The sequence below is a fragment of the Pleurodeles waltl genome, chromosome 4_1 (assembly GCF_031143425.1).
Source record: "Pleurodeles waltl isolate 20211129_DDA chromosome 4_1, aPleWal1.hap1.20221129, whole genome shotgun sequence".
Lineage (NCBI taxonomy): Eukaryota > Metazoa > Chordata > Amphibia > Caudata > Salamandridae > Pleurodeles > Pleurodeles waltl.
The window spans coordinates 231,311,145-232,291,596 of NC_090442.1; the positions used below are offsets into that span (position 1 = coordinate 231,311,145).

At 47.0% G+C, this 980,452-nt stretch overlaps 1 protein-coding gene across 2 annotated transcripts; it reads right to left on the reverse strand.

The window, feature by feature from the left end:
• Window positions 1-234,953: 234,953 nt before the first annotated feature.
• Window positions 234,954-885,554, reverse strand: IPO8 (importin 8). 2 transcript variants are annotated; one of them, XM_069228192.1, is made up of 25 exons: window positions 885,347-885,554; window positions 849,642-849,723; window positions 819,582-819,738; window positions 801,505-801,663; window positions 795,038-795,194; window positions 771,110-771,199; window positions 753,295-753,389; window positions 736,221-736,305; window positions 722,673-722,807; window positions 670,093-670,192; window positions 635,726-635,802; window positions 601,302-601,418; window positions 597,024-597,113; window positions 591,538-591,703; window positions 540,794-540,954; window positions 519,124-519,249; window positions 518,221-518,287; window positions 445,387-445,512; window positions 391,232-391,329; window positions 362,344-362,439; window positions 360,002-360,222; window positions 357,930-358,135; window positions 324,567-324,773; window positions 268,337-268,453; window positions 234,954-240,179 (listed from the first exon to the last, which is right to left on the reverse strand). In XM_069228192.1, exons 1-25 carry the CDS (start codon window positions 885,428-885,430, stop codon window positions 240,082-240,084), a joined length of 3,117 nt encoding a protein of 1,038 aa, XP_069084293.1. In that variant the 5' UTR covers window positions 885,431-885,554; the 3' UTR covers window positions 234,954-240,081. The 2 variants fall into 2 exon arrangements, with proteins under 2 accessions (XP_069084293.1, XP_069084294.1); XM_069228193.1 differs by having other exon boundaries at window positions 324,567-324,770; window positions 885,347-885,548.
• Window positions 885,555-980,452: the final 94,898 nt, after the last annotated feature.

Sequence of the window (980,452 nt, forward strand, 5' to 3'; positions counted from 1 at the left end):
TCCCACCCACTGCAGTAAGTATTAAATCCTGACTTTGTGTTTCCCCAGACCAAGCACTGAACATATAATTGTTGGAAAATGGGTTATTGGTAAGGGCAGGTAAGTACCTATACTTAGCAATAGGTCACTAACCTCCACTTAGGTCCAGTTAGGTCTCAGTAAATTAAACCCAGCTCAACCCTTGGTAGCTTGGCAACGAGCGGCAAGGCTTAACTTAGGAGACAGAGTGTAAAGCATTCAAATATCACAAAACAGTAATTAAATAAAACACAGGAAACAGTTTAAAAATCCAAAATCAATTTATAAAAATAGATAATATTTTTATCTTTAAAATGACACAAAAACGAATAAAATCGGATAAGGGGAACCGGATATATTATTTTTTAAATATTTAATGCTTTCTAGCGCATAGAAGCAAACAGCACCAATCTGGTCGCACCTCGACCGGAGAAAGTCAAAGTTTATGGCCAACCGCAATGGAGCCTGGCTCGGCTACAGCCCGCGGGAGGCCTCGGTCAAAAGTTTACCTTAAGACTTAGTCGTTTTTCTGAAAATTTTCTTCAACGGGAAAAAACCTGCCAGTCCAATCCGACCTCCTGGAATTCTTCCATGGATATGCGCCGTGGGAGCCCACGGTGGAGATTTTTACCTTGAGACTTAGTCACTTTTTCGAGATGAAAATCCTTCGACGGGGGCAAACCTGGATCTTGAGCCGACGTCCTTGGAGCCCTCCTCGGATATGCTGGCTGGGAGGTCCCAGTCAACTTCCTACGTTCGGACTTAGGGGGTCATTACAACCCTGGTGGACGGTGTTAAAGCAGCGGTAAGACCGCCAACAGGCTGGCGGTCTTTTTTTCAGTATTATGACCATGGCGGTTACCGCCATGGTCATCCGCCGCTTCTCCGTTCCGCCTGCCAGGGCGGAGACGAACGCTGGGCTGGAGACCTGGGTCTCCAGCACGGCGGCCGTCACAATACCGCTGCCGGTATTTTGACCCGGCTTACCGCCGTGGATTTCCAGCGGTAGGAACCGCCATGAAATCCATGGCGGTAAGCACTATCAGTGCCAGGGAACTCCTTCCCTGGCACTGATAGGGGTCTCCCCCACCCCCCACCCCCACCCAACTCCCTCCCCTACACCCCCCACCACCCCTGCCACCCCCCAAAGGTGGCAGGGCCCCCCTCCCCACCCCGACCCCCAACATCACATAACTCACACACACATGACACGCACGCAGGCACCACCAACACACACACGCAAACACACCGACATACATGCCTACATCCACACACACAGTCAGACACGCACACCCATGTACAGACATACACGCACTCATTCCCAAAACACGCAACACCCCCGCAAGCATCCACACACTCACACAACCCCTCTAGATACACAGATGCACACCCCCATGCACCCACACAACACCCCTCACCCCCCTCTAACAGACGATTGACTTACCTGTTCCGTCGATCCTCCAGGAGGGGACGGGAGCCATGGGGGCTGCTCCGCCGACACCACACCGCCAACAGAACACCGCTGCGCCGAATCACAGGACGTGATTCGCTGGGCGGTGTTCTGTTGGCGTGGAGGTGGAGCAACCTCCACTTCCCTGCCGCCCGCCAGTATGGCTGTTGGCTGCTCTCCGTCCTAAAAAGGATGGAGAGCAGCCAACAGTCATAATACGCCGAGCGGCAAACCGCCACTACTGGCGGTCTTCCACACGGCGGTCCCTCGGCGGTCTTGAGGTTGTAATGACCCCCTTAGTCTCTTTTTTGGATATTTTCTTCACCGGGACGAACCTGCAAGTCAGGCCGGGTCGCAGTTGAGGCAAGCCGGCTAGAGTTGCCGCCGCGGGTCAGTCCCTCTATAGAGCTTTTTTCCAAAAGTTCTCCAAAGTTCTCCAAACTTCTGGATCTTCTTCCAGGTGTTCCTTTAAGGTTCATTTGGGGTCCACAGCTCACCCCAAGGTTCAAGAAGCTCTGAGATGCTCCTTGGGGGTGAGGACTACAACTCCCAGAATGCACCTGGTGCAAAGTTCTTTTTGCCCACTGGACAGTGGTCAGCTGGTTGGTTTCTTCAGGGGTTGGAGCAGGGGACTCTGGTTAGCAGTTTTTCACCTGTAGCAAACAGGGAGTCCCTCCTTGAACCAGTTGAAGCCATGCAAAGTCCTTCTTGTGGTGAAACCCAAGTGTGCAGCTGGTGCAGTCCTTCAGATTGCAGGGTCCAGGTGCAGGCCAGGGGTCCAGCAGGTCAGTCCTTCTTCTTCTGTAGTTCTTCCTGGTAGGGATCTGGTAGGGAACTGAGGTGTGGGTGCAGGTCTGCCAGTTTTATCCCTGCTCTTGGGTGAAAAGCAGGGGGGTCCTGGTTCTCCAATCAGGTGCAGGGTCCTTCCCCCTGTGATGACCACTTCCTGCGAAGTGCAGCAAAAATCAATCCCAGGGAGCAACATTCCTCAAAAATCCATCATGGCTGAAAGTGATTTTTGGAGGTTACATCTGGCTGAGCCCACCCACTGGTGTGGCTAAAAATCCTAAACACACCCTCTCCTGCCCTCTCATAATCTTATCAAGGGGCACCTAATTGTCTGGGTTTGCAGGGTGTGAGGGTGTTGCTGGGTTGCTCCAAATGTCCTTCTCTGCCTTTGAAGACCAGTTGGCAGCCCTCCCCCTTCCTGCTTCACCATCTGCTGAGGGGAGACCTCCTCCCCCAGGCACATCTCTTTGTGTGGAGCCAGACCACTCACACCTCATCAAGGCAGCCTGGCCAAGCTGCCAGAGGATGGCCAATCAGAGCACAGCAGCAAAAACACTGCAGGCCTGAAGTTGGCAACTTTTCAGGTAAAGTTTAAAACTCTTTACCTGAACAAGTTATATTAAATCCCACAACTGAAAGTTGTGGGATTTATTATAACAATTAATTTGATACCAAACTTCTGGTATCTGTTACTTAAGGGGACTTTTAACATTAAAATAAGGTCTCCCCATTCTAGCCTAAGGAGGCCATTCACTACAATGAGGGAAAAACGAATTTGGCTGTTTTACCTCAGCAGGGCTTATAAAACTATTTTTATAAGGTCCCGGCTTATAGTTACATGGCACCCAGCCCTAGGGGCACATAGGGCACACCTTGGGGTGATTTATATGTAAAAATAAGGTAGTTTAAGACTTTGGAACTACTTTTAATTCCAAAGTCGAATTTGCATGTAACTTTAATTTAAAAGCAGCCAGCAAGGCAGGCCTGCCTTTAAAATGACACTGGGCACCTCATCAGTGCACCTGTGGGGGCACTACCTATGCTGGGGTCCCTAAACCTCCATGCCCTACCATATACTTGGGACTTATAGGTAGGTTGACTTAGCCAATTATAATTAGCCTAATTTGTATACTGATTTTACACAGAGCACAGGCCCTAGGACTGGTTAGCAGTACCCAGGGCACCATCAGAGTCGGAAAAACACCAGCAAAAAGTGTAAAATGGGGCAAAAAGTTAGGGGGCCTCTGAAATCAGCCCTGTTCTCTCACAATAATGCCTACCAGTATGGATGATATGTACTTTCTATAATATGTAACCCTCATTTTCTCATTTAGCATTATTGTACATTGATTTACTCACTAGTATGATTCATTGTCTCTGTATAATCTGTTCATGTGATGTGAAGATCTCTGACACAACATATTGGGATGAGTATCAAGACAAAATAAATTAAACTGAAAAAAAGAGTGATATTCAAATAGGTTATTAGTGTAGCTAGTCAGACAGATATATCTAACATTCATATATTGCATATATTGCATGCACACCTCTTACATATAGAGCTTATAACTATAAAACTCCATCCCCAAATCACAGTTACTACTGAGCACTTGTAATGTGATAATAACAGTATATTTGTTTCTTTCTATTGCATTGGCATATAGGTATTAGGCTTCAGATGGCTCCCAGCCAGGTTGAGCCTCCAACAAAAGGAGGCTTGATAGACCCTTTACGTGAGATCTTTGTGTTGTGCCCAGCTGGAATGGCATAAAAAAGGTATAGCAAATGTGATCAGAAGTGGAATGGGAAGCATGGTCAGTGAGTGTAGGTGTTGGATCAGAAAAGTGGCTAAAAAGAACAAAATATTCTACACAGACATCTGAAATGAAACATCAAATAAATATAAATGAATCTGTAGAAAATGCACTCTTTTATATTATTAAAGCTCAACTGGTTAATGAAATCACTCCGTATGTCTGTGTGCATAACCAGAAAGTCACATAATTGACTTTGACTTGGCACAGTTGGGAATAGTGACATATGCAATTATAGTGCTATAAGGTCCCAGTCTGTGACTGAAAGCTCTGTGAATATGCAAGTAATTATTCTGGAATTGTATTAAATACAAAATAGGCTGCTGCAAATTATGAAAAACGATTTAGGGGCATATGTCCAAAATACAGGGATTGTGATTTCCTAATTGTGACTCTTACTGAATCACAATTAGAAAATTGCAATCCATAATGTAAAAAAAAGTACAATTCTGAAATAGTTCATTCCTAGTTGGTTGCAATTTGACCTACTGCATGAATATTAATGAGGCAGGTCACAGTTTGGGCCCCATTAGGAACTGCAGCCATCACAGTGATGGTGGCATGCTGGGGTCAACAGACTCCTATGTCTGTGACTGCTTTTTAATAAAGCACTTTTTTTTAAAGAGCGAGTTTTCCTCAAAGGAAAACAGGATGCTTTCAAAAAAATAAAATGAAATGTTGAAGTTTCATTTTTTAAGAACATTGCAACCAATATTTAGCAAAATATTCACAAGCAGCACTGCAATACGGTGTTTGGAAGGGATGCTAAAAACACAACCCTTCCAAATGCTGAATCACTTAGTGTTTAGGATGAAACATGCTTTTACTTTTAGTGAGATATACGACTCTACATAGTGCAAACCTTTTTTTTGCAAGTTTCTATTAGAAGGACAGCACTCCAGAACTCAGTTGGTCTCACCCTCACATTACCTCTCAAATAGAACAAATCTTTGTCACCATGAAGCCTCAAATGACTCAATCAATTAAAGACCATGGGGACTTTAGATTTAATGATTAACCAATAACACACATTTAAATTTTTTCCAGGTATTGGGCACCCCCGTGAGAAGGCTTGTTTATTCTTTCACTGTCTGTCCTGCCCTTGACTTCAGTGTATAGCAGATCCCCCCCCTTACATTTTCAGCCAGAAATACTCCAAGGTCAGCAATACCTGTTAAACGACAATTGTTTTAAACAAGTTTGTTTGACTGTTCAGTTTTAGTCCAATGTGCATTCTCCCTGGGAACACTAACCTTTCTCTCTTCAATGCGTTGACTAGGACTGGTCATGTCCCAAGAATTTAACATTCCTCCCATAATCATAAATTCTTGGCCAGCCAGTCTCCTTCTTTCAAACTTTAGGATAGGCTATTCTCTGCAATTAAAAAGATATCAAGCCTGGGATCGTTCCAGCAGGTAGAAATGGGTGGCTAAACCTTCCCAAGTGAAAACAATTGGCACATTCAAAGATTATTTTCACAAGAACAACCCTCAAGTTTGAATTTTTCTATTCTACCAATGGGTCTACTTCTGACTAATTTGTTTAGATACCTGCCAATAATTAATGAATTGCTCTCTATGGTCTGGGAACAGGGGTTAAGGCCACAGGTGATCACATTGCTAGCTTCCAATAGAAAAAGATACTTACTTTCAGTAACAATCTTTCTGCTAGATATAAACTGATGATTCCTAACCTGTTGCATAGACCTAAGCACCAGACTTGATCTTGGAACTTTTTAAAGCTCTCCTATTCCATTACGGGATGCTGGCTCCATCTCAACGCTATATTGCACACTGAGGAGCACTGACATCAGTTCTCTGCAGATTTGTCTGATGCCCTCAGAGGCAGAGATGAGGAAGCAACAGATCAATTATGGCAGGTCATTTCAACAGTAAAATGGGGACTTTTTAAACTTTAAAAAATATGCAGGCCTGAGATTATCCTTCAGAATGAAGAAGTGGACAGGATCAGTCAGAAATCTGTAGGTAGCTAGAGTATCCACCAGAAAGATCATTACCAAAGGTAAGTAAGTAAGAAAGCTATACTTCCTCAGAGGTGGGGGTGGTAAGGAATGATCAGACAAGGAAATGCTGCAGAAGAGAGAGAGCAAAATGGCCATGTCTTCTCACTTCTAAATCCAAGCAATAATGCTTGGCAAAAGAGTGATGATATATTCACGTTGCTGCATGACAAATTTACCCACAGGATACCTGTGGTGAGGCTGATGGAGAAGACTTCACTCTGGATGAAGGAGCACAGATTCCCTAGGATGGATCCATTTTGGTAAAGGAATAGTTCACTTTGATATACAGAATGATCTAGTGAAACAAAGTCCTTTTCTGGACCACCTTCCAGTTTTTATTGCCTACATACCCACAATAGCTGGTTGTTCCACATGATCTCCTTTGTACAGTCAATATATTAACTGACTACCCTCCAGTCATACAGCCAATGTAATCTTCCCTCCTCCTTGTTGGGATGCGGTGAATGGTAGAAGAAGGAAGGGTGATGAAGTGACACAGTGGAAAAAGGGGTATCCACCTTCCGAAAGAAAGCTACTTTAGTTCTCTGGACCAATTCGTCCAGAAAGATGGCAGGTGGGCATACAGAGCTTGCAGCTCACTGATGTGTCTTGCAGATGTAATGCCCACAAACAAAAGTCTTAAACTTAAACAACAAATAACTGACAACTGCATAAGGGTTTAAACAGAGGCGTTATATAAAAATAAAAAAAACTCAGATCCAAATTCAAATCCAATAGGGGAAACATAACAGCCCCTTCATAAATCTGATGACAATCGGAGACTTAAAAAAAAAAAAAGGCTGGTCAGGGAGGCAAATAAGTGCTGAAAGGGCAGCACTGTAACCCTTGACCATGTCCACCTCTAAACCATGCTGGGGTTGCAAGAGGGCAAAGCGTAATACATTGGATAGATGCTCTGTCTGTGGTTCAAAAGTTTGCTCTGCACACCATACTACAAGACGCTTTCACCTATATAAGAAGACAGACTTTATGGAGGGGTGATGAGTTCACAATGTGACTCTGACAACCTCAAGAGTAAGTGCAAAGAGCTTAAATGTCCTGGCTCAATCTTCATGCAAGAAGGTGGAGGCTCTGGAATTAGGGTTCATAACCTGACCGTCAGACTGATAGAAAGGTGCAACATGTGAGGTAGACGGAGTGGCCAAGTACAGGAAGTGTCTAAGGATTTCAGAATAACTTGGGCCCAGTGCTGGTAAATCCTCCACAAACCTAAAGAAATCAAGATTATGAAAATGCTTAGTGAAGTTGAAAACTGAGGGGGTGCTAGAGAGCCCGACAACCAGAAGGTTGCTGCATACTGAGTGTCTGCAGACTGGGGAGCAAACTCAGCCATTTATCCTGCACATAGCAGGAAAGCCAACTGTCTTTCACTACCTTTGCTGCTTCTGACATCTTCCTGCAGTAGTTTAATCTCCTGTTTCGGACTGGAGCTGCAGTTGAGGAGATACCCATAACTGCCTCATTGGGTGGATCTCTAGAGGAGTGCACAGTGGGACTAGAGGCTGGGGTTCTGGCACTACAGCCCGTACATCTACGGTCTGCGGGCTGTGCTGCGCTATGGATTGCTGGGCGCTTGCGATGAGGGGTAGGTTTCCCTCTCCCTGTGTCAAAGATGATGGTGGCCCACTGCGAGGGGGAGTGCACACAATGTCGGTGTCTGCCGAAGAAGATAGCAGCTATGTGAATCTGAAGCCTGGGGCCTAAAATCACCAGGTGGGGAGCTGGGGAAGGGTGGTAGAGGAAGCTGATTGCAGTACTCACCTCACTTGCCTCACCCCTTGTTCTGAGAGGTTGGGATTAGGCTGGGATTAAAAGACCTTGAAGGGCCCCTGATGCAGCTGCATGCTCCCCCTGGCACTGATGGTTACCTGTTTGTTAACCAGAGGATATATGCTTGGTAGCTCCCATCAGCCCTTTTTGAGACCTCCACACAGTAAGCACTGCAGCTGAGTGTCCAGACAGAGGACTGCCATTGCTTTGCAGGTGAATTTGGGTCTGCTCATGCCTCCCCGGGGGTCCTCACTGGAGAGTGGCAGGACTCTGACTGTGAGGGCTAGCAGCACCTCAGACTAGGCACTCAGGTAAAAGACTAGGCACTCAGGTAACCAGGGCATCAGGGGTAATCAGGGCCTGAAGCACTGTATGTGCCACCATGAGGGACCCACCTAAACTAATGACAGCCGGCCTGCCACTGCAGTCCGAACGAGCAGTGTAATCTGCTCGATCTGGACTTTAACCACACCATGTGTGCCAAAGTCCATACAATATATTTAATATATGTCACTCATCGCTAAGGAAGGTCTCTCGAGCCCCGGAGGCAGGGTGCATTATACTAAAAGTGTGGACATATATGTGCAAGCTTATATGTCCCTATAGTTACTTTTTCAATTAAAGGGTACTATAAGTGATAGAAGACCCATAGGATAAAATGGACTGGCACCCGGGTGACCCTGGGGTCGCCAGCTCCCTTATGGTACTGCCGAAATGTGTTGTCTTTGATATCAAACAATATGCTTCGTCATCCCTGTCCAAATCTCATGGTGAGGGCGATGTGACATGCACCCAGGAGGTTAGTCTAGCTTTCTTGTGCTCTGGCTGCCAGCTCACAGCTATTGCCACTAAGACAGGATTCTGCCCCCCTGCAAGGAAGTGTGAACAGTCCCAGGAGTCAGAAACAAAAATCTGCCTGGGTAGGAGGTGTCACCTCCCTTCCTGGCAGGAAGGCTAGTGAAGCGACACATCATGGCAGTGAGCTTCGAAGATCATACTGCCTCTGTAAGTAGGCTGTCCCCCAGAGAAGAATATATATATATCTCCCTTCTCCACAGGCACATTTGCAGCCAGGCAGGAAAATTGGGTAGATAGGAGGCGTAAAACCCCAAAAGTCTAGCCACACCTCTAGGGCAGGCTACCTGGTCTGTACGGCCAAGGATGGGTTTTGCCATCCTAAAAAGTGGAAAAATAGAGGGTTCTGGGTAGGAAAGGTGACACACACACCCAAATGTGGTCACCTCAATGGTGGATTACCTGTAGGGACTAGTATCCCAATGGTCACCTGTCCCAACACCCATAATTCCCCTAAATCTAGGGTTTAAGAGGCACCCCTGACACCAGAACCTCAGATCCGCTCTGAACTGCAACCAAGGACAAAGAAAGGACCCGTGTCTCCACTGCCAGGACTTCAGAAAGAAAAAGGTGCAACATTCTGCACTTCTGGGAGCCACCCTGCACCGCTACAACACGCATCAGACAAGAGATCCTTTCCAAAAAGGAAGGAAAAACCCTATGTACCTGAAAGGCATCATCAGAACTTCCTTGTGCTAGAGGCACTAGTCATGTGCAGCCTCCAGGTAGAAACCCCACTCCCAAAACCAAGAAAATACTGGCCATTGGGTCCTCTGAGGGATCGCCCAAAAGTAAATGGTCAGGTGCCTTTTGGGAAACGTAGACCTGACCTCCAGCAAGTTTCAGCCCTCTACCAGCTTCCCACGAATTCCGGGATGACAAAATCTCTAGTTGTGTTGTGTTTGCAGCTGCTAAGGTTTGATGGTGGCCAGTCCAGATACTGACCCCTTGGTTTGACGCAGCACCTCAAGGGAACACCTCTGCAACTTCACCTACCCACCTCTGTGGCTCCATTGTTGAGTGTTTACATCTGTTTCCTCACCAGCGCTGTCCCAGGGTTAAATCCAGCACCAACAGCTCCTGTCCAGCCCAAGGATAGCCAAGCACACCTCTCAATCAGAGACTCCCAAACTAGGTAGAGTTGTTCTGCCTGGTGAATCCTGGTCGAGGGGCCCACACAAGCTTAAACTCCAGTGGGCTCCCATGAGCTTGACCTGCAAGTGACTGAGGTGGTCATTATGACATTGGGGGTGACTGTTAAAGTGGCAATAATACCGCCAACAGGCTGGTGGTAATTACTGCCAAATTAAGACCATGGTGATGATAACTCACATAGACAGCCAATGTACCACACCATCAACCAGGGCGTTAACACCAAGCACCACAGCGATAGCCATCAACAGCCAGGAAGAAGACAAGGTACCGCCCACCATGTCATGACACTGCAATCTGCCACGATTTCCAGGGCGGTACCAATGCCATCAAAAGCCTGGCGGAAACACATCACAGAAGATCAAAGACTCACCAACAGAGACACAGAGAAGATCAACGCCGCTATGCAACCGGAACTTCAAGTCTTCCCGATGTTCTTCTTTGGCATGCTCCACCAGGAATGCCGACAAAGACGACAACGGTGAGTACAGCCACCTAGCACAAAAGGGAGGGAGGGAGGAAAAGGAGAGTGACACACACACATGCACAACACACACACGTTACACACAACCAGCTGCAGACGTAAATCAATGGCACAGGACACACAGCATAATAATACAAGGACGACAGTACTGAAATTGTAATTGCAAGGCAAAAGCCATCTTGTGAACCAATTTTAGAACAGAGATACATAAACAATTGTCCAGAAAGGGCCAATGTCCAGTCCAAAGTCCATAAGGCCCACATGGCCACACGGCACAGTCCAAGCCCCAACTTGATCCTGACTAACTACGCATAAAACTGTGCAGGGGCAACATCACAGAAATGGACAGGCACCTCAGGGGGAAGAGGGTTGGGGGGCACCTCAGCTGAAGTCAGGAACTTGTCCACTGCTCTTGGAGGGGGCTCCATGCCCATTTCTCAATGCTGGGGTGTGCAAGGTCACAGTCTCTGAGGTGGGGAACTTGCCCACTGCTCCTGGAGGGGGATCCAGGCCCATTTCCCAATGCTGGGGAGTGCAAGGTCACAGTCTCTGAGGTGGGGAACTTGCCCACAGATCCTGGAGGGGACTCGTTGTACAGCAGTCCCTGGAGGGTGGCCTATATGCCCTCTGCTGGAGGTGAGGGCAGCTGTATCTCAGCTGGAGGTGAGGGCTCTGTGACCACTGGTGGTGGGTACCCTGCAAGCCTCTGCTGGAGGCAAGGGCTGCTGTGTCTCAGCTGGGGAAGGGGCCTCCTGGGCAACCTCTGCTGGAGGTGAGGGCTGCCTTGTCTCTGCTGGACAGGTGTCTCCTGGGCAGCCTCTGCTGGAGGTGAGGGGTTCTGTATCCCAGCTGGAGGTGAGGGCTTCTTGCCTGTCATTGGTGGTTGAGTGGGATCCTTTACTTGCATTGGTGGTTGAGTGGGAACCTTTTCTTGCATTGCTGGTTGAGTAGGAACCTTTTCTTGCATTGGTGGTTGAGTGGAAATGTTTCTTGCATTGGTAGTTGAGTGGGAACCTTACCCCTCCTGGCTGGTGGAGTGGGATCTTTCCCTTTCTTGGCTGGTGAAGTGGGATCCTTCCCTTTCCTGGCTGGTGGAGTGGGATATCCTGGCTGGTGGAGTGGGATCCTTCCCTTTCCTGAATGGTGGAGTAGGATCCTTCCCTTTCCTGGCTGGTGGAGTGGGTTCCTTCCCTTTCCTGGATGGTGGAATTGGATCCTTCCCTTTTCTGGATGGTGGAGTGGGATCCTTCACTGTCTTGCCTCCACGACTAGGAGGTGCCTCCACTGTCCCCTTGGACAGTTTGACTGAGGTGCTGGGCTGGGTCATTGGGAGGAATGGGGGAATGGGAGGGAAGAAGTCAAGACATGCAAGGAAAAGCTTCTTAAGGGTATTGGGGTGGGATGTGGGAGGAGGGATGGGAGTGGAGGTTGAGGGAGTGGTTGTTGGGGGAGTACGTCTGCTGGTGCATGGGCAGTGTGCTGATGTGAGGTGGATGGCTGTTGGGTGTCTGAGTGCCTGCGTTTGTATCCTTTTGGAGGGGGGACAGACAGGGTGGGATAGGACACAGGGCACATGTGGAAGGATGTTGTGGAGGTGTCTGCTAGTGAGGTGTGTGTGCTGCTTGGTGTGGTGGCGCTGGTGGCGGCTGTTGAAGCAGTGCATGCAGGTGTGAGTGTGGACGTGACTGTGAGGGAGGTGGAGGCGGAGGAGGAGGAGAGGCAGTGGATGTGAATGTGTGTGCAACTGTCTGGTGTTTGTGTGAGTGCTTGTGGACTGACATGTGGGGCCTGTGCTTGACTGTACCACTTGTGTGTGATGTGTTGTATGCATGCTCGTCTGTATGTGTGCATTGGATGGGTTGGGGTTGAGGAAACTGGGGCTGGGAAGTGTAATTGGAGGAGGGACGGTAGAATCAGGGACAATGGCTGCCATCAGAGAGGAGGCCAGAGCCTGAATGGATCTCTGTTGGGCCACCAATCGACCGTGGATGCCCTCCAGGAATGCATTGCATTGCTGCATCTGGGATGCCAGCCCCTGGATGGCATTCACAATGGTTGACTGCCCTACAGAGATGGATTTCAGGAGGTCAATAACCTCCTCACTCAGGGCAGCAGGGCTGATTGGGGTAGGGCCTGAGGTGCCTGGGGCGAAGGAGATGCCCACCCTCCTGGGTGAGAGGGCACGGGCAACTCCGTGAGGGGCTTCTGGGAGGGCTCCAGCTGTATCTGGGGTGGTTACAGAGGTGTCCACCACCACCAGCGAGCTTCCGTCGGAGGAAGTATCTGAGTCTATGTAATCACCTCCTGTCTCTGCTGTGGTGCTCCCCTCACCCTCCGTCCCAGTGGTTCCCTTGGCGTCAGTGGACTCTGCCTCCTGGGTCCTGTGAGATGCAGCTCCCTCTGTTGCTGGTGCCCCTGCTCCTCCACCAGATGATGCTAATGCACACATGAACAGGATGACAGAAGGAAAAAGGGGGTGGAGGGAGAGAAAGGGAGCACTGGATCAATTACAGCACCAACACCACAGTTGGCATACACAGTACCGCCACACACAGGGATCAGGAATGAGCACTATGCATTGCACTTGCATTCAATTGGTTTGATGCCGCAGCAAGATTATGACCAACCACCGTCAACTGCACCCCTCTTGGGACCCACAAAGCCCTGACTGACATGGAATGCAACCGAGCTAGGTTACCTGACTTTGCTAGACACCCATTACCGTTGAGCTGGATCACACTGCAAACTCTGACCTGGCATTAAAGGGCACCCACTAATTCACACCCACCACCCGGATCCCATGCCATCTACCAATTATTGTAGTAACTCCCATTGTACTCACCCACTTGTGGCTGCTGTGATGCCCCCAAGCGCCCATCCAGCTCTGGGTAGGCCACTGCCATTATGTGGGCCATCAGGGGGGACAGGTTCCCATGGGCACCCCTTCCTCGTTGGAAGGCCACCCCCAGCTGGGCCTCTGTGGTCTTCCGTGCCCAGCGTCTCAAGTCCTCCCACAGTTCCTGCAGTGGGTGCTCTGCCTGCTGTAGACCCCCAGGGGCCGCACGTCCTTGACGATGGCATGCCACAATTCCTTCTTTTCATGGGTGTTGACCTGCAGAGGTAATACAGACAGGAGGACACCACTACACATACAATCCAGCCTGTCACATATATGGCCCACAGATCCCGTTTCCAACTCCACTGGCACACACATCACCCAGCACCCATCATGTACACTACCAACAGACATCCCCCCCAAATGACATGATGCCTGCACACACATCTCCATGCAACCTTCCCACGTGCATCGTGCCCAAGGTGTACTCACCTGTTGGTCTGGAGGCCCATGCAGCTGTCCATACTGGGGCAGGACCCCATCCACCAAGTGCTCCAACTCCTCTGAAGTGAAGGCAGGGGCCCTTTCCCTGGGCACACAGGCCATGGTAGGTTCCAGACACGGGTCATAAAAGCACAAGCAGTGTAGGTGTTCTCCTGTGGAAAGTCAGGAATCAAGTAGGTTATAGACAGAAAATGGCAGTCACGTCTGCGGCGGTGTACACTGTCTCCACCGCCGCTGATCCCCATTGGCCACTGTACTCCTTAGAGCCCCATATTAGCCAATGAGGAATTGCACGGCGGTGCAAGACTGCCTTCCGCCACGACGCCCAACGTTGGCGGAGTTACCTCACTTCCACCTGTCCCTAGATACAGGACTGGCGGTCGCCATTCCATGGTGGTGGACTACATACAGATCTTCCATAACTGCGTCATTGCTAAAAATTGCACATACATTGCCATTCCCATCTGTCCCATCACATTTATACTGAATGCACACTGGGGGGTGGTTCCATTGTTCAAATCCTTACGGCCTACTCACTCTTGTGTCCCTTCGATACCTACCACTGAGGATGAATAGGGGGAGGAGACAAACCACGGTGTACAGACCTCTTGTGGACTTGGATACACTGGAGGACAAGCACATTATAATCACCTATGGACTGAACAGGGCTACAATCACAGAGCTGTGTGCCCAATTGGAGCCTGACCTGATATCAGCTATCCGTCATCCCACTGGGATCCCCCCTCTTGTGCAAGTTCTATCAGTGCTCCATTGTGATGTGTCCTTATGTGTTTACTGCAGACAGCTATAGGTCATTATTTGTATGCTACTAGATGTGACTGTTCCGATAAATACACATTTTCAACACATAAAACTGTGTCACTCAAATTGTGTTCAAGGGTGTTGATTGTAGTGCAAATAATTGACTGAAAAGTGCAATGGAATGTGGTGATGGTAGACGAAAAGTCCAGGGTATTGTTCCAGTTTGTAGCACAGGTCCAGTGTCCAAGGGGCATGGCAAGGGGAGCAAAAGCAGTTCAAAGTGGACAAGGTGACAGGGTGGGACACAAGGAAGACAATCAGGAGAGTCTCATTTCCTGGCGGTGGTCTTGGTCTTGGCAAGTGTCTCTGGCTTCGGTCTGGGTCGCAGGGAACATTTGCGGGGTGGTTCACCTTCTGCAGGGGGAGGGGTGCTGGTGACCTGTGGGTCCTGTGGCGGGGCCTCCTGCCCCGTAGCTGCAGTGGAAGTGGCGGGCTGGTTAATAGACTGGCTAGTGGTAGTTGCCCCCTGGTTTTGTGTCCATTCCCTCATGATGTTGGCCATGTCTGGAAGCACCCCTGCTGTGGAGATCATGGTGGTGTTGAGAGCCTGCAAGTCCTCCCTGATCTCCTGATGGTGTTCTTTCTGTAGCTGCTTGTTCTCCTGCATGTTGTTAAGGATCTGGCCCATTGTGTCCTGGGACTGTTGGTAGGCCCTCAGGACATTGGTGAGTGCTTCCTGGAGAGTCAGCTCCCTGGGCCTGTCTTCCCCATGGTACACAGCGGTCCTCCCAGTGCCCCTGTTGTCCTGTGCCTGTGTCCCCTGAACGGTGTGCTCACTGCCACTGACCCCAGGTCCCTGATCGTCTTGGGTGTGAGGTGCGGACTGGAGTCCCTGTACAGGTGGGCACACTGCTGATTGACGTGTCTTGGGGACAGAGGTGTGGGGACGCTGGGTGGGTGCTGTGGTGTTGGATACTGATGGGGAGGCTCTGTGGTTGACTGGGAGTGAGCTGGGGTGACCGACTGACCAGTGGTCCCTGATGTGCCAGGTAGTTCATCCAGATCCTGAAGTTCAGAGTTACTGTCATCACTGGGGGCATCTTCTGTCGGGGGACTGGTTAGTCTTGGCACCTCCTCTCCGCTGAGATTGGCTGGGGCACCTGTGGGGATGTAAGTGATGTATTATGCTTCATGTCTGTGACATATTGTACATCCTTAGCTTCCCCTCTATTGTTGCTGTTGCCCTGCCACATTTGTTTGTGTATGGTGATGTATTGTGGGATTGTAAGTTCTCCATGCTGTGCATGCTTTTGTGATGGGTGTCTATACAGGGCTGGGTGGGCTGTCCATGCATTGGTATCACATGCAGGGCTTGGCATTGGGGTTAGTCATATGTGTAGGTGCAGTGTGTGGGATGGAGTGGAGTGATGGGAGTGAGGGTGTGAGATGGCATGCAGGTATGGGGGTTGATAAGTAGTAAATGTTGACTCACCAGTGTCCAGTCCTTCAGCAACTCCAGTGAGTCCCTCAGGATGCAGTAATGCCAAGATTTGTTCCTCACATGTTGTGAGCTGTGGGTGAGGAGGTGAAGGTCCACCGGCAGTCTTCTGTATGGCGAGCTGGTGTCTTGCTGTCACGGAACGTACCTTCCCCCGTAGGTCGTTCCACCTCTTCCTGATGTTGTCCCTTGTTTTTGGATGCTGTCCCACGGAGTTCACCCTGTCCACAATTCTCCGCCATAGCTCCATCTTCCTGGCAAGGGATATTTGCTGTACCTGTGCTCCAAACAGCTGTAGATCTACTCTGACTATTTCCTCCACCATGACCCGCAACTCCTCATCTGTGAAACAGGGTTGTCTTTGTGGGGGACATGGGTGTTGCATGGTGTGTGTAAGTGTGTGGGTGTTGGGTACTGTGGTTGGGTGTGTGAAGTGGGGTGCGTGAGGGATGTATGTGGTGTGTATCTAGTTGTCGCAGTGGTATGGTGTCAGTCTGGTGGCAAAAAATTTGTATTCGTAAAGGGTTGTAGGTAATGTAGGTGTGTGTTTCATAGTGCTGTGGGTGGGTAGCTGTGGTGTGTGTGTATCAGTGTTAGGTGGGTGTATTTGGTATTGGCCAATGTTGTGTAGTTTAGTGTTTGGGTGGCCATTCTGAGCATACCGGAGTGTACCACCAAAGGTTTACAGCCATTGAGTATCTGCCTTGGTGATTCGTGGGTCATGATGTGGTGGGCGATGTTCTGTTGGCGTAACGGTATGGGTGTTGGTACTGCCACTTTAGCACTGACCTTTGTGCTGGCGGATTTGTGTATGTGGCAGTATTCTGTCAAACTGGTGTGTGTGTGTCATAATACAGGGAATGGATATCCGCCACCGCAGCGGTATGTTGGTGGCTGTCACCGCGGCAGTAAGCGGGATTTACCGGCAATGTCGTAATGAGGCCATGAGTGTCCCAAGTGTGATTTTTTAGCACCTGTAGCTCCCACATTCCAGACCCTGGACAGCCAGGACACCTCTGCACCTAGGCCCCACGAGCCAGGTAAAATTGGTCTGACTGTCAAAGCTTGGTCCTGGGACCCGCATCACCTAAACATCAAGTGGGATTCTCTGAACTCATCCTGCTAGTGACCAATTGTCACTGTGATTTTCCCCATTGATCACAATGGTAAAATTTGACAGCTTTTGATATATAGATGTATTTTTTACTGGAAATTCCATAACTCTGATTACTTGTTTCTGATTTACTTCATTCCTGTGTCTAAATTAACATAAACAGCTTTATTTCTATAAATTAGTGTCAGATTTCTTTTGAGCCATGTCAATTACTTACTGTCCATATTGGTTCTCTGAAATGCTTAACACATGTTCCTCTCTAAAAAAGCCTGGCTGCTCTTTGCCACAATACCATGACCAAGCTAAGGATTTATTATTGTGAATCCAAAGTCCATCTTTGGGGTATTGTGGCAGTATTACATAGTGAAGCCCAACCATCATCACTGTACAATACTTCACTTTCCTACAAGTGCTATTTTACAGTTTATTCTTTAATGATTCCTATCTCAAGTTCTACTTATTGGGTTTTTTATGTTTTGGTCTTGTTTTATTTATTAAATTAAGTTCTATTTTTATAACCAGGAGAAGAGTCTTTTTGCGTGAAGTGTTGCACAAATACTTTACACATTTAGGGCCAGATGTAGCAAAATTCCAAATTGCGAGTTGCAATTTGCGAGTCCCAGCGACTCGCAAATTGCGACTCGCAATTTGGAATGCAGAAAGGTGTCTCAGACACCTTCTGCGAGTCGCTATGGGGTTGCAAAGGCCCACCTCATTAATATTAATCAGGTGGGTCGCAATTTGCGACCCCATAGCGATTCAGGGCACTCACGGGGATGGTGGCCTGCTGGAGACAGCAGACCACCATGTCCGTGACTGCTTTTAAATAAAGCAGTTTTTTTTTTTCAAAGTACAACCCGTTTTCCTTAAAGGAAAACGAGCAGCACTATGAAAAAAAAATGAAACCTTTAGTTTCGGTATTTTTCAGGGCAGGTAGTGGTCCATTGGACCACTGCCTGCCCTGAAATTGTTTGTTTTTTTCGAGACACAAAGGGGACCCCTTCCCGTTTGCGCCTGGGTTACCATCCACTTCAAGTGGATGGTAACTGCGCTTTCATGTGCGACCGCAATCACAGTCGCAAATGAAAATGCATAGCATTGCGAGTCGCAAATAGGAAGGGAACACCCATTCCTATTTGCGAGTCGGAAATGCATTTTGCAAGTCGGATCCAACTCGCAAACGGCGATTTCCGCCGTTTGCGACTCGCTAAACCCTTGCTACATCTGACCCTAAGTTACCCCTGACTGCTCTGTGCCAGGCTACTAGAGGGTGAGTACAGGTTCATTTAGGGTATGTTTGTGACTTACCATGATTAGAATTAGGGTTCCTGCTTGATCAGGGTGCATACCTCTGTCAACCAGAAACAATTTCTAACACTAGTTATCAGCGGTGAGGATAGGATTTGTGTAGTGCCATGAAGTAATTGATGGACACTACTATTCCATACCAAAGACCAATTCAAGTTCCTTTCAATTATCCCTGATTGGCAGTTATTATATTTTGCTAAATCATGTCCATAATAGCATTTTTGATCTGCAAAAATAGAACTTGAGCTGCCCAACCTTGAAGTTTACCCTGTAGGCCAGCTCAAAGATTACTGCAAGAGACTTAGGCCCTCATTTTGACATTGGAGGGAAATCCTAGCTACCGCCACGGCGACAGCCTCCAAAAGACCATCCCCATAGCTAATTACCATCCACTATCATATGACCATAGCTGGAATTCCACCAGAAGACTGGCGGAATTCCGTATACGGTCATGGCAGCAGATTGCGGTAAGGTGGCGCTGCTGCCAGCAGCAGCGCCGCGCCAGAACAGCGCCACCGGCCGCATTATGTTGCATAATGCGGCCTGGCGGTGTTCCGCTGGCGGACGCTGCTGCTGGCAGTAGCGCCGCGTCCCGTCTCCTGCCAGAGGCCCCCTGCAAGCAAGTAAGTGGGTGCTCCGACAGGGGAAGGGGTGGTGGGTGTTGTGTGTGTGGGTGTGTGTGTGTGACTGTGTTTGTATGCGTGCATGCGGGTGTGAGGCATGTGTAATGCGTGTGTGCATGAATGGGTGTGAGTGTGCGTGTATGTTGTGTCATGTGATTGCATGTGTGACTGGATATATGTTAGTGAGTGTTGCTGTGTGTGTGTATGAATGTATGCATGCGTGGGTGAATGTGGATATGCATGTGTGTATGAGTGTGTATGTCTGTGTGTGTATGTGTGTATACGTGGGGGGGTCAGGATGGGGAGGGTGTGGAAAGACTCTGGGGAGGGGGTCAGGGGCGGGGGAGACCTCTATCATTGCCAGGGAAGGAATTCCCTGGCACTGATTGCACCTACAATCATGGTTTTCGTGGCGGTGAAAAACCCACGAAAACCATGGTGGTGTACGGGTCATTATACGCCGGCTGTACAGTGACAGCCGCTGGGCTGGAGACATATATCTCCAACCCGGCGGCTGTTACCGCTGTGGCAGTCAGTGTGGTACATTGGCAGTATGGCTTCAGCCATATGTCATAGTATGGTACCGCCATACTAGCACCAACCGCCGGGGTCGTAATGACCCCCTTAGGCTTCCTGTAAAGAGCACCACTAGGAAGATGGAGCTGCAAAGGCGCTAAAGGCCTTGGCAGAAGGTTTTGCTGCTTTTGAAGTAACACCAGGAGAGGATGAGGAGTTGGTTGACCCTGACGGGCCCTTCTGAAAAAATACCTGTAGTGGAGGGGGAAGAAATTACCCCTAAACTGGAGTTCCCTGTCAGAGCAGAGAATATTGTTTCTTCCTGTGGTTTCTTCCATGAGGAGCTGACTGAGAGGAGGGAGTTCAAATTACAGATGGCAAAATTAAAACTGGAGGAGAGGGAGGAGGAATGGAAAATCTTACTGGCTCATGAACTGAGCTTGAAGGAGCTGGAAATCAAGGCCAGGCAGGCAGATTCCAGCAGTGATGGTGGCAGCATACCTGCAGTACCAAAGGAGAGAAAAGAGTGTGCCTACTCAAGAATCTGATGCCCAGTTATGTGGTAGGAGACAACATTGATGAATAAATGACTTACCTTCAGTAACCCTTTTTCTGGTGGATACAGTATTTTCCTGCAGATTCCTCACTTTTTGAATACTCCCATGCAGCAGCATTCCACTGTTTCCCTCCATTTCTTCATGTGCATTTGAGGCAAAAGGATGGAACTAGCCCTGAAATGTAATTACACTTCACAGAACCTTAAAACCTTTTATAGTTACATATAAAAACTCTAATAACATGTACAAAACTCTTTTTGTTATATGCAGACTAGCAACAGAGAGGAGGGTGGTTCAATGAGCAGTCCGCAGGTAGATACTATATCCACCAGAAAAAGCATTACCAAAGGTAAGTAAGTCTTTCTTTTGATGGATACATCTACCTGCGGATTCCCAAAGAGTACCCAAGCAGTCCCATGCTCGGAGATGGGTGCATGTCTGCCTGTATCAAAAGTTTTTGCAAAACAGAGTGAGCAATGTGACCATCCCTCCTCACTTCGGAGTCTAAACAATAGTGCTTTGTAAAAATGCAATGGGAAGCCCAGGATGCTGCTTTACAAATACCTATCACAGTGACTCATTTCGCTAAAGCAGAGGTGGAGGATTTAGTTATAATGGAATGAGCACAAATACCTTCTGGGGTTTTTTGTGAGCCATTGCGTAGCAAATCTTAATGCAAAGGATGATCCACTGAGACAAAGTTCTTTTATGCACTGCTTTTCATTTGAAGCCTTTCCACCTCTTTAGATTGATGTAGAGGAGGACATAAATTAGGAATGGTGATGGACTGGCCCAAATGGAAGGGGTAACTACCTTTGGCAGGAAAGCAGCTCTGGTTCTCAAAACCAACATATTAGCATAAAAAGTTGTGAAAGGAGGCTTATCACTTACAGTCTGCATTTCATTAACTCATCTAACAGACATTATAGTTATCAGACAAATTGTCTTTAAAGTAAGCAAACTTAAAGGACAACTACGTAAAGGTTTAAACAGAGAAGACATAAGATAAGTAAGCACTACATCTAGATCCTACTGAGGCAGAATGAATGGAGTGGCAAGGTATTTGTTATTAAGACCTTTAATAAACACTATAGGGGACTTAAACAGAGCAGGCTGATGGCTAATCAAAAAAATGCTGAAAGGGTAGACATAGCTATAGCCCTTAACTGTTGAAACTGCATAGCCTTGCTGTGCCAAAGAAACTGCAAAAAATGCAAAGTATTGGATAAATGGGCCAATAAAGGGTCTATAGAATTCTCACTACATCACATTACAAGCTTAGTCCATTTGCCAGAATAAACTGATTTGGTGAAGTGTTTTCTGGTCGATAAAATAACATCCACCACATCAGGTGGAAGAGAAAAATAACTCAAGTTGCCCCGTTCACTCTCCAGGCATGTAGGTATAGGCTCTGGAGGTGAGGGTGTTAAACCTGCCCCTGCAAGAGGTGGTCTGCCCTATGAGGGAGTCGGAGCGGCAGGCACAGGAAGAGGTGAAAAAGGTCTGTGTACCACACCCTTCGCTGCCAATCTGGAACTACTAACATGACTTGGGCAAAGTCAAGAGAAATCTTCCTCAGAACCCAAATCAAGGTTATGGAGGAAACATGTAAAGCAGCTGGGAGCTCCAATGCAGTTGAAATGCGTCCCCCAACACCCTGTGCATCGGATACTGGATGCTGCAGATTGATGGGCAGTGCATGTTCTCTCAAGCAAAAAGATCTATCTGAGGCGTCCCGTATAACCAAAAAATGTGAAGAACTACTTCCAGATGGAGACGCCACTCATGATCAGCTCAAAAATGCTGCAATTGAACGCGCAAAGATATAGCCTTTGCCTTGCTATCCTTGAATCCTTCCAAGGCAGAATCTGCTTTAGCAACAAACAGTGTCAAAGCATCAAAAGGCAACTCCATCAGGGCATTTTGTACATTTGGCGAGAAACCAGATCCTCTCAGCAATGTGTGCCTCTTTGTAACAACTGAAGTCCCCATTGATCTTGTAACTGAATCGGCAGTATCTAACCCAGACTGAATGGCCTGTTGAGCAGTCCCCTGACCATCATTTCAAAGTTCGTAAAAGTGTCCTAGAACATCTTCTGGCAGTTTTGGGATCACCATTTTAGCAGAGTCCATGTATATAATGTACCACAAAACTTCCAAGCCATGCTTCCCAAAGAGAGCACCTTTTTTGCTGACTGCTCCATCTTTTTAGAGTCTCTATTAGCTGGTGATGATGGAAAAGAGCCAGGTATAAGTTTTGAAGAACAGGAAGCTTGTAACATCAAACCCTCAGGTTAAGAGTGAGCAGACATTTTGCAGGTCTCCTGGTGCCAGCTTATACCTCCTGACAATTGGCCTAGAAACCACAGAGGATGACAGGTTTCTGACAAACCTCTAAAACTGGCTCAGTCAAAGCCACAATAAAAGGCTACAAGGGTTCTGATGAGGATTGGGAAGAATGAAGCATATCTCAGTAAGCAGATTAGCTTTAAACTCTGTCAAAGGAAGAGGTAAATCTAACTTGTCAGCAGCTTTTCGAATGACAGAATGGTATGATGTAACCTCTGGTGGAGTGATACCTTTTGGCAACAATAACTCCCACTCCGGGGAAGTGTCCAAACCACCAAACCACTTGCTAACCCCTCAAAGTCTGGATCCAAAGACACAGGGGGTCATTCTGACCCTGGCGGTCATGGACCGCCAGGGCCAACGACCGCGGAAGCACCGCCAACAGGCTGGTGGTGCTTCAGGGGCCATTCTGACCGCGGCGGTGAAGCCGCGGTCAGAAAAGGGAAACCAGCGGTTTCCCGACGGTTTTCCCCTGCCCCAGGGAATCCTCCACGGTGGCGCTGCAAGCAGCGCCGCCATGGGGATTCCGACCCCCTTCCCGCCATCCTGTTTCTGGCGGTTTTCACCGCCAGAAACAGGATGGCGGGAACGGGTGTCGTGGGGCCCCTGGGGGCCCCTGCAGTGCCCATGCCACTGGCATGGGCACTGCAGGGGCCCCCTAACAGGGCCCCATTAAGATTTTCAGTGTCTGCAAAGCAGACACTGAAAATCGCGACAGGTGCAACTGCACCCGTCGCACACCAGCAACTCCGCCGGCTCCATTCGGAGCCGGCTTCATCGTTGCTGGGGCTTTCCCGCTGGGCTGGCGGGCCGCCACAATCTCTTCCTCTTCCAATTCAGCACCTCTTTCTCCAAAAAAGTACTGGTCCACCTCAAGAAGGCTTTGAACCTCCCTTAAAGATCAATCCTCGACTTCAAGAACTGCACTGGTGATGTCAGTACTGGTGTTGGTGATGTCAGAAACGCAGCCGGTGATTTAGTTCCATGTGTCTGAGAAGCTATGGGAACTGGAGTCTAGTGGTGCGTGCCGGAGCAGATTCATCTGATGAGGGTGCAATCAGCGACAGAGACACCTGTAGAACTTCAACTGGCAAAGGAGTAGCCTTTCTTGACACCGGAGTCAGCCAGGAAACATGAGCCATTAGCATAAATGACAGGAGCGGAGTCTGCTGATACTGCACCAGAAATCCTCCTAAGGAATATGAAAGTGGACCCAAAGGGCCCATAGGTGAACCAGACGGAGTCATCGCCCTGCTGAAAATGCTGCGAATAGCATTAAAAAAAATGAGGGATCAATTCCTGGAGCAGAAAAAGCTGGATACTCCTGCTCTTGTTGAAAAGGTGGAGGTGGAACAGAAGGAAGTGAAACCATCACTGGCTCTGGATCAGGACATCCAGGTGATGTCAGAGGCAGCCTCAGATTCAAAGGCAATCCCGGAGAGTCTACTGGAGATGGAGCCAGAGTCATGTCACCTCTATCTTCACATGACTTTGGATGCAAAGACGCCGACGTTGTAGAATCATCTCTTGAAGAACAATGCCAGGAACTATGATGCCATTCTTATGTTTCCGATTTGATGACTTCAAGGAATAGGGAGACGGTAACTTTGAACACGGATGAGACTTTCAACGTCCCCTTTTCTCCTGTCTTGCCTTGGCCTCGAAGAATTTTGCCTCACTCTCTGTCAGTGCTTTGGGGTTCATTTTCTGGCATGATGAACAGATGTCGACGTTATGGTCTGCACTCAAACACCAAAGACATTCTTCATGAGGATCAGTGATTGAACCCAGATTTCCTAGGTGGAGACTTTTTTCCTTGCAACAATGTTGCAATTCTAGAAGTAATGTCAAAAGACCTCCTATCTCTATGGAAAGTCAAGCAGAAAACTGTTCTGCGTTGAAGGCGCCGAAAAAAGGGAATTTATGTCAGCAAGCCGACAAGGGCTTCTTATGGCTCCAGTGATGTCACGTGATGTTGCATGGGAAGTCTTGAAGATTCTGAAGCCCTGATCGATATAGGGAAGTTGTCAAGAAAAAGTTCAGTGGAATGCTGGCCCATGAGAATATTCATACGGTGAGGAATCTGCAGGTAGAGGTATCCAGCAGAAAAATGTTTTTCTGCTTACAAAGTTCACCTAAGGGTTCGCAAGGTTCCTGAGGAGCACTAAGGGGAGGAGCTCTGTCGAAATACATGCCTACTGTGGAGAGGGACACACTTCTAACACTAGAGGTTGGGGAGAAAACCAAGTGCACTCCTATGTAGGCCATTCTTATCAGCAAATTTGGGCTGACCCCTGAGAAGTATTGCCAAAGATCAGTGGCGTAGCGTGGGTTGTCAGCACCCGGGGCAAGGCAAGTAATTTGCGCCCCCTAACCCGTAGATTTTAGCACTCGAGTCCCCCCCCCTAGATGTTGCGCCCGGTGCGGCCGGCCCCCCCTGTACCCCCCACGCTACGCCACTGCCAAAGATTCAGGGACAACCAGAAGCTCCCCAACCAATCCTAGGTAGATTTTGGGGACTACTCCAGTAGGGCACCGAACAATTGAATGTTGAGCAGCAAAGTTAATGACTATATTGGGTTGTACAATTTAATCATGAGAGAGCACATGCTTGGTATCTCTTTTCCAGAGTGGCGCCAGCACCTAGTTTACATTAACCTGACTGACCCAAGGGAGCTTGCTGAGGAGGCGGACCTATAGGTTAGTACCAGGGCGTCCAAGAAGGTATCTGGGGGGGAACTCCCACAAGGGTGGGCAGGGTTCCCATCAGAAGAAAGAGGAATGAGAAAAACATAAAAGTAAGGAGTTTTTGAAAGTCCCCCAAAATAACTCTCAAGGGAGTAGCGGTCCCAGTCTGACGCTAAAAAGAAGGGGTTCTTTGACAAGCAGTTAGGGAAGTTTGTACCCCAATGCATGGAGTACCTCAAGTATGGCGATTAAAGGGTGACTCTAAATGTCCCAAGAGGTCACAGCCCCCCACAGGTGGGGAGACACATGGGTTGATGAGTGTAAGGAAATGGCTCCCTGTTGCAATTACCCCCCACTTTTTGCCTGATACTGATGCTGACTTGACTGAGAAGTGTGCTGGGACCCTGCTAACCAGGCCCCAGCACCAGTGTTCTTTCACCTAAAATGTACCAATGTTTCCACAATTGGCACACCCTTGGCACACAGATAAGTCCCTTGTAAAAGGTACCAGTGGTACCAAGGGCCCTGTGACCACGGAAGGTCCCTAAGGGCTGCAGCATATGTTGTGCCACCCTAAGGGACCCCTCACCTAACACATGCACACTGCCATGGCAGATTGTTTGTGTTGGTGGGGAGAAAAAGGCAAAGTCGACATGGCACCCCCCTCAGGACGTCATGCACACAAAATGTTGCCTGTGGCATAGGTAAGTCACCCCTCTAGCAGGCCTTACAGCCCTAAGGCAGGGTGCACTATACCACAGGTGAGGGCATAGCTGCATGAGCAAAATGCCCCTACAGTGTCTAAGTCTATTCTTAGACATTGTAAGTACAGTGTGGCCATATTAAGTATATGGTCTGGGAGTTTGTCAAAAACGAACTCCACAGCTCCATAATGGCTACACTGAATACTGGGAAGTTTGGTATCAAACTTCTCAGAATAATAAACCCACACTGATGCCAGTGTTGGATTTATTAAAAAATGCACACAGAGGGCATCTTAGAGATGCCCCATGTATTTTACCCAATTGTTCAGTGCAGGACTGACTGGTCTGTGCCAGCCTGCTGCTGAGAGACAAGTTTCTGACCCCATGTGGTGAGGGCCTTTGTGCTCTCTGAGGACAGAAACAAAAGCCTGCTCTGGGTGGAGGTGCTTCACACCTCCCCCCTGCAGGAACTGTAACACCTAGCAGTGAGCCTCAAAGGCTCAGGCTTCATGTTACAATGCCCCAGGGCACCCCAGCTAGTGGAGATGCCCGCTCCCTGGACACAGCCCCCACTTTTGGCGGCAAGTCCAGGGGAGATAATGAGATAAACATGGAGGAGTCACCCACCAGTCAGGACAGCCCCTAAGGTGTCCTGAGCTGAGGTGACCCCTGCCTTTAGAAATCCTCCATCTTGATTTTGGCAGGTTTCCCCCAATAGGAATAGGGATGTGCCTCCCTCCCCTCAGGGAGGAGGCACAAAGAGGGTGTAGCCACCCTCAAGGACAGTAGCCATTGGCTACTGCCCTCCCAGACCTAAACACACCCCTAAATTGAGTATTTAGGGGCTCCCAGAACCGAGGAAGATAGATTCCTGCAACCTGAAGACGAAGAAGGACTGCTCACCTGAAAGCCCTGCAGAGAAGACAGGGACACCAACTGCTTTGGCCCCAGCCCTACCGGTCTGTCTCCCCACTTCAAGAAAAACTGCAACAGCGACGCGTCCCCCAGGGTCCAGCGACCTCTGAAGCCTCAGAGGACTACCCTCCATCTAAAAGGACAAAGAACTCCAGAGGACAGCGGCTCTGCTTCAAAGAAGATATAACTTTGCAACAAGGAAACAACTTTTAAAGGACTGCACGTTTCCCGCCGGAAGCATGAGACTTTCCACTCTGCACCCGACGCCCCCGGCTCGACCTGCGGAGAAACAACACTAAAGGGAGGACTCCTCGGCGACTGCGACCCTGTGAGTAGCCAGAGTTGACCCCCCAGAGCCCCCCCAGCGACGCCTGCAGAGGGAATCCAGAGGCTCCCCCTGACCGCGACTGCCTGCTTCCAAGAACCCGACGCCTGGTAAAGACACTGCACCCGCAGCAACCCAGGACCTGAAGGATCCGACATCCAGTGCAGAAGTGGCCACTAGGTGGCCCTCTCTCTTGCCCAGGTGGTGGCTACCCCGAGGAGCCCCCCCTTGCCTGCCTGCTTCGCCGAAGAGACCCCTGGGTCTCCCATTGAAATCTATTGCAAACATGACGCCTGTTTGCACTCTGCAACCGGCCGCCCCCGTGCCGCTGAGGGTGTACTTTTTATGCTGACTTGTGTCCCCCCGGGTGCCCTACAAAACCCCCTTGGTCTGCCCTCCGAAGTCGCAGGTACTTACCTGCTGGCAGACTGGAACCAGGGCACCCCCTTCTCCATTGAAGCCTATGTGTTTTGGGCACCACTTTGACCTCTGCACCTCACCGTCCCTGAGCTGCGGGTGTGGTAACTTTGGGGTTGCTCTGAACCCCCAACGGTGGGCTACCTTGGACCCAACTGTGAACCCTGTAGGTGGTTTACTTACCTGCAAAACTTACAAATACTTACCTTCCCCAGGAACTGTTGAAATTTGCACTGTCTAGTTTTAAAATAGCTTATTGCCATTTTTGCCAAAACTGTACATGCTATTTTGCTGATTCAAAGTTCCTATGATACCTGAGTGAAGCACCTTTCATTTAAAGTATTGATTGTAAATCTTGAACCTGTGGTTCTTAAAATAAACCAAGAAAATATATTTTTCTATACAAAATCCTATTGGCCTGGAATTATCTTTGAGTGTGTGTTCCTCATTTATTGCCTGTTTGTGTACAACAAATGCTGAACACTACCCTCTGATAAGCCTACTGCTCGACCACACTACCACAAAATAGAGCATTAGCATTATCTCTTTTTGCCACTATCTTACCTCTAAGGGGAACCCTTGGACTCTGTGCATGCTATTTCTTACTTTGAAATAGTACATACAGAGCCAACTCCCTACAATGAGTATAGAGCTCAGGGAGGGGATAGTCTCAGTTAGCTTTGGGGAACAGACAGCGGTAACACAAGTGTCCCCGGGGGCTAAGGAATTGGTGCCAAAGGCCCATAAGCCTGCTAATACTTCCAAGCATAGGCAGTGGCTCACCATTATTGGGCAACGGGTGGAGGTTCTGTGAGAACACATTCCACCAATGCATAGTCGCTGACAATTGCAAGAGCCATCTACTGGTGGCTATGATCCCCTTTGAGATGGGGGCAGGGTCAGGCTCTTTGAAAGTAGCTGTGTGCCCTGCCATGCCTATTAATTATTAGCTAGCAAGGGAGTGAGAGCTCAGGGCACCTTTCAACATGTTAGGATTGCCTGAGTGCTGTGGCAGTCTGTGGCTGCCAGAAAAGACAGTCATAGGTGGCTAGGGCCTGGAACAATGGTACTGATAGCTGCCAAAGAGAGAGGCAAGGAAAACCATCCCCTGAAGCTCACACAGTGGAGGTTGATGTGGTCCCTGAGGAGGAGGCTTTGAGCCAACCGGGAATGACATTGCTGCCCTAGGTGACTTAGCTAAGTATGCTGGCTGGCAAGTTGAGGGTGGGACCACCACATGGGAATTCTGCGAAGTGCAGAAAGAGTGCCCGCTCTTTGAGGCTTAAGGCGGCAGGCCTTAGCCCATGCAACAGGGGAAGCCTCTGGGGATAATCTAATCTACTGGGAGAATGATCTCCTATATAATAAGCCTAAGGGTCCTGATACTGGGTCTCCCCATGTGCTTGTGCTCCCCCAGTGTTACAAGGCCTTCCTACTGGGTTTGGCTGATGACATACTCCTGGCAGGACATTTGTGACAAGACCTTTGCCAGGCTTGTTGTTCACTTCTATTGGCCTCGAATGAAGACAGCCTGAGATGCATTCTGCAGGTCCTGTCGCACCTGCCAGGCCAGTGACAAATCAGAGAAAAAGCAAAAAGCTTTCCTGGTCCCAATACCAGTCATTGGCACCCTGTTTAAAAGTGTGGACATCAACATCATTGGACCCCCGGTTCCCATGACAGCCTTAGGCAACAGATTTATTCTGGTTGATACTTATACCAGGACCAGTTATCCCTTATTAGTGAGGTGTAGGCAGTGTCTAGAAGCCAGGTTCTGTAGAGGTAGCTGAAGCTGAACAGCCAAGGCCTATCTAGGAGACATGCAGAGCTTATGCAATACCACTGCTGTCACACAGTACTCACACACATGAAGGAAAATACTCAGGCCCTCATTACAACCCTGGCGGTCGGTGTTAAAACGGCGGTAATACCGCCAACAGGCCGGCGGTTAAAAAAATGGAATCACGACCATGGCGGAAACCGCCAACACAGACAGCCACTTTAACACTCCGACCGCCACGGAGGTAGAAACAAACACCGCAGCGGTAATTGCCAACAGACAGACAGAACACAATGAACCGCCCACTGTTTTACAACAGGCCTATCCGCTACCTTTTCCGGGGCGGTACCAATGCCATCAAAAGCACGGCGGAAACAGGACTTGGAACGGGAACCACTCACCTCTCGACACCCAACGAGGAACCAGGACGCCATGGAGCCCGAGTTACAGGTCCTGCCCATGTTGGTTTACCTTCTCTTCCATCAGGAGCAGTAAAGACACCGGCAACAACCACGGTGAGTACTGCACCTAGCACACAGAGGAGGGGGGGAGGAAAGAGAGAGTGACACACACACACGCAGCACGCAACACCCCCACCCCCACCCTCACCCACAACAATATACACACAAACATATGCAGCAACATGACATTTACACCCTGTCACCCTCTGGAAGAATGCAAGGACAAAATGAAATGATTGTAACAAGTGTAATCATCGAAAAATCTGATAGGCCAAGATAAATTTAAATCATCAGTATATGCAAATATGTACAGCAACTACACAAGTCTGGGTAGTATTGCAATCATTGTCCATGGACCAGTGGTCCCAAAATGCATGGGCGAAGCCCACACATGATACCTGACTCGAAACGGAGAGAACACTGGGGCATCAGATCCAAAAATAAACAGGCACCTCAGGGGGAGGAGGGGGCACCTCAGCCGGATGAACGGACGACGCCACTGCTCCACGAGGGGGCTCCATGCTCACAGTTTGGTCCTGGGGAGTGAAAAGACCCAGTCTCTCAAGTCTCACAAGTGGATGGTTTGCTGACTGCTTTATCCTGGGGAGTGCAAAGCCACAGTCTCTCAAGTCTCACAAGTGGGTGGTTTGCCCACTGCTTTATCCTAGGGAGTGCAAGGCCCCAGTCTCTCTAGTGGATGTTTTTCTCCACTGGTTCTGGAGGGAACATTGTGCCCAGAGTGCTTCATCCTGCCAAGGATTGGGGTTGTGGATGCTTTTCTCCACTGGTTCTGGAGGGGGCTTGGTGCCCAGAGTGCTTCATCCTGCCAAGGATTGGGGTTGTGGATGCTTTTCTCCACTGGTTCTGGAGGGGGCATTGTGCCCAGAGTGCTTCATCCTGGCAAGGATTGGGGTTGTGGATGCTTTTCTCCTCTGGTTCTGGAGGGGGCATTGTGCCCAGAGTGCTTCATCCTGCCAAGAATTGGGGTTGTGGATGCTTTTCTCCACTGGTTCTGGAGGGGGCTTGGTGCCTAAAGTTCTTCATCCTGCCAAGGATTGGGGTTGTGGATGCTTTTCTCCACTGGTTCTGGAGGGGGCATTGTGCCCAGAGTGCTTTACATGCAGTGTGGCAGGTCCCATTCCCTCACCTGGGTGTGTGTGCCACAAGATTGCCTGGGAACAGGTAGCACGATACTCCATGGAGACACACTCCACCCTGCTGCGACTTTGCCTGCCACCTGTTGGTACAAACAGTGCTGGGTGTTGTGCCTCATGTACGCTATGCAGGGTCCAGGACGTCTCCTGAAGCCTTGGACGGCTGCCCACTGGGGATGGTAGCCATGTCGGCTATGGTGACACTATCTGAGCACGTCCCAGGGCTGGTGGCAGTGGTTGCGGCAGTGTCTGTGGCAGAGATGCTGCCGGTGAGAAATGTGTCAGCACCTGTGGAGGGAGACAGCAGGACGTCTCCTGCAGCCTCGGATGGCTGCCCACTGGGGATGATGCTGGAGACTGTTGCAGAGGCAGCAGACATGCAGGTGGCAGTGCAGTTGGCAGTGTCCACCGCCGCACAGGTTGCTGTTCTGGTTGCCAGAAGGGGTGACTCTGGTCCCTCAGCCAGAGGCTCTGTGCCCTGTCCTGACTTCCCCTTTGCCTTGTGTCCCTTCCCCACGTTGGATGTCACTGCTGGTCCCTTGGCACTGTCCCCTTTTGGCTTGGAGGAGCCCTTGCTGGGTGGTTGGTGCGGCTTTTCCCTACGGCATGTGTGCACCTTCTTCACCTTGGCATGTGGAGGAATGGGCTGATCCTTGGCCTCGCTAGGTGGCACACTGGCAGCCCTGATGGGTGCCGCCCGCGATGTGACCAGACTTGCTGAGACCACAGTGCTGGAGTATTTGGTGGCTGAGGTGCTGGGCTGGGACCTGGACATCCTGGCCCTAGGGGAAGGACGGGGGTGAGGTGTAGGGAAGAGGTCAATGTTAGCCAGGAAGAGTTTCTTAGACACACTGGGACGGGAAGATGGAGGGGGTTTGGGAGTGGAGGAAGAGGTAGTGGTTGTAAGAGGTGTAAGTCTGCTGAATTTGGGTGGAGGTGCATGGGCCTGAGGCTGTTGTAAGGTGGATGGCTGTTGGGTGGGTGTGTGCCTGCGTTTGTGTAGTTTGGGAGGAGGGCTCACAGACACACTGGGAGAGGACACAGGGGACGTGTGCATGGTAGTGGGGGTGGTGATAGCACATGAGTGGCGTGTGGTGATGGGCGTGCTGGTGATGGAGGTAGTGGCTGAGGATGTAGTGCATGCAGGTGTGAGTGGAGACGAGACAGGAAGGGAGGAGGAGAACGTGGAGGACGGGGGCACAGTGGAGGCAGTGGATGTTGGTGTGTCTGCATGGGTATGGTGCTTGTGTGAGTGCCTGTGGGATGTGTGGTGCTTATGTTTGCCATGTCCACTCTTGTGTGTTGATGAGTGTGCATGCAAGTCTGATGGTGTGCTTGGTATAGGCTGAGGTAGATGGGATTGGATCTGGGTAGAGGAAGTTGGAGGGGGGAGGCTGGATACAGGGACAATGGCTGCCATCAGTGCTGAGGCCAGAGCCTGAAATGCTCTCTGTTGGGCCGCCACGCCAGAATGAATGCCCTCCAGGTATGCATTTGTTTGCTGCAAATGCCTCTCGACACCCTGGATGGCATTCAAAATGGTTGATTGCCCAACAGTGAGGGATCTCAGGAGGTCAATAGCCTCCTCACTGAGGGCAGCAGGGCTGGCTGGGGCAGGGCCTGAGGCGCCTGGGGCGAAGGAGATGCCCACCTTCCTGGGTGAGCGGGCACGGGAAACTCTATGAGGGGCTTATGGGAGGGCGGTGCTGTTAAGGGGGTTGGCGGCTGTACCTGTTGTTACGGTGGGCACAGAGGTGCCCCCCACCGCAAGGGAGCTCCCATCAGAGGGGTAGTCGCTGTTTGCTCCTGTCCCCGTCATGGAGCTCCCCTCGCCCTCCGTCCCACTGGTGCCTTCAGACTCTGCAAATTCACCCTCCAGGGCCATGTGGGTTGCAGCTCCCTCCTGCTCCGGTGCCAATGCTCCTCTGCCAGATGATGCTAATGCACACAAGGACAGGGTGACAAAACAAAAAGGGGGGGAGACACAAGAGACACATGGTCAATGCCTGCAACACCACTACCATTGGGGGACACAACACACAGGGAGCAGCCCTATGCACTATCGCATGCACTAACAGTGCAGGGGAAAAGCACACGCCCATGGGGGACTCTGTCTAGACCCATTTCATGCACAGCTGGAACCCATAGGAGAACTACCTCCTTTGGTGTTGGAGTGGCACTGAGCCTGCAAAACAATGGATGTACCTTGGCGCATCTGCCCAGCCCACCTCCCCCACCCAGACACCTTGTCAAGCGCACAGAGTCAGCTGAATGAGACTTTACTCACCCCCTTGTGGCTGCTGTGATGCCCTCAAACGCCCATCCAACTCAGGATATGCCACCGCCATGATCCGGTACATCAGGGGGGTCATGGTGTGACGTGCACCCCTCCCACGTTGGGAGGCCATCCCCAGCTGGGCCTCCACCGTCTTCTTGCTCCAGCGGCGCAAGTCCTCCCATCTTTTACGGCAGTGGGTGCTCCGTCTATGGTAGACCCCCAGGGCCCGCACTTCTTTGGCGATGGCACACCAAATACCCTTCTTCTGGTGGGCACTGAACTAGAGGAATAGTGAAGTAAAAATGGATGTTACTCCCACGTACAGTTCTTCTCACACATTGGCCACAAACCTCCCACCCTGGCCCAGAAAAACATACACTCACCATCCTCACATGCTGGCCTGTCCCCCCGTCTCTTCCATCCACGACACTCCATACAATCATGTGCCATTCACCATGCACACAGTTTACTCACCTGTTTGTCTGGAGGACCGTAGAGTAGCGTGTACTGGGGGAGGATCCCATCCACCATTTTCTCCAGCTCCTCCACAGTGAAGGCAGGGGCCCTTTCCCCAGACACTGTAGCCATTGTCGCTTCCAGACGCAGGTCACAGCAGCACTTGCAGTGTAGGTCCTCTCCTGTTGAAGGTCAGGTATCAAGTGAATGAAGAGATAGAAAATGGCGGTCATGTTTGCGGCAGTGTGTACCGTCACCGCCGGTGTACATCGTCATTAGATCCTGGAACCCATAGGGCCCAATGATAACCAATGCTGAATTGCGCAGCCGTCTTTGACCGCCTACCGCGACGCTGCACAACGCCAGCGCAGTTACCTCATTTCCCCTTGTCCCTCCTTACAGGTCAGGCAGCCGCCATTTCAGGTGGCCAATTAACTGAGTCACAGCAATTTTGGCCAGGAATACGGACAGACAAAGACACACAAAGATTATTTCATGATTGTGCTAAACAGCCTTGTGAATCCTATGTGGTGTATGATCCTCGGCTCACCCTTCTCCTCCATAGGGCACATCCGCTGTGGCAGGTGATGAGAGGGCGGCATCCTCCTGTGTACAGACCCCTGGTGGACCTGTCGACAATGGAAGACAGACACATCATTATCACTTACAGACTTGATCGTGCCACAATCCAGCAACTGTGTGCCCAATTGGAGCCAGACCTAATGTCAGCTATCCGCCATCCCACAGGAATACCCCCTCTAGTGCAGGTCCTGTCAGTGCTCCATTTCCTGGCAAGTGGCTCCTTTCAAACAACAGTGGCCATGGCATCAGGGATGTCACAGCCAATATTCTCTAACGTGTTGTCCATCTGCCCTGCTGAAACACATGCGCAGCTACATCGTTTTCCCTCAGGTGGAGGATTTCCCCACAGTGAAAGGTGACTTCTATGCCCCGGGACATATCCCCAACATCATTGGCGCCATTGATGGTACATATGTGGCATTTGTCCCCCCCTGCAGGAATGAACAGGTGTACTGAAACCGGAAAAGCTACCATTCAATGAATGTGCAGATGGTGTGTTTGGCAGACCAGCACATTTCCCATGTGAATGCCAAGTATCCTGGCTCAGTGCATGACACTTACATTTTGAGGAATAGCAGCATCCCTTATGTGATGGGGCAACTCCAGAGGCACCGTGTGTGGCTAATAGGTGAGCCCAAGGTCCCCACACAGTTTAAATAGGTGTCTGTGTATGGGAGAGTCTCTAATGGTTGGAGGATGTCTAACAGTTGTCCCTCAATATTTTCAGGTGACTCTGGTTACCCCAACCTGTCATGGCTACTGACCCCAGTGAGGAATCCCAGGACAAGGGCAGAGGAACGCTACAATGAGGCACATGGGCGAACTAGGAGGATAATAGAGCGCACCTTCGGCCTCCTGAAGGCCAGATTCCGGTGCCTCCATCTGACCGGTATCTCCCTATACTACTCACCAAAGAAGGTATGCCAGATAATCGTGGCATGCTGTATGTTGCACAACCTGGCTTTGCAACGCCAGGTGCCTTTTCTGCAGGAGGATGGGCCTGATGCTGGTCTTGTGGCAGGTGTGGAGCCTGTGGACAGTGAAGAAGAGGAGGCAGAAGAAGAAGATATAGACAACCGAAACAACATCATCATGCAATACTTCCAGTGAGACACAAATAAGAGGATGGCACTGCTTCTCACATCTCATACTACTATAGGACATAGCATAAATCTGCCTTTTTACCTCTGTGTATGGACCTGACGTGTCACTTTGGCTTTCCATTTCACAGATCTGGGTCCCACTTTGGGCCCTCTGCTATGTTTACTGCTGCCCAACAACTGTGTAACCATGGTATGTGAACATGAACATTGACATGGCTGGATTTCCAAAAGGTTGCAATTACACATTTGTAAAAGTACAGACTAACTCCAGATTGATTTGTGATTCAAGGGTGTTTATTTGTGTGCTAATAAGTGGAGGGGTGTGTGCAATGGGCTGGGTGATGGTGGAGGAATGTCCATGGTAGAGTTCAGTTTCTTGGTCTCACATGTGCATTGTCCAAGGGGGCATAGGAAGGGGAGCAATGGCAGTTTAAGGTGGACAGGGTGACAAAGTAGGACAGAAGGGTGACAATCAGGAGGGTCTTATTTCCTGGCGGGGGTCTTGGCAATGTTCTCTATCTTGTTCCTGGATCTCAGGGACCGTTTGTGGGCTGGTTCTCCTTCTGCAGGGGGTGGTGCTGGTGGCCTGTTGTTCCTGTGGCGGGGCCACCTGTCCAATAGCACCGGCGGAGGTGGAGGGCTGTTCATCGTCCAGGCTAGTGTCAGGGGCCCGTTTGTGTGCCACTGTGTCCCTCATGGTGTTGGCCAGGTCTGCCAGCCCCCCTGCAATGGTGACCAGGGTGGTGTTGATGGACTTCAAGTCCTCCCTGATCCCCAGGTAGTGTTCCTCCTGCAGCCCCTGGGTCTCCTGAAACTTGGCCAATACCGCGCCCATGGTCTCCTGGGAATGGTGGTATGCTCCCATGATGTTGGAGAGTGCCTCGTGGAGAGTGGGTTCCCTTGGCCTGTCCTCCTCCTGTCGCACAGCAGTCCTCCCAGCTTCCTGTTATCCTGTGCCTCTGTCCCCTGAACCGTGTGGCCACTGCCACTGACCCCAGGTCCCTGATTGTCTTGGATTGGTGGGTTTGCCTGGGGTCCATGTAGTGGTGGACACACTGCTGATTGACGTGTCCTGGGGACAGTGGCATGGGCCCGCTGGGTGGGTGCTGTGGTGGGGTTTCCTGAGGGGGGAGGCTCTGTGGTGGCTTGTGACCGTAGGCATGGGAGCCTACTGTCCAGAGGTCCCTGATGGGCCGGGCTGGTCATCTTGATCCAGGCGTGCAGAGCTGCTGTCATCACTGTGGGCCTCTTCTGTGGGGGGACTGGATATGTCTGGCACCTCCTGTCAGGTGACATTCGGTATGGGTCCTGTTGGGGTGTAAATGCATAGTTTTAGTATCTGTGTTTGCCATCTTGTGCATTTGGTGAGTTACCCTCTACTCCTGTGCTTGCCTTGTTGTGTTTGCCATTGTGTGATTCATGTTTTGGGGTCTGTGTGGATGCCTGTACTGGACATGATTTGGCAATGGGTGTCCATGCTTTGGTGTTGCATGCAGGGCTTGGTATTGGGATGGCTGGGTTGTGATAGTGGGGCATATGTGAGGTGGGGGAGTGATGGGGGTGAGGGGGAGGGTGGGGGTATGTGATGGCATGCAGGTGGGGTGGGGGATATGGTAATTAAGATTTTACTTACCAGAGCCCAGTCCTCCTGCTACTCCTGCGAGGCCCTCAGGATGCAGGATTGCCAAGACTTGCTCCTCCCATGTTGTTAGTTGTGGGGGAGGAGGTGGGGGTCCACCGCCAGTCCTCTGTACAGCAATCTGGTGTCTGGATACCACGGAACGCACCTTTCCCCATAGGTCGTTCCACCTCTTCCTGATGTCATCCCGTGTTCTTGGATGCTGTCCCACTGTGTTGACCCTATTGACGATTCTCTGCCATAGCTCCATCTTCCTAGCAATGGAGGTGTGCTGCACCTATGACCTGAAAAGCTGTGGCTCTACCTGGATGATTTCCTCCACCATGACCCTGAGCTCCTCCTCAAAAAACCTGGGGTGTCTTTGAGGTGCCATGATGTGGTGTGGGTGATGTGTGAGGTGATGTTTGTTGTGCTGTGTGAAATGTTGTGTTGGTGTGTGTTGTTTGAGGTGTGCGGATGTTGTATGAGTGATGGTGTGGTGTGCTTGTGGATGCTGGTGTAGTGTTGGCTATTCTCTCTCTGTTCTTCTTCACAAAAATGTTTGTTACGTTGTAAGGGGTTGTGGGTAATGTGGGTGGGTGTTTTGTAGTGGTGTGGGTGTGTGGGTGTGGTGTGTGTATGTGTATCAGGTATGTGTATTTCGAATTGTCCAATGTGGTTGTGTTTTGTAAATGTGTGTGTATTTTGAGCGCAGCGGTGTGTACCACCAATGGTTTACCGCGGTTGAAAGACTGCCGCGTTAATTCCTGGGTAGTGATAGTGTGGGCGTATTCTTGTTGGCGTGACGGTGTGGGTTTTGGTATCGCCAGTTTATCACTGCCCTTTGGTGTAGCTGACTTGTGTGGGTGTCTGTATTGTGGCGGATTACGAGATGTGGGTCGTAATACCTGTAGCGGATTTCCACTGGGCCACGGTATTTTGGCGGCCTTCAGCACAGCGTAAGCGGGATTTACCGCCAGGGTTGTAATGAGGGCCTCAGTGTTACAAAAATAAAGGTACTTTATTTTGGTGACACAAATGCCAAAAATACCATAGAAACTATACTCCCTTAGGAAGTAATTAATACACAAGTTATATACACTAGTATGTGAAAGCAGGTTTAAAAACAGTTAGAAAACAGTGCAATTAGTTAAAATCACAATAGTTAGAAATGGGCCTAAGTGGGAACACAAACCATATACTAAGAAAATGGAATGTGAATGCCAGTTTCCCACCTAGGCAAGTGTAATGTGTAGAGGGGCGCTGGAAGTATTAGAAAACACCAAAGGTAAGTACTAGAACCCACCCCAGAGCCCAGGAAAGGAGGAGTGAAACACAGTAACTTTCCCAGGACACACAGAAACACGAGAAAGAAGGTTATGCAAGAACCAGAAGAGACTGAAAGACACCAACAGTGGATTCCTGGACCTGAAGAGCCGTGGAAGAAGGGGACTAAGTCCAAGAAGCACAGAAGAGTCCAGGGATAACAGGAGCCCCTGCTAACGCGCATGAAGTTGCAAAAGAAGAAACACAGGTGAAGAAGAACAGTCAGTACTGCACCCATGAAGATGAATTTGGGTTCCTGGTTGGTGCAAGTGATGTCCCATGCCGGATGGAGGATTGCAGTCTAGTTTGCATTGTTGGAGTCCGCCAACAAGCGTTGGCACACGCAAAGCTTGTGGTTAGCGGGAAATGGCGCTACCCTGGACCAGGAAGGACCAGGTGGACTCTACCCAGGAGGGGAAGTCGGAGGGGGCTCTCAGCAACTCAGAGAGCCCACAGAAGACCAGGCAGCACGCACAGGAGTACCACAGCACGGAGACAAAGAAGGCCCATGCAGGACTATGATAAAGGCTCCCACGCCGCCGGAGAACCACTCAGGAAGTTGTGCGTCGCAGGATAGAGTGCTGGGGGCCCAAGAGCTTCATAGAAGGATGCCAACAAGCCTTGGCAACTGCAAAACATGTGGTGGACAGGGGTACTGTCTTGCATGGGAAGCCAAGCTCTCATCTCCACCAAAGTTCGACAGTAGGACGTCAGGACCATCGGGACAACTTCAGTCTACCACCTGTGGTGCAGATTCCACGCAGCTCAGCAGAAGAGGGGATCCACACAGCCAGTCATCGTTGCAGTAGGTGCCTGCTGAGGCAGGAGAGTGACTCCTTCACCCCAAGGGAGATTCCTTTGCCCGTCTGGTGCAGGCTGAAGACAGGCTGTCTTCTGAGGATGCACGACCGGGAAGCCATTGCAGTTGCTGGCAGGAGCTGAAGATACAATGTTGCAGAAGTCATCTTTGCTTCTTTGTTGCAGTTTGTAGAGTTCCTGGAGGGTCCAGATGCAGTTTCTTCAGTGAGAAGTTGAAGTGGAGGATGCAGAGGATTCCTGCTGGAGTCTTGCAATCCAAATCTGAAGAACCACACAAACGAGAGACCCTAAATAGCCCTGAAAGGAGGATTGGTCAGCTAAACAGGTAAGCACCTGTCATGGGAGAGCTCTGACGTCACTTGCTGCCACTGGCCACTCAGGTGCTCCCAGAGTTCCCTGCCACCTTGGAATCCAAGATAATAAACCCCAGGACCCTATGGAGGAGCTCTGAGCACCACCCCTGGGGTGGTGATGGACAGGGGAGTGGTCACTCCCCTTTCCTTTGTGCCAGAGCAGGGATTGGGGGTCCCTGGACCGGTACAAACTGGATTATGCAAGGAGGGCACCAAATGTGCCTTTCAAAGCATTTCCAGTGGCTTGGGGAGGCTACTCCTCCCAAGCCTGTAACACCTATTTCCAAAGGGAGAGGGTGTAACACCCCTCTCTCAAAGGAAACCCTTTGTTCTGCCTTCCTGGGTTTGAGCTTTTCAAGCAATAGGAGGGCAGAAACCTGTCTGAGAGGTGGCATCAGCTGGGGCTGCCTGGAAAACCTCAGAAGGCTGGAATGGCAATACTGGGGGTCCTCTAAGAAGGCCCCAGAGTGCATGGAATCATACAACCAATGCTTGCAAAAGCCTTGGGGTATGATTCCGTCATGTTTGATTCAAACATGCCTATGTTCAGAGTTACCATTATGTAGCTGGACATAGGTAGTGACCTACATCCAGTACACACGTAAAATGGCGTCCCGCACTCATGAAGTCAGGGGAAAATGGTCCTGGAGGTCGTGGGGCCACCTCTACTAGTGCAGGGGTGCCCTCACACACGGGTATTCTGCACCCTGTCCTCAGGTCTGGAGGGCCTGCTATAGGGGTGACTTATACGTGACGTGGTGCAGTGTCAATGGCAGTGAAAGGGTGCATGCACCTTTTCACGCAGGCTGCAATGGCAGTCCTGCAGAAGCCTTTGCATGGACTCCCTATGGGTGGCAAAAGATATGCTGTAGCCCATAGGGATTCCTTGGAACCCCAATGCCCTGGGTACCTAAGTATTATATACTACAGACTCATAAGGGGGCACCAGTGTTGGAATTGTGGGTGAAATACTGGGTTACCAAACAAATTTAGAAGAGAGTGAGCATAATCACTGGGGTCCTGGTTAGTAGGATCCCAGCAAACATAGTCTAGCACACTGACATCAGGCAGAAAATTAGGGTAGCCATGGCAAAAAGAGGGCACTTTCCTACAGATATGTGCAGGGATATGGGGTGTACCTGGGTCACCTGGTGGATGGGGCAAGATGCAGTCCTTCCAGACCACAATTGAGACTATCATGGCCTGCAAACCCCCTAAAACTCAGACAGAAGTGAGGGCCTTATTGGGCCTCACTGGGTACTATAGGAGATTTCCCAAGGGATATGCCACCATTAATGCCCCTTTGACAGACCTGACTTTGAAGCCACAACCCAGATTGATGATCTTGACAGAGGTTTGCCAGAAGGCCTCTGATACCTTCAAGGAGGCCGTGGGTACAGCACGTTTATCCAAGGCGTCTGGCTATTCCAAGGAATTCATTGTGCTGATGGATGCTTCAGAGCATGGCCTAGGGGCAGTCTCAGCACAGTTGAATGAAGAGAGCCTAAGCCAACTGATAGCCTTCATTAGCAGGAGGCAACTTCCACAGGAACAGAGGTGGTGTGTGATTGAGTGAGAAGCTTTTGCTGTGGCATGGGCACAGAAGAAGCTGAGACCATATCTGTTTGGGACTCACTTCCGAGTTCAGACAGACCACAAGGCCCTCAGATGGCTAATGCAGATGAGGGGTGAAAATCCCAAATTTCTGAGGTGGGTCATCTCCCTACAGGGAATGGACTTTACAGTGGAACAGCGCCAAAGCTGATGGTCTCTCCAGGTTCCTCCACCTTAGAGAAGAGAACTCCCAAAGGGCAGGGTAGCTCTACCCACTTTCAGCTGGGAGGGACAAATGTTAGACGTGACAGCAGCCTTAAGGTGGTCTCCCTTCCCCCCAATGACTGTGCCACCCACTTAGGTAGCTCCTAGTAATGACTCAGGCCTGCCACCGCAGAGCCTGTATGTTCAGTTTACATTGCCATGTGAACCTGGTAAAATAGCTCTGTTGCCAGACCCAAACCTTCCCTTTGTATACAAACAGGCTACCCCTATGGTAGACCCTAGACAACCTGGAGGGCAGGGTGCAATTTATATGAAAGGCAGGACAAGTATTTTTAAGTTTTACATGCCCTGGTAGATAAAAACACCCAAAGTTGTTTTTCACTACAGTGGGGCCTATCTCTTTCATAGGATATCATTGGGATTACCTTATTACATCTTATAAGTATAATTCACTATCTGGAAGAGATACGTTTTTCGAGTTCGGTGTCTCTGGAATCACAATTTAAAAATCACAACCTATGGTGGAGTCAGATTTGAAAATGAAATTCTGAAAATGCCACTTTTAGAAAACTGGCATTTTTTAACTTTAGCAGTTTGGTACTTGCTGCCTCGCTCTGATTCATTGTCTGAGGTAGGTGACAGCTGGGCTTTGTGTAGTCCCCCTAGACAGCCACACACAGTGGGTGCTTAGGTAAGACTTGATGGGCAATCCATATCCTGATGGGCAATCCTGGGCAGAATGGAAGGAAGGAGTTGGGCACAGCTTCACACTTGCACCTGAATAGGCTGTTTTCTGTCCCCATTCAAAGGGCTGCATGAACCCCTGTAGTGAGTCTGGAGCCAGGAAAGGAAGGGCAGGACCTCTGCACTTCAAAGGCATGTCTTTCAAGTCTCCTTCACATCCAAAGCCAAACTGGGTATACATACTGGACCTCTGACACCACTAAGACAGTACAGTTCTTGTGGGTACTCTGGATGGAAGAAGGAATACAGTGCTGGTACAAGGATTGCCACTCTGCTGGATGCTACTCTGCTTGACTCCTACTTCACTGTGCTGACCTGCTGCCCTCATGCGTGCTAGTGAGAAGGACTGGACCTGCATCTCTCCAACCCAGAACCTAGAGTCAGCTGACTGGTCTCTTGCTTGAAGTCTCAAGGACATAAGAGGCTTCCAACCAACCTACATCTACACCTGGACTCTGACATCTGTGGGTCTACCCTGCACAGTGGTGCTACCCTAGTCCTGAACACTTGGAAGTGGGCTTAAGCAGCTGTGTGGATTGGAACAAGTGCATTGCCCCTGTTGCATGGATCAGAACCGGCACATTGGCTCCACTGCATGGATCAGAGTTAACGTAAAGCCTCTCCTATGGAGATCAATCTCAGCACATTTTCGATACAGGGTGGGAAGGATTGATGCATTGCTATCACTGCTGGCATCAACATAAACGCATCACTTCCCTGTGTCTGTTCCCAGCACCCTCGACATCAACGCAGGATTAAGGTGCTTTTGTTCAGTGGATCTCACTGGGTCTCTGTAGCAAGCTTGCGCTCCATCATGGTCCGCCTGAACTTTTGACTTTGTCCCAGTTTGGCGTGACCAGATATCACCAGTTGGCGGTTCTGATTTCTAAGTGCTATTTTACAGTTTATTCTTTAAACATTCATTTCTCAAGTTCTACTTTTTGGATTTTTGTCATTTTGGTCTTGCTTTATGTATTAAACTGAGTTCTAATTTTCTAACCAAGCATGGAATCTTTTTGTGTCATATTTTCACTGTTTCACTGTTTGAAGTGTTACACAAGTAATTTACACATTGCCTCTTAAGTTAAGCCTGTCTCATCTCTGCCAAGCACAGGGTAATTTAGGGGCTGTCTGTGTCTTAACCTGACCAGGATTGTGGTTCCTGCTTGATCATAGTGCATACCTCTTTCATCCAAAAACCCAACTTCTAAATGTCTGATATACACATGTATGGTGGTAATATATCATTTTCTCCATCTAAAAATGTATATATGCATATAAGTAAGGTTTAATTCTCAGTATAATGATGAGTGCTTGAGAAGTACAGGTTGTTATGTTTAAGTATACTGTTGTTGTATATTCTGGACTTGTGAGTATAGTTGTCATGTGGGGAACAGCCAGTTTTTACTAATCTTCTAAAGTGGGGATGGTTGTCTGTGGATTATATATTTGCAGGTAGAGAACTGCATAGTTTGGCTGCTTGAACAGAGAAAGATGTTACACTCATGGTTTTTTCATGCATATAGGAATTATGAGACAGGGATCCATTCTTGAGCCCAGGTTTCTTTGCTGTGAGGATTTGTTGATTTTCGTCCTGATGAACAGCGATCCTTTGCCATGTACTGCTTTACTTGTGATACAAAGTAGCTTAAAGGAGGATTTTCTGGCAACTGGTAACCTTGTAGTGCCATTACAACAAAAGAGAAGTGTGATTGTAGCTTTATATTTAGGTGGAATCTAGGTGCAGCATTCCTAATTCTTTAAAGCAGTGGTTCCCAAACTTTATGGCTCCCTTGACCAATTAGTCAAATTAGCAAATAGCTGAGGCTCCCCATTAGATTACTTTTTTTTTGGGGCGGGTCAAATGTGCGCTATATAAAACTGCAAAAAAAGAGCTGTTGTATGACTAAATGAGGTTCTGCTTTGAGACCATATTCGCGATCAAGAGGTGTCTTTAAATCTGGATATGACAGTGCACTGGACGCCTTTCCTGGATAAGGAGAAAATGCATTGTTTAATTTGTTACTACCAAGAACGTTTTAGTTTGGTCGTTACCCACAACCTTTTGTTTTTAATAAGCAAACAAATATGTAATATACATTCTTACAGGGGCTTTCTCTCAGCCCTGTGCATTCATTATTAGTCTACTGTGGTGTCATTCACATTTTGCTTCTGCCCTCTAAAACATATGGAATGGGGCACAACGTAGGGCCATTTTAACCACTGACTTACCTGACTGTTAGTAATGGCACTTTGCTCTTGCACAATGTGCACTATAATGATCATTCATCAGCCTTGTAGCAGAGACTGAATGTAACAATGGCTAATGCAGCATCAGCTCACAGCAAAGGGAAAAAGAATATGTTGAAATGCCAAATGCAATCCCAGCAGCTTGTTGTTTCTGTACACCACCAGATAATGAGAAAGGATACTTGTAAGTCCCTATTGCATACATCCTGGAGTCAAAATTCTATCACACGATTTGTTACAGGGGTAAGCCTGAGAAATTATGGTAGTTTAAAGGCCAGAGTGACTATTACAAACACAATGTAGAAAACATGTTAACACCAGCATGCTTCACTACTTCAAAAGAGAGTCCTGATATCAGCAGTATTTCAGCAAAGCTCAGAGTGCAACTGTGAAAACAAAAATGAGTCACCTTGAGTAGGTAGGCCAGGGTTAACATTAGTCTGAAAAACTGCACTTTTTGTCTGGATGAGGTGGCTTACAAATGGAGAAACATGGATAAGTAGAACTAAAGCTGTCCTTCAGTAATCACAATGATGTAACTAGAGCAGCTGTTCTCAAGACTGAAGGTATGTGCTCATACTGGCATCTAGTGGCTATTATAGGAATTGCAGTTTCTTGAAATGATCTGCAAAGCTTCTTTGCTGAATAAATAATGTGTGCAGCATTAATAGTTTGTAGTGACCGTGGCGCCCCTGGCTGAGTTTGGTGGTGTACAAAGGTGCTGCAGCATACAGTTTGACTGCTTTGTAGCCTTCTCATAGTTGACAAGGTTGAGCTGTGAATCAGACCATTAGCATAGTCCAATTTTGATAGGACAAAAGAGAATCTTGTGTGGAAATCCGAGGTGGAGGAAGATATGTCACAGTGTTTTCATTGTGAGAAAGCTTAATTTAGCTACCGTATCTACTTGTGGATTCAGTGACAGTTTGGTGTTGATGGTAATTCCAAAGTTTTTTACCACCTTAGACATTTTTGAAGGTGGTCCTAGATTGTCAGGCCAGGCACAGAGAGGGTCATAGTTTTTCCAGTTGCCACAGATGAGTATCTCATTTTGGAGGCATTTAATTTGAGGTGGCTCCATCTCATTCATTGGTCAAAGGCCTGGAGGCAATCAAATAATGCTTATGTTTTAATGTCCTTTGAGCTTTCTAATTTCAGAAGTATCTGAGTGTCTTCTGTGTAGTTATAGCAGGTGATGTCAAACTCACTGTTAGACCTGGCATCCTTAGGGTGGTCTTACCCCAGACTTTTTGCCTTTACCCCCGTTTTGTTGCTGTATCTTTTGTTGGCACTAGGACTCTGAGCACTTTACCACTGCTACTCAGTGCTTACGTGTGTGTGCTAGTCCCCTAAAACATGGTAACATTGGTATGTCCACAATTGGCATGTTTAATTTATCTGTAAGTCCCTTGCAGAGTGGTATACCACAAACCCAGGGCCTGTAAATTAAAGGCTACTAGTGGGCCTGCAGCACTGATTGTGCCACCGACTTAACTAGCTCCATAAACATGTCTCAGGTCTGCCACTACATAACCTACATGTGCAGTCTCGCTGCTATGCCGACTTGGCATCGTAAACCTCCTGCAAAGCCCACAGCTCCCCTTTGCCTACATATAAGTCACCCCTAAGGCAAGCCCTAGGTAGCCCATAGGGCAGGGTGCCATGTAAGCAAAAGGTAGGGCATGTACCCTAAAGCCAATTTTCATTACTGTGAGACCTGCCCCTCTCACAGGCCTGCATTGGAAATTCCTTATAAAATCTTTAGGCTGTAATTCCTGATCTGAGAGGAGTGGCTGCATCATGCTTAGTACCATTGGAATGGTTATAATAAATCCTCTTTACTGGTAAAGTTGGATTTATATAACTATTTTAGAAATGCCACTTTTAGAAGGTGGATATTACTAAGCACTTTCTGCCCTGTGTGCCTAGAACCTTTCTCCAGTACATGTCTGTCTTGGGTTAGATGACAGCTACACTGGTGGATTCCCTTCAGACACCCATAACACAGGATACTCAGCCACATCTGCATTTATCTGCATATTGATTGGTCTTCCTGGGGAGAAGGTTGGGAGGGGCTCACACTTACACCTCAAAGGGTAAGGGCTACATTTCATGTAAAGGGGCTGATTACCTCCCACTGTGTGTCTGGGGCCAGGACTGACCTGAAAGGGGGACCTGTGCACTTCACAAGAATTCTTTTGTAGTCATCACCCACATTAAAGGCACTTTCTTGTCTAAGTACTAGGTCTCTTGACCCACAAGAACAGAACACTAATGGACCAAGAAGAAACTCTGCTGGAGGCAAGGCTACTGTGTTAGAAGGATTGCCACTTTGCTGAGTCTGACTGTTCCCAGGGACTGCTGCCTGCCTTGATGATCTGCCCTGCTGCCTGCACAACCGAGCCCTGCCAAGAAGAAAGCATAAGACATCTCCAGAGTGACTCCACAGGCTTGTTCACCTACCCCTGTTTTCAATCAGAGATTGTAGGGGCACCAAAGACCTCGTATATCGCTGGGACCAACTGATACTGGCACCCAGTGGATGCATAGGCGCACAGCTCTGAGAAGCACGTCAACCAGCAGTAGAGTCAGCACGGACAATCTGACTTTCATCATGGGTGTGAGAAAACGCTGCATCAAGCCCTTTGTACCTCAACTACCTACAGGGAGACACCACCTAACAGAACTGCCAGAGGGTGGAACACCTGGCTTGCCTGACCGAACTACCACTCCCGGCCCGCAGTCCGCACAGTGGGTACTTGTTGTGTCCTGCTTTGGGACCAGCCAACCCCGCTGCCAAGGTATGAGACACCGTACCCGGACTGCCCGAAGCGAGTCAGCCCGTTGTCATGGTGGTGCGTGCTTTCCCCTTGCCTGCTTGGACTGCCAATCCAGCCCCAGGGCTGCGTAGAGTTACCCGATCCTCGGCCAGACTTGAGTGTACCCTTCCTGCTTGCACAGTGCTCTTCAGCCCTACAAGTGTATTGTCTTACTGCTAAAAGGCGTCCCAGTGACATTAGAGATAATTCACTGATGGGGGCATGACTCCTAGGAAGTAACATTTGAAAGCACATTCATGTACCGCAAGGTGTCTAATAGGCGCACAATACAATTCCCACTCTTTCTCATAGAAATTTGACATTTTATATATTGTACACAATTGTGAGAAAGTAGCCTCTTTCTAGCCTTGTTACCCCCACTTTTGGCCTGTTTGTGAGTATATGTCAGGGTGTTTTCACTGTCTCACTGGGATCCTAGCCAGGGCCCAGTGCTCATAGTGAAAACCCTATGTTTTCAGCATGTGTGTTATGTGTCATTGGGACCCTGCTAGCCAGGACCCCAGTGCTCATAAGTTTGTGACCTATATGTATTTGTTCCCTGTGTGATGCCTAACTGTCTCACTGAGGCTCTGCTAACCAGAACCTCAGTGGTTATGCTCTCTCTTTACAAATTGTCACTAACAGGCTAGTGACCAATTGCACCAATTCACATTGGCATACTGGAACACCCTTATAATTTCCTAGTATATGGTACTGAGGTACCCAGGGTATTGGGGGTTCCAGGAGATCCCTATGGGCTGCAGCATTTCTTTTGCCACCCATAGGGAGCTCTGACAATTCTTACACAGGCCTGCCACTGCAGCCTCAGCGAAATAACGTCCACGTTATTTCACAGCCATTTATGTCTAACCTTTACCTGGTAAAGTTTGGGTGCTAAGTTACTTAGTGTGTGGGCACCCTGGCACTAGCCAAGGTGCCCCCACATCGTTCAGGGCAAATTCCCCGGACTTGGTGAGTGCGGGGACACCATTACACGTTATCACAGGTTATCTTTAGCGTGTATCTTACTTTCCGTAACTAGAGTGGTGGGTTCTGCATTGCTTAGGTGCATACCCTAGCCAACCAGAAACACCATTTCTAACTTATTTTCTGTTGGAAGAGTTTCATGCAATACCGATAGAATATCTTCCCCCAGCTATGACTTTGTATTGAAAAGTAGGTCTGGGTGTGTGTCTATCAATAGACTGAATAAGTGTTACTTGTTTTTTGAAAGAGAACAAACATTTATCTGTAGCTAGTGTAAAACATCTATTATGGAGGTGGAAATAATAGTTTGCACTGCAGGAGGGCGAGTATTGCCTATTGTGGATAGTGTGCTATTGTTTGTGGTTTTAGTTGTTGGGGAGAGAGAAAGTGCTTTGATGGTTTTCATTATGCTCTACCAAAAGGCTTAGAAGTCTATTTGGGTCTGGTTGTGTGGATGCTGATGGGTGTTTGAAATGGCTGCGTCTGCCTGTGGAGTCATATCTGAATGGTGGGGTTGTTTTGGAGTTAATAACAGGGTGATTTTTGTTTGTATATGTTGAAGGTGGATAGTGTTTGGGAGAGGGATGGTAGTGGAGCATGAGAGTCATGTTGTATGGCTCTGAATTGAGCAATGGAAGATAAATGTCTTGGTGTGTGTGTGTGTGTATGTATGCGGCTTTTGTCTGTTTACGCCATTAGAGGGGCTTGTATCTGTCTGTACAATGAAGTGAGTGCTAAACAGGTATGACCGCAACTTTTTCAGGGCCAAGATCACAACAAAGGCTTTCCTCCCTATAGCTGACCAACATTTCTCTCTGGGGGTCAACCTTCTTCTGATGAAAGCTACTGGCTGATCCTGGCCCTCTTCATTAAGTTGGGATAGTGCTACTCCTATTCCTATTTCTGAAGCATCTGCCTGAACAATGAATTGTTTTGAGTAGTCAGGGCTTTTACAAATCGGAATTGAGTACAGGGCCTTTTTCAGGGCATCAAATGCCTTTTGCCCACTAACTGTCCAGTTTACCTTTTTAGATATTTTCTTAGAGGTGAGATCATTCAGGGGGGGTCACAATGGATCCATACCCCTATACAAATCTTCTGTAATACCCAGTCAGGCCCAGAAAAGCTCTGAACTGAGTCTGAGTAGTGAGAGCAACCCAATCCACAATGGTCTAGATTTTGCGCTTTAAAGGTTGAATTTGGCCTCCAACAACCAGGTGGCCCAAGCAAACAACTTTGCTGTGCCCCATCTGTAATTTATTTGAATTAATAGTGAGGTCTGCCTTTTTGAAGACCTCTGGTACACTCCTGGAGTGGACCAGGTAATCCTACCAGGTAGACCTAAAGAGAGCAATATCACCTAGATATGCTGCCCATAAAGTCTTCTGCCTGCCAGAACCTGATGCACCAACATCTGCTCTGATGCAATTTCTGACATGGTCAGGCTGCCTGTAGATGTTGCTCTTGACTGGCAGACTAGCACATGTGCCCACATCATGGTCTAACTGGGTGCCAGGGGAAAGAGTTCTGAGAACTGATTGAGTATCTGTCTGCAATCAGCTTGATGCTGGTAAGTGAGGATGTCAGCAAAGACAACTCCATTTTCTGAACCATCAACAGGGTTGTGGGAGAAAAGATCAAGGAGAGGGTAACTCTTCTTCCTGTCCTTCATCAGTGGCCATGTGCAAGCTCATGTCAGCCCTGTCAAAATAAGGTTTGCAGGCGATTCATATGAAGCACCCTGTAGGGGCTACTTGGAGTGCCCAGGTCCACCAGGTACGGGACCTCACCCCTGTTTTCAACAACTGTGTGGTGTGCTCTTCGGGCCACAGGCTCCAAAACCCACACTTTCTGTTGTGGCTGGTAAACAGTGAGCACAGACTTTTGGTCATGCTATAACATTTGCAGTTCTTGGCTGGCCTCAAGTTTTTTATTGGCCTTCTTCATGTACTCAGCAATATGGGAACATAGGTCTAGTACATAATCCACAATTTCCTATGTGGGAGGTTTGAGAGGCTGCTCCCATCCCTCCTTCACAAGACAAAGATGACCCCTAACTGGATGTCCAAACAGAAGTTCAAATGGACTGTAGACCACTCCCTTCTGTGGAACCGCTCTGTAGGAAAATAGAAGGCAAGGTAGTAGGACATCCCATCTCCTCCTGAATTTTTTTTTCCAGAAAGTCCCATGATCATACATTTGAGGGTTTTGTTGAATCTTTCAACTAACCCATTTCCTTGCAGATGGGGAGTGGGGTGGTGAATTTATAAGTTACACCACAATCCTCCCACTTTGCTCTCAGGTAGCCTGACATGAAATTAGCATATTTGTCTGACACCACCTCTTCAGGGAAACCCACTCTGGAAAAGATTCCTTAGTGGGTTTTGGCCATTGCAGGTGCTGTAGTGATCCTAAGAAGAAGAGCTCTTGGGTACCTGGTTGTAAGGTCCACCACCACCAGAATAAAACTCTTCCCAGAGGCTGTAGATAGGTCTAGGGGGCCAACAATCTCACTCCCTACCATCTCAAAGCAACCCCAACCACTGGTAGAGAAATTAAGGGGGCCTTTGTAGTGACACCTGACTTGCTACTTGCTTGGCAGGTGACACAGGACCGACAAAACTCCTTGGTGTCTTCATACATGTGGGGGCCAGTGAAAGTGTGGAACAAATCTGTCTAAAGTCTTGCTTTGCCTGAGCTGACCTGCAAGGGGAATGCCATTCCAGGGTCAACAAGAACTCCCTAAACCTCTGAGGAATGGCCAACCTCCTGGTAGCACCAGGCTTGGGGTCTCTAGCCTCAGAGTAAATGAGACCTTCTGCAGCAGCTTGCTGTATGAGGCCTTCAAGAGAGGGGCAGGAATTCTGCTACAGACTCAATTTCTCCCTGGAGGGTCTACCTGCCCCCAACAGCTCTGTTGTGTCAGGCCGATTCACCTCTAGGGCAGTTGCCTCACAAGGGGCAAGACCTTCTCCCTGAGGAGACTGATCCTCACACGACGTCTAGGGAGAGGATAACTGTTTACCCTTTCTACCTCTCTTCTTGGGAGCTGCCTGGGCCATTGTTCCAGGCTCCAATGCTCCTTGCTCTCCTGTTTCTTGACCTGTGTTCTAGTTGCCACAAACACACTCTGGAGAATGCCAGCATTGCTGCATGGGCCTGAAACCTACTTTTGCCCATGCTGAAGCCTTCAAATAATTTCCCATAAGACACTCCAAAGGAATGGATGAAGATACTACAAATTTCTTAAGGGGCAGTAACCCCCCCACCCCCCCAGTTGACATTAACCACCGCCAAGGGCTGGCACTTAGTGATGCTGTCTGCGTTGGTTACTTGGTAATTGTGCCCAATGGTTAATTGTGCCCAAGGAGAATCTGCTCAGGTGACACCAGTGTTTCAGTCACCATGGTGACACTTGCACCCGTGTCCCTGTAATCTTCTGCCTCAATATCATAAATGAGGGGATGCTGCCTGTATTTCCTCAAATTAGGAGGCTAGGCAGCCAAAGTGGCAAGGTCAGTGCTACCCTCTGGTACCAGGAAAGCCTCAGTGGATTCCCTGACTAGGCCAGAGTCCACTTCAGTACCCAAGGTGAACCCATCTACACCCTTGGATGTGATACTTCTACTAGTGCTACTGCTAGGGGCACACTAGTGGAAGTAGTAGTAGTACTGGTGCTTTTCTTAGGACAACTGGGATCAGAAGTCCTATGGACTTTTGTTTTTACAAAGAAAGCACCATAGTTTGTTGTTAGAGGAAGAGGAGGATTTGAACCAATCCCCAGAAGAAGTTTGTGGACCTGATGAAGACTCTTTTTGTTTGTCTTAAGGTTTCTCCCCATCCTTCCCTGGGGATTTACAAGTATTACCCATCTTTTGGTCACCCCACCATAGGTCTTCTTACCCACCCTGGTGCAAGCCCATTTCTCTGCCTTCTTTCCCAATTCTTTGGGAGAGGTTGGCTCAGAGTCCGCCAGGTATTGGTGCAGTTTGTTTTAGACACACAGTTATTAAGAATGTCCTCTCTCGTGATCAAATTGTATAGCCCTTCATAGTCATGTACAATACTACCAAGTAACCAGGCTACACAGTCTACAAAATCAACCCAGTCTTCAGAGGACTCCTGAGTTTCTTTAAATTTAATCCTGTATTCCTCAGCAGTAAGCCCAAATCGATCAACCGGTGCATCTTTCAAAACCTGGTTGTTGTCTGCATCTTCTTTTCTGACTGCCAAAAGTTTGTCTCTACTTTTGCCTGCACAGGAGAGCCACAGAATAGCTGCCCACTACCCCTGGAGGACCTTTTGAACTTTACAGGCCCTCTCCAGTGCAGTTACCCACTTGTGGATGTCATCCCCAGATTTTGTAAGGGGGAACTACCCTGGTGAGATTCCAAGAGTCAAAATGTTTCTCCCTGACTATGGAGTCTCTAGTGCTATCATCATGGGGGTTCTAGGTCTTCCCACTCAAGGGCCAACTGCTCCCTTTTTAACTTGAGCTTAGCCTTCTCAAGTTTGAGCAAGTGGTCCCTCCTATATAAAGCTAACTCCTCTGAGTTGTTAGACTAGATGGACTAAGCAGTGGATGTTGAGGAGAGTGAGGAAGAAGTTGAGGAGGATCTATTCCTCCTCATAACTCTTTGTACAACCCCATGGGAGAAAAAGTGGGGCTACCTGCATGGCCCCCCTCAGTAACATCAGTAGTTCCCCCAACAGGCCAGAATTATCCTCAAGGATCTCTTCTGGTTCCTCTTGGACATGTTCAAAGTAACAGCTTGAAGTAGCAGGTACTTCCCTCTCCAGTTCTAGTGGGTCATCCCTCCCACCTTCGTCTAACTGCTCTTTCTGTTCTTCATGATTCTGGAGGTCATGCTGAATGAGCATTTCTAGGAGACAAGGTATTTCTAGGAGATGAGGTATAATAGGATGACTGCCTGTCTTCAGTTTCCTTGTCCTACAAGCGAGCACGCAAACGGCACCACGTGGTTCACATGGGCAAAGCCATCTTGTTTTCACTCTGTTTAAGGTGCTGGGACTTCAACTTTCAATCCAACACCAATCTTTGTAATCTTCCACCCCACACTTGATCTACCACTATTTTTTTGTTATTTATTGTATTAGTGTTTCTTCTTGAGGCTCGATATTTTTACGGTGTTTTAATTTTTTTGTGTGTTATTTGTGACTTTCTGTATTTTTGTTTATTTTTCCCTTATTTCCTTCCTTTTCATCCACTTTCTTTTCCAACCCTACCCACCCAGCACCATGGCACCAGCTGCACTGAACACATGTTCAGCAGAGACACTGGCTACAGGACAATCCAGAAACCTTATTGCCAGCCTGCTGAGCTCTAGCCTTGGTGCATCTTCCCATACCAATACACCAATAAGTTTTGATCCACATAGACCTCTTTCAGGTCATCCAGATACTCCTGGAATGTCCTCTGAATGCTCATTGATGCTTCCACCTGCTTGACTGCTTTTTGCATTGCCTCTGCACTGGACTTAAGACCTGCCACTTGAAACCAAGCCAATGCAGAGGTTGGGTCTGATTATTCGATTGCTGTTGTCACCAGTTTTCTTATTAGTGGAATTGGCAGACAGGAGACAAGACTGCCCTCTCAGGAAGTTGAAGGTGGCACTCCAGAACTGTGGAGGGAGGCTCTAAGTTCCCACCATTCTTCTTCCAGTTTTGCTGCTTGCTCAACAGTCCACCTCTTGTATTATAAAATACCCCTTCAGAAAAAGGAATGATAGCAGAAAGAATTGTTTTGTAGTGTTGATCAAAAAGGCTGGCACAGATGTACTCTTTGGAAGAGATGATGTAATTTTGCATTCCTGCATTACAAGTCAAGCGATAGTAACCAAGGCATGCGCTTCTAGGTTTTTCTCGCACCTTCGACTGCAAACCTTACAGACACCTTCTTTAGCTGCTCCTCTAGCAGATGCAATAACAGGATAGCTTGGCCGATTGTCCTCCTTGCTAACTTCCCGCGTGAAAACCTAAAAAAGGGAGCAGTAGCTGTGTGACGCATTTGACTGAGCCCCATTTGCCTTCATCCATGGTCATAGCTTTCCCAACTGCATCAGCTCTTCTTTGAATGGCATATTCATTGATCTTTTTGTACTGCTCAAACAGACATTGCAAGATATAATAGATTGGGTTCCAACGTGTTGGCACATCCTGTATCAGGGTTTTAACTGGTACTCTGTTATCATGCTGAATAATACGCAACTGTTTCCGGACTTTAAAAGAACGGTTGAAGCGAGTGCAGATGTGGTATGTTTCTGACTACGGCGGTCATTACAACATTGGCGGTAAAAGCCGCTTACCACCGTGCAGAAGAACTCCAACACACCGCCGCGGCCGCGGAAAACCGCCACAGCTATTATGACCCACATTTCGCAATCCGCCAAAATTCAGACACCCACACAAGTCTGCCACACCAAAGGTCAGTGATAAACTGTTGAAAACAAAACCTCCACCGTCACGCCAACATAAATACGCCCACACTATCACGACACACGAATCCACGCGGCGGTCTTTCAACCGCGGTATTCCATTGGCGGCACGCACCGCTGCGCTCAAAATACACACACACACATACAAAACACTACCACATTGGACAATTCAAAATACACACACCCGATACACATACACACACCACTCCCACACACCCATTACAATATAAAACACACACCCATATCACCCACAAACCCCTACGACAAAAAATCATCCAGAAAGAAGGCCAGAGAGAGACACCACCAGCATCCACAGGCACACAATACCATCACCCACACAACTTCCACGCACCTCACACAACACACCACTACACATCAGCACACTGATCACCACACACACCACCCCACACATCACCTACACCACCCCATGGCACGGCAAAGACACCCCAGGTTCTCGGAGGAGGAGCTCAGGGTCATGGTGAAGGAAATCGTCTGGGTAAAGCACAGGTGCAGCACACCTCAATTGCAAGGAAGATGGAGCTATGGCAAAGAATAGTGGACAGGGTCAACGCAGTGGGACAGCACCCAAGAAATAGGGATGACATCAGGAAGAGGTGGAACGTCCTACGCGGGAAGGTGCGTTCCGTGGTCTCAAGACACCACCAGGCGTTTCAGCGGACTGGCGGCGGACCCCCACCTCCTCACCCACAACTAACAACATGGGAGGAGCAGGTCTTGGCGATTCTGCAGCCTGAGGGCCTCGCAGGAGTAGGCGGAGGAATGGACTATGGTAAGTCGAATCTTAACTATTACATCCCCCACCCTCCCTGCATGCTATCACATACCCCCACCCTCACCCCCAGCACCCCAACTCCTCACATATGTCCCAACATCACAAACCACCCATCCCAACATCAAGCCCTGCATGCAACAACAGAGCATGGACACCCATCACTAAAGCATGCCCACTGCACATACCCATACAGCCCCCTAAACCACCATCACACAAGCTCCCCACACAGGAATGCAAGCACTGGGGTACACGCTCACCCACCCATTGCACACCATGACACATACAGATGTAATAACCATCCTTTTATATCCCTGCAGGACCCCTACCCAACGTCACCGGACAGGAGGGTCCACACATGTCCACACCACCGACAGAAGAGGCCCACAGTGATGACAGCACCTCTGTCCAACTGGATCTAGATGACCAGCCCGGCCCGTCGGGGACCTTTGGACAGTCGGTTCCCCTCACATTGGCACAGGCCACCACAGACCTTCCCCCCCTCTGGGAACACCAGCACAGCACCCACCCAGTGGGCCCATACCTCTGTCCCCAGGACAATTCAATCAGCAGTGTGTCCACCACTACAGGGAACCCAGGATAACCCACCACCCCAACAACAACAGGGACCTGGGGGCAGTGGTAGTGGGCCCACGGTCCAGGGGACAGAGGCCCAGGAACACAGGGGAATTGGGAGGGCTGCTGTGCGACAGGGGGCGGACAGGCCAAGGGAACCCACTCTCCACGAGGCCCTCTCCTCCATCATGGGAGCCTACCACCATTCCCAGGAGACGATGGCAACGGTACTGGCCAAGTTTCAAGAGACCCAGCGCCTGCAGGAGGAACAGTATATGGGCTTCAGGGAGGAACTCAGAACCATCAGCTCCACCCTGGGCACCATCGTAGCGGTGCTGAAGGAACTACTCAACACCAGGAGGGACACTGTGGCACTACAAGGGTCCCCTGACACTAGCATGGACGATGAACTGCCCACCACCTCCGCCGGCGCTAGTGGACAGGATGCCCCGGCACAGGACCACCACACCAGCACCCCATCCCCTGCAGAGGGAGAACCACCCCGCAAACGGTCCCTGAGATCCAGGACAAAGACAGAGCACGATGCCAAGACCCCGCCAAGACATTAGACCACCCTGATTGTCATCCTACTGTCCCACTTTGTCACCCTGTCCATACTTAAACTGCCCCTGCTCCACTTCCTATGCCCATTTGGGCAATGCACCTGTGAGACTAATAGACTGGACTCTGCCATGGACATTCCTCCGCCATCACCCCATCACCATTTCACTACCCCCTCCAATATTGAGCACTTGAATAAATACACTTAAAACACAAAACAATCTGCAGTCTGTCTGTGATTTTGAAATAGTGTATTAGCAATTACAGTGACAAAATGCTCTTTCAATTGTAATGTCAACATACCTATGTCACACAGCTCAAGTCCATGAGGAATCAAAGCAGATGTCACACAGTGGGACCCACATCTGTGAAATCGTAAGGGAAAGTGACAACTCAGTGACCATACACTGGGTGAAAAGGACAGACAGTAGAGAGGTAGTAGTGTCTAAGTACATGTAGTAGGCAGGTCTGTACTCTTACCTGTGTCTCACGGGAAATATTGCTGGATCACTGAGTCCCTGTTGTTCATGTCTTCTTCCTCTGCTTCCTCGTCTTCACTATCCACAGGCTCCACAGCTGCAAAAACACCGCCATCTGGACCATCCTCCTGCAGAAAAGGCACCTGTCATCGCAATGCCAAGTTATGAAGCATACAGCAGGCCACGATGATCTGGCACACCTTCTTTGGTGAGTAGAAGAATGTCATATGGAGGCACCGGAACCTGCCCTTCAGGAGGCCGAAGGTCCACTCGATCACCCTCCTAGTCCGCCCATGGGCCTCATTGTAGCGTTCCTCTGCCCTTGTCCTGGGATTCCTCACTGGGGTCAGTAGCCATGACAGGTTGGGGTAACCAGAGTCACCTGCAAATTGCGAGGGACAAGTATTAAACACACACTAACCTGTAGGGTAACCCCAGACCCAGACAACCATTCCCACTGTCTTGCTTCCAGGTGCTCACCTAATAGCCACACATGGTGCCTCTGGAGTTGACCCATCACATAAGGGATGCTGCTATTCCACAGGATGTAGGCGTCAGGCACTGAGCCAGGGAACTTGGCATTCACATGGGAGATGTACTGGTCTGCCAAACATACCATCTGTACATTCATAGAATGATAACTCTTCCGGTTTCTGTACACCTGTTCACTCCTGTGGGGGGGCCAAAGCCACATGGGTCCCATCAATGGCACCTATGAGGTTGGGGATATGTCTCAGGGCATAGAAATCACCTTTCACTGTAGGCAAATCCTCCACCTGAGAGAAAACGATGTAGCTCCGCATGTGTTTCAGAAGGGCAGACAACACTCTGGACAATACGTTGGAAAACATAAGCTGGGACATCCCTGATGCTATGGCCACTGTTGTTTGAAACGACCCACTTGCTAGGAAATGGAGCACTGACATCACCTGCACTTGAAGGGGGATTACTGTGGGATGGCGGATTGCTGACATCAGGTCTGGCTTCAACTGGGTACACAGTTCCTGGATTGTGGCACGGTCAAGCCTGTATGTGATTATGACATGTAGCTCCTCCATTGTCAACAGGTCCACCAACGGTCGGTACACCGGAGGATGCCGCCATCTCCTCACATGTCCCAGCGGACGGTGCCTATGAAGGACAACAGCGAGCACAGACTCAATCAACTCAGAGGTACGTACCCACAGTTTACACAGAACACCAATCATACACAAAAGGTGGCCTGTATGTGTGTTGAGTCTAGGCCTAGGTATGTGTGACGCAGTTGGAAATGAAGCCATGTGGGCCCCTACAATGGCGGCTGCCTGACCTCTAAAGTGTGACAATGGGATGTGAGGTAACTGCGCTGGAGTTGTACACCGTCGCGGTAGGCGGTCGAATACCGCGGCGCAATGCTGCATTGGTTAACATTGGACCCTATGGGTCCCAGGAGCCAATGACGATGTGCGCCGGCGGTGACGGTACGCACCGCCGCGGACGTGACCGCCATTTTCTATCTGTTCAATAACTCGATACCTGATCTTTGACAAGAGAGGACCTACACTGCAAGTGCTGCTGTGACCTCGGTCTGGAAGAGACAATGGCTTGAGTGTCTGGGGAAAGGGCCCCTGCCTTCACATCGGAGGAGTTGGAGAAGCTCGTGAATGGGGTCCCCCCCAGTACACGCTACTCTACGGTCCTCCAGACAAACAGGTAAGTACACTGGGAGCATGATGTATGGGCTATGAGTGTGTGGAGTGGGGTGGATGAAAGATGGGGGGGAATTGAGGCGTGCATGAAACGACGGTGAGTGCATGTGCATCATGGCAAGGGTAGGATGGGGGCCAATCACTTTGAGGGTGCAGTTGGTAATAACTACACTTTTTCCCCTGTACATTTCATGTAGGTCAGCGCCCACCAGAAAAAAGATATTTGGCGTGCCATCGCCAAGGACGTACGGACCCTGGGGGTCTACCACAGACGGAGCACCCACTGCCGGAAAAGATGGGAGGACATTCGCCGCTGGAGCAAGAAGACGGCGGAGACTCAGCTAGGGATGGCCTCCCAACGTGGGAGAGGTGCCCGTCGCACCATGACCCCCCTGATGTTCCGGATCCTGGCGGTGGCGTACCCAGAGTTGGATGGGCGCTTGAGGGCATCACAGCAGACACAAGGGGGTGAGTACACTCTCATTCTGATGACTTTGCGCGCAGTGGAGGTGTCTGGGTGGGGGAGGTGGGCTGTGGGATTCCCTAGGCCAGGGCGAGTTCCGTAGGCAAGGCCCCTCCGTAAGGCAGGCCATGTGGCACCCCAGCCCACCTCTGTAGAGTGCCAAGTACACCTAGTCATGCCCCTCTGTCATCTATGTGTGCAGATGCCGTCCATAGCCTTGTAGGCCATTTCCCAGGAATTGAACAGTGGAGCCCAAGAGCGCGGCGTAGTGCAGTGGACTTCTGTGTCTGTCGTGTCCGCCAACAGTAGCGGTAATGCACTCAACATGTCTCTCTTCTGTCTTCCCCCCCTTTTTGTGGTCTCCCTGTTCTTGTGTGCATTAGCATCATCAGGCGGAGGAGCAGTGGCACCGGAGTTCCAGGGAGCTGCATCCCACATGGCCCTGGAGGGCGACACTACGGAGTCTGAATTCACCAGTGGGACGGAGGGCGAGGGCAGCTTCACGGTGGGGACAGGAGCTGAGATCAATGACACGGACTCGTCCTCTGATGGGAGCTCCCTTGTGGTGGCGGCGGCAACATCTGTGCCCCCCGCATCTACAGGTACAGCCGCCAACCCCCCCACCAGCACCGCCCTCCCAGCAGCCCCTCAGCATTTGCCCCGTGCCCGCTCACCCAGGAGGGTGGGCATCACCTTTGCCCCAGGCACCTCAGGCGCTGCCCCAGTCACCCCTGCTGCCCTCAGTGAGGAGGCCATTGACCTCCTCAGGTCCTTCACTGTTGGGCAGTCTACCATTTTGAATGCCATCCAGGGTGTAGAGAGGCAGATGCAACAAACAAATGCATTCCTGGAGGGCATTCATTCTGGTCAGGCGGCCCTTCACCAAGCTTTTCAGACTCTGGCCTCAGCACTGATGGCAGCCATTGTCCACGTCTATAGCCTCCCCCCTCCAACTTGCTCCACCCCGACCCAATCACCTGTACCTCAACCTATCCCGGCACACCATCATACAAGCATGCACACACGTCAACACCCAAGGGTAGCTCAGGCAAACATAAGCACCACACATCCCACAGGCATTCACGCAAGCATCACACACATGTAGACACACCAACATCCACTGCCTCCACTGTGTCCCCCTCCTGTTCGTCTCCCTCCTCCCTCCCAGTGACGTCTACACTCACACCTGCATGCACTATCTCTACAGCCACTACGTCCCTCTACAGCACACCCACCACCACACCCTGCTCATGTGCAGTCACCACCCCCACTACCATTCACACGTCCCCTATGTCCTCTCCCAGGGTGTCTGTGATGCCCCCTCCCAAGATACACAAATCCAGGCACACACCCACCCAACAGCCATCCACCTCACGACAGCCTCCAGCACATGCACCTTCACCCAAAGTCACCAAACGTACACCTCCTACAACCACCACCTCTTCCTCCACTCCCAAACCCCCTCCAGCTACCCGTCCCAGTGTGTCCCAAAAACTTTTCCTGTCCACCCTTGACCTCTTTCCCACACCTCCCCCACCCCGTCCATCTCATAGGTCCCGAACTAGCACCTCAGCCACAACATCTCCGGGACCAGTGGTGCCTGTAGTCACCGGAATCTGGAGTGCACCGGCCACCAGGGCAGCCAGTGTGGCACGGAGCCACAGCACAGACAGTCCCCCACCTGTGAAGCATCAGAAGTTGGCCAGTGCCCGGCGGGAGAGGGGGAAGACTCCAGCCACCAAAGCCTCTCCCCGGGGTCCCGGTGGGAGTGTGGAGTCAGCTGTGACACCTTCCAAGGTGGGGAAGGGCCACAAGAAACCCGGCAAGTCTGGGAAGAGCAGCACGGCGGAGAAGACCGCCATCATCCCCGCTGCCCAGGAGGCCACCACCATCACCAGCCCAGCTGCCCAGGAGGCCACCGCCAGCACTAGCCCAGCTGTCCAGGAGGCCAGCACCAGCCCAGCTGCCCAGGAGGCCACCGCCAGCACTAGCCCAGGTGCCCAGGAGGCCATCGCCAGCAAAAGCCCGTTGGGCCATGAAGGACCGCCAGCAAAAGCCCCGTTGGGCCATGAAGGACCGCCAACAAAACCCCAGTTGGGCCATGAAAGACCGCCATCAAAAGCCCCGTTGGGCCATTAAGGACCGCCAGAAAATGCCCCGTTGGGCCATGAAGGACCACCAGCAAAAGCCCCGTTGGGCTATGAAGGACCGCCATGCAAAAGCCCGTTGGGCCATGAAGGACCGCCAGAAAATGCCCCGTTGGGCCATGAAGGACCACCAGCAAAAGCCCCGTTGGGCTATGAAGGACCGCCATGCAAAAGCCCGTTGGGCCATGAAGGACTGCCAGCAAATACCCATGGGCCATGAAGGACCGCCAGCAAAAGCCCCACTGGGCCATGAAGGACCACCAGCAAAAGCCCCATTGGGCCATGAAGGACCGCCAGCAGCTGAGACCCTGCAATGGAGACTGCCATCTCAAGCACCGCTGAACAGGGCACCGTCATTTCAAACACCGCTGCACAGGGCACCGCCATCTCAAGCACCGCTGGCCCATGAGTGGCAAGGGCACTGACGCAATTGAGTCCGTCACGGGGTGAATGTAGCACTCTGGGCACAAAGCCCCCTCCAGAACCAGTGGAGATACATATCCACTCCCTCTGTCCTTAGCAGGATGAAGCACTCTGGGCACAAAGCCCCCTCCAGAACCAGTGGAGACAGGCATCCACTCCCTCTGTCCTTAGCAGGATGAAACACTCTGGGCACAAAGCCCCCACCAGAACCAGTGGAGAAGGCATCCAATTGAGAGACTGTGGCTTTGCACTCCCCAGGATTGAACAGTGGGCAACCCACCCACTGTAGAGACTTGAGAGACTGTGGCTTTGCACTACCCAGGATGTAACAGTGGGCAACCCACCCACTGTAGAGACTTGAGAGACTGTGGCTTTGTACTCCCCAGGATTGAACAGTGGGCAAACCAACCACTGTAGAGACTTGAGAGACTGTGGCTTTGCACTCCCCAGGATGGAACAGTGGGCAACCCACCCACTGTAGAGACTTGAGAGACTGTGGCTTTGCACTCCCCAGGATGGAACAGTGTGGGCATGTGGCCCCCTGGTGGATTTTGTGTCATGCACTCAAGCGGCTGAGGTGCCCCCCCTTTCCCTCCCCCTGAGGTGCCTGTTTTGTTGCTGTCTGATGCCCCTGCACTGTTCTCTCCGTCATGGTCGGGGATCTTGTGTGGGCCTCGCCCATACCGTGTGGACCCAGTGTTCTACGGACTTTCTTAGAACACTACCTGGACTACTATGCTTGGTATATTTTATGTACATGGTGTATATACCTATTTCTGCCTACTTGCTTTTAATATATAATAATGGTTACACTCATTTTCTATTGTCTTTGCATTCTTCCGGGGGGTTTGGGGGTGTAACTGTGATGTATTGATACACATTAGTGTGTGTGTTGTAGTGGGTGAGGGTGGGGGTGTTGCGTGTGTGTGTCCCTGTTTTTGCCTCCCCCCTCACTGTGTCATAGGTGTAGTACTCACCGTGGTCTTCGACGCCGGCGTTCGTGCTCCTGGTAGAGGAGAAAGAAGATGAGGGCTTGAAAAATGTGAAGCTCTGGTTCCATGGCGTCCTTGTTCCTCGTGGAGTGTGTAGATGTGAGCGTTTTCCCTTCGGGATTCCTGTTTCTGCCGTGTTTTCATCCGCGGGTGAATCCGCCCCGGAAAAGGTGGCGGATTGGCCTGTCGTAATACTGTGGGCGGTACATTGTCTCCCGCCTGTCTGTTGGCGGTGACCGCCGCGCTGTTTGTTTGTACCGCCGTGGCGGTCGGAGTGTTAAAGTGGCTGTCTTTGTTGGCAGTTTCCACCACAGTCATGATTCCAAATTTTTTACCGCCGGCCTGTTGGCGGTCTTACCGCCGCTTTAACACCGACCGCCAGGGTTGTAATGACCACCTATGTCTTGTAGAACCAGCTTGATGCAGTGCGCCAAACACAGGACCGTGAAATAGCCACCACCTGCCATGGCCTTGACTATGTTACAGCCATTGTCCGTGGCAACAAATCCAACTCGAAGGCCTCTGGGTCTGAGCCATTCAGACACCTTGCTATTAAGTTCCTCCAAAATGTATGCAGCTGTGTGTGACTACCCCATGACAGACATGGCTACTGTTGCATGCCACCAAACGCTCTTAAAAATGTCTTCAGGGCCAAGACCTGTAGATAGCTTTTGCTTTACCTCCAGAAAAGAGATCCAGTGTGCAGTGATGGACATGTAATCAGTCGCCTGACAACTGGCCCACGTCTGTCATCAGGTGGATTGTGTGAACAACACTTTGCTGAAAAGCTTGTCCAACCAATTGCGCTGCAGCGCTGCAACAGCAACTGCTTAGAACCTTCCATTGCGGGCAGAGGGCTGCCACAAACTCTAGGGGCCATATTTATACTCTGTTTGCGCCGGATTTGCGTCTTTTTTTTTACGCAAATCCGACGCAAAACGAACTCCATATTTATACTCTGGCGTTAGACGCGTCTAACGTCAAAGATCATGGAGTTTGCGTCATTTTTTAGCGTGAACACCTTCCTTGCGTTAATGATATGCAAGGTAGGCGTTCCCTACATAAAAAATGACTCCGAGGCATGTGCGTCGTATTTATACTCCCGGGCAAAAATGACACCCGGGTGTGGGCGGGTCAAAAAAAATGACATCCAGCCGCGTTTGCGTCATTTTTTAACGCCTGCTCAGGGCAGGCGTTAAGGGACCTGTGGGCTCGGAAGGAGCCCAGAGGTGCCCTCCCATGCCCACAGGGACACCCCCTACCACCCTTGCCCACCCCAGGAGGACGCCCAAGGATGGAGGGACCCATCCCAGGGAACTTAAGGTAAGTTCAGGTAAGTATTTTTTTCGTTATTTTTTTGTGGCATAGGGGGGCCTGATTTGTGCCCCCCTACATGCCACTATGCCCAATGACCATGCCCAGGGGACATAAGTCCCCTGGGCATGGCCATTGGGCAAGGGGGCATGACTCCTGTCTTTGCTAAGACAGGAGTCATTTCAATGGGGGTTGGGCATAAAAAAAAACGGCGCAATTCGGGTTGAGGTGAAAATTTTGCCTCAGCCTGACTTGCCCTATTTTTGGACGCCCAAGCTTCATATTCCCCTACGCCGACGCTGCCTGGTGTAAGTCATTTTTTTTTACGCACACGAGGCAGCTCCGCCGGCTAACGCCGGCTAACGCCGGCTAACGTCATTGAATAAATACAGCGCCCGCATGGCGCTTCAGAATGGCGTTAGCCGGCGTTAAATTTTTTGACGCACAACTGCGTTGGCGCAGTTGTGCGGCGAAAAGTATAAATATGGCCCTAAGAATCCCACTCCTTCCACAAAAGAAAAAAGGGAAGAGGTCCAGGGCTAACATTTTTGCCAGCTTGCCATTGTATAAACGTACCATTGGGTGGTTGTAGTCGTAGGGCCCTTCCTGCCTAAACATGCCCGTAACTCTGGCCTGGATATTCTTCTTTTGTGGGGCCACTGACACAGGCGACTTTTCAGATGTAAGTGGTGGTAGACTCAATGCGTGTCATAGTGGTGCAGTCACCATATGCTGTGATGTCTCCATCTGACTCTGAGTCTTCCTGTGACATTGTGAGGTCACTGAGGCACGTAATTCTGTGCACTGCTGGGTATAGGGCTGCTTTGCATGAGGATGATGTCACCCTCTTCTTCCTCACCTTCACCATGATTTGGCCAGGTGAAGCTGATGTTTCCTGGCTCTCCTCACCTTCACCACCCTGACCAGGTTGAGCCTTTTGTTTAAGGTGCTGCTCCCACCGGATTGCGTGATGTTTTTTCATATGGGTCACCTGGCGTCCAGTACCATAATATGAACCAGGCTTATCTCGACGAATACTCGCGTGGCAAATGGAGAAAATGGCAATGTTCTCCTCCTGTTTGCTAATAGTAAAAAAAGGAGGAGCACTTTCTAATTGGGTCACTGCCAATGCCTGAAAAATAATTGAGTGTAGGTGGTTGTGGGTGTGTTGATTGCCTCTCTGCAGTGCATACTTGTACTGAGGTAGGGGTTGGTGCAGGTCTTTGTTGGGGCCTTACAAATATTTGAGCTGGCAATGGTGTCTGTGCCACATCCCTTGAAACAGGTTCTTTAGTAATGTCGGACTCTTCGGTGCCAGCTTCCACAATGACTGTGGAATCCTCGTTATCATCCCCTTTCATGATTCTAAGACTTTGTGGAACTTTTCTTTTTTCTTGCCTCACCTGGTGTCTCCTGGACTCTGCCAAGATTCACTCCATGTCCCTATCATCGTCATCAGAAGTGGTGCTTGGAGAAGAAGGTGGAGTAGTACCCTTTCCTTTTCTTCGTGGAGATCTGGGAGCCCTTGGTTCAAAAAGAGGAGGTTCTTGCTCGACAGAAAGCTCAACCTCCTGTTCTGCTTCAACTTTGGGAGATCTGGCTGCTGCTGTCCTCTTTGCTCTGTTTCCTGAAACAATTGGATACTACTTTGCGAAAGGGACAAATCCAATTCAACATTACTGCTCATCGGCTTTACCATGATTGCAGTGGCTGCCTCACTGACAGACATGGTCTTGGGCTTGGGGTGGTGCTGTTGATGCAGGAGTGCTCCCAGGTTCCTCCCCGGAAGCCGGTGCAGCAGGGAAGGTCTCCCAAAAAAGGTTGCGGTTGGCATGCCACTTGCGGAAAGCTGCTTCTCTTCACTGGCCACTTTCTTGGGAGCAACTTTCTTTGGGGCCATCTTAACTAGCTGTAGGTTGGCGGTGGCACTAAGATGTACAAGTGAAAGAGTTTGGTGCTGATGTACCAAACTAACTGTAAGGCCTTCTCTTTGGCAGTACTGTGAGTGATGTGGGATGTCTTCTCTTGTACACCTAAAAACAACTAAGCAAGAAAAACATCTAGTAAGTGAAATGTGGCATTGTTGCAGCAGGTTGAAAATAGTAATGAGAAATGCAATCATAGGGGCTGATTTAAGAAAAGTGGCACTCCACCCACTGCAGTGCCACTTTCCTTGCACCCCTTGGCGCCCCCTTATCGCCACCACGTATGCGCCATATTCAAAATACTGCACACCATGGCTCAGGGTATGGGGCAATAGTGTCAGAATTCCTGGACGCTATTGATGTACTCTGCAGGAGTAGTGCCAAAATGTTGGCACTACTCTTGCAGAGTACATAGGGGCCCATTGTATTAAATGGCATGCCCCCTTTTAATGTCTGCACTGAGCAGGTGTTAGAATTGCTGACAAAAATGGCACAAGGAAATCTTTTAGATTTCCTTGCACCATTTAATCGGCCCCAACCCAATGGAGGGACTCCCTGGGGCAGGCATAATGTGGCGCAAGGGTTTACAAAGTGGCGCGATGCATGCAATGAACCACTTTGTAAATATGGTGCACGTAAAAAGCCACTTTAGTGCTGCCTTAGCATAAAAAAAGACACTATGGCGGCACAAAGGTAGCACTACAGCCTCTTCAATCAGGCCCTTAGTGTGGTTGGTTACTTATGTAATATACTTACTATTTAATCAAACATTGTAAAGGCAAACCACACCACCGCACCATGAAGAAATTAAATTTCAAATCAGACAGCACAACATGCAGATCTAGCTCTTTGCTTTATCTCCATCTGTTTTAGGAGACACTTGGAGAGGTCCTTGGGTAAATAGAATAATCCTTTAAATAAAGATAACCTATGGCGGAAAGGTTCAATGGGGAAATGGAATAATCACTAATAAAATTAATTATGCTGTTGATTTGTCTACCGTGCTCCACATACAGGCTCACCTTGAGGAAATAGAAATACACTTAAGAATCGAATGCTGTAGTGCAGCTGTGCGTCTTTGGTGGATGGATAGAAGAATGGAATGGATCGGATGGATGGATCAAGGCAAAATGCAGAATTAAATAAAAAGAAAATACAAAATTATATAAAAAAGAAAATATAAAAATAATAAAAAAATAAAAAATCAAAATTTAAAAAGTAAACAAAATTCTTAGAAAATAAAATATAAAAACTAAAAGAAAAAATGAATAAAAAAAGTTTAAATTAAATTAAAAGAATGAAATGAAAAATGGCATAAAATTAAATTAAAATTTAAAATAAAAAAGTTTAAACAAAAAAGAAAATAAATAAAAATAGAAACTTAAAAAAAGAAATGATCAATAATTAGTGATGTTTGTATGTAAGCCTTTGTCGGAGACACACTGACTGCACAGTGTACACACAAAATTGCTGCAAGCCAGCCACATGGTCAAACAACAAGAAGGAGGAAGAATGGAGAACAAATAACACACGCAGGCCTGTGGCAAAGGGACACTGGCTGCATGCACAAAATGGCTGCCAGCCACATGGTCAAACAACAAGGAGCAGGGAGGCATGGCAATCAAAGAACTAATGCACGCTGTAGGAAGTTGGCTCTGTATATACTATCTCAAAATAAGAGATGGTGTCAGGTGTTAGCCGCGGCGCCTACCTTGCCGATCGGGATAATGTAGTCCTTTTGGACTACATATCCCATGACGCCTAGAGGGGAAGAGGTCGCTTAAAATCAAGCACATACAGGAAGTATCGTGCGTTATTCGTTTCCTAGAACCCCGTTGGATGGACAACGAGGGCTCTTGTTGACGGCTTTTCCGAGGTTGAGTTGTTTGCTTATGAGGTATAATTCCTCATCCGGTTTTCCTCGGAGCCTGGGACCTTCCCGATATCAGCGGGAGTTTCGAGTTATTTCCCTGGGGAACCTGACACGAAGGAGAGGTGGTAAGCGGTGAGACGATTTGGTGCCGGAATCCCTCGCCTTTCTTTTTCCCATTATTACAGTTCGACAAGGACACTGGTAACTTCTGAAGCACGGCGGTCCTTTATTTGAGTTACCAATAAAGCACGAACGATTATCTTTAGAGCCAGAGAACATTATATATATGGCTACGACAGAAGGTTAATGTTTATTTTTGCGGGAATTGAACTGCCGGGACGATTTTTTCTTTTCAATACGTAATGAAGTAACACAGGGTTATTCCTACAAATTGCGTGACTATGACATGGGGCTCAGTGTATTAACTGAGTCATAGAAAGGACTACGAGATAGGTTCTTATCGTCATTAATTTTATTCCCTTTCTCTTCGTTTCTGTTTCCTCATTATTTCGTGACTATCTTGTATAAGAGTGGGTGTTGAGCAACCCATAAGAGATCATCGGTGTTAGTTGTTGGCTTGTGGCGTCCATCTATGATTCAGATGGAGCACAGACAGGCGTTGGACTAGTTCTGCCCTCATGAGTTATGGGCAGGTACGGTTGTTGATACTTTAGCGAGACATTGCGAGAGTAGACAGGCAATGTGATATTAACACTGTGTATTCCTCTCTTTACAGATATCCCGTCCCTGCTGTTCCTTCCCCTTCCTTCCCTCACCTGATTACTCCAATGCACCGTGGTTTATATAGGTGACTTGGTGGTGTCAGGAGGTGGACCTTTATTTGCATCGCACCGAGTCTGAGGAGCATCTACAGCGTGACATAATAACGCACCCACGAATAACGCTCCTCCCGCTCGGTGTGATGCAAAGATGGCATCTATGGATGATGTATTACAGGCGTTAGTAGTAGTGCAACAAGAGTTGGCTAATTCTAGGGTGGAGGCAGCGGCGTTAAAGGAAAGGGTAGAAAGGCTTACTAGGAATCCCTTCGATGCCTCAGCATCCACACCACAGGTAACCGTGAATGTCTCCCCTCCTATCCCTTTGGCCAGCCCGGAACGGTATTCAGGGGACCCCAGGAAAGTTCAGGCCTTTCTAACTCAGTTGTCTCTACAATTCTCTTGTAGACCCGCGTCTTTTCCCTCTAACCTATCCAGGGTAATGTTCGCTATTTCTTATCTCTCGGGAGACGCAGCCAATTGGGCCGTACCATTAGTCAGGAACGATGACCCCTTGTTATCGGACTGGAATGCCTTTCGGACGGCCTTCGAGAGGGTGTTTGATCATAGAACAACCACTTTTAGTGCTGATAGGGAATTACTGGAGTTGAGACAGGGGAGGTCTGATCTGGTCTCTTATCTCACGACCTTCAATAGATTGGTGGCGGAATCAGGGTGGCCAGAGGAGAAGAGAATGTCTCTCTATTATCAAGGCTTACGAGACGACATGAAGGATATACTCGCTCAAATAGATCCGCAGCCTTCCACTTGTACAGATCTTATGAATCTTACCCTGAGACTGAACCACAGATTAGCAGAAAGAAGGGTAGAGCGTAGAGCGGGGGATAGGCGACCAGGCATTCCAGAAAGGGAGGTGCGATCTGTTTCTACTCCCAATGATATAGGTGGGGAGCCTATGGACGTGGGAGCCGTTAGGGCACCCTTGTCGAAGTCCGAGAAGGAGAGTAGGAGGGTACAGGGGTTGTGCATGTATTGCGGCAGGAAGGGTCATTATGTAAGAGAGTGTCCCCAAAAACCACGTAAGAGATTCTCCTACTCCCCCACTCAAAAGGCAGCGGTTACGGCAGGAAAAACATCGGAGAAAGAGGATTTGCCCGTTATAGAACCCCAACCGGTGTTACGGTTAACTTCCTTAGCCCTTTTTCCACAGGAGGAAAAGGCGTCCCACCTTTTGTTAGCAGTGGAGCTGGTGTCCAAAGAACAAAAGTTTCCAGTATGGGCGATGATAGACTCCGGAGCCACGGGAAATTTCATAGATGCAGGGGTGGTTAGGAGATTGGGACTTCCTAGCATTCCGAGAAAGGCCCCCGAAATAGTGTTGGCGGTTGATGGTAGACCGCTGAAATCTGGGCCCCTTACAGAACATACTGAGGACGTTGGGTTGATCTTCAATGGGGTATCTCCGGAACATAAAGAAAGAATCAGACTGGATATAATAGAGGCTCCTCAGTATGAAATTATTTTAGGAATGCCCTGGTTAAGAAAACACAATCCTGTTATAGATTGGCAAACCAAGACGGTTAGTTTTCAGTCCTCGAGGTGTGAGAATATCTGCTTCTTGTATGACGATTCCCCCATGTTAGCATTGGCTCAAGGGTTACAGTTGGCCACAGTGATGGAGAAAACAGTGATATTGCCCTCTGTTTATGCCGAGTTCAAGGATGTGTTCGACGAAGGTCAGGCTGAGACATTGCCACCCCATCGTGTATATGATTGCAAGATAGATCTGATTCCTGGAGCTCTCCTTCCTTCCTGTAGGGTATATGCTCTATCAGACCCAGAAACCAAGCATTTGAGAAAATACTTGGATCACTTCCTGGAGATCGGGTTCATTAGACCATCTTGTTCTCCGGCAGCCTCTCCACTCTTTTTCATAGCTAAAGCTAGTAAAGAGTTGAGAACCTGCACCGATTATCGAATGCTGAACAAGAATACAGTGAGGAATAGATACCCTCTTCCTCTCATTCCAGTGTTATTGGAACAGGTGAAAGAGGCTGTAATCTATACAAGGTTGGACCTGAAGGAAGCTTACCATCTGGTCAGAATCCGCGAAGGGGACGAGTGGAAAACGGCGTTCAAAACCCGTTATGGTCTGTTTGAGTACTTGGTAATGCCGTTCGGGTTGTGTAACGCCCCGGCGGCATTCCAGTATTTTCTGAACGATGTTCTCAAGGAATACGTAGACCGTTTCGTGATCGTTTATATAGATGACATTCTGGTGTATTCCACATCCCTGGAGCGCCACTTTGACCATGTTTCCTTAGTACTCCAAGCATTGCGACAGCATAGTCTTTTTTGCAAACTGAGCAAATGCGAGTTCCATGTCCGGAAGGTTGAGTTCTTGGGGGTGGATTTAAGCCCTGAAGGGTTTTGCATGTCGACAAGAAAAATACAGGCTGTTCAGGAGTGGCCAGTACCCACTAGTGTGAGAGACGTGCAATGCTTCCTTGGGTTTTCCAATTACTATAGAAGATTCATCTTTCATTTTTCTCACATTGTGTCACCTATAACAAGGTTACTAAGAAAGGGGGTGTCTTTTGTTTGGTCAGAGGAAGCAGAGGAGGCCTTTTGCTTTTTAAAACAGGCCTTCTGCTCCGCACCTATACTTCAACATCCACAGCCGGATGCCCCTTTTATCGTCGAAGCGGATGCCTCTGATATAGCGATTGGGGCCGTGTTATCCCAAAGAAACAAAACCACCGGACAGCTTCATCCTGTTGCGTTTTTATCTAGGAAACTATCGGCTGCGGAACTTAACTATACGGTGGCAGAAAAGGAACTGCTAGCCATCAAAAAGGCATTCCAGGAATGGCGACACTACCTATGGGGAGCTCAACACCCGGTCACGGTATATACTGATCACCGAAATCTGCAGTATATGAAGGAGGCAAGACAACTTACCCAGCGGCAAATGAGGTGGATGCTGTTTTTTTCAGAATACGAGTTTGTGGTGACCTTCCGTCCTGGGGTTGACAATCGCAAGGCAGATTCACTGTCTCGACAAGAGGACGTGAGAACCATCGCTTCAAGACCTGAGGAAGCAATCATCAAACCTGAAAGAGTGCTTTGTGCCCTTCATATCTCCCATTTCTTAGAAAAGGTTTCTAAGCATAAGTCTGCTGCTCAGTGGAAGAAATGGGCAGAGTTAAGTCAGGACCGTACCCTTAAGCATGGAATACCGTTGCAAGGTAATCGTTTGTATTTGCCAACACGTGAACTCCGAGTGCAAGCCTTTAATTGGTGTCATGATGCGGTAACGGCTGGTCATCCTGGTTACACCAAAACGGCGCAAATAGTTCAACGACATTTCAGGTGGGAAGGTTGGGCTAAAGACGTTGCGGCCTGGGTGGCTCGGTGTGAGATATGTGCACGGGCCAAGGGAGAAAACGCGAAGAGCCAGGGCAGACTGATACCTTTGCCCACTCCGGATAAACCATGGCAAACCATTAGCGTGGATTTTGTGGTAGGATTACCAATGGATCAGGGGTACAACGCTATCATGGTGGTAATCGACAGCCTTACCAAGATGGGTCATTTTCTCCCTTGTAGAAATCTGCCTACAGCCAGTCAAACCGCCCATCTAATTTTGTCTCAAGTGGTGCGGTTACATGGTCTACCGAGAACCATTATTTCGGACAGAGGCCCCCAGTTTGTTGCTAGGTTTTGGCGCATGTGGTGCAAGGTTCTGCGCATTGAATCCGCACTGTCCACCAGTTTCCACCCACAAACCGATGGCCAGACGGAGCGCCTCAATCAAACCCTGAAAAAATATCTGAGGTGCTATGCAAAGGACGCTCAAGAATCCTGGGTTTCATTGCTATGGCTGGCAGAACTATCATACAACAATGCTTGGCATAGCTCGATACGGGAATCTCCTTTTCGTGCTAACACGGGGTTCCACGCGGAAATGTTGCCCATAATCATACCTAGGGAAGTCACGGATCAACCTACGGTTCATGCCATGATTAAGAATCTCCAATCCGTGCAAAAGAAGATACGACTCAATCTGGAGAAGGCCAAAGAACAGTATAAAAAATGGGGTGATGAACATCGGCGTGAGGGGCCGGCATATCAGCCAGGCGATAGAGTGTGGCTTTCCACCAAGTATATACGCTTCAAGATGCGTAGCGTCTTTCATCCTCGTTACATTGGTCCCTATGAGGTGTTACGCAAGATAAACCCTGTGGCTTATCGTCTCAACTTACCTGCTTCCTAAAGGATCCATCCGGTATTTCATTGCAGCCTTTTGAAACCGGCTCTTTCAGCGACCCGGCAGGCGGTGCCTCCGGTGGTCAGAGATGGGCAGCTGGAGTACGAGGTGCGCAGAGTGTTGGATTCCAAACGACGGGGGGGTAAACTGTGGGACTTGGTTTCGTGGAAGGGGTACAATGCTGAGGATGATTCATGGGAGCCGGAAAGCAATGTCCATGCCCCTAGGGCGGTGCGGCTGTTTCATGCCCGTCATCCCTCTAAACCTGGTCCTAGGAGGCGCTTTGGAGGCGGGCGTACTGTCAGGTGTTAGCCGCGGCGCCTACCTTGCCGATCGGGATAATGTAGTCCTTTTGGACTACATATCCCATGACGCCTAGAGGGGAAGAGGTCGCTTAAAATCAAGCACATACAGGAAGTATTGTGCGTTATTCGTTTCCTAGAACCCCGTCGGATGGACAACGAGGGCTCTTGTTGACGGCTTTTCCGAGGTTGAGTTGTTTGCTTATGAGGTATAATTCCTCATCTGGTTTTCCTCGGAGCCTGGGACCTTCCCGATATCAGCGGGAGTTTCGAGTTATTTCCCTGGGGAACCTGACACGAAGGAGAGGTGGTAAGCGGTGAGACGATTTGGTGCCGGAATCCCTCGCCTTTCTTTTTCCCATTATTACAGTTCGACAAGGACACTGGTAACTTCTGAAGCACGGCGGTCCTTTATTTGAGTTACCAATAAAGCACGAACGATTATCTTTAGAGCCAGAGAACATTATATATATGGCTACGACAGAAGGTTAATGTTTATTTTTGCGGGAATTGAACTGCCGGGACGATTTTTTCTTTTCAATACGTAATGAAGTAACACAGGGTTATTCCTACAAATTGCGTGACTATGACATGGGGCTCAGTGTATTAACTGAGTCATAGAAAGGACTACGAGATAGGTTCTTATCGTCATTAATTTTATTCCCTTTCTCTTCGTTTCTGTTTCCTCATTATTTCGTGACTATCTTGTATAAGAGTGGGTGTTGAGCAACCCATAAGAGATCATCGGTGTTAGTTGTTGGCTTGTGGCGTCCATCTATGATTCAGATGGAGCACAGACAGGCGTTGGACTAGTTCTGCCCTCATGAGTTATGGGCAGGTACGGTCGTTGGTACTTTAGCGAGACATTGCGAGAGTAGACAGGCAATGTGATATTAACACTGTGTATTCCTCTCTTTACAGATATCCCGTCCCTGCTGTTCCTTCCCCTTCCTTCCCTCACCTGATTACTCCAATGCACCGTGGTTTATATAGGTGACTTGGTGGTGTCAGGAGGTGGACCTTTATTTGCATCGCACCGAGTCTGAGGAGCATCTACAGCGTGACAGATGGTGTGCACAGAGTCCAAGGGTTCCCCTTAGAGGTAAGATAGTGGCAAAAAGAGATAATTCTAATGCTTTATTTTGTGGTAGTGTGGTCGAGAAGTAGGCTTATCAGAGGATAGTGTTAAGCATTTGTTGTACACACACAGGCAATAAATGAGGCACACACACTCAAGACTTTACTCCAGGCCAATAGTTTTTATATAGAAAAATATAGATTTTCTTATTTTATTTTTAGAACCACAAGTTCAAGATTTAAAATAAATACATAAAATGCAAGGTACTCCACACACGTAAGTTAGGAACTTTGAATTAGAGCAATAGCATACACACTTTTACTAAAAATGGCAATAAGCTCTTTTAAAACTGGACAAAGTGCAAAAATCTACGGTTCCTGGGGGGGGTAAGTAATGGTTAGTTTATCAGGTAAGTAAGATACTTACAAGTATAGGTTCATGGCCATAGGCTGCCCACCGTTGGGGGTTCAAGGCAACCCCAAAGTTACGACACCAGCAGCTCAGGGCCGGTCAGGAGCAGAGGTCAAAGAGGAGCCCAAAACACATAGGCGCCGATGGAGAACAGGGGTGCCCCGGCTCCAGTCTGCCAGCAGGTTAGTACCCGTGTCCTCGGAGGGCAGACCAGGGGGGTTTTGTAGAGCACTGGGAGGCACACAAGTAGGCACACAAAACACACCCTCAGCAGCACAGGGGCATCCGGGTGCAGTGTGCAAAACAGGTGTTGGGTTTTGTATTAGAAACAATAGAGGGACCTATAGGGGGAATCCTCCAATCTCAAGATGGAGGGTTTCTAAAGGCAGGGGGTCACCTCAGCTCAGGACACCTTAGGGGATGTCCTGACTTGTTGTTTTTCTCATTATCTCCTCCAGCCTTGCCGCCAAAAGTGGGGGCAGTGGCCGGACGGGCGGGCATCTCCACTAGCTGGGATGCCCTGGGGTGCTGTAAGTCATGAACCTCTCAGGCTCACCGGCAGGTGTTACAGTTCCTGCAGGGGGAGGTGTGAAGCACCTCGACCCAGTTCAGGCTTTGTTCCTGGCCACAGAGTGACAAAGGCACTCTCCCCATGTGGCCAGCAACTCGTCTGGTTGTGTCAGGCTGGCAGGAACTGGTCAGTTAGCACTAGGAGTCAGACTGGTATTCAGGGGGCATCTCTAAGATGCCCTCTGGGTGCATTTTACAATAAATCCCACATTGGCATCAGTGTGCATTTATTGTGCTGAGAAGTTTGATACCAAACTTGCCAGATTTCAACGTAGCCATTATGGAACTGTGGAGTTCGGATTTGACAAACTCCCAGACCATATACTCTTTATGCCTACCCTGCACTTATAATGTCTAAGGTTTTGCTTAGACACTGTAGGGGCATAGTGCTCATGCACATATGCCCTCACCTGTGGTATAGTGCACCCTGCCTTAGGGTTGTAAGGCCTGCTAGAGGGGTGACTTACCTATGCCACAGGCAGTGTGAGGTTGGCATGGCACTCTGAGGGGAGTGCCATGTCGACTTAGTCATATTCTCCCCACCAGCACACACAAGCTGTGAGGTAGCCTGCATGTGCTGAGTGAGGGGTCCCCAGGGTGGCATTAGACATGCTGCAGCCCTTAGAGACCTTCCCTGGCTTCAGGGTCCTTGGTACCAGGGGTACCATTTACAAGGGGCTTATCTGTGTGCCAGAGCTGTGCCAATTGCAGAAGCAAAGGTACAGTTTAGGGAAAGAACACTAGTGCTGGGGCCTGGTTAGCAGGGTCCCAGCACACTTTCAATCATAACTGGCATCCGCAAAAGGCAAAAAGTCAGGGGGTAACCATGCCATGGAGGCATTTCCTTACACAACCCCCGCAAACGAAAGAGGGTGAGACTAACCTTTCCCAAGAGAGTCTTCATTTTCTAAGTGGAAGAAACTGGAAAGGCCATCAGCATTGGCATGGGCAGTCCCAGGTTTGTGTTCCACTACAAAGTCCATTCCCTGTAGGGATATAGACCACCTCAACAGTTTAGGGTTTTCTCCTTTCATTTGCATTAGCCATTGGAGAGGTCTGTGGTCAGTTTGAACTATGAAGTGAGTACCAAAAAGGTATGGTCTCAACTTCTTCAGGGACCAGACCACAGCAAAGGCCTCCCTCTCAATGGCACTCCAACGCTGCTCCCTAGGGAGTACCCTCCTGCTAATAAAAACAACAGCCTGGTCAAGGCCATCATCATTTGTTTGGGACAGGACTGCTCCTATCCCATGTTCAGAGGCATCTGTTTGCACAATGGACTGCTTAGAGTAATCTGGAGCTTTCAACACTGGTGCTGTACACATTGATTGCTTCAGGGTGTCAAAGGCCTTTTGACAGTCCACGGTCCAGTTCACTTTCTTGGGCATTTTCTTGGAGGTCAGTTCTGTGAGGAGTGTCACTATTGATCCATATCCCTTCACAAACCTCCTATAGTACCCAGTCAAGCCAAGGAATGTCCTGACGTGAGTCTGGGTTTTTGGAGCTACCCAGTCCAGAAAGTCTGGATCTTGGGTTGGGGTGGCTGAACTTGGCCTCCACCAACAAGGTGGCCCAAATAAACCACAGTACCCTGCCCTATCTGATATCTAGATGCCTTGATAGAGAGGCCTTCTTCAGGTGGACCAGGTGATCCTGCCAACTGGAGCTAAAGACAGCAATACCATCAAGATAAGCTGCACTAAAAAACTCCAAGCCAGCAAGGACCTTTGGAAGGTGGCAGGGGCATTTTTTAAGCCAAAGGGCATCACAGTAAACTGGTAGTTCCTATCAGGTGAAGAGAATGCTGTTTTCTCTTTTGCTCCAGGTGCCATTTTTATTAGCCAGTACCCTGCTCTTAAGTCAAAGGTACTTAAGTATTTGGCAGCACCTAATTTATCTATGAGCTCATCTGCCCTGGGAATGGGGTGAGCATCTGTCTTGGTGACAGGGTTAAGCCCTCTGTGGTCCACACAAAACCTCATCTCTCTCTTACCATCTTTTGTGTGAGGTTTGGGGACCAGGACCACTGGGCTAGCCCAAGGACGGTCAGAGTGCTCAATCACTCCCAACTCCAGCATCTTGTGGACTTCCACTTTGAAGCTTTCTTTAACTTGGTCAGATTGTCTAAATATTTTGTTTTTGACAGGCATACTGTCTCCTGTGTCCATTTCATGGGTACACAGGTGTGTCTGGCCAGGGGTTAAAGAAAAGAGCTCAGCAAACTGCTGGAGGACTTGCCTGCAGTCAGCCTGCTGTTAGCCAGAGAGAGTGTCTGAATATATCACTCCATCTACTGAGCCACCTTTAGGGTCAGTGGAGAGGAGATCAGGGAGAGGTTCACTCAGCTTCCTGTTCCTCATCTGTAACCATTAACATGTTTACATCTGCCCTATCATGAAAGAGTTTGAGGAGGTTCACATGGATCACCCTCTTGAGGGTCCTGCTAGTGCCTAGGTCAACCAGGTAGGTGACCTGACTCTTTTTCTCAAGAACTGGGTAAGGGCCACTTCATCTGTCCTGAAGCACCCTTGGAGCCACAGGCTCCAGAACCCAGACTTTCTGCCCTGTCTGAAAATCAATCATAGCAGCCTTTTGGTTATACTACATCTTCTGGAGCTGTTGGCTGGCCTCAAGGTTTTTGCTTGCCTTTTCCATGTACTCTGCCATCCTTGAACATAGGCCTAGTACATAGTCCACTACATCTTGTTTAGGCTCATGAAGAAGTCTCTCCCAGCCTTCTTTAACAAGTGCTAGTGGTCCCCTAGCAGGATGGCCAAACAGAAGTTCAATGCAGGAAAACCCAGCTCCCTTCTGTGGCACCTCTCTGTAGGCAAAAAGCAGGCATGGCAAGAGGACATCTCATCTCCTTTTGAGTTTTCGAGGGAGCCCCATGATCATACCCTTCAATGTCTTGTTGAATCTCTCAACAAGGACATTGTTTTGTGGATGGTATGGTGTAGTGAATGTGTAATTCACCCCACACTCATTCCACATATGTTTTAGGTAAGCTGACATGAAGTTGGTACCTCTGTCAGAAACCACCTCCTTAGGAAATCTCACTCTGGTAAATATAACTATGAGTGCTTTGGCTACTGCAAGGGCAGTAGTGGACCTAAGGGGAATTGCCTAAGGGTACCTAGTAGCATGATCCACTACTACTAGGATATACTGGTTCCCTGATGCTGTAGGAGGTTCAAGTGGACCCACTATATCCATTCCCACTCTTTCAAAGGGGACCCCCACCACTGAAAGTAGAATGAGGGGGGCCTTTGCATGGCCACCTGTCTTACCACTGGTTTGACAGGTGACACAGGAGGCACAAAACTCCTTTACCTTATTGGACATATTGGGCCAGTAGAAATGGTTGACTAATATCTCCCATGTCTTGGTTTGTCCCAAATTCCCAGCAAGGGGAATGTCATGGGCTAAGGTCAGAATAAACTCCCTAAACTCCTGAGGCACTACCACTCTCCTAGAGGCACCAGGTTTGGGATCTCTTGCCTCAGTGTAAAGGAGTCCATCTTCCCAATAGACCCTGTGAGTTCCACTGACATTTCCTTTTTCTTGCTCAGTTGCTTGCTGTCTTAGGCCTTCAAGAGAGGGACAAGTTTCTTGCCCCTCACACAGCTGTTCCCTTGAGGGCCCCCCTGGGCTCAAGAGCTCAACCTGGTAAGGTTCCAGCTCCATGGACGTAGTTCCCTCAGGGGATAGAACGTCTTCCTGGGAAGAGAGGTTCTGTTTCTTTTGCTGTGTTGAAGCTGGTTCCCCAGTCTTCTTTTTTTTTTTCTTGGAAGGGTGGGCCATTATTCCAGAGGTCCTGGACGAGGAAGAGGAAGGAAAAAGGGAGTGAGCTGGAACCTAAGAGAGGCGCAACCAGACAACGAGACTCCCAGCACAAGCAATATGTAACTAATACATTGACTACTGTCATCAATTTGAGTAATAAGACACTGACAAACAATGAACTCCAAGCACTGGAGAAGGGCTTGGGTTTCGTCCCGACACCCAAGCTGGATGTGTTCAAGTTAAGAATCGAGTTGGCCGAGTTCTTCCGCAAGATTAGACTAAAAACCTTCTTCCTCTACCATCCCGAGCCAGAAACCGGGCTGGAGAGGAATACAGGCCTACGTCCTAAATCGAAATGTACACCTTCATGCCAACAAATGCCACCAGAAGTACTGGCCTTTGAAAAATCGGTAAGCAGGAAAATAGATAGCTTACAGACAAATCAGAGTGATGTCTTTCATAACATCAGCACACAGGAAATAGTAGCCCTCAATAATCTGAGCAATGACCCCTCAATCATTGTAAAACCAGCCTACAAGGGAGGCGCTATAGTAATAATGCCTATGGTGATGTATAAGGAAGAATGCTTACGCTTACTAGGCAACGTTTTCCACTATAAGAAACTATCAAAGGACCCCACAGTAGATATAAAGGAAGAAATAACCTTTTTGACGAAGAAGGGCCTAGATAATGGCTGGATAACCAAACATGAGGCAGCTTTCTTGAACCAAACCAACCCCAAAACTCCCTACTTCTACATACTGCCAAAGATTCACAAGAATAAGCATCCGCCCCCGGGGAGACCAATAGTCTCAGGGATTGGTTCCATCCTGGAACCTCTGTCACAATTTTGTGATTGGTTTCTCCAACCATATGTGAGAAGAATTCTGACCTACCTTAAAGATACCAAAGATGTCCTGGTACTACTAAGCAACCTGGAGCTTGACAGAGACCAAGAGCAACTGATGACCTTGGATGTTGACTCACTTTACATCAACATCCCACAGGAAGCAACTCTAGAAGTGATTAGCAATTTGTTGAGTAACAGCGTCTGGGATTTTATTACTCCCCAGGAATTCGTTCTAGATCTCGCACATCTAGCATTGACCAGAAACTTCTTTGAATTTGACAAAAACTTTTATCTACAGATACAGGGCACGTCAATGGGAAGCACTTTTGCACCCAGTCTGGCCTGCCTCTATATGGACCACTTTGAAAAAGAAATGGTGCTTACAGAGGACAATCCTTTCTTTGATAAAATCAAGATATGGAAAAGATATATTGATGACATCTTCCTCATCTGGAAAGGCTCAAAGGAGGAAGCCACGATCTTTGTCACATGGCTAAATGCCCTTAATCTCTTTCTAAGATTCACATCCACCATGGGGGACCCAGCCATCTAATTTCTTGATCTTCTCATAACTGAGAAAAACTAACTCCTCAAAACCGAGGTATACTATAAACCAACTGACAGGAATAATCTACTGCAATTCCGCAGTTTCCACCCTTGTTCACTTAGAGAGAACTTACCTGTTGGACAGTTCCTACGTCTTCGCCGTAATTGTACTGAGCTGACAGACTTTAAGAATCATGCCAGGAGGCTCACAGATAAACTGCAAGCAAAAGGATACTGTGGTATTCTGTTTGTTGGGGAAACATTTATGTATGCAAATTGTAATTCAAGGTTCAGGTAATTATATCTTGTCCATTTACGCTTCATTTATTTATGTTATGTGAAATGGTATCTTCCTGCTCTCCCTGCTCTTAGAAAGGTACTGCCTGAAATGTGGGGATTGGAGGCAGTTAAAGAAGGAGCTGAGCAGGAGCGGCTAGGGTCTTTCATTATTCCGGACTTGAATAAATAAACAAGTGTTTTACTTTTTGAATAGGTATTTTTCTTATGGATTTACTTCATTTTGGCGACGAAGGTGGGATTTTTTGACCCCAGGACCTGCTCTCATCTGAGCATTTAAACCAGAGCTATTCATGCTGTTCGACATTGCTGGTTTCCTAGGCAACGGCTGAAGCTGAAGGGATTTCCTCTCATAAGGCCGATCGGTGTTTACTTTAGGCCGACGGGTCTTTGCCCTTCCCCTATTTATTGACAGAGCAGGAGAAGGAATTCCGATGAGTTTCATTTCATCTTGGCCGCCTGCCAATATTTACTTTGAATCTTAAAGCACGGTTGTGCTATCCCTGCTTCAAACTGTGTCAACACTGTGTCAACACAAGCAGAATTAGCTCATTGGAGCTCGTATTGATTTTGGCTGCCTGCCAACAAAAGAGTTTTCAACTGAAACTATCCCAAGAAAGGATTTAACCTGTGTGATGTTGTTTTGGCTCCCAGCCAATGTTTACATTTCACAGTTATTAGAGCTGCTGTGCTTCTAAGGAGATTGTCCTTTCAATTTGGAGCTTGGTATTTACTTTGGATGCCTGCCAACATGAGTCTTGAAGTGTTCAGCTGTACTTGATAATTACCTTGCTTCATTGTGTTTAAGAAAAGTTGGGTATTTATCTTGGCTTTGGGCCAATGCTTCTATCTCAGCATTAAGGTTCTGTTGCTAGGCAACGCAAAAGCTTTAGCAACCTCACTAGCAAGTGCTGTAAGACTCTATTTTTTTTTCCTCTTTGTTTTCAACTATGTATTCTTTTGATATGCTCTGCTTTGTTAAACATGATTATTAACATTTAAGGCAGTTTTACATTTCAGAGGGTTGCATTTAAGTAAGAGTATATCTGAGAGAATGCAGAATATAACACCGCCCCCCTTTTTCTTGTCTTTACCTGGTGATCCACCTATACCATGGAGTAAATGGAAAAAGGTTTTTCTTACATAAATTCGAGTTTGTGGCAGCAATTTATCTGCAGACCGGAAAACTTCTATTCTCCAACATTGTCTGGGTGCAGAAGGTCAGGAGATTTTGGAGAATTTACCGGTAATTGATTCACCAGATGGAGCGGAAGGCGACACAAATTTGAATGAGTTTGAATTAACTTTGCTCAGGTTGGATAGACATTATCTCCCTAAAGTGTCCATTATCTTACAAAGGTACTACTTTGGTAAATGTAAGCAAAGTGAAACTGAGACAGTGGAGGACTTTGTGACTGCTTTGCGTAAATTGGCTGCCCAATGTAAATTTGGTGACACTTTGGAGGAGCGCATTAGGGACCAATTTATGCTGGAATGTAAGAGCGACAAGATTAGAGAAGCCTTGTGGTCCAAAGGTGATCCAAATTTGGATGAAGTTATAATGGTGGCAAAACAAATTGAACATTCTGAACTTTGCATGGAAAACTTAAGAAAATCTAAAAATGCCTTGAGGGATATCCAGTTAGTTGAAACCAAGGTGGCAACAAAGAAACCAACTGGATCACTCAAATCTAAACTGTTATGCTATAGGTGTAATTCTTCATCACACTTAGCCAATAGCAAGGATTGTCCAGCAATTAACATGTTATGTAAAAAATGTGGTAAAAGAGGGCATTTTGCTAGATGTTGCAAGTCAAGTGAGAAGAAAGTGGTGAAAGTGAATGAAATTGAGTATGCTTGCAGTGATGAAGAGGAAGAGAAGTTGTTTGTGTTACAGGTTGTTAATGATGTAAATTATATTGCCAGGGTAAATTGTGATTATCCCATTGATGAGGTTGATGTAAATGGGATCAAGGTTTCCATGATGATGGATTCAGGCGCAAAGTTAACCCTGATTTCGGAGTCAGATTATTTGAAATACTTTGTCAACAATGTGACTCTTCTCCCTCCGGATGTTATGCCGTTTAGTTATGGTGGGAAACCTATTGAGTTAAGAGGGTACTTTGAGGCTAAGATCACGTTCAAGGGAAACATAATTGAAGGAAAAATATATATTCCTGTTGTGGGTAACACGATTTTGGGATGGCCTCATCAAAAATTACTTAATATTATATTGAATCCTAATGCTAACCCTCAAGTTCAAGTGCAGAAGGTATGTATGGAGAGTGAAGATCTCAAGAATGAATTTCCTGAGGTATTTTCCAACAAAATTGGGTGTGTTAAGGGCTACAAGCATCGTATTGTACTTAAGAAAGGAGCAATACCTGTAATGTGCAAAGTTAGAAGTATACCCTTTAGTGTAAGGGACAATGTGAGAAAGGAACTTCAGAGATTAGAATCAGAAAGTATCATTGAAAAAGTTGAGGCTGCGGAATGGATTGCACCCATTGTGGTTGCCTCTAAGGCCAATGGAGACATAAGATTGTGTGTGGACTTGCGCAATTTAAATAAGGCAGTAGTTGAAGACAGGTTTCCCTTACCCAACATAACTGAAATGATAAGTTTGTTAGGTAATGCTAGATTTTTCACTACTTTGGATCTCAGCTCGGCTTATCACCAGGTTCAGCTTTGTGAAGAATCTAAAGTGTTAACTTCCTTTATTACTCCTTTTGGTGTTTATAAATTCAACCGGATGCTGTTTGGTCTATGTTCTGCAGCTTCGGTCTTCCAAAGACTCATGAATGAGCTTCTTGATGAGTTGCCTTTCGTGAAATTTTTTCAAGATGATGTTCTCATATTCTCCAGTACTCTTGAACAACACAGAACATCTGTGAGGAGTGTGCTCAACATTTTCCGGAACAAAGGTATAACTCTTAAAGGGGATAAGTGTAAGTTTTAAAAAAATGAAATCTCTTACCTTGGACACATGATTACTGCAGAAGGTGTAAAGCCGAAAGATGATCTAGTGAAATCTATTATCAAGCTTACTGTGCCTGAAAGTAAGTCTGATGCGCAGACGTTCTTGGGAATGGTGGAATATTATTCTAGGTTCATTCCTGATCTAGCTAAAAGAACTTGTGCTATCAGAAACTTACTTAAAAGTCAATCTGTATTCATGTGGGACTCAGAATGTCAAAGGGAATTTGACGACTTGAAAGAGAGCTTGTCATCGGCGCAATCCTTAAATAGTTTCCAACCTGGCCTTCCGTGCTCTATCACTACGGATGCATCTGAGAAAGGGTTAGGTTGCGTTTTGAAACAACTTAGTGGTGATGAGAACAAAACCATTGCTTTTGCGTCAAGGAGTTTACGTGGAGCGGAGTATAAATATTCTACCATTGAAAAAGAGGCTTTGGCAATTGTTTGGGCTATAAAGAAATTCAAACAATTTCTGTGGGGAACTAAATTTGAGGTGTACGCTGATCACAAACCACTACGTGAGATTTTTTAGAAGAAGGGTTTGGATAATGTTTCAGGTCGTATTTGTAAATGGATTGTTGGCCTACAGGATTATTTTTTCGATGTAAAGTATGTGCCAGGTTGTGAGAATAAAGCTGCAGACTGTTTATCCAGACTCAGAAATAAAGGAGTGGGAGAAGATGACTCTGAAAGTTCCTGGTGGGTAGATGAGGAGGTGAAAGTATGTGCTGTAACGGATGGATGTGTTACTGAGGAAGAATGGAAACAAGGAGTGGATGATGATGTTGAACTTTCCCGTGTGAGAGATTTACTTTCTGTTGGTAAGGTTTTAGATAAAAGTGAGAATATAGGTGATGGTTTTGGTAAGATTTGGCATGAATTGTCCATTCAAAATAGAATTGTGTTAAGAGGGGAAAGGTTGATCCAGCCGTGCAATTTGCGTGAATGTATTAAGTATCTTGCTCACAGTGGTCATCATGGGATCTGCAAAACTAGAGAAAGACTTAGGGGAGTGTATTGGTGGCCATGGATGGATTTATCTATCGAGAGAAGGGTGCAAGATTGTGTGGAGTGTAATGTTGCAGATAAATCGTTGAAAGTCAGAACTCAACCCATGATACTCAAAAAAATCCCAGTGAGGTGTGGGATTCTGTATCTATTGACATTTTGGGGCCTTTGAATTATAAATCTCATTCGAAGTATGTGGTGGTCCTCATGGATGAGTTATCTAGATGGCCGGAAGTCAAGATTGTCTCTGAGGTGTCTTCTTTGACTGTTTTAGAATTCCTCACTGAAGTATTTAGTAGAGAGGGTAATCCTAAGTCTATTTTGACCGATAATGGAGTTCAATTCACATCCAAACTTATGTGTGAGTTCTTGAGGAAAAGAGGGATTTTACACAAAAAGAGTGCATTATATCATCCAGAAACCAATGGCATAGTAGAACGCTTCAACAGAACATTAAAAGAGACTATCCAGTTAGCCAATCATTTAAATTGTGATTGGGAGTAGATGGTGAAGAAGAAGGTTGAGGAATATAGGTTCACCCCTCACACTAGCACTGGTCAATCTCCGTTCATCATGTTCAGGAAACGTATACCTCACACTGTGATATATCTACCGTGGGTTAAAAATTATACCAAGGAACATCTCAATTATGAGGGCAGGAGAGTTTCAGCAAGGAGTAAGAATTTGTCCTGTCAGGAGAAAAGAAAACTTGTGTATGATGCGAGAAAATCTGTAAAGGAGATGCATTTTGGGGTAGGGGAGTTAGTTAAAGTCAAATTACCAGGGAGAACTGGTGGAGGGCAGTCTCACTTTAGTAGAGTCTTTAAAATTGTTAAAGTCTATAAAGGAGCGGTTAAATTGGATGATGGACGTGTATGGAATCTCAATAGAATTGTCAAAATAAAATAGTGTGTATATATTAATATTATTTGGGAATCTCAATAGGAATGTCAAAATAATATTATGTATATATGTTTATAGTTATTTGTTTGAAGGGGAAAGATGGTGTGGTATTCTGTTTGTTGGGGAAACATTTATGTATGCAAATTGTAATTCAAGGTTCAGGTAATTATATCTTGTCCCTTTACGCTTCATTTATTTATGTTATGTGAATTGGTATCTTCCTGCTCTCCCTGCTCTTAGAACGGTACTGCCTGGAATGTGGGGATTGGAGGCAGTTAAAGAAGGAGCTGAGCAGGAGCGGCTGGGGTCTTTCATTATTCCGGACTTGAATAAATAAACAAGTGTTTTACTTTTTGAATTGGTATTTTTCTTATGGATTTACTTCAGATACCCTGCACACCTCCTGAGGAGAGCCGAGAAACGTGCTTGCTTCAGCAACAGAGAGGCACTACTACAACCCGCCGCCAGAACCGACAAGGGAGACACCCTGATATGCGTCACCACCTTTAACCCTGCATCTAACACCATCAAGAAGATAATAAATGAGGACTGGAATAGTCTCACCTCAGGAGGACTACCCTTTCAACTGCCTTTGAATGCCTTTAAAAAGGCAAAAAGTATCCGGGACATGATTGTCCACACTCGTCCACTGGAGAATCACTCAAAAAACAGACAAGGAACCCTATGGGACTTGCCACCCCCAAGAGGACATTTCCCCTGCGGCAACTGCAGTTTTTGCACTTTTACCAAAAAGACCCTTACTGTGGAATTGGGCTTACAAACACCATGGGAACTGAGGCAGATGACCAACTGCAACAGCAAGAATGTTATCTATGGGGCGGAGCTAGCCAGCGGCCAGATGGCCGGCACTCCGTGACGCTCTGCTCCGGCGGGGGCCCAGTTTGCTAAATTCTACAGTCAGGACGGAGCTGGCCAAGTGATGAGAAGGTGGGGGGTCGCCTGATGCTGATGGCTTCCACCTGATGCAGCGGCGGCAGTAACGGTGCGGAGCGAGGGGTCGAGCCGGCCTCTTAAGGTCGCAGCGTGCTCCCGGCCGCCGCGCTGAGTGGGACTGGCTTGCTTTTTTTCCCCGGAGACCTGGATGGCCCCGAGGCAGTGATCATTGGGGTGCTCTGGGGAGGCCATATCAGTGGTGATGTCGAGCCGCAGGCCCTCCCCCCCTCCTCTTCCTCCTCCGCGATTGAAGTCCTCTATTGCCGAGTCTGGAGAACGCAACCTTGACTTGAGGGCCTGGACCGCGTGGCCTGGAGGTGAGACAGTCAGTGTGGCCTAGGGGACACACTCAAAGACGATCGAACAAGTGGAGGTGGCGGGATCGTGGCAGAGGTCCGGAGGTGCGGTGGTGGCGAAGGGAAAGTCTGGAGTGGGAACTGGTGTAGTGGTGCTCTGGACTAGTGCTGTTGACGCAGAGGCTTATTTGACGCCCGACATTGGCGAGATTCATAGCACCGCTGATGCTGGATAAAGCTACTTAGCAGGAGCCGGGTAGACTTTGTGAAGGTGGATTGAACATCTGTCCTCCCCTCCTGGACCCCCAGGGGGGATCAGTGGAGTGTACTTGTCAACGACCCACTGGTTGAGCGATGGGGAAGGCGGAGCAGAGACAGGCCAAGCTCTCCTTTGAGGGGAGCCGACGGAAAGGGGGTGCACCCGCATCCCAGTCGGAGGGGCCTGCGACGAATGAAAAGAACTCAGATAGTTTGGTAAAGGCTATGTTTCTGGACCTTAAAACCAGCCTTGCTGGAATAGATGGGAAGCTAGATCACGTGACAGAGCAACTTGACCATATCAAGACTCGGGTGGACAAGCACGACGCCCACCTTGACCAGCTGGAAGCGCATACCTCTGGCTTGGAAGACAGGCAGCGAGGTGAGAGTGAACAATTGCTGTGCATGGAGAGGGTGCTGGAGGTCATCCGGGCAAAGAACGAAGATTTGGAGGCCCGATCGCGTCGGAACAACCTCAGGTTAATGGGGCTCCCCGAGACCACGGACATGGGCAGAATGGAGGATTTTGTGGAGGAGATGTTGTCTGAACTGTTCCCCAGCCAGCTGTCCCGTTTGCTGGTAGTGGAGAGGGCGCATAGATCGCTGGTGCCGCGGCCCCCGCCTTGAGCTTCCCCGCTTCCCATCATTATTCGGCTTCTGAATGATCGAGACCATGACACGATTCTGCGACTGGCCAGGGAGCGCCGCCGTGATATCTAGTAACACAGAATTTAACTTTTTTCCAGACTACAACCCTGGCGTGCGGGCGGCGCGCAGGGCGTTCTTGCCGGCGAAGCGTTCGCTGGCCCAAACTGCTGCTAGGTTCTCGCTCATATACCCGGCAAAACTAAAGGTGCAACATGGTGGGTCTCTACAGTTTTTTAGGGACCCGAAACTGGCGGCAAGATATGCCAAGTCTCTTCCTCGGAAGCCTGAGGCGATGCCGGAGGCTGGGAGTGCCGCGGAACAAGAGTCGCTGAGCGATAATGACTGATCGTCCCTGATTTATTTTTTATTTTTTATTTTTTTTGTTTTTTCAGCAGAAGTGACGCCGCTGTAACTAGTTGTGAGATGCATTTCTTTTTGGGCCGCTCGTCCTGAAGACACTCCTTTTGTGCTGGGCCCCCGCCTGCCCTCCCTGCCTGATACTAGGCGGGTTGGGCAGCTAGCCTCCGCCCTCTGGATGAGTCCCTTTTACTTGCATATTTGGGTAATTGTGTTTTTTGGGGGAGGGATATGTCATTGACACGTTTGGGGGGTCTGTGTGGCGGGGGGGAGTGGGTCTTTGGGGTTTTTGCATTGTGTACTTTTCGGTTTTTCTTTCAGTGTTCTGTGGTTTTGGGAGATTGGCCGGGATGAAGGAGTGATGGAATTGCATTGTATGTCCGCTGAGGAGAACAGATGACACAGATGAGAAAGTCTCTGATTCGCTGCTTAACATGGAATGTGCGTGGCTTGAATGATAGACGGAAGGTGCACCTTATGTCGGCATATGTCAAGAGGCAGAATATAGATATATGCATGCTACAGGAGACACACCTGGTGGAGAGTACCTTACATTATTTAAAGGCGAGATGGATTGGGGAATGCCACGGGTCTTCGAGTTATGCTAGAGGCGTGGCGATTCTGGTACGCAAGGGATTGCAGTGGCGCACTCGCAGGGTGATTGTTGACCCATTGGGGCAGTATGTTCTGCTTAGCGGAGTGGTGATGGATAGGCCGTGTCACCTCGCGTCGGGGCATGGGCCTAATTCGGATACCCCTGAGTTCTTCAGCGAGGTCTGGTGACTGATCGAGTCTCTGGGGGGAGGAACTGTGCTTTGGGGAGGAGACTTCAATGTGATCCTTGATCCCATTCTGGACAGGGAAGGCTCGGCTCGGACGCAGCGTACTGCTGCTGCTCGCGTCTTATCTGCGATTATGGACGATGCGTCGCTGGTAGATTTATGGCGGATGAAACACCCTGCTAGACGGGAAGGCACTTTTGTTAACTATGTGCACAATAGTTGGTCGCGTCTTGACAGTTGGATGGGCTCTCGAGATGGGGCTTTATGGACCTGCTCGGTCAATCACATGGCATGCACGTTGTCTGACCACGCCCCGGTGCGTGTGGAGCTGGAGATACCCGGCGGACCTGCTCAGGCCTATATGTGAAGGCTGCCGCCTGGGGCACTCAGAGACGAGTTGTTCCGTGAGGAACTGCGCAGCGATATGAATTTCTATTTTGAACAAAATGTGGGCACAGTGAGTTTGGCTGGTACGTTGTGGGAAGCTTTTAAGGTAGTTGTTAGCGGGATATGCATTTCTAAGCAACACGGCGTGCTGCACGCGTTACGTCGGGAGCTGACTGAGTTAGAAGGACGGATTACGGATCTGGAGGCTAGACTGGTGCTGAACTGGTCCGGAACCACATTAGCGGCTTTGAGGGCTGCGGTCTCCGCGTATGAAGAGGCTTCCTTGAGAGAAGTACATTTCTTGGGGAAATTTGGGCCAGGCGATATGGAGAGGGTGATAGAGCCGGACGCACTTTGGCGAACTATTTCGCAGGCCGTGGGCTAGCGGCTATGTGATTGAAATGGACGAAGCGAGTGGCGGGTACATCTGAGGTTCTGAAGGTCTTTACTACCTTTTTCCAGGATCTTTATTCTGCTCCCTCGGCTGTGTCTATGGAGGTGATTAGGGGATATTTTTCTGATATTAGCCTCCTCTGGTTTGACAGGGTACACAGGGAGTATTTTGATGCTGCTTTTACTACAGAAGAGGTGAAGGCTGCTATCCGGAGCCTCCCTGGAGACAAGGCCCCTGGGCTGGATGGATTGACTTCGGCATTTTACAAAGAGTTTTCATGACATTTTGGCGCCCTATCTACTGGAGGTTTATGATGAGGCATTGCAGAATGGAGTGCTCCCGGTCTCTTTGTGCGAGGCGCTCATTGTTACGATTCTCAAGCCTGGGAAGGCTGCCACTAGCTGCGATTCGTACCGGCCCCTGTCGATGATTAATATCGATAATAAGATATTAGCCAAAATGATCGCGACGCGACTGCAGCCTATTATGACGAAACTGGTGCTACCGGATCAGTCGGGGTTCATACCGGGGCGGTCCACGGCACAAAACTTACGTACATTCTTTGCTATCGCTGGCTCAGTCCCCGTCGATGATAGGGCTGTGGCGGTGTTTTTAGACGCTGCTAAGGCGTTCGACTCATTGCTGTGGCAATATCTGTTTGCGCTTCTGGAGAGAGTGGGGATGAGTAGTCATTTTGTGAATTGGATACATTTGCTATATTTACAGCCAGTGGCTCGCTTGAGGGTGAATGGATGCGTGTCAGAGCCGTTCCAGGTGGCGCGTGGAACTAGGCAGGGCTGCCCCCTGTCACCATTGCTTTTTGCGATTGCGATGGAGCCGCTGGCAGCATTTATGAGACAGCACCACAGTGAGCGGGGGCTGCCGTTCCGCCAGAGAGCGATTCTGATCACTATGTACGCTGATGATGTGGCGCTGTATGTACGAGATCCCGTGCGAAACCTTGATGTGCTGCTGGATGAAACGTCAGGTTTGGCGACATATCTGGAGTGGCGATAAATTGGTCTAAGTCGGTTGTGCTGCCTCTGACGTCTGGAACGGCGGAGTGTCGGTCCCGCTACCCTATTGTGTGGGTGGACGGCCCTGTCAAATATCTGGGCATTTGGTTGAGCTGTGATGTAGACACGCTCTGGCTTGCCAACTATGGTAGGGACATGGCCTGGCTGGACGATAGAGTCACGGCGTGGCGTTCCCTAGCCATTGTCCTTGACTGGACGGATTGCGGTGGCTAAGATGCTTGTGCTGCCCAAGTTTTTGTATCTGTTTCTCAACCTCCCGCTGGTGCTTACAGCTGTTTTTTTGCGTCGCATTCGTTCCGCACCGATCCGATTGGTATGGGCCGGTGGTCAGCCTCGCATAGCTTGGAAAACAATGGTGCTGCCATTTGAGCTGGGTGGTCTTGCGGCCCCTGATCTGGAGCTCTATTATCTCTGCGCGCAGGCTCAGTTTGCCTATTACTGGATCAACCCGATTCGCTATCTGCCTCACCTGGCCCCCGAGAGCGATGCGGTGTGGCCGGATGGGCTCGGGTGAGTGCTGGGCAGTCTGGACAGGGCGCGCCCTCGAGGCATTGACACGGTGGCCTCCACGGTCCGGGCCTTGTCGGGTTTGCTGAAGCGTTCAGGGATAGATGTGCCGTTTGCACCGTCTATGCAAGTGGTGGTGGCAGGAGATGGAGTGATGTTTCAGGACTTGCAGCTGCGGAGCTTTTTACGATAATTTGATTTGATAACCCTCGATGATTGGTTTGTTGATGACAGGCTGATTTCCCCGGAGGAGATCCTGGGGGATAGACTGGCCACTGCTCTCCACCGGTTCTACGTGTTAAGGATATGCGCTATGCTGCGTGCTTGCTACTCCTGCTTGCCCGCGACCCCAACTTCTTGCCGTGCGTTGGAGGTGGTGTGGAGTGTGCGGACACCTGAGAGGTTGATCACTAAGCTGTATAGCAGCACTCAGGGGCAGGGAGAGGGGACGGGGCTATCTGTAAGGATGAAATGGGCAGAAGATGTGGGGGAGGACATCGTAGAAGATGTTTGGAGGATGTGCTGTACGCATATGAAGGAGCTGTCACCGAACTATAGATTACGCCTTATACATTTCAAGTTTTTACACCGTCTGTACTACACCCCCAGAAGTCTATGTGCTATGGGGCTGCAAACGGATGATACCTGTGCAAGATGCCGGGCCCCTGTTGCCGATTTTATGCACTTGGTGTGGACCTGTCCGGCAGTATGTGCCTATTGGGGAAGGGTCTTTTGTATACTTTCTGAGATGATTGGGCTGGAGATTCCTCCATCTCCCTTGATGGCACTGCTGGGAGGAGTGAATAAGGTGCAGGCTTCAGTGCGGCGTCTGGTTGGCATGATGCTATTGCTAGCTAAGCGCAGGGTAGCAATCTGTTGGGGCCGGGCCCGGTCTCCTCAAATATCAGATTGGCTGCGGGATGCCGCTTTTTGCCAGGAACAATGAACAAATTACTGGGAACTGACTCCGGTTGGCTCCAGGCCACGTGACATCTGGCACCGCTTAGATCTTATCCTGAATCTGCGTCTGTCTAAAGAACCTGCTGCGGATGGGTATGCTGAGGTGATGAGTGCTATTCACTCTACAATGGGATAAGGTTGTACAGAATGGTTGCTGAGAACTGTGATTGCTCCTCCCGGCCTTTTCTCTCTTTTATTTTTTGGAAGTTTTTGTCTTCTTTTAATTTTTGTTCCTTTTTTTTTTTTGCTATCTGCCACATCTGTTTGGTCCTGACTTTGGACTTGACGACCGATGGACCCTTCCAGCAGGGGCATCCTATTATATGGAAATTCGGCAATGTTTTTTGGCTTCCCCGGCCTGATTAAAAAGAGTTACTGAGACGTGGGGAGCTTGGAGAGCCGAAGATAGATCAAAGCAGCTGACTGATTCATTACTGTGAGGACCAAGGAGGCATTTTATTGTATGTTATATGTTGTTTACATAAAATTACAAATAAATAATAAAAAAATTAAAAAAAGAATGTTATCTATATGATAACCTGCCCTTGCGGTCTAAGGTACATCGGGATGACAACCCGTAGAGTAGGCACACGCATTTGCAAGCACAGGAGCACCATTCGCTGCAAGATAGATGCCACTAAACTGACAGAACACTATGTCACCAGGAACCACCATCCCAACGATATGGAATGGGTGGTTATCGGCCAACTTAAACTCACAGCTACAAATCTAAAACAAAAGTTGCTACTTCATGAACAAAGATGGATATGGAGGCTACGTACTGACACAAAGGGGGTGATTCTAACTTTGGCGGGCAGCGGAGGCCGCCCGCCAAAGTTCCCCCGCCAGAACACCGCTGCGCGGTCAAAAGACCGCCGCAGTGATTCTGAGTTTCCCGCTGGGCGGGCGGGCGACCGCCAGAAGGACGCCCGCCCGCCCAGCGGGAAACCCCCATCCACGAGGATGCCGGCTCCGAATGGAGCCGGCGGAGTGGAAAGGGTGCGACGGGTGCAGTTGCACCCGTCCCGAATTTCAGTGTCTGCTATGTAGACACTGAAATTCTCAGTGGGGCCCTGTTAGGGGGCCCCTGCAGTGCCCAGCATGGGCATTGGGCACTGCAGGGGCCCCCAGGGGCCCCACGACACCCGTTACTGCCAGCCAGGTTCTGGCAGTCAAAACCGCCAGAACCAGGCTGGCGGTAAGGGGGTCGGAATCCCCATGGCGGCGCTGCCTGCAGCGCCGCCATGGAGGATTCCTCAGGGCAGCGGGAAACCGGCGGGACACCGCCGGTTTTCCGTTTCTGACCGCGGCTGTACCGCCGCGGTCAGAATGCCCTGGGATGCACCGCCAGCCTGTTGGCGGTGCATCCGCGGTCGTTGGCCCTGGCGGTAATCTACCGCCAGGGTCAGAATGACCCCCAAAGGGACTTAACGATAATATCCAATGGTCCACCCTGGGTTAACTTCCCGACTCTATATCAGCCTGAGTACACAGCATACACTCCCATCCAGTATCCCCCCTGGTTCCTTCTATTCACCTTAACCAACCAGAGCCCTTTTTGTGTAGGAGTTATTTTCCATCATCTCCCCCAGTCTGCCGCCCCCCTGTCTCTCACCCTTTCCTAATTTTTCTTTTTATCTTTCAATCATCCTTTGCACTCTCTTTTGTTTGTCGCCCCCTCCCCCACCCCCTTGTTACCCCATCCCTATTCTCCCCTGGTCTTTCCCATCTTCTCTCTGCTCCCCCGCCAACCCCACCAGCCCCCTCTTGCCGTCTACTCTTCTCTTTTCTTTCTGCACCATTCCCAACCTACCAACCACCCCCCCTCTTTCTCCCCCTTTTTTCGGCTTCTTTTTTCTTCCTTTTTTCTCTTCCCCCGCAATATATATATATTTTTTAAGCCGCCCAGAGTTCTCACACTCTGGAGGGCCTTGAGCCGCGCCCCCAGGGGAGACTACAATTCCCGGCTTCCCCAGGAGCTTTTTGACACACCGCGGGCGCGTGTCTCGTCACACGAGGGGCGTGGCACGGGAACACTTGAGGTATTACCCTCGGGGAGCGGGATGGCGTGCCGCGGGATGGCGTGCCACGGGGTACGCGATGCGTCACCGATGCGCACCCGACTGTGTCTCCTCCTGTGAGACTCCGGTCGGATTAGCACTCATAATTCCAAAAGTACTGCATATGTTCATTTAACGCCCGGCGCTGCAACTATGACATTCCCCACCAATTACCACTCCTTTAAATAGTGGACGCCCCCTCATCCCGGCACCAGAGAGGCTGGGCGCCGACATGTAGGTACACTCACCGGTAATTCCCTTTGTAGTGGTAAGTTTTTCTAAGCTTTTCTCATGGGTATTGTCTGCATTTTGCACCTGTTGCACTGCATATCCTGTGTTGAAGCCTCGCAGTCCATTAGGATACTCCTCTTGAGCCTTGCCTTTAACTCTTTACCCAGTTGGGCATTACCTCCTAACTTACTGTTTATTTATTGATTTTCATCACCACTGCCTGGTCTTTATCATTGTTTTAATCCCCGCCTTAGAGTGTGACTACAAGGGATACCCCCCCCGGCAATTCCGAGACCAGAGGCTAGTCGCCTTTTACCCTGGGGTAAATCACCACTGCATGTGAGTGTGTGTGTATGTGTGTCATTTTTGTACTTTACCTACCACCATGTGTGCTGTGTTTTGTGCTGTGGTGTGCCACACGAGTTCACCAATTTCTGATTGTAGTTTATTCATTTATCCTGTAGACCTACCATAGTATGAACCACCTGTTCAGGTAGGCCTTTTACCCTTCTCCTTACACCTAGCGAGCATGCCTAATAGCGGCCCTATCTAGGGGATCCTAGACCCTGACGAATGCCCCTGACCTTCCAGCACATAGAGAGGGCAGAAACATGTTGGTCCCTGTTTTTTAGACTCTACGAGACATTAACACTCTACTGAGTCCCCATTCCATTTTAACCCTACCTGCGTACACCTGTATTAAAAATACCTAACCAGGATTGATGATACGTACAATATTTTTATTCCTAACCTCATCTGGATCCCTTTTATTTATCCAGTAAGATTTATTTCAGCACTCCCTCGACTGTTGAGTCCGCCAAGGTAGTACTATCTTACCTGGGTGGGGCTAGGTGGTCAAATGATGAAGCATGACACTATAATGTGTGTGAGACCACCTAGTCCGTAAAGGGAACTCCCTCTTTTGAGACACAACCACAGCTACTCTTTTACGCACACCTCCATCTAGTATTTATCAACATCTAACTGGTATCATTATTTGAGGGCGCACTAATCCAGTTGCACCCTCCTCTCCGACCTCACACTTCCAGTGGTTTATCCATTATTCCAGACTCCAACACTTCTTTTTCACCCTGAGCCCTGCACTGTGCCCTTGTCTTGACACACACCAGTTCAGGGATACCCAGCATGGCTGCATTGGTTTTGAGCTCTACCTCAGCCCATGCTGAGGACTCCAGATCATTTCCTAGCAGACATTCTACTGGGATTGCAGAAGAGACTACCACCTGTTTCAGGCCAGTGACCCCTCCCATTCTAATGTTACCATTGCCATGGGATGGACTTTAGTCTGATTGTCAGCGTTTGTGACTGGATATGTCTGTCCAGCCAGGTACTGTCCTGGGGAAATCAGTTTGTCTGTCACCATAGTGACACTGGCCCCTGTATCCCTCAGGGTTTCTACTCTAGCCCCATTGATTAAGAGCTGCTGCTTCTAATGTTGCATGTTAGGTGGCCAAGCAGCAATTGTAGCTACGTCCACCCCACCCTCAGAGACTAATATAGCTTCAGTGTGAACCCTGACTTGCTCTGGGCACACTGTTGATCCCACCTGGAGACTGGCTATTCCAGTGCTAACTGGAGTAGTAGTTGTGGGACATTTCTTGGGACAGGCCTTGCCTCCAGTTTGGTGTGCATGCTGAGTACAGATGCAACACCAGGCCTTCTTGGGAATCAAAGTTTTTACCCTTATACCCATTTGAGGATTGTGAAGAGGCTCTGGGCCCACCCTCCTGAGCAGGTTTTTGGGGCACTGTAGAAGACTCTTGTAGGAAGTTGGCTCTGTATATACTATTTCAAAATAAGAAATAGTGTGCCCAGAGTCCAAGGGTTCCCCTTAGAGGTAAGATAGTGGCAAAAATAGATAATTCTAATACTCTATTTTGTGGTACTGTGGTCGAGCAGTAGGCGTATCCGAGGGTAGTGTTAAGCACTTGTAGTACTCACACAGGCAATAAATGAGGAACACACACTCAAAGACTTACTCCAGGCCAATAGGGTTTTATATTGAAAAATATATTTTCTTAGTTTATTTTAAGAACCACAGGTTCAAGATTTACAACTAATTCTTTAAATGTAAGGTACTTCACTTAGGTATTCTAGGAACTTTGAATAATCACATATCATGTATAGTTTTGACAACAATGGCAATAAGCTATTTTAAAAGTGGACACTGTGCAAAAATCAACAGTTCCTGGGGGAGGTAAGTAAATGTTAAGTTCACAGGTAAATAAAACACTTACAGGGTTCAAAGTTGGGTCCAAGGTAGCCCACCGTTGGGGGTTCCAGGCAACCCCAAAGTTACCACATCAGCAGCTCAGGGCCGGTCAGGTGCAGAGGTCAAAAAGGTGCCCAAAATACATAGGCTTCAATGGAGAACAGGTGTGCCCCGGTTCCAGTCTGCCAGCAGGTAAGTACCTGCGTCCTCGGGGGCAGACCAGGGGGGTTTTGTAGGGCACCGGGGGGGACACAAGCAGGCACAGAAAGTACACCCTCAGTGGCACAGGGGCGGCCGGGTGCAGAGTGCAAACAGGCGTCAGGTTTTGTATAGGAAGCAATGGGGAGACCCGGGGTCTCTTCAACAATGCAGGCAGGCACAGGGGGGCTCCTCTGGGTAGCCACCACCTGGGCTAGGCAGAGGGTCGCCTAGGGGTTACTCCTGCACTGGTGTTCGGTTCCTTCAGGTCCTGGGAGTTGCGGGTGCAGTGTTGGTTCCAGGAGTCGGGTCCCTTGTTACAGGCAGTCGCGGTCAGGGGGAGCCTCTGGATTCTCTCTGCAGGTGTCGCTGTGGGGGCTCAGGGGGGTCGTCTCTGGTTACTCATGGGCTCACAGTCACCGGGGAGTCCTCCCTGAGGTGTTGGTTTTCCGCAGGTTGAGCCGGGGGCGTCGGGTGCAGAGTGGAAAGTCTCACGCTTCTGGTGGGAAACGTAAAGCCTTTAAAGTTGTTTCTTTGTTTCAAGAAAGTTGCAGGTTGTTGAACAGGGCCGCTGTTCACAGGAGTTTCTTGGTCCTTGGTTGCAGGGCAGTCCTCTGAGGCTTCAGAGGTCGCTGGTCCCTGTTGGATGCGTCGCTGTTACAGTTTTCTTCGAAGTTAGGAGACAGGCCAGTAGGGCTGGGGCCAAAGCAGTTGTCGTCTCTGTCTTCACTGCAGGGCTTCAGGTCAGCAGTCCTTCTTCTTGTTAAGGTTGCAGGAATCTGGTTTCCTGGGTTCTGGGGTGCCCCTAAATACTAAATTTAGGGGGGTGATTAGGTCTGGGGGGCAGTAGTCAATGGCTACTGTCCTAGAGGGTGGCTACACCCACTTTGTGCCTCCTCCCTGAGGGGAGGGGGGCACATCCCTAATCATATTGGGGGAATCCTCCAATCTCAAGATGGAGGATATCTAAAGGCAGGGTTCACCTCAGCTCAGGACACCTTAGGGGCTGTCCTGACTGGTAGGTGACGACTCCTTGTTTTTCTCATTATCTGCTCCAGGCTTGTTGCCAAAAGTGAGGGCAGTGGCCGGAGGGGCAGGCATCTCCACTAGCTGGGATGCCCTGGGGTGCTGTAACAAAAGGCATAAACCTTTCAGGCTCACCACCAAGTGTTAAAGTTCCTGCAGGGGGAGGTGTGAAGCACCTCCACCCAGTGCAGGCTTTGTTCCTGGCCACAGAGTGACAAAGGCACTCTCCGCATGTGGCCAGCAACTCGTCTGGTTGTGGCAGGCTGGCAGGAACTGGTCAGCCTACCACTAGGAGTCGGACTGGTATTCAGGGGGCATCTCTAAGATGCCCTCTGGGTGCATTTTACAATAAATCCCCCAATGGCATCAGTGTGCATTTATTGTGCTGAGAAATTTGATACCAAACTTCCCAGAATTCAGTGTAGCCGTTATGGAACTGTGGAGTTCATATTTGACAAACTCCCAGACCATATACTCTTTATGCCTACCCTGCACTTACAATGTCTAAGGTTTTGCTTAGACACTGTAGGGGCATAGTGCTCATACACATATGCCCTCACCTGTGGTACAGTGTACCCTGCCTTAGGGCTGTAAGGCCTGCTAGAGGGGTGACTTATCTATGCCACAGGCAGTGTGAGGTTAGCATGCCACTCTGAGGGGACTGCCATGTCGACTTAGTCATTTTCTCCCCACCAGCACACACACGCTGTGAGGCAGTGTGCATGTGCTGAGTGAGGGGTCCCCAGGGTGGCATAAGACATGCTGAAGCCCTTAGAGACCTTCCCTGGCATCAGGGCCCTTGGTATCAGGGGTACCATTTACAAGGGACTTATCTGTGTGCCAGGGCTGTGCCAATTGTGGAAGCAAAGGTACAGTTTAGGGAAAGAACACAGGTGCTGAGGCCTCGTTAGCTGGGTCCCAGCACACTTTCAATCATAACTGGCATCAGCAAAAGGAAAAAAGTCAGGGGGTAACCATGCCAAGGAGGCATTTCCTTACACATGCCAATGGCAAAGGACACTGGCTGGATGGACAAAATGGCTTTCAGCCAGCCACATGGTCAAACAACAACAACAAGTAGCAAGGAGGAAGCATGGAGAACAAAGAACACATGCAACCTACGGCAAGGGACTCTGCCTGGATGGACAAAATAGCTGGCAGTCAGCCACATGGTCAAACAGCATCAACGAGCAAGGATGAAGCTTGGAGAACAAAGAACACATGCAAGTCTATGGCAAGTGAGACTTGCTTGATAGACAAAATGGCTGCCAGCCAGCTACATCGTCAAACAACAACAAGGAGCAAGGAGAACAAAGGAGAACACATGCAAGCCTATGGCAGAGGGACATTGGCTGCATGCACAAAATGTCTGCCAGCCACATGGTCAAACAACCTCTTCCTGTGCCATCCAATATTATTACTCCACAATTTATACACTTTTAGCAACAACAAAGTATGGAATACAAACAATAGCCATTTTAAATGTAATCCAATGCCATCCCTGCCCTAAATCAAATTTTAAAAACATATACCACTGAAACATTTATTTCATACTGTGATGAATACTAGTACTGGCCTGGGCTGACTATATTAAATGGCCCTTTGGAAATCTAGGCCACATACTAAATAATATTGCAACTGTTACAAACATGAGGAAAATGTACCGAGCTGTGCACCAATATTCCTTTACAAAAGGTGAAAAATCAATGTAATGCAAAACAAATCATAAGTAGACCCATATTTCAACTCCATCCACCACTGTACATTTCCTGAAATCAAATTAAAGTACAAAGAAATACTGGTGCATGCCCAACCAAACAAACAACACCCCCCTCATTCAATAGTTTTAGAATTACTTGTTTGATTTCACAAAAACAAAGGGCCTCATTACGACCCTGGTGGCCGGCAGTAAGCTGGTGGTAACACCGCCAACAGCCTGGCGGTGTTACTCCAGCTATTATGACCATGGCGCAATAGCAACGGCCATACCGCCGGCCCCTCCACTACACCGCCAGGCTTTCGCCTGGCGGTCATACTCACCGCTGCACTGGATATTATGAGTCCCTGACCGCCAGCCTGGCCACGGCGGTAAACACTGCCATGGAAAGGCTGGCGGTAAGGGGGACTTGGGGTGCTCCTGGGGGCCCCTGCACTGCCCATGCACTTGGCATGGGCAGTGCAGGGGCCTCCAGGCATAGCCCCGTCACGCATTTCACTGCCCGAATTTCAGGCAGTGAAATCCGCAACATGTGCTACTGCGAGCCGGCAGCAATGTTGATGTGACTTTTCTGCTGGGCCAGCAGACGGTAACACTGTTACTGTCCGCTGGCCCAGCGGAAAAGTCATAATAGGGAGCCAGAAATACCGCCGGCACTGGTGGTATTCTGTCTCCCGCTGCCCGAGTTTGTAATGAGGGCCGAAGTCCTTAAATCCAAAGGTATATTCAGGCGACAAAGAGAGTGATCTTTCCACCTCGAAATCCAAGTGAAAAGTGACCCAGGGATTGGCAAACCACTGGGAGAAGAATGCTGGACAGGAACAGGAAGTTGGAGTCTCTGACACACTTTCTTCCTGTTTGAAAAAAAGGCTTCTTAATCTGAAAAACAAATTGCAGGTTCCATTGGAGAAGAAAATCTAGTCAAAAAAGTATTTTTTTACTAGATTTAGTGGCTCTGGAGTAGAAAATGTACTTCAAAAGTGGGTTTGTGCTTGCAAGTGGTCCATTTAGGCTGCCAGCACGGCTGGAAGCAATGCGAGAGAATACAAAGTCTCACATGCTTGCTATTGGCCCAGGTGAATCATCACGCTCGCGAGAGAGCACCAAAACCCAATCTCGCGAGCGTGAATGAGCTCTGCTCCACACTGGAGAGTGGAGTTCAGGAACTCCACACTACTCTGCATAGTGTTGAAGGCAGAAATACTGCAAACTCTGCCGGTTGAGCAGAGTTCTACGCCCAGGCATACTGAGTATATGGTGTACACCTATAGGTGAGCTGTCCTGTACGGACTCCAGGCAACTCTTAGTGATAGTGTATGAGGTTCTAGATAACCAGAGTTCTCAAAGAGGTAGCTGTGGAGAGCAGCTAAGCTTATCCAGGAGGCTGTTAAGCAGATGCAAATTCCGCCTAGGTAAGTCTGTGATGTGCACACAGGAAAGAACCACTCCAGTGTTAGAAGAATAATGTATTATTTATTATAACACTCACTCTCAAATAACTTTGGTATATCTCCTAACCGGAGATATGAGCATACAAAAATATACTTAGAAACAGGTAAGAAAAAGCATAAAGTAACATGGGCCCCAATGGGGTGGGCGGGGCCAAACCATATACTAAAAAAATTGAATGCAAAAATCAGTACCAACCCAAGCTATCACCCAAGGACCCTGGGGAAGTACTAAAACCCCAAAGGTAATTAGATAGGATTCCCCAGGTGCCCGTGTGCAGAGTTGTAATCCTGTGTCAGTGTCAAAAGGATAACATGAGGGAACACACAGTTGGAATTTACGCGGTTTAGGACCCTTCCCAGAGGACTCAGATGAAACCTGTTGGGACAAGGGAGGTTCAAGAGTGCCCCCACCCATGAATATCCAGAAAAGTGGGGTATATAACCCAGGGAGCCCAGGTGCATAGGGGTGAAGTTGTGTCAGAACCTGCCATTGAAGTCAATGGGGGACCTCGGATGGGGCGCATAGACCATATCAGTGGAATCCCACCATGGATCTGGAAGAAGAGGACCTAAAGAAAGAGGCAACACAGTCCAGGTCACCCAGGGATGCCCAGCCGGTGCAGTGGGCAATGCCCACCCCTCTTGGTGATGCTTTCCTATAGAATGGGGGTCAAAGAAGTGCAGCTGTGGAGTCCAGGCGATGCATGAGGATCCCAGGAGTCATGCATTAGCTCTCCTTTGCCGGTCATCGAATTGCAGAGGGGTCAGTGGTCAGCAGGACCACCAACAAGCCTTGGCAAATGTAAGAAAGCATTTTATGGGGTGTTGCAGAATTGTGGGGACCAGCAAGGTTCAGGAGATATTACTCTTGCAGGTAAGTCAGGGCCAGCCCTCAGCAAGCAGTAGAGCAAGAAGGAATTGATGGAACCTCCAGCAGGACACCCTGGCAGCGGGCACAGTGAGGCACAGGGAGACCTCAGCAGCAGAGGAAAGAGGGATGCCCACGTCGAGTGAGTTGCAGAGAAGATGTAGTTCTTGGAGCTGTGTAGTGCTGGAGGCTGGGGCTTCTTGTAGCTAGAAAGTCTCTGAACTGGAGATCCATCAAGCCTTGGCAATGACAAACAGATGTGGTGCACGGGGGTTCTGGCCAAGCAGCTTTAAAGAGGAACCACGGAATTCTCAGTTGCAAAGAACACAGGTCAGACCTCTGAAGAGCCATAGAACCACCACCAGTATTATAGAGCCTTGGAGAGTCTGTGGGACAGCAGGATCCACCAAGCATTTTTTGACATTGAGGTGCCTGCAGATGCAAGGGAGTGACACTTTCACTCCCACAGAGATTCTTTTTTGCTTTCCTAAGTGCAGGTAGAGTCTTTGTGGTTCCTGAGGATGCATGGCCACAGAGGTTGCAGAGTCTTTGCAATGCATGGGGACAAAGTTGCAGTAGAAGACCTCCTACTAGGTGCAGTCGTGTCTTAGGCCCCAGCAAAGTCCAGCAGTTGTTCCAGTGTCTAGGCTTCAGAAGTGTCTTGCAGAGGAGACTTGCATACGGATCCGGAAGTCTTGCAGATGAATCTGGAAGTCTTGCAGACGAATCTGGGGTCCCACCCTCAGGGTAGCCTTTAAGTAACCCAGGAAGGGGGTTTGACACTTACTGCAGTGATCCACCTATCGGGGGGCTCAGAGACATCACCCAGCTGGACTAACCAGTCAGATGATCCCAGGGGCCACTGCTCATCTTATTTTTAAAATGGCAGAATCAAGTGGACACCTGGCAGAGCTCTGGGCACCTCCCTAGGGGAGGAGCTGGACAGGGGCATGGTCACTCACCTGTCCTTTGTGTGGTTTCACGCCAGTACGGGAACCGGGGCTCCTGCACTGGAGCAAAAAGGTGTAAGTAAGGAGGGCACCAAATGTGTTCTTCAAAGCAGTTTGGTGGCAGTGAGAGACACCTCACACCAGTAGAGCAACACCTATTTCTAAAGGAGAGGTGGCCACACCTCTCCTCTACAGGAAACCCTTTGTTCTGTCTTCCCTTGCCTGAGTTAAGCTCAGCAGCAGGAGGACAGAACAGTGTCTGGGGTCAGATACGGGGAATCCCTAGGGAGCCCCCAGAGTACATGGTATCATGCAACTAGCACTGGAATCAGTGTAGTTGCACGAGTCCAACATGATAGATACCACTTACAAAGTCCCGAAAACAGAGTCTGGGGTTGGTGGGGCACCCCTGCTTTTGCAGGGATGCCCTCACACTAAGAACCATGCACCCTGCTCTTGGGCTGATGGTTTTCCTTAGGGATGACTTATAGGGTCAGAATGCAGTGACCATGATATAAGGCAACCCTTATATAAAGGGTGAAAGGTGCATGCACAATTTTACACAGGCTGCAATGGTAGTTCTGTAGTCACAGTTTGTATAGGCACCCATGGGTGGCACAATACATGCTGCAGCCCATGGGGGACCACTGGTGTTCCCATGCTCTGGGTACCTAAGTACCATATACTAGAGACTTACATGGGTGTACCAGTATGTCAATTGTGGGGTGTAAAAGTCACTTACCAACTCAATTTAGGGCAGCACCGACACTGGGGTTCTGGGTAGCAGGACCCTAATGCACTGCAGTCTAAACATACTGGCACCAGGCAGACAGAGGGGGTAACTAGGTCAGAAAGGAGCTACTTTCCTACACCCATCATCACCATTGTCACCAAAACCTTGTTGTCATTGTCTTTGGTCAGAGTCAAATCCAAAGGTATTGAAGTGCTGGGGGGGCAGCACTCAGGCAAAGGTGCAGTTTTGTCACAGAATGAACTGAGGCTAGGCTCATCAGAATTGTTCCGGAGCACAGCCTCGGCTAAGACAACTTCAGTTTGTAGTCTGACAGTACAATAGAATTTCTACCCTGAGAGCACGCTGAGGCTTGCTAACCAGACCTCAGTGCCAATGCCCTGACCCTAAAGTGTTTGTCAAATTTGCTGTACCCAACTGAAAATGGCTAACTTACCTGTAAATCCCTAGTAAATGGTACTCTGGTACCCAGGACATGTAAGCTAGAGGGGTATCCTAGGGCTTGCAGCACTGGTTGTGCCACCCTGGAGATCCCCAAATAAAACAAGTCCCCCAGTCTGCACTGCAGACTGGTAGGGCACTCATGCAAAGCCACCACTTCCTGTATATATCTTTGTAAGTCACACCTCTGCCCGATCTACCAAATCCTACAGGCAAGGTGCAACATATGAAACAGGCAGGACATGTACTTTGCATGTCCAGACAGTGAAACACGCAAAACTACAATTTGTACTGTGGAAAGATCTGGTTGTCCAATTGGAGAGAACAGGGCTACACACTGACCCCTCAGCTATCAAGTCCAAATTAATACAACGTGTTGCAGTCTGCAATATAGCAAAGCTGACACTTTGTTGCCATTAAACCTACTTTGCCTTCCATTAAACCTACTGTGCCTTCCTGGATTCCACAAGACAGCATTCTGCCCTCCTAGAGAGATGTGTCAATGACTCTCAGGAAGGAGAACAATGAGGGATTGCAGACCAGGGAGGTGTTGACTTATTCCTGCAAGAAGACACTTAGGAGTTAGCCCTAATTGGCAGGCTTCAAAGGGGAAGCTGGCTTTAAAGGGCAGATGTATCTCACTAGGGTGGAGAGCTGCCCCATTGTTCAGGCAGACAGGCTGGCATGGGAAGTAGCAAGGCGAAACCAGTTGCCAAAAAGGTTTCTGCAGGGGCGTGTAGCCCTGAGGCAGCCGCACCCCAGGGGTGGGCTAGTGAGGTCTGAACACTGAGAGAGGGGTCTTGCCATCATGGGAGTGGGAAGAATGGTGCATCCTGGGATAGCTAGATGCCACATCTCCATAGAAAGTGGTCACCATGTGGGAGGGAACCTGGTAGTCCATTGGCTACCAACCGCATCCTGCCCTGCGGGCACTTTCCAAGCACCTGAGATCTCGCCTGATTCGAAAGAGGGACTGAAGGACTGCCCTTCTGAACTGAGGGACCAGCAGAAAGGCTGCATCACCAAAAGACTGCACCTGGTGGCTGGTGAAGAGAGGGACTGTGCCTATCATGTCCAGTTCGAAGAGAGGCTGTCTCCAGGGCTCAGTCAAGCCAAGAGAACTCCAAGGGCGAGATGACTGGCCTCCTCTTTGCAGTACAGGGATACAAGTGCTGAAGAAGCCTGCTAGGGGAAGTTGTTAGCCCAAACTCTGTAAGTTGCTACCAGCACTGCCATGCAGCACCAATGACCAAAACCCGACACACAGAATTGCACCAGAGTTTGCTGAACCCAGTAGTGCTGCCACTGAGTTGCTGGCAAACTCATAAAGAGAGTCATCAATCCAGAAAGGATTGATCTGTGACTGCACCAACAGGCGATTGGTAGTCCAGTGATGACTGCACTTTGGCCAGACTGGAGAGGACTTTGTTGTACACTGGCCCTGCAACCAGGACTCCTCACTATCTTTGTGGACCGAGGAATCCCTGCAGGAAGACTCCTGTCGACCACATCCCATCAACAGCATCCTTAGCTCATGTTCATCCCTTGCATCAGTACCACTCCATAGGAACAGATAAAGTGCCTGAAACTGCAGAATGACTGCTTCCTCTGTAAAGGCAACTGTTCTTGTGGACCTTTCTAGTCCCTGTGATTAGCTCTCTGCTGTAGTTGGTCTCTTCATGTACTTCTAACCAACCGCATTGACACTTATTTACGTTTTCTTTGGAAACATTTCTAAGTGCCACTGTTGACTTTGCCAAGGCTTGTTCGCAGTTGAGTAAAATTGCTTTGATTTATTATTGCTTGTAAAGTACAAGTTACTTACCTTCGAAATATCTGGTAGAGACATATTCTAGTTACAGATTCCTTACCTTAGAATTTCCCCCAGGCGTCAGACTGGATCCAGAGATTTTTCTTCAAACAATACCCATGCGCTTTGTTAGGTGGTGCAGGTCGACTCTGCGGACATCATACTCGCCGTGATGATGTCGGGAGTAGTATATAGACACCGCCCTTGCGCAGTGAGGTCAGTTTCTTTTAACGACTTTCCACGCCAAAGAGCAGAGCCACTAAGAACACTGAGATTGGTGCACCAGAGCTAAGGACCTGAAAGGGGAATCTCTATCCCTATAAATCAGTTTCCAAGCAGGGAGGATGGGTGGGCGATAAGGAATCTGCAACCAGAATATGTCTCTACGAGATATTTTATTACCGAAGGTGAGTAACTTGTACATCTGATAGAGACTTCTAGTTGCTGATTCCTTACCTGATTCCTTACCTTTGAATAGATACCCAAGCAATGCCATCCTCAGTGGTGGGCTGTGAACCAAGATCATACTAGGAAGTCCTGCAGGACTGAACGACCAAAGAAGCCATCCCGACAGACCTGACTATCCAGACAGTAGGGTTTAGCAAACATGTGCAGGGATGCCAACATAGCTGCCTGGCAGATATCCAGGACAGGAACTCTGCGTGCTTACGCAGTGGAAGCAGCAGTTGCTCTGGTGGAATGAGCATGCAAGCCCTCAGGAGGTTGCTTCTTGGCCAAAGCGTAGCACATTTTGATGCGAAGAAGCACCCATCGAGAGATGGTGTGCTTTTGCACCGCCTTCCCTTTTTCGCACCCAAATACCCAACAAAGAGTTTATCGTCCACCCGGAAATCTTTAGTACGATTGAGGTAGAACGCCAACGCTCTTTTTGGGTCCAGACGGTGGAATCTCTCCTCATGGGAAGGGTGTGGGGGTGCGTAGAAAGTAGGCAGAGTGATGGACTGGCCTACATGAAAAGGTGTAACCACCTTAGGAAGGAAGGAAGCCTTAGTGCGCAACACTACTTTGTCAGGGTGCACAGACAAGTATGGAGGTTTTGAGGAAAGGGCCTGAAGCTCACTCACCCTGCGAGCGGAGGTGATAGCAACAAGAAAGACAGTTTTGAAGGTGAGGAGCTGCAAGGGACAATTATGCATTGGCTCAAAGGGAGTACACATCAAATAAGTAAGGACAAGATTGAGGTCCCACTGACGCATGATAAATAGAGTAGGAGGAAATAAATTGGTGAGGCTTTTTAGGAATCTACTCACAATAGGAAATTTAAAAAGTGAGGGCTGATCAGGTAACCTAAGGAAGGCCAATATGGCAGATAAATACCCTTGAACGATGCCCAAAGCAGAGCCCTGCTTGGCCAAGGAAAGAATGAACAGAGGAACCTCGGATAGAGGGGCAGAAAGGGGATCAACAGATTTGTTGGTACACATGCCACAAATTTATTCCAACAACAGGCGTATACAGTTTTGGTTGAGGGATGCCTGACTGCCAAGATAACATCGCAGACTTCGGGTGGAAGATCAAAAGTCGTCAACTGTCACCGCTCAATCTCCACGCATGAAGGCGGAGGTTGGACAGGTTCAGGATCGATGGACATGCTCAATAGCTCTCCATGCCCAGTCCAAAGCCACCAAGATAACTTGGGCCCGGTCGTTCCTGATCTTCTTGAGAACTCTGGGCAGTAGAGGTATGGGCGGAAAGGTGGAAAGGAGGCCGGAGTTCCACTTGAAACAAAAAGCGTCTCCCAGCAAGTGCCGCCTTGGAAACTCCAACACACAAAACAGCTGACATTGTGCGCTTCCTGCGGAGGCGAACAGATCTACCCAAGGCTCTACCCACTGCTGAAAGAGACCTTGCGCCACCTCCGGATGGAGACGCCATTCATGATCGGCTGTGCATCGACGGCTGAGTTCGTCCGCTCTGGCGTTGAGGGAACCCGCCCGATGTTGAACCATCAGGGTAATGCCCTGATGTTCCAGCCATGTCTAGAGGCTTAGTGCCTCCTGACAAAGGATCAAGGACCCTACTCCGCCCTGTTTGTTGCAGTACCATATGGCAGTAGTATTGTCCGTGAACACCTGCACCACTTTCCCTTTGAGAGAGGGAAGGAATGCTTTCAACGCAAGCCTGATTTCCCAGAGCTCCAGAAGATTGATATGGAGCCCAGTCTCTGCCGGAGCCTAGAGTCCTCTGATCTCCGACTCTCCCATGTGCCGCCCCAAACCAGAAGTGACGCATCTGTGACTATAGAGAGATCTGGTTGGGGAAGGGAGAGGGCGCTGCTGTGGACCCAATGCAGATTCGAAAGCCAGCACTGTAGGTCTTTCGCAGTCCCCTCCGAGATCTAGACCATGTCGGAGAGATTCCCGGGATGCTGCGCTCACTGGAACTTCAGGTCCCACTGCAGAGCCCGCATATGCCATCTGGCATGTGTTACTAGCAGGATGCAGAAGGCCACGAGGCCCAGCAGCCTCAGAGTCATTCTCACCGAAACCCAAGACCGAGGCCAAAAGATCGGAATCATAGCCTGAATGTCTTGGACTTGCTTTTCGGGAGGATAAGCCCAAAACTGCACTGTGTCCAGAACACCTCCGATGAAAGGGAGCATCTGAGAGGGAGTCAGGTGTGACTTTGGCACATTGATAGTGAACCCCAGCGTGTGCAGGAGGTTCACCGTAGTCTGAAGGTGGGAGATGACTTTCTGGGGCGAGTCTGCCTTCAACAGCCAGTCGTTGAGGTAGGGGAAGACTGAGACCCCTAACCTGCGCAGATGAGCTGCACCCACCGCCATCACTTTCATGAACACCCAAGGGGTGCTGGTAAGGCCGAAGGGGAGCACAGTAAACAGAAAGTGCTCGTTACCTACCACGCATCGTAGGTAACGTCTGTGGGCAGGCAGGATGGGGATGTGGAAATAAGCGGCCTGCAAGTCCAATGCTACCATCCAGTCTCCTGGGTCCAAGGCAGACAGAACCTGAGCCAGGGTGAGCATTTTGAATTTCTCCTTGAGAAAGTAGTTTAGGTCCCTAAGGTCGAGGATAGGACATAAGCCCTTGTCCTTTTTTGGTATTATAAAGTAGCGGGAATAACAACTGTAGGAGGCTGGCCTGGCTTATAGTGGGTACCTTGTGGTACTTATATCATAAAGCACTATATCATAAGAAAACACAATACTCAGAGTTACTAAAAATAAAGGTACTTTATTTTAGTGACAATATGCCAAAAGTATCTCAGAGGATATACTCCCTTAGGAGGTAAGTAATATACACAAAATATATAGACACAAAGCAAAATCAGGTAAGTAACAGTTAGAAAAGTAGTGCAAACAATGTAGAACACAATAGAATGCAATAGGGAGAAAATAGGCCTGGGGCAACACAAACCATACACTCCAAAAGTGGAATGCGAACCACGAATGGACCCCAGGCCTAGTGTAGTGTGTAGAGGGTCGCTGGAAGTGTAAGAAAACACAAAGGGTGTCCAAGATACCCCACCCCAAGACCCTGAAAAGTAGGAGTAAAGTTACCCTACTAAACCAGAAAGACAGTAAAGTCGAGATGGGGGATTCTGCAAGGACAGCAACTAACTGCAAAACATTGAAGACGGATTCCTGGACCTGAGGACCTGTAAAGGAAGGGGACCAAGTCCAAGAGTCATGAAAGTGTCCAGGGGGGGCATGAGCCCACTAAACCACAGATGAATGTGCAAAAGGGCTGCCTCCGGGTGGAAGAAGCCGAAGGTTCTGCAACAACGGAAGGTGCCAGGAACTTCTCCTTTAGTCTGAAGATGTCCCACGGCGTGCTGGAGGATGCAGAGTTGTTTCCACGCAGAAAGACCGCAAACAAGCCGTGCTAGCTGCAAGAGTCGCGGTTGAGGATTTTGGGTGCTGCCAGGGCCCAGGAAGGACCAAGAGGTCGCCCCTTGGAGGAGGAGACAGAGGGGGCACTCAGCAACACAGAGAGCCCACGCACAAGCAGGCAGCACCCGCAGAAGCACCTGAACAGGCACTTAGAAGATCTAAGGACAGCAGTCGATTCAGGGTCACAAAGAGGGTCCCACGACGTCGGAGTCCAACTCAGGGAGTTGGGCAATGCAGGACGGAGTGCTGGGGACCTGGGCTAGGCTGTGCATGAAGGAAGTCTTGCAAAAGTGCACAGAAGCCCGAGTAGCTGCAGTTCACGCAGTACACAGGATTACTGTCTGGCGTGGGGAGGCAAGGACTTACCTCCACCAAATTTGGACTGAAGGGCCACTGGACTGTCAAAGACACTTGGAACCAGCTCCTGTGTTCCAGGGACCACGCTCATCAGGATGAGAGGGGACCCAGAGGACCGGTGATGCAGAAGTTTGGTGCCTGCGTTGGCAGGGGGAAGATTCCTTAGACCCACAGGAAATTTCTCCTTGGCTTCCAGTGCAGTCTTACCTTGACCCGAGGATTTGGAAGAAGACGAGTGGTGATGGCTCCACGACCGGTCTCGAGACCTTCCTCTCGATCGAGACCGAGACTTACGCGGAGTCAAGTGCTGGGCCGCAATAGGCTTTAGGGACTGCTCCCGCAAAGCCTTCAGGTGCATGGCACTCGGAGCACGACTTTGGGTCGTGGTCGCGCTCAAAACACCACAGACAAACCCGATGAGGATCCGTCACCGACATCGTACGATGACAGTCCTCGCACAGCTTGAAACCGGTCTTCGGAGACATCCTAGAGCATGTCCTCAGAGCATGCACCACCAGGAAACAGCCGAAAGAGCCGTCAGGATGAGGCGCTACAATGTTGCTGGTAGTCTTCTTGCTACTTTGTTGTGGTTATGCAGGCGTCCTGGAGCAGTCAGCGGTCGATCCTTGGCAGAAGTCAAAGAGGGAAGTGCAGAGGAACTCTGGTGAGATACCCATAGTAGAGACCCTAAATAGCCCACAGAGGAGGATTGGCTACTGAGAAAGGTAAGCACCTATCAGGAGGGGTTTCTGATGTCACCTGCTGGCACTGGCCACTCAGAGCTGTCCATTGTGCCCTCACACCTCTGCATCCTAGATGGTAGAGGTCTGGGACACACTGGAGGAGCTCTGGGCACCTCCCCGGGGAGGTGCTGGTCAGGGGAGTGGTCACTCCCCTTTCATTTGTCCAGTTTCGCGCCAGGTCAGGGCTGGGGGGATCCCTGAACTGGTGTAGACTGGCTTATGCAAGGAGGGCACCATCTGTGCCCTTCAAAGCATTTCCAGAGGCCAGGAGAGGCTACTCCTCCCAGGCCCTTCATACCTATTTCCAAAGGGAGAGGGTGTAACACCGTCTCTCAGAGGAAATCCTTTGTTCTGCCTTCCTGGGACCAGGCTGCCCAGGTCCCGGGGGGGGGGGGGCAGAAACCTGTCTGAGGGGTTGGCAGCAGCAGTAGCTGCAGTGGAGACCCCGGAAAGTTAGTTTAGCAGTACCCGGGCTCTATGCTGGAGACCCGGGGATGCATGGAATTGTCCCCGCAATACCAGAATAGTATTGGGGTGACAATTCCATGATCCTAGACATGTTGCATGGCCATGTTTGGAGTTACCATTGTGACATAGGTAGTGACCTATATGTAGTGCATGTGTGCAATGGTATCCCCGCACTCACAAAGTCCGGGCAATTTGCCCTGAACAATGTGGAGGCACCTTGGCTAGTGCCAGGGTGCCCACACATTAAATAACTTTGCACCTAACCTTCACCAAGTGAGGGTTAGACATATAGGTGAATTATAAGTTACTTAAGTGCAGTGTAAAATGGTTGTGAAATAACGTGGACATTATTTCACTCAGGCTGCAGTGGCAGTCCTGTGTAAGAATTGTCTGAGCTCCCTATGGGTGGCAAAAGAAATGCTGCAGCCCATAGGGATCTCCTGGAACCCCAATACCCTGGGTACCTAGGTACCATATCCAAGGGAATTATAAGGGTGTTCCAGTGTGCCAATGAGAATTGGTAAAATTAGTCACTAGCCTGCAGTGACAATTTTAAAAGCAGAGAGAGCATAAACACTGAGGTTCTGGTTAGCAGAGCCTCAGTGATACAGTTAGGCACCACACAGTGAACAGATACAGGGCATACTTTATGAGCACTGGGTCCTGACTAGCAGGATCCCAGTGACACATAGGCAAAAACAAACATACATACAGTAAAAATGGGGGTAACATGTCAGGCAAGATGGTACTTTCCTACAACAACTGCAACCTTCTTCTGGCACAGGGACCTTTTCTATAGCTCGCTTGGCCAAGAGAGCTGCAACTTCCTGGCAGAGAAGCACCAAATGATCCTCTGGAATGTGACTGAAGAATGGAGGCATGGTTGGTGGAGCAGAATAGAAAAGGAGGGAGTAGCCCTTTCAAACTATCTGCAAAACCCCGCTGTCCATGGTGATATATTCCCGGTGGAGCAGGTGATGGCGAATCTTGCCACCAACTGGATAGGAGTGAGGGGATGGACTAGGAGGGTTTGGAGGCTGCAGCGGGGGCAGAGGTGGACTGGGCAGACCTCTGGTTCCCTGTCCCATGGCCACGTGGGATTCCGAGTCCCCGGCCATGCAGAGGCTGAACAGCATAGGTGGCATGGGGGCTGGGTGGAGGACGTGACAAGGAGCCCCTTCCGTGGCCACAAAAGGGGTGAAAAACAGACTGTGGGGGGTGAGGGGCAGAGGAAAGACCAAGGGACCGAGCCGTAACACGGAAATCCTTAAATCTCTCCAAGGCAGAGTCCGCTTTATCGCCAAAGATATGTGAGCCATCAAAGGACATGTCCATGAGTGATTGTTGGACATCCTCAGAAAAACCAGAAGTACACAGTCAGGCATAGCGTCATAAGGCCACCGTTGTAGCAACCAATCTGGTCGGTCGTGTCCAGCCCACAACTGATTGTGAACTTGGCCGCATCTCTGCCATCGTTCACAGCTAGGAGACAATAGCACGGGCCTCTTCCGGTATCTGCAGCAGGACTTGCGCAACTGCATCCCACAAACAATGGGAATAGCGGCCCAAAAGGCAGGCAGTGTACACAGACCGCAGCGTGAGACTGGAGGAAGAAAATAACTTCTTGCCAAACTGTTCCAGTCTTTTGGATTCCCTGCCCAGGGATGCGGAAGGGAATGCGTCGGAATAACAAGACTCTCAGGCGTGGGTTATTGGGACAGGAATTTAGGGTCGTTCGGAGCGTGCCGATGGCGGCGTGCGATAGTCCTATGTGTTGGGTTTGGACCAGGTACCCAAAGGGACATCGGTGAGGGCCTCATTAAATGGCAAAAGGGGTTCTGAAGTAGAAGCCCCAGGCTGAAGCACCTCCGTCAGGAGATTAGACCTGAGCTCAACAGTGGGAAGCTCAAGACCAAGGACCTCAGCTGCCCTACTGACCACCATACCATAAGTGGCTCCCTCCGCCGTAGCCACGGTAAGAGGAGACAGCATGCCCGCATCAGTAGAAGTATCCAGACCAATGGCGTCGCCCAATTCCTGAGCCCAGTCCAAAGATAGGTCATCCTGGTATTCATAAGGGTCCAGGGACCCCTCCAATCCCTCCCCACATTCCTACCCATGAGAAAAAGGGTCCGAATCCGACCTGGGGCGGAAAGGTCCAACCGATGCAGATGTCGGCTGATGCCGCTATGATTCCGATTCCGAGTCAGCGGGGATAAGAATTGGGTCGACGTCAGTAGTGGGCACTACGGACGTAGGGAGCGTCAACAATCGATCTGGCGACGGGGAAGGTCTCAAGGGTGCAGCCGGTGCGGATCCGGAGGTGATCTCGATGGCCAGAGCTGAAGCCACTGGTGTGGAACGTGAAGGCCCCTCATCCAAACCCCTTGGGCCCGAAGGCGCCATCTTGGGGTTGGACTGCCCAAAAATGAGGCGCATGGCAAACTCCCAGACCATATACTCTTTATAGCTACGCTGCACTTACAATGCCTAAGGTTTTGCTGAGACACTGTAGGGGCATAGTGCTCATGCACATATGCCCTCACCTGTGGTATGGTGCACCCTGCCTTAGGGCTGTAAGGCCTGCTAGAGGGGTGACTTACCTATGCCACAGGCAGTGAGAGGTGGGCATGGCACTCTGAGGGAAGTGCCATGTCGACTTAGTCATTTTCCCCTCACCAGCACACACAAGCTGTGAGGCAGTGTGCATGTGCTGAGTGAGGGTTCCCCAGGGTGGTATAAGACATGCTGCAGCCCTTAAAGACCTTCCCTGGCATCAGGGCCCTTGGTACCAGGGGTACCATTTACAAGGGAGTTATCTGTGTGCCAGGGCTGTGCCAATTGTGGGAACAAAGGTACAGTTTAGGGAAAGAACACTGGTGCTGGGGCCTGGTTAGCAGGGTCCCAGCACACTTTCAATCAAAACTGGCATTAACAAAAGGCAAAAAGTCAGGGGGTAACCATGCCAAGGATGCATTTCCTTACAACTCCCTTAAGGGGGCAATGACAGTGTCCTCCCCAGCAGAACACTATCACACATTATTGGAAATTTCAAGGCAGTGAAGCATGTTCTTTTACCTACACAAACAACCCATGCAGAGATATCCTGATCAACAGATGTATTGTGCTCCCCTACACCAATTCACACAGCAGAGTGGATTGGTGCATGCATTCTTTGATGATGTCTGCAATAATGTCGGCAACCAGACTCATCTTCAACCTTCCACACACAACTCACATCACACCTCAGGGAGCTCCACTGGCTCGTGATACACAAACGCGCTCATTTCAAAATCCGCAAATACACATATAGGCACTACACAACTTAGGTCCCAACCTACCTGAACAGTCGCATCTGTTCCACCCAGACACCTTTGATCCACAGGACTCCTACTCGCACCCATCCAGTGAATGCACAGAACCAGACCAGGGTGGACCTTCTCTTACATTGCTCAAAAAGCGTGGAACTGCCTCACTCCACATCAGAATCTCCTCCTCTCTTCTTGAATTCCACAACAACCTGAAGATTTTACTTTTCAATTAACCATCCTACAATGGGTAGGGCTAGACACAAACTTATTTAGCACCAGGACACCTTTGTGGATAACAGTGCACTTTACAAATACACATAACATACCATAACATATGCCCAGGGCTCCCTTATCTCTAACATTAGATCACAAGGCAACTATGGTTCTGACAGAAGACATTTGAAAGGGAGGGTCATTACACCTTTCCTATAACCCAGCCTTTTCCTTGGGGCAGCAGCAAAGCAGAGAGGCACGGGGGTAAATAACTGACAGTTGATTTGATAGGATGACCCTTTGCAAAAGCTATGTCCTGGTTGATGAGATGCCCATATGAGTGTAATAAAGCAGTGCCTCTAGAAACTAAATCTCCCATTACATCGTGGGCAACATTATGCCAGTAAGGTGCAGCCAACAACTGCACTATCAATATTTTACAGATTTGCTACACTATTCTCTAGAAATTTTGTACCTAGGATTTTGTCACATCAAGTTTCCTGCCTGGCTTACATCGCCCCTATACCTTCCTGATGCTTTACTCTTTATCATGCCAACCCCAGTGGTGTCAACATTCTTTCACTCCAGAGCTCTCTACTGACTTGTCCACTCTCTCATACTGTTGCACCTACCCTCCAGTTTTGACCATTCTGTACTCCCTGGATTGTTCCTCTATCAATTTTCAGACCAGAAATTCTTCTCCGTGTTTCACTGATTGCTACATTTACCAGCCAATTCCCTACACTGAGGACCATCAAGCCCGGACTCAGAAATTTGTTGCATGGAAATGTTAAAGACATGGTGGTCCAGGGAGTAGGATCGTCCGCCCCTTATCCTAATAGACACCACCTCTATGGCTCCCTTGTTCAACAGGGAAAGAATTTCTTCCTTCAAAATCAAAGCGTGTATCCACGACTATACCCTAGTGGAATGGGGGGGGATTGGTAGGGTAGGAAAGAAGAACAAGTTATTCACCTTCAGTAATGTTCTTTCTGGAGACTCTAACTGCAGAGTCCTCATCATAAAATATCCATCAGTCATCAGACAAACAGTGTTCCCACACATGGATGGACGGAGTTATGTGGCTCCCCACTGAGCTCATACCCACCTCCCCCTGGAAGAGGCAGAGCTGATGCCAGTTTCTTATTATTTACCCTTCTTTGCTCTCAGGGGGACAAACAATGTCCTGAATACTAACATGGGAACTTTCTTTTTAGATGTTAAAAAGAAGCCACTGAATAGAATGTGGTAGTGGGAAGGCAGTGAGGAATATGTGGCTACAGAGAATCCACCAGAAAGGCTAGTACCAAACGTAAATAACTTGTTCTTCTGATCGAAACTTAGAACTGCAGATTACTAACCTTATAATAGATACCAAAGCAGTACCTCCCAAAGGTAGAAGGTCTGTGGAGTGGATTTACACAAACAAATCTTGCATAACCAAACGGACACTGTGTCCTCCCCAAAAGACCTGGCTGTTAAGACAGCGGTGCTACATGAACATGGGCACTGATGCCCATGTAGCAGCTTGGTAGTTATCAAAGATAGGCATCCCTCATGCCAAACCAGTGGTAGCATTCTTGGCCTTGGTGAAATAAGCTCTCAGACCTTCCAGGTTTTGCTTCTTGGTCAGTGTATTGCAGATTTTAAAACAGATGACTATCTACTTTGACAGGGTCCTCTTCTGTGCAACCTTCCCTTTCTCTACTCCAGAAAACCCCACAAAAAGTTAATCGCCCTCTTGATGGTCCTTGGTACAATAAATAAAAACAAAATGAAAGCCTTTTTTAGGTCCAACCAATTGAGTCAATTTTAAGCGTAGGGGGTGAGGGAAGAACGCTGGTAGTGTGACCAATTGTGCAATGTGGAAAGAAGTCACAGCTTTTAATAAGAAGGCCGACCGAGTCCACAGCACTGACTTGTTTTCTAAAAAAGGAGAGGATACTGCACTGAAAGTGTCTGACGTTCAAATTCACTTACAGACGAGCCTATTTAATCACAATGAGGAAGAGAGACTTCAAGGTCAGGAGACACAGTGAGCAGTTTTGCAAAGGCTGAAAAGTGTACACGAGGAATGTCAAGACAAGTTAATATACCACTATGGTTCCATAACCAGTTTGGAAGGGAACATGTGTGTGAAATATTTAATGAACCTTAGCACGACAGGTGATTTAAACAAGGATGGTTGGTCTGACAAACGTAGAAAGTCAGAAAGGGCAAACAAATAACCTTTTACAGTGCCCAGTGCAAGTCCTTAGTGGGCCAAGACAAAACAAACAAAAGGAGTAAGACAGCTATCCTTAAAGCACTGAAAAGTGGAGTCTGCTTTCTGTTTCGAAGCAATAAGACCCTTCAGTAGGCATATACATTAGAGATTCCTGTACATTTCCTTTTATGCTCTATATCCATGGGATTGGTTAGAAATTAACCGGGGTTCACTTTTGAGGTTGGCACAATAATGTTATTTGGAATGGTGTGCTTGCTGATAAAATCCAGGGCAGTAAGTGCCAGTCTATGACAGCTAGTAACCTTCCTCTTCACAGGTGGACAAGAACAGGGTTTTGACCAGAAAGCCATCAAAGTACCAGTGAGGGCAATACTAAATGGGAGCAGGGGCTCAGATGTTGTTGGCCCAGACTGCTTAATTTCAGTAAAAATATTTGCTTTAGTCTCAATGGAAGGTAACTGCAATTCAAGCACCTCGGATGACCACTGAACAATCACTCCAAATGAGACACTTTCTTCCTTTGGTGGCCAAAAGGCAATCAAAGCTCTGCCTCAGGGAACCTATCAAGCCCACTGCCATTCTGTAAATCAAGGTATAGGGCATCATTAATATAATGGAGGAGCAAGCCATCCCCTCACCATTATCATCATCATCAATACCATGAGGTGCAACCTGCTCTGGCATTGGACCAGATAATAGAGTATCTCTGATAGCTGCAATAAGGTGGAGGGATTGGGTTACAATCTGGCTGCACGACAACAGTTTTTGCTTTTCTCATTTCACTGTGATACATCAGTCGAGCTGGAGCCACTTTTAGTTTGAGATCCAAGATGGGTGGTGGCAGCAGCCCATCCACCAGCACCTTTGCAGTAGGAACAGGTGTGAGCCTTTGGGCTACAGTGGATGTCCGTACGGGTTTAGAAATGGGTCCCACAGGGATAGAAGGTGCTTGTGAGAGTCACGCCGGTGGTAACCTGACTGGAAGCACGTGAGGGTTGGCCAAAAGGTGCACAAGACGGAGCTATAAGGTTTCTGCAATTTGCAGCATGGCCTCTTCGAAAGCCCCAGTCTTCTGTGGGGTGGATGACTGTTACGTTCCCAGTCGCACCAGCTGGGAACTATTATTTGAAGGCCGCAGCGCTAGTTGGGGAAATAAAGGACACGGACACACGTCTCTGTTTCATGCCCCGTATCTCTGCACTTTCGCGCCAAAGACCCCGGCTCTTTTATTATCTCTTTACTTGCCTCAGGGCTAAACCAACTGCCCCTCCGTTCACAGGGTGATTTCTCACACGTGTTACATCACACGCTGTGAGCACACCCCCGCACAGCTAGTACGTCCTAATGACGTAGACATAACATTCCTCCTCAACTTGGATTTAAACTAAACTAACAATGGCAAAATACACACCATAACTGACCTTCTGACATATGATCTCCTAAATTCCATCGCAGGACCACCCTCGACCCTCAAAAGTCCACCTATGACAGCACATAGTCTTTCAGCTTCCCGGGGACGGAGATGTGGGGTCGTAGATTATATCGGCCCATACCTTCTCTCCTGATGATTGCAGATGGCACCTCGGCTGTAACTCTCTCCTCACTTCCTTCACATCCTTTCAACGAGTGGTTGTCTCTTTCTTTCAGTTCTTCGCTGGCCTGGAAGGGACTACCCAGCAATTCTCCCTCGTCAGCAAACGATTGTCCATTGTTTTCTTCTGTCCCTTCAGACTCCTGTGGCTTTCCGTGGTATAGCTTGAACCATGAAATGTTCCTCGTTACCGTCTCACCTTTCCGCGTTGCAGTCACTAGAGTTCCATTTACTCAGGCAACTGTCCATACTTCGGGTTCAAATGGTGTTTTGAATTTTCCACCCGGATGTCTGCTCTTCACGAGGACCACGTCCCCGGCTTTCAAATGCCTCATCCGAGCCCTCCTTTTCTTGGACATTCTCTCATTGTGAGCATATCTGTTTTGCAATTTGGTTTCCACTTGTTTTTGTTTCGTTGTTGTTTCTCCCACGTGAGGGATGGTATCTCTCACCTCCCGTTGGATACAGATTGAGCTCCGGGATACCCCCGTCGTGCTGTGTGGCGTCAGACGATACTCTCTCAGGAATTCAAAAATGGCACAGTCTATATTCTTTCCTTTTGCCACTGCAATTCTCAATACTTTATTTAGGGTCCTCATAAATCGCTCTGCTTCCCCATTGGCCTGGGGCCATCGCGGCGTGATTTTTCTGTGTTGGATCGCATGTGATGCCAGATATGATGCAAACTCCTGACTTGAAAATGGGGGACCATTATCCATCCTTAGCTCTTGTATGATCCCATGGGTAGCCATTATTTTCTCCAGGCAGGGTACAACCCTCTCGGTGACAGTGGATTCCAGCAATTCCACCTCAGGGTATTTTGAGAAGTCATCTATGACTACCAACATGTGTCGTCCATCGGGTAGGCTTCCTAGGTCTGCACTGGCTCTCTGCCATGGATTGGTCGGGATGTTTTACGTGATAATGGGGGGTGGTGGCTCCATCGGCCCCACCAGTTGGCAGACATGGCACCTTTTTATTGTCTGCTCAACACGTGCATCCAGGTCTGGAAACCACACTTTACTTCTCAGTCTTGCTTTGGTTTTCACAATACCCTGGTGAGCAACATGGGCCAAGTCAACTGTCCTTTGTCTCAGGCTTGCCGGGATAACTAAACGGTTACCTCGCAACAAGCAGTGTTCTGACGACACTGCTAGTTCATGTCTGACTCAGAATAGAGCTTGCAATGTGTTAGTGGCCTCTGCGGTTCTCAGAGACAGATTTTGTTTCAGCAGGTGCCATCTTCCATCACTGACACGTGATATTGCCATCTGCAGAATCTCGTCTTCTTTGGTGGCCTCTTGTATTTCGGTCAACGATATGGGCAGGGGGCGAGATCTCTCTACTACCAGCCTCACATATTCTTCTGTATGTTCTATTTCCTCTTCTTCGCGTGCTGTGACTGGTCGAGCATGTCGCGATAAGTAGTCAGCGGGATTCTGGGTCCCTGGGCGATATATGACAGAAAACTGGTATCCCTGTAACTGAAGGATCCATTTCTCGATTCTCTGGGGAGGCTGCGACGCTGTTTTGTTGAATAGCGGTATGAGCGGCTTGTGGTCGGTGTATATTTCAAATGGGTGACCATATATGTATAAGTGGTAGTGACGACACGCCCAGTTTACCGCTAGTGCCTCTTTCTCTATGTGAGAATATCGTTGTTCCGTTGGCGTCAAAGCTCTGCTGGCATATGCCACGGGTGCCCACTCGCCTTCTTTCCCTTTTTGTGACAGCACAGCTCCCAGACCAACGGGGCTGGCATCTACGGACAGTTCCGTGTCCTTGGCAGGGTCAAAGAAGACTAAGGTTGTCTCTGCAGACAGTGCTTGTTTTGTATTCTGAAATGCCTTTTCGTGTGTCCGGTTCCATTCCCACGGAGTATGCGATTTTGTCAGCTCACGTAGCGGGGCCGTGAGGGAGGTCAGATTTGGAATAAATCTGCCACAGTACATTACCATTCCCAGGAAGCTACGAACACCTGTGACCGACGTGGGGGCCGTCGCTGACTTGATGTCCGCCACTTTTTCTGGATCAGGTCGAATGCCCTTCTGTGAGAAATGATATCCAAAAAATGCGATGTCCTCTCTCAAGAATTCACATTTCTCACGATGTAATGTCAGTCCATTTTCACGTAGTCGTTGGAACACCGCTCTCAGCCTCTGTAGATGTATTTCCACCGTGGATGCATGCACTAGAATATCATCACTCACATTGATGACCCCTCCTAAACCGGCCAGAACCCCTCTTATTGTGTCCTGAAAAACTTCTGCCGCACTTGCAATGCCAAAACTTAGGCGTCGATATCTCCTTAGTCCCACATGGGTAGAAAAAGTGGTGATTGCTCTGGACTCCGGAGCTAACATGAGCTGATGATATCCTGCTCTTAAGTCCATTTTGGAGAACCATTTTGATCCACTGACTTCAGTCACTATATCGTCAACCGTGGGAGTTAGGTGACGCTCTCTCCGAATGGCAGCATTGGGAAGGCGCATATCTACGCATATGCGTACCTCCCCTGGTTGCTTTGGTTTCCTGGTGACAACAATGGGCGACACCCATGGAGTTGGTCCTTCCACCTTTTCAATGATGTCAGCCTCTTCCAATTTTCTTAGTTCCGCCTCCACCTGAGGCCTTAGGTGGAAAGCTATTCGCCTGTGCTTGAGTGCTACCGGCTCTATGGAATTGTCTATGTGCAACTTCACCTGACGGTCCTTTAGGCAGCCAACACCTTTGAACAAATCATCGCCGACCTTGCAAGCACCCACGCCCTCGCTTCCCCGGACTACATCCTCCTGGGAGATCTGAACTACCATCTGGAAAATGCCAACGACGTCAACACCGTGTCACTGACCTCCAACCTCCTCAACCTCGGTCTCCGCCAGCTAGTCAACACGCCTACCCACATCGCCGGACACACCCTTGACCCCCTCTTCACCTCTAGCAACCACATTTCCTTCAGCCACACCTCCGAACTCCACTGGACCGACCATCACTGTGTCCATTTCACCTATAAGAAAACCACAGAGCAACACCGCATCCAGCTACCTCCCCACCGCCGCTGGGGCAAAGTCACCCAAGAACAACTGACCAGCACCCTCATCAACAACCTTCCGCCCGACGCAATCGACCCGAGCACAGCCGCCATCAACCTCCATCAATGGATCCTCGACTGCGCCAACACCCTTGCCCCTCTCAAGAAACCCACCACCATCCAAGGAAAGAAAAAACCAGCCTGGTTCACAGACGATCTCACCACCTCCAAAAGCAACTGCCAGAAGCTCAAAAAGAAATGGATCCAAGAACGCACACCCGACAACCTCGCCGCCCTCAAAAACGCCAACCGCGAACACCACCAACGGATCCGCACCGCCAAGCGCGCCCACTTCACCGAACGCATCAACAACAACGCCCACGACTGCAAAGAACTCTTCGGCATCGTGAAGGAACTCTCCAATCCGAAAGCCAACTCCAACGACATTCCGCCCTCCCAGAAACTCTGCGACGACCTCTCCACCTTCTTCCACCAGAAAATCACCACCATCCACGACAGTTTCAACACCGGTCCTCCGCCAGACCCCACCCCTGACGTCTCCTCCCGCGACTGCCGCCTCGCCGCCTGGACCCACGTGGACGAGGCAGAAACCATTACAACCATGAACACCATCCACTCAGGCTCCCCCACGGACCCCTGCCCCCATCATGTTTTCAACTCAGCCATCGCCACCATCGCCCCCGAACTCCGCAAGATCATCAACCTCTCCTTCACTTCTGCCACCTTCCCGGACAGCTGGAAACACGCAGAAATCCAACCCCTCCTCAAAAAACCCAAGGCTGACCTCAAAAACTTCCGTCCGATCTCTCTCCTCCCTTTTCCAGCAAAAGTCATCGAGAAGATCGTCAACACCCAGCTCACCCACTTCCTCGAAGACAATTCCATCCTGGACCCCTCACAATCCGGATTCAGACGAAACCACAGCACTGAGACTGCCCTCCTCGCCGCCACAGATGACATCAGACATCAAATGGACAACGGCGAAACCTCAGCCCTCATCCTCCTCGACCTATCAGCCGCTTTCGACACCGTCTGCCACCGCACCCTACTGACCCGCCTCCAGGAAGCCGGCATCCAAGATAAAGCCCTCCACTGGATCTCATCCTTCCTCTCCGACAGAACGCAGAGAGTCCGCCTCTCCCCTTTCCGCTCCAAAGCCACCAACCTCATCTGCGGCGTCCCCCAAGGATCCTCCCTCAGCCCTACGTTGTTCAACGTCTACATGGCCCCCCTCGCTCAACTGGCCCGCCAACATCATCTCAGCATCATCTCCTACGCCGACGATACCCAGCTCGTCCTCTCCCTGACCAAAGACCCGCTCACCGCCAAAACAAACCTCCACGAGGGACTAAAATCCATCGCCGATTGGATGAACGACAGTCGCCTGAAACTCAACTCCGACAAGACGGAAGTCCTCATCCTCGGACGCACTCCCTCGGCCTGGAACGACTCATGGTGCCCTCCGCCCTCGGACCCCCACCCACCCCTGCCAGCCACGCAAAAAACCTCGGCTTCATCCTGGACTCCGCCCTCACCATGTCCAAACAGGTCAGCGCCGTCTCCTCCTCCTGTTTCAACACCCTTCGAATGCTCCGCAGAATCTTCAAGTGGATTCCAACAGAAACCAGAAAGACGGTGACCCAGGCCCTCGTCAGCAGCAGACTTGACTACGGCAACACACTCTACACAGGCATCCCAACCAAAGACATCAAACGCCTCCAACGTATCCAAAATGCCTCCGCCCGACTGATCCTAGACATACCCCGCCGAATTCACATCTCCCCTCACCTAAAGGAACTCCACTGGCTTCCGGTAGACAAGAGGATCACCTTTAAACTCCTGACCCACGCTCACAAGGCACTTCACAACACCGGACCCTCCTACCTCAACACCAGACTCAACTTCTACACTCCAACACGTCAACTCCGATCCGCCAACCTCGCCCTCGCCATCGTACCCCGAATCCAGCGCAAGACATCCGGCGGCAGATCCTTCTCCTTCCTCGCCGCCAAGACCTGGAACTCTCTCCCCACATCTCTTCGCCAGACCCAGGACCTCCTCGCTTTCAGAAGGCTCCTCAAGACCTGGCTCTTCAACCGCTAAATCAGCCAGTTCCTTTAATCTTGCGTAGTAGGTATCTACCGACTCTTCTGGTTGTTGTCTGGCTTGTCGCAGGATGAATCGCTCATAATCAGGATTTGCCATTGATTCAAAGTACGCCGTTATCGCTCTTTTTAGAGTTTGGTAGTTGAATGGGGGTCCTTCTTCCGTCACTGTTTTGCTGATTTTGTGTAACATCACTCCGCCCATGTGCAGAAGCATGGGCCTTTGTCTCTCCGGGTGTAGTGCAGTGGCTGCAAAATAGTTTTCTAGACGTTCCACCCATAGTTTCCATTTGGCGGCTTGCGCTGATGGGGGCCCTTCCATCATAAAAGGTTCCAATGCTGGGACTGTGGCCATATCGTTGATTTTTATTTATTTTTTTGTGAGTATTTCTTTGATGTGAAACTGTGTTTTTTTTTTTTTTTTTGATTTGTGCCTAAAGTCACCTGTGTCTAGGCTGTTCTCTTTCCTGCATATAGTTCTTTTTTTTTTTTTTTTTTTTAATTCCGTTTTTTTTTCTTAGTGTGTTTTCTTTCCCCTTTTCTATATTATTTCTCCCTTTTTTTTTTTTTTGTTCTTGGGACTGTTTTTACTCACCGCCCTCGGTATTTGCTACGGTCGATTCCACCTTTGCCGTTTCTCCTGTGTCAGAATCAGCTGTTCCTGTGTGTTGCCTCGTGGACGCACTGCCTTCTTCTTTCCACTGGAATGCGGAAGATGCCGGCTGCGAACTGCCGGTACCAGTGGGGGCGGGTGTGTTCTCGCGCCGCCACCCCTCGTTGGCACGCTCACCTTTCGGGCTCCGACGGTAAGCCCCCTTTTTTTCCGTGCGTGTAATAATCGCTTCTCTCGTTCCCAGTGCTCCGGGCGGTGTAATAATCGCTTCTCTCGTTCCCAGTGCTTATTAGCGGCGCCCGCTGCGGAGCGGCACCGCTCGGTCAGCCGCGTGGTTCTGCTCACCTCGTCGGCAGTTTGTTACGTTCCCAGTCGCACCAGCTGGGAACTATTATTTGAAGGCCGCAGCGCTAGTTGGGGAAATAAAGGACACGGACACACGTCTCTGTTTCATGCCCCGTATCTCTGCACTTTCGCGCCAGAGACCCGGCTCTTTTATTATCTCTTTACTTGCCTCAGGGCTACACCAACTGCCCCTCCTTTCACAGGGTGATTTCTCACACGTGTTACATCACACGCTGTGAGCACACCCCCGCACAGCTAGTACGTCCTAATGACGTAGACATAACAGATGACCACCTGCTGAACTCAGTGTGCATCAGGACTAACTAAGGAAACAGTTCAGTGGGCGATAACCTTGATGGAGTGCAACTTAAATCTTGAGGCCCTCACGCCTTCTCTCTAGAATCAAAGTGGCAGAATAGGGATGAGTCACGCTTCGCTTTCTTAGGCATGGACTTGGATTTACCTTAGGATTTTAAGCAGTAAGCGAAGAGGTGGCTGGAATGGCTCCATGACTGAGAACGGGAATCAGCTTGCAACTCGAAGCAGAAGCAGGATTTATGCAAAGATTACATCGTCTACTTTTGTTCAATGACTTATACATTTTTGGCCTTTGGTGCATTAGAGAGCATTTGTCACACCAGAGCCCGAGCACCAAATCACACCTGATGCTGGTCCGTGACAGACATCAGCTTTCTGCAGTTGGGCCAGGGCTAGAATGCTGTATTTTTTAGTGGATACATTGTTCTCTAATATATGGTGTAAATGGGTTTTTGTGGTTACACACCTTGTTTGTTTGCTTTTTTTTTTAACCAAATTAGATAGTGTGCAAGCATAACAAAAAACCCTTTGTGAATAGGGCCCTATGAAACTTAATAGTGCAAAGGAAATACACCATTTGCTATGTAACACTGTAGACTACAAACTTAGCATAAACACCCAATATTGACTTTACAAAAGAAAGGATAGAAATAATGAAATATTGGCAAAGTAAGTATTGTCCTCCCAGCCCCGGCATTGAAGTGCCAGGTCTGGGGGGAGAAGCTTGCAAGGAAACCAGTGGATTAAGTGGGCTAAGCCAATTCCCCATACTGTAGTTAGTGGAAACAAAATGTGAATCATTATTTATTATCGTTTTCTTGTAAAGGGGCGGGGCCACGGAGGTGACTGTCTGGCCTAAACACACATTCACAATAGGCTATGCCGGGCTGGAGAGAGTCTGCACAGTCTCCCCAGTCTGCCTGGGAGCGCCCTGGCTGGGCGCTCCCAGCCAGTCCTGACACTGCTCTAAGCAGCGTCAGGATTGGCCGCAGGGCAGGCTGGAAGCCTGTGTCTGCAGTCTGTCTGCAGGACAGGAGCAGCGCAGCGGTGATGGCTGCGGTGCCACATTTAGATTTTTTTGACATTTTTTTATTAATATAGGGCCAGATGTAACAAGCCTTTTTGCATTCGCAAACGGTGCGAATGCCCGTTTGCGAAGGTAAAAGTGCCTTTCAGTATGTATGAAAGGCATTGGCAAAGCAATTTTAAGGAATCGCTAAAATAGCGATTCCTTAAAATTGCGAGCCCGTTTAGAGAATCGCAAATTGCGATTCTCTAAATAAGAAATCGCAGATAAGGAACCCTTATTTGGGATTTCTTAAGCACATGTATGAAGCTTTTCCTTAATGTGAATTGGGCATTAAGGAATCACAATTACCACCAAGCTAAACTTGGTGGTAACCATGTGCAAATTTAAAAAATGCATTAAAAATGCATTTTTAAAATTGACATGTAATGCACACATGCCCCTTTGGTATGTGTGCGCCTTACATGTCCTAAAATATTTTTTTGGGGTGCAGCAGAGGGGGCCTTAGGCCCCCAGCACCCTGGGTTTTTTTATTTTCTAAATTGCGAATTCCAGTTAGGAATTTGCAATTTGGGAAATGCAAAAAATTCGCAAATATGGGCCAACAGGCCCATACGTGCGAATGGGGCCTGTATTGTAATTTGTGATTCGGTAATAGCATTTGCTTTTTGAAGAAATCACTATTACCGAATCGCAAATATGATACATACCATTTTGCGACTCAGAAATAGCGATTTCTTAAAAATCGCTATTACCGAATCGCAAAAGGATTCGATGATACATCTGGACCTTAATGTTTATTCCCCCCTCCGGGTGCCGCCCCGCCCCTTCCACACCCTGTAAGCCGCGACTGCCATTGAGCAGACCAATGGATGCAGAGGAATGGTGTTTTATCCTTGTTTTGCTTACTCAGTACCTGAAATGGGCCAAATCGGAAGACAACCCACTTATTCACAGCTGTTGAATGATAATCTCAGATTGCACATTAACAGAAGTCACAGGAAATGCGGCCTTGGATGGAATGGTTAAAAAAAACACTCAGAGCTGTCAAAGTTTTGCACCACATATGCGACACAGACATAAAAGGCTGAAGTAAAAAGAAGGCAGAAGACAGCTTCAAAGATAATCATTTTTAGTTGCCCAAAAATATGCTCTGGATGTTCGGGGCCATTTCACAACGTGTATATTTCTGAAAGGAGGATTACTGGACATAGCTCCAGAATGTTTTTCACCACTGAACAGCTGTTCTACCAAGAAGCCATACTGGGCGCATCAAAGCCTCTTGCGTGAAGAAGACGGGGCCATTGCGTTCCGGGTGGCGGTGACTCGGCCGGGCCCAGAACGCTGTGCGCAGGCTACACCTTCTGCAATGAATGCGATGTACCAAATAGTCAACTCCTGGGCCAGGACTGCCTGGGCAAAGTTCCGCCCGTTTATTTATGGCCTCAGGTGACCGCAGGGCCAAAGCAAATATCTAATGAAGCCGAGGGCGCAGTACTAACACCCCTCGGCCCGCAAAACTGCATTCCTCCTTTATTAAAACTAACAAGAACGACAAATAAAAAAACAGGTGAGTAGCAAACAAGTATACTCTGAAGGCCAACATCATAGTTCCTTGTATTCTTGTGATTTTCCATCGGTGGCGCTCAAACGGGAGCCAGAATATACTACCTGGATGTCTTTTTTTTTACTAGCACCCAGTTTCCAACGAGAGTCTTGGTCGTTGGCTCTTCTGCATTGAGGCGGCCAGCGGTTTTATCCTTCCAGGCAAGAATGAGCATGACTGGGATGTACTGGGGCTTGTTCCCACGTTGGATGATGCAGGATGATGTCCTCGACCTTTCGTCCGAAACCAAGGGGCATATTTATACTCTGTTTGCGCCGAATGTGCGTCAAAAATTTTGACGCACAATCGGCGCAAACCCTGCCCCATATTTATACTTTGACGCTCGACCCCGCGGGCGTCATTTTTTGGAAGGGGGAACCAGTCTTGCGTTAATTATATGCAAGGAAGGCGTTCCCTTCCAAAAAATGACTAAGGCCTGTGCCCCATATTTATACTCTGACGTCATTTTGACGCACAGGAGGGGGTGGGCCTTAAAAAACGACACACAGCCTGATGGACGCTGTTTTTTAACGCCTGAGTCAGGGCAGGCGTTAAGGGACCCCAGGGACACCCCCTGCCACCCTTGCCCACCCCAGGAGGACACCCAAGGATGGAGGGACCCATCCCAGGGAAGGAAAGGTAAGTTCGGGTAAGTATTTATTTCAGATTTTTTTTGTGGCATAGGGGGGCCTGATTTGGGCCCCCCTACATGCCACTATGCCCAATGGCCATGCCCAGGGGACAAAAGTCCCCTGGGCATGGCCATTGGGCAAGGGGGCATGACTCCTGTCTTTGCTAAGACAGGAGTCATGTCAATGGAGGTTGGGCGTAAAAAAAAATGGTGCAAATCCGGTTTGAGGCCTGAATTTTGCCTCAGACCTGACCTGACCTGCCCCATTTTTTGACGCACAACCCCCATTTTCCCATACACCGGCGCTGCCTGGTGCGAGTCATTTTTTTTGACGCACACCAGTCCGCAGCGCCGGCTAACGTCATTCCATAAATAAGGCACCCGTATGGTGCGTTGGAATGGCGTTAGCCGGCGGTAACATTTTGGACGCACAACTGCGTTGGCGCAGTTGTGCGTCAAAAAGTATAAATATGGGCCCAAGTATGCTGGGCGTTGCGCCAATATTCGTGTGTGGAGTCAGGAGGTAGTCTTTCAAGAAGGTGAGATTGTCCTTTCTTCGCACTGATGCTCCCCCTGGGCTATGTGAATGAATCATAAACCATTCAACCTTGCCAGTGGCTTGGGGCCAATGGGGGGTGATCCAGAGGTGTTTGGTCCCTCTGGATGCTAGGTAGTTGGCGAGGTCTTGGCCATTGAAAGGCAGCCTGGTATCTGTGCAGAGTTCCCATATTAGGCCATGTGTATCTACAATTTTCTCTAGCTTTGCAGCTGTCTCTTCTGCTGAGGTAGTCTTCGCAATCTAAACCTCTGGATATTTCAAAAAGTCATTGATGACTGCCAGTAACTGTCTGCCATTCGGGAGACTGACAAAATTTGTGCTAGCGCAGTGCCATGGAATGTCAGGTACTCGTTCTGTGATGACAGGTGGAAGGGATCGCCTCTCCTGGTGGCCTGGCAGAGGTCACATTGCTGCACTGTCTGTTTGACTTCATCCAGGCTGGGAAACCACACTTTGCGTCTCAGTTGCACTTCATCTTGAAGACTCCTTAGTGTGATATATGGGCCAGGTCCACCATCTGCTGAGTCAGATTGGCTGGCACGATGAGCCAGCGTCCCCTGAGTAGCATCCGTCTGTGAGATGATGAGCTTGTCTCTCACGTTGTGCAGGGACCTTAGCAGTGGTGGCTGGTCCCCCAAACATTTGGTGGGGCAACCAAACAAACATTTAGGGTACCAGCTTCATGTGTAAAATAAAAAATAAAAATGTACTTACCCCCTTGACTCATTTCCGCCGGTCCTTGTCTGTCAGCGCTCTGAACGCGGCAATTGAATGCTCCGAACCAATCTAGATGCTGCTCTCATGGTTCTGATAATATTAGGAGCATGACAGCAGCATCAGGATTGGCTGGACTGGACTGGACTGCCTTGACGCTCCAGCAGGCACTGGGGCCTGTGCCTGCTCTCCACTCAGCTGTCTTAGTCAGCTGAGTGGAGAGGTTTACACTGGCCATGACAGGCTGGCCGTCTCAAGACAACTGGCCAAAATGACATGCGCAGTGTAAACAGTGGAGGGAGCATCACTCCCCTGCTGCAATAAGCAGCAGTGGTCCCAGCCCCAAGCACGACTCGGATGGAGAAAGGGAAAATAAAATGGTAATTAAATTACAATTAAATTAAATTAAAGTTGGCTCCTATGGAGACAGGGGGTACTCGGATCTTGGTAAACCAGCAAGTAAGTACCGGAGGGCAGACCGGGGGGGTTTAGAAGAGCACTGGAGGGGCTCAAAGTAGGCACCAAACACACACATTCAGTGGCACAGGAGCAGCCGGGTGCAGGGTGCAAACAGGACGTCAGGTTTTCAATAGAGATCAATGGGAGACCCCGGAGGTCACTCAGATGCTGCAGGAAAGGTCAGGGGTGCGGGGGTGTCTCGGGCACACCACTGGTCGGATAGGGTAGAGGGCCGCCTGCTGGTTGATGCTGCACTGGGGATCAGGTTCTCCAAGGCCTGGGGGCTGCGGGTGCAGTGTGTCCTTTAGGCGTTGAATATCTTCGTCCGGAGCTCGCAGTCATTGGGGGTCCTCTGGATTCTCTCTGCAGGCGTCATGATGTGGGGCTTGGAGGGGTCAAACCAGGTGGGCTTTTGTTCCCAATCACCAGGGGACCCTTTCTTGCTGGGTGGACCACCTGGACACGGGCTGTGGGCGTCAGGTGCACAGTGGCCAGGACTCATGCATCCGGAGTGAGGTGGTAGTCCTTGGTAGGAAGTTTCTTTGGGATAGAGCCGCTGTCCTCAGGAGTTTGTGGTCCTTTTGGGGGGTGCAGGGCAGTCCTCTGGAGTCAGCAGAGGTTGCTGGGCCTGCTGGATGCGTCACTGTTCTTTTTGCAGGCTCTCTGAAGCAGGAGACAGGCCAGTAGGGCTGGGGCCAAAGCAGTTGTCATCTTCCTTCTCCCCGTGGGAGTTTCAGATCAGCAGTCCTTCTCTTCTTTGTAGGTCACCAGGAATCTGGTAAGCTGGGTTCAGGGAGCCCCTTAAATTCTAAATTAAGGGGCATGTTAGGGTCAGGGGGAGTAGCCAATGGCTACTGTCCCTGGGGGTGGATACACCCTCCTTGTGCCCAATCCCTTTGGGGAGGGGTGCACATTCCTATCCCTATTGGTCCCTGTCCTCCAAACCAAGATGGAGGATTCTGCAGGGAGGGGGTCACCTCAGCTAGGAACACCTTAGGGGTGGTCCTGGCTGGGGTGGTCACTCCTCACTGTTTTCCTAATTTTCCCGCTGGACTTGGCACCAAAAGTGGGGCTGTGTCCTTGGGGCAGGCATCTCCACTAGCTGGAGTGTCCTGGGGCACTGTAATCTGAGGCTTGAGCCTTTGAGGCTCACCGCCAGGTGTTACAGTTCCTGCAGGGGGAAGTGTGAAGCATCTTCACCCAGGGCAGGCTTTGTTTCTGACCACAGAGTGCACAAAGGCACTCACCCCATGTGGTCAGAAACTCGTCTGAAAGTGGCAGGCTGGCATAGACCAGTCAGTCTTATACTAGCAGTTGGACTAACATACAGGGGGCATCTCTAAGATGTCCTCTGTTTGCATTTTTCAATAAATCCCACACTGGCAGCAGTGTGGGTTTATTGTGCTGGGAAGTTTGATACCAAACATCTCAGTATTCAGTGAAGGCATTATGGTGCCGTAGAGTTCGTAATGACAAACTCCCAGACCATATACTTAATATGGCTACACTGCACTTACAATGTCTAAGAATGGACTTAGACACTGTAGGGGCATATTGCTCATGCAGCTATGCCCTTACCTGTTGTATAGTGCACCCTGCCTTAGAGCTGTGAGGCCTGCTAGAGTGGTGATTTACCTATGTCACAGGTAGTGATTTGTGGGCATGGCACCCTGAGAGGAGGACATATCGACTTAGCCATTTTCTCCCCCACCAGCACACACAAGCTGTAAAGCAGTGTGCATGTGCTGAGTGAGGGGTCCCCAGGGTAGCATAATAAATGCTGCAGCCCTCAGAAACCTTCCCTGGCCACAGGCTCCTTGGTACCATGGGCACGTTTTACAAGGGACTTAACTGTGTGCCAGGGCTGTGCCAATTGTGGGAACCAAGGTACAGTTTTAAGGAAAGAATACTTGTGCTGGGGCCTGGTTAGCAGGGTCCCAGCACACTTTCAATCAAAGTTGGCATCAACACTAGGAAAAAATGTGGTGGGGTAACCATGCCAACAGTGTCATTTTCCTACATTGGAGCATCCTTTTTTTTGATCCACAGTAGGGGTTTTGATGGTGACCCCTTGAACAGTGGGAGCAAGGATTTATGATTAGTACTAACTATGAATGAGTGCCCCTATAGGAAGATGTGGTAATGTCTGCAGCCCCAGTTAATTGCTCTGACCTCTTTTTCAATATGTGAGTACTGCTGCTCAGTGCGGGTCAGAGCGCGGCTGGCATAGGTGACTTGGGCCCACTCTCTCTACTGTAGCCTTTAAGAGAGTACAGCTCCGAGACCCGAGGGGCTGGTGTTAATTGCTGGCTTAGTGTCTTTGTTGGGGTCGAAGTAAACAAGTGTAGTGTAGCTTCAGACAGAGTCTACTTTGTTTTTCTGGAATAACTTCTCCTTTTAGGGACACCAGTGCCAGGGGGTTGATGTTCTAGTGCGGTCACGCAGCAGTCCCGTGAGCTGGGTTAGGTTTTGCATGAAACTGACTGTAGGGAGCTGGGTTATGGTTGCAGTAACCCCCCATCCACTTATTGCCTGGCTTTAGATGCAACTTTGAATAAAGTGCACTGGGTTCCTGCTTACCACATCCCCAGCACCAGTATTCCTTCCCCCAAAACTAGACATCTGGTCACTTGAGCCCCAAGCGACCAGATCCTTCAGCCCCCCTGTAAGTCCCTTGACCTGTGGGACACCTGGCACCTACGGCATGTGTACTGAAGAGGGCACCTCAGAGCTACAGCACAACTTCTGCCACTTTGAGGGACCCAGCATCAACCTTATGCAGACTGCCATTGTAGGCAGCGTGACAAGGTGCAACCAACACTGAAAACACAACATGATACACACTTGTGTGCCATGTCCCTTAAAACGCTGCTTGTAATACCTGTAAGCCACCCCTACAGCAGGCCTTCAGTCCAAAGGCAGGGAACATTATATTAGAAGTGAGGGCATATATGTATGAGCAAGTATGCCCCTACTATGTCTTTGTCTGCATTCCAAAGGAGGAGCTTCAAAGAAACCCACTACCTTTGATATGCAGAACTGGCCTTCTTCAGAGGGAGATGCCAAGCCCCCCCCCCTGGACAGGTGGGAAAATTAGCTATGCAGGAGGTGTGTCACATTTCCAGAATGGGAACACCCCTAGGATGGCCAACCTAAAGTAGACACAACTTAGGAAATTCCACCATCTCACGTGTGGTGGAATGTAGGAACTCTGGACAGGGTGATGCTCCTGTCCCACAGAAAGTGGTCATCTTGGGGGTGTAGTGACCCCAAGGGTAAGTAGCCCATTGCCTACTGACCTTCACTCCCCTTAATGCCCCACAAAATTGAGTAATTAAGGGACCCCCTGATACCAGATCCTCAGATCTTTGCTGGACACAAAAGAAGGAGTGGACAAGAAGCCTGCTGAACCCGAGAACCATGGAGCATGACTGAGTTGGTGCCAACTCGGGAGGCCTGCCTGCCTGCTGCACCCTATCCTCGAGGAGCAACTGAGCTGTTCTGCCACTGCAGCCTCCAAGAAACTGGGAGAGGTGCGAGTGTTTCACAAGACACCAAGAAGTTCTTTGAAGTAGAGGAGCTGCTCCCTTGGATTGACAGACACCCAAGAAAGCCCTGAGAGGACCGGGACTGGCAGGAACCAGACACCGGACAGCACCACTGCACCCGAGCAGACTAGCCCATGTTGAAGTGGGCCAATGGTGTCAGCGTGGTCCCCAGGCCCTCCGGAAAAGAAGCAAACCCTCTGCTCTCCCACTGTGGACTTCACAACATCGTCTGCAGACTGTATCAGCACACCCATGTGTCACACCTTGAGAATGAGAGAAGACCCAGTTATGTTCTCCCAATATAACAACAAAAAACTCACAAAATAGTACATAGGCTATGGGAAAACTTTTATATCAGAACCTTTTGTCCTGGGAGGGTTTAAAGAAAAATCAGAACTGACCTCTCATATTACCAGTCAATAGGATAATTCCAAGAATTGGACTAGACGCCTCAACTTAATAGTGGCATGCTTCAACATCGGCTGTCTATCCACACCCCTGTATGATGAAACTACAGAGGCGGACTCAACTAAGGATTCTTGGGAGTTCAAAATAAAATAATTAACTGGATAATAGCATGAATCCAGATAAAATCCTAAAAATACCTGTTTCAATAACCCAAGAATATCTCCTTTAATACAGGGTTCGAAAGGCGTGAATAAAAGCAATATTCCTACTCTTCTTTGGGTCTTTTATGTTCCCAGGAAACCCTATCTTCACACCAACATGTTTCGGCCCTCTCAAAGAGCCCAGCCGGGTCTTGGGGCCTTCGTTAGGGCAACTGTCAACTTTCCCTGCTTACTACCACAAATGTTATGCACACCTGTGAGGCCTATTGCTCTCATCTGATTTTTTAGGCTGACTTCATTTTTTTTAAGTACCTAGAGTAAACCAAAACGTAAAAACAGTAGTCCATCTGTGAGGCTAGTTGCATGACAGTTCCTCTTACCATGATAAGAAATCCAACGATCTTAGGACAGGAAACACAAGGTCTCCCTGTCAATGTAAACCCTTTTAACCTAATGTTGATCACCCTGTTTTTAAACAGAAGTTTGAATTTGTTTTAAATGTTATCACCTAATTTTTTGCACTCTATCCTGAATCTCTTTACTTCCCATCTCATCACCCAAATGGTTTCATTATACATCACTGATATCCAAAGTAGTCACCTGCACCTTAATTTCCCTAGGCATCCCTACATTTACCAGGTGTGTCTATTTAAGCTAAAATGACTGTGTTCCTCCTCCTTCCTATGATTCCTAACATAACCCATCATCTAAATCATAGGAAGAGAAACCAGATAAAACATGCACCAGCCAGTGCCAAACAGCCCTCTAAACACCTCACCCGTGCGTGAATCACACTCAATACTCTTACCCTGTTTTGGGGTTATCTACTCCTCAGGCGTGTCTTACGGGGTACAGTCCTGCAGTCACACACTTAGGGTGGGAAAAGAAATTGGAATATCATGTCATGGTGAACCTTTTTTCACCTCATTTTCTCTATCCGACACCTATCAGATCCTCAGATTACCATTAACCTCACATGTTTATATTGAATCTGTTATTAAAAGCTCACTTGACTAATATTTGCTACAGACTTACACACTCATGTTTATGTGAAAAGAAAACTGTCTGTGGCGTCATCATGGACGGGAGATGTGTATCATCCGATTTTTTTTTATCGGCTTGTGCCAGTAAAAAGATGAGTCTCAACGGGTTCCAGTGTTACACTATCCCATTTATGAGAAAGAAAACTGCCTGAGGCATTGTCATGGATTGAAGATGTGTGTCATTAGATTTTTTATAGGCTTGTTCCACTAAAAAAGTGTCTAAAACGGGTTACGCTGCCCCTGAAGCAACTTTTTATTTAAGGGTGTACATTGGCGGTGAGGCCCCAGGGGTAACACCTCCATGAAGGAACACCGTTTTTAGACAACTCCCGCCAACCATCCTGTTATTCCACATGGTAATTAAAAAAATGTTCAAAGTGAGGCTCCCGGGGTCCCTTACATAAAAAGATCCGGTGACTTAATGGCAAATGTCAGCTCCCATCAAGCTTGCCATTTTATAGCAGAAGTAAAGGGTAAAATAGTAAGACTTCCCCCTTAACATCCATTATTTGAGAAAAAACAGCTTACTTCGTCAAGGGTCCCACACTGCCATCCAACCTAGTCCGTTCATCTAAGACCACCGAAGAGGGCATACATGCCGCCATGCTGCTTTTTCAGTGCTGCCTGAGGTCAGCGTCTGACTTCATTGATGTGCCGGACACCTAGGTGATCAAGGAAGGTGTAGTTCTTCACAAAATGCCTAACTAATGCAGACAGCCGGCGGTTCATACATTATATGAACTTTTGGGCTCACTTACTAGCAAGAACTGGGGAAGGACGCTGGACCATCTCTTCTAAACCAGAAGGGTTGACGTGCAAGCCCCAAATCCTACAAAAGTGGGGGATATCTAATACGATTAGTAATATATCTATATTTTCACCGGGGATTTTTTTTAGAATTATTATTACCCAGTCAGCAGCATCTGCCCATGATTGTGTGGGCTTCCTCACAACTTCTTGGGAGGTGGAATTCACTGTATGTATCTACCCCATTATGGAGGTATAGTTTATGGAAACACCCCTCAAATTTCTTTTATAGGGCTTCTATGTCGACCTCAGCCTGGGACCGGAAATTGATATAAGGTATCTCTAGCCGAATGTCAAACAACCATCCATTTCAACAGATTGATGGCGGGGGAACGTTATCTCCCTGCCAATTGTATCCAGGGGATATCATCGTTCAACCCTTGCGAGGAGCTTGACAATCTATATATCCAGCATTGTTCCAACCTAAACAGCTGTCCTTCAGGTGCCCCTTGTAGTTTTTCAATGATGTACCATTCTAAGTCATTCACTGAATGTGCAGAAACCACAAAATGGCGCATCAATTTAGTGTTCTTTCACTTGCATCTAAATGTGCTTCTATGTTCATTGATCCTAACCTTAACTTTTCCTGTGGTCATACTTACAAATTTCAAGCAACAGGTACAGATCAATATATAAATGCAATTCATAGAGTCACAGGTGGTGTAATTTCCTCAAAATTCCTAGGCCTAGTTCCAATTGTTTTTTCTGACTTGTAAGGGAACAAATGTTACCTCTACCACATGGGAAATAGCCTACCACTGTTGGGAGGTTCCGCGTGGTCTGTATAGTACGTGTCTGTACTGGTCTCGTTTTTGGTCTGGTATGTACCAAATTAAGGATTTTCCTCTTTTAAAGGCGAATAGAGGTCTTTCAAATTCCAAAGGTCCTGAATTCCTAATTCTCCAATGCTTCAAAATATATTTTTTTAGTTGGTTCAAGTAAATACTAAAGGTAGTGACACAAACAAGTCGAGTCATAAGGGTTTTGTGTATGTTTCAAGCAGCTGTTTTCTAGCATTGTTATGGGCCCACTTCTTAGCTTTTCTTATCGGAGGGATCGGGTATCGTTTTGTTTCAAATTTTTCAGAGAGAAATGCAGCATGTTTGCCATAATCTACTTTGTGCATACAATTCCTACGTAATCTAAGGAACTGACCCACGGGTAGATTATCCCTCAATGATATAGGATAAAACCTGTCATATCTGAGAAGGTTATTGCAATCCATGCGATTATAATAAACCTTTGTTAGTAGTTTCCCTTTTGTTGCCCAGATCCTTAGATCTAGAAAAGTGATCAGCTCCTTCTCAATTGTTAAGGTGAACTGCAAGTATGTATTTCTTGAGTTCAACCATTCCACAAATTCAAGTGCCTGTCTTTCATCCCTGCTCCAAATGATGAAAATATCATCAATATATTGTTTTCATATATGTTTTTTTTTCCTGAATGGGTTTTCATCATTATAAATGAATTTCATTTAAAAAATGTGTACATAAACACATGCCACATTTGGGGCGAACGTGCTCCCCATTGATGTTCCATGGGCCTTGGGGAATGCCAGTATATAGGGCCTCCACATCTGGTGTAAAAAGGAGGTCCCTGCCAATTTCAAAGTCAATATCTTGCATCAGATTTAGGATGTCTTTTGTATCCTACACATACGAGGGCATCTTAGACACCAATGGTCTAAAAAAATAACCAGTAAATTTCAACAAAGGTTCTAGCGAAGAACCAATTCCAGAAACAATCAGTCTGCCGGGTGGTGGAACTCGACCCTTATGAATATTTAGCAAAATATAGAAGTAAGGGATTGTTGGAATCTTTTCAACTAGAAATTCTGCTTTCTTATTTGTAATCCAGCCCTTTTCTTCCGCCGATTTTACCATGAATTTAATACCTTCACAGAAGTCCTTGAATGGGTCACTGCGCAAAATCTTATAATTACGGGGGTCTTGAAGGAGTTTCAGGCATTCCTGTCTATACATCTCCTTAGGAAGTACAACGGTTGCACCCTCTTTATCTGCTGGTTTAATAATCACATAGACCATCTCACAAATTTCTTTTAGAGCCATTGTGTCTGCCTTAGACTAGTTTTGAAAGGAATGACATGTTAGATTTGAAATTCTTCACTTCCTGTACTACTGCCTTCTCAAAGGGTAACACTTCAGGGGGCAAAGTGTGTGTTGAAGGAAGAAAGTGTGACTTTCTCTTCAAACCAGTATTAGAAGTGTCTTCACCAATCTCTCCCCAATTGGTCCTTGTTTCAGACCCCCTGCAACTGCAAGTGACCAGGAGGCAAAAACCAGATGCCCTAGGACACTTCAGCACCTGCCCACCATGGACCTAGGAGAAGAGAACCAAGGGAGTCCTCATGTTTCCCCACCTTGTGAGACCTAAGCCCACATGTTGTCTTGGTCGGACTTGACCCCCAGTCCACGCTTGCAGAGTGTTTCTGCGGGCACCCACAACCGCGAGTAATTCAAGTGCTGGACCCAACACCAGAAGACACCCCTTCACCTGTGCCCTACATCCTGAAAAGGAGTGGACTGACTGTGTCCCCACGTTCCTGAGGACATCAATGGTTGAGCCCCCCTGTGGGTTCCCCTGGACTGTCCATCCAGTCCATTGCTGCAGTGACTTTGTAACCGCACCTTTCTCCATAGACTTGAATGGGACAGCCAATGCCGTAAGTCGTTGTACTCTATCAGGATTACTGTCTTTACTTTCCTACATAGAATTGCATTGCAGCTTTCTGATAAATGCACAAATGCCAATATTTACAAGAGGCCTGCACTGCCAATGCATCACATTTTGTGGCGCAATGGCTGTGCAGGCTCGTCACCTATATCTAGAAGGCCATACAAAGTAAATTTGTGTGGATTTTCATAGCCTTGTAGATATGGAATAAGGCAATGCAGCGCAAGTCGCTGCATTGCCTTACTTTGCGTCAGGGAGGTGTTTCCATGGGTGTTGCACGGATGATCCTACGCAACATCCATGGATTTTGATGCATTCTCAGATTTACAAGGTTTTGTAAACCTGGGAATGCATCAAAAGCTTACACCACTCCAGGGGTGGTGTAAGAGTGAAGCAACAGGAAGAAATATCTTTATTTCTCCCCATTTTTCCTCTTTCTATTTGTGCTGCATTCCGCAGAACACATAGGAGGAAAACACCTCCATTGATTGTTTATGTGCAGGAAGATGTCCCTTCCTGCACAAAAATAATCATCCCCACAATGCCGGAATCCTTGCAAGGGTGCCTGCGCTGGCACACACACAGCAATTTGTGCTCAGCGCAGGGGAGAGGACAGAAATGTGCTGTATCTTATGTCTCATTACTGACCTTTCCCGGTGGTGCAGGGCAGCTCAGCAAGGCACTTGCTGAGCCACCCTGCACCACAGGGCCTTGTAAATATGGCCCTTTGTGTCTGTAGGAAAGTTCCTCTTTTGACACGATCACCCTCCACTTTTTGCCTGGCTTCTGGTGCAATTTTGACTGAAAGTGCACTGGGTTCCTGCTAAACAGGTCCCCAGTGCCAGATCGCCTTCACTCAAAACTGCACAGTTGATTTTCAAAATCGTCAAACCCTTAGCTACCACTGTAAGTCCCTAGTAAATGGTACCTCTAGTACTAAGGGCATAGGGTACTAAAGGAAGCTACCTGAGGGCTGGAGCACAAATTGTGCCACCATCAGGGACCATCTCACTTAGTGCACACAGTGCCGCCTTCGCAGGCTGCGTGTCTTGGTGCAGAACTCCAATGAAAACATGACATGGCACACAGCCTGTGTGCCCTGTCCTCTTTCACACTGCATGAAATAAATGTATGTCACCCCCTAAAGGCAGGGTGCATTAACATACATGTGGGGGCCTGCGGCCTAAAACTGAAGATTCCCCCTGTCCGCGACCTGCCTGGTAAGCTGTTCCCGATGCCAAAGGACACCCCTGCATCCGGAACCCCTGAGTCTTGGGGAGCTGGACCATCGGTGTCCCTACATCCCCTAGCATCAGAACTTTCCCGGTGTAGCTGTGAGTTTCCTTCTCTTAGCCTCCTGGCCCGAGTCTGCAGCCTTGTTCCAAAACTGATCTCTCCCATACACTTACATTGGACACCCAATGCTGTGTTGGCACTCTGCTGCCGGACCCCCCTGTGCTGCTTAGGGTGTAAGCTTAGTGCTGCCTTGTGGCCCCCCCTTGTACTTACCTCAAGCTCCAGGAGATCGCCCCTGACCCTGCTTTATTCACCTGTGAGCAGCGCATCTTTGGTTACCCTGTCTCAGTTGGTTAACATTGGGTGCCCAATGCTGTGTTGGCACTCTGCATCTGGCTGCCCCTGTGCCACTGAGGGTGTAAGTGTGGTGCTACCTTGTGCCCCCCCACCCATGTGCTTTCCTGAACCCCAGGAGACAAACCCTTGACACCGCTTTACTCACCTGTGAGCAGCGCATCTTCGTTCACCCCCAATCCCCATTGAATAACATAGGGTGTCCGACTCCGAATTTGACCTCTACACCCAGCCGGCCCTGTGCCACTGTGAGTGCACTCTGGGTACTCATTTGAACCTTGCCTTGTGTTGACCTAAAACCCTGAAGACTGGAGTTGCAAGTCGTGCACTTAGCTACAAAACTGCATTCTTGTTTTTCTCCCATAGGTTAACATTGCTGAATGGAAAAATTGAATAGTGTTGATTTTTGAAATTGCAAGATATTTATGATTGAAAGTCTACTTACCTGATGTATGTAGTTCTTCGGTTTGAAACATATATAAAAATAATTATTTTTTTAAATTGGTCTTGGATTTATTATTTGAGTGTGTGTCTCATTTATTGCCTGTGTAAGAACAACAAATGCTTAGCACTACCCTCTGGGGATTCACTGGACTCTCTGCACAGTGTATTTCTCTTTAGTGCACTGTATAGAGAGCCAGCTTCTTTCAGTGTTTGCTTTTAAAAACTCTAATAATTCAGAACTCGAAAAGTACTCATTTGACTCCGGGGATCTTGGTATCAAAGTTTATATAAAAGTACATGTTAGTTTTACAAATTGGCGTTGGATTTCTTTATTGAGTGTGTGTCTCACTTATTGCATAAATGTGTGCCTTAAATGCTTAGCACTACCCCCTGATATGGCTAATGGCTCGACCACACAACCCAAAAAGAGAGAATCTGGGATGTCATTTGTGCCTCTGTGATACCTCTGGGGATTTTTTTGAACTCTTTGCACAGTATATCTAATTTTGGTCCACGATATAAAGAGCCAGCTTCCTACACTGACTTAGTAGGTGACCATTCCTAAAACAAAGTATGACTCCGATGACTGTGGAAGGGGCGGGTGCGGCCTGAATGTCATGAATTTTGGCCAAGTCATGGGTGATCCCCTTCGCGGAGAAACAGTAAACAAAGAAGCATATCTCTTCCTTCCGGAACTCGCTCTTCTCCTTGTGCAAATAAGGCCACAGCTTTGTAGCCAGTGAAATACTGAGTGCAGTCTGTGAATATGTTCATTCAGAGTAGGTGTGTGGACTAGAGTGTCGTTGCTGATGTTTAGAAGTCTGGCAAGGACATCCAGCACTCCAATGATGATATCTTGAAACACCTCAGCAGCGCTGAAATTGCTGAAGCTGAGGCGCTTATATCGCCTCAAACTGAGGTATGTGGCGAATGTGGTCACATGGCGGAACTCAGCACCAAGAGAATCTTGGTGGTAGCCAATCCATAGGTCCATTTTAGAGAACCACTGGGAGCCTAAGAGTTCTCCTACCAAGTTGTCCACAGATATCTGGTGCTCCCTTTTTATCGCTGTGTTCGGGAGCCATGTCAACACACATGTACACTTCTCATGTCTGCTTTGGCTTGCAAGCTACTACTATGGATGATAACCAGGGCATTAGTCCTTCCACTTTTTCAATGATATCTGCTTCCTCCAGCTTCTGCAGCTTTGCCTACACTTTCCGTTTAAGGTGAAAGGCCACCCTGCAGTAGTGCAGTGCTACCAATTGCACTGATTTGTCAATGTGTAGATGGACTTAGTCTTAGAGGCAACAGATGCCTTGCAAAGGTGTTCAAAATCATCTTGGAGTGAGTCTACAGCACTGACATGGACCCGAAACGTGAACTGAACTAGTTGCAGGTGCTCTGCGTTTACCAACTAAAAGGCATATCAGCCCCTCCTTTTGTGACGTACACCTTCGCTTTGGTGGCTTGTCCTTGGTGGCTGAATGTGGTGAACACGCCTCCAAGCGGGAGGTATGTAGATGTCCCACAGGCATGAACCCTGGTGGTTGAGGGGCAGAGCACTGGTGGGGAGGCTGTGAGCCGATGTAGCGATAGGAGCAATACGTTGATTGACGTCCCTGTGTCTATGAAGGCTACCAGTGGTTATTGGTTGACAGTAACTTCACAATATGTATGATGTGAACTGTTCCCTTAGATTCATCATCATCCATGTCATCATTGTCTGTGAGCATGGATTCAGTGTCCACCCAGTTGGCAGTCTTCTTTTCAGGTCATTTTACTGGGGGTGTTGAGCAACATAAATTTGCAAAGTGGTTCATTTTTCCACATACGGAGCATTTTCTCCCTTTTGCAGGGCAGTCCCCAGAGTGTGGGGTGGGACTTCTGCACCACCTATAGGATCTGGCAGTTTGGGACGGTGTCTTTTGCTGCAAGATGATGTGCTGGCTCCTACCTGGTTGACTGGTTTAGTCTTGATAGCATGCTGAAATGTTGCCTCCATGTGGGCGACCCATGATTTTGACGGTTCTTTTGACCTGCCCACAGTGAAAAAATCTGCCACTGTCATGCGGGGCACCTGAAGGTTCTGCTCACAAAGCTTTACTGACAAATAGCCCCAAATGAATTTGAATTTTCATCCTGCTTGTCTGTAAGAGTGAATCTGCTCTCCAGCTCACTGAACCTGGCATAGAATTCACCCATGGCTTCATCTGTTGGGCTTGCCGGAGTAAGAACCGCTCATAATCCAGACTAGCTGGATGTTTAAAATGAACAGCCAGAGCCATTTTGAGTGTGGAATAGGTGTACAATAGATGGACTTTGGCTTCCGTTTTGGACAACTTTTGTACGGTAGTGCCACTCAGATAGAGGAGTATGGTTGACACCTGTCTGCTTCTAGTCCCACTGCAGCAAAGTACTTTCAAGGCAATCTATTCAGGTTGCCAACTTAGCGCCTGCAAGAATGGTTCAGTGGTGGGTATGGATGCCATGTGTGCAGTCACTTTGTGCGTTTGGAGGAGCAGTAGATGTGGTTGCCTGCCATGACTTGTGCCACAGGTAAGATGAGTAGGGTGTTGCATGGCTCCTTACTGGCTTCTCTGCTGTCCTTCCAGCTGCATAGGGGGGGTAGAAGATGCGGAGGGCAATCTTGGCACTGACCAGCATTGATAGGTGAACTAGTAGTCCTTTGCGTTGCCTCCAGGTGATAGATTCAGAGGCTGGAAGGAGAGAGGCCTGTGTGGTTGCTGGCAATCACTGCCAGGAGCCCTCTCTGGCTGGTGTTAATGAGCTGAGCATGGGCCACGGGCCTTTCTGCGTGAGGTAAAAGGCCTCCACTTGGGCCATTTTGGCTTTGCCAAGTGGGGCGCACAGGCTTCTTTTTAGGCCTTTCCCTTCCCAGCTTTGGCAGCAGTGTGAAGGGCACATGCAGCTGCTCTTCTCAGGGCCTGCATGTGGGCTTGGGCCAGTCACAGAGCCCCAGGACCAACAGTTCCAAACATTGTCCTCACTGAGCACAGATGGCTCACAGATCACAGGCAGTGGGCCGTGAGGATGTGGGGTCACCGTCCGTGTTGACTAATGGAGGTCATGCGTGGCTGGCAGGATGTTGCCACAGGAAGGGCCTCCTTTAGTTACTGGGAGCGGCGGCGTGGCCGGGTGAAGCAAGGCGTTGGTGCGAGGATAGATTACTACTATCCTCGCCTCCAGGTACTGTGTTCTGAACAGCAGTGACTCAGCCGTGCCTAGAACTCTGTGCGCAGAGCGCACAGTGCTACAATGATTGTGAGGTTCACACTGGTCATGGCCTGGCACGGAACTGCCTATGCACAGTTCCATCTGTTTATTTATGGCATTAGCCAGGTGGTTGCGGGGCCAAACCAGGCCCAGATTTAAGAGGACCTAGTGCCTCCTTGCACCACATTAGCATCTTTTTTATTTTTATTTTTACACTAATGTGGCCCAACGAGGCCAAAATCGCCGTGCCAGATTTACATTGCACCACTTTATAACGCCTTGAGCCACATTATGCCTGCGCCAGGGGGGCCCAAAAAAATAGTGCAAAGAAATCAAAAAGATTTCTCTGTGCCATTTTTGTCAGTATTTTTAACACCTGCTTAGTGCAGGCATTAAAAGGGGGCACACCATTATTTATAATGGGCCCCCATGTACTGTTCAGGGTTAGCGTCAACATTTTGGCACTCACCCTGAACAGTACATCAATAGCATAAAAAATGTTGATGCTATTGCTCCCTACCCTGCGCCATAGTGTGCCGTATTTTAAATACGGTGCACACATTGTGGCTGTAGGGAAGGTTCTAAGGGGCGCAAAAAAAAAGTGGTGCTGCACTGGGTGCAGTGCCACTTTTCCTAAATCTGCCCCCAAATATCTTATGAGGCCGGGGGAGCGGTACTAAGCACCCCTTAGCCCGCAACACTACAGGGGCACTATAAAATACGAAAACAATTGTAATCATGCCAGTATGCACAGTTTATTTCTTCAATCTATCATCAACATAGATGCCCTGGAGCAAAATGTTGTTCATGTCCATGTGGAGCCGTCGGCAATGTCCAGGCCCAGCATTATGATGTGTCGGCTGGCGGAAAAACTGTTTCCGCCCGCTGACCCAGTGGAATGTTTATTATTGAGCCGACGAGGTCTTCAATGGGCTGGCGGCCTGTGTTTAGACCGCCAGCATGAACACAGCGAGGAATCCCACAGTGTTCATAATCACCCCCTTACTCTTAGGGGTTGGCCCTATCATGGCCCCTTTTTTAATTGCTCCCTCAAGACAACACAAAGGGCAGGAGACAACTTAGAGGGAGGGAGAGACTGTGGGCAGGAGGCAGCATGGAGGGAGAGAGGGTGGCAGACAACAAAGAGGGAGGCAAAATGGAGGGAGCGACGGGCTGAGGTAAGCAGACAGGCAATGGAGGTTGGGAGCTAGGGCAAGCACATGGACAACAGAGTAGCAGAGCGGGACAAGCGAGCAAGCAGACAGACAACATAAGGTTAGAGGTAGATGCTGTGGGAGGGCAGGGCTACGGTGGGTTGGAGGGAGAGGCTGCGGCAAGCAAATAAATAACAGTAGGGAGGAGGGAGGGGCTAGAGCAAAAAGAGAGATAACAGTCAGCAGGCAGGATGGACCAGGGGAGGAGCACAGAGGGGGAGAAGTACACAAGGTAGACAGCTAACAAACACACAGTCTTGTAGAGTGCTAAAAAAAAAAAGTAGCGCCTGCAAAAATAGCAGTGGAAGGCAACAAATACTGCATCCATGCTTCAGAAGAGGGCAAACGCACGAGAAAGGAAGCATACAGAAGCTGCCCAGGAAGAAGCAAGCAAATAAGAGTGACAGTAAAAACAAGCAATGGGTGGCCTCTGAGTCCCCTGTAAGATAACAAAAGGTCTCACAAAAGACAGTGTAAGAAATTGGGTTAATGGTTGACTGGGGTGTGAGCCCTGGTCAATCAGCAACCACAATGCTAGTCACCGTAAGGAACAAGCAAACCTAAAATTTTCCAGTGCTCAACCCTCTGGTAGCTTGGCACAGCACAGTCAGACTTAACTTAAGAGGTGATGTGTAAAGTATTTGTGCAACACTTCAAACAGTTAAATAGTGAAAACACTACACTAAGATATCCCACAGCAGGTTAGAGAAATATACCCACATTTAATAAATAAAACAAGACCAGAACAACAAAAATCCGATCAGTAGAAACTGTAAAATAGCACCCAAAAGAATAAAGCTCCAACTGGTTACACTTGACCAAGACAAAGTAAAAAGTTCAGGCCAACTCTCATATTAGTGCCGCTGAAGGTTTACCTTCTCAGGTTATGTGCCAAGAGTCAAGCTGATGTGGGAAAGGGTGGCAGGGAGCAAGGATAGGGTGGCGGTCGGCATGGCATGAAGAGAAGGCCAGATCTCGTGGATGAGCAGGCTGGAACTTTGAGGTGGCAGTCCTCCATGGGCGATTGAAGTTTGCTGTGTGAAGAGACAAGCTGGTGGCAGCTTGCACTGAATTTAGGTGTGGGCGGCAATGTTAGGTGCGAACAGGCATGTTCGCATCACAAAGAGCCCAAAAGCTTAACTTCAAGATCCTGCGAGCCACACCAAGGGGTCCAGAACCTCAGATGCACTACTTGGGGGTCAGGAACTTGTCGTAGTTGGACTCTCACTCTAGGCAAGACTGCTGGTTTAAAGATGACAGTACTTATGTTTGTAGGCGACTTTGCCAATCCTACAACAAGTCGCAACTGTTGTCCCAAACCTCCCGGCTCACAAGCAGCACCTCACCATAAACCCAAACAGTAAAAAGTGATTTGTGGCAGGCTTCATGCATGGATTCAAGAGTGTGACATCTCAGGGAGTGTAGTGGTTAAACGGAGATTAACCCTTTCTCAAAATAAACACCATGTCTCAATCGAACACAGGCAAAGAAGACGACACAGTCAAGTTTCAATAGGTTTTATTTAGCAAAACTGCAATCTGCGATAAGTTGCATGGGCTGCAATGATTAGGATAATGAACAGTACAAGAAACAGAATGGTAAAGACAAGAGTCATTAATTCAAAGACCCCCACCATCTTGCAAAAACATGTAATGACATGAGATATGATATATGTCCTAATACCCTAGCATAATGAGCCTAACCTCTTAACCTAAAAGAGAGCTAGGTATGTTAAACCTAATCTGCCAATGCCATGTCCATGAGAAGAGCCCCCAACCCTCGTTACCTTGGAATGAGGTCTCTAGCTCAGGCTCCCTAGAGACATGAAGACTGGGTCAGCGTCAAGGCGAAGTGCAGCATTGATAGAATGATAGAATCTGGTCGGAATCCCTATGACTATCTGTTTAAGTGAGGAGTGTCTGTTCCCAAACAATAGATAACAAGACATGCTTGAGACAGTAATTTATATAAACAATTCCCTTGAAAGCGCGTACCTAATCTGAACACCTACAGTTTATCTTTGTCACTTGATATTGAGGCCTTAGCGCGGTGGCACTGATAACGCAAACTAAAACATGAGCCTAACTAAAAACAAGGCAGCCATCTTAAAAGATTTAATTAGATAAATGTGCTAAAACAGAGCAAGCTAAGTTGGGTAAAAGTCACTATGTGAGGGGATCACAAGTCTGCAAGCCAAAGGCTAAGCTAACTACTGTATTCCATTTAAAAAAACTAGGATTCAGTACAAATTCACTGCCCCTCGGTCCACGAGCTGGTTGAAGAGCCTTTTATGTCCCTGAGGCTTAGATCAGGAGGCGCTCAGACTGTCCTTTTCAGTCACTCTGGGGTGCTGGGTTCAAGATAAAGTTGCAGAGCCTGTTCTTCTCTAGGCAAGAGGGCAGCAGTTTCTTTAGAGCAGCAGCCCAGCAGAGTAGCAGTCCTTGTAGCAGCACAGCATTCCTTGTTCCTGGTAGAGTATCCACAAGTCCAGAAGTATATTGAAGTGCTGGTGTCTGAGGTCTAGTACTTATACCCAGTTGTGCCTTTGAAGTGGGGAGAAGCTTCTAGGGGCATGCCTTTGAAGTGCACAGATGCCCTGCCTTGCTGGCCCTGGCTTTAGACTAACTACTGTTGGTATGCAACCCTTTGTGTGCAGACAGGGCACAGCTTATTCAAGAGTAAGTGGGACTTTAGTTGGACCCAACACCTCCCATCCATCCTGCCAGTGATGGCCCATCCAGTCACACCTAAGCTTCTTATTATGTGTGGCTGTCTAAGAGGAATACGCAACGTCCAACTGTCAGCTACCTCAATCCTGTTACCCAGAGACTGCCTACAGGCACCAAATGGCTAAGGCAAGAACATACCAACTTTCTGAAGGTGGCAGTTTCAGAATTCCAATAAAAAAAATCATCTGCCTTCACCGTAATTTAGGATTTTAAATTGCGATTCCAGAGACACAAAACATAAATTCGGTAACTCCTCCCATTTGGAAATTACATTGTAATTGTAATAATGCTATCATACGGGAGAGATAGGCGTTGCAGTAGTGAAAAATGACTACGAGTTTTTTCATTACAAGGACATGCAAAGGTTAAAAGTACATATCTTACTTTATAAAAAAATATTGTACCACACCCTCTGAGCTGTCCAGGGCCTACCTTAGGGTTGACTTATATGTACTAAAAAATAATGTGTGTACCTGGCAAAAGGTTTAATTTGTCAGGTTGAAATGGCAGTTTAAATACTGCACACATAGTGTAAGGAAATGCCTCCTTGGCATGGTTACCCCGTGACTTTTTGCCTTTGCTGATTCTAAGTTATGATTTGAAAGTGTGCTGGGACCCTGCTAACCAGGTCCCAGCACCAGTGTTCTTTCTCTAAACTGAACCTTTGACTCCACAATTGGCACAACCCTGGCACTCAGGTAAGTCCCTTGTAACTGGTACCCCTGGTACAAAGGGCCCTGATGCCAGGGAAGGTTTCTAAGAGCTGCAGCATGTCTTATGCCACCCTGGGGACCCCTCACTCAGCACATGCACACTACTTCACAGCTTGTGTGTGCTGATGGGGAGAAAATGACTAAGTCGACATGGCACTCCCCTCAGAGTGCCATGCCAACCTCACACTGCCTGTGGCATAGGTAAGTCACCCCCCTCTAGCAGGCCTTACAGCCCTAAGGCAGGTTGCACTATACCACAGGTGAGGGTATAAGTGCATGAGTACTATGCCCCTACAGTGTCTAAGCCAAATCCTAGACATTGTAAGTGCAGGGTAGCCATAAGAGCATATGGTCTGGGGGTCTGTCAAACACGAACTCCACAGCACCATAATGGCTACACTGAAAACTGGGAAGTTTGGTATCAAACTTCTCAGCACAATAAATGCACACTGATGCTAGTGTGCAATTTATTGTAAAATACACCCAGAGGGCATCTTAGAGATGCCCCCTGAAAACATACCCGACTTCTAGTGTAGGCTGACTAGTTTTTGCCAGCCTGCCACACACCAGACATGTTGCTGGCCACATGGGGAGAGTGCCTTTGTCGCTCTGTGTCCAGGAACAAAGCCTGTACTGGGTGGAGGTGCTTCTCACCTCCCCCTGCAGGAACTGTAAAACCTGGCGGTGAACCACAAAGGGTCACCCCCTTTGTTACAGCGCCACAGGGCATTCCAGCTAGTGGAGATGGCCGCCCCTCCGGCCCCTGCCCCCACTTTTGGCGGCCAGGCTGGAGGAGATAATGAGGAAAACAAGGAGGAGTCACCCACCAGTCAGGACAGCCCCTAAGGTGTCCTGAGCTGAGATGACCCTTATGTTTAGAAATCCTCCATCTTGTGGATGGAGGATTCCCCCAACAGAATTAGGGATGTGCCCCCCTCCCCACAGGGAGGAGGCACACAGAGAGTGTACCCACCCTCAAGGACAGTAGCCACTGGCTACTGCCCTCCCAGACCTAAACACACGCCTAAATTCAGAATTTAGGGTCCCCCAGAACCTAGGAAACTAGATTCCTGCAACCTTAACCAGAAGAATGACTGCTGACCTGAAGCCCTCCAGTGAAGACGGAGACGACAACTGCTTTGGCCCCAGCCATACCGGCCTGTCTCCCAACTTCGAAGAAAACTGCAACAGCGATGCATCCAACAGGGACCAGCGACCTCTGAAGCCGCAGAGGACTGCCCTGCAACCAAGGACCAAGAAACTCCAGTGAACAGCGGCCCTGTTCAACAATCTGCAACTTTCTTGCAACAAAGAAATAACTTTAAAGACTTCACGCTTCCTGACTGAAGCGTGAGACTTTCCACTCTGCACCAGACGCCCCCATCTCGACCTGTGGAAAACCAACACCACAGGGAGGACTCCCCAGCGACTGCCAGCCCGTGAGTAGCCAGAGATGACCTCCCTGAGCCCCCACAGCAACGCCTGCAGAGGAAATCCAGAGGCTCCCCCTGACCGCGACTGCCTGTAACAAGGGACCCGACGCCTGGAACCAACACTGCACCCGCAGCCCCCAGGACCGGAAGGAACCAAACTCCAGTGCAGGAGCGACCCCCAAGCGACCCTCTGCCTAGCCCAGGTGGTGGCTACCCCGAGGAGCCCCCCCTGTGCCTGCCTGCATCGTTGAAGAGACCCCCGGGTCTCCCCATTGCTTTCAATACAAAACCCGACGCCTGTTTGCACTTTGCACCCGGCCTCCCCTGTGTCGCTGAGGGTGTACTTTCTGTGACTGCTGGTGTCCCCCCCCGGTGCCCTACAAAACCCCTCTGGTCTGCCCCCCGAGGACGCGGGTACTTACCTGCTGGCAGACTGGAACCGGGGCACCCCTGTTCTCCATTTAAGCCCATGTGTTTTGGGCACCTCTTTGACCTCTGCACCTGACCGGCCCTGAGCTGCTGGTGTAGTAACTTTGGGGTTGCCTTGAACCCCCAACGGTGGGCTACCTTGGACCCAACCTTTAACCCTGTAAGTGTTTTACTTACCTGTGAACTTAACATTTACTTACCTCCCCAGGAACTGTGATTTTTGCACTGTGTCCACTTTTAAAATAGCTTATTGCCATTTTTGTCAAAACTGTACATGATATTGTGATTATTCAAAGTTCCTAGAATACCTGAGTGAAATACCTTTCGTTTGAAGTATTACTTGTAAATCTTGAACCTGTGGTTCTTAAAATAAACTAAGAAAATATATTTTTTCTATATAAAAACCTATTGGCCTGGAGTAAGTCTTTGAGGGTGTGTTCCTCATATATTTCCTGTGTGTGTACAACAAATGCTTAACACTCTCTCTGATAAGCCTACTGCTCGACCACACTACCACAAAATAGAGCATTAGAATTTTCTCTTTTTGCCACTATCTTACCTCTAAGGGGAACCCTTGGACTCTGTGCACACTATTTCTTACTTTGAAATAGTATATACAGAGCCAACTTCCTACACATAGGCGGCTTGGCAATGGCAGGCCTGAGACATGTTTGAATGGCTTCTTAAGTGGATGTGACACTCAGTGGTGTGAACCAACTAGTAGCATTTAATGTAAAGGTCCTGAGCACATGTAGTGCATTTGTTTTTAGAGACGTATCAGTAAATTAAATATGCAAAATGGGTAAAATCCAATTCTACCATTTTTTAAGGAGAACGCACAAGCACTTTAGCACTGGCTAGTAGTGGTATAGTGCACAGAGTCCTAAGGCCAACAAGAACAAATTCAGCAAAAAAGTGAAGGGCTGAAGGCAAAAAGTCTTGGGATCAACCTGCAGAAATGGCCAGGTCCAACAGACAGCATGTGCTCTGTCTTAGTTGAGACCTAATAAGTAGTCCAAATGAAGCTGAAACATCGACTTGCATAATGAAAATTAAAATAATGTTAGTTTTGATCAAGATTGTTTCTAATTATATTTATTTTGCACTAGCCCATATAATTCATGGATTTCGATCAAAGGTGAATTAAAAAATCATAAGTAACTCAAAAAGTTCACAAACCTAATATTAGCACTGCAGTTTTTTTTATTATCAATAAATTCCCACAGCAGACAGTGTAGAGACAACAAAAGTTGTCTTTCGCAAAAACAATCTACACCAGTGCCCATTTGGCTTTTTGAGAATCGCATTGCCTAACAATAATTGCTTTTAAACTAATTGCTCAAGTTTCAAGTATTTTAAATTGGGATCGACAAGCTTCCAACACAGACCTTCAGTCAGTGAGAAGCATGAATTTCTACAGTTAGTAAGAACAAGTAAACTATACCTCTGACTATGAAACAGAGATTTCCTTGATAGTTTACATTGTACTTATATTTCTATATGGCTTATTGCCTCATAAAAGGAGCTGAAATGCTTCATGGTTGAAAGCACGCTGTTCCAGAACCCAAAATTAGTGGATATTGCCTCATAAAAGGAGCTGAAATGCTTCATGGTTGAAAGCACGCTGTTCCAGAACCCAAAATTAGTGGATATTGCTGTTTATTAGGATTAGTCTTGTGATCTCAAGGATTCCATTCCATGCATTTACTCCAGTTTCTTTGTAGATGATTAAATTAATGGGATTTAGTTGCCAGCACTACTGAGAGATGGGGGGGGGGTGCAAGTTCATGTAGATGGTTGGTGGGCTTAATGGATGAGCTAGAAGAGATTAGGTATTGTTAGGTAGCAAGAGGTATGACCTTCAAGGAAGGAGAGATTGTGATCTTTGAGGTGTGGGCACCTGGAAGACATAAGATATTAGAAACTGACAAACAAACCTGTATGTGACTTATGTGTCAAAGAGAGGAGGCATGCAGAGGTTGAAAGTAAGGAAGAACAAATTAGTTGCCTTCATCTTTTCTGGTAAAAATGATATCTTATTGCAGATTCCTCACTTTGTCAATTTCCCCCAGGCACCAGACAGGATCCAGAAACTTTAATAGCAGTTCTCTTGCATGTCGACAGGTGGGGTTGTATAGCATGTCTCTACCGGATAAGGTGCTACCGAAGGTGAGTAACTTGTATATCTGATAGAGACCCCTAACTGCAGATTTATTACCTTAGAAAAGATACCCACCTCCCTGGTGATGGGACTGCAATATGAATTAGAAAATAAACTTCTGTAGGACCGAACAGGCAAAATGACCATCAAGCTGGACCTAAGCAGTAGTGCTATGTGAACATGTGCAAGAAAGGCCACATTGCTTCTTGGCAGACATCCAGGACAGGAAGTGCAAGGGCTAACGCAGTGGTTGCAGCTTTGAATCTAGTAAAGTGAGCACTTCAGGAGGTTGCTTTTTGGCCAATGCAGATTTTGATGCAGATAAGTATCCATCACAAGATAATCTGCTACTTCACTGCCTTCCCTTTCTTGGCTCCTACATACCCCACAAAGAGTTGATAGCCCACCCAGAACTCATAATGAAAATAGAACAACAATGTTCTTTTTGAGTCCAGCTGATGGAGTCTCTCTTCATTAGAGGGGTATGTCAAACCGTAAACGTTAGGCAGAGTGATGAATTGGCCTAAATGGAAAGGAGTGACCATCTTCAGAAAGAAGGATGCTCTAGTTTGAAGAACCAGTTTGTCTGGGTAGAAGATAAGGTATGGAGGATGTGCAGACAGGACTTGTAGCTCACTAACCCTTTGGTTAGATGACACTGCTGCTAGGAAGCCCGTTTTGATGGGCAAAAGCCTAGGTGGACAGCTGAGGAGAGGCTGAAAGGGAGTGCACATCTGAAAAGTGAGAATCAAGTTGAGGTCCCATTGTGGCAATATAGAAGGCTCTGGTGGGAACATTTGCTGGAGATCTTTCAGAAACCTATTAGCAAAAGGGAATTTGAAAAGACATGGCTGATCTGGCAACCACATTGTAGAAATGGCACAAAGACAACCTATCAACGTGTCTAAAGCAGGGCTCTGCTGGGCTAGGGTAAGTGTAGGAAGCTGGCTCTTTATATGGTACACTAAAAGGAAGTGCACTGCGCAGAGAGCCCAGTGGATTCCCAATTGGTTTGCAGAGGCAGAAGTAGATAGGACTAATGCTCTATTTTGTGGTAGTGTGGGTGAGCAGTTAGGTTTATTAGAGGGTAGTGCTAAGCATTTGTTGCACTCACAGAGGCAATACATGAGACACACTTAAAGAATAAATCTGCGACCAATTTAGAAAAATAACACTTCTCTTTATACAAATTTCAAACCCAAGAACTTTGTTATAAGGTACATATGTTTTTAAGCATAAATACTTTTTAGTTGCAAAAATTGACAATGCAATTTCAGAGTTCTTCAATGTTAACCTATGGAAGGAAACCACATTCAGCAAACAAGCACTTATTGACGACCCACAGGACCAATATTGTAGACTTAAGATGAGTATTGGGCAAGGGTCAGGACCACACCAACAGGTCACTCCGGGCAGCCCTAGTACAGCCGGGTGTAAAGGTGCAGTACCCATCAGGTGCCCAATGTATTTCAATGGGGATTGGTCTGTGTGGATTTAGGTTGCAGGATCTCACTGGGGGGGGCAGCCAGGGAACAACCAACAGGTAAACTGTAAATTTGGGGTGCTCTGGGATGTAGGTCCTTTTCTCCAAGGCTCAGGGGCGAATGATGCAGGGTGTCCTTTGGCGTCTGGTTTCTTTATCCATGAGCACTCGTGGCTGGGGGAGAGGGGGATCCTATGGCAGCAGGCGTTGTTGTGGAGTCCAGGAGGAGTGAACCCACAGTGGATTTGAGCTCAGGAGAGCTAGGGTACATTGTTGATACCAGGGGTCCACTTCAAATCGTGCAGTGGCAAAGGGTGCAGTGGCTCCTTTAGGTGCCAGATTTCTCTCACCACAGCAGCTGCAGGAAAGGGGGGATGTGTGCAGAGCCTGCAGGTGACTACAGGGAGTCCAGGAGGGGTGTAACCACGGTAGACTTAGAATCTGAATAGCTGGGGGACCTTGCTGGCACCAGAGGTCCACTCCCACTGTGGTAATTGACGGCGGGTTCAGTGGTGACTTCAGGCATTGGGGTCTTTGCGGTTCCAGAGGCTAGAGAGTCCTTTCTTTGGAGTTGGTTGGAGAGTAGGTACACTGCTAAAGGGAGACTTGAGGTTTTTTTTGTTAAGGGAAGCAGTCCTCCCAGGTTTGTGGAGGTTTATCTGCAGGATGAGGCACCTTTTGGTGCAGAGTCCATCGTGGAGTGCAGATAGGCGGGCAGGGTTGGTACCAAGTCTGCTGCTGCTTTTTCTCCTCTTCTGCAGTGCGCCTCTTCTTTGTCCTTTTCTTTGTAGGTCGTCAGAATCTGAGTTCTGGGGTTCATGACTGCCACCTAAATACTCATATGGGGTGTTACAGGGAGTGCCTGGTGGCAGCCAATGGGTTGACCACCTTTAGGGTGACTACACCCTTTCTATAACAACTTCCGTTTGACCTTAAAAAGTAGTTTCCACTTAGGGGTGGGACTCACATGTAGCGGGCACACCTCCTAATCTGCCTGTCTTGCCGGCAAAAAGTGGTGTAAGGACAGGGGATGAGGGTCACCTCTTACATTTGGAGAGACCTGGGTCGCATTGCAAAGGTGGGTAGGCCTTTGAAGCTTCCCGCCCTGGAATATACATCCAGAGTGGAGGAGGTGTCGACACCCCCACCCAGTGTAGGCCTTTGTCTCTGGCCCACAAGAGTGCTGGCTCTCACGTTAGAGGGGTCAGAAACATTTCTAAGGTAGCTGTACTGGTCAGGACCATGCAGCCAACACACTAGTGGCTGGTAGGTTTTCAGGGTGCACCTCTAAGGTGCCCTTTGGGTGCATGTATTGGTAAATCCAACACTGGCATCCATGTGGGTTTACCAGTATGAGATGTTTGATACCAAACATCCCAATCTTCACTGAAGCCATCATGTAGCTGGGAACTTGTAGGGACCAGTGTCCAGCACATGTATTTAAAATAAAATGGGCTCTCTGGTCACTTACTATGTCTGAGAATCAACAAAGACATAGCAGGGGAATATCTGCTCATGCAGATATTCCTTCAAATGCAATATAATGCACCCTACCTTAGGGCTGTAAGGCCTGCTACAGGGGTGACTTACATATACTACCTGCAGAGTTAGGAGACATGGCATACAGGGTGTGCACCATTACGTGTTTTCAATTTTATCGGCACCAAGACATGGCGCCTGCAATGAAAGCCTGTCATGTACTTGGTGAGGAGTCCCTTAGGATGGCACAAGTTGTGCTGCAGCTCTTAGGGGCCCTCCTTAGTACCCCAGACCCTAGGTACCAGGGGTACCATTTACTGGGGACTTACAGAGGGAGCAAAAGGCTTTGCCAATTGAGGAAACTGTGCAGTTCCAGGGGAAAACAATCTGGCACTGGGGACCTGGTTAGCAGGAACCCAGTGCACTTTTGGTGGAAATTACGTCAGATACCAGGCAAAAAGTGGAGGGCTAACCATGCAAAAAATTGTGTTTACAGTAAGAATAAAAAAAGAACCTGGGAAAGAGTTCCAGTTAGATGGTCGACATGTTTATCTATACACCATGCTGCAAACTTGCTTCAACAGCAGGCCTATACGGTGTTGGTGGAGGGATGCCTTGCTGCCAAGATAACATTGCAGACTTCAGGTGGAAGGTTGAAAGTTGTCAACTGTTGCCACTCAATCTACGTGCATGAAGGCGAAGCGTTTTCAGGTGCGGGTACAGAACCCTGCCCTGCTGTTGCAACAGAAGATCCTCCCAAAGAGAGAGCCTGATCGGAGGACCAATGCTCATGCTCAACAGCTTGGGATACCAGACTCTCCATGCCCATGCTGGAGTCACAAGAATGATTTGGCCCCAGTTGTTCCTAAACTTCTTGAGAACTCTGGGGGGAGTGGTATTGGCAGAAAAGTATACAGGAGGCTGGAGTGCCACTTCAGATAATAAGCGTCTGGAAGCAAGTGCTGGTTTGGAAACTGCAGTGCATTCAAATGCTGACATTGTGGCTGAGGTGAATAGACCTAACTAAGGATCGCCCCACTCTTTGAATAGCGGCCTCATCCCTGTGAGAGGGCAACTGCACTGACCTCTAGGTCAGCATCTGCTTCCCTCCCCAGCTCATCTGGCTGCTGCCTCTGCCTTTGCCTGGGAGGAACTGAGAGTCTCCTGACTCTCAGTTTGAGGACCTCCTCCACCTGCAGGTTCATCCCTGTGCCTCATCCCTGGTGGTCCAGTGGCCATCACAAGTAAGTATTTTCTCTCTGTCACTCTTTCACTCTTGCTTTTTCTGCCTTTACTCACTTGCTTTTCCTTCTTCCCTCCACCCCCTCCCCCGCAAAGCACCTTTCCCACCATCCTTCCTCCCAGCTGCCCCCTCCCCTTCTTAATGGCGGCCGCGCGACTGGCACGCCAAAGGCAAGCCCTTCTGCATCCGGACCATGCCCAATGGCAGGAACTGTGGACCTCCGTTAAACCACCCCCTGGCCTGCCTCCATTACGATGCTGAGACCCTCCTCAACCCCTGACATCTCAGCAACTGCTGCACTGCGCCAGCCTCAACAAGCTGAAGGTACTCTTCACACACAGAGATACTAACAACCTCCTCAACCCCATCAACTGCCTGCTCCTGCCCATTTGCTCTCTCCAAAAACACGCCACCCAACTCTGGGATTTGACACTGCCCGACCAGACATTGCCTTCCTTACCGAGACCTGGACCAACCCCACCTCGGGACCAGACATTGCCATCACCATTCCTGATAGATACAGCATCCCATGGAGGGACCGGCCCTCTCGCCCGGGCAGAGGACTTGCCATTGTACACAAGTCCTCACTACGTGTCAAGGCCATCCCAGAAGAACAATGCACCACCATGGAAATACCTTCACTTCCGGGTCCACTACAACCCGCAACTCCTCCATCCGTGGCACACTGGTATACAGGCCACACAACCCCCACCAGCTTTCATAGATGAAGTTGTAGACATCACTACCACCCAGGCCCTGGCATCAAATAGCTACCTCCTCCTCCTCAGCTGCCTGAATTTCCACCTCGAGGACCACGCCGATCCAAACACCACCGTTCTACTCAATAACCTCGCCACCCTCGGCCTCAGACTGCTGGTCTCCACACCCACACATCGCAGGACACACACTGGACCCCCTCTTCACCTCAAGCAACCGGATCACCATCAAGACCGTCTCCACCCCAGATTAGACCGACCACCACTGCATACACTTCACAATCACCGCTCCCAGTAGCTGCACCCACACTGCCAGAACACCCCAACAGGAAATGGAATGAAATAACCAACGAGCAAATCACCTCATCTCTCGCCAAATCCCTCCCTCCTCCCTCCAATGATGCCAACACAGCAGCGCAATCTCAACGCATGGCTCACCTAATGTGCCAACACTCTAGCCCCCCTTCGGCTGACACTCAGACAAATGCGTACCTTAGAAAGCCAGCTGGTTCACCACCAAACTCGAAGAATCAAAGCGTACCGCCAGACGTTTAAACTAAAAATGGCAGAACAGCCAAACCAGCGACCTGGCTTCCTTCAGAGCTGCAACTGCCACCCACCTCCAAAAAATCAAGAGCCAAGGAAGGAAGAAAGGACGCAATCCGGGAGTGCATCAACTCTTCCACACACAACTCTAAGTAAATCTTCTCAGTCACTGAGTTCACAGATCCCCCCTTCCGAAACCTCCAGCATCCCCCGTCACAGGACCTCTGTGACAAACTTGCCACCTTTTTCCACCACAAGATCCAGAACATCTTCCTCCCAGAAAATCTTGGCACTGGAACCTGTGACCGACCCCAGCCCCCGTTGCTCCCCCATACCCACCAAGACCATCCACAGCTGGTCCACGCTCACCGCAAAGGAAACAGCATCATGAACAGCACCCACTCCGGAGCACCCACGGATCCCTACCCACACTGCATATACATCAGAGCCAGCAAATCCATCACCCCAAGCTCTGGAACGCAATCTACTGCTCCATCAACACTGGCACCTTCGCAGAGGACTGAACACACACAGAAATACGCCCTCTCCTGAAGAAACCTTCGGCGACCTATCAGAAGTAAATAAATTCTGCCCCATCTCGTTGCTACCCGACCCGCCAAAGTACAGGAGAAAGCAATCAATGCACAACTATGGAATTTCATTGAGGCAAACAACTCCCTGGAAAGCTCCCAATCCGGCTTCAGCAGCAACCACAGCATGGAGACAGCCCTCCTGGCAGCCACCAATGACATCCAATTACTCCTAGACCGTGGCCACACCGCAGCACTCATACTCCTCTACCTCTCAGCAGCCTTCAACATGGTCTCCTACAGCACTCTACACCCCAGACTCCACGACATAGGAATCCACTAAATAGCTCTGGAATGGATCCACTCTTTCCTCTCCAGGAAGACGCAGAGGGTCAGACTCCCGCCCTACACATCCAGACCCACAGGAGTTAACTGAGGAATCCCTAAAGGATCCTCACTGAGTCCCACACTGTTCAACGTATACATGGCCACTCTCACAGCCATCGTCAGAAGCCACGGTATGAACATCGTGTCATATGCCGATGACACACAACTCATCATTTCACTCACCGAAGACCCGGACACGGCCAAAAGGAACTTCCACTCAGGAATGGAAGCCGTCGCCACCTGGATGAGAGAAAGTTGCCTCAAGCTGAACTACGACAAGACTGAGCTTATCATTTTCAGAAACGCGATTTCAGCTTGGGACGACTCCTGGTGGCCCACATCCCTCTGTGCCCCCCTGCACCAACTGAGCACACCCGCAACGTAGGTATTATCCTCGACTCCTCCCTATCCATGACCTGCCAGGAAAACTCAGTCACTTCCTCCTGCTAGCACACATTCTGCTAACTTCGGAAGATCTTCAGATGGATCCCAGCAGACTGCCGCAGGATAGTCACCCACGCCTTAGTCACAAGCAAGCTCGACTACGGCAATGCCCTCTACACCGGCACCTCAACCAGAAACATCAAAAAATGACAACTCATCCAGAACGGCGCCACCAAACTCATTCTGGGTCCCACGCTTAGAACACATCTCCCAACACCTGAGGACCCTCCACTGGCTCTCAGTCGAGAAACAAATCACCTTCAAGCTACTCACCCACACGTACAAGGCCATACACAACGCAGGACCAGCCTATCTGAACCACTGCGTCTACTCCGCACCCACACCAGATCTCTCAGCTCTGCCCAGGTAGCCCTGGCCACCATCCCTCACATCTGCTAAATGACCACTGGAGGACGATCCTTCACCTACAGTGCAGCAAAGAGCTGGAACACCTTCCCCTGCACCTCAGACAAAGCCCATCGCTCACCATCTTCAGGAAGAACCTCAAGACGTGACTCTTCAGATAAGGCCCATCACCCCAAGCACCTTGAGACCCTCACGGGTGAGTAGCCGTGCTTTACAAAAACTGATTGACTGATTGTCAGTCACTCAACCCCCCCCCCCAAGTTAGTGTCAATACCACATGACCATGGCATTGTCTGTGAACATCTGTACCAGCCTTCACCTGACTGAAAGAAGAAAGGCTTTCAATGCCAACTGGATTTCCCAAAGCTTCAACATATTGATGTGGAGCCTAGATTCTGCCAGAGACCAGAGTCTTCTAATCTCCACCTCTCCCAGATGGCCTACCCAGCCCACCAGGAGTGATACATCAGTTTCTGTCACTACAGTCAGCTCTAGCTGGGGACAGTAGTGGGGTCACCCACCACTGCAGATCTTTTGCAGTATCCTCTGAAATCGGGACCATGTCGGAGAGTTTCCCTTGATGCTGCACCCAATGGGACTTCAGATCCCACTGCAAAGCCTGCATATGTCAACAGGCATGTGTCACAAGCAGGATAGAGGAAGTGATGAGGCCCAAAAACCTCATGGTCAATCTCAACGAAATCCAGGATAGAAGCTAAAACATCAGAATTATTGCTTTAATACTCTGGACCTGACGCTTGGAGGATAGGCCCGAAACTGCAATGTGTCCAGAACAGCTCCGATGAAAGGGAGCACCTGAGAAGGAGTCAGGTGTGACTTCGGCACTTTGACAGTGAACACCAGCAAGTATTGAAGGTTAGCAGCAGCCAGGAGGTGGGAGCTGTTTCTGATGCCAACAGACACCCCTGCTCCCGGAGCCCCTGGGCCTTAGGGAGCTAGACCGCTAGTGTCCCTATGACCCCTCGCATTTTAACTTACCTCGGCAGTTGTGGGTTGACTCCTCCCGGCCTCCTGCTAAAGCCTGCAGCCATTTCTGAAAGTGATCTCCTGCATTGACTAACATTTGGAGCCCGACCCTGTGTTGGCGGCCTGCAGCCGGCCACCCCTGTGCCACTGAGGATGTATGTTTGGTGCTGCTTTGTAGCCTGCCTTCTCCTTGCTTCAACTTTAGGAGATGCACCCCTGACTTCGTTCTACTCATCTGGAAGCAGCCCTGCAGCGAATCCCCACTGTCTCCATTTGGATAACATTGGGCGCTCAACGTTTTGTTAGTACACTGCACCCAGCCCCCCCTGTGCCACTGAAGGTGTACGTTTGGTGCTGCCTTGCGTTCCGCCCCACCCCCCGGTGCTTACCTCAGGCCCTGGAGACGAACCTCTGACATTGCCTGTACTTACCTGGGAGCAGCGCATCTTCAGTTCCTCCCAGTCTTCATTTACTAACATTGGGCACTCGCTCAGACTTCGACCTTGGCACCAAGCCGCCCCTGTGCTGCTGTGGGTGCACTCATGGTCCCAACCTCAACCCTGCCAGTGCAAGCCTGAACCCCTGAAGACTGGGGTTGTAAGTTGTATACTTACCTGAAAAACTGCATTCTGTTTTTTTACATAGGTTAACATTGAAGACACTGAAAATGTACTGTCGATTTTTAAACCACCAAATTATTTTTATTTTAAAAATTGCTTACCGTGTAACAAAGTTCTTGGGTTCAAAACATATATAAAAGCAACTGTTACCTTTTAAAATTTGTCTCAGATTTATTCTTTGAGTGTGTGTCTCATTTATTGCCTCTGTGAGTACAATAAATGCTTAACACAACTCCTTGATAAAGCCTAGCTGCTCACCCACACTACCACAAATAGAGCTCTAGACCTATCTATTTCTGCCTCTGCACATCTTTGAGAATCTTCTTGACTCTGCACAGTGTACTTCATTTTAGTACAACAGGCAGCTGTCAGGGCACTCACGAAAAAAGATTTCGAAGTTGGTGATGTATCAGATCTTCAGTGTGGAAAGGCAATCACGCCAACAATGGTTCAGGATAAATTTATTTCTTGAAGCAAATAGTTCATTATAATAATTGAAAATGTCCTTGAAATTCATATACAATTAGCCACCACAGCCAACACGTGTTTCGTCATATGAGAGATCACTCTCACAGACTTCATCAGGGCTTGAATCAGGTACGTCTTGTGTTAAATAGTAATCTTTTCACGGCTTAGACAATCTTGTTTGATGAACAGATTTGTTTCTCAGATCAAAGCTAATAGTGCAGGATTCTTTATACGTAGTCTTTATTCAAAAGTGCCAGTATCATATACGGGAATAAAGAAACCGTGGTCAAATCATCTCACGGCGTTCCCAGTAACCGAGAACTGTTTTCCTTCATTTTAGTACACACTATATAGGGAGCAAGCGTCCTACATTGGTGGAACAGCAGTGGGGTCTACGACTTCGCTTTTGCTGATATCACTTTGTCAATAAGCAACTACATGAGTAAATCCCCAAATTGCTTTTTTTTTTTTTTTAAATTCCTTAAAGTAACAGTTTGGCTCCGGGTTAGGTCCCTGTAGCTTAACAGTAAAACTTAAAAACTTACTTCACTGACAACTACAAAAACATGTTAGGATGTTTTCTCTAGTTCAAAAAGGTCACTGCTTTAGTAAAATAATGAGTACCACAGAGGATATGGTGGTGGAGCTCAACATCACCCCCTACCTTACACTTACTCACAAGCAGTTAAGGGCCCCTTGTAAGGGGTACAATATAAAAACAGGTTCAAAATCTACCAGGGGAAGGTTCCAGGAGCTACTGGCATACAGTTATGTGATGGAACAATGCATGCACTTATCACGCATGTCTTTACAACGCGGTAAGTGCAACACATTTGCCTTTACCACGCATGCACTTACAACAAAAATGTTTTACCACGCATATGGCTTTACCACAAAAAGTTTGTTGTAAAGGCATGGTTGGTAAAGGCATATGTGTGATAAAAAGTAATGAGGTAAGTATGATATATATATATATTACCACCCCAAAACCCATACCCACCCTAAAACTAAAAATGCCCTTACCACTCCAAAACCCATAACAACCCTAAAACCTGAAAATGCCCTTGCCACCCCAAAACCCATACCTACCCTAAAACCTAACAAGGCCCTTACCACCCCAAAACCCATACCCACTCTAAACCCTAAAAATGTCCTTACCACCCAAAAACCGTTACCCACCCAAGACCCTAAATATCCCTTACCACCCAAAATCCTATACCCACCCTAAAACCTAAAAATGCCCTTACCACACCAAAACCCACACCCACCCTAAAATCAAAAAATGTTCTTACCACCCCAAAACCCATACCACTCTAAAACCAAAACCTGCCCTTACCACCCAAAAACTCACACCCACCCTAAAACCTAAAAAGCCTTTACCAGCCCAAAACCCCATACCCACCCTAAAACCTAAAGAGCCCTTACCACCCCAAAACCCATATCCACCCTAAAACCTAAAAATACATTTACCAACTTAAAACACATACCCACCCCTAAAACCCCAAAATGTTCTTACCATCCCAAAACCCATACCCACTCTAAACCATAAAAAATGTCCTTACCACTCCAAAACCCATACCCACATTAAACCCTAAAATTGCCCTTACCACCGTAAAACCTGTGCCCACCCAAGACCTTAAACACCCCTTACCATCCAAAAACCCATACCCCCCCAAAACCAAAAAATGCCCTTACCACATATAGGAAAATGGCTCCTTGTTGCAGTTAGCACCACCCCACACACACTTTTTGCCTGATATTGATGCTGACTTGACTGGGAGTGTGCCGGGACCCTGCTAACCAAGCCCCAGGACCAGTGTTCTTTCACTAAAATGTACCATTGTTTCCACAATGGCACACAGATAAGTCCCTTGTAAAAGGTACCAGTGTTACAATAGTCCCTGTGACCAAGGAAGGTCACTAAGGGCTGCAGCATGTGTTATGCCACATTAAGGGATCCCTCACCTAACACATGCACACTGCCATTGCAGATTGTGTGTGTTGGTGGGAAGTAAAAGGCAAAGTCGACATCGCATCCCCCTCAGGGTGCCATGCACACAAAACACTGCCTGTGGCATAGGTAAGGCACCCCTCTAGCAGGCCTTAAAGCCCTAAGGCAGGGATTTCACTATACCACAGGCGAGGGCATAGCTGCATGAGCAATATGCCCCTACAGTGTAAGTACATTCTTAGACATTGTAAGTACAGTGAGGCCATATTAGGCATATGGTCTTGGAGTTTGTAAAACGAACTCCACAGCTCCATAATGGCTACACTGAACACTGGGAAGTTTAGGCCCATATTTATACTTTTTGACGCACAACTGCGCCAATGCAGTTGTGCGTAAAAATTTTTACCGCCGGCTAACGCCATTCCAACGCGCCATGCGGGCGCCTTATTTATGGAATGACGTTAGCCGGCGCTGCAGACTGGTGTGCGTCACAAAAAATTACGCACACCAGGCAGCGCCGGCGTAGGGGAAAATGGGGGTTGTGCATCAAAAAATGGGGCAAGTCAGGTCTGAGGCAAAATTCTGGCCTCAAACCGGATTTGCGCCACTTTTTTTGATGCCCAACCTCCATTGACATGACTCCTGTCTTAGCAAAGACAGGAGTCATGCCCAGGGGACTTGTGTCCCCTGGGCATGGTCATTGGGCATAGTGGCACTTAGGAGGCCCCAAATCAGGCCCCCTATGCCACAAAACAAATTTGAAAAAAATACTTACCCGAACTTACCTTTACTTCCCTGGGATGGGTCCCTCCATCCTTGGGTGTCCTCCTGGGGTGGGCAAGGGTGGCAGGGGGTGTCCCTGGGGGCAGGAGAGGGCACCTCTGGGCTCCTTCCGAGCCCACAGGTCCCTTAACGCCTGCCCTGACCCAGGCGTTAAAAAACGGCACCCATCAGGCTGTGCGTCGTTTTTTAAGGCCCACCCCCTCCTGTGCGTCAAAATGACGTCAGATTATAAATATGGGGCACAGGCCTTAAAGTCATTTTTTGGAAGGCAACGCCTACCTTGCATATAATTAACGCAAGGCTGGTTCCCCCTTCCAAAAAATGACGCACATGGTGGAATTTTGACGCCCGCGGGGTCGGACGTCGAAGTATAAATATGGGGCAGGGTTTGCGCAGATTGTGCGTCAAAATATTTGACGCACATTCAGTGCAAACAGAGTATAAATATGCCCCTTAGTATCAAACTTCTCAGAATAATAAACCCACACTGATGGCAGTGTTGGATTTATTACCAAATGCACACACAGAGCCCCCTGTATTTTACCCAATCCTTCAGTGCAAGACGGACTGGTATGTGCCAGCCTGCCACTGAGAGACAAGTTTCTGACCCCCTGGGGTGAGAGCCTTTGTGCTCTCTGGGGCCAGAAACAAAGCCTGCACTGGGTGGAGGTGCTTCACACCTCCCGCCTGCAGGAACTGTAACACCTAGCAGTGAGCCTCAAAGGCTCAGGCTTCCTGTTACAATGTCCCAGGGCACTCCAGCTAGTGGAGATGCCCACCACCCGGACACAGACCCCACTTTTGGTGGCAAGTCTGGGGAGATAATGAGAAAAACAAGGAGGAGTCACCTCCTCAGCCAGGTCCGCCCCTAAGGTGACCAGAGCTGAAGTGGCACCCTCCTTGGAAAATCCTCCATCTTGTATTGGAGGATTTAGCCCAATAGGAATAGGGATGTGCTCCCTTCCCCAAAGGGAGGGAGCACAAGGAGGGTATAGCCACCCTCAAGGACAGTAGCCATTGGCTACTACCCTGTGATCCTAACACACCCCTAAATTCAGAATTTAGGGACGACCCTGAACCCAGGATTTTAGATTCCTGATGTCCTACAAAGAAGAGGGACTGCTGACCTGAAAACCCCGCAGAGAAGAAGGAAGACAACAACTGCTTTTGCCCCAGCCCTACCGGCCTGTCTCCTGATTCAAAGAACCTGCACCAGCGACGCATTCTGCGGGCCCAGCGACCTCTGCCGACTCGGAGGACTGCCCTACAACTACAAAGGACCAAGAACTCCAGAGGACAGCGGAACTGTATCTCAAGCAAGAAGAAACCATCTTTAAAGGGACTCTCACCTCACTCCAGAAGCATGAGTCCCCACCACTTTGCAGCCGACACCCCTGGCTCATGTCTAGAGAAACCAACAACCCAGAGAGGATCCCCAGGTGACTCTGACGATGTGTCCACCCTGGGCTAACCTCTCTGTGCCCCAAAAAGCTGCCTGCAGAGGGAATCCCGAGGACCCAACTGACCGCGACTGCCCGGGAAGAAGAAACCAGACGCCTGGAAGAAGCACTGCATGCGCAGCCCCCAGGCCTGTGAAGAACCAACCACCAGTGCAGCAGTGACCAGCAGGCAGCCTTTACCCTTGCCCAGTCGGTAGCTGGCCCGAGTAGCCCCCCGTACCCTGCCTGCAACGTCTGAGTGACCCCCCCGGGTCCCTCCATTGAAACCTATTACAAACCAGATGCCCTGTTTGCCCACTGCACCCAGCCGCCCCTGTGCCGCTGAGGGTGCGTGTTGTGAGCCTACTTGGGCCCCCCCAGTGCTCTACTGAACGCCCCTGGTCTTCCTCTCCGATGACACGGGTATTTACCTGTCAGCAGACTGGAACCGAAGCACCCCCTGTCTCCACAGGCACCCATTTTACTTTGGCTCCTCTTAGACCTCTGCACCCGACAGGCCCTGTGTTACTGGTGCTGGGTGTTTGGGGTTGACTTGAACCCCCAACGGTGGGCTACCTACGCCCAAGAGACTGAACTTGTAAGTGCTTAACTCACCATATTAACCAAACTGTACTTACCTCCCCTAGGGACTGTTGAATTTTGCACAGTTTCCACTTTTAAAATAGCTTATTGCCATTTTATGAAAAACTGTGTACATTACTGTTTTGGTTCAAAGTTCTAACTATACCTATGCAAAGTACCTTACATTTAATGTACTTACCTGCAATGTGAATCTTGTGGTTCTAAAATAAATTAAGAAAATAATATTTTTCTATATAAAAACCCATTGGTCTGGAGTTAAGTCATCGAGCGTGTGTTCTCATTTATTGCTTGAGTGTGTACAATAAATGCTTAACACTACCCTCTGATAAGCCTAACTGCACGACCACACTACCACAAATAGAGCATTAGTATTATCTATTATTGCCTCTGTCAAGCCTCTTTGGGAACCCCTGGACTCTGTGCACACTATATCTCATCTTGATATAGTATATACAGAGCCAGCTTCCTACACCACACAAAACCCATGCCCACCCTAAAACCTAAACTTTTTCTTACCACCCCAAAACCCATGCCCACTCTAAAACCTAAAAATGTTTTTACCACTCCAAAACCCCAAAACACTCTAAAACCTAAAAATGCCCTTGCCACACCAAAACCCATGTCCACCCTAAAACCTAAAGAACAAGTTACTTACCTTGGGTAACGCATTATCTGGTAGCGACTATCTAGCGGCAGCTTTGAATCCAAAATCTTTTTGCTGAGCAATACCCAGCACGCGCCGTCGGGTGGCGTCATTCAAATCCGCATGCATCATCCAGTTTCGTGTGGCTTCGTCAGCGTTATTGGAGCCGTCCATGACATCCGGTTGCCTATAAAGGCACCACCCCGGCACGCGTACGTCAGTTCTTTTATCCACAACACTTCCACGCCAGAAGCACAGAATCATGGATAGAACCAACATTTGTCTGTGCAAAACTAGGGCCCTGAAAAGGTCAAGCCCTAACCCTATGGGACATATCCGCAGAGCGGGGAGACATGGGTGGGTGTAAGGAATCTGCAGCTAGATAGATAATGCATTACCGAAGACAGATAACTTGTTCATCTGATAGAGACTTCTAGCTGCAGATTCCTTACCTTTGAATAGATACCCAAGCCATATCCTCCGTGGTGCAGATACTACTCCTTACACTATAAAGTCCTGTAGGACTGAACGAACAAAGTGCCCGTCTCTTCGTACCCAACTGTCCAGGCTGTAACGTTCGGCAAACATGTGCAAAGACGTCCACGTTGCCGCCTGACAAATAGCCAGGACTGGTACGTCACGAGCTAGCGCAGTGGTAGCAGCTTTGCCCCTGGTAGAATGAGCCCGCAACCCCTCAGGAGGTTGCTTCATGGCCAGTACATAGCATATCTTGATGCAGAGAATGACCCAGTGCAAAATGGTTCGGTTCTGCACTGCCCGACCCTTCTTTGCTCCAAGGTACCCCACAAAGAGGTGGTCATCCACCAGGAACTCTTTTGTGTGGTCAAGGTAGAACGACAACTCTCTTTTTGGGTCCAGCCGATGGAGTTGCTCCTCTTCTTTAGAGGGATGCTGTGGAGCAAAGAAGGTGGGCAGGGTGATGTTCTGACCCAGATGAAATGGGGTCACCACCTTGGGGAGGAAAGAGGCACGAGTTCCGAGAACCACTTTGTCCGGATGGATAGTAAGATACAGTGGCTTTGACTACAAGGCTTGCATCTCACTCACCCTCCTGGAAGATGTTATTGCCACTAAGAAGGCTGTCTTGATGGTGAGCAGCCAGAGGGGACAGTTATGGAAAGGCTCGAAAGGAGCACACATAAGAAATGTGAGGACAAGATTTAAGTCCCATTGAGGCATAATAAAGGGCGTAGGTGGAAACCTATGTACAAGCCCTTTGAGGAGTCTATGTACAACGGGAGATTTGAAAAGAGAAGCCCGATCAGACAGCCAAAGAAATTCTGATAATGCAAAAAGATAGCCCTTGAGAGTCCCCAAGGCAGAACCCTGCTGGGCTAGAGAAAGAATGAAGAGAAGAATATAGACAGAGAAGCAGAAAGAGGGTCAAAAGACCTTTCTGTACAATAATATACAAAGCGTTTCCAATGGCAGGCATATACCGATTTAGTGGAGGGATGCCTGGCGGCCAAAATAACTTTACAGACTTCGGGAGGAAGGTCAAAAGCCATCAACTGCCACCGCTCAGTCTCCATGCATGAAGGCGCAGAGTTGACAGGTTCGGGTGGAGAACCCTCCCCTGCTGCTGAGACAGAAGATCCTCCCCAACGGGGCAGCCTGATCAGAGGATTGATGCTCATTTTGAGAAGCTCAGGATACCAGACTCTTTTGTGATCTTCTTGAGAACTCTGGGCAGAAGTGGGATGGGCAGAAATATGTACAGGAGGCCTGAATTCCACTCGCGACAAAAAGCGTTGCTGAGCGATTGCCACCTTGGAAACTCCAATGCGCAATACTGCTGACACTTTGCATTCTCTGCGGAGGAGAACAGATCTAACCAAGGCTCTCCCCAATGCTGAAAGAGTCCTTGCGCCACCTCCGGGTGGAGATACCATTTGTGATCCGCAAGGCATCGACAGCCGAGTTCATCAGCCCTGGCATTCAGAGAACCTGCCAGGTGTTTAACCACCAGGGTTATGCCCTGCTGTTCCAGCCATGTCCAGAGACGCAGAGACTCTTGACAAAGGGTCCACGACTGCACACCACCTTGCTTGTTGCAGTACCACATTGCGGTGGTGCTGGCCGTGAACTCCTGCACTACCTTCTCTTTCACAACAGGAAGAAATGCTTTCAATGCTAGCAGGAGCGCCCGAAGCGCAAATAAGTGGATATGGAGCTTGGCCAGAGACCAGAGGCCCCTGATCTCTGCCTCTCCCAGAAGTGATGCATCTGTCACTACTGTGAGATCTGGTTGGAGAAGGGAGAGGAGTCTGCCTTTCACCTACTCGCAGTTCACTAACCACCACTGCAGGTCTTTCGCAGTTCCCTCCGAGATCTGAACTGTGTAGATAAGACTTCCTTGATGCTGCACCCACTGGAACTTCAGGTCCCACTGCAGAGCCCTCATATGTCATCTGGCATGCTTGACTAACAGGATGCAGGAAGCCATGAGTCCCAACAGCCTCAGAGTCTGTCTCACCGAAATCCAGGATAGAGGCCGAAACATCGGTATCATAACTTGAATATCCTAGACTCGCTGCTCTGGAGGAAAAACCTAAAACTGCACTGTGTCCAGAACAGCTCTAATGAAAGGGAGCTTCTGAGACAGAGTCAGGTGTGACTTCGGCTCATTTATAGTGAACCCCAGTGAATGCAGGAGGTCTGCCGTAACCTGAAGGTGGGTGATGAAAGCCTGGGGAGTAGGAGCCTTCAACAGCCAGTCGTCGATGTTGGGGAAGACTGAAATTCCTAACCTGCACAGATGAGCTGCCACCACCGCCATCACCTTGGTGAACACCCGAGGGGCATTGGTGAGACCGAAGGGAAGCATGGTAAACTGAAAGTGCTCGTGGCCCACCTTGAACCGCAAGTAGCACCTGTGGGCGGGCAGGATGGGGATGTGAAAATACGCATCCTGCAAGTCCAACGCTACCATTCAGTCTCCTTCGTCTAGGGCAGACAAGACCTGAGCAAAAGTGAGCATCTTGAATTTCCCCATTTTGAGGAAGAGATTGACGTCCCTTAAATCCAAGATAGGGTGAAGACCCTTGTTCTTTTTTGGAATCAGAAAGTGGCAGGAATAACAACCACTGCTTACTTCTGACATCGGGACCCTTTCTATGGCTACCTTGGCCAAGAAAGCTGTAAGTTCCTCGTGGAGCAGGATTAAATGATTCTCCATCGGCTGTTCTTTCGAAGAAGGGCTAGAGGGAGTGAAATACTGGAAGGGGAGGGAATAGCCCTTCTGTGTGAGGAAATAGTCTTTCTGTATGATCTGTAAGACCCATTTGTCCGATATTATGAACCACCAGTGAGGGAGATGAAATTGAATCCTCCCTCCAACTGGACGGGCATGGTCTTGCAGAACCATAATAGGAGGGCTTGGGCGTTGCAGAAGATGGGGGCTGGGTGGTGGCTGACCTATGGCTAGACCTTCTGGGTCTGAAGGTACCACAATCTCGTCCTTGCACTGGATGCTGTGAAGACTGAGGACGGTGGCTACCCTGTGGTTGACATGGAACCACGCCCCTCCCGAAGCCTTGAAAGAGGCGTTAGGCAGACTGCTGGCGAACGGAGGTTGAAAGGCCCAAGGATCTGGCTGTGGCTCGAGAGTCCTTAAACCACTCAAGCGCAAAATCTGCCTTCTCACCAAAAAGGCATGAGCTATCGAAAGCCATGTCCATCAAATTCGCCTGGACATCCACCGAAAAGCCAGTGGTACGCAGCTAGGTGTGGCATTGAAGGGCCACTGTCGAAGAAATAGACCTGCCCAGCAAGTCGGTCGTGTCCAAGCCACACCGGATGGTAAACTTGGCTGTATCTCTCCCATCCTTGACAGCCTGGGTTGGAGTGTCCCCTACGCCCTCCGGGGCCTGGGGTAGCACCCGTGCCACCCTATCCCATAAAGTATGGGACAAACGGCCCAATAGGCAAGAGGTGTTACTGACCTCAATGCCAGGCTGGAGGAAGAAAACATGTTCTTCCCAAGTTGGTCCAGCCTCTTGGATTCCCTATCTGGGGGAGCGGAAGGGAAGGCACCATGGAAAGTGGAGGCTTGGACCACCAAGCTCTCTGGGGTGGGGTGTTGGGTGAGGAAACTAGGGTTGTTAGGAGCTGTTCGATGGTGGCAGCCGACTGGCCTCTTCACAGGTGCCCCTGTGTTGGGTTTGGAGCACGTCCCCAGTAGGACATTTGTAAGGAAATGCCTCCTTGGCATGGTTACCCTCTAACTTTTTGCCTTTGCTGATGCTAAGTTATGATTTGAAAGTGTGCTGGGACCCTGCTAACCAGGCCCCAGCACCAGTGTTCTTTCCCTAAACTGTACCTTTGTCTCCACAATTGGCACAACCCTGGCACTCAGGTAAGTCCCTTGTAACTGGTACCCCTGGTACCAAAGGCCCTGATGCCAGGGAAGGTCTCTAAGGGCTGCAGCATGTCTTATGCCACCCTGGGGACCCCTCACTCAGCACATGCATACCACTACCCTCAGAGTGACATGCCAACCTCACACTGCCTGTGGCATAGGTAAGTCACCCCTCTAGCAGGCCTTACAGCCCTAAGGCAGAGTGCACTATACCACAGGTGAGGGCATATGTGCATGATCACTATGCCCCTACAGTGTCTAAGCAAAACCTTAGACATTGTAAGAGCAGGGTAGCCATATGAGTATATGGTCTGGGAGTTTGTCAGACACGAACTCCACAGTTCCATAATGGCTACACTGAAAACTGGTAAGTTTGGTATCACACTTCTCAGCACAATAAATGCACACTGATGCCAGTGTGCAATTTATTGTAACATACACCCAGAGGGCATCTTAGAGATGCCCCCTGAATAACAATTTGACTTCTAGTGTAGGCTGACCACTTTCTGCCAGCCTGCCACACACCAGACATGTTGCTGACCACACGGGAAGAGTGCCTTTGTCACCCTGTGGCCAGGAACAAAGCCGGTACTGGGTGAAGGTGCTTCACACCTCCCCCTGCAGGAACTGTAACACCTGGCGGTGAGCCTCAAAGGCTCACCCCATTTGTTTCAGCGCTCCAGGGCATCCCAGCTAGTGGAGATGCCCACCCCTCCGGCCACAGCCCCCACTTTTGCCGGCAAGACTGGAGGAGATAATGAGAAAAACAAGGAGGAGTCACCCACCAGTCAGGACAGCCCCTAAGGTGTTCTGAGCTGAGGTGACCCCTGCCTTGAGAAATCCTCCATCTTGAGTTTGGAAGATTCCCCCAATAGGATTTGGGATGTGCCCCACTCCCCACAGGGAGGAGGCACAAAGAGGGTGTAGCCACCCTCAAGGACAGTAGCCATTGGCTACTGCCCTCCCAGACCTAAACACACCCCTAAATTCAGTATTTAGGGGCACCCCAGATCCCAGGAAATAAAATTCCTGCAACCTAAAGAGAACAAGGACTGCTGACCTACAAGTCTGAAGAGAATGAGGAAGAACTGCTTTGGCCCCAGCCCTACCGGCCTGTCTCCAACTTCGAAAACCTGCAACCAGCGACGCATCCGACAGAGACCAGCGACCTCTGAAGCCTCAGAGGACTACCCTGGACTAAAGGACCAAGAAACTCCTGTGAACAGCGGCCCTGTTCAAAACCAGCTACTTCTTTGCAACAAAGAAGCAACTTTCAAAGACTGCACATTTCCCGCCGGAAGCGTGAGACTTCACACTCTGCACCCGACGCCTCCGGCTTGAGATCTAGAGAACAAACACCACAAGGAGGACTGCCCGGCGACTGCGAGCCCGTGAGTAACCAGAGATGACCCCCCCTGAGCCCTCACAGCGACGCCTGCAGGAAGAATCCTGAGGTACCCCCTGACCGCAACTGCCTGTACCAAGGGACCCGACGCCTGGAACCAACACTGCACCCGCAGTCCCCAGGACCTGAAGGAACCTAACATCAACGCAGGAATGACCCCCCAGGCGACCCTCTGCCTAGCCCAGGTGGTGGCTGTCCCTAGATGCCCCCCCCCTGTGTCTGTCTGCACCGCTAGAGTGACCCCGGGTCCCTCCATTATTTCCTACCTGAAACCCGACACCTGCTTTGCTTACTGCACCCGGCCGCCCCTGTGCCGCTGAGGGTGTGTTTTGTGTGCCTACTTGTGTCCCCCCCAGTGCTCTACAAAACCCCCCTGGTCTGCCCCCAGAGGACGCAGGTACTTACCTGCTGGCAGACTGGAACCGGAGCACCCCTGTTCTCCATAGGCGCCTATGTGTTTTGGGCACCTCTTTGACCTCTGCACCTGACCGGACCCGAGCTGCTGGTGTGGTAACTTTGCGGTTGCCTTGAACTCCCAACGGTGGGCTGCCTATGCCCCAGAACTGAGACTTGTAAGTGTTTTACTTACCTCCTAATCTAACCTTTACTTACCTGCCCCAGGAACTGTTGATTTTTGCACTGTGTCCACTTTGAAAATAGCTTATTGCCATTTTTACAAAGACTGTATATGATATTGCTTTTATTCAAAGTTCCTAAAGTATCCAATTGAAGTACCTTGCATTTAAAGTGTTTGATGTAAATCTTGAACCTGTGGTTCTTAAAATAAACTAAGAAAATATATTTTTTTATTCAATATAAAAACCTATTGGCCTGGAGTAAGTCTTTGAGTGTGTGTTCTTCATTTATTGCCTGTGTGTGCACAACAAATTGTTAACACTACCCTCTGATAAGCCTACTGCTCGACCACACTACCACAAAATAGAGCATTAGAATTATCTAATTTTGCCACTATCTTACCTCTAAGGGGAACCCTTGGACTCCGTGCACACTATTTCTTACTTTGAAATAGTATATACAGAGCCAACTTCCTACAACATTTGTAAGGGCTTCATTGAAGGGTAACATCGGCTCCGATGTAGCAACCACCGGCTGAAGCACCTCTGTCAGGAGGTTAGTCCTGACTGGCACCGTAGGCAAGTCCAAGACCTCAGCCGCCCTGCGCACCACCATGGCATACGTTGATCTCTCCTCTGTAGCCACAGTAGAAGGTGAGAGCATACCAGCATCTGGAGACGTATCCAGTCTACTGGCTTCCCCTAGACCCTCATACCAGTCCTGCTCCTGCTCCACACCATACTCTATAACGGGTCCTTATACCCCTCCCACTTCTCATATGTGCCTGGCTGTTCATAACAATCCTCAGGCACTAATCTGAGCCTATCGTCACTGTCGAAGTCAGAATCGGCATTGTACGACATCGTTCCGGCTCCGGATCATCAGGAATGAGGATAGGGCTTCCACCACCATTGTGCGCCAGTGGTAGAGGAAGCGTCAACGTCGGGCCCAGCGCCGGAGGAGGCAGACTGTGAGAAACCGGCACCAGTCCGGATCCAGTACTGAGGCACAACTTCGAATTGTGGTCCCCGTCGAGGCACCAGAGACATACCTGATGGGGGTCCGTCACCGACATGGCGCGATGACAGGCGCCACATGGCTTGAACCCCACCTTCCTAGATAACATGTTCCTTGCACAGACAACATAAATGTCAAAAAAAGGCAAAGGGTAGTTTGATCCTGGACCCGTGCTTAACCGGTGTGGAAGGAAAAGAACGGACGTACATGTGCCGCGTGGTGGCTTTATAGGCGACCGTGACATCAAAGATGGCTCCAATGATGCTGACAAAGCCACGCGGAGCCAGACAACGCACGTGGATCCAATTGACACCACCCGATGGCGCGCGCAGGGTATTGCTCAGTAAAAAGATTCCTGATTCGAAGCTGACGCCAGGGAATTCAAAGGTAAAGAAACTGCAGCTAGAAGTCTCTATCAGATACTGCCCTTACCACCACAAAACCCATACACACCCTAAAACCTAAAAAGCCCTTGCACATACCACCCCACAACCCATACCCACCCTAAAACCTAAACATGATCTTACCATCCCAAAACCCATACCCAATCTAAAACCTGAAAATGCCCTTACCACTTCAAAACACATACCTACCCTAAAAATGCCCTTACCACCACAAACCCATACCCACTCTAAACCCTAAAAATGCCCTTATCACACTCAAACCCTTATACACCCAAGACCCTTAACACCCCTTACCATCCAAAAACCCATACCCACCCCAAAACTCATACCCACTGTAAAACCTAAAAAGCCCTAACTACCCAAAAACCCATACACACCCTAAAAACTAAAAATGCACATACCACCCCAAAAAAACATACCCAGCCTGAAATCTAAAAATGCCCTTACTACCCAATAACCAATACCAGCCACCCTTACCCTCAAAAGCCCATATTACCTAAAAGCAGTCACAACTAGGTAGTTATAGTTAGGGCCTAGTTTCCATAGGAAGAGCGTTTTGCCTATAACTCTGGTGCCGCTTGATGAATCTTCACAAAATTTTCAAAACGTATACTTTGCTAAGTTTGCTTCTGTTTTGAAAGTTTCAGGGTGATCCGTCAAGCGGGGGCCAAAAATAAAGGGGGGTCCCAAAATGCATTTTGCCTTTACATTTTTCCATAGGACATGCCTACAGGCTAAATCACTTAACAGAATTACACCAAATTTGGCACAAAGCTGGTTTTGTGCAAATCTATCCAGCAGTTTTGGAGTAATTTAAGGCCAAAAACTATAGATATCTAGGGACGCGGATCCTCCACGGATCCAACTGTTCCTGTGTTGATATGTGATTGGCTGCTAACACTTCAACAAGGAAGAGTTGGCAGCCATTTTGGGACTCAGCTGAAGCTAAGTCCCCCCCAAAAAACAAGTAAAAAATAAAGAAAAGGGGTCAGGGTCCAAACACCCTGACCTTTTGGCTCTGGTGGTGGGGTGCCAAAGGGACCCCGCCCCACAGGCCTAAAAAGCATTTTTTTTATTTTATTTTACTAACGAAGCCGCAGTGGATCCACCATAAAATTTAACAACAAAAAAAAAAGTGCTGTCTCCCATGCATCATTACTATAATGCCCCCGGGTGGGCCTAGGCCCAGGGGCTTGGATGTAAAAAAATTGCGGGGGTGATTGTGGCATCCTCCTGTTACCCCAGGAACCGCCACCTATTAAAAAAATAAATAAATAAATAAATTAGTAGGGACCGTGTCAATACCAGAGCAGTACGCGCTCTATTGGCGACAAAAATGCAAAAACCCAGCACTCTCAAAACAAAGTAATTTATGCATTGTGCGGATATGTTGTGGTTTAACCTTTTGCATTGCAGAGTTCAATCCTGAAAACTTATTTTTAATGTGCTTACAAATACTGTTCCTTTGCAATGTATTGCTGTAGGAAAGTACCATCTTGCCTGGCATGTTACCCCCATATTTCGCTGTATATATGTTGTTTTAGTTTATGTGTCACTGGGACCCTGCCAGCCAGGGCCCCAGTGCTCATAAGTGTGCTCTGTATGTGTTCCCTGTGTGATGACTAACTGTCTCACTGAGGCTCTGCTAATCAGAACCTCAGTGGTTATGCTCTCTCTGCTTTCCAAATTGTCACTAACAGGCTAGTGACCAATTTCACCAATTCAGATTGGCATACTGGAACACCCTTATAATTCCCTAGTATAGGGTACTCAGGTACCCAAGGTATTGGGGTTCCAGGAGATCCCTACGGGCTGCAGCATTTCTTTTGCCACCCATAGGGAGCTCTGACAATTCTTACACAGGCCTGCCCCTGCAGCCTGAGTGAAATAACGTCCACGTTATTTCACAGCCATTTACCACTGCTCTTAAGTAACTTATAAGTCACCTATATGTCTAACCTTCACCTGGTGAAGGTTGGGTGCAAGGTTACTTAGTGTGTGGGCACCCTGGCACTAGCCAAGGTGTCCCTACATCGTTCAGGGCAAATTCCCCGGACTTTGTGAGTGCGGGGACACCATTTCACGCGTGCACTATACATAGGTCACTACCTATGTATAGCGTCACAATGGTAACTCCGAACATGGCCATGTAACATGTCTAAGATCATGGAATTGTCACCCCAATGCCATTCTGGCATTGGGGAGACAATTCCATGATCCCCCGAGTCTCTAGCACAGACCCGGGTACTGCCAAACTGCCTTTCCCGGGGTTTCACTGCAGCTGCTGCCAACCCCTTAGACAGGTTTCTGCCCTCCTGGGTTCCAGCCAGGCCTGGCACAGGAAGGCAGAACAAAGGACGTCCTCAGAGAGAGGGTGTTACACCCTCTCCCTTTGGAAAAAGGTGTCAGGGCTGGGGAGGAGTAGCCTCCCCCAGCCTCTGGAAATGCTTTGAAGGGCACAGATGGTGCCCATCTCTGCATAAGCCAATCTACACCGGTTCAGGGATCCCCCAGCCCTGCTCTGGCACGAAACTGGACAAAGGAAAGGGGAGTGACCACTCCCCTGACCTGCACCTCCCAGGGGAGGTGCCCAGAGCTCCTCCAGCGTGCCCCAGACCTCTGCCATCTTGGATTCAGAGGTGTGCTGGCACACTGGACTGCTCTGAGTGGCCAGGGCCAGCAGGTGACGTCAGAGACTCCTTCTGATAGGCTCTTACCTTTCTGACTAGCCTATCCTCCTTCCTAGGTAGCCAAACCTCCTTTTCTGGCTATTTAGAGTCTCTGCTTTGTGGAATTCTTCAGATACCGAATGCAAGAGCTCACCAGAGTTCCTCTGCATCTCCCTCTTCACCTTCTGCCAAAGGATCGACCGCTGACTGCTCAGGACGCCTGCAAAACCGCAACAAAGTAGCAAAGACGACTACTGCAACCTTGTATCGCTTCATCCTGCCGGCTTTCTCGCTTGTTTCCTCGTGGTGCATGCTCTGGGGATAGCCTGCCTCCTTCTTGCACCAGGAGCTCTGAAGAAATCTCCCGTGGGTCGTCAGCGATCTTCCCCCTGACCTGGCCTCCTCATACTGAGGGTACTCACTGAGATACTTTTGGCATATTGTCATAAAAATAAAGTACCTTTATTTTTAGTATATCTGTGTATTGTGTTTTCTTATGATTTTGTGCATATGACACCAGTGGTATAGTAGGAGCTTTGCATGGCTCCTAGTTCAGCCTAAGCTGCTCTGCTATAGCTACCTTCAATCAGCCTAAGCTGCTAGAAACACCTCTTCTACACTAATAAGGGATAACTGGACCTGGTACAGAGTGTAAGTACCCCTTGGTACCCACTACAAGCCAGGCCAGCCTCCTACAATTGCTGCAGGTTTTCAGAGTGTGTTAGGGTGTGGCCCCTTTCAAGGGACTTCCAGAGACTTTCCCTGCAACATGCCTGGGAGGGGTTCTGGGCTGGGCCAAGACTCTATAAAAGAGAGCCAGCCCAACTCCCAGTGCTTACTATTCAGAGGTCCCGGTGCAGAGCAGCAGCTTCTTTCTGAGCTCCTGTCCCGGTGGCCTATTTGGATCCTCCAGTCTTCTGCCCTAATCCTTCATTGGTGATCATTGTTCCAGGAGGTAAGGCGGTGGTTGGACTGTCCCAGCACCGTTATTTAGAATTTTCATATTCTTGGTTTAAATTCTTAAATGAGTAACAGATTACTTGCGCGCTATCATTTCTTGACATTTATGTGGTAGTTTACAAATAGGCAAATCGCGCGATTTATTTCATAAAGGTTTGACTTTGTTATTCATTGCGCGCTTCCATTTCTTGACATTCACATGGTGTCTTGAGAATCGTCAAGACGTGCGATTCGTTTTATGGTGTTTAAACATGGTTGTCCATTGCGCGCTACTATTTCTTGACATTTACATGATGTTTTACGAATTGGAAAGACGCACAACTCGTTTCATGAGCATTTAACTTTGTTGTTCATTGCGCGCTACCATTTCTTGACATTTTACATGGTGGCTTAAGAATCGGCAAAAGAAGCGCGATTCGTTTCATTGTACTTGGATCTTGTTTTTTATTGTGAGCTGTTATTCCTTGACATTTACATCGTGTTTTACGAATCGGCAAGCCGCTCGATTCGATTAATGATGATTTGACTTTGATATTCATTGCGTGCTACCATTTCTTGGTATTTTACATGGTAACACTCGAATTGGCAAGACGCACGATTCTCTCCTAGCGTTTAATTCATGTCGTTTATTGTATGCTACTATTCTAAGATACTTAATATGTAATATTCGAGTTGACAAGTTATGTGATTTGTTTCCTGAATCCATATTGTGTTATTCATGGTGCACAATCCTTTTATGGTGTTAACTATATATATATATATATATATATATATATATATAGCTGCAATATGCGCAATTTGTGTTGAAACATTTTAAGAGTACACAGAAGGCCAGAGTTTCTAGATGCAATATTGTATGGTCCTAGTATACATTCTCAAACCAGGATTTATATGACTGGTTTAAAATTTAGTCAGAATGTTTTTTCTGATTCTCATGTAAAGGAAAGTACTTGAATAAGAAAGTTTTCATTTAATTCATCTTGATTCCCCTACAGGTATCCGGCCATCTTGAAACTTAGTCATTTTAAACTTAACTCTTAGATTGTTCATGTTTTCAGAGTGACTAGGCTTAGAATCATAGACTAGTATTAATTTCAGGAGATATAATTTTCATATTGTGTGTTCTAACCTTTTTCTCACTACAGGTCTCCTTCCCAGCTGTTCCCTTCCTAATCCCCTCTTCCCCCTCTTGAACTCTCTCAGTCTCTGTGATTTATCTATCAGAGTCTTGGAGCTGTTCAGTGGTGGACGTTTTGGGAACGTGCACAGACCCCGAGGATCTGGTGACTTTGACAGACCGTGGGGGAGCCCTTAGGGGCACCCTCGTGGTCCCGGATAGCCCACAAAGAACTAAAAATTTTTTTTTAAAAATCGAAATCCCATAGCTCAGTGTGAAAGCTGCAGCCCTTTACACTGAGCACCGGGGGTTCAAGTCCAGCTAGAATAATTTGCCTCTTTTTTTTTTATACAAACAATATATTTTTTTTAAATAATAAATACATTTTTATTTTAAATTTGACACAACTATCTCATTCTAAGTATATCAGACATCAAAGGCTAAACAAATTCTCTCTCCATCTCACTTTCTGTCTCTCTTTCAATCAATTACCCCCGCTCACACACCCACTCAGACACTTATGCTCCCAGTCACAGACCCACTCACAGACCTACTCAGACACTCTCGCACCCCCCCACTCACAGACCCTCATAAACTCACTCACAGCCTCAGTCAAACCCTCACACACCCACTGACAGACACTCAGTTACACACCCACTCACACACCCGCTCAGACTGTCACAAACCTACTCACAGATCCACTGACACCCTCATGCACCCACTCACAGACCCGCACACACACTGACAAACCCCCTAAAACACTGATGTATGCACTCTCACATTCAGACAATCTGGCAGCCACTCTTACCCCCAGATGAACCCTCTCATACCTATTCTCATAGCCAGAGAGTCCTCAGACAACTCCTGCCATGCACGGCCAAAGCGCAATGCGTAGTATGGGGTTGGGTTGTTAGGGACGTTGACTGCAGAGTCTGGCTGCAGGCCAGGTCTTGCAGGCAACCTCCGCTGCACATGGGTGAAGGCTGTGCACGGTGTACAGTTGGGTGCTTATCGGGGTTTGGCCTCAGGCCAGGCCTTGTGGCCGGCAGTGGTTGGATTAACATATAGTAATAAAAAATACAGGTTAAAAAAACATAGGAATTCACTAAGAAAAATAGAACAAAGATTACAGGGACGTTATAGTTAGAAAATAGAATTAAAAAAAAACCCGAAATTCACTGAAAATAACAAGGGGTACAGGGACGTTATACTTAGGCTCATATTTAAACATACAAAACCTAAGAAATTCACCATTTATAGTTAGTGAGTGCTCTCAAGTAACTGGAACTGATGCCTGAAGGTAACTATAACCCACACCCTCGCCATGCACTCCTAATTACACACAAATTATGGCACTCAGGACATCTTTGATAATATCAATGTAATATTTGCAGTAACATTTTTGACGAAAAAAATGCATGGCAGGGGCATGAGTTATAATTACCTTAGGGCATGAGTTATAGTTACTTCAGATAACTATAACTCGCAAATTTCTAAGCGGTTTTGTATGTTTAAAATGTGAGCCTAACTATAACGTCCCTGTAATCTTTTCCGTAAATTTCGTATATATAAATCAAAATCTAAATCTGCTTATGTTGATTGGCAAACATACCTAAGCCAAGAGGGGTACGCTGTACCTTTTCTTTATGGACCTAAGCTGCGCTTTTGATAAGGTAAATCGCAGTAAGCTCTGGGATAGGCTAATCCAGATGGGTATGGATTCCCATATTGTGGAGCTTCTGCGTTACCTTCATTTAGGTACCAAGGCTAACGTGAGGGTAGGGCTGCATTGTGAGAGTACGGAGCTATTTGATTCAAATGGGGGCGTGCGACATGGGTGTTTTGGCCCCTACCCTTTTTTTGTTATACACAAATGGGTTGTATGACTTTCTTGTTGAAAGATGTAAGGACGCTCCTAAAATCAATGGCAAGAGTATTCCAGTTCTGATATTTATGCGGATGACGCTGTTCTTATGGCCCGCGCCATGAATGGTTTACGTGAGGCAGTTAAAGCATATGATACTTTTATGTCAACCTTGGATTTAGAAATAAACTGTAGTAAATCTCATTTTATGGTCTACGGCAAGCCTCTGAGTAAGGTGAGTGCGTTGAAAATAAAGGAAAAGGTTATTGGAAAGGTACAAGACTTTCCTTATCTTGGAGTGATTTTTGATGATAAGGTCACCTGGAAAACCTGCATCTCTAAGAGAGGGAGACTCTTCAATTCCACTGTAGGTGCCACATTTGAGTTTGCTGCCAGGGTGGGTAACAAACCTATTAAACCCCTGCTGGAGATTTATAGATGTAAATGTCTTCCAGTTTTGACGTATGGGGCCCCACTCTGGGGCTATATGGAAAATAGGGTCCCAGGGATTGAAGAAAATTGTTTCTGTAGAAGGTTATTAGGTGTGGGTCAAAACACTTCTGGGTTTTGCCTGCATGCTGAGCTGGATCTGGATTTTATAGAAGATGCCATTAAAATTGCTCCCATTTTAAGGTGGATCTCAATTTGGTCTAATTAATTTGCGTTCCTTAACAGGGAAATCCTGTGGGATTGTCTGACATGCGATCACGCTAAGGAAATTCCCTGGTTGGCTTATGTAAGAAAGGTAGCCAGTTCTTTGGGACGTTTAGAGGGACGTTTAGACATCTTGGATGCACCAGAGGGACTATCTACTGCAGATAAAAAATGAGTGAAGGAGAATTTCTTAAAAATATTAACAGCTAAGAGGGAGGAGGTGGAGTAAGGAAAAAATCAGTGAGGGATTTTATCATGATAAAGATGGGGGCAGGCCCACAGACCTACCTCCTGGAGGTTAAAAATGTATGGGAAAGGACCCTCATCACGCAATTCCATTTGGGGGTAATTAGAATAAATTTGTGTTTCCCTTTAGGGCAATTTGACCCAAACTCTATAAAATTGTGTCCCTGTGACGGTGTATCCCCACAGACCCTAATACATTTTACTATGTTTTGTGAGTTTTATGCACCTTTCAGGCAACAATATTTAGTCCCCCTTCTGAGGGAAAGGAGCTTTGTGCAATACCACCCAGCTTTTCTGTGGCTGAGTATGACCTCTGAGGCGCTGGCCAGGCATGGGATTGGTTCCTTTTTAAAGGGAGCTATAACCTGGCAGAACAACGTTAATTTTTAACTTTGAGTGGGTTTTAAATTGTTGCTTTTTATGGCGCCATCATTTTTGAGTAATGTGATTCTGCATGCAATCTTCCTTTTTTAACTGTCTTAAAATGTTTAATTTGGGGGATATGAGCTTTGAGACTTTGTGATGTGTTGTGTATTTATATATATTTGTATGTTTTTAATGGTTGAAAACTTTTAAACCAAATAAAGTAACTATTGATATATATATATATATATATATATATATATATATATACATACACACACACACACATATATATATTTATATATTGTGAGAAACTGGCACCCTGTTGAGGCCCTGTAGGAAAGTACCATCTTGCCTGGCATGTTACCCTCATTTTTACAAGTATGTCAGTTTGTTTTTGCCTGTCTCACTGGGATCCTGCTAGCCAGGACCCCAGTGCTCATAGTTTGTGGCCTGAATGTGTGTACATGTGTAGTGACTAACTATGTCACTGAGGCTCTGCTAATCAGAACCTCAGTGCTTATGCTCTCTCTGCCTTTAAATTTGTCACTATAGGCTAGTGACCACTTTTACCATTTGGCACACTGGAACACCCTTATAATTCCCTGGTGCATTTCTTTTGCCACCCATAGGGAGCCCAGACAAACCTTTACACAGGACTGCCACTGCAGCCTGAGTGAAATAACGCACACATTATTTCACAGCCATTTTCATTGCACTTAAGTAATTTATAAGTCACCTATATGTCTAACCTTCACTTGCTGAAGGTTAGGTGCAAAGTTACTAAGTGTGAGGGCACCCTTACACTAGCAAAGGTGCCCCTACATAGTTCAGGGCAATTTCCCTGGACTTTGTGAGTGCGGGAACACCATTACACGTGTGCACTACATATAGGTCAATACCTATATGTAGCTTCACAATGGTAACTCCGAAAATGGCCATGTAACATGTCTAAGATCATGGAATTCTCCCCCCCATGCCAAATCTGGTATTGGGGTGCCAATTACATGCATCCCCGGGCCACCACTATGGACCCCGGGTACTGCCAAACCAGCTCTCTGGGGTTTTCTCTCCAGCTACCGCTGCTGCCACCCCACAGACTGGGTTCTGCCCTGCTGGGTCTGGGCAGCCCAGTCCCAAAAAGGCAGAACAAAGAACTTCCTCTGAGAGAGGGTGTTACACCCTCTCCCTTTAGAAATAGGTGTTAAAGGCTGGGGAGGGGTAGCCTCTCCCAGCCTCTGGAAATGCTTTGAAGGGCACAGATGGTGCCCTCCTTGTATAGGCCAGTCTACACTGGTTTAGGGAACCCCCAGTCCCTGCTCTGGCACAAAACTGGACAAAGGGGAGTGACCACTCCCCTGTCCATCATCACCCCAGGGGTGGTGCCCAGAGCTCCTCCAGTGTGTTTCAGACCTCTGCCATCTTGGATCCAGAGGTGTGAGGGCACTCTGGAGTCCTCTGAGTGGCCAGTACCAGCAGGTGACGTCAGAGACCCCTCCTGATAGGTGCTTACCTGACTAGGTGGCCAATCCTGAGGGCTATTTAGGGTCTCTCCAGTGAGCTTTTCCTCAGATAACGACTTGCAAGAATTCACCAGAGTTCCTCTGCATCTCTCTCTTTGACTTCTGCCAAGGATCAACCGCTGACTGCTCCAGGATGCCTGCAAAACTGCAACAAAGTAGCAAGAAGACTACCAGCGACATTGTAGCGCCTAATCCTGCAGGCTTTCTCAACTGTTTACTGGTGGTGCATGCTTTAGGGACTGCCTGCCTTCATCCTGCACTGGCAGCCACGAAGAAATCTCCTGTGGGTCGACGGAATCTTCCCCCACTTCAGCAGGCACCAAAGTTCAGCGTCACCGGTACTCTGTGACCCCTCTCATCCTGATGAGCGTGGTCCCTGGAATACAGGTGGTGGACCCTAGTGACCCAGACTGTCCAGTGGTCCAACTGTCCAAATTTGGAGGAGGTAAGTCCTTGCCTCCCCTCTCCAGACAGTAATCCTGAGCACCGCGTGAACTGCAGCTACAAAGGCTTCTGTACACATTTCACAAAATCCTTCATGCACAGCCAAGCCTAGGTCCCCAGCACTCTGTCCTGCGATGCTCAGCTCGGTGAGTTGATCTCCGGCGTCATGGGACCCTCTTTTGCAGTGTTGAGACGACCGCTGTGTTCAGACTTCTTGAACCCATGTTCAAGGACTTCTGCAGGTGCTACCTTTTTGTGTGTGGACTCTCTACGCTGCAGAGGGCCCCTCTGTCTCCTCTTCCAAGTGGCGACATCCTGGTCCTTCCTGGGCCCGGGCAGCACCCTTTTTCCTTAACCGCGACTCTTTCAGCTAGCAAGGCTTGTTTGTGGTATTTTGCCAAGGAAACAACTCTGCATCCTCCAGCACTCTGTGGTACATCTTGTGCACAAAGGAGAGGTTCGTAGGACCTTTCGTTGTTGCAAAATCTTCACCTTCTTCCACCTGGAAGCTGCCATTTTGCACATTCATCCGCGGTTTAGTGGGCTCCTGCCCCCCTAGACACTTTTGCAACTCTTGGACTTGGTTCCCTTCCTTTGTATGTCCCCAGGTCCAGGAATCCGTGTTCAGTGCTTTGCAGTCTGTTGTGGTCTTTGCAGAATCCTCTATCACAAGTTTGGTGTGTTTCTGGGGAAGTAGTATCAGTTTATTCCTACTTTTCAGGGTCTTGGGGTGGGGTATCTTGGACACCCTTAGTGTTTTCTTACACTCCCAGCGACCCTCTACACATTACACTAGCCTAGGGGTCCATTCGTGGTTCGCATTCCACTTTCTTAGTATATGGTTTGTGTTGTCCCTAGGCCTATTGCATCCTATTGTATTCTACAGTGTTTGCACTACTTTCTGACTGTTTTACTTATCTGATTTTAGTTTGCGTGTTTATTTTGTGTATTCTACTTACCTCTTAAGGGAGTATACCCTCTGAGATATTTTTGGCACATTGTCACTACAATAAAGTACCTTTATTTTTAGTAACCCCGAGTACTGTGTTTCTTATTATATAGTACCTATATGATATAAGTGGTATAGTAGGAGCTTTGCATGTCTTCTAGTTCAGCCTAAGCTGCTCTGCTATAGCTACCTCTATCAGCCTAAACTGCTAGAACACTAATAATCTACTAATAAAGGATAACTGGACCTGGCACAAGGAGTAAGTACCATCAGGTACCCACTATAAGCCAGGCCAGCCACCTACAGTAAGTACAGTTGGAAGCATGTATCAAGCATATGTATTAAATGTACTTTGTTTAAGTTTGGCAATAAAATAGTTTACAGGCAAGTAACACTTCACTTTCAAAAGTTGACGCAGTGCAATTTTCAGAATAGCCCTGGGCTAGGAAGTGTTAGTGGGATTTCGAGGTAAGTACTCAACTTAACAGTTCCAGTCTCTAGGGGTTAGGATGTTGTAGGAAAATGGCTCCTTGTTGCAGTTACCCCCCCCACCCACATTTTGCCTGATATTGATGCTGACTTGACAGGGTGTGCTGGGATCCTGCTAACCAGGCCCCAGCACCAGTGTTCTTCACTAAAAACGTACTATTGTTTCCACAATTGCCACCCCAGACACACAGATATGTCCCTTGTAAAAGGTACCAGTGTTAACAAGTGCCCTGTGACCATGGAAGGCCCCTAAGGACTGCAGCATGTGTTATACCACCCTAAGGAACCCCTCACCTTACACAAGTGCACTGCCATTGCAGATTGTGTCCGCTGGTGGGGTGAAAAAGGCATGGTCGACATGGCATCCCCCTCAGGGTGCCATGCACACAAAACACTGCCTGTGGCATAGGTAAGTCACCACCTCTAGCAGGCCTTAAAGCCCTAAGGCAGGTTGACCTATACCACAGGCGAGGGCATAGCTGCATGAGCAATATGCCCCTACAATGTCTAAGTCCATTTTTAAACACTGTAAGTACAGTGTGGCCATATTATGTATATGGTCTGCGAGTTTGTCAAAACAAACTCCACAGTTCCATAATGGCTACATTGAATACTGGGCAGTTTGGTATCAAACGTCTCAGAATAATGAACCCACACTGATGCCAGTGATGGATTTATTAAAAAATGCACACAGAGGGCATCTTAGAGATGCCTTCTGTATTTTACCCAATCATTCAGTGCAGAACTGACTGGTCTGTGCCAGCCTGCCACTGAGTGATGAGTTTCTGACTCCATGGGGTGAGAGCCTTTGTGCTCTCTGGGGCCGGAAACAAAGCCTGCAGAGAGTGCAGGTGCTTCACACCTCCCCCTGCAGGAACTGTAACACCTGGCGGTGAGCCTCAAGGGCTCAGGCCTGGTGTTACAATGCCCCCAGGGCACTCTAGCCAGTGGAGATGCCCGTCCCCCGGACGAGCCCCTATTTTTGGCGGCAAGTCAAAAGGGATAACGAGAAAAACAAGGAGTCACCCTTGCAGACAGGTCCACCCCTAAGGTGACCAGAGCTGAAGTGACCCCTCGTGGTGAAAAACTCCATCTTACTTTGAAGGAGTAGGACTAATAGGCATAGGGATGTGCCCCTCTTCCCAGAGGGAGTAGGAACAAGGAGGGTGTTGCCCCCCTCAGGGACAGTAGCCATTGGCTACTGCCCCCGGACTCTAACACACCCCTAAATTTAGTTTTTAGGGGCGACCCTGAACCCAGATCATTAGATTCCTGACGACCTCACAAGAAGACCTGCTTAGCGGAAACCCCAGCAGAGAAGGAAAGGAGACAAGTGACTTGGCCCCAGTACTACCGGCCTGTCTCCTGCTTCAAAGAACCTGCAGAAGAAAAGCAACGCGTCCTGCAGGTCCAGCGACCTCTGAAAAACCTCCAGAGGGGCTGCCTGCATCACAGGTGATCAAGAACTCCCGTGGAGAGCGGTCCTGTCCAAAGAAGAACAGAAGAAGCCTCTTCTGAAGCACTCACTCCAGAAGCGTGAGTCCCAACCACTCTGTGCCCGACGCCCACGGCCCGAGTGAAGGTGGCCCAACCAACCAGAGAGGACCCTCAGGAGGTGGCGACCAAGTCCCCACCCTGGGTTGACCTCTTCACCCCTCCACTGCGACCCCCACCCCTAGACCTCACCTGCAGCGCCTGAGTGATCCCAGGGGTCCCCTCAGAGTTTCATTGGAAACCCTACGCCCTGTTTGCACCCTGCACCCGGCCGCCCCAGTGCTGCTCAGAGTATGGGATTGGTGCCTACTTGGGGCTCCTCTCCAGTGCTCCTCTACTCCCTCCTGGTCTGCCCTCCAAGCAGCGGGTACTTACCTGTTGGCAGACCAAGGGGGTCATTACGAGCCCCGGCGGTTCAGCCCGCCAGGCTGGCGGCGGCTGAAAGGCCCGCCACTGGCATGGCGGGCTGAACCGCCATATAATGAACAGCGTGAGGGCCGCCATAGGCGGCCCTCACTCACCTCCAGGCTGCCTCCGACAGGCAGCCTGACGGTGGACGGCATCATTATCCGACAGGGCAGCGCTGCTGCCCCTCGGATAATGATCCCATTTCCTCCAGCCTTTCCCTGGTGGGTTTCCCTGCCAAAGAAAGGCTGGCGGAAGGGGTGCTCCGGGGGCCCCCTAGGGTTCCCAGCACTTCCCATGCACCTGTGCAGTGCCCCATCACGCAGGTCACTGCCCGATTTACGGTCAGTGATCTGCGTGACGGATGCAGCTGCAACCGCCACACAGAGGCATTGACGGCGGCTCCATGTGGAGCCACCAGCAATGTCCCGGCCCAGCAGAATGTTTATTATATGGCCGGCGGAGTCCCAGGGGGGCTGGCGTTCAGTAGAATGACCGCCGGCCTGAACACAGCAGTGAAAACCGCCGTGTTCATAATGAGGGCCCAAATTCCGAGTAACCCCTGTCTCCATAGGTACCCATGTTAAAATTGTTCAACTTTGACCACTGCACCCAGCCGGTCCCGTGTTGCTGGGGGTGGGTGTTTGGGGTTGACTTGAACCCCCAACTGTGGACTACCTATAACCCGAAGATTACAACTGTAAGTTGTGTACTTACCTCTAAAACTGTACATTATTTTCTTCCCCCAGGAACTGTTCTGAAAATGCAGTTTGTACACTTTTAAAATAGATATTCTCTGTTTTTTTTACTTGACTAAAATGAAACAAAGTTACATTGATGTCTATGTACTTACCTGCAACAGTATTTACTTCTGAACCAAGTCTTTTGGTTCTAGTAATAAAGTAAGAAAATATATTTTTCTATATAAAATCCTATTGGTCTGGAGTTAAGTCATTGAGTGTATGTTTCTTCTACTGCTTGTGGATGAACAACAAATTCTTAACACCACCCTCTGATAAGTCTAACTGCTCGACCATACTACCACAAATAGAGCATTAGTATTATCTATTATTGCCGCTGTAAAGCCTCTTGGGGAACCCCTGGATTCTGTGCACACTATATCTCATTTTGATATAGTATATACAGAGCCAGCTTCCTACAGATGTCCACTGGTCAAGATTCAAACGGACCCTAAACATACACCACCAGCAACACAGGGCTGGCCGGGTGAAGAGGTCAAAGTTGATGTTAGATTTAAAATGGGATCCTATGGAGAGTGGGGTCAATTCGAAACAGATATACTGGAAGGTACATACCTGTGACTTTGGAGGGCAGACCTTGAGGGTTTAAGTTAGCCACAGGTTAGTACCAAACACACGCCCTCAGTGGCACCGGAGAGGCCGGGTGCAGGGTGCAAACCCAGTGTAGGGCTCCCAATGCTTTTCAACTGGGGGACCCTGGGGTCACAAAGATGCTGCAGGCTGGGTCCAGGGGGGTGGTTCTGGAAAACCAAAGGCTGGACAAGGAGGAGGGCGCCTGCTGAACACTGCTGGAATGTTGGTCGGATTCCCCAAGGCCAGGGGGCTGCGGGTGCAGGGGTACGTTTGGGCACTGGGTATCTTCGTCCTGTCCTCTCACAATCAGGGAGGTCCTCTGGATTTAGGCTGCAGGCGTGGGCGTGTAGGCCAGGAGGGCTGCTCTGGACCGGTGGGCCACAAGGCCTCGGAGTCAGGTGCAGAGTAGGCAGGACTTGTGGATCAGGGGTGGCTCTGGAGTCCTTCTTGGAGTTCCTTGTGGACAGGGCCGCTGTCCTTAGGAGTCCTTCGTCCAGTGGTGGGCAAGCAGTCCTCTGGGGGTTTGTAGAGGTTGAAGTCCTGCAGGATGCGTTGCCTTCTTGTAGCAGGGCTTCTGAAGCTGCAGACAGGCAGGTAGGGCAGGGCCAAGTCTGTTGGTGTCTGGAGTCTTCTCTACTGGGGTCAGCTTAGCAGTCCTCCTCCATGTTGTTGAGGTCGCCAGGAATCTGGTGAACTAGGTTCAGGGGTGCCCTTAAATTCTAGATTATGGGGTGTTACAGGGGTCAGAGGGCAGTAGCCAATGGCTACTCTCCCTGAGGGTGGCTACACCCTTCCTGTGCTCACTCCTTTTGGGAGGGTGGCACGTTCCTAACCCTATTGGTCCCTGTCCTCCAAACTAAGATAGAGGATTCTGCAGGGAGGGTGTCACTTCAGATCCGACACCTTAGGGATGGTCCTAGCTGGGGTGGGCACTCCTTGTTTTCCCTAATTTTCCCACCGGACGTGCCACCAAAAGTGGAGCTTCGTCTAGGGGGTAGGCATCTCCATTAGCTGGAATGCACTGGGGCACTGTAACAGGAGCCCTGAGCCTTTGAGACTCACCACTAAGTGTTACAGTTCCTGCAGAGGGAAGGTGTGAGCACCTCCACCCAGAGCAGGATTTGTTTCTGACTCCAGATAGCACAGAGGCTCTCATCCCATGGGGTCAGAAACTTGTCTTTTAGCGGCAGGCTGGCTCAGACTGGTTAGCCTTACACTAAAGGGTTGGTTAAAATACATTGGGCATTTCTAAGTTGCCCTTTGGGTGCATTGTACAATACATCCAACACTGGCATCAGAGCTGGTTTATTGTGCTGATAGGTTTGAAACCAAACTTCCTAGCCTTCAGTGAAGCCATCATAGAGCTGCGGAGTTCGAAGTGACAAACTCCCGATCCATGTATTTAATATGGCCACACTACACTTACAATGTCTAAGAATGGAGCTAGACGCTGTAGGGGAATATTGCACATGCAGCTATGTTCTCAACTATGCTATAGTGCCTTAAGGCTGTAAGGCCTGCTAGAGGGGTGGCTTACCTAAGCCACAGGCATTGGTTGGTGGGCATGACATCTAGACAGGGATATAATGTCAACTTTACCTTTTTCTCCCCACCAGCACACACAATCTGCAATGGCAGTGTGCATATGCTTGGTGATGGGTCCCTCAGGGTGGCACAATACATGCTGCAGCCCTTAGGGACCATCCTTAGTCACAGAGCCTTTGGTACCACTGGTACCTTTTACAAGGGACTTAGCTTTGTGTCAATTGTGTGAACAATGGTACAGTTTTAGGGAAAGAAAACTTGTGCTGGGGCCTGGTTAGCAGGATCCCAGCACACACTCAGTCACGTCAGCATCATTATCAGGCAAAAAAGTAGGGGGTTACCATGCCAAAAGGGGGTACTTTCCTACAGATGATGTCTGCCCATTCGCCTACGCATAAAGGCAGATGATGAGACCTTGCTGATGAAATGCTGGTTAAAGTTGTGTGTAGGTGAAAGAGCTTTTATTAGCCGCAGTCAGAAGCTAGCATGTTGCATTTTTGAAGTGATAGAAAAGGACAAAGTCAGGCCTTTGGTTCACTATATCTTCATGATGCAGCATGTGAGGGGAGGAAACAGCTGGCCTGGTCTGCTGTCATTGCTGCCTTGCGGTACCTTACTGCACTATACTATGCCATGCCATGCCATGCTATGGCTCTGGGACTGGGACTTTTTCTGGGACTATAAACACCCCAGTCTCATTCTGCAGGCTTTAAGCAAGCCCAGAAACACCAAGGTTCTGTATAGCAGATTACTGCAGGTAATTCTGGACCCTGCTAAATGAGGGTTGGGTCCTTATCTGAAGGCCTTTGAGTGGAAAAATCCTTGGCCATGGTCTTCAGCAGATTTCTCTCATTACAACCCTGGCGGTCGGTGTTAAAGCGGCGGTAATACCGCCAACAGGTCGGCAAAAAAAAAATTGGAATACGACCACGGCTGAAACCGCCAACATAGACAGCCACTTTAACATTCCGACTGCCACGGCGGTACAAACAAACAGGGCGGCGGTAACCACCAACAGACAGGTGGAAGGCAATGTACCGCCCACCCTATCACAAGATGCCAATCCGCCACCTTTTCCGGGGTGGAACCAAAGTGAACAAAAACACAGCAGAAACAGTACACAGAAAGGGAAATCACTCACCTCTCCACGAGGAACCAGGACACCATGGAGCCAGAACTACAGATCCTGCAGCCGATCGTCTTCCTTCTCTATCAGGAGCTCCAGAGACGGCAGCGACTACAACGGTGAGTACTGCACCTACAACACAGGGGAGGGGGGAGGGAAAAGAGAGTGACATACACATGCAACACCCCCACCCCCACCCACAACACCATACACACGAATACATGCTGCAACATTACATTTACACCCCCACTTCAATAACGCAAGGACAAAAGGAATTGATTTGAACGATTGTAATCAATAAAAATCCAGTAGTCAAAACTCAAAATACAGTATATACAATTATGTACACCAACTACACAAGTCCGGATAGTGCACCAATCATTGTCCGTGGACCACTGGGCCCAAAATGCGTGGGCGAAGCCCACACTCGATACCTGACTCCAAACCGAGAGAACACTGGAGGGGCATCAGATGGAAAATAAAACAGGCACCTCAGAGGGAAGGGGGGCACCTCAGCCTGATGAACGCACAACACCACTGCTCCACGAGGGGGCTCCATGCCCACTGATGTATCCTGGGGAGTGCAAAGCCAGTCTCTCAAGACTCTCCAGTGGGTGGTTTGCCCACTGCTTTATCCTGGGGAGTGCCAAGCCACAGTATCACACGTGGATGCCTTTCTCCACTGGTTCTGGAGGGGGCTTTGTGCCCAGAGTGCTTCATCCTGCCAAGGACAGAGGTAGTGGATGTGATACTCCACTGGTTCTGGAGGGGGCTTTGTGCCCAGAGTGCTTCATCCTGCCAAGGACAGAGGTAGTGGATGCCTTTGTCCACTGGTTCTGGAGGGGGCTTTGTGCCCAGAGTGCTTCATCCTGCCAAGGACAGAGGTAGTGGATGTATCTCTCCACTGGTTCTGGAGGCGGCTTTGTGCCCAGAGTGCTTCAACCTGCCAAGGACAGAGGTAGTGGATGCCTTTCTCCACTGGTTCTGGAGGGGGCTTTGTACCCAGAGTGCTTCATCCTGCCAAGGACAGAGGTAGTGGATGTGATACTCCACTGGTTCTGGAGGGGTACTTTGTGCCCAGAGTGCTTCATCCTGCCAAGGACAGAGGTAGTGGATGTATCTCTCCACTGGTTCTGGAGGGGGCTTTGTGCCTAGGGTGCTTCAACCTGCCAAAGACAGAGGTAGTGGATGCCTTTCTCCACTGGTTCTGGAGGGGGCTTGGTGCCCAGAGTGCTTCATCCTGCCAAGGACAGAGGTAGTGGATGTGATACTCCACAGGTTCTGGAGGGGTACTTTGTGCCCAGAGTGCTTCATCCTGCCAAGGACAGAGGTAGTGGATGTGATACTCCACTGGTTCTGGAGGTGGCTTTGTGCCCAGAGTGCAGTGCTTCATCCTGCTAAGGACAGAGGCAGTGGATGTCAATCTCCACTGGTTCTGGAGGGGGCTTTGTGCCCAGAGTGCTTCATCCCGCCAAGGACAGAGGTAGTGGATGTGATACTCCACCGGTTATGGAGGGGGCTTGGTGCCCACAGTGCTTCATCGGACGAATGACCACTGGGGATGGCAGCCATGTCTGCAGTAGTGCCACTGGCTCAGGATGTCGCTGGGCCGCTGGAGGTGCTTGCGGCGGGCTCTGTGGCGGCGGGCTCTGTGGCGGCGGTGCTGGCGGCGGGCTCTGTGGCGCCGGTGCTGGCGGCGGGCTCTGTGGCGCCGGTGCTGGCTGCGGGCTCTGTGGCGCCGGTGCTGGCTCTGTGGCGGCAGTGCTGGCTGGGCTCTGTGGCAGTGGTGCTGGCGGCGGGCTCAGTGACAGTGGTGCTGGCGGCGGGCTCAGTGGTGGCGGTGCTGGTGGCGGGCTCAATGATAGTGGTCCTGGCGGCGGGCTCTGTGGCGGCGGTGCTGGCTGCGGGCTCTGTGGCGGCGGTGCTGGCTGCGGGCTCTGTGGCGGCGGTGCTGGCTGCGGGCTCTGTGGCGGCGGTGCTGGCTGCGGGCTCTGTGGCGGCGGTGCTGGCTGCGGGCTCAATGACCGCAGTGCTGGCAGCGGGGTCTGTGGCAGTGTAGGTGGCGGTCTTCTCCGCCATATAGGCTGGCGACGTGGTGGACAGAAGGTGTGACACTGGTCCCTCAGTCGGTGCCACCATGCCCTCTCCTGACTTGCCCTTCAGTTTCTGGCCCTTCCCCACCCTGGATGGTGGCGCAGCTGTCTTGCCACTATCGCCTTTCGTTTTCCCTGAGCCCTTGGTGGCAGGTGTTTTCTGCTTCTCCCACTGGGATGTGGGTAACTTCTTTAGTTTTGCAGGTGGCGGAATGTGCTTGCCCTCGCTCCGTGGCACACTGATGGTTGGCGCACTCCAATAGCCCACAGTTGCTGGCACCACTGTGCCTGGTGGCTGAGGTGCTGGGTTGTGACCTGGAAAGCCTGGCCCCAGGGGACGGGAGGGGGAGGTGTAGGGAAGAGGTCAATATTAGCCAGGAAAAGTTTTTTAGACACACTGGGATGGGTAGATGGAGGGGGTTTGGGAGTGGAGGTAGAGGTAGTGGTTGTAGGAGGTGTACGTCTGCTGAATTTGGGTGAAGGTGCATGGGCTGGAGGCTGTTGTGAGGTGGATGGCTGTTGGGCGGGGGTGTGCCTGTGTTTGTGTAGTTTGGGAGGAGGGCTCACAGACACACTGGTAGAGGACACAGGGGATGTGTGAATGGTAGTGGGGGTGGTGAGTGCAAGTGAGTGGTGTGTGGTGATGGCCGTGCTGGGGATGGAGGTAGTGGCTGAAGATGTAGTGCATGCAGGTATGAGTGGAGACGAGACTGGGAGGGAGGAGGGAGACGTGGAGGAGGGGGACACAGTGGAGGCAGTGGATGGTGGTATGTCTGCATGGGTATGATGCTTGTGTGAGTGCCTGTGGGATGTGTGGTGCTTATGTTTGCCTGAGCCACCCTTGTGTGCTGATGTGTGTGCATGCTGATCTGATGGTGTGCTTGGGATAGGCTGAGGTACAGGGGATTGGGTCTGGGTGGAGGAAGTTGGCGGGGGGGAGTTGGACACAGGGACAATGGCTGCCATCAGTGCTGAGGCCAGAGCCTGAAATGCTCTCTGTTGGGCTGCCTGGCCAGAATGAACGCCCTCCAGGTATGCATTTGTTTGTTGCAAATGCCTCTCAACACCCTGGATGGCATTCACAATGGTAGACTGCCTAACAGTGAGGGACCTCAGGAGGCCAATAGCCTCCTCACTGAGGGCAGCAGGGCTGACCGGGGCAGGGCCTGAGGTGCCTGGGGCAAAGGAGATGCCCACCCTTCTGGTTGAGTGGGCACGGGACACACGCTGAGGGGCTACTGGGAGGGCGGTGCTGGTAGTGGAGGTGGTGGCTGTACCTGTTGATGCGGGGCGCACAGAGGGGCCCACCACCGCAAGGGAGCTCCCATCAGAGGAGGAGTCGCTGTCACTGCTGTCACCTCCTGCCCCTGCCGTGGAGCTCCCCTCGCCCTCTATCCCACTGGTGGCTTCAGACTCAGTTTCTTTGCCCTCCAGGGCCAAGTGGGATGCAGCTCCCTCCTGCTCCAGTGCCACTGCTCCTCCACCTGATGATGCTATTGCACACAAGAACAGGGTGACCACAAAAGGGGGGGGGGGGGGGGGGGGAGACAGGTTAAAGACGTGTTCAGTGCATGCAACACCACTACCGTTGGCGGACACTACAGACACAGCAGCCCTCTGCACTACGCCATGCACTTATAGTTCCTAGATTATTCACAGGGCCATGGGGTACAAGGTCTATGCCCGATTGCTGCACACATGGAATTCACAGGAGCCTGACTAGGTGTAGATGGCACTAACCACTAGTGGGGTTGGAGTGCCACTGAGCCTGCCTCACAAGGGACCTTGCCTACCAAGCTCGCCCTGGCCTAGGGGAACCCACTGCCCACCTCCCCTACCCAGACACCTCGTAATGCGCGCAGAGTCAGATGATTGTGACTGTACTCACCCCCTTGTGGCTGCTGTGATGCCCTCAAGCGCCCATCCAACTCCGGATACGCCACCGCCAGGATCCGGAACATCAGGGGGGTCATGGTGCGACGGGCACCCCTCCCACGTTGGGAGGCCATCCCCAGGTGGGCCTCCGCCGTCTTCTTCAGAAAATGGCAGTCACGTCCACAGCGGTGCGTACCGTCACCTCTGGTGTACATCGTCATTGGCTCCTGGGACCCATAGGCTCCAATGTTAACCAATGCAGGATTGTGCCGGTGTCTTCGACCGCCTACAGCGACGGTGTTGAGTGCCAGCGCAGTTACCTCATATCCCCTTGTCCCACCTTACAGGTCAGGCAGCCGCCATTTCAGGGTGCCACACAGCATTAAACCTGTCTAGGCCTTGCATACACACAGAAACAGGCACATTGCGGATTAATAAATGTGTGCAAATGACATTTTGTAATACCTCAGTGTTGGCTGACTCTCTGCTTGCTGTTCTCGTCCATAGGGCACATCCGCTGGGGCAGGTGATGAGATGGCGGCATCCTCCGGTGTACAGACCGCTGGTGGACCTGTCGACAATGGAAGAGAGACACGTAATAGTCACCTACAGACTTGATCGTGCAACAATCCATGAACTGTGTGCCCAGTTGGAGCCAGACCTGATGTCAGCTATCCGCCATCCCACAGGGATCCCCCCTCTAGTGCAGGTACTGTCAGTACTCTATTTCCTGGCAAGTTTGTCTTTTCAAACCACAGTGGCCATTGCATCAGGGATGTCCCAGCCAATGTTCCCTAACGTGTTGTCCAGAGTGTTGTCTGCCCTGCTGAAACACATGCGCAGCTACATTGTCTTCCCTCAGGTGGAGGATCTGCCTTCAGTGAAAGGTGACTTCTATGCCCTGGGACATATCCCCAATATCATAGGTGCCATTGATGGGACACAAAAGGCCTTGGTATCCCCCCGCAGGAGTGAACAGGTGTACAGAAACCAGAAGAGCTACCATTCGATGAATGTGTAGATGGTGTGTTTGGCCGACCAGTACATCTCCCATGTGAATGCCAGGTTTCCTGGCTCAGTGCATGATCCCTTATGTGATGGGGCAACTCCAGAGGCACCGTGTGTGGCTAATAGGTGAGGCCAAGGAACCTATACCCTGTGAATAGTTGTCTGGGATTGTCCCTAAGGGTTGGTGTGTGTCTAACAGTTGTCCCTCAATATTTTCAGGTGACTCTGGTTACCCCAACCTGTCATGGCTACTGACCCCAGAGAGAAATCCCAGGACAAGGGCAGAGGAACGCTACAATGAGGCACATGGGCGAACTAGGAGGATTATAGAAAGAACCTTCAGCCCCCTGAAGGCCAGGTTCCGGTGCTTCCATATGACAGGTGGTTCTCTCTACTACTGACCAAAGAAGGTGTGCCAGATCATCGTGGCTTGCTGTATGCTGCACAACCTGGCTTTGCGACGACAAGTGCCTTTTCTGCAGGAGGATGGTCCAGCTGGAGATCTTGTGGCAGCTGTGGAACCTGTGGGCAGTGAAGAAGAGGAGGCAGAAGAGGATATCGACAACAGAAACAATGTTATCCAGCAATACGTTCAGTGAGACACAGGTAAGATGATATCACTGCCTCCCACATCTCATACTATTGTTTGACCTATCATAAGTCTGTCATTTTCACCCAGTGTATGGACCCTGACTTCTCACTTTGCCTTTCCATTTGACAGATGTGGGTCCCAGTTTGTGACAACTGCTATATTTCCTCATGGACTAGAGCTGTGTTACATCGGTATGTTGACATTTAAATTGACATTGCTATATTCCATAGTTATTGCAATTACAGATTTGTGAAAGCACAGACTGACTCCAGATTGTTTTGTGATTGATGTGTGTTTATTTTTGGGCAAATAAGTGGAGGGGGTTGTAAAATGGTCAGGGGTGATGGTGGAGGAATGTCCATGGCAGAGTCCAGTCTATTTGTTTCACAGGTGCATTGTCCAAAGGGGCATAGTAAGTGGAGCAAGGGCAGTTGAAGGACGGACAGGGTGACAAAGTGGGACAGAAGGATGACATTCAGGGGGGTCTTATTTCCTGGTGGGGGTCTTGGCAATGTTCTCTGTATTGTTCCTGGATCTCAGGGACCGTTTGCGGGGCGGCTCTCCATCTGAAGGGGGTGGGGTGCTGGTGTTGTGGTCCTGTGGCGGTGCCTCCTGTCCACTAGCGCTGGCGGAGGTGGTGGGCTGTTCATCATCAAGGCTAGTGTCAGGGGCCCCTTGTTGTGCCAGTGTCCCTCCTGGTGTAGACAAGGTCCTGCAGCACCCCTACAATGGTGACCAGGGTGGTGTTGATGGACTTGAGTTCCTCCCTGATCCCCAGATAGTGTTCCTCCTGCAGCCGCTGGGTCTTCTGAAAGTTGGCCAGTACCGTTGCCATCATGTCCTGGGAATGATGGTACGCTCCCATGATGTTGGAGAGGGCCTTGTGGAGAGTGGGTTCCCTGGGCCTGTCCTCCCCCTGTTGCACAGCAGTCCTCCCAGTTCCCCTGTTTTCCTGTTCCTCTGTCCCCTGAACCGTGTGCCCATTGCCACTGCCCCCAGGTCAAAGAAGCCAAAGGTGGATCCTGGTAGAGGAAGTCTTGTAAAAGGAGGGGGACCAAGGCCAGCTCACGTTGGAGTGTCTGGAGGTGGCAGGAGCCACTACTCACCCATTTGTGGGGCAGGAGTGGGACGATGGTGGATAAAGACAGTCAGCAGTGCGGCACTGGAGCAGCTAAAGAGTTCCTGGAGTGATGCAGTCGATGTCCCACTCCAGAAGAAGGATTGCAGTTGGTCAGTGGTGTGGAAAAACCACCAACAAGCCTTGGCAAAGGCAAATGTCTTGGAAGAAGAAATACGGAGCTGCAGGGGACCAGCAAGGTCCAGGAGGACTCAACCCATGGAGGAGAGTCCTGGGTGGCCCTCAGCAGTGAGGAGAGTCACAAGAAGAGGAGGCAGCCCCCACAGGCAGCAAGCACAGGAGTCAAGGCCCACGCAGCACACCTCAAAGGGAGTCCCATGTCTCTGGAGAAACATGCAGAGGGCTGTGTGTTGCACGAAAGAGGTGTTGGGGCTACACAGTACATGAAGTTTCCATGGAGGAGATTCCAACAAGCCTGGCTAACTGAAAGAGATGCAGTGCATGTGGTACTGTCCTGCGTGGAGAGGCAAGGGCTAACCATCTCCCAAGTTGGATAGGTGGCAGAGAGAGGACCAAGGGGACCACTCCAGACCACCACTCATGATGCAGGACCCACGCAGCCCAGGAGGAGAGGCGATCCACGCAGCCAGTCGTCATTGCAGTTGGTGCCTGTGGATGCAGGGGAAGGACTCCTTCACTCCAAGGGAGATTCCTTCTTGCTTCTTGTGCAGACTGAAGACTTGCCGCCCTTAGAGGATGCACATCCGGGGAAATGTTGCAGTTGCTGGAAGGAGCCGTGGAAACAATGTTGCAGGCAGAGTCGGTGCTGTGGATGCGGATTGTCGGTTCCAGTTACTGTTCCAGTGGCCAGATGACGAAGTAACTGATGCAGAGGAGTTCTACTGGAATCGTGCACGTCGAATCAGAGGACCCACCCAAGAGGGAGACTCTAAACAACCCATGAAGGGGGATTGGTCACCTAGCAGGGTGACCACCTATCAGAAAGGGGCTGAGACATCACTTGCCTGACCTGGCCACTTAGATGCTCCAAGGGGCCTCTGCCCTGCTTGGATTCAAGATGGTAGAATCAAGTTGCCACCTGGAGGAGCTCTGGGCACCACCCCTGGGGTGGAGATAGACAGGGGAGTGGTTACTTACCTTTCCATTGTCCAGTTTTGCGCCAAAGCATGGGCCAGGGGCCCTGGAACTGTGCAAACCGGTTTATGCAATGAGGGCACCAAATGCGCCCTTCAAAGCATACTAGTGGCTTGGGAAGACTGCCCCTCCCAAGCCATGTAGCACCTATTTCCAAAGGGAGAGGGTGTTGACTCCCTCTCCCAAAGGAATCCTTTGTTCTGCCTTCCTGGGCTTGAGATGGTCAACCAGAGGGAGGGCAGAAACCTGTCTGTAGGATGGCAGCAGCATGGACTTGCCGGGAAAACCCTGCAAACTGGTAGAAGCAAAGCAGGGGATCTTTTAAGGAGACCCCAGAGCGCATGAAATCATGCAACCATTACTGGCAACAGTATTGGGGTATAACTCTGACATGTTTGATACTAAACATGCCCAGGTTTGCAGTTAACATTAAGTAGCTGGACACAGGTACTGACCTGTGTCCAGTACACGGGGAAAATGTGTAGGAAGCTGGCTCTGTATATACTATATCAAAAGATATAGTGCACACAGAGTCCAGAGGTTCCCCTGAGGCTTAACAGAGGCTAAAGTAGATAATACTTTTATGGTAGTGTGGTCAAGCAAGTAGGCTTATCAGAGGGTAGGGCAAAGCATTTGTTGTACACCCACAGGCAATAGAAAAAGCACACACTCAATGACTTAACTCCAGACCAATAGGTTTTTATATAGAAACATATCTTTTCTTAATTTATTTCTCAAACCACAAGATTCAAGTTGCAGGTAAATTAATTAATAAATACGTATTTTACATATGAATCAATATTACTTTGTTTGGAACCGGTAAGTTGTACAGTTTAAGAATAAATGACAATAATCTGTTTTAAAAGTTGACAGTGCAATTTTCAGAAACAGTTCCTGGGGGGGAAGAAAAGCTATTTTGATTTATAGGTAAGTACTTGATTTAAAGTTCCAGTCTCCGGGTGCTAGGGAGTCCACACGGGGTTCAATTTAACCCCAAATACTCACCCCCAGCGACACAGGGCCGGCCGTGTGTAGAGGTCAAAGTTGAGGTAAATTTAACATGGGCTCCTATGGAAACTGGGGGCACTCGGTTTCAGATCTGCTGGCAGGTAAGTACCCGCGTCTTCGGAAGGCACACCTGGGTGGGGGAGGGGTGGTTTAGAGGAGTGCCAGAGGGGGCCACAAGTAGGCACCAGACACACACCCTCAGCGACACAGGGTGCAGGGTGCAAACAGAGTGTCGGGCTCCCAATGCTTTCCTATGAGGGGACCCCAGTGGGCACTTAAATGCTGCAGGCTGGGTCCAGGGGGTTGGTTTTGAGGGGACCCCGGTGGGCACTTAAATGCTGCAGGCTGGGTCCAGGGGGTTGGTTTGGGAAAACCACAGACTGGATAAGTAGGAGGGCCGCCTGCTGAAAGTTGCTGCACCGATGGTCAGGTTCTCCAAAGCCTGGGGGCTGCGGTTGCAGTGTACCTTTGGACATCGGATATCTTCGTCCAGAGCTTTCGCAGTCACGGGGGTCCCCTGGATTCACACTGCAGGTGTCATCGTAAGGGGAACGAGAGGTCAACACAGGGTGGGCACTTGCTCGGAATCGCCTGGGGACCCCTCTCTAGCTAGTTGAGCCACCTGGACAAGGGCCGTGGGTGTCAGGTGCAGAGTGGTCAGGACTCCCGGATCCGAGGAGGCTCTGGAGTCCTTAGTTGTAGTTTCTTCTTGGACAGTGCCGCTGTCCAAGGGAGTTCTTGGTCCTTTGTGATGCAGGGACTTTGAAGCAGGAGACAGGCCGGTAGGGCTGGGACCAATACAGTTTTCGTCTTCCTTCTTCTCTGCTGGGATTTCAGCTTAGCAGTCCTTCTTTCTTGTCAGGTCACCAGGAATCTTATGACTTGGGTTCAGGGAGTCCTTAAATCCTCGATTTAGAGGCATTACAGGGATCAGAGGGCAGTAGCCAATGGCTAGTGTCCCTGAGGGTGGCTACACCCTTCTTGTGTCCACTCCCTTTGGGGAGGGGGACACAAACCTAACCCTATTGGTTCCTGTCCTCTAAACTAAGATAGAGGATTCTGCAGTGAGGAGGGCCACCTCAGCTCTGTACACCTAAGGGGTGGTCCTAGCTGGGGTGGTCACTCCTCCCTGTTTACCTAAGTTTCCAGCCAAACTTGCCGCCAAAAGTGGGGCTTTGTCCAGGGAGCGGGCATCTCCACTAGCTGGAGCTTGCACTCTACTCTCTGGGCTAGGAGGGCCTGCCATTGGGGTGACTTACAGTGATCTGGTGCAGTGACCTGTAGTGAAAGGGTGTTTCTGCAACTCCTGGCTGGCCTGAAGGTTTTTAGTGGCCCTCTTCATGTTCTCAGCCATCATTGATCTGAGGACACGCACATAGTCCACAATGTCTTGCTTGGAAGGATTGAGAGGTTGCTCCGAGCCTTCTCTAATGAGGATGGAGGACCCCTAACAGGATGCCCAACCTGAGGTCCCTATAGGCAAAGCAGAGGCATTTTAACAGGACATCCTATCTGCTTCTGAGTTTTCATAGTCCCAGTATCATACCTTTTAGAGTTTTATTCAAACTCTCAACTAAGCCATTTGGGGTGGTAAGGAGTGGTGAACTTGTAAGTCACACCACATTCCTTCCACATGGCTTTCTGGTAAGCAGACGAAGTTAGCACCCTAGTCCGATACCACCTCTTTAGGACAACCCACTCTTGAAAAGATACCAAGAAGAGCTCTGGCCACTACAGGAGCTGTAGTGGTCCTAAGAGGAATGACCTCTGGGTACCTGGTGGCATGGTCCACTACCACCAGAATTAATTTGTTCCCAGAGGCTGTTAGAGGGTGCAGGAGGGCAACAATATCCACCCCAACCACTGGAAGTGGCATTAAGAGGGCCGTTGGGGTGCCATCTGTCTTGACAGGTGACACAGAAGCAACAAAACTCATTTGTGTCTTCAGACATGTGGGGACAGTGAAAGCGAGGGACAAGCCTGCCCCAAGTCTTGCTTTGCCCCAAGTGATCTGCCAGGCAAATTTCAAGGGCCATGTTCAGCAGAAACTTCGTGCACTTCAGAGTGACCACCAATCTACTGGTGGCACCAGGATTGGGATACATTGACTCTGAGTACAAGGAAGACAGTCTTCGCAGAACACCTTATGGGTGCCACTGATATCCCCTGCCTATTGTGCTGCAGCTTGCTGCCTCAACCTCTCCAGGGTGGGACACGTTTGTTGCTCCCTACTGAATTCCTCCCTGACTGGCCCTCCTATACCCAAGAGCTCAGCTCTGTCAGCTTTCAGCTCCTCTGGTGTAGGTTCCACCCAAGGAGTGGATTCTTCTCCCTTGGGAGTTACACCCTCACTGGAGGCTCGAGCAGGGGGTACTTTCTTACTATTCCTGTTCTGAGGTTTAGGAAGATCTTGGGCTATTGTTCCAGGCACCAAGACTCCTCGCTCTTTTTACTTCTTTGCCTGTGCCCTTGTGAGGGCAGAGATATGCCCTGGGATGCCCAGCATTGCTGCACAGTCCTCCAGTTCCACTGTAGACCAAGCTGAAGTCTCCAAGTCATTCCCCAGTAGACACTCTACAGGTAAGGCTGAAAGTCGGAGGATGCCACAACTTTTTAGGGACAGTAATCCCACCACCCCCCACACACACAGCTGAAATCAATAACTGCCATGGGGTGCCAGAAAGTGTTACTATAAGCATAAGTCACTTGGCACATGTGACCACATAGGTGTTGTTCAGGAGACACCAGTTTTTTAGTCACCATAGTGACACTGGCACCTGTGTCCCTGTAGCCCTCAGTTTCAACACCATTTATCAAGGGGTGCTGCCTGCACGTACCCATGTTAAGGCCAGGATGCTAGTGTGGCAAAGTCAATGTCCCCATCAGAGACTAGCACTGCCTCAGTGGTCTCTCTAATCAGCCCTGACACCACTACAGTCCCTACAGTGAGCCAAGCTACACTCTTGGACTGACTACTGTTAGTAGTCCCACCACTACTGCTATTGCTAGGTGCACTAGGAGTATAAGTGGGGTTAGTAGTTGTGGAGGGCTTGGTGCCTTTCTTAGGACAGGAGCTGTCTCCTGGTCTATGGTCTTTGTTTTTGAAAATATAGCACCAAGGCTGTTAGAAAATAGAGGAAGAGGTTTTGCCCCCTCCCCCCCAGAGACGTTTTGTGGGCCTGATGAAGACTCTTGATTTTTCTTTGTCCGCACCCTTATCTTGATGCTTACCTGCTTCCTTCTTTTTGTGGTCATCCCGTGCAAGTTTTCCTACTCACCTGGGTAAGGACCCTTTTGTCTGCTTTCTTTTCCAATTCTTGGGGAGAGGTCATATCAGAGTCCACCAGGTATTGATGCAGAACATCAGATACACAGGTTATTCAAAATGTGCTCTCTTAGGATTAGGTTATACAAGCCCTCGTAGTCACTAACTTTGCTCTCATGCAACCAGCCTTCCAGAGCCTATACCGAGCAGTCCACAAACTTTACCTAATCTTGGGAGGTCACTTTCCTGGTCACTCTGAACTTGATTCTATACTGTTCAGTAGTCAGCCCAAACCCATCTAACAGTTCAGTCTTCAAAACTGTATAGTTGTCTGCATCTTCTCTGACAGTAAGGAGCCTGTCCCCACCTTTGTCAAAAAAGGAAAGCCACAAGATTGCTGCCCATTGCCTTTGGGGGACCCTCTGTACCTCACAGGCCTTCCCCAAAGCAGTGAACTACTTGCATATGTCATCACCCACCTTGTAAGGTGGGACTACTTTGTTTAGGTTTCTAGAGTTAAAAGAGTTTTGCCTGTCCCTGAAACTAAAACTGCTGCCACCATGGTATGTTAACCCCATACCACCCTGCCTTTCTCTCTCCACTGCCAAGGCATCCCTGTCTAGGGCCAGCTGTTGCTACTGCAGCCTCAGCTTGGCCTTCTCCAGCCTCAGTTGCCTGAGTTTCCTATCTAGGGAATCCTTCCCTGAAGTGAAGCAGTGGGTCCCCTCAGATACTGAGGAGGCATGAGAATGGGCAGAGGAGGATCTGTTTCTCCTTTGGGGAATTCTCTGTACCAACCCAATAAGGACAAAAATGGGACGTACTGGTATGACCCCCTTTTCCTGCAACCTGTAGTGCTTCTAACAGGGCTGAGATGATGCCAAGGTTCTCTCCGATCCTCCCTGGGTACTTCCTGACCTTCCTCAGTGTCTAGATCTCTAGTACTTGGGAGTCAGGCTCTGCTTCCTCCTCCTCCTGGCTACCAGCTTGTCCTGATCAGCCTGGAGGAGCAAGCCAAGAAGCAGACTCTTATTGGGATTTCTCCCTTCTTTCGGGTTTCTCTCAGCACACATCTCCATCTAACTCTTGTAAAGTTAGGCCCCCATTCTGGGAGTCCAGGGACTGAGAGGTGTACTCTACTGAGAACATGATGTCTAGCTACGATAGTGTAGATGACATTAACTACTCTAACTACTAGGCTCCCAAAGATGTTTGCAGCAAGGGCTATGCTAGATCCCTAGCTTACCCAAACTTAGGAGACTAGACCTCTGACACTAAGTGCAGTGTGTACCTATTAATTAGCAAACGGTCTTTCCTGTGGAAAGTACCTAGTGACAGAGTGGTAAGGCAATTGCAAGTGCTTATCCCACCGCTGCACCACCAATGTAGGAAGCTGCCCTGGTGTGTGGTGAGTACCTACGGTGTTATCACCAAACCATATACTAAAAGCGGAATGCGAAAGTCGGGCCCCACCCAAGGAAGTGGAATCGGTTGAGGGGAGCTGGAGGAACTAGGAACCCCAAAAATAGGTACCAGAGTGCACCCCCACCAACCAGGTGAAAAGAGGTAAGTACCTGGTTCTCCGGAAACCCACGATAAGGACTTTGAAGAAGGTTTTGTAAGACCGAAACAAGACTGAAAGAAACCAAAGGTGGATCCTGGTAGAAAATCTGTAAAGGAAGGGGACCAAGTCCAGTTCACGTTGGAGTGTCCGGTGGTGGCAGGAACCACTACCCACCCATCTCTGGGTGCAGGACTAGGTCGACAGTGGACAAAGACAGTCAGCAGAGCAGCACTGGAGCAGCTGAAGAGTTACTGGAGTGATGCAGTCAACGTCACACACCGGAAGAAGGATTGCACTCGGTCAGTGGTGTGGAACAACCACCAGCAAGCCTTGGCAAAGGCAAATGTTGTGGAAGAAGAAATGTGGAGCTGCCAGGAAGCAGCAAAGTCCAGGAGGACTCAGCCCACAGAGGGAAGTCCCGGGTGACCCTCAACAGTGAGGGGAGTCAGAAGAGGCCACCCACACAGGCAGCAAGTACAGGAGTTGAGGTGAGGCCCACGCAGCACACCTAGAAAGGAGTCCCATGTCGCTGGAGAAGCAAGCTGAAGGCTGTGTGTTGTTGGGAACAGTGCTGGGGGCTGTGGCTACATGGAGCCAGTGGCTACATGGGGCCTGAAGATCCCCTGGAGGAGAGGCCAAAAAGCCTTGGTAGCTGCAAGAGACGCAGTGCATGGAGGTACCGTCCTGCGTCGAGAAGCAAGGGCTTACCATCTCCCAAGTTGGACAGCTGGTAGAGAAGACAAAGGGTACCACTTCAGACCACCACCTGTGATGCAGGATCCATCCATGCAGCTCGTCATCGTTTTAGTTGATGCCTGCGGATGCAGGGGGGTGATGCCTTCATTCCAAGGGAGATTCCTTCTTGCTTCTCATGCAGACTGAAGACTTGTCACCCTCAGAGAATGCACAGCCGGGGAAATGTTGCAGTTGCCATGGAAACAATGTTGCAAGCAGAGTTGTCGCTGTGGATGCGGATTGTCAGTTCCTGGAGAGTCCAGTTTCAGTTCCAGTGGCCTGAAGATGAAGTAAACAATGCATAGGAGTCCTGCTGGAATCTTGCACGTTGAATCTGAGAACCCACCCAAGAGGGAGACCCTAAATAGCTGAGGAAGGGGGACTGGTCACCTAGCAGGGTGACCACCTATCAGGAGGGGGCTGTGACATCACCTGCCTGACCTGACCACTCAGATGCTCCTCAGGGGCCTCTGCCCACCTTGGCTACAAGATGGCAGAATCAAGTGGCCACCTGGAGGAGCTCTGGGCACCACCCCTGGGATGGTGATGGACAGGGGAGTGGTTACTCCCCTTTCTACAGTCCAGTTTTGCATCAGAGCAGGGGCTGAGGGTCCCTGGACTGGTGCAAACTGGTTTATGCACGGAGGGTACCAAATGTGCCCTTGAAAGCATAACAGTGGCTTGAAAGTATACACCTCCCAAACCATGTAACACCTATTTCCAAACGGAGAGGGCGTTGCCTCCCTCTCCCAAAGGAAATCCTTTGTTCTGCTTTCCTGACCTTCAGCTGATCAAGCAGCAGGAGGGTAGAAACCTGTCTGTAGAATCGCAGCAGCACGGGCTGATCCGGGAAACCCCTGCAAAGCTGGGGGTCCTCTAAGGAGCCCCAGAGTTCATGAAATCATACAACCAATACTGGCAACAGTATTGGGGTGTGATTCTGACGTGTTTGATTCCAGGTTCGGAGTTACCATTAGGTAGCTGGATACAAGTAGTGACCTGTGTCCACTACACGGGTAAAATAGCTTCCTCGCACTTACAAAGTCCAGGAAAATGGAGCTGCAGTTTGTAGGTGCACCTCTGCTCATGCAGGGGTGCCCTTACACACAGGTACTAGCACCCTGCCCTCTGGGCTAGGAGCACCTGCCATAGGGGTGACTTACAGTGATCTGGTGACCTGTAGTGAAAGGGTGCATGCACCTTTTCATGTAGGCTGAAATGGCAGGCCTGCAGATACATTTTGCATGGGCTCCCATGGGTGGCATAATACATGTTGCAGCCCATGGGGAACCCCTGGTGCCGTAATGCCCTGGGTACCTAAGAACCATATACTAGGGGCTTGCATACCAATTGTGGGGTGTACTAAGTCAGGAACAACCAAATGTAGGGGAAGAGAGCGCAGTCACTGGGGTCCTGGTTAGCAGGATCCCAGTGAACACAGTCAAAACACACTGGCAGAAAGCAAAAATAGAGCACTTTTCAACATCCATGATTTCAGTGCCCCGTTGCAGGACGTTATAAGGCCTCTTGTCATGGTTTTTTTAGGCCTCATAATCCCAAAAGACTGCCTGATATTTTGACTGTGAGGACACCTCTAAAGGGTGTGCTATTGTTATTCTAAGAAAAGACTCACGGACTGTGCAAATTTATGCACCAAACATCTCAAATCCTTTAACCTGCAAAGCATCACATCGCACATGGAAGCTTTGAGATGGTGCAAGTGTTTTTATTTTGGGGGGAATATTCTTCCATGCCTATCCCACCTGAGTACTGTGGATCTGTTGTTCTTCTTTTACATGTCCCTTCAAAGAGACAGATGACATACTAACTTCATCTCTCAGAAAATATCTATCCTTTGACACTTATCTTGCAGTCTTCCTTCCAAATTCAGCATCCCCTTCTTCAAAAATACAGGCCAACCCTTCCTCAATTCTCATTCACTCAGTCATTGCAGTCCTCCACTCTATACATTCATCCAAAACCAACATGAGCAAAATGCATTTCAGCAATCAGATTTAAAGCCTCTCTGTGGTCTTATGTTCATACTGCTGCCATCTAATAATGCTACATGGCAAATGCAGCATAATCATAGGATTGAGAAAGGGGCTGTCCTATGGAAATAATGTGCTCCCCTGCTTACTTCGGTCTGAGACAGCTGTTGGTGTGTTGTGTGTGTACACACATACATACATGCATGCATGCAGAACGTCTGATGAAGCATAAAGTTCCACCTTTAAATAACATGTTCTTCACAGCTCCCTTCAACACTGGAGGGCCGTGAGCTGAGGACACTGAGCACCGTCCAGAGTGGTGAAAAGGTCCACAGTTGGTGTCTCTCAAAGGGAGAAGATGCCTAGTACCACTTCAGGGTATAGACACCAGTTTTGGTCTGCAAGCGAACACCAGTTTCAGTCCTGACATTCAAGGACCTGACAAAAAGGTTGTGGTTTACCAAATCACCTATTGCTGTGCCCAAGACCATAACCTAAATGCTTTGTGATAGAGGAGTTGAAACCCCACCCTCCTCTATTTGTTGATGTACTTTACTACACTGTAGTCCTGTTGTTCATCAAGATCTGGATGGACTGACCGTAAACAGAAAGGCTAAAGGCCTTCAGCACTAGTCAGATTTCTGTCAGTTCTATCAGGTTATTGTGAAGCACCAGATCCTTTGGAGACCTCCAGTTCCCCCATATGAGTACCCGGTCCGAGAGCAGAGGCATATGTTACCACAGAGCTCATGGCTGGTGTAGGCCAGAAGGATGTCACTTGAAGTAAGTTCTCCTCCACCAACAACCACACAAGATCCTCTGCAGAGTTTTGGAAGACCATTGTGGTGTCCGACAGGTCTCCCTCATGCTAGAACCACTGCCTGAGAAGCAACCACTACAAAGCCCTGATGTGGGAGTGTTCATGCACAACTAGGAGAATACAGGAAGCCAGGAGACCTAGCAGACCTCTGACCATCAGGACTGAAATGTGAGCACCCACCTGAAACATCAGAATCATATCCCAAATGTCTTCGCTCTTCAGAGGAGGGGGGTAGGCCCAAAGTGAGGTCATGTCTAGAGCTGCCACCATGAACAGAAAGGACTGTGAGGGCTGTAGGTGGTATTTGGGCACAATGATAGAAAAACCTGCAGAATATAGATGATGCAACACCATATGTGGAGTTTCTGCTTTCAGAAACCTGTCATCTAGGTATGGGAATACTAAGTTTCCTGGTCTCCCAACAATCTCTGATGTACAGACAAGGGCGAACTAGGAATGCTTCTTTGGTGGTGTGGGGGAGGAGGAGAAGGCTGTCTGCTGGATATCACATCCTTTGCCTCTGCCCCTGCTGCTGTGTTGTTCAAGAAAAGGATTTTGGGGCTGCTGTTGGAGTTACACATGCTGGCACTGTCTGAAGGTGAAGCCACAGGAGATGTCCTGAAAACTCCAGAAGATTAAGTTATTTATCTTCCACAAAGATCTTTCTGGTAGAGACTCTATCTAGCCACAGATTCATCACATAGTGAATGTTTTGCAGGAGTCAGACTGGATCCAGAAACTTTTCCATAGTATCTCTGCGTGCCGGAAGTAGCGTCATACGGCTCTGCACACATGCTGTTCCTTTTCAGAACTGACTTCTGGGACAATATAAGCCCCTAGGCTTGGAGCCCAAAAAGCGAACTGATAGACTAGTGTGCAAATTCCTAGACTTAGGATCTTAATAACGGGTAGAGTCCAATCTCAGAATGGAGAGAATGGAAGTGTGAGTGAGGAATCTTTGGCTAGATAGAGCCTCTACCTGAAAAAAAACATTACCAAAGGTAAGTAATTTATTCTTCTGATAGAGATTTCTAGTCGCATATTTCTCACCTTTTGAACAGAAACCAAAGCAGTAACTAATTTAAGGTGAGCTGCAAATTTATTCAAACCATCAAGTCCTGCAGGAACGAGCGGGCAAAGTGCCCTTCTCAGTGGACTTGAATGTCCAGGCATAAGTGCTTCATCAGTGTATAAAGGGATCCCCATGTAGCTGCCTACCATATGTCTAGGACAGGGACTCGAGGTTCCAGCTGCAGCACGTGAGTGACCCCTTCACCCCAAAGGAGATCCCTTCACTCTTCTGGTGCAGGCTGAAGACTGGCTGTTCTCAGAGGATGCACGACCGGGAAACAGTTGCAGTTGCAGTTGCTGGCAGGAGATGAAGATACAATGTTGCAGAAGGTGTCTTGCTTCTTTTTTGCAGTTTGTAGAGCTCCTGGAGGGCCAGATGCAGTTTCTTCAGTGAGAAGTCGAAGTAGGATACGCAGAGGATTCCTGCTGGAGTCTTGCAATCCAAATTTGAAGAACCACCCAAAAGAGAGACCCTAAAATGCCCTGAAAGGGGGATTGGTCAACTAACTGGGTTAGCACCTATCAAGGGAGGGCTCTGACGTCACATGTTCGCACTGGCCACTCAGATGCTCCCAGAGTTCCCTTCCAACCTTGAATCCAAGATGGCAAAACGGAGGGACCCTCTGGAGGAGCTCTGAGCACCACCCCTGGAGTGGTGATGGACAGGGGAGTGGTGACTCCCCTTTCCTTTGTCCAGTTTTGTGCCAGAACAGGGACGGAGGGTCCCTGAACCGGTGTAGACTGGATTATCCAAAGAGGGCACCAAATGTGCCCTTCAAAGCATTTCCAGTGGCTTGGGGAGGCTACCCCTCCAAAGCCTGTAACACATATTTTCAAAGGGAGAGGGTGTAACACTCCTCTCCCAAAGGAATCCTTTGTTCTGCCTTCCTGGGCTCAAGCTTTTCAAGCAACAGGAGGGCAGAAACCTGTCTGTGAGGCGGCAGCAGCTGGGGCTGCCTGGAAAACCTCAGAAGGCTGTAATGGCAGTACTGGGGGTCCTCTAAGGAGCCCCCAGAGTGCATGAGCTCATACAACCAATGCAAGCAAACGCATGGTGGTATGATTCCTACGTTTGACCTATGTCCAGTACACACGTAAAATGGCGTCCCCGCACTCACTAAGTGTGGGGAAAATGGTCCTGGCGGTCGTGGGGCACCTCTGCTAGTGCAGAGGTGCCCTCACACACACAGGTACTTTGCACCCTGCCCTCAGAGCTGGAGGGCCTACTATAGGGGAGACTTATAAGTTACCAGGTGCAGTGTAAATGGCAGTGAAAGGGTGCATGCACCTTTTCATGCAGTCTGCAATGGCAACCCTTCGGTAGCCTTTGCATGGGCTCCCTATGGGTGGCAAAATATATGCTGCAGCCCATAGGGATCACCTTGGAACCCCAATTCCATGGGTACCATCTACTAGAGATGTTTAAGGGGGCACCACTATGCCAATTGTGGGTGAAATACCATGATAACAGTACGTACCAACCAAATTTAAGGGAGAGAGCATAGCTACTGGGGTCCTGATTAGCAGGATCCCTGTAGACAAAGTCAAATACACTGACAAACAGGCCAAAAGTAGGGGTAACCAAGCTAGAAAGAGGCTACTTTCCTACAAAAGCCACCCTCCCAGCTGAAAAAAACATTTCTCGCCATGCTTGCGTTCTTTTGAACGCCCTATTGTGGGAGTAGCAGCAAAAGCCCACAAAGCCATTTTTGGATAGCAAAAGGCCAGCAGGACCTTTCAGGAGATGGGTGCAACCAAAGACAAGATGGGTCCCAGGAGCAGATTGATATCTCCGTGCGATTAGCCTGGTGACGGTTGGAGCAAAGGTTGGTTCATCGCAGTTTGCCATAAAAGGGTCCAGCATGGACTTGTTAAAGGTCTGGATGGACTTCATTGATTGAGACAATGGTTGGAGAACCTCAGTAAGGAGGTGTGTCTTAGTCTCCACTTTCAGATGAGCCATGTCCAAAATATCTGCAGCTTTTTTTAATTATAGCGTGGAAGAAAGAAACCTCTGGAGGAAAAGAGCCAAAAGGAAACTCCATGTCCAGTTCAGGTGATTTATCTTGACAGCTAGCCATGACTAAATTCAAAAAAGTAGGCCGCAAGAATAGCAGGAACTGACCGTTCCCAATGTCATCAGTTGTGATTTCTAAAGGACCTGAATCTGATCCAAAGACATCATGAGTAGTTTTGCCTATACTGGTATTTGCTACACTTGTCTTCTGTTGGCTGTATCTGCTGCCAGGCACTGACTCTTTCTACTGCAATAAATGATGGTCTCTAGGTTCCTTAAAGTAAAGTAGATTGAATCGACCGTGAAACTGGGAGTGCCTGGTCTGTTGCCTGTTGTGGAGTCATGGCTTAAGCAGTGGCACCAGTCATTGTGGCACAGGTTGTACAGGCAAATGGGGCAGTAGGAACCCCAGAAGGAACATCATATATGCATGCGCTGAGGAGAAAGTTGACTTTGGTCTGGCGACAGGCAACCACCCATATGGTGCCAAAGATGGGGCTGTCGGAATTGAGGACACCCCATACTCACCCATAGGGCTGAAAGTGCTCTATAAAGGATCACTGCTCATCTGAAAAGGATGGCAGTTGGGGGGCTGGAGGCTGTGGAAGCACTGGAGCTAGGAGCACCAGATCTGGAAGAGCAATGGGATCCAATTGTGGCTCTGAAGTGAAATCCACATGAGGCAGTGTACATTGAGAACCTTGGAGGTTGAAGGAGGGGAAGACTTTGAGCAGGCTCTTGAATTACGGCAGCTCAGATGATCATCACAGTTCCAGGACATGAAAAGCATGGCTTGCCTCTCTTTAATGGTCATAAGGTGCATACTAAGGCAGACATACAAGAGTGGAAGTCATGATCTGACCCCAAGTCATGATCTAACCCCAGACAGCACATGCAAATGGAATGAGTGTCTGGAACGGACGTTTGCCCATCACAATCTTTACAGGGTTTGTAGTCAGAATGCTTAGGGTGAGACATTCACAGCATTGTACTATTGGTTTTCTGTGAGGAAAACATCTTCTGAATAGACCCTCTCTCTCTTAAGAGAGAGAGAGCGTGTGGGAGCTGTGGATCAGTGTTGGAGTGGAAAATACAGAACTGCTATCAGGACGCCAGGTGGGTACTTATGTTATGATGGAGTTGTTTCTGCCACATAGATGGAACTAGCACCATTTAGTGTTATGGGAAAGCTATTGAAAAGTTCTGGATCCAGTCTAGCAACTGGGATATTCAAGAGTGAGGAAACTGCAGGTTTAAGTATCCACCAGAAAGAGGGACTAGTATTTTCACATTTATATAATATACACGTTCTTGTGACATCATATGCAAAAAGAACAAGTGATGGACGGAATGCTGAACAATGTCAAACATTCTCCCCCAGTACAGAGATCTGGGCCTAAATCCATCGTTTTTTTGCCACCCATGCCTTTCCAGTTTGGAACCAGCCATATGCAAATCAGTCTTGACCCTGTTCCCCATGGGAACAGTCCAGCCTGAACTGCCAAGCCAGGTCCTCCCTGGACCGGAAACCAGCATTCTAGGACCGGTTTCAGGGTATCACCCTTCATCAGCCAGGCTAGCTTGATTCCAGTGGCATGGAGAGCAATGATTCCAGTGGCATGGGGAGCAAGGGACCCACGTCTGGGCATACCGTTTCCACTTGGGGCATCAAATGCAAAAAGAACAAGTGATGGACGGAATGCTGAACAATGTCAAACATTCACCTCCAGTACAGAGATCTGGGCCTAAATCCATCGTTTTTTGCCACCCATGCCTTTCCAGTTTGGACCCAGCCATATGCAAATCAGTCTTGACCCTGTTCCCCATGGGAACAGTCCAGCCTGAACTGCCAAGCCAGGTCCTCCCTGAACTGGAAACAAGCATCCTAGGACCGGTTGGTCCTGCATCCCTCCCTCTGTGCACAGTCACCTAACCCTGCAAGGATTCACACTGGTACTACTGCACCCACAATACACCTCCACATCCCATGCAAAATTAAAGGACAATCCCACAAAAGGTCCCTGCATGGCCCGAAAGGGGAATAAACAGCATAAAATAGGGCAGGGCTGTGCATCCTTATTCGATTGTGTACATGTAACATACATGTCCACTCCTTCCCACAGGCACCACCACCCGTGCAACCCGGACGGAAAGGCCAAGGAGTGCCAGCACCCCACACGAAGACAGAAGCCCCACTCAGGAGACTGGAGAAGGATGTATGGACAGTGAGAAATACCCTGGCCCATCACACAGTCCTGGACTGCCACCCTCCAGCAGCCCCACCCAGGATTCCACTGACACCCCTACCACCCAGCCACCAACATCAGCTCCGGCCACACAACCCCACACCAGTGTCTCCAGGCCACAGACTGGCAGACCACATGTACAGAGGCCAGAGTCTCCACCAACCAACAGGCAGGATGAGGATGGCCCCAGTGCAAGTGGGACTGCCAGACCTGTGCAGGGGACACAGGCAAAGGGGGCTAGGCCCAGTGGGTGGGCATCAGTGGCCCAGGGGCGAAGCCAAAGGATGGATGCTGCAGCCCAGGAGGTGATATCTGAGGTCCTGGGAGCATACCACCATACCCAAGACAGGATGGGCCACTGATGCCCACCCACTGGCAGAATCAAAGGCTGCAGATAGCCCAATACCAAGAGGCCATGGAGCAATGGAAGCAGCTCAGTGCCACCATGGCCACCATTGCAGAGGTGCTGCAGCACCACCACTCTAGCCAACCTGAGACCCCCAATCACCTGGAAGCACCTACCACTATCCAGGACACAGACCTGCCATCCACATCTGCAGCAGCAATTGGACTGGCGGCACTGGCGAAGGACACACAGGAGACCAGCACCCCTAGCTCTGCAGCCCAGCAACAGTCACTCAAACGTGACCTCAGACCCAGATATGGCACTGCAACACCTGCCAAGACCAAGGCCCCCGCTAAGAAGTGACTCAGCCTTGAACTGTCTCCCAAGTGTGCCACTGTGCTACCATCTAGACCCGCTAATACCAACATACCAACTTGCAAGGGACATATGGACCAATACCCACTGCCACCAAACGCAGAGCCCATGTACCTGGTATGGATATGCACCATAAACCCACTCCCTATCACTGGACAGCGCACCTATGAAATTGTGACAAGTAATAATACACATCTACACCAATTCGTATGTCCTCTGTCATTATGAGTAGTCAATTGTTAGTGTGAATGCATTACCCAGTCAATTCCATAATCATACCTTTATTGCAGGAATGGTACCCCATGCACATTAGTGTCTGGAGCAAGTCTAAATGTACACCATGTTTGTTTCCATGGCACATGCCACCTCAGTCTTCAGGTAACAGTGTCAATGACAACAGACACCACATCCCCAAGCAAATGAGTCAGACAAACATTATGCAGTGCAGACAACAGCATCAGTGCACAGTACCTCGTAGTCACTGGAAGTATAGGCCGATCAGCTGGTTCATGGAGTTGACATCTTCCCCCTCTTCAACCTCACCATCACTCTCATCCCCTCTCAGGGGTTGCAGGACTGGATGTCCAACACCCTACTCCTCTAGAAGGGGGATGGCTCATCTCACAGCCAGGTTGTGCAGCATGCAGCAGGCCACCACTATTCTACACACCTTCTCATGGCCATAGCACAGGGATCCCCCAGAGAGATGACATTGACACGTGAAATGTACTGGTCAGCAGTACACACCAATTCTATGTTCACTGAGTGGAAGTTCTTTCTGTTCCTGTACACCTGTTTATTCACTCTTGGGGGAATGAGAGCTATGTGGGTTCCATCAATGGCACCTATCACATGGGGTATTTTAGCAAAGGCACAAAATCCAGACTTGATGGCAGGGAGTTCAGTCTTTTGGGGAAACTGGACATATGTCTGCATGTGTTGTACAAATGCATCCAGGAATTTGGACAGGATGAGGCTAAACATTGGCTGTGAGAACCCTGCACCCATGCCCACTGTCACCTAAAATGAGCCCGTAGCCAAAAAATGGAGTACAGATAGCACTTGCACTTCAGTGGGGATGGAATGCTGATTACGATTAGCCGGTCTCAGTACAGGATCCAGTAAAGCACATAGGTCCTGGATTGTTGAACAATTGAGTCTGTAGGTGACAATGATGTTATGTTCCTCCATGGTATCCAAATCAACAAGAGGTCTGTACAGAGATGGGGCCGTCCCTCCCCACATGGGTCTGTATATATTGGGAGGAAAGAACACATATGAGGGACACAAATACACATGCAAAACATGTATTGACTGAGTAACTGGTGTGCAATGCGTAGGTTACACACACACACACACAAGTGATGTATGATGTACAACTTTAGACAGAGATACCTCTGGTCTAATGGCATGCTAGTGTGGATACACTACATGAGATGGGTGAATGTGAGGAACAGACACTCATGTGGGAAGGCGACTAAGGACTGGGATTTGTAGACCCTGAATGGAGCCCCTGACCAGGAAATATGTACGTGGTGCTAGCAAAATGGCAGCCTCCTGCCATCCAGATATGAAGGAGTAGAAGTGACATAATTCAGATGGCGGTAGTTGTCATGGCGGAGGGCATTCACCGCTGTGCACCCATTCATTGGTTTACATGGTTGTCAATGGGGAAACTGGGCCAATCATGATCGCGCCGTCGGTCACTGTGCACCCCCCCCGCAGAGCGTACGCCATGTCGTCACCCCAATTTCACTTGACTCCTGATTCCCGTGCATGCAAGTACTCCACAGAGTGTGCTGCTGTGTCCTTACTCAGGTTACTCCAATGCCATGCGTCACAGGGGAATGGGCCCCGGCCTTCACCACGTAGGAGCTCAAGAAGCTGGTGGACGGGGTCCTACCCCTGTATGTCAAGTTATATGGGCAACCAGAGGAGCAAGTGAGTTGGTGGATGCCTGTATGCATGTGTGCTGGATTTCTAACTGCACAGGTGTAGATTGTGTGGCATGTACTGTTAGTGAGTTGTTAAAATGATCCTGTGAAGTTTTGGTCCCATAGGGGACGACATGTCAGCTCTATCGGATGGGCAAATCCTTACGTCTGTTTTGGTCAGTGCCCATCAGAACAGGGGTCTCTGGCAAGCCATTGCCAAGGAGGTGTGGACCCTGGGGGTCTACAACCGGCAGAGCACCCACTGCAAGAAGCAGAGGACCTGCGGCGCTGGGCCAGGAAGACCTGCGAGGCCCAGCTGGGGAAGGCCTCCCAACGAGGAAGGGGTGCCCGTCGGACCCTGACTCCCCTAATGGGCCGCATTCTAGCAGTGGCATATCCGGATTTGTATGGGCACTTGAAGGCAGCACAGTGGCCACAAGGGGGTGAGTACCAACACTGTTTAATGCTACTCTGATGGATGTGTTTGGGTGCTGTGGTTTGTATGCTGTCTAGTGCCAGGCACTCTGACAAGTGTGTTCCTGTAGTCATGCCCCCCAATAGGCATGGAAATGGTGTGGGGCAGGTGTTGGCGGTCCAAATTGGCCCATGGGTGTTGATCTTCCTGTACTGTAGGATTCTTTGTGGGGCCATGGACTAGTGGGTGCATTGGCTGGCCATGGTCCCCCATGTGTGTAGTCCACACAGTTCATCAGGACTGTGTTTCATTTGGGAAATGAGTTGTATTTTGGGGTAGTGGGCACTAGTCAGGGGCATAGTGATGACTATTGTTGTAGGTGCTGCGTGTAGGTGTGTAAGCTGGATGTGGTTGTGTGTGCACCAAGTATGTACATTCATAAAGGTATTTACAGATTTATCTCACGTTTTGTCATCCCACCCCTGTGATCTTGTGTTTTTTTTGTACATCAGCATCATCTGGTGAGGGAGCAGTGGCACCAGCGAGTAGGGATGCAGCGGCCCACGGTTCCAAGGAGGCAGAGTCAGTGGAGCCCAAGGGGACCAGTGGGTTGGAGGGTGAGAGGAGTACCACGGGGGAGGCAACTACTACTGGCAGTAGTGACTCTGATACCTCCTCTGATGGCAGCTCCCTGGTGGTGGTGGACCCTAGTGGGCCCACCCATTCTTTGTCATCTTTCGCCACTCCCCATGCCATCTCTGCCCTCCCAGTTGCTCCCTACCCAGTTGCCTGTGCCCGCTCACCCAGAAGGGTGGGCGTCTCCTTCGCCCCAGGCACCTCATCCCCTACCCCAGTCAGCACCTGCTGTCCTCACTGAGGAGGCTATTGACCTCCTGAGGACCATCTCTGTGGGGCAGACAACCATAGTGAATGCCATCCAGGGGTTAGCATCCCAGATGCAGCAATGCAATGCATACTTGGAAGGCATTCACGGTGCCATGTCTGGCCTACAGAGATCTTTTCAGGCTCTGGCCTCCTCTTTGACGGCAGCCAGTGTCCCTGGTCTTTCCGTCACCCCTCCCAGCACCTCTACCCCTTCAAGCACCCCATTCCCTTCACCCATCCCAAGCACACGTTCAGACAGCCATGCACACACCTCAACACACAAGAAGCACACAGAGAAACACAAGCACCACACTTCCCACAACAGGTATACACACACCCAACATGCAAAAGCACACACAACAACATCCACTTCCCACAGTGTGTCCACCTCGCCCGCCTCCCTATCTGTCACCTCAACATGCACACCCACAAGCACTGCACCCTCAGTCACTACTGCTGGCCCCATTATTGCAGTCACCACAACATCTGACATCAAGTCATGTACCCCAGACACTACACCTGAACTCACCACAACTATATTGACTGACACATGCAGCACACTCACCAGACCTGCAGACACCCAGACAACATCCATTTACACTGGCAGCCTTGTCCCACTGTGTCCACCCCCCATCCTCCCAAGACACTCACACATTTCCAGACACCCACTCAACACACATCTACCACACATCAGCATTCTGTACAGGCACCTACATCCACGTCCAGCACACCTAGACCTGGTACAAGCACTCTCTCTACCTACACTCCCTCACTTTCCTCCATCATCCACCCCAACCGCCCTTAAGAAACTTTTCCTCTCCCGTGCTGGCCTGTTTGAACCCACTGGCCCACCCCGTTTCGTCCCTAAACGTGCCCATCTCCTTGCCCTGTCCACTCCTTTCTTGTCCAAGTCCGCCCTTCCCATTCCCGTGCCCCTTCACCAGAGGGGAAGAATCCCGGTGTTGCCCCAGGTCCCTCTGCCACCACCTGGTCCAAGCCCACTCCCCCACCTTCCAAGGGCAAGCCCAAACCCCTCCGCCTCCCAAACATAAGCCCAACCACCTCCCCTTCCAGGCGTAAGACCCTACCCTGCCATCCCCTGCCCCTGTTCTCTGAGGTGCCTGGCTGCCCCATTAATGTCCCTTTACAGTGCAGTACCCTGGGCACATTTGGGAGTCAAGTCTGGCACTTTCGGGCCTTTCAGGGTATTCTACATGGACTGGCAAGTGGCCTTATTTGGACATTACCATTTTGATGTTTGATTAAAGTTTGTGTGCACAGTGGTGCTGTTGGCACAATTTGGAGACATGGTTCATTGTTTCATTGTGGGGGTGTGGTATGCACAAGTATGTACTTTGGTGCAGGTCTTTGTTGTGTTGTGTCGGGTAAGTACCTCTTATTCTGGTATGTATGCCTTGAGATGGTGGGAGGGGTTGGGAGTGCGTTGCATTGGGTGTGGAACTGTGCCCTTTCTTCCCATTTTTACTAGGTTGCGGTACTTACTGTCGTCGTCTTCGTCGGCGGTCATGATAGTGGAGGTATACTGCAAGGAGCAGGACTGGCATTATTCGCAACTCTCTCTCCATGTCTGCTTCAGCGTGTTCTGTGTGCCTCTGGTGAGTGTTTCCTTTTATTTGGTTCATTTCCGCCACGCAGGTTCCCACCCCGGAACTGACAGCAGACTTGTGCTTCATTATTTGTTGGGCGGGTGGGGCCTTTCTGTCGTCCTGTGGTCGGCCTCTTCCATCGTCGTCGGCATTCCAATGATGGCGGTGTGTGGATGGATCGCTCCTTGTTTCTCATGTGCTTCATTATTTGACGGTCCGGACCGCCAGACTGTTGGCGGTAGTTACCGCCACTGCAGACGGTGCAGTGATTACCGCCATGTTCATAATGAGGGCCTATATCTAGCTGCAGATTCCTTACCTTTGAATTTCCAGGCGTCAGACTGGATCTGAAAACTTTTGCGTTAGAAGCCCCCCTGTGCACCGTCAGGTGGTTTAGTTCTGTTCCGCTCATTGCCGTCTGCCTCACTGGTGCCGCAAGTGACACTGCATCACATATATGCAGGTGTCAACCAGGCGCGCGGATGCCAGTTACTTTTCACAACTTTCCACACCAGGAGCTCAGAGCCATGCAGTGAACTAACGAATATTTGTCCAAACTAGGGCCCTGAAACGGATCATCCCTAACTGAAGAAATCTGTCCACACTGCAGGGAGACATGGGTGGATGTAAGAAATCTGCAGCTAGATATAGTCTCTACCAGAAAATGAGCTACCAAAGGTAATTAACTTGTTCATTTGATAGAGACTTCTAGCTGCAAATTCCTTACCTTTGAATAGATACCCAAGCCATATCCTCCTGACGCTGGGCTGCGGACACATTTTTTAAACTATAAAGTCCTACAGGATCGAACAGGTAAAAATTGCCATCCCCACGGACCTGACTGTTGAGGCAGTAGTGTTTGGTAAATGTGTGCAGGGACGCCCATGTTGCTAGCTGGACTCCATGAGCTAACGTCGTGGTTGCAGCTTTTCCTCTAATGGAATAGGCCCTTAAGCCCTCAGGAGGCTGCTTTTTAGCCAGGGCGTAGTAGATCTTGATACAGAGAACACCCAGCATGAAATGGATGGTTTCTGTACTGCCGGACCTTTTTTTTTTAGCTCCTATATAGCTTGCGAAGAATTGGACATCCACCCGGAACTCTTGTATAGTCACGGTAGAATGACAACACTCATTTTGGTCCAGACATAGTCGCTCCTCTTCTTTAGAGGGATGTGGAGGAGCGTAAAAGGTGGGCAGGGTGATATATTGTCCCAAATGGAATCGGGTCACCACTTACGAAAGGAAACAGGCCAAGGTACGAAGCACCACTTTGTAAGGGAACACAGTAAGACAGGGTGGCTTGGATGATAAAGCCTGCAGCTCACTCACCCTCGAGGCAGATGTTATTGCCACCAGGAAGGCGGTCTTGATGGTAAGCACTTTGAGGGGACAATTGTGCAGCAGCTCGAAGAGAATACACATGAGGTATGTGAGAACTAAATTAAGGTCCCACTGAGGTGCGATAAAGGGCGTAGGGAGAAACATATGTACAAGCCCTTGAGAAACCTATTTACAATAGGGGACTTGAATAAAGAGGGATGGTCAGGCAGCTGAAGGAAGGCGAACAGAGCAGAAAGGTAACCCGTCAGAGTGCCCAAAGCAGAGCCCTGCTGGGCAAGGGTAAGACTAAAGAGAAGAGTATCAGAGAGAGAGGCAGAAAGATGGTCGATAGACTTTTTTGTAAAATATTTTACAGATTTTCGGCAGGCATATACCATTTTAGTGAAGAACAGCTAGCGGCGAATATAATGTTACAGACATCGGGAGGAAGGTCAAAAGCTATCAACTGTTGCCGTTCAATCTCCACCCAAGGAGGCCAGAGTTGACACGTTCGGGTAGAAAATCCTCCCCTGGTGCTGTGACAGAAGGTCCTCCTGAAGGGGCAGGTTGAACGGAGGACCAAAGCTTATCTCCAGAAGCCTGGGATACCAGCCTCTTCGTGTACAGTCTGGAGCAACAAGAATAACTTGGGTCCGGTCGTTCCTGATCTTCTTAAGAACTCTAGGCAGAAGTGGTATGGGCAGAAAGGCATACAGGAGGATTCAACTCCACTCTCTTTGGAGGTGAACAGATCTAACCAAGGCTCTCCCCAATGCTGAAAGAGTCCCGTGCCACCTCCAAATGGAGACACCACTCGTAATCAGATGCATTGATGGCTGAATTAGTCTGCCCTGGCATTCAGAGAACCTGCCAGGTGTTGAACCACCAGGGTTGTGCCCTGCTGTTCCAGCCATGTCCAGAGCCGTAGGCCCCTTGACAAAGTGTCCATGACCCCATCCAGCCCTGCTTGTTGTAGTACCACATGGTGGTGGTGTTCTCTGTGAACATCTGCACTAATGTCCCCTTGACAGAGGGAAGAAATGCTTTCAATGCTAACAGGATCACACAGAGCTCCAGCACGTTTATGTGGAGTCTGGATTCTGCGATAGACCAGAGTCATCTGATCTCCAGCTCTCCCAGATGGCCACTGCATCCCAGAAGTAAGGCATCTGTCACTACTGTCAAGTATGGTTGGGGAAGGGAGAGTAGTCCGCCTTTGACCCAATGGTGGTTCATCAGCCACCACTGCAGGACTTTTGCAGTTCCCTCCAAGATCTGGACCCTGATGTAGAGATTCCCCAAATGCTGCGACTACTGGAACTTCAGGTCCCACTACAGAGCCAGCATATGCAATCTGGCATAATTCGCCAGCAGCATGCAGGAAGCCATGATGCCCAGCAGTCTATTAGTCAGTCTCACCAAAATCTAGGACATGCTGAAATATCGGTATGATAGCCTCAATATCCTGGACTTGCTGCTCAGGAGGATAAGCCGAAAACTGCACTGTGTCCAGAACAACTCCAATGAAAGGGAGCATCTGAGAACGAACCAGGTGTGACTGACACGTTTCTAGTGAACCTCAGCAAATGCAGGAGGTCCACTGTAGTCTGAAGCCTGTCAAGGTAGGGGAAGACAAACTCGTGTCCTGCGCAGATAAAATGCAACCACCATCATCACCTTGGTGAACATCCAAGGATCCCTGGTAAGGCCAAAGGAAAGCACGATGAACTTAAAGTGCTTGAGACCTACCTTGAACCATAAGTAATGTCTGTGGGCAGGCAAGTTGGTGATGTGGAAATACACATCCTGCAAGCCCAACGCTACCAACCCGTCTCGTTGGTCAAGGAAAGACGACCTGAGCCTAAGTGAGCATCTTGAACTCCCCTTTTTGAGGAAGTGATTGACGGTTCGGAAGCTCTAGAATGGGATGTTCTGCTTGGGAAAGTAGTGGGAATAACAACCACTGCCTACTTCTGATATTGGAACTGTCTCTATAGCTTCCCTGGCCAACAGAGCTGTAACTTCCTCTCGGAGCAAAGACAGATGATCCTCCACCAGCTGTTCTTGTGTGGGGGGAGAGAAAGATTGGTAAAGGAGGGAGTAGCCCCTCTGAATGATCTGCAAGACCCATTTGTCCGATGTAATGGACTGCCAGTGGAGGATATGATGTTCTCCCTCCAACTGGGCACACACGGGTCTTGCAGACCAAACTAGGAAGGCTTGGAGGCTGCAGCTGCCAGGGGTTTTGTGTGTGGATGACTTCTAGCTACCAAACTCACAGGGTCTAAATGGACCATGTCCATTTCCTCGAGCAACTTGTGCATGATGGTGGCTTGCATAGGGATGGCGTGGTGGCATGCTCTTCCATAGCCATGAAAGGCCGACTGGGAGCGAGGTGTCACTGAGAGGCCCAAGGACTTGGCCATAGCTCGCGAGTCCTTGAAGCGTTTCAGCGGTGAGCCTTTTCTCCAAAAAGACGAGTCCCATTGAAGGGCATGTGCATGAGCTTGGCCTGGAAATCACCCGAAAAGCCAGCTGTTCTCAGGCAGGAATTGTGCCTCAAGGCCACTGTTGAGGAAACCGCTCTGCCCAGTGAGTCAGTTGTGTTCAAACCACACCTAATGGTGAACTTTGCTGCATCTCGCCTGTCTTTTATTGCTTGGGAGAGGATGGCCTGGGCCTCCCCTGGGACCTGTGGCATCACTTGCACAACTGCATCCTACACAGTATGGGAAAAACGCCCCAACAGGCATGTGGTGTTCACTGACTGCAATGCTAGACTTGTGGAAGCAAACATTTTCTTGTCTGAGCTATCCGGCCTCTTGGAGTCTCTGTCCAGGGGAGCAGCATGGAACGTGCCATGGGAAGTTGAGGCTTATTCTACCAAGCTCTCAGGGGTGGGGTGGTGAGTGAGGAAACTAGGATCACCTGGGGCAGGGCGATGGTGGAGGGCAATTGTCCTGTTCATAGGAACCCCTGTGCTGGGCTTGGACCAAGTTCCCAGCAGGACATCAATTAGTGCTTCGTTAAGGGCAAAAGGGGTTCGGATGAGGAAGCTCCAGGCTGAAGCACTTTTGTCAAAAGGTTAGTCTTGACCACCACAGAGGGAAGTTCGAAGTGAAGGACCTCCATTGTCCACTTAACCACCACCGCATAAGATGCTCCCTCCTCCGCAGCCACTGTAGGTGGAGAGATCAAGCCAGCATCTGGAAAGGTATCCAATCCACTGGCATCTCCCAGTTCCTCATACCAGTCCAATGAAGTTGGGGTATCTAACTGGTATTCTAAAGGGTCCAGAGACCCCTCCCTTTCTTCCTCTATGCCTGGCTGCTCCGGAAAATTCTCAGGCAATGACCTAGGACCAATGGGCCCTGCCGGTGCTGGAATCGGCGTAAAGCGATGCTGTTATGTGAATGAGGCTGGCATAGCCGGTGGTGCCCGGAGCATCAGCATCAGGATTGGTGCCAGATATGGTCACACTGGTACGACTGGCACCTATCCGCATCCGAGATTGGATCATTGAGAGACTATTGGAGCCGTCGGCACAGCACCTGATGGGGCCACTTCCAAACCAGCAGGCCCGAAGCTGCTCTGCGGCCTCGTAAAAGCCTTGTATTTGAGCCAGGGACACTCTGGCTCCCGGAAATGGGGGAAGGCACGGAGACAGACCAGGCAACGGCTCTGCAGAACTGTGCCTGGAACACCAATGTTCCTCAATCATCACATCGGCCGACGGACACGTTGAAGTCGAAGTCTGTTTTGACTTTTTTTTAATTTTAATTCTTTTGCCTCTTCCTCGTGTCCCGAGGACCTTGAGTGCGAGGACGAAGATTTGGGGCTTCTGAAGCGGTCCTCTGACCTTCTCGATCAGAACCGAGACCTCTTAGGAGTTGTGCTAACTGGCATTGACCACCTGGCCGCAAGCAGCTTTAGGGACTGCTCCCTCAAAGTTTTCTTGCCATACCCGGAAGTCCAAGCACAACTGAGTCGTGGTCGTGCTCGAGACACCATAAGCCCACCGAGTGCGGGTCCATTACCGACATAGTGCGGTGACCGGCTCACACAGCTTCAAACCTACCTTCCTAGAAGACATCCTTTGACACACTTTTGAAAAATAGCCCGCAAAAAGTTGAAAAAAAAAGTTAAAAAGAGAGAGAGAGGGGTAAGGAATCTGCAGCTAGAAGTCTCTATCAGATTCATGTTTTTAAGGATCGGTTTATTGAACACAGTAAGTTAAAAATACTAGACTGTACTGCTTGACTGTTTATTGCTACTCGATAAGGGTAGCAACAACCTCCCAGATCCCTATTTTAATTGGGAAGTAAAGGAACCTCTTATCTTAAGTCCACATAAATACATAAATGACAGATTGAGCTTGCAGCAGTAACTTACTATCAAAAAGACATTAGAGATTCAGAGAACATGTGTAGGGGCAAATACCTTTATTTTACAATACAATCACAAATCTCTGGTATTTCCAAGGGTAGCTGATAATTACTATATGTTGATCACTCCAAGTATTTAAAAATTCCAGTCGCAATGCTTGACAACACCTACACAGTCTGTAAACATTTACTGACTGTTCTATTTAAAATAAATACCTACAATATATGCAATTTGAGTACAGAAGTGCAAAATATTCATAGTATGAAACAAACTATATTGAAGTGCAACATGGTGAAAGACTGCTGCCTACTGAGAGAAAAATCTATAAAATCTTTATAAAGGTCAGCAAGAATTTGCTACTTTGACAGAAAGATGCATTTACTTGAGTGCTGAGTTGGCAAGGGAAGAGTTATGTCCACCAACAGCAAGGAGCCTAGTCCTGCAGACAAGTCTGGATATCAATAATAACTGCTATTTTTTACCTAGTGTGCTGCTTCGTCAGCCATATGCAAGAAGCATTATGGCCTACAGACAGAAGGATTTTTTTTTAATCCCAAGTCATGTGTCAGAAAAAAACTAAATGTATTATGTTCATTACCAAACTGGTGAAAGCAGCACGTTAATTAAAAACACACATTAAATGCAATGTGTGCATCTGACAGGCAAAATGTCCGCCTCTATCTTTCTAGGGCAAGTCAGAAACTGAGTGAAGTCCGAGAAGAAGAAGCTGAAGCTCTGAAATGATGAAGCACAGCTTTTCTACAGTTACTCTACATAAGGGAATGACAATGAATCAAAAAGTATAAAAAATAAACATCTCTCACTTTCAAAGATCGGGGGCAGACTATAAATTAATGTAAAGCGAATAATATGGCGTATTGAATGCCCTGGGTCCTCTTGTAGAATGTTAACTAGTAATATCTCAAGTCTGTGAGATAAGTGCCATTCCGCTTAGACTATGATCGAATATAGCTGAAGGGATGTGGAGATAAGTAAAATAAATTGCACTTACTTCGGGTGTTGTAATACATTTTCTTGAGTGTAGGTCACAATCAAGTACCATGATAAAGAAAGGCCCATCCTAGCTCTCATATTTAGCCCTACCTCAGTTATTTCTTCATCAGACTTGGAGGAATAGTGATATCATGTCAAGTGGCATACCTCACAGGGCTTTATTATATATGGTACTCCGGGGCAAATTGAGCATGTGCACCCACCGAGTGCACCCCTGGGGTGCTATGGTATTACAGAGGTGAGCACAGACTCTTGTACATCTCCTTCTGTAATGCTAATAGTGCAGGCGCACATGTAGTGCCAGTACTATCTTCAGATGCCTTCCCCTGTTTTCAAGGGGGAGCAACCCAATGCAAATGAAGGGATCACTTTGCCTGTGTGTATGTGTGTGCCATTTTATAGATGCAGGCCTATAGTCAAACAGGCCCTCAGGAGGGGCACGGACAATGAGCTACAAAAAGGCTGCACAGTGTCCGTGCACCTCCTTAAGCCAGTTCTCTGGAGGGGGACAAAGGGGGACCCACGGACCTCCAAGGAAATTCCCTGCAGGTAGGTGCAGTCACTCACTCACTGTACACCAGTGTTTAATTTGTAAATAAAAAGGTGCCGGTGCCCAAAGCCTTCCTCGTAAACATGCGGCTGCTGCATTTAAATGTGCGAACACGGAATACTGAGGCGGCGTAATCCTGAAGCCATCTCGGGCCTCTTCAATCCATATAAAGCCACTCCCTGCAACTTCAGCTCACTCCAGCAGCGTTTTACTTTCTCCCTTTGTGACACTTTTTCGTTTTTCACTTTCACTTCCTCCGTCTGTCCCATATGTGTCTTTTGCTCGCAACAAATGCTTAAGGCAGAAGAATAAGCCCCGGCCCTAAAAAATAAGTGCCGGTGCTCAGCACCGGAATCCACAAGCACAAATTAAGCACTGCTGTACACGCCTGCAGGGGATCTCTCTACCTCCCTCTCTAAACTGCAAGCAGCTGGGACCTGCATTGTGAAACACAGAGCCACTAGGCATTTAACTTAATACATAGGTCCCAGAGTTTGCGCTGGTTAATTGTAATAGGGTGCATTGTCCTGGTTTGTGTTAGGCACATCTGTTTAAATGGGCACTATGGCACAAACAAGCATAATAAGCCCTATCTGTAATATGTGCCCTGGAATGTTCCATTGAACTGTATGTCTACATACGATTCATCATAACTGCCAGGCCTCTTTATTTCTTTTTAACCAGAATAACTTTGATATCATCGACAAAAGGCAGAAAAGTAACAAATTCCATCACAGAAATGCACAGAAAAGGTGGGGGTTACGTCTTCATTGAATTTGACACCTACAGTTTACCAACACAAGTTAAACTTTTAGCAATGCCTAAGTTACTGAACATGTTCTCACTGAATGATCTATTGATGCTCACACTAAGGGAAGCAGTTTTGGTCTCATGTAAACGCATTAAGGATTCTCCATCTTTAGAATAATAAAACAAAATTTATCTTGCCCTGTATTGCACATAAAATGTTTTCTTTATAAAATCTAAACTTTTGGCCACATACACACCTTGCTCAAAACAGAATCCAATGACCTTAATGGGAGACACTTGAATATTTGCCTGCACAGTTATACATAGCTGTCCTGGAACTAGTTTTATAGTTGCATTGTTTAAGAATGGTTCTGCTTTAACAATGCACTATAACAGATGTCCATGTGGGTTATAGATCATTTACGTGTGGAAGGCAACCGTAGTGGGTTTAAAAACAGGCACCTAAGACAAATAAGCAAACTTGGGGACATTTGTGACCAAACATGTAAGCTGACATTTTAAACTCCTAAAAGAATATTAAATAAGTGACAGTGAAATATTTCGATGCATGCAACTAAAACAGGCCATAGCTGTATAAATGGAGGAAAAGGCAAAGGTAGGAGACAACTCACCCCTAAAAGACAGGATTCTGACAACAGCTTTCCCAAAAGGCAATATCTAACGTAGAAACAAAATCAATAACTCTTCAATCACACTGGACAAACTCAGGGAGAAACGGTCAATGGAACGCCCACACTGTTCCACATAATATGGACATGCACCAGATGAACAAGTTATTTGCCTTCAGTAACGCTCTAGCTGGTAAGATATTCGATCTATTTGTTGGTTCTTCACCTTAGAACACTCTCCAGGTGCCAGACTAGACCTACAAACATTTCTTAGCAGTTCTTTCATGTGGTGTTAGGTGGTGCAGTTGACCCCGGAAGAGACAGAGCAGAGCCGCAAACAAGCACCACCTGTGGGATGCTGTCAGTTTCTTGTTTTAATCTTTCCGTGCACTCAGACCCTAAGCATGAGCAACAGTTAATAGTGTGCTGAATACTAACATGGGAGTTTTTTTTAGATGTTAAAAAGAGACCAACCCATAAAACAGGGAGGTGAAAGGGAAGTGAGACATAAGCTGTTAGAGAGAGTATCCATCAGAAAGAGTGTTACTGAAAGAAAGTAACGTGTTCTTATGTTAGATACTGCTAACAGAAGATTCATTACCTTAGAATAACTACCAAAGAAGGACCTTCCCATTTAGAAGCTCTTTAAATAAGACTCATGCCAAAAAGCCCTCTACCACTGAGCAGGCAAAATGCCCTTCTCACAGACCTGTCTGACAAGGCAGTAGAGCTTTGTGAATTTAAGCATGGACATCCGCAATGCAGCCTGGCAGATGTAAAGGACAGAAATTCCGTGAGCCAACACCATGGTAGCAGCCTTAGCGCTGGTTGATGGGCTTTCAGACATTCCAGGGAATGCTTCTTGGCCAGTGCGTAGCAGATCTTAATGCAGAGGTCTATCCATCTCGACAGGATTTGCTTCTGTGTAGTCTTTCCATATTTCACCCTGGAGAACTCTACAAAAACATAATTGACTGCATGGTGTTCCATGGTGCAATCTAATAGCTTAAACCCCTTTTGTAGTTTGGTCAATAAAACCTCTCATATTCTTTCAAGTGATGACCATAGAATGCTGGCAGAGTGATAGATTGGCCAACATGAAAGAGAGCCATGACTTTCGGTAAGCATGTCACTCAAGTCCTCAACACCAACTTGTCTAGGAGAATGGTGGTGTATGATGGTTGCACTGAAAGGACACAGAGTTCATTCATGTGACAAGCTGACCTAATCAAAACAAGGAAGGCAGTTGTCAAGAAAAGGAGACACAGCATGCAACTATGATCTGCTAGATGGGCATAATAATGAGAAACATCAAGGCCAAGTTAAGGAACGACTGTGACATCATTGTGGTTTGAGCAGGAAAATGTGTGTCAAACTTTCAATAAATCTCATCATAGCAGGTGATTTTCAACAGGAATGGTGGGTCCAGTAAATGCAGAAAGGGTCAACAAATAAACTTCAACAGTGTCTACTGCAAAGCATTGCTGGCCAAAGATAAAATAAGCAGAAGAAGAACAGACAGACTTGTTTGTGAAGAGTAAGGACACACCCGGCCACAAATTTGTTCCAGCACCTGGCATAAACGGATTTTGCGGAAAGTCGTCTGGCAACAAAGATGACATCCACAAATTCAGGGGACAGATCACATGCAATCGGTTGTTGCTACTTAATCTCCACAACATTAGATGTAGATTTTGCAGATGTGTGGAGGACCCGCTACTGCAACAGAATATCCTCCTAAAGTGGTAGCCTGATCAGAGAACAGATGCTCATGCCCAAAAGTTCCAGGTACAACACTCTCCTGGTCCTTTCCGGAGCTTGGGTTTAGTTTTTCTTGATCTTTTTCAGAACTCAGGGCAAGAGAAACAGAAGTGGTAAGACGTACAGGAGTCCCATGTTCCATCCCAGCCAGAACACATCTTCTCAAGAAAGCTCTTGTGGAAACTTCAATATGCACAACTTGGAACATTGCCCGTTCTCAATGCTGATGAAAATACTTAATCAGAGTTCACCCCAGGGGAGCCACATCAGATGTACACACCACTCGTATTCTGCCAGACACCTACTCAGCTAGTCCACTCTTGCATTCAGGTAATCTTTCAGGTGGTTCCTGCAGGTTCCAGGACCCTACTCAGCACTGTTTGTTGTAATACCACACGTGCTGCTGTTGTCCGGGAGAACCTTCCCCAGCCTTCCCTTGCTGGATGGGAGAAAGGCCTTCAGAACCAGATAAAATGCACACAACTCCAACAAACTAATGTGGAGCCGGGCTTCCACTGGGGATCAGATTGTCTGATTTCCAACTTCCCCAGATGACCTACCCAGCCCAGGAGGGGCGTGTCTGTCACCACCTTCAGATCTGAGGGGTGAGAAGGAATAGAGACCTGCTGCTGGACCAATTGTATTCAAAGAAGTCACCATTGTAGATCATGAACTACTTTCTTTGAGAACTGGATGACTTTCTTGATGCTGAGCTAATTCCAACCTCAGATTCCATTGCACATTCCATTCTGTCACCTAGTGTAGCTAAAAGCCAGGAAGCCTGAGAGTAGTTCTCACCAAAATCCAGGACCACGGCTGCAATATCAGATTCATAACCTGAATGTCCTGGGCTTGATGCGGCAGAGGGAAGGCCCTGAAATGCACTGTGTCTAAGATAGCTCGATGAATGGAAGCCTCTGCAAAGGTTTCAGTTGTGACTTTAGCTTCATTGATTGCGAGCCCTAACAATGTTAAGAGGAGGTTCGCCTTTGTCTGGAAGTGGTCTGCGACTGACTGTGGGGAGTACGACTTCAACAGCAGTCATCGAATTACAGAAAACCTGGTATCCCCGACCTCTGAAGGTGGTCAGCCGCATTCCACACTTTCTTACCAACCCAAGGGATGCTGATGAAGCAAACCGAAGTGCAAGAAGAGTAGGACTGCAAGAAATATATATGAAAATATGCATTCTGTTGGCTCAAGCACACCCTCCATTAGCCTGGGTCCACGAAAGACATGATATGGGCCAGCATTTTAAAGTTATCCTTCCGCAGGACCCCTGTGGTTGTTCAGAACAAGAAAACAGCAGGAGTAATAACCATCTCTTCCTTCTGAGTCTACACCCTTGGAGAAGAACACTAGCACCCCTTGCAGCCGAATGGACATGTGCTCTTCCGAAGTTCGCTCTGATGCCTCAGGACTATTGAGCAGGCAAAAAGAAAAGGCAGGGCATAGCCATGTTGAATTTGTAAGACCTATCTATCAGACGTGATGGCTTGCCCCATTCCAAAGAAATGATGGATCCTGCCCCTCACTGAATGGGCATGTGCCACTAACAGCAACTTAAAGTGGTTTGGTGGGTGCTGAAGCAGGGGTGGAGGAATGCGTGGACTGCTGCCCCTTCTGGCCCAACTACTGCCTTCCAGACTTGCATCCATAGCCTCAAAGGAGTAGGTTGACCGCTGTAGCACTTGGGAATTCAGCCTCTCCTTATACTCTGGAATAGAGTGTTAACTTTTCAAATTGGTGTGGAAACTGTTTGGCAGTGGTGAACAGACCCAAGGGACACACCACCATTGCTTTACTTTCCATAGAGCACTCCAATGCAGAGTCCACTTTCTCACCGAAAGGCATGACTCATTAAAGAACATATCCATAACGAAGGTTGCACATTGCCATAAAATCCTGTGGGGCGCACCTACATGACTTAATGAAGCACAATTCTGCTGCTAACCACATTCCCAAGGCAATTAGTGGTACCTAGACCAGTACAGATAAAAAATAAAAATGGTGTCTTGCCAATCACAAATTGTCTGAACCAAAAAGGCCCTGAGGTATTCCGGGATTGCAGGCAAAATCTCACTAGCCATGTCCCACAGTGTAGGTGTAGTACGACCTAGTAAGCAAACAGCATTAGCCAATTGCAATGCCAGACTGGGGGAAGAAAACACATGCTTGTCAATGCCTCAATCCTCATGGACTCTTTGTATGAAGGAGTTGAATGTTTGGTAAGAAAAACAGGATCACCAGAAGCCAGTGTGGGAAGTCTAATCAAGGTATCAGTCAGGGCCATGAAAAGAAGGGAGCAAGGACTCAGAAGTAGATCGGCCAGGCTGTAAAATGTCTATCTGTTTTGGTCTTCAACTGAAAGCAGCTGTAAACCCAAAACATCATTTGCCCTATGACCCCACCAATGCAAAGAGGCACTTTCTTTCATTGGTGCCCTAAGTGGCAAGTCAAACTCTTCCTCATAAGAGGTGTCATTCTCACTGGCCTTTTGCACATTTATGTAAAGGCATGATCTGTATAGTGGGGGGAGGAGCAGGCGAACATCAACATCATCATCTACTTCTTTGGGTGTCCCTTGCTCTGAATCAGAGGCAAAATGATAATAGTGCCTTTCTTTGTGTTTATGCCTTGGCAGAGGCACAGAATCTGAGTTAGAATGCACAACAACTCGCTGTTTCAGTAATCTCATAGTGCAACATTGGCTGAGATCAGTTAGTTTGGCGTCAAACAACAGTGTCAGAATTGGATCCTCTTCTGGCCTCAGAGGAGTCATTACCGGCATCAATGTGGAATGGACCGGTGTATTACTTAGAGGTGAAGTGAAAGCCTGTATTAGTGTAACAGAGCCCAAAGGGGTCAGCCAGCAATGAGGATGATCCACTGGCCATAACTTGACTGGGTACGCCTGTGTTTTTTTTAGCCTGAAGGTGTGTCAGAGGGAACCAGAAGCGCATCAAAAGCCTGCAGCATGGCCTCTTGCAAGGCTTCAATCTGTTGCAGTGTCGCTGATAGCCTGGGAAACTCAAGTTGTGCCAGTATAACAGCTGAGGAATCAGCTCTGTGAAACACAGCCTCGAAGGTGATAGCTCCTGACACCCTTGCGCCTTCTTCTGTTCAGAGAGGCCGGATGGAGTCTAGTCACTCTTGACTTTCTTATGCTTGCACTAGGACTTTAATTTTGACTTGGAGTGGGATGAGGAATTATGTAAAGTTCACAACTTTTCCGTGTGTTCAGCAACTTACACCTGGGCCTCCTGGTCCTGGATTACTTTATTATGCATGAGATCACATTTATTGCACAACTGTAAATCAGGGCCTGCGCCACACACAGACACACCTTCTGAGGGACCGTGACTGACATACATTTTCTGAAGTCGTGGCATAGTTGGAAACCTGTTGTTTTGGGTGAGGACGTTTTTCATAGAAAGAGAGGAAGCCATGTCAACATTCAGTGGTGCTGTATATGTGTGTGGCACCGCACCATTACTTCTTGGGTGGCAGGAGGGGTTGCTATGGAGCCATGGGGGCATCGCACAGCGCCACTTAGTGGCACGCAAGTGCACCTGCCTAGGGTTATTCTAAGGTGAGGAAGCTTACATTAGAAGTATCTGTCAGAATAGAACCCTATTGGGAGGGAGTGAGGGCATGCTCAATTATCGCCACTGAGAGGCACGCAGGAGCACTGCTAGGAAAAGTTTCCAGATTCAGTCTGGCGCCCAGGGGCTATTTTAAGGTGAGGAGGCTGGAGTCAGTAGTATTCATCAGTATAGATCCCTTCTGGGAGGGAGTGAGGACATGCTGGGTTAGAATAGCCAGGTGCGTCATAGAATTGAGCACAAAACTATTCTAGGAATATGGGGGAAGACACCCCTCCGTCCCCCATGTGAAACGTTTTTTTGCAATTTAGGATTGATGATAGCAAGAAGAAATGTGGTAAGAGGTTGTGGTTATAACCTGAATTGTAGTACTGGAAAAAGTACATGGATTGGTGCAGTATACTGAAGAAATGTCACGAGAGAACACGATACCCAAACAAATATGAGAAAACGTGGCCCCCTGAAATGCATACAGGGCCGTATAATTATCTGTATGCGAATTACTTGAACTACACACAGGCAAGGTAATAATAGACCGGTAATATTACTACATTATATTGTGTACAATTCGGAAAATGTGACCTGCAATACCTAGACTTTTGGGAAAACCTAAACAAATGAGAGCTTTAATACACCGATCAGGAAATGTAAGATTTGTTTTATTTTGTATTAAAATCAATAAAAGGAATGAAAGCAAACCATAAACTATATGTAAAACCTCTACAAAAATGTTTGTTATATTTTGGTGCTATTCGAACAACCAAAATTCACAGACAAATAATTTAAGAAAAAATATTCTAATAACCGAAGGGATAACACTTTTTTAATTAAATAATTCAACAGGTACTACCCATATTTAATTAGAAATGAAGTCAGCAGTGTGATGAGTGACTATGCAAAACCAAAAGGATCGGTTATGATCCACCAAATTTCTTATTGTGGTGTTCAGGGCAGGCTGTAGAAATAACCTTCAGTTTCATAAAATATTTGGTCCTTTTATGTACAGCTGTGGCATACTGGATTATGTACAGTTACTCTAATGCTAGAGCTAGTGTACAAGGAAAGTGCTTGGGCGTGTGAAATCTCTTGCTTACAACGGGATCGTTTCGGTCAATTACTCAGACTGGAAACTGATAGTAGTTTCCAAAGATTTCAATGTATTAATGATACAATAAAAAATGAAAACTAAGGAACTATGATTTTGTCTACAGTTGCTATTTCTAGATTTAGAAGCAATGTGGAAGAACAGGTTACCTGACATCACTGCCACCAAATGATAGAAGTTAAGAGCCAGGAATCTATCATACTGTTTTGTAATGTTGAATCACTCTTTAATTACAAAACTTACTCATTAGATTATAACCTATTTCTTCTATATAACAGCCCTATCCCTAACATTTCTTTTGAGTCAAATGTCAGAAAAGATTACAAAAGAAGAATTGAATCATATATCTATAATAGGTTACAAATCTGCTTTTGTAAGATTTTCTGACAATTGTGAGTGTGTGTTGTAATCCCAGTGAAGTGCTAGGCTTTTTTCTCAGAATAAACGTTTTCTTAATTTGATGCTAAAAAGCAAATAAAAGTACAATTTGCCAGCAGCTTTCGAATCAGATATATATATACATATATATGTATCTAGATAGTTTATTACCTGACCGATAATCCAGATTCTGAACGACAAAAAAGAGATACAACCGTAGAGTCTATGTCCTCATTTTCATAGGGTTTGCTCCAAATGGCGAATTAATCCCATTAAGGTAAAGTAGAAAGATGGCCATTTTAGCAGTGACTGGCAATGTAAATATTTATATAGACTATGGCTCATGACATTAATGACCTTTACAATGGGATGGCACTTAGTTATTTGTCATAACTCCTAAAATATCACATTTCTTTGTAAGCAAAACCTCTGGGTTACCTTTGGTATATTGCTATCAAAGCATCTGTCCTGTGAACATGCAGAGAGCCAGAAGACACAAAATTAACAAACAACACAAATCAAATACAAAAATACAACATCTGTGTCTATAATTTGGTCCTAAAAGGAGACTAGGCAAAAGTATGTGGAACCTATATTTTTCACTGGTGGCAAGCAAGTACATTCACTGGTCATGAGAGCCAAAAACACAGGGTTCAAATTGAATAGTAAATCAAGAAATCACAAATTATTTAACTGAAATAAAAAAAAAAAAAAGGTTTACAAATGTCAGTCCTATGGGAAGGCAGATCCTGCGCTTCAGCACCCAACCACATTCCGTAAACACTCAAAAGATGGAGCTCCTCTTTCAAATGCAGCACCTCTAGCGCCATGTAATTACCGTTGCCATGAGAAAATCAATTGCTTGTGTGCCCTTAGAGTACCCCACACTCATTTGGAAACCAGTTACTGCCATCATGTTTCAATATATAGTCCTCCATGTAGAGCCACCCAAACGGTCAGAGCCAGTATGCACAATAAACTACAATGTGAATGTAGGAGCAAACTACTCCAGACAAATGACTATCCTCTGTGCATACAATCATAGTATTGTCAGAGTGGGGATCTGCAGATTATAAATAAAAAATATTCCCTAGGAATTATTCACCCTCTGCTGCAGAGACATGGGGGGATGTCGGACAAAGACCTTAAGGGAAACAAGCTGGGTTTCACGGAAAAGCAAGGTTAATTGTATAATGCCTGGTGCCGGTAGGTAACAACCCTGTGGAATAGTGACCTCAGAGAAAGCTTTCTGCCACTAATCAGCAGCTCACACTCACTCCACACAACTAGTGACATTTTTAAGTTGTTGCATCTGCTGAGGTTATGTAGTGACTAGCACTGGTCAGAATCAGCTTACAGACTTCCCACAGGTGAAGGAGGACCTTAGTACAAAACCGGACTCAGGAGGAGCACTGCTATAATCCCTGGATCTTGAATGTGCTGTGTCTGTGGATTAACATCATGGAGGACATATGCAGGTCATATTGCGGACCTCACCCTAAGGCATCGTTTTGTTTGCTAGTGTCAGCCAAATTAGAGCCACCTCTTCACTTTCTCCACTCACCCAAAAGCCAGAAAATCGGAACTTCAAGTGATAGATGAAAGATTTTTTTTCAACTTCTTTCTTCTATTAAAGATATTTTTCGATAAACATGTCAAAACTAATTAACAACTTAAAGTTCAAAGCACACCAAAGCGGATTCAACTTACCGCGATCCATTTCACCTCTGGTTCTAAAATAGTACTACAAGAGGAAAGATGTATGTGTTTATATTACGGTTAAATATTAATTGAAAGGGTTATTTAGTCAATGATAGAAAGCATCGTGAGATACATGTCAAAAGAAACTGGAATCAAAAACCATGTAACAACTAAACAAGGATAGACCGAACATGTACACCTGTGACCTTAAATACAAACGGGAAGATTCCAAATGTGTTGCTATGGGTTTAAAGACTGAAGAGGTACAACAAGACAGAGCAATGGAAGAAAGGGATGCAGTCAAAGAACACCCAGAATCTCCTAATTTAACAAGACAATTTTAAGGAATGTTTCTCGTTACTACATGTTGGAGGATCCAGGACTATTGCTGGACTATTTGTAGATGAATTGATTGTCCTTATGTTAGACAAAATCCCCACAACGCTTTGCAGTGCATCATCCAATGGTTCACATGGAATCTTCAAATGCATCAATTTCATATTTGGTTATTTAACATGGGATCCTTAAGGCAGCATGTGATGCCAATTCAATATTTTTAGTTTAATCTTCTTGTGCACTACCTGCAATTGTTTGACATTTCTTGATGGGTCTACTACTACAGGAAAATAAGCAGAGTGCTCTTCTTCCTAAAACTCTTAGGTACATATCAAACATTAGGTGTCTCAATTAGGCCACACTCCTGTCCACTCCTAAAGTATCTCTACCACTAGGTGCATTTATCAATGTTGACATTCAGATAGTCTTGGATTTTATTCTACAGTTATTTCCATTCTGAGAAGATAAGTTTCACTTTTCCCATTTCACATTGGGGCGTACTTGTCCCAATATGTTGAATGTTAGAACAACAAAGGTCTGGCATAGAAGCTCTTATGAAAGGGGCGGCTGGATGGCAGGAGCACTCAAGGCAGCAACCACCATAGCTAGGTAATCTGTGCGCTGCTAGAGTGTTAGACTGAGTCCGAATGTTAGTGATTTATCACCCAAGAACACAGATACTCAATGTGACATCTGAGAACCAAACTTGTGAAGTCGATATCTACAAACACCAAGTAGACATAATTTCTAAAATTTAAGAGAAGCTTTCAATGTCTGTAGATGAGAGAATAAAAGATTCACTTTTAAAAAAAAACTCATTACAACACGGATATGCTCTTCAGCTAACTACCTACTTTGGTAAGAACGAAAAAACAAAGGAATGCAGAATTATTTCTTCAAACTGCCAGACGTGGGACCTCCGGCTGCCCAAACTGATTTTTATGCTACTTTGAGAGGCTGCTGAGAACAGTTACAAATAACTCCCTGCTGCTGGAGCCAATACATTCCAGTCCTGGGATTTTATTCCAAGATTGCTAAATATGTTATTTCCTGCTAAGGTCACCGCTGGGAAACAACCCCCTTAGCCTGGGGTGAAATAGCTGAGACTGGATTGTGATCCCCTTGGCACTGTGATGTCACCGCATAGAGGTTATTCAACGTGTATCATAACCACATATCTTCATCACAGCGCTCGTTTGCTGTTCCAGGGCTAGAAGTGTGAAATCCTATCCCTTTGAACGTTGTTCTTACACTGTTGAGCCACAATAACTTTCCGTATCCCAGAGGCTGCCCTGGGCATGCGACATCCGGTAACCTTTCATTTCCTTACTGAGTGAATAAACCCTTGAGGATCGGACTCCAATGAGAAGACAGACTTGCACATGCGCTTGCCACTATAACACCTACCTTTTACTCACTCCCATGAAACAGAGTACCTCTTCCTCTGGTTTAACCGGAGAGGGAACTGACTTTTTTGCAACTGAGCCCTAAATATTTTATAACTTTGGAAAAGTCTTGCTCCTACGCAACTTCATAAATCCCTGATAGCCTACCAGAGGCTGAGCAATAATTACTGCAGCATAGGAAAGGGCAAATGAAAGTCCAGATATATTCTATCTGCATCGTGGACAGCAGTTAGTCAACACTAACAGAGGCATAAAACACGGTCTCCTTTAAATAAACAGGGCAGAAAAAAGGATCGGTTGATTCTGAAATAGAAGGGACCTGTACAAAATGATTCATCATATTTACCTTATAAAACAGTCATTATACAAACAAAAAAGAACTCTCCATCTACAAACCGGTCGGTGCATTGAACCGCTTCTCCAACTCCACTAAGAACAGCACAATGTACTCTCTAAATACAAACTTTCTACTGGGGTTTCTTGGACCAGTCCATGTGCAACAGAAGGCACTGCTATCCATCGTATCCATGCTGCACACCAAACAGGCATTTCATCACCTTAGGCCCATTTCATTTTCGACTGCCCTTTTTTCAGGGTTGTGGTTTCTATTTTTAATTAAAGTCTGACTGATCCAAAGTAACAGAAGCATTTCATCAATCAGCTTGTTAAGAAGTTCTGATGAAGACAGCAGAAAGTCCACTGATAACTGCGCAGGGCACAAATAGGCAAAAATAAATGTTTTCTGTCTTCTTTTCACCGCTCTGAACGACGTTTGTTATGTTGCACAATCAAAATGTTATCATGGAAGTCTCTTTGTCACCCCCTAATGTTCTTTTCCCTTCAGTTGCCACTCGGAGGAGCCTCGCCAAAATTATGCGGTGAAAGTAGTCCTTTGTTGTCGAACTTGCACCCACTTTGTTGCTGGAAAGTCCTAGACTCTAAAATTTAGAAAAACAATAAAAAAAGGTTTGCAGCAAGAATATCAAGAATATAAATTACATATACATTGTTCGCAAGGCCATTATCAATTCATCCCTCTTTCTCATCCCGATTTTTTATGAGAGTCAGTCATCACCTGATAAACCGAGAAGAATGTTTGCCCTTTAGCAACTGCCACTTTAATCCTTCCCACAACATAACCAGCCACTGGCTGAGCTTCCTGGTTTGTTTCTCTTTCAGATAGTTCGGCATCGTACTAAAGGAAGACATCTCTGGCTTGTGCAGCCTGATATAGAAAATGTTACTTACCCAGTAAGCATCTGTTCGTGGCATGTAGTGCTGTAGGTTAACATGCTCTTCCCATCTAATGTTGGGTTCGGAGTGTTACAAGTTGTTTTAATTAGAAGAAGCATCTTCAAGACACAGGATCGAGTGACTCCTCCTCCTCGGTGATACTGCGCATGGGCATCGACTCCTTTGTTAGATTGTTTTCCCACAGAGGGTGAGTAAAAGAGTATAGAGGAAGTATAGAGAAAGAGATGTCCATGCAAATGTATCTACGTTATGTACAACTATATACAAATATAAAGCAACTGAAACAGCCACAGGTGTCCAGGGAGGAGGGAGGGTGCATGTGAATCTACAGCACTACATGTCACGAAGTACAAATGACTTACCTTGGGTAACAAAATATTTGGTAGAGACATATTCTAGTTGCAGATTCCTTACCTTAGAATTTTACCCCAGGCGTCAGACTGGATCTGGAGATTTTTCTTCAAGCAATACCCTTGCACGCCGTTAGGTGGCGTCGGTCGACTCCGCGGGCATCGTAGTCGCCGTGATGACATCAGGAGTAGTACATAGCACGTCAGTTTCTTCTAACGACTTTCCACACCAAAGCGCAGAGCTGCTAAGAACACTGAGATTGGTGCGCCAGAGCTAAGGACCAACCAGTTCGCAAGCGGGAAGGATGGGTGGGTCGGTAAGGAATCTGCAACTAGAATATGTCTCTAGCAGATATTTCGTTACCGAAGGTAAGTAACTTGTACATCTGATACAGACTTCTAGTTGCAAATTCCTTACCTTATAATAGATACCCAAGCAATGCCATCCTCGAAGTTGGGCTGCGAACCAACATCATACTAGAAAGTCCTGCAGGACTGAATGACTAAAATAGTCATTCTGAGGGACCTGACTGTCCAGGCATTAGTATTTAGCAAACATGCACAGAGATGCCCACGTACCTGCCTGGCAGATATCCAGGACGGGAACTCCGCGTGCTAACGCAGTCGAAGCAGCAGTCACTCTGGTGGAATGAGCGCGCAAGCCCTCAGGAGGCTGCTTCTTGGCCAAAGCGTAGCACATCTTGATGCAAAGAAGTACCCATCAAGAGATGGTATGTTTTGCACCGCCTTCCCTTTCTTCGCACCCACATACCCGACAAAGAGTTGGTCGTCCACCCGGAAATCTTTAGTACGATTAAGATAGAACGCCAACGCTCTTTTTGGGTCCACACAGTGGAGTCTCTCCTCCTCATGATAAAGATGTGGGGGTGCATAAAAAGTAGGCAGGGTGATGGACTGGCCTAGATGAAAAGGTGTAACAATCTTGGGAGGGAAGGAAGGAAGCCTTAGTGCGCAACACCACTTTGTCGTGGTGCACAGACAAGAATGGAGGTTTGGACGAAAGGGCCTGAAGCTCACTCACCCTGCGAGCAGACGTGATGGCAACAAGAAAGACAGTCTTGAAATTGAGAAGCCGTAAAGGGCAATTGTGCAGCAGCTCAAAGGAAGTACACATTAACTAAGTAAAGACAAGATTGAGGTCCCACTGAGGCATGATAAATGGAGTGGGAGGAAATAAATGGGTGAAACCTTTTAGGAATCTATTCACACCCCTGGGTGTGCAGGAGGCTTGCTGTAGTCTAAAGGTGGGAAACAAATTTCTGGGGCGAGTCTGCCTTCAACAGCCAGTCGTCGAGGTAGGGAAAGACTGAGACCCCTAACCTGTGCAGATGAGCTGCAACCATCACCATCAATTTCTAAAAACCCGAGGGGCACTGGTAAGGCTGATGGGAGCACAGTAAACTGATAGTGCTTGTGACCTACCATGAATCGTAGGTAACATCTGTGGGCAGACAGGATAGGAATGTGGAAATAAACGTCCTGCAAGTCCAACACTACCATCCAGTCTCCTGGGTCTAAGACAGACAGAACCTGAGCCAGGGTGAACATTCTGAATTTCTCCTTCTTGAGGAAGAAGTTGAGGTCCCGAAGGTCTAGGATAGGATGTAAGCCTTTGTCCTTTTTCAGCACCAAAAAGGAGCAGTATTAACAACCACGACCTACTTCTGGCACAGGGACCTTCTCCATAGCTCCCTTTGTCATGAGAGCCGCGACTTCCTGGTGGTGAAGTGCCAAATGACCCTCCGGAAGTTGGCTGAGTAATGGAGACATGACGGTGGGGCAGATTCGAAAGGGAGGGAATAGCCCTTTCGAACCATCTGCAAAACCGACCTGTCCATGGTGATGGATTCCCAGTGGGGCAGGTGATGGTGAATATTGCCACCAACTGGATCGAAGTGAGGGGACGGACTACGAGGGTTTGGAGGCTGCAGCAGTGGCAGGGGTGGAGTGGGCAGACCTCTGGTTCCCTGTTCCACACCCACAAGGGATTCCGTGTGCCTAGCCATGCAGCGGCTGAACAGCATGGGTAGCACGATGGCTGGGTGGAGGACATGACAGGGAGCCCCTTCCGTAGCCACGAAAGGGGCTAAAGGTAGACTGCTGGGGGCTCGGGCTGCAGAAAGACCAAGGGACCGAGCCGTAGCCTGGGAGTCCTTGAATCTCTCCAAGCCGAGTCCGCCTCGTCTCCAAAGAGACAGGAGCCATCAAAGGGCATGTGTTGGACATCCTCCGAAAAACCAGAAGTATGCAACCAGGCGTGGAGTCTCAAGGCCACTGTTGTAGCAACCGATCTGCCCAGAGAGTTGGTTGTGTCCAGCCCACAGCGGATCGTGACCTTTGCCACATCTCTCCTATTGCTGATAGCTTTGGAAACGATAGCACGGGCCTCCTCCAGTATCTGCGACAGAACTTGTGCAACTGTATCCCACAGAGAGTGGATATAGCGGCCCAAAAGGCATTCGGTGTTCAGATCGCAGCGCAAGACTGGAGGAAGAGAACATCTTCTTCCCAAATTGTACCAGCCTTTGTGATTCCCTATCTGGGGATGTGCCCGGGGAAGAGGAAGCCTGGGTGACAAGACTCCCAGGCGTGGGTTGTTGGGAAAGGAATTTAGGGTTGTTCAGGGTGGGCTTATGGCAGCGTGCAATAGTCCTATTCACAGGTGCCCAAGTGTTGGGTTTGGACCAAGTACCCAAAAGAACATTGGTGAGGGCTTCATTGAATGGCAAAAGGGGCTCAGATGTGAAGGCCCCAGGTTGAAGCACCTCAGTCAGGAGATTGGACCTGACCGCTACAGTAGGTAGCTCAAGGCCAAGGACCTCAGACGCCCTACTGACCAGGATAGCATAAGTCGCTCCCTCTGTCGTAGCCACGGTAGGAGACAGCATGACGGCGTCTGGAGAAGTGTCCAGTCCACTGGCCTCGCCCAATTCCTGTGCCCAGTCCAAAGATGGGTCATCCTTGTATTCATAAAGGTCCAGGGACCCCTCCAATCCTTCCCCGAATTCGTACCCATAGGGAAAAGGGTCCAAATCCGACCTGGGGTGAGTAGGCCCCATCGAGGACAGAGGTGGCGGCGGCCGATGTCGCTCCAAGTCATCGGGGATAAGGATCGGGTCAATGTCAATAGTGAGCACTACCGATGTCGGGAGCGTCAACAATCAAACCAGCGCTTGGGAAGGTCTCAGTGGTACGACCAGCGTTGGTGCGGATCCGGAGGGGACCTTGATGGCTGGAGCCAAAGACGCGGAACCTGAAGACCCCTTGACTGAATGCACTGTATCGGGGTCGGTCCACCCGAAAATGAGGCGCAAGCCTCATAGAACTCTAAGTTGGGAGTGGGTCGCTCCAGCTCCTGGAAATTCGGGGAAGCAGAGAGCGGATCCAGTAGCAGGCTCGAAGGACGTAGGCCTTGAGCGTCGACGCTCCTCCCGCGTCGCATGAGCCAAGCGACAGGGCGAATTCGAAGGGAAGGGCAACGGGACCTCTTCGACTTCTTCTTACCTGTACCCAAAGATTTGGAGGAAGACGAATGGTGGTGGCTCCGCAAACAGTCTTGAGACCTTCCTCTTGACTGAGACCAGAACCTACACGGAGTCGAGCGCCAGGCCACCATGAGCTTGAGAATACGCTCCCTCAAGGTTTTCGGGTGCATGACCCGGCACTTGGAGCACGACTTTGGGCCGTGGTCGCGCTCCAGGCACCACAAACAAACCTGATGCAGATCCGTCACCGTCATCATGCGGTGACAGTCCTCGCATGGTTTGAAACAGGTTTTCGGGGACATCCTCGACGCACCAAAAAACTCACGGAAAACTCGACAAAAGTGTCAAACTCGGTCAAAAAGAGACCAGGGTAGCTCTCTCCGGATGAACATATGGCACGGAAAGTAAAGAACGGACGTCACTGCGCTGAGGCGGCGTCTATGTACTACTCCCGACGTCATCACAGCGACTATGATGCCAACGACGCCCGCGGAGTCGACTGACGCGACCTACCTACGCGCAAGGGTATTGCTCGAAGAAAAATCTCCGGATCCAGTCCGACACCTGGGGGAAATTCTAAGGTAAGGAATCTGCAACTAGAAGTCTCTATTAGATCAAATGCCTAGCAGGTGTGTAACATTTTCCGTTCAATGGCATGTGTGGCTGTAGATGCACATGCTCTGCATGGACTGTAAAGCAGTCCCTCCATGAAAGCGTGGCTAGCCCGTGGGAGTTGAAGTTGATTGAAAAAGTGTTCTTAGTACTGCTTGGCCTACACTAGCTTGCTGGCAACTAAATGCATCTACACAATAATGTTTTGAAAATGTATGTGGCGCAGACCATGTAGCTGCTTTATAAATATCCGCTATGGCAATGTTTCCAAGGAAAGCCATAGTGACTCCCGTCTTCCAGGAAGAATGTGCTCTGGGAGTAACAGGAAGATTTTGTTCTGCTTTAGCACAACAAGTCCGAATACATTCAACTATCCACTTAGCTATGCGGTCCTTAGGTATTGGATTGCCCGTATGAGGTAATGAAGTCTATCAAATGTTTAGTTTTCCTGAACTCTTTTGTCCTATCAATGTAGAACATAAATGCATGTTTACCGTCTAAAGTGTGAAGAGCTCTTTCAGCAACTGAATCATGCTGTGGAAAGAAGACTGGTAACTCAATGGATTGATTAATATGGAATTGAGAGACCACCTTAGGAAGGAATTTCAGATTGGCACGAAGAATGACTCTGTCTTTATGACTCTGAAAGAAAGGTTCTTCTAAGGTTAGTGCCTGGAGCTCACTAATGCACCTGAGAGATGTGATCACAACTAAAAAGGCCACCTTCCATGAGGGATACTGAAGAGGACATGAGTGAAGAGGCTCAAAAGGAAAACCCATCGGCCTAGTGAGGACAATATTGAGATTCCATGATGGTTTAGGGGTCATTCTTGGTAGAATGACCCGTTTAAGACCTTCCATGAATGCTTTGATTACTGGAATCCTAAAGGGGGATTTGTGTTGCCTGTTTTGTAAGTATGCAACTATAGCTGCTAGATGCAAGTGAATGGGCGTGTAGGCTAAATTAGCTTTTTGACAGTAGCAAACAAAGCGTATCCACTTTGCAGCATAACATGCTCTGGTAGTGGGTTTACGAGCTTCTCTAAGGCTGTCCACAAACTCTGCAGGCAGATTTAGATAACCAAACTGTATGACCTCAGGAGCTATATCGCAAGGTTGAGAGATTTGGGTCTGGGTGACTGATCTGACCTTGGTTTTAAGTGAGAAGGTCTGGCCTTTTTGGGAGCTTCTTGTGGGGAGCTATCGAAAGATCCAGCAGTGTGGTGAAACAGGACTGGCATGCCCGTGCTGGAGTTACAAGGATCACCTTGAGAAATGTTTGCCTGATTTGTCAAACTAAAAATGGAATGAGAGGGATAAGAGGAAAATCGTAGACCAATATTTCGGACCAATTCATCCACAGAGCATTGCCCTTGGATTGGTGGTATGGGTGCCTGGATGCGAAGTTTAGGCATTTTGTGTTTTCTGCTGTGGTCAAAATATCTATTTGAGATGTCCCCCACCTTTGAAAGTAACTTTGAAGGACTTGGGGGTGACGTTCCCCTTTGTGGACTTGTTGCTGCATCCTGCTGAGCAGGTCTGCAAACTTGTTGGCCGCCCCTGGGAGATATTCTGCTATTGAATGAACGTGATGGTGGGGAGACCATTTCCATATTTTCTTAAAGAGTTGTGCCAATTGGAGTGACTGTGTTCTTCCGTTTCTGAAGGTAATACAATTCTGTCATGTTGTCCGTGCAGACTAGTAAGACTTTGTGAAAAAAGGTGATGAACAAACGCTTTCAGGGCTAGAAATATCACCTGAAGCTATAGGAAATGTATGTGAATCGATTGGTGGTGGGAATCCCAATGGCCCTTGACTGAGAGGTTTTGAAAGTAAGTGCCCCAACCTATGTGTAATGCATGTGATGTGAGAGTGATCTGAGGCACAGGGCCGAGAAAGGGCCATCCCTCTAAGAGATTGATGGTGTTCCACCACTGCAGAGAGAGGTGTGTATGTCGGTCTAACAACACTAGATCTTCCAGGTGGCCGTGTGACTCGGCCCCCTGACAAAGTAGTTGACGAGACAGACATTGCTGTAGAGCAGTGGTTCCCAACCTGTGGTCCGGGGACCCATGAGGGTCTGCGAAGCCTCCTCAGGGGGTCCGTGACTGCTTAGAAAATTAAATAATATTAACAGATTAGGTCCCCCAGCTTTCAGTAATGACTCAGCAGGGAGTCCCCGGATTCCAATAATGATTCATTGGGGGTCCCCAGGTTCTAGTAATGATAAAGTGGGGGTCGACAGATGTCAAAAGGTTGGGAACCACTGCTGTAGAAGAAACGTGTGGAGTCTGGCATGGGGAACAATGGCTCTGCAGGAAGTCATCATCCCTAACAGGCACCTTATGTTCCTGACCGTGTATGGACATTTCTCTTGAAACTTTGGGAGGAGAGACTAAAAGGTGTGAACAGGCTGAGGACTGGGGTATGCAATCCCTAACTCTGCACGGAGTATAGCTCCTTGATAGGGCTGGTTTTGGAAAGGCTTAAGGTGGGATTTGAGGAAGCTGATCATGAAACCTAGGTTGTGCAGAAGATCCACTGTTCTTTGAATGTGGTCTTGGCATTGTGACAATGTGCTGGCTTTGATGAGCCAATTGTCCAGATAAGGGAATATGTGAACATTTTGTCTTCTGAGGTGAGCTGCTACTACTAATAAGCCTTTGGTAAAGATCCTGGGTGCCGGGTGAATCCGAAATCATGAATCTGAGGTATTTGTGATGTGCAGGGTGAATGAAGATATGGAAGTTGGTGCCTGTGAGATCTACAGCGGTCATGAAATTGCCCTTTTGTAGGAGTGGGATACCATCTTGAAGAGTGACCATGTAAAAGTGTTCCAACAGAATGTAATGGTTTAAGGACCTTAGGGCCAGAATGGGCCTGAGAGAGCAGCCTTTTTTGGGAGTGTGGAAGTATAGAGAGCATATTCCTGTTCCTTGATATCGTATAGGAACTGGCTCAATGGCTCCTTTGAGAAGAAGGGATTCTACCTCTTGTTTGAGAAGGAGAAGTGGCCTGGCTAATGTTTGTGAAATCTAGGGGAAATGTTTGGAGGAGTAGTAATGAGCTCCAGAAAGTAAGCATGTGATGTTGGCCCACTGTAAATAAAATTCTTGAAGTCGTTCCCCGACAGGTGCGGAGTGGGGGGTAGGGAGGTGCATGTAGTCACTGCTTAGTGAATGAGGCAGAGGAGCAGGTATTTGTGGTTTTACCTCTACCTCTGGTGTTTTTACCTCTGTAGGTGCCTCTAAAGAATCCTTGTGAATAGGAGCTGGAAGCTGTCTGGCCTGAGATGTGGGACTCTCTGAGGTGGTTGATTTGTAACCACTCAAAATGTGGGAAAGTACCTCTTGTGAGGGAGATAGTAAAACGCCAATGACTTTTGTAGAATCTGTGTCCTTTTTCAGTTTCTCAAAGGTCGAGACCACTTGAGAGCCGAAAAGTTGCTCCTTATAGAAGGGCATATTTAAAACTGCTTGTTGTGCTGCGGGCTGAAACCATGAGCAACTAAGCCAAGCATGTCTTCTGACTAAAACTAAGGTGTTGATACCACGTGCAGCAGTGTCAGCAGCATCTTGGATATACCGAATGGCATTATTACTAACTGTCTGCCCTTCAGAGGCAGTTTGTTATCCCCTTTTACGGTGCTCATCTGGTAGATATTGGAGGAGCTCCTCCTTTTCATCCCAGTGAGCCCGATGATATTGCGCAAGTAAAGCGCGTGAGTTGGCGATATGCCAATGATTGGCTGCTTGCGCAGCCATTCTTTTACCTGAGGCATCAATCCTTTTTACTTTCCTTTTCTGGGTGAGGAGAGTCCCCTATGGCTTGAATATTGGCTCTTTTACGTGTAGTAGTAGCAAATATAGAATCAGGTAGAACCTGAGATCGTATATGTATGGCAGCTGAGGGTGCAGACATTTTTTTTTATCAACTCTAGGGGTGCTAACTCCAGAGCGAAATGGCTCTTCAAATATCTCCTCAGCATGACAAAGCATGCCAGGAAGCCTAAGTCTCCCCAGTAAATAAGAGGGAACCCTGTGGTGTTAGATCTGCTGCAGTAGAAGAGGTGGGTGAATGAGGGGGGATAAAAGAGGGATGAGGGTGGTGAGGCAGGTGGTGGAGGTGTGTAAATGGAGGAGGAAGAGAAAAAGGATTGTGAATGGGGGTAGCCTTCTCCTTGATCTTCTTTGGAGGTGGTTTTGTGTCTAGAGCCTCCTGGAAAGTTAACTTTATCTTAAAGGTAACGGGGGAGGCAACAAAGCACCCTGTGCCTTTTGTATTTATTATAAGCACTAACAAGTGTTCATAATCTCCAAAATAGGTTCAACTGGAGAGGGAGTGGCCGATGACTGACTGGAGTCTTTCAGTTCCAAAGAAGTTGAATCCCTTGTTTTCAGCACCAAAATCTACGGTTGGCACCCTTTTGTTGGTACCGAAGCTGAAGTGGTGGTTGATCGGCTCAGTGCCGAACTGCTTGGTGCCGAGGTCCGAGATGGAAAGAGAAAGAGACTGTAGAAGTAGTCTTGGTGAGTTTCGGTGCCGAGATGAAAGGTGGGGCATCTGAGCCAGTCTTTTGGATCCAGCCATGGCCCAAAGGCAGTGGTGGTCCAGTGACCTCTGCAATGGATGGTTTGGAAGTCTTAGAGTGGGGAGGAGGGGCAGAGTGCCAACAGCTTGCACCAGCATGACTTCTTGGCTTTCAATGTCTGATTGGATGTCAGAGTCCTGTATCGAAAAGGCCTCCTCCTGGGCGTGCTCCTCTCCAAAGATGCCCGGAATATCTTCAGGAGTCTTGTGCACCATCTCCACTTGTCGAGCCCTCCGCTCCAGAAGCGTCTCTTTTGACCGGAAGGACCTGCAGACATTGCAGATGGCTTCTTGATGGTCGGGAGAGGCATAGGTTACACACCAGATGCAGGTCAGTGTGCAGGAATTTGGATGGCAAAGGGGGCAGAATCGAAACAGCGTCCGTTCCATCAACACGGTATGCTGGTCAGTGCCACACAGTGAGGTAGGCCCAAAAGGGTGAAGACATCCAGAAGGGCGGCCAGTCGGTTCCCGAACTGACTGAGTGAGATGAGCATGATAGAGGGGAAATGCGATCGGAGACAATACCATTGATGACAGAAAAAAGATTTAAAAACCGGAGAGCGTGTGAATCTACATCCACAAATGCCATCAAACATGTTTTTACCTACATAATTGCACCATAGGCGGGAAGCTTTACCATTGTGTTTTTGACTGACAATTTTTCTGGTAGCCAATATGCTCTTGTCTTATTTTTCTTTCCACCAATCCCAACTCATCCCTTGTTGTTCTTACCGGTATTCTGCATTTGCCCAGATGTGGGCCCTGTGCTCACTATGCCATAAGATTGAAGCTATACCTCACAACGAAGCCTAAGCTGGCTGCAAAAGGTCTGGGATTTCTGGTATTACTATCTGAAGGGACCTGCTCTGGCAGTTCGGGCTGTATTGTTCCTATTGGACAGGACCAAGATTAATTTGTATCAGTCTTTGTCTAGAGTGGCACATTAGGTGACAAACGATGGACTGCAATACCACCCAGCAACTACCAGTAGCTGAGATTAAGTCAAGCATTCCTTTCAGCATCTTATTGCAAGAAATGCTCTAAAAGTCATGCCCAGACGTGGTTCTTGTCATCACTCTGACAGATGAATCAAGCTATATCTGTCTTTGCTCTGCGAAGCCTACAAGCTGATCATCAACATCAGTCCAACTGATGTGAACTCTACTAGATGAATGCAGTGGAGGAAAGATCATGGACAGGACAGGAAAGATCATAGGTCGCCTACCCATCAAATAACCTGAACAGCATCTCCAAAAGGAAGGAGGCAGGCGATTTAAGCTCTGCTTTAATAAGCTTATTTGAGAAATTACTTCTATGTGGAGGATGGACCCGACAGAGCCCAAAGCGCGCTCACCCAGTGAACAGAGGTAATCACAATGAGGAACAGCTTTCAAACAAATGTTGCTCATATAGGATGGTCAAGACCAAATTAAGGTCCAACTGAGACATAAGGATAATAATGATGTAATAAACATATCTGGGGAAACATGCAGTAACCCTTTTAAGAAATGCATCATGTAAGGAAATTCCTCCTTGGTATGGTTACCCCCTGACTTTTTGCCTTTGCTGATGCCAAGTTATGATTTGAAAGTGTGCTGAGGCCTGCTAACCAGGCCCCAGCACCAGTGTTCTTTCCCTAACCTGTACCTTTGTTTCCACAATTGGCACACCCTGGCATCCAGGTAAGTCCCTTGTAACTGGTACCCCTGGTACCAAGGGCCCTGATGCCAGTGAAGGTCTCTAAGGGCTGCAGCATGTCTTATGCCACCCTGGGATCCCCTCACTCCGCACAGACACACTGCTTGCCAGCTTGTGTGTGCTGGTGGGGAGAAAATGACTAAGTCGACATGGCACTCCCCTCAGGGTGCCACGCCAACCTCACACTGCCTATGGCATAGATAAGTCACTCCTCTAGTAGGCCTTACAGCCCTAAGGCAGGGTGCACTATACCATAGGTGAGGGCATAAGTGCATGAGCACTATGCCCCTACAGTGTCTAAGCAAAACCTTAGACATTGTAAGTGCAGGGTAGCCATAAGAGTATATGGTCTGCGAGTCTGTCATGCACCAACTCCACAGCACCATAATGGCTACACTGAAAACTGGGAAGTTTGGTATCAAACTTGTCAGCACAATAAATGCATACTGATGCCAGTGTACATTTTATTGTGAAATACACCTTAGAGGGCATCTTAGAGATGCCCCCTGAAACCATACCCGACTTCCAGTGTGGGCTGACTAGTTTTAGCAGCCTGCCACACACCAGACATGTTGCTGGCCACATGGGAAGAGTGCCTTTGTCACTCTGTGGCTAGTAACAAAGCCTGTACTGGGTGGAGGTGCTTCTCACCTCCCCCTGCAGGCACTGTAACACCTTGCCTGCCTGCTTCGCTGAAGAGACCCCTGGGTCTCCCATTGAACTACATTGCAACCGGACGCCTGTTTGCACTCTGCACCCGGCCGCCCCGTGCCGCTGAGGGTGTACTTTTTGTGCTGACTTATGTCCCCCCCGGTGCCCTACAAAACCCCCCTGGTCTGCCCTCCGAAGACGCTGGTACTTACCTGCTGGCAGACTGGAACCGGGGCACCCCCCATCTCCATTGAAGCCTATGTGTTTTGGGCACCACTTTGACCTCTGCAGCTGACCGGCCCAGAGCTGTTGGTGTGGTAACTTTGGGGTTGCCCTGAACCCCCAACGGTGGGCTACCTTGGACCCAACTTTGAACCCTGTAGGTGGTTTAATTATCTGCAAAACTAACAAACACTTACCTCCCCCAGGAACTGTTGAAAATTGCACTGTCTAGTTTCGAAATAGCTTATTGCCATTTTTGTGAAAACTGTACATGCTATTTTGCTAATTCAAAGTTCCTAAAGTTCCTAAGTGAAATACCTTTCATTTAAAGTATCGTTTGTAAATCTTGAACCTGTGGTTCTTAAAATAAACTAAGAAAATATATTTTTCTATATAAAAACCTATTGGCCTGGAATTGTCTTTGAGTGTGTGTTCCTCATTTATTGCCTGTGTGTGTACAACAAATGCTTAACACTATCCTCTGATAAGCCTACTGCTCGACCACACTACCACAAAATAGAGCATCAGAATTATCTTTTTGCCACTATCTTACCTCTAAGGGGAAGCCTTGGACTCTGTGCATGCTATTTCTTAATTTGAAATAGTGCATACAGAGCCAACTTCCTACACATCACAATGGGTGATTTAAAACATAATAACTTATAGAGCAAATGAAGAAAGACTGACAAGCCTGACAAATATTCTAACTGTCCCAAAATCAAAGCCTTTCTGGATCAAAGAAGCAAACTGTAACACAACATATAACTTTTCTTGCAAATTATCAATGCACCTCTTTGCAATACAGAGCACAAAGCATATAGAGTATATGGTTTTGGTGGAAGCTTGAAGCACAGAAACATCCATCAAGTCAGCCGGATAGTCAGCTTTTCAGTTAGCTCATTCAGTCTCCAAATATAAAGGTGCACAGGCTGTAGAGGTTTGAGTGGAACCCTGCTGCTAGAACAACAGATCCTTCCAAAGTGGAAGCTAAAGTGGAGAGGAAACACTCAGTGCCATTGTTTCCGAGTATAAGATTCTCCAAGCCCAATCTGTGGATGTCCATTCCCTCCCACAATCCTTTATAAATAAAAACTACTGTAAGTAAATGCCTCTTTTTGTCATAATCACCCCCAAGTTCTGGACTGATGCTGCTGTTTTTCCGACTCCAAGAGCGCACCGAGGCCTGCTAACCAGACCTCACTGGTTTTGGACCTTAAAAGTGTAATGGTCAAACTAACTAAACCTAATTGGCTTACCTTAATTCAATTATAAGTCCCTAGTACATGGAAGTGGGTGTACCCAGGGTATGTAAATTAAAGTGTCCCCTCTGGGGCCAGCAGCACTTGCTGCACCACCCTGAGTAGTACAAGGTAAAACGGGTCTCTCAGCCTGCCACTGCAGACTGGTAGAGCAGTTCAAAAACTGCTAACTCCACTTTGCCATGTAAAACCATGGCAAAGCACAAACCTTCCTTAATGTGTATCAGTCACCCCTACAGCACACCTATCGCGTCCTAAGGCACAGTGCAGCACATTAAAAAGCAGAAAATGTGCTTTACATCTTCCAACAGTAAAAACTCACAATTGTTGTCTTTACTGGGATAGAGGCTAATAGCTCTATTGGCGAGCAGAGAGGTATATCCCTTCAACTCAGCCATGCTAACTTCTGAATGGGACTACTGAAGTTGGTACTTCAAGCTATCAAACACTTCATTACATTAAGTCTCACTTGATGACCAAGTCGAAATTAATGTAACTTATTGCTACATGCAACTTTCAGAAAATGTCTACTCTGTTGCCCAAGTCACCTGCAGATGCTGGCCACGAGACAGCCTTCTGACCAACTGTGGAGAGGTGCAAACGGCTCCCAGGAGAGGTAACAAAAAAGACCTATTACTGGATGGAAGTCGTACAGGATGTTACTCTAACAGACGAGCCTCAAAGAGGAACCAGCCTATCAAGTGCAAATGGTGAACACAATCGAGAGGGGCTGCTATTCTGCCTGAGTAGACAGGTTGGAGTCGTGGCCAGAGAAGGGAAAACTGGCCAAACCATTTTCCATGGCCGTGTAGCCCACAGGTAGCCACACCTCTAGGGCGGGCTACTGAGCTCCACACATCAAGAGAAGGGTTCAGTCATCATGGGAGTGGGCAGAATAGAGCACTCTGGGATAAACAGATGTCACACTTCACAGAAAAATGTCATCAGGCGGGAGGGAACCAAGTAGCTCATTAGCCAGTAACCGCAACTTCACTATGGATGCTTTGTGGGCATAAAAGGGGCACCCCTGGCCTCCAGAACTGAGATCTTGCTTGGACTGGATAAGAGGACCAAAACACTGCTCTCCTGACCTTGCACATGACAAAGAGAGACTGCATCGAAGCTGGCCTTCAACTGTTGCTTCTGGCTGGCAACGGAAAGTTCTGCGCCTGCTTTGTCCTGCTTGAAGAGAAGACGGCCCTTGCCCTAGCTAGAAGGAAAGACTCCAAGAGTCAGATGGCTGGCTTCCTGTTTGCAGCACACTTCCACAAAAGCTGGAGAAGCCTGCCTGGCGAGTTCGTAGCTCTGATCACCAGTTTGCCGCTTCTCACCCCGTGCAGCCAGGAAGACAAAAGACACTGTGCTCAAAAGGTGCACCAGAGTCTGCTGGGCCTGCGAGAGTTATCAGAGTGCAATTTGGTCACTGAGGAGGAGCGTTATGGCCAAAAGAAGGAAACCGCTGACTTTGTTGTGCTGGGCGAACAGTAGGTTAGTGGCAACTGAACTTTTGCTGACCGAGAAGACTTTGAGGGATGTCGACCCCTGAGTCAACAGTTGCCTCACCAAGACCATGGACCGAGAAGTAGCCCCAGAAAGGGCCCCTGCCGACTGCATAGCATCTTCAGCATCTACGAGCATTTTTATCATCCTGTATCCTTTGCATCAGGACAACTTCATGGAAGTTAACGGTAAGTGACCACCAATGCTGCAACTGGACTGGAGACTGATTTCCTTGTTAAGGTAACTGTTCTTTTGGACCTAGTTGGTCCCTTTCACAGGCTCCTCACTAGAGCTGGTTGCCCAAAGTACTTTTGGGTAACCGCATTCATCCTTGAAATAACTTCTTGTTGAAAAACTTTCTAAGTGTCAAATTTGTTGAATTTGCCAATGCTTGTTTACGGTTGATTGAAAAGCCTTAATATATTGTTTTTTGTTAAATCTTTATCTTTGGAGCATTCTGGCGAATTTTATTCATTTTGGGGTCTATAAATTCATACACTACAACCTATTTTTATAATTTGGTGTTGGATTTATGTTTCATTCTTCCTCAATTATTTTGATGCTGTTTAAAAACTTTACACTTGTTCCTTTGTTGAAGCCTGACGCTCCAAGCCACAGCTACTCAGGGTTGAGTTAAGGTTTGACAATCAAAACATTACTGCTCTTAAAGGGACTGCAAGTTTATTACACACTGAGGTCTCACAACCGCACCACAAAATACACCCCATTTCCTAACAGCTACATGACATGTAATTTGTAAAGTATCAAAGGAGGTGGCAAAACATTTTCACTCGGAGCTTGCTCCACTTCCTTTACCATCTCTGGGTGGAAACCAAACTTGTGGTCAGAAAGCTAACTTCTGCTGAGCTTGTCTGGCCTGTTATCGAGGGAGCCTGACAAGTGATGTGCCAACTGTGACAGCCTTTTCAATGTCACCCTTTTTGTTGCAGTACCACATGAAAGTAATGTTGTCAGTGAAGACTTAAAAGTGGCTTGACCCTGACTGATGGCCTAAAGATCTCCTGGTAAAGACAGAATGGCTGCTGCTTCAACAGGTTTATTTGTTTGTCCTGTTCTCACAGGGATCAAGGAACTTGAATCCCTACCTCACCCTAGTAATCTCCTAGTCAGAGGGAGGATGCATCTGTAACCATTGTGAAGACGTGTGCAAAAAGGCCTACCAAAAGTCAGATTGCTACTCATAAGCCACCAATACAGGAAAAGCCTCATCAAAGATGTGGATCTTGCCTAAAGGCACCACCAGCACTGGGCCCTCTGCAGGTGCAAGTTCCAATCAAGGGCTCACATGTGCAACCATACACGAATTCCAGCAACCTTACAGTCTTCAACAATGGAAATTGACTTTTTCCCTGAAACACTGATAAAAATGTATAAGACCCCTAGAAGGGTGAGCCTTACACTGTAATGAGTTTGCAGACTGGGGAGGATTGGTAAGGAATCTGCAGCTAGACAGAGTTTCTACAACAGGAATTACCTAAGGTAAGTAGTTTGTTCATCTGATAGAGACTTCGAGTTGCAGATTCCTTACCTTAAATTAGAACGCAAGCCAAAGAGGGTCTGCAAAACCGATGTTAGACAAAAAAGTCCTACACAACCTAACCGAAGTCCCTGTGACGACGGACCTGACGAAAACGACGGACCTGACTATCAAGGTATTAGTGCTATGTAAAAGTGTGCAGAGATGCCCACGTTATTGTATGACAGATGTCCAGGACAGGGACTCTGTGAGCTAACGTAGTAGTCTTAGCCTTGGGTCTAAGCATGTTAGCCCTCAGGAGGTTGCTTCTTGGCCAATGGGTAGCAGATCTTTATGCTGAAGGCTATTAATCTTGAAATGGTCTGTTTCTGCATGGCCTTCCCTTTCTTGGCTCCTACATAGCCTATGAAACGTTGATTGTCCACCAGACACCCTTTTTGAGGCCAGTTAGTGGTGTTGCTCATCTTCTTTAGAAAGATGAGGCAGAGCAAAGAAGGTAGGCAAGGTGATATTTTGGCCTGCATGCAAAGGCATCACAACCTTTGGAATGAAAAAGGCACTTGTTCAAAGAACCAGCTTGTCTGGGTAGAAGATGGTATAAGGAGGGTGTGCAGAAAGCACCTGTAGTTTGGTTACCCTCCTGGCAAATGTTATGGTAACTAGGAAAGCTGTCTTGATGGTTAGCAAATGGAGTGGGCAGTGGTACAGCAGCTCCAATGGCACGTACATCAAGAAGTTCAAGACCAGGTTTAAATCCCACTGGGGCATGATGAATGGCCTGGGAGAAAAAATATATTGGAGACGTCTGAGAAACCTAATCACAACAGGTGACTTGTTCAAAGAAGGTTGGTCTGACAACCGCAAAAATGCAGCACTGGCTAATAGGTAACCCTTAACTGTGCCCAGAGCAGAGCCTTCTGTGCCAAATATAAACAAAAAAAGATTTGAGAGGGGGTGCACAGAGAGGGTCAGTGTTTTTGGATGCACACCATGTGACAAATGTGTCCCATTAGCAGGTGTATATCATCTTAGTGGAGTGATGCCTGGCTGCCAGAATATTGTCACATACTTCTGAAGAAAGGTCAAAAGCTGTCAACTTCAACGTTTAATCTCCACGCATGAAGTCTGAGGGTGTGCAGGTTTGGATGCAGAATCCTCCCCTGTTGCTGTGACAGAAGATCCTTCCGAAGAGGCAGCCTGACCAAAGAACCAATACTCATTCTCAATAGCTCAGGATACCAGACTCTCCCTGCCTAATCTGGAGCCAAAACAATGACTTGGGCCCAGTCGTTCTTGATCTGCTTGAGAACTCTGGGAAGGGGTGGTATCAGTGCGAAAGCATAAAGGAGGCCAGAGCTCCAGTTGAAACAAAAAGCATCTCCAAGCGAAAGCAGCCCTGGCAACTCCAGCACGCACAATTGCTGACACTGTGCGCTCTCGGAGATGGCAAACACATCTAATCAGGGCTCTCCCCACTCTTGAAAGAGACCCTGTGTCGCCTTTGGATGGAGACGCCATTTGTGGCCCCCAGGCATTTTCAGCTGAGGTTTTCTGCCCTGGCATTCAGAGATCCTGCCAGGTGTTGAAACCACCAGGGAAATGCCCTGACGCTCCAGCCATGGCCAGGGCCTCTTGTGAAAGGGTCCACAACCACACTCCATCCTATTTGCTGCAGTACCACATGGCTGTACAATTGTCCTGGGTGATGTGGAGCCCGGATTCTACCAGAGACCAGAGTCTTCCGATTTCCACCTTTCTCACATGGCCGTCCCATCCCAGGAGTCACGCATCTGTCATTATGGTAAGCTGTGGTTGGGAAAGGGAGAGGGGTCTACAGGATTCTTCAGCCACCACTGCAGATCTTTTGCAGTTCCCTCTGAGATCTGGACCATGTTGGAGAGATTTACCGGATGATGAGCCTACTGGAACTTTAGGTCCCACTGCAGAGTCCACATATGCCAACGGTCATATGTAACTAGCATGATGCAAAAGGCCATAAGGCTCAACAGCCTCAGAGTCAGTCTCACCAAAATCCAGGATAGAGACCCAAACATTAGTATCACAGTCTGAATATCCTGGACTCGCTGCTCAAGAGGGAGGCCCAATACTGCACTGTGTCCTGAACAGCTCAGATGGAAAGGAGAGTCTGAGAGGGAGTAAGGTGTGATTTGGGCACGCTGATAATGAACTCCAGCAAGTGCAGGAGGTTGTCCACCGTGATCTGAATGTGGGTGATGACTGCCTGGGGCAAAGCCGCATTCAAATGCCAACAATCGAGGTAGGGAAAAACTGGAACCCCCAGCCTCCACAGATCTGCTGCAACCACCACCATCACCTTGATTAACACCCAAAGGGTGCTGGTAAGTAAAAGGAGAATGTAGGAAGCTGGCTCTGTATATACTATGTCAAAGTGAGGTATGGTGTGCACAGAGTCCAGGGGTTCCCCAGAGGCTTGACAGAGGCTAAAGTAGATAATACTAATGCTCTCTTTCGTGGTAGTGTGGTTGAGCAGTTGGGCTTTTCAGAGAGTAGTGGTACGCATTTGAAGTACACACACAGTCAAGAAATGAGGCACACACTCAATGACTAACTCCAGGCCAATGTTTATGTATCAAAAAATCTACTTTGTTACTTTATTTTTAGAACCAAAAGAATCTTGGTTGCAGTTAAGTACAGTTTCAAAAATGATCGCTTTCAAGTAGTAAATGCACTTTGTTTGGAATTTACAGACGAAACAGTTTTCAGGTAAGTACTTGACTTACAATCCCAGTCTCTGTGGTTTAGGATGTCCACAGGGCAGAGTTCAGGAAGACACAAAGCGTGCACCACCAGCAACATGGAGCTGGCCGGGTGCAAAGGTTAAAGTTGGTGTCAGGCTCCCAACGGAATCCTATAGAGACTGGAAACAGCTTGCAGGTAGGTACCCCGACTTCAGGGCACAGTCCTAGGGGATTTAGATCAGCACAGGGGGGCAAAAGGTCAGCACTAGACACACAGCCTGAGCAGCACTGGAGCAGTTGGGTGCAGAGTGAAGCACAGCATCAGGTGCCCAATGCTTTTCAATGGAGGAACCCCAGGGGTCACAAAGAGGCTGCAGGTTTAGACCAGGGAGTTGACTGAAGGAGACCAAACGCTGGACAGTTAAGCAGAGAGCCCACTGGATGTTGCTGGGCTATTGCTTGCATTCCCCAAGGCCAGGGGGCTGCGGGTGCAGGGGTACTTTTAGGTGTCTGGAAATCTTTACTGGAGCTGGTTACAGTGGGGGGAGGAGGGGGGTGTTCCTCTGGATTTTAGCTGCAGATGTAATTGTGTTGGTCAGGAGAGGTCAACATAGGGTGGACTTGAGGTCGGAATTGCCTGGGGACCTTCTCTGGACCGGTGGACCATCTGGACTTGGGCCATGGGTGTTGGGTGCAGAGTGGGCAGGCCTTGCAGATCCGGGATGTTCTGGTGTCTCTCTTGGGGGTTTCTTTGTGGACAGGGCCACTGTTCTTGGGAGAACTTGGTCCTTGCATAGGCAGGCCATCCTCTAGGGTTTGTAAAGGTCACTGGTCCTGCAGGATGCGTCACCTTTTTGTAACAGGAGCTTTAAAGTTGCAGACAGGTCGGTAGGGCTGGGGACAAGTCAGTAGGAGTCTTCACTGCTGAAGCAGCTCTTCAGTCCTTCTTTCAGGTCATCAGGAGTCTGAACACCAATGTTCAGGAGTGCACCTAAATACTAGATTTAGGGGTGTTACAGGGGTCAGAGGGCAGTAGCCAATGGCTAATGACCCTGAGGGTGGCTGCACATACCCAACCCTAATGGCTATCCCCCCTCCAAAACAAGATGGAGGATTCTGCCAGGAGGGGTTCACCTCAGCTCTGTGCACTCTAGGGGTGGTCCCAGCTGGGGTGGACACTCCACTTGGTGTTTTCTAATGCCAAAAGTGGGGCTTGGTTCGGGGGCAGGGGGTGCATCTCCACTAGCTGAAGTGCCCTGAGGCAGCAGAACAAAAGGCAGGAGCCTTTGAGGCTCACCGCCAAGTGTTGCTGTTCAATCAATCAATCAATCAATCAATCACTGCATTTGTAAAGCGCGCTACATACCCGCGAGGGTCTCAAGGCGCTGGGGAGGGGGGGTGCTACTGGTCGAAGAGCCAGGTCTTGAGGAGTCTTCTGAAGGCCAGCAGGTCCTGGGTCTGTCGTAGGATGGTGGGGAGAGTGTTCCAGGTCTTGGCGGCGAGGTAGGAGAAGGATCTGCCGCTGGGCGAGGTTGGCTGAGCGGAGGGTACGGGTGGGGGGTGTGGAAGCTGAGTCGGTTGTTGAGGTAGGTGGGTCCAGTGTTGTGCCGTGCTTTGTGTGCGTGGATCAGGAGCTTGAAGGTGATCCTTTTGTTGACGGGGAGCCAGTGCAGGCCTCTCAGGTGGAGTGTGTTGTGGCTGCAGCGGGGGACATCGAGGATGAGTCGGGACGAGGCGTTCTGGATGCGTTGGAGTCGTCTCAGGAGCTTGCTTGTAGTTCCTGAGTAGAGGGCTTTCCCGTAGTCGAGTCTGTTGGTGATGAGGGCCTGGGTAATGGTTTTTCTCGTGTCGTGGGGGATCCATTTGAAGATCCTGCAGAGCATACGGAGGGTGTTGAAGCAGGACGCGGAGACAGCGTTGACTTGCCTGGTCATGGAGAGAGTGGAGTCGAGGATGACCCCCAGGTTGCATGCGTGGTCCGTGGGTTCCGGGGCTGTGCCTAGTGACGTGGGCCACCAAGAGTCGTCCCAGGCTGATGGGGTGGGTCCGAGAATGAGGACCTCCGTCTTGTCTGAGTTCAGCTTCAGTCTGCTGCCCTTCATCCAGTCGGCTACGGCCTTCATTCCTCGGTGGAGGTTAGCTTTGGCGGTGTGGGGATCTTCGGTGAGGGATATGATCAGCTGGTTGTCGTCCGCGTAGGAGATGATGTTGTGTTGTCGTGCGACGTGGGCGAGGGGGGCCATGTAGATATTGAACAGTGTCGGGCTGAGGGAGGATCCCTGTGGGACGCCGCAGATGATCTCAGAGGTTTTGGAGCGGAAGGGTGGGAGGCGGACGCTCTGGGTTCTGCCGGAGAGGAAGGATGTGGTCCAGGCCAGGGCCTTCTTTTGGATACCGGCGTCATGCTGGTAGGGTGCGGTGGCAGACCGTGTCAAAGGCTGCTGATAGGTCCTTGGGGTCCCCCTTGGGCTTCCTCAGAAGGGCGTTGATCTAGGCGTGCTTTTAGCTTTCTGGGAAGGTTGCTGTCTCGAAGGAACAGTTGATTGTTTTCCGGAGGTGGGGCGCGATGGCTGCGCTGGCTTTGTTGAAGATGTGGTGAGGGCAGGGGTCCGATGGGGATCCGGAGTGGATGGAGTTCATGGTTTTGATGGCGTCAAGGCGACTGGTAGTTGCAGGGGTGGTGAACTCGGTGGTGGGTGCGGGGGCGGGGGGGGGGGGGGAAGGGGTGGGACCGGGGTTGAAGCTGTCGTGGATGTCGGTGATCTTGCGGTGGAAGAAGGTGGCCAGAGAGTCGCACAGGTCTTGAGATGGCGGGATGTCGTTGGTGATGGAGCTGGGGTTGGAGAGTTCTTTAACGATGCTGAAGAGCTCTTTGGTGTTGTGTGCGTTGTTGTCTAGGCGGTCCTTGAAGGCGGTCTTCTTGGTGGTCCTGATGAGTTGGTGATGTCTGCGGGTGGCGCTCTTGAGGGCTGTGTGGTTGTCTGGTGTTCAGTCATGGAGCCATTTCTTCTCCAGCTTCCGACAGGTGTGCTTGGAGATCCGGAGGTCCTCGGTGAACCAGGCGGCTTTCTTGTTGGTGTGGTTGGTTGTAAAGGTCTTGAGAGGGGCGAGGGTGTTAACGCAGTCGTTGATCCACTGTGTGAGGTTGGTCGCGGCGGTGTCTGGGTCGGTGGGTGGTCTCAGGGTGAGGGCAGTAGTCAGTTGGTCCTCGGTGACCTTGCCCCAGCAGCGGCGTGGTAGCTGTTGGGTGCGGTGGTGTGTGGTGGGTTTTCTGAAGGTGAAGTGGACGCATCTGTGGTCGGTCCAGTGTGGTTCAGTGGTGTGGTTGAAGGAGACGTGGGGGCTTGCGGAGAAGATGGGGTTGAGCGTGTGTCCAGCGGCGTGAGTGGGTGTCGTTACGAGCTGTTTGAGTCCGAGGTTGGTGAGGTTGTCGATCAGGCCGGTGGAGTTGGCGTCGTTGTTGTTCTTGAGGTGGAAGTTCAGGTCCCCGAGGAGGATGTAGTCCGTGGAAGCGAGGGCGTGGGTGCTGATGAGGTCGGCGATGGAGTCACTGAACTGTGGGCGGGGTCCGGGAGGTCTGTAGATGAGAGTTCCTCTGAGGGTGGTGTTGGGGTCGGTGTGGATCTGGAAGTGCATGTGCTCGGCGGTGGTGAGGGTGTCATCGGTGTTCGTTGAGATTTTGATGGAGTCTTTGTGGATGATGGCGATTCCTCCTCCCACTCCGTTGGTGCGGTCTCTGCGGGAGATCTTGTAGCCCTGTGGGATGGCTATGGCGATGTCTGGTGCTGAGGTGGCGTTCAGCCAGGTCTCCGTAAGGAAGGCGACCTCGGGGCGGTGGAGTCTAGGAGGTCCCAAAGTTCGATGGCGTGCTTGCGAGCAGAGCGGGTGTTGAAGAGGATGCAGCGGAGGTGGTTGGTTTCTCTGGCTGGTGGTGTGGAGGGTTAGATGCTGGTGAATCTGCAGTTCCGGCAGGTGAAAGGCCCCTGGGTGTGTTTCGGGGTGGCCCGGTAGCAGGGGTGGTCTTGTCTGGTGTTGAGTGCGTGGAGGGTGCTTGCGTCGTAGTGCAGTCTGGCGTTGCAGGGGGTGCAGGTTCCAGGGGTTCTGGTGCTGGGTGCGGTCCGGGCGCAGACGGGCATGCCTTAGGCGCGACCGCTGCGTGCCCACTTCGCGGCCTCCATATGAGGGCAGGGGGAGGGAGGAGCAGCTGGGAGGTGGGAGCAGGGCGGCCAATGGGAGTGAAGGGGGCGGGGCAGCAGAGGCTCAGCAGCAAGGAGAAAAACCGGGGGAAAAAAACGTCAGGAGAGGGACAACAGAGCACAGGGGTACAGAAAGCAAAACACAGGGGCACAGAATGAAAAAACGAAGTGGCACAGAAGCCAAGCACAGGGGTACAGAAAAAAAGGAGCGAGTAGTCAGGCGGCAAAAGCGGCAACGGATGTTCAACCCACAGGGGGCTGCGTGGCAGATGGGGGGAGCGACCTGCCTGGTGACAGGGTCAAAGGTCGCTCTCTACCACCGCTTCGTGGCCTCCATATGAGGGCAGAGGGAGGGAGGAGCAGCTGGGAGGTGGGAGCGGGGCGGCCAATGGGAGTGAAGGGGGCGGGGCAGCAGGGGCTCAGCAGCAAGGGGATAACCCGGGGAAAAAACGGCGGGAGAGGGACAACAGAGCACAGGGGTACAGAAAGCAAAACACAGGGGCACAGAATGAAAAAACGAAGTGGCACAGAAGCCTAGCGCAGGGGTACAGAAAAAAGGGAGCGAGTAGTCAGGCGGCAAAAGTTGCAACGGAGGTTCAACCCACAGGGGGCTGCGTGGCAGATGGGGGGGAGCGACCTGCCTGGTGACAGGGTCGAAGGTCGCTGTTCCTCCATTGGGGAGGTGTGAAGCACCTCCACCCAGAACTGGGTTTGTCCCCAACCTCTGAGAGCACAAAGGCTCCCAACTGATGGGATCAGAAACTCGTGTAGTAGCAGGCTGGCATAGACCAGACAGCTACACACTAGACAGATCGGCGAGTTTCAGGGGGCATCTCTAAGATGCCCTGTGTGTGCATTTTTCAATAAACCCAATACTGGCATCAGTGAGGGATTACTGAGCTGAGAAGTTTGATACCAAACTTCCCAGTCTCCACTAAAGCCATTTTGGAGCTGTGGAGCTCTTAATGATAATCTCCCGACCCTACTCAACATGGCCACACTGCACTTACGAGGTCTAAGAATGGACTTAGACGCTATAGGGTCATATTGCTCATGCAGCTATGCCCTCACCTATGGTGTAGTGCATCCTGCCTTAGGGCTGTAAGGTCTGCTAGAGGGGTAACTTACCTAGGCAGGATGCCATGTCGACTTTACCTTTTTCTCTCCACCAACACGCACAATCTGCAATGGCAGTGTGCATGTGTTTGGTGAGGGGTCCCCCCAGGGTGGAATAATTCATGCTGCAGCCTTCAGAGACCCTCTCTGTCCAACGTGCCCTTGGTGCCACTGGTACCTTTTACAAGGGACTTAGATGTGTGCCATAAGCATGTCAATTGTGGAAGCAATGGTACAGTTTAGAGAAAGAAGTCCTTTTTGGGCATCAAAGTAGCAGGCATACCAACCACAACCTACTTCTAATGCCAGCACCCGCTTGATGTCTCTCTTGGCCAAGACAGCCAAGACTTTCTGATAGAGCAGGGAGAGATGGTTCTCAATCAGCTGGTCATAACTGGGTGGCCTGGGTGGAGAGGTGTTCAGAAAGGTGATGGAGTAGCCCCATTGGACTTTTTATAAATCCCACTTGTTGGATGTTACAGAATGCCAGTGGTACAGGTGATGAAATATCTTGCCCTCCACTGGATGCCCATGTTGGTATGGGAGCAAACTAAAGGGGTTTAGAGGCTGCCGGAGGGAGTGGTGGACTGGGATGACCTCAGGCTAGTGGTCCCACGTGGTCTGTGGGAACTGCGTCCTCGGCCACAAGAAGGCTGGGAAGCCTGTTGGTCTTGGTGGCTGGGAGGGAATGGACACAGAAGTCCCTTCCGTAGCCATGAAAGGAGTGTGAGACGGACCGAGGTTGGGGAGGGTCACTCAAGCGCTGAGTGTGCCTTCTCACCAAAAAGGAAAGAGCCAAAGGTCATGTCTGTGACCTGAAAAGTTATGGATTCTCAGTCAGGTGTGGCGCCAAATGGCCACTGATGATGGAATCGATCTGCCCAGCAAGTCAGTCCTATCCAGTCCACATCAGATGGTGAATTTAGCTGCATCCTCGCCATCTGCAATTGGCTGTGACAGTATGGCTCGGACCTCTGAAACCACGGGCAGCATGTGCGCATCGGCCCAAGAGGCATGTGGTGTTCACTGACCGCTGTGCTAGGTTTGCAGAAGAGAACAATCACTTATTGATGGTGTGCATAAGTATGTGGTAGGGAACGCACCAAGGTGGAGTCAGGGGGTGGAGGCTTGGATCACCAAGCTCTCTGGGGTGGGGTGTTGGGGAAGGAGCGGGGCAGGGCAATGGTGCTGGGTATGGGCAATTAACATGAGCCCCTCTGCGGGGCCTGGACCAGGCCTAAGTAGGACATCGGTAAGGGCTTCATTAAATGTGAGTAGGGGTTCAGATGAGGCAAATCCCGGTTGAAGGACCTCTGTCAAGACGTTCATCTTGACTGCCACTGAGGGCAAATTAAGGTCAAAGACTCCCTCCACACTACCACTGCAAAGGACGTGCCCTCCTGCATAGCCATGGTAGAGATCAAGCCTGTGTCTGGTGAAGTGTCTAACCATTAGCACCTGCCAGTTGCTCATACCACTTGTCCTCTGTGTTATCTAGGGGATGCCGGTATCCATAAAAGTCACAAGATTCACTCCCCTCTCCAAGCCTGTCAAATTAAAAAGGCACTGGCACCAACTTGGAGAGCATGCCACCGACGTTGGACTATGTCCACCCAGCTCCATGTCAGAGTTGGGTATGATGATGGGCATTGTCTCACCGGGATCATCTGTACTGAAGTGGGCACCAGGGAAGGTTGCAGTCTCATGGGCTGCACAGCTCTGGATCTACCACTGGATTCAAGGGACCTGACTGGCACCAAGGGTGAACTTGCCAGAAGGAATCCAGTGTAAGCTCCTTCAAACCCGTGGGGCTGAAGGAGCTCCAAAGGAGTTAGGCCACCGAAATGTGAGGTGAATGGCCTCATAAGACTCTTTAGTTGAGCGAGGGTTGCTCTGGGAAAATCATGGGGGCTCAGAGCAAACTTTGGCATGGGATTCATGGTAGAGCTACGTCTAGAGTGCCAATGCTCCTGAGCCTTGTCAGAGGACTCAGGCGAGCACAGTGAAGTCTAAGATCTCTTCCTATGTGACTTACCTGATGGCTTGGATTGAGACGACGATCGTCTGGAGCGGCTCCCTGAGTGGTCCCGGGACCTACTGTGTGACTGGGATCGCGAGTGTTGCAGGGTTGTCTAACGTCCAGTGGTGAAGAGGTTGAGGGAATGGTCCCTCAGAGCCTCAGGACATGGTCCTGCTTCAAGCACCAAAGTCAAAGTGTGGGTCTGTCACAGACACTTGCCTGTGAGAGGCACAACATAGTTTGGAAGCCATAGGCAGGGTCACTGGAATTATGTGGCAGGAGAGGGCCAAATTATGCGGCAGTGTTGAGAAAATTATGCAACAAGAAAAAGCAAATTATGAGGCATAATACAGCACTCTTTGTAATAATATTACTTCATTATTTCAGAATTTTTAAACTTGGTAACACTGTCTGGACATTGGATGCACTTCATTAGTACCAGAGTAACACCCAAAAATAGCAATAAGCAACAAAAGGTTGACAAGTTTAGTTTTGCAAAGGGCCTTCCATCGCATTGCAACACGTGTTTTAGTTACTTTTGAACCATTTGAGCTAGAAACTAATTTTGTTAAAATCTTCAGATTGTGTGGCAGAAGATAGATTATGTGGCAAATGCAGTAAAACCATAATTATACGCAAATCGCATAATTCCAGTGGCCCTGCCGTAGGTTGTATATGGAATATCCCTAGCACATCAGGAGATGAAAAATCTTGAAAACGTATTGACAAAAAGACAAGAAAAAGTCAGTCAAAAATTAGCTCCGGGTAGAACTCTCAGATCAGCGATGACTGGAACGGAAAAAAAAGAAGTGATGTCAGTGCGCTGGGGAGATGTCTAGATAGGAACTGCACACGTCACTTCCGGTGTGGATGCCGTGGATGCAGCAGATGCTAAGCCACACAACACCACCTACTGGGGAGCAGGGGTACTGCTCGAACATTTCCCAAACTATTGCAACGCCTACAGAATATTCTGAGGTAAGGAATGTGTGGTTAGAAGTCTCTATCAGATATTCAAACTGAAACAAACTGAAATGTCTATTGCTATCTAACAATAGTGTACCATGTTCATTTTGGGGGAAATGTACAGTGTTAAAAAAAAATATCATCTGAATAAAAAACATAACATACCAATATGGGTGATTACAAGAGGGAGAAAAATCTACAACGCAGGGGCAGACCTGCTATTGTTATGCATAAAATAGGGCAGGCAAAAAGGCTCACACCTTTCCCTGACCCCTTCCAAATCTGCTTAAGGGCCATGGAGGGATATATCAGTAACCATCCCCACTGACCTGCAATGGAAAATTAACAATTTCTCCCTAACCTTGTCAATTGCTGAAACACAATATATAGAAACTCCTCCATCTTTATCTTCTCCTCACCATATTCTTTGGGCCAAGAAGAACATTCCAAAAAACCCTCTGCTTTGCCAAAGGTCCGTTAAGGAACTTCAAACGCCTACACACCTTTGAAACCCTCTCCTCAGAGTGCACCAAAGACAGAGAAAAAACATCCACAGATACCAAACCTTGGCAAAGGGCCAGAAAGACAAGTAACCTTTTCCTTCTCCAGATCATATCTCTAGCATTTGTAAACAGAGCAGAAAGCATTATCAAAATAATAGGTGAAAACTACTACCTAAAAAACTTATTTTACGACTCGGACAAGAGTCATAGTAACAGTTTAATTTTAAGTAGTGTTGCGTTTTCCAGATGTGTTGGAGAAGCAGCATTTGTATATTTGAGTTGAAAATAAATAAATGGTAGAAAAAAAATATTTCCTTGAACAAAAGGGAAACAGTTGTGACACAAACCTGGTGGTGGACAAATTAGTTAGGCTATGGTGGACAAAAAACAAAGTGGGGACAGCGCTGTTTCCCACAAAGAAATCACAAACCTGCATTGCTTCTCCTCTGCTCTGCAAGCGTGTAGATTTCCTGAAGCTGTTTCTTCTGATCTGTACTGAGAGGTGTTGTAAGTGAGTGGTACCAAGCTGCATCCCGGCTCTGCACCGCTATTGACAGGGAAAGGAGGAGGACAATGATTACATTAGTTTGTTTCATTACACACAGTTGGAACAGATAACTCTTCCATCTGAGTATTCTGAATGAAGATTTTGATTTGAGAATGAGGACCCAATATCCTTATCCGCAAGGAAATGCATGCCCTTAGCATTTACAAATCCTATTTGTAGAGGTATTTCGCTCAAAAACACACCAGCTTATCACTCCAAAATGTAAACCTAGATATACATGTAAGCTCAATGAGCACATATGTTTTGTTCTGCCTACTATCAAATGAAATGAATCTCTTTGAGAGCATTAAGGATGACCACAAGTCTGTGCTCCAAATTCTCAATGTAGTCAACAATATGAAGAACACACTTGACTGTTGCCATTATTCTGGTTCAGTGCTCATACATAATCTCTATTGAAAATTGCTCACATTTCTACAAACCATCACAAACTATTTTGACCCTATACTAAGGAAAGAAAGCTCTTGCAAATAACAGGTGCATGAATGATCAAAGGACGTTTTTGTTTCTAGAGAATTAATTATATGATAGTAAAGATGTTAAAGCAGTGGAATAATTATCAAGGAATTATGCATACGTTATACATATACATCTATTAAAAGATCTAAAGGGCAGTAATGGTTGAAGGAGGCAAAATCAAAGCGGTCAAATTCAATAACCAAAACACGGTACATGCAAAAAAGAATGCAAATGAGAGGAATGGCTTTTTATTTTGTCTATGAGGCATTTACATTGTAGGATAGAAGGAAAACGCTGCAACAACTGTTTCCCAGCACTGGGTCTTTCACCGAATCACATGCTTAAATCATTTCAGGCTGTCGATTGGAATTCCCACAGCAACCTCCAAGCAGCACTTATAACCATAGCATTCAAAAAACAGGGCTGGAAATCAGTGCACAGATGGTAACCTTATCAACTTGATGAAACTGCAAGCAACAAACCAAGACCAGCAAGAGTCCTTTTTGTATTGGAAGAGGACCAACCACATATTAAGCCAAGGAGGGCAACCTTTGGATCAGGGATCTGCTCCCCCCAAAAGGCACCATAACTCAGATTTTAATAATACACCTGAAAGCATGAACACCAGGAGAGCCATATGTATTTATTTGTATTAGTACTTGTACAGCGCATTCTGGTCGTGGCACTGACGCGCTAAGAAGTGAGGGTGAGAGAAGCATAAACGAGGAGGCAGACAGCTGCCTAGAGCGGAAGGAGTTAATTGGGAAAAAGCCAAGTCTTTTAACTGCTTCCTAAAAGAAAAGAGGATATCATCCTTCCTAATAGAAAGCGAGAGAGTAAGTCTATGAAAGATGTCAACGCTGAAGAACCGCAGTTACAGTTAAGTAACTTAGTTCTCCACCACTGGGTTTTTCATAGATTCACATGCTTCCATAACTGTAACAAGCTGAGCATTAACCTAATAACAAATTAGCAAAAGGCACATGGAATATTAATGGGCTACTAGATAATGTCAAAGGTGGAGCTGTCATGTTATTTGTAGGGTGACAAGAGATGGAGTCTCTGCTTACAAAGGAAACACAACTACTGCGTAACAGGTGCAACCATCTAAGCTGTGATGCAGGATCCACGTAGTTTTGGAGGAGAGGGGATCCATGCAGCCAGTCCTCGTTGCAGTTCGTGTCTGCAGATAGAGGGAGTGACTCCATCACTCCGAGGGAGATGTCTTCTTACTTCTTGTGCAGGCTGAAGACTTGTCTCCCTCAGAGGATGCACAACCTGGAAAATGTTGCAGTTGCTGGAAGGAGCCGGAGAAACACTGTTGCAAGGCGAAGTAATCTCTGGAGTTGCAGATTGGTGGTTCCTGGAGGGTCCAGTTGCAGTCCCGGGAGCCTGAAGACCTCTGACCTGATTTTGGTCAGGAGATCGCTCCCCCACGTATGCAGCACCACCAAGCTGTTCCCTTGTCCTTGACCCCGCACACGCTGCCGATCACGTGTTCGAGGCCCTCCTCCACCCGCAGGCATCCGCCTGCGCATCATCCCTGGTGTCTAGTGGGCTCTGGTAAGCGTCACTAGACTTATGCTTTGTACCGTTTTAAGTTTTGTGACTCGTTTTCTGTGCCTTGAATTATTGTGCCGTTCGTGTAATTGTGACTCGTTTTATGTGCCTTGAATTATTGTGCTGTTCATGTAACTGTGACTCGTTTTCTGTGCCTTGAATTACTGTGCCGTTCATTCCTCAGTTTCCTTCTGTGCCTTTTTTCCCGTTTTTTTCTGCCGCTTTTGCCCCTTGTGCGCTCCCTCTTGCCGGCTCTCTCTGAGCCGCTTTCCCCGCCGCTGCCTCCCTGCGGCCCCGCCCCCCCTTGCGCCCCCATTGCCACTCCCTCCTGCCTCCCAGCTGCTCCTCACCCTCCCTTCGTAATGGCAGTTGCTGCGCGTCCGCGCCGCTGGCGCACCAGAGGCAAGCACATCTGCGCCCGTCCGTGCCTGGACCGCGCCCAGCGCCACAGCCCCGGGTCCGCGAGACCCCTGCACCTCTAGACGCCGCTACACGCCCGACCAACTCAACACCCTCAATCCCAGCCGCATCACAGCATGCTTCCAGTCCTCACCAAGGCACACCAACGGACCCTTCTCCTGCCGCACCTGCAGAGTCACCTGCGACAGAACAACAAAACCAACAAAGACCGGAACAAACCACCACCACTGCACACCCCATCATCACCCGCTCGGCACGCAAGCACGCCATCGAGCTCTGGGACCTGCTCGACTCCACCGCCTCAGACGTAGCCTTCCTGACCGAAACCTGGTGGAGCGACTCCTCGGCGCCTGACATCGCAATAGTCATCCCGGACGGCTACAAGATCATCCTTAGGGACCACACCAACGGAATCGGAGGAGGAATAGCCATCGCCCACAAATCCACCCTCAAGGTCGACACCCACACCGACGACTCCCTTAAGACCGCCGAACACCTACATTTCCGCATCCACACCTACCCTAACACCACTCTCAGAGGAACGCTCATCTAGCACCTTTCAGCGAATCCCTCGCTGACCTCACCAGCACCCACGCACGCATTACATCCTCCTCGGGGACCTAAATTTCCACCTGGAGAACAACGACACCAACTCCACCACCCTGATCGACAACCTCACCAACCACGGCCTCAGACAACTCATCGACACACCAACCCACATCGCTGGCCACACGCTTGACCCCATCTTCTCCTCAAGCGCTCACGTCACCTTCAACCATACCACCGTACTCCACTGGACCGACCACCACTGCATCCATTTCACTTACAAGAAACATACCGAGCACCATCGCACCCAACAGCCACCCCGCCGATGCTGGAGCAAAGTTACAGAAGACCAGCTTACCAACACCCTCGCTCAGAACACCCCCCCGACCCCACCGACCCAGACACCGTCGCCCACAACCTCACTCTGTGGATCAACGATTGCGCCAACACCCTCGCGCCACTCAAAAAACCCACCGACAACCAAACCAGAAAAAAAGCCACCTGGTTCACCGACGAGCTCCTAAACTCCAAACGTGACTGCTGGAAGCTAAAAAAAAAAAAGGAATGGCTCCTCAAACGCACACCGACAGCCTCACAGCCCACAAGGACGCCACCCACAATCACCACCCACACAGACAAGCCAAACAATCCCATTTCAAAGACCGCCTGGACAACAACGCACACGCCAGCAAAGAGCTCTTCAGCATCAAGAAAGAACTCTCCAACCCCAGCGCCAACGACAACGACATCCCTCCATCCCAAGAACTCTGCAACGCACTGTCCACCTTTTTCCTGGACCAGCGTCAACGACACAGAGACATGCAAGATCATGAACTCCATCCACTCAGGATCTCCATCAGACCCCTGCCCCCACCATGTATACAACAAAGCCAGCTCCACCATCGCCCCCCCAACTACGGAAGGTCATCAACATCTCCTTCGAAACAGCGACATTCTCGGAAAGATGGAAACACGTCAAAATCCGCACCCTCCTCAAGAAGACCAAAGCAAACCCCAACGACCTCAAGAACTTCCGACCCATCTCCCTACTCCCTTTCCCAGCGAAGGTGATTGAAAAAAAATCGTCAACACACAACTAACCAGCCACCTCGACGACAACGACATCCGGGACCCCTCCCAGTCCGGCTTCAGACGAAACCACAGCACTGAGACCGCCCTTCTCGCCGCCACAGACGACATCAGACGCCAAATGGACAACGGCAGAACATCAGCCCTCATCTTCCTGGACCTATCTGCTGCCTTTGACACAGTCTGCCACCGCACCCTGAAATCACACCTCCAAGAAATCAGGATTCAAGGAAAAGCCCGCGACTGGATCATCTCATTTCTCTCCGGCAGAACCCAGAGAGTCTGCCTCCCCCCCCTTCCGCTCCGAAGCCACCAACATCATCTGCGGCGTCCCCCAAGGCTCATCCCTCAGCCCGACGCTGTTCAACATCTTCATGGCCCCCCTCGCACAAGTAGCCCGACAACACAACCTCAACATTCTCACCTACGCCGACGACACCCAGCTCATCCTCTCACTCACCAAAGACCCGCGCACCGCCAAAACCAACCTCCACGAGGGAATGAAATCCATCGCCGAATGGATGAGAAGCAGCCGTCTGAAACTAAACTCGGACAAGACGGAGGTCCTCATCCTCGGACTCACCCCCTCCACCTGGGACGACTCCTGGTGGCCCACCGCACTAGGAACCCCACCAACACCGACTGACCACGCTCGCAACCTGGGCTTCATCCTCGACTCCTCCCTCACCTTGTCTAAACAAATCAACGCAGTTTCCTCCTCCTGCTACAACACACTCCGAATGCTCCGTAGAATCTACAAGTGGATCCCGACAGAAACCAGAAGAACTATGACACAGGCCCTCGTCAGCAGCAGACTGGACTACGGCAATGCACTCTACACAGGCATCCCAGCAAAAGACCTACTACGCCTCCAATGCATCCAAAACGCCTCCGCCCGGGTGATCCTCCACGTACCCCGCCACAGCCACATCTCCCACCACCAGAGAAACCTTCACTGGCTCCCCGTGGACAAGAGGATCACTTTCAAGCTTCTTACCCACGCTCACAAAGCGCTCCACGACACCGGACCAGCCTACCTGAACAACAGACTTAGCTTCTACACCCCCACCTCCGCTCCATTAACCTCGCCCTCGCCGCCGCCCCCCGCATCCGAAGAAAGACCTCCGGCGGCAGATCCTTCTCATACCTCGCCGACAAAACTAGGAACACCCTCCCCACCAACCTACGACAGACCCAAGACCTACTCACCTTCAGAAGACTCCTCAAGACCTGGCTCTTCGATCTGTAACAGCCCTCCCCTCCCCCCCCAAGCACCTTGAAACCCTCACGGTTACGTAAAGCGCTTTATAAATCCAGTGATTGATTGATTGAAAGGAGTCCTGCTGGAATCTTGCACGTCGAATCTGAGGACCCGCCCAAGAGGGAGACCTTCAATAGCCCAGAAAGGGGGATTGTCAACTAGCAGGGTGACCACCCATCAGGAGGTGGCTGTGACGTCACCTGACTAACCTGGCCACTCAGATTCTCCCAGGGGCCTTTGCCCATCTTGGTTTCAAGATGGCAGAATCAAGTTACCACCCGGAAGATCAATGGGCACCACCCCTTGGGGTGATGATGGACAGGGAAGTGGTCAATCCTCTTTTCACTGTCTACTTTCATGTCAGAGCAGGGACTGGAGGTCCTTGGACTGGTGCAAATTGTTTTTGCAACTAGGGCCCCAAATGTGCCCTTCAAAGCATACCTGTGGCTTGGGGACTCTACCCCTCCCAAGCCATGTAACACCTGTTTCCAATTTAGAGGGTGTTACCTCCATCTCCCACAGAAAATCCTTTGTTCTGCCATCCTCTGCCTGAGCTAGTCAAGCAGCAGGAGGGCAGAAACCTGTCTGAGGGGTAGCAACAGCGCAGACTGCCCAAGGACTAGTAGGAGCAATGCTGGGGGTGGTCTAAAGAGCCTCAGAGTACATGGAATCGTACAACCAATACTGGGAACAGTATTGGGGTATGATTCCAACATTTTTTATTACAAACGTACCCAGGTTCGGAGTTACCATTATGTAGCTGAACAGAGGTAGTGACCTGTGTCCAGTACATAGGTAAAATGGCTTCCGCGCACTTACGAAGTCCAGTGTAATGGAGCTGGAGTTCGTAGGGGCACCTTTGCTCATGCAGGAGTGCTCTCACACACAGGGTTACCATCGGGGTGACTTACAGTGACCTGGTACAGTGACCTGTAGTGAAAAGGTGCATGCACCTTTATATGCAGGCTGCAATGGCAGGTCGGCAGATACATTTTGCATGGGTTCCTATGTGTGATACAATACATGCTGCAGCCCATGGGGAACCCCTGGTGCCCTAATGCCATGGGCACCTAAGTACCATAAACTAAGGACTTATATGGGGGCCGAGGTGGGCAGATACCCCTAGGAGCATCTGAATGGCCAGGTCAGGTAGGTGACGTCACAGCGCCCTCCTGATAGGTGGGCACCCTGCAAGGTGACTATTCTCCCTTCCTGGGCTATTTATGGTCTCCCTCTTAGGTGGGTTCTCAGATTCCACATGCAAGAGTCCAGCAGGACTCCTCTGCTTTGTTTATTTCATCTTCTGGCCACTGAGACTGCAACTGGACCCTCAAAGGAACCGACAATCTGCAACTTCAGCGACGAGTCAGCTCTGCAACATAGTTTCTCTGACTCCTTCCAGCAACTTCAACATTTCCCCAGCTATGCATCCGCTGACGGCGGCAAGTGTTCAGCCTGCACAAAAAGATAAAGAAGGTATCGCCATTGGAGTGAAGGAGTCACTCCCCTGCATCTGCAGGCACCAACTGCAATGATGACCGGCTGCGCGGATCTGCTCTCCTCCGGATCTGCGTGGATCTTGCATCACAGGTGGTGGTCGGGAGTGGTCCCCTTGGCCCTCTCTGCCTGCTGTCCAACTTGAGGGATGGTAAGCCCTTGCCTCTACATGCAGGACAGTATCCCTGTGAACCGCAACTCTTGCAGCTACTTAGGCTTATTTGCTCCCCTTCCAATGGATCTTCAGGCTTCGTCTAGCCCCGGCCTTCAGCACTTCTTCCTGCCAAGCACAGTCTCCTTCCGGCTGCTCCAGCGACGTGGGACTCCTCTGCAGGTGTGCCGAGTGGGCTTCACTGCGACTGCTGCCTCTGGGTTGCCTGTGGGGGCTACCTCCTCCTCTTGTGACTCTCCAGAGTGCCGAGAGTCACCCCGGACTCCCTTCCTTGGATTGAGTCCCCTGGACCTGGTTGGTCCTCTTCAGCCTTGCAAAACCTCTTATTTGTCTCTTGCATTTGCCAAGGGTTGTTGTTGGTTTTTCTGCCCCACTAACCGACTGCATCTCGACCGGCGATGTGGGACACCACTTGCATCACTCCTGGGACTTCTCTTTATCCCCGGTGCTGCACTGCTGGCCTTCTTCATCCACCGTCAACATGGTCCTGCATTAACAGAAGAGTGGGTAGTGGCGCCTGCCACAATCGGACACTCCAAAATGAACTGGACTTACTCCTCTTCTAACAGGATCCACCTTTCAGTTCTTCCAGTCTTAGTTGGGTCTTGCATAATCCTTTTCCAAAGCCCTCCTGTTGGGTTTAGAGAAAACCAGGTATTTACCTCTGCTCTCCTGGTAACTGGAGGTCAACCTGGAACTCAGCTCTTGGGTTTCGAAGTTCCTCCAGCTACTCTCTACTGATACCAATTCCTTGGGTGGGGGACTGCTTTTCACATTCCACATTCTTAGTACATGGTTTGGCCCGCCCTGTTTAATTATACTTTTGCCAGTGCTCATTGCTTTCTATGCTATTTACTGATTGCTAATGTGTGTGTATATAATAGTGTGTTTACTTACCTTCAGTTGGGGGACTGTCTATTCAGTATTCTAGTATTTGTGTTACCATAATAAGTACCTTTATTTTTGTAAGACTGTGTGATTATTTCATGTGTGAGTGCTGTGTGACTATAGTGGTATTCCATAAGCTTTGTAGGTCTCCTAGATACTTCTTGGCTGCTCATCCACAGCTACCTCTAGAGAGTCCTGGCTTCCTAGACACTGCCTACATTTCACGAATAGGGGATAGCTGTACCTGGTATAAGGTGATAACAACATAGGTGCTCACCACACACCAGGCCAGCTTCCTACATTGGTGGTGCAGCGGTGGGATAAGACACTTGCAATTGCCTTACCACTTTACCACTAGTCACTTTCCACGGGAAAGACTAGTACTAGCTGTTAGGTACACACTTCACCTAGTTGTCAGGATTTCTAGTCTCCTAGGTTTGGGTAAGCTAGGGGTCTAGCATAGCCCTCGTCCAAACCTTTCCTAGGGAGCCTAGTTGTTAAGAGTAGTTAGGTACACATACACCACTCTAGTAACAATGTGTGCCTCTAAAACACTGAAGACAGGGAGACATCCCGATAAGAGTCTGCTTCTAGGGTTACTCCTCCAGGCTGACCAGGACAATGCAGGCAGCAGGAGGAGGAAGAAGTAGAAACTGAGCCCCTAGTCCTAGACAGGGTAGATTTAGTTTACGTTCATGAGGGCCAGAGAGAACCTGGGGAACACCACAGCCCTGTTAGGAGCACTGCAGGTAGTGAGAGGCGGGTCATGTCAGTAGGCCCACCTTCACTCTTAGGGGGATGGTTCAGAGAGTTCCCAAGAGGAGGGATAGATCCTCCTCTGTCAATACTCATGTATTCTCAGCATCTGAGGGGACCCACTGCTTCACCTTAGGGGAAGATTCCTTAGATAGGGAACTTACGAAACTGAGGTTGCAGTAGGCCAAGCTGAGGCTGCAGCAGCAACAGCTGGCCCTAGATAGGGAGGTCTTGGGAGTGGCAAAAGAGAGACCCGGTTTGGGGTTAGCACCCCAAGATGGCAGCAATCTTAGCTTTAGGGACACCAGAATTATGGAGGACTCTTATGATTCTAGGAACCTGAACAAGATTGTCCCACCTTACTAGGTGGTAGATGACATTTAAAAATTGTTCACTGCTTCGGAGAGGGCAAGTAAAGTTCAGAAGGTCCTTCAAAAGCTGTGGGTAGCAATCCTGTGGTTCTCCTTCTCTGACAAAGGCTGAGACAAACTCCCCACTGTCAGAGAGGAAGATACAGACACTTATACAGCACTCATAAATGCACTGCTAGATGGTTTTGGTTTGACCACTAAACATAGACTCAAGTTCAGGGAAACCATTGAGAAGTCCTCCCAGGACTGGGTAGATTTTGAGGACTGCTCAGTTAAAGCTCTGAAAGGCTGGTTGCATAGTGAGTGACTACCAGGGCTTATACAATTTGATTCTAAGACAGCACATTTTGAATAAATGTATAGCTGATCAGCTGCATCAGGAATTGGGAAAGAAGGCCGACAAGTTGGTCTGCACCAGGGTGAGTAGAAAACCTCACCCGCGGGTGAATACAAGGAGGACGCAGGTAAGCATCAGAATAAGGGTGAGGACAAAGATAAAACTAAAGTCTTCATCAGGCCCAAAAAACTTCTCTGTGGATGTGAATAAATCCTCTTACTCAAATTTTAAGAAACACTGGCGCTACATTAAAAAAAAAAAAAAAAAAAGGCCATAGGGGGCTAGGGGTACATCTCCTGTCCTAAGAAGGGCACCAAGCCCCCCACCACTACTAATACCACTTCTACTCCTAGTGCCCCTAGCAATACCAGTAGTGGTGGTAACAATATTAACAGTAGTCAATCCAAAAGTGTAGCTGGGCTCCCCTTGGGGACTGTAGTGGGATCTGGGGTAGATAGGGAGACCACTGAAGCTGTGTTGGTTTCTGATGGGGGCACTGACTTTGCTACCCTAGCTGCCTGCCCCCTTAACATAGGTAAGTACAGGCAGCATCCCATAATTATTCGTGTTGAGGCTGGAGCCTACATGGACACAGGTGCCAGTGTCACTATGGTGACTGAAAAACTGGTGTCTCCAGAGCAGCACCTACTTGGTCAGACGTACCAAGTGACTGATGCTCACAATAACACTTTGTATCACCCCATGGCAGTTATAGACTTTAGCTGGGGTGGGGGTGTTACTGGCCCTAAAAAGGCTGTAGTGTCTGCTGATCTTCTTGTAGAATATCTGCTAGGTAACGACTTCGAGACTTCAGCTTGGGCTAAAGTGGAATTGAAGGCCCATGCAGCAATGCTGAGCATTATATCTTTGCCCTCACCAGAGCACAGGCTAAGAAACAAAGGGAGCAGGGAGCCCTGGAGCCTGGAACAATGGCACAAGAGGCTCCCAAACAAATGAGCAGAAGAGGTAAAAGTTACCCCCTGCTCCAGCCTCTAGCAAAGATTCAACTCCTGAGGAAGAAGACTCCTTGGGTGGAACCTACACCAGAGGAGCTCAAAGCGGACATAATTGAGCTCTTGGGTGTAGGAAGGCCTACCAGGGAGGAACTCAGTATGGAACAGAAAACCTGTCCCACACTGGGGAGCTTAAGGCAGCAAGCTGCAGCCCAAGAGGCAGGGGATGTCAGTGGCCCACAATAAGGTGTACTAGGTTAACAGCCTTCTACTTTCAGAAGCAAGGGACTCTAAACCTGGTGCCACCAGGAGACTGGGTATCTCTCTAAAGTTTAGGAAGTGCCTGTTAACCCTAGCACGATATCCCCCTTGCAGGCCACTTGGGACAAATCAAGACTTGGTACAGGCTTGTCCCTCACTTTCACTGGCCCCACATGTCTTAAGACACCAAAGAGTTTTGTCGCTCCTGTGTCACCTGTCAAGCCAGTGGCAAGACAGGTGGGGACTCTAAAGGTCCTTTTAATTCCACTACCAGTGGTTGGGGTGCCCTTTGAGAGGGTTGGGGTGGATATTGTTGGCCCCCTCGTCCCTCCAACAACCTCTGACAATCGGTTTATACTGGTGGTGGTGGACTATGCCACCACAGGCCATTCCTCTTAGTACCAATACAGATCCTGCAGTGGCCAAAGCCCTCCAGGAAATTTTCTCAAAGGTGGTTTTTTTTTAAAGAGGTGATATCCGACAGAGATGAAAACTTCATGTCTGCTTATCTTAAAGCCATGAGGAAAGAGTGTGGTGTCACTTATAAATACACCACCCCTTACCATCCCCAAAAAATGGACTAGTGAGAGGTTTAATAAAACTCTCAAACGCATGATAATGAGACTCTAAGAGAAGCTCAGAAGGAGGTGGGGTGTCCTGTTACCGTGCCTCCTTTTTGCCTATATGGAGGTTCCTCAGAAGGGAGTGGGCTATGGCCCACTTGAACTTCTGTTTGGACACCCTGTAAGGGTTCCCCCTGCACTTGTGAAAGAAGGCTGGGAGCAACCTCTCAAGCCTCCAAAAGAAGACACTGTGGACTAAGTACTAGGTCTCAGAGCTAGGATGGCCGAGTACATGAAGAGGGTTTCCAAAAACCTTCAGGCCAGCCGAGAGTTGCAAAAACAATGGCATGACCAGAAGACTGTGCGGATTGTTTACTAGCCAAGACAGAAAGTGTGGGTCCTTGAGCCTGTGGCTTCCAGGGCACTCCAAGACAAATGGAGTGAACCACACACTATTGTGGAGAGAAAGGGTGAGGTCACCTACTTGGTTGACCAAGGTACTCCTAGAAGCCCCCACAGGGTGCTTCATGTGAACTGCCTGAAACCCTATGACAGGTCTGACATGACCTTGCTCATGGCAACTGATGGACAGGAAGGCAAGTGACCCTCTCCCTGACCTCTTCTCCCACAATACAATAGATAGCTCAGTAGATGGGGCTGTGCTTGCAGACTGCCTCTCTTAGTCACAAAAAGATGACTGCAGAAATCTTCTGAGACAGTTCTCTAAACTGTTCTCTCTGCCCTCTGGTCAAACTACATGGTGTGAACACACCATTGACACAGGTGACAACCTGCCTGTTAAAAGTAAAATTTACAGGCAGACTGATCATGTCAGGGAGTGCATCAAATCTGAAGTGCAAAAGATGTTAGACCTAGGAGTTATTTAGTCCCTCTCCCAAAGCCACACTCCGAGAATTGTAAAAATGGAGATGAGATTTTGTGTGGAACGTAGGGGTCTCAATACTGTGACTAAAACAGAAGCTCATTCTATCCCAAGGGCAGATGAGCTCATAGATACACAGGAAATCACTGTTCTGCCTTCCTCTGCCTGAACTGGAGGGCAGAAACCTGTCTGAGGGTAGCAGTAGCGCAGGCTGCCTGGAAAACCCCAGAAGACTGGTAAGAGCAAAGCTGGGGGTTGTCTAAGGAGTCCCCAGAGTGCATGGAATCACACAATCACTACTGGCAAAAGTATTGGGGTTTGATTCTGACATGCAAACATGGTCAGGTTCGGAGTTACCATAGGTAGTGACCTGCGTCCAGTACACGGGTAAAATGGCTTCTCTGCACTAAAAAATTCCAGTCTAATGGAGCTGGAGTTCGTAGGGGCACCTCTGCTCATGCAAGGGTTCCCTCACACAAAGGTAACTGCACCCTGCCCTCTGGGCTAGGAGGGCCTACCATAGGGGTGACTTACAGTGACCTGGTACAGAGACCTGTGGTGAAAGGGTACATGCACCTTCTCCTATGGGTGGCACAATAAATGCTGCAGCCCATGGGGAACCCCTGGTGCCCCAATGCCCTAGGCACCTGAGTACCATATACTAGGAGCTTACATGGGGGCACCAGTATGTCAATTGTGGGGTGTGCAAAGTCCTAGGCAACCAAATTTAGAGAGAGAGTGAGAGCATAATCACGGGGGTCCTGGCTAGCAGGGCCCCAATGAAAACAGTCAAGGCATAGTGACAGTAGGCAAAAAGTGGAGGTAAACCATGCCAAAAAGAGGGTTCTTTCCTACAATGCACACATTATTTGCTCCCCTATCTGTGCACCTCCTGACTCAACAAATTGTTTTTCTAAGCAATACAGTTCGAAGCTCCCCAGGGGCTCAAATACTGCCCAGATGCTTGCCCGATCATGCACTGGAGGTTATGCTGGGTTGCCCCCAGCGGGGCCACATGAGATTCTGGTGTGTCAGCAATGAGATGAGGCATTCACTGGTCATCTCTGCAAAGCCAATAGTGAGTATTTTTAACTTAACACCCCGTGCGTTCCCCCCCCACCCCGGTCACTGTGTGAGAGCTTTCATGGCTGTCATCTCAGGGAGGAAGGAGGGAGACAGGATGAAGGGACTTAGGTAGAATGGAGGAGTTCATCTCCACACTGATAGTGTTCAGAGGAAGAACGTGCTCAGCTGTCCCTGCTTGAGCTGAAGTTAAGTCAGAAATTAATGGTTGCATTTAAATCATTAAGGACAATATTCCAGTACCGAGTATATGAGATACGGAATAAGGGGGAAAAGTTACAGTGTTTCAGCCAGATTTATTTCCTCAATTTCCACTGATGATAATAAGAGGGTGAATGACCCGTTAGAGATAGCAGCCACATTTGCTGGTTACCACTGAAAGCTGTATTATAAATGTGCCCCATAACTACTCTCCTCATACCATTCAGACACCTGCACTTCCTACCAGCCTATATCCCTGCTTAATGCCGAGCTCAATTTGCCTGCTAAGATTCTGGCCTTCTGTCTGATCAAGTTGATCCGTGCCCCGGTCCATGAGGCACAAAATGGATTTATGCCTAAATGAAGCACAAGACACTGCCTGCACCATGTCAAGATGGCATTGACCAGGACGAACAAGTTACTTACTTTCAGTAATACCTTATTTGGTAGTGAGTATATCTAGCTGAAGATTTGTTATCTTAGAATAATACCCCAGGCGTTACACTGAATCTCAATATTTTTTGTGAACAGTATTCCTGAAAACCAGTAGGTGGCAATCATCGGCTCCTTGTGGCATCATCATCCATGCCATGAGTGATGTGTGGTGCAAATGAATAAGTTACTTACCTTCGATAACGCTTTTTCTGGTGGATACAATAACTACCTGTGGATTCCTCACCAAAAGAATTCTCCCCTCGCGCCAGCCTCGACGGAAATTTCTTCTAGCTCTGCACGTCGACGATGAAGTCACAATCGCCCGACTCCACGCGACGCGTATGACATCATCCAGGCAATAAGAAGCCCTCGTCGACGTCAGTTATCACCATTTTTTACGTGCCATAGAGGCGAACAGGTTAAACCTAAAGAGTACATATTCATCTCGAATGAATGAAAATAGAACATTTATTATAAAACATTTTTATAAATAACAGTAATGAATGCTCAATACAAGAGAGAAATAGATATATATATAAACCAAGTCCAAAAATGTCTTCTTTGAACTATCTTAATTTGCAAAGGAAATGTATATACAGTTATCACAACTATATACATGAATCAGTTATATACAAATATACAAGACCAAGGATGCTCACCCAAGGATTTCTCGGTTTGACCAGTCAGGCAATGGGGAGGCGGGTGGGACCGTGAGGAATCCACAGGTAGTTATTGTATCCACCAGAAAAAGCGTTACCAAAGGTAAGTAACTTATTCTTCTGATGGATACACCTACCTGTGGATTCCTCACCAAAAGAATAGAGTCCCAAAGCAGTACTACCTCCGGAGGTGGGTGCCCGAATGGTCAAACCAAGAAATCCTGCAACACCGAGCGAGCAAAATGGCCATCCCTCCTAACCTCAGAATTCAAACAGTAATGTTTGGCAAAAGTATGGAGGGCCGCCCAGGTCGCTGCCCTGCAGATGTCAGCCACAGGAACACCTCTAGCCAAAGCCGATGAAGCTGCTTTGGTTCTGGTGGAATGGGCACGAAGCCCCACAGGTGGTTCTTTCTTCGCCAAAGAATAGCAAAACTTAATACATAGAATGACCCACCTGGATAGCGTTCTCTTGTGGACCGCTCTACCTTTCCTCTTCCCCACATATCCAACGAAGAGCTGATCATCTTGTCTGAACTCTCTCGTCCTGGCGACGTAGAAGCTCAGCGCTCTTAGTGGATCCAGCCGGTGGAGCCTCTCTTCCTCCTTGGATGGGTGAGGTGGAGGGTAAAAGGAAGAGAGAGTAATCGACTGCCCCAGGTGAAAGGGTGTAACAACCTTCGGTAGGAAAGCCGCCTTGGTCCCTAACACCACTTTGTCCTTGAAGAAAGAAAGGCATGGGGGTTCTACACTGAGAGCCTGAAGCTCGCTAACCCTTCTGGCAGAAGTTATGGCCACCAGGAAAACAGTCTTGAATACTAGCAACCGTAAAGAACAAGAGTGCATCGGTTCAAAATGGGGCCCTATTAGAAATGCTAAGACTAAGTTAAGGTCCCACTGAGGCATAACGAATGGTGTTGGTGGAAATCTGGTAGTGAGTCCCTTTAGAAAGCCTAAAACAATAGATTTAAAGAAGGACGGCTGATCAGGAAGGCACAGAAAAGCGGATAGTGCAGACAAATAACCCTTGACTGTGGCAATCGCACAACCCTTCTGTGCCAGGTAAAGTGCAAATGACAAAATGTCAGATAAACCAGCTTTTAAGGGATCGATTCTGTTCTCTCCACACCAGCATGCAAATTTAGCCCAACGATTAGCATAGATTGACTTGGTGGAGTGTCGCCTGGCCAATAAAATAACATCCACCACTTCTGGTGGGAGAGAAAAGGAACTCAGATTGCCCCGTTCAATCTCCAGGCATGAAGGTGCAGGCTCTGGAGGTGGGGGTGTAGAATCTGCCCCTGCGCCTGCGAGAGGCGGTCCACCCTGTAAGGGAGACGGAGCGGCAGGCTCTGAGAGAGTTGGAGAAGGTCTGAATACCACACCCTTCTTGGCCAATCCGGAGCTATTAAGATGACTTGAGCTCGGTCTTGGTGGATCTTCCTCAGAACTCGAGGAATCAAGGGTATGGGGGGGAAACGCGTAAAGCAACTGACCCTTCCAGGACATCTGAAATGCGTCCCCCAAAGCTCCTTGCACCGGATACTGGAGGCTGCAAAATAGCGGGCACTGCGCATTCTCTTGAGTTGCAAACAGATCTATTTGTGGATATCCCCCACATCCAGAAGATATACAGAACCAGATCTGGATGAAGAAGCCACTCGTGGTCGACCGAGCTGCGTCAACTGAGAATATCCGCACGCACGTTCAGGACTCCGGCCAAATGATGTGCAACCAAGCAGATCTTGTGTTCCTGAAGCCAGGACCAGAGTCGAAGAGCTTCTCTGCAGAGAAGATACAACCCTCACTCCTCCCTGTTTGTTTATATACCACATCGCAGTAGTGTTGTCCGTTAGAACCTGGACTGACTGACCACGAATGGAAGGGAGGAGGGCCTTGAGAGCTAGACGTACTGCCCGCAATTAAAACAGACTGATGTGTAATGAAAATGTCACTTACCCAGTGTACATCTGTTCGTGGCATCAGTCGCTGTAGATTCGCATGTTTTGCATAGCTCGCCATCTGGTATTGGGCCGGAGTGTTACAAGTTGTTTTTCTTCGAAGAAGTCTTTCGAGTCACGGGACCGAGTGACTCCTCCTTTTGTCTCCATTGCGCATGGGCGTCGACTCCATCTTCGATTGTTTTTCCCCGCAGAGGGTGAGGTAGGAGTTGAATTGTAGTAATAGTGCCCATGCAATGGATTGACTAAGTATGTACCTATTTAAGGTTGAGATGATATATATACAAATAGTTGAATGTAACTTCCGAACTGCTACAGGCTCCCGGGGAGGCGGGTGGGCACATGCGAATCTACAGCGACTGATGCCACGAACAGATGTACACTGGGTAAGTGACATTTTCAGTTCGATGGCATCTGTCGCTGTAGATACGCATGTTTTGCATAGACTAGTAAGCAGTTATCTCCCCAAAAGCGGTGGCTCAGCCTGTAGGAGTGGAAGTAGTTTGAAATAATGTTCTTAATACGGCTTGACCTACTGTGGCTTGTTGTGCGGATAACACGTCTACACAGTAGTGCTTGGTGAATGTGTGAGGCGTAGACCATGTGGCTGCCTTACATATTTCTTGCATTGGGATGTTTCCTAGAAAGGCCATGGTAGCACCTTTCTTTCTGGTTGAGTGTGCCCTTGGTGTAATGGGCAGCTGTCGTTTAGCTTTAAGGTAGCAGATTTGGATGCATTTAACTATCCATCTGGCTATACCTTGTTTTGATATTGGGTTTCCTGCATGAGGTTTTTGAAATGCAATAAATAGTTGTTTAGTCTTTCTGATGTTCTTTGTTCTGTCAATGTAATACATCAATGCTCTTTTGACATCTAATGTATGTAGTGCCCTTTCAGCTACGGTATCTGGCTGTGGAAAGAACACTGGAAGTTCCACTGTTTGATTTAGATGGAACGGTGAAATAACCTTTGGCAAAAATTTAGGATTAGTCCTTAGGACGACCTTATTCTTGTGTAGTTGTATAAAAGGTTCTTGTATTGTAAACGCCTGAATCTCGCTTACTCTTCTTAGGGAAGTAATGGCGATGAGAAATGCAACCTTCCAGGTTAGGAACTGTATTTCGCAGGAGTGCATGGGTTCAAAAGGTGGACCCATAAGTCTAGTTAGGACAACATTTAGGTTCCATGAAGGAACAGGTGGTGTTCTTGGTGGTATAATTCTCCTAAGGCCCTCCATGAATGCTTTAATGACTGGTATCTTATATAGGGAAGTTGAATAGGTAGTCTGCAGGTATGCAGATATTGCTGCAAGGTGTATTTTAATGGAAGAGAAAGCCAGGTTAGATTTTTGTAAGTGAAGCAAGTAACCCACTACATGTTCTGGAGTTGTGTGTAATGGTTGTATTTGATTAATATGGCAGTAGCAAACAAACCTCTTCCATTTACTTGCATAGCAGTGCCTGGTGGATGGCCTTCTGGCTTGCTTTATGACTTCCATACATTCTTGGGTAAGTTGTAAGTGCCCGAATTCTAGGATTTCAGGAGCCAGATTGCTAGATTCCGCGATGCTGGATCTGGGTGTCTGATCTTTTGGTGGTGTTGTGTCAACAGATCTGGCCTGTTGGGCAATTTGATGTGGGGTACTACTGATAGGTCTAGCAGCGTTGTGTACCAGGGTTGCCTTGCCCAAGTTGGTGCTATTAATATGAGTTTGAGTTTGTTTTGACTGAGTTTGTTTACCAGGTAAGGAAGGAGAGGGAGAGGAGGAAAAGCGTAAGCAAATATCCCTGACCAGTTCATCCATAGGGCATTGCCTTGGGACTGTTTGTGTGGGTATCTGGATGCGAAGTTTTGGCATTTTGCGTTCTCCTTCGTCGCAAACAAGTCTATTTGAGGTGTTCCCCAGAGTTTGAAATAGGTGTTCAGAATTTGGGGGTGAATTTCCCATTCGTGGACCGGTTGGTGATCTCGAGAGAGATTGTCTGCGAGTTGATTTTGGATCCCTGGTATAAATTGTGCTATTAGGCGAATTTGGTTGTGAATTGCCCAACGCCAAATTTTTTGTGCTAGCAGGCTTAACTGCGTGGAGTGCGTCCCCCCTTGCTTGTTTAGATAATACATTGTTGTCATGTTGTCTGTCTTGACGAGAATGTATTTGTGAACTATTATTGGTTGGAAAGCTTTTAGTGCTTGAAAAACTGCTAGAAGTTCTAGGTGATTTATATGCAGTCTTGTTTGATGTACGTTCCATTGTCCTTGTATGCTGTGGTGATCGAGGTGTGCTCCCCACCCTGTCATGGAAGCATCTGTTGTTATTACGTATTGTGGCACTGGGTCTTGGAAAGGCCGCCCTTTGTTTAAATTTATGTTGTTCCACCACAGAAGCGAGAGGTAAGTTTGGCGGTCTATTAACACCAGATCTAGAAGATGACCCTGTGCTTGAGACCACTGTGATGCTAGGCACTGTTGTAAGGGCCTCATGTGCAGTCTTGCGTTTGGGACAATGGCTATGCATGAAGACATCATGCCTAGGAGTTGTAATACCATCTTTGCTTGTATCTTTTGTGTGGGATACATGCGTTGTATGATGGTGTTGAAATTTTGAATTCTTTGGGGACTTGGAGTGGCTACTCCTTTTGTTGTGTCTATTATGGCTCCTAGGTATTGTTGTACCTTGCACGGCAGAATGTTGGATTTTGTGAAGTTGACGGTGAACCCTAGTTTGAAGAGGGTTTGTATGATCTGATTTGTGTGATTTGAGCACTCTATTAACGAATGGGCCTTGATTAGCCAGTCGTCTAGATATGGGAACACATGTATTTGCTGCCTTCTGATGTGTGCAGCGACTACCGCTAGACATTTGGTAAAGACTCTTGGTGCGGTTGTTAATCCGAAAGGCAGTACCTTGAATTGGTAATGTATTCCTTTGAATACAAACCTTAGGTATTTCCTGTGCGATGGGTGTATTGGTATATGGAAATACGCGTCCTTGAGGTCTAAAGTTGACATGTAGTCGTGTAGTTTTAGCAATGGTAATACTTCTTGTAGTGTGACCATGTGAAAATGGTCTGATTTGATGAGTGTGTTCACTATTCTGAGGTCTAGGATTGGTCTCAGCGTTTTGTCCTTATTTGGTATCAGAAAGTACAGTGAGTAAACCCCTGTGTTTATTTGTGTGTTTGGCACTAATTCGATTGCATTCTTTTGCAATAGTGCCTGCACTTCTATCTCCAGGAGATTGGAATGATGTTTTGTCAAATTTTGTGCTTTTGGTGGTATGTTTGGAGGGAATTGTAGAAATTCTATGCAATAACCATGTTGGATAATTGCTAGAACCCAAGTGTCTGTAGTGATTTCCTCCCATGCTTTGTAATAATGACTTATTCTTCCCCCCACTGGTGTTGTGTGGAGGGGATGAGTGACATGTGAGTCACTGTTTAGTAGTAGGGGTTTTGGGGCTTTGAAATTTTCCTCTATTCCTAGGGAATTGCCCTCATCTATATTGTCCCCGAAAACCTCCTCTGTACTGTCCCTGGTAACTGGACGGTGTTGCCTGTGAGGTGCTGGCTTGTGTGCTCTGACCCCGAAACCCCCCTCTAAAGGGTGTTTTACGGAATGTGCTGTAATTCCCTCTGCTGTGCGGGGAGTAGAGTGCGCCCATGGCTTTAGCAGTGTCCGTGTCTTTTTTGAGCTTCTCAATCGCTGTGTCCACTTCTGGACCGAACAGTTCTTTTTCGTTAAAAGGCATATTGAGAACTGCTTGCTGAATCTCTGGTTTAAATCCAGACGTTCGGAGCCATGCATGCCTTCTGATAGTTACAGATGTATTAATTGTCCGTGCAGCTGTATCTGCAGCGTCCATGGAGGAGCGGATTTGGTTGTTGGAAATGGTCTGTCCCTCCTCAACCACTTGTTTTGCCCTATTTTGTAGGTCCTTGGGCAGATGGTCAATGAGATGTTGCATCTCATCCCAATGGGCTCTGTCATAGCGCGCAAGTAGTGCCTGGGAGTTAGCGATGCGCCATTGGTTTGCAGCTTGTGCTGCGACTCTCTTACCAGCTGCATCGAACTTGCGGCTTTCTTTATCTGGGGGTGGTGCATCTCCAGATGTGTGGGAGTTGGCCCTTTTCCTAGCTGCTCCTACAACGACAGAGTCTGGTGGCAGCTGTGTAGTGATGAAAGCCGGGTCTGTAGGAGGCGCCTTATACTTTTTTTCCACTCTTGGTGTGATTGCCCTGCTTTTGACCGGCTCCTTAAAGATTTCTTTTGCGTGCCGGAGCATACCAGGGAGCATAGGCAGGCTTTGGTAGGAGTTGTGGGTGGAGGAGAGTGTGTTGAATAAAAAGTCATCCTCGACCTGTTCTGAGTGGAGGCTTACATTGTGAAATTGTGCTGCTCTAGCCACCACTTGAGAATACGCAGTGCTGTCCTCTGGTGGAGATGGCTTCGTAGGGTATGCCTCCGGACTGTTATCTGACACTGGGGCGTCGTATAAGTCCCATGCGTCTTGATCTTGGTCACCCTGGCTCATGGTGGTGTGAGCTGGGGAATGTGATGGAGTTTGTGCTGGTGAGACGTTAATCACAGGTGGAGGAGAGGGTGGTGGGGTAACTTTTTTCACCACTTTTGTTTGTGGTGTCTGTTCAGTTTGGAACTCCAATCTTCTCTTTCTTCTAATAGGGGGAAGGGTGCTTATTTTTCCTGTCCCCTGCTGTATGAAAATACGCTTTTGCGCATGGTCTACATCAGTTGAGTGTAGCTCTTCCTCAAACCTATGCTTTTGCATTTGGGAGGTTAGCGAGTGCTCTTCTGTATAAGAGCCTGAAACTGGGTCGGTTGCAGTTTGTTTTGGCACCGAAACTCTGTCTGCATCTTTTTTCGGCTCCGAGGTGACTTTTTTCTTTTTCGGGGCCGAAACCTCTCGGCGTCGATCTTCGGTGCCGCTGTCTCGGCGTCGAGCCGTGTCTACACCGGTATCTCGTGTCGATGCTTGTCTCCAGCACTTTCTTGGTCCCGAGAAGGCTGCGTGCTGGTGTCTCGACCGGAGTCGGACGATCTCGGCACTGTTTGGGCCTTTTCCGGTGCCGACGGTCGGTCACCGAATTTATGGGTCGAGCCATGGCCTGGTGGCAGTGGCGTCCCCTGGGCCTTGTAAATCTTCTTCTGAGTGGCTTTCGACGTCTTACTCACGGTTTGTGTATCGTCGAATCCTTCGGAGTCCGATTCTTGGATCGAAAAGGTTCCCTCCTCTTCTTGTTCCTCGAACTCCCGGGGCTGTCGGCGCGGACGCCATCTGAAGTCTTCTGGCTCGACGGTCTTGGAGTGTTTTTCGGGACCGGAACGCACGACAGGCCTCGCAAGTGTCTTCACTGTGCTCAGGTGACAGGCACAGGTTACAGACCAAGTGTTGGTCTGTATAGGGGTATTTATTGTGGCATTTGGGACAGAAACGGAACGGGGTCCGTTCCATCGGCATTCTTCTGCACGCGGTCGGGCCGACCAGGCCCCGACGGGGGATCGAAAAACTACCCCGAAGGGCACCGGAGCTCTTCGATGCGGTGTTGAATCTAACTACGCCGATCCCGAACGCAACAATACCGACAAAAATCTTCCGAAATTAGCTATCTTTCCGTTCCGAAACTCGGAGCGACAGGAACACGTCCGAACCCGATGGCGGAAAAAAAACAATCGAAGATGGAGTCGACGCCCATGCGCAATGGAGACAAAAGGAGGAGTCACTCGGTCCCGTGACTCGAAAGACTTCTTCGAAGAAAAACAACTTGTAACACTCCGGCCCAACACCAGATGGCGAGCTATGCAAAACATGCATATCTACAGCGACAGATGCCATCGAACTCTCTGTTCTACCGGAGACCAAAAGCCTTTGATCTCCAGGTCCCCCAGATGAGCTCCCCACCCTAGAGTGGAAGCATCCATTAGTACTGTGGCCACTGGCGGTGGCAGCGAGAACGGCCTTCCTTGTGACAGGTTGTCGACCGCTGCCCACCATTGAAGATCCACTGCAGTGTCTCTGGAGATCTTTATCGACTCCTCAAGATCCCCTTTGTGTTGAAACCACTGCCAGCGGACGCACCACGGAAGAGCCCTCATGTGCCAGCATGCATGAGTGACCAACAGTATACAAGAAGCGAACAGACCGAGCAGACGAAGGACCTTGAGGACTGGAACTACCGCTCCATTTCGAAACATTGGAATCTTGCCTGAATGTCCTGGACCCGCTGGTGCGGAGGAAAGGCCCGATTCAATGTTGTGTCCAATACTGCCCCTATGAACAGGAGGCGTTGAGAGGGCTCCAGGTGAGATTTGGGTACACTGACTGAAAAACCCAGTTCGTACAACAACCGAGTTGTCGACTGGAGATGACGCTGCACAAGCTCCGGAGTCTTGGCTTTGATCAACCAATCGTCCAGATAGGGAAACACCGCTCTCCCCCTTCTTCTGAGCTCTGCCGCTACCACCGCCATCACCTTTGTGAAGACTCGAGGTGCTGAAGTAAGACCAAACGGGAGGACCGCAAACTGATAATGCTGCGATCCCACCACAAACCGGAGATACTTCCTGTGCAATTTGAGGATCGGAATATGAAAATACGCGTCCTGCAAATCGATCGACACCATCCAGTCTCCTTCGTTCAACGCCAAAAGAACCTGTGAAAGGGTCAGCATTTTGAACTTTTCCTGTTTGAGGAACCAATTCAAAACCCTCAAGTCCAAAATCGGTCTCAACCGACCATCCTTTTTGGGGATCAGGAAGTATCTTGAATAACAGCCCTGACCCCTCTCCTGCTCAGGACCAACTCTATTGCGCCTTTTGCCAATAGGGACAATACTTCCTGCTGTAATAGGAGAAGATGGTCTTCCGAACAGAAGGATGGGCGGGGAGGGAAGGTAGGAGGGAATTCCCGAAAGGGAAGAGCGTATCCCTTCTTCACAATGTCGATGACCCAGGAGTCTGATGTTATAACCTCCCACATCGGAAGAAAATGGGCAAGTCTCCCCCCTACCGGAGACAAGTGGACAGGGAGTGGAGGAGGACTACGGCTGCTTTCCTTGCTGCACCCTTCCCGAGGAAGAGGAAGAGGCAGAGTGCTGCTGGGTGGCTCCTCTTGTGCGGACTCTGCCCCTGCCCCTGCCCCTGAAAGATCTGTATGGCAGGGTGGATGCAGACTGTTGTGGTCCTTGAAATCTGCCACGAAAGGAGGAGCCACGTCCAAATCCTTTAAACCTCCTAAAACCTCTAAAGGAGGATGAGGCAGAAGACTGAAGCCCCAAAGATCTCGCAGTAGCTCTGCTCTCCTTAAAACGTTCCAGAGCAGACTCCGCCTTTGTACCAAAGAGCCTCTCGCCATCAAAGGGTAGATCTGAAGTGTCCAATCCCGACTGGATCACCTGAGTCGCTGCCGCTTGAGCATCCGCCAGTAGCTGCAACATTTCCTGGGACAAGTTCGGGTGGCCTTTCGCTTCCTCCATAAGGGCATGGATATAACGTCCCAATATGCAGGTCGCATTGGATGACTTTAAGGCCATACTACAAGATGAAAAGGTCTTTTTAGCAGTATGGTCCATCTTCTTCGATTCCCTGTCCGCAGGTGTTCCGGGAAACGAGCCAGGAGAGGACCTGGACGAACACGAGGCCTGTACCACTAAACTCTCTGGTGTTGGTTGTTTGGAAAGAAACACCGGATCACCTGGTGCCGCCCGATAGCGACGAGCCACCGCCCTGTTGACAGCAGCAGTAGACACAGGTTTCATCCAGATGTCCTTAATGGGATCCAGTAGTGTCTCATTAAAGGGCAAAAGAGGCTCAGCAGTTACAGAAGCTGGGTGCAAAACCTCTGTCAACAGATTTCTCTTGACTTCCGCAGCTGGGAGGGGAAGGTCTAAAAAGTCTGCAGCCTTCCAAATAACAGCGTGGAATGATGCCGCTTCCTCAGTGAACTCTCCAGGGGAAGCTAAATCCCACTCCGGGGAGGTATCTAAGCCACTGGCTGTATCAAGACTCTGGAAGTCACCAGAAGGCTCCAAAACCTCACCCTCTTCCAGGTGCTGCCTTGCATACTCTTCCTCCTCCAATAGTCGCAGAGCCAGACGTCTGGATCGAAGCCTTCAGACCCGGCGTCGATAAAGCGTCGGCCAACGCCGAAGATCTCCGTCGGTGCTGAACCTCGGATCCATCCGACGCCGGACCCTCCGGCTCCACAGAAACCTTGACTGTGGACTGCATCCAAGGCGAATCCAACGGTGCCGTAGCAGGTGTAGCCGGTCTTCTGGGCGACGTCAAGGGCATCGGCACCGCTTCAGGTGCAGCAGACAAAAATGGAGTGAAAGGCGTCGATTTATAAGACACCGGAACGCCCAAATTAAAGGCCAAAAGGCCAGACGGACCTGCTTGACTTCCACCCGGTGCCATGGAAGTAAAAATGTTAAACATGGAGTTTAAGAACGCCGCAGGATCCCTTCCCGGAGTCCGGAAAGCCGGGTATTGTTGCTGCACCGGCACCAGCATAAACACCGCAGAAGGTCCAGGTAACTCCTGGCTAGGAGAACCTTCTGGCCTCTGGGGAGGCTCGACCTCAAAGACCGACCCGGGTGACGTCAGGGTCGTAGGAGGTGGAGGGGTGATGGTCGGGCTAATCTCCCACGTCAGACGGCGCCGAGCTGATGGAGAAGCCGATCTCGATCTAGACCGTCCCTTGCTCGATCGGCGCCGAGATCCGTGACGGCGCTGAGTCACCATGATGGTGATGAGATCTCGAGGATCTCGAAGAGGACTCCCTCCGATGACGTCTCTCCTTCTTTTTCTTGGATCGAGCCAAGAACAATTTTGCCTCCCTCTCTTTAAGTGCCTTAGGGTTCATGCGCTGGCAGGAGCCGCATGACTCGACCTCATGGTCAGAGCTAAGGCACCAGAGGCAATTCTCATGGGGATCGGTAACCGACATCCGACCCCGCACTGGTTACATGGTGTAAAGCCGGATTTCCTTGGCTGCGACATTGTAACCATCGTCCGAAACAGTAGCTCCCTGTGAGCCTTAAAGAATTAACCGTTACTCGGGCACGGAAAAAAGGGAACTGACGTCTGCATGTCAACGAGGGCTTCTTATTGCCTGGATGACGTTATACGGCGTCGCGTGGAGTCGGGCGATTGTGACGTCATTGTCGACGTGCAGAGCTAGAAGAAATTTCCGTCGAGGCTGGTGCGAGGGGAGAATTCTTTTGGTGAGGAATCCACAGGTAGGTGTATCCATCAGAAATAAGCACCACCCCCAGATTTCTGACGTTCCATCTCACGTCTTTCCACGCCAAAAGCACAGAGCCAGGAAAAACACTGATGGCTAGTGTATGAAGGTAGGGTCCTTCAAAGATAAATAGCCTTTTCCTCTGAAATCTGTTTGCACAGTGAGAAGGATGGGTGGGTAAGTAAGTAATCTGTTTCCAGACACAGTCTCTAACAGACAAGGTGTTACCTAAGGTAAACTACTTGTTCATCTGATGAGACTTCTAGTTACAGATTTTTTTGACAGTAGAATAGATACCCAAGCAATACCTCCCCAGAGGTGGGACAGCAATATGCGTTTATATTAGGAAATCCTGTAGGACCAAACAGGCAAGGTGCCTGTCTCGCTGGACCGGAGTGTCCAGGCAGTATTGCTTTGTAAATGTGTGCAGGGAAGCCCACAATGATACCAGACAAGTATCCAGTGTAGGACGCTGGCTCTGTATATACTATCTCAAAGTAAGAAATAGTGTGCACAGAGTCCAGGGGTTCCCCAGGAGGCTTGACAGAGGCAATAATAGATCATACTAATGCTCTATTTGTGGTAGTGTGGTCAAGCACTTAGGCTTATCAGAGGGTAGTGTTAAGCATTTGTTGTACACACAGGCAATAAATGAGAACACACACTCAAAGACTTAACTCTAGGCTGATAGGTTTTTATATAGAAAAATATTCATTTCTTAATTTATTTTAAAACCATAAGATTCAGATTTCAAGTAAGTACATAAATTGCCTGGCACAGGTAAATACAGAACTTTGAATAAAAACAGCAATGTACACATAGGAGTTCGTCTCAGGGTGGATCCATTGTTGGAGTCACCTGGGGGTCCTCTCTGTGGTGTTGGTTTCTCTGGGCACGGGCCGGGGGCGTCGGGTGCAGAGTGGTGGGGACTCACGCTTCAGGAGTGAGGTGAAGAGTCCCTTTAAAGATGGTTTCTTCTTTGTTGCTTTGGACAGAGCCGCTGTCCAAAGGAGTTTCTTGGTCCTTTGGACTTGCAGGGCAGTCCTCTGAGTCGGCAGAGGTCGCTGGGTCCACTGGATGCGTCGCTGTTGCAGGTTCTTTGAATCTGGAGACAGGCCGGTAGGGCTGGGGCCAAAGCAGTAGTCGTCTCCTCTTTCTCTGCGGGGTTTTCAGGTCAGCAGTCCTTCTTCTTGTTAGGTCGTCAGGAATCTGATTTCCTGGCTTCGAGGTCTCCCCTAAATACTAAATTTAGAGGTGTGTTAGGGCTGGAGGGCAGTAGCCAATGGCTACTGTCCCTGAGGGTGGCTCTCATCCCAGGGGGTCAGAAACTCTTCCCTTAGTGGCAAGCTGGCACAGGCCAGTCAGTCCTGCACTGAGGGATTGGGTAAAATACAGGGTGCATCTGCAAGGTGCCCTCTGTGTGCATTTTTTAATAAATCCAGCAATGGCATCAGTGTGGGTTTATTATTCTGAGAAGTTTGATATCAAACTTCCCAGTGCTCAGTGTAGCCATTATGGAACTGTGGAGTTTGTTTTGACAAAAATCCCAGACCATATATTTAATATGGCCACAATGTACTTACAATGTCTAAGAATGGACTTAGCCACTGTAGGGGCATATTGCTCATGTAGCTATGCCCTCACTTGTGGTACAGTGCACCCTGCCTTAGGGCTTTAAGGCCTGCTAGAGGGGTGACTTACCTAGGCCACAGGCAGTATTTTGTGTGAATGGCACCTGGAGGGGGATGCCATGTCGACTATGTCTTTTTCTCCCCACCAACACACACAATCTGCAATGGCAGAGTGCATGTGTTAGGTGAGGGGTCCATTACGGTGGCACAACACATGCTGCAGCCCTTAGGGACCTTCCCTGGTCACAGGGCCCTTGGTACCACTGGTACCTTTTACAAGGGACTTATCTGTGTGCAGGGGTGTGCCAATTATGAAAACAATGGTACATTTTAGTGAAAGAACACTGGTGCTGGGGCCTGGTTAGCAGGGTCCCAGAACACTTCTCATTCAAGTCAGCATCAATATCAGGCAAAAAGTGTGGGGGTAACTGCAACAAGAAGCCATTTTCCTACATCCAGGATAGGTACTCTGCGAGCTAACGCAGTGGTCGCAGCCTTGGCTCTGGTGGAGGGAGTACACAAACCTTGCAGCAGTTACGTTTTAGTCAATGCATAGCAGATTTTGATGCAAAACACTATCCATCGTGAGATGGTCCATTCATGCATCTCCTTTCCTTTTTTCGCTCGGATGTAACCCAAAAAGAGTTGATCATCCTCCCAGAATTTTCTTGTGTGCTCAAGTGGTGTGGTCCAGCCAATAGAGTCTCTCTTATTCTTTAGAGGGGTGAAAAGGAGCATAAACGGTAGGCAGGGTGATGGCCTGGCCTCCATGAAAGGGAGTTACTACCTTCGGTAGGAAGGAAGTAACGAACGGAGGATGAGATGCCAAAGCCTGCAACTCACTCACCCACCAGGAAGGCCGTTTTGATAGTAAGAAGCCAGAGAGGGCAGGTGTGTAACGGCTCGAAAAATGCACACATTAGGAATGCAAGGAATAAATTAAGGTCTCACTGTGGCATAATGAAGAGTGCTGATGGGAACGTGTTGCAACCCTTACAAAAATCTATGTACAGTAAGCAACTTGAAAAGGGGTGGCTGATCTCACAATCGCAGAAATGCAGAGATAGCAGAACGACGGCCTTTCAAAGTGCCCAAAGCAGAGCTCTACTGGGCCAATGTAAGAATAAACAATAGAACCTGGGAGAGGAGTACAGAAAGAGGATCAACTTGTCTGTCTGTACACCATGCTACTAACTCTCTCAAATGGCAGGCATATACTGCTTTAGTGAAGGGACGCCTGGCTGCCAAGATGATATTAGACTTTGGGAAGAAGGTCAAAAGCTGTCAACTGTTGCAGCTCAATCTCCATGCCTGAAGGCGAAGTGTTTTGTGCCCTATGGTTGCCACAGAAAATCCTCCTGAAGAGGTCCCTGATCAGAGAACCCATATTCATGCTCAACAGCTCGGGATACCACACTCTACGTGCCCAATCCAGAGCCACAAGAACAACTTGAGCCTAGTGTAAGAAAGCAGCATCTTTCTGGCATAGGTACCTGCACTTTTTGCCTGGTGACAGTGAGGTTAGACTGTAGCACATTGGGATCCTGCTAACCATGACCCCAGTGTCAGTGCTCTCTCTCCCCTAAATTTAGTTGCAGAGTAACTTTTGCAATACACAATTGGCATAGTGGTGCATACATGTAAGTCCCTAGTATATGGTAATTAGGTAATCAGGGGCTGGCACACCAGGGCCCCTCATGGGCTACAGCATGATTTATGCCACCCATGGGACCCATGCATACTGTGACTACAGACCTGCCATTGCAGCCTGTGTGAAATGGTGCATGCACCTCTCACTACAGACATAAAGTCTGCCTTATATCATATTCACTGCACTCTAACCCTGTAAGTCACCCCTAAAGTAGGCCCTTTAGCCCAAGGGCAGGGTGTTTGGATGTAAGTGTGAGGGCACCCCAGCATGAGCAAAGGAGCCCTTACAAATCCCAGACTCCATGCCTTAGGCTTTGTAAGTGCGAGGAAGCCATCTTAAGATATGTAGTGGACAGTGGTCAACACAAGTGGTCCAATTACGTAATGGCTGCACTGAACCAATGCATGTTTGGTATCAAACATATTGGAATCATACAACACCGATTCCAGAGTTAGTTGCATGATACTATGTACTCTGAAGGTTCCCTGGGGATCCCCCATGTCGGCCTGTACAGCCTTGCAGTGTCTGCATGCCAGTCTGTGCTGCTGCCGACCCCAGACACTGTTCTGCCCTCCTGCTGTTGAGCCTAATTCGGGCAGTGGAAGGCAGAACAAAGGGTTTTCCATAGGAGAGAGGTGTGACCTCCTCTCCCATAGAACTAGGTGTCTCTGGCCTGGAGTGGAGATGTATCTGAGCGTCACAAGACTGCTTTGAAGAGCACATTGGGTGTCCTCCTTTCATAAACCGGTTTGCACCAGTGTGGGAACCTCAGTTTCCCACTCTAGCGCAACAACCCTGTCCAGCTCCTCCCCTAGGGAGGTGCACAGTGCTCTGCCAAGTGGTCACTTGATTCTGCCATCTTCAAAGTAAAATATGCAGAGGCCCATGTGAGCATCTGCCTGGCTAGTCCAGCTGGGTGACATACTATATCCCCTCTGATAGGTGGGTCATTGCAGATAGGTCCAACCCCCTTTTAAGGTTACTTAAGGTCTCCCCTGAGGGTAGGTCCCTAGATTTGTCTGCAAGACTTTAGAAACTGTCTGCAAGCCTCCTCTGCAAGACACTTCTGCAACCTGGACACCGGAACCGTTGCTGTACTTCGGGAACCAAGAGACAAATTGTAACCAGTAGGACGGATCCTGCTGCAATTTTGTTTCTTCTTTTGTGCCAAGTCTTCTGCAACCCCATCCTCCAGAGTCACTGGAACTCTGCCTGCACTCAGGAAGGCAAGAAGAAATCTCTCTTCGAGTTAAGGAGTATAGGAAAGTAGTCTCTTTCTAGCTTGGTTACCCCCATTTTGGCCTGTTTGTCAGTGTGTTTGACTGTGTCTACTGGGATCTTGCTAATCAGGACCCTAGTAGTTATGCTCGCTCCCTTAAATTATGGTAATGCAGTATTTCACCCACAATTGGCATACTGATGCCCTCTGTAAGTCCCTAGTATATGTTACGTAGGTACCCAGGGCACTGGGGTTCCAGGGGATCCCTGTGGGCTGCAGCATTTCTTTTGCCACCCATAGGGAGGCCATGAAAAGGCTTCTGCAGGACTGCCATTGCAGCCTCCGTGAAAAAGTTGCATGCACCCTTTCATTGCCATTTACACTGCACCAGGTCACTTATAAGTCACCCCTATAGCCAGCCCTCCAGCCCTGAGGGCAGGGTGCAGAGTACCTGTGTGTGAGGGCACCCCTGCATTAGCAGAGGTGCCTCTCACGACCTCCAGGACAATTTTACCAGACTTTGTGAGTGCGGGGATGCCGTTGTACGCGTCACTACCTATGTCCAGCTACATAATGGTAATTCCAAACATAGGCATATTTGGTATCAAACATGTTGGAACGATAGGCTTTTGCAAGCATTGGTTGTATGATTCCGTGCACCCTGGGGGCTCCTTAGAGGACCCACAGTATTGCCATTCCAGCCTTCTGAGGTTTTCCAGGCAGCCCCAGCTGCTGCTACCACCTCTCAGACAGGCTTCTGCTCTCCTGTTTGAGCAGCTCAAGCCCAGGAAGGCAGAACAAAAGATTTCCTTTAGTAGAGGGGTGTTACACCATCTCCCTTTGGAAATAGGTGTTACAGGCTTGGGAGGGGTAGCCTCCCCAAGCCACTGGAAATGCTTTGAAGGGCACATTTGGTGCCCCCCTTGCATAATCCAGTCTAAACCGGTCCAGGGACCCCCAGTCCCTGCTCTGGCGTGAAAGTGGACAAAGGAAAGGGGAATGACCACTGCCCTGTCCATCACCACCCCAGGGGTGATGCTCAGAGCTCTTACAAAGGGTTGCTGGGTTTTGCCATCTTGGAATCCAAGTTGGCAGGGAACTCTGGGAGCATCTGAGTGGCGAGTGCCAGCAGATGACGTCAGAGCCTTCCTCTGATAGGTGCTTACCTGTGTACTTGACCAATCCCGCTTTCAGGGCTATTTAGGGTCTCTCTCTTGGGTTGTTCTTCAGATTTGGATTGCAAGACTCCAGCAGGAATCCTCTGCATTTTGTATGTCACCTTCTCACCGAAGAAACTGCATCTGGATCCCCCAGGAACTCTACAAACTGCAACAAAAAAGCAAAGACGACATCTGCAACATTGTATCTTCAGCTCCTGCCAGCAACTACAACTGTTTCCCGGTCTTGCATCCTGCCTTCAGCCTGCACCAGAAGAATGAAGGAATCTCCCTTGGAGTGAAGGAGTCACTCCTCTGCTTCAGCAGGCAACTCTCTGCAACGACTGATGAGTGGGTGTGGATCCTGCTTCACGGGTGGTGCACTGAAGTGGTCCTGACATCCTACTGTCCAACTCTGGTGGAGGTAAGAGCTTGCCTCCCCACGCAAGACAGTACCCCCCAGCACCGTGTGTTTTGCAGTTGCCAAGGCTTGTTGGTATCCATCCACGAAGTTCTTCGTGCACTGTGCAGCTCTTGCCCCCAGCACTCTATCCTGCAACGCACCGCTTCCAGCGTGGTTCTCTGGTGGCGTGGGATCCTTTGTTTTAGTGCTGCGTGGGCCTCCATTTGCACCTTCTTTGTCCCCGTGCAGTGGTACTCCTGTGCACGCTGCCTGGTCTTCTGAGGGCTCTCTGAGTTGCTGAAAGCCCCCTCTGACTCGCCCTCATGCGTAGAGTCCACCAGGTTCCTCCCGGCCCACATCATTTTCTACTAACCGCAAGCTTTGAGTGTGCCAAGGCTTGTTGGTGGAATCCAGCAACACAAACCAGACTGCAATAGTCCATCCGGCGTGGGACATCTTCACGAACCAGGAACCCACATCCCTCTTCTTGGTGCAGTACTGACTGTTCTTTCTTCACGGGTGGTTCTTCTTTTGCACCTTCATACAGGTTAGCAGGGGCACCTGTTCTCCCTGGACTCTTCTGTGCTTCTTGAACTTGGTCCTCTTCTTCCACAGGTCTTCAGGCATTAACTTATTTCTCGTGTTCTTGTGTGTTCTAGGGAAGTTACTGTGATTTACTCCTGCTTTCCTGGGCTCTGGGATGGGTTTTATTACTTACCTTTGGTGTTTTCTAATACTCCCAGCACCCCTCTACACACTAAAATTAAGTAGGTGGGAAACTGACATTCGCATTCCACTTGGTATATGGTTTGTGTTCCCCCTATGCCCATTTCTAACTACTGGGATTTTCACTATTTGCACTGTTTTCTAACTGTTTTTACAGCTATTTCTGCATTGTAGTCTATGTATTAAGAGAGACTGTACTTCAAAGGGAGAATCGTCTCTAAGGTATTTTTGGCATTGTGTCACTAAAAATAAAGTACCTTTATTTTTGTAACACTGAGTACTTTCTTTCATGTATGTGAGTACTGTGTGACTACAGTGGTATTGCAAGAGCTTTGCATGTATCCTAGATAAGCCTTGGCTGCTCAGCTACAGCTACCCCTATATAGCCTGTCTTCTAAACACTGACTACATTTCACTAATAAGGGATAACTGGACCTGGTATAAAGGTGTAAGTACCTTAGGTACCCACTACAAACCAGGCGGGCCTCCTACATAGTCACTTCTCTGCACCCGCAAGCATCTCAACGATGATGACCAGCTTGTGGATCCTGCTGTCCCATGGACTCTCCAAGGTTCTGCAGCACATGTGGTGGATCTGTGGCTCTCCAGAGGTCTGACCTATCTTCCTTCCAAATGGGAAGATTGTGGACCCTCACTGGAGCTGCATGGCTGGAACCTCTGTGACTCAGTCTGTTTGTCGTTGCCAAGTCTTATTGGCTCTTCAGTCCAAAGACCTCACTGCTCCAAGAAGCTCCAGCCTCCAGCACTCTCCAAGAACGACATGCACTCTGCAACTCCTGGGGTGAGGCCATCCCTCTTTTCTGTGCTGCTGAGGCCTCCTTTGACTCCCTGTGCTATGCCTGCTGCCAAAGGGTCCTGCTGGGGGGGATGGGGGGGGGGGGGAATGATTCCTGTTGCCTCTCCTGACTGTTGAGGGCTGGCCCTGACCTACCTTCCAAGGTGGGGGTCACCTGGACCTTGCTGGTCCCAAAACCACCTGTGAACTCCGCACAACACTTCTTGCATTTGCCAAGGCTTGTTGGTGGTCCTGCTGACCACTGGCCTCCTCTGAAATCTGAAGAATGGTGTGGGACAGCTTGTGGACGACTCCTGGGATCCTCCAGAACTGAACTCCTTCATCCACTGTCCTTCAGGAAGCATCTCAGAGAAGGGTGGGCATTGTCCTCCTGCAGTGCCTGGGCACCCCTGGGGGGTTTGGACTTTGTGCCCTCTCTCCTTTGGTCCTTCTCGTCCGGAATCCATGCCTGCCTTCTGCCGACCTCGTCCACGGGTAACAACAACAGCTGGACAACCGAGGTCCCCATTGACTTTAGCAGGAACTTTCGACACAGCTTCACCTCTATGCACCTGGGTTCCCTGGTGTAGGTACTCCACTGTTCTGGGTGTCCACAAGTGGGGGCACTATCCAACCTCCCTTGTCCCAACGGGTTTACTCAGGGTCCTCTGGAAAAACACAAAAACTCCAACTGTGACTTCCCCAAGTTTTCTAGGCGTACAATAGGCTTGAGCTCCATGAGAGACAAAAAGTGTGTCTGAGCGAGAGTCACCTTTGAACCGTCAGCGCACAAAACTGCTGACATTGTGCGTTCTCGACAGAGGTGAACAGATCCAACCAAGGCTCTCCCTATTCTTGGAAGAGAGCTTGCACCACTTCCAGATGGAGATGCTATTTGTGATCCGCTAGGCATTGGCAGCTGAGTTTGTACACACTGTTTTTCAGAGAGCCCTCTAGGTGTTGAACCTCCAGGAATATGTCCTGATGTTCTAGCTATGTCCAAAGGAGCATTGCCTCTTGACAAACGGTCCATGACCCCACCCTGCCCTGTTTGTTGCAGTACCACATGGTGATGGTGCTATCCCTGCACAATTGTACAAGCCTTCCCATGACTGAAGGAAGAAAGGCCTTCAATGCCAGCTGTATCGCTTCAATATGTTGATGTGGAGTCCGGATTCCGCCAGAGACCTCTGATCTTCATCTCTCCCAGCTGGCTGGCTTAGCCTAGAAAGTCAAGCATTTGTCAGTAAATTCAGCTCTGGTTGGGGAAGGAAAAAGGGTTCTGCCACTGCCACTGATCCAATCAGCACCTTTACTACCATTGCAGCTCTTTTGCAGTTCCCTCTGAGATCTGGAGCATGTTAGAGAGATTCCTCTGATGTTGTGCCCACTGGAATGTCAGGTTCCACTGCAGAGCTCTCAAATGCCCATAGGCATGTGCCACAAGCAGGTCTCAGAGGCAGTCTCACTGAAATCTAGGACAGAGGCCAAAACATCGGTATAACAGCCTGAATAACCCAGACCCGCCGCTTGAGAAGATCGGTCCAAAACTGCACTGTGTCCATAACAGCTACGCTGAACGAAGAGTTAGGTGTGATTTCTGCATGTTGTTGGTAGTGAACTAAAGCAAGTACATGTTTGCCATAGTCTGAAGGTGGGATACGACTGCCTGGGACGAGCCCACCTTCAACAGTCAATCGTCAAGGTAGGAAAAGACTGGAATCCCTGTCCTCCTCAGATGAGCTGTAATCAACCGCATCACTTTCCTGAAAACCCGAGGGGAACTGGTGAGGCATGAAGGGGAGCACGGGAAACTGAAAGTGCTCTTGGCTGTCCATAAACCACAGGTAATGCCTGTGGGCAGGCAGGACGGGAATGTGAAAATAAGCGGTGGTGAACATTGCTCCATCCCTCCCATCATCAATTACTTGAGAGAGTATGGCTGAGGTCTCATCCGAGAACTTGGGCAGCACCTGCGCAACCAAGGCCCAGCTGGTATGGGAGTATTGGCTCAAGAAGCATGTAGTGTTCACCAACCACAGTGCCCGGCTAGAGAAAAAGAACATCCTCTTGCAGAAGGTATCCAGCCTTTTTGATTCCCTGTCTGGTGGAGTGATAAGGAATGTGCCAGGGTTAACTTTGGAGATGGAGGCCTGAACCACCAAGCTCTCTGGGGTGGCGTGCTGTGTGAGGAAACTGGGGTTCCTTGGGGCAGAGTGAGGGGAATGTCCTATGCAGAGGAGCCCATGTACAGGGCTTGAATCAGACCCCGAGTAGGACATCAGTAAGGGCTTCATTGAAAGGGAGTAATGGCTCTGTTGGGGCAAGTCCTGACTGGAGCACCTCTGTTAAGATGTTGGTTGTGGTTGCCACTGAAGCCAACATAAAGATTAGGACCTCAGCTGCCCTCCACACCATCACTGTGAATGAGGCACCTTTGTCTGTAGCTACGGAAGGGGGCGAGATAGGCCGGCATTGGGAAGGTGCCCAGCCCACTGGCATCCACCAGGTCCTCGTAATGGTTGTCCTCTGTCTCTTCCAACTGGTATCCATAACGGTCCGCAGACCTCTCCGTTTCGTCTCTCTCTCCCAAATCCAGGCCTGTCAGACAAATAGGGTACTGGCTCCGTCACCAGAGCCGATGTCGTACGATGCCTGCACAGCTCCATGTTGGAGTCGGGGATGATGCCACTGTGGGGCGTCGGCACTGGAGTTGGCGTCAAGGAAGGACAAAATGGCTCAACTGGTGCTGCTCCAGATCCATCAATAGATTCAAGGAGTCTGACTGGCGCCGGGAGTGAACCTGCTGGCAGCAGACCAGTAGGGGCTGCTCCAAAGCCCACGGGGCCCAAAGGTGCTCCAGTGGGGACGGGCCACCCAACAATGAGGTGCACAGCATCATAAAATTTGCACAACTTGGAAGGGGTCGCTTCAGCTCCCCGAATCTCTGGGAGGTGTGATGACGGCCCGGGCTCCAACACAGAGCTAGGCTTTGAGTCCTGAGGCTCTCTCATCTCAGCATATGCGTTCGATGGATGTGGTGAAGTCAAAGATCATGTTGACTTCTTGTGCGACATACCAGATTCTTCCCAACGATCTTGACTGCAACGCTGAGAGCTTTGAGCGGCTCTGCAACCAATTTTGGGACATCCTCTCGACTGAAATGAGTGTTGCTGCGTTATACCAGGAGCTCGAGGGACTGCTCCCCGAGGGCTTATGGTGCATGGCGAGGCAATCGACTCAGGTTTTGGCATTGTGGTCCCACTCCAAACTCCAAATGTAGGTCCGTGTCACTTTGTGCTGGATTTACATCCCTGGATACATTTAGTTGTTTGGATATGCTCTTTATTAGAGGATGAATTTAGAGCTCGATATTGTCTCTCAAGTCTTCCTTCTCTCTTCTTCTCCCCTGGAAGTGTCTGGAAGCTTAGTATGCTGGCGATGTAGACCAGGTCCCTCAGAAAAGGATATAAGCCACAGGTAATAGCTTTCTTTTATCGCGGTTTTAAAACTTGCAGCCCTTTTACCTTCTCTGGGATAGTGATTTTGGGAGGGGGATTTGGTTGTAGTGAGGGACTCACTGTCTGTTAGCCTACGTGCAACTGTTATAAAAAAATAATGTGCCCAAAACATAAACAATCACTGACTGGTAAAAAGAAAATTAAGATTCCTATAGGACTGCCAAGGGTTTTATTATAATTACAGGCCCTCTGACCCTTTTATCATTCACTCCGTTTCAAGCCATATGCCTGCGAGTGGCTTCATTGGCCTCCCTTCTCGTGCACTTTCCAAATGGGCATGTGGTTGATAATAAGATCTGTGTATTTTTAAGCTCCTGGTTTAACCCACTACTGTGAAACAAAACTCAGAGAGGGATTACAAAATTCCCATTTAAACAATGCAATGGGTCCTGCATTTGTTCGACATACAGTATTAGCGTTGTAAAGTCCTAACTGGATTTTTCTTACCAAGTAAATTGAAAATGAAAAGTAATACAGTTTTAGGTAAGCAAGCTGATTTAAAGTGCCATGCCATGAGCATGAGTGTGAAGGAGCACACAAAAGGAAACAGAAGTTAGCTCGCAGTCAAACGTATGGACAGTTATGCAATTCACTATGTAACAGGGTCGATGTCATGCAAAGCGCGGGACTACTGCCTAGCGAGATTGCGCTGCGTAGGAAATAAAAAGAAAAAGTAGTCCAGAAGCCATGCGGAAAACATGGAGCCTTGTATGTTTTCAGTAGTTTACCGGTGCTGTTGAGGAGGGATAAACACTGGAAAAGGCATGACTTAAGTATGCCTTTCACAAATGAAATCAAGCGAATTGTAAAAGGCAAGCCACGAACCAACGAAACTGATGAGCAGGACATGGGCGTGGTTAAAAGCCCAAAGAGAGATTACAACAGGGGCCAGAGCGCATACGCGCTCCACCCTAAAAATAACCGTATTGTTCATGTTTTGATTGTGGGCTTAACAGAGACCCCCCCAGTCAAGCTCTGATGCGCCCCACCTCCCGTTTTCGCAGAGAGAACAAGATATGATTTTGTACCTGTGTAAGCCATGCCCCTCCTGGAGCATAGCAAGGCGCAGCGCGCCCTGCTGGTGGCCTCTTGCTTGATGAAGGGGTCCCATTCCTTGGAGCCGGCTTGGGTGCAGCCGGTCAGGTTCTGGGTTCTCTCCTCCTGGATGGGTCTCCTGTTTGGCCATCATCCCTGGAACTACTGCCTCTCCTTTAAAGGGCCTTTCTGACACTGTGAGCTTTGAAGCTCCTCCCACTTCCAGTTGCCCTCCTGAATGCAAACAGGATTTCCTGCTGTCCCACTGGTGGTTTCCTGACCTTGCCTCTAGTTTATTTCTGGTTTCACATCCACTGCCTGCAACTGAAAAACAGGCAAATGAGGCTTGTCTGGGATAGCATCTGTAACCGAACATGGTAGTTCATCTGGTGAGTCCTACCAGATTTCCTAGCTGACATTCCTGACGCATCAGGAGACAAGGTCTCGAAAAAATCACAACAAAAGTAAAAAATAAAAATAAAAAAAAGACTGGAATGGTCCTTCCTTGGATCTGTGCTGACGGATGTGGAAAGAAAAGAATATAATTGATGTCAGGGTGCTGGGGTGATGTCTATATAGCACTGTGTACGTCACTTCTAGCATGGACGACAACGCCAATGCCAATGCCACAAGGAGCCGAACAACTACACTTACCAGCAGGCACTACTCACAGAAAAATCCAGATCCAGTCTGGGGAATATTGTAAGGTAAGGAATTTGCGACTAGAAGTCTCTACCAAATGGTAGATCTTTTCCCTCTAAATGCAATAACCTTTATGACTTTGAAAAAAAAACATTTAACACGATTCATTAGCCCTGCTTCAAGTAAGTACTCTGGAAGATGAACATAGGTTGCTGTTTCTTACGCTACATGGCAGCCCTGTGTGCTGCCCGTCGTGCACAGGTTAGGATAAACAGAGTGTTATCAGATTGCTTTACTAAAGAAGAGGCAAGCGGCAAGGATGTTTGCTCTCTCTACTCCTTTTTATAAGTTTATGTTCCACTAGGATAAATATATATAGGAGAGGGGGAGAGGGAAAGAGGTAGATAGAGAGAGGGAAAGGGAGAGAGAAAGAGAGAGAGAGAGAGAGATTGAGTGTGTATCACACCCATTATAAAGCGCATCACAACTAGTGATTTAAACAACTACTGTTTGAGCACGCACAGAAAGAAAGCTTACAAATAACCTTTTACAGCCTGTGCTGGGCTAAAGACAGAATAAACGAGAGAACACTGGAGAGCTAAACTTTTAGCGGATCAGTGTTTTACGCACCACACCAAGCAACAAATTTGTTCCAGTGCTCATCATAGATGAACTTATTGGAAAAGTATCTGGCAGTGGGATAACATCTGCCATTTCAGTCGGCAACTTAATCGCCGTCAGCTGCTGTCACTCAATGTGTTGGTTTAAGTTGCAATTGCTCAGAAGACAGACCTTGCCCTGTTGCTGAGGTGGCAGCGAGCTGAACAAGTTATTTACGTTCGGCAGAGACAGGATCTAGCCGCAGATTTCTTATTTCAGAATCCTCCCCAGGCATGAGTCTCACACCTGAGAAGGATTCTAAAGTAAGGAAGGAAGCCGAGGCTAGATGACTCTCAGCCCGGAGGATATATGCTCATGATATGGAATATGAGGTATCACACTCTCCAGGCTCAATCTGGGGCTGTTAGGAGGACTTGGACCTGGTTGTTTCTTATCTTCAGAATTCGTGGCAGGAGAGGTAGCAGCAGGAATGCATACAGAAGTAATTTTCCCCCTCCAACTGGAATTTGCATTACGTCTCATAATGAGGATTCTTGCAGAAACTCCAATGTGCAAACTACTGGCAATGTGTTCCAGATGGTGGCAAACAGATCTAGCCAGGATTCTCACAAGTGATTGAATATGCCCTGCGCCACCTTGAGACACAGATGCTACGCATGATTGCCTGGTCAATGGCTGCTCAATTCATCCATTCCACACTCGGAGAGTCTGCTAGGTAGCTGCCAACTTAAAAGATGTTGTGCTGCTCCAGCTACATCTAGAAATACAAAGCCTCTTGGCATAGACACAAGGACCCTACTTGATGCTTTATCACATGGTGGTGGTGTTGACCGTGAGAACCTGCACCAGCCTCACAATGATGGACAGCAGGAAATCCTTCAGAACCAAATGGCCTGAAACACCGCTGAAGACCTCTTAAGAGACCTATGATCTCACCCCCCCCCTACAGATGCAGATGACTACCCCCTAAAATCAGTACAATACGCCATTCACCACTGTCAGCTTTGAGAAAGGAAGTGAGAGATGTCTTCCACAGGACAAACTGATTGGTCAGCCACCACTGTGAATCTTGGACCATCTCCTTCAAGATCTGGATTTGATCGAAAGACAGGGTTGAAACTGAACCATTGTGATTTCAGGTTCATTGGCAGGACCCCCATGTCCCATCTGGCATAATTGACAAGGAGGATGCACAAGGATAAGAAGCCAAAAAGCCTAAGAACCATTGTCACCAAGAAAAAGCCTTAAGTATCAGGATCATAGCCCAAATATCCCAGGCTCACCGAGGTGGAGAAAAAACCTTGACCCTCACCGTATCCTGACTGCCCCAATAAATGGAATCCTCTGAGAGGGAATAAGGTCTGACTTCAACTCAAACCAAACTATAACCAAAATTCAACTGACTGCAGCAAGCCTGTTTTCAGCAGCCAATTGTTAAAGTATGGGAATACAGGAACTCCCGACCACAAAAGATGGATAGTGACCATCGCCAACACTCTCATGAACACCCAAGAGGTGGTGGTGAGGCTCAAGGGTTGGGCAGCAAATTGAAAGTATTCCTGGCTGACCTCGATTTGCAACAAATGCCTGTGAGAATGGAGGATGGTATAAGAAAATACAGGCACTACAATTCCACGGACACCATCGTTTTTACCAGCCCCAGAGCAAACTAGATCTGATTAATTATGAACATTTTGAATTTGTCCTACCACAGGAAGGCATTCAGAGATCAGGACGGGCCTGATGCCCTGCCCATTTTGTTGGGATTATAAAGTATCTATAACTGTAACTACAGCCTCTTTCTTGAGAATGGGACATGTTTGATGCACCTTTGGGAAGTAAGAAGCATACTTCTTGCAGCAGGATAGACAGATGGTTCTCTGAAAAATTTCTGGTGCATGAGAAATGTGGGGCTAGGACAAACTGAAAATGTATAAAACCCATCTGTTAGAGATGATGTATCACTAACCTGTGCAGAAATACTGAATCCTGCGCCCCTTGGTTGGTCATGTGCCGCTGAGGATTAACTTAAGCAGTTTAGTGACTGCTGCAGCAGGGATGGAGCAGTTGGGGGACTGTTGGCCCTGCTGATCTGTAAATCTTCTGCTAACGCTGTGTCCATGGCCTCAAAAGGACTGGGCAGTCTGCTGCATCATTGGCCGAGAGGGTTGTTCTCTAAAAGAACAACTCCCCTGGAGTAGCCCCTTAATATCCAGGAAGAATAGAGGGATTATTTTGTACAACTTAAAAGTCTGAAGGAGCATGCGGTTTCCCTGCTATCTTCAAACCATTCCTGTGTGGAGTCCGGCTTCTCCCCAAGAAATTGACAACTATCAAAGAGAAAGACCATCAGTGATGCCTGCAAATTGCCAGCAAATCCATTCAACTTCATCCTGGTGTGTCTGTGGGACACAGCACTGGTACCAACTGCTCTGCAAACGCAATCTGTGGTGTCTAAGCCTGCACTGAAGGCATATTTCACAGCATGGTTCTTCTGTGACTGCCAGTAGGAGCTCTCTGGCCCACAAGAAATATGCATAACTGCTTAATAGACTTTGTTTATAGACCACAGTGCCAAACTGGCAGAAGAAAACATTTAGTTGCTAAAAGCATCAACCCTTGTGGAGTACACATCTGTCAGAAATGAGTTCGGATTAACTTTACTGGTAGAACTGTATACAGTGAGACTCTCTGGAGTAGGGTGCGCTATGAGAACATCAGGATCAACAGGCACAAATCTGTGTTGTCTGGCTTTGGGTGGACAAGAACATGTTTCCAATCAAATAGCCATCAAGGCATCCAAGAAGGCATCAATTAATGGGATCAAGGCCTCCAAAACTGCTAAGCCAGGTAGGAGAATCTTCATTAGAACAGTTATCTTTGTCTCAATTGAGAGCAGCTACAAACCTAGTGCACCAGCTACTTCATGACCGACCACCGTGAAGAAAGAGGCATTTCCTCTGGGGTGGCTCATGTAACAAGTCAAGCTCTGTTTCAGAGGAGGTATCCAGCCTACTGTGGTGTTTTTAAGTCACGGTATAAGGCATCATCAGCATAACAAGAGAGAAGCAAGTCACCTCCATCATCAGCATCATCAGTATCCTGAGATGATCCCTGGTATGGTAAAGGATCCTTATTAGAACCAAAAAGAAGAATGGAGTCTCTGTTAGTTGTAAAAGCAACAGGTTACATAACAACCGTTACACTTTTATATTCTCAGAGGAGGACACTGCCTAAGCTCAAGTCAATGTTGTTTCTGGCTCCAACAGTGGCCTTAGCACTAGGTCATCTACTGTGCAAAATAAGGTGAAAGTCTGTACCTTGGTAGGTATAGGCCAGGTTGCCGGTCCCATGGAAACAGACTACATTTAAGGATGACCGGCTGACAGTAACCCAACTGAAGGAACTTGAGGTTCTGTTGAGCCTGAAGGTATACCGGGAGAGCCAGAAAACACTAAAGATTTGCAGCACGGCCTCTTTGAAGGGCACAATTTGCTGCAGGGTTGATATCCCAGGGAACTCTGGGCATGTAGTGACAAGGTAAGGCATTGTTTCTGTAGCTAGTGAAAGGATGCAAATTGAAATCTGATGCCCTGGAACCTCCTCTTGGGAATAAGTGACGGGAAGGGGTCTACCTAGCCCTGCTTAACCTTTCAATCAATCAATTAATCAGGAATCTGTAAAGCGCACTACGTACCCGTGAGGGTCTCAAGGCGCTGAAGGGGGGGAGGTGCTGCTACTGCTTGAACAGCCAGGTCTTGAGAAGTTTCCTGAAGGTAAGGAGGTCTTTGGTCTGGCGCAGGTGGGTGGGAAGAGTGTTCCACGCTTTGGCGGCGAGGTGCGAGAATGATCTACTGCCGGTTGTAGTTCTGCGGACGTGTGGGACGGTTGCGAGGTCGGCGGAGCAGAGATGCCGGGTTGGGGTGTAGAAGGAGAGTCGTCTGTTGAGGTATTCTGGTCCGGTGTTGTGCAGTGCTTTGTGAGCATAGGTGAGGAGTTTGAAGGTGAATCTTGTTGACTGGGAGCCAGTGCAGGGTTTTCAGGTGGTCTGATGTGGCAGTGGCAGGGGATGTCCAGGATGAGGAGTGCAGAGGCGTTCTGGATGCTTTGCAGCCTCCTCTGGAGTTTGGCCGTGGCTCCTGCATAGAGGGCATTGCCGTAGTCCAGCTTGCGGCTTACGAGGGCTTGGGTGACTGTTCTTGTGGTTTCGGTGGGTATCCATTTGTAGATCTTTCAGAGAATGCGGAGTGTGTTGAAGCAGGAGGAGGAGATGGCGTTGACTTGCTGGGTCATGTATAGTGAGGGGTCCAAGATGAATCCTAGGTTGGGTGTGTAGTCGGTGGGAGTCGAAGCAGTTCTGAGAGTGGCAGGCCACCAGGAGTCATCCCATGTGGAGGGGGTGGGGCCAATGATGAGGACTTCCGTCTTGTCGGAATTGAATCTGAGGCAGCTGCTCTTCATCCATTCGGCGATGGCCTTCATTCCTTCGTGGAGGTAGGTCTTGGTGGAGTCCTTGGTGAGGGAGAGGATCAGCTGGGTATCATTGGCATATAAGATGTTGTTGAGGTTGTGGGATCGGGCGATGTTAGCGAGCGGGGCCATGTAGACGTTGAAGAGGGTTGGGCTGAGGGACGAACCCTGGGGTACGCCGCAGATGATTTGAGTCTCCTCTGAGCGGAAGGGGGGAAGGCGGACTATCTAGGTTCTGCCGGTGAGAAAGGAGGTGACCCAGTCCAGGGCTCTGTCGCTGATTCCAGCATTGCTGAGGCGTGACCGTAGGGTGTGGTGGCAGACAGTGCTGAACGCGGCCGAGAGGTCCAGGAGGATTAGGGCAGCGGTTTCGCCTCTGTCCAGTATGGTTCTGATGTTGGTGGTGGCAATAAGGACGGTTTCAGTGCTGTGGTTGCTGCGGAATCCGGATTGGGAAGGGTCCAGGGTGCGGTTCTCCTCGAGGAAGCGGGTTAGTTGTCTGTTGACAGCCTTCTCTATGACTTTTGCCGGGACCTATTGTGCTTGCACTTGGGCTTTGTCTTTGACTTACCTGAAGATTTAGGGCTGGAAGTGCAAACAGTCACGTGAAAGGCCTTGTGACTAGCACCAAGCATAAAAATTTGTGAGGGGCCAATGAGCACAACTACTTCTTATGTTCTTTGGTGTACAGTATCACAGCTGGTCTCGAATCACCATTGGTGTGCACTAGAGCATTGGTTCCCAACCTGTGGTCTGGCGACCCCTGGGGTTCTGCGAAGTCTCCTCAGGAGGTCCTCGACTGCTTTGAAAATTAAATAATATTAACAGATTACGTACCCAGCTTTCAGTAATGACTCAGTAGAGGGTCCCCAGCTTCCAATAATGATTCAGTGGGGGTTCCCAGGTTCCAGTAATGATAAAGTGGTGGTCCACAGAAGTGAAAAGGTTGGAAAACACTGCACTAGAGTACACGGGCCACAAGACTTAGGATATGATTTATAGTTTGGCCGATGGGTACTCCATCACACCTATTTGATATGCTGCACACCTTATTACTAGAGCATTAAAATATAATCCACTTGTAATAAGGCATACAGGCTACTCGAATAATTTATGACAGTGTACCCGTCTGCCGTACCCACTAAATCAGGACCCTGAAGTCAAAGCCACAGCCCAAGCACCAAGAGCACACCTCAATAACTTCAAATATCTGCTTCTTCCAGTCTTGCCACAGCGTGAATCCCATTGTCTTCAGTTGGGATATCATTCCCTAGCACAGTGTGAAAAGCTTTTGAAGTCATTTTAAAAATGACAAAGTTGGGTGCGGAGCTCTGGAAACGTGTTTTATGCAGCTCAACAACCTCACTTCTGGGGCAGTATGGAGTGAGTGCAGAGCCTCACATCACCACCTACTGGTGTGAAGGAGTGTTGCTGAAAAAGTCTCTGGGTTGAATCTGGGAGAAATTTGCAAGTGAGGAATCTTGCTTAGATGTATCCATCAGAAATGAAGGTTGTTGTAATTTAAGCACTCCTCTCCTTCTGCGCTCCATCAAAGAAATGGTCTAAGATTTAGACCAACACAAGGAGGTGTAATTTCCCTTGAAGGATGCAAAATTAAATGGATCCTTCCCCGGACTTGCTTATGTATGGGAGCAAACATTTTCTCCCCACAGAAGGCTAAAAGAAAGTGCACATTTGCACACAAGTCTCCATTTACCCTGTGCAACGTTTTCCACTGGAGACAGAATAGGAACAGTTACTCAACTGTCTCAGCAGTAAACCTGAACACTGCAGCTCGAGTCGCTTTCCAAGCAGACTACTCGGAATGTTAGTGAATTCTCAGAGGTCACAAATCTGCCTAGGTGTTGAGGGGTTTTGAGTTAGTAGGTAATGACAGGGCCTGAAAATTACCAAAGTAATTCTGTATTGTAGCCAATATGAGAACAGAGGGATGTAGGCCATCACCTTAAAAAGGACTTGGGTAGAGATTACTCAGGAAAATATCACAAATATGGAAGTGTGGAACATAGTACCCAAATGCTTATGATGAAAACTTTCCACCTCTCGTAACAGTGCTCACATAGAGGGATCACAAGTAAATTAATGGTCAATGCAAGGGTGAAGTAACCTAGACTTCCTAGATTTGGATACAATACTTCACACTTAATTGTACGGAGCCGGGAGATCCCTGATAACTCGCCCTGGCCACTAGAATTTACCCCTCAGATGTAATCTGAACAATATCGTGAGCTCCAGACTACATTTGTGAAAGGCTCACAGTGCTTGTATGACCCTGCAGACACAAAACTGAACACAAGACCAATTGAATTGGACCCCCAGACCAGAGTACTCCACGTCTTCGGGGTTCAGTTAACTACTCAACACGAAGATGTCCCAGACCACCAGATTGTATTTCTACACTGGATCTTAGGTGCTACCGACCTGAATTTTCCCAGTCCTGATGATGACCCACCTTTGATTTGTTTCGGCAATTGGGTCGCAAAGTCGACATATCTTTGAGTGTGGAATATAAAACTGTAAAGAAATCTTATGTGACTTCAGGGCTTCCTGGACTGACAGAGCCGTTAGAAGTCTATAATATTCTTAAACCACCTGCTGTACATATTGTATATATCACCTTCACTTCTCTGCACAATTTTCACTTTCACTGCTTTTAATTAGGAACAGCTATTTAGACAAGCATAACCTTGAGCCTACAATAACATGATAAAAATAAAATAAAAAAAGATGCATAATGCAATAAATCACTATTGATATTACAAACAAAAAATGTTTTGTATACTTAGAATTATTTCATCACTAAATTACCGTGGAAGTCTAGGTTACTTCCCACTTGCATTGACCATTAATTTACTTGCATTTACTACCCTGGTCAAAAGGGTTAGAGGGTACCTGCCTCACCGTTGTTACTCACATAGAGGGATCAGCAAGAGCTAAGACATAAAATGAATGACTTCGATAAAATGAAATTTTTGCAATGCTTGTACTTTTTTGTTTAATAATTATGCTCACTATTAAAGTTCTGCTCCAGTTCATTGGTAAGTGAATAGGAAACTCTATGACTGTCTGGGAAGGGAAAACAGCCAGGATATTCAGGAATGCACTTTGCTCATCCTGCAGGGAAGGGGCCTTCTTATTACTCGGTTTAGAAAGCTATTACAAAGTGACATAACACAGAATTTTAGATCACAACCTAAAAGAAATGACTGGACAACATAAGACCTACTCAGAGGAGTCTACAACTATCTTCTACAGTGTTACACACCTGATATCAGGTGGAAATTATCAGCAGCACCAAACAAGTTACTTACCTGCCGTAATGCTCATTTTGATGGATACTTCCATGAATGCAAATTCTGCAACTTTAAAATATCCCCAAGCGCAAAACTGGATCCTGAGAATTTTTCAGCAATGCTCGAGTGTATCAACAGGTGGCGCTGCAGTAACTCCATACTACCATGGCCATGAAGGAGCAGACACACATATAAAAATCATGTCTGTGCACCCATGTGAGTTTCTTAATCTTTCTCCTTCCATGCTCTCAAATGCAGGGCAATCCAACAAATTTTAGGCAACATGGTGCCAAAATCTAGTCTGAACCTTAATATATGATAAGATAGTCAATAGTGCAGTGAGAAATCTGCAGTTAGATAGTTTTCCACCAGAAAGAGCATTGCAGAAGGAAATAAAACTTGTTTTTCTGATGGATACAGCATATTTCTCACCTTTAAAAGATATACCACAGCTCTACCTACCAAAGTAGACGGTCTGAAGAGTGGACTCAGATTACAAAGTCTTGCAGGACCAACTGGGCATATTGGCTATCCCTTCGGACATGGCTGTCAAGAAAGAGGTATTTCATGAACATATGCATCAATATCAATGTTGGATCCTGCCAGATATCCAGAACCAGCATCTCCCTTGCCAATGAGGTTGCAGCAGATGTGGCCTTGGTGGAATGCTCCCGCAGGCCTTTAGGAGGTGTTCTGGACCAGCACACAGCGGATTTTGATGTAGAGGACTATACATCTTGATTGGATCCTTTATGCACCGCCTTCCCATTTTTTGCTCTACAAAGAGCTCATCGTCCCCATCTTTTTTTGTGCGTTGAGAGTAGAAACTCAAAGCCCTCTTAGGGTCAAGCCGACGAATCCTCTCTTCTTTTGTAGGGTGAAGTGGAGCAAAAAACGTTTGCAGAGTGATAAGATTGGTTGACATGAAAAGATGACACAACTTTAGGCAGAAAGACTGCCTGAGTCTCAGCGCAAATTTTTACCGCAAGGAGATGGTGTAGGGGGGTTGGCACCAGGGACACCTGAAATACACTCACATTGCAAGCAGAGGCGATAATCAGGAAAACCATTATGATCATCAGTCACAGTTAACAGCTGTGAAATGGCTCAAAAGATGTGCAAATAAGAAATTTCAACAGTATGTTCAAGTCTCATATGGTGTAATGAATAGCTTGAACAGTAACATGCGAGTCCAACCTTTAATAAAATGATCACAATAGGTGATTTACATAAAGAGGGTAAACAAAAATGGCAGTCAGATAAGCCTTAACTTTCCTTAGCACTTGAGGCAGGGACCCGTAAGAGTCAGATTGTATCTCCCTCTGACCTTCCTGGAGGAAACTCCAGTCTACAGTAATTTTGACAATGCACACTCTCAGCAGTGGATAACGGATCTAACCAAGGTACGCCCCACTGATGAAAATGTCCCTGGCCACTTGTATTCCACCAGCGGATGTCTGCTCAGCATTCATGGATCCCAGCTAGATGAGTGGCTCCAGATAGATGTTCTGCTGGTGCATCCACATCCAGAGATGTACTGCGGCCTGGCACAGGACTCTGGACCACTTGGCCCTGCTTGTTACAGTACAACATGGCAGCTGTGTGGTCGGTGATGACCTGCATCACCCTCCCCTTGATAGATGTCAGGAATGCTTTCAGTGCTAGATGGAACTCCGGAAGCCTGATGTGGGCCTGGCTCTCCACAGGCCCCAGGTTACCTCTCAACCCAGCAGTGATGCATCTGTCACAACCATGAGGTCTGGGAGAGGAGGACAGAGTGGCATGATTCATGTCAGGTCTGCCACCACTGAAGGTCCTAAACAGTCAATTGCAAAATCTGGAATGAATAGGAATGGCAGCCCTCAATCAATCAATCAGTATATTTATAAAGCACACTACTCATCCGTTAGGGTCTCAAGGCGTTGGGGGGGATGTTACTGGTCGAAGAGCCACGTTTTGAGGCATCTCCTGAACGTCAGGAGGTCCTGGGTCCCGCGTGGATGGAGCGGTAACGAGTTCCAGGTCTTGGCGGTGAGGTGTGAGAAGGATCTTCCTCTGGCGGTGGTGCGGCGTATGCGGGTGATGGTGGCGAGAGCGAGGCTGGCGGAGCGAAGATGGCGTGTGGGAGTGTGGAAGGTGAGTCTGTCGTTGAGGTAGGCTGGACCTGTGTTGCAGAGAGCTTTGTGTGCTTGTTCCATTGAAACCACAAGTTCACGGATTATGTCATCTGGGTAAACTCCAAGACGCCTCATGTTCCTCCTTACCAAGGCCCAGGACTGAGTTGAAACATAAGACTCATATCCTGAATGTCCCAGACTTGTTGAGGTACAAGAAAGGCCTTGAAGGCCACGGTGTCCAGGATGCCCCCTATGAAAGGGATCCTCTATGTGCAGGTCTGGTAGGACTTTAGCACGTTGATGGAAAACCCTAGGTATTTCAGGTATTTGGCCGTAGTACGAAAGTGACATGTGAAGGACTGCAGTGAGTCCATCTTGAGCAGCCAGTCGGCAAGATACCGGAGCACATGTACTCCAATATCCAAAGCAGCAATCACTGCCACTGCCATCCTTTTTGTGACCACCAGGTCGGCTATGGTAAGGTTGAAGGGGAGCACGGCAAATTGGAAGTGTTCCAACCCAACTGATTACCATAGGAAAAGCATGTGCAGACTGCTTAATGGATACATGTCATGTAAGAATCGGAGCAGCATCCACTCTCCTCAGGGAGAATGAGACAGGAAGTGCATTTTGAATTTGTCTTTCATCAGAAAGTTTGTCAGAGATCCTGTAGAGGCCTCAGGCATCTCTCCTCCTTCAGTAGGAGTTAATAGTGGGAATAGCACCCTTTCCTCTCTCCCAATTAGGTACCCACTCTATGGTACCCTCGGCAAGCAGGATGATTTCTTACAGCAAAATTGCAGAACAATCCCCCGAGAATCACTCTGATGTGCAGGTCCATCTGGAAATGTTGTATTCTGCCTCCTACTAGCTGGGCCTCAGCCACCGATGGCAAAATAAAGATGCTTCGCAGTAGCTGCAGACCAGGAGATATAGTGAGAGGAATGCTGTCCCCGCTGCGGCGCATGGGTTCAGTTGCCGCTACACCTTCTGCCTCGAAAGGACTGGGTCTGCTGATGCTGCCCAGGTTGGGAGGGTTTGCATTGTCTGTAAGCTAGCCCCCTCAAATACCTCTAAATTTTCTTTACTGTGAGTGAAACAGCTGAAATGGATGGCAGGAGAAAAGCGGCCGAAGGACACTTGCCTCCTACCATTTGAGTGCTGAATCAGCCTTCTCTCCAAAAAAACTGGAGTCAACAAAAGGCATGTCCATGAAGGATGCATGTACAGATTCTGAAAATATGGTTTCTCTCATCCTGGGGAGTCTTCCAAGCTAAACACATGCACCAATAAATGCCAAGAAAGAAAAATAATCTGTGATGTCTAAGCCAGCACACAAGACATACTTTGTAGCGTCCAGTAATCACGTATTGTTTGAGCCAGCAAGGGTCAAAGATCATTGGACAGCTTGCAAAATCTTTGAGTCAATACTCCTTAAAGCATGTACCTACCCAGAAAGCACACTACATTCAAGGATCTTGAACAAGCTGAAGAGAACGTTCCCTTTGCCAAGGCATCAACTCTGGACTCCCTATTTGGAAGGTTTGTTGAGAAGGCATGAGGAGTGACTTCCGATGCTGGTACCACAAGTCTTTCAGGCATAGGATGCTTTGCTAAAAAAAGAAAAAGTTATTTAACTTTGGTAGCGCTCTTACTGGTAGATAGTCTATCTAACTGCTGATTCATCACCTTTGAATTTCCCCAGCTGTGAGACTGGATCTGGGTAACTTAAAAGCAGTGTTCCTGCATGCAGGTATGTGGCGCCTTGTTCATGTCAAAGTCGTTAGTTTCCGGAAGTGATGAAAGGAGTTGCAAATAAGCTCCATTCATTGCAATGATGTTAGTTTCTTTCATTAAGCCTTTGGCATTCTGAGACACAGAGCCCATCAGCAAACTGAACAAACCAGTGTGCGGATTCCTTGACTGGGATGTTTTGAGATGGAAGAGACCATACCACAGAACAGAAAGGTACAGGGGAAGTGAGAAATCTGTAGTTAGAGTATCCACCAGAAGGAGTGTTACCAAATGTAAGTAACATGTTATTTTGATAGATACTTCTAATTGTAGATTCCTCACCTCGTGAATAGATACCAAAGCAGTACCACACAAGGAAGTGGGTTTATTTAAATGCTAAAACTAAAAATTCTAGAAAGACAGAGCAGGCAAAATGCCCATCTCAATTTACCCGACTGTCGAGGCTGAAGTGCTTTGTGAATGTGTGCACTGATATTCACATTGCTGTCTGACAAATATCCAGGATGGGAACTCCATGTCGAAATGACTTATAGCAGTCTATACTCTGGTGGAGACGGTCCTCAGGCCTTCTAGAGGAAGCTTTATAGCCAATGCGTAACAGATGATAACGGAGAGGACTATCCGATTGATACCTTTCCTCCTTCTTGACTGATTTTGAGTGCAGGATGGGGTCAAGTCCTAGGCTTTTCTGGCACAGTTTTGACTTTGAATTACTGGAAGTCTTTGAGCAGGAACAGGACTAAATTCGAGACCAGGCTCTTGAATAAGTTCTGAGAGGCACACAACTTGCAGCAAGACCTATGCTTATGCTGCAACATCTTCTTATGCTAGACTATGAAGTTTCTCCCCAGACTCCCAGATCACCTTTTGGTGCATGAGGGGACATCATTTGTCACACTCTTCTAGACATGACCACTGCCCAAGCACCATACACACAAATTGTGCGGGTCTGTGACCAACTTCTGCTTACTGAGGTATTGGCACAGTGGAAATCATGTTACCTTCAGTGGAGACATCTTCCCTAATACAATTAAAAGAAATTTAAGTTGTTGTCAGAAGACTGACAAAGTGGAGGTCTGGATAAGCATCAAAGGGCACAGAAAGAAAGGAACTGTAGTCTGTTCACAAGGGTGGAGCTAATATGTGGTTCTGCACCGTCACATCCAGGACAGTGGAGAGTCACTGCGGAGCAGTGGAGCAAGCTGAAAAAATCTCTGCATCCAGTTCAGCGTACAGAGATATGCTAAAGGTGAGTAACCTGTAGTTAGAAGTATCCACCAGATGTATAAACATCAAGTGTGGTGAAGAACTTTCCACTTTGAAACAACTTAAACCTATCAGGAGTGGCTGGAAGGGAGACCTGAGCAACTAAGCAAACCTTTGAGACAGGTTCTATTTATAGATATGGAAAGAACTGAGAAGGACATACAAGTTCCTCCGATGAGCATCCCCGCACCCTTCAGCATGAAAGGAGAACTCAGAGGGTGGAGAGGGCTCAAGAAAACCGCTGACAGCCTTTGGAGACACATCAAAAACAACCCGCAGCATACAGGACTAATTTATAGTTAACATAATTGAAAGTGTAGACAGGGCAGGGGAAAACATGAGTTGGGCAATTCCGGGATAAGTTACGGGATCAAATTCATGAAAGAGTATTTCACGAGGACTATCCACATAAGCTGCTAGGATGGCATTCAAAGTATTACGTAGACAGTAGTATCTTCCATGGAACATAAAAAAAAAGTCTAAAGGATCTGCAGCGATCTGCCCAAGGGACTTTACTGAAAAGGTGGTGCACTTTCATTTTTGGGTTTGCTCTTGTACAGAAATACTAAAAGGTTTTGAGATGGATTAGCAAGGTCAGAGATGCATATCTCATGGATAAGTTTCAGAATGTTCTGTGATCGCAGCAGAACATAGGTATCTGAAAATTCTGCAAGGTGCTACATTAACTATTGGTAGTCTTCAGTACACTGTGGGAACTCGTGTTCAAGTTCTTCTATTTGCATGGTTTATCCCTTGCAGGCTATTCTGTTTTCATTCTACACATGTCCTCTGACTCTCTTGTCTCTTTCATAGAAAGTGGAAAGTTTTCAAGACGTGTAGAAACCTAACTATTATGCCTACTTACTGCCTAAGCTGACATATTATCTTGCACCCTTTACTATCTAAGCTGACTTTCCTTTTTCTTTTAGCTATCAGTGCATATACTGAATATGTGAATCGACATTACACATTTGTTGCTATGATGATTTAGTCTTGTTTGTTCTTTGGTGGCTGAAGTGCTAAATTAGTTTTCATAACATGATACAAAATAAGAATTCTGCTACTATAAAACTCAAGTATCGAATCCTAGTTATAGAAGGACTTCACACAGACTATTACAACAGAGGTCAGGCCAGTTTGCAGCATTGACCAACTTCAGTCGGAGGCGCAATTGGGGACAGAGAAAAGTGGCCTTCAGCCTGTCGCTGTTTATTTGCCAGCCTGAGCAAGGTGTCATAAGAAACAGTTGACTTGCTGTGTTACAATGAAAACACAGGTATGCAGTGCGATTCATCTTTAGAAACTCATACACTATTTAATGCTTTAGGTAAAATTAGCATAGTGCTTACAAATAGCTTCAGGGTGTTCGGACGCTAAGAACTCAATAACCATGTTAGAAACGTACTTGCTGTTTTCGCCAAGTGTGACATGCTTTGTTGCATTCCTTTTCGCATTGCATGTGGTTATCATTCACATTTTAAGCACTGGGTTAGAAATTCTAAACAAACATTTAAAAATATGTCTCCTTTCTTAGTGCTATTTTGAGTGTGTCATTCAGGACCCAAAGGACCTCAAGAACTTCCAGCCCATCTCCCTGCTCCCCTTCCCAGCAAAAGTCATTGAGAAGATTGTCAACAGACAACTGACCCTCTTCCTCGAGGAGGACAACACTCTGGACTCGTCCCAATCCGGATTCCAAAGCAACCACAGCACTGCAACCGGCCTCATCGCCACCACCGACGACATCAGGACCCTACTTGACAATGGCGAAACCGCAGCCCTCATCATCCTGGACCTCTCTGCCGCCTTCGACACCGTCTGCCACCACACCCTACGCGCACGCCTCAGTGACGCAGGGAGCCTTGGACTGGATCACCTCCTTCCTCACCGGCAGAACTCAGAGAGTCCGCCTCCCTCCATTCCGCTCTGAAGCCACCAAGATCATTTGCGGCGTACCCAAACGGTCATCCCTCAGCCCGACCCTCTTTAACGTTTACATGACACCTCTCGCAAACATCGCCAGATCACACAATTTTCATATGCCAATGACACTCAGCTAATCCTCTCCCTCACCAAGGACCCCCACCACCGCCAAAACCAACCTCCACAAAGGAATGAAGGTCATCGGCGAATGGATGAAGAACAGCTGCCTGAAACTTAACTCTAACAAGACTGAGGTCCTCAGCCTCTGCTTGACCCCCTCTCCCTGAGACGAATCCTGGTGGCCCGCCACACTGGAAACCGCACCGACACCCACCGACCACGCACGCAACCTGGGGTTCATCCTGGACTTCATCCTGGACTTATCGCTATCAATGACGCAGCAGTCTCTTCATCCTGCTTCAACACTCTTCGCATGCTTCGGAAGATCTACAGATGGATTCCCACCGGAACCAGAAGGACGGTCACCCAAGCCCTCGTAAGCAGCAGACTGGACTACGGCAATGCCCTCTACGCAGGAACCATGGCCAAGCTCCAGAAAAGACTGCAACACATATAAAACGCCTCCGCACACCACATCCTGGACATCACCCGCCACAGCCACATCACAGCCCACCTGCGAGACCTGCACTGGCTCCCCATCAACAAGAGAATCAAGTTCAAGCTCCTCACCCATGCTCAATAAGCACTGCACAACGCCGGACCAGAATACCTCAACAGACAACTCACCTTCTACACCCCAGCCAGCCAGCTTTGCTCTGCTGACCTTGCCCTTGCCACCATTCCGCGCATCCACAGAACGCCCGCTGGTGGCAGATCGTTCTCCCGCCTCACCGCCAAGACGTGGAACACCCTTCCTATCCACCTGCGACAGACACAGGACCTGCTAACCTTCAGGAGACACCTAAAGACCTGGCAGTTGGAGCAGTAGCAGCACCCCCTGCCCATAGTGCCTTGAGAACCTCACGGGTGAGTAGTGCGCTTTACAAATGCTATGATTGATTGATTCATTCATGCATTCACAAATGAGGGTTTGGAGTTCCACTGTGCCCCTAAATTCATCTTGTGGGACTGGTCATTACCAGAAAACATTTTCTTTGCCGTATTGCATGGTGGGTTGCGTATGGGTTACAGTCCAGGGAGATTTCTAATTCCGATTAGTGCACTGATCATGTCTGTATGCTAGTGGGTTCGAAAACCGACTGGTGTGCAGCCAGTCCAGATTGTATCAGTAGCAGCTATAACAATGCTGGCTCAGTTTTGGACAATACAGACTATTCTTGGGCAAACCAATGGTTGTACAAGACATGGGAAACCTGCCCCAAAATAACACCAACATCAAAATGTGGGTACATTAACAGTTTCTAATGGAATTAGGGCCATTTTTAAAGGTACATCAAATGACACCGAAATGTAGCAGAAGTGCGACATCAAAAATCCCTTTTTTGTGAATTAACAAGGATGACTGAAAAAGGACATAGTAAGATTAGTTAAGCACATAGAAAATTAAAATAGGAGTGATCCATTCCGGGGAAATAATAAAGCGAAGGTTACTAAGCGATGGGGTGCCTCCTGGTGTTAGGGTAGGGTTCTGTGTTGATCAGGGGGCGGGGGCCTGGATGTATGGGATGAATCTAGATACTTAACTACAATCTTCACTTTCTTTCCTTTTTTCTTATCCTCTTTTTTGTCAACCTTTTCTCTCTTCCTTGCTCAATTTAATAGAGCAGGTGTTCCCAACCAGTTGATCGCAAGCTACAAGTAGCTCCTAGACACCTTCAGAGCAGCTCACAGTCTTGAGTTCTTTTTTTTAAAAAGCACATAGTCAAATTTTTCCTTTTACCGTTTAGGGAAGGCTGTGTTTATTTTACATTATTATCATCAGGCTGCAGATAGCAGGGCCCGATAATAAGCAGTGCTGGAGTAAGATTTACGACCCATGGTGAGGCACAGAGATGAAGAACTGAAGCACTGATAGAGAGCCAATGGATCATCTTAAGGGTCTGACGGCCTAATTAATAAATTTTGTAAGCTACCACACAACTGTTGGATCACAATTTTTACAGGATAACAGGTGAGGGTAAGATCTGATAATATGGTCACTTGCAGTGACACTCAGCAGGGTTGCTGCAATACAGGAGGAAAATATGGATACATAGTTTGGATTAACTTATTTCTGAAAGAAAATTTAAGTCAGATGAACTTCTGCTTACCTAAAAGGGCCTGTGTAAAAAACTGGTACTCATCCACACTATTATCGCAGTCAAGTGGAGTGCTGAATCCTTCCAAAGCGGTTTCTTCCAAAGCATCATCATCCCAGTCATCATCATCATCATCTTCATCTTCTACATCAGCACTCTGATTCTCCTGCATCGCCTGGGGCAGCGGGTTTGTCTCTTCTTCATCACTTGGGATCTCTTCTAGAAGCATAATAGGTAAAGACAACTATTCATATCTTAACACGCTTTTGTTATAGGTATTATACTTATATCACCTCTCTCTCTATCGCTCTCTCTCTATCTCTCTCTTAAATACAGAACATTACACAAATCCATCCATTCATCCCATCCATGCCTCCCCTTATAATCTCATTGCTTTCTTAGGCAAAAATAAAATCAATTCATATGCATTAGGCACTGATTTGTATGGTACCTGCCAAATGAGCATCTAGAAGAAACTAAAAATTAACAAAAAATATAATTCGAAACAACAATGATGTACCTGCTGCTGACAATTAAATAAGGAAAAGCAATAGATAAGTGGTCATGGTTCTATTTGAAAAGATTTCTGCTCATTAAATGCAAAAGTAATACCTACATTACGGATAGACATAAAAGAATATAAAAATGTTTCTGAAATACACAAAGCGTAAATGCTATTTCTGACAAGTCATTTACCTTTGGTCATGCCTTTCTGGTACAGACTATCTCACGGAAGGTCTCTCACCTTGTGAATACTCCCAGGGGCAAGACTAGATCCGGAGACATTTTTTTTTTTACATTTATTTTATTGATTTTTCAACAAGTACAGTTGTTTCATGTACTTTGCCAGGACATCCAAAGGGTAGGCAGTACACATTATTCAACAAAAGAAACAGAGGTCAGGTACGAATGATTGTCAATGCTATATCACTGTGGAGGAGATATACCAGTGAGTGTCCCAGAGAGCGTTAGCGCCAGAATCTGGGGTACAACATCAATTACATGCATTAGAAATTATTTTTGTCATTCATAGTGATTTCCATTCCAAGTTGTATTTTGACCATGGTCATATAGTAGGGTTGGAACAACAATAAAACCTGTTCTATAGTATGTATGCCTATCGTTCTTAGCACAGAACTATGGCCCGCTCTCGATTGACAATTCTGTTCTGACACTGTCAGGGTCTGTTTTGGTGTGGCAGTAAAAATAAGATCTATATGGTTGCCAGATGCCTTGTGGTGTGCTACACATGGAGAGCAGCTCTCTATAAGTATCTGAGTTTATTTTACAATGAGCGATGTCTGTGGGCCATTCCTTCAGTAGTGGGGTGGGCCCGCAAGCCTATCAAATCACAACCCTCCACTTCACTAAGAGCAGACCAATGCCCACAAGACATCGCGCTGACTGTGGAATATCCCTGTCATATCCTAGCAGAGCTAACAATAGGTCCCTTGGTATGGAAAGCCCCAGTATGTCCTCCAAGACAGAAAACACCTCCCCCCCGGAAACTGTAAACCCCTTGGCAGTGGCTTGCTAAAGGCATAGACCCCACTTCATCTGCCCTGAAGCGCAAGCATTGTGCATTGTCTCTCAGACCATATTGAGTTGTCTAACTAGGATGTAATACACTCTGTTAATGTATTTGAAGTGTACAAGTCTGTGCCTACCGTTAAGATAGATCGATTGTGACTGAACAGCAATATTGCCATTCGGCGTCACTGATAGTGAGCTGTAAATCTCTTTGGCAGTCTAACCAAGCTTTAGTAAGGCCGGGCCTGTGGGCTTCCTTGGGCATAAGCATGGTGCCTGAATATTATGAGTGTGGGAGTGGGTGTCTGTAAGACGGAGGACAATGCTGGCAGTTCTATGAAATGTTGCAGATCTCCACCCATCAACTCTCTCATGGTATGTCTAGCTCTGTGGTAGTAAAAGCACATTAATGAAGTAGGGGCTGCTGCAAGCGTCTGTCCCTTGTCCCCACTATGCATTATCCAGTCTTCAAAGAAATCCTCTATAGTCTGTACGTCTAAGGAGATCAGAGCACCCACTGCGTCCCTATCCTGTCCCAGCGGGAACCATAAACAGCTGTTTAAATGGATGAGCGGGGAGCATAAAATTGCTCCGGCTTGCTGGTACAGTAGGTGGTGCCAAGAGTTACCCGTGACTTTCAGGGAGTCATAGACAAGGAACCTACACCTAGGCCTACGGAAATGAAACTGCAGCAAGGACAGCTGCGACAAGCTCCATCTGCAAGTGCAGCAGGTCTTGTGGCCTGTGAATCCAATAGTGTGCCATGCTGCTTTGTGCCGCATTATAATAGGTCTTAAGATCAGGCGCACCCAATCCCCTATAACATATGACAGTGTTAGGAGTCCCAGCAAACCTGTGGTTGCTTCCCGACCAAATGCCAATCAGATCATCGATGCACATAGTGTGGACCACATGGACTGCGTTAGCAGCAGCAGAATTTTCATAAAGAGGAACAAGAACAGGGGGAGCACCACCATTTTCATAACTGCAACTTGACCTACCAGGGAGAGGGGCAATTTTATCCAACAGTTAACAGTGGCCGTCAATTTGTGTAGAACTGTACCATATTTTTCTAGTAATACAATTTCAGGGTCAATGTGCACAAAGATTCCCAAATATCGGACAGCGTCAGTGGTTCATTGCAATGGAAATTCCATGCACCGGTAACGTTGCTGGTGTGAGTGGGAACACAAGAGACTTTTCCCAGTTAATCCGGTAGCTGGAGTAGCCTCCAAACAATGTCACCTCCTGCAGGATCGGGGAGAGAATGAGATCCGGGTTACGTGCATAAAGCAAGGTATCATCAGCATAGGTGGAGATAATAAGCCTATGCCCAGGGTAAATGAGCCCACATTGAGAATGAAATTCCCTCAACGTACATGCAAGCAGTTCTGCCACCAAAGCGTATAGCAGAGGGGAAAGTGGACATCCCTGGCGGGTGCCCTACCAATATCAATGGGGTATGAAACAATCCCGTTAGTGAGCACTTGTGGCATAGGTTGCGTATAGAGCACATTTACCAGCTGAAGAAAAACCTCTCTAAATCCAATCCTTTTTAGTACCACACGCATAATACCCCATGCCACTGAATCGAATGCTTTTTCTACATCCATAAATATTGCTACACAGCTGACATCAGTTTGCGCTACACCAAAAATGGTTCAGAGATTATGTGTCAGGGAAAGGCCCAGGATGAAATCTGTGTTCTCCATTCCCACCACATCAGGCAGTATCGGTGTCAACCAATTAGCAATTATTTTGGCCCATAGCTTTGTGTCCTCTTTCAGAAAGGACAGTGGGCAGTAGGATTAACACTCATCTGCCGGTTTACATGGTTTTAAAATCGTGACTAGCAGAGCTTCTCTCATAGTGGGAGGGCATTATGCCATTCTTGGCCATCTCTGTGAACAAGGTCACTAGGTGTGGTATTAGGATATCGTGGTAGGCTTTATAAAAGGCCACCGTAAGGCTGTCTGTTTCCGGTGCCCTTCCTGCCGGCATGTCCCTCATCATAAACCGTGCCTCCCCAGGATCTAATGTGCCATTAGCCTCTCCCTTTGCTCACTGGTAAGCCATTTCATGTTTTGAAGGGGTAATACCTTGAATGTAAACTTTAAAGGCTTCCCATATGGTCGCAAATTTGTCGACCGACCCCAAATTGGTGCTGAAGAAATCTCCTATGGCTATACGTAGATCCTATCTGAAAGACGAGTCCAGCAGGGAGTACGGAGGGAAACACCACATGAAGGGAGCACTTACCACAGAACTGGGGAATGGTCCGAATGTCTGCAGGAGAGGTCCACATCTGCCTACTTGCTATAGTAGCGCACTGGATATCAGCCAAAAATCTATATGTGCGTAAATGACATGGACGGAGGAGTAATGCGTGCAACCTGGACTGTCTGGGGAGCAATGGCATCAAACGTCAATGATGCCAGCTTGCGTTGCTATATCAGTAATGGCTCATGCCGCAGCTGATGGTCTCTGGCTTGGGCTCCTGGATCGGTCCAGTTCTGAGGATAATACACAACTGAAGTCACTGCCCCATATCTGCCACATACCTAACCACTGGGTTAGGTGTGCCTGCAGTGAATAGTAGGATTGGGGGTCGTCGTAATTAGGACCTTATAACTCTACCACTAAGAAGAATAGGTCATCTTTGCTGTTGTGTGCAAGTGCATACCTCCCACTGAGTCAACATCTACCTAACGCAGCGTGACACCTGAACTGCTGAAGGTCCATATAAATACCCCTCTTGCATGCCTGGTAAAACCTGCAGCGCTAAACTGGCCTTGCAATTTACATGATGTTAGTATTTTGTTCCCCAGGGGTAGGTGAGTCTCCTGAAATATAGCTATATCAATTGTGTGCCATTGAAGGTATGGCGCCACTTTCCTTAATTTCTTATAGTCATTTAATACCCTAATGTTCCACGTTAAGAATCAAATCAGCACCACACACGTATAGCGCAGTGTCGCTCCACACACTTGATCCTCAAGCATCTCCCCAACGATTTGCATATGTTAATGTGTCGTCCTTCATCGACCACTGGCAGAAATCTAGCAATTTAGCTAAAGACAACGGTATTTTGTTATCACTCTCACTCCCCACCCACACTATGTTGCACTCCAACTGACAGTGTCAACACGCCCCCCCCAAATCCCAACATTTCCCCTCAATGCGACAAATATGTGGAACATACTCCGGGCGAGGGGGGCCAGGGGATACGCACTTCTGCCGTACTCCAATACCCTGTCTCCTAAGCACTTGTTAGCCTGCGGAAAATTAGGGCACTACCTAAATCATCTACTGTAAGATCTGATCTTGTATACTCACGTGATCACTGCTTGTAAAGATCCCACCCTGTACCCCAATGAGGGATCTCAGAGCGGCCTGACAGTATAAAGCTGGGTACTTATTAGAGGATCATACCTCCTAGTATTCAGGGTCATGACCATATAACTGAGCTGGGCTTTGTCACTGTACGGCCGTCAAATTTTAGTTTTTGTTGCGTTTTGACTGCTGCCCATCCATTCTGGGCTCACAGCACTCCATTCCACTATGGAGAAGAACGGATACCTCTTGCTAGAGCGGCAGTTTATATCAGGAAGGCTGGCGCAATGGTAGGTGCAGGTAACGGTAACTGGAACTCCAAGCAGAGCAGGCAATTTACAGGGCCCACAGTATTCACCTGCGCAGAGACTTTTGGAAATAGTTACTGCTGCAGTCTATGGGTGATGCTGGGGCCAATCCCAAGCCAGATCAGGCTGTCAGAGGGATCAGGCAAGTTCAAGGCACTGTGAGTCACTGCCCAGTGTTTGCACTGCCCTTGGTGAATCTCTGGCCTAAGGGGCACCACAAGCCCACATTCCACCGGCCTCGGAATGCAGGCAGCAGCAAAGTCGCTTCTCGCTCCCTTCCTTCTCACCTTCGCTGCCCAGGGTCTCTGAAGTGCACTTTGTCCGGGCTCCTCAGCAATCTGTGGTCTTGGTGGTTTGGGAGGTGGGGGCATCCACTGTAGGCCGTCTGGTGCCTCCGTGTGACGCCAGCTCGCAGCCAGCAGCCAGCAGCCTATGTGGGTGCAGCAAGACCAGCCTATGCTACCTCACGGCAGCAACACCAAGCCAGAGGTCTCACTCCACCCCGCGCCACGGCCCAGCAGGCAGCAGCACCACAGAGGTCTCGGCAGCTCTATGTCGGTCTCCCAGGACAAAGCTCAGTGATTCTTCTTAGAAGGGCGTTGTACCGCAACTTGATGTGTTGGGGGCTCGGCAGCATTTTGGCCGTACAAAATTGAAATAGGCAGCAGGTTCAAGAAGGATTGTAAGGCAGGGTACAGTGTGACATTAGTATGCAGCCATTTTAGATCACGGCTAGCTCCGACCCCTCAGGACTTTTTAATAGGAATTCCCTCACAGGTTGGTAGGTGGTGTTGTGTCGCTCTGCATTGGTGAAATTGTGGTTAAATCTTTTATCTGCTAGGCAACAAAGGCTAAGTTTGTCCACTCTGGCATTTAGAGATCATGCCAGGTGTTTGGCGACCATAGAGATGCCCTGAGCATTCAGCTACTTCCAAGGACATAGAGCCTCGTGGCACAATACACAAAACCCCACATCGTCACATGGCATAGGTGTTGTGCGTCAGGACCTGCACCCGTTCCTCTATGATTTTATTGAGGAACACTCTCTCTCTGAAAGCAAATCACTTGAGACTCCATAAAAAGTGATGTGGAGGCAAGCCTACACCGTAGACCAGAGACCTTGGATCTCCACCTCCCCCACATGATCTCCCAACCCAGCACCCATGCAGGTGTGATGATGGTCAACTCCTGTTGGGGTAAGGAGAGGGGTCTACAGCAGGTCCAGCAGTGGTGGAGCAGCCAACACTGCAGATCTTTTACCTCAATGGTGTTGAGCCCAGTGAGACTTCAGATTCTACTCACTACCTGCCATTGTCTACTAGCAAGATATAAGAGGGTAAAAGGCCCAGAAACCTACTCTCACTAAAATCCAGGCAAAAGGCTGAAACATCAATATCATAGCCTGAATGTTCTGTACTTGCTGAGGCAGAGGGAAGGCTTGGAAGAGCATTGTATCCAGGATGGGTCAGGTGAAGGGGAGCTGTGCTGCACAACTGGAGCACCCATTGGTCAGATGTAATCCTCCTCCACCTGGGGATGTGAAAGGTGATGCAACCTCCCACCTGGCGATCGTGTGCTGCCAAGGGTGACTTAAAGCAGTTTTAACAGCAGTTGTTGAAGGGGGAGGCTGGGGTCTGCTTAGATCGTTGCCCCTGGAAGCCTGGACCCTGTCTGCCTAGTTCCCTGCCTCTACCTCTAAGGTACTGAGAGGTCTGTTGCTATTGAGTTATAATCTGGTGTTGCCTCTGCTGTCGAAGCCACAAAAGAGGCAGAACTGCTAGGGGAACTGCTGAACCAGCAGACCTAGTGAATCAGCTGTGACCTTGTTCTCCTTAAAAATCTTCAAAGTTGAATCCTCCTTTGCTCCAAAAAGGTGATAGCCATCAAAAGGCAAGTTCCTCGGTGATTGATAGACATCATTTAAGAAGCCTGTGGAGCAAATCTAGGTATGGTGCCAAAGTACCACAAGGTTTCGACTGCCCTATCCAGACAGTCAATAGCGTCCAGGCCAGAACATATGGACTAATTTGCTGCGTCCTAGCCATTTGTACAGAGGCATTGCAGGGATAGCCTGATGTCAACAGGGACAACTTGCAAGATGTCCACCACTCAGTACCACAACCCATGCTAATACGTCCCCAGGAGGCAGTTGGCATTGGCTGACATGAGGGCAGATCCACTGGCTTGTAATCTGACTGGAGGCTGCCATGCACCCCTGCAGTCCAAAGGCATACCACAGGGATTTGGTGCAGTACCAAATAGTCTGTCAGGGACCATTGTGCGCTCTAGAAGTTGTGTTGCTGTTGATGACCCGGAGTATTCAAAGTGCATTGTGAGCAGCATCTGAAATAGTTCCAAACTCTGAGAACGAGACTGCAGCCTGGCGGTACCCTGGGTGTTGTGTGACTCTGATTGGTGGTAGTGATAGATGATGGGGAGCCATGTTTGGACCTCTTATGTGAGCTTTGTTACTTAGACAATGAATGGTCGTGTGATTGGCTTTGGGAGCATTTTCTTCTCAAACACTGGACTATTTAACGTTTGCTTCTCAAACACTGGACTAATCACTGATTCTCATGCTTGAATACTGAGTACCATACCAGCACATTTATAACAGGCATTAACAAACGCAGGCTAATCTTAATTGAACAAGCCGTCCAGAACCACTTGTCCAACTGGCTTTTCTAATACCTTTTAGGCATCAAGGTACCAATGTTTCACAAACTGCCAGTCAATATTCTTATTGCTGCCTTACAGATTTTATCAACTGGCAGTCCTAGGTAGACTGCAGCTGTTGCACTCATGCCCCTTGGGGAATGGATCAGAATGTTGCTTCTGAAAAATCTACTCAATTTTCTGAGGCATAAAGTGATACATGCTGAAATGCAACAGGCAATAACCCCCTTAGAACAGAACCTTTGCTGCACTGCTCACACTGAACAATTTAATCTGAATTTCTGAATTACTTTGCTCTGTCAATACAGAAATGTAGGCAATTTGTAATATCTAAATAAACCCAGTCCTTTTTAGCCAAAATTGATAGATGGATAGGTGCTCTAGAACATGTCCTGACTAAGCAGGGTAGGAACATGTTTTGTGACAAACACACCATCCTCAGTTCCAGGATAGTGATATGAAGCTGTGCGTATTCTAGGCACCAGAGTAAGCTAATAGACAGATCATGGACTGGAAGACTACAGCCTTGGAGTGAAGCATATGTGGTGAGATTAAATATTCTGGTCAGCTCATCTATCATATGAAAACTTGCCTAGCTTTCGGGGCCGCAAAGTCCTTGTTACCCAGTGATCTGGGTTCTGCCTCTACTTTCCATCGAGTTGCTCAAGAAAAAGGACATATTTGTAGGTGGAAAGTCTAGAATTAGAATAAGTTCAGATGATATCATATCCCCAACAGGGCTTTGTACCCGCGTACTGAAGTCGGTGTTTGATTGCTGATCACCTGCACTAACAATGTTTGCTTGTCACCTTTTTCTTGAGATGAGTAGACGTGCAGCTGTGAGGACCTAGAAGTACAATCTCTTGAAATGGGTTGAGCACTGATATTGTTTTATTTTAGCTTGAGACCCAGCATCTCCAGTATCTGGAGGAGAGCTATGGTGATGCTCATAGATTGATGTGTGTTCGGAAGACGGGCTTTTGATAAATCAGTGGTCCAAGTAAGGCAACACCCAAATCCTTTGCCACTGTAAATATGCTGCCATTGTAGATCTGCGTACACTAGAAGTAACCATTTGGTAAAGACTGAGTGTTGAACGAAGAACAAAAGGAAGTACAGAGGACTGGAAATGTTGTCCACTGACCATGAAACCAAGAAACCTTTTGCTTTGTATTTAGATTTATGAGTGCATGAAAGTAAGTGTCCGCCATCTCTAGGAATGTTACCTTTGATGGACTGCAGAACATCAAGAGGTGACTTTCTGTACAAGGACAAATCTTGAAGAGAAATATGAACTGCTTTGGGCAATGGTTCAATGGCCATTTTTTGAAGAAGCCTTAAAATATACCCATTTAAGGTTTTTATGTTTATTATGCTCCTTTATGAGAGGCCTAAAGACGACTTAAAGACAAATTCTATTTTGAGATCGTGTCAAATGATATTCAAAACCCAGAAGTCTTATGTAATTTGGGGACAGTTTGTAAACAAGGCTGTAAAAATCAGATCAGTGTGGTATCGTATTTGGACTAGGGTGAATAATAGAGGATGACCCTTTTCATTCACTGGGAATATCCTCCTAAGTGAGTAACATGTAGGTGGCACTTGGATGAGAGATGGTTGTAGTATCCATACTGGTTAAAGAATCGAAAACTGTCAGCAGAGGAACAGCCACAAAGTCCATATGAATTAATTTTAACCAAATTGTATCAGTGGGAGCCTTGATAACCAGCATGGCTCAGTCAACATGATGGCACTAGAAATGTTGGCAATTAATAGGTAAGTTAAGCACTTTGGACCGGACCTGAAGATGTGCTTTAAAACAACCGTTGTGACATAAAACATCTCCAGTCACAGTCTGTGTGAATCAGTTGTTAGAGGTATCTAATGTGGCGAAAACTAGAGCTGACGAGACGAGGATCTCCTTTGTGGAGAAAGACTCTGGGGGTCATTACAACATTGGCGGTAAAAGCCGCTTACCACCGTGCAGAAAACCGCCAACACAATTCCGCCATGGCCATTATGAACCACAGCTCGGAATCCGCCAAAATTCAGACACCCACACAAGTCCGCCACACCAAAGGTCAGTGATAAACTGGCGATAACAAGACCTCCACCGTCACGCCAACAGGAATACGCCCACACTATCATGACCCACGAATCCACGCGGCGGTCTTTCAACCGCGGTATTCCATTGGCGGTACACACCGCCGCGCTCAAAATACACACACACTTACAAAACACATCCACATTGGACAATTCCAAATACACACACCTGATACACATACACACACCACTCCCACACACCCAATACAATATAAAACACACACCCACAAACCCCTACGACCAAAATTCTGAAAGAAGGCCAGAGAGAGAGACTACAATCTACAAACAAGCATCCACAGGCACACAACACCATCACCCACATAACATCCAAGCACCCCACACAACACACCACTAAATATCACCCCACATCTCACAACACACACCACCCCACACATCACCCACACCACCCCATGGCACGGCAGACACCCCAGGTTCTCTGAGGAGGAGCTCAGGGTCATGGTGGAGGAAATCATCCGGGTAGAGCCACAGCTATTCGGATCACAGGTGCAGCACACCTCCATAGCTAGGAAGATGGAGATATGGCGCAGAATAGTGGACAGGGTCAACGCAGTGGGACAGCACCCAAGAAATAGGGATGACATCAGGAAGAGGTGGAACGACCTACGGGGGAAGGTGCGTTCCGTGGTATCCAGACACCACCTTGCGGTACAGAGGACTGGCGGAGGACCCCTACCTCCTCCCCCACAACTGACAACATGGGAGGAGCAAGTTTTGGTGATTCTGCATCCTGAGGGCCTCGAAGGAGTATCTGGAGGAATGGACTCTGGTAAGTCAAACCTTGACTACTATATCCCCCACCCTGCCTGCATGCCATCACATACCCCCACCCTCGCCCTCACCCCCATCAATCCTACTCCTCACAAATGTCCCAATATCACAAACCACACATCCCAACACCAAGCCCTGCATGCAACACCAAAGTATGGACACCCATCACCAATGCATGGCCAATGCACATACCCATACACCCCCCTAAACCATCATCACACAATGTCCCACACAGGAATGCAAGCACTGGGGTACACGGTCACCCACCCATTGCACACCATGCCACATACAGATGCAATAATCATGCTTTCACACCCCTGCAGGACCCCTACCCAACGTCACTGCACATGAGGGTCCAGCCATGTCCACACCACCAACAGAAAAGTCCCACAGTGATGACAGCAGCTCTGTCCAACTGGATCTAGGCGACAAGCCCAGCCCATCTGGGACCTCGGGACAGTCGGTTCCCCTCACACTGGCACAGGCCACCACAGAGCTTGCCCCCTCTGGAAACACCAGTGCAGCACCCACCCACTGCAGGCCCATACCTGTCCCCAGGACACGTCAATCAGAAGTGTGTCCACCACTACAGGGAACCCAGGCTAACCCACCACCCCAACAACAACAGGGACCTGGGGGCAGTGGCAGTGGGCACACCGTTCAGGGGACAGAGGCCCAGGGAAACAGGGGAACTGGGAGGGCTGCTGTGAAACAGGGGGAGGACAAGCCCAGGGAACCCACTCTCCACAAGGCCCTCTCCAACATCATGGGAGCGTACCATCATTCCCAGGAGACAATGGCAATGGTACTGGCCAAGTTTCAGGAGGCCCAGCGGCTGCAGGAGGAACAGTATTTGGGCTTCAGGGAGCAACTCAGATCCATCAATTCCACCCTGGGCACCATCGTAGGGGTGCTGAAGGAAGTCCTCAACACCAGGAGGGACACTGCGGCACAACAAGGAGCCACCGACACTAGCCTAGACGATGAACTGCCCACCACCTCCGCCGGCACTAGTGGACAGGAGAATTGTCACACAGTGGGACCCACATCTGTGAAATCGTAAGGGAAAGTGACAACTCTGTGACCATACACTGGGTGAAAAGGACAGACAGTAGAGAGGTAGTAGTGTAGTAGGCAGGTTTGCCTTCTTACCTGTGTCTCACTGGAAATCTTGCAGGATCACAGAGTTCCTGTTGTCGATGTTCTCTTCTTCTGCTTCCTCGTCTTAACTGTCCACAGGCTCCACAGCTGCCACAACACCTCCATCTGGACTATCCTCCTGCAGAAAAGGCACCTGTCGTCGCAAAGCTAAGTTGTGAAGCATACAGCAGGCCACGATGATCTGGCACACCTTCTTTGGTGATTAGAATAGGGAACCACCTGTCATCTGGAGGCCGAAGGTCCGCTCTATAATCCTCCTAGTTCGCCCATGGGCCTCATTGTAGCGTTCCTCTGCCCTTGTCCTGGGATTCCTCAGTGGGGTCAGTAGCCATGACAGGTTGGGGTAACGAGAGTCACCTGCAAATGGTGAGGGACAACTGTTAGACACACACTAACCTGTAGGGATATACCCAGACAACTATTCCCACTGACTTGCTTCCAGGTGCTCACCTAATAGCCACACACGGTGCCTCTGGAGTTGACCCATCACATAAGGGATGCTGCTATTCAGCAGGATGTAAGCGTCATGCACTGAGCCAGGGAATTTGGCATTAACATGGGAGATGTACTGGTCGGCCAAACACACCATCTGCACATTCATCGAATGATAACTCCTCTGGTTTCTGTACACCTGTTCACTCCTGCGTGGGGGGACCAAGGCCAAATGTGGCTCATCAATGGCATCTATGATGTTGGGGATATGTCCCAGGGCATAGAAATCACCTTTCACTGTAGGCAAATCCTCCACCTGAGGGAAAACGATGTAGATCCGCATGTGTTTCAGCAGGGCAGACAACACTCTGGACAACAAGTTGGAAAACATAGGCTGGGACATCCCTGATGCTATGGCCACTGTAGTTTGAAAAGACCCACTTGCAAGGAAATGGAGTACTGACAGCACCTGCACTTGATGGGGGATTCCTGTGGGATGGCGGATAACTGACATCAGGTCTGGCTCCAACTGGGCACACAGTTCCAGGATTGTGGCACGATCAAGCCTGTAGGTGATGATCACATGTCTTTCCTCCATTGTCGACAGGTCCACCAGGGGTCTGTACACCGAAGGACGCCGCCATCTCAGAGGTACGTAAACACAGCTTACTCAGAAAACCATTTATAACCCGAATATTGCCTGTATGAGTGTTGAGGCAAGGCCTAGGTATGTGTGACGCAGTTAAAATTAAGCCATGTGGGCCCCTGAAATGGCGGCTGCCTGACCTGTAAAGTGGGACAATGGGATGTGAGGTAACTGCGCTGGCGTTGTACACCGTCGCGGTAGGCAATTCTGCATTGGTTAACATTGGACCCTATGGGTCCCAGGAGCCAATGACGATGTACACCGGCCGCAGACGTGACTGCCATTTTCTAGCTGTTCAATCACTCGATACCTGATCTTCGACAGGAGAGGACCTACACTGCAAGTGTTGCTGTGACCTCAGTCTGGAAGAGACAATGGCTTGTGGGTCTGGGGAAAGGGCCCCTGCCTTCACTTCGGAGGAGTTGGAGAAACTCGTGGATGGGGTCCTCCCCCAGTACACGCTACTCTACGGTCCTCCAGACAAACAAGTAAGTACACTGGGAGCATGCTGTATGGGCAATGCCTGTGTGGAGTGGTGCGGATGAAAGATAGGGGTGGGAAGAATGATGCATGCATGAAACGACAGAGAGTGCATGTGCCACATGGCAAGGATAGGGATGCGGGCCAATGAATGAAGGTGCAGTTGGTAATACCTTCTCTTTGTCCCCTGTACAATTCATGTAGGTCAGCGCCCACGAGAAGAAGGATATTTGGCGTGCCATCGCCAAGGACGTCCGGACCCTGGGGGTCTATCACAGACGGAGCACCCACTGCCGGAAGAGATGGGAGGACATTCGCCGCTGGAGCAGGAAGACGGAGGCCCAGCCGGGTATGGCCTCCCAACGTGGGAGGGGAGCCCGTCGCACCATGACCCCCCTGATGTTCAGAATCCTGACGGTGGTGTACCCGGAGTTGGATGGGTGCTTGAAGGCATCACAGCAGCAACAAGCAACAAGGGGGTGAGTACACACTCATTCTGCTGATTCAGCGCGCAGTGGAGGTGTCTGGGTAGGGGAGGTGGGGTGTGTGTTTCCCTAGGCCAGGGCGTGTGTGCTAGTTAAGTCCCCTTTTTCAGGCAGACCCTGTGGCACCCCACCCCACCTGGGTACAGTGCCAACTACACCTAGTCATGCACCTGTGACAGCCATGTGTGCAGATATCTGCCATAGCCTCGTAGGCCATGTCCCAGGGATTGTATAGTGCACCCCAAGTGCGCGGCGTAGTGCAGGGGGCTTCTGTGTCTGTTGTGTCCTCCAACGGTAGCAGTAATGCATGCACTGAACATGTCTTCCTTCTGTCTCCCCCCCCCCCTTTTTTTTGGTCTCCCTGTACATATGACACATTTGCATCATCAGGCGGAGGAGCAGTGGCACCGGAGCAGTCGGGAGCTGCATCCCACATGGCCCTGGAGGGCGACACAACGGAGTCTAAAGCCACCAGTGGGACGGAGGGCGAGGGGAGCTCCACGGCGGGGACAGGAGCTGACACCAGTGATACGGACTCGTCCTCTGATGGGAGCTCCCTTGTGGTGGCGGCCCCATCGGTGCCCCGCACATCGACAGGTACAGCCGCCAACCCCCCCTCCAGCACCGCCCTCCCAGCAGCCCCTCAGCCTTTGCCCCGTGCCCGCTCACCCAGGAGGGTGGGCATCTCCTTCACCCCAGGCACCTCAGGCCCTGCCCCAGTCACACCTGCTGCTCTCAGTGAGGAGGCCATTGACCTGCTCAGGTCCCTCACTGTTGGGCAGTCTACCATTTTGAATGCTATCTAGGGTGTAGAGAGACAGTTGCAACAAACCAATGCATTCCTGGAGGGCATTCATTCTGGTCAGGCAGCCCTTCAGCGAGCTTTTCAGACTCTGGCCTCAGCACAGATGGCAGCCATTGTCCGAGTCTCTAGCCTCCCCCTCCAACTTCCTCCACCCAGACCCAATCCCCTGTACCTCAGCCTATCCCAAGCACACCATCAGACCAGCATGCACACACCTCAACACACAAAGGAAGCTCAGGCAAACATAAGCACCACACATCCCACAGGCACTCACGCAAGCATCACACACATGCAGACATCCACTACCTCCACTGTGTCCCCCTCCTCCTCATCTGCCTCATCCCTCCCAGTCTCGTCTCCACTCACACCTGCATGCACTACATCACCAGCACACCCACCAACACACCCCGCTCACGTGCACTCACCACCCCCACTACCATTCACACATCCCGTGTCCTCTTCCAGTGTGTCTGTGACGCCACCTCCCAAGGTACACAAACGCAGCCACACACCCACCCAACAGCCATCCACCTCACGACAGCCTCCAGCGCATGCACCTTCACCCAAAGTCACCAAATGGACATCTCCTACAACCACAACCTCTTCCTCCACTCCCAAACCCCCTCCAGCTACCCGTCCCAGTGTCCCTATGATCATTTCCTGTCCACCCTTGACTTCTTTCCCTCACCTCCCCCACCCCATCAGTCTCCTAGGGCCAGACTCTCCAGGTCCCAACCTAGCACCTCAGCCAAAACAGCGGCGGGCCAGTGGTGCCAGTAATCACCTGATTCTGGAGTGCACCAGGCAGCAGGGCAGCCAGTGTGGCAAGGAGCCACAGCACAGACAGTCCCCCACCTGTCAAGCATCAAAAGTTGGCCAGTGCCCGGCGGGAGAGGGGGAAGACACCAGCCACCAAAGCCGCTCCCAGGGGTACAGGTGGGACTGTGGAGTCAGCTGCGACACCTTCCAAGGTGGGGAAGGGGCACAAGAAACCTGGCAAGTCTGGGAAGAGCAGCACGGCGGAGAAGATCGCCATCAGCCCCGCTGCCCAGGATCAGGCCAGCACCAGCCCCGCTGGCCCAGACAGGACCACAGCCACGCAGGCCAGGAGGCGACCGCCAGCACCAGCCTCACTGGCCCAGACAGGACCGCCAGCACCAGCCCCGCCCCGGTTTGCTATAGGAAGCAATGGAGGGACCTGGGGGGACTTAGACGATGCAGGCAGGGCACGGGGGGCTTCTCAGGCCAGCCACCGACTGGGCTAGGAAGAGGGCTGCCTGCTGGTCACTCCTGCACTGGAGGTTGGTTCCTCTCGGTCATGGGGGCTGTGGGTGCAGTGCTTGGTCCAGGCATCGGGTTCCTTGTTACCAGGCAGCCGCGGTCAGGGGGAGCCTCTGGATCCTCTCTGCAGACGTCGCTGTGGGGGTGAAGGAGGTTCGACTCAAGTTTCTCACGTAGTCGCAGTCGCCTGGGAGTCCTCTCTGCAGTGTTTGTTCTCTGGAGCTCGAGACGGGGGTGTCGGATGCAGAGTGTAAAGTCTCACGCTTTCGGCGGGAAGAGTGAGTTCTTTAAAAGTTGCTTCTTTGTTGCAAAGATGTTGCTGTTGATGAACAGTGCCGCTGTTCTTGGGAGTTTCTTGGTGCTTCGGTTTCAGGGCAGTTCTCTGAGTCCTCAGAGGTCGCTGGTCCTTGTCGGATGCATCGCTGTGCTGTTTCTTTGAGTCTGGAGACAGATTGTTAGGGCTGGGGCCAAGTCAGTTGTCGTCTCCATCGTCTCTGCCGGGCTTTCAGGTCAGCAGTCCTTCTTCTTGTAGGTTGCAGGAATATGATTTCCTGGGTTCTGGGTCGGGACAAAATACAAAATTTAGGGGTGTGTTTAGGTCTGGGGGCAGTAGCCAATGGCTTTTGTGCCTTCTAACTGAGGGGAGGGGGACACATCCCTAATCCTATTGGGGGAATCCTCCAAACTCAAGATGGAGGATTTCTAAAAGGCAGGGGTCACCTCAGCTCAGGACACCTTAGGGTCTGTCGTGACTGGTGGGTGACGACTCCTTGTTTTTCTCATTATCCTCTCCTGCCTTGCCGCCAAAAGTAGGGGCTGTGGCTGGAGAGGCGGGCATCTCCACTAGCTGGGATGCCTTGGGGTGCTGTAACAAAAGGCATGAGCCCTTGTGGCTCACCGCCAGGTGTTACAGTTCCTGCAGGGGGAGGTGAGAAGCACCTCTACCCAGTACAGGCTTTTTCCTGGCCACAGAGTGACAAAGGCACTCACCCCATGTGGCCAGAAACTCGTCTGGTTGTGGCAGGCAGGCAGAAACTGGTCAGCCTAGCACTAGGAGTCAGACTGGTATTCAGGGGGCATGTCTAAGATGCCCTCTGGGTGTATTTTACAATAAATTCCACTCTGGCATTATAGAACTGTGGAGTTTGTGTTTGACAAACTCCCAGACCATATACTCTTTACGGCTACCCTGCACTTACGTCTAAGGTTTTGCTTAGACACTGTAGGGGCATAGTGCTCATGCACATATGCCCTCACCTGTGGTATAGTGCACCCTGCCTTAGAGCTGTAAGGCCTGCTAGAGGGGTGACTTACCTATGCCACAGGAAGAGTGAGGTTAGCATGACACACTAAGGCGAGTGCCATGCCTACTTAGTCATTTTCTCCCCACCAGCACACACAAGCTGTGAGGCAGTGTGCATGTGCTGAGGGAGGGGTCCCCAGGGTGGCATAAGACATGCTGCAGTCCTTAGAGGCCTTCCCTGGTAACAGGGCCCTTGGTACCAGGGGTACCATTTACAAGGGACTTATCTGTGTGCCAGGGCTGTGTCAATTGTGGGAACAAAGGTACAGTTAAGGGAAAGAACACTGGTGCTGGGGCCTGGTTAGCGGGGTCCCAGCACACTTTCAATCATAACTGGCATCAACAAATGCAAAAAGTAAGGGGGTACCCATGCCAAGGAAGGCATTTCCTTACAGTACACCTGTGTGGCTTTAAGTAGTGTTGATTACCTCCGCATCCATTGTCAGTGTCATCTGTGCCATATATGACATCCTGGGTCCTATGTAGGCGCTACCCTGATGCGCTGATGTCAGTTTCTTTTCATGACTTTCCACGCCAGAAGTACAGAGCCACGAAGAACACTGACCACTGGTGCATCAAAACTAGGGCCTTGAAAGGGAAATCCCTGTTCCTAGAAATCAGTTTGCAGCATGGGGAGGATGTGTGGGTCAGTAAGGAATCTACAACTAGATGTGGTCTCTGGCAGATAAGGCGTTACTGAAGGTAACTAACTTGTCCATCTTACAGAGGCATCTTGTTGCAGGTTCCTTACCTTAGAATAGATACCCAAGCAATACCAAGCCCAGAGGTGGGTCTGCAAACTAGATCCCACCAGAAAGTACTGCAGGACTGAATGGGCAAAATGCCTATCCCTACGGACCTAACAAACAAGTTACTTAACTCTGGCAATGCATTATCTGGTCAAGACTATCTAGCTGCAGATTCCTTATGTTTATTTCCCCAGGCGTCAGGCTGAATTCAGAAACTTTTGCTGAGCAATACCCCTTGTGCATGCTGTGGGGTGGCTCCATTCGGCATCATTGACGCTAGATGTGACGCTGTGGACTCCTATATAGATGCCATCCAGGTGCATGAGCATCAGTAACTGTTACCATAACTTTCCACGTCAGAAGCGCAGCGCCATGATCTAGCCAGAACTGGCACAATGTGTGTCAAAACAAGAGCCCTAAAAAGGGGATCACACGAACCCAAGAAACAAGTCCCCAGAGCAGGGAGAAATGGATGGATGTAGCTAGATAAGAGTCTGTACCAGATAATGTATTACCCAAGGTAAGAAACTTGTTCATCTGACAGAGACTTCTAGCTGAAGATTCCTTACACTTGATTAGATAACCAAGCCATATACTGCTGGCAGTGGGCTGTGGACAATGCAGTGGCGTTACAAAGGCTCCCACAGCCCTTGCAGTGCAGTGGGTGCCCGAGCTCCAGGACCCCCCCTCGGTAGAGTACACCGTCTATGGGCAGGGAGCCATTGACTCGGTCCAGGGGGCCCCCATCCTGGTACGTTGCAGATGGGCCCCCTCAAGTTTTGTTACATCACTGGGACAATGTTTTAGACTAAAAAGTCCTGCAGGACTGAATTGGCGAAATGCCCGTCCCTGCAGACCCGACTGTCCAGGCAGTAGTGTTTGGCAAACGTGTGCAGGGATGCCCACGTTGGTGTCAGACATATGTCCAGGACTGGGACTCCATGTGCTAATGCCGTGGTTGCAGCTTTTCCCCTGGTGGAATGGGCCCTCAAGCCCTGGGGAGGCTACTTCTTAGCCAGGACATAGCAGATCTTAATACATAGAACGACCGAGCACGATATGGTCCACTTTTGTACTGCCCATTCCTTCTTTGCTCCCACAAAGCCGAAAAAGAGTTGGCTGACCACCTGGAACTCTTTTGTGCAGTCAAGGTAGAACATCAATGCTCTTTTTGGGTCCAGCCAGTGGAGTCGCTCCTCTTCCTTAAGCAAGATGTGGGAGAGCAAAGAAGGTGGGCAGGTAGGTCATGGCCAGCCCTCAGCACACAGGAGAGCCAGCAGGAATCTCTGGAGACCTCAGGAGGACCTACTGGCAGCAGGCACAGGGAGTCGCCTAGAGGCCTTAGCAGCAATTAAAAGATGGAAGCACGCGTCGCAGAGGTTGCAGGGAGGACGTTGTTTTTGGAGTTGTGTGATGCTGGGGCTTCTTGGAGCCAGGAGGTCTTCGACCTGAAGAGCCAACAAGTCTTGGCAGCGACAAACAGAAGCGATGCACAGGGGTTCCAGTCAAGCAGCTCCAACGACGGACCACAGACTTCTCAGTTTCAAAGATGACAGGTCAGACCTCTAGAAAGTCACAGAACCACCAACTGTGTTGTAGGGCCTTAAAGAGTCTGTGGGACAGCAGGATCCACAACCCGGTTGTTGAAGTTGAGGTGCCTGCGGATGCAGGGGAGTGACTCCATCACTCCAGGGAAATTCATTCTTGCTGTCCTAAGCGCAGGCAGAGTCCCTGTGACTCTGGAGGATGCACAGTCAGGGAGTTTGCAGAGTCCTAGCAATGCATGGGGACAAAGTTGCAGTAGGGGCCCTCCTACCAGTTGCAAATTTGTCACTCCCCAGTCCTTTGTGTGGTTTTGCACCAGAACAGGAACCGGGGCTCCTACACTGGAGTAAACCGATGTATGCAAGGAGGGCTCCAAATGTGCCCTTCAAAGAAGCCTGGTGGTGCTCAGGAGCACCCCCACCCCAGCCCAGAGACACCTATTTCCAAAGGAGAGGTGGTAAAACCTTTGCTCTGCAGGAAATTGTTTGGTCTGCCTTTTTCCTGCCCGAGTTAGGGTCAGCAGCAGGAGGGCAGAACAGTGTCTGGGTTCGGCGTCAGCAGTGGCTTGCATGCAGACCCTGCAGGGCTGCATGGGCAGATGTAGGGGGATCCTCTATGGAGCCCCCACAGTACATGGTATCATGCAACTAACACTGGAATCAGTGCAGTTGCATGATTCCAACATGTTGGATACCAAACATGACTAGATTTGGTAAAGCAGGGGGCCAGTCTTGGGCAAGGGTTGCTTCCCTGGGGGGAATAAGTATTTCTGTTTTGCGCCCCCCTGCTACACCACTGTTTTGGCCAATCTGGCCCCCGAGGGGTCAAAACCCACAGGATGCCAGGGATTCTTTTTTTGATCACATCTAGGGCAACGACCCCTTGGGCAAGGGTCGCTGCTATGGAGGCAAAATGTGTTTCCGTGTTTCGGACCCCCCTCTGGTGCTAGATCGCCCTTTTTTTCAGGCTGATCTAGCCTACAAGGGGTCGGGACGAAACCCACTAGAAGCCGGGGATTCTATGTATAACAATCATGGGGAGCACCCTTGGACAAGGGTCACTCCCTTTTTGGGAGTAAATATTTTGGCAATTTCTGCCCCCCTCTTTGGACCAGATCAGCCTTATATTTTTAGGCCTATCTGCCCCTAAGGAGGGGCAGAAGCCCCTAGACCACCCACACAAGTGATGTATATTTTTTATCAGGAGACTGAGGGGGAAAGCTGGATTGTAGGAAATTTGTGCTGGCGCAGAGATCCAACACAGAAATGTAAGGAAAATGCGCTTTTTGTCAGCTAAACTTAAGGTTTGCAGGGGATTCAGGATAAGAAAACATTGGGGGATCCACGCAAGACAAACCTCCCTGGACTCCACTGGGTGTCTAGTTTTCAGAAATGCCTGGGTTTGGTAGATTGCCCTAGATGACCGCCACGCCTGGGATCAAAAACGCAGGTTCTCCCCTTGCAAAAACAGGTAGTTTTGTAATAGATAATTTTGATATGTCCACAGTACATTTTGGGGCATTTACTGTAGCGGGTGTTAGGTCTACACACACAAGTGAAGTACCATTTTTATTGGGAGACTTGAGGAAATAATGGGTGAAAGGAAGTCTCTGTCTCCCCCTCAGATTCCAGACCTTTGCAGCACCGAAATGTGAGGAAAAAGTGTTTTAAGCCAAGTTCTGAGGTTTGCAAAGGATTCTGTGTCACAGAACTCAGTGAGAGTCCCACAAGTCACCCCATCCTGGATTCCCCTAGGTGTCTAGTTTCCCAAAAAATGTACAGGTTTGCTAGGTTTCCCTAGGTGCTGGGTGAGCTAGAGGCCAAAATCTGCAGATAGGTACTATGCAAAAAACACGTCCATTTTCATTGGAAAAATGTGATGAGTCCACGTTGTGTTTTATGGCACTTCCTGTCGCGGGAGCTAGGCCTACCCACACAAGTGAGGTACCATTTTTATTGGGAGACTTGGGGGAATGCTGGGTGGAAGTAAGTTTGTGGCTCCCCTCAGATTCCAGAACTTTGCAGCACCGAAACCTGAGGAAAAAGTTTTATTTTTGCCAAATTTTGAGGTTTGCAAAGGATTCTGGGTAATAGAACCTGGTGAGAGCCCCACAAGTCACCCCATCCTGGATTCCTCTAGGTGTCTGGGTTCCAAAAATATATAGGTTTGCTAGGTTTCACTAGGTGCCGGCTGGGCTAGAGGCCTAAATCCACAGCTAGGCACTTTGCAAAAAAACACGTCAGATTTCAATGTAAAAATGTGATGTGTCCACGTTGGGTTTCCTGTTGCGGACAGTAGGTCTACCCACACAAGCAAGGTACCATTTCTATCGTGACACTTGGGGGAAACACAGAATAGCAGAGCAAGTGTTATTGCCCCTTGTCTTTCATTACATTTTTTCATTCCAATTGTAAGACAGTGTGTAAAAAAGAAGTCTATTGGAGAAATCACTGTAATTCACATGCAAGTATAGGGACCCCGGAATTCAGAGATGCGCAAATAACTACTGCTTCTCAACACCTTATCTTGTGTCCATTTTGGAAATACAGGTTTACTTGATACTCATTTTTCAGTCTTTATATTTCACCAAATGAATTGCTATATACCCGGTATACAATGAAAACCCATTGCAATGTAAAGCTCATTTACTAGCACTGGGTACCTAGGGTTCTTGATGAACCTACAAGACCTATATAACCCGCAACCAGAAGAGACGGAACAGTATATTGCTTTAAAAAAATCTGCCGTAGCTGGTAAAGTTATAGAAGAAAACATGGCCGGAGATGGCTCTTTTTTTCACCTCAATTTCAACTTATTTTTACTTTAGCTGTTACTTTCTATAGGAAAACCTTGAAGGATTTACACAAATGACCCCTTCCTGAATTCAGAATTTTGTCTTCTTTTCAGAAATATTTAGCTGTCCGGGATCCAGCATCAGTTTCATACCCCTTTCTGTCACTACCTGGAAGGAGGCTGAAAGCACAAAAAAAAATAGTAAAAATGGGGTATGTCCCAGTTAAATGCCAAAATTGTGTTGAAAAATGTTGTTTTCTGATTCAAGTCTGCCTGTTCCTGAACGCTGGGAAGATGGTGATTTTAGCACCACAAACCCATTATTGATGCCATTTTCAGGGGGAAAAAAACCACATGCTTTCTTTAGCTGCCCCTTTTCCCCGATTTTTCTAAAAAAACGCAATTTTTGCTGTATTTTGGCTCATGTCTTGGCCTCCTTCAGAGGAACCCCCAAACTCTGGGTACCTTTAGAATCTCTGGGATGCTGGAAAAAAGGACGCACATTTGGTGTGGCTAGCTTATGTGGACAAAAAATTATGAAGGCCTAAGCGCAAGCTAACCCAGTTAGACAAAAAAAGGTCTCAGCACGTGGGGAGGGAAGGGGGGTGACTGAGGAAGGCCCAACACCTAAGGGCTTAATAATAATAACAGTAACAGCAACAAAAGCAATAATAATTATAACAATATCATCATCCTAATCCAGTTCCTTCTAAATCCTCTGGTGCTCCATAAATCTAGGAGGTTCAACAGATGCTTTTACTAAGGCAACATAACTTTACCACAATTTCTAATTTGGAACCTGGTACTTCAGTGGGAAAAGTGGGGTGTATATATAAGGGTGGAGAGATGACCATTGTACCTCCTTCTGAAGCTATCAGAAAGATCGACAAACCATTGACTCCATATCATCTCACGGGAAATTGTCCCCAATCTTTCTCATTAGCACAGGAATTAGCTTTGGTTATTGAACCCTTTCAATTATATGGGATACATGTATGTGTAGGTCTAAAAGATGGAAAAACTCAAAATGCAGCAAAACAATACACACAGGTTTTTTCCTTTCCGTCCTGTAATTCTTACAGAATTAGCCCACTGAAGGTACTTGACCTTGCAAATGATTCAGTCCCACCAGTACTGACTTCCACAGTCAGTAACAAAAACTTGATGCTACATTTTCCATGGAGTGCACGGATAGTGAAGGGCTATGTGTACTGTTTACTGATCGCAAAAATACTGGCCGCAATTTGCAGGGAATATTTTTGTGACTTGTAAATATTTTTATGAACCAATCTATGTACAATTAGGTTTGTTTGTAAAAAGAACAGAATCACACTGAGTCACAATCTAACCAACCTATTGAACAAGTTACTTACTTTTGGTATTGCATTATCTGGTAAACTACATATAGTTGCGGATTCCTTACCTTTGAATTCTCCCAAGGCATCAGACTGGATATGGAAGAGTTTTTGTGAGCAGTACCCCTGCGCACTAGTAAGTGGTGTCAGTGTTGTCCGTGCTAGGGGTGACGTCCGCTTCACCTATAAAGGCGCCACCTTGGCACGCTGATGTCAGTTACTTTTCATGACTTTCAACGCCAGAAGCACAGAGCCATGAAGTGGTGTGGTGTCCCCAAACTAGGGCCATAAAAGGGATGAGTCCTGACCCTGGAAATCTGTCTGCAGAGTGGGCTGGATGGGTGGGTGGGTTGGTAAAGAGTCTGGGGCTAGATAAGATAAGGTGCCAGATAAGGCGTTACCAAAGGTAAGAAACGTATTCATCTGATAGAGACTTCTAGCTGCAGATTCCTTAATTTCTAACAGATACCCAAGCAATACCATCCGAGGTGGAGGGTCTGTGAACAAATTCAGACTAAGAAGTCCTTTAGAACTGAACGGGCAAAATACCCATCTCTGCAAACCTGATTGTCCAGGCAGTCATGATTGGTAAATGTGCAAAGGGAAGCCCACATTGCTGCTCTTGAAGGAGTCCAGGAATTGGACTTGTTGTGCTAACGCAGTGGTCGCAGCCTTTGCTCTGGCAGAATGAGCAGGATGCTGCTTTTTTGCCAGTGCTAACATATCTTGATGCACCACCCAACCTTTCTTCGCACCAACATACTCCATAAAGAGATGGTTGTCTACCTGAAACACTTGCGTGCAGTCAAAGTAGAATGACAATGCACTTTTTGGGAACAGACGATGGAGTCACTCCTCTTCTTTAGAGGGATTGGGAGAAGCGCAGAAAGTGGGCAAGGTGACTGATGGGCCCACATAACACACTCAACAGGAAAGAGGACATAGTGAAAAGCACCAATTTGCCTGTAAAAATGGCAGATAAGAACAGAGGCTTAAAAGATAAAGCCTGCAGCTCACTCACCCTCTGGGCTGATGTAATTGCCACAAGAAAGGCTGTTCTAATGGTAAGCAACATAAGGGGATAATTGTGCACAGGCTTGAAGGGAGTGCACATCAAGAATATGATAACCAAGCTAAGGTCCCACTGAGGCATGATGAAGGGAGATGGGGAAAACATACGAACAACACCCTTCAAAAATCAGGTTGATCAGGCAGCCACCAGAAGGCAGACAGAGCAGAAAGATAACCCTTTAGATTATCCAAAGCAGAGCTCAAAGCAAAATGTCACAAAGGGTAGCAGAAAGTGGGTGAACTGACTTTTCTGTACAATATGATACAAATCGCATCCAACAGCAGACGTATATCGTCTTGGTGGATGGACGCCTGACTGCCAGAATAACAGTGCAGGCTTCGGGAGGAAGACTGAAAGCTATCAACTGCTGCCACTCAATCTCCTCACAAGAAGGAGAAGAGTTGACAGGTTCGGGTGGAGGACCCTCCCCTGTTGCTACATCAGAAGATCCTCTTGAAGGGTCAGCCTCATCGGAGGATCGACACTCATATTCAAAAGCTCAGGGTACCAGACTCTTCATGTCCAGTCCAGAGACACAAGGATGACTTGAGCCCAGTTGTTCCTGATCTTCTTTGAGAACTCTGGGCAGGATTGGTATCGGCGGAAAGGGGTAAAGGAGGCGTTAGCTCCACTTGAGACGAAAAGTATCACCAAGTGAGAGCCGCCTTGGAAACTCCAGTGTGCAAAACTGCTGACACTGTGTATTCTTGTGGAGGTGAACAGATCTAACCAAGGCTCTCCCCACTGCCAAAAGAGACCTTGCACCACCTCCGGGGGAAGCCGCCACTCGTGATCCGCTAGGCATTGACAGCTGAGTTTGTCCGCTCTGGCGTTCAAATAACCTGCCAGAGATGTTGAACAACCAAGGATATGTCCTGGTATTCCAACCATGTCCAGAAACATAGGGCTTCTTGACAGAGGGTCCATGATCCCACTCCACTCGGTTTGTTGCAGTACCACATAGGAGGTGTTGCCTGTGAACACTTACACTAGCCTTCCCTTGATGGAGGGTAAGAAGGCTTTCAATGGCAGTTGGTTCACACAAAGTTATAGCATGTTGATGTGGAGTCTGGATTCCGCCAGAGATCAGATGTAGGAAGATGGCGCTCTATATACTGCACTAAACTCAAGGACACTAAGCAGAGAGTCCAGTGGATCACCAATTGGTTTTGCAGAGGTGAAAGGATTAATGCTCTATTTTGTGGTAGTGTAGGCGAGCAGTTAGGCTGATCCTAGGATAGTGCTAAGCATTTGTTGTACACACTCAAAGAATAAATCAGAGACCAATTTACAAAAATAGAAATTATTTTTATAAATGTTTCAAAACCAAGAACTTCTTAATCAGGTAAGTAGACTTTTAAGCATTTTCAGAAATCAACACTTAGTGGATTTTTCAGAGTTCCCTCAATGTTATCCTATGGAGGAAAACAATGTTCAGCAAACACAGGTCTAACAACGACTTACAGGGTTGAGCTCAGGAAGCAAGGGAAGTACTGGGCACTGATCAGACCTCCCCCGAGTGCTAAACAGCCCATTCAACTACTCTTGGTGGTCACCAGCTATCCAACATGTTATATCCAGATGACCTGCTTTTGCTTAGCAATTGTAAAATAGAGATGCAAAAATTGATGACTAGCTTAGGAGGGTATACAAAGATCAATGAGCTGGAAATATACTAGAGTAATACAAAAGTGGTTGTCCTTAATAGTAGACCCTCTAATCAGCGTAATTGGCATTTAAATGGAAAGTTAACAGAGGAACTAGCCACTTACACGTATCTAGGGGTCAAGATAGATTCAAGAGGAATGTATGCATGTCACAGGGAAGTAATAAGGGATAAAGCTCAAGCTCTCAATCATGGCTTTGGAACTTTATTAAAGACCGTCCATGGGCATAACCTTAAACCGTTAGCAGCAGTTATTAGAGTGAAACTACTACCAACGCTCTTTTCATGGTACAGAAATAATGGAGGGGGTGAGGAAGTTCTCTTGGATAAACTAATGGTAAAATCGTACAAGCAAGCTTTTCGGTTACCTAGGTCAACATCCCCTGCCCACATTTTCGCTAGTAAGGCAGTCGCTGGCTAGATCTGCAGCATTTATAAAATGTTGCCATAAACTGCGGCATTCCCCAGAAAGGGCGCTAGCTAATCTAGTATGGCAGGAAATTAACCTTGAGAGGGGCAATAGTAACTATAAGGAGTATCTGGAAATCGGCTGGATCTGGGTGACCTATGGGACCATACTCTGTCTAGCCTAGTATTTAGGAAAGCAGTGAACAAATCAATTAAGCTACATAGCTGGCTAGATGATGTGGAGGAACTACCCAAAGGTCTCATGGATGGCTGATTCTTAATACAAAAAGTATATAAAGAATCACCAATTATGGCCGCACCCTATTTGAAAATTAAGCAAAGTTTTTTTAAGGCTAAGGCTTGGAGATTTGCAACGTTATACTTCTTATCAAAATGGTAGAAGAAGACTCAAAGAGAGAACCAGGAATGCCGCTTATGCCATCTGGCGGTGGAAACGTTGGTGCACGTGGTATGTATTTGTCCCGCCGTGGCTATTCAAAGAAGAAATCTGATGAAAGAGGAAATCAATGCCCTAGGGATCTGAGCATGTGGACCGGCCCTAATTGAAGCATCTGATCCAAGAAAAGAAATAATAAACATCAGGCTGGTCAAATTTCTAGAAATTTTTTACTTCACTTACAGCTTCATCCAGATTCTAGTGATCCTGGCATCTGGGCAAGCAGCAGGGCAGGCGGACAATGGGTCTCAGTGGTTTTTCATATCATCCCTGATCTCTACCCTCTCTGAGCTCCATTATAGGGATTTGGTTTATGATACGTATCCTGTTTTTAATGATTAATTACTTAACATCTGATTGGTATTTAGCTACCATGCAGAAGAAATGTAATGCACTTTTTGCCCAACTTTAAACGTTATTTAAGATAGTAACTTTTAATATCAAACGTTTTCTGAAACTCTGCTTCCTGGAAACATGGTCTAATGTACCCCCTGTGCTGAAGTTCTACTCAATGATCGGCAGATGGAATGTTATACACTTTCTGTTCACCTCAATCATAATGCCAATTTCATTTTGGCATAAGGCCTGCACTAGAATATTGTGATAGAACTCTTTTTTAAATTATTTTTATGGCGGCCTAAGAACCCCTTAAAATTTGATTCATGAACTGATTCATGAATGATTCCCACCATAATTTCGATAGATTATGAACGATGGTGGGTGGGTCACTTTGTCTTTTAATTTGTTTTAACCCTCTTTTATACAATCCGCTGCATAATGGAAACGGAACCATACAGGGGTTAATGTATTTATTGCATTGATCATGCCTTGTACTATCCTTACGGGATGGAATGTTTTATGGTTTTTATTAATTAATACAATTATTGATTCATCACTGATCGGAACCATACCAACAGGTCAGACCGGGCGTCTGGGTGCAGGAGTGCAATAAGGCGTCAGGTGCCCAATGGTTCTCTATGGGAGTTGGACCTTGTGAAAAACAGGCTACAGGCTCTGGTTGGGAAAGCCAATCAGGGACAACAAGCAGGTAATTAATAGCCTTGGTGTGCTCTGGACGTAGGTGCACCATTGGATCTCTTTTCCTGTGCCCAAGGGTGACGGATACAGGAGTGTTTTTAGGAGTCATGTTTTCTCGTCCGGCAGTTCTCGCAGTCATTGGGTCTTGCGTGTTGAGGCTGCAGGCACAGTCGGGGAGTCCGACAGGGGTGGACTCAAGCTCGAGGGAGCGGGGGATGTTGCTAGCACCAATGACCCATCTCAGATGGGGCCAGGGGCGACGGGTTAAGTGGTTGCTGGAGGTGACAGGTTTCCTCTCACCACAAGGCTGCAGGAGGGGGGGGGGGCTGCAGGCAACTTGGGGGAGTCCAAGAGGGGTGAAACCTGAGTAGACCGACTCTAGACAGCTGGGGTACTTGGCTGGCACCATTGGCTGGCTTTACTCGGGTCGCGGTTGTCTGGCGCAGAGGTCACTTTAGGTATCGGGCTCTTGTTCCAGGGGCTGCAGAGTCCTTTCTTGAAACTTTGTTGCAGACCGGTTCCACTGCTCATGGGAGCATGAGTCTTAGTAGAAGGCAGGCATGCCCTCCTGGGGTTCTTGGAGGCTAAGTTGACGGATGAGTCGTCTTTTGGCAGAGTCCGTCGAGGTCAGCACGGAGGCTAGAGGGGGCTGGTTCCAAGTCAGTTGCTTCTTCTTTTCCTTTTCTGCAGGTGCAACTCTTCTTTGTCCTTGCTTCGTAGGCAGTCAGGCTCTGAGTTCTAGGGTTCGGGTGTGCCACCTTAATTACTCAATTAAGGGCATTACAGGGACTGCCAGGTGGTAGCCAATGAGCTGCCCACCTTTAGGGTGGGTATAACGCTATCCTCCAAACAAGATGGAGGAATTTAAAAAGTAGTACCCACTTCAGCTTGCCCACTTTTGAGGTGGGACTGGCATGAAAAGGGAACACCTTCTAATCTGCCTAACTTCCCCGCCTGTGCTGCTGCCAAAAGTGGGGTCAGGACAGGGGGAGGGGGGCCAGTCATCACCATCTGGTGAGACCTGGGTCGCATTACAAAGCTGGCTAGGTCTTTGAAGATTCCCGCCCTGGAATGTCCATCATGCCTGGGTGAAGTGATAACACCTTCACCCAGTGCAGGCATTTGTCTCTGGCCCTCGAGAGCGCTGGCTCTCACCTTTGGAGGCCACAAACGCGTTTATGGTGGCTTTCAGGACCAATCAGTCAACCCACTAGTAGTTGGTAGGTTTTCAGGGGGCACCTCTAAGGTGCCCTCTGGCTGCATCTATTAATAAATCCCTCACTGGCATCATTGAGGGTTTGTTAATTATGAATTGATACCAACCAGCCCTATATTCAGAGAAACCATCATGTAGCTGAGGAGCTCGTAATGACCAGTGTCCAGCACATGCATTTAAAATAGATTTCATTTTCACTTATTAGGTCTCTGAATCAACAGACATAGCAGGGGCATATCTGCTCATGCATAGATGCTTTCACATGTGCCATGGATGTACTTTGCCTTAGGAGTGACTTACACCTGGTACATGCAGTGATAGGGTATCTGGAACAGAGATGTGTGTGACAAGTCTTGTTTTCAATTTAGCTTGCACCAACATACGCAGCCTGCAATGGCAGCACTGTGTGGGTTTAGTGACTTTGTCCCTGGGCACAACTGGTGCAGAAGCCCTCAAAGACCTTCCTTAGAACCCCAAGCCCTAGGTAACAGAAGTACCATTAACTAGGGACTTACAGGGGGTGCTAAAGAGTGTGCCAATTGTGCACAGCAACTGTGCAGTTTTGGGGAAAGAGATTTGGCCGTTGGGAACTGGTTAGCAGGAATCTAGTGCACTAACAGTAGAAGCCACATCAGAAACCGGGAAAAATGTGGGGGGCTAACCATGTCATAAAGGGTGCCTTCCCGCACCAGAGTCCTCAGATCTCCACCTCTCCCAAATGGCTGCCCCATCCCAGGAGTGGCGCAACTTTCACTCCTGTGAGATCTGGTAGGAGAGTCGGCCTCTGAACCAATCGCGGTACGTTAGCCACCACTGTAGGTCCTTTGCAGTTCTCTCCAAGATCTGGACCATGTCTGAGAGATTCCCCAGATGCTGGGCCAACTGGAACTTCAGGTCACACTACAGAGCCCACATATGCAACCTGGCATGTGTCACCAGCAGTAGGCCATGAGGCCCAGCAGCCTCAGAGTCAGTCTCACCGAAACCCAGGATAGAGGCTGAAACATTCCTATCACAGCCTGAATATCCTAGACTTGCTGGTCGGGAGGATGAGCCCGAAACTGCACTGAATCCAGAACAGCTCCGATGAAAGGGAGCGCCTGGGAGGGAGTCAGGTGTAATGTTGGCACATTTATAGTGAACCCCAGCGAATGCAGGAGGTTCGCGTAGTCTGGAATGGTAGAGGACAACCTGGGGCTAGCCCGCCTTCAACAGCCAGTCATCAATATAGAGATAGACGGGCACATTTGATCTCTGCAGATGAGCTGCGACCACTGCCATCACCCTGGTGAACAACCTCAGAGGCGCTGATAAGGCCTAAAGGGAGCTTGGTGAACTAAAAATGCCTGTGGCCTACTGTAAGCCACAAGTAGCGCCAATGAACAGGCAGGATAGTGATGTGAAAATAGGCATCCTGCAAGTCTAATGCTACTATCCAGTCTCCTGGGTAGATGAGATCTGAACCAATGTGAGCATTTTGAACTTCTCCTTTTTCAGGAAGTATTTGAGGGTTCAGTGATCCAGTATAGGATGAAGACCCTTGTCCTTTTTGGAGACCAGAAAGTAATGGGAATAGCCACCACAGCCTACTTCTGGCACTGGAACCCTCCCTACGTCTCCCTTGGCCAATTCAGCCATAACTTACTTGCAAAGCAAGGACAAATGATCCTCCGTCAGCCAGTCGTAGGATGGAGACATGGAGGGAGTAGTGGTTTCAAAGGGGAGGGAGTAGCCCCTTCGAATGATCTGTAGAACCCACCTGTCTGATGTTTCAGACTACCACTAGTGGAGATATTGGTGGATCCTGCCATCAACAGGACATGAATGACCAAAAAGGGCAAGATTAGAAGGGTTTGGAGGCTGTAGCTGCCAGGGGTGTAGGAATGGGGGTTAAGTTGTGGTTGGACCAGACCGCCAGTTACTCGACCCACAGGATCAGTAGGGACCGGTCCCTCATCCATGCAGAAGCTGAGAAGCTTGTGCAGCCCGGTGGCTGGGATAGGGTTTGCGCAGTTGGGTGGCCCGGTAGCTGGTATAGGGTTGGCCAATGTCGAAAAAACCCTTCCGTGGCCACGAAAGGAGCAAAAGGCAGACTGGGGATAACACTGGGCAGCTGAGAGGCCTAAGGGCTTGACTGTAGCCCACGAGTCCTTAGAGTGCTACATCACCGAGTCTGCCTTGTCTCCAAAGAGGCAGGTGCCATCGTCGGGCATGTCCATGAGGGAAGCCTGGACATCCCAGAAAAACGAGATGTTCCCAGCCAGGTGTTATGTCCGACTGCCACCGTAGTTGAAACCACTCTGCCCAGTGTACAGTAAACTTTGCTGCTTTTCTCCCATCTGTGACTGCTTGGGACAGAATGGCCTGGGCAGCATTTGGGAAATCATTTATCACAATGAGGAAGAGTGGCTCAATAAGCATGTAGTGTTCACTGATCGCAATGCGAGGCTGGCAGAAGAAAACTTTTTCTTAACTAAACTATCCAGTCTCTTGGAATCCCTGTCCAGGTGAGTACCATGGGAAGTAGAAGCTTGGACCCCCCAAGGTCTATGGGGTGAGGTGTTGGATGAGGAAGTTTGGGTTCCCTGGGGTGGGGCGGTGGGAAATTGTCCTATTTACAGGAGCCCATGTGCTGGGATTGGACCAGGTCCCCAGAAGGACACCGGTGAGGGCTTTGTTGAACGGGAGCAGGGGTTCAGAGGTTGGAGCTTCCACTTGCAGCACTTCTGTCAAGATGCTGGTCTTGAGAGGGCAACCGAAGGTCAAAGACCTCAGCCACTCTTTGCATACCCATAGCATTGGTAGCTCCCTCTTCTGTAGCCACAGTAGGGGGAGAAAGCATGCTGATATCTGGAGACATGTCCAGTCTCCTTGTATCACCCAGTTATTTAGACCAGTCCATATCTTGTTCTTCAGGCTGGTATTCTAAAGTGCCCAGTGACCCCTCCCATTACTCACCGAGGCCAAGCCCTACAGAATAAGGCTAAAGCAGCAACCTAGGTCAGAGGGTCTGATTTTTCCGACTCCTAAAATGGAGTAGAACATTGGAAAACACATTATACTGGCTTGAAACGCAGAGTCAGAGTATTTGTGCCAGTAAAGTACATCTGGTTGGTGCAGCAGCAAAGCCACCAGAGTGGCATATGTCCTTCCCATAGTATTTAGAGTGCCACTGACCTCAAATAACTCTTCATATTGTAGACAGAATATCTGCCACTTTTTTATTAATGTCCAGCATCTGCCCAACTCTAAGTAAGGCCCTAAGATTTGAACTTCACCACAGAAACTTCACTTATAGTTTACATCTGATTTAAATGATAACAATTAAATACTAAATTTAAACCTTAAATGTGCACATAAGAAAGCAAGATATAGAGGAACCATGTTCTATAACATAATAATAAAAGGCTTACACTTCGATGGTTTATAGAATAGACTAAACATACTGTCATATTACACCAAAATATTATTTTCTGTGTATTGGGTTTAGACAGCCCCAGGTAGTTTGATAAAGCATGAACCTCTCATCCTGCTCTGACTGACACCTTTGCCTGAAAAACTGGCTGGAATTTAGAATGCAGTTCATTGTACCATAGTTCCACCTAAGTTACAATAGACTACGTCTGAGATAGTAACATGCACAAAAAGCCTTTTGCATTGAAAATTAAGATTAAGTGCCCTAAAATCAATATTTGCTAAGTAAAACCCCAGAGAAATACAAACTAAATAATTAGTTATGCTTACCATTGTCATCTAAGATAGTTTTTGTCCTCTTGGAAGAATGATTGTGTTCGTTTAGCTCTCTAGTTGTGTACACTTGCTTCAATCCAAGAAACAAAAGAAGAATGGATGGTATGATTACATCTGCCACAGCATCCACAGCAGGCGGCCTATTCGGTAACTCCATTAGGATACAAAGTCCTATTATACAAATCTTCCGATCGTGAAGTCTGAAAAAAGGCACATGGGTAATGTTACTGACAAGGCCAAATGAAAAGCACATCTGCTGCTCGCCGTAGAATACCACAAGCAATAATAGCATCACATAAGTCACGAAAACATCTATCTTTAATTAGGAGTCTCTCTTGCACTGCGGTCAACATGAGAACCGTGCAGGGGACTCAGCAAAGGATCCCAAGCAACATTGATGACAGTTTCGCTATATTTTTACCTGTGCTCTCCACTTCTCCTTTCCATACTCAAATCTAAGTGGCACCACAGAAGGAACAGCAGCGCTATCTAGTATTGTTTCTTTATAATGATTACACATTTGGAAGCATGGGGAATGAAGGAATTGTAGGAACTCCTGTAATTTACTTATAGTCCTTAATCACCTTCGGTACATTCTGACAGAAGCTTGCCCCAAAAGAGGCACCCACTACTCTCATGAGATCACAGCTTAGCCTCAGTGTAATAAGCTATTAATTACCATTTTTGAGTGTGAGGCTTTGCCAAGTCTCACAAGAAGCAAAGCCTCTAGTGAGCTATGATGTGCGTGCCCTCTTTCAACAACGGTGGGAACTAAGTAAGACTAGTAAGGGTCATGAGTACACAAACATAAAAACCTAATGAAGTACACTAGTCGAATTTATCATTATTAAAGCAGTACTATGCATAAATTATGGAAACATCTTTCAAGATAAACTGCTCTTCAGAATTGAAATTAAAAAAATACACTTCCTCCAAATGTAAATCAAATTAAATTAAATAGCTTGCAGAATATTAAGCCAAAGCAGGACATGTATACAACAAACACACTCTGAAATAAACAAAAGTCATCACATAGTTTACAAAAACAATCCTGAAGATGACCTTCATAGATGACATGAGTGTGTCCACCTGTTGGTCACCTACATTCCTCAGATAGTTTCTGTACACTGCAAGGGATACACCATTTTGTGTTTTGATTGCTAGCCCACAGGCATTGGTTCTTTGCTTATGTTTTGGCATGCAATGTACCCATCAAGCTTTTTATCCTGTGGAGATCACTGACCAACTCTTATTGTATTACCGTACTACAGATGTATTATAACCGCATCCCAAGTGTCTGATTGACCAGCAAATTGGGCAGACATTACACTGCAATTTTAGGTGTTGGCTATACGGGTCGTCTATAGGACTTGATTAACTCTACAGATTGTATTTTCAAATTATGTGTTGGACATTGTTCATTTTATGTATAAATATACCAAATATTCCAGTCCCTAAGTGGCTCCTCAAAAATTGTCACTTTTATATGGAGGGGCCACTGCTGCAAGGCAGGACGTGGTCTGCTCAGTCTGTTTTAGTCCTGGAGAGTACAATAAGCTGTTTCATAGGCAATGAAAACAGCAAGAACGTGGAGTGTGGAGAAATGAAAATGTGCTAAAAGACACCAAGCATTTAAAGAAAGACAAAGTTCGTAGCTATATACCTCATTAGAATCAGTCAAGCAATTAGCAAAAGCTTACCTAAGTGTGCTAATAAAAACAGAACTTTAAACTTATTTTCTAGCGATCTAAATTAAAACTAAGCAAAGTGCAACATGTCCGAACAGCTGGCAAGGGAGTATCAATTATTCATTGCAGTAAAGAAAAACATACCTGAGCGGCGAGAAGGGCTAAGGGACAGAAAGAAGGATGAACCACCCACCCTTACATGGACTTTCCAAACACAGTAATGCATTGTCTGGGACCGAAGAATGTATACAGCAAAGGAAAGGATACCCTCTGGCAAACATTGGCTAGCTATTTATCACCATGTAATTCAATTTTCTTGAGAGGTTTGTGCAACCAAACTATACTTAGTAAATATCTTGAAGGAAAAGGAATACTTGCCCAAGAAAACAATCAGTGTCATTTATCCACTGGTTAACAAACTGTGCTGTGACTGGCTCAGAGTTATGTGGGAATCTAATATTTTCCAACGTGTGCAGAAGAAGTTCAGGGTTGTAAAAAAGAGCTGCAATAGCCACTTGTAGACACATAGTACGAAGCTCACTTGTTTTAACGCCACGAGTTAACCGCTCCAACACTGCTTCTACAAACAGCGGAACACACTAAAGAAAAACAAAAAAGTAGGTCAACATTTGTAAGTAAAGGGTTGCATATGTACAGTGAGTTATATTCCCCACCCTGATGCTGGAGGGGGGCACATGAGCTGCACACTTTGACACTGCATGGCCTGGCACATACCTTGATCTTACTCATTTCTAGACTCGGAAGCACATCTGATTTGAATCCCATCATATTGTACAGTATAAATTATATAAAGGCTAAAGGGTCACAGTGCATCTGTATCTCCTGGTATCTTCCTAACCGCTACCCATGCATTGCAGAGATCCACAGACTCTGCCATTACACCGTAATGAGAGGATTTCCAAGACAACATTTAAAATGAGCATCTTAGTTTTATATAAAGATGATATGAATCTCATCTAGAGGGCATTCTGCTCTCACTCACGCCACGTAGAAGCTACATTAAAGGAAACGGAGCAAAGCAAAACCAACAAAAAGCAGGCAAGCAAACCACACTTGTCTAACAGTTTAAGAGTCTAATCTTTGAAAGGGTAATACATTTTCATTCATATACACAAACTTCGCACTAAAATTGTTGGGTAATATTAAGGAGCGGTTATGCACTGTAAAGTGCATTAAGTACCAGGCACAGCAAATGTTAATATGAAAAAGAATGGATTCCCTGATAATTCCAAAGAGCAAAATATACATTAAAGAAAAATGCTTTGATGTTTTGTGTAGCGACCCAAAACTGATAAAATTGAGTGGCTCACAAACAACCAAACTTCAACTTCAGACTTTTTAAAGAATAAGTAAAAATTTCCATAACATAGTATGTACTATATGTACCATCATCATTTTTTGCAGAAATTCATTAGGTTGTGTAATGATATACTTTTCCTTAAGTACTCACTGGGTATGGATTTCTTTTTGGCAAAAGAAGAGGATTGAATTACATTCTTTTACAGGGATAAGGAAATTAAGTGATTTGCCAAGATTCACAGAATGTTGAGCAGAGGCTCTGATTTGAACCTGGTCTCCCAGCAAAAAGTAGTCAGGTCTAGCTGCAAGGTAAAATCTCCATCCATTGCGTGGACCTCTGGCGTCTGGGCATAGGGAATACTACGTCTAGTACCTATGATAGCAATTGGTGCAGTGCGCTGTCTCACCCATGCTTTGCAGGCACTGTTCACAGGGCATGGAGTTCAGCCACACCTGAACCTCGCCTACAACACTAAGGCCAGAGATACTGCATATGGAGCACAGGCGTTGACCAGGCCTTGTGCCCAGCAGACCTGCACTCAATACCTATTGACATGACTGAAGGGTATGCCATAGCATAACTGTTGGCATGGGTTTTAACATGGCCTTTGCTCTTGTTATCAACTTATTATAGAACAGAGTATGGAATGGTACATAACACTCTAGCAGGACCCACTCAGAGGCAAATTACGCCGAATCACAATATCAGAGCATGCCACAACTTTCACAAAAGTGAAGCTAGTCACACCAGACCCTCGTCACAAAATGAGACAACTTGCACATTAAAGGAGAAGTTCCAACCAACACATTTCAGTAGCAATGAAGAACCCACAATACAAAAAACATGTATTATCATCCAGTCATATTGTTTTCATTCCATTGCAACTGCTGTCACTTTTTTCCTAACTTTAACAGTTGAAAGGAAACACTTTGCAGGTGCCATCTTTCTCCCTTTTTGATATTCTGGAAATTGTATGTATGATAGATTGTTACCTTACAGGAAGCACTTATACCAGTTCATCTTACATTACATTAACAAGGTATTACGTGCCTTGAGGGAAGGACCAAGGTAGCACCGCTGCTTAGCCTGTTTACTACTGACTGCAATTCATTACATCATCATTGAACTCTATAATGGCAGAACAACGTAAATTTATCAACATTCACTTGGGTTTCTCCAATTTCACGTACTAATGTTAGTTACTGACAAAAGAGCACACAACAAATGCAACAGGAAACACCCTTTTTACTTCTTTAGCCAAAATGAAAGCCATAGAGGATCATCATAAAGTGAGTATACGTGTAAAAAAGATTAACCAAACCCCACCATCCAATAGCAAAACCATCATCTCATCCCTCTGTATCTGTCAAGGTACAGAGCCTTGTCCCGAAAATAGTACCTGATCTATTCCTCTTCCTTTACACTGAAGCACAATGACTTCAAGGAGCTTTGCTGCGTGGCATTCTGCATCTTCCCCAGCATCCCCAGTTAACACCTAAGAAAAGATAAAGAACATCTCACTAAAATGTATAAAAGTGCAGATTTTAAAACACATTGCATCAGCTCTAGGTTAATTTCATTTTCTAAATATTCTAAACAAGATTTTTGTTATCCCCATCTAAGTAATTCGAGCTTTTGGAAATGTCAAAAGCATGTAATGTATATCCATGTGAACAATGGGTCAGTCCCTTAGAGCTGGGGTGCCTGCACTTATAAGCCAGGAAACATTGACACTTGCATCAACTCTTACAAAAGCCTGCGTATATATCATATGACTTTCCTGGTGCGAACAATGGAACTTTGGAAGCATGCCTACATAAAAACTGCATAAATAGTAAAGTAAGCAATCAGGAGATGGGTAGAGGGTCTGAGCAAGTACAAGTGAAACCGATTTATGAAGTAAAAGTAAGAGTGGAGGAAGGAATCACAGCTTGATTAACCAAAATGAACAGAGAGATGACTGCTGGCAGGCCACGTACAAAGGTGGATTTCAGGGATGGACAAGCTGAGAGATCCCACCTCATCCAGCTCATGCAGTAAGCCATATTTACTGAAACGCCCAAGTATGCGCCCAGATCATGAAGGTCTTTGACAATTCCTCCACCATAAAGGGGCAACCTGCTCCTTGAAGCACCAGGATTAAAGGTGGCAAAAAAACACTATAACATAGTCATTCTCAAACAGCAGCCGTGCACGGCATCAGTTGAGGGTGAAGTGGTGTGAGCTGACTTAAAGAGTACAATGGGTACCTAGTCTTCCGGAAACTACCATGTACCTCGGAGGTGGAGCACAACTGGGGCAGAAGGTAGCTCTATGATCGGCTTGGGCGTCCAAACGGCGCAGAGGGTGATCCTGTCAGTATACAGGGTCTCTCGGACTCTATGAGGCCCGAAGGCACGCCATAGGGATTAGGCAAGGAACCAAAAAGTAGAATGATGGCCACGAGAAACTCCTTGATCTGTAGGCGACAGCCCCAAAAACTTGTGTTGAATCAGAACAAGTTGAGGGATAGGATCAGACATCGACAAACTTCAGGAGCGAGATTGAGAAGTATCACTCCACCCCATGCTGTCTCAGGAGAGTGAAAATAGAGGGAAGGGGCTGAGTCGAGATTTCTTGTGCTTTTTTTCTTATTCACCTGATGACTTTGATCGAGACTAAGATCGATCCCTTGAACGACTCCAGAGACTTCTGAATCTGGAAAGGGATTGAACTTCTGCTTGGAGTGGTCTAGACGCAGAGTCTTCCAGGTCTTGGCAAAGTACAATTTTGCCTTACGGTCTCAGAAGGACTTTGGGTTCATCAACAGGCAATTGCTGCAGGCCTTAGAGTCGTAACTCGATCCAAGGCACGACAGCCAAACCTGATGAGGGTTTGTCACAGCTTTGAAACCCTACAAGGTTTAAAAGCTGTCGTTTTGGGAGATGACCTTTCCCTTGAACACTGATTTACAATGTAAAGAGCTAATAGGAGTCTTAAAGATACAAGAGAGAGCCCTGGATCTATGTCATGTGGTGCTGAAAGAAAGGAACTGATTCCAGTGCAAGGGAGTGGTGCCTATATAGACTCAACATGCCATTTCCGGAGCAGGACAGTTTCAGTGCAGAACTGCACAGCATCACAAATCAGCACACACAAATACCGCTGAAAAGTTCCGGATCCGGAGTGGCACCCGGGGTATATTCAAAATGTGCGGAATCTGCAGCTAGAAGTTCATATCACCATGTTCGGTTATTTCTAGATTAACACTAGAAGAAATGAATGGGACCTCATGAAGGTGTTCATACAAGGATTTGTGTTGAGTAATGAAAATGTCACTTACCCAGTGTACATCTGTTCGTGGCATTAGTCGCTGCAGATTCACATGCTGTGCATAGTCCGCCGTCTGGTGTTGGGTCGGAGTGTTACAAGTTGTTTTTCTTCGAAGAAGTCTTTTCGAGTCACGAGACCGAGGGACTCCTCCTCCTTTGTTTCCATTGCGCATGGGCGTCGACTCCATCTTCGATTGTTTTCCCCGCAGAGGGTGAGGTAGGAGTTGTGTATGTTAGTAATAGTGCCCATGCAATGGAATGAATAAGTATGTACAAAATAAAGTTTAAGTAATATATTTACAAATGTACAAATGTTGAAGATTACTTCCATACGGCTACAGGCTCCCGGGGAGGCGGGTGGGCGCATGTGAATCTGCAGCGACTAATGCCACGAACAGATGTACACTGAGTAAGTGACATTTTCAGTTCGGTGGCATGTGTAGCTGCAGATACACATGCTGTGCATAGACTAGTAAGTAGTTATCTCCCAAAAAGCGGTGGCTCAGCCTGTAGGAGTGGAAGTAGTTTGAAATAAAGTTCTTAGTACGGCTTGACCTACTGTGGCTTGTTGTGCGGATAGCACGTCTACACAGTAGTGCTTAGTAAATGTGTGAGGCGTAGACCATGTGGCCGCCTTACATATTTCGTTCATTGGAATATTTCCTAGGAAGGCCATGGTAGCGCCTTTCTTTCTGGTTGAGTGTGCCTTTGGTGTAATGGGCAGCTCTCTCTTTGCTTTAAGGTAGCAGGTTTGGATACACTTAACTATCCATCTGGCTATACCCTGTTTTGATATTGGGTTTCCTGTATGAGGTTTTTGAAATGCAATAAACAGTTGTTTTGTTTTCCTAATTAGTTTTGTTCTGTCAATGTAGTACATTAGTGCTCTTCTGATGTCTAATGTATGTAGTGCCCTTTCAGCTACCGAGTCTGGCTGTGGAAAGAACACTGGTAGTTCTACTGTTTGATTTAAGTGGAACGGTGAAATAACTTTTGGTAAAAATTTAGGATTGGTTCTTAGAACTACCTTATTTTTGTGTATTTGAATAAAAGGTTCCTGTATAGTAAACGCTTGAATTTCGCTTACTCTTCTTAGAGATGTAATGGCAATGAGAAATGCAACCTTCCACATTAAGAATTGCATTTCGCAAGAATGCATGGGTTCGAAAGGTGGACCCATGAGTCTTGTTAAGACGATGTTGAGGTTCCATGAAGGAACAGGTGGTGTTCTTGGTGGTATAATTCTTTTGAGGCCTTCCATAAACGCTTTAATGACAGGTATCCTAAATAGTGAAGTTGAATGTGTGATCTGCAGGTATGCAGAAATTGCTGCGAGGTGTATCTTTATGGAAGAGAAGGCCAGATTTGATTTCTGCAAATGTAGTAAGTATCCTACTACATCCTTTGGAGATGCATGTAATGGTTGAACTTGATTACTATGGCAGTAGCAAACAAATCTTTTCCATTTACTTGCATAGCAGTGTCTAGTGGATGGCCTTCTAGCCTGTTTTATGACCTCCATACATTCTTGGGTGAGGTTTAAATGTCCGAATTCTAGGATTTCAGGAGCCAGATTGCTAGATTCAGCGATGCTGGGTTTGGATGCCTGATCTGTTGTTTGTGTTGTGTTAGCAGATCTGGCCTGTTGGATAGCTTGACATGGGGTACTACTGACAGGTCTAGTAGTGTTGTGTACCAGGGTTGTCTTGCCCATGTTGGTGCTATTAGTATGAGTTTGAGTTTGTTTTGACTCAATTTGTTTACTAGATATGGAATGAGAGGGAGAGGGGGAAAAGCGTATGCAAATATCCCTGACCAATTCATCCATAGAGCATTGCCTTGAGACTGCCTGTGTGGGTACCTGGATGCGAAGTTTTGGCATTTTGCGTTCTCCTTTGTTGCAAATAGGTCTATTTGAGGTGTTCCCCAAAGGTGGAAGTAAGTGTTTAGAATTTGGGGGTGAATCTCCCATTCGTGGACTTGTTGGTGATCTCGAGAGAGGTTGTCTGCTAGTTGATTCTGGATCCCTGGAATAAACTGTGCTATTAGGCGAATGTGGTTGTGAATTGCCCAATGCCATATCTTTTGTGCCAGGAGGCACAGCTGTGTCGAGTGTGTTCCCCCCTGTTTGTTTAGATAATACATTGTTGTCATGTTGTCTGTGTTGACAAGAACGTATTTGTGGGTTATGATGGGTTGAAATGCTTTCAACGCTAGGAACACTGCTAACAATTCGAGGTGATTTATATGCAACTTTGTTTGATGTACGTCCCATTGTCCTTGGATGCTGTGTTGATTGAGGTGTGCTCCCCACCCTGTCATGGAAGCATCTGTTGTTATCACGTATTGTGGCACTGGGTCTTTGAAAGGCCGCCCTTTGTTTAAATTTATACTGTTCCACCATAGAAGCGAGATGTAAGTTTGGCGGTCTATCAACACCAGATCTAGAAGGTGACCCTGTGCCTGTGACCATTGCGATGCTAGGCACTGTTGTAAGGGCCTCATGTGCAGTCTTGCGTTTGGGACAATGGCTATGCATGAAGACATCATGCCTAGGAGTTTTAATACCATCTTTGCATGTATTTTTTGTGTCGGATACATGGCTTGTATAACCTTGTAAACATTTTGAACCCTTTGTGCACTTGGAGTGGCTATCCCATTTGTTGTGTCGATTGTCGCTCCTAAGTATTGTTGTGTTTTGCACGGCAGAATGTGTGATTTTGCATAGTTGATGGAGAAACCGAGTTTGTAGAGGGTTTGTATGACATACTCTGTGTGGTGTGAACACTTTGTTAGGGAGTTGGTTTTGATTAGCCAATCGTCTAGGTAGGGGAACACGTGTATTTGCTGCCTTCTGATATGTGCAGCTACTACTGCTAGGCATTTCGTAAATACTCTTGGTGCGGTTGTTATACCGAACGGCAACACTTTGAATTGGTAATGTATTCATCAAGTTTGGAACTCGAGTCTCCTTTTCATCCTGATTGGGGGAAGAGTGCTGATCTTCCCTGTCCCACTCTGTATGAAGATCCGCTTTTGGGTGTGGTCTACGTTAGTGGTTTGTAACTCTTCTTCAAATCTGTGTTTGCGCATTTGAGATGACAGTGATTGTTCCTCTGAATACGAGCTGGCAGTCGGTTCGGTTGCAGGGCCTTTTGGCACCGAAACTGTGTCTTTGCTTGCTTTCGGCTCCGAGGAGAATTTTCTCTTTTTTGTAGTCGAGCTTTCTCGGCGTCGATCATCCTCGGTGCCGCTGTCTCTGCGTCGAGCAGCTTCGGTTCTGCTGTCTCGGCGTCGACCCTTTTCGGCAGCACTTTCTCGGTCCCGAGATTGCTGCGTGCCTGTGTCTCGACCCGAGTCGGACAACCTCGGCACCAGTTCGCCCTTTTTCGGTGCCGATGGACGGTCACCTATTTTATGGGTTGAGCCATGGCCTGTTGTCAGTGCGTCCCCTGGGCCTTGTCTGTTTTCCCGTGTGGTGTTTGTTTCGACGTCTTACTCACGGTTTCTTCGACGTCGAACTCCTCCGAGTCCGATTCATGGATGGAGAAGGCTTCCTCTTCTTCTCCTTGTTCCTCGAACTCTCGTTGTCCTGTCGGCGTGGACGCCATTTGCAATCTTCTGGCTCTTCGGTCACGGAGCGTAACGCACGACAGGCCTCACACGTTTCTTCCTTGTGCTCGGGCGACAGGCACAAGTTACAGACCAAATGTTGGTCTGTATATGGATATTTGCTGTGGCATTTAGGACAGAATCGGAACGGGGTCCGTTCCATCGGTGTCGATGTTACACGCGGTCGGGCCGACCAGGCCCCGACGGGGGGTCGAAGTTACCCCGAAGGGCTACCGGAGCTCTTCACGATTCGGTGTCGATTCTATCTAACCCGATACCGAACGAAACAATACCGACGTAGTTTTCCGAAGTTTTGACTATCTTTCCGTCCCGAAACCCGGAGCGAAAAGGAACACGTCCGAACCCGATGGCGGAAAAAAAACAATCGAAGATGGAGTCGACGCCCATGCGCAATGGAAACAAAGGAGGAGGAGTCCCTCGGTCTCGTGACTCGAAAAGACTTCTTCGAAGAAAAACAACTTGTAACACTCCGACCCAACACCAGACGGCGGACTATGCACAGCATGTGTATCTGCAGCTACACATGCCACCGAACAGTGGTAGAAGTTACAAGGACAACAGAACAGAACAGGACATAACATTACATGAATATAAAAACTGTGATTCAGAAAGGGATGCCATGGATGGAGAACTGAATGAGGAAGAGTGATTAGCTGGTATTAAAGCTGGTACAATGGCCTTTCTGATAAGACTAGAAGACTGGAATGTTTTGCTAAGCAATACACTGCGCGCGCCGTCGCTCGGATCCGCGTGGCATCGTCCAGCTCCGCGTGGTGTCGTCAGCATCGTTGGAGCCATCTGTGATGTCACGGCGGCCTATAAAGGCACCACCTCGGCGCAGGTACGTCAGTTATTTTAGCCATAAACTTTCACGCCAGAAGCGCAGAATCATGAAAAGTACAAACAGTTTGTCTGTGCAAAACTAGGGCCCTGAAAGGGATAGACCCTCACCCTACTAGACATATCCGCAGAGTGGGGAGGCATGGGTGGGTGTAAGGAATCTGCAGCTAGATAGAGCCTCTACCAGATAATGCGTTAACGAAAGCAAGTAACTTGTTCATCTGATAGAGACATCTAGCTGTAGATTCCTAACCTTTGAACAGATACCCAAGTCATAACCTCCTGGCGGTGGGCTGCAGATACCTCCTCTACACTAAAAGTCCTGCAGGACTGAACGGGCAAAGTGTCTGTCTCTGTACCGGACTGTCCAGGAAGTAATGTCTTGCAAATGTGTGCAAAGATGCCCATGTTGGCGTCTGACAAATCTCCAGGACTGGAACGCCCCGAGCTAGCGCAGTGGTAGCAGCTTTGTCCCTGGTAGAATGAGCCCTCAGGAGGCTGCTTCCTGGCCAATGTGTAGCAGATCTTGATGCAGAGAACGACCCAGCGCGAAATGGTTTGCTTCTTTTTACTGCTCGACCCTTCTTTGCTCCTACATACCCCCACAAAGAGTTGGTCATCCACCAGGAACTCTTTTGTTCGGTCAAGGTAGAACAACACCTTGTCTGAATAGAAAGTGAGATGCAGTGGCTTTGATGACAGAGGTTGCATCTCACTTACCCTCCTAGCAGATGCTATTGTCACTAAAAAGGCTGTTTTGATGGTGAGCAGCCGGAGGGGACAGTTGTGTAAATGCTCAAAGGGAGCACACACCAGAAATGTGAGGACCAGATTTATGTTTCATTGGAGCATTAAAAACAAAACACAGAGGGGGAAGCATATGTACAAGCCCTTTGAGGAATCTATGTACAATGGGGATTTGAAAAGTGAAGGCTGATCAGGGAGCAGAAGGAATGCCGATAAGGCAGAAAGATAGCCCTTGAGAGGACCCAAGGCAGAACCCTGCTGGGAAAGGGAAAGTATAAAGAGAAGGATATCAAAAAGAGAAGCAGAAAGAGGATCAATAGACCTTTCTGTACAATAATATACAAAACGCCTCTGTAAGGAAATGCCTCCTTGGCATGGTTACCCCCTGACTTTTTGCCTATTGTTGATGCCAGTTATGATTGAAAGTGTGCTGGGACCCTGCTAACCAGGCCCCAGCACCAGTGTTCTTTCCCTGAACTGTATCTTTGTTCCCACAATTGGCACAGCCCTGGCACCCAGATAAGTCCCTTGTAAATGGTATCCCTGGTACCAAGGGCCCTGATGCCAGGGAAGGTCCCTAAGGGCTGCAACATGTCTTATGCCACCTTAGGGACCCCTCACTCAGCACATGCACACTGCCTCACAGCTTGTGTGTGCTGGTGGGGAGAAAATGACTAGGTCGACATGGTACTCCCCTCAGAGTGCCATACCAACCTCACACTGCCTGTGGCATAGGTAGGTCACCCCTCTAGCAGGCCTTACAGCCCTAAGGCAGGGTGCACTATACCACAGGTGAGGGCATATGCGCATTAGCACTATGCTCCTACATTGTCTAAGCAAAACCTTAGACATTTTAAGTGCAGGGTAGCCAGAAGGAGTATATGGTATGGGAGTTTGTCAAACACGAACTCCACAGTTCCATAATGGCTACACTGAAATCTAGGAAGTTTGGTATCAAACTTCTCAGCACAATAAATGCACACCGATGCCAGTGTGGAATTTATTGTAAAATGCACCCAGAGGGCATCTTAGAGACGCCCCCTGAATACCAGTCCGACTCCTAGTGCCAGGCTGAACAGTTTCTGCCAGCCTGCCACAACTAGACGAGTTGCTGGCCACATGGGGAGAATGCCTTTGTCACTCTGTGGCCAGGAACAAAGCCTATACTGGGTGGAGGGGCTTCTCACCTCCCCCTGCAGGAACTAACATCTGGGGGTGAGCCTCAAAGGCTCATGCCTTTTGTTACAGCACCCCAGGGCATCCCAGCTAGTGGAGATGCCTGCCCCTCTGGCGACTTCCCCCACTTTTGGTGGCAAGGCTGGAGGAGATAATGAGAAAAACAAGGAGGAGTCACCCACCAGTCAGGACAGCCCCTAAGGTGTCCAGAGCTGAGGTGACCACTGCCTTTAGAAATCCTCCATCTTGAGATTGGAGGATTCCCCCAATAGGATTAGGGATGTCTACCCCTCCTCTAAGGGAGGAGGCACAAAGAGGGAGTAGCCACCCTCCAGGACAGTAGCTATTGGCTACTGCCCTCATGACCTAAACACACCCCTAAATTCAGTATTTAGGGGCACCCCAGAACCCAGCAAATCAGATTCCTGCAACCTGAAAAAAGAAGAAGGACTGCAACAGCAATGCATCCGACAGGGACCAGCGACCTCTGAAGCCTCAAAGGACTGCCCTGAAAACCGAAGGACAAAGAAACTCCAGGGAACAGCGGCACTGTTCACCTACAGCAACATTTTTGCAACTTTCTAACAACTTTTAAAGATCTCACTCGTCCCACCGGAAGCGTGAGACTTCACCCTCTGCATCTGACGCCCCCGGTTTGAGCTACCGAGAACCAACACTACAGGGAGGACTCCCAGGCGACTGTGACCTCGTGAGTAGCCCGAGACGACCCCCCTGGGCCCCCACAGCGACGCATGCAGAGAGAATCCAGAGGCTCCCCCTGACCGCAACTGCCTGTAACACGGGAACTCGACACCTGGACCAAGCACTGCACCCGCAGCCCCCAGGACCTGAAGGAACCGAACTTCTGTGCCGGAGTGACCACCAGGCGACCCTCTGCCTAGCCCAGTCGGTGGCTGGCCCGAGAAGCCCCCCTGTGCCATGCCTGCATCGCTTGAGTGACCCCCGGGTCCCCTCTATTGTTTCCTATACAAAACCGGACGCCTCCTTTGCACACTGCACCCGGCCGCCCCTGTGACACTGAGGGTGTGTTGTGTGCCTACTTGTGTCCCCCCAAGTGCTCTACAAAACCCCCCTGGTCTGCCCTCCAAGGACGCGGGTACTTACCTGCTGGTAACCTGGAACCGGAGCGCCCCTGTTCTTCATAGGTGCCTATGTGTTTTGGGCACCTCTTTGACCTCTGCACCTGGCCGGCCCTGTGCTGCTGGTGTGGTAACTTTGGGGTTGCCTTGAACCCCCAACGGTGGGCTGCCTATGCCCAGGAACGTAGACTTGTAAGTGTCTTACTTACCTGACAAACTAACCATTTCTTACCTCCCCCAGGAACTGTTGATTTTTGCACTGTGTCCACTTTTTAAATAGCTTGTTGCCATTTTAACTAAAACTGTGTATGCTATTGCTCTAATTCAAAGTTCCTAACTTACCTGTGTGGAGTACCTTGCATTTTATGTATTTACTTCAAATCTTGAAAAATAAATTAAGAAAATATATTTTTCTATATAAAAACTATTGGCCTGGAGTTAAGACTTTGAGTGTGTGTTCCTCATTTATTGCCTGTGTGTGTACAACAAATGCTTAAAATAGAGCATTAGAATTATCTAATTTTGCCACTATCTTACCTCTAAGGGGAACCCTTGTACTCTGTGCACACTATCTCTCACTTTGAGATAGTATATACAGAGCCAACTTCCTACACTCACTGAACCCGGTGATGGATTTATTAATACATGTACCCAGAGGGCACCTTAGAGGTATGCCCTGAAAAACCTACCGGCTGCTAGCGTGTTGACTGACTGGTCTCAACCAGTTCAGCAACCATAGTCACGTTACTGACCTCCTGAGGTGAAAGCCTATGCTCTTGGAGGGCAGGAACAAAGCCTGTTCTGGGCGGAGGTGTTGACATCTCCTCCATGCAGGATGTGCATTCCAGGGCAGGAAACTTCAAAGGCCAAGCCACCATTGTAATGCAACCCAGGTCTCCCCAGATAAAGGAGATGACCGCCCCACTGTCCTGACCCCACTTCTTCGTGGCAAGATTGGCGGGAATATTAGTAAGATTAGGAGGTGTGCCCCCATCATGCCAGTCACACACCTATGGTGGACTATCTGATGTAGACACCATTTTTCAGATTCCTCCATCTGTTTTGGACGGATTTAGCATTCTAGGATTCGGGTTATGCCCACTTCCCACCAAAAGTGGTTATACAGAGGGTTTAGTCACCCTAAAGGTATGCATCCCATTAGCTGCTACCTGCCACTCCCCTTAACATGCCTAAATTGAGTATTTAGGCGGCACCCCTGAACCCAAGAACTCAGAATTGACGAATCAAGAGAATAATGATGAAGAAGAGTCACTGCCTGGTGAGAACATCAGAAGAGCTGTGAACTTTTGTGCAAAACCCTGCCTGCTTGCAACTCTCTTGACAATTGCGACATTGACTGACCTGCTCTGGCTGAAACTGAAGGGGCATAGCATACGCACAGATCATACATAGATGGCTGCACCACTGTACGACAAAATGCTACTTTTACCTCGATTGTCCAGAAACCTTAGTATGTGCCCTATTAGAATAGATAACATTATTTGTCAATGCTTTGGGTCTTCAACTAAACTGCCTAAAACCCTTCTGTACCCGATTGAGGACCTGCAGCAAGTGGGAGCAGCTAACCTTCCACAGACCATGAAAAGCTGGAAGACTGAACCATTTATGTGTTTAGTGATGTGATTTAGGGCAGGCCGCAGACTGAATATACAAAGAATGATTGTGTTTTAGCTAACACTTTCACTATTACTGCAAGGACAGATAAGGCTTTAAAAGTTGATATGTAAGCTAATGTGGGCTAGAGCCCGCAACAGGGCTGGTATTGATTATTTTAAAGAGGAAAACAGGTGTGTGTTGCTATGCTCCCAGACATGGAATGTTACCAGCTAACTGCCCAGTTACAATATCCCGTATGCCATGGTATGTTAAGGCAGAAGGCCTGAATGCACAGGTTTTATACCTCTTAGACAGCAAGGGGAAAAACCTTCCAGGCTTATTACACATTAGACCATGAACAAGGTAAATTGGCACTCTACCCAGCAGGTATACATAACATAATTTTTAACTACTTGAAAGAATTAAAAGTAACTCTGTGATCACCAGCAACAAGAAAGGATTGAAGATCTGTTTCAAGAAGCAAACATAACTGGACTGGAGGATGGGCTCACAACAGAACTACACAAAGGATTTGTTGGAATATCGGCCAGTCTTGTTGGAATTAGGGGAATAAGGGCAGGTCTTGTGGGAAGATAGAGATCGGGGAAGTTGCAGGATTCGTTGAGGGAAGCAAGAATAGTAATGTTGCTCAAAACAAATGGCAGAGCAACGTATTGTAAGGTATACAGGCCGCTATCAGTGTTTGAAACGCATAACAAGATTTTCAGGAAAGCTTTAGAGAATAGATTGAATTAGACTTGTAAGTGATCTGCGTTGCAGACTGCATACACCAGGGCATACATTTGTCCCAACATAAATTGACTCTGTAGAGGGACCCCTGGCTACAAGGATGAAATCAACAACCTCAGATGGTAGATTGAACACAGTCAACTGCAACAGCTTAGTCGACACACATGGAGGTGTAGACTGCGCACGTTAGGGTGCAGAACCTTGCCCTGCTACTGTGATAGAAGATCCTTCTCAAGTGATAGCTGACCGGAGCACAGATACCCATTTCCATAAGTTTCAGGTGGCATGGTTTCTTGGCCCAATATTGTGCCTCAATGAGATCTTGGATATGTTAATTCTTGACCTTTTTCAGAATGGGGCACGACAGGCAGGGCAGAAAGGAGTACAAGGATCCTTTGCTTCAATGTGTCCTGAATACGTTTTCTACAGACCGCATTCTTGGGAACTCCAATGTACAGATGTTGACAGTGCCCATTCTCAACGATGGTAACTATCCAGCAACGGCTCTCCCCACTGTTGGAAGATGTCCTACGCAACCTCTGGCTGCAACCACCATTTGTGATCTGTCAGGCATCATTGGCTGAACTCATCCATCCAGGTGCTTTAAGATCACACTAGATTGTTCACTATCAGTGACACACACTGATAGTCCAACCAAATACAGAGGCAAGGCCAGTCTTGGCGCTGGACCGGGTCCCCACTCTGCCTTAGCTGCTGCAAATTTACCAAGGCAGTGTTTAGGACAGTGAAAGCCAGCCTGCCCTTGATGGATAGCAGGAAAACCTTCAACGCCAGGCAGACTATCCACAGTTACAACAGATTTATGTGGAGCTGGCTCCATCTCTCCCAGATGACCTCACAAAGCACAGCAGGGACACATCAGGGACCACCTCCAGCTATTGGTGGGAAGGGAGAGAAGTCTGCCGCTGGTCAAGTTGCGGGTGAGCAGCCCACCACTGCAGAGCTTGTGCAGTTTCTGCCAAATCCTGGATGACATCTAACAGGTGTTCTTATTGCTGGTTCCACTAAGACTTCAGATGCCAATGCAGAGCCCTCATATGTCACCTGGCAAAGAGGACAAACAGAATGTATGAGTCCAACAAGCCAAAATGCCAAACAACTCAGCAGCTCTCACCAAGATCCAGGATCGAGGCTGGAACATCTGGATCATCACGCGAGAGAGGAACAATTCTGCATTCCTTCATTATTATAAGGACCTGTACTCTGCTAGAACTGGGGTTTATAAGGTCGATATGCTTAATTACGCCGCTGACTCCTCGCCGGTGGCTCTGGGATCACCTAGGTGTTTGGGTACAGACATTACGGAACAGAAGAACAAGTTACCTTCAGTATCACTAAGGGTTGCATGGACTCAGTACAGGGTCCCTCACCTATAGGTGTACACCATATACTGAGACAGCCCCCTACACCCAAGATCCAGGGAGACCAGGTGCAGGGGTGTCTTTTGGTGTCGTAAACAACTTACCGGGCAGGTCACGGTCAGGGGGAGACCTTGGATTTAGACTGCAGGCATTGCTGTGTAGTCCGGGAGGGGTCAGCCCATGTTGGACTCTGGATCAGAAGAGCTGGGGAACCTTCACTGGACTGGTGGGCCACTTGGACTAGAAATAATAACACTGGGGTGGTTTGTAAGGAGATCTGGCGCTCACCATACACTACATTATATCCAATATTCCTAAATTATCTCACCATCCAATGCTGCTTAAATCAGGGAATCCACCCAAAACCCTGTACGATAGCAATCAATAGATTTCATCCCTACATCAAATAACAAAAAGCACCCGTCTAAAAATCAGATAACAAAAGCACACGTCTTAAATTGAGTCCCAACTTGGACTTGGGCCGTGGCGTGCAGAGTTGGTTGCAGGAAGCGGTCTTGCAGTTCCTCAGGCAGACTTCTTTCTTCTTTGGAGATGTTTCTTTTGGACAGGTCTGCTGTCCACGGGAGTCCTTGTTCTTTATTGAAAGTAGGCAGTCCTCCCAAGGCCTTGGAGGTACCTGGGCTGCAGGACAGTGGTTTTCTGGCCACAGGTTCTTTGAAGGCTTCAGACAGGCTTGTAGGGCTGGGGGCAAGTTAGCTGGTGTGTCAGTCTTATCGGCTGGGCAACTTCTGTGGTGTCCAGCTCTTCTTAGGTCGACAGGAAGCTGATTCCAGGGCTCAGGGTTGCCATCTTAATACTAAATTTAGGGGTCTATAGGGAGTGGCAGGTGATAGCCAGTGGGCTACTCACCTCTAGGGTGACTACACCCTTTCTATGACCACTTCCTTAGGGAGGTGGGCATAGCCCTAACCCTATTGGCCAAATTGCTTCCACACAAGAAGCAGAATCTTAAAAGGTAGTGTCCACTTCAGCTCGTCCACCCTAGGGGTAGGACTGGCATGGAGTGGGCACTCCTAATTTACCTAATTTTCCCACCAGTCCTGCCGGCAAAAGTGAGCACTAGCTCTCACCTCAGGGGGACAAAACTCTGTCTAAAGTTGCTGCACTGGTTCTGACCAGTCAGTGCCCAATCTAAGATTTGGTAGGTTTCAAGGGGTAACCTCTAAGGTGCCCTCTGAGTGAATGTATTAATAAATCCAACCCTGGATTCAGTGAGGGTTTATTAATATGAGAGGTTTGACACCAAACATCCCTATTGTCAATGAAGCCATGATGTGGCTGGGGAACTCAGAATGACCGGTGTCCAGCACATGTACCTAAAATGGCTGCACTGTTCACTTACTATGCCTGAACTATGCTTGAGAATTGGCAAAAACTACTGCAGTTTTAGGGAAAAAGATCTGGCACTGGGGACCTGCTAAGTACAGACCCAGTGCACTTTCAGTCACAATTGCACCAGAAACCAGGCAACAAGTGTGTGTGTGTATAGGGGCAAGGTGACCCTGTCAAAAGATACACTTTCCTACAGAGGCAGACTAATAAAAGTGAATATTAAACTACATGCTCCCTTAACGGGATGTGAACTCATGTATGAACACCCCGTCAATGCTGTGGAAGGGGCCATGACAATCTCATCATAAAAACAAGAAAACATGGGTAAGAAACACTACCCATTACCGTAGGACAGTATTACCAAATTAGTTAGTGAACATAAATCTATTTCTTCTTATATGGAGATTGAAACTGCACGCTCTACACTGTTAGAACACAGAGCAGCATAACAAGCCATTGAGCGGAACCTCTTACCATGCAAATGTGTATTCCAACCAGACCTACATTATAATACATACATAAAATGTTTATCTCTTGCAGGAAAAATTGCGCTCTTTAAAAAGAAGTTAAAGACAACAATAACAATCATGTGGCATATAAATATACTTTTTCCCCTAGGAAAAGCAGCAGCTGTAATAAAAACATCCTTAACCCCTTGAGTGCTGTGGACGAGGTTTTTATGTACTTTGCTGTGGCGCTCAGAGGCCAGGAATGTAACCAACTTTGGAAGGGGGGGGGGGGGGGGGGGGAGACCGGAAACCCAAGGAAGATTTAAAAAAACAAGAGGGTGGGGGTATGGCCATACCCCTGCCCCCAAATAAATGGGTACAAAGTTGTTTTGCCTATTGCTGGGCAAATGGGGCAACTACCTCCAATCCACTACCCAGGGGCAGAAAGCCTACTAGGTGCCAGGGAATTAAACAAAAATAAAAAATAGTGGGATGGTTATGCCTCCACCCCAAATGAGGAGGTGGGGGGGACAGTCTTTCAGCTCTCCCCCAGCACACTAAAGCATCTTATCCCCTGGCAAGCAAGAGGACATCTGATTATTTTGGGTTTTGGTTTTACATTTGGGGCATGTCTAACTCTCAAAATCGTCCAACTTGGAATGGTGAGGGCTGCACTTTTTGGACTTTGGGACGCTGCCATCTAGGAAAATCTACGAGACCTAGACACATCTGAAAACTAAACATCTGGGTGAGTCCAGGGAGGTGTGTTTCACATGCACCCCGCACCATTCTTTTTTTGTTTTGTTTTGTTTTTACACACAATGCCCTGCAAACCTTCAACTTTGCTTAAAATCACAAATTTTCCCCGCATTTTTGTGATGGAACCTTCCGGAATCTGCAGTAATCCACAATATTCCTACCACCCAGCATTGTCTTATCTATACCGATACAAATTCTGCCCCACTTGTCAACCTAAAAACGTTTATTTTCAAACTGCCCTTTAGGACCCGCTTTGGTTCCCCCTCATTTTTTTACATGTTTTTGGCTCTTCCCTGTCACAGGCACTTGGGCCCACCTACACAAGTGAGGTATCATTTTTAACTGGAGACTGAGGGGAACATTGGGTGGTAGGAAATTTGTCCCTGTACGGTAATCCCACACAGAAATGTGGAAAAAAAACGATTTTTTTAGCTAAATTTGAGGTTTGCTGAGGATTCTGGGTAAGAAAACATTATGGGATCCACGCAAGTCACACCTCCCTGGATTCCCTTGGGTGTCTAGTTTTCAGAAATGTTTAGGTTTGGTAGATTTCCCTATATAGCTGATGAGCACAGAACCAAATACGCAGGTCCCCCACCCCCCTCAAAAACAGGTAGTTTAGTATTTTATAATTTTGATGTGTCCACATAGTGTTTTGGGGCATTTCTTTTCGCAGGCACTAGGCCTACCCACACAAGTGAGGTACCATTTTTATCTGGAGACTTTGGGAGAATGCTGGGTGGAAAGCAATTTGTGGCCCCTCTCAGATTCCAGAACTTTCTGTCACCGGAAAAGTGTTTTTTGGCCAAATTTTGAGGTTTGCAAAGGATTCTGGGTAACAGAACCCTGTGAGAGCCCCACAAGTCACCCCATCGTGGATTTCCCTAGGTGTCTAGTTTTCAAAAATGAGCTGGTTTGGTAGGTTTTCCTAGGTGCAGGCTGAGCTAAAGGCCAAAATCCACAGTTAGGCACTTTGCAAAAATCACGTCAGATTTCAATGTAAAAATGTGATATGTCCATGTTGCGATTCCTGCCGCGGGCAATAGGCCTACCCATGCAAGTGAGGTACCATTTTTAATCGGGAGACTTGGGGGAACACAGAATAGCAAAACAAGTGTTATTGCCTCTTGTCTTTCTCTACATTTTTTTCCTTAAAAATGTAAGACAATGTGTAAAAAAGACGTCTATTTGAGAAATGGCCTGTAATTCACATGCTAGTATTGGCACCCCGGAATTCGGAGATGTGCAAATAACCACTGCTTCTCAACACCTTATCCCATTTTGGAAATACAAAGGTTTCCTTGATACCTATTTTTCAGTCTTTATATTTCACCAAATGACTTGCTGCATACCCAGTATACAACGAAAACCATTGCAAGGTGCAGCACATTTATTGGCGCTTGATACCTAGGGTTCTTGATGAACCTACAAGCCCTATATGTCCCCGCAACCAGAAGAGTCCAGCAGACGTAACGGTATATTGCTTCCAAAAATCTGACATTACAGGAAAACTGGCAGTTTTTTTCACCTCAATTTCAATAAAAAAAAAATTCAGCTGTTATTTTCTGTAGGAAAACCTTGTAGGATCTACACAAATTACCCCTTGCTGAAATCAGAATGTTGTCTACTTTTCAGAAATGTTTAGGTTTCTGGGATCCAGCATTGGTTTCACACCCATTTCTGTCACTAACTGGAAGGAGGCTGAAAGCACAAAAAATAGTAAAAATGGGAATGTCCCAGTAAAATGCCAAATTTGTGTTGAAAAATGTGGTTTTCTGATTCAAGTCTGCCTGTTCCTGAAAGCTGGGAAGATGGTGATTTTAGCACCGTAAACCCTTTGTTGATGCCATTTTCAGGGGAAAAAGCCTTCTTCTGCAGCCTATTTTTTCCCATTTTTCTTTTTTTTTTTAAACAAAATTTTCACTGTATCGCGGCTAATTTCTTGGTCTCCTTCAGGGGAACCAACAAATTCTGGGTACCTAGAATCCTTAGGATTTTGGAGAAAAAAAAGGACACAAATCTGGTGTGGGTAGCTTATGTGGACAAAAATTTATGAGGGTGTAGGAAGTTGGCTCTGTATATACTATCTCAAAGTGAGAGATAGTGTGCACAGTGTCCAAGGGTTCCCCTTAGAGGTTGCTAGTGGCAATAATAGATAATACTAATGCTCCATTTGTGGTAGTGTGGTCGAGCAGTAGGCGTATCAGAGGGTAGTGTTAAGCATTTGTTGTACACACACAGGCAATAAATGGGAAAACACACTCAAAGACTTAACTCCAGGCCAATAGGTTTTTATATAGACAAATATATTATTTTCTTATTTTATTTTAGAACCACAAGATTCAGAATTCAAGTAAATACATATATTGTAAGGTACTTGGCTTAGGTAAATATAGGACGTTGAATGAAAACAGTAATGTACACAGTTTTGTCAAAAATGGCAATAAGCTATTTTAAAAGTGGACACTGCAAAATTCAACAGTTCCTGGGGGAGTTAAGTACAAGTTAGTTTAGCAGATAAGTAAGGCACTTTCAAGTTCAGTCTCTGGGGCATAGGCAGCCCACTGTTGGGGGTTCCAGTCAACCCCAAACACCCAGCACCAGCAACACAGGGTCGGTCAGGTGCAGAGGTCAAAGAGAGGCCCAAATAACATAGGCGTCTATGGAGACTAGGGGTGCCCCGGTTTCAGTCTGCTGGCAGGTAAGTACCTGCATCCTCGAGGAGCATACCAGGGGGGTTTTGTAGAGCAAGGGGGTGGGGGGAGATCCAAACAGACACACCAAATACACCCTCAGCGGCACAGGGGCAGCCTGGTGCAGTGTGCAAAGTAGGTGTCAGATTTTGCGTTGGTTTCAATGGAGGGACTCGGGGATGGTGATGCAGGCAGGGCACAGGGGGGCTTCTCGGGCCAGCCACCGACTGGGCAAATATGAGAGCCACCTGCTGGTCACTCCTGCATCAGTAGTTGGTTCCTCTTGGGCCTGGGGGCTGCGGATGCAGTGCTCCTTCCAGGCGTCGGGTTCTTTTTTACTGGGCAGTCGCCATCAGGGGGAGCCTCTGGATTCTTTCTGCAAGCATTGCCGTGGGGGTGCAGGGAGGACCCAGATTCCCAGACCATATACTTAATATGAACACATTGCACTTACAATGTCTAAGAATGGACTTAGACACTGTAGGGGCATACTGCTCATGCAACTATGCCCTCACCTGTGGTACAGTGCACCATGACGTAGGGCTGTAAGATCTGCCAGAGGTGGGAGTTACCTATGCCACAGGCAGTGTTTTGTGGGCATGGCACATTGAGAGGGATGCCCTGTCGACTTTGCCTTTTTCTTCCCACCAACACACACAATCTGCAAAGCCAGTGTACATTTGTTAGGTACCTTATTAAGGGGTACCTTAGGGTGGCACAACCTACAACCATGGACTCCCACCTCACTTTGGATGCGTGAGTCTTGACCCCTTTGCATCCAACGCCCTTGGCCCGTGTCTGTAGGGGGCTGGCTTGGTTTGTAGTGGGTAACTATGGTACTTAGCCCTTGTACCAATTTCAGTTATCCCTTTTTAGTGAAATGTAATCAGTGTCTAGAAGCCAGGCAGTCTAGGGGTAGTTTGGATGAGCAGCCAAGGCCTAACTAGGAGGCATGCAAAACTCATGCAATACCACTGTAGTCACACAGTACTCAAACACATAAAAGCATAAAAGAAAATATTCAGTACTACAAAAACAAAGGTACTTTATTTTGGTGACACAAATGCCAAAAAATATCTTAGTGACTATACTCCCTTAGGATGTAAGTAATATACACAGTATATACACACTGGAATGCAGTAATAGCTGTACAAACAGCGAGAAAACAGTGGAAATTGTGAAAATCACAATAGTTAGAAATGGGCCTGGGGGAACACAAACCACATACTAAAATAGCGGAATGTTGCCTAGGTTTTCCCACCTAGGCAAGTGTAGTGTGTAGAGGCGCGCTGGGAGTGAAAGAAAACACGAAAGGTAAATAATAGAACTCGCCCAAAAAAGCAGGAGTAAATCACAATAACTTTCCTAGGACACACAAGAACATGTGATAGAAGATTTTGCAAGAACCAGAAGAGTGCAAATCACCACCGATAGATTCCTGGACCTGAAGACCGGTGGAAGAAGGGACCAAGTCCAAGAAGCACTGAAGAGTCCAGGGAGAAGAGGAGCCCCTGCTAATCTGGACGAAGGTGCAAAAGAAGAACCACCAGTGAAGAAAGAACAGCAGTCAGTACTGCACCCAAGACGACGAATGCCCGTTCCTGGTTGGTGCAGACAATGTCCCATTGCAGATGGATGATTGTAGTCTGGTTTGCGTCACTGGATTCCACCAACAAGCCTTGGCACACGCAAAGCTCGCGGTTAGCAGGAAATGGCGCTGCCCGGGACCAGGAGGGACCTGGTGGCCTCTACCCAGGAGAGGGAGACAGAGGCAGCTCTCAGCAACTCAGAGAGCCCTCAGAAGACCAGGCAGCGCGCACAGGAGTCCCACAGAACGGGGACAAAGAAGGTGCAAAAGGAGGCCCACGCAGCACTACGCAAAGGGATCCAATGCTGCCGGAGAACCACGCAGGAAGCTGTGCATTGCAGGATAGAGTGCTGGGGGCCGAAGCTGCGTGGTGCATGAAGAACTTCGTGGAAGGATGCCAACAAGCCTTGGCAACTGCAAAACATGCGGTGCACGGGGGTATTGTCTGGTGTGGGGAGGCAAGCTCTTACCTATATTGAAGTTGGACAGTAGGACTTCATGACCGTTTCATTCTACCACCCGTGATGCTGGATCCACACACTTCATCAGGAGCGGGGACCCAACCCAGCGATCGTCGCTGCAGAAGGGTGCCTGCTGAAGTAGGGTAGTGACTCCTTCACTTCAAAGAAGATTCCTTCATTCTTCTGGTGCAGGCCGAACACAGGCAGTCCTCGGAGGATGCACGACCAGAAAACAGTTGCAGTTGCTGGCAGGAGCTGAAGATACAATGTTGCAGAAGTCGTCTTTGCTTTTTGTTGCAGTTTGTAGAGTTCCTGGAGGGTCCAGATGCAGTTTCGTCGTAGACGGTGAAGCAAAGGATGCAGAGGATTCCTGCTACAGTCTTGCAAGTTGAATCTGAGGAAACACCCAGCTGAGAGACCCTAAATAGCCCTGAAAAGGGGGATTGGTCAGCTACACAGGTAAGCACCTATCAGGGGAGGGCTCTGACATCACCTGCTGGCACTGGCCACTCAGATGCTCCCAGAGTGCCCCACCACCTTGGAATCCAAGATGGCAAAACCCAGGGACACTCTGGAGGAGCTCTTGGCACCACCCCTGGGGTGGTGATAAACAGGAGAGTGGTCACTCCCCTTTCCTTTGTCCAGTTTCGTGCCAGAGCAGGGACTGGGGGTCCCTGAACCGGTGTACACTGGATTATGCAAGGAGGGCACCATCTGAGCCCTTCAAAGCATTTCCAGAGTCTCTGGGAGGCTACCCCTCCCATGCCTGTAACACCTATTTCCTATGGGAGAGGGTGTAACACCCCCCTCCCAAAGGAAATCCTTTGTTCTGCCTTCCTGGGCTCGAGCTGCTTGAGAAACAGGAGGGCAGAAACCTGTCTGTGAGGTGGCAGTACTAAGGGTCCACTGTGGAGCCCCCAGAGTGCATGGAATCATACAACCAATGCTTGCAAAAGCCTTGGGGTATGATTCCAACATGTTTGATGGTTCCTGTGACTTCCAGGTGTGCAGCAATTGGGCTTAGGCCTCGTACCCCATGGGCATGTGAATTTTCTAGGAACTGTTAGGTAGCAGCCCTCAGCACTACGCCATGCACTGTGTGTTGTGTCCGCCAACTGTAGTGGTGTTGCATGCACTGAACATGTTTTTCTTCTGTCTTTCCCCCCCTTTTTGTTGTCTCCCTGTTCTTGTGTGCAATAGCATCATCAGGCGGAGGAGCAGTGGCACCGGAGCAGGAGAGTGCTGCAACCCACTCGGCCCTGGAGGGTGAAGCAACAGAGTCTGAAGCCACCAGTGGGACAGAGGGCGATGGGAGATCCACGACAGGGACAGGAGCATATACCAGTGACAGCGGCGACTCCTCTGATGGGAGCTCCCTTGCGGTGGCAGGCACCTCTGTGCCCACCGCATCAACAGGTACAGCCACCACCCCCCCCTACCAGCACCACCTTTCCAGCAGCCCCTCAGCGTGTTTCCTGTGCCCGCTCACCCAGGAGGGTGGGCATCTCCTTTGCCCCAGGCACCTCAGCCCCTGCCCAGTCAGCCCTGCTGCCCTCAGTGAGGAGGCTATTGACCTGACTGTTGGGCAATCTACCATTTTGAATGCCATCCAGGGTGTTGAGAGGCATTTGCAACCAACAAATGCATACCTGGAGGGCATTTATACTGGGCAGGCAGCCAAACAGAGAGCATTTCAGGCTCTGGCCTCAGCACTGATGGCAGCCATTGTCCCTGTGTCCAGCCTCCCCCCTCCAACTTCCTCCACCCAGACCCAATCCCCTGTACCTCAGCCTATCCCAAGCACACCATCAGACCAGCATGCACACTCATCAACACACAAAAGTGGCTCAAGCAAACATAAGCACCACACATCCCACAAGCACTCACACAAGCACCATCCCCATGCAGACACACCAACATCCACTGCCTCCACTGTGTCCCCCCTCCTCCACGTCCTCCTCCTCCCTCCCTGTCTCGTCTCCACTCACACCTTCATGCACTACATCTTCATCCACTGCCTCCATCACCAGCACGCCCATCACCACACACAGCTCATGTGCACTCACCACCCCCACTATCATGCACACATCTCCTGTGTCTCCTCCCAGTGTGTCTGTGAGCACTCCTCCCAAAGTATACAAACGCAGGCACACACCCACCCAATAAGGCATCCACCTCACAACTGCCTCAGGCCCATGCACCTTCACCCAAATTCAGCAAACGTACACCTCCTACAACCACTACCTCTTCCTCCACTCCCAAACCCCCTCCATCTTCCCATCCCAGTGTGTCTAAAAAACTTTTCCTGGCAAACCTTGACCTCTTCCCTTCACCTCCCCCCCGTCCTTCCCCTAGGGCCAGGCTTTCCAGGTCCCAGCCAAGCACCTCAGCCACCAAATCCCCAGGCACAGTGGTGCCAGCAACCGCGGGGTCATCGAGTGCGCCACCCATCAGGGCTGCCAGTGTGGCACATAGCGAGAGCAAGGACATTCCGCCACCTGCCAAGGTGAAGAAGGTGCCCACATCCCAGAGGGAGAAGCCGCACCTATCAGCCACCAAGGGCTCTGCAAAAACAAAAGGGGATAGTGGTAAGACACCTGCGGCACCATCAAAGGTGGGGAAGGGACAAAAGCAGAAGAGCAGGTCAGAACAGGGCACGGTGGCACCAACTGAGGGACCAGTGTCACCCCTTCTGTCCATGACAACACCAACCTGTACGGCGGCGAACACCTCAAGCTGCACCAGCACCGCAACCTGCACGTCTGCAGCCTCAGTGACAGTCCCCAGCATCTTCCCCAGTGGGCAGCCGACCAAGGCTGCAGGAGACATCCTGCTGTGTCCCTCAACAGGTGCTGACCAATGCAGCACCGCCAGCAGCACCGTCAGCACCGACGCCACAGACACCGCCGCAAGCAACGCCACCAGCCCCGCGACGTGCTCGGACAGTGGCACCACCTCTGACATGGCTACCATCCCCAGTGGTCAGTCGTCTGAGGCTGGAGGAGATTTCTTGGACCCTGCCCAGCTTCCATGAGGCATGGCTTCCATCACTGTTTGCACCTGCAGATGGAAGGCGAAGCCGCAGCAGTGTGGGGTATGTTGCTGCCTCCATGGCGTATCATGCTACTTGTTCCTCAGCAATCTCATGGCACACACACCCAGGTGAGGGAATGGTACCGGCCACACTGCACGTGGAGCACTCTGGACACCATGCCCCCTCCAGAACCAGTGGAGAATGACATCCCCTACCTCAGTCCTTGGCAGGATGAAGCACTCTGGGCACCAGGCCCCATCCAGAACCAGTGGAGAATGACATCCACTACCTCAGGCCTTGGCAGGATGAAGCACTCTGGGCACCAGGCCCCCTCCAGAACCAGTGGAGAAGGACATCCACTACCTCAGTCCTTGGCAGGATGAAGCACTCTGGGCACCAGGCCCCCTCCAGAACCAGTGGAGACTGTTATCCACTTGAGAGACTGTGGCTTTGCACTCCCTAGGATAAAGCAGTGGGCAAACCACCCACTGGAGAGACTTGAGAGACTGGCTTTGCACTCCCCAGGATAAAGCAGTGGGCAAACCACCCACTGGAGAGACTTGAGAGACTGTGGCTTTGCACTCCCCAGGATACAGCAATGGGCATGGAGCCCCCTCGTGCAGCAGTGGCGTCAAGCGTTCATCTGGCTGAGGTGCCCCCGTCCCTCTCCCCCTAAGGTGCCTGTTTATTTTCGATCTGATGCCCCAGCAGTGTTCTCTCCGTTTCCAGTCAGGTATCTTGTGTGGGCTTCGCCAATGCATTTTGGGACCAGTGGTCCATGGACAATGATTGGTACACTATCCGGACTTGTTTAGTTGGTGTACATATATGTATATACTGAATTTTGAACTTTGACTATCAGATTTTTCATGATTACAATCGTTACAATCATTTCATTTTGTCCTTGCGTTCTTCCGGGGGGTGGCGGGGTGTATATGTAATGTTGCTGCATGTATTTGTGTGTATGTTGTTGTAAGTGAGGGTGGGGGTATTGCGTGTGTGTGTCACTCTCTTTTCCCTCCCTCCCTCCCCTGTGTTGTAGGTGCAGTACTCACTGTGGTCGTCGACGGCGTCTGTCCTGCTCCTGATAGAGCAGGAGGAAGAGCAGCATAGGCAGGACGTGTAGTTATGGCTCCACGGTGTCCTGGTTCCTCGTTAGGTTTCGAGAGGTGAGTGTTTTCCCTTCTGTGTACTGTTTCTGCCGTGCTTTTGAGAGCGTTGGTTCCGCCACGGAAAAGGTGGCGGATAGGCCTGTTGTGATAGGGTGGGCGGTACTTTGTCCTCCGCCTGTCTGTTGTCGGTTACTGCTGCGGTGTTTGTCTCTACCGCCGTGGCAGTCGGAGTGTTAAAGTGGCTGTCTGTGTTGGCGGTCCGACCGCCAGGGTTGTAATGAGGGCTTAAATGCCATTGCTCTACGCTTCTTCTATGGTGGAACAAGGCCAACGCCATCTCTCAATATGTAGTCAATGATGGGAATGGCTCGGACTGAATTTACCGCTTAAACCTTTTTATTTAACTAAAGACTGCAAGACTTAGAGGAAATATTACACGAAAATCCAGGAAGTAAGACTGTTCCTGTGGCACCAAAAGTCCAAGGCAAAGGACAAAATTATCTTGGGTGAATACCATGATACCTTTTCAGAGGCACCTAAGAAGGGCCTCAAAAAAGGTCTCATTCTGAACATAAAACCATCTCTGAAATGGTTTCTGATGAGGATCCTTCAACATCAAAAGAGCCACCCCACATGCTGCAAAGGATAGAAAAGAAGACAAGTGTCAAGTAGAACATCTATCAAAGTCTACACCGAAAAGACAGCTTCACTATTCCGTTCTCATTCCCCACATTCTGTGAGACAGAAACTGCATTAAGCACCACGTTTTTAAGTTCAGAAGGTTTGGTGTAGTGGAGTGTTTGATGATCATTACACTCCTATGGAAGCACCAGATAATGTTTTGAAGAATACAATACAGTCTGATACCTTATAAATTGAGGTGCGCGCTTGCTGTCAATTTGCCTAGCCTGCGTTATTGTAACCTGAGGAGGAACATCAAAAGTGCTTAAATGCCACTGCACATCCTCCAAGCTTGGATGTGGAGCATGTGCAGAATCTAATGAAGGATTCCCGCCCTGCTGCTATGATAGGAGATACTCATAAAGGGACAGCCTGATTGGAGAACAGATGCTCATGTCCAAGGGTTCTGGATATCACACTCTCTGCCCAATCCGCTGCCACTAGGGTGACTTGGGTCTGATCAACCCTGATTTCCTTCAGAACTCATGCAGGAGAGGTGTCGGAAGAAAACCGTATAGGAGTCCTGAGCCCCATTCTACAGTGAACACGTCTCAGAGCAATAAATGCCTCAGAAACTCCAACGCAGTTAAGTGTTGACATTGTGAGTTCTTGGCGGTGGCAAAAAGATCTAGTCAAGTTTGTCTGCCTTGATGGTCAAGGAACCCATCAGGTGGTGTATCACTAGAAAAAAATCCTTGGTGGTCTAACAACATCCAGAGTTGCAAAGCCTGCTGGCACAGGCTCAACAACCCCACCCTGCCCTGTTTGCTGCAGTAGGACAGCTGGGGTTTTGTCCTTAAGCACCTGCATCATCATCCCTTTGATGGAGGTCGGGAAGGCTTTCAACACCAAGCAGAAGATTTTCAGACCCAGAAGTCTGATAGACAACAGTGCCTCTGCCAGAAACATCTGATCTCCACATCTCCCAGATGGCCTTCTCAAAGCAAATGTGATGCACTGGTCACCACTGTGAGTGCAATCTACAGCTGACCCAATAGCACTACAGCAGCCACCACAGAACATTTACAGTCTCCAGCAAAATCTGGACTATATCAGAAAGATTTTCCCTTATGCTGTGCCCAATAGAACATCAGATCCCACTGCAGAGCCCACAAGAGCAGGCGTCCTTGGCAAGCAGGATACAGGAGGTCATGAATCAATCAATCAATCAGTTTTTATAACGCACAACTACTCATCCGTGAGGGTCTCAAGGTGCTGGTGGTGGGTCTGGCCCTCATTCAAACAGCCATGCTTTGAGATTCTTCCTAAAGATGGTGAGTGATGGGTTTTGTCTGAGGTGTGTGAGTAGGTTGTTCCAGCTCTTAGCTACGAGGTATGCAAAAGATCTTACTCCGGCAGCGGTATTCTGGATTCGTGGGATAGTAGCAAGTGCCTACTGGGCAGAGCGGAGAGGTCCGGCTGGCTTATGGAAAGAGATGCGATGGTTCAGTAGTCCAGTCGTAGGTAGGTCATCGGTTCCGCAGCCTCATTCATCCTCCATGAGATTCAGGAAAGAGGTTGAAATACTGCGATTAAAGCATGAATATCCAGGACTCTCTTCTCTGGCTGAGAGGGGCCAAACTGAACAATGTCTAGAATGGCTCCAATGAGGGGGAGATGTTATGATGGAGTGTAGTATGACTTCTGCACGTTGATAGGGAATCCCAAATATGTCAGGAGGTTCACCATAGTCAGGAGATGTGAGGCATCTACCTGGGCCAAGCCCAACTTTAACACCCAGTTATCGAGGTATGGGAAGACGGGGACCCTTTTCCTCCAAAGATGTGGTGCAATCACCCCCATCACTTTTATGAACACCCAAGGAGCACAGGTAAGACCAGGAGATGCACAGCAAAGTAAAAATGCTTGTGGTCTACTGTGCACTGCAGCTAACGCCTGAAGGCATGCAGGACTGGGATATGAAAATAAGCATCATGAAGGTCTAGGGCTACCATCCAGTCTCCAGTCGAGTAGGGACAAGATCTGGGCCAAGGTGAGCATCTTGACTTTCACCTTTTTCGGAAAGGCATTAGGAGGGCAAAGGTCAAATATGGGACTGAGACCCTGTCTTTTTTTTTTGGCATCATAAAATAAGAGGTAATCACAACCAAATTCTGACACTAGATCCTCTCTATTGCTCCCTCGCCAAAAGAGCCTCCACTTTTCTCCTGCAAGAAGGACAGATAGTCAGCCATTCTGAGGGTGGTGGGAGGTGCAGTGGGGTTTCCAGAAACAGTAAAGTGTAACACTTGCAAACAAGTTGCAGGACTCACATGTCAGAAGTTATTGCCTGTCACCTGGGAGAAAAGTATTGAATCCTGCCTCTGACAGAGTGGTTGTCTGCTGATAAGGGCATGTTAACAAAACTTGGAGGGGGCGGCAGCTGGGGGAGTGGAAGACTGGGCTGCCTGGTGTACAAGTTACCTTTGCAGCCATTGCAATAGAAATGCTGCACCTGTGGGGGCTGCTAATGGTAATCGTTGCCCCTACAGATACCCCCGAAGGTGGAAAAGTTGATTGATGGGCAGCAGAAAGGCCCAGTGCTAAGCAGATCTTAATGCAGAAGACTATCCACCTCTATAGGGTTCACTTCGGCACAGCTTTCATTTTCAGGGCTCATGAACACGCCACAAAAAGTTGATTGTCTACTCGATTAATATAAAAGCTTACAGCCCCATTGGGGTTTACCCAACGGAGCAGAATTTCCTCCTTGGAGAAGTGTGGAGAGAGCAAAGAACAATGATAGAGTGATTGGTTGTCCAACACGGAAAGGAGTTAAGAGTTTCTGTAAGAACGCTGCCTCAACTAATTTGTTGAGAAAAAAGGTGGTGTAGAGCAGTTTCTCAGAAAGCGCCTGGAATTAACTCACACAAAAAAGTTGACATAATCGCAATAAGGAAGGAGAGAAAATGTAAAAAGGCCGATAGGTGCGACAAATAATCTTCCAAAATGCCTACTGCCTGGTCTTGCTGGGCTAGAGACAAAACAAACATGTGATTGGCTGACCGCTTTGTCTGCAAGGGATCAGTAAGCCAGCCACCATACTAGGTTACAAACCCTTCCCAGGGCCTGGCATAAATTGATTCCATGGAGGGTGTATCTGGCAAGAGGAGGACAACTACCACTGAAGGTGGCAAATCGAAAGAAGTACATTGCTGCAGCTCAATGTGGCTCTGCGTGGTCACTTCCAGGGCAGTATGGAGTAATGATGGGTCGCGCAGGGCAGTATGAAGCCACGATGGGTCGCGCAGGGCAGTATGAAGCCACGATGGGTCACACAGCCCCAGCTATTGGGATGCAGGAGTACTACTAAAACATTCCCCGGATATGGTCAGGCACTTGAGGATATTCTAAGATGCAAGTCTGAGTTTAGAAGTATCAGAATAAATTTAGAAATGTGTGTTAATGATTCACTCAGTCAATGACACAAACATGAAATATGTTCTTTACCCTATCCTCGTCACTAATATGTTAATGGTTAACTTATTAACACGTCTACAGTGAACACGAAGTAAGGTGTGTACTGTTTCTCTGTTGTTTGGAAACACACTTAAGGACAATATTACAATTTGGTTAAAAACACAGACAATACATTTCTTACCTTTTTACACATAGTGTATATTATTTCTAAGTGTTTAGGGTTAGCCAACAAAGTTTCAGTATCAACTGTAACATAATTGTGCAAAAGAGGCATCATATCTGTAAAGACAAAATAAGAAACAATTGTATATCAGTAAGAAGGTTTACCATGTGACCAGCAACAGAGTTTCTTTAAATGCATAGGTCATGATTAAAATGTATTTGTTAAAAAAAAAAAAAACATCATCAACCACAAGTTAAACAAGCATTTGCAATGCAATGGGTCTCGCATTTGCTTGAGTTAGAGCTATTAGCATTGTAAACTCCGAACCGGACTTTTCTTGCCACATAAATTGAAAATGAAAAGTAATACAGTTTCACAAAAGCGAGCTGATTCAAAGTGCCTCGCTATGAGCGTTAAGGAGACACACAAAAGGAGAAAGAAGTTCGCTTGCAGTCAAGCGTATCGGCAAAAGTGCAATTAGCCGTGTAACAGCATCAATGTTCAAGGCGGTAACCAAACGGTCCCAAGGAGGGACAAACGTAAAGCATTTACCAACGAAAATAAAGGATTTTGAAGGGCAAGTCCATGAACGAGCAATAGTGATGGGCGTGGTTAAAAGCCCAAATAGATAACACTTCGGAAAAGCAACGCTTGCGCACCACTATCCTCAACCTTATCAGAGATATCAAGCATGGAAGCTGACATCAGTGACGGTGCATCAGGTCATATTTGAGTTAAAACCACAAACGAAAATTGAAAGAGCTCTAACCAAATGTGGATATTGACCTTGGTGATATACAAGAGGACTGACAGCGGGATGTCACGTGAGGCAAATGCCAGTGATGGAGTCGACCAAAAAAACAGGAATACCATAAGAATAACAGTTGTGATACTCGTGGGATTTTCTACACTGATGTCACACATGAAAAACGACGACAGTAATGTAGCTCATGTAAAGTGGCATCAAAATGTGGATAAGGAAACCGATCAATTATGCAACTAAAGTTGGATGCCAGGAGTGCTTCCACACTGGAGTACTGACAAGTGCAAACTGAAGTCACACAAAGAAAGTGACAGAAGTGCTATCATTCTATGGACAATACTTGGTAATGTCAAGTACAAAAACCGAGAGACTGGAGGTTACAGCTGTGATATTGCAAGACCAGGCTGTGACACTTCCGTGTGGATACATTTGAAGGGAGGGGCATTATTTTTGTAGAAATCAGACGTCTTGTGTTTTTAATGACAAGGTTTGTAAGAAAGATTATGTGCTAGCATTTAACACACAACAACCAATACACCGACATAATTTTATGCAGCGACCTACCATGTATCACCCACAGACAGGACAACAGTAAAACAAAACTGCAAATACACCACAAATACTGACTGTGTCTTAGGCCAGATGGGATGCGCAGCGCCATAAACTGTCCTGTCGTTTCTCTACCATGGTTGTGGTTGTGATGGTACTTTCAGATATGGGCTGTCAAATTCCTTTCATGCCAAGCAAAACAACTGCATAAGCTAGACAGGAGGAGGTAGCAACAGGCCAACATTGCTGCTTTCAAGTCCAGTGCACTCACACGCACATCCAGTGAGTTCAACAGGCACTGGTCTGTACCGCACAGCTGCAGTCATCAAACAATAGACAACAGACAGCAGCGCAGACGTACTGCAGTGCCCCGCCTTGAGTCAGGCACACTGTCTCTGCTGTTTAGAACTCTGCCTTTTAAATGTATTAATATACCCCGAGCAGGCTGCTGAACTGTCACTGTAAGAAGTTTGTGCTGTCCAAGCTCAGCATGGCTGAAATGTAAGTAAATTAGCGCTGGCAAAGCCAACAGGTCTCAAAAACTATTGGCTTTGGCAATCGGTTGGGCTAGCGATGAGAATTTGGGGTTGATAAGGGGATGATTTTAAAAAAGCGCTATAAAGCAACCAACCCTGGCCTCTTCACAGCGCTTTTCAGGTGAAGTGCTAATGTAGAGCTAACCAACACGGATAATGTGACACTACGGAAATTAAAGGAACCTTTTAAACACAAATCTTCGGTTTTAACGTTAGCTCTACACCGCCATGCATGGAAAGGTTCCTCATTCGATGTGTTCAGTTGACCCTCGCTGAAAGCAGGGACAGGTGTGAAATTAAGTGAAATTTGCAGAGACAGGTGTTGAAAAACCGGGATTGTCTTGGCAAACCCGGGACTTCTGGTCACAATACTTAAAGGCCACTACAAATTGTCAGTTAAGTGGAGGGGGAAATATTTTAGGCTTACGGTTATCGTTTCAGGCCAGCCCCCTCCACAGTTTGCAGCCATTACGAGTTACTGGGCCCTGAACTGAGGAAAACCTGCAGGACCCGGAATTATCAGGTGGGTGCCTAGAGGCAGGGGCGTGGCTACTAATGGTGCAGCAGGTACAGCAGCACCGGACCCATAGCCCTTGTTTATTGCATTTCACTAGCAGTGCAGCAGTAACTGGGAACATTTGCCTTGCTTGCACCCGAGTCCATGGAACTCTTGTCTCGTCCCTCTCTGGAGGTCGTCATCTGCCGTTAACGTTTGTGTACAGACGTATCGAAATATATGGAAATGCTTTCTACGAACTTTTTCAAACCAGTTTGAGCTTAGCAGCTTTTCCACAAATCAGCAGATTTTCACAGGCAATAGACATTTCCGTCTGCACAAACTATAAATAAATTACTGCAGAAACTCTGTTGCCCTTGCATGTCAGAGATAAGGATTTTGGTCAGCTCTTAGCCAATAGTAGAGTTGCTGTTGGCCTGTTGCAGTCGTAAAAGAGCAACGAATGAACCCAAACTGACCAGATCAGGTCACGTTAGTCAGCATAAAGAGAGAGGCAACTGTTTTCTCAAAGTCACCCCCTCCTCTGGGCTTAGTTGAAGCCAGGAGACAACCTTTCATTCCGAAGCACATGCGCGGCTATAGCTCAATAAGTAATGCAAACACAGCCAACAAGAGAGCACATAAACAAGTGAAGCAATTCAACCAAGAAAACAAGCATTTGGAATGCAATAGTCTTGTGTTTGCTCGAGTTAGAGCTCATAGCGTTGTAAATTACTGACTGGACTTTTATTGCCAGACAGACTGAAAATAACAAAAGGAAGAAAGCCAGGGTGAGCTGGCCCTGGAAAAGCCCCCCTCTGCTGTTGGTTTATGTTTACAGAGGGAGCTGGTAAGGAGGAGGGGCTGAACAAGCACCCACACTGTTGAGGTGAGACAGGCAAATGCCAAAAAAAAAAGTCTCTTACAGAAGAGATAAACAGGACATAGCGTAATTACACAGTACTTTGTGCTGCTCCCAAAGTGAAACAAGCATTTACAATGCAACGGGTCTCGCGTTTGCTCATGTTAGAGCTGATCGCGTTGTAAACTCCTAACCCGACTTTTCACCTATCGGGCAAAAGTGCATTTATGTACATAACCCGATAAAAAGTTAAATTAACTATGTAAAGCACTCGACTTCTGCCAAGCGAGATCGCGCTCGTAAATTATAGAAAAAGAAGTCCACGAGCCCGATGGAAAACAGCGAGCCTCGCATGTTTTCGGTACTTGGTCGCTGCGCTCAAGGAGGGCTAGCTACCGGAAAAGGCATGACATATGCGTGCCTTCGACTAATGAAAGCAAGCAGATTTTATTAGGCAAGCCCACGAACCAATAAAAAAAACTGATGTGAAGTTGACAGGGCTCCGAGCCCTTTTCTAAATACTAAAGCATCTCGCTGAGATACGCATGCGCGAGCGCATGCAACGCAGGCTCGACCCTAAAAAGGCAGGACAAAGAGGCAGAACTGACCACTAGCAAGCAAGGATTTTTGAAGGACACTGCAACTAAAATCATAATGCTGAAACTCATTCTATTGTATACTTTAGCATACAGCAGGCCAAACGCTAATGCTCGACCTAAAAACATAAGCTTCTAGGAGGTTGCCTATTTCAGTCCTTGTCCATTTTTAAAATACAAACACCAAATTTTCCTTCTTTGATGTGTGGTCAAGGAAATCCGTCAGTAGAAAATAAACGATTCAAGTGAATGTACTTCTGTGAACTTACTTCTTACAAAAACATGGTAGATAACAAGGCACACTCGTAATTGCAGACCGGTGTTCAACTTTGTTATTCTGCTTTTAGCACTTCTGTATTAGACAATGCTCTAAACAGCTGCCATGCTACACTATATATGCACTGACACTGAACCACTCCTAGATATGGTTCAGTTTAATGTGCACACTGCAAAGCAACATAACAAAGGTTCCTTACCAAACAGTAATGGTGATCTTCATCACCAATAACAATAAAAACAACCCAGAAAAAGGGTTTTCCTTTAATTGATGCAATCCCCTCCCTATACGTTGCCTGGCATAACAGCAGTCACAGTGCCACGTTCCAATATATACCCTCAAATATAGTATGAAATTCACTACAATTGAAATTCACTTTTAGAGGAAAGAATGGAGATCTACAATTAAACAAAAGAAACCGAATTTCTCAGTGATGAGGAGCTCTTCATATGATAACCAAGTAAACAGAATAACATGTAGCACCACAATGTAACCATAAAAGGTTAATCAACATTCCTAAAGTAACTTGGCATTATCCTCAATAAGAAAGAATGCGAATTGAATTTGTAAACAGTTCTGGACAACCCCAATAAGGATATTTGCCAACAACATTTCCATGGTCACCTTGTACACTCAGTCATCGCCAACTAATACATAAAAAGTCCACTTTAAATAAGATGTATGCAAAGACTGCTCAGCAGTTCATGAAGAATTGAAGAGAAACAACGGAGTTAACAATTTCAAGATAGTCACCACTCTGAGAACGAAGGAAAGGCATGCATGCAAATCTACCCTTTGTTCTAAGGACAATCAAAAAAGCAATAAAAATGTTCCTCAAAGAAAATGTGTAGGAAAGTGCCCATTTTTAGCATGGTTACCTGCCACTTTTTGCCAGATATTGATGCTGACTTGACAGAGTGTGAAGGGATCCTGCTAACCAGGCCCTAGCACCAGTATTCTTTCCCAAAAACTGTACCATTGTTCCCCTGGCACTCAGTTAAGTCCCTTGTAAGTGGTACCCATGGTACCAAAGCCCCTGTGGCCAGGTAAGGTCTCCAAGGGCTGCAGCATGTATTATGCCACCCTGGGGGACCCCTCACCAAGCACATGTACAGGAAAGATGAGGTCACCCCCAGGGACAGTAGCCATTGGCTATTGCCCCTTGATACCTGTAACACCCCTAAATCCAGGATTTAAGTGCCTCCCTGAAACCAGCTCACCAGATTCCTGGCGACCTCAAGAAGAAAGAAGGACTGATTAGCTGACCCCAGCAGAGAAGACTGAAGACACCAACTGATTTGGCCACAGCCCTACCGCCTGTCTCCAGCTTCTGAAGTCCCTGCTACAAAAAGGTGATGCATCCTGCAGGACCAGCGACCTTTGAAAAGCCTCCAGAGGACTGCCTGCACACCAGAGGACCAAGATCTCCTGTGGACAGCGGCCTTGTCCAGAAAGAAACTCCAGCAAAGGACTCCAGAACTGCCCCGGATCCGCCAGTCCTGCCCACTCTCCACCTGACGCCCACGGCCCGTGTCCAGGTGGTCTACCGGTCCAGACCAGGTTCCCAGGTGATTCCGACCTAGTGTCCCCCCTGGGTTGACCATTCCTAGCCAACACGACGACCCCTGCAGCCTAAATCTGGAGGACCCCTCTGACAGCGAGAGAACCGGATGACGATTCCCGACGCCTAAAGGTACCACTGCACCTGCAGCCCCCCTCGTCTTGGGGAATCTGACCACTGGTCCATCAACGTTCAGTAGGCGGCCCTCCTCCTTGTCCAGTCTGTGGTTTTCCGGAACTGATCTCCTGGACCTAGCCTGCAGCATCTTTGTGGCCCCCAGAGTCCCCCTAATGAAAATCATAGGGAGCCCAACGCAGCACCCGGCCACCGCTGCGGGTGTGTGTTTGGTGTTGACCTGTGGCCCCCACGATGCTCACCTAACCACCCACAGGTCTGCTCTCCGAAGACGCGGGTACTTACCTGATGGACGATCCAATTCAGAATACCCTCAGTCTCCATAGGAGCCCATTTTAAATCTTGCATCATCTTTGACCTCTGCATCTGGCTGTCCCAGTGTTGCTGGTGGTGGGTGTTTGGGGTTAGCTTGAACCCCAGCCTGTGGACATCCTAACCCCGGAGACTGTAACTGTAAGTCTTGTACTTGCCTCAGAACTGTACTAACTTTTCCCCCCTAGAAATGCTCTGCAAATTGCACTGTCAACTTTTAAAACAGATATTTGCTATTTTCTTGAAACCTTTTAACTTGCCAAATTGAAACAAAGTGGTGTTGATACATATGCTTGATACTTACTTGCAAATGTACTTACCTGCAAACTGAATGTTGTGGTTTTAGAAAAAAAGTAACAAAGTATATTTTTACTATATAAAAACAATTGGCCTGGAGTTAATCATTGGGGGTGTGCTTCATTTATTACCTGTGTTGTACAACAAATGTTTTGCACTGCCCTCTGATAAGCCTAACTGCTCGACCACACTACCACAACAAGAGCATTAGTATTATCTACTGTAGCCTCTGTGGAATCCCTGGACTCTGTGCACACTATATCTCATTTTGATGCAGTATATTCAGAGCCAGCTTCCTACAGAAAGCATCTACCTCCTTTATAGTTCTTACATGAGTGATATGCTGGGGGCATGATCCCCTGCCTCTACCTTAATAAGACTGTTGTAGAGGCACTTTCTGGCATTGCCTCTATTGATATACCTTCCCAAAGCCTCGAAAGGGGTGAAATTGTTGGGGGAACTGGTACACGGACAAAGCAAGCCAAGGAGCACAGAAAATTGCCTTACTGTCTTTGGAATGCTCTAGAGCGGATCTTCCTTGTCTCTGAAGAGATCGGTTTAATTGGAGGACTTATCCATCAGTTACTACTGATATCGCTGGAAAATCTGGTGAAATTAATCCAAGCATGGCACCACACTGGTGTCGACTCCTCTACCCACATTGTTGGCTGTGTCCAGGACTGATTGGATGGAATGCTCTGCTGTGTCTCGTCCATCTTGAATAAGGTGTTGGAGGTTTGGTCTTACATCATCAGGGACCTTGGGCAAGAATTTGCTACCATGTTTGTACAAGCTACTAACTTTCGGTAATGCTTTCCCTGGTAGAAACTTTATCTAACCACAGATTCCTCACTTTAGAAGATTCCCCAGCTGTCAGACTGAATGCAGAAAAACGTGTGCAGTACCTATGCAAGCTGGTAGGTTGCATTGGCCGCCTCCAGTTGGCGTCATCCGCGTTGGAAGTCACTTTGAGGTGCCCAAATAGGCGCCAACCCGGCGCACCGACATGTTTGACCAGTGTGCAGTGTCTATTGGGATCTTAAGGGTGAGCAGCCTTGTTCACAGATCGTGAGTTTTAACCACAGAATCCTCACCTTAAAATAGATACCAAGCAATAACGCCCTGGAAGGGTGTCTGTGAACTGACTCAAATGACAAAATTGTGGAGGACTGAACAAGGAAAAATTCTTGTCTCAATGGACTTGACTGTCCAAGTAGTAGTGATTGTGTGGACTGACGCCTAGTTAGCGGCTTGGCAGATGTCCAAGACAGGTACCCCATATGCAAACGGGCTCAGCAGAATGGTCCCTCAAACCCTCAGGATGCCGGCTTCTTAGCTAATACACAGGAGATCTTAATGTAGAATACAATCTATTAGGGAGATGGATCACTTTTGCACAGCCTTGCCATTATCACAGTCTAAAATTCCCTAAAAAGCTGATCTACCACCGGATAGTCTTTGGTGCGATTAATATAGAAAGAGAGAGCTCTCTTCGGGTCCAGGAGATGGAGTCCTTCGCCTCCTTGGAAGGATGAGGTGACGAGAAAAATTAAAGTAGAGTGATGCTTTGATCGACGTGAAATGGGGTGACAACCTTAAGCAGAAAAAAAGGTATGTGCCCAAACAATCAGTCTGTCAGTGAAAAAGATGGTGTATGAGGGTGAACCACTAGAGCTTGAAGCTCACTGACTGATGAAATGGCCACTAGAAAGATTGTTTTGATAGTGAAGAGCTACAGAGAACGCTTGGTAGGGGCTCAAAAGGGAAACACATGAGAAATGTGAGGGCCAGATACAGTCCCATTGGGGAATCACGAAGGGGGTAGGAGGGAACAAGTGTTGCAAACCTTTCGGAAAATGAGTCACAGCAGGTAACCTGAACAGAGAGGGATGATCCAGCCAATGCTGGGCAGCTGAAATGGCTGTTAATTAACCCTCAACAGTGCCCAGGGGAAGGCCCTGCCAGGCTAACAATAAAACAAACATCAACACCTCTGACTGCGGTGCATAAAGGAAGCCCCTAAGTGTGAGGAACAGCAAGCCACAAACGTATCCCAAAGGCAGGCATATACAGTCTTAGTGGAAGGACAACTGTCTGCAAAGTAACGTCACAGACCTTGGGACAAAGATCAAAAACACTAAATTGTCGCCACTCATTCTCCATGCATGAAGGAAGAGAGTGGGCAGGTTTGGATGCAGGATCCTGCTATGTTGCTGTGACAGGAGATCCTCTCAAAGGGGCAGCCTGATTGAAGGACCAATGCTCGTGGACAGGAGTTCATGGTACTATACTCTCCGTGCCACATCCAGAGCCACTAGGATGACTTGGGTTGACCTGTCCTAATCTTCTTGAGAACTCCTGGCAGGTGTGGTATTGGCAGAAAGGTATTCAGGACTCCTGAATCCCACTCAAGGCGGAATACGTCTCCGAGTGAGAGCTGCCTTGGAAACTCGAACTCGCAGAAGTGCTGACATTCCATGTTCCCGGTGGTGGCGAACAGATCGAGCTAAGGGTCTCCCCTAGTTTTGGAAGAGACACTGTGCCACCTCTGGATGTAGTCGCCATTTGTGATCCGCAAAGCACTGACGGTGGAGTTTGTCCAGCCTGGTGTCCGATGAGCCTGACAGGTACTGCACAACAAGGAAGATGTCCTGGTCCTCCAGCCAAATCTAGAGGCAAAGAACCTCCTAGCACTGGGTCAAAAACTCCATCCAATCCTGTTTGAATACCACATGCCGGTGATGGTGTCTGTGAACCCCTGAACCAACCTTTCCTTGAGGGACATAAGGAAGGCTTTCATTGCCAATCGGATTACTCTTGGCTTCAAAAGGTTGAGATGGTGCTGAGATTCCATCAGAGATCAAAGTCCTCTGATCTCCACCTTTCCCAAGTGGTCACCCTAACCCAGAAGTGACGCACCAGTCACCACAATTAGCTCTGGATGAGGAAGAGAGAAGTATCTGCTATAGGCCCAATCGTGGTCCATTAGTCACCACTGTAGGTCTTTTGCAGTCTTTTAAAATCTGGACAAAGTCGGAGAGATTCACCTGGTGTTGCGCCCACTGGGACTTAGGATCCCATAGGGGAATATCATCTGGTGTTCTTCACCAGCAGGATGCCATCAGACCCACTAGCCTCAGAGTCAGTCTCCCCGTTATCCAGGACACAGTCCAAACATCCTGGACTCTGTTTCAGAGACAGGAGCAGAACTGCACTATATCTGAACTGCTCAGATGAAAGGGAGTGTCTTAGGCAAAGTCAGGTGTGACTTTGGCATGTTGATAGTGAACCCCAGCGAGAGTAAAAGGTTCACCATATTCTGGAGGTAGGTGCGTGACTGCTTAGGGCGAGCCCTACTTCAACAGCCAGAAAGTAGGAAGAATAGCACATCATACCTCAGGCGCAGGCACCCTCTTGATTGCTCCTTTGCCCAGCCTACACTTCCTGATGAGGCAAGCAGAGATGGTCCTCCGTCACCTGTTCCTGGGATGGTAGAAAAGTCAGAGAGGTTTCCACAATGAAAGGGTGTATCCCTTCTGCACAATTTGAAGCTCCCCTTTGTGGGAGGTAATTGCAGACCACTGGGGCAGATGGTGTGTGTGTGTCGATGGCTGTGATGGACGGAGGGTAAGCTTTAAGAGGCTTAAAGATTGTGGCAGCCGGAGAGATGGGGGACTGGACAGCATAATGGGTCTGGCTTCCGCATCCTCTTTACGATCCACAACCTCATCCACAACCTCATCCACAACAGTCCTGGGAAGACTAGAGTGCCGGGTATGGCTGGTACTGCACATGAGCATAGATGCCCTGACCACAGCTGCAGTAGGAAGTGAAAGGATTTCTGGGACTAAGCAGTCAGAGACAGCTTGAGAGACCTAGTGGTGACCCAGCTCTCCTATAAGCACTCTCGTACTTTGTGGGCTTTGTCACCAAATAATCAAGAGCCTTTGAAGGGCTTGTCAATCAAGGATGATTGGACATCCCGCCAGAACCCAAAGGCCTTCAATCAGGCATAGCAATACAGTGCCACTGTAGAGACCATGGATCTACCCAGAGAGTCCGGGGTTTCCACGCATGCAGTGTTTACCAACCACAAGGCTACGCTGGATTCCTGGTTCCGTGGAGTGGAAGGGAACATGGTTGGGTAGATCTTGGGTGTTGAAGTCTGCACAACCAAACATTCAGAAGCGGGGTTCTGCGAAAGGAAGGCTGGGACTTCTGGAGCAGGATGGTGGCAGTGGGTAATCATGCGGTACACAGGAGCACTGTGCAAGGTTTGGACAAGGGCCTCAGGACAACATCAGAGGGCGTCATTGAAGGGGAGCAACAGTTCCGCTGAGCCCACTCCTGGATGGAGCACCTCTGTCAAGACGTCAGCCTTGACTTCAATTGCTGGCAGCTATGGGTCAAGGACATTGGCTGCCCACCAAAACTGGGCCTGGAGGGGAACCCTGCCAGAGTCTGGAGAAGGGTCCAAGCCACTGGTGTCACCCAGCTTCCCAGATTTCTTCTGGCTCAAGTTGCTCTGGCGCCGGGAAACTTTGGGAAGCATAGAGCAGGGCTAGACGTGGGCTCCACAAGTGAGGTTCAGAAGCAGAACCTCAAAGTATGAGATCTGATCGGTGTAAGATTATGCCTCTTTTGTATGATCACCCCCAAAGTTCTAGACTGATGCTGATTTTTCAACTCAGAGAGTGCACTGAGGCCTGCTGACCAGACCTCAGTGCCTGTGCCCTGACATTAAAGTGTTTATGTATGATGGGCTTATACCCAATTGGCATAAGCTAACTGACCTGTAAGTCCTTATTATATGGAACCTAGGGAACCCACGGCCTGTAAGTTAGAGGGTCACCCTAGGGACTGCAGCACTGGTTGTGCCATTGTTTGATTCTGTTTAAATGCTTTACACTTGTTCTTTTGTGTAAGCCTGACTGCTTAGAGCCACAGCTACCCAGGGTTGAGCTAAAGGTTTGAAAACAAATCCTACCTGTCCTACAGGGGTTGGTAAGTGTATTATACAGTAACGTCCCGCTACCACACCATATAATAGACCACATTTTTTTTTCAGAGAGGGGGAAGCCAAAGAATGCTTAAGACGTCTTGGAGTGAGGAGACAAAAGACGGTCGGAATGGTTCCAGGAACTGCCCAGGGATCTCCCTTGGGAATGCTAAGGAGCCGCCTTCTGCTGCACTACCAGGAGTTTCATCAACTGCTTGCAGGTCACCTAGGGGTGCATGTTCCTTCACTAGGCGCACGCCTTGGGGTTGTGGCTCGACCCCAGGCACCAGAGGCAAACCAAGTGGGGATCCAACACCAACATTTGCGGTAGCAGTTCCCATAGGATTTAAAACCCAAAGGTTTTGAAGGGGACAGGTCCTTAAACACACTGGGAGCAAATGCTCAAAAAAGGGTAGACTAAATATCAAAACAATGGTCAAAAGGTGACCAAGGAAGCTCACCGGATCCGCGTTGTCGGTGCAGCAAAAAGGAACTAATGTCAGCACACAACATAATTTCAGCACAGGATGATGCCAATGCAGAGCCGATCGACACCACCTACCGGCGCAGAAGTACTGCTCAAGATTTTCCAAATCGAGTCCGACACCTAGCAACTATTTTAAGGTGAGAAATTTTCGGTTACAAGTCTATCAGAAGTGTGTATGTATATTCACAGGAGGCAGCTGGTATTGACTGATCTGAGGGCAAGACTATCTGAGGAGAACATCCTTTTGGTGAAAGTCTTCGCCTCCACTCATTTTAACTCTCCAGCTGGTGGGGTGGCTAGGAATGCACTAGGGTTCACCAGAGTTTCTGGTGCCGAATGTTGAAGGGGAAAGGCAGGGTCCCCCTGAGCAGGCCTGTGCCACCTTCTTATCTGTCTATTGAGGGAAAATCATGTTTTTTCCCAGGTGCCCAACAGTATGTCCGTAGGAGCATGACTGAATGGCAATAAAGGCTCTGGATTCATTTGTCCATGGTGAAGAACTTCTATAAAAACATTGGTTTTCACCACAGTGGTGGGCAGTGTGAGAAACAAGGCTGCCCTCCTAATCACTGGGATAAAAGAGGTAAACTTTTGCGGCTACAGTTTTGAAAGGAGAAAGCAGGCCAATGTCGGGGTAGATATCAAGGCCAATGGCGTCTTGCAAGCTAGGAAATAAGTTCTCTTTTTCATAAGAAAATGTTACTGGAGGGGGGTGTGACTGAGCGCCGGGGGCATGACTAAGCGCCAAAGGCGTAGGTTGCATGACTTGAGAGCTCCTGCCTGGCGATCCCCCATCCAGCATCATCCTGCTTTACTATTAGTGCTGGGGGGCATTCAAATATAGTGGAGGACCCCCCCCCCCCCCAACCTTGCCCCTTTGCACGTCCTGCCCAACTACTGGTGACCTAAAGAGTAAAACAAAAACCTCAACAGCCCTCTGATGAGCAGCAAGTCGACAGAAACAAGTCGGCGGATGTGGACCGCTCAGCCCAGATTTGGGCACCAGGCCCGACCAAGCGACAACACCCCAACTAGGCCACACTGAGGTGGGGCTGCTGCTGTGAACCCCTCTCAGAGGAGGCCCCACTACCAGGGGGTTTGAGTGCAGAGAGGACTGTGGCTAGCTGGACAACTGCAGAGTGGAGAGAGGCGGTGAGGGCTGTTAGTCCTTGTGGGTGTGGCCCATCACAGAGAGAGCAGCCAACGGCCCAGCAAGCTTTGGGGGAGACCCATCCTGGGCGCTGCACCCTCTTTGCTGCGGTGAGTTGCTCCAGGCCGACCGGACTGCTGTACCCTAGGACGGGACGCATTGAAGCGGAGCTGCTATTGTGGGCAACAAGTGAAGAGAACCCTGGCTGTGACACCTGATGTTGGTGGCCTGTGAGCAGAGACCACCGCTGATAACCAATCCACTGCGAAGAAGAGCAAGGAGCAAGCTGTTGGACCTCACAGGCGCGGCCAAGAGCAGCAAGGAAGCTGAAGGCCCTCTGTGCTCCGGCACACAGGCCCACCTTGAGAACTGTGTCCTCTCTGCTGAGGCGAGCTGAGACCCTGACCTTGCTGATGTAGCAGCCGAGTGGTGCAAGTGGCAGATAATAACTGACTTTGAGGGCACTGGTTGGGTGCGTCATTGTCCGGGGGCCCTGACTAGGGGTCTGCTCATTCCCCCCAGACTGAATTGCCCTGCCACACACTCAACAATGAGTGACACTAATAGGGAAACTGTTGCGGGGAAGCTGGGTGCAAGAACCTTTATCGCCGGTGGCCTGCAGATGGAGAGCAGGCACCGGGGTGGACTGCTGGCTGGGCCTCTGGGGAACATGTGCACACCATTAAGATTGTTGCCTGTGCTTGCAGCATTGGTGAAGTAACAGCTTGCTCCTGGATGTTAGCACCATGGTGCTCCAATGCTCCTGAATCCCACTGTAGCTGCGGAGTAGAGGTGGGGTGCACCTGGCACCCTGAGCTGCCCGACCCCCAAAACGATAACTGGTGGCCCACTGTGCAAACGATTTGAGGCAGTTGGGAGTCCTGTACCTCCCAGACTGCTGAACGTTACCTACGGAACTTGGAGTATCTCAGGGCTCTGGGAAGCGACCTGCTGAGTCCTGTCTGAGTAGGGAGGTCCCTGTGGCTGGAATGGTCCTGTAGGCAGATGCGCTCTCACACTTGGCAGAGAGACCCAGGAATTGATACGTGGAGAGCCTTGGGTGACATATTGGACTCTCTCCCTTTGAACTTTAACAGCTGGGAATCTTGACCTGGGTGCTCTCTTAATCACCATCCTCACACTGAGAAACCACTGAACTGGAACTATAATGTGAAGAGGGCCTTACGCATTTGGCTATGCCTTCCATACAGACGACAACCATGGGCAAAGTGACCAGGAAGAAGGACCTGGACATGGGAGGCTGAGTGGCTCAGTTGAGAATGTGCCAGGCAATGGAGCGGGTGCCCCAAACGTTGGGGCCCCTGGGGGCCTACCTTGAAAGATATTCTGCAGGCCACCATTGTTTCCAGATAAGTGCTGGAGACGAGGAGTGATACGCTGGGAGCAGATCTGGGTATCCTGAAAAATGACCACCTATGCCTGGGGGAGCTGGTCACCAAGCCAGACAGTGGAGCTCCCCTTGTATTTAGTAGCAATGTGATTATGAATGAAAAAGTCCAAACTCCAGTGTTCAGAGAGGAGGATGCAGAAGAGATGCCTGATAGGGCTGCCGTGGCATGTGGGCGGGAACAACATGCTGGACTAACTAGAACAGTGGCTGCATGAAGAGGTGGCCCCAGAGGGTCTAACCCCACTCTACGCACTAAAGAGGGCTCAGAGTTCTGGTGTGGCTGCTGAAGTCAGGCACACTGTTACGGCCGGTGGTGGCCATACTACTGTACTAAAAGGGACCGAGATTACATCCTGGATCAGGCCAGAAAAAGAGGAGACATCGGAGTTGAAAAAAGAAAAAACACATGATATTCCAAGACTTCACTAAGGAAGTGCAGAAACAACGCTCGATGTTCCTGGATGGTAAACAATGTCTCTGCCAGATGGGCTTTACTTACGCCATGCTGTACCCTGCCCGAATGCAGGTTGCAACTCCAGACGGGGTACAGTTTTTCCAAACACCACAGGACGTGTGGGAGGAGATTGACCTACGCCCACAGTCTGGAGCTAGGAGTGACCACAGAATAGCCCCTTTAGGAGAGGAGGCCCAGTGAGAGCACCAAAAAGCTGTGGTGGTGATAGAAGCAATGAGTGGCAGAGATGAGAAACTGGCAACCTCAATGGGAGAGGATGATGCTTGTGATTCGGAGCTAGACCATAGACCTTGCTCATCTGAAGATTCGGACACAGAGCTGTCTAAAGTGATGCCCGAAACTGCTGATTAACTTATTAACTTTTGATTGGGGGAGCCCAATGTGACCTGTAGAGGAACTGTGAAGATGCTGTCTTGCCCCCCCCCCCTAGGCTTGAAGTGTTTTCCTACTATCTCTAGCCGGGTTGGGGAGAACCTGGTGGGACACTCCTGAATGGTCACATGCCCTGTTTACTGTTCATGTGGGTCCACCTGCAAGTGTCAACAATTTGGTTTGAAGTTTGGATGGGGGTATCCACCTGCTCATACTGTGGTGTGGGAGTTCCGTTGTTTGCTGTGTGACTCGGGAGAGGGGGTGAGAATGACTGTTGGATGAGTGTGATTGCGGGATTGAAGCACGCTGGTGGTGGCTGAATGTCTATAGTCCAATAAAACAGCAACCCCCATGACCTACAAAATCGTGGATGTAGGAAAGTGCCCCTTTTGGTCCTTTTTCTTCACTGGTACTGAGGATTTTCAACTGAGGTGCACTGGGTCTCTGCTACACAGGTCGCAGTACCAGTGCCCTTTCCCTAAACAGGTAGAATGTATACAACTTGCACACACTCCTATACCTCTATAAGTCCCTAGTAAATAGAAACCCTGGTAACTAGGGCTTGGGTACTGGAGAGGGTCCCTAAAGGCTGCAGCATGCATTGTACCACCCTTAGGGACTTCCCCTATAAAGTTGCACATAGCTGCCATTGCAGTCTGCGTGCCCTGGTGCAAGCCGGACAAAAAACATCACATGACATCCACTGTGTGCCATGCTCTCACTCACTGCATCTAAATATATGTAAGTCACCCTGTCGCATAGGCTCTCATTATTCTAATGAGACTACTGGATTTGGGCGGCAGAATCACTTGCGCTGTGGGGACTGAGTCTAACTCACTACAGGTGACATCTGTTGGCCTAATCCAGGTTTTGCGCCGGCTAACTGGCATTTCCTCATCTCCATCCAAGAGTAGGGATGATTGGGCAGCCGAGTGCATGACACAACTGATTCCTCAGGGAAATCGTGGTCACTCAGATCGCATCCGTTTCTCTCATTTACATTTGTCTCACATATACAAGGACAATCAGAGGCAGTATATGTTTCAATAAGGTTTTATTGAAGCAACTGAATTTTAGATAATAAAGCATGTACTGCAATAACCAGGACAATAAAGCATGACAGGATTAAAATTGTGACAAGGAGAGTGAAGCATAAAAATAACGCTACCATATTGTCACTAAAAATCATTAAAATAATTCCTACCTAGGCTATGTTAGAGTACAAAATGTTAAGCTCTAGTTCTGCCCTCCAGGTTCCCCTGGGAAGACATCATCCCTCATACCTGAGCAAGAGCCCTGTAAGCCTACATAAGCGGCTGTAGCGAAGCATTCAGCAATCCGCATACAGTCGTTGTCATCTGGCTGGAATCTCCCTCTATCGTGTATGGGACAGAGAAGTGTTTTTATAATAAAACAGCTGATGTTCTGAGAAAATGTCCCTACGTAAGGATGTGTGTTTCTATGAACACTAGAGACAAAGCGTTACCACGTTTACCGGCAACCTATCTTACTGCTGCCTTGACAAAAGCACAGAGTGGAAGTAATGTCTTGCTTAAGAACGCAGTGCTGGCCTAGGCAAAGAACAGCTAGATGAAGAGAAATAAAACAAGACCGCAAATGTGGTTACTGTTAAAATAATTATTAGAGCTGAATAAAATATATCTAGAGTGCACAGCGGCAGGCCTAGTTTGTTAAAATAACACTTATGAAGCTATAACTAAAATGGCTACACAACAACCCCTACAGCAGGCCTGGAAGCCCTAAAGTAAGGTGTATTATATTTGATGTGAGGACAAATCTGCATGAGCAGATGTGCCCCTGTGATGTCTAGTTCGATTGCTGGACATTGCAAGTGAACAGGGAAGTAATCTTCAGGTATGTACTGGTCACGCGTCATTACGAGTTTCCCAGCTACATAATGGCTTCACTGAAACCTATGGTGTTTGGTATCAAATCACTCATCTTAATAAATCCCAGCCTTTGATTTATTATCACGTGCACCAAAAGGGCACCTTAGAGGTGCCCCCTGAAACGTACTAGACTGTTAGTGTGCTGGCTGACTGGTTTCAACCAGCCTGCCACCACAGACATGTTTCTGACCTCTTGGAGGTGATAGCCCGCTCTCTAGGAAGCCAGAAATAATGCCAGCTCCAGAGGAATCATGACTACTCCAGCAGGATGGCAACTGAATCTGCATACCAAGGCCAAAGACTTCAAAGACCCTGCCGCCTTTGGTATACAATCCCAGCTTACCCAGACCAGGGAGTTTCCATCCCCCTGCGCTAAGGACCACCTGGCAGCAGGCTTGGTGGGAATGTTTTTTAGGCAGGCAGTAGGCGTGTTCCACCTTTGGGCTAGCCACACCCCTATGGTGGGCTATCTGAAGTAAACACTCAAGGAAGGGTCCCACCATATTGTGTTTGGTGGAACTACTAATTCTTGGACAGGGCTATGCCCATTCCCCACAGAAAGTGGTCATATAGGGGATGTAGTCAACCCAAAAGTAAGCAGCTCAGTTGGCTATTACTCTACACTCCCCTAAACGCCCCTAAATTGAGTATTTAGGTGGCCCCCTGAGACCAGAAGAATATATCTGTCTAACCCAAGCAAGAATTGTGGATGACTGGTAGACTTTTGGTGCTAAACCCTGTCTTCATACCTGTGTCTGTCCTGACAATCGCAACGTCCTGACTCGTCCTGCAGGTGTGGGCCTCCAAAGGCCATGGAGGTTCTCCAGCACTTCGTCAGCCTGTCAGCATCTCCCTTGGAGTGGAGGAGCCACTTTCCTGACTACTGCAGGCACCAACCGCAATGTCTGGTTTATCGTTCTGCTGACCACTGTGTCACCAACGCAGCAGGCGTCCAGAATGTCACTGTGCTCCAAGTGAGAAGACATCAAGATCAGCTGAGCTGCACCAATACCGGGGCTACAAGACCACTTGCAACTTCGAAGGCTTGCTGAATTCCAATCTGGATTCCAACGCTGCATCTGGAGACCAGCTGTCGAGGGGTGTCAGCAGCACACAGGACATCTTCCAAAGTCGTCCAGCTGCACTGTTTTGTCCCTTTTCTTGCAGGTCTCTGAAAGAACAGTGAGTGCTTTGACGCAGAGGCATCGACGACAAAGACCCGCTGCACTCGAGCTCCCTGGCACAGGTCCATGACATCCAAAGGTATTCTCTTGCTCCCAGGACAGCCACCCAGTGAGCCTCCCCTTGGGAGCTCCCAGAGCCCGCCCTGCACTCTCTTTCTAGGTGGAACCCCCTAGACGCCAGATGTGTGGTGCGCAAGACACCCGACTCAACTAGTGCCACTGCCCCCCGGCGCCGCAGGGCAGCTGAGGCTGTACTACTGGTGTTGCTTGTGACATTGTACCCCTAGCACCCTACAATCTTCAGGGGAGCCCCAGAACTGGTTGCAAGGACTCCTTTGCAGTAAAAGTACTATGGAATCTTTACCACATAAAAGCACATTTGAGTAAAAATTTTACTTATTTGCTAAATCAATACAACTGTAAAGGAATCTATCTTCTTGAAAGTATTCTGGTGTTGGAACATAATAGAAAAAAAGTAACTATTTTTCCAAATACTGGTCTCGAGTGCCTTCTTGAATGTGTGTCTCATTTATTGGCTCTGTTCTATTTTCGTTTTGGAAAAAAAATAGTGGATGCCCATTTCTAAAAAGAAAAGGGGATTATTAAATACTCTGCTCATCACGGGGCTGTACTGAATAAACTAAGATGTAGACTAATCCCTTAAAAATTTTCCCTGCAAGGAGAACAAAGAATTCCTTGCATAATGCATAGTTATTGTTGGGAGAAATATATACATCTTTATTATGCACCACATAAATATTATACTCCAGTTATAGCTATCTTACTTCTCCCTGAATCAAGCTGCTCAGGTTGTGCTCCTCAGGCACACCAGCCCTCCTTCACATATCTAACCCAACCCTGAAGGCACCCTAGCTTGACCTCTGACACCTCCAAACAGCTATTCATATAAACAACTCTGATATGGTATCTCATGTTAAGTTTAGCTCTGCAGGACAATCCACAAACAAGCTCATAGCTTCCTTTAGCCTACAAACAGTCCACCTGTGTTCTGAATATTTCTGCCCACACTATAGACAAGTATATTTGGCACAGTGCTCCCATTTAGTTTGTGCATATGTGGCAATTCTATTTTTTATATGTTTGCACTTATTTGGATGGTGTCTAACTTGTTTCTGATAAAGGTCTCTGGAGCGCGTGCCACCCCTGCCTTATGTTGATCTCCAGTCAAGCCACTTAAAAGTGACTGTATGGTTTATTGATCCCTACCACAGTGAACATGATAATCATGCACGTACATTAAGGGTCTCACTGTTTACATGGATTGAGACCCTAGAGTTTGGCTCAAATCGAGGGGGGCTACCAAGCGCACCACAATTTCACATAGAGTGGCTACTGCTCTCTATCCCGATTTGTGGTAGACTGACAGTGGTGGAAGCAATACATCTATATTCATGAGTGGTGAGTTATTAGCCACCCTCCTGATCCAGCCTGTGCAGTCTCTCCCTAGCATGGGGTCCTGTTGCCTTTGTCTACCTGGGACGTGAATTTGAGAGGATTGCGAGTTGAGCCATTGTGTGTACTGTGAACTGAGCTGCTCTGCTGGCCCTTCCAGCTCCCCCATGCCCCTCCCTACTCCTGGGAGAAGACTGGCGGGCCGGGATAGACACATGCCCTTATCTTTGTTTAGCTGCACTAATTCTGCTAAGAGGACGACTGCCCCATGACCCCCTTGTTCCACACCCCTCAGTCAGTGCCTCCCGGTCAGGAGTTTATTGAAATTCCTCTCTTGGGAATAGCCTGGGCTGCTACACGGGAAGACAGTAGGTCATCTTTGTGTATGCTTTGAACACGCAGTGAGCGTACCCCAAAATGGGCCAGGATTAAATAGTAGCAGACCCTCTGATTGGATTAGCCTATCAATCAGAGGTAATAAAAGTCTGACCTTAGAGGTCAGTTGTTGTTCAAGACTGGTCACCTATTCTGAAGAGGCGACCCTTCACGGAATCTATCTGAGGAGGCCATTCACGGCCCACGGTGTGAAGACAAGTTAAGAAGCTTGCTCACCGCGACTCTGCACACCCCTCAATGGGGTTAAGTTGAGGAAGTTTTCTCTGTCACTGATGGATTAGGCTGCAAAGGAGTTTGACCAGAAGCAGGAGCATCGGTCCCAGAATCAGCTGTTACTGTGAGGCTTGTGGGGCTGGTGCTTGTAACAAGTAAATTACAGACAGCTGCTCAAGATAAGGATGCTTGCAGCACATCAAGAGAGGCAGAGGGAGACAGGGGAAGCTTGATCTCAATCCTTGAAAGTGAGATCACTTTGCCCAGGCCCCTCCCCTGTGATGTGGGAGCCTGTGTGGTACTTCCGGTTACAAGCTGTAGCTGGTGAAGTGTGTCCTGTGGTACAGGCCCCCCACCTTTATTTCTGTGACATCTGGGGGTACCAGAGTGTACTGGCACTCTGACTAGTCACCACCCTCCTAGAGCTAGCCAGTGGCAACCGGGGCAAGACATCAGATCCCTGACACCACTAGACCGGTGTCCAAATGCAGGACTGGGGGGGTGGCGGGGCACTTCCGTTGCTTTGGGTAGGGGTTAAGGGATGATCAAGGACATTTGACTTCACATCAACTGCTGAAATTAGATCAAGGTTTGGTATCACAGCTCTAGCAAATGACAGCAAAGCTGTGCAACATGGTCTGTAATATGCAATGCTTATTGTGTGTCCACATGTTACTTATTGTTATGTAGTGCTTTGCATCTAGTCGCTATAATACTGTTTGGGGTCAAAATTCTGGCCCAGAGGGTTGTAGAGATCTATTTTTTACTGTTTATCCTAGTTTTATATGTAGTGTATTTTGCTTGTGTGCATTAACGTACTTGTCCTTTATAAAAGTAAAGCACTGACTGGACACTGATTTCTTCACCTTGCAGTACGGTGTGCTCGTGCACAGTATTCTGTATGTCTAAACTCATCTCTCCTGCTTGAGTAAGCTTTTGACTGCTCTGTCCCGCTACCCTGAGAGAATCAGGTGCTGGAGAGGAGTACTAGGTTATCCAGTTTTGGGTCCACTAGTACCGAGGCCCCCAGGACACAAGCGGGGAACACTCCAATTTAATACGAGATACCCCTGAGTGCTGTGGTGCCCAGGTAACGAGGTCTAACGGTTGCATTTCTGTAATAGTATATAAAGACCTCACATGAATGAAACAGGGCAGAAGAAGCTTGTTCTATGACACACTGGGATGTGTGTCTGCCTTGGCCTGCCAATAAAAGCTGGGTACTTTCAAATACATTTAATCTGTTCCGGAGCCCTGACTGGTGCCTGTGTTTTCTTTGTGTCACACTGAGGAGGGTTGGAATAGTTGGTCCCCAACAGTTATACTGGTAAAATGAGATTTGTGAACTTCAATAACCTCACTTAAAATGCTCTATTTATTGAATACAGTCTTGTGGATGTGCAGCAATAGAAACTTCAAAAAGGAAAAGTAGGTGTGTGTGTGTGTATATATATAATAATCTCTTTACATATACATAAGGAGAGAGAGACTCTCCCTATATATAGGTTATATATATATATATATATATATATATATATATATATATAATAGATTTCATTTGCCACAGCACAAGAATGAATGCACTAGATTGCACCCACAGTACCAGTTTGCACCCAATACATTTGCCACAGCACCAGCTATAAACCCACAGCACTTGCGTTGGCACTGGATGGTATCCACATCACTAGATGTAATGCAACATCACCAGGCATAACCCAACACCACCAGATATAACTCCCCATGGCACAAGATATAAACCCACTGCTTTCTCCTTCCTTTGCCCATTGTTGTGAGTGCCCCGCTTTTACCTTGTTTTTTACTACTTTCTCATTCCTCTCCCCCCATTTTTCTGACGGCTTTCTCCTGCTTTTGCTACGTTTTTTTTTTTACTGCTTTGTCCGTTCTTTCCTGATTTTTCTGAGGGCTGCTTTCACTGTGTTATTACTGCCTTCTTCCTCGCTCTGCATTTTGTTTTTAGTGCTTTCACCTGCTTTCTCGTTTTTTTAACGCTTTCTCCTTCATTTCCCCCTTTTTCTGAGTGCTTACTCCTTACGGTGCCTCGTTTTTTACTGCTTTTTCATTCCTACTGTTTTTCTGAGTTCTTTCTAAAGTTTTCACTACTTCTCCTTGCTCTCTCTCACTTGCACCGTCTCTTGTTTATCTTCTCCCCATATTTAAATCCTTTCTTTGTTCTTTCTCACAGGAGTTAGCCATAGCCATGTGGCACCCATGCACTCGAAAGCTTGCGCTGCACGTAGCCTAATTTTTAAATTGCAGACACTATGACATACGGGTGGCTGGCAGTGGCAGAGAAGGAAGTTGTTTGTTTGGCCATGACGACGGGCCAAAATGCGATATGCGCAAGAGACACAGTGAACAGGGCCTGTCTGTGGTGCTGCGGCAGCACACGACACACATGCTGCAGCCTGTTTCTTCTGACTGTCGCGAACCTACGCACTGCTGCTGGGGGCTGAGAGGTGTGAGCAGGTGAATTTTGGAGGTCGGACGTCAGAGTTGGACGCAGATTGGGCCAACTCTGGAGAGACTCACTGTCACTGGTAGTGGCGCACACTTCCTGCACTATCATTGGTATCAGTGCTTAGCCTCAGCTACCAGTGACAGTGCGAGACTCCTGAGTCTGACCAATTGGGAACCGACTACGAGTCAATGTTGCCAGGAGGACCCACCCCCGTCCGCCATGACCCGTCAGCGTCATCCTGGACTTTTTTTGGCAGGGGCCAAAGCTGCACTAGTGCAGACAGTGTAACACTACAGCGGCTGTAGTGTTACGCTGCCTGCACACCAGGTTGTATCTAAACCCGGGGGGAGGAGGGGCAAGCCTCCCTCTGCAGACGCACATGATAGTGTCCCCATACATTTGGTACACTGTATACGTAGCCAGCTTCTTACATTGGAATATTAGGGGGATGCATACTATGGCCAAGAGATATAAATTATTTTCTTATCTTATTAGGTGGGGATCCAAATAGTACTCCTACAGGAAACACACCTAACGGATCAGGAAGGAGCAGCAATGCAGCAAAGATGGAGGGGTCAGGCATATTATGCTACATACTCAGCCTATGCAATAAGGACAATGGTGTGGATATGCTTCAGGGTTCCTTTCCAAAATAATGGCGACCTGATTGACCTGGAGGGCAGATTTGTAGTAATGACTGCTCGCCTTGATGGTCGGGATGTAGCAATAGTCATTATTTATGCTCTTAAAATCGATAAAGGGGCGTTCTTTGCAGAGCTATCAAGAGCACTGACCTCATACCTGGTAGGCTTGGTCATTATGGGAGGGGGATTATAATTGTATAGCGGACCCCATGCTTGATCGCTCCCACCACCCCTGTGAGACTCCCTGATTAACAGAGTAGCCAGAAAATTGTCTGAATGGCAAAAAGAACAAGGACTCACAGAACTTGCAATACCTGCAAGAGCAGGATTACTACTTTTTCTCAATGCTCCATGACTTCTACGTACGCTTAGACACGTTTCTCTGTACCCTAGATGTTCACGGATCAGTACATACTGTTAAATATCTCTCAAGGACCATATCGGACCATTACCCGATCCTAATGTACTAGGGATGGGAGAGAACACTGCACGCACCCAGTGTGGAGACTAAAACTGGAGTCCTTGGAGGACCCGGTTCTCAGACAAACTGAGGGAAACAGCATTCATCAGTATTTTTAGGACAATGCTGGCACAGCATCCTCCCCTCAGGTGGAGTTGGATGCCTTTAAAATTGTGCTCAGAGGGAAGTGTATAGCTGAGTCAGTGGGAGTGAGGGGCACTTTAATGATTTGAGTTTTATCCTCAGAAGATGCACTGAGGACTATAGAGCAGCAGAGACCAGGTCGCCCAGACTTGCAACCAGAACTATTAGAGACCAAGGATAAAGTTGCAGAACAGGTAGAAAGACTGAGATGCTTCGACTTTAGAGCCTATGGGGGTCATTCCAACCCTGGCGGTCATCGACCGCCAGGGTGGATGACCACGGAAGCACCACCAACAGGCTGGCGGTGCTTCCCTGCCCATTCTGACCGTGGCGGTAAAGCCGCGGTCAGAAAAAGGGGATCCAGCGGTTTCCCGCCGGATTTCCCCTGTCTGGGCTGAATCTCCATGGCGGCGCTGCAAGCAGCGCCGCCATGGAGATTCCGACCCCCTTCCCGCCACCCTGTTTCTGGCAGTTTTTACCGCCAGGAACAGGATGGCGGGAACGGGTGTCGTGGGGCCCCTGGGGGCCCCTGCACTGCCCATGCCACTGGCATGGGCAGTGCATGGGCCCCCTAAGAGGGCCCTAGCATGATTTTTGCAGACAGTGAAAATCGCGACGGGTGCAACTGCACCCGTCGCACCCCTGCAACTGCACCCGTCGCACCCCTGCAACACCGCCAGCTCCATTCGGAGCCGGCTTCTATGTTGCAGGGCCTTTCCCGCTGGGCCGGCGGGTGCTCCTTTGGCGGGCGCCCGCCGGCCCAGCGGGAAAGCCAGAATGGCCTCCGCGGTCTTTTGACCGCGGAGCGGCCAAATGGCGGTGTCCGCATGGCGGGCGGCGGTCAGAATGACCGCCTATGTGTCCTATACACATGCAGAACGGGACCGCAATGGGCGCTGTTTGCCTGGCTCACGAACCCTGCAAAACGGGGCTCAGTTATTGTGGAGTTCAAAACCGACCAGGGAGCCAGAATAGTGTTTAAGGCCAAGAGACAGCAATAGTAAACAAAAGTATTAACCAAATATTCAGCCAGTGACAGCCGACTTGGCCCAACGACCTGGGGTGTTCAAGATAAATATAATTTCAAATATATTGTGCTACAACAGTACTGACAAATTGAGACTATACAGGCAACAAGTTAACTTTATACACACACACACACACACATACACACACACACACACACACACACACACACAGTCTTCAAGGAGTTAAGAATAGTACATCAATAGTTACAAATATGCACTTACCATCTCAATATTTCAGTGCTCGATATTTTGCCTGTGATATTAGGGTTGTACAATTTTTTGGAAATTATATTTTGACAAACAAGCCACCTCATATTATTTCCAGCCATGCCATCAGATCCATCCACACTTCAATTGTGGTTTTGTGGACAAGTTTGAATGTGTAGCATGGCTGTTAACACTGGCATCTCCATCAGTACTTGTACTAATTTCTCAGCTCCCATTTTCATCTAAGTTAGGAATACTTAGAATCAGACTAAAGGCTTCTAGTAAGGGTATGATGAGTACTGGACATCATCATGCATGGAATGGTATGCTAGGGAGCCTGCACCGAAACCAACAGTGATGGGTGTCTCTAGCCTAAGTGGGACTGCAGAGAATTACTCTGTAAACAAATAATAAAATAACTGCCAGAAAATGGATTCTAGCTTGCCATGTGTTTTTGCATTGTGTATTTGTGTGGTGTCAAAGCTCTATAACTTATTTACCCAGGTAGCGCAATTCTGGGCAAGAGATCTCCTGAAGACTCCTTTAAAACAATAATAATGGAGTGGTTTTAAGAAGAGTATTGATCCATCATGTGGAATTATTGTACAGCACACCTAGCCTGACACAGAATCATTACCACTAAACGGAAAAAAATATTACCTAAAAACAATCCATAACAAAACTTTGTACACTGGTTTTTCTTCACCTTAAACACCGCATGTTTATAATGTATGACAATCTGTATTTGTACCTTACAGTCTTGCACTGTATGAAATTGCTTTAAAAACTGAAGCACAGTACCATGTTCTGCTATATACATACATTTAAGGAAACATGCAAATTCAGCATTCCTGCCTCCCATTAAAGATTAAATAACTACCAACATCTTGTGTAATACCAATATTTGGGGCCAGTTACCTAAGCTATAACAAATATACTGTTGCATGTTCCTTGCTGCCATTTGCTCTGCAGCATATCTTTTTCAAATAAAGCCCTCGAGACTGCCCTCTTTCATGTGTCACCAAATTTTATTGCACAGAGCCTCCTTTTTCTGTATTATTACATTTGTAAAACGCCTCCAAATACATTGTTGTGTAGCCATTTTAGTTACAGCTTCATACATGTTATTTTAGCAAAACTAGGCCTGCTGCTGTGCACTTTAACCTAGGTATATTTTATTCAGCTTTGTTTATTATTGTAAAAATAGCCACATTTGCAGTCTTGTTTGATTTCTCCCTATCTAGCTGTTCTTTGCCTAGGTCAGCACTGCATTCTTAAACGAGACATTTCTTTCACTCTGTGCTTTTCTCAAGGCTGCAGTAAGATAGGTTGCCGGTAAACGTGGTAACGCTTTGTCTCTAGTGTTCACAGAAACATACACACTCTTAAGTAGGGATCCTTTCTTGGAACATCAGCTGTTTTTATTATAAAACACTACTTTGGCCCATGTACGTTAGAGGGAGATTCCAGCCAGATGACCACAAATGTATGCTGACTGCTGAACGCTTCGCTACAGCTGCTTATGTAGACTACAGGCCTCTTGCTCAGGTATGAGGAATGATGTCTTCCCAGGGGAACCTGAAGGGCAGCATTACAGTTTAACATGCTGTGCTCTAACATAGCCTAGGTAGGAATTATTTTAATGATTTTAGTGACAATATGGTAGCATTATTTTTATGCTTTACTCTCCTCGTCCCTATTTGAATCCTGTCATGATTCATCGTCCTAGTTATTGCAGTACATGCTTTGTTATCTACGATACAGTTGCTTAATTAAAATCTGATGTACTAAGGTGAAACGTTAAAGAAGGAAAATGTTATTTACTCAGTCGGCATCTGTTTGTGGCATGTAGTGCTGTAGATTCACATGTTCTCCATACTCCTGCCATTTGGTGTTGGGTTTGGAGTGTTGAAAATGCTTCTTTGAAAAAAAAGAAAAACTTGCGAGTCACAGAATCAAGTGACTCCTCTTCTTGGTGATACTGTGCATGGAAATCAACTCCTTTGTTAGATTGTTTTCTCTTAGTCATTGGGTTCGGATATCTGTATCTTCACCCCATCTTTCGACTTGCTCCGGTTCAAAACCTTTCTTTCTGTCTTCTTTATCGAAGGTATTGTTTCAGGGGGAAGGGAGAGGGAGTCGCTATTTGGCTGGAGCAGCTCCCTTTGCTGCGCTGCTTCTGCTTTTTGAGTTATTCCCTTTGTAGGCACCTGTGCAATAATCAAGGAGGCTTGCTGCTACTGCTATTGCCTCTGGTAAAAGGTGAAAGCCTCTAGGGAGGTGGCTTTTGTGTCGTCCTGAAACTGCAGGCGACAAAAGCACCTGTGGGGCCATAGGGACTGGAAAGCTCCTATGGGAAGCTGCCATCACCTTGGCAGTGTCTAAGTTCTTCTTTATTTTCTCCAGCATCTGATCAACTTGGGGCCCAAAGAGGTGTTCCCATCAAAGGTCATATTGATCAGATGGTGTTGGACTTCTGGCCTGAAGCCACAGACACGCAGCCAAGCATGCCGGCAGAACAGAATGCTGGAGTTAATACACCTGTCGTCCATTTGACTATTCTACCCTAAACTGGGTCTTTAAAGACATCATTGGTGGGTTTAGCATGCCCTTGAGCACGGGCAGGTATTGGATTGAGCACTGCTGTGTGAAACCGTCCCCACTAAGGAGTCATCCTCGTCGGTGATGGTTTATAAGTCCATCTTGTGGAAGATGGATGCTCTGTAAATGGCCTTTTGATATGAGGTGGTATCATCCGGAGGGGGGAGGCTTGGTGGAGTAGAGGTCAGGGTCTTTGTCACCTGTGGGGGCAGCAACACCATATTCATTCCAAGGATCAACCGGGAGCTCTGGTGCCACACGGGACCAGGATGGGTTAAGGAGGGAGATCGAGTTTGAGCCACTGCAGTATCTAGGGCATCTTTCGACTTTATTTAAAGACTTACCCATCTACCATAACTTTGAGGATGACCAGTCACAAGATCGGCCCTGGGAATAGTCACTGGAACAAATTAGGTGCAGACTTAATCTGGCAAAACCTCACACCACATCTCCCAAAGCGTTTCGAAGGGTAAGCCAAAAGATTAAAAGCATTTAAAGACTGCAGAATCAAGCTGCCAGCAGAAAAGACTTTCTGGATCTGCCCCACTTCTTTTTATCCTCCACCTAGAATTTGGGCTCTTGCGATCCCTGATCTCAACTGGGGCCATAAGGGAACATTTGTCATGAGGGAACTCCGGCGCCTCTTGGCAGAATCGCTGACAGCCCAGGCCCTCCATACGTACATTTCTGCAATAGTCGTGTCAGTTGCTTTTATAGTGGGTAACCTCGGCTCTTCTCTAACAACGCCTCCCAGGCAAGGGATAGTCTACTAACATGGCTCAGGGATGCCACTAGACAGGATACTCTTGATGCACAGGGGATCCAGCTCTGGCTCCTGCCGGCAGGTGTTAAGAAATTGACATACAACTGGTGTAACATTCCCAACCCTGAGGCACCTCGCTTGCGTGTTTAGGGAGTGGCCATGATTAAGTACGAAGTTTCCAAATACCAGCATGCTGGTTTAACTCAAGAACGCTATGGCTTCAGTCTGGATATAGATGTATCCATCAAAAAGGGCAGAAATGGTGTTTCTAACATGTTTCTAGGATCTACCTGTGCTTCCAGTGTCTACATGCATAATTTCTTTCACAAATTCTGTGGAAGTAATTTAGACTGCTTTAGGACTGTGGGAGGGCGAGGTGCACACCTTTTTCATAGGAGTCCAGCAAAAAAGCTTAGCAATGACAGGATGGAGTGAAAGATTTTGCCTCACCCACTGGTGAGAAAGTCTGTCCTGAAGGGATGCTACTTGAGTGGTTGAAATTAAATAATGAGTAGGTCGGAGGACCCCACATTTTTCTTGCTCAGTCTACAGCAGTGAGTTTTGCATTATCAAAGTTTTGCAAACATGTGAGGCAAAACTTAAGGAATTGTATTTCGCAAGTATCCTGACAAAGAATTCCTCTTTGAGTGTGGCTCTAGAAACCTAGATGAGAAATCTCTATGCTACGGAGGTGAATAAATTAATGTGTAAGTCCCTTAGATTTAGAAAACACTGAAAAGAAACTTATTGTTTAGCACCCATGTGTGTGATTCCAAAAGTTGGCTACTTAGTTATTCAATTCTGTAGACCTGGGAGATGGAGCAACATCTTGATGTTGGACCTCACCAGGCAGCAGAGCCAAATTGTCTCTGCCTCCCTTAACAGGACTCCAGACCTAGTCTGCCCTTGTTTGGTGAGGCAATGCTTCACAATGGCGCGGTTCATCTGATGAAGCGTGTCTGTGGTGGAGCTCAGGGGCAGGAGGAATTTCAAAGCTAGGTGACTTGTCTAAGAACAGGTTTCTGAATGGGGGTGGGGTGGGCACTGAAGTACATTTATTCCATTTTCATCAGAACATGTTATCAAAGTGTAAGAGAAAGAAGCCATGCTTAACAGCTGGCCATAGAGTCATCCAAAGTAGCAGCCAATTTCCTTGGATATATGAAAGCTGTCTTCCTTGAGAAATTCTTCGCAATTTTGCATTCCTAAGCATTGAATGACATCAACAAGCCTAAGAATCAAAACAGAAGACTTGATTTGCCAAGTACTGACTTAACTAATCATCTGAATATGGATTTAAAAAGGTGGCTTTTTTCCCAAAAAGGACAATTTCATCTGGGTTGCCGAAATGTACAAGGAGCACTGGGAGTAGATGCCTTGTTCATTTGATGTAGTGTAACCAATTATACCTTGTTATTCTATGAGATATCAATCAATCAGAGTTTTGTAAAGCGCACTACTAACCTGTGAGGGTTGCAAGGCGCAGAGGGAGAGGGAGAGGGGGGTGCTACTGCTCGAACAGCCATGTCTAGAGATGTCTCCTGAAGGTAAGTAGGTCCTGTCTCTGTCGCAGGTGGGTGGAAGGATAAGTTACTTACCTGTAAATCCTAGTTCTCTTCCAGGGGTATCCTCATCAAAGTCATTAACATTGAATATTCCTGCACTTGTGCGGGGACCCCGGAGCATATATAAAATACACACATATAAAGTATGAAATATGCACGAAAAATATATATAGCATTTTTAGTAGACAACTTTTCATGTATAAACTCATATATACATGTGTAAAACAGCAATGCAGGCTATAATCATAAACAGGCTAAAATGCTTTATTTCTATGGAGTTTTTATTTTTATTTTTTTAAATTCTCTTCAAAATTACAATAAGAGAAAAAATATCTACCAAAGCCCCACAACTGGGCCTAGGGAAATAAGCAGTAGTAATCATCAGAGAAAAAGAGAAAAAACTACATTGAAAAACAATGGAGCATTCTTAGCCAATAGGCTGCATGCAGGTTAACACAGGAGAACCCTAAAAACTTTGGCACCGTGCCTTTAAGACCCTGAGCACCTCCAGTATCCCACCATGTCTCAGGGGTGAAGGAGAAGTGACAGTTGGTTCACAGTTAGGTCAGTACTTTTTTACGGTGACAAGCTGTGTAGCCGATTCGAAAGATAGTCTGTCCTGCACTTCTAGGAGACGTGCGTCCGGGGAGGAGGGTGGGTTGTTTATGACTTTGATGAGGATACCCCTGGAAGAGAACTAGGATTTACAGGTAAGTAACTTATCCTTCTCTTCCAGGGGATCCTCATCAATAGTCAAACATTGAATAGATTAGCAAGCCCATACCTTGACTCTGCGGACTGTCCAATAGAAGTGCAGGAATAGATATGTATCATGCAAACAAATTCCTCAGAGAAGCTTGCCCAACTTGGGCGTCTGCTCTTGCATCGGAGTCCAAACAGTAATGTCTAGTAAATGTATGTACACACTTCCACGTAGCAGCCTTACAAATTTCAGAGATTGGAACATTATTAAGGAGGGCAGCAGTAGCCGCCTTTCCTCTTGTGGAATGCGCTTTAGGTCTAGCAAGTAGTTGTTTGTTAGCCAACTGGTATGCATTAACAATACAAGAAACTATCAATCTAGATATGGTTCATTTTGATGCTGCCTCCCCTGTTCTCAAATGACCATAATTTATAAACAAGTGGTTGGAATGCCTAATCAGCTTGGTTTTATCCAAATAAAATTTTAGCACTCTTTTCAGATCTAGGGAGTGCAAAGCTTTCTCCGCCGGAGTCTCCGGATTGGGGAAAAAAGTTGGTAGAGAAATAGTCTGATTGATGTGAAATTCTGACACCACCTTCGGTAGGAATGATGGGTGAGTTCGTAGAACCACTCTATTCTCGTGGAAGACTGTGTACGGTTTCTTTGGAGAACAAAGCTTGAATTTCACTGACCCTCCTTGCGGAAGTAATGGCTACCAAAAAAAGCAGTCTTCCACGTAAGGTGTTGCAAAGAGGCTTTGTGTATAGGTTTGAAAGGAGGGCCCATAAGTTTTGATAGTACTATGTTCAGCTCCCATGGAGGGGAGGGCTTCCGAATGGGTGGAAAAACTTTTTTCAAACCTTCGAAGAAATCCTTGACTACTGGTCTCGTAAAAAAGGATTCCTGAGAAGGTGACTTACGATAGGCTGTAATGGCAGATAAATGTACCTTAATAGATGATACCTGCAGACCGGATTTTGCCAAATGGAGTAGGTAAGACAGTATGACCTCCTCCTGAGCCAGTATGGGATTCTGACCTTGCTGACTGCACCATATGTAGAACCTCTTCCACTTGAACGCGTAAGAACGCCGCGTGGAAGGTCGTCTGGACTCCTTCAAAATGTCCATGCACTCCTGCGAGAGCCCTAGGTGCCCATACTGCAGGCATTCAGGAGCCATGCTGTCAAGCTCAGAGAGGGTAGGTTGGGGTGAAGTGCCCTGCCCTCCAGCCTACAAAGGAGATCCGGTCTGCACGGCAGCCTCCTGTGAGGTTGTTCCGATAGGTTGAGGAGATCTGTGTACCAGAACTGACAAGGCCATTGCAGAGCTATGAGAATCATTCTGGTGCTGGATCTGTAAAGTTTGTTGATCACCGCCGGTATGAGGGGGATCGGTGGAAAAGCGTAGAGAAATATCCCTGACCAGTCGATCAACAGGGCATTCCCTCGAGATCCCGGACGGTAGAACCTGCACGCTAAGTCTGGGCATTTCCTGTTTACCTCATCTGCGAAGAGATCCAATTGAGGTCGACCCCATTGAGCGAAGATGTCTTCGACGACTTCGTCGTGCAGGACCCAATCGTGGGCGTCTTCGAGGTGTCTGCTCAGGAAATCTGCCTCCACGTTTTGTTGACCTGGTAGGTGAACCGCTGTAAGCGACATTCCTCTCGCCAGGAGCCAATGCCAGATTGTTTGAGACTCCCGAGATAGAGGAAGGGATCTCGTTCCCCCTTGTCTGCTCAAATAATACATTGTGGTCGTATTGTCCGTTTGTATTAGGAGAGATTTCCCCTGAATCGATGGAGCAAAAGACTTGAGAGCCAGATGGACTGCTATGAGCTCCAGCAGATTGATGTGGTACTCCCTTTCGTTGTCGGACCACAGACTCTGAGCTTGAAGGGGACCTAGAGGAGCCCCCCATCCCTGAAGAGACGCATCCGTTACCAGAGTGTCGGATGGAATTACCTGGTGAAACGGAGCTCCTACTGACAGGTGAGGTCTGTGCATCCACCATTGTAATGACTGTTGTGCTCCAATCGGCAGCCGCACTCTGTCCTCCCAGCGGCCTGTGCTCTGGTTCCAGTTGTTTTCCAGCGCCTCTTGGAGGGGCCTCATATGTAGCCTGGCATTCGGGGCAATGGAAATTCATGAGGCCATGGAACCCAGTAGAGATGTCACCTGACGGGCCGTAGGTGCGTCGGACTTCAAAAGGTCTTGACACTTTTTCTTTATTGATAATAGTCGTTCTTCCGAATGATACACTCTTTCGAGCTCTGTATCTAGTATTGCTCCCAGGTAGTGGAGATTCTGCGTTGGAATCAAGGTGGACTTTTGGTAGTTGACTTGTAGACCTAGAGACCTGAAAACCTTGAGCACAATGTCCCGATGGCTTCTCGCCTGTTCCGGAGAGGAGGCTTTCAGTAGCCAGTCGTCTAGGTATGGGTAAGTGAAGATTTTTTGCTTCCGTAGATGTGCTGCTACCACTGCTACGCATTTTGAGAAAACGCGAGGGGCAGATTTCAGGCCGAATGGTAGCACCCTGAACTGATAGTGCTGCGAGGCTATCCGGAAGCGTAGGAATTTCCGATGCTTGGGAACGATCGGGATGTGAAAGTACGCATCCTGCAGGTAGATGGAGCACATCCAGTCCCCCTGATGTAGCTGAGGGAAAATCTGGTGAAGGGCCAGCATCCTGAACTTTTGCTTTTTTATGTACTTGTTCAGTTGTCGTAAGTCCAGAATCGGTCTGAAAACACCCTCTCGGCCTTTTTTCGCTACCAGAAAATAACGGGAGTATACCCCCTTCCCTCTCTGCGCGACTGGAACTTTTTCTATTGCTTTCTTTCGTAAAAGGGCGTGAGCCTCTTTGCACAATAGGCTGACGTGAGACGGATTGCATTTGGTTGGTGGCAAGTGCGGTGGAGGTTGTCGGAAAAGAAGAGAGTACCCATTCTCGACAATGTTGAGCACCCATTTGTCTTTTGTTATACCACGCCACTCGTGAATAAAGTCTGTGATACTTCCCCCCACCGGAGTGGTGCACAGTGTTAAGGGAAGCGAGTTCTCATTGTTTGGCTGGCGCTTTGGGTGTGGACTGCTGTGGTCTACTTGACCCTCGTTCCCTTGTGGCCTTACGAGACTGACAAAGTGGGCGTCCTTGGCTCTGCTGTGGCCTCTGGGACCAATGAGGGGTTTGAACCCTCTGCTGGAAAGGGCGCCTGTCGTAAGGCCTATACCTTCGCCTGAAGTCCTTTTTTCTCTCCAGGCCTACTGCCCTCATGGTATCCACTTCCGTCTTCATGCACGCCATCTCTTCGTCTGTATGGGTACCAAACAGCGAGTTCCCGTTGAACGGAAGATTTAAGATACGCTGTTGTGCTTCCTGCTTTAATCCAGTCAGTCTTAACCAGGAAGACCTTCTTGCACAAACCCCATGTGCGTATCCATGTGCAGCTAAGTCTGCCCCATCTGCCGCTGCGCTGATGACCTGGTTGGAGACCAGACATCCCTCTTGAAGGATCTCTTGGAAATCCTGCCTGTCCTCCCTAGGCAATTTGTCTGCGAACCTGTTCAGAGAGTCCCAAAGTGAACGGTCATATCTGCCTAGGAGTGCAGAAGCGCTGGAGACCTTCATCATAGAAGCCGCCGTGCTGCACATTTTCCTCCCCAGAGAGTCTAGATGTCTGCTCTCCTTGTCAGGTGGAACCGTGGAGGATGATACTACTGAGTGTGTTTTTCGGGCTGCAGCCAATATGACTGAGTCCGGCGGCGGATCCGTCCTGAGAAATAAAGGATCTTGTTCAGGCGCTTTATATTTCTTCAAGATCCTAGCAGGAGCTGATTTGAGGGTGGCTGGCGCTAAAAAGGTGTCCATGGTTGGTTGGAACAGACCAGGCACTAGCGGCAGCAGCTTTTTCGAAACCGCCCTATGCTGCAGAGTTTCAAAAATGACGGATGAGGAGGTTGACGGTTCAGGAACCTCTATGTTTAGCTTTTGTGCTCCCCTGATAAGCACCTCATTAAAGGTAGTGATGTCGTCCACTGGGGAAATCCTAGCCGGTGGAGAATCCGTTAAGGTGGGGGAGTATTGTCCGACGGATGACCCTGACGATGACCAAGAGGGCGACCTTCCGTGTCTTGACCGTGACCTAGATCGTCTCTGGGAGCGTGACCTGCTGCGAGATGCTGTGGCAGAGCGCCCAGGCCTCGTGGTCGACTGGTGAGAAGCAGAACGAGCCCGTCCTGCCCGCGCTGTCGGTGATGGTGTGAGCCCAGGGAGGCCGTCGGTCTATTAAGGCTCTCCAACCACCTCGGTGACAAATTGATGGGCGAGACATGCCCAGACGATGCAGCTCTCGACCGAGATGAACCACTTCTTATGGAGACCACCGGAGATGGAGTGGCCTTTTCCGCCGGCGGAAGCCCATGCTCTGCTCTCTGCAAGACAGGTAAAACCTGTGTCGACGTCGACAGCTGTAACGACGTCGAAGGGAGCGCCGCCGGTTGTTCTTGTCTCGACGTTGAGTGCCTCGACGTTGACCGGCGATCCCTGGACCGCGACCTGCTCGCCGTCGAGCGGTGGGCCGCCGACGGCGGATGTCCTCGTTCTCGCCGCTGGGGCGATTTCGACGTCGCCTTCCTTGACGTCGAGGGGTGCGAGGCCTTCGGCGGCAAATGGGCACGCCAGTGATGGCTCGACGTCGATCGGTGGGTTGCCGTCGACGGAGATATGCCCCTGCGGTGGCCATGTTCTCTCGACGCCGTATCCTTCGACGTCGGTCGGGTCGCCGTCGAAGGCGATCTAGGACGGTGAGATGGTGGCAGCGACGACGTCGACGGGGAACAAACAGGTATCTTCCTACCTGCTGACTTCGATCTAGCCTGTCTCTCCTGAGAATGGCTTGTTGGCTGCCTGGGAAGCGAAGAGGATGATGTTTTCTGCCTCTCGTGAAGCCCATGAAGCCTGATCTTCTCCCTGTCCTTCAGAGTTCTTTTTGACATGTTCTTGCAGTGTCTCTGAGGCAAGCACACAATGCAGAGAGTGTGTGGATCTGACTGGGCCGCCTTCTTCCCACAGGAAGGGCATTTCACAAAAAGTGAAGGCATTTTTCAATCAGGAAAAAATTTCCAGACTCAGACAATGATGTTAGATGTCGAGTAAAGGTGGAAAAAACGCTGTTCTGAAGTATTTTTCTGAGAAAAACTCAGAAAAACTGAGAGCTCAATGCTCCAGGATCCTCTCAGAAGAAGCCGGAAAAAAGAACTGACCTAACTGTGAACCAACTGTCACCTCTCCTTCACCCCTGAGGCATGGTGGGATATTGGAGGTGCTCAGGGTCTTAAAGGCACGGTGCCAGTTTTTATGGTTCTCCTGTGTTAACCTGCATGCAGCCTATTGGCTAAGAATGCTCCATTGTTTTTCAATGTAGTTTTTTCTCTTTTTCTCTGATGATTACTACTACTTATTTCCCTAGGCCCAGTTGTGGGGCTTTGGTAGATATTTTTTCTCTTATTGTAATTTTGAAGAGAATTAAAAAAAAAAAAAAAAACGCCATAGAAATAAAGCATTTTAGCCTGTTTATGATTATAGCCTGCATTGCTGTTTTACACATGTATATATGAGTTTAGTATGAAATAGTTATCGTGCATATTTCATACTTTATATGTGTGTATTTTATATATGCTCCGGGGTCCCCGCACAAGGCCGGGAATATTCAATGTTTATGACTATTGATGAGGATCCCCTGGAAGAGAAAGAGTGTTCCACGTCTTGGCGGTGAGGTGGGAGAGCAATCTTCCACTGGCAGTCGTTCTGTGGATGCGTAGGATGGTGGCAAGGTCGGCAGAGTGAAGTGGTAGGAGTGTATAAGGAGAGCCGTCTATTGAGATATTCTGGTCCAGTCTTGTGCAGTGCCTTGTGAGTGTGGGTGAGGAGTTTGAACGCGAGTCACTTGTTGACGGAGAGTCAGTGTAGGTCTCTCAGGTGGGCTGTGATGTGGCAGTGGCGGGGAATGTCCAGGATGAGGCATGCGGAGGCGTTCTTTATGCGTTGCAGTCTTTTCTGTAGCTTGGCCGAAGATAGCACTTCTTGAACCAGGCGACCCACAATAATTAGTCTAGACACCTCCGGGGGTACAGAGGGTGGAGAATAATATTCTTTCTTATCCTCTGTAAAGATGGTAAATGGCTGGGAAGAGGCTGATGGGCTAGCTCCAGCCCTCCCCAAATATCCTCCTTTATAATAACCTTTTAACAGTAATCGTACTATGCCCATGCTGCAGAGTCACTGATACTCTGCTTCCAGTTGCGGATGAAGGCAGTGGGAGCACCAATCCGCAGCCCATGACTCCCAAAGAGAGGTAAAGTCTTGTGACTTGGGTAAACTCTGACCAGAGATCAACATTGGACGATGTGAGGCCCTGGGCTCACAGAAATCTCCTATGTGTGGCGAATGAGGGTCTGTATAATCTCTTTCCTGTTGACTGGGAGATACTGACATTATTGCACATCACATAGGGGAATTAAGGAGTGGTAGTTGGTGGCTAGGATGGTATGACCTTGTAGGTTGTGTTACTTACTGATACTAGTAGAGTGTATTCCCAGATTAGTGTTGTTGTAACTATGTTTGATGGGACAAATACTATATAATAATTGTAGATGCATAATTCAAGTCAGAAATTTATGATGGGAGGCGTGGCTTTGATGTGACTGACTGAAGTATAATGTTTCACACTTCTACTATCGGGTACTAACAATTTAACATACCATGAGGGCCACTTGCTTTACCCAAATGGATGCATGCGCCAAGCCTGTAGATGCCAGATGGACGAGATAGGGCAGTATTCGCTCTGGCGGTGATAGTAGCGGATCAATCTGCTCCATCCGACAACACAAACAAAATCTCTTCCGTTTCAAAGAGTACGATTTGTTGGTGCTATCTGCTCTGGCTTTTGCCAAAAAATCCGACACTCAGGGCGAACGTCTAAATGGGCGAACTCATTGTGTTCAGGAGCCAGGCCGATAATTTGAGTGATTTGGGGTCCAGATGTAAAATCTTGTCGCATGGGCTCTCATTATCCTAAATGAGACTACTGGATTTCTAGGCAGCAGGATCGTTCACGGTGTGGGGGACTGAGTCGGACCCACTTGGAATGACCTCTGTCACCCTAAACCCGGTTTTGCTCCAGCTAACTAGCAGTGACTCATTTCTCCAAAAGGGAAGAGATGATTGGGCAGCCGAGCGCATGACATCTTTGGAACTTCTCAGGGAAATCGTGGTCACTCAGATCCAAACCAACTCTCTCATTTACAATATGATCTCATATACAAATGACAAAGGCAGTATAAGTTTTATATAATGTTTTAATAAAACGACTGCATTTTAGATATTAAGGCGTGAGCCGCAATAACCAGAACCATACAACACAGTAGGATTGAAATAGTCACGAGGAGAGTGAAAAATAAGAATAACGCTATCATGGTGTTTAACAATCTCTACTCTCTCTCAGTTAGTTCTATTTCGAGCACAGCATGTTAAGCTTCTAACTTGCCTTTCTGAATCCCCGGGGAGACATCAGCCCTCATACCTGAGCAAAGGCCTGTGATCTGGTTCAGCATCTGCAACGAGGCAGTCAGCGTCTAGTTGTGGTTCCCTGGTCCGAATCTCCCTCTTGCGTGTATTGGGACAAGGAAGTGTTTTTATAACTAACATGTCAGCGTGATCACAAAATGTCCCTACGCAAGAATGCCAAAGACTAAACTCCTACCACGTCTATCGGCAATGTACCAGACTGTATCCTTGACTGAAGCACAGAGTGAACAGGTATGTGTTATGGAGAACTCCAGTGCTGAAGTAGGCTAATCAGTGTGATATAAAAAAATAAAACAAGACCGTAGAACTGGCTATTTGAAAAATAACAGTACGAAGCCGAATAAAAGCATTTAGAGCAAAGTGCACAGAGGCTCTAAGCTGCAAGCAAAGGAATAAAATACATCCAGGGCAAAATGCACAAAGGCCTAAAGCCTGAAGCTAATGCGCAAAGGATACGTAAAACTGACCACACTACAATCTGGCCCTGGTCCTTGTCAAGAGATGAAACTTTCAGCAGAATGTGAGTCACCTCGGAGAACAGGAGGAGCTCCGAGAACCAATGTTGGCAGGGCTAGCATGGAGCTATCAGGATGAGCTTGCAATGCTCCCGTTTGATCTTTGCAAGTACTCTTGAGATTAGAGGAATAGGAGGAAAAGCGTAGGCAAATATTCTGCACCATGCCATCGAAAACGCATTCCCCCAAGAGCCCATATGGTGAACTCAACTTGCATAATAGCAGCATTTGGTGTTCTGCTGGGTTGCATAAAGATCCAGTTTGGGCTCTCTCCACCTCCTGAAGACCTGGTCAAGCACCGCCTGGTTCAGCTCCCACTCGTGACATGAGGACGTCAGTCTGCTGAGAGTGTCTGCCGTCTCGTCCTGCCTGCCTGGTAGATGTTCTGCTCGTAGACTGATGCCATTGCGGATGGCCCAATCCCAAATCGTCTGCGATTCCAGAGATAGGAGGAAACACTTTGATTCCCCCTTGCTGGTTTAAATAATGCATCCCTGCAGTATTGTCTGTCCTTATGAGAACTGCTGTGTTTTTTATTCTCGGGAGGAAAGCCTGCAGGACCAGGGAGATCGCTCTCAACTCCAGGAAGTTGACATGATACTTTTGGAAGGAGTTGCTCCACTTCCCACTGATTTGAAGATCTTGAAGATGTGATCCCCACCCCTCTAGGGAAGCATCCGTGGTGATGACCAACGGAGGCTGAGGCGGTAGGAAAGGAAGACCTACTGCCATGTTTTGCTGGTCTTTCCACCAGTGGAGCGCCTGAACCATCCGAGGAGTTACTGTGCTTAGATCGTCGAACGAGTACTCTCTCTGTATCCACTGAAGATCTAATTCCTCCTGCAGGGGACACATTCTTAGGCGACAAAAGGGGACTAACTGTATGCAAGAAGACATCATACCTAGAAGCGATTTGTAGGTGCATACAGAAAGAGACTTTTTTTCTTTGTAATCTGCTTGCTAGGCAAACGAGTTTCGCTTGACTCTCCATTGACGGGAAACATCTGTCTTTGATGGTGTCGATTTTTGCTCCTAAAAAGGTTCTCTCTCTTGTTGGTAAGATGTTTGACTTGTTGTGATTCAGAGTGAGACCCAGCTCGTCGAATAATGCTATGCAAGCCATCGTTGACTCATGAGCTGCTTGAGACGACCACCCCTTTATTAGTCAATCGTCTAAGTAGGGAAAAACGTGCAAATTTGTTCTTTCTCAAGAAAGCTGCTACAGGAGCGAGGCTCTTTGTGAAGATTCTGTAGGTGGACTTCAATCCGAATGGAAGAACTTTGAATTGGAAATGGCAGCCAGCTACCACAAAACTAAGATTTTCTGAGGGCAGGTGAATTCGGAATATGAAAGTTAGCGTCTTGTAGATCCAGAGACGTCATATAATCCCCATGGTTCATGCGGAGACGAATGTCTTGCAATGTGACCATGCAAAAGGTTTGGAGTTTGAGGTACTTGTTTAGGTCCCAGAGATCTAGAATGGGATGCCAAGATTCCCAGTTTTTGCGCAACAGAAAGAAAAGGGAGTAAAACTCTTTGCCTTTCTCTGAAGAAGGAACTCTCTCTATCGCTCGCTTTCTGAGCATGGTCACGCCCTCCAGCCAGAGTTGTTTTAGATGCTTCTGCAAGAAGGTATGAGGAGGACAAGAAGGTGGGCGATGAATGAACTCTAAAGTATGGCCAAATTGAACAATGTTTAAAACCCACTGATCTGATGTTATTTGTTCCCACATCTTGTAGAAGTGTGATATCCATCCCCATATCTTCCGGCTCTGTGGTAAGGTTGTAGCCGGAGCCTGAAACTTGTCACTGACGTCTGGCTGCCTCTTTGCCCTGACGCGGTTTTCCCCTAGGAGGGGGTCTGGAATAGGACGCTTGAGGTGGTTGCCTTTGGGTGTAATGAGGCCGGAACTGCTGTGTAGTATAGGAGGGGTAACGAAAACGCTGGTAATCCCCTCGATGTGTCGAGACTCCCCGACCTCTGGAGGCACGAAAAGGCATTCTCTTAAATTGAAGTGTCCCTAAGGACCTTGCAGTGTCTGTCTGATTTGACGGCTTGCAAGGCCTCATCCACATGCTTGCCGAACAATGCCTCTCCATCAAAAGGGAGGTCCAACACCTTGTTCTGAACCTCTGGACGAAAGGAAATTGCCCTAAGCCAGCCCTGACGCTGCAGCACTGCTCCACCAGCTAGCTCTCGAAAGGCTGTTGTTGCAATATCCATAGCACAGTCTATCACCTCAGCCGAGGTGCGCTCACCCTCCAAGAGGATTTTCTTCACCTCCGCCTTAGATTCTTCTGAGAGGTGATCCAGATACGAGGCAATATCAGCCCACAGCTGTCTGTCTTACCTCCCCAGGATTGTCAATGAATTTGCTGCCCTCACTATTAGGCCAGACATGTGAGAGAAACGAGAAAAAAATGGGTGGTGCACCACTTAGGTTGTAGACATATTATTTGTATAGAGAAATCCCAAATAATTAGACAGGTGATAATACACGGTTTCTGTTCTTTTTTCTTCCAAAAGTTCTTTTTATTTGATCAAAAATGCTTTGATGAGAACAAGCAGCCAACGCGTTTCGCCCTATACAATTGGGCTTCTTCAGGGCTGAAAAGTTGTTCACAAGATATGTATAGACGCAAACCAGTTCTCAGAATACTGAAAAAGTGAATATATTAGTTTATGGGTAGTTGGAGTATAACTGGCCGGTCAGCAGCACACCGAAAGAGCAGAGAGACGGGCCCGGCCGTATTGCCACCCGTCGCGTAGAGAGAAATGAATAGAGCGTGTCACAGTAGCCGAAAGAATGTGAGAGAAACGCTTCCTGATGTTGTCCAGTCTTCTCCCCTCTTTGTCTGGAGGAGCTGAAAGTGGTGTTGATGGATTTTTGGAACGTCTCTGCGCTGCCTGGGTTATAACGGAGTCCGGCTTTGGGTGACTAACGAGACACGCCGGGGCGTCCTCTGGGGCCTTATACTTTTTGTCCAACCTAGGCAAGACTGCCATCACTGTAGCTGGATTTTTCATTACTTTGAGACCTTCCTCCCAGATGTAGCCTACTATCGGTATGGAGCGGACACTCTTTTGATACAGCTCCTTGAAGTCATATAAGAAACAATCCATATGTTTGGATGGCATGGGTATCTCAAATCTCTTTGCCGCCCTCTCAAGCAAATTATGGAAACCCCCAATATCTCCTGGGGGAGAATGCACCAGAGTAGGTGACGGCAAAGAGGGTGTTGGCAATATATAGTTGTCCCAATCCGAGTTGTCCTGCAACTCTCCTTCCTCCCTCTCTTCATCCGAAGAGTCAGCAACTTGCATGAAAGTCCTTTGTGGGGTACTTCTGGCTGATCTAGGAGATGATCTAGGTTGTGGCACTGGAGTGGCAGGCATCGATGGAGGAGGCGCCGTTTGAATGTCCGATTGTGGCGCTGATGGAAATCTCCTTTTGTAATCTGACAACATAAACTGTAGATCAGATATGAGGGAACTCAGAACATAAACAATGTCCTCTGGTACATATGTCTGCTGTCGCTGAGGAGAATAATGCTGTTGATAATATTCCTCTTCATCCTCTTGGTACTTAACATTAAGTTGTGAAGGGCTATGGATTGCCCCAAACGGCCCATCATCATCCGAATCTTCCTCCAGAAGATGAGTCGGGATTAATGGTGTAACCTTGCTTGGGGATGTAGCTCTTCGAGTGATATTTCCCCTCCCAGACACAGACTGCATTTTTCTCTTCTTCAACGAGGTCGCCGACGGAGTCGTCTCCGATAACCCTACTGCTCCCGTCAATGGTGTCGCCGACAGCGTAGACGTAGGAATCCCAGTCGATGGTGTCGTCGACGGAGTCGTCGTTGGAATCATCGTCGACAACGTCTTGATCTTCAACGTCGACGGTCTAGATTTTGTTACCGTCGTTGTGGATGTCGTCTGCGAGAAAGAAGCTACCATCAATAGACTGGTTACCGTCGCCGCAGCTGCCGTGAACGTTCTCGTCGATGACAGAGTCAACAGTATATCTTCAGCTGCTGAAGAAGGCTTTCTGAACACCGTCAACACCTTTGGAGGGGGTGTAGAAGGCTCTGAGGAGGATTTTGATACCTCCTTTGATGTTGAAGGTCGATGCCTGGACATAGAGGATCTTTTTCCCTGAGGTGAGGATGAGAGACTGCAGCCTGTAAGTCTTTGAGGGTTGTTTTGAACCCTTTTCAGAATGAGGTGATCTTTGCCTCTTTTGTGACTTCCTAGAAGACTATGAAGACTCCTCACAGTCAGAGACAGCATTTTTTCTTGATTTAGTCTTTTGGAGCCATATCAACAACCTCCCATCTCTATCCTTCAAAGTCTTTGATGAAAAGGTACGACATACCTTACAGTCAGTAGCAGGGTGTTCAGGATAGAGGCAATATATACATCTGTATGAGGGTCTTCTGAATGGAGCCTTTTCTTCTCACAAGTGCTGCAGGCTCTAAAGAGACTTTCTCTCTCTGTCAGACATCCTGCTGGTACAAAAGGCTCTAGAAAGAATGAGTGTAAGTCAGAGACACCCAATGAGTAAAAGAAGGAAAATGTCACTTACCCAGTGTACATCTGTTCGTGGCATTAGTCGCTGCAGATTCACATGCTGTGCACATCCCGCCATCTGGTGTTGGGCTCGGAGTGTTACAAGTTGTTTTTCTTCGAAGAAGTCTTTTCGAGTCACGAGACCAAGGGACTCCTCCCATTTCGACTCCATTGCGCATGGGCGTCAACTCCATCTTAGATTGTTTTCCCCGCAGAGGGTGAGGTAGGAGTTGTGTATGCTAGATCTACTTCTGAACGGCTACAGGCTCCCGGGGAGGCGGGTGGGCGCATGTGAATCTGCAGCGACTAATGCCACGAACAGATGTACACTGGGTAAGTGACATTTTCCGTTCGATGGCATGTGTAGCTGCAGATACACATGCTGTGCATAGACTAATAAGCAGTTATCTCCCCAAAAGCGGTGGTTCAGCCTGTAGGAGTTGAAGTAGTTTGAAATAATGTTCTTAGTACAGCTTGAACTACTGTTGCTTGTTGTGCAGTTAACACATCTACACAGTAGTGCTTGGTAAATGTATGAGGCGTAGACCATGTTGCTGCCTTACATATTTCGTTCATTGGAATATTTCCTAGAAAGGCCATGGTAGCACCTTTCTTTCTGGTTGAGTGTGCCTTTGGTGTAATAGGCAGTTCTCTTTTAGCTTTAAGATAGCATGTTTGAATGCACTTAACTATCCATCTAGCAATGCCTTGTTTTGAAATTGGATTTCCTTTATGAGGTTTTTGAAAGGCGATAAATAGTTGTTTTGTCTTTCGAATTAGTTTTGTTCTGTCAATGTAGTACATTAGTGCTCTTTTGATGTCTAATGTATGTAGTGCTCTTTCAGCTACAGAATCTGGCTGTGGGAAGAACACTGGTAATTCTACCGTTTGATTCAAGTGGAACGGTGAGATTACTTTTGGTACAAATTTAGGATTGGTCCGTAGAACAACTTTATTTTTGTGTATTTGAATAAATGGTTCTTGAATGGTAAATGCTTGAATTTCACTCACTCTTCTTAGAGATGTGATGGCAATTAAAAATGCAACTTTCCACGTTAAGTATTGCATTTCACAAGAGTGCATGGGCTCAAAAGGTGGACCCATGAGTCGTGTTAAGACAATGTTGAGGTTCCATGAAGGAACCGGTGGTGTTCTTGGTGGTATAATTCTCTTTAGGCCTTCCATAAACGCTTTTATGACTGGTATCCTAAATAATGAAGTTGAGTGCGTAATTTGCAGGTAAGCTGAAACTGCCGTAAGATGTATTTTAATGGAAGAGAAAGCTAGTTTAGATTTCTGCAAATGTAGTAAGTATCCTACTATCTCTTTTGCAGATGCATGTAAAGGTTGAATTTGATTATTATGGCAGTAATAAACAAATCTTTTCCACTTATTTGCATAACAGTGTCTAGTGGTAGGTTTTCTAGCCTGTTTTATGACCTCCATACATTCCTGTGTGAGGTCTAAGTGCCCGAATTCTAGGATTTCAGGAGCCAAATTGCTAGATTCAGCGATGCTGGACTTGGATGTCTGATCTGTTTTTTGTGTTGTGTTAACAGATCTGGTCTGTTTGGCAGTTTGATATGAGGTACTACTGAAAGGTCTAGTAGTGTTGTGTACCAAGGTTGCCTTGCCCATGTTGGTGCTATTAGTATGAGTTTGTTTTGACTCAACTTGTTTACTAGATATGGAAGAAGTGGGAGAGGGGGAAAAGCGTACGCAAATATCCCTGACCAGTTCATCCATAGTGCATTGCCCTGAGACTGATGTTGTGGGTACCTGGATGCAAAGTTTTGGCATTTTGAGTTTTCTTTTGTTGCAAATAGATCTATTTGTGGCGTTCCCCACATTCTGAAGTAAGTGTTCAGTATTTGGGGGTGAATTTCCCATTTGTGGATCTGTTGGTGATCCCGAGAGAGATTGTCTGCTAACTGATTCTGAATCCCTGGAATAAATTGTGCTATTAGGCGAATGTGGTTGTGAATCGCCCAATGCCATATTTTTTGTGTTAGGAGACACAACTGTGTCGAGTGTGTTCCTCCCTGTTTGTTTAGGTAATACATTGTTGTCATGTTGTCTGTTTTCACAAGAGTGTATTTGTGGGTTATTATGGGTTGAAATGCTTTCAGAGCTAGCAATACCGCTAACAGTTCTAAGTGGTTTATATGAAACAGTTTTTGCTGAATGTCCCATTGTCCTTGGATGCTGTGCTGATTGAGGTGTGCTCCCCACCCTGTCATGGATGCATCTGTCGTTATTACGTATTGTGGCACTGGGTCTTGAAAAGGCCGCCCTTGGTTTAAATTTATACTGTTCCACCATTGAAGCGAGATGTATGTTTGGCGGTCTATCAACACCAGATCTAGAAGTTGACCCTGTGCCTCTGACCACTGTGATGCTAGGCACTGTTGTAAGGGCCGCATGTGCAACCTTGCGTTTGGGACAATGGCTATGCATGAGGACATCATGCCTAGGAGTTTCATTACTAATTTGACCTGTATCTTTTGGTTTGGATACATGGCTTGTATGACATTTTGGAATGTTTGGACTCTTTGTGGACTTGGAGTGGCAATTCCTTTTACTGTGTTGATTGTTGCTCCTAGGTATTGCTGTGTTTGACACGGCAGAAGGTGTGACTTTGAGTAATTGAGAAACCTAGTTTGTGTAGGGTTTCTATGACGTAATTTGTGTGTTGTGAACACTGTTTTTGCGTGTTGGTTCTGATTAACCAATCGTCTAGGTACGGGAACACATGTATTTGCTGCCTACTGATATGTGCAGCTACTACTGCTAGACATTTTGTAAAAACGTTTGGCGCAGTTGTTATTCCGAATGGCAACACTTTGAATTGGTAATGTATCCCTTGGAATACAAACCTTAGGTACTTCCTGTATGAAGGATGTATTGGTATATGGAAATATGCATCCTTTAGATCCAGTGTTGTCATTTAGTCTTGTTGTTTGAGCAGTGGGATTACTTCTTGTAATGTAACCATGTGAAAATGGTCTGATTTGATGTATGTATTTAATATTCTGAGATCTAGTATAGGTCTTAGAGTTTTGTCTTTTTTGGGTATCAGAAAATACAGTGAGTAAACTCCTGTGTTTAGTTCTTGTTTTGGTACTAATTCTATTGCTTCTTTTTGGAGCAATGCTTGAACTTCTAATCCTAGAAGATTTATATGTTGTTTCGACATACTGTGTGTTTTCGGTGGGACTGTTGGAGGGAATTCGCGAAATTCTATGCAATAACCATGCTGGATAATTGCTAGTACCCAAGTATCTGTTGTTATCTCCTCCCAATGTTTGGAAAATTGGCTTAATCTTCCCCCCACAGGTGTTATGTGATGGGGATGTGTGACTTGTGAGTCACTGCTTATTTTGAGGACTTTTGGGGCTTTGGAATTTTCCTCTACTTCTTTAGAATTGTCCCCTTCTATATTGCCCCCAAAAACTTCCCCACTGATATTGGCTTTGGTAAGTGGGTCTTGTTTGTGATGTTGTGGTTTCTGTAGGTTGTCCTCGAAACCCTCCCCTAAAAGGTGTTTTGCGAAAGGTGCCTCTGCTCTGCGGGGAGTAGAGTGCGCCCATGGCTTTTGCCGTATCAGTCTCTTTCTTGAGTTTCTCAATAGCAGTGTCGACTTCCGGCCCAAACAACTGCTGTTCATTAAATGGCATATTTAGCACGGCTTGTTGAATTTCCGGCTTGAAACCTGACGTGCGGAGCCATGCGTGCCTTCTTATTGTTATTGCAGTATTTACTGTCCTTGCAGCCGTATCTGCTGCATCCATTGAAGACCGTATCTGATTATTAGAGATACTTTGTCCTTCTTCCACCACTTGTTGTGCTCTTTTTTGGAACTCCTTGGGTAAGTGTTCTATCAAATGTTGCATCTCATTCCAGTTAGCTCTGTCATATCTTGCCAAAAGCGCTTGTGAATTGGCAATGCGCCATTGGTTTGCTGCTTGTGCTGCTACCCTTTTGCCCGCAGCATCAAATTTGCGACTCTTTGTCTGGAGGTGGTGCGTCTCCCGAGGTATGAGAGTTTGCTCTCTTACGAGCTGCCCGACAACTACTGAGTCTGGAGTTAACTGCGTTGTAATATAAACAGGATCTGTTGGCGGTGGCTTGTACTTTTTCTCCACCCTTGGAGTTATGGCTCGCCCTTTAACAGGATCCTGAAAGATTTGTTTTGAATGTTTTAGCATTCCTGGGAGCATAGGTAGTCTTTGGTACTGGCTATGAGTGGAGGTTAGCGTGTTAAACAAGAAGTCATCCTCAATTGGTTCTGAATGCAAGGTGACGTTATGGAAAGCAGCTGCCCTTGCGATCACCTGTGTGTAAGATGTACTGTCCTCAGGAGGGGACGGCCTGGTAGGGTACGAGTCTGGGCTGTTGTCCGATACTGGAGCATCGTAAAGGTCCCATGCATCGGGATCATCTTGACTCATGGCAGTATGAGTCGGTGAGTGCATCAGTGGAGGAGTTGCTACTGGTGATGTGTGCACTGATGGTGGTGGAGAAGGTGGTGGAGTTGTTTTCTTTGCCACCTTTGCCTGTGGCTCCTTGTCCTTTTCGTGAAAGGCAAGTTTTCTTTTTGTTTTAATTGGAGGAAGAGTGGTTATCTTCCCTGTGTCTTGATGAATGTGGAGCCTCCTTTGAGTATAGTCTGGCTCTACAGATTGAAGTTCCTCTCCAAATCTATGTTTTTTCATTTGTGAGGCTAATCCTTGTTCCTCTGTATAGGAACCTGTTCTCGGCTCCGAGGCTGGATGTTTCGGAACCAAAACTTTTTCGGAGGTCTTTTTAGGCTCCGAAGAAACCTTTGTAATTTTCGGCGTGGTGGTGTCTTGGTGCCGAATTTGTTCGGTGCCGCTGTCACGGTGCCGAAATTTCTCAGAGCCGATGTCTCGGGTCCGAGATTGCTGTGTGGCGGTATTTCGACCGGAGTCGGATGACTTCGACACCAGCGTGCCCTTTTTCGGTGCCTTGGCTCGGTCACCGCTTTTTTGGGTTAAGCCATGGCCTGTTGGCGGTGGCGTCCCCTGGGCTCTTGTTGACTTCTCGTGAGTCTTATGTTTCGTCGTCTTACTCACGGTTTTCGCCGTTTCTTCGGCCTCGAGCTCTTCCGAGTCCGATTCGTGGATAGAGAAAGCTTCCTCTTCTTCCTCGAAACGCTCTTGTTCTGTCGGCGTCGACGCCATCTGCAGTCTTCTGGCTCTTCGGTCTCTTAACGTCTTTCTGGACCGAAACGCTCGACAGGCCTCACAAGTATCTTCCTTGTGCTCTGGGGACAAGCACAAGTTACAAACCAGATGCTGATCCGTATACGGATACTTGTTATGGCATTTTGGACAGAAGCGGAATGGGGTCCGTTCCATCAGCCTTGAATTCACACGTGGCCGGGCCAACCAGGCCCCGACAGGGGATCGAAAAAACCCCGAAGGGCCACCGGAACTCTTCTAAATTCGGTGTCGATCTGTTGTAACTAACCCGATACCGAACGCAAACAATACCGACGTTTTTTCCGAGATTCTAACTAAGTTTCCGACCCGAAACACGGAGCGAAAAGGAACACGTCCGAACCCGATGGCGGGAAAAAAAACAATCTAAGATGGAGTCGACGCCCATGCGCAATGGAGTCGAAATGGGAGGAGTCCCTCGGTCTCGTGACTCGAAAAGACTTCTTCGAAGAAAAACAACTTGTAACACTCCGAGCCCAACACCAGATGGCGGGATGTGCACAGCATGTGTATCTGCAGCTACACATGCCTTCGTACATTCAGATATAGTGAGAAAATCTTCCTCCACAAGAACAAACTGAGCAGAGCTCAGAGGAGACTCCCTAGCACGACTTGCAGTAGAAAATCTGAGGTGCTGGAGCTTCTCTCAGAAGGGTTCTAAAGGGTGGTACTCTCTGATTGGCTGAGGTTCATGTTTGGTCCTTTTTACATAAAGACTTGGATAGATTGCTAAAATGAAGAGATTTTTTATGTTATACTTCTTATGTCTTTGGGACATTGTCTGTTCTAAGGCACCGGGGACTCCCACCTCGACGACGGGGAATGATTCAAGCATGTGAATCTATGAAAGTTCCAATACTGGAGTAACTGGTTGGCATCATTGGAGCGGTCTGTGATGTCACAGTTGCCTATAAAAGCGACACCCAGGCGCATACGTCAGTTCTTTTCCTTAAGTGCCGGTTAAAGCGCAGATCCGGAATAGAGCTACCTTCTGTCTTTATTGGCAGGCCTTTGTCGACCTTTTTGTCAAAACCTTTTTTGTCTGTGCAGGATGAATACCATTATCTCCTCAGAGGAGTGAAATGTTGAAAATCAGATGGCGTGTTGAGTCCTGGTATTGCACAGAGGTTTAAGTTCCCGATGAGGTTACTCGTTTAGTAGTTATAACCATCCCCTGCTGCATCCTGGTGATATTTTCTAGGAAAAGTCAACTGAGACTTATACTAATCTTTGGAATGAGGAGCCCCATGGCCACCACAAAGGTAAAATTCCCAAGATTGTTTTTGGTAATTGTTTGACTAGCTCTATTAGTAATATGTTTCTTCAGCAGGAGGTGAATCAATTTTGACAAGCTGAAATTTGAGTTTTTTTTCTATTTAACCTCAAAACAACAATTTGTATCCGTCAAATGGTTAAGATCTAGAGGAATTAATGCTTTGAATGTTCAAGATGGCCCTTCAAAGTATGTTTTGGTGATGGCATATGCAGAGTGCCCCTGGATGGACATTAAGTTTGTGAAAGGTCTGATCTTGGACTCGGAGGAGTAGGACCACGCCACTTGCACACACTTTCCAGCCAACTTGGTGATAGATTCACAGGTGAATTAGAAGGAGGCCCCACTGGGGTTGTAGACCTTGGCTCTCCATGCAGTGCTGGTAAAATATGAACATCTGATGAGCGAGAATGGCTTATTCACATCAAGAGCCGTTTAGATGGTGTGTTCGATGCTGATCTTGACTTGTCTAGCTGCCTCGACCGGTGTGACCTTGACAAACGTTGCTTCAATGAAGGCTTTGACATGAATGAATGCCATACCTCCCTCGACGTTGTATCTTTTACTGTCGCCCTGTTCCTCAACGTCTAGTTGACATAGATGGAGCTGTTGGCGAATATCTCAACGTCAACCTCGATGATGTTGTCGGGTGCTTCGACGTGAACGGGTGCTTTGATGGTTGGTATCTCTCAGACATCAACAGAGCTGTCAGTGAGGGCCTCCACAACGATCATGTTGATGACGGCTGGTTTGACGGTATCTTGCATGCCGGAAGTCACTGTCGGCGTCAAGAACACAGTTTTCCCTGATTTCGACCCCCTATCTGTCAGCGATGATAGGGAATTATGTTTTTGACGTGAACAAGTAATACGGACTGAATGTGGGTCAGTTTGAGCCTTTTTTTACCACAAGAAAGGCACTTCACAAATAGTGAAGGAATAATTCAAACAAAAAAATCCAAAACTTTTCAGTCAGAAAAAGTCTATTGTACACTAGGCACTAAAAACTGTTGAATATTAGAAAAAAAAGTGTTTTGAAAAGGGATGTCTTGACAGAAATGTAAAAAAAAACTGTAGCTATTATTGCTCCAGGATCCTAACTGTAGGAGAGGGAAAAAAGAACATGTCACCTGCAGGGCATGATGGGATACGGGTTACCTGAGGTCTTAAAGGCACGGTGCCAGTTTTCGTTGTTATGCTTTTAAAGCAGCCTACTGGCTAACAATGCCTTTCATTTCACTGCAGTTTCTGCTCAAATAAAGGCTATAACTGCACCTTTTGTTTCTTGTTTTCTGCATTACAGAAATATTTCACAGTGAGATAATTGTTTAAATTAAAACAATATAATTTAGGCACTTTTTAGTCTCCATTGCAGGCTGCATATGAATAGATATATATGTATTCAAAGGTACTATGCACATTAATGATGTTATACATATATATATTGTATATATATTTAATATGTGTTCTGGGGTCTTCAAACTCTGGGGCGTGTCCCCCTGGGGTCACTTAAGTGATCCCAGGAGGGGCATCAGGCTCTAATCAAGAGAAGCCTCATGCTTTTTTTAAGTGAAAGAAAAATGAGCGACAGAAGGTCACTTTGTAATGGGCCGTCAAGAACATACTTTGTTATGTATACTCTGACTGTGAGTATGAGTAAAAGAGGTAAGGGAACTTAACTGCAATGTTTAAATGTGTTTGGACAAATTTAAATATTGCCTATTTAACAGAATAATTGTGAAAAATTGAGGGAGTGTGCATGATTTTATAATTTTTTGTTTTTACACATAGGAGAGCGACATTAAGAAGTCTGAAGACCACTGATGTAGGGGGTGTTCTACCACAAACTTCTTGAAAGACATAATTCAGTCTCAATTTCTACAACATGTGACTTAGCTGTCTCCCTGTGTGTTCAGAGCCAGCAGGACATTTTCTGTATGCTCAAAAAAATAGCAGTGCAATCCTAGCTAAGGCTGCTCCTATATGCATGACTGCACCTCTGGTCTGATGATGTACAAAAATTCATATCTCAGAGTACTTCAGCATTAACCCGTTGTGGCAATGTTCATGGCCACCTAGATGAATAAAAAAAAAAAAAAAAAAAAGGAGTCATTGACCTTTCACGAATAATGCCTTTGGCTTTCAATTTTTCGTCAATAGGAAGTGGGAGGATGAATGGGCCAATTTAGTGCTACATTTGAATATTGTGTATGAGTAGGGTGAATAGTGGGGACTGGATGCTTTCATCACTATAGACCCCTCAGTATTTATTTCCTGTCTGATAGCTAGTCAAGTTCATCTTACTGAGGCTGCATATCATGGAGTCAGTGTGTCTCTTAATCGCTTCTGGGAGAGAAGCTATATGCCTGACCTTTCAGGCATAAAGGCAGCATCTGATATAATGCATGTATTCTTCACGCATTGGATTATGTCAGATGAAGCTACTGGTAATCTTCTTAGTGGTCTCCTTTCCAAATAATACATTCATATTTCATTTTTACATTTCGTTTTACATATGTTATGATAGCCGGCATATTGAAAGTCACTGACACACCTTCCATTAGAGTATTTTACTTAAATCTGATCTCAGGTTAAGACTACTGGCAGGATGCTTAATTCTGTATTACATACATTCTCAATTGTTTTTACTGTGGGGGTGTTACATCCTAGCCAAAAAAGCTCTTTAAAGTCTCAAATTCATCACTGTTTGTGAAATCATCACTTAGGGCAGTAGTTCCCAACCTTTTGACTTCTGTGGACCCCCATTTTATCAATACTGGAGCCCGGGGACCCCCACTGAATCATTATTGGAATCCGGGGACCCCCACTGAGTCATTACTGATAGTTGGAACCTAATAATATAACAATTTCTAAGCAGTCGCGGACCCCCAGGGGTCCCCGGCCCACAGGTTGGGAACCACTGACTTAGGGTATTCATAAACTAGCAGCGTTGACTAGGTTTATCCAGGTAACTGTTTTCTGCATGCAGATCATGCAATGTGAAAAGCCTGAAATAAATTAGTCACAGAGGAGTTGAATCTAGCTTGTACTAGGACCACTTTAGAAATGTGTTATCCAGGACTTTTACTTCCCACTATGAATTATGCACATACCCCAGCTATAGCCTTAGTGCAATACACTTTCAGTCTATGAAAGTGTGAGACAGGAACACTAATGGGTGACCACAACATGTTAAGGTAGTTATTTCACATGCCTGGTTATATCCCCAAATATCATATACCCACATATTCAACATACACAAAGTACGTTGAAGAACTGTCAGCTTAGTTAGCACGCAGGAAATTATTATTTTGTTCTTTTGCTCTGAAAAGCACCAGCATCAACTCAGCAGATCAAAGCTTCTTAAATCAGCATCCAATTTTGCCAAGCAAACATGGCACCAATAAAACGTCGTATGTGCTTAATGGTGTTTTTCACCATTTTCTAAAAGACTATTTTTTGTTAGGCATGTTCCGGAATAGCTGAGTTTTGTAACATTAAAACTGCATGTTCCTGCTATAATCCTTTCTTCAAATGCTGAAAGAGGCATCCACTGTCATAGCAATTTTGGTCCTGCCGGAAAACAAGTTAGCCATCCGTGTAACATCTGCTAGTGCACATAAGGTGGATTATGTCCCAGTCTGACTCACCAATACTTTAATTTGTATTTTATGCAATGAAATGGCAGGTAGATAAACAGTCCCAAACAGAATAATTTAACAATTGCAAAAATCTTATGTCTCAAGTACAGTTGTACTTCAAAAACTCTCACTTTCCTGTCAGAATGAAACTTTCAAACAATTCTTGGTGGCAAAGTTTGAAGTGAAAAAGATAAATTATAAATCTATATTATACAGTACATCTTTTCAAACAGCAAAACATAGTTGAGCCAAACAAACACAACATAAACAAATTTTGATCTGTGGTCCAGTAGAGGCATTTTAGCAGGGTGACCACATTCAAAATACAGCGCAAAGTAGTTGAAACCTACCTGTAAAATACTCAAAACAATCTTGCTGAAAGACTTCAAATAAAATTCCTAAAAGCTGCCACATTTGAGGAGAAATTATCTGGCACGTCAAGCTAAACGCTAAATTCAGGATCTCTTCGTAGAATTCTGGAGAGAGAAATAATAATTTAAGCTTTCTCAAAAGAAGCAACAATAGTCATCTATATTTTACACTGTGCATAGGATGCACTCTTTTCAGGACATCCACTTGATTTCCTCCCGGCCTTGAGCATAAGACCACTTCCTACAGCAAGGCTAGTTAACAGACATGCAGGAAGGAATCAAATTTACTGTTCTGGAGCCAGATTATGTGGTATAAACCTGATAATAAAGGACACTGTGATAGGGATGACACTCTCGCAACACTTTAAACTAGGCATTCTAATACAAGTTTGTAGAATTGACTCCTGCTCTTTTTTGTTCAAATCCCATTCCCTCCCAACCAATAACAATTTTGGGCATCACTGTTAACTTACTCAGGAGATATTAACTGTGGCTATACTTACTTCAACAAACTACAACATGTAATTATAAGTCTTGGCTTCTAGAGGATATGACAGTTAGTTCTCTGGAGATCAGACCAGGTAGAATTTGCTATATCACTTCTGCAGACCAGTACTACTCAGACAACAAACAGTACAGGTTCTTAAATAGAATATCTTCAGTCTCACTCAACGATACCCCCTCAAAGCCAGATAGTGTTTACAGACAAAAAAAAAAACAGTCAATGATCTTGAACATAACAACTGAACTGAGAAAAGTTTGCTAATACTTTTTGCACTGGGAAGCTGACTCTGTTCATTTGGTTTCATTTCATATCTAGGAAACATAGGCAAGTCTTATCACAGTATTGTTCTCTAACATTACTATACAATTTTGAATCACACAAACATACCAATTATTGTCGAGGTGAAACCTAGAGCCCTCACAGACCTCCAGAAAGAAACAGGCACAAGTGTTGCTCTGATTCTAGCAACACAATTCATAAAACTCAAGAGCATGCTTTCCAAGTTTAAATATTAGCAGGAATTCATTGAAAAGGTACAAAAGAGAACCCCTGTTAATGAAGCAATGCAGGCGGAAGTCTGCATATCTAGCTATCTGATCTTCATGAGGTCTAACAGCTTGGTGCAAATGGATAAACACACATTGGCAAATAGAACAGAAAGTTTAAAGAACCTTTTTGTTGTTCAAATAATCTTTATTGATTTTAATACAACAAACATCAACATAAAGATAGTAATTAACAAAAAAACCTAAAATCATCAAAAGAGTGTGTTCATTCCTGATAAGCAAATTACATTGAGAGCCTACAATATTAGGCACATATATGGGAGGTGGGGTTACAGGAGAGAGGGGGCATGGATAAAGACTGTTCATAGGTCTAAACATAACTCTTGATATACATCTCTGCTTGTACATTTATATATTCATGTTCATATTCGTATTCATAGATTTGTTTTCGGATTCACAGACATATACACTCATAGGCATACACAATTCCTATATAACTATACCTGTACTCTTCATATAGTTATACTCGTAGGGAGTGTATACTCATCATACAGATATCATAATGACAATTTAAGAAGTACAGGATAACATTTTCCTATGGTTATGTATGAACAGTGGAGCAAACCGTCAGCACTTGGGTAGGTACAACAAACAATAATTGACTGAATACTAAAGTTGTTTAACTCTCTTGGTCTCTGATGAGAGAAGGTGTACTTAAGAGATGTCCTGAGCTAGTGGGACACAGGATAATGTATTCTGTGTATAGGAAATTAATCTGTGCTTATGGAGGTTCAAAGTTGATAGAGGTGGCATAAAGTGAGACCCACATGGGCCTGTGCGGTGGACACCAAGGAGAGAGATGTAGTGACATGTTATCTGCTTCTCTAAGAAACACAAGCCATTCTTGCCCCATCTGAAATTAGACTATGCTGAATTTTTGCCAATTATTGAGAATCAGTCTGTATGCAAGGGTCGGCATCCATCATTCTCAGTTTTCAGTTGGAGGGATAAGAGTCCAAGAAGTATGTATGTGAATTCCTGGGTAGGATTAATATTCAAGCTACTTTTTATAAATGTAAAGATACTGTCCCAATAGGTCTGTAGGATGGGGCAATAAAAGAGTATGTGGGCTATGTCGCTGTCATGTATACCGTTCCAAAATTGAGGGTCTTATGTAATGTTGAGTTTATGGAGCTTAACAGGGGCCCAGTACGATCTGTTAAAAATCATGTATTTGGTTTGGGATAGTGTCTGCAATATTTTATTTGTACAAGTGGATGTACGTATACATTTTCAGTCAAATTTTATATTGCTATTATTCAGTTCTGCCAACTTTAGTTCATTACGAGTTTGAGTTCCACAAGGGTTCAGGAGATGTACTTTGTATATTCTGGACGCAGTATGTCCAGCTCTGAATAAGCCCCTAATTAGTGAAGGTAGCGTGGGACTATCTGTTAATAGTGGGAATTTTGAGATCTGGACTCTTGGTCTCAGAGATATATAAAAGTCCATATTATTCAGTCTGCATCGTGCTTGAAGGGTGGAAAAGGGCAACAGTAGTTTGCCATCAGAGGTGTGTTTGATCAGATTATTCCCATTTTCGACTATTCAGACCAATGTACTGGCTGACCGTTGATTTTAATTTTGGGGTTGGCTTCTTGCCTTGCCAAAGAAATTTGTTGAAAATGGTAGTGATCATTGTTAGGAAGTCTTCAGATAGGGTCATCGGGGCATACTAATGAGGTAATTAACTAAAGGAGCAATCATCATTTTTAGTGATTTCGTTATCCCCCACCATGAGAGGAATTTAGGTGACAATCCCTCAAGTAGGTAATCAATCTTCTTAAGTAAGGAGCCTCTGTTGTCATGTAGAGTGGTAATGAGGTCATTGGAAAATCCTATTCCTAGAAATGTATTGCAGTCAGGCCATGCCAAACTAGAGTCACTCAATGTATCTTTGTTCCCACATTACTGAGAAGCTTAACTTCAGATTTGTCCTTGTTGAGTGTATAGGCAGACACCTCAGAGAATTTTTGAACTGATGTCATTATGCAGCTATGGCTGAGGGGGGCATCCTCGTAAGTGACTAAAATATTGTCTTCATAGGCAACTATTTTGATTGTGGTGCCTCCAAATGAATTAACGGTTAGGTTATGCTTCTCTCTCAAGTTGTATAGAAATGTTTCTAGTGCTAGTGTAAACAGAGGTTGGGGATGGGGGCAGCCTTGTCGGGTCCCTTGTTTCAAGGAGAGTGTAGAGGAGATAGTGCCTCCTGCTCTAAACTTAGCAACTGGCTTGTGGTAGAGTGCCATAATCATGTGTGTCAGGGATTCTCAGAGGGTACATTTCTCAAGGGTCAAATTTAATTTATTTCCAATCCACTTTATTTCCAACTCTAGTGAAGTTACTACATGTTTTTTTTTTTTCGCCTTTTCTAGAACATGGCAGAATATTCTTGTGTTATTGCTAGCTAGTCTGTTCTTTAAAAAGTCCATTTGAGAAGGGTGAATTAGTTTAGACATGTATCTTTGTAGCCTGTTAGTACATTAGTTTATATTTTACAATCCAAATTGACTAGAGGTGGTCTGTAAATTTTGGAAGCAGGGTATCTTTGTCCTCTTTGGGGATTACTGTTATTATAGCCTCTGCTTGAGTACCTGTGATTTGACAAGATAATGTAAAGTGAGTGTAAAGTCTCAACACAGGTATGATAACTGATGTAGAGAAAGATTTGAAAAATGTTGCATTATAGTTACTCGGGCTAGGGGCGTTGCCGGTTATAGGTCTTTTGATAGCATCCGCTATTTATTCTGTTATTGGACCATCAATCTATTCCGTGTCTTGCTCTGTTAGCATGGGCAGTCTGGCTTTATATCTAAGAACAGTTTACACTTCTTATAGTACAGTGTGGTATTACCTTCATAAGGATTTTGAAAAAAGTCTCTAAATACTTTGGCAACACTACTGCGGTTGGTATGTATGAGACCATTCTCATCTCTGATGGTGTTAATGGCATATTTTGTAGTTTGTGTTTAAGGTATGATGCTAAGGTTTTGCCTACTTTATTGGACTCACATAATCCAATACTTTTTGTTTTTATTAACCCATATACCTTCTCTGGTACTAATCATTTTATTGTATTAGTATCTTTTCTTCACAACCTCATTTAAAGTAAGACTATCTCTAGTGGTAATATGCTGTTTTTCTAGTTGTGTAATTTCATTTTCCAGCTTCAGGAGTTTACTCTTAGTCCTTTATTTGTATTCAATATAATTTTAAGGATCACTCATCTCAATGTTCCTTTTAGGGCCTCCCATCTTATGAGGTCAGAGGAATAATTCTCCTTATTGTCTCAAGGGAAGTTCCTTATTGAGTCTTCAATAATTTGTTACTTAGAGAGATTTTCATTGTTGAATCTCCATTGTGTTTGTTTTGAGTCTGGAGAGGAGTCGTGATAGACATCGTAATACAGGAACGATCTGATAATACTTTCTTCAATTGTGGTTTGGTCTACCTTCTTTAGGGAATGTCCAGATATTAGTAGGTAGTCAATGTGCATTTGTGAATTATGGGGGAATGAGTAAAAGGTATATTCCCCTTCCATCCAGGTTCTGCATTCTCCACTCATCAATCAGATTAAATTTATTGAAGAGATTTTTAGGAGCGTTATGTGCTTTATTAGGACGTAATGTGCATTGTGAGTTTCTTTCATTTTGAAGTCACCTGCTAAAATGAGTTTAGCTGAATCAGGGATCAACTTTAGTTGCGCAGAGAGCTCATTCGAAAATGAGGAGTCATCTTTTGTGGGTGCATAGACGTCGACCACAAAGAACTCATTATTGCTCTTGGAGAGTTTGGAATTAATCCATCTCCCTTGCATATGCGAGAGACTTGATACAACGCCTATTCTAGATTTCTTAGTGATTAGCGTCAAAACCAGATTTTTCTTTCCAACAGAGGCAGATCATGCAACATCTGAGAATTGGTTATTTTTATGTGATGTTATCTGTGAGGAATCAACCTTGGTTTCTCGAAGAAGAATGACGTCCTCTTTTGGTTTGTAGAGATAGTCAATGATTTCCCTTCTTTTAGATTAGGGAGTTGAGTCCTTTTACATTTGAATACATTTTCGTAATATTTTGTGGAGGTTTTGTCATAACAGTCTGTAGGTTTGCGTGGCTCCTATGTGTGATTTCCCCCATTTAATAATGTATTGTGGAATCTACAGATAAGGACAACTTGTGTAATCTGGCTTGAGGTTGAGTGGGATGCATCATAAGTATTTCTTTGAGTGTTTGAGAGAATCACCGAGGATGCCCAGCTGAGACCAGAGTGAGATGTGGGCTATTCAGTGGACAGCCTTCACTCGAGCAGAATAGAACCATGCTGACTAATAATATGTATAAAGTAAAACCAAAAACAAGGACAAAGAAGGACATAATCAAACAAAGGTGTAATATCCAAAAAGTCCCCCCTTAAGTGTATCCACCCCAACTCTCCCCAAGTGTACAAGAGGGGTAGCAATAGGTGGAACAAACCACTCTTCCAGGGAAACAGATCGTTAGAATGAATGAGTAGGCATTAAGTACATTTTCTCATTAAAGGGGAACATTCAACAGGGTTGTACTTGGTAGTTTTTAACAACGTAGTATTATATTCATTCTACTGTTGTACTATAACTGTAGCTTGAACCATATAATACTATAATTTTCTAGCCTTTTTAACCATACTATAATCAGAAAATCTGTTAGTTAACTTATCTCTAAATAAATTGGTATTATGGAATGCAATGCAACTGAATGATATAAACATCAAGTAACATAAAAATCAAGTGATTATTGAATGCATTATTAATGCATAACAGAGAAAGTGGATTAGGGCAAAAGCTGAAACTAGCTTCCCCGACTTGCTAGTATCATATACTGAGACATGGGTATCTTAAGCACAATTTCTCATACCGCCCCAGTTGTTATCATTCGCTTGATGAGACCTAGTATGAGAGTCTTTAACCTAAGCTGCAATTTTGCGTCATCCCATGCTAGACTGCTACACTGTGTTTGGCGTACTGAGATCAGTTGAAGAGTTAATGTTTGTATCTTGGACCTGAACCCTTATTAGATGAAGTGTCCTCTTGAGAGCAGAGTGATCACTGAAAATGGGTGGGGTACCCTGTATTACTACTCAATATTTGGCAGGTGGCAGAGCCTACAAAAGGAAACTGAGAATTCATAGTTTTCAGGCTGGGCCGTAGTTCAAGGAAGCCACTTCTAGTTTCAACAGTGGCTTTAGAATAGTCGTGTAATATAAAAACGTTGTTACCTCTCTATTGTATGTGGTTATGTTTCCTCATAAATGAGAGAATCTGTTCAACATGTTGATAATGAAGCAGTTTACATACAATTGATTGTGGTCATATTTGTTTAGGAATCCTCCTCTTTGGGACTCTGTGTGCCCTGTCAAACTCTAGGCCTTCATCAAAAGTTATGTCTGTATTTTGAGTAAACTGTTTATACAAAAAGAGGAGGCAGGAGCCTGCAGAGTCCTCTCTTCCTTCAGGGATTCCAAAGACACAGAGTTTCCCCAGTCTATTCCTGTCTTCCAGCTCTGCGAGGTATTTAGATAATGATCGGGTCGTATTGTTGAGTAGCGAGATCGTTTTTCATGTTTGGCTGTCAGGGCCTTCCAGGTTACTAATTCTTCTGCTTTCGGCTTCAGCAATTCTGGTGGTGGTTTGTCTGATGTCCTGACGGATAGCACAGATCACATTATGCATTATGTTGGTGTTGTCTTTGGTGGATTTGGCCAGGCCATGGACATCTGTTTTTTTTTTTTTTTAAGAATCATCATTAATGTCTTTCTTATTATTGACTGGCAAGTCTGGGCTCGGTGGGTCCGCTTTGAACTTTTTCAGGCTTGTTTTATTATCCCCTTCCGCAGTGATGTGTGGGTTTTGGTGTGTTTGTGACGCAAGGTGTTGACTACTGCTGAGCACTGTATTGGTTGAGCCACTGAGTCTGGAGTATATTTTCACCTTGTTAACTAGTCACAGGGATTAGTAACATCTTTGATGTTCCTTTGTTCTTGTTCTTTTTTGTGACAAAGACTGTGTTTGAGTCAATCTAGTTTTGCCTCAAGTTATGGCAAACATAGCCTTTCCTTCCCCAGAAGCAGATTTTATACTGCATAAGTACGATCAATTCTTCAAGGATAACTCCCTGCAGATCTGTAATGGTACTTGTAGCTGTGTACTGACAGTATTGGAGAGAGCTAACTGCAGAGTGGCACCAGACAGTTCCTGAAATCTGTTAATTATTTCAGGGGAGTGCTCAATATAGGGTTAACCCTGCAACAGCAAACTGATAGGAAATTAGACTGCTACCCATTTCTCATGCATTAGTAGAGCATGTGATCGTCACACCAGACTATTTCAACAACTTCCAACAGTGATTTGATTGGTGTGTCTGTGAGCAGGTTTGAATGGTAGCACATATAGGAGTAGCACTAGGATATTTCACTGATCTCCCCAGTTGTTACACTTTATGTACTGTGCGCATTGTGCCATTTTAAGGGGCTGTGCTATCACAGCGAGTCCCACCTGTGCCATTTCAGGCAAGCTGATTTTTGTTTTAACTCTCAGAAAAGGTCCTCTTGGCATGTATAGGTATTATTGAGAGATTGAGCTCACACAGGTGGCTATGGGACCGAGGGTGACCACTAACCGAGACCAGCAGGTAGTGGCGGTATATTTCTATTTGCCATTTTGAGAACACAGCAGACAGCATGCAAACTCAGACGCTAATGGGATGGAGGTTTTGCAATAATTATGTGGTAAGTACCACTGATCGCTCCAGCCATATGGTATGGGACTTCAGTGTGGTATTGAGAAGACTGTCAAGGTAGTGGGTGCGGACAGTATATGTGCTGTAGACGCGCAGCAACTAAGCAGCCGCCATTTTGCAAGCCTGCGGTCAGAATTCTTGTCTGCAGCGGTCGTGCACCAATTAATTCACTTCAGCGAATTTGTACTGGATAATATATGCAGAGAATTGAAACAGCATCACTTTTCACACTGATTCACTTAGCATTATTTATTTACATTGAAATTGTTGAAATAGCACTGGTGTCACAAATCACAGTTACAAATAGTGTAATTGTTACAGCATAGATTACAGTCCTCACTCATCACTGCAGTTTAGAATTTCCCCACAATAGTCAGATTGGGGGCATTCATTAGGCCCAGCTGCAGGGGTTCAGTGCCATCACTGCCAGTTGAAAAGTGTGTTTAAGGTTACAGGAGGTAAAACGTGTTACATGATAACAGTGAGCCACCAGGGGGTCCGGTACTGCACCAGATACAATAGTGCTACAGGCATTTGTGTGATGTCTGATAGTGCTCAGGAGTGCACCTAATTGCAGGGTGGCATCAGCAGCAATTATTGAATTACTTGCATGTTGGTTACGAAGCCGCCATTTTGGTATCAGGTGAACACTAAAATGCATATCAACAATTAAGTTATTACTGTTGCTTGTAGAGTTGAGCAGCACGTTTAAGCTTAGTGAAAGTAAATATTTGTCCTCATTTTTTTATTTATATGTGTAGGAAGTTGGCTCTGCATATACTATCTCAAAATGAGAGATAGTGTGCACAGAGTGCAAGGGTTCCCCTTAGAGGTTGGTAGTGGCAAAATTATATAATACTAATGCTCTATTTTGTGGTAGTGTGGTCGAGCAGTAGGCTTATCAGAGGGTAGTGTTAAGCATTTGTTGTACACACACAGGCAATAAATGAGAACACACACTCAAAGACTTGACTCCAGGCCAATAGGTTTTTATGTAGAAAAATATTATTTTCTTAATTTATTTTAGAACCACAAGATTCAGAATGTAGGTAAGTACATAATTTGTAAGGTACTTCACACAGGTAAGTATGGAACTTTGAATTAAAACAGTAATGTACACAGTTTTGGCAAAAATAGCAATAAGCTATTTTAAAAGTGGACACAGTGCAAAAATCAACAGGTCCTGGAGGAGGTAAGTATTGGTTAGTTTCTCAGGTAAGTAAAGCACTTACAAGTTCAGTCTCCTGGGCATAGGCAGCCCACTGTTGAGGGTTCAAGTCAACCCCAAACACCAGCAACACAGGGTCGGTCAGGTGCAGAGGTCAAATTTGGGCCCAAATAGTATAGGTGCCTATGCAGGACAGGGGTGCTCTGGCTCCAGCCTGCTAACAGGTAAGTACCTACATCCGCGGGGAGCAGACCCGGGAGGTTTTGTGGCGCACGGGGGGTGGGGGGGTTGGAGACAGACAGACACACAAAATACACCCTCAGCGGCACGGGGCGGCTGGGTGCAGTGTGCAAAGTAGGTGGCGGATTTTGCATTGAAAGCAATGAGGGACCCGGGGGGTCACTCTGGAGATGCAGGCAGGGCACAGGGGGGCTTCTCGGACCAGCCACCGACTGGGCACTAATGAGGGCCGCCTGATGGTCACTCCTGCACCGATGGTTGGTTCCTCTCTGTCCTGGGGGCTGCGGGTGTAGTGCTTTGTCCAGGTGTCGGGTTACCGGGCAGTCGCGGTCAGGTGGAGCCTCGGGATCCTCTCTGTAGGCGTCGCAGTGGGGGTGCAGGGAGGTTGCCTCAGGGTTTCCACATCGTTGGAGTCGCCTGGGAGTCGTCTCTGTGGTGTTGGTTCTCCTGAACTCGGGCTGGGGGGCGTCAGGGGCAGAGTGTGAAGACTCTCGCTTCCGGAGTGAGGCGAGAGTCTCTTTAAAGTTGATTTCTTGGTTGCTGTTTTTGGACAGAGCCGCTGTCCTCGGGAGGTTCTTGGCCCTTTAGGTGCAGGTCCGTACTCAGAGTCCTCCGAGGTCGCTGGTCCCGCTGGATGCGTTGCTGTGCAGGTTCTTTGAGTCTGGAGACAGGCCGGTAGGGCTGGGGCCAAGTCAGTTTCTGTCTCTGTCGTCTCTGCGGGGCTTTCAGGTCAGCAGTCCTTCTTCTTTCTTCAGGATGCAGGAATTTGATTTCCAGGGTTCAGGGTCGCCCCTAAATACTAAATTTAGGGGTGTGTTTAGGTCTGGGGAGCAGTAGTCAATGGCTACTGTCCTGGAGGGTGGCTACACCCTCTTTGTGCCTCCTCCCTGAGGGGAGGGGGGCACATCCCTAATCCTATTGGGGGAATCCTCCAAAACAAGATGAAGGATTTCTTAAGGCGGGGCTCACCTCAGCTCAGGACACCTTAGGGGCTATCCTGACTGGTGGGTGACTGCTCCTTGTTTTTCTCATCATCTCCTCCGGACTTGCCGGCAAAAGCGGGGGCTGTGTCCGGAGGGGCGGGCATCTCCACTAGCTGGGGCGCTGTAGCACAAGGCTTGAGCCTTTGAGGCTCACTGCCAGGTGTTACAGTTCCTGCAGGGGGAAGTGAGAAGCACCTCCACCCAGTGCAGGCTTTCTTCCAGGCCACAGAGTGACAAAGGCACTCACCCCATGTGACCAGAAACCCATCTGGATGTGGTAGGCTGGCAGGAACTGGTCAGCCTAACACTAGCATTTGGACTGGTATAAAGGGGGCATCTCTAAGATGCCCTCTGTGTGCATTTTTCAATCAATCCCACACTGGCATCAGTGTGGATGTATTGTGCTGAAAAGTTTGATACTAAACTTTCCAGAATTCAGTGCAGCCATTATGGGACTGTGGAGTTTGTGTTTGACAAACTCCTAGACTATATACTCTTTATGGCTATCCTGCACTTACAATGTCTAAGATTTGGCCTAGACACTGTAGGGGCATAGTGCTCACCTGTGGTATGGTGTACCCTGCCTTAGGGCTGTAAGGCCTTCTAGATGGGTGACTTACCTACGCCACAGGCAGTGGGTTGTGGGCATGGCACCCTGAGGGGAGTGCCATGTCAATTTAGTAATTTTCTCCCCACCAGCACACACAAGTTGTGAGGCAGTGTGCATGTGCTGAGTGAGGGGTCCCCAGTGTGGCATAATACATGCTGCAGCCCTTAGAGACCTTCCCTGGCCACAGGGCCCTTGGTATCAGGGGACCACTTACAAGGGACTTATCTGTGTGCCAGGGCTGTGCCAATTGTGGAGACAAAGGTACAGTTTAGGGAAAGAACACTGGTGCTGGGGCCTGGTTAGCAGGGTCCCAGCACAGTTCCAATCATAACTAGCATCAACAAAAGGCAAAAAGTTAGCGGGTAAACATGCCATGAGAGGCATTTTCCTACAGTATGCCAGTGTTATTCAAGTCCTGATGGCGAGCATACGGTGTATGCTCCGGTGTGCCTCTAACCTCAGATCGCAGTGCGGGATTGGGTAGCCTGCACAGGTCGTGTGTGTGTGTTGTCTCGACTTGAGACATTATGTGGTGTTAAAGATAACACCTTTGACACAAAATCACTATGTTTCCATTTATGTCTCCCACATTTAAGATTTTCAACAGGAAGATAGAGTTTTTGCAGTACAATTGCCTCCTGGAGTGGAACTGCAGACTTGCGCCGCCATCTTCCTCAATCTCCAAGCTAAGCCCCACAGAATGTCTAAAGAAACTTAACATGAAAATCGCAGCCCAGTGTACGCAGTATGACCATAAGAAATAAAAATAGATGGCAGAAAAGAGCTGCCACTCATACACTCAGATGATACATAGTTTCCACCTCACATTGGGAAATACAAATGTATTACCAATCATAATTAGGTTAGAGTGGCCAACATGTTTCTAAAATCACTCCTGAAACAAGGTCAACATTCTTTAGGAGACAGAATGCCATTGGAAGAACAGTTACTAATCTGTAACATCAGTTCAATGAAACAAACTGATAAACGTTGACTAGCTCTGTCAAAATGTGAGATACTGGAACACTTTACAAGTGCAAATCTATTTTCCCATAAACATGTCAGCATAAGGAAAGTTTGCTTTCTTTAATTAGTTATCCAACTAAATCAATAAACAGACACTGACGATGTAGCAGCCTTTAATCTTTCAAAATATGCACACAAAAAAAACAAATAAAATAAAGAGTGGGTAGATGGGCAGTACCAATGACACCCAGGACAACTGAAGTATGTTATATTTATTTACTTTAGTTTTATAGTGTTTAATAACCATTTCAAGTAATGTCACATTATCACATAATCGGAAAAAGGCAGGTGGGAGGTGGTCACTAAGGAATGAACATGGACAGAAGACCCAGGTCAGAGCCTTCTTAGGCCTACCAGGATGCTATAGATTTGGGAAGGGTTGTGGTACCATAGTGGCACCATTAACTGAGATGACCTCCAAAAAGCAGCCCAGATAAGTCATCTGAACTCAGCAGTGGCAAAAGAGTTTGACATTCTCAAAGGAGCACTGTGCTCAGCACCTGTCTTGAAGGCCCCTGACTTCATGAGTTTTTTTTGTCCTGACAGATGCCTCTGAACATGGGAAAGGAGCAGGGTTGCCTTTAGTGAATGTTGTGGACCAGGATCAGCCCGTTGCCTTCGTCAGCAGGCGACTCCTTCCCCAGCAGCAGTGTTGGAACGCCATTAAGTCCCTGAAGAAGCTAAGATCCTATCTGTTTGGGACTCACTTCAAAGTTCACACCGACGACAGAGACCTCAAATGGCAAATGCATACGAGAGGAGAGTACCCCAAGTTTTTGAGATGGTCTGTTTCCCTACAGGGAATGTACTTCATAGTGGAAAACAGTTATAGGAATGACCATGCGGATGGCCTTTCCAGTTTCTTCCAGATAGATGATGAGAATCACCTGGAAAAAGATTAGTTGCAAATCACCTTGCTCCTGGGAGGAGGCCAGGTAAGGAAATGCCTCTTTTGGTCAGGTCACGCCTACGTTTTTTGACAGATGCTGCTGGTTTTACAACTCAGAGTGCACGAGGCCTGCTAACAAGACCTCAGTGCCAGTGCCCAGAACCTAAAGTGTATATCCAATTGGCTATATATCTGAATGGAAATGGCTAGCTTACCTGTAAGTCCCTAGTAAATGGTACCCTGATACCCAGGGCATGTAAGTTAAATGAGTACCCCAGGGCTTGCAACATTGATTGTGCCACCCTGGAGGGCCCTCGAGTAAACCAAGGGCCCCTGTCCATCACTGCAGACTGGTAGAACAGTTGTTCACTGCTAGCCCAACTTTGCCATTGAAAGCAATGGCAAAGCCACCACCCCCGGATATGTGTGAAAGTCACCCCTCTGGTATGCCTACCGAGCCCTAAAGGAAGGATGCAAGACATGACACAGGCACAATATGTACTATGTATGTTCTGACAGTAAAACATGCAAAACACCTATTTTAACTTTGGGAAGACTTACTTGCCCAATTAGTGAATGCAGGGTTACACGCAGGCCCCACAGTTGTTCTAACTCCGTAACGGGGAAACCAAACTGGGCACTTCAAGGTATCAAACAACGCATTATTTTAAGCCTAACTTGTACTATAGTCAAAATTAACGTAACTTGTTGCAGTGTGAAGCCTCAGCAAGGCTGCCACTTTGTTGCCTTTAAAACTCTTTTTCCCTCCTGGCACACATGGTGACTGCTCCACAACACAGCTTTCTACCCTCCTGGAGAGACATGCAAATGACTCTCAGGAAAGAGAACAATGAGGTACTGCAGGCCAGAGAGATGTTACTCCCACAGGAAGCCACTCAGGTGTTAGCCCCAAAAAGTAGACTTCAAAAGTGAAGCTGCCTTTGAATGGCAGATGTGTAGCACTGGGGGAGCAGGCTGCCCAATTGTTGAGGTAGACAGGCTGGCACAGGAGACAGAGAGGGGAAACCAGTTTCAAGAGGACTTCATGGGACGTCGACCCTGCAACCAGGACCCGCTCATCATCTTCGTGGACCGGAGAATCCCTTCAGGAAGACCACAGTTGACAATGTAGCATCCCCAGCATCCTTGGAACACCTCCACAATCCTTCATCCCTTGCATCAGGACCACTCCATAGGAATCCATTGCAACGTGGATAAAATGCCTGGAACAGCTGAAAGACTGCTTCTTCTGTGAAGGATATTCTTGATGACCTTGCTGGTCGCCCTGACTAGCTTCCTGCCAGAGTTGACTGTCCCAAATATCTGCAAGTGACCGCATTGACACTTACATACGTTTTTCCTGAAAGTTTATTAATGTCTAATTCATTGACTTTGCCAAGGCTTGGTCGCAGTTGGGGGAAAATGCATTGATTTTTTAATGCATGAAAAATCTATATCTCTGGAGCTCGGGTAGATCTTTTCCGTTCTAGTGTCCAAATTCTTAGAAAAATACAGCCTATTCTTATAAATTGGTGTCGGATTTCTTGAGTGTCATGTCAAATTCTATGTCAGGACAGGAGGCAAGGATTATGCTTTAGATCTTTACTTCGCTCACATAAAATTTTGAGCAGCAGAGGTAGCCAAGCATGTACAACAAACTAACATCCCAAGAAGTCCATGGGAAAACAGAGAAACAATAATTAACCAACTAGAATCAAGAGTCCATAATAAAGTCCATCAACTCAGTCTATGCTGCCTCTTTTCTTCGCTGCTCAGCAGCCACAGATAAGTGTTGTTTTCACTTCTCTCAGTTTGGGTATATTTTACTGAATTCTGGTTTTATCAGTGCACTCTATTTCATTGTCTGCTTGCTTCCTTTACATTTCTCTCCTTACGCGGTCAGATATAGCCTCAGGGGCGGCCAAAGACAGCATGTGCAGTGGGGCCCTCCAACTGCCAGAAGGCATTGTTATTGCGCACCTGAACAGCTTGGCTTTCTGCAACATGCTCAGTTCTCCCTCACTCAAGCAAATGAGACATGCTCTATGGGAACCTTGCCCTTTGCTCCTGCAGCCTGGAGACCTGTGCTCCTGGGCCCCGGGAGACTTTATCAGCATTCTTCCTGACATGTGCTATATTTTTGCTAAGCGTTTTGCTTGACGCCCTGTGTGGGATCTGTATTGTAGTTTCCCCTGCCTGATTATGAGCACATATCTGTTACAATATTGGTGAGTGTAAGGGTTGTTTCCACCTGTTTTTACGCCTGCAGGTCACTATTTTTCTGCCAATAGGCAGCCTAATTCTAGCGCTCTTGCTCACCTGATTAAGGACACTGTCCCAGGCTGACCCCTTGTACCTTGTAGAGAGTAGTGTCCTTTGGGCTCAGACCCACTATTGGTGGCCTCTGGCCCCATTATTTAGTTGGATCCCCAGTGCATTACTGACAGACCCCGTCGCCACATACACCTTTCTGAGGACATGTAGTCCGCAGAACATGTGTATGTGGAGGAGGAGGAGAAGGAGCAGGAGGAGGAGGAGGAGGAAGAGGAGGAGGAGGAGGAGAAGGAAGAGGAGGAGGAGGCGGAGGCTATGTCCTATGAGATGGCTTATACCTCTATTCCTCTATTAAAAAATCAGTGGCCGAGGCCTGGGCCCTGTAGGAGAAGTGCCCTATGTAGGCAGGTTTTGGGGGATTTGATTAACTTGCTGCCCTACCCAATCCCTGACCTGGCTCCCCCACACCCTAAGTGCAAACACTCAGGAGTGGAACACAATGCTTTTCCTAGGCTTAAGAGGGCATTCTTTGCCCACACCCAGCATTTAAAGACCTCCCCTGAACCACTGAATGACCCTTTGGACTGCCACCCTCCGGTATCCCCGAACATTAGAGATGATGATGAATCTCATGGGGACTCTGATGGCGGACCAGGCCCTTGCACCCCCCACCTCCCAATCACTTCATGGCCCACCAGCCCCTGAAGTTCCTTCTGACATGCTGGACCTAGATGACATTGCACAGTCGCGATTGGCGGAGTGGATCCCAGCAGTCAAGGTGGCTAAATATGTTGCAAGCCGTCTCCGTGCACCTCTTGAGAAGGAGGCTCACAGCCACCTGCTTGCGGAGTGTCGCCATCCCATCTTTGGACAGTAAGGTTGTCCATGCCCCAGACATCGAACCCTCAGACACTGAAGCGAAGATGGCCACTTTACTAGCTAAATTTGTGAAAGATCCAAAGAAGGGGACTGACCGGTCTTGGCGCTCCTGCCAAGATAAATTCTTGGACATGGTAGGGCCCCTCACCAAAATCCTAGATATGGCAGAGGACGCAAATGCTACTGGTTCGCTCATATCTCCTGAGGTGTTGTCTGGTTGGGCACAGAGAGCTATCATCTTTTTAGGCAAAGCTAATTGTGCTCTCTCCACTGAGTGCTGATGCTCTTTGATTAAGGTAGACTCAACGTTGGGGGATTTGGCGTCCTCAGAAGCGGGGATGGCTGCCCACTTAAATCTGTGTGGGGAACCCTTTATCACGAGCTGGGGAAATTTGTTTCCAGCTTTTCCCCTTAGGATAAATACCTGATCTCCATCAAACACATTTTCTACCATGGCTTTCCAAGGTTTTCCAGGGCTGTGGCAGGGACAGCTCAACTGGCCACAGTCCTGTACAGTAATTCTCCAGGGGACACAGCTCCAGGCGTGGTCAATACAAAGACCAGTCAAGATTTGGCAACTTCTATCCTACCAAAGTCTGGAGATTCTGTGGCAGAGGTAGTTCCAGAAGCCGGAGGTCCAGCGCTTTCAGTAATGGTGAGTGTTCTCCCTTCTTCCTGACTAAAAGTGGGAGGGCTCTTGGTGCAGTTTCTTCCCAGCTGGGTTTCAATCAAGGCAGAGGCGTGGGTTCTTCAGACAGTGCAGGGGTTCCAGGTAGAATTCTTTGGTTCCCCTTGGCAAACATTTTCTCCAAGGCCAATCCAGTTTCCAGATTCTGAAATGTCCCTCATAGGCACAGAGGTCCAGGCACTCCTCAACAAAGGTGCCATACACCATGTATCCACTCACCCTGGTGGATTTTTGGTTCTTGGTTGACAAGCACGAAGGGGGGCCGTGCCCGATCATCAACCTCAGAAAATTCAACTAACAGTTGGTGTACCGCCATTTCAAGATGGAGGGTATCCATCTTCTTGGGGACATTCTCCAACCTTTCAACTGGCTGGTGCGGCTGGATCTGAAGGCCGCCTGTCTGACGGTCCCAATATTTCCGCCTCACAGGCACTTCCTTCAGTTTCGGTGCAATCAACAGACTTTCGAGTTTTTGTTCCTTCCTTTCGGCCTCCCTTCAGCTCCATGGTGTGTTACGAAGCTCCTGAAGCCAGCATTGGAACACTTACGGGTGCAAGGAATGAGATTCATCATTTACCTGGACAGAATCCTCGTTCTCAATCAATGCCATTAAGTCTTATTGATGGAGTTGCAGACAGCTCCTGAAAGGCTTAGGCTACATGGTCAACGTGACCAAGCCCCTCTCTTGCAACTGTCACAGAGTTTCCGGGCTTCATCATTGATTCGATGACGGTATCCCTACATCCCTACGACTTTCGTCTGGGAAGATGGCAAAGTTTCATCACAAGTTGAGACAGACACTCGCCAAATCGTTCACGTCCTCGCGCCAGATAACAAGATTTGTTGGTACCCTATCCTCATCAATTCAAGAGATTTTCTCAGGACCCCTCCATTATCGACCATTGCAATGCATCAAGGCTCACCATCTTTGTCAGGGGCTCACACATGCCTAGTCGGTGCACCTTTGACAGAGGAGGATTGGGAGAAAATAAATTGGTAGCTTGCATACATAAAGGCCTGGAATGGCCTGGTAATCTTCGATTCCAGTCCCGATCTGATGATAGAGTCCGATGCCAGCAGACTGGGCTGGGGCACTGGTTGTGGGGAGCTTTCCACAGACAGAAGCTGGTCTCAAGAAGAACAAAGATTACATAGTAACTGCCTGGATCTCCCAGCAGGCTCCTTCGCAGTGCACTGCTGGACCAGGGACAGCATTCAATCTTGCGTTCTCCTCAAGCTGGACAACAATTAAATGGTGCAGTACCTAAACCACTTTGTGTGGTGTTTAGAACCAGGTCAAAGATCTTGTCAGATCTAGCGAAGGAATTTTGGCAGTTTTGCCTGGACCATCAGGTTTCAGTCATAGCGGAATATCTTCTGTGACAATTGAAACAGATGGTGGATTGGCAGTCACACCATTTTCATGACTCCAGCCTGTGCAAAATGAGTCACAGTCTTCACCAGGGTTGCAGACAGGTGGGGACCCTTCACAACGGATCTCTTTGCCTCTTCTCTGAATCACAAGCTTCCCAGATTCTTCAGTTGGAGGTGTGACCCTCTAGTGGCGACAACGGATGCGTTCCTCCAGGATTAGCGGTAGGAGCAGGGGATACGCTTTTCCTCCATTTTCAATGAGACGAGCGGCAGCCCAGGTCTGCAGACAACAGGCAGAGCAAGTGTTAGTGGCACCTTTTTAGAGATCTCAAGTTTGGTTCCCAGTTCTGATAGAACTTTCCTGGGATTCTCTAAGCCTACTCCCGCATTTTAAGTCTCTTCTTAGGTCCGAACCATCTATCCCAGTGGTGAGTGCTCAAAGGTTCTCTCCACTTCATGACGTGGCAGATTACCGGCATAGGTGGAAAACCCAAGAGCTTTCGTGACAAGTTGAGGTCCTCTTGTCTAAGGCCTGGGGGGAAGTACCGTCAAGAGATACACATCTGCTTGGGCAAGGGCTGGCTTAGTGCCTTCGACGGAGTCTGGATCCCATGGACTTCGGAGGAAGGTTTGGCTTACTGTACTATCAAGCCTTTTAGTTTTGCCATTTCAGCAGGGCACGTACCAATGGAAGGCGCCCTAGTGGGAAAGCACCTTTTGTGTGTGAAAGTTGCAGGGCATTCGGCTGTCTCTTCCTCCGGAGCCTTGATACCCTGGGCTTTGGGATTTCAATCAAGTTCCGAACCTTTTTCTTTCTTGTCAGCCCAATCAATTATTATCCAAAAGGAATTCTCTGCCAAACTTGTTATGTTGCTCTGCTTAATTTCCTGCTGCAGGCCCTCAACATTATAGGTAGAGTATTCTCCCGTGGAGGGGGTTCAGTTAATGTAAGCAGGTGAACTAAACTAGAATTATATCTTATACTGCATTTGTAGATTCCCCTAAATTGTGTCTGGTCCAATGCCTGAAGGCATAGGAGGAAATGACAGATTAATTCTGACCTCCAGGTGAAAGACTCACTTCTGATTGCCTTTCGGAAGACTCATAGGGCGGTATCTTCCCCCACAATTGCACATTGGGTCTGGTGGGTCATGAGTGAAGCAGGTATCAATGTGGCTCTGTTTGGCGCTCATTCTGCCAGAGGGGCGATGGGCATCTAAGGTTTTTCAGCTTGGAGCCTTCCTAGAGGATATTATGAATGCATCTGATTGGTCTTTCAAGTCCATTTCCATATGCTTTTACTTTTAACAGCTGTGGACACAGCTCAATTGGTGGTGGATATGCTTTGAACTAGTATAATCCTCGCCTTCAGTCCTTACATAGAATTAAAAGCTTCCTAACTATCGTAATGGAAAGTTTAAATTCTATTAAGGACTCAGAGACGAGGATTATCCCACCTAGCGAGAAGATATTCTCAGATGACTTCCTTCCCCATAATTAGTAAGTAGAATATAGATTATAATGGCATGCTCCTTTTGATTCTTTGCTAAGACATGCTGTTATGCTGTCCCACCTGTGCATTGCTACTGATGTTTACAACCCTTATGGTTTATGGTTTCTGATTTGCTCTTGTGTCCCCGCTAGGGTCAGATGGTTCCAAACAGGATTCTTGAACATATTCCAAAGGCATGATTTGTGCGAAGAAAAGAGGCAGCATAGACTGAGTTGATGGATTTTATTATGGACTCTTGGTACTAACTGGTTAATAATTGCTTCTCTATTTTCCAATGGACGTCTGCAAATGTCAGTTTGCTGTACATGCTTGACTATAGCTGCTGTTCAAAATTTATTGTCAGTGAAGTAAAGATCTAAAGCATAATCCTTGCATCAGAGTCCTTAATGAAATTCAGTTACGATAGCTAGGTCATTTTTAATTCTCCTTTAATTGTTTTGGTGCGGTTTAAATGCTTAACAGTTGTTCCTCTGTGTAAGCCTTGCAGCTCAGTGGTACTGTTACCAGGGATTGAGCTGAGGGTTTGACAGATGAAACCCAAGGATCCTAAAGGGGTTGGTAAACGTATTACAAGTCGAGGTTCCACATCCACACCATATAATACACCCCATTTCCTCACAAGTAGCATCTATGAGACTGCAGGGCAGGTACATGAAAGCAAGTATCCTGCAAGTACAAAGCCACCATCCAGTGACCTGGTTCCAGGACAAACTGGACCTGGGCCAGAGTGAGCAACCTATCTGACTTTGTCCTTCTACAAAAAGATGTTTAGGGGGCAAAGATCTAAAATTAAGAAAAAGGACTCCTTCTGTCTTTGGCACAAGGAAATATAGGAAGTAACAGCCAGTCCCTATTTTTGAGACAGCAACACTCTTTATGACACCATTTGCTTGAAACGCCTGGACTTCTTGAAGCAATATGGACAGATGTTCCTCAAAGATGTACTGATGGGAGTGGAAGATGCAGCGGGTTGAAAAGGAATGGCAAGGCATAGCTCAGGTGGATTATTTGAAGAGCCCCCTTGTTGGATGTTATATTTTGCCACACACAGGGAAAATATCTTATCTTACTTTTCACAGCGTGGTTGTGTATCACTAAGAGCAAACTAAAGCATTTTGCAGGTTGTTGCCATTGGCGGCAGGATTGGAAAGTCTGCTGCCCCTGCTGACCTGGACCTTGTCTGCTTAATCCCCACCCAACCCTGAAAGGACTGGGGTGCTAATAACGGGAGCCTTGGCATTGGTGGTATGCCAATTGTAGAAAAGTACCATCTTTCTTGGCATGTTACCCCCAGTTTCACATGTATGTCAGTATGTTTTTGCCTTTCTTACTGGGATCCTGCTAGCCAGGACCCCAGTGCTCATAGTTTGTGGCCTAAATGTGTATGCCTGTGTAGTGCCTAACTGTGTCACTGAGGCTCTGCTAATCAGAACCGCAGTGCTCATGCTCTCTCTGCCTTTAAATCTGTCACTAAAGGCTAGTGACTACATTTACCAATTCCAATTGGCATACTGGACCCCCCTTATAAGTCCCTAGTATATGGTACCTAGGTACCCAGGGCATTGGAGTTCCAGGAGGTCCATATGGGCTGCAGCATTTCTTTTGCCACCCATAGGGAGCTCAGACAAACCCTTACACAGGACTGCCATTGCAGCCTGCATGAAATAACGCACACGTTATTTCACAGCCATTTCCACTGCACCCAAGTAACTTATAAGTCACATATATGTCTAATCTTCACTTGCTGAAGGTTAGGTGCAAAGTTACAAAGTGTGAGGGCACCCTTGCACTAGGAAAGGTGCCCCCACGTAGTTCAGGGCCATTTCCCCAGACTTTGTGAGTGCGGGTACACCATTACACGTGTGTACTACATATAGGTCAATACCTATATGTAGCTTCAAAATGGTAACTCCGAATATGGCCATGTAACATATCTAAGATCATGGATTTGCCCCCCAGTCCAAATCTGGTACTGGGGAGCCAATTCCGTGCATGCTAGGGGCTCCACTATGGACCCGCAGTACTGCCAAACCAGCTCTCTGAGGCTTGCACTGTAGCTACAGCTGCTGCCACCTTACAGACAGGGTTCTGCCCTCTTGGGGTCTGGGCAGCCCAGTCCCAGGAAGGCAGAACAAAGCATTTCCTCTGAGAGCAGGGTGTTACACCCTCTCCCTTTGGAAATAGGTGTTACAGGCTGGGGAGGGGTAGCCTCTCCCAACCTCTGGAAATGCTTTGAAGGGCACAGATGGTGTCCTCCTTGCATAAGCCAGTCTACACCGGTTTAGGGAACCCCAGTCCCTGCTCTGGCGCAAAACTGGACAAAGGAAAGGGGAGTGACCACTCCCCAGTCAATCACCACCCCAGTGGTGGTGCCCAGAGCTCCTCCAGTGTGTCTCCGACCTCTGCCATCTTGTTTTCAGAGGTGTGGGGACACTGTGAAGGCCTCTGAGTGGCCAGTGCCAACAGGGGACATCAGAGACCCCTCCTGATAGGTGCATACCTGGCTAGGTAGCCAATCCTCCTCTCAGGGCTACTTAGGGTCTCTCCTGTGGGCTTCTCTTAAGATTACGACTTGCAAGAACCCACCAGGACTCCTCAGCACTTCTCTTTTCGAATTCTGACAGGGATCGACCGCTGACCGCTCCAGGACACCTGCAAAACTGCAACAAAGTAGCTAGAAGACTACCAGCGACATTGTAGCACCTAATCCTGCCAGCTTTCTCGACTGTTTCCTGGTGGTGCATGATCTGGGGGCTGCTTGCCTTCACCCTGCACTGGAAGCCATGAAGAAATCTCCTGTGGGTCGATGGAATCTTCCCCCTGCTCCAGCAGGGACCAAACTACAGCCTCACCGGTACTCTGGGTCCCCCTCTCATTCTGATGAGCGTGGCCCCTGGAACACAGGTTGTGGACCAAAGTGACCCGACTGTCCAGTGGTCCAACTGTCCGAATTTGGAGGAGGTAAGTCCTTGCCTCCCCTCCCCAGACAGTAATCCTGTGCACCTTGTGATCTGCAGCTACAAGGGCTTCTGTGCATATTTCCAAGAAATTCTGCATACACAGCCAAGCCTAGGTCGCAGCACTCCGTCCTGCAAGGCTCAGCTCCCTGAGTTGACCTCCGGTGTCGTGGGACCTCTCTTTACAGTGTTGAGACGACCGCCATGTTCAGTCTTCTTGAACCCGTTTTCAAGGACTCCTGCGGGTGCTTCCCTCCTTTCAGTGGGCTCTCTACGTTGCCGACGGCCCCCTCTGTCTCCCCTCCTGAGTGGTGACATCCTGGTCCTCCCTGGGCCTGGGCAGCACCCTTTTTCCTCAACCACGACTCTTGCAAGTAGCAAGGCTTGCTTGCGGTATTTTGCGAAGGAAACAACTCTGCATCCTCCAGCACGCAGTGCAACATCTTCTTCACAAAGCAGAACCTCCTACCTCTTTTCGTTGGTGCAAAACCAGCATCTTCTTCTAACCGGAGGCAGTCATTTTGCACCTTCATCCGGGGTTTAGTGGGCTCCTGCCCCCCCAGGACACTTTAGCAACTCTTGGACTTGGTCCCCTTCCTTTACAGGTCTTCAGGTCCAGGAATCCGTCTTCTGTGCTTTGCAGTCTGTTGTGGTCCTTGCACAATCCTTTATCACAACTTTAGTGTGTTTTGGGGGAAATAGTAGTACTTTACTCCTGCTTTCCTGGGGTTGGGTCACCTTTACACCCTTGGTGTTTTCTCACACTCCCAGCGACCCTCCACACACTACACTACACTACACTTGCCTAGGGGTGCATTTGTGGTTCACATTCCACTTACTTAGTATATGGTTTGTGTTGCCCCTAGGCCTATTGCATCCTATTGTATTTTACAGTGTTTGCACTATTTCTGACTGTTTTACTTACCTGATTTGGTTAGTTGTGTATATTTTGTGTATGTTACTTACCTCCTAAGGGAGTTTATCCTCTGAGATATTTTTGGCACATTGTCACTAAAATAAAGTACCTTTATTTTTAGTAACTATGAGTATTGTCTTTCTTATGATATAGTACCTATATGATATAAGTGGCATTGCATAAGCTTTGCATGTCTCCTAGTTCAGCCTTGGCTGCTCTGTAATAGCTACCTCAGCCTAAGCTGCTAGAACACTACTACACTCTACTAATAAGGGATAACTGGACCTGGTATAAGGTGTAAGTACCATTGGTACCCACTACAAGCCAGGCCAGCCTCCTACACCAATCCTTTAGAGTAGCTTCAAAAGGGTCAAAATATTTAAGGATATTGACTTGCACGTGTAGGAAGGCTTAAGGAACAAGACATGGGCTGGCTTGTTTAAAGCATTCCAAGGCTGGATCTGCCTTCTTGCCAAACAGGTGACATGCATTGATAAGAGTGGCTTGCACTTCCCCACAGAAGCCCATAGATCTCATCTATGCATGCTGCTGAAACACCACACTAGTGCCAATGGCTCTGCCCCAAGCAGTCTACTACGTCCATTCTAGAACACATTTTGTATTTTGTGGTATCCTGACCATCTTAGATGTTTTGAGGTACATTGGACCAAAATTCTTTGGGGACTGCCAGCAAGATCTTGCCAACCACGTTCCATAAGTAAAAGTTACTCACCTTCAATCTTTCTGGTGGATACTCCATCTTGCTACAGGTTCCTCACCTGCAGAAAAATCCTAGGCATCAGTCTGGATATGAAACTTCACGCTCTTAAGACACTGGAAATGGGAGCTGGTTAAATGTTGACACCAGAAATGACATTGAATAACGTTACCAAAGCCATATAGAGGCCACCCAGATGTAACAATGTTAGTTTCCATCCTTTTTTCTGAGCATTTGATGCAAACGGAGGAACCTGCACTGACGAACAGCAGTGCAGTACTAAACTTAAATTAGGACCTTATCAATCTTTCCCTTGAACCCATCCATCAAACAGGGAGAGGAGAAGGATCAGTGCAGGTAGAGTATACAACAGAAAGGTTGTTATGCAGGTAAGTAACTTTTTGCTCTGATGGATACTTCTACATGCACATTTCTCACCTTTAGAACAGATTCCAAAGCAGTACACTTCTTTGGAGGAGGGTTAAATGAGGACGTCTTGCAAGACAGATCTGGCAAAGAGGCCATCCCTGTGTACTTCAGAATCCAGGCAGAAATATGTAGGGATGCCCATTGTCATGAGGTTACTTTAGTTATTACACAGGAACGTTATTTTATAGCTTAGGCCTGCAGCTTGTGCCCTTTAACTCCAAAGTATGCATTTTAATTCTTCTATTAGTTTGGCAAAACCCTTATTTTAGTGGAGGTTATTTTTTATTTTTACTTTATAAGCTTGTCCTTTCACACAGAATTCTGTTATTCTTTTCTCTGCACGACAATTTCATTCTGTGCTTCATTCAATGCTGAACGTGATAAGTTAAAGCTATTGCTGGCCCAAAGCATTCATCATGTCCCCAACTCTCATACACAGAAATATATGTGTTGTCAAGTCAGGGCAGTTTTCTCAGAACACCAGAGGTTTTATTATAAAACACCTGACTGCCACCTACACAATAGAAGGGAATTCCAACCAGTTGCCATTGTATGCTGCATGTTTCCTTTGCAGTTTCTGCTGAGACCTGACACAATCTCTCCTATCCATGTGGGAGGATTCTCAGTAGACCAACAAGCCTCTTCTTTACCTACAATCACAGGTATGGGGTTCTCCTAGGGGTGTGGGGGTTGACAAGAGGAGGTGGGGGGGGCTGATAGGCAGATTAGGGCTTACACTGCCATGCTCTGGTATAGAACATTAGTAGGTCAGGAAGGGATTCTAGAACCACTGCACTTGCATTTCCTCACTACACTCCTGCTAATGCACCTGCGCAATACAGAGCATATGCATACTTATAAATACATCTATCTTATCAAGAACACCAAAATTGGCTTGATGGAGCCCTACCACATGTTGCACAAAGTGTTAGACCAGGTCCTTTGAGTAATGAAGGTCCAACATGGCCACAGCTGGCCACATATACACCACAACCTAATGGTAATACCATGGCTGTTGCGTAAGTGTGGTCGATCACGGATGAGGTAACCCACTAAATGTGAAGAAATTCTATTTTGGTTAACACAAAAAATAAGCACTTTGGAAGCAGTTGTTTCCTATACGGAACCCCAAGATAAACATAGAATTCTCACAATGTGCTTGCCATTCGGGATGGTCCCCTCAGTGGATAACTGTGCTACATGGGGTGCAGTATTTGCTGCACTCTACACTACTGTACAAAGTACACCGACATTTGTGACTCTTCCGGAAGTGTTAAAACAAGTTCAAGATGAATATAGGGCTGCCCCGGCCCTAGACTTGGGTCTGTAATTAATGGGCCACTTTGCCAAAGTATCCTCAATAATATTGAGTAACTTTAATGGGGAAGCAGTAGCTCTGGCAGTGAATACGGAGCTTCCCCGGCCCTAGGCTTGTGGATGCAATTATTGGGCAATTTTGCCACAGTAGCCTCAATAATATTAAGTAACCTTTAAGGGGAAGCAGTAGCTTTGGCAGTCTGCATGCGGCTCCGGATATGCCTGTTCAGGATCAGAGGCACAAGCTACCGAACATTATCGCCAAGACTTATACTAGTATAGGTCGGATACTTTGGGAGCCAGACCGAGCAAACCACAACTACAAGGCAAATCCAATAAGGACTCTACCAAGCAAGCAACGGAGGGTTCTAAAAAAACGATACAATTTAAGAAATAGAGATAGTTTGATAACTTTGGGTAGATATCAATATACTCATATACGCCAATCTCATTCCTTTCAGGACAAACCGGATAAACGAAGTTAGAGAGGTGAGCTTTCCGAACAAAGAAGTGAGTACGTGAGACCAAGAAAAGATTCACAACACTCGGATGAAATTTCCATAAAAAAGGAAGAAAAACCTCCCCAACAGAAAGCACCCAAAATGCCACGATTGTTCAGAGCTTTAAAGAAGAACAGGAAGTAGGCCCTCACTCTGCTAGACACTGTGGCAGAGGTCACAATAGTTCGCCGGAATGTTCAAGGGCTTCCTGATGGGACAGTAGCTAAAGACAATTTAGAAGTCGAAACTACAGACACGCGTGTCTCCCCCCAACAGAGTTTACAAATTGAAATTTTAAATCAAGGGAGACATTGAGCGCACAATTAAAGTAATATTCTGGGGAAAAATTAACAAGGGTGCTGTGATATCTTATTGGCAGAAAAGGACTAGCCACCAGAATTTGCCTGCAATCTTCAGTTCGGGGAAGAAGTTATTATGTCTTCTTTTTTCACCTCTTGTTCTTAGGGAATTAGGGGAAGCTTATGCAATAGATTGGGCATTAGCACAAGCCCCAGCGCTGTATCACAATCATGTGGGGTGGAACAGAGACTCTCCATGCCACATAATACCTATTGTATCACAAGCACGGCCTCAACCTCAATATCCCATTAAACATGAGGCTAAAGCACCAGTGAGAGAAATAATCGCACAACTTGAGTACCAGAGTGTAAATGAGCCCTGTGTCTCACCAATGAACGACCCTTTGTTTCCTGTAGCTAAGCTGGACCATTGTTATATAATAGTCTTAGATTACAAACACTTAAATAGTCATACAAGCACATTTGCTACCCAAAATGCAGGCAGCACAGCACTGATTAACAATTTAGTGCCATAAAAATAAAAAAATAAAGGACCCTGGATATCTCCAACAGGTTCTTTCTGCCAAAATATAGCACCTGAAAACAGGATTTAACAGCATATTAGGCTCGCAAAGAAAATTTTGTAGGCTCCTACAGGAGTACTAAAACAGTCCTGGACTGTTTCAGCACGTATAACATCCATTCTACCTGGGATTGATCCTGAGGCGTTGTCCTTTGTAGATGATATCTACCTTACGGATGATGATCTCTTAGAACATTTAAGTCATGTATTTTGCGTTGTTTTAGGATTTGTCAAAATGGGCTAAAACTTAATTTTCAAAAAACTAAAACTGCCTTTTCTCAGTGTCCTGTTTTTGAGATTCGAGTTATCTGGTGAAGGAAATAGCCTGGCGCCACACTTTTTAGAAAAACGTGCACAGTTACAACCACAAAATACCATTAAAAAGTTGCAATCATTATTGGCCTTTTTCAACTTTGGCAGCACTTACATTTCAGACTATGCACAACAAATTGAACCCTTGTATTATTTAATACGCCTGACTTTTCAAGTAAATATTGGACAGTCGACATTCTGAGAGCATTGCAGCAGGACTTGCTTGAAGCAAAAGACTTACACACACGTGTTAAAACAAATTTGCTCATCCGAGTAATTGCTAGGTTCATCGGATTCACCTATGTAACATTCAATGAAGGTGTACCTACAGCTTACAAATCACACTTGTACATCACAGCTGAACCATGCTTTGCTCCCACAGAAAAGATTACGACTGCTGTTCAGATGGCTGTCATAAAAGAGAGATCTCTAACCCAAAGGAAACACATTATTGTTTTAACTCCCATACCAGCCCTTGAGGCTGTTATAAAAGCCAGCTTCCCAAACGCTAAAGCACAACACCCACATTGGATCCAGTGGGCAACGTCTCTGACTGCCACTGATGTAGATTATGTTTTTGACCCCAAACTTCAGACCCAAGAATTCCTTGAGCTTCCTATGAGCTTGAATACCCAGTACCAACAAATATCCTGCCTTTAAATCAATATCAAACATTAATTTATACTGACTGTTCAGTATAACCAGCGGTAGGCACAAAACACCAGTACTCTGAAGCCTGTGCGGTTGTAAGTGATGTCATGAAGGATGGCAAATTCCTGCTTCAGAACACTTACATGCAGACCTTAGGGGACTGCATTGCGCAATTGGCAGCGCTTAAGGCTCTGGTATTGGCACTAGATAATACAGATCCAGAACAACTAACACTGATAGTGTATGATTCGTACTATGTGTCCAGTCTTTTAATGAATATCTGCATTACTGGTGCCAAAATGGGTTCAGAGATTCAAAAAGGAACACCATCAAACATAGATCACTGTGGGGGAAAGTAGCAGATCTGAAAGAAATATGCTTCCCAATGGCCATGTAGTTCATACACTGGGTTATCAATGTGTAGGAGTACACACTGCAGGCAATACCTAGGCTGATGAAGCAGCCAAATCAGCAGTAGCCACAGCTTCTGTTGCTGCAATTACTCATTACAGAACGAGGATGGATGAAGAAACACTGGGTGCGGTGAAAGCCTAAGGAGACATCAAGCCCTTACCAAAGGCATAACCTGCCAATATACACATAAGGACATAGAACATTGCCTTTGTAACAATACCATGGGTGGGTGATCGTGTGATTTCCCTACTAGGATCAGAGACCAGAGTTGATAAAAGCAGCACATGAGGAATTTGCTTCTGCCCATGCAGGTGTGGCAGCTACTATTTCCTTATTGCCAAAATGTTACTGGAGGACAGGTTTATATAAACAGACCAAACAGTATGTCCTTTGTTGTGACATCTGTCAACAAATAAAAGAATCCACTGTCAAGCTACCGGAGACACCACTCCTAATTTCTAACAAACCACTACAATGTATACCTGGACCACTGTGGACCTTGGTACCAGGGGTTATCATTTACAAGGGACTTATTTGTGTGCCAGGGCTGTGCCAATTGTGGAGACAAAGGTGCAGTTTAGGGAAATAACATTGGTGCTGGGGCCTGGTTAGCAGGGTACCAGCACACTTTCAATCATAACTTGCATCAACAAAAGGCAAAAAGTTAGGGGGTAACCATGCCATCAGAGGCATTTTCCTACAAATTATATTTTGGAAACTCTCCCAAATAGAAGCCGCAGCCCGGTGAAGGCACACAGATCAGGAAATATAACAGAAAGCACAAGCCGTTGCAGATAATGGAATGAACACCTTGTCCAACCGCATACACACCCTCAACAACATCACTGCTTCTGAGATCGACATTATACAAAATGGCATTTCGTCTTTACAACATGGACAAAGTCAACTGAGGTCCATTATGCAGTTAGGTTAGAGGTTACAAGTCCTAAAAAGTGGTTGCGTGCCATAGCAATATGTTAGCTTGAAAGACCTGCTTGCTGCATTTAATTTAACAAGACAGCAAAAAATAATGGCTAAGAAAGAGGCAACTTATGTCATTGCTTAGCACTGAAAAGTAGGAAAAGTAGCCTTCTACTGTGGCGGAAATACCATCTGCTGTCTGGTTAATTCATGGGGTAACTAATCTGCCTATTTCCACCTTTCAATTCACCTAGTGCTTGAAGCACATTCCTGTAGGTAAATCTGAAAGGTTAGGCGATAGCTACATTCATGAGGTGTGGGAGCTGCCCTTCTCGTACATATGTTTCAATGGCATGAAAGAGGTGTTTCTTAGCGGAAGCGAGTGTGAGACTTCTGTGAAGCATTCAATGATTTGTAAACAGCTGTCCTTGCATGGATAGAATGCTTCAGTAGTAAATTTAGCCTGTTATCTGAAGGGGGTTCCTGTCCCTTTGATTCGTCCAGCGGTCCAGGTGTTCTTAAATGGGAGCTATGTGGTTATGAACAAAGAGAACTATTGTGGAATGTGAGTCGGAATTGCCTGCATCGTTTCGGTCTCCCAAATTGTCACCTGTTGCGGTAATGTGCTTTTTCCTCAAATGCAACAGACGAAAGTAGCAGAGATATGGCCTCATATTGCTACTTCAAATGTACATTTTGACAAGCTAAGCAGACTAAAAGCTCTTTTGTTTAAAAAACAAGTGGTGCTTACATCTGCCGGAGAGACTTATGCTCACCAAGTGGCAAGGTCATCTGCAGAGATACAGCCCTCTTAAATGTAGGAGGCTGGCTCAGTTTATGGTATACACCTATGGTGTGGCACCTATACGGAGTCCAGGCAACCCTTACTGATAGTGAATAGCTGTCTAGAAAGCAAAAGCTCCTTGCGGCAGCTGAGGTGAGCATCTAACGCTTATCCAGGAGGTATGTAATGCACTTGCAATACCACAATAGTGAGACAGTAACTCACACACAAGGAAGAATCACACAAGGTTGCCAAAATAAAGGAATCTTTATTACAGCACTACTACAAGACTAGCATTTGTATAGCTCCCTTTGGAGATATCTACACACAATATATACACAAAATAAGCAGCAGAAATAGCATAAAATGTATTGGGCCCTATAGAGGTGGGGCAAACCATATATTAAGGAAGTGGAATGCAAAATGCGAAATAGTGAGCCCAACTAAGGTAAGTACTGTAGTTAGCTAGGAACTGGGGGAAGATGAAAACACCAGATTTAAGTACAGTAAAGGTCCCCAGCGACCAGGTGCTGAGCGGTTACCTACCCAGTCGTCCCATAGACTAACATAGGAAAGTAGAGGTTGGAGTTTGTGAGTTTCAGGACCCTTTCCAGTGGACCTTGAGGAAACCAACATGGAAGAGGAAGGTTGGAGAGAGTCCTCACCCAAGGATCCCCAGAAGACAGAGTACCTGCCCCAAGGGGTTCCGGATGCAGGGGGGCAAAAGGACCCTTGCTGAAGTCTGTCTCTGCCTTGGATATCCAGCTGATGTAGCGACCGGTGGACCAGGCCAGGGGAACCCAGGGACGGATTCTGGATGTAGGAGACCTGACAAGGAATGAGGCAGAGTCTAGTACCCTTGGAGGTGCCCAGGTGGTGCAGGTGGCAATTTGGTGGAGGAAGAAGTCCAGCTGCGGGGTCCAGGAGCTGCCGAAGATCCCAAGGCTCTCCTACGTGCTGTCCCTTGAGGGTCGCCGGATTGCAGGAGGGTCAGTGACCAGCTAGGTCAACAGCAAGCACTGGCAAATGCAAGCAGGGGGCTGAGGATGAATTTGCAGAGTTTTGGGGACCAGCAAGGTCCAGGAGACTCTCCCCTTGAGGGGGAGTCAGGACTGGCCCTCAGCATGCAGGAAGGCCAGCAGAAGTCACTGGAGTCCCCACAAGTGACCCAAAGGCGAAGGACATGGGAGTCAGAAGGAGGCCTCAGCAGCACAACAAAACAGAAGCCCATGATGCAGGAGTTGCAGGATAGGAGCTGACCGTCAAGTTGCAGAGTGCTGGAGGCTGCGGCTTCCTGGGCCTGAAGATAGGAGGAAGATTCAAAAAGTCTTGCAAGTGCAACAGTTGCAGTGCACAGGGGTTTCAGTCTAGTGACAAGAGTAGGGGCCGACATTCTCCCAAGTTGGTTAGAAGACAAGCAACAGACAGAGAAGGCCACAGCCTCATCACCTGTGATGCAGAGTCATTGGATGTCTATGGGACAGCAGACCACACCAGTCCGTCCACGTTGTCTTGAGGTGCCTGCAGATGCAGGAGTCAGACTCCTTCACTCCAAGGGAGATTCCTTCGTGATTCCAGGTGCAAACAGAGTCCTTGTGATCCTGGAGGATGAACAGCCTTGGGTGTAGCAGAATTCTTGCATGATCCGGAGAAACAATGTTGCAATGGGAGCCTTCCCACCAAAAGACCAACAAACCTCTTCTTCACCTACAATCACAGGTATGTGGGATAGGGTTTTCCTGCTGGGCCTGATGGGCAGATTAGGGCTTACACCGCCATGCTTTTGCATGTAACCATAGTAGTGCAGGTAGGGATTCCAGTACCATTGTTGCGACAGTATGGTGGGACTGTTCCTATGTTTAATTTTCCTTGTCACTGCCTTGCTTTCATTATGTTTTATCATCCTTATAATCGCAATATATGCCTATTTACATAGAATGCAGTTGATTCAATAAAACTTATGGAACCTAGTTCTGCTTCTGTTTTGCATGTGTGAGACCTCTGTGACTGAGAGAAAGGGGTAAGATCTGTTCCACTAGATTTCCCTGAGAAATCCAGATGTCATGCAAAGGGCTGCCACAAATCACCTTTTACTCTTAGGTATTGGTGAGGTGCTGCTAGCTGGCCGGAAGGGTTAGGCCCGCAGCTGTCACACGGTGCAGGATCAGACTCAGTCCCTCGCACTTGGTGGTGCTGCCGGCCAAATCCAGCAGTTTTGTTACTATAACGAGAGTCTCTACGACACCATGAAGCTGACTTGCAAAGCTCTGTGATAAGAACCCCTCTGGAAAGAGCAGAGGATGATGATTTGGGTTTGGTGGACTGACCCTGGATTCCCCCCCGGATATTTTTTCTTGGCGAGGAGCATAACAGGTCTTAATGCAGAGCATGATCTATCATGGGGCATCCGCTTTTGGACTGCTTTGCCTTTCTTGGAACTGTAGAACCCACCCAAAGAGCTGGTCATCCAATTCTATAACTCTAGAGCCACTCGAAATCTTATGTAGGATAGGGTGGAAAAAGAAGGTTGGCAAGGCGAAGAACTGCTGAAGTGAAAGTGAGTAATCACCCTAAGAAGGGCGGTAGCCCTGGTTCGTAACACCAAAAGAAAGTGAATAGCAGACAGGAACTTAGAGCCTGCAACTCACTGACCCGACTAACTGAGATGGTCGCCACCAAAAACACTACCTTCATTGTTAACAAGAGCAACTGACAAACGTGGATTGGCTCAAACAAAGAATCCATCAAAAGGTCAAAACAAGGTTAAGTGTATAACAAAGAGTTGGCACCAACAGGATATAGGATTTTAACAGGGATGATTGATCTAGGAAACTGAGAAAGGTAAAAAGCGCAGCCAGGTACCCTTTCACAGTACCTATCACACAGTCCTTCAGGACTAGGGAGAGTGAAGAATCTGGGACAAACAAGCCTGTAAAGGGTCCCCAGTGACGTCTGCACAGCCCCAACCAAACTGTTCCATCTCCCAGATTAAACAGATTTTGTGAAGGAGCTGCAAGCTGATAGAATGACGTCCACCACCTGGGAAACTGAAAACAGCTAAAATGTGGCAGATTTAGATATGAAGTTGGAGACCTCAGAGATTAAGGTGCAACAGCCCCAATAGGGGAAGAAGGTTCAGTCTGAATGGCGGCTTGAGTTGGGGACATGGAGGGAAGCGCTGAAGCTCCACATACCACACCCTACTTGACCCATTTGGGGTGACCAGAATATCTTGAGCCCAGGCTTGGTGAATCTTCAATGGAACTCAATGAACCAAGGGTATGGGGCGGAGGGCACGTAGTTCAACTGAAAGTTCCACCTTAATTGAAACATATGTCCCAAAGCTCCCCTCAATGAATACTGCAAGGCACAGAACTGACGGCATGAAGCATTTTCTGAGGAGATTAGACAAATCCTTTTATGGAGTGCCACACTGGGTGAAGATGTCCTGAACTACCACTGGTGCAAGATGCCACTTGTGATCAGCAAGATAGCACCAGCTTAGATTGTCAGCTCTAACATTCAGAGAGCCCATCAGGTGGTTGGCTGTCAACCAGATCCCTTGGCGGTGTGCCCAAAACCACAGCCTCTGATCTTCAGATGAGGCCCCCACTCAAGAGTGCAGGCATCAGTCACTACAGCAGCCACAGGCAGCGGGGTCTAAACCCCAGACCACAGTGCAGGTTCTCTTCATCACTCAGCCAAGTCACATCTACTATAGAGCTCATAGAAACCACAATGGAGTCTGACAATTCTCCAACATCCCATGGAGACACCACTGCAGAGCCCTCATGTGCCCAGTGTGCATGTACAATCCGTAGAATGCAGAAAGCTAGCAGGCCTAACAGCACCTTCAGGACTGAAACTTGTGCGCCTTTCAGGAAGGATGGAACCATCTCCTGGACACCATCAATTCTCTGAGGGTGAGGAAAAGCACAGAGAGGGTAGAGTCCAGAACAGAACCTTTGAACAGGAGGCACTGGGTTGGTGAGATTTGGTCCTGCCTATGGAAAAGCCCAGGTCAAACAGTAACAAGACTGTCATCCAGGTACTTAAAGACTGGAATCCCATACCTTTTGATATGGGCAGTAACCATTACTATCACTTTGGTGAAGAACTCGAAGTGCCAATGTGAACCCAAACTGTGGTACCTCAAACTGGTCATGCGTAGATACCACCACAAACTGCAAGCACTTCAGATGGGACCGCATGACAAGAACACTCTGCAGGCCAAGCGAGACCATCTAGTCTTCTGCTTCCAATGCCAGAAAGGATCGCATCATGAGCTTCTCCTTCCTGAAGGAAAAAAATCAAGCCCCTAAGGTCTAGGATAAACAGAGACCACCGTTCTGCTCCGGAACAAGGAAATATCAAAATTATCATCTTTGACCAATCTCCTGCTCTGGCACTAACTCGACTGCCCCATTCACAAAGAGAGCTGGCATTTCTTGCTGCAGAATTGAAAGATGGTATGGAAGATGGGAAGAAGGGGGGAGGAAGGGGGGGTGGAGGGAGGGGGTCCCCTTACAGGCGTTTTGTGAGGTTGGAGAAGCAAACTAGACATGCTTCCCTTGTGGTGTGGGGGAGGAAGAGGTTTGTTGGAGGGATGCAGAGATTTCACCTCTAGCTTACTGTGCGACCGGGGGATTCTGTTGTTGATGAGCCTGGGGTTGGAGGGACTACTGCTGGCAAAAGGATAACACTCCGGAAAATTTCTGAAAATGTTAAAACTGATAGTTGTTTCTTAGAGGCTAGGTCTGTTGGAGGACCAAGGACTGGGCTGTGGCTTTCCTAGTATTAAACCACCCAAAGGCAGCATCTTCTCTATTCCCAAAAAGGCATGCTCCATCGAAGGAGAGGCCCATCAGGCTGGCTTGTACATTGGAAGAGAAATCTGAAGTCTGACGCAATGTGTGACACCAAAGAGAAACCAAAGTCCCCCAAGCATGTTCGTGTTATAGAATTCGCAGTGTCCAATCTGGATTTGATAATATGTCGGTGAGGCATTATGTCCGTCGCTGACAAAACGTCCTGAAAATAGGATCTCACGTCCTCCAGGACATGTAGGGCAACCAGAAGGGCCATATCCAATAATGCATGTGTGTACCACACTAGAAGACAGGTGGCATTTATTTAGTGTTTTAAGCTCCATGTTCTTACTGCTATTTAGACTCATGTCATGAAGGGACAGAAGAGAACATACCAACCACTTGTGCTGAAATGGCTTGATGGTGTGTGCAGATGGGAAAGGTGGATCCCTTGGTGTGGCGCGATTACCTTGTGGTCAATCTGTTGACAGCCCATCCTGGAGAGGGCTTTTCCCTGGCTGTCATGACTGGCTCCACAAAGGCTTCATTGAAGGGAAATAGGGGGTCTGACACTGGAGCAGAAGGAAAGAGGACCTCAGCAAGGGTATTGCTTTTAGTGTACACAGTCTGGAGTTGTAAATGTAATACTTTAGCTGCTTTCTTGACCACACGTCTGGTGTATGGAGTACAAAAATAATTTCCATTTCCGGAGATGGCTGAGGATAAGCCTGCCAAATCATGTAGTAGCACTTCTCCTAAATCTTCATAAAAAGCATAGATGTTCTAGGGATCTGAACCTGACCCAAATATCTTATGGAGCCTCTGTACTTCTCTTCTTCTTGGAGCCTCTGAGATCGCCTCCTTGAACTGTTCTGAGGCAAAGGCTCTACAAGTGGCAGATGAAGCGCAGACAGCTTCATGTACGGTACCGGATGAGATGGAGGTGGCAGCATCAGTGGTTTCTGTGATGTGGCCTGCCCCGGCATGGATGGTTGAGCGCAGTGTATCTGTGAGCCGGAGTAAAGGCAGGAATCTGTGCTGGCCATCAGAGACCACCGCCGAGCAGCACTTGGACTGGATTCAAGGACATGAACATGACAGTCTGTAACGCATCATAGAGTCCACTGGTGCGCTGGATGCTCTTGCGAAGACATTAAACATTGGGGTGATAAAAGCAGCTGGGTCCAAACCAATGTTTGGGATTCTGGGGACTCTAGAGCTGGCGCCAGAGGGGATCCAGATGACTTCAGGTTTGGATCTTGCAGATGTATTGGTGAGTGACCATTCTGAGGATGAAGATTGTGTGAAAGTCGGAAGGCGTTGGTGCTTTTTAGGTTTTTTGTTTTACCTGATGAATGTGAGGATGATGATCTGGAATGTGGCATTAAACAATGTCAGCCCTGCCTGTCATTGTGGCCCATCTCCATGAACAATATTGCCTCCAGCTTTTTGATGACCTTGGGCCCCATGTTGAAATAGGAGTTGCAAGACTCAAAGTCATAGTCCAACCCCTGGCGCCAAAGGCAAATAGAATGGGGGTCCGTGATTGGCACCTGCTCCCCACAATTTCTACATGGTTTGAAGACAGACTGCTTTGGAGGCGAAATACTGCTGCATTAGAAGAAGTCTGTTCTGTAAGAAATCTCACAACTCTGAGGAGAGAGTGAGCTTCAGATCTTTGTCACAGTTGCATATAAAAGGGAACTGAAGCTGTTCTGTTGGGGGATGTAGTGACCTACATGGCTTCGATAACATCATTCAACTTTATCATTTTGGGTGTCAATATGAAGACAGTGCTTTCTACCTTCATCTTAAGACCTCCAGAGTTTAAGGATCCAGTCTGACATCTGATGAGGAATCTACTTGGTGGAAGTAAATATCAGAAAGCATTGCTAAATCTGGCATTAACTGACCAGAAGGCTAGAACTGGCTGAGGAAAACATACACTTCTCAAATGTCTCAACTCGCTTTGGCTTTCAGTCTTGAAGAGTCAAGGAAAATACACTGCGGTACATCCTACTGATGGAAGCCTGAGCCACCACACTTTCTGTTGTGAAGTGCTGCGTCAAGAAGTCAGGATCGCCTGTCGCCAGCCTGTGCTGTCTGACAATCTGCCTATTCACTGGTGTCGAGGACTAGGTTCCAATAAAGGTGTCAGTTAAGGCATCATTAAATGGAGGTAAAGGTATGGATGAAGTTTGCCCAAGTTGCACAACTTCTGTTGGTACGTTAGTTTTGACTTTCATAGTTGGCAACTATCAATCTGATGCCTCCACTGCATCAGGTACACCATGAGACAAATTTATGCCAAAAGTCGTACATCGTTTTGGTGGAGGGACGCCTGATTGCCAAGTTAACATCACAGTCTTCGGGTGGAAGGTCAAAAGCGGTCAACTGCAGCTGCTCAATCTCCACACAAGAAGACAGACTAGACAGGTTTGGGTGCAGAACCCTACCCTGCTGCTGCAACAGAAGATCCTCCGGAAGAGGCAGCCTGAGTGAAGGATCGATGGCCATGCTCAGAAGCGCAGGATACCATACTGTCTGTGCCCAGTCCATAGCCACAAGAATTACATGGGCCTGGTGGTTCTTGATCTTCTTGAGAAGTGGTATAGGTGGAAAGGCGTACAGGAGGCCTGAGTTCCAATCGAGACGAAAAGCGTTGCGGAATAAGTGCCGCCTTGGAAACGCCAACGCACAAAACAGCTGACATGTCACGCTCTGTGGAGGCGAAAAGAGCTAACCAAGGCTCTCCCCACTTCTGAAAGAGACTTTGCGCCACCTCCTGATGGAGATGCCATTCGTGATCGGCCACTCATTGATGGCTGAGTTCATCTGCTCTGGCGTTCAGAGAGCCCGCCAGTTGTTGAACCACCAGGGATATGCCCTGATGTTCCAGCCATGTCCAGAGATGCAGGGCCTCTTGACAAAGGATCCACGACCCCACTTCGCCCTGTTTGTTGCAGTACCACATGGCGGTGGTGTTGTCTGTGAACACCTGCACCACTTTACCCTTCAGAGAGGGAAGGAATGTCTTCAATGCAAGCCTGATCACCCTGAGCTCCAGAAGGTTTATGTGGAGCCCGGACTCCACTGGAGAGCAGATGCCTCTGATCTCCACTCTCCCATGAGGCCACCCTATCCCAGAAATGACACTTCTGATTGGGGAAGGAAGAGGCTTCTGTCTATGATCCAATTTTGGTTAGTTAGCCACCACTGCAGATCTTGTGCAGTTCCCTCCTAGATCTGGACCATGTCAGAGAGATTCCCCTGTTGCTAGGATCACTGGACCTTCAGGTCCCACTGCAGAACCCGCATATGCCATCTGGCATGTGTGACGAACAGGATGCAGACCATTAGACCCAGCAGCCTCAGAGTCATTCTCACCAAAATCCAGAGGATGAAACATCTGTATCATAGCCTGAATATGCTGGACTTGTTGCTCAGGAGGATAGGCCCGAAACTGCACTGTGTCCAGAATAGCTCTGCTGAAAGGTAGTGCCTGAGAGGGAGCCAGGTGTGATTTCGGCACGTTTATAGTGAACCCCAGCGAATACAGGAGGTTTACCGTAGTCTGGAGGTGGGAGACAACAGCTGTGGAAAGCCTACCTTCAACAGTCAGTCATCGAGGTAGGGGAAGACTGAAACTCCTAGCCAGTGCAGATGAGCTGCGACCATCACCAACACTTTTGTGAACACGTGAGGGGCGCAGGTAAGGCCGAAGGGGAGCACAGTGAACTGAAAGTGCTTGTGACCTACCAAGAAAGGCAAGTAACATCTCTGGGCAGGCAGGATGGGAATATGAAAATAGGCATCCTGCAAGTCCAACGCTACCATCCAGTCTCCAAGGTCCAGGGCAGAAAGGACCTGATCCAGAGTGAGCATTCTGAAATTCTCCTTCCTGAGGAAGAGACAGAGGGCCCGGAGGTCTAGGATAGGACGAAGACCCTTGTCGTTTTTGGGCACCAGAAAGCAGAAGGAATAACAACCACGACCTACTTCTGGCACAGGGACCCTTTTCTATGGCTCCCTTGGCCAAGAGAGCCGTAATCTCCTCGCAGAGAAGTGCCAAGTGATCCTCCGTCATCCGATCATAGGATGGTGGCATTGCAGGAGGAGTAGTCTCGAAGGGGAGGTAGTAGCCCCTTTGGACAACTTGCAAAACCCACAAGTCCGTTGTGATGGATTGCCAGTGGGGCAGGTGATGGCCAATCCTGCCTCCAACTGGTCCGTAATGGAACAACGGCCTAGAAAAGTTTGGAGGCTGCAGGTACAGCACAGTGGCTGGAGGGAAATAGATGTGGTTTGTTTCCCCTCGGACTGAGGAGCAGCTGCGAGGCCAAGGACTGAGTCGTAACCCAGGACTCTTTAAAACCCTCAATTGCAGAGTCTGCTTTGTCTCCATAGAGACGGGTGCCATCGAAGGGCATGTCCATAAGCAATTGCTGGATATCTCCCGAAAAGCCAGAAGTCCTCAACCAAGTGTGGCACCGAAGGGCCACTGGCGACACAACTGATTGGCCCAGAGAGTCGGTGGTGTCCAGTCCACAATGAATCGTGACCTTGGCTGCCTCTCTCCCATCAGCAACGGCTTGGGAGAGAATAGCCTGAGCCTCCTCTGTACCTTGTGGCAGCACCTGTGCGACTGTATCCCATAAAGTAAGGGTGTAACGGCCCAAAAGGGATGCAGTGTTCACAGACCGCAATGTCAGACTGAAGAAAGAGAACATTTTCTTCCCAAGTTGGTCCAATCTTTTTGTTTCCCTGTCCGGGGGTGCGGAAGGGAATGTGCCAGAAGAGGAAGGAGCCTGAATGACTAAGCTCTCAGGCGTAGGGTGTTAGGTCAGGAATTTAGGGTCGTCATGCGCAGGCCTATGGCGGTGGGCGATTCTCCTGTTGACAGGAGCCCCTGTGCTGGGCTTAGTCCACATCCCCAGCAGGACATCAGTGAGGGCCTCACTGAAGGACACTAGAGGTTCAGATGTGGAAGCCCTGGGCTGAAGCACCTAAGTGAGGAGGTTAGTCCTGACCATCACTGAAGGCAGCTCGAGGCCCAGACCCTCGGCCGCTTTTCGCACCACCATTGAGTAGGAGGCTACCTCCTCCCTAGCCATGGTCAGAGTCAGCAGAGGGGTCTAAGACAATGGCTTCACCCAATTCCTGAGCCTAGTCATATAAGGGTCTTCAAGATGGTATTCTAGAGGGACCAGCGACACCCCCCACACTCTCACTGTACCCATACTCATAGGTATAAGGGTCAGGATCCAACTTGGGGAGTGATGTCCCTGCCGAAGTCGGAATCGGCATTGGGCGACGTCATTACTGCTCCGGGTCAGAGTCGGGAATGAGTATGATGTAGGAAATTCACTCTTTTTGGCATGGTTACCCCAACTTTTTGCCTGTCAGTATGCTTTGACTGTTTTCACTGGGATCCTGCTAACTAGGGCCCCAGTATTTGTGATCTCTCCGTCTAAATTTGGTTGCTTAGGACTTTCCACACGCCACAATTGGCATAATGGTGCCCCCTATAAGTCCCTAGAATATGGGTACTTTGGTACCCAGGAGGTCCCCATGGGCTGCAGCATGTAATGTGCCACTCATGGGAGCCCATGCAAAATGTGTCTCCAGGCCTGCCGTTGCAGCCTTTGTGAAAGGGTGTAAGCACCATTTCACTAAAGGTCACTCCACCAGGTCACTAAGTCACCCCTATGGTAGGCCATCCTAGCCCAGAGGGCAGGGTGCAGGTAACTGTGTGTGAGGGCATTCATTGCTCTGGACTTTGTAAGTGCGAGGAAGCCATTTTATTCACGTACAGGACACAAGTCACTACCTGTGTCCAGCTACTAAATGGTACCTCCGAACCTGGGCATGTTTGGTATCAAACATGTCGTAATCATACCCCAATGCTGTTGCCAGTATTGATTGTATGATTCTATGAATTCTGAGGGCTCCTTAGAAGACCCCGTGCATTGCTCCTACCAGTCTTCTGGGATTTTCCCGACAGTCTGTGCTGCTGTCACCCCCTCAGAAAGGCTTCTGCCCTTCTGCTATTTCAACAGCTCAAGCTCAGGAAGGCAGAACAAAGGATTTCCTCTGGGAGAGGGAGGCAACACCCTCTCCCTTTGGAAATAGTTGTTACCTGGCTTGGGAGGGGTAGCCTCCCCAAGCCACTGATATGCTTTGAAAGGCACATTTGGTGCCCTCCTTGCATAAACCAGTCTGCCCCGGTTTAGGGACCTCCAGTCCCTGCTCTGGTGCGAAACTGAACAATTACCACCCCAGCGGTGGTGCCCAGAGCTCCTCCAGGTGGCCATTTGATTCTGCCATCTTGAATCCAAGGGGGGCAGAGGCCCCTGGGAGCATCTGAGTGGCCAGGTCAGGCAGGTGACGTCACAGCCCCCGCCTGATAGATGGTCACCTGGCTAGGTGACCAATCCCCATTCCAGGGCTATTTAGGGTCTCCCTTTTGGGTGGGTCCTCAGAGTCGACATGCAAGATTCCAACAGGACTTCCCTGCAATGTCTACTTCGACTTCTGGCCACTGGAACTGCAACTGGACTCCACAGGAACTTACAATATGCAGCTAAAGCGACAACTGCTCTGCAACATTGTTTCTCCAGCTCCTTCCAACAACAGCAACATTTCCCCGGCGGCAAGTCTTCAGTCTGCACAAAGAGGCAAGAACGAATCTCCCTGGAGTGACTGAGTCACTCCCTTGCATCTGCAGGCACCAACTGCAACGACGACCGGCTGTGTGGATCTCCTCTCTTCCTGAGCTGCGTGAATCGTGCATCACAGGTGGTGGTCTGGAGTGTCCCCTTAGTCCTCTCTGCCAGCTGTCCGCCTTTGGAGACAATAGATCCCTGCCTCTCCATGCAGGACAGTACCCCTGTGCACCGCGTTTCTTGCAGATACCAAGGCTTGTTGGCATCTGCTCCAAGGGATCTTCAGTCTCCATGTAGCCCCAGCCCCCAGCACTCCCTCTGCGTGCTTCTCCTGTTACTCCATCCTAGATGTGCTTCGTGGGCCTCACTGTAACTCCTGTGCTTGCTGCCTGTGGGTCATCTGTGGGGGGGGGGGTTCCTACTCCTCTTTTGACTCTCCTGTCGCTAATGGTCACCAGGGACTCCCTTCCATGGGTTGAGTCACCCTGGACCTTGCTGGTCCCCGGCAGCTCCACTTTTTTCCATTTAGGACATTTGCCTTTACCAAGAGATGTTGGTGGTGTTTCCACAACACACACTGACTGCAATTCTTTATCCATCGTGTGACATTGACTGCCTGACTCAGGAACCTTTCGGCTGCTCCAGGGCTGCATTGCTGACCGTCTTTATCACTGTTGACCAGATCCTGCATCCACAGATGAGTGGTAGTGGCTCCTGCCACCACATGCCACTCCAACTTGAACTGGACTTGGTCTGTGACCTTTCCAGGTCTTCCTCTTCCAGGATCCACCTTTGGTTTCTTGCAGTCTTGTCTAGGTCTTGCAATATCCTTCTCTGAAGTCCTTCTGGTGGGTTTGGGGAGAACCAGTTATTTACCTCTTTTCTCCTGGTCGCTGCGGGGCACTCTGGTACTTACCTTGTGGGTGTCCTAAATCCTCAATTTCCCTTCTACCGATTCCACTTCCTTGGGTGGGGGCCCAACTTTCGCATTCAACTTTCTTAGTATATGGTTTGGATACCCCCTCCCATCTCCCCCCCCCAACCAAGACCTTCAGTATTGTCAATTGCTTTCACTGTTTTCTATTGCTTCCTATGCTAATTCCTGACTGTTACTGTACATATATTAGTGTGTTTTACTTATCTTCAGGTGGGGCATTGCTATATAGTATATTTTATGTGTGTGTCACTAAAGTAAAGTATCTTTATTTTTGTAACACTGTGTGGTTCTTTCATGTGTGTAAGTGCTATGTAACTACAGTGGTAGTGCAAAAGCTTTGCATGATGTCTCCTAGAAAGGTGTTGGCTGCTCATCCACAGCTACCTTCCCAGAGATCTGGCTTCCTAGACACTGCCTACACTTCACTAATAGGGGATACCTAGACCTGGTATAAGGTGAAAACAGCATAGGTGCTCACCACACACCGGGCCAGCTTCTTACACATGGGATTGACGTAGACTGTGGGGCCCAACTGATGTCGGGAGCGTCGACTTCTGCACAGGCGCCGGGGAAGTTCACAATGGCACCACTGACTCGGGCTCGGACAACAGATCCTGGAGTCCCCTGCGGAGCTAAGACCGAAGCCACAGGCACAGAACCCGAGGGGGCCCCTGCCAACCCTACTGGGCCTGAGGGCGTTACAGGAGGGTCAGTCTATCCAAATGTGAGGCGCATGGCCTCATAAAACTCCCTGAGTTGGGCAGGGGTTGCTCTGACTCCCTGAAACCCAGATAGGTACAGAGCCGACCCAGAAGCAGGCTCCAACGACTGAGGCCTAGAAGGACGTTGCTTCTCCTGCGTCGCATCGGCCAAGCGACAGAGTGAAGTCGGAGAATGCTTGTTCTTCTTTGACTTCTTCTTGTAACCCGACTGCCCCGAGGACTTGGAGGGGGATGAGGATGAGTCGTGATGGCTCTGCAAACGGTCTTGTGACCTTCCTCTCGAGCGAGACCGGGAGCCAACCGCTAGGCCGCCATGAGCTTTAGGGACTGCTCCCTTAAAGCCTTTGGGTTCATGGTCTGGTAGTAGGAACACAACTTTGGGTTATGGCCGCGCTCCAGACACTACAATCACACAAGGTGCAGAGCAGTCACTGAAATGCGGTGAAGGAAGTCACACAGCTTGAATCCAGTCTTACAGGAAGACATCTTGATGCATCATGAAGTCAATAAGTCAGTTAAAAATCGAATGAGGGTAGCCCTCCTCTGGATCTGCGCGTAGGCTGGCGTGGAAAGATAAGAACTGATGTCAGTGTACCGGGGTGGTGCCTATATACGATTGTGACATCATCACAGCGACCGCATCGACCAACACCACATGATGACGCACAAGGGAACTGCTCAAAGAAAGATTTCCGGATCCATTCTGACACCTGGGGAAAATTCTAAGGTAAGGAATCTGCAACTAGAAGTCTCTATCAGATATTGTTCTTTAAAGACCTAAAACAATTGTTCACTTCATTGATATGGGGAAGTGGAAGACAACTGATCGAGCTACCAAAATTATATGCCCCACTCGCCGAAGAGGATGTGGGGGCTCCCAACTATGAGTTATATTATGCCTCGGCACAATTGCAATGATTGATGAGGTGACTGGGGGAGGCACCTGATCAGGAGCGAAGGGCGATACAAAAGAAATAGAAGAGTCAGCTTCATTTGGACCGCTAGGTGGGATACAGAGTGCATTGATGCAATGGCCTTGTGGTGCTGGAAGATGTATCGAAATATAGGTAATATAGGTAATAGGGGTATTCCTTATGTTCCTAAACTCCCAATATGTAATGTACAGAAATACGGGCCACTGAAGACCATGTAACAGACAGGAGTATGGACAGATGCAGGAATAATGCCCTGGGTTGATTTAGTAGAATATGGTAAATTGAGATCTTTTGAGAATTTGATGACCACGTATGCGTGGACCAGTTTGTTCTGTTCCACAATGAGGAGGGTGGTGGTGCTGATGGGGGGAGCAGAAGATAATTTGTCTGAAACTGTGGCACTGCTAAAGGTTAGACTGACAAACAGATGGACTAAAAAGGTAATTACATGCTTACACAAATCATATTACGGAATAATTCCAAAGGGATAAAGACACATAAGGAGTGGTGTAACACAAAGTGGCGGTTGAAATCCCATAAAAAGTATGGGTTAGCTGTTTGAGCTTGGTCAACTGGTTTCGAGGAATGAGACGTTTAAATTTACCCAACTGAATTATGTGCACTACTCTTATTTGATCCCGAAGAGGATAGGAAAAATGTACAAAGGGGCACAGACCCCATGTCCCAGATGCACAGAGGGTACTGCACACTTTTTGTACATCGTAAGTACCAGGGTATGGCTATGGTGCTTGCAAAATGCTTCACAGCTTTGATGTGGAAATCCAATGCTGCACCCGCACTGGCACAAAGATGAGGTTAAGTGGGCTAGAGCAGAGCTTGATGTTCACTTAGACATACGGGCCAGGGAGGGGACAGGTGGTCCCACGAACTATGGAGCACTTACGTGAAGAAACTGGACTCTAAATCAGATGTCTACCCTCTGAGATTAGGATGGTTGTCTAGGACAAAAGGTTGTGATCAGCTAAGCGGTGAGTATTTGGCTATACGAGAGAAGATGAACCTCCAGGGGATAGTTTACCAAAGAATGAGTCTGAACCACTATGTCAATACAGAATGCAGTTTGCCCGGGGGGAGTGAGCATTGCCAGGATTAAACCAGGTGATTATTAGAAAGAGGGAAGTCCTTTACACGCAAATGATGTTATCACTGTTGTTACATTTGTTAAATTATCATATACATGGCTGTTTATAAAAAACAAGGCCCTTAACTTGAACAGGCTGCTAGAAATATCCTGTGTCTTGCCACAGGATATTTTCTGAGCTCTTTGATAACTGAGATTCACATGATTCATACGTATTGCAATGTGATTTAACATTGAAAAGCTAAAAAAGATATTTTCTAAAAAAAAAAAGAACAAGAAAAAATGAAGTGCAGTAGCCTAGATATGTCTCCCTGTGTTTTATCACCTGGAGATCTGTAATCTCTCAAGAGGTATGACCCCCTGGCAGCAAAGTGTGCACAGGGTGAGGATGTCAGATGGTGAAGCCACCACAAGGTATGCCAAACATGTCCGACTTGCTTTAGCACTAAGGCTTTAATTGTTTATGGCATTCTATCAGATGACAGAGTTGCATACATATTCTTCCTCCCTTTGTGCTCAAGAGCATAAGATGTCTTTTGCCACAGATTTCTGGCAATGTCCGAGTACTTTTATAAATGTCACATCTGATCCAACATAGAAATGATTTAGTACTCTCAACACCTGAGTATGTTGCCAAATCATCTCCCATTTTGGTCCTTTGAAATAGTAGTTTTCTATGCATTTGCAAAGCTCAAAGAGTGATGACAAATCTCTTTGATGTCAAGGATATACCTCTCAACATCATTGCCCTCTTCCTGATCATGAAGAGTTCTGAGTCACATGCCTACAGCAATGCTGGGGAAAATGTGCAACACTGAAGGGTGAAGACATGAAAGGAAAGCCTCTGATGGAAACTGTTGTCTGAAGTACTGAAGGGAGAGAGGGGAGAATAACTTAGGTAGGTGCAAATTTCTATAGCTCATTTGCAACACAGCCAGGTGAGAAAACAGACAATTCTAAAGGACCACATACTTAAGCCAAGCAATGGATATATTTTTTCCCAACACTGCTCATATCTGATGCCATGGACACTTCTTCCTCTCTAGAAAACATTACTAAAGTGATATATTAATGACAAAACAAGTATTCCCCCTTCTAGTTTCACACTCAGCACACTCTAGACTGAAAAAAACAGGGAAAAAGAAGGGTTCCGAAAATCATAATTGTCATAGTGAAAAAAAGACTTTGTGCGAGATTAAAAGAAAGTCACATAAAAGAACTCTTAATGAGGAACACAGATGAAATGGGAGATCCATGTGTTATCAAATTCGACTCATTTAGCTGGGATAAAGAAAAGGTAACTGCATACTAGAAATGTGGAGGTCCTCAGTCTTTCTCAAAGTGAATGTGCAGTTTTTTCTCTATTTGAGGCTGCATACCTATTGGAATATTTTTTATATAAGTATGTATCAATAGGTAAGAAAACATGACCTACGCAGTGAGTTTTGCTTCTTGTGGAAGGTTTTTTATTCTCCCTATGGTAAACATATTCTGAGATTTTGTACTTGTAGGATAATGCCACTGTTGGCATAGTCATCCCCTGCTTTTTGCCTAATGTTTTTGCCAGCTTTGATTGGAAGGGTGCCGGGACCCTGCTAACCAGGCCCCAGCACCAGTGTTCTTTACCTAAAACTGTACCTTTGTTTCTACAATTGGCACAGCCTTGGCACACACTTAAGTCCCTTGTAAAAGGTACCCCTGTTACCAAGGGCCCTGTGCCCAGGGAAGGTCCCTAAGGGCTGCAGGATATATTATGCCTGTGTGTGCTGGTGGGGAGAAAAGTCAAAGTTGACATGGCACTCCCCTTAGAGTGGTATGCCCACAAACCACTGCCTGTGGCATAGGTAAGTCACCCCTATAGCAGACCTTACAGCCCTAAGGCAGTGTGCACTATAACACAGGTGAGGGCATAGCTGCATGAGCACTATGCCCCTGCAGTGTCTAAGCCAATTCTTAGACATTGTAAGTGCAGGGTAGCCATACTGAGTATATGGTCTGGGAGTCTGTCATTACAAATTCTGACAGACCATAATGGCTTCACTGAATACTGGCAAGTTTTGTATCAAACCTCTCAGCACAATAAACCCACACTGAGGCCAGTGTGGGATTTATTGAAAAATGCACACAAAGGGCATCTTGGAGATGCCCCCTGTATGTTAGCCCAACTGCTAGTACAAGGTTGACCGGTGTGTGCCAGCCTGCCACTTCCAGATGAGTTTCTGACCACATGGGGCGAGTGCCTTTGTGCACTCTGTGGTCAGAAACAAAGCCTGTCCTGGGTGGAGGTGCTTCACACCTCCCCCCTGCAGGAATTGCAACACCAGCTGGTGAGCCTCAAAGGCTCAAGCCTGGTGTTACAGTGCCCCAGGGCACTCCAGCTAGTGGAGATGCCCTCACCCGGACGAGCCACCACTTTTGGCAGCAAGTACGAGGGATAATGAGAAAAACAAGAAGTCACCCCTCCAGCCAGGTCCACCCCATAGGTGACCAGAGCTGAAGTGACCCCCTCCATGAGAAATCCTCCATCTTGCTTTGGAGGATTAGGTCAGATAGGTATAGGGATGTGCCCGTCTCCCCTGAGTGTAGCCACCCTCAGGGACGGTAGCCATCTGCTACTGCCCTCTGACCCTAACACCCCCCTAAATTTAGTATTTAGGGGCAATCCTGAACCCAGCTCTTCAGATTCCTGACGACCTCATAAGGAAGAAGGACTACTGAGCTGAAAACCCCGCAAAGAGAAGAGATGGAGACAAATTGACTCGACCCCAGCCCTACTGGCCCGTCTCCTGCTTAAAAAAGCTGCAAGAAAAGAAGCAACGTGTTCTGCAGGACCAGCGACCCCTGCAGTGGATCTGCCTGCATCACCGAAGACCATGAAACCCCCGTGGACAGTGGACCTGCCCAAAGAAAAGACCAAGAAACCAACTTTAAAGGGACTCTCACCACACTCAAGAAGCGTGAGTCCAACTAGTCTGCACCCAATGCCCCTGGCCCGCGTCCAGAGAAACCAATTATCCAGAGAGGACCCCCAGACAACTCAGATGACGTGTCCACCCTGGGCTGACCTCCTTGCACCCCCCTGACCGCAACTGCCTGAGACGAAGATATCCGACGCCTGGAGAAGCACTGCACCCGCAGCCCCCAAGCCCATGAGAAACCGACCACCGGTTCAGCAACAACCAGCAGGTGGCCCTCACCCTTTCCCAGTCGGTGGCTTGCCTGAGAGGCCCCCCTTTGCCCTGCCTACAGCACCTAAGTGACCCCCCGGGTCCCTCCATAGAGTTCTATTGAGAACCTGACGCCCTGTTGGCACATTGCACCCGGCTGCCCCCGTGTCGCTGAAGGCGTGGTTTTTGTGCCTACTTGGGGCCCCTCCAGTACTCCTCCAACAATGCGGGTACTTACCTGCAAGTAGACTGGAACCGGAGTACCCCCTGTCTCCAAAGGCGCCCAAGTTATTTTGGCTCATGTTTGACCTCTGCACCTGACCGGCCCTGTGTTGCTGGTGGCTGGATGTTTGTGGTTGCCTTGAACACCCAACGGTGGGCTACCTATGACCCAGAGACTGAACCCATAAGTGTGCTACTTACCTCAGAAACTGTACTTTACTTACCTCCCCCAGATACTGTTGCAAATTGAAGTGTCCACTTTTAAAATAGCTTTTTGCCATTTTAAAGAAAACTGTGTACAATATTGACTCTATTCAAAGTCCTAAGTATTACTATGCAAAGTACCTTTCATTTGATGTACTTAGCTGCTAAATGAATCTTGTGGTTCTAAAAATAAATTAACAAAATAATATTTTTCTATATAAAAACCTATTGGCCTGGAGTTAAGTCACTGAGTGTGTGTTTTCAGTTATTGCTTGTGTGTACAACAAATGCTTAAAACTACCCTCTGATAAGCCGAACTGCTCGACCACACTACCACAAATAGAGCATTAATATTATCTATTATTGCCTCTGTCAAGTCTCTTGGAGACACCCTGGACTCTGTGCACAATATATCTCATTTTGATATAGTTTATACAGAGCCAGCTTCCTACAGTACTTGACTTTTTTTTTTTTTGTGTTTATGAATAATGAAAAATATAATAGAGAAAATCCATTCTCCACATATAAGCCTCATCACTGAAACAAAGAAAACAAAACCACTAGTCCTGAATTGGATATGAAGAACCTTTTTCATTACTATAGTAGGAGGAATAGAGAAGGAAAGATGTTCAGCACGTAGTCATAGATTTGTAAACAATATTTCTTTGTGGCAATAACACATATCAAGCTACCTTCAAATTACACACAATGAAATATTGGTAATTTAAAGGGAAACAACTTCATATGACAGAATCCTCGGGGCATATTACTCTGCTATGAAAGGGATTTCTACACTAAATTAAAATAAGATGACCAATCCTTATGAACCAAGTAAAGCTATTCAAGACTAATCTGAAATACAAACCTCATTATGGGAATGTAGTCACCTTACTTAATACTGGTTACATATCCCCAAAACAACCTCACAAGTTCCTAAACGTGATCCTAAGGTAATCATGAAATAAATACATTGTTATTTCCCCGAAAAATTAAGATAAGATGTAGTTTTATAGACAGTTTTCTAAACCGGTTGCATGTGATTGTTCTGAATTATAAAGTTAAGAATAGGAAGCGCATTGGAGGAGCCGGGAGGAGGTGCCTGTCAGCAGGGCAAGGAGCCCTTTAAAACTTTTGTTGCGCTCCCGCCGTCGCGGGAAGCGCATTGGAGGAGCCGGGAGGAGGTGCCTGTCAGCAGGGCAAGGAGCCCTTTAAAACTTTCGTTGCGCTCCCGCCGTCGCGGGAAGCGCATTGGAGGAGCCGGGAGGAGGTGCCTGTCAGCAGGGCAAGGAGCCCTTTAAAACTTTCGTTGCGCTCCCGCCGTCGCGGGAAGCGCATTGGAGGAGCCGGGAGGAGGTGCCTGTCAGCAGGGCAAGGAGCCCTTTAAAACTTTCGTTGCGCTCCCGCCGTCGCGGGAAGCGCATTGGAGGAGCCGGGAGGAGGTGCCTGTCAGCAGGGCAAGGAGCCCTTTAAAACTTTCGTTGCGCTCCCGCCGTCGCGGGACGCGCGCGGGCGAAGCCCGGGCCAAGGGCGGGCCCGTCCTTAGCCCGTCAGAGACCGGAGGAGGCCGGGCTGGGCCCCCTCTCTTTCACCTGCAGTAAGAGATCAGCTTGTTAAGTCTGAGTGTATAGACTATAGCATTATTCTACATCTCTGAATTGAGAAGCCTATTCTTTACTAAGCCCTTCCTCGATTAGTCCCTCCTCCAACTTGTCCCACTGTAACTGTAATTTGGACGCAATTTGGAGGGCTCCACTAATCAAATATATAGAAGTGCGCCATTCGAGGGGAGGAGCAGCCAGGGCAGGAGTCTCTAAACTTTGTTTTCCGCCCGACCTGAGACCGGAGGCAGGGCCAGTTACTCCAGTGACAGGACACTGACACTGAACTCATAAGAAAGGGAGCTGCCTTCCCTCTCTTCTTTTTTTTTTTTTTTCCTTTACCATTGTATTTGTGTATATTTTGTGTATATTTTATCTCACGGGCATCTACCCAATATGGGGAAAAGAAAGGCTATAGACCTACCAGCACAATCCAAGGGTACTAAAATCGCAAAAAAACGCCCAAGTAGACCCCCGAATCTAGGTACACCCAATGGGTCTAACCCACTGGATGAAATAGACCTTCTAGTTAAAGAAGTTGAGTCTATGTTAGGTACACAAACAACTATAGGGGCAAATAACTCCAAGAGAGGCCCCCCTAAGGATAGGAAAATCCCAGAGTTATTTAAAAAGAAGAGGTTAAGGGATTCTATAGATAACATAAAAGGGGTTGATGGAGATGGGGGCCCGCATAACTGTAGGGGCCCCTTCCCAAAACCCACTCATAACATACTGAGTCCTCCGGTATCCCAGTGGGGTCTCCAACATGTACCACATACACCAACTCTCCTACCACTGACTCCGGTGATCAAGGTGGTCCCTAGTTTATTCTGTACAAATCGCTTTGAACCTCTATTAGCAATAGAGGATCCGCCCGTGCCCACGAGTATGTCCAAGTGCAAGCCAGCAGTTGGAACACCCAATCCTAGTGTTTTCTCATCGTTCCCCCAGTTCGAGTCTGAAGGCAAAGAACCAGCAGCTAGTAGAGACAACCTGGCTACAGTCCTTCAGAGAGTCGATGAAGTTAAGGGATTGGTTCTAGTACTAATAGATCTTATGAAGAGCAATCGTGCTTGTGGAGGGATTTGTAAAGTCTGTGGGGAGGCCAGGGGGGAAGAAGCTTTCCCATTGTCTGCCCCAATAAAGGGGACGGAGTTAAGGGACAATTCCTGTCTCCCCATTAGAGGGGGGTCAGTTCTCCAAGAGAGGGAAGATTACCATTGTGATCCTAATATCGACATTACAAGGCCCAGAAGGAGGTCTACAAATGTACCTAGACACAGAGACCATCAAGGTAATTGGTCAAGTAATTTAACTAGTGATAGAGCTAGAGGGAGGACCAGCAGATTCGACCCACCGGAAACTGTCCAAGATTCCAGTTTTACACAAACCCCTAGCAAGTCACACAAGATCCCCTATAATAACATCACTCTCTCTCGCTATAATATCGAGAGTGTAGTTAATAAAGACCAGGACCTGCTTACAAGCCAGGGAACTAATAAAATCTATTTGACCAATGTACCAAAACTACCGCCAGGGTTAGCTGAGAACCAAGCCTCCCTGATCAACAAAGTCATACACTGGATACGCTCCCGACGAAGTTGTCTCTCTGTTATTCGCTCTGACATAATATCGGCCAAGAGATGCAGCATCACAGGGACCAATTTTGACACAATAACTATTTATCTTGAAGACAAGCATATGGTGTCACAACTAATGTACTTTGATTGTCGTACCCACTTGGATAACGCAACAACCAGGGGGGGAATAAGATTCATGTTACACCCACATAATTCTGGACCAGCCATGGGACCGGCAAGTTTCGATGGTTTAATTAATTCCCGTGGAGGTGCTGCACGGAAGGAAGCTAATCCCAGGCCGCTGCCTAACCCTGTATGACTGTCTACTGACCTAGTAACTAATGTGATAGCCCGCCCCAAGGCCCCACATTTGATGGGGGATGATAAAACACCATCATCAAACATTTGTAGTAATGACCCGAGCGCGGTAGAGGCTGGATGCTCAAGCGTGGTGATAAATCAAGACAAATGTACATTAGAACTCATGTCATGGAACATTGCCGGCCTGGCAAAGAAATTAGATGATGATGAATGGGCCTCTTTTATTAAAAAAATAGACATATGTTTGTTTCAGGAAACCTGGGCGGAGGATGCTACTAATATTGATGGATTTCTCTCATTTAGTGCATCTGCTATACCTTCAGAGAAGGGGAGGGGTCGGGCAAAAGGTGGGCTCCTATTACTTGTTAACAAGAACTTGCAGTGCGACCATAAGCTTTTTGAAATTGATTCTGTAGATCTAAAAGCCATGTGTATTACGTTCAACAGAAGATTATCAATTGTTATTGTTAATGTTTATATACGATCGGTCCCAAATGGCTCCGAGTCCCGTACCCTGGCTATTCTGTCCGAATTTGTAGGAAGCCTCCACCCCTCAACTATCCTAATCATAGCTGGAGATTTTAATTGTACCTTCGAGCCTTCTATTCTCATAAGTGGTCTAACAGATGAAGAAGATGAGCAGTGGGGGATCCCACAATCATCTATTACCGGGCCTTGTAAAAAATTGCGGGTGGCCATGCAATTAGCCACATTATGTTTAAACCATGGCCTTAGGGCCTGTAATGGTAGAACTCCATCTGATATGAATAGTGCACCTACATTTAAAAGGGGCATGTCGATAAGCACTATCGATTATTTCCTGGTTGATGTTAGGCTGTGGCCCCATTTGGTAGACATGAAAGTAGAAGTGAGATGTGATAGTGACCATTTCCCCTTGCTCCTTACCCTTTCTGGAGAAATGTTCAGGAGAACACTCAACAACTATGCTACAATAATTCCGCCACCTTGCTGGAACAACAAATTTACCAAGATTACTTGGCCAAAAGTGATGTCCAACCCCCACCACATCAGAGCAATATATCAGATTTTCTTAAATAGTTTGGCTGAGTATGAAGATCAGGCTGTAGGGAATATTCAGATTCTCAAAATACATGACAGCATGACTACCCAGCTACGGGGGTTCTTTTATAAAACAAGGCGGTCTAAGCCACATGAAGGGAAAGGGGCACGCAAGGGATGGTTTGATGAGAGGTGTTCAAAGGACAAGTCCGGGTTAAGAGTAGCAGTAATGTCTGGCTCCCAGGGGGAAATTAAACAAGCCAGGTCTCTATACAAAATAACCTTGTCTAACGCTAAAAAGCGGTGGGAGGATTCCCTGTGGCAGGAACTATTAGATGCTTCCAGAGAGAAGAATAACAAGCGTTTCTGGGAACTTCTGTCCAAAAGAGAAAATGGAGGTAGGAGCTGTCCCAGCAACCATATTCAACCAGAAAGCTGGGTAGAGCATTTTACTACTCTTTATGCCCTACCAGAAGGCCCAATGGACACTAATGTGGTCCACTCTCCAACTAAATTGTTGGAATCAAACTCCAGCATGGCCCTCCAAGTGGTGGCTCAGTGTGTCCCCGAGGGTTGCCTCATCTTTAAAATAGAAGAGACCCTTGAGGCTATAATTAGCCTAAAACCTGGCAAAGCACCTGGACCAGACAAGCTCCCTGGAGATCTTTATAGATCGGAACCATCCATCTGGTCCTGGTATATTAATGCCATCTCAAATAGCATAGCTGCAGGGGGGCAAATTCCAGATACATGGAAGGGGGCAGAGATCATACCCATTTATAAAAAAGGAAATGCTAATCTTCCAGCTAACTACAGGCCAATTAGCCTCATAGACAACCTACAAAAAATATTTGCTAAACAAATTCTGCAGAGGCTAATCAATTGGGTCGAGAAGCACCAAATCCTTTCTCATTTACAGGCAGGGTTTCGTGCAAAAACTAGCACGATAGACCAGGTCTTTCGATTAGCCATATTGCATTGGAAATATGTTCTTGTGGCCAAGCAATGCCTGTATGTGGTATTTATAGACCTGCGATCAGCTTTTGACCTGGTCCCAAGAGCCAAGCTGTGGGAAGTGCTGGGTAGATTGGGAGTCCCAGAGGATCTTTTACTCCTGTTAAAACGACTACATGAGAACACCTATGCCCAAGTGAGGTGGGGTGAACAAGGCGAACTGACAGAGCGGATCCCAATTAGACGAGGAGTTCGCCAAGGTTGTGTGCTAGCCCCCCTACTGTTTACCGTATTTATTAATGAAGTAGTAAAGGCTGTGTCCATAGGCCAGAATGATGCCCCTTCCCTGAATACACAAAAAATTCCCATCTTGCTTTTCGCCGATGACTCACTTCTCATCTCTAAGACACCAATGGGGTTGCAAACCCTTGTTGACCGGTTTAGCCAATTTTGTAGTGATCATGGGTTGGAGGTTAATATTAACAAAACTAAACTGATGGTGTTATCTAAGGGACCTAGGAAAAAATGTTCCATCCATATTGAGGGAGTACCGTTGAAGGAAGTAAGCTCTATAGATTACCTGGGAGTTAGGTTAACTAACAAACTATTATGGGAAGAGCAGATTACAAAAAGTGCAGGGCTCCTACAACACAGAGCCTCATCTATATTGCGTTTCTATCAAAGCACCTCTACAAAAGTAGTTTCCCCAGCAATAAAAATTTACACAGCTAAGGCTCAAAGTGCAGCCCTGTACGGAGCGGAGGTATGGGGTTACGCTAACTGTAACAAGATCAGTGTGGGGGAAAACAATTTTGCAAGGGCCTTAATTGCATGTCCACGTACCACACCCTTGCTCCCATTATTTCTAGATCTGGGGTTAAGCCGAGTAGCAGATCTAGCTACTCTAAGACCTCTCCTCTATTGGATTAGGTTGTGGATAACCCCCGAACTAGATATATACAAGACCGCACTACTCGATCTATTGAAATGCCAAAACGCTAATACTCTTCCCTGGATTCGCCATGTGGCCCATTGGCTCCGGCTATTGGGTCTGGGCGATTACTGGGAAAATCCCCATAAATTAGAGAGACGGCACAAAAACGTTTTAAAGTTAACCTATTGGTCTTATGTTAAGGATAACTACATAACTCACAAATCCCATGGTCGCTTAACTAATTCCTTCATTGATATTAAATGGTCCCCAAAGTTTGAATCCTATTTGGATGTGATACCGGATTCGCAGGGCAAGAGCTTATATGCAAGGTTTCGCCTTGGCTCTTTGCCCTTGTTGTCACTGATTCATAGGTGGGGGCCAACTAATCTTCCCGATATATGCCCTGCCTGTGGCAGTACTTTCGAAACCATTGAGCATTTCATGTTCTTCTGCCCAGCCTATGCGATTCCACGTTTAAAATGGATTCGCAATATTTGCAGGGACATGGGATTCAAGAACTGCTCTTTGGCTCTACGGGTTCTAAAAAGCCATAATTCAACCGATGTAATTCTCTCAGTAAGCAAGTATCTAGCAACAGCTTGGCGCATACGATGCCATCTCCAAAAAGTAATTTAAAGTCCCATCCCTTTATAGATAAGTTTTAGAGCCACATGTGCAATTCAAGTTATTGTCCTAATGTTTTTACACCAAGTTAAAGATGTGTACTTATTTATTCCTTAAGAATTATTTATTATCTTGTTTTATGTGCTTTTATGGTCATGGATCGAACAAAGTTGATGATGATGATGATGAATTATTGACCATGTGGTTTAGACAGGGCTTTGGAACAGATTTTTCTTAGATAATACGTGGGTAATCATTTTGTGGTTCTGCTACTGTATCACTAGTGTTAGCCGCAAAGAGCTATTTTTATGCACTTGTCTGGCATTAGTGCCATTTTAACATGAATCTGATAACCATTTTAAGTTATTATATAAGCTTTTTATTACATTGTGCTTGTGTTTTTAATGACTTGACAGTGCCTAAATTTGCCTATACGATTGTGCCGGTTGCAGGCGCCCTTACTAAAGTATGCCACCAAAACTACCAAGAAACTGTACTATTATGTAACATCAACTCAGCACTCTAAAGCTTAAATCATGGGCCTGATAGCTTGCACTTATCTTGGTGATGGTACCACCTGGGAAACTTGAATCTGAAACCACCTCATATTGTTTTAAGAGCCTTAAATATTTGTATTATTTTTAACACTATGAAGCAGATGTTTAGAAACCTTGGCATCTAAATGTTAAGTTATGTATCGGGAACAATGGTGGACTATAATAGGCCATGGCCTATAGAAGCTATTTTTATTCTAAACTCTATTTTATGCCAGTGTGAAAGTATAATGAAACAAATGCACTTTCTTTGTATAATTTAATGTGTAACTTTTATGACCCATGGTCGAATAAAGTATATATATATATATATATAAAGTTAAGAATATCTTTTCTGCAGAAACTGCATCCATGAACCAGTTTCCTCAAAATTTTCTAATTGAATAATGCATCCTGGTCAAATTACTGCCTTTATCATAAAGAACCCTTCTCTCTTTGTTACAGGCAGATTTGTCTGCATCCTAAGACCTCTTTTCCTACCTATATCTCTTACTTTACCTACAAGCTATTACACATCTACCCTGCCTATATCATATCTCTGTACTTCCTTATATCCTATTATCACTTCCCCTCCCTTCTGAATCGGTTTTGGCCTTCTTTATGATTCTTCAACAGCAAAATCTTTGGCTGTGACTATTAAACACAGTGCGAAGCTTTCAGAAAAGCATGATCTGGGTATACAGAACAACATAGCAAATCGACTAAGCAGAAGGAATATAGACAACCACAAATGAAAGCTAGAAGATAGTTTGAGCTGTAATTTCACTGGTGGGAAAACCATAACTGAATATGGTTACAACCGATTAAAATGCCAAATGCCCATTGTTAGCAAGCAGCTGGCCCTGCCTGGGCTCTCAGGACGCTGCTTTTGCACTGAAATGGGGCAGAAAGCTTCGGTATGCATTTATGCATATTTCTCTAGCAGCCAGGGTGCTGTGCAGCATCAGGAAATGGCAATGCAAAGTAATTCTGGTGGCTCCTGCTTGGCTAGGGTAGCATTTCTTATGCAGAGTTGTGGTGCTTGACAACCCAAACACTGATTCAGTTCAAATCAGACAGGCAACTGTTATCCAGGAGGACGTGACAAATACACCACCACAACTCTCAATCCCATCAACTGACAGCTTGGCTCATCAATCCTAAGAATTTGTATTCTCCTGAAACCGGCTAAATCAGGTCTTAGCTATTCCTCAATTAAACTTCACCTGGCACAAATTTCGAGAAGATAAGCCTTCTTTGTTTTCAGCAAGGCAGATTAAGGAGTTCAGGAATGGTGTTTACTTATCATTCGCTCCAAGACAAGGCACGACTCTGACTGTCTGTGGAGCTCAACATTGCATTAGCGCTAATGAGACCAGCCGGCTTTCAGCCCGTTCATGGAGCTTCTATACAGCACCTTTCATTGAAATCAAACTTTTTTATTAACAAGTGAGCAAATTATAAAGTTACTGCAAGGAACCACACTTATGATTCTTCCAGGGTAAGGTGTTCTTAGATATGAATACCCATACCTACAATTCTTCCACCACTTCCTTTGGATCAGAATCAATGTTTTTTCCAATGCCTACCACTGAATTAGATTTCATTTTGTGGACATTAAATGACCAAGGATTTTCATTGAAAGGACCTTTGTTTATAGCTTATGGCATGTCAAACAAGGGTAGACCTTTAATAAAACAGTATCTAACCAGATCCCATGTATAACGCTGGCTTATGTCTCTATGAACAGACTACTTTGTGGAAACGTTAAGGTTTCGTCAACAAGAAGTATGGCAGCTACAGATGCTCTCTTTGCTGCAGCCTCACTGAAAGAAACCTGCAAAGCAGCGACATGGCGAATAAGGCTCACTTTCACAAAGCATTACTGCACTTATGTTCAGACCAGAAATCAATTGGCAGTGGGATTAGCGGTGGTCCATAACCTTTCTAAGGCGAATCTCATTTTCTTCTTCTAACGTTTACTGTACTGCTTTGCTAATGTTGATTCAAGCTTATGAATCTATAAAAGATGTAATACTGGAGAAGGAACAGTTAATTAAACTGTAGTCCGATTGGAATACGCCATCTTACACTTTCATGAGGCTATAGCTTAATCTCCTATAAACTGTCACAAGCTAAAATATATGGCAGATGAAAGCCTCTATCAGAGGAAGAGCTGTTTGCCCTGCCGTTTGATTGGTTGAGGATCAGTTACGCCTAGGGTTGACAGACTGCATGTAGTCTACGGCTGCGTTCAAAGTTATTAAGTGTAAAAGTACAACACAAAGATGTAAAGGTAACAACGAATACTAAGGATTCTCAGCCTGACAGAAGGGAATAATTCAAACATCTGAATATATTAAAGATCCAAATGCTGGAAAACCCAACATTATGTGCATTATTATGTTGCTTCTACTTGTGCGACTCTTTATTCCAGGCGGTGGTATTATGCTGATATGAGAAACATTCAATAAGATTAAAGGGCCAGAGGTTCTCACTATTTCTCACTACTTACGTTGGGCTTATTATTAACTGTTGTAATCTTCCCATTTCAACGTGTAATGAAAATGTCACTTACCCAGTGTACATCTGTTCGTGGCATCAGTCGCTGTAGATTCGCATGTTTTGCATAGCTCGCCATCTGGTGTTGGGTCGGAGTGTTACAAGTTGTTTTTCTTCGAAGAAGTATTTCGAGTCATGGGACCGAGTGACTCCTCCTTTTGTCTCCATTGCGCATGGGCGTCGACTCCATCTTCGATTGTTTTTCCCCGCAGAGGGTGAGGTAGGAGTTGTATTGTAGTAATAGTGGCCATGCAATGGAGTGACTAAGTATGTACCTATTTAAGGTTAAAATAATATATATACAAATAGTTGAAGGTACCTTCCGAACTTCTACAGGCTCCCGGGGAGGCGGGTGGGCACATGCGAATCTACAGCGACTGATGCCACGAACAGATGTACACTGGGTAAGTGACATTTTCAGTTCGATGGCATCTGTCGCTGTAGATACGCATGTTTTGCATAGACTAGTAAGCAGTTATCTCCCCAAAGCGGTGGCTCAGCCTGTAGGAGTGGGAGTAGTCTGAAACAATGTTCTTAATACGACTTGACCTACTGTGGCTTGTTGTGCGGATAACACGTCTACACAGTAGTGCTTGGTGAATGTGTGAGGCGTAGACCATGTGGCTGCCTTACATATTTCTTGCATTGGGATGTTTCCTAGAAAGGCCATGGTAGCACCTTTCTTTCTGGTTGAGTGTGCCCTTGGTGTAATGGGCAGTTGTCGTTTAGCTTTAAGGTAGCAGATTTGGATGCATTTAACTATCCATCTGGCTATACCTTGTTTTGATATTGGGTTTCCTGCATGAGGTTTTTGGAATGCAATAAATAGCTGTTTAGTTTTCCTGATGCTCTTTGTTCTGTCAATGTAATACATTAATGCTCTTTTGACATCTAAAGTATGTAGTGCCCTCTCAGCTACAGAATCTGGCTGTGGGAAGAACACTGGAAGTTCCACTGTTTGATTTAGATGGAACGGTGAAATAACTTTTGGTAGAAATTTAGGATTAGTCCTTAGGACGGCCTTATTTTTGTGTAGTTGTATAAAAGGTTCTTGTATTGTAAACGCCTGAATCTCGCTTACTCTTCTTAGAGAGGTAATGGCGATGAGAAATGCAACCTTCCATGTTAGGAACTGTATTTCGCAGGAGTGCATGGGTTCAAAAGGTGGACCCATAAGTCTAGTTAAGACAACATTTAGGTTCCATGAAGGAACAGGTGGTGTTCTTGGTGGAATAATTCTTTTAAGGCCCTCCATGAATGCTTTAATGACTGGTATCCTATATAGGGAAGTTGAATAGGTAGGCTGCAGGTATGCAGATATTGCTGCAAGGTGTATTTTAATGGAAGAGAAAGCTAGGTTAGATTTTTGTAAGTGAAGCAAGTAACCCACTACATGTTTTGGGGTTGCGTGTAATGGTTGGATTTGATTAATATGGCAGTAGCAAACAAACCTCTTCCATTTACTGGCATAGCAGTGCCTGGTGGATGGCCTTCTGGCTTGCTTTATGACTTCCATACATTCTTGGGTAAGTTGTAAGTGTCCGGATTCTAGGATTTCAGGAGCCAGATTGCTAGATTCAGCGATGCTGGATCTGGGTGTCTGATCGTTTGGTTGTGTTGTGTTAACAGATCCGGCCTGTTGGGCAGTTTGATGTGGGGTACTACTGATAGGTCTAGCAGCGTTGTGTACCAGGGTTGCCTTGCCCAAGTTGGTGCTATTAATATGAGTTTGAGTTTGTTTTGACTGAGTTTGTTTACCAGATAAGGAAGGAGAGGGAGAGGAGGAAAAGCGTAGGCAAATATCCCTGACCAGTTGATCCATAGGGCATTGCCGTGGGACTGCCTGTGTGGGTATCTGGATGCGAAGTTTTGGCATTTTGCGTTCTCTTTTGTCGCAAACAAGTCTATTTGAGGTGTTCCCCAGAGCGTGAAGTAAGTGTTCAGAATTTGGGGGTGAATTTCCCATTCGTGGACCTGTTGGTGATCTCGAGAGAGATTGTCTGCGAGTTGATTCTGAATTCCTGGGATAAATTGTGCTATTAGGCGAATTTGGTTGTGAATTGCCCAACGCCATATCTTTTGTGCCAGCAGGCTCAATTGCGTTGAGTGCGTCCCCCCTTGTTTGTTTAGATAATACATTGTTGTCATGTTGTCTGTTTTGACGAGAATGTATTTGTGAACTATTATTGGTTGAAAAGCCTTTAGTGCTTGAAAAACTGCTAGCAGTTCTAGGTGATTTATATGCAGTTTTGTTTGATGTACGTTCCATTGTCCTTGTATGCTGTGTTGATCGAGGTGTGCTCCCCACCCTGTCATGGAAGCATCTGTTGTTATTACGTATTGTGGCACTGGGTCTTGGAAAGGCCGCCCTTTGTTTAAATTTATATTGTTCCACCATAGAAGCGAGAGGTAAGTTTGGCGGTCTATTAACACCAGATCTGTAAGGTGACCCTGTGCTTGTGACCACTGTGATGCTAGGCACTGTTGTAAGGGCCTCATGTGCAGTCTTGCGTTTGGGACAATGGCTATGCATGAAGACATCATGCCTAGGAGTTGTAATATCATCTTTGCTTGTATTTTTTGTGTTGGATACATGCGTTGTATGATGTTGTTGAAATTTTGAATTCTTTGTGGACTTGGAGTGGCTACTCCTATTGTTGTGTTTATTATGGCTCCTAGGTATTGTTGTACCTTGCGCGGCAGAATGTTGGATTTTGCGAAGTTGACTGTGAACCCTAGTTTGTAGAGAGTTTGTATGATTTGATTTGTGTGGTGTGAGCACGTTATTAACGAATGGGTCTTGATTAGCCAGTCGTCTAGATACAGTACATGTATTTGCTGCCTTCTGATGTGTGCAGCGACTACTGCTAGACATTTGGTAAAGACTCTTGGTGCGGTTGTTAAACCGAAAGGCAGTACCTTGAATTGGTAGTGTATTCCTATGAATACAAACCTTAGGTATTTCCTGTGCGATGGATGTATTGGTATATGGAAATACGCGTCTAATGTTGTCATGTAGTCGTGTAGTTTCAGCAATGGTAACACTTCTTGTAGTGTGACCATGTGAAAGTGGTCTGATTTGATGTATGTGTTTAGTATTCTTAGGTCTAGGATTGGTCTTAGCGTTTTGTCCTTCTTTGGTATTAAGAAGTACAGTGAATAAACTCCTGTGTTTATTTGTGTGTTTGGTACTAACTCGATTGCGTTCTTTTGCAATAGTGCTTGAACTTCTATCTCCAGGAGCTCGGAATGATGTTTTGATAAATTTTGTGCTCTTGGTGGTATGTTTGGAGGGAATTGTAGAAATTCTATGCAATAACCATTTTGGATAATTGCTAGAACCCAAGTGTCTGTAGTGATTTCCTCCCATGCTTTGTAATAATGACCTATTCTTCCCCCCACTGGTGTTGTGTGGAGGGGGTGAGTGACATGTGAGTCACTGCTTAGTTGTAGGGGTTTTGGGGCTTTGAAATTTTCCCCTATTCCTAGGGAATTGCCCTCCTCTATATTGGCCCCGAAAGCCTCCCCTGTACTGTCTCTGGTAACTGGATGGTGTTGCCTGTGAGGTGCTGGCTTGTGTGGCCTGACCCCGAAACCCCCCTCTAAAGGGTGTTTTGCGGAAGGTGCTGTAATTTCCTCTGCTCTGCGGGGAGTAGAGTGCGCCCATGGCTTTAGCAGTGTCCGTGTCCTTTTTAAGTTTCTCAATCGCCGTGTCCACTTCTGGACCGAACAGTTCTTTTTCGTTGAATGGCATATTGAGAACTGCCTGCTGAATCTCTGGTTTAAACCCAGACGTTCGTAGCCATGCATGCCTTCTGATGGTCACAGATGTATTTATTGTTCTTGCAGCTGTGTCTGCTGCGTCCATGGAGGAGCGTATCTGGTTGTTTGAAATGTTCTGTCCTTCTTCAACCACTTGCTTTGCCCTCTTTTGTAGGTCTTTGGGTAGATGTTCAATGAGATGTTGCATCTCATCCCAATGGGCTCTGTCATAGCGCGCAAGAAGTGCCTGTGAGTTAGCGATGCGCCACTGGTTTGCAGCTTGTGCTGCGACTCTCTTTCCAGCTGCATCGAACTTGCGGCTTTCCTTATCTGGGGGTGGTGCGTCCCCAGATGTGTGGGAGTTGGCCCTTTCCCTAGCTGCTCCTACAACGACAGAATCTGGTGGCAGCTGCGAAGTTATGAAAATAGGGTCTGTGGGAGGCGCTTTATACTTTTTTTCCACCCTTGGTGTGATTGCCCTACTTTTGACCGGCTCCTTAAAGATGTCTTTTGCGTGCCGAAGCATACCAGGGAGCATAGGCAGGCTTTGGTAGGAGCTGTGGGTGGCAGAGAGGGTGTTGAATAGAAAGTCATCCTCGACTTGTTCTGAGTGGAGGCTTACATTGTGGAATTGTGCTGCTCTAGCCACCACCTGAGAATATGCAGTACTGTCCTCTGGTGGTGATGGCTTTGTAGGGTATGCCTCCGGACTGTTATCTGACACAGGGGCGTCGTATAAGTCCCATGCGTCCTGATCCTGGTCACCTTGGCTCATGGTGGTGTGAGCCGGGGAATGTGATGGAGTTTGTGCTGGCGAGACGTGAATTATAGATGGAGGAGAGGGTGGCGGAGTAACCCTTTTCACCATTTTTGTTTGTGGTGTTTGGTCAGTTTGAAATTCCAGTCTTCTCTTTCTCCTAATAGGGGGAAGGGTGCTTATCTTTCCTGTCCCCTGCTGTATAAAAATACGTTTCTGCGTATGGTCTACATCGGTGGATTGCAGGTCTTCCTCAAACCTATGCTTTCGCATTTGGGAGGTCATTGATTGCTCTTCGGTATAAGAGCCTGAAACTGGGTCGGTTGCAGGTTGTTTCGGCACCGAAACCCTGTCTGCATCTTTTTTCGGCTCCGAGGTGGCTTTTTTCTTTTTCGGAGTCGAAACATCTCGGTGTCGATCTTCATCGGTGCCGCTGTCTCGGCGTCGAGCCGTGTCTACACCGCTATCTCGGTGTCGATGTATGTCTCCAGCACTTTCTCGGTCCCGAGAAGGCTGCGTGCCGGTGTCTCGAGCAGAGTCGGACGGTCTCGGCACTGATTGGGCCTTTTTCGGTGCCGACAGTCGGTCACCGAATTTATGGGTGGAGCCATGGCCTGGTGGCAGTGGCGTCCCCTGGGCCTTGACAATCTTCTTATGAGTGGTTTTCGACGTCTTACTCACGGTTCGTGGATCGTCGAATTCCTCGGAGTCCGATTCGTGTATCGAAAAGGTTTCTTCCTCTTCCTGTACCTCGAACTCTCGGTGCGCTGTCGGCGTGGACGCCATTTGAAGTCTTCTGGCTCGACGGTCTCGGAGTGTTTTTCGGGACCGGAACGCACGACAGGCCTCGCAAGTGTCTTCACTGTGCTCAGGTGACAGGCACAGGTTACAGACCAAGTGTTGGTCTGAATAGGGGTATTTTTTGTGGCATTTGGGACAGAAACGGAACGGGGTCCGTTCCATCGGCGTTCTTCTACACGTGGTCGGGCCGAGTAGGCCCCGACGGGGATCGAAAACTACCCCGAAGGGCTCCGGAGCTCTTCGATCTTCGATGCGGTGTTGATTCTAACTACGCCGATCCTGAACGCAACAATACCGACGAAAATCTTCCGAAATTTAGCTGTTTTTCCGTTCCGAAACTCGGAGCGACAGGAACACGTCCGAACCCGATGGCGGAAAAAAAACAATCGAAGATGGAGTCGACGCCCATGCGCAATGGAGACAAAAGGAGGAGTCACTCGGTCCCGTGACTCGAAAGACTTCTTCGAAGAAAAACAACTTGTAACACTCCGACCCAACACCAGATGGCGAGCTATGCAAAACATGCGTATCTACAGCGACAGATGCCATCGAACATTTGATTTCTGGATATAAAATACTTATTCATGCCAATTCAAACCTCCATCTCCAATCTTGACACAGTCCCCATATGTTTGCCTGAATCATCATGTTTATCCTAATCATTACACATTTAGCCCCTTTCTCAAATTCGGAATCCCCAAGATTCAATCTTGCCTACGAGACCAGAAGACAAAATACTCACCTTCTGTAATGCTATTTCAGGTAGAGACTTTATCTAGCCACAGATTCTTCAGCTTTTGAATATTCCCCAGATGTCACACTGGTTTTGGAAACTTTTCAGAAGTATTTCTTTACACTGTAAGCTGTGATGTATGGTTCCGCACCAATGACGTTTTTCTCCTTAAATCCTTAAATGACATGTAGAGGCTATACAGGCGCCAATCATGCGCTGACATCAACTGCCTTCGAGACTCTTCAAGGCAGCAGACGTAGAGCCCCAAACGCCTAGGTGGTCTAGCCGGTTCCAGAGGCACAAAGCCTCCTGTACAGGGCCCATGACTCAATTTTCTCCTTTTGTTGCAATACCACATGACAGTGATGTCTTCCATGCACACCTGCACTTGATGGACGGAATGAAGGCTTTCAACGACAAGCTAGTGGCCCTAAGCTCCAGAAGGTCGATGTGGAGCTCGGACTCTGCCTCAGACAAGAGGCCTCAGATTTCCATCTCTCTCAGATGACCACTGCAGCCCAGAAGCAGCACATCAGTCACCACTGTCCACTCTTGGTAGGGAAGGGAGAGGGGTCTGCCACTGACAAAATCACGCTCCTGCAACTACCACTGCAGATCCTTTGCATTCTCCCCTAAAATATGAATGCAGTCAGAGTGGTCCCCTTGATGTTTGACCCACCGAGACTTCAGATCCCACTGCAGAGCCTGGTTATGCCACCTTGCGATCTTGGCCAGCAGGATAAATGAGGCCATAAGTCCCAGAATCCTAAAAGTCGACCTCACTGAAATCAAGGACCAAGGCTGAAAGATCGGGATCATAGCTTGAATGTCCTGGACTCTTTCACAAGAGAAAGGCACAAAACTTGATTTAGAGGTTGGCAGACGGGATACTCTGCCGCAAACGTAACAGATATCCCGTCCACCATAATACGATTCTCAAAGGATATAATAGGACTGCAATATGACAAACGGGATTCCATCCCGTTCGTGATGGAGTAATCCCATCCGCCAAACTCTTAATCAGACCCTATGTCCAGAATGGCTCCAGTGAAGGGGAGTGTCTGTGACGTTTGGTGTGAATTTGGTACGTTGATACCCAAAGATGACATGAAGTTCACCATAATCTGGAGGAGGTTGACAACTGCATTGGATGAGCCCACCTTCAACAGCCAGTTGTCGAGGCAGGGAAAGACTGGCAACCCTGACTACCACCATCACTTTTCTGAGCACTCTAGGGGTACTGGTGAGCTCAAAAGGGAGCACAGCAAACTGAAAATGCTCCAGTCCCACCATAAACCGCAGGTAACTCCGGTGGGTCGGCAGGCTGGATATACGGAAACAGACGTCCTGCCGGCCAAACGCTACCATCCAGTCTTCAGGGTCTAGGGTAGACACAAATGGGCCAGTGTGAGGATTTTCAATTTTTCCTTTCTGCAGGAAGCATTGAGAGGGAGCAGTTCTAAAATAGGCTGGAGTCATCCGTCCTTTTTAGGCACCAGGAAGTAATGGAAGTAACAACCACATTCTACTTCTGGTGCAAACACCCGCTCGATTGCTCTTTGATCAAACTGTCTTGCATTTCCAGCCATAAAACTGAAAGACAGTCCTCTGTCAGTCGTTAGTGAAACAGTGGGAGTTTTAGGGGTGACAGCCCTTGAATGTTGTACGAAATTGTGTGCATTTTTTAGGCGAAATGTCTCTAAGAGACGCGAGAGCTCTGGACCTGTGTATGGTGGTGTGGAAAGAAAGGAACAAACATCAGCATGTGGGAGTGGCACCGATATGGGCTCTGCACATCATTTACAGAGCAAACTGAGACAGTGCAGCGCCATATGGCACCACCTACTGGTGCACAAAGGTACTGCTGACAAGTTTCGGGATACAGTCTGACACTTTGAGAATATTTAAAAGGGGAGGAATCTGAAGCTAAAACTCCTTAAGAAATGGGGATTCATTTGACTACACAACATGTTATATGGCAAAATATACCTAGCATGTTATTTCCCCTTACCATCTAAGACCTAAAATAACATACATATGCTGTTCATATAGAGCAGTGATTTGTGTCTATTTTAAGAGCAGAAAACACTGCTGTTCACCTAGCAAAGAAGGAACTAAGCTGCTGCTGCACACAGGAGCCTACATTCTGGTTCCCAATCTATCTACCTGCCTCTTAACTTTTCTCCATTGCCATACTTCGTATGGAAACATTCCCAGTAGCACTTCTGTACTGACAAGAGGCATCAAAGCTTGTAGTCAAGCAAAAACCTCAGTGGATATGAAAGAACATGGCATATATAGCACCGCCAGGCACCTGGACAACAGTTTTTTTCCTCTTTCTCAGCACACCCTTAAAGGTGGATAAGAGCTTAACAAATTTAAAGAAACTCTGTGCTCAAAGCCAACCCAATACCATATTTTCAGCAGCATAACCATTTCTCAATTCAGAGGTGGGGAATCTGAAACAACTTCCCTGTATCGTCAGGACCGCTCCAATTTAGGAAAAAACTGAAGACACCTATCTATTTAAAGAACACTACATCACAATACATTAACACTCCACAACCCAGCTACCTCTCCTATCACCAGTGGACATTATAATTTTCTTTGACACTGTAAAGCATCCTGATGCATTTAGGCTTGGCTTGCACTGTAATTGAAATAAAAGAAACTATGGCAGATTAAAAAAAATATCAAGTTCATGCACTGTATAAACACCAGGACATCAAACACCCCGTTACTTCAATAGGAATACCCAGATACCCAACTAGGAAAGGAAGTGCAATCCCCCTGAACCTCGAAAAGCTGGGAGTACATCTGGTAGCACTGGGCATGACCCGGGAACAGAGCTGGTTATTGGTGACAGGCCTGTGCCCAACCATGCAGGAGAATGGTCTGAAGACAGTTTTATGTTCAAAGTTTGGTGTGACATGAACAGCGCACCTATCCAGAGGTTGAGAGTGACACTGGATAGGAGGAAAACCTTTCAAACGGATCAATCTAGAGGGGTAGAGGGAGGGCTACCTTGTCAAAGGAGAGAAATCCTCAAGCTTAGCTTGGGAACTGGATCAAGATCGGCAGTACCCTCGCTGTCCTACGAGACATTAGAGGAGGTCCGAGCTGCCATCAGGCCACTTAACCCCAGCAAAATCCCGGGGCCCAATGTAATCCTGGCAGAGTTTTACAAAAGCTATGTGGATTTGCTGGGGCAGCATCTTCTAAACATGTTCCTGGAGGCGAATGAACAGGGGTCGCCCCCTCAGGACCTTAGACGGGCCAACATAGTGGTGATACACAAGAATGGGAAATTGATAGACCACTATCTTATCGCCCAATCTCCCTCCTTAATGTTGAGGTGAAAATATTAGCTACCATCTTAGCCAATAGACTTCTAAAAGCCATCACACCATTGATACATCGTGACCAGTTGGGATTTATGCCTGGCAGGTCAACGGGATTGTAGGAAAGTCACTCTTTCTGGCATGGTTACCCCCACTTTTTGCCTGTTGTCAGTGTGCTTAGACTGTTTTCACTGGTATCCTGCTAACCAGGACCCCAGTGACTGTGCTCTGTCCTCTAAATTTGGTTACCTCGGGACCATTTACACCCCACAACTGGCATACTGGTGTGCCCACATATTGGTGGCATGATGTCATGCACTCCTTAGAGGCCCCCCCAGTATTGCTCCTGTCAGTCTACTATGGTCTGCGAGAGCCCATGCTGTTGCAGCCCCTCAAACAGGATTCTGCCCTCCTGCTGTTTGGCCAGCTCAGGAAGGGGAAGGCAGAACAAAGGATTTCCTGTGGGAAAGGGGGGCAACCTCCTCTACTTTGGAAATAGGAGTTACAAGGCTGGGAACGGGCAGCTTCCCCACGCTATCGGCTTACTTTGAAGGGCGACATTCCTGTCCATCACCACCCCAGGGATGGTGCCCAGAGCTTCTCTAGGTGACCACTTGATTCTGTTATCTTGAAATCAAGATGGACAGAGGCGCCTGAGGTCATCTGACTGGTCAGGTTAGGCAGATGATGTCAGTGACCCCGTCTGATAGGTGGTCACCTTGCAAACTGACCAACCCCTTTTTGGACGATTAGGGACTTCCTTCCTGGTGGGTCCCTAGACTCGGCGTGGAAGACTCCACCAGGACTCCTCTGCAATGACCTCTTCTGCTCCTGACCAACATCAGTTCTGCTGGACTCCACAGAAACCGAACAAGACTGAAACAACCAAGACAACCTCTCCTTGCAACATAGTTTCCACGGCTCCTGTCAGCACTTTGCAACATTTCCACATCTGTGCATCCTCTGGTGTCGGCAAGACTTCAGCTGCACCAAAGAAGCAAGAAGGAATCTCCCTTGGAGTGAAAGAGTCACTCCCCTGCATCTGCAGGCACCTAAGGCAACAACATCCGGCCCTCTAAGACCTGCTGTCCTCTGGACCTGCAAAGATTCTTCAACACAGATGGTGGTTCTGAGGGGTCCTCTGGGTCCTCTTTGCCTTCTGTCCAACTTGGGATGGTGAGCCCTTGCCTCTTTCTCCAGGATGGGATCTCTGTGCACTGCGACAGTTGTGGCAATCAAGGCTTGTTGACTCGTGCTCCGGGACTTCAGGCTCCAAGTAGCCCCGGCCCCCAGCCTTCTACCTATCCAAGGATAGTCTCCTCTCTGCTGCTCCAGCGACGTGGGACTCGTCTTCTGGTGTGGTGCCTGGGTCTCACTGCGATTTACTGTGCCTGCTGCCAGTAGGTTGCTCGTGGGGGCTCTGACTGCTTCTGCTGGCTCTCCTGTCTTCTTAGGTTCAGCTCGGACTACCCTCCAAGGGCTGAGTCCCCAGGACCATGCTGGTCCTCTCCAGCCCTGCAAATCTTCCTCAGCTCTAATTTGCATTTGTTTGTTGGTGGTCCTCCTCACCACTGACACCTCTGCAATCCGACGAGCGCCGAGGTACATCTCCTAGACAACTTCAGGGACTCCTCTGCAGCTCCTGGACTCTACAGCTGGATTTCACCCACCATCGTTGACTCGGATCTTCACCCACAGAAGGGTGAGCATTGCCTCTTGCCCAGCCTGGACACTCCTGCATGGACTGGACTCTGTTCCCTTCTTTAACAGGTCCTTTTCATCCAGAATCCACCGGCCTGGTCCTGCTCTTGCATTGTTCCAATTTCAAGTCCCCATGTTAGCCTAAGGAGCGACCAGGTAACTTACCTCTGCTCTCCTGGTAGCTATGGGGCTTCTAGATACTCACCTCTTGGGGTTCCATATTCTCCCAGCTTTTGGCTAACTACTCCATATCCTCTGGTGAGGGACCCTTTCTCGCATTCTACTATTTTAGTATATGATTTGCCCTCCCATAGGGCCCTTGCTATTTCTAATGTTTTTATGCTAATTCATAGTACTTACCTGTGTATATTTTGTGTGTGCTTACCTCCAGAGAGGGGGGATTGCCTATAGTATTCTAGTTCAGTGTTACTATAATAAACTACCTTTATTTTTGCAACACTGCATGGTTCCTTTCATGTGTGATAAGTTAGTGTGACTACTATGGAATTGCAGGTGCTTCACACTCCTAGATAAGTCTTGGCTGCTCACAACAGCTACCACTAGAGAGCCCTGGCTTCCTTGACACTGTAACACTTACTAATAACAGTTGCCAGGATCTGGTATAAGGTGTCAATACAATAGGTGTCCACCACACACCAGGCCAGAATCCTAAAACGATATAACCTCAAACACATAATTGGATAAATGAAATTAAAGACCGCACCGAGTCACACAAGTTGCTGGCACTAGATGCTGAAAAAGCCTTTGATTCTCTGCATTGGCCCTTTCATGAATACACACTGGTGAAAGTTGGCTTTGGTCCTCGTTTTAGGGCATATATGCTATACTAAGCCCCAACAGCATCTGTTAGAGTGAATGGTGTAATGTCCTCAGACTTCCTGATTAGTAGGGGTATGAGACAGGAATGTCCCTTGTTCCCCCTCCTATTTGCCCCCACAATTGAAATGTTAACCTTCAAGATTAAGAATCATCCCATGATCAGGGGATTTCAAATCATGGGAGAGACGCCATCTGAAGATTTTTATATTTTTGGGCATCTCATACATATAAATGCCTGGCTCTTTTACCCACTGGACCACTCCACATTTGAACTGGAATGGTCATAGTGGGACTCTAACTCCTGTCTGTGCCATTTTTATGGAGGCCAAGGAACCCACCTCCTTCCTGCCTGCTACCGGGGCAGTGATCATAGCCTGGTGAAGCGCCATTATATCCATGGGCTGGTATGTCAGGTCCACCAGAGAAACGTTGCTGTGGATGGGGCACTGGCTCCCGGAACGGCAGAAAATTCAGGGATTTTGGGCTAGGGATTTAATAGGAATATCCAAAGTGAGTGACTTATTAGAAAATGGGGACCTCATGTCATTCTCCACATTCCAGAGGCAGTCTGGAATGCTAGAGAAACAATTTCTAAAATATGGGCAAGTGAAACATGCCTGGAGGGCAGAGGGCCTCAAAGGAGAGGGTATCCCTGATTATGCGGCACTAGAGGGAAGGTTACTGATGGATGGCATAGGAAGGAGAGTGATATCTCTCTCGCACAGGACCCTTAATAATAACAAGCCCAACCAGTCTGCGAGAGAAGTGGCTATTAAAGCTAGACTGCACCTGGTCCAATTGAAATTCCAACACTGGATATATTATGATCGATGCCGACTGCATAGCATGGGGTGGGCCCCAAGCCCACACTGTTTGCAGTGTAAACATCTTTCTTCCACAGAGTCTGGGGATGTCTCCAAATACAGGCCTACTAGAAAGAGATCAAAGGGGAATTGGGTGCCATACTTTCAGGGCCTCTTCCATTGAACCTGAAGTGCCCCCTATTGGTAATTCCTAAAGATATAGATCAGCCCCAAATCTAACTCCTCTTCTGTAGCCTTGGACTGGTGGTGGCTAAGCGAGATATCCCCGACAGTGGGGATCTGGGGATTGCCTCAGACTGCAGGAATGGAAAAGAAGCATGGATATGTATATGGCGGCAGAAACAGTCACCTACGCCTACAGAGGTGGTCTTCGAAAGTTTTGCAAAGTTTGGGTTAAATTAATGGAATATTACTCGCTAGACATACCGTAGACTGGTGGGTTGAGGAGAGCGGGCAAGGTCTGGTTGTAATAAAGGCACCTTTCTATGTAGTGACTACTGTTTTTCCTATGATAATCTCACTCCTTAATGAACATATATGGATGACTGTCTGTGGGTGTGGGGGGTCATAGAGCAGTAATAGGTTGTTACTCGTTATGAACATGGGTGTGTGGATCTTAAATGGGTGTTACAACACTATTATCTTACTTGTGCTTATGCTATTTTGTTAATGTCAAGGAAAGTAAAAATATATATTTTTTAAATTAGGAATCTATAGGCATAACTATCCATCATAAATAAGCAAAATATAGTATTCCAGCCCTGCCAAGCCCAACAGACATTACATTTCAACTACGGGTACCCAAAACTTTACCATGGGCAGTTTCTAAGGAATTATAAAAAAAACAGTACATAGCAGATTTTCTAGATACCTATTACGTGCTTCTGCAAAACAATGCCAATGATCTGCAAACAAATCCCCTCCAATTGCTGCGATATCTGGAAAGCAAAGCAAAATAGTTTAAGAACTGCTGCCAGCTTACCACGAGACTGACAAGCAATTAGCAGTGACCTTAAAATTACAGAATACTTAATGAAACCTTCACAAAAGCAATATAATCCATAAGCAAGCTAAGAAATAAAATAAACATAATCAGACACATAAGAGGCAAGTTATAATGAATTAGTGGTTATTTACAATCACCCTTCTAACAGGGAGGGTGACTGTATTCCTTTTAACCCTATCCAACATCATCCCCAATAAAGAAAAAAATCTGGATAGATACTGAGAGAGTTTTAATTAGCTGACTAGCAACCTGGTATCCTACTTACCAGTTGACAATTTATTCTGATCTCCCTGTCCTATGGGGAGGTAACCCTCCCCGAGGGCTCTGGTTGAGCACGCCGGGTTAGTTCCATCTGAAGCCGGTGGAATGGACTAGCCGATAATGAGGCATGCCACTATTAAGTGGGTGAGGACTTTCCATCCATAAGGGGGAAACCCCTCGGGGTAAGGAGGAGTATACACCGGGTGTGATAGACACGAAAATGATATAAGAGTCTATAAATACATTTCCCCGCCCCATTTTTTTGTGGTATTGACTGATAGATTAGGAGCGAATGGGGATAGGTAACTTTCCTACCTCTCTTTAGTGGTATTATATTCTCCGTTAACCTACCAGTTCTGAATTAATACATGAAAAAACTTTGGTTGAGAGAATATCACCTAAAAATCTATTTTAAGAATTACAAATATATATTTATCTGTTAACCCTTTAATGTGACAACAAACTACACAACACAAGGATTGATACATATACAGACTAGACTCCAACCTCTTTATGGTCCTCAACAACACTGAGAATAGTATCGATTGTATGTAGGATGCCCATGGCCATCACAGTTTTGTCCTCCACTTCTTCATACTCGTCACTCTGAAGAACTTTACCAAATATCTCAGCCTGAAAAAGAGTTAACCAAACATTTTAGAGACAACACCGGAGTATGATGGCTGTATCATCAAAGAAAACAGGATGCTATCAAATGCAACAATGCGGCAAAACGTGTTTGGTGGAGTAAACTTGAATTATAGTAATCTCACATAACAGACACAGATTGTTCTGGATGATGCAGTGAGGGAATGCAGATGTTTAACCTTAAGAACATTTCTTTTTTTAATTTTGGCTTACAGTGTGGTGTAGGGAAATAAGGTGTTTAGTTTTGCAAAGTCTGAGGCAGACTAATGACTTATCTATGCTTGTGGAGCATTTGGCACTACACTAGTGACAACTCAGTATTAGTTCACAGAAACACTAACCAAAGAAATAACTAAATACATTAGATGCAGTACACAAAACCAGTAGCCGTCAATTCCAACAGGAGGATGAGGACTTGGAAGTCCAGTAGGTCCTTGAGGGGGAGCAAGCATATTTTGTCTTCATTTAGCTTGCATCACATCACTATAATAAACCAATTACTGCCTTCAATATACAAGCAAACAGTAGCTTTTCTTACTATTCATACAGCGTTAAAGAGTTAGTAAAAAAAAAAGTTGTCAAGTACACAATAGTAAATGAGTGTTTTATGTTTATAGTCTCCTGTAGATGCAGTCTCTGATTACAGCCCAGAGAGAACTGTGCCACCTGAGAGAAATGACTTTGGAAGCAATGTACTTTGGCCTCAAAACTACGTCACCTGGATGAAATGCCAGAACAAACTGGATAGCATATAACAGAAAGAAGACCCCAGCAACAAAGCAGCTCTATCTTCCTATCCCTCAGAAGTAGGACTTTGCTTTTTTAAACTCTGGATGAAGTGTCCTTTGCTGAACTGAAGCAAGTTACTAATGCTAGACATAATAAACCTGTTTTGTCTGAGATAGCCTTATTTTGCTTTTCTGTCACAGACACCCTGATGAGCTCTGGAGACTCGCACAGTGATGTTACTACAGAGCATACATAAACATTTAGTAAGAAGTTACTTAACACTAAAGTTCATCAACACAGGTTTTCTTCATTGGTTCAGGTGCGTTTGGATAATTCACTGTCAGACAGGACACACCATTTATCTGTATCATGGCAATACTAAAGACACTTATTTAACTCTGGAATTTACACAGTATACTCAACTCGTTCTTGGGCCATATTGCAAAAATCCAGTGATGAAGAATGAATTCCAACTCTGTAGTGCCCACCTTTATTTTTCGAAGCATGATCACATCATAAATACAAATCCTCACTAAGAAGAAAGATGGGTTGAACAGAAATCTATATAACACTCCAATCTGGGAGAAATATGGCACAAAGAACTGAATCCTCCCACCATCAGCAATGAATTCTGTGTCATGCCTGGACGCGAGGATTATGCATTACTTTCTTCTTTATTTTCTCCAGCAGCACCTTACATTAAATTAAAACACAAACTACATTTCACAAAAACACTGGAAAAGAAAACATCAGTGTCAGCCAATCCTCTGTCTCGTATCCCTTGAAGAGTCCTGTTTGATTCCAGTGCCTCCTTTTGCTTCACTGCTCCAGCAGCAGATAAGTACTTCTCATTTCACCTGGGATTGACACTGAAAAGCATGTTTTCCTTTGCTTTTTTGTGGGTTGTGCATGTTTTAAATCCTTTTCCACCTCTGGAGAAAAGCACAAGATCAGATCTAGCCAATCCGTAGGTGTTTTGAATAGCGGAAGCAGGGATGCTTGCAAGCATGGTGATATCCTGACCACAAGAGGCCACGCTTCTGTGCAGTTCTGGTCCTTCTTGGCTGCTCTACCCTATCCATCACTATGGAGCCAGATTGAGATTCTAGGGAAACGGACTGTGCGACTGCAGTGCAAGAGTTGCTCTACGTGTTTCGCTGGTCAAATATTTGAAGAAAATCTAAAGCATAGTGCGTATTTACAGCTCAACAGGTATAAATATTAGCAAGCAGGATTCTGCTCTGCAAGGGCTCAAGGGTGAGGCTCCATTCTCAGGGTTGTACCGGGCTAGACACAGCCCTCCTAGTGTTTCGGGGGCAGCCCAGGCCAAACCCCTATAAGTGACAGGATGCAGTGTCCCTCTCTTTTTTTTGTCCCTGGTTGGACCCTTTTGTGGCCATAACCAAAACCATGTGCTAACCTATTTGCCCAGAGGGCCCTAATACTAGACTAATCTGCTGTTTTGTTCCTCATTTGGCACTAGTTCCCTGCCCATGGCAGAATATAAACCATAATGCAAGGGGGCTACGCCTTACATTTGCAAGAGGATTGCATGGGATGCTCACCTTGCAGAGGCTGTTGAGGCCTCAGTTGAAAAACAAAAATACTGTCTATAATGAGGTAGTGCCTCTAGAGAAGAAGATACTACAATTTAACCCCTCAAATGGAGGAAAGCTCATGTGGGACCTTTGAGATCCTCAGAGCCTCCAAGGACACATCTGACAAAGCAAAGACCAAGGTTCACCTGAACTCAACCCACAGGGGACACCTTTGCCCAACTAAAGAGAACATTTCTGTCCTAGGACTATTTTTCAACTGAGGTTTACCTTAACAATGACACAGATGTCTTGGGAACTTCAAGGAATTCTGGAAATCACTTCTTCCCGGAAGGAGCTTATCTCCCCAACTATGACCCTGCAGATGACTCTGCACAAGATTCAGATGGGGAGCAAGATTCGACCAGGTCTTGGTGCCCTAGGTCAGACACTCAAGATCCTCTGCCCGCTGATGATGGCCCAAAGGCTAATCCTTCCCATGCTCAGATATGCGCAACTTGAAAGAAATCTTTCGCCCACGTTCCACATAATGGGTCGCAGCGGACAAAGCAGCGTCTTATGTGGCAGGCTGCCTCCACAAGCTATTGGGACGCAATCCGGTAGCTTGAGGAGGAAGCTCACAAAGAGGTTCACAATCAATTAGGAGTCGCATGCCTTTGTCCCTCCTTTTAAAGGGAAAGTTTCCCCAACTTCGGAAATTGGATACCATTCTGGTCACATGCAATAAAGAACGTAAGAAGGGCATTGATAGTTCCTGTCAGGACAGGTTTCTGGATACGGTGGAACCCATAACTAAGATCTTTGATATGGCAGAGAAGCCAAACTGCCTGGGTTCCTTATATATCCCGATATTTTGCTTGGCAAAGTCGGCTATAATCTTTCTATGTAATGCTAACTGCATTATCTCCACTGAATGTGGCAGGTCCCTCCTCAAATTAGAGGGTTAGGCTTTATCAGAACTAGAGGCAGTTGCCTGAGAGGGCCTCCTCAAAGACCTTTTTTATCAAAGAACTGCGAAAGTTCATATCCACTTTCACTCACTTGGACAAGGGCCAGACAGCGATCAAGAAGATCTTCCCTGGAGGTGTGCGATGCTATTAATTGTGTTTGACCAATGACTTTGTGTTTCACCACTGCGCATATCAGTTGCTCAATATTCACCAGTAGCACATTACATTCTGTATTCAGTTTAGCTGCCTATTGGCTTTGACATGGCATTAGACATTACATTTGATATTCAGTTTAGCTGCCTATTGGCTCTGACATGACATTAGACATTACATTTGATATTTAGGTTAGCTGCCTATTGGCTTTAACGTGGGGTTAGACATTGCAGTTGAGACATCGCAGATGTCTGTGTTTTTCCAAGCTGTGTTTTTCCACAAGATGGACCAAGCTGTTTTCTTCACACCAGACCTTAGCTGATAAGAGCACGTTGATTTTGTGTTTACCTCGCAATCCAGTCTGAGAATGAGGAGCTCAGGAGAATTGGCCACTCTCCAAGGTTCTTTGGCTCTCACACTGAGTTTGCTTTTAAGGATGACTCTGGGCTACAGAGAGTTAGATTTGAATCTACTTGACTTCAGACTGGAACTAGACGTCAGTTGCCCGTCTCCCGTTTGGGTAGAGAATCTCTTTCTCGCAGTTGACCGGAGTCATCAACTTGCAGACCCCAGAAAGATGAAGCTGAGTATAGGCCCTACCGCCTTGCCCATACGGTGATGAATTTTGACTTTTATGCTTTGCTTTGAAATTATTCCATAAATGTCTTCACCTATATTTGCTGTGTACATTGCAACTGAGAAGTACAGTGATATTTTGCTTTCATTGCTGCGACTACTTTTGAATGTGTGCTTCCAATCTACTAATTTCGTCTCTCAGGAACTTGTGGGTGGGGAATTAATAACCATAAATGTCTTCTTTAAACTCAGAAGTGCATTCCAGAGAGGTTCTGTAAGCTCGGTTATGAGATAAGTGGGAAAGCAGAACATTATGGCTTAGTCAGTTTTCAGAGTCGGGAAATTAGTAGATTTCTAAGTGCACAATTTAAAAGTGTAATTGTTTTTTGTTGTTTAGAGAATTACAGAAGCATAGCAGACCATGTTTGAAAATGCATGTGAAGTTAAACTGCCCGATGGTGCTGTGAGAAACATGTTTTCTTGCTGTGATGAAGCATGTTTAGAAAATGTGCCTTTTGAAAGCAATGATGTTCCTTTTGTTTTTGACAGAAGGGTTTGGATACTTTTATCTGCTTACAGAAAAATGCAGGAGAGATGTAGGCAGTTAGAACATGAAAATAAGAGTCTACGTGAGCAAATTAGCCAGAACACATTAATGCAAGATAAAGATGAAAGCTACAAAACTGCTGTTTTAGAAGAATCTGGCTTTTCCCATTTCAGTAATGAGGGGGTTAAGACAGCTGTGAGCCAGTCTGAACCTCCGTGTGTACCGGGCATAAAACAAAACACCCCTCAGTTTTTGGCAGTTGAAGTGCATTCCTTAACTGATAATGTTATTGACAGACCGCTTCTGCAAAGAAAAATTAATTACATGGCAGAGGTACCGTCGCAAAATGTGCAGTTCCTGGCACAAGTAAAACGAAAGATTTTAGAGTTTCTTACTGTTTGCACTAAGCAAGAGACATCGAGTTTCATTTGCTTGTTTGATTTTTGGAAACAGTATAACCCTCATCTGAGTGAAATCTTAACACTTTGGTATAAAGTATTTAGGAAAAAATATAAGCAGCTGCGCACTTTTAATTTGGCAAATGAAATAATTCAGACTTTAGGTTTCTGCGCAGTGCAAGAGGGAAACACTGATTTACATGTAAATCAGGAACAGGGGAAGAAAAGAGTGCCCCTGCAAGACAGGGCTAGAGTCACTGCAGCCCTACATCAACAGGTGTCACAAGCCCCTTTTCAGGATGTGGAGAGGGGGCAGGGAGTACCACAGGTAAAAGAGTCACCACTGAAATTGAGTGCACCATTTGAATTTGTGTCCCCTGAGGATAAAAAGCATGTTTGTTTGACTAATGATTCATTGACTGAAAAGTTGTTTTCTAGCACAGGAGAAGGAACAGCGTTATACAATGTGTGTCAGACTTTAAAGCAAGAGCTGCTTGAGATGTGTCATTTTTACACTGATTCTTGGTTCACTGCCAATGGTTTAGCCCGTTTGGTTTTCCACATGGCTTATACATAACTGGTTCAATTCCCTTGCAGATGTTAAAGAGAGTATGAAGTGTCCACCCAGAATTCATGACTTAGTGGGGATGGCTAAGTGGGTGCACCAGAAATGTGAAAAGCTGGGAGAAAAAGCCACTTACAGGTGGGCAGAGATTAGAGAGATGCACATTCCCCTAGATTTGATAAAAACTGTGCAGCACGCACAAGAGAAATCTGTCCCACAAGCAGTCACAGAGCAGTTGGGGAGAGGAAAGTTACCAGGACAGATGTGGCAAATTCATCAGGTTTTAGGGGGAGTGATTGCTGCAGATTACCAAGGAGAAATCAAAATTATGCTGATAACTAGAAAATAATCTGATTCATTCATACATATTGGAGACAGAATGGCCCAACTTGTCAAACATGCAGTGAATGGAGGTTGGTAAAGAAGAAGTCTGCCCCAGCCCTTCTGACAGTGCAGAAAAAGGAAAGCTGTGGTGCAGCAGATAAAAGCCTCAGTGCTGAGGTGTGGGTTGAAGCCCCAAGTGACCTCCCAGAACCTGCAGAAATCATAACAAAGGGTCCTAAAAACGTCCTACTGATTATAAAACAGGGAAAGGAAGAGGAAGGGCACATTTCAGATGACCAATGTTATTTGCAAGAAAAGTCATACTTTTTTCTTTTGCAGATCCTACCACATTTCGCCACTGACCATGAGTGTGCTGCGTGGTCTCCCTTCGGGTGTGTGCGTGGTGGGGTCGGAGAAGGGACCGAACCCCCAAACTGAACCTGACTGAGTAAAGTACAAGCACCATGGATCCATTTTGCGCAAATGGCGCCTTCAGTTCAAGTTCAACTTGTTTGATTACATTCATCCACTGGAACTAAGCAACCTTAACAGTTAACTGTCTGTGTTTTTTCGTGTGGAACTCTGACTTTCGCCAGCAAACCTTTCAGGTGGACCGTGCACCTTTACATGAGTAGAACTCATGCTACATCAAATTGCTATTTTAGAGACACTGTTGAATTAGAGACACTGAGTTTCAGTCTTTTCTGTGTGGATGTATCTGATGTGAAAGGTTATGAGATCAATATGTTAATCCACTTTCATTGCTTTACAGCGATTGCTTTTATCATTCAAATGTGATTTGCTTATAATGTTTTTTGTTGCTATTAGTTGTTTTTTGTTTGAAATAAGAGGTATGTGAAACAAAAATTCATTGGTCATAGGGTGGAATGTGATGCTATTAATTGTATTTGACCAATTACTTTGTGTTTCACCACTGCGCAAATTAGTTGCTCAATGTTCACCAGTAGCACATTACATTCTGTATTCAGTTTAGCTGCCTATTGGCTTTGACATGGCATTAGACATTACATTTGATATTCAGTTTAGCTGCCTATTGGCTTTAACGTGGGGTTAGACATTGCAGTTGAGACATCGCAGATGTCTGTGTTTTTCCAAGCTGTGTTTTTCCACAAGATGGACCAAGCCGTTTTCTTCACACCAGTCCTTAGCTGATAAGAGCATGTAGATTTTGTGTTTACCTCGCAATCCAGTCTGAGAACGAGGAGCTCAGGAGAATTGGCCACTCTCCAAGGTTTTTTGGCTCGCACACTGAGTTTGCTTTTAAGGATGACTCTGGGCTACAGAGAGTTAGATTTGAATCTGCTTGACTTCAGACTGGAACTAGACGTCAGTTGCCCGCCTCCCGTTTGGGTAGAGAATCTCTTTCTCGCAGTTGACTGGAGTCATCAACTTGCAGACCCCAGAAAGATGAAGCTGAGTATAGGCCCTACCGCCTTGCCCATACAGTGATGAATTTTGACTTTTATGCTTTGCTTTGAAGTTATGCCATAAATGTCTTCACCTATATTTGCTGTTTACATTGCAACTGAGAAGTACTTTGATATATTTTGCTTTCATTGCTGCGACTACTTTTGAATGTGTGCTTCCAATCTACTAATTTCTTCTCTCATGAACTTGTGGGTGGGGAATTAATAACAATATATGTCTTCTTTAAACTCAGAAGTGCATTCCAGAGAGGTTCTGTAAGCTCGGTTATGAGATAAGTGGGAAAGCAAAACAAGGTGGCGGAGGCCAGGGGTCCTTGGCCTGCTGATCTTTCAGCCATGATCCCCAAAGAAAACATATTAAGAAAGGCATTATATGAAGAGAGAATGGCACTACCAGACACGACTTTGAGGCGTCTTTCTCTCCAGAGGGCCTGGGGAGTGAGGGGCAACAGAGTTGCATGTCCAGCGCAGTAAACGTGCTTCACCTTCATGCAATATAAAAGAAGGAGGCAGACTGGCTAAGCTCTGGAATGGGAGAAAATTAACATCAGATGCCTAGATACAACAGACTGTCATGGGTCTCCGCACTGAATAGTATGGATCCCCAAACACATCGCCTGCAAGGTCCCATAGTCATAAAACGGGAGGAATTGCACCTAATAAATCAAGAAGTAGGCAAACGGGAAGCAAAATACGCCATCTCAGTATCTTACATAAACCTAAAGGTTTTTGTCAGAAAATCCTTTCTGGTAATAAGTCTCGGAGAATTCAACAAGTGGTTAGTAAACTGCCACCTCAAGATGGAAGGCATTCACCTCCTAAGAGAGATTCTGCATCTGAGAGATTGGCTGGCACACCTTGACCGCAAGGGCGCATACCGGATGATTCCTATATTCAGACCAAACATGTTCCTTCAGGGATCCTGAAATCCCTTGGGAGACAACAGGTCTTCAAGTTCACAACCTTTCTATTCAGCCGCGCATCGGTGCTGTGGTGTTTCGCAAAGGTTCTGAAGCCGGTGACAAAAGTGCTCAGGTTGCAGGTTGTCTGTCTCAAAGGGTACCTAGACCACATTATTACAGATCAGACACAGAAGAGACTGATCAATGAATTGAAGATCACAGTCTCACTCCTGTGGGCCTGGGATATGTTGTCAATAGGTATAAATCCACTATCATCCCCCCTCAAACAGTAACCTTCCAGGGATTTGTCAGACTCAGACAAGGCTACTCTAAGCCGCCCATCAAAGAAGATAGTCAGAATTTGCCAGAAATTGGGGAGGACGTTTTCCAAACCCATAATCTTAATAAGTCGAATCACAAGAATAGTGGGCCTTATATCATCCTCAATACAAGTGATCTTTCTACAGCCCCTCCACTACAGGGCCCTTCAGAGGTTGAAACCTTCCCATTTGAGAGGGTGCCTTATATTCGAAATCAGTACCACTCTCAAAAGAAGCTAAGGAAAGTTTTGATAATGGCTGGCCGATATAAGGCACGGAAGGGAAAGGACATTTTTGGGTCAGACCCGGACCAAATCAATGAATCCAATGCCAGCCGAACAGTCTAGGGCACAATATGTGGAGGATCATACTTAGGAGGAAAATGGTCGTATCAAGAAGGCATGTTCACACGGTAACTTTCTGAAACTTTGAGCAGAATACTTTACAATCAAATGCTGGACCAAGGAGAGTGTGGAAAGTTGTGTACTACACAAAATGTACAAGATATAAACCAGCATGAATGTTTTGTTGAAGATGAGGCTTTTGGCCTCGAGTTATCATCTCAGTACATATCCTTAGAAGTGTCTAGAACTGGAAATTTAGAATATTTTTATGTCCCCTTCTTAAATAGGGGAGGAAAGGGCCACTCATCCCAGTGGACACTGTGGGAGCAAATGTGTACTTTCCCTTTGTGATGGAATCATATTTGTTTGATGTATGCAAACAGGAAGAGACATCGCATGAAAAGACTACTTGATCTCAGATTGGGAACCTCAAATAACATTCTATGGACAGACCAATGTGAAGGGCCAGTGAGGGGACTTGTTCATGCCGCTTTCGAGAAAATCATATAGTTTTTGTGTTGTATATGAAGAAGCCCAAGCTTTACATCTTTCACTCCTGGCTGGATTTTAGAGTTCCACAGCTGCTCTTAATGGCTGCCTGTGTGACCATGAGCGGAGAGACGCTGCAGCAGTCCTGAAGGCACTATGCTCAGTGTAAGGAAATGCCTCCTTGGCATGGTTACCCCCTGACTTTATGCCTTTGCTGATGCTAAGTTATGACTTGAGTGTGCTGGGACCCTGCTAACCAGGCCCCAGCACCAGTGTTCTTTCCCTAAACTGTACCTTTGTCTCCACAATTGGCACACCCTTGGCACTCAGGTAAGTCCCTTGTAACTGGTACCCCTGGTACCAAGGGCCCTGATGCCAGGGAATGTCTCTAAGGGCTGCAGCATGTCTTATGCCACCCTGGGGACCCGTTACTCAGCACATGCACACAGCCTCACAGCTTGTGTGTGCAGGTGGGGAGAAAATGACTAAGTCGACATGGCACTCCCCTCAGAGTGCCATGCCAACCTTACACTGCCTGTGGCATAGGTAAGTCACCCCTCTAGCAGGCCTTACAGCCCTAAGGCAGGGTGCACTATACCACACGTGAGGGGCATATGTGCATGAGCACTATGCCCCTACAGTGTCTAAGCAAAACCTTAGACATTGTAAGTGCAGGGTAGCCATAAGAGTATATGGTCTGGGAGTTTGTCAAACACGAACTCCACAGTTACATAATGGCTACACTGAAAACTGGGAAGTTTGGTATCAAACTTCTCAGCACAATAAATGCACACTGATGCCAGTGTGCAATTTATTGTACAATACACCCAGAGGGCATCTTAGAGATGCCCCCTGAAAACATACCCGACTTCCAGTGTAGGCTGACTAGTTTCTGCCAGCCTGCCACACGCCAGACATGTTGCTGGCCACATGTGGAGAGTGCCTTTGTCACTCTGTGGCCACGAACAAAGCCTGTACTGGGTGGAGGTGCTCCTCACCTCCCCCTGCAGGAACTGTAACACCTGGCGGTGAGCCTCAAAGGCTCACCCCCTTTATTACAGCGCCACAGGGCATCCCAGCTAGTGGAGATGCCCGCCCCTCCGGCCACTGCCCCCACTTTTGGCTGCAAGGCTGGAGGAGATAATTAGAAAAACAAGGAGGAGTCACCCACCAGTCAGGACAGCCCCTAAGGTGTCCTTAGCTGAGGTGACCCTTACCTTTAGAAATCCTCCATCTTGTGGATGGAGGATTCCCCCAATAGAAATAGGGATGTGCCCCCCCTCCCCACAAGGAGGAGGCACAAGGAGGGTGTAGCCACCCTCCAGGACAGTAGCCATTGGCTACTACCCTCCCAGACCTAAACACACCCCTAAATTCAGTATTTAGGGGCTCCGAAGAACCTAGAAAACTAGATTCATACAACCTTAATCAGAAGAAGGAATGCTGATCTGAAGCCCTGCAGTGAAGACGGAGATGACAACTGCTGTGGCCCCAGCCCTACCGGACTGTCTCCTAACTTCGAAGAAAACTGCAACAGCGACGCATCCAAAAGGGACCAGCGACCTCTGAAGCCTCAGAGGACTACCCTGCAACCAAGGACCAAGAAACTCCTGTGAACAGCGGCCCTGTTCAACAACCTGCAACTTTCTTGAAACAAATAAACAACTTTAAAGACTTCACGTTTCCTGCCGGAAGCGTGAGACTTTCCACTCTGCACCCGACGCCCCCGGCTCGACCTGCGGAAAACCAACACTATAGGGAGGACTCCCCGGTGACTGCGAGCCTGTGAGTAGCAAGAGACGACCCACCCCTGATCCCCCACAGAGACACCTGCAGAGGAAATCCAGAGGCTCCCCTGACCGCGACTGCCTGTAACAAGGAACCCGACGCCTGGAACCAACACTGCACCCGCAGCCCCCAGGACCTGAAGGAACTGAACTCCAGTGCAGGAGCGACCCCCAGGCGACCCTCTGCCTGACCCAGGTGGTGATTACCCCGAGGAGCCCCCCCTGTGCCTGCATGCATCGTTGAAGTGACTCCCGGGTCCCTCCATTACTTTCTATCTAAAACCGGACACCTGTTTGCACACTGCACCCAGCCGCCCCTGTGCCGCTGAGGGTGTACTTTCTGTGCCTGCTTGTGTCCCCCCCGGTGCCCTACAAAACCCCCCTGGTCTGCCCTCTAAGGACGCGGGTACTTACCTGCTGGCAGACTGGAACCGGGGCACCCCTGTTCTCCATTGAAGCCTATGTGTTTTGGGCACCTCTTTGACCTCTGCACCTGACCGGCCCTGAGCTGCTGGTGTGGTAACTTTGGGGTTGCCCTGAACTCCCAATGGTGGGCTACCTTGGACCCAACGTTTAACCCTGTAAGTGTTTTACTTACCTGCAAAACTAACCTTTACTTACCTCCCCCAGGAACTGTTGATTTTTGCACAGTGTCCACTTTTAAAATAGCTTATTGCCATTTTTACAAAAACTGTACATGACATTGTGATTATTCAAAGTTCCTAGAGTACCTAAGTGAAGTACCATTCAGTTGAAGTATTACTTGTAAATCTTAAACCTGTGGTTCTTAAAATAAACTAAGAAAATATATTTTCTATATAAAAACCTATTGGCCTGGAGTAAGTCTGAGTGTGTGTTCCTCATTTATTGCCTGTGTGTGTACAACAAATGCTGAACACTACCCTCTGATAAGACTACTGCTCGACCACACTACCACAAAATAGAGCATTAGAATTATCTATTTTTGCCACTATCTTACCTCTAAGGGGAACCCTTGGACTCTGTGCACACTATTTCTTACTTTGAAATAGTATATACAGAGCCAACTTCCTACACTCAGCCATGCGTGGAGTTCAGCATTCAGAAATATGCTGACCAGCATACAGCGGAATGCTGCTTCCCCTCTTGAACAATCACAGTCTTTGTTAACTTCTTGATACTACTATGAGCACGGATTTAACAATCGGGCATTACAAAGGCATCAGAGCCAAACAACTCATCCACCCTAGCAAACCACTGAGATGGCGTTCAGCAAAACGTTTGCTAACAAAACATGCCTTACCTTTCTCAATTGACACTTGGATAATCTCAGGTAACTTTGAAGGCTTCAAGCGTAATGCTGTAGTTGGCTCGGAGGATGGCTTTTATGTCAACACCGAAGGAGGTACCAACTCCAGAGGAGGCTGTAGGTTGGTAGGCTGGTGAGTGCTTATACTTCTTCGTAGGTGCTGTAGTAGTGTGGTATGCAGGTCGGAGTCACCAAACCTCCAGGATCAGATTCACCTTTGGAGAGTGGCCAAAGGGCACAAGAACTGCATTGAAGAAACCCAACATAGCCACCTGGATGGGCTAGACCTACGCAGGACAGCCTCATCTTTTCTGACATCAGGATGTTTTCCAATAACCTACAAGAGGGGGGTCAGGGAACAGCTTGGAAGTATAGGATTTTTATTGATAACATGAAAGGATGAGAATGTTTATGGAGGTGCTTGAAGAATAACTCCAAAAACTCCACAAAAAGTAGTCAACAATGGTATCACCTACAAGAGTCTGCCAGGTAGACAGAGTGATTGTTCACTGGAAAAAAAATCATGGTTGTCAAATAGTCTGCAAACGCCTGGATAACTTGGGTCACTGATAAGTCAATCGACAAAGAAGGCAAATAATATATTTTTTTAGCTGCCAAGAGAAATGACAATGAGGGGTTAAACAGCAGGGTCTAGTCTTGGGTATGATTTGCTGACCTGAGGAATGTCAGAGTCTTTCAACTTTTCATCAGCATGATCAAAATACTTTTAAGACATTTGCCTTTTTATTGTGGTTTTCCCATGGAAAGAAAGAATTGAGTTTATCACATTCCTCGCCACAGCAAATGGACACCATCTTCATTTAGAAGGAAAAAACACAAAAACCTAATCTCTTCTGCGTATCTCTAAGAGTTTTCAAAAAGAATGCTTTAGAAAGTAAAAGTCTTTAGGAAAGTGGTGAGCTACCTTTAACGTAAGCAGATACATAGTTCATGGGGGTCACCAATAAAACGCTTTTTTAGCCTACTTATTTTTTGCTATTTTGCAATTCTCGGTTTCTTACAGAGATGTTTGGCTTTACTAGCTACAGTGGACAACTAGAATGTCATCACCCAGGACATGATATTGAAGAGGAAACTAGATTTTGACCAGGGAAAATATTGAAAATACTCATCAAATTACATATTTCCAAAAGAAAAGAGCCATCTGAAGAAAGAGCACTGTCTTCCTCTGTGTACTTTCACAATGCAAATAGACTTAGGACTGGGTCACCTGAGGAGGACCGAAGGAGGAGAATCTTTAAAGGTTCACAGCTGTGAAATAGGTTTGAAAATGCTGTGCTTTTGTGAAGAAAAATTCTATTCTGGTGGTGCAGAGCTCAGGTATGAATTTCAATTGATGGCCGATGAAGACATTGCTGAAGATGATTGTTAAAACTCCTCCTCGAGAGAGAGAATGCGCATGTTCAACAGCTTCATTGTTAGATTGTTCATTTTTTCCCCTGCCATTCTGGTGAGTAAGGATGGAGGCTAGTGAAGATAGTAATTGCTGCTGCTATGCATAGAGTTTGATACGTGTAAATCTGTCACATACCTGCCAGGGAAGTAGGAGGGTGCCTGTGAATTTGCAGCACTTCACGTTAGGAATAGATGCTTACGGGATAAGTAACATACTCCATTCATAGCATGTGTTGGCTGCAGCTACAAAGCAGTATACCTCTCGCAGTGGCTCTAGACATTAGATGGTGCATATGTTTGAAATAACGTCTGTCGGGATTGCTGCTTGGCCTGAACATCGATGCAGTATTACCTTGTGAACACCTGCGATTTAGACCAATGAGCTGCCTTACAAATGCCAGCTAACTTGATAGTTTCCAAGAAAGCCATTGAAGCACCCTTCTTACTGGTACTGTGCGCTCCTGGAATAGGTGGCTAAGCTCTTTTGGGCTTTACGTAACAAATATGAATACATTTTACAATCCATCAAGCAATTCCTGCTTTAGAAATGGCTGTACCCTTTCTTGGATTTGAGAAAGAGACAAAAAGCAGTTGAGCTTTTCGGGAAGGTCTAGTTCTCAATATAATACATTAGTGCCCTCTTAACGTCAAGTGTATGGAGTGCCCTTTCTGCCATGGTGTGTAGTCAAGGGACGAAAACTGGTAAATGAATTGTTTGGTTTAAATGGAAGAGAGAGATGACCTTTGAGAGAAATTTAGGATTTGCACAAAGGCATGCTTTATTCTAGAAAAACTGAAAATATGGCTCTTCTACGTTAAGAGCATGAAGTTGGCTGACTCTTCTCAGGGAAGTTATAGCTACAAGGAAAGCTACCTTCCAAGAGAGGAACTGCAGAGGACAAGAAAGCAGTGGCTCAAAAGGTGTGGACATTAGCTTTGAATGACATTAAAATTCCACAAGGGTACTGGTGGTGTATGTGCTGGAATTTATTCTTTTTAGCCGTTCTATAAAAGCACTGACACCTGGTGTAGAGAGGACCCATTAGGGCCTGCTTGGAGACTCCCTTTTTAAATGCACATTTTTTACTTATTTATTTTCTGTCGGTAGCCTTTCACATGGCTTCTCGTTTATGTGGTAATGTCCTGGGAAATAGTTGTACATGGTACTCATTCCTAGTAAGCCATTTAATCTGTACACTCTATCCAAAGCTGAGCACAGAGAACATGATGCCTGAACATGTTGCTTGTCTGTGGAGACAGCTCAGCCTTTCTAGACTCATCATAGCGTTGAACTTGCATCTGTGACACAGAGCAACACAAAGTGCTTGTATTATGAAAACAGGGTCTTCGCTATATGTGGCAGAGGAAACTCCAACTGGGCTTACCTCAGAACTTTGCATGCACGAAATACCTGAGATGGAGCTTGGCTGACTCTGATGACGATTCTGAGTCATACCTCTACCTTTCACCAGAACAACAGCTGCTTCACATCAGACTGGCTTCCTGGTGCTCTGGTACATCATACTCAAGTATGGAGGTACGAGATTCCCAATAGATCTGGCATAGGATGCTTTCTCTATGCTCTCAGCAGTGTAGATAAGTACAGATAGGAGCTTACCAATGAAATCAGAGAACCATGGTCACTATCTTTGTAATGCTGGTTACCATGCTCTGTCTTGTTTGCTTAATAATTGCAGCTCATGTTTTCTATAAAAGAATAAGGCTATTGCAACCAATGCTCTAAACTAGATTTTCACATAGTTTCTTGCGTCTAATCCTAAGTACTCAGAGTGACAACAAATTGGTAGATTGGTTTCCACAATTTCCTTGGGAATCTACGAAGTCATGTTCAAGGTTGTGGAACCTATCTGTTGTCCTGCTGTTTAAAGGTTCAGGCAGTGCACTGTGAGTTAGCTAGGAGTTGTGTCAACATTTCCCGATGGTATATGTGGACTGAGTCCCAATGCACTGTGTTTATGTTAACCAAATACATAGTCCTACTTTATCTGTGGGAAACGTGTAACACTGGTATATAAAGAAGTGATTGATGCATGAGGTTTTGCAGGTACGTTGCAATGGTCAGCAGGTTCAATCATATGGAAGTTTAAGCTAAATGTGAGTTCTGAAGGTTTAACAGGTAGCATACTATCTATTATACTGCACAAGGGTCTTTATGCTGGTCTGTACAGTAGTGTACAAAATGCTTCCACTTAGCTTCAGAACAAGCTCTTGTTGGGCGTCTTGCTTTCTTTAGAAGGCCCATACATACAGAAGGTAATTGCAAGAATCCAAACCTATGACTTCAGGAGCCAGAGTGCCAGAGTGCCAGGTTGAGTTGTTTTTCTGTTTGGGTGCCTGACCCTGCTCTTGCTGTGAGTGAGATCTGTTGCGGTAGGGAGTTTCTTGTGAGGTACTAGGGACAGCTTCAATAGTGTTGTGAACCAGGGCTGCCACACACAGGTAGGAGTTATGAGAATCATCTTCAGATATATCTGCCTGAATTTCCTGACAAGATATGGAATAAGTGGTAGAGGTGAAAAAGCATATGCAAATATCCCTGACCAGTTAATCCAAAGAGCCTTGCCCATGGTCTGTGGATGGTGGTACCTGGAGGCAATGTTTTGGCAGTCTTTGTTTAGTACCAATGGGACCAGATACACATTTGGTGTACCCCTCCCCACCATTGCTGGAAGTAGCAGCGAATGACTTAGGGGTAATCTTCCCACTCGTGGACTTGCTGCTGCATCCTGCTTAGCAGGTCTGCTATTGCACTGTCCAGTTCCAGAAGATACCGAGTCAAAAAGTGGATGTGATGGTGCCCAGTGCCAGATGGTCTGTGCTATTTAAGACAAAAGTGTTCCTTACTACTGAATGTAGTACACTGTGGTCATGTCTGTCTGGAGGAGAATGTTCTTTCCGGGCATGTTGGGGAGGAAGGCTTTTGAAGCAATCTGAATCGCTATAACCTCTATTATGTTGATGTGGAGTTTTTGCTGATGACTAGTCCAAGAGTTCTGGATTGTCATGTCCCTCTTGTGTACGCCTCATCCTATGAGTGATGCATCTGTAGTGATAGTAACATGCATGGGTCCAAAAAAAGGACTACCTTTTAGGATGTTCTGTGTGCCCCACCAGTGCAAATCTTGATGGACCCATGGCAAAACCAACACTAGATCCTCCAAATAGTCCCTTGCTTGTGACCACTGAGATGCTAGACACTCCTGTAAGGAGTGCATGTGTAGCCTTGCATGAGAAACTATTGCTAAACAAGAGGCCATCATGGTCAGAAAAAGCATCACCATCTTGACTAGCAGACGATGATGTGGCTGAAAAAGAGCCAGTTGGCTCTGCAGACTGAGAACCCTCTGTAATTGAGATATGCTGTGGCAGTGATCAAATTGAGGGATGCTCCCAGAAAGGGCTGTATTTTAAGAGGCTGTAACTGGATTTTGTGACATTTACTGTGAACCCCAATTTGTGTAGCAGGTTGATGGTGGCCTGTGTATCTTATAGACACCTCTGTCTCTTTGTACCCTTGATGAGCCAATCATTGAGGTATGAAAAGACATGAATGTTGTGTCTTTTTAAACGAGCTGCTACCACTGCTAGACATTTGGAAAACACTATTGAGGCTGTTGTCACCCCAAATGGTAGAACTTTGAACTAGTAATGACAACCACTTACCACAAACCTGAGGTACTGGCAATGTCCCAGATGAATCAGTATATAAAGTATGCGCCCTTCAGATCGAGCGCCGTCATGGTGTCGCCTTCTTACAGCAGTGGTATTACATCTGCTATAAGAAGTGCTCTGACAATATGTAAAGACTGACCGTAGATCTAGTATCATCCTTAGTACCCCATCCTTTCTGGGTATCAAAAAGTATAGGGAGCACACCCAGTTGCCTTGATATCCATGTGGGACAGACTATGGCATTCTTTAACAACAGAGCTTTTACCTTCTTTTTGGTAAGGTCATGGTGCTGAGGGTTTGTCTGCGAGGAGGAACGTTTGGTGGGTGGGAGGTGAGTTCAAGGCAGTATCTGTTGTGGATGATGGATAGTACCCACTGGTCTGACGTTACCTCTGGCCACACGTGAGAAACTGCTGCAGCCTTTCCCCAGCAGGTGTTGAAGGCTCGGGGGAATGTGTGTTGAGTCACTGTTCGAAGGTAGAGGTTCCCTTTGCGCAAGTTCCTCTACCTCTACCCCCTCTGTTTAAAACCTCCTTTGTAGTAGCTTTTGGCTGCATGATGATATTGCTGCTAGAGCTTTTCATATGTCTGGGTGTCAGAGGTGGTGGCTCTGGAAGCTCCTCTGCCCTCATACCTACAAAAGGACTGTTGCCGTCCCATGGACTGCAGAGGTCCCATGGATTATGCAGTGGTCTCTCTGTCTTCCTTAATTGTTCCTAGCTGGGAGTCCACCTCTGGGCCGAATAGATGTTCCCCATCAAAGGGAACATTAAGGAGGTGATGCTGGACCTCAGGGTTGAACCCAGGCATGCATAGCTAAGCATGCCTATGTAAGAGAATAGATTAATTTATTCCTCTTGCAGCAATGTCCGCACTAATTAAGGTGCAGCGTATGATTGCAATGGAGATCTGTCTACCATCTGTACTAGCTGTTCCCCTCTTTTTCTATATTGCTCTGGGAGATGTATAAGCTCTTTCATATTGTCCAAAGTGGCCATGTTATATTGGGATAGCCATGTATCAATGATTAGCATGCCTCACTGCTACCAGTTTTCCTGCCACATCTATGCGCTAGCTTCCTTAACAGGAAGAAGCGAGTCTCCAGTATTCCAGGAAGCTGCAGTCTTCTTTGCAATTGTTACCACTACAGAGTCAGTTGTTGGATGTCCCCTGATTTAAAGTGCATCAGTGTGAGAAGGTCTGTACTCCCTCCCAATGTGTGGAATAGGGACTCTGACCTTGACTAGGTCTCTAAAGATCTCTCTGGAGAATTTGAGCATATCACACGTAGATATTGAACAGAGCTCTAGGTCCTAGAAAGTGCCTTAAGTAGAAAATATGTTTCCTCCTCCGTAGTGTGCATTTGTACTTTATGATATTCAGCAAGTCGCTGAATGACACTAAGGGCTAATGAGATTTCATCCGGAGGTGCTGCCTTAGCTGGTACTGAGATTTAAATGTCTGGATCTGCCAGTACGACATCATTTGCAGCCCAAGGGTTTGGGATTTGAGGAGGGTCTCCCTGCGAGTCTGTGTCATGTGTATAATGACTAGGGCTCCCTACGTCTGTATTGTGTGCCTGTATGGATGATGGTGACATAGGCTGTGGAGGTGGTGTGCTGTCAAGTGGCATAGCTCTATTGACCTTATGTTCCATACTCTCCCTCTTTGGAAGAGGTTATGAAAGGCCAATATCCTGTCTGTTTCGTTTATGGGCCTTTTCAGGTAAGTGTTCATTATCCAGAATTGGCATCCTGTGCATGAGCTCTTGAAGATTCTCAAATATATTTCCCTCTATATCTGAGGTTTTTATTGTTTTACTTTTCTTGGGCAACAGGTCTTTCTCATTTTGATTCTTTCTATGCTCAGCTAGAATGTAGTTGATGTCAAAGCCTTCAATACTGTTGTTTTTTTTGGAGTCGGAATTGATGTATGAATTGCTTCAGCCGATGACTTTGTCGACCCGAAAGCTGGCGGAGCGACAGATGCTTTGTTGAAACCACAGTCTGTACAATCATCAATGACTTTGTCCTCACAGAGTGCTGCTCTTGATCTCTCTCACGTCTGTACCTATGGCCTGGAGCCCGATCTAGATCCAGGGCAGTCTTGTCCTGTCTCAGCTCCGAGACATGTTCTTGGTGTCTGCTAAAATCAGAAGGCTGGGGTGTGCCCAAGAGATGGTGGGTAGGTTGTGGGGGCAGCCTTTTGGTGTAGAAGGGGGTTTGTGGATATGGGGTACTCACGGCCCTCTGTGTTATCGTGAGCCTGAGTCCTGACCCTGATGTGGTCTGTCCTTCCGGAGGTACCACTGCCAACATAGATGACTCATCTTCCTCATCATGTTGGCTAGACTCATCAGATGCCCCTTCTACGGGAACATCATTATCTTCTTCGTCAGCAATCTGTATCTGTTGTTCCTCATCTACTAAGAATGCGGCTTCAAATACCATACCCATAGTACAAGCTAAGCGTCGGGGAAGTCTGGAGCGTAAGGTCTTTTTATTTCTCAACAAGCCACAGACCACGCAGTCCTGCTCGTTGTGCTCGTTATGCTCCAGCGACAAGCAGAGGTTGCAGACATTGTGCTGCTGTGAGAAGGTGTATTTTGCCCAGCCTTGAGGGCATTTCCCAAAAAGTCTCTTCTTATCACCTTCCATCACCTGGAGTCAAACATTCTCAGCGGAACCTAGACGAAGCTGACCGAAACAGTTGCTGAAAAACTGAATCTGATGATGATGAGGCAAATTTGGAGTCATACAGGAGAAGCCACTACAAGGTTGTTGGACATTCACTGGCCGCAAAAGTGTTGAAGGTGCATGGAGCTCTGATGCAACCCATCTGAACCCAATGGCGTAAAAAAAAAAAATCAATCTAACAATGGAGCCGTTGAATATGAGCATTCTTGAAAAGAGGAGGAGACTCAAAAGAACATCAGCAATAAAAAAACGTTATTGAGTAAAGTCCGAGCCCAACACTAGATGGCAGGAGTGTGCCTAAGATGTGTAACTGTAGCCAACACATGCAACAAATATAGCTATTTCAAATCCTCCATCAATGGCACTGGTATCCACAGAAACTGTGTTGAGCTTGCCTAAGTAAGGACTTTCGCGGTTGGTGATTTGCCAGGAAAGATGTGACAGTCCATTTATTGCAGCAATGCATGCTTTTTTGCACTCAGCTCTGGCACCTGTTGAAGAGAGACTTACAAGTGAATAGACTGCTCACCACCAGTCTGTTCTTCCTACACAACAATGCTGACCTCCTCTTATGACAAAGCATGTCAACAGATGGCTTTCCACAGCTCTAGGTGTGGCTAAACTGGCAATACTACACCACTGGAAAACGGCACAAGTCTCCTCCCTCTAGTCCTGGCCGGACAGTATGTATGACATGGCCCGCTTTGACATCTATATGTGCAGCAATAAATTAGCAACTTTTGATGAAGTCTGGGGTATGTTCATCAAGAGGTGAAACTGAAACTGTCTGTGTGACTGGCCAGTTCAGGGGCTCCTCTGCACTCACTGATTTATTTTTGCACGCCTCCATCATCCCCCTCATGACCCTCTAGGCACTGGTCCATTCTTCTATCCAATCTCGCAGGACTAGGACCTCTCTCACTCCACAACCTGGAGGGGGATGGGGGATTTTTTTTTGGGGCGGGGGGATGAGGGGGGAGTGGGGTGTAGCAGGGACGATCCTGTGCTCTTGAGCTGACCTGAGGTGGGCGTGATCTGGCTGACATGCTAGTCCTTTCCGAAGGGCAAGGTGAGTTGCACACATTTTTGAATGGATGATGTTCTAGTTGATTGTTTTGTTTTTCACTGTGACCCTGGTGGGTATTCTGCTCTGCATTTAGTCACAACAAATGTAATAAAGAATTGTTATTTAAAAAAGAGAAAGGCAGATATGTCCAGAGAGAAAGAAAAGGAATACAAAATAACAAAAGTAACTTAAGTTTAGAGTAACACTTTTAGGCCACATGAAAACAACATCCATAGATATAAGTTCCATATCAACGCTTTTGCCATTTCAGTTGTCACATACCAAATGCTGTGTCATGTCTACTGCTATAGAAGCCACTTCCTGACTGTACTCGCAGATCATCTTCTGAATTACATTCGTCAGGTCATCATTCTCAGTCTCTCTTACAATGTGCAACAGCTCCTGCATCACTGGTCTGACATAGGGCTTCACATATTCTTTGGCTAATTAATAAGATGATAAAAGCTATAAGGAAAAGCAATTATTCTTGCGAAATATGCAACATCACTGTACAGCACGGCAGCTTAGAAACACACATAATGAATCAGATGTGTGTTCAAGCGAGTATTTACACAGTTATAATACTGCATCATCATAATTAGAAGACAAAAATGAATAAGCATTGCCTACATACACAAACACTGAAAACGCAAATACAAACCCAGATGTATTTGATTGTGTTTCACATGGATGACAAAAAAACGCAAGTCAAACAATGTCATCTCATCTTCCATTAATAAATGTATGCATGCCATCTCCCTCAGCCTGTGACAAATGAGTGAGGTTATCAAGGTTCCTAAGTGGGCTGGTGTCTTGAGAATTGCAAAGTTTCCAGATAAGAAAGTTCATCTCATAGGATGCCACAGGTACGAAATGTAAAATTAAATATACACAATGTAGGAACAAGTGCATTCGAATGTCACAGTATCAAGACTGGAAGAATGAAGCAATGCTAACAACTACGTGTGTGTCTTTTTGTATTTCTACGGAAACTATGCCAATGCCTGTGTCTAACTAAAACAATATGGCTGTGTATTCTGTACAACTTATCACTTGATTATTATTATTTTTTTGCAACTACAGAGTCAAATTGCATTTCAAAAAGTTGCTTACAGACGTGTGAGACCAGTAACATTGCTTAACACAACATGGAAGTAAACTGTAGATCAGTTTACAGGAGGGTGTGAGAATTTTAAGTCGGCACCGGAGACAAGGATCATGCTTTCTTTCTGGACTGTTAACTACATTTCCTATAGAACAAATGGGAAAGAAAAAACTTCAATCCATAGCAAACCAGAGTACAGTTCTCCACTGAAAACACTTCTCCTTCCTGAGCCTCCTTTCTCTTTGTTGCTTCAGCTACAGATATGTACACTGTGGAGCCTTTTTAAATGTTATTTGCTTATGAATTTAGTCGTTTTCACTGAGATGCAGAGTTATTGCTTTAAAATTGGCAAACTAACTATTTTTTTCCGTAGGGGACTGCATGATTAGCCTATGGATTTAAAGTTGGATCCAAAGTAGCACACAGTTGGGGGTTCAAGGCAACCCCAAAGTTACCACACCAGCAGCTCAGGGCCGGTCAGGTGCAGAGGTCAAAGTGGTGCCCAAAACGCATAGGCTTCAATGGAAACAGGGGTGCCCCGGTTCCAGTCTGCCAGCAGGTAAGTAGCTGCGACTTCGGAGGGCAAACCAGGGGGGGTTTTGTAGGGCACCAGGGTGGGGGGAGGGGGGGGGGGGGGGGACAAGCAGGCACAGAAAGTACACCCTCAGCGGCACAGGGGCAGCCGGGTGAAGAGTGCAAACAGGAGTCGGGTTTTCAATAGAGATCAATGGGGAGACCCGGGGGTCTCTTCAGCGATGCAGGCAGGCAGGGGGGGCGGCTCCTCGGGGTAGCCACCACCTGGGCTAGGAAGAGGGCTGCCTGGGGGTCGCTCCTGCACTGGAGTTCGGTTCCTTCAGGTCCTGGGGGCTGCCGGTGCAGTGTGTTTTCCAGGCATCGGGTTCCTTGAAGCAGGCAGTCGCGGTCAGGGGGAACCTCTGGATTCCCTCTGCAGGCGTCGCTGTGGGGGCTCAGGGGGGTCAACTCTGGCTACTCACGGGCTCGCAGTCGCCGGGGAGTCCTCCCTGTAGAGTTAGTTTTCCTCAGGTAGAACTGGGGGCGTCGGGTGCAGAGTGGGAAGTCTCACGCTTCCGGCGGGAAGTGTGTGGTCTTTAAAAGTTGTTTCTTTGTTGCAAAGTTGCAAGTTGGTTGAACAGGGCCGCTGTCCTCAGGAGTTTCTTGGTCCTTTTAGATGCAGGGTAGTCCTCTGAGCTTTAGAGGTCGCTGGACTCTGGGGGATGCGTCGCTGTTGCCTTGCCGCCAAAAGTGGGGGCAGTAGCCGGAGGGGCGGGCATCTCCACTAGCTGGGATGCCCTGTGGCGCTGTAACAAAGGGGGTGAGAGCCTTTGAGGCTCACCGCCAGGTGTTACAGTTCCTGCAGGGGGAGGTGAGAAGCACCTCCACCCAGTACAGGCTTTGTTCCTGGCCACAGAGTGACAAAGGCACTCTCTCCATGTGGCCAGCAACATGTCTGGTGTGTGGCAGGCTGGTAAAACTAGTCAGCCCACACCGGAAGTCGGGTATGTTTTGAGGGGGCACCTCCAAGATGCCCTCTTGGTGTATTTCACAATAAAATGTACACTGGCATAAGTGTGCATTTATTGTGCTGAGAAGTTTGATACCAAACTTCCCAGTTTTCAGTGTAGCCATTATGGTGCTGTGGAGTTCGTATATGACAGACTCCCAGACCATATACTCTTATGGCTACCCTGCACTTACAATGTCTAAGGTTTTGCTTAGACACTGTAGGGGCATAGTGCTCATGCACCTATGCCCTCACCTGTGGTATAGTGCACCCTGCCTTAGGGATGTAAGGCCTGCTAGAGGGGTGACTTATCTATGCCATAGGCAGTGTGAGGTTGGCATGGCACCCTGAGGGGAGTGCCATGTCAACTTAGTCATTTTCTCCCCACCAGCACACACAAGCTGGCAATCAGTGTGCATGTGCTGAGTGAGGGGGTCCCCAGGGTGGCATGAGACATGCTGCAGCCCTTAGAGACCTTCCCTGGCATCAGGGCACTTGGTACCAGGGGTACCAGTTACAAGGGACTTATCTGGGTGCCAGGGTTGTGCCAATTGTGGAGACAAAGGTACCGTTTAGGGAAAGAACACTGGTGCTGGGCCTGGTTAGCAGGCCTCAGCACACTTTCAAGTCATAACTTGGCATCAGCAAAGACAAATAGTCAGGGGGTAACCATGCCAAGGAGGCATTTCCTAACACAAGCCCCCCCCCCCCCAAAAAAAAAAGAGGATGAGACTAACCTTTCCAAAGAGAGTCTTCATTTTCTAAGTGGAAGAACCTGGAAAGGCCATCTGCATTGGCATGGGCAGTCCCAGGTCTGTGTTCCACTATAAAGTCCATTCCCTGTAGGGAGATGGACCACCTCAACAGTTTTGGATTTTCACCTTTCATTTGCATTAGCCATCTGAGAGGTCTGTGGTCAGTTTGAACAACAAAGTGAGTACCAAAGAGGTATGGTCTCAGCTTCTTGAGGGACCAAACCACAGCAAAGGCCTCCCTCTCAATGGCACTCCAACGCTGCTCCCTGGGGAGTAACCTCCTGCTAATTAAAGCAACAGGCTGGTCAAGGCCATCATCATTTGTTTGGGACAAAACTGCCCCTATCCCATGTTCAGAGGCATCAGTCTGCACAATGAACTGCTTGGAGTAATCTGGAACTTTTAGAACTGGTGCTGTGCACATAGCTTGTTTCAGAGTGTCAAAGGCCTGTTGGCATTCTATAGTCCAGTTTACCTTCTTAGGCATTTTCTTGGAGGTAAGTTCTGTAAGGGGTGTCACTACTGATCCATATCCCTTCACAAACCTCCTGTAGTAGCCAGTCAAGCCAAGGAATGCCCTGACTGGAGTCTGGGTTTTTGGAGCTACCCAATCCAGAATAGTCTGGATCTTGGGTGTGAGTGGCTGAACTTGGCCACCACCTACAAGGTGTCCCAAGTAAACCACAGTTCCCTGCCGTATCTGACATTTGGATGCCTTGATAGAGAGGCCTGCTGCTTGCAGGGCCTGCAAAACCTTCTTCAGGTGGACCAGGTGATCCTGCCAGCTGGAGCTAAAGACAGCAATATCGTCAAGATAAGCTGCACTAAAGGACTCCAAGCCAGCAAGGACTTGATTCACCAGCCTTTGGAAGGTGGCAGGGACATTCTTTAAGTCAAAGGGCATTACAGTAAACTGATAATGCCCATCAGGTGTGGAGAATGCAGTCTTTTCTTTTGCTCCTGGTGCCATTTTGATTTGCCAGTACCCTGCTATCAAGTCAAAGGTACTTAAGTATCTGGCAGCACCCAATTTATCAATTAATTCATCTGCCCTTGGAATGGGATGGGTATCCGTCTTGGTGACGGAATTAAGTCCTCTGTAGTCCACACAAAACCTCATCTCTCTCTTACCATCTTTTGTGTGAGGTTTGGGGACTAAGACCACTAGGCTAGCCCAGGGGCTGTCAGAGTGCTCAATGACTCCCAATTCCAGCATCTTGTGGACTTCCAATTTGATGCTTTCCTTAACTTGGTCAGACTGTCTGAAAATTTTGTTTTTGACAGGCATACTGTCTCCTGTGTCCACATTATGGGTACACAGGTGTGTCTGACCGGGGGTTAGGGAAAAGAGCTCAGCAAACTGTTGTAAGACCTTCCTACAGTCAGCTTGCTGTTGGCCAGAAAGGGTGTCTGAATAGATCACTCCATCTACTGAGCCATCTTTAGGCTCAGTGGAGAGGAGATCAGGGAGAGGTTCACCCTCAGCTTCCTGGTCCTCATCTGTAACCATTAACATGTTTACATCTGCCCTGTCATGAAAGAGTTTGAGGCGGTTCACATGGATCACCCTTTTGGGGGTCCTGCTAGTGCCTAGGTCTACCAGGTAGGTGACCTGACTCTTTCTCTCTAGCACTGGGTAAGGGCCACTCCATCTGCCCTGAAGTGCCCTGGGAGCCACAGGCTCCAGAACCCAGACTTTCTGCCCTGGCTGAAACTCAACCATAGCAGCCTTTTGGTCATACGACATCATCTGGAGTTATTGGCTGGCCTCAAGGTTTTTACTTGCCTTTTCCATGTACTCTGCCATCCTGGAACGTAGGCCTAGTCCACTATATCTTGTTTAGGCTCATGAAGAGGTCTCTCCCAGCCTTCTTTTACAAGACCTAGTGGTCCCCTTACAGGATGGCCAAACAGAAGTTCAAAGGGGGAAAACCCTACTCCCTTCTGAGGCACCTCTCTGTAGGCGAAAAGCAGACATGGAAAGAGGACATCCCATCTCCTTTTGAGCTTTTCAGGGAGCCCCATGATCATGCCCTTCAATGTCTTGTTGAATCTTTCCACAAGACCATTGGTTTGCGGATGGTATGGTGTGGTGAATTTTTAAGTCACCTCACACTCATTCCACATGTGTTTCAGGTATGCTGACATGAAGTTGGTACCCCTGTCAGACACCACCTCCTTAGGAAATCCCACTCTGGTAAAGATACCAATGAGTGCTTTAGCTACTGCAGGGGCAGTAGTGGACCTAAGGGGAATTGCTTCAGGGTATCTAATAGCATGATCCACTACTACTAGTATGTACTGGTTCCCTGAGGCTGTGGGAGGTTCAAGTGGACCAACTATGTCCACACCCACTCTTTCAAAGGGGACCCCCACCACTGGAAGTGGAATGAGGGAGGGCCTTTGGATGGCCACCTTTCTTACCACTGGCTTGACAGGTGGCACAGGAGACACAAAACTCCTTTACTTTCTGGGATATGTTGGGTCAATAGAAATGGCTGACTAACCTCTCCCAAGTCTTGTTTTGTCCCAAATGCCCAGCAAGTGGAATATCATGGGCTAAGTTCAAAATGAACTTCCTAAACTCCTGAGGCACTAACACTCTCCTAGTGGCACCAGGTTTGGAATTTCTTGCCTCAGTGTGGAGGAGTCCATCTTCCCAATAGACCCTATGTGTTCCAGTGATTTTTCCTTTGGTTTCCTCAGCAGCTTGCTGCCCGAGGCCTTCAAGAGAGGGACAGGTTTCTTTCCCCTTACACAACTGTTCCCTTGTGGGTCCCCCTGGGCCTAAGAGTTCAACCTGATAAGGTTCCAACTCCATGGGCTCAGTTCCCTCAGAGGGCAGAATTTCTTCCTGGGAAGAGAGGTTCTTTTTCTTTTGTTGTGTTGAAGCTGGTTCCCCAGTCTTCTTTCCTTTTCTCTTGGAGGGTTGGGCCATCATTCCAGGCTCCAACACCTCTGTTTCACCCCGAGCTCTACACTGTGCCCTTGTTTTGACACACACCAGTTCAGGGATACCCAGCATGGCTGCATGGGTCTTGAGTTCTACCTCAGCCCATGCTGAGGACTCCAGTTCATTTCCAAGTTAACAGTCTACTGGGATATTTGAAGAGACTACCACCTGTTTCAGGCCATTGACCCCTCCCAATTCTAAAGTTACCATAGCCATGGGATGTACTTTAGTCTGATTGTCAGCGTTGGTGACTGGATGGGTTTGTCCAGTCAGCTATTGTCCTGGGGAAACCAGTTTGTCTGTCACCATTGTGACACTGGCACCTGTTTCCCTCAGGCCTTCTACACTAGTCCCATTAATTAAGAGTTGCTGCCTGTATTTTTGCATATTAGGGGGCCAGGCAGCCAGTGTGGCTAAGTCCACCCCACCCTCAGAAATTAATGTATCTTCAGTGTGAACCCTGATTTGCTCTGGGCACACTGTTGATCCCACCTGGAGACTGGCTATTCCAGTGCTAACTGGAGTAGAAGTAGAAGTGGAACCTTTCTTGGGATAGGCCTGGTCTTCAGTTTAGTGTCCCTGCTGATTACAGCTACGACACCAGGCCTTTTTGGGATCAAAGTTTTTACCCTTGTACCCAAAATTGGGTTGTGAAGAGGCGTTGGACCCTCCCTCCTGAGCAGGTTTTTGGGGCCCTGTAGAAGACTCTTTACTTTTACCCTTGGATGTCTCAACACTCTTCCCCTGGGGAGTCTTTGTGACCCCTTTCTTTTGGTCACCCGCTGTGGAAGTCTTGGTCACCCTAGTCTTGACCCAATGGTCTGCCTTCTTTCCCAATTCTTGGGGAGAAATTGGACCTAGGTCTACCAGATGCTGATGCAGTTTATCATTGAAACAATTACTTAAAAGGTGTTCTTTCATAAACAGATTGTACAGCCCATCATAATCATTTACACCACTGCCATTAATCCAACCATCCAGTGTTTTGACTGGGAAGTCAACAAAATCAACCCAGGTCTGGCTCGAGGATTTTTGAGCCCCTCTGAACCTAATCCTGTACTCCTCAGTTGAGAATCTAAAGCCCTCAATCAGGGTAGCCTTCATGAGGTCATAGGATTCTGCATCTTTTCCAGAGAGTGTGAGGAGTCTATCCCTACACTTTCCAGTGAACATTTCCCAAAGGAGAGCACCCCAGTGAGATTTGTTTACTTTTCTGGTTGTACAAGCCCTCTCAAAAGCTGTGAACCATTTGGTGATGTCATCACCATCTTCATATTTAGTTACAATCCCTTTGGGGATTTTTAGCATGTCAGGAGTATCTCTGACCCTATTTAAGTTGCTGCCACCATTGATGGGAGCTAAGCCCATCTCTTGTCTTTCCCTTTCTATGGCTAGGAGCTGTCTCTCCAAAGCCAATCATTTGGCCATCCTGGCTAACAGGAGGTCATCTTCATTGAGGCTGCCCTCAATACTTCCAGAGTTGCTGGACTCCCCTGTGGGAGAAACAGCATCTCGGACTATCACTTGTGGAGTCAGGGTTGGAGAAACCCTTGTCCCTAACTAGGACTGGAGGTGGGAATTCCTCCACATCACTAGTTTCCCCCTCTGTGAGGACATCATCAGAGGGGTTGTTTTTAGCAAACTCTGCCAAGAACTCCTGAAGCTGCACTTTGGTAGGGTTTGAACCAGTTTTTATCTTTTTGATTTTGCAGAGAGTCCTTAATTCTGACATCCTAAGATGCAGGTAAGGGGTGAGGTTGAGCTCCACCACCATCTCTTCTACAGCAGACATTATTTCTCTAAAAGTTGGAATACTTTTTAAGAATCTAAAACTATCTCTAGAACTTAATCTAAACTTTTACAAAACTTTTAAACTCTAAAAGAAATGCTAACAGGGACTAACACAAGGCCCTAACAGGACTTTTAAAGATTTAGAAAAATAGTTAAATTTTCAAAAATCAGTTTCTAATGACAATTTTTTGAATTTAGTCGTGTGATCAGGTATTGGCTGAGTAGTCCAGCAAATGAAAAGTCTTAGACCCCACCGCTGATCCACCAATGTAGGAAGTTGGCTCTGTATATACTATTTCAAAGTAAGAAATAGTGTGCACAGAGTCCAAGGGTTCCCCTTAGAGGTAAGATAGTGGCAAAAAGAGATAATTCTAATGCTCTGTTTTGTGGTAGTGTGGTCGAGCAATAGGCTTATCAGAGGGTAGTTGTAAGGAAATGCCTCCTTGGCATGGTTACCCCCTGACTTTTTGCCTTTGCTGATGCTATGTTTTGAATTGAAAGTGTGCTGAGGCCTGCTAACCAGGCCCCAGCACCAGTGTTCTTTCCCTAACCTGTACTTTTGATTCCACAATTGGCACACCCTGGCATCCAGGTAAGTCCCTTGTAACTGGTACCCCTGGTACCAAGGGCCCTGATGCCAGGGAAGGTCTCTAAGGGCTGCAGCATATGTTATGCCACCCTGGGGACCCCTCACTCAGCACAGACACACTGCTTGTCAGTTTGTGTGTGCTGGTGAGAACAAAACGAGTAAGTCGACATGGCACTCCCCTCAGGGTGCCATGCCAACCTCACACTGCCTATGCAGTATAGATAAGTCACCCCTCTAGTAGGCCTTACAGCCCTAAGGCAGGGTGCACTATACCATAGGTGAGGGCACCAGTGCATGAGTACTGTGCCCCTACAGTGTCTAAGCCAAACCTTAGACATTTTAAGTGCAGGGTAGCCATAAGAGTATATGGTCTGGGAGTCTGTCAAACACGGACTCCACAGCACCATAATGGCTACACTGAAAACTGGGAAGTTTGGTATCAAACTTCTCAGCACAATAAATGCACACTGATGCCAGTGTACATTTTATTGTGAAATACACCCCAGAGGGCACCTTAGAGGTGCCCCCTGAAACCTTAACCGACTATCTGTGTAGGCTGACTGGTTCCAGCAGCCTGCCACCACCGAGACATGTTGCTGGACCCATGGGGAGAGTGCCTTTGTCACTCTGAGGCCAGTAACAAAGCCTGCACTGGGTGGAGATGCTATCACCTCCCCCAGGCAGGAGCTGTAACACCTGGCGGTGAGCCTCAAAGGCTTACCCCCTTTGTTCCAGCACCGCAGGGCACTCCAGCTAGTGGAGTTGCCCGCCCCCTCCGGCCACGGCCCCACTTTTGGCGGCAAGGCCGGAGGAGATAATGAGAATAACAAGGAGGAGTCACTGGCCAGTCAGGACAGCCCCTAAGGTGTCCTGAGCTGAAGTGACTCTAACTTTTAGAAATCCTCCATCTTGCAGATGGAGGATTCCCCCAATAGGGATAGGAATGTGACCCCCTCCCCTTGGGAGAAGGCACAAAGAGGGTGTACCCACCCTCAGGGCTAGTAGCCATTGGCTACTAACCCCCCAGACCTAAACCCGCCCTTAAATTTAGTATTTAAGGGCTTCCCTGAACCTAAGAATTTAGATTCCTGAAACTACAAGAAGAAGAGGACTGCTGAGCTGAAAAACCCCTGCAGAAGAAGAACAGAAGACACCAACTGCTTTGGCCCCAGTCCTACCGGCCCGTCTCCTGCCTTCCAAAGAAACCTGCTCCAGCGACGCTTTCCAAAGGACCAGCGACCTCTGAATCCTCAGAGGACTGCCCTGCTTCAAGAAAGACAAGAAACTCCTGAGGACAGCGGCCCTGCTCCAAAAAGACTGCAACTTTGTTTCAAAGGAGCAGATTTAAAGACCCCTGCAACTCCCTGCAAGAAGCGTGAGACTTGCAACACTGCACCCGGCGACCCCGACTCGACTGGTGGAGAACCAACACCTCAGGGAGGACCCTCCGGCGACTCCAAGACCGAGAGTAACCAAAGTTGTCCCCCCTGAACCCCCACAGCAACGCCTGCAGAGGGAATCCCCAGACTCCCCCTGACCGCGACTGCCTGACTCTGAAATCCCGACGGCTGGAAAAGACCCTGCACCCGCAGCCCCCAGCACCTGAAGGAACGGAACTTCAGTGCAGGAGTGACCCCCAGGAGGCCCTCTCCCTTGCCCAGGTGGTGGCTACCCTGAGGAGCCCCCCCCCCCCCTTGCCTGCCTGCACCGCTGAAGAGATCCCTTGGTCTCTCATTGAAAACCATTGAAAACCCGATGCGTGTTTGCACACTGCACCCGGCCGCCCCCGCGCTGCTGAGGGTGTACTTTCTGTGTGGACTTGTGTCCCCCCCGGTGCCCTACAAAACCCCCCTGGTCTGCCCTCCGAAGACGCGGGTACTTACCTGCTGGCAGACTGGAACCGGGGCACCCCCTTCTCTCCATTGAAGCCTATGCGTTTTGGGCACCACTTTGAACTCTGCACCTGACCGGCCCTGAGCTGCTGGTGTGGTAACTTTGGGGTTGCTTGGACCCAAACCTGAGACTTGTAAGTGATTTACTTACCTGCTAAGTCTAACAATAACTTACCTCCCCCCAGGAACTGTGAAAATTGCACTGTGTCCACTTTTAAAACAGCTATTTGTGTTTTATGTGAAAAGTATATATGCTACTGTAATTATTCAAAGTTCCTAAAGTACTTACCTGCAATACCTTTCAAATGAGATATTACATGTAGAATTTGAACCTGTGGTTCTTAAAATAAACTAAGAAAATATATTTTTCTATAACAAAACCTATTGGCTGGATTTGTCTCTGAGTGTGTGTTCCTCATTTATTGCCTCTGTGTATGTACAACAAATGCTTAACACTACTCCTTTGATAAGCCTATTGCTCGACCACACTACCACAAAATAGAGCATTAGTATTATCTCTTTTTGCCACTATCTTACCTCTAAGGGGAACCCTTGGACTCTGTGCATACTATTCCTTACTTTGAAATAGTGCATACAGAGCCAACTTCCTACAGTAGTGTTAAGCATTTGTTGTACACACACAGGCAATAAATGAGGAACACACACTCAAAGACAATTCCAGGCCAATAGGTTTTTATATAGAAAAATATATTTTCTTAGTTTATTTTAAGAACCACAGGTTCAAGATTTACAAACAATACTTTAAATGAAAGGTATTTCACTCAGGTATCTTAGGAACTTTGAATCATCACAATAGCATGTACAGTTTTGGCAAAAATGGCAATAAGCTATTTTGAAATTGGACAGTGCAAAAATCAACAGTTCCTGGGGGAGGTAAGTAAATGTTAGTTTCACAGGTAAGTACAACACTTACAGGGTTCAAAGTTGGGTCCAAGGTAGCCCACCGTTGGGGGTTCGAGGCAACCCCAAAGTTACCACACCAGCAGCTCAGGGCCGGTCAGGTGCAAAGGTCAAAGTGGTGCCCAAAACGCATAGGCTTCAATGGAAATAGGGGTGCCCCGGTTCCAGTCTGCCAGCAGGTAAGTACCCGCGACTTCGGAGGGCAAACCAGGGGGGTTTTGTAGGGCACCGGGGGGGGGATGGACACAAGCAGGCACAGAAAGTACACCCTCAGCGGCACAGGGGCGGCCGGGTGCAGTGTGCAAACAGGTGTTGGGTTTTAGATAGAAAGTAATGGAGGGACCTGGGGGTCACTTCAACGATGAAGGCAGGCAGGCACGGGGGGGGGCTCCTCGGGATAGCCACCACCTGGGCTAGGCAGAGGGTTGCCTGGGGGTCACTCTGGCACTCTAGTTCAGTTCCTTCAGGTCCTGGGGGCTGCGGGTGCAGTGTTGGTTCCAGGCGTCGGGTCCCTTGTTACAGGCAGTTGCGGTCAGGGGGAACCTCTGGATTCCCTCTGCAGGCGTCGCTGTGGGGGCTCTCCGGGGGGGGGGGGTCAACTCTGGCTACTCACGGGCTCGCAGTCGCCAGGGAGTCCCCCCCTGTAGAGTTAGTTTTCCGCAGGTCGAGCCGGGGGCATCGGGTGCAGAGTGGGAAGTCTCACGCTTCCGGCAGGAAACATGTGGTCTGTAAAAGTTGTTTCTTTGTTGCAAAGTTGCAAGTTGGTTTAACAGGGTCGCTCTCCTCTGGAGTTTCTTGGTCCTTTTAGATGCAGGGTAGTCCTCTGAGGCTTCAGAGGTCGCTGGACCATGTGGGAAGCGTAGCTGTTGCAGTTTTTCTCGAAGTGGGGAGACAGGCCGGTAGGGCTGGGGACAAAGCAGTTGGTATCCCCGTCTTCTCTGCAGGGCTTCAGGTCAGCAGTCCTTCTTCGTCTTCAGGTTGCAGGAATCTATCTTCCTCGGTTCTGGGAGGCCCTAAAAACTCAATTTAGGGGTGTGTTTAGGTCTGGGAGGATAGTAGCCAATGGCTACACCCTCTTTGTGCCTCCTCCCGGTGGGGAAGGGGTCACATCCGTAATCCTATTGGGGGAATCCTCCATCTGCAAGATGCAGGATTTCTAAAAGTTAGAGTCACCTCAGTTCAGGACACCTTAGGGGTTGTCCTGACTGGCCAGTGACGACTCCTTGTTTTTCTCATTATCTCCTCCGGCCTTGCCGCCAAAAGTGGGGGCAGTGGCCGGAGGGGCGGGCATCTCCACTAGCTGGGATGCCCTGTGGCGCTGTAACAAAGGGGGTGAGCCTTTGAGGCTCACCGCCAGGTGTTACAGTTTCTGCAGGGGGAGGTGAGAAGCACCTCCACCCAGTACAGGCTTTGTTCCTGGCCACAGAGTGACAAAGGCACTCTCCCTATATGGCCAGCAACATGTCTGGCATGTGGCAGGCTGGTAAAACTAGTCAGCCCACACTGGAAGTCAGGTATGTTTTCAGTGGGCATCTCTAAGATGCCCTCTGGGTGTATTTCACAATAAAATGTACACTGGCATCAGTGTGCATTTATTGTGCTGAGAAGTTGGATAGCAAACTTTCCCCGCCAACTCCCCCAAGAGCACCACTTGCCAACCTATGTGTCTGCCCTCCAGGGGGGCAGGGGGGAGGGGGGCTGCGTTCTTTTGGGACAATGGGAGTCCATGCTTGAAGCACTCTGAGCATTTGGGGATAAACTTCACTGTCTTCTTGTCAAAGTACCCTGGTTTATTGTCAGATTCAGGTGGGGACTGTTTACCACCGCTCCCCCCCCTCTTGCTGGGGAATGGTTTTGGGCGCCTTTTGAGAACTCCATATTTGTAAGTTTTGCTCCCCCCTCTTGCTTCTGGTGGGAACCCTGACCACCTTTGTGGGTGTCCCCCCGGTACCTTTTGGACACTCTGGTCCTAACTCAGTGGTCCGCTTCCTCAGCAAGCTTTCTAGGATCAATCAGCTTACTGTCAATTAGGCGCTGGCGTAACTCTGTAAAGCAAACACTCAACATATGCTCTTTCAGGATCAAATTATATAACCCCAAATAGTCATCTACTTTACTGCCCCACACCCATCCATTTAGTGCCTTACGGGAGAAATCAAAAAAGTCTACCCAGTTCTTTGTGGAGCGCTTGGTGCTGTCCCTGAACCTCTGACGGTATTTCTCGAGTGTAAGCCCAAACGTGGCAAGTAAAGTGGTTTTCATGGATGCATATGTGTTTTTATCCCTTTGATCCAATGCAAGGAGTGTGTCCCTCCCCACTACAGGTACATACCACCAAAAGGCTGCCCCCACCATTTCTTCAGAAACCCCATGAGCTCTTAGTGCAACTTCATAAGCAGCCAACCACCTATCAGTGTCATCTCCCACCACATAACTTGGCACCACATTTTTGGGTATACAAACCTTCTTTTTCCCAGCGGTTCCTGCATGTATGCTGCCACCATCACTGCTGGACTCAGGCTGCCTCGCCTTGATATCCAGCTCTTTGAGACTGTCCATGACCCAACAAAAGTTTCTTTTCAGCCAAGGCTCTCTCAGCTGCTCTCTCAGCTGCATCCTCGGCTCTCTCAGCTTCTCTCTCTGCTTTTTTTCTCCTCCAGTTTTAATCTTTCCAACTGTAGTTGAAATTCTCTCTCCTCCCTCCTTTCCTCTGCGGTCAGGCAATGGCTGGAGACACTGATCCCTGGTTTAGCAAGGGGCACAATTTCAGGGGTAACTTCCCCCACTAATAGCAAAAAATCTTCTGAGGGCCCATCCTCTGGCTCCTCCTCCTCAACATTCTCTTGTGAATGGGCTTCTGCCCAGGTCCTCACCGCCTTTTGGTATTCCTCCTTTCTGAAGGTACCCAGGGTAGGTACTCCCATCCCGTTGCAAAACCCCTTCAGCTGGTTAACAGTGTATGTCTCCAGCTTGGCTAGGTCAAATTCTGCAGCTCCTGCTTGAGACCCAGCCAGGGACGTGTTGAATGAGGATTAAGTTAAAACGTTAGATGGAAAATGAAATTGCAGAAGAATATAAAAAATCAAGTTGACCTTCAACTGTGGGTAGGTAGTGTACACGTAGCTATTGTATGTCACTGCACAAATACAAGTCCTATCCTCACTGCCGATCACCAATGTTAGAAATGGGGTCTTTGGTTGGGAGTCAGGTTATCCTCTGTCCAAGCAAGGACCCTCTCTATAGTAAGGGTAAGTCACACACAATCCAAATTATCCTGTGCCCACCACCCTCTGGTCGCTTGCCACTGAGCAGTCAGGCTTAACTTAGTAGGCAATGTGTAAAGTATTTGTGTAATAAATCATGCAATCACACAGTATAAACACCACAAAAATACACCACACAGGTTTAGAAAAATATAGAATATTTATCTGAGTAGATTAAGGTAAAAAACAATCAAGATTTGATAAATACAAGTTGAAATATCACTTTTGTAATGATATTAAATAGAGTCTTTAGTTCTTAAAAATAACAATGGTCTCTTGCGAGCGCAAAGTACCTGGTTTTCGTTGAAATTATCAGCACTAGACCGCAGAGGAGGAGATGTGTGGAAAATGGGGAGATGTGCGTCAATGCTTTTCCACGCATCAAGGGCTTTGCGTCGATATCTGGCGTGCAGGCTTGGATCCTCTTTGGGTTGCGGGGTATTTGGACGCCCCGGGGACGATGCAGAGAAATTCTGGGCATGCAGGACGAAGTCACAGGAGCTGCGTCGATCTGGGGAAATTTCTGCCGCACGGCAGGCACTGCGTTGATTCTTCTTGCAGGAAGTCGGGCTGCGTCATTCTGGCTCGGCGATGCATCGATCAGGTTGGCCGTGCATCGAAGTGCCGCGATCTCCACTCGGGGAGCCGGGCTGCGCCATTCCAGTTCGCGATGCAGTGATTTTCTCACTGCAGGGCAGGCTGTGCATCGATTTTCAACGCACAAGTAGTTCTTTGCAGAGATGAAGTCTTTTTGGCCCTGAGACTTCAGGGAACAGGAGGCAAGCTGAAACCAAGCCTTTGGAGAGCACTTCTCAGCAGTGCCAGATGGCAGCAAGGCAGCAGGGCACCAGTCCTTTACAGCAAAGCAGTCAAGTGAGTCCTTTGGGCAGCCAGGTAGCCTCTCTTAGCAGGTTGCAGGTTCTGGTTCAGAGTTCCTTTCCCAGTAGGTATCTTGTCAAGAAGTATTTTAGTAGGGTCAGTGACTCAGTTTATAGGGGAGACTTCAAAGAGTGGCTTAGAAGTGCACAAGTTCCGTCCTGTCTGCCAGGGTCCCAGTAGGGGGTTTGGCAGTCCATTGTGTGAGGGCAGGCCACTGTCCTCTGACATGTAAGTGTCAGGCCCTCCACTCTCCCAGCCCAGGAAGACACATTCAGTATGCAAGTGTCACTGAGCATCCTGTGATAGGGGTTGTCTGAGTGAGATGCACAAGGGAGCTGTCAACCCACCCAGACGTGGATTTGAAGACTAGGGGTGCAAAGATAGGCTGGTCGTGACGCAGTGGAATGTCACTGGTCCACTGGAGAGATGTATGTCAGAAAAAGGCCATGTCGTAGTTGTGAAAATAACAGTGAAGTGGCAAATCAAATAAGGTAGAGCTGGTGCTGAGCAGAAGGCGAAGTCTGTAGATAACGTGATAACAGTTAGCAGCTGCCTGCGCTGTACTTTAGACATTGGGATAAAGCATAGAAGTAACCACATAGACGTTATTGAGGCCAAACGCAAGTCATGGATCTGATCGTCTAAACCAGTGATACTCAAAGTACTGTCCGGGGGCCGCATGCGGCCCTTTTGACCTTTACATGCGACCCCCACTGCAGCTGTAGCACTAGGCTGCTGTTTACTGGACTCTGATAGGCAATACTTTATTTAAACATTATTGAATATAAAGAAAGGAAATGAGGAATTTCAACCTGCCAGGCTAGTGGGAAGACAGGGAAAAGGTTCAAGCCCCCGATACCACTTCACGTCGTTGGAACCCCCTTTGAAAGGGTGGGCATCAACGTCCTTGGTCCCTTGGACCCCAAAACCACCCTAGGCAACAGGTTTATCCTGGTTTTGGTGGACCATGCCACGCGCTATGCAGAGACAATCCCTCTAAGTACAGTGACTCCACCGGTGGTGACCAGAGTTCTAATGGGGATATTTACCCGTGTGGGGTGCCCGAAGGAGGTTGTGTCTGACAGAGGCACAAACTTCATGTCAGCATATATGAAGTCCATGTGGGATGAGTGTGGGGTTACCTATCAGTTTACCACCACCTTACCATCCTCAAACCAATGGGCTTGTTGAAAGGTTCCGACCCCCCCTACCGCCATCCAGTTCACGGCGGTTCTCCCGCCGGGAACCGGATGGCGGTAGGGGGGGTCGCGGGGCCCCTGGGGGCCCCTGCAGTGCCCATGCCACTGGCATGGGCACTGCAGGGGCCCCCGTAAGAGGGCCCCTAAATGTATTTCACTGTCTGCTTCGCAGACAGTGAAATACGCGACGGGTGCAACTGCACCCGTCGCACAGCTTCCACTCCGCCGGCTCGATTCAGAGCCGGCTTCATCGTGGAAGCCTCTTTCCCGCTGGGCTGGCAGGCGGCCTGAAGGCGGTCGCCCGCCAGCCCAGCGGGAAAGTCAGAATCACCGCCGCCGGCCAATGTCGGAATGAGGGCCTTAATCTCTGCAAAGAACTCCTTGTGTGGCGAAAATCAATGCACAGCCCGCCCTGCGGTGAGATTATCACTGTATCGCCGAACTGGAATGGCGCGCCCCGCTCCCCGAGTGGAGATTGCAGCAGCGCCAGCGTTTCGACCGGAACTTTGACGCACGGCCCACCGGATTGATGCATCGTCGAGCGAGAACGACACAGCCCGACTTCCTGCGAGAAGAATCAACACAGCACCGGCCATGTGACAGAAATTTCCCCGGATCGACGCAGCGCTTGTGACTTCGTCCTGCACGCCCAGGATTTCACCGCATCTTCCCAGGGGCGTCCAAATACCCTGCAACCCGAAGAGGATCCATGCTTGTGTGCCGGAAATCGATGCAAAGCCCTTGATGCGTGGAAAAGCATTGACGCATCATCTGTGTGCGCCCGGAGAAACCAACGCACACCTCACCGTTTTACACGCATCTCCTCCTCAGCGGTCTAGTGCGGATAATTTAGACACAAACCAGGTACTTTGCGCTCGCAAGAGACCATTATTATTTTTAAGATTTAAAGACTCTATTCATCATCATTACAAAAGTGATATTTCAACTTGTATTCATCAAATATTGATCGTTTATTACCTTAATCTACTCAGATAAATATTCTATATTTTACTAAACCTATGTGGTGTATTTTTGTGGTGTTTATACTGTGTTATTGTATGATTTATTGCACAAATACTTTACACATTGCCTTCCAAGTTAAGCCTGACTGTTCAGTGCCAAGCTACCAGGGGGTGGGCACAGGATAATTTGGATTGTGTGTGACTTACCCTGACTAGAGAGAGGGTCCTTGCTGGGACAGGGGGTAACCTGACTGCCAACCAAAGACTGCATTTCTAACACTGTTATACGCTCCACTATTTAATTAAGTTATTATGACTCAATATAAAATGCACTTTCACATCCCTGCCCTTTCTCCATTAACAGCTACATTTTTTGTGAGGTGAGAATTTGCTGATAAGTTGCCCTCTGATCTTTGACCAGTTATGTGCATTGTATCTTATTAATCTTTTTTATTTGAAGGTCCCAAGGTCCATCCCTGGCCATTTTCACGTGTTCAGACTCAAAATGTTTGATTGTGCTTGTTGAACATATCAACTGTCCTTAACACATTACCACCCAACCAGTACCCTCCTTAGGGATCCCACTATTATCTTCAGGTTCACCTGGTTGCAAATGATAAAAATGTACATTTATCTTGTTATCTCTGAAGATATGTTCTTATTCTACATTTGGTCCTACAGTGCTTTCCCCCCCATAATATCTCCTGTGGCTCCTTGTCTTACTCATTGTTCATTTAAATCTGCGATCTCCCCCTCACGTATGTCTTCCCATAGCCCTGGGACTTATAGAGACTTCTCCACTCCTTTTCAAGGATGGTTTCTCTTGCTTCTAACGTAATTTATTTTACTTTAGTATACTTGATTTGGCTTTGTGGTAGGGCTCCTGCCTTATAAACAATCTCTTTCCAGCACCCTCTTCGACTCACTGCAGTTATGTGACAGAGTTCCCTCCAGACATGTAGGTATCACCCGGAGATGTTGTCCTTTAAGCTCTTTTGTTCAGAACTTCATCACCCCACCCGCAGCAGTTTAAATATTTCTAGCATTAAAGACCCTTGGGTTAAAATTACAGCCAATACCACAGATATCTTGAAGGTCATTAGAGATTTATATGCCAAATTATATATACCCACTGTCCTAACCCTTAAGGAAGAATGCTGAGAATTCCTGAACTCCATTCCTCAAACCCATATCTCAGAAAATGACAGGATAAAGGGCCCGATTACGGCACTGGCATTCCGAGGATAGCCACATTACGAGGTTGGTGGGCAGACCGGTCAACCTACCACCATTCCCACCAGGATTTTTGATCCCAACAGGCTGAAGGCCGGTGCAGATTGCAATCAGCCAAGGCGGCGCTGAGCGCAGCGCTGCCCTGTTGACTACAACGTTGTTCTCCACCAGCCTTTTCATGGTGGTACCACTGCCATGAAAAGGCTGGCGAGAACAGGTGTAGGAAGCTGGCCTCAGCTGTGTTGAGCACCTATGGTGTTATCACCTTATACCAGGTCCAAGTATCACCTTTTAGTGAGGTATAGTCAGTGTCTAGGAAGCCAGGCTTTCTAGCGGTAGCTGTGGATGAGCAGCCAAGACTTATCTACGAGATATGCAAAGCTTATGCAATACCACTGTATTCACACAGCACTTACACACATGAAAGAACCACACAGTGTTACAAAAATAAAGGTACTTTACTATGGTAACACAAATACTAAAATATTGTATAGGCAATACTCTATTAGCAGGTGAGTAAACACACTATTATGTACACATTAGAAGTCAGGATTAGCATAAAAGGCAACACAAAACAATATTAAATTCTGAAGGCCCTAGCTATGGTGGACCAAACCATATACTAAGAAAGTGGAATGCGAAAGTCGTGCCCCTACCCAAGGAAGTGGAATCGGTAGAGGGAAAACGGAGGAACTAGGAACCCCAAAAGGAAAGTACCAGAGTGTCCCCCAGCGACCAGGAGAAAAGAGGAAAGTACCTGGTTTTCCCCAAACCCACCAAAAGGACTTCCGAAGAAGATCTGCAAGACCCAGACAAGACTGCAAGAAACCAAAGGTGAATCCTGGTAGAGGAATGGGACCAATAGAGTTCACGTTGGAGTGTCCGGTTGTGGGAGGACCCACCCGTCTGTGGATGCAGGACCAGGTCATCAGTAAAGAAAGGCAGTCAGCAGTGCAGCACTGGATCGGCTGAAGAGTTCCAGAAAAGATGTAGTCGAAGTCCAACGCCGGAAGAAGGATTGCAGTTGGTCAGTGGTGTGGAAAAACCACCAACAAGGCTTGGCAAAGGCAAATGTCATGGAAGAAGAAATGTGGAGCTGCCAGGGACCAGCAAGGTCCAGGGAGTCTCAACCCATGGAGGGGAGTCCCGGGTGACCTTCAACAGTAAAGAGAGTCACAGGAAGAGGAGGAAGCCCCCACAGATGACCCACAGACAGCAAGCACAGGAGTCGCAGCAAGGCCACGCAACACCTAGAAAGGAGTCCCACGTTGCTGGAGAAGCACGTAGAGGGCTGTGAAAGAGTGCTGGGGGCTAGGGCTACACGGAGCCTGAAGATCCCTTGGAGGAGATGCCAACAAGCCTTGGTAGCTGCAAGAGATGCAGTGCACGGTGGTACTGTCCTGCATGGAGAGGCAAGGACTTACCACCTCCAAAGTTGGAAAGCTGGCAGGGAGAACCACAGGGACAACTCTAGACCACCACCCATGATGCAAGATCCACGCAGCACTGGAAGAGAGGAGATCCACACAGCCAGTCGTAGTTGCAGTTGGTGCCTGCGGTTGCAGGGGAGTGACTCCTTCACTCCAAGGGAAATTCCTTCTTGCTTCTCGTGCAGACTGAAAACCTGTCGCTCTTACAGGATGCACAGCCTGGGAAATGTTGCAGTTGCTGGAAGGAGCAGAGGATACAATTTGCAAGCAGTGTCTTCGCTATAGATGTAGACTGTCGGTTCCAGTAGCCAGAAGTTGAAGTAAACAATGCAGAGGAGTCCTGCTGGAATCTTGCACGTCGCATCTGAGGACCCATCCATGAGGGAGACCCTAAATAGCCTAGGAAGGGTGATTGGTCACCTAGAAGAGTGACCACCTATTAGGAGGGGGCTGTGATGTCACTTGTCTGTCCTGGCCACTCAAATGCTCCAAGAGGCCTCTGCCCATCTTGGACTCAAAATAACAGAATCAAGCGGCCACCTGGAGGAGCACTGGGCACCACCCTCATGGGTGGTGATGGACAGGGGAGTGGTAACTCCCCTTTCCATTGTCCAGTTTTGTGCCAGAGCAGGGACCAGGGGTCCCTGGACTGGTGCAACTGGTTTATGCAAGGAGGGCACCAAATGTGCCCTTCAGAGCATACCAGTGGCTTGGGGAGGCTAGCCCTCCCAAGCCAGGTAACACCTATTTCCAAAGGGACGCAAAGGAAAACTTTGTTCTGCCTGCGACAATGCTGCCATCACTTTCCCGCTTAGCTGGCCGGCAGAAACGTTGGTTTCCGCTAGTCAGCCCAGCAGGGAAGTCCTAATGGGGCAGACAGGGAGGTCACCAGCATAGTGGTCACCACCCCATCTGGAGTTTGGCAGATGGGTGTTCCCGTCCGCCAAAATTGTAATAAGGTCCAAAGTTAAAAGTAAACCTTGAGAAAGAAAAGAAATCACATTAATCCCATGGGGAAAAAACCTACTCCTGACTGCTTCTCCATCAGCTTTTACAAATCTCGGACCTCACTGATTATTCCTTGCTTAGAGCCCACACTCAACCATTTTGTGGCCACTGGTAAATTCACAGGTACTGCTTCAATTGCCACCAAACTGGTAATTACGAAAGAAGGCAAAGACCATCTAGACCCCAAACATTTTCGATACGTACAATTTTGATGGGTACGGAATCAAAAATCTATGCAAAGATCAAAGCCACGCGTCTTGAATTCATTATCACAAAAATTATATAGCTTGCAAAAGCGGGCTTCATTAAGGGTAGGCTAGCTAGCGATAACATTCAAACTTTGTCATTTTATTAAAAGAGCTGCCTCTTCTAACTCCCCCACAGCTGCTATTGCACTTGAAGTAGAAAAGGTGTTTGACAAAGTCACCTTGCCATATTTAGAGGTGACCCTAAGCTGGTGTGGGCTCAGGGATAATTTTATTTAAAAAAATAAAATAAAATAAAAAGCAAGCTATGTCATTATATTCCGACCCTGATGCGTGCATCAAGATCAACGGACGCATTTTCTCCAACAAGACACACATCAAGGCTACCCTTTGTCTTCCTTACTTTTCTTTATTTCCATTGACCCAGATTTTCGCCTTCTTAGCAACTCATCCAATATTAAGGGTTTCTTCTTCAACAATGACAATTTAAGACAATGGTTTATGCCAATGACTTCTTCATATTCACGCAAGCCATAGACGTAGCAATCCCTGCTATCACTGATTTCATTTATTCTTTTTCAAAGTTTTCAAGTTATTTCTTAAATAAGGACAAAATGGAGGTGCTCCTCTCAACCCATTATATCTTTCATCATGCATTAAAGACAAGGGTCTCCAATGGCAACCCAAATGTATTAAATATCTATGTATATGGTTTAACAGTAGACTATTAGGCTCATTTGCTCATTACAAACAAACCCTTCTTAAAATTAAAAACTTTCTCAGTCTGTGGTCTCCCAAGAACACCTCATGGTGGGGTACAATAGAAACCATTAAGATGATGGTTACCTTTCTATCATGCTTACTATTTGTCTCTCTTAATCACTTTTTTCTTCTATTAAGACATTTACTTCAGAATTTCTGTGGTCGCAGAAGCAGGAATCTCTCTCTTAAAAACTGTGATGGTGGCTGCAATTTCCCTAACTGGTACAATTTTTAGACATCTTGCCTAGACACAAAAGGGGCAAAATGGCTGCTACACTATACCTTATTGTAGCCTCCCTGGCTCCCTTTGACTCACAATTAGGAAATCGCAATACCTGATTTTAGAAAACTTAAATCTGTTAAACAGTGATTCCTAAAGGTCGCAACTCAACCTACCTCATAAATAACAATGAGGTAGGTCGCAATTTGTGACTCATTAGGAATTACAGTTATCACAGGGATGGGGTGGCCTACTGAGGTCAGCAGACCACCATGTCTGTGATTGCTTTTTATTAACACTATTTTTTTTAAAGGAAAACAGTATGTGTTTAAAAAGAAAATAAACTTTGAAGTTTCATTTTTTAATAGTAGGCAGTGGCCTGTGGAACGACAGCCTGCTCTTTAAAAAAAATATATATATATATATACACATATATATATATATATATATATATATATATATATATATAGAAACTGTCACTTACCCAGTGTACATCTGTTCGTGGCATGAGACGCTGCAGATTCACATGCTGTTCATATCCCGCCATCTAGTGTTGGGCTCGGAGTGTTACAAGTTGTTTTTCTTCAAAGAAGTCTTTTCAAGTCACGAGATCGAGGGACTCCTCCCATTTCGGCTCCATTGTGCATGGGCGTCGACTCCATCTTAGATTGTTTTCCCCGCAGAGGGTGAGGTAGGAGTTGTGTATATAGTAATAATGCCCATGCAATGGAGTAAGTATGTATGTACATAATGTGACTAAAAGTGTTATATTTACAAATTTTCAAATGTACAAGTTTAACTTTAATCAACTTATAACGGCTACAGGCTCCCGGGGAGGTGGGAGGGCGCATGTGAATCTGCAACGTCTCATGCCACGAACAGATGTACACTGGGTAAGTGACATTTTCCGTCCGATCGCATGTGTAGCTGCAGATACACATGCTGTGCATAGACTAGTAAGCAGTTATCTCCCCAAAGAACGAGTTACTTACCTTCGGTAACGACTTTTCTGGTGGATACATTAGCTACCTGTGGATTCCTCACCTGATGAATACTCCCATGGCGCCAGCATTTGACGGAAATCTTCTTACTAGTCTCTGCACGTCGACGAGGACGTCACTCTAGCCCACGCGACGCCGTCTGACGTCATACAGGCAATAAGAAGTCCTCGCCGACGTGCCGATGACAGTACCAACATTTTTTACGTGCATGAGAATAATAATAATAACCCAATGCAATGAAAGAGCAAAGCAACATCTCTTAATATTGTAAATCACACAACATTGCAATAAAATAGCTGTAGATTTATATATACGAATCATGTATATACCCAATATATATATAGATTTATATATAAATATACACATATATACAAATATCATACATGCAAAATGTATTGCAACTTTGAAGACCAAAAGGAGCACACTCAAGGATTGCTTGGAGAGACCAAAAAGGCAACGGGGAGGCGGGTGGGACCGTGAGGAATCCACAGGTAGCTAATGTATCCACCAGAAAAGTCGTTACCGAAGGTAAGTAACTCGTTCTTCTGATGGATACAACTACCTGTGGATTCCTCACCTGATGAATAGAGTCCCAAAGCAGTACCACGCCCGGCGGTGGGTGCCTAAATGGTCAAACCAAGAAATCCTGCAGCACTGACCGTGCAAAATGACCGTCCCTTCTGACCTCAGAGTCCAAACAGTAATGTTTCACAAAAGTGTGAAGGGACGACCAAGTTGCGGCCTTGCAGATGTCAACCACAGGAACACCCCTGGCCAAGGCCGAAGAGGCCGACTTAGCTCTGGTGGAGTGAGCTCTAATGCCCTCAGGCGGATCCTTCTTTGCCAAAGAGTAACAGATTTTAATGCAAAGAACAACCCACCTGGAGAGTGTTCTCTTGTGGACTGCCTTTCCTCTCCTCTTGCCCACGTATCCGACAAACAGCTGATCCTCCAGCCTGATATCCTTCATTCTGTCGATATAGAAGCTCAACGCCCTTTTTGGGTCCAGGCGATGTAGTCTTTCTTCCTCCTTTGAAGGATGAGGCGGAGGATAAAACGTGGACAAAGTGATTGTCTGAGCCAAATGGAAGGGTGAAACAACCTTCGGAAGGAAAGCAGCCTTGGTCCTCAACACCACCTTATCCCCATAAAACGTTATATAAGGGGGTTTAACCGATAAGGCCTGCAACTCACTCACTCTCCTTGCAGATGTTATAGCTACCAGGAATACTGTTTTAATAACCAAATACCTTAAGGGGCAAGAATGCATAGGCTCAAAAGGGGACCCCATAAGGAAAGTCAGGACCAAGGACAAATCCCATTGAGGCATAACGAATGGTTTTGGAGGATATTGATTCAGAAGACCTTTCAAGAATCTGAGAACAATAGGGGATTTAAATAACGATGGTTGGTCTGGAAGACAAATGAAGGCTGACAAGGCCGACAAATAACCCTTAATGGTAGCTACTGCACAACCTTTCTGCGCTAGAGACAGTGCAAAAGACAAAACATGTGACAGATGAGCATGTAAGGGATCAATCTGTCTCTCTCCACACCACATAACAAATTTAGACCACCTATTAGCGTAGATAGATTTAGTGGAGTGTCGCCTGGCCGCTAAGATAACATCCACTACATCAGGCGGGAGAGAGAAGGAACTCAGGTTGCCCCGTTCAATCTCCAAGCATGTAGGTGCAGACTCTGGAGGTTGGGGTGTAAAACCTGCCCCTGCGACTGCGAGAGGAGGTCTGCCCTGAGAGGGAGACGGAGCGGAGGGCACAGTGAGAGTTGGAGAAGGTCGGAGTACCATACCCTCCTTGGCCAATCCGGAGCTATTAAGATGACTTGGGCCCGGTCTTGGCGAATTTTCCTCAACACTCGAGGAATCAAGGGTATGGGGGGAAACGCGTAAAGCAACTGGTCGCACCAGGTTATCTGAAACGCGTCCCCCAACGCTCCCTGCATCGGATACTGGAGGCTGCAGAATAACAGGCAATGCGCGTTCTCCCGAGTGGCAAACAGATCTATCCGAGGAAACCCCCACATCTGGAAGATTAAACAGACTTGATCTGGATGGAGACGCCACTCGTGGTCTGCCGAGAATTGGCGACTGAGACTGTCCGCACGTACATTCAAGACCCCGGCCAGATGATTTGCCACCAAGCAAATCTGATGGTCCTTTGCCCAGGACCATAGCCGAAGAGCTTCTCTGCAGAGAAGGTACGACCCTACTCCTCCCTGTTTGTTTATGTACCACATCGTGGTAGTATTGTCCGTCAGGACCTGTACCGACTGACCACGAAGGGATGGGAGGAAGGCCTTGAGAGCCAAACGTACAGCCCGTAACTCCAACAGATTGATATGAAACACCTGTTCCTCTGGAGACCAAAGCCCTTTGATCTCCAGATCCCCCAGATGAGCTCCCCATCCTAGGGTGGAGGCATCCGTTATTACCGTGGCCACTGGTGGCGACTGCGCGAACGGCTTCCCCTGTGAAAGATTGTTGCCCGCAATCCACCACTTCAATTCCACAGCAGCATCTCTGGAGATCTTGACAGTACCTTCTAAATCTCCCTTGTGTTGAGACCACTGCCTTCGGAGGCACCACTGAAGAGCCCTCATGTGCCAGCGAGCATGCGTGACCAACAGAATGCAGGAGGCGAACAGACCGAGCAGACGAAGGACCTTGAGGACTGGAACTACCGCTCCATTTCGAAACATTGGAACCAATTCCTGAATATCTTGAATCCGCTGAGGCGGAGGAAAGGCTCGACTCAATGTTGTATCCAGTACTGCCCCTATGAACAGGAGGCGCTGAGAGGGCTCCAGGTGAGATTTGGGCACGTTCACCGAAAAGCCCAGGTCGAACAACAACTGGGTTGTTGACTGCAGATGATGCGACACAAGCTCCGGGGACTTGGCTTTGATCAACCAATCGTCCAAGTAAGGGAATACTGCTATCCCCTTCCTTCTGAGCTCCGCCGCAACCACTGACATCACCTTTGTGAAGACTCGAGGTGCTGAAGTAAGACCAAACGGGAGGACCGCAAACTGATAGTGCTGCGACCCTACCACAAACCGGAGATACTTCCTGTGCGACTTGAGTATCGGGATATGAAAGTAAGCATCCTGCAAGTCGACAGACACCATCCAATCTTCCTTGTTCAACGCCAAAAGCACCTGTGCTAGGGTCAGCATCTTGAACTTTTCCTGTTTGAGGAACCAATTCAAGATCCTCAGATCCAGGATTGGTCTCAACTGACCATCCTTTTTGGGAATCAGGAAGTATCTTGAGTAACAACCTCGACCCTTTTCCTGCTCTGGGACCAACTCTACCGCGCCCTTTGAAAGGAGGACTTGAACCTCCTGTTCTAGCAACAGGAGGTGTTCTTCTGAACAATAAGATGGGCGGGGCGGGATGAGGGGCGGGAACTCCCGAAAGGGAAGGGCGTAGCCTTTTCCCACAATGACGAGAACCCAAGTGTCCGTTGTGATAGACCTCCACTTGTGGAGAAAACGCTGTAATCTTCCCCCTACAGGAGAGGAGTGAGTGGGAAACGGTGGAAGCCTAAGGCTGCTTCCCCTGCTGCACCCCTCCAGAGGACGAGGAAGAGGCAGAGTGCTGTTGAGAGGCTCCTCTGGTACGGACCCCACCCCTCCCCCTCCCTCTAAATGACCTATAGGGGAGGGAAGAGGCGGGTTGCTGGAACCTCCCCCGAAAGGAAGAGGAATAAGAGCCACGCCCAAATCCCCGAAACCTCCTGAAAATTCTAGAAGAGGCAGAGGAAGAAGGAGCTTGCAGTCCTAACGATTTGGCTGTGGCTCTGCTCTCCTTAAATCGTTCCAAGGCCGAATCTGCCTTGGCTCCAAACAGTCTGTCCCCATCAAACGGGAGGTCCAGCAGGGTCGACTGCACATCCGCAGAGAACCCTGAGTTTCGGAGCCAGGCCTGTCTTCTTGCCACCACAGCCGTGCCCATCGCCCTGGCCACCGAGTCGGTCGTGTCCAGCCCAGACTGGATAATCTGGGTCGCGGCAGCCTGGGCGTCCGAGACCACATCCAAAAGACCCTGGGGAAGCTCCGTGAATGAAGACGAAATATCATCCATCAGCGCATGGATGTACCTCCCCAGAATGCACGTGGCGTTGGTGGCCTTCAACGCCAAACTGCATGACGAAAATATTTTCTTGGACTGCGCATCCAGTTTCTTGGAGTCTCTGTCTCCAGGCACCGTCGGGAAGGAACCAGGCGCTGACTTTGAGGAACAGGAGGCTTGCACCACCAAGCTCTCCGGCGTAGGGTGTCTAGAGAGAAAGCCAGGGTCAGATGGTGCAGCTCGATACCTCCTGGCCACAGCCCTATGAACGGCCGAGGAAGACACCGGCTTCTTCCACACCTCCAACACCGGATCCAGCAAAGCCTCATTAAATGGCAAGAGAGGCTCAGCTGCAGCAGAGGCCGGATGCAATACCTCTGTCAGCAAATTCTGCTTTGCCTCTGCCACCGGCAAAGGCAGGTCCAAAAAGCTCGCTGCCTTCCTCACCACAGCATGAAAGGAAGCAGCCTCCTCCGTATATTCCCCTGGAGATGAAAGGTCCCACTCAGGGGAAGTGTCCAGCCCACTGGCTGTATCCAGACCATGCAGTCCGTCTCCAGAGTCCTCAATCTCTCCCTCCTCTAGGACTCGCTGGTACTCTTGCTCTTCTAAAAGACGGAGAGCACGCCTCCTCGAATGAAGTCTCTCCTCGATACGCGGAGTCGACATGGCCTCCGCCGACGTCGAAGAACGGCGCCGATCTCCAGAAGCATCTGACGCCGCGTCCGGCGCCACAGGCAGCTTCGGCGCCGAGGCAGGAGCCGGAGGACGAGGTCTTGGAGCCGATGGACCAACCGGAGTCACAGGGCAAAATCCTGACTTCGACGGAGGGGCAACCTCCGGGGCCGAAACATCCGAAGCCACCGGAGCGGCCACCGACGCCGGCACCGGCGCCGAGCCCACATTCCCAAAAGGGAGAAAGGGCATAAAGGGTGCCGGCCGAAGAGGCGCAGGATCACCCAACGAAAAGGCCAAGGGCCCCGAAGGACCAGCCGGAGCAGCTCCTGGAGCCATCTGCTGAAAGATGGTATACATCGCATTAAGAAACGCGGTACTATCGGCTCCAGGAGTGGGAAAAGCCGGATACTGGGGTGCCTGGATCGAAGGCGACCCCGACGCCGGCCTCGACGTCTGCGACGCCGGAGAAAACACAAGAGGCTGCACCACCTCAATCACTGACGCCTGACCAGATGAAGTCGGTGACGCCGGAGAGGGCAACGGCGTCGATGGATGCGGCGTGACCGTGGGGCTGACCTCCCAAGTCCTCCGACGCCGAGCCGAAGGTGACCTCGAATGAGACTCCTTGCTGGAGTGACGTCGTGAGTCTCTACGGCGCCGGGAGTCTCGATGACGCTGGTGAGACCTTGGCGAAGAAGACTTCTTATGATGTTTCTCCTTCTTCTTTGACTTTGCCATGAATAACTTGGCCTCGCGCTCTTTGAGGGCCTTCGGATTCATGTGTTGACATGAATCGCAAGTCGAGACGTCGTGGTCGGAGCTCAAACACCATAGACAGTCGGAGTGAGGATCTGTAACTGACATCTTGCCCCCACACTCTCGACAGGGCTTGAAACCCGACTTCCTCTGAGACATTGTTACCGCAGAGAAGACTACGCAGCAGACAATACACTGTAACCACGAAGGTAACAGTAACTCCCTCGAAGATAACCGTTTCGAATGCACGGAAAAAAGGGAACTGTCATTGGCACGTCGGCGAGGACTTCTTATTGCCTGTATGACGTCAGACGGCGTCGCGTGGGCTAGAGTGACGTCCTCGTCGACGTGCAGAGACTAGTAAGAAGATTTCCGTCAAATGCTGGCGCCATGGGAGTATTCATCAGGTGAGGAATCCACAGGTAGTTGTATCCATCAGAAAGCGGTGGTTTAGCCTGTAGGAGTTGAAGTTGTTTGAAATAATGTTCTTAGTACTGCTTGTCCTACTGTGGCTTGTTGTGTTGTTAACACATCCACGCAGTAATGTTTAGTAAATGTATGAGGCGTAGACCATGTGGCTGCCTTTCTTTCTAGTGGAGTGTGCCTTCGGTGTAATAGGCAGTTCTCTTTTAGCTTTAACATAACAGGTCTGAATACATTTAATTATCCATCTGGCAATGCCTTGTTTGGATATTGGATTCCCTGTATGAGGTTTTTGGTAAGCTACAAACAATTGTTTTGTTTTGCGAAACTGTTTAGTTCTAGCAATGTAGTACATTAGAGCTCTTTTTATGTCTAATGTATGTAATGCTCTTTCAGCTACAGAGTCTGTTTGTGGAAAAAACACTGGGAGTTCCACAGTTTGGTTTAAGTGGAACAGTGATATAACTTTTGGCAAAAATTTGGGATTTGTGCGTAGAACCACTTTAGGTTTGTGTATTTGTATAAAGGGTTCTTGTATGGTAAAGGCTTGTATTTCACTCACTCTTCTGAGGGATGTGATAGCTATTAGAAAGGCTACTTTCCAAGTTAAGTATTGCATTTCACAAGAGTGCATGGGTTCGAATGTTGGACCCATGAGTCGCGTTAATACAATATTGAGGTTCCACGAAGGAACTGGTGGTGTTCTTGGTGGAATGATCCTTTTTAGACCCTCCATAAATGCTTTTATGACTGGGATTCTAAATAGTGAAGTTGAATGTGTAATTTGCAGATATGCTGAAATTGCTGTGAGATGTATTTTAATGGACGAAAAAGCTAAGTTAGATTTTTGTAAGTGTAGTAAGTAGCTTACAATGTCTTTTGCGGACGCGTGTAATGGTTGAATTTGATTATTTTGACAGTAATAAACAAATTGTTTCCATTTATTTGCGTAGCAATGTCTTGTAGTAGGTTTTCTAGCCTGTTTGATGACCTCCATACATTCTTGTGTAAGGTCTAGGTGTCCGAATTCTAAGACTTCAGGAGCCAGATCGCTAGATTGAGCGATGCTGGATTCGGGTGTCTGATCTGCTGTTTGTGTTGAGTTGACAGATCTGGTCTGTTTGGTAGTTTGATATGAGGCACTACTGACAGGTCTAGTAATGTTGTGTACCAAGGTTGTCGTGCCCAAGTTGGTGCTATTAGTATTAGTTTGAGTTTGTTTTGACTCAATTTGTTTACAAGATACGGAAGGAGTGGGAGAGGGGGAAAAGCGTAAGCAAATATCCCTGACCAACTCATCCATAACGCATTGCCTTTGGAGTGAGGCTGTGGGTACCTGGATGCGAAGTTTTGGCATTTTGCGTTTTCTTTTGTTGCGAATAGGTCTATTTGCAGTGTTCCCCACTTTTGGAAGTAGGTTTGCAGTATCTGTGGATGAATCTCCCATTCGTGGATCTGTTGGTGATCTCGACTGAGATTGTCGGCCAATTGTTTTTGAATTCCTGGGATGTATTGCGCTATTAGGCGAATGTGAATCGCCCAATGCCAAATTTTCTGTGCTAAGAGACACAGTTGTGATGAGTGTGTGCCTCCCTGTTTGTTTAAGTAATACATTGTTGTCATGTTGTCTGTTTTGACAAGAATGTGTTTGTGGGTTATTAGCGGTTGAAATACTTTCAACGCTAGAAACACTGCTAGTAGTTCTAGCTGATTTATGTTTCTGCTGAGTGTCCCATTGTCCCTGGATGCTGTGTTGGTTGAGATGTGCTCCCCACCCTACCATGGAAGCATCTGTTGTGATTACGTATTGAGGCACTGGGTCTTGGAAAGGCCGCCCTTGGTTTAAATTTACAGGATTCCACCATTGAAGCGAGGTGTGTGTTTGGCGGTCTATCAACACTAGATCTTGAAGTTGACCCTGTGCTTGTGTCCATTGTGTTACTAGGCACTGTTGTAAGAGCCGCATGTGTAATCTTGCGTTTGGGACAATGGCTATGCATGAGGACATCATGCCTAGTAGTTTCATCACTAATTTGACCTGATACTTTTGGTTTGGGTGCATGCTTTGTATTACGTTTTGGAATGCTTGTACCCTTTGTGGACATGGAGTGGCAAGCCCTTTTTTTGTGTTGACTGTTGCTCCTAAGTATTGTTGTATTGGACACGGCTGTAAGTGTGATTTTTGGTAGTTTAGTGAGAACCCTAGTTTGTGAAGGGTTTCTATGACGTATTTTGTGTGTTGAAGACACTGTTTCTGGGTGTTGGTTTTGATTAACCAATCGTCTAGATACAGGAATACGTGTATGTGCTGTCTTATGATATGTGCCGCTACTACTGCAAGACATTTTGTAAATACCCTTGGTGCTGTTGTTATTCCGAATGGTAACACTTTGAACTGGTAATGTACTCCTTGGATTACAAACCTTAAGTATTTCCTGGGTGAAGGATGTATGGGTATATGGAAGTACGCATCTTTGAGATCTAATGTCGTCATGTAGTCTTGTTTGAGCAAGGGGATTACGTCTTGAAGTGTCTCCATGTGAAAGTGATCTGATGTAAAGATTTAGTGTTCTGAGATCTAATATAGGTCTTAGAGTTTTGTCCTTTTTGGGTATGAGAAAGTACAGGGAGTAAACTCCTGTCCCTTTTTGATGATTGGGTACTAGTTCTATTGCATCTTTTTGTAACCACGCTTGGACTTCTATCTGTAATAGATCCATGTGTTGTTTGGACATGTTGTGTGTTTTTGGCGGCACATTTGGTGGTAATTGTAGGAATTCTATGCAATAGCCATGTTGGATGATGGCTAGGACCCACGAGTACGTTGTTATTTCCTCCCAATTTTGGTAAAAATCTGTTAGTCTCCCCCCCACTGGTGTTACGTGTTGGGGATTTGTGACACTGAAGTCACTGTTTGTTTTGAGGGGTCTTGGGACTTTGCAACTTCCCTCTAGCCTTAGGGAACTGTCCCCCTCTGTATTGTCCCCCAAAGCCTCCTCTCTGATACTGGCTTTGGTATGTGGGCCTGGTTTGTGAAGTTGAGGGTTCTGTGGTTTGAGCCCGAAACCCCCCTCTAAATTGTGTCTTCCTAAAAGTGCCTCTGCTCTGTGGGGAGTAGAGTGCGCCCATGGCCTTGGCCGTATCTGTATCTTTTTTCAACTTCTCGATAGCAGTGTCCACTTCCGGCCCAAACGACTGCTGTCCATTAAAAGGCATATTAAGCACAGCCTGCTGGATTTGGGGCTTGAATCCTGAGGTGCGCAGCCATGCATGTCTCCGAATTGTCACCGCTGTATTTACAGTTCTTGCAGCTGTGTCTGCTGCGTCCATTGCTGAACGTATCTGGTTATTTGAGATACTTTGGCCCTCTTCTACCACCTGTTGTGCACGTTTTTGGAATTCTTTGGGCAGATGTTCAATAAAGTGTTGCATTTCATCCCAGTGGGCTCTGTCATATCTTGACAGCAAAGCCTGTGAATTCGCAATGCGCCATTGATTGGCTGCTTGTGCTGCCACTCTTTTTCCCGCTGCGTCGAACTTGCGACTTTCTTTGTCGGTGGTGGTGCATCTCCGTAGGTGTGTGAATTCGCCCTTTTACGTGCTGCGCCAACTACTACTGAGTCCGGTGTCAGTTGCTGCGTAATGTACACAGGGTCTGTTGGTGGAGGCTTTACTTTTTGTCCACCCTAGGAGTAATGGCCCTGCCTTTAACGGGTTCTTGAAATATTTGCTTTGCGTGTTTCAACATTCCCGGTAGCATTGGAAGACTCTGGTACTGACTATGTGTGGACGACAGAGTATTAAATAAAAAGTCATCTTCGGTAGCTTCAGCGTGCAGTGTCACGTTGTGAAAAGCAGCTGCTCTGGACACAACCTGCGTGTAAGCAGTACTGTCTTCAGGTGGTGATGGTCTTGCTGGGTAACAGTCAGGACTGTTTGCTGACACAGGCGCCTCATAAAGATCCCATGCATCTGGGTCATCTTGGCTCATGCTTGTGTGTGTTGGAGACTGCACCATAGGTGGTCTAGCGATTGGTGATGATTGCGGTGAGCGCTGAGGTGATGGTGGCGGAGTTACTTGTTTTGCCACCTTTGCTTGTGGTGGTTTATCCTTCTCTTGGAAAGCCAGTTTCCTTTTCATCCTTATAGGAGGGAAAGTTCTTATCTTCACTGTCGCCTTTTGGATATGGAGCCTTCTCTGTGTATAATCTGGCTCCCCTGCCTCTAGCTCCTGTCCGAATTTATGGCTTTGCATTTGTGTGGAAAGCCCTTGATCCTCAGTGTAGGAACTTGTTTTCGGCTCCGAAGCCGGATGTTTCGGGATCGAAACCTTTTCCACCGTCTTTTTCGGCTCCGAAGCCACTTTTTTGTGTTTCGGTGTTCCGATTTCTCTGCGCCGGTATCTCAATGTCGAGATTGTTCTGACCCGGTGTCTCGGGGCCAAGTCTTTTCTGTGCCGGTATCTCGACCGGAGTCGGATGACTTCAACACATGTGTGTCCTTTTTCGGTGCCGATGGACGGTCACTGATTTTTTGGGTTAAGCCAAGGCCTGCCGGCGGTGGCGTCCCCTGGGCTCTGATGATTTTAACGTGAGTTTTGGCCGGGCTGTTTTACTCACGGTTTTCAGCGTCTGTTCTGTTTCGGCCTCGTCCGAGTCAGCAATGGAGAAGGTTTCTTCTTCCTCCAAGTCTTGGTGTCCTGACGGCGCCGACGCCATTTGAAGTCTTCTCGCTCTCCGGTCCCTCAGCGTTTCCCTCGATCGAAACGCTCGACAGGCCTCACAGGTAATCCTCTTTGTGTTCGGGAGACAAACACAAATTACAGACCAAATGTTGATCTGTGTAAGAATACTTGTTGTGGCATTCGGGGCAGAAGCGGAATGTGGTCCGTTACATTAGTCTTGTAGACGCACGTGGTCGGGCCGACCAGGCCCCGGCGGGGAATCGAAACCCCGAAGGGCCACCGGAGCTCTTCAAAATTCGGTGTCGATCTGTGATAACTAACCTGATACCGAACGCAAACAATACCGTCGAATTTTTCCGATATCTAACTAACTTTTCGAACCGAAACACGGAGCGCAGAGGAACACGTCCGAACCCGATGGCGGAAAGAAAACAATCTAAGATTGAGTCGACGCCCATGAGCAATGGAGCCAAAATGGGGGGAGTCCCTCGATCTCGTGACTCAAAAAGACTTCTTCGAAGAAAAACAACTTGTAACAATCCGAGCCCAACACTAGATGGCGGGATATGCACAGCATGTGTATCTGCAGCTACACATGCCATCGAACATATATATATATATATATATATATATAAAATGTCACTTACCCAGTGTACATCTGTTCGTGGCATGTTGCGCTGCAGATTCACATGCTGTGCATATACTTCTGCCATCTAGTGTTGGGCTCGGAGTGTTACAAGTTGTTTTTCTTCTAAGAAGTGTTTGAGTCACGGGATCGAGTGACTCTTCATCTTCAGTTCCATTGCGCATGGGCATCGACCCCATGTTAGAAAGTTTCCCCGCAGAAGGTAAGGTAGGAGTGATAGAGTATAAAGAAAAGAGATGTCATGCTAATGGAATGTTAAATATATATATATAGATCTACATATGTACAAATGTTAACTTAAACGACTACAGGCTGCCGGGGAGGTGGAAGGGTGCATGTGAATCTGCAGCGGAACATGCCACGAACAGATGTTCAATGGCATGTGTAGCTGCAGATACACATGCTGTGCAAAGACTACAAAGCAGTTTGTCCTCCCCCAAAAGCGGTGGCTAGCCTGTAGGAGTTGAAGTTGTTTGAAATAATGTTCTGAGTACAGCTTGACCTACTGTGGCTTGCTGTTTTGCTAAAATATCTACACAATAGTGTTTAGTAAATGTATGTGGTGTTGGCCAAGTAGCTGCTTTACATATTTCAATCATTGGTATGTTTCCCAAAAAAGCCTTTGTAGCACCTTTTTTCCTTGTAGAATGTGCTTTAGGAGTAACTAAGAGTGGTCTTTTGGCTTTAACGTAGCATGTTTGGATGCATCTTACTATCCATCTTGCTAGTCCTTGTTTTGAAATGGGGTTACCAGTATGAGGTTTTTGAAAGGCTACAAATAGCTGTTTAGTTTTTCTGAATGGTTTTGTTCTATCTATATAGTACATTAGTGCTCTTTTAATGTCTAACGTATGTAGAGCTCTTTCTGCCGCAGAATCTGGCTGTGGGAAGAAGACTGGCAGTTCCACTGTTTGATTAATATGAAAAGGTGATACCACTTTTGGTAGAAATTTAGGGTTAGTTCCTAGTACAACTTTATGTTTGTGTACTTGTATGAACGGTTCTTCAATAGCCATTGCGGATAATTGATAATACCAAATTGTCTGTGGTAATGCTTTGCCAATTGGTGTGGAACTTTTGCAGTCTCCCTCCCACAGGGGAGGTGTGGAGTGGAAGGGAATGAAACAATTCACTGTTTACTGTGTTGTGAGGCTTGTTTAGGTGTTTGATATTTCCTTCTACCTCTGGGGTACTGGCCTCTATATGTGCTCTTAAAACCACCTCGTTGGTATTGAGGTTGGTAGGCCGGTTTTGGCTGCAATGTGGATGCTTCTGCAGTTTGAGCCCTAAATCCACCTCTAAACTGGGGTTTCTAAAGGATCCCCTGTATTGTGTGGTGTAAAGTGCACCCATGGCTTTTGGGGTGTCTGAATCTTTACGCAATTTTTCAATTGCAGTGTCCACCTCTGGGCCGAAAAGCTGTTTCTTGTTGAACAGCATATTCAACACTGCTTGTTGGATTTCGGGTTTGAACCCGGAGAACCTGAGCCATGCATGCCTCGTGATTGTTACAGCAGTGTTGATGCTCCTGGCAGCTGTGTCTGCTGAGTCTAGGGCAGACCTAATTTGGTTGTTGATGGCGGCTTGCCCTTCCTCCACTATCTGCTGTGCCTTCTTTTGGTGTTCCTTGGGGAGATGCTGAATAATATCTTTCATCTTATCCCAATGGGCCCTGTCGTATCTAGCCAACAACGCTTGGGAGTTGGCTATTCTCCATTGGTTAGCTGCCTGGGATGCCACTCTCTCCCCTGCAGCATCAAATTTGCGAGACTCTGTCTGGTGGGGGTGCATCACATGACGACTGAGTTTGCCCTCTTCCTGGCAGCGCTTACCACTACTGAGTCTGGAGGGAGTTGCTGAGTTATATAGACAGGATCAGAGGGAGGTGGCTTGTATTTTTTCTCTACCCTAGGAATTATTATTCTGGCTTTGACAGGCTCGCTCAATATTTGATCAGCATGTTTTAGCATGCCCGGGAGCATAGGGAGTGACTGGTATGTTGCGTGTGTGGAGGAGAGTGTTTTGAACAAAGAATCATCCTCCAAAGGTTCAGTATACATGCTATGCTGCAGCCCTAGCTAGTAATTGATTGTATCCTGTACTATCCTCTGGTGGTGAGGGCTTAGAGGGACAGCAGTCTGGGTCGTTATCGGGAATGGGATCTGGATCATAAAGATCCCATGTGTCTACATTATCTTGTTGCGAGTCAAAGGAATGTGATGGTGACTGCATTGGTGTAGGACTGGTAGGAGGAGAGATATGAAGGTGTTGAGAGTGAGGAGGAGAATGAGGAGGAGAAAATTGAGGAGGTGGTGGTCTCTCCTTTGTCTTTGGTACTTTAGCTGGAGGCTGTGCAGTGTGCAATTCCTCCTGAACGGCTAATTTCCTCTTAGGCTTTAGAGGAGGTGCTGTGAAGATTCTGCCAGTTTTTTTATGGAGATGAATCCTGGCTTGCCTTTCGTCCATTGCTTCCAGTATTGGCTGTATTTGGGAGTCCTCCTCAGAAGATTTATGGCTTTCTTTGAGTGTTTTAGAAAGTCCATGCTCCTCAGTGTAACCTGCTCTTTTCGGCTCCGAAGCTGGCTTTTTCGGTTTCGAAAAAGATGGCGTTGTGGATGGTCTCGGCTCTGAAAGGGATTTCCGAAATTTCGACTCGAAAGAGAGGTGTTTGCTCGAGTCGGAGAGGGAGCTTTTGGTCGACTCCGATGGCTTCGGAGGAGTGGCCTTTTCGGTGCCGAACCAGGGGCTTGGTCACCGGGTGTCTTCTTTCGGGTCGAGCCATAGCTTTCCGGCAGTGGCGTCCCCAAGGCCTTATATTTCGGTTTAGATGACCAGTCTGTCCTCCTCAGATTCCTGGTCGGAGTCGGATCCTCGAACGGAGACTGGGGTCTGCATGATCTCTTCCTCCTCGACGTCGAGATGTTCGGAGCTTTATGACGCCATCTTGAGCCTTTGTGCTCTTCTGTCCCGAAGTGTCTTTTTGATCGAAAGGATCGGCAGGCCTCGCTATTTTCTTCCAGATGATCTGGGGAAAGGCAAAGATTACAGACGAGGTGTTGGTCTGTATAAGGGAATTTGGCATGGCACCGAGGACAGAATTGGAATGGAGTCCGATCCATGAGGCTTCCATGCGGTCGGCCCGAGCAGGCCAGAGTTGGGCATGCATGCCCCAAAGGGCGAGTAGAGATGTCTGTTCCGACGGTACCGAAGTGCCGACATAAGATGTAACACGATCGATACAATACCGCTTAAAAATGAAGCGTTTTCAAAGTTTTCCGAATCGAACTATCAGAGCGAAAGGAAACACATCCGAACCCAATGGCGGAAAGAAAACAATCTAACATGGAGTCGATGCCCATGCGCAATGGAGCCGAAGAGGAGGAGTCACTCGATCCCGTGACGCGAAAACACTTCTTCAAAGAAAAACAACTTGTAACACTCCGAGCCCAACACTAGATGGCAGAAGTATATGCACAGCATGTGTATCTGCAGCTACACATGCCATCGAACATATATATATATATATATATATATATATATATATATATATATATATATGTGTGGAAAATGTCACTTACCCAGTGTGCATCTGTTTGTGGTATGTTGTGCTGCAGATTCACATGCTATGCATTTCGATTCCAACATCTAGTGTTAGGCTCGGAGTGTTACAAGTTGTTTTTCTTCGAAGAAGTCTTTTAGAGTCACAGGATCGGGTGACTCCTCCTCTCGGTTCCATTGCGCATGGTCGTCGACTCCATTGTTAGATTGTTTTCCTCCAGAGGGTGAAGAAAGGAGTAATAAAGTATGTAAGAGAAAAGAGATGTCCATGCAAATGTAAATATATATATATATATAAATATGTACAGATGTATTAACTTAAACGAATACAGGCTTCCGGGGAGGAGAGAGGGTGCATGTGAATCTGCAGCACAACATGCCACGAACAGATGTACACTGGGTAAGTGACATTTTCCGTTTGATGGCATGTGTAGCTGCAGATACATATGCTATGCATAGACTACAAAGCAGTTTGTCCTCCCAAAATAGCGGTGGCTAGCCTGTAGGAGATGAAGTTGTTTGAAATAATGTCTTTAGGACAGCTTGTCCTACCGTGGATTGTTGTGAGAAAACGTCTACACAGTAGTGTTTAGTAAATGTATGAGGTGTTGACCATGTAGCTGCTTTTCATGTATCAGCTGTTGGTATGTTCCCTAAAAAAAACATTGTTGCACCTTTCTTTCTCATAGAATGTGCTTTAGGAGTTGTCTTTTTGCTTTGATATAGCATGTTTGTATACACCTAACAATCCATTTAGCTAAACCTTGTTTTGATATAGGATTGCCTGTATGTGGTCGTTGGAAAGCTACAAAACGTTGTTTTGTTTTCCCAAATAGTTTAGTTCTGTTTATGTAGTACATTAAAGCTCTTTTGAGATCTAATGTATGTAGAGCTCTTTCTGCCACATAATCTGGCTGTGGGAAGAAGACTGGCAGTTCCACTGTTTGACTGATGTGAAATTGTGAGACTACTTTTGGTAGAAATTTAGGATTTGTTCTTAGTACAACTTTCTGTTTGTGTACTTGGAAAAAAAGTAATTGCCACAAGAAAGGCAACCTTCCATGTTAGAAACTGAATTTGGCAAGAGTGCATGGGTTCAAAAGGTGGTCCCATAAGTCTGGTAAGTACTATATTTAGATTCCATGTTGGGACTGGTGGTGTTCTTGGTGGAATGATGTGTTTTAAACCTTCCAGGAAAGCTTTAATAACAGGAACTCTAAATAAAGAGCTATGTTGAATAGTTTGTAAATATGCAGATATTGCAGTAAGGTGTATTTTTATTGAGGAGAAAGCTAAATTTGATTTCTGCAAATGGAGTAAATAACATACAATGTCTTGTAATGGTGTTGAGAGGATCTATGGTTTTAGATTGACAATAATAAACACATCTATTCCATTTGTTTGCACTGTCTAGTAGTGGGTTTACATGTTTGTTTAATAACTTCCATACACTCTGATGGGAGTTTTAAATATCCATATTCTATTACTTCAGGAGCCAAATCGCTAGATCGAGAGCCTTAGGGTCTGGATGTCTGATTTGACCTTTGTTTTGTGTTAACAAATCCGGTCTGCATGGGAGTTTGGAGTGAGGTACCACAGATAAATCTAGTAGTGTTGTGTACCATGGCTGACATGCCCATGTTGGTGCTATGAGTATCATGTTGAGTGACGTCTGATGCAACTTGTTAACCAGAAATGGAAGGAGTTGGAGAGGGGGAAAAGCGTAAGCAAATATCCCTGACCAATTGATCCATAAGCATTGCCTATAGACAGTGGATGTGGGTGTCTGGATGCAAAGTTTTGTCATTTTGTATTTTCGCTTGTTGCGAATCAATCTATGTTTGGTGTGCCCCACTTTTGAAAGTACTTGGGGTGAATCTCCAATTCCTGTGTTTGTTGGTGATTTCGTCTGAGGACATCTGCCAACTGAATGTCTATCCCTGGGATGTACTGTGCTAATAGATGAATTTGATTGTGACTTGCCCATTTCCAAATTGTTTGGGCTAGAAGGAACAGTTGAGATGAATGTGCCCCTCCATGCTTGTTGAGATAATACATGGTTGTCATGTTGTCTGTTTTTATAAGAACATTCTTCTGTTTGAGAAGGAGTTGAAAAGCTTTGAGGGCAAGGAACACAGCTAATAACTCTAAATGATTTATGTGTAGCTGTTTCTGTTTGACATCCCAATTTCCCTTGAATGTTGTGATTGTTTAGGTGAGCTCCCCAACCAATCATTGACGCATCTGTTGTAATTATGGTCTGAGGCACAGGGTCCTGAAATGAACACCCCTTGATTAAGTTGCTCCGATTCCACCAATGAAGAGACATGTGTTTGGCGGTCTACCAACACTAGATCTTGAAGTTGGCCGTGTGCTTGTGACCATTGTTGTGCAAGGCACTGTTGTAATGGCCTCATGTTTAATCTTGCATGTGGGACTATTGTAATGCAAGACGCCATCATTCCTAGTATTTTCATGACAAATCTTACAGTGTATTTTTTATTTGGTTGTATAAGTGGAATTAGATTTTGAAAAGCTTGTATCCTTTGTGTATTTGGATACGCTACAGCTAGTTGAGTATTGAGGATAGCACCTAGATACGGTTGTGCTGGCTGAAGGTTTGACTTTTGGTAGTTTATAGAAAACCCTAGGGTGTGCAGAGATTTTATCACGTTCTGTGTATGATTTTGACATTGTGTACGATTGCTTCATTTTATTAGCCAATCGTCTAGATACGGAAATACATGGATATGTTGTCTCCTTAGGTAGGCTGCTACTACTGGTAAGCACTTTGTTAATACCCTTGGAGCTGTTGTTATGCCGAAAGGTAACACTTTGAATTGGTAGTGTTTTCCTTGAATAACAAACCTGAGGTATTTTCTGTGGGCTGGATGGATGGGTATGTGGAAATACGAATCTTTGAGGTCTAATGCTGTCATAAAGTCTTGTTTTTTTTAACAGTGGGATAATATCTTGCAGAGTAAACATGTGGAAATGTTCTGATACGATATAGAGATTTAGTGGCCTGAGGATACCATCTTTTTTGGGAATTTGTAAGTGCAGTGAGTAAACTTCTGTTCCTAGTTTAGACTGTGGAACTAACTCTATTGCTTGTTTGAGTAGTAGAGATTGAACCTCTTGTTGTAACAGAACTATATGTTCTGGGGTTAATTTGTGAATACCTTGGTGGAATGTTTATCAAGGCAATAGCCATTGCGGATAATTGATAACACCCAGTTGTCTGTTGTGATATTTTCCTAATGTGCGTGGAACTGTTGTAGTCTTCTCTTCTCCCCCCCCCCCCCCCCCCCCCCCCCCCCCAGGAGATATGTTGAGTGGAAGGGAGTGTGGAAAGTCACTGTTTTGGTTGTGTTGCTGGTTGTTTAGAGGTTTGGAATTTACCTCCATTTGTAGAGTATTGTCCTCTATATGTGCCTCTAAACCCACCTCACTGGTACTGGGTTTGATCAGTTGGTTTTGCCTGCGAGGATGATGGCTCCGAGGATTGTGGTCTAAAACCTCCTCGAAACTGAGGCTTACGGAATAAGCCCCTATATGGTGTAGAACAGAGAGCACCCATTGCCTTGGCTGTATCCGAGTCCTTTCGTAATGTTTCTATTGTTGTGTCTATCTCTGGCCCAAAAAGATGTTTCTTATCAAAAGGCATATTTAACACAGCCTGTTGGATTTCTGGTTTAAAACCAGAGGAACACAGCCATGCATGTCTACGAATAGTAACTGCTGTTCACACTCCTTGCAGCTGTATCAGCCACATCAAGGGCAGACCTTATTTGGTTGTTACTGATAGCTTGCCCTTCCTCTACTACCTGTTATGCCCTCTTCTGGTGCTTTTTTGGGAGATGCTGTATGAAATCCTGCATCTCACCCCAATGGGCTCTATCATAACAGGCTAGTAGTGCCTGGGAATTAGCTATCCTCTTTTGGTTTGCTGCCTGGGACGCAACTCTCTTTCCTGCAGCTTTCATGCAGCACTAACCACTACTGAATCGGGAGGCACCTGATGGGTGATGTAATCCGGGTCAGAGGGTGTAGGCTTATACTTTCTTTCTATTCTAGGTGTGATTATCCTTGCTTTCACAGGCTCATTAAAATTTGGTCTGTGTGCCTTACCATGCCTGATAGCATTGCAAAACATTGGTACCTAGAATGCGTTGAGGATAACGTATTAAACAAAAAGTCTTCCTCTAATGGTTCTGTGTGCATTGTTACCCCCCGATAGGACGCAGCCCTAGCTATAACCTGATTGTATATTGTAGTATCTTCAGGTGGAGATGGTTTAGAGGGGTAGGTGTCTTGGTCGTTGCTTGGGATGGCATTAGGGTCATAAAGATCCCATGGATCAATAGTGTCTTGTTGAGAATCAAAAGAATGTGTTGGAGAATGCATTGGTGTAGGGCTGGTGTGAGGAGAGGTAGGTAGGTGCCGAGAATGAGAAGAAGACTGAGGAGGTGCTGGCTTCTCTTTTTGTTTTGGCACTTTAGCTGGGGCTCTGCAGTGTCCAATTCCTCTTGAAATGCCAGTTTTCTCTTTGTCTTTAGTGGTGGTGCTGTAATGATTATCCCAGTTTCTTTATGGATGTGTATCCCAGATTGTCTCTCATCCATAATTTGCAGGATTGGTTCTTCCTCAGAGGTTTCATGGCTTTCTCGAGGTCTTTTGGAAAGTCCTTCCTCCTCTATATAACCTGTCTTTTTCGGTTCCGAAGTTCGATTTTTTTTTTCGGTATGGAAAATGATGAGGAAGATCTTGGCTCCAAAACAGTTTTTCTAATTTTCGACTCCGAAAATAGTTGTTTTTTGCTACAGTCTGAAATGGAGCCTTTGATATTTTTTGCCGACTCCGAAGTCATCAGGGTTGGGGCCTTTTTCAGTGCCGAAACCGAGGGTCGGTCACCGACAGTCTTTTTCTGGGCCGAACCATGGCCTTCCGGCAGTGGTGTACCCAAGGCCTTCTTTTGTTTTTTGTGTGGAGGTGCAGGGGCAAACGTACTCACATGCTGGCCGGCTGTGATGGGTCTGTTGTCTTCAGATTCCTGCTCCGACTCTGTGTCTCAGATAGAGAACGCTGTTTGCGTCTGTTCCTCTTTGGTAACGTTGAAATGTTCCCCGCTCTTCAACGCCATTTCCAGCCTTCTTGTTCTTTGGTCTCTAAGAGTCTTTTTCGATTAGAACGATCGACAGGCCTTGCAGTTTTCCTCACAATGGTCTGGAGAAAGGCAGAGGTTGCAAACCAGATGTTGGTCTGTGTATGGGTATTTAGCGTGGCACGAGGGCAGAATCGGAATGAAGTCCGATCCATGAGGCTCTTCACGCGCTCACCCCGAATAGGCCCGAGTTGAGCGTGCACGCCCCGAAGGACTAACAAAGTGATTTTCCGACGGTACTACTGCTTCAATGCTAGATTAAGAACGCGATCGATACAATACCGACGAAAAAGAAGGTTTTCTAAAGTTTAATGATTAGAAATTTCGGAGCGAGAGGAAACACGTCCGAACCAGACGGCAGAAAGAAAACAATCTAACAATGGAGTCGATGACCATCCACAATGGAACCGAGAGGAGGAGTCACTCGATCCCATGACTCTAAAAGACTTCTTTGAAGAAAAACAACTTGTAACACTCCAAGCCCAACACTAGATGTCGGAATCGATATGCATAGCGTGTGTATCTGCAGCTACACATACCATCGAACACATATATATATACATATATACATATACACATATATACATATACACATATACATATATATATATATGGAAAATGTCACTTACCCAGTGTACATCTGTTCGTGGCATTAGTCGCTGCAGATTCACATGCTGTGCACAGTCCGCCATCTGGTGTTGGGCTCGGAGTGTTACAAGTTGTTTTTCTTCGAAGAAGTCTTTTCGAGTCACGAGACCGAGGGACTCCTCCCATTTCGACTCCATTGCGCATGGGCGTCGACTCTATCTTAGATTGTTTTGCCCGCAGAGGATGAGGTAGGAGTTGTGTATGCTAGTAATAGTGCCCATGCAATGGAGTGAATGCGTATGTACATAATAATGTTTTAAGTAATATATTTACAAATGTACAAATGTTTAAGATCTACTTCTAAACGGCTACAGGCTCCCGGGGAGGCGGGTGGGCGCATGTGAATCTGCAGCGACTAATGCCACGAACAGATGTACACTGGGTAAGTGACATTTTCAGTTTGGTGGCATGTGTAGCTGCAGATACACATGCTGTGCATAGACTAGTAAGCAGTTATCTCCCCAAAAGCGGTGGCTCAGCCTGTAGGAGTTGAAGTAGTTTGAAATAAAGTTCTTAGTACGGCTTGACCTACTGTGGCTTGTTGTGCGGATAGCACGTCTACACAGTAGTGCTTAATAAATGTGTGAGGCGTAGACCATGTGGCCGCCTTACATATTTCGTTCATTGGAATATTTCCTAGGAAGGCCATGGTAGCGCCTTTCTTTCTGGTTGAGTGTGCCTTTGGTGTAATGGGCAGCTCTCTCTTTGCTTTAAGGTAGCAGGTTTGGATACACTTAACTATCCATCTGGCTATACCCTGTTTTGATATTGGGTTTCCTGTATGAGGTTTTTGAAATGCAATAAACAGTTGTTTTGTTTTCCTAATTAGTTTTGTTCTGTCAATGTAGTACATTAGTGCTCTTCTGATGTCTAATGTATGTAGTGCCCTTTCAGCTACTGAGTCTGGCTGTGGAAAGAACACTGGTAGTTCTACTGTTTGATTTAAGTGGAACGATGAAATAACTTTTGGTAAAAATTTAGGATTGGTTCTTAGAACTACCTTATTTTTGTGTATTTGAATAAAAGGTTCCTGTATAGTAAACGCTTGAATTTCGCTTACTCTTCTTAGAGATGTAATGGCAATGAGAAATGCAACCTTCCACGTTAAGAATTGCATTTCGCAAGAATGCATGGGTTCGAAAGGTGGACCCATGAGTCTTGTTAAGACGATGTTGAGGTTCCATGAAGGGACAGGTGGTGTTCTTGGTGGTATAATTCTTTTGAGGCCTTCCATAAACGCTTTAATGACAGGTATCCTAAATAGTGAAGTTGAATGGGTGATCTGCAGGTATGCAGAAATTGCTGCGAGGTGTATCTTTATGGAAGAGAAGGCCAGATTTGATTTCTGCAAATGTAGTAAGTATCCTACTACATCCTTTGGAGATGCATGTAATGGTTGAACTTGATTACTATGGCAGTAGCAAACAAATCTTTTCCATTTACTTGCATAGCAGTGTCTAGTGGATGGCCTTCTAGCCTGTTTTATGACCTCCATACATTCTTGGGTGAGGTTTAAATGTCCGAATTCTAGGATTTCAGGAGCCAGATTGCTAGATTCAGCGATGCTGGGTTTGGATGCCTGATCTGTTGTTTGTGTTGTGTTAGCAGATCTGGCCTGTTGGGTAGCTTGACATGGGGTACTACTGACAGGTCTAGTAGTGTTGTGTACCAGGGTTGTCTTGCCCATGTTGGTGCTATTAGTATGAGTTTGTTTTGACTCAATTTGTTTACTAGATATGGAATGAGAGGGAGAGGGGGAAAAGCGTATGCAAATATCCCTGACCAATTCATCCATAGAGCATTGCCTTGAGACTGCCTGTGTGGGTACCTGGATGCGAAGTTTTGGCATTTTGCGTTCTCCTTTGTTGCAAATAGGTCTATTTGAGGTGTTCCCCAAAGGTGGAAGTAAGTGTTTAGAATTTGGGGGTGAATCTCCCATTCGTGGACTTGTTGGTGATCTCGAGAGAGGTTGTCTGCTAGTTGATTCTGGATCCCTGGAATAAACTGTGCTATTAGGCGAATGTGGTTGTGAATTGCCCAATGCCATATCTTTTGTGCCAGGAGGCACAGCTGTGTCGAGTGTGTTCCCCCCTGTTTGTTTAGATAATACATTGTTGTCATGTTGTCTGTTTTGACAAGAACGTATTTGTGGGTTATGATGGGTTGAAATGCTTTCAACGCTAGGAACACTGCTAACAATTCGAGGTGATTTATATGCAACTTTGTTTGATGTACGTCCCATTGTCCTTGGATGCTGTGTTGATTGAGGTGTGCTCCCCACCCTGTCATGGAAGCATCTGTTGTTATCACGTATTGTGGCACTGGGTCTTGGAAAGGCCGCCCTTTGTTTAAATTTATACTGTTCCACCATATAAGCGAGATGTAAGTTTGGCGGTCTATCAACACCAGATCTAGAAGGTGACCCTGTGCCTGTGACCATTGCGATGCTAGGCACTGTTGTAAGGGCCTCATGTGCAGTCTTGCGTTTGGGACAATGGCTATGCATGAAGACATCATGCCTAAGAGTTTTAATACCATCTTTGCATGTATTTTTTGTGTCGGATACATGGCTTGTATAACCTTGTAAAAATGTTGAACCCTTTGTGGACTTGGAGTGGCTATCCCATTTGTTGTGTCGATTGTCGCTCCTAAGTATTGTTGTGTTTTGCACGGCAGAATGTGTGATTTTGCATAGTTGATGGAGAAACCGAGTTTGTAGAGGGTTTGTATGACATACTTTGTGTGGTGTGAACACTTAGTTAGGGAGTTGGTTTTGATTAGCCAATCGTCTAGGTAGGGGAACACGTGTATTTGCTGCCTTCTGATATGTGCAGCTACTACTGCTAGGCATTTCGTAAATACTCTTGGTGCGGTTGTTATACCGAACGGCAACACTTTGAATTGGTAATGTATTCCCTTGAATACGAACCTTAGGTATTTCCTGTGCGAGGGATGTATCGGTATGTGGAAATACGCGTCTTTTAGATCTAAGGTTGTCATATAGTCTTGTTGTTTTAGCAGTGGAAATACGTCTTGTAGCGTGACCATGTGAAAGTGTTCCGATTTGATGTAGATGTTTAGTGTTCTGAGATCTAAGATTGGTCTCAGTGTTCTGTCTTTTTTTGGTATTAGAAAGTACAGTGAGTAAACTCCTGTGTTCCTTTGTGTACGTGGTACAAGTTCTATTGCGTCCTTTTGCAGTAATGCCTGAACTTCTAATTCCAGAAGGTCTAAATGCTGTTTTGACATGTTTTGTGTTTTTGGTGGGACATTTGGAGGGATTTGGAGAAATTCTATGCAATAACCATGCTGGATAATTGCTAAGACCCAAGTGTCTGTTGTTATCTCCTCCCAAAGTTTGTAAAATTGGCTTAGTCTTCCCCCCACAGGTGTTATGTGATGGGGTTGTGTGACTTGTGAGTCACTGTTTATTTTGAGGAGTTTTGGGGCCTTGGAATTTTCCTCGATTTCTTGGGAATTGGCCCCCTCTATATTGCCCCCGAAAGCCTCCCCTTTGGTACTGTCCCTGGTAGGTAGACGGTGTTGATTGTGAGGTGCTGGCTTGTGTGACTTGACCCCGAAACCCCCCTCTGAAGGGTGTTCTGCGAAATGTGCCAAAAGTGCCTCTGCCCTGCGGGGAATAGAGTGCGCCCATGGCCTTGGCTGTGTCAGTGTCCTTTTTCAATTTCTCAATTGCCGTGTCCACATCAGGTCCAAACAATTGTTGTTCGTTGAACGGCATATTGAGCACTGCTTGTTGTATCTCGGGTTTAAACCCGAATGTGCGCAACCATGCGTGCCTTCTTATGTTTACCGCTGTATTTATTGTTCTTGCAGCTGTATCCGCTGCATCCATAGAGGAGCGTATTTGGTTATTCGAGATATTTTGTCCCTCCTCGACTACTTGTTTTGCCCGTTTCTGTAATTCTTTGGGTAGATGCTCGATGAGATGCTGCATCTCATCCCAATGGGCTCTGTCATCGCGCTAGGAGCGCCTGAGAGTTCGCGATGCGCCACTGGTTTGCAGCTTGTACAGCAACCCTTTTTCCAGCTGCGTCGAACTTGCGGCTCTCTTTGTCCGGAGGTGGGGCGTCGCCTGATGTGTGCGAGTTGGCTCTCTTGCGAGCTGCCCCTACTACAACTGAATCTGGTGGCAGTTGTGATGTGATAAAAGCAGGGTCTGTGGGCGGTGCTTTATATTTTTTCTCCACCCGTGGAGTTATCGCTCTGCTTTTGACAGGTTCTTTAAAGATCTGTTTTGCGTGCCTTAGCATTCCCGGGAGCATAGGCAGGCATTGATAGGTGCTATGGGTGGAGGAGAGGGTGTTGAAAAGGAAGTCATCCTCGACAGGTTCTGAGTGTAACGACACGTTATGGAACTCTGCTGCCCTAGCTACCACCTGTGCATACGCTGTGCTGTCCTCTGGTGGTGAGGGCTTGGTAGGGTACGACTCTGGACTACTGTCTGATACTGGGGCGTCATATAGGTCCCAAGCGTCCTGGTCATCTTGGCTCATGGTGGTATGAGCTGGTGAATGTGACGGAGTTTGTGCCGGTGATGTATGAGTTACAGGTGGAGGAGAGGGTGGTGGAGTTACTTTCTTCACCACTTTTGCTGGTGGTGTTTGTTCTCGAGTTTGGAACTCGAGTCTCCTTTTCCTCCTGATTGGGGGAAGAGTGCTGATCTTCCCTGTCCCACTCTGTATGAAGATCCGCTTTTGGGTGTGGTCTACGTTAGTGGTTTGTAACTCTTCTTCAAATCTGTGTTTGCGCATTTGAGAGGACAGTGATTGTTCCTCTGAATACGAGCTGGCAGTCGGTTCGGTTGCAGGGCGTTTTGGCACCGAAACTGTGTCTTTGCTTGCTTTCGGCTCCGAGGAGAATTTTCTCTTTTTTGTAGTCGAGCTTTCTCGGCGTCGATCATCCTCGGTGCCGCTGTCTCTGCGTCGAGCAGCTTCGGTTCCGCTGTCTCAGCGGCGACCCTTTTCGGCAGCACTTTCTCGGTCCCGAGATTGCTGCGTGCCTGTGTCTCAACCCGAGTCGGACGATCTCGGCACCAGTTCGCCCTTTTTCGGTGCCGATGGACGGTCACCTATTTTATGGGTTGAGCCATGGCCTGTTGGCAGTGGCGTCCCCTGGGCCTTGTCTGTTTTCCCGTGTGGTGTTTGTTTCGACGTCTTACTCACGGTTTCTTCGACGTCGAACTCCTCCGAGTCCGATTCATGGATGGAGAAGTCTTCCTCTTCTTCTCCTTGTTCCTCGAACTCTCGTTGTCCTGTCGGCGTGGACGCCATTTGCAATCTTCTGGCTCTTCGGTCACGGAGCGTCTTTCGGGACCGAAACGCACGACAGGCCTCACACGTTTCTTCCTTATGCTCGGGCGACAGGCACAAGTTACAGACCAAATGTTGGTCTGTATATGGATATTTGCTGTGGCATTTAGGACAGAATCGGAACGGGGTCCGTTCCATCGGTGTCGATGTTACACGCGGTCGGGCCGACCAGGCCCCGACGGGGGGTCGAAGTTTCCCCGAAGGGCTACCGGAGCTCTTCACGATTCGGTGTTGATTCTATCTAACCCGATACCGAACGAAACAATACCGACGTCGTTTTCCGAAGTTTTGACTATCTTTCCGTCCCGAAACCTGGAGCGAAAAGGAACACGTCCAAACCCGATGGCGGAAAAAAAACAATCGAAGATGGAGTCGACGCCCATGCGCAATGGAAACAAAGGAGGAGGAGTCCCTCGGTCTCGTGACTCGAAAAGACTTCTTCGAAGAAAAACAACTTGTAACACTCCGACCCAACACCAGACGGCGGACTATGCACAGCATGTGTATCTGCAGCTACACATGCCACCGAACACTATATTCCCATCTAGACCGTTGATATCTGTATTAGAGCGTGCTGCTTGTAATTCTTCTAGTATAGTAGTTAAAGAAGGTGGAATGTACAATTCTTGACTTTACTGGTGGAGGAAAAGTTGTTTATTTACGTTTTTTATTCATAAGAAGCACATTGTTTCCTTCCTTCTTGATATAATATTAGTAATTAATTAATATAAAGGATGTCAAATTCACTCCAAATTAAGAGAGAGTAAAGTTAGTCAAGATATCGCCTTAAAAGCAGACTTTGTAGCAGCTAGAACCAGCTGCGGGTGTGGTTTAGACCTCAGCCATGCCCTTACCTTGAATGTCTCCCTCCTCCCAACAGGAGACTCTGGCAGCGCTTCACTGGAGACCTCGGGGGGGCGGGGCTGGGGGGGGAAGGCTCTGAACAAGAAAGCCTGTCAGAACTCCTGAAAAGCCATAAAATCACTTCCCCCCGGGAGTGCTGGACACACAGCAACAAATATGCCTCCAAAAAAGGTATGAATCACCTCAAAATGTGTATAATATAGTTGATAATGTGGGCTTTAGCAGGAGACTATTGGGAGAGGGCCATTTGCTGCTCGCGCAACTCCACCTGGGGGTAATTCTAAGGTGAGCAACCTGCGGCTAGAAGTCTATCAGATTTAAACAGTAGGGGACACCCAGAGGTGAAAAATCCAAGCATATAAACCCATGAAAGAGCCCATGCTGGAGAGTAAGGTCATTCTAATCATATTGAACATACATTGTGATCAAGGTGTTCTAAATAACTTCACAAAATTTCAGTCGAGGAGAACAGGAACTCCACCTACCTTGATCCTGGTGACTTATCAAGGTCTGCAGAGCTATGGCAGCCTCAACTTTGACAGGCATCTCTTTATCCTCAATCAAGCTCTTTTTTGCCAGCTCTACAGCGGTCCTCAAATTAATTTCATTGTGGAACTTCAGAGTGCTGAATGAATGTAGAACCCAGCAAGACTGTGGGACAATAGGAATTTGAGAGTTCTGCTTAGCACAACAATCAATCAGTTTATCTTTTAGAATATACATGTGTTAGAACAAACTACAGCAGCTGGACTAATGTTGCATACATTTTTTTACTTCATCCACAAACTATTTTAGTAGCAGGCGAGTAAGTAAACAATTTAGTACAAAATGAAACTCATACAAGTTGAGCCACATACTTTAAAAAAGTGCGACAGAAAAGTACAACAATGTGCTCAGTGTTGGCTCAAAACATACAGCCGAACTGGAAAGGCTACACGGCCCCTGGAATGGTAAAGCTCAAGCCTCAAACCAACACTATGTACTTTAAAATGAAGGCCACCTGTGGCCTCTTATTCAAGATGTTCTATTGACATTGCTGCTTTTGACTAACAGTGACCACCATCTGTAATTACACTTTAGAAACTTGTGGCTACAAATATCAGCAGCATGCACTAAGGGCTTGCTGTTTACTAGGACTAGAACACTTGGGTATTTCAGCAATGAAAAGGTTCGGAAGTATTCAAAATCACCACCTCCTCACAAGGTCTAATTAATCTCAAGAGGTTTACTGAAAACACCTCGAAATTACCTCAGTAAAAATTGAAATGTATAGTTTGAAAATCTGCAAAGTCTTAACTTTACTACTAAAAATAAAGGAAAGATTTTTTTTTTAAAACAACTGCATCTACCAAAGTGGTATATGATTTTGAGAATAAACATATCTGTGCTACCACAATCTTGATTCCTAAGTGCCCTTTCATTTTTCATTTTTGCAGAAAAAATGAAAAATAGCTCATCTTCAAGTAGATTGAACAGAGCTTAGGGAGACTCCCATCACACAACATGTGGTAGAAAATATGAGGTTTAATAGCAGCTGAGGAGGGGTGGTTATGAGGGTGCTGCATCCTGATTGGCTTAAGTGTAGCTCTTTTAAACGATGCAAACAGGATACTAAATACTGCATTTTCTTTAACCACTACAGACTAAGTATAAATTGCGAGAATCTCACTTCAACGACGGGAATGATTTAAATATGTGAATCTATTAAAGATCCAATACTCGAGGAATATTGCATACACATCCCATTATGAGTTACCAAAGATGGGAAGGTTCCCTGAAAAGCAGCATAAAATTGGAGAACCATTACTACACATATATTTCAACTCTGTTCTAAATTCAGTTTTTCAAAGCCAGCATGATTGAACTAATTAATTAAATATGGAAATAAATGTCAAGGATTAGGACTTCAACAAAGACACCCAACAACAGTACGTCTTGGTGAAAGTCTGCTACCATTCAACAAGTTTTACACACACAATAAGACAATTACAAATATAAATTTTAATACTAACTGCTTACGTAGTAGGGTGTGGTAAAGCATCGTCATCATCTGTTCTGGCATAAGAACCAGGTATCTGACAAAATCTGCTGTGAGGTCCAGTACCAACTGAAGAACGTCTGAGAACAAGATTTTTGCTGGCATGTTTAAGTTAGCAGAACTTTTATCTGAGCATGTGCACCATTTGTAGAATGGGATGGGAGAAAGCACTGAGTAGTTTACTGGACCGACTCATAAAACATGACTTACACGCAAGATTTTGGTAATTCATACTTAGTAAACAAATCCATGCAATCAGTAACCAGGTGATGGAGGATCCCTAATAAAAACTGGAATAAAAACAGGAATACAGCATAGCACAATAAACCTTTTAGAGATCCTGCCAGCAAAGAACTGGATAGAAAGACAAAAGAGAGACAAGCAAGAGAGAGATAAGAGGCCTCACAAAAGAAATCACCAAAACTGTGGGGAAAAAGTAGTATGCCTGCAGCTGGAGGAAATTATAATTTTAGGTATGTTTCCTCTTCTATAAAAGAGGTTGTCGCAGGTGCTCTCAGGACCAAGCCAGGAGTTTTATGACCCCTCAGGTACTTGTGGGGAGGCAGAACAGATGGTGGAGTTGGTAGCAAAGGTGAGGGGAAATAGCCTTTCCCATGCATGCCTTTACCGCTCAGATAATTCTACCTTTACCACATAGGGTTTCTTTTTTAAATAATTTTTATATTATTTTAAAAAGTGGTTTAGGTGCAGATAACTGTAAAGGAAGGTAAAGGTGAGTTTAGGGTTTAGGTATTGATAGTGGTAAAGGTAGGTAAGGATAATTTTAGGATTTAGAGATGGGTGGGCATAAAGGGAGGTAGAGGGTAGGTAAACACAAAAGGAGGTAAGAGCAATCTAAGGGTACAGCTTAGGGAAGAGATAAAACGAGGTACGTAGGAAAAAAGGGAGGAAAATATCCCAAAAATAAAGTAATTATATAAGGGGGAGTTCCCACCCAAAAAACAATTAAAGTATCATATCTGTCTGTCTTTCTGTCTGTCTGTGTGTGTATACAAATAAATACGTGTGTATATACACATTTACACACACACCACAGAAATGTGTGGTAAAAGGCAACTATGTAATCCCACACGCTGTAAAAGTCAATGCATGGTATTACATGCATGGACAAAGGCATGCATGGTAATGTCATTCAACTCAAAGGTGGGGGAGGTGGAGGAGGAGGCATAAGAGGAGCATATGAGAGTGGGCTTGTGCCCCTGTCCATTCGTTTATTCAGTCCCGGCTCTGAAGAGGGCTCTGAGGAGGGTTTTTCTTCGAAGGCAAGCCTTCTCTTGCAATGGAGTGGCAGAGGACTTCAGCTTAGGTGGTTTTGTAAATAGCTTCCTGGTGACGGTGTGAATAAAGAGATGCTTCTGCCATGATGTCAAGTTCCATCTGGAGTATTGTAGAATCAGTGGCTCGAATTCCCGGAATCTAGCTGTTGACCGTGCATTCAGCATTGATGGGTCCTTTGGCGCTGGCTTCAGTGCTGCCTTCTACGTCAACTACAGGTATGGCAAGGTTGCTCGATGCCCTTTGAATGAGTAGGGCCCGACGGCTGGTGAGGTTTAATGCCCTTCAATGGAGAGTTGGTCAACTAAAGAGAACATGGGCCCTGGGGACAGCAGTGTCTCATCTGTGCCAGTGATTCAATGTTCTACTCCAACGGAAGCGGTGCTCTACCTCAGCATGGGTCTTTTTATGGGACCCTCACTGGTTGGGTAGCAGAAATAGCACCTCCCTATATGGTACATTAGAGTCCTCTTTGAGCAGCAGGCAAATCAGGACTTGCAGGAGACGTCGTCAAGGTCGGGAAAGAGTCACAGATAACACATGCTGTGGTTATCCAATCAGGGATTCTTCAAGTTGCCGCATGCGCAATGTTGGAAGGATGGTTGTTCCAGCATCCCCATCAAGTCTGCACTGTCAGGTGTCAGAGGAGGATACCCGGTCCCGGAAGAGCGCAGGGAGGCCACTGGCATCCGGGCCACTGAGTAATAGTCGGCAGTCCACCGAAAGAGTCTGACAGAACAATACAACCAAAAATCTTCAAAATGCATGACTGTTCTTCTGAAATAGTGTGTTGAAACTTAACAGAGTAAAGTGAAAAAATGTGCACGGAACACAAAAAACTCTGAGCCCTCTTGGTGTACATCCGAACCAGATGGCAGAAAAAGTACAATCTCTGTTGGAGTTGGTGCTCATGCCCATTGTGGAACGAAGAAGAAGTCACAGCACAACCTATGAGCCTAAAAACGTCTTTGAAGAAAAATACCTTGAAATACATCCGAATTCAACACTAGATGGCAGGAGTATGCAAAGCAAGCGTATCTACAGCCACACATGCTACAATTATGTTATTTCTGAACATAATGTTTTCTTCTGATAAATACTTCTTCCCACAGAGCTTAGACCTTGTGAATGATTATCGAAGTAATACTTTGGAAGATATGATAGATTAGTACCAAAAACTGAAATATTGAAACATAGCCCTAGCAAAGTACCTGTCACTCAGTCCAGAATGTGAAGTAGTAATGCTTTGCAAATGTAGGCAAGGATGACCAAGTAGCTGCTCAGTACCACTGCAACAACCCGAGCGAGAGCCACGGAAGATACTATAGTAAAGTGGGCACTAACTTTCTGCGCCATAGCACAGCAGATTTTAATATAGCATCACACCACTGAAGCCCACAAAAAGCTGCTTATACATGCTTGCCCTGTGTTGTGTAGCTGCTGTAGTAAGACTGGAAGCTAGAACAAGCTTTCAAGAGTGGCTCACTAAAAGCAGTATAGGCATCAATATTGCTGAGAAAGGTCGCAAGATTTCTGTCAGAATGTAACATTTGGCCACAGTGGTGAGCAAGCTCAAATCCAGTGTTTCTATTGCTTTTTTTTTTTTTTTAAACTACTAAAGAGACTCAGATAACTCCTTTTGGAGAAGTGTCCAGACCACTTGCGTTTAAGTCCAGGAAAAGGACAGCTTCAGTCTTACAAAAAGGGAGATTTTCTGCATCCGAATAATCATACTCCATAAGCCATAAACATTGTCTAGCATGACTAGAGCATCAGACCCAACCCAAAGAGTTCCTACCTATATGCACATTTCTGGCACCTGGTAGGCTTTTTGCCAGAGGTTTGTCATTGACACAGACACAAATTTATTATTTTGTTACTCGGAAATTATCTGCCAACTTGGAAGATTTTGCAAGTGGAACCCAAAGTGCCTCAGCGGAGGGGTCATTATCAGTATTATGCGCCCAGAGGATGATGCCTTAGTCTGCATACGTCTTTAGTGAAGTTATTTGACCTAGTTGCATTCAAAAATTGAAGTTTTCCTAGTTGAAACACTAATAAGAGCTCTGGACTTGTGCCAGTGAGGAACTGAAAAACAGAAACTGATGCCAGCATGCCAGCTGGTGCCGTAAGTACTTCAATTACATTACACTGTGGACAGGCACAGTCATGCAGGTCTGTGTGGCACCAGCTGGCAATGCTGGAGAGGTACTGCTGTGAATAAAAGTTCCAGAATCCAGTCTGGAGCATATTTATAATGTAAGGCTTCAGCAGAAAGAATTATGCATCACAAAGAAAGACATTGAAAACTCACAAATAGTACGAAACCGTAGGCCACTAAAATGAATATTACTTGTCGAAATGCAAGAGTATGCATAGATCCTCTTTCATAGAACAAAAGGTAAGCTATGGTGACGCATCCGGGGAGGGGATGAAGATCAAAGACTTTGTGACATCGCAAGAGGAGCTCAATGCTTAAGACTCGAAGTGGCACTAAAATGTTGTTTTGCTTGTTTGGGAACCTCATCGACAGTGCTAAAAGTTAAAAAAAAAACCTTCGGAATGTTTAATTATAAAGTAAAATGTACAAGTATATGTAAAAAGTTATACACAGTGAACTAAAAACTTAAAACTTACCCTAGCACGAAGGTATCCAAGGTTGGACATGAACAAAGGGAAGACATGGTTCTGTATCATCAACTCCATTTGATCTTTGAACACACTTTTCTGTTATAAAAAAAACCAGGCACAATTATTTTTATATAATTTCTACAGGCTTCCTCTCATGAAAGGGTGGCAACCATTGTTTAAAGAGGACAGGAGCTACGCCACGTTTTCAGGAAACTATGAAGTAAATTACTTCAACTTAGATTTGTTTTACGCTCATTCATCTCACATGGGGATCATAACAATGGTGGATGACCTAGGTAATCTTGGATCAGTGTGGAACTCCCCTGTCAATGCAGTTACTCTGGATACAAACAAATAAAGAAGAAGCAAACCAAAGGAGAGGCATTTTATGAGGCGTGATCCAAAGTGCACATATACAATCCAATATTGCTCAGATATATAATATATAGTATAGTTGCCCACAGAACATAAAACATTCTGTGAGAACCCATCAAAAACATGCAACAAAACACAGACATACAAATAGTAAAATCATCAACAGCATGTTCACCAAACTGACCAATTTTTCCCAATTTTGTGGGCCAAAACAGCAAAACCAGTAGTATTTCTGCGACAGGCACAAAGTCAGTGTATTACAAAAATACCAAAGCCAGGTCCTTGACTTCGCACAGGGCTGTGCCTGGGAGTCATGCAGCAGGAAAGAGCTGGCAAGGCTGATGCCTGGTGCTAGATTTCAATTTGAAGGCTTGAACTCTCATCTCATTACCAGCTACAAATTTATGGTACTGAAGGGAGCAGTCACTGTAGCTCCTGCCACCCTTCTGCTATCTTAAGGAAGCAGGGATACATAAATAGTCCTGCTAGCACCACATATTTCACATGAGGAGAAGAATGAGTGAGGGAGGGAGGTGCTTCCTGTGAACCCAAAATACTGTGATCTAGGTTTAAAGCTAACTGAAACAGGGGTCGCATGGCCAAGATGACAGCCGAGCAGGATGAACCTGTGGAGCTCCTCCACCTGTTTATAGCTATCTGTGATCCTTGCCATCCCACGGCGCCCAGATTCTGGGCTATATGCAAGAAGACGCATGGAGCCTCAAGCAACACAGACAGCGACCCCGTAAGCTCACGGCCTGGAGTGTAGTCTGAACTGAAGCAGATCATGGAGGCCATACAGCAGCTGCATTGTTGTGGGTACAGATTTACAGGACAACCGGCTGCCAATAGAGGATCCCTCCTGCAGCTTGGAGCAGGCTGAAAACAGCGGAGGGCATTGGGTTTGGGCAGTGGAGCCAGCGCATGTCTGACTGGGGAGCGAGGAGCCCCACCTACTGGCCTCCTTCACGCACAACCAGTGCCTCCTACATAACAGCGGTCCACATCTGCCTTGGGGGAAGGTGGAAGAGGGGGGAGTTTGGACCCACCTCAGGGTCCAATCCACACTCTTCATTCATCCACAACCAGTGCCGGTACTGCAACAGTGGCCTGCTGTGGAGACTAGGGGCCCCCAAGGTCACACCACACTGTAGACCCACAACCTCAGTGACCTACAACGCAGAGACTTCACTAAGTTTTGCTTTCTGCACTGAGCCATCTGCCCTGTGCTGAAAAGCAACTGTTCCGTCCCATGACTGGACACCTCCCACTATAAGATACTGCACATGATCAGTGTCCAGGTCTCCTTCGATACGTGTCTAGCCCACCTACAGCCGACCCATGGTCCACTGCTGCACCGGGGAGGCTCTCAGTGCACCCCCCAGCAAAGGAACCTCAGTCATCGCATCAAGATCAAAAGGACATTCCCCCACAGCCTTAGTCCAGAATGTCGGGCAAAGTGCCCCTCTTGTACGTCTACTACTGTAGACACTGTGGATGCCCCAGCCTTTAAATATAAACAGCAATGGTGACACACAGGGCCAAGAAGGACTCCACTCGGAAGGATATGTTGATCAAACCCCCACCAAAAAAAGTGGATCAGCCTCAAGACTCTTCCCTGTGGACCGGGCACTTCCTGATCCTCAGCCTCGTCCACAGACTGACAAGACACAGACACACCCATCAATCGTCCTTATAGGGACCTGCGTTTGTAAAGATAAGGGAAGACATTGCTGCGACAAAGTTGCCACAGATCTCAGAGAAGTTAAAAAGCAGAGACTGGTCAGTATGTGGTCACCTTAGAAAACAACAATGGTGCTAGAGAGGAAGAACTAGACTCATACAGACACAAACTGATGCAAATTCAAGAACATAACACTGACCAAGAAATCCACCTGGAGGATCTCGAAAATAGATTGCACCGCTCGAACATTAGAATTAGGGGGTGCCCATGTTGTTCACCTCTTCCACTACATCCTTCCTGGCCAATAAAGACATTCAACTAGATCAGACACAAAGAGCAGGCAGACCAACCAACCGGCTGAGCGGGACACAGGACATCCTCAGCTGCGCCCACCGCTTTTATCAAAAATAAGCCATCATGACAGTGGTCAGAGACTAAGGAACATTTTCTTTGAGGTTTCAAATGTATGGCTGTATCACGTTCTTTCGCCTACTACACTGCAGTGCACAAGTTCCATCAGGGCAGCCTGGGAGAAAGGGATTAAGTTTGTGATAGTGCGACACATGTGGTCCATTCCATGGATGAAGTCCACTCTGTTTCGAGAGTGAAAGAAAGCCTCAAGGTATTTAACCAACTAACTCAACCCTCTGACTCCCATACATGAAAGCCAGCCAGGAGCAGCGCATATGCTGCACAACAAATCACTTGAAGAGGGCCACAGAGTGTGACTGGCGCACCTCCACCAACTTCAGTGACATGACAGCGACAGGTAGCGGAGCTCAGACTACGACCAGTCTGCCTCACACTAGTTGCACTAGTCCATCCCGCTCTCAATTGACTTGGTGTCAACCATTATAGAGCTGGTGGTCATCCCCACGGCCCGCAAGACATCTCCTAATTTTTCATCACAACTGGGTAATGGACAGCACATACCCCCTTTGCACAGCCTTCTTTTTGGTATTCATGATTGCGCACCTCCTGCAAATGTGTCCCCAGTCGCCCCATTAAGGGGACAGTTCAGACTTTTAATTTGGGGTGGGTGGTAAACTCCGGTCACCTGGCAGAAGGAGCGAACTTTGCTCACTGTTCAGTGACAAATTTGCCAACCGCCACGTGGCGGAGTTTACTAACACCCAACCCTAGTGTTAGCAAAACAACCATCACTAAGTCACCTGTGTTTGTCCATCAAACATGTTCCCATGTTTCCTCTGGGTCCTTAATGCCAGGCCTAATAAAAAGCTGCAATAGCCATATTCTCCATGCTAACAGCTAAGGCCTCCATGCAGGATGTAATGGGGTGCTATCTGCCCACCCAAAGGTTTAGTTCTTGCAGTCTGCATGCGAGCCTCATAGGCACTCGGGCGCCACAGCCATTACAGAAATGGAATACGATCTGAAAGTACATGCATCGGGCCAATCCCAGCACAGACAATGTGTGGTACATCTCTGTGCAATGAGCTTGAGTGACCAAGGAATGAGAGTGTTCATTAATGAATGAGGTATGTGATTTACTGATATGACGATCATGTTTTCACATTCTGTAATCATTTTTCTTACACTATATACTGGCAGATAGGTTTTGCACTATGAATAAATGAATACTAAGGAGCGCTGAAAGGGTGCATGGGGGTGGGGAGAAGCAACATTTTGGGCATGTTACACATGGAACCAGCACAATGGAGCATGCTTGCTATGCTCATAAAAATTATGAAGGATCAAAGGATGGACTTCATCACACACATCTGCCTTAAAAAAATCAGGAAGATGAGGTCGCAAGAAAGAGATTCCTACTACCAAGACAATTCAAAATGTATTTGGGCATCCTGCAGTGTAAAAATTGGTAAGTTAAGTTCAACATTTCCATTAATTTATCGCTGAGGGTGCAGAAAACTGTGGCTCAAAGCCCATCACTTGTGTGTTGTGAAAGGAAGTAATACTTTACAATATGCACAAATAATCCAGTAACGTGGCTATGCAAGCTTCAAAGTATTTTAAGATAATACGGTACCTCATCTATTATATGGATGAATTCATTTCAGTGATGAATTCATTGAGAGTCAGTACAACTCCACCCACTTAAGCGCAAATTAACTGACGGATTTGACACATTAATTTACCATGGCCTTGAAGAAACCCCTGAAATTGCAGAATAACTGTAAAGAATAAGATCACGAGGAAGATAAAACAAGAGAGGAAAGAATTACTTTCAGAAAGCATTATCACACCTTCAGTAATATATCAGCAAGTGAACCCATCACATGAAGAGCTCCATCCTTCTTCCTCGGATCAATGGAAGGTTCTGTGAGTACTTGGTAACAAAATGCCATCATCTTTGGCAATACCTAGGGAAACAAAATCAAACTTTAAATGTGTGCAGCAATGTGTATACTGCATGAATCCACATGGTGCATATACCAATAAAAAATATAATGACATGGTCTAATTTTTTGTATAGCAGCTTGCCAGTGAGTAGTGAGCCTACCTCCAAGCAGAAGGGGAAGTACGTGTTGCTGAAAAAGACTTGTCAATATTACATACCAGAGTGTTATTCCCAGGTTGCATATTTATTGATTTATTTATAACATTGTTAGAGCACACTGCCACCAAACAGGTATCCTGATGCTGCAGCAGTACCGGGGGAGATAAGCTCATACGGTTAGAAAAATGCAATCAATGCTGTCCAAAACTCAGCTGATTTAGAAAAAAGCCAACCTTTTAAGGCTTTATGTTACGAAGGTTTCATGCGTTTATGACCCATAGCTCAAACCAAGCTATTGTACAATTTTTTGTGAAATATATCTTTCTGACAATGATTGCCATTATTTGTACCGCTTGTCATGTGTACACGTCTTTCTGTTACCCAATTTTTCAATGCTGTAACATGACTGCCGGAAATTGTTTTCTCTCATACCTGTCATGATGTAACCAAAACTGTTATAAGCCACAAAAAACCTCAACAAAAATGTTTTAAAAAAAATAAAAAATAAAAAGTTTCATGCATGGAACCCATTACAATAATGTTTGTGAAAATCTACGTTTGCAAATGTTAACAAGGAGAAAACATTTCACATTTATAAAGCATGTACACCTTTACGTATTCCTAGAATTACTGATGGACTGCCATAATAAATAAAGGCCCTTTTGCTTATATGGTTTGCCACAGTTAAAGACAATTGCCTTATGTGGTTTGCGATGGGGTACTTGTAGGCCACTCTTGGAACAGTAATTCTCTACAGTGTGGTTACTACAGGTGATTAAGGAAAGAAACCTACTGTAAAAGCCCTTTTCAAGGAGCTTACTACTGCACATTTTCAAAAATCCCAGCTCCTGAGTAAGCTCCCACCAGTTTCTACTCCACCACTCTGAACTAGGTTATTTTCCTTTTATTGGTCACCTCCTCCGTTTGTACCCTTGAAGCACTAGTCTTACTTATATTCTAATACTTTTAAACCTCAATTGCATCCTACTGTAATTATTAATTTTCATCCACCTATACCACAGTAACTTTTACGATATATACCTAATCCCTAGTAGCTCTCCACGGTCTATAACATAGCACCATTATCCCTCACTTAAAACCTTTTGGGCAGTATGCACCTTTTCACCTCTAGCCTTGCTTCCAGACACTACATCTTCAACACAGGGTTACGCTGACGAGCCCACAGGACTACTCATCATGGAAACCTTTGTTAGAGGCAGCTCAAGTAAGGAATCACATTCCACTATAAGACATTGCAAAAAATTTGGAAAGCAACACTGTTCCACTGTTATCACAGAAAGTGCAGTAGCCTGTTAACTATGAACAGGGATTTATAGACTATTAAGTGAAAAGCTGAAGCATCTGTCAGTGATGATGCTGGAATGAGTGGGTGCACGAGTAAACACTTTAACAGAAGATCATCATTAAAGTCAAATGTGTATGCTGTAGAATGTATATTTTGTGGAAAGATAAAATGCTACAAGGTAACATCAATGCATGAGAAATTAATCAAGGCCACAGAGCATAGAGTTGACGAAAAGCTTCAAGAGTGTACAACCATTAATTGTGATTCAAAGATCTTAGGAGTTTTTAGTAGGGACACAGTGGCTTCAGAAGCCCATTATCGTGCATCTTGTTACAGAAAATATTCAAGGGTTAAAGCAAAGGAGGACATAATGCATCTAGCATCCAAACCAAAGATCTCTACAAAAATATGAGAGATGAAGCACATGATGAATTATTTCAATACATTAGAACTGTGATTATTCCTAACAAAGAGGTAATTTGTCTGACAACTCTCAATGAAAGGCGTGAAACCCTCATGACACACAGAGGATGCAGGGAACAGACGAATCAACCAAGAAGCACATTAGAAGAAAATTGGACTCCGAGTTTGGTGACAGCATAAACGTATTCCCACACAACCAAGGTAAATTACTGATCCAATCTGATAAATCATGCTACAGGACGTTTTAAGAGAAAATTAGAGTTTGAAAAGAGAATGATCAGTCTAAAAAGTTAAGGTAATAGACATGAACAAGATTACTGACCGAACATGATCACACATAAAAACAATGCTTAAAACAAACTTGACATTAACACGAAAACAAGTTACTTACCTGTAACTACAGTTATCCAGTATTGGTATCTTTCATAAATTCACATGCTTGAATCATCCCCGTCGTCGAAGTGGGAGTCCCACGGTACATAAAATAGCAATAAATAATAAATAAAAAATTTTTTTTGCCATAGGCTATAATGGAGCCAGAGCTTGCTCATATAGCCTGTCCATGTCCTTTTGTGAAAGGACCCAAACCTGCCTGCAGTCCAATCAGGCACCAGCACCCTCTAGAACCTTCTCCAGAGAAGCTCCCTTCCTCAGATTTTCCATCACAAGAGTGAAAAATTAAAACCTGAGAGGAAATGCGAGCATCAAAGGGGAGGCGGGTGGGTCGCATGTGAATTTATGAAAGATACCAATACTGGATAACTGTAGTTACAGGTAAGTAACTTGTTTTCTTATCCAGTATTGGATCTTTCATAAATTCACATGCTTGAATCTGAATAGACAGCAGTATGGTTGATAAACATTGTATCCAGCGTGGGTGGAGGGTGCGAGCATGAAGACCCTCTTTCTCAAATATAAATAATAATAATCATAATAATAATAACAATCATAGAAAACTCATACATTTCTGAGCGTGAGTTACGAAGGAATACAGATACTCTAAGTACGTGTATATATATATATATAAAATTCATCTATCTGCATACACATTCATAAGAACATAGATTTACTTTACATATTCACCTGGAAGCATAATAGAAACATGGTTGTTGCATCTCAAACCATATGACTATAACTAAGGAAAGGTCTCACCTTAATGAAAGAGATGGCGTAGCACAGCTTGTCCTACTAGAGTCTGTTCTTTGTGATGACTCCAAACAATAGTGCTGCGTAAAGGAGTGCGTGGTTTTCCATGTCGCAGCCTGGCAAATTTTTTCAAGGGCAATACCATGAAACAAAGCAGCCGATGTGGAGACTGCTCTTGTGGAGTGGGCTCTCGGGCGCCTAGTCAAGGGTTTTCCTGCCTTGGTGTGACAAAATTGGATCGTTGAAGAAATCAATCGGGCTATAGTGGCCTTGGTTACTCCTGTTCCCGGAGGTCCCAGAGAATAAGATACTAGGAGTTGGTCGGATTTCCTGATGTGCTTGGTACTTTGCAGGTAAAATTTTAGGCATTGTTTAATGTCCAAAGAATGGAGAGTTCTCTCTGCTATCGTAGTAGGGTTTGGAAAAAAAGGTTCGCAGAATAACGGGTTCATTGAGGTGGAACGAAGATGGAACTTTGGGAATATATCTGGGATTGGTTCGGAGCATAACGAAATCCTCAGAAAAGACTAAAAAGGGTTCCTTAGTAGTGAACGCTTGTATATCATATCACTGACTCTTCTGGTAGAGGTGAGAGCGAGCAAGGTTGACACTTTCCAGGTGATGTACTTGAGTTCAGCTCTATGGATGGGTTCAAAAGGGGCTTTCATGAGTTGGGAGAGAACAATATTAAGGTGCCACTCTGGCGGAGGTAAGCGTACCGGAGTAAAGGTGCGGAACAGCCCTTTCATAAACTGTTTGATGACTCTGGTTGAACCAATAGACGGCATGTTAGCCGATCGTCTGTAAGAGGCTATAGCTGCTAGGTGAATCTTGACTGATGCATAGGAAAGACCAGCTTTGGAAAGGGAGAGCAGGTAAGGAAGAATTTGCTCAGGATTGATTTGAAATGGGTGAAAATTGTTCTGAGAACACCAAACACAGAACCTCTTCCATTTTAATTTGTATGTCTTGTTCGTGCTCTCTGCTCGTGCTTTAGATAATATGAGCCTACATTCTTGGTCGATGTTCATATCTTGGAACTCTCTGAACTCAGGAGCCAAGCATGCAAGTGCAGTGAAGTTGGGTCGGGATGTAAGATGAGACCCTGATTCTTCGATAGAAGATTGTGGTTGCAAGGAAGACGGACTGGATTGGTTATTGACCGGAGGAGGAGCTCCGTGTACCAGTACTACCTCGGCCACTTGGGAGCTATAAGAATGATCTTGCAGCATTCGGTCTTCATTTTCCTGAGGAGTCTGGGAATCAGTGGAATGGGGGGAAAAGCGTATGCAAAGATCCCGGACCATCTTATCAAAAGAGCATTTCCCCACGACCCCGGGAGTGGGTATCGACTGGCGTAAAACTGGCATTTGGCGTTCAGATTGGTGGCGAACAGGTCTAGGATCGGTCGACCCCATCGTTGGAAAATGCTCTCGAGTATGGTCTGGTTGAGTTCCCACTCGTGACAGTTGTCGTCTGTCCTGCTGAGAGAGTCCGCTAGAGCATTGTTGACCCCCGCCAGGTGCTCTGCCCTGAGTCGGACGTTGTTCCGTGTGAGCCAGTTCCAGAGAGACTGAGCTTCCCTTGAGAGGGAGAGGGATCTTGTTCCTCCCTGCTTGTTGATGTAGAACATGCTTGTTGTGTTGTCTGTTCTGACTAACACTGATGATCCTGCGATGCGTGGCAGAAAAGCTTTGAGCGTAAGATGAATCGCCTTCAGTTCTAACAGATTTATGTGCATCTCTTTTTGGAACTTGGACCATCTGCCTTGAATGCACATGTCCTGTAAGTGGCCTCCCCATCCTTCCAAGGAGGCGTCCGTGGTGAAAACGAAATCTGCTATTGGTGCCAGAAAGGTTAGACCGTGGGAGAGGTGGTTGATGTGAGACCACCATTCTAACGTCTGCCGAATCCTTGGTGTGATGGTTATTAAATTGTCGAAGGATCCTTGTGATTGGGTCCATTGAAGTTGTAGTTCTTCTTGTAGAGGCCTCATTTTGAGTCTTGCCAGCGGTACTAGGACTATGGCTGAGGAAATCATGCCCAGAAGCGATTTGAATAGTCGTACTGAAACGAACTTTCTTGCGGAGATTGTGACAGCCAATTGGGTCAGCTTCTGCTGCCTTGCTAGGGTAAGATATGCCTTGTTTTGGATAGTGTCCAATTCTGCTCCCAGGAAAACTCTCCTGCGTGCGGGAAACACGACTGACTTTTGTAGGTTCACTGTTAGACCCAAACTGTTGAATAGTCTTAGGCAGGCATCTGTGGCTTTTGAGGCTAGTAGAGATGACTGAGCTTTTATGAGCCAGTCGTCCAGGTAAGGGAACACCTGGAAACCCTTGCTTCTGAGGGAGGCTGCGACTGGGGCAAGGCATTTCGTGAAGATTCTCGGAGCTGATCTGAGGCCAAATGGCAGGACTCTGAATTGATAATGGGCACCGGCTACTGTAAAACGGAGATATTTGCGATGTTTTTGGTGTATTGGAACGTGGAAGTAGGCGTCCTGGAGATCTAAGGTTGTCATAAAATCTCCAGGATTCAAGAGGTGCAAGGTATCTGACAGTGTGATCATCCTGAAGGATTGTTTCCGAAGGAACTTGTTGAGTTTCCTGAGGTCTAATATAGGACGCCACTCTCCAGACTTCTTCCTTATGAGGAAAAGACGGGAGTAGAATCCGAGACCCCGTTGCTGCAGAGGAACTGCCTCTATAGCCCCTTTGGCCAGAAGGCTGAAGACTTCCGCTTGAAGCAGACGAAGGTGGAGAGATCTGCCTGATGTTGGTGGGTGAAGCAGTGGCTTTTGTGTGAACTCCAGGGTATGACCTCTTGTCACTATATCCAGCACCCACTTGTCCGATGTTATCTTCTTCCACTCTTGGATGAAGTTGGAAATGTTTGCTCCTATTTGTTGATGTTGCGGGCATTGAGGGAGCATAGCCGGTGCCTGTGGAAGATCATTGCTTTCTGGGTTGATCTCTGGATTGTGAACCCTGCCTTCGTTTCCCTCCTTGTCTGGTATAGGAGGCAGTTGATGATTGCCTGTACTGCTGGTGGTATGAAGGCCTGTACTGGGATTGCTGGTATTGTCTATGAAAGGAACCTCGAAATGAGGTGAAACCCCTCCCTCTAGCCCCTCGAAAGGGCTGCTTCCTGTACTGCAGGGTACCCAGGGACTTGGCCGTGTCTGTGTCCGTCTTAATGGTTTGAAGTGCGTCATCCACATGTTTGCCAAACAAAGATTCCCCATCGTAAGGCATGTCTAGAATTCGGGACTGCACTTCTGGTCTGAAAGATGTGGCCTTGAGCCAACCTTGTCGTCGTAAGACCGCGGCACCCACTAGTTGGCGGAAACCAGTAGAGGCTATGTCCAGAACACAGTCAATAATCTCTTCCGACGCACGCTCACATTCCTGTAGGATCTTACGTGCCTCTTCTTGCTTATTTTCTGGGATGAGGTCCAGGAAAGGTTGCATGTCGGACCACATTTGACGATCATATCGGCCTAAAATTGCTAATGAATTCGCTGCCCTGACAGTGATTGCAGACATGGAGGAGAATCTCTTGCCTATATTATCCAGTCTGCGACCTTCCTTGTCTGGAGGAGTGGAGATAGGCGTTGATGGATTTTTGGAGCGTCTTTGAGCAGCCTGTGAGATGACCGAATCAGGCTTTGGATGGCGAGTAAGGCATGCCGGAGAATCTTGGGTTGCCTTATATTTTTTATCCAGTTTTTGTGGAACTGGAGGAACCGTAGCCGGATTCCGCATAATTTTTGTGCCCTCGCTCCATATGTAATCAATAATCGGAATGGACCGTACCGACTTCCGTGATTGTTCTTTGAAATCATGTAGGAAACATTCCGATTGGGAGACAGATGTTGGTAGGTGGAAACGTACTGTGGCTCTGTCCATAAGATTATGGAAACCACCTATGTCCTCGGGCGGAGAATCAGAGGGGCGAGGAGGTGGTGGAGAAGGAGTGGGGGGCAAATAATCATCCCATTCCTCGGTAGGATGTTGTGGAGTGGAAATTTCTCCTTCTTCTTGTTCTTCTTCCCCTGAAGTGGAACCTTCATCTCTGGGGGGTGCAGCTAACACCGAGTGTGATGTTGATCTTGGAGTAGCTGGAGGAGGAGGAGCATTAACTGGTGTCACCGTAGAGACCGGCGCCGGTGGTTGACCTTCCGCTGGAAACCTTCTATAATCCTGAAGCATGGATTGTAAATCCTGAATTAAGGAGGAAGGCATTTGTACGGTGTCTCTGTGTTGAGGCTCCCGTGTTTCATAGTATTGGTCCTGATGAGAGTAGTATGGTTGATACTGTTCATACTCATTCTCTTCATTGTCATCTTGGTATTTGACATGTGTAGGAAGTTGGCTCTGTATGTGCTATTTCAAAGTAAGGAATAGCATGCACAGAGTCCAAGGGTTCCCCTTAGAGGTAAAATAGTGGTAAAAAATAGATAATACTAATGCTCTATTTTGTGGTAGTGTGGTCGAGCAGTAGGCTTATCCAAGGAGTAGTGTTAAGCATTTGTTGTACATACACATAGACAATAAATGAGGTACACACACTCAGAGACAAATCCAGCCAATAGGTTTTTATATAGAAAAATATCTTTTCTTAATTTATTTTAAGAACCACAGGTTCAAATTCTACATGTAATATCTCATTCGAAAGGTATTGCAGGTAAGTACTTTAGGAACTTCAAATCATCAAAATTGCATGTATACTTTTCAAGTTATTCACAAATAGCTGTTTTAAAAGTGGACACTTAGTGCAATGTTCACAGTTCCTAGGGGAGGTAAGTTTTGGTTAGTTTTACCAGGTAAGTAAGACACTTACAGGGCTTAGTTCTTGGTCCAAGGTAGCCCACCGTTGGGGGTTCAGAGCAACCCCAAAGTCACCACACCAGCAGCTCAGGGCCGGTCAGGTGCAGAGTTCAAAGTGGTGCCCAAAACACATAGGCTAGAATGGAGAGAAGGGGGTGCCCCGGTTCCGGTCTGCTTGCAGGTGAGTACCCGCGTCTTCGGAGGGCAGACCAGGGGGGTTTTGTAGGGCACCGGGGGGGACACAAGTCCACACAGAAATTTCACCCTCAGCAGCGCGGGGGCGGCCGGGTGCAGTGTAGAAACAAGCGTCGGGTTTGTAATGGAAGTCAATGGGAGATCTAGGGATCTCTTCAGCGCTGCAGGCAGGCAAGGGGGGGGTTCCTCGGGGAAACCTCCACTTGGGCAAGGAAGAGGGACTCCTGGGGGTCACTCCTCCAGTGAAAGTCCGGTCCTTCAGGTCCTGGGGGCTGCGGGTGCAGGGTCTCTCCCAGGTGTCGGGACTTAGGATTCAAAGAGTCGCGGTCAGGGGAAGCCTCGGGATTCCCTCTGCAGGCGGCGCTGTGGGGGCTCAGGGGGGACAGGTTTTTGTACTCACAGTCTTAGAGTAGTCCTGGGGTCCCTCCTGAGGTGTTGGATCGCCACCAGCCGAGTCGGGGTCGCCGGGTGCAGTGTTGCAAGTCTCACGCCTTTTGCGGGGAGCTTGCAAGGTTCTTTAAAGCTGCTGGAAACAAAGTTGCAGCTTTTCTTTGGAGCAGGTCCGCTGTCCTCGGGAGTTTCTTGTCTTTTCGAAGCAGGGGCAGTCCTCAGCGGATGTCGAGGTCGCTGGTCCCTTTGGAAGGCGTCGCTGGAGCAGGATCTTTGGAAGGCAGGAGACAGGCCGGTGAGTTTCTGGAGCCAAGGCAGTTGTCGTCTTCTGGTCTTCCTCTGCAGGGGTTTTTCAGCTAGGCAGTCCTTCTTCTTGTAGTTGCAGGAATCTAATTTTCTAGGGTTCAGGGTAGCCCTTAAATACTAAATTTAAGGGCGTGTTTAGGTCTGGGGGGTTAGTAGCCAATGGCTACTAGCCCTGAGGGTGGGTACACCCTCTTTGTGCCTCCTCCCAAGGGGAGGGGGTCACAATCCTAACCCTATTGGGGGAATCCTCCATCTGCAAGATGGAGGATTTCTAAAAGTCAGAGTCACCTCAGCTCAGGACACCTTAAGGGCTGTCCTGACTGGCCAGTGACTCCTCCTTGTTGCTTTCTTTGTTCCCTCCAGCCTTGCCGCCAAAAGTGGGGGCCGTGGCCGGAGGGGGCGGGCAACTCCACTAAGCTGGAGTGCCCTGCTGGGCTGTGACAAAGGGGTGAGCCTTTGAGGCTCACCGCCAGGTGTTACAGCTCCTGCCTGGGGGAGGTGTTAGCATCTCCACCCAGTGCAGGCTTTGTTACTGGCCTCAGAGTGACAAAGGCACTCTCCCCATGGGGCCAGCAACATGTCTCTGGTGTGGCAGGCTGCTGGAACTAGTCAGCCTACACAGACAGTCGGTTAAGTTTCAGGGGGCACCTCTAAGGTGCCCTCTGTGGTGTATTTTACAATAAAATGTACACTGGCATGAGTGTGCATTTATTGTGCTGAGAAGTTTGATACCAAACTTCCCAGTTTTCAGTGTAGCCATTATGGTGCTGTGGAGTTCGTGTTTGACAGACTCCCAGACCATATACTCTTATGGCTACCCTGCACTTACAATGTCTAAGGTTTTGTTTAGACACTGTAGGGGTACCATGCTCATGCACTGGTACCCTCACCTATGGTATAGTGCACCCTGCCTTAGGGCTGTAAGGCCTGCTAGAGGGGTGGCTTACCTATACTGCATAGGCAGTGAGAGGCTGGCATGGCACCCTGAGGGGAGTGCCATGTCGACTTACTCGTTTTGTCCTCACTAGCACACACAAGCTGGCAAGCAGTGTGTCTGTGCTGAGTGAGAGGTCTCCAGGGTGGCATAAGACATGCTGCAGCCCTTAGAGACCTTCCTTGGCATCAGGGCCCTTGGTACTAGAAGTACCAGTTACAAGGGACTTATCTGGATGCCAGGGTCTGCCAATTGTGGACACAAAAGTACAGGTTAGGGAAAGAACACTGGTGCTGGGGCCTGGTTAGCAGGCCTCAGCACACTTTCAATTGTAAACATAGCATCAGCAAAGGCAAAAAGTCAGGGGGCAACCATGCCAAGGAGGCATTTCCTTACACAACCCCCCCCCAAACGAAAGAGGATGAGACTAACCTTTCCCAAGAGAGTCTTCATTTTCTAAGTGGAAGAACCTGGAAAGGCCATCTGCATTGGCATGGGCAGTCCCAGGTCTGTGTTCCACTATAAAGTCCATTCCCTGTAGGGAGATGGACCACCTCAACAGTTTAGGATTTTCACCTTTCATTTGCATCAGCCATTTGAGAGGTCTGTGGTCAGTTTGAACTAGGAAGTGAGTCCCAAAGAGGTATGGTCTCAGCTTCTTCAGGGACCAAACCACAGCAAAGGCCTCCCTCTCAATGGCACTCCAACGCTGCTCCCTGGGGAGTAACCTCCTGCTAATGAAAGCAACAGGCTGGTCAAGGCCATCATCATTTGTTTGGGACAAAACTGCCCCTATCCCATGTTCAGAGGCATCAGTCTGCACAATGAACTGCTTAGAATAATCTGGAGCTTTGAGAACTGGTGCTGAGCACATTGCCTGTTTCAGGGTGTCAAAGGCCTGTTGGCATTCCACAGTCCAGTTTACTTTCTTGGGCATTTTCTTGGAGGTGAGTTCAGTGAGGGCTGTCACAATGGATCCATATCCCTTCACAAACCTCCTGTAATACCCAGTCAAGCCAAGGAATGCCCTGACTTGAGTCTGGGTTTTTGGAGCTACCCAGTCCAGAATAGTCTGGATCTTGGGTTGGAGTGGCTGAACTTGGCCTCCACCTACAAGGTGTCCCAAGTAAACCACAGTTCCCTGCCCTATCTGGCATTTGGATGCCTTGATAGAGAGGCCTGCAGATTGCAGAGCCTTCAAAACCTTCCTCAGGTGGACCAGGTGATCCTGCCAGGTGGAGCTAAAGACAGCAATATCATCAAGATAAGCTGTGCTAAAGGACTCCAAGCCAGCAAGGACTTGATTCACCAACCTTTGGAAGGTGGCAGGGGCATTCTTTAAACCAAAGGGCATAACAGTAAACTGATAATGCCCATCAGGTGTGGAGAATGCTGTCTTTTCTTTTGCTCCAGGTGCCATTTTTATTTGCCAGTACCCTGCTGTCAAGTCAAAGGTACTTAGAAATTTGGCAGCACCTAATTTATCAATGAGCTCATCAGCTCTTGGAATTGGATGAGCATCTGTCTTGGTGACAGAATTGAGCCCTCTGTAGTCCACACAAAACCTCATCTCTTTCTTTCCATCTGTGGTGTGAGGTTTGGGGACTAAGACCACTGGGCTAGCCCAGGGGCTGTCAGAGCGCTCAATGACTCCCAATTCCAGCATCTTGTGGACTTCCACCTTGATGCTTTCCTTAACATGGTCAGACTGTCTAAAGATTTTGTTCTTGACAGGCATGCTGTCTCCTGTGTCCACATCATGGGTACACAGGTGTGTCTGACCAGGGGTTAAGGAGAAGAGTTCAGGAAACTGTTGTAGGACTCTCCTACAATCAGCTTGCTGTTGGCCAGAGAGGGTGTCTGAGTAGATCACTCCATCTACTGTACCATCTTTTGGGTCTGATGACAGAAGATCAGGGAGAGGTTCACTCTCTGCCTCCTGATCCTCATCTGTTACCATCAACAGATTGACATCAGCCCTGTCGTGGAAGAGTTTAAGGCGGTTTACATGGATCACCCTTTTGGGGCTCCTGCTTGTGCCCAGGTCCACCAAGTAGGTGACCTGACTCTTCCTCTCTAGCACTGGGTAAGGGCCACTCCATTTGTCCTGGAGTGCCCTGGGAGCCACAGGCTCCAGAACCCAGACTTTCTGCCCTGGTTGGAACTCAACCAGTGCAGCCTTTTGGTCATACCAAAACTTCTGGAGCTGTTGGCTGGCCTCAAGGTTTTTGGTTGCCTTTTCCATGTACTCTGCCATTCTAGAGCGAAGGCCAAGTACATAGTCCACTATGTCCTGTTTAGGCTCATGGAGAGGTCTCTCCCAGCCTTCCTTAACAAGGGCAAGTGGTCCCCTTACAGGATGACCAAACAGAAGTTCAAAGGGTGAGAACCCTACTCCCTTCTGTGGTACCTCCCTGTAAGCGAAAAGCAGACATGGCAGGAGGACATCCCATCTCCTTTTGAGTTTTTCTGGGAGCCCCATGATCATGCCTTTTAATGTCTTGTTGAATCTCTCAACTAAGCCATTAGTTTGTGGATGGTAAGGTGTAGTGAATTTATAAGTCACTCCACACTCATTCCACATGTGCTTTAGGTATGCTGACATGAAGTTGGTACCTCTGTCAGACACCACCTCCTTAGGGAAACCCACTCTGGTAAAGATACCAATGAGGGCCTTGGCTACTGCAGGGGCAGTAGTTGACCTAAGGGGAATAGCTTCAGGATACCTGGTAGCATGATCCACTACTACCAGGATATACCTATTTCCTGAGGCTGTGGGAGGTTCCAGTGGACCAACTATGTCCACACCCACTCTTTCAAAGGGAACCCCCACCACTGGAAGTGGAATGAGGGGGGCCTTTGGATGCCCACCTGTCTTACCACTGGCTTGACAGGTGGGGCAGGAGAGGCAAAACTCCTTAACCATGTTGGACATATTGGGCCAGTAGAAGTGGTTGACTAACCTCTCCCACGTCTTGGTTTGTCCCAAATGTCCAGCAAGGGGAATGTCATGGGCCAATGTTAGGATGAATTCTCTGAACAGCTGAGGCACTACCACTCTCCTAGTGGCACCAGGTTTGGGGTCTCTGGCCTCAGTGTACAGGAGTCCATCTTCCCAATAGACCCTATGTGTTCCATTTTTCTTGCCCTTGGACTCTTCAGCAGCTTGCTGCCTAAGGCCTTCAAGAGAGGGACAGGTTTCTTGTCCCTTACACAGCTCCTCCCTTGAGGGTCCCCCTGGGCCTAAGAGCTCAACCTGATAAGGTTCAAGCTCCAAAGGCTCAGTTCCCTCAGAGGGCAGAACTTCTTCCTGAGAAGAGAGGTTCCCTTTCTTTTGCTGTGTTGCAGTTGGTTTCCCAACTGACTTCCCTGTTCTCTTGGTAGGCTGGGCCATTCTTCCAGACTCCAGCTCTACTTGTTCACCCTGTGCCTTGCACTGTGCTCTTGTTTTCACACACACCAGTTCAGGGATACCCAGCATTGCTGCATGGGTTTTTAGTTCTACCTCAGCCCATGCTGAGGACTCCAGGTCATTTCCAAGCAGACAGTCCACTGGGATATTTGAGGAGACCACCACCTGTTTCAGGCCATTGACCCCTCCCCATTCTAAAGTAACCATTGCCATGGGATGTACTTTTCTCTGATTGTCAGCGTTGGTGACTGTGTAAGTTTTTCCAGTCAGGTATTGGCCAGGGGAAACCAGTTTCTCTGTCACCATGGTGACACTGGCACCTGTATCCCTCAGGCCCTCTATTCTAGTCCCATTAATTAAGAGTTGCTGTCTGTATTTTTGCATGTTAGGCGGCCAGACAGCTAGTGTGGCTAAATCCACCCCACCCTCAGAAACTAGAGTAGCTTCAGTGTGGACCCTGATTTGCTCTGGGCACACTGTTGATCCCACTTGGAGACTAGCCATACCAGTGTTACCTGGATGGGAGTTTGGAGTGGAACCTTTCTTGGGACAGGCCTTGTCTCCAGTTTGGTGTCCATGCTGTTTACAGCTATGACACCAGGCCTTTTTGGGATCAAAGTTTTTACCCTTGTACCCATTGTTTTGTGAAGAGGCTCTGGGCCCACCCTCCTGTGCAGGTTTTTGGGGGCCTGTAGAAGACTCTTTACTATTTTTAGTTTTGGTTGTCTCATCACCCTTCTGCTGGGGAGTCTTTGTGACCCCTTTCTTTTGGTCACCCCCTGTTGAAGTCTTGGACACCCTTGTCTTGACCCAATGGTCCGCCTTCTTTCCCAATTCTTGGGGAGAAATTGGTCCTAGGTCTACCAGATGCTGATGCAGTTTATCATTGAAACAATTACTTAACAGGTGTTCTTTCACAAATAAATTGTACAGCCCATCATAATTATTTACACCACTGCCTTGAATCCAACCATCTAGTGTTTTCACTGAGTAGTCAACAAAGTCAACCCAGGTCTGGCTCGAGGATTTTTGAGCCCCCCTGAACCTAATCCTGTACTCCTCAGTGGAGAATCCAAAGCCCTCAATCAGGGTACCCTTCATGAGGTCATAAGATTCTGCATCTTGTCCAGAGAGTGTGAGGAGTCTATCCCTACACTTTCCTGTGAACATTTCCCAAAGGAGAGCACCCCAGTGAGATCTGTTCACTTTTCTGGTTACACAAGCCCTCTCAAAAGCTGTGAACCATTTGGTGATGTCATCACCATCTTCATATTTAGTTACAATCCCTTTAGGGATTTTCAACATGTCAGGAGAATCTCTGACCCTATTTATGTTGCTGCCACCATTGATGGGTCCTAGGCCCATCTCTTGTCTTTCCCTCTCTATGGCTAGGATCTGTCTTTCCAAAGCCAATCTTTTGGCCATCCTGGCTAACTGGATGTCCTCTTCACTGGGGCTATCCTCAGTGATTTCAGAGGTGTTGGTCTCTCCTGTGAGGGAACCAGCATCTCTGACTATTATTTTAGGAGTCAGGGTTTGAGGGACCCTGTTCTCCCTAGATAGGACTGGTAGGGGGGAATTGTCCTCCAAGTCACTATCCTCTTCCTCTGAGTTGCCACCCTCAGAGGGGTTGGCCTTTTCAAACTCTGCCAAAAGCTCCTGGAGCTGTATTTTGGTAGGTTTGGGGCCCATTGTTATTTTCTTTATTTTACAGAGTGACCTTAGCTCCCTCATCTTAAGATGGAGGTAAGGTGTGGTGTCGAGTTCCACCACAGTCACATCTGTGCTAGACATTATGCTTCTAAAAGTTGGAATACTTTTTAGGAAACTAAAACTGGTTCTAGAATCTAATTCAAACTTTTAACAAACTTTTAAACTCTAAAAGAAATGCTAAACAGGATCTAACACAAGGCCCTAGTAGGTCTTTTAAGAATTTAGAAAACTTTTCAAATTGCAAAAATCAATTTCTAATGACAATTTTGGAATTTGTCGTGTGATCAGGTATTGGCTGAGTAGTCCAGCAAATGCAAAGTCTTGTACCCCACCGCTGATCCACCAATGTAGGAAGTTGGCTCTGTATGTGCTATTTCAAAGTAAGGAATAGCATGCACAGAGTCCAAGGGTTCCCCTTAGAGGTAAAATAGTGGTAAAAAATAGATAATACTAATGCTCTATTTTGTGGTAGTGTGGTCGAGCAGTAGGCTTATCCAAGGAGTAGTGTTAAGCATTTGTTGTACATACACATAGACAATAAATGAGGTACACACACTCAGAGACAAATCCAGCCAATAGGTTTTTATATAGAAAAATATCTTTTCTTAATTTATTTTAAGAACCACAGGTTCAAATTCTACATGTAATATCTCATTCGAAAGGTATTGCAGGTAAGTACTTTAGGAACTTCAAATCATCAAAATTGCATGTATACTTTTCAAGTTATTCACAAATAGCTGTTTTAAAAGTGGACACTTAGTGCAATGTTCACAGTTCCTAGGGGAGGTAAGTTTTGGTTAGTTTTACCAGGTAAGTAAGACACTTACAGGGCTTAGTTCTTGGTCCAAGGTAGCCCACCGTTGGGGGTTCAGAGCAACCCCAAAGTCACCACACCAGCAGCTCAGGGCCGGTCAGGTGCAGAGTTCAAAGTGGTGCCCAAAACACATAGGCTAGAATGGAGAGAAGGGGGTGCCCCGGTTCCGGTCTGCTTGCAGGTGAGTACCCGCGTCTTCGGAGGGCAGACCAGGGGGGTTTTGTAGGGCACCGGGGGGGACACAAGTCCACACAGAAATTTCACCCTCAGCAGCGCGGGGGCGGCCGGGTGCAGTGTAGAAACAAGCGTCGGGTTTGTAATGGAAGTCAATGGGAGATCTAGGGATCTCTTCAGCGCTGCAGGCAGGCAAGGGGGGGGTTCCTCGGGGAAACCTCCACTTGGGCAAGGAAGAGGGACTCCTGGGGGTCACTCCTCCAGTGAAAGTCCGGTCCTTCAGGTCCTGGGGGCTGCGGGTGCAGGGTCTCTCCCAGGTGTCGGGACTTAGGATTCAAAGAGTCGCGGTCAGGGGAAGCCTCGGGATTCCCTCTGCAGGCGGCGCTGTGGGGGCTCAGGGGGGACAGGTTTTTGTACTCACAGTCTTAGAGTAGTCCTGGGGTCCCTCCTGAGGTGTTGGATCGCCACCAGCCGAGTCGGGGTCGCCGGGTGCAGTGTTGCAAGTCTCACGCCTTTTGCGGGGAGCTTGCAAGGTTCTTTAAAGCTGCTGGAAACAAAGTTGCAGCTTTTCTTTGGAGCAGGTCCGCTGTCCTCGGGAGTTTCTTGTCTTTTCGAAGCAGGGGCAGTCCTCAGCGGATGTCGAGGTCGCTGGTCCCTTTGGAAGGCGTCGCTGGAGCAGGATCTTTGGAAGGCAGGAGACAGGCCGGTGAGTTTCTGGAGCCAAGGCAGTTGTCGTCTTCTGGTCTTCCTCTGCAGGGGTTTTTCAGCTAGGCAGTCCTTCTTCTTGTAGTTGCAGGAATCTAATTTTCTAGGGTTCAGGGTAGCCCTTAAATACTAAATTTAAGGGCGTGTTTAGGTCTGGGGGGTTAGTAGCCAATGGCTACTAGCCCTGAGGGTGGGTACACCCTCTTTGTGCCTCCTCCCAAGGGGAGGGGGTCACAATCCTAACCCTATTGGGGGAATCCTCCATCTGCAAGATGGAGGATTTCTAAAAGTCAGAGTCACCTCAGCTCAGGACACCTTAAGGGCTGTCCTGACTGGCCAGTGACTCCTCCTTGTTGCTTTCTTTGTTCCCTCCAGCCTTGCCGCCAAAAGTGGGGGCCGTGGCCGGAGGGGGCGGGCAACTCCACTAAGCTGGAGTGCCCTGCTGGGCTGTGACAAAGGGGTGAGCCTTTGAGGCTCACCGCCAGGTGTTACAGCTCCTGCCTGGGGGAGGTGTTAGCATCTCCACCCAGTGCAGGCTTTGTTACTGGCCTCAGAGTGACAAAGGCACTCTCCCCATGGGGCCAGCAACATGTCTCTGGTGTGGCAGGCTGCTGGAACTAGTCAGCCTACACAGACAGTCGGTTAAGTTTCAGGGGGCACCTCTAAGGTGCCCTCTGTGGTGTATTTTACAATAAAATGTACACTGGCATCAGTGTGCATTTATTGTGCTGAGAAGTTTGATACCAAACTTCCCAGTTTTCAGTGTAGCCATTATGGTGCTGTGGAGTTCGTGTTTGACAGACTCCCAGACCATATACTCTTATGGCTACCCTGCACTTACAATGTCTAAGGTTTTGTTTAGACACTGTAGGGGTACCATGCTCATGCACTGGTACCCTCACCTATGGTATAGTGCACCCTGCCTTAGGGCTGTAAGGCCTGCTAGAGGGGTGGCTTACCTATACTGCATAGGCAGTGAGAGGCTGGCATGGCACCCTGAGGGGAGTGCCATGTCGACTTACTCGTTTTGTCCTCACTAGCACACACAAGCTGGCAAGCAGTGTGTCTGTGCTGAGTGAGAGGTCTCCAGGGTGGCATAAGACATGCTGCAGCCCTTAGAGACCTTCCTTGGCATCAGGGCCCTTGGTACTAGAAGTACCAGTTACAAGGGACTTATCTGGATGCCAGGGTCTGCCAATTGTGGACACAAAAGTACAGGTTAGGGAAAGAACACTGGTGCTGGGGCCTGGTTAGCAGGCCTCAGCACACTTTCAATTGTAAACATAGCATCAGCAAAGGCAAAAAGTCAGGGGGCAACCATGCCAAGGAGGCATTTCCTTACAACATGGAGCTGCGAAGGGCTATGCACATCTCCGAAAGGACCTTCGTCCGATTCCTCCCAGTCAAGAAGATGACTGGGTAGTAAAGCCGACACCTTGTTTGGAGATGTGTCGGTTGGATAAACGTCCTGTGCAGGTAGATTTCTGATGCTGACCATGGCTCGGAGAGCTGGAGACCTGGAAGAGGTAGGAATGGCCTCAACGTGTGTACTAGGCATCACTGCTGTCGATGGCGTGAAAGTTGATGCAGCCCTGGATGGTACAGATTTTTCGCCGACGATGGTCTCGCCGACGATGGTTTAGTCGACGATGGTTTAGTCGACGATGGTTTAGTCGACGGTAGTGTCGTCGACGGTAGTTTCTTTGACCCCGTCGATGGCGATAGCGCCGATGAGAATGGCATCGCTGAGGTTATAGTCGACGGGGCAGTCGTCGACGGTGCCGATGGAGTCTGGAGAGAAGGGATCGGACCCCTTACCGTCGATGTTAAGGTCGTCGACGCTGACGACGGTCTCCGACGGTGTTGTCGTCGTTGCTCTAATTTTCAGAGTCATTTTTCCAGAAGTGGAAGGCTCTGAAGAAGGAGATAGATGGTAGGACTCCTTCTTTTGAAGAGGAGAGGAAGGCTCAGAGGAGACTGAAGTCTGTAAGCCCTTCCCATGATGAGATTTCTGCCTCTTCCTGGATTTCTCTATGTGGCCTAGGTCCTCAGATCTGGACCTTTTATGTGGCCTCTCTGACCCACTCTCCTCACCTGAAGTACAGGATTTGGCCTGTAACCATGTCAGGAGTCTGCCCTCCCGGTCTCTGAGGGTCTTTGTGGAGAAGGTGCGACATATTTTGCAGTCCTTAACCTGATGTTGTGGGTAGAGACAGTACAAACATTCTTTATGTGGGTCATCCACATGGAGCCTTTTCTTCCCACAGGTCTTGCAAGGGCGGAAAAAGCCTTTTCTAGAAGAATCTGACATATTTGAAGCTTTCTTGAGAGAAAATCTCTGAAGTAGAAGAAAAAACTGAGCATAGCTCAGGGAGACTCCCTTCACACGATGTGCGGTAGAAAATCTGAGGAAGGGAGCTTCTCTGGAGAAGGTTCTAGAGGGTGCTGGTGCCTGATTGGACAGCAGGCAGGTTTGGGTCCTTTCACAAAAGGACATGGATAGGCTATATGAGCAAGCTCTGGCTCCATTATAGCCTATGGCAAAAAACATTTTTTATTTATTGCTATTTTATGTACAGTGGGACTCCCACTTCGACGACGGGGATGATTCAAGCATGTGAATTTATGAAAGATCCAATACTGGATAACATTGCCATATCATCCATCAGAAATTGACAAGATTCATTTACAGTGCCTGATTACCTTAAACTGTTCCTATTAGGACTTCTGACTGGAGATCCAGAAAACACAGAGGCGTCCAAAAGGATCACCTTACTTATTCAATTATTCAGTCAGGACATTATATATGCAGTCACAAATGGCCAGCAGAAACCCCCCAAGCAATTGTTGCTCCCATATGCCGTAGAAACGCTGACAGGCAATGTTCAGATTCAGCCTCATGTCTTCACTAACTTAGCATGGGATAACATTGATAGGCTGGAACAGACTGTTACTGGTAAGGGGACAACTCAGCGAGTCAACGATATAACTGTGCTGGCCAAGTTATTTGGACCACAACCTTTTAAAGCGCCTCTCCCAAGCATTGAGAAACAAAAGCAAAGAACAATGACCACCACAAATAATGAAGAATTGTTCATGTATGTTTTTGGAGAACAAGCTGGGCATCAGTCATTGATGACAAGTACTGAAGTCATGCAGAAATGTGTTGCCCTATTGAAGCTTGCACTAAATAGGAACATAATCTAGGTTGTTACAAAACAAGTAGCAAGCCTTGCACAGATAATATTAAGTTGGACAGAGTTTAACATCAGTACTGGAGACCTAGTTAGTGTATCACAGGATTCCACTGGCTACTTGCCCTCAATTAATGTACCTGTGTAGCAAGCTAGCTCTGTATATGCTATGTCAAAATGAGATATAGTGTGCACATAGTTCAGGGATTCAGAGGCTTGGCAGAGACTAAAGTAGATAAGACTAATGCTTTCTTTTGTAGTAGCGTGGCCGAGGAGTTAGGCTTATCAGAGGTTAGTGCAAAGCACTTGTTGTAAACACAGTCAATAAATGAGGCACACATTCAATGACTAACTCCAGGCCAATATGTTTGTTAAAGGATAATCTCAACAAGGTAGTAATGGCAATAATACTGCACCTCCTAGTATAGTACAATAAGTATTTTTATGAGTAATTTAACTCACGTCTGGTGCACAAGTGGTCAACTCGCCCTACTACCTAAAGGCAAATAGTGTCGAGTATAAAAATAATTTTATATACAATATGCGTAAGTACAACTGAGACCACAGTTGTAGGAAGTTGGCTCTTCAAAGTAAGAAATAGTGTGCACAGAGTCCAAGGGTCCCCCTTAGAGGTAAGATAGTGGCAAAATTAGATAATTCTAATGCTCTATTTTGTGGTAGTGTGGTCGAGCAGTACGCTTATCAGAGGGTAGTGTTAAGCATTTGTTGTACACACACAGGCAATAAATGAGGAACACACACTCAAAGATTTACTCCAGGCCAATAGGTTTTTATATTGAAAAATATATTTTCTTAGTTTATTTTAACAACCACAGGTTCAAGATTTACATTAAACACTTTAAATGCAAGGTACTTCACTTAGATACTTTAGGAACTTTGAATAAAATCAATATCATATACAGTCTTTGTAAAAATGTCAATAAGCTATTTTCATAGTGGACACAGTGCAAAAATCAACAGTTCCTGGGGGAGGTAAGTAAAGGTTAGATTAGGAGGTAAATAACACTTACAAGTCTCAGTTCTGGGGCATGGGCAGCCCACCGTTGGGGATTCAAGGCAACCCCAAAGTTACCACACCAGCAGCTCAGAGCCGGTCAGGTGCAGAGGTCAAAGTGGTGCCCAAAACGCATAGGCTTCAATGGAGAAGGGGGTGCCCCGGTTCCAGTCTGCCAGCAGGTAAGTACCCATGACTTCGGAGGGCAGACAAGGGGGGTTTTGTAGGGCACCGGGGGGGGACACAAGTCAGCACAAAAAGTACACCCTCAGAGGCACAGGGGCGGCCGGGTGCAGAGTGCAAACAGGCGTCGGGTTTGCAATTGGTTTCAATGGGAGACCCAGGGGTCTCTTCAGTGAGGCAGGCAGGCAAGGGGGTGGCTCCTCTGGGTAGCCACCACCTGCGCAAGGGAGAGGGCCACCTGGGGGTCGCTTCTGCACTGGAGGTCGGATCCTTCAAGTCCTGGGGGCTGCGGGTGCAGTGTCTTTACCAGGCATCGGGTTCTTTGAAGCAGGCAGTCGCGGTCAGGGGGAGCCTCTGGATTCTCTCTGCAGGTGTCACTGGGGGGGGGGATCAGGGGGGTCAACTCTGGCTACTCACAGGGTCGCAGTCGCCGGGGAGTCCTCCCTGTAGTGTTGGTTCTCCGCAGGTCGAGCTGGTGGCCTCGGGTGCAGAGTGGAAAGTCTCACGCTTCCGTCGGGAAACGTGTGGTCTTTAAAAGTTGCTTCTTTGTTGCAAAGTTGCAGTCTTTGTGGAACAGGGCCGCTGTCCTCTGGAGTTCTTGGTCCTTTTAGATGCAGGGTAGTCCTCTGAGGCTTCAAAGGTCGCTGGACCCTGGGGGACGCGTCGCTGTTGCAGTTTCTCTTGAAGCGGTAGGGCTGGGGCCAAAGCAGTTGGTGTCTCCGTCTTCTCTGCAGGGCTTCAGGTCAGCAGTCCTTCTTCGTCTTCAGGTTGCAGGAATCTATCTTGCTTGGTTCTGGTGGCCCCTAAATACTCAATTTAGGGGTGTGTTTAGGTCTGGGGGGTTAGTAGCCAATAGCTACTAGCCCTGAGGGTGGCTACACCCTCTTTGTGCCTCCTCCCTGAGGGGAGGGGGCACATCCCTAATCCTATTGGGGGAATCCTCCATCTGCAAGATGGAGGATTTCTAAAAGTCAGAGTCACCTCAGCTCAGGACACCCTAGGGGTTGTCCTGACTGGCCAGTGACGACTCCTTGTTTTTCTCATTATCTCCTCCGGCCTTGCCGCCAAAAGTGGGGCCGTGGCCTGAGGGGGTGGGCATCTCCACTAGCTGGGATGCCCTGTGGCGCTGTAACAAAGGGGGTGAGCCTTTGAGGCTCACCGCCAGGTGTTACAGTTCCTGCAGGGGGAGGTGAGAAGCACCTCCACCCAGTACAGGCTTTGTTACTAGCCACAGAGTGACAAAGGTACTCTCTCCATGTGGCCAGCAACATGTCTGGTGTGTGGCAGGCTGGCAAAACTAGTTAGCACACACTGGAAGTCGGGTATGTTTTCAGGGGGCATCTCTAAGATGCCCTCTGCGTGTATTTCACAATAAAATGTACACTAGCATCAGTGTGCATTTATTGTGCTGAGAAGTTTGATACCAAACTTCCCAGTTTTCAGTGTAGCCATTATGGTGCTGTGGAGTTAGTGTTTGACAGACTCACAGACCATATACTCCTATGGCTACCCTGCACTTACAATGTTCAAGGTTTTGCTTAGACACTGTAGGGGCATAGTGCTCATGCACCTATGCCCTCACCTATGGTATAGTGAACGCTGCCTTAGGGCTGTAAGGCCTGCTAGAGGGGTGACTTATCTATGCCATGGGCAGTGTGAGGTTGGCATGGCACCCTGAGGGGAGTGCCATATCGACTTAGTCATTTTCTCCCCACCAGCACACACAAGCTGGCAAGCAGTGTGTCTGTGCTGAGTGAGGGGTCCCCAGGGTGGCATAAAACATGCTGCAGCCCTTAGAGACATTCCCTGGCATCAGGGCCCTTGGTACCTGGGGTACCAGTTACAAGGGACTTACCTGGATGCCAGGGTGTGCCAATTGTGGAGACAAAGGTACAGGTTAGGGAAAGAACACTGGTTCTGGGGCCTGGTTAGCAGGCCTCAGCACACTTTCAAATCATAACTTGGCATCAGCAAAGGCAAAAAGTCAGGGGCTAACCATGCCAAGGAGGCATTTCCTTACACCACTTCTTTGTTCTTGGTACTAGAGGGTGCAGGTCCAGTCCAGCAGGGCTCCTCTCAGGTCACAGCCAGCAAGTCCAAGCCTTTTCTGATCTTCCGCAGGTCCAGAAAAAGTGGGAGCCTGGAAATGCCATATTTATGTCCGGCATCTGCTAGCAGGTCGGAATGACTCCTGGGCACTTCCTAGCCAATGGGTAAAAGTTCCCTGGGTCAACCCTCTATACTTTTCCTTAAGTTCCTGTTTGCCTTACTACACACAGGCTCAAATTAGTACTGGGGCATTTTCAAGATGGTGGCAGTTTTCAGCCACACTAAACTTAGGCCCAGAGGGCTGGGGGTATATGGGAGTGCCATGGGGAAATCACAAGTATTCTCTCAAACTAAAACTAAAATCCAGTTTGAAGCATGCACAGTACACACCAACCCCAGAGACAGAAGTCCGGCAAGGCAAAAGCAGGTGTCTTCAGCCACCAGACAGGGGATCCACAAGAATTGTCTTGGCATCCTGCTCTCTCCCCTTCAGAAATCCCAAAAGTTACATGTGGTTCAAGACACGTCAGGCAAGATTTAACAGTGTGGCGTCACATGATGCCCATAGCCCTCACTGTGAATATTTTGAGGAGTTCAGAGGATACATCTCTGCCCATTCAGGTCATCTTATTTTTTTGCACCTAGGTGGCATTTCACACCAAATCGAAGCTAATGCAAATTAGCCTCCAGGAACTTTCAGCAGGGAAAAGGTAACTTTTTAAAAATTACTTTTCCTTTCCTTAATATTTAATACAAATCTGACTTCACCACTAAATTGGATTTTAAACAGCCATTAAAAACATAGGTTTCTAATTTTTTTCTAGCTGATCCATTGCCAGTTAGCAGTATTAGTATTTTAATACGCCCCCTGGTTTTCTACACAGGACAACTTAGCTGCCATAGTGAAAGTAGGGTTCTGGCTTTGTTACTGTAAGAACGTGGTATTATTCATTTTCTAATGTCCTTAATTTAAATACCAGGCACCTAACCTAAACTGTGGACTAAAAGGCTTACATAGAGGTCACTTACGAATATTTAAACAGGAGGTTTTTACGTGTCAAAACAGGTAGCACTGCAGGTTTTACACTGCAGCAATCAGGCTATGGAACATAGGACTGTAGCTATGTTTGCACTGCCACAGTAGTGGATAATACAACAGGGCTGCAATTCATAAGTTGCACTTTACTTCCAGACTCTTGCTGTATGTTTTACACCATATTTCAGGGGCCTACTGGAATGTTAAATGTGCCAATCACTAATAAGCTAATTCAACTATGGTCAGAGTGTACAGAGTTCTATAGTCAGCAAAGTAGATAGGCCAAATATATGGGAGTCAGCAAAGAAAATGGTAGCTTCCTGCAATACCGATAATAAAGACAGGGAAAAAAACAAGACCAGATCAACCAGCAATGAGTGCAAGCAATAGTAAATAATGATACATAATTTCCAAAAAGGGATACAAAAAAAGAACAGCATAACTCTAAAAAGGCAAGAGCACTTGAAAAGCGAAGCATTGCACCTGTTCCAGTGAAGCAAAAAAAACAAGAACTATTCATGAGGGTTTTTGAACGCAAATAGGATATGGAGAAGAACACATACAGGGACACTCAGGACAGAGGACTCAAAAATTCTGCAAACTGCCAATTCTCCATTTTCAGGAACCTTTTTATATCACCCATCCAAGAAAAACATTATTAGAATGAGTAAGTACAGGACAAGTGTACAATGTGTACTCAAGGGGCATAAGACATAAGTTTCAAACCACTAAGCAGCTACCAAGAGTATGTCTTGAAAGTGGGCAGCAGTTTTAAAAATCTCTCTTGATGTGAGAATGAAAATGTCACTTACCCAGTGTACATCTGTTCGTGGCATCAGTCGCAGTAGATTCGCATGTTCTGCAATAGCTCGCCATCTGGTGTTGGGCCGGAGTGTTACAAGTTGTTTTTCTTCGAAGAAGTCTTTCGAGTCACGGGACCGAGTGACTCCTCCTTTTGTCTCCATTGCGCATGGGCGTCGACTCCATCTTCGATTGTTTTTCCCCGCAGAGGGTGAGGTAGGAGTTGAATTGTAGTAATAGTGCCCATGCAATGGAGTGACTAAGTATGCACCTATTTAAGGTTGAGATGATACATATATAAATAATTGAAGGTAACTTCCAAACTGCTACAGGCTCCCGGGGAGGCGGTGGGCACATGCGAATCTACTGCGACTGATGCCACGAACAGATGTACACTGGGTAAGTGACATTTTCAGTTCGATGGCATCTGTCGCTGTAGATACGCATGTTCTGCATAGACTAGTAAGCAGTTATTTCCCCAAAAGCGGTGGATCAGCCTGTAGGAGTGGAAGTAGTTTGAAATAATGTCCTTAATACGGCTTGACCTACTGTGGCTTGTTGTGCGGATAACACGTCTACACAGTAGTGCTTGGTGAATGTGTGAGGCGTAGACCATGTGGCTGCCTTACATATTTCTTGCATTGGGATGTTTCCTAGAAAGGCCATGGTAGCACCTTTCTTTCTGGTTGAGTGTGCCCTTGGTGTAATGGGCAGCTGTCGTTTAGCTTTAAGGTAGCAGATTTGGATGCATTTAACTATCCATCTGGCTATACCTTGTTTTGAAATTGGGTTTCCTGCATGAGGTTTTTGAAATGCAATAAAGAGTTGTTTAGTCTTTCTGATGTTCTTTGTTCTGTCAATGTAATACATCAATGCTCTTTTGACATCTAATGTATGTAGTGCCCTTTCAGCTACGGTATCTGGCTGTGGAAAGAACACTGGAAGTTCCACTGTTTGATTTAGATGGAACGGTGAAATAACCTTTGGCAAAAATTTAGGATTGGTCCTTAGGACGACTTTATTTTTGTGTAGTTGTATAAAAGGTTCCTGTATAGTAAACGCCTGAATCTCGCTTACTCTTCTCAGGGAAGTAATGGCGATGAGAAATGCCACCTTCCAGGTTAGGAACTGTATATCGCAGGAGTGCATGGGTTCAAAAGGTGGACCCATAAGTCTAGTTAGGACAACATTTAGGTTCCATGAAGGAACAGGTAGTGTTCTTGGTGGTATAATCCTCCTAAGGCCCTCCATGAATGCTTTAATGACTGGTATTCTATATAGGGAAGTTGAATAGGTAGTCTGCAGGTATGCAGATATTGCTGCAAGGTGAATCTTAATGGAAGAGAAAGCTAGGTTAGATTTTTGTAAGTGAAGCAAGTAACCCACTACATGTTCTGGAGTTGTGTGTAATGGTTGTATTTGATTAATATGGCAGTAGCAAACAAACCTCTTCCATTTACTTGCATAGCAGTGCCTGGTGGATGGCCTTCTTGCTTGTTTTATGACTTCCATACATTCTTGGGTAAGTTGTAAGTGCCCGAATTCTAGGATTTCAGGAGCCAGATTGCTAGATTCAGCGATGCTGGATCTGGGTGTCTGATCTTTTGGTTGTGCTGTGTTAACAGATCTGGCCTGTTGGGCAATTTGATGCAGGGTACCACTGATAGGTCTAGCAGCGTTGTGTACCAGGGTTGCCTTGCCCAAGTTGGTGCTATCAATATGAGTTTGAGTTTGCTTTGACTGAGTTTGTTTACCAGGTAAGGAAGGAGAGGGAGAGGAGGAAAAGCGTAAGCAAATATCCCTGACCAGTTCATCCATAGGGCATTGCCTTGGGATTGTTTGTGTGGGTACCTGGATGCGAAGTTTTGGCATTTTGCGTTCTCCCTCGTCGCAAACAAGTCTATCTGAGGTGTTCCCCAGAGTTTGAAATAAGTGTTGAGAATTTGGGGGTGAATTTCCCATTCGTGGACCTGTTGGTGATCTCGAGAGAGATTGTCTGCGAGTTGATTTTGTATCCCTGGTATAAACTGTGCAATTAGGCGAATTTGGTTGTGAATTGCCCAATGCCAAATTTTTTGTGCTAGCAGGCTTAACTGCGTGGAGTGCGTCCCTCCCTGCTTGTTTAGATAATACATTGTTGTCATGTTGTCTGTTTTGACGAGAATGTATTTGTGAACTATTATTGGTTGGAAAGCTTTTAGTGCTTGAAAAACTGCTAGAAGTTCTAGGTGATTGATATGCAGTTTTGTTTGATGTACGTTCCATTGTCCTTGTATGCTGTGTTGATCGAGGTGTGCTCCCCACCCTGTCATGGAAGCATCTGTTGTTATTACGTATTGTGGCACTGGGTCTTGGAAAGGCCGCCCCTTGTTTAAATTTATGTTGTTCCACCACAGAAGCGAGAGGTAAGTTTGGCGGACTATTAACACCAGATCTAGAAGGTGACCCTGTGCTTGAGACCACTGTGATGCTAGGCATTGTTGTAAGGGCCTCATGTGCAGTCTTGCGTTTGGGACAATGGCTATGCATGATGACATCATGCCTAGGAGTTGTAATACCATCTTTGCCTGTATATTTTGTGTTGGATACATGCGTTGTATGATGGTGTTGAAATTTTGAATTCTTTGTGGACTTGGAGTGGCCACTCCCTTTGATGTGTCTATTATGGCTCCCAGGTATTGTTGTACCTTGCGTGGCAGAATTTTGGATTTTGTGAAATTGACGGTGAACCCGAGTTTGAAGAGGGTTTGTATGATGTGATTTGTGTGATTTGAGCACTGTATGAACGAATGGGCCTTGATTAGCCAGTCGTCCAAATATGGGAACACATGTATTTGCTGCCTTCTTATGTGTGCAGCGACTACCGCTAGACATTTGGTAAAGACTCTTGGTGCGGTTGTTAATCCGAAAGGCAGTACCTTGAATTGGTAATGTATTCCTTTGAATACAAACCTTAGGTATTTCCTGTGCGATGGGTGTATTGGTATATGGAAATAAGCATCCTTGAGGTCTAAAGTTGCCATGTAGTCGTGTAGTTTTAGCAATGGCAATACTTCTTGTAGTGTGACCATGTGGAAGTGGTCTGATTTGATGAAAGTGTTCACTACTCTGAGGTCTAGGATTGGTCTCAGCGTTTTGTCCTTCTTTGGTATCAGAAAGTACAGTGAGTAAACTCCTGTGTTTATTTGTGTGTTTGGCACTAATTCGATTGCATTCTTCTGCAATAGTGCCTGCACTTCTATCTCCAGGAGATTGGAATGGTGTGTTGTTAAATTTTGTGCTTTTGGTGGTATGTTTGGAGGGAATTGTAGAAATTCTATGCAATAACCATGTTGGATAATTGCTAGAACCCAAGTGTCTGTAGTGATTTCCTCCCATGCTTTGTAATAATGACCTATTCTTCCCCCCACTGGTGTTGTGTGGAGGGGGTGAGTGACATGTGAGTCATTGTTTAGTAGTAGGGGTTTTGGGGCTTTGAAATCTCCCTCTATTTCTAGGGAATTGCCCTCCTCTATATTGTCCCCGAAAACCTCCTCTATACTGTCCCTGGTAAGTGGACGGTGTTGCTTGTGAGGTGCTGGCTTGTGTGCTTTGACCCCGAAACCCCCCTCGAAAGGGCGTTTTACGGAATGTGCTGTAATTCCCTCTGCTCTGCGGGGAGTAGAGTGCGCCCATGGCTTTGGCAGTGTCCGTATCTTTTTTGAGTTTCTCAATCGCTGTGTCCACTTCTGGACCGAACAGTTCTTTTTCATTAAAAGGCATATTGAGAACTGCTTGTTGAATCTCTGGTTTAAATCCAGACGTTCGGAGCCATGCATGCCTTCCGATAGTTACAGATGTATTAATTGTCCGTGCAGCTGTATCTGCAGCGTCCATGGAGGAACGTATCTGGTTGTTGGAGATGGTCTGTCCCTCCTCAACCACTTGTTTTGCCCTATTTTGGAAGTCCTTGGGCAGATGTTCAATGAGATGTTGCATCTCGTCCCAGTGGGCTCTGTCATAGCGCGCAAGTAGTGCCTGGGAGTTCGCGATGCGCCACTGGTTTGCAGCTTGTGCTGCGACTCTCTTACCAGCTGCATCGAACTTGCGGCTTTCTTTATCTGGGGGTGGTGCATCTCCAGATGTGTGAGAGTTGGCCCTTTTCCTAGCTGCTCCTACAACAACAGAGTCTGGTGGCAGCTGTGTAGTGATGAAAACCGGGTCCGTAGGAGGCGGCTTATACTTTTTTTCCACCCTTGGTGTGATTGCCCTACTTTTGACCGGCTCCTTAAATATGTCTTTTGCGTGCCGGAGCATACCAGGGAGCATAGGCAGGCTTTGGTAGGAGCTGTGGGTGGAGGAGAGTGTGTTGAACAAGAAATCATCCTCGACCTGTTCTGAGTGGAGGCTTACGTTATGAAATTGTGCTGCTCTAGCCACCACCTGAGAGTACGCGGTGCTGTCTTCTGGTGGAGATGGCTTTGTAGGGTATGCCTCCGGGCTGTTATCTGACACTGGGGCGTCGTATAGGTCCCATGCGTCCTGATCTTGGTCACCCTGGCTCATGGTGGTGTGAGCTGGGGAGTGAGATGGAGTTTGTGCTGGTGAAACGTTAATCACGGGCGGAGGAGAGGGTGGTGGTGTAACTCTTTTCACCACTTTTGGTTGTGGTGCTTGTTCCGTCTGGAACTCCAACCTTCTCTTTCTCCTAATGGGGGGAAGGGTGCTTATTTTTCCTGTCCCCTGCTGAATGAAGATACGCTTTTGCGTATGGTCCACATCAGTTGCTTGTAGCTCTTCCTCAAACCTATGCTTTTGCATTTGGGAGGTTAGCGAGTGCTCTTCTGTATAAGAGCCTGAAGCTGGGTCGCTTGCAGTTTGTTTCGGCATCGAAACTTTGTCTGCGTGTTTTTTCGGCTCTGAGGTGACTTTTTTCCTTTTCGGGGCCGAAACCTCTCGGCGTCGATCTGTTTCGGTGCCGCTGTCTCGGCGTCGAGCCGTGTCCACACCGGCATCTCGGTGTCGAGGCTTGTCTCCAGCACTTTCTCGGTCCCGAGAAGGCTGCGTGCCGGTGTCTCGACCGGAGTCGGACGATCTCGGCACTGTTTGGGCCTTTTTCGGTGCCGACGGTCGGTCACCGAATTTATGGGTTGAGCCATGGCCTGGTGGCAGTGGCGTCCCCTGGGCCTTGTAAATGTTTCTTTGTGTGGTTTTCGACGTCTTACTCACGGTTTGTGTATCGTCGAATCCTTCGGAGTCTGAGTCTTGGATCGAGAAGGTACCTTCTTCTTCCTGTTCCTCGAACTCCCGTTGGGCTGTCGGTGCGGACGCCATTTGAAGTCTTCTGGCTCGACGGTCTCGGAGTGTTTTTCGGGACCGGAACGCACGACAGGCCTCGCAGGTGTCTTCGCTGTGCTCAGGTGACAGGCACAGGTTGCAGACCAAATGTTGGTTTGTGTAGGGGTATTTATTGTGGCATTTGGGGCAGAAGCGGAACGGGGTCCGTTCCATCGGCGTTCTTCAGCACGCGGTCGGGCCGACCAGGCCCCGACGGAGGATCGAAAAACTACCCCGAAGGGCACCGGAGCTCTTCGATCTTCGATGCGGTGTGGAATCTAAGTACGCCGATCCCGAACGCAACAATACCGACGAAAATCTTCCGAAATTAGCTAATTTTCCGTTCCGAAACTCGGAGCGACAGGAACACGTCCGAACCCGATGGCGGAAAAAAAACAATCGAAGATGGAGTCGACGCCCATGCGCAATGGAGACAAAAGGAGGAGTCACTCGGTCCCGTGACTCGAAAGACTTCTTCGAAGAAAAACAACTTGTAACACTCCGGCCCAACACCAGATGGCGAGCTATTGCAGAACATGCGTATCTACAGCGACAGATGCCATCGAACTATTATGTACACATAGGGTCCAAAACAATCTTGATTAACTGCAGCCTATGGCAAGAGTTCTATATTATTATTTATAGTTGATTTATTAGCAATAGAAAACCAAAGTTGTCTCACTAAAAGAAGTCTGGAGGGTCGATTTTAAAGAGAATATTTCCAAATTAACATGTTAGGGCAATACATTAATATAACTCTAGACATCATGATAAAGTGTTAATGAGGCCAGTTTCAGTCAGGTGGAGCTGGCCACTGGCAGCCTTGTAAAGAGATCTGTACAGTCTTTTGATACACCTATGATGTCCAAAATGATCATATCCTATTTCATTTTCTTGTGCACGTCTGCATTCTATTGGAAGATATTCAATTAACTAGCTCAGAGTCCAATGTCTCACAGTAATAGTGACAAAGACATGGAATTTGAAGCTCTTGTACTGAGGTTTGACAGACTTTGTTCCCCAGAAAATCCATACTTTGGTTCCTCTTCTTTGGTGGGGCCTTAAAAGTAGAGGCTACCGTGTGGCATTTCACTTTTGCCACAAACACTAGAAAACAATTCAGACCAAGATTTGGTCTGGGAGAGGTTAGGTCAAAAATGAGAAGCAGTGAACTACTTCTCTTATCCCTTTTTTTTAACCCATCTTGAAACGTTTATATAAAATGGATGATGATTTCTTTGTTCTATGTTAACTGAAGGTCAGATTGAGGCCACAATATTCTCCACTGGAAATACCTGCATTGCCAAATGTCACTTAACTGGGCTATTCACATGAAGGTTCAGGAACGCAGCCTCTCATATGAAAGCATTTTCTTAGGCTTTTCCTATAGAACTATTGTGTTTCATAGAGGATCATTCTTGGGATGCCTGAAGAAGGCACCACCCATTTTTGGCTGTGTTTCTTTGAGGAAAGTTTTCCATTCATTTTTTAGGTAGGGAGGAGGATGAAATAGGTACATAAGAACTTCCAATTAGATCTGTTATCTATAAAATACTCCAATTTGATTTTAAATGTGGATTCCGCCGGTCAGAAAGGAAACTCTAGTGGTCAATGCTATGCATCCTAAAGATGGCTCCTGGATTAATCAGTGTACAAGAGTAACTTCTTGAAGGGATATCATCAAGAAATTCCTTTGGTGTCAAGTGTGAAGTTACTACTCCATTTAGTAGCCTGACAGGGGTAAGACAAGCATGTATGCTGCCACCCAGTTCCTGCAACTGCTTTATTAATGATTTGCAGAGGGATCTTAAATATATGTGCAGGACCAGCAGAAGTAGAGTGGAACACCAGTACTGATACTCTTGTATGCTGATAAGCCAAGCTGCACACTGTGAATAAACTTTCCATGCTCAAGATACTGGATGCCATTTTTTCAATGTAAATGTTGGTGAGGCTAAAACAATGATACATGGCCTGGCGATATCCCTTAACAAAACAACAAAAAAAGGCATTCACACTTAAAAGCAATTAGCTAGAGACAATATCTGCCATGACTACTTTGAGTTTAAATACTGAAACAATTTGAGTTGGAAAGACCAAACAGGTAAAGCAATTCTTTCACACTGTAACAATAGCAAAACTTTAGGCTGTTCTGTAAACAAGCTTAGAATACATTACATGGAGCTAGAGCTAAATGTTTGACACAAAGGTGGTGTTGCAGGCTTTACAAGGTACAGTAATAAGGAACTAAGATAATCTAAAGAACATTGTAATGAGTGAAAATAAATGTCTTATTGAGGCATTTGCTGAATTTGGGTCATGGTAAACTGTTAACTAGTGCATCTGGAGGTTGGGATTTCAGTGGAAAAGGTATGGGTTAACAACTAAGGTCAATTATAGACACTCCGTTATTGATGTCCTGGGGCAAACAATTTAACCTGACATTCCCTTCCTCAGGTATTTCAAGACCATTTTCCATGGGACAGGTTGCAACATGTTTTGGAATAGCCTAGAACTGCTTAGTGGGGCCTACAGCAGACAGACCAGAAAAGATTTAAAGACTGGATGTTGCAATAGATTCAACTGAATCCTCACTTTTGTAACACAGCCTACTAAATTTATCTATGAGCAGTAGCTTAGCTTAGGTGATGCACCCGAAATGTTAAATTAATGTATTAATGTAGGTGTTCTTTCACTCACCTCACATACTAGTTACTTGGTAGGGTCACTCGATGTGCACTGAAACTGTAACTCATCTCCCAGGAGACTGCTGCTCACTTCTTGTTTTTATTTTCATTCTCTAAATAATCGAGATGGGAATCGTGAAAACTTTTTTCTTTCTAGTATTGATGCCACCTACTCCTCTGAGGTACTGTTATGCTGTCAGACATCTCTACCATACATTGCTTAATTTATCAAATAAAATACATTAAGGAAAAAATCAAATAACTATTTGAGTGCAGGAGCCCAAGGTTTCTTAGGAGACTACAGTTGGGAGTGCAGAATACCAAGGCAGTCTAGTGTTCATTCCACCTCGCACATCTTTCGTCCACTATCCTACACTTTCTGTCTCTTTAACGTACACTTTCAGGTCTTTTTCCATTGTTCCTTTCTTTCTGTTCAACAGTTCTCTCTTGCACTGGATCGATGTCCAATACGAAAAATATGCCCCGGAGCCCAAAATTGAGTGCCAGTGCTGATAAACTGCAACCACAGGTCAAACAAAATACTGTAATCATATTACAGTATACATTGATTTGGAAACAGAACAGGAATTTACTAGCGTTTTGTAATGTCTGTTTAGGCATTTTCAATTGTACTATTTAAGCTGAATTAAGCTATTTTTGTCTTTAGAATGCAATGCATGTTTATGTGCGCGTTTCGCTTATTTTACTATTGAATTTGTTAAAAATTAACTTTGCTAAGAATGTTGTCATAAAGAAGCTGACACACCACTCATCTCTGACCACGATTGGGCAGTTTTCTGTGTCTAAATCAACGTCCAGCAGTGAAGGAGCTGCAGAGTGGTCGTCCAATGCAGGAATCTCAACAAGATATTCAGAAGGCAAGATTTATATGGATGGATAATGCCTGCTGAGCCTCTCACAGACTCTATAGCTGCACATCAAACTGAAATGGTGTCTCTATATTGAAGCTATGTAAGGCGGCACCCATAGTGATGATACAGTCCTTAACCCAAAAACACAAATCGAACAGGAGCAACTGATGTCGAGATTTGAGGATCAAACCTTAAGGGGTATCAGACGCAGCTTAAAGGAGGAGGAAATTTCCTTTCAAATTTGAAAACATGTATGCTTAACAAATGTATTCTGGTCTCACATATGTGGAGATATACTACTGTTAATAAATATATGTGAGAATCTCATGAAGGAGAAAACTTGGTTTGGGATTTTATGTTCCATGCTTTAAGGATAAGAAATTAAAAATGCAGTATAATAAATAAATAAAACACATGTGATACCATATAATAAAGGAATAATCTGCTATAAAGATGCTGCTCAACAATAATGACAAAGTGCCAAATGATATATGGCACTAGAATATGCCATGTGACAACCAAGAAATGTAGCTAAATTGGCAAGGAAATTGACATCAATGTTAATGTATGCATTGTAATAAGGGTTGTGATGTGCCCGGATGATGATTTTGTATTTACTCTGAAACATTTACATTAGATACTGTAAATGCAAAAAATAAAAAGTTACCTCTTTTCTTTTCTTTGCAGCAGTGTAGAGAAGATTCTGGGCTGCTGTTGCAGGAGATACGTAATCTTCAAACACATCTACAAATATGAAAGCACAAATTATGAGGATATTAAAGTGTCAAACGCTACTAGATATGGATGGAAACGAAAATGGAGACACTAATAAATTTTCAACTGAGGATCACTAAAGAGCATTGTATCACCTAAGTGTCATTTAAGCGGCATCTTAGCTTGGAGCTACCAATCATGTACTGCTATTTCTCAATTAGCATACATTGGTATAAACACAACAAAGGCCATGGTTTAATCTAAATCTAGCAATAGGTAGAAGAGAGAGCCAGGTGGTACTTGTATTAATAGCTAAGACCTCTCCTGTGTGGACAAGTGCGGAAAAGGTGGTCACAGTCTAAGGATGTTCTGTATGGGCAAACTGTGGGCTGAGTGGTCATGTTTGTGATGGCAGGGATAAACAAAGAACACAGCAGCAATCTGCAAATAAACTAAAGAAACACACTTTTCTATAGAAGCCTCATGAAAGTTCAAAAGATGACATAATGTGAAATTGAGGGCTATCGGAAATGGCATTTAAGAAGTCACAAGGGGAGTTAAACAGCTTTAAATGTGTATCAAGCATGTATTGAATGAGATGCTGAACATGCAGCAATAGATGGAAGATGTCGTAGGAAGCTTTTGATGCGATAACGTGTTTCACTGGCATCCAAGAAAGAAACAAAACAAACAAAGAAAATAAAAAGAAAGAAAAAGAAATAACGGTTGAAATGTAGAATGACATGTTTATAGAGGAATGGATAAAAACCGTGCTAAAGCCAAAGGGATTATCAACATGCATCTCTAAAGAGAGAGCATATGGAGCCCAGTTTCCACCTCCATTGCAGGAGTTCATCCTGGAGTCATCATGCCAAGTTTTATCAACTATTGGGCCTGTGACATGATCCTTCAGAAGCCATAAGAAAATTCCAGTGGTGCTTTGCCTCTCTGATGTTGCTCAGTCCATCCAGGGGCAACGACGGAGCTCTCAAGGAGTTAATAGGAAAATAAGAGGCTTGAAAATGATTCTGTACCCTGCCAAACTCAGAACAGTGGCAGAAGAGAACAAAGTGGCACTTCTAGAGACCAGAAGAAGCATGGGACTTGGTGGAAGGCTGGCCCAGGCAGGGCACAGTGAAGTGACATTGCATCAATGCTGATGCCATTACTGGGGGGTAAGGGAGAAAGGATGTGTGTGAAGTTATGGTGACGGTGGAGAGCCTCAAGAGAGTCTGGCTCCAACACTGAGTCTGTCCTGATATCAGTGACAGAAGGCTTACAGGCATGGGGGCTGACAGCCAGAATCGCTATGCAGCACTGACATGGAGTTGAGATGATCGTAAAACGATGCCGATGTCAACCTAGTTATGTCCTGAATTCACAAAAGTTGTTCTTGGTAATGGAGCCCACAGGAGAGGTAAACATTCTAGGTGGTGACTTTAATTTGCTTATGGGCAGCACCAGGGTGTTTTATTTAAAAAAGAGGGGAATAGTAGGGAGACTCCAAACTTGGGGACTTTGAGGTCCCTGGATTGTCAGAAATATGCAGAACTGAACATGCATGCACCACTCGTCACTTATATTTTGGGGCTCACAGTGAAGATTCAAGACTAGACTACTTTTTAATACTCATATGCAGAAACCAGCAAACTAAGCGACCTAGATTATTTAGCTCAAAAAGTTTCTGCTCATTCCTGTATGGTGATGCCAGCTGGAGAGAGGCCAGAGGAGAAGAGTTTAGACGACTATAAACTTCCAAAATTCAAGATCTTATGCAGGAAACTGATCTTTAATTTAATAAAAAGGTAGGGAAGGATGAGTCCCCTTCCATGCAGTGGGAAGTCAAGACAGTGCTAATGGGCCATATAATCTCTCAAACTGCAGGGAAAAGAAAAAAAAATGAAGATTATAGAAATTGAACATGAAAGGATTCCCCTGGAAAGCGACATAAATCTGGATACTGACTTGGGATTGCTAAGAGAGAGGACTTTAAAAATGTTGGAATACAGGTGTCTAGTAGATAATGATAGCCAAGCTCAGTTTAACATAGGACATCATACAAGGTTATTTTTAAGTAGGGAGACTGTAGGTGTGACTTTTCAAAAGAGAATTAGAAGGTAGGTGGCTTACTGAAGAGATGGACTTGGTTTGAGATACAAGTGGTTGGTCTAGAGTGACACACTGAGCAAACAAACAAAAGACTAGAATGCAACCCAGAGTAAGTACCAGTGGCTGAGAGGGTTACAGAAAGACTGATCGCTGCTGAGCTGAAGGGTTGCACCCCTATAGCAATAAGGACCAGCCCACAGCCCACACATAAGAAAACAAAGGTAAATAATAACTAGTGTCCACTAGTGCTTTCTGACGAGCCCCTGGGAGGACAGACTGGTGGTAAATTTGTAAACTGCATACCAGGAGGCAAATGGACTACTTGGGCCTCAAAGGTGAAGGGGTGCTGTCAATATCAGTATCAAACTTACCCCGCCACATATATTAAAAATCCCTGCTTGAGGAGAACACCCTTGTGAAAATCCCCGGGCACTGATCCTTTGGGGCGAGTCATAGTTGGAAAGGGGTTAGCCTCCCTTTTCCCACAGTATCACTCCCATCGATATTGGTCCTTGGGGACATCAACTGTGCTCCGAGCACCGAATACAGAGAAAGCTGCTTAAGCAAAAAGGTTCAAGCTTTCGCTCACATTTTAATGATGTCATGGCAGAAGGTAAAAAAAAGTCTGAACAAAAACCGGAGCTCTTCCACTTCAGCCCGAGGTGGGGGCATGAACACTAAATCTTTCTTGTGCAAGTACTATAGGGATTCCCAGTTCCCTGTGCAAGGATGTGCAGGACAGATCATTAGTACATCAGAGACATCACCCAAGAGGTTAAGTTCACAAAAAGCCAGTCTGATAAAAGCAGGTTTCTTTCCAGTCCAAATAAAAGCATACTGCACACGTCATATCACAGTTATGCAAAATCTCCTTGGAAGTGGAGGCATGGGATGGGGGAAGAATTACTTCTTTCAGGTGTAACTCCCACAGTATTTTTAAAATGAAGAAAGGATGACTCCAAAGAACCACCTTGTCCTTGTGAAACACTGAAAATGGCTCCAGGGCACTAACATCTTGAATCTCACCTACAAGCCTGATCATTGTTCTCACCACCAACAAGGCTATCTTTCATGAATGCAGTTTTAGGTTGAAGGACACCACTATGAAAGCTCATAAATCAGCCAGACGAAAACCACATTAAGATCCCATGGGCTGATGGAAGACTCACCCAAAGGAGTAAATGTACCAGCCTGTCAGCTGTCTCCAGACAGTCTTGTTAGCTATGTAGAAAGAGTTGCATAGGTTCTGGAACAATATCCACTTATTCATAAGGACCAACTCTATTCCAATTTAGGAAAGAGCTGAAGACACACCTTTAATATAAAACACTACATGATAGCATGGTGCAGCACCACGTCAACAACCCTTCTACTCCAGAAGTGATGAACGGAGTCGCATTTATATGCTACCCATGCACCTTGACCACAGTTTCTTTCGCAGGGTACCCAGTACTTACCTTAAGTCTTCAAAATTACCCTCGTAAGTCATTGTTAACCTATATTTGCTGAACATTGTTTTGCTCCATAGTCGAACATTGAAGAACTCTGGATTTTTGAATCAATCAATCAATCAAATTTCTTAAGCGTGCTACTCACCCGGTAGGGTCTCAAGGTGTTGGGGGTGGGGCAGGGGACGGGGTGTTACTGTTCCAAGAGCCAAGTTTTGAGGCGTTTTCTGAAAGTTAGGAGGTCCTGGGTCTGGTGTAGGTTGGTGGGGAGGGAGTTCCAGGTTTTGGTGGCGACGCAGGAGAAGGATCTGCCGCCGGTGGTGGTGCGTTGGATGTGGGGGACCATTGCGAGGTCGGCGGAGCGGAGCTAGCGGGTTGGGATGTGGTACATGCCCCCAGACACTCAGTCCATTAGCAAATTGATATTATCAGTGTGTAGATCTGTAGACTGGCACTTATTTAGATGGAAAAAGGCCCATTCCACAGAACAGAGATGATGGAGTCTAGTAAAAGAGTTACCAAAGGTATGTCACTTGTTCTTCTGATGGGCATTTCTAACCACCAATTCCTCACCTTGTGAATAGAAAACAAAGCAGTCCTTCCCAGGGGCTGGGGCTGTGGAATGGCTCAGACCAGCATGCACAAAGCCCATACCCTGGTACAGACTCTCAATGTACTAGTGCAGATGCCCATGTAGCAGCCTGGCGGATATCAAGGACACGCACTCCACATGCCAGCACATTACTAGCAGCCTTAGAGTGAAATGAGCCCTAAATCCTCAGGGTAGCTTAGCATAGCAGATTTTAATGCACAGGACTAACTAGCCACATATTGAGGATTCTTTTCTACACTTCCTTTCTTTTCTTGCTCCTGAGAAACACACAAAGAGCTGATAGTATACCCAATGGTCTCTGTTATGATCAATGTAGGAATAAATTCCCCTCTTTTGAATCAACAATGTCATCTCTCCTTCTCTTTCGAGGGGAGTGGAAGGGCAAGGAAGGTTGGAAGGGGTGCCCGGTCAAGACATGTGAAAGTGTCAATACATTGGGTAGAAATGCAGCTCAAGTCCTCAGCACCAGTCTGTCTGGGAAAAGTGTTGAATAGGTCTTCTAGACTGAAAGTGCCTGCAGCTCATTTGTGGTAAGTTGCCATTATTGCCATCAAAAAGACTGCAGTGTGAAAAAACATAATGGGAAACTGTTCACTGTTTCAAAGGGGATGCACATCAAAAAAGTGAGAACCAGTTTCAAGTCACACTCTAAGATCACAAAGGTCTTTGGGAGCAACATATGTTGTAAACCTTTAAGACATCTTATCACAACAGGTAATTTTAACACAGGAGCTGATTAGCAAATGTTAAAAAATATATTTATTTTTTTTAAAACAAAGAAAAAGCTGACAGAAACTACAAATAGCCACTGTGACCACTGCAAGCCCTTTCTGGGCCTACTATAAAACAAACAACAAAACATCCAACAGTTTGACCTGTAATGGATCAATATGGTGGTTGCTACGCCAAGCCACAACTTGCCCCAGCACCAGGCGTACACAGAAATTGTGGAAGAGCACCTGGCTGCCAAGATAGTACGAAAGGCCTCTGGAGGGAGGTCAAATGGAATCACCTGCCACCATTCACTCCCAACACATGGAGGTGCAGGTTGAGCAGGCCCAGGTGAAAGACCTTACCCTATTGCTGTAACAGAAGATCCTCCCAAAGCACCAGTTCATCGGAGGACAGATGCTCATGACCTGCAGGTAAGAACACAACACTCTCCTGGCACAAGCTAGAGCCACTAAAATAGCTTCGGCCAGTCATTGTTGATCTTTTTCAGAAACAGAAGAGGCATGGGAAGTAAGGGATACAGGAGCCCCACGCTCAACCATAATGCATCTCCAAGAAAGAGCCTTTTTGGGAACTCGGTGTGCAAAGTTGTTGACATTGCATAGTCTCAGCAGTGGTGAAAAGATCAAGTCAGAGTTTTCCCACTGCTTAAAGACACCATGCACCATATCGGAGTGCAACTGCCATTCATGATATGATAAGCATCTGTGGTCAAGTTCATCCACCCTGGTGTTAAGAGTTCCCGCAAGGTGGTTCACGACCAGAGAAATGCCTGGTAATTAAGCAAATTCAAGAGGTGTGGAACTTCCTGGCAGAGGCTCCAAGCTCCGCTTGTTATAGAACCAAACAGCACTGGTGTTGTTTGTGAGAATCTGTACCAGTCTCCCTCCCATGGATGGCAGAAAGGCCTTCTACGCCAAGTGGGATAACTGCTGCTCCAACTGAATGATATGAAGCCAGGTTTCTACCTCTCCATTATGGCTGCCACCATACCAGCAGTGATGATTCAGTCACCACTATGAGCTCTTGGATGGGTAAAGAGAGGTGTCTACTGATGCCATCACTGCAGGTCTTTTGCAGTCTCCTCCGAAACCTAGAGAGAAACAGATAGGTTCCTCTAGTGCTATCCACAAGGACTTTACAGCCAACTGCAAGCCCGCATGTGCCATTTGGCATTTTCAACCACCAGGAGCAGAAGCCTCAGAATCATCTTCAATGAGATCAAGAAAGAGGCTGAAACATTGGGATCATAGCCCGAATATCCTGGACTCTCTGCTCAGGGGAAAAGTGCAAAATCGCACCATATCCAGGATGTGTTCTATGTACAGGAGCATTTGCAAAGGAGTCTGGTGTAAACTTTGGCAGGTTTATTGTGAATGCTTACAATGTTAGAAGGTTCACCAATGCCTGGAGATGGTCTACTACTTTCTGGGGCAAGCCCACCTTCAACAGCCAATTGATGAAGTAGGGAAAGACTAGGCCATTCAACCTTCGAAAGTGGACTGTGACAGCTGCCATCACTTTCATGAATATCAGAGGCCAAAAGGTAGCACCACAAACTGAAAATGCTTGTGACCAACTGTGAAGTACAGACAACACCTGTGGGCACGCAGGATGGGAAAATGGAAATAAGCATTGTGCAGGTCAAAGGCTACTATGCAGTCTCAAGGACAGACTGAATCTAGGCTATCATGAGGATCTTGAATTTGTCCTTTTGCTAAAAGGCCTTGAGAGGACAAAGAGTACCACAAGGAAGTAGCGGGGGTGTAGGAAATTAGGATCTTTCAGACCGGGACCAAGATGTTTTTGCCTGGTATCAGTATGTTTCGACTGTGGTACAATGGGATCCAGCTAAGCAGGACCTCAGTGTCTGTGTTCTCTCCCCTAAATTCAGTTGGTAAGCAACTTTTACACACCATAATTGGCATAATGGGGTACCCCTGTAAGTACCTAGAAAATGGCGCTTAGGTACCCAGGGCACTGGTACACCAGGGACCCCAATGGGCTGCAGCATGTATTATGCAACCAACAGGATCCCATGCAAACTGTGACTACAGGCCTGCAACTGCAGCCTGTGTGAAATGGTGCATGCACCTTTCACCCAAGATATAAGGTTCCCCTTACCTCATGGTCACTGCACTCTGACACTAAAGGGCACCCCTGAAGTAGGCCCTTCAGCCCAAGGACAGGGTGCACGGTTCTAAATGTGAGGGTGTCCTGCATGAGCAGAGGCACCCCTGCAAAGCCTAGACCCTATTTCTCTGGGCTTTGCAATTGCAGGGAAGCCATCTTCAAGTATGTAGTGGACGCTGGTCAACACAAGATGTCCAACTACACAATGGCTTCATCGAACCTAGCCATGTTTGGTATCAAATATGTTGAAATCATGCAAATTACACAAATTCCAGTGTTAGTTGCAGGATACCACATACTGTGGGGGTTCCTTAGAGGACCCCCATCATATCTGCTTGTGCAGCCTTGCAGGGTCTGCATGCAAGCTAGTGCTGCCACCGAAACCAGACACTGTTCTGCCCTCCTGCTGCTGAGCTAAACTCGGTCAGGGAAGGGCAGAACAAAGAATTTCCTGTAGTGGAGAGGTGTTACTAACTCTGCCTTAGAAATAGGTGTCTCTGGGCTAGGGTGGGGCTGCCACCTGAGCGTCACCAGACTGCTTTGAAGGGCACATTTGGTGCCTTTCTTGCAGAAACCGGTTTGCTCCAGTGCAGGAACCCTCTGGCGCAAAACCACACAAAGTACAGGGGAGTGACCACTCCCCTGTCCACAGTCCTCCCCTTGGGAGGTGCCCAGAGTACTACCAGGTGGGCATTTGATTCTGCCATCTTAAAAATAAGCATGGGAGCATCTAACTGGTCAGCCCACCAGATTAGCGTCCCTGACACCCCCCTCCCCCCCCAAATAGGTGGGTCACAGTAGAAGCTGTCCAACCCCCCCTTCCTGGGTTACTTAAGGGCTCGCCTCTGGGTGGGACCCTAGATTCATCTTCAAGAGCAAGATCTGTCTGCAACCTGGACACTAGAACCGCTGGTGGGCTTTGCCAGGAACCATGGCAAGACTAAAACTGGTAGGAGGGCTTCTACTGCAACTCTGTGGGTGGGCACTGCCAGGACTCTACAACCTCTGTGGCTGTGTATCCTCCAGAGTCACAAGGACTCTGCCTGCACTTAGGACTACAAGAAGGAGTCATTCCCTTGCATCCACAGGCACCTCAACGACAATGGCCAGTTTGTGTATCCTTCTGTCCCATGAACGCCTCCAGACTCTACAACACAGATGGTGGTTCCGTGGCTCTCCAGAGGTCTGACATGTCTTTTTTACAACTGAAAAGTCTGTGGTCCCTCGTTGAAGCTGCTTGGCTGGAACCCTTTTGCACTGCGTCTGTTTGCTGTTGTCAAGGCTTGTTAGCTCTTCAATCCGAAGACCTAGTTCAAAGAAGATCCAGCATCACTTCACTCTTAGAAAAACGTCCTCCCTGCAACCTCTGCAACATGGGCATCCCACTCTTTTCTGTCAAGCAGAGGCCTCTCTGCAACTCCCTGTGCTTACTGCCAGTGGGTCCTCAAAGGGTCTACAACAATTCCTGCTGGCTCAACTGCTTGCTGAGGGCTGGCACTCAGCAAGCAGTAAAGCTGCTTGGACCTTGCCGGTCCCCAAATCCTGAGTATCTTGGACCTTGCTGGCCCCCAAATCATGCAACGTGTTCTTGCATTTGCAAAGGCTTGTTGGTGGTCTTGCTGATCAATGGCCCCTCTTCAATCCGCAGATTGGCATGCAACAGCTCGTGAAGGACTCCTGGGATCTTCCTGCATCGCCTGGACACCCCAAGCTGCACTTCCACAACAACCGCCCCTCAGGTAAGCATCTTCAAGGGTGGGCATTGCCATCCTGCACCCACTGGGCATCCCTGTCCTCTCTTTCCTTAGGTCCTCTTGGCCTTGAATCCATGCCTAGGTTCCACCGCAATGGTCCAAGGGTTGCAACGGCAGCTGAACAGCCGAGGTCCCATGTACTTCAACAGGAGATTCTGACACAACTTCATCCTTATGCACATGGGCTCCCATGTGTAGGTACTCCACTTCTCTGGGTATCCATGGGGGTGGGCACCCTTGGACCTTCCTTGTCCCAACGGGTTTCCTCAGGGTCGTCCAGCAAGGGTCCTAGAGCATGAAAATTCTAATTGCGACTTCCCCATGTTATTCAATGGACACTGATCCAGGATTACAACCCTACGCACGGGTCCCTGGTGAATTCTAGCTACCTTTGGGGTTTTGGTGTGTAGTGCTTTCCCAGTCCTAAGGGTCCTTGGGTAGGTAGTCTTGGTTGGAAGCAACTTTCACATTACATTTATTTAGTTTATCCATTGCTCTCCCCCTCCCCTTCTAGAACCACTTACACTATCACTAAGGGTTGCATGGACTCAGTGCAAGGTGCGTCACCTGTAGGTGTACACCATATACTGAGCCCGTCTACTACTTGGAGTAACACTCAATAACTTTTTCTAAGGCTGGAATGCTGTCTATGGCCCCTTTGTCCAAAGGGTCTGCACTTCTTGCTGCAAAACTGACATGATCCTTCATCAGCCATCGTATTGAGAGTGGAAGGTTTGGCATTGTAGAAAGAAAAAAGTGGGCACAGCCCCAATAGGAAATTTTTGGGGACCCATCTGTAGAACGTAATGTCTTGCTACAAAATTATGGATTCTGCTTCCTACAGGGTGACAGTGTGCCGGAAAGGACACACTAAATCAGTTTTGACCCTGTGGTTGCTGAAGGAGGGCTGAGCTGTTCACTGTCCGTGATGTCTCAGGTAGCCATGGCCTTAACCTTCAAAGAGCTGGGAAGTTTGCTGTCCTGGCGAAAAGATCTGACATTGACTGTATGCCAACCCCCTGGCATTACTTCAAAAAGGGTGAAGATGCTGAGGAAAAGGAACCGGTCTTGCAGGTTTAGAGAGACCCAAAGAACAAGCTGTGGCAAGACTCTTCTTAACTAGTTACAGGGTCAAATCTGCCTTCTCACCAAAGAGGCAAAAACCATCAAATGGAATATCCACTAAGGATTCTTGGATGTCCCCAATAAAGCCCACAGATCTCATCTAAGCTTGGCACTGAAGCACCACGTGCCAACTGCCCAACCTGTACAATCGGTTGTGTCCAGGCTAGATAGGATTACAAATTCTGCTGCATACCGGCCACGCTCAATAGTTTGTGCTAAAGACGTCCAGAGGTCATCTGGGACCACTGGTAAGAGCTGGCCAACCATGTCCAATTGCGCATGAGTATAGCAATCAAGGAGACAGCTGACATTTACTAAACACAGGTGTAAGGAAATGCCTCCTTGGCATGGTTACCCCCTGACTTTTTGCCTTTGCTGATGCTATGTTTTGAATTGAAAGTGTGCTAAGGCCTGCTAACCAGGCCCCAGCACCAGTGTTCTTTCCCTAACCTGTACTTTTGATTCCACAATTGGCACACCCTGGCATCCAGGTAAGTCCCTTGTAACTGGTACCCCTGGTACCAAGGGCCCTGATGCCAGGGAAGGTCTCTAAGGGCTGCAGCATATCTTATGCCACCCTGGGGACCCCTCACTCAGCACAGACACACTGCTTACCAGCTTATGTGTGCTGGTGAGAACAAAACGAGTAAGTCGACATGGCACTCCCCTCAGGGTGCCATGCCAACCTCACACTGCCTATGCAGTATAGATAAGTCACCCCTCTAGTAGGCCTTACAGCCCCAAGGCAGGGTGCACTATACCATAGGTGAGGGCACCAGTACATGAGTACTGTGCCCCTACAGTGTCTAAGCCAAACCTTAGACATTGTAAGTGCAGGGTAGCCATAAGAGTATATGGTCTGGGAGTCTGTCAAACACAGACTCCACAGCACCATAATGGCTACACTGAAAACTGGGAAGTTTGGTATCAAACTTCTCAGCACAATAAATGCACACTGATGCCAGTGTACATTTTATTGTGAAATACACCCCAGAGGGCACCTTAGAGGTGCCCCCCGAAACCTTAACCGACTATCTGTGTAGGCTGACTAGTTCCAGCAGCCTGCCACAACCGAGACATGTTGCTGGCCCCATGGGGAGAGTGCCTTTGTCACTCTGAGGCCAGTAACAAAGCCTGCACTGGGTGGAGATGCTAACACCTCCCCCAGGCAGGAGCTGTCACACCTGGCGGTGAGCCTCAAAGGCTCACCTCTTTGTGCCAGCACCGCAGGACACTCCAGCTAGTGGAGTTGCCCGCCCCCTCCGGCCACGGCCCCCACTTTTGGCGGCAAGGCCGGAGAAAATAATGAGAATAACAAGGAGGAGTCACTGGCCAGTCAGGACAGCCCCTAAGGTGTCCTGAGCTGAAGTGACTCTAACTTTTAGAAATCCTCCATCTTGCGGATGGAGGATTCCCCAATAGGATTAGGGATGTGACCCCCTCCCCTTGGGAGGAGGCACAAAGAGGGTGTACCCACCCTCAGGGCTAGTAGCCATTGGCTACTAACCCCCCAGACCTAAACACGCCCTTAAATTTAGTATTTAAGGGCTCCCCTAAACCTAAGAATTTAGATTCCTGAAACTACAAGAAGAAGACGACTGCCGAGCTGAAAAACCCCTGCAGAGGAAGAACAGAAGACACCAACTGCTTTGGCCCCAGTCCTACCGGCCTGTCTCCTGCCTTCCAAAGAACCCTGCTCCAGCGACGCTTTCCAAGGGACCAGCGACCTCTGAATCCTCTGAGGACTGCCCGACTTCGAGAAAGACAAGAAACTCCTGAGGACAGCGGCACTGCTCCAAAAGAACTGCAACTTTGTTTCAAGGAGCAGACTTAAAGACCCCTGCAACTCCCCGCAAGAAGCGTGAGACTTGCAACACTGCACCCGGCGACCCTGACTCGACTGGTGGAGAACCAACACCTCAGGGAGGACCCTCCAGCGACTCCGAGACCGTGAGTAACCAAAGTTGTCCCCCCTGAGCCCCCACAGCGACGCCTGCAGAGGGAATCCCGAGGCTCCCCCTGACCGCGACTGCCTGAACTCCATTTCCCGACGGCTGGAAAAGACCCTGCACCCGCAGCCCCCAGCACCTAAAGGAACAGAACTCCTGTGTAGGAGTGACCCCCAGGAGGCCCTCTCCCTTGCCCAGGTGGTGGCTACCCCCGAGGAGCCCCCCCCTTGCCTGCCTGCGACGCTGAAGAGATCCCTTGATCTCTCATTGATTTACATTGGAAACCCGACGCTTGTTTCTACACTGCACCCGGCCGCCCCAGTGCCGCTGAGGGTGTACTTTTTGTGTGAACTTGTGTCCCCCCCGGTGCCCTACAAAACCCCCCTGGTCAGCCCTCCGAAGCCGCGGGTACTTACCTGCTGGCAGACCGGAACCGGGGCACCCCCTTCTCTCCATTGAAGCCTATGCGTTTTGGGCACCTCTTTGACCTCTGCACCTGACCGGCCCTGAGCTGCTGGTGTGGTAACTTTGGGGTTGCTCTGAACCCCCAACGGTGGGCTACCTTGGACCCAAACCTGAGACTTGTAAGTGATTTACTTACCTGACAAAACTTACCTCCCCCAGGAACTGTGAAAATTGTCCACTTTTAAAACAGCTTATTGTGTTTTATGTGAAAAGTATACATGCTAATGTAATGATTCAAAGTTCCTAAAGTACTTACCTGCAATACCTTTCAAATGAGATATTACATGTAGAATTTGAACCTGTGGTTCTTAAAATAAACTAAGAAAATATATTTTTCCACAACAAAACCTATTGGCTGGATTTGTCTCTGAGTGTGTGTTCCTCATTTATTGCCTGTGTGTATGTACAACAAATGCTTAACACTACTCCTTTGATAAGCCTACTGCTCGACCACACTACCACAAAATAGAGCATTAGTATTATCTCTTTTTGCCACTATCTTACCTCTAAGGGGAACCCTTGGACTCTGTGCATACTATTCCTTACTTTGAAATAGTGCATACAGAGCCAACTTCCTACATCACAGGGCAGGATTGTCAGAAGAAAATATGCACTTGCTTAAGATTGGATTTCTGGTCAAGTGGAATCGTAGGAAAGGGATTAGGGTTGATTTTACTGGTCGACTCCTGAACCACCAAGCTTTCTCCTGCTGAATGCTGCATAAGAAATTCAGGGTCACCTGGAGCTAGTCTGTGGCAATGTGACAAGCAACCTGTCTATTGACCAGAGGACCAGAACATGGTTTTGCCCAAGACTGCTTTGTCAGGGCCTCATTAAATAGCAGGAGAGATTCAGAGGAGTCTGGCCAAGCCATCCATTGGAATGTAGAGTTCAATCTCAATAGTGGAGTGCTGCAGGTCAATGACCTCTGCTATTCTGATTGCTACAGCAAAGGATGTACTCTCCACAGTGGCAGGACTAAGGGGAGACAAGTTCTGTGTCTGGGAAGATGTCTAAGCCACTGGCATCCTGTAATCCTCACTCCAATTGTGTTCATCATATTGAGGGGGCACATTTTTCCACATCAGCACTATAATTTTCCATCTGAACTGAGCCAAAAAGTTGATGTAATGTATGTGTGTGGCCATATGATATGGGGAGTGTGTTAGAATCAGGATTCTCAAAGCGATGTGGTCCAGTGGGTTTGGAGCTCAGCCTTGGCCGAAGTCAAGACTGTTTTGCCTGTGAGGCAGTGTACTTCCATCAGCCAGCTTATTCGGTGCCTATCCAACTTGATCTCATGCGGACATCTGGGGAGGTATCAGGCCCATGCGTTAATCCTAAATATCCAAGATGTTTCCCAGGGGGCAGCTAGTGGGTGCCCTGGCAGATGTGTTACCCTGAGTGGGTGACCCCTGGGTAATACCAGGAGTTAGGTATCTGGGAATACATTTGATCCACAATGCCTCTGCATACCACAAGCACAATATGAGTAGATTGGTGGAGGGGTTGCAGGCCTCTAGGGATAGGGTTGGGGGGAATGGAAATTCCTTGTTTGGAGTGCTACTACATGGCGGCACAGCTGCAGCATGCGGTCCACTGGCTTGACACAAATGATAATAGGGAAAAGATGCTGCTCCCTGGTACACATGGAGAGAGACCCTTACCGGTCCTCCTGATGTCTGGGCTCTGGAACCCTCTGGAGCCTCCTTATGTTATACGCCTGGTGGCTGGGGTGTGGGAGAGACTAGTTTGTTGTGTCCTCTGCCGTCCTCCATATGCCCCCGACATGCCCTTATAAGTAGTGCAGGCTTTTCTGAGCATTGCCGACTCCATGTCGATGGAATAATGGAGAGATGGGGGTTGCAAAGTCACAGGGGATCTCTATCCCCAACGTTTTATTACCAGATAGGAGGGCATAGATGCTTTCTCCCCGGGGAAGGGAAATATCTCCAATAAATGAAGATTTCCGGTACTGCCTGTAAAATTGGGCCCTCCTTTCCAGATGAGCCAATCAAATCTGTTACGCTGACCACTATACTGGAGATGGCCCAGGGCCATCTTCTGATTACTCATCTGTAACGGGCCCTTCGGGAGGACTTACTGCACACAATGCTCCCTGCACAGACTAAATGGGAGATGCTCATGGAGCGGCCCATGTTGCCTAATGACTGGGCAAGGGTACATGAGGGAGTGCAGATGGTCAGCTCCAACTCACATTTCAAACTCCCCCAGCATAAATTTGTTCATCAGATGCATCTCAGCTCCCAAACATGCAATGTAGGAGATTTGACTGGTCGGGCTGTCCACGCTGTAACACCCATTCGGCAGAATTTCTACAAATGGTTTGCACTGGTCACTTCCTATCCTTCTATTGACATACGATTGTTAACAGTTTAAACAGAGCATCAGGATGGGACATTCAAATGGAAATCCATCTGACATTGCTGGGTTTGCTCTCGATGCCAGCAAAGAAACACGTCAGCCGCAGGTTTGTTGTTCTGGGGCTTACTCTGGCCAAGAGGTTTATTGCTATGGCATGGCCAAAGCCAACGTCTCCTAGCACTATGGCCTGGTTGTAGGATGTTATAGAATATGCAGGTTCATAGGAGGTATGCATGCATCACACTCGTAAGGATGGTAAACTAGAAGATGATCTGAAAGCTTGGACAGCAATTCTCTCTGATTTGTAAGAGGCGTCGGGACCCGTCCGTGGGTGTGGTGGGAGATGCAAAAGGAATAGTTAACACAGATAGAAGGGGGTGGGAGTTCTATTTCTTCAAACTGGGTTTTGTTTATTAGAGGATGGGTGGGGTTGATTCTGCAGAAACCTTATGTTCTCGGCGTTCATGTACTACATATGTTACTTCATATGCATCTGATTCAGGAGAATGGACTTTTACGCACCACGCTAACATTTCTGTCCTTGCTATTGGAACACATGTCTGTGTAAGCTGCTGTTTATTTCCTTGCAGGGTGCAATACCAAGTGTTGCTATAATGATGTGTTGCATTGTCTATGTGAAAAAGAAAAAGAAAAAAAAAAAAAGAGAAAAAACCCAATAAAGTTATTGAAAAAAATAAAACAAGAAGGATAGCATCAGTACAACAAAGGCTGCAAACTATACACAGCAGGTAAAATTACTCCTGCAATACATTGGACAGATATGGTCCAAGGATCTAAAAATGTAGCAGAGGGATTGAAAAGCAATTCTCCCAACCACTGAGAGCCAATGAAATTAATCCAATGAGGCAGAGACAGAAGAATCCAGAGTCAATTTGTACATTGGCGTTTTTTCAAAAAGCCCAATGAAGCACCCAGAAAAAAAGAATTGCAGTAGTGTACATGACAAAATAATTGCCTGGACGGCCACTCAATGAGCTGCCACTGGCATAAGTGGCAGACGTTTCCTCAGCACTCATAGCGGCAAGAAGTATGTGGACGATGGATGGTTAGCTTGTCTTTCGAGAGAGAGACCTGACTAAAAACAAAATAAGCCCAGGTTTTTTACTGGCATATGTGTATCAGGGGGGTCAGACCAAGATGGGGTTAAACGCTGTAGGGAAGGGGGCATATACTTTGAGTGCTGTTGATCCAAAGCACCTTGGTTTTGTCAGAATTAAACTTTTAAGCATTGAAACAAAACCAGAAGGGAACTGCGGACATGCAATGATGAAGTCTCAATGGGTGCTGTCCTGACTGGTCCATAGCAATAATTTACTGAGTCTCATCTAAATAGTTTATTTGGCTAAGCCAAAACAAAACGAACTAAATTCACCAATGGGTGGATGTAACTATTAATAAGAGTGGGGCGTAATGCTGACCCCTGTAGAAATTAGTAATGCGAAGTTTTTAATTTTGACATGAAAAGCTGTAGGTCAAATGCCTGACACCTTTCCTTTAGACAGGATTTAGACCACCCGCGTGCTGATCTACAGACACCGCCCTTTGACAGTCTAGGAAGAAGGGTGAAATGTGACATTGTATCAAATGCGGCAGACAGATCTAGTATCAATATGGCACTAAATAGACCTTGTGCGCACACATTTGCAGATCATCAAGGATTGCCAGCAAGCTGCTTCAGTGTTGTGTCCTGATTGGAAAACACACTGTACAGGCTCTAGCATTTGGTTATTTGGTTCTCTTCCAGAAAGATAGAAATTGACCTATTAACATGCTTCTCCAAGATTTTAAATGCAAAAGGCAGCAAAGACACTGGCCTAAAATTATAGCAAACTGCTTGGTCTGCATTGGGTTTCTTTAGTAAGGGAACAATCAATGCCTTTTTTTCCAATCCACTGCAATTTAAGCATTCGCTAAAGAACTATAGACAACATTAAGCACTGAATTGGCAAGTTCGAAGCTGCTCTCCACACATTAGGTGGAACTGGTTCCAAAAGAGATCCAGATGAATGAGTAATCTGATAAACTGTTCCAGTGAAAATGGAGCAAAGTCATCCACGCAAGGGACGAATGGCACATCTCTAGTATCTACAATCTCTCAGAGGTATGATGGTGACTCTCCAGCAACATTGACTAGACGGTCATTAGAGGGCCCAATTTGGGGCACAACAGGAGTCTGGGGAGAACGAGTAACTAGGACAACAATATATGGCAGTAAATTATGTGTAAGAGATACAAACAACTTGCAGATATTAACAGTTTTGTCCACAAAAATGTTTGAGAGCTTATCATCTAGTTCTTGTGGGCGTTCAACGGCAGATGACACGCACTTTGGGGTGGAAAAGAACCAGACTATTGTAAAAATTTCCATTGTACAGTTTTCACCTGCCTAGATCTTTTTAGCATAGAATTCCTTTTTTAGCTGAGACAACCATTCATTTATAGCACTTTTGGGCTTTTTAAGCTCCATTCTAGCAGAAGAGGAATTGTCCAGACTTCAAACTCTTTCCAATTTCATACCTCCACACTTGGCCAGGAAGTATGCCAGGCAACATCTGATCAGTTTGCCCACTCTGGCATCCAGGGACCCCGTCTGGCGGTTGGTAACAAGAAAGACATTTGACTGCTTGTTCAAGTACTACATGGCAATAGTGTTGCACCTGCACCAGCCTTGCCTTGACTGACCGCAAGAAAGCCTTCCGGGCTCCAGTAGGTTAATGTGGAGCTTGCCCATTGCTAGAGACTGCACGCCTTGGAGCTCCACCTCCCTGTGATGGGCCCTGAAACCCAGAAGCAATGCATCCTTCACACTGTCAGCTCGGGATGTGGAAGGGAAAGTGGTCTGACACAGGACAACTTATAACTGCCCATCCACCTCTGCAGATCTTTGGCCAATTCCTTCAACACCTCGAGAGAATCTGAAAGGTGGCCTTGATATTAGGCCCACTGGCATTTCAGCATCCCGCTGCAGGACTGTACCATTTGGTGTGGCTGACGATGATGCACAAACCTGAGATACCAAAAAGCCTCAGAGCCACCCTTATCAATCAATCAATTTTTGTAAAAGCGTGGCTACTCACCCGTGAGGGTCTCAAGGCGCTAAGGAGGAGGGGCCTCATCCGAAGAGCCACGTCTTGGTTCTTCCTGAAGATTGTGAGGGACAGCCTTTGTCTGAGGTGCAGGGGGATGTTGTTCCAGCTCTTTGCTGTGATGTAGGTGAAGGAAAGTCGTCCGGCGGTGGTTTTCTGGATGCGAGGGATGGTGGCCATCGCCATCTGGGCAGAGCAGATGAGTCTGGCGAGGGGGTGCAAGGAGATGCAGTGGTTCAGGTAGGCTGGTCCTGAGTTGTGTATGGTCTTGTACGTGTGGGTGAGTAGCTTGAAGGTGATTCGTTTCTCGACCAGGAGCCAGTGGAGGGTCCTCAGGTGTTGGGAGATGTGTTCTTGCCACGCAAGTCCAGAATGAGTCTGGCGGCGGTGGAGTCGTTCTGGATGAGTTGTTGTTTTTTTATGTTTCTAGTCAAGGTGCTGGTGCAGAGGGTGTTGCCATAATCAAGCTTGCTTGTGACTAAGGCGTGGGTGACTGTCCTGCGACAGTCTGCTGGGATACCAGAATTCAGGATTGACCCTGAAGTATCAGGATAAAAACCTAAATGTCCCAGACTCACTGCAATGGTGAAAAAGCCTATAACTGCACCATAATGAATGGAAGACTCTGTGATGAATCAGATGGGACTTTGGCTCACTTACATGAAAACTAACAATGCTAGAAATTCTGCTGTAGTCCTGAGATGGTCCACGACTGACTGTAGTGTGGTCACCTTCAGCAGCCATTCATCAAGGTACAAAATACAGGAAGTCATTACCTCCAGAGCCTGTGATCACCACCATCACTTTCTTGAACAACCAAGGGATCGAGGTGAGGCCGAAGGGGAACAGAGCAAACAGAAAGTGTTCTTGGCCCAACTTGAAGCACAAGTAACACCTGTGGGACTGCAGGAATATATGAAAATACAGGTCCTGCAAGACCAACTATACATTCTAGGTTCTTGGGTCCAGAACAGATAGGATATGAGCCAATGCGAGTATCTTGAAAGTGTCCTTCCACAGGGAGCCGTTCTGGGTCATAGGTCCAGGATAAACTTATGCCCTTCACCCTTTCTCAACCTTCGTGAATCTAGTACCTCTTCTCTGGCAACCTGGGAGAGTAAAGGGCATACTGCTGCAGCAGGAAGGACAGATGTTTCTCTGAGATTCATTCAGGTGACGGAAGAATGTTTAGTGGGGCAGAAAGGAAAGGTAGGGCCAAATCCCTAAGAACAATTGGCAAGAACGATCTGTCGGACATGACTGATCACCGGCTTGGGAGGAAGTGACGAATTCTGTTCCCCAACAGTTGGGAGTAAGCAGCTCAGGTTTAAGCAAAGTGGCTTGTTGGTCGTTGCAGCAGGTGAAGAGGAGACGGATACTGGTGGCCCTGGTAGCCTATGCATTGTCTCCTAGTGCTGCATACGTGGCCCCGAAAGGACAAGGCTGTCTGCTTTATCAGTACATGGGAGGGCTGTCACTGGAAAAATCCTAACTCCCTGCAGTATTACTATCCTTAAACCATTCCAGAACAGAGTACACCTTCTCTCCAAACAGGCAAGACCCAACAAAGGGTATGTCCATTAGCAAAGCCTGCAAATCTCCAGAAAATCTGGTTGGTGTCATAAAGGCATGTCTGTAGACCACGACATTGGTACCCACTGCCCTGACAATGGAATCTGTGGTATGTAAGCTTGCATGCATGATCTATTTCACTGCTACCTGCCAGTCACTGACGGTCACAGCTAAGGACTCCCTAAAGGCCGTCTGTGATTGCAGACAAGATGCCACAGGCCATGTTCCAAAATCTGTCTGTTATGGGTATATCAGCTCAACAAACTTCGTGTATGGACTGCAGCATCAGTCTGGCAGAAGAAAACATTAGCTTGCCAAAAGTATCATTCCTTTTAGATTCTCTATCCGAAAGAGTGGTCAAAAATGAATTAAGATTCACCTTCCTAGTCAGAGCCTGACTAACAGGCAAACAAGAACATTATTTCAACTAGGTAACCATCAATGTATCCATCACTGAATGAAAGCAAAATCTGAAGTTACAAGCCCGGGCTGTAAAACCTCTGTCAAAACATTCATCTTGGTCTCAACAGAGGGCAACTGTATTCTCAGTACATCAGCTGCCACTGGAACCACCACTGCTAATGAGACAATTTCTTCCACTGGTGGCGCAGGGTTGCTGGGTTCTGGTTGCAGTACCCCCCCCCCCCCCCCAAAGACACTTTTTGCCACTAAACAGATTAATGATGAATTGTTTATATGAGATTTGTGTTATATAGGATATGGTATTGATAGAATGTTGCTTTTTATATATAAAAAATGAAAACATTGATGAAAGTCTGCACCCACATTGAATATACGTTTTGTTTAAAGAAATACAAAGCTGAATGAAAAGTCAATGATTGTTGAGTTTGATAATTTAATAGGACTGAGTTGTTGAAAAAGTTTGATCTTTACACAAATTGATGGTTGCGTCACAAACACATTTAGTAGTGGTTGTTAGAGGACTGAGTTTTTAGGTGATTTTCCTGCTTTTCTCTATTTGGTATTTGGAGATGTCCCCTAAACACTGCATGCAATATATTTAAGTCACCCCTCTAGTAGGCCTTACAGTCCTAAGGCAGGGTGCATTTTATCACATGGGAGGGCATATCTTCAAGAGCAGATATGCCCCTGCTATGTCTTTGTAGATTCTCAGACATAGCAAGTAAAGAGGTAAGACATTTTATATTCATGTGCTGGTCACTGGTCTCAGATTACTAAACCCTCACTGATGCCAGTGAGGGATTCATTAATAACTGCACCCAGAGGGAACCTTGGAGGTGCCCCCTTGAAAACCTACCAGCTACTAGTGGGGTAACTGACTGGTCCTGACCAGTTCAACCACCATAGACCCGTTTCTGCCCCGCAAGGTGAGAGCCAGCGCTATCGAGGGTCAGGGACAAAAGCCTGCACCGGGTGGTGGTGTTAGCCCCTAACCCAGGCAGGATGGGCATTCCAGGGCAAGAAGCGTCAAATGCCTAACCGCCTTTGTAATGCGACCCAGGTCTCTCTAGATAGTGGAGGTGACCGACCCCCTTTTGGCGGCAGCACAGGTGGGAATTAGTCAGACTAGGAGGTGTGCCCACTTCATGGCAGTCCCACCCCTAAGATGGACGAGCTGAAGTGGACACTACTTTTTAAAACCCTCCATCTTGTCTGGGAGGAATAAGGCCACTAGGGTTAGGGTTGTGTCCACTTCACAGCGGAAGTGGTCATACGAGGGGTATAGTCACCCTGAAGGTGGTCAACCCAATGGCAACCACCTGCCACTCCCTGTAACACTCCTAGATTGAGTATTTCGGTGGTACCACTGATTCACGGAACTCAGATTCTGACTACCTATGAAGATAAGGACACAGAGGAGTCACACCTGCAGAAGAGGGGAAAAGCCCCACAAGCCGGCCTGCTGACCCAGACAGACTCTGCCCAAAAAGATGACTTCCAGCAGCTGAGCCACCAAGAAACCCAGTGAAACTGCTCTGCAACAAACGTTAAAGAAAGGACTCTGCAGTTCATGGAACAGCAAAGATCCGACACCCAAAGTGACCTCTGCACCAGACGTCCACAAACAGAGGTGAAGCTAACCAACCGTGCCAGCTAAGTTCCTCAGTTGCCTAGAGTTCGAGCCCACTCAGGTTTCACTCCTCTTGCACTCCCCAAAGTTGCCTGCAGCCTCTGCATGCAAGCCCCTCTCCTGCAGCCTTATGGTGAGGGAAAATCTGAAACCTCCAGCACCACTGCACCAGTCGCCCCCGACGTAATTGGAGGAGGGTCACTGTCGCCAACAATGTCCCCCAGCTCCCCTAAGCTCAAGTGCACCCTGGGTCCCTTCCTACTGGACTCCCTGACGATGCCTGGAGCCTCAGCACAGAGGACCCCCTGAGCGAGAGTGCTCCCAGACGAGGAAAATCGACACCTAAGGACACACCTGCATCCGTTGCCCCTGGGGCCTGGAGAAAAGGACCAAAGATGCACCCACGTCCCCAAGGACCCAGAGTCTACCACCTACCTGCTTGTTATCCCCAACTGGCATCCTAGCCAGAGCCTACAGCCTGTCTTCACGAGGACCAACTCCCATAGGAAACCACTGGGCACCTGTCGCCTTACAGCACCCCTGCACCAGGCCACCCCAGTGATGCCAGGGGGTAATTGTCGGTGTGGTTCTAATCAGTACCCAGTACTTACCTTAAGTCTTCAAAATTACCCTCGTAAGTCATTGTTAACCTATATTTGCTGAACATTGTTTTGCTCCATAGTCGAACATTGAAGAACTCTGGATTTTTGAATCAATCAATCAATCAAATTTCTTAAGCGTGCTACTCACCCGGTAGGGTCTCAAGGTGTTGTGGGTGGGGCAGGGGACGGGGTGTTACTGTTCCAAGAGCCAAGTTTTGAGACGTTTTCTGAAAGTTAGGAGGTCCTGGGTCTTGTGTAGGTTGGTGGGGAGGGAGTTCCAGGTTTTGGTGGCAACGCAGGAGAAGGATCTGCCGCCGGTGGTGGTGCGTTGGATGCGGGGGACCATTGCGAGGTCGGCGGAGCGGAGCTAGCGGGTTGGGATGTGGAAGTTGATTTGTTCGTTGAGGTAGGCCGGTCCAGTGTCGTGGAGGGCTTTGTGTGCGTGGATTAGGATTTTGAAGATGATCCTTTTGTTGATGGGCAGCCAGTGTAGGGATCGGAGGTGGGCAGGGATGTGCCCGTGGCGAGGGAGGATGAGATGTGCGGCAGCGTTCTGGATGCGCTGGAGTTTTCTCTGAAGTTTGGCTATGGTCCCTGCGTAGAGGGCATTGCCGTAGTTCAGTCTGCTGCTGATGAGGGCGTGGGTGATCGTTCTTCTGGTTTCTATTGGAATCCATTTGAAGGTCTTGCATAGCATGCGGAGGGTGTTGAAGCATGAGGACGATATGGCGTTGATTTGCTTAGTCATGGAGAGAGATGAGTCAAGTATGATGCAGAGATTGCGTGTGTGGATGGTGGGTGTTGGGGGTGGTCCTAGGGTGGTAGGCCACCAAGAGTCATTCCATGCTGTCTTGCTGGGTCCGAAGATGATGATCTTGGTTTTTCCTGAGTTTAAATTGAGGTGGCTTGCTGTCATGCAGCTAGCGATGGCGAGGAGTCCAGTGTGTAGGTTGTTCTTGGCGGTTGATGGGTTTCTCGTGAGGGAGAGGATGAGCTGGGTGTCGTCGGCATGTGAAATGATGTTGAGCCCATGGGGGCGGAAAACGCTGGCAAGTGGACCATGTAGATATTGAAGAGGGTGGTGCTGAGTGAGGATCCTTGGGGGACCCCACAAATGGTCTTGGTGGCTTTGGACCGGAATTGGGGAGGCAAACTCTCTGAGTTCTATAGGAAAGGAAGGAGGTGAGCCAGCCCAGGGCTTTGTGGTGAATTCCGGCATCGAAAAGGCGTGTATGAAGGGTTTGGGGGCATACGGGGTCAAAAGCTGCAGAGAGGTCTAGAAGGATGAGGACGACGGTTTCACCTTTGTCCAGTCGTCTGTGCAGGAGATGAGGGCGGTCTCGGTGCTGTGTTTTTGCAGAAACCAGACTGGGAGACGTTGAGTATGGTGTTGTCCCCCAGGAAGCGGGACAGTTGTTTGTTTACTATCTTCTCTATGACCTTTGCAGGGAAGGGGAGTAGAGAGATTGGTCAGTAGTTTGTGAGTTCTTCTGAGTCTGCTTTGAGTTTTTTGAGCAGGGCGTTGACTTTGGCGTGTTTCCAAATACCTGGGAAGGTTGCTGTCTCGAAGGAACTGCTGATGACAGCCCGGAGCAGGGGAGCGATGATTTGGCTAGCCTTGTTGAAAATGCGGATGAGCTGGTGGTGTTTACGCATGGCTGATTTGAGGGCGGCGAAGTTGTTTGCTGATGGTTCTTGATGCCAGGCTTTCTCAATTTTCCGGCATTCTTGTTTGGAAGTCTGAAGTTCTGAGGTGAACCAGGGAGCTGTCTTGTTGGTGCGGGTGTTGTTGATTTGTTTGAGAGGGGCAAGGGAGTTAGCGCATACGTCGAGCCATCGTGTGAGGTTGAGGACAGCGGCGTTGGCGTCATTGGTGATGGGTGGTGGGCTTGGGCGAGGTTGGAGATCAGTTGTTCCTTGGAGATCTTGTTCCATTGAGGTAGGGGATAGGATGTTGGTGGTGGTGGGCTTCAGGAATGAGAAGTGGACGCAGTGGTGGTCAGTCCAATGGAGTTTGGTGGTGTGAGTGAAGGCAATGTGGTTGCTGGAGGTGAATATGGAGTCAAGCGTGTGACCGGCTGAGTGGGTGGGTGAGGTGACCAGTTGCTTGAGGCCGAGGTTTGCGAGGTTGTCCAGTAGAGTTGCAGTCTTCGGTGTTCTCTAGGTGGAAGTTTAGGTCACCGAGGAGAAGGTAGTCCGTGGAGGCGAGGGCGTGGGAGCTGATGTCGTCGGCGATGGTGTCACAGAATGGGGGCAGAGGCCTGGTGGTCTGTAGAGGAGGGTTCCTCTCAAGGTGGTGTTGGCGTTGATGTGTATCTGAAAGTGTAGGTGCTCTGCGGCGTCTAGGGTGTCGGTGTTGGTGGAAATGCTGATGGAGTGTCTGTGTATTACGGCGATTCCTCCTCCTGCTTTGTTGATATGGTCTCTTCGGATGATTTTATATCCCTCCGGGATGGCTATGGCGATGTCGGTTTCCGATAAAGGGTTCAAACATTTTTCAGTGAGGAAGGCGATGTCGGGGGAGGATGTGGTGAGTAGGTCCCACAGCTCGATGGCGTGCTTGTGGACGGAGCGGGTGTTGAGGAGGATGCCGCTGAGGTGATTGGTGTGTTTGGTGTTGTTGTGGTGCTTGTTGGTGTGAGTGCAGGAGAAGTGGCATAAGTGGCATGTGAAGGGTCCGTGGATGTGTCTGGAGTCAGCTTGAGTGCAGGAGGTGTGTCAGCGGGGTTGAGAGCAAGGAGCTCTGTGGAGGAGTAAAGGTGCTTGGGGACGCAGGCGGTGCGTGTACCAGGGGGACGGGCACTGGGCGTGGTCCAGGCGCAGATGTGCTTGCCTCTGGTGTGCCAGCGGCGCGCCTGCTGCACGCGTCCGCTGCGCGGAGGGGGGTAGGAGGGAGGAGCAGCTGGGAGTGGCGAATGGGGGCAGGGACGCAGTGGACGCAGCGGCAGGGAGGAAAACCGTCAAGAGCCGGAAATAGAAAACAGGCAGGACAAAAACGTGTGGAAAAGCGGAGCAACAGTAGTGGGCACAGAATTTACAAAAAGTACGGAGAAAACAAAGTGCAAAAACAACAGAATACAATTACAAGAAATACAGTAAATACAACAAATGCAAAGATACGCCTACCACTAGGCACCGGGGATGAGGCGCAGGCGGGTGCCTGTGGGTGGTGGAGGGCCTCAAATCTGAAAAGTATTTATGCTTTTGTAGAAAAGTCACTCTTTTTGGCATGGTTACCCCGACTTTTTGCCTGTTGTCAGTAAGCTTTGACTGTTTTCAATGGAATCATATTAACCAGGAACCCAGAGATTGTGCACTCTCCTCTAAATTTGGTTGTCTTTACACCCTACAACTGGCATACAGGTGTACCCCTGTAAGCCCCTAGTATATGGTACTTAGGTAACCTGGGCATTGGTACACCAGGGATCCCCGATGGGCTGCAGCGTGTATTATGCCACCCTTGGGAGCCCATGCAAACTGTGTCTGCAGGCCTGGCATTTGTAGCCTGTGTGAAAAGGTGCATACACCCTTTCACTACTGGTCACTAAACTAGGTCACTGTAAATAATCCCTATGGTAGTTCCTTACAGCCCTAAGGGCAGGATGCAGGTCCTTTTGTGTGTGGGCATCACTGCAAGAGCAAAGGAGCCCCTACAAACTCCAGTTCCAATTCCCTGGACTTCGCAAGTGCAGGGAAGCCATTTTAGCTATGTTCTGGCCATAGGTCACTCACTACCTATGATCCCGCTACTTAATGGTAACTCTGAACCTAGGCATGTTTGGTATCAAACATGTCAGATCAATACCCTAATACCGACACCAGTATTGTTGGCATGATTCCAGGCATTCTGGGGGCTATTTAGAGGACACCCTCCACCCCCCCACCATTGCTCATACTTGTCTTCTAGGGTTTTCCGGGCAGCCCGTGCTGCTGCCACCCCTCAGGCACGTTTCTGACCTCCTGCTGCCTGACCAGCTTAGACAGGTGAAGGCAGAACAAAGGATTTCCTGCGGGCGTGGGAGGTAACACTCTCTCCCTTGGAAATAGGAGTTACATGCTTGGGAGGAGTAACCTCCCCAAGCCACCGGTATACTTTGATGGGCACATTTGGTGCCCTCCTTGCATAAACCGGTTTGTACCAGTCCAGACACCCTCAGTCCTTCCTCTGGCACGAAACTGGACAATGGAAAGGGGAGTGACCACTCCCCTGTCCATCACCACACCAGGGGTGGTGCACCGGAGCTCCTCCAGGTGGCCACTTCACCCGGGGAGCATCTGAGTGGCCAGGTAAGGCAGGTGACGTCACAGCCCTCTCCTGATAGGTGGTCACTCTGCTAGGTGGCTAATCCCCTTTCCTGGTCTATTTAGGGTCTCCCTCTGGGGTGGGTCCTCAGATTTGAGGTGCAATCTTCCAGCAGAAGTCCTCTGCATCGTTTACTTCATCTTCTGGCCACTGGGAGTGCAAATGGACCCTCCAGGAACCGACAATCTGAAACTATAGTGACTACTCCGCTCTGCAACATTGTTTCTCCAGCTCCTTCCAGCAACTGTAACATTTCCCCGACTGTGTATCCTCTGAGGGCGACGAGACTTCAGCCTACACAAGTAAGAAGGGATCTCCCTTGCATCCGCGGCACCAACTGCAACGATGACCAGCTACGTGGATCCTCTCTCCTCCGGAACTGCATGGATCCTGCATCACAGGTGGTGGTCTGTAGCAGTCCCCTTGGCCCTCTCTACCAGCTGGCCAACTTGGGAGACCGTAAGCACTTGCCTCTCCTTGCAGGATAGTACCCCTGTGAACCGCAACTCTTGCAGCTACCAAGGCTTCTTTGTTCCTTTGTTCCTCCTCCATGGGATCTTCAGGCTCCGTGTAGCCCCAGCCCTCATCACCTCGTCCTGCAATGCTCCAGCGGCATGGGACACTTTTTCATGAGCTGAGTGAGCCTCGCTGTGAGTCCTGTGTGCCTGCTGCCAGTGGGTTGCCTGTGGGGGCTGCCTCCTCTTCTTGTGACTCGTCCAGCTGCTAAGGGTCACCTTGGACTCCCCTCCCTGGGTCGAGACCCCTGGACCTTGTTGGTCCTTTTCAGCCTTGCAAAACCTTCTGCTATGACTTTTTCATTTGCTAAGGCTTGTTGGTGGTTTTCCAGGACCATTGACTGACTGACTGAATCACGACCCGCAATGTGGGGCATCACTTGTATCACCTCTGGAACTCATCTTCTGCTGCATTGCTGACTTTCTTCATCCACCGTCGACCTTGTCCTGCATCCACAGAAGGGTGAGTAGTGGCTCCTGCCATAACTGGACACGCCAACTCAAACTGGACTTTGTCCCCTTCCTTTGCAGGGCCTCTTCTGTCAGGATCCACCTTTTGTTTCTTCCAGTCCTTTTCCAAAGTTCTCCTGTTGGTTTGGGGGAAATCCAGGTACTTACCTCTGCTCAGCTGGTCGCTGGGGGTCACTCTGGTACTCACCTTTTGGGATTCCTAGTTCTGCCAGCTCCGTTCTACTGTTCCCACTTCCTTGGGTGGGGGACTGACTTTCACATCCCACTTTTTAGGTTCAGCATAGCAGCGCGCAAGAGCTGCTTTTCCGACATGTTGGTATGTATCTGGGCTTTTAACCATGCCCACCACACGCCCATCACTATCACTCGTTAATGGGCTTGCCCTTCAAAAATACATTATGTTGGTAAATGCTTTACGTTTGTCACTCCTTGGGGCGCTTTTTTTACCATCTTGGACATCGCCCCCGTTACATGGCTAATTGCTCTTTTGCCAACATGTTTAACTGTGAGTGAACTTCTTTTTCCTTTTGTGTGCTGCTTCACGCTGATGCCATGGCGCTTTGAATCGGCTTGCTTATATGAAACTGTATTACTTTTTGTTTGAAATGGCCCTTTTTGCTGAGTTATCCCCAAACTTTTTGCATTCTTCCTCCTATTTTTTTTAGGTCTGTTTTTGCTGGTTTATTGTCTCTGCGCACTTTACCACTGCTAATCAGTGCTAAAGTGCAAGTGTCCCCCATATAAATTGTACTGTGGACTGGTTTATCCATAATTGGCATATCTGATTTACTATTAAGTCCCAAGTAACGTGCCCTAGAGGTGCCCAGGGCCTGTGAATCAAATACTACTAGTGGGCCTGCAGCACTGGTTGTGCCACCCACATTAGTAGCCCTCTAAACATGACTCAGACCTTCCATTGCAGTGTCTATGTGTGCAGTTTTAAACTGTCAATTCGACTTGGCAAGTGTACCCACTTGCCAGGCTCAACCTTCCCTTTTACTATATGTAGGGCACCCCTAAGTTAGGCCCTAGGTAGCCCCAGGGGCAGGGTGCAGTGTATTTTTAAGGTAGGACATATACTAGTGTGTTTTATATGTCCTAACAGTGAAATACTGCCAAATTCGGTTTTCACTGTGCAAGGCCTATCCCTCTCATAGGTTAACATGGGGGCTGCCTTTAAATATCCTTAAAGCGCTGATTGAGAGTAGCTAAAAATGTGGAGTTTAGGGTCTCTGAACTCACAATTTAAAAATACATCTTTTCGTGAAGTTGGTTTTTAATTTGTCTGTTTGAAAATACCACTTTTAGAAAGTAGGCATTTTCTTGCTTATACCATTCCGTGACTCTGCCTGTTTGTGGATTCCCCGTCTGGGTCAGTTTGACAGTTGGGCTGTTCACACCTCTCCTCTAGACAGTGACACAAAGGGGGCTGGGGCATGGCCTGCATACCTTGATTAGCCATCTGTGCTGGAGGGGACGGGAGGAGTGGTCGTTCACACCTGAAAGGACTCTGCCTGCCCTCACACAATGCAGTCTCCGACCCCCTGGTGTGCGTCTGGGGCCTGGCCAGAACAAGAAGGGATCTTGCAAACACTTGAGATTTTGCTTTGAAATTTGCCAACTTCAAAGGCAGAACAGGGTATAAGAAGAAGACCCAAAACCCCAGACTTTTAGAATCTTTCTGGAATCAAGAGGAACCTCTGCCCAGGAGAAGAGCTGAAGGAGGAGTACTGCCCCTTTGCTATGTTGCTTTGCTGGACTGGCCTGCAGTTGCTGCTTCTGCCTGTAAAGAGTGCAAAGGATGAACTTTGCTCTGTGTCCTGCTTGAGAAAATTCTCCAAGGGCTTGGAGTAGAGCTTGCCTCCTGTTGGAAGTCTCAGGGACACCAAAGACTTCAGTTTCCTCAACCTGCAGCACTGGGAACTGTGTGTTTTGTGCTGTTCAAGAGGAGAAACCACTGAGACGCCGCCAACGCCGCCGATGGCCTGCACGGTGACCTGCCAACGCCACACGGAGTCTCATTTCCCCGCTTCGCATCGCGACCCTGGTCTCACTGACGCCGTCATCGGACAACTTCACCGAGCCGCTGCTCGCACCGCGACCTGTGGGCCTGCACTCCGGCATCACCTGCTCACACCGCAGCCTGGGCATCCCCGACGACGGCGCTCCTACTGACACGGGCGCCGCTGCCTGCACCGTGGCCTGTGGACACCGCTCGTGAGGTACACAAAGCACTGTCCCATCCCGCACTGCAGCCCCGGTCCACAGACGCCAGCACCATCGACTCCTGTGTCGTCCCCAGGCATCATGCCTGCACTGTGGCCTGTGGACACCGCTCGTGAGGGTCATGAAGCACCGTCCCGTCCTGCACTGCTGGCTTGGGCCTACCGACGACAGCGCTTCAGCGACGACGCTGCCTGCACTGTGACCTGTGGACACCGCACGTTGCACCGCCCCGCTTCACACTGCAGCCCTGGTCTCACGGGCACTGCTGGACGCCGTCACCGAGCCGCTGCCTGTACTGTGACCTGTGGGCACTGCCCATCACATCGTCCCACTTTGCACCTCAGCCCCGACGCCATCAACGCCGGCGCACCTGACTTCATCAGCCTGGAGTTCGATCTGCAACGCGTGTGACCTCCAGGGCCTGACGACTCCTGCACCGACTCTGGACCCGACACCGCAACATCAGTGACACCACCCTCCGGAGCTCACCGCGAGGATCACGAACCCCTGCAAATCCAAGGTACTGTTTGTGGGTCTTCCCGACACCGTAGCTGGCCCGCAACGCAGCGGCCGGCCTGAACTGTTGGTATTGTTGATCACAACGCCGTGATAGCCCCAGGTGAAGCTATCGACTTCAAGGAACTGTAGTTTTGAGTAAATCTTGCATAATTCATATTTTTCTTACTGTATGTTGGATTCTTATCGTATTTGGTCTTGTTTTACATAGATAAATCTTGGCTATTTTTCTAAAACTGGTGTGGTGTCCTTTTGTAGTGTTTTCACTTATTAATGTGTTTTATGTGCAAATGCTTTACACATTGCTTCTGAGATAAGCCTGACTGCTCGTGCCAAGCTACCAAGGGGGTGAGCGGGGTTATCTGAGCGGGTATCTCCCTTATTACTAGAGTGAGGGTCCCTAGTTGGACAGGGTGCAAACTGACTGCCATCTAGAGACCCCATTTCTAACACTTTTCATTTTCAATTTATGTGGCAAGAAAAGTCCGGTTAAGAGTTTACAATGCTAATAGTTCTAACTCCAGCAAGTGAGAGACCCATTGCATTGCAAATGCTTGTGTAGTATATGGTTTGGCCCTCCCGCAGGGCCCTCACTATTTGCTATTGCTTTCACCAATGGCAATTGCTTTCTATGCCATTTACTGATTGCCAATGTGTATATAATAGTGCGTTTACTTACCTCCAGTTGGGGTATTGCCTATACAGTATTTTATTATGTGTGTTACCATAATAAAGTACCTTTATTTTTGTAACACTGTGTGGTTCTTTCATGTGTCTAAGTGCTGTGTGACTGTAGTGGTATTGCATAAGCTTTGCATGTCTCCTAGATAAGTCTTGGCTGCTCATCCACAACTACCTCTAGAGAGCCCGGACTTCCTAGACACTGCCTACACCTCACTAATAAGGGATACCTTGACCTGGTATAAGGTTCTAACACCATAGGTGCTCACCACACAACAGGCCAGCTTCCAATAGGGCGGTAAGGGCATTTTTGGGTCTTATGTTGGGTTTGGGATTTGGGGTGGACAGGGCATTTTTAGGATTTAGGGTGGGTATAGGATTTGGGGTGGAAAAGGGTGTTTTTAGGTTTTAGGGTGGGTATGGGGTTTGAGGTGGGAAGGGTGTTTTTAGGATTTAGTTTGGGTTTTGGTGGGGTAAGGTCATTTTTTAGGTTTAAGTTTGGTATGGGCTTTAGGACGGTACAGGAATTATTAGGGTGGGTGGCAACATGTATTTACATATATATTTAAGTGTGTGCACATACGTGTGTGTGTGTTATTCTTACCGTTTTATTTTCTCCAACACATCTTTACCAACAAAGCCTTTACAGTGAAAATTTCATGGTAAAGGCATTTTTTCGTAGAAGAAAAAAAGAATGTAATTGTAAGTGCATTAGTTTTAATAACAGATGCGCTGTAATTACCACGTTCTAAAGGCATTCGTGGTAATTGCATTTGTGGTTCCGTCATACAACCCGCTGGGGGGTCATCTAGATACCCTCCAGTGGTTCCATACTCTCCAAGCCCTAGACTAACTACTCCATCTCCTCTGGTGGGGAACCCATTCTCGCATTCCACTATTTTAGTATATGGTTTGGGCCCCCCCATAAGGCACTTGTTATTTGTTGCTATTTCTAATGTTTTAAGCTAATCCTTAGTACTTACCTGTATATGTTTTGTACTTACCTACAGAGAGGGGGAACTCCCTCCAGTATTCTAATTCAGTGTTACTATAATAAAGTACCTCTATTTTTGCAACACTGTGTGGTTCCTTTCCTGTGTGATAAGTTACTGTGTGACCACTGTGGTCTTGCAAGTGCTTTACAATCCTCCTAGGTAAGTCTTGGCGGCTCACCACAACTATCACTAGAGAGCCCTGGCTTCCTATACACTGTTACACTTACTAATAAGGTAATAAGGGTTGCCTGGACCTGGTATAAGGTGCCAACACCATGGGTGTCCACCACACACCAGGCCAGCCTCCTACAGCTTGAAAAAGTACTTACCTGATTACGAAGTTCTTGGGTTTGAAACATGTATAAAAAGAAGTGTTATTTTTCTAATCTGGTCTCAGATTTATTCTTTGAGCGTGTGTCTCATTCACTGCCTCTGTGACTACACAAATGCTTAGCACTACCCTCTGATAAGCCTAACTGCTTGCCCACACTACCAAAAAATAGAGCATTGACCTATCTACTTTTGACTCTGCAAACCAACTGGAGATCCACTGCACTCTGCACTTTTTTTTTTAGTGCACCATTTAGAGAGCCAGCTTCCTACAGTTGGCCTATGTGGTGAGTCAGGCTGTGATTTATAGCAGAAGGGGGGCGGTCGTGGGAAAGGCCTTGTCTTGGAGTGGGAGCGGGACTTAAGTGAAGACCACAACTTCTTCATACATTGGGCAATGTATAACTTCAACCTCCCAGTCTGGAGTCGTCTTTGGGTGCATTTTTTCAAATGACTTCGAGTCATGGCCAAAGCCCAGGCAACAAAGGCACAGTTTGTGCAGGTCCATGACTGATATCTGCTACATACAGTCATTGCACAGCTTGAAATCTCTCATTTGCAGTGAGCAAATTTGTTCTCTATTACACCGCCGAAGAGTTGTTTGGAGTAATTGGAAGACCAACAAGGAAGGGAGCAGAGCTCAGGATAAATGTCAGAAGGCCCAGAAAAAAAATGACCTCCACCCACAGCATAGGGATTTATATGTGACTCTGCTCAGTCAATTCTGGGGCTGTATGGAGTAATCTCCAAGCCGCACACCGCCATCCAGGGGTGTGAGGGAGCACTGATGAGGATTGCGCCGAGTACAGTTTAGCACCTGGGGATATTATAAAGCAGGGAACCTGCAGTTACAGATATCCATCAGAAAAATGTTTTTGCAACTGCACAAGTTTTGGGGAAAGAGTTGGCAATGCACAACTTATTGCATTTATAAATGCATGTTTATATCGTGGCTATCCAAGATGGATCCGAATCCTCCCACCCTCCTCATTCCAATAGTAGTGAGAGTAATATCCCAGCCCCGACTCTGGGAATGGGGTCTGCCTACTTGCTGGTGCTGGGCTAGCTTGACTGCTCTTAAGAAAAAGAGTCACTCTACTTCCTGCAAAAGCTCTTGGGACCCTAAAAGGTGGCAGAGAAGTCTGTTTGAGGTGGAGGGGCATAGCAGGAGTAGAGTATAGCTGTTCTGTCTACTTTGTGACTTCTGCAGGGTCTGGAAAAGAGGGCTTTTTCTTCCCCTGAATAGTCTCCCTTTCGTGAGGATCTACCTGGGATCTTATAAAATGGGCGCTAATAAGGGATTATGTTTCTTAAGCATCATGCAGTGGCGCTTATCATTCTACATCTTAAGGTATGAAACAATTACAAAAATTGATATCACTATAACCGGATCCTACTCAGTGTCACTCATTTTATCAACTGAGGAGGTGTGGAAATGTGACTTTAGCAGGCGTGACCAAAACCAATTGTCCTTGCATTAAACACAAATCTTAGCAGTAGATGATCTAGGTTAGCAGGTGAATATGATCTATTCTATTAAAAAAAATAACTAACTAGCTAGATAATATGCCCTTTTTTCTTGCAGAAAATAAGAAACACATTTTCAAAGGAGTAAGGTCCAACTACCCCAATTTATTTTTTATAAACCCTTTTAAAGATATGTTTTGCTTGAAACAAATGCCAATGCAAAAGTGATTCATTTTTTTAATCTACTGCACAAGCAGATCCTTATGTTTATAGGAGAGACAATCTAGCCACTAGAGTTCAAATCAATCTAGTGCCTTTATTACTCACACATTTCTGTGTGGCTATAATCATTAACTATCCTCTCTGCTCTGTGACTTTACAAATCGGGGGACTAGGATAGGAGGACCTCAGAGCTGTATGAACAAGGAGTCATAAAAACGGAGAACTCTAGTGAGGACTATGATATGCGTGGCAATTATGTCACAATTGCATGGCATACTAAACATATTTTGTACTGGTAGTCTTTAAAACAATACCACTTACGATTAATTTTCACAGAGAGACAAATAACCAGGCAGTATACTGAAATGTTAGATTTTACTAAGCCTAAAAGAACAATTGTAGTCTTTATCCACAATTTACTTTAAATCCTCTATAACAGAGGAATTGCTGGATATTTGGGAACCTTATGTGTATGATATACGAGGCGCAATTCGGTTCTAGTGTGAATGCCACATTTGAAATTTTCTGATACTAACAATGCACTCACCAAACTTCATTCGGATATACTCGTAAGGATCCTCCTGCCACAACTCTTCATCTTCATCTTTGTAGCACATCAAAGGGAAAACAACCTCCTCAGAAATGCCCTGAAGAAAGGAAATCAAATATGGGAAGAATAATAATTATTATTGCATTTATGTTACTAACAAACTACATTAAAATCAATCCAAGCTTATCACTTTGTAATATAATGTGTGGTCAGTTTATAGGCTGTGTGATGACACGTGCTTATGCATCTACACCTTTTTTTCCTGCTGATGCTGCAAGGCATCAGCAAAAAACATTTTTTCCTTTAGCCCGATGTTGACTGGCAAAATTGAAAAGACTACAAAGTATAGGATTCACCACCCCTTGTTTTACTTACCTGTAACGGTATGTAGGAAGTTGGCTCTGTATATACTATTTCAAAGTAAGAAATAGTGTGCACAGAGTCCAAGGGTTACCCTTAGAGGTAAGATAGTGGCAAAATTAGATAATTCTAATGCTCTATTTTGTGGTAGTGTGCGAGCAGTAGGATTATCAGAGGGTATTGTTAAGCATTTGTTGTACACACTCAGGCAATAAATGAGGAACACACACTCAAAGATTTACTCCAGGCCAATAGGTTTTTATATTGAAAAATATATTTTCTTAGTTTATTTTAAGAACCACATGTTCAAGATTTGCATTAAACACTTTAAATGCAAGGTACTTCGCTTAGATACTTTAGGAACTTTGAATACAAGCAATATCATATACAGTCTTTGTAAAAATGGCAATAAGCTCAAGATGGAGGGTTTCTAAAGGTAGGGGTCACATCCGCTCAGGACACCTTAGGGGCTGTCCTGACTGGTGGGAGACTCCTCCTTGTTTTTCTCATTATCTTCTCCAGCCTTGCCACCAAAAGTGGGGGCAGTGGCCAGAGGGGCGGGCATCTCCACTAGCTGGGATGCCCTGGGGCGCTGTAACAAAAGGGCCTTTGAGGCTCACCGCCAGGTGTTGCAGTTCCTGCAGGGGGAGGTGAGAAGCACCTCCACCCAGTACAGGCTTTGTTCCTGGCCACAGAGTGACAAAGGCACTCTCCCCATGTGAAAAGAAGAAGTGATGGACGGAATGCTGAACAATGTCAAACATTCACCCCCAGTACAGAGATCTGGGCCTAAATCCATCGTTTTTTTGCTGCCCATGCCATTCCAGTTTGGACCCCGCCATATGCAAATCAGTCTTGACCCTGTTCCCCATGGGAACAGTCCAGCCCGAACTGCCAGGCCTTCCCTGGACTGGAAACAAGCATCCTGGGACCGGTTTCGGGGTTTCACCCCTCATCAGCCAGGCTAGCTTGAATCCAGTGGCATGGGAAGCACGGGACCCACATCTGGGCATACCCTTCCCACTTAGGGCGACAAATGCAAAAAGAACAAGTGATGGACGGAATGCTGAACAATGTCAAACATTCACCCCCAGTACAAAGATCTGGGCCTAAATCCATCATTTTTTTTTAAACTGGGGTGGCATGGTGAGCAAAAGAACGATGGATTAAACCCAGATCTGTGACTGGGGGAGAGTGTTTGCATTGTCAGCACTCCATCCATCATCCTTTTGTGTTGCTAAAGTTGCCCTAAGTGGTAAGGGTATGCCAAGACGTGGGTTCCTTGCTCACTGTGCCACTGGAATCAAGCTAGCCTGGCTAAAGAAGGGTGATACCCTGAAACCGGTCCCACGTTTCCGGTCCAGGGAGGACCTGGTCTGGCAGTTCGGGCTGGACTGTTCCCCTGGGGAACAGGGTCAAGACTGATTTGCATATGGCTGGGTCCAAACTGGGGTGGCATGGTGAGCAAAAGAACGATGGATTAAACCCAGATCTGTGACTGGGGGAGAGTGTTTGCATTGTCAGCACTCCGGCCATCATCCTTTTGTGTTGCTAAAGTTACTCTCCCCATGTGGTCAGCAACATGTCTGGTGTGTGGCAGGCTGGCTGAAACTGGTCAGCCTACACTAGAAGTCGGATTGGTATTCAGGGGGCATCTCTACGATACCCTCTGGGTGTATGTTAAAATAAATTGCACACTGGCATCAGTGTGCATTTATTGTGCTGAGACGTTTGATACCAAACTTCCCAGATTCCAGTGTAGCACTTATGGAACTGTGGAGTTCGTGTTTGACAAACTCCCAGACCATATACTCTTATGGCTACCCTGCACTTACAATGTCTAAGGTTTTGCTTAGATACTGTAGGGACATAGTGCTCATGCACCTATGCCCTCACCTGTGGTATAGTGCACCCTGCCTTAGAGCTGTAAGGCCTGCTAGAGGGGTGACTTACCTATGCCACAGGCAGTGTGAGGCTGGCATGGCACTCTGAGGGGAGTACCATGTCGACTTAGTCTTTTTCTCCCCACCAGCACACACACGTTGTGAGGCAGTGTGCATGTGCTGAGTGACAAAAGACATGCTGCAGCCCTTAGAGACCTTCCCTGGCATCAGGGCCCTTGGTACCAGGGGTACCAGTTACAAGGGACTTACCTGAGTGCCAGGGTTGTGCCAATTGTGGAGACAAAGGTACAGTTTAGGGAAAGAACACTGGTGCTGGGGCCTGGTTAGCAGGGTCCCAGCACACTTTCAATCCAAACTTAGCATCAGCAAAGGCAAAAAGTTAGGGGGTAACCATGCCAAGGAGGCATTTGCTTACACTGTGGTTCTCCAGTATTGGTATCTTTCATAGATTCACAAGCTTGAATCATTCACCATCACAGTGGGTGTCCCACAGTATCATAGTAAGCAGTGTAAGTGAGTATAATAGGCTGCAAAAAGAATGCAAAGTTCAGTTCAATACCCTATCTATGTCTTTTCAAAAAAAATATTTAAAAAAAATGGACCAAAGTTTTCCATTGACCAATCAGAAAAAAGCATCCTTTAGAACCCTCATCACAGAGCCTCTAGTGCCTCAGATTTTCCCGCACGAGGGTGAAAAGAAGGAAGAGCAATAAGGGGAGCCTCTTTGGGAGGAGGGTGGGTCGCATGCAAATCTATGAAAAATACCAATACTGAAGAACTGCAGTTACAGACAGGTAGGTAACTTATTATCTTCCCCAGTATTGGATCTTTTTTAGATTCACATGCTTAAATCAGAATAGTCAGCAGTTTGCAAATATACATATTGTGCTACCCGAAATTTAGCGGATGGTGGGAAACAACAGATTAAAAATTGACTCATCTTATTGGAATAAGTGACATAAAACAGCTTGTACCACCGCAGCACCCAACTTCTCAGCTTCCTCCAGGTAGTAATGTTGGGTGGAAGTGTGTCTGCTAGACCAAGAAGCCACTCTGCAAATGTGCCGAATGGACACTCCAGGAAACAGGGCCATGGATGCAGACACAGCTCTTGTAGAGTGGGCATTGTCCCTGTACGTCAAGGGTTTCCCTGCCTTTACATGGCAAACTGGACGGCATCTGCAATCCATCCTCCAATCGTGGCTTTGGAGGCTGGAAATCCTTTTCTCAAATTACCAAAAGTTACTAATAGCTGGTCTGACTTGCGAAGTTGTTGTGTTCTATATAAATAGAATTTGAGGCATCTTTTATTATCTAGGGTGTGTAAAGACCGTTCTGCCATTGTTTGTGGATTTGGATAAAAAGTATTTAAAACAATGGGCTCATTAAGATGAAAGTCCGAAGGTATTTTAGGTTTGAATTTAGCATTAGTGCGAAGGAGAACACTGTTTTTCTTGAACTGCATGAAAGGCTCTTTTACAGTAAATGCTTGCATCTCCCGAACTATTCTAGCTGATGTGAGCACTAATAATAATGCTGTTTTCCAAGTAAGCTGTTTTAAGTCTGCCTAGTGGGCTGGGCTTGAACAGGACTCTCATTAAGTGGCTTACTACAATGTTGAGATGTCAAGCAGGAGGTGGTTTCTTCACAGGAGAAAAGACCCTGAAAAGTCCTTTATGAACGGTTTGATAATGTTTGACAGACCGGGGATTTGTCAGTTCTCCTAAAACAGGACATTGCTCTGCTAGATGTACCTTTATGGATGAATGTGCGCTACCAGATTTTGCTTGGTGTAGCGGATATGGTAAAAGTTGCTCTGGCATTGAAGAGAATGGGTGTAAACTGTCTTTTTCAAATTCATGGAATTCAGGAGCCAGGCCGATAAATGCAGAGACATCGTATTGGGGTGTAGGATCTGGCCACTGTTCACTGTTAACACTGTTGACTGAGTGGTAGTTGTATGTGGGGTTGCTCCGAAAGTAGTAGTAGTTACATGGTTCTCTCTTCATTTCCCTTACTATCTCAGGAATTAACGGTATTGGAGGAAAAATGTAAACAAATATTTTCAACCAGTTTATCGAAAATGCATTCTCCCACAATCCTTTCTGGTGATGCCAGCTTACGTAATACTGGCATTTGGAGTTCTTCCTGGTTGCAAATCGGTCAAGCTGTGAAGTGCCACATCGAATGAAGATGGTTTGTAGGATTTTATGGTCTAACTCTCATTCGTGGCACATTCAAGTCAAATCTGCTTAATGAGTTTGCTTGCACAGTTGAAGCCCATGGCAAATGTTCCGCTCTCAGTGCTATCCCTTTGTGCATGGCCCACTTCTATATTTCCTGTGCCTGGTGTGACAGGACGGATGACCAAGTCCCTTCCTGTTTTGTTTACATAGTGCATGCTGGTAGTTTGGTCCTTTCTGATCTTCCTGATGAGTATGGATGAGCCTGCAATTCTGGAAAGGAACGAGCATAGCACTAGAGCTATTATCTTTCGTTTCAGAAGATTGATATGCAGCCTCCTTTTGGAGGGGGACCATTTTCCACTGATTGACAGCTCCTGGAGATGGGCGCCCCATCCCAGTAGAGACGTATCTGTTGTAATAACAAAATCTGCTACTGGTGGGAGAAATGTTAGACCTTTTGAGATGTTATGAGCACACCAATGCAAGGAAGAAATCATTACTGGGGTGATTTGGATTGTATCGTTGAAAGATCCCAGTGTTTGTGTCTACTGCTCGACTAATTCCTCTTGCAATGGACGCATGTGAAGCCTGCAGTTTGGAATGAGGGAAATGCAAGAACACAGCAGCCCTAGGAGCGATTTGTACATCTGAACAGAAACTGACTTTCTTCTGGCGAGTTTTTGAGCCAATTGCTGGATCTTCTTTTGTCTTTGCAGAGAGGCGGAAGTCTTGTCCGTGTTTATGTCTAGAACTGCACCCAGGAAGGTAAGTTTTGTCTTCGGAATGAGAGATGACTTTTGAATGTTTGGTGTGAGACCTAGTTTCTTGAACAGTTTGAGACACAGTTTGGTATGCACCGTGGCTTTTTGAGATGTTGGGGCCTTGATTATCCAGTCGTCCAAGTTTGGGAATACCTGGACTCCTCTTTGTCTCAGGTGGGCTGCCACTGGTGCAAGGCGTTTGGTGAATATTCGCACAGCTGATTTCACCCCAAAGGAAAGTACCTTGAACTGGAAGTGGGCGCCAGCTACCTGGAATTGTAAATACTTCTGATGATTGGGATGAATGGGGATATGGAAGTATGCATCCTGGAGGTCATGTGGTCCTCATGGTTTAGAAGTTGTAAGATCTCTTGATCGTTCAAAATGATTGCTTCTTTAAATACTTGTTTAGTTGCCGTAGATTCAAGATCGGGCGCCAGTCTCCTGATTTATTTCTTGGTGAGAAAGTAATGGGAGCAAAATCCCATTCCTTTCTGCAATTTCGAAGCCCTTTCTATTACCCCTTTTTATCATGAAAGAAACCTTCATAAGTAATTGAGAAGTAGAGGGGTGGACCTTTGGGTGGGACATTTGGTGGTTTGTTGACAAATTCGAGGGTATGTCCCCTGGCTATGAAATCAAACACACATTTTTCCTTTCTTAAGGAGGACCACTGATGTAGAAATTGGGACATGCAACCTCCTAGAAGATGTAATTGAGGGAATGGGGTAGCCAGCAGCAGTGCAAGGTCATTGCTTCCTCGTAGCATCTCTCCCTCTGGTGGGCTGCTTCCTCTTGTTGGTTGTTTGTAGGTTGCTGAGTGCAGGTGTCTGTATTGCTGGGTATGACAGTGCCAGAGGACTGTAAGGAGTTGTTACACATTCTTCATAAAGGTACAAAAATGTATGGTTAGGAAACGTGGGTTGATGGAAGTTCTTTATTTAATTTTTTGAAGAATTTGTTGGTATACTTGTCTCTTCGTTTCATATTCTTTCGATTTTTGTTTGGGCTTGACCTTACCGGATGAGAGAATTTGGACTGACTTAGACTCTTCGTCTTTTTTTTTTTTTTTTTTTACACAGAGGCTATAATCAGAAGGCTTATCAACACTCTTCCTTCCATATCCAAATACATCTGCTGAGTACCATGGTTTGCCACATAGGGGTTTGGACGTCCAACCTCACTGACTTGTATTGATTTGAAATATAACTCTTCATGATTTTCGATTGTAAAACAAAGATTTTCCACACTATTCCTATGGAACCTCTTTGACCTATATACCTCATATCTTGGAGGTTTGCCTTTTATGTATATTGATGAAAGTACTTAAGGTGTTTTTAGGAAGGGTTATATACTCACCCTGTAGGAAAGTGCCCTCTCTCTTGGCATGGTTACCCCCCATTTTTAGGGTCGACCCTGCGTCGCTTGCGAGTCGCTTTAGTAGTTAGAAAAGGGCTCGAGCCCGGTCCATGTCACGTCAGTATCTTTCATTGGTTCGTGGGCTTGCCTTTTAAAATCTGCTTGCTTTCATTAGTGGAAGGCAGGCATACGTCATGCCTTTTCCGGTGGTTAGCCCTCCTCGAGCGCAGCGACCAAGTACTGAAAACATGCGAGACTCGCTGTTTTCCATCCGGTTTGTGGACTACTTTTTATCTTTTTTCGCAGCGCGATCTTGCTTGGCAGAAGTCGAGCGCTTTGCATGACATCCACCCTGTTACATAGTTAATTGCACTTTTGCCAGTTACATAGATAATTGCACTTTTGCCAATAGGTTTCACTACGAGTGAACTGTAGCAGCATGATCCACGCTCTTTTTTCTATTTAATGTGGCAAGAAAAGTCCAGTTGGGAGTTTACAACTGCTAATATCTCTAACTCGGAGAAATGCGAGACCTGTTGCATTGCAAATGCTTGTTCTACCTGTTGTCAGTGTGTTTGACTGTGTTCACTGGGATCCTGCTAACCCGGAACCAAGTGATTATGCTCTCTCCCTTCTAACTTGGCAACTGTACCCTTTTCTTCCCACAATTGGCATACTTGTCCGCCCATGTAAGTCCCTAGTTGATGGTACCTAGGGCACTGGGGTCCCTATAGGCTGCAACAGTTATTCTGCCACTCATAGGGAGCCAATGCAAAGGGTTCTGCAGGCCTGCCATTGCATTCTGCGCGATACCGGTGCATGCACCCGTATTCACAACAGGTCACTCACTGCACCAGGTCACTATAAGTCACCCCTATGGTAGGCCCTCTCAGCCCAGAGGGCAGGGTGCACGCACCTGTGTGTATGGGCACCCCTGCACTTGCACAGGTGCCCCCACAAACTCCAGACCCATTTTCCTGGACTTTGTGAGTGCAGGGATGCCATTGTACGTGTGTACTGGACATACGTCACTACCTATGTCCCAGCTACATAATGGTAACTCTGAACCTGGGCATGTTTGGTGTCAAATATGTCAGAATCATCCCCCCCCCAATACTGTTGCAAGTATTGGAAGTATGATTCCATGCACTCTGGGGGCTCCTTAGAGGACCAGCAGCATGGCTGTCACCAGTCTTACAAGGTTTTCAAGGCAGCCAAAGCTGCTGCCACCCCTCAGACAGGTTTCTGCCCTCCTGCTGCTTGATATGATCAAGCCCAGGAAGGCAGAACAAAGGATTTCCTCTTGGAGAGGTAGGTAACACCCTCTCCCTTTGGAGTTAGGTGTGAATGGCTTGGGATGGGTAGCCTCCCCAAGTCACTGGTATGCTTTGAAGGGCACATTTGGTGCCCTCTGTGCATAAACCAGTCCACACTGGTTCAGGGACACCCCACCCCCCCAGCTCCTGCTCTGGCATGAAACTGGACAATGGAGAGGAGAGTGACCACTTCCTTGTCCATCACCACCCCAGGGATAGTGCTCAGAGCTCCTCTATTGAGGTTCACTGGGTTCTGCCATCTTGTTTCCAAGGTTGGCAGGGAACTCTGGGAGCATCTGAGTGGCCAGGCAGGTGACTTCAAACCCCCCTCATGATAGGTGCTTACCTGGCTAGGTGCCCAATCTCCCTGCCAGGGCTATTTAGGGTCCCTCTCTTGGGTGGATCCTCTGATTTGTCTTGCTAGATTCCAGCAGGACTCCTCTGCAACCTCCATTTCGACTTCTGGCCTCCAGAACTGCGACTGGAACCTCCACGACCAGAACCTCCAGAAGCTGCCCCCAAGAAGAAGAACTCTTCTGCAACATTGTTTCCAGGGCTCCTGCCTCCAATTGCAACATTTCCACCAGCTGTGCATCCACTGAGAGCGGCATGTCTACAGTCTGCACTAGAAGAAAGAAGGATTCTCCCTTGGAGTGAAGAAGTCACTCACCTACATCCGCAGGCACCTGCTGCAACGGCGACCGGCTGCATAGATCTCCTCTCATCCTAAGATGCGTGGATCCTGCATCACGTGTGGTGGTCCGGAGTAGCCCTCTTGGTCCACTCTACCAGTTGTCCAACTTTGGTGGAGGTAAGCCTTTGCCTTCCCACACAGAACAGTACCCCCTTGCACCACACCTCTTGCAGCTGCTAATGCTTGTTTGCATCTCCTCCAAAGGATCTACAGGTGATGTGTAGCTCCAGTCCCCAGTACTCGTTGCTGCGGCCTGGGATCCCTTTCTATAATGCTGAGCGGGCTCCTTCTGCGACTCCTGTGTCCCCGTCCGGTAGGACTCCTGTGTGTGCTGCCTCCGCTCCGGTGGGTCCTCTGTGTCGCTGAGGGCCCCCTCTGACTCCCCCTCCTGGGTTGAGTCCTCCTGGGGCTTGCTGGTCCCCGGCAGCACCACTTTTCCACTAACCGCAAATTTGCCTTTGCCAAGGCTTGTTCATGGAATTCCAGGATCGACAATAGACATCTTCACTCCAGCGTGGGACATCTTCTGCATCCTTCAGGAACTGTTCTCCGGCTCCAAGGCTGCAGTGCTGACCTGTTCTTCCTCACCGTTGACCAACTCCTGCAAGTACAACTGGGTGGGTAGTAGCTCCTTCTCCTCCTGGACTCCACTGACACTTTTGGACTTGGTCCCCTCTCTCCACAGGTCTTCTCCAGGAATCCACTGCTAGTTTCTTCCAGTCTTGTCTGGGTGTCTTATTTTCTTCTTTTCCTTTCTTTTGGGTGGTTTGGGGAAATTCCAGTGATATACTCCTGCTTTCCTGGTTGCTGGAGGGTACTATGTTGCTTACCTCTGTGGTTTTCTAGTACTCCCAGCTTCCCTCTACACATTCCACTTACATAGGTGGGAGTCCTGTGTTCGCAATCCATTTCTTTTAGTATATGCTTTGGGCTCCCCCCTAGGGTCACTATTGGTTATCTACATTTGCACTGTTTTCCAAACCTTTCTATGCCTATTACTGTTTACTAGTGTATATACTTAGTGTATTACTTACCTTCTATTGGAGGGTTGCCCTTCTAGTATTTTGTGGTATTGTGTTCCAAAAATTAAGTACCTTTATTTTTGTACAACTGAGTGTTTTCTTTCATGTTTTTAAGTGCTGTGTGACTACAGTGGTTTTTCATGAGCTGTGCATGTCTCCTGGAAAAGCCTTGGCTACTCATCCACAGCGACCTCTAGAAAGCCTGGCTTCTAGACACTGCCTACACTTCACTAAGAGGGGATACCTGGGCCTGGTAAAAGGTGTAAGTACCTTAGGTACCCGCCACACAGCAAGCCAGCTTCCTACATTGGTGGTGCAGCAGTGGGATAAGCACTTGTAATTGCCTTACCACTCTGTCACTAGGTACTTTCCACAGGAAAGACCACGTACTAGCTAGGGGTCTACACGTATACCTAGTTTCAGGAAGCAGTCTCTTGGATTTGAGTAAGAGGCCTAGGCACAGCCCTTACTCCAAATGTATTTTTGGGGACTTAGAGTAGTTAGGGATCCTACACCACTATAGCTAGCTGGTATGTCTTCAGCAAAGCACACAGCTCAGGTCATGGAGTCTCCTTATGAGGAAATGACCTTCCAAGAGGTTACAGAGTTGTGTGCAGAAAGAGAGCTGAAGGCTGGGAGAAATCCTGGCAAGACTCTGCTTCTGGGCCTGCTCCTTCAGGATGACCAGGAACATGCTGGTGGCCAGGAAGAGGAGCAGGATGAAGCAGACTCTGACCCCCAAGTGCGAGAAACAGATAATTTAGCTGCTGAGGTGGGTCAGGACACACCCAGGGAGGATCAGGCAAAACGTAGGTGCACCCGCAGTCCTACTAGGAGCACTGTCAACAGTGTAAAGGGGGGCCATAACAGTAGGTCCACCTTTGTCCCTAGAGGCTGGTTCAGAGGGTGCCCCAGAATAGGAATCGATCCTCCACTGCCAACTCTCACATCTCCTCAGTATCTGAGGGGACCCACTGCACAACTACAGGGAAAGATTCTCTAGATAGGGAACTCAAACAACTGAGACTGGAGGATGCCAAGCTGAGGCTGCAGCAGCAACAGCTAGCCCTAGAAAGGGAGGACTTAGTAGTGGAGAGAGAGGCAGGGGTTGGGGTTAGCACCCCATGGTAGCAGAAGCAACTTGGGATTCAGGGAACCTAGGGTCAGGGAGGACTCTTGATTCCAAAAACCTTAGTAAAGTTGTTCCCCCCTACAAGGTGGGGGATGACATCCACAAGTGGTTCTCTGCTCTGGAGAGGGCCTGTATAGTAGAGGGTTCCCCAGAGACAGTGGGCTGCTTTTCTTTGGTTCTCCTTCTCTGACAAGGGTAGGTCTAGACTCCTTACTGTCAGAGAGGAAGATGCTGATAACTTCACTGTGCTTAAGGCTGCTCTTTTGGATAGGCTTGGTCTTAAGACTGAACAATACAGGATAAAGTTCAGAGGGACCAGGAAAGAGTCCTCACAGGATTGGATTGATTTTGTGGATTGCTCTGCAAAGGCTTTGGAAGGCTGGTTACATGGTAGCAAAGTCAGTGACTATGAGGGCTTATACAATCTTATTCTGAGAGAGTATATACTTAACTGTGTGTCAGATTTGTTGCACCAGTACTTGGTAGACTCAGATAGATCTGACATCTCCCCAAGAATTGGGAAAGAAGGCAGACAAATGGGTCAGAACAAGGGGGAGTAGAAAAGCTCACAAAGGGGGTGACAAAGACAAGAAAAAGGAAGCAGGTAAGTCTCAGGACAAGGGTGGGGACAAAAACAAATCTAAAGAGGCTTCACCAGGCCCACAAAATCCCTCTGATGGTGGGTCCAAACCCTCTTCTTACCATAACAAGAAGCCTTGGTGCAATGTTTGCAGAAACCAAGGCCACAGGCCAGGAGACCGCTCCTGTCCTAAGAAAAGCACCAAGCCACCTACCACTACAACCCCCACCTCTACCACTAGTGCCCCTAGTAACAGCAGTAGTGGTGGGTCAGGTAACAATAGTCAATCCATGGATGTAGCTGGGCTCACTTTAGGAAGTGTGGTGGGGGCTGGCTTAGTTAGGGAGACTACTGAGGCTGTTTTAATCATTGATCTTGCCACCCTTGATGCCTGTCCCCTTAACATCAGTAAGTAGAGGCAGCTGCCATTAATAAATGGTGTTCAGGCAGAGGCCTACAGGGACACAGGTACCAGTGTCACTATGGTGACTGAAAAACTGGTGTCCCCTCAGCAAAACCTACTTGGTCATCGGTACCAAGTGACTGACATCCACAACAATACTGCGTCACCCCACGGCAGTTGTTGATTTCAGCAGGGGGGTGGGGTGGGGTTAATGGTCCAAAGAACGTTGTAGTGTCCACAGAACTACCTGTAGAGTGTCTACTAGGGAATGACTTGGAGACTTCAGCTTGGGCTGAAGTAGAGTTGGAGGCCCATAGGGCATATGTTTGCTTCAACTAGGGAACAGGCCAAAAGACAAAAGGAAACTTGGAGCCTGAAATAAAGGCCCAAGAGGCTCCTAAAGCCAAGGGTAGAAAGGACAAAAAGTTGCCCCATACCCCACCCTCCAGTGAGGATTCCCCCTTTGAGGAGGTGGAATCCACTCCCTTGGTAGAACCTACACCTGAAGAGTTGAAAGCTGACACAGCTGAACTTGATGGTGCAGGGGGGGAGGGAGGGGGGGGGGGGGCTACCAGGGAGGAATTTAGCATGGCTCTGACAACCTGCCCCACACTGGAAGGGTTAAGACAGTAAGCTGTCCTTCAGGAAGCAGGGGATGCCAGTGGCACCCACAGGGTGTTTTGGGAAGACAACCTCCTATACTCAGAGCCAAGGGAACCCACACCTGGTGCCTCCAGGTGGTTGGTAGCACCTCTGCAGTATAAAGACTTTTTGTGACCCTTGCCCATGACATACCCCTGGCAGGTCACCTGGGGCAAAGCAAGACTTGGGACAGATTTCTCCCACCCTTTCACTGGCTCCATATGTCTGAAGATACAAAGGAGTTTTGTCGCTCCTGTGTCACCTGTCAAGCCACTGGCAAGACAGGTGGCACCCAAAAGGGCTCCTTAATTCCACTACCAGAGGTTGGGGTTTCATATGAAAGGGTTGGGGTAGATACTGTTGGCTTCCTCTAGACCCGCCTACTGCCTCTGGAAACAGATGTATACTGGTAGTGGTGGACCATGCCACCAGGTATCCAGAGGCTATATCTCTAAGGACCACTACAGCTCCTGCAGTGGCAAATCCCTCCTGGGAATCTTCTCCAGGGTGGGCTTCACAGAAGAGGTGGTATCAGACAGAGGTACAACCTTTATGTCTGCATACCTTAAGGGCATGTGCAAGGAATGCGGGGTAACTTATAAGTTCACCACCCCTTACCACACCAAACCACTGGTTTGGTAGAGAGGTTTAATAAAACTCTCAAGGGCATTATCATGGGACTCTCTCAAAAACTCAAAAGGAGATGGGATGTCCTACTGCCATGCTCAGAGCTCCTCCAGAGGGGTCCTGGGTTCTGTCATCTTGTTTCCAAGGTTGGCAGATAACTCTGGGAGCATCTGAGTAGCCAGGCATGTGACGCTGGAGCCCCCTCCCGATAGGTGCTTACCTGGCTAGGTGATCAATCCTCCTTTCAGGGATATTTAAGGTCTCTCTCTTGGATGGGTCCTCAGATTCGGCTTGCAAGATTTCAGCAGAACACCTCGGCAACCTCCAATTTGACTTCTGGCCTCCGGAACTGCGACTGGAACCTCCCAAGGACCCGACGTTTCCACGGCTCCTGCTAGCAATTGCAACATTTCCACCAGCTGTGCATCCACGGAGGGCAGCGTGCCTTCAGTCTGCACTAGAAGAAAGAAGGAATCTCCCTTGGAGTGAAGGAGTTACTCCCCTGCATCGGCAGGCACCTGCTGAAACGACGACCAGCTGCGTGGATCTCCTCCCATCCTGAGCTGTGTGGATCCTGCATCACGGGTGGCGGTCCGGAGTAGTCCTCTTGGTCCTCTCTACCAGCTGTCAAACTTTGGTGGAGGTAAGCCTTTGCCTTCCCACGCAGGACAGTACCCCCATGCACCGCATCTCTTGTAGCTGCCAAGGCTTGTTCTCATCTCCTCCAAGGAATCTTCAGGTGACGTGTAGCTCCAGTCCCCAGCACTCCTTCCTGCAGCGTGGGATCCCTTTCTGTAGTGCTGAGTGGGCTCATTCTGCGAATCCTGTGTCCCTGTCATGTGGGACTCCTGTGGGTGATGCCTCTGCTCCTGTGGGTCCTCTGTGTCGCAGAGGGCGCCCTCTGACTCCGCCTCCTGGGCCTTGCTGGTCCCCAACAGCACCACTTTTCCACTAACAGCGAATTTGCCTTTGCCAAGGCTTGTTGGTGGAATTCCTGTACCGACACTCATCTGCAATCTTCACTCCAGTGTGGGACATCTTGTACATCCATCAGGAACTCTTCTCGGGCTCCAGGGCTGCAGTGCTGACCTGTTCTTCCTTACCGTCGACCAACTGCTGCAAGTACAGCTGGGTGGGTAGTAGCTCCTACTCCTCCTGGATTCCGCTGACACTTTTGGACTTGGTCCCCTCTCTCCACAGGTCTCCTTCTCCAAGAATCCACTGCTGGTTTGTTGCAGTCGTCTGGGTGTCGTCTTTTCTTCTTTTCCTTCCTTTTGGGTGTTCTGGGGAAATTCCAGTGATTTACTCCTGCTTTCCTGGTCACTGGGGGGGTACTGTGTTACTTACCTCTGTGGTTTTCCAGAACTCCCAGCTCGCCTCTACACATTCTACTTTCCTTATGTGGGAGTCCTGTGTTCGCATTCCATTTTCTTAGTGTATGGTTTAGCCTCCCCCTAGGTTCACTATTGGTTATCTACATTTGCACTGTTTTCTAACCTTTACTATGCCTATCACTGGTTTATATAATTACTGTATTACTTACCTCCTATCGGAGGGTTGCCCTTCTAGTATTTTGTGGTACGGTGTTCCAAAAATAAAGTACCTTTATTTTTGTATAACTGAGTGCTTCCTTTCATGTGTGTAAGTGCTGTGTGACTACAGTGGTTTTGCTTGAATTTTGCATGTCTCCTAGATAAGCCTTGGCTGCTCATCCACAGCTACCTCTAGAGAGCCTGGCTTCTAGACACTGCTGACATTTCACTAAGTGGGGATATCTAGACCTGGTATAAGGTCTAAGTACCCACCACACACCAGGCCAGCTTCCTACACATCCCTTTTCTTTATGCTCATTGTAGTGACCCTAAAGATACTTACCTAGAGGAGGATGCTATTAGGATCTTTATCCACTTTTTATTATCTTTGATAAACGTGTATGTGGTGCATTTTACTGGTAAGATTTGGGTCACTTCAGGACATCTTTAGTCTTTTCATCTCTTATCTTTTGTATCTCATGGTGTCGATTTTGATCTTGTTGCACGGTTACTGACTTAATAATTGTATTCGTATGTTCACTATTTGGGAGCACGCAGTGTATTTTCCTCACTCTTATAGAGGTTTGTCTAGATCTACGTAGCATGGTACTGTGTCTTTTCTCCTTTCCTTCTGTTTTTGGTACTTCTATTGGTGTTTTAGTATTCTTTTGTCACCTGGTAATGATCCTTAACTTTCTGGATTCCAGCAATAGTCAGATGATCAAATATATAAAATATTTGTTGGGCATGCATGAAGCATTAAGCTTAATTATAAGAAACATTTATTGGTCGGGATACAGAGAGATTAATTCAGTTATGATTATTCGGGCTTGAGAGAGTATGAAAATGTCACTTACCCAGTGTACATCTGTTCGTGGCATCAGTCGCAGTAGATTCGCATGTTCTGCAATAGCTCGCCATCTGGTGTTGGGCCGGAGTGTTACAAGTTGTTTTTCTTCGAAGAAGTCTTTCGAGTCACGGGACCGAGTGACTCCTCCTTTTGTCTCCATTGCGCATGGGCGTCGACTCCATCTTCGATTGTTTTTCCCCGCAGAGGGTGAGGTAGGAGTTGAATTGTAGTAATAGTGCCCATGCAATGGAGTGACTAAGTATGCACCTATTTAAGGTTGATATGATACATATATAAATAATTGAAGGTAACTTCCAAACTGCTACAGGCTCCCGGGGAGGCGGGTGGGCACATGCGAATCTACTGCGACTGATGCCACGAACAGATGTACACTGGGTAAGTGACATTTTCAGTTCGATGGCATCTGTCGCTGTAGATACGCATGTTCTGCAATAGACTAGTAAGCAGTTATTTCCCCAAAAGCGGTGGATCAGCCTGTAGGAGTGGAAGTAGTCTGAAATAATGTCCTTAATACAGCTTGACCTACTGTGGCTTGTTGTGCGGATAACACGTCTACACAGTAGTGCTTGGTGAATGTGTGAGGCGTAGACCATGTGGCTGCCTTACATATTTCTTGCATTGGGATGTTTCCTAGAAAGGCCATGGTAGCACCTTTCTTTCTGGTTGAGTGTGCCCTTGGTGTAATGGGCAGCTGTCGTTTAGCTTTAAGGTAGCAGATTTGGATGCATTTAACTATCCATCTGGCTATACCTTGTTTTGAAATTGGGTTTCCTGCATGAGGTTTTTGAAATGCAATAAAGAGTTGTTTAGTCTTTCTGATGTTCTTTGTTCTGTCAATGTAATACATTAATGCTCTTTTGACATCTAATGTATGTAGTGCCCTTTCAGCTACGGTATCTGGCTGTGGAAAGAACACTGGAAGTTCCACTGTTTGATTTAGATGGAACGGTGAAATAACCTTTGGCAAAAATTTAGGATTGGTCCTTAGGACGACTTTATTTTTGTGTAGTTGTATAAAAGGTTCCTGTATAGTAAACGCCTGAATCTCGCTTACTCTTCTCAGGGAAGTAATGGCGATGAGAAATGCCACCTTCCAGGTTAGGAACTGTATGTCGCAGGAGTGCATGGGTTCAAAAGGTGGACCCATAAGTCTAGTTAGGACAACATTTAGGTTCCATGAAGGAACAGGTAGTGTTCTTGGTGGTATAATTCTCCTAAGGCCCTCCATGAATGCTTTAATGACTGGTATTTTATATAGGGAAGTTGAATAGGTAGTCTGCAGGTATGCAGATATTGCTGCAAGGTGAATCTTAATGGAAGAGAAAGCTAGGTTAGATTTTTGTAAGTGAAGCAAGTAACCCACTACATGTTCTGGAGTTGTGTGTAATGGTTGTATTTGATTAATATGGCAGTAGCAAACAAACCTCTTCCATTTACTTGCATAGCAGTGCCTGGTGGATGGCCTTCTTGCTTGTTTTATGACTTCCATACATTCTTGGGTAAGTTGTAAGTGCCCGAATTCTAGGATTTCAGGAGCCAGATTGCTAGATTCAGCGATGCTGGATCTGGGTGTCTGATCTTTTGGTTGTGCTGTGTCAACAGATCTGGCCTGTTGGGCAATTTGATGCAGGGTACCACTGATAGGTCTAGCAGCGTTGTGTACCAGGGTTGCCTTGCCCAAGTTGGTGCTATCAATATGAGTTTGAGTTTGCTTTGACTGAGTTTGTTTACCAGGTAAGGAAGGAGAGGGAGAGGAGGAAAAGCGTAAGCAAATATCCCTGACCAGTTCATCCATAGGGCATTGCCTTGGGATTGTTTGTGTGGGTATCTGGATGCGAAGTTTTGGCATTTTGCGTTCTCCCTTGTCGCAAACAAGTCTATCTGAGGTGTTCCCCAGAGTTTGAAATAAGTGTTCAGTATTTGGGGGTGAATTTCCCATTCGTGGACCTGTTGGTGATCTCGAGAGAGATTGTCTGCGAGTTGATTTTGTATCCCTGGTATAAACTGTGCAATTAGGCGAATTTGGTTGTGAATTGCCCAATGCCAAATTTTTTGTGCTAGCAGGCTTAACTGCGTGGAGTGCGTCCCTCCCTGCTTGTTTAGATAATACATTGTTGTCATGTTGTCTGTTTTGACGAGAATGTATTTGTGAACTATTATTGGTTGGAAAGCTTTTAGTGCTTGAAAAACTGCTAGAAGTTCTAGGTGATTGATATGCAGTTTTGTTTGATGTACGTTCCATTGTCCTTGTATGCTGTGTTGATTGAGGTGTGCTCCCCACCCTGTCATGGAAGCATCTGTTGTTATTACGTATTGTGGCACTGGGTCTTGGAAAGGCCGTCCCTTGTTTAAATTTATGTTGTTCCACCACAGAAGCGAGAGGTAAGTTTGGCGGTCTATTAACACCAGATCTAGAAGGTGACCCTGTGCTTGAGACCACTGTGATGCTAGGCATTGTTGTAAGGGCCTTATGTGCAGTCTTGCGTTTGGGACAATGGCTATGCATGATGACATCATGCCTAGGAGTTGTAATACCATCTTTGCCTGTATGTTTTGTGTTGGATACATGCGTTGTATGATGGTGTTGAAATTTTGAATTCTTTGTGGACTTGGAGTGGCTACTCCTTTTGATGTGTCTATTATGGCTCCCAGGTATTGTTGTACCTTGCGTGGCAGAATTTTGGATTTTGTGAAATTGACGGTGAACCCTAGTTTGAAGAGGGTTTGTATGATATGATTTGTGTGATTTGAGCACTCTATTAACGAATGGGCTTTGATTAGCCAGTCGTCTAGATATGGGAACACATGTATTTGCTGCCTTCTTATGTGTGCTGCGACCACTGCTAGACATTTGGTAAAGACTCTTGGTGCGGTTGTTAATCCGAAAGGCAGTACCTTGAATTGGTAATGTATTCCTTTGAATACAAACCTTAGGTATTTCCTGTGCGATGGGTGTATTGGTATATGGAAATAAGCATCCTTGAGGTCTAAAGTTGCCATGTAGTCGTGCAGTTTTAGCAATGGCAATACTTCTTGTAGTGTGACCATGTGGAAGTGGTCTGATTTGATGAAAGTGTTCACTACTCTGAGGTCTAGGATTGGTCTCAGCGTTTTGTCCTTCTTTGGTATCAGAAAGTACAGTGAGTAAACTCCTGTGTTTATTTGTGTGTTTGGCACTAATTCGATTGCATTCTTTTGCAATAGTGCCTGCACTTCTATCTCCAGGAGATTGGAATGGTGTGTTGTTAAATTTTGTGCTTTTGGTGGTATGTTTGGAGGGAATTGTAGAAATTCTATGCAATAACCATGTTGGATAATTGCTAGAACCCAAGTGTCTGTAGTGATTTCCTCCCATGCTTTGTAATGATGACCTATTCTTCCCCCCACTGGTGTTGTGTGGAGGGGGTGAGTGATATGTGAGTCATTGTTTAGTAGTAGGGGTTTTGGGGCTTTGAAATCTCCCTCTATTTCTAGGGAATTGCCCTCCTCTATATTGTCCCCGAAAACCTCCTCTATACTGTCCCTGGTAAGTGGACGGTGTTGCTTGTGAGGTGCTGGCTTGTGTGCTTTGACCCCGAAACCCCCCTCGAAAGGGCGTTTTACGGAATGTGCTGTAATTCCCTCTGCTCTGCGGGGAGTAGAGTGCGCCCATGGCTTTGGCAGTGTCTGTATCTTTTTTGAGTTTCTCAATCGCTGTGTCCACTTCTGGACCGAACAGTTCTTTTTCATTAAAAGGCATATTGAGAACTGCTTGTTGAATCTCTGGTTTAAATCCAGACGTTCGGAGCCATGCATGCCTTCTGATAGTTACAGATGTATTAATTGTCCGTGCAGCTGTATCTGCAGCGTCCATGGAGGAACGTATCTGGTTGTTGGAGATGGTCTGTCCCTCCTCAACCACTTGTTTTGCCCTATTTTGGAAGTCTTTGGGCAGATGTTCAATGAGATGTTGCATCTCGTCCCAGTGGGCTCTGTCATAGCGCGCAAGTAGTGCCTGGGAGTTCGCGATGCGCCACTGGTTTGCAGCTTGTGCTGCGACTCTCTTACCAGCTGCATCGAACTTGCGGCTTTCTTTATCTGGGGGTGGTGCATCTCCAGATGTGTGAGAGTTGGCCCTTTTCCTAGCTGCTCCTACAACAACAGAGTCTGGTGGCAGCTGTGTTGTGATGAAAACCGGGTCCGTAGGAGGCGGCTTATACTTTTTTTCCACCCTTGGTGTGATTGCCCTACTTTTGACCGGGTCCTTAAATATGTCTTTTGCGTGCCGGAGCATACCAGGGAGCATAGGCAGGCTTTGGTAGGAGCTGTGGGTGGAGGAGAGTGTGTTGAACAAGAAATCATCCTCGACCTGTTCTGAGTGGAGGCTTACGTTGTGAAATTGTGCTGCTCTAGCCACCACCTGAGAGTACGCGGTGCTGTCTTCTGGTGGAGATGGTTTTGTAGGGTATGCCTCTGGGCTGTTATCTGACACTGGGGCGTCGTATAGGTCCCATGCGTCCTGGTCTTGGTCACCCTGGCTCATGGTGGTGTGAGCTGGGGAGTGTGATGGCGTTTGTGCTGGTGAAACGTTAATCACGGGCGGAGGAGAGGGTGGTGGTGTAACTCTTTTCACCACTTTTGGTTGTGGTGCTTGTTCCGTCTGGAACTCCAACCTTCTCTTTCTCCTAATGGGGGGAAGGGTGCTTATTTTTCCTGTCCCCTGCTGAATGAAGATACGCTTTTGCGTATGGTCCACATCAGTTGCTTGTAGCTCTTCCTCAAACCTATGCTTTTGCATTTGGGAGGTTAGCGAGTGCTCTTCTGTATAAGAGCCCGAAGCTGGGTCGCTTGCAGTTTGTTTCGGCATCGAAACTTTGTCTGCGTGTTTTTTCGGCTCCGAGGTGACTTTTTTCCTTTTCGGGGCCGAAACCTCTCGGCGTCGATCTGTTTCGGTGCCGCTGTCTCGGCGTCGAGCCGTGTCCACACCGGCATCTCGGTGTCGAGGCTTGTCTCCAGCACTTTCTCGGTCCCGAGAAGGCTGCGTGCCGGTGTCTCGACCGGAGTCGGACGATCTCGGCACTGTTTGGGCCTTTTTCGGTGCCGACGGTCGGTCACCGAATTTATGGGTCGAGCCATGGCCTGGTGGCAGTGGCGTCCCCTGGGCCTTGTAAATGTTTCTTTGTGTGGTTTTCGACGTCTTACTCACGGTTTGTGTATCGTCGAATCCTTCGGAGTCTGAGTCTTGGATCGAGAAGGTACCTTCCTCTTCCTGTTCCTCGAACTCCTGTTGGGCTGTCGGTGCGGACGCCATCTGAAGTCTTCTGGCTCGACGGTCTCGGAGTGTTTTTCGGGACCGGAACGCACGACAGGCCTCGCAGGTGTCTTCGCTGTGCTCAGGTGACAGGCACAGGTTGCAGACCAAGTGTTGGTCTGTGTAGGGGTATTTATTGTGGCATTTGGGGCAGAAACGGAACGGGGTCCGTTCCATCGGCGTTCCTCAGCACGCGGTCGGGCCGACCAGGCCCCGACGGAGGATCGAAAAACTACCCCGAAGGGCACCGGAGCTCTTCGATCTTCGATGCGGTGTTGAATCTAAGTACGCCGATCCCGAACGCAACAATACCGACGAAAATCTTCCGAAATTAACTATTTTTTCCGTTCCGAAACTCGGAGCGACAGGAACACGTCCGAACCCGATGGCGGAAAAAAAACAATCGAAGATGGAGTCGACGCCCATGCGCAATGGAGACAAAAGGAGGAGTCACTCGGTCCCGTGACTCGAAAGACTTCTTCGAAGAAAAACAACTTGTAACACTCCGGCCCAACACCAGATGGCGAGCTATTGCAGAACATGCGTATCTACAGCGACAGATGCCATCGAACTTATTGTTTTTTATTATCAGCCTTGAAGAAGTCTCTCATCAGGGACGGAACACATGTCGGCTGAACCTCCGACTTGACTAAGAACATTTATACAGAACACAACTGTAAGGAAATGCCTCCTTGGCATGGTTGCCCCCTGACTTTTTGCCTTTGCTGATGCTATGTTTACAATTGAAAGTGTGCTGAGGCCTGCTAACCAGGCCCCAGCACCAGTGTTCTTTCCCTAACCTGTACTTTTGTATCCACAATTGGCAGACCCTGGCATCCAGATAAGTCCCTTGTAACAGGTACTTCTAGTACCAAGGGCCCTGATGCCAAGGAAGGTCTCTAAGGGCTGCAGCATGTCTTATGCCACCCTGGAGACCTCTCACTCAGCACAGACACACTGCTTGCCAGCTTGTATGTGCTAGTGAGAACAAAACGAGTAAGTCGACATGGCACTCCCCTCAGGGTGCCATGCCAGCCCCTCACTGCCTATGCAGTATAGGTAAGACACCCCTCTAGCAGGCCTTACAGCCCTAAGGCAGGGTGCACTATACCATAGGTGAGGGTACCAGTGCATGAGCATGGTACCCCTACAGTGTCTAAACAAAACCTTAGACATTGTAAGTGCAGGGTAGCCATAAGAGTATATGGTCTGGGAGTCTGTCAAACACGAACTCCACAGCACCATAATGGCTACACTGAAAACTGGGAAGTTTGGTATCAAACTTCTCAGCACAATAAATGCACACTGATGCCAGTGTACATTTTATTGTAAAATACACCACAGAGGGCACCTTAGAGGTGCCCCCTGAAACTTAACCGACTGTCTGTGTAGGCTGACTAGTTCCAGCAGCCTGCCACACCAGAGACATTTTGCTGGCCCCATGGGGAGAGTGCCTTTGTCACTCTGAGGCCAGTAACAAAGCCTGCACTGGGTGGAGATGCTAACACCTCCCCCAGGCAGGAGCTGTAACACCTGGCGGTGAGCCTCAAAGGCTCACCCCTTTGTCACAGCCCAGCAGGGCACTCCAGCTTAGTGGAGTTGCCCGCCCCCTCCGGCCACGGCCCCCACTTTTGGCGGCAAGGCTGGAGGGAACAAAGAAAGCAACAAGGAGGAGTCACTGGCCAGTCAGGACAGCCCCTAAGGTGTCCTGAGCTGAAGTGACTCTAACTTTTAGAAATCCTCCATCTTGCAGATGGAGGATTCCCCCAATAGGGTTAGGATTGTGACCCCCTCCCCTTGGGAGGAGGCACAAAGAGGGTGTACCCACCCTCAGGGCTAGTAGCCATTGGCTACTAACCCCCCAGACCTAAACACGCCCTTAAATTTAGTATTTAAGGGCTACCCTGAACCCTAGAAAATCAGATTCCTGCAACTACAAGAAGAAGGACTGCCTAGCTGAAAACCCCTGCAGAGGAAGACCAGAAGACGACAACTGCCTTGGCTCCAGAAACTCACCGGCCTGTCTCCTGCCTTCCAAAGATCCTGCTCCAGCGACGCCTTCCAAAGGGACCAGCGACCTCGACATCCTCTGAGGACTGCCCCTGCTTCGAAAAGACAAGAAACTCCCGAGGACAGCGGACCTGCTCCAAGAAAAGCTGCAACTTTGTTTCCAGCAGCTTTAAAGAACCCTGCAAGCTCCCCGCAAGAAGCGTGAGACTTGCAACACTGCACCCGGCGACCCCGACTCGGCTGGTGGCGATCCAACACCTCAGGAGGGACCCCAGGACTACTCTAAGACTGTGAGTACAAAAACCTGTCCCCCCTGAGCCCCCACAGCGCCGCCTGCAGAGGGAATCCCGAGGCTTCCCCTGACCGCGACTCTTTGAATCCTAAGTCCCGACACCTGGGAGAGACCCTGCACCCGCAGCCCCCAGGACCTGAAGGACCGGACTTTCACTGGAGAAGTGACCCCCAGGAGTCCCTCTCCCTTGCCCAAGTGGAGGTTTCCCCGAGGAACCCCCCCCTTGCCTGCCTGCAGCGCTGAAGAGATCCCTAGATCTCCCATTGACTTCCATTACAAACCCGACGCTTGTTTCTACACTGCACCCGGCCGCCCCCGCGCTGCTGAGGGTGAAATTTCTGTGTGGGCTTGTGTCCCCCCCGGTGCCCTACAAAACCCCCCTGGTCTGCCCTCCGAAGACGCAGGTACTTACCTGCAAGCAGACCGGAACCGGGGCACCCCCTTCTCTCCATTCTAGCCTATGTGTTTTGGGCACCACTTTGAACTCTGCACCTGACCGGCCCTGAGCTGCTGGTGTGGTGACTTTGGGGTTGCTCTGAACCCCCAACGGTGGGCTACCTTGGACCAAGAACTAAGCCCTGTAAGTGTCTTACTTACCTGGTTAACCTAACAAATACTTACCTCCCCTAGGAACTGTGAAAATTGCACTAAGTGTCCACTTTTAAAACAGCTATTTGTGAATAACTTGAAAAGTATACATGCAATTTTGATGATTTGAAGTTCCTAAAGTACTTACCTGCAATACCTTTCGAATGAGATATTACATGTAGAATTTGAACCTGTGGTTCTTAAAATAAACTAAGAAAAGATATTTTTCTATATAAAAACCTATTGGCTGGATTTGTCTCTGAGTGTGTGTACCTCATTTATTGTCTATGTGTATGTACAACAAATGCTTAACACTACTCCTTGGATAAGCCTACTGCTCGACCACACTACCACAAAATAGAGCATTAGTGTTATCTATTTTTACCACTATTTTACCTCTAAGGGGAACCCTTGGACTCTGTGCATGCTATTCCTTACTTTGAAATAGCACATACAGAGCCAACTTCCTACATTGGTGGATCAGCGGTGGGGTACAAGACTTTGCATTTGCTGGACTACTCAGCCAATACCTGATCACACGACAAATTCCAAAATTGTCATTAGAAATTGATTTTTGCAATTTGAAAAGTTTTCTAAATTCTTAAAAGTCCTGCTAGGGCCTTGTGTGTTAAGTCCCTGTTTAGCATTGTCTTTTAGAGTTTAAAAGTTTGTTAAAAGTTTGAAATTAGATTCTAGAAACAGTTTTAGATTCTTTAAAAAGTCTTCCAACTCTTAGCAAAATAATGTCAGATACAGAGATGAATGTGGTGGAACTCGACACCACACCTTACCTCCATCTTAAGATGAGGGAGCTAAGGTCTCTCTGTAATATCAAAAAAATAACCATTGGCTCCAGACCTACCAAAATTCAGCTCCAGGAGCTGTTGGCAGAGTTTGAAAAAGCCAACCCCTCTGATGATGACCTCACAGAGGAAGAAATTAGTGACTTGGAGGCCAATGTCCCTCCTCCAGTCCTAAATAGGGAGAACAGGACCCCTCAAGTCCTGTCTCCAACTGTGTTAGTCAGAAATAGTGAGTCCCTCACAGGAGGGTCCCACATTTCTGAAATCACTGAGGATGCTCTCAGTGAAGATGACCTCCTGTTAGCCAGGATGGCCAAAAGATTGGCTTTAGAGAGACAGCTCCTAGCCATAGAAAGGGAAAGACAAGAGATGGGCCTAGGACCCATCAATGGTGGCAGCAATATAAATAGGGTCAGAGATTCTCCTGACATGTTAAAAATCCCCAAAGGGATTGTAACAAAATATGAAGATGGTGATGACATCACCAAATGGTTCACAGCTTTTGAGAGGGCTTGTGTAACCAGAAAAGTGAACAGGTCTCACTGGGGTGCTCTCCTTTGGGAAATGTTCACTGGAAAGTGTAGGGATAGACTCCTCACACTCTCTGGAAAAGATGCAGAATCTTATGACCTCATGAAGGGTACCCTGATTGAGGGCTTTGGATTCTCCACTGAGGAGTACAGGATTAGGTTCAGGGGGGCTCAAAAATCCTCGAGCCAGACCTGGGTTGACTTTGTTGACTACTCAGTGAAAACACTAGATGGTTGGATTCAAGGCAGTGGTGTAAGTAATTATGATGGGCTGTACAATTTATTTGTGAAAGAACACCTATTGAGTAATTGTTTCAATGATAAACTGCATCAGCATCTGGTAGACCTAGGACCAATTTCTCCCCAAGAATTGGGAAAGAAGGCGGACCATTGGGTCAAGACAAGGGTGTCCAAGACTTCCACAGGGGGTGACCAAAAGAAAGGGGTCACAAAGACTCCCCAGGGGAAGGGTGATGAGACAACCAAAACTAAAAATAGTAAAGAGTCTTCTACAGGCCCCCAAAAACCTGCACAGGAGGGTGGGCCCAGAGCCTCTTCACAAAACAATGGGTACAAGGGTAAAAACTTTGATCCCAAAAAGGCCTGGTGTCATAGCTGTAAACAGCATGGACACCAAACTGGAGACAAGGCCTGTCCCAAGAAAGGTTCCACTCCAAACTCCCATCCAGGTAACACTGGTATGGCTAGTCTCCAAGTGGGATCAACAGTGTGCCCAGAGCAAATCAGGGTCCACACTGAAGCTACTCTAGTTTCTGAGGGTGGGGTGGATTTAGCCACACTAGCTGTCTGGCCGCCTAACATGCAAAAATACAGACAGCAACTCTTAATTAATGGGACTAGAATAGAGGGCCTGAGGGATACAGGTGCCAGTGTCACCATGGTGACAGAGAAACTGGTTTCCCCTGGCCAATACCTGACTGGAAAAACTTACACAGTCACCAACGCTGACAATCAGAGAAAAGTACATCCCATGGCAATGGTTACTTTAGAATGGGGAGGGGTCAATGGCCTGAAACAGGTGGTGGTCTCCTCAAATATCCCAGTGGACTGTCTGCTTGGAAATGACCTGGAGTCCTCAGCATGGGCTGAGGTAGAACTAAAAACCCATGCAGCAATGCTGGGTATCCCTGAACTGGTGTGTGTGAAAACAAGAGCACAGTGCAAGGCACAGGGTGAAAAAGTAGAGCTGGAGTCTGGAAAAATGGCCCAGCCTACCAAGAGAACAGGAAAGTCAGTTGGGAAACCAACTGCAACACAGCAAAAGAAAGGGAACCTCTCTTCTCAGGAAGAAGTTCTGCCCTCTGAGGGAACTGAGCCTTTGGAGCTTGAACCTTATCAGGTTGAGCTCTTGGGCCCAGGGGGACCCTCAAGGGAGGAGCTGTGTAAGGGACAAGAAACCTGTCCCTCTCTTGAAGGCCTTAGGCAGCAAGCTGCTGAAGAGTCCAAAGGCAAGAAAAATGGAACACATAGGGTCTATTGGGAAGATGGACTCCTGTACACTGAGGCCAGAGACCCCAAACCTGGTGCCACTAGGAGAGTGGTAGTGCCTCAGCTGTTCAGGAAGTTCATCCTAACATTGGCCCATGACATTCCCCTTGCTGGACATTTGGGACAAACCAAGACGTGGGAGAGGTTAGTCAACCACTTCTACTGGCCCAATATGTCCAACATGGTTAAGGAGTTTTGCCTCTCCTGCCCCACCTGTCAAGCCAGTGGTAAGACAGGTGGGCATCCAAAGGCCCCCCTCATTCCACTTCCAGTGGTGGGGGTTCCCTTTGAAAGAGTGGGTGTGGACATAGTTGGTCCACTAGAACCTCCCACAGCCTCAGGAAATATGTATATCCTGGTAGTAGTGGATCATGCTACCAGGTATCCTGAAGCTATTCCCCTTAGGTCGACTACTGCCCCTGCAGTAGCCAAGGCTCTCATTGGTATCTTTACCAGAGTGGGTTTCCCTAAGGAGGTGGTGTCTGACAGAGGTACCAACTTCATGTCAGCCTACCTAAAGCACATGTGGAATGAGTGTGGAGTGACTTATAAATTCACTACACCATACCATCCACAAACTAATGGCTTGGTTGAGAGATTCAACAAGACATTAAAAGGCATGATCATGGGGCTCCCAGAAAAACTCAAAAGGAGATGGGATGTCCTCTTGCCATGTCTGCTTTTCGCTTACAGAGAGGTGCCACAGAAGGGAGTAGGATTCTCACCCTTTGAACTTCTGTTTGGTCATCCTGTAAGGGGACCACTTGCCCTTGTTAAAGAAGGCTGGGAGAGACCTCTCCATGAGCCTAAACAGGACATAGTGGACTATGTACTTGGCCTTCGCTCTAGAATGGCAGAGTACATGGAAAAGGCAACCAAAAACCTTGAGGCCAGCCAACAGCTCCAGAAGTTTTGGTATGACCAAAAGGCTGCACTGGTTGAGTTCCAACCAGGGCAGAAAGTCTGGGTTCTGGAGCCTGTGGCTCCCAGGGCACTCCAGGACAAATGGAGTGGCCCTTACCCAGTGCTAGAAAGGAAGAGTCAGGTCACCTACTTGGTGGACCTGGGCACAAGCAGGAGCCCCAAGAGGGTGATCCATGTGAACCGCCTTAAACTCTTCCATGACAGGGCTGATGTGAATCTGTTGATGGTAACAGATGAGGATCAGGAGGCAGAGAGTGAACCTCTCCCTGATCTTCTGTCATCAGACCCAAAAGATGGCACAGTAGATGGAGTGATCTACTCAGACACCCTCTCTGGCCAACAGCAAGCTGATTGTAGGAGAGTCCTACAACAGTTTCCTGAACTCTTCTCCTTAACCCCTGGTCAGACACACCTGTGTACCCATGATGTGGACACAGGAGACAGCATGCCTGTCAAAAACAAAATCTTTAGACAGTCTGACCATGTTAAGGAAAGCATCAAGGTGGAAGTCCACAAAATGCTGGAATTGGGAGTAATTGAGCGCTCTGACAGCCCCTGGGCTAGCCCAGTGGTCTTAGTCCCCAAACCTCACACCAAAGATGGAAAGAAAGAGATGAGGTTTTGTGTGGACTACAGAGGGCTCAATTCTGTCACCAAGACAGATGCTCATCCAATTCCAAGAGCTGATGAGCTCATAGACAAATTAGGTGCTGCCAAATTCTTAAGTACCTTTGACTTGACAGCAGGGTACTGGCAAATAAAAATGGCACCTGGAGCAAAAGAGAAAACAGCATTCTCCACACCTGATGGGCATTATCAGTTTACTGTTATGCCCTTTGGTTTAAAGAATGCCCCTGCCACCTTCCAAAGGTTGGTGAATCAAGTCCTTGCTGGCTTGGAGTCCTTTAGCACAGCTTATCTTGATGATATTGCTGTCTTTAGCTCCACCTGGCAGGATCACCTGGTCCACCTGAGGAAGGTTTTGAAGGCTCTGCAATCTGCAGGCCTCTCTATCAAGGCATCCAAATGCCAGATAGGGCAGGGAACTGTGGTTTACTTGGGACACCTTGTAGGTGGAGGCCAAGTTCAGCCACTCCAACCCAAGATCCAGACGATTCTGGACTGGGTAGCTCCAAAAACCCAGACTCAAGTCAGGGCATTCCTTGGCTTGACTGGGTATTACAGGAGGTTTGTGAAGGGATATGGATCCATTGTGACAGCCCTCACTGAACTCACCTCCAAGAAAATGCCCAAGAAAGTGAACTGGACTGTGGAATGCCAACAGGCCTTTGACACCCTGAAACAAGCAATGTGCTCAGCACCAGTTCTAAAAGCTCCAGATTATTCTAAGCAGTTCATTGTGCAGACTGATGCCTCTGAACATGGGATAGGGTGCAGTTTTGTCCCAAACAAATGATGATGGCCTTGACCAGCCTGTTGCTTTCATTAGCCGGAGGTTACTCCCCAGGGAGCAGCGTTGGAGTGCCATTGAGAGGGAGGCCTTTGCTGTGGTTTGGTCCCTGAAGAAGCTGAGACCATACCTCTTTGGGACTCACTTCCTAGTTCAAACTGACCACAGACCTCTCAAATGGCTAATGCAAATGAAAGGTGAAAATCCTAAACTGTTGAGGTGGTCCATCTCCCTACAGGGAATGGACTTTATAGTGGAACACAGACCTGGGACTGCCCATGCCAATGCAGATGGCCTTTCCAGGTTCTTCCACTTAGAAAATGAAGACTCTCTTGGGAAAGTTTAGTCTCATCCTCTTTCGTTTGGGGGGGGGGTTGTGTAAGGAAATGCCTCCTTGGCATGGTTGCCCCCTGACTTTTTGCCTTTGCTGATGCTATGTTTACAATTGAAAGTGTGCTGAGGCCTGCTAACCAGGCCCCAGCACCAGTGTTCTTTCCCTAACCTGTACTTTTGTATCCACAATTGGCAGACCCTGGCATCCAGATAAGTCCCTTGTAACTGGTACTTCTAGTACCAAGGGCCCTGATGCCAAGGAAGGTCTCTAAGGGCTGCAGCATGTCTTATGCCACCCTGGAGACCTCTCACTCAGCACAGACACACTGCTTGCCAGCTTGTATGTGCTAGTGAGAACAAAACGAGTAAGTCGACATGGCACTCCCCTCAGGGTGCCATGCCAGCCCCTCACTGCCTATGCAGTATAGGTAAGACACCCCTCTAGCAGGCCTTACAGCCCTAAGGCAGGGTGCACTATACCATAGGTGAGGGTACCAGTGCATGAGCATGGTACCCCTACAGTGTCTAAACAAAACCTTAGACATTGTAAGTGCAGGGTAGCCATAAGAGTATATGGTCTGGGAGTCTGTCAAACACGAACTCCACAGCACCATAATGGCTACACTGAAAACTGGGAAGTTTGGTATCAAACTTCTCAGCACAATAAATGCACACTGATGCCAGTGTACATTTTATTGTAAAATACACCACAGAGGGCACCTTAGAGGTGCCCCCTGAAACTTAACCGACTGTCTGTGTAGGCTGACTAGTTCCAGCAGCCTGCCACACCAGAGACATGTTGCTGGCCCCATGGGGAGAGTGCCTTTGTCACTCTGAGGCCAGTAACAAAGCCTGCACTGGGTGGAGATGCTAACACCTCCCCCAGGCAGGAGCTGTAACACCTGGCGGTGAGCCTCAAAGGCTCACCCCTTTGTCACAGCCCAGCAGGGCACTCCAGCTTAGTGGAGTTGCCCGCCCCCTCCGGCCACGGCCCCCACTTTTGGCGGCAAGGCTGGAGGGAACAAAGAAAGCAACAAGGAGGAGTCACTGGCCAGTCAGGACAGCCCCTAAGGTGTCCTGAGCTGAAGTGACTCTAACTTTTAGAAATCCTCCATCTTGCAGATGGAGGATTCCCCCAATAGGGTTAGGATTGTGACCCCCTCCCCTTGGGAGGAGGCACAAAGAGGGTGTACCCACCCTCAGGGCTAGTAGCCATTGGCTACTAACCCCCCAGACCTAAACACGCCCTTAAATTTAGTATTTAAGGGCTACCCTGAACCCTAGAAAATCAGATTCCTGCAACTACAAGAAGAAGGACTGCCTAGCTGAAAACCCCTGCAGAGGAAGACCAGAAGACGACAACTGCCTTGGCTCCAGAAACTCACCGGCCTGTCTCCTGCCTTCCAAAGATCCTGCTCCAGCGACGCCTTCCAAAGGGACCAGCGACCTCGACATCCTCTGAGGACTGCCCCTGCTTCGAAAAGACAAGAAACTCCCGAGGACAGCGGACCTGCTCCAAGAAAAGCTGCAACTTTGTTTCCAGCAGCTTTAAAGAACCCTGCAAGCTCCCCGCAAGAAGCGTGAGACTTGCAACACTGCACCCGGCGACCCCGACTCGGCTGGTGGCGATCCAACACCTCAGGAGGGACCCCAGGACTACTCTAAGACTGTGAGTACAAAAACCTGTCCCCCCTGAGCCCCCACAGCGCCGCCTGCAGAGGGAATCCCGAGGCTTCCCCTGACCGCGACTCTTTGAATCCTAAGTCCCGACACCTGGGAGAGACCCTGCACCCGCAGCCCCCAGGACCTGAAGGACCGGACTTTCACTGGAGAAGTGACCCCCAGGAGTCCCTCTCCCTTGCCCAAGTGGAGGTTTCCCCGAGGAACCCCCCCCTTGCCTGCCTGCAGCGCTGAAGAGATCCCTAGATCTCCCATGGACTTCCATTACAAACCCGACGCTTGTTTCTACACTGCACCCGGCCGCCCCCGCGCTGCTGAGGGTGAAATTTCTGTGTGGGCTTGTGTCCCCCCCGGTGCCCTACAAAACCCCCCTGGTCTGCCCTCCGAAGACGCGGGTACTTACCTGCAAGCAGACCGGAACCGGGGCACCCCCTTCTCTCCATTCTAGCCTATGTGTTTTGGGCACCACTTTGAACTCTGCACCTGACCGGCCCTGAGCTGCTGGTGTGGTGACTTTGGGGTTGCTCTGAACCCCCAACGGTGGGCTACCTTGGACCAAGAACTAAGCCCTGTAAGTGTCTTACTTACCTGGTTAACCTAACAAATACTTACCTCCCCTAGGAACTGTGAAAATTGCACTAAGTGTCCACTTTTAAAACAGCTATTTGTGAATAACTTGAAAAGTATACATGCAATTTTGATGATTTGAAGTTCCTAAAGTACTTACCTGCAATACCTTTCGAATGAGATATTACATGTAGAATTTGAACCTGTGGTTCTTAAAATAAACTAAGAAAAGATATTTTTCTATATAAAAACCTATTGGCTGGATTTGTCTCTGAGTGTGTGTACCTCATTTATTGTCTATGTGTATGTACAACAAATGCTTAACACTACTCCTTGGATAAGCCTACTGCTCGACCACACTACCACAAAATAGAGCATTAGTGTTATCTATTTTTACCACTATTTTACCTCTAAGGGGAACCCTTGGACTCTGTGCATGCTATTCCTTACTTTGAAATAGCACATACAGAGCCAACTTCCTACAACAACTTCTACAACTTGATGGATATGAATCATCGTTTATTTCAAGGACTATGCTTTATGTTAAAATAATGCATGAGAAAGTTGGATTCTGTGTAGATTGATGAATTTCTATCAAATTGTAATACGGTGTCCTTTTTATTCAATGTATATGTCTATTTAACCGACAGTAAAATATTTACTTTGATTACTAAAACATCTTTAAAGTGCTCTGCTACTTTATGTTAATATCGGTGATATTGCTTTTATATGTGTTCACCTAAATACGTATCATCTTGGTAAAAATGTTCGTCATCCTCCTTGTCATCCTGGTATATAATCTGCAATTCCGAAGGGCAGTCCACCACTCTGAAAGGCCCTTCATACTCTGCGTCCTCATCTAGTTGATAAGCCAGTGAAGGTGGAATAATTTTGCTTGGTGATGTGTGTTATGGAAGCAAAATCTCCTCTGTAGGCACTTTAATGAATGACATGCTTTATGTCTGTATTAAGGGTGTAGGAGGCTTTTCTAGTGTTTCCATCAATGTTAATTCACTTGATTTTGCCGTTGGCGATGCCTTTTTTACTTTGTTAGTCATAACAGCTAGTTTTATTGAGGAAATCATCGCTGATAGTGAGACCGTCGAAGGTACTCTTGTCGACGGCGTCATCGGTGGTGCCCTTGTCAGCGGTGTCGTTGGCGTCTTCGTCGACAGGGACTTCGTCAACAAGGTTCTTAGTTTGCCAGTCGGCAAATCAGTTGACGGCGGTGGTTTTGTTGGTGTTGATTTTACTGTGTAGGAGACCATGACGGTAGCGGAGATGAAGAAATCATCATCATGATGCTGCAGTGGTAAACATCGACGTCATGGTGGTAGGTGTTGACAACGATGTGGTCGTCGATACTGAGGAAATTTTAGATTTTTTCACAGAAATAATTTCTTTGGATAAAGGAAGTGATCTTGATGATTTCTTAAGAGACACTTCCTTTTCTACTGGTGTTGAGGGCTCTGAAGTGACTTGTGAGGAGCCTTTTGACCTCTGATTTTTTTAGTCTCTAGATAGTGACATTTTTCAAGGGCCTTCCTGGTATGTTCTGAAGGCTCATCCTCCTTGGCTCTCTCTCTCTCTTGTGGGACTTAACAGTTTGTGAAGAGTCATGACTTTCCTCCTCAAAAAGAGGTTGATCTTTTGATTCTAGTCTCTGTAACCACAAGAGTAGCCTCCCCTGACTGTCCTTTAGGATTTCTAGGAGAATGTTCGCCAGATCTTACAGTCCTTAACTTTATGCTCTGGATAGACAGTAAATACACTCTTTATGAAGATCCTCTGAGTGTAATCTCTTCTTGCCACAGGTTTTACATGGCTTAAATAGACACTTTTTGGGGTATTCTGACATGGTAGAAGTTGTTAGTTTAAAGAATATGAAATTCAAGTCTGATCTGAGAAAATCCTTTGAAAACAGCTGTTCTGAAGAGAAAAAACTGAGCAGAGCTCTGGGAGACTCCCATTACACAACGTGCAGTAGAAAATCTGAGGGACTGGAGCCTCTGTGGTGAGTCTTCTAAAAGGTGCTGTCACCTGAATGGTCAATAAAAAAAACTTTTTTTGTTTTTTTTAAAGACATAGATAGGCTATTAAACTGAACTTTGCATTCTTTTTGCAGTCTATTATACTGTAGTAACTTACACTGCTTACTATAAATACTGTGGGACTCCCACTTCGACGACGGGGAATAATTCAAGCATGTGATTCGATGAAAGATCCAATACTGGAGAACCAGTATTTCTTCAGTGGTATAGGACCACATGAATCACTTTCTTTTTTTCATCAGAGTCAAGTGATTAGGTGAAAATGTTTTTAAAGTGCACACCTAGCTGCGGAAAGCAACAATAAAGAGAACCAAGCAGTTAAACTCTGGATAACAAAGGGCAAGAATCATGATTAAAAGATAATTTTGTCAAGTGGCCACAGGGGGACAATGGTGTGGGAGCAAATGAGGTAAAATGAACAGTCATTCTTTAACATACGGATATGGGTTGTTCTTGAAGATGTATGCTTCTAGCTGCTTCTTTCATCTTCTTTTTGAAATAAAAATTAACCAGGTTGAGACTTATGCGGTCTTGGATATTTTTTCAGAGTGGGGAGGGGAGTGCATATTTCCAGCAGTTTTACATTATAGACCTAGCTATAGCCTAGCTTCAAGTGGGTGCAGGTGCCCCAGTGAGGCATGCAGGTTTTTCCGTCAATACTGCTTTGTACATTATCTAACAAGATTTTAACATATTGCATGGTGGCAGGTAGAACCAATGGATTGCTACCAGAGTGGCAGTTTTATGATCCAACTAGAACGGTGCAAGCAAGAAATGGCTGGCTACACCTAGTCAGAAGAGGACTTGGGCAGTCATGCAGAAATTCATATTTGAGAGCCAGGTCTGAATGAATGTGTGCTGCATACACAGGTGTGACCAGGGCCTACCCCCAACACACATATTTATCACTGGCAAATCACCTTTCATGATTTTCTCAGCTGACAGTAGATTTTTATCAACACCCTTGCGGGAGTCAACACACTACTGTAGAGTTCATCATTCAGTGAAAATTAGTTGCAGTCAGGGTATTGGTAATATATTCCAACTACACATATTAAACTGCTAGCCACTTTACCAACCTGAAAAGTATTCAAATGTCATTGTTCAGCAAGGTTAACCAAACTATAATTATAAAACTATATAATCATTTTTAAGAGGTTTGCCTTATCAAACATACCTATGCTTGCATCAGAACTCAATACACAAAAGACAAAAAAAAAACAATAATAAAACCACCTTAGAGAGTGAACATGTTCAGACTAAATCAAAGAATACAGTGTGTTAACAACTGTAAGTCTTGTTGAGTTGGCATCTGACAGGCGTGGTGACCATGTTCAACTGCCAAGATGCAGAATAAGGAAAATGTCACTTACCCAGTGTACATCTGTTCGTGGCATTAGTCGCTGCAGATTCACATGCTGTGCATAGTCCGCCGTCTGGTGTTGGGTCGGAGTGTTACAAGTTGTTTTTCTTCGAAGAAGTCTTTTCGAGTCACGAGACCGAGGGACGACTCCTACTTTGGTTCCATTGCGCATGGGCGTCGACTCCATGTTAGATTGTTTTCCCCGCAGAGGGTGAGGTAGGAGTTGTGTATGTTAGTAATAGTGCCCATGCAATGGAATGACTAAGTATGTACAAAATGAAGGTTAAAGAATGAAAATGTCACTTACCCAGTGTACATCTGTTCGTGGCATCAGTCGCTGTAAATTCGCATGTTTTGCAATAGCTCGCCATCTGGTGTTGGGCCGGAGTGTTACAAGTTGTTTTTCTTCGAAGAAGTCTTTCGAGTCACGGGACCGAGTGACTCCTCCTTTTGTCTCCATTGCGCATGGGCGTCGACTCCATCTTCGATTGTTTTTCCCCGCAGAGGGTGAGGTAGGAGTTGAATTGTAGTAATAGTGCCCATGCAATGGAGTGACTAAGTATGCACCTATTTAAGGTTGAGATGATACATATACAAATAGTTGAAGGTAACTTCCAAACTGCTACAGGCTCCCGGGGAGGCGGGTGGGCACATGCGAATCTACAGCGACTGATGCCACGAACAGATGTACACTGGGTAAGTGACATTTTCAGTTCGATGGCATCTGTCGCTGTAGATACGCATGTTTTGCATAGACTAGTAAGCAGTTATCTCCCCAAAAGCGGTGGCTCAGCCTGTAGGAGTGGAAGTAGTTTGAAATAATGTTCTTAATACGGCTTGACCTACTGTGGCTTGTTGTGCGGATAACACATCTACACAGTAGTGCTTGGTGAATGTGTGAGGCGTAGACCATGTGGCTGCCTTACATATTTCTTGCATTGGGATGTTTCCTAGAAAGGCCATGGTAGCACCCTTCTTTCTGGTTGAGTGTGCCCTTGGTGTAATGGGCAGCTGTCGTTTAGCTTTAAGGTAGCAGATTTGGATGCATTTAACTATCCATCTGGCTATACCTTGTTTTGATATTGGGTTTCCTGCATGAGGTTTTTGAAATGCAATAAATAGTTGTTTAGTCTTTCTGATGTTCTTTGTTCTGTCAATGTAATACATTAATGCTCTTTTGACATCTAATGTATGTAGTGCCCTTTCAGCTACGGTATCTGGCTGTGGAAAGAACACTGGAAGTTCCACTGTTTGATTTAGATGGAACGGTGAAATAACCTTTGGCAAAAATTTAGGATTAGTCCTTAGGACGACCTTATTCTTGTGTAGTTGTATAAAAGGTTCTTGTATTGTAAACGCCTGAATCTCGCTTACTCTTCTTAGGGAAGTAATGGCGATGAGAAATGCAACCTTCCAGGTTAGGAACTGTATTTCGCAGGAGTGCATGGGTTCAAAAGGTGGACCCATAAGTCTAGTTAGGACAACATTTAGGTTCCATGAAGGAACAGGTGGTGTTCTTGGTGGTATAATTCTCCTAAGGCCCTCCATGAATGCTTTAATGACTGGTATCTTATATAGGGAAGTTGAATAGGTAGTCTGCAGGTATGCAGATATTGCTGCAAGGTGTATTTTAATGGAAGAGAAAGCCAGGTTAGATTTTTGTAAGTGAAGCAAGTAGCCCACTACATGTTCTGGAGTTGTGTGTAAAGGTTGTATTTGATTAATATGGCAGTAGCAAACAAACCTCTTCCATTTACTTGCATAGCAGTGCCTGGTGGATGGCCTTCTGGCTTGCTTTATGACTTCCATACATTCTTGGGTAAGTTGTAAGTGCCCGAATTCTAGGATCTCAGGAGCCAGATTGCTAGATTCAGCGATGCTGGATCTGGGTGTCTGATCTTTTGGTTGTGTTGTGTCAACAGATCTGGCCTGTTGGGCAATTTGATGTAGGGTACTACTGATGGGTCTAGCAGCGTTGTGTACCAGGGTTGCCTTGCCCAAGTTGGTGCTATCAATATGAGTTTGAGTTTGTTTTGACTGAGTTTGTTTACCAGGTAAGGAAGGAGAGGGAGAGGAGGAAAAGCGTAAGCAAATATCCCTGACCAGTTCATCCATAGGGCATTGCCTAGGGACTGTTTGTGTGGGTATCTGGATGCGAAGTTTTGGCATTTTGCGTTCTCCTTCGTCGCAAACAAGTCTATTTGAGGTGTTCCCCAGAGTTTGAAATAGGTGTTCAGAATTTGGGGGTGAATTTCCCATTCGTGGACCTGTTGGTGATCTCGAGAGAGGTTGTCTGCGAGTTGATTTTGGATCCCTGGTATAAATTGTGCTATTAGGCGAATTTGGTTGTGAATTGCCCAACGCCAAATTTTTTGTGCTAGCAGGCTTAACTTCGTGGAGTGTGTCCCCCCTTGCTTGTTTAGATAATACATTGTTGTCATGTTGTCTGTCTTGACGAGAATGTATTTGTGAACTATTATTGGTTGAAAAGCTTTTAGTGCTTGAAAAACTGCTAGTAGTTCTAGGTGATATATATGCAGTTTTGTTTGATGTACGTTCCATTGTCCTTGTATGCTGTGTTGATCGAGGTGTGCTCCCCACCCTGTCATGGAAGCATCTGTTGTTATTACGTATTGTGGCACTGGGTCTTGGAAAGGCCGCCCCTTGTTTAAATTTATGTTGTTCCACCACAGAAGCGTGAGGTAAGTTTGGCGGTCTATTAACACCAGATTTAGAAGGTGACCCTGTGCTTGAGACCACTGTGATGCTAGGCACTGTTGTAAGGGCCTCATGTGCAGTCTTGCGTTTGGGACAATGGCTATGCATGAAGACATCATGCCTAGGAGTTGTAATATCATCTTTGCTTGTATCTTTTGTGTTGGATACATGCGTTGTATGATGGTGTTGAAATTTTGAATTCTTTGGGGACTTGGAGTGGCTACTCCTCTTGTTGTGTCTATTATGGCTCCTAGGTATTGTTGTACCTTGCACGGCAGAATGTTGGATTTCGTGAAGTTGACGGTGAACTCTAGTTTGAAGAGGGTTTGTATGATCTGATTTGTGTGAATTGAGCACTCTATTAACGAATGGGCCTTGATTAGCCAGTCGTCTAGATATGGGAACACATGTATTTGCTGCCTTCTGATGTGTGCAGCGACTACCGCTAGACATTTGGTAAAGACTCTTGGTGCGGTTGTTAATCCGAAAGGCAGTACCTTGAATTGGTAATGTATTCCTTTGAATACAAACCTTAGGTATTTCCTGTGCGATGGGTGTATTGGTATATGGAAATACGCGTCCTTGAGGTCTAAAGTTGACATGTAGTCGTGTAGTTTTAGCAATGGTAAAACTTCTTGTAGTGTGACCATGTGAAAGTGGTCTGATTTGATGAATGTGTTCACTATTCTGAGGTCTAGGATTGGTCTCAGCGTTTTGTCCTTCTTTGGTATCAGAAAGTACAGTGAGTAAACTCCTGTGTTTATTTGTGTGTTTGGCACTAATTCGATTGCATTCTTTTGCAATAGTGCCTGCACTTCTATCTCCAGGAGATTGGAATGATGTTTTGTCAAATTTTGTGCTTTTGGTGGTATGTTTGGAGGGAATTGTAGAAATTCTATGCAATAACCATGTTGGATAATTGCTAGAACCCAAGTGTCTGTAGTGATTTCCTCCCATGCTTTGTAATAATGACTTATTCTTCCCCCCACTGGTGTTGTGTGGAGGGGGTGAGTGACATGCGAGTCACTGCTTAGTAGTAGGGGTTTTTGGGCTTTGAAATTTTCCTCTATTCCTAGGGAATTGCCCTCCTCTATATTGTCCCCGAAAACCTCCTCTGTACTGTCCCTGGTAACTGGACGGTGTTGCCTGTGAGGTGCTGGCTTGTGTGCTTTGACCCCGAAACCCCCCTCTAAAGGGTGTTTTACGGAATGTGCTGTAATTCCCTCTGCTCTGCGGGGAGTAGAGTGCGCCCATGGCTTTAGCAGTGTCCGTGTCTTTTTTGAGTTTCTCAATCACTGTGTCCACTTCTGGACCGAACAGTTCTTTTTCGTTAAAAGGCATATTGAGAACTGCTTGCTGAATCTCTGGTTTAAATCCAGACGTTTGGAGCCATGCATGCCTTCTGATAGTTACAGATGTATTAATTGTCCGTGCAGCTGTATCTGCAGCGTCCATGGAGGAGCGGATTTGGTTGTTGGAAATGGTCTGTCCCTCCTCAACCACTTGTTTTGCCCTATTTTGTAGGTCCTTGGGCAGATGGTCAATGAGATGTTGCATCTCATCCCAATGGGCTCTGTCATAGCGCGCAAGTAGTGCCTGGGAGTTAGCGATGCGCCACTGGTTTGCAGCTTGTGCTGCGACTCTCTTACCAGCTGCATCGAACTTGCGGCTTTCTTTATCTGGGGGTGGTGCATCTCCAGATGTGTGGGAGTTGGCCCTTTTCCTAGCTGCTCCTACAACGACAGAGTCTGGTGGCAGCTGTGTAGTGATGAAAGCCGGGTCTGTAGGAGGCGCCTTATACTTTTTTTCCACTCTTGGTGTGATTGCCCTACTTTTGACCGGCTCCTTAAAGATTTCTTTTGCGTGCCGGAGCATACCAGGGAGCATAGGCAGGCTTTGGTAGGAGCTGTGGGTGGAGGAGAGTGTGTTGAATAAAAAGTCATCCTCGACCTGTTCTGAGTGGAGGCTTACATTGTGAAATTGTGCTGCTCTAGCCACCACTTGAGAATACGCAGTGCTGTCCTCTGGTGGAGATGGCTTCGTAGGGTATGCCTCCGGACTGTTATCTGACACTGGGGCGTCGTATAAGTCCCATGCGTCTTGATCTTGGTCACCCTGGCTCATGGTGGTGTGAGCTGGGGAATGTGATGGAGTTTGTGCTGGTGAGACGTTAATCACAGGTGGAGGAGAGGGTGGTGGGGTAACTTTTTTCACCACTTTTGTTTGTGGTGTTTGTTCAGTTTGGAACTCCAATCTTCTCTTTCTTCTAATAGGGGGAAGGGTGCTTATTTTTCCTGTCCCCTGCTGTATGAAAATACGCTTTTGCGTATGGTCTACATCCGTTGAGTGTAGTTCTTCCTCAAACCTATGCTTTTGCATTTGGGAGGTTAGCGAGTGCTCTTCTGTATAAGAGCCTGAAACTGGGTCGGTTGCAGTTTGTTTCGGCACCGAAACCCTGTCTGCATCTTTTTTCGGCTCAGAGGTGACTTTTTTCTTTTTCGGGGCCGAAACCTCTCGGCGTCGATCTTCTTCGGTGCCGCTGTCTCGGCGTCGAGCCGTGTCTACACCGGTATCTCGGTGTCGATGCTTGTCTCCAGCACTTTCTCGGTCCCGAGAAGGCTGCGTGCCGGTGTCTCGACCGGAGTCGGACGATCTCGGCACTGTATGGGCCTTTTTCGGTGCCGACGGTCGGTCACCGAATTTATGGGTCGAGCCATGGCCTGATGGCAGTGGCGTCCCCTGGGCCTTGTAAATCTTCTTTTGAGTGGTTTTCGACGTCCTACTCACGGTTTGTGTATCGTCGAATCCTTCGGAGTCCGATTCTTGGATCGAAAAGGATCCCTCCTCTTCTTGTTCCTCGAACTCCCGGTGGGCTGTCGGCGCGGACGCCATCTGAAGTCTTCTGGCTCGACGGCCTCGGAGAGTTTTTCGGGACCGGAACGCACGACAGGCCTCGCAGGTGTCTTCGCTGTGCTCAGGTGACAGGCACAGGTTGCAGACCAAGTGTTGGTCTGTATAGGGGTATTTATTGTGGCATTTGGGACAGAAACGGAACGGGTCCGTTCCATCGGCGTTCTTCTGCACGCGGTCGGGCCGACCAGGCCCCGACAGGGGATCGAAAAAATTACCCCGAAGGGCACCGGAGCTCTTCGATCTTCGACGCGGTGTTGAATCTAACTACGCCGACCCCGAACGCAACAATACCGACGAAAATCTTCTGAAATTAGCTATTTTTCCGTTCCGAAACTCGGAGCGACAGGAACACGTCCGAACCCGATGGCGGAAAAAAAACAATCGAAGATGGAGTCGACGCCCATGCGCAATGGAGACAAAAGGAGGAGTCACTCGGTCCCGTGACTCGAAAGACTTCTTCGAAGAAAAACAACTTGTAACACTCCGGCCCAACACCAGATGGCGAGCTATTGCAAAACATGCGTATCTACAGCGACAGATGCCATCGAACATATATTTACAAATGTACAAATGTTGAAGATTACTTCCAAATGGCTACAGGCTCCCGGGGAGGCGGGTGGGCGCATGTGAATCTGCAGCAACTAATGCCACGAACAGATGTACACTGGGTAAGTGACATTTTCCGTTCGGTGGCATGTGTAGCTGCAGATACACATGCTGTGCATAGACTAGTAAGCAGTTATCTCCCCAAAAGCGGTGGTTCAGCCTGAAGGAGTGGAAGTAGTTTGAAATAAAGTTCTTAGTACAGCTTGACCTACTGTGGCTTGTTGGGCAGATAACACGTCTACACAGTAGTGCTTAGTAAATGAGTGAGGCGTAGACCATGTTGCTGCATTACATATTTCGTTCATTGGAATATTTCCTAGAAAGGCCATGGTAGCACTTTTCTTTCGGGTTGAGTGTGCCTTTGGTGTAATAGGCAGCTGTCTCTTTGCTTTAAGATAGCAGGTTTGGATGCACCTAACTATCCATCTAGCTATACCTTGTTTTGATATTGGATTTCCTGTATGAGGTTTTTGAAATGCAATAAATAGTTGTTTTGTTTTCCTAATTAGTTTTGTTCTGTCAATGTAGTACATTAGTGCTCTTTTGATGTCTAATGTATGTAGTGCTCTTTCAGCTATTGAGTCTGGCTGTGGAAAGAACACTGGCAATTCTACTGTTTGATTTAAGTGGAACGGTGAGATGACCTTTGGTAAGAATTTTGGGTTGGTTCTTAGAACTACCTTATTTTTGTGTATTTGAATAAATGGTTCTTGTATAGTAAATGCCTGAATTTCACTTACTCTTCTTAGAGATGTAATGGCAATGAGAAATGCAACTTTCCACGTTAAGTATTGCATTTCACAAGAATGCATGGGTTCGAAAGGTGGACCCATGAGCCTTGTCAAGACAATGCTGAGGTTCCATGAAGGAACAGGTGGTATCCTTGGTGGTATTATTCTCTTTAGGCCCTCCATAAACGCTTTAATGACCGGTATTCTAAATAGGGAAGTTGAATGAGTAATCTGCAGGTAAGCAGATATTGCTGCGAGATGTATTTTTATGGAATTAAAAGCTAGATTTGCTTTTTGTAGATGTAGTAAATATCCTACTACATCTTTTGGAGATGCATGCAATGGTTGGACTTGATTATTATGGCAGTAACAAACAAATCTTTTCCATTTACTTGCATAGCAGTGTCTAGTGGATGGCCTTCTAGCTTGTTTTATGACCTCCATACATTCTAGTGTGAGGTTCAAGTGTCCAAATTCTAGGATTTCAGGAGCCAAATTGCTAGATTCAGCGATGCTGGGTTTGGATGCCTGATCTGTTGTTTGTGTTGTGTTAACAGATCTGGCCTGTTGAGTAGTTTGACATGAGGTACTACTGACAGGTCTAGTAGTGTGGTATACCAAGGTTGTCTTGCCCATGTTGGTGCTATTAGTATGAGTTTGAGTTTGTTTTGACTCAATCTGTTTACTAGATATGGAAGGAGAGGGAGAGGGGGAAAAGCGTACGCAAATATCCCTGACCAATTCATCCATAGAGCATTGCCGTGAGATTGCCGGTGTGGGTACCTGGATGCGAAGTTTTGGCATTTTGCATTTTCTTTTGTTGCAAATAGATCTATTTGAGGTGTTCCCCAAATTTGGAAGTAAGTGTTCAGGATTTGGGGGTGAATTTCCCATTCGTGGACCTGTTGGTGATCCCGAGAGAGATTGTCTGCTAGCTGGTTCTGGATCCCTGGAATAAACTGTGCTATTAGGCGAATGTGGTTGTGAATTGCCCAATGCCATATTTTTGGTGTGAGGAGACACAACTGTGTCGAGTGTGTTCCCCCCTGTTTGTTTAAATAATACATTGTCGTCATGTTGTCTGTTTTGACAAGAATGTATTTGTGGGTTATCATTGGTTGGAATGCTTTCAACGCTAGAAATACTGCTAACAATTCTAGGTGATTTATATGAAACTTTCTTTGATGTACGTCCCATTGTCCTTGGATGCTGTGTTGATTGAGGTGTGCTCCCCACCCTGTCATGGAAGCATCTGTTGTTATCACGTATTGTGGCACTGGGTCTTGGAAAGGCCGCCCTTTGTTTAAATTTGTACTGTTCCACCATAGAAGCGAGATGTATGTTTGGCGGTCTATCAACACCAGATCTAGAAGGTGACCCTGTGCATGTGACCATTGTGATGCTAGGCACTGTTGTAAGGGCCGCATGTGCAATCTTGCGTTTGGGACAATGGCTATGCATGAGGACATCATGCCTAGGAGTTTTAAGACCATCTTTGCGTGTATCTTTTGTGTTGGATACATAGCTTGTATCACCTTGTGAAATTTTTTAACCCTTTGTGGACTTGGAGTGGCTACCCCTTTTGTTGTGTTGATTGTCGCTCCTAAGTATTGCTGTGTTTGACACGGCAAAAGGTGTGACTTTGCATAGTTGATGGAGAAACCCAGTTTGAAAAGGGTTTGTATAACATAATCTGTGTGGTGTAAACACTTTGTTAGCGAGTTGGTTTTGATTAACCAATCGTCTAGGTACGGGAACACGTGTATTTGCTGCCTCCCGATATGTGCAGCTACTACTGCTAGACATTTTGTAAAGACTCTTGGTGCGGTCGTTATTCCGAATGGCAACACTTTGAATTGGTAATGTATTCCTTTGAATACGAACCTTAGGTATTTCCTGTGCGAGGGATGTATCGGTATATGGAAATACGCGTCTTTTAGATCTAAAGTTGTCATGTAGTCTTGCTGTTTCAGTAGTGGTATTACATCTTGTAACGTGACCATGTGAAAGTGGTCTGATTTGATGTAGGTGTTTAGTGTTCTGAGATCCAATATTGGTCTCAGACTTTTGTCCTTTTTCGGTATTAGAAAGTACAGTGAGTAAACTCCTGTGTTCTTTTGTGTTTTTGGTACTAATTCTATTGCGTCTTTTTGCAGTAATGCTTGAACTTCTAGTCCTAGAAGGTCTATATGCTGTTTGGACATCTTGTGTTTTTTCGGTGGGACGTTTGGAGGGAGTTGGAGAAATTCTATGCAATAACCATGTTGGATAATTGCTAAGACCCAAGTGTCTGTTGTTATCTCCTCCCAAGATTTGTAGAACTGGCTTAGTCTTCCCCCCACTGGTGTTGTGTGAAGGGGTTGAGTGACTTGTGAGTCACTGCTTGTTTTGTGGGGTTTTTGGCCCTTGAAATTTTCCCCGGTTTCTTGGGAACTGGCCCCCTCTGTATTGGCCCCGAAAGCCTCCCCTTTGATACTGTCCCTGGTAGGTAGACGGTGTTGTTTGTGAGGTGCTGGCTTGTGTGGCTTGACCTCGAAACCCTCCTCTGAAAGTAGTTTTGCGAAATGTGCCAAATGTGCCTCTGCCCTGCGGGGAATAGAGCGCGCCCATGGCTTTAGCTGTGTCAGTGTCTTTCTTTAATTTTTCAATTGCAGTGTCCACTTCTGGTCCAAACTACTGTTGTTCATTGAACGGCATATTGAGCACTGCCTGTTGTATCTCAGGTTTGAAGCCGGATGTGCGCAGCCATGCGTGCCTCCTTATCGTTACAGCAGTCGTTATAGTTCTTGCAGCTGTATCTGCTGCATCCATAGAAGAACGGATTTGGTTGTTGGATATGTTTTGTCCCTCTTCAACCACTTGTTTTGCCCGTTTTTGGAATTCTTTGGGGAGGTGCTCGATGAGATGCTGCATCTCGTCCCAATGTGCTCTGTCATATCGCGCTAGGAGTGCCTGCGAGTTGGCGATACGCCACTGATTTGCAGCTTGTACTGCAACCCTTTTCCCGGCTGCATCAAACTTTCAGCTCTCCTTGTCTGGAGGTGGTGCGTCGCCTGATGTGTGCGAGTTGGCTCTTTTACGAGCTGCTCCTACGACAACTGAATCTGGTGTCAGTTGTGATGTAATAAAAGCAGGGTCTGTGGGTGGTGCCTTGTATTTCTTCTCCACCCTTGGGGTTATTGCTCTGCTTTTAACTGGCTCCTTAAAGATTTGTTTAGCGTGCCTTAGCATTCCAGGGAGCATAGGAAGGCTTTGATGATTGCTATGGGTGGAGGACAGGGTGTTAAAAAGGAAGTCATCCTCGATAGGCTCTGAATGTAGCGACACGTTATGAAACTCTGCTGCCCTAGCTACCACCTGAGCATACGCTGTACTGTCCTCAGGTGGTGAGGGCTTAGTGGGGTACGACTCAGGGCTATTGTCCGATACTGGGGCGTCATAGAGATCCCATGCGTCCTGGTCATCTTGGCTCATGGTGGTATGAGCTGGTGATTGTGACGGAGTCTGTGCCGGTGATATAGGAGTTGCCGGTGGTGGAGAGGGTGGTGGAGTTACCTTCTTCACCACTTTTGCTTGTGGTGTTGTTTCTTGTTGTGGGAATGAAAATGTCACTTACCCAGTGTACATCTGTTCGTGGCATCAGTCGCTGTAGATTTGCATGTTTTGCATAGCTCGCCATCTGGTGTTGGGCCGGAGTGTTACAAGTTGTTTTTCTTCGAAGAAGTCTTTCGAGTCACGGGACCGAGTGACTCCTCCTTTTGTCTCCATTGCGCATGGGCGTCGACTCCATCTTCAATTGTTTTTCCCCGCAGAGGGTGAGGTAGGAGTTGTATTGTAGTAATAGTGGCCATGCAATGGAGTGACTAAGTATGTACCTATTTAAGGTTAAAATAATATATATACAAATAGTTGAAGGTACCTTCCGAACTTCTACAGGCTCCCGGGGAGGCGGGTGGGCACATGCGAATCTACAGCGACTGATGCCACGAACAGATGTACACTGGGTAAGTGACATTTTCAGTTCGATGGCATCTGTCGCTGTAGATACGCATGTTTTGCATAGACTAGTAAGCAGTTATCTCCCCAAAGCGGTGGCTCAGCCTGTAGGAGTGGGAGTAGTCTGAAACAATGTTCTTAATACGGCTTGACCTACTGTGGCTTGTTGTGCGGATAACACGTCTACACAGTAGTGCTTGGTGAATGTGTGAGGCGTAGACCATGTGGCTGCCTTACATATTTCTTGCATTGGGATGTTTCCTAGAAAGGCCATGGTAGCACCTTTCTTTCTGGTTGAGTGTGCCCTTGGTGTAATGGGCAGTTGTCGTTTAGCTTTAAGGTAGCAGATTTGGATGCATTTAACTATCCATCTGGCTATACCTTGTTTTGATATTGGGTTTCCTGCATGAGGTTTTTGGAATGCAATAAATAGCTGTTTAGTTTTCCTGATGCTCTTTGTTCTGTCAATGTAATACATTAATGCTCTTTTGACATCTAAAGTATGTAGTGCCCTCTCAGCAACGGAATCTGGCTGTGGGAAGAACACTGGAAGTTCCACTGTTTGATTTAGATGGAACGGTGAAATAACTTTTGGTAGAAATTTAGGATTAGTCCTTAGGACGACCTTATTTTTGTGCAGTTGTATAAAAGGTTCTTGTATTGTAAACGCCTGAATCTCGCTTACTCTTCTTAGAGAGGTAATGGCGATGAGAAATGCAACCTTCCATGTTAGGAACTGTATTTCGCAGGAGTGCATGGGTTCAAAAGGTGGACCCATAAGTCTAGTTAAGACAACATTTAGGTTCCATGAAGGAACAGGTGGTGTTCTTGGTGGAATAATTCTTTTAAGGCCCTCCATGAATGCTTTAATGACTGGTATCCTATATAGGGAAGTTGAATAGGTAGGCTGCAGGTATGCAGATATTGCTGCAAGGTGTATTTTAATGGAAGAGAAAGCTAGGTTAGATTTTTGTAAGTGAAGCAAGTAACCCACTACATGTTTTGGGGTTGCGTGTAATGGTTGGATTTGATTAATATGGCAGTAGCAAACAAACCTCTTCCATTTACTGGCATAGCAGTGCCTGGTGGATGGCCTTCTGGCTTGCTTTATGACTTCCATACATTCTTGGGTAAGTTGTAAGTGTCCGGATTCTAGGATTTCAGGAGCCAGATTGCTAGATTCAGCGATGCTGGATCCGGGTGTCTGATCGTTTGGTTGTGTTGTGTTAACAGATCCGGCCTGTTGGGCAGTTTGATGTGGGGTACTACTGATCGGTCTAGCAGCGTTGTGTACCATGGTTGCCTTGCCCAAGTTGGTGCTATTAATATGAGTTTGAGTTTGTTTACCAGATAAGGAAGGAGAGGGAGAGGAGGAAAAGCGTAGGCAAATATCCCTGACCAGTTGATCCATAGGGCATTGCCGTGGGACTGCCTGTGTGGGTATCTGGATGCGAAGTTTTGGCATTTTGCGTTCTCTTTTGTCGCAAACAAGTCTATTTGAGGTGTTCCCCAGAGCGTGAAGTAAGTGTTCAGAATTTGGGGGTGAATTTCCCATTCGTGGACCTGTTGGTGGTCTCGAGAGAGATTGTCTGCGAGTTGATTCTGAATTCCTGGGATAAATTGTGCTATTAGGCGAATTTGGTTGTGAATTGCCCAACGCCATATCTTTTGTGCCAGCAGGCTCAATTGCGTTGAGTGCGTCCCCCCTTGTTTGTTTAGATAATACATTGTTGTCATGTTATCTGTTTTGACGAGAATGTATTTGTGAACTATTATTGGTTGAAAAGCCTTTAGTGCTTGAAAAACTGCTAGCAGTTCTAGGTGATTTATATGCAGTTTTGTTTGATGTACGTTCCATTGTCCTTGTATGCTGTGTTGATCGAGGTGTGCTCCCCACCCTGTCATGGAAGCATCTGTTGTTATTACGTATTGTGGCACTGGGTCTTGGAAAGGCCGCCCTTTGTTTAAATTTATATTGTTCCACCATAGAAGCGAGAGGTAAGTTTGGCGGTCTATTAACACCAGATCTGTAAGGTGACCCTGTGCTTGTGACCACTGTGATGCTAGGCACTGTTGTAAGGGCCTCATGTGCAGTCTTGCGTTTGGGACAATGGCTATGCATGAAGACATCATGCCTAGGAGTTGTAATATCATCTTTGCTTGTATTTTTTGTGTTGGATACATGCGTTGTATGATGTTGTTGAAATTTTGAATTCTTTGTGGACTTGGAGTGGCTACTCCTATTGTTGTGTTTATTATGGCTCCTAGGTATTGTTGTATTTTGCGCGGCAGAATGTTGGATTTTGCGAAGTTGACTGTGAACCCTAGTTTGTAGAGGGTTTGTATGATTTGATTTGTGTGGTGTGAGCACGTTATTAACGAATGGGTCTTGATTAGCCAGTCGTCTAGATACGGGAATACATGTATTTGCTGCCTTCTGATGTGTGCAGCGACTACTGCTAGACATTTGGTAAAGACTCTTGGTGCGGTTGTTAAACCGAAAGGCAGTACCTTGAATTGGTAGTGTATTCCTTTGAATACAAACCTTAGGTATTTCCTGTGCGATGGATGTATTGGTATATGGAAATACGCGTCTTTGAGGTCTAATGTGGTCATGTAGTCGTGTAGTTTCAGCAATGTTAACACTTCTTGTAGTGTGACCATGTGAAAGTGGTCTGATTTGATGTATGTGTTTAGTATTCTTAGGTCTAGGATTGGTCTTAGCGTTTTGTCCTTCTTTGGTATTAAGAAGTACAGTGAATAAACTCCTGTGTTTATTTGTGTGTTTGGTACTAACTCGATTGCGTTCTTTTGCAATAGTGCTTGAACTTCTATCTCCAGGAGCTCCGAATGATGTTTTGATAAATTTTGTGCTCTTGGTGGTATGTTTGGAGGGAATTGTAGAAATTCTATGCAATAACCATTTTGGATAATTGCTAGAACCCAAGTGTCTGTAGTGATTTCCTCCCATGCTTTGTAATAATGACCTATTCTTCCCCCCACTGGTGTTGTGTGGAGGGGGTGAGTGACATGTGAGTCACTGCTTAGTTGTAGGGGTTTTGGGGCTTTGAAATTTTCCCCTATTCCTAGGGAATTGCCCTCCTCTATATTGGCCCCGAAAGCCTCCTCTGTACTGTCCCTGGTAACTGGATGGTGTTGCCTGTGAGGTGCTGGCTTGTGTGGCCTGACCCCGAAACCCCCCTCTAAAGGGTGTTTTGCGGAAGGTGCTGTAATTTCCTCTGCTCTGCGGGGAGTAGAGTGCGCCCATGGCTTTAGCAGTGTCCGTGTCCTTTTTAAGTTTCTCAATCGCCGTGTCCACTTCTGGACCGAACAGTTCTTTTTCGTTGAATGGCATATTGAGAACTGCCTGCTGAATCTCTGGTTTAAACCCAGACGTTCGTAGCCATGCATGCCTTCTGATGGTCACAGATGTATTTATTGTTCTTGCAGCTGTGTCTGCTGCGTCCATGGAGGAGCGTATCTGGTTGTTTGAAATGTTCTGTCCTTCCTCAACCACTTGCTTTGCCCTCTTTTATAGGTCTTTGGGTAGATGTTCAATGAGATGTTGCATCTCATCCCAATGGGCTCTGTCATAGCGCGCAAGTAGTGCCTGTGAGTTAGCGATGCGCCACTGGTTTGCAGCTTGTGCTGCGACTCTCTTTCCAGCTGCATCGAACTTGCGGCTTTCCTTATCTGGGGGTGGTGCATCCCCAGATGTGTGGGAGTTGGCCCTTTTCCTAGCTGCTCCTACAACGACAGAATCTGGTGGCAGCTGTGAAGTTATGAAAATAGGGTCTGTAGGAGGCGCTTTATACTTTTTTTCCACCCTTGGTGTGATTGCCCTACTTTTGACCGGCTCCTTAAAGATGTCTTTTGCGTGCCGAAGCATACCAGGGAGCATAGGAAAGCTTTGGTAGGAGCTGTGGGTGGCGGAGAGGGTGTTGAATAGAAAGTCATCCTCGACTTGTCTGAGTGGAGGCTTACATTGTGGAATTGTGCTGCTCTAGCCACCACCTGAGAATATGCAGTACTGTCTTCTGGTGGTGATGGCTTTGTAGGGTATGCCTCCGGACTGTTATCTGACACAGGGGCGTCGTACAAGTCCCATGCGTCCTGATCCTGGTCACCTTGGCTCATGGTGGTGTGAGCCGGGGAATGTGATGGAGTTTGTGCTGGTGAGACGTGAATTATAGGTGGAGGAGAGGGTGGCGGAGTAACCTTTTTCACCATTTTTGTTTGTGGTGTTTGGTCAGTTTGAAATTCCAGTCTTCTCTTTCTCCTAATAGGAGGAAGGGTGCTTATCTTTCCTGTCCCCTGCTGTATAAAAATACGTTTCTGCGTATGGTCTACATCAGTGGATTGCAGGTCTTCCTCAAACCTATGCTTTCGCATTTGGGAGGTGATTGATTGCTCTTCTGTATAAGAGCCTGAAACTGGGTCGGTTGCAGGTTGTTTTGGCACCGAAACCCTGTCTGCATCTTTTTTCGGCTCCGAGGTGACTTTTTTCTTTTTCGGAGTCGAAACATCTCGGCGTCGATCTTCGTCGGTGCCGCTGTCTCGGCGTTGAGCCGTGTCTACACCGCTATCTCGGTGTCGATGTATGTCTCCAGCACTTTCTCGGTCCCGAGAAGGCTGCGTGCCGGTGTCTCGACCGGAGTCGGACGGTCTCGGCACTGTTTGGGCCTTTTTCGGTGCCGACGGTCGGTCACCGAATTTATGGGTGGAGCCATGGCCTGGTGGCAGTGGCGTCCCCTGGGCCTTGACAATCTTCTTATGAGTGGTTTTCGACGTCTTACTCACGGTTCGTGGATCGTCGAATTCCTCGGAGTCCGATTCGTGTATCGAAAAGGTTTCTTCCTCTTCTTGTATCTCGAACTCTCGGTGGGCTGTCGGCGTGGATGCCATTTGAAGTCTTCTGGCTCGACGGTCTCGGAGTCTTTTTCGGGACCGGAACGCACGACAGGCCTCGCAAGTGTCTTCACTGTGCTCAGGTGACAGGCACAGGTTACAGACCAAGTGTTGGTCTGTATAGGGGTATTTGTTGTGGCATTTGGGACAGAAACGGAACGGGGTCCGTTCCATCGGCGTTCTTCTACACGCGGTCGGGCCGAGCAGGCCCCGACGGGGGATCGAAAACTACCCCGAAGGGCTCCGGAACTCTTCGATCTTCGATGCGGTGTTGACTCCAACTACGCCGATCCCGAACGCAACAATACCGACGAAAATCTTCCGAAATTTAGCTGTTTTTCCGTTCCGAAACTCGGAGCGACAGTAACACGTCCGAACCCGATGGCGGAAAAAAAACAATCGAAGATGGAGTCGATGCCCATGCGCAATGGAGACAAAAGGAGGAGTCACTCGGTCCCGTGACTCGAAAGACTTCTTCGAAGAAAAACAACTTGTAACACTCCGACCCAACACCAGATGGCGAGCTATGCAAAACATGCGTATCTACAGCGACAGATGCCATCGAACATCTAGTTTCCTTTTTCTTCTGATTGGGGGAAGGGTGCTGATCTTCCCTGTACCACTTTGTATAAAGATCCGCTTTTGCGTGTGATCTACAGCTGTTGTTTGTAATTCCTCCTCAAACCTGTGTTTTTGAAGTTGGGAGGACAGTGATTGTTCCTCTGAGAAGGAACTGGCTTTCGGTTCGGTTGCTGGGCGTTTTGGCACCGAAACCGTGTCTTTTGTTGTTTTCGGCTCCAAAGAGATTTTCCTCTTTTTCGGTGTGGTACCTTCTTTGCGTCGACCATCTTCGGTGCCGCTATCCCTGTGCCGAGCAGCTTCGGTGCCGCTGTCTCGGTGTCGACCCTTTTGTGCGGCAGTATCTCAGTCCCGAGATTGCTGCGTGCCTGTGTCTCGACCTGAGTCGGACGATCTCGGCACCAGCTCGCCCTTTTTCGGTGCCGATGGGCGGTCACCTACTTTATGGGTTGAGCCATGGCCTGTCGGCAGTGGCGTCCCCTAGGCTTTGTCTGTTTTTCTGTGTGATGCTTGTTTCGACGTCTTACTCACGGTTTCTTCGACATCGAATTCTTCGGAATCGGATTCGTGGATGGAGAATGTTTCTTCTTCTCCCTCTTCCTCGAACCGTTGTTGTCCTGTCGTCGTGGACGCCATCTGCAACCTTCTGGCTCTTCGGTCTCGGAGCGTTTTTCTGGACCGAAACGCTCGACAGGCCTCACACGTTTCTTCTTTGTGCTCGGGTGACAGGCACAAGTTACAGACCAAATGTTGGTCTGTATAGGGATATTTACTGTGGCATTTAGGACAGAATCGGAACGGGGTCCGTTCCATCAGTCTCGATGTTGCACGCGGTCGGGCCGACCAGGCCCCGACGGGGGATCGAAATTACCCCGAAGGGCTACCGGAGCTCTTCAAGATTCGGTGTCTATTCCAATCCAACCCGATACCGAACGAAACAATACCGACGAATTTTCCGTTGATTCCGACTAACTTTCCGACCCGAAACACGGAGCGAAAAGGAACACGTCCGAACCCGATGGCGGAAAAAAAAAAATCTAACATGGAGTCGACGCCCATGCGCAATGGAACCAAAGTAGGAGGAGTCCCTCGGTCTCGTGACTCGAAAAGACTTCTTCGAAGAAAAACAACTTGTAACACTCCGACACAACACCAGACGGCGGACTATGCACAGCATGTGTATCTGCAGCTACACATGCCACCGAACAAATAGATTCTCAGCTTCCAAATGAATTATTTTTAACAGTTACATATATGTGATACATCTAATAACAAAAGCAACAAAGAAATACAATTCTAAATTAAGGTAATCGTAATGAAATACCCATCCATAAACATAACCTGGTTACCATCACAGAAAAGCAACACAACATATTTTACACTAACCTGTATGTGTGGCTTCATCTGCTTCCAGGTTACAGAGTGAATAACTCCCTGGTTCAGATAGTTCAGTGCCTGCTGAAGAACACGTGGTGCAATGTACTGTTTCTGTCGGTACTGGTCTAATATTTTTAATAGTACCTAACAGAATGGAAAAAAAAAAGAAATATGCATATATTTCATTTTTGAAGGTATGATATTTCATGCTGCACAAAATGTATTCAACTGGCATACTATTTCAAACATGTATGCTAGAATTCAGAAGCTGCAACAGTGCCACTAGCAGACAGGTCCTCTTTCAAAGTCCAATAGTGATCTGAGTGCCAGGTGTGCCACTTTCATGCCATAGTCGTGTTTGTGGGAGGAGAGGACTTACTAGCCAATAGGGCAACAGTTCCCATGGGAAAACCTTTCCCACTTTACATCACTTCTTTGGGGTATGGCCAAAAACAATACCTGAGTACCCTTCCCTTCCTGAATCCAAGATGGCTCAGGTCGTCTTCCCCTGTGGGAAGTTCTGGGCACACCCCTAGGTTGCACCCAGCATAAGGAGTCCCTCCTCATTGAAAACTGCTTCTACATTGGGATTTACGCTCCTCCATGGAGGAAATGTCAGCTTGTCTGCCTACACAAAGGAGCGGACAGGCAAAGGTGCAATTGCCATCTGCTTCACTGAAGTGGTATCCTCTTTGAAGCTGGGCCATCTGTGGCCTTCACCCGGTAGTCATCACAGTTTTTCCCCCCGCTTTTGGAAGCATTTTACACTTCCTAGCAGAGGGGCAGCCTATTGTATTAGGTTGTCTCGAGGTGATAACTGCTGCAGATACACAGAAAAGGCTAGCAGAGGTTTGGGCAACAAAGTGGTAACTTTCTGAAGTCACCTTACCATTAAAAGTTACCTTAAATCTGATCTCAGCAATGAGTCCGGTTTAATGCAACAATTTATTTGATAACTTGGAGTAATATCTTTGGTGCTCCAAAATGGAAGTTAGCACGTAGTGCAGTGGCTGGTGAAACTTCATGTTAGTCAATGGGGCCACCAGACTTACTACAGTGAAAATGACAATTTCCTATTTTCACTGTCAAGGTATGTTAAACAGAAAAGGAAAATGTGCTTCTCTTTTAAGATTTAGCACCCTGTCTGGTGGGCTACCAAGACCTTCCCTAAGGGTGTCTTAATAATATTAAAAAGGAACGGTTTGTTTTGCCATGTTGAGTTGCCAGTTTTAACGCTGCCTGGCTAGACTGCAGTGGCAGGCCTAGTCACGTTTTCACCAATGTCATGTAGTGACATAATTAAGTGCTGCAGACTAAATAAATTTACTAGCGCTGGGTACATCTTGGACCATATGCTAGGGACAGTAAGCTAAACTAAATACACTAGTCTGGTAGCAGCCAATTACACACGTACTTTGGGGGTTAGAGCACATGCACTGGGGCCTTCAGAGTCCTTCAGAGTCGAAAAACCAGCCGCATCCGTCCTACAAGTTATAAGTGATGAAAAAAAGGAGCCACTTTGTACAGGGCATAAACAGTCTCAGAGCCTGATTCCGCAATGCAGAAATTAATTAAAAGGGTGATATTTGCCAAGCAGTGAAAAGTTAGTAAATACATATATACCACCTTTACAATTTGGGAGTATGGTGACATCTCATTGGAAGGGAGATTTGGATGGATTGGCCCTGCCCCAAAATCAAAAGAGGGTGCCTGCATAGTGGTAAATTGCAGGAATCCAGATCTGACACACCGTTTGTTAACTGGAAATAGGCCTCGCATTGGGGGTGATTTAGCAACCATAAGTGTCATCCCTTTGGGGTGCTTCTATCGCCTCAGTCCTCTCAGCTCTATGGGCCAGGAGGCAAGGGGCAGAGCTAGAAGTCCCCCCTCCCACCCTGCTCTCGATCTACAACAGATTTTTGCCACTCACAGGACTGGACAGTAAAACAGAACGGAGAGGCGCCCTCAAGGGTATCTCTGAGAGTCAAAATGAGTGTGCCTCAACATTTGAGGTCAGATGTCACCAACATATATAAGGGGGATCGGGTTGAAGATTTAGCCTGTGATGCCCTGGGTACTCTAGAAACTGGTGCCCCATACCCAGATCTGAAGCAAGTGCCATTGATAAAATCTGGTTCATATGGTCAATTTGTATGGTCAAATTTTGCCGATATGAACCTGCTCCCTTTTGAGGTGCCACCCTAGTCCTCTGGCTCAGAAGTGACACTAGCCCGCTGTCACAGATCGGGCTATCGCAATCTTATCCAGGAGGATTTGACACTTCGAACAATAAATGCTTCTGCAAAGCGCTCAAGGGACCTACAATTCGGCTAATGAAACGTGTCAGGATTAAGCTCCAAAAGAAATAAGGACTTGTTGTCTTTTATTGAAAATGTTGATGTTATCTGCTGTCAGGAGACTTGGGTTTTGATTGCATGCTACTGATGGGTTTAGATCCTTCTGTTTCTGTGCTGTTCTGTCCATTACAGACAGGGGGGAAGAGGGGTTTGTTAGTCATAGTTTCTACCTCACTCATATATCTGAATGTCAAGATGTTGACTTTTAATCCGTATCAGATAACTGTCCCAACCCGGAGTATGTAATATCTTAATCAACTTCTATTACAAATTCTTTTCTATACAACATGTGGCGATTGTTGAGGACTTGGCGTTTGCCATCACTGAACTGATAAGTAAAGAACCGATTAGTGTTTCTCTTTTCTGGGCGTGTGATTTTAACATTGCCAAATGTATATATAGTGGGCCTAAGGTTTGTGGAATTAAAGACAGTCGGGGAGAGCATGAGGTCCATTTTCAGCACTCAGCATTTGGTGAAGCTTTAACAAGTTTAATTTTAAGTAATAATTTGTCTTTCGCATCAGAGTTAAGTAGTGATAGCCATGTGAACGTACCGACATTTGCCACGAGAGGGAAAGGTAGCACTACTGATCATATTCTTTTGTCCGATGACCTGACCCCTTTGCTGAAAAAACATAAGGTGTATCCATTGCCATTTAGCGATCATCATCTCATAATTATTAACCTTGCTCTCCCGCCGGTTAACTTTCGGAATGTCAAAGGCTAATCCTCCTTTAACCTATGCGCCTAACAGGAGAGTATGAAGAAAATAGAGGAGAGTAGAGTGTTTATAGACCTCAGTACGAATAACCAGGTAGAGATGTCATGCTGCCTCTTAGATACTGATGATACAGCTGTTATACAAGAAAGCTTTATTAAGATATGTAAATCCGTATACAACACATTATCCTTAGACAAGCTGAGGAAGGATCGCCCTGTACAATCCTGGTTTAATCCGGAATGCACCAATGATTACAAAACACTAAAAAGAATTACTAACGTAATACTACGTGACCCGGCAGCGGTCAGACTAGCAAGAAGGGAGTATAATCAAGTAATTGTGAAAAGAAAGGCAGATATTAGAACTAAACCTTGGGACGACCTGGAATGTGTGACTTACTTAAAAGATAAAAAGGCATTTTGGAAGATCATGAAGAGTCCCTTCTTTTCTGAAAAATGTATAGAATGCCATATATTGGAACAAGAATGAGTACAGTGTAGTAAAGTGCCCCTTTTGGCGTGGTGACACCTGTGCCCCCTATCCCGAGTTGAAGTGGGTCAATGGTGCCAGTGTGTTCCCCAGACCCTCTAGAGCCGAAGCTTGGGTTTGACAACTGTGGACTTCCCAGCACTGCCGGCAGTCTCTTTATGCAGGCCTCCTCTACAGCGAGTGCCTCTGGTGACAAAAACCTGATGCCTCAGTACACCTCTGCAGCCGGTCACCCCAGCCAGAGGAGAAGAGGACCAAAGCTGTCCCCAGATCCCCGAGCACTGAGACCCGAGACCCATTTTTGGTTCCCTCAGACTGGCCCCCCAGTCCTTGCTTGCAGCCACTTACCAACTGGACCGATCTCCTTTGAAGAGAATGGGACACCCAATGGGACACACCTCTGCACCCGGACACCCCAGAGCCCCCCGAGGTGACCTGTTGGTGTGGCCTTAGACCTTGCTCCATGTTCACCTCAAGTACTAAAAAACAGTCCTGTAAGCCGTTGCCAAATACCCATATGCAGTGTCTGTTTCTTTTTAATAGGATAACATTAGGACCCCATGGCTGAAAAGCACCTCTGCACCCGGACGCTTCAGTGCCTCCCGAAGTGACCTGTTCATGCTGCTTTGGACCTTGCCCCATACGTAACTTAATGCCATAAGAACAGTCCTGTAGGTCATTGTTAAGTGCCTGAATGTTGTATATGTCTTTTCCCCATAGGATAAAGTATGTAGAAACTGCACTGAATCAATTTTTGAAATGCATAAAAATTAAAAGTACTTACCTGATTCTGATGATCTTGGTATCAAAATTCGTATAAAAATAAGTGTTATTTTTTTATAAATTGGTGTCGGATTTCTTTATTGAGTGTGTCTCTCGCTTACTGCTCGCCCACACTACCACAAAAGAGAGCTTTTAGCATTATTATTTTAACCCCTGTCAGCCAATAAGGGTTGCCCTGGACTATAGGCATAGTGTCCCCTTACACTGGTTCACTATATAGATAGCCAGCTTCCTACAATGAGGCAGCCAAACTCTATGATCTTAGGGTGCCAGCTTGCTAGGTTCAACTGCATAGTTGATGGATGCCTCAGCTGGCCCTGACGGTGAGCGAGAAGGTCCAGCCTCGGCAGCAGTTTCTTATGGGTGCAGACAGACATCTCCAGGAGCATTACGTATTGGGAGTTGTCATGTTCAGGTCACTGATACTAGTATAAGGGTCTAGTGAATGTTGTTGCAGATTGGCCAGTGCTACACTTCAGCCAGTGCAGAGAGCTGGGGGTAGTTGATTGCCCTCTACATGTAATACATTGGCTGTCTTGCCTCAAAAGAGTTTGAAGATAGCCTTGAGATGTAGATGGATGGTTAGAAGTGCCAGGAAGCTGATGTACTGCCTCTGCTATAAAGGGATTCAGGTGCTTTATCCATTCATGTCATTGAAGGGACCATCCCACCCCATGAGAGAGTATTCAGCGGTAATAATCAGCGGTAATAATCAGCTGAGGAAAAGGGTCTAAAGAGGCCCCGCCAAGCAGTACCACCAGAGCCTTGGCTCTTACCAACTCTATCTTTCCAGTGCCCCTCCACTTGTGACCACTGCCTTGCAAGGCACTTCTGCAGCATGCACATATGCAACCTCGTGAGTTGCATTATTGTGCAGCACGAGGCTATCACCACCACCAGTTTCAACAGAGTCCCTAAAGTAAGAGGACACTGAAAAGTAGACAACAGCTGTTGGAATGACATTATCCTCTGTTTGTTGGGGTAGGCTTTACCGGAGACAGAGTTTAGCACAAAGCCCAAGAACGGCTGGATCTGTTGGGGCTGGAGGTGGAATTTTATGAACCATCACCTGTGGAGTAGGGACACTGCTGTCTGAGTGCTTTGGTGTGTTCTCTTGATCAGCAAATCGCCTGAGTATGGAAAGACGATGGCATTTCTGCACAGGTGAACTGCTACTACCAGTAGGTACTTCATGAACCCCCATGAAACCGTAGTGACTGCAAACGGCGTCACCCAGAACTGGTCTTATTGTCCACTTATTAAAAAGTTAATGTACCAGGTGTGCTGGGTGGATGAGGATGTGGAAGCAGGGTCCTTTTACATTCAGCAAGACAAGGTCACCTTGGTGGAGCAGTGGAATGACATCCTGCAGGGTGACCATGTGAAATTGTTCAATGAGTATGAACTTGTTCAACGCCCCAATGTTTAGGATTGGCTGGGTGAGGAGGGAGGGATAGGAAGAGGGGAGGATGCAGGAGGTGTCCTTTTTGGAATGAGGAAGTAGTGGGAGTACACTCCTTTGTTTATTGGTGCAGGGGCACTGATTCAAAGACACCTCGTCCTCTAACAGCCAAAAGTGGTCAGGACTGACCACATGGTGAGAGGGTGGGATGTTAGGTGGCATGGTGTAAAACTTTCAGACAGTACTCTTTGTGTGGAAATTAAAGCACACACTGATCTGAGGTGATGTGCACCCTCAGCCCTTCCCAGACAAGACACAGGTAATCGAGAAGTCAGATGGAGAGTCACTCTTCATTGCCTCTGCCACACCTGTAAAAATGGTACCTACCCCACTGGAAGGTTTTGGTCTGTTGAGGGTCTAGAAAGGACTGCTGATGCTGGTAGGGTGGTCTCTGACTGCTGGCTGTTGCTGTGGCCCCACTAATGCTCTGCTGTATGTCAAAGGCAGACATGGACACTGCTAACTCCATGGGAGAGGAGAAAATTGATCGCCATCCATGGACTTCACAATGTCAGTGTCCTTGTTGATCTACCCAAGCATCTGATCAACTTGGGGGCTGGACAGATGTTCGCTGTCAAAAGGGACATTAAGGAGGTGCTGTTGCACCTCAGGCTGGAATCCAGAGATTCTAATCCAGGCATACATGCCAAGAAGGATGCTGGTGCTGGTTCCTCCGGCAGTGGTATTCTCAGTGTTCAAGACACTTCTGATGATGCCATTATTAACTACCTTACCCTCAGCAACTTAACCCACTTTCCTGTGGCCCACTTGGAGGTACTTCATAAGCTCCTCAACTTCGTCCCATTGATGAGGATCATATTGGGAGAGGAGGCCCACAGAATTGGTGTTGCGCTAATTTCTGACAGTAAGGTTGATTTACAAGTTAGTCCTGGCCTTGATTGTATCTAGGTTGGATTACTCTAATACCCTGTTATGTGGGTCTCCCTCAATATCAGTTAAGGAAACTGCAAAAGGACCAGAATGCAGCGGCCCGTCTGGTTCTTAAACTACCTAAACAAGCTTTGGTTTCCGGACTACTGCAATCCCTGCATTGGCTTCCCGTTGAGAAAAGGATTCAGTTAAAAACTCTTGTTCTTATGCACAGAACCTTGAACCACTCTAGCCCAAGTATTTGTCCTCCGGGGTCCATTTCTACACTCCCCTTAGAACTCTTCATCCTTCTCAGGGCCATCTTGCCAAAGTTCCTGAAGTAAGGCTGGCAAAAACAGGAGGTAGATCCTTCTCTCTCCTGGGCCCTCAAGCCTGGAATACACTTCCTACTGGACTATGCCAAACTGAAAGTGAGAGGCCTTTCAGAAAACAACTCAAGACATGGCTTTTCACCCTCTAGTTCTATCAGCCTCTGCTCTCTTACTTTCCACTGTAGCACTTGGATACTCCCTATAGTAGCTGTGCTCTCTAGAAATCTCATCATTCATTCTTGCAAATCCCTGGTCAAATGTTCTCAGAGTACCTAGGGCCTGTAAGCCAAGATCACTTAGTGGACTGCAGTACTATTTGTGCAACTACTAAAATGCCAAGTAAAGTTTTGGGACTAGGCTTGTTCTGCAGCACAAATGGCAGGTAAAAGAATATCCCATTTGGCAATCCTAATTGGAAAGTTTAACTTACCAGTAAGTCCCTGGTATATGGTACTCGGGGTAACAAAGGCTTAAAGTGTCACTGGTGGAAGTATTTGCAGTGACAAATGAAAAGTGGAAGCACAAAATTTGACCTATCAAATTAACCCTTTTAAAGGGCCAAACCTCCCTATTTGTTACCTGTAAGTCAGCCCTAAATTGCCCAGGTGGCAGGGTGCATGGTTATAAATAGCAGTGCATGTACAAAGTGTTTTTTATATGTCCCATTACTGGAAAAACTCCCAAGTCAACATTTCCTACTAGAAAGCTTGTAGCACAATTGAATAACATTAGTTAATTTTTATTATTCATGTAACTTCAAACACCCTTCTGACTATTTTCTTTGTGAAGTGTCAAATTAATAATTATATTTAATCCAACTTATTGCCAAGGGCAGATTTAACATAACCTAAGTTGTCTAAAAGGCTACAAGTAGTCTTTTCTGACTGGCCCAGCAGCTTACAGCTACCCAGCCTGCCCTGTGATTAGGTGTCAAGTGTTCTGAATTGAGAAAAAACAGCGCCATCTGCTGGGTGGTGTTTTTCTTCGTTTACCAGGATGGCTGGGGAGAGGACCAGTGGACTAATTATACTTCAAAGGAAGACAGCCCTGTAGAAACAGATGTCACTGTGCCCATACCTGCCCCTTTTCCTCTAATGACCAGCCATGATGGCTGCACTGTAATTAGATTAGGAGTTATTTTGAAGGGGGACTGTAGTCCCCAGATAGCTACATCTCTGGGGTGGAACAGAAAACTCCACACCCCAGGAAAGAAGGGTCTGGCCTTGCTGGTAGTGGGCAAAATAGTGCACTCTGGCATAGTTTATTGCCACACTTCCCTGAAAGTAGTCACAAGGTTGGTGGAATTGCCAAGGGGACTACCCTCCCACAAGCTTGTGCAAAGGAAAAAACTGGCAAGCCTGCCTAGAAAACTCAGTTCACTGTTGGAATGGTGGAAGACAGAAGAAGCACTGCTCCTGTTGAGTTGCTGGACTTCCTAAAAAGAGGATGCACCAAGAAGGAAGGCACCTGCTACAGCTGAGGATTTCTCAAAGGGGACCTACCCTGCTACTGAGTGAGCGGAGAGAAACCACAAGTGCTGAACCAATGTCCACTTTGCCAAAAGACTTTAGAGTTACTCCAAGGACTAGCTCCTTGTTAAGCCACTGGACCACAAAAAGCTAAAGAAGATTACTTTTCAAGTGCCCAGGTGGTCACTGACTAAAGATTCACCGTGTCACAGCTTGTGTAAGCTGAGAGATGGAGTCAGTGGCATTTGATTGTACTCCTTCCCTTGCCCTGTTGAAGTAAAGCTACTACAGTGATACCGAAAAGCCTGCATTTGAAGACCTGCAGGGGTGTGGAATTTATTAAAATATCTACTTGTCCGGGGGACAGGTTGCTTCTCAAATCTACTTGTCCTGTAAAAAGATCTACTTGTCCCTTTGGTGCCATGTAGTGTGGCGACAAATTATGGCAGCAATTAATAGCCTCTCTGATTATGCCAGGGCTACTACCATAGTAGGGCTTGAATACTTGCAGTTTCAATTCCTACTGTAGCAATTTCCTTATTTTGCCACCTTTCTGCAGATCTGCATACTGGGGCTGGAGGAAACAGTAAGCAATAGTTCCAGAGCTGGAATGCCTTTGAGTCTGCAAGCCTACTAACCTGCATGTTTTAAAGATTTTTACCAGCTTCTCTCGAATATTTTCCCATAATAAGAAAGGTTGGACATTTACTCCGGACAATAGCAGAATTAGAACTTCTTCCAGAGTTGGGAAGAAAGTGGCTGGAGGGAAAATGAACTTGCAAATGCTCAATAGATTTTCACATGAGCAAATCTACACATCGTATTTACCCATGCTAAAATACAGTTCACAAATATTTTACAGGGGTACAACATATACCATGGGTGCACTTTTGTGACTTTCTTTAAAAATTTGGGGCCACATGTAGGTAGGTTCAGATTTGTGACCTGCAAATTGCGAGTCGCAAATCCGAATGTAGGATGGTGTCCTTGACACCATCTGTGATTTGCAAGGGCTTCGCAAATGCCCACCTCATGAATAATCATGAGGTGGGTCGCAATTTGCGACCCCCTCGCGAATGGTGGCCTGCTGGAGACAGCAGACCACCATGTCTGTGACTGCTTTTCAATAAAGCAGTTTTTTTTTGTAATGCAGCCCGTTTTCCTTAAAGGAAAACAAGATGCATAACAAAAATGAAACGTTTTCGTTTCATTTTTTCAGAGCAGGCAGTGGTCCGCAGGACCACTGCCTGCTCTGAAAAAATGTTTACAGTGACATTCACAATGGGGAAGGGGTCCCATGGGGATCCCTTCCCTTTTGTGAAAGTGTTAGCACCCATTTGAAATGGGTGCAAACTGCGATTGGTTTGCGCCCGCGGTCACAAAACAATCCTACATTGCACTGCGAGTCGCAATTAGGAAGGGAACACCCCTTACTAATTGCGAGTCGCAAACCCGTTTTGTGATTCGGTAACCAGGTTACTGAATCGCAAAACTGGGTTTGTGCATCGCAATGTGCTTTTTGCATGTCGCAAACAGCGAAAGTCGCTGTTTGCGACATGCAAAAAGCTACCTACATGTGGGTCTTGGTCCCTAATTAGGTCTGGTGTGAACAAAGACATTTTGTTTTTATTAAACTTCTATTTCTCTCTCTTTCGGCTGGCTTTACTGTGAGTGATCGCATTCTGCTCTTCCACAAGGAGCATATTGCCACACAAAGTAGTTTTGTTCAGTGTCAGGAACTACAGTGGCAATCAGTGACGTAACGAAACTGGAGGGTGCCCCTTTGCAAAGAACATGGAGGAGCCCCCTCTCCAGACTCACTCAGGGCAGGTGCTGTGCTGAAAGGGCCCCCTGGAGGGCGGCTGCGGGCCTTTGTTATGCCGCTGGTGGCAACGTGTGCTTTTAGAGTTCAAAAACTTTTTGGGGGGGTTTTGCCAGTGTTTGTTACAATGTTGAGGGCCTGGTAGCTCCCACAACAATAAAGTGTTACAAAAGCCAATGCAAAACAAGACACGCATTGATGAAACTAAAAGACTTATAAAAATATGTCAGATCAGTTGGCTTTGTCAGTGTTTGTTTATTTTCATGCTTCCTATAATCGTGTTGAAAATGGTTACACAGATTTTCCATTAGAAATATTTTTGGGAAATACTAGCATGCTTCAACACATTTTACTAAATGACACTTCATTTGCATATAATCAGAGAGCATTCTGGGAGCATTATACTTAGCCTCTTAGCCTAAACTTTTCAAACATGTATGTACACGTATTTTTTTTTGTACTGGAACCAACGTCAGTAGTGAAGTGTGACCTTAAAACATTTATTTACAGCACTCACTCTAATAATGAAGACTTTCAAATAATGAACCATAAATACAAGTTCGAACAGCATTATCTTTTGGAAACACATTACCTCAACTGCAGAGAGTTCCATGCTCTGTAAACAGGCAGCCAAAGGGTTTGGTCTGCAGGGGGTTGGGCCTACTTGTCCCAAGGACAAAACAAACATAAAAACTTGTTGCCCTTGACCCCAAACAAGATGTCCCGGGCGTCGGGCTATAGGAATTCCACATCCCTGACCTGGCTAGTTGACCAGTCACACATGGACTCGCCTGGAACTCTCATCGTGCATACTGGGAGACTGAGTCCTCGACCCAAGCTGTGCCCCTGAAGTCGTGGAGTTGTAGCTGGAGCAATAGAGGATTCTGTCCAAGAGGACTACATCAGGGGAGCTTAAAACTCCAAAGAACCAGAGGCTGAGAATGAGGATTTCCAGAGGAGGAAGCAGACCCCAGTCAGCCTGTCTTGAAAGAGATGCACTGGTTACCCTTGGCGAGAAACGTTGCTGGTTTGTAGGTAGCCTCAACTCTCCTATAGTGAACTGCAGTACTTTTTACCCATTTTTAAAAAATCCTCTAAAATTCCTACCTACAGTTCTATATTATAGGTTTTTTTGTTGTTTTTGTATGTGTTTAAAGCTATTTAGTAAACTGGAGTGGGATTTTTATTGTGTAGTGTTTCTTAATTATTGACTGCTTTGCTGTTGTTAAATGCATTACAAAATGTTCTCCTAATTTAAGCCTCACTGCTCCGAGCCAAGCTACCAACTAATAACCCATTTTCCTACAGGAGGTCTCTGGATGACCGCATGATATGCAGTGATATCATATGGAGGCAAGATCTTGGTGGGATAAGGGTCAAAATCCAGGTTCGCCAAGTAAATCGACTATACAGTCCTTCCATGGGCCTTCGCCCTCTCCTGGCATGAAAGGTTCATTGTATCGATTCTGTGGGGGAGCAAGGACTGCCGGAATTTGAGTCAGTGTCCTTTGGCTTTAGAGGTAGGAGGTGATAGTTGAGGCAAGGGTGGAAAGGGTAGAGGATTCGTAGCAGGGACTCCAATCTGTTCAGGGGAGGTGACGTGGAGAGCTTGAAATAAGATTCCTCCTTGAAGGCCTGCCGATGCTTCTACAAGATTCAAAGCAGGCTATGGGGCTTGGCAAGGATTTTTCCAGTGACTGGATGGTTAAAGAGTTTCTTTTGTTTCAAATCTAGGATGTCAGAGAGTCCAACAAAAATGGAGCCCTCATGGTGTCAAGAAAGCGTTCAGTGCTAGTTCTGATGCCAGTGAGACCTCCAGCATCAATTTTGGCTCTGGGTAGACCTTTTCAGAGTCTGGAGGTCGAAGAGGCATTGAAGAGTGGCACAGTTCAAATGGTTTTGGCAGAGCTTTGCTGAGTATTGACCCGGTCTCAATGCCAATCAGTTCTGGTAAGAGAAGCCGGACTTTAAGGCTTGTGCTACTTTTGGCTCAAATGAGGGCTTGAAACCCAGCTCCCTTGACAGCAGTACTCTACCTTGGTTGGAGGGTGATCTGGTGGTTGGAACTGACTTTGTGGGGTCTGGGGTGCTGATGAAGCCCAGATAGTTAACCTTGTTTCAGGGCACACAATCAGGGGCAGCAACAGCCCACCATACACTCTTGTTGTTATTCTTTTCCCTCAGATGCCTCCTCTTTTAATAATAAAAACAAATGTTTAAAAAACAAAAACAAACCACTCAAATTCACCACTTAAACGCAATTGACATAAGTATAACTTGCATCTCTGAAAATTTCAGATGTCATCAGTGATATAATATGTGCGGTCACAACAAGTGCATTATATCAATGCAAGTAATACTGATGTCAGTTATGTGTAACTGGTGAATTTCAGTATTTCTCTGGTATTTAAATATTAGTTTTGTTATTATTAAAAGACTTACATTAAACTGCACTTTAACCTTTGTTTTTTTTCAGTGAATTTCTAGGTTTTTTCACATAAAGTAATATCTTATTACGATATGTCTGCAACCAACCCACCATCACGCATGGCCTTCAGTCAAAGTTTGTGTCTAACCCACCACAGGCGAGTCTCCAAGTACTGTAATGCCAGCTGCAACAGTTTTCTTCCTGTTGCAACCAGCCAATCACATTGCTTGGTCTTGCAGTTGTTCCACGGGACAAGCCAATCAGAATGCTTACTTTGTTGTTTTTTCCCTGTAGGACTCAATTTCTTAAACAGTAACATCTCTAAAATGGCTGAACAATTTTACATCAAATCACAAGAAACATTTTCTGAATAAATATCTAGCTAACTTTTCGGTATCGTAGTCTAATTTTTCCTGGGTTACAAAAAGTGTTTTGGGACTTCCCCTCTTGCTCCCTCCTCCCAACTTTTTCTTAACCCCTGCTTGTTGGATTACCCTAAACTTTACAGGAACGAGCTACGGTGGATGAACTTGTTTTGTCAACTGCGGTAAAGTTACTAGCAAAAGAAATTAAAAAAACACACTTCCTATGGAAACTCTGACTCATGTATAACTACATAGTGGCGAAAGAGCAAATTCCGAAGGAGAAGCTTCTTACATATAATCCTAGTTACATATAGTCATAAGCACTAAAATATCCTGCCCGTGTGCTGGAACACTACATGAGGATTCTATAATCAGACTCTCATGGGTTGAAAACATCACATACACAGGGACACATGATACACAAAGAACAGTTTAACACAAGAAACATCAAAGCTTTACCTGCTGAATTCCAACTGCATATGTTTTGAGAAAGAACTCTGAAAACTCAAAATATTCTTTTGTCACATTTCCTGGGCTCCCATACCTACCAAAAAGAGAAAAGGGACACATTCAGAAAAAAAAACTGCAATTTCTGGAGTGAGAGAGGATGTAAGATCAAGGACTTCCAAGTCAAACAGTGAGCAGAACATTAATATGTCCGAATATGTAAACATCACTATATGTTTCAGAATGTGCCTGAGAGTCCAGTAAAAGAGACTAACCTATAATAAGTTTTTTGTTATTAAACTATAACAATGTGCTAGTTTAAGTTGTTTTACATTAAACTAAACAGACATTCCAACATCAAAATTCATTCAACATTTTTAGCGATGATAAACATTTCATCAAACAATTCATGATTTTGAAGTTGAAAGTAAGATAATTGAGAAGTTTAAGAAAACATTTCTCATCTGACTAATCAGTGATGGTTACTGAATGTAAAGTAAGTGTAGGGAAGATAATGTTTCCTGCATGGTAAATGGTTTTGTACCACTGTCCTGAGAGGAATGACTACATGTGAAACTGGTTTCCTGAGTTTCTGTTGGCTCATCTGGAAAGCTAATCATGAAAGTGCACTGAGGCCTAGGATTGTGTACGGTGATTTGAAGGTCCAGAGCCTGAGTTGTGATCCCTTCTTTTTTGACATACAACTACTATTCTTGTCCTGGATTGCTGACAAGAAGCAGCTGTGACAGCATATTGATTTATGTGCACTTTTCTCCTCATTCAGGAGGAGCGCTACATACCAGCCCAGTTGCGTGATGTTCCACTTAAATGTGGCACCCAGATCCTTGCGCTGCCATACTGTATGCCTGTTGAGTGTGTGGGTGTAACATAGAAACGGTAGCAAGATTTTGCTTCAAGGTGAGTTTGATTGCTAGGACCAGTGTTATCAACTATGAATAGCCTCATGTCTGATATGGCACAAGTTAGCAGATGGAATGCGGGCTCCCCAGACAGTGGACATTTATTGCCTGCAGTCCTGGAGCAGAAGGGAGGAGCCACAGACACTTGTGTGAAAGGTTGGAAACTTGATCTATCCTTGCAAATGCTAGACTATCTTTTATAGCAGGGGATTATGAATTAGTCATTCCTGAGCATTGTCATTTGGTTGATGTTAGGGGAGTGGGGATGAGTCAGCAGATTCAATTGTTAGAGTTGAGGAAGAGTCTAAGCTGGGCCTGCCCTTTTGTCTCAGATTGCTACTTCAGAAAGGCTGATGATAGCCAGGTGCAGAGTATTAACTTAATTATGCCCATGTTTTGAATAGTCTCGCTTGGAGTCAGTATCCTCATGACCTGCTAAAAACCATCACTTTGCACAAAGGTTGCGTCTGCACTGCAGCAAGAAAATGACTTTTGAAATGGAAACACCACAAATCGGCTACTGGACTTTAAACAGTGGATCCTCATCCCAAGTATGGAAAAGAATAAAGTATAATGTTGGGGCACAAACCATTTCATTTTGTTTCATTTCCAAGTTTTTCTTGACCAAAGAAGGGACTGTCAGCAGATTACTAAAAGAAACTGCTGTGATCTAGGTCTGGTGTCTGCATGACAGCAGTCTCCCAGCGGTAAGGTGGACATCATTTGACATATGCACAATTTGTTTGAGAAACTGTGGGTCTGCCTAGAAGTCTGCCTTCCTTTTTAGAGAGGAAAGAGTGCACACCCCTGGAAGAAGAGAGATTGTCCAGGAGGAGGAATCCAGGTATGTTCCCAGTGTGCCGAGCACCAAGAAGAGTCAATTCATACAGGCAGCATAACCATTGCAGACCCGAGCTGAGATGGTGCGGTATCTGGGGTTAGCTTTACAGATATTCTTTAGAGAAATTTCCTTAGAATTATTCTCTATTGTAGTGGGTAGCTATGAAATGGATTATATTTTCCGTACTGTTAGGATGATGTGAGACATTCTGGATTGTGGATGAAGCTTCTGTTATGGTAAATAAACTGGAGTTTCATCATTCTGAGCGACACATCTTCATTACAGATTATTACAATTTGACAGTGATTATACTTCCCCATATGGCACAATTAAGGGAAGCATCAACATGAAAAATTATTTCAACACTAAAGCAGGTAATGCGTATGATGGTGATACGCCATCCAGACAAGCTTTTCTCTGTACTTCCTTAAAGACACTGAAGCACTTCCTTGCGTCCTTCTTTTACACAGACTGGATTTACTAGTTCTCATTTCAAGATGTCCAACTTTACGATATCATCATTATATGAGGAAAACTTGTCTACTTTACTACATTCCGAGTTTTCCTTCTTGACATCTTTGTTCCAGTTTACTCTGCCGTATACTTTTATTCAACTGATTTAGGTTTAAAGGAAGTCCCATTATCTACTTCTAGGCCAATAAATCATCCCAGCATGCATGTCATTTGGGTGAAGCACAGATTAGAGAATTAGGTGCAGACGAAGCAAAAGGTATTTATGCGGGGCTTGCAGTCAGGGGCAGCACCGCCTCACAATACTCTTGTTGTTCTTTTGCCTCAGATGCTTCTTCTAACAATAATAAATACAAAAAAATACAAAAAAATGTTTTTAAAATAAAACTCAAATTCACCAGTTACACGCATAACCTGCATCGCTGAAATTTTTTGGTGTCATCACTTATAAAATCAGTGGAGAATTGGGGCGCAAAGAAACCTAATTTGAATGAAGTTTTAATCACAACTAAGCAATCAGAATCTGTAGCTATGATTTTTATTATGTATTCCGTACAGATAGAATGGTGTGAGGCTTGCAGGATAGTGGATGAAGCTTCTCCTATATTACAATAAACTGGAGTTTCCGCATTCTCTGTGGTACCTCTGTAATACAGAAGATTATTACAACTGGGTCTCCTCCCTGCGTGGTTCATCTGGTGAACTGCTTGTAGTTTTTATACCCTCATGCAACACTGTAATGTCTGGCATACTTGCAGTATGACCATAGGGACTTGTCCCGCAGCTGCCTCAACGTGCTGTTCACCCTGCAAGGATCATCACCACTGCTATCTCGGAGGACCTTCCCAAACGCCTGATTGCCAAAACTTCAGAAGATGGGTGGCGGCTGCCAAGGTCAGCTGTGCTGTTTGTTTCCAACTGCAAGATCTGAGATACAAGATCTGAGAGGCAAGGCCACTGCTCACAATCCTGCACCCACTGATGAAGATGATTAGGGAGACCAGACCACTAATCTCCATGCTGAGTTTCATCCAGGTGAACAGGTAGTATGAAAACAAGTCACTTACCTGTAACTTCAGTTTTCCAATATTGGTAGATTTCATAGATTCACATGCTTGAATCATCTCCGTCGTCAAAGAGGGAGTCCCTTGGTACTGTAACATAGTAGTCCATATCATGAGAATAGGCCACAATGCCAATGAACAATGCTTTTAATAACCTATCTACGTTCTTATTAAAAAAGGACTGAAGTTGAACAATGATCAATCAGGCGACAGCACCCTCTAGAACACTACCAAGAGAGGCAGAATACCTCGGATTTTCGAGCACAAGTGTAATGAGTACTAATGAGCTATAAGGGAAGCGTCCCAAGGGAGGTGGTCATGTGTGACTGAGTTATAAGGTAACTCGTTTTCTTCTCCAGTATTGGATCTTTCATAGATTCACATGCTTGAATCGGAGTAGCAAGCAGTAACTGTAAACAGAAACAGCATTTGCTCAACATAGATTCGTGGATGGTTAGTTATATCTAGCATATGTTTTTAAGTTATTATTCTGATACATCTATAAATCTAGCTATCTTTATATATTAAGCAACAAACGTATACACATTTAAACGTATATTTCTAAAAATACACATAACTGTAAATATATATATATATATATATATATATATATATATATATATATTCATATATATGATGAATGGAGGCTCACCTTATTGAAACACGGTGCAGCACTGCTTGACCAACTGCTGCATCAGTGTGCTGCCGAGTAGAGGCAATATTGCTGCATGAATGAATGCACATTTCTCCAAGTTGCAGCACAACATATCTTGTCCAAAGGTACACCACCAAACAAGGCTGTAGATATGGATACTGCCCTGGATGAGTGTGCTTTGCCTTTGCTGGATAAAGGTCGCCCAGCCTCACAGTGACAATACTGTATTGCAGTTGAAATCCATTTAGCAGTGGGTGCCTTAGTCAATGGGGATCCTTTACTCATTTGACTATACAATACTAATAGGTGAGTTGTCTTTCTGAAATTCTTCATACGATGGAAGTAAAACTTGAGACACCGTTTGAGGTCTAAAGTGTGCAAAGATATTTCTGCTGGTGTAATCGGATTTGGAAAAAAGGTTTACAATATTATTAAGTTGATTAAGATGGAAATCACAAGATACTTTAGGGATGAATCTTGGATTATTTCTAAGAATGACTGCATCATCAGTGAAACATTAGAAAGGCTCCTGGGTTATTTATGCTTGGATTTCCCTAACCCGTCTGGTGCTTGTAAGGGCCAGGACTAACAAGACCTTCCAGGTAAGAAACCTGAGGTCTGCTGCGTGAATAGGTGCAAACGGTGATTTCATTAGCTGGGACAAAACTATGCTGAGATGCCATTCAGGTGGAGAAGCCCTTACTGGGGGAAATGCTCTGAAGAGACCCTTAAGAATTGTTTTGATGATTCTGTTGGAGCACAAGAAGGAACAGCCATGTGAACGTGTATATCTGGAGATCGAAAGCAGATGCACCTTTATAGAAGAATGAGTCAGACCTGACTGAGCCAATGAAAGCAGGTAAGGCAGAAAGTGTTCAGGTAATATTTGTAGGGGTTGTTAGTTTGACCTCTGGCACCACATGCAAAATCTCTTCCGTTTCAATCTATAGGTTTTTAAAGTGGAATCTGCTCACGCTTTGGAGAGAATCTCTCGACAGTCCTGAGAGATGTTTAGGTCTTTGAATGAATTGAATTCAGGAGCCATGCACATAATTGGAGAATGATTGGGTCTGAGTGACGTACTTGGCTTCTGTTCATCATTAACAGGTGAAGTACTATTCTGAGGCAGATGTGATTGGTCTCAGATAGAAGGAGGAGCTCTGTAGACCAGTGTTGTCTGGGGTATCTGGGAGCTATTAGTATGATTCAAGACTTGGTCTTGCTGAGAACCTTCGGATAACAGGAATCGGGGGGGGCGGAAGTGGGGGAAGCGTAATCAAAGATCCCAGACCACGTTATCTAAAAGGCATTCCCCCATTACCCTGGATGGGGTTGCCAGCTTGCAAAGTACCGGCATTTGCTGTTCTGTTGTGTCGCAAACAGATTGAGCACTGGCTTGTCCCAAAGAGAGAATATCCTTTCTAGTGTGGATTGATCCAGTTCCCATTCGTGGCAGGATGACTTAGTTCTGCTGAGGCTGTCTGCCAAGGTCCTACTGAGCCCGGGTATAGGAAGCTGGCCTGGTGTGTGGTGAGTACCTAAGTTATTTGCACCTTATACCAGGTCCAACTACCCCCTATTAGTGAGGTGTAGTCAATGCCTAGATAGCCAGGCTCTCTAGATGTAGCTGTGGGTGAACAGCCAAGGCTTATTTATTTAGGAGACATGCAAAGCTTATGCAATACCACTATAGTCACACAGCACTCATACACATGAAAGAACCACACAGTGTTACAAAAATAAAGATACTTTATTTTAGTGACACAAATACCAATTTACTATATAGGCAATACCCCAACTGGAGGTAAGTAGAATACACCATTATATTTACAGTTGCAGTCAGGAATTAGCATAGAATGCAACAGAAAAAAGTGGAAGCAATAGTAAGTACTGAAGGGTGGGGGAGGGGTAACCAAACCATATGCTAAGAAAGTGGAATGCGAAAGTCCGGCCCACACCTAAGAAAGTGGAATCGGTAGAAGGGAGCTGGAGGAACTAGGAAACCCACAAGGTAAGTATCAGAGTGCCCCCCCAGCGACCAGGAGAAGAGAGGTAAGTACCTGGTTCTCCCCGAATCACCAAAAGGACTTCAGAGAAGGATATTGCAAGAACCAGACAAGATTGCAAGAAACCAAAGGTGGATCCTGGAAGAGGAAGACCTGGAAAAGAAGGGGACCAAGACCAGTTTACGTTGGAGTCTCCGGCAGGACCCACTACCCACCCATCTGTGGATGCAGGAGCTGGTCGGCAGTGAGACGAAGACTGTCAGCAATGCAGCCCTGGAGCAGCTGAAGAGTTCCTGAGTGATGCAGTAGACGTCCCACACTGGATGAAGAATTGTAGTCGGTCTGTTGTGTGGAAAAACCACCACAAAGCATTGGCAAATGCAAATGTCGCGAATGAAGAAAAGTGGTGCTGCCAGGGACAAGCAAGGTCCAGGGGGACCATGAAAGGGAGTCTCTGGTGACCCTCAGCGACCGGGAGAGTCAGAAGAAGAGGAGGCAGCCCCCACAGGTGACCCACGGACAGCAAGCACAGGAGTTGTGTTGAGGCCCATGCAGCACACCCAGAAAGGAGTCCCACGTCACAGGAGAGCCACGCAGAGGGCAGTGCGTCGCAGGGAAGAGTGCTAGGGGTGGGCGCTGGGGCTACACAGAGCCTGGAGCTCTCTTAGAGGAAATGCCAACAAGCTTTGGTAGCTGCAAGAGATGCGGTGCACGGGGGTAGTGTCCTGTGTGTAGAAGCAAGGACTTATCGTCTCCAAAGTAGGACAACTGGCAGAGAGGACCAAGGGGACCACTCCAGACCACCTCCCGTGATGCAAGGTGCCACAGCTCAGGAAGAGAGGAGATCCACGTAGCCGGTCGTCAATGCAGTTTGTGCCTGCAGATGCAGGGGAGTGACTCCTTCACACCAAGGGAGATTCCTTCTTACTTCTTGGTGCAGACTGAAGACTTTCCACCCTCAGAAGATGCACAGTCGGGCAAATGTTGCAGTTGCTGGAAGCAGGCAGAGAAACAATGTTGCAGAGCAGAGTCGCCACTGTAGCTGCAGACTGTCATTGTCTTCTTCGTCTAGGTTTTGACATTTAACCAGTGCTTAATTTGTGAATAAAAAGGCGCCAGTGCTCAAAGTCCTCCTCTTAAACATGTGGCTGCTGCAATTAAATCTACAAACACGGAATGCTGAGGCAGCGTAATCTCGATGCCATCTCTGACCTCTTCAATACATTTAAAGCCACTCCCTGCCCCTTCAGCTCACATCTGCAGATTTCTGCTTTCTCTCATTATGACGCTTTTTCGTTTTTCTCTTCCTCCGTCTTTCCCAAACGTGTCTTTGGTCGCAGCAAATGCTTGAGGCAGAAGTCCAAGCACCGGCCCTCAAAAATAAGTGCCGGCGCTCAGCACTGGAAACAACAAGCACAAATTAAGCACTGCATTTAACCCTTAGTTCCGAGGGACTATGCGCTGTTCAGAATGGACCCTCGTCGTCAGAGTCAATTATATCCAGGAGATGATTTGGAGGGTATGGAGACACCTTAGTGGGAGAGGTGTGTTCAGGACGAATTAACTTCTTTGACATTTTAATGATCGTCATCGACGATGGAGTCATCGAAGTTTTATGTATTCCCAATGGTGGCAATATCTTCGTTGACGAGGTCATCGGTGGTAGTGTCGACGACGGGTGGATCAATGTAGACTTGGTCGTAGTCACTCTAACCGTCGTTGACGGTAATGTATGCGTTGTGAATGGTTTCCTCATCGATGGAAAAGGCGTTAGAGCAAAAGTAGACTAAGTCATCAATGCCATAGTGGATGTTATAGTAGTGCTTGCCCTTGTCGGTGATGCTGTCGACACTGTGCTCATCGACGAGAATTTTGAAGTAGATGTCACCGTCAACGGTACTGATGCAGGTTTTGAAGAGCTGACAGATTTAGTAAGTGGAGTAGAAGGATGGTATCGACTGTATTTAGATGACAGTTTTTCTTTTCTGTCTTTGCCATCTGTATGCTTGATAGTCACATGGTGAGACTTTTTTAAGGCTTTTTTTTTTTACGTTTCAGGGTGTTCCTGAAAAGACCGTTTCCTCTTTGAGGGTTTTTTATGAGAAACAGCAGAGGAGTTGGAGTCCCCTTCAGATTTGACAGTAATAGAAGCTTTAGACTTCTGCAGCCAAAATAAAAGCCTAACCTCACGATCTTTTAGTGTCTTTGATGAAAAGGTTCAACAGAATTTGCAATCTTTTCACCATGAGAGTGAAGACAATATATGCAGTCCTAGTGAGGGTCATCAATATGTAGCCTCTTCTTCCCACATGAATAACAGGGTCTAAATGATCCTTCTTAGGTCGAGCACGGAAGCACTCGGACGTGTTGTAATCTATCTTTTAACCACGCCCACCGTGCGCCCCATCATTATCACTTTTTCATGGGCCTGCCTTTCAAAAATCCTTTATCATTATTGGTTAATACTTTGTTTGTCCTTCCCTGGGCAGTTTTATTACCGCCTTGGCCATCGACCTTGTTACATGGATAATTGCACATTTGTCCACACGTTTGACTACAAGCGGACTTACTTTTCCTTTTGTGTCTCTCCTTCGCACGAACGCTCATGGCGGCGTGGCACTTTCAACTGACTTGCTATGCCAACTGATTTACTTTTCATTTTCAATTTATGTGGCAAGAAAAGTCCAGTTAGGAATCAATAACTCTAATAGCTCTAACTCGGGCAAAGGTGAGACCCACTGCATTGCAAATGCTTGTTTAGGTGTTTCAACCATATCCAATATGAAATACAATACCAGCAAATTGAGGAAAAAACGGAGCAAAGCTCAGGGAGATTACCACTGAAAAACGTGCGGTAGAAAATCTGAGGGATTCTGCCTCTATTGGGAATGTCCTAGAGCCGTGGTACTCAAAGTACGGCCCGCGGGCCGCCAGCAGCCCCACGGACCTACCTTGGCGGCCCGCGGACACTTCGGACAAACGCCATATGATAATGGCCGCCGTACATAAACATAGAAGAGGGCCGCGAGAGCATGCGCAATAGTGGCTTCTTTGCGAATGCTCCATCGTCTCTCCTCTATGTTTACGTATGGCGGCCATTATCTAATAGCGTTTCCATGACGTCTCCACGTCTGCCCCTATAAGCCCCGCCCCCCACCCAGTCACTTCAGTGCAGCCCTCGGCCGCAAACCATACTGCAATTTTGGCCCCGAGAAAAAGTTTGTGAGTACCCCATGTTCTAGAGGGTGCTGTAGTCTTATTGGTCATTGTTCACGTTTTTTTTTGTTCCGCAAGGACATAGATAGGCTATTAAAGAAATTGCTCATTGTGATTGGGGCCTATGGTAATGATATGGACTGCTATGTTAAGGTACCGTAGGACTCCCTTTTCGACAACAGAGATAATTCAAGAATGTGAAAGATCCAATACTGGAGAAGTGTCCTTAACTCACAGACTGTTTCTTGAACTCATAAACATAAGCCTGCCTGGAAAAGAACGATTGCCAGTATAAACTCGATTTTACCAACAGGTCACCCAATATGAGAGGTACATGCGCAGCCTGATTTGAGTTTGCATCTATGCCTGACTATGCCTAGGACTTATTTCTACTAGAAACTAGGAGCACAACAGGAGTTCTTATAGGTCACTGTAGATGTTGTGAAGAGTGTTATACATAACAAGAATGCTATAGAATTGTAGAACTATTTAGCACTGTGTGCAGTATTTCATTTTGCTGAGACATTAAATTAAGTCTCTTTTTATTAGGACAAGAACAGGGTTAGTAAGCGAGTCATTGTGTCCATTTAGCTGTTTGAGTTCTGTGTCTCTGACCCCTCCCCATCACCAAACTCCTCCTAGTCCAATGTATCTTAAATCCTAAATCTGTGACATGAAGGTGCTAGATCCGCATGCAATGAAGTGCCGGGGAACTGGATGGAGCCTGGAGCAGGTGTTGAAGGTGAGCAACCACTGCAGAAAAGGGGAGTGAGTGGTTGGTCCTTGGGCAGTAGTGGCAGGGGTTGCTGGCAAGTCTGAGGCTATGCCAAGCTCACCCTACTGGGTCCAGATCAGACTTCTGTGCCAGTGCCCTGCCCCTAAGTGGCTAACTTACCTATAAGTCCCTAGTAAATGAAATCCTGGTACCTAGGGCACGTAAGTATTCCAGGGCTTGCAGCACTGCACTGATTGTGCCGTCCTGAAGGTCTCCTAAGAAAATCAAGTCCCCTAGTCCGCCACTGCAGACTGGTAGAGTAGTAGTGCACTGCTAGACTGCCTTTCCCTTGAAAGCAATGGTAAATAACCACTTCCCCCTGGATATGTGTGTGTAAGACACCCCTCTGGCAGGCCTACTGAGTCCTAAAGTCATGGTACAACATACGACACAAGCAGGACAAACACTTTACATGTTTTACTGTGGAAAGACTTGGTCACCCAATTATTGAGTACACAACAGCTGAAGCTTGTATCCCAAAGTCTTTAAGCCACTACTGTAGGAGGCTGGCCTGGCTTGTACTGGGTACCAAGGGGTACTTACACTCTGTACCAGGTCCAGTTATCCCTTATTAGTGTAGAAGAGGTATTTCTAGCAGCTTAGGCTGATAGAAGGTAGCTATAGCAGAGCAGCTTAGGCTGAACTAGGAGACATGCAAAGCTCCTACTATACCACTGGTGTCATATGCACAATATCATAAGAAAACACAATACACAGATATACTAAAAATAAAGGTACTTTATTTTTATGACAATATGCCAAATGTATCTCAGTGAGTACCCTCAGTATGAGGATGCCAAATATACAGTAATAGCAAAAGGAAGTAATGCAAGCAGTGTAAAGTTACAATAGATTGCAATAGGAGCACATAGGTATAGAGGCAACACAAACCATATACTCCAAAAGTGGAATGCGAAGCACGAATGGACCCCAAACCTATGTGAGCTTGTAGAGGGTCGCTGGGACTGTAAGAAAACAGTGAGGGTTAGAAAAATAGCCCACCCCAAGACCCTGTAAGGTAGGTGTAAAGTGCACCTACAACCCCCAGAGAGCACAGAAGTCGTGATAGGGGGATTCTGCAAGAAAAACCAACACCAGCAAAGCAACAACAGTGGATTTCCGGACCTGAGTACCTGTGAAACAAGGGGACCAAGTCCAAGAGTCGTGACAATGTCGAGAGTGGGCAGATGCCCAGGAAATGCCAGCTGAGGGTGCAAAGTAGCTGCCACCGGATGGAAGAAGCTTGGTGTTTTGCAAGAACGAAGAGGACTAGGAACTTCCCCTTTGGAGGATGGGATGTCCCACGTCGTGAAGAAGCTTGCAGAGGTGTTCCCACGCAGAAAGACCGCAAACAAGCCTTGCTAGCTGCAAGGGTCGCGGTTAGGGTTTTTGGATGCTGCTGTGGTCCAGGAGGGACCAGGATGTCACCACTTGGATGAGGAGACAGAGAGGGCGCCCAGCAAGTCAGGGAGCCCTCACAGAAGCAGGCAGCACCCGCAAAAGTACCGGATCTGGCACTTAGAAGAGGAGTGAACCGGAGTCCACCCGAAGTCAGAAAAGGGAGTCCCACGACGCCGGAGGACAACTCAGAAGGTTGTGCACTGCAGGTTAGAGTGTCAGGGACCCAGGCTTGGCTGTGCACGAAGGAAATCCTGGAAGAGTGCACAGGAGCCGGAGCAGCTGCAAATCACGCGGTACCCAGCAATGCAGTCTAGCGTGGGGAGGCAAGGACTTACCTCCACCAAACTCGGACTGAGGAGTCACTGGACTGTGGGAGTCACTTGGACAGAGTTGTTGAGTTCCAGGGACCACGCTCGTCGTGCTGAGAGGGGACCCAGAGGACCGGTGATGCAGTCTTTGTTTTGCCTGCGGTTGCAGGGGGAAGATTCCGTCGACCCACGGGAGATTTCTTCAGAGCTCCTGGTGCAAGAAGGAGGCAGGCTACCCCCAGAGCATGCACCACCAGGAAACAGGCGAGAAAGCCGGCAGGATGAAGCGATACAAGGTTGCTAGTAGTCGTCTTTGCTACTTTGTTGCGGTTTTGCAGGCGTCCTGAGCAGTCAGCGGTCGATCCTTTGGCTGAAGGTGAAGAGGGAGATGCAGAGCAACTCTGGTGAGCTCTTGCATTCGGTATCTGAAGAATTCCCCAAAGCAGAGACCCTAAATAGCCAGAAAATGAGGTTTGGCTACCTAGGAAGGAGGATAGGCTAGTAAGACAGGTAAGAGCCTATCAGAAGGAGTCTCTGACGTCACCTGCTGGCCCTGGCCACTCAGAGCAGTCCAGTGTGCCAGCACACCTCTGAATCCAAGATGGCAGAGGTCTGGGGCACGCTGGAGGAGCTCTGGGCACCTCCCCTGGGAGGTGCAGGTCAGGGGAGTGGTCACTCCCCTTTCCTTTGTCCAGTTTCGCTCCAGAGCAGGGCTGGGGGATCCCTGAACCGGTGTAGATTGGCTTATGCAGAGATGGGCACCATCTGTGCCCATCAAAGCATTTCCAGAGGCTGGGGGAGGCTACTCCTCCCCAGCCCTGACACCTTTTTCCAAAGGGAGAGGGTGTAACACCCTCTCTCTGAGGAAGTCCTTTGTTCTGCCTTCCTGGGCCAGGCCTGGCTGGACCCCAGGAGTGCAGAAACCTGTCTGAGGGGTTGGCAGCAGCAGCAGCTGCAGTGAAACCCCGGGAAAGGCAGTTTGGTAGTACCCGGGTCTGTGCTAGAGACTCGGGGATCATGGAATTGTCTCCCCAATGACAGAATGGCATTGGGGTGACAATTCCATGATCTTAGACATGTTACATGGCCATGTTCGGAGTTACCATTGTGACGCTATACATAGGTAGTGACCTATGTATAGTGCACGCGTGAAATGGTGTCCCCGCACTCACAAAGTCCGGGGAATTTGCCCTGAACAATGTGGGGGCACCTTGGCTAGTGCCAGGGTGCCCACACACTAAGTAACTTTCCACCAGGTGAAGGTTAGACATATAGGTGACTTTTAAGTTACTTAAGTGCAGTGGTAAATGGCTGTGAAATAACGTGGACGTTATTTCACTCAGGCTGCAGTGGCAGGCCTGTGTAAGAATTGTCAGAGCTCCCTATGGGTGGCAAAAGAAATGCTGCAGACCATAGGGATCTCCTGGAACCCCAATACCATGGGTACCTCAGTACCATATACTAGGGAATTATAAGGGTGTTCCAGTATGCCAATGTGAATTGGTGAAATTGGTCACTAGACTGTTAGTGACAATTTGGAAAGCAGAGAGCATAACCACTGAGGTTCTGGTTAGCAGACCCTCAGTGAGACAGTTAGTCATCACACAGGGAACACATACAGGGCACACTTATGAGCACTGGGGCCCTGGCTGGCAGGGTCCCAGTGACACATACACTAAAACAACATATATACAGTGAAATATGGGGGTAACATGCCAGGCAAGATGGTACTTTCCTACAACTACCACCGCAGTAATACAGCACCGAGGCCCAAGACCCAACGCACACAGTTGCACCCGAGGTTGATGAACACGGGAGTGCTGTCAGAGAGCTGCTGGGCCCTCAGAAAGCAGGATATCGATTCAGGAAGGACTGGCTTGTATTGGCAACAATGGGAAACTGGCAATCGAGTGACGACTGGACTTTGTCTATACCAGAGGGGGACTTCATGGGAGGTCGACCCTGCAACCAGGACCTCCTCGCCATCTTTGTGGACCGAAGAATCCCAGCAGGAAGGCCCCGCGTCGCATCCACAGCATCCTTCAACCATATTCAGCATCCTTCATCCCTTTCATTAGGACTCCAAAGAAATCCATTGCAATACAGGTAAAGGACTGCTTCTCCTATGAAGGTAACTTTCCGAGGACCTTGCTGGTCCCCCTGACTAGCTCCCTTACCAGAGCTAAGGACCCCAAATACTTCTTACAGGTCGCATTGACACTTATCTAAGTTTTCTTTGAAAAGGTTTCTAAGTGTCCACTTGGTTGACTTTGTCAAGGCTTGTTTGGGGTTGAGTGAAGCTGCACTGATTTAATATGGTTTGTAAAATCTACTTCTCCGGAACCCTTCGCTGGTTCATTTCCATTCTAGTGTCTGAATTCTTATAAAAATACAACTTATTTTTATAAATTGGTGTCGAATTTCTTGAGTGTCTTGTTGATTTTTTTCTTCACTTGTTTTGTTGCTGTTTAAATACATTACACATGTTCCTCTGTGTAAGCCTTATTGCCACAGCTACCCATGACTAAGCTGAGGGTTTGAAAGATTAAACCTAAGGGTCCCAAAGGGGTTGGTGTAGGAATGTGCCCCTTTTGACTTGGTTGCCCTCCCCCACATACTTTTTGCCCGATATAGGATGCAAACCTTACTTAGTGTGTGCTGGGACACTGGTAACCAGGCCCAAGAATCTGTGTTCTTTCCCTAAACTGCACCATTGTTTCCACAATTGGCACACCCCTGGCCAATGGTACCATTGGTACCAAGGGCTCTGGGACCAGGGAGGGTCCCTCAGGGCTGCAGCATGTATTGTGCCATCCTAAGGGACCCCTCACCAAGCACATGCACACTGCCATTGTAGCTTGGGTGTGCTGGTAGGGAGAAAAAATAAATAAAGGCGACATGCCACCGATCCCTGGCTGCCATTCCCACAAACCACTACCTGTGGCATAGGTAAATCTTCCCTCTAGCAGGCGTTGCACCCTATGGAAGGGTGCACTATACCACAGAAGAGGACATATCTGTGTGAACAATATGCCCCTAGAGTGTCCAAGTCCATTCTTAGGCTCTATAAGTGCAGTGTAGCCATGTTGAGTACATGGGCTGGGAGTTTGTCATTATACACTCCACAGCTCCATGATGGCTTCACTGGAGACTGGGAAGTTTGGTATCAAACTCCTCAGTGCAATAAACTCACACTGATGCCAGTGTTGGATTTATTGAAAAATGCACACAGAAGGCATCTTAGAGATGACCCCTGTATTGACTGCCCACCAGATGACCAAGAACTCCAGAAGAAAGCAGCCCTGTCCACAAGAAACTTCAACAAAGGACTCCAGAACCTCCTCGGATCCGGGAGTCCTGTCCACTCTGCACCAAACGCCCACGACCCGAGTCCAGGTGGCCCAGAGAAAGTCCCCAGGCAATTCCGAACTCGAGTCCACCCTGGGTTGATCCCTCCCGGCCAACAAAGTCCGGAGGACCCGCTTGACCACCACCGAATCCAACAAAGATTCCCGGTGCCCAAAGGCACCACCATCCCCCTGGCCTTAGGGAATCCGACCGATGGCCCAGCAACGTCTAGTGAGCATCTCTCCTATCTGTCCAGCCTTTGGTTTTCGCAAACCGCCCATGGCGAATGCCACCAATTGACAAGGACAAGGGAGAATCACAAGGGCCTGCTATAAACATGTGGGCCCAGCTGCTGGAGCTCGTAAAGCCACTATTGAATACTTGCCTAAGCTTGTTAGTACTGAAAATATTTAACAGTGGAAGCCGATTCTTAATCTCCTGGTTGTACAATAAAGCAGTGAAGTAAAGCAGTGGACATCATATACAGTGGCTGCACAAAGAGAAAAGAAGATATCCATTGCCTTGTATATACTGCAAAGTATGATGACCACTGGAGGTGGGTGATAGACTACGGACCTCTAGGGTTGCCCAGATGCAACACCACAGGAGACAGCAGCCTAGGACACTGTAATAACTTAGTTAAATAAGTAAAATGATAATTAAAAAATACAGTATCATCTATTCATACATAAACCACAAAAAGAATGCTAGAATTTATTCAAGAAAATAACGGAAGACGATCGTATCACCAATAAAGTTAGCTAAATATGAGACTCCAAGCTATAGGACTTGCAAACAGGAGCTAAGACCTCTACGTTGTAGAGTTAATTTAATGATCTGGTCAAGGCTGTATAGTCTTTTGGCAGAATCATTTCATGAAATGGGCAATCAAAGCAGAAGCAGAAGGCGGCTTTGAACAGGCAATGACAATGGCGTAATTGGTTCTAATTAGAAAATGTCTCAAGAGACAAGCCTCAAAGGCTACGGGACTTGGGAGGGGACTGTCAACAGTTTGGGGATAAGAGACAACCACCAAAAACAGGCAGATGTCCAGTTTGCCCTATTTAAAGTGTTTACATTTGTATGTGCTTTAAATATGGCAGACAGGACATCCTCCGTTTTATTGTTTGGGGGGCGCGGGAGCTGTGTTCTGAATCCACTAAATTTGAATACTCCTTTGGATTTTCTTTAATAGATCAGGAACTTGAATTCAGATATCTTTAGCTGCTTTAAGAAAGGTGTAGCGAGGACAGTCTTAAGGGGACTATGAAAAAACTGCCTTTCCTAATCTGAATCCAGATGGAAACAGGAAGCTTAAAAGGTTGCTTATGTTTCCAAACAGGATGCCTAAAGGTGAAGGAGAGGGTCTCATGACAGATTAAACTACATTGCAGGACAGTTTAGAGAAGGTTCACAAAAGGCAACGTTGCAGAAAGGGGAAACATTTCATTCTAGTGCTCTAGAGACAGCCACACTGACTAGTCTGCACTCCAACTAAATTTGTCATACATGGTTAAATGGAACTCTAAAGAAAGGATTCAGGCCTCCAAACAAAACTTAACTTAGTATCACAAGTAACAGTTAACACTGGACTGTGTGCTACCTAGTGGATAACGTAGTCATGTATTCCATCCTTTGAAAGGTCTGCCCTGTACATTTCATTGTCCGCATTACATAGCGCTTAATACCAAAGTTTTCTAACAAACTCTAAGCGCTGTAACTAGCAGATGTTGTCAAACAAGTGGAGTGATGGTCAAACCAGATGCACACACTGAGAATGTAAACTGCAGAGCCTTTTGCAACATATTTGCAGGCTCCTGGCGTCTGAATCTGGCTAGTTAGATTAGTTATGTAATTGCAGTTCATGGTCAGCAAAGAATTGCAGAAAAGAAATGAACTGAAATGGTAGCTGCTCTCACTATGCAAGTTCCTTATAGTAATTGTTATATTTTTCATTTTATCGAAGTAATGAATGACATCAGAAGACAACATTTTTAAAATTACACCCAACTGTAATGTTAAACAGAGCAGCAGTACAAAAGGTAAATCAAATTGATGATGTAAACCTTCTATTCTATTACCGTTCAAAAAGGCGGGCTACTATGTGCAGCGCCCACTTCTTACACTTCCAGCACACCAGCTCTGGCTTGTCATCTTCATCCACCTGTAATGTTTCCTACAAGAAGAAGAAAAACAGAATTTGAGCATATTTGTTTACATGTTATTATCAAAATATTTGTTGCATTTAGTAGAAAATAAACTTAAATACTTTATATCTCAAAAAATAAGAAGAAAAATCAGCAAAATGTGCAAGTTGTAAGATGCCACAATTATAAAGCAGGAGCTCTACTTCTTTGCCAGAGCACCTACTACTATGAGATAGTTAAGTAATCCCAGTTACTTTGTAATTGTTTTTGCACATTATCTCTAAGCACTATATACAGCATGTTACTATTACTCAATTTAATGGCACTCGATTTACCAGACTTAGACAAACGAAGGGATGGGTTCGTCTGACAAAGCAGGTGTCACCTGCAAGAGTTCAACTCACTGAGCCACCATGACAGCTAATTCCCCACTACTTGCTGGTTAATTCAGAAAGAATACATCAGGCTTATCCAGAAGAAAGGATAAGTATAATTGCAATGAACTTATCCTCACAAATCTAAATGAGCCCACTGCATGCAAACAGTAGACTGGCCAAACTGCTAGAAGGAAAAGTGCTGTGAAGTTTCTCCCTCAGTCAGATGACCAGAGTCTGGGAGCAGATTTACACCAGAAGAACCAGGCTCAGAGTCCCAAAGGAGATTCGATCTCCTACACTTAAGGCATCAATTCATGTTGCCACATAATCTCTAGCATTTCTGAAGGACAGTAAGAAACTTGTAATGTAGCCAATCCTATAAAGGGGTTATTTAATAGCCAAAGATGAAGAACAGGCAACACAATGAAACTAAGAACAAATACAACACAAGCAGCAATAAATAACATTAAATACACTCATGGGAAGCACACTATGTGGTACATAACTTCCTTACCTGTGTGAAGCGCTACACAGCCTGCTTGGGCTAGCCTATGCACAACCGATACCACATGCATGATGAATATACAGAAAATCATTTAATAGCAGCCAATCTTTTGCAAACTTGTGATCAGGTGAAGGGTGTAAGGTGTTTGGGACAAAATAAGGGTGAAATACAAAGGCTTTGGTTCAAGAAAAAAGGAAAATCTTGGCTGTGCAAAAGCATCCATATTTGGCGAAAAAGCAGCATTAAACACCTTAACTCAGTGCGAGCACCTGCCGTTGGAAAGATGCTGATAACCTTTACACACAATCAACAATGTATTGTCCCTTGCAGGTAGAACTTAGCAGTGGAAAGGAGTCGCTATTAATTTTAACAAATGTTTTTGAACAATGGGAGGTAAAGTGAGTAATAATGCGGAATACGTTTGATCTCTGCGATCAGTCTTGTGTATCATAAATAGGTAGAATGTTGATCTATCACCAAAGACCACCACCCTACCATGCGGAGGCATAATTCTAAATAAAAAAAATGGCAGGCACTTTGTCCTGAGTACAGGCTGCACATTCAAGGGAATTTTTGTTATCGCTTTCAAATGAAACAAGTCAAAGTGTTTCGGAATTCATTAATCATCATCAAGTGTATTAATCAGGATATTGTTCGCTTTTAGTGTGCCCTAAGGAATGCCTTTCATTGTTTCATCATTTCTATTCTTCATCTTTCTATGTCCCTTGGTTTGCTTCCTATATCTATTGTAGTTTTCTTCTTCAAATTCAAATCAGTGATGTTCTTTATAAAAGAAAATGTCAAAAGGTAACACATGACTAGGTTTTTTAATGCCAATGGACTTAAAGTTTCTAATGATCAATCTAAAAAGCTTTACATTGTAATAATTGTAACAATTTCCCACCTCCATTTGGGATTTGTATTTTTCAAGGGAATTTACTGAAGCAGTTAATTACCTCTGGTAATTTCTTGCCCGGCAGAGACTAGCTAACCGGAGTCTCCTTACCTTAGAACAGTGGTTCCAAACCTTTTGACTTCTGTGGACCCCCACTTTATCATTACTGGAACCCTGGGACCCCCAATGAATCTTCATTGGAACCCCAGATCCCCCACTAAGTCATTAGTGAAAGCTGGGTTTACAGTAGTAAACAAATCTTTTCCATTTGTTAGCATAGCATTGCCTAGTTGTAGGCTTACGTGCTTGTTTGAGAACTTCCATGCATTCAAATGGAAGTTTTAAGTATCCAAATTCTAGGACTTCAGAAGCCAAATCAATAAGTTGAGAGCACTGGGATTTGGATGTCCGATTTGTCCCTTGTTTTGTGTTAACAAATCCGGTCTGTTTGAAAGTTTGGAGTGAGGTACCACTGACAGGTCTAGGAGTGTTGTGCACCAATGTTGTTGTGCCGACATTGGGGCTATGAGCATCATGGTGAGAGAGGTCTGATGTAGTTTGTTGACCAGAAAGGGAAGTAGTGGGAGAGGGGTAAAAGCATAAGCAAATATCCCTGACCAGTTGATCCATAGAGCATTGCCCTTGGATAGAAGATGTGGGTGTCTGGATGCGAAGTTTTGGCATTTTGCGTTTTCGCTTGTTGCGAATAGGTCTATTTCTGGTGTTCCCCACTTTTGAAAGTAACTGAAAGTGAATTTCCCATTCGTGTGTCTGTTGGTGCGTCCTGCTTAGGAGATCCGCTAGCTGATTGTGAACTGCCCATTTCTATATTGTTTGGGCTAGAAGGGACCGTTGAGCTTGATGTGTCCCGCCTTGTTTCTTCAGGTAAATATTGTCTGTTTTTATCAGAACAATCTTGTGTTTGAGAAGGGGTTGAAACGCTTTTAGGACAAGGAACACAGCTAATAATTCTAAATGGTTTATGTGAAAATGTTGCTGTGTTGAATCCCATTCCCCTTGAACGGTAAGGTTGTTGAGATGAGCTCCCCACCCTATCATTGATACATCTGTTGTTATTGTGGTCTGAGGCACAGGGTCTTGAAATGACCGCCCCTTCATTAAATTGCTGAGATTCCACCATTGAAGGGACTTGTGCGTTTGGCAGTCCAACAACACTAGATCTTGCAACTGGCCCTGTGCTTCAGACAATTGCTGTGAGAAGCACTGTTGTAGTGGCCTCATGTATAGTCTTGCATGCGGAACTACTACTATGCAGGATGCCATCATTCCTAATAGTTTCATGATAAACCTTACAGTGTATTGTTGATTTGGCTGCACTTGTGGTATGAGATTTTGGAGAGCTTGTATCCTGTGTGTATTTGGATAGGCTAAGGCTCTTTGCATATTTAAAATAGCACCTAGGTAAGGTTGCACCTGTGCTGGCTGAAGAAGGGATTTTTAGTTGTTGAGAGTGAACCCTAGTGTATCTAGGGTCTCTATTAATTATTGAGTTGTTAGCATTGTATAAAGTTGCTTGATTTTATTAGCCAATCGTCTAGATATGGAAAGATATGCATGTGTTGCCTTCTAAGGTAGGATGCCACTACTGCTAGACATTTTGTGAATACCCTTGGAGCTGTTGTTATGTCAAATGGTAGAAATTTGAATTGATAATGTTTTCCTGCTATCACAAACCTTAGGTAATTTCTGTGAGCTGGATGGATTGGTATATGGAAATATGCATCCTTGAGGTCTAATGCAGTCATGTAATCTTATTTTGTAGTAGTAGTGGGATGACGCCCTGCAGAGTTACCATGTGAAAGTGTTCTGACAGCATATATAGATTTAGGGATCTGAGGTCTAGGATGGGCCTGAGAGTGCCATCCTTTTTGGGAATTAGGCAGTATAGTGAGTATACTCCTGTTCCTTGTTGATAATGTGGGACAAATTCTATTGCTTGTTTTAGTAGTAGCGATTGTACTTCTTGCTGTAATAGAACATTGTGTTCTGGGGACAGCTTGTAGTAACATGGAGGAATGTTTGGAGGGGTAGAAATCAATTCTAGGCAATAGCCATTGCGGATAATTGGCAACACTCAATGGTCTGTGGTGGTATTTTGCCAATGGGAGTGGAATTGCTGCGGTCTTCCCCCAAAGGAGATGTGTGGGGTTGAGGGATGGCAAATAAGCCACTGTTTAGATGGGGTTGTGGCTTGTTTTGAAGTTTGGAACTTGCCTCTGGTTCTAAAGTATTTGCCTCTATAAGACCCTCTAAATCCCCCTCTCTGGTACGGCTGTTGTCCTTGTTTTGTTTGGGAGGTAGAAGCCTTAGTGGATTGTGGCTTGAATCCTCCTCTAAATTGTCGTCTGCGAAATGAGCCTCTATAGGGTGTCCTGTATAATGCTACCATTGCTTTGGCAGTGTCTGGGTCTTTTCTCAGTTTTTTTATGGCCGTGTCAACTTCAGGGCCAAACAAGTGCTTTTTATTAAAAGGCATATTGAGCAATGCCTGCTGGATTTCTGGTTCAAAACCAGAGGAACGTAACCATGCATGTCTACGTATAGTGATGGCCGTATTGACACTTCTAGCTGCTGTATCTGCAGCATGAAAGGCAGACCGTATTTGATTATTGCTTATGGCCTGACCCTCTTCCACAATTTGTAGTGCCCTTTTTTGGTGTTCCTTTGGGGGTGTTGTAGGAGCTCATGCATCTCGTCCCAGTGGGTTCTATCATACCTTGCCAGCATGGCTTGCGAGTTTGCAATTCGCCACTGGTTGGCAGCCTGTGTGGCTACCCTTTTGCCAGCAGCACCAAATTTCCTACTCTCCATGTCAGGGGGAGGACCATCCCCTGATGACTGGCTATTTGCCCTCTTTCTAGCCACACTTACTACCACTGAGTCTGGAGGAACTTGAGGGGTAACATAAACCGAGTCTGTAGGGGCAGGGTTCTATTTTATATCAATGCGTGCTGTTATCACACTAGCTTTGACTTGCTCACTAAATATTTGTTCTGCATGTTTAATCATGCCAGGTAGCATTGGGAGGCATTGATATTTTGAGTGCGTGGAGGATAGTGTGTTAAAGAGAAAATCCTCTTCTAGGGGTTCAGTGTGCATATGCACCCCATGGTACGCTGCTGCCCTGGAAATAACCTGCGTGTATGCAGTTGTGTCTTTTGGTGGAGAAGGATTAGATGGGTATAAATCCGGGTCATTGTCAGGAATAGGATCTGGATCGTAGAGATCCCAAGGATCAACCGTATCACCATGTGAATACTGGGAATGAGTTGGTGAAGGCAAAGGTGGTGGGGAAAAAGAAAGTTTTGGCTGGTGGTGGAGCAGTGTCTAAATGTTCTTGAAAGGCCAATTTCCTCTTGGTCTGTACAGGAGGTGCATTAATTATTTTGCCAGTCTCTTCATGGCTGTGAATCTTTGATTGTCTCTCATCCATAACCTCAAGGATAGGTTGGATTTCAGTGTCCTCAGAAGGTCCATAAGACTGTTCTTCCAGTGATTTGGAGCTTTGTATAAGATGGCTCGAAAGTCCTTGCTCTTTTGTATAAGAAGACTTTTTTGGCTCCGAAGATGGTTGTTTTTTCGGGCCCGAAAATACAGCCGGTTGTTTCGGCTCCGAAGCAGGGCGTCGAGGCTTTGACTCCAAGGAGTAAGGACGCTTGCTCGAGTCAGAAGTAGAACTCTTGATGGACGTACTCAACTCCGATACCGACAGAGGAGTGTCCTTTTTCGATGCCGAACCTGAAGGTCGGTCGATGAGTCTTTTTTCAGGTCGAACCATGGCTCTCTAGCAGTGGTGTACCCCGGGCCTTTGAGGACTTTTTATAAGTGGGCGTAGGGGCAGACGTACTCCCGTGCTGACCAGCAGTGATAAGCCTATCTTCTTCGGATTCTTGTTCAGAGTCGGTGTCTCTGATGGAAACTGCTGCCTGCTCCTGTTCTTCCTCCATGGTGTCGAGATGTTCCGTACTCTTCAACGCCATTTCCAATCTTCTGGCTCTCCGATCGAAACGATCGACAGGCCTCGCAATCTTCTTCTTTGTGTTCGGGAGAAAGACATAGATTACATACGAGGTGTTGGTCTGTGTAGGGAAATTTTGCGTGGCATTGAGGACAAAATCGAAATGGAGTCCGATCCATCAGGCTTCGATGCGGTAAGCCCAAACAGGCCCGAGCCGGCGCACGCGCCCAGCAGGGCGAAATTTAGTTTATGACGGTACTATCGGTACGAGGCTAGGTCGAAATGCAATCGAAACAATACCGACGATTAAGGGAGTTTTCTAAAGTTTTCCGATTCGAAATCTCGGAGCGAGAGGAAACCCGTCCGAACCGGACAGTGGAAAGAAAACAATCTAACAATGGAGTTGATGCCCATGCGCGGTATGACCGAGAGAGGAGGAGTCACTCGATCCTGTGACTCCGAAAATACTTCTTTGAAGAAAAACAACTTGTAACACTCCGAGCCCAACACTAGATGGCAGAATAATGCATAGCATGTGTATCTGCAGTTACACATGCAATCGAACATAGATATATATATATATGGAAAATGTCACTTACCCAGTGTACATCTGTTCGTGGCATGAGTCGCTGCAGATTCACATGCTGTGCACAGTCCGCCGTCTGGTGTTGGGCTCGGAGTGTTACAAGTTGTTTTTCTTCGAAGAAGTCTTTTCGAGTCACGAGACCGAGGGACTCCTCCCCTTTCGGTTCCATTGCGCATGGGCGTCGACTCCATCTTAGATTGTTTTCCCCGCAGAGGTAGGAGTTGTGTATATTAGTAATAGTGCGCCCATGCAATGGAATGAATACTTATGTACATAATAAAGGTTTAAAGTAATATATTTACAAATGTACAATTGTTTAAGATCTACTTCTAAACGGCTACAGGCTCCCGGGGAGGCGGGTGGGCGCATGTGAATCTGCAGCGACTCATGCCACGAACAGATGTACACTGGGTAAGTGACATTTTCCGTTCGATGGCATGTGTAGCTGCAGATACACATGCTGTGCATAGACTAGTAAGCAGTTATCGCCCCAAAAGCGGTGGTTCAGCCTGTAGGAGTTGAAGTAGGTTGAAATAATGTTCTTAGTACAGCCTGACCTACTGTGGCTTGCTGTGCAGTGAACACATCTACACAGTAGTGCTTGGTAAATGTATGAGGCGTAGACCAGGTTGCTGCCTTATATATTTCGTTCATTGGAATATTCCCTAGAAAGGCCATGGTAGCTCCTTTCTTTCTGGTTGAGTGTGCCTTTGGTGTAATAGGCAGCTCTCTTTTTGCTTTAAGATAGCAGGTTTGAATACACTTAACTATCCACCTAGCAATGCCTTGTTTTGAAATTGGATTTCCTGTATGAGGTTTTTGAAAGGCAATAAATAGTTGTTTTGTCTTCCTAATTTGTTTTGTTCAGTCAATGTAGTACATTAGTGCTCTCTTGATGTCTAATGTATGTAGTGCTCTTTCAGCTACCGAATCTGGCTGTGGGAAGAACACTGGTAATTCTACTGTTTGATTCAAGTGGAACGGTGAGATAACCTTTGGTAAGAATTTTGGATTTGTTCTTAGAACTACCTTATTCTTGTGTATTTGAATAAATGGGTCTTGTATGGTAAATGCCTGAATCTCACTCACTCATCTTAGATATGTGATGGCAATGAGAAATGCAACTTTCCACGTTAAGTATTGCATTTCACAAGAATGCATGGGTTCGAAAGGTGGACCCATGAGCCTTGTTAAGACAATGTTGAGGTTCCATGAAGGAACAGGTGGTGTCCTTGGTGGTATAATTCTCTTTAGGCCTTCCATAAACGCTTTAATGACAGGTATTCTAAATAGGGAAGTTGAATGAGTAGTCTGCAGGTAAGCAGATATTGCGATGAGATGTATCTTTATGGAAGAGAAAGCTAGATTTGATTTTTGCAAATGTAGTAAATATCCTACTACATTTTTTGGAGATGCGTGCAATGGTTGAATTTGATTATCATGGCAGTAACAAACAAATCTTTTCCATTTATTTGCATAGCAGTGTCTAGTGGAAGGTTTTCTAGCTTGTTTTATGACCTCCATACACTCTTGTGTGAGGTCTAAGTGTCCAAATTCTAGGATTTCAGGAGCCAAATTGCTAGATTCAGCGAAGCTGGGTTTGGATGCCTGATCTGTTTGTGTTGTGTTAACAGATCTGGTCTGTTGGGTAGCTTGACATGTGGTACTACTGACAGGTCTAGTAGTGTTGTATACCAAGGTTGTCTTGCCCATGTTGGTGCTATTAGTATGAGTTTGAGTTGGTTTTGACTCAATCTGTTTACTAGATATGGAAGGAGAGGGAGAGGGGGAAAAGCATACGCAAATATCCCTGACCAATTCATCCATAGAGCATTGCCTTGGGATTGATGGTGTGGAAACCTGGATGCGAAATTTTGGCATTTTGCGTTTTCTTTTGTTGCAAATAGATCTATTTGAGGTGTTCCCCAAATGTGAAAGTAAGTGTTCACTATTTTGGGGTGAATTTCCCATTCGTGGACTTGTTGGTGATCCCGAGAGAGATTGTCTGCTAGCTGGTTCTGGATCCCTGGAATAAATTGTGCTATTAGGCGAATGTGGTTGTGGATTGCCCAATGCCATATTTTTTGTGTTAGGAGACACAACTGTGTCGAGTGTGTCCCCCCCTGTTTGTTTAAATAATACATTGTTGTCATGTTGTCTGTTTTGACAAGAATGTATTTGTGGGTTATCATGGGTTGAAATGCTTTCAACGCTAGAAATACTGCTAACAGTTCTAAGTGATTTATGTGAAACTTCCTTTGATGTATGTCCCATTGTCCTTGGATGCTGTGTTGATTGAGGTGTGCTCCCCACCCTGTCATGGAAGCATCCGTTGTTATGACGTATTGTGGCACTGGGTCTTGGAAAGGCCGCCCTTTGTTTAAATTTGTACTGTTCCACCATAGAAGCGAGATGTATGTTTGGCGGTCTATCAACACCAGATCTAGAAGTTGACCCTGTGCATGTGACCATTGTGATGCTAGGCATTGTTGTAAGGGCCGCATGTGCAATCTTGCGTTTGGGACAATGGCTATGCATGAAGACATCATGCCTAGGAGTTTTAATACCATTTTTGCTTGTATCTTTTGTGTTGGATACATGGCTTGTATCACCTTGTGAAATGTTTGAACCCTTTGTGGACTTGGAGTGGCTATCCCTTCTGTTGTGTTGATTGTCGCTCCTAAGTATTGCTGTGTTTGACACGGCAAAAGGTGTGACTTTGCATAGTTGATGGAGAAACCCAGCTTGTGAAGGGACTGTATGACATACTGTGTGTGACGTGAACACCGTGTTAGCGTGTTGGTCTTGATTAACCAGTCGTCTAGGTAAGGGAACACGTGTATCTGCTGCCTTCTGATATGTGCAGCTACTACTGCCAGGCATTTTGTAAAAACTCTTGGCGCAGTTGTTATTCCGAATGGCAACACTTTGAATTGGTAATGTATTCCTTTGAATACGAACCTTAGGTATTTCCTGTGGGAAGGATGTATTGGTATGTGGAAATACGCATCCTTTAGGTCTAATGTTGTCATGTAGTCTTGCTGTTTGAGCAGTGGGATTACGTCTTGTAATGTGACCATGTGAAAGTGGTCTGATTTGATGTAGGTATTTAGTGTTCTGAGATCTAGTATTGGTCTCAGAGTTTTGTCCTTCTTTTGTATTAGAAAATACAGTGAGTAAACTCCTGTGTTTTTCTGTAGGCTTGGTACTAATTCTATTGCGTCCTTTTGTAGTAATGCCTGAACTTCTAGTCCTAGAAGATCTATATGCTGTTTTGACATATTGTGTGTTTTCGGTGGGACGTTTGGAGGGAATGTGTGAAATTCTATGCAATAGCCATGTTGGATAATTGCTAAGACCCAAGTGTCTGTTGTTATTTCTTCTCAAGATTCGTAGAATTGGCTTAGTCTTCCCCCCACTGGTGTTGTGTGATGAGGTTGTGTGACTTGTGAGTCACTGTTTATTTTGAGGGGTTTTGGGACCTTGAAATTTTCCCCGACTTCTTGGGAATTGGCCTCCTCTATATTGTCCCCGAAAACCTCCCCTTTGATATTGACCCTGGTAGGTAGGTGGTCTTGTCTGTGAAGTGTTGGTTTCTGTGGGTTGACCCCGAAACCCTCCCCTAAAAGGTGTCTTCCGAAATGTGCCTCTGCTCTGCGGGGAGTAGAGTGCGCCCATGGCTTTGGCTGTATCGGTGTCCTTCTTTAGTTTTTCAATGGCAGTGTCTACCTCCGGCCCAAACAATTGCTGTTCATTAAACGGCATATTGAGCACAGCCTGTTGGATTTCGGGTTTGAACCCAGAAGTGCGCAGCCAAGCGTGCCTCCGTATTGTGACTGCAGTGTTTATTGTCCTTGCAGCTGTATCGGCCGCATCCATGGAAGACTGTATCTGATTGTTCGAGATACTTTGTCCCTCTTCCACCACTTGTTGCGCTCTTATTTGGAACTCCTTGGGAAGGTGTTCGATGAGATGGTGCATTTCATCCCAATGAGCCCTGTCGTATCTTGCCAAGAGTGCTTGCGAGTTGGCGATACGCCACTGATTTGCTGCTTGTGCTGCAACTCTTTTCCCTGCTGCATCAAATTTGCGGCTCTCCTTGCCTGGAGGTGGTGCGTCGCCTGATGTATGAGAGTTGGCTCTTTTACGAGCTGCCCCCACAACTACTGAGTCCGGTGTTAGTTGTGTTGTAAGAAATATTGGGTCTGTGGGAGGTGCCTTATATTTTCTCTCCACCGTTGGAGTTATGGCTCTGCCTTTAACTGGCTCCTGAAATATTTGTTTTGAGTGCCGTAGCATTCCTGGGAGCATGGGAAGGCTTTGATACTGGCTATGGGTGGAGGACAGGGTGTTAAAGAGAAAGTCATCCTCAATCGGTTCCGAATGTAATGAGAAATTGTGGAATTCGGCTGCCCTTGCGACCACCTGTGCATATGATGTACTGTCCTCAGGTGGTGACGGTTTAGTTGGATATGAGTCTGGACTATTGTCAGACACTGGGGCGTCGTAGAGGTCCCATGCATCGGGATCATCCTGGCTCATTGTGGTATGAGCTGGTGAGTGCGTTAGTGGTGGAGTTTGCGCCGGTGATGCATGTGCTGATTGTGGTGGAGAAGGTGGTGGTGTTACTTTCTTTACCACCTTTGCTTGTGGTTGCTTGTCCCCTTGTTGGAAAACAAGTTTCCTTTTCATCTTGATTGGGGGAAGAGTTGTTATCTTCCCTGTGTCTTCCTGGATGTGAAGCCTCCTTTGAGTGTAGTCAGTTTCTACAGTTTGAAGCTCTTGACCAAATCTATGCAATTGGGTGTTTAGTCCTTGTTCCTCTGTATAGGAACTAATTTTCGGTTCCGAGGCTTTTTTCGGTACCGAAACCGTTTCGGTAGGCTTTTTAGGCTCCGAAGAAGATTTCTTTGATTTCGGCGTGGTATCTCTGTGCCGAACATCTTCGGTGCCGCTGTCTCTGCGCCGAATTGTCTCGGAGCCGGTATCTCGGCTCCGAAGTTGCTGTATGGCGGTATCACGACCGGAGTCAGATGACTTCGACACCAGCATGCCCTTTTTCGATGCCTTGGCTCGGTCACCTAGTTTTTGGGTTAAGCCATGGCCTGTTGGCAGTGGCGTCCCCTGGGCTTTTGTGGACTTTTCGTGAGTCCTAATTTTCGACGTCTTACTCACGGTTGTTATGTCTTCGGCGTCGGATTCCCCCGAATCCGACTCAGGGATGGAGAGCGCTTCCTCTTCGTCCTCGAACCGATGTTGTCCTGTCGGCGTGGACGCCATTTGTAATCTTCTGGCTCTTCGGTCTCTGAGCGTCTTCCTCGACCGAAACGCTCGACAGGCTTCACACGTATCCTCCTTGTGCTCCGGGGACAGGCACAAGTTACAGACCAGATGTTGATCCATATACGGATATTTGCTATGGCATTTAGGACAGAAGCGGAACGGGGTCCGTTCCATCAGTCTTGAAGTCGCACGCGGTCGGGCCGACCAGGCCCCGACGGGGGATCGAAATTACCCCGAAGGGCCACCGGAGCTCTTCAAGATTCGGTGTCGATTTGTTCTAACTAACCGGATACCGAACGAAACAATACCGACGATTTTTTCCGAGATTCTAACTAACTTTCCGACCCGAAACACGGAGCGAAAAGGAACACGTCCAAACCCGATGGCGGAAAAAAAACAATCTAAGATGGAGTCGACGCCCATGCGCAATGGAACCGAAAGGGGAGGAGTCCCTCGGTCTCGTGACTCGAAAAGACTTCTTTGAAGAAAAACAACTTGTAACACTCCGAGCCCAACACCAGACGGCGGACTGTGCACAGCATGTGTATCTGCAGCTACACATGCCATCGAACATATATATATTGCATATGTATATCATAAGACCAAAAGTGTCATAGAACAAAGACACTGGGCATCTGGTGCAATGACTGGTGGGGGGACTTGTAGTCCTCAAACAACATACATCACAGCACCAGATTGACATGAATCATAAACACTGTGCATATCATGAAATCATTGACATAATACTAGATATCTTGGTAAGGCAAACCACCATGACCTAGATCATTCAATCAGGACATGAAATGCAGCAGTTAGGTTAGAGCGAATAATGAGAATCACTGCATATCTCTATGAACATATAGGTTGCAGTGCTCCTCCACTTCTATTAAATTTTATGTGGTAATTAGGACCAAAACGCAGGTCTTAGCAGTGTCTACTACAGCGAGTACAGTAATGCTCCTAAGGGTGATTCCTTGGATAGCACTCAATAACCTAATGAAGGCCAAAATGTCATACCTCATAAGTGTTTGACAATTACTGTAAAACGAGCCGTCACCGTAGTTGTAGGGTTTAACCACTGGTCCAGCACACCTGCACGTCTACTAGATAAGATACGGTACAAAGAGAAGCCACCTCCCTCTGGCACAGGAGGCCTCTTTTGGGGACCCACAAAACAGGCCATGGACCCAGCATCCTAAAGCATGGCCCAAAATGCATTGGGTGCACACATCCAGCAATTTCCCACATGCGAAGCTTTAAAAAACAAAAAAACAGAACAGGCCACTATCCGCGAGCAACTGGCGCAGCGGGGTGCTCCAGTACAGTTTCCCTCTGACCGTCAGGCCGCCATGAACATATCGTAGGGCTGCTACCAACCTCCCCAGGGTCCCGTCTCCCTCTGGGCAAACTGGAGGCAATAACCAGACTGCTGCAGGTAAGTTGGTGGGATCTCTAGAACCGGGGTCTGTCTGGCGAGGCTCTGGAGTCGCCGGGGGGGCGCCGACTTCGGCAGCGTACTTTTGTTGCTGGGCAACCATCCAGCTTCCTGCGGCAGAGGCTTCCCCTAGCGCTGCAACAGCTCTTGGTCCTCGAAGAGCATGTTTCTTGGAGATGAGGGAAAGCCTGCAGTAGAAGTGATGGCGAGCCTCAGGAGTGGGGCGTAGGTCAATGAAGCCTCGAGCTCCCTCTGGCTGACGGCATGGGGGATAACGCACACCGTTATGCTCTCAACTTCTAGAGGATGAGCCCCACGCGCACTCCTGCAGTAAGCGTGGAACACCTGCCTGGACAAATTAAAGTGCTCCCCATCGGCTACACAGAGTGGATGTGAAGGAAGACATAACCATGTGCTTTAAGGAAACAAAGTGATAGCACTTCATGTGCTAAAAGTTGAAAAGTGCTCACCACACACTTGGTGAACAGACAAGGAGCTTAAAACAGAGCTACCTCGAGAACACTTGGGGACAAGAGGTGTGGTAGACAGGCAGACCAACACATCAGGGTCTTGGTTAACAAAGTGTCAGTCCTCCTTGCAGCCCAGCAGGCCACAGGTCAGCACACCTAAGCAAGCAACTTAGATGGCGGTTTCTCCAGGCAGCACAACAGCCCGCTGGCAATGTGTAGTCTGTAGAACCTAGTAGTCTAGAGTCTGGGAGTAGCTTGCAGCAGGACAACAAACAGAAGATAGATCCAGTGAGTCCGTTAGGCCACCCAGCAAGTCGCAGGCAGAAGGGGAACAGCAGAAGAGCAGTCCAGATGAGTCCTTTGCACAGCGTAGCAGTCCTTCTGGCAGCAGTTTGGTCCCAGGTCCTAAAGTGCTATACCATTATCAGAGCCCCTGTATTTATACTCCAAAATGTCTTTGAAGAAAGTGGTAACTTTAGAGGAACCCTTTCAAGTGAAACACAACCCCCTTTCAACCCAGCCATGCACCAAGTGGAGCTGTCATTCTGCCCTAGATGTGGATATGAGTCAGGGTGCAAGGCACTCGAGTTACAAGCACAGAGAAATGACCACTATCCAAAAACAGCATTCCTAAAATAGTAATGTAAAATATAACTACACCAGTAAGAAGGATTTCTCACTACCATTCGAAACATAGCAAACATGCCAGGTTACTCCTCACAGAAATTACTACATATATAAGGGAATTCCCAATGTGAGCCCATGGGAGGAGCAGCCCACACATTAGTGAAACACAAATAGGCTGTTTGTCACCACTAGGGCATGTGAAACATAAGTACATGTCTCCCTTTTACATACACAGCACCCTGTCCATTGGGCCCTACATTAGGGATGACTTAGGTGTAGTAAAAGGGAGTTTAGGCCTTGGCAATTAGTTTGACTTGGCAAGTCAGAGTCAGTAAACTGCGAACGCAGGCACTGCAGTGGCAGGCCTGAGACAAGTTTGAAAAGCTACTTCTGTGGATTGCGTAATCAGCGCTGCAGGCCCACTATGAGCATTCAATTTATAGGCCCTGGGAATACAGTATACCACTTTATAAGGGACTTACAGGTAAAGTAAATATACCAAACAGGTGTTAGCCAATAATATCAAGTCGCACATGCACTTTAGCACTGATTGGCAGTGGTAGGGTGCCCCGAGTCCTAAAGCCAACAAAAAGAGGGTCAGAACAAGAGGAGGAGAAAGGCAAAAGGTTTGGAGATAACCCTGCAGAAAGGGCCATTTCCAACACACCTGAGAGGAGACGAGGCAAAGAAGCTGGGAAAAATGGAGAGGGCAGTTTTATTCCTCCACAGTGTCTAGTTATATACACAGACTGTTGCTATGGATAGCCCCAGCTGAATCTTTTCACATGTACTATGACAGAGGGGTGGTATATGTTCCTCTACGGGTGGCTGTATGGGTTTCAGCTATGTTTCCTGAATGTCTACACCCCAAATATTAAGGATAGTACATTTCTTAAATCCCTGGCGGAGGACATCCTCCCATAAGTAGATGTCCCACTGATATGAGTGGCGGACTTTAGTTGTGTCCTAGATGGGCAAATGGACAGGCAACTGACCACCCCCACACCCAAGGGAGGACACGAAGCTCAATAAGGTAGTGGCTTCTCTGTGACATAATGAGGACACACCATTGCTTAGATATTTGGAGGCACTCCATCCAGGTCGCTAAGAGTTCTCCTGCCATGCTCAGCCTTATAATACTTATAGTAGGCTCAATCAAGTCCTGGTCACTACTACGCTTGCCCACAGATTTCCAGCAGCACACATGTGTAGTTTCTCTCGGATCACAGTCCATTGCTCCTGTGTTTTAATGTAAGTAGAGCTTGCTCTTGAATACCATTATGCGACCGGAACCTTTAAAGGAGGAGGCCTGCCAGGTGGAACTGGGGAGGTACTGACACAGTATTTCACGGATACCCGTACTAGCACAGGCACTCGTGATAATGAATGGGAGGCCCTAAAGGTGGTTGTTAGGTGGGGAATGCCTGACTAAAGCATATGGTGCCAACTGTCATCTAGAGAGGAAACTACAGGCATGTGAAACTAACCTGAGCTGGCTGCAGAAGATGGCTCCGCCCGTGTAGGGAGCGAGGAGCAATTTGAAGTCAGTTGGCAAATGCCTGACAGAAGTATATTTGGGATAGGCTTTGGAACACTGCAAGGGGATTATGTAGGGACACCAGGTGTGTGTTATTTCACATGTTACTTGTTTTCTGTACTTCGAGGGGTCTTCCTTTCAAATGTACGTAATTTATGCCTCATGTGATGTACCCTTTTCAAACAGAACAACCAATATACCAAAATGATAAAGTTTTGTTTTTTAAAGTTATGAGTTTCATGGAAGAGAATGTACCAGACGTAAGCATGCCACAGCAAGTGTGTGCAGTTAAGTCAAAGAGGACCATCACATAGGAGGACAGGGCTGAGTACCAAAGATTTAGGAAATTGTACGCTGAATAATGTCCGAGGCAAAAATGAGAAGTCTTCAACTGTTCTAAAGCCATTTAACCAGAAAGATTTGCCATCCTGAGAAACGCAAGAATATTTTTAAACATAAATATTATTTTGTGCTTTAAGAGGAAAGGTGTATGTAATAGTTTATGTAGTATTATCTAGAATTTATTTTACATCTGCTCCAAGAGTCTTCATGGCAAACCTTTACTGCAATCATACATGTACACCATAAGGACTGAAGATTTAATTCTCAAACTGTAAAAGATATATGCAATAATACACCTGGAAAAATTTGTACAAAATAAAGGCAGGATTAAAGCACCTCTCTGTCGGTCATTTAGCTTTTTCAAATTTCTTAGACCATGCAGTGTATTAAGGAAGAAAGCAGAGCCATCAACATGAATGTATGAGGACTGAAGATTTTCAAAGAAGGAAAAGACATGCTGATTGACAGAAACTTAGTAGTGTGATATTGGTCACTTCCTCAGGAATTACACTTCATAGAAGTTTATCTACCCAATATGAAACCACCTGAGAAACTATGGATGTTGTTTCAGCAAATAATTTGGAAATATAATCAACTCAATATCGGAATAGAAATGCAACATTCTGGGGTACTTTGGTACATTTTATAATACATGGGAATGTAAGCTTGCCACCTGCTTAATGAAAATGGAACAAGACTCATGACAGAACAACTGACATTTCAACTCCTTTGGACAAATTCAGCAAGCAGACTATGAATCATTCTAAAGTATAATATGAACAGTGCATTGACTGGATGGTAAAATTATAACATTGTTACACATTTGCTAAATCACCCTTTAAGTTAAAAAAAAAAAATTAAAATTAAAAGAAAATTGCAAAGTTTGACTTGAGGTCCTGCGCTCTTAGTGACCATTTACTGGTGTCTAACGTACATGTAAATGTTTATAAATGTCTATTAGTTCAATCATGTTTCCATACTGACAAACATCCTGGTTTATGTATACTCTCAATTCCTTTCAGGTTCTTGATTGTAAATTTAGGACAACAATGTTTTGTGCCAAATTTGGAATACAATCACTTCTTGTACCTATTACACTGAAATAACATCCATCCCCCAGTCCCTAAATCCCCGGGGGGTTATGTTAAATGATTTCTCCCACGAAAGATATTCAATGTTTGTGTGTTTGTTATCAATTTTCATTTGCTGTGATATACATTAAATGAAGCCTTTTCCATGGGCTTAAATATTCCCTTGATCTCTCACAAACAGAAAGTAGGCCACTATTGCAGAAAAGGATTCCTCTCAAGAAGAGGAATTGTGCAAAAAGCTGCACACCTAAGCAACTGACAAGTGTGTATAAAGCTGCAGGTTTAAGGCTAGCGACATAGCAAAAAACAAGGGTGAGTAATGAAATAGTGGTTCACATTATAGGGGTCTGTCTCTGTAAAATAGTTATGACCTGGGAAAGAGAGACATTCCTCCAAGTTTCTTAAGGATACTTTGTTTTATTTGTTTAGTACAGTGCAACTATCACCCAGATACAGGATGTCCAGGACGACAGAGGACAAACAAACAAAAATAGATAATATGGAATTTGAAGCTTTCATGTGATAGAGAATTGTTTTACACAAAAATGGGAAGATAAGGTGCTGCAATGCAGAGAGCAGAAAATAGGAGGAGAGATGTGCTGAAAAATTAGATTTTTCTTACAGGTGGAACATCTCGGTCAATGATTGTCCTGAAGATTTCCATCCACTGGGTCATGCTTTGATTAGTCACTAACTGAAGTGGCAAGGCATACTGAAAGAGAAAAATACATAACATATCATTTTTCTAGTGACCTCATTCAGCACCAAAAATGCAAAATCTCAAACCATTCACTTATGTCTTTCATGCTAAATAAGCACTTCCACAGGGATGAAAAGTAATGAAAATGAAATATCATCTACACTTACCATTCTGAAAGCATAACTTATTTAATCATTATCAGTTAGTCACAAAGGACCTACCTATTGTCTCACAAAGTACAGGCAGAGTTTTTGTCCCCCTCCATACAAATGCTGACATCAATTATAATGATAGCCAACCCAATGGCCTAGCTATTAGATAAAGTAATGAGACCGATGTTTTGAGGCTTTTGTGAATTAGTGACAGAGCTTTTTAAAAGCCCACAAGGACACTAACAAAACAACACTGGATAAACATGGCTAGTCAAGGAGAAATCCCAGAACAATGCAAAAAGGACATAAAGATTCAAAACGTGTTCCAACACCATACAAATGTCATAAATAAAAATTTTATAGAAGCTAAAGCCTTTAGCATAATTAAAAGGTTCATCAGTAGAGATGTCGAAACATGCCCAAATAAGGCAAGAAATAACTGATATAAAAGAAAGTGCCACATAATGCAAAACAGACAGCAGTAATATTTTAACAGAAATCAGCATGATTTAGCAGTCAAAAATGTATTTTGGACATAGAATAATTTAATCCCTAAACATGTTTGATCCCCGGAATGCATACACTTTCCTATCAAAGCCAAACTTTTCATTTTGGATTAAAACAAAACCTGAATTCCCAAACACATAAGTTTGCATTTTACTTGAATTCCACTTATTTTGTCATAAATCCCATCTATTTATTTTTAAAGATAAACGTTTGGATCCCTGACATCAATGAATAATTTTCAATAAATATACAAAAGGCCAGATTCATCCCTGTGACCCTATTTTCACCACTGCATGTAATGTGTGCCACTAAACAATTTCTAGAATCACACCAGTATGGGAACCTTGATGCCATAGGCATCATTATGTCTGGAACAGGATTGGTAACATTATACTAGTGGTGATCACCACCATAGAAAGGAAGAAATAGCATTATACCACAAGTGGGCACAATAAACCAAGAATTACAACAACTCTATTCTAGGGCATTCATTATGCCACAGGCGAGCATTAGCATGCCAAGGATGTTGACAATGTCATCTATGGTTTTGTCAATCAAGAGGTGCCAGCGCTGCAATGTAGCCAACCAGCATGGCGACTGACCATGTTGCAGACCGTTCTCTACACTGCACATGAGCGCGTGGTTTGCCTTTGGGTGTTTGACTTGCTCTAACAAGCCTACACTAAGACTTGACCTCCACAGCACTCCAAGAAGCCACTTATCCCATAAAGTAACAGTTGCCTTAGGGGTGCACTGGAGCAGTGAAGTTGATTAATAGTATGGGGGTGCCTTGGCGGGGGGGAAGGGGTAGGAAGGTGAATAACTTGTTCTTCCTGGCAGCCACGCTCCAACTACACTGTGGATGGCTTGATGATTTATAATCCGGGGCTACTGGTAGATAGTTGATCAATTCTGGAGCGCTTAAGTTAAATGTATCAAGTCCATCAGTCTCACAGCCTTTGAGGCTCCTCTGACAATGGACGTGATCTTGTGCCAGCAGGTTCTGTCTCCTAAGACCGTCAGTCTGAGTCACTAAATAATCAGTAAAAATATATACACTGCTCGAAAAACCGTCCTAAGCGCCTAGATAGTCACAAGGAATTTCTGATACTCTTTAGTCTAAATGGCCTTAACCATCAGTTTCTGCAAGTCAGAACCTGGAGAGCAACACTTCTGTGATGCTTGCTGCTTGTGATGTGGCTCCTCTAACAACCATCCAGTTAGTGGATACTCTTCGTTCTACCAGTAGTTTACAGTGAAATATAGGACCAAACTGACCCAAGCAAAAATAATTAACGCTTTGACTGGTGTAGTTCTTTGTTTGATTTACTATACCTGAAAGCCTTTATCAATGCTCAAATCCTCCCTCTGACTTGAGGGAGGATTTGCTTCGTGCATATTTAATTATTTTCTTGGGAATTGCAGATAGTGAGAAATCTATATGCAAAAGGCTAGCGACTGTCTGGTTAAATGATACTGCCCACCACATTCACCCAAGGAGATATATAAATGGCACCAAAGACTGCACAATCGGACAACAACTGGTACATTACACTTAGTAAAATTCCTTGGGGTCGATTTTAAGCAGAATGGTAGCATTCTAAATTTAGAGCGCTGGCCTCTCATCATGAAGCAAATTTGTTTTCTGCATTTTCTATAGATGACAATATCCTCCTTCATAACTACAAACATCAACTTGTTTCTCCTATTCAATTTCATTATGCAAAAAAGCTGCTTAGGCACACAAGTTGCGGAATACTGGATCTAGACGTTAGACGGTAGCCTGAAAACACACCTGCATTTCTCTGGCATAGCCGTGGCTTAACCATGCCTTTTGGACTCCCACAGGTAGTTTTTTGTTCCTTTCTGAAGGGTACCGTGGAAAGCCTTTTAAGGGTTTTTAAAACATGTCCTTCTCCTACAATGCTGCATTTGTACATTGAGCACTCAAAGAATAGGTTGACCTCTACCACCACAGCCAGACAGGTTACGAAACATTCATTTGATGGAAATTTGTAGAACACCCACTTGCAAATCTGTTAACTCATTTATAATACATTAGTCTTGATTATGACACAATAGAGGACTAAATACCTCTGCCAGAAAATCTTTATAGAAGTGCTGGGGATTAGCTTGCTACCCTATTTTAATGTTTATGACATGCCTAGGGAAAGGTTCATTTACTAGTAGTCTTGGTTTTGCATAGCAATGCTCTTCATTAAAGTATAAACAACCCTTCACCTCCCCAGCTGCTTTTGTCAGCCATGGGAGATAAACACAAGCAGGTTTTTCTCGCTTGATATATTTGCAGCTGCATTAAAAATAACTTTTTTTGAGAGGTAGCTCCCAGTAAAAGTCATCAAGGGATTGGAAGCCACTATACCTCTTAAGGCACAGAGTGTTCTTTTAACTCTTCTAATACTATGTCTATCAGGGCTCCATTTTCCCCTCACTGTATTAGGCATCAGGTGGCAATTTAATCGTTAAGTGTTGCAATATAATTTTGAAAAAAGGATCGTTTGTCTTTGGAGAAGTAAAGTTCCCAGCAATAATCTGGCCTGAGGGTGTTTTATAGCACTGGTTGCGCTGTTTTTGCACTTCAGTTGTGGATTAAGTGTTCTGGGGTCCCTGCATGCTTGCAGCAGGGAATTATTCTAATGTTTACAACCATCAATGAAGAATGTATGATGCAGAACAGGGCATATTCACCTTCAACCAAAAATTCCTTGTGCAGCAGAAATATGCCTGGCCTTTTTCCTTGGATAGTCCGCCAGAATTAGTATCGAAGTCCAATAATAGATGAGATGGGTTTCAACATATCTGGGTCTCCCTTTCAATTTCCGAAAAGGAGACCCAATTTTATTTTCTACTGAGGCTATTGTTGTTGGGATGCTTGTGGACTCGTTTATCTGTGCTTTGCCAGGAAAAGTCTTAAATGCAGGTTGACAGGCTGGAGGAAGAATCATCACTTATATGTTGAGAAGATCTTGCTCAGCGATGAGGTTTCTGTTCTGAAAGTCATGGTCAATAGGGACTTTGTCACTAATGGATGGCCTCACTAGCAGGAGCCCGGGTTTCCGGTGCTCCAGTCAATTACTTCTCGATTATGTCAGGCAGTGACGCTGTCAATGATTTTCTGGGTGCAGAAGAGCACACAAGGTATACATCTAGAGCGAATTGCGTGAGATGGGCAGAAACTTTCACCCACATATCTGCGTTTTCCAGTACCTATTCCTACGTGTTTTGGTGGCAGAGGCAAGCTCAAAAGAGTGGGCATAGAGGCAGAACTCCATAAAAAAATCCTCTGTGAAGAACCTGCCACTGCATATTTTAAAAGCCATACATAAGAAATGTTTGAAAAAGTCACATTCTGTTTATGTGGTGACGGTAAAGGCAATGTATGCACGTTAAGTATGGTACTTTTCCATTCAGTGAGACTGACATTTACTCATGAACAGAGACATTTTAAAGCATTAGCAAAGTGAGCAATTTCCAAGGACCCACCACCATCCAAGGGGTAAAGTGAATGGACTGTCATAATTCCTGCCAAAACAACACTAATCAAAAGCTTAAAATGTTTTAATGTCCCATCCAAGTATGCTTACCAGAATCTTACGGCCACGTTTACTAATGATTAGCACCAGGGAAAAGGCATGCAAATTAACAAAAAAGCACTGAAAACTCTTACAAACCAGTGCAAAAGTTATTTTGTGCTGGAAAGATGCCCTTTTCTGAGGGCAAATAGCGCTTTGTGCATTTTGCATCATGGAGCATTACTTGACTGAAGTAACACAAGTAACTATAGTTTTTTTTTACATTCATAAAATAACATCTTCTTAAAGCAGATGCTAACATGGAGAACTGTTTTTATTTCTACAAACATTCCACACATTGTACGTGTGGTCTACTGAAAAGCAGGTATACAGTGTGTGACATGTTTAAGAACTTGTCTAAGCATAGTGAATGCTTCCCGTTTAAACCCTGTGCTTGACAGTACAAGCACCTCTCTGCACTATGGTGCAGTAAGTCATTTTTAATAATATGTCCCTCAGCGAGTTTCTACTCCTTGCACAATCAGCACAGCAACTGTGATTTCTGCCCAGAGTTAAGCAAAAAAATAATCTGCCCCCTTGTGCGCATGCCTGGTCTGCCCAGCCTGAACCTTCACATTCTCAGCCAGGAGGCAGCTTTTCTCTGGCTTTCCGTGTCATTTCTCTCTCCTTACTTTGCCTCACCTTTCTCCACTTCTCTATATACCATCATCCTATAGCTCAGCTTTCAGCCTCACCTTTGTTTGTCTCACCTCTCTCAATATACCCAAAGAACGAGTTACTTACCTTCGGTAACGACTTTTCTGGTGGATACATTAGCTACCTGTGGATTCCTCACCTAATGAATACTCCCATGGCGCCAGCATTCGACGGAAATCTTCTTACTAGTCTCTGCACGTCGACGAGGACGTCACTCTAGCCCACGCGACGCCGTCTGACGTCATACAGGCAATAAGAGGTCCTCGACGACGTGCGGACGTCAGTACCAATCATTTTTTACGTGCATGAGAACAACCAGGCAATGCAATGAAAGAGCAAGGCAACATCCCATTATATTGTAAAAATACACAACATTGCATGAATAACTGTAAATCTTTTATATATATATATATATATATATATAACTCTCTCTTTTTAAAATATATACACACATCAAGTATATACACAAAGATATATACATATATACATATATATATATAAATATATTATATACAACATCTATTGCACCCTCAAAGACCAAGAGGAGCGCACTCAAGGATTACTTGGTAAGACCAGAAAGGCAACGGGGAGGCGGGTGGGACCGTGAGGAATCCACAGGTAGCTAATGTATCCACCAGAAAAGTCGTTACCGAAGGTAAGTAACTCGTTCTTCTGATGGATACAACTACCTGTGGATTCCTCACCTAATGAATAGAGTCCCAAAGCAGTACCACGCCCGGCGGTGGGTGCCTAAATGGTCAAACCAAGAAATCCTGCAGCATTGACCGTGCAAAATGGCCGTCTCTTCTAACCTCAGAATCCAAACAGTAATGTTTTGCAAAAGTGTGAAGGGACGACCAAGTTGCGGCCTTGCAGATGTCGACCAAAGGAACACCCCTGGCCAAGGCCGAAGTGGCCGACTTAGCTCTGGTGGAATGAGCTCTAATGCCCTCAGGAGGATCCTTCTTTGCCAAAGAGTAACAGGTTTTAATGCAAAGAACAACCCACCTGGATAGTGTTCTCTTGTGGACTGCCTTTCCTCTCCTCTTGCCCACGTATCCAATAAACAGCTGATCCTCCAGCCTGAAATCCTTTGTTCTATCAATAAAGAAGCTCAACGCTCTCTTTGGGTCCAGACGGTGCAGTCTTTCTTCCTCTTTGGAAGGATGAGGCGGAGGATAGAACGTGGACAAAGTAATTGCCTGAGCCAAATGGAAGGGTGAAACAACCTTCGGGAGGAAAGCAGCCTTGGTCCTCAACACCACCTTATCCCCATAAAAAGTTGTATAAGGGGGCTTTACTGATAAGGCCTGCAACTCACTCACTCTCCTTGCTGATGTTATAGCTATCAAGAAGACTGTTTTTAAAACCAAATACCTTAAGGGGCAAGAATGCATAGGTTCAAAAGGGGACCCCATAAGGAAAGTCAGGACCAAGGACAAATCCCATTGCGCATAACGAATGGCTTTGGAGGATATTTATTTAGAAGACCTTTCAGGAATCTGATAACAATAGGGGATTTAAATAAAGATGGTTGGTCTGGAAGACATATGAAGGCTGACAAGGCCGATAAATAACCCTTAATGGTAGCCACTGCACAACCTTTCTGCGCTAGAGACAGAGCAAAAGACAAAACGTCCGATAGATGAGAATGCAAAGGATCAATCTGCCTCTCTCCACACCACGCAACAAATTTAGACCACCTATTAGCGTAGATAGATTTAGTGGAGTGTCGCCTGGCCGCTAATATAACATCCACTACCTCAGGCGGGAGAGAGAAGGAACTCAGGTTGCCCCGTTCAATCTCCAGGCATGTAGGTGCAGACTCTGGAGGTTGGGGTGTAGAACCTGCCCCTGCGACTGCGAGAGGAGGTCTGCCCTGAAAGGGAGACGGAGCGGAGGGCACATTGAGAGTTGGAGAAGGTCGGAGTACCATACCCTCCTTGGCCAATCCGGAGCTATTAGGATGACTAGAGCCCGGTCCTGGCGAATCTTCCTCAATACTCGAGGAATCAAGGGTATGGGAGGAAACGCGTAAAGCAACTGGCCGCACCAGGTTATTTGAAACGCGTCCCCCAACGCTCCCTGCATCGGATACTGGAGGCTGCAGAACAACAGACAATGCGCGTTCTCCCGAGTGGCAAACAGATCTACCCGAGGAAATCCCCACCTCTGGAAGATTAAACGGACTTGATCTGGATGGAGACGCCACTCGTGGTCTGCCGAGAAATGGCGACTGAGACTGTCCGCACGCACGTTCAAGACTCCGGCCAGATGGTTTGCTATCAAGCAAATCTGATGGTCCTTTGCCCAGGACCATAGTCGAAGAGCTTCTCTGCAGAGAAGGTACGACCCCACTCCTCCCTGCTTGTTTATGTACCACATCGTGGTAGTATTGTCCGTTAGGACCTGTACCGACTGACCACGAAGGGAAGGGAGGAAGGCCTTGAGAGCCAGACGTACAGCCCGTAACTCTAACAGATTGATGTGAAACATCTGTTCCTCTGGAGACCAAAGACCTTTGATCTCCAGATCCCCCAGATGAGCTCCCCACCCTAGAGTGGAAGCATCCGTTATGACTGTGGCCACTGGTGGCGACTGCTGGAACGGCTTTCCTTGTGAAAGATTGTTGCTTGCAATCCACCATCTCAAATCCACCGCAGCATCTCTGGAGATCTTGACAGTACCCTCTAGATCCCCTTTGTGTTGAGACCACTGCCTTCGGAGGCACCACTGAAGAGCCCTCATGTGCCAGCGAGCATGCGTGACCAACAGAATGCAGGAGGCAAAAAGACCGAGCAGACGAAGGACCTTGAGAACTGGAACTACCGCTCCATTTTGAAACATTGGAACCAAATCCTGAATATCTTGAATCCGCTGAGGCGGAGGAAAGGCCCGACCCAATGTTGTATCCAGTACTGCCCCTATGAACAGGAGGCGCTGAGAGGGCTCTAGGTGAGATTTGGGCTCGTTCACCGAAAAACCCAGGTCGAACAACAACTGGGTTGTTGACTGCAGATGATGCGACACAAGCTCCGGGGACTTGGCTTTGATCAACCAGTCGTCCAAGTAAGGGAATACTTCTATCCCCTTCCTTCTGAGTTCTGCCGCAACCACCGACATCACCTTCGTGAAGACTCGAGGTGCTGAAGTAAGACCAAACGGAAGGACCGCAAACTGATAGTGTTGCGATCCCACCACAAGCCGGAGATACTTCCTGTGTGACTTGAGTATCGGGATATGAAAGTAAGCATCCTGCAAGTCGACAGACACCATCCAGTCTTCCTTGTTCAACGCCAAAAGCACCTGTGCTAGGGTCAGCATCTTGAATTTTTCCTGCTTGAGGAACCAATTCAAGATCCTCAGGTCCAGAATTGGTCTCAAACGACCATCCTTCTTGGGAATCAGGAAATACCTTGAGTAACATCCTCGACCCCTTTCCTGCTCTGGGACCAACTCCACCGCGCCCTTGGAAAGGAGGGCTTGTACCTCCTGTTCTAGCAACAGGAGGTGTTCTTCTGAACAATAAGAAGGGCGGGGTGGGATGAGGGGCGGGAACTCCCGAAAGGGAAGGGTGTAGCCTTTTCCCACAATACTGAGAACCCAAGTGTCCGTTGTAACAGTCTTCCATTTGGTGAGAAAATGCTGTAATCTTCCCCCTACAGGAGAGGAGTGAGTGGGAAATGGTGGAAGCCTAAGGCTGCTTCCCCTGCTGCACCCCGCCAGAGGATGAGGAAGAGGCAGAGTGCTGCTGAGAGGCTCCTCTGGTGCGGACCCTACCTCTCCCCCTGAAAGATCTATAGGGATGGGAAGAGGCAGGTTGCTGATATCTTCCCCGAAAGGAAGAGGAGGAAGAGCCACGCCCAAATCCACGAAACCTCCTGAAAAATCTGGAAGAAAAGGCTGTGGAAGAAGGAGCTTGGAGCCCTAACGACTTAGCCGTGGCCCTGCTTTCCTTAAAACGTTCCAAGGCCGAATCAGCCTTGGCTCCAAACAGTTTGTCCCCATCAAACGGGAGATCCAACAATGTGGACTGTACATCTGCAGAAAAGCCCGAGTTACGGAGCCAGGCCTGTCTCCTTGCCACCACAGTTGTGCCCATTGCTCTGGCTACCGAGTCGGTGGTATTCAGTCCCGTCTGGATAATCTGGGTCGCAGCAGCCTGGGCATTTGAGACAAGATCCAAAAGACCCTGGGGAAGCTCTGTAAACGATAAGGAAATGTCATCCATCAGAGCATGAATATACCTCCCCAGGATACAGGTTGCATTGGTGGCTTTTAACGCCAGACTGCAGGACGAAAAAATCTTCTTCGACTGCGCCTCTAGCTTCTTTGAATCTCTGTCCCCAGGCACCGTCGGGAAAGAACCAGGCGCTGACTTGGATGAACAGGAGGCCTGCACCACCAAGCTCTCCGGCGTAGGGTGCCTAGATAGAAACCCAGGGTCAGTCGGAGCCGCCCGATACCTCCTGGCCACGGCTCTGTGAACTGCTGGGGAAGATGCCGGCCTCTTCCACACCTCTATCACCGGATCCAGCAGAGCGTCATTAAATGGCAACAGAGGCTCCGCCGCAGCTGAGGCCGGATGTAGCACCTCTGTTAAAAGGTTTTGTTTAGCCTCCACCACCGGCAAAGGCAGGTCCAAAAAACTAGCTGCCTTCCGTACCACTGCATGAAAGGAAGCAGCCTCCTCAGTATATTCCCCCGGGGACGAAAGATCCCACTCAGGGGAAGTGTCCAGCCCACTGGCCGACTCCAGTCCACGCAGCCCATCACCCGAGTCCTCTAGCTCTCCTTCCTCCAGGGCTCGTTGGTACTCCTGCTCTTCTAATACACGGAGAGCACGTCTCCTGGAATGAAGTCGCTGTTCAATACGCGGAGTCGACAATGCCTCCGCCGAAGTCGAAGATCGGCGCCGATCTTCAGAAGCCACCGACGCCGCGTCCGGCGCCACAGGTAACTTCGGCGCCGACAAAAGAGCAGCTGAAGCAGATGGACCCACCGGAGTCACAGGCCGAAATCCCGACTTCGACGTCGACGGGATGGAAATCCCCGGGACCAATCCTTCTGAAGCCACCGGAGCGGCCACCGGCGCCGACACTGGCGCCGAGCCCACGTTCCCAAAAGGGAGAAAGGGCATAAAGGGTGCCGGCCGAAGAGGCGCAGGATCACCCAAAGAAAAGGCCAAAGGCCCAGTCGGAGCACCCCCTGGAGCCATCTGTTGGAAGATGGCATACATCGCATTCAAGAATGCGGAACTATCGGCTCCAGGGGTGGGAAAAGCCGGATACTGAGGTGCCTGTCTCGGAGGCGACCCCGACGCCGGCCTCGGCGTCTGCGCCGGAGAAAACACCTGAGGCTCCAATACCTCAATCACCGACGCCTGTCCAGGTGAAGTTGGAGACGCCGGAGAGGGCAACGGCGTCGAAGGATGCGGCGTAACCGTGGGACTGATCTCCCATGTCCTTCGGCGCCGATCCGAAGACCTGGAACGAGTCTCCTTCGAATGACGCCGAGATTCTCTACGGCGCCGGGAGTCTCGATGACGCCGATGTCTTGGAGAAGAAGACTTCTTGTGATGCTTCTCCTTCGATTTAGCCATAAACAGCTTCGCCTCACGTTCCTTGAGGGCCTTTGGATTCATGTGCTGGCATGAATCACAAGTCGAGACGTCGTGGTCGGAGCTCAAACACCAAAGGCAATCGGAATGAGGATCCGTCACCGACATCTTGCCTCCACACTCACGACAAGGCTTAAATCCAGACTTTCTCTGCGACATTATTACCACAGCGAAAGACTACGCAGCAAAAATACACTGTAACCAAAAAAAGTAACAGTTGCTCCCTCGAAGATAACCGTTTCGAATGCACGGAAAAAAGGGAACTGACGTCCGCACGTCGTCGAGGACCTCTTATTGCCTGTATGACGTCAGACGGCGTCGCGTGGGCTAGAGTGACGTCCTCGTCGACGTGCAGAGACTAGTAAGAAGATTTCCGTCGAATGCTGGCGCCATGGGAGTATTCATTAGGTGAGGAATCCACAGGTAGTTGTATCCATCAGAAATACCTCATTTGACTTCATCTATGACTCAGTTTCATGACCTTGCCCCTCCCTCCCTCCATCACTCACTCTGTCAATATCTATATTTATCACTCTTGATCCCCTCTCCCTATCTGAACTCTCCCTACCTCATCCCTTTTGCTCTACATAACTGCACCTTTTTCCAACTGACCTCTCTATATCTAGCCTCCATCTACTTCACTTCTCAGACAACCTTATTTTTATCTTTAACTCACCTACCTCTGTCGCTACTCTTACCTTTCTCTACCTCACCACTCTGCTTTACTTTTCTGATCTCTATTTCATATCTCCCTCACTTCCTCGTTTCTCCATACCTCACTGGGCCCTCTCTCACTACCAGACCTCTCAATTTGCCTATTAGTTCACTACTTCACCTTTCCTTCTCCTCTTTCTCACATTCTAGTTCTATTCTCTTTCCCTAGCCTCTCTAAACATCACACACCTTTCTGGCTACTTGCACTTCTCTAAATGACTTTCTCGGTCATCAATTCCTTTCCCTCTCCTGTTCTCCGTTTCTCCACCCCACACACAAACACATCTCTCTCTGGACCTCATTTTCCATTTCAACTCCCACCCCACCATAACTATCTCTCTCAACCTTTCTCTCTGCCTCACAACAACCTCTTTATATCTCGCTACCTCTTTATAAGCCTCACCTCCCATTCTCTATTTCACGTCTCTAAACCTACTCTTTTCGCTCTATTCCAAATTTCTCCTTCCATCCCTCTCTCTCTCTCCCATCCTCTCTCTCCCATCCTCTCTCTCCCTTCCTCTCTCTCCCTTCCTCTCTCTCCCTTCCTCTCTCTCCCTTCCTCTCTCTCCCTTCCTCTCTACCCTACTAGTTACTTTACCTGAACCATTGTCCTACACCTCTTCTCATTTTACTCTCTATCTTTCTCTAATTCACCTTCTTTCTCTGCCTCTTTCTACATTTCATACTCCCCATCTGTGTCTCTCGCTATCTCACTCCAAAACCTTATCTATTTCTCTATGTAGGAAGATGGCTCTCTATATGGTGCAATAAAAAGAAGTACACCGTGCAGACACTCCAGTGGATCCCCAACTGGTTTGCAGAGGCAAAAGTAGATAGGACTAATGTTCTATTTTGTGGTAGTGTAGGCGAACAATTAAGCTTATCAGGGGTAGTGCTACGCATTTGTCATACTCACAGAGGAAGTAAATGAGACACACACTCAAAGAGTAGGTTTCAGACCCAAGAACTTCGGGATCAGGTAAGCGCTTTTTAAGCATGAATACTTTTCAGTATAAAAAATCAACACTTAGTGCAATTCTCAGAGTTCTCCAATGTTAACCTGTGGAGGAAAACCATTCAGCAAATACAGGGTTAACAACGACTTACGAGGCAAGTATCAGAGAGTTGAGTTAAGTACTGGGCACTGATCAGAACCACACCTGCAGGTCACACTTGGCAGCACTGGGGTAGCTGGGTGCAGTAACGGGTCGGGTGTCCAATGGTTTCCTATGGACATTTGGTAAACATGAAAACAGGCTGCAGACTCTGGCTAGGAAGCTAGCAGGGGACAACAAACAGGTAGGTTGTAGACTTGGGACGTAGGTGCACCTCTGGTCTTTTTCTCCAGGCCCCAGGGGTGACTGATGCAGGGGTGTCCTTAGGCATCAGGTTTCTCGTGGTCAGGGGGTCTTGTGTGTTGAGGCTACTGGCATCGTCGGGGAGTCCAACAGGGGAAGACTCAGGGTGGACTCAGGCTCAGAGGAGCTGGGGGACATAGTTGGCACCAGTGACCCATCTCAGATGGGGTCAGGGGCGACAGGTGCAGTAGGTGCCCTGCGTGCAGGGTCTACAGGCAACTTGACTTGGGAGAGTCCAAGATGGGTGAGACCACACTGGACCCAAACTCTGGACAGCTGGGGGACCTTGGTGGCACCCGTTGGTTGGGTTCACCTTGGATCGTGGAGATCAAGTGCAGAGGTCTCTTGGGGTGTCGGTGTAGGAAAGTAGCCTCTTCCTAGCTTGGATGCCCCCACTTTTGGCCTGTTTGTAAATGTGTTTGACTGTGTCTACTGGGATCCTGCTTATCAGGACCCCAGTAGTTATGCTCTCTCCCTAAAATTGTGGTTATTGCATACTGGTAATCCATTATTTCACCCATAATAGGCATACTGGTGCCCCCTTATAAGTCCCTAGTATATGGTACCTACATACCCAGGGCATTGGGGTTCCAGGGGATATCTATGGGCTGCAGCATTTCTTTTGCCACCCATAGGGATCCCATGCAAAGGCTTCTACAGGACTGCCTTTGCAGCCTGTGTGAAAAGGTGCATGCACCCTTTCACTGCCATTTACACTGTACCAGGTCACTTATAAGTCACCCTTGCAGTAGGCCCTCCAGCCCTGAGGGCAGGGTGCAGAATACCTGTGTGTGAGGGCACTCCTGCACTAGCAGAGGTTCCCCCACGACCTCCAGGACCATTTTCCCAGACTTCGTGAATGTGGGGACACCATTACACGCGTGTACTGGACATAGGTCACTACCTATGTCCAGCTACATAATGGTAACTCCGAACATAGGCATGTTTGGTATTAAACATGTTGGAATCATACCCCAATGCTTGTGCAAGCATTGGTTGTCTGATTCCATGCACCCTGGGGGCTCCTTAGGGGACCCCCAGTATTGCCATTCCAGCCTTCTGGGGTTTTCCAGGCAGCCCCAGCTGCTGCCACCTCTCAGATAGGTTCCTGCCCTCCTGTTGCTTGAGCAGGAAGGCAGAACAAAGGATCTCATTTGGGAGAGGGCTGTTGCACTCACTCCCTTTGGAAATGGATGTTACAGGCTTGGGAGTGGTAGGCTCCCCAAGCCACTGGAAATGCTTTGAAGGGCACAGATGGTGTCCTCCTTGCATAATCCAGTCTACACCAGTTCAGGGACCCCCAGACCCTGCTCTGGAGCGAAAATGGACAAAGGAAAGGGGAGTGACCACCCCCCTGTCCAACACCACCCCAGGGGTGGTGCTCAGAGCTCCTCCAGAGGGTCCCTGGGTTCTGCCATCTTGGATTCCAAGTTGGCAGAAGACTCTGGGAGCATTTGAGTGACCAGTACCAGCAGGTGATGTCAGAGGTTTCCCCTGCTAGGTGCTTACCTGTGTAGCTGACCAATCCCCCTTTCAGGGCTATTTGGGGTCTCTCTCTTGGGTGATTCTTCAGTTAAAGATTGCAAGACAGCAGCAGAAATCCTCTGCATCCACCTTCTTACCGAAGAAACTGCATCTGGACCCTCCTGGAACTCTAGAAACTGCAACAAAGAAGCAAGACGAGTTCTGCAACATTGTATCTCCAGCTCCTGCTTGCAACTGCAACTGTTTCCCGGTCGTGCATCCTCAGAGGACAGCCTGTCTTCAGCCTGCACCAGAAGAACAAAGGAATTTCCCTTGGAGTGAAGGAGTCACTCCCCTGCTTCAGCAGGCACCTCTCAGCATCGACGACCAGCGGCGTGGGGCCCCTCTCCTAATAAGCTGCGTGGATCCTGCCTCATGGGTGGTGGACTGAAGTGGTCTCGACAGTCCTGACGTCCTACTGTCCAACTTTGGTGGAGGTAAGAGCTTCCCTCCCCATGCAAGACAGTACCCCTATCCACCTCGTGTTTTGCAGTTGTCAAGGCTTGTTGACACCCTTCCAGGAAGTTCTACGTGCACCGTGCAGCTCCGGCCCCCAGCACTATCCTGTGACGCACGACTTCCTGGGTGGTTCTCCGGTGGCGTGGGGCCCTTTGTTGCAGTGCTGTGGCGGCCTTCTTTTGCACCTTCTTTGTCCCCGTTCTGTGGGACTCCTGTGCGTGCTGCCTGGTCTTCTGAGGGCTCTGAGTTGCTGAGAGCCCCCTCTGACTACCTCTCCTGGATAGAGTCCACCAGGTCCCTCTAGGTCCCGGGCAGCAGCATTTTCCACTAACCGCGAGCTTTCGGTGTGCCAAGGCTTGTTGGCGGAATCCAGCGACGCAAACCAGACTGCATCCATCCGGCGTGGGATATCCTCTGCACCAACCAGGATCCCTCATCAGTCTTCTTGAGTGCAGTACTGACTCTTGTTCTTCACCGGTGGTTCTTCTTTTGCACCTTCAACCGGGTTAGCAGGGGTTTCTGTTCTCCCTGAACTATTCTGTGCTTCTTGGACTCGGTCCCTTTCTTCCACAGGTCTTCAGGTCCAGGAATCCACTGTTGGTGTCTTACAGTCTCTTCTGGTTCTTGCATTATCTTCTTTCTTGTGTTCTTGTGCGTTCTGTGATTTACTCCTGCTTTCCTGGGCTCTGGGGTGGGTTCTATTACTTACCTTTGGTGTTTTCTAATACTCCCAGCGCCCCTCTACACATTACACTTGCCTAAGTGGAAAACAGACATTCGCTTTCTTAGTATATGGTTTGTGTTCCCCCAGGCCCATTTCTAACTATTGTGATTTTCACTATTTACACTGTTTTCTAACCGTTTTTACAGCTATTTCTGCATTCTAGTGTATATAATTTGTGTATGACTTACCTCCTAAGGGAGTATAGTCTCAATAGTATTTTTGGCATTTGTGTCACCAAAATAAAGTACCTTTATTTTTGTAACACTGAGTATTTTCTTTCATGTGTGTGATTACTGTGTGACTACAATGGTATTGCATGAGCGTTGCATGTGTCCTAGATAAGCCTTGGCTGCTCAGCTACAGCTACCTCAAGAGAGCCTGTCTTATAGACAATGCCTACATTTCACTAATAAGGGATAACTAGCCCTGGTATAATGTGTAAGTACCTTATGTACCCACTACAAACCAGGCCAGCCTTCTACAGTCAGGTCTTTGCTGCTCCAGAGGCAGCAGAGTCATGTCTTGAGACTTTGTTGTAAAGCAGAGCTGCTGCTCACAGGAGTCTTGAGTTTTTATGAAAGGCAGGCAGTCCTGCTGGGTTTCTTGGAGGCTCAGCTGCAGGACAAGTTTGATTTTGGGGCAGAGTCAGTCGAGGTCAGCAGGAAGGCCGGAGGGGCTGGTTCCAAGTCAACTGCTTCTTCTTTTCCTCTTCTGCCGGTGCGACTCTTCTTTGTCCTTCGCTTCTCAGGTCTTCAGGGTCTGTGATCTAGAGTTCAAGGGTGCCACCTAAATACTCAAATTAGGGGCATTACAGGGAGTGCCAGGCGGTAGCCAATGGGCTGCCCACCCTTAGGGTGACTACACTATTTATATGACCACTTTTGCTGGGAAGTGGGCATAACTCTAACCATAATGGCCTATTCCTTCCAAACAAGATGGAGGAATTTGAAAAGTGGTGTCCCCTTTAGCTCGTCCACCTTAAAGGTGAGACTGGTATGAAGTTGGCACACCTCCTAATCTGCCTAATTTTCCCGGCTGTGCTGCTGCCAAAAGTGGGTTCCGGACAGGGGGTGGGGGTCATCTCCACCATCTAGAGAGACCTGGGTCGCATTACAAAGAAGGCTAGGCCTTTGAAGCTTCCCACCCTGGAATGTGCATCCTGCCTGGGTGAGGTGATAACACCCTGCGCAGGGCAGTCTTTTATCTCCGGCCCTCGAGTGCACTGGCTCTCAGCTTGGGGGGGTAGAAATGTGTGCATGGTGCCTCAAAGGATCAGGACCAGTCAGTCAACTCACTAGTAGCTGGTAGGTTTTCAGGGGGCACCTCTAAGGTGTCCTCTGGGTGCAGTTATTAATAAATCCCTCTGGCATCAGTGAGGGTTTATTAATCTGAGAAGTTTATACCAAACATCCCTATATTCAGAGAAGCCCTCATGTAGCTGGGGAACTTGTAGTGACACGTGTCCAGCACATGCACTGAAAATGGCTTCCTTGGTCACTTACTAAGTCTGAGAATTGACAAAAATATAGCAGGGACATATCTGCTTATGCAGATATGCCCTCACATGTAATATAATACACCCTGCTTTAGGGCTGTAAGGTGTGCTAGAGAAGTGACTTACATATTTGCATGCAGTGCTTAGTAGACATGGCACACAGGCTGTGCCATATCGTGTTGTCCCTTTTGTCTGCACCAAGACACGCAGCCTGCAATGGCAGCTGGTCATGTGCTTGGTGAGGGGTCTCTTAGGGTGGCACAAATTGTGCTGCAGCCCTAAGAGACCCTCCTTAGTACCCCAGGCCCTATGTACCAGGGGTACCATTTACTAGGAACTCACAGTGGGTGCTAAAGGTTTTGCCAATTGGACAAAAAGACTAAGCAGTTTTGGGGGAAAAAGATCTGGCACTGGGGTTCTGGTTAGTAGGAACCCAGTGTACTTTCAGTCGAAATTACACCAGAAACCAGGCAAAAAGTGGAGGGTGACCACGTCAAAAGAGGCACTTTCCTACACTCTGCTTCTCTTTCTCTACCTGCATCTCACTCTTTCTACCTTTGCTTATCTTTCTTTCTGGCTGCCTCACCTTTCTATTTTTACTTTACTAACCTCCCTACCTTATATATCTTTCTACGTCTTCTCTATTGCTTCCCTTTTCTCTACTTCACTGCCCTTACTATACTTTTCTATTTATCTCCTTGTACATCTCTTGTATTCTGCCCGATTCCATTTCTCTTATTCAACAGGGCCACACATAACTGTATAGCCAGAGAAGTGCACATATAAAGGGAAGAGGAGTGACAAGGTAGTTAGGGGAAGAGAATTTAGGAGACAATTATTAGATATTTATCAATGGAATTGTGAAAACCCTCAGAACACCTCTCTTTGATTATAACTGATGTAGCAACAACACCATTAGTGAAGGGGGATATATTTGTGGTTACATTCAGCAATTAAAGCTACAATTTCAAGGACTATATGCAGAGATTTGTATTATTCTTGCGAGGAAATGGGGTGCATTATATGGTGTGGTTGTGTGACCTTACCGTATAATACGCTAACCAGCCCCTTTAGGCTGCCCTCTGTCCCCATTGCTACTTGCTCTCACTATAAAACTACTGGCAGATGCAATTCACTCCACTGAGACAGTTTGGAGTTCAGAATCTCAAACATGGCAGGAGAGGAGGAAAAAGTCTCCCTATGCGGATGACATTCTGCTTTACGCCACCGAAGCGGAGACCAGTATTCCTGCGATCCTTTGTACATTTGAGTCATATGGGGCTCACCCGGGATACCACATCAACTGGAACAAATCGGTGCTCTGTCATCCCTACACCCCCCCTGAACACTGCTGTCTCCCTTGGGTGCTGCAGGTAGTGACATAAGATTTTCAATACTTGGGTATATATGTCATACTCCACCAAGAGCAATGTTTTACTAGAAGCGTAGGATGGGCGATACAGTTGTTTCGAGATGATGTGGAGAGATGGTGTACGCTGCCCCTCACCCTGTTGGGGATGGCAGCCACGTTTAAGATGATTACTGTCTCAAAATTATTGTACGTCATCCAAAACACCTACTATCCTCTTCCTGCGATGACATTTGTTGTACAAGAGAGCGATCTGCGCTCCCTACTATGGAGTGGTGGGCATCTCAGAGTAGCTCTCTCCATGCTTCAACGCAACCCTTACAACGGTGGGATTGCCCTCCCAGATGTTAGAGCCTACTACTGGGCAGCACATGTGATGGCAGCGAATGACTTGGTGTTTGCCCCACATGATCACTCCACTTATCGGTCGGAGGACACCCAGTTTCCTCATCTCGCCTCTTTTCATTTCCTGTACGGAGGAGAGGGAGTGTGATGCCTCCTGCCAGCTACACAGGTGGCCGTGGAGGCCTAGCAGAGAGTGACTGGCTGTATACCTTGGGCGGGTAAGATGACTTCGACAATGCTGCCTTGGGAGGGTGCCTGGTTGAAAGTAATTGGAAAAACTTAAGAGGATTTGGTGCCTGGGATCTACTGAGAATTTCCCCACACAGGGGACATCCTGGGGAGAAGTGGGGGGTCAGCTGATGCAGTTAGTGTCACATATAAGTGAAAACTCCATGCATCATAACCAATTCCTGAAGTATGCTCAGCTCCGACACACCAGTCTGGCAGACGGCTTATAGATGCTGGACTTAACTGTCCTCCAAAGCTATCTCCCTTACGTATAAGACACTCAACAACCACATGCTGAATAGACTGGGGAAAGGGAGGGAAAGCTGGAGCCAGAAGGTGGGAGAGTTGGCAGATGATAATTTAGAGGCGGCCCAGAAGCACCCAAGGGAAGTGGGAATAAAATTCCACCTGCCCCAGATTCTTCTCAAAATTCTCCATCAAGTATATTAGGATAGAGACCGATTACATGGTAGGGGATGGGGGACTTCCCCGAACTGTCTTCAGTGTGGGGAGGTAAGGGGATGCTACATTCCCACATTGTGGAGCTGCCCCGATATCCAGGGACACTGGACGCGGGTGGTAAGAGAGTTGGGAAGGGTGGTAGATGAAGCTGTTCTTTTTGACACCAAGTAAATCCTGTTGGGAATACCAGATGATGTCAATGATCCCAGGACGCGGCTTCTCTTTTGTAATCTGGTACTGGTGGTAGACAAGTGTGATGTAGTACAATATGGGGGGGGCGAGTGTCAGAATTCCTGTTGTTGCAAGAATGGAGGAGGGGGATGGATCTCTATATGGCAACTGAGATGGGATGCCTGCACAAATTTCAGAAAGTCTGGGCGGGGTGGACCAAGCACGACAGCTTGACTCTTCCATCGGGAAGTGAGACTCTGTGGTAGGGTGGCGCAATGAAGACAAGTAGCCTGTGGTTAAATGATATGTAGAGTTTATTATTTTTAAGAGTTTTTAGATGATTTTTAGGTTTATGAGTGCAGTTGGTCACTACTATTCTGATCCTCTTCTTGTCGTCTTCTCTTCGCAGGGCTCACAGGAGGCGCATGTGAAAAGAGAACGGAAACAGACAACGGTAAGTGGTATATTATGGACTACTCTTTTGTCTCCCTATCCTTAGTCGTGTTCTGTCTCTTTTATTCTATATGCTTTCTGTATGTGTTGTGTCCTCTCTTCCTCTTCTCTTTTCCCTGTTTTCTTTTCCCCTTTTCTGTACCTCTTTTCGTACTTTGCAGGGTTTTCTCTCTCCTTTTCTTGTTTTCACATGGCTATTGCGACCTTCTCCGTAGGGCGTTTTCCTTTCCTTTTTCTTTCTGTCTAATGTATGTCTTGCCGCCTTTTCTCTTGACCTATCTCACTCGATCGAGACTTTCTCTTCAATATCTCGGTTGTGAGACAACTGTTATCGCTCTCCCTCTGTTGCCCCTACGTTTTTCTCATGGTTGCACTCTCTCGGCGTATTCCTACCCTGTCTGTCAACCAATTTGCCTTGGGTCTCTTTATTACCCGTGCCTCTGCGCTGTCCTGCTGTCCTGGCGCCGCTTCTGATGTCCTCGCCGCTGATCTCTCCACGACCGGCGCCTGGAACTCTTTTGTCGCAGTCCTCGCTCCCTCCTCTGTCTGCCGCCTCGCCAAGGGTTTGCACTCCGGTTCCCTCGTTGCCGCCTTTCGCTCCGTCCTGGTCATTCTTTTGTATCCAGGTGACTGCACGAAGCAGAGGGGTCTCCGCCCGGAGGACTTCGGGGTCGGAAGTGTTCTGTGTCCCAAAGCCCCCAGGGTACGACAGGTACAACTAAGATAGCGTTGGCCCGTCACAGACTCCAACGACATGACAGAAATGTACTGTACGTGGTAACATTGCTGTAATTGTTCTTGTCTAGTCTTGCTATTAGCTATGGAACTGACATGCTACAGTCTGATATAATTAAATGGGTAGGTGTATGCGAGCCTCCTGCTTAGTTCATTGTTTCCTGTTGGGTGCACAGTGGCACTTCTATACATTGTTTATTGCATTATCCAGAAAACCAGTAAACCTAATAAAGATATCTTTAAAAAAAAAAAAAAACCTCAGTAGTTGTAGTTCCGAGCAGAAAGGCTTACACGTGGAAACAAGTGTAAAACATTTAAACAGAACCAAAACAATTGAAGAAGAAATCAACTAGACACCAAAGAAGTTTGACATCTATTTTTTTTTAAATAGACTGCATTTTTATGTCTTTTTAGCCACAACAACGTAATAGATCCATTGTCCCAGAACCCACACCAGGAATGAGTTCGGCCGGTCACCAGTTGGAGTTCCATGGTGATGTGATCTTGCCGAAGATCATACTTCTGTCTTTTCGGTGTTGAGCTTGAGCTAATTGGCTTACAATCAGTTTTTGTTTTCGGTCATTTAGGCAATTAACTTGCTTCTTCTGTTGGGGGGCTTATCCGAGAAGGAGAGCACGAGTTGCGGTTCGTCAGTGTAGGAGAGGAAGTTGATGATGTGTGCATGGATGACATCGGCCAACGGGATCAAGGATGCATTGGAGAGGGTGGGGTTAAGTGACGAACCCTGAGGCACTTGACAGATGAGTTTGCAGGCTTCTGAGGAATGAGGTGGCAGGATGGCAGCTTGTGTTATGTCTCTTAAAAAGGCGCAGACCAAGTGAAGAGCAGGTTGTTTGATGTCAATACTGTACAGTCACCTGATGAGGATAGGGTGTGAGACCATGTAAAATGCTGCAAAGAGATCCAGGAGAATGAGAAAATATCTCTACTCCGTCATCACAATATCTGTGGTAGCAATGAGTGTTGGTTCTGTGCTATGGTTGGGCCTGAATTCGGCCTATGTGCCATTGAGGAGCTGGTGGTTGCTGAGTTGAATGAGGTGTTGAAGATGAGTGTTAGTGCTTGCTGATCGGTAGGAGCCCCTTGGTGAGGGCATGGTGGGGGTAAAGGTCAGAGGGGGCCCTCAAGTGGATGGCTTTCATGGTAAAAGTGATTTCAACGGTGGCGATGACAGGCCCCGAAGTCAGGGTTCATTCTTCTGCTGTGATAGGAGGTTGAGTTGTGACTTTGACAGGATCTGGTTGAAGATTGAAGATGCTGTATATGAAGGTGAGGTTACAGAAGAATTCCAAGAGCTTGTTGCAAAGGTCTTGTAAGGGGGTAATGTTGCTGGAGACAGCAGGAGGCGTGGTGAATTCTTTGGTGAAGATTTTCTTGCTGCTTTTAGTGCTGAGTCAATGAGATCTGTAAGAGCTCTGCAAGTGGCATTTCAAATCTGCTAGTGATAGCATCTTACGGCTGATTTGAAGATGCCTATCTGTGGTGTCTTGGCTTGTTCTCCATTTTGCTCCAGTTACTTGCAGGGGTGTTTCATCAGGATGAGTTCCTGTGGTCAGGTTCTTGCCATTGGATTGCACTTAAAGGAAGCAAAGGTGTTAGTGCATGTGGTGATTCAGCTGCTGAGGTTCTTGATGTCTTTTGTCAACTTGCTGGCGTGCTTCGGCAGGTAAATGCAAAGTGTGGAAGTTCACTTCTCTTCTGAGATGCTTTTCCAGCTGTGGTCCCCGGTGGCGGTAGGTCTGTGGTGGGGCAAGATGGGTGGTGCAACTGAATAGGGGGTGGATTGTCCAGGTCATAGTTGCTGTCTTGTCAACTGTGATGTTGCTAATTGAGGAGAAAATGAGGTCTAACAGGTGTATGGTTGTATGGGTGTGTTCGTTAACGTGTTTGGTGAGGCCAAGGTTCGAAGGTTTCTAGGCGGGCCACAGTGTTTGGGTTGGTGCAGTCTTCTAGGTGAATGTTAAGTTCTGCCGGGGGATGAAAGTGCTGGTGTTAATGATGAGGGGTGTGAAGAAGTATGGGATGTCCCTGGTGAGGTGTACAGGGTCCTGGTGTTCGGCAGACAAGGGTTCCGCCCAGGGAGAAGTTGGCTGTGATGCATACCTTGAACGCAAGGTGTCCCATGTAGTTGGTGGGGGGGGGGTGTCTATGTAGGTGATGCAGCTGATGGTATCTTTGAATACAATGGCAACGCCACCTCTGGGCTTGTGCTTACGGTCTTACCTCACAATCTTGTAGCAGACAGGGATGACTGTAACGATGTCTGGTGCAGAGTTTGAGTTTAGTCATGTTTTCATGAGGTAGCGCAGGTCTGGAGCATGGTCATGCAGTATGTCCCAAATCTCCATGTGTATTTGGTGTGCGAGCATGCATGAGAATGTGGCATATTGTGTGGGTGGTGTTTAGGTGGATGGTTTATTTGAGTGTGAGCACATTGGATGCCGGGTGCTGTTGGCACACAGGTGCTGGGTCTAGGGTATGGGAGAGTGCCTGAGAACTTGCAGGAGGTGCATGTGGCAGCAGTGCAGTGAGCAGGGGCCGTAGTTGAGGCCACGGAGGAGCATGGCAGTGTAGTGGTGGGTATGGGGAGAATGATGGTTCCTGATGCTCGGCCAGGCACAGAGGTCTCAGACGGGCAGGCCTTTGGCACACCAGCAACACACCCGCTGAGCAGCCATGTTACATCTATCATTAAGTTGGTCCTGGTAGGGAGAGGAGAAATGAGTGCAGGGCCCTGTGGGCAGAAAACCAGTGATGTCACTTTCCATGACTGGTAGTGTCAAAACAACTCTATCAAAATAATTAAAAGTATGCCAAGCCTTAAAAAAGTATTTGCTAGAGAATCTGGTCATTTACACGAGATATTAGGTAGGGCATTTCCTAGCACTCTATGACTTGATGTTTCAAGATAACTTGGGTGAGGACACTTTCCAATCTGGCCTAACCCAAAGACTACACCGTTAATCCAACTGTCTATGTTACACCGTGGAGACTAGTCAATAACATAGTTGCAACTGCAAACAAATAGCAAGCATTTTGGATTTCTCAGATTACATGAACGTACTAAAAACAGAGGCAAGTTAATTAATCTTGCAAATATCAGCAATCTTATAAGGACATCAGCACAAGTAAAATGTTTTGAAATATTATCAAGAATGTATAGTCTTTTAATTCAGAACAGAAAATGTCAGGTACAAAAGATGGAGAAAACTCTATAATGCCCTACATGCAGTTTGTTAACTAAACAAATGCACAATCCCTACCTGGACAAGAGCATAGAAGATTTTTAAGATCTGTTTCTGGAGCAACCCAGAGTAGGGAGAAGCATCAGGAAGGAGTTGGATGATCTGCTGCTGAAGTCGGGGCAAGAAAATCTGCATGGCTGCTATTAACGGCTCTCGCTCCTCTGCTTTCTTGTATCTTCAAGACATATTAAATTTAGGACTTCAAGTGACTCAATAAAATGCAATTCAGAAACAGACAAGTTTGAAAAACATACACAATGACAACTAGAAAGAAATGAGCAATGTTGAAAAATAAGTGTAAAACATCTTAAACCGTCAACGGCTAATTATATAAAAATAGCAATAGACATATCTATGCTCATTTCAGACTTCTTTGTTCGTGCACTTCGTAAACATAAGCATACGTTTAAGAAAATCCAACCTGCAATAGATTTAAGAGCAAAATGTCAGCAATTCTGACTGCAAAAGAAAAACAGGAATTAGATGTTAAGGAACAAGTTACTTACCTTTGGTATCGCCTTACCTGGTAGAGATTATACCTAGCTGCATATTAGAATTATCTCAGGAATCAGACTGAATCTGAAAGATTTTTCGTAAGCAGTACCCTTGCGTGCCGGTAGACGTCATTGATCAGCTTTGCGTGCGGCACCTACGTAGGCGCTACCCAGGTGCGCAGATGTCAGTTTCTTTTCAACGCAGAGCCATGAAAAACACTGACCACTGGTGTGGAAAACTAAAAGGAATATAGCCCTGTCCCTAGAAATCCATTTGCAGAGAAGAGAGGATGGGTGGGCCCATAAGAAAGCTGCAGCTAGATATGGTCTACCAGATAAGGCATTACTGAAGATAATATAAATACAAAATACACTGTTCCCCAGAGAAAAGAAGAAGAACACAGGACAACCCTTATGCTAGAAGCAAGTGCCCTCACACACCCAATTGGATGTCATGCTTCATCATCGGGCAAACTTCTCGTCAGACCAGAGCTGCAATGTCTGACGGGCACCCCTGTAAGAGGGCTCTTTGCCGGAGATCTTTTCTCAGTAGCACTGTGCCGTGATGAAACAAACGTAGAGAGATCAATACCCACCTACAGGCACTACAGAAAGAAGGAGAGAGAGAAAAAGGATTGAAAATTGGCTCAAAACCCGGACAGGACACCAAATTTTAATGATCAGGAAAGGGTGATGGCCAAAGCAATAAAAACATATAAAGGAGAGTGGGGAATGAGATAATGCTCAGACACTCTCATAATACAAGTGGAGGCAGGTGATAAGGGACTGTCTTAAACCCCTGGAGACAGGATCAACATGTTTCGTGTCTAAACGGTCCAAATGGATCCATCGACACTTCATCAGGACCAAAAAAAACTCAACTAAACACTTCTCCTATTGATTAAATCTCAAGACCTCGATGTGTCACAAACTGGCAGTCACATTAAACTTCAGTCACTTACTACAAAAAGACTGCACGTCAGGCTAGTCTAATGTAAGGGTCAACCTACCCATGGCTGTGCTCCTGTATCGACGTCCTGTGCTGAGGATTGCCATCTCTCAATGATTATGCTTTCCCCTTGGCTCATGTTTACCTATGGAGCCGGATCCTAAATGTGGGACGGTTGACCCTTACTTTAGACTAGCCTGACGTGCCGCCTTTTTGAAGTAAGTGACTGAAGTTTAATGTGACTGACTTACAGGGGTGCCAATCAGACATTGCAGTGCCGGTCTGACGAGGAGCTTGCCCGATGATGAAGCATGACATCCAATTGGGTGTGTGAGGGCACTTGCTTCTAGCATAAGGGTTGCCCTGTGTTGTTCTTTTCTCTGGGGAACAGTGTATTTTGTATTTATATTAAGTAGTTTTGGGAGGTCATACGCTGGACCGTTAATCTCCCTGTCCCTCATTTTCTGTTTATTACTGAAGGTAAGAAACTTGTTTATCTGACACAGACTTCTAGCTGCAGATTCCATACCTTAGAATAGATACCCAAGCCATACCATCCCCGGAGGTGGGTCTGCGGACCAATTTCAGATGAGGAAGTCCCCTGCAGGACCCAGAGGGGAAAATGCCCATCACACCAGACCTGACTGTCTAGGCAGCAATGTTTGGTAAATGTGTGCATGGAGTCCCATATTGCTGCCTGGCAGATATCCAAGACTGGAACGCTGCCTGTTAACGCAGTGGTTGCAGCTTTGTCTCTGGTGGAATGAGTGTGCAAGGCCTCAGGGGGTTGCTTATTGACCAATGAGTAGCAGATTTTAATGCAGAGCACAATTCCATCTGGAGATGGTCCTTTTCTGCAGACCACAAAACTTTCCAGCTCTGACATACCCCACAAAGGATTGATCGTCCAACCAGAATTCCCATGTGCTTGTTAGGGATCCAGACAATGGAGACGCTCCTCATCCTTGGAAGGATTCTAGTGATGGTTTGACCTATATGAAAGGGTGTGACCACCTTTGGAAGAAAGGAAGCCCAAGTGTGAAGCACTTATTTGTCAGGATGAATAGATAGATGGATAGAGCTGCTTAGATGATAAGGCCTGTAGCTCACGGATTCATTGGGCAGAAGTTATAGACACAAGGAAAGTAGTTTTGATGGTGAGCAACTGCAGGGTACAATTGTGAAGCTGCTCTAAGGGAGCACGCATCAAGAATGTGAAAACCAGAAGTCCCACTGAGGCATGATAATGGCAGAAGAGGGAAAAAGATGAACTAAACTTTCCAAGAACCTATGCACAATAGGAAATTTGAAAAAAGAGGATTGATCAGGTAATCTGAGGAATGCAGATATAGCAGAGCAGAGCCCTGATGGGCAAGAGATTGAATGACAAGAAGAAGCTGAGAAAGGGTGTCAAGAAAAGGGACCAACATTTCTGTCAGAATACCAGGCTGCACATTTTTTCCAACGGCAGGCGTATACCGTCTTGGTGGAGGAACGCCTGGCAGACGTAGGATGGAAGATCAAAGGCTGTCAACTGCCGCTGCTCTATCTCCACACAAGAAGGTGGAAACTGGACAGGTTTGGGAGGTCTATGGAAATCATCAAAAGTCAGTCAACACCTCAAGTCATGTGAGCAAACAAAGCCGCGGGAAAAGTCCTACTGATCTAAAGAAAAGGTAGACGCCTATTAATATCTGTATTAGGTCCTATTCTATCAAATGGCAAAAGGAAGTCCACCTCTACAGATTCAACTTAAAAACATCTCTTGGACATCAAACCAGTCATGAAGACACTACGCACAACCGTATAGCGGTTGAAATATAAAAGCTGTAACAGTCTAAAAAAGTACCTCAACATAGGGTTACTTCCTTTAGGGATATATCACTCACCCATGGATGAATATAAATTAATCCCAAGGGGGGCAGGGGGCATCCAGAAATCAGTCAGCCCTTTAAAACCTTGAATAAACGAACAAAATGTCCTGAAAAAGGTGTGGCCAAGAGTGATAATAATCCTTAAGGCATAGAGTGTAAACTAAAATGCCTACCTCTAGACTCAATTCAAGAGCCAAACCTTATTCAAAAACACATTAGTGGTTGTGAACAAATCACTGAATTTCAGAGAAAAAACAACAAACAGATGCCTGTATTGAAGGCCTCTATCCTCAAAATAAGGTTCTGCAGCCTCCAAAAGTAACTATATGTATAAGGCAACTTAACCAAACAAAAAAAAAAAAAAAAGAAGAAGAAAGACAGAAAGAAAACTAATCGTTGCTTAGCGCTACCTGAACAAAAGCCCACAGTCCAGGACTCAATCCTCAAGGTAGCTCCGTATTGGAGTCTGGGATTAAAACGGGGATGTCAATGCCGGAGGGCGCTGGCGGCGCCAGGAGCAACGGGCTTCTGGACCGGCGCCTGGGGAGGTTGAGGTGGCACAACGACCTTCGGTCCAGATCCAGAAATGGATCTCTGGGGCCCCACTGGTGCTGGGGGAGAACCAGCAGGGCCCCTGACACACCTGCAAAGCCTGATGGTGCGCCGGAGGAGTCAGCCCACCCAAATATGATGCACATGGAGTCAAACAATTCCTTTGGTTGGGTGGGGGGGGGGGTCACTCCAGCTCATTGAAACTCAGGGAAGCGAGGAGTTGATCCAGGCGCAAGGTCAAAAGCAAAGCGAGGCCAAGAGTGTGGACGCTCCAGAGTCTCGACAGATGCAGCAAAGTTGAAGCACGCTTTAAGTTTTTCTGTTTGTGTCTAAACTTACCCAAATGGCACAAAGATTTTGAATAGGATGATGACCTTGAACTCTGCTACAGATCCTGGGACCTCCCTCTCAACCGGGACCTCGACTGATGCAGTCGCAAAACTGGCTACCATCAGTTTGAGGGAGTGCTCCCTCAAAATCTTCGAGTTCATGACACGACAGTTGGAGCATAACTACGGGTCGTGGTCGCGTTCGCGGCACCACAAACAAGGTGCAGGTCCATCACAGACATTGGTCGGCGACAGGCACCCAAGGAATTGAATCCAGCCTTCTTGGGTGACATCCCTGCCACACCAGGAGGATTTTTTTCTTTTTTAAAACAGTTGACAAAATGTTTTTAAAAAACTCAGTGAAAAAGCAACTGAAAGGGCAGCTCTTCCCAGATCTGCGCTGGTTGGCGTGGAAAGAAAAAAATGACATCAGCGCCCTTGGTGATACCTATATAAGGGCTGGGGGTGGCGCACACAACCCACGCAGAGCCGATCAATGCCACCTACCGGTGCCCAGGGGTACTGCTTACAAAAAGTCTTCTGGATCCTGTCTGACACTTTTGATAATTCGAAGGTAAGGAATCTGCAGCTAGAAGTCTCCATCAATTTTATTTTGTTCTGAAAAAAATGTGCCTTTAAGTTAAATTACAACTGCTAAACCTTAATTCCCATGTACACACTTTATGAACAAAACACTTAAGCACCTGCAACATGTACGACTTTGGTCTGAAATTAAGAGTGCAGGTTAAGAGGTAAAAAGGGTTTTAGCTTTTGTCTGACTTTAGTACTACTGCTTAATACTATTTTGTAATGCTTTTTAGAAGTTGAATATTTAATACAAAGTAGATAGTTTACCTTCAGTGATAGTGTATAGAGGGGACAACATATTCTTGTTGTGGATTACTCCTCATGAGCTCTCGTCAGGTTCAGACTGGATTTAGATCTTTAAGCACTTTCACACAACCTGTGCAAGATGGCTCTGTTGCAGGGCCAGTAGTGGATAAGGAAGACGCCATTCACAAATGAGATGACGTAAGTTTATAAAAGCCCCATTTAGTGCTAATGATGTTAGTTTTGTCTAATATTTCATGTTCCACGTAGGCAGGATGGAAACACACTGAGCCAAAGAAAATAAAATTCATCTCAAAGAGCAAATATCTGGTCCACAAAACAGATGAACAACTAGTTCTATATCAACTGCAGGCCCCACTAAAACAGCCACATAAAGAGGCATGCCTTTTGCACAAGAAATACATATAAGGTGATCATCACAAAATCAGCCAAAGTTTCAAACACACCTTCACTAAATGGTAAAATGGGCCAAGCTTCCTGTGGTTTGCAAGTTAAATGGTCTGTGCAGAGGTTGGTGCTCATCTATGTGCTATGCAGTGATAGCTCTAATACCTCTCAAGCTTACTAAATAGAACCAAATAAGGAATGCTGTTCTGTTGGGGAATTCAAGGGTGGAAAATCTTGATCCACAAAGGGAACAATGACAGTGACATTTTGCTTGATAGATAAAGGTAGTAACGGCGTAGGTTAACTTTCCAAACATGATTTTGATGAAAGGAACGGAGACACGCGTGTTCTGACAATCCTTCTACTCCCATAAACTGGGACCAAATTTTGTCAGAGCGAATGCTGGCTTTTAAACAGTGCTAGCAGGCATGATGTTAATATGTCTAGCAAGAATACTATGCAGCAGACAGGTAATCTGTAGTGAATTAGACTCTACAAATTAAGAATTATTCAGCTTTCCCACATACAGCATCTGTTGAAAAGTTTCTGGGAAACAAGAACTGACCACACCAGTTTCATCTAACTTGCCTGTGTTTCTTATATTAGGCATACAGTAGAACCATTATTCCACTTACCATAAATTTTGAACAGGAAAAAATAGCTGCTTTACATATGACATAGTAGGGTCAATTACACAATATGCCATGGTTTGGTAGTATGGATTTCATTAGCTCGTCAACAGATAGCCAGCTAATAAAAATGATTAATAAATAAAAAAAAACGTAACTAAAAATGTCAGCTGAAGCAGCAATTTCTCTGCATAAAGGTACAGGTCTCTAACTGATAGACTCTGAGGGAATGATGCCGCATGAAGCAGAAAGAATCATCATTTCAGTAGCAACATACATGTTTATAAACTGGGTACACATGAACCAAAGGACACGCGGACCATTTCGACCTGATGAGTTTTTTTCCTCACTTGTCAGGGATATCGAAAAGTAAAGAAATCTTCACTTATTTCTTTCAAACAGGTAATAAAATCACTTACTCATATGTCTTCACAAGTTGGTATAGACAGAGCAAACTACCAAGCCAGCTACCACTGTTTTGTGACTGGAGATAAAAACCAATCTTGTCCACTACGGCTGTCCAGCGACCAGGAAAGTCATGCTTAATGATAGCTCGCAAGCACATAGTCAACTGAGACCTGGGGGGAAGGGACAGAAATAGAAGAAAAATATATAATTAAAAACAAGCTCGTTAAAAATGTCACCAATGACAAAAATGAATTCAAAGTGTAGTTTGCTGACATGAAATGGCTCAAGAGCTGGGCTGTTACTCTTATGCATCCGGAAATGGTACCAGAAACCTTAAATCTTGAAAGGATACTTTTCATATGTAAATATTCTACAATTAGATGCAAACAATTCCTGCACATGTGGTTTTTCCAGAATGCCAGGTACGGAAACAAAATACTTAGGGCCCAATAGAGTTTGGCGGAGAAGGAACTTCATGGCAATGCAACAGCGTACCCTCGCTGCCAAACTGAAGGTCCGCCTGCCTCATTTACAGTTAGGCGGACAAGCTGTATGTCGATGCCAGACACTACTCTTTATCCGCCACCAACAGACACCCCAGATGACTCAACATTGTAATGATCGTCAGAGATTTGTTCCATTTGTCCCCTGTCCTATTTTGAGCAGGCAGACAAATGGCAAGTTTTTAGTGTCCAGCACCGCCAGTTAAAACCTGGCGGTAGGGGCAGTGGAAATTTCGAAATGACCCCTCCATGCTAAAGAAGAAAACTCCCAAGGCGAGGGAGTCACAGCTTTTTTATTTCAAAAACAAAATCTTGCCTGAGAATTTTATTTTTGAAAGTAAAAAAAAAAAAAATTTACGTTTGCTGTATGGCTTCCTTATGTAGAGAAATCCACCTGTAAAACTTTCAATGCATCACCACTGTGAGGGTGGTTCCTGGAAAAGCAAGAGCCCAGCAGACATCTCTACATTTGGTGGGCAGAGAACCCCTGTCATGGCGGAAATAAAGTACTCCGCCGTGGCAACGTTACATAGTATCTCTGCCAAACTCTAAATCAGCCTTTACTCTGTCACAAAGGTACCAAAACTCAGTCCAAACTGTGTTCCCTCAAATGTCAGTTCTACAGTAACTTCTCTTCTATAATGCTTGTTACCACATTTTTGCTCCTTCTATTCAGCACCAATGGGCAGAAGGCACAGCGAAGCTCTGCCAGGATTGAACCTTATGGCTTGTACGTCCCACACAGTTGCCTGCAAGCAAGCATTTAACTCATTTGCGCAACTGACACGCATATGACCATCTCAACTCCTGATTTACAGTCCTTAAAATTACAGAAAAGCAGCTGTTAAATTTAGAGTAAAATTTAGAGTAACATTATTTCCTTCTCTGTTTCTGCAGTACATTCTGACAAATGGAGATCAATTCAAAGCTGGAGTACGTTGCACATGAAAACACCTAGGACTGAAGCCCCATAACAGTATGAAGGTACCGCCACACTCTGGTAGCCGTTCTTCCGCCATAATCCAAGTCAAATCACTCCTAAATGATCAACAACAAACATAGGGCAATCACTACCAAATGCCTGGATGCTGGAAGCCACCCTCTGAATCACTATAAGAATTCTAGTACTATAACCTTTAATGTCCAACTATTTATTCTGATCAAGCCATGTTAATTAAGAGAAATGCCAGCTAAAAGCAAACAACATGTGTAACAGCATTGTTTCATTTCCAATTACTGTTAAAGGTTTAGGGTACCACTGCTTTCAATAATCAAGATGAGAAGGGCCCATCAGTAAAGATGCAGCTGGCGTGCTTCTCAGTGCAGCTGTATTCATGGAACTGGATAAATACAGCTTTTTGAACTTGTGTTATCAGTTTACAGCTTGCTCTAAGCCACATCCCAGGCACGCTCCTGCAATATCGGGGTTGGTCTAGAATTCTGAATGTTCTTTTTGTGGAACAATTCTGGTGTGCTCTAGGGGGTCTCTACAACAGTATTTTAAAAACTGTGGGTTGTGAGCTTGATTTTTGGTTGGTCATTAAAGTCCAAGCAATAACTAGAGATGCCTTTAAATTCTGTATTGATTTTGCCACATTTGCTGCGCATCAAAGACAGGTCAAATGGCAGGCTACGTCTGCTGATACAGTGCTACTTTTTTTTTTGTTTTTAAACAAGGGGACTAGTGTTTACAAATTATTTTTCTTTCTCTGACAGCAAAGTTAAAGGAAAGTGAATTATGTGACAATCCTACCTAGGAAAAGCTGTAGGATGTCTTTTTTTTTTTTTCTTATTACACACAACAAAATGTAAATACCAGCAAATTAACCGGACACATTCAGCAGCAAAATAGAAGCATATATTTTATAATTCCGAAGTGTGATGGAAGTAAACATTTTATTTGATTTTATTAGTATAACAACAAATCAAGACACTTTACTTGGTGAAATCTGACTTCCGCACATATAACTATATTGCAAACAAAAAATTATCAGTAAAACTGTATTTCTGTGCAAATTTAGTGTACATGTCAGTGCAAAATGTGCTGTCTGTAAATGCCAGTGTGCTACCACACAATGCTTTAGTAAAAAAAAAAAAAAAAAAAAAAAAAAGAGAAACGCCCACCTCATGTCCATTAAAGCTAGGTGGGTCGCAAAATTGTGTAGTTCTAAAAAGAAGGTCTTGGTTCTAAAATGTTCAAGGAAGCACTGCTCTATAAACATATAACCACATCACCTTGAAGCCCACAATGCACTGGGACTGACTCCACCTCATTTTCCCCCTCATGCTCGGTCTGTATTTCTGCATCACATACTAAGAATATGTTTTCATAAGACATACCGTAAATATTATCCTTTTCTCTCACTGCCTCCAGGGAGGCAGAAGGGGTAATATGATACTAGAACAGAAAAAATTGTATCTGAAGCGCCTGCAACAGGTGCAATGACAAAAGGCATGGTACTGTGAAGGCCCCATTTACACTAATTATGCCTGTATTTTACTAGTGTACTCATGGCTGGGGCTTAGCAGCCCATTTTCCTTCCCTGACATTATGAACAAGAATCCTTGTTATGCCACTGTGTGGTAGATTTCCATCCTAAGCATAAAGGTGCAAGGGGCAGGCATAAAGTGTAAGAACAGGATTCAAATAATCAATCAACAAATGTATAGAGTGCACAGCTACTCAAAGAGTGTCAAAGCAGTGTCAGCAACAAAAGAAAATGAGGAAACACTCAATCTTTTCCTCTTTATTCTCAGGACCCCTGCCAGAAAGGCATCAGAAGAGTGCAGTGGTCTAGCCAGATGGTAAAGAATTATCAGGTGAAAGGCTTTGTGGGATAGCTTAAGTCCTTTAAGCCGTACTCTCTCCCCTTTGGTTAGCCAATGCAGCTGTAGCAAGCTGGCCTGCTGTGAAGTGGGTACCTAAAGGTACTTACACCAGGTCGAGGTATCCCCTCTCAGTGAAGTGTAGGCAGTTTCTAGAAGCCAAGCTCTCTAGAGGTAACTGTGGATGAGCAGCCAAGGCCTATCTAGGAGACATGGGAAGCTAATGCAATACCACTGTAGTGACACAGCACTTACACACATGAAAGAAAACATTCGGGCCCTCATTACGAGGCTGACGGTCATCAGACCGCCAGCCTCGCCGTGGCAGTCTTACTGCCGCAGAGGCAGCGGTAAAGACCACCACATTACAAGTTATGGGGTTTGGCAGAAGCCAAACCTCCACAACTCCGCCAGGTCCCGTTGACCTGAGTGCCTGGACCACCTTGCAGCATGACTGCCTTCCCTGGCACCAAACCAGCCTTGGATTGGGGGCTGGAACTGCTGTTGTTTTGAGGGGGGGGTGGGAATTGAGGAGGTTAGGGGTGGAAAGGAGAACATCAACGCATTGGGTGTGTTGCCTCTCTCCCAGTGCCCGATGTTGGAGATCTGTTATACAGCACCTATCTCACTTTGGAAACATGATGTGCATTTAGAGACCGCTACAATGACACTACCTTGGAGAGGACGATGCTGTAGGTGACCTTCTCCCCCCCCCCCGGGCTTGTAACTGGAATTGTGAGCCCTAGTGTGTTTGGAGGGCCTCCAAGGGGTACTGCGGACGGTTCACACACTGGAGACATTGTAAGGGTTCTGGTCCAAGCATTTGTTGCTACCATTGAGTGCTAGCGATGGATTTAAGAATTGCTGGGCCTGACTTTTCTTGCTCTACAACTTACAGATGTAGGGTGGGCCAGGCTGAAGTAGAGAACTACTACCTGGAGACACGGTTCACAGAGTGGGCTGGATAGAAAGAGTGCCACAGCAACAATAAGTGCAGCGACACAGACTGCTACATATTGGGGACTTAAACCCACCTTCCATCCACATCCCCCCTCCACCGCTCTCGGGGGCGCTCGGGGAGATATAATATTAGTATATTGCATACTACTGGTTGCCTGGCACAATGGGGAAGACTTCCAGGAAGAAGGACCCAGACACTGGCGGTCTGGCCTCAAGAAACTCTACTAACCGAGGAAGGGGCAACTGCTTCACAGCCGGGATCTCTGAAAGGCCCCAATCTAAATGATATTCTGCAGGCCTCTGGAGAGGTACTTGAAACAATGATAGACACTTTGGTGGTCGATGCCTTGCGGAACGAGTCACAACAGCAGAGAGAGAGTTGGCCCAAGTCCCCCCCCAGCATTGGTGATCATCGGAAAACAACTCAGACAGACAGACAGAGTTAGGGCGGAGGACACAGAAAACAGGTTGCGTTGGAGCATCAGGGTGATTGGCCTACCTGAACGTGTAGAAGGGAACCACTTGCTGGACTACCTTGAACACTGGCTGAGAGAGGAAGGAGCAAAGGAGGGACTTTCTCCCTTTTTTTGCGTTGAAGAGGGCATATAGGTGCCACTGCAGTCTGTTGTGGCCAGACTGTTGCATTACAAAGACCATGACTACATCATAAACCAAGCCAGATTGAGGGGTGACCTCAAAGTAGAGAACAGTAAAGTCATGTTGTTCCCAAATTTCACTAAGGAGGTCCAAAAGCAGTCACCCCCTTTTCTGGAGAAAAGAAACCCCTTCGGCAACTGGGTTTTACTTATGCCATGGTGTTTCCTGCAGGATACGACTGACGACGTTGAATGGGGTGCAATTTTCCCGAACACCACAGGAGGAATGGGAGTGGATAGATAAGCAACCACCTCTGGAATTAGGCCATGGGTCCTCGAGGAGGAAGATTACAAGGACTAGATCAAAGCACAGGACCAAAAGCTTCAGCAAAGCTGAACCCTCTGGGGGGGGGGGGGGGGGAGGGGGGGGGGGGGGGAGTATCCAGCAAGAACAGATGCGGGCGGTGGAAGCAGTGGTGACATTGAGCGTAAGAAGTTCAAGTCCCCCATCGATAGTGGGTGACAATGGGACTCAGGACTCTGATTGTGGATCCGTCTCATCTTGGGCCTGTTCCAGAGCTGCCCATAGTGACACCAGGGACTGCTAATGAACTCCTGTAATGTTGCTGCTTTGTTGTTATTGTTATGATTGCCATTTGTGGTGTGGTTTTCTGATGGTGCTTTGAGGGATAATGGTGATACTCCCAGGCCCCTCAGCCACTGGTTACTGTGTATCATGTGCTGCAGGATAGAAGATCGCCTGGCGTTGAGGACTCAAACAGTCACTGTCCCCCCCACCTTTGAGTAGTAATCAAGGGCATGCCCGCGAGTGTCTGTGGTTAGAATGTGAGTTTGGATTGGAGGGAAGGGGGGGGGGGGGGGGGGGGGGGGGGGTCATTGCCTACTTGTCCTGGGGAGACAGTGAGTTGGGCTGAATGTTGTCTGTTTGGAAGTTGGGGTTTTACGAGTTACTTTCTATTGGTTCTGCTGTATATATCTCAGCCCTGGGTAAGAGCTCTACATATTTGTGTCGGGGTCAAATGGTGGATGCAAATGGTTGTATGCGGATATGCCTGATGACGGCCTCCATTCACTATATAGTCATATCCTAGAACATTAGGGGAATTAATAATATGTCCAAATAGTATAAAGTGTTTTCGTACCTCAATAGAAGGGGATGTCCATTTGGCGCTGTTGCAGGAAACACACCCAGCGGCCAAGGAGGGGTTAGCACTGCAGAGGAAATGGCCAGGACAGGCCTACTACACCATGTATTCTGCTTATGCAAGAGGGGTACTTATCTGGGTACGTCAGGGTTCTGTTCCAGAACACTGGAGGACTGGTAGACCCAGAGGACAGATTTGTGGTGGTAACGGGAAGACTGCCTGACCAAGACACAATGGTGATCGATCCCACTGAGGAACTCTCCGGTCAGCAAAACAGCTTGGATATTTGTGGCATGGCAGGCTAGATCGGGACTGGTGGATACTTGGTCTCCCTTGCACTCGCTGACTAGGGATTACTCGTGCTTTTCGGGCCTCCACGAACTTCATAGAAGCTTAGAGGTGTTTCTATGTACACCGGATGTACATGGCTTGGTACATGAGGTTGAATACCTTGCTTAAACCATCTCGGATCACAGCCCAGGACTACTTTATTTGGGCTGGGAGCAGACGCAGTTCTGTATACCAGTGTGGAACTACAGCAGGAATCTCTAGAAGATTCAGTTTTTCAGGACACAATTAGTGATAGTATTCAGCAGTATTTTGAAGACAATTAAGGATGTACGCAGCGGTATTTTGGAGACAATACTGGCAAATGCATCACACAATTGTAGAATGAGATGGCATTTTGGTATCTTGACCCTGAGCCACAGACAGTGAAGCAAGCAAACAATTTACTCGCTTCAGGCTGGGCATTGTTGAAAAGTTTTCTGCTTAACAGCCAATTGTAAAGATACAGAGATCTATGAGACATGAATGCCATAGTGGCATAAGTGTTGTGCTGCCACCATAGTCAGATACTTGGTAAAGATTCTTGGAGTAGGCCTGATCATAAAGGCCAGCACAGCAACTTAGTAATCCTGCGGTACTTCTAATGTACTAGATACATCTGTATGTAGAAATAAGTATGCTTAATGTTTAAGATCACCTTGTAGCTTCCTTTCTGTGTAGAAGAGCTGTCACTTTGAAATATAAAGTCTACACATATCAGTTGAAAGACCAAAGATCTATAATCAGTCTAAGTGCTCTAGCTTCCTTGAGAATGAGGAAGCAAATGGAGTGAAACAGGCGTTCTCCCAACAACAGTGTTCTCCTACCGGAGACCAGACTGGAAAAAATATGAAGAAAATTTGGATGGTCCATGACACCAAGGGCCAGATGTAGCAAGCAGTTTTGCCCATTCTGTGTCTATGGGAAAATGTGTTCGTACATATGGCCCTAAGATCCTTAACATGGACCTCTTGAGGAACTGGGGTGTGTCATTGACCAGTGGTGCCTACAGGATGGTCAAAATAGAGTTGCACTTAGAAGACATAATTTCAGTATAGAAACTAGTAACAATTTTCTACTTTTCAAGTTTCATCATTCACTCAATCACTGAAGACTGGACTCTCAAAGAATGGTCTATTAAGGGCCTTGATACCAGTTTAGTTGTCAGACTTTGCTCTCTACCCTTTACGTCCATATTAAGTGGAGGGGTAAGCATTTTTGGTCTCAAGTAAAGCACTTCCAACTAACTGGTCACCTCATTCTGGGGGTATGCTGGCTCAATATGTTACTGGCGGTAAATAGAACAAAGACCCATCATCCTTCGCTGTGTGGTGGCTCTAGGAGCCTGATCTCCTTAAAAGGCCCCTTTCTTTTTCAATGTGTTTTTGAAGCAAGACCACTCCTCTGTAGTTTAGATGTGAAAAGATCACTTCGTGCCACAGGAGATCCAGCCTTATAGCTCATTACTTTTTTATTCTGAGGGGCACTCACGCATGGATGTGTTCCATAGTACTGTCTCCTACAGTAGTGGTAAGGGACCTTCATAAACTGGAGATGACCCTATGATCTGTAATGGCGAGAAGTGCTAATGCAGTCACCAGATAGCAAATCCAAATACCTAAATGTGGCTGTGTCAGTCCTGTTAAGAAATCCAGTATCTCCTGCCATAGAAGTACCTTCTTAAATATAAACAAAAGATACTTTTGCAGCTACCTCAAATGAATTCAAGCAATGTTTGAGAACAATTGCTAGACTGAACTTCTGTTAACATAGCATACATTTTGTGAAGGTCAGTCACTGAAAACTTCAAGTTACAGTTAATGCGCTGCTTTACCCCTGCTGTGAACAGCATGCATGGCAGAGAGAGAGAAAATGGTTTGTTTAGCCAGCTATAAGCTAAACCAAAATAAATATCATGTTCTTTAAGGAAGGAGAAACCGAGAAAGAATGAACAGCTCTACCCAAACACAGAGCACAAAAGAAGCAAAGACCTCTATTCTGTCAAAACAGATAAAACGATATTAGGTTGGGGGCATGGTGGGAGATAGGCATCAGGTGCTTAAGAATCATGGCCAAAAAGAACTCCATAAAATAATTTACAGTGAAAGTTCTCTTTTGGAGGTGCTTTCTCATACTCTCTGTGGCTCACTTGTCATTCCTAACCAGTTGGGAAGGAAGAAGAGAAGGAAACTCAATTTCTAGGTCCTCTGCATATGGAGTTGAGGGTTTTAAATAACAAAATTTAAAAATAAAACTGTTTAATGAGGACATGAATATTGGTACCAATCATACTACTGTTGGTTTTCTCAATCAATCCTATTTGACACTCTAGAAAGAGGTATTTAATCGATGTAAAAAATGTATTACGAGTTCAGCCTGGCAGTGACTGCTATAAACAGGAATTTAAACAATAATTCTGCTGCTAAATTTAAATATCATATTAGTAACTAACAAAGCAGCAAGTATTGGAACTTGTAATGGTATGCATTTCGAAAACCCTAGGAAGCCATGGGAGTCCATGACAACAACAGATAATGTATATGGATAACTAAGCTGCATTAAAGGGACATAATCGCTGACGAATTATGACATCTACTATTCAACTGAGATCCTGTACAGAAGTCCTGACCCAAGGAGATACTCCTATATTTACTTTCCAAATCCATCTATTGCTTCAAACTCAATTTAGCAACCACAAAAACTATCCCTACATTCGATCAACTGCAGCTCCACACAGTAGAATCCTATTATCTTGTTTCTTAAAAATGCAAGGCCAACTCATTATGTGAAGTGACAACCTTAAAACACTTAAGGACTAACATACCAAAAACAGGTAATATATTGTAAGCAAACAAACTTTCTGCAGGTTTACCACCCCTCCCCCACACACTTTAGCCCCCATTTTGACTACTAGTGTAGTAGGATTCTCGTCATGGGGACGAGGCTGCTGGTTTTGTGCAGCAGCACAACCATGTGGGGGACTGAGTCTTATCCCACATTGTCTGGTAACTGTCAGCCTAACACTTTCGGGTGGCTAGCAGCACCTCACCAAAACCCAAAAGTAAAGGTGATTTGTGGCAGCCTGACGCATGACACTCTAGGACTTCTCAGGGACATCATTGTGGACCAGATCTTACCCCTTTCTCTCAGTTACATAAGTCTCATACATGCAATAACAAAGAGAAGCAGGATTTGGTTCAATATATTTATTGAAGCAACTGCATTCTACATAAAGAGACATGAATGGTGATTATTAGGAAAATGAAACACAACACTATTATCATTGTGACAGAAAATGAGGAACGGATAAAAAGCCCCAACATCCTGTCACACTAGTGAATATAAAATCCCTACTTGCACTACTAAAAATCTACATGAGAGCGATAACAGTGTTAGACCTAATCTACCCTCACTAGTCTCTGTAATGAAGACCTATCCCCATACCTGAGTAATGAGCAGGGGGTTGCCCGATTGTCTGCTGGAAGTCCTCCCAGGTGGTTGGAGTGACAAGGCCTAGTTTAGCAGAGCTGCGACGACATGGTACAGCATAAGATGTCTGGTTGGAATGTTTCCCTCTAACCTCGTTTGTGGCAGCTTGTAGTTTTATAACAAAACGTGCTGTTGTTCTGAGAACTGCCCTGACGTGATAATACATCGCTTCTGAGTAGGGTTCACACTACTCTTTAGACCAGAAATACTCAGTAAACAATCATGTACAGCCTCGGTTGAGCACAAGAAGAGATGCAGCGCAAAAGAAGTAATAACAAATTCTGAGTGGAGGGGCAACTGATAAAAATGATAAAACATCACTGCTAAAATGAAGCTTTTGCTAATATAATAAAAAGGAATAAATGACATGAACAGGTCACAGGGCACAGGTCTAGAGCTAAAATAAATGTACCCATGCAAAGCGCTAAAATAACCCCAAGGCACTAGGGACTGGTCTAATGGCTCTGAAATCCCTGAGCCCTGCTAAATAGAGCAGGGGTTCTGGCTCTTAAAATGGTGTATGTTTATTTAGCTTATTCCCAATTGGCATAACCCAACCTATTTGTAAGACTTTAGTAAGTGGTACCAGGAGTAACTAGGGCTGGAAGGTTTATGTATCTCTCGTGGACTGCAGCACTAGTTGCGTCCCCACAGGTACAACAAGGTAAAACTACACAAGACCGCTGGAAAACACATGCATTTTCACAGAGCACTTAAGCAAATAAAAGAAAATGGTGCCTCAAAAACCAAGCGGTGTAATGACAGTAGTTCGTCTATGTACTAGGGGAGGGGCAACCACAAAAGGAGGAAGGAACACCCACACACGTTAGCAAATTAGAAGGGAGCAAATAAGTGTTAATGTAACCAACCAATGGAAAGCAATGGGTGGGCTCTAAACCTATTGTAAACTAATAATACTTTTCGCAACAGACAGCGCATGCACGGTCTAATAGGCGAGATCTAAAAAGCAGGGTCAAGAGACAGTTAGCCAATTAAATGAGAGAATGGCTTTGACAGCAGCAAAGCAAGCCAAACCTCGTTAGTTAAATCATGTTACCTTAACATGTGGTTTGCTTTATCTATGAGAATCAGAATCTTTCTGCTTTCCACTACTCTCCGAACACAGAGTGCCCTTTGTCTTCATAATATTCTTGAGAAAATTAATACAAACTCAACTGCAAACCTGCTAACAAGGTAACTAAATGCAGGTACTGAGTGTGCATATTTTGTTTTTGAATCCTGTAATTTAAGCAGGAGATGAGACAAGAGGCACCTACCTGCTTCTTTATTATTTTTAGGTCTAGTTAAAGAGTTTCTGGCGGTGGACCTCCACCTCCTCCCCCACAACTAACAACATGGGCGGAGCAAGTCTTGGCAATACTGCATCGTGAGGGCTTCGCAGAAGTAGCAGGAGGAATGGACTCTGGTAAGGCAAAGCTTTACTATTATATCCGCTACCCGATCTGTAGAATCAATCAATCGTGCATTGTTTGGTGATGCTCGTGGTGTTTCTGTGCTGTTCTAACATCCAGGTCAAAAAGATGACTGGGAAGAGAGTCATAACATTTACTGAACTTTAAATAGCTCAGACCTTCAATCACTAGTGTCTTCAATAAATGTAAAATGTGTAAATAAGGAACATTATATAAAGATTACAGAGTGGTGATAATGTGACTGATGGCATTGTGATTTATGAAACAGAACATAACAAAATCACTAAACTGCAAGAAAATGTTTACTTGTGAGCACGTTACTTACCTTCAGTAGCAGTCCTTATGCTGGATACTCTAACTAAAGGTTCCTAACCTTAATAATATCCTCAGGTGCCAGTCTAGATCTGGAAGATTTTTCAGCACAGCATCTGCATGCCAGTAGGCAGCGTCATGCGGCTCCACACTGACTCAACCACTGAAGTGATATTTGGAGCAGCATAAGTGTAATCCAAGCATGCAACATCAGCTTCTTATAGGACACCGTCCTCGCCATGCACTGCTATTACAACACACATAACATCTTCTATGACATCAGTGATAATATCTCTGCAACATTTGCTGTAAAATTATTGATGAGAAAACTGTGCATGGTGGGGGTGAGAGTTATAATTACTTTGGGCATGTGTTACAGTTACTTGAGATAACTAACTATAACTGCTGGATTTCTATAGTTATGTGCATGTAACTATAACGTGTCTGTAACCTTTGGGTTTTTTTGTGTGAACTTTTAAGGTTCTTTAAATTTTATTTCCTAACTAGAATGTCCCTGTAACCAGTTTTGTTCAGTGAATATATAGATATGTTATCTTATCGACTCCAACCTCTAAACCCTACACACCCCAAAAACCTAAAAAGACCCTTGCACCCACAAATACCGCAAATTCATCCTAGACCCTCAAAACACCCTTGCCACCCAAGTTCCCCCTCTAAACAAAAACTCTAAAAATACGCTTTCCACCCAAATACCTCTACCCACTAAAAACCCTAGATAATACCCTTGCCACCCAACTACCCCTAGCCACCCCAAACCCTAAAAACACCGTTAACATCTAAATACCCCTGCCCACCCTAAACATACACTTGTCACCCAAATACCCTTACTCACCCCAAACCCTAGACATCTGAATACCCACCCCTAACTCTAAAAATACCCTCGCCACCTACCTACCTTACCCCTAAAAATACTCTCAACACCCTAACACCATAAAAAATCCTCCCACCCAATACACTCACCCTCCCCTACCTGGAATTATATATATATATATATATATATATATATATATATATATATATATATATATACACATACACACACACATACGTACACATACACACACTATGCTACACTTACCTGCAAAATACTTTGGTTTTGTTGTAAAGGCATGCATGGTAAAGACATATGCGTGGTAAAATTTCGACATTTCTGCGTGGTGAAGGTATATGCATTGTAATGGATGCATGGCAAAGGTACTGCATGGTAACAGCGGTGTTGTAAAGCCCGTTTCTCCTAATTAGCACCATTTTAATTGGAAAAGACTCCTTTCCCCAGAACGAGGTGGGAGGGCAGTGAGAGAATCTGCAGCTAGGCAGAGAACCCACCAGAAAGAGCAGTAACTTGATCTTCTGATGAATACGGCTAACTGTAGATTCCTCACCTTTAGAATAGACACCACAACAGTACCTCCCTCTGGTGGTGGGTCTGTGGAATAACTCAGATCAAAATGTTCTGCAGGGCCGAAAGTACAAAATGCCCTTCCTATCGGTCCTGGCTATGAAGGCAGCTGTGCTTGGTGCATGCGTGCACCTTTCAAATATCCCCGGCATGACCTATGCCAGCAAACGCTATGGTAGCAATCTTAGCCATGGTGGGATGGACCTTGAATACTTCTGGAGGCTGCCTGTTGGCCAGTGCATGGCAGATCTTAATGTAGAGTAATCTCCATCAGAACAAACTCAGTTTCTGCATTGTTTTGTCCTGCTATACACCAGAGAAACCAAACAGTCCTTTGTTTGATAAACGTAAAAGCTAAGCACCCTTTTGAGTTTCCAAACTATGGAGTATCTACTACTCTTTCGATGGGCGAGGGGAAACAAACATCTGAAAGTGATGCACTGCCTGAGGTGGAAGAAGTCACGACCTTCAGGAGAAAAGCAGCACTAGTCCTCAATACCAGTTAATACTAGTTTGTCCGTAAAGAATGTGGTGTAGTGTGGCTAGAATAATAAATCTTGGAGCTCATTCATATGACCTATCGAACTCGCCTTCTCAGCAACCTAAGAATACCTCACAAGCTTTCTTTGACAAATTAGCAAATTGTGTTAGACACAAAATGGTAAACATTTACTTGGAGTTTGATCACTCCAGGGTTCAAGAGTACCCAATTAGGATTTTTTATCTCTTCTTTCCGATACATCCTCCAATGTTATCTGCCTTTGCTCGGTTTCCGTTCTTCAAGTTAAGGAACTCCAGATGGGTATTAAATCTGGTTCCTGTATAGCTCACTGCCCCCCAAAATTCTGCAACTCACCCCAGATATAGTGGCAGAGCATTTGGCTAGGACCTTTAATCAGATACTGGAAAAGGGAGCTTTTCTTAGTCTTTGAAAAGAAACCATTATCACCCCCTGCCGAAGAAGCCCAACTTAGATTTAGAGGATTTCGAAAATGTTCATCCTATTTCCCTGTTGTCAACTCTTGCTTAAGTTCTGGAGAAATACATCAATCAGGAACTGATGAAATTCATCGATTTGCATGACCTCCTTGATCCATTTGCCAGATTGGCCTCAGAAGTGGGCCCAGTACCAGGACTGCCCTTGTAGCAGCAGACTGTATTGGAGGTCAGGTTGACCAGGAAGAAGCTGCTAATCTGGCTATGCTGGACTTATTGGCATCCGTTGATACAGTTTTCCCTAAGCGTATGGCCCATCATTTACAGCACTTGGGAGTTAATTCCAAAGCTACACTGCTTCCTCACAGATAGGGTACAAGTTGTCAGCTGCAAACAGTTTAGCGCTAAGGCTTTTTGTCTTCCTTGTGGGGTGACCCCGGCCTCCTCACTTAGCCCGCCCTTCTCAATCTCTATGTCCCTCCCCTAGCTGCTGTGGTACACTCTTTTGGCTTCCAGGTTCTTTTGTTTGCTAATAACACACAAATTATCATGTCTATAACGGACAGGTTACCTTTGGTGCCTGACAAGTTCAAGAACTGCATGACGTGTTTTATCCTGGCAGAGCTCAGCAAATCGGTGGCCGTTGCTTTGATCACTTCTGGCTTAGATTACTGGAATGCCCTTCTTATGAATATCAATAATTCTTCGCTGAACAAGCTTCAGGTCATTCAAAACTCCACAGCGCGTGTTACCTTTAACACTCCTACCTAAACACCTTTCTCATCACTGAAGGCCTTCGGATCCCTCACTAGTTCCCAGTTAGAAGTGTGTGATTTTTGTAAAGCGTTATGCACAGTTTTACTGGCACTGCACCACAAGGGACACCGGCTCATCCAATCAGCTTTTCACTGGAACGTGCCCAATAAGCTGCTTAGACTGGCATCCAGCGGGAAGGTGGTGGTCGATAAGATCTGCAAACCCAGATGGGCCAGATGGTCTTTTACCAATGCTCCAGCAAAACTGGATAACACCCTACCCCTGCTTACATTACTGAAACCAGTACACTGCCGGCTTTCAGTGAACACCTTAAAACTTGGCTCTTCTCTCTCTAGTTCTTTGGGGCCATGAGAGTCTCCTCCTTACAGCTTGGGCATTTGTTCTTTGACTGGCTTAGCGTTTTGCCACGCTCAGGTTTAGTGCACTTTAGAAATACTTTTTTTCATTTCATTATTATATTGTGGTGAAAATTCATCCCAACCATCATCACCAAAAGCTGATTGGCTCTGATTAGAGTCTGATCAGAACAGTTGTTGGAGCACTGGAGGATGGCTCCTAACCAAAGGCACTGTCTTATCTGAGCCACAAAGTGGCAAGCAGGGTGCATCAACTGTCCGAATGTAGGAATGTGGTTTCCTCCATGGTTGAGACATATTTGGTCTGACAGAAGAATAGGATCGACATCGTCCTTCTGCATCAGCGGCATCGGCCCAGCGCTAACGCAGCAGGAACGGGTGTGAATCGTTGTACCAGGCATGAATAGTGCTGACAGGCGCAAAGTAGGTTCCAAAGTCGGAGCTGAACCCAAAATGGGTTCCGGAGCGAGAGACGCAGAGGGTGGGACCCACCAGAGGTAACCAGTCAGGAGTCTGGAGGCCCCCGCAATCATAGTGCCCCACAAGTGTGGCACAGGGAGCCAAAAAGGTGCAGAAGATCTGTTGCAGCGCCAACGAACCCAGGAGTTGGGTGTGCATCTAGAGCACTTGCAGCCTCTCGGTAGGGGACTGGGTGGGAGACAGAGAGGCACCTTGAAGTTCTTGCGATTTCTCAGACAAGGCCCTCTTCGACGTCTTGTGTTCCTTTTTGGATTTGGACTTACCTGAAGACTTGGACTTACCTAAATACTTAGATCACAAAAACCTGTCGTATGAACAGCCCAGAGATCGTGAATGGGTCTGTGTTCCTGACTTCGAGTGGGCATTACTCAACTTCCTGCCGGGGTCTGCAACACACGGTTTGTCTTCATACACCTGAATTGACTTTGGGTTCATGATGGTAGGGTTATTGCACATTTTGGAGTCATGGCCCAAACCCAAATTCCAAAAACACCTCAAGGGGATGTGTCACACATTTGTTTGAAACTGTCTCTACAGCCATTAAACCCTGAAGTTTTATGAGAGGATAGTTTCCTCTCACACAATGGAAAGAAAATTGGTAAAGGAAAAGCATGTCTGCCACCAAAAAAAGTTAGGAGTTCAATCTGAGTATGAAGGCACAGTACAAAAGGAACTGACATCAGCGCACATGAGTTGGGCTTATATGCTACTCTAGCATCTCTTCCAGGGCAGAGCAGAGCCGTAAAACACTACCTACTGGTCTACTGGTGCTGTGCTGAAACATCAGGTGCAGCCTGGCGCCCGGGGATATTCTAAAGGTGAGGAATCTGCAGTAAGAAGTATCCATCAGAAATTGACAATGATCAAGTTTGTGGGGTAGACATTACACAGTCTTTTAACAAAGTATATGACAAGATACTGTGGGTTTTCATGGCTCTTAAACTTTGGAAGAACAGTGATCGCTTCAATTTGTCTGGTAAAGACAGTTCAATAGGAGCTGCCAAGTTACTGGTCGGATCTCAGCTTCGATGTTGCACAAGGTGGATTTTAAGACAGTAAGGATGTCATGTTTGGCACAGCACAAGTGAGGAGGGACATACTACAAAATAACTTGTGAGTCACATGCTCAGTATTTTTTGTCATTGGCTTTAAAGACTATGGGGGTCATTACGACCTTGGCGTGCGGCCGCCAATGCGGCCGCACTCACGCGGCCCCCATTATGACATTCCCGCTGGGCCGGCGGGCGCAAACCAAGTTTGCGCCCGCCAGCCCAGCAGGGATGAGGCCGCAACATAGGAGCCGGCTCCTAATGGAGCCGGCGGTGTTGCGGCCGTGCGACAGGTGCAGTTGCTATGCAGACAGTGAAAAGCTGGCCGGGGCCCTGTTAGGGGGCCCCTGCACTGCCCATGCCAGTGGCATGGGCAGTGCAGGGGCCCCCAGGGGCCCCAGGACACCCCTTACCGCCAGCCTCTTCCTGGCGGTGCAAACCGTCAGAAACAGGCTGGGGGTAGGGGTGTCATAATCCCCAGGGCAGTGCTGCTTGCAGCGCTGCCCTGGCGGATTATCAGTGCCGGGGCTAAAACGGCGGGAAACCGCCGGCCCCGGCGGTGCGACGGCAGCGCTTCCGCCTCGGTCGTAATAGGGCTGGAAGCACCGCCAGCCTGTTGGCGGTGCTTCTGTCCTTTTAGCCCTGGCGGTCTCGGACCGCCAGGGTCAAAATGACCCCCTATGAAGCTTATACCCATGTTTCAGGCAGAGACCCAACCAGTGCTGTGTTGGTGTGCCTTGGTATGTCAGTTCAGTGTAAATCGGGTACATAATTGCCATAGTTAATGAGAAGTTAATGAGAACAAAGAGGCGACAAAGTGGTAAGTGCATGACTCATTTACTTCATGATACAAAGCCAGTTGGCAGATATGTAGGAAACAGAAAAGAGCTAGCTCTGCTCAGACTGCCGATTATGAATGGCATGCCGGAACTAGCACAAGACTACTGTTTTAAAGCAAAAGCATCAGTCCACGTGTTACACATTTATGTGCTCTGGTGGAGAAGTGAGTGGGGAGCCCTTCAGAGTGTGTAGGCCTCCCTTGTTTGAGTGAACCCCACAAGCTTCAAGTATATATTAAAAAGGATCAAATAGGACTGATTGCCTAGGGACTTTGTAAGACAAAAGAACAGCTTTGTAAAGACCTTTGTACGCCACACTAGTTGAGTATGCCTTTGACGAATAAAACAATCTAGAAGAACGTTTCACTCAACTTAGGAGGATGTGTCTTGTATCAGCTATTCTAATTACTTGAGTATATACAATACCCAAGGCAAGTGTAAAGAAACATGCATGGTATTAATTACCTTTGTGTGAAAGTGCTATATCCTAAGGTAGGCAAAATATTTTTTTTAATAAAGTGTGCTTTATAGTTTGTTCTGAAACATATATTGTTCACTTATTCAAATTCATAAATATGCAATCAAGGAAGAGGAAAAAACATAAAAATATAAACCATACCGCACTAAATCAGGCGATCGTATAATCCCTTCCACAATGTTGTCACGGATCTGCTGACGATCATTTTCATGGATGTTGAAGGGAAACAAAGCCTCTCCAGGTGGTGGCTCTCGATCCGGCCAGTACTGCGTCACCATGTTCTTCAGGTAAATGGCAGCTAAATTACAGGAAAATATCCTAACACAGCAGCCAAGAGAGGAGCACTATAATCCATTTCTCTAAAGAAACACTACTTAATATTTATTCTAGTACGGGATGTACAGCAACAGTCTAGCACATGCTCACTGATAGGGATATTGCAAGCATGAAAATCAAACAAGGAATACATTCATCTAAAATTTACGCTGATTATTCCATTGACATTCAAGCAAAATGTAACAGCTTTGGTCCACATTTATTGAACAACAAGTGTGTGACCAAAGATTGCATACCCAACATGCTTACAGAGCCTCACACTGCTTTTTGAATGAACACCTTTTTCTTCGCCACACCGCAGAGTCTTACAGCCAAATTAAGAATTAAATGAGTATGCATGTCTTCTGTTGAATATCACCCTTGTTTTAATGTTATTTCTTTTCTCTTTTCCTTCTTTTTCTATAACACTGGCTACAGAATTGTTGAATCATCTGTGCTCATAAATTCTATACTTCATGATAATTTAACCAACTGTTAATCACTCTGTAAAGGCAACCATTCTCTGGGTACCAGGAATTTTATGCGAACTGAGAGTTTAATATATAATTTCATACAAATCTTCTTGGATGTTTCAAGTGTGAAACAAGTATCAAGGGGACCGCATGAGAGAAAAAAATGAAAATGTCACTTACCCAGTGTACATCTGTTCGTGGCATCAGTCGCAGTAGATTCGCATGTTTTGCAATAGCTCGCCATCTGGTGTTGGGCCGGAGTGTTACAAGTTGTTTTTCTTCGAAGAAGTCTTTCGAGTCACGGGACCGAGTGACTCCTCCTTTTGTCTCCATTGCGCATGGGCGTCGACTCCATCTTCGATTGTTTTTCCCCGCAGAGGGTGAGGTAGGAGTTGAATTGTAGTAATAGTGCCCATGCAATGGAGTGACTAAGTATGCACCTATTTAAGGTTGAGATGATACATATACAAATAGTTGAAGGTAACTTCCAAACTGCTACAGGCTCCCGGGGAGGCGGGTGGGCACATGCGAATCTACTGCGACTGATGCCACGAACAGATGTACACTGGGTAAGTGACATTTTCAGTTCGATGGCATCTGTCGCTGTAGATACGCATGTTTTGCATAGACTAGTAAGCAGTTATCTCCCCAAAAGCGGTGGATCAGCCTGTAGGAGTGGAAGTAGTCTGGAATAATGTTCTTAATACGGCTTCACCTACTGTGGCTTGTTGTGCGGATAACACGTCTACACAGTAGTGCTTGGTGAATGTGTGAGGCGTAGACCATGTGGCTGCCTTACATATTTCTTGCATTGGGATATTTCCTAGAAAGGCCATGGTAGCACCTTTCTTTCTGGTTGAGTGTGCCCTTGGTGTAATGGGCAGCTGTCGTTTAGCTTTAAGGTAGCAGATTTGGATGCATTTAACTATCCATCTGGCTATACCTTGTTTTGATATTGGGTTTCCTGCATGAGGTTTTTGAAATGCAATAAATAGTTGTTTAGTCTTTCTGATGTTTTTTGTTCTGTCAATGTAATACATCAATGCTCTTTTGACATCTAATGTATGTAGTGCCCTTTCAGCTACGGTATCTGGCTGTGGAAAGAACACTGGAAGTTCCACTGTTTGATTTAGATGGAACGGTGAAATAACCTTTGGCAAAAATTTAGGATTGGTCCTTAGGACGACCTTATTCTTGTGTAGTTGTATAAAAGGTTCCTGTATTGTAAACGCCTGAATCTCGCTTACTCTTCTTAGGGAAGTAATGGCGATGAGAAATGCCACCTTCCAGGTTAGGAACTGTATTTTGCAGGAGTGCATGGGTTCAAAAGGTGGACCCATAAGTCTAGTTAGGACAACATTTAGGTTCCATGAAGGAACAGGTGGTGTTCTTGGTGGTATAATTCTCCTAAGGCCCTCCATGAATGCTTTAATGACTGGTATCTTATATAGGGAAGTTGAATAGGTAGTCTGCAGGTATGCAGATATTGCTGCAAGGTGTATTTTAATGGAAGAGAAAGCCAGGTTAGATTTTTGTAAGTGAAGCAAGTAACCCACTACATGTTCTGGAGTTGTGTGTAATGGTTGTATTTGATTAATATGGCAGTAGCAAACAAACCTCTTCCATTTACTTGCATAGCAGTGCCTGGTGGATGGCCTTCTGGCTTGTTTTAGGACTTCCATACATTCTTGGGTAAGTTGTAAGTGCCCGAATTCTAGGATCTCAGGAGCCAGATTGCTAGATTCAGCGATGCTGGATCTGGGTGTCTGATCTTTTGGTTGTGCTGTGTCAACAGATCTGGCCTGTTGGGCAATTTGATGCAGGGTACTACTGATAGGTCTAGCAGCGTTGTGTACCAGGGTTGCCTTGCCCAAGTTGGTGCTATTAATATGAGTTTGAGTTTGTTTTGACTGAGTTTGTTTACCAGGTAAGGAAGGAGAGGGATAGGAGGAAAAGCGTAAGCAAATATCCCTGACCAGTTCATCCATAGGGCATTGCCTTGGGACTGTTTGTGTGGGTATCTGGATGAGAAGTTTTGGCATTTTGCGTTCTCCTTTGTCGCAAACAAGTCTATCTGAGGTGTTCCCCAGAGTTTGAAATAAGTGTTCAGAATTTGGGGGTGAATTTCCCATTCGTGGACCTGTTGGTGATCTCGAGAGAGATTGTCTGCGAGTTGATTTTGGATCCCTGGTATAAATTGTGCTATTAGGCGAATTTGGTTGTGAATTGCCCAACGCCAAATCTTTTGTGCTAGCAGGCTTAACTGCGTGGAGTGCGTCCCCCCTTGCTTGTTTAGATAATACATTGTTGTCATGTTGTCTGTTTTGACGAGAATGTATTTGTGAACTATTATTGGTTGGAAAGCTTTTAGTGCTTGAAAAACTGCTAGAAGTTCTAGGTGATTTATATGCAGTTTTGTTTGATGTACGTTCCATTGTCCTTGTATGCTGTGTTGATCGAGGTGTGCTCCCCACCCTGTCATGGAAGCATCTGTTATTACGTATTGTGGCACTGGGTCTTGGAAAGGCCGCCCTTTGTTTAAATTTATGTTGTTCCACCACAGAAGCGAGAGGTAAGTTTGGCGGTCTATTAACACCAGATCTAGAAGGTGACCCTGTGCTTGTGACCATTGTGATGCTAGGCACTGTTGTAAGGGCCTCATGTGCAGTCTTGCGTTTGGGACAATGGCTATGCATGAAGACATCATGCCTAGGAGTTGTAGTACCATCTTTGCTTGTATCCTTTGTGTTGGATACATGCGTTGTATGATGGTGTTGAAATTTTGAATTCTTTGTGGACTTGGAGTGGCTACTCCTTTTGATGTGTCTATTATGGCTCCCAGGTATTGTTGTACCTTGCGCGGCAGAATTTTGGATTTTGTGAAATTGACGGTGAACCCTAGTTTGAAGAGGGTTTGTATGATATGATTTGTGTGATTTGAGCACTCTATTAACGAATGGGCCTTGATTAGCCAGTCGTCTAGATATGGGAACACATGTATTTGCTGCCTTCTTATGTGTGCAGCGACTACCGCTAGACATTTGGTAAAGACTCTTGGTGCGGTTGTTAATCCGAAAGGCAGTACCTTGAATTGGTAATGTATTCCCTTGAATACAAACCTTAGGTATTTCCTGTGCGATGGGTGTATTGGTATATGGAAATAAGCATCCTTGAGGTCTAAAATTGCCATGTAGTCGTGTAGTTTTAGCAATGGCAATACTTCTTGTAGTGTGACCATGTGAAAGTGGTCTGATTTGATGAAAGTGTTCACTACTCTGAGGTCTAGGATTGGTCTCAGCGTTTTGTCCTTCTTTGGTATCAGAAAGTACAGTGAGTAAACTCCTGTGTTTATTTGTGTGTTTGGCACTAATTCGATTGCATTCTTTTGCAATAGTGCCTGCACTTCTATCTCCAGGAGATTGGAATGATGTTTTGTCAAATTTTGTGCTTTTGGTGGTATGTTTGGAGGGAATTGTAGAAATTCTATGCAATAACCATGTTGGATAATTGCTAGAACCCAAGTGTCTGTAGTGATTTCCTCCCATGCTTTGTAATAATGACTTTTTCTTCCCCCCACTGGTGTTGTGTGGAGGGGGTGAGTGACATGTGAGTCACTGTTTAGTAGTAGGGGTTTTGGGGCTCTGAAATCTTCCTCTATTTCTAGGGAATTGCCCTCCTCTATATTGTCCCCGAAAACCTCCTTTATACTGTCCCTGGTAACTGGACGGTGTTGCTTGTGAGGTGCTGGCTTGTGTGCTCTGACCCCGAAACCCCCCTCGAAAGGGTGTTTTACGGAATGTGCTGTAATTCCCTCTGCTCTGCGGGGAGTAGAGTGCGCCCATGGCTTTGGCAGTGTCCGTATCTTTTTTGAGTTGGTCAATCGCTGTGTCCACTTCTGGACCGAACAGTTCTTTTTCGTTAAAAGGCATATTGAGAACTGCTTGTTGAATCTCTGGTTTAAATCCAGACGTTCGGAGCCATGCATGCCTTCTGATAGTTACAGATGTATTAATTGTCCGTGCAGCTGTATCTGCAGCGTCCATGAAGGAGCAGATCTGGTTGTTGGAAATGGTCTGTCCCTCCTCAACCACTTGTTTTGCCCTATTTTGTAAGTCCTTGGGCAGATGTTCAATGAGATGTTGCATCTCGTCCCAGTGGGCTCTGTCATAGCGCGCAAGTAGTGCCTGGGAGTTCGCGATGCGCCACTGGTTTGCAGCTTGTGCTGCGACTCTCTTACCAGCTGCATCGAACTTGCGGCTTTCTTTATCTGGGGGTGGTGCATCTCCAGATGTGTGAGAGTTAGCCCTTTTCCTAGCTGCTCCTACAATGACAGAGTCTGGTGGCAGCTGCGTAGTGATGAAAACCGGGTCTGTAGGAGGCGCCTTATACTTTTTTTCCACCCTTGGTGTGATTGCCCTACTTTTGACCGGCTCCTTAAAGATTTCTTTTGCGTGCCGGAGCATACCAGGGAGCATAGGCAGGCTTTGGTATGAGCTGTGGGTGGAGGAGAGTGTGTTGAATAAAAAATCATCCTCAACCTGTTCTGAGTGGAGGCTTACGTTGTGAAATTGTGCTGCTCTAGCCACCACTTGAGAATACGCGGTGCTGTCCTCTGGTGGAGATGGCTTCGTAGGGTATGCCTCCGGACTGTTATCTGACACTGGGGCGTCGTATAGGTCCCATGCGTCTTGATCTTGGTCACCCTGGCTTATGGTGGTGTGAGCTGGGGAGTGTGATGGAGTTCGTGCTGGTGAGACGTTAATCACGGGCGGAGGAGAGGGTGGTGGGGTAACTCTTTTCACCACTTTTGGTTGTGGTGTCTGTTCAGTTTGGAACTCCAACCTTCTCTTTCTTCTAATGGGGGGAAGGGTGCTTATTTTTCCTGTCCCCTGCTGTATGAAAATACGCTTTTGCGTATGGTCCACATCAGTTGATTGTAGCTCTTCCTCAAACCTATGCTTTTGCATTTGTGAGGTTAGCGAGTGCTCTTCTGTATAAGAGCCTGAAGCTGGGTCGCTTGCAGTTTGTTTCGGCACCGAAACCCTGTCTGCGTGTTTTTTCGGCTCCGAGGTGACTTTTTTCTTTTTCGGGGCCAAAACCTCTCGGCGTCGATCTTCTTCGGTGCCGCTGTCTCGGCGTCGAGCCGTGTCCACACCGGCATCTCGGTGTCGAGGCTTGTCTCCAGCACTTTCTCGGTCCCGAGAAGGCTGCGTGCCGGTGTCTCGACCGGAGTCGGACGATCTCGGCACTGTTTGGGCCTTTTTCGGTGCCGACGGTCGGTAACCGAATTTATGGGTGGAGCCATGGCCTGATGGCAGTGGCGTCCCCTGGGCCTTGTAAATCTTCCTCTGTGTGGTTTTCGACGTCTTACTCACGGTTTGTGTATCGTCGAATCCTTCGGAGTCCGATTCTTGGATCGAGAAGGTACCTTCCTCTTCCTGTTCCTCGAACTCTCGGTGGGCTGTCGGCGCGGACGCCATCTGAAGTCTTCTGGCTCGACGGTCTCGGAGTGTCTTTCGGGACCGGAACGCACGACAGGCCTCGCAGGTGTCTTCACTGTGCTCAGGTGACAGGCACAGGTTACAGACCAAGTGTTGGTCTGTATAGGGGTATTTATTGTGGCATTTGGGGCAGAAACGGAACGGGGTCCGTTCCATCGGCGTTCTTCAGCACGCGGTCGGGCCGACCAGGCCCCGACAGGGGATCGAAAAAACTACCCCCGAAGGGCACCGGAGCTCTTCAATCCTTCGACGCGGTGTTGAATCTAACTACGCCGATCCCGAACGCAACAATACCGACGAAAATCTTCCGAAATTAGCTATCTTTCCGTTCCGAAACTCGGAGCGACAGGAACACGTCCGAACCCGTTGGCGGAAAAAAAACAATCGAAGATGGAGTCGACGCCCATGCGCAATGGAGACAAAAGGAGGAGTCACTCGGTCCCGTGACTCGAAAGACTTCTTCGAAGAAAAACAACTTGTAACACTCCGGCCCAACACCAGATGGCGAGCTATTGCAAAACATGCGTATCTACAGCGACAGATGCCATCGAACATATACTATCAAAATATGAAAGAAAGCTTGATGGACGGTGGTGCGGACAATCACAAACAGGAAGATCACTGATTTTAGTATGGTGTGAGTAACTCTCCCCATATTCTTTCTTAATCACTACAATCATTGCTGTGAGAAGATGCTCAAGATTAATACCAATTTACTGAACCTCCAAAAAGGACCCCCCACCAATAAGCAAAACTGCAAAGTATGTTCAAGAAACAATTATTTGTGAATCTACATGAAACATATGGAAAAAAAACTTTCCCTGGATCGAATGCAATTAATTCTATTTGAAAATGACAAATGACAGCACTAGCTACCATAGTAAAAAAAGAAGATTTTTGTTAAAAATCAAGGGTCATTTTTAACAAAGAAAGCGACCATGCCTTTCCAAGAATGGCGTTACTGGAGGAATGATACTAAATCCAGCACTTACATAAGTTTAGATGGTTCTACTTGAACATCCACCCAGAAAGGATTGCTTTCCATGGATTTATTGAATTGCACTCATTTGTATTCAACTTTGAGCTGAGGGTGTTCTGGAGAGGCAGGCCTTGGAATCCCGTGAATCTTCCACCACATTTTATTTGCTTGAAGTAGTATTGTTGAAACAACTGATAAGAAGCCGAATGCAAGTTCCTGGCAGGGACGAAGTGATAAGACTAGTTTTGAAGGGAGATAATGCCATTTCCCAGCATGCTTTGTACAAGATGGAGAGTGGCCTATGTTTTTTGCTGATCTATAAGGAGCCTGTGGAGTATGCCAAACGGCTGACCTTAAATGGTCATGTCTCTGTAAGTCAAGGTAAATTCAGTTGTCTAGCTTTACATTTTTTGTAGCCTGACGATTTATTCAGAAAAAAATGATACAGGCAGTGTTGCAATAATGCAGATGAAGCCACAGAATGTAATCAGTCGAGCCAGAAAATCGATGTCCATTTTTTAAGCCTCTGTAACAGAATACTGCCAAAGGGTTTTATTCACTAAGAGGTCGATGATTGTGAATTTCAATCAATATGAGACTGTGAGTCTAAGACTAGAAAATTCATTTATATTTGTGACATTTGAAAAAGTTTCACAAGTTTGAAGGAGGTGAGTAAGCATGTGGGAGGCAAAGGGGATGCAAAGGTGACAATAAGGTGTTTTTGTGAAGGGTTCTCTGATGTTGCTGATCTTCGCGTCAAAAGTTAACACTTTGACAGGCTTAATCTTGGGTTATCAGTAAAATCTGAACAGCTCTGAACATAAAATACTCAAATGACTAGCTAGATCAGGAGTCAAACCTAGTTTGGTGTAGGGGTTAGACAGATAGATAGATGAGGTTAGAGTGGAGGGGGTGATTAACGAAAGGCCAAACTATGCATGAGACTGGCATTAAAGCCAAAGATTCAACATTATGAGCAAATCACAAGTTTAGAATGGGGGAGTGAATCGAACAAGTAGCAATATGGGGAGGCTGGAGAGCCTACAATGGTACAGACTGGGAGAACCAGACTGATCAAGGGAACAACCCCTCACAATCCCAGCTTACGGCTGCATCACCTTGTGGAGTTGATTGATGGGATGTTAAAGTGGAAGGTGGGGAGACCAGGACGTTGTCCACATTTCGACATACCAACAAATACTGCTTACATTACTGATGGTACGTGATCTGAGTACTAGTGATACTGTGTGTGGCAAAGAATGTCCCTGCGATAAAGTAAGTAATATTTTTGTTTTTTAAAGAATATATGAGTGGTGTCACAAACCACTTTTTTGAAACCTAGTGCTTTCAAATGTTATATTAGTTAAATACTTTATCTGCAACATTGAGTTTACAGCCTGGACGTCGAAAGATCACTTCTGGTGATGACACGGTTTGGGTTGATAGAAAGTGTGTAACTGCACCTTTGAAAAAGTGCATGCACCGTTGAAAAAGTGCACAATTCAAATTTCCATGCAGAGCAGAGACGTGATGTTTATTAAGTCACCCCTTTACTTTCCTTTGGGATTTCTGTTTTCACTTATAATTCAGTTTCAGCTCATCAAAAGGGGTGTGTGGATGGAGCTTGAATCAAGAATTTGATAGCTCGAGGAGATGTTATTCTGTTTCGGATGTATCCGAAGCATGATTTGTTGGCAGACTGTGTATTCATGAGGTCAAATTTTACAACAGGCTTGCAGGCTTTGGGATGTTATGAGAACTTGGTTGTATTTGAACTGGAATAGGGATGAAAATGTCACTTACCCAGTGTACATCTGTTCGTGGCATCAGTCGCAGTAGATTCGCATGTTCTGCAATAGCTCGCCATCTGGTGTTGGGCCGGAGTGTTACAAGTTGTTTTTCTTCGAAGAAGTCTTTCGAGTCACGGGACCGAGTGACTCCTCCTTTTGTCTCCATTGCGCATGGGCGTCGACTCCATCTTCGATTGTTTTTCCCCGCAGAGGGTGAGGTAGGAGTTGAATTGTAGTAATAGTGCCCATGCAATGGAGTGACTAAGTATGCACCTATTTAAGGTTGAGATGACACATATATAAATAATTGAAGGTAACTTCCAAACTGCTACAGGCTCCCGGGGAGGCGGGTGGGCACATGCGAATCTACTGCGACTGATGCCACGAACAGATGTACACTGGGTAAGTGACATTTTCAGTTCGATGGCATCTGTCGCTGTAGATACGCATGTTCTGCAATAGACTAGTAAGCAGTTATTTCCCCAAAAGCGGTGGATCAGCCTGTAGGAGTGAAAGTAGTCTGAAATAATTTCCTTAATACAGCTTGACCTACTGTGGCTTGTTGTGCGGATAACACGTCTACACAGTAGTGCTTGGTGAATGTGTGAGGCGTAGACCATGTGGCTGCCTTACATATTTCTTGCATTGGGATGTTTCCTAGAAAGGCCATGGTAGCACCTTTCTTTCTGGTTGAGTGTGCCCTTGGTGTAATGGGCAGCTGTCGTTTAGCTTTAAGGTAGCAGATTTGGATGCATTTAACTATCCATCTGGCTATACCTTGTTTTGAAATTGGGTTTCCTGCATGAGGTTTTTGAAATGCAATAAAGAGTTGTTTAGTCTTTCTGATGTTCTTTGTTCTGTCAATGTAATACATTAATGCTCTTTTGACATCTAATGTATGTAGTGCCCTTTCAGCTACGGTATCTGGCTGTGGAAAGAACACTGGAAGTTCCACTGTTTGATTTAGATGGAACGGTGAAATAACCTTTGGCAAAAATTTAGGATTGGTCCTTAGGACGACTTTATTTTTGTGTAGTTGTATAAAAGGTTCCTGTATAGTAAACGCCTGAATCTCGCTTACTCTTCTCAGGGAAGTAATGGCGATGAGAAATGCCACCTTCCAGGTTAGGAACTGTATGTCGCAGGAGTGCATGGGTTCAAAAGGTGGACCCATAAGTCTAGTTAGGACAACATTTAGGTTCCATGAAGGAACAGGTAGTGTTCTTGGTGGTATAATTCTCCTAAGGCCCTCCATGAATGCTTTAATGACTGGTATTTTATATAGGGAAGTTGAATAGGTAGTCTGCAGGTATGCAGATATTGCTGCAAGGTGAATCTTAATGGAAGAGAAAGCTAGGTTAGATTTTTGTAAGTGAAGCAAGTAACCCACTACATGTTCTGGAGTTGTGTGTAATGGTTGGATTTGATTAATATGGCAGTAGCAAACAAACCTCTTCCATTTACTTGCATAGCAGTGCCTGGTGGATGGCCTTCTTGCTTGTTTTATGACTTCCATACATTCTTGGGTAAGTTGTAAGTGCCCGAATTCTAGGATTTCAGGAGCCAGATTGCTAGATTCAGCGATGCTGGATCTGGGTGTCTGATCTTTTGGTTGTGCTGTGTCAACAGATCTGGCCTGTTGGGCAATTTGATGCAGGGTACCACTGATAGGTCTAGCAGCGTTGTGTACCAGGGTTGCCTTGCCCAAGTTGGTGCTATCAATATGAGTTTGAGTTTGCTTTGACTGAGTTTGTTTACCAGGTAAGGAAGGAGAGGGAGAGGAGGAAAAGCGTAAGCAAATATCCCTGACCAGTTCATCCATAGGGCATTGCCTTGGGATTGTTTGTGTGGGTATCTGGATGCGAAGTTTTGGCATTTTGCGTTCTCCCTTGTCGCAAACAAGTCTATCTGAGGTGTTCCCCAGAGTTTGAAATAAGTGTTCAGTATTTGGGGGTGAATTTCCCATTCGTGGACCTGTTGGTGATCTCGAGAGAGATTGTCTGCGAGTTGATTTTGTATCCCTGGTATAAACTGTGCAATTAGGCGAATTTGGTTGTGAATTGCCCAATGCCAAATTTTTTGTGCTAGCAGGCTTAACTGCGTGGAGTGCGTCCCTCCCTGCTTGTTTAGATAATACATTGTTGTCATGTTGTCTGTTTTGACGAGAATGTATTTGTGAACTATTATTGGTTGGAAAGCTTTTAGTGCTTGAAAAACTGCTAGAAGTTCTAGGTGATTGATATGCAGTTTTGTTTGATGTACGTTCCATTGTCCTTGTATGCTGTGTTGATTGAGGTGTGCTCCCCACCCTGTCATGGAAGCATCTGTTGTTATTACGTATTGTGGCACTGGGTCTTGGAAAGGCCGCCCCTTGTTTAAATTTATGTTGTTCCACCACAGAAGCGAGAGGTAAGTTTGGCGGTCTATTAACACCAGATCTAGAAGGTGACCCTGTGCTTGAGACCACTGTGATGCTAGGCATTGTTGTAAGGGCCTCATGTGCAGTCTTGAGTTTGGGACAATGGCTATGCATGATGACATCATGCCTAGGAGTTGTAATACCATCTTTGCCTGTATCTTTTGTGTTGGATACATGCGTTGTATGATGGTGTTGAAATTTTGAATTCTTTGTGGACTTGGAGTGGCTACTCCTTTTGATGTGTCTATTATGGCTCCCAGGTATTGTTGTACCTTGCGTGGCAGAATTTTGGATTTTGTGAAATTGACGGTGAACCCTAGTTTGAAGAGGGTTTGTATGATATGATTTGTGTGATTTGAGCACTCTATTAACGAATGGGCTTTGATTAGCCAGTCGTCTAGATATGGGAACACATGTATTTGCTGCCTTCTTATGTGTGCTGCGACCACTGCTAGACATTTGGTAAAGACTCTTGGTGCGGTTGTTAATCCGAAAGGCAGTACCTTGAATTGGTAATGTATTCCTTTGAATACAAACCTTAGGTATTTCCTGTGCGATGGGTGTATTGGTATATGGAAATAAGCATCCTTGAGGTCTAAAGTTGCCATGTAGTCGTGCAGTTTTAGCAATGGCAATACTTCTTGTAGTGTGACCATGTGGAAGTGGTCTGATTTGATGAAAGTGTTCACTACTCTGAGGTCTAGGATTGGTCTCAGCGTTTTGTCCTTCTTTGGTATCAGAAAGTACAGTGAGTAAACTCCTGTGTTTATTTGTGTGTTTGGCACTAATTCGATTGCATTCTTTTGCAATAGTGCCTGCACTTCTATCTCCAGGAGATTGGAATGGTGTGTTGTTAAATTTTGTGCTTTTGGTGGTATGTTTGGAGGGAATTGTAGAAATTCTATGCAATAACCATGTTGGATAATTGCTAGAACCCAAGTGTCTGTAGTGATTTCCTCCCATGCTTTGTAATGATGACCTATTCTTCCCCCCACTGGTGTTGTGTGGAGGGGGTGAGTGACATGTGAGTCATTGTTTAGTAGTAGGGGTTTTGGGGCTTTGAAATCTCCCTCTATTTCTAGGGAATTGCCCTCCTCTATATTGTCCCCGAAAACCTCCTCTATACTGTCCCTGGTAAGTGGACGGTGTTGCTTGTGAGGTGCTGGCTTGTGTGCTTTGACCCCGAAACCCCCCTCGAAAGGGCGTTTTACGGAATGTGCTGTAATTCCCTCTGCTCTGCGGGGAGTAGAGTGCGCCCATGGCTTTGGCAGTGTCTGTATCTTTTTTGAGTTTCTCAATCGCTGTGTCCACTTCTGGACCGAACAGTTCTTTTTCATTAAAAGGCATATTGAGAACTGCTTGTTGAATCTCTGGTTTAAATCCAGACGTTCGGAGCCATGCATGCCTTCTGATAGTTACAGATGTATTAATTGTCCGTGCAGCTGTATCTGCAGCGTCCATGGAGGAACGTATCTGGTTGTTGGAGATGGTCTGTCCCTCCTCAACCACTTGTTTTGCTCTATTTTGGAAGTCTTTGGGCAGATGTTCAATGAGATGTTGCATCTCGTCCCAGTGGGCTCTGTCATAGCGCGCAAGTAGTGCCTGGGAGTTCGCGATGCGCCACTGGTTTGCAGCTTGTGCTGCGACTCTCTTACCAGCTGCATCGAACTTGCGGCTTTCTTTATCTGGGGGTGGTGCATCTCCAGATGTGTGAGAGTTGGCCCTTTTCCTAGCTGCTCCTACAACAACAGAGTCTGGTGGCAGCTGTGTTGTGATGAAAACCGGGTCCGTAGGAGGCGGCTTATACTTTTTTTCCACCCTTGGTGTGATTGCCCTACTTTTGACCGGGTCCTTAAATATGTCTTTTGCGTGCCGGAGCATACCAGGGAGCATAGGCAGGCTTTGGTAGGAGCTGTGGGTGGAGGAGAGTGTGTTGAACAAGAAATCATCCTCGACCTGTTCTGAGTGGAGGCTTACGTTGTGAAATTGTGCTGCTCTAGCCACCACCTGAGAGTACGCGGTGCTGTCTTCTGGTGGAGATGGTTTTGTAGGGTATGCCTCTGGGCTGTTATCTGACACTGGGGCGTCGTATAGGTCCCATGCGTCCTGGTCTTGGTCACCCTGGCTCATGGTGGTGTGAGCTGGGGAGTGTGATGGCGTTTGTGCTGGTGAAACGTTAATCACGGGCGGAGGAGAGGGTGGTGGTGTAACTCTTTTCACCACTTTTGGTTGTGGTGCTTGTTCCGTCTGGAACTCCAACCTTCTCTTTCTCCTAATGGGGGGAAGGGTGCTTATTTTTCCTGTCCCCTGCTGAATGAAGATACGCTTTTGCGTATGGTCCACATCAGTTGCTTGTAGCTCTTCCTCAAACCTATGCTTTTGCATTTGGGAGGTTAGCGAGTGCTCTTCTGTATAAGAGCCCGAAGCTGGGTCGCTTGCAGTTTGTTTCGGCATCGAAACTTTGTCTGCGTGTTTTTTCGGCTCCGAGGTGACTTTTTTCCTTTTCGGGGCCGAAACCTCTCGGCGTCGATCTGTTTCGGTGCCGCTGTCTCGGCGTCGAGCCGTGTCCACACCGGCATCTCGGTGTCGAGGCTTGTCTCCAGCACTTTCTCGGTCCCGAGAAGGCTGCGTGCCGGTGTCTCGACCGGAGTCGGACGATCTCGGCACTGTTTGGGCCTTTTTCGGTGCCGACGGTCGGTCACCGAATTTATGGGTCGAGCCATGGCCTGGTGGCAGTGGCGTCCCCTGGGCCTTGTAAATGTTTCTTTGTGTGGTTTTCGACGTCTTACTCACGGTTTGTGTATCGTCGAATCCTTCGGAGTCTGAGTCTTGGATCGAGAAGGTACCTTCCTCTTCCTGTTCCTCGAACTCCCGTTGGGCTGTCGGTGCGGACGCCATTTGAAGTCTTCTGGCTCGACGGTCTCGGAGTGTTTTTCGGGACCGGAACGCACGACAGGCCTCGCAGGTGTCTTCGCTGTGCTCAGGTGACAGGCACAGGTTGCAGACCAAGTGTTGGTCTGTGTAGGGGTATTTATTGTGGCATTTGGGGCAGAAACGGAACGGGGTCCGTTCCATCGGCGTTCCTCAGCACGCGGTCGGGCCGACCAGGCCCCGACGGAGGATCGAAAAACTACCCCGAAGGGCACCGGAGCTCTTCGATCTTCGATGCGGTGTTGAATCTAAGTACGCCGATCCCGAACGCAACAATACCGACGAAAATCTTCCGAAATTAACTATTTTTTCCGTTCCGAAACTCGGAGCGACAGGAACACGTCCGAACCCGATGGCGGAAAAAAAACAATCGAAGATGGAGTCGACGCCCATGCGCAATGGAGACAAAAGGAGGAGTCACTCGGTCCCGTGACTCGAAAGACTTCTTCGAAGAAAAACAACTTGTAACACTCCGGCCCAACACCAGATGGCGAGCTATTGCAGAACATGCGTATCTACAGCGACAGATGCCATCCAACATATGGTTTCAGAGTCTAGGACTGGAATGGGCCCAATAATCTGAGCTTTATGGGTTGTGGTGGGCAGTGTATCGGATACACATCGGATACTAGGATGACACTGAAATTGTTGATTAGGTACATCTATAAATAGGAATGAGGATAAGACTTCCTAATCTCTCAAGTAAAAACCAACAAAAATGAAATGAAACTACTGGACCCTGCAACCATTTTATGGCTGCAGGGTCAGAATATCCAGTTTAATATTTGCCTGGGTGAACTGGAAAATGGAATGCAATAGTGGAATAAATGAACATCATTGGGGTGGAGGAAGGGAGGAGTGATCCAAGGATATCATGTATCAAAGAAAGCATTACAAAATTCCAGAGTTCACCAATAAACCCACAGTATTGAAAAGAATTATCAATTCATTACAGAGAAGCAATTAAAAAAGAGATACCAATGACCCAAGCCTACTGGTTGAAAAAAGGCATGGTTGCTGTCAGAATCCACAGAGTACAAATACAATATAAAAATACCAAATAACGCCAAACTGCTAAAAAAAGACCAAGTACACAAATGCTAATTAACAGTATCAAACATGGTCTGTGCTGCGCTCAGTTATAGTTGTTAGTCTATGAGACTAACAAATGTCCCCACAAATATTAAAAGGAACAGCCTTCAGAAAGGTCTAATCTTGTCATTTCCACTCCAGTTAGAAGTAAGGAACAGAAGATTAAAGTTATTTTACATTGTTCTTACACCATTAAACACCCATGCTTGACCAGTTTCAGAAGCTTCTGCTCCACAGGACTGACTGCAGCATGCTGCTTGAATGTGTGTTATCCCAGTTCCAGAGACTGGGTGAATGAGGAAATGTTCTCTATAGGCATGCATCCAACGCAGGACTACCTTCTTAGCATGGGGAATGCTGCGCAAGTGATTCATGAAGAAAAATGCTGTTACCTATTCTATTAGCAGACTGCTAAAAAGCAGGTTCAGTAACAAAAATACTAATGGATATTAATATAAACCTTTAATGAAAATATTTGCACCTTTTTCCAACCGCACTGGGGTTGTGAAAACACAAAACGTATCCTGTGACAACATATCTACAATGATTTATAAAAAAAAATATGAAAAAACAATCCATCTCTCTCATTGTATGAAAAATTGACATGCAAGCTCCAGTCAGGCAAAGCGGCGGGACCGAATGGACTCCCAGCGGGATACATTTAAGTTTCTGGGAAGCAAGGTAGCAAAACACAAGTTGGCCATGTTTCAGGAGGTGCGAGTGTTGCCGCTGTAACTAGGAATCAAAAGTGCTTCTTCCAGAAAAACCTACAGCCCCAGCTTGATAGATTCCAAAGGGATGTGGCCCATTGGTGGACGTTTCTCTCATGGGTAGAGCAGCCCTTTACAAGATGATGACACTGCCCCGTCTGTTATATGCCTTCCAGAACACTACCTACAGGATACCCACAGAGGTGTTTCATCAATTAGACCGGGAAATCAGACTGCTGCTATAGGACGTCGGCTGTTCCCGTGTAGCATTGCTGAAATTGAAGCTCGGGTGTATGAGTGCGGGCTGGCTATCCTGGACCCCCTTCGCTATTACTGGGTGACACAATTGGTTACCGTTAATGACTGGGCCTTTGCTGATCAGGACCCGGCGTTCCGGGTGGACAGACAGAGGATGGGCAGGGGGGATATGAGCACACCCTTTATGCCCATATGACTTTGCGAGCACTGCTGGTTTACACGGCAACGGTGGTGAAAGCATGGCATGACTCCATCCGTTTTCTGGGTTGGGGATCCACCTTGACAGCCTGGATCCCACTGTGGTGTAGCAACTTATTGGGAGACCTTAAGACCCTGGACGGGTTCCACAAATGGTCTCTTTTGGGGACTGAACACCTGGGGGATGTCTGCAGAGGTCAGGCACTTGTGACGTTTGAAATTCTCCAGCAAGAGTATGCCATGGTGGAAACAGAACGGTTCAGGTACCTGCAGCTGCGGCATGAATTGGGTCAATATGTCCCAGAGCACGAACAGCTGCCGGAGGCAGCCCCCTTAGAGGACCACCTTTTGACTGAACCTCTGGAGACGAAGGCCATATCTCCATTGTACAAGAAATTGCTGAACAATTCCCCTGATCCGATGACAACCCTACGTGCCAAATGAGAGATGTACCTGGGAGCACTGAATGATGAGGACTGGGCAGAGGCGAGACAAGGTTCCAGGGTTGTTGCGATTAAAGCACGGCTCAGACTGATCCAGCTGTGGATTCTGCACAGGGCATATTATTCCATGGTGGTAATGTACAAGATGGGTAGGGCACAGACCTTGCAGTGTTTGCAATGATGTGGGTTGGAGGGTACCTTCTATCACATTTTATGGACATGCCCTGTGATACAGACTTAGCGGCAAGGGGTTGCGGCTCGGGTGATGGGGAGGGCGGTCCCATTGGCTCCCAAGCTGCTTTTACTTAACATAGTGGAGGAGGAACACTGGCCGAAACAGCATTATGGTTGGCCATAGCAGTAATGGTAGCTAAACGCAATATAGCATGGGTGTGGGGCACAGTGTCTCCGCCCAGTATACAGGAATGGCAGACAGACCTGGACTGGTGCCGAAGTGCAGAGAAATTAGTCTACGAGGAGCAGGGGTTGCCCCAGGAAGTGGGAGAAAATCTGGGGAGAGTGGGGGGCCTACAGGGGTAAGGATTGACCCTTTGTCAGGGTATGCATGGGCGGGTGGAGGAACATTGACCTGGCTATACCAAACTACGCTACCTGGGGGATGCTTGATTGAAATGTTAACCCTTTGATATTTGACACCTAGTAAAATCTGTCTCTGAGTTGTCGATAAATGATGGGTCTTTTATTGTCGCATGCTACATTGTACAATGGTTGCTTCGCTGTTCAATAAAAAGATTTTTTTTTAAAAAGACACATGTAAGAAAAACATAATAATAAGCCACATAGACGAGTAGCTTCATCAGGTCTGCCTTAATCATGTGATTCATTAGACAGCCCTAGCAAGAAATGGCTCAGATACATAGTTGCTTATTCAGCGCTATCTAGATCAGAATCACAGTATCCGAGCTAGAGAAGAAAATGCAGACAGCAAGTCTTTATGTCCAAGGTATCACAAGATCCCACACCACCCCGTTGGGAAGGACACCTATAGGAGTAACTTGGAAGATGGCTTTACTCAGATGTTTAAGAGCTACTTATCAGCTAGAGAGTCTAACAATTAGCAATGTTGACTATAAGGCGCCAACCCATAACAATGATGAGACATAAGCAAGCTGTTACATTTGCAGACTGGAGCCCAGTAAGCCTCTGCGAGGTGACTAGCCTTAGGGAAGATACTTACTACCTCAATCGTTGATGATCCTACGACACAGTACCTTTTGGTTTTCACACGTTTGGCAACAGGCCTTTGAATTAACCCACAACCTATTTGAAACATGCCAACAACTCACAATAGTTACACTCAGACTCAACCTTTGTTAAATGAAGCAGTTCCTGGACTTAAACCTCACTGGTAACTCAAGTGTGGAGTACATAATACTTTACCATATTGAGTCAGACTTGTTTCCAATACATATAGTAAATATATGCTGTATATGCTTATGGGCCATTTGCCAGCTACTTTTTTAAAATGATCAAGCAGTTTATAAAGCTATTTGATGCGCAGTAGCTTGGGTGATATAATCAGTGATGTAATTTGTGATGTCATCAAGTGTGTCACTTAACATGACATGAGTGATGTATATATGCAAGATGTGAAATTATAAGCAGTGCATGTGGGTGGTGCAAAAGCAGTTAGCTCAGTAAACTATAACTGGTGAATTTCAGTAAATTTTAAAGATCGGTATTTGAATTATCTCAACTAACTATAACATTGCTTTAACCTTTGATATGTTCAGTGAACACACACACTATACATCTAGGGTGAGAAAAAGACGTATGACCATAGTATGATGAGAATGTAACTGGATACTGGTACTTCTGCTAACTGTTCATTGTCGAAACCAGCCAGAGTCAAATTCACATGTATGTACCTTGAAGGTCTGTGTATTAAGAACAGCAAAAATATACACATTGATCTACCTTGAAGATGTGTATCTTCTAAGTACATTGATACCCAAGTATAGTAAACTTATACTTATCTATATACACTCACTTCTGTGATAATTTGTTTGTCAATATCTTTGCTACAATAGTCTTACAGCATATTTCTGCATACGCTGGCTATAGTTAATGCCAAATCTATGTACATTTATAGGTGTACAAGGTACATAGATGTGAACTGAAGAACGGTAAATCTATACTTACCAAATTCTACTTCCCTCCATGATATTTTTGTCAATATTTGTGCTACAATATTCTTCTAGCAAGTCATTTCTGTAGTTGATAATCTGGCCCACAACCCTCTTTGGTAACTTAAAGCAGGTACCATACATGCCAATAGACCTGATTCAGGCAGAAGACTCCTGATTTTTTTAAGCAAAAAATGGCTTTATTTTGGCTGTCTCCCAGTTGAAATTGCCTCAGCTTCAATAGTAGTAAATTGGGAAAATATATTCCCCGATTTTTTTCAAAATCTCCCACTTTCTTGTCCTATAATGCTGGCATATATGCAGTACAGTTAACAATATACCTTGCTAGAGTTTGTGACAAATATCTGCAAGATATATTAGAGGTAACTAAGAGATAGGGATTATTCCGCTAGCGGAAAATCAGCTCTGGTAACATGGTGAAAAACATTCCACTAAATAAAATATGTAATGCTGACTTGAAAACAGTAGTACAGCAAGTTACTCGAAGTAATATTGTTGTTTACAGTTATCAGATGCAAACACCTTGAACCCGAATCCCACAAGGGATGACATGAGGATTGCCAGATTTACTACAGAGCGATGTGGCCTGGGAACTGGATTGCATGAACCTCTTTGTTCAGAAAACTTGATCAGACACAGCCAGACTGACTGTGCACCAACTGGGGTTTCAGTGGTTCTTGCAAGGTTACCAAGGGCAACTAATATGCTTCCAGGTCTACTTGACAGTGCTGCAAACATGTGTGGGAAATTCCAAGACTACTACTTCTGATACCTGCCCACATAACTAGTTTGGAGATCTCTTAGATTTCTGAGCTTGGAGCCTGGAAGCGAGACATGGAGCTACTGGGATGGATACCACAATACACACTGAGAAGGTCTCTGCTCAGCCAATTATACCCCATGTAGCATTACATAAGGATGACTGAAAGTCAGATGCATATAAGGAAGGTGGCTCCCCTCACGGTAAATAACATCCATGTATTACAATCACTCTTTCCAAAAATGGCTTCTCTAATGAACGATTTCCAATCGTGCCTCCAGGTGTTAAATAAAGGAATGGAAATATCACTTTAAAAAGGAAATGAATGAAAGAAAGAAGCCTTTACTACTCCACGGAAGGATGTGGACCAAATTGGTATCAGGTCCTGGGAGTGGAGGAGCAACGCACAGAAATTAGCACTGTGGCAGAAATAAGTGAGAAGAAATCTGTTGAAGCCTTACACTTAGGTTTACCAAGGTTCAGACCATGAGAGTCTGGAGGGACAAAGTGAGAACTCAGAATGAGACGTAGGATGTTGAGTGGTTGGATATATTGGAATAGGTTTTTCCAGTCTTAGTACAAATTCTCAGTCACCAAGGAGACACAGCAGACCTAAAAAAGGTGCACCAGGTATACCCTAGAAAGTAGAGATGAGCCCCCCCCCGAGAAATGATTGTCAGTCTGTCATCCTACCAGCAGAAGGAACTTCTGTGAGAACGTCAGCTCCTACTAAAAGGTCTAGCCCCAGATAATCTGATGAAGGGACAGTAAACCTCCTAGTTACTGAAGTGCTTAAAATGTGATTCTATTGGACATTCCCTTGAGAATTGCAAGAACAAAGTAACTTCTAATTAACAATACTGCAGGAGGGGCTGAAAGCACTAGAATTTGCTGTAGATTAGAGCTAAGTGATAAGCTTCCCCCATTTTCCTCCGAGATGAGAAACCACAAAGGGCTGCTCCTAGAAGACAGTTTCCTAGGCAGATATCAAGGTAGAGATGGAAATCTAATTTCAAGAAGGATATCTGAAGCTTGAAACTCAAATGGACAAATCTGTTCTCCTGCTTGTAAAACCAATGGTTGAGAAGGTGAACTACTTGGAAACTTGATTACCCTTTCAAGCAGATATCACGTCAGTGAAATACTTGGGGATCCATTTGGCTCCATAATGTAGTAAATTGCCATTTGTCAATATACTGGACAGCACACTGAAATTTGCATAAATGGTTACACCAACAGATCTTGTGGATGGGAAGTATTTCTACTGACACGCTGAGCACAATTCCCCAATCTACTGTGTGTGTTTCAGGCTCCATTTTGCAATGAGAGGAAGGTCTTCTTTGACCTTTAGAGATACATACTATGATTTATCTGGCAAAGATGTGAAGACATGAGGGTATCAGAGGACTCCAAGCGGTCAGGAATTGCAATAAAGCAGAACAATGTTTAGTTTCAAGGGAATATACTCAGCACTTATAGGACAATTGCTGTGTGATGCTGCCTGTGTACAACCAATAAAAGAAACAGAACTACCAACACCTTATTAGATGTTGTGGTCTCCAGGGAGACTACAGGACTTCTCATGATTTCTCCCTCTCCTGAAACGTTGGTTCATTTTAATCCAAACTTTTCCCTGGACACTGACAAGAGTGGCTTTTTAAAAACTGTAGAGAGTGATTGCCTCTCCACAGTGGATCTTTCTTCGAGAAGACAGAACAGAACATAGGACTGTAAGAAGATGAGTGGGGTGACAGAGGCAGACATGAGATGGATGGCACCTTTTGAAATAATGATAACTACATATTTAGATTTATATGATGTAGGAAGCCTCATTAGATAAAACAATGTTAAGGTCCTGTTGGAAAAACATGAAAGGACTTCATAAAGCATAATCCAGCTACCATGCGCACAGAATTATTCTTTAAAATGATGCCATGGTGATATCTAGCCCCTTAAAGAAAAAGCATATTTTTGATTTATTCGAACCACAGCTGGAGGCAATGTGGAAGGGCCGATGAGCTCATACCATAAATATTTGGTTGTTGTGCCCTGAGCTGAAGAAATGTTGGAAAGAGGTGTTAAAAGCTGTTGGGACGGAAAGTCTCTCACATGGGGATGGACGTGCACCTCTGCCCAGTATGTCCCAATTGAAATGATGTCTGGATCCCTAATGCCGATTTTTGTTGTTGTGGGACAACATGGCTCATGCATGAATGCCATGATATTGGGCTGTCTCACAGGTTGTGGTCTTATTTGGACCAGTAGGGTCACCAAACCACTACCCTCATAGTGGTGAAAGGCTACTGCCTTTTCCAGAAGTTAAGTGGCACGGGAGCAGTGGCAGAAGCATACCATTTAGTGATCAGTAGGAGTGAACAGGTCCATCTTACCTGTGTCACTGGATTGAGGCCTACAGACTAACTCATTAAAAGTTCTGCTGCTGGGTGCTTAACTCACCTTTGGCCTACATCAGTTTTGTGTGGCGTGTTGCACAGTGCTTGTGTGATACACATGTGCTGGGTGCATGTGTGCCTTTGAGTGGTACAAAACAGGGATAATGCAGTGCTGTACTGTATGTGCTTATTACATGCATATACTGCGTGTGTGTGTGTGCCTGTGAATAGTACATTAAATGAAGGATGTTGTGCTATGCAGTGCATGAATGCATGAGCTTGGTGTATGTGTACCTGTGAAGGGTAAAATACATGGAAAGACTCTGTGTTCCATTTTGGGAGACCCAGCATTGACTAGAGGAACAAGAGGACAGTAGTTATATGAATCCCTTCAAACAGATTTGTGAATTGCTGTATTCCGGTAAGCTGTGTGGGACACTGTGAAGGAAGGGAGAGCCAGGCACTTTAAAGGGTGCACTTTGATTCACAAAAAGGTCACTGGAAGGGGCCTGGCCACATAGCAAGAAGATTGGGCTGATAAGAGAATCATAAAGAGTAGGGCTGAGGCCCTGGAGTGACCTTTTCATACACATATCACTGTGGCTGATATCCAAGTGTGAAACTCCTGTAATCCCTATGGCCTATGTTGTGGGGCTTTCAGATTTGCAGTCGATCCTGCTGTGACAGACTACGTTCCGGAGGAAAAGCAGGGCAGAGCACAGGGCACATCAAAAGGTAGCAGATTCCTGTAAGCCAAAGGTGGGCCACCATGAAATGAGCTCTTACCGTTACTGCACTGATTTGTTCGCTGCCCTCTGCAGTTATAAAGTCAGCAAGCCTGTATGCATGAAGATTTGTGCCATGCCGATTGGGTTGCCGTGCCGATCAGGCCATAGGCAATGTACAGGATGAAGTTGGTGACCCCTTTGCCAGGCAGGGCCAATGTGAAATTGCTGCTATGCCAATGGGGTCGTAGCCCGCGCATAGGAGAGGAACGATGACCCACTGTAAACCGGGGGTTGCTGGGAGAACGCACTGACCATGGTCTGGTTGAAGCAGTCATCGGAGGAAAGAGGCTGCTGTGGTGACCCAAGCAGGCTCAAGCTACCACTAACGACCAAGATCAGGAGCATCATTGTTCCTCCTGCCTCCACCACTTGTGCGGAGGAACTCGTGAAACTTACGAGCATCAGAGGAGCATCAAGAACCCCACAACCGCTACAGGAATGTGTTTGAGGAACTCAAGGCCACCAACCACAACCCTCTTAAACTGCTTGTGTCAAGGACTCACTGGATGCAGCCGTTGTAAAATCATGGTCCGCTAATGAGGTGCAATCAGAGACTACTGTCCATCGGATCATGCTGGTGCAGCTAAACCTGACAGACAGGCACAATGGTCCCGGGAAAACTAACTAGCAGATAGCACTTTGGCGCTGGAACAGTTTTTACTTTACTAAAGAGTGAGAGTGGGACTCCTGAGACTTGGACTACTAGTGGTGCTTAACCTGAAAGTCGTCTGTAATGAATGGGGAATAACCATTATAAATAGGAGAGGGGACTTGGACTCAGTGTAGGAAAGTACCATCTTGCCTGGCATGTTACCCCCATATTTCACTGTATATATGTTGTTTTAGTTGTATGTGTCACTGGGACCCTGCCAGCCAGGGCCCCAGTGCTCATAAGTGTGCCCTGTATGTGTTACCTGTGTTATGACTAACTGTCTCACTGAGGCTCTGCTAATCAGAACCTCAGTGGTTATGCTCTCTCATTTCTTTCCAAATTGTCACTAACAGGCTAGTGACCAATTTTACCAATTTACATTGGCATACTGGAACACCCTTATAATTCCCTAGTATATGGTACTGAGGTACCCAGGGTATTGGGGTTCCAGGGGATCCCTATGGGCTGCAGCATTTCTTTTGCCACCCATAGGGAGCTCTGACAATTCTTACACAGGCCTGCCACTGCAGCCTGAGTGAAATAACGTCCACGTTATTTCACAGCAATTTTACACTGCACTTAAGTAACTTATAAGTCACCTATATGTCTAACCTTTACCTGGTAAAGGTTGGGTGCTAAGTTACTTAGTGTGTGGGCACCCTGGCACTAGCCAAGGTGCCCCCACATTGTTCAGGGCCAATTCCCCGGACTTTGTGAGTGCGGGGACACCATTACACGCGTGCATTACATATAGGTCACTACCTATGTGTAGCTTCACAATGGTAACTCCGAATATGGCCATGTAACATGTCTATGATCATGGAATTGCCCCCTCTATGCCATCCTGGCATTGTTGGCACAATCCCATGATCCCACGGGTCTCTAGCACAGACCCGGGTACTGCCAAACTGCCTTTCCCGGGGTTTCACTGCAGCTGCTGCTGCTGCCAACCCCTCAGACAGGTTTCTGCCCTCCTGGGGTCCAGCCAGGCTTGGCCCAGGAAGGCAGAACAAAGGACTTCCTCAGAGAGAGGGTGTTACACCCTCTCCCTTTGGAATAAGGTGTTAAGGCAGGGGAGGAGTAGCCTCCCCCAGCCTCTGGAAATGCTTTCATGGGCACAGATTGTGCCCATTTCTGCATAAGCCAGTCTACACCGGTTCAGGGATCCCTCAGCCCTGCTCTGGCGCGAAACTGGACAAAGGAAAGGGGAGTGACCACTCCCCTGCACCTCCCCTGGGAGGTGCCCAGAGCTCCTCCAGTGTGCTCCAGACCTCTGCCATCTTGGAAACAGAGGTGCTGCTGGCACACTGGACTGCTCTGAGTGGCCAGGGCCAGCAGGTGACGTCAGAGACTCCTTCTGATAGGCTCCTTCAGGTGTTGCTAGCCTATCCTCTCTCCTAAGTAGCCAAACCCTCTTTTCTGGCTATTTAGGGTCTCTGCTTTGGGGAATTCCTTAGATAACGAATGCAAGAGCTCATCAGAGTTCCTCTGCATCTCTCTCTTCACCTTCTGCCAAGGAATCGACTGCTGACCGCGCTGGAAGCCTGCAAAACTGCAACAAAGTAGCAAAGACGACTACTGCAACTCTGTAACGCTGATCCTGCCGCCTTCTCGACTGTTTTCCTGGTGGTGCATGCTGTGGGGTTAGTCTGCCTCCTCTCTGCACTAGGAGCTCCGAAGAAATCTCCCGTGGGTCGACGGAATCTTCCCCCTGCTACCGCAGGCAGCAAAGAACTGCATCACCAGTACCCTGGGTCTCCTCTCAGCACGACGAGCGAGGTCCCTTGAATCCAGCAACTCTGTCCAAGTGACTCCCACAGTCCAGTGACTCTTCAGTCCAAGTTTGGTGGAGGTAAGTCCTTGCCTCCTAACGCCAGACTGCATTGCTGGGAACCGCGTCTTTTGCAGCTACTCCGGCCTCTGTGCACTTCCGGCGGAAATCCTTTGTGCACAGCCAAGCCTGGGTCCACGGCACTCTAACCTGCATTGCACGACCTCCTGAGTTGTCCTCCGGCGACGTGGGACTCCTTTGTGTAATTCGGGTGAGCACCGTTTCACTCCTCTTCGTAGTGCCTGTTCCGGCACTTCTGCGGGTGCTGCCTGCTTCTGAGAGGGCTCCTCGTCCTGCTGGGCGCCCCCTCTGTCCCCTGACGCAATTGGCGACATCCTGGTCTCTCCTGGGCCACAGCAGCATCCAAAAACCCTAACCGCACGACTTGCAGCTAGCAAAGCTTGTTTGCGGTCTTTCTTCAGGAAAACACTTCTGCACGACTCTCCACGGCGTGGGGCATCTATCCTCCAAAGGGGAAGTTTCTAGCCTTTGTCGTTCCTGCAGAATCCTCAGCTTCTACTGTCCAGTAGCAGCTTCTTTGCACCCACAGCTGGCATTTCCTGGGCATCTGCCCATCTCCGACTTGCTTGTGACTTTTGGACTTGGTCCCCTTGTTCCACAGGTACCCTCGTTTGGAAATCCATCGTTGTTGCATTGCTGATTTGTGTCTTTCCTGCAGAATTCCCCTATCACGACTTCTGTGCTCTTTGGGGAACTTTAGTGCACTTTGCACTCACTTTTCAGGGTCTTGGGGTGGGCTATTTTTCTAACCCTCACTGTTTTCTTACAGTCCCAGCGACCCTCTACAAGGTCACATAGGTTTGGGGTCCATTCGTGGTTCGCATTCCACTTTTGGAGTATATGGTTTGTGTTGCCCCTATCCCTATGTGTCCCCATTGCATCCTATTGTAACTATACATTGTTTGCACTGTTTTCTAACACTATACTGCATATTTTTGGTATTGTGTACATATATCTTGTGTATATTTGCTATCCTCATACTGAGGGTACTCACTGAGATACTTTGGCATATTGTCATAAAAATAAAGTACCTTTATTTTTAGTATATCTGTGTATTGTGTTTTCTTATGATATTGTGCATATGACACTAGTGGTACTGTAGGAGCTTCACTCGTCTCCTAGTTCAGCCTAAGCTGCTCTGCTAAGCTACCATTATCTATCAGCCTAAGCTGCTAGACACCCTATACACTAATAAGGGATACCTGGGCCTGGTGCAATGTTTAAGTACCCCTTGGTACTCACTACAAGCCAGTCCAGCCTCCTACACTCAGGAACCTGTCTATGAAATACGAGAGCACTGACTTCAAGGGACTGTGTGCATGTTTTATAAATGTCGTCCTTTACTTTTGGATTGTATATAAATGCTCCTTTTTCCATAAAAGCTAGTATTTGACCAGACAATCATGTATTGGTGCTGCTGAACATATTTTGAGTCGTGAGCCTCTGTCCGCCGGTGCCCCCCCTCTACAACCCCCCCTGGTGGTGTTTACCTCCCTCACCCAACAAGTCTTGGACTGCTCGACTCGCACTGCCACAGAAAGTCAAGTGTTGAACCGGTACCTGGCCCAATTGCTCAGGATCCATAGTAGGCCGGGACCCAGGACATCCAGAGTAAAATTCCTCAATGCCTGCGGTTGGGCCTAGTAGCTCATGCTTGCCCTGTGGACCTCTAAACGGGGTTCTGACAGAAGCCATCAAGAAAATGGAGGGCTTTTCAACTCTATTTTTTATTTTTCCTTCTTTCATCACTGCTACATAAAGTGCAAGTGAATACAGAAGATCGCATAGAATCTCAGCTTTTCCATTCTAGGTTCATTAAAGGGAGATCTAGGAAGAGGTGGGTGTCAAGAAATGGAAGCTGGTATTCCAACTACTGGTAACTGCCAAAACATTATTTACAAGACAAGAGAAGGCAGACACCCACCCAACCTAACTATCATGTTATATCGGAAGAACTGGGAGGTGATGTCCATGGAGAGTCTGACAAGCAGCAGTAGCTGTAGGGCTCCAGGGCATGGTTCTGCAAAGTCGGTCCTGGAGAGCCGGGTCCATGCCAGAATTTTAGCATATCCACATTTAGAAACATTTAGATTTCTGAAACATCTTTATTCTAAATGTGGATATGCTAAAAACCTTAAATTAAAATGCTTTATTCCACCCTGTCTCACCATTTATTAACCTTCGTAAGAGGGCATGGCCAAAACACTTATTCCTGCCATTGGGTAGAACATGACCAATGAGGGTGATGGGCAGGACGAGATAGCTGTGTAATTTAAATGAACTGTGAATGTCAGGCTGACCGGTATCTTGCCATGACCAGTCCATCATGTCGAATTCAGGTCTCAGAATTCACTGTGTGTCAGGGAGCTGGGAGAAGCACAAACGCAGAGCCCCATCCCCCCACCTGGTATCCTCAATGGGGAGCAATTCTCCTTTACACATGCACATAGTCAAACATTAAAAGGCAAATGACAGAAAAAGGGGCAGAGAGAAAGGTGTGGAAGTCAGAGATGAACTAAAAGCGTGTGGGATAAGGGATTTTAAATGAAAAAAGAAGAAGTTCAGATCTACATTTTCTTTCAAGAGTAATCAGACTTTTGGCCATAATAAGAATGAAACCAAATGTGCCCTCTAATGGTCGAAAGTGCCAGGACCAAGCAATAGCTCATGATAGCGCTCGGGAATCCTGGTCTGAGTTGTCCGACTTAGGAGGGAGAGGATAAGGAGTAGAGTTGCCTTTGTACTACCCCCATGCCTCATGTATTTTTTTCTATCTGCTCTGAAATACAGCAGTTTGTTTTTCATTTTTCAAACATTTCTCAGGGCAAGGTCCACACCAACTGACCCACTCTAATGTCACTTGTGCTTGTTTACCTTGCTCGCTACGGCCAGTTCATAATCAACTTCTACACCCCACAACTTTCAAACGTCACCAGCAGCCACTGCTGACAAGACATCCAGTGAAAAGCAGAGGACTTTCTGTTGGTTTGGCACTATATATATATATATATATATATATATATATCCATATATATATATATATATATATATATACACACACACACATATACACACACACACACACACACACACACACTGGTGTGCAGTCTTACACTAGTTTGACTGAACCCAAATAATACTGTTGCGTCTACATCTGAGAATATCATAATAATGTTGCTGTTCTAACTACCCAAGCTGTCAGTTTGAGGCAGGACAGGATAGGATTGCATATAATTTGTCTGTCTGCTACTATTTAAGTGGCTTTATTGCCAGGATAGTGTGCTGCCAGGAACTTCATTCTGTAGTCACCCTTTTAGCAGATGCATTGGTCTATATATAACAAGAAAAGTTGATACTTATTGGCAAGACCAATAACTCTGGCATAAATGAAAGTGTTTCCATTCATTGGTAAGCTGATGAGTTTAGCTACTCAAGTAGTCATCTAGATGCTATCTTCTTTAAAAAATTAAAAAAAAATAAAAAATAAAAAAAGAAGAAGAAATAAGCGAATGGGGACTCAAAAAAGGAGAAAATGGAAAATTAACTGAGTGGCTCGCCAACCAGGCACGAAAGCACATCATTTTTAGATGGATGTGCATATGCAACAGAGCCAGTGGCTGACGTAGGCTAACTCACTGGCCCATACGGTTTGCTGCTATAGGCAGAAGCAGAATGTGAAAGGCACTAGCAGGGCAATGACAGAATAGGGCTAATCCAAACGCGCTCTGCCTATGTGGTGCAAGGAATTTTTTAAGCGTCTGGCAGACAACTAAACATCCAACCTTGTCCCTCATTACAGGTTCTACATGGATTATCACAGGGAATATCTTCTACCACGGGGTTGTCAAAGGGGCAATTACGATCACAACCACTGGCTACTATAAGAATTATTCAGACTCTATGTAACAAAATTCCTATCTAAAGGCTGCAACAAAGTGCAAAAACATTCTACCATAAAAGGCTTATTGGCTTTTGCATATGATTTAATAGTAGATCAGGCCTACAGTATTTGTTGTGCATTTCCACTTGCTGTAACAACTCGGCACTGGGATTTGAGCCTACGCTTTCCAAAAAGACAGAAAGTTCATTACAAACACTCTTTGTCTTAGGAAGTTCACAACTTCTATCCAATCAAATGCTATACTCAAGCTAATCAACGTTTGGACAGAGCTAAACCCCTTCTCAATTCTTAAACCTCTCTTTCTGTGTATCACAGAAGGTCTGGTGACAGCTCAGCTGTGAAACAAAGACGAACAAAATAGTGCAGATGAGGTTATACATAGGTTAAAAACTCACATTAGGGAGGCGTCAATGTAAAAGAAAGCATTGCCCACCAACCTGTATTTGTACCTGTACGTTCTTTGTGTGCCAATACCAGGCAACTATTTAGATTAATCTTTGTTTAAATGTGAATGTAATAAGTGTTAAGGCCTTCGTTTTGCATTTTACTTTAAATTGTTTAATTAAAAAATAACTCACCCGCTTGACGGACTGGGAATTCAACCTGATCAGAAACAATGATCTGTAATAACGTAGGTGCGAAGTTGATGATCTTGTAGGACTACAAGAAAAAAAATAAGATTAAATGTACAACTACTGACATATAACATTTGCCTCACCGAAGGAGGAATGTAAATTAAATGTTTTAGCTCTGTGTTGGTTTAAACATCGTTGGCGAAGAAGCTATTCCACAACAATCGTCTATTGCCATCTCTTGGGTTGTGGTAAAACAAGTATTGTGAAAGCTGTTGGGCTGTGGCTTAAAATGTGATACAGGAGGCAGACTGCATTTGTGCATAGCTATTTGTACGTGATAGCACATAAAATTCAGACCTATTGGCTTTTTCAATGTTGCAAATATTTGTAAAGTTTAGAAAGGAAAACAGAAGTTGTTTTTTATGGCATTATGATACCTTTCAAATGCGCCTTTTTTTTTCTATCCCCAAGCACTACATTGCACGTATGGTCAATATCACTTAGGGCCAGCCTCCAACCACTGTTTGCTACTTTTGGCACATTGGTGCTCATCATCTGTTGGAACTCATTGCTGCTTCCCCATCCTATAGAATATGATTTTAGGAAATACAGAGAATGTTCCTTATCAGACGGACGTTAGGACTTTAGATGAGCCTGTGCCTCCACTGGTTTGTTTCAACAACTGCGGTTTCCCACAGCGTTCAGAGCAACCTTGGAGTGCGAGTGCTGTACAAAAACAATAAAATAAATGAAGATCCTGTAGGTAAGTAGACTGAGTTAATACTAGCATATACCCATAAAATCAACGTTCTGCTGCTACTTTTTATAATTTCAGAAGATAAGTCCACTGCGCTTGTAGACAAAGAACGGCCTTCAAAGTCACAACTACTGCAACACAGGATCATGGCCAGAACGAAATGTGTGCAACATGTATACTTAGTAACACACATAACGGGGTTGGTACGAATCTCAAATGACACATGGAGTAAGCAAGGAAACAAAACAAACATTTTCATAATTATTTCTGTAGTGGCTAATTTGACAATAAAAACGGCAATGCGCCCTTTAATACCTATTCCGAGTACGTTCAATTTCCTTAATACTCAAAGACTAATTGGACCTGTAATCCTGTGATGCTCGGATTCTATTAATTGAACATGTCACAAACAGCTCAAAGATCCAAAAAGGGAGCGAAACGTCTATTATAGTTGGATCCATGTCAGATGTTCCACATGAATTTACATACAATTAATCTAAATGATAATCATTTGTGTAGTGTTTATCCAGTCTTTCTGGGAGAAATCCATCCTTCTTGGGTGCCCATCATCGATATGGAAAACCAGACCAGGGGGGGCTTTGCAAACAGCTACAAATCAAACGTGTTATATTCTAGCACCTGAACACGTGTTTAAAAAAGTATTCTGTATCCAAAAGGAACTTTTGGTATCCTTTGATCTCAGATGGCGATTACCTGTATGCAGGATCTCTGGCAGTGTCATGCGGCTTAGCACACTGTAGAGCACCGACAAAAAAAAAAAAAATGGACCCGCAGTTCTGTATTTACGAGACATATTGTGTGCATATTCCTTAAATCAAAGGATCGCAATCAACATTAATCACATCATGTTCCCGAGGGGCAGATAGATCTCTTTACTGCAAAAAAAAAAAATCACTAAGTGGAGATGCAGATTCCCTCAGTGAGTACTACGAACAATATGGGACTGACTCACTCGTGTACTACTGCGCGGGATGTGAATTAAATAAACCAAACCAATCAGGACAAAATCACAATTTCATCCATCTCTGCTCAATAAAAGTCACGTCAAAAATGCCACATAACACAACGTAGTAAGCCCACTGAGTGTTGTTGAGAACACCAGTTCAGAGAATTACCTCTACCTGACAAATAATACTGTCAAAGCTAAAATGTCAGGATATTCTGGGCTGAGGAGGGTTGTGTCTTAAATGAAATTAATAGAAGGAAAATTATATACCTGCCATACTTGCACATACTGTAGATCATAAAAGCAAAACACACTATATCAATACTGCAATGGGTACTGGCCTGGGGCTAACTGCACAGGCAGATTTGTATTAACAGCCACCAGTGGCGTTGCAAGGGTGCAAATGGCCATAATTCAAGCAAGAAATATAGTCACCCCGGTTTGTAAAAATGCAATAAAGGGGATGTAGTGTGTCCCATTAAGTTCTAGCCCCATTGCCACTACACCTGCTTCAACAATAACAGCTACGACTCTGAGAGCTGCTGCATGATATGGCATTAATATGGCACTGCAATAAGCAGTTCAGACAGACCTCGCCGCGCACCTTCCAGACATTCTCTTCATCCATGGCCCTGGATATCTATGCAGCAGCGGAGGATAGGACTTGTGTTTAGGGGGGTTGATTTTAGGATGCTCCACTTTCTGGGGCAGGCTTCTACAACGAGTAGCTAGTGACCTACTGGTAGCTCTCCAGTCACCAATAAGTAGCTCTACAGTGTGCAGCCCAGTGTATTAATTGAGAAGCTTTGGCTTGGTTGAGTTAATATATGTATACCAAAATAGAATGGAAAAATTGTTCAATTTCCAAAATATATTCAAAGCGGATATTTGAGTGATACATTTCGACTGGTGGTGGGGCGATTTATTATTAATATTATTAACTTGCTGCAAGAGGCATTGGGGTTATGGCTGTTATGTACTAGCAATATAGAGGCATTCCACATTCACAAAGCATTTTCCTACAGTATTGGGTAACCATACCGATGCACTGAGGTAATCAGTGCTGGTAATCTTGTATATGGTGGCCACTAATGTAATATTGTCTTACATGGTTATTATTACATTTCTAATAATAAAAGTAGCTCGGCAGTAATTTCACTGAACATAAGTAGCCCTTATTAGAGATAAGGATGGAGACCCCTGGGTGTGTGTTTGAAGGTTGTGAGAAGGTAGAGAGACAAACCTAGAGGAAAAAAGCTAATTAATCCCCCATTTTCAAGTAATGCTCTATAACATTTAACATGGCCACCTCTGACACACTAAATAACCACCATAAAATACAAAAACTAACAAGCATTTCACAGTCGCAAAAAATAAGCAATGCCCAACTGGTCTGTATCCTCGCTCACAGGCACCATAGCGACATGTAACACAGGCTGATGGCACAAAAGAGGCAATGGAACTACTTTGTAAATGGACCAAAACACTTTAAGGCCAATTAAATGTGGTACTTAAGGTATTCAATAAGTAAGTGGAGCTAAAGACGCACTTGGTGTTGCTCCTTTAAGCTCTTTTTTCAGTTGATCACAAATGTCAAGTGACAGCTGCGTTCTCAATCTAGACATTAGCTGTCTTTGCCACAGGCAAAATTCACAGCATCACACAACCTGGAACTCTTCTGCAGTTTGATTTGAAAGGGAATGCTAAAGAAAATACTTATTTTCAATGAGGTCCAGTTAGAGAAAGAGAGAGAGATACTAAAAAATACCACAAAGAAAACAGCTTCTAATACTGAACATAATTATTGTATTGTCTACTTTATGAAAATAGAGCCAGTAGCAATGTTTCAACATGCTACGTTAAGTTCTAGCCTATTGCTGATATTAACAGGGTCTGAAAAACTAGGTGGAGCAAGGAGTAAAGTGCCTTCTGACCCCTAAACAACTGCAAGGCTTGTGGAAGTCATCTTTACAAACAAGAATATACCTGGTGCCTGGTTCTCAAAAGCAGGTATATATACATGTGTGGACTTATTATCTCACATGGGTGTATACATACTCGTTTTTGAGACTCACAAAGTTTCTCAGCCATAGAAACCTATATTATTTGCAGGTTTCCAGGTATATTCCTGGACAAATTTGGTGAATTTGCAATTGGAGCAATGAGGAGTCATCTCTGCATCACATAAAAATTTAACAATTGCATGTTGGTAGATGTGATCGGCTTTGTGCCAAAGCATTTCTTGTAATATCAGTGAACACACTTCAAATGCATTCGAGTCCAGGTAGCCCATTCTATGCCCAGGGCTCATCACCCACTACCTGGCATGGGCATGGATTTAGTGACACAAAAGATTTAGTACAATACTTTTAAGAGAGCTCCACTATTAAGAACACCTGGAACACTTGATGAAAAGGTTATGTCCCACTGCCTAGAAAACAGACAGAAGCATTCACGCCTAGATGTCCATGAGGTGGCTGGTGGAAGACCTGGCTAAACAATGATCTCAAACCTCTAATTCAGTGTTTCTCAACCTGGGTTGCTATCCTCTGGCGGATCATGAGCAGATTTCTGATGGATCTCCAAAGTTAAAGCAGTAAACAAAAACTAAATACCTGTAAATGAACTGTAAACATCCAGCAGCTAGAAAGGCAAATATGAAGCACAGGGACATATTGTTTGGGGTCAAGGGCAAAAAATGTTCATGTTTATTTTGTCCTTGGGACAAGTAGGCCCAACCCCCTGGGGCACAATCCCTTTGGCTGCCACTGTACAGGGAAGGGAACTGTCTGCCGTTGAGGTGTGTGTGTCCATACATTAATGCTTTTCAAACTTGTATTTACAGTTTATTAAAGGAAAGCCTTCATTGTTAGGGTGAGCGCTGGAAATAAATGTTTTCAGGTAACACTACATTACTGACAGTGGTTCCAGTAAAAAAAAAAAGAAAAAAAGAAAAACAAAAGTGTACACACGTTTGAAAGGTTTAACAATATGAGGCTAAGTATAATGCTCCCCAAAGGCTCTCTGATTAAATGCAAATATTTGCAGAAGCTTGTAAGCAAGAGTGATTATTATTTGCATCAAAATAGAATGTTCAGAAAAAAATGCAAGTAAGAAAAAACATTTTGCTACTAGGACATTTTAGATGCTATTTCTTTGAAGCGTCATTTAGTAAAATGTGTTGGTGCATGCTAGTATTTCGAACAGATATTAATAATGGAAAATCAGTGCAACCATTTTCAACAAGATTATGGGGAGCATAAAAATAAACAAGCACTGGCAAAGCCAACCAATCCAATATTTTTTTGTGAGAGGCTTTTGGTTTTGTCAATGCATGACTTTTTTTGACATGACTTTTGTAACACTTTATTGTTGTGGGAGCTGCCTGGCCCTCACCATTGTAACAAAAAAGATTTTGGTCTCAAAAATCACACACTGCCACCAGTGGCGTAAGAAAGGCTCTGCAGTCCCCCTCCAAGGGGCCCCCTCAGACCAGCACCTGCCCTGAGTGAGTCTGGATAAGGAGGACCCTCCATGTTCTTTGCAGGGGGGCCCTCTCCAGTTTTGTTACACCACTGATTGCCACAGTAGTTCCTCGCACTGAACAAAACTACTTTGCATGCCAATATGCTCCTTGTGGAACAGCAGAATGCGATTACTCAAAGTAAAGCCAGCCAATAGAGAGAGAAATAGAAGTTTAATAAGAACAAAATGTCTTTGCTAACGCCAGACGTAATTAGGGTCCCAATTCTTAAAGAAAGTCACAAGTGCACCCGTTGTACATGCCTTTGAATTAGTGGCTTTCATGAATTCACAAGAAGTTACAGAAGTTGACCAGGAAATCGTATTTTTAGAAAATATTTGTGAACTGTATTTTAATACGAGCCAATATGCATGTGTAGATTTGCTCATGTGAAAATCTATTGAGCCTTTACAAGTTCACTTTCCCTCCAACCCTGGAAGAACTTCTATTTCTGCCATTGCAGGAGTACATTTCCAACCTTTTTCATTATGGGAAAAGATTAGAGAAGAGCTGGTGAAAATCCTTAAAACATGCAACTTAGTAGGTTTACAGACTCAAAGGCATTCCAGCCCTGGAACTATTGCTTACTGCTTCCTCCAGCCCCAGTATGTAGATGTGGGGAAAGGTGGCAAAATAAGGAAATTGGTCTACTAGGGATTGAAATTGCAAGTATTCAAGACCTACCATAGTAGTAGCCCTGGCATAATCAGAGAGGCTATTACCAGAACTCTTGCATAAAGAGATTGCTGCCATAATTTGTCGTCACACTATGTGGCACCAAAGGGACAGGTGGATTTTTTCACAGGACAAGTAGATCTAAGAAGAAACCTGTACCGTGGACAAGTAGATATGTTATTGAATTCCACACCAGGGGTGTGGAATTTATTAAAATATCTACTTGTCCAGGGAACAGGTTGCTTCTCAAATCTACTTGTCCACTTGTCCCTTTGGTGCCATGTAAGGTGGCGACAAATTATGGCAGCAATCTCATTATGTAAGAGCTCTGATAATAGCCTCTCTGATTATGCCAGGGCTACTACCATAGTAGGGCTTGAATGCTTGCAATTTCAATCCCTACTGTAGCAATTTCCTTATTTTGCCACCTTTCTGCAGATCTGCATACTGGGGCTGGAGGAAGCAATAAGCAATAGTTCCAGGGCTGGAATGCCTTCGAGTCTGCAAACCTACTAACCTGCATGTTTGAAAGATTTTCACCAGCTTCTCACTAATATTTTCCCATAATAAGAAAGGTTGGACATTTACTCCTGACAATGGCTGAATTAGAACTTCTTCCAGGGTTGGGAAGAAAGTGGCTGGAGGGAAAATGAACTTGCAAATGCTCAATAGATTTTCACATGAGCAAATCTACACATCGTATTTACCCATGCTAAAATACAGTTCACAAATATTTTATAGGGGTACGACATATACCATGGGTGCACTTTTGTGACTTTCTTTAAGAATTTGGGGCCACATGTAGGTAGGTTCAGATTTGCGACCTGCAAATTGCGAGTCAGAGCGACTCGCAATTTGAGAGTCGCAAATCCGAATGTAGGATGGTGTCCCTGACACCATCTGTGATTCGCAAGGGCTTTGCAAATGCCCACCTCATGAATAATCATGAGGTGGGTCGCAATTTGCGACCCCCTTGCGAATGGCGGCCCTCACAGGGATGGTGGCCTGCTGGAGACATGTCTGTGACTGCTTTTCAATGTTTTTTGTAATGCAGCCCGTTTTCCTTAAAGATGCATTACAAAAACAAAAAATGAAACGTTTTAGTTTTATTTTTTCAGAGCAGGCAGTGGTCCGCAGGACCACTGCCTGCTCTGAAAAAATGTTTACAGTGACATTCACAATCGGGAAGGGGTCCCATGGGGACGCCTTCCCTTTTGCAAAAGTGTTAGCACCCATTTGAAATGGGTGCAAACTGCAATTGGTTTGCGCCCGCGATCACAAAACAATCCTACATTGCACTGCGAGTCGCAATTAGCAAGGGAACACCCCTTCCTAATTGCGAGTCGCAAAACTGGGTTTGTGCACCGCAATGTGCTTTTTGCACGTCGCAAACAGCAAAAGTCTCTGTTTGCGACATGCAAAAAGCTACCTACATGTGGGTCTTGGTCCCTAATTAGGTCTGGTGTTAACAAAGCCATTTTGTTTTTATTAAACTTCTATTTCTCTCTCTTTCGGCTGGATTTACTGTGAGTGATCACATTCTGTTCTTCCACAAGGAGCATATTGCACACAAAGTAGTTTTGTTCAGTGTAAGGAACTACAGTGGGAATCAGTGACGTAACGAAACTGGAGGGTGCCCCTTTGCAAAGAACATGGAGGAGCCCCCTCTCCAGACTCCCTCAGGGCAGGTGCTGTGCTGAAGTGGCCCCCTGGAGGACGGCTGCGGGGCCTTTGTTATGCCACTGGTGGTAACGTGTGCTTTTAGAGTTCAAAAACTTTTTGGGGGGTTTTGCCAGTGTTTGTTACAATGTTGAGGGCCTGGTAGCTCCCACAACAATAAAGTGTTACAAAAGCCATATCAAAACAAGACACGCATTGATGAAACTAAAAGACTTATATAAATATGTCAGATCAGTTGGCTTTGTCAGTGTTTGTTTATTTTCATGCTTCCCATAATCGTGTTGAAAATGGTTACACTGATTTTCCATTATAAATATTTTTGGGAAATACTAGCATGCATCAACACATTTTACTAAATGACACTTCATTTGCATCTAATCAGAGAGCATTCTGGGAGCATTATACTTAGCCTCATAGCCTAAACTTTTCAAACATGTGTATACACTTTTTTTTTTTTTTTGTACTGGAACCAATGTCAGTAGTGAAGTGTGACCTTAAAACATTTATTTACAGCACTCATCCTAATAATGAAGGCTTTCAAATAATGAACCATAAATACAAGTTCAAACAGCATTATCTTTTGGAAACACATTACCTCAACTGCAGAGAGTTCCACTCTCTGTAAACAGGCAGGGTTGGGCCTACTTGTACCAAGGACAAAGTAAACATAAAAACTTGTTGCCCTTGACCCCAAACAAGATGTCCCGGGCGGCGCGTCGGGCGATAGGAATTCCACATCCCTGCACACCCTTGGAAGCACATTTTTTGTAATCCTGAAGTGTGATGGAATCAAAGATTTGAATAGGGTCAAAACAAAATTAAACTTTACCTGGTGATGCACATATGATAAATATTCCCTTAAACCTGATTTCCGCATATTATCATTTGTGTACAATATAATCTTGTCAGTAAAACTGTATGTCTGTGCAAATGTGATGGCCAGTTCAATGGAAAATGTGCTATTTGTAAATCGGAATGCGATACCACAAGATGCCTACGTTGCAATAAAAAAACAAATTACATTTTTTTTTTTTTTTTTTAAAGGCCACCTAATATCCATCAAAGTTAGGTGGGTTGTGAAAGTTTGTTGATAAAAAAATTGGGTAGTGGTTCTAACAGGTTTAGGAAGCATTCTTCCAATTGATTTTTAGCTGTCTAGTCTGCCGAGATTCATATATTATACTTTGCAGGACCATCTTACAGAACAAGTGCACAGCTGGCAGTGTTGTATTGTGGTGCCCATGGATTTATGACTTGGCAGACAGATGGCAGGTGCTTCATAAACACATGCATGATTTCTGGCAGTACTAGTTTACGGAGACCGGCTACATGCTGGTACTTAGTTCTTGGTGTTACCTAAGATATGCTGCATGCTATAGTATCATTTCAAGTTGAAGGCTCGCCTTACTCTGCAATCCATGTATTCAATCTCCAAAGTTTTATTATATTGCTGTTATCCAAATGAACAGAGACAGAGCCTTCCCTATGCTGGCCAGTGCAGGATGTCTTGTCAGTTTGTCTTTACATCTGCAACAGCCTGCTTGATGGGACCCTGTGATCTAACCCCTCAGGTCCTTGAATGAGTCCTTTCTTCAGGGTTATGCATCTTTGCCTGGTGCAAAAACAAACTCTACAACAGTGTCAACCCCTGCCCCTAAGCATTGAGATGGTGGAAATGTATGTGGTGGGCCTGGATGTAGCTTATAAGCCTTCATCCATTTTATTGTACAATAGATGTTTCAGTACCAATCTATCATGTGCTTTTTATATGATGACTGCTGCACATAAGAGATTTATGTTGCACATGTATGGCATACATTAAAGGTTCCTCGCATGGCTGACTCAGCCTTTCATCCATACAAGCTTGTTAACGTGTATCACGGACGGGATAAAAAGATTTCCATTTTTCCAGCGTAAAGTCAGTGCTAAGGATACAGGAAGAATAAAATACGCTTTGAGAAACTACACTCTATATAGCGTGATTCAGTTGGAGCTTTTCCATTTTGTAAATAAAGTTAGAGATTATGTCATATCTTAACGTTTGAGGGGGATCAGAAGAAAATCAGGAATAAAAGACAAAGAGGGAACCAAAAAAAAAAGGGTCGGCAAAGCCAAGCGCTCTGGTCTTGGCAATCCTGCAATTTTTATGTATTTATTTGGCAAAGTAACTGATAGGCATTACAATCAGAAGTAAAAATGCCCCTGTCTCATGATGGCATGTATCAGTTTATAAAATAATAATAATACCAAGCAAACAATTACCCAATACAAAAATAAATAAAAAAAATACGAAATAAAAGTAGAAATGAAAAAGATTGGTCCAGCAGCCCTAGCAGTGAAGTGAACTATTTTTGTTAGGTTGATGTGCAAATGCAAAATGGTGTCACTCACAGTGAGGAGAGCCAATGGCTGAAGTGGGCTGACCCACTGCCATATGCTGTAAACTGTGTTGGGCAAAAGTAAATATGAATATATGTATGTATGTGGTATGTCTAGAGCGCGAACAAAGCCAAATGGCAGCAGAGCATTGAACAGTATCAAAGACAAGCATATAGTCCACAATGATTATGTTCCTATTTGCAATGTGCTTTGTACATGTGGCGGAGGAGAACATAATTGAATATCCCGCAGGTTTGGAAAATGCAGCCGGAACTGGGCGGTCCTATCAAATTCTCTTGGTTTGCGAGAGGAAGAAGTTTTCTGGTTGACATGGCATCTATAAGAGACTGGTTTACCTTTGTTTGAGGAGGTAGCCTCAACTTAATAAAATAATTGAGAATGAACAACTGTGAGCAGGAGCTTGAGGTTCCTAAACAGAAGTCTTGAATAAGGAAATAGAGCAGAAGTTTTTTCTAGTTCAATGGGCCTGAAGAAGTGGGGAATACCCATGAAACGTGCTGGCTGCAACCATCGAACTTCAATGGCTCTACACTGTGAAATACAACTACCAAACTTAAAATTGTATTCCTAAAGAGAAAACATTTTTAATGATGGAGTTGAGATGCAACTTAATATATTCTGAATGAAGAATATGTTTTAAGTTGTGTCTAAAGGAATAAATATATTTGTTTGTAATACATAAATCTGGATTTGAAGGTACTTCAAGAAACTAATGTCCTCCCTGAAAATCTTCTATTGTACTGCATAAATTGTGACCAGTAGGATTTTCTGTTTTATATTTCAGGTGTAGTATAGGACGGCCAGTAAAAAGGACTTAAAATCCCAATTTTCTTATACATGTAAGTAGCTCCCTTCCACATGGATGGTGGTTTAGTGATCAAATCAGAGCTAGCTGGTGGAACAGCAAGCTGATTCATAACCCTACAGCCCTGTATCTTGTTCTTCTACAGAGAAATCAACTAATTCTGAGATCCATGTGAGTTATAATTTTGAGTCTCTATTACCATTCAGTACTAAGCCACTTATTGCTTATAAGTGAAAATCCTTAACTCACAAATTAAGCAAAATCTTTCCTGAGCAGTCAGGGTGACTGTGCACAGTATTCAGACCCTGGCCACGTATCTCATAAGACAACTATTGCAAATTAATCTTTTCCTTTTTTCTGAAACTGGTTAGAGAGAGGGGCAACCAAAAGTCAAACAGCAATGCATTCCACATGGGAGGATCCTGTAGGCCCCAAGATAAGGGACAGAAATTTTGGAACTTCAACAGGACCTTATCTGACCACTTGATTAGAAATGTGATGTTGCACCCATGGAAACATGTATCGGAGGGTCCTAATGAGTAAAACATTTAATGGTCAGGCAGAAGATTCTCAAGTAAATATGGTCAGCAACCAGCAGTCAGTGCAGCAATTCTGCACTGAGGAAACATGCTCTTAAGGCAGCGATGCTTTCTAAGTTGCATCTTGAATTCTCTGCAGCTCTTTAACTAGGGGCTTCAGTAACATGCAAAATACCCTTACAATATTCGAGCACACAAGTGCTCTGTCAACTAGGACTCAAACTTTAAACAACAATGGATGCAGAACTACATTTTTCAAAATGAAAAGGGTTTACACCATCTTGTTCTGTTAATGCTATTGGGGGAGCATAAATGGATACCTAGAAGGGTGTTCTGCTGCTGAGGAATCAGCCTATAAAAGTGACAAGATTAAGGAAGACGGTCTACATAGGAAACTACTGGGAACATTTTCTGCATTTATTAAAGGTTTTAACATATGAAAGGGGAAAAAGCTTTAGGGAAGACACTTTGGGGAACAGATACAAGGAAGCTCATATGCCAATCCTGTGGGGATTACATTCTAGGTACCAAAAGTGCAAATAAAGATGAAAAGCAAAGTGTTCTGGAAGGTTTATTCAATAGTTCAAGGTAGGATGGACCTGAGCCATAGATCAGGCAATGAGGCAGACACAGAATTTTAAACGTGATATATTTTTTTTTTTAACTGGCAGTCAATGTACGAAAGTCCTGAATGCTAAGATGAGTGATGTGCTGGGAAGATTATAAATGAAACAAACTGCAGCATTGTGAATCCTTTAAATGTGGGACAAGGAGTACTGACTGGAAAGTCCAAAGTAGAGTACATTACAGAAGTCAAGCCTAGATAGTACTGATAAGTGTGGACAATGTGAGGTTTTGATCAAACTAGAAGCCTAGGTTTCTCACTTCTGCCACTGGGTTAGGTGAGGGACCCAGTGCAGCAGGCCATCAATCCAAAGACCAGAGTGATTCCAGTTCCCCAAGAATATGAATTTCTGTTTTGTTCATGTTCATCTTGAGATGGTTATGATGTGGTAGAACAGGGGTACTCACAAACATTTTCCCTGGGCCACAGTTTGGTCTGTGATGGCCTGAGGGCCACACTGATGCCAGTGAGGTGGCGGTTGGGTAAGGGGGTTGAGGGTGTTTGGAAGTAAGGAAGGTGCAGGTGAAGAAAAGGATAAATATCTAGTGGCTGAATTGAACTATGTTAAACTAGAAAACCTGGGATTAATTTTGACTCCCCAATTTTCCAAACTGCGTAATCCTAGGCACTTGTTTATTTTCACTCTCCCTCCTTTTTCTTCATTATCTCGTATAAAACAATATATACAAAACCTGCTCCTGTGTTCGATTTAATAAACTATAATGTTGTTCATATTGTTTACCAAAAAAGTACACATAACAACTGACTTGCCTCTTTAGTTCACTGTTGGTGTTGTCGTCAGGGTAGGGGAAATAATTATTATTTCTAAATTCAAGTTTGAAAACTATCAGTTTTAAATTAAAAATTCTCAATGCACTGATACAATAAATTGTACTTAGGTGAAAAGTTTCTGTATGTTAACTAAATACACTTTTTGAATTTTGAGGCAACTTTCATATTTTTACACTTTTGCAGCAAGATGTCTTTCAAAATGAATGCGTTTCTAAAGTGAAGAGGAGTCCCTAGTTACTTCCTTTCTTTAAGGCCAATTAACCATGAATTAAATGACTACTTATCTATTTAATATATTTTTATTTTTAGTGCTGGGTCAAGTAAACAGCAGCCCAGTGCTCCTGTCTCCCAAGGGGCCGCATGTAAAGGTCAGGGGGGCCGGCATGCAGCCCCCGGCCGCCGTGCTTTGAGTATCAATGCGCTAGAACATGAGGTGAAAATGGCAGCCTGAGGCTTCTCCGTGCTGATCTCAGTAAATTCTTTGACAGAGTGATAGCAGCTGAGAAGACAAGAAGAGAGATATTGGATGAACTTCAAACGCAAAACTGTTGTTTCCAAGCTCCAGATTGTATTACTCCAACTACCAGCAAGTGGGGAGATGCTGAAGGGTCCTGGTTTAGGTACTCAAGAGGGCAGGGGGAGAGAGCATGGAATGATTTATGGTAGACATTATTATCAAACGTCTGAGCCCCTGATGACTATCTAATCCAGTCTCTGTAGAATAAGGTCATAGGACTTTGGAGTCTATGTCCCACCAGAGGGCTTCAATCAGAGGAATCATAGCTCAAGGATAGAACTTCAGAGACAAGGAAAAGATCTTAGAGGCTCAAGATCTCATAACCCACAGTCAGTCAAAATTCTTATCTTCCCTGACTTTGTTCAAGTAGTACAAAAACAGCAATGCAAATTCGAAGTAGTCAAAAGAAAACACAGAAAACAATGTATAAAATGCATAATGTTATGTCCGCCTTGATTACGTGTCCTAGAGGAAATAATCCAACCACCTCCTCAATCTAGATGATGGCTGGCGGTGGCTGAAAGGTTGGGGTTATGTTGGTGATCCTAGGGGCTGACAGCCATACGTCAATTGCAAGACTTGACTGGCAGCTGCCCATACCGTGTTCTCAGCATTGGGGACGAACAACCAGGTCCAAAGATGTGACAACTGGCAGTCGGTGCTTACCTGACAAAAGGGAGACAGAGATTGGGGACAATGCCAAAGTGTTTAAGTAATTTGTAACGCAGGTAGATATCATCCTATATGATGCTCTAGACAGAAGTTGTAAGAGTGAGGGAGATGTCAAAACACACTGCTGTGTCTATTTTCGGCACTGATGTGGGCCATTACAGTAACATTCCCTGGTGAAGGATTAGCCAGGGTACAGGACACTAAGTCTCATATGTCTCCTGTATTTGGGTACCCCACCTATCAAAATGTTTATGTAGTGTTCCGCTATGTATATAGGGGAAAGGAATTGTATGAAATACGCTCACAAATATACTTGTCCAGTAAAATAAAAAATTATAAAATTGACCTTATTGGTACCATGAATTAAGGAGCAATTATGACAGCATTCTTCCAACATCAGAGTACTCTAACTACATTAAGGCTTGTATTACTAGATTTTGGATTCTATCAAAGTACAAAATCATGGATATTTATAAAGAAAAAAGCACACCATTGAGCAAACGTGTTCTTTGGTATGAAGAGATAATGACTAGTTGGCCTGACAGGACAAGTAACTGACCATAAAATACAAAGACAACTAGCTCATAAAGTTAAAAGAGGTGTTGTAATGAAGTTTCTCAACCAACACAGGCAAGAAAGTGCTGCTTCAGAAAACACACCCGACAGACAACAGCTATGGATTAATTACCTGTTGCAAATAATCCCTCCTGGCACATTCTGGGTTTACTTCAGAGTCAAGAACAGTGGGAATATTATACAAGAAATCATTCCCTCTAAAGACAGAAAAATCATGGGTAGACTCTACACGTTGTTATATTGTGATAACGGGAATGAGAGAAAATGGCAGTGTTATGAATATAGCTACCTCCCAAACATCAGCAGCATGCACTGAAAAAGTAGAGGAGATACTTTTACAGATCCAAGCTGAGGTCATTATGCTAGAGAATAGATCATCCCCACCGTACAGAGCAGGTAGAAATGGATCAAGACTGGAATATTTTGCCAAGATCTTGCGTCTGCTGGATAGTAGACTTTGCACACGTATAATTAAGGCAGTCCTCTTTGTCAATTAAAAAAATATCTTGTTTGAAAATAGAGTAACCTTTGGTCCCAGTAGTGCAGGACTGCAAGCTTTAAGACTATAACGTATCTCACTAGGGATATTTCAGCGCTTCCCATCTGACTGCAATCCCTCACCACTAGAACCCCGTGCAGCGAAGGGGGATGGAGACTGGACACAATTTGGTTGAGAGATAGGGAGGTCATCTAACACTCTGTTAATGCTGAAGATATATACTTTAAAGAAGAAGAAGTAGGCTCTGCTCGATCCTGGACAACTGTAGGGGAGGCATTTCATATCATATCTTTATATGAAGCCAAGCCATTCTGAAGATTTTAGAAAAAAGGGCACACGCAGAAGAGGCCAGGCTTATTGAAGCAGATATTGTTCCCTTCAAACCCTGAAACCCTTGAAAACATACATGCAACCCTGTGGAAACACTAAGGTACAGGATTAATGTTAGACTAAGGAAATGTAGGTCCCTAATGGAAAAGGACAGCTGTACCATCTAGGGAAGCCCTTATAACCCCGCTGTATATGGGCCATATAGCAATACACCAAATACAACTATAAAGAGGGGATTGATATATGTATATCCTTTTATAGCACAGTGAAATTATCATTTAATCACTGGAAGAATTTACTGCTTTTCCTTCTTTTTAATCTTTAGTGTTTGTCTCTCTTTGTCTCACTCTCTTGGTTCATAACAAAAACATAAAAACACATATCTTATTTACAGACAATATATACAAACATCTACACATATAACTATGAACATCTCTGTCCACAATACATATGCTACTTGGCATTTAAAGTTCTAAGAAGTCTTTTGCACTGACAGTTTCCAATCAACAGTTCTTAAATGTATCTACTGCTAAACCTTTTCCAGGTACACAGTCTTTTAAATGAGGTAGTAATATTCGGTACTGCCTTTTCTATGATATTAATTCCTGTTGGTAATATGCAGTACTATCCCGTTTTCATCTTCTCCTTTATTCCACAATTAATACAATACTCCTCAGATAGATAGTCGGCCTTTCAACCTCTGGCCTCCTCAGGACATCGGAAACAGTGCCTACATATACAATATTGCAAAATGTTACTCTCCAATACTAATTGCCTTAGAGCCATAAGTGGCATTGCCACCTTACAAACCCTGTTCACCATTATCTCCTAAGCACCTTTGAGCAAGGAATGGATCCTTTTCCACGGCCAACACTAACTGATTTTGTCTTCATCCAGGTACACAACCACATATGGTCTTTTTTTGCCATTCTTCGCCTTTAACATCTGCCAAAAAATGAAAATCATAAAAAGGGAACGATAACGAAAGAGTAAGAGAGCTAGAAAATAAGGGAGGAAAATTGAAATTTTATGAGAGAATGAACCCTTACAGCTACCAAATGATATCAAAAACGTCAAGAAGTCACAAGAAATAAGTTTCATTTCGTTTTACTGCATCCGTTTTTGCAGTAAACAGAAAATAACAAATATATGTCTATTGTGAAATTTGCTCATGGGGACAGCGCCAATTTTCTTTTCTGACAGCTGAACAATTTAATAGTTTTTATTATTAAATCAATTGTTGTTTTACCTCACTTGCTTTTTCTCATCGATTCACTGCTTGTGATGCAGGGCTTTATATACATCTCCAAGCTAATAGATCAAATACTTAAGTTATTCATTTTAGTAGCTTCATTAACTGAATTGAACTCGTCCTCAAAAGATAAAGCCACAGGTGAGGAAGAGCAAAACTAAGATACCTGTGCCTAATTCCTGGCAGAATCACTAGCAAGCCTATTTAGATGTGCTCGTTTTAGTCAAACTTTCTTTATTGAGTTTTCACAATGGTACATGGTTATATAAGATCAACAAGGCGCAACAACTGTGTCGAGATAGCATACCAACGCTAGTGATAAGAACTGTTTCAACAATATAATGGCATTCCCCTTATGAACAAATGATACAGTGAAAGCACTATTTCCAAAGATACCATCATATTGAACCTTAACCATTACCCAAAAAGAATCCCACCAATGACCAGTAACTTCAAACCATAAGTGAGAGTAATGGAGTCACTTGTATAGACGAGGACATGCAAGACCAGGTAGGCACGATTTCCTCAAAGAGTCTTCATTATTCCCAGGGGATAGAGGGTTCTTTTGTATTATTATATCTGAAAGAGATGAGTGCTCGGGTAGGAGTTGGGCACACTGTGAGGGGTAGGCCAGCAGACAGGAAAGACACCAGAGGGCCCCAGATATTTTTAACATTTTTATAATTGTTCATCAGTATGTGTGCCATGCGTTCCCATGTTAAGGCTTGCATTAACCTAGCGTACCACTGAGTGATTGGGTCGCAGTGAGAGAAAATCAGGGAAGGTTAATCCTCCTGCCCCTTTAGGAAGACGCAGCAGTTTATATGGGAGCCTGGCTAGGCAATCCTGCCAAATAAAGAGGGTCTTAGTGCTGAGAAAAACTCATGATTTATTTCAGCAGGAAAATACTGAAATAAATATAACACTGTCATTTGTATTGCATGGATATGATCTAGTCAGGAAAGATGCATGGGGGCCCATCTTTTCAAATCAACTTTTAAGTTATTGAAGGAGTGGGGGAAAATTGCCCCTGTAAAGGTCAGAGGTTTTGGGAGTGATTTCAGTACCCAAGTAGGTAATATCTCTTTTAGCCCACTGGAAGGGGTAAGATCCCACCACAGTCTTTCCATCTCGGAGGAAGGCTGAGTCAGGTTCAGGATGAAGGATTTGTGTAGATAGATACGAAAGCCCACAACTTTCTCAAGGAGTGCCAATTCCTGCTGTTAGGCCTTCAGAGAATTCTTGGGCTGTGTTGGGGGAAAGAACAGCATCATCGGCAAATAGATTTTGTGTTCCACGTGACCAAAAGGAAGACCATGAATTGCCTCCTCCTCTCTCACATTCACTGCAAAAGGTTCTATGCTGATGACAAATAACAATGGTGAGAAGGGGCACCCTTGTATGGCCCTTCTAACCACTTTTAAAAAGTTTGAGCCCACGCCATTAACCACCACCCGAGAAAGTGGGCTTGCATAATTTGCCTAGACCATGTTAATAAATTGTTTGCACATAACAAACCATCGGAGGGTGTGAAAGACAAAGGACAAATCCACCTGGTCCACAGCCTTCTCGGCATCCAGTGCCAAGAGTACTACAGATATATATTTTTTGTGGCTTCTTCAACCAGCAGGATCACCCTCCTCAGACTGTCATGTGTTTGTCTTACCTTGATAAATCCTGATTGATCAGGATGGATGAGATCTGGTCAAATATCTTCTAATCGCGTGGCATGGATTTTAGCATAAAATTTGGCATAGAGCTATTGGTCTGTAAGAGGTGCAGTAATGGGGATCTTTCCTTGCTTTTGGGAGGACTGAGATGAGTGCCTCACTGACAGTGCATAACCCTGCAAGAGGAGCCTACATGGTTGAACAGTGTTGTCAGATGGGGTACTAGCTCTGAACTGAAAGTTTTATCAAACTGAGTTATGAAGCCATCAGTCCCAGGTGATTTGTGGAGTTTAACAACAGAAATTACTGCCTGGACCTCGTCCTCCCTAATCGGACTACCCAAGATCTTAACCTGGCCAGCGGTCACCTGAGGAAGGTTTATGTCTGTTAAGTATTGTAGTTGGTCTCGTTCAGCAGAGGGTTAAGCTGTATAAAGTTGTTTATAAAAATCCCTAAAAGCATTAGCTTTATCTTTCTCTGATGTTACTTCGCTGCCTCTGTCTAGTTAATATGACTGATATATTATTTTTGTGTTTAACCCTGAAGTATCCTTCTAAGCGGGCTCCCACTTTATTGCCTTGCTCATGTCCCAAATTTGAGAGGTAACAGAGTATGTCCTATTCATGTACATCGTGTTTAGCTTCCCCCTAAGGACAGAATCCAGATGTTGCAAAGATAAGGTGGGATTTTATTTGTGGGCCCTTTCTGCTACTTTTAATTCTGCTTTCATTTCGAACCTATCCTGGGATTTCTGCTTATTTATTGTTGATAGGAGTGAAATGTATTTCCCCCAATAGAGTCCTTAAAGGCATCGTAAGTGTTGGACCAGTCCTATGGATCATTTGTGTGAAAGAAATCTGACCGATTGCCTTATTTCATCTCGAAAGAGGCGTCTCTCACTAGTAAGGAGGGGGAGATATTTAGGTGGTGGAGGAGCCCATTCCAGCATCAAAGTTACTGGGGCCTGATCTGAGAGCACTACTTGAGTGAATCCCAGAGTGCATAATGGAATGTTCCAATGATCGGTTTAACACAAAGATATAATCTATACGGGAATAGGTGCGATGCAAATGGGAAAAGAAGGTATAATCTCAGGTGTCAGGATGAGTAGTCCTCCAAGTGTCTATGAGTCCTATGGAACCAACTGATTGTTCGAGAGAGTTCGAAAAACTCCCAGTAATGGAGCGGTGAGGACGGGTACTGACTTGTGTTGAGTCCCAAGTCAAGTTCTGGAAAGATATACCTAGGTTTAATAATTCTATGGGGTTATCCCGTTGTGTTTGGTGAGGGCCAATGATTTATAGATCAGAGGATACATGTTATTGCGCAGCCTGTGATCCTCAGTTCTTTTAAGATGCATCTCTTGTAGGGCTACTATATTGCGTCTCCTATCTAAAAGATACTTCCACAATTTTTTACATTTGGCTGGAGAGTTCAACGCCTTAACGTTCTAGGTTAGTGTTGCTAACACCGTGATAATTTACTACAGAAAACTGAAGGAAATAGCTTTCCACACAAGTCTCTGCAGCCCCCTCCCCTCACATGCCCTCCCTCTCTGCAAAGGAAGAGGGTTCTCGTCCTGATCATTCCACCTCCCCGCCCCATCATTCACCAGAAACATCTCACCCATAGTGTAATAAACATGGTAACAAACAAAAACAATCGGGGACTTAGTCCCCTAACTAGAAAATGAATCAGCCAGACTTTGCATGATTACAGGTGCGTAGGTCTCATACCACTATAGCATGCAAGTAGTACAAACTTCATATCAAGGTAAACGGAATGCCGATTGTCATTATGCTTCTTGTAGGAAAGTCCCTCTTTCTGGCATGATTATCCCCACTTTTAGCCTGTCGGTGTGCTTAGACTGTTTTCACTGGCATCCTGCTAACCAGAACCCCAGTGATTATGCTCTCTCCTCTAAATTTGGTTGTCAAGGTACCATTTACACCCCACAATTGGCATACTGGTGTACCCCTGTATGTCCCTCGTATATGGTACTTAGGTAAACCAGGGCATTGGTACACAAGGGGTCCCCAATGGCCTGCAGCAAGTATTATGCCTCCCATGGGAGTCCATGTGAACTGTGTCTGCAGGCCTGCCATTTGCAGCCTGTGTGAAAAGGTGCATGCACCCTTTCACTGTTGGTCACTACATCAGGCCACTGTAAGTCCCCTCTATAGTAGGCCCTCCAGCCCTAAGGGCAGAGGTGCCCCTACGAACTCCAGTTCCAATTCCCTGGGCATAATAAGTGTGTGGAAGTAATTTTAGCTATGTACTGGACATAGGTCACTACCTATATTCCTGCTACATAATGGTAACTTCGAACCTAGGCATGTTTGGTATCAAACATGTCAGAATCATACACCAATAATGATGCCAGTATTGGTGGCATGATTCCATGCACTCTGGGGGCTCATTAGAGGACCCCACAGTATTGCTCCTACCAGTCTTCTAGGGTCTGTGAGCAGCCCACACTGCTGCAGCCCCTCAGACAGGATGCTGCCCTCCTGCTGCTTGACCAGCTCAAGCAGGGGAAGGCAGAACAAAGGATTTCCTGTGGGAGAGGCGTGCAACCTCCTCTCCCTTGGAAATTGGTGTTACAAGGCTGGGGAGGGGTAGCCTCCCCATGCTACCGGTTTGCTTTGAAGGGCACATTAGGTTCCTTCCTTGCATAATCCAGAAAACAAAATGGGCAGAGGCCCCTGGGAGCATCTGACTGGTCAGGTTAGGCAGATGACTGGAAACACTGCTGGGCTTTACAGGAACCGAACAAGACCACAACACCAAGGCAACCTCGCCGTGCAATATTGTTTCTGTGGCTCCTGTCAGAACCTTGCCACATTTCCAAGGCTGGGTATTCTCTGGGGACGGAAAGACTTCAGCTGCACCAAAGAAGCAAGAAGGAATCTCCCTTGGAGTGAAGGAGTCACTCCCCTGCATCTGCAGGCACTTAAGGCAACAATCCCCGGCTGCTGGGATCTACTGTCCTCTGGACCTGCGAAGATTCTCCAACACAGGTGGTGGTTCTGAGGGGATACTCTGGGTCCACTCTGCCTTTTGTTCAACTTGGGAGACAGTGCGGCCTTGCCTCTTCCTCCAAGACAGAACCCCTGTACACCAAGACCGTTGCAGCAACCAAGGCTTGTTGACTTCTGCGCCAAGGGATCTTGAGGCTCCAAGTAGCCCAGGCACCCAGCACTCTACCTCCACAAGGACAGTCTCCTCTCTGCTGCTCCAGCGACGTGGGCCTCCTCTTCAGGTGTGCTGCCTGGGACTCACTGTGACATATTGTGCCTGCTGTCAGTGGGTTGCTCGTGGGGGCTCCGACTGCTTCCGCTGGCTCTACTGTCTTCTTAGGGTCAGCCCGGACTCCCCTCCAAGGGTCGAATCCCCAGGACCTTGCTGGTCCTCTTCAGCTCTGCAATTCTCCAAAAGCTCCAGTTCCATTTGCTTGTGCTTTTTAGGTGGTCCTCCTGACCACTGACCCACCTGCAATCAGGGGACCGTTGAGGGACAGCTCCTAGGTGACTTCAGCAACTCCTCTGCAGCTCCTGGACTCCGCAGCTGGACTTCACCCATTACAGTCAACCCGGATCTTCACCCACGGAAGGGTGGGCATTGCCTCCTGCCCCACCTGGACACTCCTGCGTAGACTGGACTCTGTCCCCTTTTTTTGCAGGTCCTCTTCATCCAGAATCCACTGTTGGGTTCAATCGACCTGGTCCTGTTCTGCAATATTCCATTTACGAGTCTCCATGTTTGCTTATGGGACACCCAGGTAACTTACCTTTGCTCTCCTGGTCGCTGGCGGTCACCAACCACAGCTGATATACCTAGTAGCTGCGCCTCTTCACCCATGTTTGTGAAGTGATGTTACTTGTTATGGTATTCAAAGGTAATGCCAAATGGGTAAGTCCATCTGTATTTAATATGTTCAGTGCACAGCTTATCAGTGATGGGTTGAAATTAAAGTCTGCAGGCCAGGGTAGACGGTGCAATGTCTTGAAATACATGGCCTGACACGCCTTGGAAGGTGATCAATTCAGTTTTCCTTGCAGCTTATATGATGTTTCCTTCACTTTTAAGGATTGCAGTTTTGCTACAACATCTCAGGGGCACTTGCCTTCATCAATCTGCTTGTCTCCCACTCAGTGGACTCATTCCATTATCACTTCAATCTGCTTGTCTCCCAATAATTCAGAAAACATACCTACCACAAAAGCTTCCAAATCAGGGATTCCACAGGCGAAGGCTGGAGCGGTTCTCCAAGCATTCACATTTGAGGATCGCCACTTGTAGTTGGCTTACTTATTGTTCCAGAGTGTGACATTAATTGTCCAGTTCAAGAGTGCGCTACCCCACAGAATCTATGTCTTGTCTCAGTGTGGAGAGTTTACCATTAAGAACAGATCAGAGAATGTCAAGCAAGGTAGCTAGATCTGTTTTCAGTTCCTCCCAGAATTATTTTTTAAAGTCTTGTAGAGAAGATAGAAAGTCCTCCTTAGTCAATGCCATTGCATTGTTAATAGTTATAGGGGAGTGCACTTCCCTGGATTCTGTCGGTTGAAAGTAAGTGGCCACCCTATTCCGCTGCATCTTTTTTGGAGGCATGTAGGCCGCGATTGGTGGTTGAACGCAAGGACTCAGAGTATGAGGCAGATTCTGCGTTTCCCCCAGCAAGCCTCCCTAGATATCATCTCCTTCACCCATTTCACCATTCAGTAACGTCTCAAGTTTGGGGAGCATAATGGAGGCCGGAATGGTCCCACTCAAACCTTCTGGAGAGGCAGATAGGGATTTTAGAGTAGTTATTCCCCTAGGGCCCATGAGTACTCCACATGAAACTACAAGTATTGCCTAAGTATCTTACTGGCCCATATTGCATAGTTCAAAATTGGAGGGAGGGCTTGTCACTCTAATAACTTCCAGATGGTTCACCCCAAATAGGCTCAAGATTACCAAAGAGTAATTTCATCAGTAGTGTGTGTGCGCCACAGGTCAAAAACAAGTTTGTAGTTATTTAACGGCGGTCTATAAGGGCTGGATACCGTTTTTCTGCCTTTTCTGACACCCCATAACATCAGGCCTCTCTCCAGCCGGCCGTGTGACTCTCCCGCAATGAAACTGTGTCCCTTAAATCAGCCATATTAAAGTCAGGCATATCCCTCTGGCATATCCCCCATCCCCCCATCCCCCCACTCCAGCCCCCCAGTCGCCGCTCACAGTAAGCAGGGTGCAGTTCTCAGGGCAGGAATATTCAGCAGTTAAGCGGCAATTAGGGTGAAAGGGGCTCCTGGACTATCCCCACATCACAGCACACTCACCCGCTTCACATATGGGCCCCCAATGGTACCGCCAGTCGCAGCCTCAGTGCCACATGCAGAGAGGCCCTGCTCTGGCATTTGCCAGAACACAGCCACTAATTTTTCTCAGGAGCCTCCCGCAGGGTCGCCCGCCTCTCAGGACTTATATCATGACTTTGACATTGGCTGGGCTAGTAAGGGGCTCCTGCTTCCTTGATTTCAATGCCTGCATGCAGCAGATCTCGCGTGGTTCACCTGCGCTCGGCCATGACAATAGGCCACACCACCAGATGTGCTCACTTTAATCTAATACTTCAGTACCTATTTCTCTACGTAAGGTGTCTTGAAAACACAAAGTCAAGGGTGTGGGTGATCCAGGAGGGATCATATGGGGTTAACCTACTAGTCATAACTTAGAGAGTTTGTAGTTATTTTCGATGGCAGTTTTCTGATTTGAAGTTGCCACACTAAGTATTAATATCATAGGGCCATAGATGCAAGGACTGTCATCATGACAAGTAGTACAACACGCTTAATTAACATGTTACATTCTACCCTGAGACACAAACATTTCTAAAATGGATGCAACCATTAAGAACCCTGGTACTGACGACAGAGTTTGAGTGCTCTAGCGATGGACTTCATAATGGCCATGATTCCACGTGAGGTGTTGTCTTCACAGAGCAGGCCATACAACGGTAGTCCAGTTCTGGGCTTTGCATACTAGAGCCTGCCCTTGCTTCATCACCTGGTCCAGGAGTTCATTACTTTGAACACACCCTTAATTAGATTACAGATGATGCAGGCATGCACTCTGGACAAGCAGATAGATAGAAACATGTCTCACTTATAAAAGTGGTATTTAATGGCTTCTCTATACAGGCTACTTCCAAGACAAAGGGGAAGTCTCATTCTCTATTTTAAAATTTTGGTTGAGCATAGGTTGGAAAAGGTCACCAGCACAGTGATATTTTTTGAGAAGGAAGAATGCCTTGTTTAAGGCTGTGGGGTGAGTACATATTGCTGCTCTTTATATTTGACCGAAGAGGTCTGACTTGGCACAAATCAAGTAAACATATATAACTTAATATTTCATGTTTATTTCAGTTATCCTGCCCTTTGAGTGGAGTCTTAATTTTCTGGGTGGCAAGAGATTTTTCACACACATTTATGAAAGAGAGATTAAAGTAAGACTAAAGAATTCAAAATAAAGCTAAGAATCCCAAAATGAAGTAAAAGAAGCCCGAGAAAAAAAAGGAGTGGATGGTTAGGACACCTGAAGCAGAGGCTTGTGAAGAAAGAAATTTACATTTTAGAACTATTAAATTTAGCTATCACCACGGCCCCTCCATTTGCCCAACATATTTTCTCCAGTCATTGGTAAGTCTCACCCTTTCTTGTAGCCACCCTTCTCCCTCCTTTCTGTGGTCAGTCACTGTCCCTCAAAAGTCTGCTAGTTGCCAAAACATGCATTTAAGCATAGTGTTACAACCACGTGGCCACCCATGCTCGATGGCTCTAATACAGTAACACAAGAGCTGAATGGCAGCCAATAGGGTCCACATGAATCTCAACGGTCTCTGCTGAATGAGAAACAAGAACCTGTTCAGTTACGTAGGATATTTAACATTTTATTATTATTTGTATATAGAGCGGTATAGTAAGAAGAAAAATACAAACCAATAAAGAAAGCAATTATAAAACAAGCAATGATGAAGCTAATAGGTCTTGCTATAGGCCTTGACTTCACTACTAGGCCCGGCCTGCTGACATTCCCAATATATTTGACACCCAGTGGATATGCAGCAGACATCTTATAATGGAGATTTAAAAAGAAAAATAAGAAACTTTATTGCAAGATGGCCATCATGCAGGCACGCTTGCATGGCAGCCAACATACATATCTTTCATTCAGGTAAAACCTAATAAAAGCATAAAAGATAATACAATTTAAAAGTAAGCATCAAATTCAATCCATTAGGTTCCTCTGTCTTATGGCACCTGATAAAAAAGCCACATTGAAGCATATATGGTTATCAAGTAATATGTGCATGCGCAGTAATACAGGTCTAAACTGTTGAAAATGTTTCTTATCCAGGAGAGGGCATATAAAAATCTTACGCAAATGCTTATAAGAAGAGCTCTTTGGAAACTGACACATTTACAAGGTGCAAGATCAAAATCCTTAGGCCAGCCCTTAGGAACAGCAAACAATTGCTGAACCATAATAAACCTAAAACGTGCCATTCAAAAACAATGATTATTAGGCATATTGATCAATAAATACGGTTCAATCAACAAAGTAGTTCTTAACGCTTTATAGGTTTTAACAGTGGTTTTAGCCAAAGCACACAATTCCCTCTCAACTTGTTTCTAAATTGAAAAAGCCTTTTTAGTCCAGGCTATATCCACTTTAACAAAATTGTTGGGGGAATCGAATATATTAGACGTACCAAATTTGTAAAACAGATCTTTATATAGCTTAGCTAAGTGATTCTCGAAACTTGATCTAAACAAAGACAATCTTTTAGAATTAAGTGATTTAACTCCGTTCTTGATTTGATCACACAAAAAGCCATAAGAGCAATGGGTTCAGCTGTGGGACATCTGTCAAATAGCCTTGACTCAGTTCCTACTAAACTGCAAACGTGGCTGAGCTTGGAGGAAGTGATAATTGCCTTCTCATGAACTTGTTTTCAACAGTTTGCAAAGCTGAAGTGGTCCAATACTGCCAAAAGAGGCTATGGAAACACAGTTGGCCTTACACATTTTTAACACTGCCTCTATTGACTTGTGTTCCAACCTAGAAACAAAATCAAAAACAGAACAATTCTCCAGGCAAAACATGCATTCTGGATAGTAAAAAAGAGGACCAACAATTTAAAGATCCAAATACCAGCCCTAAATCAGGAAACGACTCCACATTGCTGATAAAGTTTTCCTTAATTAAAATAAGCTCTAGATTTGGTCGATTTAGGGCAAAACATGAGATTTCTTAAAATTAGTACTTAGATCCAGGCTGTCCATGACACTCACACTAGTGGCATATCTTGCCCTTGATCAACCAAAAGCAGTTCTAAGTGTTTAATATGTAAAGTGCATAAAGTGGTGACAAAATGCAATCCTGATGAACACCACACCAGGTTTTAGAAAAACAAATATCAGCACCTTCGCTACCGTCATCATACCTTACAGAAGCTGTCAAGTTCTGAAGCAAGTTGAGCAAAAGATAGACAAAGCTTGTCTCAGCCCACATATTGCTCAACATAACCTACTGTTTGTCCCTGTTGAATGTATCGAAGGTTGAGCCGAGTTCATAAGCACCAAGTTTATGATTCCTGCATGCCCACAGTACAGTTTATAATAATCAAAGCAGTACCAATGCCAGGTCTAAAGCCATACTGAACATCTGTGATGTTCATTAGCCCATGTCATCAGCCTATTCAAGGCGATCCGTCCTATAATCTTTTCTACAGAGTCAATTAATATGGATATTAACAACAGGGATCGTCTTTACTTCCCTTATTAAAGACAGGCACAATCACAGATGGAGACCAAGAAACTGGGACATAATTTCTAAAAGCCTTGTTGATGTATAAAGTAATTTAGGGGCCAAAAGCTCTATATTAGACTTAAACAAGTCACAGCTACCGCATAGGAGCCCTCAGCCTTATTGACTGATAATGTGTTGACTGCATCCACAAGGAGATCTACACCTGTAAGCAAATGAGGACTTGGATTCTCAATTACAGACTTGAGCGCATTATAGATTGCTTAAAAATGCCTAACCCAAATACTAGGAGAGATATGTGGGTGTAACAAGGGCTTTGCTGTTTCACTAAACAATGGGTAATTAACAATTCCCCCAACTATTGAACTATCCCTCCAACTACTGGCATAGAAAAGTTGTTCCCAGGCCTCCTGACAAACATTTTTTTTCTATTTGAGTATTGTTTTATACACTATATGGCAGAAGGCTACTATTGATGCACATCTTGGTTTTCTTTTTTAGGGTCTCAATCAAATCACAGTGGACCTTATAACGTGAATGGTCAAACTATCTGACTATTAACTCGTGAGGATTTCCTCGGACTAGTCAACATTTACTTAACTTTGGCACAAATAAGACTCATGAGTTACCTATTAATTAATCTAGAAGTCCATCTGAAAACACTTTAAAACTGGAGGAGCACTCCTAAATAAAACAGAATTAAAAAAAATTGTCAAAACTTTTGCCCACTTAATTCTGCGGGCTTGGTCATGTATAGTCTCCATAAAGGAATAAATGGTAGAATTACATTTCAGGTTCTGTGCGAAAGTGGCAGTCGAAAGACTATTATTGATAAGGGCAGCCCATTGAACCTCATGACTTTAGTGGGTGGAGCACAGAAGGAGAAACAAAAATGAAATCTATTATTGTATAATTCCCTCTGTCCGTAAAGGTCAGAATACCAGAATGAGACCCAGGATCTACACTCAAATTCAATAAAAATGAAAGATTAAAGACATGGATAAAAGATTTCATCAATTCACCCTGGACTGTGTGTTTAAATTGCAAACCAATGAATGCGCACTCTCATAGAATGTGTTATCCATACGGCAATAAGGAGTACAAAGATGCAAATAAAAATCACCCACCAGCATTAACGGAGTTTAAACGGTGTTATAAATAGCATGGCTCTCCAAGAAACCTTTAAGGAAAATGACGGGATCATGTACGCTTTGCAAATGATTAGAATTATAAAAATGAACAATTAATCTACACTAGTAAGAGAAGAGTAATAAAACCACCGCAAGGTTAGAGGAACATGTATCAAGCAGTTCAATGTTTCTGTTTACGCACAAAGTAATTAGTATGAGTAAGCCGCCCTTAGCCTTCACTGAAGCGGAAGGAAAAGCAGGGACTGAGAAAAAGTTAAAACCTATTAAAAAAAAATTGCCCACATCCTAAATTTCTTGAAAGCAAATGATGTTGAGTATGTTTAAAAAGTTACACTAATTTACATCATTTATTTTCCCTGCCAAACCCACGTTATTCCAATTTAGAATAAAGTGGGGCTACATCCAGGGTAAGGCCCACGTAAAAACTAGTAAATTACGACAGTCAATCATGATTGTACAAGCTGCTTAAAGGATCTCACCTAATAAGAGTGAGAACATTACAGACAGCTTTACTTGTTGTGCTTTGTGCAGAATTTGTCAATAGTACGGGACACGACCGAAGACCAGATATATTACATGGCTTTTTTTTTTTTTAAATAAAAGAAGTCCAGGCCGTAACACACTGATGTGCTCTCAGCTGTAAGGAAATCTCAGATAAACTGCCAGCCATTGTTGCACTATTAATATCGACCACAATGCAATCGCCTGCATAACCCTTAGGGCCCCTCCCCACCCATGAGACTCTCCTGACCACATTAATTTGTATAAACAGTTGTGAGCCATACCATAGTGGCCCATCTATCCAATGTACAACCTTATTTTTTCAATTGTATAAAATGTTCATAAGACTTACCTTTAAGAGGTGGAACCTTTAACAGAACCAGAATAAAAGACGTGACGGCGCAGAGGATGAACTAGAAATATCCGTGAATCCACATCCAGCTATCTCTTGGGAATTAATATGGGCCGAATGTCACACCATAGGCCCGTTCAAGCGTTGTGCATTTGCATGCTGTGCTCTATAGATAGAGGTCTGGCAGTTTTATGAACTCTATGTAAGGCAGACTCCACACTTTTATCCCCCAGGTGTCATCAAAACTAGAAAAGCGATTAAGAGGCCGGGAGGGAGCAGATCTGTATACCAGACTTAATATGACAAAGCCTATCAATATCATTAGTTACAACCTGTGTTAAAGGAGCAACTAAATTAGCAGAAGATACAACAACCTACAAGAGATCTGAAATACCATTTTCAATAATAGTTAATTCATGATTATATGAATTGAAAAAGTACAAGGATTTCCAGTCTCTTAAAAAGTTTTATCAGATAAAATGTCCAAGGATATCTGTGCATGCTTGAAGACCTCCACAACCTCCTCCAACGACTTACCCGCCCCAGTTTTTACAGTATCATCTGACTTCCTTTTCTTCTTCACTGGTGTTAGGTAACAGCCCATCCACATGTATGCGGTTAATGAACTACCACCTTAGTCACATTCATATCACAAGCAGACCTTGCATTAGAATTAAATATACATTTCTTAGGCCACCCATGTTTTGGGACACTGCATTAACTGGAGTGGCAGCTTTAACATTTACTGAAACACCCCAGCAGAAAAATAAAAGAAGACATCATTGTGGAGGGATTACAGGAGCAATTAAAATTATTGCTGATCGATTAGACTCATGCCTACCCATTCTAAAGCAGGTTTGATCACAGACTCAAGAAGGAGTGGCCCAGTACGGTCTCTATCAGCTGCAGACAGGCCCACGCTCGCCCCGATGTTTGCCCGGCCGTACTTTCACACATGCTGCACTATCTGGCACTTAGCCCCTCCTTTCACCAGGCAGGATGATGGTCCCTGTAGTGCACCGGGAGGGGGGGGGGGGGGGGGGGGGGGGAAGAGAAAGAAAGAGAAAGAGAAAAAAAGAAAAAGAGAAAGAGAGAGGTCCCACGGCTGCACTAAGTAGCACTTGGACCCTCCTCTCACCAGGCAGGGTGATGGTCCCTGAATTGGTCCAGAAGGCAGGGAGAGACCAAAGATGCATGTCATCTAGCCCTAGCGCAGCCCACCAATGACTGTGAAGCAAATCAACAAGCATTGGTAAAGACAACATATGAGTGTACCAACGCAAGAGAGAAGAGAGGGCAATGGTAGGGGCAGCTGTGGCAACATATTGCACTCGGTATGAAGGGTTGGTTTGGGCGGCAAAGCAGTGGAGATAACACGGTACTACTTCAACACCAGTGAAACCTTCCTAGAAGACCCATGGTGTTAACAGCACGCCCAGCAATCAAATGGCAAAACCTAAAAAAATAAAACAAGCAACAGCCAATGGCTGAAAGAAGCTGGCCAAAAGGCTACTCCCTATTACTTTATACATATATATATGTCAGCACTGGAAACATGAGATCGCGAGCAAAACATAACAAAATTAAAGATGTTTTCAAAAAGGCGCACCTACCACCAATGCCAAGAATTTAAAACTTTCCCTAACCCATTTCTCAATACATTTGGACACCTACATTGGAACTTCTGTAACAACTATTGTAAAGTTGAGGGTTAGGGGACACCGTTCATATTTGGGCATGAACCAAATTTTTAAAGGCAGCCCTGACCAAACAGAAAGAGCACTGTTATGTCTCTTTGACGTTCTGCACATTAAATTAGTTCACAAGCAATGTGCAGAAGCTCAGAGAGACGTGCATAAACTTAAACTAGTCCCTGGCTTCTGACGTCTTAAGCAAATGCCTCGACACTAACAGATCTTTGCAATTACTTGTAGTGCAAAAAAACACTGAGTTGTCAAGTACTTTCAGCTTTGCCTCGCAATATTGTAAGTGCCCTTCTACGGAAGACGATATATCAGCAGGATTCCTTTAAAAAAAAAGCTAATTTGATGCAGACGTTAATTGGGGTAATTGACTAATAGTAACAGACTCGTTCAGCCACACAGCAACCGTATGGCTCTAATTACTTGACTGCACTTGCTCTGATATTTTCAACAATGTATTAATCATGTGTATACCAGTTAAGAAAATACTGACTGACGTTGTTCATTCTAATAAAATCAATAAATACACTGTGGATCATACTCTAAACCTATGTTTTTCATCCTGCTACTCCTCACCCGGATAAGTTACGTTCTGATCCTAATGTGCTTGAAAGCGACCATTGTGCACTCCATCAATACCCCAAAAAAGCTGGCTATCGCAATTATTAGGTCCCCATTTGCACACCATTCCGTTTTTTCAGGCCTCGCGAGGGCGGGAGGTTAATGTATCATGGCATGAAAGGCATTTACCGAAAAAAATTGCGGAGAGTCAACCGTTTCTACATAATGCAAGGCATGTCATCTGGAAACACAGTTGGACTTACACATTGTTAACACAGCCTCTGTTTACTTGTGTTCCAACCTAGAAGCAAAATCAAAAACAGAACAATTCTCCAGGCAAAACATGCCTTCTGGATAGTAAAAAAAGACCAACTATTTAAAGAATCAAATACCAGCCCTAAATCAGGGAACGACTCCACCTTGCTGATAAAGCTTTCCTTAATTGAAATAAGCTCTAGATTTGGTCGTTTTAGGGCAAAACATCATTAAATTTGATTTCTTAAAATTAGTACTCAGATCCAGGCTGTCCATGAACCTCACACTAGTGGCATATCTTGCCCTTGATCAACCAAAAGCAGTTCTAAGTGTTTAATATGTAAAGTGCATAAAGTGGTGACAAAATGCAATCCTGATGAACACCACACCACGTTTTAGAAAAACAAATATCAGCACCTTCGCTACCGTCATCATACCTTACAGAAGCTGTCAAGTTCTGATGCAAGTTGAGCAAAAGACAGACAAAGCTTGCCTCGGCCCCCATATTGCTCAACATGGCCCAATGTTTGTCCCTGTTGACTGTATCGAAGGTTGAGCCGAGTTCATAAGCACCAAGTTTATGATTCCTGCATGCCCACAGTACAGTTTATAATAATCAGAGCAGTACCAACGCCAGGTCTAAAGCCATACTGAACATCTGAGATGTTCATTAGCCCATGTCATCAGCCTATTCAAGGCGATCCGTCCTATAATCTTTACCACAGAGTACATTAACAATATGGATATTAACAACAGGGATCGTCTTTACTTCCATTATTAAAGACAGGCACAATCACAGATGTAGACCGTGAAACTGGGACATCATTTCTAAAAGCCTTGTTGATGTATAAAGTAATTTAAGGGGCCAAAAGCTCTATATTAGACTTAAACATGTCACTGCTACCGCATAGGAGCCCTCAGCCTTATTGACTGATAATGTGTTGACTACATCCACAAGGAGATCTACACCTGTAAGCAAATGATGGCTTGGATTCTCAATTACAGACTTAGGCGCTTTATATATTGCTTAAAAATGCCTAACCCAAGTACTAGGAGAGTGTAACAAGGGCCTTGCTTTTTCACTGAACAATGGGTAATTAACAATTGCCCCAAAATATTGAGCTATCCCTCCAACTACTGGCATAGATAAGTTGTTCCCAGGCCTCCTGACAAACATTTTTTTCTTTTTGAGTGTTGTTTTATACATTATACGGAAGGAGGCTACTATTGATGCATATCTTGGTTTTCTCTTTAGGGTGTCTATCAAATCACAGTGGACCTTATAACATCAATGGTCAAACTATTTCACTATTAACTTGTGAGGATTTCCTCGGGCTAGTCAAAATTGACTTAACTTTGGCACAAATAAGACTCATAAGAGTTACCTATTAATTCATCTAGAAGGCGGTCATATAAAAAGACTTTAAAACTGGAGGAGCACTCCTAAATAAAACAGAATACAAAAAAATCCGTCAAAACTTTTGCCCACTTTATTCTGCGGGCTTGGTCATGTATAGTCTCCATAAAGGAATAAATGGGAGAATTACATTTCAGGTTCCATACGAAAGTGGCAGTTGAAAGACTATTATTGATAAGGGCAGCCCATTGAACCTCATGACTTTAGTGGGTGGAGCACAGTAGGAGTCTCAGGACTATAGATCAATATCCTTCTAATATCTGAAAACGACTGCATGTGTTAACTAGCAACGATGCGTTTTTCAAGATAGGACACTCAAAAGTGGAATATCAGTGTGTTAGCCACAGAGTTTGACATCAGAAGTAACCTTGATCCCCTGTAGTTCCTTCATAAGGATGCGCTCTCTGCTGTGCCGCGACCCTAGGCCCACAGACATTGTAACTGCTGAATACAGCCAAACACTCCACGGGAAACAGTCGGGGAAAATGAGGACTTACTTGGGGCACCGAAAGAATGATACCAAGCAAACACCCAACAATATACTCTTATTTCTAAACACATTTTACCATCTACATACATAAACATACTGTCTCCTCTCCTGGATGAAACATGAATTACTTTACCAGAAGCTTGCTGTTTTCCTTTGAAGCGTCTGATCCATCGGAGAACCCAGCCCTTATAACCGTAAAGCAGGAAAACTCTAAGAAAATAATCAGAAGAAATACCAGGAACATCCCTAAGACCAACACATAACTAAGAGTTATAAACAGCTATTCTGGTAGGCAAAAACACTGAGGAACAAGTGCAGGCCCTTAAAAAGAGGTCCTCAAGCTTCTTAATACCAGGCCACTCTTTGCATACAAGAAACAAGCACTGTCAAAACAATAAGTCTTGCCTATGAGATCTACTGGCTTTGGTAATGCTGTGTAGCCATGCTGTGCACCAGGGCGAATGCTACGCAGTGTAGCTAAAGATAATTTAAAATTGCCCTATGATGCAGCAAGGGCAAATGCATTTTTTAGCCCAACAGCCCTGGATGCATCACAGTTCTTTTTCAGCAATGCGGCAACACAGCGTAGCTACAAATTATTGCCAACGTTGCCAATGCCCATACTAAGCAGAATGAGCAAAAGACAATAGTCAAAGTCGAGAACTATTGGCTTTGACAATGCTTGTTATGTCTCAGCACAACACCCCTGTGATTCTGAACAAATCAGTTACTCTCCCCTTGTGTGAAAAAGAAATAAGAAATGTTAATGGGACACCCTGGTTAAATCGTTCTTGTAATGCTGGACACCATCAACTACCAGATGCTTTTAGAAAGGGTGTTAACAGCTCTATAACACCAGCTGTACCATGGCTCGGATGCTTTCTGAGTATCATGATTCTGCAAAGTAAACTTGTTATGACTAACACTGCTGAGTTTAACACGGACATTTCAAGCGTTCCTCACACACCCAACATTCTGAACCATCTTCTCACTGCTAAAAGATCTTACATTATTTGCAAGTCGTTCATGATCCAGAAGCATATTAAATCTTTGCCTTCCAAATATATTTGAATTTAGATCATTATAGCTTAACGTTAGCAAAACTGTGGTAATTTACTTCTGCTGGAAACACAGCCACTCGGACACCTGTCTTTTTTCAGTGGATCACTACCAAAAGCATTCATAATCAGAAAGGTAAGGGTCCTAACTAAACAGACATTGCCTATGTTCCTTGAGTCCGGTAAGTGCACAAAAACTCATTTTACTGCTTTTTAATGGCAAATAAGGTTTAACTACTACATTAAATAGCACCACATCAGCAATATAAGCAACGATTGTCCTCCATCATCTCGAAATCGCTCAGAATGCCACAGTGAGAAATAATTGCGGGAAAGGGACATGAGGTAATCTCTTATGACCATACAGCCTTGCACTACTTCCAGGGCCCCCAGCATTTCAATTTTAAATGTTCTGCCTTACTACACTTGTAATAGTTCCAAAAGCTGGTCCATAATACACTTGCCATAGTTCCAAAACCTGGTCCTGTGGTCCGCCACAGAAGATAAATTAAAGCTAAAGGCTTATACTTTACAGTCCCGAACTGTAAGTTAAAATGAAAATTAGTAAGTGTAAGCACTGATGTTTTGACCAGCTGAGACGTGGTATCCACTCTCGACCTAAGCGTCACCCGATCCCATACAAGTCACTAAGATTACGCTGTTCCAATTTATACTGGCAGTTCATGTGTCATTTAGCAATATAAGTAGCATATCTCGCTCAAAACACAGAGCTCGCTATCGGGGGCGGTGAGAGAGACAATAGTAACACGTGACTCATTAATGGTACCAGCAAGTAATGTGGTGCCAATAAGCCATCGAGAGCACTTTCGTATACAGAGGTCAGTTAATCCGAGTTCATGTGATAAAGGATATTCTGTGACTAAAAAATGGGCAATGATGCACATGCCTGGGCTAGATGTGCGACAACAGGGCATGATTCGCGGACAGAGTGGTGGGGTGTCTGGGTAAAATCAGGGGAACGGGGCATTGCTTGAGACGGGCGAGGAGAGTGGGGGCATGCTAAAGTCGAGATGGACAATAAGTCCAACAGCGCACACACTCCCAGACCTCTCTCTTCCCCGCTAATTTCTGACCGTTCATGGTTTCTCCGCTCAGTTCGCTACCTGGTTAAGTTCATTCTCCGCGGTTATCCGTAACTTGGGGTCTATGGTGCCCTTCAGCGCCTGGATGATCCGGTTTGGGTCCATGGTGACGGAAATCTTCCTGACCTGTGACCTCTGACAGAAGGCCAAGAGACCGATCACCTGCGTACTAACAGTGGCCCGGGAACACAGTCAGACTCACCGGCTTACGACACCTGCGACAACAAACCGCAAAGCGCGCGTATGAGCAGCGCTTTACGGTCGAAGCGTAGCCGGCGGCTGACATGTTGTACGGATAACGCACCTTCAAGGCGGCTATGTGTTGCAGAAGTGGTGTCTTATGAGTGTAAGGAATGCGTCTGTCATCAGGGGCAGCCATGCTGTACGGACCGTTAGGGATTTAGAAGACGAGTCAAAACAAAGAGCTATTCGTCATCATCGGCGTCAACTCTCAGTCTTACTATGAAAATATCCCTTATTTACATTTTTTTTTTTAGTTTTCCACTTGCATCGCGTTCAACATCTTTACTGCCTATACAGTATAAAATGTTCTAGCATTCGCGACAAATAATTTTTAATTCTATTAAGGACATGAAGGGGAGGATGATGCTTCCCTTTCTAGGCTTTATTTTTTTCAGCAGCCAATCACAATAACGTTGAAAAAACACTACATTTCCCAACAAACCATCTCAGTCACATGATCAAACACAGAGCTGAACCAATATATCCTCCGGACTGTAGGTATTCTTCATGATTCTTTGCTCCGTGCCAGGGACAAGAACCAACCAAAAGCAAACAAGTCTAGAACTCAAAACTGGGAAACACCGACCCAACTTTAAGAACGTATAGTCATCAGTTCCTGAACGCAGAAACTCCTGAGAGGAAAACGAAAGACATCAAGTTCCATTTGATTCCCAGAAACCAAGGCAAACGGGTGATGCTCCGATCATTTGTCCTCTTTTCCAGAGGATGTAGAGACACCAGGTCTTGAACACAGATTACTCCTGTTCCGATCACTTGTCATCTTGCCCTATAAAGAAGAAAAATACTGAGCCTTAAACTCTATTTTGTTCTCATCAAAACCATTAATCAATTTCACAGGATTCAGGAGGGCAACACATGAAACATCAATAAATGTAATTTCATTGTACATTGTATAACATATGCAAAGAGGGTTTATCTTATACAGGTGGGATATTCTTGCCTCCGTGTCCTTAATGGAATTGAAAATTCTTTGTCGCGAATGCTAGGAAACGTAGATTTTCCTAGTAATTTATGAAGGAAAGTCTTAATTTTTATTAAAGAGACAGAGGCGAGTATTATACTATTCTTTTCTTGTTTTATTCAATAGCAGCAGTCAAGAAAAAAGAACTACAAATCCCAGAAAGGAAAATGAAACATGGCCAATGGGAGAAAACGAGTAGTCCATGTATATGCACCAATCATAGCACAGTGTTCCCCTAAATACTCATCTTGACCGTGAACAGCCATCTTTTCTTGCGCAAGGGTTCGAAAGTAAAAAACAAATGAAAAATAGAGCAAATAATGCAAATTGCCATAACTAAAGCCAAGAGGCCTTGAACAAACTTCAGGAACAGAGACTTGGAGCAGGCGAAAAGGAAGTCGTCTGGATGCAGAAGGTAATGTTGAGAATCTGGAGGTGCAGGAAGAGTCAACCGTAGGCTCACCGGAAGGAGATGATCAGGATGATGTTTGTGAAGGAGTAGAAGTTGCTGAGAGGGAGAGAAAAAACAAAATATCAAGATATGTTGAGGCGGGATAATACTCGCCTCTGTGTCTTTAACAAAATTAAGACTTTCCTTCATAAATTACTAGGAACATCTACATTTTATGGCAAGACCGGAGGCTCCTATTATGCTAGTTTAAAGCAAATTAATCACAGTTAACGAGGCATGTTGAACTGGCTTACAATAAAATACTTTAAACACATTGGCCCTCATTACAACATTGGCAGCAAAAGCCGTTTACCGCCGTGCAGAAGACTGCCAACACACCGCGGCGGCAGCGGAATTCCGCCATGGTCATACTGACCCACTGCTCGGAATCCGCCAAAATTCAGAGACCCACACAAGTCCGCCACACCAAAGGTCAGTGATAAACTGGTGAAAACAAAATCGACACCATCAAGCCAACAGAAATACGCCCACACTATCACGACACACGAATCCACGCGGCGGTCTTTCAACCGCGGTATTCCATTGGTGGTACAGACCACCACGCTCAAAATACACACACATATACAAAACACAACCACATTGGACAATTCGAAATACACACACCTGATACACATACACACACCACTCCCACACACCCAATACAATATAAAACACACACCCACATCACCCACAAACCCCTATGACAAAATTACTGAAAGAAGGCCATAGAGAGACACAACAAACTACTACCAAGCATCCACAGGCACACAATATCATCACCCACATAACTTCCATGCATCTCACACAACACACCACTGAATATCACCCCACTTATCACAACACACACCACCCCACACATCACCCACACCACCCCATGGCACGGCAAAGACACCACAGGTTCTCTGAGGAGGAGCTCAGGGTCATGGTGGAGGAAATCATCCAGGTAGAGCTACAGCTATTCAGATCACAGGTGCAGCACACCTCCATAGCTAGGAAGATGGAGCTATGGCGCAGAATAGTGGACAGGGTTAACACAGTGGGACAGCACCCAAGAAATAGGGATGACATCAGGAAGAGGTGGAACGACCTACAGGGGAAGGTGCGTTCCGTGGTCTCTAGACACCACCTTGCGGTTCAGCGGACTGGCGACGGACCCCCACCTCCTCCCCCACAACTAACAACATGGGAGGAGCAAGTCTTGGTGATTCTGCATCCTGAGGGCCTCGCAGGAGTAGATGGAGGAATGGACTCTGGTAAGTCAACTCTTAACTATTACAACCCCCACCCTACTTGCATGCTTTCACATACCCCCACCATCACCCCATCGCTCCAACTCCTCACAAATGTCCCAACATCACAAACCACACCAAGCCCTGCATGCAACAACAAAGCATGGACACCCATCACCAAAGCATGGCCACTGCACCTTCCCATACACCCCCCCTAAACCACCATCACACGAGGTCCCACACAGGAATGCAAGCACTGGGGTACACAGTCACCCACCCATTGCACACCATGGCACACACAGATGTAATAAACATCCTTTAATACCCCTGCAGGACCCCTATCCAACGTCACCGGACAGGAGGGTCCACACATGTCCACACCACCAACAGAAGAGGCCCACAGTGATTACAGCAGCTCTGTCCAACTGGATTCAGATGACCAGCCCGGCCCATCGGGGACCTCTGGACAGTCGGTTCCCCTGACACAGTCACAGGCCACCACTGAGCTTCCCCCCTCTGGAAACACCAGCACAGCACCCACCCAGCGGGCCCATACCTCTGTCCCCAGGACACGTCAAGCAGCAGTGTGTCCACCACTACAGGGAACCCAGGCTAACCCACCACCCCAACAACAACAGGGACCTGGGTGCAGTGGCAGTGGGCACATGGTCCAGGGGACGGAGGCCCAGGAACACAGGGGAATTGGGAGGGCTGCTGTGCGACAGGGGGAGGACATGCCAAGGGAACCCACTCTCCACGAGGCCCTCTCCAACATCATGGGAGCCTACCACCATTCCCAGGAGACGATGGCAACGGTACTGGCCAAGTTTCAGGAGACCCACCGGCTGCAGGAGGAACAGTATTTGGTCTTCAGGGAGGAACTCAGATCCATCAGTTCCACCCTGGGCACCATCGTAGGGGTGCTGAAGGAAGTCCTCAACACCAGGAGGGACACTGTGGCACAAGGGGCCCCTGACACTAGCCTGGACGATGAACTGCCCACCACCTCCACCGGCGCTAGTGGACAGGAGGCACAGCCACAGGACCACCACACCAGCACCCCACCCCCTGCAGAGGGAGAACCACCCCGCAAACGGTCCCTGAGATCCAGGACAAAGACACAGAACGATGCCAAGACCCCCGCCAAGAAATGAGACCACCCTGAATGTCATCCTTCTGTCCCACCTTGTCACCCTGTCTATCCTCAAACTGCCCCAGCTCCACTTGCCCATTTGGGCAATGCACCTGTGAGACTAATAGACTGGACTCTGCCATGGACATTCCTCCACCATCACCCCTCACCATTTTACAACCCCCTCCAATATTGAGCACTGAAATAAACACAGAAAAAGCACAAAACAATCTGGAGTCTGTCTGCGATTTCAAAATAGTGTATTAGCAATTACAGTGTCAAATGCTCTTTCAATTGTAATGTCAACATACCTATGTCACACAGCTCTAGTCCATGAGGAAACAAAGCAGATGTCACACAGTGGGACCCACATCTGTGAAATCGTAAGGGAAAGTGACGACTCAGTGACCATAAACGGGGTGAAAACGACAGAAAGTACAGAGGTAGTAGTGTTAAAGTACATGTAGTAGGCAGGTTTGTATTCTTACCTGTGTCTCACTGGAAGTATTGCAGGATAACCGAGTTCCTGTTGTCGATGTCCTCTTCTTCTGCTTCCTCGTCTTCACTGTCCACAGGCTTCACAGCTGCCCCTACACCTCCATCTGGACCATCCTCCTGCAGAAAAGGCACCTGTAGTCGCAAAGCAAAGTTGTGAAGCATACAGCAGGCCACGATGATCTGGCACACCTTCTTTGGTGAGTAGAATAGGGATCCACTAATCATATGGAGGCACCTGAACCTGGCCTTCAGGAGGCCGAAGGTCCGCTCTATAATCCTCCGAGTCCGCCCATTGGGCTCATTGTAGCGTTCCTCTGCCCTTGTCCTGGGATTCCTCACTGGGGTCAATAGCCATGACAGGTTGGGGTAACCAGAGTTACCTGCAAATGGCAAGGGACAATGGTTAGACACACACTAACATGTAGGGATATCCCCAGACTCAGACAACCATTTCCACTGACTTGCTTCCAGGTGTTCACCTAATAGCCACACACGGTGCCTCTGGAGTTGACCCATCACATAAGGGATGCTGCTATTCCGCAGGATGTAAGCGTCATGCACTGAGTCAGGGAATTTGGCATTCACATGGGAGATGTACTGGTCCGCCAAACACACCATCTGCACATTCATCGAATGATAACTCTTCCGGTTTCTGTACACCTGTTCACTCCTGCGGGGGGGGGGGGTACCAAAGCCACATGTGTCCCATCAATGGCACCTATGATGTTGGGGATATGTCCCAGGGCATAGAAATCACCTTTCACTGTAGGCAAATCCTCCACCTGAGGGAAAACGAATTAGCTCCGCATGTGTTTCAGCAGGGCAGACAACACTCTGGACAACACGTTGGAAAACATAGGCTGGGACAACCCTGACTCTATGGCCACTGTTGTTTGAAATGACCCACTTGCAAGGAAATGGAGTACTGACAGCAGCTGCACTAGAGGGGGGATTCCTGTGGGATGGCGGATAGCTGACATCAGTTCTGGCTCCAGCTGGGCACACAGTTCCAGGATTGTGGCACGATCAAGCCTGTAGGTGATGATCACGTCTTTCCTCCATTGTCGACAGGTCCACCAGCGGTCTGTACACCGGAGGATGCCGCCATCTCCTCACATATCCCAGCGGACGGTGCCTATGAAGGACAACAGCGAGCACAGAGTCAACCAACTCAGAGGTACGTACTCACAGCTTACACAGAGCACAAATCATAATCCGAAATTTGGCCTGTATGAGTGTTGCGGCAAGGCCTAGGTATGTGTGACACAGTTAAAAATTAAGCAATGTGGGCCCCTGAAATGGTGGCTGCCTGACCTGTTAAGTGGGACAATGGGATGTGAGGTAACTGCGCTGGCGTTGTACTCCGTCGTGGTAGGCGGTCGAAGACCGCGGCGCAATTCTGCATTGGTTAACATTGGACCCTATGGGTCCCAGGTGCCAATGACGATGTACACCGCCGCGGACGTGACCGCCATTTTCTATCTGTTCAATCACTTGATACCTGATCTTTGACAGGAGAGGACCTACACTGCAAGTGCTGCTGTGACCTCAGTCTGGAAGAGACAATGGCTCGTGCGTCTGGGGAAAGGACCCCTGCTTTCACATCGGAGGAGTTGGAGAAACTCGTGGATGGGGTCCTCCCCCAGTACACGCTACTCTACGGTCCTCCAGACAAACAGGTAAGTACACTGGGAGCATGCTGTATGGGCTATGCCTGTGTGGAGTGGGGTGGATGAAAGATGGTGGGGGAGACTGAGGCGTGCATGAAACGACGGTGAGTGCATGTGCCACATGGCAAGTGTAGGGATGGGGGCCAATGACTGTGACGGTGCAATTGGTAATAACTTTCCTTTTTCCCCTGTACAATTCATGTATGTCAGCCCCCACCAGAAGAAGGACATCTGGCGTGCCATCGCCAAGGACGTCCAGACCCTGGGGGTCTATCACAGACAGAGCACCCAATGCCGTAAGACATGGGAGGACATTCGCCGCTGGAGCAAGAAGACGGCGGAGGCCCAGCTGGGGATGGCCTCCCAACATGAGAGGGGTGCCCGTCGCACCATGACCCCCCTGATGTTCAGGATCCTGGCGGTGGCGTACCCAGAGTTGGATGGGCGCTTGAGGGCATCACAGCAGCCACAAGGGGGTGAGTACACTCTCATTCAGCTGATTTTGCGTGCAGTGGAGGTGTCTGAGTGGGGGAAGTGGGCTGTGGGTTTCCCTAGGCCAGGGCAAGTGTGCTAGTTAGGTCCCCTTTTTCTGGCAGACCCTGTGGCACCCCACCCCACCTGTGGACAGTGCCAAGTACACCTAGTCAGGCTCCTGTGACATCCATGTGTGCAGATGTCGGCCATAGCCTTGTAGGCCATGTCCCAGGGATTAAACAGTGGACCCCAAGAGCGCGGCGTAGTGCAGGGGGCTTCTGTGTCTGTCGTGTCCGCCAACGGTAGCGGTAATGCATGCACTCAACATGTATTTCTTCTGTCGTTCCCCCTCTTTTTGTGGTCTCCATGTTCTTGTGTGCATTAGCACCATCAGGCGGAGGAGCAGTGGCACCGGACCAGGAGGGAGCTGCATCCCACATGGCCCTGGAGGGCGAGACTACGGACACAGAATTCACCAGAGGGCGAGGGGAGCTCCACGGCGGGGACAGGAGCTGACACCAGTGATACAGACTCGTCCTCTGATGGGAGCTCCCTTGTGGTGGCGGCCACATCTGTGCCCCCGCATCTACAGGTACAGCCGCCACCCTCCCTACCAGCACCGCCCTCCCAGCAGCCCCTCAGCCTTCGCCCCGTGCCCGTCACCCAGGAGGGTGGGCATCACCTTCGCCCCAGGCACCTCAGGCCCTGCCCCAGTCACCCCTGCTGCCCTCAGTGAGGAGGCCATTGACCTCCTCAGGTCCCTCACTGTTGGGCAGTCTACCATTTTGAATGCCATCCAGGGTGTAGAGAGGTAGTTGCAACAAACAAATGCATTCCTGGAGGGCATTCATTCTGGTCAGGCAGCCCTTCAGCGAGCTTTTCAGACTCTGGCCTCAGCACTGATGGCAGCTATTGTCCCTGTCTCTAGCCTCCCCCTCCAACTTCCTCCAACTTCCTCCACCCAGACCCAATCCCCTGTACCTCAGCCTATCCCAAGCACACCATCAGATCAACATGCACACACGTCAACACACAAGGGAAGCTCAGGCAAACATAAGCACCACACATCGCACAGGCACTCACGCAAGCATCACACACATACAGACACACCAACATCCACTGCCTCCACTGTGTCCCCCTCCTCCTCGTCTCCCTCCTCCCTCCCAGTCTCGTCTCCACTCCACACCTGCATGCACTACATCTACAGCCACTACCTCCATCACCAGCACACACACCACCACACCCTGCTCACGTGCAGTCACCACCCCCACTACCATTCACACGTCCCCTGTGTCCTCTCCCAGTGTGTCTGTGACGCCACCTCCCAAGATACACAAACGCAGGCACACACCCATCCAACAGCCATCCTCCTCACGACAGCCTACAGCACATGCACCTTCACCCAAAGTCACCAAATGAACACTTCCTACAACCACAACCTCTTCCTCCACTCCCAAACCCCCTCCAGCTACCCGTCCCAGTGTTCCCAAGAAACTTTTCCTGGCCACCCTTGACCTCTTTCCCTCACCTCACCCACCCCGTCAGTCTCCTAGGGCCCGACTCTCCAGGTCCCAACCTAGCACCTCAGCCACAAAATCTCCGGGACCAGTGGTGCCTGTAGTCACCGGATTCTGGAGTGCACCGGGCAGCAGGGCAGCCAGTGTGGCACGGAGCCACAGCACGGACAGTCCCCCATTTGTCAAGCATCAAAAGTTAGCCAGTGCCCGGCGGGAGAGGGGGAAGACTCCAGCCACCAAAGCCGCTCCCAAGGGAACAGGTGGGAGTGTGGAGTCAGCTGCGACACCTTCCAAGGTGGGGAAGGGGCACAAGAAACTCAGCAAGTCTGGGAAGAGCAGCACGGTGGATAAGACCGCCATCATCCCCGCTGCCCAGGAGACTACCGCCATCAGCCCCGCTGCCCAGGAGACCACCGCCAGCACCAGCCCCGCTGCCCAGGAGGCCACCGCCAGCACCAGCCCCGCTTCCCAGGAGGCCACCGCCATCATCCCCGCTGCCCAGGAGGCCGCCACCAGCCCCGCTGCCCAGGAGGCCACCGCCATCATCCCCGCTGCCCAGGAGGCTACCGCCATCAGCCCCGCTGCCCAGGAGGCTACCGCCATCAGCCCCGCTGCCCAGGAGACCACCGCCAGCACCAGCCCCGCTGCCCAGGAGGCCACCGCCAGCACCAGCCCTGCTTCCCAGGAGGCCACCGCCATCATCCCCGCTGCCCAGGAGGCCGCCACCAGCCCCGCTGCCCAGGAGGCCACCGCCATCATCCCCGCTGCCCAGGAGGCCACCGCCATCATCCCCGCTGCCCAGGAGGCCACCGCCAGCACCAGCCCCACTGTCCAGGAGGCCACCGCCATCATCCCCGCTGCCCAGAAGGCCACCACTGCCCAGGAGGCCACCGCCATCATCCGTGCTGCCCAGGAGGCCACCGCCATCATCCCCGCTGCCCAGGAGGCCACCGCCAGCACCAGCCCCGCTGGGCCAGAAAGGATCGCCAGCACCAAGGACCGCCAGCACCAGCCCCGCTGGGCCAGAAAGGACCGCCAGCACCAGCCCCGCTGGACCAGACAGGACCGCCAGCACCAGCCCCGCTGGGCCAGACAGGACCGCCAGCAGCTGAGTCACTGCCAAGGACCCCGCCGCCACACGCACCGCTGAACAGGACACCACCGCCACAAGCACCGCTGAACAGGACACTGCCGCCACAAGCTCCGCTGAACAGGACACCTCCCCCACAAGCACCGCCGAACAGGAGACCGCCGCCACAAGCACTGCTGAACAGGACACCGCCGCCACAAGCACCGCTGAACAGGACACTGCCACCACAAGCACCACTGAACAGGACACTGCCGCCACAAGCACCGCTGCCAAGGACACCGCCGCAACAAGCACCGCTGGCCCATGAGCGCCAAGGGCACTGACCCTACTGAGTCCGTCACGAGCAGGATGAAGCACTCTGGGCACAAAGCCCCCTCCAGAACCAGTGGAGAAAGACATCCACTACCTCAGTCCTTGGCAGGATGAAGCACTCTGGGCACAAAGCCCCCTCCAGAACCGGTGGAGAAAGCCATCCACTACCTCAGTCCTTGGCAGGATGAGGCACTCTGGGCAACAGGCCCCCTCCAGAACCAGTGCAGAAAGACATCCACTACCTCAGTCCTTGGCAGGATGAAGCACGCTGGGCACCAGGCCCCCTCCAGAACCAGTGGAGAAAGACATCCACTACCTCAGTCCTTGGCAGGATCAAGCACTCTGGGCACAAAGCCCCCTCCTGAACCAGTGGAGAAAGACATCCACTACCTCAGTCCTTGGCAGGATGAAGCACTCTGGGCACAAAGCCCCCTGCAGAACCAGTGGAGACTGTTATCCACTTGAGAGACTGTGGCTTTGCACTCCCCAGGATTGAACAGTGGGCAAACCACCCACTGTAGAGACTTGAGAGACTGTGGCTTTGCACTCCCCAGGATTGAACAGTGGGCAAACCACCCACTGTAGAGACTTGAGAGACTGTGGCTTTGCACTCCCCAGGATTGAACAGTGGGCATGTGTCCCCCTCGTGGATTTGGCATCGTGCACTCAACCGGCTGAGGTGCCCCCGCTTTCCCTTCCCCCTGAGGTGCCTGTTTTATTGCTATCTGATACCCCTGCAGTGTTCTCTCCGTCATGTTCGGGTATTGAGTGTGGGCCTCGCCCATGGCGTGTGGGTCTAGTGTTCCACGGACTTCAATGGAGCACTACCTGGACTACTATTCTTGGTGTATATATTTGTTAGTAGTGTATATATATTTTTGCGTACTGGATTTTAATATATTACAATGGTTACACTCATTTCCTTTTGTCTTTGCATTCTTACGGGGGGTTTGAGGGGGGTGTAACTGTAATGTATCACGATGTATTAGTGCGTGAGTTGTAGTGGGTGAGGGTGGGGGTGTTGCATGTGTGTGTCCCTGTTTTTTCCCTCCCCCTCCCCTGTGTCGTAGGTGCAGTACTCACTGGGGTCTTCGTGCTCCTGGTAGAGGAGCAAGAAGATAAAGGCTGGCAGGATCTGGAGCTCGGGTTCCATGGCGTCCTGATTCCTCGTGGGCGTGTAGAGGTGAGCGGTTTCCCTTCAAAGTCCTGTTTCCGCTGTGTTTTTGTTCGCGGTGAATGCGCCCCGGAAAAGGGGACGGATTGGTAGGTTGTGATACTGTGGGCGGTACATTGTCCTCCGCCTGTCTGTTGGCGGTGACCGCCATGCTGTTTGTTTGTACTGCTGTGGCGGTCAGAGTGTTAAAGTGGCTGTCTTTGTTGGCGGTTTCCGCCACGGTCGTGATTCCATTTTCCAGGGTTGTAATGACCACCATTATCATTGGACCAGTCAGCCGATTTGAGAATGTCTTCCAAACGAGAGCCAGCCCAAAAGGCTTTATAGGCCATAGCACCTCTGGCTGAATGAGCCCCAAAAACTGAGATGTCAACCCCCGCCAGGGACATAACCCACTTAACCCAATGGGTCAGAGTTGGGGAGGAAACAGGCTTAAAAGGTTTCTTGAAAGAAATCAGGAGTTGGGATGCAGAAGAAGATCTCAAATCGGCTGTCTTTTGTTCATATGTTTTTAAGCATTGACCTACACAGTTTAGGCTGGTCAGGAAAATAAGGATAAAAAAACTGTTGACAAATTGGTTTTAGTACGTCTATGAACATTAAATAATACACCTGAAGGAGTAAAATGTCAAGCAGTAATATCCAGTGCTCTAACATCTGAAAGGCGTTTAAGAGAAACAAGGCATAGTAACATAGCAAGTTTAGCCGATAACCTTTTCAAAGAGAGCATAATATTATCTGGCCAAGATAAAAAAAGATTGAAAACAGCATTAACATCCCACAGGGAACTGTACTTTGGAGTAGGAGGATTGGAAAACTTTACTCCCTTCAACAAACAGACTAGAGGGTGTTCGCCAACTGGTTTCCTATTGATGTAAGGATGGGCAGAGGAAATAGCCGACCTGTACAAATTGGTAGTACGATAGGACTTACCTTTTCTTGCTTCAGCTGCAAGGAAATTAACGATAAAAGTTACATCTGCTGAAAGGGGATTGATACGTTTTCCCATACACCAACTATGCCAAAATGGCCAGGCTGATCTGTAGGCTTTCTTAGTACCTGAAGCCCAGGAGTGTGTGATGAAGACTGAAGCCTCTGCCGAAATAGAAGGGATTGGTTGGGAATCCCCGACAAGTTCCATGCTGAGAGGGTGAGAAGATTCTCTAGAATCAAGTTGTGGGGAAGACCAATGATATTGGAGAGGAGGTCTGGAAAGGACTGCAGCACACAAAATAAATTTGTTGCTAACTCCAGTAGGGAAGGAAGCCACACTTGGGATTGCCAAAAGGGGGCTACGAGAACCACCACAGCCTGTTGACGTCTGACCTGGGCTAGAAATCTGCTTATCATAATAAACAGTGGGAAAGCGTAATTGAGGGAGGCTGACCAATCCTGAGAGAAGCATTGAATGCTAGAGCTCAGGGATCTGGTCGCCAACTGAAGAAAAGGGGTAGTTGAGCATTAAGTTGAGATGCAAATAGATCTGTCTGGAAAGGGCCCCATTTGTGAGAAATAGCCTCGAAAATTATGGGATGAAGCCTCCAATCGCTTGAATCTAGGAGGTATCAGGAATGCCAATCAGCCACCATATTAAGGTTGCCCGGCAAATACTCTGCCTGAACCATAATCCTGTTTCAGAGGCAAAATTCCCAAAACGCTTTTGCTAATTCCGCTAAAGGTTTGGATTTTGTGCCTCCCAAATGGTTGATCTAACGGACCGCTGAGATGTTGTCCATTCTGAGAAGAACTGAGCAACAAATCCTGTCTCTGGCTAGGCTTTTTATTGCAAAGGAGCCGGCAAGCATCTCTAAACAGTTGATGCACAACTTTGACTCCTGTAGAGACCATGAGCCTCCAGTCACGATTGGTCCACACCAGGCTCCCCAGTCGGAATGGCTTGCATCGGATTCTAATACTAGATCTGGGGCTGAAGCAAAGATAGTCCTGCCGTTCCAGGCATCTAAATGGTCTATCCACCATTGCAGTTCTGCACGAGATTCCTGATCTAAAATAACGTTGTCTGAATAAGAGAGACCTTTTTGTTGATGACGTATTTTGAGTCTTTGAAGAGCTCTGTAATGGAGCGGACCTGGAAAGAATCGAAGAAGAAAGAAGACCTACTATCCTTGCTAGGGTTATTATGGATATAGTAGATTTGCGTAAGGTTTGAAGAATTTCTGATTTTATGGATTTTACTTTTGCGGAAGGAAGATGAAGGGTGGCTGAGACAGAGTCGACGAGAAACCCTAAGAATTCTAGTCGTTGCACCGGAACCAGAGAAGACTTCTCGATGTTTATGAGAAAACCGAGGTTCGACAGAAGGGAACGGGCTAACTGGAGATGAAACTGAAGAGACGAAACACTCTGATTCATGATAAGGATGTCGTCCAGATAGATAATTAACCTGACTCCTTGGGCTCTGAGAAAAGCCACCACGGTCTCATGAGTTTTGTGAAACACGAAGGAGCTGAAGAAAGGCCGAAAGGAAGAGAGGAAAAATGATAAGACTGGTTTAACCATTGGAATTGTAAGAATTTCCTTGACTCTGGATGCATGGGATCGGTAAGGTGTGCAGCCTGGAGGCCCAAACGAACCATCCAATCGTTCTGCAGAAGAGAATCTCTAAGGTGCAAAATAGTCTCAATTTTTAAATATTGATAGACAACAAAACGGTTGAAGAGTTTTAAGTTGATGACTGGACGCCTTCTTGTTCTTCTTTTGAACAAGGAAAACCGAACTGATGAAACCTGTGGGGTCTAACTGGCAAGGGACAATTGTGTGCTTCTGTAGAAGGGATTGGATCTCTGTTGAAATTAGGTTTGTCATTTCTACTGAGAACTTGGGCGGGTGAGGAGACACCTGTTGAACAGGCTTTGAGTAAAGCTCGATAGAATTACCCTGAACAGTGTTTAATACCCATGGATCTGCGGTAATCGACTGCCATTTCTGTAGCAACAACAAAAGACGACCTCCTATAATAGGAAGGCCAGAAGAAGTACTTACTGGTTTGGGATGAGAACCTGGAACCTCTGTTGCGGAAACCGCAACCTTTCTGCGGGTAGAATTGAGGTCTGTATTCTTGGTAGGAGGAATTGAAGGCACCACGGGAACCATGGTTGTTGTAGGAACGGCAGAAAAGTGGTTCCTGCCTCTGCCGGCCCTGGCAAAAACCTGGTTGGTGAACATCTTCTTAAGGGATTGCTGGGCCTTATCCAACAAAGCAAAAGTTGCCACATACTTGCTTAGCTCCTTTATAAAGGAATCCCCAAAAAGGAGACCTTCCCCCTGGATCTGAAGCCACCAGGTTGACAAGTTTGGGGTCAAGCTTTAGAAGGAGACCTTTTCTGCATTCCTGGTGTGTAAGGAAATGCCTTCCTTGGCATGTTTACCCCCTGACCTTTTGCCTTTTGTTGATGCCAGTTATGATTGAAAGTGTGCTGGGACCCTGCTAACCAGGCCCCTGCACCAATGTTCTGTCCCTAAACTGTACCTTTGTTCCCACAATTGGCACAGCCCTGGCACACAGAAAAGTCCCTTGTAAATGGTACCCCTGGTACCAAGGGCCCTGTTGCCAGGGAAGGTCTCTAAGGGCTGCAGCATGTCTTATGCCACCCTGGGAACCCCTCACTCAGCACATGCACACTACCTCACAGCTTGTGTGTGCTGGTGGGGAGAAAATGACTACGTCGACATGGCACTCCCCTCAGAGTGCCATGCCCACCTCACACTGCCTGTGGCATAGGTAAGTCACCCCTCTAGCAGGCCTTACAGCCCTAAGGCAGGGTACACTATATCACAGGTGAGGGCATAGGTGCATGAGCACTATGCCCCTACAGTGTCTAAGCAAAACCTTAGACATTGTCAGTGCAGAGTAGCCATAAAGAGTATAAGGTCTGGGAGTTTATCAAACACGAACTCCACAGTTCCATAATGGCTGCACTGAAATCTGGGAAGTTTGGTATTAAACGTCTCAGCACAATAAATGCACACTGATGCCAGTGTAGGATTTATTTTAAAATACACCCAGAGGACATCTTAGAGATGCCCCCTGAATACCAGTCCGACTCCTAGTGCTAGGCTGACCAGTTTCTACCAGCCTGCCACAACCAGGCGAGTTTCTGGCCACATGGGAAGAGTGCCTTTGTCACTCTGTGGCCAGGAACAAAGCCTGTACTGGGTGGAGGTGCTTCTCACCTCGCCCTGGAGGAACTGTAACACCTGGTGGTGAGCCTCAAAGGCTCATGCCTTTTGGTACAGCACCCCAGGGCATCCCAGCTAGTGGAGATGCCTGCCCCTTCAGCCACTGCCCCCACTTTTGGCGGCAAGGCAGGAGAGGATAGTGAGAAAAAGAAGGAGGAGTCACCCACCAGTCAGGACAGCCCCTAAGGTGTCCTGAGCTGAGGTGACCCCTGCCTTTAGAAATCTTCCATCTTGAGATTGGAGGATTCTCCCACTAGGATTAGGGATGTGCCCCCCTCCCCTCAGGGAGGAGGCACAAAGAGGGTGTAGCCACCCTCCAGGACAGTAGCCATTGGCTACCGCCCCCCAGACCTAAACACCCCCCTAAATATAGTATTTAGGGGCGACCCTGAACCCAGGAAATCAGATTCCTGCAACCTGAAGAAAGAAGAAGGACTGCTGACCTGAAAGCCCCGCAGAGATGACTTGGCCCCAGCCCCACCTGTCTCCAGAATCAAAGAACCTGCACAGCGACATACCCTACAGGGACCAGGGACCTCTGAGAACTCAGAGGACTTCCCTGAACCTGAATGACCAAGAAACTCCCGAGAACAGCGGCACTGTTCAAAAACAGCAACAATTTTGGAACTTTCTAACAACTTTTAAAGAACTCTTCCTTCCCGCCGAAAGCGTGAGACTTTACAATCTGCACCCGATGCCCCCGGCTTGAGCTCCAGAGAAAAAACACTGCAGAGAGGACTCCCAGGCGACTGCAACGACATGAGTAACCTGAGTCGACCCCCCTGCACCTCCACAGTGACCCTTGCAGAGAGGATCCAGAGGCTCCCCCTGACCGCGACTGCCTGGTAACAAGGAACCCGACACCTGGACCAAGTACTGCACCTGCAGCCCCCAGGACCGAGAGGAACCAACCTCCAGTGCAGGAGTGACCAGCAGGCGGCCCTCTTCCTAGCCCAGTCGGTGGCTGGCCCAAGAAGCCCCCCTGTGCCCTGCCTGCATCACCTAAGTGACCCCTGGGTCCCTCCATTGCTTCCTATAGCAAACCTAACGCCTACTTTGCACACTGCACCCATCCGCCCCTGTCCCGCTGAGGGTGTGTTTTGTGTGCCTGTTTGTGTCCTCCCCAGTGCTCTACAAAACCCCCTAGCAAGCAGACCGGAACCGGAGCACCCCTGTTCTCCAAAGGGGCCTATGTGTTTTGGGCCCTCCTTTGACCTCTGCACCTGACCGGCCCTGCGTTGCTGGTGCGGTGACTTTGGGGTTGCCTTGAACCCCCAATGGTGGGCTGCCTATGCCCAGGAGACTGACTGTGTAAGTGCTTTACTTACCTGAGAAACTTACCAAACTTACCTCCCCAGGAACTGTTGATTTTTGCACTGTGTCCACTTTTAAAATAGCGTATTGCCATTTAACCTATATTGTGTGTACTACTGCTTTAATTCAAAGTTCCATACTTACCTGTGTGAAGTACTTCGCCTTTTATGTACTTACCTCAAATCTTGAATCTTGTGGTTCTAAAATAAAAGACTGGGGATGACCCTGCAAAAAGGGCCATTTCCAACACAACCCCCCCACCAGCCTAAAGCCAGGGGAGAAAAATCAATACCTTGATGTACTTCCCTGATTGGGGCGATAGAACAGGGACCCCGGCCCACAACAGCAGGGGAATGTTTCAGTTCCACGCCTTCCTGACTCCAGTTTCATCCCTCTGTCCATACTCTCAGGGCCCACCAAGCTAACCCATGGGGAACCTTTCTCCTCACCTGCAGATACCATCTGTGCAGCACTTAACCTTACTTTGCTCACAGATGTATCTCAGGGGCCGGATAGTGCCACCAGGGCCAACACAGAGGTGTTGCCCACTCCACCCCCAGGGTGTGACTCTTGTCCCCTCCCCCCCCGGGGGTAACTCTGTCCAACAGGACTGCAAGCCACAGTGGCCACTGACAGCTGTCAGGGATGAGAGCCAGGCCCCAGGCCTCTCAAGGCTCTCCAACCACTGTGACTGTTGAGAGTGGGGGGCAGTAGCCCCAGGTGCCTGGCACCCTATGACCACTCTCCCTTCCACCAGGTCAGGGATGACAGCCTGACCCTGGTCATCCCCTCTGGGGCTCTGTACCCTCCACCTAGGAGTGGCACCCCCAGAGATCAGAATTGTCAAGGTGCTTGTAGAAGCAGTCCTGAACAATTCTTCCACCAGTGCAGGGATGTTAACCTGCAACTGGTCTTCCAACCTGGTGTCTGTACCTTCAGGTTGGACCAGGGCCAGGGGCGAGGCTTCCCTCCCCTGCCCCCACTGCTGGGGTCCTCCACCCCCCAACTAGGAGTGGCCTCCCAAGAAGACAACACAGTAGGGGCACTGTTAGCAGTAGCCCCTCCCTCCAGGTCAGGGGGGATATCCTGACCCTGGCCTTTCAATCCAGGGTCTGTATCCTTAGATTGAACTGGGGAAAGGGGTGAGTCTGTCCCTCCCCTGCCTCTACTCCCGGGGTTCTGCACCCATCCACCAAGGAGAGTACCCCGAGAAGTCACACCAAGGGGGGTGATTGGGCAAACCGCCCCCCCTTCAGGTCAGGGTTTACCCCCTGCACCTGATCCTCCAGTCTAGGGTCTGTACCCTCAGACTGGACCACTGCCTGGCAACCCGAGTCTTTCTGGGGAGCACACCTACTCCCCATCAGGTCAGAGTGTAACCCCTGAACCTGATCATCCAGCCCAGAGTCACCACCCTGTGGTTGCACCATTGCCTGGTGCGTGCACCAGGACTTCCTGGGGGGCACACCTATCCCCCACAAGGGAAACACCTTCCCCCAGGGCCACACAAGAGTCTGGCTGGCACAGGTCTCCTGACCTCTGCCCATCTGGCAGAGTCTGGATTCCCCCAACCCAGAAATGGTCTCACCCCAAATTTTCCGGACACTGTTGGGTCTCCCTCAGCAGATGGCCCTACGGCACAGGCTAGGCTCCCCTCCCGTTGCTCCCTCATGTTAGCCTCCAGGACCTGGGACTGGATCTTGGGCACCCTGGGCCTCAGACCAACCCCCTTCCCTCTCCTCGGAGACTGGACATGGGATCCCTCACCCATCCCGCTACACTGGGACCTACCTGGGACACCACAATCCTTTCCCACCTCACCTGGTTGGGAAATACCTAGACCACTCCCCTCAGGAGCACCCCCAAATGCCTCTTCAGACCTCTTGGAGGTCTGCCTCCAGTGTAAGTTCCCTGGGGTCAGAGAGCTGACACTCCACCTGGTGTTGGTGTAGCTCTGGAAAATAAGGGCTAGACAAATGCTCTCCAGCAGTTGCATCTCTCAGCCCCTCACATGAATTAACCAAGCTACCCTTCACCCAATCATCCAATGACTCAGCCTTGAAAAAGTACCCCACATCACCCTCCTGAGACTGGTGAGACAATACCTGACTGTCCCTGACACTTAACCCACACTCTTCTGGGATGTCTCCACACTCCATAACCAGGACTTCTACCTGGGGGGATCCCCTCTCCCTGTCTCTCTCACCTAGAGCCATTAGAGCCTCCCTCAAATCACTAGGAATATGACTCCCCATGCCAGATCCCCAATCCACCTCAGGGACCCTGTGCATCACTGGAGCTACATTCAGTGCGTAGTTTCGCTCTAGATTGTTTATCCAGGGGAGTGTGCAGTCCAGAAGCGACATAACCCTCATTTGGGTCAAACATAGGAACCCCTTCTGAGCCGGTAACTAATAGAGGTTTAGTAGCCTCTTGCACCGAAAACCTTGCTTTTTTAGGAGGAGAACAATCAGTATCCCCATCATCATTATCAGATTTCTCTGCATCTGAAATAACATCCAGAATCTCATCATCAGTATCCAAGATACTAGAAATGACAATAGGCGCAGTAATATGCTTGGATTTTTGGGAACATTTTAAAGACAATTTATTTTTGTTTGAAAACCTCTCCCTTAAGGGAGGCCTGTGAGGAGCCGTGTCCTTTGCCTTTTGTGAGGAAACCTCACCAACCAACGCCCCTTTAGGAGTATTTTTGGAAAGTAGGCGTTTTCTTCTATCCCCGCAGACTGTGCCAAAATCGTCTTGGATACCAAGCTTAGAACCGAATTTTCCAAAATGTTCGACAATTTATTTATAGAGGCTGAAACAGCCTGTTCAACAGAAAGTTGGATAAAATCATTTAAATGTTCATTAACAATTTCCTCCTCTTCATTCATTGTCTTATCAAGAGGGGAACTATCCACTTCCATAATAACAGAAAGAAAAAACTGTGGAGAAAGCAGTAGGTAAGCAAGGGTAACAGTTTCCTCAGATGGAGGAAAAAACAACTCGGCTCTGCCTATGGGCAGAGAAAAGGGGAGGTGCATGAAGGAGAAACACAGAGGAAACGAGGCAGGCAGGACTGAAGGGCAGAACCCCAAGCGGTAAGGAGAAAAATGCCAAAAGTTACTGAGGACTTGTCAGCGAGACCGGATCCTCGGGGTTTGCGCCTGTTCCCAATATGTCCACCTCTTGGCAGCTCCAAACTCTACTAGCTGTTATAGCACCGAGTTAAAGAATGGCCAAGCGGGGGATGGGGTTTAGGTTGGAACAGCGGGGAAGGAGACCTGTGGAAGCAAGAGTTAAGAACACAATAGCAAAGTCATTCACATTCATCTTCATGAACTTTGTTTTATCTCTTTATGTTCTAATAACATGAGAGATCAAGAACTTTTCAATAACGTGACCTTTTTATAATCATATACTCTCGAACATTGAACTTTCTCAAGATAATCCTTAAAATAGCAATTACATCACAACAAGAGTCAATGAGTACATTCGTTCCCAAAGAATTAACTGCTATAGGATTCATGAATTATACTGTGGAATAGGCAAACTGACTAAACTTGTTTTGTCTAGAAAGATCACACTCTGTTTGATCTAAGTTTCAAGATTCAATTGCCCAGAAATGATTGCGCATCAAGACTCAAGTACCTGGAATGATCGCGCGCTCTGCCGATCTGAACTGTAAGGGTTAATTGCCAAGAATGAATCGCGCACACTGTTGCCTACTCAACCATCAAGATTCAAATGCCTTGAAATGATTGCGCACTCTGCCGATCTGAACTGCAAGTTTTAATTGCCAAGAATGAATCGCGCACACTGTTGCCCATTCAACCATCAAGATTCAAATGCTTTGAAATGATCGTGCACTCTGCCGATCCGAACTGCAAGGGTTAATTGCCAAGAATGAATCGTGCACACTGTTGCCGATTCAACCATCAAGATTCAAATGCCTTGAAATGATCGCCTACTCTGCTGATCCGAACTGCAAGGGTTAATTGCCAAGAATGAATCACGCACACTGTTGCCGATTCAACCATCAAGATTCAAATGCCTTGAAATGATCGCGCACTCTGCCGATCCAAACTGCAAGGGTTAATTGCCAAGAATGAATCGTGCACACTGTTGCAGATTCAACCATCAAGATTCAAATGCCTTGAAATGATCGTGCACTCTGCCGATCCGAACGGCAAGGGTTAAGTGCCAAGAGTAAATCGCACACGCAGTAAATCACTAGAAAACGGAGTCGAGGTCTATCCCGAACTCCGCCTTACCACCCTGCTTGAAGATCAGCAAGATAATGAGGACAGGGCCAGGAAATGTCCAAGTAGGCCTCCGGAACAGGAGCTCTGGAAAATACTGCTGCTCTGCACTGGGACCTCTGAATAGTGAGCACGTGGAGCTGGGCTGGGTTCCTTAAATAGACCCAAGCCCCGCCCACCTGCCACACCCAGTCACACCCAGCCAGGCTGCAGGAAAGGCTTGAAAATGAACAATACATTGCAAACAGTATTAAAGACATTTCAAGATAAATACCTGCAATGCAAAAAGTTAATATGCAATATCAGCACACAATGCATGAATTATTACATTGCATAAGGTTTGTCATTTTGCATTATGTTGCCCGTAGAGCGCGCACTGTCCTGGTGTTGACAGGAATACTGCGGTGTTCACCAGAACGACGTTTCTCTCAACCGTTCACCTGAAAATGGCGACCCGGTGAGAGAAACGCCGAACATTCGATGTAGAGTGCGTGCTGGAGAAGGCGCGCGTTTGTGTTTGTGGCTACAAGCCGAGCTGATAAACATGAGGAAGACAAAGCACAATAGAATGCAGCGCACCACACCTAACAATGAACAAAGTAAATATATAAAATAGTGAAAGACAAAAGTTTTCAATATTTATCTTGACTGCGAGCAGCAAGAATAGAGGGCTGTTCACAGTCAAGATGAGTACTTAGGGGAACACTGTGCTGTGATTGGTGCATATACATGGACTATTCGTTTTCTCCCCTTGGCCATGTTCAATTTGCCTGCTGGGATTTGTGGTTCTTTTGTCTTGACTGCTGCTATTGAATAAAACAAGAAAAGAATTGCATAATAGGAGCCTCCAGTGTTGCCATAAAATTGTATATTCTATGTCGGGTCAGAGGCTCAGATTATGCTTGTTTAAAGCTGACCCATTACTACCAAAGCTACATCTATAAGAGGTTTGTAAAAAAAATTCTTAAAAGTAGACTCAAAGGACCAGCCAGTGGCTTTCAAAATGTTCTCCAATTAAGATCCTAAGGAAAAAGATTTGGATGCCATAGTGCCTCTTGCCCCCAAATTTAGAGATATCGATACCAGCTTCAGCAAGTAGCCATTTTATCCATCTTGCCAAAGTGGCTGATGTCACTGGACGAAAGGGCTTCTGTAGTGCAATTGTGAACACTGAATTTATTACTAATGAGTTTTATGTAATTACGAGTTACACATTTGAATAGAATTTAGTTAACTTAGAAAATAATGTGCAACTTGGAAAATGTACCCAATTGAGTGTCCGTCATAAAATACGTAACATATGCATATTAATTATTATTCAAAGCGTATGTGTAGGGAAAATTATGCTAGTGTGTTACATTAATGATTTGATATTATGTATTTGCTTATTAATTGTAGGCTTTAAATTAGCGAGGTTTGGCTCTAGGTTTGCACAGCCTCATATTAAACTGCAATGTCTGAATAAAATTGTGGAAATGTATGTTGACCAAACGTTTAGCTGATGTCTTTAACTTTCTCATGAGAACTGCTTGCTGGAATGTCTTGTATTAGTATTTGTTACAATGTTAACTTAATGTGTGAAACAGCAATGTTCCCAGGAACCAACAATGGATGTACTGACTGGAGTACGAATGGATACAAGAAAGTTACCTGACGAGCTTGACGATAGGAACAGGAGAAGAGGAGCCAATCATCAGCGTGTGAAAGACAGTTGAGTTATATCTTTGATTTGGGGTTTAATTCTAATTGGATTGACTGTAAACGTAAGATTTTCTGACCAATGGTATTGTGGGAAGTTCTTTAGGTGATTTTAACTTAGCCCGACTGCACAGAAAAGAAATGCGCCTTTTTTATCTTAATTTCCTCTGTAACTTTGAAGCTTGATGGTTAAATAATTTGCCTTTAGAGATTGCTTCTTACATGGTTCAGATTACGTAGAGACTGTGGGTCTGAAACATTCTCTTTCACTGCCCTTTGCTGAAGAAGACCAGACCGATGTCCAACTGACGAAGAGAATCGCAGCTTGCCGATGCATCTGGGGAGAGGTATAACAAAATGCTATTGTCTTGGTTGTAGATTTTATTAGTTGTTTTGTGTACCGACCACTATTTTGTTAGAGCCATAGTTAGATGTTTTCCAAATTAACTTTGACTAAAACTGTTTTTGCATGAAGCCCAAACATGTTATTCTAATCTAAAGGATGGACAGGGAGACACTGGAAATGTAAAAAATTATTACAAAAAAAAATTATATTGTTCATTTGCTGAATCTAAATGAATGCTATTTCTAATGCACAGTTGTTCTTATTGTTAATTTGTACCGTGATTCTAGAATGCTTGACAGTCAATGTCTTAGCTAAACTGAGAACCTTTGGAAGATTTGGTCAACCAGTGTTATTTGTGTATGCCTATCAGCTGATTTTGAGATTGACTTACGTGATGGTAGCATTGTTAACTTAGGGAAATAAACATTCTAACTTTTACTAAATGGTGTGGTTATTCATGATCAAATGGGTAATGGTGCATGACAATTAATGAGTCTAAAGAGATTTGTCGATATTTATTGATTATGATGATGTATTTGCATTGAGTTTATGGACTTATGGTGGAATCACTCTAAGCGTAGTCAAAAGGTTCATCGACCTAATAACGCATCCCCTTATAAATTAACATTGAAAGACCAAAGAAGGACTGACGTGCTAAAAGAAATGGTAGCAGAGGATGGTTAGTTTCCTTAAGAGGCCATTATAAGGTCCATTGCATGGTTTGTCTCCTTAAGAGCCCATCATAAGGTCCTTTTTCTCTCTAGCAGTGGTAAGGGGGTTTAATGGTTAGTCTTCTTGAGAGGCCATCATAAGGATCTTTTCTTTAGAAGTCGTAAAAGAGTTGGATGGGTAGTCTCCTTAAGAAATCAAAAGAATTTGCGGAAATGGTAAGAGAGAATTGGTGAAGGTTAATATTTTAAGATTTGATGATACAAAGTGGAAAGAAAATGTCTCCCTAAGACCCTACCATGACTTTCCCAAAACCTTGGAGTTTGCCAATGCTTGTTTGAGGATGTTCTCAGCATCTAGTGACAGAGTGAATGAAATAGGCTTTGCGCTTGCACAGCTTAAGCATATCGTAGATACTGCGACAAACCTAGTAGTGCCGATAGTACAAGTTTACCAGAAGCCGACTTTGATCCAGATAGAGTCCCCACCAAATTTGATGCCCCCAATGCAAGCACAACCAATTCCAAGATACACCTCAATAACAGGTTCACAGACAGAAATGTCTGCATTGATGAGCCAAAATACAGGAGTAATGTACCCAAGAGAGTCAAATGTCAGATTCAGTCCAGATGCAGTGCACAGTGAAATAACAGAAGCAGTAAGCAGAGAACCCTGAATCCAAGTGTAGAAGGGGAGAGTTTCAATGAAAATGGTAAAATGATGATCCCATGAGACCAACATTTGATGGGCCAGGTCCAATAATTGATTTGAGTTATTTTAGAACTTCTCTAAATAATCAGGGAAGACTCCAGAATCCAAGAATGGGGACACCAGAGACCCTGAGCCTAATGTTACAACAGATGCCAGGTGCAAGTAATAATAACATTTCATTACAAGGCTTGACAGCTCAGTGGATGGCTAGAAGGGCTGAGTATCACCCAAGGTGATTCCTGTGGAGGAAGGGCCCTGAATTTGACTAGGCTTAGATTAGACGCAGAAGACCTGATTGAAGGAACAATGGGGCTGGACAGAATTGACTCATACAGAGAAGATGAGCTTGTGCAAATTGATTACCAACAAAGCAGGAATAGTACATCAGAAATTAGCAGGCTTGGCAGTGAAATATGACGGAGAAAGTGAGAAAACACAGCACTTAGAGAGGAGTTACAGGTTAGAATTTGACTCAAAGGACTTTGAGAACATGAGGATACCGGGAAAGAAAATTCACATTAGAGAATTGTAGGAGGCTGGCCTGGTTTGTAGTGGGTACCTTGGGTACTTACACCTTCTACCAGGTCCAGTTATCCCTAAGTAGTCAAGTAGTAGTGTTCTATCAGCTTAGGCTGATAGAGGTAGCTATAGCAGAGCAGCTTAGGCTGAACTAGGAGGCATGCAAAGCTCATGCAATACCACTTATATTTACACAGTACTTATACACAAGTAAAGACAATACTCAGTGTTACCAAAAATAAATGTAGTTTATTTGGGTGACACAGTACCAAAAATGTCTTGGAGGCAATACCCCTTCTGGAGGTAAGTAGTATACACAATATATACACTAGACACCTAAGTAAGGCAAGTAATTAGACATAGGATAGTGCAAACAATAGGAAATGCTATAGAATGCAATGGGAGAAAATAGGTCTAGGGGCAACACAAACCATAAACGAAGAAAGTGGAATGCGAATCATGAATTCCCCCTTAGACAAGTGTGGTGTGTGCAGAATCGCTGGGAGAGTAAGAATACAGTAAAGGTAAGTAAATTACCCCACCCCAGAGCCCAGAAAAGCAGGAGTAAAGTACTGCAACTTTCCTTAGGACACACTACACCTCGTGATATGGATTATTGCAGTAACCAACCAAGTCTGCAAACAACAACTGCTGGATTCCTGGACCTGAAGACCTGCAAAAGAAAGGGACCAAGTCCAGAAGTCAAAAGAATTTCCAGGAAGGACAGGAGCACCTGCCAACCCAGAAGAGGGTGCAAATGAAGAGACCCCAGTTGGACAAAGACTGCAGGAATGCACCCTAGGAAGATGCCAGCAGGTTCCTGCATGATGCAAAAGATGTCCCACGACGTGAAGATGGATGTAGATGTGATTCCGTGTTGGAAGTCGCCAACAAGCCTTGGTTACGACAAATGTGCGTTTTGCATCAAAATGGCACTGGCTGGACCCAGGAGGGACCTGGGGGCCTCAACTCTGTGTGAGGAGGAAGAGGGGGCTCTCAGCATGCCATACAGCACCCACGAGAGTCCCAGGACACGGGGACAAAGGAGGGGCAAAACACGGTTGGGGCAGCACTACAAAGAAGGGTCCCACGCTACCGGAGGTCAACTCAGGGAGTTGAGCGTCACAGGATAAAGTGCTGGGGACCTGGGCCAGGCTGTGCACAAAGGAATTTTGCAAATAGTGCACAGAGGCCTCAGGAGGTGAAGAAGATGCAGTGCACAGGGGTTCTGTCGTTCTCAGGGAAGACAAGGTCTTACCGCCTCCAAATTGAGTCAGCAGGACCTAAGGACAGTCTGTGTCGATGGGGTCCACCCTCTGTGTTTCTAGGAGCACGCTTGTTGCTGTGAGAGGAGTCCAGGAGTACCGGTCATTGACTCCGTCACCCCACAGGAGATTTCTTCAGTCCTTCTGGTGCAGGGTGAAGACATGGAGTCCTCAGAGCATGCACACCGTGGAAACTGTTGCAGTTGCTGGCTGGAGCTGAAGTTGCAGAAGAAAAGTATCCTTTTTGGATACTTTGTTGCTGTTACAGCAGTTCCTGGAGCAGGCTGCGGTTGATCCGAGGTCAGAGGATGAAGTGGTAGTTGCAGAGGATTCCTGCTGGAAACTTACAAGTAGAATCTGAAGAGAACCCACAGGAGAGACCCTAAATAGCCCTGAGAGGGGGATTGGCTACCTTATCAGGTAAGGACCTATAAGGTGGGGTCTCTGATGTAACCTGCTGGCACTGGCCACTCAGAGACCTCCAGAGTGCCCCCACACCTTGCAAAGCAAGATGGCTGAAGTCTGGGACACACTGGAGGAGCTCTGAGCACCACCCCTAGGATGGTGATGGACAGGGGAGTGGTCACTCCCCTTTCCTTTGTCCAGTTTTGCACCAGAGCAGGGGACAAGGGGTCCCTGAACTGGTGGAGACTGGCTTATGCAAGGAGGGCACCATCTGTGCCCTTCAAAGCATTTCCAGAGGCTGGGGGAGGCTACCCACCCCAGCCTGCAACACCTATTTCCAAAGGGAGAGGGTGTAACACCATACTCCCAAAGGAAATGCTTTGTTCTGTCTTCCTGGGACTGCGCTGCTCAGACCCCAGGAGGGCAGAACGCTGTCTGTGAGGTGGCAGCAGCTGTAGCTGCAGTGCAAGCCTCAGAGAGCTGGTTTGGCAGTACTGGGGGTCCATGGTGGAGCCCCCAGGATGCATGGAATTATCTCCCCAATACCAGATTTGGAATGGGGAAAACATCCATGATCTTAGACACCTTACATGGCCATATTCGGAGTTACCATTGTGAAGCTACATATATGTATTGACCTATATGTTGTGCACGCATGTAATGGCGTCCCGCACTCACAAAGTCCTGGGAAATGGCCCTGAACTATGTGGTGGCACCTTTGCTCGTGCAAGGGTGCCCTCACACTTAGTAACTCTGCACCTAACCTTCAGCAGGTGAAGGTTAGACATATAGGTGATTTATAAGTTACTTAAGTGCAGTGAAAATGGCTGTGAAATAACGTGTGCATTATTTCACTCAGACTACAGTGGCAATCCTGTGAAAGGGGTTGTCTGAGCTCCTTATGGGTGGCAAAAGAAATGCTGCAGCCCATAAGGATCTCCTGGAAACCCAATGCCCTGCGTTTCTAGGTACCATATACTAGGGACTTTTAAGGGGGGGCCCAGTGTGCCAATTGAAATTGGTAAATGAACTCACTAGCATACAGTGATAAATTTAAAAGCAGAGAGAGCATAAGCACTGAGGTTCTGAATAGCAGAGCCTCAGTGAGACAGTCAAGCACTATACAGACATACACATTAGGCCATAAACTATGAGCACTGAGGTCCTGACCAGCAGGATCCCAGTGTGGAAGGCAAAAACATACTGACATACAGGTAAAAATGGGGGTAACATGCCAAGAAAGATGGTACTTTCCTACAAGAATTAGTTTAGAGCATTCAAACATGGGGAGCATTAGACAAGTGGGAAGGTAGATGGGTGAAGAAAAGAGACAAAAGGAAAAGAGACTCTAGGAATCTTACTGTAAATGTGCAGCAGACTTAGAATCCAGTCCAGAAGGAAATTTTGTCCATGTCCCTTGGAGCAAAAGTGACAGATTGTCATTTACAAATGACTATCACAGGTTGAGAGAGAAGCCAGTGAAATGGTACCAGCAAACAGATAGGTTTGTGAAACTCACAAAATGCCTGTGGTAAGATATGAACACTCTGTTAGAAATAGTGGTTCTAGCAGACTTATGGGTCGAGTGCAAAAGGAGTGTAGATTGGCCGACAAGAGTTCCAGACACAGGTGCACCATCTCCTGACATAATGAAATATTACTATAAGGTGATTGAATTATTGAAAACAAGAATTTTGCCCAAGAATATTGATTGGCAGACAATAGACAAAACAGCTCAGGAAAGCAAGAAGTCAATACATGCGTACTATGAGAGACGGTTACAGGTATTCAAACATTAAAGTGGGACAGAAACCATTGAGCCAAAAGACATGATTCATTTTGTGTTCAGATTTGTTGAAAGATTGAGAACTGAAATCACCCAGATGATTAAGAGTCATTTGATATGTTGGCAAGCGAAGCCGATTGATCAGAGTATTGCAGTATGCAAAGTACTATAGTGATGAGATAGAGTTGAAGCAGAGAAAGTTGAAGGCAATGGTGATGCAGATTAAAGCAGCACAAACAGAGATGCAGGGGAACTTTCCACAGCAGCAGCAACAGCAGCAAGGGATTTATGGTGTTCCCAGAACCAGGCGAAAGGTAGAGGCGGAATTAGAAATGTGAATCGTGGTCCAGATTTGAGTACCGTTGTTGTGTAAGGTGATGTGCAAGGAATGAAGAGATTGTTATCATGTCACGCTTCCGGAGGCCTTGGACATTGGAAACAGGAGTGTCCAATGTTAGGTCAGGAAGGTGTTGTTCAGTAAACAAATGAAATCAATTATTTCCCGAATATGAGAAGACCGAGAATGAGAGGTCAAAATCTGAATTTTCAAAATAGTATAAACCCAATGCAAAATGTTCTGCCCATGCAACAAGTGCAAATGCCACGTTTGCAGATGCCCCAGTCATAGCAAATAGAACATCAAGTGCAAATGGTACCTAGGCAACAAATTCAAATACCTCAAGCCCCAATGGAGCAGCAACAGGTGATGCTTCCTCGGCAGGTCACAAGTCAAAAGTTTAACCAGAGTAATAACACAGTACACCAATTCCCACTACACAATAAGGATGAAGTGAATGATGAGTGGGTGAGCGAGAGTTCAGATGAGTAGGAATGCGTGTTAGCAGTTTCCTTAGAAGTAGATCAGAAATGTCCATATGTGAAGGGAAAGATGATGGGTCACAAAGTCTCATTCTCATTTGACACAGGAGCTACACGCTCTACACTGAGGACTGCAGAAGTTCCAAACTTGCTACTTTTGGGGAAGACAGTGCAGATTGTAGGAGTTGCCAATCAGTATTTGACAAATCCTATCACAGAACCAGTTCAGCTTAAAATTGGCAATTTTAAAGGATTACACAAAGTTTGTGACTCAAGTCCAGTATCCTTACTAGGGAGGGATTTATTATACAAGGCAAGATGTTCGATTACTTGCTCGAATAATGGAATTGCCATCCAGACAAACAGTGATGATGAAGATGATTTGCCTGCAGAGAAAGAATGTGACACAGTGAACAAGGAGTACCCTCTGATCAATTTCTTTCTGGTCTTTACAGTACGAGACCTTCCTTCTGACTTACCAGGGAACAGTTAAAATGAAAGTGTGGGATTTTACAGAAAAGGACATTGGTCTCATCAAAGGAGTTGAGACAGTTAAAGTCCCAGTCAAGCCAAATGGGATTGTCCCCCAGATACCCCAATACCATATGACACAGGACACAATTGAGGGGATTGCTCCTAAAATTGCAGAATTCATAAACCAAGGTGTTTTAAAAGAAGTGTTGACCAGCCCATGTAATTCACTAATAATGGGGTTGCGAAAGCCAGGTGGGAAAGTTCAGATTTTTCAGGATTTAAGGAAATTGAATGACATTGTGATTTAATGTTGTCCTGTAGTGCCAAATCCAGCAGTGATATTGTTTCAGATCCCATGCAATGCTGAATGGTTCACCGTAGTGGACCTGTCACATGCATTATTTTCTGTACCTCTTCATGAGGATAGCCAATTTCTTTTCTGTTTCAAGTTTTTGGATCGAGTCTACTGTTGGTGCATAATTCCTCAAGTAATCCATTTCAACCAGATCCTGAAAAAGAATTTGGAGTCACTAGAAATGCCTTTCCAGTCGATATTGTTCCAGTACATTGACGATCTATTAGTTCCATCAAAGACAAAAGAGGCATGTAAGTACAACACTATTGCCTTGTTGAATCACTTAGGAAAAAATGGACATAAAAACTCTCATTACAACCCTGGTGGTCGGTGATAAAGTGGTGGTAATATCGCCAACAGGCCGGTGGTAAAATAAAAGGAATTATGACCATGGCGGAAACCGCTCAGACAGCCAGCCACGTTAACACACCAACCGCCACGGCGATATCAACAAGCACCACGACGGTAACTGCCAATAGCCTGGCGGAAGACAATGTACTGCCCACGGTATTATGACAGGCCTATCCACCACCTTTTCTGGGGCGGTACCAACGATATTAAAAGCACGGCGGAAACAGAACACAGAAGTCAAAGGACTCACCTCTGGAGACTCAGGGAACAACAACGACGCCATGGAGCCCGAGTTGCAAATTTTTCCAATGCTTGTCTACCTTTTCCTGCATTATGAAGATCAACGCCGGCGAAGACGACCAGGGCGAGTACTGCCGCCTAGCACACAAGGGAGGGGGGAGTAAAAAGAGAGTGACACCCACACGCAACACCCCCACCCCCAACACCATACACACAACTAGATGCAGTAACATTACATATACATCCCGTACCCCTCAGGAATAATGCAAGGACAATAAGATTGGAAGAAAGAGAGTGTAATACGATAAAATAACATGAATAAGTGCATCAAAATACAAACGTATATACATATTTACATGGGAGGGATACTGCCCAGTCCTCAATGTCCGTGGGCCACAGGACCACAGGACCACATCACATAGGCCACCTCACTCCTGCAACAACACGGAGAGAACACTGCAGGGGCATCAGGTCGAAAATACACAGGCACCTCAGGGGGACAGGGAATAGGGTGGCACCTCAGCCGGAAGATGGTACAACCCCACTGTTCCTGGAGGGGCTACATGCCCTGTGCGATATCCTGGGGAGTACAAGGCCACAGTCTCTCAAGTGGGTGGTTTGCCCACTGCTTGGTCCTGGGGAGTGTAAGGCCACAGTCTCTCAAGTGGGTGGCTTGCCCACTGCTAGGTCCTAGGGAGTGCAAGGCCACAGTCTCTCCAGTGGGTGGCTTATTCCACTGGTTCTGGAGGGGGCATTATGCCCAGTGTGCTTCATCCTGGGAAGGATGGGGTGAGTGGATGGCTTCTTCCACTGGCTCTGGAGGGGGCATTGTGCCCAGTGTGCTCATCCTGGGAAGGATGGGGTGAGTGGATGGCTTCATCCACTGGTTCTGGAGGGGGCATTGTGCCCAGTGTGCTACATCCTGGGAAGGATGGGGTGAGTGGATGGCTTCTTCCACTGGTTCTGGAGTGGGCCTTGTGCTTCATCCTGGGAATGATGGAGTGAGTGGATGACGTCTTCCACTGGTTCTGGAGGGGGCATTGTGCCAAGTGTGCTTCATTCTGGGAAGGATGGGGTGAGTGGATGGCTTCTTCCACTGGTTCTGGAGGGGGAATTGTGCCCTGTGATGGAGATCTTGGGGAGTGCAAGGTCACAGTCTCTCACCCGGGTGTCACACCTACTGGATTTGCAGGGTCCAGGACGCACTACAGCCCATGGAGGCAGGACTTCACACAGCCCGCTGACGGTGACGGCTGCTCAGTGGTGGCAGTGGCGGGACTGGTGGTGGGGCTGGCAGTGGTGGGGGTAGGCTCCAGCCCTTCCCCTGCAGCCTCAGACGGCTGCCCACTGGGGCTGCTGCTGCTGGCAGTGCTGCTGGTGGTGGTGCTGGTGGAGGTGCTGCCAGTGGTGGGGGTAGGCTCCAGCCCTTCCCCTGCAGCCTCGGAGGGCTGCCCACTGGGGCTGCTGCTGGTGCTGGCAGTAGTGCTGGTGGTGGTGCTGGTGGCGATGCTGCCAGTGGTGGGGGGAGGCTCCAGCCCTTCCCCTGCAGCCTCAGACGGCTGCCCACTGGGGCTGCTGCTGTTGGCAGTGGTGCTGGTGGCGGTGCTCCCAGTGGTGGGGGGAGGCTCCAGCACTTCCCCTGCAGCCTTGGACGGCTGCCCACGGGAGCTGCTTCTGGCAGTGGTGCTGGTGGTGGTGCTGGTGGTGGTGCTGGTGGCGGTGCTGCCAGTGGTGGGGGGAGGTTCCAGCCCTTCCCCTGCAGCCTCGGACTGCTGCCCATGGGGGCTGCTGCTGCTGGCAGTGGTGCTGGTGGCGGTGCTGGTGTCAGTGCTCCCAGTGGTGGGGGGAGGCTCCAGCCCTTCCCCTTTAGCCTCGGACAGCTGAACCGCCATGTTTGGTGGTGGGGGCTCCGAATGAGTCCCAGCACTAGGCCTTCTATCCTTCCTGCCTGCTAGTGCAGGCCCCTAGCCCTTCCCTTTCGCAGCTGGTGGTGCCTCCTTGCCCTTCCCTTTCGCAGCTGGTGGTGCCTCCTTGCCCTTCCCATTTGCAGCTGGTGATGCCTCCTTGCCCTTCATTGATGCACCTGGTGCAGGCACGCTTTCAGCCCTGCTGGCTGGTTCCCGGGATCCTCTCCCACCTGCAGTAGCTGTCGACACTACTGTGGCCGTGGACTGGGTGGCTGAGGTGTACGCCTGGGTTTTGACCACCCTAGCCCGACATGAAGGACGGGGGCGTAGGGAAGAGGTCAACCGTAGAGAGGAAAAGCTTCTTAAGGACATTGGGGCAGGAAGAGGGTGAAGGTTTGGGAGTGGAGGAAGAGGAAGAGGAAGTGGTGTACGAGGTGTCTGTGTTTGGGTGCAGGTGCATGGGCTGGATGCTCTTGTGAGGTGGATGGCTGTTGGGTGTCTGAGTGCTTGTGTTTGTGTACTTTGGGAGGAGGGGGTACAGACACAGTGGGAGAGGACACAGGGGACGTGTGCATGGATGTGGGGGTGGTGACTGCCAGTGAGGGGCATGTAGTGATAGGTGTGATGGAGTTAGTGGATGAGGATGTAGGAGACGCTACTGGGAGGGAGGTGGACGAGGACGTGGAGGGGGGCACAGTGGAGGCAGTGGATGTTGGTATGTCTGCATCTGGATGGTGTTTGTGTGAGTGCCTGTGGGATGATGTGTGGTGCTTGTGTTTGCCTGAACCACTCCTGTGTGTTGTCCTGTGTTCATGTAGGCACATATAGGAAGGGGTATTTTCACTGGTGTGTACTTATAAATAAATCAGAGTATTCTTAAACTCTTAAGATACTCATTTTGGTTTCCTAATAACAGATAATGTATGTGCTTTTCAAATAATCACGAGTGGTGATAAATATCCATATTGTTTGGAATCACAGTTTTCACTTTTGGCATCGGAACTATTATGTCACATTGCACGAAAATGGGAGAAGGAAAGTAATAAGAATAATGTGTGTATATTTATAGGTCATATTTTACATATTGTTTGTTATAGAAAGTCCTGAACAAGTCGAGGGGTAGTCCCAAGACGAAACACGTGTTGACTGGAGCAAATTTGGATTGAACTATATTAAGAAGAATAAAGAAGAACATAAGTCAAACATTGGATTAAATCTGTTTGAATTAAGGACTTTTGAATACTTATTGCCATTTTATTTATCACCGAATCTAAGATTACGACGAGTGCTTGTTGTATATGCTAACTGGGGCAGGGACTGAGGTGCGTAGGGCGAAGGAGATGCCCACCCTCCTGGGTGAACGGGCACTGGAAACACGCTGAGGGGCTGCTGGGAGGGCTGGTACAGGGGGTGGCGGCTGTACCTGTAGTTGAGGTGGGCACAGAGGTGTCCGCCACCACCAGGGAGCTTCCATTGGAGGAGGTATCACTGTCCAAACTGTACCCTCCTGTATCCGCCGTGGTGCTCCCCTCGCCCTCCGTTCCACTGGTGCCCTCACTGTCGTGGATTCGGCCTCCTTGGTGATGTGGGATGCAGCTCCCTCCATCACTGGTGACTCAGCTCCTCCGCCAGATGATGCTAATGCAAAGAAGGTCAGAGTGACAAAACAAAAAGGTGGAGAAGAGACAAAGGATACACTTGGTTAATGGCTGCTCCAACACCACCGTTGGCATACATGACACACACACACATACACAGGGAACAGCCCTACGCATTAGGCAATGCACTACCAGTCACAATACTAGTCACCAGGCCATGGACAGTAATACCTAACACCAATAACAGCATACCTGAGACCCAAAGTCCCCTGCCCAGTAGTGGATGTCTACTAGCTTGGTTGGAGGTGGTTCATATCATACCCTGCCCAACATGGGACCTACCCTGCAATGTCCGGCCTGGCCTAGGGGCACCCAGAGGCCCACATTCCCCACCCAGAGACCACCCCACCACTCACAAGTAGTATATTGGGAAACTGTACTCACCCTCTTGTGGCTACGGTTATGCCCTTAAGCGCCCATCCAGCTCCGGATAGGCCACTGCCAGGATGCGGGCCATCAGGGGGTTCAGCGTTCGACGGGCACCCCTTTCTCGTTGGGAGGCCATCCCCAGCTGGGCCTCCACCGTATTGCTTGCCCATCATCTCAGGTCCTCCCACCGTTTGCAACAGTAGGTGCTTTGACTGCCATAGTCCCCCTGGGTCTGCACATCCTTGGCGTTGGCACGCCATATACCCTTTTTCTAATGGGCGCTGACCTGCAGAAATATTCACATAGCAAAAGGTATCAGTCAGACCGTCCGGCCTGTTACACTCATGTCCCACCATAGCCCTCCATCCCCTTACGTACAGACATTGCCCACCATACATGCAGCACGCAGCCCAGGGCCCTTCCACCAACCCACCACCCACACGAGGACCTCACACACAGCACTCAATGCATTCATGCCCCATGCATCGTGCTCACAGTGTACTCACCTGTCGGTCTGGAGGCCCATACAGTATTCCGTACTGGGGTAGGACCCCATCCACCAGTCTCTCCAACTCTGCAGCGGTGAAGACAGAGGCCCCTTCCCCAGTCACACGAGCCACGGTCGGTTCCAGACACAGGTCACAGCAGCACTTGCAGTGTAGGTCCTCTCCTGTTGAAGGTCAGGTAGCAATTGGGTGAACAGATAGAAAATGCTGGTCACGTCCACGGCAGTGCGTACCGTCGCAGCCGGCGTATATCACCATTGGCCAATGGGATCCAATGAGGAGTTGCACGGCGGTTTTTGACCGCCTCCTGCAACGGCGCACAACGTCACCTGAATTACCTCATTTCCACATGTCCCTCCATACAGGACAGGTGGACGCCATTTCGGGGGGGGAGGGGGCAGGCCATGGCACCTAACTGCGTCACAGTACACATAGGCACCATTTGGGCCTATACAACAATCTTGTGTTACATTCATAACATGTAATGCAGTGTAGTGTTTGGAAATATGGAATACTGACCAGCTACTCACCGTTTGCCCCCTAGATTGTAACCGCTGCGGGTGAATAGGAGATGGAGACATCCCCGTGTACAGGCCCCTGGTGGACTTGGCAACAATGGAGCATAGGCACATTATCCTCACCTATAGACTGGACAGGGCCACAATCACAGAGCTGTGTGCCCAATTGGAACCTGACCTGATATCTGCTATCCGTCAGCCCACCGGGATCCCCCCTATTGTGCAAGTCCTATCTGTGCTACATTTCCTGGCAACTGGCTACTTCCAAGTGTCAGTGGGCGTGGCAGCAGGAATATCTCAGACAATGTTCTCAATAGTGCTGACCAGAGTATTGTCTGCCCTGATCAAACACATGCGCAGCTACATCGTTTTCCCCCAGGTGGATGATTTGGCCACAGTGAAAGCTGATTTCTATGCTATGGGACATATCCCCAACATTATTGGGGTCATTGATGGTACACATATTGCATTTGTCCCCCCCCCCCAAAGAAATGAACAGGTGTTCAGAAATCAAAAGAGCTTTCGCTCCATGAATGTGCAGATAGTGTGCCTGGCGGACCAGTACATTACCCATGTCAATGCAAAGTATCCTGGGTCTTTGCATGATGCCTTTATCCTGAGGAATAGCAGCATCCCATATGTGATGGCACAACTCCAGAGGCAGCAGGTGTGGCTAATAGGTGAGCCCTGGTTCCCACCCAGGGTTTGTTGGTGTATGGGTATGGTGTGGGCCCTAAGGGTTAGTGTGTGTCTAACAGTTGTCCCTCGATATTTGCAGGTGACTCTGGTTACCCCAACCTCTTATGGCTACTGACCCTTGTGAAGAATCCCAGGACAAGTGCAGAGGAACGTTACAATGAGGCACATGGGCGAATGAGAATAATAATAGAAAGGACATTCGGCCTCCTGATGCCCATGCTTCGTTGCCTCTATGTAGCACGTGGATCCCTGTACTACTCACCCAAGAAGGTGTGCCAGATCATCGTGGCATGCTGTATGTTGCACAACCTTGCCTTACGTCGCCAGGTGCCTTTTCTGCAGGAGGATGAGGCTGGAGATGGGCGTGAGGCAGCAGTGGACCCTGTGGACAGTGAAGATGAGGAGGCAGAGGATGAGGATGAGGACAACAGAAGTATTTGTATTAGGCAGTACTTCCAATGACACACAGGTAAGACACTGTAATTGTACTTTACATTGACAGTTTTGTATTTGACATTGTAACTGGCAGGCTGACTTTCCAACTTCTATGGCCACTTACTGTACCCTTTGGCATCTCTCTTTTCAGATATTTGTGTCCCACTGTCGCTCCTGGTGTGTTGACTGCAGCCAACTACAGGTCATTCCTATCTATACAATACTGTATAGTTATATTGCAGTGTTTAGAGCTTATTAAACGAATACATGGTTAAATGATTTGACAGGCTCCATATTTGTATTTATTCAAATGGTGTTTATTTAAGTGCTAACGATTAGAGGGGGATGTGCAATGGGCTGGGGTGATGATGGAGGAAAGTCCAGGATAGAGTCCAGTCTATTTGTATCACAAGTGCATTGTCCAAGGGGGCATAGGAAGTGGAGCAATGGCAGTTCAAGGTGAACAGGGTGACGGAGTGCGGCACAAGGATGACATTCAGGAGAGTCTTATTTCCTTGCGGGGGTCTTGGCAATGTTCTCTGGCTTCTGCCTGTATCGCAGGGACCGTTTGCGGGGTGGTTCTCCTTCTGAAGGGGGGGGGGGAGTGGGGGTGCTGGTGGCCTGTAGTTCCTGTGGCGGGGCCTCCTGTCCACTAGCGGCAGCGGGGTGGAAGTCTGTTCATCGGTTTGGCTAGTGTCAGGGGCCCAGGGGTGTACCACTGCCTCCCTCATGGTGTTTGCCATGTCTGCCAGCACCCCTGCAATGGTGACCAGGGTGGTGTTAATGGACTGATCCCCAGGTACTGTCCCTCCTGCAGCCGCTGGGTCTCCGGCAACCTGTCCAGTATGTGGCCCATTGTCTCCTGGGAATGGTGGTATGCTCCCAGGATGTTGGTGCGTGCTTCCTGAAGAGTCGGTTCCCTGGGCCTGCCTTCCCCCTGTCGCACAGCAGTCCTCCCAGCTTCCCTGTTGTCCTGTGCCTCTGTCCCCTGAGCCGTGTGGCCACTGCCACTGACCCCAGGCCCCTGATCATCCTGTGTTTGTGGGGTGGCCTGGGGTCCCTGTAAGGGTGGACACACTGCTGATTTACGTGTCCTGGGGACAGAGGTATGGGCCCCGGTGGGTGGGTACTGTGCTGGTGTTTCCTGAGGCTCTGTGGTGGTATGGGACTGTGTCTGGGTTACTGACTGTCTGGAGATCCCTGATGGGCCAGGTTGGTCATCCAGAGACAGGCATCCAGAGCTGCTGTCGTCACTGTGGGCTTCTTCTGGAGGTGGACTGGAAGTTGCTGGCACCTCCTCTCCGGTGACGTTGGGTGGGGGACCTGTGGGGATGTAAATGCAGTGTTATTGTTTGTGTGTGTGGCATCTTGTGCATGGGTGTGTTGCCCTGTATGGTTGTTGTTGCCCTGGCAGCTTTGCCTTGTGTGAGTAGTGATTTTGTGGGCTAGGTGATTCTCTCTAATGTGCTTGCTTTAGTGATGGGTGTCCATGCAGGTCTGTGAGGGGTGTCCATGCATTGGTTTTGCATGCAGGGCTTGGCATTGGGGTGAGTGGGTTTTGGTGGTGGGGTGTGTGTGAGGTGGTGGAGTGGTAGGAGTGAGGGTAAAGGGTAGGGGTTTGTGATGGCATGCAGGTAGGAGAGGTAATAGTAATAGAGATTTGACTTTCAAGAGTCCAGTCCCCCTCCTACTCCTGCCAGGCCCTCAGGATGCATGATTGCCAAGACTTGCTCCTTCCATGTTGTTAGTTGTGCGGGGGGAGATGGGGGTCCACCGCCAGTTCTCTGTACAGCTATTTGGTGTCTTGCTGTGGAACGTACCTTCCCCCATAGGTCGTTCCACTTCTTCCTGATGTCATCCCTTGTTCTGGGGTGCTGTCCCACAGCGTTGACCCTGTCCACGATTCTCCACCATAGCTCCATCTTCCTTGCAATGGATGTCTGCTGCACCTGTGATCCGAATAGCTGCGGCTCTACCCGGATGATTTCCTCCACCATGACCCTTAGCTCCTGCTCAGTGAACAGAAGTGTTGTTGCGGTACCATGGGTGCATTGTGAGTGGTGTGGGTGAGGGTGTGTGGGGTGCGTTGTTGGGGTGTGTGATGTGGGTGCGTGGATGTTGCATAGTGATGGTGGTGTGTGTCTGTGGTCTTGTCTGTGGTTTTGCTATCTCTCTTGTTGCACTTGTTTGTAATGGTAGAGGGTTGTGGGTAATGTGGGGGGGTGTTTTATAGTGGTGTGTGGGTGTGGTGTGTGTATGTGTGTCAGGTGTGTGTAGTTTGAATTGTTCAATGTGGTGCTGTTTTGTTTGTGTGTGTGTATTTTGAGCGCAGCGGTATGTGCCGCCAATGGTTTAGCGCCATTGATTGTCCGCTGCGGTGATTCATGGGTCATAATGCTGTGGGCGTAGTTCTGTTGGCGTAACCGTGTGGGTTTTGGTACCGCCAGTTTATCACTGACCTTTCGTCTGGCGGACTTGTGTGTGTGGCTGTATAGTGACAGATTGCTATGTGTGGGTCATAATATGGGTGGCGGTAATCCGCTGCGCCAGCGGTATGTTGGCGGCAGTTAGCATGGCGGTAAGTGGGATTTACCGCCAATGTCATAATGAGGGCCAAAGTGTCCCCAGCCAAATTACAGTATTGCCAGAAAGAAGTGAAATACTTGGGACAACAAATTGAGAATGGAGCTAGAAGGATTTCTGGGAATGGTGAGCTATTGTCGCCAGTGGATTCCCAACATTTCGATTATTTCAAAGCCCTTGCAGAAGCTGACACACAAAGAAGTTGCTGATCCCTTAGTGTTAGACCAAGCGTGCATGAAAGCCTTTATTGAATTGAGAGAGAGTTTGTGCAAAGCCCCGGCTTTTGGGAATGCCTGACTTCATATTGTTTTGTCATGAGCGTGATGCATGTTCTTTGTCTGTTCTGACTCAGGTCCATGGTGGTGTAAACCGCCCAGTAGCATATGTTTCAGCTACTTTGGACCCAGTTGCAGCAGCCTTACCAGGTTGTCTGCGCACAGTTGCTTCGGTTGGGCAGAGCCTTCCTTGGAGTGAGAGCATTGTGATGGGACATCCTTTAACTGTTATAGTCCCTCACTCCATAGAAGTTTTGCTTACCCAATCCAAGACCCAGTACCAGACAAATACCAGGTTGACGAGGTAAGAAACTGTCTTCCTTGGTTCCCCCAATGTGACATTAAAAAGGTGTACAGTGTCTCTAAGGAGCCCCCAGAGTGCATGGAATCATACAACCAATGCTTACAAAAGCCTCAGGGTATGATTCCAACATATTTGATACCAAACATGCCTATGTTCGGAGTTACCATTATGTAGCTGGACATAGGTAGTGACCTATGTCCAGTACATACGTAAAATGGCATCCCCGCACTCACGAAGTCCAGGAAAAATGTCCTGGAGGTCGTGGGGGCACCTCTGCTAGTGCAGGGGTGCCCTCATACACAGGGACTCTGCACCCTGCCCTCAGGACTGGAGGGCCTGCTATAGGGGTGACTTATAAGTGACCTGGTGCAGTATAAATGGTAGTGAAAGAGTACATGCAACTTTTCACACAGGCTGCAATGGCAGTCCTGTAGAAGCCTTTGCATGGGCTCCCTGTGGGTGGCAAAAGAAAGGCTGCAACCCATAGGGATCCCCTGGAACCCAAATGCCCTGGGTACCTAGGTACCATATACTAGGGACTTATAAGGGGGTGCCAGTATGCCAATTGTGCGTGAAATACTGGATTACCAGTATCCTACAGCCATAATTTAAGGGAGAGAGCATAACTACTGGGGTCCTGATTAGCAGGATCCCAGTAGACACAGTCAAACACACTGACAAACAGGCCAAAAGTGGGAGTAACTATGCTAGAAAGAGGCTACTTTCCTACACAACCGCCACCCCAAACGAAGGACAATAAGGCTAACCTTGGCCAGTTGAGACTTCATTGTATAAGTGGTGATAAGTGGAGAGTAGCTCTGCAATAGAGTGGTTACTCCCTTTATCATCCACTATGTGGTCCCTTCCCTGTGGGAAGGTGAACCATCCTGTTTGGTTACTTATATTTAGAGAACATTGAAACTGTGGACTCTGAGATTCCCTAGGTTTAAGGTTATGGAAAAGTTTTAAAGTGGGGCAGGATGACTGTCCCAAGGACCCTATGTCAGGACAGGGTTGCTGTCCTAAGGATTGTAATGCCAGACAGGGATGCTATTTTAGCAAAGCTAGAGCAGGGCAAAATGTTTGTTCCCATGGCTCTAAGAGAGAACAGGGTTGCTGTCCCTCTTGGGGTAGAGCAGGACAGGGTTGCTGTGCTAAGGGCTCTATATAAGGACAGGGCCGCTGTCCGATTGTTTTGACAGTAGTGCAGGGGGGCTGAACTAAAGTTTCTCTGGGTTGGCTGGAGAGTTGCTCTAAGTTTACTAAGACAGGGCAGGGATGCTTTTCTGCGTTAGTTTTCCCCCGGAGAGGTACTTTTACCTCTGGGAGTTCAGCTGTGGTAGCTGTTGCTTCCCTGGGTACAGGCCCCACCCTAGGACGGGTGTCTCCCACCACAGGAATGGTATCCTTTGTGGTAGGGTGGGTAGGGGATTCTTTGATACTGTTTTTACCTGTGGTGCAAGGAGGATACTGAGGCTTCAGGGCCTTTTCTCTTCTTTGCTTTTTAATATCACCTGAGATTAAAGGCAGTAATTCCTTGGGTATACTCAGCATGGATGCATAGGTCATAAACTCTACTTCAGCCCAACCTGAGGCCTCTAGGTCATTTCCAAGGAGACAGTCTACAGGTAAGCTAGGTGACACCACCACCTGCTTAGGGCCAGTAACTCCACCCAACTAAGTTACACTACAGCTCAGGGGAGAGACTGAGTGGAGTTATTGACATCAGTAACCTTGTACTTCTGTCCAAAGCGCTGTTGTGCAGGTGACACTAATAGGTTTTCAGTCACTAAAGTGATACTGGCACCTGTGTCCCTGTAGACCTGGGCCTCAACACCATTTATGTGAATTGACTGCTTGTACTTATCCATGTTGAGGGGGCAAGCAGCCAACGTGTCAAGGCCAATGCCACCAGTTGAGACAAACTGTCTTGGGGGCTTTTACACCTACCCCAGTTTCTATGATGGACCCAAATGTGAACCCAACCACACCTTTACTTTGACAATTGCCAGTAGTCCCACCACTATTACTACTAGCCGCTTTTCCTGGGCAGGATTTGTCCCATGGCCTATGGCCTTTACCTCTGCACACATACCACCAAGGCTTTTTAGTGTGTGCAGAAGAGGAAGAAGAGGAAAATGTTTTATTCCCATCCCCTGAGGAGTTTTGTGGACCTGATGAGGAATTTTTATTTTTGTGTTTGTACCCACCCTGGTCCTGAGACTTATCACCTTCTTTCTTCTTTTCCTTGTCACCCCCTGTATGGGCTTTTCTGCTCACCCTTGTTCTGACTCATTTGTCTGCCTTCTTTCCCAATTGTTGGGGAGAGGTCAGATCTGACTCTACCAAGTACTGGTGCAACAAGTCAGGCACACAGTTATTCAAAATATGCTCTTTTAAAAGCAGATTGTATAATCCCTCATAATCAGACACTTTGCTGCCATGTAACCAGCCTTCTAACGCCTTAACAGAACAGTCCACAAAGTCAACCCGATCCTGTGAGGACTCTTTTCTGGGTTCTCTGAACTTAATCCTATATTGTTCAGTGGGCAGCCACAACCATCCAAAAGTGCAGTCTTAAGCATACTGTAGTTGTCTGAGTCTTCTTTTCTGACAGTGAGAAGTCTATCCCTCCCTTTGTCAGAAAAGGACAACCACAGAATAGCAGCCCACTGCCTGTGAGGGACCCTCTGAACTTTGCAGGCCCTCTCAAGTGCGTCAAACTACTTGCAGATATCATCCCCCACCTTGTATGGGGGAACAATTTTGTGCATGTTTCTGGAATCAATGGGGTCCTTCCTGACCCCATAACTCCTGAAACTGCTGCTGCTGGCACCATGGGGTACTATCCCCAAACCCTGCCTTTCCCTTTCCACATCCAAGGCCTCCCTATCTAAGGCTAGGTGTTGCTGCTGCAGTCTCAGCCTGGCCTCCTCCAGTCCCAGTTGCCTGAGCTCCCTATCTACGGAGTCATCACCTGGAGTTGAACCATGGGATCCCTCAGACACTGAGGTGATATGGCAATGGGCACGGGTAGACCTTTCCCTAACTTTTGTGACCCTAGTGACTTGACCTCTGGTTGTGAAGGGAGCCCTACCTGAATGACTATCCCTCCCACTACCAGCTACACTACTGGGCCTTCTAGGTGTAAGGTCTTTGGAAGAGCCCTCCCCTGAACCTGAGGGATGATTTTCTGATTCTAAGGGGTTAAAATCTCCCTCTACCTCCTCCTCCTCCTGGCTATCAGCATGCTCCTTCTCATCCTGAAGAAGGAGGCTCAAAAGGAAATTCTTCTTGGGGTTCTTCCCCATATCTAGTTTCCTATCTGTGCAAAGCCCTTTCAATTCCTTGAAGGTCATGCCCTCATAAGGAGTACCCATGACCTCAGAGGTAGGCCCAGCAGTAGACATGATGTGCGTGTGTTAATGTAGTGTAGGGATAATCCTAACCTACCTAACCTCTAGTCTCTTGAAAAGGAAAGCAAGAGACTAGAATCCTGTACTAGGTATATGTGTATAGCTCTAGGTATAGTGTATTCTTTCCTGTGGAAAGCACCAGTGACAGAGTGATAAGGCAATTGCAAGTACTTATCCCACCACTGCACCACCAATGTAGGAGGCTGGCCTGGTTTGTAGTGGGTACCTAAGGTGCTTACATCTTCCCTTTTTAGTGAAATGTAGGCAGTGTCTAGAAGCCAGGCTCTCTAGGAGTAGTGTGGATGAGCAGATAAGGCCTAACTAGGAAACATGCAAAGCTCATGCAATACCACTGTAGTCACAAAGTACCCACACACATGAAAGAAAATACTCAGTGTTACAAAAATAAAGGTACTTTATTTTGGTGACAAAAATAGCAAAAATACCATAGAGACTATACTCCCTTAGGATCTAAGTAATACACAAATTATATGCACTAGTATGCAAAAATAGATGCAAAAACAGAAAACAGTGCAAATAGTGAAAATCACAATAGTTAGAAATAGGCCTGGGGGAACACAAACCATATACTAAGAAAGTGGAATGCAAATGTCGGTTTCCCACCTAGGACAGTGTAGTGTATAGAGGTGCGCTGGGAGTATTAGAAAACACCAAAGGTAAATAATAGAACCGACCCAGGGGCCAGGAAAGCAGGAGTAAATCACAGTAACTTTCCTAGAACACACAAGAACACGGGAAAGAAGATATTGCAAGAACCAGAAGAGACTGCAAGACACCAATGATGGATTCCTGGACCTAATGACCTGTGGAAGAAGGGGACCAAGTCCAAGAAGCAAAGAAGAGTCCAGGGAGAACAGGAGCCCCTGTTAACCCGGAAGAAGGTGCAAGAGAAGAACCACCGGTGAAGAACAACCATCAGTACTGCACCCAAGAAGATGGATGCAGGTTCTTGGTTGGTGCAGATGATGTCCCACGCCAGGTGGATGATTGCAGTCTGGTTTGCGTCGTTGGATTCCGCCAACAAGCCTTGTCACACGCAAAGCTCTTGGTTAGCAGAAAATGGTGCTGCCTGTGACCAGGAGGGACCTGGTGGACTCTACACCAAAGTGGGAGTCAGAGGGGGCTCTCAGCAACTCAGAGAGCCCTCAGAAGACCAGGCAGTGCACACAGGAGTCCCACAGCATGGGGAAAAAGAAGATACAAAAGGAGGACCACGCAGCACTACAACAAAGGGTCCCACACTGCCGGAGAACCACACAGGAAGCTGTGCGTCACAGGAAGGAGTGCTGGGGGCCGGAGCTGCATGGTGCACGAAGAACTTTGTAGAAGGATGCCAACAAGCCTTGGCAACTGCATAACACGTGGTGCACAGGGGTACTGTCTTGCGTGGGGAGGAAAGCTCTTACGTCCACCAAAGTTAGACAGTTGGACGTCACGACCGTCTAGACCACTTCAGTCTACTACCCGTGATGCTGGATCCACGCAACTCGTCAGGAGAGGGGACCCACGCCACCGGTCGTCAATGCAGAGAGGTGCCTGCTGAAGCAGGGGAGTGACTCCTTCACTCCAAGGGAGATTCCTTTGTTCTTCTGGTGCAGGCTGAAGACAGGCTATCTACTGAGGATGCACAACTGGGAAACAGTTGCAGTTGCTGGCAGAAGCTGAAGATACAATGTTGCAGAAGTCATCTTTGCTTCTTTGTTGTAGTTTGTAGAGTCCCTGGATGGTCCAGACGCAGTTTCTTCGGCAAGAAGGTGAAGTAAAGGATGCAGAGGATTCCTGCTTGAGTCATGCAATCGGAATCTGAAGAATCACCCAAGAGAGAGACCCTAAATAGCCCTGAAAGGGGAATTGGTCAGCTAAACAGGTAAGAACCTATCAGGGAAGGGCTCTGATGTCACCTGCTGGTACTGGCCACTCAGATGCTCCCAGAGTGCCCTGCTAACTTGGAATCCAAGATGGCAAAACCCAGGGACCCTCTGGAGGAACTCTGAGCGCCACCCCTGTGCGGTGATGGACAGGAAAGTGGTCAATCCCCTTTCCTTTGTCCAGTTTCATGCCAGAGCAGGGACTGGGGGTCCCTGAACCGGTGTAGAATGGATTATGCAAGGAGGGTACAATTGGTGCCCTTCAAAGCATTTCCAGAGGCTTGGGAGGCTACCACTCCCAAGCCTGTAACATATTTCCAAAGGAAGAGGGTGTAACACCCCTCTCCCAAAGGAAATCCTTTGTTCTGCCTTCCTGGGCTTGAGCTGCTCAAGCAAGAGGAGGACATAAGCCAGTCTGAGAAGTGGCAGCAGCTGGGGCTGCCTGGAAAACCTCAGAAGGCTGGAATGGCAATACTGGGGGTCCTCTAAGGAGCCCCCAGAGTACATGGAAACATACAATCAATGCTTGAAAAAGCCTTGGGGTATGATTCCAACATGTTTGATACCATGTTCGGAGTTACCATTATGTAGCTGGAAATAGGTAGTGACCTATGTCCAGTTCACGCGTAAAATGGCGTACCCAAACTCACAAAGTCCGGGAAAACGGTCCTGGAGATCGTGGGGGCACCTCTGCTAATGCAGGGGTGCCCTCACACACAGGTACTCTGCACCCTGCCCTCAGGGATGGAGGGCCTGCTATAGGGGTGAATTATAAGTGACCTGGTGCAGTGTAAATGGCAGTGAAAGGATGCATGCACCTTTTCACATAGGCTGCAATGGCAGCCCTGTAGAAGCCTTTGCATTGGCTCTCTATGGATGGCAAAAGAAATGCTTCTGCCCATAGGGATCCCCTGGATCCCCAATGCCCTGGGTGCCTAGGTACCATGTACTCGGGACTTATAAGGGGACACCAGTATGCCAATTGTGGGTGAAATACTGGATTACCAGTATCCTACAACCATAAATTAAGGGAAAGAGCATAACTACTGGGCTCCTGATTAGCAGGATCCCAGTATACACAGTCAAACACACTGACAAACATGCCAAAAGTGGGAGTAACTACGTTAGAAAGAGGCTACTTTCCTGCAAAAGGAAACAACCTCAACTGAGGTAGCAGGAGAGTCTTGTCAGAGGAGGGCCCTCCCAGAAGCAGATGGACTTGAAAAACAAACAGAGTGTGCCAGTGCACTGAAGCCGGCAAGGACAGGGGGAATCCTTGAGTTCCCCTGAGGGACTGATGGGAACAGGTGTCCATCAAGCATGACAGAGCGTACTGACATCAGCGGGGGTCACGGGCTGAGAGCCAGGAAAAAGCCGGAAGTAGGAAGGAGAAGAGGGAGATGGCAGAGGAGCAGGAGCCATAGGGACCTTGGAAGCAGTAGGAGAGACGCAAAACAGCAACTGAGGAGAGCAGGAAGAAGACGGGTAACTCATGCAACAGAAGAGGGAAGAGCCCACACCCAGCAGGAGAGAAGGGAGCGAGCGGAAGAGCCAGCCTCGTCCGTAGAGGGATGTGGCTCTTGGAGGTACGGGACTGTTTATACGGTTCATTTTGTAACTTAGTGGGGACTTCTGAGGGGAAGCGGGGAGGTAGTATGGGCAACCGGGAAGCACACCACTAAAAGGAAAGAGGGCCAGGTCCTCTGAGAGGAAAAACAACTACACCATGTTTTAGGGGAGCACTGGTCCTTTAATTGTTGGTCTGGGCCATTACTGTGCTATGTTTACTGCCAAATGAAATGTCCCATATGAGCAGGACGTAAGGTTCTGAGAACAAACACTAAAACGCGTGCATGGTGTAACACACCTATCCTTAGGAGAGCACTGTTATTCTTTTTCTCATCTAAGGACACCAAAGAAGTGACTCAGCGGACTAGTATCCTTTATTAACCCCCTAACCCTCACTAAAATAAGCACTCCCATCTTAAAGTGTACAACATTAAATAAAGAATGAATAAAACAAGACCAGAAGTGGATGTGAAAATACGTACCTGATAGAGACTTTTTGTTTTCTCTTCTCTCCTTCTCTTGCTGGCAACATGGGAGCTCAGAAGCATCGAAACTGGTACCTGTGGGGAAAAGAAAGTGGAAAGAGGTTACCAGGGGACAGAAGACCAAGACCTGTACTAAAAAAAAAAAAAAAAAAAAAACTCCAAATAGACTATACAAATAAAATGCAATTGCAAAGCATCTAAACTTCTGGTGGGAAATAAACATAATCAGTTTGTTTCACAACCCCAGTGTAACGTCTATGTGTATACCTCCAGAATATTACACAGATCTTCCCGTGAGAGGAATCGTCCTATTACAGTGGTGTCAGAAGTGGGATATCCCATCCTACAGACAGGAACCTGTCATGGAGGTAAAGCCCATCCTTGCGGACATGATAGCGCAGCTGGCCGAGGGACAGAGACATTTACAGCTCCTATGGGAGGAACAAGTGAAAGAGGCAAATTCTGATAGAGACACGCTTCAGAATGCCTTAAAAACAATGCCACAATAATTGCAAGTAATCAATTCGTTCACAAAACGACTTTAGAAAAACTCACTGAGCCTACTGCTACTACTACAGTACACCCCAATGTACCTAGCTTGGTCTTACAAAATTAGCAGGAAGGGGAGGACCCAGATTCTTTCTTTACTAACTTTGAGAGGCTTGCCACTTCCCCCAGTTGGCCACGGGATCATTGGGGACAATATATCACCCCTCTGTAAACCGGGAATTGCCAATTGGCTTATCAAGCGGTCAATCTCGGTGGGGATACCCCATATACGGATATCAGAAAGGCAGCTTTAGAAAGCATTGGCCTAGACAAAGAGAGTTGTAGACTTAATTTTCGTCGAACCAAATGGAGTCCATTGGAAAATCCTTGTGCACTATTCTATAGAGTACACGATGAGGGTTACAAGTGGTTAAACCCCGCAGAATCTACCAAAGAGGAGATTCTCCAAGCCATCCTATTAGAACAATACCTAGATGCGTTACCTACCCCCACGAGAAATTGGAAAAGACAGCATCCTGATGTTTCTATTTCCTTGGCCACTGACCTGGCATGTGCATCTCATGGAGCGCCGGATTTTCGAGGTACCATGGGAAGAAGCTTACCATTGGTTACAAAAACCCCTCCTCCTAGCTCCCTTGGAAAAAGTACTGTTAGCTTTCCCACCGCAAAAACTCCACCAATCCGCTCACCAATGAAGGAACCCGTGGCAGCACCCCAATGTTACAATTGTGCTGAATGGGTCCATATAGCAAGGAATTGTCCACATTAACGAACAACAGCAGGACCCATGGAAATAGGACTGGCTAAAAGAAGAGTGCTATGGGCAGGAGGTACAACACCTAGGTATATGAATGACTCTAAACAAAACGTACAAACGAGCATTAGTAGATTCAGGATGCAGCCATAGCGTCGTAAATGACAAATTGGTTAAGCAGGACCAATGGTTACCAGAAGAAACTGTAGTTATTACATGCATACATGCATACATGGAGACAGTAAAATATATCCTGTTGCAGAGATTTTGATAAATTGGAGAGGCTGGATAACCCAAGTAATGCTGTGGGGAATATTATCAATGAGAAACGGGTACTAACCAGTGCAGGAGAGATCAGGATATGTCAAAGAGATTACCCCTCCCTTAAAAACTCCTGGACCATAGCAACATCTGACCCTACAGACCAGGTGGGTCCCTATTCTCAGATTAAAAATGGGTTGTTGCATAGGTGTATCCAACAACAAGGAAGTACAAAAATGCAATTAGTGGTTCCCAGGGACTACAGAGAACAGGTGTTGCATTTAGCCCATAGGCAGATGGGGAGAGGGCATTTTGGTTGAGACAAAACTGAAGAATATCTCCTAAGGCAGTTTTATTGGCCAGAAGTATACGGGGATATTAGGAGACACTGCCAACAATATCTTAAGTGCCAATTGGTGAACCCTAGTAATGAGCCTGGGGCCCCCCATGTCCCTTTTCGATTATAGGAACTCCTTTCACAAGAGTAGGTATAGATCTAGTGGGACCAGTAGTGGCTTCTTCCAGGGGTTATCAGTACATCTTAGTCCTGGTTGATTATGCCACAAGATATCCAGAGGCTATTCCCCTCAGCAGTATGACGACCAAGAGCATAGCACAGGACATGATTGGGTTCTTCTCTAGAGTGGGGTTTCTGACGGAAATTCTTACGGACAAAGGAACCTCATTTATGTCTCGATTAATGGCCGATGTCTGTCAATTATTAGGGGTCAGACAGATTCAAACATCTGCTATCATCCACAAACAGATGGCCTTGTTGAAAGATACAATAAAACCATCAAGAATTTGTTACGAAAAAACATAAATGAGACGGGGAAAGACTGGGACAATAAAGTACCATTAGTCCTATATGCTATCCGAACCCATGTCCAGACTTCTACTGGCATAGCCCCTTTAAGCTGTTATTTGGGAGGCAACCACAAACTCTTTTAGACATGACAGCAGAACAGTGGGAAGAAACCAACGAAAAGGCTAGAGACATTCTAACTTAAACAGGGAGTTAAAATAAAATCTAAACTCAGTCTGGTCTGAAGTACATTCCCATCTTGAGGAGAGTCAAGGAAGACAGAAGAAGCAATATGATGTAGGCAAGAAACTACGTGAACTGACTATAGGTAACAAAGTTTTGATCCTGTGGCCCACCTCTGAAAACAAACTTCTAGCAAAAGGGCAAGTCCCCTACCGAGTTATGGACAAAATAACCCGTTACTTTTAGACAAGAGATACCCAGAGGTTCCAATAAAAGTCAAATCTACCATATAAATTTACTAAAAGAATGGAAAGAGAATGAGACCCCTACTCCTATGAACAATACCACCTTGTTCATTACAATGACCCAACCCTTAGAGATACCTGTTCTTCCCACACTTGAGGAAAAAAAACAACAGATAGAACCTACATATGGGACAAAGTTAACCGAAGTACAAAAAACCCCAATGAAGCTGGTAGTGAAAAACAATAGATGTTTTTTTTTTTTTTTAATTCCAGGTTAAACCAATTTAATTCAACACCATATTAGAACTGTTGAAGGAAAGGTCTCTGGACAAAAACTCTATCGCCTACCTGAAGGTTGACGACAGCTAGCCAAAAAAGAGGTAAAGGAAATGCTAGAGGCAGGCATCATAGAGCTGACCTCTAGTCCTTGGTGTTCCCCACTGGTATTATCCCCCAAACCAAATGGAAATGTTAGATTTTGTATCAATTTCTGTCAGCTTAATTCCCTGTCCCAATTCGATATGTATCCAATGCCAAGAGTTGATGATTTGCTTGAGCACCTAGACCAGGCCCGGTTTCTGACTACACAAGACCTGACTAAAGGGATATTGGCAAATTCCCCTAAACCCTTCCAAGAAAGAGAAAACAGGCTTTGCTACTTATTCGGCGCTATATCAATTTACTGTGATACCCTTCGGATTACACGGAGCCCCTGCTACATTTCAAAGGTTAATGGATATTGTATTAAGACCCTACCAATAATATGCAGCAGCATATCTAGACAACATTGTTATCTATAGTCACACTTGGGCACAACACTTAGATCAAGTGTCTAAAGTTCTACAGGCCTTATGAGAAGCCGGGTTAGCAGCAAATTCAGAAAAGTGTAACATAGGAAAGAGTGCTATTAATTACCTCGGTAATGTCATTGAAAACGGACATATTAAACCCCAAGTCGATAATATCGAGGCCATTAAACAGATACCTGTACCTAGATGCAAATAAGACATAAGAGCCTTCATAGGAATGATTGGGTATTATAGGCCATTCATTGCTCATTTGTCCACCATAGCAGCCCAATTATCATCTCTTTTAGAAAAAGTCCATCCCAACAAGATAAATAGTTCATCTGATGAACAATATCAAAGTTAACTGAGCCTAAAAAACCTCCTCACTACTGAACCCGTTTTACAATTTCCCAACTTTCAGAAACAATCTTTTCTACAGACAGACGCATCCGACCAAGGTCTAGGGGCTGTGCTTTCGCAAGAAGTTAATGATGGACAAACACATCCTATTGTGTATATTAGCAGGACATTATTGCCTATAGAGAAGAATTATCCAACATTGGAAAAAGAATGTTTAACTATCAAGTGGGCTATTGAGTCTCTCCAATATTATTTGTTAGGGAGGCCATTTGTCCCGCCCACAGATCACGCTCCTTTGAGGTGGTTGGCCAAGCATAAAGATAGAAATGCAAGGGTTCTCCGATGGGTCTTATCCCTCCAACCCTTTATATTTCAGGTCAAACACACATCGGGTTCTTTGCTGACCAATGTTGATTATTTGTCCAGATATCCTACGGACTCGTGTCTCCAACAGCCACTCTCTGGGGAGAGCGAGTGTCCCAGAGCACCGAAGCTGGTAAGGACAGGGGCAATCCTTGAGTCCCCCTGGGAGACTGACGGGAACAGGTTTCTATCAAGCACGACGGAGCGTGCTGACATCAGCGTGGGTCACGGGGCCGGGAGCCAGGAAAAAGCAGGATGTAGGAAGGAGGAGAGGGACATGGCAGAGGAGCAGGATCCGGAGGGACTTTGGAAGCAGGAGGATAGACGCAGAATGGCAACTGAGGAGAGCAGGAAGAAGAAGGGTACACCACGTGACAGAAGAGGCAGGAGACCATACCCAGCAGGAGAGAAGGGAACAAGTGGAAGAGCCAGCCATGTCCCCAGAGGGACGTGGCTCTCGCAGGTACGAGACTCTTTATATGGTTCATTTTGAACTTAGTGGGGACTTCTGAGGGGAAGCACGGAGGTGGTATGGGTAACCGGGAAACACACCACTAAAAGGAAAGAGGGCCAGGTTCTCTGAGAGAAAAAACAACTACACCACATTTTAGGGGAGCACTGGTGCTTCAATTGTCAGTCTGGGCCATTACTGCCCTCTGTTTTCTGCCAAATCAAATGTCCCACATGAGCAGGACGTAAGGGTCTGAGAATGAACACTAAAACGCGTGCATGGTGTGACACACTTATCTTTAGGGGAGCACTGTTGTTCTTTTCCTTTTCCTTTTCTTTTTCTCATCTAAGGACACCAAAGAAGTGACTCAGCTGACTATTATCCTTTATTAACCCCCCTCAGTAAAATAAGCTCTCCCATCTTAAAGTGCACTACATTAAATAAATAAATAATAAAACAAGACCAGAAGTGGATGTTAAAATACGTACCTGACAGAGGCTTCTTGTTTTCTCTCCTCTCGCTGGCGACATGGGAGCTGATAACCGGCAAAGCTGGTACCTGTGGGGAAAAGAAAGTGAAAGTGGAAAGAGGTTACCAGGGCACAGAAGACCAAGACCTGTACTAAAAAAAAAAACCTCTGAATAGACTATAAAAATAAAAAGCAATCGCAAAGCATTTAATCTTCTGGTGGGATATAAAAATCAGTTTGTTTCACAATCCTAGTGTAACGTCTAGCTGTATCCCGCCAGAATATTACACAGATCTTCCCGGGAGAGGAATTATCTTATTGCACAGAGGAAATGACAGACCCCGAGGGGGAAGGAGTTGAGGTGGATCAAACCCAAAACGATGTGACTCCTCCGGAACAAGTAGCAGGTATGTAAAGAGAAAATCCTGCAGAACCGAAAGAAGATAGAAGCCCAACACTGAAAAGAGCATTGACAAGAGGTCCACTGAAAGGTGATAAGTGGCCGAAATCACAACCAAAGAGGAAAGAAGCGATTACAGTGACAACAATTGAGGAAGAAGTAGACACAACAAGAAACTGAAGATTTAAGTAATGGAGAGTTAAGTGAAGATCGAAGATTGAAAAGAAAGAGAGTTGTAAATCGAAGGTATGCAGGTCCTGAATGGGCATATGCAACAACAAGTGAATGGCAGAGTGGATTTTTGTCATTTTCTTTTGATTGAGAAATTCTATGTCAATATTTTGGCAAGTGAAGAAGATCAATGAACTGAACTGTGTAAAGTTGTAAGGTGAGAAAAGGAAAGAGGCAATTGAAAGTAACTGGAAGAGACTTTTTGAAATAACCTGATTTGACAATCTGGTAAACCGATTTTGACAAGCTACCTATTTTTGACAAAAGGGTCCTGGAAGAAAGACTGAAAGCTGTAAATAACCACCAAAGAAGATTGAAAACTTTTGATTTTGTTTGTTTTGAGTTTTGCTGAATAACCATAATTTTTTCCTCTTCTACTTTCTGATTCTTTACAGATCATGAGTAACCAAAATCAGGAGGTTAGGAACAATAGGCGCTGTAAATACATAGGTATTGGTTTGGCAATTGCATTCATGACAGGGTGTTTGGGTCTGATTGTGAGTATGACGCTTCTTGACAAGATTTTAGCCAACCATACTGTTGCTTTAGAGACAACTACTACACTCACAGAGTTAGGGAAGTTTAAGTTAGATGAGAAGTATTTACATGGAGACAACAATCAAGGAGATCTTTCTTCTAATGTTTTCTATTGCTTATTGCGTGAGTATGTTGAGACAATGAATGCGAGAGAGTGTTATGTGTGTACGCAGATGCCTTCATCAGTGGAAGAAAGAGTTACTTATCATAGTTTGCCTCTTACTTATGGAATAAGCTGTAGTCTTTTACTAACAAGATTCTATAACCAGGAGTACATTCAGTATTTCTATTCCAACCACGATGTTTTTTCGTTTGTTCCTATAATTAAGTACCTGAGTAAAGTAGCTAAGGAAAATAATATAGAACTAGTGAGATGGTTCTTTGAGCCTACATTAACATTTGGCACTGCTTATGCCCACCACAACAACTTGACATGCTTGCTGACACCTGTAGAAAAGAGCTTCTTAGATCAAACAGATGACAGGAGAAAGGCTTTAAGGAGAACTTAGAGAAAGGCTTAGAGAAAAGAACATTTAGAAATGATCATGTATTTAGCGAAGTAAAGACACAAGGAAAATTTGCTTTAGATGCTCAACACATAGGGAAGCTTTGTGTATATATGCTTAAATCTAGAACTGATACGATGTTTGTGGCAACGAGTGAATGTAGGCATGTGTTTCTGTTTCAGAGTAAATGGACATTTATGTTGAATGGACAAGACCCAACAATTCCAGGAGTTTATTACATCTGTGGACCAAATGCGTATTACCGTCTTCCAAGAGGATGGTATGGCACATGTTGTTTGGGAACAGTTTTCCCAAAGATATTTCAACTTGAGAACCTGAACAAAGTACTTAAATTGACTGAATTACATCACAATAGACAAAAGCGAGAATCTTCCTCTGACATAATGAGAGATATATTTGGAGCAATGATTCCTTCAGTGGGACTTATTCTGAATTCTGTGAAAATTTGAAACTTGTCTACTATTGTGGATAACATGCTGACAACATTTTCAGGAGCCTTTATCCTAATGGATGCAGAAATGGTTGCAGTAAAATCAATGACTCTTCAGAACCGTTTGTAAAATGCTGAACTCGCAACATTGTCGTACGTTCATACCTAATAATAGTAAACCGATTAGAAGCTTAATTAACAATCTAACTAATAAAAACACTGAATTAACTGAGCTGAAAGAACCTGGAGTTTGGGAAAAGGTTGTCAAAGGTTTTGCTTCTGTTGGAAATTGGCTTGGCAACATTGAGAAAGGGATAATATTGAAAATAATACAAATAATACTGATTATTGTGATTTGTATAATTGGAACATAGGGAATTTATAAAGTGTATCATGTGATTAAAATTAGGAAATTAAAAAATGATCAGAGGTGGGAGGATATTAAAATGGAAAGATTCTTTAGGGAAAATTTGAAAAGGGATAGAAGAAATAAAAGTTATAGGGAGAGCAAATTTTAAGTGAACAGAAATTTGGGGTAATGTAAAGTATGATGACATATTTAGTCATCAGAGGAGGGATTGTGAACGCTGAATTTATTACTAATGATTTTTACTTAATTACAAGTTATGAATTTGCATATAATTTAGTTAACTTAGAAAATAATGTGCGACTTGGAAAATGTGCCCACTTGAGTGTCCACTATAAAATACGTAAGAAATGCATATTAATTATTATTCAAAGTGTATGTGTAGGGAGAATTATAGTAGTGTGTTACATTAATGATTTGATGTTATGTATTTGCTTATTAATTGTAGGCCTTAAGTTAGCGAGGTTTGGGCCTAGTTTTGCACAGCCTCATATTAAACTGCAATGTCTGAATAAAATCGTGGGAATGTATGTTCAGAGAAATAGAGATTTATTGTTCACACTGGGTTGACCAAACGTTTAGCAGATGTCTTTAACTTTCTCATGAGAACTGCTTGCTAGAATGTCTTGTATTAATATTTGTTACAACGTTAACTTGATGGAGAGACAGAAAACAGCCTAAACAACGAATCAGGAACAACAAGGTACGTTGTCCACTAAAGCGGAACAATGCTTTCGTGAACAACAACTCTGTTTTCCTCTGCCTTAACCATGCATCTCCTGAACAATGAACATGTGTGGTTAAGGCAGTGGAAAACAGACTCAGGATCGGAAGAGGACGCGATCAGGTAACTGGGGCTGGGGTAGGGTTGGGGGTAGTTTAGGGGCGGGGTGGGGGGGTCGTGGTAGTTTTAGTTTTTTAGGGCCGGGGTTGGGGGGTTGGGGTAGTTTTAGGGGCGGGGTGGGGGTCACGGTAGTTCTAGTGGCAGGGGTGGGGGGTTGGGGTAATTTAAATTTTTAGGGGCGGGTTAGCTTTAGGGGTGGGGTGGGGGTCACTGTAGTTTTAGGGTGTGCTGGGGTCAGGGTAATTTTAGCTTTTAGGGTCGGGGTGGGAGTTGGGGTAGTTTTAGGTTTATGGGGTGGGGTGGGGGTCATTGTAGTTTTAGGGGAGGGGGTTGGGGTAGTTTAAGGTATAGGGGAGGGGATGGGAGGTCGGGTAGTTCTAGGGGCGGGGTGGAGGGGCAGAGTAATTTTAATTTTTAGGAGCAGGGGTTGGGGTACTTTTAGGGGCAGGGTGGGGGATAGGGCAATTTTAGCTTCTAGGGGTGGGGGTGTGGGGTCGGGGTAGTTTTAGGTTTTAGGGGTGGGGTGGGGGTTCGTGGTAGTTTTAGGGGCAGGGTAGGGGGTTGGGGTAGTTTAAGTTTTAGGGGCAGAGTGAGGTAGTTTTAGGGGCGGGGTGGGGGGTTGTGGTAAATCTAGGGGCAGGGTAATTTTCAGTTTAAGGGGCGGGGTGGGGGGGTCGGTTAGTTTTAGGGGTGGGGGTCAGGGTAATTTTAGCTTTTAGGGGCAGCGATGGGGGATGGGAACAGGAGAAGAGGAGCCAATCATCAACATGTGAAAGACAGTTTAGTTATATCTTTGATTTGGGGTTTATTTCTAATTGGATTGACTGTAAATATAACATTTTCTGGCTAATGGTAATGTGGGAAGTTCTTTAGGTGATTTTAACTTAGCCCGACTGCACAGAGAAGAAATGCACCTTTTCTATCTTGATTTCCTCCGTAGAGGTTCTGTTTTGGGAGCTGAGCAGTTCCTGATTACTTTATTCTTAACTTTAACTTTGAAGGTTGATGGTTAAATAATTTGATGCTGCCCTTAGAGATTGCTTCTTACATGGTTCAGGTTGTATAGAAACCCCTATGTCTGAACCATTCCCTTTCACTTCCCTTTGCTGAAGAAGACCAGACGGATGTCCAACTGAAGAAGAGAATCGCAGCTTGCGGATCCATATTGAGGAGAGGTATAACAAAATGCTATTGTCTTGGTTGTAGATTTTATTAGTTGTTTTGTGTACCAACCGCTATTTTTGTTAGAGCAATAGTTAGATATTTTCCAAATTAACTTTAGCATGAAGCCTAAACATGGTATTCTAATCTGAAGGATAGATAGGGAGACACCTGAAAATGCTTAAAACCGTACTAAAATAATTAATATTGTAAATTTGCTGAATCTAAATGTATGCTATTTCTATTGCACAGTTGTTCTTATTGTTGATTTGTACCGTGATTCTAGAATGCTTGCCAGTCAATGCCTTAGCTAAACTGAGATTCTTTTGAAGATTTGGTCAACCAGTGTTGTTTGTGTATATCTCTCAGCTGATTTTGAGATTGACTTACATGATATTAGCATTGTTAATTTAGAGAAATAAACATTTGAACTTTTACTAAATGGTGTGGTTATTCATGACCAAATGGGCCATGGAGCGTGACAATTAATGAGTCTAAAGAGATTTGATGATTTTTATGATTATGATGATGTATTTGCATTGAGTTTAGGGACATATGGTGGAATCACTCTAAGCGTAGTCAAAAGGTTCATCGAACTAATAACGCGCCCCCTTATACATTAACATTAAAAGACCGAATAAGGACTGACGCGCTAACACAACCAATAATTAACCTTTCATGTCAGTCCTGAACTCCGCAGTATTTACCTCATATGCTTTCAGGATTGAACCACAAATAATTTAGGGTTCTCCGGAAATGCTGGCAGGATATCAATCTGGAATTGCTCTTTGTTCTCCTACAGATTATAAAAGTCACCCTTTCAGGGGAAAACTGCCTTCTCACCAGATCCAGAGCTCTCACATCTGACACTCTCTTACATGAGACACAGCAACATGGTTAACTTGGCTGATAACTTTTTCCTAGCTAGGTATTTATTGCTAGACCAAGAATCTACAAATCTGAGGACTATATTCACATCCCAAAAAGTTGAATATTTTGGCTGGGCAGGAATTAACATCTGGATACCTCAGAGTATTTTGCATACAATGGGCAATTGTCCAGTACGATTACTATCTATAAAGGAGTGCCCAGCTGAAATAGCTGACCTGAAATTGTTTACCAATCTATAGGTCATGCCTGATGCAGCAAGTGAAGAAAGAAAATTTAAAATCATGCTGCAGTCTGTTCTAACAGGATCTGTACCCTATGAACTGCACCAGTCACACCAACTTTTCCATGCAGGTGTGTATCTCTGCAGACCATGCCTGACTCATGTATTCTTGAGACTCTTGCGAAAGGCCTGGGATGCTCCATCAAAACCTGCCAGGCTATCAATGACAGTTGACCTGTCTGGATCAATGGATGAGGAAGACCCCCCTAGATCTAACAAAAGGTCCAACACCGTGGTAGAAGAACTGGAGGGGCATAGTCTAGCTCCAGTACATTCGGAAACCAGGCCTGTGCTCTCCATAGCAGAGTTACTGGAATCATCTCCACTTCTTGACGTCTCAGCTGAGCCAATACCCTGGGTATCATCAAGAACGGGGTAAAGGCATAGGCCCGCAATGGACGCCAGTCCTGGACAAAAGCATCCGTCACTCTAGCATCCAGATCCGGGTGCCAACTGAAGTACGTTGGAAGTCTTCAGTTGCTGAAGTCTCAAAGGTGGCGAAACTGTCAGTCTGCTATTACATTGCACTGACCCGGAAGATATTCCTCTGTCACAGAGATGTGATTCTGCAGGCGGAAGTGCCACAAATCTTTGGCTATCTCTGTCAAAAGTTTGGCCCTAGTCCCACCCACTTTGTTCATGTAATGTACAGCTGAGATGTTATCTGTGTGGAGTAGAATGCAACACTTTGTTTTTCTCGACGAAAACTCTGAACCGCAAACAAACCCACCAGAAGCTCTAGGCAGTTGATATGAAGGTACAGTTCTGTTGAGGACCACCGACCGCCCGTGGAGATCTGTCCACAGCGGTCTCCCCAGGCCCAGCGACTGGCATCCGATTCTATCATCCTCTCCAGAGTAGAGCCAAAGATGGCCCTGCCATTCCAAGCCTCCATGTGGTCTAACCCCCAAGAGATTTCTGGCCTGGCATCCTCTGATAGAGAGAATTGTTGACACTAGGAAAGGCCCCTGTTCAAATGCTGGATTTTTAGGTGCTGGAGGGCTCGATAGTGGAGTGGGCCCAGAAATATCGCTTGTAAAGATGATGCTAAGAGACATACTAGGCTGGCTATGGGTCTCAAGGATGTGGTCGTCCTGGACAAAACTCAACTCAACTCTCTCTTGATATTCTTCACCTTCTCAGGTGGTAGAATCAATTGAGTTGACCGAGAGTTTATCTGGAACCCCAGAAAGACCAGACATTGGGTTGGATTTAGAATCGATTTCTGGACGTTGATGACAAATCCTAGTTCCTGTAGCAGGGCGATTGTCTGCTCCAGATGAGTTTTGGTCCTCTGCAGACACTGAGACATGATGATAATGTCATCCAGGTAAATGATGAGGCGAACCCCTTGGGACCTTAGAAACTTCACTACCGGCTTCAGAATCTTTGTGAAGCACCAAGGTGCAGAGGAGAGTGTGAAGGGAAGGACTTTGAACTCGTAACACACACCGTTCCACTGAAACTGCAGGAAAAAACGGTACGGAGGAAAAATAGGAATGGTCAAATAAGCATCTTTTAGATCTAACCGAACCATCCAATCTCCTTATTATTTGCTCAGACAGTTTTTATAGGATTAGACTTATTGTAGTGTCTTAGATGATAACCCTTATTAATAAAGGTGGAAATCTAAATATATAGCCCCAAATGGGTTTTCGATGGGGCACTGCAGTTGTAAGTTGAATTTATTACTGTACCCCAAGCCAGGCCAGATTAGATGCTGTTAGATTGTGGAAGGAAAGGCCTGAAAATGCTCTGGGCAGAGCCTCTGAAAGATTTCTGCAACTCTGCGGATCTCTGTCTTGTCAGGGCATCTCCAGGAGCTTGCCACCTCAGGGGATCGCTGCAAGATGCTTTCCCGCAACTGAAAAAGCCCCGCAGTGGTTGGGGATTGGATCACACATGCGCTGTCCGTTCCCGAGTGTGGCAGTTGAAAGAGAGCAATGCATCCTACGGTCACGTCGTCCCAGTTCCCAAATATTTTTCCCGTGCCCCAGCCAATCAGAGCAGAGGCGACTCAGCGCCTCGCTCGGAGGGTTGTCCGCCTCCAAGGAATTATTGCCAAAATAGATTAAAGTACAACTCGTCTATAACCGGCGAACAAGCTGACGTGCTCTTGGGACAGGCTGAGAATTATTGGAATAAAGCAACGCGCTTGTCAAAATGTAATACCAACCTTCTTTTGTGATAACACTGTCGATGCAAAAACATCAAGTAATGAAGAGATACTTAACAGGCTGTGAAGCAGCAAAAAAAGAGAAAGAGTACCTACAGTCAGGAGGATATATAGGGTCAGCTCTATGGTTGATCATGTGACTGAGAAGGTTTATTAGGAAATGTAGTGTTTATTAAACGTTATTGTTATTGGCTGCTGAAAAAATAAAGCATAGAAAGAGAAGCATAATCTGAGCCTCTGGTCCTGAATAGAATTTGCTTTTGTGTGACATTTCACAGAGAATGTGGCATTATGGTCAGAGTTGTCACTTAGGGAAGCAGGTTAAATTTCCTGTGTCGGCTCAACATCATGTGATTCTGAAGTCAATAGGGGGGAAATACATTCAATCTCCCAATTTTTTTAAATCTCCTACTTTCCTCTGCTAAATGTTGGCATGTATAGTCTGGGCAACTCAATCTCTCCTCACCTAAAAAATGACCATATGTAATGTAACTGGCGCACATGTAAAGTGCTACAGTGCCAAATATAGGTTGCACTATATCATAGTTCCTCGCAAACATTTTCCCAGGGACCAAAAAGTTTGGCTTGTGGTGTCACAGAGGGTTGCATTGATTCCAGCAGGGTGGCGAATGGGTGGGCGGGGTTGGTACAATTGGGTGTAGGGGACATGCTGAATCTAGTTGGCGAAGCAGCCAGACTCATCCTTGACCTCAAGCATCACCCCACACCTCAAAGACCTCCACTGGCTCTCAATCAAGATGAAATGCCACTTCAAACTACTTACCCACGCTCACAAGGCCCTCCACAACACTGGACTGCCTGATCTTCCACCAGACAACAACTCTTAGCCCACCTCACCCTCCCACACATCCCACAAATCCACCAGATTCGTGGAGGAGGCTGTTCCTTCTCCTACTTTGCTGCCAAATCCTGGATCAACCTGCCCCTTCACCTCCGGACCTCCACCACTCCAATACTTAGTGTTACAAAAATAAAGGTACTTTATTTTGGTGACACAAATTCCAAAACTACCATAGAGACTATACTCCCTAAGGAGGTAAGTAATACACAAATTATATACACTAGTATGCAGATGTAGCTGTAAAAACAGTGCAAATAGTGAAAATCACAATAGTCGGAAATGGGCCTAGGGGGAACACAAACCATCTATAGAAAGTGGAATGCGAAAGTCTGTTTTCCACCTAGGCAAGTGTAGTGTGTAGAGGGGCGCTGGGAGTATTAGAAAACACCAAATGTAAGTAATAGAATCTACCCCAGAGCCCAGGAAAGCAGGAATAACCACAGGAACTTTCCTAGAACACACAAGAACAGGAGAAAGACGATATTGCAAGAACCAGAAGAGACTTCAAGACACCAAGAATAGATTTGTGGACCTCAAGGCCTGTAGAAGAAGGAGACCAAGTCCAAGAAGCACTGAAGACTCCATGGAGAACAGGAGCCCCTGCTAACTCGGAAGAAGTTGCAAAAAAAGAACCACCGGTGAAGAACAACAGTCATTACTGCACTCAAGATGCGGGTTCCTGGTTGGTGCAGAAGATGTTGCACGCCGGATGGATGATTGCAGTCTGGTTTGCATCATTGGATTCCACCAACAAGCCTTGGCACATGCAAAGCTAGCGGTTAGCGGAAAATGACGCTGCCTGGGACCTGGAGGGACCTGGTGGACTCTACCCAGGAGGCGGAGTAAAATGGGGCTCTCAGCAACTCAGAGAGCTCTCAGAAGACCAGGCGGTGTGCACAGGAGTCCCACAGAAGGTGAAAAAGGAGGCCCATGCAGCACTACAACAAATGGAACCACGCAGGAAGCTGTGCATTGCAGGAAGGAGTGCTGGGGGCCGTAGCTGCACGGTGCACAAAGATCTTTATGAAAGGATGCCAACAAGCCTTGGCAACTGCAAAAAAAGTGGTGCACGGGGGTACTGCCTTGCAGGGACCCTCTGGAGGAGCTCTGAGCACCTCCCGTTTCCTTCGTCCAGTTTCGCGCCAGAGCAGGGGCTGGGGGTCCCTGAACCGGTGTAGACTGGATTATGCAAGGAGGGCACCATCTGTGCCCTTCAAAGCATTTCCAGAGGCTTGGGGAGGGGCTATCCCTCCCGAGCCTGTAACACCTATTTCCAAAGGGACAGGGTGTAACACCCCTCTCCCAAAGGAAATCCTCTGTTCTGCCTGAGCTGCTCAAGCAACAGGAGGGCAGAAACCTGAGGTGGCAGCAGCTGGGGTGGCCTGGAAAACCTCAGCAGGCTGTAATAGCAATACTGTGGGTCCTCTAAGGAGTCCCCAGAGTACATGGAATCATACAACCAATGCTTTCAAAAGCATTGGGGTATGATGTCAACATGTTTGATACAAAACATCCCTATGTCCGGAGTTACCATTATGAAGCTGGATATAGGTAAGTGACCTATGTCCAGTACATGTGTAAAATGACATCCCCACACTCACGAACTCTGGAAAAATGGTCCTGGAGGTAATGGGAGCACCTCTGCTAGTGCAAGGGTTCCCTCACACACAGGTACTCTGCACCCTGTCCTCAGGGCTGAAGGGCCTGCTATAGGGGTGACTTATGAGTGACCTGGTGCAGTGTAAATGGCAGTGAAAGGGTGCATGCATGCCTTTTCACGCAGGCTGCAATGGCAGTCCTGCAGAAGCCTTTGCATCGGCTCCCTATGAGTGGCAAAAGAAATACTTCAGCCCATAGGAGACCCCTGGAACCTCAATGCCCTGGGTACCTAGGTACCATATAGTAGGGACTTATAATGGGGCACCAGTATGCCAAATTTTGGTTGAAATACTGGGTTACCAGTATGCAGTGACAACATTTAGAGGAGAGAGAGGATAATCACTGGGGTCCTGGTTAGCAGGATCCCAGTGCACACAGTCAAACACACTGACATCAGGCAGAAAATGGGGGTAACCATGGCAAAAAGAGGGTACTTTCCTACAGGTAGCCAGGTCATAGTTAGTATGGCCAGAATGGCAAAATAAACTCCTGCTTATTGGTGAGGTTGGATTTTATATCACTATTATTGAAATGCCACTTTTAGGAAGTGAGCATTTCTCTGCAATTAAAATCCATCTGTGCCTTACAGCCTGTCTCCAATTCATGTCTGGGTTGGGCTGGTTGACAGCTCACAAACACAGGATACTCAGGGCCGTATTTATACTCCGTTTGCGCCGAATTTGCGTCGTTTTTTTCGACGCAAATTCGACGCTAAACTAACGCCAACTAACGCCATATTTATACTATGGCGTTAGAGGCGAATAGCGCCAAAGTTCCCGGAATGTGCGTCATTTTTTAGCGTGAACCCCTTCCTTGCGTTAATGATATGCAAGGGAGGCGTTCCCGTCTAAAAAATGACTCCCAGGCCTTTACGTGGTATTTATACTCCCGGGCAAAAGAGACGCCCGGGAGTGGGCGTGGCTAAAAACGGCGCATTTGCGCCGCTTTTTAACGCCTGGGTCAGGCATGGCGTTAAGGGACAAGTGGGCTCAAAATGAGCCCAGAGTGCCCTCCCCTGCCCCCAGGGACCCCCCCTGCCACCCTTGCCCACCCCAGGAGGACACCCAAGGCTGGAGGGACCCACCCCAGGGACATTCAGGTAAGTATTTTTTTATTTTTTTTTAATAATTTTTTTTGGCATAGGGGGGCCTGATTTGTGCCCCCCTACATGCCACTATGCCCAATGACCATGCCCAGGGGACAGAAGTCCCCTGGGCATGGCCATTGGGCAAGGGGGCATGACTCCTATCTTTACAATGATAGGAGTCATGTTGATGGGGGATGGGCGTCAAAAATAAATGGCGCAAGTCGGGTTACGACGATTTTTTCGACGTAACCTGACTTGCCCCATTTTAAGACGCCCATGCGCCATTTTCCCCCTACGCCGGCGCTGCCTGGTGTACGTGGTTTTTCTCGCGCACACCAGGCAGCGCCGGTCTGCTTGCGCCGGCTAACGCCATTCAATAAATACGGCGCCCGCATGGCGCTTCAGAATGGCGTTAGCCGGCGTAAAACTTTTTGACGCTAAACTGCGTTAGCGCAGTTTAGCGTCAAAAAGTATAAATATGGGCCTCAGTCACACCGGCACTCATCTGTATACTGAATGGGTCTTCCTGGGCTGGGAGGGTAGAGGGCCTGACATTTACATTTCAAAGGCTGGTAGCCTGCCCTCACACAGTGGACTGCCAAATCCCCTACTGGTACCCTGGCAGACAGACCCGTACTGAAAGGGGACCTTGTGCACTTCAAAACCACTCTTTGATGTCTCCCCCACTTCAAAGGCATTTCTGGGATAGGTAAACTTGGCTCCTGACCACACCAAATCAGACACTTCTGGAACTGAACCTACAACCTGTCAAAAGGAACTGCCTGGCTGCCCAGGCAGGACTCATCTGGACTGCTTTACTGAGAAGAACTGCTGCCCTGCTGTTTCCTTGCTGCCCTGCTGCCCCCTGACTTTGTTGAGAAGTGCTCTCCAAGTGCTTGATTTGAGCTTGCCTTCTGTTTTCTGGAGTCTGAGGGCCAAAAAGACTTAGGGGGTCATTTCAACCTCGGCAGTCTTTTCACAAGACCGCCGAGGGACCGCCGTGCTGAAGACCGCCAGTGTTGGCGGTTTTCCGCTCGGCGAATTATGACTGCTGGCAGCCCTCCGTCCTTTTCCGGATGGAGAGCTGCCAGCAGCCATACTGGCGGTTGGCGGGGAAGTGGAGGTTGCTCCACCTCCACCACCCCGTCAACAGAACACCGCCCACCAAATCACGTTACGTGATTTGGCGTGGCGGTGTTCTGTTGATGGCGTGCTGGCGGTGGAGCAGCCCCCATGGATCCCGTCCCCTCCCGGAGGATCAACGGACCTGGTAAGATGATCGTCCGTTAGGGGAGGGGGGTGGGAGGGCGTTGTGTGCGTGCATGGGGGCGTGCATGTGAGTATGAAGAGGGGGTGTGTGAATGCGTGTCTGCATGCAGGGGGTGTAGTGTGTTTGGAAATGTGTGCGTGTCTGCCTGTATGTATGTCTGTATGGATGTGTGCGTGTATGTCTGAATGTGGGTGTGCGTGTATGACTGTGTGTGTGTCTGTTGGCATGTTTGTTTGTGTGTGTGGGGGAATGTGTGTTGGCGGTGTCTGCATGCGTGTCGGGTGTGTGTCTGTGTAGCGATGTCGGGGTAGGGGTGGGGAGGATGGTCCTGCCACCTTTGGGGGGGTGGCAGGGGGGTGGGGGGTGTCGGGGAAGGACTCAGGGGTGGGGGAGACCCCTATCAGTGCCAGGGAAGGGATTCCCTGGCACTGATAGTGCCTACCGCCATGGATTTCATGGCGGTTCCCAACCCCATGAAATCTATGGGGGTCAGCCGGGTAATGATACCGCCAGCGGTCTTGTGACGGCCGCCAGGCTGGAGACCCAAGTCTCCATGCCAGCGGTCGCCTCCGCCCTGGCGGTCGGTTTGGAGAAGTGACGGATGACCATGGCAGTAACCGCCATGGTCATAATTCCAATTTTTTTACCGCCAGCCTGTTGGCAGTAAGACCGCCACTTCTCCGCCAACCACCAGGGTTGTAATGACCCCTTTAATCTCTTCAAGGAACTCCTTATGCACCAAAAATTGATGCACAGCCTGCTGGAAACGATTCACAGCCGTGGTGCGACAGAGAAATCGCCGCACAGCTGAACCGGAGCGACACACCATGAGTTCCCTAGTGAACAATCGATGCAGCGCCTGACTTGCGACTGGAAATTTGATGCACAGCCCTACCGGAACGACGCAGCCCGACTTCCCGAGTGAAACGACACCTGTGACTTTGTCCCACATGCCCAGGATTTCCATGCATCGTACCTCGGCATCAAAAAGATTCCTGCAATGCAGTGAGGAACCAAGACTGTGCGCCGGACGCAAAGCCCCTTGCAGCACGGAAAGAAACGACTCATCATCTGTGCCGCTCTGGCAATTCTGACAAACACCCTATTTTTCCACGCATCTCCTCCTCTGCGGTCTCCGTGCGTGTTATTTTTTACGCAAACCAGGCACTTTCTGCAAACAAGAGACAACTGTTGATTTCTAAGATTTAAGACTCTTTTTAATCTCGCAAAAGTGATATCTCAACTTGTGCTTATTGAATCTTTATCGTTTTGACCTTAATTTAACCAGATAAATATCACATATTTTTCTAAATCTTTGTGGTGTATTTTTGTGGGTGTTTTCACTGTGTTACTGTATGATTTATTGCACAAATACTTTACACATTGCCTTCTAAGTAGAGCCTGACTGCTCAGTGCCAAGCTACCAGAGGGTGGACACAGGATAATTTGGATTGTGTGTGGCTTACCCTGACTAGGATTGTGGTCCCTATTTGGACAAAGGTGAATACCTCTGCCAACAAGAGACCCCATTTCTAACATTGGTGATCAGCAGTGAGGATAGGACTTGTGTTTGTGCATACAATAGCTACGTGTACACTACCTACCCACAGTTAAAGGTAAATTTGATTTTTCTCTTTTGTATACCGAGAGATGTGGTGCCAAGTTATGTGGTCTGAGATGACGTTGAGAAATTGTTTGATGCCTATGAAGTTGCACTAAGTGCCCATGGGGTTTCTGAAGAGCAGTGGGGGGTGGGCTTGTGGAAACATGTACCAATAATTGTGAGGGACACACTTCTCACATTAGAAAAGAAGGACCAGAAGACATACCCGCTCATCAAAGCCATTTTAATTGTTAAGTTTGGACTGAACCCTGAAAAATAACGCCAGAAATTCAGGGATAGTACCAAACTCTCCACACAAACTTGGGTAGTCTCTTTTGATGTTTCTAGCAAGGCACTGAATGGATGGGTGCGGGGTAGCAAAGTAAATGATTATGTGGGATTATATAATTTGATTCTGAGAGAGCATATGCTCAGTATTTGCTTTACCGAGTTGAGCCAGCACCTGATTGACAGTAAGCTGACTGATCCCAGGAAGCTTGCTGAGGAGGCGGACTCTGGGCTAGCACCAGAGTGTCCAAAAAGGTACCTGGGAGTGACCCCAAGAAGTGTGGTACAGGTTCCCCCCCAACAGAGTGAGGGGGTGGTTAAAGATGACCAAGACAAGTCCCAGAGTAAAGGGGGAGGAAAGGGTTCCTATGCCCCATCTGAGAAAAAGGGTGGTGGTTCTGGTGGGCGGTGGCCCAGGGCACCCCATTTCCAACCCTGCTGCTTTGAGTGCTCCCAGCTAGGACACAAGCAGGGTGACTCTGTCTGTCCAAAGAACACACCCACTGGTGGGACCTCTACAGGGGTGGCCAATGTGGCCTTAGGGGAAAGTGGTTCCCAGGGTCAGGTCATAGACCATGCCCTAATCTCCTTCAGTTGGGAGATAGACTCAGAGGGTAAGCTGGGGATCCCTGAGGGTGGGAGTCGTCACTTCCACACGTGGGAGTGAATGCGGTATGTGAGAAAGTAGCCTCTTTCTAGCATGGTTACCCCCACTTTTGGCCTGTTTGTGAGTGTGTGTCAGTGTGTTTTTACTGTGTCACTGGGATCCTGCTAGCTAGGACCCCAGTGCTCATAGATAAAAACTTATATGTCAGTATGTTTTGCCTGTCTCACTGGGATCCTGCTAGCCAGGACCCCAGTGCTCATAGTTTGTGGCCTAATGTATATGCCTGTGTAGTGACTGAGTCACTGAGGCTCTGCTAATCACAACCTCAGTGCTTATGCTCGCTCTGCTTTTATATTTGTCACTGTAGGCCAGTGACTTCATTTACCAATTTCAATTGGCACACTGGACCCCCCTTATAAGTCCCTAGTATATGGTACCTAGGTACCCAGGGCATTGGGGTTCCAGGAGATCCATATGGGCTGCAGCATTTATTTTGCCACCCATAGGGAGCGCAGACAAACCCTTACACAGGACTGCCATTGCAGCCTGCGTGAAATAGTGCACACACTATTTCACAGCCATTTTCACTGCACTTAAGTAACTTATAAGTCACCTATATGTCTAACCTTCACTTGCTGAAGGTTAGATGCAAAGTTACTACATGTAAGGGCACCCTTGCACAAGCAAATGCCCCCACATAGTTCAGGGCCATTTCCCCAAACTTTGTGCGGGGACACCATTACACACGTGCACTACATATAGGTCAATACCTATATGTAGTTTCACAGTGGTAACTCCGAATATGGCCATGTAACATGTCTAAGATCATGGAATTGTCCCCCATTCCGAATCTGGTATTGGGGAGCCAATTCCATGCATCCTGGGGGCTTCACCATGGACCCCCAATACTGCCAAACCAGCTCTCTGAGGCTTTCACTGCAGCTGCAGTTGCTGCCACCTCACAGACAGGGTTCTGCCCTCCTGGGGTCTGGGCAGCCCAGTCCCAGGGGAAGGCAGAACAAAGCATTTCCTCTGAGAGCAGGGTGTTACACCCTCTCCCTTTGGAAATAGGTGTTGCAGGCTGGGGAGGGGTAGCCTCTCCCAGCCTCTGGAAATGCTCCCCCTTGCATAAACCAGTCTACACCGGTTCAGGAACCCTTTCTCCCCTGCTCTGGTGGGAAACTGGACAAAGGAAAGGGGAGTGACCACCCCCCTGTCCATCACCACCCCAGGGGTGGTGCTCAGAGCTCCTCCAGTGTGTCTCAGACTTCAGCCATCTTGCTTTGCAAGGTGTGGGCACACTATGGAGGGCTATGAGTGGCCAGTGCCAGCAGGTGACGTCAGAGACCCCTCCTGATAGGTCCATACCTGATAAGGTAGCCAATCCCCCTCTCAGGGCTATTTAGGGTTTCACCTGTGGGTTCTGTTCAGATTCTGCTTGCGAGTTTCCTTCAGGAATCCTCTGCAACAACTTCAGCATCCTCTGACCTCGGATCAACCGCAGCCTGCTCCAAGAAACGCTGTAACTGCAACAAAATGTCTACAAGACACACTTTTCTTCAGCAACCTCAGCTCCAAGTCAGCAACTGCAACAGTTTCCACAGTGTGCATGCTCTGGAGACTCCCTGTCTTCATCCTGCACCAGAAGGACCGAAGAAATCTCCCTTGGAGTCACTCCCCTGCTCCAAGCAGGCACCTTCCAAGGCGACAACCGGTACCCTGTGACTCCTCTCACTGCAACGAGCGTGCTTTTAAGGACACAGAGGGTGGACATCATCGACATAGGCTGTTCTGAGGGCCTGCTGATGCAATTTGGAGGAGGTAAGACCTTGCCTTCCCCAAGAACGACTGTACCCCTGTGTTTTGTGTCTTCTTCGCCTCCTGAGGCCTCTGTGCACTCTTTGTAAAATTCCTTCATGCACAGTCTGGCCCAGGTCCCCAGCACTGCACCCTGCGACCCTCAACTCACTGAGTTGTTTTCCGGTGGCATGGGACCTTCTTTTGTTGTGCTGCATCAACTGCGTTTTGCACCTGCTTTGAACCTGGATCCGGCAGCTTCTGGGGCTGCTGACTGGCATCCTTATGGCTCTTTAAAGTGCTGAGAGGCCCTTCTTCCTCCTCACACAGAGTTGAGGCCCCCAGGTCCCTCCTGGGTCCATCCAGCGCCATTTTGATGAAAAACGCACTTTTGCAGTAGCCAAGGCTTGTTGGCGCCTTCCAACATGAAATCTCATCTGCAATGATCTTCACACCGTGGGACATCTTTTACATTATGAAGAAACCCACTGGCATCTTCCTAGGGTGCATTTCTGCAGTCTTCAACTAACCAGGGACTCCTCTTTTGCACCCTCTTCTGGGTTAGCAGGGGCTCCTGTCCTTCCTGGAACTTCTTTTGACTTCTGGACTTGGTCCCCTTCCTTTGCAGGTCTTCACGTCCAATAATCCTGCAGTTGTTCTTTGCAGACTTGGTTGGCTGCTGCAAAATCCCCAAAACGAGGTGTAGTGTTTCCTAAGGAAACTTGCAGTACTTTACTCCTGCTTTTCTGGGCTCTGGGGTGGGGTAATTTACTTACCTTTACTGTATTCTTACTCTCCCTTCGATTCTTCACACACTACACTTGTCTAGGGGGGAATTCATGATTCACATTCCACTTTTTTTGTATATGGTTTGTGTTGCCCCAAGACCTATTTTCTCCCTTTGCATTCTATAGGATTTCCTACTGTTTGCATTGTTCTATGACTATTTACTTGTCTAATTTTGGTGTCTAGTGTATATATTGTGTATAATACTTACCTCCAGAAGGAGTATTGTCTCTAAGATATTTTTGGTACTGTGTCACCCAAATAAATACCTTTATTTTTGGTAACACTGAGTATTGTCTTTACTTGTGTATAAGTACTGAGTAACTATAAGTGGTATTGCATGAGCTTTGCATGTCTCCTAGTTCAGCCTAAGCTGCTCTGATATAGCTACCTCTATCAGCCTAAGTTGCTAGAACACTACTACATTTCACTAATAAGGGATAACTGGACGTGGTATAAGGTGTTAGGTTCCAAGGTACCCACTTCAAACCAGGCCAGCCTCCTACAGGGTCCTAGTCACTACTCTGAGAGACACAGGGGCCAGTCATACTATGATGGTGGAGAGACTAGTTTCCCTAGAGCAGTACAGCAGCCAGGTGTGTAGGGTGACTCCAGCCCATGAAGTGGGGGAGAGAGGTGACCCAGAGAAGGGTCATAGTTAGTCCCCAGATGCCCATAGACTGCATTCTAGGGAATGAGTTACCCCTGGTGGCAGGAGAACTGGGAGGGGTGATCCCTAAGAGTACCCTGACAGTTCAGTTGTCTGGCGGCACCACTCCCCAGAGGAGGGTATGGAAGCCCAAATATAGAGGCAAGGTGAGGGAGTACTCACCCCTGTTCCCTGTTCAGCCTCAGGGTACAGACCCTGGGTTGAGTGGCCAGTGTCAGGGTACCACCCCTGAACTGTTGGAAGGCAGAGTGGAGAAGGGGTACAAGACCCCTGGGGCTACTACCCCCATTCTAAAATGCCTCAGAGGTCAGAGAAACCTCAGGAGCCCATAGGGAACTCCCTGCCAGCCCCCAGACTGGAGAAGAAGCTTACCCCAGGGCCCCAATCAAGGCATTCACTTAGCAGTGGATGGCCTGGGCCTGGCTCTTGACACTGACAGCTGTAGGTGGCCTCTGTTGGTTGCTGTCCTTGCAGACAGAGCTCTCACTGGGTTGGGAGAGAAGTCAGACCCAAGGAGTGGAACGGGTCACATCATTTTGTTGGTACTGTCTGCCTACTGGGATGCATCTCTGAGCAAATTAAGATTAGGAGCATCACAGATGGGGTCACCAGATGAGGAGAATGGTTTCCCATGGGTCAGTTCAGTGGACCCAGAGAGTAAAGACAGAGAAGCCAAGCTGAGTTCAGGGGACATAGAAGTGGCAAGTGCCCCTGCAGTATTGGGCCATTGTCCATGTATTATTGCCCTAAGCAGGGATGTCCAACAAAGTACTGATTAGCCTACCCTGACTTTAGGCTAGAAGGGGGATATGTTTGAAATGGCATCTCTGCAGGGTCACCCCCAAACCTTTTGCCTTCCTCCTCTTCTTTTTCTGACCTCATTTGTGCTGGCTTTAGGACTCTGGAAACTTTACCACCGCTAGCTAGTGCTAAAGTGCATGTGCTCTCTCCCTAAAACATGGTAACATTTGCTCATACCCAATTGGCATTATTCATTTACTTGTAAGTCCTTAGTAAAGTGCACTACATGTGGCCAGGGCCTGTAAATTGAATGCTACTAGTGGGCTGCTGCACTGGATGTGCCACCCAAATTGGTAGCCCCTAAACCATGTCTCAGGCCTGCCATTGCAAGGCCTGTGTGTGCGGTTTCACTGCAGCTTCGACTTGGCATTTAAAAGTACTTGCCAAGCCTTAAACTCTCATTTTCTACATATACGTCACCTCTAAGGTAGGCCCTAGGCAACCCATAGTGCAGGGTGCTATGTAGGTAAAAGGCAGGACATGTACATGTGTATTTTATATGTCCTGGTAGTGGGAACTCCTAAATTTGTTTTCCACTACTGTGAGGCCTGCTCCTTTCATAGGATAGCATTAGGACTACCCTCATATACTGTTTGAGTGGTAGATTCTGATCAGAAAGGGGTAACCAGTTCATATTTAGTATGGCTAGAATGGCGATAGAAACTCCTGCTTATTGGTGTGGTTGGAGTTTACATTACTATTTTAGAAATGCCGCTTTAAGAAAGTGAGCATTTCTCTGCATTTAAAATCCAGCTGTGCCTTACAGCCTGTCTCCAGTCCATGTCTGGGCTGGGCTGGTTGACAGCTCCCTTGTGCATTTCACCCAGACAACCACAAACACAGGATACTTAGTCACACCTGCACTCATCTGCATACCGAATGGGTCTTCCTGAGCTGGGAGCATGGAGGGCCTGACACTTACATTTCAAAGTCTAGTTCCCAGTCAATGGACTGGCAAACCCCATTCGGGGACCCTGACAGACAGGCCTCTACTGAAAGGGGACCTTGTGCACTTCAAAACCACTCTTTGAAGTCTCCCCCACTTCAAAGGCATGCTTGGGTATATAAACTGGGTCCCACACCAAATCAGACACTTCTGGACCTGAACCTGCAACCTGTCAAGACGAACTGCCTGGCTGCCCAAAGGACTCATCTGGACTGCTTTTCTGAAAGGGACTGCTGCCCTGCTGCCCTCCGACTTTGCTAAGAAGTGCTCTCCAAGGGCTTGGATTGAGCTTCCTTCTCTTTTTCCGAAGTCTCAGGGCCAAAAAGACTTCATCTCTTCAAGGAACTCCTTGTGCCTTGAAAATTAACGCACAGCCTGCTGGAAACAATGCACATCCATGGTGTGACCGAGAAAGCACCGCACAGCCGAACCGGAGTGACCCAGCCTGACTTCCCGAGTGAAGAATCAGCGCAGCGCCTGCCTTTGCGACTGGATATTTGACGCACAGCCCATCCAGATCAACGCACAGCCGAACTGGAACGATACAGCCCGACTTCCGGTGTAAAGAACTGATGCAGTGCCTACCGCGCAACAGAAAATTTTACACATCGCCTACTGGATTGACGCAATTCCTTTGACTTTATGCCGTACGCCCAGGATTTCCACACATCATCCCTCAGCATCAAAAAGATGCAGCGTGGAAAGAAACAACGTATCTTCTGTGCCGTGCCAGAAATTCTGATGCACATCCTATTTTTCTATGCATCTCCTACTCTGCGCTCTCCGTGTGTTATTTTTTACACAAACCAGGTACTTTGTGAAAACAAGAGACAATTGTTGATTTCTAAGATTTATGACTTTCAAATCTTGCAAGAGTGATATCTCAACTTGTGCTTATTGAATCTTTATCGTTTTTACCTTAATTTAACCAGATAAGCATCATATATTTTTCTAAACCTGTGTGGTGTGTTTTTGTGCTGTTTTCACTGTGTTACTATATGGTTTAGTGCACAAATACTTTACACATTGCCTTCTAAGTTAAGCCTGACAGCTCATTGTCAAGCTACGAGAGGGTGGGTACAGGATAATTTGGATTGTGTATGGCTTACCCTAACTAGGATTGTGGTCCCTATTTGGACAAGGGTGAATACCTATGCCAACCAGAGACCCCATTTCTAACAATAGGCAATTGTTTTATTTCAGTTTTCCTCCTTTTAATTCATTATCACATGTAAGAGGAAACCAAAACAAATGACTTCAGGATGTGTGCTGTACAAAATCTTCTCCTGTTTTTGATTTAATAAATTGAATAAACTGTAATGTTGTTCATGTATAATAGCTACACAGGCCCACCTATAAGGTGCACACAATTGACTGGTCTCTAAGGGGCATATTTATACTCTGTTTGCGCCGGAATTGCGTCGTTTTTTTTTACGCAATTCCGACTCAAAACTAACTCCATATTTATACTTTGGCGTTAGACGCGTCTAGCGCCAAAGTCCATGGAGTTTGCGTCATTTTTTAGCGTGGACACCTACTTTGCGTTAATGATATGCAAGGTAGGCGTTCCCGTCTAAAAAATTGACTCCGAGGCATGTGCGCCGTATTTACACTCCCGGGCAAAATTCACGCCCGGGAGTGGGCGGGTCAAAAAAAATGACGTACGGCCGCTTTTGCGTCGTTTTTTAGCACCTGGTCAGGGCAGGCGTTAAGGGACCTGTGGGCTCGGAAGGATAGAGGAAGTTGGAGGCTAGAAACAGGGACAATGGCTGCCATCAGAGAGGAGGCCAGAGCCTGGATTGATCTCTGTTGGGGCGCCATGCAAGTGTGAATGTCCTCCAGGAATGCATTGGTCTGTTGCATTTGGGCTGCCAGCCCCAGGATAGCATTCACAATGGTTGACTGCCCAACAGAGATGTATCGCAGGAGATCAATAGCCTCCTCACTCAGAGCAGCAGGGCTAACTGGGGCAGGGCCTGAGGTGCCTGTGGCAAAGGAGATGCCCACCCTCCTGGGTGAGCGGGCACGGGAATCTTGCTGAGGGGCTGCTGGGAGGGCGGTGCTGGTATGGGGGTGGCAGCTGTACCTGTAGTTGGGGTGGGCACAGAGGTGTCCGCCACCACCAGGGAGCTTCCATCGGAGGAGGTATCACTTTCCGAACTGTCCACTCCAGTCTCTGCCGTGGTCAGTCTCTGCCGTGGTGCTCCCCTCACCCTCCGTCCCACTGGTGCCCTCACCGTTGGTAGATTCAGCCTCCTGGGCCCTGTGGGATGCAGCTCCCTCTGTGGCCGGTGCCTCTGCTCCTCCGCCAGATGATGCTAATGCACATAAGGACAGGGGGACAAAACAAAAAGGGGGGGGAAGAGACAAAGGGTACAATTGGTCAATGGTGCCAAGAACACCACAGTTGGCGTACACGACACACACACACAGGGAACAGTCTTACGCACTAGGCAATGCACTACCAGTCACAATGCCAATTGCAGCATACCTGAGACCTACAGACCCCTGCCCAGTAGTGGATACCCACTAGCTTGGTTGGAGGAAGTTCACATCAGACCCTGCCCTACATGGGACCTACCCTGCAATGTCCGGCCTGGCCTAGGGGCACCCACAGGCCATCATCCCCCACCCGGATACCACCCCACCAGGGACAAGTAGTATATTGGGGCACTGTACTCACCCCCTTTTGGCTGCTGTGATGCCCCCAAGCACCCATCCAGCTCCAGATAGGCCACCGCCAGTATGCGGGCCATAAGGGGGTGGTCAGGGTTCGACGGGCACCCCTTCCTCGTTGGGAGGCCATCTCGTGTTCTAGCAGCTTAGGCTGATAGAGGTAGCTATAGCAGAGCAGGTTAGGCTGAACTAGGAGACATGCAAAGCTCCTACAATACCACTTATATCATATAGCACTATATCATAAGAATCACAATACTCAGAGTTACTCAAAATAAAGGTACTTTATTTTAGTGACAATGTGCCAAAAAAATCATAGAGGATATACTCCCTTAGGAGGTAAGTAAAATACACAAAATATACACACAAACCAAAATCAGGTAAGTAAACAGTTACAAAAGTAGTGCAAACACTGTAGAATACAATAGGATGCAATAGGCCTAGGGGCAACACAAACCATATACTAAGAAAGTGGAATGCGAACCACTTAGGGACCCCAGGCCTAGTGTAGTATATAGAGGGTCACTGGGAGTGTAAGAAAACACTAAGGGTGTCCAAGATACCCCACACCAAGACCCTGAAAAGTAGGAGTAAAGTGACCCTACTTTCCCAGAAACACACTAAAGTTGTGATAGGAGATTCTGCAAGGACAACAACTGACTGCAAAGCACTGAAGATGGATTCCTGGACCTGAGGACCTGCAAAGGAAGGGGACCAAGTCCAAGAGTCACGAAAGTGTCCGGGGGGGGCAGGAGCCCACTAAACCCTGGATGAAGGTGCAAAATGGCTGCCTCTGGGTGGAACAAGCTGAAGATTCTGCAACAACGGAAGATGCCAGGAACTTCTCCTTTGCACAAAAGATGTCCCACAGTGTGCTGGAGGATGCAGAGTTGTTTTCATGCAGAAAGACCACAAACAATCCTTGCAAGCTGCAAAGGTCACGGTTGAAGAAAATGGGTGCTGCCTGGGCCCAGGAAGGACCAGGAGGTCCCCCCCTTGGAGGAGGAGACAGAGGGGGCGTTCAGTAGCACAGAGAGCCCATGCAGAAGCCAGCAGCACCCACAGAAGCACTTGAACAGGGGTTCAAGAAATCTGAGCATGGCGGTCGTCTCAACACTACAAAGGAGGGTCCCACGAAGCCGGTGGTCAACTCAGTGAGTTGAGCAATGCAGGACAGAGTGCTGGGGACCTGGGCTAAACTGTGCACAAAGGATTCCTTGCAAAAGTGTACAGAAGCCCTAGCAGCTGCAGATCACACAGTACACAGGATTACTGTCTGACGTGGGGAGGCAAGGACTTACCTCCACCAAATTTGGACAGAAGGACCACTGGACTGTCAGGGTCACTTGGATCCAGCTCCTGTGTTCCAGGGACCATGCTCATCAAGTTGAGAGGGGACCCATAGCACCGGTGATGCAGAAGTTTGGTGCCTGCTTTAGCAGGGGGAAGATTCCGTCGTCCCATGGAAGATTTCTTCTTGGCTTCCAGTGGAGGGTGAAGGCAGACAGCCCTCAGAGCATGCACCACAAGGAAACAGTCGAGAAAGCCAGCAGGATTAGGTGCCTCAATGTTGCTGGTAGTCGTCTTGCTACTTTGTTGCAGTTTTGCAGGCGTCCTGGAGCAGTAAGCGGTCGATCCTTGACAGAAGTTGAAGAGGGAGATGCAGAGGAGCTCTTGCATTTGTTATCTGACGAGAAACCCACAGGAGAGACCCTAAATAGCCCTCAGAGGAGGATTGGCCACCTAGCCAGGTAAGCACCTATCAGGAGGGGTCTCTGACGTCACCTGCTGGCACTGGCCACTCAGAGGCGTCCATTGTGCCCTCACACCTATGCATTCAAGATGGCAGAGGTCTGGGACACACTGGAGGAGCTCTGGGCACCACCCCTGGGGTGGTGATGGACAGGGGAGTGGTCACTCCCCTTTCCTTTGTCCAGTTTTGCACCAGAGCAGGGGCTGGGGGATCCCTGAACCAGTGTAGACTGGGTTATGCAAGGAGGGCACCATCTGTGCCCTTCAAAGCATTCCCAGAGGCCAGGAGAGGCTACTCCTCTCAGGCCCTTAACACCTATTTCCAAAGGGAGAGGGTGTAACACGCTCTCTCAGAGGAAATCCTTTGTTCTACCTTCCTGGGACTGGGCTTCCCAGACCCTAGGAGGGCAGAAGCCTTTCTGTGGGTTGGAAGCAGCTGTAGCTGCAGTGAAAACCCTAGAGAGCTAGTTTGGCAGTACCCAGGTTCCATGCTGGAGCCCCGGGGATGCATGGGATTGGCACCCCAATACCAGATTTAGCATGGGGGGACAATTCCATGATCTTAGACATGTTACATGGCCATAATCGGAGTTACCATTGTGAAGCTACATATAGGTATTGACCTATATGTAGTGCACGCGTGTAATGGTGTCCCCGCACTCACAAAGTCTGGGGAAATTGCCCTGAACAATGTGGAGGCACCTTGGCTAGTGCCAGGGTGCCCTCACACTTAGTAACTTTGCACCTAACCTTCACTAAGTGAGGGTTAGACATATAGGTGACTTATGAGTTACTTAAGTGCAGTATAAAATGGCTGTGAAATAACGTGGACATTATTTCACTCAGGCTGCAGTGGCAGTCCTGTGTAAGAATTGTCTGAGGTCCCTGTGGGTGGCAAAAGAAATGCTGCAGCCCATAGGGATCTCCTGGAACCCCAATACCTTGGGTACCTAGGTACCATATACTAGGGAATTATAAGGGTGTTCCAGTGTGCTAATCAGAATTGGTAGAAATGGTCACTAGCCTACAGGGACAATTTTAAAAGCAGAGAAAGCATAAGCACTGAGGTTCTGGTTAGCAGAGCCTCAGTGGCACAGTTAGGCACCACACATGGAACACATTTTGGCCACAAACTATGAGCACTGGGGTCCTGGCTAGCAGGATCCCAGTGAGACAGGCAAAAACAAACTGACACACAAGTAAAAATGGGGGTAACATGCCAGGCATCTGGTACTTTCCTACAGTTGGTGTCTTGCTGCCATGGAACGCACCTTCCCCCGTAGGCCGTTCCACCTCTTTCTGATGTCATCCCTTGTTCTGGGGTGCTGTCCCACGGCATTGACCCTGTCTACGATGCTCTGCCATAGCTCCATCTTTCTTGCAATGGATGTCTGCTGCACCTGTGATCTGAATAGCTGTGGCTCTACCCGGATGATTTCCTCCACCATGACCCTTAGCTCCTCCTCAGAGAACCTTGGGTGTCGTTGTGATGCCATGGGTTTAGTGAGAATGGTGTGGGTGAGGGTGTGTAGGGTGATGTGTTGGGGTGTGTGATGTAAGGTGCGTGGATGGTGTATAGGTGATGGTGGCGTGTGGCTATGATCTTGTCTGTGGTCTTATTATCTCTCTTGTGGCACTCGTTTGTATTCGTAAAGGGATGTGGGTAATGTGGGTGGGTGTTTTATAGTGGTGTGGGTGTGTGGGTGTGGTGTGTGAATGGGTGTCAGGTGTGTGTAGTTTGAATTGTCCAATGTAGTGTTGTTTTGTATGTGTCTGTGTATTTTGAGCGCAGAGGTATGTACAGCCAATGGTTTACTGCCATTGAATGTCCGCCGTGGTGATTTGAGGGTCATAATGTTGTGGGCGTAGTTGTGTTGGCGTAACTGTGTGGGTTTTGCTACCACCAGTTTATCACCGACCTTTGGGATGGCGGACTTGTGTGTGTGGCTATATAGTGACGGATTGCTATGTGTGTGTCATAATATGGGTAGCGGTGATCCACGACGGCGGCGGTATGTTGGCAGCAGTCAGCATGGCGGTAAGCAGTACTTACTGCCAATTTTACAATGAAAGCCTATATTTTTACTCATTTGTTGTAAGTTGTCTTTAAAAATGAAGGCGTTCATAAAGTTAAGCGGTGTAGGACACTTTAGTTACTTCCTTTCTTTGACTTCAATTAACCTTTAAGTAAATGCTTGCCTGTTTATTTTTCATCTTTATAACAGAAGTCCTGAGTCGAGTAAACAGCCACTCAGTGCTGCTGTAGAACATGGGGCCACATGTAAAGGTCAGGAGGAATGCATGCGGCTCTAGGGCCATCATATGAGTATTGCTGCTTTATTGTAGAAAGCACTCTTCTTTTGCTATATTCACAATGTTAAGGCGAGCTGATAATGTGCTCTACGGTGGCTGCTGTTGGACTTATCGCTGGAGGGTAGGCAAACACACCAACACTCTATGTTCAATACACTCTAAAACTATGTTTTGCGACAGCTGACGTTAGGCCCATCACTAGACAGGCAAAATGCACTAGCACTTTACATCTAACACACTTCAGAATGCCAGTCAACTATACACTTTCTCCAATAGATCTAGCCATAATATTCCCCGCACTTTATGCCCAGCACACTTTAGAATGCTAGACAGCTATACTCTTTCTTCACTTGACCTAGCCACAATATTTTCCGCATCAACACTGAGATTGCACTAGTTGAAATGCAGCTGCTCAATTTGAGATCAATGACTTTTTAAAATGTTCAGCTGTAATCTAGTTAAATGGCCAAAAAGCAATTGTTCTTTTTTATTGACTGTTGATTGTATTGTAATATTTTTAATTGAGGAAATTTCAAGAATTAATTATGATTATTTGCTACAATATGTTTTAAATTGTATAATGTAATACTAATTGTTATGGAAGGTTTGGTTGAAACTATAAAGAGAAGTTTATATGCTATACGCTGCACTATATAATACTTTCCTATGAGTGACACTTCTAGTACTTAATTTATAATAGAATCTGTGGCCAAACTGGTGCTTTTAAATGTTGGCGCACCAAATATGAAGGCTGTTAGTCTTGAATCAACCTCATGTTTCTTCCTTTAACCATCAGACACCCCTTTGCACTATCTCAAAAGAATCAGTAGAGTTTCTAGACCTTACTCTGTATATTGATAAGAATCAGCTACATACTAAGACCCATAGGAAACACATGTTGCAAACTCCATCCTCCATGCATCCAGTTGTCACCCACACAATACAATAATCAACATCCCAACCGAGTAATACAGATGTGCAAGAAGGAACTGTAGCAAAATTGAACAGTATAATCTGAAAGCAATAGAAATCACTGAACGATTATCTAAGAGAGGGTATGTTCCATAGGAACTGAACAAAACAAGGGTTAATTTTGCTAAAATTGATCAAACTGAAATCCTGTAGAAGCCTCAAATAATGGAAGCACAAACACCAATCCATTTCATTACTAACTTTAGTAATGAACACCATTACATCCGGAAACTACTAGATAAAGATTGGCCTCTCCTAACCCACAATCCATCCATTTCTAAGGACATTAAACTGTTCCCACAGTTGAGCTTTAAAAGAGAGTCAAATCTCAGGGAAAGTCTATGCCCTTCCTTTCTCCAAGAAAATAAAGTAATCAAACATGTTCTGCAACAGACGACTGGCTTCTACACCTGTACCAACTGCTCAATTTGTAAACTGGGAAAGTCCAAATCGAAACAAACCCTAATCAACAGCCAGAGAATGTTCATACAAGATTTTATTAACTGTGACAGCACTAATGTGGTCTATCTCATTACTTACCTCTGCAATCAGCATCACCTAGGTAATACCACTAGACCTTTAAAAGCAAGAATTCAGGAACAGTTTCGCAACATTAAAAAAGGTGACCTAAAATTGCCACTAGTTGAACACTTTGGGGCTGATTACGAGTTTGGCTGTCCGAACAGGCAACAGAAGACCACTAGGGTCCATTGCCATCACCAGGCAGCACAGGCTGCCACGGTCTGTCTGAGCCACAAACAGGCCGGCGGGGACCATGTTTCCACCGGACCTATTAGGAGGTTGACCGCCAATGTGACCACAGCGCCCCAACCATCACATATCAGGAGGCGGAAACAAACAACATAAATGGAGACACTCACCTGCAGACAGCCATACACCTCTGGAGCTGTCATTTCTCAATGTCATGCTGCTGCTCCTGGTCGCCAAAAGACAACAGAATCAACGCCGACGTGGGCGACACCAACCCTAAGTACACACACACCTACCTGTAATGTTAACTCTTTAAAAACAACACGTTCCCCTGGCAAACACATCAAGGGGGGCGAATGGCAGCAGTTACATCTATCATTTTAGACACTTGCATACTACAACAAGGACATCCACACATGCATAGCACACACACTTCATCCAGCACACACACACACACACTGCACAACAATATTACACGTATACATACGGCTACACAGCACAGGCTCAGAGACATTGAAGGCCACACAACATACACACACAGAAACCACAACACAACTATTGCACATGATAAAGCCTCCCTTCATGATAATTTATTTCACATCAGGACTCGTTTTAGGCCAATGAATCTTTTGACCCAGTTGAGAGACACCTTAGGACGAGATAGCTAATCAATATATCAATCAATACATCAATAATGTCATCAATATTTATCACGACAATGCATTTCACTTTAGTCAAAGTCATTAATCAATTCGAAGACACTACCATGACCTTTCAGCCATGAATAACCACACCTTGTTTAGTAGAACTTTATGAATTTTATTCCCTATTAATTACAGTCTAATAGCAAATGCGTTAATCTCAACACCAAGAAACATAATAGCATAGTCACGATATGGCAACTTTGGTAAGCTTTCATTAAAGCGAGAATCACAAACATCAGAATGTAACACGGCGTGAACATAGATCAATTTAGCAGAGTGTCAATAATGCGTCAGTTCAACAAAACATAATCTTGGTCGTTTGTCTATTTGCATCAGTTTGATGAACACCTGTCCTAACCACTGATTAGCATTAGCATGTTGGGCTTCATGCAAAACAATTTAGAACACCAATTTGGAAAACATCTAGCTAAGGTCTCTGTCAAAAGCAAGCAGTTGGTACCTAGAAAGGAAAAGCAAACAGACAAATTACAATTGCATTGTCATAATTACCCTCCAAAGTTTAGGTCAGCGTACAGGATCAGTCTTCGTCTTCAGGACATCAGTCAAATCGCCATCAGTCAGAACTCAGCTCCGGGGCAAAGGGCACTTTCCTCATAAGGAGGTAAAGTGTAAAAATGGACAATCTAAGGGTGAGGATGGTTTTAAGTAACCCACCAAGTCACCAAACTGAGTGACAGAGTTTCTGGATAAAATCAACAGCATTCCCTAACCCACCTAAATGACTCCCCGTGACATGGGTTTTTATCCCTTTTTCGATGTACATTCCCCCGAAATTCTATTGGACATTTGCTATACCCCACTATCTTTGACCTATCATATAACACATTAGGTAATCTAACTCTTCACCCCATATTATTTTACAAGTTTTTGATTGGTCTTCGTAATTGACGTCTTCAGAGGTGGCACGTCCGGTGTGATTTCATCTTTCTGTAATTCCTTGCACATCTTTTGGTCAGCAGTTCCATTGTCTTCATCGGTTTGAATGACCTTGTACATTACATTAATCTACATTGTTTCATTTCACTTTTAACATTTAGGGGGTCATTCCAACCCTGGCGATCGGTGTTAAAGCGGCGGCCAACCCGCCAACAGGCAGGCGGTCAAAAAAATGGAATTCTGACCCTGGCGGAAACCGCCAACACAGACCGCCACTTTAACACTCCGACCGCCACGGCGGGACAAACAAACAGCGCGGCGGTCACCGCCAACAGACAGGCGGGAGACAATGTACCGCCCACCCTATCACAACTCACCAATCCGCCACCTTTTCCGGGGCGGGAGCCCCGCAGATAAAAACATGGCAGAAACAGACTACGAACGGGAAAACGCTCACCTCTACACACTCCACGAGGAATCTGGACAGCATGGAACCAGAACTACAGATCCTACCAGCTATTGTCTACCTGCTCCTCTACCAGGAGCACGAATGCCGGCGCAGAAGACAACGGTGAGTACTGCACCTACGACACAGGGGAGGGGGGAGGAGAAAAGATTACGGACACACACATACGCGACACACCCACCCTCACCCACAACTACCTACACATCAATGCAGAGCAACAACTCAGAGTGACACCCCTCAAACCCCCCGGAAGAATGCCAAGACAAAATAAAATGATCATGAAATTCAAATATATTGTAAGGCTAAGTAAAAAATTATTTCCAACATCTATAACTATATACACATATGTAAATTGTCCTGTCCAAATTGGGTTTCAGTCATTGTACGTGGGCCAATGGGCCTCAACACATGGGCAAAGCCCACACAGGAGACCCGAATCCATTGGAGAGAACACTGCAGGGGCATCAGATAGAAAAACTACAGGCACCTCAGGGGGAAAGGAAGGGGAGGCACCTCAGCCACATGAGTCCACGACGCCAGATCCACGAGGGGCCTCCATGGCCACTGTCCCATCCTGGGGAGTGCAAAGCCACAGTCTCTCAAGTCTCTACAGTGGGTGGCTTGCCCACTGTGCCATCCTGGGGAGTGCAAAGCCACAGTCTCACAAGTCTCTACAGTGGGTGGCTTGCCCACTGTTACATCCTGGGAGTGCAAAGCCACAGTCTCTCAAGTCTCTACAGTGGGTGGCTTGCCCACTGTGCCATCCTGGGGAGTGCAAAGCCACAGTCTCACAAGTCTCTACAGTGGGTGGCTTGCCCACTGTTACATCCTGGGGAGTGCAAAGCCACAGTCTCACAAGTCTCTACAGTGGGTGGGTTGCCCACTGTACCATCCTGGGGAGTGCAAAGCCACAGTCTCTCAAGTGGATTACAGACTCCACTGGTACTGGAGGAGGCATGGTGCCCAGAGTGCATCGTGCAGCCCTGCCCGACACAGATCCGGGCCTGCCCCTTCTGCCAATGGGCCAGCGGTGCTTGACTTGAAGGGCCCAGCGGAGCGGTGCAGAGATGAAGGGCCCAGCGGAGCGGTGCTTGAGACGGCGGTGCCCAGCGGAGCGGTGCAGAGATGAAGGGCCCAGCGGAGCGGTGCTTGAGACGGCGGTGCCCAGCGGAGCGGTGCAGAGATGAAGGGCCCAGCGGAGCGATGCTTGAGACGGCGGTGCCCAGCGGAGCGGTGCTTGAGACGGCGGTGCCCAGCGAAGCGGTGCTTAAGATGAAGGGCCCAGCGGAGCGGTGCTTGAGACGGCGGTGCCCAGCGGAGCGGTGCAGAGATGAAGGGCCCAGCGGAGCGGTGCTTGAGATGAAGGGCCCAGCGGAGCGGTGCTTGAGATGAAGGGCCCAGCGGAGCGGTGCTTGAGACGGCGGTGCCCAGCGAAGCGGTGCTTGAGATGAAGGGCCCAGCGGAGCGGTGCTTGAGATGAAGGGCCCAGCGGAGCGGTGCTTGTCTTGAAGGGCCCTGTTCAGCGGTTCTTGAGACGCCGGTGCCCTGTTCAGCGCTGCTTGTCTTGAAGGGCCCTGTTCAGCGGTGCTTGTCTTGAAGGGCCCTGTTCAGCGGTGCTTGTCTTGAAGGGCCCTGTTCAGCGGTTCTTGAGACGGCGGTGCCCTGTTCAGCGGTGCTTGTCTTGAAGGGCCCTGTTCAGCGGTGCTTGTCTTGAAGGGCCCTGTTCAGCGGTTCTTGACATGTGTCTCCAGGGCACCATATCCGGCCAATATATGGAGTTCACTCGCCATCCGACTTCTCGCTTGTGGGGCCCTCCTGTGCTGGAGTCCCGGGCCCGTGGGTGTCCTCCTTCCCACCCGGAATGGGGCTGGTGGGGCCCTCCTGGGCAGCTCGCCTGCTGCCGGACTTGTCGGCCGTGCTGCCCTTGCCATCCTTCCGTGATTCTCTGTGGCCCTTGCCTCCCTTTGTAGATGTGCCAGGTGGCACCCCACTTCCTGACGGTGCCAGGGTAGTGCCTTTGGAGGCTGCCGTCTCTGGCCTCTCGCGCCGGGCCTTGCCTTTCTTGGATTTTTTCCCAGGGGGTGGGCTGGCTGTCCCTTTACTACTGGCCGATGTAGCTGCCCTTGAAGGTGGTGGACCCCAATATCCTTGTACTATGGTCCTTGTAGGTCCAGGGGTTGTGGTGGCTGAGGTGCTGATTGGACACTTACGAGATGGAGGGGGTGGGTCAGGTGATGGAAAGAGGTTAATTTTGGACAGGAAAACTTTTTAGGAGCAGTGGGAAGGGTAGGTGCAGTGGGTATGGGAGTGGAGGAAGAGGATGTGGTTGTAGGAGAGTCAAGTGTGGTGTCTTTGGGTGCAGGTGCTTGTGACGGAGGCTGTCATGAGGTGGATGGCTGTTGGGTGGGTGGCTGCCTGCGTTTGTGTGGTTTGGAAGAGGGGGTGACAGACACACTGGGAGAGGACACAGGGGACGTGTAAATGACAGTGGGGGTGGTGACTGCACGTGTGCGGAGTGTTCTGGTGGGTGTGCTGGTGATGGACGTAGTGGCTGATGATGTTGTGCATGCAAGTGTGAGTGGAGACGTCACAGGGAGGGAGGAGGGAGACGAGGAGGAGGGGGACACAGAGGAGGCAGTGGCTGTTGGTATGTCTGCATGTGGCTGTTGCTTGTGTGAATGCTTGTGTAATGTGTGGTGCTTATGTCTGGATGAGCTGCCCTTGGGTGTTGAGGTGTGTGCAGGCTGGTCTGTAGGTGTGTCTGGGATAGGCAGAGGAACAGGGGAGTGGGACTGGGTGGAGGAATTTGGAGGAGAGAGGCAGGAGACAGGGACAATGGCTGCCGTCAGTGCTGAGGCCAGAGCGTTGAACGATCGCTGATGGGCAGCCTGACCCGAATGAATGCCCTCCAGGTATGCATTGCTCCGGTGCACCTCCCTTTCTACCCCCTGGATGGCATTCAAAAGGGTAGACTGCCCAACAATGAGCGTCCTGAGGAGGTCAATGACCTCCTCACTGAGGGCAGCAGGGGTAACTGGGGCAGGGCCTGAGGTGCCTGGGGCAAAGGAGATGCCCGCCTTCGTGTGCGAGCAGGCACGGGGCGAACGCTGAGGGGCTGCTTGGAGGGCGGAGCTGGTGCGCTGGGTGGCGGCTGTACCTGTTGTTGCGGTGGGCACGGATGTTGCCGCCACCACAAGGGATCTCCCTTCCGAGGACGTGTCTGTGTCGCTGATGTCTCCATGTGTCCCCGTTGTGGAGCTCCCCTCGCCCTCCGTCTCACTGGTGAACTCCGAGTCGGTTGCATGGCCCTCCAGGACCATGTGAGATGCAGCTCCCTCGTGCTCCGATGCCACTTCTCCTCCGCCTGATGATGCTAATGCACACATGAACAGGAAGAGCAGCAAAAAAAGGGGGGGGGGGAATAAAGACATGTTGAGTGCATGCATTGGCAACACAGTTGGCGGAGAGGACAGACACAGAAGCCCCCTGCACTACGCCGCGCACTTGGGGTACACTACTCAATCATTGAGACTTGGCCTACAAGCCTATGCACGACAACTGCACACATAGGTGACACAGGGCCATGGATAGCTGTACTTGGCACCCTACAGAGGTGGGGGGCGGGGGCACAGGGCCATGCCTTACGGAGGGGCCTAGCCTACAGAAATCGCCCTGGCCTTGGGATACCCACAGCCCTCCTCCCCCACCCAGACACCTCCACTGCGCGCTAAGATAGCAGAATGTGCTGGTACTCACCCCCTTGTGTCTGCTGTGATGTCCTCACGCGCCCATCCAAATCTGGGTATGCCACCGCCAGGATCCGAGACATCAGGGGGGTCAATTGACGAGTGGCACCCCTCCTACGTTGGGAGGCCATCCCCAGCAGAGCCTCCGCGGTCTTCCTGCTCCCGCGGCGGATGTCCTCCCACCTCTTGCGGCAGTGGGTGCCCCGTCTGTTGTGGACCCCCAGGGTCCGGACGTCCTTGGCGATGGCACGCCAAATGTCGATTTTCTGATGGGCGCTGACCTATGTGACATGTACAGGGGGAGAAAATAAAATATCATCACCTTCTGCATGCTCGATGTGAGTGGCCCCCCATCCCCACCCTTGCCATGTGGCACATGCTCTCATCTGTCGTTTGATGCATGCCTCAATCGCGCCCCTCCCCACCATCGTTCATTCACCCCACTCAACCCAGGCATTGGCCATAAAGCATGGTCCCAGTGTACTTACCTGTTGGTCTGGAGGACCGTAGAGTAGCGCATACTGGGGGAGGACCCCATCCACGAGTTTCTCCAATTCTTCAGAAGTGAAGGCAGGGGCCCTTTCCCCAGTCGCAGCAGCCATTGTCTCTTCCAGACCGAGGTCACAGCAGCACTTCCAGTATAGGTCCTCTCCTGTGGATGATCAGGTCTCGAGTGATTAAGCTGATAGAAAATGGCGGTCACGCCCGCGGCGGTGCGTACCGCGGCGGTGCGTACCGCGACCGCCGGCGCACATCGTCATTGGCTCCTGAAACCCATAGGGTTCAATGTTAACCAATGCGGCTTTGCACCGCGGTCTTCGACCGCCTACCGCCACGGTGTGCCACACCAGCGCATTGACCTCACATCCCATTGTCGCACTTCACAGGTTAGGCAGCCGCCATTTCAAGGGCCCACATGGCTTAAATTCTACTGCGTCACACATGCCTAGGCCTTGCATCGCCACTCATACAAGCCATTCAATGCATAGAGAATCGTGTACTGTGCAAGCTGTGGGAACGTACCTGTGGGTTGATTGACTCTGGGCTCGCTGTTGTCCTTCCTAGGCACCGTCCGCTGGGACTTGCGAGGAGATGGAGGAATGTTCCCGTGTACAGACCGCTGGTGGACCTGTCGACAATGGAAGAAAGACATGTCACATTGACATACAGGCTTGACCGAGCCACTATACAGGAACTGTGTGCCCAGCTGGAGCCAGACCTGATGTCACCCATCCGCCAACCCACAGGGATTCCCCCTCTAGTGCAGGTTCTGTCAGTACTCCATTTTTTGGCAAGTGGGTCATTTCAATCAACAGTGGCCATGTCATCAGGGATGTCTCAGCCTATGTTTTCAAAGGTGTTGTCCAGAGTGTTGTCTGCCCTGATGAAATACATGCGGAGCTACATTGTCTTCCCTGAGGTGGGCGATTTGGCTACAGTGAAGGGTGATTTCTATGCCCTTGGACATATTCCCAACATCATTGGTGCCATTGATGGGACCCATGTGGCTTTGGTACCCCCCAGAGAAAGTGAACAGGTGTACAGGAACAGAAAAAGTTATCATTCGATGAATGTCCAGGTGGTCTGTTTGGCTGACCAGTACATCTCCCATGTAAATGCCAAGTTCCCTGGGTCAGTGCATGACGCGTACATCATGCGAAATAGCAGCATCCCTTATGTGATGGAACAACTACAGAGACACCGTGTGTGGCTAATTGGTGACTCTGGTTACCCCAACCTGTCATGGCTACTGACCCCAGTGAGGAATCCCAGGACCAGGGCAGAGGAACGGTACAATGAGGCCCATGGGTGTACTAGGAGGGTGATCGAGCGGACCTTCGGCCTCCTGAAGGCCAGGTTTAGGTGCCTGCATATGACAGGTGGGTCCCTAATGTACTCACCAAAGAAGGTGTGCCAGATCATCGTGGCCTGCTGTATGCTTCACAACCTGGCTTTGCGACGCCAGGTGCCTTTCCTGCAGGAGGATGGTCCAGATGGTGGTGTTGTGGCAGCTGTGGAGCCTGTGGAGAGTGAAGAGGAGGAAGACGACGAGGACGACACAGACAACAGGGACACAGTGATACAACAGTATTTTCAATAACACACAGGTAAGAATCAACACCGGCATTTTACATTTACTTACAGTCTCCTGCCTCTCTACTGTCTGAGTTTCCCCCCAGTGTATGTTAACTGAGTTGTGACTTTCCCTTCCAATTTCAGAGATGTGGGCCCTACTGCGTGACCTCAGCTTTGTTTCCCCATGGACTACAGCTGTGTGACAGTGGTATGTTGTCATCACAATGTAACTGGACATTTTGGCATGGTTATGTCTAATACATTTGTTCAAAATACAGGCAGACTCCAGATTATTTTTGTGCAATAAGTGATTTTATTAAAGTGCTCAATTTAGGGACATGGTTGAAAATCAGTGATGGGTGATGGTGGAGGAATGTCCATGGCAGAGTCCAGATTTTCAGTCTCACAGGTGCATTGTCCATATGCCTGTGGAAGGATGGAGCAGGGGCAGTTTAAGGTTGGACAGGGTGACAATGTGGGACAGTGGGATGACATCAGGGGGTATCCTTTGCTGGCGGGGGTCTTGGCATCCTACTCTGTCTTCTTCCTAGATCTCAGGGTCCGCTTGCGGGGTGGTTCTCCTTCTGCAGGGGGTGGGGTTCTGGTGGCCTGTTGTTGTGTCGGGGCCTCCTGTCCACTAGCGCCGGCAGAGGTGGTAGCCTGTTCTTGGTCCATGCTAGTGACAGGGGCCCTTTGTGGTGCCACATGGTCCCGCAATGTGGTGACAATCTGGTTGAGAGCCACGACGATGGTCCCCATTGCGGAACTAATGCTTCGGAGTTCTTCCCTGAACCCCATAAACTGTTCCTCCTGCAGTACCTGGATCTCCTGGAACCTGGCCAGTACCGTAGCCATCGTCTCCTGGGAGTGGTGGTATGCTCCCATGATGGAGGAGAGGGCCTCGTGGAGAGTGGGTTCCCTAGGCCTGTCCCCCCCCTGTCGCACAGCAGCCCTCCCAGTTCCCCTGTGTTCCTGTGCCTCTGTCCCCTGGACCGTGTGCCCACTACCACTTCCCCCAGGTCCCTGTTGTTGTTGGGGTGGTGGGTTAATCTGGGTGCCCTGTAGTGGTGGACACACCGCTGATTGATGTGTCCTGGAGACAGAGGCATGGGCCCGCTGGATGGGAGCTGTGCTGGTGTTCCCAGAGGGGGTTAGGTCTGCTGTGGCCTGTGGCTGTGTGAGGGGAACCGACTGTCCCAAGGTCCCCGATGGGCCGGGCTGGTCATCTGGGTCCAGGGAGACAGAGCTGCTGTCATCACTGGGGGCCTCTTCTGGGGGTGGGATGGACATTTCTGGACCCTCCTGGGTGGTGTGGTGGCGTTCGGGTCCTGCAGGGGTATAAGAGTATAGTTATTGCTTCTGTGTGTGCCATATCGTGCAATGGGTGGGTGCCCGTGTACCCCAGTGCTGGCATTCCCTTGTGGGGGCTGTTGTGACGGTGGCTTGTGGGGGAGATGGGTATGTGCAGTGGGCATGCTTAGGTGATGGGTGTCCATGCTTTGTGGACGCATGCAGGGCTAGGTGTTGGGATGGGTGGGTTGTGAGGGTGAGCCATTTGCAAGGAGTTGGTGTGATGGGGGTGGGGGTATGATTTGGCATGCAGGTGGGGTGGGGGGGATGAAGTAGTGAAGATGAGACTTACCAGAGTCCATTCCTCCAGCTACTCCTGCGAGGCCCTCAGGATGCAGGATGTTCAAGACTTGCTCCTCCCATGCTGTAAATTCTGGGGGAGTAGGTGGGGGTCCGCCGCCAGTCTTCTGCACCGCGATGTTGTGCCTTGATAACATGGAACGCACCTTCCCCCGTAGGTCGTTCCACCGCTTCCTGATGTCGTCCCGATTTTGTGGATGCTGTCCCACAGCGTTGACCCTGTCCACTATTATTTGCCATAGCTCCATCTTACTGGCAATGGTGGTGTGCTGCACCTGTGTCCCGAAGAGCTGGGGCTCTACCCAAACTATTTCCTCCACCATGACCCTGCGTTCAGCGTCTGAAAATCTGGGGTGTCTTTGGGGTGCCATGGGGTGGTGTGGATGAGGTGTGGGGTGGTGTATGTGTTGATGAGTGTGGTGAGTGTGGTGGTGTGTGGTGTTTTGTGCGTGGATATTGTGTGGGTGATGGTGTAGTGTGCCTCTGTGTGATGGTGTTCTCTATTCTGTGCTGTCTCTCTCTGGCCTTCTGTCAGATTTTTTGGTCATAGGGGTTTGTGGGTGATGTGGGTGTGTGTTTTATATTGTATTGGGTGTGTGGGAGTGTTGTGTGTATGTGTCTCATGTGTGTGTATTTTGAATTGTCCAATGTGGTTGTGTTTTGTAAAGGTGTGTGTATTTTGACCGCGGCGGTGTGTACCGCCAATGGAATACCACGGTTGAAAGACCGCCGCGTGGATTCGTGGGTCGGAATGGCATGCGCGTATTTCTGTTGGCGTGACGGTGGAGGTTTGGTCATCGCCAGTTTTTCGCTGGCCGTTGGTGTGGCGGACTTTTGTGGATGTCGGGTTTTTGGCGGTTTGCCAGTTGCGGGTCAGAATGACCGTGGCGGTTTACCGCGGCGGTCTTCTGACACATGCGCACATAAATGCAAAGCACACTACCACAACTCAACACACTTCATGTCTGCACTGACAAAACTCAAGAAGACACACACACCAGATGTAGACAATAGCCATATAAGGGGACAAGTCATACACCATACATGCCCATATTACATATCACAAAAATAAACACAGAGAGCTGCAAACACAACACAATGACATGACACCAACATTTCAGCTACATACACATACCCATCATACAACACACACCCTAACCTTGGGGGACAACAGCACTGCACACAAACTCCCAAAAAACAACATGGACAAGGAAGCACCACAAGCACACATAACTACAGGCATACAACCAATGTAAGCCTGGAACAACAGAAACCTAAAGAAGGAAATGATGGACAAAGGTGTATCCAAAAAAACAACAACTGGTTGGCTTTAATAATAAATAGGTCTATTAAAATATTTGTGTCCAAGGCCATAGGCTATTCCAAAGTGTGTAGCCCAAAAGGCACAATATTGGGCCCCAACTCACCTTTGACTGCTATGTAACCTCCTCAGTTAGGGGGATCAAGGGGTCAGACAGGCTCCTCAGGGGTTATCAGGGGTGGAGGAGGGGTGTTTGGGGTTTGGGAGGGGGATTTGGGTTTGGGAGGAGGGAGCTTTCTGGGGAAGGTTGGCCTTCTTTTTGGTGGGGGGGGCCAGGGTGCTTACGGGAGGGGGCAGGGGAGGCCTTGGAGTTGGAAAGGAGGGACTTTGGGATTTGGACTGGGAAGAGGAAGGTGGAGGTGGGACAGTAGACAAGGGGTGACTGGCTGCCGTCAGTGTAGAGGCCAGAGCCTGAAAAGATTTCTGTAGCCCAACCATTGTACCATCAATGCGCTCCAGGAACGCGTTAATCTGCTTGAGTTGTGTTGCCAGTCCCTGGTTGGCATTTACGATGGCACACTGACCCACAGAGATCGACCTCTGGAGGTCAAAAGCATCCTGTTAGAAATGGGGTTTTTGGTTGGCAGTCAGGTTACCCTCTGTCCAAGCAAGAACCCTCACTCTAGTCAGGGTAAGTCACACACAATCCAATTTATCCTGTGCCCACCCTCTGGTAGCTTGGCACGAGCAGTCAGGCTTAACTTAGAAGGCAATTTGTAAAGTATTTGTGCAATAAATCATACAATAACACAATATAGCACCACAAAAATACACCACACCGTGTTTAGAAAAATATGTAATATATCTGGATATTTGTAGGTCAAAACGATAAAAGATGCAATATGAAATTGTAGAGATATCACTGAAAAGTGATATCATGGGGGTCATTATGACCCTGGCGGATGGCGGAGAACCGGAGGTAAGACCGCCAACAGGCTGGCCGTCTTACCTTGGGGAATTATGACCATGGCGGTTGCCGCCATGGTCATCTGCCGGTTCTCCGTTCTGCCCGCCGGGCTGGAGACCTGGGTCTCCAGCCCGGCGGCCGTCACTATACTGCCGGCGGTATTTTGACCCGGCTTACCGCCGTGGATTTCCAGCGGTTTGAACCGCCATGAAATCCATGGCGGTAAGCACTATCAGTGCCAGGGAATTCCTTCCCTGGCACTGATAGGGGTCTCCCCCACCCCCCACCCCCACCCCGACTCCTTCCCCTACACCCCCCACCACCCCTGCCACCCCCCAAAGGTGGCAGGGCACCCCTCCCCACCCCAACCCCCAACATCACATAACTCACACACACCTGACACGCATGCAGGCACCACCAACACACACACGCACACACCCCGACATACATGCCTACATCCACACACACAGTCAGACACGCACACCCACATTCAAACATACACGCACACATCCATACAGACATACCCACAGACATACACGCACTCATTCCCATCCACACAACACCCCCGCAAGCATACACCCACTCACACACCCCCTCTACATACACACACGCACACCCCCATGCACGCACACAACACACAACACCCCTCCACACCCTCCCCTAACGGACGATCGACTTACCTGGTCCGTCGATCCTCCGGGAGGGGACGGGAGCCATGGGGCAGCTCCGCCGACACCACACCACCAACAGAACACCGCCACGGCGAATCACAGGACGTGATTCGCTGGGCGGTGTTCTGTTGGCGTGGCAGTGGAGGTGGAGCAACCTCCACTTCTCCGCCGCCCGCCAGTATGGCTGTTGGCGGCTCTCCGTCGGAATAGCGACGGAGAGCAGCCAACAGTCATAATACGCCGAGCGGCAAACCGCCTGCACAGGCGGTCTTCTGCACGGCGGTCCCTCGGCGGTCTTGAAAAAAGACCGCCGAGGTCGTAATGACCCCCAAAGTGTCTTAAGTCTTTAAAAAGCAAACAAAGTCTCTTTCAAGCACAAAGTACCTGGTTTGGAGTGGAAAATCTCTGCAGAGGGCCGCAGAGGAGGAGATGCATGGAAAAATGGTGTTTGCTTCGGTTTCGCCCCTTCACACACAGACTTGCGTCGTCATTTTCCATGCGGGGAGACGTGCGTCGTTCTACGGGAAGAAAAATGGTGTGTGTATCGATTTCGCCCCTTCACACACGGACTTGCGTCGTTATTTTTCACTCGGGGAAGACATGAGTCGTTTTCCGGCACGCGGACCGTCTCCTTCTGTGGGTCGCGGGATTACCAGATGTCCCAGGGTCTGTGCGTGGAATCCTAGGCTTGTTCTCCGGCTGCGCGTCGTTCCGGTTGGCTGTGCGTGAAATTTTCTTCCTCACGGCAGGCGTCGCGTTGATTTTCTCTCTGGAAGTCGGGCGACGTTGTCCCGGCGGGCCGTGCGTCGAAGTTCCGGTCACACCGCAGGCGTCGCGTCGAGCGCCGTCTTTCTGGATCGGCCTGTGGTGAATTTTTCAACGCGGAGCGAGCTGTGCTTCGAATTTTCCGGCGCACAAGGAGTCCAGTTGAAAAAGAGAAGTCTTTTTGGTCCTGAGACTTCAGGGAACAGGGGGCAAGCTCTATCCAAGCCCTTGGAGAGCACTTTTGCAGCAAGACAAGAGTTCAGCAAGGCAGCAGGCCAACAGCAAGGCAGCAGTCCTTTGTAGAAAGCAGTCAGGTGAGTCCTTTGAGCAGCCAGGCAGTTCTTCTTGGCAGGATGCAGGTTCTGGTTCAGGTTTCTTCTCCAGCAAGTGTCTGCGGTGGTAGGGCAGAGGCCCTGCTTTATACCCAAATGTGCCTTTGAAGTGGGGGAGACTTCAAAGAGTGGCTTAGAAGTGCACCAGGTCCCCTTTCAGTTCAATCCTGTCTGCCAGGGTCCCAGTAGGGGGTGTGGCAGTCCTTTGTGTCAGAGCAGGCCCTCCACCATCCCAGCTCAGGAAGACCTATTCAAAATGCAGATGTATGCAAGTGAGGCTGAGTACCATGTGTTTGGGGTGTGTCTGAGTGAATGCACAAGGAGCTGTCAACTAAACCCAGCCAGACGTGGATTGTAAGGCACAGAAAGATTTAAGTGCAAAGAAATGCTCACTTTCTAAAAGTGGCCTTTCTAGAATACTAATATTAAATCCAACTTCACCAGTCAGCAGGATTTTGTATTACCATTCTGGCCATACTAAATATGACCTTCCTGCTCCTTTCAGATCAGCAGCTACCACTTCAATAATGGATGAGGGCAGCCCGATGTTAGCCTATGAAGGGAGCAGGCTTCACAGTAGTGTAAAAACGAATTTAGGAGTTATACACTACCAGGACATGTAAACTACACAGGTACATGTCCTGCCTTTTACCCACACAGCACCCTGCTCTAGGGGCTACCTAGGGCACACATTAGAGGTGACTTATGTGTAGAAAAACAGGTGTTTTAGGCTTGGCAGGTACTTTTAAATGCCAAGTCGAATTGGCAGTGGAACTGCACACACAGGCCTTGCAATGGTAGGCCTGGGACAAGGTAAAGGGGCTACTTGAGTGGGTGGCACAACCAGTGCTGCAGGCCCACTAGTAGCATTTAATCTACAGGCCCTAGGCACATACAGTGCACATTACTAGGGACTTATAAGTAAATAAATAGTCCAATTGGGTATGAACCAAAGTT

Bases quoted from the DNA above. Each gene is read 5' to 3' on its own strand.
- IPO8 (XM_069228192.1), bottom strand. From the start codon at position 885,430: ATGGACCCAAACCGGATCATCCAGGCGCTGAAGGGCACCATAGACCCC. The intron at 849,724-885,346 runs GTAGCGAACTGA...TTTTTCTTGTAG, and splicing joins CGGAGAATGAACTTAACCAG to TCCTACAAGATCATCAACTT. The intron at 753,390-771,109 runs GTAAGAAAAATC...TTCTTCTTGTAG, and splicing joins TTGACCGAGATGTTCCACCT to GAAACATTACAGGTGGATGA.